At 38.6% G+C, this 1106750-nt stretch overlaps 4 protein-coding genes across 10 annotated transcripts; 2 read left to right on the top strand and 2 right to left on the bottom strand.

The window, feature by feature from the left end:
• Nucleotides 1-7900: 7900 nt before the first annotated feature.
• RSBN1L (round spermatid basic protein 1 like) lies at nucleotides 7901-51201 on the top strand. The gene is made up of 8 exons (XM_084272801.1): nucleotides 7901-8535; nucleotides 21532-21645; nucleotides 29730-30373; nucleotides 42170-42307; nucleotides 42494-42636; nucleotides 45884-46051; nucleotides 50060-50168; nucleotides 50256-51201. The coding sequence occupies exons 1-8, from the start codon at nucleotides 7920-7922 to the stop codon at nucleotides 50910-50912; spliced, it is 2589 nt and encodes an 862-aa protein (XP_084128927.1). The 5' UTR covers nucleotides 7901-7919; the 3' UTR covers nucleotides 50913-51201.
• Nucleotides 51202-59995: 8794 nt separating this feature from the next.
• Nucleotides 59996-64701, bottom strand: TMEM60 (transmembrane protein 60). Its single transcript, XM_084274039.1, has 2 exons — nucleotides 64647-64701; nucleotides 59996-60647 (listed from the first exon to the last, which is right to left on the bottom strand). The coding sequence occupies exon 2, from the start codon at nucleotides 60603-60605 to the stop codon at nucleotides 60201-60203; it is 405 nt and encodes a 134-aa protein (XP_084130165.1). The 5' UTR covers nucleotides 60606-60647; nucleotides 64647-64701; the 3' UTR covers nucleotides 59996-60200.
• A 17953-nt stretch (nucleotides 64702-82654) lies between these two features.
• PHTF2 (putative homeodomain transcription factor 2) lies at nucleotides 82655-135351 on the top strand (the record flags this gene model as incomplete). 6 transcript variants are annotated; one of them, XM_084266043.1, is made up of 17 exons in its annotated part: nucleotides 82655-82699; nucleotides 93941-93997; nucleotides 97640-97709; nucleotides 100348-100506; nucleotides 105591-105756; nucleotides 106433-106597; nucleotides 111525-111726; nucleotides 113832-113990; nucleotides 117046-117264; nucleotides 119459-119587; nucleotides 120980-121252; nucleotides 122295-122426; nucleotides 124770-124856; nucleotides 125760-125915; nucleotides 128425-128520; nucleotides 132127-132252; nucleotides 133004-135351. In XM_084266043.1, the coding sequence occupies 17 exons, from the start codon at nucleotides 82655-82657 to the stop codon at nucleotides 133022-133024; spliced, it is 2262 nt and encodes a 753-aa protein (XP_084122169.1). In that variant the 3' UTR covers nucleotides 133025-135351. The 6 variants fall into 6 exon arrangements, with proteins under 6 accessions (XP_084122169.1, XP_084122168.1, XP_084122173.1 ...); XM_084266042.1 differs by having other exon boundaries at nucleotides 93941-94002; nucleotides 97627-97709; XM_084266047.1 differs by lacking the exon at nucleotides 117046-117264.
• A 26265-nt stretch (nucleotides 135352-161616) lies between these two features.
• Nucleotides 161617-905706, bottom strand: MAGI2 (membrane associated guanylate kinase, WW and PDZ domain containing 2; the record flags this gene model as incomplete). Of its 2 annotated transcripts, XM_084265916.1 has the most annotated exons (24): nucleotides 161617-162419; nucleotides 182270-182408; nucleotides 200425-200568; nucleotides 201760-202000; nucleotides 204210-204384; nucleotides 207057-207242; nucleotides 219125-219373; nucleotides 221412-221498; nucleotides 222486-222678; nucleotides 228517-228608; nucleotides 233509-233550; nucleotides 244148-244337; nucleotides 249485-249516; nucleotides 275166-275801; nucleotides 305951-306133; nucleotides 306835-306963; nucleotides 307585-307706; nucleotides 314614-314671; nucleotides 388564-388643; nucleotides 401084-401297; nucleotides 409536-409751; nucleotides 462030-462149; nucleotides 677075-677191; nucleotides 905406-905706. In XM_084265916.1, 24 exons carry the CDS (start codon nucleotides 905704-905706, stop codon nucleotides 161617-161619), a joined length of 4749 nt encoding a protein of 1582 aa, XP_084122042.1. The 2 variants fall into 2 exon arrangements, with proteins under 2 accessions (XP_084122042.1, XP_084122043.1); XM_084265917.1 differs by lacking the exons at nucleotides 221412-221498; nucleotides 306835-306963.
• Between the last annotated feature and the right edge of the window lie 201044 nt (nucleotides 905707-1106750).

The raw sequence follows: 1106750 nt of genomic DNA, 5'->3' as shown, positions 1-1106750 counted from the left end.
ATACACCTGAGAAAATCCAAGGACGTTATGGCAGACGTGTTTTTACTTGCAGCAGTGTGTCCTGAGCTGTTTCCCAGAGCTGCTGCCTCTGATGTGGAAGAAAAATTGTGAATAGACAGAAAGCTCTTTCTTATGAAGTTTTCTGTGTAGATGTTGTTTATATGAGCAAGAAGCCGAGCTGAGCAGTGAAAGATTAGCTGCTACTTATAAGTAGCCATTTATTTTATCTATATTTATATATATACTGCTACCCTGCAAGTAAGTGCCACTCTGTAAGATGCAAGACCTGAGTCTCCTAGAACTAAGTGTACTCCAAAGAACTGTCTCTGAAACAGCATGGGTTTTAAGCACCTAGGGACAGTGGGACAAAAATCATTAGGAAATCTGTCTGATTTCAGTGCTTAAAAGAAACCACACTAACCTGTTGAGAAATACCTCACTGCTTCCATTGCAAAAAGTGCTGGAAATAGAAGCAAGCAGCATTCAAGCCAGTTGTTTCAGGGGGCTGCCTTTTTTCTTTTCTTGATGAGTGTGAAATTGTCTGGCTACTCCTTCCCTACCTGCACCCCTTCATGAGGGCAGAGTGAGTGACAGTGCACTCCTCTGCGTCCCTGTGACTGAGACAGAAGTCTGCAGCCTGGGATGTCCTTCTCTTTTGCCATTGACTTGAAGTCTGGCAACAATAAGGGCTATGCATAACTTTGGGGAATTGCTTGTTAAAATACTCATTTAAAGCTTAGCCTGAGAAAGTCTATAGCCTCTCTCTCTCTGTAATGGGTATTTCCTTTGTATTGCCATTGCTGATGACTAATTTGAAAGTTATTTTTAATTTTTTTTCCTTCTGCAAGGCAGCATTCCCTCCTGGGGACTGCTGCTTTGGAGGTGTAGGCTGCTTCAAAAGCTCTCTTAACAGCCACAAATCTGCAACTAACACACTTTCCCATCATCCCCCTCAAAAGATATTAAAAAGCAGAGTTTTGGTGGTGGTGGTGCCTGTTTAGACACAATTCTTGTGTGGTTAGTTACTGTCCTTTTCTCTAGGGAAAATACCCTCATGCACTGCAGCCCTGGAGGAGTCTTCTGAGCTGGAGAACACTTGGCTCCAAACCACCATCCTCCCTTGGTCCAGCTCAAGCTCCTTCTACATTTCTGTTCATGTTGGGGATTGGGGAAGAAGGTTAGAGAGTCTCTGAAACTGAAAAGCGACAAAAATCCTGGGCTTATGGGAGTTGCATGCCTACCTGTGCAGGAACACCACATTGCAGGTCTGGAAGACAGAACAGTGATGTTGCACCCAGCTTCTTGCTGCATTAGCCCTGGTAACATCAGTGGCTGCTATGGCTTCTGATCCAGCAGACTGGAAACTCTCTTATTTGGTTTTCCAACAAATGTTATGCACAGCTCTAAATGTTACATCAACAGTACTGATAGCTGGGTCACTTCAAGTTGTCCTTGTAACCTGAGTATGAATCACCTCTTGCCATCCCCTGAAACAGCACTTTGTTGGAGTGACTTTAACGTTTCTTAAATCTGCAGTGGAGGCCAATGGATTTCCTTGAATTTAGCTCAGGGAAGTCCAGAAATCACTGTATAGGTTTGACACTGCTAGCAGATTTTTATGCTTCCAGCCCTATTTCTGTCACTTTCAAAGATATACATGAGCAAGTGTGTGCTACAGTCTCTATTAAACAAAATGCTCAACATGTCTGTTAGTATATTTTAGCACACATCTGGTGCTGGACCTACTGGGTAGTGCTTCAGCATATGGGAAAAATTATCTGAACATCAGGGAAAAAAAAGAAGACAGAAAGTGCCTTGATTTATTTAGATAAAACTGCCTGTAGCTCTTTCCTCAGGAAGAGCAACAGCAGCAAAAGCTGAGATAAAACATTACCATTCTGAACTGGGAAGGCCTGATCAACTTAATTCAGCCCTAGAGAGGAGTTCAAAGCCTTTATGAGAGGGGAAGCTACCAGCAAGACAGACCTTTTCTCCAGAGAGCTCTGGGTGCGGATGATAAAGACAGCATCTCAATGCCAGGATTCTGGGGTTCTCTGTAAAATCTTTGTAACTAAACAAGATAAAATTTCTTATGGTCTGGGCATCTTTAGTATGAAATTCTGCTTCCTTTTACTTGTTGACAGCTGCTGGATTGTGTTTTATTCTCCTTGGGGTATACTGAACATAGGAAAAGATGTTCCCAAGCTTCATGCTAAAGCCTTTCAGATGTCACTTGCTTTTCCTTAACACCACCAGAGGCAAAATAAGATGAAGATGCAGTTTGCCTTGATCACACTGTCATTTAAAGAGGTTTGTTGGGAATTGTTTATAACTGGAGAGCAGTTGGATTCACTCTTACCTCTCTGTTCATGACGCTGTGCATGAAAGTGCTTGAGGGTATGTGTAACCCTATGACCTCAGCTGCTGCAAAGGTTCTAATGTTGAATTTGGCATGAGATATTATCTAAATATTATCCAAATGGACAATGCGATTTGGAAAAACTGAATTCACTACTGCTAATCTTTCAGAGATATCATTATGTCTTTTCCCAGCAAGTTCTACCTATGTATATGTCACAGAATCACAGATGGCTGAGGTTGGCAGAGATCTCTGGAAGTTTCCCATTCCAACCTCCCTGCTCAAGCAGGGTCACCCAGAGCAGATTGCTCAGGGCCATGGCCAGATGGCTTCAAGGATGGAGACTCTGCAGCCTCCCTGGGCAACCTGTGCTCAGTCACCTTCACTGTAAGGTGTTTCCTGATGTTTGAAGGGAACATCCTGTGCTTCCGTTTGTGCCCATTGCCTCTGGTGCTGTCACCAGGTACCACTGCAAGAGCCTGGCTCAAGGACCTGCATCCTCCCTGCAGGTCCTTCAGTACATTGATGAGATCCCCTGAGCCTTCTCTTCAGGCTGAAAAGTCCCAGTTCTCTCAGCCTTCCCCCACAGGAGAGATGCTCCAGCCCTCTAATCATGTCTGTGACCCTTCTCTGCACTCATCCCAACAAGTCCATGACATCCCTGGGCTGTTTTCCTTTTGCACTGAACAAACCTAAGAACCTTTTGAATAGTTTGATTTTTTTTTTTGATGCTATGAAGACAACAGCAAAGCAAATTATTTTTTCATCTGCAAGAAGACATAGCTTGAAACTCTGTATATCAATACTTTCCAAGTTTGCTCCACTGCTGTGGTTGGTAAAAAAAAAAATAAAATGCAGGAGCTAAGGTATTTCCCATGTTAAATGCAACTGAGAAGAAAAAGTTACAAAGATTGATGAGCTGTTACAACAGTCAGATTTAGCTATTTGAAAAAAAAACCCCACCATTAAAGAAGAAACAATTATTGTAGATCCTCTCTGAAGCATAAACCTACTTTTGTGGGTTTTATGGATTCTACAAAGTGTTGGCAGATGAATAGTGTAATAAACCCCATTACTTACTGGCTCTAGTTGTCTGCTCTGCCCCTCTTCCAAATGTCTAATCCGCTAACCTCCGCGGTCCAAAAAGAGACATCAGCTGCTTCTACAGAAAGGAGAAAAAAAGAAGTCTTTTTAGCATGAACCTGGCTGTGTCACCTGTTTAATTGAAGAAGTTCAAATTGCTTGGATGTGGGGATGTCCCTTGTGAGGGCCAATGTGGGGTGGAAATTCTTAACCCCTGCAGAAGGCTTGTCACACTGTCAGTAGCTCCCAGTTACGAACAAGTTAGTCCCGACTGTCTCATTTAGTTCAGTCGCTTGGGTGGTAATTACAGAAGAATTTGGAAAGGCCTCTGATTGTTCTGAAAATTTTGACAATGGAAAATGAGGCTTTTCTAGGCTTTTCTAAAATAAATCACACTTTCACACTATCAAACTGCCTCTGTAAGTACACTCTGTGCACACAGGAAGGCTAGTTTTCACCTCCATTTCCAAAGGTGAATAAATTTACTTTGAATGAATTGTAAGAAAAAAATGAGTAGCAGTAAAAATTACATTTAGTTAATTTTGCAGACAAAAGCCAGCATAAAGATGTCTAAGTGTTGTCAAATGTTTTCAATTTACTCCTGGCACAATTATTTCCATGCTTGAATTAGAAACTGAACAGACGCCAAGCCAAGGAAGTAAGCACATGGAAAGCAAACAGTTGAAACTACAGAGAGATGAAATAATGTTTGTGAAAATTGTATTTCTATTTGGAGACCTGAATAAGGTTCTGGAGCATCACTTTGGTAGCAGCTAAGAGAATAAAGCCAAAACAATGTGTATTGGGCACTTAGGGCTTATTATTTTATAGGGAACATCTGAAATTCAACAACGCTTGGTTGAGGATAGACACTAACTTGTTTGACTTGCTTAGTTACTACAAGATAGCCATTTAAAGAAATGTTCTGATTAGGAACCAATTATATCAGCATTTCATAATTAATCTAATGAAAATGCCAACATGTTTGTAATAAGCAGGCCAATACTCTGTTAAGCTTCCCCTTAATGTGTGTTGGATACTGGACTGATGCGTGCCTGGCATTTTTACCAGTCAGGTTTTGCCTCTTCTGGCTTTTCATGGGCTAGAAAATCTTCACAGATTTCCCTAAGTGCATATGAAATTACAGAGAAAATTACATTGATTTGAGTTTCCATCATCAGTTTAAAGTCTTCTCCTAAGACAGAAGCTGAGCTTCTCTCAGCTCAGTGTTTATGAATGCAGTACCATGGCTCAGTCACTCCCCCAAGGACCAATCCCCACAGAGGGATCCTCTCTGCATTCACTGCAGGGGACTGGAGTTACAACACAAGACACTACTGTATTTTTTTAAAACATTTTGGGTATGGAGGGCGATGTTTCTGATGGCATTTCTGGAAAGTGCATCCTTTTATTATGAGCATATATATTCTGCTGTTTCAAATTAACATCAGAACAAATCTGTGATTATAACCTGTATTTTATGCAGGGTGTGTTGCCTGTATTTACCACACACGCCCCTCTTCCCCCCCCCCCCCCCATTTATTTTAAAGACTCTTTATTCTGAAGCATTTTTGGTGTTTCTAATTTTGTCTGTGCCTCCCTCACAAGTGTCTTTCTGTGGTTTATGAGCCAGCACCCAGAGGTTTAATTAAAGTAAAAAGAAGTAGAAAGGAAGATGCACTGAAATTTGGGTTAAAGGTTTTGGAATGCATGCTCACCATTAAGTACAGCACAGTGCTTTAATGCACCCGTGTCATCGGTGACAAAACAAGTGACAGGGGCACCTATTCCTTCTATGCCGCCACGCGACAGCAGGATCGTGGGAGCTCAAACACAGAGCTGGTTCCTGAATTTCAAACACCCTATAATCTTCCGTGCTGACAAATGGGTATGAAATAGCAGCAGAAAACCTCCAAACATTAGTCACACTGCTTTCCAACAAGCAACAATTACACCTAATAGGTACTCTGTCATCTTGCTCCAGTTGAATTTTCTAAAGAATTCACTAATAAACACTTGGCTTATGCTTACAAGCACAATATCCTACTTCAAAAAGCAAAGGAAACAGTATCTTGATTGAAATTTAGTAGCAGCATATTGTCAGCTGTTGAATGTCTGCACATTTATTAGATTAGATGTCAGTTCTCACATCCAGTTTGGGGCTATGGATTCCCCACCCCGGTTTTATCTTCAAACCCATTCTCACATTAATATGTTGTATTACGAGTCAATTTATTTTTATTTTTTTAGATATCCAGTATTTTCAGTAAGTTCAGAAATACAAAGATACATGTAAGCACACGTGTGAAGACGCTCAGCTATTTACAGAGCGCTCTAGCCTGATGAGCCTAATGAATCTTGCAAAGACTGCTACGTGGAGAAAAGTACTGTTGTACTCCAAGGCCACTTCAGCATTCCACAGAGGTTGTGGTCAACTTTTTTTGACTGAAAACATGCCTTAGCACTCACCCCAGGTAAAGATCAAAGCACTTTGGAAATGTTCTGTTTTTCAAAGCTCCCCAAAATGAGTGTGAAAGTATAGTTGTGGCTCACCTGAAGTTTGTTGAATGAATTTAATATACTGTTGGCTTGGTATCAATGCTGAGATAGTGCCATGAGGTGCCTAAAGATTCTTCTTGAGGTATTAAAATCCAGAGGTTCTTCTCACCTACTGATAATAATACATTTCTGAGGGAGCTGAAAATGCCCTTTGTACTTGCAGGCCTTTTCTAGTTATACCAGCCTAGTACACACAGGTAGATTTGTACCTGGACATCAGTCTAGGTTTGGATGTTGACTACTGGTATGACACATATTTCCTGTGCTTTGGTGGGCTGGTGCCGCTTTCCCCCCTTACACCAGAAATGCAGTTTGAGGAAACACTTTCACAGTAGTGAAACTTGAATCATCTGAGGAAAAATCCTTTAAGCAGAGTTGGTTGGATATAGAAAATGTATTCTTCTCTGCTGTTGAGATGAACATTGCACCGAATTCAGCCTGGTTTACCATCTGTGAAGCCTGAAACAAAGGAGAAGGTAGCTAGGAGTCGATTGTGAGGCTGATTGGTTGCAGCCTAAATGAAAAGTTTGTGCATCAAAAAAATCTAATCTCAAAACCTTGTCTGCTAACACGCCACATACAAAATTTCACAGAGCGATTTGATTTGGCAGCAGTCTTGCCGAAGTTTAATGGGGTAGCTACTCTGTACTTTCCACTGCGATGAGTCTTGCAGGTATGGCTGCCAGCAGCAGGAGACCAGTGATACAAACACTCCAAGAAACACGGGCCCACCTTCTGTTTATTTCTGTGTGCTTCCCACTTACGTTACATCATGGGAGAACTTCAGCCTGCACTTGAACAGTGGCTGTGGTGGCTGCAGATGCCAGGGGCATGGCTGGCTCCTGTTTGTGATAACAAACTCCACCTTATAGGCCGTGCTGCCGTCCGCTTCGGAGCAGAAGGCAGCAGTGCAATCTTCTTAGTGAAGCACAGTGGGCGCATGTCAGTGATCTCGCTGATGAGACCGATGTGCAACTGTTCAGCAGGATGGCATCTCACGGAGCAGCAAACCAGCCACTGCAGCGCTGGCCTTCCTCCCGTGAGGCCACCAGACCCAGCAGGCTTTACACTGACGTCCTCCATGACCCGGGACAGCGAGGGGAACTCGGGTTCCACCAGAAAGGCCACTGCGGCCTCAGCCTCCTAAGCAAAGCTGGACAAACCCTCGTAGCTGCAGGAGAGTCTGCCCCAGTGCTGCAGCGGCCTCTGCTCCAGAGACTGGCCACATCACCTCCCGGCGATGCTACGTACCCCGGGAGAGCCGCTGCTCCGCACTCTCCTTGTTTCTAAGCACAATCTTTCCTCAGGACACAGCCCGCGGGACTGCGGGGATCCCCGCAGCGAGCACTGCCAGGCAGCTGCGGGGAAACCACGGGGAAACCTGGACTTAAAGACCACCAGCTCCCAGCTCACTAGCGCCTCCAGGACCCGCCGCAACGCGGCACAGTCCAACCGCCGCGATCCCGAAGAAACGGCCCCTGGAGACGCGGCCCCTCAGGCCCAGGCCTCGCCGCTCTGGCAGCCGCGGCCCGGCCCCTCCCGCCGTGTCTCGGGGAGGGAGGGAGGAAAGGAGGGAAGAAAGCTTCCCGCCCTGCCTTGCCCGAGGGCCGCGCATCACCACACCCTCGGGGCTGGGGGCGGTGCCGAGCCGACCGCCACGGCCGTTCCCGTCCTCCAGCAGCTGCGCTCGCTCTGACAGCAGCGCCGCACTTCCCCCCTCCCCCGTCCTACTGCGCACTCAGCCGAGTCCACCGCCCCCAATCCTCTGAGAGCCCGCCCCCTTCTCGCCCTACGATTGGTCAATTCATCTGTCTGTCTAGCGTCTCCCCTGCACATTGGGCGAAGCGGGGGCGCCCGCCACCCCTCCCGGTTCTGTCGGTTGAGGCGAGCCGAGAGTAAATAGAAGCAGGAGCTCAAAATGGCGGAGTCGGTGAGTCCTGTTCGTGGCGCGGTGTCGCCGGAGCGGGAGCCGTTCGGCACCAGGCCGGCTGTAGACATGAAGGTTTCCCGTGGGTCTCAGCCAGCCGCCAAGAAAATGAAGGGAACCGATGAGAGGAGCCTGAAGGGCGCGAAGCGCGTCAACGGTGAAGGGGGCGTTGGTGGCGGGAGCGGCAAACAGTCGCTGTCTCTGCCAGCGGTTGTGCCGAGCTACAGCAACCCCGCGGCGTGGGGCTTCCCGGCGCTCTCTTCTGGCCCCTCTGGGAGTGCGGGGGGCTTCGCTTTCCCTTCTCAGCTGCCCCGGAAGCTGCTGTCGCCCGCCGTTTTGCTGCCTTCGTCCGCTTCGTCTTCCCACCAGCACCGCCACCATCGGCACCGCCTGGCTCTGGCCGTCGAGGTGGGAGGCTGCGGTAGCGGCGGAGTGGCCGGCGCTGGCGGCGGGAGCGCCAAGCCGAAGAGGCCCAAGGAAAAGCGGGACAAGGAGAGGAGGAAGCACGGGGCCCTGCCTGTCGTCGCGGCGGTGGGAGATGGCGGCGGGGGCCTGGGTGCGGCAGGCCGGGAGGAGAACGGAGAGGTGAAGCTGCTGTTGCCGAAAGGTGAGGGGCGGACGCAGTGGCAGTGCGCGACCCGCGGGGGATCACACGCTGCCCGCAGGCTGAGGGAGGCAGAGGGCGGGAAGGGTGGGCTGGGAGGTGGTGAAGACTGGAGGAGACTTAGAAGGGACAGCAAGCCCGGGCAGGGTGGCTCCAGTGTTGTACGTGAAGGTGCCCGGAGCTGCTGTATTGGCAGTGAGAGAGCAGGAAATGGTTGTGATGCTCGGGGTCGAGCCGTTAGAATGGCTGCCTGCCCCTGCCGCGCCTCAGCACGCTGGCCCCGGGGCCGCGCCGCTTCACCTGTCTGCTCCCCCTCTCCTCCGCCCCTGCGGAGCCGGGTATAGCTGGGCTGGTGGGCTGCGTGCTGGGTCCTCGTAGGACACTGCTGGCGTTGTGTAAGTTTGTGGAGAAGGCAGTGGCAGCTTAGTCTGCCGTCAATCCTGTCAAAAAAGGGGGTGTGGAATTAGCGATGGCGTCAGCTAGAAGCTGCCAGAGGCCTTAGGTTTTCTTACCTATTAGGGAAGTAAGGGTGCCTAGTAATTCACTAGAGATCTGTGAGTAAAACTAAATTCTGTCATTGCTGTGGGGAGAAAAATAGAGAAGACCACGTTACCCCCCCCCATTTTAAAATGAAATCACAAATTATTTATTAGGCTATTAATTTTTACAAGCTAAGTCATAGAGTACTAGAGGGCATGCAGTTACAATTTAGGTTCTTAGATTTTTAAATCTCATTTAGTTGCTGGTTCAGGTTTGCTTTATTTTGTGAAGATCATTGGGCTGGAATCTTCCAAGAAATGTTCAAGGCCTTCAGGATTAAGGGAGGAGTGCTGGATTAGTATATTAGTGGGGCTGGACAAAAATGGCTATACTAGGTAAGACAAGATATTAGGCTGAGTTGTTGCTTAGGTTCTTGCTGACTGTGATCATTAGTAGATAGGAAATAAAAGATAATACATAAGTATATGAAGGTAACTCAAGAATATATCCTTTCATTTGCAGTGTATGCTTTCACAGTCTCCATTGACCTTAAACTAGATGTTAATGCTTTTGCAGTTACACTGAAACACAGAGGACTTGAAATACTCCATTACCTAGTTTAAGCAAGTTTTCCTTTTTTCCAAAGAAAGATAAGTTATAGTTGTTATGCAGGCTTAAGTTACTTTGATTGTGGTCTATAGCTCTACTTGCATGATGAGCCAAGCTTGTAGAGAATAATTACTAATATCATATGCCTTTTTGTCTATTGATTACACTGTCTGACTGTCTTACTGCATTTTCCACTAAATTCCACTAGTATTTTAGCATCAGGTTCTCTTACCTTTGGCTATTTTTTTAAGTACTTGTTCTTTTAGGTGTAGACAGTTTGCACGTATCATTTTATTAGTAGGGTCTTGACTGCGGGTGTACAAGTTGGCTTTAAGCATTTTACTTCAGGGCTTTCAAGTATTTAATTTTGGAAAAATTGTTTTTGTTTGTGTCCAATGGATGACTTAAGTCTTCATAAATGATACTCAGTAAATGTTTTATATTGGTGGAGCCTTCTTGTTTTCAATGATAACTGCTAAGAAATTCACGTAATACCTTTCTAGCAAAGCTGTGGCAATTAGGACAATCTGAGTGAATGTCGTTATTGTGTCCTACCAATGTTAAACAATCATGTTAGTAAATCTGAGAAAAATGTTACTACAACAGGATGAAGTCCTCTTTTCTGCACATTGGTAAAAGAAGTGATGATACTGATGGTGCCAGCTGAATAATTGTTCATTGAACCCTTGGAAGCACTTATTTATCTTTAAAGAGGAGATTCTGCATGTTGTGTCTGGAAAGGATATTTTCTTAGAATTTATGTACTGGAAGGCACAAGTACTTGAATTTTTAGTTGCTGTTTGCTCAGAACAGATCTTTTTACCTCTCCTTTATTTATTGGAAACCTAAGCACAGGCAACAAAGAAGATTTTTCCAAGGCAAACTATGCTTGCATGGCTTCGGGGTCTCCAGATTTCTGTTTAGAGGAAGTAGTTTCTATAGCTAGATTTTTGTGGTGTATTTTCCTCTATAAATTAAAACCTTTACACTCATTAAGCTGTATATTTTTGTAGAGAAGGCTGTAAGTAGGTGAGGGATGCACTGAGTCTTCTGCTGAGAGCAGCCAGCCTTTATTTAAACGTGGTTCTGCATTGGACTGTAGATTAAAGAACAGGTTTGTGCTGTTAATCCTGTGAATAATTTACTTTTCAGAGTAGAAAGGAGAAATGTGGTTATGATGCAGTGAGAAAAGAATGATGGGGGGCATGTAGAATCCTGAGTATAGAGGGAAACTGATACAGTAGGGTGTGGAGGTGGAATAGGAAGAATTTGTGTGTTGGGATTGCTCGGACTATGGCATAGACTAGAATGTTGTAGCAGTGAAGGAATGTGGAATGAGTGAATTTGGAATATTGATATAGAAGAGGGAGGTGATTCTCATGTTTTAAGATGAAAGACTCATAGGTGCTGTAGAAAAGGCAAGGAAGGCTAGAGGAAGGGTGGGATGGAAGGAGAGTGAAAGATGTAAGCAGCCTATGTCAGGGTGAATTTAGAGTCTTTTGTATAAGAGAAAAAAATGAGAGAGGCTTGCACACACAGAATGTGTAGGGGGAAATTTGAAATAAAATATACATCTCTAGATGTAATGAGATGAGTTTGTAAAAGCTGTCCTATGTGCAGCTGGTAGTATTCCTACCTTTCTACCTAATGCAGACAAGGGCAGTCTCCTTTCCCTGGAGTCTGCAGTTAGACAACCATTTTGCTTTCTTTTGGTGCTATGGAAAACGAGCAGCAGCATGGAATTAACACATTTGATTTCTTTATCTCGTAGCCTTCAGAACTGATACACATACTGGTGGTGTATCTGCCAGAAAGAAAATTGTGCAGCTGAGGAGATCAGGGGTGCAGAAGTGTCTAAAAGGCAAAAATTATTAAAAACTAAGCAGGTGGAATGCGTGAGATATCCTTGATCATTTTGAGGCTCTGAAGATGGAGAAACTCCGTCTTCTTTGCAGCCAAGGTGGGGTTGTGTTGCACGTGGGCACATGGGATGGAGCGGAATTCCGTATTGAACTTTGTGCTGATAAGGGTCTATGAACTGGGAGGAGTTGTGTTTCTAACCAGTGAGCTGTGTGCGTGCTCTGCTACATATAGTAGTTACCACATTCAGAGGAGAGTCTTTGTCATGGTGGGGGAGGGCCTACACACACCTCAGTAGTGGAGAAAATGAGGAACGAAGCTAGGGGGATTAAAGGGAAGAATGACAAAATCTGTCTCATGGGATTGCTGGGCATGGTGTAGACAAGATAATACTGGGAGTCAGGGTGTATAGTGGTGTGCAGTGAATGAATGTGAGATCTTAACTTGGAAAACTGTTATCCTGGGACTTTGAGTAGTACTGATAGCATTTTCCTAATTCTAGTTTAATTATTGTGGTGGTGATGGTAAAGGATTTTGACACTGAGGGAGAAATTGAGAAGATTTTTTTTTCATCTGCCATTCAGAAAAGCTAATTATAGGACCTGACGTTTGCCCTGTGCTTGCAGTAGTGATTACTAGGTAAGAGAGGCTGCTTTTGAGGCACCTTCCTTTCCTAAGTGATGCGAAGTTGTTAAACCTCAGCTATAATCTATTTTATGATGTGATTAAAGCTCTTAAATTTTTTTGGTTTTTCTTCCTTGAACAAGCCTTCATTTATAGATTTCTGTGGTCTTCTAATTCATTGGAAAGACTTTTAAGTTGCAGAATTTCAAGGCCTGGTTGCAGCTTGTGATTCAGTTAAACAAATGAAGAGAAGCGAATCCTTCTGAGGTTATGATCTAGCATGAGGAGAACCTGGAAGAACACTTTGCCATATGCATGATTTATCTTCCAGAGAGTAGACTTAGGCTGTTTGAAATAAGCTTCAATTTCACCCGTCATGTAGATTCTGATAGTGGAATTAGAAGTTGTGCTACTGTTTTTGTTTTGAAACGTGGTGTGAATCTGATGGAAATGACTGCTGTTCCAGGCTATGAGTATACTGATTCGGTTAGTCATTGAACTGATATTCTGCTCTAGGAGTTCATTGCTGAAATTTTCTTAACAGTGCAAAGCTCAGCTTGGCCACTCCCCACTTAAACAGATTGTGCTTGACTAAAGCTTTTTCTGTTTGGGCCATAGACTTGCTGTAAGGTGTGATCTGGATACATGAACTCCCTTTTCTGGTTTTCTTGCTGTTTCTTTCCTCCTTTTTTTCCCCCTTCTTTCAATGAGACATTTGTTGGCAAGATTACGCTAGTGTGCAAGCAATTACAGAATGAGACTGGTATTTTTAATTTGCAGATGGGGGTTCCCCTCTATGAATAAGAAAACTGAAGATGGTACTATAGTTCTTGCTTTTACTTCTAGGGTTTTTTTTCATCTTTTCTTTCTCTTGCTGTCTTTGAAGGATATATTATATTTCAGGTGGGTATTTACCACGGGTTTTTCTGTTGACTCTGTCGCTTCTGAGGTTACATGGCACTTCTGGGTTTCAAGCTTTAAAGAAATTGCACTTCTCAGGCTTGTATAGTTAATTTTTCTTCTGGTGGGTTGTGGATTTCATTGTCTGACTTACCGAAGTAAGTTGGAGAAAGTTTTGAATTTTCTTCTTTAGAGCTGGGACTGTGCATCTTAATAGTTAGGTTATCTATTTCCTCCTAAATATTTCCTTGTTCTGTTTACTTCTATTTCCTTTGGGGTTGTTTTTTACTGTGTGGCTTGACTCACTTTTCTGGCCCCCTCCACCACACTCCTTAAATTCTTCAGTCATTTTGATGCTTGTGAAGCCTTTTGTTCACTCTGAGTTCTGTCATGTATTTCTCTTTAGATTCCCCACTGTAATTAGCCATGTCTAAGAAATGTTTAGTGTGTTAGGTGTGGTATATGGGGCAAAAGAGGGACTTAACAGATCTCTTTGGATGTTTTGTGTTTATATGTGGTTTAGTTTTGAGCCAATAGTGACTCTAATGTTGAGATGAATTTGGAGCAGGTATATTTCTCTGGAGGGACTCTGCCTCCTTTTGTTGCTATGAAAGAACCATGAAGCTTTGTTAGACAGAACAAAATCTTTCACTTTCTAAGCTTGAGAACAAAAAAGCCGACACCCCCCCCCCCCCCCCCCCCCTTGAACCCCAGAATCCAGCTCTGTAATTTTATGCAGCAGAAACCAATTCTATAATAGAGTAATAAATAACTTGTTTTACTCTTAGTTGAAACAGGATCAGTAGGCTGAAACATCAGATCTGAAACATCTTGTAAAGGCCTTGTTTGCAGCTGTCATGTTCTCCACTACTGATTTCTGATGCAACTTCTCAGTGCTTGAGCTTAAACTTGGCTCATTCAGTTCTGCGTGTAGAAGTTCTCCTTTAGAACTACAAAGATTAAATCTTAATTTTTTTCTCTGAATTTCCTCTGAGGGTTTTGATTCTTCATGGGGGTCTGTCTTCCTTCCCATTCACTGGAATGTTTAGGGAAATGTTCTCACCTGGTAAGGGAATTTCTTTAGTCATATATTGGATTTTAAACTTCAATTACTGAAAGGGATGTTGGCCGAATTTCCTGGTTATCAAAATGAGAAAGCTATCATGACTTTTTATTTCTGAATTTGCTGTATGAGTTTCTTCATGTTCATTGAATCAGGAAACCTGCTCTTCAGTGTACCTGGTGTGGTTTAATAAAGTGCAGGTGTCAGAACCGTTAATGTAGTGGTATAAAATGTACTTCATGTCTGCATAACCAGATAAAACCTCAAGAGCCATGTTTATTTTTATGGGTATTTGTGTAACGGGAGGAGAGTGCCAATGGAAGGAATTGTGACTGATGTTCTCGTACTCCCCTCCTCCTCCCCCTTCCCTTCGGTTACAGTACTGTTGGTGTTAACCATATTGATGGTGTCCGTTAGTGGTAGTTTGTAAATATTTTGCCTGATGTGCAGTGACAGCCCTTAAATCAAAGGGAGGCGAGAGAGGCAGAGTACTTTGAACATAATCTATGGCTGACTACTAATGTGGGTTACCATCTGGAAACTGATGCAAAGCAGCTGCAGCTTTTGGCATCTGACAAGGTTGTATAGCTTGCCTCTTTTAGTGCTGAAATGAACTCGCTACAGCCCTTGTATTGGCTTGAAGGTGTGAATGTCACAATGTGACAGTGACCATGTTGCATGTAGTCCCCCACAGAACATTTTCCTCTTGTTCTCTATGCACTCAACTTACCTCTTTGTTAAAAGATTGCAGGAGAGGTAAAGATTTGGTTAAATTTCTGACATCTGAATGGTGTGGTCTGTGATTTGTGATCTGTTATTTACTACTCAGGAAAACACTCCTATTGTTGTGAGAGGATATCTATGGAGTTAAGAAACAGAAAACTATTATAGCCTTTAGTTTTAAATAGCTGTTGACCTTATAAATATGGCACATATTCTGTTTTTTATTTACATAATTAACCCAACATCCAGAAGAAGTAGAAGCTTTTGAGTTTAAAGAGGAAGTATGCATATTGAAGAGTTAATTCAGTTAATCATGTGGGCTCACTGAAACTGAAAATGTTCTTCAGGTGACGTTTAGGAAGGTGAGGTGGAAGACTTCTCCAAAATGGAATTCTTCCTGTCTGTATATATCACTTTAAAAAAAAAATACTGCTGTTGCTGCATTTTACTGACTGGTGTACTGTTGATGTGACATTGAAGCAAAAAAATATGGACTTTGTGGTGACACTTGTTGTTATGGTTTAACCTGCAGATAGCTAGACACCACCCAGCCATTCGTCGTGGCCAACTCCCCACAGACTTTTTTTGGTTTTGTTCCCTGACAGTTGGGTCAGCTGTCCTGGCTGTGTCACCTCCTGACTCTTTGTGCACCCACAGCCTCCTTTCTGGCAAGGTGTTAGGAGAAGCTGAACATTTCTTAACTTAGTGTAAGCACTGCTCAGCAAGAACTAAAACATCAGTGTGTTACCAACATTTTTAGAAATCTCTTACTTCCTTGGGTGTTCGTATTTCTTCCAAACAGGATACTTATTCCTGTGGAACTCTGTATTTTTAAAAAGTATACGTGTGGCCTCAACCTATGTAATAGAGTTGTACTGGGTTTGCATGGCAAGGTTTTGGTAGCAGAGGGGAGGGGGCTACAGGGGTGACTTTGAGAAGCTGCTAGAAGTTTTGCCTGTGTCCAACAGAGCTAAATACCAGCCAGCTCCAAGATGGACCTGCTCCTGACCAAGGCTGAGCCCATCAGTGATGGTGATAGAGCCTCTGGGATAACAGAGTTAGGTGGTTGGGGAACTTCTGTGCAACTGCAGCTGAAAAAAAGAGTGTGAATATGTGAGATGAGCAACTTTGTAGACATCAAGGTGAGGAGGAAGTGCTTCAGGCATTGGAGCAGACATTCCCCTGTAGCCTATGAAGAAGACCATGGTGAGGCAGGCTGTCCTCCTGCGCCCCATGGAGGTTGATGGTGTAACAGATACCCATCTGTAGCCTGTGGAGGACCCCATGGAGCTGAAGGAGGTTGTGATCCCATGGGAAGCTCATGCTGCAGCAGGTTTGCCAACAAAACTTGTGACCCTGTGGGAGACCTACACTGGAGAAGCCTGATCCTGAAGGCCTGTACCCTGTGGAAGGGGCACTAGAGCAGCTAGTGAATGGAATGATGGAGCAGCTTTCGTGTGCACCTGGCCTACAGCCAGGTTTGACCCACAACAACAGTGAAAAATAACTTCAGAAAAATAGAGACTTTTTTCTTCAGGCAGTAGAGTTTGAAAGCTAAGGGCTGTGCCTAACTCTTACTAGAAGTTTTTTTAACATTAGTAGGGAATATTTACAAACTCTTACTTAGTCTGTGACCAATTACACTACTCTAGGTATTTCTCTGTCAAAAGCATATCAGGCATAAGTGCTTTCTGATGGGGGAAAACCCTTCATGAAAAGATGCAGGGTTCTTCCATCTTTACCCTGGGATACAAATTACTTCAAACTTTTTGTGGTTAGTGTGTTTAGAGGTATGTAAAGGAATAGGAAATCTGTGTGCAGGAGGAGCATGTAGTACAAGTAGTGATGATGCAATAAGACTCTTGAGGGCTACCATGCTACAGTAATGTTTGTGTGTATGAAAAGGTAGTGTGCAGTACTTAGTGTTTGTCACAACTGCTCCTAATGTAGCTGTTAAACCTGGGGAAAATTTGGATTAGTATGAAGGGACCTGAATATATAATTTTCTCTTTGGAGCTACTCCCTGAAATTGATCAAATTAACAAGAAGATGTTTTGAGGACCACTGACTTCTTAGGGTGTTGAATGTCCCAAGGAAGCTATTGCAGTAGCAGTAAGTATTGGGCAAAGGAGAAACAGCTGTTGACTGTCGCAATACAATATAGAGAGTAGAAACAGATGTCAGTTACCCGTCTGTGTTCTGACCAAGTTCAGAGCTAGTGCATTGCTTAAGGTTTTGGCTAGTAAGATTAATGACTTAGGTATAAGTAATGTGCTGAAAAAATGAAGTGTTTATTTAAATCTACAGTAGAGTAACTGGTGTTTGCCCAGAGAGACTTGTTTCATTGCTTTTTTTGTTGGTATTTTGTATGGCTGTTAAGTATTTTCTGTCTCTGCAGATGTGATGCATGGTATCACAATTGACTCTCCCAAATGTTAAGATTTGTTATTTTCTCTCTTTTCAAAGTAGAGCAGACGCAAAAGGAATCTTTCATTTCTTTTTTTAATCCAATAATAAACAATCACCCACAATCTTCCCCCCCAACAGAGAGATGAAATGTTAGACAAACCCTCGTGTTTGGTACCTGACTAAACCTTTGATTATTCCTTACCAGAACAACTTTGTTAAAAGGGAGAGAGAGAAAGTAACTCAGCTTAAATACAACTGGAGTTTATAGTGCTGGAATTCCATTTTTTTAAATCTACTAAAATGGAAAAATAGTTAATGAAATGTAAATATGCTTAAATAGAGATAGAAATATGATGTTGATGAATTTTGAAAGGGTTGTTGTAAATGCTTTTGTGACTTCCTGCAGAACATATGCTGTGCCTGTTCCTTTTTTATTAACCTTTTATTTAGACCAGGACTTGTGTTAAAGTCCATCCTACCCACCACCCAACAAACACATCAAAACAAAATACCCACACCCCTGTGGAATGAGGTCTAATAATGGACCGCAACTATTTGGTAAGTTGTTCCTGTGACTAACTTGTGCCTTTGTTTACTGAAAAAGGACAGGAAAAAAAAGGGAACTGTAGTACAATCATTTATGGACTAGGGATGTCAGATGTTAGCTTCTTGTTACTGGTACATCTGTGTTGCTTTTCTAGAGTAAAGACCTTTTTATTAAAATTTGCATTCCTTGTTTGAGTCAAATTGTGTCTAGTTTGAACTCAAATTATCTTATTAGCATATGAAACTTAAATTTGTTAATTGCTTTTCTGAAGCACATTTCTTCATCACTGTAAAAATTGAAACTGTTCCAGTGGCAATTGGAATGCTGTGATATACGGAGGTAATAGCTGTACTTGATGTTCTCTTGTCCTGATCACTGACCGCTTTGGTTACCTTATTTCCCTGGGGACTCCTTTCATCCCATTCCCTCAGCAGCTCATGCCTTATTTTTCTTTGGTGAAAGCTAATTGCAGAATATTCTGTGGACATAGGTTAGTATAAACATCTCTCTACCATGTATTACTGTAAGATGCTGTTGCCACACAAGTGACCTTTAAGGCTTTTGATCAGTAGTAGCTGCTACTGGTAAACATCAAAAAAGATGTACAAGAACATTCCAAGTATTTTAACTTGTGCAACAAAACAAGTTTTGTCTTGTTTTCCCTTGCCAACCTCACTTACTGGTTGTTTAACATTGATTTTAAAGCAAGGTTTTTGTGAAGACTTTTCATATTTCTTGGTTGAGAAAGTGAGGTTTGGACTGAAATTACTTATGGCTGGAGGAGATTGATACTTTATTATAGAGAAGACACTGAGAGGTACTGGACTGTGGTATTTTGGAAAGACCTAAAGAGATCTAGCCTGTGCTGAACTATATAAACTTTATTTTGCAGCATCGCATGGCAGCAGTTAGTATGGAGACTACATGGAGAATTGCACTTGCCCTTCCTTGTTAGCTATCTGTGCTGTAGGCGTATTTTAATTATGTTTAACTATGCTGACTGTTGGATGCTTCTATAAATGTACTGACTTTGCAAAGCAAGCAGAGCTCAGTTGCAGTAGATTTTGTGGTAAACTCAACCTTAAAATAAAGTGCTTGATTTTTATCTCTGCATCCCATTGTAAGCTGTGAAATGGAGTATCTATCACTGAGGAGAATAATCTACAGAGTTTGGTTTGAGAATTGTCTTGATGTTTTACCAGTCAGACGAGAAAATACTTAGTTTTATTCAGACTGAGGACATTTGAATTGAGAATGAGGAACAAATGTTAATCCATGCAGTGACTTGCATTTTGATGTAGATTTTTAAAAACAATTGTGTGTTGTCTTTATTTTAGCGTTTATGCTTTGTTAAGGAGAACTCTACCACCTATTGCTTATGTCCAGTGGGCTTTGAGGGAGGAAACCTGAGAATTGATATATACAAATTGGCAACCTCAGCTATTCTCTGCTTGCTTCAGATTGTACACTGGTTTTGTTAAAGTACTGGGATTTCTAAAAGATAAATAGTTTAATTTCAAACCTTCCTCAGCTGCATTTACGTTGCATTTGCAATTGCTTCAGGTATGAATTGCTTGTGGCTACTGCTGGAGGAGGTCACAGGATACTTCCATTGTTTCTTTTGTCTGGAACGTTCCACTACAGACTCTGCTAATTGCTTACTAGATGTGAAAATAAACTAGAGGCTCTTTAAAAGGTTTCAGCTTGGCTCTGTCCTTAAGTGTTACTTCTGACAAAACTGGAAGTCATCGGCCTGTGATGCTATTCATTAGCTTGCAATAAAGGATTCTTTCAGCCTTGTCCTCTTTCAACAAGGCTCAGCATTTGTATATACTCTTCAATCTTTCTTTTGATTTGTAAGTGATAGCAGAAGTCAAGTGTGCCTCTTAAAAGTATGCTAATGTTGAGATAAAATCTAGATTTTTCCCAAGACAATTCTACTGGCTGAGTTAAAGATTCAGTGCAGGTTACAAATCAAGCTTAGTGTTACTGCCGACTTGCAGAGTGTCTGCTTTGAGTGTTTCTTAAATTCCTGTTGTCGAACTTATTTTGCGCTTGGTACCCTTAAGTTGCAGGGGATTTACAAATTGGGGGTATTTTTGGGGGGATAAGCAGGCTGGACAGGAAGATTTGTTTGCTTAACCTTTCCTAGAAAGTACAAGCTTGTGTTGCTTAAGAAAACTTGTTTGAATTGTGGTCTGCTATACAGATGAGTCTGCTTTGTTATCCCTTCTCATTGAACAGTTAGAAGGTTGCTCTTGAGTGTGATTATTTCAGTTGCTTAGAACTATTGCAGGACAGCTTTAAGAATAGCTACTTTACTCTTTGTTTTTGTGGCCGCATAGTTTCTGTTCTCTCCCCACTGCTAGTGTGTCTGTCTACTGAGATCAGTATCTCAATTGCCATCTCTTTTTGGTTTCTGTTTTCTTTCTCAGGGTTTTCCCAAATTTTCCTTCATCCTAGCAACTGCTGGGGTTCAAGTTTTTTAGCCTTACTAAAAGAGTCTTGAGAGGAAGGATATGAGTGCTCTGGAGTTATTGTTATAGCATTCATTTATGTGGATTGCTGTCGACCCTTTGCACCTCTTGTGCTTCATAAATAGTTTGGTTAAGAGGCATTTTATATTGTCCTCTAGAATTGAAGGCTTTGTTTGGTTCTGAGGAATATTTCTCAGTTTCTTAGTAGTGAAGATACCTGCTGCTTCTGTATTATCTGAATGTTTCAGGAAGAGTGATTGGATTTCTCTTTGCTTCCACGTGGGGTTTATAATGCAAGTCCTTAAATAAAACATCAGGATTGTCTCAGCTGTATTACTGAGAAAGCATTCTGAAGCATAATATTATGTAGAGGCTTGAAATCAGATTTCCTCTTTCCCTGTGGAGGTTAAAAAGCCCAGTAAACTCTTGGAGCAGGTACTTGGCATCAGACCAAGAAACTAGGCATGAAGTGCTGGCTGCAGCGCATCTAAACCTAGTTAAATCTGACTTCTCTAAATGCTTGGCCTCAAAAGGCAAGCTGAACTCGCCTTGAAAACATTCCTCCATGTAATTGTGAATTCCTCTGGGTCTAGTATTTTTCGTGTAGAAAGTATGCCTAAAGGCTTTGCTTTTGTATGACAATGACTTTTATAAGCGGAGTGTCTTGACAACAAAATAAGTGACTAATGAGACTGCTCAGGTAAGCTGTTGCTGTTTGTAGGCAAGCATGGGAAGCACCAGTATGTTGTATCTACTGTACAGATAAATCATGTTTCATGTGTCTTTTAATTGCATCTTAATGCTGTCACTGTAGTAGTAGTGTAGCCTGAGAACTTAATGTGCAAGATTTTGCAGCTAACAAATTACATCTTCGTTTCAGTTTAGATAGACTATGAAGATGGTTATGTGAGATTTCTATTGTATACGTGGACTCAGGAAGATACAAACCATACTTTTTTTTCCAGTCTTACCTAAGACATGTAACTTTGACATTCAAGACATTAAAACTCACTACAGATGTAAAATAAGAGCAGAGGGGGTAGTAGGAGTAAGCAAAAATCAACTGTATACAGCTCACATACCGAGTTATGTACAGTTCTAACAGAACAGAAACAAACCTTTGAGTTAAATAACTTAGGTTTGATTATGCGACAGGTAAATATTATCTTTTCATATTACAAGCACTGGGATTTCCTTGTAACTCTTCCTTTTATCCTCTTAATAGAGCTTATGCAAAAGCATTATGAAATGTGCATGCCCCAACTAGTTTTTTGTTCCTACTCAGTTGTAAAATATTTGCATTTCAGCTCAAATCAAAGAAAAAATTAAAGAAAGGGAAAAGAAGCAGAAAGAGAAGAAGAAGCATAAAATAATGAACGAAATCAAGAAAGAAAATGGAGAGATCAAATTACTGCAGAAAGGTAGGTTCAAACTATGTAGTGGCATTTCATTACAGTGCTTTAAAACCTTTGTAATTAGATTGGATACTGAGTTTTAGTACTGTTTTTCATTTAGTTTAAACACAGCTTTCCCGCAGTTGGTATGAGGGTTGAAATTGAAACTTAAATATAACTGTGAACTTTTGTCAACTGTGTTAGATACTTGTCATTAAAAATGTAACTATCACCACAGTGTTGCTTGTACAATAGTGGGAAAGATTCACTTCAAGACATAATGGTGTTACCTACATCTCTGCAGTGACTGAAGAAGGTTATTTTACATATTGTGGAGAAGATGGGTATGTGTCACACTTCATATCTATCATGATATGCACAAAACAGAATAACTTAAGGATTTACAGTTCAGGAACTTTGTCAAATAAGTAAAAACTAAGACTTTTTAAAAATTTCTTCATTTATGGTAATGGGATGTAATTAATATGTTCTTGCACCTGCTTTGCATATCACTGAATCTTAGAAGTCTGTGGTAGTTGAGACTGCAAGGGACCTAATCCAATACTGCTGCTTGAGTACAGTCAGCTAGAGCAGATTGCTCAGGACTGTCGGACTCTGTATCTGTAAGGGTTGAGGCTTAAATCTCTCTGGACAACCAGTATCAGTATTGGACCACACTTGAAGTAAAAAAAGTGTCTGTTTGAAAAGAATTTGCACCTTTTACTGCACAGGATACTTTTAAGAGTAGCCCTACATCTGGGGAGGAATAACTGTAAGCACTATTACATCCTAAGGGATGACCATCAGTGTGTGTAAATACCTGATGGAAAGGGAATGAAGAAAATGAAGCCAGATTCAGCAGTGATCAATGACAAGATGGGAGGCAGTGGACACAAATTAAAACATGAAATTCTGTATGATTATAAGAAACAAACAACTTTGAGGATGGTCGAGTATGGGCACTGGTTGTGTACAGAGGATGTAAAATTTGACTGGACAGTCCTGGGCAACCTGTTCTAGATGACTGAGCAGGTCTAGGTAACTGAACGATAAAGTTGTCTCAGAAACACTGAGGTTGAGACTGATTGCATCTTTACACCTTGTCATCAGGTATTTGTATACACTGATAAAACAATTCTCCTCCTTACACTATGCTGAACAATTTACTGTTGTCAACCTCTCATGAGTGATGCTCTGCTCCCTTAATCATTTTTGGGGACCTTTGTTGGACTTGCTCCATTATGTGTCCATGCCTGCCTTAGACTGGCAAGCTCAGGACTAGACATGAACCTCCAGATGTGTGTCACCACTGATGAGCAGAGAGGAACAGCAGTCTCCCTCAGCCTCCTGGCAGTGCTCTTCTTCATCCTGTCCAAAGGAGGCTGCTGGCCTACTTTGCCACAAAGACATACCCATTGCTTATGGTCAATGTCATCCATCCACCAGGACTCCCAAGTCCTCCTCTGTCAGGCAGCTGTCTAGCTAGTGGGGCCCCAGCCTGTACTGGCACACTGGGTTATTCCTTTTGGATGCAGGGCTTTGCGCATCCCTGCATTGACTGCATGAGTTCACTGAGCTGGACTATTCCTGCAGCCTCTTAAGGTCCCTCTCATTGGCAGCACAACCCTGTGATGCGTTAACCACTCCTTCCAGTTTTGCATCACCTGCAGACTTGGTGAGGGTGTGCTCTGTCCCGTGATACCAGTCACTAATGAAGATGTTGAACAGCAGTGGCACAAGGTATTACTGCTGGAGTTGCTCCAGTATCCACTGTTCTCCAGCTGATCACAACCCTTTGACCACAGCAGCTCAGCCAGTTCTTGATCTGTCTTTTTCTAGGTCATGCTGCATCACTTGTTCTGTGAGGATGTTGCTTATTTAAATAAACCAAATTTTTTTCGTCTGTTATTTTCAAATTCTACTTTTGAAGTTAGGAACAAATTCCTGATACATTTTTCTGTTACCTTGTTTGTGGTAGCGTTTAATTTGCAAACAAAAAGCTGAAACCCCCAAAACAAAACATTATCTCCATAATGTTCAAGTGAGATCAGAGGCATGGAACCCTGTAATTACTGCATCACATGTTATACTCTACACGCAGCTCCAAGCAACTGTATTAACAACTATGACAACTTAAAACCTGTGTTGGTCACATCGTAAGGTATCAGTTTAGACCATAAGGAATGTGTAAGCTTATGACTTCCTGTGAAAAGAACAGCTGTGACTTGCCTTTGCTGAGCGTTGAAAGGAAGTTGGTGGTTGAGATACTGACTCGCAACACTTAGCTGCCTCAACAGTGAGGTTCTTGAGGTTTTGTTTGCATACCAGCCGTCTCTTACTCTGTTATATTTCTGTTAACCTTCAGCGGATGAGGTGGAAGTTGTAAAAACAGCAAGTTACACATACCTAATAAATGATACTTAATGGGGTTATTTGGTGTCAAATGGTGCTTTATTTTCAAGTTAGCCTAAAGGAAAAGGTGTATGCACTGGGGCTATTTAAAACACCTCTGCTATTCTGAGTTAGTGGAGTAGCAGGGTAGCTTATTCTGAGAGCCATGATACAGATGTCGGTTCTCAGTTGTATTCATGCTGTTACGTTTGTTGCCTGGCTATGTACTCAGGCACCTTGAAGTTGTGTTTGTTTTTAATGCATGGTCTATTAGCTTTTCAACCTGTCGGGGTCTGATTTTGCTTGTTCTCCTTGTTTGTTGAGAGACAAGGTGTGTTTCACATCTGTTCAGAGTTCTGTGTGTGTGTTTTAACTCTATCAGGGAGTCAGGTGTTCTAGTCCTTTTGAACTGTTTTGTAGTAAGTTTTTCATTAACTCATAAAATGATTATGTAAAATTATATTTATTCAAAAAGATAAAAAAATTTAGAGTACTTCATGTATTATGTTAGTCAGAACATTCTGTTGGTTAACTGTCTTCCTGGTACAAACCTGAGGGGTTTTTTGGGTCTGAAAGATTTCTCGTGGTTTTTCTTGTGCTGGGTGGCTGTGGTGTGTGGTTCCCCCTCCCCCCACCATGTCAGTGCCTCCAAGAACACTTGCACTCTCTGGGACTGCATGTTAGTTATTTACTGGCATCTTGGCTGCTCCTTTTCTAAGCTATTGTTTAGTTGCTTGTAGTTAATGAACTTTCAACTTGTTGGAAGATCTAGGAGGGTGCTTCTGTGGTTTGACCTTGGATTTCTGAGTCTTCAAATAATCAGCGCAGTCTGAAGAGCTTTAGCAGAGCTGAGTTGTCATAAATTCTAGTATGTCAGTAGCATTAGTCTGAATTGCAGTGAGAAGGCTAAAAAATGACTGAGTTGTTTCTGGTTGTGTGGCACTATGGGAAGAAAGTGATTATCATTAATTGCAGGTTGCTTCTTGCCTGTCCCCTTTCTGGAGAGTACTACACAGAACATCTTGTAGTACTGCAGTAGGAAGTAGTTGTACAGTATGAAGCCAGAGACTTAATGTTTTGTAGCTGATGACAGGAATAGCCAGGCTGATCTCTGAATAATTCTGGATCTCTGTCCTTGGTAAGAGGTCCTGTGCTGTGCCTGATGGGATATTGTGGCACCACAAGATGCTGAGTTACTTTGAAAGATCTATGCATTGTGTAGATGTGTGTGGTAGCAGAAGTATTTGTTTTGTTCGTAAGTGTTCCAGTAGCTGTGCTTGTCTCAGCATCTCACAACATTTAGAGACAGAAGATGCCATGCCCTTCAAAATGGCTACAGTCTTGTCTGAAGTGAGATGGCAGCAGCTGGATGTTTGTACACTTTGTGATTGCTGGTGAAGGCTCTGAAAGGCCGCCTAAGTTTTGGGTTGTGAGCATGTGCCTCAATCATAACTGAGAGATGAAATAAATTAGCTTGCATCAAGCATTGCACTGCTGCTGCGAAATCTTGCTTTAAACAAAACCAGTTTGGGTATCTTGGTATATGGTGTTTGACTCTTCATTTAGCTTTTCAGTTTGCTTGCAGTATGTCTGCTGTGAGGCAACTTGGTTATGGCCCTAGGGAGACACTGAATGCAGCTGCTCTTTTCTGGTGCCTGCTAGCCACGTGTCGAAGCAGCAGCATCAGTTTTGGAAGCAGCAGCACGTTTTGCTCTACAGTGTTTTGATACTTGCAGCAGAGAAATGACTGAATATGTTTCTTCTCTTTATGTATAAAGCAAAAGAGGAATAAGATAAATACTTTATTGGGCATTGCTGATTCCTTTTGCACTTGAAACCTTCGTAGCTTCTGTGCAGTTTTAAACACCTACTTCGGACTGGATCTTTGAAATTCAGCAGAGGAGAATCCTTAAGCTAGAAATGTGCCATCTCCTTCTGTAAAATTCTGTTCAGGCTTTGCTGAGAAATGGTACTTACAGAAATCAGTTTTCCATTTTGTGTTTGTGTTCCTTGGGAACACTTTTGGTTGTATGCAAAAATAATTGAACACAAATACTCTAAAGTTCAGCACATGTTGATGTTTAAGCAGTATTTGGAACAGGTACTGTACAGTGAGAGTGTGGGTGGTGCTGTAATAAAGGACAGAATAAATTGCAGTCTGATCCATATTACAGTTAAACTTACTAAATGTTACCTTTTTAAAAAGCGACCATTAAGGTAGGTCAATTCACAGTGCAATCAGATGAGCAGGGGTTAGTACCAGGAATGGTGGGGGACCATATGCCGGGCGCAGTGGCAGAGGAGAGCGTGCACACTACCCATCTGTAGCAGTGAGATATTAGATTGTTCAGTTGTATCATATATCTGCATTTGAAGGCCAAATAAATTATGAATTTTACTTTTCTCCATTCTTTCAGAATTCAGTTTAACACTGTAAATGTAATTTTTATCTATGAAGGTGTTTGCAGTATCTAAAAATAACTTTTCCCAAGTTTGTCATTTGCTGCTAGTGTGAAAATGAAGAAGTGTTCTTGACGTAATTTGTCTTGTGTATGCAGTACCATAAGCCTTTGAATTTGAAAAAGGCTCAGAACAACTAATCAGTTTTTGAAGATGTGATCTTTAATTTTTTTCTTGAAGTGCTTTTAGAGAACTAACTCTTGTTGTCTCTTTAATTCTAGTAATACTTTGAATAAACCCCATTTGGAATCTCTTTTCTCTTTTGACTTCTTTTAAGGCTTTTTGCCTCTCCAGCGGCATCAGTAGCTCAGACCCTTGAAGGGATTCATATTTTGTCACCTAGGGACAGAGACACTCCCCACTCTTGCTTTTTCTCTCTTTCTTCCCAATTCTAAGTGGCAGATTAGGGGTCTCTGCTACTTCTCATCCTTCAGTGATTGTTGCTCTTTTGGTTTCTGTGTGTTTCAGGATTAAAAATGGTCTCAGTTCTGTTCATCTTGGTCTATATAGGATCCAGAAAGTTGTTTGGAAGAGAGATGTGTTCAGAGATGAGTGGCTGCTAGCAAGTACTACTTTGGTTCCAAATTGTGCATAACATTTTGCAACTTGTCATGTTCTGGGAAAGTGTGTACTGATGACCTTTAAACCTTGAAATGTGTGTAACTGGCACCACTCCTGTAGTGTGTCATCAAAAGTAAAACCTGTCTATATTCTTAACAGAAAATTTCTTTTCAAGATGGAAAGGAGACTGTGTTAGATACCAGAAAAAGAATTATTTTTAGCCTGTGCTTAAGAGCTGGTTTTTCCTGCTGAAGGCTTGTTTCATGCAGATGATGTGGAAACAAATGCAGAGAAAGATACATGTTCTTCACTTTAAAAATGTCTTAGTGTAATCCCTGTGAAAAAGGTTTTGAGTACTTATGTTGGTGTATACCAAGCTAACTAAAACATGTTCTTAGAACTGGTTTTGAGTGCAAAGCTTTCTGGGTATGTTTATGTGAACTTTGCCTAAGTTGACACAGATGTACATTCTGTCTGATTTAAGTAGTGTTATGTTGTGTTGAGGTGTTTTGTTTCAGTCTCAAAAGCACCACTGCTTTTGAGATCATGGGTTTTTTCTCTTGAGTGCTGCTTAGTGATGATTAGACTATTTCAGTTGGAAGGAACCTATGACCATTGTCTAATCCAACCGCCTGAGCAATTCAGTGCAGGCCAAAATTTAAAGAAGGTTAAGAGCCTCACCCAGATGCTTTTTGAACACTGCCAAGCTTGGGACATTGATCACCTCACCAGGAACCTTTTTTGGTAGTTTAGCGGTTTGGTAACATTTAAGTGGATTTTTTATATGTGTATATATATTTTTTTTTTCCTTGGTGTAGCTGCACCTGTGAAATACATGAAGTAATGGGTTCAGTACCCTCCACCACATATTACAGGAGAGTCAAATGAAATTGATTACATCTGAATAGTTTTACTAACAAAGGTAGGGAGTGGGCTAGATTGGAAGGGGAAAACAAATAATATTCGTTCTAGTACTGTAAAAACTGCAATTTTGTACAGTGCATATTCATATCAGTTTTTCATCTAAGTACATTTAAACTGGTAATAGATGCTGATCTTCAGTTGTCTCATGGTTTTCTTCAGTGATTGTAGACGAGCCAAAGTATGAGTATAGCTCTTGCCATAGCAAACAGTTTCTTGTTTTAAACTTGGAAGTTGTTGTATTATGTTGCCAGTAATATAACTGATGATTGTACCTCAATGAATAGAAATTTCCATGCTGGTTTTCCATTAAATTTAACCTAATGAAAGGACAGGTTTTCATGCAGTTGAACTTGGTTAGCTAAAGGTGAAACTGGCCTTGGAAAGTATGCTATGTTAAATCTGAGAGTAAAGGGAGTCTGTAGCTCTTAAATTTGTGAATTGGGTTAAGAAATCTGTGTTTGGGCTAAGTAAGAAAGGAGTGATCTGAGGCCACTCTTCCCCTACAAGATAAGAAAATAGACGCTGGAGAGAGAGAGAACTAGCTCACCTGCCTCCGCCTCAAAAGTCCCAGATGTTTGTAGTTGTTATCACAAACCTCAGGAGGCTCAGAGGCAAGTGTTTTAATTGCTTGTTCTCCTTTCCAGTATCTCTGCAGCTTCCATATCCAAACCTCTTCATTATCAGCAAGAATTTGTGATACCATGCACCAACAGTTTCAATTTTTTTTTTAGGACTCTTAGGAATTATTTGGGATGACAGCTGCAAACTGAAGTCTACTACAGCATAATAGTAGAGACTGGCTAACTCTTGTGAATTTGAGATTGCTTAGAAATTGTGTATTTCACTGCAAGACTAAACTTTTAGACTTCTGTTTCCGAACCTGCTGATGTTGTGAATACAATTTTGCTCTAACATTTCCACTAACTTGATTTATCACATTGTGAAATGATTTCAGTGGCTAAACTGTAGGGCAGTTTAGTGACAGAAGTGGTTTTGACTAATGTGTTGATTACTTAGAAAAAAAACCCCATCATCAAAACACCCCAGAAGTACTGGAAAAAAAGCACTTGAAAACAAGGGCGTATGTTTACCTTGGGTATCACTTGAACACATTATCCCCAAATGCCTTGTTTTGGCTTTAGGCCATAACAGTTTGGTTTCTGTTCAGCTTGCGTATTCTGTAAACTTGAGCTGTTTTGTGAGGGTTTGCTTTTTGGTGTTTTTTTTTTTTTTCTTGTTTTAATTATCTAGTAATAGTAGTATGAGCGTCTGTGAGGTGTTTCTGTATTTCAACAAAATTTATTTAGTTCTGGAAGAAGGACCATGCAAAGCCACCTGACAAAGGTAGATTCTGGCAGTGGCACAAACAGCTTGTGGCTGATGGCTGATACTGACCACTTGTAATCCCCTTGTTTGGCCATATTTGTTGACAGCTGTCAAAGTCTCTGAACTTTCTGGTATAGTAATTGCTGGTGATCAGTTAAAGGGTCAGAATAAGGACTGTGATTCATCATGAAAGCAGCCATGGGAAACTTGTGGCTTTCTGTGATTTCCTCCCCCATGGTTCCTGTCCCCCCCCCAACTTATCTGTCAGTCAAAATGTGAACATGGCATGTGTGTCTACTCATTTTCAGGAAGATAAACATTGTGACCCTTGTTACTGGTCTCTGACATGTGTGTGCCACAGTGGGGCGTTTGGTAAATTTGAACCCTGATATTTAAATACATGTTTTGTATATGAAGATACTTCAAAGATTATTTTCTCCTCTCAACAGGTGGGAAGGAGAAACCAAAAATGAATGCAGAAGAGCTACAGATTAAAAAAGTTAAGAAGAAAAAGAAAAAGAAACATAAAGAGAATGAGAAGAGGAAGCGTCCAAAAATGTACAGCAAATCCATTCAGACCATCTGCTCAGGATTGGTTTCTAATATTGAGGATCAGGAAGCCAAAGGCATCATAGATGATCATCTTAAGGATTTCAATGGGAAAAATATGGATCCCAAGAAGGACTGTGAGTCCAAGATACCAGAGAACAGTGAGTTTCCATTTGTCTCGTTAAAGGAGCCACGGGTTCAAAATAAACTCAAAAGGTTGGACACATTGGAGTTCAAACAGCTGATTCATATTGAGCACCAGCCTAATGGAGGTGCATCAGTTATCCATGCCTACAGTAATGAACTCTCCCACTTATCTCCTGTGGAGATGGAGAGATTTGCAGAAGAGTTTGTGGGTCTGGTTTTTAGTGAAAATGAAAACTGTGCAGCTTACTATGTAATGGGTATTGTTCATGGGGCAGCTACTTATTTACCTGACTTTTTAGACTACTTTTCGTTTAATTTTCCCAATTCACCAGTGAAAATGGAGATTTTGGGAAAGAAAGATATAGAGACAACGACTATGTCAAATTTTCATGCTCAGGTAAGAGGTTATATATTTTACTTTCTAAAGTCATATAATGGTTTCAAAAAAAACTGTGAATGGGTTTTCTTAGAATACAGTTACTGTTAGCTGTGATATGTGGATGACACAGAAGACTAGGAACAAGCAAATTCTTTAAGTTTTGCAATGTTAAAGTTAATTAGCCTATTAACTGAGACATAAAATTTGATTTTATGGGGAGGGGAACCATTTGTGTGTAGGTTTCTTTTCGATTTGTTTCTGTGGTTGAAGCTTGAGCTTTGGAGGGTTAAAATGCTTTAGCTGTGACTGGATGTGTGAACTGTAGTTTATTTGTATGAACTTTATAGAACTGAAATGCAAATACAGTAGAAAAATGTTATACGTAGAATCTGCATAGGGCAAAGTTAATGAATTTGTAGTTTGTGGCTTCTAAATTTGTTCTTAAAGAAGAATGTAATAGTGGTTAATGGAGCTCCTACTTTGATCCTTAGGCCATCTTGTTTCTCCCAGTTAGTTGTATTCTCTTGAAAGCTGTTATGTGGCAAACCAGCAGGCAGCTTTGGATTGTGTGTTTTCTGAAGAGAAATGACTGTAGTGTCCCTTTAACAACTGCTACTGATTAAACATCACCTCTGATATTTATTTACTTGCTGTAGAAGATACATTACTGTTGCATATAAATTATTTATAGTTTAGGTCTACTAAGGTCATGGAAAAAAATACTCTTACCTTTCTTGAATTGCCACCTCAGTGATGAGGGTATTAGGTAAAGGTGTTATGAAACAATTTATGAAGAAACTCAATGCTTTTTTATTATATCAACTTCAGCTCACAACTGCTTGTTTCACTCTATTTAGATGTTGTATGGAGCACCTTTAAAGAATAATGATGTGTTCTAGTATAAATTAGGTTGTCATCTTTTTGAAGACCAATGTTCTTTTGTTTTAGTTGGCTACATAAACGTTTGCATGGAACTGTTGTGTTTATTGGCAGGGTTCAGCTGTCTGTTATCCATAAGGATATGCAGAACTGAAATGCTGCTGCAGAACATTTTCAGTGCTGGTTAAGAAAATATTCACAACTTCAGCAGTAAAAATCACAGGATATATTAAGGGCAGCTACTTCGAGCTGCCCTGTCTTAAGTCAATTAGTGTAAAAAAAGCTGGATCTGTCCTTCTAGGCATGTTCTTTAAGTCCAGCTTGTCTTGGGCAGCATTAATGCAGCATAGCTGTGTGGTCGTATCTGCCCTAAATAGTTAGGAAAAGCCAAAATGTTATTTTGTAAATTATAATGAAATTATTTAACTGAAAGGGTGGTTTAACTTGGTATTATAATATCATTGTCAGTGCCTGTAGTTTAATCAGTTCCATGGTCATTTTTTTGAGATCATGATTTCTAATTTTTCTGTAATTGAAGGAGGAACAGAAAGACTGTGTAGTAGATGAAAGAAACCAAACTATTTATTACAGCATTCAACTAGTCAACTTCATAGGCTGTCTTCTAATCCATATTTTACTTGGCCAGAGCTTTAGTTCTGGTATCTTTTCCTTTGTTTTTGCTCAGTTTTTCAGTTAGTTTTTGTAGCATTTTATCACTTGTCAGAGTCTGGTTGCTTGACAGAAAGCACTTGGCTCCCTCTATTTTTGCTAATGTGAAGGGTGTAGCGTCTGTAAATAACAGACACAGGCGAACGCCAGACTTGCTTGTCTTCTGTGCAGCATCACTGTTTCCTGCAGTATTTAAGTCAGTATCTTGGTCGCCTAGCCATTGATTGTGTTTTCCTTTAATTATTTTTGGTCTTATTCTGGATGCTTATTTTGTCTAACTCAAGTGATCTGCTACATTTGAAATGTTTTGTTGGCTTAGTGTTCTCCTTTCTGATTGGGGACAGTATCAAAGATGTCTAGGAAGGAGTATGAGTGATAGTGCATCATAGTGCTCATCTTCCAGGGAAATGACAGGACATTTTGAATCAGAGTTAAGAGTTTTGTGGTTTTAAACTTCAACTATATTTCTGTGTAAATTTCTGTTTCATTGGATACCTCTTTTTATAAAAGGTGCTAAAAGTTTTGTGCGGATTGATACTATTCTCCCATCTTGTTGAGTTTTGTGAATCTTATAGGGATTCCAGTGGGCTGTTGCAGTGTATTTCAGTGAGATTATATATTTCAGTGCGAGTATAAATTTAATTTTCTGTTCCTACATTGCAAAAGCTATATGCTGCTGTGGTCCTGTTGTCTTGACCTAAGTCTGGCAGTTTATTTGTAGTCTCAGTTGAGAGGTGAGCTATTTTTTTATATCTATGCAGGGACTTAAGTTTTATGAAGTTTTCTTTGAGTATCTATCTCAACCTTTGTGATTTTGTGATCTTTTCAAATACTAGAGTAGTTTGGGTTGGAAGGGACCTCAGAGATCATGTAGTTCTCACCTGCTATGGGAGGGGACACCCTTCACTAGCCCAGGTTGCTCAAATCCCCATCCAGCCTGGTCTTGAACACTTGGAAGGAGGGTGGCAGCCTGTGCTAGTGCCTCACTACCCTCACAGTGAAGAATTTCTTCATAATATCTGATCTAAATCTACCTTTCAGCTTAAACACATTATCCCTTGTCTTACCACTACATGCCCACGTAAACAGTCCATCTCCTGCTTTCCTTTAGGCACCTTGAGGTACTGGAAGGCTGCTGTAAGGTCTCCCCAGAGCCTTCTCTAGACTGAACAAGCCCAGCTCTCTCAGCCTGTCTTCATAAGGGATGCTCCAGCCCTCCGATCATTTTTTGTGGTCTCTGGTCTCATTCCGATGACATGTAACAAAGTGTGAAAAAATAATAAAAAGTAGGCACAAGCTAATTACAAAATGGAAAGTATTATGAAGTATTTTATCAAAGCTTTTTATTTCTCAAATTGATTTTTTTTCAGTACTACTCCATAACCTGCTACTTCCTGTTTCGTGGCAGATGAGGGGTTTTTTTTGGTTGTCAGTAATGCATACCTTCAAATCACTGAGTTTTGTGGTAAGAGGAGAATTCTACAGTACATTCTGTTGATGAGATCAAAACTGTTGAAGGTCTTCCTAAGTTATTCTGGAAAATCTGTGTATCCTGAGTAATTTACTTTGCTTTCACAGTTGTAGAGTTGAAAATGAGCTTCTCTCAGTTTACCAGTATACCTGTGTCAGAAGTAATATAGTTTCACTTGTTAGGAGACTAGAAGTGAGTATAAGCTTGTGTATGTAGTTAAAGCAGATTCAGGAGGATGGAGTCTGTGTTGGAACTGGTTCTGTTTCATCAGAATTAGCTTTTAAATTAGGGGCAAAGAGGAATTGGATTTTTTCTTCACTTAGCTTGAGCCTGTGTTTCAGTAGTCCTTAATCCTTAATGGTTTTAGATTAGTGAAATGTGTATGTTTCTGTGAACTGTCTGTAAGGAAGTTCCTGTAGTTGGGCAAAATGGAGTTAGTCTGGGTATCCTTGTCTCCAGTAAGTCACTTTTTCAGGTGGTGAAACTCTGCTGTGGGTCCATCCCTGGACTTCATCGTTTGTGTAGATGGCAACTGTTGCATCAGTTACCTGATAGCTGTGAGTCTGACTTGTCAGGCTCTTAGAAGGATTTCAAAGAAGGTAAATAATCAGTTTTTGTCACCTGCTTGCAGCATACATCACTTTAAGTTATTTAGTGCTGTTGAGGCAAGTGCCTCTATTTTGAACCCATTGCTGTGCCTTTGTGCTGGGCAAGTGTAAATTCTTATTGCCTTGCCGAAACTCCAAAGCACACAGTTCGTGTTTAACTGTAACAGTGCTTAGTGGATTGATTTTACTGTGCTTCGGTCTTGTCCCAGAGGCAGCTGCTTAGTACAGGTGAAGTAAAATGCTGATATGCAACAATTCCTGTGCTTCAAGACAAGATCAGCTGTTTTCAAGTTGCATCTGAAAAATGTTTGTCTGCATTTGCTGGAGATCTCTAGGTGATTCCACACTTCCTAAAGAAATCTGTTGAAAAATATTTTTTCCTTATTTGTCCTCTTAGCCTTACCTTTAGTGGACAGGGCAAAAACTTTATGCTTTTCTTTCAGTGTTTTTTTGTATTTGAAGATTGCATAACAGCTCCATTTATTCCCCTCCCTAGTTATATGTCTTATTTTTGTCTACCATTATATGTTATATTCTCACTGGTCTTACTGCTCTCCCCTTATTCTCTTCAGTCCCAAAAATGGACAGTGTCTACCTGGTATGGTGTTGTCGAGGAGTATGAAAGATTGCTTCATGTGTCTTGCAAATTACTACTTTGTTATCTATTCCTGGCTTTTCCAGAACAGTTTGATCATATGTGGCAGCAGCTCCTGCTAAGTGAGTCATTCCTGTATTCATGTTTATGATGATAATTATATATATCTGAGTACAGTTCTTTGCTTTTATTCAAGTGGAATTGTGTTCTGTGTACTCAGATCCTTTCTCTAGTTTATCAAAGCTCTTGTTACCTTTGATCCTTTCTTGCTCTAGGCTTGCAGCTTTGTGTTACCTGCAGGCTTCAGAAGGGTATGTTGTGTTTAAAGGAAGGATCCTCGCTGTGTGCCACAACAGTGGTCCTTCCATACTAATAGTTATAGGAATATAAGTTAACTGTCCACTGTTTGCTAGACTTTCTGCAGCAGTTTTGAAAATTTTAATGCAAATGTTAAGATGTGGGACTGGTCCTCTGATAAAGCCTATCCAGTCATGGAAAGAAGGGTGAGCTTGACTTTGGTTTTTTTACTGTGTCCCTATTTATTTACCATTTTCTAGGCAGTTAAGACAGGAGTACCTAGCTAACTATTTTTTCTCAAAACTGAAACTAGGTTAAATAGTTTCTGTTTCTTGCTTCTCTTTACACCCATAAGATGGTATGCTTATCTTCTTCCAACTTTGAAGAATCTGGTTTGCGGCTTTGAGTTCTCATTGATTTATTAAAGCTTTGTTTCTTTTCAGCTTACTGCCTTCATACTGTAGGGTATGTGAAGATACTCATTGTTGAGTCAGTTCAATTTAAGATAAGTCAGTTGTATTTTACACTACTCATTGTATAGGTAGACAAACTGTCAGAGCTGCTCTAGCACCTCTTGCTGCTAAAAGAGCACGTGCTCTTTACATCTTTCCTCCTAGCTGCATGCTCTTGTGCCAGACTGTGGTGCTTCTTGAACTGGTGGGGCAGTTCTTGTTAATCTGCCAGAAAACCTACTCATGAGTGATTTGTTTTATTACTGAGGTAGCAGATATATTAGTTTACTATGCCAGAGGTAGCTCAAGGATGAATGAAGGGCTAAATCAGCCTTGTTCTGTAATGACAGACGGTTTCCATGTTCAGAGAAACAATTTTTGTTGACTTTTTTCAGTCTGAAGTGACTTATTTCATGTTGTCTGTTAACAACATTGTAATGCTGGATTTTCAGACACTATTGAGAACAGTGTGTTTTAGAGGAGGAAATGCCATAGTAACCAAAGTTCATGTTTGTGTTGTGACTTTTTCAAATGAGCGGTTGTTCTCCGTTCTTGAAGTGCTGCACACACAGCTCCTTATTCCAGTTCTTGTCTTCTCCTTGCTGCCCTCCTTGTTTGGCTCTTAAAAGTGAAATTCTAATTTGTAATTCTAATTCCTGCTTGAAACTACTTGTTCTTGTAGTGGGGAATTGCTGAAAATGTTTTTGTTGAAAGAAAATCTGAAATAACTGGTTGGCAGATCAAATCACTGAAGACTTGTACAGTGTTTATTTTCATATATATTGTGGTGTTTTCCTGTGTTCAGGAAAAAAACTGTATTGGGACTATAGGTCTATTCTTAAAGCTACCGAAACGCAATTGCAGAAATTTGGTTTTTAATAGAATTTACTCCTTCATTTCTAAAACTTCTTAATAATTAAACATTCAAAAAGCTTATTGGCTTCTAGCAACTGCTTGCTGTTGTGCAAGTTCCCAGAAGTGTAGCCTGCTTTCTTGCTTTTTTTAATTCAGGATGATGAAAATGATTTTTAGCTCTTGTTAAAGCATATGCATTGCCTCCTTTGTATTTTATAAAATAATCGATAAAACTGTGTAAGATACTTTTTTGATGGACAGTCGCAGTCTATTGTCTTCCAAGCAAAAAGTCTTCACTTAATGCCATTGAACAAAGAACCAATTCACAGGGAATGACACTTAGAGATCTGCAACACATGCTTCTTGACAGTTTCAGCCAATGAATATGAAATGGCAGTTGTATGGTGCTCTCTTTGGGCACCTACTCTGTGTTAACAAAACCCAAAGCTAAGCAAAACTGAAAGGTTTGTAATGGGAGCTTGAACGGGATCTGAGATGGAACCTTGTCATTGGTGTTAGATCTTCCTGAGTTACAAGAGCATAATGACTACTTTGCTTTCACAAGATCACTTTTCATGAAGGTATTTAATTGATGCGGTTCTTAAATTACATATTTTAGTGCTTTATTGGTGGCTTCGCTTTTTTGTCAGTGAAATTCAGAATAATAGGTCATCTTGGTTTTAAAAATGTCTGTCCTTCCATCGTGTTATTTGAGGATTTCAGCTGCAAGGTGAAACGTGAAGCAATAAAGAAACTACAGTGCTGAAAGGACACTGGTGCAACTACAATATAGTAGAAATCTTGGGATTGCATTTCCAGAAACTTCCAATTGGGAAATGGTGTATTAGTTGAAATTAAAGCTTTAGTGATAATGGATCCTGTTTGAGTAAAGTCAAGGTACCTTTTTCTGTATACTGAACCCCTGACTTATAGAAGAGGAAAAGTACTGTGAAGTACAGGTGGTTTAAAAGTAAAAAGCCGAGTAGATTTGCAAGTATCTTAAACTCAGAGCAATTTTGATTAATTTTTTTTCAGTGAAATTGGATCTTCAGTATCAGTTCTCACTTGGAACTGAAAATATACATAAGCACTTAAGGATTTGAAAAGAGTTGGCAAGGAACAGAAAAAGCTTTTTGGCACTTTCTCAAAATGTACCAAAAAAGAAAGAATGCTACCTTGCCTCTTGGAGACTACAGCCTTTGAGATGAGATGTTTAGAGGAGTAACAGTGAGTGGAGCTGGATGTTTCAGTTCTGAGACAGAAATGTTTAAGTATGTTGCTTTTGTGCTTGTGCAGTGAAATGGAAGCCCACTATTTCCTCTGATCTCCCAGCATATTTTGATGGTGATTTAATGTTTTTGTTGTTCTTGTTAGTCTTTGGTGGGACTTTCTTTGTGGGTTTCTTGAAATGGTTTTGACTTCCATGGGTTTGGAATTTTTTGTTCAGAGGACTGCTTTTCCAGATTTGCTGATTTTTGCAGTTGAAAAAGTGGAAGAAATATAAACCTTTAAAATTCTAACAGGAAAATGTGAACTTCAACTGAAAAAGGCCACTCTACTATATTAAAGTACTAAGTTGTGTTTTGCTCCAGTTCATGTTATTAAGATCTCTTTAAATGCTTTGTTTCTTTGGGCTGTTCCTTCCAGTTTGTCTTTCAACCAAAAAATTGGAAACATCTTTAATGTTTTGTGTCTAAAGTATTTCCTATTTGTAGGATGGTAATGCTCAAATATATTGCTGTTTAAAAGAATGAGTAATAATGACAAGATGTTTATGCCACAATACTTCCTTTTTAGAACTTCTTACTTAAAATTGAGCAAGTTAAGTTACAATAAAAATCAGTTGATTTCATACTAGTTACAGAAGCAAGAATCAACTTTTACTAATTCTGAACTCAGCGGTTGTTTTATTGTCATAATTTCCCACTACCTTGATGCAAGAGAATGGCAGTCTCCTTTTGTGTGTTTTTTGGTGATGTACTTCAGATTTAAGCTACGTGAGAAGAAAGAAGTTAGGCTATGTCATATTGATTCGGTTATATTTCATCTATTTTACCTGTCCATTGCATTACACTTCATTTAATTGGTGGTATTTCTTTATGTATATGTATTGATTCTGATCATGTTGCCTATCTGCTAGAACAACTCCATGTCATTGATCTCTTCCAGTTCTGGCTATTTGAGTAAACTTGTAACGTTCTAAAAAAGATGGTCACAGTGTAACCAGTAATACTACATGCAGGAAGATTGCCGTAGAAGGTGTATGCTGTTTGATTTGTAGTCGGAGCATAATTTGATGAAGTAGTGCTTGTTTTAGTACACAAGCCTTGGTTTTATGAGTTTAGAAATACGTAGAGGAATCTTACTCTCTTCCTGGGAAGACAGTAGCCAAAGGATACTGATAGTAAAAGGAAAAGAAAATGTTTCTCTTACCTAATAAGTCATAGATTATATTTATTTTGTTGTCTTTAAGAGGGCAAACTTCACTCTTGTCACTTGTCAAACATCAGTGGAAGATTTTTTGTGATTTCACATTAGTAGTTAGTAGCGGTAAAATTCTGGAATGAGTAAAAAATGATTTTGTTTGTTAGCTCTTTCTTCATCCAAGAATGCCTTCACCTTTTAATATATGGGTTTTTTTTTTTGAATTCTTTAGCGTGATCTGAGATAGTGTCATTTAAATAGCACCCCCTGACCTGAATGGGGAGTTTAGGATCCTATAACCCAGTCCATGTAAGAGATGAGATAGGAGTCACTTTTCACTGCCAACAGCTGCTGCCTTTTCCAGATTCCCTCTTGTTCTTTCTGGTCAGGCGTTATGGCCTATGTGTTTAATTTTTATTTATATAGTTTTCTAAAAGAAATAACTAAATTCTTCAGGTAAGTTTTGGATTAAGATCAGATGAGTTCCCTAAACTGACATCCTGTGCAATTTCTGAAGCCCTAGTGCTGTCAGGAAAGAAGGGGAAGAAGAGAGAGTGGATCTTCCCCTTTCATCACCAGCACGGATTTATTTTTGTCTATACTGGGTTTGGATGGGTTAGAGAGAGTTTTCTTAGCAGCCTATTATGGGAGCTGCGTTTTGGTTTTCTGACTAAAACTGTTGGTAGCACACTGGTCAGGATGTTGCTGGGTAGCATTTGCACAGTGTCACAACTATCTCCATTTCTTCCCATTCTGGACCTCCTTGTTAGTAGGCTGGGATGGACAAGAAGTTGGGGGGATGTGGCTGGGACAGTTGACCCAAATTGACTGCAGGGATATTCCATGCCATGTAACATAAACATAAAATAGCAATAAAGACCTGAGAATGGCAAAGGGTGTTAGTCTGGGAGGTAGCTATTGCTCAGACTGGCTGGGCAGAAGACTGCTTTTTGGTGGTCATGAGTGGTGAAAGAAGGCCATTTAATGCTTTTTTCCCCCTCTTTCCTTCACTTCATTTATTAAAGTGTCTTTATCTGCACCCATGCATTTCCTTGTTTCTACGGCTTCCTCCCATGTCTCTAACCTTTGTGGGAGGTGGTATGAGTGAGCAAAGGACCTGCTACCTGGGGTTAACCCACCTGAGTACTTAGGGGAAAAAAAAAAATGTTTGAGTGTTTATTTGCAGTGATTTGACTCAGAACAGATTTTTCATGTCCAGCTTGGGAGAAATGAAATACAAAAACATAAAGAGAAGATGTCAAAGTTCCAAACATTTGAGCACTTTCTTCTGGGCTCATGTTCAATCTGGAGACTGAGGGGGATGTAATTGATCAGGAGAGCTAGGAGTGAGTTGGGATGGACAAATAATACTTGAAAAAGTTGAGTTGGTCTTCCAGTTTTAATGTTCAGTGACATGATCTTTTTTGGAATGTATAAGAAACTTGTTAATTGATCCACCTTAAGCAAAGACTGTGTTGTGTGTGAACTGACTTTGTGCTTTGCTGCCAGTGCCTGGGGGTATATAATCCAGATGGGTGAGTTGTGGCTGTGAAGCTTTCAGCTGGATCTCCTAGCCTCACTTCAGTTAGGCTATGGTAAACTAGTTGTGGAACTACTCCAAATGAGAACTCTACAGCTTCCAAAAAAATACTATATGAATCATAGAACCCCCCTTAAGATCATCAAATCCACCTGTTAACCTAGCATGGTCAAGTCCAACCATTAAACCATGTACCTAAGCGCTGCATTTACGTGTCTTTTAAATACCTTCAGGCACAGGGATTCCACAACTTCCCTGGACAGCCTGTTCCAATGACTGGCAGCCCTTACAGTCAAAAATCCTTTCCTAATATCCAATCTAAACCTCCCCTGGTACAACTTGAGGCCACTTCCTCTTGTCCTATTGCCTGTTACTTGGGAGAGTAGAAGTGGTAGCAGAAAGAAGCAGGGGAAGACTGCAGAAAAATTATTCCCTTTATTCAGGAGAATAGATGAAAACAGCAACTTAATATCCCAGCCTGGAATGGTGGAATGCTAAACTACTTAAGCCAGTGGAAGAAACATCCTTTTGCATCTTAGATTTATCGGTTGACTTAGTAACAAATTTATGACTATCTGTAGCCTCAGAAAGTGGTTTTAGAGTACTTAGCTTACTGGTGAGACCAATTCCAAATAGTGACAGGTGAGTGTCCCTTTCTTGTCCTAGTGCTTTAGCTATGCGAGCTCTTTATGCTTTGTGCCGGTGATGAGGGCATCGCTTACATGGATTCAGCAGAAATGAATGTTTTCTGATGCTTTTATCACAAAATCACCATCTGTGCAAAAAAAGCTACGCGAGAGTGTGACTTAAGGATTTGGGTGGGGAATAGGGGAATACTTCTGTCCAGCAGTAGGGTGCTTTTCAGTATGACTGTGATGGCTTACCATTACATTAGCTCACACTTTGTAAAATCCTACTTGTAGTCTATCAGTCTTCCACTTCCTGGGTGTGTATGATCACTGAGGTCATCTGAAGAGTACTGGGTTCTGCACTAATGGAATGTCCCTGGCTGCATCAGTCCAGGTTCTTATAATGGCACATTGTTGTTCCATGCTGTAGTTCTGTTCTCCTCTGCACTGCTATAATTATTAGGAATTTTAATAGCCTGGGTGAGGACCATAGCAATGCTGTACTTCATGAACAGGTTTCCTTGCACCTTTTTTCTTTTCTTGTGTTGGGTGCAGAATGTCTAGACATGCAGTGCAGCAATCCACCTGATCATCCCTCTGTTCTCATCTGGTCATATTTAATCTACTGATACCACTGTGTCTATTAAATAGGAGATTGGAAGCTTAAACGAGGTGATCCTCATCAATTTCATGCCAAAGTATTTTTTGATGTAATATAATAGATCAGATTGACAAAACCTTATGACAATATGTGTTTGTGTTCAAGTTCAAAATAAGAGTTTTCATGAGGTGTGTGTTATCGCCCCATAAGTTTAAGGGACCGCAAGATGTATTAGCACAGTACAGTAAAATGAAAGAGTAGCTGTTACTCTCTTCCTGTATTAAGTTTTTATGAGCCTTGTTGTCACTGTGATAATTAGCTCCAGTTAATGTGCTTGCACAGAGGCCATATTAGAGACCATGGTTAGCTGTGGAAATGTTGAGTTTAATTAGCTGTAACTCAGGGTTCTGCCTGACTGTTACAAGAAAAAGGTGACTTGAGTAATCCAGGTAAGGATCCTTATTTAGTAGTTACTAAGCAACAGAATGTATGTTACTAATTTTTCACAGGTACTACTTTGGAATGTTTTTTTTTTCTTGGAAGGCAAAAAGCAGTTACTCAGTCTTATCCTCAGACTTGAAAATAATTAAATCACAAATTGTTATGTATCTTTAATAGGAAGTTCTGTCCTTGGTGATGATTTCATAGTAATTGACTTAATCTTATGTATACTGAAGCCTGTAGGACTAAGATCAGTCAGAAAACATAAGTAGGGATTGAAGATTGTTTATTGAATGTAGTCTTTGAGCAGTAGTGGACTTGGTATAACTTTTGCTGTCATATTCTACTTGTAGGTAAAAAGAACATACTCTCATGGTACGTATAGAGCTGGCCCAATGAGACAGATCAGCCTGGTTGGAGCAGTTGATGAGGAAGTGGGGGATTACTTCCCTGAATTCCTTGATATGTTGGAAGAATCACCCTTCTTAAAAGTAAGGACAGAAGGGAATGGGCTGGGAGAAAGGGGACAGTATGCTGCCTAGTACTCTTACAGTAAAGTAAGAGTGTGTGATACTTGTTTAGAAAATTGAGGGGTCTAATAAATGACAGACAAAGGCTACTTTGAACAAGTTTTTAAAGTAACTCACTTGAAAACTGTGGCTTGTATTTCCCATTAGTGTACACTGCCATGGGGAACACTTTCTAGTTTAAAATTAGAGAGTCGTAAAGACAGTGATGATGGTCCCATTATGTGGGTACGTCCAGGAGAACAGATGATCCCTGTGGCTGACATGCCAAAGTCACCTTTCAAAAGGAAGAGGTATGTTGAATTATTTTGCTTGATAAATGCCTGGTTAGTATTCTTTCTCTCTGAACTCACTTCATCCCAAACTTTTTACTGGTTGATAATATATTTTAGTATAAATTTATGTAAGTCTTAATCTCAAAATACAATTAAGTTGCTTTGTGTTGTAAAGGTAAGAATTTTTAAAAAAAGAAATTATATGCTACCTGACCAAGTAAGGTGCTAGTAATTTTTGGAGCTTTAGTAGGATTTTGGGGGGAAACCTGCAGGGAAACATGACCAGGAGTGCAACTACTGATGTGTGCCAGGAGACTAGAATTAATACCACCCTTCTTAAATTTGAGTGGATGTTAAAAGAATTCAAGGGACAAGGGCTTCTCTCTCATCTGAAAGTGAACACCTGCATCATTAAATGACATCGTTAAGCTTTGGTGTGGTACTGTGTGTGAGAGTAGAGATGTCCTCTGTCGAACTTGAATATTCAAGTGTCATGAGAAATTACGTCTTTTGACTTCTCTTGCTGAAAAGTCAAACAAAAAGAGTATACAAGAAGTGGAAGCATGGTCAGATTCCTCAGGACTGTGGAGACACTGTCCAACCACGAAAGGCATGCAGTTAATGCCAAAGACCATCCGGAGTTTAATTTGGCAAGGGATGTGAAGGGGAACAAGGAGGACTTCTACAGGCATACAGGCAGCAAAAGAAGACTGGGGAAAACATAAGGTGGCTGCGGAATTGGGCAAAGGGTCTGGAGACAAAGGACACAAAGGGCAAGATAATACTTACTTTCTTTGCGCTCATCTTTACTGGTGAGATTTACCCAGAGGTCACGGAGGGAGTTGAAATGTCTGGAGCAAGATCTTACTTGCCTTCAGTGGAGGAGTATCAGACTAAGGAACATATTAGACAACGTAAGATGGGCACAAGCCCATGGTACCTGAACCTAAAAGTGCTGCGGGAGTTGGCCACTATCATTGTGGCAACTCTTGGTTGCCTTTGAAAGATCTTTGCAATTGGCAAAGGTTCTTGAGGACTGGAGGAAAGCAAATGTCACTCCACTCTTCTAAATAAGTAAGAACCATTACTTTGAGAATTGCAGGCCACTCAGCCTCACCTTCATCCTGGGAAAGATGCTATTTCAAACACAAAAGGCGAGATGATTGTTGAGAGGTAGTTAGTATTGACTTACAAAGGGAAAAATGTGCCTTATCCACCTGATAGCGTTTTAGAAATTGTCTGGTTTACAGGGTGAGAGGAATACTGGAGTGCTGTTAAATCTTAAATTTAGCAAGGCTTTCTACACTGGACACCTGTCTCCTGTAACATCCTAATAGACAAATTAATGAAGGACCAACTAGACTGATGGTCAGTGTTCTAGAACTGGCTGAGCTGCTGTGCTCAAAGGGTTGTGATCAGCTGGAGAACGGTGGATACTGGAGCAACTCCAGCACTAATACCTTGTGCCACTGCTGTTCAACATCTTCATTAGTGGCCGGCATCACGGGACAGAGCACACCCTCACCAAGTCTGCAGGTGATGCAAAACTGGAAGGAGTGGTTAATGCATCACAGGGTTGTGCTGCCAATGAGAGGGACCTTAAGAGGCTGCAGGAATGGTCCAGATCAGTGAACTCATGCAGTCAATGCAGGATGCGCAAAGCCCTGCACCCAGTGTGCCAGTACAGGCTGGGGCCCCACTGGCTGGACAGCAGCCTGACAGAGGAGGAGTTGTGAGTCCTGGTGAGAGGATGACAGGTTGACCATAAGCCATGGCATGCCTACTTTTTGGCAAAGTAGGTCAGCAGCCTCCTTTGGACAGGATGAGGAAGAGCACTGCCAGGAGGCTGAGGGAGACAGTTCTTCCTCTCTGCTCATCAGTGGTGAGACACATCTGGAGGTTCATGTCTAGTTCTGAGCTTGTCAGTCTAACACAGACATGGGCATGTTGGAGTAGGTCTACTGACATGAAAGGTGGGCATCGGAAAGCTGGGATTTACCCTTGAAGAAAGAAGGCATCTGATTGGAGGTTGTAAGAAAGGCTTTTTTCAGCAGTGCCCAGTGATGTCACCAAAGGTAAAGGGGACAAACTGAAGTATAAGAAGTTCCATTTAAATTAAAGAGAGAAAAGAACAACACAACAAAACACAACCAAAAAGAAAAAGCAAAAAGAAGCTTACTGCATGGATGGCTGAACACTGGGACAGGATGCCCAGAGAGCTTGTGGAGTTTCTGTCTTTGCAAGTGCTCACAACTTGGCTGGACATAATTCTTAGAAGCCCACTCAAGTGGTTTAAGTTGTTGGACTACACAGTCACCAGATGTCCCTTCCAATCTTGGTTATATTATGATTATTAACAGTTCCTGGACAAATGTGGCACACAACGCTAACTCTAGGTGGTCAAGAAGATGGTCTTGTGTCTCCATTCCTGCTCTGCAGCACTTCCATCTTTTCATTAAATCCTGAGGATACAACCTTTTGCTGCTTCTCATTCACAGTTCTTCAGCATGGAACATACATGTCCCAGTGGTTTGGCAGAAACATGTATGATGAAGTTATGACTTCAGGCACAATTGAAATGTATGCCAAATAGTCAGGAAGCAGGAAAGGCTGGCAGTTTCTGCCCTGCCAGGATCTGATCACGGTAGGGCCTAGCCTCACAGTGCTAGGGAGAGGCAGGTGGGACAGACCTGGGGTCTGGTGTATGCATTCAGTCCAGACTCCAGTGCATCACGCAAGTGTGTGGTGATGGGGTAGGTCTGAGATCAAACCAGGAAGTCAGTGTGCCAGCAAAGAGCAGTTCCAGTGACTGCCAGGCACGTCTGACTTGCCAAAGCTATCCTGAGATCAAGTTGGAAGCATGTGCGTAGCTGAGCACACCTAGCTGAAGTGAAGACCAGTCCTTCTGCAGCATGGCTCAGGCGAGGGATGAAGACCTGGGCCTGAGCTTAAATTGAGGTTCTGGCCTCTTTGGGTTTGTGGGTGGAGACTGAAGGTGAGGCTGCTCAGAAATCAGGGCATCTTAGTGCTCTCAGGGCCCTAACACTGGCCCTAGGTTTGGGTGTTTTGCTTGCTTTATTTTTTCATTGCATAGGTGTTCTGATTTGCATAGCTCATTACATTTTTAATGTGCCCTAATTTACTGGTTTGGGGTTTTTTTTTCTCTCTTCTTACTGAAGAGAGAAAAACCAACCTATTGGCTATGGGTGGAAACTTAGTGATGAAGAGACATTTCTGTATCACTAATATTGTTTATCTTGTACAGAACTACCAATGAAATAAAAAACTTGCAGTACCTACCTCGAACCAGTGAGCCCCGTGAAATGCTCTTTGAAGACCGGACACGAGCCCATGCAGATCACATAGGACAAGGTTTTGAACGACAGACTACAGCTGCTGTGGGAGTGTTGAAGGCTGTGCATTGTGGAGAGTGGTACGTGTTGCTTGACTTACTCACTTAGGTGTTTGAAAAAATATTTGCCTGAGTTTCCATTTGTAATTGGCAGATGGAGCAAGGAATAAGTTGATCTAATATTAGAGATTTACAGAAAACTTAGTAGGCAGTGGAATTTTTCCCCCCTTATGCACTAGATGTGTTTGCTCTCTGCTAGATTGGGTACAGTTCTGCTGTGTGGTTGAAGCCAGAAAGGTGCCTTGCAATGACAGTTTCATAGCTGTAATTGAGTTGCTGCCATTGAGTCAATGTTAGATGTGAATATGCTTTACACCTTGTTTTCCTGTAACGTGTATGGACAGACCTGAGTTTCTGCCTCAGAAGTTCACATGAAGAGCTTTCGGCAGTTCTTTGTGTTGACTGGGAATAAGCAGAATTTTTATCCTTCTACTTCAAAGTCATGGCTGTTCTAACTCTGATTTATTTATGGTAGATTCCCCTATCAAGAATCCTGTTGGAGGCTGTGTAATTTTTTTTTGGTGTCTGTCTTTTGTTTCCTGAATTTTATAGGGGAATTCCAATGTACCTTGTTTGAAGCTGTTTAAGTTTTAGCGTCTTCCCCCCTCCCCCCCACCCCCAACCCCCCCAAAGTACCTATAATCAGGTGGGCTTTCCTGGCCCAGATCTAAGTATTTTTTGGGATCTTCTGACCTAGGTTTGTGAGAATTACCTTAGTTTTAGAGGTTGCATTTGCATACATTTTCACTGGTTTACCGGGACAGTAAAGGGAGGAGTAACAGTAATAGGACTTGATAGTAAAATATACTAAACTGATGATACCCAATGCAGTTTCTCACTGAACAACACAACTCAGACTGTACAGCTCAGAGCTGTCACAGAACTGCATGTTCTGGAGCCGTATGCTCCTTTCCCACCATCTCCCCTTCATGCCAATCATGGTATGGAATACCCCCTTTATCTGGTTTGGATCACCTGTCCTGGCTGTGTCTCCTCCCAGCTTCCCAGGTGCTCCCCACCTTCTCGTTGGCAGGGCAGCATGATAAGCTGAAAAGTCCTTGACAGCTTGGCAACAGCTAAATCATCAGCGTGTTATCAGCACTGCTCTCATCCTGACTCCCAAACGCAGCACTACACCAGCTACTAGAGAGAAACTCTCTCCTAACTGAACCCAGGACACTTGTCTTACAGTGCATGAGTTCATTGAGATAGAAAATTGAATAATTGTGGGTTGAACAACGGGATTGTTCAGATGTTAATGTGTTTTTATTTTGGGGTCTGAGGTTTTGCTGTTTACTTCCTCTTCAGGTTAACAATAATGTCAGCCTTAAACTTCCTGCTTGCCCTGTGAGAAGCTGGAGTTGAGAGTGGGCAGTGGTAGCAGGGCAAGAACTGAGATACTGTGTAGATGTGGTCATTTTAAGTTATACTTTGTACCTATGAGGGAGGCAGCCTCAAAGCTTTATCAAAGGAAATCTTAAAAAACCCACAACAAAACCAAAAACCCCACAAAACCAACCAACCAACCAAAAAAACCCCAAACCCCTAAACAACCCCCCCCAAACTTACATGCCTGTGGAAATAAGAATTTAAATTGATGATAATTGGAATGCCTGTGGGAACTTCCCATTCTCACTCTATACTTTGATAACAAGATCCTCCTCCTGGGAAATCACTATGCTTTCATTTACACTTGCAAAAACAAATTTTGTCGTTTTTCAGCTCTAGTGTGTCATCTTTTCCCATATGAAGCTTGTGGAAAAGGCTGTTTGTTCAACCTCCATTAAAACCTGGAAAAATGAATGGAATTAATCAGAATAAAAACTGTGCAGATAAAAATGATTTGAAAATAGGCAGAGATAGGCAGCACTCCCAGCCAACTGGAAAGTGCTCTGGAGGAGGTATCAGCATTTTGCTTCAGAGTAAGGACTGAAAATGTATCTTCTAATGCAGAACAAAGAATTCAGGACTGGTTCCTCTATAGGAAGGGAAAAAACCTAACACAATCAACACAAGTGATAGATCTAAAGTTTGATTTTTACCTCAATGCTTATTTCTCCTTTCCTCTTCCACCTTTTTGTGTAATAGTGAAAAGCCACTTCGCTGTGCTGACATAGAGACCTAATGAGGGTTTATGACAATAAAGCGTGATGAATTACTGTAAGACATTAAAATACTTTCAGATACTTGCTTTACCATAATTTGTAAGCTGTGAGAAGATTCATTTTAAAAAACCAACATGCATGGAAACTTTGATTTGGAAACGATACTCCAGGTGGGGCCCAACCAGGGCAGAATAGAGGGTGAGGATCACCTTCTTTCACCTGCTGGCCACACTGCTTTTAATGTACCCCCTCTTGGCCACTGGGGCACACTGTAGGCTCATGGCTAGCCTGTTGTCCACCAAGGCCCCCAGGTCCTTCTCTGTAGATCTCCTCTCCAACAGGTCATCCCCCAGCCTGTACTGATTCAAGCAGTTATTCCTTCCCAGGTGCAAGACTCTACACTTGCTTTTATTAAACCTCCTTCGGTTTCTCCCTGCCGAGCTCTCCAGCCTGTCCAGGTCTCGCTGGATGGCAGCGCAGTGTTCCTGCGTGTCAGCCACTCCTCCCAGCTTTGTATCATCGGCGTACTTGCTGAGGGTGGATGATATTCCCTCCCACATCAAGGTGGTCAATGAGGATATTAAACAGGACTGAACCCAACACCGAGCCCTGGGGAACACTGCTAGACACAGGTGTTCAGCCAGACTCTGCTGCACTGATCACCACCCTCAGAGCTCGGCCTGACAGCCAGTTCTCAACCCACCTGACTGTCCACTCATCTATCCCATGCCCTCTCAGCTTTGCTATCAGGATGTCATGGGAGACATGGTTATATTTTGCTTTTTTGAGATCATGACTTAAATAAACATGTCTTATCAGTTTAAAGAGCCCAATAAATTGTACATCATTCCCAGCTGCTTAGAATAACACTGTGAAAATATATGTATGAGTGATAAGTAGCACAGAGTCTGGTTGGAGGCCCTGGGGGTCAGTACTGGGTCCTGTCTTATTCAAGCCAGGTGCAGGGAAGGTATTGCACTCCTGTCAGCTCTGGGAGAGCTCAGCAGAAGGTGAAGGAAGAAAGTAATCAGCTAGGCTCTCTGGCTGATAAGTTCTTGCAAAATGATTCCAGTGTGAGCTTTATCCTGTATGAAAGAAATCTTCATATCACATTTGGAAAATATTTTTTAAAAACCAAATACCTCTCAGAACCAAAACCATGTTGGTTGTATTTCTGTTGAACTGTGGTTACCTTTTACATCAGAAAGTGACAAGGATTGTAGCAGCTGGTCTTGCTGTTAGTTGGCTAATTCTTGCTGATGACTCCAGAGGAATTATATCAATGTTGTGCATTTCTTTGGGGGAGTTCTCGTGAGAACAAAGTTGAATTCTCCAACAGTTTGAATACAGAGGCAAACCCTAGTTCAGATGCTGCTCTTATGTAGCTTTCTAGTAAGTACAAATAGGAATGAACTTTTATGAGGTGTTTGGTAGAAGATACCAGCATTTGCTGCTTAGTAGTGTTGTGGCAGCTTAATGTAGATTCAGGTTTACTACTGACTGAGCCAGGTGTTTGGAAGCTAAGATATGAAGTAATGTTTTGCCATAATACTAATCAGACTGCTGTGTACTTTGAGGTATCTGATGGGTGTATCATGTCAGAGTTGACAGAGTAAGCCCAGCATATGTGGGGCATCTGTCTTTCAGCAGTAAGGCAGGCAGAGATCGATTAAAAATAAAACTAGGGAGTTGTTGACTTTTCATTGCTGTTTTTACTCCACTTGTAAAGAAATTGTGGTTAACTTGTTTAACCAGTTTAATGAGGTTGTGAGAATTATGCATTTTAGTCAACATTTTTTCTTCAAATATGTTACACTGGAGTTTTTGGGTTGTTCATCATTTGCTTTCTCCCTGCTTGCAGACTTCATTATTTTCTGTGACATGTTAGTTTCAGCCTTTGACTCCAGTTCTTGCTCTTCTCTAGGTCTGAGCAGCCTCGTATAACCAAAGATGTAATTTGTTTTCATGCTGAAGATTTCTTAGAGGTAGTTCAGCGAATGCAGTTAGATTTGCATGAGCCTCCACTCTCACAGGTAAGTCTGCTATGAACTGTTGATCAGGTGTCCTCTGAGTCCCAAACCAGGGTTTTCACGCTTTTTTTTTACCCTTTTTTCCTCCAGTGTGTCCAGTGGGTTGATGATGCAAAACTTAATCAGCTGCGAAGGGAAGGCATTCGATATGCCAGAATTCAGTTATTCGATAATGACATTTATTTTATTCCAAGGAATGTTGTGCACCAGTTCAAAACAGTTTCAGCTGTGTGCAGTTTGGCTTGGCACATCCGACTCAAGCTATATCATTCAGAGGAAGAACTTTCTCAAAATACAAGTACTGTTGAAGTAGGAACCTCTGCAGACCCCAAGTCTTCGGTTGTTGGACTTCAGACTGACAGCAGAGTTTGTACGACGAGCAAAAATACCTCTGAAGGCACCAAATTTTCAGATGCTCTGCAGACGAAGTATCTGCAGCAGGAATTTATGCCGATAAAACATGAACCTATTGCATCTCACCGAATAAAAGAAGAGCCCATGAATGTTGGTCTGGCTGAGAAGATGGTGGCACCTAATGACGTCAGGGGCCAGAATGTTCAGACTAGATTGGATCACGTTGAATTGACAGCGTTTAAGTTGGAAATGGATTCTAAATATGAACCTGGCAACAAGGACTTACAAGGCAAGTTATGCCCTGGAGGTCACGTACATCCAGATGATACAAGACAACATAGTTCATCATACCCAAAACTGCATGGACAAAGAGAGGATGATTTTTTGTGCTAAATTTGTATATATGGTTTTAAATTCCTTTTTAAACTTAATGATGTAATAATGTAAAGATTGGTAAATTGTGAGGCAGGTTTGTGACTTGCCTTCACATCTGTTACAGAAAATAGTTATGTAGCTTTGTAACATTCCTCAGTGCCTGTCCATAACTGTGAAGTATCAAAGCACTTAGGGCCAGATGCACTGTAAACACTGCAGGTTTAACATAAAGAAGTCTTTAAATAATTTTGAGTTGTAGGTTTTAGAGTAGAGCTGACATTTAACATATATATTTTTTGTAAGATGAGCCAGAATTCTTTTTGACAATTCCAGGCTTTTCCATAGAGCTTATTTATACCAATTTTTTCATTTTAAATGTGTCAGCACTGTAGTGTAAATATCTTTTTTAAAAATCTTTTTAGTGTGATTTATACTGAAATGTGAGCCGCTTAATAAAGGTTCATAATAACAGATTGGTTTTATTTTTGGGTCTGCAAAAAATAATTCAGTTGAACTGCCTCTCTAAATGGTTACGTTTCTACCTGCACTAATGCGTAGGGTGCCCTTACGCCGCTGTGGGGTGAGGCGCTGTAGCAAACTGAGGTAGAGCCGAGGCATTCCTTGTAAATTTGAGGTTAGTCAGAATGCAAAATCAGTCCTCCCTTGCTCATTAAAGGCACTCCCCAAACTCCTGCCAGATGCTCACGTGGAACAGTGAGGGCAAAACTTCCCCTGCTGTGGAGGACAGCTAGATACCCCATGGGCTCCAGGAGCACTACCAGTAACTGTGCATCTCCCTAGATGAGCCAGTGCAAGGGAGCAGACTCCCTTCTGCACTTCTTTCTTCCCTCTGCTCAAGCTACTGTGAAGAAGTTCCATTTCACGTTTAACCCAATAACAAACACCACCACCCCTCAATTTAAATATTTTTTTTTTCCTGACTAAAATTAAAACAAAGAATATTCAAATGGTTACTTACCAAGCTGTAAAGGCCTCAGCTTTAGCAGTGACAAGTAATTCACCGAGACACATTTGGCTTTGAATTGCTCCCCAAGCCGATACTGCCAGGCAATAAAGATACTTGCCCATGTACCTAGTAGGAAGATTCCTCAGGAGTTCCAGTTTGGAAGCAAGTGCTGCTTCATTAAGAAAAGAAGTGGTGTCCAAGTTCACTGTTCTCCTCTCTTCCCACCTATGGAATGCTTGAATTCTTAAGCCGTGCTCGGGGGAAAAGGATTTCAAGGTTAGCTAGCATCTGATGTGGTAATGGCAAGACCTCTGTCATTTAACTTATTTAATTATTTGTGTAACATATTACTGTATAGTTCAAACACGTCTGAATGGTGTTTCTTTTTCAGGTAGCTACAAATAGCAGTAAACTGCCCTACAGCCTGTCCTTCAGCTAGGTATTTAAAAGTGAAGATCCTAGGCCTGTTAATTCCAAAGCCCTCTGTAACTCTCTTGAGGTGTTTTTTCTTTTTTTTTGGTGTTTTTTTCCCTGTAACTTTCTAGAAGTTGTACATCTTCACATGCCCAATTTATAACCTTTGATGCATAGTGATCACTTTGGCTTCATTTGTAGCAATAGAACAATGTGATTTCCAGGTGATGTCTGATTCAACTACCCCAGGCCCTGTTGTTGCTTATAGGTTGTTTAGAACACAAAATGTTGCTGCGTTACCTGCGCTTGGCAATAAAATCAGCCATTTAACAGATGAGTGCCCTGATTTGTTTAAGTCTAAAATAGGTCTGTCAGATAATTATTAGTTAAATCAGTATTTGAATTGCTAAACGTTACTCCTACATAGCCATAATTACATAGTATAGAAGCAATAGTAACATGAATCTCTTGGATGTGGCTAATATGTCCTTAAATCTTACTGCTGTTGTCTTTAATGCTGGCTAAGAGATTACTACCAGTTTTGCAGCCTCAGGGATCTTGATTTCCCCTCATGCCATGAGCAAATGATTCGTGTGTGACATGGTAAGTTATTACTCTAGCAGATTCCGATTTGAAAAGCTAATTGGCTCACTAAAATTTGAGACTTCCTGATAGAAATGTTGTCTCAGCTCCCTTTTTGTGTTTTCTGGATTATCTGGAAGCTTCCACCCATAATCTCTCTGGCTTTATGGGCACCTGCACCTGACTTTGTAGCCTTCCATTCCTGTTCTCTGCACAAGCTGTTGGGAGAACAGTGAAAGATAACAGCTGCAGGTTGTGGTTTGCACCAAGCGTTGCAGCTTTGCAAGTGGGTTAGCAGAAGGCTCCAACTTTATCAAAAACAGTCTTGCTAGATATTGCTTAAAAATAAAAAATAGTTATTGAAAAAAATACTTATTTGCATGCTGGTGATCTGTATGCTGATCATTCATTCTGTTTTGTTCTTTTTTAAATCTTCAGATTTTAGTAAAGTATATACATATCCCTTGACAGCTAGCAACTTGCTGTGTCATAGGCTCTGCCCAGAATCTATGTGTGGGAATAATCTTTGAAAATGGTTTAGCAAATGCAACTTTACACTTAAGAGTAGAACTTTTTTCTTTTTGAAGACTGTCTCAGTGGTCTTGGCTGAAACAGCCTCAGACTTCTGCTCAGGTATGTCTTGGTTCTGAAACGTTGCTTCTAAACTGCCTACATCTTCATCCCACTTTTTCTTTTTATCACTTTTGGAATTTTAAGAGATTTTTTTTTAAGTGGCATTTTTTGCTGGTTTTATGCATCTTTTATTTTTTGAGACTGGAGTCTCACTTTTGGACAGAATATGAGCAATAGCGGGATTGCCAGCGGCTGTCAGAACTGCCTTTGTGTTCAGAGCTGGAAACACTGGGCTGACTGGCGATATTCATGCATACTTCCTCCTTTGCTTTTTTTGGAAAAAAAGTGGCTTTTGTCCTCTACCTGTGGCATATTCATGGTTGCTCTTTACGAGGGGAGTAGCTTTTCTGAGAATTTAAGCTCCCAAATTGTTCATTATTCTGACAAAGGTCTCGCTTTTGGTTTCAAGTGCTCCTGTGCTATAACTTTATTCCTGCCGCATACATCTTCATATTCAGACTTTTGCTTCAGCAATAAATCTTTCATGCCTTCTGATGTACTGAAACTAGTCTTTGCTTCTTGCTTTTTCTCCCCCTCCTTGGATTCCACTTTTCTGTGATTTCAGCTGAAATCTCCAGTGTTTTAGTTGTCTCTCTTGGCCCTTGTTCTTGTGCAGATTGGAGAAATCTGCTTAAGGCCTGTTGCCTGTGCTGCAGTGGTCTCAACATCTGTGCGTTTGCAGTGGTGTTAATGACACGATGTGCAGAAATTTAGATACTGGTACCATATTTGTGGGTAGCAAAAGTTGCATTGTTACTGCCAATAGCTTTCAAGATGGTAGCTACTTTTTTTTAATTAAAAAAAATTACTGGATTTTTTGCATTTCACTGGCGACTGACTTCATGTGTTACATATGAGTGTTACTCAGTGTTGTGTCATCCCCCAGCCCTCCGAATGCCTGCAAATTGACTATGAAACAGCATTTTCACTACAGGTACTGCTGGCATGCAGATTTCCCTTCCTTGTTACTCTAGTGAATATTTCAATACTTCTTTAACTGAGATATTAATTCTATCTAGTATTAGAAATAAAGTATTATTTCAGAGGGTGATGATTTAAGTATTTATCTGTGAAAGAATTCCTTGGTGATAAATAAAATTGATTTTTAAGCAGATATACATGTGCACAGTAAATAAGTTGGCATTGCAAACGATGTAGGAAATGGAAACTTAAAATAGTAGAATGCTGTGAAACAGATCTGAACGTTACAGATTGTGAAAATTGAGTAAGTCTTCCAAGAAACACAGGACTGGTATTCAGCGATCAAAAGGACTGTTTTCTAATATTGGCATGTGAATAAGGATGCTGAATTGATTGAAATAAACCCGTGTTTTCTCTGTGCTTGCTGGCAAAATAAAGCGTTGTGAGATAGCAGACTGCCACCTGACCCTGCCGGGATGGAAACTGTACTAATTCTGATCAAGAGGTGGAAGAGTGTTGTGGGCTTCTCAAGTGTAATGTTATGAATTCTTTCTGGTGGCCAGACACACAGAGAACAGTGTCTTTAGGCAGACCAGCTCCTGTAACCTTACTGGGAATGTGTGCAAGCTGGAAATGGAAAGGACAAGCTTTCACTATCCATGTTTCGCTGTGAATGGCACTGCTGAGAATGTTTCCTTTGATTGTGAGCCACTGTGGTCAACTGGTACTTTCTCTGTCTTTCTCCAGCAGAAGAAACGCACTTTAAGAACTGTGTAAGAGGTGACACTGATAACTTTGTGCAGATCCCACTGCTTTTGTGGCATACACAGGAAATGTTGGGAAACCTCGATTCCCATCAGTCACTCATTTTTTTCTTAGGAATGCACATTATTTTGTGTTCTGTTCAGAAGCAGTGATTAACTCCACAGTATCTGGGTTGGTAATTCTGTTGGAATCATCAGGGATGCTGACTTTGCGAATTTGGTGTATTATATTCTAACCACTGTTTCTTCTCTGTGCTATGATGCTAATATATTTCCTCTGCTTTGGAGCCGCGCTGTACTTGAGTGCCAGCTAAACACTGATCTTCTCATGTTCTGGTCGTGCTGATAGATGAGCCTACTGATGAGGGTGTTAGTCATAAATAGTCCTTTAATATTTGGTGTACAGTTATGATAATCGGATACAAACACTGATTAAAGCAGCAGTTTAAACTTCTATTTTTATCAAGTTTGATTTTTCAAGAACTCTTTTGGTTTGTTTTCTTTCACCAACTAATTTGCAGTCCGCCTGAATGACAGTGCGGTGTACAGTAGGTCTGTGTTTTAAGGTCTGAGCTTTTTATGGCTATTCTTTTTTACCTGGTGGTGTTGGGATAAAATAACACAGTTAGCTGAGAACACTGTTCCTGAAGTGTCTCTAGGAGAAGAAAATCTTAAGAATTAGACCTGTGTGTGTAAGACTAATATAACATAAATAGGATTGCTAAGGCTATATCCTAAGTGTGTGATAACACTCTGGTACTTGTGTGTCTCATTGATGCAGTTGACACTTGTTGGTCTGAAAAACGAGATTTTTAGACTAAACCTCATATTTTTTTTATAAACTTCAAAAGGAACACTGAGATAAAAACAAATGCAGGTAAACTAAGCTTGGGTTGTCATTTCTTCCGTTTCTTAGACTGTTTTGTGCTGTATAAAGATGTTCTTCTTACCTTTGCCTGTGTGTGATGTTGGCTTTGTTAGTAAGGGCAGACTGGAGGAATTAGTACTTACTGAGTTAAGAGATTTTTCTATTCTTTATCCAACTTCAGTACAGGGAGAAAATGTTGCATTGCTACCCAGCAGTACTCTAGTTGTCCAGCTACAGCAATTCCTTAAATTGCCAGAGTCCTCAAAGCCTGATGCTGTATAGCAGCAACTAGACACAAACAGGTCTGGGTATCCAACAGGCATGTACAGGAAACTAACTCCACCCGAACCTTAAAACAAGAAGGGTACAATGAAAAGGAGGCAGAAACACTCTCCAACTCAGTGTAGTTATTTTTACCTCAATCTTATTTAAAAAAAAAGCGTGATGTGTTACCCAGTAGTGCTGTGCTCTCCATGCCAATAAATCCTAAGAACTTAATTCTGAGGATGTGGTTTATTCAGGGAGCTTTACTACTGAAAACAGTGGTGTTTGGACCCAAAGTACAGTGCTGTTAAAACAGGGAGCACCTGATGGTGACAGAATTCTGATGTTGCGGGAGCCTTGGAAATGTCATCAATTCCTTTGTGTCGCCCAACTTGGAAACTGGGCAAATGTGACAATTTCCATGAGGTTACTCCAAGCTTTTGTTTCTGTACTATTTTGAGGTGCATGTCAGAAAATACCCCTGCTTTCATCTTGTAAATCATTGTGTCAGTCCTGTGCTGCCTTATTTTCTACCATTGCTGCCCCTGCCTCGCAGTGCCTTCTGTGTGTATGCACGCACGGTCTCACAGCACTCGGATAAAGTTAGTTGAAGGTCAGAATGTGTCACACAATTGAATTTTTCAAGTATAAAAAAAGCCCAGAAAACTGGACACTGGTCTGAAATGGACAAATCGAGAGAAACAGCATGAAGAGGGAATTGAAAAGTTTAGTTTTGTGACCTTTCATGCATGCATTGAGTTGTTGTCCTTAAGACAAAATAGATATGATGTGTGCTAAGGTGTTCAAGCCTCTATAAATAGTTTGAAGAGAAATAGATGTAGGATTAGTTATTTCCATATGGAACAGATAGCATTGAGATATCACCAATACACCATAAATACTGCCAGTTTCATTTCAGAACAGTCTTCTCTATGCCTGCATCAGCTGCTGCAGGTAACAGACAAGGTGTTCTCTAGTGCACTGGGGATGTGATGTCATTTCCTCCTGCCCATTTCTTGCAGATCTGTTAAGCCATCTCAGTGTCACCTTCCCCTTTTGGGCTGCATCAAATCTGCTTTTTGGTCTTTTCCATGAAGGTCAGTTACCAGTGTGTGAATTGAGGAGCGTGTGGAGAACTCACCGTGCTGCAAGGTTGTGGACGGTGCCTTTGGGAACAAGGCAGTTGCTTGTAGAGGTAATTCCTGCAACAGCTTCTGGAAAGGTCACGGTGCGCACAGTGTACTTTGTATCCTAAATCCTTCTGACTGAAGTTCTGATACCACAAAAAAGTAGGACTGTGTGCAGGAAGGTGCCAGCACAGTTCGGGGCAGTTAAACCAGATACTAAAAACTACATCAAAAGGGATAGTGCTCTTGGAACTTCCCGAGTTGAGAACTTCCCCCTAGCTGTGTCCTAAATGCATTTCCTAAAGCAAATCAGTTTGTGTGTGACTTCTGTAGGGCACCAGAAACAAACATCTGCTTTGGCTTTCAAAATCACTGTCATTTATTTCAAGGTTTTTAAACTTTTTCTAAAAATAAAAGCCAACCAAAACACTGAAAACATTGATCCTTCTCTATTGAATTGGAGGCAGCAATTAAAGGGAGATTTGGAACAATTGTGTTGTATTCCAGTTAATTAGAGATGCCAAACTTTCAGATAATTGTTACATCTGTGGACCAGAAGGGGTTTATTAAGGGGGCAGAGTCACCATTTGTGGCCCATTGTGCTAATAATACACCATGGCCTAATGAGGCTAGTTCTTGTTCTTCCCTCACTTGTGTTGAGTTGTATGGATCTGTTACTGTCAGCTTCACTGAGGAAAGCTGCTCTGCTCCATGGTGTGGGGAAGGAGATTGGCACGGTGTGAGCAAGGCTGATGGCTGCTTATTCTGTGAGAGTCATCAGAGTGGGAGACTGTGGGTACTGGGGTTCGTGCTTGGTGCTGTACCAAACCACCCACTGATGAGTGTGTGTGTGTGTCTTGTCTAAAGTGCTTAGATGCAAATCCATAAAAAGCATTTGGGTTTGATCAGTGGTTCCTAAGTGTTTACCTTCTCTGGAAGGGGTCCTTTAGAGGCTTGCTATTTTCCATAAATTTTTAAAATCCAGTAAAAATTCCATGAGGTCAAACTCACCTGCCACAGGTGATGCCTGGAATGTTGGGTCCTGGGAAGCTCAGAGACTCGTTTGTTTGATGGAGCTGCTGAAGGGCCCTAACTTGGCCATACTCTATCCCACACATAGATTTACACGCTGATGGGTCTGCACTTGAATTTCCTGCATGTACTGAAGTGGATACTCTCCCTCCCTCCTGCAACCAATCCTAATCACAAGCTCTGTTTTAACCTGAAGAATCAGGAGGATGGTGAAGGCAAGCAGCTTTTCTGGGGTCCCCCCTGTGCTGGGGAAGCATCTCTCAGGCCCTTCTCTCGGGTGTTGCTCAGCACTAGGGAGGGCACAGCTACACCTCCTGAAGGGAATGGAAGGGAGATTTCTCAGTGGCAGTTTCAGGGCCCTTTAAATTGTGATGGTACATGGATTTGCTTAGTTGATGTATCATTTTATTACAATAAAGGGGTTAAATATTCTGCACTTTTTAATAACAGCTAATGCTGAGATTTTTGTGGTGTTCCTTGCTTTCTCTAGAGGCAGTCATCCATGCTGAAGCAAACACTTAAATTCTTTCTAAAGATCTCTTGTTACCCCATGTCCTGAACAGAGAGCCCTTGCTGCTGAATGGAAGGGCTTGGTTTCTTAGATAAAGCCCTTTCAGCAGTCTCCAATGTCTATTTATGCCCACATCTGTGTGCTTGAACAGCAACAATAAATCTAAACGCGTCAAGATGATGTGGGTGGGTTTTTTTATGGACAAGTACAGTTGAATGTAAGTAATTTTGTTTGAGACACACTGATATAGTCACTTCACTCACTGGATGTTCTTTAGTACCTGGGCACTGTCAGTGGATCAGTAACTTCAGGGTGGGTGTTAAAGATGTCCTACACAAGTTTTACACTTGAATGGGGTGAGATCATAGCTTCTGCACAAGCATATTCAATCTGTAAGATAAGTTTATGGTTAATACTCTTCCCCGCAGTCCTAGTCACTCCATTTGTTAGCTGAAATCAAGGTCAGTTGCTCAGAGCTGAGGTTGCCTGTATTTCATAAAGCCAAGGCTTCACCCCCTGAAAACCAGCCGCCCTTGTTAAAGTACCATGTCCTGCAGGTCCAGAGGCATTACAGAATTTGGCCCATAGCACTGGTGAGTTGGAATCACCAGTGTCTACTACTTCCCTGGATGCTGGGCTGCTGCTGGCTACATTCCTTCCCTCAGCAGACACACCTAGGGCTGCAGACTGTTTCAGCTTAGTTCTAGTCTTCCAGACTGCAAATTGACTCCAACTGTCAAAAATGAAATGCTGAGTTGTCTGTTCCTCTTTTGCTCTTACTTGGTGGCTTTCAGTTGTTACTGATTCTTAAAGCAAACTGAGCACACTGCACAAATCACTCCAACGTGGTTATGTCTTGAGGGACAGCATCGCTCGTAGAAAAGTTAAGTTGTCTTTCCACAGGTCATCCCTTGGACTGAATGCTCAGTTGTGGTTCCTTTAAGAAAGTCTTCTACCTGCATGTGTAGAACCTGTATCTTACACCACATAACAAAAATAATGTTAGAACAGCTTATGTTTAACAAATACTTTTATTTACAACAGAGTATGTGACAGTTTGAAAATAAAAAATAGAACAAATCTCCTTTTTCAGTCTTCAGTCTGGTTTAAAGTCTCCAGCTTGATTGCTTACTTTCTTAGCCTTCTATTTCGGAGATCACATTTGTGGCAAAACTATAATAATCCAGTAATATGGTACCAGTCTCTGCTGAAAATGGTGTCGCTTAGTCTCTTCGTACATAGAAGATATTATATCCGAGTTCAACCATCCCCCCAATAAGCAAAGCCCACAGAGGGATAAACACATAGGCTAGTTTCATCATAGGAAATAGTTGCAGTTTAGCACAGAGGGCAAAGCAGAAGGCTAGTTTCAGTAGCATTGCAACGAGATACCAGGCTTTCTTCTTGATGTTTTGGGCGCCATTGCGAGGGTCAAAGCCAGACTTGCAACGTCCAACCATTTTTACCATTAACATAACTAGAAGAATAGCATCAAAGATCCAGACTGGAATAAAAATGAGGAACCAGTTCCATGGTGCTTTCTCATCCAACTTTAGCACCAGCATGATGAGGAAGAGTAACGTAAAAAGCCATGTCAGTAGTACTCTTTGCGCCAGGGACATTCTCATTTAAACAGCTTTGAGAAGAAGTCTTTCGCTGGCAGCAACAACCTAACGAAACAGAAGGGGGGAGGCATTAAAAGATGTCACCGCACCACCCTTAAGACATATTCCTTAAAGCAGATTCATTCCTTGTTCTTGCCTTCCCACCCCTAGGTACTGCTTCCTAACATTTCCTGCTCTCTAAAGCACTGTTTTGTTCCTCTCTACATTAAATTTAAATGCCTTAAGTCAGCTGTGTTAACTGCCTTAATCTAAATTTCTTCCATGAAACAACTCATGCTTTAATCCTAAACTAGCTATTGAATTCGTTTAGGGATCTTTGTATGCTAAGAATAGGTTTAGATCCATTGTCCTCCAGTGCTGAGGCACTCACAGTTAACAGGTGAAAATAAACCTAACCCTATCCTAACAAAATAAACACAGTAAAAGCTAAACTAATAAGCCCAACTACCCAATCCCATGAAAGATCCTGTAACCTGCAAAGCTGCAGCTGAAACAACCCAAGCTGAAACTGAGCTAGTAAGCGCTACTACTGCTTTCTGTCAAGCAGCAATCTTAAACCTACTAAAAGCTCCATAGAGTGTTTGCTTTCTGGCAGGTATCTGAAGTATGCAAGCACTGGCTGACAGGAGCACTCTTTACGTTTACTAGTGAAATTTCTATGTAGTCATGAGGAAAGAGAAACAAGGACACGTGTCTCTGCTGCTACAGTCACAGAAGTTAGTTTTTATATTCCTGCCTGAAAGACTTTGCTGCCTCCAGCAGAAGCTTTCACTGTGAGTATAAAAAGCAGGGGTGAGAACAGCAGTGATCTTCCTGAAGATACCATGCTACAAAGATGGGTAATTTATATATGCTAGTGAAACAGTGCTGAAATAGGTTTGGTTATTTTATAAATTTAATAGCTTTTTAGAACACTTATTCTTTCACTTGAAGTAAGAAACTGAGCTTTGATTTGTTCCAGATTAAAAAAAAATAAGTTAAGGGAAGTGAGATGATGCATTCTGAGGCATCGAATCCTCACCCCCACTTGCCGTGAGAGAAGGACAAGACCTGCTTTCCCTCAGTCTCCTCAGCACCCCTGGCCACAAAGTGCTGCTCCCACTTCCTCAGAGTCATTATGATCCTTGCTGAACAAGCTGAAATCTATTGGTATCTCTTTTTTTTTCTTTTTAACTGGGTTAGTTCTTCAATGGATTTTTAGCCAGCAAGTTGAGCTAATAACTTTGTGCTCACATAAGCACTGGAACCAGAAGGAGAGAAGCTGCTGGTGTAGCAGGTTAGGATGTGACCTGTGGTATTAGAACTAGGGGATAACAAATTTGTAAACCATTAAAATTAACCCACAATTTAAATCTGTTTTAAGATAAACAGTGCAAGAGATCTACTTTCTTGTTCAATCTGGGTTTGAAATTTAGGTGGATTTGATTTAGTGGATAGCATGGGATTTCTTTTAAGGAGAAGATCCAGTTTAGCTTAAAATAACCTAAAATGGAGTTAGGATCAGTGCATCCCCTCTCTTATGTACGTTGGGTGACCCAGAGCAGGCCTGTTCCTTGAGCAGAACTAGAAAAAAGAAGCTTTAAATAGGATTTTTGTAGTTTGCTTTTTGCTCTCTCAGTTCTGCTCCAATCACCAAAGGGTTTGGTTAAAGCCACTTACTGTCAAGGGTGGAACCCAGACCCCCTCCTTAGGGAAGGGGGGGAGCTTAGCAGTGACAGCCTATGATTTAATTGCTAACTAGATGAAGAACTGGAGGTTCAGGTAGCATTGCTCTTAGCTGGTTATGTATTTTTCTATAACAAGTAGACACATGTAGAGGATCACCCAACAATTACTATGACCAGCCTGAAGTATTCCCAGTGTTTTGAAAATATTCCCAGTATTCTCAAGTGAAAGTCCACAGCCAAAGATAGTAATGATCTGAAAGGAAGCTTCAACATTCCTTTCATGGGAATGGTTTTGAAAACTACTTCTAGAAATCAATGCTACAAATACAAGAAGAAGAATCTCTTATTAGAAACTGGAGAAAGCGGAAACCAAAGAAATGGACTGGAAACTTGGGCCTTGAAGGGAAAAAGGGAATTCAACACTGTTAGAAGTCTCCCGTTATCAGATATACAAAGAAGGTGCTATCAAATGTCTCTGGATGAAATGGAAAGCTACTGGGGATGTATTAGATGGGGCTACTCAATTTGAAGGTTGCTCACTTGATGAAAAGATTTTCAGTTTTCCTAAGTGTTCAGAACCACTTTGCAACAATTTTAAGCAGTACAGGCAGACAACTAGCATGGGACACGATGTGGACTCTTTTTTGACCCAAGTAAGAGACGTAACTGCAAGACTGGGCAGGCTGGATATTGGCAACATGCTTTTACTGAGAGGCTGGTCAGGTACTGAACAGGCTGCACAGTGAAGGGGTTACAGCACTGAGCATGAGTTCACTCGGTCCCATGCTCTGACTTCTCTGGCCCTGTGTGGAGGCAGGAGTTGGACCTGATGGTCCTGAGGGGTCCCTTCCAACTCTGGAGATTCCATGATTCTATGACTGCAAGGCTCCATTCACATTTAGAGAAGTTTTTTTTAAATGAAAACTCAAGAAAATGTAAGCGCACCCTTGAGATCTTAATAGGCCATATAAAGGAAGGTACCAAATTTTAAAGACTGACAGCTAGGGATACAGCTGACATAATGACAATGGTTTTGATGATGTGGACCACCTAACCACCTCTCATTAGGAAAGAAGAGTTTATTGCCAGATCCTGAGCCAGAGGCCAACTATCATAAGATGGTTAACGCTGGAAACACATTGCAGATATGGTACAAGACTGAACTAGCTCTTCAGTGAAAACACTGAAGGAGAGTCAAAGTCAGAGTATAAAAAAAATACAAACCAACAAACCAAAAAAGCTCTTGACTCCTTATAGGACTTGTAATTAGCAGGAAGTGAGAATTTTCAGTAATGAGAAACGCTATCTAAGTAGCATTACTGACCTTGGTGGAATGATCTACATAATTAGAATATTATGATAGCTAATTATATCCTGTTCAGAAGAAAAAAAAATAAAGAGGAAGGAAGCTTACACATGACATTCAGCTGAATATTAATGATAACTGACACCTATAAATTTAAATCCTGAACATCACCCAACAATGGTCAGAAAATATTATTGTATTGAAAGCAAATGAAATAGAACTCTAGCTTGAGTAAGTGACATTTTAAGGCTAGAGTAATTTAACACCTATAAAGTAATATTCTATATCCCCTTTTTAAAACTACACTGGTCCACTATGAATGCAGGTGAGGCATTCACAAGTCCTCTTGGCAATCAGTGCTGCTTTAGCCTCTATATACTGAAAAATGTAAATGTAATTAAACTAAAAGTCAGTATAGAGTGCTTGATTTGCCGTTTTTCAGTGAAACAGTAATTTAAGACTCTGAGACTCCCCTAGTGCTCAGCGTGACTGGAAAAAAAAATAATCAGAAACTATTCGGAGAGAAATGACGAAGAAACTGGCAACCAACGAAGGGTGCCGGGTAAGCAAAGCCTGCGACAGCACAGGGACAGCCCCTGCATCCTCCGAAGACGACTGACCGTTTCCAGCGCAGGCCCGATGCGGTCTCGGCGGGCACGGTCGCTATCCTCGACCCCCGACGCACCCTGAGGGTGCCAGAGATCATCTACCGCCCCGGGCCGAGCCCCGCGGGTCTGCGGCTCAAGCAGCTGCCGGGCGAGCAGGGCGAGGCCAAGACCGGAGCCCCGCAGGCGGGGGAGGCCGCCCTTCTCTCCCTGTTCCTTAACGGGAGGTGTGGACCGGCTGACCACACGCCCTCCGGCCTCCTCGCCAGCTCCGCTCCAGCCTTCCTCGCCAGTCCGCCGCCCCCCTCGATCCCTCCCTCAGCCGAGCCGGCCTTTCCCCGCAGCCACCCCTGACAGACCCGCTTCGCCGGCCGCGGCGGAGGCCCTGTCCGCCTGAACGCTGACGGGCCCGGCGCGGGAACCTGAGGGGGAAGCCCACTCTCCCCCTCCCTTCCTCACCACGTACCGCACGGGCCCGGGCCGCCCTGCGCCGCTGCCTCCCCGCGCAGGGTCTCGGCGCATCCCCCTCCTGCCGGCTACCCGAGGCCAGACGCTGAGCGAGGGGACGGACAGACTTTCTCCGCCTCAGGAAACTGCCCGCCTTCCTCAGCCACTGGGCCTGGCCATTGGGCAGCGGGGACGCGTGTCCCACCGCCCCCCACTGTCACTGGGTCGCGGCAATGTCGATCAAGGTAGTCACCGCCCCCCTCATCAGCTACTCGGTCTTGGCGACGCCCGTCAAGGTTAGCCCGTCCCCTCAGGGCTGGGGGCGGCTCGGCCTCGAGCCCACCCCTCTCTGCTCTCTCTGCCGCCAATTCGTGCTGGCAATTGTCTGTCACAGTGGCCCCGCCTCTGCCCCGGAGAAACGTCCGTCAGGACAGCCCCGCCTCTCTCCCTCTCTCGTTGGCCACTGTTGCCGCCAGTCACGCCTTGGTCCCTCCCTCGTAGGCGGAGGCGGTGCTATTGGCTGCCGACCTCCTCGCGGCCCCGCCTCCGGCTCGGCGGCGCGCGCTCTGTCGGGTGGCGCGCTGTTGCTGCCGCTGCCGTCGCGCGCCGCTTCATCCTCCTCCCCCCTCCCCAGCTGTTGCCTCGCGCGCGCCCGCCGCCTCCTCACCGTCTCGCGCTCCGCTCGCCGCTGTTGTGTGCGGCGCGCGCTGGCCCGTTCCGCCGCCTCCCCGCGGCACCGGGCGACCGGTAAGGTCGGGATCGCCCTCAGGGAGCGGGGCAGCGCGGGGGCGGTGCGGAGGCACCTCCGCCCCGGCGGGAGGGAGGGGGTTGAGAAAGGGGGCGCCAAGTTCCCCGCGCAGTTGGGGAAGGGGCCGACCGGTTCGGCGGGGGCGGGGGGGAGGCGGCCGGAGCGGGTTCGGCTTCGGAGCCGCGGCCGGGAGCGAGGTGAGGGGGTGCCCGCTCGGTGAGGGGCGGCCGGGCGGGGGGGCGCCCGGCACACGCATCGCCGGTAGGGCGCGGCGGAGCCGTCCGCTGCAGCTGCCCTCGCCCCCGGCCGGGCGGAGAGAACGGGGCCAGCGCGCTGGGGCCCTCCCGCTTTACCCCCCCCCCCTCCCGGGGAGTGGGGGAGCCCGGCCGGGGAAAGGGCGGGAGGCCCGCGGCCTCCGTGGCGCCCAGGTCCCCCGCAGGCGGTGGCTAGCGCGGGTGTCCGCGCCACGGCGCTCCTTTTCCCCAGGGCCCTTCCCGCCGGGGCGCGGGGGTCTGAGGGCGGCTGCTGAGCGGGGCCTTCCCGCCACGCCGTGTCGGGTGCGGGCTGCTCCGACCGGCGGAGGGGGCCGCGCCGTCCTGACGAGCCTTTGGTAATAGGGCTCATTGGCCTCCGATCGGCAAGTTTATTGATGGGGGTGGGCGTTCGGTACGCGTTCAGGGCTTGAGCTCCTGGCCGTTTCCGTGCGCGGTACTCCGGCTCGCTAAGTCTGCCTTCTGCCGTAGCACGCACACCTTCACCGAGGCTTGTTGCTTTAACGCGTTTTGCGCGGCTTCCTGCCCGCCTCAGGCGGTAGGACTGTCTTTCTCTTCTCCGAAGGTCTCAATTTCAGCATCTTCGTCTTCATCTCTGACCTGTCTCTTCCTATATTCTTGTAATTTACAAGCCTCCTTCGTCTTTTGGCGCCTTTTCTTATTCCTTACTCCATTTTTCTTCCCCTGTCCGCCCTAACCCGGTGACAACCTGACTACAGCTTCTGTGTCCTTGGGGTTCAATTTGGGAAGCTAAATACTAGGCTACCTACTGTGAGTTAAAATTTTTTCTGTCATGTTTATTTCCCTGGTAGAGTGGTGTATTTGTTGTCTTTTTCCATGAGAAACAAAGGAGGAAGCAGTGGGAGAACATGGTTATGCAGTGGTAGAACTCTCCAGGTGTCAGCTTCTTTTCCTTTTGTTTTTCATGCATACTCCCTGGGTGCGTGGGACTCAAGTGTATCAGATTCAGTGATAGTTTTAGTCTGTAACCTCCAGCTCTCTGCTTGGTAGTTTGTCTTTTGCATGTTATTGGTCACTTGAAAAGTAATGCTGCGGAGTCTTGCGTTGTGTTCCAGGTTTGCCAGCGTCTTTCCCATCCCTCACATAATTAACTGGAAAAAGTAATTAATTTTTGAAAACCTGACTTGTTGAAAGGACTTTAATTAAGTTCTGAAATTCTTTGAGCTGAAACATTCGTACAGAAAATATGTCTGCTTTTACAATTTTGACACACGAGTCCTCTAATAGGAATGAGAATAAATACGGTGTGTCATCAGTAATTTGCCCACTTATATCTTCCTGTTGATGTTGTTAAACAGATGGTGGTATCTGTTTTAGCAGGGGGAAGCGCATCACTTGAAATAACCTGTTAATCCGAGTATCTTTAGCTGCACTCAGAGTGGTCAGTAAGTGGCAGGAGGATCTATTTCTGTTATATACATTAGGGCTTGGCATGAGATGTAGACGTTTTTTGTTAGGGGTTAGAGGCTAAAAGTGTTCTGTGACTAAATCTCTGGGTTATAAATAGCTGTATGTATTTTGTTATTTTTGTAGCTCTGAAGGTTTTGGTGAGCTGCTTTGATTTGCCTTTTTGTTTGTGACTCCCTGGAAAAGATAATCCTTTACTCAGAAGTCTTATTTTTGTTCCAGTATGGTGTTTATGAACCGATGTATGTACTCACATCACACACTTCTGCCAGTTTTTTCTTCCCTCCTCCCGCCCACCCCCCGGAGCTCTATGTTACCCTATTTGCAAACAACTTCAATTTCTGAAGGTGAAGGAACTGGTGTGATACTTGGAACTGGTGTGTTTAGGATCCCGATGCCCGTTTCAAGTGGAATGTTTGTGCAATTGAATTTTCTGTTGCTATGTTTTCCTGCCAATGTATGTTTTTATTCTGGATATAAATATTATAAAGGACAAAACATGAGACTGAGTCATCTGAAAAAGAATTTGAAAACCTAGTGATTTTAACTCAATGCTAGTAGTAGAATATTTTTTTCCCTCTTGTATTGTGTGGAATTCAACATACAAATAAATTGTCAGTAACTGTTGGGAATTCCATGGGGCATTTCAGGTATTCCCGTGGTACTGGATTCCTTCCAAAGCAGAGTGAGCTCAGCTCACCTCACAGAGCCTGTTCCAGCTGTATCCATAGTTGCCCAATGTCTCTGTGGACTCTGGGAGAACTCGAATTCCTATAGGCTTTGAAATGAGACACGGGGTATCCATGTTGTGTTCAATAGGTGTATTCTGAAGACTTCCAGTCAGCTTTGGTTGAGGCAGATCACTAGGCAGGGACGGGTGGAGCGGTGGAGTTGAACAGTGCTGTTCCTGTCACCGCTGGCAGGGGTCACTGGAAAGTGGTGGACGTTATTTTTCCCCCCACTTGTCCAGTTACCTATACTGCCTTCCTAGTCTTTTTCTAAATATTGTATGTTCTACTTACTCAAGTGCTGTTAAAGAAATGAAAACATCATTTATTTGCTTTTTTTCTCAGGACCCCTGTGAGTGAGAGTGGTGGAACTCCTGGGTGTTTGGTGTTTGGTTGGGGTGTTTTTTGTCTGTGAGGAAGTTCCGTTCATAGTGAACGGCATGCTTGACAGGTTGATCACCAAACCGTTTACATGAAGTTTTAGCTAGGCTTGCTAAGGACACAAAGCTTGCATAATTACTTTGTCTGTCTTCTCCTGTTTGAGTAACTTCAGACAGTCAGATGGCAAAACTAAATTTAATGGCAGCTGGAAGACATCAAGTACCTACACACTGACAAATTTTGTATCAAACTTTTGACAAGTAGTGAGCCAAATTAATATTCACAGCTGAAGAAAGGCGGTTGTGAGTCCCTTCTCCTTACAGAAGGAGAGCAAGTGCTGACCAGTATACGTGCTGAGCTCTGAGCCGTCGCCGTGTGCTCTGCTACTGGCCTGGCCAAAAGGCCGGGGCAGCAGGTAGTACAGGTGAGATGGAGAAGGACAGTAGGGAGCCATAGTATGCTGGTAAAAATAGACAGACTTAGTTGCTACTGTCTACAGAACAAGGTCAGCCTGTTTTTTCGCTGTTGTTTTTTACTTTGTTTTATGAAGGAAACAAAACTCTCTTAGGGTAGCTTTGTCAGGGGTACTGCTTCTGTTCAAGGACAGTTTACTGCTGCTTACTGTAAGATATATATTGGCTGAAAAAGAGAAGACTCTGAAAGCTTCAAATACAGTGGTTTTGCCCTTGAGTTTACCATGCTGTTGTTCATAAAGGCCCTTCTTGATGGGGACAGAAGAAACAGTTAACTCCTTGAAGAAATTATATTCAAATTTGCAAGGAGAATACAAAAAAGCTTAATAAATTGCCTATAAGGGAAAAAGGAGTTAATAGTAATTATGGCTATAACTTATTACAGTGTAATGTTTGGCTATGCCGTACATATAATCATAGGATAATTTAGGTTGAAAGGGGTGGCTGGAAGTCATCTATCTGGTCCAGCCCCATCTCAAAGCAGGGCCAGCTTCAGAGGTAGAGCAAACTTGTATACATATCAAGATATACCCATTATGTTGTTGAGAAATTTGGAAATATGTCTGTGTGGGGTTTTTTGCTGTTGTTGAAGGGAGGACATCAGGGAGTTCATAGAGCTATTCTCTTGTTTCTTAATTTAAATGTGTGCAGGGATTTTTTTTCCAAATTCACTTCTGCTGGGAATACTGTTTAAGTGAGACGTGTAGTGTACAGTGTTTAATTCTTTGTTCATTTAAGGTGGTCTTGGTAGGCATACTCTAGAGAGAGACTAGATGGCTTCCTGGAATGAGTCCAAGCATTGGATTGAATTCCTGTTTGCAAATCCATTTGTGGTTCTTGTTCTTAAAAAAAAATAAATTACAATTACAAAGTGGGAGAAGAAATTAAAACAATATAGCATCAAATACGAAGTCATGCGAGCCTTGCATTTTGGAAGCTGGCCAGTGCCAGATGCTTTTGGGGGTTAGGTGGTTGGCAGATACCAGCCTGGCAGCTAAACGCTTGTTGTGTTCAGCTGTCTTCAGAGACAGTTTGTTCTAAGCTTCCCATGTTGCTCCTATGTGTTCCTTGGGGTTTTCTGCTGGCTGTTGTAGGGTCAGGTTAGGCAGAGAGTTTGTATAGCCAAATGCAGCCTGGGGATCTTTGCATCCTGGATCCTGAAGCTTGAGATTCCCTCAGCTGTGTGTTTATTTTTTTCTTATTATTGTGTGCTTAAATAGCCGCTTTCTTTTTAAATTCAAGTACAATCTTGGCTTCAGTGACTTCCTGTGGTACTGAGTTTAATAGTCTGATTATGTGTTGTAGTATAGTATTTCTCTGTTGAAAGCTTGGCTTTGCTATCCTCTAAGCTCAGTTGATGAATGAAGTTCCCTGTATTATTGGAAGCTGTTTTCTTGACTATACTTTGTGTATATTTCTCAAAGTCTCATTTAATTTATAATTCCTTATTTTTTTGTTCATACTTGTCTGTCTCAACAGGAGTCTTTAAAGTTGCTTGCAATTCACAGCTTTTCTCAGAACATGTTCCCCTCCCCCACTATTTTAATATTCTTCAAACAAAATCCATGCATTTCAGGCCAGATTGCACAGCTTATCAACAGAGCTGGACTGCAATGTTTTTCTTGTAATTCTTTTTTCATTCAGGTGTCTCTGTGCACTTATAACTGTAGGATATTGAATGGAAGAGCTTGCCGAGCTGCTAAATTTCTTTTCTGGATTTGAGATATCTGATTTTAAGGCTTTGTGTGTTGTACAGAGTTTGGTTCACCCCCCTACCTTCTTATAGATATCATTTACATTATTGTTGCTAAATTATGCTGCTAAAGCTGATCTAGTTTTAGCTTTGCTAATTCAGGCTTGTCATCTGGAAATGTCCCTGCCTCAGGTTTTCTCTTCTTGTCTCTGAAGTATAAAAAAAATAAATATGCTGAGCAGTGCTGGTGCTACGTACAGAAACTTGAGGTTTAGATTAATAGGAACGAGCCCACTTAAGGACTCTGGGGAGTTCTTTGTAAAAATTCTAGGGAGGGGGAGGGGGGAAACAGTCTTAATTAGTCCAAGTTAACTCTGTTAATGGTACTTCTGAACTCTTGCAGGTGGAGATCCAGAGTGTTGTTCAAGCTGGCTTCGGTCAGAGCTGGCTCACTACCAGCAATGGTGTTAGTGCTCATCCTGTTCTGTGCCAGCTCCATGGATCTGTGAAGCTAATTTGGGCAAAACCTGTTCATTTACTTAGTAATAGTAGTCAGATCCTCAAAGCTGTCCCCTGTGCGATGGGCTCCAATGCTGATGAGAGGGGGGGATGGAAGCTGGTGACTGAAGAGGAGGAGAGTGGACACTGATAATGATGGGTGGAGAGGGGTTAAAACAAAGGATGCTTTGCTAGGCCACTCTAACCTTCTCCAGGGGCTCTGTGTGGACCTGGTGTGTCTTTAGTGATTTCTTCTGCTGATGTTCACTGTTAAGACCTCTGGTAACCAACAGGAATGTCTCTCTTTGTGAGCTAACATTGGCCATCAGCGCCTGACAAAGCAGTGGTGTGATGTGTCTGTGTTTGTCTTTCCTGTAAAAGTCTATTGGTTAGAGAACTTGGAAAGTTGGAAGTCACGATTTCTGGGCACACTCATCCAGAGTGGCTTTACTGTCAGACCTCTGGAAAGAGCTAGTCATCAGGGTGTGTGCATACTGACTGAGATCTGCGGTGTCTACCTCCATCACTACAGGGTATTCATGTGTGGGAAAGCCAGAGAATCATAAAGAAGGCAGACAGGATGATTAAGTCTGACTTCCGTTTTGGAATTAGGATGCTCCTATGTGAAGAAGGGGGCTTCCCAGATGAGCTCCCTAGGATTTGTGTGTGCTTTGCCTTGGGCTGACACAGGATGCCGTGGGCTGACACAGCTAGCAGACCAGCCCTGTGTGATCCAAGGAGCTTCTAGGCACCTGAGCAGGCAAAATAAATGGGCCATTTTATTCAGGTTGGATGTTGCTATTAATCATTATTACACAATTAGCCTATTGCAGTGAAGAATGTTGACCTCAAAATTTTGTTCAGTTTTCTGTCTGCCTTTTGATCTGTGGCAGTGTTTGCTTTTCACAAACAACAGGCTATTTAGAAGTTTTTGACATCCTTCCAAAGGCTCTTTGAAAGTCCACGTATGTTTTGTCACTTGCTCTTGTTTATCAGTTAATTTGACATGTTCAGAAAGACTGATAGACTAAGACATGATCTTCCTTTGCAGAAACTGCTGATTAGACCCTATCAGATAGTCTTTCAGGTATAATGGTATTCTATTTTTAATGATTGTTTTGACAAGCTTGCCAGATACACATGTAAGTCTTGTTACCCTGTGTTTCCTTGCTTGGATTCCACCAGGGACTTTTTAAAAAACACAGGCTCAGCATTTGCCACTCTGTTCCTGCAGAACAGCGGCTGTTACAGGAGGCTGCAGCTTTTTCTGACAGCTCAGCGGCTCCGTGCCTCAGCTGCTTCAAGATCTTGCTGGATAACTATTTGTAGAACATGATGCAAACTTGGTCACTTAGGAGTGGTTTTGAACTTCCTGACTGTACTCATCGAGAAGCCACAACTCTGCTGTGCATTGCTTGGTGACAGATAAACACCTCTTCCTAAACACCAAGTCAATATTTTCAGTGAGCAAGATTTGTTGTTGCAGAAAATTACTGTTGCATTTAGAATCACGAGTAGGGTGAAAGGAACGCGGCATTTTATTTCAAGGTGGCTGCTGTATTTGGGTGTTGTTTTTCTTGGGTTTGGTTTGTTTTTTCTTTTTTTAGTATTGAGGGGAATAATATGTGTAAATGGAAAACACAATGTTTATAAAAAATTGATTCCCTAAAGTTGTTAGGGCTCTCAAAGCAGATGTATGCATGCAATATTTCAGGGCTTTTTCATTAGAAGGTTGTGAATATGTTTAATGGGATATGTATGTGCATAGTATTCAGTACAGAACCCGGGAATTAAAAAGAGCAGAACCATTTAGTGTATTTTTTTCAAAGATGCAATGTTTTCAGAAATGTCTTGCCTCATAGATCTAGCAGAGATTTTGGAAGTAACATCTCTTACAGGAGATAGAGGCAAAATTAACTTGATTATAGTTCCCTTTAAAGGCTTGAATTTTTTCCACTTCATTAAGCAGTAGAATATGCTTACATATTAAGAGCATTTTGCTAATTAATAAACAGGACAGCAGACTCATGAGTTACATTGTGAGTTGTGTAGAATCCTGGACTCCTCAGTAGGGTGGCCTGTTCCCTATTGTTACAAGTAAGGTAACTATGAAATTGTGTCATGTCACTTCAAAGGGAGCCGTGCTGAGGGCATAGATTCCAGAAATGGCTACAGTGGTTGCAATAGCTGCACACAATGTTCTTTTCCAAGGACCTGAAATAAATCTTAGAAATCCTGGTTCTCAATATTTTGCTACTATTTCAGACTGTTGTGTAATTCACAGGCAAAACAAGTTTTCCTTGGGAGACAGTTATTTGCTGTGACATTTCCTTGCTAGTTTGTCCTTCGCATACTGACATTTTTACTGTGGACCCAAAGATGGTTGTGTCGAGCCTACTTCCTACCAGAATCTGAAAACTCATTCTTGCTGCGTGCTCAGTGCTGCAGCTGCAACTGTGTTTCCTGCTTGGGATGGTAAATGATAAAGGGCATGAGCTTATAAGGAAGAATAAATGTTCAGTGGCAGAAATGGGATCAGGTAGCGTGCTGTGTAGGCAAAATACCAGGGCCTGAAAAAGCATCCGTTTTTCAGTAACAGACATCTCACTGGAGGAACAGGCAGGTATGGACATGCTGCCACATGTCTGTGTCATGGTATGTCACGCTTGGTACGTCCGTGTTTGTGAAGAACAGGGTTTGATACACAGCATCCAGCAAAGGGTCTGATTCATATTCTATTGTTGCTGCTGTTGGCCTGAAACTCTACAAACAAATAACAAAACTCCTCTAACAGGAGATCTGTGTAGAGATACCAAGTGTTGGTTTTGCCTGTTGTTTGGCAGTGGGTTTTTTATTGGTTTGGTGGGGGTTTTGGGTTGGGTGGGGGTTTTTTGTGTTTGGGGTTTTTTTGAGATGTATTTTCAAACCTTGTTCTTCACTGTTCTTTCATGAGCAGCTTCTTAGGAATACTGGTATCCAAATTTAGCAGAGTTGGTGTTCTTTGGAGAAAGCAAGTATGTTAATTCCTTTTTTATTTGCAAGCTATCATGCTGGTCCTTAGGGAAAGCAAATATGTTAATTCCTTTTTATTTACAAACTATCATGACCTTGGATTGCAATGCAAGGACTTACCCTGCCTCCCACCTCCCTCCGCCCCCCCCTGCAACTGCCTTTGGCTGGTATGGCAGCAAAAATGTACTTTTCATGCTGGCTGCTGGATGTGGTCCTTAGGCTAGCAGTATCTGATTTTTAAAATTTAATTTATTTTTCCTTTCTTTTGTCTGCTTCATATTTTCTTGCTGAAAGGAACGTGGTAAAACTGCCACTGAAAGGTGTGAACCTGGGAGTAGCAAGTTGCTCATTTGCTTGTATGCAATTTGCAATTCTGAAATGCTGTTCTGAGAACAGCAGTGCATGAAGTCCTCAAACCAAAGGCCAAGTGCATTATACAGTATTTGATGTTCCTTTTAAATCATGTAACCTACAATTAATTTTTTTATTTGTAATGCATATGAAAAGCACGTGGTGTCTATTGAAACATTGCTTCAAGGGTTTAATCCTGTTCCTTGTGGCAGTGGCAGAACTCCCAGGGACTCGAGCATAGGAAGGATGACTCCTGGGAACTTTTAGTGGTGTATCTGCATTACACTGATACCTGTGTTCGTTTGTTTTGCCATGGCAGAGGTAGCTTTTCAGTGAACAGCAGATGCTTGATATGACTAACCAGTTCCTTGGGCTGATGTAAAATTAACTAGAAATATCAAACCCCGTCAACAATTTGATGATAATATTAACTTTTCTTTTGATGTTGAACCTGGAAAGTACGGTATTTTTTTTCTCATTAAAGTTATTTTGAAAAGTGGGCCTGGGTGAACCTAATGAGGTTCAACTACAAAGTGTAAGGTCTTGCACTTGGGACAGGAATCCCAGATATACAGACTGGGAGAAGAGCTCTTTGAGAGCAGCCCTGCTGAGAAGGACCTAGGGGTTCTGGTGGACAAGAAACTTAACGTGAGCCAGCAGTGTGCTTTTGCAGCTTGGAAGTCCAGTGGTATCCTGGGCTCCATCAGAAGAGGGGTGGCCAGTGGGGACAGGGAGGTGATTGTCCCTCTCTACTTTGCCCTCCTGAGGCCCCATCTGGAGTACTGTGTCCAGATCTGGGACCCCCAATACAAGAAGGATGTGGAACTTTTGGAGAGGGTTCAGAGGAGGGCCACAAGGATGATTAGAGGGCCAGAGCACCTGCCCTACAAAGAGAGGCTGGGGGAACTGGGCTTGTTCAGCCTAGAGAAGAGAAGGCTGCGGGGGGACCTCATTGCAGCCTTCTAGTACCTGAAGGGAGCTTATAAGCAGGAGTGGAATCAACTTTTTAAAAGGGTACATAATGTCAGGACAAGAGGGAATGGATTAAAGCTAAAGGAGGGAAGGTTTAGGTTAGATATTAGGGGGAAATTCTTTACAGAGAAAGTGGTAAGGTGCTGGAAGGGGCTGCCCAGAGAGGTGGTGGATGCCCCGTCCCTGGAGGTGTTCAAGGCCAGGTTGGATGGGGCCCTGGGCAACCTTGTCCAGGTCATGCTTGGAGGTTGGTGTCCCTGCCTGTGGTGGAGGGTTGGAACCTTCTGATCGTTGGGGTCCCTTCCAACCCAGACCGTTCTTTGATTCTGTGATTTTTTTAGTTGCTTATCAGCAGGTATAATGTTTTACTTTTGTGTTGTGTGATATAGGTATTGCTATAAAATTAGTAGCTTAGGCCATAAGCTTTATGGTTCTGATTCATTGTCTCTTCTTACTCTTTGTACCAGGAAATCTTAGTGAAATTATGCCTGTGATTGTGTTAGATACTCCATACTACAGTTTCACTATGGTAAAACTGTACTATTATGGAAACCAGTTAGCACCAGTCGACACATTCTCTTGGCTTTAACTTTTTTAAAACTGCATTTAATTTGCTGCAAAGGGAAGTTCTTATTCATGTAATAAAAATTTATGGTGTTTAAAAAAAAAAAACAATTGAGACAAATTCCACAGCTCTGCAATTTTACTCCTAATGATGTCTAGTGATCATACCAGCTTCATCACTCCATGATCATAATGAGTTGAGAAGAACATTCAAGTCTTGACTCAACAACCATTCAGGTTAGGATTCTTACAAAGGAAACAGGTGCCTTGAAATACTTGGTGATTCACTGTGTTTACAAGCAAGGAAAGCAACTACTTGCCCGTGCTTCTTTGCTTGTGTTGTATTTTTAGGTATATCCTTTTGCTAGTTGGCATTTCTTAGACTTGTGTATTCTTCCAAAAATGGTCTTATTTTTTTTTACCTTTGTTACTATGAGGAGCAGGGTTTTGTTCTGTGCTTCTGTCACAGTTCACCATAGATTTTATTTTCTCTAGACTGTAATTTAGAATTGTATGCATATGTTTGACTTGAGTTGCCAAAACCCTGTGGATATGAGTAAAACTTTTAAATAAACTTGCTTTGAATTTATATAAACCTGTTGTGTAGTATCTAATGTCATCTTACACAATAAGCACTGCACTGCTTGAATGAGCATTTAACTACCTGAGGACATCTGAAAATAGATTTCTATGTCTTTCAAAAACCTGCTGATTTGATTGTGAGGTGTAGTGTGTACTTAAAATGGAATTTGGTCATGCTCTAAAATGGAAAAGAAATAGCTAAGGAATCCCACTTCTAAACAGCTAGTCATCTGCTTTTACTTTTAAGGAAGTAATGAAGTTTTGATCATAGAATATTGCTTCTTGTTTGTAGTATGAAGTCTGAGTTTGATGAAAATGTAATTAACGTCTTTATTAAATGTCACAGAGATGTTGTGATCAGTCCTTTGTATTTGGATGTTTAGCAGTAATTTTTGTGTCACTCTTTAGTCTCCATCTATTTAAGATTAAGTTCATCTTGTTACTTTGCGCAGGACACTGCACAGCTGAGTGCAAAAAGCCGGTCCCTGTCCCAGATACAGGTACTCAGTGCAGAACATGAAGCATGTGGCTGGATCCAGAGGGGTTGGGATGAGAGCAGGGCAGAAGAATAGGCAGTAATCTTCTGTGCTTGTGGATGGGTCAACTGTTGTGATTTATTTTCCTTACCCATCTGGAAAGTCTTGGATTCAGAAGTTAGCACAGGTTTCCTGAAAAATCATTCATGCTGGGGAGAGAGAGAGATCACAGTAATGCAGCTGTTGAAGCAAAGGTTTCTGTGCAGGTTCAGCAGTTTATCCTTTACTGCCTGCAATGAATTTCTTCAGCCTTTTTCTCATCCTGTAGTTACAGTGGTGGGAAGCAGTGTGTATTGTACGTGAGGGGGATGTTGGTTTAAGAGCAATGTGAGGAATTAAAGATCCTCCCAGATGAGCTCACAAAGGAGGGGAAGGTGTGGGGTGCAAGTTTGACCAAAATATGTATGGCCTCCTTTCTACATTGTCACCTCTGTGAGCAAGTGAAACTGTTTTCACTGTGACTCTGCAATGTGGGTCATGTTGTGTGTGGAGACTATGTATGGCTAAAGGTTTTATGTCGCTTCGAGTCTGTAGCCCAGGGTAGCAATGATGCTAAATTTAAGTTTACTTAAATAGGTTTTCAAAGAAGGAGCAAATCCTATTTTAAGCTTTGTATGGGTGAGAAAAAAGGGGTAACCAGTCTGTGTAATATGCCAAGTTGTGCCAAAGTCTCTGCTGGGCTTCATGCTTTATGTGGTACAAATATTTTTCTATCTGTTGTGCCAACGAACTCTTCATAATTGACAGTTGCTCTTAGAAAAACAGCTATTATCAGAAACAAGTAGGTCAGAAACTTACAGATGCTGACACAATCCTGGCTGCCAGCTTTCAATGATCTGATGTGATTTAAACGATGGTATTATCAACAGTGGAAAAATGGCACTATTCATTTGCTCAGCTGCACCACAAGACAGTGTCCTGATATTTCTGAAATCTATTAATGACTTTCTTAAGGTGACACATCTTTTTCTATTGTGATGTAATTTAATCTAAAGTTCTGTACGGGATATTTGAGTTATGCTGTTAAAAGTCTTAAATACAGTTCCTTTTGGGTATGTGATTTCTCTTTTTTTGTAAAAAGCTTTGGGAAACATGAAAATGTATGGCATTATGTTTCTGAGCAATCTTTAGGAGCTGGTATAAAATCCATCTATTTTTTGAAGGTTTGTGCTGTAGTGCACATGATACATATCCAAGCTTACTAAATACAGTGTCTATGAAACCAAGCACTGTGTAAAATATGAATGTATCAAACAGGTGTCAGTGCAGAACTGAATTTTTTTGGGGAGGGTCATTTTTTCCTTCCGAGAAATGTCTTGGAAGGCAGCAGTATAGATAGGGCTTTTGTAGAGTATTTGTGATTTTTGTGTGATCAGGTAATCTAATCTCTGGGGGTTTTTTTTAAATAAAAAAGAAATTTTTGGTGATGAGCGACATACGGTGTCGTGAATTATTCTAATGCTTAGGCATTTCATAAAGACACTCTTAATCTCTTGCACTGTTTCAGTTTCCATCCCATCTGTTTGACATTGTATTTTTATTTGCCTTTCTTATCTGTGCAAATGTTGTAAACAAATGTTTTCTCTTTCTCTTTGTTTTAAAGACAAAGATCACCTTTATCTTTCACTAAGAATACCTGCCTGCAGATGAATAACTCTTACTTCCGATAAATGAAGAAATCTAAGGTGCAATGTTGTTGTGGATACTGACCATGTTAAGTGTGTTATTTTTATCAGAAACAGATCCTTGCATTTTTTTTCCAGAGTGTGAGTGATCTTGCAGAACATTCAATGCATTGTTTGGTGTTTGGACCTAAACTACAGCTCCTCCTTTTCACCACTGCTGAGGCCACGCCTGGAGTGATGGGTCTAGTTCCAGACTCTCCAGTATGAGAAAGGGACAGACATAATGGATAGAGACCAACAAAGGACCTCAGATGATGGAGTGGAGCATCTGCCCTGTGAGGGAAGGCTGAGAGAGCTGGAACTCTTCAGCCTGGAGAGGAGAAGGCTCAGGGAATTTTGTCAATGTACTCAAGGACCTGCCGGGAGGGTGTTGGTGAGGATAGAGCCAGGCTGGTGGTACCTAGTGACAGGACCAGAGGCAACAGACACAAACAGAAACACAGGAGGTTCCCTCTGAACATCAGGAAATACCTTATAGTGAAGGTGACTGAGCACAGATTGCCCAGGGAGGATGCAGGGTTTTCATCCTTGGAGATACTCAAAAACCATCTGACCATGGTCCTGGGCAACCTGCTTTGGGTGACCCTGCTTGAGCAGGGAGGTTGGACTGAGCAACCTCCAGAGGTCCCTGCCAACCTCAGTGACTTAGGGACAGGAGCTGGAGGGAAAATGCCATTTGTGACTATCAAACTGTTGATGAAGATCTTCCATTCATTTTTACCAATTATGGAATCATAGAATATGTAAGGTTGGAGGGGACCTTTAAAGGCCATCTAGTTGAACCCCCCTGCAGTAAGCAGGGACATCTTCACTAGATCAGGTTGCTCAGAGCCCCATCAAGCCTGATCTTGAATATCTCCAGGGTTGGGACCTCCACTACATCTCTTGGCAACCTGTTCTAGTGATCTACCACCCTCATATTGAAGAACTTTTTCCTAATATCCAACCAAAATCCTCCCTTTTCTAGTTTAAACTCATCACTCCTCGTCCTGTTGCTACATGCCCTCATGAACAGCTTTCTTATAGACACCTTTCAGGTACTGGAAGGCCCCTGTAAGGTCCCCCTGGAGCCTCCTCTTCTCCAGGCTGAACAAGCCCAACTATCTCAGCCTGTCTTCACAGCAGAGGTGCTCCAGCCCTTTGATCGTTTTTGTGGCCCTCCTCTGGACGTGCTCCAACAGGCCCATGTCCTCCTTGTATTGAGGGCTCCAAAGCTGGACACTTTACTCCAAGTGAGGTGTCACCAGAGCACAGCAGAGGGTCAGAATCACAGCTGTCAATCTGCTGGGTGCATTTCTTTTGATGCAGCCCAGGATGCAATTGGCCTTCCGGGCTGCAGATGCACATTGGTGGCTCTTGTCCAGCTTCTCATCCATGAGTACTCCCAGGTTTTTTTCCTCAGGGCTGTGTTCAAGCACATCTTCTCCTAACCTGTATTGATAATGAGGATTGTCCTGACCCAGGTGCAGGACCCTGCACTTGGCTTTGTTGAACCTCATGAGTTTCACCTGGGCCCACTTCTCCAGCTTGTCCAGGTCCCTCTGGATGGCATTCCATCCCTCTGGCACATTAACCTCACCACTCATCTTGATGTCCTCAGCAGACTTGCTGAAGGTGCACTCAATCCCACTGTCAATATCATTAATAAAGATATTCAACAGCACCGGTCCCAGCACAGACCCTTGAGGAACTCCGTTTGTCACAGTCTTCAATCTGGACATCAAGTCATTGACCACCACCCTTTGGATGCAACCATCCAGCCAATTCCTCACCCACTGAACAGTCCACCCATCAAATCCATACCTCGCCAACTTAGAGAGAAGGATGTTGTGGGGGACTGTCAAAGGTCTTGCAGAAATCCAGGTCAATGACATCCATAGTTCTTCCCTTGTCTATTGACGCAGTCACTTCACTGTAGAAAGTCACTAGATTGGTCAGGCAGGACTTGCCCCTAGTAAAGCCATGGGGGCTGTCTCGAATCACCTCCCTGTCCTCCATGTGCCTCAGCATAGCTTCTAGGAGGCTCTGTTCCATGATCTTCCCAGACACAGAGGTGAGGCTGACAGGTTGGTAGTTCCCAGGGTCCTCCTTCCTACCCTTTTTGAAAATGGCTGTGGTGGTTCCTGACTGCCCTGACTTTTCAAATAGCATGGAGAGTGACTTGGCAACTACATCAGCCAGTTCCCTCAGGGCTCTGGGATGCATCTTATCAGGTCCCATGGGCTTGTGTATGTTCAGGTTCCTCAGATGGTCATGAACCTTATCTTCACTTACAGGAGTAGTCACTCTGTCTCCTCCGTCCCTGTCTTGTGGGCCATTAACTTGTGAGTGGTGAGGGGGGAGATCACCAGTGAAGACTGAGGCAAAAAACGTTGTTGAGGACCTCAGCCTTTTCCTCATCTGTTCTCACCAGGTCACTATCGTTGCTCATCACAGGGGGACACACACTTTCTTTAACCTTCCTTTCCTGGTTTATATACCTATAGAAGTCCTTGTTTTTCTTGACAACCCTTGCCGAGTTCAGCTCCAACTGTGCCTTGGCCTTCCTGACCTCATCCCTACACAACCGGGCAACATCCCTGTACTTTTCCCAGGATACCTGTCCCCACTTCCACTGCCTGGGTAGTTGATGCTTGTAGGTTCTAGTTAATGTAGTTATACTTGATCCTGGAATCATTCACATAGTACATTTGGAAAACTAGTATTTTGAAGTGGCATACTAACTTCTTGAAAGCCTTTTGAGTGATTTTTTAGGAATGTATAGCTCTACAGAATAAATAGAAATTTCCTAGTGTGTTAAATACTTGGTGCAGTTATATAAAAGAACATTCTTAAACTTTTTGTAAAGATAAGAAGGATGCTGAATATTGTTGGAGCTGAAAACTAAGCTTTTACCAACTAAAGTTACAAGGTCACACATAGTATAGTGTGCTCCATTGCCTTTTTTTTTTAAACTGGGCTTGAGTATGACATTTACATACATATATTTTTAATGTCGTCAGTGAGGTGAAAGTTTATTAAACACAAAGGTATTCTCTTTTTTTTCCCAAATATTTTAACAGGTTTTTTTTTAATTCCTTCTTTTTTTCTATTGGCCACTTCTTGCCTAAATTAAGTGTGAAATGTAGGTACTAAACTAATTTAACTGTTACTAATTTGTTAATAACTGAAGTAATCTATTTATGAAATATTTTATTTTGGTTTTAATGATAATACATTCCTATCAGAAAGAACTTATGTATTATAAGATATCTGGAAAGGATTCTGTAATTCACACCTAAACTTTCCTTTAATTTCAAAAAATGTCTGGTGTGAGAGAATATAGATGGTTTTGTAGGAAGAGAATAATTTTATATCTGAAGGCTTTTTATGTTTGTATTTTTTATCCTTTTTTGCTTTCCTGACCTTACTCTGGCTAACTGATTACATGGAAGAAAATGTGAAAATTAATTTTCAGGGTAGGCTGAGGGGTTGGGTTTTTTTTCTTCCTCACGCTGAAACTAATGACAGTGACATCAAAGATTAAGTAGTAGTACAGCTATTTGCTACCAGTACAACAAACATCCCACCATTGTTTTCTCGTTTTGACTACTGTTTTCATAAGCATATTAATTTTCTAACTAGTGGAACTCTTAACACTGAGTTTTTTTTCTTAATTTTCCAAGAATATCTAATAGTCTATATGAAAATTTCTTGTATTTTATAACTCAGTTATTGCTGGGCTTCAGAATACTGTGGTGTGGTGATAACCGTAAGTTGCAAAACTTACCAGAAAAAAAGAAATACTGCTTGGAATATTGTCCTCCTGAGATAGCAGCAGATTGTCTCTGTGCCACCTGTGGTTTACTGGGAAGGATGGACAAAACTGAGGCTTCTGATCTCCTGTAGCAGCAGCTTGTAGTTTTTTGATTACTTAGCATAGAACCCAAACTCTTACTGAAATAGTAATGAGGCAAGGTGAAAAATACATATAGGTGTTGGGCACTTTGCAAGTAATGGGAGTGTTTGTACATTCCCCATGGTGGCCTTGTAGGGAAGGTGGAAGTAAAGTTCTGTCTTTTTCTGTTAACAGCCTAAAATGACTGTGTGAATTCAGTGGAATAAATGGCGTCCAAAGTAACTGATGCTATAGTTTGGTACCAGAAGAAGGTAAGCTTTCTATTTGTTTTTTATGGTGGCTTTAAAAAAAAAAAAAGTTGGTTTTATTGTGCTTTAAGTGTAAAGTAACTGCATTGTTGGTTAGCATTATGTGAATAGCTTGAAACCTCTCTTCCAAAAAATATATTTCCCTAGGTTCAGTCACTAATAATTAAGGTCTGTGTTGAAAACTCCTGACTCTCTTAGCTACTGGTATTATGAAATAAAAAAAGGAAAGAAAATTTTTGTTCTGAGTAGAATGTCCAGAACAGTAGTACAGGAGAATGCTGTTTCTGTAGCACATAAATGAATCCCTGTATTTAAATAGAAATTAAGAATTGAAATTAATTCTGTCAGTTAAAGTCTGTAATCTATACCCAAAAGAGATACCCTAGGCCTTTTTAGAAGGTAATTAGGAGGGGTGGGGTGAAAAGTGGGGTGAGAGGTAAAAGAGCTCACTTTGAGAAAGTTAATAGTTTTGCATGATACTGTATCTTTTGTTCACCTTTGCACACAGCAATGTTGATATCTCTTTCTAATTTGTTATTTTGATCATTTAAAATTACCATATCCTCTTGACCTTAGTATGCCTGTTGGTTTATTGAGCTAAATTGCCTTTAAAAAGCTGAAAAAAATTGCTAAATTTTGAGATGTAACGTTTTTCCAAGATGTAAATAAGGTGTGACGATGATTATTTTTGGCTCTCCAGGGTTTAGTTAGTTTCTATGAGTTCCTCTTTTCATTGGAACTGTGGCTGTATTTTTGTCAGGATGCATCTTGTTCTTAGGAGAATGATGTCAAGGGTCAAAACCAAATTCTGGTTAACTTCTAGGGGAAAAAAAACGATACTGGCATGCTTTGCTGAGCTACAACTGTGCATTAAGGGTACAGCTGGATAAGGAGAAAAATTAATGTTGCTGACTTAAATTTATGCTGATTATTCAGTTATGTATTTAAACTGAAGAGTTCAGAGTTTAATGAGCATTTTTTGGTTCTATACAATGTATTCTCCCCCTTCCTTTATTTAATCTTTGCCAAAAAAGTATTTTTGTAAAAATATCAGTGAAAACACACATTAGTTTTGAACTGTTTCTTGATTGCAGATCCAATTTCAATTTTTAAAGATTTGAAGGATGACTTGTAGGAGATTTGGTGTAACCAAATAAAGTGCAGGGATCTTATGGAAGGGGAAAGTGCTTCCACTTACTCTCTCAAATTTCATTCACTCACATGGTCATACTGATAACAATTACAAGCACAAGGTGTGTGCACAAACTCTGTGAACTGGTGGTTGCTTTCAGTTTAAAATTTTTATTTTGGAGCTGTCAGTTGTCACTCTTACCTTGCTTTTTGGCTCTACTGATCCCTCACAGCAGTAACTGAGAATGAAGGTGGGGGAGAGATCAAAACTTCTCATATTCTGGCAGTAAAGCTGCCAGAAAGTAAAGGACATGCAGAACTTCTGATAGTTATGCATAAAGAAGAAAAATATATTTAGTAGGTGGGGGCCACATAAGAAATATTGGACAGATACCTTGCTGCTTGTGTTTATTTTTAATTTTCTGTTCTTCAAAATAATATTTTTGATGTATTTATTTTGTCTCTTTCTCCTGAATTTCAAGTCTTTTGCTTTCTCAAAAGTAAAATGTTTTTATATTTTTTTGATGGAAAGAGTTAAGCAATTGAGCTCTTCCAACCTTCCTTTAGGCAAGTTTTCCACACACAGAGTTTACTCATATGACTCACACTATTGTCTGAAATTGAGCTCCTCACGTGAGGATGATTTAGTAATGTGCTTAATTGTTTAAAAGGTCAGTCCTTTTATTATGTAAGTTTGTTTTTGTTGTTGGAGTCGGTTTACTCTGCTTTTAGTGCTTTGGAGCTCTTCATTACTGTCTTGTAAGAATACCACAATCAATTACTAGTTATTTTAAGTGGGAATGGTGTACTATGCCAGCTTGTTATTTGAGAAGGAAGATTGCATGGACATGGCTTCACTGCTTCCAGCGATATCCTGCCTTTCCCAGCTGGTACAAATAATTTTGCAAGGCATGAAATCTGGAGAGATAAATCCTGCTAGTTACAAGTTGGCTCTGTAGAAAGCAAAACGATTTAAAGCTGTGCTGTGTTCCTGGATGCACTGGGGAGTCCAGCTCTGAGATACTTGTGTGTCAGACAGGCTTTGTTTAGCTTGTTTTCAACACTTTCTGGTGCGCTGGGTTTTGCAATAGAAGGGTGTGGCGGGGCGTCTGCATTGCTCCCAGGAATGGTTCGTTAATTTGGTCCCAGGCAGCTACCCAGCTAATAGTCATGTATGTGTTGATTACCTTAGGATTACATCTATTTACCAGAATATTGAACTTGTTTCCTGTTTTTAATTATGAATTTTGTGGAGGAAACCATTATAGGGTTTTTTGCTTTGAAAAAACTCTGACACCCCTGCAATTATTTTAAACAGTTTCAGTATCTGACGGAGTACCCTTCTGATACTGATGCTTTACACACATTTGAACTGTATCCTCAGTAGCAGTAATTGAAAAATAATGGAATTGGTAAAAGACTAAAACGTTGGTCATAATGCTTGTACCTGAAGCTTTTTGCTTTGATTTCTTTTAATACTTTCAGGATTTACAGACTAAATTTTGGTCTGGTTTCCAGTTTGGAGACTATATATAAATTTACTTTAACAACTTTCTGATTTTCAGTCTTCATGGAAGCCTTGCTGTTAAAATGGGGAACTTTATTCAAAATAGGTAATCATCTTGCAGGAGAGAATAACGATGTTCCTTCTCTTGGGGGTGGTTGTGGGGAACACAGAGTAGAACTTAATGAATTTGAACCTGAATCCTGCACCTGACTGTGTATCAGTTAACTTTGCCAATGCAGCTTTACACTGTTTGGGGTGTCCCTAGGGTATGGCTGTTTAAAAGGACAATAGACAAATAAGATGTGTTCTCAGCTTTAAACTAGAGTTCTAATTACATTGCTTTAGGATCTGTAAATTTTAATTAATCTAAGATTTTATTTGCCAAGGAGGAGACAAAAATGATATAATTCCCTGAAACCACCCAGTTTCCTTCTTGGAACATACTGGTCACCCAGTTGGTGGCACCAAAGCCGGTTTTTGCCAAATGGTCAGGCTATGTGGCTATATTGCCTAAAACCTGAGATGCTGGAACTTCATCAGTTCATAAAGGTCTGCCTTCAGCTTCCCAGACTTGGCTAGTGTTGTAGCTGGATGTTTTTTTGAAAGCAGTGGGCTGGGGGGAGGAGTTTCCCCTTCCATGTAGCTGGGGTTGGGTACTTGAATTGTTGTGTGATCAAATAGTGGGGATCACCTGCTGCTCTGGTAAGACACAGCTTCAGCTCCTGGATCTTGTGTAAAAGATCACTGAAAACCTGAATGAAAGCTTGTGCTTTGCCTTGCTGCAGTCTCCCATGTCTGCTTTGCCTTCCCGCAGACTTTGGTGTGCTTACCTGGTGAATTTGGTCAAGGGGCTAATCTAAGATAAAACTAAGATTGTGACTTGATAAGGATCTGAAACTGCCTCATCAGTGGGACATGGAGGGGAGAGCCAAGAGCTGAGAGCCGTCTGTCTCCAGTATGATTCTTGAATTGTTTTATTGTGCCTTGTGGAATTACAACCTCACATTTTCTTTTCTCTTCCTGAGTGATCTGTTTGATTTTTTTCAGCCACCCAAATGAATGCACTGGCACAGGGAGTGTGTGCTCTGGGAGGTGAAAATGGTTGGGGGTGTAAGGGCAGTGCTGTTCTAAAATCCTAGTTGCAGTGCTGGTAACATTGCTGGATTTCAGTGGTCTTCAGGGAATTGTACTGAGTAATGAGGCTGTCAAAGTGATTTTCTTTTCCCAGTTACATCTTGCGGCTGCCTTGTTTTCCTCAAGTACATAATTGTGTTTAACAACAAAAAAAAAAAGTGTTGCAGAGGTCTTAAATGGGTAAAACTTGGCATGTGACTCGACTGTATTAGCAATAGTGTAGCCAGTGCATCAGGGGAAAGGGTTATTCCCCTCTGCTCAGCTCCTGTGAGACAACCTCTGGAATATTGTGTCCAGCAGTGAGCTGTCCAGTACAAGAAAGGCATTGCCATTCCTTGGCATGCCACGTACAAAGCATCTGAGATATCTTGGTTTCCTCAGGCTTAAACATAAAGGGCAAAGAGGAGAGCTTGCTGCTATCATGCCTCCTGCTGTGAAGGCCATGGAGGGAATGGAGACAGGCTCTGATTAGAGGTGTGTGGGGATTGCATGAGAGGCAGCAAGAACAAGTTGAAATGTGGGAAATTCTGATTAGATAAAGCATAAAAATGTTTAATGTGAGGTTTGTCAGGCATTCAGATGGGACGTCAGAGAAGCTGTGAATTGTCAGATCTTTGAAGATGTTTGGATCTCTACTGGGTAAGTCCTTAAGCAGCCTGCTTTGCACAGGAGGTTGGGCTGGATGACTTCCAAAGGTTCCAGTCTGTGCGATTCTGCGATGACTTTAGTTTGAAATTTGGACATGAGTAACATTATCATAAGGGATTGTGTTTAACTGTGATTTGTGACAGAAGTGGAACACCATTCAGTTTGTGCTTTTTCTTTTTTTTCAGGCTTTGGTCTGTAGTCCACTTAGGCCAAAGAAACAGTAGCTGAAGTTAGCCCTGGTGCCTGTGTTATGTCACTAGGAAATGGCTAGAGTTGTTGATTATCCCCGTTGATTATCCCTGTACTCTCATTTAGTCTAACCTGCAAACTATTTCTAATTACATTTAATTGTGCAATGAAAAATTATGTTTTGTGGTTATAATAGGTATGGTAAAATCTGTAGACCATTACTCAGAGCAATAAGTAGGGCTGACAGGTGTTACCAATAATTAATCTGTAATGAGTGATACAGAAAAACTATTACTACATAGCTGATAAAAGTTTAATTATGCATTATTGTACTCTGAAAGGGGGCAGTATCTTTGAAGTAAGCTTTGGTAAAATTATTGTTCAGAGAAATGGCTGTAAGTTCAGTGTTGTGGCTATTGCCAGAACTTAAGCAGGTCATTAGTTGGCAATTCCAACTGTTATGAATAACCAAGACATAAAGTTTTGAGTGGCTTCATTTTACTCCATATAATTGGGTTTGGCTCTCCTGGGGCCAAATAAGGACAAGGAAGGGAAATCCCAGAATCTTTTAGTAACCAGAGTTTACAGTTTGGCATCCAGTTTAGGATGTACAGTTTTAATCTCTTCATTCTCCTCCTTTTGACTAGAAGCTGCTAAAGTCTTTGCTATGAGCAGACAGTGTCCTGCTATTATAGAATGATTTCTATCTGCGGTTTATTTGTTACATTTGTCTTCACTTAGCTTGTCCAGTCCACATAACCACCATAAAGAAAATTTAAAAAACCCAGCACACTTGAAAATTAAAAATAACCTGCAAAAAGCCCCCAAAACTGTAACAGTAGCAATGTACTCCAACAGAGTTAATTATCCTGCTGAACTACTAGATTATTGCCTTTGCTGCAATGGGGGTCAGTGCAGGTAAGAAATAAAATGAGGTTTAAAATAACTTTCAATAATCCTGTTCTGAACTTTAAGAAAATAAGAAATGTGTCTAATATCCAAAACTGTATTCTTAAACTAGGTATGAAGCATTTAAAAAATATTTTTACATGAATACTGGCTGAATATAAATTAGTTAAAAATTATATCTTAATATTGAAATTAATACATAAACCATACAGTTTTTGAAGAATGTTGGACTGTAGAAGTTAACAAAGCATATTTGCTAATATTTTAATGCTAAGTACTGTAAGAAGGTGCTAAATTCTTAGTTTCCTTGGTGGACAGTCCAAGGAAGCAACTCTGGTTTTTATTCACTAAGCTCTGTGTCTTGTAATACTATTGTGATGTTGCTTGTAAAAGTGTTTAGAGGTTTTAAAGAGCAAAGTTTAGCATGCAGGTTTCATTATTGATAAACATTAAAGTTTTAAGATCCAGCAGGAAATACTGTGTATTCTCAGGATTATAATCTTTGCTAGTCTGCTCTGTAGTAAATTATACATGTCTCCTGAAATATTGATCAATTCCATTAGAATCAGAAGGCCTTCTGAGTATTGGGCTACAGGTTGATACCATCACTACATTAGCTTAAAGTGAATATCAGTGTCATTCACAAAGCTCAAATTCAATCTTGATGCACATATGGCTTGTTATGAGAAAGACACTGGAAAGAAATATTATGCAGCACAGAAACTCATTGTACTGGGCTTTATTTGAAGTAGTAGCTGCATTTTCAATAGCTCTTTACTTAGGCTGGTTGCTGTTAAATGTTATCTAACCAAACCGTGCCAGCCAAATTTTAGGTATATAAAGATGTATGATCAAATGCTTTGAGGTATTTGCTTGGGAAGGAGGAAGTGCAGTTATTTCTAAGTAATATTAAGAGGTGCACATATCTCTTAAAACCAGACAATGTTATGAGAAGTCTGCACATCAAAGGATCTCAAATTTATTTCATCTTCTAGTAATAAGCTAACTTCATCAGGTTAGTTTAGTTGTCTCAAATGTGTAATTGTATAGCTTAATATTCCATGCCAAGTCACAAATTAAAAGCTTTTTCACATTAACCTTTTTCTTCATTTACCTTTAACTTTTTTTTCCTAGAGTACCTATTTGACAGTTTTATTTTGCTTACCTAAATTGAGGGTTTAGCACCCTAAGTTTCCATCGTGAAAGAGGGTGGGTAGAGTTTTTAGTCTTTGCATGTAATCCCTTATTTTCTCAAAAATTTTCTAGCTGCTTGAAATTGTTAATTCTGCAAATACATAAAGGAAGATAATTACTTTTATCTTCTTTATTTAGTGGCTATTGGGGCACATTGTTCTGAGAACTGAACGTTTCACAGATAACTGGTTTGAGTAATATAACAATTGCTAGTTCTGCTAGGTGTTGGTTATACCACAGCTTTTTATATCTGCAACATATTACTGACAAGTCTTCTACAACAGGGTTGTTTTGCTGTTGATGTGTGGTGATGAAAGTTATGCTTAAAATTATAAGACAGGCTTGTTATCTAATTAGAATTAACAAATGGTGTAGAAAAGATGAAGGGAGATTTAAAAAAAATGTTCTGACAAATCTTAATAAAGGAATGCCATAAAATGCAAATTCAGATGCTCTATTAGATATTTTATAAATTAAATTAGAATAAATTTCTGTAGTAGATGAAAATTGGAATGTTGTCTTGCATAGTTTGCTACAAAAAAGAAAAGCCTATTGCGAGTTGTAGATGGGGCTGATGGATCAAAACTGTCAGTGAGAAGCTACTCTAGACTAAAGAGTCTTGCCCTAAGGATTTTAAAAGTGTTACTTCTTGTTATATACTTAAGAATTGGGCAATTTTTTTGACCCTTGTACACGTACTTTAAATTTTCTGTGAAGGATATTGCAGAAGTTGCAGCTCCAATGGATGGGGTTCCAGGTAGAGTTGGTGGGTTGGGCATGTGATTGGAGCCTTCAGGTTGGCCTAACAGTTCCAGGCTCCAGGAGCCCTGGGGCAGCTGCATACTGAGGGAAAGCTGGCTTTGATCAAGTGCTGTGTATATTTAAATCCTTCAGGCTGAAAGAATGAATGATCTTATCTCTAGAAGGTTATTCCTTTATTTTATTTGCCTTTAAGAGATTAATTTCTTTGGCGTTGCTAAATGCTAGACTTATTTTCAGTGACCTGCAGGTATATGCAGTTCAAAGAATTGCATGAATAGCTACAGCCTACGTGCAAACATTTGACAGCTTAGTATTTAGCTTTAACAGGAAACATTATTTAGATGCAAATACTTGTAAATCAAAACTCTTTGAAGAAGGAATTGACTGGTGCTCTCAATAATTTAAACCCAGGAAAGTTTGCTGCTATTAACTTACATTCTTGAATTAATTAAGGAATTACATTCTTGAATTAAATCCATACAGGTGTCTAGCATCCTTGGTGGTAATTGCATGTCATAATTTAGCTTGTTGTCGATGAGGAACACTTTTTAGTGACTTCTGCAAGGTATGCTTCACAAACTGTTAAATGTGTTTTCCTGACGTGAGGTAGAGAGGAAATAAAATGCCTATGTTGACTTGCCTTGTTTCAGTAACAGTAGTTCTACTTATTTTTGTTTAATGTGGGAAATGAAGCGTGCCAGTGTGCTACTTGATAACGCTGCCTTTGTTTGCATGTGTTTCCTTCTGATACACTTGCAAAAGTGTAGACGAATGCTTATGTAGATAAAGAGAAGTCTAAATGCTGAGTCTAAATTTGATGTGCTGAACATGTGCACCTGCTCCCTAAAGTGCTTCTAAAACTTTCTTAAAACATAAAGATGTGAAATTAGCTAGGTTTAAAAAAAAATTAAAATTATGAGAGATTGTAGTGGTACTTGCTGTCTGTAAAGATCCCTTTAACTCTTTTCGGTTTGCAGTAGTATTCCTTTATTTAATAGCCCCGTGCTCAGATTTTAATTATTAAAGTTGATCTGAGTGGATTGTCCAGATCCACTGGTCTAAAAACAGTTGTAAAAGACCATCTCCCCCTAAAGTTGTCTTGGCTTCCTCGTTTGTCCTGCTGGAAGAATTGCTTTATGGAGCAATGTTAAAAGAGGAACTGACTCACAGAATCCCTACTGCTTGGTGGTGTGTGGGGTGGGGGTTATTTGTTTGTTTGGGGTCTTTTGTATGTGTTTTGCGGAGAAGAAATATTTGTAGGAAAATATAACAAAGCCAAATTTTAAATCGGTCACCTTCCTTTTCTCTGATGCCTTCTGGGATCTGTGTTTCCCAGAATTCATTCCACAAATGGTCTGTTATTTGTCTAAAAGAAGAGGGCTCTTTTAAAGGACTCTTTCTACTCTACACCAGTTCCAGCTATGAATGCAATTAGGAATACAGAGTTTGCTTTACCAGCTTTATTGGCACAAAGGCTTCCTTCCGCATTTGTTTCTTGCATAATCGAGAGTGCGACAGACTTGCATCCCTTTTTCTGTCTTTGTAGAAAGAAGTCTCTTTTGGAAATCAGGAGGGGAGGACAGAAGAATCTTACTCAGGGCTCTTCTAAGGAAATTTCAGGAAAACCAGGAAGGCCTGAAATTTCATGTGAAATGTATTTAGAGAAAAAGCCAGAACAATTAGATCTAAATGTCTGGGTGGAGTGGTTATTCAAGATACTGACTTCTTAATTGCTGGCAGTTGTCCAGGTGGAGTTAGCTCTTAAACTTCCTTTGGTTTAATTACTTTAATTGTAGCAAGTGCTTAATTCTGCCCAGTACAGTGCCTGACTCCTTAATTATTTTCCACAGTCTAATTTTTCTTTCCAAATAATAGGTGCAAAGTCTTTACTATCATTACCAAAAACACGGTAGATTTTTTTTTTTCCTCCAGAGTTTTAAGGTAGCAAACTATAGAAATTGGGTGCTTGGTTCTCATGAATGGGAAATATTATTTAAATCTGAGAATAACTAATTCAGTAATTCAGACGACTGTTCTCACTTTGGATATGCTTTTGACTTTACAACTATAAATAGAATATTTTTTCCTTGATGGGTCAGGTTTAGAGGCGCTTAAGATGCCTCTAGATTTTTTTGTGTGTTTGTGGGTGCGTTTGCCTCTTGGCTTCCCTGGATACCTTTTTGCATTTATGCTAGAATCTTAAAAGATCCTTTTTAATCAAGAAAGACTTTTTTTCATCTCATTTAATGCTGAAGACTGCAGTAGGAAAAGACAAATCAAAGCAATGTTTTCTGGCTTAAAGATCTTCTGCTTGGGCCTTTTATGTCCATTTTAGCTTGCAAGCTGGAATGAGAAATCATACTCTTTTTAAGATTGAATTTAATTAGGTTTGCTCAGATGGCAGGGGTTCCCCTTGCCACTGTCAGGTGTTAGGGCTAAGCTGCTTGGAGCAGCTCTGCACAGTCATTACAGGGACTTTGAAATCTTGCAACGTGTGGCTGTCTCACCTTGGTGGCCTAAGAGTGGTATCATGCTTAACTGCTCAGAGCTTGTGATGTGACTCAAACTCCAGGTATCCAGCAGTGTGGGTGCACATGCACACACACATGTAATTTCTAGGTAGACCTGCTGGGATGGAAAGGTTTTAAAATTGATGTAGTAAGAGATCATCACTGAACACTATCTAGAAATACTGCATGTGCAGAGTTCAAGGCAGTCTGATGATCTACGATTACTTCCTATAAAACTTGGATATATTGGCTCATATATTGACTTGTTCTTGTCACTATCTTACATGTGAATTGCCTGAAGTTTAAGGTTCTTCAAAATATGTCATACAGTGGTTTTCTTGCATAGACAAGTGCACAGTAAATTCTTAAATTAACTATAGCTACCTGTATTGATTATTATTTAAAATTAGAGAACTCATAAAAATTATCTAAGTGCTAGGATTTGAGTAAGTGCTTGCAGAATCAACCTTTACTCTTTCTGTGGTTCTGCTCTTATAAATGCACCAAATTCTCTACAGTGCTGTGGTGAGGTTAGAGCCTGGGACAAAACAGCTGCGTTTTATTTCAGCTCTTTAACTAAAAACTCACATTCAGACAAAGCCATGATCTTTAGAAGAGTAAGAATAAATAAACTAGCACCTTAGTGAGAGGGAGCAAATTTGGGAACAGGTCTATTCAGAACATTATTTCATCAGTGCTTCAGTGGGGTAAGTGCTGTTTCCTGTGTTTTCCCTGGCCTGTAAGCTATTTGATCAATCAGCCTGGCCATATGTTTTGTTGCTGTGCAGTCTTAAGAGATAAAGCTAAAGGCAGTGTAGTTGTAAAAGTGTGTGGAAAGGAATGGGAAGTAAAGAGGGAGATGATTTAAAACAATAATAAATGAATTGAAGTTATGGGTTCAGCTAGATGTGCATGGTATTAACTGAAATCCCCTGCCGGCGTTGCTGCCGTAGGTCTGCTCCCCATCTGTACTGGGACTGGAATCCCAACGTGAGGTGGGAGGGAGCATGGTGTGCTGTTCCCTGTCCTCTGGCTTGGGCTGAGGCTGGCTGTTTGCCTCTCCCCTCGATCACAACTCATTTACAGGTTAGCTAGATTGAGTCCAGCCAAGACAGAATGGAGAAGATAAAGATTGCTTTGTAGATAAGTTCCCCCAAGGAAATAACTTGCTGTCTTCACGTTTGTCTTGTTGAAGATTGATTTTTCTTTGATCAATATACTTCAAAACCTAATGTAGATTTTTGTGTGTCTTCTTTTTAGATTGGGGCATATGATCAACAAATATGGGAAAAATCAGTAGAGCAAAGAGAAATAAAGGTAATGTAGTAATGCAACTTCTTTTGGGTTTTTTTTTCTGCCAGTTGTCAGGGGTGCTGTCTGTGGTTGTGTGCACTGATGTAATTTACAATGTACATGGTGCTATTTAATACTGGTAAAGTAAAACCAGACTTCTGGAGTGTTAACAAAATGTAACTGGCATATTATGCTCAATTTATTTTACATAATTAATAACTGTATCATTTAGAGTGCTGTGTGTCTCTGTATCCTAGTACCTTTTTTTTTTCTTGCTTTTCAGTTATCTTAAGCCAGGGTTTAGTTGCTTAGTACTTGTGTCTTTCACTTTTCTTTGTGATGAATTCTAATGTCAGTTATCTGAGCTCTCTTTACTTCCAGTTAGTTACCTTATACCTGCAGTTTACTTTTCCTCCTTTATGATGCTGTCATTGTTTTGTACAGTTTATTAGACTGGTAAGTACTTCAGGCTTTGTTTCCCTGAACAAGCAGTTTAACAGCATTCTTTGCATTTTGGTTTAACTAACAGTGCCATCCATGTCTGCTAAATTGCTTTGGAGACAACAAATCAATCCTGTGTGTGAGAGTTTTATGGAGTGTGCATTACGTCATACTCCATTGTCTTAATTAAATTTCTTGCAATTAACCTTTTTCCTTCAGATATTGCTCACAAGGAATATGCTGTAACTGCATGAGTTTCAAGGCGTTGCTAATTCCTAACATCAGCCAAGTGTACATTGCCTCAGTCTCCCGGTGTTGTGGATTTTCCCCCCTCCCCAGTACTTCAGTAGCTAACCGAATGGAGCCTGTTGCTCACAAATCTTCCACCGTGTAGCCGGAGCTGATGGTATTTTTAGAAGCGCTCCTGAAGCCGATGCGATGCTGCAAATCCCCGTGTCGCTGCAGCAGCCGCCGGGCCTGGAGGCTACAACAGCCGGGCCTGGAGGCCGCAGCGCGCCGCGGGTCCCCGGTCCCTGCCGGAGCAGGAACCGCCTCCTCCCGCGGCCCGGCCCGGCCCGCGGCTGCTCGCCCGGGGTGGGGTGTGCCAGGCAGCTCGGGTTACTGGGTGATAAATGCCTGCTGGCTCTTAAAGGCAGCTTGCTCTGAGCGCAGCACCAGCCGCAACCGGGACAAGCGCTGTTAGTGCAGCCAGGAGCCGGTTGCGCGGAGTTTTCAGACGTGATCTCGACACAGCAGAACTCATGTCACACCTAGAGCCTGGTGTGCTACTCGTTTTCAGGGTCCTTTCCACTCCTGTGGAAACCAGTCGCCCTTACGGCAGAGGAAGTTATTGCACATGATGCCTGTGTGTATGGAAATGTGTCTCGTTTGGCTCAGGAGTCCAGTAACTAACAAATTAATGAGTTTGTGCTGAGGTTAGTGTAGTAACTGTAACACTGAAAGCAGATTGCTAAACTCAAATGTTGTAGCACTCAAAGCTACTACAGTACTGTTTATAAATGAAATGTACTAAATTTTTTACTAGAAAATCTGTCTCTGATACTGTGTATTTACAGTTTAGTTAGACCTAAAATAAAATCTATTGAGGTTGATTTTAAAATTTGTGCAAAAATGTTTTTTACAATAATAGCAACTATTTAAAGCATTTTTGTTTGAACTTATTTTTGGTAGTAGCTGAGATGGGCTTGGTGCTGACTGCAAATTATATGAATTAAAGGGATGGGCCGGAATGCTGTGAAGCACTGTTATGTTTTGGTTTTTTTCTTTTTAAAACTTAGTTTGAAATTACTTTTTCCTCAGATATTTGTGATACGTTAAAAGAATAGAGAAATTGCATCTTAAGTGGAATTCTTTCACTGTGTGTAGCAAAAAGTAAACCCAGCAATTCAGCATGGTCCATGGACACTGAAGGTGTTTGAGATTTGACCAATGGAATTTTGAAAGACGGTGTCACCACTTCTTTTCCTATGAAAGATGCATTAAGTTATAGCATTGTCTTAGATTTTTCAGAATTCTTTCTTTAAAATGAAAACACAATTTTAGCCACAGTGGTATTTTTTTTTTCTCTGATTGTACATGTGTTTCCAGGGCGTTACTTCTTTGAGGAGGCATATAAATATTTAGTTAGACTTTCAAGAAGAATCTTGTGGCCACACATGTACATTTGAAAATTACCATATAATTAGGCATTTTATTTTTAAGATTTAGATATTTCTATGAAATAGTGTTTCACTTATGCAGGATTTCAGAGGAATCTGTTGCTGGTTCTAGAATTGTAATAATCTCTGATTCTAACTATAGGCTTGTTTTCTCATTGCACATAAAATTACTGCAGTTTTAAGATTGCGGCTCTGTAAAAATCTTGCACATTAAGCTCTTTGCAGTACTTGCATCACAGACAACCAGTTGTGTTGTAATTTGACATCTTCAGAGCACACTTTGTCCTACCCATGTTTCAGTTCTATGTATTAATTCTGTTTTGTTGCAAGCAAACTCAGTTTTCTGATAAATGCATCAGGTGATGAGTGTATGTCTAGTTCACAGTGAACAGTTTGATTTTTAACATTTTATTTTGGCATGAAAAATAAATAAATTAGATCTGAGAAATCTTTTGAGCTGCAGTCTACCTAATTGAACAATTTGCTCAATACTGTTCTTATGAATACAGCCAGATGTCATTGATTTCTCTCTTGTTGGTGATAATTTCATTTTTATAGTTTAATCTGAATTTAATGTTTACATGTAATAAATGTTTTAATATGCAGATGAAATATTACAGTGGTGGAAATCTACAATTCAGCAGTGAATTTAACTGCTTTCTGAATGAAAGGAATTAAACCACTTCTGTCATAATTCCATTTGTACCTAAAATGTTTTTGGAAATACTGTATTTTACTCTGTATCAATTGTACTCCATGGAATCATTATTGTCTAATATGACCAAGAGCCTGATCTAAGGGGATCAGAAGAAACTCACAGCTGTCTCTGAGGCTTGAGAGTACTGCATCATGTTTTAGCATTAAAAACGAATTTGAAATTTTTGCAAGATAATTTGACTTTTCAGTGAAGGAAGATGCTGTTTCTAAAAGATAAAATAAGCTTCCTTTTTCCCCTTCTGCTTTCCTGGTTTCTTTTTCCTCTTCTTTATAATGACCTAATCTGTATTCATTTACTAAGAAAAAATTAATGCCTTTCTCAAATTTGGATTTCTGGCAGTGGAAGTTGCTGATGAGTGGCTCTTGCATTACAACATGATTTGCTATTTATGTTTGAAATTAAGGGGTTGCGATGTGAGCATTGTGTGAAGTTTTATTACGCATCGAAGGAGAAAGATTCAGTAATTTGCTGCAAAAGTTCTGAAACCCTAATATAAATGTATTACTAATTCTTGCAAGCGTGTGCATATGTTGTCTGTGTAATCCCAAGCCGTGGGAGATGAGTGCTTAGTGCTTAATTGTGTTTGAAAAATTACCTAATGGGTCAGTAATTGGTTGGGGGTTTAGACTATAAAGTGTGTGAAAGGCATTTATTGTGCCTTGCTTCTTGCAATGCTTTTTTTACAATACTTATCTATGAAGTTGACACATTTGTCTGAATTTTCATTGGAGTATAGGTTAAATACAATTACTGACCACATCAGTTTTTTTACTTTTGTTATGTCTGTCATCTGCAAGAATGTATTTTGATAGTAGTTGCCTATTGCAGGGTTTGAGAAACAAACCAAAGAAAACAGGACATGTGAAACCAGACCTCATAGATGTTGATCTTGTAAGAGGTAGGTCCTGAACTAAAAAAGGCTAAATTTCTCAGTATAAAAATAACTGCCATCCTGAGTCTTGTAACAAGAGTGTCTTAATAAGCATTAAAAATCCAAAATGAAAACCCACCATCCCTACGTAACACCTCTGTAAAAGACTAATAGAAAATACTAGTAAAAGATGACCACTAGATTAAACTGAAGGCTTAAAAACTTGTTTAAAAATTTGTTCTGTATATACTTTGATTTTGGGAATAAAGAAACACATGGATTGTCATGGATCAAAGTTTTGGAGTTAATAGTTCAGAAACCTCCTTTTGCCATGCATTCAGACTTCTTCCAAATCTGCTGACATCTAGAAGAAAGGTTATGTTGACATTTCTGGAGAGCAAAAGCTGTACAGGCCTTGAGTATTTCTTGCCTGTTTTAGATAACAAGGGCAGATGATACGAGACTTTTCAAGAAGTTTCTGTTTAGTCTTAATTTATCTTAATTTCCCTCGTGCCTCATGAAGGCTAGGGACAATATTTATTAGCATGAAGCCAGCAGCCAGCACAGTCTTCTGAATCTGTTCCAGGTGGTGCTCTTTGAGTTTGGTCTTTGAGGTAATCACAGCATATTGCCATGCTCTCATCCTTAGAGATACACAGACATCCTCACACCCAGAGTGGCCCTTAGAGACTCCCTAGCCCCCTTGCTCCCAGGCCACTTGACCCCTTATGCATGACCAGTCCTTTTTACCCCCTTACCTCTCAATTTCCCCACATTTCTTTCTCCCCAAATCACCACTCCTTTCTCCCACTGATGGCTTCTTCCCTAAATACCCTATAGGAAGCCCTGTGCAATCTGAGCTCCAGTTCCCCTGGATCCTCTCATGAGTCCCACATGCCTGGGCAGCACACCCCTTGCCTCTGAAATGTGTTCTGAAGAGCTGCTGCCAGTGGCCCATGGTGAGGGTTTCACAGTTAGACAAGGGGGCTGATGGCTCTGCTGGACAGCTGTACCAGAGGCCCAAGTAAGGTGTTTCTTCCCAGATCTGGATTCCCTCCGATGGGCCTTCCATAGGCTGATGGCTCCAGTGAGGTGTCTAGAAAAACCCCATCAGGATATTGCTGGGGCTTCCCCTCCTGCCGTTGTCTCTTTGAGCTCCTCTGCAGGTGTGCAGATGACATTTTATTACATGGCCTAGCAGTGTAACTTTTTAAAAATGGGAATGTGAGGGAAAAAAAATCAAGTAACTTCTGAACTTTATGGACAAAACTGAAATTTGTTTGTAGGAATTAAGCAGGTCACTGCAGTGTAGTGAGATACATGAATAGCATTTAAATGACTGCTCTGCATGAATGTCAAAGTTGGTATTAAAGGAATTTCAGTCTTGCCAGTGTTTTACCTGTGCTAGCACAGAGCTCTAATCCCAGGTCTGCTTGTAAATGAGATGGAGATGGAATAGCAGCATGTGGCAGTAGACTTTTCCAAGCAGTGACCTTGGAATAATTTATGTCACACCCCTATTAAGTAAATGTTCCACACATTTCCAGCTGGCAGAGAGGTGGCAATTTGCAGGAAGAAAAGTGGATGGATATGAGAGAGAAAGGAAATTTGAATGAGTGGAATGAAAAAAGGTGTAGAATCATTGGTTGGAGGGGACCTTAAAGCTCATCTAGTTCCAAACCCCTGCCATGGGCAGGGATACCCTCCACTAGACCAAGTTGCCCCACGCCCCATCCAACCTGGCCTTGAATGCTGCCAGGGAGGGGGCAGCTACAGATTCTGTGGGAAACCTGTTCTAGTGCTTCACCACCCTCACAGGGAAGACTTTCTTCATCTGATCTTCATCTGTCTGATCTAAATCACCCCTCTTTCAGCTTAAACCCATTACCTCTTGTCCTATCACTCCATGTCCATATAAACAATTCCTCTCCAGCATTCTTGTAGGTCCCTTTTAGGTACTGGAAGATTACAGTGAGGTTTCTATGGAGCCTTCTTTTCTCCAGACTGAACAAACCCAATTCTCTCAGCTTGTCTTCATAGGCATAGGAGAGGTTCTCCAGCCCTCTCATCTTCAAGTCCATCTGCTGTACTTGCTCCAACAGATCCAGTAGAAAGAGACAAAGTTTTCTTCGGATGGCTTCCCTGCTCCTGGGCTAGTACTCAGTTGGACACATAATCCTCATACTTCTCTACTTCTCAAACTTACTCCATTTTCCCGAAGGACATGGCCAGAGCAGTTTGCAGATCTTGATGTTTTACATCCCTTTGTCAGGAAAGGGCTCTGCTGTGCCTTCATGGGGATGTGCAGGTTTCATATGACTCTGTTGCTTCATACCAGTTTTCTGATACCTCAGTCAAACAAATTAATTTTTAATAATTTATTTTAAAATACTTTTGACATAGTAAGAAATGGCAATATCTTGTTATTCACACATCTACATATTGTAGAAGTTCCCAATAATAGCAGTCAAGAGACCATCAACAATTTATGCAACCTTTGGATTGAGGATGTAATGAAATGGTCAAAGTGCAAACTTTATTAAAATAATTGTATTTAATAATTGCTCCTTTAAATAACTATCATAACTACTCTGCTGTGATTGAGCAACTGAAATTATTAACTGTAACAATGGAACATACTAAAATTTCTTTTCTTTTCTTAAAGGATCTGCTTTTGCTAAAGCAAAACCTGAAAGTCCTTGGACATCTCTGACCCGCAAAGGAATCGTGAGAGTTGTTTTCTTTCCATTCTTCTACAGGTGGTGGCTACAAGTGACATCCAGAGTCATCTTTTTCTGGCTGCTTGTTCTTTACCTTCTTCAAGGTAGAGTTGGATTTACAGGATCAGTTTCAACTGAATGCTTTATTTTAACCATATGGAAGCTGCTGTATGTTGCTTGGTTTGCTTTATGCTGTTAAGGTTCCTGCCAATATTTTCTGAAATATTGGAATGGCATAGTTCCAGGCACGTGTCTTTTGGTTAGCAATTCTTTTACATATATAAGGAAGGCAGACTGAAAATGCAAGGAGCTCCTCACAGGGTATCTTCAGTATTTGTCAGACCTTTTAGTTTGTCATCTTTATATCCGATTTAGGTTTCCAGGACTATGTACTTGAGCTCAAGGCTGAGCAATATCAAAGAAACCTTTGTCCTAAGGAAGTGTGTTTTGTCTTGGGCTTTTGGTCTTTCTGGTACTTCTGCAGATCGAGAGCTGTGATCAAGAAGTAAGGCCAAACCTACCAAGATGCCTGCAGCTTGTGCAGCCTGGGAGAATGATCTGTTTGACCAGTTTCTAGTCACATTTTGTCACATCAGTGGCTGTGAACTTCTGCCTTATATTTCAGTCAGACCTCAGCCATGCTTCTGAATGATTGGCAAATAGGGGGCTTATTGTTCAATGTGCTTCTACTATTTTTTTCCATTGCAGTGGGGAGATTGTATTCTAATTTTCTGTTTCCTAGATTGTAGAAGGACCTTTGGGTAACTGTTAGCAGACAGAAGGTGGTTCACAGATTTCAGGATGCTGTCTCAAGTTCCAGTAATCTGCCTTTGTGGTTCTCTTAATTGTATGTAGTCTAGAAGAGGAAAATTAGAAAGGGAAGAATGTCACATAGTGAGTCAGTATCTCACAGTGTGAAAGTCACCAAAAGATTAAGTGTATCAGAAGCGTGTGCAACAGAAATGGAACAGAAGGTTAATGGAAGTTGGGAACAATTTAAGTACCCTGAGAAACTAAATGACTGATAAGCTTTCTACTGAAATCCAATTAAAATACAATATTACTTTTTCAATTTACCATCTGTCTTTGCAGTTGTGAATCACTTGGAAATTGTATCTAAAACAAGAAATAGAATTTTTTTAGAAGTGCCTCTTGTGTAATGATGTTAGCAGCTATAAAATGAATGTGTCAGTGCCAGGCCCCAAAATGTCAAATTTTGACAAATATTCATATTGTTTCATATCAAAACTTCTCCTTATCCCCATTTCTGAGATAGGTGTTTAAGAAGTATTGTTACCATTTGTGTATACTATGGTAAGTGAGGCCCCAGTGTTAATAATTTACATCTTATTTATAGTAACATAGGTGGTAAAATACATAAGTTACAGTTCATTTGTGACTGTTCATAAGTGGCTTATTCTGAGAAACACATAGTAGTTTTTTATGGCTTTGAATTTATTTTAAAAATATACCCACACTTAATTTGTGGAACCTTTGTAAGACTCTTAAAGCAGTGAAATAGTAAGACTGTAGATGGTGAGTGCAAGCAAGTTTTATAGGACGTTAATTACCGAGCTATCTTATAATTGACTTTTTCCCTGACTTCACATTTCTTGTGATCTATTATTTACTAAAGTTATAGTTGGAATGCATCATTTCCTTACTCCGTATAGGCTGTGACTTGACAAAATATCTCTGATATTTGAGGTGGTGAATTAAGAAGTATTTAGGAGGAATAAATAGCTTTCCATATTGCAATATAATCCAGCTATTTGTAACACTTGTCACTTAAATTAGCTGCAGTTACTGATATTTGTTTAAATAAATGGAAAGACTTGTAAAATCCACACAGAATCATAAGTGAACTTAAATTGACAACTTTATTATTGTAAACTATTCCAAACAACTGCCCTTAGGCCTTTCCCTCTGTGTGCTTGGAAGGTGTGCTCAGTTATTCATTTCATACAAATCACTAAGGCAGTAGCAAAACATCAATAATTTGTTATTAACACTTAACCACAGAACACTTCAAGTTCCAGGGGCTGTATTTCTGCCCTGATTATGAACTTTGTATTGTAGCTCAGACTTTATGGCACTGTGACAGATTCTTACTGATGCAGTTGTAAAGTGGTCTCACTGTGTTTTGGTTTTATATGTTAAATGATTTTATTTAATTATGAAGTATTTTCTGTAGATTTATAGATGAGTTGCAGGAATTCCTGTTTTGAAATGATTTAGCTTTAGTGGGGTACTTGGTAGCACTCTTTGTAGAATTCTTTCCTTGGCTGTAGATTTAAACTCCAGGTTTTATTTACATTGGTTTCCTTTAGTATAAAATATGATAAGCAAAATGTTTGATAAGAGAATTACAGAGAAATGTTTTTCTCCAAGGTCGTAGAACAGAATTAAGAAAGATTTTACCTTCTAATTCCATTTAGTTTATAGCATTACCTCATTTAAAAATAAAAAAAGCTTCTGTATTCAATTAGGAAATTGAAGTGTGAAGCTATAGTATGTATCTGTACTGTGTGCTTCTTAAGTATGAAATAAGAAACTTTGTAGTGAGAAAATGATTGTTCATTGTGGTGAGATACATATATATGTGGTTTTAAACTTTGCAATAGAATTATTGCAAAGTTTTAAATGCTATAAAAATAAATGTTTGTTGGTCTTTGAATATATAGTTGGTTTTTTATACTTTTTGTGATATAACTTAATTTTGTGATATAACTTAATTTGTGTCTGTTTCATGAAATAAACTAATTTAGAAAAGCACAAGCTCAAATACTATAATGAAGTAAAGAAATCATTACATGAGAAATTCTGTTCTGAGACCTAGCTCCTACCAACATAGGAGCAATTCTAGGATAATCTGAACTACAGTATAGTGATGCACTGTGCAGAAATAAGTTCTTGGATTTCCCTCCCATCCTACTAAAAGGATCAGGAGAGTGGTAGTGTTTTTTTAAGTTTGTGTAGAACTTTATGGTGGGAAGCTGCAGTCCTACAGATTTCTTTCTTTTGAAGAAGAATGGTTTCTTTTCTAGATCACTCTGGTTAGCTAAATGGGTTTTCAAATAGCAGAAGAAATCTTGTACTGAAGTTTGAAATTGCTTTGTGGAGGCCTACTCCTGCAGCTTGTTTTGTACGGATCTGGGGAGCTCTGTGTTCTCAGAAGTATATGCTTATCCAAATTGTATGGTAGGAGTCAAAACAGGCTATTTATTTACATTGTATAATTTATGAAGCTAATTGTATGTGTGAGAAAGATAAGCTCATTTAGAAAAAAGTAGTATTAGCTCTACCTTTTTCTGTACATTTTTTGTTTATGTTTTAGTCAGTTTGATTTCTGAGTGATGTACACTGCATTTATGAGAAACCTCATATGGCAAAAACTTAGTCCACATATAGTAATAAATTCTAGAATCATAGAATGTATTGGGTTGGAAAGGACCTTTTAAAGGTCACCTAGTCCAACCCTCCTGCAGTAAGCAGGGACATCTTCACTAGATCAGGTTGCTCAGACCCCCATCAAGCCTTGAATGCCTCCAGGGATGGGGCCTTCACTACATCTCTGGGCAACTTGTTCGTGTGATCTCAAAATGAAGAACTTCCTCCTAACTTTTATTTACCCTATGAGTTCTGTGTAAGACTTCTGTGCTCTGATTTAGGAAAAAGACTGATAGCAAATGAAAAATAGAGCACTGCAATCAAAACTAATTCAATTTTTTTGTATGTTCGTTGTGTTTCTTATACTGGTTATCTTGCTAAAGATTATTTAATGAAAAACACATCTAAAGTCTTTCTAGTGGAAAACATTGCATCTAGGCTTCTGCTGTGTTAGCTGTGGAGTTTGCATGTAACTTCTTTCAGTTAATTTTAGTAAAGAGCTGGTGAAAGCTGTTGAACTTGTACCATGTATGTTGCATGCTAGGAGTAGGTCTAAGTTATGGGACTTTGATTTGGTGACACAAGAACATACAAAGTTCTCATGGGGTGCACAGAAGTTAGGCACAGAGTTGGAGTTTTTGTTTGGTGGAAGTTTTGGTGGTGTGTTTTTTCTTTTTTTTTTCTGGAAAGCTTCTCCCAGCTGAGTTCCAGAACACAGTGCTTTAAGCCACAGAGGCAGTGCAACAAGAAGAGAGAGTAAGCAGAGGATAGAGAGGGATTGCCTCTCCTGTCTGCCTCATGCCTGTTCAAGCTTGGAAAGACATTTCTGAGTTGCAAAAGTGGCTGGAATGTGGGTACAGGAGCAGAGAGCGCTGTGTGGGGTGTGGGTGGTGGCTATGTGTAGAAAGCTGGTTACAGGGTTGCAAAATTAATGGTTAATTATAGAATTGGAAGTTCCTCCTTTTCCAGCCATAGGTCCTAGTTGGTGGTCCTGGACTACCTCGTAGTTTATATGGTTTCTCTTCATTACTAGAAAGTATACACTCAAGTATATCTGAACTGTATATAGCGTTGTACTTAGGCATGTCTGTCTATCCATGTGGGCAACTTTGCAATTTACAATGCTAATTTGCTAGGGAATGTAGTTTCTAGTCTGAAGTCTGTTGGTCCTTACAGTGTCAAAATAGATGCATGGCTCCACAGAATCCCAGGCTGGTTGAGGTTGGCAGGGATCTCTGGAGATCATCTAGTCCAAATTCCTGCTGAAAGCACAGTCAGCTAGCACAGGATGCTCAGGGCTGTGTCATGTCAGGGTTTGAGTATCTCCAAGGATGGAGGGACTTCAGCCTCTCTGGCATCCTGCACCTGGTTTGAGTTCTTTGCTCACTGAACTTGTTGCATTGTGCTGCATCATTACATGTGATACAGGATTTAAATTTAATTGGGCTGCTTTAAGGATGGCATTTGTTTTTTGGTTTTGTCTCCTGAAGTTTCACCTTAAGGTTGTTTCATGACAGATCTACCTTTCCAAATGCTCCCCCATGGCCTTTATTCTCCACCTTTGTTTTGGGCAATAGCTATAAGTGTAAAAGAAGACATGGATTTTAGGACAGTAGGCAACTGTTTAGGTTTATTTCTTTGCAGTTATAATTCCTGCCTCAGAATTACATGAGTTGGTTTAAAATGCAGATAAAAGGCTACATCAGACTGTTTATCTCTTCGACAAAAGCCAATCAGTGAGTTGGCCATTTCAGGCATTTGAGATATTGAACTCAACTTCATTTCCCTTCTTTTCCAGTTGCTGCTGTAGTGTTATTCTGTACAGCCCAAAGCCCACATAATATACCTCTGACTGAAGTAATTGGGCCAATATGGCTCATGTTGCTACTCGGAACTGTGCATTGTCAGATTGTTTCAACACGAACTCCTAAGCCACCTCCCAGCACAGGGGGTAAAAGAAGAAGGTATAGTCTCTGTTAAAGTACTTCTCATTTAGGATTGTTAAACCTTTCTAAAGAATGTACATGAAAAAAATGTTTGTCTACATTGCAAGAGGTGAGATTGGTGGTCTGGTTTTATCTGAAACTTGAAAATCAGTGCTTACCTGGTGCTCTTTTACACATTGACTAGTTTATGCAATGTTTTATTCGAATTTTAATGCATCGGATCTGATTTTTTTGCCTCAAAACAGTTTGTACCTGAATAGTGGTGGAGTGACAGTATTTATATCACTGCATATTTAGTTCTAGAACTGTGCAGTGCAGTGCTGACTAATGTTCTTGCTGGGAAACATAGAGTAAAGGAGATGCTACTGGAAGTGAAGAACTTAAGTCTTCCAACACCTCACTGAGTATGGACTGCTACAGTGAACTCTCCCTTTAAAATGGGAAAACCTGCAGTAGCAAATTTTGTGGGTCTAATCCTCTGATGATGAGGTGAAATGTATTTCAGGTTTAAGTGTTGATAACAAGTAAGAGTTATGCTTAGATTTGTTAAATGGAATTTATGGACGTGATAAAGCTTTAGCAAAATATTGTGTAATCTTGCTTGGTTTTGCATGCTTAAACTGCTGAACACATTATAGAACTAGTAGATTGCACTTACAAAGCAACCTTCCAATTTTAATCTCTTCTGATGAAGGAAATTAAGGAAAGCAGCACATTTGGAAGTACATAGGGAAGGAGATGGCTCTAGTACCACAGATAACACACAGGAGGGAACAGTGCAGAGCTACGGTACAAGCACCTCTTGCAGTATTGGCGCTGTCTTCAGAGATATCTGGCATGCTGCTTTCTTTTTATCAGGGTTTGTATTTATTCAAGGCTACATATGTGTTAGAGATGCACTATCCCTTTTCTAATAAGTAAACATTGATGTAATGATTAAACTTCTGTTGATCTAGTTTTTATTCCTAATAGTAAACTCAAAGTCAGTATTTGAACATGTTCTAATTTATTGTTTCTTGGCTTTGTAAATGCTGATGCAATAACTTTGAAAGCATATTGAATTAACATTTAGTTAAATTATACTTTAATGGAGGAATACTCTCTGTGGGCTATCAGGAACAAACCAACTCAGTTTCTCAAATTTAATCCAATGGTAAAATTTAGCTCTTTAATTTTACTTTTTACAGTAGCTGCTTATTGCTCTGAGGGAATGCTTCTTGAAGTCTGTCACTCTCATGAAATCACACACTTGCTGAAGGAAAAGCCTTCAGGATTCAAAGAGGCACAGCATATAGTTTATAAATAAACATCAAAGATCTTTTTAAAGATGGGAAGAAACATCCAGAGCTCTTTTGCAATTGATCAACCTTCAGCTTCTGTGCTCTGGGCAATTAAAAAGCTTTTTTTTTTTTTAAAAAAAATAAATCTGTGCTCAATAATTCTGTTGTGCTCTACACACACATTGTGAGGGCTACACATCAGCATTTATTACTGAGAGAAAATATGCTCATAAAATGGTATGAACATGAGGAAAGGGATACTGCAAATTACACTGATGTTTTGTTGTGCATGCTGCATCTTACCTATGGCAACACTAACATGTCTGTCAGACTTGTGATACGTGCTCTTAACCACTGGGAAAGCTTACTTTATGTAATGTTACCTTCTGGGAGTATCTGGTTGGAACTCTGGATAAGTTTTAAGAATACTGAGAGATGAGTGTTCATTTGACTTTCCTGTGTAGGTTAAGCTAGATTTAACAAACTGAGTCATAGTAATTGACACCTGTGCTGTGGTTTGGGTCTGTATGCATTACTTTGTGTTATGTTTGGAGTGTAATCTTGTAAACTTTTGAGCGTTTTCCATTAGTTGAAGATACTGATCTGCAATGAGAGGAGGAGTGTTGGAAGATTAATTTTAATTAATTAATTTACTTTCCCTTGCATTGGGCTCAGGGTGTGCTCAGTTGTGGAGGGCTGTGTGGGACTTGCTCTAAGGACTTGTTTAAATGGTTTAATGAGGGGTAGTGTGTGTATATATAGGTGTTATGCTTCAGCAATGACTACTTGCACACACAGTGTCTTCAAAGGATAAAGAGCACAGAGTGACTGAGACTGCTCTAAGTAGCTCTCAGTCATTTCTTACCTTTTCAGTTGCAGACACACAGTTGTTTTGTTGTCTGGAGCTGTACAAACCATATCAGGAACTTACCCAGCTGAAAAATAATCTTTTTTTCCTGAGAGATCATGCAGATCAGTTTCTTTGTGTAATTTTTTTCATGGTAATGCAAACAGCTTTGTTAGCGTAGTGGGGTGACAGAGTGAGGCTCAGAATGAGTAAGCAGGAGTGCAGCATCAAGTACATCTACTGCTTTACTTGGTGATATTGCTGAAGAAAATCTTATGAAACCTCAGTGAGAGGAAGCTGTACAGTGATCTCTCTTTCTTAGGACATATTTTGAAGCTCTTTATCTAAACATCAGTGAGGCACTCATTATTTAAAACATTTTTTCATATATATTAAGCTTTGAGATACCATTTTCTGGAATTTTAAATATAGGTTTTAAACACGTGGTTTCAAAACTAACCTCAGAAGTTGTATTCTTTGCTCTAGGGCAGGACCCTGTGTACCGAGATCATTTGCCTGCACTTGGGTCATTGGCAATCTGGAATTGTGTATTCAGTAAATAGCATTTTGAATGGCAGAACTCAGTCTGATTAATAAAATAGAATTCTAAACTTTAATCCAGTACAGGGGCAATTAAAAAATATCAATTATTAGTTTCATTGGGAAGGAAGACTATATCCAAATAGGTAGTTTATTCAGAATGTAGTACTGGTTTGGGACTTTGCTCTCTGTGGGTGTCTTCACTCCAGTTACAGAAATCTTAGAATTGTAAATTTTAAGTTTTGCAGTGTGAACATAGAAAACAGGTTTTTTACCAGCCCTGATGAAAATACACTGGAATTGAATACTTGACAGTGAAAAACATAGTCTTCCAGAAACCCGAATCTTCCGTAATATTTTCTCTTAACTAATGTGTGAATAGACTGAGTGTTATTCTTGACTTAGCTTTCCATATATTCAAGCTTTTTAACACCTTGGATTTATTCATGATGATGTCCCGTTTAGCTCTTAAAGCCTCCTAATTCCAGCCTGAAATTTTACAAGTTGGCTAATGATAGGTATGTAGTAATTCTAGGAAACTATACATTTCTGTCAGCTAGGGAAGGATTGTTCATGTTTGGTTTTTTCTTTTTTACACAGTACAGTGCATGAAAGCCTAACTTTAAGCCCAAATTTATGCTTTTGTGGTTTGATGCTTACACTTAAATTTAGGGATTCATACAAAAATAATTGTGGTTTCTGGGTTAGAAATGAAGACTTCAGTCAGGTTTTTCAAAATGAGTCTTAACCTGATGCCAGTGTAGCATTTCTCTTGCAGTTCTAGTGCTGGCAGTGCTTGAGTAGTGGAGTCCTATCTGAACAAATTATGCATCCCTCCACACCTTCTTTTTCTCTTATCTATTTCTACTCAACTGTTTGAAGTTACCTCTTCCTAGTAGCTTTTCAGTTTCATATGAAATGCATAATACCTTTTCAAATCAAACTTGGAAGAGTTGTCCAGTTACTGTACTCATACAGCTTAGTAGCACCTGGAGTAAGGTTGACTGGATGTGTATGTGTCCTTGCTAACTGCATTCCCTTTTGCACTCTTAAAAAGACATGTTTAAAAGGTGCCAAGACTGTATTTAATGTGTTAAAAATGGGCCTCTCTGGTTTCCTGCTTACTGCAGACAGTGTAATATTAGTGCTACTTTCTTGGTGCTCACAACTGAGCTCACTGAAATGTCATTTTACAATGAGTTGCCACTGAAAGGCTGATAACTTGTTTTGTTCCAGAAATGGAACAGTAATTTTCCCCATTAAATAGTAAGTTAAGCTTTCTCTTCAGTTGTCTTACCTTCATTAACTTAGTTAAACAGTGATATGGAATGGCACTGAAATAAAGTTCTAATGTGTTTACTGTTCACAGTTTAACCTTTGTGTCCAAAGCCTCAGTAATGTTTTAGATGATCTTTATGAACCTAGAAAACTAAAACTCTGCATGTGAGTTAGCATGTTGGTAATCTACAACCAGGAGGAGGCTTACTAACTGCTTCTCCACCACAAAACACATGCCAAGGCATCTTGCTGTCGCTTTATCTTTGCAAGTTTATAATCAAAATTAATCCATGCAAATATATAAATAACCACAGAAAGTGTTTCTGCTACTTTTTTGCTCATTTAGATAAAACTGACTAAGAATTTCAGGAGTAGGTCAGAGAATAGTAGGTGAGCTCTGTAGCTTCCTATAAGAGAAGTGGAGCAGCAGTTACTTTGGTTTAAAAACGTCCAAACAACTGTTAGCTTTTCTCCAGGAAGGGATGAGGGAAGGTGAAATGAGATTAGAGATGGATGAAACAGCTTAGTAATGTTGTCTTTTCGTTATTTTGTCTGCATTCCAACAGATTCGTTGTTCCTTCTTGGATATTTCCCTTTTATCCAGCTCTCCCTAGCTACTTTTTGTGTTCAGGTCTCTCCTGTCTATGTGGAATACCTTATCTTAGGAGGAATGGGAGGCGACCATCCTGATTCTTTTGATTCCATTTGTTGTACATATTAATGAGGAATTTAATCCTCTGCTGTGTAATCTGAGCTCTCACAGAATGCCTCTCCTTCAAGAGAAAGGCAGCGCATATTCCCTTTTATGAGCACAAGATGAGTTGAACAGTTTCTTGATGGTTTTATGACCTATGTCCAGTGTTCTACTTTTAATAAAAACAAGAGATAACCCCCTAGAAACTTCTTCTATAACACTTTTTTCTCTTTCACTAGTGTTTCTGTGACTCTAACAAACAAAACCTAATAAATATGAGAGCACCATTGCTTTTCTCATTTTTCCCATGTAGTTTACTTTGAGAATGCAGAAGCTTAAGCAAGGACTTAAAGTATTGTTTCTTTTGACAAGGTAGCAAGCTGTTATTCCATTTCATTCCTTCATTCACTCCACTTTCTAATTTGGAAGTATAATCATCCAAATGTTTGCTTTGAGAGCCTTTTTCCTGCATTAGATATTCTTGCTGCAACATCTATTGACTAGATAATTCTAGAGAATTGTGTAAAGACCCGTATCAACATCTGTACCCTTAAGAATAAAAATACTGAAGCATAATTCACAAACTTAATTAGTGCTTTGAAAACAGACTTGGTTAGTGTGTTAGGAAGATATATTGAAATATGTTACTAGGGATAACAGATAATATGGAAATAGGTGAATCACCATCTGTTTAGGAGTTATCAGTAAACAGTGTATTTAAAATAACATCAAAAGCTAGCTTTGTTCAGAGCACTACACAGCATGTTTGCAGCTTCAGGAAATGGCATACTTGCTTTGAGTTAATAACACTTTTAGCATAGCTCCTCTTTATCAAGATAGAGAAGTTCCTCATTTACATTTGAGGCTTGTGATTCTTCTGTTGCCAAAGTTGTTGGGAAGTTTTAGTTTTAAAACAGTTTTCTTTTAGTAGCTAATGATATAATTTTATTTTAGACATAACTTCTTTTGTAACAATTTAGGAAAGGATAATGGGTATTTAGAAGGTGAAATACACGTTACATCTAATATTCATATTGGCTTGTGGTCATTTTAGTAGTAAAACTAAAACATGGGTTAAGTGGGATAAGCATGATTTAAACTAGGAAAAAATGTGAGTGATTGATACATATATTTGTTTCAAATATAGATCTAAGAAAGCAAAAAACTCAATAGATAAATCCACTGAGACTGATAATGGCTACGTGTCCCTTGATGGGAAAAAGACAGGTAAAAGCAGTGAAGAATGTACGCAAGCCCATGAGCGTCGATGTGAAGTGATTAAACCAGAAGAGTCAGGGTGGAGCACTGCAACAGTGAGAGATGCCTTCAGCAATCACAGTCATCACAAAGTAAGTGTGCTTTGGTGGTTTCAAAGCAGGATTATTAATTTGTCAAATGACACACAAGGTGTATTTTTATGTTTATGATGCATACTTATCTACTTTATCCTTTAAAATATTTTTTAAATTAAATTAGGCTAAGGGTTCCAATGCCAAAAATTAAGTCATATTATTTCATCTTTAGATTTGTAGTCTTTTTTTCTTTTAGGAGGGTCCTTGCTGACATCCAATTACCATTCTGTATTTCAGTGTGCAAATTTGTCTGCTGTCTTTTATCCGTGGGTTTTCCAGGCTAGCTAAACACATTGTACCTCTTTTTGCCTCTGATACTCTGGGGCACAGATCTGTCTCCTCTTGTCTGAGGTTATTTTGAGCAGTTTGTGAATCATCTTCCTTTTTCTTTCTTTCGGCGTGTTTTCTTGGTTTGTTTTTTTTTGGGGGGGAGGTATTGATCTCTGTAGAAGATGAAGAAAGCATGATTTCCCTCTCAATGAAGTGAGCAGGGCTCCCTATAACAAGAACTGGGGATGGGATGAAAGCACAGGAAGTGGTCATGAAAGAAAGGAGAGCTTTTCAGTTTGGACTGATTATCTCCTGGATATCCTAATTTCATTTTACTGTTCTACAGAATAACTTTTTCAGAATGTTTTTTCCAGGCTTTCTAATAATTGGCATTTGAACATATATTGACTGCTGTTTTAGCACTTACACTTGACTCTGTCTCACTAGTATTTGGTCACAAGTGGTAGTCATAGCAAGGGGTTTTCTGTGATAATATTAAGGGAAAGGTTATTCTATTGGAATTGTACCAGTGGTACAAAGGAAAGCATTTCTCTGATTTCATAGCCAATTTATTTAACAACTCATTAAAGATGCATATAATTAAGTCAAAATGAAGGTGATGAAGGTTCATCTCAGGGCAAAAACTTGACTTTGTTGCTCTGTGGGAGCTGCTTTCTCAGCAGTGATAATAACTGAGGTTCTGTTGTCTTTATCAGTTTTGAGTGGTCTGTGTTCTTGATGAAAGTCAACAAATCAAGGATTCTTAAGGAAAAGTAATTCTAAAGAGTTTTAAGTTTCTTTGATAGAATGAATGAGATGTTGTCTGTGGTTAACTTGCACCCCTATTAAAGGGAAGTTGGCAGAGGCTAGGATAGGCTCCTCTCGTCTTTCCTTGTTCTCATCTCTTCTTCCAAAGTCAATCAATACATTTTGGTGCCACTGCAAAAGCTTGTAGATCAGACACCCCAGACTCTTCTGCCTGTCCTCCTTTTTCTGTGCAACTCAGCTGTTAAAAGAAGTGAAATGACCTGACCTTGAAGCATCTCAGAAAACAGAGTTCATCATAACAGAGAGAATGATGTCTGAGCCTCAGAGAGGCGAAGGATTTCTTCTATTCTTTATAGAGAATAGCTTCGCTATTTTGTCCTTTTAGCTTTTTGTTGATGACAGGAAGACTCCAAAGGAAGTTTTACAGGGTCCTCTCTGGTGATCTTGTAATAAATGAGAATGTACAAAAAAGGTTTTGACAGCTGAATGATCCTTTGTCACCCTTTTTTCTTTCTGTTACTTTAAGAGCTATTTTTATTTTATTTTAAAATCAGGGAAATGGAAAGTGGGATAAATTAATGATCTGAGTATTTTACATGCAATCTGTAGCACTTGATATCATTGGAAGAAGAGGTAAATGTTTTGTACCGTGTGTGTTGATAATTCAGTATTATAGTGTCTGCTGTCACCCCCTGTGCTCCAGGGGGGGTGGTTGTTCTGTTTCCAAATCTTCCGGTTATACTGCTTCTAAACCTTTTCTTGGTAGGTTTGGTTTAGATAAAATCACATTTAAAATAAGAATGTCAGAAATGTTCTTTAGTATATAATGAACTAGCCCATCATCAGCTGAGAAATGTTTATTTTGGTATTACAATTCCTGTTTTATGATTCCTGTTGTGCCACTTAATTTTGACAGTTGGAAATGCTTTAGTATCAAATTTAACTAAGCCTAGATCACAGAATCAGAACATTAGGGTGATAATATTACAGAAAAACTTTCAGTAGTTGAGAACAAGATGGAGTTTTAAGCGTATTTCTCACTAATACCAAGTTTCCTGCACTAGGACACTCACAGGACTGTGACAAATTTATCAGATGAAGTTTCTAGTGAGGAAGGGCCTGAGACCGGATATTCCTTTCGTCGCAATGTAGAGCGCACTTCTAGTGACTGTACTCTTCGAAACAGGAAATCTCAGCATTACAAGAAACACTATTCTCTGGAGGTATGTTCTTTTTTGTTTCTTCTTTTATGTAAATTGATAAAACCCCTTGGTTTCTATGAAATGATATATTTTCATCAAGCCATTTCTCCTACATAGGAGTTTAGGAGTCTGTTAAATGGAAGTCATGCTAATGGAGGGCAGATTTTTTAAATGAAGAGTTTTTCATGTAGTTGACTTGAGCATCGTCCTATTTTTAATTCTGTTGTAAAGATCCTAAAATACTCTATAGATATTGCATCACATTGTGGCCAATTCTGTTGCTGTCCTACACCAGTTGTTTCTTCTGGAAACCTGATTTATTACAGAAACGGTAGTAATTGTCAGTATTCAAATTTTCATCATGCTGGTGCTGCTGCTTATCTCCATTTAGCTAATATTTTGGATTTACTAGCTGCCTTTTGTGAGAAGTCTAGTCAGCTCTGAGTTTTTATTTCCTTGTGTTTATTGAAACAGTCACTGAAGTTTTATGAGAATTAGTGATTTTGTAGCTTAGAAGAGGGAAATTCACAGATTTCATATGAGCAAAGTACTTAATTGTTAGGATTCAGACATTGAAAGACAAAGGGGGGTTATATTATTTTGTTTTTATTTATAGTTTTAAAGAAATTATACTATTTTTTGCCAATGCTATTATACTCAACAGATATATGGAATATTTTTTTTAAGACTGTGTTGTCATTTTTTTTCCTAGGACTATAAGAAAAGAGGGTAAAGAGTCATTTCAGCTCTGACAAAAGTTCACATACAGATTAATAGGCAGATCCTTATGACTAAGCTTTACACTCAATAAAAGAAATGTCCCCGTGGAAGGGTTTCAGATACTGCTTTCCCTGTTGCAAAGCCTTGAAGTTGATGATTGGTGTAAAAATGGTGTTAGACAAATCTTCCCTTCTATTCTTTCAATTATTTCTTACAGACTTTGGTTAGAAAGATGCAGAAGGCTAATTGATTTGACTGTTTAATGCATTTATGCATGTTTGGTTCAGAGTAACAGGTCAATTCTTGGAACTGTTTCGTATTACAGAAGATTTCTCTTGACTGGGTACTTGTGCAGCTGGTAGTGCTTGACAAGAGAAGGCAGAAAGACATGATTACAATAAATCTCTTTTTCAGCTTAAATATTTTCTCAGGGCCGAGTGCCAGATACCTTTGGAAACTGAAGAGACTGAATTTGCTTGGTGTGCAGCTTGGCAGTAACATTTTATACTTGCACCCCGATTACTTATTTGACTGATGCCATGAAAGAGGAAGCCTTTCTTTGTTCTTAGTTGTTACCAGCTCACCTCCCCCACACAATGACAAAGGAAATGAAACAATAGTTTTTAAATCTGTGAAAGCATTCTTTGTATTTAAAAGATACTGAAATCACTGGATATGCTCTCAACTTCTGTCCTACATTTTTCTTTTATCTTCATGTTTACTTGTCAGCCTAATTATTGTTTGAGCAAGCTTTTTAATGCTCTTGCTTTATTAACTTCAGGACTCAATGGTACACAGTAGAGCCTGCCTTCTAGAAATAATTTTTTTTAAAGGAAAAAAAAAACCACATTTCAGACTCTGCATTGATGTTCTCTCACTTTCTAAAACAAAGGGAAAGATTTCCGACCAATTTTTTTCTAAATAGCTATTTATAAAATTGCTTACATAAATGCATTAAGCATGATTTTCAGAAAGAACAAAGAATATGTCTTCAGATAGTAATGCGTTATAAATAATATTAAAATAGTAGGTCTGCTGAGATAGTGCTTGATTATTTCTTGTGTAAAAAACTATGTATATGCTTGAGAGAAACTAGTAGAAAGAAACAAATTTTGTGTTAAGAGGGAACAGAAATTCCCAGAGGATGGCAGTGAGTGGGATGGTACTGCTTTTAAGACAACCTACCTGTCTTGCAGGAAATAGATTCTGCTTTATCTAGAAAGTACTGTAAAGCTCTGCATTCTTGTTTTGAAGACAAGATCAGATTTTTTTTTTCATATATATGCATGGGGAGATTTGAATATCCCAAACTTAGTATTTTTCTCTTAAGATATAGGTAAAATTTGAACATAATAAGGCATGCTTTTGTCTCAAGTACAGCTTGTTTAATTAAAATTTTATGTGTGACTATGTAGATTACACATACACCTAGCGTTAGCTCTGTATATGCTCTTGCTTATCTTTTCTCTCCACATCTGATGTGTAACTGTCTTTATACAAGCTCCCTCTGTCTTTGAGAAGGTATGTGAGTAGTAACAGTGGGGGGATGTGAATTGTAGAGCATTTGAGAGTCAGCTCTTTTATTACAGGGCCTTGCATTGAGAGATGTACTCCTGGAACACATCAAGCTTTCTTTTAAAACCAGTTAAGTTGTGTCCATGCTGCTGGCTTTGCACCTCAGGTCTTGAATGACTATAAATATCTGTCCCTTCTTCCTCTAGAGCTTTGCTCTTTCTAGAGAAAGAATTCCTTATAGTATGGAGAAGTTAATAAGTAGCTGAAGTACTTCAGCTGAAATAACTAGAGACATAAAATCAGTATGTCAAATTTAAAATACTTTGGTGTTTTTCTTACTTTCAGCCATGTTTGTCTGGTGTGTATGGCTATAAGCTTCGTTTATATCTAATATTTTCACTAAAATAACAAAGTTGCAATGTGTTTGAAAAGAGAATTAAAGCCATATATATATAAAATCAGAAGTTTGAGACATAGTTGGAGTTTGTGGCTTGATAATTTCTATTGAAGTCTAAATTGATGAGTTATAAAATAATCTGTAAAATAGTTACTTCTTTCTAATAGGTAATATGATCTGATACTTCATTATGTGACCACTTCCCCAGCAAAGCAGGGACCATGGACTGTTACATGTTTGTACAGTCTCTAAACACATAAAACCTCTTAAGTGTTCCTTCAGTAAAAATGCATTTTGTTCTAATTAGACAGATAACAGGTTGGGACATAAAAACCAGATGGGCATGGATTCTGGATTCAGTAATTTGAACTTGATAACTATTTTGTCAGGAGACAATGTAGAATACAAAAGCTGCATTAATTCCAGTGCCTATTTTAATTTCAGGATACACCTAAATCAGGTACTAGTTGCAGTTCTCGGTGTTCAAGCTCCAGACAGGATTCTGAGAGTGCAAGGCCAGAATCCGAAACTGAAGATGTGCTGTGGGAGGACCTGTTACACTGTGCAGAGTTCCACTCTTCCTGTACCAGTGAGACAGATGTAGAAAGCCCTCAGGTGAACCCATGTGTGAAGAAAGAATACAGAGATGACCCATTTCATCAGGTTGGTAAACCCTGATTCTGATTTTCATGCTATGCAGAAGTTCAGTCTTACCAGCTTTATCGTGTGTTAGGAGACCTGGGAGAAAGACTTCTGTATGAAATGAAAGTAGCAAAGCTGAAATGATGTAATAAAATAAAAACAAGGAAAAATTTATTTCTGCTACGTGATCGTTAATTTGTCAAATGAAGAGGATCTGACAATATACTGAAATAACCTGCAGAGTATTTGAGTGTTTCGCTCTTGGCTTTAGTTCAGGACAAGTATTGATTGATTTAAGTGTCCTCTGTGGTAAATGATTCTGATTTGTTTGTGTTTGTTCCCCCACCACAGTGGAATTACTTTTTTGTGAGCACATATCAGACATACTTCTGTTTTCTTATATATAAATTTATGATTCGATTGTATACATGTGCTGTTGCGTGTGTATGTATGTCAAAATTCTATTTAGATATAATATTTTTATTTTTACCTTCAAGCTAATGGTTTTATTTCCCTTCTTTAATGTTATTCTGTAGCAACATATATAGGCAGTAATTTTTGAAGTCTGGTGCTTGTTGGTTAACACCTCAGTTGTAGCCTGCCTTGGGTTAATGTTCGACAGAATCCATTGTTAATACTTGATCACTAACGATCAAGTGTTAGTCTTCATTTGATAAAATCCATTCAGATGTCACAGTACCAGTTATATTTGTAATACAAGTCTTATCTTTAAATTCTATGTTAATTGCATTGCTAACTTGACCTATATAAGTAATGACATGGGGAGAATGTGAAGCATTCTTCTGGGTAAACATGCCATGTGTTGGTAGCGCATACATCAGTACTAAAGAATGCTGTGCAGGAGATGGTGTTAGTGCCAGCTAAGGAAAAGAACTTCAAATTACATGCTTTTCACTCGTAACCAGAACTGAAAATTATGTATTTGTTGATTTTAAAAAACAACACCCTTCAGTTACGCCCCCCCCAAAACCCCATACAGCAAGAGAGATCGATTCAGATTTCATGCACTTTTTGCTTTTGTGATTTATTTTTACTACTACTTGTGTACATTCCATATAAACACTGAAATGGAAGAATTATAAGGAGGAGTTGAATTGAGGTATATTGACTTTCTTTTTCTGCAGCTGAATAATGTTGTTCTGCCTGATGGTAGCCTGTGAATCTTTGAGTTTCAGCTCCTGGTGTTGATACTCCCTCTAGAGGGACATCTTGGAAATCTGTGAATATGAAAGTACTGCAACTGATATTTGTGTTGCTTTAATAAAATAAATCAATTTGTTTCATCCAGTGGGGAAAAAACAAAGGGCGAAAATTGAGTACTTAGCAGAGTACAAAGTTCTCAGATAAATACTGGTAAAGCAAGTAATAAAATAAAAATCTTTACTTTTAATCAATGATTAATTAAACTTTTAAATATAGCATCACCTCTCCCTGCATCACCACCGCCTCAATTAGTTTGATGCACATATTGCTAAGTAACCTGGCAGTCGAGAGCAGTTTTAATCAGCTGAATGGGAGAGGAGTGAGACAGGCTGAGGAAAGTCAAGAAATAGCCACAGCAAAATTATTGCCTCAGCATTTTTCCAGATCCTTCAGTTCTCATTTGGTTCTTGGTTTAGTGTAAAGGTGCCTCAGCTGTATGTACATTCAGTAGATTAGGCTGAGATTACTTGGCTCTTGGAGCAGTATATTGATTCAACTCCTACCATTTAGCAGAGGGGGGACCTTTATCTGTAACAGATTGTGAAGTACACAAATGTCATTAAAAGCAAATAAAAATTTTTTTGCCTTAGGCTCAACCTGAAAAGAGAAGTTTTCAGAGTGTTAGGGGAAAAATCCATTAAACATGTGGCAAAATTAAAGATAGCTTATAAATAGACCTTTGTTTTCATACCTGTCTTTTTCATCTGTCTGAGCAGAAAAAGAAGCCAATTAGCCTTCAGCTAAAATAACTCAACACTGTTAGAAAATGAAGCATGGGGAAGGAGAGATCTCTACTCAGAGCTGTCTCTTGAAGTGGATGATTTTGAGGAATGTGGTTAACATGTAGTAACATATAGTAGAAGTAAATGCTATGTAACAATGTTTGTGTCAGTCTAAAGTGTGTTTTTTTGTTAACATGTTGCTGACAAAGGGATGTTGACATGGCAATAGATATTTATATCCAATGGAATATATTCCTTGTCTTCCCCAGAGTCATTTGCCTTGGATCCACAGTTTGAATCCAGGACTAGAAAAAATAAGTGCAATTGTGTGGGAGGGTAATGACTGCAAGAAAGCAGATATGTCTGTGCTTGAAATCAGTGGAATGATAATGAACAGAGTGAGTATTAATTGTGCATTATCCAGTTACTGTATTTAAGAGTTTGAGCACTGCCAAGCATAAGCTTGGCTTTTTTTAATTTAAAGTACCTGTTATTGACATTATTGTTCCAAGGCTTACATCATCTGTACAATATGTCCTAGGGAACCTGCTTTGGCAGGGGGGTTAGACCCGATGATCTCTTGAGGTCCCTTCTGACCCCTACGATTCTGTGATTCTGTGATCACATTGATTTATTTGTTACTAGCAGATAAAAGAGCTACCAGTTCTTAAGTGTGGGGACAATAAAATATTTGCATTATTAGCCATCCTCATATTTTCATTGTACCAAAGTGATATTTGTTGTGAAATTGATTTCGATACAGATCTAAGTATTTGGATGCTAAAGTTAAGATTGGAAAAGGAAGATTTCCTCTTTAGGAAAGAAACATCTAAGAGTGAGATGTCTCACTGGTTCTCCCCTCTTTTTCCTAGTATTCCTCTTCAGGAAACAGCTGGAAGATCATTTAATTGATGTTGTACTCCTACAATATAGGCAATATAGGCATTTTATAGAGTTGAACATAAAATCGTAGCATTGCTTAAGAAAACTTATCACTAGTTCTGACAAGTTGATACTTAACATCTCCAATTCATTAAAAAGCAATATATTCACAAACTTAGTTCAGATCGCTGTATCTGACTCAGAGATTATACAGTTTTGGGGGCAATACACAGTAGAAGTAAACTTAAAGCCATAGCCAACACAGTAGAACTCCAGTCCTGTCAGCCCCGGGGACACTTTGATTCTTTTAAAAAGACATACAACCTAAAAGCAAAACATACAGATGTCAGCAACTTAGTCTGATTGGTGCACTCTGCTAATTCAGCATTAAATGAATTTTTAATACAGCAATGTGCACTGGAGTCTTTTAACTGCAATGTTCTGTTGCTGGGTTTTAAACTGATTTGTCATGCTTGGTTCCTGCCCATTAAGTGCCCTTTGAGGGCTTCCTTTTTCTTAATAGTAACTTGTGAATATGCTTGATTGAAGGTTTCACATAACTTACCATGTTATAAAGTGCTCTTTGTAATAGCACCTTCATAGAATCACAGACTGGTTTGGGTTGGAAGTGATCTTTGAGATCGTCTTGTTCCAAACTGCTGCTGTGGGCAAGGACACCTCCCACTAGATCAGGTTGCCCAAACCCCCATCCAACCTGACTTTGAACACTGCCAGGGAGGGGGCAGCCACAGCTTCTCTGGGAAACCTGTGCCACACTTACATGGAATAATTTCTTCCTAAAGGTCTAATCTAAATCTACTCTCTTCCAGTTTGTAGCAATTAAATTGTTGGTGTAATTACAAATTAATTAAAAAAATAAAATATACCTTGTTTTCTTTTGGTTTTAGGTGAACAGCTATATACCAGGAATTGGTTATCAGATTTTTGGAAACATCATATCTTTAATCTTGGGTTTAATGCCATTTGTCTTTCGACTTTCTCAAGCTAAAGATTTGGAGCAACTAGCTACACATTCTGCCACTGAACTCTGTATGACTGCCTTTGGATCAAACGGAGACGTTCTGGTTCTCTCAATGGTTATTATAAGTTTTGTGGTCCGTGTGTCTCTAGTGTGGATTTTCTTTTTTCTGCTGTGTGTAGCAGAGAGAACGTACAAACAGGTATGAACAGCAAACCAAGAGGCATCATCCAAAGCAAAATGAAGTTTAATGCTTGTGGGTTTTTTGACTTTGTGGGTATTTTAAACTTGCTTTCATCAGTGCAGTATGATTCATAGATAAATGATGACAACTACTTCAGCGAGCTTAGAGTTTAGGAGATGACTCAGTGGCAGTGGTCTGAAGTCTCTGCATGGTATCTGTAGCTAAACCTTTTTTCCTAGAGAGCACTTCTGCAGGAACACTTTTTAATCTTTTATTTCAGATTTTTGGTTCAGTGCATTAACCCAGCTTATAGTCGTGTCCCACTTTGTCACAGTTTTCCCCAAGGAGAAGGAGTTTCAATAAAGGAACGGTATAAATTTCCAGTTTGTTCTACTGGAGTGTTTCATTCAAAACCTCCAGTTTAATTCAAAACAGTTCAGTCCAGACCCTAGTGAAGAGCCCTGCTTGCTTTCTGGTAGAGCTCTCTCATGGCTGGAGGCAGTGGGATGCTGCTGTCTGAAGTACCACACCTGGTAACTTAAGCCTTATTATTGCAATTAAAAAAAGAAAGAGGTTATCAATATCACTGAATAGTTGCAGAGTATAGATACTTGCTGGTCTGCAAAATAGAATTTTTGTACTTTTCTTAAATTATAGCCAAATTTGGGATTTACTACAGGAGAATAGAGTTAACTTGCTTCTAAGAGTAATTTCTGTTGGAAGGAACTTCTGTGATACAGGCACTTTCTAATGCAAATGATTGGCAAGTTTGATTCTCTCCCATATTGTAATTGCATAGCAGATCTATTGTCTGAAATTTCTGGAAAGGAAGTCAAACAACTTTTTTTTTTAATTAGAATAAGAAGACTTACAATAAGATTTAGAGTGTCTCCTCTAGTTAGGAACGTTACTCTTATTTCTGCATGGTTAAGGTATTTTACTTTACCTTGATACATTGTATGTTACTTTGGCATATTAAATGAAAACCTTTTCTCCATTGTCTTTTTAGTGCTCTTGAAAATCATTTACAATTAAAGTATTTATTTTTTCTTCTCTGCAGAGGCTACTGTTTGCCAAACTTTTTGGTCATCTAACATCTGCAAGAAGGGCAAGAAAGTCAGAGGTTCCTCATTTCCGTTTGAAGAAAGTACAGAATATAAAAATGTGGCTTTCTCTCAGGTCCTACCTAAAGGTAAAATGCATTTTTGCTACCACTCTAACCTAGAATATTCCATATGCTATTGATGCAAGGTTTGTAACCTAGTCTGAATTTCCCTCCTGTGCACTTACCCCTCTTGGTGCAGGTGTCCCCTACACACTTCACTTTGATGTCTCTGGGCCAGCAGTATCTGTAGGCAGCCAGGCTGTGTGAAAGTAAAAGTCTAGACTTTACCTTTGAGTAAAGTATGAGTGTGTTCAGAATTAGAGTCTTGTGTTACTAATGGTAGTAGAAAAGTTTCTATTGTGTAAAAATGACCACTTATAGTGTAATACAGATAATATCTTGTTGTAAGAGCCCCACCAGTTAGTGCCATTAACAGAAGGAGTTTGTGAAGCAAGACTGTTTACATACATATTTGTTGTTGGGGGTACGTATGTGCTAGGTGTAGCTAGAAGTTATGCCCAAGAATTATCTGTCAGACATTCCAGTCTCTCTACTGTATGTTCACCGCATATTTGAGTAATCTCCTTATATCTCTCTAATGACCTTTTCAAGCCAGACCATGTTGATGATCCTGTGTGAAAAGGATCTAATGCAGGCTTGGGGTTTTTGTTATGCTTTGTTTGTTTCCCCACCCAAGTTTTTTCCATTTTTCTCTCTGCATGAGGTAATTGAACCCAGATGAAGTTAGGTTCCAGGTTTTTTTTGGTGAACAGTAACTGGCAATCTCTTGTAAGTGGTGGTAATCCCCTTATTTGCATCTAAGCTTCTTTCTAACCGCAATTAAGAAAGGTTAGATGAAATCTGCTATCAAGTTTTTAGAAATAGGTAAAGGATTATGGAAACAAAGAAGTTATTGGGTGGAGACTGGGGAGTATGGAAATCAGTATGGCACAGTCTTAAATTTGAAAGATACATGACTATAATAAGAATTGAGGTAATTCAAATACAATTCCCCTTGTGTTATTGTCCTGGTTTGAGCCAGGCCAGAATTAACTTCCCTAAGCAGCCACCCAGGTGAGCTGAGTTAGCCCTGGCTGTTTCCACACCACCTGACATCACTTGCCCGTAAAAGGGGCTGGTTGGGGAGGGGCAATCCTGGGTGCCCCCAGGGCAGTCTGAGTGCTGGGTGTAGGATGGGTTGGTGCAGCACTCTAATCATCTGGTCGGTAAGGTACTCTGTGTTACCACCAGGTGTGATAGTAATTGGCTGTGGTTGTTCTACTCTCATGGTGCTTTTGTCAGTAAACTGTCTTTATCCCAACCCACCGAGGCTCTGTTTCTCCTCCAAGAGTGAGGGAGTGGCATGTGGTGCTCAGCCACTGTTTGAGGCTAAACCACCATGGTTATGGAACTTACATGTTGGGTAGGTTGTGTAGAAGAGATTCGCTGTGCTAGCACAAGGAAGGAATGGAGACAAGCAGCAAAGGAGCAGTCATAGCTGCTTGCAGAGGTGCTGCTGGCATGTGCTGGCATAGCATTTGCCCCAAATACCAGTCTGTATACATGTCCAGCTGTAAAGTTGGGAGCTAATGTGAGCAGGTCTCACATGGGCAAAAAGCTCAGTACAGAACCGCATCCATACCCTCAGCACCAGTTTGCAGTATTTCCCCAGTAGTTAGCTTCCTATCTCTTTCTCCAAGTTTAGGGCTGGATCTTGCATGTGGACACCTCCCACTGTTAACATTTATACAGTTAGTAAGTAGCATGTTTGGAGAACAAAGTTGAAACATGTCTTAATACTTATACATGTTTCAGTGCAGCACAGGATGTTTAATTAAATACACAAAAGAAAAAGGTCTGTGGTTGATAAATGGTTGATGGTAGTGAGACTGCACCTTTAAAGGCAAGTGTGTTCTCTAGTTTTTCCTTCCTGTTCTGTGGGAATTATTACATGTGAGAGAATTATAATGTTGCCATCACAATGGGACAGTGATTTACAGCTTACTTTTTATCTGTCAAAAGATGCAGGTAATGGAAAATACCAACCATGCAAAAACATCTCTATCCCATTGCGATTTGCTGTCAGAAAATCTCCTTAGCACTAGTTTGATACTGGAGGTTAAAGCCTGGTGCTGTATCAAATATCTCTGGTTAGGGAATGCGGCCAACACAAAAGTTACTTTGCATCATGAAGGAACTGACTAAAAGTGATGAATATTTTCTGTTCTCATAGTTAGTTTTAAGTGCCCATCTCTGAATTAATCGCACGTATCTTTAGAGGCGTTCAAATACAGTGATATCATTCGGTTCCAGTATGTTGTTTGGAACTTAGATTGCCAGGGTGAAATGTAGATACAAGGTGTGAATCGAACTGGAAGTACTAAATCGGGTGGGTTTTCACTCACATATATACATCTCTCTTACTTGCAGCGTCGAGGTCCTCAGCGCTCAGTCGATGTGATCGTTTCATCTGCTTTCCTGCTGACTATCTCTGTTGTGTTTATCTGTTGTGCACAGGTGAGGAAACCTAACTTGTATAGAAACAGCCATGATGTAAATAGTTTCTGAAATAATTGAATGTCTTTTGCACAGTGATTCCTATTAATTAAAAAGTCCACATTAGAAAGTCAGTAGAAGCTGTTACCAGCTTTTCAGAAGGTTAAGCTCCATTTATATTGCTCATTTTTAGAGTGTTACTCTGTAAGAGCTAAGGAAGCTAATTGATAGTGTAATGTAAAAAAATATGCATCCTCTTTCATTTTCCATTGTGGGTTTTGGAACACACTTTTTTTTCCCAACGTTTTGCATCAAAATTTAACTCTTGTAAAGACATTTGAGAGTGACCTCGATTGATGGGCTGAGAGAACCGAGATTGTCGGCTGTGTTCGCTTGCCCTCTAGTGGAGGATCCTGCAGTAAGCACATGATTGACAGGGTGGTTTTTACTACTGAAAACATTCCTGCAGCTTCTGAATGGCTTCTCGTTGTACTTTCCCCCCACATTCTTGCCTTATTAATAATAACGTGTTTTCTTGGTGACTAAATACAAATGTTTTAATAAGAATATGATTTAGCTGTAACTGCTGGTTTCAATTTGTGGGTATATTTTGTCTTTCATCCCATGTAGTGTCTTTGTGAATTTGAACATGAGTTTAAAGCTGTCTTAGCATGTATATTTTTTTAAAATATGGCTTTAAGGTTACAAAAAAAAGTTATTTAAATTCTGATTGAGATTTTCTGAGAGAATCTTACCTCAAACCTTTTCTCTCTGACACAGTGCTGATTTAAAATCGTGTACTTATTATAAGTATACTCTGTATACTCATTACTGGGATTTTTTTTCTTGGAGTTTGGGAGATATGTATTTTCTTATGTTGTAATAATTATAAATTTTGATTATTTTTTCCCCTCTTGTTTTCAGCTGCTTCACATGCATGAGATCTTCCTTGATTGTCACTACAATTGGGAACTTGTAATTTGGTGCATTTCACTGACTCTTTTTCTCTTAAGATTTGTTACTCTTGGATCTGAAACCAGTAAAAAGTACAGCAATACCTCAATACTACTTACTGAGCAGGTGAGAATTTGTATAGACCTGCATTCTTATATCTAAATGAGCTATTAATTTGGTAGGACTCAGGCATGCATTTCAGATGTATTAAAAATCATCTGGGTTATGGAGTTAATTTAAGAATCATAGAATGGTCTCAGTTGGAAAACACCTTCAAGATTGAGTCCAACCATCTATCTAGCCCTACTAGGTCCAACACTAGGCCATGTCACCAAGTACATGTAATGAAAAAAACCACTTTCCAACTTGGAGTTCAGTTTCTGTGAGAAGTATGTGAATTTGTTTGAGTTGTATGAATATTGTGATGGCCATATCCTGGTTTCTCTTTAAGAGAGCGTGCTTAGAGTTACTGGTGTAATTACAGGTATATATCAGGTGTATATCAGGTATAATTAAAGGTCTGACAGAACACAAACATAACAAGTAGCTTTGAGATAGGAAAAAGAAACTTGAATTCTCAAAGTGTTGGATTTGAGAGTTGAAAGATTTGAAAACAAAATTTGAGTGTGTACATACTTTGCTCAAGGAGAATTCATTCTGTCTTTACTAATGATGCTAAGGCTACATAGTGAGAAGACAGACTGCCTGTTTACCTTGTCCTGAATGCCATGTTTTGCACCTCTGGGAAACCTCAGAGTTCCTGAGCCTGGAGATCTTGGCATCTATTCTATTGCTCCTCACAGTATGACTAGCCTAATGTCCCAGTGCTCTGTTTATGGAATGAAAGTGGAGGGAATTATTGAGTATAAGGATTGGGAAAAAATGCAGAGAGGAAGGTCTGAGAGGGAGAGTGTCAAGCTTTTGTTTTGCTTTCATAGGATTTTGTACTATTCTCTTCAGGAGAGTCAGTGTTTGAACATTTTAAGCCAGCTTGGAAATTGAATGATTCTATATGTCCCCAGGACTTAAGTTAAAATTCAAAAAGCACTATGTCATCAGGCACTTAGCTTTGTATTGAATCCAGCTTACCTTGTTGTAAGCTGTTTCCCTTAAAAAGGCAAGGGCTTTATGAAATGAAAACCAAAATAAATTCACAGTTGTTTCGTAGAAAATAGAAAAGTTATGTGTCCCCGTGAGTAGAGCTGATTTTGGACTGATTTCACATATTACCTGGATACTACAGCATATTTACAGTGCTTCTGAGACAGGCTTGTGGAAGTCTGACATTTTGGACTTTCATGAGAGACCAAACCTAAACAGTTGACTGACACTCAGTTAATCTGAAAAAGTGCATCTGAACTGGTGTGCTTGAAAATCACACACCGGTGCTACTAGGTTTACTGAGAAGAGAGTGAAACTTTAAACCAGACAAAAAGCAACAACAACAACAAAAAAACCCCAAAGCATTTTTAATTGGCCTTGTAAATTATGTGCCTCACTGGTTTCTTGTTGACTGTACAATAAGTTTATTCCTGTTTATAAATTCTTGAATTGATGAAATCATTAATTCTGTATCGAGGGACTGGAATCTCTTTGCTACTAAAAGCATGATATACTTTAAATGAGTAGTTTGGGATTAACTTGTATAAGAAACTGTTGGGGTTTAACCTGGCCAGCAGCTGAACAGCCACACAGCTACTCATTTGTTCCCCATCCCCATAGTGAGTTGGGGGAAAGAATCAAAAAGAGAAAGGTAACTGCAGCTTCACTTCTGCAGCTTGGTAAGAGTCTGTTAGCTGAAGGAATGCTTCAGCATATTGCTAAATTGTTTGTTTTTATCTTGTTGAAGGTTGTCATCCTAAAAAGTTTGTATGAAAGAATATAAGTTAATGGCTTATCAAGGTCTTTTTCCTTTTATCTGCTGTTGTTATGCAATAAAAAAGAAAAACTAACTTGCCTGGTCTAAGATATCAAAAGTAGGGCCTTTGAAAATGAAAGCTGATGTTCAGAATTGCTAAGAAGGCCAAAGAAGAGCTAATTTGTACTCTTCACTAAAGTATTTTGTTGTACTGAGGATATACTGTTCTTCTACAAGAGTTTAATATTTTCTCAAATATTTCAAAGTACTGCAAGGATTTCTTTTTTTCACTCAAGGTGCTCATGAAATACTCAATTACACTAAAATCTTTTAAAAGAAATTACACTTTAGCAGAATTGTGTTTTAGTATTTCAGTCTAGTCAGTAACTTTTGGGAACTTTGGAAACTTTTTAAGTCTTTCTACTAGTATAAAACACTTTGGAAATGAATTGACAAACCTCAGGCAGTTATTGAAGGAGGAAAGAAAAATTATGCAAAACATATATGTGGTGTTTCTTCTTGCCTGATTTGTAGATATTACTAAAGTTATTGCTGGTGTCAGATGTATTTTGGCTTATCATAAACTGCTGTGTTTTCCCATGGTTCTAAACCATATTTTGTCTTAAATATTAAAAAGGAAGGAAAAAATAGTGGTTGCTTGCGGAGATGTCATTGCTGTTCTATTGTATGGCCGCTGAGTAATCTTTTATTGTTATTTCCAAATGAATTCCTTTAAATTCTGAATAAGTGATGATACTTATGTTTTATTTAAATCAGATAAACTTGTACTTGAAAATGGAGAAGAAACCTAATAAGAAGGAGGAGCTGACACTAGTGAACAATGTTTTAAAACTTGCTACGAAGTTATTGAAGGTAAGAATTAAAACAGTATTACCCTACTACAGATAAATAAGAAGCAGCATAGATTGCTTAATGCTTTGGTTTAGATCTGGTCTGTGACTCTCTCACAGTGGTGTTACATGTCCATGCACTCCAGTCTGTTACGTGGCTATCAGCGGGGTTTACAGATTATTATGTGCAAGAATCACATGGTTGAAAAAGACCTTTAAGATCATCAGGTCCAACCGTTTCTGTCCTATGCTAAACCATATCTCTAAGTACCTGATCTACCTGTCTTTTAAATGCATCCGGGGATGGTGACTCAACCCCCTCCCTGGACAGCCTGTTCCAGGCCCTGACAACTCTCTTAGTGAAAAAGAAGTTTTATCCTTCAGCAGTGTATGTGCAGCAGGAGAGAAGGTACTTTGGGATTTAAAGGATAATGAACTCTTAGGAAATAGATTATGTAGTTTTGTTGCCTGTTTTGAGTCTTGATATCTGTTTCTAGCAATAAGCTACTGGACAATTTATATTCCTCCACAAAAATAATTCCTCTTTATAATTGTCAGTGGTTAACGTTTCAAATTAAAACTAGAGCATGCTTGATGTCTTTTTTACTTACTATCATAGCAGGATCCTTTTGGAAGACAGAGAGAAATTACTACATAGGTCCATGTATAAGTGAATTTAAGATGCAGATTTCATTTAATGTAAATCAAATAGTTATGTCAGCTGTGTCTTTGAACGATTTGGCAATTTGTTTTTGCATGGAATTTTGCTCATTTAGTAGAAAAGCTTTTTGCTTATGCAATATTCTCTTTGACAACTATATTTGGTGAAGAGAATTTTTTTATTACTTCCCATTTCTAGAATTCTACAGAAGAAAACTTATCTTACTTTCACTCATCTGGAGCTAACGCGTAGGCGTGCTTAGGGCTTTTTTAAGCTCCTTGTTGTTATAAACAAAGCAGTGTTTGAAGTTCTCAGGAAGATGCATTTGATCCTAAATTGCCTCTGCTGAGTTTTTGTTCTTTCAAACTCATAGCTCTGACATAATTTGGGAAGCAAGCTGTTCTGTTCTTTCAGATGTCTGGGAGCTTTTAATTCTTGCTCTAGAAATGTCTCATTCTCCTTCAGACTAAACATTTCTCTAACCCAAAACTTACTCAAGGGTTACCTCAATGCCAAAAGTAATAAATTTAACACTTGAAAAACTTCCTTTATTTTAGGTTTGACTTATAGAACAATTTATTTGTTCATAAATCTTACGTGTTTTTACACTAAAATTAACAGTATATAATTTACAGTTGACTGAAGTGGAGGGATCCAGCCTTGACACTATAAAAAACAGATTCATGACTTGCCTCCCTACCTCTTGGCTTGTGGAGTGTTTGAGTGCTTAGTCACATCTGCAGTCGTGTAAACAACTTTTAAATTAAATTGTCTAGCTTCAGCTATCAGTATTTGGATCTTGTTACACATTTTGCTGTTCTACACCCTTCCTCTGAAGTCAGGAGAATTCAAGCCTATTCAGAGAAACAATTGATTTGCTGTTTGTTGTGGGTTATTGTTTGGTTTGGTTTTTTTAGGTGGATTTTGGGATGTTGTTTGTGGGATTTTTGGTGGGGGGTTTTTTGGTTTGGTTTTTTTTTTTTTGCATATAGTGGTGCTTTTAAGACCTCATTGCCTCATTCTACTGCACCTTGAATTATGGTCACTTACCCCTTGGATTCCTGTGTGCCACGAAGCAGTTCTTAAAATGAAGCTCAAACTCTGTTTAATCCAGTCAGCTAGTAGCTGAGATGGCGTATTTGTACTAGTCTGCTGAGGAATTCTCCCACCAGCACGTATGGTCCCCTCATCTAAAAATAGTGTGCAGCATTTCCCGTGAGAGGGCTGACAGCACGGGCTGAAAGCTGACAAAGCAACAACTGAAGTAGAGAGTTAGGGTTCAGCCATGTGGTGAGCCTGGCTAAGACATTATCTCTTAATTTAAGAATAAGGGACCACAAAGCCTTTAGGAGCTGGTTTTGGAACAGGTGAAAGGAATTATTCTCTGTGCATCAGGTAGCAGACTTGTGCAACTGTGGGTCAGGGGAAATTGCGGATGCAGAAAGGTTACCTGGGTTCAAGGAGAGGCTGGACAAAGTACAACAGATTCTCATGAATTGAAACGTTTGTGTACTGTGAGAACGTAGTAGGGTAAGAAGTAGCTACTGTTGGTAGGAGGATGCTGATCATCTTCTGATTCACTAAGTGTTTGCCATGCTTTCATCCTTTAAAAAAAGGATAGTTCCTGTTTTGCCCTTTCCAGAGATGTATTGACTGATGTGGCATTTCCAACAGGGACTCGGCTCTTGCAGCACAAATCCCAGACCCAGGCTTAGCTACTGTGAGAACATGCCCAAAAGTGAGAAGGGATTTCCAAGCCACCTAGCATGACCTTTAAATGAATTTTTGGTAGTTAGTGATCAACACAATTGTATAATTAATGTCCACTAGCTAAATAGAGTTGTTTGGGTGTTTTATTTGGTTTTAGATACGTTTGATCCTTAAGCTTTTACAGAAGACTCTTTGAATAACCTTACTGTGTTGTTACTCCCAAAATTGCTGCGCTGAATCCAAAATGTAAAAACTTTTTCCTTAAGAAGTTTCATTGCAGTTCTTCTCAGAATCATGTCTTTTAGATCTTTTGTATTTGCAGCAGACTTTTATACCACATTACATCTAAACGAAAAGGTTGCTCATTCTTATTGCACTTCTTTTGAAAGAAGAGTCGGAGCTCTGAAATTCTTCTTTGTTAAAAAGGGCTTTGTAAGGCCTTCTTCAAGGCCCAGGATGTAATGCAGGAGAGGGATGAAGATGGGTTTAAAGCTAGAAAATATAAATGACCAAAGCAGTGAGAGTTGTTATACCTTATATAATCCACTCTTATTTTAAAGTTTTTTTTTCTTCTTCCTTTACTTGACATAATTCTTGGCCTGAAAAGTTTGGGTGACTTTATTCACACACTAAGAATTGAAAATGGGTGAAATAGCCTCTTTGTTCAGGTTTTGCTGCAGAATAATTTTGGCTAGGTTTTGAGCTTTCCAATGCAAAAAAAAAAAAAAAAAAAAAGTAAAATATTGGCAGTGATTTTTTTTTTAAATACCTTTATCTTCCTTTTCTGGCTATGTTCATCAGTAATTGTTGTGAAAATTAATGGAAAAGGAGGGGAATTGCATTAGAAAGAACATTTTTTCTTAATTTTTCATAGCCTTCTGTCACTGTGGAAACTCTTCTTCTTGGTGTTTCATAACGGTTCTGCTGTCTGTTAACTCAGCACTGAAGGTGATTTCTGGAAAATGATAAGGAATTCTAAAATGATGTCATCTTGGTGCCAGGAAAACTAGCTCTCTATTTTCCTGACTCTATGAGCAACTTGGTGGATGCTCTAGATAGGTAGCCTCTGATTTTTTGAGGGGTTATTTAGATACAATCAGTCAACAGGCAGTTAACATGTTTTTATATGCAGATGAATAGGAGAATGTTTTACCTGAAGACCTCCTAAAGTGCCTAATATCAGTCAACACACACATTAACAAAACCCCCTTTGTGTAATTTCTGCTTTTTAATGATGCTATTATTTTGCATTACTAGGAACTGGACAGTCCCTTTAGGTTATATGGGCTTACAATGAATCCACTGCTTTATAATATCACCCAAGTTGTCATCCTGTCAGCAGTTTCTGGTGTCATCAGTGACTTGCTTGGATTTAATTTAAAGGTAACTGCTTGATTATCATCCTTTTTTTCACAATGGCATTACAGAATGTTACAATAGATGGATAATATGTTGTAGCCTAATGAATTCTTAACTGCATTCACTGGAAGATGTAATGTTTGAAAATGGTTATGAAATGTAAGCTGTATCAGAAGAATGGTGATGTATTTGTCAAAGCAGCCCCCTTAATATTTTTTGCATTTTATGGCGCTCTAACTTCATTTAGGACACATAATTACTAAGAATTCATGGACATAAATACAGAGACATGAGTGCAAAATCTTATTTAACTTTTCTTCATGTCCCAGATCTGATTATTCTCTTGAATTCCTTGCATAAAGACATAAAGAGACTTTATGTCTCTTTAATGGACACAGAAAGGTGCAAGCAATCCTTGTCTTGCACTGTAGTAAATCATTACAGTAGATACAGTATTACTGTGACCATTCTTGCACAGTGCTATTTTATCATGTCTAAAGGAGTGTGTTTTTAGGTTCTACTGAAACTATGGAAGCTGTTTCAAGACTGAGGTTATGAAGCACCTTAGTTTCCACAAGCTTGTAGCACGAAGCCGTTAATCAGCCACTGAGTTTGCTTACATCTATCTGTTTTCTTCCTGTTGGAAGTAAAGGAATGTAAACTTTGTATGAATCCTAGAACATGCACCAAATGCAATAATAAGAAAAAAGATGTGGTGGCATTGCTGGTTTGGTGAGCACAAAATAATGCTGATTTACTGTTCTAACTTTTCCAGCTGTGGAAGATCAAATCTTGACGATATAGAAAGAAGATGAGATAACAGTGTTATAGAAAAGCTCATTGATTGACAAAACTGCCTCAAAGCAGCCACTGAATCTGTATTTCAGATGCTACAACCTCTTCAAGGATGTTGTTTGGAAAACCGAAGTGTTTACATCTGACTGTTTTGTGCAATCTTTGTATTTATTTCATCTTCTCACTGTTTTATGTTCGTTTTATTGACATTTGTATTTTATTTTCAAACTTCTTTGTTTTGTTTTGGAAAGGGTCATATTTGAGAAGGGTCAAAAACTGTCTGAGAACTTGAAATCCTGGAAACTTATTACACTAAATCACTGTATCTGTTAAAGCTGAAGCCAATGCTGAGCATTTTAAGTTACAGTAGTGCTATATGGAAGCCATTTGACTTTCCATAGCATGGTAAAATCGCTTAGAATATTTCATTTGCACCAATCATTTATGAGGACAACGTAACATCAGTAGATGTTTGGTTGCAATAGAAAAGCTAGACATAGTGAAAAAAAAGTACTGACAATACGGTATGACAGGTAGCAGAAATATTTTATATTAGTATTAGAGACAAGTGGGAATTTTTAATATTTTGAGTAATTCCAGGATCTAAACTCATGTAGGCTGCAGTTTAAATATCCTGGGCTATTCATAAGGTATTACATAACAAGTCAACAAGTGCTCTTTGATAACACTTTTATTAGAGCAATAATTGTAAATGGTTACCATGCTGTATGATATTTTGATAAAACTAAATAGTGTATTTATTTGAAATACTGGGCTGTTCTGCGCAGCTCTGACTGTGCATGCTCAATATGTGCACTTTTTATTGTTACTTTTAATGAGAAACTTTATATATACATATAAATGTATATCAATTGGAATATATTATGGTGAACTATGGAGCAGTATATATTATATGTTGAAACTGAATATTTAAACAAGCGAAAGATTTACTGGTGAAAGGAGTGATATGAATGACTGAGCATAATCCAGAGAGATGCTCTCCTCTTGTACACTATAGTATATGCCATTCGTACCACATTGAAGTTTAAGAGCAGTTAAACACCGAAAACAAGTTTGTCCGGTGAGCAGCAGGGCTCCTGAAGCCTGCTACTGTGCAGGTTTGTGGCTTCAGAGAAGCTCCTTTCCTCCTGTTCCTCTCCAGCAGAGGTTATTCCCTAGCGCTTCCCGGCTGGGCTTTCCCACCTCTCCCTCTGCTGTCCATCCCCACCTCCCACGTGGACCAGTCACATTGGCTCTTTGTTCTCCAGTGTGATGGAAATAGATGTCCACCCCTGTTGAACTGTTACTTGGCAAAACATTTCCACCTACAAACGATACTGGGAGGATTAATATCACCAGGTGCAAGTATTCCTACATTTTATGTTTCTAAAATAGTGGCTTCATATTGAAAAGTGACAAGTAATTAGGTAACGAGAGTCTGGACATTGCACTATTTGCTAAACTTCAGAATCTGGAGAGATTTGAAGTAATGTATCTTAAACTTATGTGGTATAAAAATATTTTTATATATGAAGCAACACAAACAAGCATTTTGTATTTTATTTGCCTCTGTACTAATGTTTAATAATGACCAAAGTGCATTCTGGTTTTTGAAAGAATGTATTACTGGAGCTTTAAGAACATACTATATTTAGTTTCTCATGTGAAAACTTCAGCTGCATATGATCTGTTTCTTCTTTCTCTGTTGTTTGATGTTGGGATTGTTTTTAAAAATTAAGTACATTTTATACACAGTTTTTTCCAAATTATGGTACAGACCTACACAGAACTTAATTTTGCACAAAATATATTTTAAGAAAAAAAAGTACCGCAGGAGTTCTATGGGTGATAAAAGATAAGGCTACTGCTTTTTACAGCCTGTCACTATTACAAAACCATTCTTTACTCTAGAATGGAATTATTTTTAGAAATGTAAAATGGTGAATATGCAGGGAATAAAAAAAGAGGAAGGGAAAACATTGCGGTTTCGATTGAAGGTGTAATTAGTTGAACCATGAATACCTCAGCTACTAGCACTGTGCTGGGTTGTTGCACTAACAAATGGTGGCTTGGGGAGAGTAAAAGATTTGTGAAATGAAATGAAAAATAATAAAAACCTTTATTTGCTACCATTAGGTATATTCGTTATGTTAAAAAGGGGATGGGTTTATTCTCCATCTCTCAATATGGAAAATCCAGTATGAGAATAGAGGCAAGTAGAAATATGGCAGATCTTGCATGTTAACTGTTATTTTTTGCCACATGTTTTGTAACTGAAAGTGTGATCAGGCTTGGAATAAAGCTTTCTATGGTTGATGGTAAAAAAGAAAAAAAAAACAATGCGGTGAGCTGTATCTTTCAGTTACATCCAGCACATTTCTGAGGCTGCCTGCTTTGATTTAAATCCCTAAATTCTATTTAAATTGAAGTGTATTTGGGAGAGAAATCCAGCACGTGGGATGCAAATGATGGTTGTCAGAACTGCACTTTATCACAAGAACACAAACTTTCAGACACTTAGTTAATGCAAAATAGTTTAATTTTATTTAGTAGTGGTGTCCATGCAGTTCCAACTAACTGTGTCTGCTTGAAAAATACTGAAACAGAATTCAGTCCTATTTCACCAGGTTTTAAGGGATTAGTTTCACTCACCATTTTGACTGTTCCATTGCGTGACAAGATGTACTTCCATGTCAAAATGGACAGGCAAACTAAAGGACTTTGAAATTGAAGTTAAATGTTTCAGTAACATGTTATGGAATATCTGGACAGAATTAATATATGAAGACTTATGCATTTTATCTGTTTGTTTACTGACTAGTGAAACATTTTCTAACAGAAAACTGCTACCAGCTCTCAAACCTGTTTTCATTAGCTTAATTTTTGGTTTCTCCAAAGATCAGTCCTTGGACTTTGAACGTGTTCTGCTGGTGGTGTCCCCATGGCCACCGGTGACTGAGCAGTGGGTTAGGCTCCACACTTGTGTTCATTTGCTCACTTTGTAAACTTACTCCAGATGTAAGCTGCTTGCAATTTGAAATGTCTTTTTGACAGTCCTGAAAGCCACTGCTCATCTGAGAGCCATTCTTATTAACATCCATCTTTAGGTGACATCTTGTGTGCCGGAGTTCTCAGACATTGCCAGAACATGTTATATGTAGTGGAAGTTCCTGAAAGGACCAAGTACCTCCCAAAATAGTTGTGGAGCTGAAGATGATGGGATCTCACCCTGATGCTGTTTACTGGCTTGCTTCAGATCATGTCCCCTTTTTGTCAGTCCTGAGGGTCTTAAAACTGTCCCATCCAATAGAAAATCTGACATGGAATCTAAGCAGTTGTTGGTGTTCAGGCACAAATTTGGTGTATGCTGAATGTCCTCTGTCTTACACCAATGGTTATAATTGGGGAATCTTGGTGCCTCCTAAAGAAAGAGTTGTACTCCTACATCTTGTAGCATGGAGCTAAATTTCCATGTGTGCTCTCCCGAGTCCCACCTTAGGAATCTGTAGGGATGCAAGGAAACCACAGGTGGGAGTTTTAGGAGCTTTTATCTCTGGGCCTTATGCTTAATGTATAATTACAAACCTGTTTGTAAGTGTATGGTCTCTGGTAGGCTCCAGTAAGCCATCCAGTGTGTGGATTGCATGTATTGAAGGAAGAAAAAAATAATATTACAGCCCTTTTCTTGCAGAGTTATGATGTTACCTCAGCCTGGTGTGTGCCAGAGCAGAACAGAGTAAGTTAAAGCCAAGTGCAGTCAAAAGGTATTTTAATAGTTTCATTAGTCCTTCATGTTATCTTCTCCGGATCGGGCCTGTAAAACCCTTTGGTGGATACCAGTTTGGGAACTTCCAAAAGCTTCTCTGGATCCTGAGTGCATTTCATTCCAGGTAATGCTTTATAACAGTATTGCCTCACGCTTCAGAGATCTATTGGTGGCATCCAGCAGCATATGGTAGAGACTGATTTCTCTGGTGTCTACAGACGGTGATAGTGGGTGGCTGCTGCTGTCTTTACTGGACTTTATCTATACTGATAAAGCCTCCTCAGCTAGCCTCATGTTACCAGTTTCTTGGTAGTGAATTTGCTGCAGTGTAAGAACTTTGGGGGAGGAGGAATGCATGATTCTTAGTCTGTAGAGCAATCTTTTTTTTTATTGTGTGTCTGCACAAAGCAGATACCTGTATTGGTACAGGAGATGGGGAAGCCATAAATAGTGACTGACAAACCATATGCTGTGTTCAGCAAGGGGGGAATTTTGGGAGTGTCTAGCCTGGGACTCCAAAGATTGCTGCAGGACATCTGGGAGGTATCTGTACTGCTGATGTTCATGAATTGGCTGGTAGAGGTGTTTGTGGTGATACCTGTCAGCTCTGCTCTTCTCTGCTCATTTTGCCTATTGCTTTGCTAACAGAGCAGATAGACCCCACTGGTGGCCACAGCCAAACAATTCTGGAAGGGAGAAATGCCCAAGCCTGCCATGGGCAGTTTGTGATAAGGATGACTTGGGAAAGGAAGGGATTCCTCTGATATCTGAACCTACTGCACCCTCACCCACTTCTGGCAACAATTCCACTGTTGTAGTTTGATATCTACATCATTAAATATAAACTGTGAACTCAGCATTGCCTGGGGCTTGGTGGGAAGAGATTTCCTCCTTACTGGGTAAAGCAGTCAGTCACTGCTAACCTTGAATCTGGCATGTGGTGCATGGCTTCTAGATAAAGAGGAAGCCTTAAGAAGGCCTGTCTTGTGAAGCCCTCGCATTAGGGACTCCAAGGTCTTGCCCACAGCATGCTTCTAGTTCTCTTGATAAGGACTGACACAGTTTGTAATGCGTAGCAAGGGAAAGTTCAGTAACAACAAAAAACTACAGAAATCTCCAAAGTGGCTGTATCTTGGTCTTGCTGTGGGTGCAAGATGGTCATCATGCAGGCTGAAAACTGTTGTTGATCAGCGGCTGTAGATACTGTGGCTTACAAGTCCTTTTGGCAATGCTAAATCGGGTGGAAATATGGGTTCTAGATGTAGAAGATCCCCATATCCTGCAACTAGTCTCAAAGCTGGTCAGCTACTGCCACCATGTCTTCTCTTTGGTCTTTCTATCCCCACAGATACTGTATCCCATGGAGTTTAATAGGCAACACTACAGGAGTCTTGAAGATGCTGTTGACTGCTGCTTCATGGATGTTGGTATAGGAGATGTTCCATGTGAAAGAAAACTTTTTAGCCATCTTCTGGCTGTATCAGTAATTGGACCTGCTTTGTCGTCCCCTGCAGAAAGCTCCTCTTGGGGCCAGTGGTGGAGCACACTGCTACCACCACAGCAGCCTGGACACTTGTCCAGCTGCTCTGCACTTCAGCTACGTCACATCGGGTGTAAGGCAGATGGGGCTTTCTGGCAACAAGCTGTCAGAAGGTCTTTAGTGCTGCCATACCAAAGATGCACTGGAGTTTTATCTAAGCAGGTATGTAAGGCCGTGGGTTTTAATTGTTGTATATTAGCTCAGGACAGAATTTAAGTCCCATCTCTGTTTCCCTGGGGAAGTTTGCAGTGTGGCGATACGGGCAAGGAAACCGTTTGGCTGATGCTGACTGTGTTAACATTTGGGTTGCCAGTGTGAGCTTGTCCTTTGAGAGCTTTCCATTGTTACCTGTGGTACGTATCCTTGGGGAATGACTTCATTATGAAAGTGTGAAGTGTCTGCACAGAGTTATCTTAGATTAAACGTTGGAAGGTCAGTAGGTAACCTCAGTGTGTTGTAACTGACTCTCTCAGAGCGCTGTTATGAGAGAACATAAAGTGAATGCTGAAACCTGACCTCTTTGGTATTTCATTAAACCATTGGTACAGTGATGCTGACTGGGATGGAAGACAACTAAACCAATCCAGCAACAAGGGTCTGACTGTGGTGGAAGTTCACTCTCCAACGGCTCTGCACACCTGGCTCTGTATACCTGATGCCGTGGCCACAGACTGTGTAGGACTCCCTGACCCAAGCTTCTGGTGTCTGATGCTGAGCTGACCCGGGGCTCCCATTGCAGTTACTTTTCCCTGACTGAAGCCACACATTCAGATCTTAAGGAGAGTTTTGTTCAGTTGATCTCTGACGCTAATTTTAGTGATCCTGTGGGATATTTCTCTCTCGAGTGTAAGAAGAAAATAGTGTGGATAATTTAGAACCGGATGTGAAACTTTTAGCCACCTAAATTAGGGCAGATTAATCCTACTTTGCTGTCTTGTACCACAGTGAAGCCTTTAGCGTTTGCAGCTGTGTAATTAGCTCAGCTGCCACTGGGAAAGAAGATACTTTGTTCTTTATTTTATTGGTTTGTTCTTAAGAAAAAAAGGATTTCCAACTGCAAAGTCCATAACCCTGCACCAGCGCTGCGAGAGCATCCCCGTGAGCTGTGGTGCTCCAGCTGGTGATCTGCCCACCTCGGCACAGGTCAGCAGCCTGGAGACAGCATGGTGCCGGCATGGCAGCAGCACCAAAAATAACCACGGCCAGCACCAGGTCAACACCATAGGTGCACCTGAAGAGATCTCCTTGTAAATGAAATGAGTAACTGGAAGGCTGGGTAAAATCAGCTCTAAACTCAACCCGCTCATGGTGAAATGCTGCTCCTGTTTCCAGGGAGGCTGACTCCATAGCTGACTCCATAGCTGACCATAGGCTGACTCCAAAGCCCTGTCTCCCTAACAGGCACTTGGGCTGTTACTGCCTGGGCAGATGTGTCAGGAAGAGCAAAGCACGGGGTTTAACCTGCATTTCTTACCTCTCCTTTGCTTGTCACCTCCTAAAGTAATAGCTCTTGATAGCAGGTACCCAGCGCTGAACATAGTGCAGTACCCCTGTCCCTGGTCTTATAGGCTGTGAATGTTGCCATGGAACAAGGCCTCTCGTTGGTCTTTTGACTTCTCTGGTGTCGAGCAGTCTGACTGTTGGCAGCTCTTGCTAGTTTGTGCTACAACTTATTTTCATCGCTCGTGACGCTGGCTCAAGCGCTTCCTTCCTCTCCGGAGTGCAGCTGCATTTCTTTCCTGCCATGCTGTTTGCTACATCAACCCAGTCGTGGTTTTCTTTGAGCATGATCTGTCTCGGCGGTGTTTCTGCCATGAGCAGCGGTACTGGGAGAGCCACGCAAGCGTCGCCCTGCGGTAAGGGGGTGGAAACTGAAACTGGAGCTTTGGCTGCAGAACGCGGTTTATGTAGCTACACACAGTAGTGATCACTGGCATCAACCTTGGAATAAACAGGAGCCATTGAAGCCATTGAAATGGGATTAATTCCCATTGTGTACAGAGTGCAATTAGTATAGTGAATGCAAATAACAGACTGGCAACAATTGTGGCCTTGAGGTGACATAACGCCGCCGTTAGAGACCACCATTATTTCCTATTCTTCTTTCCCACGCACGTGGGCACATTGTGCCTTTCAATTGCACCACAAATCCTGGCTTTCTAGATAAAAATAAACCCTCGGAAATTCCAAGTACACAAAAGAATAATTGTGGAATAATTGTCATAACTTGGAGGAAGCAACAGATGTTTCACTTGTTGCTGGAACCCTCTGAAGGGGGACTGATTTTCCAAGCGTATCGAGTACATGCTAATCAGAAGCATTTTTCTTTATGCAGCCTCATAATGGTATTCTCAAAATGTTCTTTGTGTTAGCTTAATGATGCACTACTGGGACTCAAGTAGCAGGTTTTGCCACTACCTTTGTATTTTGTTTCTTTCAAATTCTCTTACCTAGGCCAGTAACCTTTCTTGAAATGAAAAACAAAGTAGAATTTTAATTATTGAAAATAATACTGAATATTGAAAATAGCATTAAAAACCCAAAAGCTGGTTAGGGAAAAATTGTTTTAAAGAATCTTTTGTTGAAGATCAAGTCAATGCCTTGTTGGAGTTACTGCTGTTAATGCACATCTAACACCCGGAGCTTGCAGGTGGGGAATATACTGAGAGCCACAATGCTCCCTTCTCCAGATCTGATCTTTTGAACCAGCTCCTTCTAACAGCAGCTGTGCCTTCTATCCTCAAGATACCTTCCCAGCTCCACAAAACTGAAATGGCTGTCATTGCAGTGCAAGGATATTACGTAGATCATACAACTTGGATAGTGGTACTGAACATTAAAAAATGTCTATTGACCTTGACCTTAGATGCAGACAGACTGTAGAGGATCCAAAGCAGAGCTGCAAAGATGGTCAAACCACTTTCTGAACCTGACCTGTGAGGAAAGACTGAAGGAGTTAAGTCTCTCCTCCCTGGGGAGGAGAAGGCTCAGGACAAAGAGGATGGAGGCTCTGTTTTCACAGGAAGACACATGGAGAAGATACCGGGCAAGGGAATCAATTGCCTGTTTCAGCTGCAGAAGGTTTCCTTGCATGCACAGATCTATGTCCTTAAAATGCAAAGGCTTTCATTGTATCAGAATACAAAAAATAACCAAGAGGTGAAGATATAAACAAGGGAGGCCTCAGGAGTGCTAATTCTCAGATGCAGCAGATACTTGAGAAAGCATTGCCAGAGCCTTTGGGACATTGCTGTGAGCTCAGACAGGTGCCCCTCTGACAAAGGCTGGGGCAGGCTGTTCCCAGGTTGTGCAGACCCTGCAGAATTATCCTCTGGGAGCACAGTTTCTTCTCATCCTTTAGGAGTACCCTAAGTCTGCAGGAGGTTTATCTGGTTAACATTCCTGTGAAGCTACTGGTTTCAGTCCACGTGGCAGAAGGAAGAACCTTAGTAGTGTAGTAAGGCCAGAGTGTTTACAGAGCACTTTCACTTGAGTGTACATGGAAGTCTTGTGGTTTTGCAGTAAGATGTCACTGAGATTTAAGCAGCAGTAAATTACCAAGTGTTTGACCGCAGGGAAAAGCTGTTAGCTCCCCAAAACTTTAGGGACCATGATTCTGCAAATAGTTTTAACCAGCATCAATATAATCAAACTTGGAAGACCAGAGCTAGCCTGTGTGTGAGTGCCCACAGACTGATTTCAGCCAGGATGCCCAGAAGCTGACAACCAATCAGGTGAATGGTGTATCAGACAAATGTAGCAGTGGTACGTACGTGAGGTTGTACAGGCTCTTCAGATGCTCCGCTCAATAATAGGGGATTTCCTCCCAGTATATTTTGAAATTTTGATATTCCACATTCCCCTTTGAATTAGTCATCATCAGCTGGCAGTTTCTTCTACAATTTGCAGGTTGGTTTTATGATGGAGTGTTTTAGTTCATGTGTGAATAAACTTGGGAGAAAAGAGAGAGGAACTGTGATGTGGTTGGGAAGAGCAGATGAATGGGTCATGGACAGGGGGAAGGAGAGCAGCATGTGCTGTGTGCGCAGGGGGAGAAGAAAGGACAAGCCAAGAAAAACCATCTAGGATGTTGAGGAGAACAGGTTTTCCTTACAGAAAGATGACATTGCCTCACTAGTTCGAGGCTGAATAGGTGGAAAGTTGTTGCTTAGAATAATGACAGGAACTGGAACTAGGGTTGCACAAAAGCAGTTTTGCCCATGTTGCATGTAACCTCTGTGTGGTGTAGGGAGGCAGAGGGGTAGGAGAGGTGTCAAGATGAATGGAGCACAGCTGGTTTCCTTTGAGTTCTGGTGTTGAGGATTTCTTCCTGTGTTTCACAGGACTTCTGTCCCTGGGTCTTTTCTCCATGCAAGGCTGAGGTGCACTCAGAATCACAGAATCACAGAATTATCAAGGTTGGAAAAGACCTAAAAGATCATCCAGTCCAACCATTCACCTATTACTACTAGCTCCCACTAAACCATGTCCCTCAATACAATGTCCAGTCTTTCCTTGAACACCCCCAGGGTCGGTGACTCCACCACCTCCCTGGGCAATGCATTCCAGTGCCTGACTACCCTTTCAGAGAAGTAGTGCTTCCTGAACCATGGCAAATCATAGAATACGTCAAGTTGGAAGGGATCCATAAGGATCATTGAGGCCAACTCCCTGCTCTTCGCAGGACAACCTAAAAATGAACCATATGACTAAGAGCATCATCCACATGCTCCTTGAAGGCTGAGAGGGTTGGCGCTGTGACCACTTCCCTGGGGAGCCTGTTCCAGTGACTGACCACCCTCTCAGTGAAGAATCTTTTCCTAATGTCCAATCTGAACTTTCGCTGATGCAGCTTCATTCCATTTCCTTGTGTCCTGTTGCTGCTGTGCTGCTTTGGGCTGGGATAGAGTCAATTTTCTTCATCGCAGCTGGCACAGGGCTGTGGTTTGGGTTTGTGCTGGACACAGATTCAATAACACAGGGATGTTTTAGCTGTTGCTGAGCAGTGCTCACACAGAGCCAAGGCCTCTTCTGCCCCTCACCCCCCCTCACCAGCGAGTGGGCTGGGGGTGCACAAGGAGTTGGGAGGGGACACAGACAGAACAGCTGAGCCCAACTGACCACAGCGATATTCTCCACCATATTATGTCCTGCTCAGCGTGTAAAGCTGGGGGAACAAGAGGGAATGAGGGACATTTGGAGAGGTGGCGTTTGTCTTCCCAGGTCACCATTATGCATGGTGGAGCCCTGTTTTCCTGGAGATGGCTGGACACCTGCCTGCCCATGAGATGCGGGGAATAAATTCCTGGCTTTGCTTTGCTTACGTGCACGGCTTTGGCTTTACTGATTGAATTGTCTTTATCTGAACCCGTGAGTGTTCTCACTTTTACCCTTCCGATTCTCTCTTCTATCCTCTTGTGGGGAGAGCAAACGAGCAGCTGTGTGGGGCTCAGTTGCCAGCTGGGGTTAAACCATGACAGCTGGTCACCACAAGGAAGAGATCAGCATCTTCTCCTCCACTGCTCCCCTTGTGCAAGTTGTATACTGCGATGAGGTCACTGCTCAGCCTTCTCCAAGTTGAACAAACCAAGTGACCTCAGCTGCTCCTTGTAAGTTTGGTTCCTGAGGCTTTCACCATCTTGGTCACTGTCTTCTGGACACACTCTAATAGTGTGATGTCCTTCTGTTGAGGTGCCGGTGCCCAAAAATGTGCACAATGCTTGAGATGAGGTCATACCACTGCAGTATAGAGTGGGATAGGTCACCTCCCTTGACTGACTAGATGCTGTGTTAGATGCATCCAGGACCCAGCTGACCCTCTTGGCTGCCTGTTGACTTGTACTCAACTTGCCATCAACCTAAATCCCCAGGTCTCTTTCTGTGGTCCCAGTGCCCTGAGAGTCAGGGAGAGCAAACATGGCTGTGAGCATGGAGAAGGAGAAGATACCATAGGGAGGGATGAGGTGTGTTTCAAAGACAACCCTGGAACGCTCCACCCTCTTGTTAGTGTATCACAGACACGGGCGGCGTTTCGTGCTTTTGTCTCTTTGCAGCGTTAGCAGCAGCGTTAGCAGCAGCACATCTCCGGGTACTGGTGCCATGTACTGAAACATATGGTAAATTACTTGCCCATATGGGTTGGAAGAGCGATGTGTGTTCGGCAGATTAAGCCCCAGAACAATCAGAAGACGAGCTTTGCATTCCAAGCTGGAGAGCATGGCAATCATCTCGCATTGTCTAGACTTTCCTCTCTCTGTCATTTTTACATATTTTGCAGCGATTACATTCATTTCCTCTGCCTTCCTTTCTGCCAAGATCCATCTGTGACTGAGAATCAGTTAAGAAAGCTTTTCATATTCATGGCGTTAGTCACTGGGAGCATATTTGGAGTGAGCACTTCTGATGCTCCCATCCATTTCTGTTACAGTAAACTAATCCCATTCTGAGAGGTTGATTGAAACTGTTTGGGGTTGGTTGGGGGTTTTTCTAATTTTATTTTTTTATGCCTACATGAAAAAAAAATCACGGAGCCGATGTTTTAAAGGAATGATTAATCTCATTTTTATTAGAAGATATATTATCAGGTATGATAGCAAAAAATCATTACTTTGCCCATAAAAATGTATTAATTAAAGGACTGTGTCACAAAAAAATGAAGACAAAATTATTACAGAGTAATTTTCATTAGAAACTAGTGAAAGTGCAGCTCTTGCCTGGCTGGAATTAGGAGTTGATATTCCCCTTTTTCAGTTTGCCAATGTCGATGGGATTTTAAATTACTTATGACAAGCTTGAGAAATATCATGTATATTAGCAAGGTGAAGGAGAGCGCCTAGATAACGGTGAAGCCTCAGAACCTGAGGAAGGGCTGGAAGTTTCATCAAAACCTCTGGATTCCTCAATGCTTCCTCAGCCAACGGGAATATTCTCGCCTCTGAAATACCGATTGAGTTGTACTTTCCTTTCACCTTGGGCTGAAGCTAAAAGCCTTGCTCTCAAGTGCTGCTTTCCAAAGGAGGGAGCAAGGAGAATTTGCCTTTAAGTACTGCCTTAGGGTTCCGGCACATTTATCAAGCAGACAAAGGTTTTGGTATAGGCAGGAGCTCGGTGCTTTGTTCGAGGGAGCCGTAAGCCACCACACAGAGCCTCTCCCCAATTCGTCATGTGGACAGCCCTCTCCTTGAGTGGGAAATCTGGAAACGGATCTGGTTGTGTAGTTCGGTTTCTTCTTTCGGCTGTCATGAAATTCCAGTCTGGTGTGAGACTTGGGAAGCTGCTGCGGTTTCAGGGGTGCTCTGAGTCACCGGAGCAAGGTGCCAGCCGGGCACTCGGCGCAGCCCCCCCGCTTCCGCAGGGCTCTGCGATGCTCTTCTCTGCGCCCCAGCCCCGAAGTGTCACGTCCTGCCGCCCGTGGCCGGCGCAGGGGGCTGCGTCCGCGCGTAGCTTTTTCTTCCTTAATTTTAAAATGACCACTTTCTGCCGGTTTACCGACAGAGGCGTGTGAGCTTGTGGCAAATCTGTGCTCGCCTCCCCGCCCGGCTCTGGCGGAACTGCGGGGCGACCGCCCGCTCACGGCCCCCGCGGGAGGCCCGGCCCGCAGAGCGGGGCTGGGACGGGACGCACCGGGGACTCCCTGCCACGGTGTGCGCAGCAGGGAGTGCTGTGTCCTCACCGCAGGCCGGGGCTCAGCCCGGCTCCCCGCAGCCTGGCTGGGATGCTGGGCTGCTCTGCTCCGTCCTGCCTGCAGATGGGGACTGGAGGCTGCGTTCTGAGGCACAGCCACGCCAGCCGCAGCTCGCTCCCAGGAGGCGGTTGCTCGTCCGTCCCCGCAAGCCCGGCTCTGGCTCGGGCTCTGCCTGAGACCCGCGTTTCTCGAAGAGGGGAGCGCGGTGTTAAAGAGCAGCAGCCCTTCGGCTTGGGCTGGCTTCCCAGGTCCTCTGCTGAAAGACAGAAGGAAGCTGAGGGAACGGCAAGAGATGTGCTTCTTCAGTGGAGAGCGTGGTAAGAAACTGGCCCAAACGTGTGTAACTGCCTACAAATACCCACAGAGGCGTGTTTAGAATCACCCATGGCACACTCACTGACAACAGGGAGCTGTGCACGCTGGAGGGAAGGGATGCCATCCAGAGGGACCTTGATGGGCTTGAGAGCTGGGCCCGTGCAAGCTGCATGAAGTTCAGCAAAGCCAAATGCACATGGGTCAGCTTAATGCCAAGCACAGCTACAGGCTGGGCGGAGAATGGATTGAGAGCAGCCCCGAGGAGAAGGACTTGGGGGTGCTGATTGATATAAATCTCAACGTGACCCAGCAATGTGCTCTTGAGCTCAGAAAGCCAACTGCATCCTGGGCTGCATCAAAACCAGCATCACCAGCAGGTTGAGGGAGGGGATTCTCCCACTTTACTCCACCCTTGTGAGACCCCCACCTGCAGTACTGCATCCAGCTCTGGGGTCCCCAGTACAAGACAGACATGGAACTGTTGGAATGAGTCCAGAGGAGGCCACAAAGATGATCAGAGGGCTGGAACACCTCTTTTATGAACACAGGCTGAGGAAGTTGGGCTTGTTCAGCCTGGAGAAGAGGAGGCTCCACAGAGAACTTATTGCAACCTTCTAGTATCTAAAGGAGCCTACAGGAAAGCTGGAGAGGGACTGTTAAAAAGGATGTGGAGTGACAGGACAAGGGGTAATGGCTTTAAGGTGAAGTGGGGTAGATTTATCTTAGATATTAAGAAGAAATTCTGCCCTGTGAGGGTGGTGAGGCCCTGGCACAGCTTGCCCAGAGAAGCTGTGGCTGCCCCCTCCCTGACAGTGTTCAAGGCCAGGTTGGATGGGACTTTGGGCACCCTTGTCTAAGTGGAGAGTGTCCCTGCACATGGCATGGGGTTGGAACTAGATGGGATTTAAGGTCCCTTCTGACCCAAACCATTCTGTGATTCTATGACAAACAAAATGATGGACAAATGGTCTTTCATGTTACCTACGCTGGGATGTGAAAGAGCAGGGAAAAGCAGCTTGGCAAGCCTGCTTTTGATTCTCTGTGAATGGGTTATTTGGGCTGCAGATGATCCCGTTGGTATTTGTTACACTGATAATCAGAGAAGGCTGCTGCACATCACGCTTCTTAGCTGAGGGAAAGTGCCTTGTGCCTGTAGCTATGCATATTCCCAGGCCTGCTCAGCCTTGGAGATGAAGTGGCAATGCATGACCAGGCTACCTCAATGGCTTTGCCTGGGGACGTCTGGGTTTCACCATGGCAGGCAGAGTGGTGCTGCAGCACCCACTCCCCCTGCAGTGACTTTTTCTCTTTGGTGGAGCAAACCTAGGTATTTATATTCCAGAATGTGCTGAAACCTTCTGTGATACATAAGAATTACTCGTCATTTTGAAGAGAGATGAAATAGGGGACTCAGCACCAGGTCTCTGGCTTTTATGTTCCTCGTAAAAGGCTTGAAGTGCTCAAGTAGCCCAGTACTCAGCTGGGGGTGCTTCCCCCTGCACTGTAACAAACTGGCAGAGTGGCTGATTTCTCTTCCAGGTGTTCTATGAAATCCTGCCCACCCTGCAATAAGAGGTTTATGTTTGATTTCAGAAGAGCCAAGCTTTCATTTTTATTTCATAGGGAGTTGGTTCTGATTTACGTGATTAAGAGTTTTATAAAACTTATTATTCTTGTAAGGATATGGGGGGAGGGGTTGCCCCTCCTAAGCATGGAGGGACAGGCATACCCATAGATTCTGTTGCTAAAACGAGGGTGTTTTTGTGACTGTAGACTGATAAACAAGGAGAAAAACCATGATAGCATTATGATGCCTTGCACCCCACTAGGAAGAGCCTAGAGACTAAATGCATGACTAAGGACATGGTCAGAAAAGCGTTAACACCTCAAATTTAGCAGCTGAGTCAAGCTTATGGGGATGGAGGTGTGTGAAGCAGGCAATGCCACACTGAATTTTCTTCTTTGTCTTTAATTAGCCCTTATATCTATCTTCTCCTGGATTTTCAGATTGAAGGCTTATAAACTCTGCTTGTTCCCACTTGCAGATCTTTGGTATATAGATGCTTTTAAAAAAATAATCAGATAAATACAAGAGCACAGAACGATCAATGCTGGACCTTTGCCTCAGCTTCTACAGCCTGCTGCTGCAGGATGGTGACGTTAGGGTGCTGGTGCTGCAGCTTCTCCCAGTCTCCAGTGGGACAGAAAGCTCATGTTTATCACCGGTTCTCTAAGGTTTGTAAGTTCCATCTTTGCATTAAACTGTATGTGCTTGTGTTGGAGATGCAGATCTCTGAACTCTGGTGCTGTCAACCATTCTGCTCCTTGTGGGGGGACCAGGGTTAGAGAAGAGCCCAAAGTCTCTTCCTTCCCTTCCTGTCTCCTTGGTGTCTCTGTGTTCCCACCTGCATCACCTGTGCTAGGCTTTACAAGATTTACAATATCTTTTGTTAAATATTGAAACCGTTTCCATCACTTTGTTAGGTTTTACAAGTTCCTGAGAGACAGAATTTCCAAGGCATTTTTTCTTGAACAGCCCAAAATTTAAGTCCCAGCTGTCTCTTTAACTTGTAGTCTCACTCCCCCAGCAGTTACAGCCTTTGATCGTCAAAATTTCTATTATGCTACTTGATTAAAGATATTCAGAACTCAAGGTGAGAGCAGAGAGAGATTTACATTTGAAGTGATTTATTAACCTGCCATAATTTAAGGTCATGCTAGTTTCAGAATATTGTTAGTCCTTAATTTCTGTCTCTCTTTGTGCTATCCAGTAATAGACAACTAACGTTACTTTTTAATTCAAAGGGTTTTACTTCCTTGGAGGAAATATTAGAAGGAAATAAAAATTCTGTAGTTGGTAAAAGGGATTAGGAAAAAAAATCCTTTTGAATTCCCAGGCTGAAAATCCCTAGGCTACAGCCACAACTGATTAAGATATCACCTAGGCAAGAAAAGAAAAAATACCCCTGGTGTGCCCAACTTGTGTGGTCCCCTCTGTGTCACCTGATGGGTAGCCATGGTGTGTCAAACTGAGCTGTGAATGGCGACAATACACCGTAACTATGGACTTTGCTTGGTAGTGCTACAGTCTGCTTTGAGCTATGGTATGAAAAACCCTGGGTGGGTTAATTTCAGGGCAGACAAACACAGTTCAGCTAAGACACTCAGCATATCAAGACTCGAATATCCCACTCTTCTACCAGTGCCGCTCCATGGTGCAGGGGAACAGTAGTTTTACTGACTTTGTGTGTCAACCATCCCCTAACTGTCCTTCAGAAAACTGAGGAAGTTAAAAGAGTGTCTTGGGATTCTGGCATGGTACAGATGGTGCTCGCTAAGCACTCTCACTTCATTGTCTTCATACGGGACACCTTTTATTTCCTTGAGAATAGAACAATACTTTGCTACACATAAATGCAAGTGCATGGTTAACCAAAGAAAAATGATGTCATGCAAAATTACAGTTTCCTGATAGAAAGCCATATGGTCCTGGTAGGAGCGAGCCTCAGGCCTGAACAAACCTACACAGGGGTTACTGTCCAAACTCAGACTGAGCAGGGCTGCTTGTGCGACTGCCAGGATGCGTTCTGCGAGTGTGAATGTGCGTGTGTGCGTGTGTGCGTGCATGTATAGACCCTCCTTGCCGTGCTCTGTGTGGGCAGGGATGTTCTGCTGCCTTTTCTGTTCCTTGCCAAGCACAGCACATGCACAATGAGCTAGAAAAAATTCAGCTTCTGTGTCCCTGCGAGAAGAAAGCATTACCTGGGTATTGATGTTCTCCATATTCTGCAAGGACCTGCTCTGTTTCTTTGAGAGCCCTGGACTTAGGTTTTCAAAATACCTGGTATTCTTTTCAAACAGAAAAAAAAACCCCATGCAGACAGTTTTTGAGGGGAAAGAACCAGACCAAGTGAATCAAATTATTCAGGGGGAAAGGTTAACAAGCCTGAGGTAGTTAGTCAGAACGGTGGGCTATGTGTCAGGGTTGACACGTTGATGGGTTCTAGGCAAAAGCAGCTGAAAGGATGGACCTGTGATGACCCATGCAGGGACTGCGCTCTGGAGGAAAACATGTGCCCCATCTGTTAGAAACATGCATTTTTCTCTAACAGCTGTACACCAAGCCCTGTCTCTAGGCACCTGAATGCACACCACAGTGAGAAGCAGTGTCATCTCATTGGGAAGAGAAGATAGGTTCTGCGATGCAAATGTGAACTTCAGAAAGAGACACTTTACATTCCCAGCACGGCACCCTTGCGAACACATTAGTGATTACCTGCTAGTTAGATGCACCGCAAAATATTCATTCTTATAAACCTGTGACATCCACAGTTACTCACTTTTGTGCCACTTTCTGAGCACTGCCCGTGTGTTCTGCTTCAAAGGATCGAGGGGTGGGAGCAGGCAGAGGCTGTACAGGCAGTGCAGTGAGGGCAGTAACAGGTACTGTGACTTTTGGCTGCAGCAGGACTCCATGTGTAGGAAGGCTGCCCTCATCTCAGAAGAGCCTGGACAGCTTCCTGCCTTGTCAGTGTTGGTGACAATCCTTTGGGTTGCCCCCAGTCATCAGAAATGGAATTCAGCGTATTTGGTTTGCATGGCAAGGTTTTGGTAGTCAGGGGGAGATACAGGGGTGCCTTCTGTGAGAAGCTGCCAGAAGCTTCCCCCCAGGTCTGACAGAGCCAAGACCAGCTGGCTCCAAAATGGATCTGCCACTGGCCAAGGCAGAGCCCATCAGCGGTGGTGGCAGTGCCTATGGGATAACACGGTTAAGCCAGAGGGACAAGTGAGAGTCTGTGAGAGATACAACTCTACAGACACCTGGGTCAGTGCAGAAGGAGGAGGAGGTGCCCCAGGCACCAGAGCAGAGATCCCTTGCAGCCTGTGAAGATCATGGTGAGGCAGGCTGTCCCCTTGCAGCCCATGGAGTTTGATGGGGGAGTGCATATCCACATGCAGCCCATGGAAGACCCCAAACTTGAGCGAGTGGGTGCACCCAAAGGAGGTTATGACCCCATAGGAAGTCCATGTTGGAGCAATCTCCTGGCAGGACACGTGGGCTCATAGAGAGAGGAGCCCATACTGGAGCAGGTTTGCTGTCAGGATGTGACCCTGTGGGGGACCCACACTGGAGCAGTCTGGCCTGAGGGACTGCACCCTGTGGAAGGGACTCAAGCTGGAGCAGTTGTTGAAGAACTGCAGCCCATAGGAAGGACTCATGTTGGAGAAGTTAGTGGAGGACTGTCTACTGTGGGAGGTACCCCATGCTGGATCAGGACAAGAGTGTGAGGAGTCCTCCCTGTGAGGAGGAAGGAGCGGCAGAGACAATGTGATGAACTGACCACAACCCCCATTCACTGTCCACCTGTGCCACTCAGGGAGAGGGGAGAGAGAAATGAGGAGTGAAGTTAAGCCTGGGAAGAAGGGAGGGGTATGTGAGACATTTTAAGATTTGTTTTTTTATTTCTCCTTACCTGACTTTGATTTGATTGGTAACAGATTAAATTAGATTCCCCTGAATCGAGTCTGTTTTGCCCATGACAATTATTGGTGAGTGATCTCTCCCTGTCTTTATCTCAACACACAAGCTGCTTGTTATATTTTCTCTCCTCTGTCTAGCAGAGGAGGGCAGTGATGGAGAAGCTTTGGTGAGCACTTGTCCTCCAGCCAGCGTCAACCCATCATATTCATCTGCCTCCTAAATGCTTGTGGAGCTGAGTGGAGATGTTGCACACAGATAACATAATGAATACCTCCTGCTGAACCCTCAGGGTTTCCCTGCTTATCTCCTTCATGCAGCCCGATCCTATAGATATGCTCGGGATGTGTCCGAAATTGAAGGCATCTGGGAACATTTTAGCAGGGATTTATCTATCCTGACTTCAGAAACTGAAGTTACATACTTACCAGGTAATTTACAATAGTTTCTTAAAATTACACAATATTAGCTAATTACAAGAATTCTATGACTATGTATATTATTTATGACTTAAAAGACAAAATTCTTTCCTCTTAAGTTATTATGTTTTTTATTATGCCGACGAATCACTTTTCTACTGAAAGACCTGAGTAGAAAACAATGATGTTTGCATTTTCTACTAATGCTTACTGCTAAAGCTTAGAAGATCAACACCATGTTGATCTTGCCTATAAATACTTCCGTAGTCAGAGCAGAAGGGCTTCAGCAGGGTCATACCAACACGGCTGGCATACCCTGGGTGCCAGCGGCACAGTCCCAAGCAGCTTGCTGTGGGCTGCAGTGATCATGAAGATCCCATGTCCTAGTTGTCCTTTCCCAGTGGTAAGGCTGTGAGGAAGAGTCAGCACCAGAAACAGATCTGCTGGCCTCTCTCTGCTTTGGTTGTGTGTATAGGTGTCTGTGCCATGTTCCGGGCAAACAAACCAACATCATCAGCAGCCCACTTCATCCAACTTCTCCACTTGCCCATAGAACAACTCCCACCACTCCTGTATCCTACAGAAGCTGGCCATGGCTAGCTTTTTGACATGTAAAGGCTGTATGTAACCGCAAGCAAAGGGAGTAAGAGTTGCCATTGCAATGAGTGGGTCAATTCATACTTCATATTTCACATGCTGCAATTGCCTTTTTGCCTTTTTATCTTACTTCAAAACCATATTTTATTAAAAAATGGGATAGTTCCTTGCTGCCCCTCAGGCTGTGCTGGCTGAGGTTCTTGTGCTTGGTGCCTTGATGTGAGAGTAATTGCTACTGTTGTATAGCAACACCCCATACACCCTACTTTGACTCACGAGACCCATTTGTTCCATCCAAGCCTGCAATGTTTACATGGCCATGCCTGGATCAGAGGTCCCCAAACACTTTTCTGTGTAGGCAATCCAGGTGAAAATCAGCATCTGATCCTCCAGGTTAGTTTGCCCCAGGCAAGCCTGCTCTTGGGCTGATGGTGGCAGAGCTGTGTGCTGCTGTGCATGTTGTTTACAAGGTCCTCCTGGTGTGAAGAAAATGCCTGAAGTGAATGGGGGAACCAGGGGGGATTTGTCACTAGGTCAGTCCATCATTTATTTCCTTTGGATTTCAGGAGCTGCATGAGCAGTGGGGATTGCAGGGCAGAGCAGGAACACCTGAGTGGGAAGGTCTGACTGAGGGCAGAGAACTCTGGTGGCACCCAGGCCCAAAGCACTTGGTGCCTTGTCACCTCCGGCCCCACTGCTGGGGCACTTGCTGGTGTTTTGCTGCAGCTCATGAAGCTCAGGGATGGTGATGCTTATAAGTGGGGCTGAAACATGAATAAATTCTATGTAATTTGCAAAACACTTTAACGATCAGTCTTAAAAAACACTAGCTATCAAACCTTCTGAATTTGTTTCAAAGCCATTTAGTCTGGAAAGGAGCTTCTAATCAAAGAACATAATGGACCTATAAAACTATGAAGTAGAGACCTACTTATTAACCTCAGGGGACCAAAGGTATGGAGAGGGTCAATTCAGGCTGCATTTGCATTTGTGTGCCAGCATGAACAAACGTTCACTGTGGAGAGAACAGGACGTGAGATGAGAGAGGGGAATCGGGCAGAGGCTGCTCGGGGAGTCTGTCTGCAGGGAGTGAAGCTGCGGGTCCTCTGGAGACGCTTTCTGAGCAGAGCCTGGGGCTGGGCTCTTTCAGTTTTGTTAAATGTGAAGCCTGTCTCGAAGCCAGGGCAGAAGCGTTGCTGAAGCTGCCTTCTCTCAGGAAGAGCACCTCCCTATAGATCAATGCAGCAAGTGAATAGCAGTCAGGTTAAGGGGGCTCTATGCCCTACGGCATGAGCTGTTGCAGTTAGGGGAAAAAACTTTTCCTCCTTGGCACAAGGATAGTCTGGGGGCTTGTGCTGCTGGGTGCTAGTTGTTGGGAGATGCCACAACATTGGACTTGGTGCCTTGTGCCCAGACACACGGACCCACAGCACAAGCTTGTGACCCTCTCTCAGCTGGATGCCGTGCAGGACAGCTCTCCATGCCCCTGGGTGCTGCAGTGCTGGTGTGCAAGTTGGATGGGCAGGTGCCTCCAAAAAAGCTCTGTGAGCTCCTGCAGCCACTATGGAACTTGGGGCATGTCTATCAGGTACTAACCCAAAAAGCTGTGCCGTACCAGGAATGTGGGAGACAGGAGTCATTCAGGAGGAGGCACATTCATCTTTCCTGGGGTGTTATAAAAGAGAAATCACTTGCTATTGTTCATGATGTTGGTTTGAGAGGTGCTCTGAAATATTCTGTACTAACACATTACAGTGCTCTGTATTGCCTGCTGAGCTTATTTTAAAAAAAACTTCTGGAGTGAGTGAAGTGCTAATTGGAATAGGTGTTTCATACATGGTGAGTTTTGTGGACTATGCATGAAAAGGACTGATTTTCTTCCTGAATTAAATAGGTACCTAAATGTAGCTCCTTGTATTTGCTGGTTTAGAGGCAGGGTAAACAATTTTCTGTTTTATGGACTGCAATTCTTTAAATACTTTAGTTAAAGCTCTTAGCATAGTTTTTAATCACTTTGGGGGAGTACAAACACGAACATTCATTAATTTAATACATACATATGAATAGAAACTTCTGACCCATAGGCAGCCCTGCTGCCTGGTGATGCCAGGGGCTGTCTGTGTCTGTGTGTGACTCTGTGTGTCTGTGTGTGTTTTCACCTGGTTTTGTTGCCTGTTGTTTTTCAGTACTTTTGAGCAAAGGGCAATCCAGGAAGCAAAACCTATGGGTTTTGAGTGTTAGAGAAGCCCCGTAAACATTGAGATGGCTTCAGGGACAGCAGCAATGCCAATTTCTTGGAAGGGGAGGGCAGAAGGACACCAGTGCCCTGGCCTCGTTCCAGCTGGGTCTCCAGCTGTAGCTGTAGCTCTGGAGTTGCTCAGATTCTTTCAACTTGCAGCTGCACTGGGTGTCTCACTGTAGATCTGGATTTAGCTTTCGTGTTTTAGTTGCTTCTCCCACTGCTTCCACACCTACAGCATCTTTGGGTGGGTAACAAGGCTCTCCCTTGGTGGTACAGAGGGCATCACAAGGGTTGGATTCTTGACCTTCCTACACTGCAAGGGAGTAATTGCTGCTGCCGGGCTGCCACTGCAGTGCCAGCACGCTGCTGACATTGTTCAACCCAAATGCAACCTCTGGGAAAACTGAGGGAAGAGCCTGTGTTGAAGAGCCCATCAGCACCCTAGGGTTGCTCTGGAGGGCAGAGGACATTGTGCTCTCTTCTCCTCTGGCACCATCCCTCTCCTTGTGTTTAACCAGGCCTTTGACTTAATTTTATTTTTTTTGTAGAAGTGCAACCACATCTTTCCTTGCTGTCTCCAAAAGATGCAGTGCTTTGTGGCAACATTTGTCATGCTTGATAGGTCATCTTTTTCCATCTGTAAGCTTGAAGAAGTTAAAAACAGAGCAAGCAAGCAAGTGGCCACACCACAGAAAGCCCTGCCACTGCTCCTCCTCACCATACTCCTTTCTCTTTTTTTTTATTTTGGGAGGGACAGCCACCCATCTCAGACAGAGATATTTAGGAAGCTCCTGAGTGGGAGTGGAAGGTGGAGCTCCAGGCCTCTCTGCGGGCAGTTGTGTACTGGTGTTCCCCCAGCTGTTTAAAAGAGATTTATCTGTACCTTGTAAGCAGAACTCTCCTTATCGATGAATTGAGCTGGCAGAGTGACTTATTGCCATAGAGACACTAAAGGCAGGAAAGCACAGAGCATCATTTCTTGATTGGCTGTCATTCAGAGATGTTGTTTATGTTACTGTGTCTTGAAAATATATATATTTTTTTAAAATGCTGCAAGCCTGGGTTCCAGCTATGGAGATAAATGTGCTGTCATCTCATTGCTATTAGAAATACCAAGAATAATATTTGGGAACTGGGGTGATGGGGCTGTGCATGCCCATGCTGGCTGCAGGAGGGTGATGGTCTATGCAGTGCCAATTGGTACTTCTCTAGGCAGCAGGAAGATGCTGCTACTCTGAGGAAGAGGCCAGCCCTGGATGCTGAGCAGGGAACTGGCAGGTTGGCCACTGGTGGACTCGGGGCATAGGTGATATTTTGAGTCCTGGACACTCCTGAAGCACAGATGTTTCCATCCAGATGGTGCACTGGATTTTCCTTTGGGATTAATGTCTAATTAAAAAGCTCACTGTTTCAATGACAGCTGGGGAGGTAAAGGTGGTACTCGACTCTGACGTGATGGATGGAGAAACAGCCTTGGGAGTCCTTGAGTCTAATAGACATGGGGGTGGGAACCCTGTGTGACACAGCTACAGAAATAATCTCCAAGTCCTCTATTAGTCATGAGAGTAGGCAGCCTGCCTCACCAGTGTGGCCTTTTTAGCAACAATTATGGGCAATATCCTAGGTGTCAAGGGGACGAAAGAGGGAAAGAACTCTTTGGAGACTCACAGAAGTGGACTGTGAAGTAAATCCCTAATGAGATCAGTGATTCCTGGGCAAGTCCAAAGCCTTCTCTAACTTTGAGCTCCATGGCAGTGTACCAAGAAACTTTTCCCCTTCACACCAAAGATTCCCTCCAAGCAAGGAGAAACGTGGAAAGCAACATCCTCATTAGCTGAGCTGTGCTCTTCTACTTACGCCTCTGCAGTTCTGGCCCCGTGTTCCTGCTGCAGCAGTGGTGTACAAAAAACCTGTAGTGGCTAAGACAGAAATGTGCCTGCGGCTTTGCCTGTCCTTGCCTTTGTAAAATGAATTTGGAGACTTCCAGTGGAGATCATAGCATGCAGCCGCCACAAAACCTGGCCTGAACACTTGGATCATTATCAGCACAGACATTTAACTATAATAGCATCGAAGAGAAAACATTATTTGTACTTGTATAAGGACTTACTGGCTGTGTGTAGAGTTAGCATGTCTAATCAATGACTGCTGCTGATTTCTGGAGGCCAAGACAGATGATTTGGGTTGGGTTTCAATACCAGGTGTGGGGTATATCTATGTATTGATAAGACACCCAGGAGTATGTTAACAAGTTGGCTGATGTCAGTAACTAGTCATGACATCTCTCAGCAGAGGTGTCTATTGTGGACCTGCTGAGAGGTTGAGGTAAAGTAAAGGTTGAGAGTGGGAAATGACGTCAGCTAGTGAGAGGACCAGAAGGAAAGAGGTAAAAAGAGGAAGACAAAGTTCTGAGGGATAGAGGGGGGACATAGAGAACAGAAGACTCAATGCACTGAAAGTCAGCAGGATTTTTCTCAGTTAGGATTAAGAACAAAGGCAGTGGGGAACTGTGAGAGAACAGACTCAGTATAGATACGGTGGTGCTGAGGGCACCTGGGATTAGAGGAGGTTAAGCAGGAGATGTTCATATTCAGGAGAGATGGTGCAAATCAGGATGAAGTTGATCTTTGATGGAAATGAGAAATTCTTTGCAGTGGTGGTTGGCTGTGAGATGAAAAGTACCAGGTAAGAAATGTTGCCATGCCTGAACTCCTTCATCAGTTCCTAGCAGACAGCTATCCGCAGTGTTGGCAGTCTTATCACGGAAGCCATAGAGCAGGTAGATCTATGAACAACAAATGTCCCTCCTGCTTAGGGGAGGGTAGTGTAACAAAACCAGTGCAACCTGTGCTCTGTTGTACCCGAATGAAAAGTGCTGTCAGTCCAGCAGTTTTCTGGAAGAAAAGGTGGGATCTTTGACAAGACTTTGTGGGAGATGTTGAATTTTCTGGCTTTTTTATTAAACTTGTTTGAAGATGTGTTCTTCCAGGCCCTGAGTTTGTGTGCACTTCCTAAAACTTCTGAGCAAAGAAATACCTGGAGGGAGAGCAAACCCCAGAGCCAATATTTGCCACGGATTAAGAAGTTGGACTGCACCAACATCTGCCTATGAGATTTTACCAAAACTCCTCCCCAGATGCACATTGCTGATCACGTGCAGGCAAGTTTACGTAAACCAATGCAGTGGAGTTTGGAGCAGAGACTCTGCATCAAAATAAACATCAATTTACTGTGTCATTGCATAGGTATGAAGGGAAAGATTAGAAGGAATTCCATAAGAATGGAAATCCAAATGCTGTACTGCTGTGTTTGAAAGAGAAAGGGCAAGTTATTAACAGAAAAGGTTAGAGTGGGCGGAGTAATGTACTAGTGAAGCTACATGGCTTCAGCACGCCCCCATGACACTCAGGTTTCTGACCATGAAAACAGTGGCTATGTAAAAGAGGAGTAACTCTTTTTGGAGTATTAAAGATGCTTCAAATTTGTTATGTGTTTATTGTAATGAAAAATGATGTTATTAGTTCAGCTAGTTGAAATTTTTTATGCGGAACATTAATCTTCTGAAAAACGAGGCTCTGCCAAAACTGGCTCAGGGTGTATGACAGCAAGTTGTTATTCTTTAAAGAAAATTTTATTTGAAGGAAAAGGGAAATATTTATTTTAAAAAAGTAACATGTGTGAAAAATATTAGTACTTTTCCAACCAGCAAATCTTACAGTGCCTATAGTCTGTAAACTGGTGATTTAATTTGCCTAACTGAAGGTAAGGGGCATTTTTCTGTTCTCTTTGATGAGGGATGAGCCAAAAGAGGCTGTTTGGGGATCATTAATTTTTACTCCCTTATGATGTTTTCCTGAGACATTGTTTCTGCAAAGGAAACTGGAAATCAAATGATGCCACTTCACTCAGCTAGTAAATAAACCTTCCTGGGGCTAGGCAGAGCATCCAGATTCCCTCTGTATATAAGGTGTATGCACAGAAGTTTCCTTTCAGTGCTGGGACTCTGTCCATCCTGGTCCTGTGTCTTTGGGGACTGGAAGGAGCATGAGAGTTCAGTTTTCTCCTTCAAAGGAGAGATTTCTCTGCATCTGTGTAGCCTCACACACCTTAACTTGCCCATAGGGAGTTTGTTTCGTCACCTACATGTATGTTCATAAATTGTACCCCTCTTTGGTGTTAGAGGTCAATCTGGAGCATTTGCTTTTTTAAAATGCAGTAATTAAATAATTCTACTCATATGCATGTAAATGATTGTTTCTCAGTGTAACGCTGAAGCCTGGCACTCAAACTTAACACAGACTATGTACAATTGCACACACACAAAAAAAAAAAGTTTTTTGGATATATATTTTATTTGACAGTGGTTTAGAATATCATACAGTAAACAAGATTTCTGTAAAAGTTAATTTATCCATAGTGGTGCGTTTCATAAAAATAGTTGCTCACTTACAGCCTTTCTGTGACTATTAATACATGGAATTATATTTATAGAGATAGAGCTGTACAGGGTAAATTCACAGCTAACACTACACAGAAATATTATTTGGAATGGGGTTTAGATGATGTGCTGTCTTCACAGGTTATCGATTACAGCCGCATAAAGCAATTACTGCACAAGGAGTAGCTGTGAACTGTGCAAATTAGAGTTTATGCAAGCATAATCTCAACTGGGTTTTTTCAGATTTCATTGTTTGCTTTATTTATACATAAAAATAAGATACTGGGACGTGCATCTACACTACAGAAGCATTGTCCAAAATCAGATTCAATAAATTAATGTCAAATTATATTGGATTCTAGTTCAGGGGATAAAGATTTGTGGGTTTTTTTTTTTCATTAAATAAGAGTTTTATAAACAGCTACATGGACTTGTGCTTTTTTAGAAATTATAAGTGGATTTTCCTTTAAAAAAAAAAAAAGTTGTTTGAAAGCTGCAAAATCCTTGACTTGAGGCTTTTCAAATAATTGGACAGGAAGAAACATGCCTATACATTTCTCAGTCCAGTGCAATGTTTGAGACATACAGTAATGTGCTAATTTATTGGAACAAAGCCAATCTCAATCTAATTTTTCAGCAGAGCATGTGAGGAACTAAGATTGCTAGAGAACAAGAATTTTTAAATACGAATTTTTGACAGTACTTAGCTTTAAGATTTTTTTTTTTAATTACCAATGCATTATTGCCCAGGATTTTGTTTTAAATTTGACAGACAAATAAGCATATGCACACTTAGACAGACATACACGCATCTTTTTGAAACAAGATAATGACTGATTGACTGAACTTGGAGTTATTTCCTGTGAAGGCAGACTGGAATGTTTACCTGGCACTTAAGGCTTGAAATTCAAAACAGACAAGCAAGAAAGATAAAATCAAAAGAGACCAAAAAAAAAACCAACCAAACTCAAAATGGGGGTAAGGAAGAAATGATAAAATGGAAACCATTTAAAAAATGGAAATATGATGAATTTACTGAATGAGGACACTGACAACTGCATTTCAGAAACCAGCCTAATTATTTTTAACATGTGCCTGAAAGGCACCTGCTCTGCCAAACTGAGGGGATGAAAGGTGAGAGTGTCCTAAATAAATGCAGGTGGGTATGAAACATAGCACTGTTGATAAGTGAAGCTCTCGTGTTCTGCAGGAGGGAAAGGCCTTTCCTTAAGGAAACTGCAGCTTTTTCTCTGTAGCACTCTTCCTTTCATTGCAAGGGCCTTGCAGACGTCTGGGTTTTGAGCCTGACCAATTGGTTAGTGTGCTACCTTGCAGGATTTGGGTAACCTGTAGTAAATCGCTTTTGAGACTAATTTGCAAATACAACTCCACCCTAACTCCTTTCCAATGTACAGAAACATGGTTTGTTCACAAAAATGGCAGTAGAAATGGTATCACAGAAACTAATCCACTGGATTCCCCACTCCTCCCGTAGCACCCAGTGAACTATGCTACAGGGTATCACGTGGACTATCCGAAAGCATTAACAGTGGAGATGTGTCATGGGTGTACAGTTCCAAACGATGCTTCAAAGAAACCCTTTAACCCCTGTCTAGATATGTCGAGAACAATTTATTTACAACATTTTAGCTCCATGAAAAGATCCTCTCTCGGTTTCAGCTTGCTCCGTGCAGTTTTATTTAAGGCGATGTTCCAGTTTGTGATTGCTCTAACTTGTTCCAGTTTCTTGATATAAAGTTTGAATGAAATCCAAAAGTCCTTCATGCAGTGGGAAAAAAATGCTAAAGCTACACTGCACTATCCTTCTCTGATGTACTGTCCTTCATATTGTTTTGGTTTCTTCCATAGCTGCCAAAGTCCCTAAAATGGAACTGGGACTTTAGGGTCAATTTTTAATCTCTGTGTTGACTATATGCTTTTGAACTTATTAGATACTGTGCACTTTGTCATGGAATTACACACGTTTTCATTCCTCAATGCTTTGTGTATGCGTGTGATAGTTAAAATAAATTAAAACAAACCAAGGTGAGACAAAAACTAAGAAGAATGTTCTGCGTCAGTTTGAGACAGTTAGAGGGCAACAGTCCCTTGCTTATCTGCTCATGGCAGAAGTACCAGACTTCAGAACGCTAGGTAGCTTATCTGAGCCAGGGATTTTCCACGGCCCTGGGGAGACTGTTGCCTTTCGAACTGTGGTGTTGGTGCTGCGAGTGCTAATGGAGTGGAGATGTCCCTTCCTGGGGAACTCGCTGGGTTTCCCGTCAGGGTCCCTCTGGCTGTGGTCCATATCGCTTCCAGGCGAGCTGCAGCGGTTGCTACTGTATGTCTTGGTAGCACCTGTATCAAGCTTGACAACATGGTCGGATGCTGCAGCCGACTTCTTCTCACTGGTATTTGTGGATTTGTGATCATCTTTTTTGCTAAGAGATCCTCCTCGCTTGCTTTCCGGCTTCCTCAGCCTTCCAAACTGTTCATCACTGGTTCCAGCACACACGTGCTCTCTTGTGCCAGCCTCGATCATAATGCTGTGTCCCACCGCTTTGCTTTCTGAGGTGGGCCTGCCACCATCAGTGATCTTATTTTTGCCTTCTGAATATCCTTTCCAAGAAGCCTCTTCATGCTTTGACCTGTCTACCTTTTTAGGACTTGCTGACCTTTCTCTTTGTTCTCCTAACCTTTTCTTTTTGTGACCGTTCACCGAAAGCTCCTTTGGTTTCCTTACATCGTGTTCCCTCTTGATATCCCATGTTGCCTCTGGGCTTATCTGGTGAGAAGGGTCAGAGGGTGGGGCTATGTGTGATGAAGATAATGGTGAGATTATGTCTTCGAGGGAAAGAGCTACTTCCGGCAGGCCTGGGGAGGTGGCAGAGGGAGCACTCCAGGAGTTTGGTTCGTCTGTTGCAACAACAAAGAGAAGGGAGTTAAGGGCACATTCAGCAGCACAGGCTGTGTATGAGCAACACCAATGTCCAAACCACATACCAGGTTTAAACTCCTCTGTTTTGGGAATAGGAGAATTAAACTCTGTCTTAGATGAGGTGAAACTCCCAGGGGAAACAATGGGGAGGAAAATAAAAATAACGTCCCTCTCCCACCCCCTATAAAAAACCAAAACCAAGGCCAGGAGAAGGAAGAACCATAGAGTTGGTGACAGCAAATGCTGGAAACCTTGGTCTTTTCTCATATAGATTCTGCTTTCCTCTGCCTACATTAAATTATTCTTAAAATAATAAAGGCACGTGTTCATGAAATCAAATTGCCTCTTTTGTAGCCATATAATGGATTTCTTAGCTGCGCAATATCAGCGCTGTCTCTGAGGACAAATGAGAAGGACTTTCTGCCATCTATTAAACATGTCCCTACAAGCATATAATAATTGACAAGAATTTGTAGCTCAGATAAGGTAATAATTTAATTCTGTCTCATATTTTTTTCTAAACAGATATAATATTGCAGTGTTTATGGCCCCACAATTCTTACAGGGTACTTACAAAGCTCTGCCTTTATTTCACAGCGTCAGCCGCTGAGTCTCTTGGCTGTGCATTTTGAATTTCTCCTGGTTACTTAGCCTCAACACAATATGCTTGGATTGCAGAGATCCTGTTTAATTTAGCTAAATAGACATCTCCTTTGCTGAATCATGATGATTTTCCTAATCCATCAGTACAAAACAGAGTATTCTGAGATGCCTTTCTCTTGCATACACGATCCTCATTTCTTTTGATTAACATTGCGGCAGACAACGAACCCATCATGACTAATGACAGCACGACTCCTATTCTTACCCATCTACATGGAGGCCAGAGAAATCACTGAACTTGGCTAATGTCACTCCCTATTTAGCACCATTGCCTGGCTCTGAACAGTGTGAGCAATAATCTGTCAGAGATGAAGGACTATCTCAGGGATCCATGGAAACGAGGTGGAACTCATGGCAAGAGCTGCATATTTCATGGCGGGGGGGGGGGGGGGGGGGGAATGTAACCTTCTGGCTGAAAAACAAGCACTGACTTCTGCAGGTCAGGACTAGCATGTCTCGGTGATAGCCACTGTCCTTTAAAACATACATTTGTTTTTCTCGGTGCTATGGCTGCCTTCAAGTTACTGCGAAGATGTGCATCATCTCCAAAAATAGAAGGGGTCGCGCTGCCTAGCCTGGGATCTGCAGCTTGCTTGACTGAGACGGCGCTTTTAAGTTAATAGCTTGATTGAGTGATAGCTGTCTTGCAGATAAAAATAGGAGAGACAATAGTGAGGTGGGTGACGTAAGGGGAGGAAGCAGCACGGTTAGCTGAGGAGCTATTTATTTTCCCAGATGGTGTTTGTCATATGCTTTTGCATAATGAGCATATGTGTGGAGAGGATTAGCATTTGAGAGGGGAGAAAGTACAAGTTCTGTGTAAGACAAATAAACTTTGAGCTGGGAATCGAAATGGGCTGAGGGTCTCAAGTGAATTTTTTAAAAAAAATCCTACACTTTCTTACCCTCCAGTTAAAGCTGAGTAACGTACCATCTGCTCCCTGCTTGGCTCTTGAGCAAGAGAAAATAAAAGGAAGGTTCAGGCATGCGGAGTGATCAGCTCATAGGAGCTTACCTACAAAAAGCATCTGCTTCCATGGGCTGCTCCTTCTCTTCAGCGCCGCCCCGCTGGTGCAGGACTGCAGGCCATGCCTGACAGGGGAGGTGCAGACCCCACCCTAGTTCTTTCTAGATCTGAAACCCGGGGGATCCCCTTTCGACTAACACTTGAATTGGGGACTATGTGTGGGCTCCAAGTCACATTGCCTGCAACCCCAAAACTGCGCCTGGACTTTGCTGAGCAGCGTGAAGCGGTCTGTGTGCACCAGCAAGGTACCCGAGCGCTAAAGAAGCCACCTTGGGCCTTGGAAAATCAAGTTTGTGCTTTTTATGGTGCTGTCACGCTTCCCCAGGGGAGAGGTGTACCAAGTGTTGGCCTGACCAACATATTTGATTTAACTACAGCCTCCCTTCCCAGTTGTACATGAGATGATGTTTTTCACTGAGTGGCAGTGAAGAGCAGTGGACCGTTACCGCATCTCCTTCAAGGCTCTGAGAGTGTCTGATGTTACAGAAATAGATTGTTACTTTGGGAAGTATCAGTAAAAACATCAAATGGCCGGGAGCAGCAACATGCTTTCAGGTAACAAGATTACCTCTGTGCAAAATGTGCCATTATGCTCAAATCAGCTGTTTCTCATCCAGGAGGACAAGCCAGGTGGCCACCATTGAAAATTAGAGTGGCAAACACCTCTCATTGCTTCTCTGAAGCACGAAGGGCAATATAGTACTTATTTCTGAGACACTCAGGCAAAGAGACTTGGGGGTGAGTGGCATGCTGTGTTACTCCCTCACTGTCCCTGAGGCATTTTTTTTTTAAATTTTTTTTTTGAGGGGAAGAAAAAACCACCAAATGTCGCAGTGAGAAATCATACTGGGTGAGAACGTACTTCAACAAAAGTGAATAAACATGTTTGCTACATATAAGAAACATTGGGTGCCTTCCGTTGGGTTGGTGGGGTTCTTAAAGATCACCTATCTCCAACTCCCTGCCATGGGCAGGGACACCCTCCACTAGCTCAGGTTGCCCAAAGTCCCATCCAACCTGATCCTGAACACCGCCAGGGATGGGGAAGCCACAGCTTCTCTGGGAAACTTGTTCCAGGGCCTCACTGCCCCCACAGGGAAGAATTTCTTCTTTATATCTAATCTAAATCTACCTTCCCTCAACTTGAAGCCATTACCCCTTGCCTTGTCACTCTTGTAAACAGTCCCTCTCCAAAACAATACAATGTTTTATAATAACATAATGATATATAAATATAGATATCTGTAATCTAGACCACACAATGTTATAGGCATTGTTGGACTTCTGTCTCTCTCCCAGAAACTCTAAGAAAAAGAAAACTCAATCAACTAAGCAAGAAGACTTGTAGCCACAGCTTAAAGGGAACTTTGGCTGTGGGAGAACCCCAGATGGGCCACTGGCTGCAGTTTGTTTAAAATACTGAGCCTTCTTGCTGAGGTGGCATTTATATAGGTTGCATTTCCAGGGGCTGGTGGGAAAAGCTGCCATGAAATAAAACAGCCATTCATATTCTGTGGCAATATAGTACTTGCAAGTAGGAACTTGACAAAATGACTTTCTGTACAGTTTAAGTACCATAAATCTGAGGCAGCCAAAACTCAACCTGACCTGTATTTTTTCCTTTCAAATGAAATGAAATGATGTAGAAAGTCATTCTCATCCTTGGTGGATGTTAATGTCAACAAGCCATTCTTGCAATATGTCACTGGCTAGTGAGGAGAATACCAATGTGAGGGTATTGTAACTGACTTTCCTCTAATGTTTGAACGTTATGGGAAAATACCAAAATTACTAGGGTAGAGCAAAGTGCAGTAATGTAAGTAATTTGTTGCTCAAAAGAAAAACCTTTTAAAGAGCTATGTTCAAGCCATAAGGGTTCATTTGGGCTTGTTCAACCAGCACTAAAATGATTGCTTTTCCATAACAAATATCAACAGGAGAAAAATGTAAAATTTCATTCTGTAGAGTGTCTAAACTAATGACTGCTCTTTACGCTTACTCTGAGGTTATAGCTGCATTTTGGAGAGAGTTATTAATATTTCTGAATAAATATTTTTTTCCTGCAATTTTTAAGCTTTGTATAAAGCCGATGTGTTAAGTGTGAACATAACCTACTTTTACTGTCTGTTATTCCAAAATATCTCAAAACATTTTGCAAACATACTGAACTGGAGACAGAGCAATGATTTTTATTTTTCCCTTCCTTCACCTCTGGGAGGAATGAAGACAGTATTTGCTTAATAGAGCATGAACTACTAATGCCCAAACAACTCACAAGCAGAAGTAAAGGATATTGCATTCAGCTGAAACTGCAGGGGAGATTTAGGGATGATGTAGTTTTAAATTTGTTTTTGACTTTGTCACTATGGATATCATCTGTACTGGGGGAGGAATGGTTTTTCAAAGGTATACATCTTCCTGAAGGCTAATAAATGTCTTTCTCCCTTCAGTGAAGGGAGAAAATCTCCCTTGACCTACTAATTTAGACAAGATAAATGAGCTGGGAGCAGCACTATAATCTGTCACTGTGATGGCATTTGATTTGGTATAATTTAGTAGGTGTTTTCTGGGTGGCTTTTAGTTTCCACAAGCTACTGGTATGCAGATTGGTGGCACTTCTCCATGGGATGTGTAAGAATGACTCACCTACGACCTGCTTTGCATAACTCACAGGCAAGGAGTAAATTGCTAACCGAGTAAGAGACACCACAGACACAAGATCTTGAGTGTGTAGGAGGACAAGTAAGAGATGAACAGGGACATTTTTGAGGAAAAGTGACACAGGGAAAACATCAGGAGCAGAAGTTTTTCTGTCTAAAGGCTTTTTTGTTTGAGGTAGAACTGCCACATACATGACTTGTTTGCTTTGCTCCATCAGCTTACACACGTTTAATGGAGTGGAAATGAAAGTACTACTCTCATGTGTCTACTTGCTCCTTTCTCAACTAAAGCCCAGTCCTGTATCCAGTGCTTGCTGATGGCTTACATCTGAACTAGTAGCAAAAGAAACCTCACTCCGCTGCTAATGGAGAGCAGAGGTGAGCCTGTCTTGCTTTCTGAACATTGCCTAGGCACTAAGTCAGACAAAAGACCTCAGCCTACTGATAAGTTTATTTAATTTCCTGCAATTCTTACAGTTTTTTTACAGGCTGCACTTCTGAAATTCTGTCGGCTCTAGTCTTGCTGTGCTTATCTGCTCTGCCAAGATCTCAGGTCAAGAGAGATTAGACCTTGGATTTGCTGATAGTTACTACTACCAGTTACTAAGAATATTTTAAATAATTGCTCAGTAGTTTATCAACAATGTGGGACTTTTCATCAGATAAAATTAACCATAAATTAGTAAGACTATTTAAGAGTAAAAATGACATCACATTTTATTACTTAGGTACAATAAAATCTCAATGCCTTTTTATTTTCCAAATTGTGTGGATAATGAAGAATATATTAAAGCTTTGAATGCTTTCAGCAGTCTGAATGAAACATTTCCTGAAATGTCTAAGCAGCTGTTCTTGCATCTTCCCAGAATTATTTTCCTAGGGAATCAAAGAGTTTTTGATTAAATAAAAAATATGGTGCTTTTTTCCCCCTACTTTTTTGTCTGAAATTATGTATTGCCAGAAGGTGGCAAACAGTTCTTACAGATGCTGCTAATAATGAAAATAGGACAAATTGTCCCCTGGTGAGTATCCACTAATGTTGGCAGTGTTACACCAGGAAGGCGCTTGGCTCTTTCTCATTATAGCTTGACATGTCTGTGATGTTCCTGATTGCATTGGTCTCCTGCAGCTTGTCTTTAATGCTCTCTGAGGAGGGATATTTCAGAATATTTAAAGAATTGCTGATATTTCATCCTGGAGCTTCCACAACCCAGGCATGCAGCACCCTTTGTCTCCTGAAACAAGAGATTCTCTGAGATTTGGATGGTTAGAAAAGCCCTTGGTACCATCTGTCCAGCTGTCAGCCTCATGAAAACATGATATGATGTGCCACCCTTTTCCCCAGTCTCTCCCAGAAAGTGAACAGCAATATGCTCTGCCCCCACCGTACAGGCTCCCCATACTTTTGGCTATAAACTTGCACTTCTTGTTAATTATTCAATAGTTCTATGCAAATGTTTTCTCACGAATTACACTTTGCTAGGCTTAAAATTACACTTAGCTTGGCTCCCCTTCCACTGCTCTCATCCACGTTCAAAGCCCTCACTATGAGTAACTCTGGAAATAAACATCAAAGGATTCAGGTCCCTTTTGCTGTGGCATGTTCTTTTTTTGGTCAGTCGCCATGCGTGCATCCAGGTGGGATAGCCCTTCCATCATTACCATTGCCTTAACACTATGATGGCAGTGTGTTATGGGTGCAAAATGTTGATTTTATGTAGAAAAAAATGACATAAATGCCATATACATTTACAAAAATAAATCTGGGCTGTATTCAGTTGTTTTGCTACATAAAGTCCCATTCATTTCCTACATGTGCAGTTAAGTGACCTGTTAGGTATTGTGAAGTCTTGTTTCTGATGCAATGAAAGCCTAATTTAATTTCTTGCTACCCTAATGGAACCACATTCATTACACTGCTTCCCGCTTTATGCTCAGCAATGTCATGGTGACTCTGAATGTTTATAGTAGCTTGTAAACGTAACTTTGCTTAAGAATGGATTTTGATGCTTTCTAGTAATTTTTTTTTTATTATTTGACTTTGCACATTTGTTTTGGTGAAGTTGGGGATGGTTGGTCAGGGTGACCAGGGTGAGTTAATAAAGTCATGGAAAGATTACAGGAAAACTATCATCACAGAATCACAGAATCACATGGTTGGAAAAGACCTTTAAGGTCATTGAGCCCAACCGCTCCTGTCCTATGCTAAACCATATCCCTAAGTGCCTCATCTACCCATCTTTTAAACACATCCAGGAATGGTGAAATCCTGCATCTGAGTCCCTGCACCTTGTGAATTTTGTGCTCGGTGTTTTCAGAAGTGCGGAATGTTTCAGGATGAAAGATGGGTGTTTGGAGTATGAAACAGCACCAGGCCTACTCTCTCTGTGACCAGGGTCATTAGGCATCTTTATTTTTGTCACTGTCTAATACTGGAAGAGGGCGGCACTACTACTACTGAGAGCTATTGGTGGCATGGCTTCTGCTGATGTCTGAGGAGGTGTGACTGTAAATGTATGCTAAGTGAGGAATACCTTTATCTCTTCTGTAAACTTAAAACATTTAATTTTATATGCAGAAAATTCAGTCATTGACCTATTCCAATGCTAGGAAGTGTAGCTCTAGTTCCTGCTTTATTCAGTTCCCAGTGCCATTGATACTCTGATGCCTACTTCTTTTTATGTTGCTAATCATTACTGATGAGCAACAGTTTAGTTCCTTTAGGTTCATTATATCCATCTTGCTTTATATACCTTACCTAGATATTAAATGGAAGATGCCCCAAATATTTTTACAGCAGGGAAGGTGTTCATAGAGTCCTTTAAGGGCCAACTGATGAGACTTTGAATGATCTCAACTCAGGTAAAATTCACTTTCATCACCATTTCTGTACTCTGCATGGAGGTTTGTTAGAAAAAGTGCTTTCATGTTCAGAGATCTAATTTGAGAATTATTGAAACACACTTCAGAAAGAGCGGATTGTTAGTTATGCTTGGAAGACCAAATCTGCCGAAGCTCAGGAGATTATATTGCTTGTTTTTGGAGCTAAGGGAACCAAGGGAACAGAAAGAGAAAATTGAAATTTGGTGCAAAGAGGGCAAAACTGCATATTGTGAGGATAAAAAAAACCCTTCAGAAAAATGCTGAATTTTTTCTTGAAACAAGAAAGTCACACACATTGATTTGTGTTGGCTTTAATCTGCAGAAAGCACTGGGGATGAAAGGACTTTTCAATTTTTTATGCAACGTATTCTTTAAAGATGTTTAACAAAGAAACATGGGAAATGACTGATCTGACTTGGAGAGTTCCTGTTCTTATTCTGTGCTGTTTCTGATCCTACACTATACCCAGTGCATTCTCAATAAATCCCTTTCCCTTAGTTGTTTATGGCACTGCTTCACCAGCATTTTACTGTCCTAATCACTTGAGATAATAATTTAATTGTCTTACAGAGTCAGAGAGAGAGGTGTCTCAGAAGACCTCAGAAAACAGATATCTTCTATTGAATGTGTACACAACCAACTTTGGGGAACTCCTTCTGGGAAGCAATTAATCGTGGTTTTTGTAATAATGCCTAAGCACTGCATCATCTGACTCTCTCTGACATTAGTTGCACCCTACAGCAGGACAAGATAATTTAAAACTGTTCTTACAATAGCAAGAATAAAAAAAAGGTAATCTTTCTATGTAGAAAAATCCCTACCTAAAGTGCAGAATGGGTGATGGAAAAATAATCAAGAGCCACACTTAGAAACAGGTTATATTTCAGACCTGAAGCAGGTAAATTAATTGAGGAAATCAATTTACTGATTTACTGTATTAGGCTTCTGGCTGTGAATCTTAAAATGAGATGATTATAAGTACAGTTTATCACTCATTTCAAGACCTGTTTCAGCCTCTTCAAAATATAGCATCCAGTAAACAAGCCTGTTATATATTTAAACCAATCATCATGATCACTAATCCAAATGAATTTGGTAAATTTGGTTTTTTTCCTTGAATCAAGTGAATCTGTCTGGATAAATGTTACAAAATTACTCACTTACACTGTGAACAGCTGAAATGAAAATCTACAGAGCTTTTATCCTCCACTGCAAACTCCTTACTTCTGTGTCAGTGTTAAGACTATGGACAGGCTAGGTGCTATTTTTGAGTGATGTTGCGCTAACCACACATTATCATTCCCTGGCTCCTTCAGGCGGTTTGGTACCCTTTTTGAAGTGCTGAGCATCTCACTTATCTATCCAATCGGAGATACTGAGGCAAAAGAACCTCATCCCTTCAGTAAAGGTTTTATTTTTCTGTGTGGTCAGTAGAGATTGAAGATGCAGAAGCCTCATCAGTTCTCTTCCAGAACTGTGCTGGAGCAGGAAAATCTACATTGCAAGTTACTGTATAATTAAAAAAGATAACGAGTTTAAAATTAGTTTTTATTAATAGAATTAAGCCACATTAAGTCATAAAAAGTGTTCATAAATATGTTAATAGAATGTGTGGTATTAATGAAAAACATTCTGCAGAGAATGAATAATTTAAGAGTTGGATATTGCACACTTAATTAAACTTAAGTATTAAAATTATTAATTATCACAGCTAAAAATGGGCGTTAAGAGTAGACATCATATACTGTCTGGTCAATATATAGCTGTCATTATTAAAGGTATGTAGATAATATATAATTTTTTTTTTAATAAGTGAGGAATTCAGAGCATCTTGACTGTACATGAAATGCCCCTGGAAAGTTGTTTCTGGTAGGCGCTGGCTGTTGGCAGTTTTCACTTAAGATCTCAGCAGGATCTCAAGGAAAACACATAACTTGGTTTGAATGCATCCTTATTTACAAAGCTCATGAATAAGTATTCCCCTCCTGCTTAGGGCAGAAGCTGCAGAATTATTTTAGTCTCTCTTTGGGAAACTCCTTTCATTCTGGAGGCTGCTGGGCACTGAGGGTGCAGAGCTGACCCTGGGACTGTGCTTGCTGTTGGGGCTCTTGTGGTACCAGATAATTTCAGATGCTGAGACAATTTTCTCTGAAAACTGTATAATGAGATGGAAGTGCACGATTAAATGAATGTCACAATGTGATATTCAGCTCCTAATGAGTAAACACAAAGTACGTGTTGTTAGAAAACCCAGATGTTTAAAATTCTGGGTTGCATATGTGTTGCTGTAGCTCAACAAACTATAACATGCTCTATGGTCATGCTCATTAAGCATCAGTTGGAGAGCGATAGTTACCTCATATTGTCAAAGTAAAAAAAAAAAAAAAAGCAGTTAATTTTCTGAATTTTTTCCCCAAGCTGTACGAAATCTGACAGAGCCCATGAGCTCTGCTGACCTCTCCCTGCAGCTGAGCCACAAAGCATCAGCTGGGAATTGCACCACGGGATGGCACAGTGAGAAGGGCAGAGGCAGGATGGACCAACTGGATGGGCAAAGCTTGCCTTCTCCTCTCTAATGCCTGGAATAACATTTTTTCATGGTGCTCTTTATGTGACCATTTAGATTCATCAAATTTCAGATGCCAATGGCTAGAGTCATAAAAGGACCCTGTTTATTTGATGTAGTCATGGGTATTACAGCAGCAGGCCACTGGCAAGGCTTTTCTGATACAGCTTGTTTGCCTCTTGTACTCTGTATAACTTTTTGCACTTTCATGTCTGTGGTTTTGTCCCTAAAAGAACTGATGGCTGTTTACAGCGTCTTTTAAGCAAGCTAAAAAGACAGATATTTTATCCCTGGATAACCACAGATCAATTAAAAAAAATTTACATAAATCAGTTCAAACCCACTGTATCCCAAGTTCACCTGATATTCTTACAAGACAGAGTCTTTGTCAGGAGGTTTAAAGACAGATTGTTCTTGTTCCTATCAAACCAGAGGAAGATGCACAATAGATTCTGGGTCCTTCTAAAGAGTATGATGTTTGAAAAATGTTTTGTGCTTTCACACTGTCCCCTTCAATATGGAGCTCTGTGTGGTAAGGATACCATCACAAACACGTAGGGGAAGCTAAGTCAGAAAGAGGTTTGTGGGTGGGACTTTCCCCTTCTTTGGCTGGTGAGTCTGCTTGCCAGTTTCTGTGAACAAAATCAGGGATAATGTTTGTTCATCTGTTTTATTCACTGTAGTTTAGCTGTAATTATCTACACTTTACAACATATTAGTAAATCTGCTCCAGAATATGATAATAATTAAGCCTTAGTAATAAGAGAACTTGCTCAACAGCCTTATTATTAAATCTTTGCTCAGATGTGGGGGGACGCTGCCAATTTTGGATTATAATGTGTGTGGATTAGTGAGGTTCTGCTTTAATATAATACTGAGTAGTCGACTTGGAATTTTAATCTTTAAAGTGCTTTTCAAGCTTTAAATAATTAATCCCCATAGCTCTCTCATGAGATGAGTAAGTAAATATTACTATCCTTGTTATACAGATGGGGAGAAGTATGGGTTAGAGAGTTGAGCTGGACTGTCCAAAGCCACTGGTAGCTTAATTGCCAAAATAGTCTTTAGAACTATGGAAAGGATTCAGTATTTCTGCATTTAGAAAGTAAGGGGAAGGCATTGTATCCCTGGAATCTCAAAAACATTGCCACAAAACTGGAAATGTCTTCCCATGTGTTACTCTTTCTTTCAAAACTGTGTTTTCTATTTCTACATCAAGGGATACCTATGTAAAATGTCTACATATCTGTAAAACGTCTACATATTCTGTAAGGCAGAAATATCTATACACACCCACGTATATATATACACATACACCATTATTTAACAGAAGGATGTTCTACTTTCCTGCCAGATACCACATATTTATTAAATACTAAAGACATATTTGTAAAGCAAATTTTAATATTCAATTTTGTCCTTGAATAGTTTTTACCCATAGCGATAAAACAGCTGGAACCTTTGGGAGCCCATATTCAAATTGCCTGATGATTTTAAACCAATTTTGTTACCCAGAATATAGATTCATTTAGTTAGGGATTGGTTTGCTTTTTTTTTTTTTACACGCCACAGGTTCCTGAAATTAAGTTGGTATTGCTAGAAATAAGGAGGTGGTGTTGGAAATGCAGCAGGAATATGAATGAATGTTTGCAGTTCCACCAAGGTGGTCACAGAAGGAAAGGGCACTTTTCCAAAATGACTATTGATTTTTACACTCACATCAAATTAATGATACATGGGGTAGTTCAAGTTTCGAATAACACCCAATCTCAGCTCTAGAGATTTATAAAATGGGATTAAAAAATGGGATGAATTGGATTATCTGATCAGTACACTGAACAGGTAGGAGTATCTGGCTTGAAAGTATAGGCCAAGATGCTTTAGCAATTTATTAGACAAACATAAAAGCTTCAGACACACTAATGTAATTAAAGAACTCTTATAATCCAGGTGGCAACTGACTGGAGATTTCTGAAGGATTTAACTGGATTAAAAACAACACAGGATAAGCTCCCTTTTTTTCTTCTCTTTTTGCACATACAAATACAGAGGTCACTAGTAAGGCCTACCAAAGCCATCGTGCAAGAAAGCACAGGCATGTGTCGCTTGATCTGCATGTACTTTCTAAACCACCTCCTAGCACCAGCATGTCTCCTATACTATATCTATCTTCAAGTAAACCTGCTGATCATCTTCCATACAAAATAGAAAATTCCTTTGTGGAGACATGCAGACTCATAACAGACTGCACTGTAATGTTATGGCAGTGGCCTCTCCTACAGCATGCTAGAATGGTTAATATATCTGTTCTACATCAGGAAATTTGACTTACATCCTTGGCCTGTCCTCTAATAAATGGTATCATGGCCACAATTTTTGTTGGGAAAAGCCCATTGCAAAACTTGCTCTTTCAGAAAATCCTTACCCTCTATATACTTTCATTAAAAACACCTGAAATGGAAACCTTTTATAACACACATATTTCATTTGACTTGGTATTACTTTCTTATCATTCAAGTATTTCAGTTTTGCTGTTGACCCAAACTAAATTGCTTTTGATTTTCTGGGTATATTTTAGTAGGAAAAAATGTCTGTCCTAATGCTTCCTGCCAAATAAATAATCAGAACCATTCACAGCTGAGTGACTGTGCAAAACTAACTTTAGCTGTATTTATAGAGGATTTACATTTCTACTTATTTCAGGAAAAAAAAAGACTTATTTCCTGTGTCTGTTATGCTATAGGAGGAAAACTAAAGCTAATGCATAGAAAGCTGTAGCTATAAATATCTAAGACTTGTGGTAGAACTGCAGTTCACTGAACTTCCTATCCTTGACAACCAGGACTTGCAGAATGGGCCCAATGTCAGCCTGGACTTTTAACCTCATGATCTCTCTGAACTGCTTTTAGTGAAGAACAAAGCAGAAGTAAGATTGCAAGGAACAGTGCAATTCAGATTTCTACAGGCACTTCTTTGTTGTCGGGAGGTCTCCGATGGTGACACACAAGCTTGAACTACGTGGGTACAAACAATATTCAAATGGCCTCTAGACCTGTCCAGCTCTGCACTAGCAAAGCACAGGGACATGTCTGTGTTCAGAAAATTCTTATTTATAGACACAAAGTGGAAATAAACTGTGACCTGGAACACATCGATTACATTACCCAGGTTTGCATACATAACACTAATGCCTTAAGCTCAGGTTAGTGCCTGGGTGCTGGGGGCAGGAATTCGTTCGGTGTCACATTGGAGGAGCTGCTTGAAGCTCAAAGGGTAGGAGGATGCCTTTGGGTATTGCTGTCCTATCTCCAATCTGTCTACTTCAGGAGAACGAGACTGGCCTTATAATTTTAACAAACATTGTGCAAAGTCAACAGTAGGCAGACTGAATGCATATGAGCACTTCCATGTTTTCTGTGATGGCAGTAATTGATAAAAAAATAGGAAAAAAAATGTTTTTCTTTTCCTTTACTTTCCAGGTATCATTTATGGGCCAAGACTCTGTATTACAAATGTGATGTATCTGAACAATCTGTGCAGCTGGATTTGATTTATGAAGAAATAACCTGAAATCAAGTGCAAAGTGTTATGTGTAAGTTCAGAATAGCCACTGGGTTTAAAAAATGAGTAATTCCTCACAGTATGTTCCAAAGGGTCTTTAATTTTACATTAGTTATTTCTTCAAGAGGTTGCATATAAATATTGTTTGAGATCAGCTCTAACTTCCACCTTCACATTGCTAATATTTTTGCAAGCTGGGTACTATAAGGGAAAGTTATGACTTTGGTTCCCAAACATGTAATATTTTCTACCTGAAAAGTCCTATCCAGAGTCATAAATTTTTGTCATGAGAAAAAGCAGATATATAGCAGACTTATGGCCATGTTTCTTGCACTAGCAGCAGTGTAATGTGAAGAACCAGCTATCTAGGATATTAAAAGACAGTTGTAAAATGTATAACTGCTTTGATATCTAAGATAATCAGGGATGAAAGAGAAGTCGAATACTGTAGAAACGATTAAACAAGCTAGTGTGTAAGTAAAAGTTGGAAAAGATTCTATTAACAGTTGTGAGATACAAAAGCATATTAGAGAAAGATAATATACATGCAGAGTTTACAAACCGTGTCTTTAGGGTGGCCCAATAAGTAGAAATATGGGGACCCATGCTTGTCACTTTTCATGCACATGGAGAGACTGGAAGGTACCATTCCTAAAGGAAGGGGAGGAACAGCCTAGGACCAATCATTAGAATTAACGGAACCAGTGACATACAGATATTTTAATACCGTTAGAGCAGAGAATTCTTAGTAAGTTTAGAACAACCGAGTAAAAAGCTTATATGTAACAGGAAAGCAGCAAGTCTGTAAAGCTAAGACAAATAAGCATGCTGTAAGTCTAAATATTAGTGGATGACTGAAACTACTGAAATATATATTCAGGACATAGATTTACCTGGACTATGTGTGTGGAGTACATCTTGAGGTGCTTTCTGAAGGAGTCATGACTAATCAAAAGCAAAGGGTTCAATACGTTTCAAAAATGTGCTGATTTATTTGTTTGAAAAATCCTTGTATTGGTATCAGCTCTGACATTTTTTTGGTTCTGGTGGTGGGGTAGTACTGAAACATAAGCTAAGAGTTTCTTTAAGGTCCTTCAAAAACTACTAAATAACTTGTAAGTTTTATCTGTTAACCAGCAATGATTTTGTGCATACTGAAACTTCACGTTGTGTGTACAGAACTCTTCCTCCCTTAAACAGCCCAAATTGAATCTGAGCTCCAGTTCTGTAAAATCACCGGAATGTCATGACCCCATTTAACATCATGTGAACCAACAGATATTCCAAAAATGCATAATGCAATCCCAGGACGTGTCTTTTAACAAAGGTTGACACGGAGTGGGGCTGAGGGGGAAACAGAGGGAATGAACCACCATTGTTTAAATTCGTAAAGCGCCAACCAGCCTGGAGGCACAGATTGCTTGTTCACCAGACTGCACTGATGTTGGCTCATGGCTCTGTGTGTATGAGCATCATACCATGACTCAGCATGATCAGGGCCAGATCCAGATTTGAAAGAGAGCAATGGGAAAGTTCTTCAAAACATCAGTGTGAATGGGCTGGAGTCTGTAAACCATACAACTTTCTGCAGGAGCCCTTAAAGAAATTAAAACCAAATGAAAAGCTCCCAAACTTGATAGAAAGTATGATTTTGAAGTCCTCCTGTGAAAGTGGGAAGGGAAACAAGTTAGTTTTCTTCCACATCCCTTACTGGTGACATTCTGTGTTTGTGCTCCCTCTGCAGTGCCAGTCAGAGCACATGTGGTGAAGGAGGTTGTACCTTGCTGGAGGGATGGAGTCCACCTACAAGTGTTAACCGTGCCTCAGCCTCCTCCACCCTTATGCTCTGTTTGCAATTATTTGCTCATAAAACTCATTGCTTCCAGTTACTTCTAGGGTCTTACATATTTTAGCGCAGCTTTAAGTTATGAAAGCTCCAGTCAGGAAATACTACGAGCTATAAGCCAGAAGAAGTAAGCTGCCAGGACTAGCTGGGACTGAGAAAGAAACATCCCAGGCTTTCCTAGGGACCTTCTTCCATAGATATTTATAGAAAACAGTGGTTGTTCTCAGGGAAAACCATAGCTTCTTGGGGCTGATCCATCATTAGAATTGACTAGCCTCTTGTGCATCTCATTGCTGGATGGAGACGCTGTGATTTTTTATTTTCACTTAATCTTTACTGTTGCTATTTTAGGATTTTGTAAACGGTTTTCCTACATTTTGCCTTTGGGGATGCTGCTTCATCCCAATGTTTGGCAGCGCAATGCCCTTCTGATAGTGTTTATAGAGCTATGGCTCAGGCCTGAAAAATGTGAGCATCTGTAATTAGGCTCCTGCAGTGTAAGCAGACAGATCTTTAGAAGTGCTTCACACCCAGTAGCTCCTGCTGAAGTCGATAACCTCTTAGGTAGCTACACATAAAGGGAATTAGGCAGCCATTGCAAGAAAAATCCTGGTCTGCCATTTTATTTAAGTTGTATTTAATGCCAGGATGAGAGGTGCTCAGTGCTGCAGTGATGGCCATGAATTTTCTGTCCTGTGGCATGTATGAAACCTCACACCCCCTCCAGCCAGACTCTCTGGGCATTAAGAATGTTTCGGGATCAGGATTCCCATCAGTACTTCCAGTCTTTCTTGCACAGTAATATGATTTCTTACTACGACTTGGGTCTTTGAAGAACATGGCTGGCAGAATATTTCCCATGAAACATGATGCTGATGTTCTTCGGATTTGGATGAGCTGTGATAATTCACCTTCAGTGGAAGCACAGTTCCTCTGGCTATCCTTATCCTCAGCAAACATGTTCTGAGATGCTGGCTGATAAAACATCTGTTTTCTAAGCTTTCTTTGATGCACCCTACTGTGAAATCAGCTATCATTTTGGAGCATTAATCATATCTGTGCTCTTTCCCACATATTCTGATGCTACCGTGCACACTAGGTGGGGATTTCTCCCCCTGAAGTGCTCTAGGATCTTTGGTATTTGTTTTCAAGCAAAATCAGCAGCTGGAGTTGAGGTAAATGATGCATTTGCAACACGCTTTATTTCTTCCCCTAGGTTTGAATAGTGCTTCAGCTCAGCCAGAATATTCTGAGATGTACTTGTGGGGACAGATTTCCAGGCAGCATAAACTGACATAACTCATTCAGGAGATTTACATCTTCCCAGGCGCTTGTTCTTAGTTTCTTCGCTGAGTGCTTTCTTTTCAGTACATATTCTTTTCTTTAACAGATCACTTTCTTTCCATTGATGACTTCCTTAACTCTGCTTTTACTGATGGCAATCACGCCATCATTCCAACACTGTTATTTCTTGCACTTAAATATGTAACATCATAGTTTGTACTAACAGAAATGTGGCTCTGGAAAGTACAAAGCACTGATTATATTGCATGAGGAAAAATATAAAATTTGAAGATGGAGAGGCAATAGGCTTTCTTCTTTTTAATGCTGAGTCTGAATGCCACTGCTGTGGGAAGTCTTTAAACACAGAGCTACTACAGTCAATTTGGGAAGTCCTTGACTATTTTGCCTGTCAGAGACTGAGAGAATATCCAGGAGAGGACTCTGGTACACTTGCTCTGCTTTTACATTCCTCCCTAGGCTTCTGCTGTATACCACTGTCGTAATTGAGATACCAACTCAGTCCTCCAGCCTTACATTTTTATACTCAAATAAGTCTTATTTCGCACTGAAGGTCTCCAGGGCCAGACCCTGATGAGAATAAGAAATATTTCTGACATGTACTTGCTAAAAAAATATACCCCAAACAAAAACACCTGAGCATTTCAGTATAAAAGCTCCAATTAGTCCTGTTAAATCTTAGCCATGCAATTCTGCTGGGAAGAAGAGGGAACTACTAAATATTGACGAACTTGTCTACTGTCCTCAGGACCATTTTGTTCCTGAGCTTACTGTAACAATCTTTTCTGCTTTCAGTTTTCCATTACTTGGAATGGACAGTCATTTCTGGAGGTCTCTGTCACTAATACTCCGACAGACGTTCTTTGCATGACTTACCCTTGAGATTCTATCCTTCGCAAGACATGCTTTTGATAAATTTTTGTTTGTTAAATTCTGGTTTTATCTTCCTAAGCAGGCTGCCATTGATCTTTATGTGATCTATATGCTTGTTCCTGGAGTATTTCTCATTGCTTTGGGTAATGACTGATGGAGGACCTTAACGTCTCAGTAGATTTCAACAGGCATCTTCTCAGTTTGCTTCCATTCCGCCTGCAGACTGGGTACAGCACTAACATTTCTCTGCCCATGCAGTGCACATGTTCAGCACTGCAGACATGAGAAGGTTTTCCTTTGCTGTGGTGCTTTCTGTAGGCACATTACAAAGTAATTCCTGAACACTGTTAATGGTTTTTCAGTGCAGTAGGACACAGATGTCAGCTACTTAGTTCTCTTCCTGTACAGAGCAGTAAGCTTGGGATGCAGCTAGGAAAATGATCTGATTAAGCAGCACTTCTTTGTAGCAACTTTTATATCACAGTAATCTGCATTTTTACGCAACTGATCCTCAGTGCTCCAAATGCCTTTCCTAGTGGGGAGCATGGTTTTAAACAGCCCCGTGAGGACATGTTAGTTCATTCTGTTAGCACCATAAACTGTGCCTGGATTTGTAGTGGTTTCTCTGTATCTCCTACTCGTGTTCTTCAGGAGAAGGGAAGAAGGCCTGTGCTATTTACAGCTTTTGGAAGACTTATTTTGCCAAAACAATGATTTTTACACTGATTTTTTAAAAAATCTATTTACATTTTCTTATGATTCTGGAACAAGGTACAGATTTAGAATACTGTAAATATAAAGAAATTTATTTTGGATCTCCTCTAAGGCTAGATTTAAGGGCCATCCAGAACTGGGATCTTAAGAAAGTCAGATTTGATACAGGTCTGAACTGCAATTGATTCTTTGCTCACAGCAGTCTCCTGTGACCCTCCTTCAATTAAACTGTTTTCTGAGGGGGCAGAGAACTTCTGGTATGTGGTTCTGCTATTTGAGAAGGATTACTACTGCTATAGAAGTCCTGGACGTTTGTTTGTTCTTTCATTAAAATTGATGCACATCTCCCTGCAAAGGAGGTTTGGAGGTGGTCTGAATGTCTGTTGGAGGTCTCCCTGAAAGGATTATACATTGGTTGAAATTGATATTAAGGAACTTAATACAAATTTATTATAATCCTGAAAGCCATTTTGGCTTTGTTCTTACTGACCACAAGTATCACTCACTAACTCTGTCACCAGGTGGTGGGCTATGGCCCACCCTTGCTGTTGTTCAGAAGCTCTTGAAAGCTGGAAAAAACAAAGCAAGCACTATCCTGAGTATTGACCCAGCAACAGAAATGGCACTGGTTCAGAGACGAAAACAGCACAATTACTATGTATACTTACAGCTGCCAAAGCACTGACTTTCAGTGGAGCTGAATTTAATGTCTCCAACAGAGTTAATGAGTTTATATTGGTAACAAAGACTGACCTGAACCCAAGCTTAAGTATTACTTTGAAATTTTCATATGCTACTGCAATTTCTGATTCTATTGGAAATGATGCTGGAACTTCAAGGTAACATTAGAAAAGCCTAATAGAATTTTGGACCTCCTAGCATAAGGAAGGCAAGGAATTGTCATTATTTTTTTTTTCCCCTGTGAGATTTCAGGCCCATTATAGAACTTAGGTAAATATATGATGTTGATACACCACACTTGAGACCAAGCCCTGATTTCAGTTTTTAAAAGAGCTTTTTGTCTTTTAATTACCTTTGGATAATTTATTTTTATTTCTTGACATTTCTGTACTGAAATGTCTTCTATATTGTCTAAATGACTCACATTTTTTTAAACACTCAAAAAAGTCCTAGAAGTCCCCCTGAAACAAAATATGAGGAGAATGGATCCTGCTTTCTCACCACAATGAGCAAAGTCTTCCCTATTATTCAGAATTTGCTTCTACTTGATCATCTGTGCTGTTGTCAGAGATAATATAGTGGGTGAGGTGCCAAAGAAAGAAGTACATTCTTGTTAGTGCTTTGAGTTTAAACCTGAGCCACTGAGTTGCATGGCAAAAAAATCACCTGCTGTGATTCAAAATGTGCAGAGAAGTACCAATAGAGGAAGAAAAGGACAGTTTATGGGCAAATCAGCAACTCCCAGCACACTCAGAGATGTCCCCCAAAGAGTTCAAAGTGCTTCCTCCAACGCACATCTTACAAGCTGTTGCCTGAGTGGGGAGGGCAGCAGACGATAGTGATGTACACGCATATATAGTTTCAAGCCAAGGAAGCACTTAAACTTGTGAATAAGTAAGTCCACCTCTACTCAGGTAAAGCACTTAAGCTCATAGTTAATGTTCCCCAGGACATTAGAATATAAATATCTGCAATTGTTACTGAACTTGAAAGCAGTATAATTAATTTATATAGGTTCATGCACATAGAAAAACATAAAGATGAAAACCCACCATATTCTGGGACCTGGCCTGTTCCACGTTTCAACAACAGTCGCACTCTCCTGCCACCAGACTTGATTAGCTCTATTGCTCTGGCATGTGTCATGTCCCTTGTGCTTTCTCCATTGATTTCAATTATTTGATCTCCTACCTGTCAAGTAAAGAAGAATATTGAGTCAGACAGAATTGCAGTAAAATGAGCCTTTCAGAAAGAGACATATTCGATGGATCACAGGTTACTTGAATGACAGACAGACACATCAAGGTAAATTTGTTCCTGTCTGTCTGAGGGATATTACTGGCAGATTAAATAACCTCCAAAGTGGATTCTGAATGTGGTGTATCAAATATTGCTCGTCTTCCTCTGAAATCAGTTTAATACATCTGTAACTTACTGCATGTCTTCTACATGTTAAGAGTTTTTCTTAATTGCCTAGCATGCTGGAATCACTGGAAACATTATTTGTGCTGCCCTTCGATTTGCAGGGTTGTATGGGCCCGAGAAGACTGTTGCTGCATTTAACTTGCTGCTTTAATTGAAAAAAGAGATTCGAAGCACAGATACAAAGATCCGTCATCTGAATATCCAAATCTCAGTAGCAAAGTTTCACACGAAATTAGGAGTTGTCATGAAACAAACACACATGAGACAAAGAAAGGTTAGTACTATAGCAGAGATCACACAGATTAGCTGGGGCTCTCACAAGAGAGTGCTCTGAACTATTTACCTTTGGAAGGGTTTTGCTCGGAGTCAGCACAGCCCCTGGCTGAGCTGTCTGGTTAGAGCAGCCGATGGCAGGGCTCTGATTACAGATTACTGACACTCATCTCCTGGCTGGACTTCCAGTCAGAGTTAGCTTTATTATCATTTTTCCACCTCTGTTTCTACAGCTGTAAAATTGGGCACTGATGTCTGTGCCTCCCATCTTGCTCCCAGATTTGCCTCCCACCGGGATGTTTTGGTTCTGCTCTTCTCTCTGTGAGAAGAGCTAGCTTTTGATGCTGGAAACCTCTGTGAATAGGGGAGCAATTGCTTTCCACTTTGCCTGGTCAGTGTGGCAGATGGCACATGCACTAAACAGCAGCTGTACATCTTGTTTGGTGCTGTAGTACCACAGCCACCCGCTTTTTTTGTTGAGACTTAAAAAAGCAACATGGTGAGGTGGGGTATGAACCTTGTAGTAGCAGCCCACCACCTTTGAAGTTCATGTTTTGCATCTGTGAAGCCTCCCATCCCGATTGCAGGAGTGATCCATGTGATCTCCTGGCCCTGGTAGAAATGGTAGAGGTCCTGGCCCAGGGGGTAGGCAGACAAGAGAGGTGTGTGAGGGTCTCAGTTGAGTGAGTTCAGCAAACCCATTTATAAGTGTGAAAGATGTACATGTGCTTGTCAGGATCACACCTACCTTTGTCTGCATCCATAGCTCCCACACCATTGTGTATCCACTACCCTGAAAGAACAAAGCTGTGCACTTCCGAGAGGGTTTTAAGAAGACTATACAGCTTTGAAGATGATGGGCACTTGCTTTCCCTCTTACAAGCCTGCCTTGACAAAACCAGCTCTTTCCTGGCCTTGGACATCGAAATGTTTTCTGTTTTGCATGTTTTCTTTGCTACTATTGTATTTCTGTCAACTAAAAGTGTAATCCTCTAGAGGATTTCCTTCCTTCCTGAGTTTGAAATATAGTATTTACAAAATAAATGTACATAATATGAAATGTCAACAGGAGTCCTAGCATCAAAGAAAACTGGAAGGGTTGTCAAGAAGTTATCCAGTTCCTACTTCTGTTCAGAGAAAGAAAGAATGCCACTAAAAGCACTACGACAGTCTTTCTCAATTGTAATTCATACCTTGTCAATAGGTGTTGCAGCCTATTTTAAGAACTCTCCCAGGTTCCTGTATGCAATCTGTGCCAGTACTTAACTAAAAAGCCATTGATCCAAATAAAACCTCTCAGCTTTGCTATCGCACTTTGTAAATGCTGCAGGCTGAGCAGTGGGGGGAAAAAATTGGGATTATTTTGTGCAAAGAGGCTTTATTTTTGCACTGCGAATTTCTTCCTTTGCAGATTTTCTCTGTTAGGGAGAATGAATTTGGTTTTACTGTACCGTCTGCACTTTTAGACACTTCTGATGGCATCCAGGCCACAGTGACATACAGCACAGGTGCTCTCTGGTTCGTGGAGAGATGTCCCCTGGGTTTGACCATGCAGGGCTGTTTGCATCACCCTGACTTCTGGAGCATTGGTGGGGTGTAGTTGCTGCACACACTCAGAGCAGAAATGGAAAATCTCTCTGACCACGTGCATAGCACAAAGACAGAAGATGGATTTATAGCAATCCCACAAGGATGCTCGTCAGGGCAAATACAAACTATATTCAATCAGTTTGGGAAATAAATGTTTCCAAATGTCATGAAACAATCAAACTCTGGTAGAAGTCCCAGAAAGGTAAACTGAGATTTTCCAAAGGCTTAAAGTGAGCTCTTTTTCATGTCACGTTGCTTAGCTAGACCATGTTTTGCAGGAGGCATTAAAAATGATCTTGTTAGCATGTTTTGAGAGAAGGAGTGCCAGTTTAGATCAAATGAAGGAGGTGTTTTTAGCACTCCTTGATACATAGCCGTTAAAAAGAGTACTGATGAAAGCTGTTCAGAACACACACAGTCCTTCAAATAAAATCCTCTCCACTCTGGAGCAGAAAGAGAGAAAGATTTTAATACAGTTTAATAGTAAAAAGGTTAAGTTAATGTCACATTTTTCCCTTGCTGTTTGCCTGCCTTCTGTTCTCGTCGGTCAATATGCAGAAACTATCTTGTATTAATGTAACCTTTTCTGTATTTCAGTGGATTAAAATATACTTTTTTTTTCTCTCTGTAGGCAGCACATAGCTGATTTGATAGCTCCCTCTTTTATTATCAAGTATTACGTGCAAATAACTCAGGGAAGCTTAAAAAAGGCCAGCATCTCAGTTATGGAACTGAAGGAGGGGAGAAAAACAAGTCTGCAAAAATTAGGTGCTCTGAAATTCATATCAAAAAAAGTGTGAGACCAGAGGTAAAATGAATAGTTGCAGGAGCAGCGGGTTAATGGCGGCAGACTGATGCACACCTGAATTACATTGCCTTTCCAGCACAAGCCCAGCTCTGGTTAGATAAGAAAAACAACACAGAAATGGTGCCAACATTCTTACCCCAAGAGAAGTGTAAATTAGACTTTACACTTGTATCTGGGGTATTCATAAAAAAGAGAAAACCTTGACTGACAAGAGGTTCCCCATGTGTCTAATAAGGTACAAATTCCTGTTCTTATTTTTTCTGCAGTTAAACATTTATAACCTCATCTTCCTTTGCCTTGCAGATGTGGATTCTCTGATGTCTGATATGGGCAGAAACCATGCCATGTGCTTTCTTTCTGTCCAGGCATTCAAATATGCTCGGTCTTTCTCTTCTTTTCTGTTGTGGAATAGATTTTTAGATATTATGGGGCCATTTCTGTCTTTTTTAAATCCAGTGGTTGTTTAGGAGGAGCTTAGATATAACCACATATTAAAGATGCACCAAGGTGAGAGCAGAGGTATAGATAGGCACAGAAACAGGTCTGGAAAGAATCCAGCGCCAGTAATATGGGATCGTCATTACACACTTTTCAGGATCAAAAGCTGATTCTGGAAGTTTTATGTCACACATGATATTTCTCTAAGTTTGTCTTTCTCGATTTCTGTATCCTTTCAAGACTATCTGCAGTCTCCACACTGCAGGTATTACCAAGCTGGAGGTAGGCAGAACAGGCCAAAATGATAACATTCTTCCCACGTGGCAGAGAGACTCTTATTAATAATGTTCCCAGAATGAGACCTTTGCCTTTTTGTAACACATCAGATTTGTGACTCGTGGTTAGCTTGGCTTCTGAGATTATCCCTAAAAGTAGCCGTCTAGACAGTTATCCCCCATTTTGCATTGTGCATCTGATGTCTTTGCCCTGAAACCAGCACTGTGAACCTCAGTGAATTTTATGTGGTTGACTGCTCTAGTATGAAATTTTCATTGTGGACTCTAAATTGGTTCCTCAAAGTCCCTCTAAACTGCTGCGAATAATGACATCTTGTTATCAACAAACGTTATTTTGCTATTTATCAATAGGTCTCCAATGATTAATAAAAATATTGAATAAATCCCAGAGCCCCTCAGAACCACACTTGCTATTTCACACTTGTTACACTGTTTAGATGAAAACCATTCAGATTAGCCTTTGTGAGGGATTATTTTCAGTAAGCACATTGCAGTGATTCCACCTAAAGTCTATTTCCACTTCCTTTTCTGTGAACTTCATACAAGATGTTGAATAGTGGAAAGCAGATGCCTCATACAATCTCCTTCCCTTTTTCTCTCCCCCCAAAAATAAAAATGAAAATCAGAAATAAGAAATAAAATGTGGATTGACATGACAATGTTTGCTTTCCAGAATTTGCATGCTGGTGGATTTTTTTTACCTTTTTGATAGTTTGTCACAGATTATTTCTCAGGATGAAAGTTAAAGGAACTTTATTATTTGGCTTTAAAAAAAGGGAATATGCTTTTCTTTCTTTAATCTGCTACTAACTTTCTTGCCCTCAATGAAATCTTGAGCATAATTGCTAATAGTCTAGAAATTACTTTCTCAGCCATTGAGCACACACGAACATCAGCAGGGTCAGTTGATTTGAATCTAAGCATGCTTTAAGCAGTTTTATCCTTATTCTGATTTCTACTAATTTGTCTTTGTTGAAGTCGATGTAGCAAATCTACGGTCCTTCTGAACAACTCACTGAAGACTGCTACAAAGAAAGCACGGAATATTTCAGTTATATAAAGCACGGAATATTTCAAGGCTACTGAGTTTTGATTCCGGCTTTCCAAGGTATCACTTCTCCATAGCCTTGGTAAGCTATGGGCCTCTTCTGCTCTTTGTATTTCTTTTAATATATGTGTGTTACCTGTTCTTGTTACCTTTTACACGTTCCTTGCAGACTGCTTGGATATCATTCTGACACATTTAATCTTTCCTGTGCATCTAGCAGGACACCAGCCATCTAACAGGTGTTGCAGCATCAAGCTTTGAGTGTCTAAATCTTTTATTTGGTATGACCTTGTGGCATCAGCTCTTTTCATGGAAAGTGACACGTTTGAATATCAGACCATTATTTTTAAGAGTCATTTCAACAAGCTGCCTTCAGTGGAGATATAAAGCTTTTCAGATGAAACACAAGAATATTTTAAAAGATACACTTCAGTGTAGCAACATTATCATTTTGCATGACATTTAGGTCCTCTGTCATTTTACATTTTATGGTTTTCATTTTTGTGAAGAAATTAATAGAAAAAACAATTCCCCACATCTGGAGAGTTAGCCATCCTTAAAATATTGCCTTCAGTTCCCATGCCATTCAGGTATAATTTTTGCCTGACAATCCGAGAGGATACATTCATCCTAATCACCAAGTTTTAAATCCACAAATAGCAGGGAAAAGGTTTGAGAGCACAGCCCTTGAAATCCGATATTTTAGTCTCACAAGGCCACAGACTGCCTTTGGCTCTTTGGAATAAACTCTAATTTGGAGGTGTTGTTACACGAGGTCCGTGCATGGAACCACAATGGATGCATCCCTTTGCAAGGCTGGCAGCTGTTTGGTGGCCAGTCGTGCCATTCCCTCTCCCAACAGGCCAGCCCTGCATCACGGGACACCCCTGCACTGGCATCAGCTCTGATTTGTAACCTTCCTGGCAGTCTTCAGCAAAGACTACAAAGACTACAAAGCCAGAGTGATTGGCCTCTGCACCCTCCAGATATTCATTCCCACCAGCTTAAGGTTGACGCGCATTGGCAAGCCAGCCTGGGAAGCTTGCAGACGTGCTGCCTGAGCTGTATTTACTCCAAGGAAATGCGCTCTTTGCAGCTATGAATCTGGCACTTTTACACACATTCATTTTACACTGTGTTTCTTTCTTCCAACAAAACATGGAGCCGTCTGAATATCCACACTGTTTCGGTTAAACGCCTGCCCAAACCCACTGGAACTCCTCCTAACCTGATGGGGTTTGATAAGGACAATGTTCCTCTATTATACTCTTACAATGTTCATGCACAAAGTAAACACTGAATGCTCCCCCTCACCCCGTAATGGTTTTAAAGTTTAATATTAATGATTTAAATGTAATTATGAAAGTAGTTTGTGTGTATAGGAAATGTCTCTTAAAAAAGCCTGTTTCAGTTCAAGTTAATTCAGATGCTCCATCCATGCGTAAGAACAACTGAGCTATAAAATTAGGCAGCATGTTTTCTGGCAATAATGAGAAGATAATATTCCTAAGGAGTGTTTAAGTGACATCACTATTGATAGGTTAATTAGAAAGAAAATTGTAAAGCTTCTCCGAATCATTAGAATAAAGTGCCTCTGGTATATGTGAGTTTAGCTGTGGAGTCTTTGTTCTGGCCATATTTTATAGTGATTATTACCTGCCTTGTTAAAAAACCCAGCCATACTTACAAACAGAATTTCAGAAGCAGGCTAAATCAGGAGGAAATACATATAGCTTTAATGTTGCAAAGAGCTTTTCCTTGCTCAAATGTACTTTTAAATGGCTGATGATAGCCTGGTGTATATCTGCTGTCATCAGTGCATAAGGAGCGGTCTATAAGCAGGTGTATAGTTCCTGCTTGCACAAAATGAAATTAATTCTCTATGCACATTTTCTTTCTATGTTAAATGAGGAAATGTAATGATAAAAGCAGCCTCAAATGATTTGTGCAGAGGGCATTGCTATCTGTCATTTTATTAATGCATTTTATAATTAAACCTTGGGAAAGAGACTAATTACACTTAATTCCTTTTATATAGGCATTCTATTTTTATAACTGAAAGACATTTTGCATATTATTTGTTGCTGTTGTTATTGCTAATGAGTCCAAAAGGCTGAGAAATTGCCTGTACTTTGAGACCAAATAGCAATTCCAGAATATCTGTGTCGGTGAATATCCAAGTAGTGTCAAGCCGTTATTATCATTGCCCGGGGTTAGGCACAGGTTGGGTATCTTCTGTGCAAATCTCCTCACAGCAGAGAATCTGTACTGCCTGGAAACCCCAGGTGTAGAGTGGGGCCTGAGCAAAACTACGGGGTATTTCTAGACTTGGACTCCCTCCAGTAAGACTGGGTGTCTCGGTAAGAGGCATGGCATTTCTCTTTGGAGGAGTCAATGCTATTGTGTCCCATGGTGGTTTAAAGTAACCACCCATGAAGGTTTATAACCACAAATTCTTTTTTTCCATCTTACCCCAGGAAATGTTGGGCTCTTTGTTCCTGCAGTGTGCCTCTTGCCTCCTGCCCAGAAGGGGAGGACACGATACAGGGAAGAGAAGGGACGCAGGACATGGGCTGAGCATGAAATGCCTTTCACACCTCTCCTCAGCAGGTGCTCTAGCATTTTGTTTTTTTTTTTTTCTTTTAACTTTTTCACCTTTTCCTGAGAGAAGGAGAAACATCAGAAGTGCAATGACAGAAAGAGAGCTTGGAAAGTGTATATGTGCATGGCTGAGTGCTGGCAGAGAGTATAGTGTGCAGGAGAGAGAAATGGAGATTGCAGTGGTGGGTGGCTAACAAGAAAGCAAAGTGGACTGAGACACTAGAGCAGATGTAATGTCTTCTGCAGCACTGCTGCAAAATAATCCATGCATATGTGAATTAAAAGCATCAAAGATAAAAGGAAAATTCATTATCCTACTGGAGTCAATTGATATATCATCACTTTTTTTAAATAGAGTTGGGATGACTCAGTGTAGCATAATGTAATATTAATAGCATGTACTTCACCACTGCAATCATGGATGGGAACCAGTAGAGACTGTTAAAAAGGAAGAAGAAAATTTTCTGGTATCTTCTTGATGGTCTCAGGCAATTCCCATTAGGAAAAAGCAGAGCAAAAGATTTGACAAGCTGATTTTATAGATCCTACATAGAAGTCTGGACATAAATGCTCATAGAAACTGCTTCATCCAAAGTGACATCCAAACAGCAAACCAGAAGAGAATGTAAACTCTGACAAGTTAAACAAAAAGGCACAACAAGGATTGCTAAAATGTAAGAGTTACAAAATATGCTTCCAAGCATACCAGAGGTGAAGAGCCTGCTGAAGAACCAAGATCTCAAAAGATAATTTGGGTGCAAGGTACAAAAGACCGCAGAAAACAGGTTAATTGCTTGCAATGATGTCCACTAAAAAGGAGCAGAGCAAAACTCTTAGAGAGGGTCTGCTGGCCCCAGAGCTGAGTCTGAGGAGCTGACTCCAACGGCAGGGGAAGTGGCAAAGGTTTTAGAACAAACTGATGAAATGGATAGTAACAAAGAGAAGTAGACAGCAGTCACCCTCAACTCAGAAGAAATCTGGATATATGAAGCTGCCGAACTAGTATCTGCAGGATATAACCTACCACCTCAATCAGTAAGTTGCTGAGTAGCAGAGGAATGGGAAGTGGCAAGTGTGACAACAGTCTTTAAGGACGGTCCTGGAAAGTAACCAAGTGAGTCTCATGTTCAATTGAGCAGACGGAAGGAAGCAATAAGGATGGTGAGGGATAGTTGGCACACAGATAATGATGATATAGTGGGGAAGGGTCAGTGTGACTGTTGTAGAGGGGAGCCATCCCTCACAGATCTATTGCAGGTCACTGGAACTGTCAATGGCTATATAGATAAATGTGATCTGGTTAGTATACTGACATTTTCAGAAAGCTTTTAACAGTATAGTCTTCAGTAAAGACTGTTGTGGGATGAGAAAGAATAGGGTCTTCTAGGTAAGAGATTAAATTCTATGAAAAAAAGCTTTAGTTGAGTGGGCAATTTTCACAATCAAAAGACCTTACCATCATGAATATTCTGTTCAGCATATTTGTAAAGGCATTGTGAAGAGGTTGAAGATTGGGTTGATAAGATTTGCAGGCAACACAATACCATGCAGTATTGTCAAGTCTAAATTTAAAGTTAAAAGCTGCAAAAAAAATGTCACAATACTGTGTGTTAAAGCAGCAGGTGAAATTCAGTGGTGCTAAGTGCTAAGTACAGTACATGTGGAAAATTACATAGACAATCACTCTAAATTAACCATTACCCCTGAAGAGGCAGATTTCATAGTCCTTGTGGTTAGCTCGCTGAAAATGTCAGACCAGACAAAGAAGCAAACAATACTAACCATAAGGGAAAGGATATAGAATAAAAGAGAAGTCATCACTATGCTATTTAGGAGCACTAATATCTTGGAAACTACAGATTGTTCTAGTGCTTCCACCTCAAATGAATGTGGTGGACTTAGAAATGATTTGGAGGAGGTCAGTGAGACTAGTTAAGAGTAAAGAACAGCTCCCTTCTGAGGCAAGATGGAGTTGACCGGCAAGCTTCAAAGGGAAAAACGTGGATATGATGTAGGTGAACAGAATAAGGAATGATTCTGAGGATGAGGAAGCAAGCAAAAGATTATTATGCCATAGCTACAAACAAAATAAGGATTTTTTTTTCAACAATCCAAGCATGTAGCTTTGGAATCAATTGATAGAATAGATCAGAAATGTCAAAAGCAGAGTGAATTTAAATAAATAGTTAAAAGATAGTCTTAGATACAAAATACGAAAATTCCAGCATATATTAAAAAAATAAATCCATAAACTGCTGTTAACCAGGGGCTTGGATGTTATACCTAGTGAAGAATCATTTCAAACCTCTCCTATGTTCCTTTCCTAGGCATCTTCTACTTGTTCTTGTTGAGGTGAGGATACTAGGCTGGGTAGGACGTCGGAATAGTTTTAATATCTGTAGCATTTTAGCTTCATAGGTGATCTGTCCCAATTTCTACATGTTATGGCTTGGGAAATAGAGAATAAAGGCTGCTTCTGTCATTCCTGTTGATGGACAAAGCGTTTCAGTCACCAGATTAGTATCATTTGGTGTGTTCATTTTTTTCTAGCATTCTTGATTCTTAACTTTTTAATGGTTAATTAATTTTTTAGATCAGAAAACCTTTATAAATCTTCCATGAAATACAGATTTAAATATGGTGCCTGCCTGCCAAGTACTTTTTTCTTAAAGTGTCATGCTAAACCATTTTTAGCAAGTTAATTAACTTTTTTTTTTCATAGCTAGCTTGCAGGATTTTGCTATTAAGCAGAGTTACAAGGATATTTTGAATGTGTTGAACTGAGTACATTTTGGAAATGATTATGTTAATTACACGTGTGAGAGAAATGTTCTTTCTTCTTACCTTTCTGCAAACAAATTCTAAAAACCATACACAGGTTTTTGGAGAAATGCTGAGTAGTAGTTCACCTACAGTTTATTCACTCTTGGTTTATTAAGCTTTTACACTGTCAAAATATATTCAGGATCCCTGAGGACCTCAGTTTGCATTTCTTTGTTGTGTAGATAAAAGAATGCTGATCAACTTTACGGCTGCATGTCAATATTTTCTTCCTTGAGTTCTGCAATTACACTAGTTTGGGACTGAGCTCCTCTTGCCACAGGCTGGCATACAGCTCATATGCTCAAGATCCCAGTTGAATTCCCGGAGTTCAGATCAATCACACCCAGTCTCACTACAAGTGAGATTGGACAGTGATGTATGTAGTAGGGAATTGGTGTGTGAACGAGATTACCCCAGAGGGACACGCAATTCAGTGGGAAAGCATGGCTAACATCTTCCTGTACTGTTCAGATGGATCACAAGTCACAGAATAAATGGATGGGACTAAGAATATCTTTGTCTTTGTTCTTCATTGTAATGACAGTGTTGACATTCACTGAACACTTGCTATAAAGGTAAGATTTATATTACAGCATAAAGTAAGCCAGGTATGCCAGAGGTCTTAAGAGTAAGTGCTACTTATGTAGAAAAGATTGGCTACTTAACTGACATGAATCACTCTATAGGCATTTGTCTTTCAGAGGTGTACACAAGACCTTAGTCAAACAGAGGCTGGTGGAACACAGTATGCTCCTGGAGCATACTTCTGTCCCTTATGTGTAGGCAGAACATCAACATTTTCTCTCTAAACGTTAGTGACTTTTCAGTGGAGTTTCTGACAGCTTCTCAAGCCCTCCCTCATGCTAAGTGTTCAGTGGCTGAGTCCCTACTGTTCCCATCACAACATCTGGGAAAGACCTTTTTGACTCTTACCACTGCTCTCACCTTTATGCTTGTTGTGACTGTTGTAAACTTGCAAGAGCCTTTCCAACAGGGATACCTACTGTTCTACAATATTCTGATCATAGGACTTCGCTGCCTTTTAAGATTAGGAGATTTGCATGAGTCACTTGGCAGTGTATCTCAAAGTCTTCAACTTTCTTTCTCATCCAAAATAGGAATCCAAAGTTTGCTACAGCAAAAATTAAGGATTACACTGGTCAATCTTTGCTTTATTTTTTGGATACAGCAATTCCCCTAAATGTTTTTAAGAAGGTCACGACTGAACAAGACATTCTTGCCTTCATCCAATTTTCTTGCTACAGCTTTCTTGATCGAGATAAAGAAATGTCTGTATCTGTCATCTATGATTGCTACTATGTTACGTCTTCTTGCTTCCTATTTTTAATACTTTTTGCTCTAATCACTGTCAAGCTGAGCTGAGCCACTTCTTGCTTGTTGTACTTACTGGCCACCACTTCAGGTATATTCCACTGCAGACTGTAGGCAATAATCCTTTAATCTGGGGCTAATCAATGATGGAGCATCCCAAACAGATACTCTGTTCTTCCTTAACAAGAAATCTCAGAGGGGCTTTATACCAGTGAGAAGCCAGTGCAAATTGTGGGGTCTGCATGGCAACATGCTCTTAAAGATTTCCATTTATGGTAGAGTAAGAAACTGTTCATTCTTCCTTTTGAGCTTTTATTGGATGGTCTGTGACAGGAAGCAATCAGGCCAGTTGACAATCAGTGCTTTTTCATATTTATCCCTTTCCTTTGGCAATAGGATTACAAAAAGCTGAGCTAACTCTCCAGACACTCTCTTGTGGAAGGATTGATGTAATATAGCAGTAATGAATGGAAAGTGGAATCACAAAGATTAGGGGAAGGTGTCTGTTTTTGAAGGTACAGGAACTGTATGTGATTTCTGGTACAAAATTTGGCTGTGGAATGGGAATCTCACAAAACACTATACATGGCAGCCCAGACATTTCACAGAATCACAGAATCACAAGGTTGGAAGAGACCTTTGAAGATCAAGTCCAGCCATTCCCATCCTATGCTAAACCATATCCCCAAGTACCTCATCTACCCTTTTTTTGAACACATCCAGGGATGGTGACTCAACCACCTCCCTGGGCAGCCTGTTCCAGGCCCTGACATTTCTGCCAGAGTTTTGTCTTCTCTGAAATGCAAGAAAACAGCTACTGAAAATACATTTTAAAAAGAATAATGATACTTTGTACATGATGATATGGGCCTAAAAGAAGTGTCTGTGGAAGCTGTATTATGTTCAAAACTCAGACAGGGATGATTCCTTAATTGGTGGAAACATGTGACTTTGATCTTTTAAAAACTTAGAAATCAAGGTCTGCTAAAAACAGATACAGTCATAAAGTGACTAGATGAACACCGAGGTAAATGTGTGCAACAACAAGCAATCAAGAAAGCTGAAATGGAAAAAAAACCCCATAATAAACATAAAAGAGAAAGACTTGTGCTTTGCATGGTGTAAAACTCTGTAGGGATATAACTAACTAAAGCTGCTCTAAATGTTGCCTACTTTTCAGCTCTGCCTATCTAGCCACTGAATCTGAATAGCTCAAGTGATTTCCAGGTGCCTGACTTGAGATGCTCAGAAGCATCATGCTCCGGAGAGATTGATTTATACTTCCTTGTGAAACTCCACTGTTACACAGCATTTACAGAGCCCACATCCTGCTTATTCCTTTGAGAAGCCTGAAGATACCTTGATCCTAATTAATTTATCTTAGGAGACATACTTAGCAATAGGCAACCACTACATGACACCCTAACATTCAGAAGCCTGACCTCTAGGCTTTTCAGATTATGTCTCCTACGACCTGAGAGAAGGTTTTAATATTGGGTTGAGTTTCATAGGTGTTCTGTCCTTCTTACTGCAAACATGAACGTGAAAGTCATGTTGTCAGAAGGTTAAAAAAACAACCCAGAAGTTGCCTGACCTTATGGTTAGAACTCTTAAAAAGAGGGAAATGTCAATTTTGAATGCTGCTGAACACTTATACATGGGTTTTGACAGCTGCTTTGAATGTAAAGCTTATGCCCTCCATGATTTCAAACTTTAGTTCTGTTTCCTTCCAACTAAGAGGCAGGATCCCTCTTGTCTGCCAGCCTTTTTGGAGTCTTGAACTGTGAATTCTTTCTTGCTAGGAATAATTCTTGGTGTAGGTGGATGAAGGTTGCTGAATAACCACATATAAGGTCGTTATGAACTCCATTATCATGGGAAAGGATGAAATACACAATTTGTGCTAGTTTGCACAATGCTTTGAACTCACACTCGGCATAGGTGGGTTACTGTTGTGAGTCTCACTGCTGCTCACTTGGCAGCTAGAACAGACCAAGCAAAGCCACACAGGATCCCTTGCAACAGCACAGAAGCTCATAATTGATGCTGTCAGAGCTGCCTGACCCTTGTGCCTATTTTTATCTCCAACAGTATACACCTGAAACAAAGAGAGGTGCACAGACTGCAGGAAAAGCAGCAAACGGAAAAGTATTGAGAGTTGCAGGAGGACTGCAAAGAAAGGAAGTATAAAATCTTGCAGTGCCTGTATTTCAGATGTCTGTTCTGCAAATATATAAGAAAAATCTACAAAAGAATGAGAAAAATAATGTGGTATTAGGAGATATAAGAAGGTAGAGATAGGGCTAACTGGTGTACATGGACTGAGAAAAATGAGTTGACAAGACAATGAAACTAGAAATGTCAGAGATGAGAAGTATGACTTTCATGGAAGATGTGAAAAAAGGATGTAACTCACGAAGTGACAAATTGACACAGTTGCACATTGTGTATAAAAAAAGCACATTTCACTCTCATTCTTCATGAATTTTGCATTTACCAAACCCATTTGTGCAAGATATGTTGTATCTTTGCAGCCCTCAGCCACAGGCTCTTTGTTTGATGCTGGTTTCAATAAGCATGCTGGCTGCAGGAGATATCATTCAAGGCAGTAAGAGATCTGTTGATCATATCTCACACGTCTATAAAACTCTACGTCCATCCTTAACAATCCTCCTGAGAGAAGTCAGTAGTTCCTCTTCTCGAAGGCAGGAAGGGATAGAGATCTGTGAGCATACCTCTGCTGATCATTGTCCTCAATATGAGTTATCATGAGCATCACCTAAATAGACCTGTAAAATTGTTGCCGGCAGCATTTGAATCTTTAAAAGCTTTGGGGACTGTGGTCCATCATCTCTGGTGGCTGATTCAAGTCAACGCTATTATCGCTGATAGTGTGCACAATATTCTTGCCCTACTCTGAGACCAGGCCTCACAGTTTTATATTCCAATACTGCCAATTCCAACTAGATTCAATTTTTTTCCCCACTGACAGGATCACTTGAGAAATGGAGTTTTGCTGTGCTCAGACTTCTGCTAGTTCTGGATATAAGATCTCAAAGCCGCTAATAATTCTCCAAACTTTTTTCCTGACTCTTAGTGCACCCTTGTCTTATGGAGCACAGACACGGTCCTATTCACTCCTTCTTTTTTTGCCATGGTGTGGACAGAGTCTTACATTCCTGGTATTTCCTCATCCTGAAGAAGAGAGTGGAGATAAATCTTTAGAACTCAGAGCTATCATCAAGTCTATCTGCCATGTAATGTTTTGGATGGTCACTTTTTCTTTTATAGTCTATTTCTTAGATCTAATGAAATGTGCTTCATTGCTTCTAATTTGTATGATATCTTGCTCCTTGTGAAATCTCATTTAGTTTACTGGAAGTATTTTGAGTCACGTGCTTCAAGTTCTGTAAACTTTTGCTGCAGTAGGCTTTTCAGAATTAACTTTTGCTTGTATTTAGACCTCAGAAACTTTTGATTCTGTCACATTTCTTGGTATGTGTCCATACATACACGTGGTGGAACATCACTGCTGGGCTCATCTTATTGCTAAGCTTTTGCAGTGCCCACTGACAGAGCTGTCTTCAGTGAGAGATTGCATTCCTTCAATGGTACAGCATTGTAAAGCTGCTAATAGAGATGTAGCTCTGCTACAGCACAGCAACTATAACTCTGTTACAGTTTATTTTATTTGTTTCAGTAAAGGAGGGAGGTTTGTATTAATACAAATGTTTTTTTTATCAGAGCTTTTGCTGGCTATACTTAGGCTGAAAAAATACGTTATTTGCTGAATACATTTCTTTACTACTTTCTATATTCCTTTTTTTCAGCAGCTTAGATGATTTAATTTTTCTTTTCTTGGTTTGGTGAGTGAGAATAGTCAAATTACATGCGTTATTTCATCTTCAAATTTGATCTGCACCTTGTCTTATCTGTTTCATGTTTTTCTGTAAGACTTCAGTTAGGCTGTTCAAGAGGGAGGAAATAGGAAGCAAAATAATAATGGGTAGGTAGATCATGACAGGAACTACTAGGTGGAAAATGCTCCTGATAAGATCCTACCACATAGGCATCATTTACTATCCCCATTGCTGAAAGCCTAGGATCATGAGAATGTCTTTAGAGACAATGACATGTGAAGTGAGAAGCACTACTAAACAGGTGTTTGCATGTTTAGCAAGGGAGTGGAACACCTTCCTTATGAGGAAAGGCTGAGGGAGCTGGGCCTCTTTAGCTTGGAGGAGACTGAGGAGTGACCCTATTAATGTTTATAAATATGTAAAGGGTGAGAGTCAGGAGGATGGAGTGAGGCTTTTCTCAGTGATGGCCAGGGATAGGACAAGGGGCAATGGGTGCAAGCTGGAGCATAAGAAATTCCATGTGAATACAAGGAAGATATATGCTCCATATATATGTGTTCCTGTGTGATTTAGACTAGGTGATCCTGCTCTGGCAGTAGGGTTGGACTAGATGATCTTTCGAGGTCCCTTCCAATTCCTACCATTCTGTGATTCTGTGATATTTTGCCATAGAGGTGCATCTTTTAAATAGAGAGAAACAGAACTGCAGCAAGCAGGCTGGTGGTTCCAGGCAAGAAATATGAATGATCCTGCATTATTGACAGCAGCTATAAGCTGAGGAAAGGGAAAGGTGATACAGGTACAGAACTCTGCTTTCATTGCTCATCTTCCTATATATTTCTTTCAGCATTTTTTTTCTTTCTATTTTTGTTTTGAAAAAGCTGTTTTTTGAGCTTCTACGATCCATCAGTTACAGGTCACTGGCAATAAAAGTCTTGCAAGTTCCAAACCCATTTGTCAGGTTAAAATGGCTGTTAAACAGGAGACTACAGCACAAGACTCAGTCACAAGACTGGAGGGTAAAACTGATTTCAAAGAGTATCACTTTTAAAGGGGATAAAAGCCCCAGTTACAACTATCTGGCCAGAATAACACTTGGCTGTATATTTTGGCCACATGAGCAAAAAAAAGCTTTATAAATAAATTGTTTTAGAAAATATATTAACATTTTTCATCATAAGGTACAGGATTTTCCCCAATGAAATTGAAAACTCTGTGTAGATGTGTTACACATTCAGTATACTTAGGCTGTTAACAGAGCAGATAGTGTAACTTTATTCTGTGGTGCTAGTTTATTCAAATGATGCACACATTTAATAGGTTAGAATTTTGCCTAATACAAGCTATTATTCGAAATGAACCCTCTCTAAAGCCATTGCTCTTCCATTTTCCTATAATCTTAGCCTTATGTTTCCAAATTTATGATTCCAGGGCTTAGCAAAAGCACAATATTTTCCTCATCTTCATTATGGCTGATAATGTGCACCTTGCTTATTGCTTTTCCTTAGGGACAACTGACTATGGTAGTACTACAGTGAAGGAAAGAATTAAAATGCTCACCAGAGAAGATGTTCTTAGGTTAAAGTTCTACCTGCAGCAGTAATTCACTGCATTACACACAGCAGATATTGTGGGAGTAGTTCCCAGTGACCTGCTGCCTGCCTACTTGCTTGCCTGGCCTCTTTGTCACAGGGGCCCTTTATGCCATTGCTCCCTTATGCAAACCCCCAGTGCCAGGGCTTTGCACTCTATGGTACGACTGAGGACTAACTGGGCAAACTGAGAGTGATTCAAAGTGTGCTAAAACTCCTGAGTTACATACAGAAAGTCTCTGTATATTGAGACCGATGACAATGCTCTTCCAGTGTGAAGTCAAACTTGATGAGATTGTTATTATTGTAAAACAGAATCTGTGCAACCACCATGACGTTTGCAGAATCTGCTATTACAACTGTACAGAACACAGTTTCCATTGCCCATCTTTATAATTAAATATTGGTTCAACAAGGCTGCACTAATTAGGTACATAAACAATTTTTTAATGTTGACTGTGCTACAACTGGATGGATTAAAAACTTCTATTTTTGATTAGGTTACTTTTCTTACAGGGAAATTCAGGGTTTGGTTTTTTTTTTTTTTAGTCATGGAATTTCTTAAGTGACTGCTTTTAGATTTAGTATTTAGATGTGGTGGTGTTATGATTTCTAAGACCTATGCAGACAAATAGTGGACACTGATCCCTAAGAACAAGACTGAGTAATATCAATAAATAAAGTTAGCAAATACTGTGTAGACAACCAGAACAAATTAGTAAATAACACAGACCAGATCTAAGGTTTCATAGCCATCCAATGTATCATAGAGCTATTGCTTTGCTTTTGTAATTAGAGATGTAGCTGTTATTTTTGCCAATACTAAACTCTTTATCAGAGATTTTTAAGTTGCTTTGATAGGAGTAAAAGAATGAGAAAAATGTATAAAACAGTAAGCTATTATCAACAAGGACTAATACATGTATTCTGCAAAGAAATTGTACAGACCTGCTATATGTTTCAAGTAACTACTTCAACTCTTCCACATCAAGTTTATAATATTAGAGTTGCTTGGCATTGGTTCTTTAAAATTTCATCAGCAATGAAAAAACTGCTTTTTCTTTGAACCCCATCAGCAAACATACCTTTAAAGACTAAATGTTACAATACAATTCACTTACCCTCATCCTTCCATTTCTTATTGCTGGTCCATCTTCTGCTAACCTCAACACATACAAATCCATTTTGTACTCTCTTCCTCCTCGAATACTAAACCCAAAGCCTTTGGCTCCTTTCTCCAAATCGACAGTGAAATAATCAAAGTCCTGTATAGAAAAATACAAAGTGAAAGATAATGAAAGATATGGATACCATGGTATACATTTTTTTTTTAATACACCTCTTCTGAAGTGCATCTATCTGACTGATACAAGAAAAGAGACCTTCAAAGAATACTTTTTCACAGATTTATGCCATTTCTGAAGGGACTTTAGTGAAATGTAAATGCCTAGGTTTAAACCACCCTGCAAGGTCATCATCCAGCAGTTTCCTGGTACAAAGGCTCTCTACTGGTTTTCATACTTTCATGGTACTCAAGTGCAAATGTTCCCATCTGTGCATGAAATGCTGATTTGGCAAGTGAGGTAGCAGACAGTTCCTGTATAAGCACCGTCACCACTAAAAATCGGTAGGAGAGACACCTTCTATATTTCCAGAAGAACTTCAAATGGCTGGACTGTACAGACCATGAAGTACAGCAATTCTCATCACTTTGGTTAAAATGTGCTTGAGGAGGACATGGGAAGTAGATTTGAGTTTCACTCTTTCCATGTTCTGCAGAGGCTGAGATTCATCTTTCCATTTTTATCTTGGAGGACCCTAACTACCAGCATCACAGAGGGGTCTGGGTAGGAACTTCCTCTGTTACTTCTGATTCAACTTCATCTACACGCCTTTTAAATATCTCTAGGGATGGTGGCTCCACCACCTCCCTGGGCAGCCTATTCCAATGCTTGACAACCAGAAACATAATTTTATCTGTCAGGATAGTTTTTATCTATTAATTTATTTAGTTATTTGTTCGTATTAGATAAAAATATTCATTTTTGACAATGCCGTAAAAATGCAAATCTGACCTAAGTACATCCACTTTGATGACTGTATCATGTTCCTAGGAATACAAAAAAATTCTCTGCTGGTGCAAGGGCAGCTTACATTAGCACTTTTATATTAAAAATCCAGTAACTTAAATGTAACACCTATTTAACTTTAGAGTCACACATTTATTAACATGATGTTATTTGACAAATCACATAGTTCTTCACTAATATTAATGGCTCTGAAGTAATTTTCTCTACAGAGAAATAGTAACTGAGAGTATCAGCAATAAAAGGGCCTGTTTCTAATTTTTTCAATGTTTCCCATGTTTTAACATCAGCTTTTTTGCCATCATACATGATCTCTCCCCGCAAACCCCTCGCTCTGTTCAGGAGTGCTTGCAGTATTTCAGTTTGTACCTGGGGCTGCCTGTACTCTGACAGAGGGTATTGCCTGGTGTCAGGCGAATGCTGCCTGTAATCTATCAAGGGCGGCTGCCTGTAGTCAAGAGGTGGTGGCTGCTGGTAATCCATCACCGGAGGATGCCTGTAGTCCAGTGGAGGCTGTCGGTAGTCTGTTGAGGACTGCCTGTAGTCTGTAAATGGAGGTTGCCGGATGTCAGGTTTCACATCCTGTCTGGCTTTTACTTCTGACCTATAACTGAGAAAAGAAAAATGGCTCAGTTTCAGGAAGTGGCAAAGCATGAAAGCTGTGCATTACATGCAATACTGAGGGGAAAAAGCAAGCTGCCTGAATGCAAAATTGCGTAAAAGATTTTTTTCCCAGAGAAGCGAAACTTTTGAGGGTAAATAGTCAAGGCATCCAAAAACCAGCGAGAGCTTTTGGAACACGGACATAAGGAGTTTTCCCTGGAGTCATACTGTGCAATTTTCCAGCTCATATCTGTGAGATCCGGGTTATGCTCTCAGGGACAGGAGCAGGAAAAACATTCTGATTCCCACTTATCTTGCCTGCCTGGGAGATGAAACTGCATGTGAAAACACCCACAGCACTCACTAGAAAATAATCCACATTTTGAATGAATGAGAGCACTGCTTTTACTCAATTTATCACTGAAGTGATAATCTAAATAATCTGAACATTTCAAAATGGTTCAAGATATGTTTCAAAACTTCATCACTTTATTAGTACAGTTACAGTAACATTATGGCAAATCTTCCTACACGTTAGCTTTAATTAGCTAAATGTCTATCCAGACACAAAAATATCAGAACTATTTCCCTTTGACTTTTCTAAGGAGATGAAAATAGCCTACTGCCGTATGCTCTTTTAAAACCTGTGCTTGGTATCTATAATAAGACCTGCATGTATACATGCAATCTTCTTACTTCCTTTACTCTGTATCGTGATCCTGTAAAAAGAAGATGGAGAATAAACAGGCTTGCTGTGATGCTGACCCTTATTAGTATTGGAAATAAAAATACCAGTGAGAATTCCTAAGGGCTTTAAATGCCTTAGGAGTATTTTGATTTTGGTAGAGAAACAATTTATGCGTCTTATAAAGAACCTGTATGTGGCTATATAAACTAGCTGTAATCTGACTTTAAAAATCTAGTGAAAAAATGACACTATACGAACTGGCAAGAATGGACCTTTTACTGGAATAAGAGTCGTCACTAGGCAGGTTTCCAATATACAGCCACAGCTGTATCCCAGAGGATGATGCTTTTACTGACAGTTGGAGGCACTGAAATTTTTGCTGAATATGTAAATGGTGACGTGACCAGTTATAGCTTATGCTTTTTGGAAAAGCTATTTCAGAATTTCTTTTCAGAACTTATTAATGAATATAGTTTACCGGTGTCCTCTGAAAATTTCCAATTCAACAGACATTTAATACTGACTGAAAACTGTGTGGAGACACTTTTGTGAAAACTCTGCATTGGATTTTTTCAGACACGTATGTTGTAGGAGGTAATCTCTTTTGGAAAAAGTATTTAATGAAATATAAGGCAAAGAAATTTGCTGAGTGTGATTAATTGAGAGAAAATAATTTTGGGCAAGTGAAAATGCTGCATCTGTTAAGCAAGGAGAATTGAGGGTGGAGTGCCTAAATTACAACTGAACTCAAGTACTTTCAGAGGCAAAAAGTTACAATTCCCCCTCTACTATTTGGGGAAGAGGGTCTTGATGAGGTATGCTGGTTACTGAAGATTAGCATAAAGACAGTCAGTGTAATCAGCCTCACTTAACGTGCCAAAAATTAATCCACAGACTAAATAATGTTGATTAGAGATCACAGAAAGTTGTATCATCCTGCAGACTGAGCGTGCTTTTTATAAACACAGCTTTCAATACAGCTGGTCACAAAATTTCAATTCCCCTACCGTTTAATTCACATCACAGATAAATTTGTCAATGTATATACATAAATTACACATGAGATATTGGCTGAAAAAAGATAACACCCTAGATAAAAACTGTTATAAAAATATCTTCTTGACCTCAGAACTGTAATAGGAAAAGAAAAAAAAAGACCCATTATAATGAAAAAAAGGGAAAAAAAAGGCCACCTCAGGATCAGTCACTGATGTACCCATGCTTTGTAAGTTGTGCTGATATAAGCAAGGATGTTAGCAATGAATTATTAGCAAGGAATATTCAGTGTTTAGTTTCTTGGCAAAGATAAGATTCTGATGGATGTTTGAGGATGTGGCTAGAACTTTGTTCATAATAATGTTTGATGCCTGAAGAAGACTTACAGGTCATCCTGGCATGCACAATTCATGCTCTGTGTGGGCAATCTCAGGATCGCGAGGTGCTGGAGCCCCACAAGTGATGGCTCACAGCCGCTAGGAACAGCATGAAGACCCAGCACAAGGGTGTCCTGTGGTCCTCATGCTCTTACCTGTTTTCGTGTCCCTGCAGCTGGAGGGGCTGTGGAGGTGGTGGCTGTGCGACGGGGCTGTGCTGGGCGACGGGGCTCTGCTGCGCCAGGGGACTCTGCTGGGCCATGGGGCTGTGCTGCTGGGCCATGGGGCTCTGCTTCTCCGAGCTGGGGGCCGAGGCTGGGCTGTTCAGCTCTGCGTAATGGGAAGCTGGAGATTAAAGACCTGTCACAGCATGACATTTAATAAAGGGCAAAGGTAGACAATAATAATTTTTGGTCACACGCTACCTCTGAAAATTTATGCTTTGTCGCTTTTACTCTCTAGGGTTATAATTAGACTTTAAGACATCTGAACCTAATGGGCTCCTTTTGATAGTCTGTGTGATCTGAAATCTTGGTCTTTTCTATAACTCTAGTTGACACCTCCATTATTTAAAACCCAATTGAACAAGGCAAATGGCTTCCATGTTTCATGTTTTCTTTTAAAGGCTAGAAATACTGATATTTGAAAACTTTTCATTTTGAGAAAATGAACAATTTTATTGCTTTCAGTACTGTTATGGGATGACAGACTGTCATCACGAAAGCTAAAACACTGGTGTGCTCGTGTTAGCTCCTGCTGTCTTTGAGCTCAACAAGAGTCTCCTTACTTTTTAAAAAAAATTTTTGGGCTGTGAGCAGCAAAACCAATCTCAATAAATTCTGAGTAGCCAGCTACACTTATGACTTATTTCACTGTATTGTGCCAAATAACCAGAGTTTCATATAGGAATGCTGCAGAAAACCAGAATCCTTCTGTCCAAACATAAAACTCGAAAGATAGGCTGGGGTAGGAAATGTGGCCTTGTTACAAATCAGAGATGCCAATCTTCTTCCAGGTTTCCTGCGGTACTTGGGGAAAGACATTTGGCACTGAGTTCATATCAAATATATTCCTCCTGACACACTAGCATGGTTATGTTGCTCAGCAATTTCTTATCAAGAAGTGTAAATTAGTGAGATGCCACCCATAAGAGGACAGAGCACTTCCGAAGTAATTGCTGGTGCATTACCAACGACAAAAGTGCACATCCCATTGTTTTATTTCTGTTTGCAATAGAATGAGTGAGGACTGTGTTGTGTGGTGCAAAGTGCCTAGAATGGCCGAGCATCCCTATCAGATATAACTGTGCATGACCCAGGTCTTGTCTAATTTTATATTTGAATCTAGTGTGATTTTTGAATTGTTTTATTTTTGATGTTTCCCCCATGACTGCACATTTCTAACATCTCTGTACTCATTTAGTTTATGCTCATAATTATTTTAAAATTTTTGTCTACTTTATTAAAAATCTTTTCAATTTAGGCTTAATTATCAAAAAAGCTTGTATATTTGCACTTAAAACACTCCTCATGCAGGCATAAGCAATACTTGTCTGTGTAATTACTATGCTTAAAGCTTTAATTGCCCATTTTGCATCTGTGAGTCTCTTTTGTATTGCGAAGTTTCAGAGATGAAGATTGGGAATATTGTCCCTCATTTCTACATTACTCTCATAACTATGGATGAACTAGTCAAGTCATAAGCTGCTTTTAAAACTGCTTTGCATTTAAATGGTATTTTTCACCTGAAAGTACATTATAGGGGTATTGGATTTTTTTCCTAATTTTATAAGCTGGGAAGCTAATATCAGCAGGCAAATGAGGTGTCCAGTGTCATCACATAGTCACACAGGGAAGCTGTGACTCGGACACACATAATTTCTCACCACCCAAGAGCATCTTGTAGCACTGCATCTCAGATGTACCTCTGCTTTCTTTGTAATTTAAGGACTATCTCTCATACTGAACTGGTAGCAATTTGCCAGTATGAATTTATCTGGGTACCAAGGAGGCCTAAATAAACTGCATGGACTGCATGCAGCATCGCACTTGTTTGCTTGCAAAGCTGACCTCTGGTGATTATACAGCAACTCTTTGGTGTGAATTCTGAACTTGTGTATGCTTGTGTTTTTTCCCTTCACTGAATTCATTTAACAAAGTAGATAACTTCCCCCAGCTGCAGTCCATGTCCCGTTGCTGGATGTAGCAGCAGAAGGTGAAAGTCATCTAACTGGAGCATGGATCATTAAGTAATTACATTACTTGCTGTGTGACATTCCTAGCTCTAATAGTATTTGTTGCTGAGATATAAAGCTGAGGTCTCATTAATACAGTATATTCCATACACCAGTACAGCACATCATGAAACTAAAACACATCACTAAGCTAAAAAATGCCCTGAAAGCAACCCCAAAACTTATGAACCAAACATCAAAAGATCCTCACTGATTAGCTGTGGAGTTATGACCAGAAGGTCTGTCCCTTACCCTCACCTTGCAAATGAGAGAGATAATTTAGGGTTCATTTCTTTCCGGCTTTGTGCATTTATAGTGATGCACATGGAGGAAGCTAGCAAACCCAAACTCCTTCTTCACGTCACTTTGTCACAGGTAGCTGAAGATCCCTGGTGACAGCCACTGCAGTCTCTTGTGAGCCAAACTTTGGTATAGTTTATAGCAGGATAAGGGAACGAACTCAAACCTGGCTCTCATGTTGGCTGCTTTTCCATGTACGAGGCGACACTTCCAAAAGACATTAACACTGACTGGTACTCAGCTCGCTCTTAGGTTTCTGCAGGTTTGCTTTAGATACCCTTTTCATAACTAGAAACCTTTTCAAGAATTCAAATTTTATTCCAGCTAGTTCTAAGGCTGTAATTTTGGCATGCTGTACATTACAGCTGAGAAAGTGAAACAAAAGATGTTCTTTCAAGCAGTGACATAATTCAAGCTAATTGGAGGCTACTTAAAATTTTCTTCCTGTTTTTAAGGGCCATTGACTTACCCTCCTGAGGAATGATGCGAAGAGTTACACTGAGACCTGCATCTTTAATTAGCTTCACAATATCTGCATGAGGCATGTTAATAATAGACTGGCCATTCACAGCTAAGATCCGGTCTCCAACTTTAAGTTTTGCACAGCGATCTGCAGGACTTCCATCAATTATCCGCCCGATTTTATGGGGTACAGCTAGACAAGGAAAAACAGTCACAGTTAAAATATGCTGCAACAAATGGTGATGTTCACAAGCAGAAGAAAAGGAGCTCATTCGGAAGAAAGTTCTACATGAATTAAAAAATGGCTTCTGCATAAACATTTAAGAATATAAATTCTTATACAATGCATTTGCATTAACACAGTGCAGATATCACTCAAAATTCAGAATCCAGATGTGCATATAGACACGGTATACACATATGAAGTCCAAAATCAGCTTATGTTTCAGCTAATTTGCAAACCTGGCACGTAACAAGATAATAAACAGATCAGGAGAACAATAAGGCATTAAAACAGTGAAGGGGATAAATTTGCACAATAAGTAGTAGTCATAAATTGCCTCCCACCTCCTAGTTTGCAGAATTTCTTTATTTGTATGTTGCAACAGAGGCACTACAAACATGATTTATTTTATATACAAATAGATGTTATTACTGAAAATGCCCAGTGCTCACTAAATTGTTCTCCTCCTCCATTCAGATACATTAATTGATCTATAGAAATCATACTAAAGATTTGTTGAGGTGTGCAGCTTTTAGTTAGATGTACACCAGCATGAATTTACAACTAATTATGAGTGCACAGACACATTTACTATATCAAATAGACACAAAGAATCTCAAAACATTACAGATCAACTTTGCTTCTCCTTTTGCTCTCCTCTGTGCTTCTCCATCTTTCTGTGTAGTCCATCCATTCTCTTGTTCTGCCTTTTCCCTCATTTACCAATGAGTTTTCTAAATATTACTCTTGATCTTTCTCCCAGTATTTCTTCTCTATTCCCCTCCACTTTTTACAGGCATAGATTATAACTGACTTTTCCCTCTACCTAGACTCCCCAAAGCACATGCTATTTTTCTTTCTACTACTCATAAATATTCTTATCACAATTAAATTTGACCGTATAATCTATCAATATCAAACCCGTGTCTGCGTATCCCTCACCAATCCCACATTTCAGTCTTTGTAAATTTAGCACAAAGCTGCTTGGCCCCATCATCCGCCTGCAACTAGAGTTTAATAACAGCTGTTATTAAAAACCAAAAATGTGGAGTTTTTTCTTTTTAAAGTATATATCTTTAAAATTCTTGAAAAGGTGAAAGAAAGGATTAGTCAAGATTATTTTTTTTTTAAATATCTAGGCTATCAGTGCTCATATCAAACAAAGCTCTGACAGGAGATGCATTCAGAATACTTCATCACTGCAGAACAAATTTCTCATCCCTCTGATGAACATTTCCTGAAGGTGATGGTGACAAATACATATTGCACATCCCATGCAAAGGCACAATGCACATACCTCAAAGTGACTTTTGTTTCTAGTATAGACACAAGTGTTGTTTACGGTGTTCAAACTTAATTTTCTTAGAACTAAAATTATAAGTGAGTACTCTGAAGTGCAAACCATAATCAACCAGCATGCTTCTTTACCGCTGTAGTTCAGGCAAGAACGTACATTAAATTATGACTTTGATAATACAGGAACAAACTAGTGTACTTCAGAAATGCCTTGGCGCTTAGGAAATAAGCACCCAATTTATGTCGCATTATCTAAACCTTTCTACATTTCAAATATGTTAGGTATGGATAGCCACACTTTGTACAAAACTTGTGTTTATTTTGCCCTCGATGCTGAGGTGTAACTGCCTTGTGTGTGTACCAATAACTAAACAAGCGAAAGAATAACTTGATGCTGAAACATTTTACGTTCACATAGAACCCTTTGCATCAAATCACTTCTCAAAGCGTCATCAGGAATCATTTAAGCTAAGACTAAAATGGGCCTGTTTCTCATATACATAATAAAAGGTCTGTCTGAAATTACCATGTCTGTACTACACAGCAGTGGAGACCTGGAAAAGGACCATCTTGTATGAAATAGCAGGAATTCTGAAGGGGAAAAAAAGGGGAACTACTATGGTTGAGATGCAATAGTTGAAATTCTCATGCTTGTGCTTTCTAAACCTATAGAAGATGTTTTTCCTAGCCTAAATTATTAAGGAAAGATGTCATTTCAGTAGTGAGGAGGATAGGGAGGTGGGTTGGAAGTCCTACTAATTTTCCAGAACAATTTTTTTGTTGGACTTCTTGCACCTGACAAGTGAAGAAAGCAGATGTCTGCATGTGTGAGATGTCTGCTAAAATCAAAGCTGGAGGGAGAAAAAGGAGGAACTTTGTATGCATTTTTTCTTCCCCTTAAGCCAAATGGCCTTTACCTTCCCAGTAAAGGTATCTACTCTGTGTTTGGGTATCACTGCACTCCATTCTGCCATACTATGAGAAGGTCAGCATCAGGTGACCTTCAGAACAAAGCTTGTGTTTGTCAAGGTACCTTTTCAACTGCACTTTATTTTTCGAGGATTTAATGCTCATCCTCAGAGGTTGTATTGGTGCAGGATGTTGTCATATGATCTTGCTGCAACTTAGGGTGTGGAAAGCTTTTGCAAAAGGAACTTAACTCTACCAGATTCTGTGGAGGAGACCAGCAGCATGCTGTATCAGGGTTTATTGGCAAACCCAGTGAATTACTAAAGAAACTCAGACCCGTTCAGCAGAAGCTGGTTTCTGTGCATTTCTAGATACTACGAGAAGTTTATGTCCTGGCTCCTTCTTTCTCAGTAAAATCCCAAGGAGTTTCTGGTCCCTGCTTGCTATCTTCAGTGGAGCTCTGCTTGAGTCTCCTCCAAAGCCACAATCTCCTGGCCACCATTGTCCCTGCTGCTGTCTTCAGAGGGGAGGATTTTTTTCAAGGATTTCTCATGAATGCTTCTAAGGGATGCATGTTACCCGTTGTGAAGGTTGTTCACAAAAAATGAACATGTTAGAATATGTTAGAAAACTCTTAATTTTTAAGAGCCATTGTTGGTGAAATACTGTGAAGGGATAAGAAGGAACTACTGTCGTAGGTGATTAATTAGGTAAAAGCTAGAGGAGCAAAGGTAGAAATGAGCTGTGAATTTCCATAATGGAGGATTTCTGTCATTCAGAACGGTCACATCTAAAACAGGCGTGGAAGAGCTGTAAAACTGTCAGTACCGAGTGGGTTGAGTGAAGTGGCAGACAAGATCTCATCAAAAGAAATGCAAGATGATGCATATGGGGAAAAAATAACCTTGCCTAAACTTAAGCAGAATGAGTCCTAAGTTAATTATTACCACTCAAGAGATCTTGAAATAAGCGTGTCTACTTCTTTGAAAACATAAACTCAGTAGAACAGTAAATATAACTTTAAGAGTTAGAAAAAGAATAGCAAATGTAGCAATCTATGGCTACTGTACACTTAAAGTCTGAGTGTTGCTGATGGTTTCATTGTCCTCATCTCAGAAACCATAGCACAGAACTATCAAAGATTCAGAGAAGCAGCAGAAAACAGCCTCTGCTCAAAGGAGTAGCCCTGGAACTTGGAGAAGGGAAGGTGGGGGAAACCTTTAGGAAGGGCAGGGCAATGAAAGGATTCACAGGCAAATTCACGGGGGTGGATCCACTGATGATTAAATCAGAAAGTTGTGAAAACTGGGAGAAGCCTGGGCCAGGTCCTTGTCTGCGGTAGGTGCTGTCCCCTTTGCTGCTGGTCATGGCCAGGGACAGCATGGAGCTATGTGGCTCTTTGGTTTCTCCCAGAATCACAGGCCTCTTCTTGGGAAGAAACCTCCTATGTTTGATATTTAATTAGGGGTTTGTTAACACATCATAGTTTTTTCTTGAATTGAATCTTCAGCCCTTTTTTTCTATGTAAGCAGAACATTTAATAATGCAGTCTTTTAAAGGAAGTTCCAGGTCACTTGGCTGGTGGTAAATGATTCCACTCGCCCTTAAAAATTTTTACTAATCTATTCACACCTCTTGTAAGAATTTGCCACAAGCTGTTCTCCAAACACATGCATATTTTTAACAGTGGCAGCACGTGCCTGGATTAGACTCTGCAGAGAATCTGATCCACTTATTTCAAAGACACTCGGTTACCTGAGCATCATTCAGTATTAGCAGGCTAAACAGAAACACTTGGATTTGTGCGGTGAGGAGCTATTTTTTGGGGTTATTTTCCCCCATCCCCAAGAATCCTGTTATTCATGCTGAGTGAGCACAGAAAACAAGCAGTTCCTTTGGAGGACAATACATTTCTTAGTTCTCTCAGACTACACAATGGTAAGACTGGAAGGGATAAATATTATGGTAAACTGGGATTTATAGGAATCCTTTTAACTGTTGAAAATACAGGAAATTAGTGAGAAACAGTTTATATGTATAAGAACATACAGTCCTTTAATATGCATACGTAAGAATTTTTTCTCTATTGCTATCAAATCATCCAAAATGTGATACTCAGGAGAGACATTTATGGATATCTACCTTAAGAATTTTTTTTTCCAAAAGCAGAAGTTATAATCCTAGGTCCAAGAAAATCTAGCAGAGAACAGCAATGCTGCAAAAGCATTTCCTAATGATGCCTCTTCTGATAGGATCAAATTTTTTTTTTTTAAATCATGACTTCAGGAATTTTTGACTTCTGAGTGCACCAAAGCTTCTAGGATATTGGATGTCATCAGCTCTCCCCCTAAATTTCCCTCAGATACTTACAGCATTTATGTCAGGAACACAAACTGACCCAGCTATAGAACCTAGCAGCTGATGCTTTCCCAGAAGGTAGTTAATCATGCTAAACTCATTATCAAGACAGAAGTAAAATTAAAAACTAAGAGATTAAATTATTTGAAAGACATCTTTGCACTTAGAAAATGGGTAAGGTATGCTTCCAGCAACTTACTGATGCCTACACATCCCCGTTTTTTCTATATATTATTATTTTTACTTGATAAAATCACCTACATTTACACTCCGTGATCCAAATTAACATCCTTCCCACACCTTCTTGTCATAGATAAGAAATAGTAAATTCTGTGGCTTTCCACTTGAGGGTCCATATGCTTGGGTCAGCTGTACACAAAGCCAGAGCAGTTCTGAATGCAAATACTGCTTCTAACACTGCATATTTATATCAGCCTCTGGCTTCTGGAAATTAAAATGATTTCTCCTCACTTTGGGAGACCCATATGCTAGAAATAGCTTGTTCTAGGAAGATGTTACCAACAAATAATGGTCTTATGTTTAAATTGAGAGTTCTTTTTACACCTATTCAGTTCTTTCAGTCACAACTGTTGAGACCATATTTTGTAGAAAGTAGATCCACTTTTTTTTTCCTATATAGTAGCTAAATGTCAAAAATGATCATTTAAGGTGAAAAACCAAACCTCTACTTTATCTATTAAACCCTCTGGCAGATAAATTCTTGCAATCTCTTTTAATGTTAACGGATATAGATAGTAAACCAAGCAAATGAACCTTTCTGAGCCAGCTGTCCTTTTCAATGTTATACAGCTGATCACATGAATATTTATTATATCCTCAATTCTCAAAAGGTGCAAGACTTCTTATTCAACCAGCAGGCTCCGGCATATCAGATTTTAATTGAGAGAATATATTAAATGTGAACATCTGTAATTTCATTGCTACTGAATAATCTAAAATGTAGGAAGCTTGAGTGTGGTGGACTTTCTACCAGGTCTAATAGATAATCAAGATAAAATATTTTACTGAAATTTATGGGTTAATTTACGTAACAGTCATTTAGAAAATAGAAGTCTGTGGCATGTTGCATCCTTGCAGATGACAATAATCCCTTTTGTTTATAAGGTTAATGAACCTATGAATTGAAACATCCTGTTGTGTGTCGATACGGAGCACATTGAATGGCACAGCATGGCATAAGAAGCTAGGAGGGAAGGAGTGCATATAACTTAGAAATCTGAAGATCTAAGAAAAACCTGGCAGCAAAAAATCAATGGAACTTAAGTACCTTCATTCTGGCTTATCCTGAAAGTAAAATGGGACATGTGGAATCATTGGAAAAACCTTGATTCCCTTCCCATCACTGTGCTAAGAAAACTGGAGGAGTTTGCTCTTTGAAAGCACAAAAGCAGCCCCACCACTTCCAGACCTCTTCAGGAACACGCTGGAGGACAAAGCTGTGTAGCAAGGGGAGTAATGTAGTTAAACCACTCCATGCTTTATTCTCCAAAATTATCAAACAGTGAATTGCTCATGCCTGCAAACAGCAGCTATGTATTTTCAGTTATATTCAAATATCTTCCATCTTTTAGGGTTATTTCATTATTATGAATAGCATGTATTGATTTGAAAAACTAAATTATGTAACAATTTATTTTGGCTCCTAATTGTACTACCAGTTAAACAAGCAGTTAAACCCATGAGAAAGTGTGTTTTTGTCACTGAGGAGGTAGAAGAACAGTTCAAACTTGAATTTCAAAGCTAAGCAGAAATGAGAAACCAGATCCTTTGCCCACAAGTCACAAGTATCTTCCATTCACACTGCATGTGGCTTTTCACTGCTCTGTTCCACAGACCTCCAAGCTTAGGGAGATGGACACCCTAATTTCCAAAGCTCTTTTTTCTCTAGCATTTGCAGATTGGTCACAGAAAATCGTGTCTCCAGGCACATTCTAACGCGGGAAGAAGCACGGGTGAAACTGCAGCACAAATAACAGCCGTAGATCACACAGTTATCATTGATCAATAAGCTGGTTTTTATCTCTAAACTGCAAGGAGTTCAAAGAAACTCTGGGGCTGAATGTGACTTATTTCAGAATGTTGTTTTCTGCAGTCAGCAGAGACTTATCTTGGGTTTATGTTTTTTAGTTAAGACTGCATGTTTTGAGAAATTAGAGAAACTTCTTTCATTAGCCTCTGTTTTATCATGTTTTGAAAATCCATCACTCATTGGCATATGCAGTGTAGGGGCAAATGAGATCTAAAATTCCACTTGCCAAACAGGAGGAAGATCATAACAGCCTTCTGGTTTTAATTTAAAAAAATGTTTATTGATTATTCCTATACTTTCAGTTTGTTTACACTTTATAACTGTGCTAATTGACAGTACCCGCTACAGTAAAATTAATGGAAAAATTGCCAATTTTCCAATTTCACTGGAAGTTGCCGGTTAGTGAGATCTGCTTACAGCACAAGGTTTCTTTCTACAGAAATTAAGGTGTTAAGTAATTTGAAGGGGATCACAAGCTCTACTACAGAAAGGTGCCTTCCAAAGTCACGGTAAAAGGAGTATGGAGTACACTTATCCTGTCCTGAAGTAGGCCATGACAAGTGTACTCCACGAAGCTTTAGGACATATTAATCCAGAAATCTCCTTTTGGCCATTTCCAGCTGGCTGTAACTGCTTTTCCATGGGATTTAGATAGTGAACTCATCTTGATGCCCTAAAATGCTCCATAAGAGTGGAGTTTTACCACAGAGAACACACACACTATTGAGTATTATCCTAAATGTAATGCAATGGGTAGATTCATTAACTCACTTTATCCTAGCAGTAATGTGACACTCAGAACTGTCGTGTGAGGCAATGCCACCCCAAGCACTTCCGCACCTCATCCATAGCCTCACACACTGCTGACAGAAGATGTTCCCAGGAGATGCCCTTCCCTGCAGAACCACATGTGCTGCAAGTATTTTTATTGGGGAAAGCATGAAAGTGATCCTCAGGACAGGACTTCAGAAACAGGCTGTAGTTTGCTCAGCTTAACCACCTTACCACCAAAACAGGCCATCTAAAAGATGTCTGCAGTTTGGGGGGCAAAGGCAGGTGCCTGGGAAGGTCTCTACAGAGCCATGATGTTAAAGCAGTCCAGATCCACCCCAAAATAAAAGTAAAAATATAGTTTGTAGCTCCCAAGCATTCAGCTGGGAATACGACACTGAGCCCTTTAAAGAAATACCTCTGGAGATGACAAGATTTTGATAACCTATGTGTAGCCAAAGAAAGTATAGGTTAAGGTCAAATTTAGGTGGGCTGCCTGAAGAAGCAAAACCACCCTTTAATGTTGAGAAAAGGTCTGAGCGAAAGCCCACTAATACATTTTAGGGGCAGTGGAAACTAATCCTTTCATTAGGAGCAGGTCAGAAACCCACCAGGTGAATTTTCTTTTTTTAATCTCTTCGCACTCTAAGAACCCTCGGGTTCTGCACCAGCCAAAATGACTTGATCCTGGATGTAACACTCAAACACTTTTCTTTATTTATACACTTTATCTTCTTTTCCTGATAGAATTTTGAGGCATGGCTGACCTTGTCTACACCCTTGCTTTGCCCTGTGAAATCTCTTCATTCAGTCCTTGTCACTCGTTTTCCACTCCTGATCTGTCCCACATCACAACTGTAGTTTGGTGCAAGATAATTCCCTGTGCTGGATTTGACAACATCCCAAGCAATGCTTTGACAAAGGGGAGACAAGATTTCTACCATTATAGAACACAGAAGAAGAAATGTGCTAGAGGCACTGGATGCTTAAGCTAGTACCAGTAAGTCAAAATTACATCCACATCTAAAAACTGGCTTCTAACTACCTAATAACAATTTATTTAAATAATAACTACTATAGTGCTGCCTATCACTAAATGTGAAAAAATAATCTATTCCAAGACGATGACTGTAGTTTGCCCTCATTCTGTGCCTGTACCAGGGGTAAAAAAGTACACCTGGCATTTTGAATATTTCTGCAGGGCAAAGGCAGGTCTGTAAATCAACAGCGATGATGAACCCCTTGCAAAGCACATCACATGAAAAGTTAACCAGGACCTCAAGCCTGGGAACAAGAATGACATCCTCAGTTTGGGAACTTCCAAGACTTCTGTGGCAATTCATCAGGTCAGAGGGAGTGTCAGTCACTTCTGATAGGCTACGTGGGAGCAGCGCAATGTACACCCATCAGAGAGGGTGGGAAAAGGATGTGAGGCTTGGATGGAGCACTGCTCTGACTTCATGAGGTGGTCCTACAGCTTCCCAGACAGAGCTGGTTTTAACTCCCCTGACAGACACCCAGAGATGGAGCTTTTATGTAACCCCTCAAGCTTTGGGTCAGCTTCAAAGCAGCAAAACTATGAACTCACAGCTCTGAGGGCAGTAGCAACTCTGTTTGAATGACTGCCTCAATTTTAACAGTAGTTGAAGCACAAACACCTACTGACATGAGGTTCATGCTCCTGTACTGAGCAAGAGCTGTTGTGATTTGCTGGACTGTAAAACATAGTTCATATGTGTGATTTCTAGAACAAGGACAATACTTTCAGTGCACGATTAACTGCATTTTTGAGTAAAGTGATAATGATATTTACACTTCCAAGGCCTTCATGTCTTTTGCTCTTACAGGAAAGTAGAGAGGGGAACAGAGTTATCAAAATAAGCATTCTTAAATCAAAGGAGTTCTTCTTCACTTTGCCCCGAGGATTCTCCCAGTGAGATGACTTTTTAGGTTATGCTATTCCTAGTAGTGTCTGGCACTAAAAGATATTCCCTTTTCTGACCTATTTTGCCCATTTTGATTCAGTATTACCTTGCAATTGCTACAACATTTAACTGCATATGTTTAGGGTACGTCTGTGCAGCATCATTTTATGTCACTTGGGAATGCATGAGCTGGAAACACTGGAACTGTAGCACATTTCACCATATTAATATACTACTGCTAGGAGATGTGGTGAGTGACCACAGAGGTATTTGACATTGTGCCATGCAGATACAGCTATATTTTGGACATTACATCTCCTACCTCCAGTTAGTTGCCACTTTCCTGCTGTTAGTACACCTTCTACCTCCAATTAAATGATTTCAGGTTAATTCAAGATTGAAAAGACCTTAGAATGCCTCAGTGGCCGTTTCTGAATAACTTCTTATCTTTCCTGTACTGAAGGGCCCAAAACTTGGGTGCTGTATTCTAGATGGGTCCTAATGAGTGCTAAGGAAAAAGAGGGTAATAATTTCCCCTCAATCTGCTGGGTATACTCCTGTTAATATAGCCTAAATTACTTCACCCAAATAAATATTAAGTGAAGAAAATTAACTTCTCTTAAACTACAACTAACCAGTGATTTTTAGACTGCTTTTATTACTGATGACAGATTATGTCATTTTTGTCTTATTTTTTCTACTAACATTTTGGAGCAGAATTCCCATAGAAAGGGTCTTCTCTGTTCTGTCACTGTCTACAGTAAATGTAATTTTTTGGTTCATTGCTATTCTTCTAAATTTAGGATTTGGGTGCTCTTTGGGATCACTGAAATTCAATGCAGTTATTATTTGAATAAATTCACTTGTCACTTCCACAGCAGACTGTCATGTTCCTTTACTACTTGAGGTGTTCGACTGAGGTTCAGCACTGCCTACCTGTGTAGTTGCTTGAGGAGAGAGAAAAGTGCTACAAGAACTTGTTGGAGAGTAAGATGCAAAGCAGAATCTTGAGCCTGGGTCTGTTGTCCTCAGCAGAATACTTAGGTCACAGAACTTTTAGTTGCTTTGACATTTTCTCTTTCTCTTCTCTCCTCTTTCCCTCTCCATCACCCCAACCATTATGCCTATGAAATAATTTTCTTGAAAAATCCATGACTGACTTAAATGATTAATATGTATGAATCCAAATGTCCTCTATGGAATTTTTTTTTCCCATCTGATCTTCTGCAAAGAACTTCCAATTGGCTATTATATTCAATAAAGTGAAAATACAAAGTCCCAAGAGGCTAATTATCCATGGTTTTGTTACAATATTAATTCTCACAATCATGGAATTTTAAAATTCAGCTGAGGTAGTAAAACAAGCAACTCTCAATAACTGCATGATCATTAAATACTACAAAGAAGTTTTCTGAGACCATTTGCTATTGTGAGATATGGTTTTCCCAGTACTCTCTTAGTTGCTTTTCTGTTATGGATTTATAAGAGTGAAGGTTGACCCTACAAGTTAAAGGTGTTATTTTATTTCCTCAGGAAGTAGTTTTGGATAAAAGAACAGTTCCTTCAAAACATGTTTTGAAGACAGGGAAGGGACTGCATTTGGCTGCAGCTTGGAAAATGTCAAATGTTCTTACTTGTCTTGGTTTTTCAGCAATGGTTAGCATTCATAGTTTCTGATGGATTTGTTGGGAGATGTGAATGTCTCTCAACCTGAAGCCTTTTATGCCAGGAGCTCAGCTCTCAGCCTGTTAGATACCATTTGAAACACCCAAGGGTGCCCCTGAGCCTGCAGCTACCACTACCAAAGGGTCTGAGTCTCTTGCAGGTCCTATGTCACATCTGCCTGACCTCTCCCTCTAGATGTACCCAGGATACCTCAAATGACATTGGATGCCTATATTAAAGCAAGAAAGCGGAGCCCTGCTAGTTATCTAGATATAAAGTGAGCTTTTTATCATTAAGGACAGATCCTGCCACTATATTCACATCTCCCTATACTCAGTTGCAACTTTTATACTATGTATAGTGCAGACAGTTAAAAAATCAACCTCCCTGTACCTTTGTCTAACCAGTTTTCCTGTTTTCCAGTTGCTTCTGCAGTGCTCTAACTGGAGAGCTGCTGACATGGGGTTTGCTGTGATCTCAGCCTTTATTTCAAGATCCTGAAATTGATCTTGATTTAAAAAAAAAAAAGTGTAATTGAATCAAATGTGAGGGATCATTTATTCACATAATGCCCGTGGTTACTTGCGGAGTATCTCATTGGAATATAGGAATGGAGAAAATCTACTTTGTGGGTGAATCCTGTTGTACTCTGACAGACAGATTGGTGTGGAAGCACAGAGCCTCGGAGGCTGCAATAACCTTTGGTTTTGTCCAAGACACAACACACAAACAAATGGTGCCCCTGGAAGCAACCCTGAGAGTCCCTTCAGTTTTAATCTCTGCAGCGATTAATTAGCAGATGTCAGGTTTCATTTATTCATTTTTTTAATTTGGTGTGCACTTGGAAAAATTTAATCTGAAAAATGTGGTTTACTTACTTATTGTGGACCCAGATTCTGGCCTGTTCAGGGAACTGATGATAACAAAGCCAAAGCCTTCATTCTCCTTGCGGTGGATCACCACATCGCTGGTCTGCAGGCTGTGAGAAGTGAAACCCTCGGGGGGTGTAGCATTGCTACTAGAGACAGCGTGATTACTGTTAGCATAAGTAGCGTAGTCACTTCTTGGAGAACTGTGGTGTGTAGACACCGAGCCTGGGCTTCTGCCATTCTCTGGGCACGGCTCTCCTACAATATAAATCACACCAGTGTTACCGTTACAGTGACTTGCTCAGTGGCTCTGTGACTTACACTACATTTGCTAATGCAACATGAATCCAGTTGACTGTCTATAGCCCTGACTACTGCGAGTATCAAACTAAGGGCTGTAATAGATGCAGAGAGACAGGAATCTACACAATTATGCAAAACGTTCAAGGGCAATCAGATAAAGCAAGCATGAACACTCACTGCTAAGCTATCTACAAGAGAGGAAAGGAAAATAAGAAGCAGTGGCTATCTGGAGTGCAAAAACATTAGCAAACGCTATTCCCTTGTCTGCTGCTTGATCTGTTGTCAAGAGGAAAATGTGACTGTCTAATCCAATATAAAATTATTTATGTTTGGATTAAAAGAATTTAAGCAGGCAGCTAACACAGAGTAATTAGGATTAGCTGCATAATGTTCTTCTTACAAGTTGATTAGTACGTTCGAAAGACGTTCATGGAACAGAGCAGTTATACAATTGAAAAATAATCACAAATAGTTTTTCTGTGGGTGTTGTGACAGAGGCAGTACTCATTTAAAGGCTTTGAAGATGCTCTTGTACCGTGAGTTGGAAAGGGCAGAAGTGAAAATGGAGTCTATCCACACTCCACTATTGCTTTATAGTAACAGGAACAGGGAACAAGTTAAATCTTGTGAGATTACACACTTTTTTTAGTACAAATATTTGGCAATTGAAAACAGTAAAGTTACACTTCCAGATTGGGGGAAAAAAAAAGATTAATGCTAGCAGAGGTAAGTTTTTACACAAATTGGTATTTATTGACAGTTTTAATATAGAACTAACTTTCAGATGAATGTAAGTAATATGCTTTCTGTTTGGAGCAATGAAAGTGGCAGAGTCATTCTACTCAACATGGGAAGAGCTTATGCATTGCACACATACATCCTGGGAAGAGAGCTTGCAAGTTAGACCTTCATTGTGTATATATTAATAAAATAAACATCGTCCAAGGACAAGCTGTTGTTCCTCAGTCAGGTGTGTCCTTTAGCAGTCCTTCTGCAACTATGAAATAAAGTGATTAGAGAAAATAAAGAGGAAGAAAAACAAACAATTATTATACTCCTGCATTAGAATTGAAAATCTCCAAGAGTTATTGAACCAAATCTGCAACTAAATGCCATAGTCAGTGACAAGAGAGATCTCATTTTCTGGCTGTCATGTTTCAGAAAACTGAATACGGTTTATGTCAGTATGGCTGCAACAGAAAGGAAATTATCTTACCCTGCAGAATGACCGAGAGCTGGCTTGGCCATAAATGAATGCAACTGAATGCCATTAAGTATAGGAAAAGAAAGATAAAGGAGGAGAAGTTTAAATGGCTATTCCATTGTCAGCTGTGCAATAGATATTCATCAGAAAAAATTACATTTTGCTTCTGCCTGTGAAAAAAAGGCATTATAATTCGCATTGTTCTGAATATCACATTTTCCTAATCAAATTGCTTTCCAGAACTTGTGAAGGATGATTTTCTGTTCCACATCTAGGTAAGCAGCTGTGCAAAATGGTGATTCCAGGTGAGCGCTGAGACTCGAACATCCGCTATCAGGCAGGTAAGGAAAGCCCCAGATCCCTCTATTGTATACATTCGCACGAGTGAGAGATTCACAGAAAATCAAGTGGCCCAATGTGGTAGAGCTGCATTTTTCAGTCATGCCCAGCATCAATAATTTAATTTTTTTTTCCACAAAGCTTTTGTTAAACCGAGACACACATCAAATTAAAATCCTGTTCAGCTCCTGAAAGGCTTAAACATTAATGAGTTACACACTATACTCCCCAGCGTAGCACTTGCAAGGCCCAAGAATAACTCCAGGTGTTTTACCAGCTTGCTTCATTTTCTGTGCCAGGAGACCGGAGAGTCTAATAAACCCTTTTATTTAATATTTAACAAGCAGCAGCGAAGTCTGTCATCCACTCTGTGCTAACCCTCTTGCTAATTTTGCCTGCACTGCCGGCTGACCCAGGAAAGGTGCTAATCGCAAGCGCTCAGCGGATTACCTTGGTTATTGGCCATTTTCCTAGCGCTGGGGGAGCTGCGAGGGGGCGTCGCGCCGGGCGGTGGGGGACCTTTCTGGCTGGAGGACTCTGGAGTCAGTAACAGAAGAAAGTCAGTCCCGCGAGAGCGTGGCTGGCAGGGAGCTGCGGTGCCGCAGTGGGAGGGGGACTGCGAAGACGAAGGTGAGTGGGAGGGTGGCTTTTTGGCAGGGGAGCGAAGGGGAATGGCGCAGGCAACGACAGCGGATCTAGGGCACGGGGAGGCAGAAGACAGGACAGGCTGGGAACAGGCTCATTTCTGGTGCCTCAGTGAATTGCACTCTCCACGAACGCTTTAAAAGTTTTTAAATACTTCTTTCCTAGCGTAAGCAAAGGTGGTGGTGGAACAGCAGCAGATTCTCCCATTAAAGTTTTAACAGATACTGCCACATGTTTTTCCAGATTCTAGTGTTTTTCAATAATTGAGGTGGAGCTAGTCTAAACGTTTAATTTACTTCAGATTCTTCATGTTGTTTTAGGTTTATTTTCTGATCGTGCCTGTGTGAAGGGAGGATCCGGCCCTGTTCCTAGGAGACGCATGTGCTGTACAGGAGGTTTGCAGCCAGCTTGTGTTGCAGTTAGGGGAAAAACTCCAAGTGACATCAGTGAGACCAGAAATGGGCTTTTTAACACATACAAGAGTGAAATGAATTCTTGCCCTAAACAGTTAACAGTCTTTGAGCCTTTCTCTGATTGCTTATTCACAGGGTCAGCTTCAACAGTTTTAACTGAGGTGAATGTTTTGTCCCAAAAGTGGACAAGAGGAGACAGCACAGACCAAGACAGCACAGAACAAATCCAGAACACTCAAGACCACCACACTGGCGTTGCCAACGTTGTTTCCACTTCTGAAGGAAACAACACTCAGCTGTAGTGTTTTTTGTCACAGAAATGAGGGGAACACATTTACAATTACTTTGTTTTCAAAATGACACAGACATTCACTTAGACATTAATTTTTTCACAACAGCACCTCCCTGTACTGTCAGCATTGAGCTTTTGGTTTTCTTCCTTTCTCCACTCCCAGTCTTCACTCACCTGTGGGTAGCACCTTTCTCCTCACAGTAAGATTCACTTGTCCATTTCGGGCAGCGTTATGCATAAGATCAATCACGTATCGGTGGGTTTTGCCAGCCACTGGAATCCCATCTACATACACCAGCTCATCACCAGGGTGGAGACGACCATCTCGGTCTGCTGACCCCATGGCAATTACTGCTCCGATGAGGATCTATGCAGTAAAGACAAAAAACCCTGTCATGCATACATTGAGCCTCCCACTTAGAATCACAGAACCACAGAATCTCCTGAGTTGAAAGGGACCCATAAATATCATCAATTCCAACTCCTGGCTTCACAAAGGGCCAGACCAATCAGAACATGTCAGTGAGTGCCTCATGCAGATGTTTCTTGAACTCAGTCAAGCTCGGTGCTGTGACCACTTCCCTGGGTAGCCTGTTCCACTTAGTACCATGAATGTTGCAGTGATTTTCCCTTCCTGTTGAAATTTAGTTAGCAATTCAGTGCAGGTGAAGAGGTCTCTGTGTGTCTGAAAGCTGTGCTCCTCCTCTGCAGGTGTGATTGCAGATGCTTCCTTGCCTTTGGTAAGAAGGTGAGAAGATTCCTACTTGAGTAGGAGTGATACACCTGAGAATCCTGATCTGAGGATGATCTGCCTGATATCTTAAAATGAAGATAATCTGTCTATAAGGAGTGTTCAGCTTCTATAGATTACGTTATGCAGAAGATCTAAACAGATTAATTCCATGTAAGGGTCCCTTTGACTTAAAATTATTCTACATATTGCTTACTGAAGTTTCCTCACTGCTGTGTGAGTTAAGCACCTGGAGTAATACACTTGACGTCAGTAGTGGAAGTGACCCCACTACATCGAATTTGCTCTGGGACTCCAGGGGAAAAGAAGTGCTATATCAAATGTTGCTGCTCATAGTGAATAATTGCTCAGGTAGTGGTTGATTAACAAAATGGAAAAAGAGGAAAAATGTCAGCTTACTCTGGGCAGATGTTGTTTTCCCAAACCGACATTTAAATGTAATTTGTATGGGACATATAAACTAGCAAAAAATCTGTTCAAAACCCTTTAATGACTTTCTCCACTTTCTATGCACATAAATTCACATAATTTATTAGAAGGAGACATATATATTTTCCCTGTGGAATAACTGGTAGAACAGTTGAGATTGATTCAAACAAAACCTGCTTTCTTTGAAAGAATATGAAAGCATTCACAGAGCGTGTTCCAAATTTTCCTTTCTCTTGTTAAGTGTGAGAGTGAGCGCAGAATGATGGATATGACATGCCGTGTGACAATCCGCTTTAAATAATAAAAGATGAAAGCTATCAAGTATTGCTTTTCATGATGAACTGCAAAGGCTAGTTGTGGTGTTCATGCAGGTGGTCTTGTGGGTTTTTTTGTGGTCTTAGCTGCAGAGTTGCAAGTCTCCCAGCAGAGTGTTTAAATGAAACCCCATGTGGAGCCTGGAGAATTTTCCCCACTTTCCAGCCTCCCTTTGGCTCACTTTTGCTTTCAAAACTTAGCAAAGAGAGAACATGATGCGGTGTTTTCCTGCTTCCTGGTGTTCCTGGGATCCTGTTAAGCAGTGCCAGGCTGAGTTGCCAGAGAGACTCTTTCAGGTTCTCCATTCTGTTCTTCAAACAGTGAAAGAACATACCTCAAAGCTTTGGAAAATACTTTGTGCAGAATCCAACTATGAAATATGTATTTATGCTCCTATACTGGGCAGGAAAAAAAGCTGTCCAAAGCTACATGTAGCTACATCTCCACAAAGTATTCTCAGAACTTTTACATTTGGGCATTAAGTATTTTTTTCTAGTTATCTTGGGAAGAGATGGGTGATAACCTTCTGCAGCTTGGAAGATTGTAGGCACTTTCTCACTCCTTTGGTTTTATTGAGCATTTGCAGTTTCTTTATAATTGGCTGCCAAAGTATCGAACCATTTGTTCATCTTTAACCTTTCTTTGGAGGAACACAAATGCAGCTCACAGCATGGTAGGTCATCAGTATCTCCAGAGAAGTGCAAAACCTTTTTCTAGTTTGACCAATTAAGTAATTATTGCTGATACTTCACATGTCCACAGTGGAATGTGACTGTGTTACTCATCTCAGTGGTGGAACTCACTTCTACCAGAGTCTTACTTTAAACACTTCAGGTAGGTGTGTTTGCCAAGATGATGGCCACCGTTTCTGTTATTTGGTATATTTAATAGCAAGAATAACTTAATTCTCCTTCTTTTTCATTTTCTGTGTCTGAACTTGTTTCTTATCCAGTATCTGCTCTTATTTCATAGTTGAGTAGTTTCCGTAATAGTTATAAATTCTACAAGCAAAACACAAATTGGAAAAATATTTATCAGGATTATATTACTTCTGTAATGCAGTTTCACATTGGCATGAGATTGCTCTGAATGAGTGAGGAAAAGGGTGATGACATGTAGGCAATAAAGAGTGTGTTGCAGAGAAAAGGGAGAGTTTCATCTATTGCTAGAGATTACACATGATAAATGCTGGGATTAGACAAACTGTGACAGAACATAGTCTGAAATTGAAGCCTGGGCCTATTGACTCATGCATGTTAATCTGTTTTAATACTGGGTTTCTTTGTGATTCTTTCTAATTATCTGACTTTGTGTTTCAGTTTCTCTGAATATAACACAGTAGCTTCACAGAAACAGTAAAATTTAAGCAATAGACATAAAAGGTGATTTTAAGTGTCTGTGATGTCTAAATCCAAGATAATAATCTGAATTCTGTCTGATCACCACTAAAAATAGGAGCTCCTAAGGCATGGTCTACATTATCCTAATGTTTTGCTCTACGGACATCTGTTATATCTTAGAAATGTCTGTTTCTTGGCACTGATCATAAAAGGAATATAGACATACATCTTGCAGGCATTTTGGAGGAGAAACCCTGTCAATCTGTGTTGAAAATGTGACTCAGTGAAATTAAGTATATGTTCCTGTGATTATGAGTTTCAGCTGCACACATGTATCCACAGTACTCCCCTTTGGGACAGCAATGTGCAACTTCAGTAAAGTTCCAATTCACATATATTTGCAAGCTTTCAGTGATATTAGAATTCACTGTAACAAAGTCAGATTACCTTTACCTCCTCAAGTTACTGGGAGTTGTGATAAATACCTGGGGAGGTATGATATCATGAAATTTGAGATGTTTGTAACTGGCACAACCCACACTCATGATATTTGAAATTTCTCAATAAATGTAAGTCTTTCCTTTGAAAAGCATCTTTATGCTTACAGGTATGGAAAGTGGAGTAGTTCAGCAGCACTTCCTCCCTCTAAGGTGCCAGGTAGCTGATAAAACAAGAAGGAAACTAAGCTACAGCCCCTCTGTAGTGTCAGTATTATCCTGCTAAAAAAACCTTTATGTGGATTCTGCTTCTTTGAAAAACTCATTGCCTTATGCTGAAGAATCCATATTCCTTTATAGAAACCAAACCACAAAGACAAAAGGCAACGAAAGCTTCTTTTTGTTCTGTGTTACCTGACTGCACAGCAGGAGAGCCGAAACAAACATTTCAAAGCATATCAGTTCTTGTTACATTGGAAATGCAGGGATTTGGAGGACAGGCAGAAACTGCCTCTCCTTTTCTGGAGGTGAAAAGAATGGGGGGCTGCAGGTGGGCTGTCCATGGGGAAGCAGGGAAGCAGTGGAGGAGAGAAAACAGAGTTAAGAAATCTTATATTTTGAATACAAAATAGATGGAAACTAAAAAAAAAAAATAAGTACATCTCTCATCTTTATTATTGATGATTTTGAAAACAAGTAGGTGGGCAACAAAGAGAGAGTGAGAATTGAGAAGTTCAGCACTGCAACACCTAGCTCTAAGGAGGTGCCTGTTTGCCTTGTAGGATCCTCAGCCTCAAGCTAGGATCTCATTCATTCCTGAGGACTTTGAGACACGGTTTGTGGGGAGACATAAAGCCTGTTAGATTGATACATCTGGGGGAAAAATGCTTTTGTATTTGCAAGCCCTGAAATAGAACCAGCAACCTTGAGGCTAAACGCAGGCTGAGAGCGATTGTTTGGCAGGACAGTGAAGCATCTTAGAAGGTTGTTCACAGACAGCAGCATTTTTGGTCCCACTCTCCAAAAATAGCAATGTGCTTCTCTTTGCACTTGGTATCCAGCTATGACTCTTTGACTTTGGACAGTAAAGCTAGGTCAATCCTTTGCTGAAAAGAACCTAGAAAGTGCTGCTTCCTCTGTAAGGAAGCACATAATGCGTGTAGCTGGGAGGCACAGGGCTCCAAATTCCCGCTCTGCTGGATTGTTGAGCAGAGACATAAATTCAGGTTTTCCAGAAGTCCAGCATGTATTCTTAACCATCAGAATCTTAGATATCCTAAAGCAGTTTTCTTATAGTCCTTTAGTTTGAAATAATTATATTCTATATAAATAATCATCTTTTAGATGAGGCATTTGAGCTGCACTTTTTTTCCCATGAGAATGTCGCAAACCTCCAAACTGCAGAGCCAGTAAGACTTAATTATCCACTTGTAATGGAAAAAAAACACTAGAGGAGAGACCCAGAGAGACTTTCCCATAACACTGTGCAGACTTCTAGTCAGGGACACGTTCCTGGGAGGTGCGAAATGCCACTAGGGACACTACTGTCTGAAGCAGGTTGAGGGAAATTTCCAAATCTTCCACTAGTGTCAGTTCTTTGCAGGATAAACTGGGAAATTTCCACTAGCTCCTAAGACTTTTTCTGTTTCGGCTTCACCTGGTAGGTGAGCTTTGAGAATCATCCAGGCTGGGCCATCCAGAAAAGACAGGAAAAATGTTTAGGTGGAGAATGTGAAGATGGTGGCTTCGTGGCCTTGTATTATGTGCGCTGGGACATGGTCCGTAGAAGAAAGTTAGATGCCAGAGGGGTTAAGCCACACTGCAAGTGTAGATGATGAAACAGTATGATTTGATGTCCTTCTGTACAGCTGTACCTTGTTCAACTTTCAAAAATCATTCCAAACCACTTATTCTAAAATGGGGTCTCTGCATCTCACTCAGCACTTGAAGCACCTTTTTTAGAGTACAGTGCATTTGTTTCTTTTTGCAGGAGGCATCAGTAAACTTAATATTTATCATTACTTTGACAGATGTTGACAATTTTAAAATAGAGACGCTTTGTTTCTCAGACCCATGTGTTGGTCAATGTTAACGCTTGAGTGACAGCGGTATTGTCCTGTGTGAATTTGAATATGGAATATTTAAATCTATTGACTAGTTAAACATTATCTCAGAAATGTGGTAACACAGGACTCAGATTATGCATAAGGTTTTGATAATAAATGTTATCAATTTGGGATTAGTCTTTGCTGACACACCCTAGTTACATCATCAAAATTATACTGAAGGAGTACTAATTCTGCCTGTTCTGTCAAAATTAGGGTATTTTATCAGTAATGTATCAAAAAATCTACAGATCTCTTTTAAAATATGTGCATATTTTAATTTTATATTTTATTTCACCTATGATATGTCTATGTTGGTTTTGTTATCTGTTTTTGGTTACGGGGATGTCTTGCTTCTAATGATCAATGCTACTGTTTTTATACCTGATGCATCACATGATATTGTCATCTAACAGAGTGTTCCAGGTTAGATTGTTGACCACATGGTCAACAGCACCTTTCAACCTTATGCATGTATATTGTCTGTCTACACTAAAACCATCTATGCATAGTTTTACATAATTTGGCTTCTGCTTAAACTCACTTTCAGAAAGTCAGGATTAAAAGATGCCTGGTCACAGTCTGCAGTAAAGGGCTGAGTGATGCACCAATTCTAACTAAACTCCTGATTCTGACTTAATTTACTGTTACATCTTTTAGATGCAGACAAGCTGAGAGGCCTGACTTTTTCCATGGATGCATATAAAAGCCATTTTACTTACAGCCTTAACATGGTGTTCATTTGAGTTTAGCTATGTAGTAATATTTTTCTGACCTTTGCATAGATTTTAGAGTTATAAAAAGGAAATTCAGGAAGAAATAACTCACAGGCTGTCCAGGCTCATCTCCTCCCAGGATCCTGAAGCCAAACCCAGACTCCATTCTCCGAAGGTGAACATCCAGCTCCTTGTAATCGGGACCTGGTTCAAAGGGAAATCCCACTGAGCAAAGGATTTTGGTTTTGTCTTAAGAATTTGTACCATCTTCCCTCCCACCTTGTGTTCATTGCACATGACTAATGGCATCCTGGTTAGAGCTGGTGGAAATAAATGGGACACAATGTTATGTGCACAGACAAGGAGGAGACTTGAAAATGTGGCTATCTTGGAGAATGATTATTTTCAGTAGAATACACTGAACCAAGCTCAGACACATTTACAGGACAACAGTATTGGAAAAGTCAGTCCAAAATAGAGTTATAAAGGTGCCTTCTTCCTACAAGTGACTGCATAATATACTGCTGTTCATCCAACTCTGGCATTTAATTTGTGTTTTCTTTGCAGTTCATTAAAACCTAAAAAGAATAAACTGAAATAGGAGATAAAGATATATAGAAAAAATATCAGTCTAACATACAATTGATGGACAAATAATTATTACAGGCCCTTTTAGTTCCACGTACAGACATAAAGTAGTATGTCTTTTTATGTAATGTAGCTTTTAAGTACTCCACTTTCAGGTAATGCCCTCAATAAAGAGTTTTGATGAAAGCTATCATTATAAGCCTGAATCTTAGGGTTTAAATTGAAAGCTAACATCATTAACTTGAACTCCTTAATGCTACTCAATTAAAGTCTCAACAGCTTTATGAATCATTAAAGTTGTGCTTCCATATGCCTGCGTAACTTGCCTGTAAACATATATTCTGCCCTGGAATATATCACTTCAGGAGCATCCTGTTTTAAAAGTCAGTTTCTTATAAAAATGTCTTTAGCTTCATCTGAAAGAGCCCATTGTTTTGGGTCTTGATGCTCTCAAAATACAAAAGAGAGATTTTTAATACAATTTCAAATAGTATAAAGATTCTCTATTTTGACTATCACCTTACTTGCATGTTCAGAGATGCTTTAGGATCATCACCTGAAGCTGGACCAAGATTAATAAGAGTGGTCTTTTTTTAAATTGCACTCCGGTCTACAAATTGTGACAGCTTTTGGACACTGTCCAGCCCCAAAAGACAAAAAAGGGCTCAGTAGGTGTATTTCAGCAAACTGCTCATAGTGTGTCCAGTTGTGTCTTGTTCTCTCTGGAGGGGAGGGACTAGAGCTGGCTGAAACATGGTACTTCAGAGGCCCTCTCCCCACCCTCCCCCCACACCTCTGGAGCCATCGGTGGAGACCTTGCAAACTGCAGAGTTGGGTCTGGGGTTGAAGCTCATTCTGATTTAGTCATGTCTTGTAAAGACAGAGACACAGAACCACATGCAGTGGCTCTATACAATGACTGTGTAATAAAAATGTGCTCTAAGAGACAGCAGCACAATGCATTGTCTCAGCCATGTATATCAGTGTGAGTGAGACTGAATCGCAGATATTTCAGTTGGTAAAAATAAAAGTATTACCTTTCCCTACCAACTTGCTTCTCATGCATATAGATGACAAACCCAAACATATCGTAACAGATTGTTATCCTGATTTTTTCCAATTCATTTGATAAGTTTCTCGGCGGTGAATAAAAAAGCAAATGAAGTTTCTGCATGAACAGTATGTTAACTTAATGCAAAGTTTGTTTCAAAGATGCGAGAGGCAAAGGAATTTTAAGATGAGCAATAAAGATAAGCGATACCTTATCTTTACCTGATTTGCTGTTCCTAAGTGTAACAAGGATGGGGCTCCACACTAGGGAAAGGGCTTTGTGGATAGACACAGTGGGATCACCATTTATAGCCCAGGTCTAACACTTAACAGCACTGTTTCCAGCAGTCTGTCACAAACCAAGCACCGCCTTTATTTGTGCACAAGTAAATGAATATGCTCAGTGGGGAATGTATTAAGAAACTAAGAATATCAGGATGTGAAAAATACGTCCTCTGGCACACTGAGATGAAATTTCACTCAAACATACATTTACAAAGTTGATCTGAACCAATGTTGGCACCAGATTCCAGAATAAGACGCACTACTTTGTCTAAAAGAGGTTGTTTTAATACTCATTTAGAATGGAATAGGTAAGCCAGATTGAAAAGGTTTAGGCTAAAAATAGTGTATATGGGCATACTTTTCTATGAGCTGTAACAGAGTTTGGAAGCCCTTTGATTAATTGGCTATGCCATTGTATTTGCTAAAGAAAGCCTTCTTCCTCAAAGAGCTGGAAGTCTATAGAGCCCATTCTCTGCCACCTCTTACCAATATTATTATTAAAAAATAATATTCTTTGTCCCACCAAGCAAAAAAACCATGGAACTGGCAAGAAACCCTGGGTCATCCAGTCCACCCTGCTGTTACTGCAAGCCTCTGCAAGCAAACAGCACACAGACCTTACCAGGCTGTTACTGGGGCCTAAGACTGTGGCCTTCTCTACATCACCTGCCTCATTCAGCATTTCACTGACAGATTGCAACCCGTGATTTTACTGAATTTTTCATGGTAACATCATGCTTTCTCCAGTGACTGACTAATCAAAGTGTTTACTCCACTGCTGTCGCTGGTTGGTTCAGCTTTCATGCTTGGTATGATACGAGTCTGCTGGCTGCACTGACTGGCTGCCCATTGTTGTAGAGACAACTGCACCATAGATATCTGAAGTCTCATGTCTGAATGTGGACCTAATTTCCACCCTTATTTTTTGTGCTTAGGTCATTAATGAAAATAACACAGAAGACTTATTACAAAGCTCTCCAGTAATATTGTACCTTCATTCCAGAAGCTGTTCTTTTATAGTAATGTATCCACTTTCTAGCCATTCCTCTCCACATAAACTAAATTTTGTCTTTTCTTGATGGAGCAGATTTTCAGTTGATCATACAAAGATTATCTATATGTACAAAAAAATGATGCTCCTGTGCCTTAAAATATATACTGCAAAATGTTGATTAATGTAACTTCATTATGGAAAATATGCCGTTTTTTCTCTTTGTAAATTAGATTAACACTTTGTCATTCAAGCAAAATAAGAAGAAATGACTGACTAGGTCTTCAGACATGGGAGTTAAACCAAGCCTGAATTAGTATAGACTTTTGTACAGTTTGCTTTTCCTTCTAGTCAACTTAGTATACCTGAATATCCCATGGCCCATGAATTTCATTAAAAGGAGGGTTAGAGCTTGAAGTCAATATTTCTGGTATTATTGATAGAATGACAATATTCCTTGTTCTCTCTTGCCTCTTTGCACATTTGTGTTAGAAAAAGAGCTTTAGATTTGCCTGCTAGTAACTTCATTGTCTTTTTTATAATTATAGCATTTTATTTCTTCTTTCTGTGAAAAGGAAAACTTTCTTAACTGATCATTTAGCCTAGAAGAGAAAAAAACCCAAATGCGCTTTGCTGGGTTATAAAACTAGCTGACTCCTCTATGAATTTGAGAATGGTATTGGACAAGCTTTGATCTGATCAGTGCTGCACAGCGAGGATAGTAAAGAACACTGGGAAATTCTGTTTTTTGGTTCCTTCACAATGGGGAATTGACTTTAAACATAAGGGTACCTGAATAGATTGTTACCGAACAATACTGAGATTTCACAGGTGAAGATGTGATTATGCACTCTCAGCTACATTTCTGTACTGTATTCATTTGAATTCCTTGGTGAATTGCACATTGGTAAGTGTACATGCAATTGTTTCTTATAAGAATATAGAGAAAATATAACCCTGAAGATGACTAATTCATTTTATGTAAGTCATGTTGCACAAGTGCTATGTGATTTTTATAGTGATAAACCTGGTATCTCAGGAGATGCTGTAAAAGTCGAGATGGAATTTTAAAATTTTTTTTGCTAATATTGCAATTAAAACAAGGATAAAGAGCTCTGCTATAACAATTTTTCAGTCTTTCTGAGTGTTCTAAATTTTCCTACAAAAATAAAAATTACTTTAGACTCCTTTGCTGAAGATAGTGAAGATTTTTATCCTATATAAACCATTACTGTGAACTGTGAATTGATTGTCACAAATCTACAACATCCTTTTTTATCTGAGTTTCATATGCTCTTGAAAGCTATGAAAAGCTTAGAACAGTCATAAATAGCTTTTTTAAAAAACATACATATTTCCTCTTGATATTTTTAGAAAGAAAAAGCTGGTAAATAAAGAATTAAGTATAAAAATCAGCAAAGTAGGAAAAAAAATAAGGGGTATGCTAACAGAGTTATTCAATGTATAAACCCTACTGGAGTATGTAAAACCAGGCCAATAAATTTAATTTAGGCACTCTGTCTACCCTGTACAAGATTAGAAAAGACTTTAATGGGATTGCCAAAATACCTTTTTTTGGTATGTGGTGTCTTTTTAACTGTCCACTTAAGATGATCACATTGGGAAATCAAGTTTTGCTGTTTTATAAACAAGTCCATTGCTATTTTACAATGCTGATGTTCATTCAAAGAACTCAAAAAGCTACAATTTTTGCAATTTTTTGCTTTTAGGTTGTTAGAGAATAAGATATATGTCTGGGAGCAAGGAAGGGGTGGGTCTGCATAATACAACAGTTCTGTTCTTTTTTGAAGATAGAATTTCAGTTTTACAAAGAAATATACCTTGATCTTAGGTTTGAGCACAAGCTACAGAGATATATATTGTTATGTTACAGAGTGAACGCTAATGTATGAAAGCACATATAAAACACCATAAAACATATGCAAAGACTGGCTGAGGAAAAATAAATACTGTTCCTTGCTCAATATCAAAATCTATTTTAAAAAGAGTTAGCATTCTATAACCCTACAGAGCTCATACAAAAAAAAAAAAAAGAAAAAGAAAAGAAAAAAGATGACTGGCCAGTAATCATTGGCCATTATCTAGAGAAATGATTAAAGAAAAAAATAACTAAAACATAAAATGAAGGACAATTAATTTACAGAACAACGAAGGCTGAAGAATACTTGCCAGAGGAATCCACTCGAAAACCAGTCCTGGGCAGCACTTGTTCTGAATAGGAAAATGGGGAATTAAAGATGAAATACATTTCTCAATTTACTTAAAGTTGCAGTATCAATTTCTCTGCTGTGTTTTGAATTAGCAAAGTGAAAATTCTAAGTTTTATTCGGTGTTTTTTTCTCCTCCCCTCCTTCCTGTCTTCCTAGGTGGTATCTGTATGTATATATTCCTTCTAGATGTAGACTTCCCTGTCCATTTCTATACAGAGTGAAACAGATGGTAAATTGGTAATGTTCCCTTAGCACAATATGATGAAGATAAAATTGTTAATGTGTTTAAAATTTTGGAAGTTAATGACAATATTTGTGCTTATTCTAGTGCAGCAATAAAAAGGAAAGTTTAATGGCTGTGTTTAGATGACCTGACCACTGCTTTTATTCAACTCAATTGCAAAATGTCTTTTATGATCAAGAATAGCAAGATTTTGCTAGAAGGGTGCATGTTGCCAATAACAACAAATGGTTGTACATGAAGGCAAATGCAGGTAAACCCATTAAACCTACTTTTCATGCAGATGGTTTCAAAGTATTTGCATGTCACTAGACAAAACGCAGGCTAACTGACTTGTTTTCACATACAACTACGTTGCTGGCATTAGAGGAATCCAGAACAAGTCCAGAACTGATTACACTATCACACTTTGTTGATTTAAAAATTTTTTTACTAAGAATTTCTGTTTTATTATCTCTGTAGCATCCAGTGCAAACTGCAAAACATCCCAAAACAGAGGTGATTTCCATTGGCGTATCAACAACAGAAAAGAAAGTAAAACACTAATGCATTCATGTGACTCTCTACTAGAGTATCATAGCATGCATACTTCATGGTATGAGGCACATTATAACCTGTGGGACAGTGATGCAAAGTTTGAGTACACGCTACCTTCCTGAGATAGGAGGAAGGCTGGAGTGTATTTAATACTGTAACTAGGTAGTTCCAGGTGGAAGGAAGACAGAGAATGGACAGGAGACCAGCAGTTTTGGCCAAACCTTCTGGAAATATGTAGATGTGATGAGAGAAATGAGGAGGCAGTGTTTCCTCTGTGGGCATCTCCTTAGCACTTTGGAAGAGTTTGGACTGAAGCTATGGGCATTCTGAGGTACTGCTTCCTAAAGGCAGCGTGGACTGTAATAGTAGCTGCTAGGAAATTCATAGTTCGCTTAGGTCAATGCTGAAGTAATGCTTTAGACCAAAGACATTTTCCCAAAAATGGAGATGAAGGCCACTGAATGGCTTCTGGCTTTTTTGTTAAGTGTATTTATATAAAAGCCATGACCTGCTCAAATTCAGATGCCTGATACCCTGCTTACCTAAAATACAGTCTAGAGATTCCATGGGATGGGAACATTTCTTTGGATTTGATGTTCCTGTTGTATTTGTGTCCACCTGCTGTGTTGGGAGTTGTGCTGTGAGCTATGGTGCTTCAGTTTAAAGGTGACTGCATATTTTACTTTGGTGGTTTAAAAAGGTAATTCCTTCACACACTTCAGAGTTTGCAAACACTGGATTTGGGATCCTCCAAGGTGAGAGGCGCTATCTAAATGTAAATTGTTCCACCAGCACAACTCATGAAAATGAGAACCTTTGAAACTGATGCTGCTCCACTGCGAAGTTGGAGAAATGACTATTTTGCTCACGTCCTTTCAAGATTTTTGTGGAATTCTTAAAAGACACAGAACAATTTTAATGTACAGAAAGCAATTTCATCTTGATAGTCTCAATAAGATTTTAGGTTTGAAAGGGCCCAAGCCTTTTCTGTTGGTCATCCAGCTAGAATCACTCTTTTGAGCTGTGGTAAGATTGGTTCATTCTGTATTTCTATTTTGGCTTGCTGGCACACTAATATACCTCAGAATTGGATTCAAGCAGCAAAGTGAAAGAAGCATACTCATGCTCAAGCTGTGATAACTTATGGAACAACTTGCTATGTTAAGATAGCCACGTATCTTAAGTAAGTTAGCATCTTTTTTTGTAAACTACTGTTTGTGGTCAAGCAGAAGTGCCTGTCCTTCTAAGCTGATCTCATTAAGTCTGACCTGATATTTTTCCTAAATACGTGTCTTTTCTTTGTCTTGCACAATTTCATATAGTGTCTCATGGCATTAATTATAATCTCATACACAACCATTCAACATCTAGTATTTGATTTTGTTGAAGTTTAGAAATTCGCACATATGAAACTTGGAACTTTGCTATGATGAAGGTGTTAAATTGAGCCTTAAAGTTCTTAAACATATGAAAGATAAACCTAAGCGCAGACTTGTTTTTTTGGTAAACACAGCAAAAAAATGTTAATTTTAGGAAGACACTGCTGTCAGCAGTCTGGGTCTATGTATAGAACAGGATATTTGTAATTATGCCACTGGCACTTTGAAAAATAAGATATAACCTTTAAATAGCTGTGCTCATGTGAAAGGCAAACTGTTAGCTACTAGTAGAAAGCTTTGAAAGAGGAAAGATCTGTGAAGAACATTTAAGATATAAGAAGATTTATTAGCAAAATGCTAGGTAGCTCTTTTCAAATCATCCTTATTTTTGGGCTCAAAGATCCTACAGAACAGCAACTTCCTAGTGCAGAGGAAGGACAGTTGGGACTGGTCTTCAGCCAAGCAGAATGCACATCATTTTGCATGTCCTGGTCCCTTGTGTCTGCTATGGATAAACTGCTCCTGTTTTATAAAAAAAACTGTCAATTGTTTTTTATGTGAAACTAAACTTTATGCAAGGCAAATCGAAACTTTAATATTAAATTAATATTGGCATTTTCTAAACTTTTCAGTAAGTTAAAGAGTCCACCTCTGAGGAAAAGAGGCAGCAGAAAACATGCTTAGAGAGATCAGGACAAAGGGACCAGACTACTCAACTCTGTCACCATCCACAGGCATTCAAAGTGCAGAAAGTTTTAAAATGTTCACATAAGATTTGTGTATTCTCCATATAAAGTCTTTTTGTTCTCCATATAGAGCCACTTGTGTGGTTGTACTGTCATGAGTAGTTGTACTGTTTTATGTGAAATAGGAATGAAATAATTAAAAGTAGAGCTTCAATGAGTAGCAAAATACTTGGTCAATTTGTTGCATTGAATTTTTTAGGTCAGCCAGTCTGTCCTAGAAATAGGAACTGGGGAAGTAAAACTAAGAGGCTTCTTCTGAACTGCTACTTGTATATAACTGTAACTGAAACAAACCATCATGGGGACCACTCTGTGTGTTCTGGAGAACAAGTGTCCAGCTCTGCGTTTCAAAGTGTCTTGCTACGCAGCAAGATTTCTTCCATATCAGATGAAAGCAAAGCCAAGGTTAACTTTGCTATTAAAAGACAGAATAGTAAAACATTTGCATATCTAGCTTCATGTTTAATTTAAAATAAATGACATGGCATTGAAACTGAAAGCTGTAATATATTTGTGAACAGAGATAAACAATAAACAAGACCTGGGACACAATCCCAACTTAACTGAAACCAGTGTTGAGAATACCAAATTACAGCTCTAGGAGCACAGTTCACCTACAACGTGACACATGGGTATCCTTATTTGCATCAGTGGAGGCACTGCTGTTCTTTGAAGGAAGAATTATGTTGATGAAAGATAGGGATGATAATATTTGTCTGTACTGCACTATTTTCTGGATCATATTTAGTTGAATGCTAAATACATGGAACAAAAATAGCACTAGGGCACGTTTATAATTCAGCCTCTCAGTCTCAGCTATGCTTTAGATGAATAGGGATTTTAAAAGTGAACAGAATGAATATGGTGATGCTGCAATGTCCTTCCGAAAGCTGGGCCAGCAGCAGTTTGAAAGAGCACATAGGCAATGCAATTCCCATTGGTGTCATGCACCTGTGGCTAATTCCCCAATGCTTACAAGGCAGTTTTCTTATATCATTACTTGGACTTCCTAAGTACACCTTACCACTTTGCAGATGAAAATCTATTTGTATGATTTTTGGTAAAGTGTAAACTGTTGAAGAGAGAGGAGTAGTGAATCTTTAATACTGTCATCAGTTGTAAAACTGACACTTCATATTAGCATAGGTCGTTTGGGACCTACTTTGTAATCCAGCAATCAAAATCACTTTATATCCACAGTATTGTGATGATGATATTCTCGTAATTCCATTTGAAAATGCTTTTGGTTTCACTGTCAGTTCTTATAACCAACAAATCCGTTTTGTCATGGTGAGTAACTCTTTCTGCAGTGATGAACAATACAAAATTATTTGACATTGGTCTGTTAAATTTCCTCTCCTTTTGTTATGTATCATCTCTTCCTTTTTTAAAAAAAGGGGTTACATTCATTTAGTAATGCAAATTCTTAGCCCTTCTCTATGCTGCTGCTTGGGGTAGCAATAGATGCAAGGAAAATAACAACCTTTACTGATTGGAAATAACTTTGAGAAATTACTTTCCTATAACTCAATTGCTCATACTGTATATCAAGGAGTAGTTTGATTGTAATACATAATAATTAGCAATTTCCCAGTACTCATTTGTTTACTAAGTGAAGGCAGGCACGTCTTACTGATACAAAGGACAGTAGCTGTTACACAGAAATACTGAAAGATATAGAAAACTGAGCTCAAGGAAGATTTGAAACTAGAACCTAATTTTCTGACTTTATAGTGCCAAACCCTTTACTGTCACAAAATCCCCTTTATATAATGCTTCAGAATACTATTTAATGCTATCATAGTGTTCCCTATGTATACACATACACATATGTATATATCCTAGTAAAGCAACATAAACAAAATCAGAATTTTTTAGACTAGAGATGAGCAAAAATTGGAAAAATTGTTAGAGGAAAAAATTTTTCAGGAAAATATTGGCTGAAACAGTTGCAGTAGCAATTACATGAAAAATTTCCTTCAATTTTTTAGACTGTAACTGTGGAGGTCTTCAGCCAATGCATGCTGCTTAGCTGTAGACTGTGTCTACAGCCATAGACCACTCACATGATTCAGTTCTATACACTTAATATTATTTTTATGTTTCATGAGTATCAAATTTAGGAAACCCTGATAGCCTTAGTAATTTTCTCCAAGAAAGGTATTTTCAAAGTTACACATGACTCAGTATAATGTTGCCCAACAAAACTTTCCTATTGCTGATATTTTAATGTATAGCTGTGTTGAATACCAGCAGTGATGTTCCAGAGGAAAGGCTCTGGGAATATATATTGAAATGCTTGTCTGCCGCGCTTAGAGAAAGGCATTCATAAGTCTGCATAAGAAACATCCTTATTTTATGAAGGCTAATAAAGCATTATGCTAATAAATTTCCTATTTACATTTTTCACAGCTGCTGGTGGACCTTGCTTTCTGGTTCTCTTCCAATTTGTCTAACTCTCTGACAGAAAAAAAAAATTACAGTGCATCAGACATCTGATGAATTTGAAAGGAACTTGGGAAATTCATGATACTGTGGTTAGAGGAGGAAATAACTTGGGGGATTTTGATGAAAGGAACCTTTGTCCTTCCCGTAAAAGGGGGAACTGTAATTGTTCAGATTTCACTTTAATAAGAGCTTATCACTGTTTTATCTCATTCTTCCTACTGGCATTTCTGTGTCACATCCCCAGTCTTGGATTACCGCAGTAACTGAAGGACAAATGTCACCTAAGAGCTGAAAAAATAAATGTTTTATGTTACTGCTTTCTTTAGGGGAATATAAAACCAAATTTCTATTACATGTTTTATCAATAGAGAAATATTATAGCATTGTGATTCCCAAATGTCTTGTGTCTCCTGTTTGACTAATGTCTGCCTACACAGGCTTCTGAGCAAAGTTTGTTTTAAATTGTGTATTTACAATAAACAGAATTCAATATAAAATGTGAGAGGAGAAGGAGAATTTATAAAGGCAGAAATGTTAGACTGAGAAGAATGAGTTGTCCCAGTGAAAACCGCAGAGCTCCAGTTACAGCTGTAACAACTGGTGTGTATCAAGTCTTATAATTTTTTTCCTTAATAGGAAATTCCTGATTTCATGTTCTATTTTCTAGGTCCTGTACTTACCTTCCATGGTTTTCATCTGACTCATTCTGTCACTTACACTCTAAGTTTTCATAAAGAAAAAGGAGTATTTGCCTAAAATTAAGAGTTGGATGGAAAAAAGGAAAAAAGGAAAAAAGTACCCATTTTTTTTTAACAGAACTTCTCCATTTCCGAGCTTTGCAAAATAATGTAATGGCAGAAAGTTAGGTAGGTTCTCTTCACCTAACTGTGAAGAAGAAATAAATGGGAGAAGAAATAAGTGGGACTGGGGAAGGCAGGAGAGGAGTGGGAAAAAAAATGGAAAAGAAAGCAGAGAGACAGAGATGTAGCTGCAGAAAAGAAAGACAAAGAAAGAAGAAAACAATTTCCCTTCTTTTTTTTTTTTAAGTAGCTATTTTGGGTGATGTGGTAATCTTCACCCGTCTTTGGAAACACTTTATGCTCTTTTTTGGCTACTTGGAGCTGTTGAGCACAGTTGATGGGTGACAGCAGAGGCAAGTGACAGCTAACAGGTAAAGAGCTGACAGGTAACAGCTACCTCAAGACAACCAATTTTCCAAGGAGCTAAGACTTACAAAACAGAGTTGCACTCTTCCTTTGCACTAATACATTGTTTGATCTGTGTCTGAGCTGTATTGGTAGAACTGCATCCACTATGGGAGCAGTAGTCCTTTGTAATTCATAGGCAATCATTAAAAATTGAAATCTCCCCATTGAACAGGGTCATACAGGTTCTTCACTTGTCTAAGTTGGAAAATCATGCCTGTAGAATAAAAATCATCCTTTTTAATGGACATATCCTGCTTGTAGCCCCTTTCCTGCTATCATTAGGTAGGGATGAGTATATTTAGCAGCTAGAGCAAAGACTTGTGAATCAGCTTCCTTAGGTGTTGTTCTTGCTTGGGTTTGAGTGGTGTTGCCTGTGCTTCTCACATAACTATGGAGTGATGCTCAACTCCCTGATAAGGAAGTAGGAAGCTTTGATGAGGTCTTGGTGAGTGCTGACCATGATGAGATCCTCTGATAAAAGGATCTGTAGTAATTCAGAGCTATAGCCATATGAAAAGAACTATTAACAGTCACACTGTGAGAGAAACAAAGCCCAAACCCTCTCTCTTGCTTTTTGAGATTTCTAGGTCATGAATGTTCACTTCTTTGTATTAGTTGTAGAAGATGAACCTCCTTCTTTTCTATTCTTGCCAGGAGATAAGGCAAATTTATGTTGAGATAAGAAGTGTTTAAGAAACACTGAAGTAGCTGATCTTTCCCTGTATACTTTAAGGGTGGGTCTTTACAGAAGATAGCTAACCTGATACTACCATATGGTATGGGACACAGTGTGTATTACCTTGAAACTCTCCCTCCCATATACTCAATTTAGATGACCATTTCTTGACTCAGCAATGGATTTCCTACCTATTTCTTTCACTTAAGGAATTGTTAGCACCACACAGAGAATAACAGCAATCAAAGGCTCAACAAATTGAATTTGCTAGAATGTGTGCACATGGCATTCAAGAAACAAAAATGTCAGGGAGAACAGAGATGTTTGAGGTCAGTTATTTATGACCAAGTGATATGAATGAGTGCAGAAGAGATCTCATTGGGAACTGTGGAATCAAATCTTAGAGAAAAATGTTCAAAAGATACCAGCATCAGAAAACAACAAATTAAAGCTTCCAGGATTAGCTGGAAGATTTAGGACACTGCTGGAAATCTGGGGAGAGTGGTTTCTGCACTCTTGCTGTTCATCCCTCCCTTTCTTGCTTTGGACCTAACAGCTTCGTGATTTTAAATTCCTACTTCTAGATGAAAAAGGGTTGTGTACAGTTTCCAGTTGCCTCTTGGACAGAACTCAAATGTAACTAAATCATTTAAACACAGGCTTCAGCATAACTTCAACCTACACGTTATCAGATTTTCCTCTGCTGTAGCATATCCCTCTGAACATCAGTAAAAGATTAAAGTTTCTGTTGATCAAGGGAGTAAACAGAAAACTCATAGAAGTCACCCATGAACAGTAACGAATTACCTTATCCTTTTAATGAATGGTGTAATATATCTTTTGGTGTAATTTATCATCTTTTGGGGTGTCCTTATAATTGACATCAGATCTATATTCCCCCCAGTTTTATGAAGGGTAAACGTGCTTTGAACCTATTTGCTTTTGTTAATCAGGGCAAATCTGTAAATACAGAACTCTTCATGTTTGGGATCAAGATGAAAGCAGATGCCATATAAATATGTATGCATATGGCATGTATAACTTTTTTCTTAATTGTGTTACAAAGATATATGTTACAATGCAGGTAGTCTATAAGCTGGGCTTTTCCACTCCTGGGTTGATCAACCCCAAAGGATGATTCTGACTCTGCTGAATGGAAAGTGCAGGTATTTGCTAAAATACTTCACCTCTAGAAACTATCCATATGGGAAGGAATTACTTGCAAAGGATTTTCCTCTTCTTAAAGCAGTATATGAAGTCAAGAGTGTTTGCAGGGGAGATGCTGAACTAGATAAAACCCTTGTTGACTATGTAATTGCTTCTTATTTATAGTCCAAATGCTAGCAGATTTGGGAGCAACATTTCAGCACTGACAAATCTTTCAATTTATTTGTCACTTTAGCCCGTAATATACAAGTTAAAGCTAAACTGAAAGTGAAAGTGAGAGAAAGTGGAAGACAAAAGAGAGATGGTTGAAAATTATTTCTACCTCTGCTCAAATATTTTGGCCCGCTCCACACTGGATCATGATCCATATTTCAAAGAGTTTTAAAGGTGTAAAAAATTAGAATCTCTGTTTGTACATGGTCTTGGTACTCTGTCCAAACAAGACTTACATCTAGAGCAGAGAAAGATGCTACATCAGTATGTAATAACAGCCAGCATGGGCTACATGGTGTTTATAAATACACTGGTAAACTCAGTTCCTATAGTTTACCTAACAGTTTAAAATTGAAAATCAAATGCTTTGTATATAGTGTCTACTATATTTCTCAAATCCATATTTAGGGAGAATAAGATATTTGGAGGATAAAGAGTGAGTTTTAAGGGGGCAATCTCTACTGAAAGAAGTTAGATTAAATAGATCAGAGTGGTAGAAGATGGTAGTACTAGCCACAATGGCAAAGAATTGAATCTGAGATACTATCTGGGGCCTAGGTTTGAGTCAACTTAAGAGTGGCTGTGGTCTTCCTCTGGCATATCCACCCTATTGGGGACTGGAAATACTGAAGCCAAAGAGGAAATGCTGATGCTGTAATTGAATGGCCAAGGCAAGCAACAGCAGCATGAATCCAGTGCCTGGAAGAATAACATAAAATCACAGAATCATAAAGCTATTCAGGTTGGAAAGAACCTTTAAGATTATCAAGTCCAACCATAAATCTAACAGTGACAAATCCTGCTAAACCATGTCCCTAAGTGCCATATCTACATGTCTTTTAAATGCCTCTAGGGATGGTGACTGGACTGCCTCCCTGGGCAGCCTGTTCCAGTGCTGCCTTTTGGTGAAGAAACTTTTCCTAATATCCAATCTAACCTGAGACCATTTCCTCTTGTCCTATTATTTGTTACTTGTGAGAAGAGACCAACACACACCTGGCTACAGTCTCAGGTAGTTGGAGAGAGCATTAAGGTCTCCCCTCAGCCTCCAGACTAAACAACCCCAGTTCCTGAGTCACTCCTCACAAGTCTTGTACTCTAGACCCTTCACCAGCCCTGACCATCCCTCTAAAGAAATTTGTACATTCCAGAATGCGGATTGTGACCATTTAGGTTTTAATGGACTAATCCAAACCAGCAGCAGTGCAATATTATATGTGTAATTTATAAAGTAATTTAGTCTATAGGCTAAAGTAATTTATAAAATTAATTGAAAGGTGCTATGTGCAAGCAATAACTGCTATCAAAAAGCTTCCATTAAAATACCAGACTATTTTGAAGCTTTGATCTTAATAAGCGTAAAAGCTCTGGACAATTTAGAGTAACATGTTTAGCAAAAATGTTCTTTATGATAAGGAGTAAATAACTTTAACCCCTTTTATCCTTGTGGAAAATTTGTGGTACACTTCCTAAAAGTGTGAAAAGATAGAATCAAGACGGGTCAGTACTGTTTTGTATATATCTTCAAATGTAGTTATTAGGGCTCTGGGCTTCCAACTACTGAGGATGATGTGAAAACCTGTCAAAGTAATTTCTATAAGAAAAGTAAATTTGAAATGTCTTTAATAAATTTCATTTTAAAGTGAAAGTAAGTGAAGCAATAACGTATTGATAGATTCACATTCTCATATTGGTTAACTCTGAAGGAAAATAGCACAGTAAAATGTGGTAGCATGTATGCTATTCTTCACTAAGGATTTGACAGTTAAAGTGAGGAGAGCAAAAGTATTGGGGTAAAACTTCAGAACTGACGGAAAATTTAGAATTTTTGAATAATTTATAATGTCCTCTATTAACTGGGATTATAGTTCATTCTTCAAATGACAAAAGATAATTATGGAAAATTATGTCAGCAGTGACACATTCATAGGCAAAATCTTAAAATATTAAATGGTCAGCAGGGTGAGCAGGGCTTTCACTTACGCCTACTTTCATAAATAGCTCTTGATTTCTCATACAGCTCATATGGGTCAGGTTTTCGTGGATCAAAGGCCTCTGTTGAATCAGGAAATGAACTCCTGTGAAGAGTAGGTGGATAGGGGATATTTTGTGGCATAGCTGGAGCAGACAGGCTTGTTTGAGGGCTGCCTTGATTTTCCCATCGTTCCATCATCTGAAATAAAAACACACAGAGAACACAGATGAAGTTTTGTGAAAAGTGACTTCCATAATGAGACCAAAGACACTGATTTCAGTTTGGCATGTATTTTGTAAAATCAGCAAATCCCTTTGCTGCCTTTGAGATGAAAGGTGTGTGTTTATAAAATGATTTGGTGAGATTTGTTAATTTGTTGCTCATGGGAAGATGTGCTCTTTCTCAGATACTATAGTCCCGTACGGATTAAGGTTGAGTGCTACCCCCGAGGCATGTCAAGTGCGTCTCCCAGAATACACTATTGAGAGTTAGTCTGCTAAAGGTGGGATCTGTGGGTCTATGAAGACACAATTAACAGATTCATCAAAATACATAACTGACAGTAGTGCTTATCAAAAAAGTGGACAGAGTAGGAAGCAAGTGAATGATCTATCTTTTGAGAATGCATGAAAATAGCTAGCTGCCCAGGGACAAGCAGATTACTGTAACTGAGCAGAATTTACAGCTTCAATTGAAGAACCACAACAAAACAAAAAAAACCCCTCAAAGGCAAAATTATTACAGCAGGTTTTTGAGCAACTAGTGATAGTTGAGTGTCAATGATACAGTACTGAACATGGAGAGACAAAAGTGAGCATGTCTGATGCAGTCTTTTTCATTTCTTACGGGTTCTTATATAAAAAAATGTCACTGGTGTCATCCAACTAAACTCTCATGCACAGGATAAGCTTTTCAGATCTTCCAGACCATTTAGAGCAGAGAAGTACACAGTAGTGTATCGTCTATGCATGTAAGCCAGCTCAGTCTATGGTTTCTCCAAGACACAATTTCTCAGTGGTCTCACACGTACACCAAATGAGAAAGGAGATAATACAATAGACTGTGCAAAAGAAGACCTGGGGAATTTGCATTTTTATTTTTGAAGGATTTGGCTACTAATTAAATTGCATTAGAAAATATATTTGAATAATTTAAATTAAACAAAACACAAATGTTTATCCCAGTAAATGAGTATTTGGCTTTTCCGATGACCTTCCTGAAGCAAAGGTGGTAAAGCCTCCAGAGCAAAGTCTTCTCACACATAACACAACCACCAGTTAATTAGACAGAATGTGACTCCTGGAAACAAACTGAACTGTAATTAAGTACCACCAACTTCTAGTGTTGGATCAGCAGTGCCTTATCAAAGATGATTGCAGGTCTACAGCAAGTTGGCTCTACAAATTCTGTGATTATCCTCTGCCTTTCATTCCCCAGTTTCAGGTGTTTCGCTCAGCAGGTAGGCTTTGCTCTGATGATTTAGAGCATTAGGCTTTTTTCACACCAAGTACACGTGGACTACAAATGTTTCAGAGTCCTCCTGGTCAACATGCTGAGTTACAATCACTCTGCACATCCCAGATGATCTGACATTCTTAGCTTCATACTTCAAAACAAACATTATGGATATTTGTCATTTGAAGTTGTTGAGAAGCTCTTTTTTAATACAGAGAAGTGTTATAATTCAAGCTGTGCTTCTGTCAGAGTTTCAGCAGTAAAGTAGGATTGATTCATTAGAAACAATGAAGAAAATAAGTAATGAGGTATCTCAATCATAGGATGACTCTCATGCCCTAGTATGAAATTGGTATAGTATTTAAGTTGATAAAGGAAAGTATTAGTGCTATAAAATGCTAATGATAAAGATGTGGAATACTGTATTCAATATTTGCCAATGTTGATCAAGAAAAACACATTTATTTTGGGTCAGATACAAAAGATGGCAACTAGGATGTGATACAAGAATGCATTATAAGTATGCAGGTCCTGTGCAATACAAAGGGGCTGGAGGGCAAATCCTATGAGGAATGTCTGAGGGAGAGATGGACGATGGTCTCTTCACCCAAGTAACAGGAGAGAGGACAAGAGGAAATGGCATGAAGCTGTGGACATTAGAAAAAAAAAAAATTACTGAAAGAGTTGTCAGGGCCTGGAACAGGCTGCCCAGGGAGGGGGTTGAGTCACCTTTCCTAGATGTGTTCAAAAAAAGGGTAGATGAGGTACTTAAGGATATGGTTCAGCTTAGGATGGGAATGGTTGGACTTGATGATCTTCAAAGGTCTCTTCCAACCTTGTGATTCTGTGATTCTGTGGTTCTGTGATATGGACATATCTGAGTTGTCATCAAAATAGCTTAGGTACAGAAAAGTACGTAGGGTACCTTCACACCTAGATAAATTTATCCTGTGTATTGGGTAAAATAGCCTACATGGCAAGTCACACAAATGTCATAATAATACTTGTGACTGTAAAGGAAACACCTCAGTTGTATCTATAAACATACATAGATTATATCATTGTATCATTGAAGTGTTAATTCAAAGGTTTTCAGAAACAAATCTCATTATGACTTCTGTGTTTAAAAAGAAAGGGAAAACTGGGCTCAATACAGGTTCCTTATGATCAGGGAATATAATGGCGTATTATGTTTAATGAGGACTCTAAATAAGAATATAAGTCAGTGAGACCAAATTATCTATGTTATTGTTATGAGGCAGAAAGACAAGTGAGGCCCTGTCTAAATAGAAGTGAAAGTTTCCAAATTCCTTGGACAGTGCCAGAGAACAGAACACTTACCTCTTTCCCAATGTGAAACTGAATAAATTTAAGATATTTAAAGAAAGCTTTTAAAAGAGAAAGGAAAATACAATTGTCTTTGATAAGCAAACTTTTCCTGGGAGGAAGGACAAGAAACTGGAGATCAGTTGGTGAAGCTCTACTGAGCCCCATATGTCTAATACTTGCTTGCTGGTTAGCTCTAAATCTTTGTGAAGATAAAAATTGAGCAAAATATTGTTACTTGTGGGTAATAGTGCTATCAGAAATACATGAACAGATAAACAGAAGGGTAATTATATCTCCGAAACACATATCAAGCAGTCACATAATATTTTTCTAAATGAGTTATCATAATGCTAACTCACAGACAAAGGCATCCCTGGAAATGTGTAAACATGATGTTGAGTGCTGTGCATCACATCTAAATGTGGTTATGATTTGGTGACGTTGCTCAAGTTCATTTTGCACTAATTAAATTGTATCACATGATATATATAATATATGCATTATATACATAGAAATCACAGGAAATTTCAGTCAGCCCAGGTTAGTCTGGGATGTTGTTCTCACTGAGATGCAGTGAACACCATCCCTGAGCCTCTGCCTCAGGGACAGGAACTTATCTCTTCTTCTCTTCTAGCCAATGGCCCGTGGTCCCCTTTTTCTTTAAAAAACAGTGGTTGCTTCTCCTCTGTGCTGCCAGAGTGGTAAAGGTGCAGCAGTAGTCACTCAAGCAGGAAAGAGGCCTGGTTTTGGGCCATCTACAGTTTTCCTTTCCTGTTACATGCCTACACGGCTGTGCTGTGGTGTTGCGAAGGGGTTCTGAACTGGGGGTTTCAGACTGTCTGCAGAAACTCAGTGCTTCAAGGGCACTCCGCTTCAATCTCATCTTCATGTCATGAGCACTAGAAATTTATGTCTGATTATTTCTCTAGGTAAAGTGGTGACAGACAGAGGAAGGCATGATGTTAACCTGGTTAATAATTTGTAAAATCTCTTTCTGACACAGCCCCAAAGTAGGCTGTCTGTGAACATGGTATGGTATCTGCAGACAGTGGTGTCATATTATTCTGTAAACCTAGCTTCCTCAGATTATTGCATGAATAACTACATTACTTGGGTTGTTTCTCTAGGTTCTGATTATCGGGAAGTACTGCCAGAATATGAACTAATAGACTGCTAATATAAAACCACTGTACAGACAATCATCAACAATATGCTGATATTTATATATTTAGACATTTATATATATATATAGTTATATTTTCTATTAATGTATTCATATTTTATTTACATATTCATATATTTGCATGTTTGATATGTATGTAAAGAAGGTGAGAACTGTCAGTAGGATGTCTTTGAATGTGGATCGTTAACAAGTTCCCTATTTCATCACTTTTTACCTGAGATTAAAAGTTGAATGTCCCAGTCAGAGACTTTAAACTGGTGAAAACAAACTAGCCCTACTTAGATGAATAGACAAACTTATGTAATGCTTATTCCAATGTATTGCATCCAACCTCTAGCCTTTTATATCATAAACACCACAAGCTGCAGCAGTCTGATGGCATCATCTGATTAACTAATTACTATTTGTACTTGACAGGCAACAAAAATTATTTTGATATGCATTAAACACGCCATGATCATTTATGAGAGGATGTGAAATTTTCTGCTTTCAAAAGCATCCCCTTCACAAATAAGAAAGCTATATATCCTTTAGAAAATATTCCTACTATTATTCCTACTGCTCTTAGAAACTTTCAGGCAGTCAGGGGTCTTTTTTTCCTCTACACACATCAGATGAGAGATAAGCACTATTTTAAGGTCTTTATAATCTAAATAAAAAAGCCAAATTAAATAGCACAAAACAAATTAAACCAGGCAACCAAAATAGTAGCTTATGATTTCTTTTTACACTGTGAATATTGTCACAGCTTCAAAAAATTATATAATATAGTATCAACAGAATAAACACAGTCATTGTCATAGCTTAAGAGTCTTACAGTAGGAAAGGTCTTCATACCTGGGGATTTAATGTGAAAATCATAGAAACATAGAAAAATTGGCTAGAAGGCATCTCTAAGTTATCTATTCCAAGCTCTGACTTGAGGTGTGACTGTTCCCAGCTCTAGATCTCCTAATGCAAGAAAGAATAACAATCACTTTAAGGATGTTAAGCTCAGGCCACTTGTAACCAGAAAAAGTGTGTGGTGTTCATTTCAAGAGATTGCTAACTAGAAAGCCAATTAGACTGGCCTCATGGCTGAGACCTTCTGCTGCCTTCTCCTCCAGACCTTTCATCTTTGAGCCACTGCATTTCTGGTCCTTGATACCCTTCTTAACATTGAGATGTTCCTTTCTCCAGACCGCTGCTGGCAGACTCCCACTCAACAGATCTGCAGAGCTTATTAGTGAGGCCACCCATGGTGCTGTCTCACCTTGAGCACTGCTGGCAGTGTTTCATGAGCTGGGAACAGGAGGGTTAGATGAAAGTAGACTGAAATTTGCTTTGAATGATAGTCATTTTATGAATTTAATGTATATAATTTTGAAAGAGAACTTACAGGCTTTGGAGTTTTCCATGGAGAAAAGAAACCTGAAATAAACAAAAAGTAATGTTAGCAGATTTTTCTGATGCACAAAGAGTGAAGGCTAAGTGGTATCTACACTCCTGTTGTCATTCAGATCTGCAGATAATATTGATATATGTGAAAATAGGCTACACACAAGGGGTGAGAACACAAACCACGAGGGATAATTTCTAAGAAAAAAATATATGCACAGACATACATATATATACGAATATATATATATATGCAAGTGGAGCTATTGAGATCATTGCCATACTTTACAAACAGCATGGGATTAGGTTGAAATTAAAAGAACTAAACAAAAGGACTTCCAAATGTCTTGGTGGACATTGGATAAGACACCAAATGACCTGGTATCGATGTGTCAAATGCAGTCGCACCTTTAAGAAGAAGCAATTCAGAACATCCCATCAACAAAACCTAATAATACAAGAGATTTTTTTAGAAGGAAAACCTGTAGAAACCCCCCCGTTTCACCAGTCTAGAGAAGGTCGTCACACATTGGAAAGATTGTTTATATTCATACTGTCCTTTTTGGGTTTTTTTTGGTCATAGTTAGGAAGTGGTCAGACATGACTATCTCTTCTACACTACCACTTATCTCCTTTTCCTTGGTTATTGACTGACTGAAAACTTTAGTGAATTTAATGAATTTTACCTATTGTAGCTTATATATTTTTAAATGTCCTTTTCATAAAAGGAAATAATTTGAAGCACTCATTGAAAACACTGTTCTTATCTTATGCAGTACAATGTTAAAAACTTATAAAATACAAAGAAGCTTTTCAGAGGATATTGGTTCACATTTTTTATAATACCAGCCTTCACATAGCTTTCATTAAAAAACTAATTCTCAATTTAATAGTAGGTTAAAAAAAAAAAAAGTCTGTGGACCTTCCTAAATAAGATTTAAAGCTAATAACAAAGAGTTCATTTGTTTTGTCAGAAACAGAAATGGGACCAAAACTGAGACATCTAATAGGAAGGCTGCTCTTTCATTCAAAAAATGAATTAACCTATAAAAGCAGTACTGTCTTCATTATTTCTTTTTCTAAGGTGAATCTAGAAAAAAAATTTAAAAAATAATGAGAGCACTAAGGAAAGCATCTTTCTTCAGACAAATCAGAACAAGAATTATAATGGTACATAGTATTTAAGTTTCCTAGAGTTCTGTGATAATGAGGTATTTTTTTCTGCTATGGTATCTAATTCATATAGACTGAAAAAAATATTGGAGTGAAAAAGCACTTGAGCTGTTTGCAGAGGAACGCTGGTTATTTTGTAATGCTGATGTATAAGCTGATACTGCTTTTAAACAAAAGGTATGTTGGGAAAGGTAATCCTGAATCAGTTTCTGTTTACTGACTCTACACTGTCTGGATAAAAATTGCTTTCCATCTGCAAATTCAAGCTGAGATAAGAGGTATCCTGTATAGATCACGGAATCATAGAATCATAGAATGCTTTTGGTTGGAAAGGACATCAATGATCATCTATTTCCAAACCCCGGCCATGGGCAGGGACACCCTTCACTAGTCTGGGTTGCCCAAAGCCCCATTGAACTAGGCCTTGAACACTTCCAGGGATGGGGCTTCCACAGCCGCTCTGGGCAACCTGTACCAGTGCCTCACCACCCTCTGGCATTTATGTTATATTCAGTAGTAAAGATTCTATAGGAGAAGCTTAGAATAACTTCTTTGATGGCAGATGGCTACCTTTTATTACCTGCCATTTTTCTGTACAGCTAATAAGTGGGAAAGTTAAAAAGCATTTTTCCCTTCAGAGTTAAATATACGACTTGAAACTTGCAAGGAGATTGCTGAAAGATATCTCAAATCAACTTACTACCTTGATTTGGTATTTGGAAAATATTGGTGGAAGTGAAATTTGCTCCCCATTGGTACTGGTGAAATTTGCATCTCCCATAACTTATTGTCAGAAAACATTACTCCAGGTCAAACTGAAAGGTGATTTTTTCCTATTTATTTACAGTCTCCACCTAAAACCATGTTTTGCTGGAGTTAACAGAAAAAAATACTATCAATTAAAAATATTAAAAGTATTTATAAATCAAATAAATACTGACATTTAAATCGTGAGGAATTTTTAAAAGTACGTCTCAATTGAAAAAAAATCAATTATTCACTCAAACATGGAGAATATGGACTTATATTTAGCTTGGAGGCTATGGGCACAGACTGCAACATACAAATGACAACATTTACACTCAAAACAAATAAAAGGCAGCTGTTTAATCACATGGCATGAAATTAATGGAGGCCTAGTTCTGTAAAGGAAACCCCATCATATATCATTCATGTATTTCATGGCAGTTTTCTTTCTGCCTTACATAACATCTGTATTCTCAGCTGAACTAAACACCCTTTTTTTTCCCTATTCTAAACAAAACTGACCTTTAGTCAACGTATGGCATTATCAGTTATTCCACATGAGACTCATCATGCATAATTGCTGCGAACCAAACATGTCCAGTATTTAAATACACACAACCATTGCTGCAAATTCAAAATTTCAAGAGTATAATACATATATACTACCTTGCAAGTGTAGTGGAAACTTCACATGGAAAAGCATAAAAGGAAAACGCACTTTCCTGTGTATTCGTCATGCTCTCTTCTTTCACCTTTAAATATTGTTTTGCAAAATTATGGGAGAAAATCCTCTATATGTAGAAAATTGAGTCTCAGAAGCTCACCTGAAGAATATATCTTAAAAATTTATTTAGTATTTAGTACATACTCCACAATGCTGGCCTTCTGCAGCCACATCTATAGCTGGCAATGAGAAACAATGGACTTTGACTTAGGTTGACCTCATTTCACATCATCACATTTTTTCTTGACTTTCTGGCACTGATTCACTACCTGCCATGGGTATTCCTCACTAGAAACACTGAAAGCCCACCTGAAAGGCAACTGCCAGCAGACTAGCATCAATTCAGTAAGGCAAGTTTGAAATTTGTTGTCCAGAGAGTTCAGCTTTCAACTTTGGTTGAGTATTAATACAGTACTGATACTGTTCAACCTTCTGGTCATATATAACCAGGCACACATACTGGAAAAGCTCTTATGACCTCATTATCCCACATCAGATTTCTACTGCTCCTTCCCCAGCTTCCTAATGCCCTACTGTCCAGCTTGTGATGTCTTCTATACAAACCTGAGTAGCTGACATCATATACATATGCATATACATACACATACCCCTTAGCCTCTTATTCACATAAACTTTTAAAATTTGAAATAATAAAAGCCATCTTAGATCCACCTAAAAATACTTCATGCAGACTGTTCTTCTTGCAGGTGGCTTTCTGCTCACCCATGTGCCTGGCAGCCACATAAGTTGTGGCTCGCTTTCTGAAGACACCCATGTCTTTCTACTAGTTTGAAACAAGTCTTTATTAACACTTTTTGTAAAGGCAGATCTGAATTAGTTTCAGAAAGGAGAGCAGGTTTACTAGCTTCTGTGAAAGAGCAACAACCACCACTCAGCCAGATGCTAGCAGGGAAATAGTATGGTCACAACCTAGTGGAATGTAATGCAATGTATGAGCTTGTGAGTATAACCTAAGTGCCCTCATACTTATCCAAGGTTGGTTTTTCAATGTTGGCCATTTAAACTGTAATAAGGTACAGCAGCTGGTGACCAACGCCTTTATTGAAATTTTGATTATGCATTTTTAAATGAATAAGCTGAGGTACAGTAACAACCATATGATTTTTCAAAATCATAATGACATTCTGTCATAAAACAGTGTTCGAAAAAAATTTTTTGACATTACTTTTAAAATTGTATTTACTGCTTTCCAAACTGACCTTCCCTGGAAATCAGAGCTGTGACAGTTTTTATATTGTAACTTTACTAAACAACACAAGTAACTGTAAAAGAATATTTATGAAAAAAAAAATTCTTTTTTTCAGATCAGGGCAAATTCCAGCTTCATTTTACTGTTCTCCTTTTTGATGATGATATGCTATAACAACCTGCAAATCACATCACACTCCTATTTCTTCTTAAACAGAAATTGAATTTTTATTTTTTGTATAAAATTTGCTTACAGATTTCAAATGCCTTAAACTTCAGTTATTGTTTATTGTTGGAAAGTATAGTTTGCTAAATGCAGCTTATCAGATAGGATTTAGAGCATATGCAAGATACAGACCTGAATTGCTCCTGTCCTGCCCCTCTAACCCACTTATTAAAGCCACTTATTTCTTCATATTCCATATTGTCAGTAAAGCAAGACCAGCCTTTGGTTAGTCTGTTGACATGTACGTGGTTTTTGCTAAATTTTCATCTCTATTCTTTTTGTAAAGTCACTAGATAAACCAATTTCCTCCTGTAAAGTGAGGAAATTGAGTCCTGTAAAAGTTCTTAAGAGATTGTTAAAGGAAAAGAAACTAACCAAACCACAGAACATTCAATGATGCTCACCTCTGTGTCAGACATGTCTGTATAATTAAACTGAAGCCTGGGAACAGTTTGATTCCTGCAGTGATGCTGTGTGGTAGTGCTGCTGAGAGGAACTCAACAGCATCACAGATAAAGCCTTTTCATCCAAAGCAATGTTCAGGGCATGTCAGCGTCTCTCCCACCACTTGCTGCACTGATGATACAGCAAATGTTTTGCCCATTAGTTTTCACTGAGCTTCTTGTTTTTTGTTTTTTGGTTGTTATTTTTTGTGTGTGTGTGCTGTAAAAGCCTTGCTGCATATGGCTTCCTGAGCAAAGCTGTCCCAAGCACTGCACAGACCTGTCTCACGTAGATGCTTAGAAGTCAATGAACAGATGGCTGATGAGCACTCCCAGAGCATTAACTGACTCCAACGGGCATCTTATCAACGTCCATGTGACAACACTTCACTTCAGCAAAAGTTTTCCTTTCTAGAAAAGTTACTGTGTATATTTAGTGTAATAGTACTTTGGGTTTTGGATTTCTTTTTTTTTCCTTGTGCTTTTTATTTCTCTTATTGGGATCCCTAAGATGTCTATCAGTTGTCTATACTAGGGCCTTGGTTCCTGAGATGTCAAAAACCCGTTAGTATCAAATTGATGTGACAGTGGAGAACAACTCCGTTAGTTCAGACCCACAGTGTAACCATTAACAGGATTCAGGGACCTGGTTCTTACCATTCATATTACATCTGGCTTCTCCTTCTGTATATTTACCTTTTGTTGAGCTACTCTTGGTGTGGTTGTATTAGGTACACAGGACTCAAGTTAAAATTGGGATCACTCACTAAATGCTAGTCCAGCTGAAACTACAAAAATACTGATGGAAGAGATAATGTTTTGGGGTGTTTTTTGCACACATAGAACAAATATATAGCATTGTACTGGTTACTTAATTCAGTTATTCTTCAAATATTTTCCCCTTTTCAGGAAATGATGAGAACAAGTAAATTCAATTAATCTATATACTGTAATAAAATAATCTAAAACAAAACAACAAATTAAAATAGAAATGACCTGAAAGCAAGCAGGTGATAAAATGTTTGAATTGTTCAGGTCATATTTAAAATATCAGGTGATATATAGGGAATGGCAGTTAGTAGATCTGTTTCAAATAAAATCAATTATTTCCACGTAGTATTTTTCCAAAGGTCCAAAGCGTTGAGCTCTTACTGTAGCAAGAACAAAATGTTGATTTACCTTGAAATAAAGAGTAGGTGTAAAAAGGCTGTGAGGTCTAGCTCTTCAAGCATAGTAAGCTAGTCTGTTGTCAACTGTCCTTCAGAGAGATGGTGCCATGTTGTGGAGGATGCATTTGGTCTTTGGTTGGGATGGCACCTGACGCAATGGGTCAAAAATCAACACTTCCCACATCAGAGTGAGATGAATGACCCATCATGTTTGATCAGGCCCACAACATCACATACAGTTAGATACAGTGTCTTTTCCCTTGCAGTAGGCTACACACACACTGGCAGCATGGCAATTACCCGGTGTAGCACTGTACTGCACTGAGGTGAAAGCTGGTTACAGTCATCAGTTTTTATATCAAATGCCGGATCAGATTAATTAAACTGCGAAATAGGTCTGTCTTTAGGGCTATATACATATGCCCAGATGTTATTCAACAGTTTTGTGTGAGAGAGACTTGCAGTAGTACAAACTGATCCTCAGCAGTTGCTTGTGGTCATTTTGCCTTATGCTCCACTACTCCACTGCTCCTGACCTCAACCCAAGTAAGACTGCTACAGAAGTATTGCTCCAGTCCAAATCAGCACTAGTTTTCACTCTCTTTGGCCTACTACACCTGTGGAAAGTGACTCCAAAGACTGAAAACATCCCTGCCCACAGCTCTATGAAGCAGGCACAGTTCTATGAAGCAGGCACAGTTCACAAAAAGATCAGAGGGATCTTTAGACCCCATTGAGGCAGATGTCTCTTCTCTGGGTGACTTGGGGGCATCATGAGTCCAAGTCTATATTTCTTCACTTCTAACTTTCAGATGATGAGTAGTATAAAGTGCAAGACGGAGAACTTTATCAGAAATGATGTGGAGGTAGAAGAGTAGTACCGTGGGAAATTAAACCTGATCTCATCTCACTGAAGTCTAAAGAAGTGGTACAAAAACTTAATTGACTGTGAGATCAGGTACTAAATCAATATTCAGTTTTTTATACATAGTAGCACTTTCTGTGAAGTTCATGATGTTTCACTGACCCAGCCTGCTTAAGCAACATTTTTTCAATAATATTGAGGTATTCACAAATAATTAGAAAAAGGATAGCTATTCAAAGTCATGACTGATAGAAGCACTTGTTGTTCAAGCAGGAATCCTCACTGGTCACCTGTGTCTCTGAGAATTTATTCTAAAATACACCAGAGAATCCTGAGCTACTGTTGTTTTCACTTTCATGAATAGCAAAGAGTCTTTGTTAGCAAGAATACAGCCATCAGAAAAGGTCAGAAGCTGGCATAGTAATGAGTTAATTTACATTCTAATGGACATACAGATACTTATTTTGCTTGTCTGCTACAGTTTTGTGAATTGCTTATCAGTCAGAGATTTAAAATAATTTATGAAGCCACAAAAACTCAACAAACTAAATACGATCTCCTGATTAATCTGGATGTGAAGCAGAGAATTTCTGGATCATAGCTAGAAGAGTGCAGAGGCAAATGCAACATTATTAGTGAAAGTTTTGATGATTAAATATGCAAGAGTTGGGAAAATTAATAAATATCTACAACGACTTTTCAAATTACATATCTCTGGAATGGGCAGTTTTTATGTGGTCAACAAGAGCTGATTATTTTCCACAGACAAAGTCTGATACTAAGCACTTACAGATGTCTTATTGTGTGACACTTTTATACAAACTTTTCTTTTCTGGCACCTATTACCAGAACAGTCTTACACTGTTATAGATCTATTTCCTTGTTGATAGCAAACCGTTCTCTAGCAAACTAGAGAAAATGCTGTTACAGTAGAATTCAGAACAGATTTTACTGGGACAACTTGATCTGGAGGAGAAAAAGATATCTTATGGAATAGAGGAAGACCATTGTCTCTTGCCTTTTATTACAGAAGTGCCTACTAAAAATTCAAATCCTTAGATTGATAGCCTGGTTTATGATTTGCAACTGCAAGTAGTTCTCTGTGAGTCATTATTTTCCTTACTGTGGTCTATAATGTATGTATTTTACATTAATACTAACCCAACTAACAAAAGACTGCATGTCTGGATAATAACACATGATGAGTGGAGAAAGACTTCTCAGTTTTCTCACAGGTTGTAAACTGTACCAGCACCTTGGAAAGGTCAAAGTTATTTTTCTGTACATACATGAAAACACCCTTTTGTTTGGCATAAGGAGATTTTCCCTGAAGAATCTCCAGTTTTGCTCATGTGTGTTACCCAGTGACTGCTGCTAAAACCAGTGTTGCTAAATTCTCCTGTGCAGGCAAGGGGTTACGCTCTCTACTGTACTGCTCCAATACCGCAAGAGCTAGTAATGCAAGTAATGAACCTTCATGGGCAAACATGTTGCACACAAATCAACCTGAGCAGAGCAGACACAGCAAGGTAAAAAGACTGGTATAAGTCACACACTCTGAATCTGCAACACAATTTAGAATACATATTGAGTCTTTAGAGTCCTGACAGCTCATGACTGTTGCTTCTAGAAGGGCCTGCAAGTGTTGCCGTAAAGACTGTGTATACTTCCTAAGAACATGTCTGACAACTCTACCTGGTTTAACCGAAAACTAATTTAAGCTTCAAAACTAACCTTTCAAGTATACTGTATTGTATTTTCAGAGTGCTCCGACAGTCAGAAACTCTGCTGAACTACACCAGTGACTCAGCTCTTTCATGTGTTTAGAATCTGCTCTCATTTAAGCTTTTACACTTTCTAAGCACATTAGAGAAATCTCAGTTTACATTATGGCATGTCACTTTGATGAATATCAAGACACGTTCCCAGTATTTTCTGTTAAAATGTAGATAGAACCTAAGTTGTTTGTAAACAATGTCCTAAAGTCCTTTTCATGAAAATACATTCGTGAAATGTCTTTAGCAAGTGTAGGGGGAAAAGATATTAAATAAAATAATCCATTCCTTTGCTCACATGTAATCTTTATATTAAGGCAGAGATGAAAAGGAGTCACCAGATATTTTGTGTTGACATCTATGCCGCCAGTTCCTTCTCTTCTAAATTCTTTCACTGCCCCCATGTTTTTTTCAACTTATCCCCTTCTTTGGATGTCTGCTCCCAAACTCTCATAGATTTTCCCTCTCTGTGTCCACATCCTGATCTGAAAACCAGCTACCCCTGAAACTGTGATCACACAAATACCTAATAGAAGGATAAAAATAGATAAATATAGGGAAATGGCCTTGGTGTCCATGAATATTTCTGAACGGGAGACCTTGTGATGCTATGCTTCACTCTAACAGGAGACAGAAATACAGCACATCAGTAGTGAACTATATGACTGAGGTACAACAGCCAAGAACTGAGTCTAGAATGATTTCAGCTAGCCACACAGACAGCAACCTCACAGTGATCTCCAAAACTTTCTAGACTCTGTTGTTTATATGGAATAGATTTTCCAGATACCAGCTCAGTTGCATCAACATCTAGTGTCTTTTAGGTTGGAATATGGCCCTACAGGTGGGAAGCAAAGTACAATATCTGAGGCCATCCTGATTAGCAAAGATTGCCTACATTTATGTGGTCTATTGAAGACCCCATTAATTACAGTGGACACATAGATGCCTGCACCACATTTAGACACTGATGCACAGACAACTAAATTTTGATGTCATAGTCTGTGAATTAGGACTTTAATGCAGACACATAACCATAAGTCTAATATCAAGGGTGCCATGATTTATGTTACGTAGATGTCTGGATTGGCAGATATGACAGAGGATTAGGGGATTAGGGTAGAACAGAAAGATTGACAAACAGTTGCAGACTGTGAAAGAAAACACCAAGGGTAGAATGAAAACTTATTACAAGATTCAAGTTTTTTCATGGTTGACTCTTAGTTGTGAGTGCATATTGTTTAGTGTAGAAAAGCGGAATGTTTGCCAAGTGATGTTAGTGAAAGACTGATGTCCAAGGAGTAAAAACCTATCAAGAGTTCAGGGAATTTCTAAACTCCCAGTTCCCTGGTTGAACCTTCAGGTAATTCACTTTCCTTCGAGCTGCTGAAGATACTGTCCACACTGACACTAGAGACTATATCAAGAGAACAAAGTTGAATTAGTAAAAGCTTAGCAGCAATCTAAATTATAATGGTGAAATGACATGACGTTCAGAAGATTTAGCGCAAGACCATAGAAGTCTGAAAGACAAAAATAAAAGAGAAATGATTGATGGGCATGATACTGTTGCAGTACAGACCACTAAAGAGTATAAAGCATGATAAATTGATCAAGATGACCTGGTTTGCCAAACAACAGTTAAGAAATGTCACATTTTTCTGAATTCTTGAAGGTTCAGAGATGAGAAATTAACACAAAGAAGGGCTGTGTCCTGAAATCTAATCAGAGAGGAACAGTATTGATGTGAATTTTATGATGTTTAGATTATGTGCTGGTCACATGTCCTGCACAGCACTTCAAAAGTTAATGAACAGAACACTAAAAAATGATGCTGATAAAGGCTCCTGACAAGATAGTTGGGATGTGATAAGTATTACATGAATGTATTACAAGGAAAAGCAAGAAAAACTGTGAATAGGTATTTTTTTTCTCTGTGACAATGCTCTGTCTCTCGAGGAACATAAATTGATTTCAGAATGTTGAGATTTAGACGACATGTCTAACATAATGGAAATAACTCCTCAATACTGAGAAAATTTGAACAGTACATAAACACGACAAGTTAAACAGAGAAGATTATGGTGCTGACAACCGTGAAGCACCTTGTGGACCTTGCAGCTGTCCTAAGTATAAGAATTAGCATTTTTAGAAAGACTTGCATGGATACCTAGCAAGTGTGTCTATTTTTTTTTTTCTAAATCAGAATTTACTGTAGCCTTTGGATTTGTAGAACACCTTTTTCTTCCTTAGTATACCTATATACCTCAGTATGTCCCTATGATCACAGAACAAAAACTCAAATGCTCAAAGAATTTAGCTGGCTGAAGGAATCTGGATGAACAGTACAATTAATCAGTGATGGTCATCACATCAGATGTGATATATACTTTCATTGGGGTTTCCTAAGGAATGGGTAAAGAACAGACACTGAAAGTAGATCTGTATGCCCTTCACCCAGTCACCATATAGTTTTTTTAGTGTATAAACCCAGTCATCTGCTGGAGGAAATAGATTGTGGGGAAATATGTTCCTGGCTTATTTTTGTTTGTTTGTTTGTTTTTAACTGTTATGAGCTCATTTAAAAAGTATAATTCATGTCACAGCAACAAACAACAACAGGTCTTTTTCTCGGGAAGAGGAAGGAAAATGTTGAGTTAAATTCAAGCTTTTTAGTGCAAAGGGAGTTTTCAGAGGTGAACAGTGATTCACTAAAGCCATTTTTGTGAAAAGCAGTTGCATTTCTAGAATGTATCAAACATTTAATTGGTAAAAAAAAAAAGAATCAGATCTCAGATGAAACTTCTAGTTAAGTTCTAAACAAAATATTTAGCAGGAACATCTAATAATTAGTGAGGACTTAATATTATATCCTCCTGATAACATGGATCCTGAAGTAATTTACCCTATTATAAGGAAGGTTTCATTTCTCATACCATAAGAAAGTTTTGACATATCACACAACTGACAACTCTAGACTATTTCTCAGTAGATGTTCTCTTTGACAAATATTTTTAAAAGGTTTAGGACTCAATACTAGTAGGAAGTGTTTTAAACTTAACAATGTTTCATAGGATAGAGGAAACCAATTATAATCCCATTCTAATTTCAACAAAATTTTATGTCCAGATAATCAGAGTTTAATAATTCAGAAATTATTGCTGCAATTTTGAAAGATTAACAAATAAAAACTGGAAAGCACACAAAAATATCTTCAGATCCTTCACTGTTCTGAAAGTTGTGTGTTCTACCATACAAATAAAGATTTTAAATAGGAGACATGACGAACATTTATAATTAACCGTAATCTGGCAGAGATTATTTAGTCTTAATGAGAACTGATAAAAACAGTGTGCAAGTAGCTATCACATATTAATGAATAACAGTGGGTAGGTACCTCCATGCACAAATACGAGTCAAGAGATTTTATTCATCCCTTTCCTACTTTGAATGACTTAGAAATGCAACTAAATTGCGACTTCTATACAGGCACTCTGCAATATGTACATTTTGATCTAATGATAAAAATATACATCTTGATGCACTGCAGTTCTTAATCTTGAAGGCAACATCTGGCATAAAAAAAAAGCTTTTTAATAATTCAGAATTAAGATTCTCTAGAGACTAGATTTGATCCTCCACGTCCATAATTTCAGAGGCATTAATTCTTTCCTACCTAAGTTTTTTGGGTTTAATGTGCAACTTTTTTTACAATACAGAAAAGGAGCATTTTCTTACTTATTATATTGCATTCTAAACCCACTACTATTTAATTTTTATTTCTATTATTCTTTGTGATCTATATATATTTCCAAATACAACCTTCATAGTTTTAAATAACAAAAGGGAATGTGGTAGCCATTCGGGTCTCCTTTTCTGAGTTCGTAATTACAATGATGAAGATTGTCTTTGTATTTTATCACCCCAAACTGTGAAATTGCACTTTCTCTTTTAAAAAAATCTCTGAAATCCCTAGAATTTCTTTGTAACTGTGTTTCTTCATTACTAACTCACATTCAAACAGCCACAGAAATTATGTCAGAGTTACAGTTCAGTACGATAAGCACCATCAGTCCTTAGTTTCAGCATTCAAACCTTTGACCTGCAATATGCAGAATATGCCAACCTGGGATGTTAGTGAAGAAATTAATTTTTATTTTGTATCAGTGTAGCTGGGCTTGAACTGGTGTTTTCTTCCCACCTGAAATAGAATCCCATGTTAGCTGAAGATGTAAGCTAGATCTGCCTAGATTCTTGTTATAGACAGCTCCAAAGGCTATTATATATATAATATATATGTATGTATATATGTATACCCAAACAAAAATTTATTATAACATAGCTTTTCAAACAAAGAAAATGTAAAATAAAGAATATAGAAGCAAAAGCAATATCTGAACAGCTTGCCCTGCTCACTATGTCCCTACGTTGCAGGTCCTTGTTTCCAGTGAAATCAATAACTTGAGTTACAAGCAGCTCTGTATACCCCCTGCCAGTGCCTAGAAGATTTTCATTCCACTCCCTTTGGGGCCTTTGTGTCTGGTTCTTGCTCCTCTCAGCAGGTTCCTGGATTAAACTGCAGAGGTCCATCTCTATGCCCTGAGTCCTCTTCCATTTGATCAGATACCACAGCCATTGAAAATGTCTCTCCATGAGGAGGACCTCAGGGAGGAGCTATCTGTCTTCAATGCAGGAGGACCCACCTGACCCAGGTACCTCTCAGAGGAACAAAGCTAGCATACACAACTTGGAAAAGAACAAATAGATCTCTCCACCACAGACTGCTGTTACTTACTTGACACAGAGGATAGTTGTAGCTGTTTTAAGTAAATTTAGTATTAACCCTAAATGTCTTTCAAGCAGTTTTATAGCTAAGAAGTCTGGTACCCAAAGGGTTGTAGGCCAGGGACCATGCTTCCTCTGTGGTGAAAAAAAAGGATCGGCTTACAACATGACTCCTTAGACACCTGTATACATGACCCAAACCATTTTTTCTTAATTCCTAATTCTTCATTATCTGGTTTCTACCCTTTCAGGTCTGTTTTAGAACCCTTTTTCTAAGCCAGGTCCTCTTCCTCCATTTCTAGAAGTTTTCAATCAACAAATGCTTGCAAGATTGCTCACAGAAAATAAATTCTGAAACGATATGCTTAATTGTACAAGAAATGAGACAAATGGTAGGAGCTGGGTATTAAGGAAACATCTTCCCATATACCTTTCACATGGACAATGGAATCAGCTATTACTTGTGCTAGTAAAGAATTATATGGAAAATCACCCCAAATTTCAGGTTATTTTTAACAGCAACAGAAACTTTACTTGAGACTTTTGCAAGAGGCTTGACTATTTCATAACAGAGGAAAGGGTCATGTAATAATTCTGAAATAAACATGGAAAATGGAATAGAAGATGGAAAAATGAATATGAACTTAAGTAGAGGAAATGATCTGGAAAAGCATCTAATTGATTTTGTTAATATGCATAAAAAATGTAAGAAAATAGTTTGCCAATAGCATCTTATTGAGGAAAATATATAAACAATTTTTATTTACAAAAAAAAGTGCCAATTTTCCCTTTTTTGTTCTGACATGATGCTCAGCTCATTATCAAAAATGATTCAAAAGCATTTTGGCAAGTTTGGTCTTAATTCTTTGTATTTCAGGAATTAATTTACATCAGCTGCACAAAAATGTTTCCTGTTTGCTGATGCTTAATTAATTATGTATTCCATATTAATGTGTCATCTGTCCAATGACATGGGCCAATCTCTCTGACATCTTCAAACTACAACAGTATTGATTTTATGTTTTCTACAGGATCTTCATGAAAAGTGTAATATAGACAAAAGCAAAGAATTTATCCTAGAGGAAGTTCATTAACTATACATTCCCCTACTGATTTCCAGTTTTCAGTTATATTGAAAGATCAATCAGTTAACCAATTTTTCAATTCAATGTGAGCTGTACTAATTTTATTTCTTTCCATTTTTAAATAAGGAGTGGGGATGTTGTAAAGTCTTACAAAATTCAATCATATTAGATCTTATAATCAAGCTCACAATATTAATAAATATATTAGTATGTATTTAAACTGAAATAATCTATTTTCTGCAAGCCCATGCTAATAACTTCCCTTTTATAAAGCAACAAATGATTTTCTGCGGTAGCATAAATAGGACTTAGCTGCAGTTTATGAGACAGGTTCCAACTTTTGTGCCAGTATGGGGGTTTTTTATGCTTGCCTCTGGTGAGTGGGCTGGCTAGTCAGCTAAGCTACACTGCTCAGCCAGACCCCTTTAATGAGTGAGGCATGAAGGGCCAACTCAGGGCAGCTTAATTAGTGGCTGATTAAAGTGATGTAAGTCATCCTCCTCAGGTGCCTATTTTCCACCACTGACTGCAGGGGCAACTGTTTTGACCAGTGTAGGCTAAAAGTGCAACTGTTTTACAGTTAGATTTGGATTCATGTGACCAAATAGGAGTAGTAATGTAAATATGAAACTTTGTTGTGTGAGTTTTTAAAACTTCAATAATCAGGAAGAATAGGTTTTCCTAGAACACTATTAATTTCAGCTACTTCAGATGCTTACAGTAGCTGAAGGCAGCAGAGAGGTGCCCGTTTTCTTCATCATACAGGGATCCCTGCTTGCTGCCCAGCTTAGATGAGGAAGGATGCCCAGTAGCTGTCTATACAGGATTCCTGGTAACAACAGCAGATGTGAATGTGGCTGTTATGTGTTGCAAGGCAAGCCTGGGAAGATGGAGTGAAGTATGCAGCATGTAAACCAGTTTCAGCTTCTTTACCTTTAAAGACCTGTAAGAAATGTACACTCGCAATTAGCTGAATTAGCTGTCACAAGATGACTGTTTTAAAAGGGCCATTTTGACAGAAAATGTATATAGCTGGTTCTTTTAGTACAGTGCATCCTAATGTACACTGTACTAAAACCTTCTATTAGGATAAAAAGCTTGATAAAGTTGAAAGTCTGGTATACAATGAACAAGTTAGAAGATAAAACTGCTTAATTAATGTTAAACTTAGTAGAAGTAATTGATGCTGTTCATGTAGTGAACGTTAGCTGGATTAGACTATCTGGCTGTTCCTGTTTTAGAGCCAACCTCACAAGTCATTAAAATCACTCAGGTATGCTATACAGTAACGAAATAAAAGCTGCATTATTTTTCAATTATAGTGTGAGAATAATTTGCTGTGTATGTAATCTTAATGAACATGTATGGCAGGCTGAAATAAAAAAGCATGTCCTCATTCTTTCTGTTTGCACTGATTTCTAAAGAAATATATAATGGTTTTATATAAATATATATATTTAGTAAGGTGCAATAAGGAGGTAAGATTAAATAATATATCTTTAATAAGGAGATAAGATTAAATAAACTTTCTTTCTCTCTGAGAAGTACTGTGGAGAAAGTTTAAAATTATCCTGATACTGATTTATTGCATTCAGTCAGACACCCTCTCTTTTAGCATCTTTGGTTCCTAAACATGAGAAAGATGGAGAAACACAGAATAAGTGTTTATACTGGAAGGGACAATTGGAGTTCACTGAATCCAACCTCCAGCTCAAAGCAAGGCTAAGTTCAAAGATTGGGCTGACATGCAAGAATGACAACTTCTCTGAACTGCCCCAGTGAAGGAAAACGGAGCCAGAATGACAACCAATAAACACACAGAGTGAGGAAGGTCCTGTGTAAAACTTGGAAAAATCTTGTGAAGAAGGGCAGAAATTGGATGGAAATGGTTAGCTTTGGCTCTATCACATTTGTTGGTTCTCAGTGGCCACAGATTAAAGCCCCGTGGACTTCTTGTTTCCCCAAACTTCCCCCAGTCTGCTGTAAGACCTCCAGTTGTTGCAATCATCCTTCATTTTGGTAAGACAGTTGAATTAGTCTGCCACAAACTAAATGCCTTTTACTCGTTCCTGAGAACATTGTGTTAAATAGCACAAGGCTTAAGAGCTATGCAAAATAGCAGCTGTGTCTCCTGATACATTATCCTACTAGGCTCATATTTACAGAATAAAAGGGAACAAGTTTCTTCACTGGTCCTTCTTTTTTTTCCTTATGGAACAGATTCAGGTGTCTTCTGTGCTACTTCAGCTACATGATAATGTTTATACTGCGGTAGAGCAGCACTGCTTGGCCCCAGTTGCCTCAAATAGTCACATCTATTGAGAACAAATAGTTTAAAATACAGAAATTAATTAACATGTGAAACAAGAAAAAGATATTGACTTTATATTGACAAATGTATTTCATTAAGCTATTAAAACATACACAGATAATACTGTGGCATTCCTCATAATAAGCAAACCTTTCCTATGATGCTAACTAATCCCTGGGGTATTAATGATTTTTTTTATTCTATAAAAAATTTGTATTATTATTATTCTTATTGTCATCATCATTTATCCTTTAAAATATTAGCAAACCTTTTGCTAGGGAAAAACTTGTTGAGGAAATGGAAATTAGTTGATAAAATTAATTTAAAGATCATTAAATATTTTCTTATTCAAAGATTCATGCATATAGAGTTTTTCTAATTATTGCTGTATCTTTAGAAGATGTCTGTCTAGAACAGATATAATGCAATAAAAATGCTTAAATTAGAGAAAAAATTCTAAAAAATCCATTAAATGTAATTTTCACCTGAGTGAAGTATACACTAAAAATAAGGTGATCCTAGAAATATGTGCACAGAAAGCTTGCCTTCTTTTAGCTCATGGTAGTAAAAGGTACAAAATAAATAACAGTCAAGATTTTTTCCTGTTTACCAAGCAGAAAAATTGCAGAGTATGTTTCTTACACACTGAAATACTGTTCCAAGTTATGACAACACTGGCTTTGGAAAGAAATTTATTTCTTCTAGAAATCTGCTTTGACATGCTTGGGAGTCAACTTTCAGGGTTTGTGCCTGACAGCTTTGGCTTGCATGTCCTTTTTTACACTGTAATCTGAAGGTGACACAGAAAAAGCTCTTTGTTTCCTGGTGTTGTTTTTGATTGTGCTTGAATTATGACTCACCCAAAGGCTTCCTGAGAACGGCAGTGTTGTATTTAAGAAATGTATGCTCTTGGTTTATAAAAAATCATAATGGAAAAAGAGCATTACTCATAGAGAGCAAGTGTAGCCATTGTTAAAGCCTTCCTTCCCTTTCTAAGAATGTAAAAAAACCCAATAAACATCTCACCTAGAAGACTAACTTAGTTTCTGTGTATTTACTGATAGGCAAACTGTAGGAACCAAGAGAGTTTTGTGGCTCTTGTAAGTGCTTTAGGAAGTGCCTGAAAATCACACCTTCCCATCTCCCCAGTGCTGTGTCTCGTGTCTGTAGCACAATAGATAATGTACTCACTTGTTTCATCATGTTATTAGCTTACTTTATTACTATATAATATTGCACTATGTTACAAATCACCATGTGACAATGTCTACACAATGTACTTTGACAACAGATTTGGAAACCCAACAGATGTTATTTAATAGGACATTACATTATACTGAACCAACAGAAACATTGTTCAACACATTTAGACTAAACTTCAGACATGCCTCAGTACACAAGCACAGGTTGTATGGTACTTTTTAGAGTCCAGCTCTGTAAGTCTCACTCCCTAAGCTGAGATCTCTTAGATCTCCTCTGAGGAAGGCTAGGTTTACTCAGAGCCCATACTATGGGAATTTAGGAAAAAGAAAAAATGCTTCTTCATGGCCCAGTAATGCAGTAGATTCTCCCATGTACCATGCTTGGGAGGTATTTGGCTTGAAAAGATGCCATTTGTCTCTGAAATACACATTTGAAGATAAGCTGGTTTGTTTTGTGATAATTCTGCTTGCAAGAACAGAGGAGAAACTTCTCTGGCCTGGCCAGATTCCAGCATAATTCTGTTTTTTCAAACAAAATGTTCTTCAATTAGTATTAATTAATTTACTAATATCAGTAAGACTGGAATCAGTTTGCAGTACTGTCAATAGAGCTCTTGGTTTCTAGCAGTGACATGGGCTGCAGCTATCAGACACAAATGTGCCCTGCACTCCTCAACAGAGACAAGAATTTGCCTGTCCTGAAGGCAGAGTTTCCACAGCTCTGTACAAAGCCTAGGTGCACGGCAAGTCTCTGTGTAGCTCTAAAAATGATGATTTCTGACTGCTTATTGTGCGTAGCCTTATCTTGGGCATGAGAATTTAATGGCAAAATAGCCATTGGAGCAATGGTAGTTACCTCTTTATGACACGCAACGATGAGAATCTATGTCAACACATTTGTATGTCTTTTTGCTAAAAGGTCTTCTAAAGGGACATATTTCTCCAGTGTGCAGACTAGCTTCTCTTAATGTCAACAAGAGTTAGGCACACACGTCCCTAGGAGAAGTGTCCCTATAGTTTTAAATAGAAGCACTGTTCAAATTTAATACAGACCATATAAGCCTACATTAGAAAACAGTTTCACCAATAATAAAAGTACTTTTGAAACAAAATGCTTGCTAACAGTCATTAAAAACCTTCTATGCAATATATGTAAAAAGGATTTATCTAATGCTTTGCAAAATTATCCACAAATGTACAACACAGTGCACAAACATTAATAAGAAAGAAGCAGCAAAACCATAACACTACCACTTTGAAACGCAATGCAAGTAATACTACTTCCATTAATACAGTGTAATAGCTACTAACTATTATTGATGTCTATTTTTTTCAGGAATCCATATTCATTAAGGAGGTCTATGGTTTCTGTTTCTTTTATTCAGAAATACGGAAGCAATTGCACACTGTTTCACTGCTAATCAGAGCTATACAAGAAAAGATATGAAAGTCTCATTAGTGTGAATTTTAAGATAACTGGTCTCCTGCCATGATTCCCTCTGTTCAAATTTGTCATTTCCTGTGCTACTGAAGAGGTTACTATTTCTTACTAACAAGATTTAGATTGAATCTCACCATAAACTAGGCTATATATGTAACTTATTTTTTAGTTTACCTGCTATAGCATTTAAAATATTTATTAAAATAGATTTTATATCGGGTGATTACAACAAGATGCTTAAAAAATATTTCAGGATAATCCAAAATATAAATCAGTCTCAATATGTAGGACAAAAAAGGATGTAAATAATTTCAAGGTTACTAGGAAAGTACATATCTCACAGCTAAAAATATACTCTGTAAGGTGAGACATGCCTTGTAAAAATGAATCTGGAAAGCAGTGCTTCCAGGAGTTATGTTAATATAACAGCAGTATTTCTTGCACGGTAACAGTGTTTTCTAAAAATCTTACAGAAATTTTATTTCCAAAATTAACACAGGAAAGACAGCTGCTCCTCTCACAAGGCTGTTATGAAACTAACTAGCACAAAATATTGGTTTGTATGTAGGGAAAATAAGAAAGGACAAGTGGCCAAGACTGGGGGTGGGAAAAGGGGCAATATGACATCTAACAGCAAAGTCAACAAAGTGGACAATGTAGCATGACTCACAATATTTTTGATCATTAAATATTTCTGGCATTACCAGCTAAGAAAAGAAAAATAAAAGAGCAAAAAAATTGTAACAACACAAAATACGGCATGAGAAGTAAATATTTACAGAGAACTCATGCTGAGGAAAATGTTGAATTTATGATGTCATATAAAAGCTCAGAATTTTGAGATGGAAAAGGAAAAGGTTAGCTATGAGCCTTTGTTTTCCATCTGTTTTAAAGCAGACAGACCCAGAAACAACAGAGCACTTCATAGAGCCAAATGGTGTGATAAATCAGAAAAAGAAAATGTAAGGAGTGTGTTTTAGCAGCATGTTGGACAGAGGAAGTTTATGATGTCATTGATTTCTATGTATCAATGGTTCATATTGGTCACTTCAAATGGGTCAGTGGTTCAATACTAGGTTCACGTGCACATTCCCTTTGTGGCATCTAATGTCCCCTGAACTCAGAAATGGAAGATATATGCACCATTTAAGAATGCAGCTGGGCTAAAAATGCAGATGTTGTCAGATGGATCTAAGTTCCTCTCAACATCATAATATACTCGAAAAATGGGAGAAAAGGGATCAGGAGCAAAATGTACAGTTTTAGTAGCTGTCTGCAGAGTAGAAAGTGTGGCACAAAGTAGAAGTGTCAGACCTTGTATCTCCCAATATCTCTTCTCAGGGACAACAGAAAGAATCATACATTCATGAACACAGCAAGTATAGACAGACTGCTATTAATTCAGAGTACACATAAGAAGCAATTAGACAAAGACTGGGTTCCTTTAAGAAGTAACTGACTCAGGGTTATAGGAGTAAAGACAGGAGGGTGATACAACCTCCTTAAGTCCCAAATCAAAACCCTACACCGTCATCCTAACAAGTTCATTTCTTCAAACCCTCAGTACTGTTTACTAGAAAGTTATGAATTGGGGATGAGAAAGCCTAAGATACAGGGTCTCCAGTTTGTACCAGGTACTTGATTAATATTGAGAATGAAGAAATGAAGCAGAGTCAAAACTCTAGAGACCTCAGTGGTGGTAGAGGTTGTGGAACCAGGAGATCAGAAGTGCCTGGGCCAGACTAGCGTAAGATTAGTGATGGTGGTGCCTGCACTTTACCTTGTGCTGCTTTCTCAAGAGAGAGGACAACATGGAGAAAAAGTATGCGCTTTCCTGACCAGAGGAATTGAAATACATCCTATGGCAATATTGGACAAAAAAAAGTCTGTAGTAGAGAGATAAATCTGAGATTAGTCCATGGAAAGGGCAAAAAGGATGTAACATTCCTTCCATTGAAGTCTGCTCATTTTGGAGGGCTTAAACACTAGAATATGCAGAGCGTTTTTTTGGTGAAATTTCTGGTTGTTTTGGAAATTGCTGATGCTTTGTGTGCTGCATTGGTTATCTGTTAACAGTTTTAAGGAGTGATAACCTTCTGTTCGCTAGGGGTTTACACAAAATCTGAGAAAGATACTTGGCCATCCTTTTATTATTACACTTTACATATACATAGTTAAATGCTTCCTCTTCATCTTGACTGTGCATTGCATGTGGTCCACGCTATGTTCCATATCATGTTAGGGTGAAAGTGGCTGCTGGCTTATTCCAATCCCATGCCAGGTGTGGGCTAAAAATTAACCAATATGGACAGCCCATTAGTTCTCTGTCTCATATGAGCAGTCTATTTCTCAGAGCCTGTTTAGATTCCACCATTATAAAATAGCCATCAGATGCAAGAACTTTGTCAGGCTCCTATTTTTTGCATTTAGTTTTAATGCTGCACTCACAGCACGTGTTTAGTTGCCATAGTTTTATGAATCAGTACTGGGTTATCTTCAGATCTTCTTAACAACAGTATTTCAGACATAGTCTTAATGGATCTACATTTGAACATGTCAGTTCTTTTTTAGTCAGGAACACTTCTGGGGTTAGGCTGCTGTCTATAGGTTCATATATATTTCAACGGTACTTTCCAAAAGAGATGGCACATGTCAGGTTCTTGGATAGCTCTTTTAGGAGAATGTGACAAAAACAATTTTTGATGTCCTAATTAGTGAATAATACGTTCTACATAAATTTATGTACTGCTTCAACCACTTAGTGCTGTTTTTCAGTAGTTCTGGACTAATGCAGAATTTCTGCTCTATCCGCATCCAACCAGACTGACTTTTGAGGGCTTTCTCATACTACTTTGGCAGACAGCTGCAGAACCCGAGGATAAAGTGTGAAGGCTGAAGCAAAGCTGGAAACAGGCAAATCTGGGTAACAAACAAACACTTTCATATTTTTTCTCCCCATTTTTTTCTATTAGTTTTAAAAAATTTTTGCAGGCAAAACATTGCCATAATTTTTCATTAAAAAAAATTTAAATTTCATTTTATTTTTTCTCCCCCCCCAGTATGAACACTTCTGCTAACTGACAGTAATCAATGGAAACTATAAGGCTGGTCAGCAAAGGCAGATGTGAAGAAACTGAACTAGGCAGCACATCTGTATTTTGCAAAGAACCTGACTGATAAAGAGAAATGAGACTTTAAGATCTCTAGCCATAGAGTATCATAGTTGTTATCTAAACAAGTGGACCAGTGCTGCTGAGTACTTAGATATACAATCACATTATTTTCATAACTTGTTTTAACAAGCAGGTAAATTACTACTTCTGGTCTAGAAATTGTAAAATAAATCCACCATAGATTCAGCAGGACTTCCTCCAGCTAGACTCTACCCCATGACAAGTCTCTTTGCTATTGGCTTAGACAGTTTCCTTTAGTGGCCTCTTTAAATGTGAGTACTGAAGTTCACTCCACCCTTTTGATACTTGCAGACCTTTCCTTTTCCAGTACACTCTGGCTTGTTGACCTTCTAAGCTTGTGGGACAATGGCTTTTTAAATGCATTTTTTCCTGTATAAGATGCTTTTTTCCCATAGTGAGAATATATATCAGCCAATGTCAGCCCGTTTCTTGTTTGAAATGTAGATAAGATTGCTGGATGAGAGTCACTTACAAAAATGTGTTTGCCACAGTGAACTATGCAGTCAGGCCATATTCATAGCAGAGACAGAATACATTACAAGGCAACACACAACCTTATGCAAAACACAGCCTTGATCTTCCACGGGCAGGAATAGTACTTTTTTAATCTTAAAAACAAGACGCTAATGACAGGATGCATAGGCTAATGATGGAAAAGGATTGTATTATTCCAGTGTCATTACACATGAGAGATAATAAAACAAAAATTGGAAGTATGTGTAACCAGCAAGTATGCCTTGCTTCACCAGTGTCACTGACTAAAATCAGCAGATTTCTCTAAGTACAAGGATTGTGGTTTTTATTCAGATTATGTCACATGACCAAATTTTATCATCTGCTTATTTTTATTAACATGTGGGATAGACACATAAATCTGAACCAGTCATCCCCATTTCTGTTTATAGTCAGTCAAGCAGAATACATACTTTTAGGGTACACATAACTTATTTGAAACATCTACACTGCAATGGCATGAATTGTACCCTAGGAAGGCCTATTTCTGCCACGGGACTATAAAAAAGGACTTGACAACTAGCATTGATATAATTACCTGCATTATAGGTGTATATTTGGTCACATGAATTCCCTTTTGCTTTGAATTTATGAAGGAAACCCCAACAACCCAGACTGTCACCTTAAAAAAGTTCTCATATGTCTTTTAAGCTATGATTTATCTGTCTCTCAGGTAGAGCAAGTCGGTCTCATGCAGTGTATTTTTTCACTTTCTTTGAATCACTAAAACAAATGAGCTTTTTCTTTAATTTCTGAGTCCAGCAACCTTGCATTAAGGTATATTCCTTATTTCTGATTTAGAGAAATATCTGATAGCAAACTTGCATTTGTTCTGTATCAACCCATTAAGTTTATCGCTCTGTAGTATGTTCAAATGGTGGCTTTGGTCTTAATCATTGTTTTACCATGAACAGGACACTTTCTCCTTCCCTACTTTGTATTCTTTAAAGCAACCAACCACCCCTGCCCCAGTAACAGAAGGATAAGGCTCAGGAACACATTACTGCATTTGGACCTAGTATTTTGTGTCAGCTGAGTTAGGGTAACTATCTGTACCCCCATGCTTGGCCTGACAAAAGACAAGATGACGTAATTTTATATTGCTTTTATCAAGGAGTGAGCTCAGCGCAGTATCTCTTATCTGCCACAGCAATGCCTGGAAAATAACCACTCAGTTAATGTACCAGAGCTTGTTAGACTATCATGTTGATCAACTTGTTTTGATCATGAATTGATGCTCTAAGAAGAAATTCTCATCGGAGAGAGGAATTATCTTCCTGGGCTCGAGTATGTTGCTGCTTCAGGGATTTTTTGCCACTGTCCTGCACTGATTGCTGAAATATCTATTTTGCTGTCTATTATTACTCAGGCTTGTTCAGCATACTGGATTTCACACTCTACTTCTCGCTGAAGATTGGTGTTGTGAATTGTTTTCCTCTAGAGACGGATTAGATCGCATTTTTCAAAATAAAATCCTATTTTTTTTGGGTTACATTAACCCTTCTAATCCCTTTTATATACTTTTTGCTATGCAATTCTTAAATTTGTCAGCATCTTCAGAAAAACAATGCTGTTTTATCCACAGCTCCATATTCTTAATGGATGTCAAATAAAACCAGATGTAATACCACCAAGTATAGCACCTTTGCAACAATTCACTTTCTCCAAGTTTATATGCTACAGTGACACCAATTGGACTTTACTTATCACTCCTAATTAGGTTTTATTATGAAGAAATGTCTCTTATAAAACCATTCTTTTAAAAGTAGATATGAAAAAATCCTTTATTGACTATGTGAATCTACAGATACTTAAATCACTTTATGTTTATTATTTCTGCAATTTGATAAAATGTTACTATATTCTCTATCCTAAGTATCTGTAAGTTTTCTAGTGATGAACATTTGGCATACACAAACACTAAAACTTCCTAATCTTCACTCTTCAGAAGGAAAGTAATTAGTATTTTTGTATAGAATTTTGATTTCTTTTCTTTGAAGCACAGAGTAATATACATTCAGTGACATATGAATGACTTTAGAGGAAAGAAGATCTTTAATTAAAGAAATTCAGTCATTGTTCTCTTCAGGTAATAATAAATTGTGATGGATGCTCATCTCAAACCATCGAAGAAAATCTGTTGGGCTAAAATATTAAAAGCTATGAAATGACTTATCATTGTCAAGGCATTCAGTTGTCATTGCTTCCTTACAGATAAGTCTTGACTCTCCCCTTCCAGTGGTGTGTATTCAAGCTTACTGTGTCAGGCTGGTCAGGAAAATTAAGTTGCTAGAAGCTATTTTTTTAAAAGAGAGATAAATTAGTATGGATCTTTGTTGTCAAGAACAAACAGAACAACTGTTGTAGAATATTTTTTACAATGAAGGAAAAGGAGGCAAAATGGCTTATCAAAACCACTAACCTTGTAAAGGGCTAAAAGATTGCTCAGATTTTGATATACCCTAATGAGTCAATATATACAATTATACCTAGAGCTTGCAGCACTGCTTACAGAATTTGCTCCAGACACCATACAAACTACTATGAGGAAAAAAGTCTGGAACAGATGTAGTTTTACCCTTATGTGGAGGTGGAACCATTGACACTAAAAACACAAAAAAGAATGCACAAAAAACCTGTTAGATTTTGCCTAGGATACTTAACTGCAGACACATTTTCCCAGAATGAATGGTGTTACCTCCTGCAACATGGAAATTAATCTCCCATCTAGCACACAAGAATGTAGTGAGTATATGTATGTTTTATGGTTTAGAACCTTTTACACACATTTTTGTAATTGTACAGACTTTCCAAACTTACCTCCTCTATGGATAATCAAAGAAGTTTCACTTCCAACAGGACATTCTTTAAGTATATCCACTACTTCTGCATGGCTCAGGTTCTGTACATTCTGCTGGTTGATCTCAACAATGAGGTCACCTTCACACAAACCAGGACATCCCTGAATGTCTAGAATTTGCTTCACCCTCTGTCCTGTAGGACTGTCTGCTATAGTGAAGCCAAAGCCCTGGGCCCCTTTCACAATGGTTAAGGTCATGAGTTCAGCTTGGGTGGCCCCAGAAGAAGCCATTGATACATTATCATCATGGGCAGGTGGTGGGAATGTGCTATCAAGCTGACTATCTGCTGGAATGGAGTGCAAGGAGTGTGGTGGTCGATCTGTTACGTCTGGAACAGACTGAGAAGTCCTAGAAATGTATTCCAAATAAGTTTCATAGTTATGTCTTCCATTTACCACTACCGGAGGCCTCTCCATTACTGCAAGGGGTGGCACCATGCTGTTGGCAGGATCTTCAGGATCAAAGGGCAAAGGGTATCCACGACATAGCACCAAGTTGACACTCTGACCAATAGGAACAGACTGGAAGAGTTTGACTACATCTGCGTGAGTATGTCCAAGTACACAAACTTCATTAATATAGACAATGACATCACCTAGAAAGAGAAGACAAAAGTGACAACATGAGAATTTCAGTTACTACATATGCAGTGCAATTTAAAAAAAATGTGATAGAACTCTACTAAAAAAATGAAATAAATTAGATCAACATGCTGACTCAAATAGTGGAGACAAAAATTTAAAGCTTGTCTGCCAATAAATATAATACAAATAGACATTGACAGTACTCCTGTAGAAACTCACAGCTAGAGAACTAAGCTGGATACATCTTTCCTTAGCAACCTTTCAGTGCAGTCCACTGATTGCTTTTTTTAATAAGATACAACAGAAGTTTAATTGGAAGGTTAGTATCAAGAAATACCACTGTTTGGTGAAGAGTAAAAGGAAGAAAACCAAGGAAATAGTCAGTACTCGTGGACTTAAGAATCAATAAATAGGAATGCAAGACTGTGCATGCATGTGCATAAGGAAATACTTTTTGCATTGATCAAGATATCGACAGTTTCCTATTAAATGTCATTACTTGCCACTGGACATCCAGGACTACTACAGTAATTGCCTATTCTAGGCATGAACTAAACTATGTCTTGCATATCATAGAAATATTTAGTAGCATTTTTTTGTAGCCATGATGGATCAAGGACAATGACAGAACAAATTTTGTAGGGAGGATTAATAGCTATTTATTAGAAAAATGTAGGCAAATGCCTGAAAATCAGTTTAATATTTCCAGCTAAATTAGTCTGCCAAATAAAAATAAAGATAATACCTTTACCTCCAAATCTTGTCTCATAGATTGTACACAGCATAAGTGAAAGCAGAATACTCTAAGTCAACAGGCTATTTATGGATCTCCATATTGCTCATGCACCAAACAGCTTCTATTACTGAAAAGTTCAGAAATAACTCCAAGTTCCTTCTTTTGTTAGAATGAATTTATATATTTATAGCCATAAATATTTTTATGATACTGTCAAGGTCTATGCTAAAATAAAATTGAGTAATCAGTACAAATGATATTCAGAACAATTTGATGATACACAGTCAGTTTCCACTTTAATTAAACAGTTTCCATCTTTATAACAAAGGAGAAGGATGTTTGGTTACAGAAGTCCAGAAGTTAAAAGTATTTTTCTAAGTGAAAATCATCTTATCACCCTGCATTAATTAAGATGAAGAAATAATTTATACAGGCAACACTACTAGATGTCTACAAGGTACACAGTTTAATAATTGACCTATCATAACAATGCTTTTTAATGATATTTCAAAATTCAACAATAACATGAGAATAATTTACAGAGGATGAGGTGGTGTGTGAGGAATTGCTTCAAGTGTATTTATGAAATTATGTCTTTCAAGTACTTCAATCAAAAGATCTAATCAAGTAAACCGAGGAAAAAAGAGCATCATCAAGATGTCAATGCAAGGGCTGTTTCCATGTGAAAATGAAATGGTCAATTCCCCCATGATGAGGCTGTCTAACAGCCTGTCAGTAATTAATTGCATATGCACAAACTGTGATTCAGGGAAAGATTTCTTCAGAGGGCATCTAGGGAAAAAACGCTAAGGGAGTTTGTTTAGATGTTGGAATATTATTCACAGAATCCTTAGAAGCTGCAAATAGTGTTGTAAATATGCATCATAAATAGATTTCAAACTATAAGTAAAAGCAGTAAGGTCACTTCATAGGCAGCACTGAAAAAACTCCAGTGTCTCAAGCAGCTAAGAGTACAACAGATTTCAGAAGTCAAGATTTAAAAGAAAGAAAGAATATACTGCACTAAATTATCATGGAAATGGCTGCAGTTCATTGTGATTTGCTCCTGCCCTGATATAGAAAGATCTTACCTGCATTCTCATTCCTGGCTTCCCCATTAGCAGTGAGGCTGGCATTGCTCATAATAGGACTGACACTGTTGGACTGAGACCTCGTCAATGCATGCTCCTGTTTCAGTAGCTTACGCCTTAACAGTACCCTTGGAACTTTTAATCACTGCAGTCTTTATTTCCCTGAGTGCTGGCTATGCAGATATGTGGTGGGAGGAGACCAATCTGTTTGTTCATCCTCTCTTGCAATACTTAAGCAGGGTGCAAAAAGAATAATGCATTTGTTGTGTTGGGCAAGTAAATCATTGCTGTTTTACCCCTTCATTTTATACATTTGTACAGCACTAGTATGATCTAAAAATGAAAACATTATGGTTTTCAAAAATTAGAAAATCAGATAAACTAGTTATTATATCGGTCTCCAGTGAAAACAAATTATCTTGTGCACAAGGAGCACAGTCCGGAAATATATAGGCCTAGTAGCCCCATGTTGCAGTCACCTAACAGTCAAAGCTAAACTTGTTTAGGCAGACCCTGAAGTTGTAACTCACTCCCAGCTGAACCGTTTGGGACCCATAATGCTGTACTGTCACAAGGAGAACATACAGCTGAAGGTTAAGAGGGATGGGGAAAAGGTATGACTTACTAAGTTCAACTCAAAGAAATAGCTACTGGAAGAAACAGAGTTCCAGTTCATAAGACATGACAGAGGAATAAAAGGGGTTAACTTCAGAAATCCTTCAAATAAATCTCTCGACTGTAGGAGTTTCTCAATTCTAACTCATTTTTCAGGCTGAGAGTTCCTCATTGCTGACACAGAGAGAAGTACTCAGCATTTGGTAGGAAGAGTGAGATAAGTTAAGAGCATTACAGAGCTGGTGCCATGCTAATGCAAAGTTCAAAACCTCTCTACTTTAGGAAAACTCCCTGAAAGGTTCCTGTAGCATCTTTTCTGCCTGTTCTCTCCTGCTGCTTTTAATAATAACGGGTACATATGGACAAGCTTAATAGCGATCCCCTTTATAATTACTGCCTGATTTTCCAAGCAAGCCATAGCCTGCCTCCAGAAATCACAGTTTAACAGTGAGTGGGTATTTTTGAAGTTATGCAGAACATTTATATAAAGCAGCAAACTTTGCTTGGCTTTTAGAATTAAACCTACTGAAATGACTGCAGTTTGCTTACAGAATTCACAGAATGATTGAAGTTGGCAGGGACCTCTGGAGGTCTCTTGTTCAACCTCCCCCCCCTGCTCAAGCAGTGTCACTTAGATAGAATCAGTTGCCCAGGCCTGTCTTCAGATGACTTTTGAGTAACTCCAGTGAAGGAGGCTTCACAACTTCTCTGTGCAAACTGTACCACTGTTTGGTCACTCTCACAGTAGAAAAGTGTTTCCCAATATTCAGACAGCACCTCTGTGTTTCAGTTTGTGCCCATAGACTCTAGTCCTATCACTGGGTACCACTGAAAGAGCCTGGATTGGCCTTCTTTCCACCCTCCCTTCAGGTATTTACATGCATTGGTAAGATCTCCCTGAGCCTTTTCTTCTCCAGGCTGAATATCTCTGTGCTTCAACATTCTCAATATTGGATGAACTCTCGAATTTCGTCTTCCTCACTAGCCTCTACAAATTCTACACATGCCTTACCTACCCTATCATAAACTTGAGACTGTTCAGGATAGAGGGAGACCAGGATGGCTTGTATATGGAGAAGGCATGTGGATGAGATTCTCTAGATGAAGTGGCATGTTTGAGAGATACTCAGTACACAATAAATATCCTGCCCTACATATCAAACATCTACACCATCACAAGAACAGATTATGCTGTCCAGCAGCAATTGTCCAAATTCAGCTTTGAGTCAAATATTGTTAGAGAACACTTACAGCAACCAAATTTGTCAAACTGTCCTACAATTACCTCTGATTTACTTAAGGCTTTCTCATTCAACTGACAAATTTAGGAACATAGGTCTGGAGGGGACTTCCCAGACGGCTGAAACTAGTCCCCTGTTGTCATATATAACATAGTTTATTGCACATGAAGAAATGTGATGTCTTCTTCACAGAAATAGCCATGAAGTCCCAAAATATTTCACTTAACTAGCATGTTTTGCTGATTAAAAGTTTGCTCATCATTGCTTATTTTGTAATGCAATGTGAATGGACACAGTGCCTGAATAGTTGGTTAAAGGTTAAGTTTTTATGACCTACATATTTCAAAGCAAAACCAGATCTAAACTATCGTTATCTTTCATTGGTTTAGTGACTGGTAAGGAAATTTGTGAGCTTCAATATCCTCTAATACAGATCCTTACTAACATTCAGTAATGTTGCAGAGTCAAATCTGAAATGCTGGGGATTTCATAAGTGTTAACTCTGCAAAAATAGTTTTTTCTTGCTTGAAGTGCTTGATCCAAACAGAATCTGTTATATTGACATAACTTCCTTCATTACAAATTATCCTAATACTTTGTGTAATGTACCACCCTATTTCTCTCTTTTCTGAAGAATCTATATTATTCAGCGATTCCAGTTACAGTTTTAGCTATGTTTTGATTACCCCTAGCATTTTGCACTAGTAGGTAAAGTTCCTTCATTTTCTTACCAATGTTTCCACCGTTTGTATACAAACACTTGGCTTATTTCTTCTTATTATTGTTTCTTGTGCACTCAGTTTCCAGGACAGAATTTTTTATAGTACCTTACTGAATTGAGTTTCTTACTGGACTGTCTTCCTTCTTCTAATTATTTAGAAACCTTTAAACTTCAAAGTCTGAGTGTAGATTATATCTCTGTTGCTAATTTATGATTACATTCAAAGTTTAGTGGAAACATCTCCATTGTTTTTAATGGGTTTTGGATCAAGCTCTTAGTATCCGTGTTCGTGTGCTTGAAATAAGAAAGAACGCTGTGATTTTCTAGGGGGCAAAGAGAGTTCTGCTAGCCCCCTGCAGCCAGCACAAGCCAAGAGCAATTGAACTAAAACCAGCCCATGGTTTGGCAAGTCAGCACAGGAAACGCCAGCTCTGGGAGACTAAGGCTGCAGGGGCGGAGGTTGTTGCATTTATAGCCCAGCCAAACTCTACTAACTTTTCCAGTGTTACGTATTCCCACTCGCATTTCTCAACCATATATTCTAAATTCTGCATACACATACTTTGCGTGAGCTTCAGAACTAGCAATAGATGATTACTTACTGTTGAAGCTTTCCCTCCACCTGCCCACCCACACTACCCACTGTCATTACTAGCTATTTCTGTCAATTCTCAGCAGTGACTTTGTCTTCTCCTTCGGCAAAGTACTGCAATGTTGCTGGCACTGTAGCCTATTACTAATAAATTCAGACGTGTTAGCATGTTTCCAGTACTGAGATATAAAACACAGAGGGTAATTTTAATAACCACATCATGTGATTGATGGTCATAGAATACAGATTCACAGATTCACAGAATTGTAGGTGTTGGAAGGGACCTCCAGAGATCACTGTCTCCAACCCCACTGCAGCTTCCTCAGGACAGGTTGCACCGGAAATTGTCCAGACAGGTTTTGAATGTCTCCAGAGAAAGAGACTCCACAACCCCCCATGGGCAGCTTGTCCCAGTGCTCTGTCACCCTTACTGTGAAAAAGTTCTTCCATATATTGGTACGGAACTTCCTTTGCTCCAACTTGAAGCGATTGTCCTGTCTCCACAGAAAACTGCCTCTCACACTTCAGATATTTATAAACATTAATAAGATCCCCTCTCAGTCTTCTTTTCTCAAGGCTGAACAGCCTCAGTTCATTTAGCCTTTCCTTGTAGGGGAGATCCTCCAGGTGCTTAATCATCAATCAGTTCACAGGTGAAGATTCTTTAGTAATGAGATATTTTTGTATGTGCACATGCAGGTACTAGTAGCAGCACAGAGAGCAACTGTGTGAGGGAGTATTTAGTTAAAGAGTAGCAGCCAAATTATGTTCTGAAAAATTGAATTTGATCTTCCTTCCACCTGCTGCAGGTGTTAATCCAATGCGTGAATATATATTATTTTTGTTATAGGTAGAATAATTCCATTAGATGTAAAAGATTTCAAAAGTTTCTGCATGAATAAAATTTCTCCATTTTCTTGTACTCTGGCCTGCCACAGAACCTTGAAAAACCAATTTGGCTCTAGCTGCTAACATCTGCATGGCATAAAATTTATAGACAAAAGATAAAATGTAGGATCCAGCAGTTCATGGTAGCCTGATTTTTTATATATATAAAAATTTGGCCCTACTTTTTGTAGGGCCATTACATAACTATCCTTATTTTTAAAATAAAATTTTCTGAGTTATAATAACTTCTTAAAGGAGTTTGTGGTATAAGAAGACCATCACATATTAGTACTGAAATACTTAAAACACCTGCCAAGAAGATTCTACCTTATTTCTTTTAAAATGGAACACTAAATTAACCGCTAGAACATACCAAGAATGTAACCTGGGGAGACGTACATGCATATAATAATCACAGGTAGTGACTGTAAGAGCTGAAATTTAAAATTGACCATTTTATTATTAGCTCTGTAACAACTTCATCTGATAGATAATACTGTGGCAGCCACAGTGAAATTAAAAGAGCTTCTGGGAGACACAAGGCTCAGCAGCCTCTGTGCTCAGAAATAATTTCAGGACCACTTGCTGGCATGTGAGAATACTGAAGAGCCCATTAAAATATCTCTCTTCAGAGTAGCATGGAAGAACAATTTCTCAGTCTTCACTTTGTACAGAATTTTTTACCCATGTGCTGACAAACTCCACAAAGTGGACAGGTAACCACTATCCATAGACCATCCTTTCACTCACTGGACTCTGGGAAATGAGGTTCAGGGGAAAAAACCAACAGTGTAACAAGAATGAGAACTTATTAAATCTGATAAAAAGTGAAATTAAAATGTATTTCTAGGCATTCTGGTACTCAAACTTACATTAGATACCTCTAAGTTTTCTTACTGAAACCTGAGGAACAGATGTAAATCAGCTGTATGTCACATCATGCAAGTGGTTAGCTGGGGTTAAAGCCTGTGTCCACCTTTGGAAGGGCTGAGCACCCTTGGCTCCATACTTGGCTTCATCTACTAGGGCCAACAGAAGGATGTGATGTAGACACGTATCTGCAACTTTACCCAAATCAGATATGAGTAAGCAGGTGCCATTTTTATACCATCAATTTTTTAGAAGCCATTTTAATTCTGTTGTGACCCAATGCACATGCTAATTAAAAAGCTGTCTATTCAAAATGTTTGTGCTTAACCAGCATGCATCATGTAATTACACTCAGGCAGATGTGGATTAGTAGAAGAAACTATTTACATTTCATTTGTATTTTGCATATAGTGGTAAAAGCTATTCAAATAGAGGCATTTATCCTTTTTGGGGGGGAGAAGAATAAAATAAATTTAAAAAAAAATCTAAAGATCTTGATTATTTGCTGATCCAGTAAGCATGAAACATTCCAAAATAAAAATGTAAGTAAAGCAACAGCAAAAGTCTATTTAAATGAATGCTGTTCATAAAGTGCTTCAGAGCAGGCAATTTTTCTTCCTAGATAGACAGTTTTTCATTTCTTCGAACACTGAAAACATCACGGATGTCAAAACTCTCACTTTACAAAAAATAATTTTTAAAGGATGCTAAGTGATTTGAGGGCAAAATCACATGAAAAAAAAAAAAGAGGGTCCGATTTTCAAGGCAGCCTTTTATTTAAAGATTATGTAAGCTTTCTCTATCCAGGTTTTGCTTGCAGAAACTACTTTTGCATCCTGAAATGCCTGGTGTGACAAAACATCAGCGGATCTGAAGAGCAAGATAAAAATGTATGCCATGTTTGCATAGCTATTTGGGATCACTTTGAAAGGTGTAACTGTGCACAGAGGGTCATGTAGAAATAAATCCTGATTTGGTTTTTAATTTTTTTTTCTATAGAAAAAGGAGGTCAAAATTTACAACACGCTTGCTTTTGTACGCACAACGTTTTATTTCTGTACACAGAACGTCACATTTATCTAGGTAATGGCTCCCAGGAGGAGGAAAGTAGTCCAGCCAGCCTCCTGGCAGCCTAAAGGCATAAGGGTATGGCAAAGCATGATGTAAATACCAAGCAGCTGCTGTCCCCGCCTGGGAAACCTGGCAACGTGCCACCTGTCCCCAGTGGAAGACATTTTCGGCAGCCTTGTCGACCGCACATTATTGCAACTACTAATTCTTGACATAAACTGCTGAAGAGAAAAGAGGGAGATGAACGAGGTGAGGAGCTGGATGGAGCATTTACAAAGAAGCTGCAGCACAAAGACAAATTTCTTTATATGTTGAAATATATAGGTAATTGGGGAATTTTTAGTAATTGGCAGTCATGTGTTACTGGTGAGCTGAAATGGTTAATAGAGCTTTTTTTCTTTCTGAGCAACGCTAGCGCCATGAGGACAAGCGAAAACTAGTCACACACTGAATTAGTTCTTTGTGAGAGTGACTTAGTGAGAGTTAGTTGGACACTTAAAAAACATGTGGAAAGGCATAAGTAGGATTGGTCTCCCTTTTAAACGCACAGACGTAGGTTACGTGAAAGTTCATTGTGATTTTCAAGATTTTACAGTTTCTGAGAACATATCCTGTAACTGAAGGGGTATTACCGCCAGAACTGGGGAATCTTTATAATTCTGTTATCTATTTACCAACACTATGAATTTTGACATTGTTTGATCAATACCTTGTTTTTCTGGCTGCACTCAGGAGTACTCATCCAGCTGCCTAACTTCAACTCTATGAAGTCGGTACAAATCTGGTTTCATTATCAGTCAGGCCATTAACTTAATTTAAAGCTAAGTCTGAAAGCTTTGATTTCTAGATTTTTGTGTATTCATTGCTCAGGTCCATGTTCTGAAGACTGAGCTCAATGAGAGTTGCCAGCACTCAGCACCTCTGAAAATCAGTGTGCTTATTCCAGGGCCAAACCATGGATGTGGAGCCAAACACCAGAGGCCAAATCTGAAGGTGTTGTTATGACGTATTGTTCAGCAATTCAATCTATGATAATAATAATAATACGCATCCATATGCTGCCACAAGAAATTTTTACAATTACTGTCATCCCACATGATGCTATGGACACTATAAATTCACTCCCAAACTTATTGCTGAAGGATCTGATTCTGGCTAATCAACTTGTATCCTCAATGCTGACAGTTGTAATTAACTGTGTGCTCATTCACTGCCCTGTCCTAGTTATTAGAGCCTCTACTGTCTTGCCAAACTAGAACTCTGGAATCTTTCTATGTGTGTTCATATTTGTACATATATACATTTATATATATATATTATAAAAATCTGAATCTTGCTGTATCTTGAAAACAGTCAGTAGGACTTAAAAGGTCAATGCCTTTCAGAAACAGAGATACTTTGAAAGAAGTCTGGATTACTACAGTTGAGTGCATTTATGCACAGTTAAAGACAGGAAGCTTTATACTTGTATAAAGCAGAATTTAAATGTATCAAAACAGTGAAGTAATTTCCAGTTAAATAAGTGTATTTTTACTAATAGTCTGCTGTATATAAATAACTCAGTGCATTTAAAGTGGAGTCATCTTTGGTCATCATCCATTAAAAAATATCTCATACAAATGTATGGCTAATATATGAGTCATTTTCTACTTAAAGATTTTATAGACGCTGTTGAACCTTTAGGTTGATACATGCTTATCCTGCATGTATTACCTCTATGATATCCTTTTGATAGTTAAAATATCAGCATAAAATTAACTTTACTTCAGATAGCTTCTGACAAAATTTCTACACCACTACTCAGTAGTTTTTCTGGCATGTATAAACATGTTACTTGCTTTGAAATTGTATGGCAAAGATTAACAGTGGAGTTGCTCTTGGTTCTCTCAGTTTTTACTGTATTTTTCCAGGTTAATAGAGGGTAATGCATTATCAAACTGACCTTCCTTCCAAGCAAATGTTATCTTAATATCTCTAGAGCCTCTTTCATTGCCAAGCACTCATTTTCAAGGACAATATATTTTTATTCTTTGAAAACAAATTAACACCTTCACCACTGAATAATTTAAGCTTTCTTTTCCAGCCCACTCATTCATACTACACTTAGTCTAAACTACAAAATTTATCTTACATAATAATTTTTTTGTTGAGATGGAGGCAAAATCATTAATAAAAGTCCCATCAAGGCCTTTCTTTAAGACTGGTGTAGAGCACACAGGAAACTCCAGTCTTATGATGGTTATCCTTTTATGATGATTATCTAATCTCCCACTATTCTGCCTCCTTGTGTGTCTCATTTACTTTCTCTATTTTCTGTTTTCATTTGTAAGCTTTCTGAGAGAGGAGAATTTGCAGTACTCTTGTAAGGTTTATAGCACAGGGGAGTCACAGTTTGGTTGTGACTTTATCTGCACTGCAGTAAATATTTGAACAATAACAGCACCACTGCAGGGTAAATACTCTATCAATTTCCAGTGCAATTTAGGTGTTCAGGTCAGTACTTGGATTCCAACACTTGCAACAAAACAAACTGGGTTATGGATGCATCAATTACTGCTCAATGGTGAAATCTCAGATTTTATATATAAAAGGGCATTAATCGTCCTTTGTGTATGAGAACACACTGTATCTTCCTCTTTAGAAAAGAATTAATTTTATGGATGCTTGAATTTATTAGTTTGTTAATTAACTAATGAATTAAAGTAAAATAAAACAGGTTACTATGAATGACTGTGATTCTGTATCAGACTATTCAGACTGAAGAAGCAGTCTCACAGTATGCCTGCCATCTCCTAATGTTCTCACTGTGCATCATCCCACGGGTGGCCTATAATTAAAAAGCCCATCCCAAAATGATCATTATATCTAATTTTTCCTCAAAAGGCTACCACTTATTGACAATCGCTTCCATACAGTATTTTCTATCCTGCTCCTGACAAAGTAGATGGCATCATCTCTCCTGAAAGTTTCTACGTCCATCAAAAATCAAGAGCAAGTTGTAGACTCCCACCAGCTGAAGACAGCAACCATAGTGGCAGAAGACAATTCTAAATTTCTCTCTAGCATGTTCTATACACACTTTGCCTTTATGTGGTAAGCCTAGGAAAATGATGGGAATTGGGAAAGCCATTTCACAAACTTCCTTCTAGAACTACCTGCCACACAAGAAGTACATAAAGTAGGGTAACAGTAAAATGCATGCAGGGATGCAACCCATTGGAGAGAGGAGCTAACTAAGGATGAACAATGGGTGAGTGTGAGTGCTGTGGGATACAGGAAAGGAAGGAACAGGAGGAATTTGGGATGTGAATGCCAGCAGCACAGTGCTCGAGAAAGCGACAAGGAAATGTATGTGCACTGGGTGCTTTGCTCTTCCCTGTCTTTAGAAATATCCTAACTGACTGCATCTCTAAAAGGCCTGTCCTGCTTCAGCAAGGTACAAAAACCCTGGAGTCTATTGGTGAATTCTGATCAAAAAATTAAAGTTTTAAAATTGATGGCAATTTGTATTGAAACTGCTTTTGTTCTTTTTGCTTCTTATGACAGTTCAAGTATGAAATTATTGAGTTTTTCAGGCTTGCGTGCACATAATGCTTACATACATGCCCTGCCAGAAAGCAATTCCCTGAAAAAAAAGCACAGTCAGGTGTCAACTGTATATATAATGCTTTTTAGAAATAGAGTGAAGTGACATTAATTCCAATGGGGGTTACAATCAGAAGAAACTCACTTAAGGTTAAACTGAACACCCAGACTACAGTAGGTACAAAAATGAAAGAAGGGCTCCTTTTCTATTTTAATTCTTTCTGCACTTAGCATTATCAAGAAGATACAGGTTCATGAAAAGAAACCTGAAACTGTTTCTATGAATCACTCAAAACAAATCTTGGGCTGTCACTAACAAGGAAGACATCACTATAAATAATATTGTCCTACCAGCAAAGATAAACATGTCCAGACTAATGAATTCAATGTTTGTTTGAGTTAGTGTATTTCACTTTTACAATAATTGAAAGCTATGTACTAAATGTTATAATTAGAAAGCATATTTATATTTTTTTATTATTTTATACTAGTGTAGGTTCATATATTATGTTCCTAGTCAATATTTAGAAGAATGAATCACAGCATTTCTGAACTGGCAGTCCTTTAGATTTTCTCAGAAAGAAATCCTAAAATTTTTTAGCCTTGAAAGATTTTATATGCATAAAGATGAATTAATCAACATATTCAATGTTTAGTGAACCTGGAATACTGTAAACTGCTACTGAAACATTGTCAAGACTGGATCTTCAGGGTTAATAAATACCTGGACTTATAGATAAGCACTGTGAAGAAACAAATTCTGAAGAGTTCTATCAATTTCTTTGTATTGTGAATGAGACTATCCAACCTTTTCACTATAATTCCAAAGATATGTATATTATTATCCCACATGAAAGAACTATAGTAAAAGCACTGCTACCATTCTCATGGCAAGGCATTTTCTGATTAATTTGGGACAGTGGAGGAGGTTTGGGCAATGAAGTCTGATACAGTGCTGTTAATGTCACTATAGTACAATTACTAACACTTCTTCTATGAATTCTGTCATATGCTAGGGTTAACTAATGCGGAATGCTTCTCAATGTGCTTATATATTGCCATATGATAAAGACCATAAAAAGAGAGTACACTAACTTTAGAATCTGCAGTGACTATATCCATTTTCTTTCTCAGACTTCACTGTTCTCCAGGATTTATCGCAATGACCCATGGATTAAATGCTGAATACCACAAAATGTCTCAAGTAGAGCTCATCTAAAAGGTACTTTTGGAAAATGGAGGTATGCATATTTTCACTTACTCTTACAGCATCAGCTAACTTCAAAACCAGTAGTAACATAAAAGGAGAATCAATGGTCTATCTAGTGTAAAAACATGAGAGTGCGTTTTGGATTCTGAGGCAATCACCAACTCATATCAAGCAAACACCGATGTTTCTTTGGTGAAGTGCTGCTGATAACCATGGGTGCCACTTTTTCCTCCACTGGTGTTCACGTGGGCTTGAAGGTACAGGACAGCCTTTACTCTAATAGAGCTGAAATCATCTACGTCTATGTCCAGCTTCAGGCTGTTGCTATCAGAAAGACCTCCATAACACCAGAGACCCTTCAAAGCCAGCCTAGCACAAGAGGGTTGGGAATAGTGGAACTGATAATGTTACATGAGGCGGAACTAGAGAAAAAAAAAATACTGGCAGCAGTGGAGGGAGAAACATAATGGTGTAGAGAAACTGCAGGATAAATCCGTCAGGTATCAGTGACTACTGTCCCACCTGATGGCCAGGGAAGCTGAAAGGTATTTGTATTTGCACAATCCTTGCCTGCCAGTAAATACTATTGCAAAAAACATGTTCCCCAAACCTATCAATGACTCTATCCTGGCATTCAAAAATGACACCATCATTAAAATGAGTAATGTCAAAGATGAGGTTCAGGTCCGATTGCAAGACTCCTTCATGCACAGAGCAGAGCCACTGGTACATAACAGACATCCTTCTCCTCCACTGCAGTCTAGTCAGGTTCTACTTGGATTATAATTAAATATTTTCCCATGTTTGGTTCTTACCCACATTTCTTTTACTGAAGGATTCTCCACTTCCCCCCTCCACTTCCCCCCCATAAAAGAAGTAGAACGAGTACTTGTCTGTATGGTTATTTTGGTGTTGTTAAAGGGAATGTGCAAAAGCAGGACTGTTTAAGATGACTGAAAATATATTCTTCTTTTTCACTTGCACAAACAGAATCCATTTGGGAAGAATGCTCTCGAGGCATAACAAAGATTTTGAATACCTAAGTAAGACCCAGATGTGCTCAGATACCAACGAGATGTGAAAGAGATTAAAAGCTGCTGCCATTAAAAGAGAAATTAGTTACGTGAGCTTCTGCAATTTCCTCAAATCCTTCACTCTCCCAAATTAAAAAGCAGACGCACTGCTTAATTCAAACACAAAAATACGAGGTGTGTCTTCATCTAATGGCAAATTAATACTATTGCATCAAATTGACTGAAATGCAAAGAGGTGAAAGAAAAATGAATAAAAATTATACGAGCTTAATGTGATCTATCTCTTTTCCAGCCAAATCAGGATTTAAAAGAACATCTAATTTCATCATTGATAGCAATATAATAGTAAGGCTACAGTGCGTGAGAAATTTAAATTACTCTGAAGGAGTAGGTTCAATATGTCTCCAAAAACTGCTATTGCAACATGCAAATGGAGGTTACCAATAAGTCACGGTAGCCCCTATCATTTCTAAGATTTGGGAGACGAACTTGCTGCCTCTGCAAGAAAGAGTAAAAATCTTGCTGTTGAAGCAGATGCAATTACACTGCACAAGGTATTGTGCATCTCTCTGCTTGTCCATTGCATTGGGCTGCTTTCATCACCACAGCAAGGCTCTCAGGCACTGGCCAAACACCCTGACTTTCTCCTTTCAGTCCTGACTTAGAGGGGGATTGTTACAGGTCTCTTTGACAAAGTCCCCAGTCCAGCTGAAAAGGGGAGTGATAGAGCGACTTTGATGGGCATCTGGCCTCCAGCCAGGGTCATACCATTACAATACCCAAAAATCAATCTTTAAATTTGGAAAAGGGTAGACTGAAGATTGTTTATATGCATTTGATGGGTTTGCATTGTGCAACCATATTTTTGATACAGTCTTTGCTGAGATTACACTCTATATTTTATCCTTTGTGTTAGGCTTTGTGTTCCATCACTTCCCTTTTCCTGTACTTGGTCGGGGTCTCTACCTCAGCTGCATTCCAGCTGTGTGTGTGAGAGAGAAAAATAGAGAGAACTGACCTGGTGTTACTTTCTATGGCTAGTGCCACTCCTGCATTTACTTGGGAAGAGACCCAAGTGAGAGAAAGCCTGTCTTTTTCAGTCAACCCGATATAAAGCATGTTCAACACTGTATTCATGGAAGGAAATTAGCTCCTAATTGCAACACACATATGCAAAATGATGCTAACATCTACGTGTGAACATATTTATATGTGGGAAAACCAAAATCCATATCCCTGGGACCAGGCTGATCACTAGTAAAGTAACTACTCCCCTAAGCGATATATTTGATATGATGAAATAATATTGTACTTCATCTACCTTCCCTAGTTACTGGTCATTTCTCTGAAATGGACTAAATTTTATGTTTATTTTATATATATATATATATATATATATATTCACACACAGGCGTCTCTTTTTATACACCTTCAGCATACCTACCCACAGCCATACACAAAGCACTTCATCATACATATTCAACACCTCTACTAGTATTATAAACAATGTTATATTACTATCTATTTAACACTTCTAGATACATCCAGATACCTGCACTACATATAACATGCCAACCATTGTTTTACAGAATCACAGAATTACAAGGTTGGAAAAGACCTTTAAGATCATCAAGTCCAACCATTCCTGTCCTATGCTAAACCAGATCCCTAAGCACCTCATCTACCCATCTTTTAACCACATTTTTTTACAACGGATTCTCTCTAACAGACTGTGATTAGACAAATTATTTTATATTTGGAAGTGTGACACAGAATTGGATGACTCATGTGAATCTCTGGCCTTTGTAAATGGTTGCACAGGACATTGCTGTAAAAAAGACCTGGAGTGCTATATGGCCCTGGGAGGCAGTGACATGGATGGAGTATCAGCACTGCTGCATCACTGTATCTATGCGTAATTGTACACTACAAACATTCATGTTGCTTCATAAACTTTAAGAAAATTCTCATCTTTAGGAGCTACAGAAAACAGAAAATTAAGACATAGCTGATAAATTCAGGTTATACACAGAATGTTTTCTGAGATTTTTTTCCTAGGTTGGGGTTAACTAGAAGAAATTGCCAGTTTGTGGCAATTTTGCTGGAATAGTTAATTTAAAAAAACTCAAAAAATTTGAAACATTATGGGTTTGTTTCCTTACTGATTTTTCTTAAGGTAGTATTATTTTCAGTTTGAAGTTTAAAAAAAACTTTTCCAAAATGTTTGGAAAACTATTACTGCCAGTTGATTTGAAATGACACATGCTGTGCTTCAGCAAAGCAGAATTCATTATTCTTTTAAAAAAATAAATGTTTAAAATAACATGGTCCTGAATTCAAAACTGAACAGACTATTGAAAGATAGTTTTTACAACATTATACACTTTAAAACAAAAATCCATCAGCTTGGCACCTGGGTTGGATTAATGTTTATGACATAAACAGTTGTTCAAGTGCAATTCTTATTACCATCCTTATTTCCCAAAACAATTTAGAACTATTTCTTTAAATGGAACTGCACTAGAAACACTTGAATCTCTTATATAATAGTCAGCTGCATTTCCTTTTGATGAAATCCAGTTTGGCCTAAAAACATACTGATATACAGAAAATAATTGGAATAAGACAGACTAAACAGATTGCCAAAAAACAATCTACCAAGAAAACAGAAAGATTTTTTGAAGTCTGAGTAATGATGCTGCCATTCTAACCTGTCTGGAAAATGACCAGAGGTAAAATTACAGTGTTTTTAACTTCTCTTGTCTATGTTAGAACAAGTCCCACTTAAAGAAACATTCTAAACAGTATGAACACTGTAAGAACAAGTCCCACACTGCAGCATTGCATGAATTTCATGTGGTATTTTACAGAGGAATCTACCCCCAAACCCACCTATTAATTAAACAAGGTTAAATAGAAGAGTGATTTCTGCTGCTGGTGATGAATGTGACAGAGTTTCTCAAAAATAACCCAAACCAAAACCCCAACCCAAAACCCAACCCAAAAAACCCTGTAGATTTATTTCTAGAACCGATTTTTAAAACCATTTAAATGTATATATTTATTATGATTCTTGCCAGAAAGCAAGACTCTCCTAATTGGTGCCCAGTGAGAGGACAAGGGGCAACGGGCACAAACTGGAGCACAGGAAGTTCCATCTGAACATGAGGGAAAACTTCACTGTGACAGTGACAGAGCACTGGGACAGGCTGCCCAGAGACATTGTGGAGACACCTTCTCTGGAGAGATTCAAAATCCACCTGGGCATGGTGCTATGCAACCTGCTCTAAGTGATCCTTCTTTAGCAGGGGAGATTGGACTAGATGATCACCAGAGGTCCCTGCCAACCCCTACTGGTCTGGGATTCTGTAATGAGATCTAAGGGGAGGCAGTGTCTATGCTGTGGCTGGATGCCTACCTCTCCAGTTGCCTGAGGACAACCTGACTGAGTTCACCAGGCATCTCGTGGCCCAGGAAATTTTTTAGAGGTTTTAGTGGAAGAAAGTCAACCAGACTCTCAAAGAAAATGGTACTGAGAGCCCTAGTTGAGGCTCTGGCCAACACCAGGGGAATGATCCTAGTAACATGCCAGTGACAGGGATATGATTCAGGCAGGCCTGCACAACTAGCATGTCTTTCATTCCCATACAACCTCTATGACCTGCACCTCCCCCTTATAAGGCATGAAAGAACTGTCAGGTTCTCATTACTACCTTAATTTCCTCTTTTTCCTGTTTCCCACCTCTTTCTGCTTCCTACCCTCTCTGAAGGACCCCACTGTAAACCCACCGATTTTTCCTGTGCTCTTTCAGCCCTTCACTGTGTTACAGGCACCCCAGTTCAGCCCTGTCTGATTCTGCAGAGCTGCTGGTTTTGCAGGATTTAAAGGCATGATTTCAGGTCCATAATCACTGAGTGCTAATAGCCTTCACTTATTGTGACCTGTTATTTTGTGTATGTATAGGTGAAATAGAAAAGATCAAGAATAACAGAGTAGCAGCATAAAGCAGCATGTTCCATGACTTGCTATTTGCCTATGAATAATTTCTCAAGGAACAGACCTATCAAGAAAAGATGTGTCCAAATATTAGCTGACTTTTCTTCAGGAGTACCAGAGGTTACGCTCAGTATGGCAAAGAAAGTCTTAGTAAATACTGCAGAAAATGATGCTGATTTTAATGCAGAAGGAATTAGTAGAATACGAAGAATTTTAATTTAACATTCATTAGGAGCTGAACAAGAAAGCAATACATCAAAAGGAGTGAAAATGCCAGCTTTTAGATCTATTCTCACATCACTGCTCTCAGACCTTTCTCACAGAGCTCCTTCTCTTCCGTAGTACCTTGCCTCCCCACTCCTGCCTCCTGCACACACACATATGCATATAAACACCCACACTCCAGCCATCTCTGAGCATAAAATTACTGCCTTTTCTCCCTGCAGAAGAAAAACAAAGTCTCACATCTTCAGCTGCAGTAAATTCTAGCCCAGTCAGTTTTCTCTTTGCCCTGCACCCACCCTCTGGAGATGGGACCCTCTTCTCCCCTGTACATAGTTGCACCATAAGACTGATAGCTGAGACCTGACACAACTCCTGAGCTCCAGTCACCAAGGATTTGTTTAGCTCTTCAGCAGTCCTCGCTTTTTTGAGCATGATGGAGGAGCGAGCGGTCCTTAGAGAAGCCTGGCTCTGCCACCATGGCACAGCTCTGCTACGGTATCTCCTGAAAGAGGAGATGAGCAGAAGAAAGTGATGCCCAAGCAGCTCCCTGCTGCTGCACTCACAGAGCACACAAAAGCAGCACTGCATCTCCACTCATTGACTCAGAATCAATATCGCACCTATGTGACTGCTGGAGGGGAGAAGATGTTTGTGGGGCAGAGAGAGGACAGGCTGGATGAAATTTTCCAGAGGCTTCTCACTTTTCATCTGGACTAACTTCATCCCTCCCTACTGGGTTGAAAAGTGCTCTTTATGTTATTGAGACATTTTCATTACAGGTTTTTAAACAAACAAGCCATTTTAAAAAATGTCAGAATCATCAATTACAACGCGGCAGTTGCATAAGTGCTGTAGAATAAACTTTGCTCATCTTACAAAGGCTATGTGAACAGCTAAAGAGGGTCAGATGAGAGGTGCATCTGTGCTAATATCCTGATTCCGGCAATAGGCAGTGAAGGATGCTTCAGAAGTGAACTCATAACAAAATTGCCTGAAATGTCTTTGTAGCCCCCATTAGTTAAAGGTTCACAATGCTTCTGGAATATGATTTATATGCCTGGAAATGCTTCTTCATCTCTAATACAACTCTGGATATTTTTACCACACATTTTTGCCACACATCAAACGAAAAACTCAGAGCACTGACAAATTGATCTATATGCAACTGAGCAAAGATTTTTGCTGCAATGTATACCACACAATTGGACATATACAGTATTCGGATGAAATATTTCAAGCTGAACTCCATTAGACTTCACTAACATTACCGGTAGTTATGATGGGATGGGTTAACTGCAATAATTACTGGACTTCACAAAGTTCTGAAATGATTATTTCTCTATTTGGATGGGGAAATTCAGGTACAAGGATGTTAACTAATTTGTTCAAGTAAAGTATTTGCTAGCTGTCAAGAAAGAAATTTCCCATTCTTAACATACAGCAGAAATTTTGTCTTTTATTACTTAAATTTTCAAAAGTTCTAAAATTTGCTCTAATTTTTAGCTTTAAAATTTCTTCTCAAAGAATAGTTGAGGGCAAATGAAGAGCTGAATTTCTGAACTCTCAGATTTTAATATAGATACAGATTGTATTTGCATAAATGTGGAGGCAGTTGTGATTATGCATTCTTAATCTATTTACATTTTAATACAAAGGAAGAAGACCCTGAAATTCAGCTAAATGTTTACTTTTTGTTGTAATAATTGAATTGTATAGAATGATAGAATCATAGAATCATTCAGGTTGGAAAAGACCTCCAAGATCATCTACTCCAACCTTCTCCCTACCATCTATATTACTAACTAAACAATGTCCCTAAGTACCTTATCCAATCTTTTCTTGAACACCCTGAGGCACAGTAACTCCACTACCTCCCTGGGCAGAGCAACCCATTCCAATGGCTAACTACTCTTTCTGAAACTTAATTTCTCCTAATTTCTGACCAGAACCTCCCTTGGTGGGACTTACAGCCATTCCCATTCCTGTTGCTACTTATCTGTGAGAAGAGGCTGTCCCACAACTCACCGCAACTTCCTTTCAAGTAGTTGTAGAGAGCAGAATACTGCCCTACATGCCTAAGCCAACAAAATTAAAAGAAAGGTGGCATGACTGATGATAGTGAAAAGAACAATTCTAGATTATTAATTTCATTAGTGCAACATGAAGTTCTCACTTCCCCTGTCACCTCTTTATATAGAAAGAAGTTCTTTCCCTCCTCCCAGATCATTCTTCATGTTAAGAAGATATCATTATTTATTGAATGAAAAAGTACATGAGAAGATGATGACTATTATTTTCAACGTATATTTTTGTCTGTTCATACAAATAGCCAAATGATGTGAGATAGATGTTAATTACATTTGATAGGAGAAAAGTTATTTCTGCAACTGCAGCATTTTTGGCAGCCACTGAGTTCATTGCACACTGCTTACTCATCCAGCAACTTGCAAAACTTACAAAACAAGTCCTAATAAATGTGAGGATTATGAAAATCTATTTATCATCTTCTGGCCTCTGCTAAATATCCTAATAGCAGAATCTGCAATTTTTTTATGATGGAAATCAGATTGAAGAATGAATTCACAGGCTTCTGAGACTTGTCATACACAGTAAAAATGGATAGAAGTATATCAGTATGTGATAATAGACAGAAAAAAATTAACATTTTTCTGCCTTTGCATTTGGCATACTGCAATATATAGTTTTAATATCTGTATCTATGCTTTTGGCCTTTTTTGTCATGTTTTCTATGACCTTGAATTAATAGAAAGTAAGGCTGCACACACTTCAACAGTTTGTGTTCCAAATACTCCCTCTGCTTTTTCACCTTTACTCTAATGTTTAACCTCACTATGTTTCTTGATTTATGTATGATCTCATTGTCTATTAAAGTTACAGCACCTTTGAGCACCAGAAGATCTCTGTTTACTCTTGTTACAGAGGCCCAGACTGGCAGCTTAGGTTAAACAGAAACTATATGTCTCGTACATAGAGTTCTGTTGCATTCATCTATAAGAGACAGGATTGTTTATATTATCATAGAATCATAAAATCTTTAAGTTTAGAAAAGATCTCTAAGCATGTCCAACCATCTGTCCAATACTACCATGTGAACTAAAATCTGACTGTATCTATTGTATGTCTTCCCACCAAGTTGCTTCACCTTTGCTTTCTGTGTTAAACAAAAACATAACTTTTGTGAAAATTTGGTCAAAGGTGAAACAGTTGGATGAAAAGACAGTAAGTTCCATATGTGTGGAATCTGAATTATCTTACTACGTACAAGCAGATCTGCTTATATACTTTTTCCTGCAGAAGACTGTGCGGCAGACTTAGATAACCCAGAACTTCACCTGTTTACATGGCCAACATTTTATTTCTTCAAGTAGCATGCACATATTATCCTTCTTAGGAATGATAAACATATATCAAAATATAGTGTCAACAAATGTGAATTACTTTCAAAATGAAGTAAGTGCCATAAGCCACGCATACTATGAGTTCTCCTGTGTATCAGTATGGATTTTATCTAAGGAAAATGAAAGATTGCTGCTCCTTTCAGATTCCTGCTGCATTGCTGAGTATTATAAAGACTTGAAAAAAATCGGTCTTTTGAAGAAGAGTCACTGTAGGAAACAAAACAAGTTACATACATTATTCAATCCTAATATCAGTATGTACTTTATAGGCACCAATAATACCTGTACCAAAATATTATAAGTGCTTGAGATGAAAATAAATTTATCACCAGTATATGGCTGAACCATCAGACTTCATATAATGTTATTATTTGGATGGTTAAACAAGAGAAATTTAATCCTATGAAGTTTCAAATGGCTTTTACCATTTTTTTTAAGTATTCATAGAACCACAAGTGTGAGCTCTGAATTTGGCTAGGGGAAAAAACATATCCTTAAACTTTTCAGACTATTATTAGAGTAATGAATTGATCACTGCTTGCTGTAATAGATGATAAGGAAAAACAAAGGAATCTATTAACACGCTTCTCTTAAGGCATTGAAGGAGGAATGTGGTTGTTTAAGCAGGTGTCTAATGTCTTTTATGGCCCTGGGCATTTCAGATATTCATAAGGGACTTGCAGTTATGACACAGGACTGTCTGGAAGGGCAGGAGGAAGCCTGATGGGATCTGTGGCACTTCTAATGGCAGTGGGCACCTGAATTGTGGCAGTGGGCAGTTATGCAACTGAATTGTACCCTAGATGTTGGCAGTCTCAGTTATCTGCTGGATGCAAGCTTTTCCTCCCTATCAACACCACACCTGGCAATCTATGCGATGCTTTCAACCACCTCAAATTAAGGGGCTAAGCTTAAAGCTTGAGACAGAAGTTTCCCCAAATTACTAAATTATGGAAAACTTTAGGGCTAAAAAGCCAAGATACAGAGTTAGAGACAGCATGTGAGGTGTAGAGAAGTTCCTAAGATTTTTTTTTTCTAATTATTCCAGTCACTTAAAGAACACGCTGTCCATTTTCAGAAGTATTTTGAAGTCCAAGTTAGATGCTCTGCTGTAATTGCTCTTCCACTTTGTATAAATAATTTTAATTGAAGACTTCAAGGGAATTGCCGAATGACAGGGAGGAATATGCAAAGTGGGATATTTTAATCGGAAAGATTTGTATGCAGTGCTTAATGAATACTCAGAAGCTTGATAGATAGACAACATGGACTGAAGCACCAGCTCCATGACAGACAAAACAAATAGAGACGTATGGATTTTCTGCACCTTGGGGAAAACACAAGGCTACTGATTGCCACAGCAGCCAACCAAAGAAATCTGACAAGATGCACACAAAGACCTCAGATGTAGGCAGTAACAGCATGTGGCATTAAAAATCCAGATACATTTTTTTTAGTCTATGCTCATCTCTGCCCTGGTTAACATTCATTGAGTACCTAACAATCTAGTGAGTACCAAAAGAATGAAAATATGAAGAAAACACTAAAACAGGAACCTCATGGAGATTAGAATTCAGTAACTTTGTGATAGAAGGGGACACTTTTCCCAGGTCTATAGTTAACGTAAGAAGAAACTTACAGGCATTACTGTGACCACTATAGCAAGTTCATTTTACACAAAAGAAATAGAAACACAAATAATAAAATGGAAAATTAATATTAGATAAAATAGCACAAGTACTAAAATATTGTATCAACCTAAGTGCTATCTTCTGCCTACTTCAAAATAGAAACAAAAGTGGGATTAAAAGTAGTATCTTTCTGCTACCAAGTTCTTATTGCTATTACTACACCTAAAATGCAAGTATTTTTACTGTCACCATCAAGCATTCAAAACTACAAGTCATATCCATCTCCCCAGCTAAAGTGACAGTCTCGATACATGTTATCAAATAAATACTAAAATTGGCAATTTTTTCTTTGCATTTTCTTTGAAATCTCTCAATGTGGTCATACTTCAGAGCTTTCCTCTGCAACTAGGAGAATATAAACTTTTATCTTGTAAAATTTAGCTAAGATTCACATTTATTAATTTAAAAAAATTAATTAGCTTTAAAGAATTCTGGTTACATAGAGATTCGGGATAAAACTGTACAGACTAGCAGCTCTGCATCAGTCTACCTTGGGAAGATTCTCAATAGCCTGGGTTGATTTTACCTATAGACCTCTTAAACAGTTTTGTCATTAGTTATATGACATACACAAGCTTTTATGGTGAGAAGTATAAAGTGGACTGAATGTTGGATGCTGTTTACTCCAAAAAGGGAAAAAAGTGAAGTGCAGCCCCTAGATGTTCATTCACCCCTGCTGTGAACTAGCAGGGCATCTATTAGCTCCATCCATTAGCTCACGTGGAGTGTAAAGACCACAGAATTCACACTGCAGTTCCAGTCTCAATGCCCTCTCAATTTTCTGTACTTGATAAGCGAAATTAAGTTGTTTCCTCAGCTGCCTGTGCTGGAGGATGCAGGAATGCAGCAGCAAACACAACAAAAATCCACACTGACTGGCCTAACATGGATGGGAGAAATTATCATTCTCCATGATGCCTGAAATATATTTTGTTATTGCCATTAGTTCCTTTACAAAAAGTTAATTTCCCTTCTCCTAACTTCACAGGATTAACTGTAACTTCTGAAGAGAGAGAGATCTTTGGTTTTTGCCAGACTGAAGTGGGGAGGCAAAAGACCACTGCCCCTTTTAGATGAAACATTCTAACTTCCAAATAGAGCAAGGATGTTAAAGCAAGCTGATAACACAAGCTGTTTTTACGTATGCTGCTCCACTATCACAGAGTTGCCAAGTGGCATAAGCTTGCAGCTACAAGACTGATGCTTGATGAGGCCTTGGCATATATTAAAAGAGTGTTTTAGCCTGGAGTTGCATAAGGATAGTGAAGAGATACTCCCTCCTCAGCAGTCCAACAAGTAGTACAACTTCTCACATTTCTAATGCCATGTCTTAGTTTTGGGAGGCCAGTCTTCCTGGTGCCCCTGGATAAGGTGGTGGTGAGTAGATGAGCTAACTACATTTCATCCAACTTCTGGTACTGTGGAAATGGGATCCTACATGTGTGTGCGATCAGCCCTTCACTGTGCTCCTGATCAGTGAACCTCAATGAACCACAGGTGACAACTGTGGTAAATGGCTGGCTACTGGGGGAGGTAAGATTTTAAAAGAATACTGTCAGATGGATCTAGACTGATAACACATGAAGGAGACTTGACCTGTTCGAAAAAGAAGATATGTACAGTGGTGTGTGGTCATGATACATTTAGTGATATTCTGACAGTATTCACACTCTCAGATGACTAGAAAAAACTTTTTTTTTTTTTTAAACTTAACATATTTCCTTTTTGGAATGAAGACATTCCAGGTGTATATGTAGAATCATGGAATTATTTTGGTTGGAAAAGATCTTTAACATCATCAAGTCCAACCATTAACATAGCACTGTCAAGTCCATCACTACACCATGTTGCTAAGCACCGGTCTACATATCTTTTAAATACCTCCAGGGATGGTGACTCAACCACTTCCTTGAGCAGCCTGTTCCAGTTGTTGAAAACAAAATTTTTCTCAGTGAAGACATGTTCCCTAACATCCAATCTAAACCTTTTCTGGAGCAAGGTAAAGTTGTTTCCTTTTATCCTACCACTTGTTACTTGAGAAAGAGACCAACACCCATCTTGCTACAGTGTATATAGTTCACCTTTTCTGGAGTTGCTGAAAATGCTTATATCTCATCTGATCTGATATTAAGTGGGATAATACTTTGTTCATCGGCACTGACAATGAACAATCAGGGAACAGAACTAAGGATATATCTGAACTTGTAAAAATGCATCCATTTGCAGATGTCCTTAATTCCTTTTGTCCTGAGTACGTTTTACAGAGGTTGTGAAATATTAGCCTTACTGTGCAAAAACATGCATGAATGATGACTAGATTATTATTCCCTAACCTTAGTGACATAGTAGGGTCAGCCACCTCATAATGGCTTTAGTTTTGCTCTTATTCAAGTAAATATAAATATTTACGACTTTTTAGTTCAAGTGTGCAGTTTCTCCAATTTGCTTACACTTAGAGTAATCTCGGATTCTCGAAAAATTCATCATCTCTAGGTAGAAGTTTGTTACAGATCTTGAGGTTAGGCCCACAGATAACAGCCAGGCCACAGGTCACTCCCTCCAGTATTTCTAGCAGATGGCTCTTTCCCTTTGGCGATCTCTCAGGTGCAGTAGAAATTCTTAGTGGTAGATGTGGGACTGATCTCTAGACTCTAGATCTCTAGTGTCTAGCTGTCATCTTAATAGAGCATTCCAGAAGTGGCAGATGTCTATTCATATGGTGGGTGAAGATATCCATCTTGTAGACATACATATCCATTTGCTGAACCTTGTCTTACATTTATGATTGATTATCTCTAGAATAGAGTCATACTATCAATCCTGAGAGAATCACATATAAGAAAGCCCAAATCTCCATTGTTTATAGATGATTTAGCATCTTGGAACTGATCAAATGTATATTTGGCTGACGAAATGAAAGAGCTGTTCCCATTTCTTGAATTTTCATAGCTCAACAGCATGAATCATCACAGATGTATATACATTTCTGGAAAGTTGAACCTGCCATGACCATAGCTATTTATCAGTCAGAAGACTCAAGTAACCACTTGTGTACCATGTCTTTGAGCTGTTTCCTGGAATCTGTCACTGAAGGAACTGGAACTTTCTGAAACGTGTGGAGTGAGAATCTTCTTCGAGCTTGATTATGTGGGAGTGTTTCAGTTAATCCAGTCCACTGAACAACCTTGAGAATTGTAGGAAAGTTTTTCCCTTTGCAGTTTGGGCTTTTATCTGACTCAGCCGCAGGCCTAAATCTTTGTTTGCTTTAGAACAGCAGTCATTCAAAATCACTCACTGTATAAAAATCTTTTCATGTAGATGCAGTCTTTTAGCAGTGACGTTCACTCAGCATTTTAATGGGATACAGGGGCCTCTTAAATGTAGACAAGTTTTCTATCGGCAGCGTGAGGCTTTAGACAAGACAAAGCATTGTAACCTCTCAGGAAAGAATGTGGTATCAGCTTCTAGGCTTTCCTGAAGTAGACGGAGATGCTGTGGAGTTTAATGTTCACATCCAGTAGCTTGATTGAGCTCCAAATGCTAAAACATGTCCTAGAAAGGCATTTGCAGTATTATTAACAGCCATTAGCTCACAGATGCTAGATTTACATGAGGGCATAATAACCCTTAGGAATTCTGAAACATCTGGCAAACGGGATTAGGAATGTAAATTTGGCTGGTTTTGACTGATCCACTGAGATGTGGTTCCTCTGAGTCTGCTTGTGAGGTTTGTTGTGAGTCTGGGTTAGTTATAGCTACCTCTTAGTGCCCAGCACTGGGCACTGATTGGTGATGGGTGATCATCAGGACCTCAGATATCTGTTGTTGCATCCCAGTGCACTCAGTTTGTCTCACTGCTTTAATTGTTTAAAAGCATCACAGCAATACCAAGTCACTCTCAGGCAGCTGCTTCCATGTTCCAAGGGTTGAAATCCAAAACTGTTGCATTTTGAAAGTTGCAAGTGAAATCACTGTGTTGCAATCATGTTAAAGGGTCACAATGACATCTTACATAGATTCACCCATCTCTTTGAATAGCATTTGTATATGACCTCTAAATTTTGAATGGGAAAGTAAACTGAATTTAGAATATTAATTTTCTCTGAGCTTGTTTCATTAACAATTAGGATAAAGTATAGCATTGCTGTCTTCAGCCTGTGGCCAAGACCAGCTAAGATGAAAGAAATGGTTCCTTTGCTTCTTTTTTTCCCCCTATATCTAATGCAGGTCTGCAACACTAGGATTTTTTTCACCACATGGCCAAAAAAAAAAAAAAATCAGCCTTTCAAGGGTTGTATTACAGAATTGAATTACAGCTGGGAGCACCAGCAGTCGTGGTTATCCCTTACACCCAGTTTTTTTCACAGATCACGGTGCCAGTGTCCTCAAGCTTTCTACTATGATGTCCCACTGCCACAGTATAATATTTTGATCATTTATCAAACTGTTTTATGACTGTGTTCATAGCTGGAGTGCACATAAATTGCACAGCAACACTCAGTTTGTGTGTAAAGAATAAATAAAATCTATATTAAAAGCTGTATTCATCATCCAGTGATGCATACCTAACAAACAAAAGGTGCACATGTAACTTCAAATAGTTTTAAACAGTAGGATTTTAACAGCTTTAATGGATTTTAACATGCTATTAATGGAGATGGGAGGTTTTTGTATCTCCAGTTGATGAGATTGTAAAATAACTGAATAGGGAGAGAAATCCTGCTTCAGGAAGTGTGAAAAGGATTGGATACGTGGAAATAAAAGCACTTTGCTGAACAGTGCTTTTATAAATATTCTGACCTGAAATATCTTTTTTCAGTTTACCATTATCATATTTAGAAATCACTTCAAATATTGTTAGATGTTGTAATCATTAGTCTGAGATTCTCCAGTTACTTTACATCAGAACTCTGTCACTGTTCTCAAAAATTAAGACATTTGAGGCCAGAACTTATTCCGAGATGCAATTTTGTACATATCTGCCTTATGTAATTATGGAATGATTATATATTTGACTGTACATTTCTATCTTGCATTCTTAAAATAGTTGAATTAATTACCTCACAAAAAAAATCAATGTTATTTCTATGCATTTTAAACCCTTTTCCCCCTATATATTCTCATCACAATCCATCACTACAATAATCACCATCAATAGTTTTACGAAACCCATATTCAATTTCAAAATAAAAGTTTAAGTAAGTTGAAAGGATGATCTCTTTTCCAAGGATAAGAGCTTCATGTGAAGAGATTCACCAAGAACCAGCCCCCAATCTCGATGGATTAACTATTAACTGTATTTGAGTGCTGGATCTAAAAATACTAAACTGTGATAAACAAGGAAGATCTCTTATGGAGTGTATTAGGTAATATGAAAATATTAGGAAAAATGAAGTTCATGTTACTAAAATCTCCTGAACTTCAGGAAATCTGTTGCACTCTGTTCACTTAATCAGTTAATTTAATTTTGCCTTTGGGAACCAAATTGCATTAAACTGAAAAGGCAACAAGAATTAAAAAGCAGTTAGACTCATTTTGCTATAAAACTAATGCGACCAACCTATATTCAACTTTTTTCTCACACTTTATATAAATCATCTGTTTATCTATTTGACATCAGAAACATTATGATGGTTGTTGTATGACAAGGCAAATGGTGTGGGGAGGTGGTTAGGTTTTTGTGGTTGGGGGAGGTTTGTGGGTTTTTCTTTTTTAAATAATGTTTTTCACAACCTTCACACTTCCTACTTGCAAAGTCCTGGATAGTCCTACAGAATAAGCAAGAGTTCAGGGTGATTTATTCTGACATACAATAGTTCAGATCAATCCTTTGTGACAGTGAAAGAACTTCCAAGAAGAATCACTTGTGACTATTCCACCCACATTATTTCTGCCTCTGTGTGTTTATGTATCTGCCCCTTGTACTGTCACACACTAAAAGGATCCTGTTCAGCTGCCATGATCCTTCCATGGTGATCATATGTCACAGGCTAGAAAATTATCTTCACAGTGACTCTGGCCACCATGAACTTGGTTTTCTGCAGAGACATTGTAAATTTCAAAATAGCATTTCCTGTATACAATCTTGGTGAGAAACAGAAGGAAAAATTATGCACGTGTCCAAATAGCAATATGCAGCCTGACTATTATCTGAGGAGCAAAGGCTGCTGGGGAGAGACAATACACTGTGACAGGGCTGCATGAACACAGGACTGCAGTCACTGGTAACCATTTGCAACAATGGAAATCCCAGCTGGAACTAAAGAACAAAAATCTTCGCCATGCGAGTGGTTAAGTATTGGGACAGAAGCTCACAGAGGCTGTGGGATCTCTGTCCTGTAAAATTTTCTGAAGTACCATGGATGAAGCCCTGAGCAACCTGATCCACCCACAAAGTTAGACCTGCTTTGAGCATGAGGTTGGGGACTGAAGGTCCCTGACAGCTGAAATTATTCTGAAATCATTCTCTGATAGTCTTCTCCTTCAGGAGTTGATAGCTGGCTTGGCAACTGAGTTCATCTTCCTGTAAAAATGTCTTATCCATATATAGACCTGATATGACCCTGGTAACCACTAAGAGAGTGGTTTGCAATCTTTATCAATCTGTGGGCATGGAAATATTTCCAGAAGTAGTCCAGATCTTAAAAGCAGCTTTAAATCTCTTAAGAGGAAATTTCTTTCATTTAGTTAGTTTTCTCAGATTCTTTATTAGTAGGCCACAGATGCCTACGTGTCCATATGCCACACTGAAAACTCTTGTTTTGACGGTTCTAATGAGAACAATGTTGGATCAGACTTTGATTATTTTGCAAAACCATCCTTCCTAAAGAAGTAAATTTGCACTTAGTAGTCTGTGCTCTCTCTGCCTGTCTCTTTTTCTTTCTGCGCACAGACTCCTTTTGAGTAAACAACCTATAAACCAAGGAACATCATATCTCGTTTTTATGTAGTGGAATACAGAGATACTGTGAAACGGGAAAATTAAGTTACTTGGCGTTAGAAAGAAAAATTACAAGAAAGTTTCATCTGAGAAGGTTGTCTTCTCTTATAGAACAGCTGGTTTACACACAGAAAGTCATATGGAAAAATGTATGCATTCGTGGAGAGTGACACTCAGAAATCCATGTCTCATTCTACTTCTCATATTAAAGAACAGAGGAAACATCTTAATTACCTGTTTCCATTTTCCCATCTTGTGCTGCAGGCCCATCAGGAATTACACTCTTCACCTGAAGAAACTCATCTGGCTCATCCCCACCAATGATGGTAAATCCAAAGCCCATGTTGCTTTTCTTAAGAGTTGTGCTGAGGAAAGTCCCCTTCAGCTGTGATGCATCACGGGTGAAGAGTGGTTTTTCTACATTAGTCAACACAAACAAGAAAGAAAAGTTCTGATCTGGTCACAACACAGTGGGAACAGCAGATAACAATACTGGCTGACAGCAGATGACAGTGTATGAAAACCAAGGAAATAGAGTGCAGGCATTCCAGGAAAAAAATATTTGTGAGTTCTTGTATTAATGCAAAGCTTAAAACGTATTTCTTATCTATGGCAGATCAGTGCTAAGTGGGGAGTTATAAATACTCTTTAGTATTAGGAATACATTTAGAAGTGGATATTGTGTAACTAAATAATTACAGCAATAAAAATGATCTGTGAGGTAATTTTAAAACCTCTTTTCCTAACCTGTAAATTCAGCTTTGTCTACAAAGTAATACATTCTCCATAATTTCCCTCCCAACCACAATAAGGAAAATATCCATCCCCTGAATATCTTATTAATTTGTTAACAAGCAGTGCTAAGTATTAGGTGAACTTTTCTCTCCAAACGTGGGGTTTTGGCATCCAACAAGTAACAGACATAACTGCTGTGCAACCTTCGCGTCCCCTCTCTGCGTGCCTCGGTGTGCAGTGTGGGTGGTGGGCATTCCCCATGCCTCTCTCCCGTGCTGCGCTTGGTGAGGAAGGGTGGGAGGAAGGTGCAAAGGTTGTGACTTCTACTGCTCTCGCTATGCCCGCAGCAGTGGGGCTGGGCTGACCGGCAGTGGAGGACATACCGTGCAGCCTACGCATCCCGGCGGGGTCGTGCCGGTACAGGGACAAGTCATTCACGCTGCGGGACCTCCTGGGAACGGGGCGCAGCTGGGCAAATTTGGGTCTAGGTAAGGTTGATGAGGAGCTTTCTACTGTTACAAAGAAGAACAAGCCTCATTCTCTGGCTATAACCTTATGTTAAAGTTTACTTGTCTCTAGCAATACTGTTTGCTGCTTATACAGCTCATTTTAAGCATATTAATTTTTACGTTACCAAGAGGCTATATTCTTGTAAACTCCTATAACACAGTGCTTGAGGCTTTTAATTTAATTGATGCTTGCTAGATGAGCTAGCTTAGAAACATACCAAACATCAATTAATGGTAATTTAGAGAAAGTACAATTAATTATTTCAGTGTTGCCAACCTCGGGTGCTCAAGAGACAGTTGTACATTCCCATGAATAGAGTCTATTATTTTATTTAGAAAAATTACTTCGGGGCTCTTATTGTGCTTTCTGTTCTCAGACTTTAGGAAAATCTAGGGTCAACTTTTATGTCTTTTCTCTGCATTTCTGAAGGTTATTTTAGGTGGCTCAGTCCCGCAACTCTGGAAGCTTGGACATCTAGGGGAGAAAAATGCTGGGAGATAGATGATAACATTGTGAGAATTGGCAACACTAGTCTTTTAATCAGACTATGACAAAATCATTGTCACATAAACAGGAGAGCAGGATCTTTCATCTTAACTATGATAGCTGACACGGTACTGTACCTCGGAAACCTTGGGCCTGCATAGGCTTTGTTCCAAGTTCTGCGTTGGGCATGTTATGCTGCTGTAGCTTCCTTTTTGCTTCTAGGACAGGGTTTTCAAATTGTGTTCTTCTATTTATGTGGCTGGAAAAAATTTGGTTTTGATTAAAAATTGGGTTCATTTGGGGAAAATTATCATTTTCACAGTAGGATTCTGTATGTGACTTAGGTGTGTGTGGGTAGAGAGCAAAACCATTATGAATCCCCGATGGGCCTCAGCATGTCCCTTATACTCCACGCAATTTTGTTGGGGATGAGAAATGCACAACCTAGTGCATCACATAAGGACAGCACTGAGAACTGTCCTATCATTTCAACATGCTGGACTCTGCTACAGACAAATGGTTTTGATCTCTGGGACTACATGTTAGATAGCTCTACTCATGAAGCATGCTAGAATGACAGTTTTTCATGTCTTTAGCACAAGCATTGTCCTGTGCGTGATTCAAAGGGTCCTAACCAGTTTTGTGCATTGTTATTGATTAGCTGTAAGTGAATTTACTTAATCACTTACAGAAAAGGTGAAGCCCAGAATACACAGTGCTTTTATGATTGCAGCTTAGAAGCAAATCTGCGCAGCTGTACATAAAAATTGGATGTTACAGAAACTAAGTCAGTTGGTAGATTAGAAGTGTACAGATAAATACATGAAATATAAGAAAAGTTAATATACACAATTTTTTCTTGATGTTTTATATTTCCTACAACAAATCTGTAAGTACATCTGTCATTACACCACTGATATTCTGTATTGTGTTGAGAACTATTAACTACATTCATCACGTCCTTGATTTTAATTCTTTAACGTAAAGCATACATTTTATCAATAAATGACCATTCCTACAATCCTGTCCTGTGATAGTTTTTACATGTTTTCTCAAGAAGACAAGACAATTTAGTAGGCTGTATCGAACAACTCTCCAAGATAGAATCATGTTAGGATCACAACTGAGAAAAGGGGCTTGTGCTGCAAATGTTGTTCTGGGCAAATAAATACACATGTACAGAAGGGCAGGTTTCCAAATATGTCACTCCTTATTTGTTTTCACTGAGCTACTATTTACCAAGGTCTTCTGAAAATCCAATCCCAATCATGGGTTTTAAGCACTTGTAGAGGTGACTTTGGGACTTCTGAAACTGAGATCCTGAAAAGGATTGAATACCTTCAATTTATGTCGAAATGACCTTTTATGCCACATTAAGTACTTTCCAGGTCCCTTGGGATACAGATCCTACTACTGCTTCAAAGAAAGTAAGTGGAATTGTTGTTAAGAAGTGAAATAGAAGAAAGGCAGGAAATCCTATGGGATTGCAATACACTTGGAAAATCAAGATTTAGCGAACAGAGATAATGCAATGAAGATTTGCAGTCATATAAAAGAATGTTTGATCTAACGAGAGAAAGTAAATGTGATAAATCCTGGAGCTGCTACTTTGTTAAGATGGCTATATCTCATTTGTGTGGCTGCTAACTTACTCTCATACTCAAAAATTGTGATTAATTGTTTTCTTGTAAATTTTAATCTATGCTACAGACAAAGTCCTTTTTGTTTCTCTCCTTCTTCAGAGAGGCTGTTTAAGATTGTGAGCTTTCCTTTCCTAGACTTCTGCTTTCTACCATGCTGTAATTGTTCATGATCTGCAGCACCTTAGTAAATTGCAAACCGAGAAATGTATGATGGGAGACAAACGTTAACAGTTAAGAATGAAGAAAGACAAGACTTACATGCATTAGATAGGTAATTATGGTCTTCTAACATATGCATGAAAAAGGTAGTTTTCATGCTACCACCTGTTATATTGTAAAGGAAATACTACTTCTTCCATTACATGAGACGGTGATGAAACATCACTCGAAATACTATATAAAGTTCTGATCATGCCTTACCAAATAAAATTAATTCATAGAAAAGGTTTTATGGGAAGACCAGTGAAAGAGAGAGCCTTCTATGATAGAAGACCAAAGGAGTTTTACATTTTTATTTAAGCTGAATTAATTCTGATATATAATTGCATTCTGTGACTATATTTGGAAATAAATATTAGAATCTATTAAAGATATCAGGATTCAGACCTGAAATCTGTAGGTTTCTTACAAGTGGAAGTGTGAAATTCCAAACCAGCTTCCAATATTAGATATAGGGCAAAATGTTTCATATTCGTATATGATAAGGTTAAAACCAGGGTTGCTACACAGTTGGTTAATTGCTTCAAAATAGGGATCACATCTTATTTTAGAAGCTCTAAGATGTCTTGGCCTCGTCTTAATCTGCCCTTCCAGAAGAGCATGGGTTTCCTATCGCTTTTGTGATGTATTATGCAGATGTAATGGATAGCCAAGACCACAACAAAGACATGAATTTAAGACCTTGAACTATGCTGTGTCATGCTATAATTGTAGGCCACTTGCAAACCTAAGTTATGACTTACATGTGCTTATGTCATACAAAAAACAATGGGATTTTAACTAATATTGGATGTGTCCATAGCTCAAGGAAAATCAGTTCCTAGGGCATTGGCATCACAGCTAGACTCTGTTATCCACTGCCTCTCTACCATTTCCAGGTGGAATTTAAGTTGTGGGTTAGACCATTAACACATAAATGTCTTCAACTTGAAAATTATCTTTGTCCTAGAAGATCAGACAGGAAGATTACTTGAAACACCTCAAGTTGTTGTTGCAACCTTAATAATTCACTAGCTCCAATTTTTTTCCCATACTTAGGATAGTTTATGTTAATATGCATTCTCAAAAGCACAACATGAGAATTCCAACAAATTAAAACAACTGCATTAAACCTTGTGTCCAAAACAAGTCAAATAAAAGAAACATACACTTATAATCAGTCGTTTTTATCAGTAACACTGGATTTATACTCCTAGACTGATGACATATGAAACACCTCCCTTTCATGCAATTTTAAATGCTGTACAGCTTCATGGCTAAATCAGGAAAATTGTTACTGATGAGTTTACCTGAGAAAGAAGTTATTAAGCTAAGTAGTTCCCTTGAAAGGACATTCTAGCCTTTCATCTAGCTGCTTCAAGTGCATACAAAATAGATATTACTGACCTAGGCCTTAATAAGACAAGTCAAATGTGAGTTTTAGAGATAGTTACAAATAAGTGCTTTTCTGGTTCAAATAGATCTTGGATGTCATCCAAAAATGTATTGCTTATTGCTCATAGTATCAAATTCAGTGAGGGTTTCTATCTCCACTTTTCTTCCCTTTTCTTTCTTTTAATACAATGCATATTAAATTTAAAAGCCTAATCTAAAGACAGGAATACAAATAATTTCTTCATGTGGGATTGTGGGTGTGCAGAAGAATCACACTGCCTTTTGTTTGCTTTCTAGTCCCAGGGACACTGAATTTCTCTCTGTGGAGAAGAAGGGGTAGTCAATGCTGCTGTCCTATGTTAGCTTGCTGTATGCTAACTGGGGACAACCCCTTAGAGGTTGGGCTTGGTTTTGGGCTCCATTTACCTGTGGAGTTGAAATCTTGTTTATTGTGTTATGAGTAGGTACCATCATGACCAGCCAGCCTGTAAGACAGGGACACCATCTTGCCATCTCATCAGTGAATGTGGCCAGGCTAAGTTGCTTTTGTGATGAAGTTTCACAGTGGATGTGTTTAAGATAACTGAAGCTCATTCTCAGAAGATTTACGGGCAGTAATGTCTTGCATGCAGATTATAGTTGATGGCCAAAATCCTGAGCCCTGCTAAAACGGTAGCTAAGTAAGTACATCAGCAAAAGGAGTTTAACCTATCTCCCATACAGGGCTTTTTTTTTGTAGTTTGTACTCCAACTTGTGAAATTTTTGCCTGTAACCCACCAAAGTAAATCTGAGCATTAGGATGCCTAAAAGATGGACATTTTGATGCATAACTTCTTATTGCCTAATTCCTCCTTACTTTCACATTTTTCAGTTACTAATATAGTGACAAAAAGACCTGAAATAAGCTTTTCTGTTTGAGTAATAACAGAGTGTTGTTAGAAATTGTAAGTTAAGGAGGTGTATTTTTCCAGAATAAATACCTGTATGGCTAATTTAGCTGTTCTATTAAGGAGGCCATGTCCGGAAATTGAGCTCTGTGTTGTAGTTAATCATCCTTACAGGGGGAAATAATCTTCTGGCAATTAGAATGCTGAAAGACTCGGTGCACTCTAATAACCACATTCTCTCCATTGCCCTGCACAGTGAAGTGCTGCTAGTTCTTAGTTTATAAATTAAGAGAAAATTGCATGAAAGTTAACCCACGTATAGCAAACACTTCTCATTCATGTCAAATGTCTACGCCTTACAGATGAAACCTGGGCCTGCATAACAAGGCAAATGAAAATTTTAATAATGTCTCATGCCTGCATTTGTGCATGATTAAGAGAGGAAGTTATGCTAGAAACCTTATTTTTTAACAGAACTTGCAAATATGCTGTGATTAGTTTTTAATAACTTTGTTAGAAAGACCTTTGAGGGGTTTTTGGTTGTTTTTTTGTTTGTTTGTTTTTTCCTTCTTTTTTTCTTTTTTCCTTTTTAGCTTTTCTCTGGTCTCAGTATATTAGATCTGAGCATGGCATGGCTTGTCCTTGTAAGGTGAACCAGAGTCTGTCTGCCTCATTGCTTACTGTTAGGAATGTCCCCTGGGATACAAGCCTTTCTTTCTCTGGCAGTTTTTAAGACCTTTGTGTAAAGTTGGACGGGAATTGAATGTGTGAAAGTTCATAAACTAACTTTTCATGATTTACCCACTTTAATGACATAATTAAGAGAGGTTATTCTAATCTGCTTTTATCTAGTTAAAACTGAAGTAATCTGTTGCATACTGGTAATAAAAGAGGTGTGACTGTCACTTTTTACCATGAAAAATGGAAACAAATCTCTATTTCAGACTTAGTGAGCTCAGACGGCAAATTAAAGTGCAGCTACATTTCACTGACTGTAAAACTCCTTATGGACTTGGCGTGGCTGTGGTTTTAATGCCATCCTCTGAACATCCATTCCACTTCTAAAAAGCCTCTGAGCCTTCAGTAGGTTTGATCGATCTTTCTACAAATCTTATCTGTGGAAGGATTAATAAATTTGGCATTAACAGCCTTAAAGTATGTAATTGCATAATAACATCTGGGCCTGGTGCCTTGCGTCTGTTTACCTGTGGATGGACATGAAATGGAGATAAATACTTGTTCCTTTTCTGACTCTGCAGTGAAGTGTGAGCCTCACTGGTGCCAGAACGCCTTGGGCTGTGCTGACAACAAACCCAGGTCTCAGTTAATATATTAACACACAGAAATTGCACACCTGTTACTCACCAAAATGCACTAAAACTCACTGGGGCACAAGACTGACTTACACCCAGCAGCTGCATAATTGCACATGCAGAAATCTTTGGGGGGGTGGGGCGGGGGGAGTTAAATACAAACTGATAGGAGAACTCCAGCCCCTAGGTACTGGGGGACATCATAAAAGAAGTCAGGCATAAAGACAGCGGGTAATTTAATGCCATTACATACGGACTTCAAAAACTTACTTATCTTCTTGCTTGAATCTGGACTGACTAAGCCAAGTTGGGCTGAGCAGCAAAGCAGATGGGGCTGCTGGCTCCCTCACCTGAGGGCAGGGAACAAGCCAGGGACAAAGAAACAGAGCAGGTGCTGCCACATTTGGAGAATGGGACAGAAGGAGTCAGCAGGGCAGTGGCCAAATACTGTTTTCATTTGTGCTTTGTAGGAGGGCTAGGGAAGGTGTGTGGGCATCCACAAGCTGCTGCTGCTACAGCACCAAAGAAAAGGGAATCTTAAAACCCTCCAGAAAACAAATGTTTGGGTGAGCTCTCAGTCCAGCTGTACCCTGTGTGTGTTAATAGTAGGATATCCTGAGGTCTGGAAAAGCTGCAGCCCAGTATCTGTCCAAAGCAATCCTGCAGTCAAAGCGGTAATGGATGTGAGAGAGGAATGTGACACACAAACTAAACTTTTCTGGTTTTTATGAAAGTACTTGTTGTGGTTTTACCACTAGAATAAATTTACTACTCGAGTGCCAGGATTTGAAATTGAAATTTTAGGTTGGGGCCATCTTCTCTAGGGACCTCTCTAATAAATGAAACTAATGGATAGATCTTTCTCAGTCTTTCAAAGTGCTGTCTGCACTGACAGGGGGTGGCTTTCTCCTTCCTCTGCCACAGAGTTTCTGCAGAGAGCAGAGTGAGAATTGACCGCTCTGAACAGGGATCACAATTTTGGAACTAGATTCTCTTTGCATAAGTCTCATTTATGGCATTAAACCAAAAATCAGAGAAAATAATCTCTCTGATTTACTTATGTAGGACCTGGTTCTACCTAGTACTTCAAACAAAAGCCTTCTGTTGCCCTTTGTACAGAGCAGTAAGAATTTAATTTTCTCTTTTCATAACTAAAAATAATCTGGAAAAAGCAAGGATTGAGCTGCAAAAACAGAAATTTATATTGGCTTATTTTCAGTTGCACATTTAAGTGCAAAATAAAACACAACATCCCTAAAATTTTATGCACAGGATATAAATAACCTGCCTTCCTGTACAAGCAGTGTACACATCTCATTTGCAGCAAAGAAAGACTACCCAGAAAAGGATCTTAACTGAGCTGAAATGATTATGATTTGCTCCCTTCACTGGTTAACAAAATCTTTACCTCACTGGATATCCAAACCTTACCCAGAAAGCACAATACTCCTTTAATGACTATGATCTTTGTACCAGCATCACCTGAAATGATACCGTGAAATCTGACCCAGGAGAAAGAGAATGACTGAATGCCTGAGTCATTGATTTGAGACACACTGAATATATTTGGACACATTAGCTGTATTGATGACTGAGAATTCCTGGTATACCTTCAGTTTAACATGTCAAGTAATTGTACCCACGCCTTGCCAGGCTAAGCACTGCAGAGGATTCTAGTATTGGGTTATGACATATTAACAGCAACTTAATATTGAACTTGGGAACTTACTCAACATAATAAGTGCCATAAATGGGATCATCAATTTTCTCCCAGCCATATGGAAGCTCTGAAAAACAAAGAGTTATCTCTCTCAGTAAATGCAGTACAGAATGCTAAGATTTCTAGTAACAAAATTGTGGATCTTTGCTGGGCGCTGAGGGAAATAACTTCACAGAGATACACTGACCAAAGCAAATGCCAAATTTGTAACATATACCATAACAGCCACAGGTAGCAGTAACTTGAAAATTGGTATGTAAACACAGATCTGTCTTTGAAAAACACATTTTACTTGAAATACTTCCTTGAAGGAATAAAAAGAGTTTGCCTTCTGTCATGTAAGTATAGTAAATATACCTAAATGATCCTGAGAAGTTTGTACTATTTGTCTTTCTGTGATGACAATTCCACAGCCTCCAAAGACATCCTGTTCCAAAGCTTAGTTGTATATCAGGGACATCACAGTACATAGTAGTACACAGAAGCAGAAACCAAAATAAGATATTATAGCATCTTCTGACCTTAAAACTTATTATATTTCGCAGAAATAAAGAAGACATTTAATTGTAAATACCTAAGCCATTCAGGTATTAACAATGAAAATGTTAAATACATTTTTAATTATCTTGAAAATCAATGTGTTCACGTACAAGCAAAATCTCTCTTTTTAATACATATATCCCCAATTTATTCATAAATACCTATTTTATTATCACTCCTACTTAATATACTGCCAACAGAAATTCATCTTCTGTTTAAAAGGCACCAGACAGATGTGACAAGCCTCTCAGTTGACACAGAGTAAAAACCTCAGTGCCAGATGTGGTGACTTTGATGGAGGAGACTCACAAAAGGATGGACATTCCTATCATACACAGGTATTGATTTCTGTGCAAGTAATGTCTGCATCACAATATACAGGGACTGATACTGAGCTTCTATAAGGAAATTTGATTCTGGAATTGCTTGTCTCAGATTTTGTTTCCTTTTCAAACTCAGTTGCACTTTTAAAGTAACTTTTTGGAGACAGTAAGTACTGAACTAGACAGAACAGAACTGATGTAGCTCATACTGAACATGATCACTAAACTGGCCATAAGGAAGTACTCCTGAGTGGCTTGAGCTTTTTTCCTTTTTTTTTTTTCTGTGATAATGTGAAGAGACAATTATTGCTGTAGTGTTGAAGGCAAATAGGAAAGTAAAGCCTGACTGGCAACAGGGAGATTAAAGAGTTAAAAACCAATGGTAAGAAATTTCTTCACCTTTGCTTCCTACTTCTCATTTAAACACATCTCTTATATCTTCTTGAGTGAACCTACGTAGACTGCTGTAGTTTTCATGTCACAACACCCTCAGAGGATGTTCCCACTCATCCCTTTCCAACACTGCAGTGAAGGATACAACCTTCTGCAAAGACTGCTGGATGAGAAACAAAAATCTCAATGACTTCCTTAATGTAGATACTGTTTTTTTCCTGTCAGTCTTAGAATATTGTTAGCTTTTAAATCTTGACAAACCTGCACTTTTAACTGCTTTTGTCAGGACTATTTTGTTATTGTCCCTTCCTAGGAATAAATGCAGCATTAGGTATTTAGCAGGTCAAAGAATCACAGAGTGGTTGAGGTTGGAAGGGACCTCTGGAGATTGTCTAGCCTAACCCCTCTGTTCAAGGCAGGGTCACCTAGACCAGGCTGTTAAGGACCATCTCCAATTGGCTTTTGAATTGTCTCCGGGAATGGAGAATACACAATCCCTCTGGACAACTTCTTCAAGTGTTTGATAACTCACAGAGTGAAGAATTTTTTTCTTTTGTTCAAGCAGATTTTCCTCTATTTCAGTTTGTACCCTTTACCTACTGTTCTGTCACTGGGCACCACTGAAAAGACCTTGGTTCTGTTGTCCTTGTACCTTCCTTTGTATTTATTTGACAATAACCCCCTAAGTCTTCTCTTCTTCAAGCTAAACAGTCCCAACTCTATCACCCTTTTCTTATCGGAAAGGTGGTCCAGTCCCTTAATGATCTTAGTGGCCTTTCACTGGACTGTCTCTTGCATGTTCATGTATCTCTTGCACTGGGGAACTCAGTACTGGACCCAGAATTACAACTGTGTCTCACGACTGCTGAGCAGAGGGAAAGGATCATCTGCCTTGATCTGCTGGAAATACTCTGCCAAAGGGGTTGTCTCCTCTGTCTAGGAGGTTGTCAGTCTGCTTTGTTGCAAGGGCATGTCACTGGCTCATTGTCAGGTCACTAAGCATTAGAAAGCCCTGGTGTTGCTCTTTCCAGACCTACCCACAACTTCAGCAAAATCTGCAGGATATTGACCCTACAATGGTTCCCATAGAGCCCTGTGTATCCTGTGACCACGGAAGGTAATCCATAAATATTCAAAAAGAAAGAAGCTGATGCCCAAATCCTGTACATCCCCTATGGCAAGTTTCATTCCCTGTGCATGCATGACAAATAAGACTATAATTTGCTATAAAGAAAATGATGCTTTAACGTAAACCTATGATGCAGAAGGAATATAAATAATTAGTTTAAGTACTATATATACATTTTCTTTTCAGTTCTTGTTTTCTAATTAACTTTTTGTTGCTTTCATACCTGGTCTTTTAAAACTTACATTCCCTTAAAATTAAACTCCGTTAGAGAAAAATTCGAGACAGGTATCAGTGAAATCTGCACCTACTTAAAAATACAGAGCAATGCACACAGACACACACACACGGACACACAGAAGTGTGCATAGGTCCCTTTCCCAAAGTGTAATTAACTATATTTATGAACAGACACAGGTATTGAGAAGGCAAATGGTAAATTCTGAATTGGACATGTTATGGTGAACCACTTTTAAATGCATGAAGAAGTGATTATTTGACATCATAAAATAGTTGCAGGTTCACAAGAAGAGAAACAAAAAATTACCTTTGTGTGCCATAATAGCTATAAACTACATGTAAGACTATGCTCTAATTTGATTTTTCAATTTGAGATGCAGCCTGTAAGCTATGTTTAATTAAAATTCTGTGTTGACCAGTAAAATGAAATTGCTAAAGCACAAACCTTAAGCCCCTGGCACCCCTGCAACGTATGGCAGATAAGGTTAGTGGAGTGTACTACAGCGCGTCTGTTAGAAGAATCTTCAGCTATGTTTGGTTTCCAGAGCACAGCACTGCGATTATTTTTCATTACATTAAATAGTGGCATCTATTCCATTTTTCACCATTGAAATGAAAGATTACAGGACAGAAATAACTTTAGTGCTTCATAAAACAGGAAGCAAAGCGTTTGCCAAATTAGTGGTGAGGGCATTACAGTTTCTCTTCTTCAGTTCACTGTGCCCAGTGATGATCATTAGGGATCTGAGCAAACAGCAAACATTTATAAAAGAGAGTTATTATAAAATACTTGCAAAGGAGGTTACTGTTGGCCACTATCGTTGGAATTGGGAAAGGAGTATAAATTACAGCAATCTCTGATCCTCATTTGGTAGCACTGGCCTGCTAGTTCATTTATAATTTCTGCAACCAATGGTTTCATGGTTACTGTACTGTAGATGAAGGCTTAATTTTCAGGAGATCAAAACTTCTGCCCTTCATGTCTCTCAATTCTATTAACTTGAGGAGGATTTCTCTGTAAAGAAGGAAGAATCCCAAAACGATTCTATCCTTTATTTTCAGTCTTCAATATCTAACAGCTATCTAGTCTCACAGATCTCTTCCTATCATATAATGGAGGGACTGTTCAGGAACATTTGTAAAATCACCACTTAAAAATCAGTAATTGTGGACATTTGACAATGCTGATACCACTAGTAAATGGAAAGGTGCTGGATAATTTGTGTATTATGTATACATACTCCTGTTTTCACATTTCATGCTTTATTCCTTACCAGAGAAGCAGCATCCAGTTAACACTGCAACAGTCATCCAAAATAATAACAAAAAAAGAGATCAAAAAGGTAAAACTGATACTAAGACCCTTTGCTCAGTAAGCAGCTGGATAAGTTTTAAAGGCAGTAGTTACATTTCTGAAGTTAAATGCCCAGTGGTGACTAAAGCCCTTGTATTTTGAAAGAAGGGAAGGGAAGGGAAGGGAAGGGAAGGGAAGGGAAGGGAGGGAGGGAGGGAGGGAGGGAGGGAGGAAGGAAGGAAGGAAGGAAGGAAGGAAGGAAGGAAGGAAGGAAGGAAGGAAGGAAGGAAGGAAGGAAGGAAGGAAGGAAGGAAGGAAGGAAGGAAGGAAGGAAGGAAGGAAGGAAGGAAGGAAGGAAGGAAGGAAGGAAGGAAGGAAGGAAGGAAGGAAGGAAGGAAGGAAGGAAGGAAGGAAGGAAGGAAGGAAGGAAGGAAGATGAATTCAAGCAGGTCACTTTAATGATCAGTATTAGAGTCTTCTCATCACAGCTTGCTTATGCTAATGGTCCAAATGCTCTTATACTGCATTCTGCAAGCTGTAGTGTTTCAGAATGATTTTTGATGGTGCCACTTAACCTTTTCTGTGGATGGAGGAAGGAGAACACTTTGGATCTCAATGTGCCAAGATGGAAAAACATATTACCAAAACCAAGGGTTAATTTTTCTGAAGTTCATGGAGAACTAACTGTGTTAAAGAGTCATAAAAACCTCTCAGTTTCAGAACAACAGACAGCACTGTGTCACTACCATACCAACAGGCTGGAAAGAAAGATGAGAACATATTTCTTGAGTAAGCTGCAATCAAAATATTTGTATAGTACAAAAGAATATAGTATAAGGGAAAAAAATAAAATATAACACCTGCTGTTATTGAAATTGCTGTCAATAAGGATATGGAAGCTGTGGATCTCAGAATGAGTCATCAAGAAGTCCAGGGGTAATCAAGAGAGACTTCAGGGCCTTGGGAAGGCTGGTTAAGGGATCAGGAACACAAGTATTTTTCTCCTCTATCCTTCCAGTTGAAGCAAATGATGAGGGGAGAAAGAGGAAGGTAATACCTGGATCTAAGCCTGGTATCACTGGCAAAATTTTTGGGTTTTTGATCATGAGTCAGTGTATGTAACACCAGACCTGCTGGTGACAGACAGGGTAAACCCGTCTCAAAGAAGGAACAAGATCTTCACACAGGAGTTGCAGGGCTCATCAACAGAGCTTTAACCTAGATTCATCTCACTAGAGATAAGCATGGGGGCAGCACACCAATGTTTGAGTGATGGTGTTCTAGGGATGAAAGTACTTTGGTGTGCCATCTCAGTGGAGGCAGGAGATGGAGATGGAGATGGTGCTTATCTGTTATGGTCATGTAGGAATTAGGGCTTCCCTCCCACCCCTCAAAAAAAGGTGGCAGAATCATATCCCAATCAAAATGCATTTACAGCAATGCATGCAGTATGGGCAAAAGCCAAGAAGAGCTGGAAGCCATTGTGTTGCAGGTAAGCTATGATTTAGGTGCCATCACAGAAACAGAGCATTCCATCCGCTGCTACAAAAGAAGTTAACTCCATCCTGACCGAAACCAGGACACTCTCACAACTGGAGTGCTGCAATGGATGATTATAAACTCGTCAGGAGGGGTTGGCAAGGAATGAGAAGCAGTGGGGTAGCCCTGTATGTTTTTGATTGTTGAGAGCTTGATGAAGGTGACAACAGAGTTGAGTGTTTATGGACGAGAATCAGGGGGAAGGACAACAAGAGAGATATATATCATGGTGGGATGCTGTTATAGAGAACCCAACCGGGATGAAGAGCAGTCAAAATATTATATATGCAGCTGTGAAAAGTCTCATGATTGCTAGTTCTTGTGGGGGACTTTAATTTACCAGACATTTGCTGCAAATACAGCAGAGAATAAAGAGTCTAGGGGTCCTGGAGTGCATGGAACATAACTTCATGACAGCTGGTGAGTGAGACAACTAGGGAAGATGCCCCACTAGACCTTTTTTGGTGAACAAGAAGGACTTCGGGATGAATGTGATGGTTGGAGGCTGTCTTGGGCATAGCAATCATGAAATGATAGAGTTTTTAATTCTCAGAGAAGTAAGAAGGTGAGTCAGCAGAACTGCTACCTTAGACCCATGGAGGGCAGACGTTGGGAGGTTTAGGAGACTGGTTGACAAAGTCCCTTGGGAGGCAGTGCTGAAGGGCAAAGGAGTCCAGGACATTCTTCAAGAAGGAAATCTTAAATACAAAGGGGCAGTCCATCCCTATGTGCTGAGAGACAAACTAGAGGGGAAGAAGACTGGGCTGGTCAAACTGAGAGCTATGGCTGGAACTCAGGTGGAAAAAAAGGATAGTTTATGACCTTTGGAAGAAGGGGCAGGCATCCCAGGAGGACTACATGGATGTTATGATGTTATACAGGGAGAGAATTAGAAAGGACAAAACCCAACTAGAACTTAATTTGGCTACTGCCGTAAAAGACAATAAAAAATGTTTCTATATATACATTAACAACAAAAGGAGGACTAATGAGAATCTCCATTCTTTATTGGATGCAGAGGGAAACGTAGTGACAAAGGATGAGGAAAAAGCTGAGGTACTTAATGCTTTCTTTGCCTCAGTTTTTAATGATAAAACCAATTGTTCACCAAGTATCCAGCCCTTTCAGCTGGAAGACGGGGAAAGGTAGCAGAATAAGACGTCCATAATCCAGGAGGAAGCAGTTAGAGCACTGTTATGCTACCTGGACACTCACAGGTTTATGGGCCCGGATGGGATTCACCCGAGAGTGACTCAGGTGGAGGGGCTGGTGGAGAAGCTCTGTATGATATTCAACAAAACCAAGTGGTGGGCCCTGCGCTTGGGTTACAACAACCTCAGGCAATGCTACAGGCTTGGGGAAGAGTAGCTGGAAAACTGCTCAGCAGAAAAAGACCTGGGGATGTTGGTTGACAGCGGCTGAATGTGAGCCAGCAGTGTGTCCTGGAAGCCAAGAATCCAGCCTGGAACAGCATCCTGGCTTGTGTTAGAGCTAGTGTGGCCAGCAGCACTAGGGAAGTGTTGTCCTTCCATATGTGCCACTCAAGATGGCATCTTGAGTACTGTGCTCAGCTTTGGGACCCTCACTACATGGAAGACGTCGAGGTGCTATGTTAACGGTTGGACAATTTTCCGACCACAAAGATTCTATGACTATGATTCTATGAGTTTGGTTCACCTGCCATGTTAATCCCGAGGCACAGGTCAGGAATCCTTTTCTAACCTATATATAAGACTTTTCAGAAAAATATTGCATCTTTGCACTCAGAAGCCTGTGTTTGTTTTATCTCTTGCTTTTGTTTTTTTCTTTCTCCCTGCTCTGAATTCACTTTCAAGTCAGTTGCCTACTACAGAGAGTATCAAGAGCAGGGTTAAAAGACAGAGAGTACCGTGCAGCTCCACAGTACAATGCAGTTGCACACTCCTACAGTTTCTTTAGGAGATACAGTCTTTGCAAGTATTTATTTATAAATCTGAACCAGTGTTCCTTATTGCATAATTTGCACAAAAGTATTATTTCCTGCAATACTCCAAGGTACAGCACACAGATGACCAGGGAGTGGCTACTGCTCATGGCATGCTGTGCTGCAGGAGCAGAAGGCTGGAGATGTCCAGTTTGAATATTTTCTTTAGTGCATGTCCACATGGCCCAGCTATTACATGAAATAGATCTAGCAGTTGTGTTGCTGCTCCTGAAATCTTCTGTAACAGGTTGCCATAAGGAAAAAGGATAAAATTGCTGCTTACTGAAAACTAGTATTTAACCTACTATCCACATACCTGTGTGAATTCTGCTAGTTCACCTATCTGCACACCAACTAGGTGTTCCAAAAATCAGCAAAAAGTCAACAGGTATATGCTGTGGTAAAATTTTTTACACTATCTCAACAGGTTCCTCCACTTAGCTGGAAAAATCATTTAGTAAGATGTGCAGACCATAGATTACTAAATATTACCATCAATTCAATTATATGTCCCCCCAACATTGCTACCAAGTGGAGTATTGCAAATAGTAGGGAAATTTTAAACTTTAAGAGTACTTGATCTGACATACAGAAAGATGTAACGTCTCATCAAGATTTGAATTAAAACAGTGAAAAAGTACTGACTGAATTACTGAGATTTAACTATGAATAAAGAGTTCATAAAGGACTTGTTAGCTATTAATTCAAATAAAAATGAAAAAAAAAACCCACCACCTTATATGTTGAGAATTCAGTGAGGTTACTGTAGGCAGTGCCTGATACGATTTCCTTAATAAGGCTTTAATAAAAACTCAGTTCTCAGCAGTTTAGTGGGTAATAGCTGAAGCTGGTCAGAGTATTCTCCATGGATCTTTTCAAGAGAAAACTAAAGAATTTCTATTAAAGGCCTCAAAACAAACCTCAAAATTCTGGTTTCCATGTATTTAGAAATAACAGATTTAAGGAAAGCAAAAATACTTAGTGAAAAATATTTATTACTAAAACTTTTCCCCAGAAAATCATGTTATCCTTTGTCTTGTTCTCAGTCCTTACTCCTGTCTTATTTATGCTGGGTACTCAGTTTGTATTACAGAATGTTTAGGGAGAGAGAAGCTTACACAGTTCCTTGCTGATCTCACAATTCGCACTATGGTGACTAGTTTTGCTGGGGAAATACAGAGTGCTAGGAAATGCTGAAAAATCTAATTTTTTAGCTTCAAGTTCTTGCCCAGAAGACTGTATATGTATGCATCCAGGTTTCCATGGAATAATTAAACAGCTATGTGCCTTAGCTTCCAAGAATAGTCCAGGATGCTTTCTGAATTCTGTGTTAATTACATGTTAGCTCATTTTTAATACAACAAAGGGTACATTTAAACCACGACACTGAAACTCTTATCCTCACAGCTCCTAGCTTTAAACTAGCTAATGTGGGCACTGATAAGAGTAAAGTCACTTCAGGATGAAACTTGGTGCAGAATGTGAACCAGCCAGAGAAGCTCAGCATGTCCCCCAGCAGTTGCTCACATGCATGCTGAGGAGCTGTGACAGCATTGCTGGCTGCTTCAAAGTTTGGACATGCACAGAGAAGGGACTGTCACCAGAACATTCCTTTTACCAGCAGAAAAGGAGCCCCAAGTACATCAACTGCACGCTGCACTATCAATTTGTATTCCTGAAGTTCAGCAGATTTGCTGCATGCCACATACAGCTCCAATGAGGAAGATTCTGCCTTTGAAACTGATTTTATTAACACAGGTTTTTATGCTATATTCTTTAGACTTTGAAGCAAACAGACTGAAAAGAAACATTCTGTTTGATCTTTTCGATGTTCAAACCTTTCAGTGCTTGTACCTCATTACTGACTGTATCATTTCAGGCTTGTTGCAAACCACTGTTTTCTACCTAATAACTGCCTGATCTCATGAAGCTAGGCTTTTCTTCCATTTGCTTTTCAGCCTCTTTTATTTTTATTATTTCTTTTGTTGTCGAATGTTTAATATCATAACCTATGAATTTATGGAGATTTTTTAATTTACTGCTATTATGTAACCTAAAACCAGCAGATGGTTACTGACCTAAAAAGATCCATGAAAGTATGTAGCTACTAGCAGTGCAGGCTACACCTCACGGGAGGCAGCTAGGTGTGTTCTGAGTATCTCAAATTCACATACACGCTTCAACCTGCTTTAGCTAGCTGTTAACCTCAACCTCTAGTACAACAAAGAAAAAAAAGTTATTCATTTTTAACATGACCATAATACATTTTAATGGTCTTTTCAGGGCCAAACCTTTACTAAAGAGGAAACAGGATTACTCTCACACTCTCCTCACAGGGCAAGTGCTCCTGCCCGTGACCATCTTGGTGGCCCTCTGCTGAACTTTGTCCCCAGTATCAATCCAGTTTAATTTGTATGGGGGTCTCAAAGCTGGATGCAGCATTACAGATGGGGTCAGTTCCCAACCTGCACTGTTTTCTTCATGCCCAGAAGAAATTGTATTTATCCTTGGTGAATTCCATAAGGGTTCTACCGGCTCAATTTAGCCAGCCTGGCTCAGTTCCTCAAGAGCAGCCCTGTCCTTGCCCATATTGACTGGTCCCCGTGGGGTGTCCTGCAAAGTTGACTGTAGCTGCCTTCAGACTGTACATAAGATGCTTAAAACAGGACAGACTCCGCTATAAATCCTTGCAGTATTCCTCTTGCATAGACACTCTGGTATCATATGTCACATTAACCACTACACTCTCAGCCCCAGCACGCAACCAGTTATTTACTTGCTCTCCATCCATCCATCCAGATTTTTAAAACTCTAAGTGTGATACACAAATATTGTGGGAGACAAAATCTTGCAAAAGTCAAGGTAAATGACATCCACTGCTTTTGCTTCATCCACAAATCTGTTCATTTTAGTAGATTGGTCAGGCATGATTTGCAGTGTGTAAATCCATACTGGCTGCTCTCAGTCACCACCCGTTCCTTCAAGTGCCTAGAAATGTGTTCTCAGATGACTTGCTCAATGATTTTTTCAGGGAGATTTTCAGAGCTTGTAACCTGCCAGTGTCCTCAGCGCCTTTGCCACCTTGAACTTCACTGCTTTATGGTCACTACAACCAAAGCTACCATCAATTATCACATCTCCCACTAATTCTTCCTGTTAGTTCATAGAAGGTCCAGCAGTGCTTCAGCCTTCATGGTAGGCCCATCTGGTACTTAGGTCACAAAGTTATGCCCAAAAAGCATCAGAAATCTTGTTCCCTGCTTGTCTCCTGCCTTGCTGCCCATGTAGAAGATGTCAGTGAGGTTATAATTGCCCATGAATACTAGAATCTGTGATTAGAGACTTCCTTCAAGCATTTAAAGAAGGCTTCATCCACATGCTCACCATGATCAGGGGGTCTATAACAACACACAAGCAAGTCCCCCCTACCAGCCTCTCCTCTGATCCTAATCCACAGATTCTCAACCAGCCAGGTGTCCATCACACAGGGTAGCTCCACACATCCACGCTGATCCTCTGCACAGAGGACACCACCTTTTCTTCATCTGACCTGCTGTCTTTCCTAGTCAAACAGTTTATTTTACCTTTTTTCTGGCTTATTTTAAAAATAACAATACTGAACTTTAATTAAAATTTCAATTAACATAAACCCCCCCCATTTGTTACATGACTTCATTTTTCTCACTGGGCCTTCAGAGTCTCAAGTTAATGTTTCCAAGTAAAGTATAACCCTTTTTGTTCTGTTTTTTCTTTTTTTTTTTTAATTTCCTTGTGGTACCAAATGGCAATTACTTGATTTTAAGTGACAGGCTAGTGAGGTAAATCATAGAATCACAGAACAGTTTGAGTTGGAAGGGACCTCAAAGCCCATCTAGATCCAACTTCCTGCGATGGGCAGGGGCACCCTCCGCTGGACCAGGTTGCCCAAAGCCCCATCCAACCTGGCCTTGAGCTCTGCCAGGGAGAGGGCAGCCACAGCTTCTCTAGGAAACCTGTGCCACTGCCACACCACCTTCACTGTAAAGAAATTCTTCCTAATATTTAATCTAAATCTACCCTCTTTCAGTTTATGGAGAAACATATTATGGATAGACATATTATAAAAAGAAGTGGAAAAATGCAGCATCTATACTGATAATGAAAAAACCCCAACAGTCAAGAACTACTTTGCATGCTTACAATGAACTGATTATCTGCGGGTGGTCCACAAATAAAAAGCTACCCCGCCCAGATTCTAAAATTGCATAAGTACATTAGTTATTTGTGATGTGCTACAACAGTCTTAGAAGCATCAGGTACTGGCCTTGCATGGAAATCTCAGAGCAGATTAAATAAACTAGTGCTCTGATCAAGAGATTTTACTTCTCTGTATTTTATTTTCAAGTGGCCAATGCAGTTGCATGCAATCAGCAGAATCCTTCTCATGGTACTTCCTACATGATCTGTTTCCATGACTACCATGCTTTTTAATAATGTGTTTTCACAGTTCTGAACAGTAGCTGGATATATGTAATGCAGATACTTCAGTTGTTTAAGTAGTATTTGATGAAATAGATAAATCGATACAATTGATAAGGGAGATTACATTGCACTGTGGAAAATTCAGGTTAACACTGCAGTTGCTGAGGCAGCAGTTCTTGATTTATACTAGTAAAATAAGATTAGAATCTGGTTTTGTCTCCTCAGTGGCTTAAATGCCTTGTCTAGGATGAAAACTTAAAGAGTCCCATCTTTTATTACTTTTTGCTTTGTTGCATAATAGATAAAAAAATCTGCTTTAGTTGCATGTAACTGCTTTCTGAAACTTCTTGTCATAACTTATTCATCATTATGCATTAGTTATATTTATGAGGACACTCAAATTGAGTCACTCCATACTTTAAACATTATGTTAAAAAATCCCCTGGCATTTGAATGACAAGGAAATATGTATGAATTCAGTAGCTTATTTTTCTTTATTTGAATTGTAATGCCATCTGCCAAAACTCTCTCTCAGTATGGTTCTGTGACAGCATCAGAAAGGAACTTTGCATGAGAAGCAGGTGTGAGGTCCTTTGTTCAGCTACCAGACACATTTTGTTTGCATTCATAAGGGCACTTTGCAAATGTAGTGTCCAATTAGTACATTGATTTGTGACAATGACAAAATAATCAGATTTCTAAGTCATTTTTCCTTCAGGAGCTTTAAATGTATGGGATAATAATAAAACAGTTAAGCATTACCCATGTTTTCTTCATGTTTTAATGTTCAGTAATGTTGACATGTAACTAACATGTTGTAGGAAGAAAGGAATAAAGGGAAGGCAAGGAAGTGCTTTCACATTCATAGCCATTTTTTATTTTTATGCTTTCATGAAAGGTGGCAACACACATATTTCCCACTCCCTTTTTCCTCCTCTCTTTTTCTCTTAGTGTAAAATGTTCCTAAGCGTGAATAGAGTAGTAACCCAAAAACTAGGGGGACTAAGAGGGTCCAGTGTCAGAGGGATAGGACAGAGATGGGACAAAGGGATTGAGAAAAAGAAGAATCAGTCTGTGGTTTATCATGTGTCTTGGTTATCACTAAGCATCTCCAAAACCCTTCACGTTCTTTTCCCAAAGAAAAGAGGGTCTTACTTTTCCCAAGAAAATCCAAATCTCCTCTAGAGACAAGCTGCAATCTATTCCTAATTCTCCCCAAGCCCAGATTTTTTCCTTCTTGAGACTCCTCCCTTCCAGCACTCACTGGCGATGACCCTCCCCTGAACACTGCTGGGCTGGAGAACCTCCATTGCCACATCTAATCCAGAGTCATTCCCATTCTCAGAATTTCTGAGGTGAATAAGGTAATAAATACAACAGAAAGATTGCTGTGAGTACATCAGAAAAAGCATATATATAACAGTTAATGGAAGAACTTAATGTCTGTTCATTTGTCTTCATTCATAGGCAGTAATAGTCTGTTTGCGTAAGCAGCTCGTAAAATATCAAGGTCACTATAAGTTCTTAGAAAAAAGAGAACCCTCCAAACTGCTTGCCCTCTAACTTATCCCGAAAGATGTATGGTCAGCCACTAGGTTAGTATAGAATACACTCTGCAGGGACCCTGTGGGAACACCAAACACAAAGATTGAATGGAGTATCTCATTTCATCCCATCTTTGCAGGACTCTTATATCTAACTCCTTTATAAGGCAGCTTAGATGTAATCAGATATAGGCATACCAAAGCATACCCTTTACAGACTGACCTAGTGATATTTGACTGAAATTTTGTGAGGCTTTCTCCTTCTGACCCATGAGCACAATTCAGACTGCGTGTTTAGGCTGGGTTACCTCAACATCAGCACACCCTGTTCAGGTGGCTCAGTAAGAATGGTGGCAACAGGATTTTACAGACTAGACTTTGGTTACTTCAAAAAGTACAAGGGTCTAAAAGAAAAAAACCAAAAACTTAATGTTCAACCAAAGCTGTCCCTAGATCAATAGATACAAGTCTGAGGATATCAGACAAATAAACTGCAGAAGTTGCAAGCAGCAGAAATGGAGAAATTGGGCTGTTGCAGCATGTTTTTTAAGATTGATTTTGTTGTCATTGTTTGTAACTGCGCATAGTTGTAATATAACCAGGGAAGAGCAAATAAGAACAGAGGAGAGCAACTTTTAGTGGCTGGATATATTTCTTTTCATTCAGTTGTAGTTACATAGAACTTAATAAACTCTACTGGCATTCTTCAGGAAGAATTTGATTGGGACTTCTTTACTGGACTGGTGTAGAGACTAGAATTATTATCTTAAACAGACCTAGAGGTGACCTGATTATATCTCAGTCTCCTGATGCTGTAACTGTAAAGTTTGGTATGCACTGCTGTAAAGTGTAATATTGCTATTACCACCCATAACTTTCAGATACAGAAGAGTGGATTAAATTAAGTTTGCTTGCACTTTATGATTTATTAATTGCATGCACTACTCAATAGCTAATTATGTTTTTCCTTGGTAAGCTTTAATACTTTTGAGTAAAATATTATATGCCTACAGAATATATGTGCTCAGTTCCTAGGTCTGCCTTTTGTGCTGAACTGCACTCAGGATTTGTGGATTTAAAACAGTGTCTATTTTCTCTTTGATATGTAATTAGGTGCTTGCATTTCACAGGTTTGGTTCACATCTGGTTCACTGGTCTGTTCCCACAGAGAAAGATTATTTCTGTATCATGGGACAAAATAAGCCTCCAATCTTTTATAAAAAGTCTTACAAATGCAGAGAATTGAATGCTACGTGCATTTTAGGTGCATATTTCTCCCTGCTCCGCTGACAAAGTCAGTTGTGCAAGTGTCATGTTTGTAAAATGGTTGGCTCTGAGCACTTAAAACACCTGTGGCACAGGAAGCCTCTGCCAGCCTCTTAGTACACAGTGAAATGAAAAGACTGTATTAGTTTTCCACTTTGCAGATGCAGTTCTAATCACACAATGCAGCTGGCGCTGGAGGAAAATCTCTACTGTTTAACGGTAAAGGAATTCACGTGCATTTGTCTCCGTAATCTCTTTTTTGTTTTCTACCATTTTGAAATGAGTAGGTGATCTGAAAGGGCAAAGGCACAGGAAGAGAGGTGGAAACAAGTGAGAGAAAGCATGAGTGTGACAGTGAGGGAAGATACTTTGCTGTGAGTGGCACAATGGCTGGGCCAGTCTTGCTTGGACTGGCCCTGCAATTGCTCATTTCCCTCTGTATCTTACTTCTCTCATCATTAGTCATTCTGTTCTCTTTTGCCAGTTCTATTTCCTCCATTTTTTCTTCTTTTAGCTACCTTCCCCTTTTCTTTTTCTTTTCTTTTTTTTTTTTTTTAATTTAGTCAGTAGCAAACAAGATACCTTTTGGTGTCCTAAAAATGATGGAAGACGATTGTATCCCCTGAAAGTTAAAACTGGAAAAAATGCTTAGTTAATTTGGACTTTACAGCCTAAAGTAGGGAGAATGTTTGTTTTTATAACTTTGTGTTTTCAGAAGCTGAGTCTGGATACTCAGGGAATGGTCGTTAAACTGATTAAAACTGATTTAGATGCCAAGGACTGTCCTGAGAATATTTTCTTTTCCTTGTCTTCCTTAAATAAAGGTAATCAATGAAATTCAGTTGTTCCAGGACCACGACTGTAAATAGGACAAGTATGGGCTGTATCAGGTCTATCAATTTTACATTGCTGTAAATAGTCTGAAGTTCACAACACTCAGTAATTATTTGCTCAGCTTTTTGAGTAACCTGCTCTCTTATGGTAAATGTGATGACATCTGCTTACCTCAAAAGAATGGGGACCTCATGAGCAACTGCAGTCCTACAATCAAGGTCATTCTCATGTTCCTTCAGAGCAAGGCTGTTAAAGCAATTGGTGTCTGATAGTATGTCTGAGCTAAACTCTGCCCACTGTTCGATTTGCAGGTCAGACTTCTGCTGTTCAGTTGTTACCATGGTTCCAAAATAATTTAATAAAGTGAACGAAGACACCAGCTATGCATAGCAATCAATCCCAGCCATCCTCATTCACACTTGGATACAAAAGCAAGCAGAAAAGCATACTGAAATAGACAATGAAAGTAATTAAGAGTACTGTATCAGTCTCAAAGTCTCAGTAGTCACCCTTTCTCAATCCTGTCTGTTCACACCACAAAATCTGGAGGCTGGAGGCTGTTTTGACCTAAAAATGGCAGGTAACAGCACTTTCTCTGCTGCAGCAAAAGTAGTTCCCTGCAACCAGACAACAATTAACACCATTTCACAGCTCCAACTATCCTTGAATGATGGGAGCTTTTATTCAGACCTGCTCATGTTTCTGCTTTGTTCTCTTTAACTATTGTACTTATGGAAGTTTTCCCATCTTCTTTCAAGGTCTTCGTTTTAGCCGTTAATAGAAAAAGTGTTACTAATTTTTGTTCTACCAGAAAATATTAAAAAAATATAATCTCTAAAAGACTGTAAGTTTGTTGTATTGATAGCTGTGCTATTCCATGTAATCACGCTTGCCCCTCAGGAGGAAAAGCTCTCAGTAAAGGGCACAAATTGTGACGACAGGCATACAAATATGGTACAGTTATTGTTTGGTTGTCTGCAAGTAAAGGTTACACTAATAAGCCAAAGCCTTTTGTTCATGATACTATGCAAAGTGAGATAATGTGCACAATTCTACAAGAGTGAAAGAGAAGGAATATTGAGCAGGGCAGAAGGATGGAGGAAATACAGACACACACCATGTGGAAGTCACTGCAGTAGAAAAGCCACCTTACATCTCCCACTTGCAATAGCTTTCTGTCCCTGAATGGTCTTTGCACCTGTGTGTTGCTCAGTCCTGGTGGGATTCAATTCTGCATGTGCAACAAGGCAGCCTCTGTCCAGCACCTCACTATGAGTCTTTCCCAAAGAACCCGCACTGGTTTAGCCACTTTACCAGAAGCAGCAGAGTTTAACCCATGATAATCACCCATTACACTTAGAAAACGAGTACCTTTGAAGGAGGTTTTTTTCTGTCTTATTTTAGCATATCTAATGGTCAGAAGAAGATAAATCCTTAAGAGAAACTTGTGCTATTGCTTCATAAGTAGGCTTGCCCACTTACCTTCTTAAGTTTTGATAAATTGATAAACATTTCAGTTCTTAAGGAAAATTAAAGACTGTGACAATAAAAGGAAAAAAACATAATAAAAAACAAAATCAAGGACATCAGCACTTGATCTTGTGAGAATAAAATATTGGATTAAAGAAATGGAAAATTCATTCAATTACTGCAATATGAATGGTCTTGAGATGCCAAACATGAATATGAAATTCAATTTTTAATCCATCTAAAAGTGTATGTCTGCATTCTTTGATTCAGACTCATGTCTAATGCAAATCTTATTAAGTAGAAGAAAAGGTTTGGAAGAAAGAATAGAAAGCAGAATAAAATGTATAACCTTCTCCCTTCTCCAAAATAAGACCTTGATCTATTAAGGATAGCACACGGAGGTCCTTGATATTTTCCTTAGATCAATTTTAACCCCTATATCACTTTTTTTTTTTTTTAAATCTTAATGATAACCTTTGAGCTATCTAGAGGCCAGAAAATGGAAATCTCTGCTGAAGGTTCTACTAGCATTTCACGTTTCTTTTCAGAGAAATATAACCTAATAAAATGAATGTAGAAATAAAAAAAAATGTGACAGACAGGTGCAATTTTCAATTAGGCTACTCTCCTTTCTGTTGTCCATTCCAAACCATACAGTAGACCAACAACTTCTACAGATTATTTTTCACATTTGCCAAAGAAAACACCTTTTAACTCCATTTGTATGCAGCTGATGCAAGATGAAAATGATCAAAATAACAAAACCAGACAGTATTGCCATATGTTCCAGTACAGAAGCAAATTATAGTATATTAACACCCCATCAACTATCAAGTAAAGATGCTGCAAAGATAAATGTTTCCTTAAAAAATCTACTAAAGAATTAAAACATGGGTAATAGTTTTAAATTAAAACTAAAAATATTATTGTCCCCTTTTTTCCTTCAAGGTTCCTATGGTTCCTTTTCTTTTTTGACTCTTTCCATCATTATTACTGTTATAGGTTCTCTTATTAATTCTTTTTACTATTATTAGAGATCTTGATGTTATCTTTGACAGGGACCTCCAAGTTTATTTTTCTTGCAATTAAATCTGCCAGGAGTAGTTTAAATAGGTCAAGAAGATGTAAGCTTTTTATGTCTGACATATCAAAAAATCCCAGCCCACACATTAGTGGTCCACAGAGCCTCAAACTGTAGTGTTATGCATGCTGGCCTGTCAAATATCCCTTTTTTTGTCAATATGAATCATGCAACTTGTGTAATTTACTGTTTTAATAAAAGTCTAGATTTTCTCATTTTAACCCCATTTCTTCTTACCATCAGAACTTATTTTGACTTTAAAGAAATCTGGGATTAAGGCTGTGCTTTGCTTTTCTACATCTCTTGCTATACGTGGATTTTATTCTGAAATAAGAGTATCTTTTACTAAGTTAGCCTTCAGCTGAATGCTGAACACTTCATGTATACACAGGGTTGGAATGTTAAAAATGAGCTAGAAATATGAAAAGGATTAAAAGTTCTTATATTCAGTGTTCTGCTTCTGAAGTATATAGATCTACTGGATTCTTGAGTTTACCTTTCATCTTTAGAAAAAGAAGGAATAATTACCAGTTTGCTAATAATTGCATTATAAACTCCAATGGATTTACAATCTTCAGCAGAAATGAAGGAAGGCTTTGAGCAACCTGTTCTAGTGAAAGATGTCCCTGTGTATTGCAGGGAGGTTGGACTAGATGAACTTTAAAGGTCCCTTCCAACCCAAACCATTCTATGATTCAAAGGAGAATTTGTAACATGAATGGTTATGGAATGTAGGAATGTGAATATCGTGTCCATGAACTCCAGTTTCTCGACAGGCGAATTACTTTTCGTTATTCATTGTATTCCACTCTGCAGTTTCCATCCAGTCACTGTTAACAGATATTTCTTCCAGATCCCCAGATCCATTCTCATAGATCTTCCCACATATGTGTTCCCTCTTTTTTTTTTTAAATAGTAATTCTTTTCATGCTATCTCTAATAATTTGGGTGGATTTACGATAAATTAGCATTGGAAATTCATCACAAACCTTAAGAAGTGTTGTGATTTGCACAATATTTGTCAAAAAGAGGCTTTTGCAGGACTACTAGTTCTTGATGACAGTGTAGGTGGACTTCTCAGCCCAGCAAGGTGTCATTGTCACTACTTTTTTGAAGAATACGTAAGACAAATAATATGTTAGTCATTTATATGGCATTCTTCCACCAAAGTAATAATGTTAGAGCATCCCAAAGGTCTGTGAGTTGATATAGTGCACAGTGTGAAAAATTTGACTGGACTGACAACCATGAATTTTCTAGTCAGGGAAGGAGAGTTCTTTCCAGGTTCCTTAGGAAGGACAGGCTGGGAAGACAAGGTGGTAGAGTTGCCCTTTACATGACAGGACAGTTGGAATGCATCGTGATCTACCTGGGGGTGGAAGAGTGGCCAATTTGAGAGCTCATGGCTGAAGATTAAAAAGACACATAAGGGTGACAAAGTAGCGTCTGCTACAGGCTGTCTGACCAGAATCACAGAATCACAGAATGTTAGGAGTTGGAATAGACCTTGAAAGATCATCTAGTACTACCCCCAGAATAGGATCACTTAGACTATATCACACAGGAACATGTCCAGGTGGGGTTTTGAATGTCTCCAGAGAAGGATACTCCACACCTCTCTGGGCAGTCTGTTCCAGTGCTCCATCACCCTCACAGTGAAAAAGTTTCTCCTTACATTCACATGGAACTTCCTATGCTCCAGCTTGCACCCATTGCCCCTTGTCCTATCGTTGGCCATCACTGAGAAGAGCCTGGCTCTGTCCTTCTGACTCTTTCCCTTTACATATTTATAAACATTAATATGGTGACCCCTTAGTTTCCTCTTTTCCAAGCTAAAGAGGCCCAGCTCCCTCATCCTCTCCTCATAAGGAAGGTGTTCCACTCCCTTAATCATCTTGGTGGCCCTGTGCTGGACAGGGAGGACCTTGTTGGGGATATGAAGGTAAAAGGCAGCCTTGGCTGCAGTGATCATGAGATAGTGGAGTTCAGAGGTTGCTTCCAACTTCAACCATTCTGTGATTCTGTTAGGGCAGAAGATACTGGCAGCATCTAAAAGGTCTGAAATACTCTAAATATTTGGATCATGATTTGCTAAAAGTATTGAAGAATGAAAAATTCCTTAAAGAACTGCACAGAAACAGACACAAGTGCAAGTGTACAAAAAAAAGGTGAAAAGAACAAAAAATATAATGGGTGAAATAAATTTAGCCTCCATATTTATTCCTCCTTATGTCCATTTCAATTAGAGCCTTTGATTCTGGTTCCAAGATGTGTTTCAATGAACAGTCTACTAAGGAGGCAGACACCTTCATAAAACACTTACATATTGTCAAGTCTCTGTTGTTACCGCCTAGATCTTTTTAATCTAAAAGCTTTTCATTGAAATTTGTAGCGTATTAAAAAGAAATTTGCTTTTCTGTTTCAGAAAAATATTCCCTTAATCCTTAATTGTACATGCCATTTCATTCAAACCTAAGCTATATGACTCAATCATATTCATATACCCAGTAGGTTCTCTCTAATCGCCCAGGTAACATTTTATTGACCTATTTCAGTTTCAGCTCATTAAACACAGCTGTTCTGATGCTTAAGAAAAGAGCAGAACGTAAAAAACCCTCCAAAACACAAATTAAGTATCAAATGTAAAAACAAGTGTAAAAATGTAAAATTAAGGCAAGCAAAATGACCTGTTTCAGTGCTCTTCTCATATCCACCCAAACCTCCTATTTTTTTCTCACTGTGAACTGAAGTCTACGTGCAGAACTTCCATTGAACAAGAGGGGCTAAATATTGCCTCCAGTCTGTAGTGTGTAAGCCCTAAGAATTGCAGACACATTTACACTATTGGTGTGAAGGAGGTAGCTTAGGTCCCAGAAACAGTCTAGCTGCAGACTTGGCAGCACAAAGCTGCTGCAAACTAAATTTATCCTGCTAGTTCTGATGCAGAATAAGACCTTTAAGAGCTAGCCAGGCATTCCTTCAACATATTTTAAAAGCTGATTTTATTCTGTTCACTGGATTGGAGTTGTCAAAAGAGTTTTTAGATGGTAAGTTCTTCTGGGCAGAGATCAGCTAAAACTTATTTGTTTGATAACTACAAAAAAGGCTGTCTTTTATGCTCTGTGATAAATTAATAATCAAATTAATAATCAGAGCTGTACTAGAAACAGGTCAAGTAGCAGGAAAGTATGCTGTTTGCTAAAATCCCACAGTAATAAAAAATATTTATTCTAGAAAACTTCTAAGCAAACACAATAAAGAAACTCAGGAAGGATGTTGTAAAAGTTTTTATCTGAGTTATATAATGAAAAGAGCTTTAGCTACTATAATCAGCAAACCAGAAAACAATTATATATTCTTATCAGCAGGTTGGGATGTAACCAGATGGAGAAAATGATAAAAAATGAGATGGATGGCATTTTAGCTTCTGAGCCATACCATTGAACATTTTTGCTTTTCTGAGATTTTCAGGACATGTATATATGTTTCTATTCAATTAAGGCTGAATTTGCCTCTAGTTACAACTCAGCATTTACTGAATTGCAAGGATCCTTATACTGAAGAGTTTATGTGCTGACTTCAGGTAAATCATAGTTCTCTACTGCAGCATCATCCTCACTACTGAGGTATTTTATGTTTGTCCTTTAAATTACTTGCTTAAAGCAAAAATTGTTTTTCAAATGTGTAGTTGAATAACTAATTTCTCCAACAGCTTTGCAGAATATTTTCCATATGAAGTGCTAAATCTGGTTACTGTGCTCAACTTCCCATTTCCACATGACTACTGGTACAGGTTTGCATATTACTCAAAAATATCTACATAATACAAAAATGTTATGTTTAGGAGTATTTATAGAGGGTAACCTAAACTGTGCTTTTGATTTTTGATATTAAAGCCAACAGATTAGCTGATTAAATCTGAAAAAATAGCTGCACCTGGTTTTGAATGTGAAGCTGTTATTACTGGTGGCATCATTAAAGTTGCTTTGAGACTGGTAGCTACAGCCTGTACTGAATCCCTTGGACTTGGGCCAACTCACATTAAAGTCAATGGAAAGGAGATTTGCTGGCACTGAAATTCATCAAAATGAACTCATGACATTTAGAGCTGGCAAAATTGTATGTATTGGCTACTTAGTTTTCTACAGAAGCAATGATTATCGTAAGAACTGCTGGAATGCAAAAATGGGGACACTTTCAAAGGCACAAATGGCAGTCATGTCCTTTGCTCTTTGCTCCTATTAAAATTCACTTTAAATGTTCCTGTTAATAACATGTTTTGCTCATATCGGCAGCAGCCATACTCAACTGAAAAAATGGAAAAAATTTCCCATTTTATTTAATAGGAAAAGTAGCAACATTTTCTTCATAATACACCAATGTTTTTAAATCTTAAATAAAAGTACACACATACTACTGTGTTCAATTTGGCAGAAGGGGCTATTGAAGCACAAAAAATGGAATTTCTCATAGTCACACATTAAATCAATGGTGATGCCTGGGACAGAGTCCAGGACTCCTGACTCTTTGAACCACTAGACTACACCATCTCTCAGTATGATTTAAAAAGCCACCTTCAATCTGAGAAGGCAGCTTTGTAAAATATAATTTTGCACAAGATTCTCAGCAGGGTTTCAGACACAGTAGTTGTAATTCAAATTTTTTCCACTCATCCTGTTCCCCAGGTTTTGATTTAGCAATATGCTTTGGGATTAGCTCTTGAGAAGCTTGAGCTTCAGCCAAACATGGATTATGGATCAGATAATGCTAATTACAATTAATAATGTGGACATTACTATTCTAAATTGAGGACTGCCAGGAAATTAATTTAGTGACTGAAAGTTGGAATGATGCTATAAGAACACAAAATCCATAAACAAGGAACAAAATACGAAAAAGACAGTATTTGAGCTTAACAAAATTTGTTCTCATCGGAGCTGGATGAAAAGTAAATTTGTCTAATGAACATAAATTGGTCACTCCATGAGTATTCAGAAATTGACAATGAGATTTGGGATAGATTAGTCTGCTGATATTTTTTCTGGATGAAATTTGTAAGGAATAATTGATTATTTTAAATAGAGAGTGTAAGTACTTCCCATCAGAATGTGGCATTCATGTTCAGCAGAGAACTGAAACAAATTTCCCACTTTCCAGAAGAGCCTTACCAGTGTTCTCCATCAAAAAGCAAAATTTTAATTTGCTTTTGCTCTTTCTCTTCTTATGAATATTTGTACAATGGGGTAGAACTTGCAGTTTACATATTTTCCTATAAGGGCAGAGTCCTTGCTCAGCTAAAAATTTACACATATGCTGAATTTTACTGGTTCATCTAAAATTATTACACTGGAATCTGCTTTTCCAAATGATAAAGAAAATGATGAAGCCAGAAGTGACCACATTGATGTTGTCCGTAACACACCTTCCAAACAGTAAGACATAAATGGTGCTGGTTCTGCCACTAAAATTGCTGAAAACTTTCAGTGCTTATGAATAGACACTTCAAAAAGACAGATTCTGGTCTGCACTCTTAACTGGAAGCAGAAAATGGTCGATAAAATAATTACTGTGGAAATGTTTCAACGAGGCTTTAAACTTGTTCACATTTCTTTGGCTTTCTCTCTTTATCCTTTTCCTACCCTATTATGGCAATTACGTTACATTATAAAATCCTTGTAAAATATAATATAATTCACTTTTTATCATTTACAGTGAAATACAGACTTGCATATAAATCTTTTATTGATACTATTACATATTTACTGCAGTTATAGTGGAATGTTTGGTGGAAATATAAAAACTTGTGTGTGTGCTGCATATAAAGATTTTAAATTTGAACAAGAGTAGCCAGGATGTTTAATAAACTCCTGCACATCACAATTTAAAACACTGAATGATGCAACGCAATGCCTTTGTGATAAATTTCTGAGCTCATCCAGAATCCTTAGCTACTGAAATGTTTTATTTGTAGAGCACAGGCATCAGCACACAGCATCACAGAATGCTTAAAAGTAGCAGTCCCTGGGGGATGCTTTAAAAATATAGTATAAACATTGTATTTCCCTTCTTTTTAATATCAGACTGAAATAATGAGGCAACAGTCAAAAGACTGTTTGGAGAAAACAAAAGTGCAGTTTGGAGGACAGGTGACCAATGAAAGTCTAACAGCAGTATTGTAATAAATTTCTCTCTTGTATGGCTTCTGAAACTTGTACAGGCCCTTGAACTGTTAGTGTAGCATGTAAAATAGAAAATTATAAACATTTTCAAACCAAAATTCTGGTATATTAAGTTGGACTCGTGCCCCAGTAATGCAGTTACACAGCTCCTGGAGCAGAGCTGACTGAAGAGCTGCCCGATGAGTCTGAGCAGAACAGGCACCCAAATACAAATATATCCAATTTTGTGGATTTAAAAGCACGGGATGCTTTGCAGGTCTCACTCTTTTAGACATATGAGGCCTGGTTTCATAAATCACTGGAATATTTTACAATATTATCTTTTTAACACTGACAAATTTTTCCCTATTTCTTGCAGAAATACCAAGGTAGCAGAGTGCTGCTCTAAAACAAATGAAAAAACAAACCCAAATGAAAACAGTAAGTGATTTAGTAAGGCAGTGACTGAGCCTGAATTATCTTACTGTAGAATATAGTAAAGTTACAACACAGCATAACTATATTTAAAATCCTAAATAACCTTAGATAGAAAAAGCACTTCAGAATTTGCTGTCATTTTTTCCTGCAAAGCCATGCTCATTTAAATATTTTTTAATTCAGTTTTAAACTTCTTTCATGAAAGGCCAGAAAGCACCCCCACCCCGTATTATGACCACCTCCATGAAGAAGAAAATGTGGGATAATTCTTAGGGCAGTCTGTGGCCTCCCTAGGGCCCACTGAAAAGACATTAGGGACCTCCCCAGCTTGGTGTGGTCCTCTGACCACTTCCTACCACTGATTTTCCACGCATGGAACTAGATGATCTCTGGGGTCCCTTGCAATCCAAACCAGTCTGTGAGTCTGTGATTCTATGAAGTAATATAGAATGAGAATGGTACCTGCTGCTAACATCTCCATAATACAATTTCTTAGAAGGCAGAAATCTACCTGGCTTGTCTCTTTTAAGTAAATTCATAAACATTTCCAAAAATATACTTAAGGCCTAAAGTGTGACTCATTACAATTTCGGATCTAGAAAGAAAGAAGAAATATTTGCTCTTGCAAAGAAAATTACCAGCATTGAAAAAAGAAGCTGCAATGCAGAAAGTTATCAGTAATAAAATGGGAGTTTCAGACAATGATATTCTGAGGTAGAGGAAAAAAAAGTCCTGCATGAATGAAAGCAGCGATGGCTCCTCCTACTTACAGCTAGGCCAGGTATGTCTGAACAGATCTAGCCAATTCCTGCAGCATCACACTATGATCAAGTAATGGAAAATGAGAAACTCTGTCCTGGAAACTTGTCATACAAATAGATATGTCCATCCTACTGGGGCCACATTCACCCTCAAACTGATAGCAACTGTATTTTAAAGGAATCAGCCATAGTTCTGTGGCAATTGTAATGATTAAAATGTAGAATCAGACCCAGGCATTTCTTCTGGCAGTGTTGCAGGTGTACAGAACGTCCTGAGTGGGACATCAGTTTGGATACAGAGTTTTCTGAGGAGCTGATTTTTAGTGGTTTGGGAGGAGTACCCTGAAATTGTAGGCAGTGCTGGTCACAACTACTGCCTGCCACCAGGCTGCCAGAAAACTCCTGTGATAACTATCCTACTTGCCCAGAACTTCTTATAGAAAATGTTAAGTCAAAATGGTCCAGCTACTTCCTAGAGTAAGGTCAGAGTTTGGGCAAATGTTTGGGCAAATGATAAAAAAATAGATATATCTTGACTTTGGAATGCTTGAAGAAAATATCTGCTGTGAAACAGAACTTAAACCTACAAATATAATTCCTTTAAGTCAAATAGGGCCTTTTGTAACCTCAAAAAATACCACTGAAATTTCAAACTCTGTGCTTTGCACATAGCTGATGTCCTGGCCCAGTAAAATCTCTGAAGATTCTGTCCTTGGTGAGCATGCATAAGGCTGACATCTGATGACATAGGCAAGTGCATCTTCTTACAACAATATAGTATAACTGTACTGCACACACACTGTGCCTTGGGCATGGGATAACAGACAGACAAGTGACAAAATCAGATTTTGTAAATACTTGTTTCCAAGATACTTGAATTTCACCATTCCTTGGCTGCTGGAAGCACATGTATGCTATAGACTACCCAGACCCTTACTAACATAAAACTCTATAAAATAGCCCACAATATACAGTCACAACCAACCCATTGTGCTATTTGTTCACATGAAGAGAGTTTGCTATTGAAGCTATTTGTTCGCAAAGCTGCAGATGAACCTTGTGGATAGAAGTATTTCAGTTTATTTTGGGGTTGGTTTTCAATTAAAATACAGAAATTTATATTAAAATTTTATTATTAAAACTGAAAATTTAAGATAGAATTCAGAATCTTCAAGTTACCACCCAAACAATAAGCACCACCAAAAATGTTGGGATGGAAGAAGCACAGGCAGAGGAGGTGACGTGGGGGTGTTGCCCTCTGTGTTAATGACCATCTCTAGTGCATGGAGTTCTGCCTAGGGAATGGGTGAGGAGCTGACCAAGAGCTTATGGATCAGGATTAATGGGAGGGCAGGACAGGAGTGGTCCTGCCTGCAGCACTATAGTGGGAGTCTGTTACAGGCCAGCTGTCCAGGGACATTGAGCAGATGAATCCCTCTACAGATATATAGGAGCAGTCTCATGCTCATAAGCCCTGGTCCTCATGGGGAACTTCAACCACCCCAATATCTGCTAGAGGGACAGCACTGCAGAAAATTTCCTGGAATGCTCTGATGACAAGTTCTTCCTCTAAGTGACAAAGGAGCCAATGAGGAGATGTGCCACGCTGCACATTGTTCTCACCAACAAGGAGGGGTCTGTAGGGAATGTAAAGCTCAAGAACAGCCTTGGCTGCAGTGACCATGAACTGATGGAGTTCAAGATCCTCAGGCACACAGCAAGCCCACTACCCTGGACTTTAGGAGAACAGACTTTGACGTCTTCAGGGACCTTCTTCGTAGACTACTGTGAGACAAAGCCCTGTAGGGAAGAGGGGCCCAATATAGCTGGATATATTCAAGAATCACCTTCCAAGGCAAAAAAAGCCCAGAGGCCTACATGGATGAACAAGGGTATCCTGGGCAAACTCACACACAGAAAGGAAACCTACAGAAGGTGGAAACAAGGGCAGGTAGGCTGGGAGAAACACAGAGAAACTGTCCGACCAGCCAGGAATCAGTTTAGGAAAGCTAGGTGACAGAACACACTTCTCTGAAGGGACCAGAGTAAGAAGTTGTGAAAGCTGGAAGAGGAAAGAAAGAGCTGTATATTTATATACACAGTGACAGAAAAAAGAAACTGGACAACTAGATCACTTGTATATGTATGCTAATTTTAGAAGCTGGGTTTTAAACAGGTTTAAACTCATTTAAAACACCACAGTAGTTCAGAGTAGTTGACAGTAAGAAGTAAAAGGGTAGAAAAAAGCAGATAGTGGATTATAACTCTAGAGATTCCATCTGATAATTAAATCCACAGCTGAATAACATGGTTTTAATGATTCTATTACCTGAGATCCACATAAGGTGATCTGACCACTGAATGGAAACACTGTTAATTAATTTCATTCAGCATCATGCTTAGCAGGTAAGTAACATCGAGCAAACAACAACAATATAAATATAGTTAGCATATTTATTACATAAGTAGCCCCAGACATTAATTATTTTAATGCTTACTACCATTCAATTTCCTTTTCTGATACTGAAGAAATATGTATAAGCTGGAAGAGTGATTTCACAGTACAGTTAGCAAATAAAATTATCTTGATACTGGATATTTACTTCACAGATGAGTAAGCTTAAAGGTACACAGTTGTTAGACTAGCTCTAAGAAGACAGCTTCCCTTGAGCTGCTGCAATAGTATTAGTGGTTAATTTGGTTTTAGAACTTTATAGCAATAGTTTTAGTTTGTGTCTTTGTAAAGTTTGGGGAAAATCACTACAAAGAAAATACTACACCAAATACTTACTTTCACACTATCTTACCCAGGCATACAGAAGTGAGCTACCCCGCCCCCCCCCCCCCCCCCCCCAGTGCAACAGAACTTGTGGTGATTAGCATATTTCATTGCTTTAGAAGTTGGTCAGAATTTCAATGAAAGCATCATATGATTTTTTTCTGTAACAAAAATTACTACAATCTGGTTTATGAAAAATATAATATTCCCAAACCCACACCAGCTGTACTTAGAATGTGGTGTAAGAGCACATGTGAAGCAATGTTTGAGATCAATTTCAACAGCATGACTGCTCCAAGTGGGAGCTTTGTATGCTTCTTGTGCTTCAGTATTGTTGATGTTTTCACACTTATTAACAAGCCTAAAGTACAGGTCCAGAATGTCTGTAACTCTTTCAGTAGCCTTCAAACCAAGCCTGAATCCACTGGCCTGTGAAACAATACTTGCCAATTTTGGTAGGCCCAACTGCATGCCATCTAGCCTAGGAAGACCCTGGCATCACCTGTCACAAGGATGTGTGTATTAAAGTCTTCCTCCTTTCACTCCATTACTCCTGCTTTTCTTCTGTACATATGTGAAGTTGGGAGCCCAGCATCATGTCATCCACTATTACATTTCATCTGGGAATAAACTCTCCTGGGAACTAGTAACTGGCAGCTGTGGTGAGGCACATCAAGCTATTGATCATCATCTATCACAAATGCAGTTACCATGGAGGAAGCATCACTGCTGAGATGTTTACTTCTAACTTTTCTCCCATTGGCACCATTGCGTCCTATCTTGTCCTGACCAGAGGAGGTCATGAAGAGGATCTGAGAGCTGGAGCAGCTCTTCTATGAAGACAGGCTGAAGGAGTTTAGCCTAGGGAAAAGAAGGATCCAAGGACACCCTACGGCAGCAACCTTCCAGTACCTAAAAGGGGTCAACAGGAAAGCTGGAGAGGGACTCTTTATAATGGAGTATAGAGATAGGACAAGGGGTAATGGTTTTAAAATAAAAGAGGGTAGATTTTCATTAGGTATTAGAAAAAATATTCTTTACTCCGAGGGTGGTAAGGCACTGGGACAGGTTGTTGAGAGAAGTTGGGCATGTCCCATTCTTGGCAGTTTTCAAGATAAGGCTGGATGCAGTTTTGGGCAACCTGGTCTAGTGGAGTGTGTCCCTGCCCACGGCAATTGGAATTAAAGCATCTTTAAGGTCTCTTCCAGCCCAAATCATTGTTTTCTATTGTAAATAGCTTGGAAAACTGCCTGTGGCCAGGGCTATCTTTAATGCAGGCCAGATGTAGACAAGGCCATTGATCCTCAGCATCACACCGGGGAATTTAATTAGTATTAAATAAAAAGGTAGAGGCAAATTAATTCTTTACAAAGGGAGGTTGAAAAGATTGGAACCATTTTAAATGGGAGTTCTTTTATAAAGGGATATACAGAAAATAAATTGAACATGGTTATCTTCCTTCTGCCCATTTAAATAGGAAATTTAAAGGCAGTAAATTTAGAAGTGACAGAAATAAATTCTTTTTATAAGACCTGGGGAACTCACCACCACTGAATAACATTGAGACTTAACAGGATTTAAAACAGGTTTAGCAATTTATAAGTATAATGAATATTTGGGATATTAACTGAAGGAAAAACGTCCTTCAGATTGAGGTCATATCACGAGCTAATGAAGGTTAAGAGGAAACTTCCCCTAATTCAAATTAATCTTTAATTGCCACTCCTGGGTTTCCTGTGCTTTTCTCTGAAGCATCTGATATTGCTAGTGTTGATCAGCAACAGGAGTGCCTACGCTCACAGCATAGCATTCTGCAAAGCAAGACCACCAACTTGCCCACCCCCATCCAGATTTCTATAAAAATCACTGCAATTTCTATTGTAAGAAATAGCCACTGAGAAAACATTTACATGACTGTGTGTTCATTAGCTCTGCGATTTGGCAGATTGTCTATGTCAGCCTTTCAGTGATGGACTCTCCCTTACCCAGGCTACAAAAAAGTATTCACCAAAAATACTCTACTAGTCACAGCAGAATGCGAAACATGGGAAAAGCAACATGCAGGGATGCAGGGTGCAGAGAAAATAAAGACAAACAGAATAGTGGGCTTGAGTTTCTTTGATAGTTTTTGTCAGGCTGCCCTAAATTATTGTCTTTAACAGTAGGAGGTCAATGGAAAACATCCTTTCATTTTTAGAATAAATTACATACAAATCAGGACATGCAGTTTAATGGGCTCCATATCTGAGTATTTGTTGCATATTCAATTTTTAAATATTCATGTTGAAGTTGCTCCCTCATGTCTGTCCTTTGTGAGTTACAGAAATTATATTCCAGAATCTTTTTTCTTCCAACAAACTTTTTCTATATTTCAACCAGTAGAGTTTGGCTGCTTGCATTCTTCTGACAATGTGAATGATTATTACTCAGTGAAATTGCTACCTTGGTAAAGGGACAACGAGCTGTCACCCCATGTTTCTCCTGCCATTTCAGTAGATTAGTAATATTATTTTCACTTCCTTTTCTCAAATGTTTCATTATTAACATTATATTTTACCAAAATATTCTAATGTATCACTGGGGCAACTTTCCCTTTCAATATTATCCCAGACCGAAAAGATATTATATTTTGTTAAACACTGGAAGAATACATAAAACAGAATCCTGGACAAATGGTAGAATAAAACTGCAAATACAATATCATTAGCACCAATCAAATGTTTCCAAAGCTGCTTTATAGATATGACAACTAACAAATTCACAAACATCTTACATTAAGAAAACATTTGTCGCGTATCTATTTTTTTCTCCTTTACAATGTTTTTACAAACCCAGAATTTTAAAGAAGGGACAAACTAAGAACTTAAGAAATTTCACTGTAAGTTCGTATTTATGTTTGGTATTCAAATTTTATTACTTAAATAAGCATCTTTTCGTCCACTGCAAAACATAAAACACATATTGACCTTAATCTGAAATGTAAAAAAGAATATTATATTCCTGGGAAAGCAGCTTCCATGCATCTTAGGATACTTTTAGCCAAACATTTTACAAGCAAGCCCTCTGAGTCTGATTCATTATATACTGCACTGCTTTACAGGATTTGACTGGAAATTCCAGAGACAGCCACTAACCTGTTAGAGTACACACACATCTTCTCCCTCAAACTTTTGCACAATTAGGCCAGGCTATAAATTTAAATGTAAGTGCTCATTATCTTAGCTACACAAATCTTTAGTTAATTTTCATGCACTATTATGAAATATGGGTCAACCTCATTATTTCCTGTCTACCGAGGACAATTCCTCCTTCCTGTTCATAAAAGCTGAATGTCATAACCTATGAATTAAAATACTTGCCTTGTACTCTAGCTATTATTGTTATTATTACTATGCAAGTTCCTCTAGAAACAGGAAATTTTGTTCTGTGCCTACAAGTTCAAAGCCCAAGGTGAAACTTCAGACTAAAAATTATATGTGATTAAACTCGAATCTGGCAGAGACACAAACCCAACACGAAGAGTTCAACTCATTAAAAAAACATCAGGCAAGCAGGTGCTCAGCAGTTTTGGTATGACTGAGTCACACAGCAGATGGGGGTGAATACTAAGGGGCAGATCTTAGCTGGTGTATATTGTCCGAGCTCTGCTGGCTTCAACAAAGCTGGCACAGTTTACAGCAGCAGATATATGTCCTTGAATACTGAATAAAAAAATAGATAGCTATGTATGTGATTTAGAATCAATGGTATGAGGTACAATACTGTAACACAAGGCACAAAATCCCACCTCAGTATCTGAATACTTCATGAGGAAAATTGATAACTCAACTTCCAGATTTCTTTTTATTTTCTGCATTTCTCTTTTTTTGACTGTACATTTTATTTAATAAATCTACTTGCTTGTATGGAAAAAGTCTTTAGCATTTGAAACTGTTAAAAACAGTATAAATCCTCCACTATTAACAAAGTGATAACACTAACAAAGATAATAATCTTAATAATGGTAGAGATGATGGTGATGATGATGATAATACAACTGTGGTGTTTTCTAGACAAGGATGAGCAAGAATGCTTCAAACTCTGGTATTTTTCAGTGGCGTGTACAGTTGCATGCAGGCATTTACAAAATGAGACTTTTAAACCCCTCACAAAAGTAAGATCCAAATTGAAAAGATTATTTTCTGCAGTTTTAGGGGAAAATCCTTATTTCAGAGCATTTTCCTCCATAACACTCCTATATACCTTTTGAGAAGACTATTCATTTTAAGCTTTTGTCATCCTGATAGCAGAATGCATGCTTCGTCTTCCCAAAGTCCAAAGATTTGGAGTGCCAAGACTCAAATCCTGTGAACTGACCAATGTTAGATAATGGGGAATATAGGTAGACCAGGTATTGGTCATAGAAGAGATAGGTCATACAAAGGGAAGAGGATGCATTTGTAACTGGTCAACAAGATGTTACCCAGGAGGACCCACTGCAGCACAGGGCTATGTAAGACTATGAACCCCTGGCTGCAGTGCAACTCCTCAGTCCTTCCCTGTGCTGGGATATTGTGTATCCCAGGTCCAGCAGTCAGACGGGTTGCCCATGTGAACTTGGTAGGGCTGTCCTGAAAAAATCTGGGAGAGAAACTGTGGGCAATGGGAGGTGAGAGCTGGTAAATGAGCAGGAACATGCGAGACTCAGCATGTCTAAACTGGTTCACAGAGAAGGAATTCATGCCTCAGCCTGGGCTGTGGTGTACTAATTGGAGTTGGAGGGGGTCTGACAGCTATAGCCTCCTGTGGCTAACAGGGCTTGTGTCTGAAATGTGATGATTCAACTGTAAAATTACATCACTGTGTATAATCTTGCACCATACCAGTCCAAATGCCAAACTCTGGAAAGTGAGTAAAAGTCTTGGAATATGACAACTTTTCAACTGGGTAAATTGGCACTGTGTCTGATCACTGTGAGCCAGAGAGCTCTGGTCAGTATTATCGCAAAGCAGATACAGTTCACGATCACATAATGAGCCTGTGGGTGCTGTCAGGTTGAACTGACCTGCAGTAAGTTTTATCTGTGCAATGATTGTCCTACAAATTCTTAATATCACAAGAATGAACAGAACTCCTGAATAACTGTGAGCACAATGTTATGTAGGATTGAGCCCACTGTTTGTGCTAATAGAACCTCTTCACACTGACTTACTGTACTTCTTAATTAACATGACCTTGTAGGTCACCGTTTTCATTTAAGGGAAAAGCTTAATGAGCACTCCACTTAGTTGTTCAAAAATAATTGGAACCACTTAAAAGCACAAGAGGCCTTACAGAAGTACCTGCCCCACCGTGTCCCCACAGGCCTGAGACACTAATACCATTTCTGCAGGAGCAAGGACTTTTTTTTTTTTCCTCTGACAAGAAAAAGGAAGACAATTTGCAGCTTCAGATACTGAGGGGGCTAATTTCTCTCACACCTCCCTCTAATGTTAAGGAAGCATTACTTGATCAGGGGCTGAAAGATCTAAAGCATCTATGCTCATTTCCCCCACCTTTCCAGTTACTTTTCTAGTCACTTTGGGTTATTTTGTTGATAAATACCAGACTCATGATGTCACTAAATCCAACACAAGTAAGCTTTTGTTGTCCACACAGAGTGAGTTTTTTTCACCTACCAAAACTCAGGAAAGCCACCCCAGCCACCTGGTTGTGGTGTCTGCTGGGGGGGGTTGGCCTGACATTGCTGCTGGCAACCCACAGTTTCTGAAACTTCAATAGTAGCATCACTCCTTATGCTCAGCTTGATTTTCCCATCCTGACTTATAGACTACCTCAGTAATTCTCAATATATGTATTTTGAGCTCCATACAGCCTCCAGCTTTCAACTGGATATTGTCCATCTTGGGAACTGTTGGTGGCCCCAGTGAAAAAGAGCCTGGCAATTATTAGGAGGTGCATTGCTATACTTCTCCAATTCACTTAGTCCTTGGCATGAGGAATCCCAAGAAAAGAGGATGGTCCACCCAAAGTGACTTATTCCTTTGTGACAAGCACAGACATCCTGCATCCTTTCATCACAGCTGAGAACTGCAAGAGGAGTCAGAAGAGCCCTGCTCTGACCAGGGTGGTAGTGGTGTGACAAATGATTAACAATTTCCCTTTTTCCTGCTCAAGCAGTTTCTTTAGGTCCTCCACAAAATCCATCCCATGGTGGTTCCCATCCCTGACCCCTATTTTTCTTCTCCTGCTACTTCTAAAATTCTTGTTGAACAGGACAGAAAATGCAACAAGTTCACCACCTGGGATTCCTCTGAGAACATAGGCCATACCTTAAACTGTGCCTCCTAGGTGAGCAAAGGGGAGGAAAGGACTATTTTCATCAGTTCCTGAGGTATTTCACCCTTCCCAAAAATGTTCCTTTTAAGACAGGAATGGCAAGACATTTAAATGTCCCAGCATGCAACAAGGAAACTTGAGGCATCCATTCCTCCATGCACCCATGTTGATCACGCCTCATCATTCCAACTACAAGATTCAGACAGTGTGTTTTGATTCCTTCCCATTCCAACATCCTAGAATAGATGAGGGATCAAAATGTTACTTGCCATATATAATGCTTTAATTCTTCATACCCCCATGAATCAGAGATGGTGCCATGCTAATAGCCTCTGTTGCAACTGTGAGATTGAAATCAGACTGCCTGTGGGAGGAAAGGTTGCAGGATCAAGTATATTACTCTCAGATGATTCCAAAATGTCTCCACCAGGTCAATTATTGTAAGGTATCTGTCTCCTGTGTTCTTATAGACTGAGTGCAAAGCCTCACTTAAATTATATATTTGAACAGAACAGTAGTTACTCTACATAGAATTAATGACAGACCAAAATGCTTAAGTACATGAGTTACTTTATACTCATTTATAAAGAGAAAAGAAATAAGTGATCATGTAAGAATGAAGCTACTTGGTACTGTTAGTAAGCAGATACTTCTGTAGTTCTTGTTCCTATGTAATTTTGCCATTTGAAAAGCAGAGAGCATATAAAATTCAACTATTAAAATTTATTTGAATCCTTAATGAAAGTAGACTGCAGCCAACCTGACTAAAGTGAAACAAAACCAATAATTGCTTCCTGATAGTCTATTAAACGAGAAACAGAAGATTGTAAAGAAACAGTCTGGTACAGCACAAACAGCTCTGACCAATTAAAAATGTGTGTCACCGAGACAGACTTTCATGTTATGGAATAACTTTAGCAGGTTTCTATCAAAGGCTGTCTCAATTCAGATCTTATGAGAGACAGATCTGATGAAGCTAGACAGAGAAATATCATGAGCATCCAGTGCCAAGATAGATATTATGAACATCAAGAACAACAAACATTAATTAGACATTGTCCTGGTTTCGGCTAGGATGGAGTTAATTTCTTTTATGATAGTGGATGGAATGCCCCGTGTTTGGGAGTCAGGATGAGAGCAGTGCTGATAGCACCCTGATGCTTCTAGTAGCTGCCAAGCAATCAAGGACTTTTCAGTTGATCATATTTCCCTACTGATGAGAAGGGAGGTGACCAGAACTGGCCAAAGGCGGTATTCCATGACAATCACATCATGCTCAGCATAAAGGGGGGCTGGTTGGAGGAGGAGCAGGTGGCTCCAGGACGCGTGGTTTTGGGGATGGTCTGGTTTTTCGGGACGGCTCTGGGCTGCATGGCCTGAGTTGTGTGGTTCAGTGAGAAACTGCATTGTGTATCAACAGTTTCATATATTTTGCTATAAAGTCCATCTTTCTGCTATTCTAGTAAACTATCCTTATTCCAACCCGCGGAGTTTTGGTTCCTTGGTTTGGTATTTTTCCCTTTCCTTTCCAACCACCCCCCCCAACTTCCCCTCCAGTTCCCTTTTAAAGAACAGGTGACTGTGTGGTGCTCGGCTCTCAGCTGGGGCAAATCCACGACAGACATCCATGATGAAGTTTAAGCCTTACATAGGTTGAATTTCAGTATTGTACATGTCAAATCACATTTCTCACATCATCTTCTTTTTCACTAATACTCTTTTGATGACACCACCTCTACTTCGGTGATTTTCCCAAATGTCCTATCCAGTCAGTGAGGATGACATCAGAGCAGAGACAGAGAATTTGGGTGATATATTTTAATGTATATATTGTAAGGTACCAGCTGACATGCTCTGTGGCTCAGCATTTCACATCTGATGACATCTTTCTCCTAAAAAAATATTGTGAACTGAAAGAATTTTAAAAAAACACGGCAAAAAACTTGATTGTGGTTTTGCCTTCAGCTTGACCTTGAATTCAGGGCAAGGTACCCAACCTCTCCTGCTGCTCCATGCCCTCCAGCTTCAGTCCATCGAGTGCCCTGCTCTCACTGGCAATATCGTTTTCCTCTGCATTCTTGGCAAACAGTCAGACATGATTCTCCTTTCCATTCTCACTCAGACACACTCTCAGAAGTGACATGAGCCTCCTGCAGTGTACTGGGTTTCTAGATGGCAGATAATTATTGATGTTCCAGTGAGATATGGGTGGGGAAGGTTCCTAATGCAGTAGAGGAGTGATGCGAGTGATGCGAGGCTGACTGAAGGGCAAAGATATGAGATCAACCTTTACTGTCATAAAGGATCGCGGACTTTGGAAGGCTTTTCCCCTTACAGGTATAACCAGAACCATACATTCATAGCATTACTTTCAAAGAAAACCAGTCCCTTGCTTTTGTTATAAACTATGGCAAATCTACAATTTTTAGAGCAATAAGGTAACTTTCCCTTAAAATCTAACAGCTTAATGGGAAGGACTGTGGACCAGAGCTAATAAATACGTTTGTAAATCTTGAACACAAAATATGAGAAACAGCTTCTGATTACGCTGATGAGCTTAGAAGGCATCATATCGTGGTTACCCAGTGCATCAGGATAGTACAGGATAGGGATGCTCAGGGGAATCTGATGCTCAGAAGTATTTTTTAACCTTTTCTGGATATGTATGGAACAAAAAATAAATAAAAAAGATGAAGTAAATTTCTCTGTCATTCTGGAAGTTGCATACAATTTATTGGGCTATCTAACCTCAACTGATAAAGGGTTTCATAACTTGTTCCCTTCCTCCAACTCAGTATCTGGTATGTTACATTGGTGTTTCTGATATGGCTTCCTTAAAGCTGTAAGTATGGAGACAGAGGCATTCTTTCTCAAGCTATATTTATGAAATCTCAACTGACACTTTCTCAAAGGATCAAATGCAGCTCTACAGCTGAGGAGACTCAACCTTGCCAGAGCTGGAAGTCAGCATAGAGAGACTCGCTGAGGGGCTGGGGCAAGTCCCTGATGTACCCAATTAAAATTCATCCACCTCTCCAAAGGGAAAGCTCACATGAACTCCCTCCGAAGGGAATTACCCAATCTTGGGATCCTGCATCCTCAATTCTAGGGCTTGTAGGCTGAAGAAATACATGTTGCCTTCCCAATATACCAGAGATTTGCTAAGTAGTTTGCAAATGTTATTAATTTTTCCTTATTAAAATTAGTACTTCAGAGTATCATGCAAATTGTCGAGCTTGCATCAGTCAGACTATCAATGAATATTGACAGCATGGAGGAATAAAACCTAACACTGCCTGATGGTTTTCTTTCCTTCTCTTACACTTTTGAAACTGACATTGATTCTAAAAGAAAAAAAAAAACACAAACCCCCCCACCAAAAACCAAATCAAAGAAACCAACCATACCTGATTTTATTTTGTTATTACATATTTGGATATTATGGTTTTGTTTTACTCACTTGCAAAATACTTTCTCACCTGGGATATTTCATTTGCTTCCTTGTACTGCCATGTCTTCTGAGGCAGGATTGCAAAGGGAAGCAATTGGCATCTGAAGAGAAAACACTAATAAAGCTGCCTCAGTTCTATGACAAACTGGAATAAGACTTTTTGAAAAATATCATGCCTCTGAATGACACCAGAAAGAAATGGGACACAGAGTACCTGAGAAACTGCACCTCGATTGCCAGAACACCATTTCGGTTAGTGCTTTGAATCTCTGACAGGCTGACTGGAAGTTTAAAGAATTTAATATTATCTTTCAACACAATTGCAGATGTGAAAGTTTTGTTAAATTCTAATGAAAAAATAGTTTCTTTGACCATAACTCAGCAATTAACTCAAAGTCTATGATCTTCCTATCAAAATACTTTGCAATATTTAGCCACTGCTTTTCACGATGAGCAGTTTGCCATGTCATTAAAATGAATGAAACTTTCTAGCTCTTAAGAGAAAATGCTACAGCTGTTTGTAAATTCTTTTTCTTTCAAAGACCTTGGTCATCTGAAAAATATATATATAAGGATATAAAATATTCTTTGTATTTTGATGTCATTTAACATGGTAAATCTCAGTTCAGTGACCAGGTTGTGCCAGCAGGAATTGAATTTGAAGAAGACTATGGAGAAAGAAGTGGGGTGAATGGCTGACAGCACAAAGCACAGCTACTGATAGCTTAAGATGACTGATACATCTCATTTTAAAATGTCTTTAATGGCTTAAAGATTTTCTATATCTTTAAATACTTATCTTAAATGTCCCCAGTACAAGAAAGATATTGAGGTCTTGGAGTGGACACTGGCACAGGTTGCCCAGAGAAGCTGTGGTTGCTCCCTCCCTGGCAGTGTTCAAGGCCAGGTTGGATGAGACTTTGGGCAACCTGGTATAGTGGAGGGTGTCCCTTCCCATGGCAGGGGGTTGGAACTAGGCGATCTTTGATATTCCTTCCCACTCAAATCATTCTGTGACTCTGTGGGTGCAGCCAGAAGAACAAAACGAGGCTTAATGACATTTTTTGATTTTGTAAATTAGTACAGTTCATTGAATTTAAAGAAAACAGGCTTATGGAAACTGGCTTCCCACCACAGCAGAGCTTCCCAAGGATTGTTTGGTGTGACAGCGCTCACCCAACTGCCCTGCTGCCTGGGTATCTGCGGACTCAGGACTGGGCTGGGAACTCCTGGTTCTTCAGCTCCAATTCTGTGACTCCTGTGACTTCTCCCAACTCCTTAGGAATAAACAATGTGCTCCCTCGATGTGAAAAGGAAACTGAAACATTTTTATTGAATGCCAGTTTTTGAAAAGCAATTCTTAGTTTTTTGGAAGACTTTTAATTTTCTTTAAACTCACCATAAATAATGGAAAAAAATATGTTTTAGTTTATAGGAAAATACACCACTGCAAAAAGCTGCCAATCAACTGACAGTTATGAGGCATTAAAAAGGTGGACAATGCTGAAATGAAGGTGGAAGGTAAAATATTGACTGTCCAAAAGTTTCAGCACTTAACTTATCTCCCTTTCTGTGCCTTGGGCACATGTACAAGACAGTTCTACTGGCTTCAAGGGGCATATGAGAAGGCTCTAAACACATTAATTTATGGAAATCTGGACTCCTTTGTAAAAGTACAATTTTTATATTACTCTCTAACATCTACAGACTGTTTTACTTGTGCTTTTGACTTACAAAAGTTATTTTTCATTGTTCATACAAATACGATTGTATAAAAAGAAAGATGCAGTTCATACAACAGGTGACCTGATGCTAAAATTGTCTCAGCTGCTTCCAAGAAAAAACCCAAAAAAGCTCTTTTTCAAGAACACAGTGCTACAGAGTGTCTCGGAACTTGTGCTGACCTCCTTCACCTGCAATTCTGTCTTTTGGAAGATGGAAATGGATTTTCTTTTTTTAAACATATGAAGTACTAGGATGCTGTTTGTTCCATAGCTTGTAAATTTACTAGAGCAAGAGAAATGAGAGCTGTAGTCAAATGTGAAGGCAGCCCTCCCTCATGAGATTACAAAATCAATCAGCTCTTGTTTACTGTACACTGACAGAGTCTCCTGCTGTGGCTAAGTTGCAGAGACTGTTAAAACACCAAGCAACATTACCAAAAACCTTATCAAGTTGGCTGAGAAAATTCAGTTGTCCCCTGACATACAAGTAGCTTTCTCATAGGCATGTAGTTGAGCCAACAGTATTTCAATCTAGAGTGAGAAAGGTATACAGGAGAGGATGGGAAGAGGTCCAGGGAGGCAAATATGGATCCTCTTATGGCAGAGCGCTGCTTTTTCAGGTATTTCAAATTCAGTCCTTGGAGTTTGGAGGAGTGAGAATCAAACATAGACTAGAAGCTAGTGGCATTCCTTGGTCAGTTAACACCCTCTCTTTGGAGCCAGTCCTGAAGAAATCCTGGTTTGCAGTGGGCAACTGGAATACTGAAAATATTACAAGAGATGGAGATCTTTCACAGATTACTTTAGCCCAGACACCGGTGTGGTTGGAATCGGAGTACCCTGATGTGCCTTTACCTTTGTGATAAATGCTGTGGGCCAGTCTCACGTCTCTGGCAATTTCAGCAGAGAAATACCCAACTGGTCAGTTTAATATGTTTAATATCCCCATTATTAAACTGACCAGTTGGGTCAGGATTGCCTGAAAAACATATGTCCTCTAACATATCATGAGGAGCACTCTCTGCACTGAGATTAGAAATCCCCCACTGACCTTATGTATACAGCAAGAGCAGAGACCTCAGCCTGGCATGTTAGAGTCCTATGGTTGCACTGCCAAACAGCTTTACACCACCTTGATTCAAAGTACATCTATTTCATAATAGACTTCATGTTCTTTGCCCTGTTTTTAACTCAAATTTAACAAAAAATGCAACAGACCATTTTAGTTCATTTGATTTTCACTGTTTGGAATAGTAAATCAGGAATATTTCCTCAAAGGTGAGAGGTAGATGAGGCTTCTATGGGCATAGGCATCCACCTAGATTTAAGATTTTTTTAATAAAAGATGGCTTGTTTTGCTGCAGTTAACTAGTAATGCAGAATATATGGCTCAGTGTGAATTGTAAATTTTTATTTACTTTCTCATTTGTGCTTTTAATCTAAGTGACAAGTTCAGACAACACATCCCCATTATCCTTTGTGGAATGTATTAATAAAGACGGCAGGACACTATAGAAGTTCACCAAAGCAGAAAAGCAAGTTGCTTCTAATGCACTAAAATGTTTTTGTTCTCTATTATTGACAGCATGGCACACCACTTATCACTGACAGTCACAATGAAGAACTACATAGGATTTGTTTTCCATTTCCAATTATTTATTTTTCAAGGAAGATTATACCTCTAATGTTTTTTACAGAAACACACTGTTCTTGAATGAACTGAATTCTCTAAGAAGTCCATTGTGTGTGCTCTAAAATCACAGAATCACAGAATCACTAGGGTGGAAGAGACTGTTAAGATCATCAAGTCCAAAGACCACTAATTCAGGCCCATCCAAAAGAAAAGTTTAGATGGAAAACTTTCGGGTTTTGATGTTCAGAGCTGTTATTAATGCTGGACACAACTGCCAAGTTAATTATGTTTTGTGCTTATAGTAGTTAGCCTTGAAGCATTGGTTATCTAATGTCCCATATGCCTATATATGGAGAGCTAGTTCCACAAAGAAGACTTTAAGAAAACACGTAGTTCAGGGCTGCAGTAACTAATATTGTGTGTGCAGTGCTTAGAGCAGTATGCAGAATGTGATTTAAACACCTGGGATTATCAGTATCTCATTCATCAATGTTCATTGAAATTTCCCAGGTGCTCGGCTCCAGAGAGAAAATCCAAACAGCAACATCTACAGGCTCTCTGCTTTTTCTGTACAGCTCAGGACAGCATCAGACAAACCAAATTTCCATACAGAACTAAATCAGCCAACAAAAACAAACAAACAAACAAAAAGTTTATCCTGCCACTTCCAGTTAAATTTTACAATGTTAGAAACGCCCCTTTTCAATCCCCCAGCAGAAGGTACATGATAATACATTTTGGATAAGATCAGCATTTTTAATGTTAAAATCAGGAATAAAAATTAAGCTGTTCAGTGTATTGTCTTGGTTTTACAAGACTAAAATAATTATTTTTTTAAACATTTACAATATCCTGAAAAAAAACCAGAAAATCTTTTTTCTGCTTTTTTGTCAAACCCCAAATCTTTCTTGCACTAATGGACAATCAGGTTTATCTTTTCTTTGGTATAGATAAACTGGATCAAAGTTCTGTATCTATTTCTTTATAATTTTTGAGTACTTTTTCCTTTTACTGTGTTAAATTTCTTTGCATTGCTTAAAAATCAACAACAAACAAACAACAAGGGATTAAAAAAAACCTTATCAAATTAGGTTTGGAATTATTTTTAATAGTTTCTTTTCATTAAATAGATTTTAAAATTTTTTTTCATAAATCAATTCTGTGGGAGAAAATTTAAGGTGAATATGTCAAACTGCTAAAAAAATCCTGAGCATTTATTGTTTAGCTATCAGTGCTCATAGTCCTTTAACTGTGTGAATCACTAGTCTTGAATTATCTACAGAAAGGTTTTAAAGGTAAAGTGATTTCTCTTAGCAGAATTTTCAGATTGCAAATTTCACAATCAAAAATGAGCATTAGAAGAATCAGAGTGGAAAATCTAATTTTTTTTTGAACTGGAGTAATTTCTTTGATGTTTTTGCTCTAAATTTTAGTTTTGAAAGTATGAACATTTAATATAAAGAAGACAATGGGACTTTTTAACTAATAAACTCTCCTTTTAGAGCTCCTGTCTGTCACTTTCTGCAGCAGTATTGTATCCCAGCCTTTCCCCTAGGACTGTATTGACTTGATTAGATTTGGGGTTCTGAGACTGCAGAGGAGAAGGACATATATCACCTCCCGACAGCCTAGGTAAGGTGGTAACAGAGCTGAATATGGAATTGGTATCTACACTTTATGTTTAACAGCAGCTTCACAGAGAAGTGGATTTATATTTTAGCTAGAAGAAACACAAAGGGCAGTAAGCCAGAGAAAACTAATTTTAAGAATAATGCTCCTTTCCTTGTTTTAAGAGCATTGGCATTATTAGCATTGAGAAATACTATTTGTAATTCTGCACTATTGTCTTGTATTATGCGCTGCATTTTTTCCCCCAGCAGAAAGAATATAGGGGAAAATAAGAAGGGATCCCTTACATTCATCAAGACTTCCTGGATGAAGATTCAATCTACAGGAAGAATATAAGAAATTACGATTCTATATATTAGAAAATTACTAAGAAGTCTAGGGATTACTAAACGTTCTGGGAAATCAACTGGAAAGAATATAAATATATTACACATAAGCATAACTCTGTTGTAAATCTAGCAATGAGAACCTGTATTTACCATACGCAATTATAATGGTGATTGTCTCAATTGTTAGTAGTTATAATTTTTGTATGAATTACTGGACATATATCGGGGGTAAAAGATAAATATGACATGCTTCTGAGGCCCATGCTCGTACCTGTAAGGAGCTTGTTTCAATTAAGTTTGTGTTTCATGGAGTGGCAATAGTTAATGGAAGCAACTTACAGCCATTCTAAGTGTTGGGTGACTCTGCAGTATGTACTGGTCAAGAGGTCATTTTAAACAAGTTGTCATATGTTGACATGATCTTGAAACATCAAACGTCTTTGACTAATGTTCACGGGTCAGAAGAAAAACATACACTTCACTTGAAAAGTCAGCTTTGAATCATTCATATTGTTCAGTAGCAGAAGATGGAGGCTAGCTCCCAGTAGTACTGGGGTTAAAACAGGTCTGGTAAATTTAACTTCAGTGATTTTTTATTTATTTTTTTGTGGAGCAGACTGTATATACATGTAGGACAGCTTCACTGCATACTGACAAATTTAATGCACAAAGTGAGCATTTGGGTGTACTGGGGCATTGCTCTTTAGGGAAGTAGTTAAAATACACGACCGTGATTCCTTTTTCTAGTTTGGAGATTTGGGATGAGGATTTTTGGCTGTTAACTTTGTTTTTTTGTCATTGAATTTAGTAGCATTTTGGAAGAGAAGGATAAACGTTAATGGTAATAGGTGCTAATTCTTTAAGCAACACTGATGGGATGGCATCAACAATAATCTATTAGTGTAAATTTTTTATCCCTTGTTCATTGCTCCTTCACAGAGAGGATCATGGCCATGGTTTGAATAGCTCAGGGTCTGTGCTCAAAGTCTGTAGTCTAGCAACAGAAACTATCAACAGGACTATGTGGCAACACTCTCATGGCTTTCACTGTGATAGCAGTAGTAAGCAGTAAAGGGATTAGTTGAGGTTATTTGGAGTAAGGATTTACATGACCTGTATCGAAACCCCTACTTTCTTAACTTAGTGACTTCGTTAACTCTAAGCATGTAGAGGAGGCCTGATATGTCTTGACTCTTTTCCAGGCCCAGACTCATTATTTTTTACAATGAACCACTTTCAACACACTTTGCCTTCCATGTTATCTTTCAATCTGTCATTAAACATCTAGCATTTTAGAAGTCAGCATAGCAACAACAGTAACAAAACGGTTCCCTGCAACCAGCTCTTTATGGGACTTTTTCCTGCCTCCTTGTCTTTTGTTGTGACTATTTCCCAAACCAAGGCCTCAGCTCCAGCTGTAGTGCTCTGCTTATTTACATTCCTTTCTTTCCTTTGGACAGACTTTTCCATCTTTCTTTATCTATCCCTCCATCCCATTTTCCTCCATCCCATTTTCCTTAACAATTGGGTGAAATGATGTGTCATGTGTACAAGGAACTGTATCTTAATTTAGATTTATTAATTTCTTTTTTTTCAGCTGTATCACCATCATGATTCACAGATTTTTAAGGGCCAGAGAGAGAAACCCACCATATTTTTGGTCTTAAGACTTTGCAATTCACATATAGAAAGCAGACAGTACCCATTTAGATCACCAAAAATTCAATGGATGTTCTTTCCTGTGCAAAAGCAGCGTGTCAGTCTATGAAAAATTAAAGATCATGGAACAGAGCAAAGAAATGGGCTCATGCACATCCAGTTGAGGTAGGGTGAAGGGTGAGATTCATATTTACTATCTCTGTTGAGAGACTTAAAATTGCTTTGCCAAAGACTCTGCGAGTGCCTGATAATAGCCGAAGTCAATGTTGAGGTGTGGAGATTTGGGGACTAAGAAAAGAGAGCATTTAAAGAGAAATGGGTTCTAAATGTAACCGTAGTGAAGCTCATTTTTATGTCTCATGGGGAAAAAAAAGGATACCAGGTATAGGAATATTCGGTATTTGTGGTAAGCAAAAATCTATGTCTGAATGCACTGCAGCTGAATTACATGGGATTTCTGTTGATGATTTCAGCAGGAGCAGAGCAGATCTTTCTCTGGAATACTGTCAGGCCCCTGAAAATATTTGGTGTCTGATAAAAAACCTAAAGGTGAAGTGCAATGGTTTTGGGAGCACGGTTACAGAATCAGAAGAAAATGGGAACAGTCCCCATCTAGGTCCGTGAAAGGAACAATCACATTTCAACAGAAACTTCCTTGCTAGGCTTTGTTCAAAGAATAAAAGCTGTCAGCATTATGGCATAGTGATAACCAAAAGAAAAAACTGACAGGAAGACCACAAAGCTGACAGAAACGGTATGTTTCTATGTTCCTTGCCTTGCCTCTTGGCTCTATTTTCAATGAGGAAATTGAAAAGTTTCCATTTCATCTAAAAAAAAGGTCAAAACCATATCAACTGATGATGAGAAAGTTCTGTTAATCAATGAAACAGGTCTCCCTGCCCAGCATAAGCTTCAGTCTATCTACTCTTGAATGAACTTGTAATAGAAACCTACTGAATTAGGCTTTTACGTATCTTCCTGGGAATTTCCCCTGAGACCCAGACATCTCTTGTGTAGGTGCCTATAATTAAACTCCTTTATGCACCCCTCTGTTGGCTGCAGCTTGTGTGGTATCTCCAGCCCCATCGTCTGGCCTTTAGGTTAATAACATGTCCCCAAATTGCTCATGTCTGACCTTTATCAGGGATTTGGGTATGGAGAGCTGTGATACAAAATTATGAATGCACTCGTATGTTGCATTCTGATTTCAATTTCTGGTTCTAAATTAAGTAAAATAGGGCTTCATCTTGCATGTCACTCACTTTTTCCTAACTTAAAAGACCTCTAGGCTGTTATTTGCTATTTTTCTAAATTGCAGTAGATAGAACAAGGGAGCACAGCTTCTACTTCCCTGTGTGTGAAATGCAGTAATCCTGCCTGGCTTAGATTAAATCAAGTGAAAGGCCACAGCACACACTGATTTTGGATTGCCCGCGATTGGCACAGTGTAAATGTGTATCAAAGCAATACTAGTTACTACTGAGACGTAAAATCTCTGTTGCTTTCCTTCATTCTATTCCCAAAGGCAAATTGTTCGTAAATAATATTTGAGGTTAATACAAGTATGTGAATATCTATACAAATATTTAATCAACCAACAATTCAACTACCAGATAGTGGTAGTTTAACTATCACTGCTCAGGCACTATTGGAGACTTTCCCTTGGAAGTAATATTTTCATTAGACTTTAATACAGAGATATAATTAACGGATAGCTGTCACAGCTGCTCTATCTGGTGATTCACTAAAAATGTCTGAAAAATAAAATGTATTGCAAAAGTGCCAGCTGCAAGTGGCAAACTGGAAAAATGACATGTTAAATTATTAAATGAAAAATGATTGACTATGCATTGTAATATGCATTCAGATGAACGCTAAGTTACTGAATTAGCGCTCACTGTAATAAAGAAGCTGGTACAAAAGATCTGGTCTTCAAAACTCCCCATGTTTCCCTGTCATAAGTTTTAAGGAGAGATCTATACAGTAAGTCTAGGTCAGAGCAGACATAACATCCACTGTGTGTCCACTTAATAAAATCCTGTGCTTATGCAAGGATGCCTTTTACAATTATCTGAAGAAGTCCTTTCTCTTGGGAAGATGAAAAACTGTCCAACGCAGAGCAAGGCTGAGCTGTATTTTTAGATACTCTGTATACAGACGATAAAGCACTGGTGAAAAAGCAGAAACTCCAGGTTCGGTCAGCTATTTGCTTATGAATCAGCTTCAGACATGATTCTGCTGGGTGATAGTTTCCCCCCCACAGGTGCAAAGTTTACCTAGTTAGCTATCATCATGTCTATCAGGGAATAGGACTGATTGCACCATCAGGAACAGATAACTAATAACTTAGAAAGCTACTTGTCTCTGCCATTCATCCAATATAATTTGGTAGAAACATGCAAAATGACTGTGCAAGCACCTAGACTCCAATTTCAATGGTAAAATACAAAACTGATCTGGTTTTTATTTGCAATTGGTGTTCTCCTTTCAGCTGAGAGGAGGTTACTAAAAGCCAATCATGTAATGAATGACCCAAACCTAAGTGACAATTACAAAACTGAAATTGCTGAATGGTGGTATTTGTTGTACCACAGAGATTTTGGAGCTGCTTTCTACTGCTCACCCCAAAGTCTGTCTGACAAAAGCCATAAGATGTATTTGGCAATTGCAACCATAGAAGAAGGTGTGGACTCAGGCTGCTCCTTCAACTGCAAGGATGTTCAAGTAAGAGACTTTAAAGTGCTGATATAAATGAGCTCAAGATAGTAGATGGGTCGGACTAGCTAGAGGTTAGGACTAGGCAGCAAAGTAGACTTGCACAGTAAAAGATGACAGTGCTCACAGAATTAAATTGATGCAAAATGCAAATTTAAAACCAAAGTCCCCTTAGATCACATAGCAAACTCTCTCAAAGATTACTGTATTCATTATCAACATCCTAAGAGAAAATGTCTGAATGAACAGCTTAATAGCTTTGGACATGTCATCACATTACAGCCAAACTGGCAACTCTCCTGTCAACTACAAAGGTCGAAATTTAAATTTCTATTAAATACCAAGCTATATTTTAAAATTGATATTATTATTTTATATCATAATACCTGTTCTGCAGTCAATTACTTTTATTTGGCCATCAGTGTCTGAACAGTAGGTTCTAAAATGGTGGTGGATTCCTGAACAGATATTTAAAACTTCTATGTGCCTTTTACATAATGATGATTTTAAATAGGCATTTTAAACAAATATAAGGAGTTGGCAAGGATTATCTTCACGTACCAGTGTATTAATTTATCTCTTGATACAACAAGAGCAAAAATAGACTGAACATTTTCTTTTCTGGGAGGGTGATAATACTGACATTAAAGCAGCTAGCTTGATAAACAATGGTAATGTTTTTCTTTGGTTTAGACAACCTAAAACCAAACAATTTTCTTGTTACGATGGAATTGGGACCCAGCAGAGCTAAGAGCATCCCTCAGGTTTCTCATCAGTGCCTTGAGTGGAAGTCAACTCTATATGCCTGATACCTTGAGTGTGCAGCTTTCTCCCCTACAGAAAGGCTTTATAGCTGGCTGTCTGATGAACAGCGTCTGTGGAACCTGACAGGAAAACCAGCAGCATCTAGAGAATAAATAACCTCTTAGAGATGAGAACAATTTACATACAGACAAAAGTACAAAGGGCAGACTAATGACATCCCCAATACTTTGTACATCACCGTGTCTGTGCCTCTGTACAGGCACCTACCTGTGGAGACCTGAGGGCAGGCTACAGAATTAGGGGCTTAGAGTTCAGATAAACTCCAAAGAAAGAGCGGGAAAGACAGAAAGTGGGCAGATACCTAACTAAAAGATTTATGGGTGGGAAAGGGTAGTTTAATAAATTAAAGGGAAAAACAAAGAAAGCAAATAGGCACAAGTTACTAAAAAGGAAAGCTGCAGGAGAAAATAGGCAGGGTTTACAATACACAGCAAAAGAAAAAAATATATAAAGGTTAAGCTGCTATAAAAAGAGGGAATTAGGGCAGAATTTAATAAATTATGCAAAAAAAAAGTGTACTGTTTCCTTCCTGCCTCATTCTGTATAGCATTTCTCTAATTAGCTCAGCATTTGAGGCCTTCAGTTCTGCATTTTTAGTGATGCATTTATAGTGGGTTTATTTGGGATATTATGTGGCAGAAATATTAAATAAGTATGATTGTAAGTGGTTAATAGCCCAAATACAGCAAACAGGAAGCCTCTGACACAATGACATTAGGCAGTTTAGCATATACCTGTTACCTTACCTACTAATTCATCACCAGTAGTCGATCTGCAAATACTTCAGCAGCCAGCACTGAGGAAGATAAAGAACATGTTGTATAGATTTTCCTTCTCTACACAGGGGCCTGGGTAAATTCCATGACAGATAATCTGTGATCTAGGACTGACATTGCTTACTCCTGAATTAACGATGTCTTTAAAGGCTAATAGAGAGCCTGTATCTGCAGAGCGATCAGTCTGATGTCTTTAGCATGTGCTAAGATCACTTAAAAGAGTAGTGAGGGGAAGAGAGATGGAAAAGGAAAAAGGATGAATAAAAATAAGGCACAGGAAGGTTATGTGACTGATAAACAGTTTAGCAGTTGAAATAGCCCTCTAGTCAGGAGGAAGGAAAGTCGGGCTTTTCGTACAAGTTAAATTATCTCAAAAAGACAGGTTTAAACCCCATTTCTGTAGATATATCTAATAGGACTTAAAGAGAAAAAATATCCTAATAAATCCATGACTAAGAGTATCTGTAAGCACATAAAACTGTTAAAGCTGCAAAATCCTCTTAGAACAGCCCAAACCCAGACGTATTAACAGCATGATGTAGTGCCCTCGTTGTTCCTGTAACCTTGTGATGTCAGTGACATTGCCAGAGCATAAGCAAGGACAGCCGTAAACTTCTCCATGTTGAGTAAGTTTTATGTTCTCAGTTACTAAGGGAATTTCCTGGTCTGAAATCTGAAGGGTCCAAGTGACTCTTAGCCTGCTGAGCTGTGCATGGCCTTGCTGGCAGCCTGCAAACCTGGATGTTTAGAGCTGGGCACCGCATCTCCCTTCTGCACTGCAGTGAGTGCCTGAAGTGATGGATTGCTCCAGGGAAACCTGGGTCCCTCTTGAGCCAGACAGCCCACATCTATGATCCCAGCAGGAGCTCTGCTCCTCCATCTCCTTGATACTGGTGCAGTGAAGGTTACTGAAGCTGGAGTCTAGAGTAGGTCCTTGTGAAAAGACTCATTGAAGGACGATTGAGAGGTGAGAGAAAAAGGATGACTGGAATTAATCAGGAGGTACTTCTCAGAAGACAGCCAGGATTGAATGGGAGTTGTTCCCCATACAGCCGAAGTGGGAACGGGGACTGACTTTTAAGTACTAAAACAGCTGAGCTGTGTCCTTTAGGCTTGGAGAACACCAGCCAGTCTGAAAAATGGAAAATCTATTGCTTTTTCCTATTTTAACTACACCTCCTCTTCAGCAGTAAGTACTTCTACCTTGGAAGAGCACCAGCACCTCTATGCCAACTTTCAATCTGGTGTATATTAAACCAATGGAGATAGGCATCTCCAGGAAATTGATTTTATAATGAAAGTAGCGCAGAGCTAACTGTAGTGGAACTCCACAATGCCATTCCAATTGATAATAAATAACTCAATTTTCAGCCCAGTGGTGATAAAGTATTTAACACTAATAATTCCAGTACTCAGCAAAGACTAAATTCTAGCTTTGTTTTGCTTTGCCTTGCCAGATGAGGGAGTAGAAACCAGAGAATATTTCTCATCCCCAGAATCTAGTTTAAGGGCAGAAAGAATGGGACCAGACAATACTTGTGAGATCCAGTAGGAAAACAAAACAGGCAAAGGCTCCTTAAACAGCAACAACTGCAATGGTCTGTGTAGAATAAATACTGTTCTTTAATAGAGGTCCTGCAGAACAAATTACTAATCTCACCTGCTGCAAAAGGGAATTAAGAAGAGATCTATGACTTTCTTAGGATAATATGTTTGCAGCTCCGGTTGAAGTCATTTCTTGTAAGGCCTTACTGAGCCTTATCCTGACATGGCCAAGAAGGCCAATGGCATCCTGGCCTGTATCAGAAATAGCATGGCCAGTAGGTCTAGAGAGGTGATTGTGCCCCTGTACTCGGCATTGATGAGACCGCATCTCAAGTGCTGTGTCCAGTTCTGGGCTCCTCACTACAAGAAGGAGGTCAAGGTCCATGAGCATGTTCAGAGAAGGACAAGCAGGCTGGTGAAGGGGCTGGAGGACAAATCTTATGGAGATCAGCTGAGGGAGCTGGGGTTCTTTAGTCTGGAGAAGTGGAGGCTGAGGGGAGACCTTAACACTGCCTGTAATTATCTGAAAGGAGGTTGTAGCCAGTGGGGCGATGGTCTCTTCAGCCACGTGGCAGGTGATAGGACAAGGGGAAATGGCATTAAGCTGCACCAGGGCAGGTTCAGATTAGATGTTAGGAAAAGGTTTTTCTTTGAAAAAGATGTCAGGATGTGGAACAGGCTGTTTCCAACCTAGTAGTTCTGTGATGCTACCTAATAACTTGAGAAATGAACATGAGGGCTTCAGTGAAGGTTTTGGTGCCACTCTGTGCTGCTCATGGCTAGCATGTAAGCTCTCTTAAAGGGATAAACAGATGAGATTCACAACACTAAATGAAAGCTTTGTTTTCTCATCACAGCTTTGGCAATTTAACTGTAATCTTTAAAAATCTGACATTCTAGGAAATCACTTATTTGTGGTCTTCACTACAAATATCTGTGTTCCTGAAATGGTCCAAAATCTGTAGGTCAGATTAAATTTTGTTAAAGAGATCAGTTTTGTTCTTTTCATTTTGTATTGGTTAATCTTGATGACATACAAAGCTAGAAGAGAAAATAATACAATGATTCATACAGCCCGTAAATTTTGTTAATTGTTTTTACAAGTTGGAAGTTTTTCATTTTACCACTCCACTGACTCTTAAATATGCTGACATACTTATGCTGCACACCTCTGTATATACATTTTTCATGGGACCCTTTCACATATAAGATCAGGGAATTTAATAATATTTATTGCTTTAGTAAGATATCACAGATACTGTAGATAATGATAAGAACATTCCAATACACATTTCATGTATACATTGCATTCTTAGTAGAGTGGCTTTATATATCATAACAGTAATCTTTGAATTTGGATAACTAAAGATTCCCCTTTGTCACTCTTAATGTCTTTCACAGGGCACTATTGGTTTGAAAAGCATATTTTTATAAAATATCATTGCATGTAAAAGAAATAAAAGCATTGGCAGAATACACATCATACTTTTCTGGTTATTTTTAAAATTTAAGAATGTCATTCCTTTATGTTCACGTATAATATCAGAGAATTGTAATGCAGTCCTCCACTTTCAAATTTCCATGTAATAGAATAATGCTGCAGCATTCACATTTCATGCACTTTAGTAGAATACTTTTCTTGCTTTCATATGCTACAGAAATGTACCTAAATATGTCAAAGAAATAAGTCTGCTGCTCTAAACTGCTACAGATTCTTTTTTTTTTTTTGCTTTTGGACTGTATTCAAATAATCACACTTCAAGTATCTTACTGAAAATAAAAGGCTTCTGGTTTATTTCCTTCAAATAACAATTCTTGATTTAAGGTCAACATCAAGATATAATGCATCCATTGGGGAGGTCCCCACTGCAATGCAGAGTGTTGTTAATATCAGACAGGCTGTGCCCTGGGCCATTTGGGAATCCCCAACTGGTAATTTAGTTTACAAGCCATTCTATTCATGTCTCTAATCAATGGCCTCTTTTTTTTCTCAGGGTAATGACAACCCTATGAAGCAGTATTTCTTTTGTGTCTATACCAAGAAAACAATTAGCTGTAGCTACAAAAGCCATTGACACAAATTTATCAACAGATTGGCTTTGTGGGCTTAAACTGCTGATCAAAAAAGTGTCATAAATGAGTTCATCGTTAAACCATTCAGATACTAGTTATACTAGGAGACAGGCTAGTAAAAATAGTCACAGTGTTTAGAGCAGGACTTGATCCTGAAAGTTGCAGACCAGCTGCAGCATCCGTTGACTCCACTGAAAATGCTGCAGGTCTCTCCTTCTCTCATTTCTGCATGTCATGGTTCTGTATTCCTAGTCAGCATCGTGCAGAGTGGGCACAAACAGTACGTTAAATATACATGCCTCATAAAAGCATCAATCTAATACTTAACAGAGCTGTGCATTTTCCCTTAGCAAATGTGTTTTGTCAGCCTCTCCTGGATCTTGTTTTTGAAGCATCTTTTATTGAGACTATATAAAGTGTCTTGGGAAACTCCAACCAAAAGCTTCTGCTGGGCATTAAATGAATTCCTCTTAGATTCTGAGCAAATAAATATTCTCTTAGTGTTTTATAAAGCTGATACAGAAAAATAAGTACACCTAGTACTCATCTTACACTTTATATATTTGTATGTCCATGTTTTATAAACGGATGTGTGTATGTAGACACACGTTTTTCTTACAATGCTAGCAAATTTTGTAAATAATGAACTTTCACAGATTTCACACTAATCAAATTACTTCTTGCTAATAGGTATCCATGGAGGCCACTCCCTAGGTTTTCTAATTTTGCTCATTATGTTCTCTAATTTTTCCAGAGAGACAACTCAAGCAGCTATTTGATATACAACTGTTGTACCCAGCTGGCTTTCACTCGAGCAGTTGCTTTGATACAGAGTCACGTGATGAGACTCATTACTTCAGATAAATTATTCAGAAACTCCCAGATGTAGTGTCCTGCAGTTTACTGAGCTATAGGAGAGTTTTGCTAAAGTGTGATGCTTTTTTATCAGAAACGAATCTGAATTTTTGAATATTTTATGGTCCTAATAAGCCAAAAGAACATGTGTGCTGAATTACTGGGTTGCAATTAAACATTAGCATTATTTCTTGACAAGTTACTTTAGTACAAAGTTTTCTACTTTTTCTGGTTTTGGTACTACTTAAGTTCACTCATGATATATAACACAGTAGCAAAAATTTCTAAAAGGACAAGCTATATTTCTTTAATTTTTAATTTCTTTAATCTCGGAGAGGAGGTGAACAGCACTGCCATCCAGGGAGACCTGGACAGGCTGGAGAGCTGGGCAGGGAGAAACCAGATGAGGTTCAATAAAAGCAAGTGTAAAGTCTTGCATCTGGGAAGGAACAACCGTTCGTTTCAGTACAGGCTGGGGGATGACTTACTGGAGAAGAGCTCAGTGGAGAAGTTCTGGGCTCCCTGGTATAAAAAGGACAGGGATCTCCTTGAGGGAGTCCAAAGAAGAGCTACAAAGATGATTAAGGGCCTGGAGCATCTCCCCTGTGAGGAGAGGCTAAATAAGCTGGGGCTGTTCAGTCTTGAGAAGAAAAGACTAAGGGGGGATCTAATTAATGTCTATAAGTATCTTAAGCAGGTGGAATTAGCCAGCCCCTTTTCAGTGGTCTGTGGAGATAAGACAAGGGGCAATGGCTGCAAGTTGGAGCGCAGGAAGTTCTGCACCAACATGTGGAAGAACTTATTCACAGTGAGGGTGACAGAGCACTGGGACAGGCTGCCCAGGGAGGTGGTGGAATCTCCTCTGGAGATATTCAAGACCCGTCTGGACACCTATCTGTGCAATATGAGCTAGGGAGCCTGCTCTGGCAGGGGAGTTGGACCTGATGATCTCTTGAGGTCCCTTCCAACCCCTTCAATTCTGTGATTCTGTGATTTTCAGTTTTACTGCAGCATTTCATGTTTCAAAACATATCAGAGGATGAACTTAGCTTACATTTAGCCCCAAAGCTTTTCATTAAAAGTTCTCCAAAGTTCTTAGATGAATAGGCAAGATCCGGAAAAATTATTTTTAGAATTAAAATTTATATTTTTTATATATATGTAATATACACACATATATTAGAAAATTTCCCCGTGCAGTGCTTAAAACCATCAAATGTGGTACCAAGAAGTTCTAGAAGAAATTCTCAAGCAACAAGTGAAGCCAGAAGCCTATTCCCTAATGGGAAGAAAGGTGAGGACTGCCGTTGCTGCTGCATCAGTTCCAATACCTCAACAGTGGCTATAAGAAAGCTGGAGAAGAACTGTTCACGAATGTATTTAGCAATCGGACAAGGTAGTATGGTATTGAGCTAGAAAAGGGGAGATTTAGGTTTTATATTAGGAAAAGTTCTTCAATATGAGGATGGTAGATCACTGGAACAGGTTGCCCAGAGACGTAGTGGAGGCCCCATCGCTGGAGATATTCAAGTCAGCTTTGATGGGGCTTTGAGTGACCTGATCTAGTGAAGATGTCCCTGCTTACTGCCTGGACTAGATGACCTTTAAACATCCCTTCCAACCTAATGCATTCTATTATTCTACGATTCTAAGATTCTTGACACCCACCCTTCAGGTATTTATACACACTGATCCCGCATCTCACCTAGTTCAAAGGCACCCGTGTCATTCTCACTCAGGGTCAATCCCTACTGACCTCTATAGCTGACTGGGAGGACAGGGGTGTCAGAAGGAAGATCCATCTGTTTTAGCATAAAAGCTAAGGGTGACATAAAACACACTGTGGAGCTGTCTACAGCTACAAAGAGCCCACGCTGTCCATCGCTGGATTTCAACATTCCACTTTTCAATCGCTAGGTTGGGCCAACTAGTTTCATTTCTGTGGCGCAATTAAAGTGAGCTGCTGTTACCAGGCATTTCTAAAGCCTCTGTTTCAGAAACAAGATTAACTCTTTCTTGCTCTTTTTACCATTGTTTTAGCCCATTTCACTGGTGGATAAAAGTATACAAGTAGTCATCCTAAAGGAACAAGCAAAATAACGGTAAATAAAAATTGCATTCTCATGATCTTGTGATTCTAAAGTCACCTTCCCAATTCTGAGATAGTGATTAAAGACTCCAAAACCTTATTCCAGATAATCAAATTAAGCCCGCCTGTGAGAAGCTGAAGAACAATTTCATAATACTGAGTGATAAAATGGCAGATGAATTTTAATCTCCGTAAATGCAAAGAAATGCACATAGGGAAAAATAACCCTAAATATGCATACACATACATACATAATGATGGGCTCTAAAGTAGTTATTACCACTCAGGGAAAAGATCTAGACACCAGCTTAAGCCCAGTGGTATTCAAAAAACAAACAGAACATTTGCAGTCTTAGGAAACGAATTGAGGCTAAACCAGAAAAAACCATCATGCCATCATGCATTGCATGTAGTTCTGATCATTCAACCCAAAATGCATGTACAGAGGTGCAGAGGGGCACAGCCGCTGTCTTGAGAAGCTTAGAAGAGCATGTTAGCAAATGGGAGATAGAGTGGAGTAGGATTTTCCTGCTGGACAGATATCACAGAGAGATAGAGTGGTACAATAATGGTGTATGAAAATAGGGATGATGTGGATGAAGAACAAAGATAATGATCATTTAAGAGTCTTCATAATAAAAAAAAACCCAACAAACTAAACATGATTACGTAGTGAAAATATCAGCACGCCAGTACCCAACAAAGAAAAGAGGGACTTGGTTTGTTTTGGTTTGGTTTTGCTTTGTTTTCTTTATTTCTGGGAATATATTATTGAACTGTGGATCTCACTGACCCAGGGGGCTGGGAAAGAGGAAAGATTGAACAGCCTTAAAAAGGAGCCAGTTGCATTTATAAAGGACAGTTTAGCACAATGATCCTTAGGCAGCCTCCAGCTCAGAGATTCTTTAAGATACTGAGAGGAAGTAGGAAGGTGTGAGAGGGAGAAAATTATGTCTGCTTTGTTTCTTGTAGTCTTTTCCCAACCATCTGCTCCCAGCGGTACTCAAAGGCAGTATACAGGTTAGGCAGAGAGCTATTCTGAGCCAGTAAAACAGACCTTATGTTCTTACTATGTTTTCCTCACTATGTGTAAAGTAGGGATGTATCTTTCTTCAGCACAAGATCCAACTTTCTTTCAGCTACAGAATCACAGTAAAAAACTTCAGGATTTTAATTCTAATTTTGACATTCTACTATAAACAAGTAACTCTAATTTACTTAATAAGATGTTATTTTCTAGAATAACTTGGATAGTTGTAAAACCAGAAAGAAACACGTTTCATTTGTCCAGGAATAAAAGCTACTTTCACACGATGGATATCTCTAGTTTTTTCTGGTCAATATCACACAGAAGTTTAGACTAAAAAGACTCATCATCCAGATGTGTAATAGAACTTTTTATAGGACTAGACTTTCCCAGTTCTGACTGAAGGCCATGAAAACTGCTGATATGGAATATGCCTGAAAGAACTGTGATGTATGGACTTGGTTTTATAGAACCCTACTACATTATTCTGGTGCTGAAAGTTCAAACAAGTTGTCTTTGCATACCATCCAAGAAAAAAATATTTACGCCAAAGCATTTTACAAAGAAAAATACAACAAGTATGTTAACGTCCATCACATTGGCAACATTCTGTAACATCCAAGCTGGGGTAGACATTCCATACTCATTTCAATTGAGTTTTAGCCATACATAATTTTAACAGCAGCAAGGAATTTTACGTCTCTCACCAGGGACTGTCATCACAGCATGACAAAAATCCACATTGTATGAGTTATGCAGTCTAGGAACACCTGATCCCACTTATCCTCTTAGTTCAACTCTTCTGATGAGCAATTCCCAAAGGCAATGTTTTCAGTTTGTGGAGAAAATATTTCTTTGGCATTAAACTCAGAGATTTACAGTGATGGGGATAAATTGAGTTTTAGCCATACACAATTTTAATTTTAACAGTATTACATAGAAGGAGAAACTCCAGGAAAAAAAATCCAGAATTCTTTCAAGAAGTTTAAAGCTTATCTTGCTTTGCTTGGTGCTGCAAAATTCTGTGTGTATGAATATATGCAAAGCATACAAAGCTGAAGTGGCATTTGGCCTCATATAATATTTAAAAAATAAGAGTTGGTACTCAGTTGATGGAGTCACTATTTCAACCTCAAATTCAGTGCAGGTCTATACAAAATCTCAGCTGATGGGCACTGAGTCATATGAAAGGCAACGTACAACAGCAAAAGCTGAAGGGCAATATTCCCAATTCAAACATCTCCTCTCAGTTGCACATGATAGTAATGAATTTCGATATTCTGCTTTTCTTATATAGCTCCCTACAGCAACATCAGTGGGAGATCTGCATACATAAGTAGAGCTGAATAGCAGAACAGAGAACCAGTGGCTCAGAAGTTATAGTGATTAGAGTGGTAGAAACAGCTAGATTAGGTCAATAGGACACGAGATTAGCATGCCCTCACTGTTGCCTGAAGTATAAGCATTAAATTGACCACGCTAATAACTGTGAACGCTCTCTGAATTACGTGCAAATTCATTATCTCTGTATAACATTGCACATGCAATGGGAATGTAAAGCACAATTAACTTTTTAATGAAAGCCTTCTTTTTGGGAACACAACACTTTCTTTTGCAAAGCAGGACATGATGTAACTATCAGCTCCTCCTTTCCCCCAGACAAACATTTAAAAAGTTTTCTTATTGATTTTTCAAAACTTTCTGTATTTGTAATAACAATGCTTGACTTGATTGCTATGGCAATAGGGGGGCACATGTGCTGTCCCAGGAAAAGACTAAGAATCTGTCATTATGTTTCTCTCCCAGATTAAGAGATATGCAACAAAAAATATCCTGAATGCGCTAAATATTCTGGCTGGGCTTTCTATCAATCTGGTCACTACCAGCAAATATTCCAAGAGGAGAAAAAGTTAATTGTTGCAAATCTCAAGAACAAATGAAGGAAACAGAAGCAGAACAGTAACTCAGAGATGATTGTTGGCAGAGAAATGTATGGTGGGGGGTGTGATTTTGTTTTTTTTTAATCGTCCCAGTAATCGCGGGAAGAGAGCCAGCGCACATGCAATTTGCCCATCAGCCATTAATTGTCAGTGGCCGCTGCCATAGTCATTCAAAAACCATTAGAAGTGAGAGAAGAAAAACTTCTCACAAAGGCACACACAATCCAGAATAAACACTGTTTGCACACAATTTTTAAATGCGGCTTGCAATGCCACCATAATGCACATTGTTCTCTCTGGAAAGAATATTCATGAAGACATAATTACGATATTTGGTGTCGCATAAACAAAAACTCTAAATGCGCACTCCTCATCTAAACAAGGAACCCTTAAAGCAAATCAATAATGGGAGCCTACACCAAGAAAAAGGCAAAACCTCCTTCTTACAGATAACATATCTTTCCATGTAATCCAGTGCTCTTCAGTGGATTTCAACAGAAACCATTCATTGGGTTTTGAAGCAGCCCCTTGTCCCCTTCCACTAATCGAGACCTTATTTGTACTTCTTTAAAGAAATAGTAAATCTGTAGAGTTCTTTCAACATTAACCTACAAATAATTAGCAACAACAGAATTTGCCAGCTGTCTTCTCTTGTACTGCTGTCACTTATTATCTTACTGATGCTTAAGTAAGAGATTAAAGCATGTTTATTACCTTCTTTTATCCATCACAATTAATTCTAATTCTGCTTTTGCCTACCTAGTGATAATGCAGATAAAATAATAATAATCTTCAGTTCTTTACTAATGCAAATATTCCTTAAAATGACAACTTAATTTCTTGCAGGATTAAGATTAGAGGGAAAATGTTGTTTGTACTCCTTGCTAGACTGAATTCTACCCTTTTTAACCATGTTTTAGATTTCATTTCAGTCAGCAGAAAACCAGAGAATTCAAGCTGGGCATAAAGAAAATTTACTGCAATACTATTTACTGAAATAGATAACTAGGGCTGGATTCTTCTACCCAGGATTAACTGTTTAGTTTATTTATAGAATTTTACATGTTAATAGATATATTCTAGCTACAATCAGGGATTTTCTAAATAAAAAAAAATGATGTGCAGATTCCAGCAATCAGTGTAGCAAGTAGACAATATTGTTCTACTTACCAGGATCATTTCACTAGACCAACAAAAGTCCAAAATCACAATTTAGCTTTTTCAGAATTTAACACTCACATTTAATGGATAATCTAAAATGCTTGGTAGATGCCATATCAGACCAGATGTCATAGAGAAGCATTACGACAGGACAATGGAGAGAAGAAAGTAAAGGTGATAAAATCCTTGAAGAATTTGAAAAATAAAGACATGAAAGGGATAAAACACAGAAACTTCAAACAATTTTGAAAGTCTGCTATGTTGTGAACAAGTGTTATATGCCATGCCTTTGATAGTCAGGAAGTCATTCAATTTAACGTCTTTCCACACCATTTTTGAGTACTTATCAGAGCAATCATCTGCAGTCTTGTATATTAATGCATAACTTGCAAATTCAAGCATACTTTTGAGTTGTGAAGAGGCAAAATAAGTCAAATATTGATGGGAACAGAATGCCCAGACAGAAATATCAGAAAGTGAGCACAGAGAACTTAGATGTAGAAAAGTACATGGAAATATCCTTCTAAAGAAAGTAGACCATCAGGAAAAAAGGGCAGTTTTAATGAATATTAATGAAGGCTATAAACTGCAATAGCTTAATGACCCTCCCATTGAACCTAATGAAAAAGCAAAATCCCCTGCTCCCCTCAACCCAAATGATGCCCCCCCCAAACAATGATGACTGACCTTTCCCACTTCCACAGATGAAACAGAAAGAAAGTGAATTATTCTAGTCAAACTAGTGGATCAATTCCAGACAGAAACCCTTACAAGATAAATGTCTCAGTACACAAAATACATCAGTCCAAAAATATCTAAAGCTGACTTCATTCACTCTCTTTGTAACGGTGAAAATATCTAAAAAAATGCTAGAAGGTGAAGATAAATTGATGGTCAAGCAAAAGGCATAGTATAAAAGCTCTCTTTTGAGAGCAGTAGCAGACACTTTCAGATTTGGTAGGTGCACATGACCATGATGGATCTATCATGGGTTGCTGTAGTATATCAAAAAGTGTTTAATTATGAAAGTGATATACAATTTTTGGACAGAAAAAACCAGAACTGTCAGATATGGATAGAACATTTCTGTAATAAGAAAACTGGGATCATTGATGTTTGCTTAAAGGAGTAAAAAAATGCAGCACTGTGTTCTTCTGTAAGGGAAAACCTTGCTCCCACACAAAAGTCCTCTAGTATAGAGAAGGTAAACTATAATTATAAATTCTATAAGCATAATTTTTTATTGTAAAAAGAAAAAAAATCACGGACTATAGAAAATAGTTAAGAGAAATCCAGCTAGGACTGAAAGAGGAAAAATTAATCCAACTCGCCTTTGCCCATTTTCTCCCTTCCCCCAAAATAACAAAACTTTTAGACTAAGAAACTCTTTCATGGTGGTGTCAGAGCTGAAAGATGACATCAAAATTTGTAAAACTAAACCAATTCTCACATATTACAAACTCCATTTTAGCAAAAGCACATGGAAACAAAGTCCAGTATTCAGCACATTTAACTATGCAGAGAAAAATAGCTGTAGCTTCTGAGTTACCTCCGGAGTCAAGCAGAGTAAACAATGTTATCACTGCAGTGCCAGTACAGGAAAGGTGTAGGTTATCAACAGTGAGGTGGTATCTAGACTAAAATATTTTTCAGGAAAAATCGCTAGTTTGCACTACCGCTAATAGTTTTGACCATAAGAGGTGGCCTTTTCCCCCTCCTCGATGCGCCAGAAGGAAGGGGATCCAATGGAAAAACTGGGTGTTTCTCCTCCGTACAGAAAAGCTCCCTGGGCAGCTTCCCAGTCTCCAGCGTTACCAGAGTCTGGCCTGCATGGCTATAGAAATATGCAAATACGTAGATAGTAAATCTATAGTAGGGCTTGTTTGGTTTTGTTTATAGCAAGTGACTACATTTATCCAGAATTTCTCTGCATTTCCCTGGCCTTTTCATTTTACAGTTACATAGACATGAAGATACAACATTTCACCCAAATATGTAAACAGAAATTATTATTTTGATGAAACATTACACTGTATTTTGTGGAATTTCATTGCATACAAAGATTTGATATTTAAAAGAAACAAATTCTAACATTTTCCATCTGGATTCCAGAATCCTACCCCTTTCCCTCACTGGTCCCTTGTTCCAATCTTTACCAGGTGCAAGGTTTTCTCAAATCCAGAGAGATTTTCCCCATCTGTCATTCTGTAATGAAATAATTCTAATGTTTTAAGGCCTCACAAATCCAAATCTCTTTTTATCTAGCCTGCAACACATTCTCCAAATCTCTGCTTTTTATGCTTTCACCTTTTATAGCCACTTATTCTGTTTCAAAACTTTCCACTATGAATTCTGTAAATGCAGTTCTTTCCTTCCCAACTGTTCTGCAGCAGTCACCATCCCCATACTAAATACTGATGTGATCCTCCCACTTGGGCAGACAGACCTCTCAAAAAGCTTGAAATGTTACCACAATTTTTATTTTTTTCTCTTCCCACAAGTAGAGCTTATCTGCCACTGGGTCTGTGAGGGTATTAGTCATGAAAGACAGTGGCTTTTTAAAGTGCTGAGTATCTGTCAAATCTTAAATACCGGGCATCTGTGCTCAGACAGGATTTTCCAGCTCTATTTAACAGGGACCCCAACACTCTGAGGAGTTTAGGCTAGAATCAAAGCCCAGGTCTCAAAAAAGGAAAATTACTGAGATCTTTTTAAAGCATATTAGGAAAATAAAAAGAAAATGGAAGCCAGGAGGTTGTAAGTATAAGGAATTCAGTCAAATCTAAAAGGAAACCCTGAGGTAACTGTATTTGGTAAGCTCAACTGCCAAAGGTACAGAAAAGTTTGGATTCATCTTCAGTTGTCTATAAATATAGTACATTATAGCAAAGAACAACCAAAGAATGTTGAAAAAAATTGCAAACTACCTTCAAGAAAAACAGCGTTAGTAGAGATTTTAGCAAGTCAATATGTTTCTGGTAGCAATGTGCTCAGAAGTGACTGCCAGAAAATAACCCAAGTCTGCACAACAAGGCAAACTTTCCATCAAAGAACACCAAATTGTTTTTAACTTCTAAATAGGATGAAATTGCTGACCTTCTGGATGAAATTTAAAATGAGTCGATAATGAAGATTAATTTTTAAAAAGGAGAAGACTGCCATTCTTTTTCCATTAATGATGTCTCTAAAAAACAAGAACTTTCATAAAAAAGCCAGGGGGAGGAGAAATAATAAAATGAAGATAGCTGGTCATACTGTAATGAATATTATCCCATAAGCCCCTCTTTGTCAAATCTATCATGCTTCATTGTCATTTAGAAGTCAAAGACCAAAGGAGTAAAGCTATAGAGAGAATAGTATTAAAAATCTCATAGTCTGATTTCTACTTATGATTAAATAATATTTCGGAAGGAATTTCAACCTTTTGTTCTTTATTGGCATCAAGGCCTTGAGTACGACTTCTGTGCAAAAACATTTTCTTTCCTACTTGGGAGCATACCTTTCAGTGGTCCTTGCAGGAATCTTTCATACCACCTCTATTCTCATACCACACAATGCTTGTATTTTAGAGGCAAAAATCAACCTTGTGCAGTCAGTGAGAATTTTGCTACTTGCTTCAGTGGTGAGTGGAATCTAATTTATAGCTTGTTAAAGATGCGAATTGTTAAAACTCTGGCCCTGTTTCTCCTGATGAGTTTAAAAAAATCTCTCTCCCTCCCTTTCTAAATTTCATTACACATTCCAGCTGAAAACTACTTAAGCTTAGCCAGTTAACTTGGCAGCAAAATGAAAAACGCTATCAGAACCGGGACGTGAGGAGCTCCTGCAACGCCAGGAGAAACTTAAGCTACCATAGCCATTTTGTGGTGGTCATGTTGCCTTGAAAAGTCTTTCAGTCATAGTGTAGTTTAAACTGTATTCTCATGTTAGTTCCAATTTTCTGGCTCAGTTTTAGTGACCATCCCTGGTGAATATGTTTATTTTATTCCAAAATTCAATTATAATTTGAAAAAACTTTTAGAAAATAACGGGCAACCTTTTTGCCATTTTAAAAACTTATTATTCATTATATCTCAGATTACTGATCAACACGCTGCATTCCTTAAAACGGTCATTTATTATACATGTTATAATAAAGACCTAGGGCCATATACCAAACATCGTGTTTCATTTCTCTATGATTTTTTTCAGCTAGGAATCTCAGAGCATTTTACAGCAAATCAGTTTCACAGCCACATGAAAGGCTGTGTTTACATGACCCCCTTTCATAAAACAATGAAACTAGAAGTGATTTGTTTTTGTAACATCGTGAACTAATTAGAATGAAAGCCTGAGATTTTCTTCATCAAGGATTATGGGACAAGTTAGTAGCTTCCTCAGCCAGCATTAAAGAATCTTTAAAATCCTCAGGTCACTGGAAGAGTTATTATCGGGCTGACAATACCTGTACAGTCAGGGATCCTTGCAGCCCGTGTGCTGTGTCAGCAGGCAGCCGCAGGATGTCTCCAGGTCCTGGGCATCTCCCCATTTAAACACACAATCTGGGTGAGCAGTGAGAGCAGCAAGTGCAAGACAGCCAAGTGCTGTCTGACAATCAAGGAAAACAGAAGTTTTTTCTATACTTCTATTCATTCTTGTCCTTGCAATTACTAACTCTACTTAAGATTAAGGTTAGTACTCTACAGTGATTTGTATGTCTGAGACCGTGAAGAACTGTAATGGTTCTGAAAGCAAAGTAATACTTAATAGTCCATTACAGCTTAAAGGATTTATCTGTCACACCCTTAGGTGTGCTCCAATGAAGCACTCCCTGTGCTCAAGAGTTCCCCTGGGGAAGATGCCAGCAGGTTGCCCAGAGCTGGCCCCAAGGCATAGACAGTCAAGCTATGGACATGTGGCAGATATTTTGTCCCATGTCTTACCCAAAAATGAAGAGAAATTACTCTTGTAACCTGTGTTACTGCAACCAGGTTATCCAGAAGAGTGTCATCTGACCTCCTAGGAAGAAACACTAATGAGGTGCCCGCCTTTCTTATTTTTATTATCATTATTGTGACTGTGGTTTTTTTTTTTTTTCAATTAATGCCCAGCAGGTGTTGACAGCACAAAATGCCCTTGCAAAGGTCATGCCAGTTCAAGAGATTTTGCTATTGTTTAATTAACCAAAAATTGAAAACGCAAGTGGAAAAAACCTTGTTCAATATGTACTTAAATGAGAGAAAAAAAAGAATTGTGATCAATATTACAAGTAATGCCAGCTCCGTTACAAAACTGATGGCATTAAATCCTACTTAAAAATTGGGTTAATAATCTGCAAAAGAGTTCTAAGTAAAAACTCTGTGGTTTATAGGTGCAGTGCTCTTATCATCTGGAAACACCTGGATTTAAGTCAAAACTGGAAATGAATTTGGTAGTCTGTCAATCCATTTCCTAATTCCTAGTCATTTGTTCGTATCACAAAGCCACCAGGCAGGAGTGCATGATGGGCAGTCCCTACTCAGAAGTGACTCAGGCCTGGAACAGGAAGGGTTTTGATGTCTGAATTGAAAAGCATTTGCAGAGCAGTATCAAAAGTTTGCGGCAAAATTACTCATGTGTGCCTGGCACTCTCAGCTGAACTCTGTGAGCATTGCTTAGTTGCCCTTGGGAAAAAACCCAAAACATCAGTCCTTGGCACAGCAACTAAAACCATCCCAGAGGAGATGCTTTAAAATGTCTAGGGACAATGCCATGCTCTACATTGCTCCCGTATTTTCTGCCTGTATTGATTATTCTGACATTATGTTCTGCACCCCACCCAGAAGAAGAGCTTAGTCAAATGATTTTCTCTTGCAAGACAGTATCTTTTCCAGGCTGCAATTGAGAAAGTTGTTGTGCTTTAAAATAAATAAATAAAAAAATAAATTGAGAAACACATATAAGACCCTCAAGAGAAGATGCTGAGAAGACCACAGTCAAGCCTTGAAGTTTTTGTTAACTCTGCAGAGGAACAAGATTTGAGAAACAAACTTGTGATTAACCTTCCCCCTTTTCTGTCTTTGTCTACCTCCCTCTCTACTGTGCAGCCTCCCTGGCTTGTCATTTTGTACTCAATTCCTTACCCACAAATAAATTCCCAATATGAGGATCTGGATTTACTTTCAGACATCGGGTCACCACGTATCAGATGTTGCAGCAAGCACCTGGTCGGTGCCCATATCAGCTACAATGGGAAATTCTTTGATTTTCCCTTCACAGAGAGAGCATCTCCTTGGGCATCTCCTATGCATCACAATTGTGCACAAAGCTCCCTCACCGATTTGAAATCATTTAACTTGTCTGTATTCAGACATCACAGTTCTGTATCCTTCATGGAAACTATTAACTAGGATTTAGACTTCAGCCACCAAATGGTTTCCGTGAAGAAGTGTTAAACCCTCTCTAAATATTTCTGAAATTTCATGTGAGATGGACAGGTAAATAGACAGAAAGTTTTTGCAATGTGGTTGGCAGCTGTGTTTTATTAACTGGGGCCAATAGAAATAATAAAACATGGACTAACTAAATTTTTATGAATTGCATGGCTGCCATAGACTGAAACCTGTATTACAGACAGACCATTCTGAGGCCTTTATTTATCTGTGGCATAGTCATATGTTATAAATTAACATTAAGCTAAAATTCTCCAAGACAGCTTGCCTGAAAAAAAGCACGTGTGAACTACTAATAAAATAAGCAAAGGTCTCTTTGTATGTAGCCATGTCTCATTCTGTATAAAAAAATTATTTGTATGTGGTGACCTACTTAATAACCAACAACACTGCAAGAAAATAAAGCTGGCCTGTACACAGACTGAAAAAGAGAGTCTCTGCAACATATCGGCAATATCCAATAGCAAATATAATACCTTGGGAACAAGGTTTAAAACAGTAATGCTGGCAAACCCTTGACCATAGTGGAACAAACGGTACCATTTAACCCACAATGTAACTAGCACTTAGCATTAGGTATCAATCATGACTTGTATAATTTTAGGAGTTCTTGTTCTGATCGAGAAAAAAGCCTACTTTTTTGAAGAAGATGTCTCTTTCCACTTTGATTTCCTGAGGAAATGAACTATATGGGTTCATACTGTCTGTCTGTTACCATTTCCCTCTGTAAGAATCTATTGTTAGTTTTCAACTAAATTTATTTGAGACATACGTTGTCCCTGCATCAGATAATGTTATACTCTGAGCCCAGCAGGTACTTGTCTGGCCTGAACAAGGTGATCTGGTTTGCAAAGACAACTTAAAAAGAAAAAAAAAAAGGAAAAAAGCCTTTTACCAGTGAAAGAAAAAATTGTAGGAAGCAGTGAGCAGAATACTATATAGAGAGACGTGGAGCTCAGGGTCACATAGCACCAGACAAACCCCAAAAGCAAGTGTTCTCTCCCAGTTCACATTTGGATCCATTCATCTGACAGAAACAGGGGCTTGATCTGGAGTTGCAAGATGTCCTGCTACCGCTTTGTCCACTTGACAGTGTAGAGAACTTTTTCCTCACCACACACTCCTTTCTATCCATGTACAGCTACAGTACTGCTCCATCTAAGCTTCATATGTAAATCTTTGATATGAATTCACCCTAATCAGCCAAAAAGTCCCACACCCCTTTGTACCCTACAGTGCTGAAATATTTGGTTTCAAGTTCAAGGCTACTACCACTTCAGTCAAATGAAAACCTCTTTGTAGGTAAGAGGTCTGCTACAAGTTGCCACTCGTGGGCATTGCCACACATCAATGGTACACAACTTGGTTTCAAGTGAAAATATGCATGAAGGAATTAAGAAGTAATGCTTTTACCCATCAATCCACCATGCCTATGCCCATGCCCATGTCCAAATGCATCTACGAAACAAAAATATGAAGGGTTGATACATCTTACTACAGCATAGTGAAGAATGAGGTAAACAATGACAAATTATTTCTTATTATGTTTGTGATTCACTGTAAGTTGCAATGTTGGAGAGAGTTATGCATATGTTTAACTCTAGAGCAGCTTGCACTTACTAAAAGGATGGAGGTGTATGCAGACAGACATTCTGCAGTTTGATCGTGACAGAAATGCTCAAAAATTTTGTATAAATAAGAAAAAAAAGAGTTGCTAAAAGTACTGAAAAAACTGCTTGTGTCAAAGCAGTCTGAGTCACATCTATTTTTTGGGTGAAAAAGATATCAATAGGTAATCAGTATGAAGACGAGAAACCAAGTGCTCCAGTTTTGAGACCATTTTTTACTCATTTCGTGTATTCTGTCGCAAAATCTTTACAAGTTAAAAGAAAAATTATTTATTTATAAAAAACCCTGTATCAAACATAGACTTTTAAGATGCTCATCCTGAAACAGGAGTTTTGGAGATGAATTACAATGCAAATTATTCTTCCTTTTCATTATTTATCATTATTTATTTTTATTCCTTATAAATAAGCTTCTTAAAGGAAGAAGGAAAATATCAGATAGAAAATATAAAATAGAACAATTAATTTAAAATCTTGTTTTTTAAAGCAGTAGAGTGGGTTGAATTTTATGCATAATAATCATAACCATAATACCTTATAAATCTACACAATCTCTTTGTATACATTTTATTTGCTGGCAGCTGAAGTGAAAATGGATACATGCAACGGTTCATTATGTGGTTTGAACACTTAACAAGTATTTCAAAATGTATGAAATGTAACCAAGATGAGAATGACAATTCTAGATTTTATTTCTTTCATGCCAACAACCAAGCAAACTAAGATATTATGAAAAGTTATTAATTTCAATAAGGTCTGGTGAAATTTGAGATAATATTTGATTTGGATTCCTGTTTATATGTGTAGAAATATAACAATACAGGTGTCCATATAAACTTTCCTCTGTTGCTAGAAGTCTGAGTGTAATTTCTGCCAGTTAGATGGTGTAGGGAGGAGGAACATGTGCTGGAAACAATCAAAACAGTCAAGACTGCAGACTAATTGCTGGGCTTTGGTCATTTCTAGGGTAGCAGAGCACTGGAACAGACTGCTCAGAGAGGTTGTGGAGTCTCCTTCTCTGGTGACATTCAAAACCCACCTGGACATGTTTCTGTTTGACCTAATCTAGGTGATCCTGCTCTGGCAGGGGGGTTGGACCAGATGATCTCCAGAGGTCCCTTCCAGCCCCTGGCATTCTGTGATTCTCTGTGATTCTGTGATTCTATAGGGATGTGTAAAAACAGTGAGGCAGCAGTATAGTCTGAACATGAAGGACTGTATGTTAAATAGTGGGATTTTGGAAAAAAAAGAAAAGCATTTTTTCAGAATTAAAGCACTCAAAATGTGCTTTAAAAAAAACCACATTTTGTGTTAAATGGTTTGAAAAAACTGTTTTTCTTATATCTCAGCATCACTTAGTGAAGTTTCCAAACTGAAAATGCAATGAACAAAGGTACTCCTGTGTGTCACAAGAGATGTGTTCCACTAAAAATGCACTCCATAAAGTTTCAGGAAAAATGGGCCTATTTATTCATATGAAAGATTATCAGTTTTCTGGGATATTTATGCACTAGACATTACAGATAGCCTAATCAGTAATTGCCCATATGATTCTGAATGTAATATTTGCCTTCTGTTTTGTTTGTATGTTTGTTTTCTGACAAATATCATATTAAATATATAAATATAAATATTAAAAAAATTTAGTTCTAGCAAAACAATTTTTTTGGACAAATTCTGAAAAGTTTAGAGATGATTGATCAAGATGATGACAGCGTTCTCCAAGAAGGAACGGGAGCTGAATCCTGAATTTGTGACTGTGTGTTCACACTGCATGTGCCTGAGAAGAAACTCTACTGTCTGGGTGAAAAGGAAAAGATTGAAGCCTGATATGCCATGAGGTGGCAGGGCAAGGATATATGGAGGCAGGAAGTCCAACAGGAGACATTATATATAGCATGAAACAAGTGGCTCCACTTGGAGAAGAAGATGACGAGGACAAATATATATGTCTGTGCCATTGGCACAAAGAAGAGCGCTGAAGCTGTGTTTGGTAGTGAGCTCATCAAAAGGCATCACCTGTGACTACAGGAAGAGGGAAAAGGATAACCCAACAAAAGGTGACAGGAAGGTAGGGTTCAGTTCAAGTCTAAGACACCAAAATATAGTAGTCTGCCTACATAAAGGTGTTTACATGTGAACCAGGTATCTGTGCCCTCTAATTGTCAAAATAGAGCTGACATTCGCAGTCAATGAGGTTTAAAGGCAATTCATCTCACTCTAAATAAACATCTATATTTTGCAGTCAAGTTGGTGGGTGTAGAGGAGATGGAAAGACAGATGACAGATGAATGCTAGGTGAAATCAGAGCTATATTTATCGACTTAAGCCTGCTTGTATTTGAAAACTAAGACATAGGAGAAAGGAGGTTGACATAAAAAGAAAGGGAGAGTTAAGAGCAATGGAGACTGCTGATTGGGATGGATTAGTAATGAAATAAGTGAAATAAGTAGTAATGAAATAAGTGAAGTTTGACATATCTGATCCCAGGAAATATCAACAGCTGTTTAATCCCCAAACTGGATAAAGAAGTAAATGTCCACTTTTCTCCAGAATGGAAGGCTTCCTAAAATTTGAAAAAATTAATTACTACATTTCTTAAACAAAAATGAACTCTTTAAAATCTGAGATATTTCATGTCATTAAGGTTGAACTCCCTTTCAATATTAAACTACGTTTTTTACTGCCTTACGGGATTTAACATCCTTTTCCATGTTGTGTCCCAAAGAACATACTCTGTTAGTAGTCCATTCACATAATATACCTGCAATCACACAAATCCTGTGAGTCTGCTATGTAATATGACTTTACAGAAAAAGTAGCAAGCAGGAAATCTAGCTCACAGAAACCAAGGGGGCAGACCTATAACTTTATCTACAGATAAAGGTTGAGGGGAAAAAAGCCCAAATGAATAATTTAAAAGAAACATTCAAATTCAGAAAACCCAATTATTTAAATAATATTTTCAGGAGAGAACATACAAATTTTTTTCTTTTAATAAAGTCAAGATTTTCTGGAGGATATCAGAAATGTGTAAAATATTCTAGTTCTTACTGAAGAATTGTTAGCTATTTCTGCCTTTTCCTATTATGAAACTCAGATGGGCACCATACAAATACAGAGTAAGAGGCATTTCTTGCTTCAAAGATCTGCCATCTAAGTAGATCTGACAGAGCAAAAGTTGAAGTAATTTGCTGAAGCTCTCACAGAGGTTCCATGACAGAGACAGAAACAAAGATCAGTCCTTAAAACCTCCTGACCTACAAAGAGGTTTAGAGAGTGGGTGTCATTACAGGAAAACAGAAAGAGTCCACAGCACAGAGGTAAAGAAATCTTGATCTGGTAGAGCTTGTCAGTCTCTTGGCAAAGGCATGTGAAAATTTTTCCAAGAGGAGGGATGTGCTGGAAGGTTGGTTCAGATTTTGCAAAGAGAAATGAGTAAGCACTGGGATTTGCAGATACAGAAGCCACAGAAAATGAAGAAATCATATTTGGCGAAGGAATATTGAAGAGCTGAAAGTGGAAGAGAGGACATGCCTGGAGCTGAGGGGGCCCTCGATATCACTAGCCCAGGACATCAGGACTCAAATACTGTACACTGCTTGGACCTCGACTGGTGTGGAAACAGCATGCTGGTGGCAGAATGAAGAAAGAGGATTTGGCAGGATTTGCACTGCAAGAACATAAAAGTTGGGTTGTTCAGAAAGAAAACCTGATAGCAGAATCAGATAGGTGATAAGGATATCATAATGTATCTCAGAGAATCAATACTAGTTTCAGATGTGACAAAATGAATGTCAATGAAAAACACAAGTTATGCAGATAGCGATAAAGAAGCAAGGTAAGTATCATTTCCTATCTAAACACTGATGTCGTTCTAAAATTTTGCATCTCTGAGTAAAATGTGCCAGAATAAATCATAAAGTGTAACAGCAAAAATATTTGGCATAAAAATCGTCTTCCAAAGCATAGCTAAAATGTGTGAAATTAATCCTTGATCTGATATTAAATCTAAACAACATTCCAAATCCCCATGCATTTTAATAAAGTCCCTGGTGCTGGACCTCAAGGTACAGTGTTTTAAGGCATATTAGTAATTTTTAAGAGTCTTCTCTTCTGCAGGTATTGGATTAAAAAACCCCACCAACAGTCACATTTTTGAACAAACTAAGAACCTTATGAAAAAAGAGGATGCTGCAAGACCAGTCTCTGTAAGAATAGATCTCTCCCTAAAGTCTTTTATGCCTCACTTCAAGTACTTTGCATTAATGAGCAAACTCTTAAAAGAACAACATGACCCAGCATACTATAGTAATTCAGTAATCCAGTAGTCAAATAACTGCAAAATAATGCTGTTTCTTTAATGCACTGATCTTCCTTTTAAATTGTTTCAGACACTTAGGCATTTTTTAGTACTTTGGTGTTTGCTGTGATGTTGGTATACAACAGTTAATAGAAAAAGAAAAAAAAATAAAAAAGCAACAAACATTTACTCCAAGTAAGTCTGTGATATGCTACTCTATAGATACTGGTGGATTTTTCTTCTGCTTTTTCCACTAGTATTCCTTAAGGAGCAGGCAAAAGATACAGCTTCATGTAAGTAATGTGACAGATTTATACTGCAAACTCCTTTGCCCTTTTTTGTTTCAGTAACACTTCTGTTACATTCACTGTAGGATTTATTCCAGGAGCTAGTGTTGTCAGTGCTAGAATAAGCATCACAAAATCATTCAGACATGTAATTTCTGATGTCAGAAGAGAACGTCAGAATTACTGCTGAAATAAGGAAGGGATTTTTGGAATACAGCAATCTTTCAAAATGAAGTCATTTAAAAAAAAAACAGTCCAGAAATGTTCGTTACCAAACCACTGACCCTGCATTTCATACAGCCAGCAACTCCTCAGTGACCTCTTTATCAGCCCAAAACGGCTCTGAGTTTTCTTTCTGTTAATAGCATTTAAATTAACCAAAGTAACGTATTTTGGAAAATTTAAAATAAATCAGATGCAGTACATCAAAATCTATTAATATATTAAAACCATTTAAAAATCCTTTGAATTAATACAGATAGCATGCATGCATTTAATCCTCTGTCTCTCACAGCAATAAAATAAGTAGCAGTCTTTAGAAATCTTTACTCCTTAAATGGCTAATTGAACTGACACTGAACTATAAGACAACGAAAAAACCCCTCCACAGAAAAAGATCTATGACAATACATTTTTACTTTGGCTTTATTAGATGATTTTGATTGCTGAAACTTTGCTAGAGAAAAAATAGAATTTATACTGAATGCATGTAAGGTAGCTCGATACAATCTGCATTATTTCATATCTCAGAATCTGTCGATACAGTCATCTCTCCTGCACAACAGTTACAGCTCCTTTAAGCATCCTCAACAGTATTTAGGCTTTAAATTTTACACCATTAACAATGCAGTACCCCCCAAATCCAGTATTGAACTCTGACAGACACTGATCTCTTTTCTCCCTCCCACATCCTGTTTTATCAGACACTATTTTGTTTAAATTGGCTACTAAATAGCATAGCACTGTACCTTTAAATACAAATCAAACAATATTCATATTCCCACGGTGCTGCTAGTTTCCCTTATGCATTGAATCGCCTGTAGATTAAAAGCTCAGAATCTGAAAAGGGATTCTGTTCTGCAGACCAAAGTTCTCTGTAGGAGATGAGGGAGAGGGTCAGTCCCGGAGTCACACACACAACAGGCAGAAAACACACTTGTGATCCTCAGCTTTGGATAGCATCAGAAAGGGGAATAAAAAGCAGAAACACATGGCACGCTGAGAACTGGTATCACTTATGGCTTCTAACCAAAGCAGCAATTAAACACCTTTCATCATTCCCCCAAATGCCTGATTTCTGTAAGAACTGAGAGAGAGACACACACACAAAGGCAAATCCCCTCTGAGCAGCAACGAAAACTTAATAACCTACCATTTTCTTTGCACTCTTCTGGAGGTTTAGCCTTTTTCGCAAGTCGTGGATCCAGCCATGATGTTGTCTTTGTGTTATGGCTGAAAAGAAAAGAGATCACTCTGAGCAGACACATACTGAAAGGAATCAAGTTTATTCCTTAAGAAAAAAGGGTTAGTCCAACAAAATTGCAATCGATACACTTAATTTGCTTACTGGTTCTAAGTAGCCCTGAAGGAGGTGTAAGAGTAATTGTGCAAGGCAGCTGTAAATTTGGCAACCTCAGCTCCCTGTCCTCAAAGCAGCTATTTTTATTAAAATCAACTAGAATGTTGCCAAGTTAACCTCATTGAAAATGCAGAACTCATCCAGAGCAAAAGGAATTTATTACAAATACAGTGTTCTCCCGTTGAACGAGTGCAGGCGACAGGATTCTGTACCATTCTCACAGTTTTTGGATAGAATTATTTTCATCTTAAACCTGTCCTTTTCATAAATACAGGTTTGTTATTTCTCACCAGCAGCACTAGCAAGGCATAGCAAAAGTGATGCAAATTACAGCAAGCTCCTGCAAAGTCTACATTTCCGGACAGAGTGATTAATGATACTTTGTTTAACAAACCTTTATCTCTCTCTATATATATAATCCTTCTATCGAGATAAAATAGATATGCACAAGCTGAATGAATCATGTGCCTCCTTTCTATACTCAGAATAGATCTTTGAGGAATCAGCCATCAAATAGCGTGTAACTGGCACAAACTGTTTTCTGGGAGAATATTTTGCCAAATGAACTGATACTTAGCAGAGCTAACGAGACTTAAACCCAGATATTTTCAATGTATACCCTCCCCATAAGCATTAGAATTTGGAGCCAAATATTTTGAGCATGTAAAGAAAGGAAGACTATAAAACAGCAAAGGATGTGATCATTACTCCTTTATTTTTTGAGATGCCTTTCCCACAATACCATCATTCAGAGTCACTTCTAACCCATGTTTTATTTATCTGATACATCCTAGGAGGATGCTTGTTCCATACAATTTGTATAGTACTGAATTACTTAGTTTATTATTAATCTGCTGTGTCATTTTAAAGTGTGCTTAAGGCTTCTCTTATAAACATTAGTACAAGGTGTACAAAAGCAGCAGACCTGGCAAAAAATGGATTAGTGTGCAATTGGTAGTTGGAGAGTCACTGATTAACCAATACAGTCCATGTGGTCCAAACACTGCTGGTTTCCCCAGGGGAAAACAAAGGTCTAGAGACTGTTCTTTCTCCCACCTTAACTCCCTGTTTAGTCTGTGGAAGATCACTTTGCCTCTGCCTTGATTTCTCTCTCTCTCTCTCTCTAAAAACAGAGCAATAACTACCTACTTCTCAGTATTACTGTCATGATGTTATAGTTTCCTCCACCTTTTGCATGGGGAAAAAAAGGTATATGAGAGTTATGTACTTATAAAGTGGTGAATAAAATGAAAATCGAGGCATTTAAATTCCTATTTTAAGCATGCCCTAGTCTAGAGCACCATTCCCGACAGGTGAAAGAGGATAAACAAAACCTTCCCCTGCTTGGAGAGCAAGGCTATATTTGCAGAGTATGAAGAATGATAAGCCAAAGGTAAGGTAAATTTTAAATGATGCCAGCAGCCCATGCTTGATTGCAAATGTAACTAAGATGCTTTCTCTCAAGCTCCGTCTGCCTGTGGTGTCCTGTAGGGTGTATTTTTATACCGCAGTCACAGCCGAAGCGCAGCTTGTGCAGACATCCTTGAGCTAGCTTTAAATTAACTAGGGGAGATACTGGCAACAACGTCACTGCAGCAGTGTGGAGCTCAGCGTGGGCTCATCACCCCAGCATCTCCTGAGCTGCTTGGGTGCAGCCCGCAGCAGGCGCTGAGCCCCACACTACCATGGGTACCCTGTTAGCAGTACTGGAGCTCAGAGTGACCTTGGACATACCCATGGAAGTTGCATCTCTGGAGTGTGGGCATGTCTGCACAACAGCCACTCTCTCCCATCTACTAATTCTGAGTGGTTTTAGGGACCCCCACTGGTTGCTGGGGCTGTGTCAGATTCACAGACAATTTCCATTGGCTTTAACAGGGTAATATACGTACATGACTACTGTTAGTAATATTTGCTGTGACAAAAAGCGGATCCCAAAGGAAACAAAAATCATTGCCTCTGTTTTAGAGGTGGGAAAATGGAGTCACAGAGTCAAGTGAACAAACCAGTGGCACAACCGATACCAGAAGCAAAAGCTGTTGCAAGTTAGCTGGTCAGTCTTTTCTTCACAATACCACACAACATCAGAACAAGACCAATCCACCAGCTCTGAAAACACCCCTTTGAAGTTTCTAGAATACACCTGAGAAATGAGGTTTTAAGCATCTGTAAAGACAAGTGCCAAACTGAAAATAATTCCAATTAAGTATTACTGTTTAAAAATGTGAATTGGTTCAGTTACAGCCTCCAAAGCTTTTCTTGAAACTGATAACAACAAGAAGCAAACTGTTAAGCTTCCATTCAGCACAAGTGTGGCTTCCATAAACCCAGATGTCCTCCAGTTTTGTGCAATGTGGCCATTCTAAACAAAAACATAAACAAATTAAAAAGTCAACAGCTTTTCCAACAGAAGAGCGACCCTTCAGTCTGCAGCAAAATTTCAGGACATGAAGATGGTATGTCAGCTAGAACAGCTCTTACAGCACTCAATCTCCTCTTCTAGTTACTTTCTCAATCCCATTTAGCCACTTAATAAAAGCAAAACTTGGATGCAAGAACTTTTATTGACAAACAATAATTGATAGAGCAAAGTGCCTTTTGAAAATCATCCCTCTCTGCCTTACCCATCTCCATGCCCTCCTCTCCTCTTTATTATCTGTACTAAACACACATGTGATGTCTCGCAATAGGACTTTAAATGCTTCTAGAGAGGTGCTTCAGTGGGTAAAAAATCTTTCCTGCTCTGAAGACAGACCCTATTTGAAAGAAGGTAGAATCAACCCCACCTGTCTTCTAACACCTCTGCAGTACCATTGATGTCCTCTTCAGTGCTACAGAGTGCTGATTGCTTTGACCATCTTATCAACCAAGTAGACAACACACAAGCACTCGTACAACAGACAGACATGACTACTGTTGCATTGCTCTCAGTAAAAGAGGGAAATGAGTAGCCCTGGATTACAGAATACTGGATTTTTACATGTCTATTTCTGTCCTACAGGAGATATGTTTGAAAGGGTACTTTTTCATCCTCTGTGTCAGCTTTCAAGTTGTGGGTATTGGAGTGTTGTTGCTCTTGCCATAGCTGGTGGCACTATGCAGTACTGTTACTTCCTGTTACCCATCTTCCAGCAAGGACTAGTTTGGATTAGCCAACCATAGAAGCTGAAGAGAGGTGACTTCTCCTGCACAGCTAGGACAGGTTGAGAAGAACAAAAGCATGGTGTTGCTACTCCCTGAATGTCCCAGGGCAGGTTGTAGGGACATCTCAGGAAAGATACCTCCTCCTGTGTCCCAGGGCTCTGCATATTCTCTCGTCAGCTCTGCAATGGACTAGAACCCTTAAAAGCTAAAGAGAAACAACATTTATCACCTAAAGAGCTTTTAACATCATTTAAAAGAAGCCTTGATAGGAAAGTTCTAGCTATGGGAAAGAAAACAGAAGGAACAGTAAAATGGCCAAATTAACACCAATGGCAAAAGTAAGACTAACAGATATCTGCTGCATGAGCTGTGCATGTTAATGCTTTTTAAGCACTAAAACCCTTGCAAAATGTACAGTGCATAACCTTACTGCTCAACACTAGGTCTAATCATGTGTGTCCATTTGGAAAGACTTATAGACAGACCAGAAGGAAAAGGGGTTGGGGATTTACAGGTAAGTTATGAATGAACTGCAGACAAAGAGCAGTGGCAGTTGTGGAATAAATACACAAACAGACTGTCAGAGCAGTTGTCACAGACTGAATGGGGGTGAAGTGATGTAACAAAATCATCCTGTGAGAAATACAGCTGTGGCTTCACCAGCATTTTCCAATGGCCACTGCTTCATTACTCAGCAATAACCATACCTCTTCATTAAAGGACAGGTTTAGAAAGTACATCTGTACATAAGTTCACTGATCTTGATTACTAGCTAGGATGATTGAGCTAAGAGATAAGAGCTGGCAACCCCCCCGCCCCCCCCATGCATATCTTAGGACCTTTCTTAAAATCAAGAGCCAAATACTAATTTTGGAAACCATGAAAGCAGTCAGTGAAAGATCCCTTTGGTTTTGCTTCAAGTGGGTGAGCATGGGAAATAGAACAACATTTTAAAATTCATCCGAATCTGTTACCTGCTATTAAAAATAGAAACAGCTTATAAGCTTGAAGTGCATTGCAAATTTGAAAAATAATTTTAAAAAAGGTACTCAGTAAAGCAGTGGAGCTTAATATTGTAGCTAAAAGTCAATTAAATAATTATTGCTGAGCTAACTTAAATCCTCCCTCTTTGCCAAGTATTTGCACCAAACTGAAATAGTTTATCATAATCAGAGTCCTCTGGTATCATTTACAGACAATTTTAAACATATGTGGAAAAATATTCTTCAGATGGTTTAATCAGAGGGAAAGAAAGCTCAAAATACTTCCTAGAAACCTGACTCAACCTCTTCTCTAGATTTTCTTTGTAGTGCTGAGTTTAAAACTTCTCAGAGACTGTTTATGTCCCAGTTCCCCCTTATCACCACTTGAGCTAGATACCAAATTTGGAGCATCTCCAGAAATCTCACTGGATACCCCTCCATGTCTTCAGGAATTAAAAACCATTATGAATGTGGCTTTCCTTATTTAACAATGCATTATCCTTTCATTGTAATTATTTGTTAGTATATTATTTTATTTATGATTTTAATATAATGGATTTGTGTTAGCAGTCTGTCAGTTTAAAGCTGTTTTGGGTTTGCATGGTGAGGTTTTGTTAGCAGGGGAGCTACAGGGGTGAGTCTGTGAGAAGCTGACCCTAGGTCCAACAGACCTAGGTTCCCAGAAAGATCTGTTGCTGACCAAGGCTGAGCCAATAAACAACAGTGGTAGTGATTCTGGGATAACAGAGTTAAGAATTATAAAAACCCAAACACCTTAGGGAGAGCTTTTTGCAGCCAAGGAGGAGTGAGAAGATGTGAGAAACTTTGGACGCACCACAATTGGTGAAGAATGGGGAAGAGGAGCTGCTCCAGGCACCAGTGCAGAGATTCCACCTGCAGCCCATGGAGGACCCCATGGCAGAGCAGATGAAGACACCTGAAGGAGCCTGTGACCATACAGGAAGCCCATACTGGAGCAGGTTTGCTGGCATGACTTGTGACTTCAAGGGGGACCCAGGGTGGAACAGTCTGGTCCTGAATGTCTGCACCTCATGGAAGGGACAATGTGTGTTGAACTGACCACAACCCCCATTCCCTGTCCTCCTGTACCACTTGGGGGAGGAAAGAGGGAAATTGGGAGTGAAGTTGAGCTGGAGTAGAAAGGAGGCATGGGGGGAGTTGCTTTAAAATTTGGTTCGATTTCTCATTGCTCTATTCTGTTTTACTAGGCAATAAATTAGATGTTTGAAGTTGAGTCTGTTTTGCCTGTGATGTTAATTGGTGAGTGATCTCTCCCTGTCCTTATCTTGACCCATGAGTCTTTTGTTATATCTTCTCCTCCCTGTCCAGCTGAGGAGGGCAGTGATGGAGCAGTTTTGGTGGGCACCTGGCCTCCCGTCAGGGTCAATCCACCAAAAAGCACTTCGAGAAATAAAGTTTCTTGTACTAACAAAGCCCTCAGACAACCTCTTGAAATGCTTTTGATGGGAATACAGAAAGTAGTTACTGACAGTAATAGCCTTAATGTCTTTTGAAAACCCTGCAAACCTATTGTAAATTGTGACTCTTGCAAGGTATGTAGTTTGCACCTTATTGTGAAAAACATTTCAAAATGGGTATTTACCAGTGTGCTGCTTCAGTGCATTTGGGGACAGCACATATGGGTTTATTTGGGTTTTTATTGTGAATACATTACATTCAAGATGGTCTTCAATAAAACAGCTTGAGCAAAGGGGAGTATATGAGACAAAACCAAAGTGCACTGTAGGTCACCTGACTTCCTCCTTTTTGTATGCCTAAGATTTGTAGATCTGCAGAGCTTTTTAGATAGCACAATAATGATCTTCAAGTAATTTGTATGTAGGGTGACAGAAAAAGAGAGTATTAAAATGGCGGTTTTGCAATTCATTCTTTGTGGGGTGCTACCCAAACTTCTTGTACACATGTAGGGACAGATACAAAAGGGACTTGTCCTCTGGCTATGGTTTGAATGGCAGCAGCTATGACTGCTGGTTTGTGTTGCATTTCGTGCTGTCAGTCTGTCAGATGTGCTCGGTGTATGCAGTCCTTAGCAGACACTGGTTTGGGGGTGTCTATCTTGTGAAACCTAGGTGGCCTTGGGCAGTAGATAAGCACTTATGTACTCAGCACAAATACAGTGGTGATGCCTCTAGGCATTTTCAGGAGCACAGGGTGTTTATTTAAGAGTTTTTTTGGGAATATATAAATGCCTAAAGTCTCCTATGGTAATTCTGCTGTTTAAATCACTCTCTTTGACTCAGGCAGCTAATTTCTGAGCTTTGTCTCATGTGACTTCAACCATCTAGAAATTACACAGCTAACTGTAATAGGATTCTTTTCTATTGAAGCGATATATGCATCTATACAGAATAATGTATCTTACCCCACTTCCAGTGGGACCTAACCATATGCTCTTAGTGATATTCTAGGTGCTATGGCATCTCCCAAATGGCATCTAGCTGCTAGTCAAAAATAGCACTGGTTTTGACAGGTTCTGTGTCATATCTGCCGTGCTTATGGAGATCTATTGGGCTACTAGTAGTAGTACAGTACTGCTTTCACTCAGATCAGGAGATCACTTTTCAAGTGAATCTCTGAGTTATCTTTGTTTACATGCTGAGCATTCTTCCATCTTGTAAGCTTCTTTCACTTGAATTTAAAGCAGATGACACACAGCAAGAGCTCATCTAATGCACTACAAGCCATACACGGGCATGCAGCCTATGGCACCTGGAAAGAGCTTGTAGCTGTGGATGCGGGGTCATCAGCACCAAGTCTATTGATACTGCTAATTTAAATATGGACATGGTTAAGACCAGAAAGAATTCAGGCTGATTTTAACTCAATCTGATTTCATGAAATGAGTTCAGGGGTTCAGGCATTGGAGGCAACTAATTGCGCTCTTAGATACCAACTTTCTTTTCAGTTTCATCTGAAATAAATCCAGTTCATGTACTCTGAAATCTGAACCAAATCACAGCGTGTGGAGACAGCACACTTTTTGATTTACTGCAAAAGTATATTCCTGATACAAGTTACATACTACTGCTAATGTACCCTTGGATATCCAAGGGCATCTTTACTTGTAGAAGCACCCACATTTAGGAAAGTTAATTCTGACTTTATCTTTGGACAGGATGAATCAGCCTCTGGAGGTAATTATCTCTCTCCATTGACCACAGAAGGAGTCTTGGCAACTGGCTTATACTAGATACCTAATGCTACATAGCAAACCAGATTACCTGAATCTTCTAGTTCAATAAATACAAAGGAGAAAAATATCACTAAAAACATGAGAAGGAAAGTTGTTGGAATAGGGATTCTGCAGAGCAGAGCGGCAGGGACCTTTGGAGGAAAGATGAGAAATAAGAAACTGAGGGAAGACAACAGGAGTTGAGCTGGCAGTTTTACCTGGACGTCAGCATAGATAAAAATAGCAAGTTAGAGCAAGAGGTGATACACCACTAGTACAGACTGAGACTGTCTTTATAACGTTAAAAGACAAGAGAGAAAAAGTTCAGCATTCCCTGAATTCTTTCCCATTCTTCCACCTCTCAATCCTAATTAATTTGTCATGAGGTAAGGAAGTGGTCTAAGGAGAAAGAAACCAAGAGGGACCTTTTCGGTTGCCTGTCTTACTGTATGTCATGATGAAGTCCAAAGAGTCTTAATGATATGATCATTGCTATGATAACCAAACCTGACAAATTCGGTACAAAATATGAACAAGGAAAAAGAATTATGGACATCTAAGATCATATTCACAAGAGTCCTGATGGTTCAGAATTATCCACACAATAAAGTCACGCTGTTTCCCAAAGGAGAATAATCCCATCAGAACTGGATATTAAAACAGCATGCAAAAAAAAAAAAAAATCTTAATTTGTCTTAATTGCTACTTAATTAAAATAGCAGAGATAACCATACAACCAAAACATGGTGAATTTCAATATCATGCACTGATACACTGATGGTGTAACATATTCACAGAAGTGCAAAACTAGCTTATGAGGGTAATTGGGTAATTACTGCAGGATGTGGAAGTAATCTTGAGCAGGTAGGTAGAAGGGTGCACTTCCACCTCAGTACTTTTAGTCTCTTCTAGTACAAAAGATAAAATTATCAAATGTAATGCTCTAGCCAGGCTTAACTAATATATCCTGCTTTCCGATCGTGACCTGATGGACCAGCCGGGAACAGCTAAATCGATCATGTTTCTTCAGGTAAGCAAGAAGATAGGATAAACATCTTATTCCTGCAGTCAAAAGGCTTTTTTTACCTTAAAAACTGTGAAGAAGTAATACTGATCCCACTGAAGTCACTAGCAATATTCTTGGAAACAAACTAGGTCATGATATTACTTTTCCAATTTGTAGCTGTACTTCCTTCCAGGTACTACCTGAAATAGCACCAGCTGTATTCAAAAACTTAATGGCTGTTTTTTACTGTGAAGAGGAGAGTCCTTGGCAGAGGCCTGCTTTATAGCTGTTTTGTAGTCTTTTATGGTGCTCTCATAAAAAAAGCAGCTTTAACAACTAGAAAAGATACTGCAACAGGTTCAAAAAGCAATGCTGACTGTGATGCTTGGAGAAGTAGGTGTTGAAGTAGGAAGAGACTGAATGTTTGTGAGATGCACTGGAAAATGCTTTGTTATACCTCATGTGGCAAATTCTCCTAAAAATCACCACCACAAGTCAAAGAAGATGATCCTTGAAAGATGTATTACAGAGGTTTGAGTTTATTCTAGACTTTCCTCCACTAACAAAACAATTATTAATGTAGTATAAGCAAAGGAAGCCATATGTGCTTTTGAATATTATAGAGGTAAATAGCTTTTGTTATGGGCTATGTAATAGCCTTGAGATGATTCATCAAGCCTTAGTTATAGCTCAGCTTAACGAACGGCAGCTTTTTCTGGTTTAATGTCTTACTCTGCCTGCACCCATTCCTGAGAGCTCTGCTGTGTATAGATGGATAGAGGGCTGGACAGAAAAGAAAAAATCAATTCTGCCTTTTATAAATAAGTATCATAATGTGTAACCAGCTCTGTAGTGCAGTCTATAATGTAATGGTGTATGTGATGGACTTGTAGAGCTGTGTGAGGGTTGCATTTAATGCTGACTGCACATGTCAGCAGATGCACCAAGAATCTTGGTTCCTTTGTATTCCCTTCAACACTGCATTGGACCAGCACAGCAAAGGTTTATTGCCTGCGATCTAATATAGCCAATGTCTGCTGACTTTGTGAGGACAACACAATGCTCATGTCAATTATGTGGTTTGAGAGTAGCTGGCAAGGTGAGGTCTGATGGCTATGGAGAACTTTGGCCTTTCCTTAGCCCTGGGAGAGGGAAAAACTAAAAATCAGTAATGGCTACAATTTATTAAAACATGCTGAAAAAGGTCACACTCATCAGCTCTATTTAAAGTAAGAAAGAAGGAGCAGAACTGGATTTTTTTTTTTGGGTGGTACTCTAATTTATATACAGTAATTTAATTATTGCCATGTTCTTGTTGGCATATGCTCTCAGTGAAAGCAAATGTAGGAGATGGACTCCTGTTTGTGTGGTGTGGGCCTGTATTTGAAAATTTGGATTCATATGTAAGGGAGGCTGGAAACAGCCAGAGGAATGAACTTAAGTAGCTCTTCCCGAAAAACAGTGTATTATGTATTAAGAAAGTATTACGTAGCAAGAAGGGATGGTCTTCCAGTTCCACCTGTGCATGCTAGTATAGGTAAATATAAGGGCATGGACCTATATCAAAAAAAGGAAAGAAATGAAGGAAGAAACAGCCCAAGCCATGCACTAAAATACAACCATCTTCTGATTCATCCAGTGAATTAAGTATACGATTATTGTTTTTTCTTTGTAGTCCTTGAGGCAGAGGAAATCCCTTCCAGCATGCTTTACAAAATGCTAACTGGGCCATTAATGATTAACAAATAAATAGTGCTGTCTACAGACAGATATCTTTCTTCTTATGAAGTCACTCCCTCTCTTACTGTAAATCTGCCACGTTACGTCTGAAGGCAGTTTTTATAAATGAGCTCAGATACAAATTTTACAGGTTAGTTTGAGGGGAATGAATGAAAATGCTGTCATGAAATCTAAGGCCTTTGGGTATACCTGTGACAACCTGGAACTTGAGATCACTTACTGCTTGAAGTCCTTAGGGTTTAAAGGCACAATTCACATGAGCCTCAAATAAGCAATAAAAGATGCTGCCTAGTATGACTTTTTCCCAACCATTGTGAAGTACACTTTAAAAATGTTTGTTTTTCATCTATTATTTAATAATCTAGTACAATCTTTACTACTGTTCGGGGAGATGTTGTTAGACAAATAGGTTTTTGTTGTCTTTTTATCTTTCCGTTTTTTGCGAAAGCAAATGGAGTCTCTTCATGCCATTAACCAAAGTGACTTGTAAACAAAGAGGCAATTTAACAGCATCCCCACAGCATTACATTCCTACTTAACCCTGTGAAGACTGTGCAATGTGAAAACTCCAATGATCAAAGAGTTGTTCCTTTGCTAGGTTTCTAGTAAATAATCTGTTATTTTTACACATGTGTAATTGGACTTTTTTTTTTTTTTTTTTGCAAGTAAATTATTCAAGAATATAATCCCAAAGGCAAGGAGCCCTTACAACAGCCTTTCTATCCAGTCTGTACCTCTGATTGATTTCTCTGCTTTACATAACATTCATTTAGTGGAAGTGAATGATGAGCATTGTCAGGACCGCAGTGTAAACCAGAGCTTTTCCAGGAAAGGAAGTAAACTGTAACATCAAAGGAATTTGTGGAGTGGAATGGCTGCTCTGTAGAGCAACAGGGTTATTTGCATTCACTGTATTTGTTACAAAATATACGTTTAATTTTTGTTAAACTGCCTGCTGCACTCTTTACCACTGTCACAGTTCGGTGTGTTAGTGAACTACCTATCATCCCATCCCTCACTCCCCAAACGTATCTCTGGTTTTTGTTACAGGTAAAATAAAAGTGCCACATAATTGAGTCTTGTCTCTGTCAAAGCATTCAATATGTGCAGAAAAATTGAATTTGGGATGGAGGTAAGTAGGAAACAAGGGTTTGAGCCAGCCCTGAGGTCATCCTAGTTCTTCTCTGCTTGCTTGGGCAAAGTTACTATAATTACTCTTTTTCTAGAATAAGCATATTTTTGCCCTTTTCAGCAAAGACACTTATATTTTAATAGCTATTGCTCTTTTCAGTGTTGTATGTGCCAGAAGGTATAGTTGGTCATGCCAGTGTTCATGAAAAATCACGTGCACAAAATTTATTCTTATAATTTGTTTACACTTCATGTGTTAGTCATAAAATTTTTCATGAAATAAGGAACTTAAAGCAGAAATGTCATAACTGAATGTTATTTTTACCTACTAATAATCAAAATAATGGCTAACACTCCAAACATTATGAGGCAGTTCCTTAAAGCAAACATAAATACTACTGCTACCACTGCAGCAGTGTTCTGCTGATAAAGATGTTGGGTTTTCCTTTCTCTTTTCTTGTGGAACACGATATATGAATTCACTCATTTGCTGTGTTCTAATTCTGATAATGTGTATTAATGACAGCACTTGGAGAGGAAAGTACTTTCATATCCATTTGTTCAATGAGTTGTCTAATTAGCAAGTCATAACAGGTATGTAGAGTCTACCAACACAAAAAAGTTTATACAGAAAATTAATTCTCCATACTGTCCACCTTCTTGTTTTTACTATTTCTGAATATAACATAGCCTCCCTCTACTGTTCACTAGCTAGTTTTTAGCCCACCTGTCTTTCTTCACTGCAATTGGTAAAAAGCTCAACCCTCTCCACTCTGTCCACATAAGGTAGAAAGAACCCAGTGTTTATGGTACTTTCCTATGTGCACCAGAAGAACACAAAGCCCTGCTTTCAACACAAGGAACATCTTTCATTGCTGCTGCTGAAGTGCTAAGCAGGTACCTATCTTAAGATAATCAGCATTCTTCTATGTAACCCAGTAATGCAGGGATTGTCACCAGTTCTCAGGAGCCTTGTCAGCCAGAACATTTCCACCGTTTTAATGAGGAGTGCAATGCTCCACTCCACCACACAAACCCTTTCCCCACCCACTTAAATACAGTACAGCTATTAGAAAGAGAAGAAATAATACTCACTCAATAAAGTAGACTTCCCCTTTTTCTGTATAAGCCATTTCCCAGTTATCAGGCAGTGGGCCCAAGTCATCATTCTCTTCAGGTTTAGTCTGCTTTGTTACATCCATATCCTCCTTTGCTTCTTCAGGCTGAGTATATCCCGGTGCAGGACAAGGCTGGGTAGAAGATACCTCACCTGAGACACCTGTACTCTTCTCTTCATGTTCACTTGATTCTACAATAAAAAAAAAAAAAAAGACAGGTTTTGGTGATCAAAGTTAATGGTGAAGAATTTACCAGGTGCAGTTTTCCAAGGAATACTCTGTGAACTGCAAGTCTTGAAATAAAGAGAAAAAAATCTGTTGGGTTTAAACAAGGGTCCCTCTGGTGATGCATTTCATCTGGAACACAATAAAGAAAATAAAGCAATAAAACCAACTGAACCAAGAAACTAATAAAGACCTAAGAAACAAGCCAAAAAGCTTGGCTCATTCTGTCCCACGAGTCCTTCCATAGCAGCAGTGAGCACTGAGCAGAAGGCAGCCTCTTATCCAGCAGCGCTACTATCTTGTGTCTTATCGTTTCAAACTATAGAAATATAAAGTTTTACTACAGTTAGCATCCTTTTCAATTAAAAAAGTATATTCACAGTTGCTTTACCTATATCCATTCATCAAAGAATTTAATATAATCTCCATTAATTCATACCAATATATTAATCATTGGTTGTGATTTCTTTAACAATAGAATCTGTAGAAGACTTAGTTTTCACAGCCAATGCCTAATGCTTCCTATGCCTAATGTGGCTGTGTCTCACTGTGACCTATAACATACTCAGGAACTATGAGTACTTCATCCTTTCCTATGAATTTTTCAGTGCTTGATGGCTGAAATGACTCCACATGTAAAGCAAACAAAATTCCATCCTGCTTAGTCTAATTGATCAGTTTTGGGATAGGTAAAATGAGGTGAGATGAATCTGAGACCGAGTGAGTATGGCTTTACATTAGGTTATATGAAGGTTAATCACATAAGCTCACTAACAGATATGGGGACAGACTAGTCTGAGACTACCATAACTTGTCCATCAAAAACGTGTATACACTTGCTCCAAGTGATAATATATGGACTATACTGAAGGCTGTGGATAATTACAAAAAAAAAAATGAAAGGCAAAAATATTTTTAAAAAGAAGTCAACAAGATTATCTACAATAAAGTTCAAGAAGACAACGATTTCTTAAATGAACTAACAATGCACCAAGAGCACAGAACTAGGCAGATACTTGTGTGAAACGTAGGAGGTGGAAGGCTACTTTGGTGAAATGATCTAATTTGTGATGCTTAGGATAGCAATAAGGAAGAGAAAAAAATCCCCCAAAAACCCAATGGTCTCGAAATACTTGGATTTTAATCAACTCACAGAATTAATACATTTTATGTTACGGCAAGCGATACTAAAAGGAGATCAGGCAAATTAGTAACGATTAAATGAAAAATACCAAGAATGGAAGCACAAATTGTTCCAAAGAAAAAGAAAAATGGCACGTATAATCAGAGATGATTTTGATTAAGCCATGACTTTTCAATGGTCAGCCACTTGAGATAGAATTGTACGAAAGGTGAAAACTATATTGAATTACTAAGGACAAACACAGAAAAACATGGTCATGCAAGGGCAAAGCAGAACAGTCAGTCTAGAAAATGGGATACAGTCAGAGACATTAAAAGAGAGCAGAAAACTTTCTGTGAGTGCGTTAATAATAAGAAGCAGACTCATTCTGCTAGGTGGGAAGGAAAGAAAGCGAATAGTATATAATGTATAAAAAAACCCAAGGCAGTTAATGCTTTTTTTGCTTCAGTCACTACTTCAAAAAGATTTGCTGTGATTAAGTGACTAACATAATTAACGTCAGCAATAGGGCTAAAGAATGTGGAGTAGAGTGGGCAGACAACAGTTCAGGTAAAACTTAGATGACGTAGCCGTTCTTAGTTGGCAACGCCTGATGAAATGAAACCTAGGCTACTGAGAGAACCAATGAAGCATTCATGACTTGTAATGACTACACCTTTGAGACTTAATGTAGGAAAGAATCATAGAAGGGATGGACACAGTAGTGGTTTCAGCAAAGTATCTATGATTTATGTTTATAGATAGTTTTATATTCTTAAATTCCAAGTACCTAAGTTCCCTGTGAGATAATTGTCCCAATTAGGCTATTACATCTATTTCTAAAAAGCAGGAGAAAGACCCACAAAACTATAACTTCACATATTTCTATTTTTAGTTCCTAGAAGGATGTTGGGACCAGCAATCCATCTACCTACATGTAAGCTCTTCAAAGATGATAAATAATTGTCAAGATTTTTCAGGAAGAAGTTGTATCAAACTCATTTCATTTCTTTTCATCACAGAGTAACAGGTGCTGCCTCTTGGGGCGAAATGGCAGATATAGCTTTCCTGATCTTAAAAAAAGACTTTTGACACTGACACATGCAGCTTTGAACAGGGCGATGGTCTATAGCTCTACAGCCATATGCAGCTAAATCATAACTCATACTTGACCTACATGGTATTACTGTAATTTTGTGATCTTTGGAAATGTGAATCTGTCTGTGGGAAGAAATGAATTGGCAAGAGGCACACAATCAAGTTTTGTTTAGTTGCATCCCACAGCAGAGCAGTAGGATCACAGGGGACCTGAACTCCTCACCTCCTTATTTCCCAAATCCCTCACCCATGTTGCCTTGGCTTTCTAAAATATGTGGCATCTGTCTGGTCCTGTAAACTATCAGCTGTCTATATACAAGATGGGCAGAATTCCTAGTGAGAGTACAATGGAGGTATAGGAATGTGTGGGGAATGTCTAACTATTATCCTCAGTCAATAATGATAGCATTGCAAAAGTAAAAAAAAAGCATCATGATAGGCAGGAAGAGTAAGCTACTGTATGATTTAATCAGGAATACTGTGCCGAGTTTCAAGAATTTTATGTCAAGGAAGACAGGAAAAAAAAAAAAAGATTTGAAGTGCGTAAAGATTTAAAAATAGGTGGTTTTAGTCTTGAGGAGAAAAGACTGATGATAGGAGAAGCATTTTCAAATATGTAGAAGTTTCCTGCAAAGCAAAGAGGATATATGGTCTCTACTTCCTGTGAGAATAGGACAATGTAATTGCTGATAAATTCTTTGAGCTTTTTGTTCTTATCTCTGCTAAGCAAAAGTAAGCTCTCATCTGTCTCAAGCATCATTGCCAGATCTGTGAGTTATATTCCTGAGCCTACCTGCAGTTTTGACTACATTTCTATTACAGGAAGGATGCTGTACAGATTAAACTGGACAAGACTTAAGGCCACATTGAGCATACGACCACCGAAGAAGAAATAAATTCAAATCGTAGGTGCATCACACACAATGCCTAATGGTCATCCAATTGATCTGACAGAGCACAGATGTGGTGACATTGATGTGTCTTGGGATTTTGCCATGATATCTGTAATGTGTGCTTTTACACAAGTTCATATTTTCAACAGGTCTAAAAAGGTCAGATTTTTGATTTTCAGTAACTGTATCAACAAATCCCTGTCATGATGATGGCAGAAAAAAATGTGAAAATTAAGCCTTGAGGATTAGAGGAAATATTCAGAGTTTATCTAAACCACCGATTGCTATCAAAATATAGTGGGGGAAAAAGGAATCTAATACTTATTTAAAAACTTAAAAATATAATTATTTTAAATCCCATCTCATGAATTATTAATTACCGGATCATTATCTTTTAATAGCTTACTTTGATAACGGAGAAGGCATCATGATGACTAAAATCCAAGTAATTAAGGTAGGATTGCCTAATGCCATTTAATAACATTGAGTATTACACAATGGACATCGTAGTCACCCTTATCTGGAACACAGCCCTGTGGTATTTTCTTATCTTCGATTGTATGGATCTATCATTCACATATTCCAGGTAAGGAATATTCACCTCATGCTTTTCTTTTAGACAATATATATTCATATATAATGTTTGATGTGACAAAAAGTTCTGTTTAACAAAAAGCACTATCTTAAATGTACAAATAAAGTTTGAAATACTACTGTAAAACACTGCGAGCAAAAAATTTATCTTCAGACAATATATGATATAAAAAGAGATCCTAAAATTGTACCATAATATAAGTCCAGAAGTACTTTTATCACTAAAAAAACAATTGACTTTATGTCAAGTGAAATAGCCTACTAGAGCTACTGTCTTGCTACAAAACAGATTACATGGTCTAGTTTTCGAAAGCAGTTTAGCACAGTATCTCAAGAGTGTTTCCTGGGAAGTGACAGAATAGGCACCAGTAAAGCATCAGCAAGTTACTGCTTATGTGGAATACAAAGATCTTTGAAAACAAGATAACGAGTGTGTTGAAAATAAAAACTTATGACTGAATACTGGAAATTCATCTCTGTAGGACTCCAAGTGCAAAGACCATAATTTAAAATGTCACTGTTTGATATGACATATTCTCTACACAGGTCTTAGTCAATATGTTGAACATTAAAAATGAAAAAAAAAACAACTGCTAGTTATGTTGTGATAGTCTCAGAATTTGAGCCTTCATCAACCTCTAAATTGTTTTTATTACTTACTCTTGAAATTTGCCATGTAAACATGTAAGAGGACTTTGTACCTTTATTCCTTTATTTTAATGCTCTAAATTATTCTTCCAGAAGAATGAACTCAGATGACCTAAGCAATAGCAGCAGAGAGCAAATTAAAGGAAATATTATTAAATAGTAATTTATGGAGTGGTTTTAGCAGCTCTTAAAGAAAATATTGCAGTGCTTTATAACCTTATTGTATCTAAATGACTAATTTGTTAAATTCTGCACAGGAAACAGTACATCCATTTTAAATAACTGTTGGATACAAGAGTAGATTAACTCACATTTGCCAAGCTATATGCATCTATTTTCTTGTGAAAATATCACTCTGCAGCCTGGGAGCTGCTCCCTTTCCCACAGAGCTGTAGCCATATTTGGTTTTTGGTGCTTTGCATGGAAGCACTGTTTTCACTGACTGCTAGCACAGTAAGGGCTAGGAGTTAATGTAAGGGAAAGTAAACAGGAGACATGGAGACTGGGCGACCATGGGCTATTTCATATGTGCTAGGTTGAGACTTCACTGTGATAAACTGAGTTTAGAGAGAACACCAAGAACAGAAATATCAATGGATACTGGCTTTTTTAATTTTTAAAATCTCATGGCATTGGATGTCACATGTTTTTTTCATGCCTCTGGCACTCTTTGCTGTGTGATAATCAAAGAATAAACTCAACCTGTTGCCTGGGACTGCTGCACCTTGCATGGTGATTGATGCCATTGGGACTCCAGACTTTTTCTTTCCTAAGAACCTAAGGCATGAAACGATCATTTTGAAACTTTATGTCATATCTTATCCTTCAATTAATTTGAGCCTGCCAGAACTTTCATTCTCTGGGTGCTACTTATCATTGCTCAACTAATGTCAGAATAACACACATACATAAGCATTCCTTCAGTGTTAGAGTGGTTCTTCTGCAGCCTGGATGATAAACACTTAATCAGTAAAAAGTTTGAAGCAAATGTGACATGACCAACACAGTGTCAAATCATGATGCTGGTTGTGAAGGAGGCTGACTTAATTCTCTGCAGACATGAACAGCAACAGCAGTGAAAACTGAATGTGTGATAAGCAGGTTGCAAATTGACCAAGACTCTTTTTACCTTTTTTGTCAAAGGATCAGTTTTGTAGATGTTCATTTCACTGCAGTGTTCATCAGGAAAGGCCAGTGAATGGCCAGAGGTGTAAGAAATCCAGTGCTAATTCTAGATGTGATCATCTTAACATCTGATCTATAGATTGTGTTTCTCATATGCTGCTTGGCAAATAGTAGGATTTTTCATTTAAATTTAGCCCTCTAGGGTCCTGTGTATCTGTAAACTGAATTAAGCATTCTAGATTGTAGACAATCCCCTAAAAGAAGTATCTGTAAAGCGATGCTTTCTTACTGTTTGGAATTCCCTCTTTCTCCTTACTTTATATAAAGAAAGCAGAGACAAGTAGATCAAACAAAAAGTAAGACATTTAGGCTTAAATTGGACGAGATAAATCCCATCTCCCAATTAATGCTATTTTGTCCAGAAAAAACGTGATCCAGAATGAAGGACTGGGTGTGCTTCATTCTAAAACACCCCAAAGCCCCATCCTGATGAGTACTCGGACAAGGACAGGTGACAAAAACCAGAAAGAATAAACTCATTGGGAAGGACAAATTAACAAGAAGACAATTAGGGATCATGGTTGAAGATCTCCATTCTGTCCATATGCAACTGCTTGAGGAAAATCTGACAGCCTATGAAGCAAGGTATGTGCAAGTGAATGAAAAATTCATTCCTACTAATAAAACTCTACAGTTGTGCAGATTATCTCAACAGGCACTGAAAAGCACAAAGATCTCTTTAACTACAAATGTCATTTACTGGTCTGATACAGATTGGCTTATTTCTTCAGATTCATTTTAGATCTGTTTGCATTTTAACCTAGGTGTTACAGCTGTCCTTTGAGTCGACAGGTTGATACTTTTGGCAGTTAATAAGCATTAAGTTGCAGAGCATCTATAAAAAACGTATCAATGTTTGGATGTCCCAAGAGCCCTACGTTTAATAAGACTCCCATTAGAAGTGAAGCATTTAAAATAGAAAACATATTCTTAAAGAACTGGAAATAACAACCTACTTCCATTGCTTCTTTATAAAAACAATATTGCTCTCTCCACCCAGAGTTAAAAAACAAAAAAACACCAAACCCCCCAAAACCCAAAAAACAATTATGTTTTTTTCTGACTGTTCAAAGGCACAAACTGCAAATACACACACGTTTCAGAGGCAGCTAAGACTCTGTCATCTCACAGAGAAAATGACTGCTGCAACAGGGTCTGTGGGAGCTACACTGCTCAACAAAGGCAACACAGCATGTATGTGCAGAGCTGCTTCGCTACAATCCCCAAAGTCCTCAATCAGTGTAAGTGAACAACAAAACCCTGCTTATGAAACCATGAGAGCCAACACAGGCACTGCTTGTTCTGCTGGCCACACCTACAGGAATCACTTTGTGGAGGGTGAGGAGGGGGGAGGAGGAGGGCTGCCTTTACACAGATGCTCATGTATTTCATTTTGTAACACAGCACATGCCAGTGCCTGTGTCTTGGGTGCTGCTCGGTCATCATTCACACTGAATTTGCCTGGGAGAAGCCAAGTATAGGCACACCATGCAAAGAGAAAAGCAGGCAAACGTTGCCTCCGGATCCAGTTTGAGCTGAAGCATATTGCCCTGGAAATTGCTCCTCAGCAATGGTCTGTTATGTGGCACATTTTGAGTAACTGCAAAGAATGAGCTTTCCAATGATTTCTACAATACACAACAGAGACCAAACCCTGCCTTTGCCTCTTCTGCTGTGGAAGTATCCTGGCAACAGAGCCAGTGCTGATGTTTTATGTAAGGATTTCTGGGCTTCATCCTTTCCTACTTAGTGGTGTAGGAAAGGCACCGAGCATCAGGGCACTGCTGACAGACACGATGTTACGTGGAAGGGATGATCAAGACTGGCAATGGCCAGTGAGAAACACTTCAGCCCTTTGACAAGCCCTTGCCACCCTCCTTGTAACATGGGGATCGATTTTGCCCAGGGATTTGCCCTTACACATAGTGTTAGGCAACAATTACAGAAAAGTGTGTGGCAAATCTATTCTTGAATGGGAAGATACTCAATTCAGTATGTTTTCTAACACAATATGAGGAAAAAAACAAGAATCTGCAGTATGAAAATCCTTTTGGTAGTGCTTAGAAGATTAGCTAATGTTTTTTTTTTTTGTTTCACATTAACCTATACATTTCATTGCCACTGCTACAACTTAGCTAATATGATGACAACTCTTCCACAGTATTGCTAAGATTCCATAACAATTTACAAAAGTTCACTTCATAATGTGGTCAACTCTCTTGCGAATATCAGGATTTCAGAGCAAGGAGACCTGAAACAGAGATTAGATTCGTCTGACCAAATTACAGTTCTCTAGTCTCCCTCTATAGTCAGTGGAGAGAAATCAGCACTTGTGATTGATTTCCTAGCCTAGTACTATGAAACAGGTCACAGGAACTGTAGGCAGAAAGTAGTTATTTTTCTCTTTGGCATATAGAGGGTTCAAAGGGACTAGTTCAGAGACAGGTACCTTTACTGTAGCTGAAGGAAGTAAGATGACTCCCCAAAATGGAGGTTAAGTAATTTGTTTTAGACTTCAGAGAAATCCTATTATTTAGGATTCCTGGCTTTCAGCCTTGCAAGAACATCCTTACACAACCATGCATATTCTCACTGCAGAAGGAGGTAACTGAGGACTCTGTGAATAACAGAAATGCATTGCAAAGTAAGAAGGAAGAACAGACCTGGTGTTACTGTCACGTCATTTCCATTCACCACAGGCCTTTCTTCCTCTTCTTCCTCTGGTGGCTCAATACCTGTCTTCTCCATATTGCTCACAGACTTACTCCTTTTACGTTTGCCTTCAGCCCCGGGAGTGGCACCTGGGAGGATCTGATCTGTTACATTTAATAGCAATGGAGCTGGTTCTGCTGGAGGCTTCGGAGTGCCGTAATAGTTGTCTGGAAAGGAAAGGAAAGGGATGATACATACATTTGCAGAAACATTCATGTTGCTGCTGCTTCTTTTGTCTTAGATTAATGGGATTATGTGAGGTGGGATCTCCTCATTGACAAATATCACAGAATCACAGAATGTTAGGAGTTGGAAGGCACCTCATAAGATCATCTAGTCCACCCCCCCCTGCCAGAGCAGGATCACCCAGACTAAATCACACAGGAACACATCCAGGCAGGTTTTGAATGTCTCCAGAGAAGGAGACTCCACACCTCTCTGGGCACTCTGTTCCAGTGCTCCATCACCCTCACGGTGAAAAGGTTTCTTCTTACATTCACATGAAACTTCCTATGCTCCAGCTTGCACCTGTTGCCCCTTATCCTATGCCTGGCCATCACTGAGAAGAGCCTGGCTCCATCCTCCTGACTCTTGCCCTTTACATATTTATAAACATTAATAAGGTCACCCCTCAGTCTCCTCCAAGCTAAAAAGGCCCAGCTCCCTCAGCCTTTCCTCATAAGGAAGGTGTTCCACTCCCTTAATCATCTCAGTGGCCCTGCACTGGACTTTTTCAAGGAGTTCTATGTCTTTGAACTGAGGGTCCCAGAAGTGGACACAATATTCCAGGTATGGTCTCACCAGGGCAGAGTCAAGGGGGAGAAGGACCTCTATTGAATTACTACCACACCCCTTCTAATGCACCCCAGGATGCCTTTTTATTCATGCTGGCTCATGGTCATCTTGCTGCCCACCAGGACCCCCAGGTCCCTATCACCTATGATGCTCTCCAACAGGCCAGTCCCCAACCTATAATGGTACCTGGGGTACCAGTATATAAAGATGAGTTCAAAATGTTTTCTGTGAAGTTAAATATTAAATTTTCATGATACATTAATTAATTTTCTTGGTGTTAATACTAGTGATCAAATCATGCCAACAAGTAGATACCACATTAACACTTCCTAAAACCTTAACAAGTTAAGTTAACGTTCCTTTCATCCAAATACCTGACAAATAGGCAGCATTAGGACAAATTAGTTATGTAACATTTATGCCCTAATGCAAGAGTTTCTGAAGGATCAAAAGGACCACAAAAGTATTACCTATTCACTATGCTATGTCACTTTCAGGCCTTCAAATTCTCTCACCTGCTTAGAAAGTATAAAATCATAGAATCACTAGGTTGGAAAAGGCATTTGAGATCACTGAGTCCAACCATATCCGTCCTGTACTAAACTGTATGCCTGAGCACCTCATACTAAACCATATGCCTGAGCACCTCATCTACCCATCTTTTAAATACATCCAAGGTCAGTGATGCAACCACCTCCCTGGGCAGCCTGTTCCAATGCCTGACAACCCCTCCGGTGAAGACCGTTTTCCTAATGTCTAAAGTAAATAATCATTCAGTGATTCAGAGACGCTCAGTTTTCAGTAGTGCCTGTACATTACTCTTTTTTCATTTTTGTCAAATTTTTGCTATTCATGAGCCCCTGATTTGTAATAGTTGATACTAATATATTTTCAAAGAAAGTTGAAACCTTATGCTTTAGGGCTTAAAATTATCTGAAAGTACTAAGGAATTCTGAGAAGACTTAAGGTGGCTGACAGATTACTCTCTCTTTGTCTCTCGTGAAATTTCTGGCAACTTCTTCCGAATCCCCTACTTTCTGTCAGAAGGATTATTAGATTAGATGGACCATGGTATGATCTTATCTATCACTATCTGTATTGCATTTCTAGCACATTTGGTCTCAAAAGTGGTTTCTTACTGATACCTCAAACTTGTCTTTGAAATATTGCTAAAATATAGTAGTAAAATAATTAAAAGAAGTATAAATATAAAAATAACAAGTCCTCTCTAGAAGCAAATATAAAAGAGTAATATAAGACAAAAAATAAAACCATGCTATTTATGCAGATTTATCTTTTTCCATCTGCAAGTGGCATTGAAGGACAGTGAACAAGATGCCTTATAAGTAGATTTTAAGCAGTTAGTATGGAAAACTAAAAATTCTATGCAGCTCTGAGAAACTTTCCCAAAGAAAAAAGCACCTCTGTAAGGATACTAAAGGATATATTTGTAAATCGTATGACCATTTTATAATTCTTGTCCCATGAGTTAGGCCTTCTGTAAGATCAAACTGGCAAAAATTATTTTTACCACATGAGTGTGACACAGATAAGAAATATATCTGCACAGTAAACCATCCTGAGATGCATTTTGCAGGCAGAGTAAAAATAATTCCTGGTACTAGCATTCCTGCGTGTTTTCTATGAATTACAGTGTTCGCCTCAGTACAGGTAAGTAATTGAGCAGTCTGGCAACTAAATACTCTATGAATTTTTTGCTTTGGTTTAGCAAAACGATACTCATACCAGATGTTTCTGTAATTGTAATACCCTAGAAAAATTTACAGTGTTAAATGGCCCTCGAACTCACTCCAGGCTTAGGGATGGCACAATGAAAAACTGACTCGCTGAAGATTTTCCTTGGATTGGATGATGTGGAAGCAGGTTTAACGCACAGCCCTGATGCCAGTAGGGAAATGAGTTGTGCCTTTGTGCTCTATGACCTGCCCTCCTGCAGTCTACAGGACGCCTCTGACTCCCAGGGTTAAAGCAGGGAGGCATGACTTGGGGTCTAAGGAGGAAAGGGAAATTTACATTAATCCACTAGCAAAACTCTACCTCTAAAATATGGCAAAATCAGATCTGGTCACAGTCAAACTTCTAAGCTCTGACAGTGCATAGTATTTTGAGAGTACCTAAAAACCAACAGTCTTGAAGGCAGTGTCAGTCGACAATCTACTTTTCTATTTTCTTAAAAACACTTTACTTTTATTGATGAGATTGCATGTCTGAAGTATTACATTTTCTGAAAAAGGGGTTCCTCAATTAAAAAAAATCCTTCCAGAACTAAGCCATTTTACTAGTCTGAAAGTTAAGAAGTGCCACAGAGGCCTTAATATTCATAAACCATGTGAAGTATGCACTGATTTCCCCTAATTTAATAAATATCAGCACACAAATCCCAGGGTTATACAAACCATGGCATATAAACCATGAAAATAGAAGTGCAGTACCTTGCCTTTTTTTTTCCTTTGTTCTTAGTTTTACCATTATCATACAAAATTGAGTGCAGTAATAATTAGCAGTAGTAGTAATATCCTGAATAGTAGATGTTTTAAATGAAGGATACGTTCATTCTGGTTTTGGATATTAAACACTTTTTCACTTTGACTGACTGTATGCCTTAGTGGTAGAGAGAGACAAAACTTGTAACAGAGGCATTTCTACGAATATCACATATATAAAAATATAAGAAACAAAACCAGACATTTAACATTAGAAGCAAAAGAGGATTTCACTCTTTCAATTTCAAACTAAAAATGCAGTATGATTTACAAACTTCTGTCCTCTGACATAAAATGCTCTGTTCTTTATGATCCAGTAACTATTGATTTTAAAGTGAGTTTTGCTTCCTACGTAACTACATACCCTTAATTCAAATATATACATAAGCAGTGCAAATATAAATAAGAAAATGGTCCACAGATACTAACATAACCAGTGCATCATAAAAATGATGAAAAGAATCCACAAATTCCAAAGGAAAAATTATACAGGATGAGAGACCCAGCCATCTCAATGAAGGAGCAATGCTTCTTTACAGAAAAGTTAGAACTACTGTTAAGTCTATCTTCTATCAAAAGGAGATTGTCAGTGTTTTGAAATTCCTTGCCTAAGCCTTAGAGTATTAGAACTAACGGAGACACAGAGTCACAGACCGGTGGGGGCTGGAAAGGGCCTCTGCAGATCATATAGTCCAACCCCCCCGCTAAAGCAGGATCACCTAGAGCAGGTTGCACAGCATCGCGTCCAGGTGGGTTTTGAATATTTCCAGAGGAGACTTCACAACCTCTCCAGGCAGCCTGTCCCAGTGCTCTGCCACCCCCACAGTGAGGACATTTTTCCTTGTGTTGAGATGGAACTTGTGTTCCAGTTTGTGCCCATTGCCCCTTGTCCTGTCATTGGGAACCCCTGAAAAGTCTGGCCCCATCCTCCTGACATCCACCCTTTAGATGTTTATAAGCACTGATCAGATCCCCTCTGTGTCTTCTCTAGGCTAAGAGTATCATAAAGCCTCAGCAGTTGTCATATCTAGACATAATGCAGAAACCCAGTATTTAAATACTGCAACTTCTATTGCAATGATATTTGGAAAGCCTCTAATAAAACCAGCTCTTTTTTCATCTTGCCTGAGCAAAGGACAGGGCTGGCTCGAGGTGTTACTGCTGAATTGCAAAGCACTCAAATTCACGTTCTTGTAGGCACAAACAAGCACACATGTAAAATAAATAATTTCAATTGTGGTTAATTAAAAAAAAGAATTTTAAAAAAAATCTTTCTAAAAGAAAACATAAATCCCATACATAAAAATATGCATCCCATTTGCAGTCAAAAAACCCAGCAGTTAGGAGCTTTAAAAAAAAAGGAATGGAGCACAAAACAGAAAACACCTTTACAGCACTATACAAAATCACATAGTACATTCCCTTTTGTATAGTGCCTGCTGTTCTAGTACTTGCCTCTCAAAAATTACATGGGGGAACTAAAGAAGGGTAATTAAAGCTTGGAACTGCTTAAATTGATTTGGAGTTTTCTGCTTGGAAATGGGACAAATGAAGGAGGATATGGCAGATATATATAAAATCAGGAGAACCCTGGGAAAGTGCCTAGAAAATAAATGAATGGATGCTTGGCTTCTGACTGCATGAGAACAAGAGGATGCCCAATAAAATTAGCAGGTTTAAAACACAAAAAAGTGTTTTGGTTTTTGGTGATTTTTTTTTCCACACAGCATTAGAGAATAGTGACATTCACTGTCAGATGCTGCCAGTATCATAAATACAGTCAAAAAGCAATTATACAAAGTCATAGAAGGAAAAAAAAAAACCCAAAACATGAAAGCAAATTAAATTTGAAGGTACAAATTCCGAACCAAGAGTTCCATACAATACAGGTCGGTGGAGCGCTGACTGTATCTCTGCATGTCTTCCCTGTTCTATTTTTTGCCTTAACATCTACCAATGGGCAGTAGTAGAGACAGAGTAAAGGGCTACAGTTTCCCTTGCTTTAACTCAGTGTAGCCACTCAGATGCCTTCTTTTTGTGCTTAAAAACTGTGTGCATACTCCTCTGCCACCTCAGCACAAAGTCAAGAGGTCAGTTTAAGCCAGCTGAGTTTAAGCTCAGGTTTTTTTTTGCTCTGGACCTGACTAAAAGCCTTGATGCAGACAGGTGGTGCAGACCAAGTATTTAATTGCAGAAAAAACACCACTGCTTAATCCATCTCACTGCTGTGCCTGATTGCCTCAGTGCTCCCAGCCTGTTTCCGAGTGCAGCTGAATGCTGAAGATGGTCTAACCTAACCAGTTTGACTTTGCCACCAAAATGGCTTGGAAGCCACATCACAGTTACCAAGTATTCCTTGCTGCTGATAAGCTGTATGATAAAGTCGTCTGCAAAAAGGGAGTCAGAGAAATTACTGGGGAGGTTAACCCTGATGGCAGAGACCAGATCAGGAAGTCAGAAAGTCAGAAGCAGCAGAAAAAGCATAAAATGAGGAGGACAAAGCAGCTATTTTTTTCCTAACCTGAGCTCACTTACGTCAGGAAGTAGCAAGGCTTTTATTTTACCGATGAAGTGTTTGATGATGAAGCAATAAATAGATCCTAACTTGCTTCCTGAGGAAAGAAAAGCCTTTATGGGAATAAAAAAGACAAAGCATTTTGGTGTTAGTAAAGAAGCAGAAGAATCATGATGACATGTTAACAAAACTCGGACCTGGTGATGGTCACTTTACCAATGTGCTTGACACACAGTGATCCCAATCACTTCAAGTAGTTAAAAATATTTCTCCCACAATGTTGTGCTCCACTTTACACAGGGGCTGGCCCCACGGTCCATCTTCACTGCCAGCACCTGCAGCCCCTCTCCCCTTCTCCAAGGAAAGAGCCTAAAATTCAGCACAGAGCGGACATCCCCATTTTCCATCCTTGGCGATTTTATGCATCCCTGGTTTTGGAGGAGGATGTAATCCTTAGCTCCTGACACCAGCCAGTATGGACCATCACATTGTGGAGGAAGGGGGTTATTGCTGGAAGAGTGTTTGCCTCCTGAAGCTCCCCTGATCTCATCTACAGAATGAAGAAGTCAACTTCAAAAGTACTAATACTTATGAAAGTATTATGAAAAGATAGAAGAGGTGCTGAGGAGTTAGGGAATTATAGTAAAAATTAACAATCAGACAGAAAACAAGAGGTGTGCCAGAGCCAAAAGCTTTTAGTATGAATACTTCTAACTATAGTGTGACTCAGATTTTGAGCCCAGAATGAGATGCACGTTCCTTTTCACACTTATTTTTAGAGCAGGATGAAACAATACCCAGCTACAAATACACCCTGCTTCTGCTTATTCAGCATCCTCATTTAGATTGATCTGTCTGTACTGTTTATACAACTTTGAATTGCTGAAGTATCAGTCAAAATTGTGTGAGTCAGCCACAACTCTTGGAAACTAAAGGCAAACCTTTTTCAGTCATTAGAACAATAACTGCAAATGTTATGATGAATGTTAAGCCTCTCTATATTGCTGTTGTGGTCACTCACTAGTGATAATAAATTAAGGGGAAAGTATTCTGAAATCTAACTTTTGTCTGGATATAGGAGTTAACATTTGATATTTTACCAGCTCACAAACAAATACATATGGAAAAATAATGGATTGGAATGGTATACAGAATTTTAGGTAGGTAGAAATTCGCCTCTGTTGATACCAGCAGCCCTGGGGAGAAGGATTTAAAGCAGTGTGTGCCTGCAGCCCAGAAGACCAACTGTATCCTGAGGGTCATCAAAAGAAGTGTGACCAGCAGCTTGAGGAAGATGATTCTCTCCCTCTACTCTGTTCTGGTGAGACTCTACCTGGAGTACTGTGTCCAGCTCTGGGTTCCTCAGCACAGGAAAGACATGAGCCTGATAGAGTGGGCCATCTAGAGGATGGGCACAAAACCTCCCCTATGAAGTAAAGGCTGAGAGAGTTGGGGTTGTTCAACCTGGAGAAGAGTAGGCTCCAGAGAGACTTTATTGCAGTCTTCAAGTACCTAAAGTGGACCTATAGGAAAGATGGGGACAAGCTTTTTAGCAGAGCCTGTTGCCACAGGACAAGGGCTAATGGCTTTAAACTAAAAGAGGGTAGATGCAGACCTGATATAAGGAAGAGTTTTTACAATGAGGGTGGTGGAACACTGGAAGTGGTTTCCCAGACAGGTAGTAGATAGCCATCCCTGGAAACATGCAAGGTCATGTTGGACAGGGCACTGAGCAACCTGATGCAGTTAAAGATGTCCCTATTAATCGCAGGAGGGTTGGACTAGATGACCTTTAAATGTCCTTTCAAACACAAATTATTCTATGATTCTATTCTACAACAAAGTTGTCCAAACATCATCTGCATAATAGTAAAAAAACTAACAAAACCCCCAGATTTTGGAAGCAATAATGAAAGGTGATCTAAACCAAATATTTACAACTGTACTGGACTGCTGCCTGCAAGTCCTTGGATATCAGGCTGAAGTCAGCTGCAGTCTGGAGTCCATGCATTGAGCATTCTTTGGGTGCAAATTTAAGTGTAGGTTTCTGGCAACCCACAGAAGACACTAGGAAAGAAAGCCTTAGGGGAGGCCCAACATACCAACAGTATAACCAGCAGGGTAAGATCATACACACTTTGTTTTGTTTTGGCAAACATAGCCTAGGTGAATGGGTTGCAGATGTTTTCTTTGAAGGTTGTGGTGTGTTGGATATTAAAGACAGGAAGTATTCCTAAATGCAGGACCTCCTAAACTCTCTGTAGACCTCCAGAAGCCAAGCACGTGGTATCACCATGCTCTCATTTCACTGTGCTGTCACATCCACACATCACTTTGCCATGGAAGTAAGTCCAATAAATCGGTGTCTTCTTATGAAATGATCTTATTCTAATATTCTCAGTCATGTGTACATATAACTTAAAGCAACCTTTTGTATGTCATGAAGCATGTTCTGCAGTAGAAATACACAAGTACAGAATATTTTAAAACTGAAAAAGCCCTCTTAAAATTCTTACATCTTATAAAATTCCTCAAGAGGAAAACAGTTCATAGACATTGTTAAAATATAATTAGTGATGTATTTTAATAAAATTCCAGACAATTACCACCTCCTTAAAGAAGCCTAGCAAACTTCTTTTCACCCACTCACCCTGAGTAATTTATTTTGACGGGTGACTATATTATAATTAGGGCTTTTTTAATCATTGCTGTAAGGTTGGGTGAGTAGATTTTTTTTCTTGGGCTCATACATTTTCATGATGGTTTTGCAATGCTGCTTGATGGATAAAAGTTCCAGAACTCTTAGTGTGGTGCCAAAGTAAAGGGAATTATAAAATGAGGTCTTTTGATGCCTTTAGATTTTAGATTTACATTGGTATTATTTTTGCCTGTGACCTTGTGTCATTAAGATGGCAAAGAGGCCAGGAAAGGTCATAGATCTCTCAGGATTTAGGGGAAAAAAAGAAGTTATTGAATACAAATTTATGATTATGTTTTTCAACAACAGCTCAACTTCTCTGAAATATTTGTAAGTATATAATATTTTTCCTAAGATCTTTGCTACTACTTCTAATTTCTCTACTTTCTGCTAGAGACTGAAGATCCCAGAGATGTCTTTGCCCTTCTTTTTCTAACTAAGCCTTTGAATCCAGATTGCTTAGTTCTCTGAGCCCTGCTGTTACATTAATGCCTGAATTAAAAATACAAATTAAAATTTATTTACTTTGGGAGTACTGTCAGAATGAGTTAGACATAATATACAGAACTAATTCTATACTTGTTGGATATAGAGATCCCCAAGGCTACTTGTTATAAAGTCTGTTTTTCATCATTGCTATTTTCTAGCTGTACTGGGCTTTAGCTATGGCTAACACTACTCAAAAGCAAAGGTTTCCAGAGATCTCAGGGTTCTGCTAGAACAGAGGGGTCAGAGTTATTGCCCATGAATTCCCAACAAACACTTGAGTCTTTTCTGGCAGGGGCTGTCCAGCTGTTTCTCAGATGCAGGGAGATTTTTGATGCCCTGTGCTGCCACAACTCTTCCCCAGGCAGAATTCTCGTTTGGGTTGGTCTCTGAAGCTTCTGCTAACAGGCATTAGGCAGATATGCTAACTCCTGTGTCAACTAATGATATTTTAATAACTGGCTTCAGGATTGTCTATTCATCTACATTAAAATTAAATCACTAATTATAGCAGTGGATTTTTGCCCAAGAGTGTTCTGGCCCCCAGTGAACGGAATAGCAGAGGAAGTTTCTGAAATTGCAAATACAGGAATGGATACAGACAGGCTGTCAAACCTTCCAACATGACAGACCTGCTTTTCTTTTACTATTGGACCTTGGCTGTCTCTCCCCCACATCTATTCCAGACAGACTGGGAAAGAATGTCAACATAAGGATAAATGAGATTTCTTAATTGATATTTTTCAAGATAAATACTGGTAGCAAGTAAATTTTTATAACCTTAAGATACTGACAGAGTATATGAGATTTGTATAGGGGATGACCTAAACCAAAGTATTTGATATACTTGTCTCCAAACTGGAGAAACATGGATTTGATATATGGACCACTCAGTGGATAAGGAATTGGCTGGATAGTTGCACTCAAGAGAGTTGTGGTAAACAGTTCAATGTCCAAATCGAGACCAGTGATGACTGGCATTCCTCAGGGGGTCAGTATTGGGACTGACAGTGTTTAATATCTTCATCAGTGACATGGACAGTGTGATTGAGTGCGCCCTCGGCAAGTTTGACTCCAGGCTGTGGGGTCCCATTGGCATACAGGAGAAGAGAGATGCTGTCCAGAGGGTCCTTGACAGGCTTGGAAGATGGGCCTGCACAAACTGCATGAAGTTCAACAAGGCCAAGTGTAAGGTCCTGCACATGGGTTGGCACAATCCCAAGTGCAACTACAGGTTGGGCAGAGAGTGGATTGAGAGCAGCCCTGAGGAGAAGGACTTGAGTGTGTTGCTCGATCAAAATCTCAGCATGAGCTGGCTGTGTGCACTTGCAGCCCAGAAAGCAGAAACTGTATGCTGGGCCACATCAAAGAGAGTGAACAGTATGTCAAGGGAGGTGATTCTGTCTCTCTACTGTCAGTCAAAACTGGCATGTTTACAAATAGTTACAGGTAGGAATGGTGTCGTACCCATGGAGAGGTTCAGCTACCTAGACCATGGGATTTGCTTTGAGAAATCTGATCTACTGGGGTTTGATGTGAGACCCCACCTGGAGTACTGCATCCAGCTCTGGGGTCTCCAGTACAAGAAAGATATTGACCTGTTGGAGCAAGTCCACAGGAGACCACAAAGATGATCAGAGGACTGGAGCACCTCTCTTATGAAGATAGGATGAGTGAGTTGGGCTTGGTCAGTCTGGAGAAGAGAAGGTTCCACATAGACTTTACTGCAGCCTTCCAGTACCTAAAGGGGCCTACAGGAAAGCTGTAGAGGGACTGTTTATAAGATCAGGTAATTCCAGGACAAGGGGTAATGGGTTTGAACTAAAAGAGCAGAGATTTAGATTAGATATTAGGAAGAAATTCCTCCCTGTGAGGGTAGTGAGGCACTGGCACATGTTGCTCAGTGAAGATGTGGTTGCTCCTAAAAATTTTGTGTAAGAGTACAAGAAAAAAGTAGAAAGAACAATTTCACCTTTACTGTCTGAACTGTTTTCATCATCCCTTTAATTCCTACAGAGACCAAACCATGTGAATAGATACAGCCCTCTTGAGCACTAAATCTCTCACAGCTGGGAAATAACAGTTCTCCCATCAGACCTGGGAATTTCATGGGTTGAAGGTGTAAATACATTTCAGATAAAGTAACTATAAACCATCCTGTGTTAAGTCCAGGTGGAGGTGGCTAAGGAGAGGGAACTGTCTTACTTTAAGATTCATGAAAGATTAAGGTCCTGACCTTATTTCTCCCAAATATTCTTCAAGTTTGTATTTCTCTCTGAGAAGCAGAAGAAATCAATTTTAGATAATGGCCTAGAAGAGAGATGGCTGCTTATCAGATGCAGCAGCGTGCTACATGCACTGCACATCATCACACATCTCCCAGCCACCAGCAAATATGAACTGACCTTTAACTTCCATGTTTTGATCTTATACTGAGCTCAGCTTGCCAGAAATGAAAAATCTAGATAAAGCTCTTTAAAAAACAACTATTACTTATTTAAGGAAAATCATGGACAAAGGTATAGGAATTAATAATTAATACAAAAGGGCATCTGGACTTCACAAGCAAGAATCACAGAGGTCTTGAATACAGGGTACTGGAACAAGATTGTGTAACAACACAGCTTTATAAATACATTAGTAACTCTTCTATAGTATTAAGCACATTTTAAAGCAATTGTATCATCTGTCCTCATCATCTAGAATGCAACAGGACAATCTGAAACCTCTACATTTCCGTAAGAGACGTGGTTCTATTCCTAAACAGTATACTCTTTGCTGCAGCTAAGCAGAGATACCAAGATACTTCTTTCCTCAGCACATATATATTTATATCTTTTTTGTTGTGAGCTGGCTGTTGTCTGGATTCAGCCCTTGAGTAGTCACTTGCTATGGTGTCTGATCCCTAGAAGGTAAGGGAGAGTAGGTTTTTAACCCCTTTCACTTTTGCTGCTTTTGAGTTAGTTGTCTAAAGTAACCAGCTCTCAGCACACCTGCCCTGAGCAGTGATCTGAGGTAGGATGAATTGACCCCTGGAAGCGTACATGTTTTTGGTTGCTGACCTTTGAAGAAGGTGTAGACACCTTTTAACAACAGGTGACGTGATTCAGACCTTTAATAATCAAGGTCCCAACACATTGAATCATGATCTTGCTTTCTGCTGTCTTTTAAAGATTTAGGCTTGACAAACTATGAGATCGCCTACTTCCCTCTACCTATGACTGTGTATAATTTACACATTCTTGCTAGTGTACTTGTAGAAGTAAAAGTCCTTTGCCATGTTAGTGAGCAGCTTGGAGTGGAGTCTGTCCCTTTTGACAATAGGGCCCACGTGGTTTTACACCCTAATAAATAATCTGAAAAGGAAATATGAGAAAAGATGAAGAACATTTCTTGACAAGATTTTATATAGTCATGGAAGTGGATGTTTCTGAAGCTTCAGAAGGACCAAATAAAAACAGGAAAAAAAAAAAGCATGGGAAAGTATCACATTAGATAAAATTTATCTTTTCTAGAGGGATACTGGCATTACTGCAGACAGCTCGCTGTGCAGTAGCAGTTTCCTTCTGTTAAATAAGCAAAGCTAGAACTGTACACCAGAAGGCAGCTTACGGAAGGAATAGAATCATGTCCAGTCAAAGGGTTTATAGTGTGTTTAAGAACTTTATCGCATACAGTCTTGGCCTAGTCTTATTTAGGGGAAAAATTCCAGAAATTGAAGATGTTCTGAGGAAAGGAAAGAAAATTCGAAACTTCCTATAACAAAGATAAAATGTATTTAGTTGTACAAAGCATTTATGTAATAAAGTGGTAAAAAGAAAGGGATATGATAAAGCAAATTAAAAAAAAAATATATATACTACTAAAGATGAGAAATTGAAGTTCAGTGAGAGGAAGCACCTGAATTCAAAATTAATTAAAATGTCTGAAGTTTTCAAATCAAGTTTTGAGTTGAAAATTGTAATGAGTTTCAATAATATACACTTTAACAGCATGTTAAATTAATCTATAGTTGCTACAAATCTATCTGAAAATGCTGTGTTTGGGCGAACTGGGACCAGGTGAAGTTTACTCAAAATCAAGTGTTGTAGAAGTCTTATAGTCTTGAGAATTGCATGAGACAAAATACTGAATTAATATTCCCACCATGGTTTGATGAGTGCTGTGTTTCCTTTTTTTCATAGGAATTTAGGCTTATTCTAAAAGCTGCATTTATTGACACCTTATACAATTTCACAGTGGCATTTTCTCTGGGTTATAGTTGGAAACCTGTTGTCTCCAACTTCCTTGACAACCTTGTGAAGGCACTCTAGACTCTTAATTTTGTCTGACATTTTCTTCAAACTTGTTTTTTAAGAATAAGAGAGATCCCTGTAGTCAATCAGGTTTTGTATTCATTTATTCAAGCTGCTACCAGAGAAAGTTATCTTGCCAATTGGAGAGGTACGTAGGGAATCCTTGACTTATGTGCTTAAAAGAGCATTTGCAGATTGTCCTGGATAGTCATCTTGCACAAAGTGAATAAATCAGATGTCCCCTATTGGCTCTTCCCTTAAGGAGTTGTCAGAATAAATAAAAAATACTTCTCAGAGAGTCCTGGTAATTCCAGGTAAAGAAAATAAACCAAGAAACTTACAAAAAAATCCCAGAGAAAAAAATACATGAATTCTGTTTTCATCAATAGGAGTTTATTATTTTTCCACATTAAATTAAATCATCAGGGTTTTTTTAAAGCAATTTGGTGTTATAAATACTAAGTAAACATGTAATGCAGACTCTGTTCCCACTTTCTTTTAAAGCCAGTATGATTTCTCTTTCTAACATACTCAATTTGCTGTCTACCACCTTGGCCCCAATATGACAGAGATATAGAGCTTTACTTTTGTCATGGGAGTTTTAATCCATAATGTTACTTTCAATAAGTGCTTATGGTATAACAAAGAAATTATCTCCTCCAGTTACTACACAAAGATGCATGATGAGGCAAGCACTAGTCCTAAAAACCTGTCCTAAAAACCCATAACCTGTCTGGCTTGTAACACAACTTTTAGTCAGGAAGGGAAAAAAAAAATTACAAAATAATTATTTTTGAAGCATTCAGAAAAATTCAGATTAGAAAAAAACCTGATATATATTGGGGAATGATATAATTGATATTTCCTGGGGTGAGTTTAATCACATGGTTGTAGAAGAACAGAGTAGGGAAAGAGATAGTCCTGGAGTGCCTAATGAATGAACTTGGCAACACTTGGTGAGTCTTGCTCCTAAACTATATAATCAGGCCACTTCTAGACTGCTCTTCTTTGGGCCCCACAAATTATAACCTTCGCAGTAACATTCTTCCAAAAGAAGGAATGGAGGGTCACCTACATCCAGTAACTAGGGCACCCTCTGGGAATACACTGCATAAACCCTGAACTTCTGCTACCTCTTTTCTTCAGTCACAAGGCTACCTGGGAAGTGGCTATGAGGCTATCAAGAAAAGAAAGTTTATGAATATCTCAAGTGTGGGACACAAGGGGAAATAGCCAGTCTTTTTTCAGTGGTCTGTGGTGACAGGACAAGGGGCAATGGCTTCAAGTTGGAGCATAGGAAGTTCCACACCAACATATGGAAGAACTTTTTCACGGTAAGGGTGACAGAGCACTGGAATAGGCTGCCTGGAGGGTTATGGAGTCTCCTTCTCTGGAGATATTCAAGACCCATCTGGATGCTTACTTGTGCGACCTGTCCTAGGGAACCTGTTGATTTTGATGATCTCTCGAGGTCCCTACCAACCTGTACGATTCTGTGATTCTGTGGAAGTGCCATCACCACTTTGACACCCTGGGTATTTTGCCATGCACCCAACTAGTACTACATGTTCTCTGAGCATAGATAGGACTGCTGCAGGTGCTTCCCACTCATTTCTCAACTATGACATACATTAGGCACAAATAGACACTTTGGGCCCAAGGCCATGGAGGTCTCTGCATGCACAGAACTGAAGAAATGCAGCAGCTGTCAGTGCTAACTGATTTAAGTGTTATGAGAGCTGATGGTCCAAATTTTGCCCTTAATTCAGACTCAACAAATATAAAATAAATGGAATTTACACCAGTGAAACCTATAGATCCCACTGACCAACAGCGGAAAGAATGGTTGTTAAGATGACGGGAGCTTTCAGTTTGTCTCTCTAAGATGACATCTAATAATTGCCTGAAGGCAGTCAGACAAATAATTAAAGACAGAGGTAAAGTAAATGTTATTTACTGTTTAAATAATTTCAACTGAAAAAATGGTGGTAACAGCTAAAAATCTGGGCTTTTTTTTGTTCTCTGTCAAGGACAGCCAATGTTTTTGATGTGTGGTCCTCACAGTCATTGCAGATTGAAGCCAACATGCACAACTGTCCAAGTGTTTCTTATCTCTCTTTCTCATTGACACACTGTGTTGCCCTGGGCTACATTCTGTTGGCTGTCCTTGTGTTGTCTGCTTGCTTCATTTATGATCCTAAAATCCTGTTCAGGGGTAAAAGACTTTTGTACTTTGTTATGGATACCTCTTGACTCTGCCCTCTGAGCTAGTGGAAGCAACAAAGGGAATTAAATGCATAAACAGCTGTCTCTGTGTGACTTTATTTTTTGAACACTGCACCTGATAAAAATTCTCTGGTCATGCCAAGTGCTGGCCAAGTCCTAAGGAAATCTAGAGGATTAGTCTCTAGTCAACGCTGCTCTATGAGAAGAAAAAAAGCAGTAAACTCTTCACATAAAATATGCATCTGTGAACAAAGGAATCTTCCAATCTGTAATAATACTGTGCTTTTAAAGACTGGTATAATTATACATGTTCCTCCTGTGAAATAAAGAAATCATAATCTCAAAGTCTTGGTATATCAAATGGCCCATTGTTTAATTATAGCAAAACCCTTACAGAGGATCTGTATTTCCCAGGATCTTTATTCCATCATGAAACTACCCTCTCACAACCAACGATATCAGAGATCAGATTTTCTACTTGCATGAAGATAAATCAAATACTTCTAGTGAAATGAATAAATTTACTGTATTTCATGTGCTATGAAGATGATGCAAAGTTCAAGCATTTAAAAGGTGCAATTCTGTGAAACAACAGGATTTATTTGGTGATCCTTCAGCAATTACTTAGGACAGGATTCACCATATTCGTTTTTGTAAATGGGAAAAAAAAACCACAAAACCCTCTTTCATTTTCATCCTGTTAAGAAAATGGTTGGGAAGAGTCACAAAGTAATAACAACCTTGAACACTTATGCAACACTTCACATTTCAAACTGCTTCAGAAATATAAACCAATTAAGCTGTCGTTATGATTTATGCTAAGGGAGACAGGAAATATATAAACAAAGTCAAACAGAGATGCAGTGCTCCAAACTACAGTTCTGTGAGTTACAAATCACAGAAACAGTTAAGGGATGTAGAGCACAGGGGACCCAGCTAATCCCAGGAAGCAAAGATAAAAACATTATTACCTAGTTACTGGTGAATGGTCACTTCTTTCCATACAGAACACAGAACACTTAAGTACACCACTTGGCTAAATAAGCATTATTAACTGTGCCTTTCATCACTTCAAACATCTATCCTTCATTAGCTCATTAATGACTTTCTGGAGATATCTGATTTACAACGCAATGGCCCCTACTAGATCTGTCTAAACTGATAACCAAAGGGCAATTAAAATCATTATTCACACCAGACCATTAGATGATTTAAGGAGGAATATCTATGCTATTGGTTCCTTTTAAAAGTACATTGTTAACATTAGGAGCATAAATGTTAATTAGAGTAATGACTTCATTCAGCAATTTCTTTTCTACAAGGCCATTTGGATCCGAATCCAGCTCCTCTGTTTGAAAGGGCAAGTTCTTTTTAATTAGGACAGCTACTCCATTGGCACTAGTAATAAATGAGGGAAGAGATGAAGGTCTCACCCACCAGCATTTTTCCATTTTTTGTTTCTGTGTGGCATTCTGTATTTCAGAAAAAAAAAACAAGTTTCATTAAAAAAAGAAAGAAGTCCTTATTCTTTTACTGTTAATGTGCATGTTTTTCAAACATTCATTTGCAGCCCAGATATTCTCATATGGTCATTTTTGAGATAAATTCTCCTCCTTGCATGCTTGAGTGGGCAGAGCAGTTGCTTTAGGTCATTGCTATTCCACTGGATCATCCCCCTAAGGCAGAGGTCTGTGCCAGCATGAGACTAGTTAAGAAAAAGCTTCAAAGACTATTTAATTTCAAGCCTTCTTTGCTTTTGTGCATCTCTCACCCTTCAATCATGCTCTGACCCTGTCTACGCACAAGCATACAACTGGGAGAGGACGGCCTGCTCTTAGCAACGGTAATGACCAGTGCCTTGCTTAGTGCTGACCTGAGCTTCAAAGCAAAGGGGTTCTGATTTGAACCTGGAGAAATCAGAACAAGAACAAACAGAAGTAGCAAAACCAAAAGTGTGGGGTGGGGAGAAAAAGCAGGGAACACACGACTGCACTGGAAAGGCAGGAAACCTTTTCCCTCATCATTCTTGCCTTGACTGGAGAAACCTTATGAACTTTCAAAAGGCCATTGCCACTTTTTCCTCATAAAAGTCAGGTTACATTATTACAGAGGAGTTTGGATTCTCAGCAATTCAGTTCCTAACAATATTTCTTAACTTTGTTCTTTTAACTGCTGAGCATGTCTATGCACTGGGCATGTGCAGTTACAGCTATTAGTGCCAGAGGATGGTCTTAAGTCATCACTAAGATAAAGGTGTCAGAAAAACACTGATGGAACAAGTAAAGGTGTACCCACCAAAGCATAATAGGAGTTGCCTAGTAAAGTACTGCTCTTAACTTGTACTCGTTCTTCTGGGATAAAAGGTGAAGATGAGCCTACATTTCATGACAGAGGGCAGTGGTGAGGCTGCAGTTGCACTGTTACTGCACATACCAAGAGCATTAGAGTGCAAAGGCTGATCTTGATGCTGTCAGAGGCTCTGAAGTAGCATATTCCTGCAGGTTCTAAGACCCACAGGACACACTCATATCCCTGAAAGAGTTAAGGATGTGGAGGACTAGACATGACTGAGACCAGACATGGGAGTGAGTCTTCAGCTGGCTGACAGGTACAAATTCCCGTTGGATTCTAGTGCTGATCTGTGAGCTTGTGTGCAATTATGCGTGAAAAAGCATGATGTATAGTCCCCTACAGAAAATAATAATTCTCAGACAAAATAGAAATAATTTGTGGAGCAACCTATGTCATCTCCACATCAGAAAGAATGGCAACTTACACAGCCAGATGTATGCATATATATATATATATACACGTTATACACACACACATGATAGCAGTACCATGCTTAAGTAAGATTTCTTATGCACCCACAAGAGAGAGAGTTCTGAAAGTGCTCCTTAGCTTGTTTCTAGCTTGGTCACCTAGCTTGGAAATATGCAGAAGCCCTTGAAGAATAATTTATTTCAGCAGTGCCAAGATTCTCTTCCGAAGACAAAACACAGCAAGGAACTCTAACCTTGACATAGATCTGAGACAATAATGATGAAATCAATTTCTTTAATGCTATAAATGACAAAGAACCTGAGTTCCTTATTTCTAAAACTAGTATATTCCTTGTTCATACTTATGGCCAACTAAGACTTGGTCCAAGTGATTTGTGTAAACACAATTATGGCAGTCCAAAATTGCAAAGATATTTATTTATTGTAAAATGTGCCAAATTCTGCTCATCTCTGCAGATCTTTGATGGTATTGTGTCCAGTTGCTAGAGCTGAGCTTGAACTAGTATGTCTTAAAGGGAAAATTTACAGATATACAGATTTGCCAAATTGAAGTAACCATAAGCATCAGTGTAGTAACAATGTGATGCAGACATTGACCCTGCTAAGGCATTACATATATTCTACATAATTTTATAGTAAATCAAAGGAATGTGTAGTTACTGCTATAAAATCAGGCAATGGTGAAAGTCCTGCTATTAATAGTCCCAAGTGTCAGAAGATCAAAGGTGACATAGACATGGGGAATGCTCAAGAATGAGATCCTCAGACAGAAAGCAAGACTGGTGATTACTGAGCAGGCTGCAAGGAAAACCTTTACAGAGCTACTGTCAGTTCTGATTTTTAAGCTGAATATCCCACATTAAAAGTGTCATTCAGAATGATCCTAAAACTTGCTGCTGTGTTAGCACTAGTTAAAGTGCTGTGTTAGCATATACTTCGTCAGTGTCTCCTTACTACAGTTTTTGTGTTTTCTTTGGAAATGCTGAATTTCTATGCACGTTTTCTGTCCAGAAGAAGTAAATTTACTGCTTTTACAGATGTCATTGCTGCTATATTCACTAACCTTGCTGAGCAAGACCTATTTTTGTGTAAAGTTCCCAAAATAGCTTTTGGACCACAGCAGCATTATAAGTTTGGAACAAAATCCAAGGCTAGTGGAAGTCATACCTGACCCCCATCCCTCAGTCACTCTGCTACCGGACCATTATCCTTACGCATGGTTTACGTAAGTGCTCATAGTTGATTTTTCTGAAGAACACCAGAAGGCTGTCAGATGCTGGCAGATAAAGGGAACTATGGAAAACAGAGGGGTGGGAAAAAGCAACGGTGAGCAGCCGAGGTGGCCAGTTGTCCACCAGGGCATCTGGTGCTGAGGACAGTGTCTGTCAATGCCCCAACAAAGGAGTGAAATCCAGCTGTCATACTGATGTCATTAATTCAACTCAAACACTGCACAATCAAGGATGCAAATGTATTTTAACCCATTAGTTCTTTTTTAGCTCTAGCATTACGTTATCATCCAACTCTTTCATGTTCTAAACCTCCTGTAGTTTTTCCTTGCACTTACATTTTTGCATAAGAACCTTCATGAAAACTTTTGAGCTAAATCTAACTTATCTATCACCAAAATAGATGTCGATCACCAACTGAAGAGCAGGGTAAACACAGTAGTAGCCACACATTTTTTCCCTTTTTCCTACTTCTTCAGACATAACATTTCATTAGCTGAAACTGAAAAGTTGACATTCAGTACTATTTTCTATGAGGAAAAGCATAAGATATTTGTCATTCAGCTAATTACATTTTAATTTACATAAAAATTGTTGAACTGAGAACATTTTTTAAAAGAACAGAAACAGTCAAATGTAAATCATTTTGTAAATCTATTCCTAACATTTTGCATACTTGCATCCTGATATTTTGTTTTTCTTACTTTTATTACAGTTTCTGAGCAAATTTATTATTAAAAAAGATACCTGAGATTACGAATCATATTTTTAAAGAAGTCTTTTGCTCATGCACACTTTGCAACTTATAGGTATTTTATATCCTAACTGTGAATCTCTATTTTTAAAATAAGTAGTATTTATTTAAGTTGACTGAAAATGAAACAATATCCTGGTTGAATATGTTCTCTACAATGTTGAACGAGGTGGGAGGGACGGGAAGAAAATCAGAGGGAGATTTTTCACTGGAGAGGTCAATGCACTGCACAGCTACAGTCTATCAGAAACCTCTGGCACTGCTACTGCATTGGGAAGGTGCTGCACTGACAGTGCCAAATACCTCTGGCATTATAAAAGCAGAGAGTACTCCAATGTTCTTTGGGATGTACTCTGTAGATTTTAAAGGGACATTTTACATTTATAGACTAAACAGACGGTGTGTCCTTCTGGGACAGCCTGATTATGAAGTTGCTAAGCAGCCAAAATGTCACATATCCATGGCCCATGTGCTGTGAGATACCCAAGCAGAGTGCCTGCATAAGACCTGGGTGTAAACACACCTGCGCAGGCTCCTGGCACACAGTAGTGCCCCAGAAAGCTGGCTCAGGCAGCATGGGACATGCCTGCACCTCACACTGTGCCTTCTGGCAACACCCAGTAACTATTCTAGCCCTTAACCATACTCAGGGCAGCTCTTCATGAGCATAACTGTCTGCCCTATAGTGTCACACCCATGGCAGTATGCAGGGAATGCCAAAACTATTAGGTGTCCCCATCTGCGATGAATGTGGAGGATGCCAGAAATAGATTCACTCGTGATGCTATGCAACAGCACTGCACCAGGCAAGCCATAACTTCTGACCTGCACTTGGAGAAAAAAGGACTCCTGCCACAGGGATGACTCCAGCTCTGACTTGGTCCAGGCTGCTGGCATTTGTAACTGCTGGGGATATACCAACATAATGAGCATTCTTTGTAGCAGGGTTCTGCAGGAGCTGCTGCAACCTGAAACAAACTGTCTCTTTTCTTCCCTATAGGAATATTAATTGGTAAGAGGGGATCATATCCAGATTCTCAGACTGTAAAACAGCATGGTACCTTTGTGGACACATCTATTATTTGTGAACTTCCCTGATCTAACTGCTGTTGGAGTCATTGTCTAGCTTCTAGGGAAAAAAATCCAGTCTTTTAATAATTTAATACACAATAATCCTGGCTATCTCATTTATTGTCTCCACTGCTAAAACCATGTGCTTTATTTCTAATCTGAACTGGTTTAAGTTACAATCAGGGGTCATGTTGTACTTTGGCTGTGAGGCTGAAGAGCTATCTATTACCTGAAATTTGTTTCTACAAACACCAGGCAAGTACTTGCAAAACGTGACAAAGTCACCCCTTGAGCTTCATTTTGCTAAGCCAGACAGATTCACATCTGAGGATACATCACGTTTTCTGGTCCTTTAGTATTTCTCATGAACTCTTCTCAGATGATCTTCTTCAGATGATGTCACCTCAGGGGACCTATTCTTCCACCCTGTGATCATATTAGCTCTTTGTCCTACCAGAAGAGCAGGAGCTTGCATTCAGTTAATATGGCTTGCTATGGTCATATGACTTCTAACTGCCACCAACTAAAAAAATAGTCATTTTCTGAATAAATGTGCCATAGACTAATTGCTCTTTCATAAAAAAAATAATGTTTACAACCTATTATATCATCTAATGCAAGTGTCTCTGAAACAGTAATCTGTCATTTAACATCTACCCTTCCACTCAATAAAACATCTGCTTACAGATGTTTGGATTTTGTTTCCTAAGATTGTGTAGTGTATGATTCAGTTAAACACATGTTAAAGTCACATGGAAAATTATGGCCTTACCCTACCACTTTCTACAGAAAAAAACATAATTTTATATACTATCTTATACCTATTGATGCATAAGAAAGATGTCTGTGCGGCTGCGCTGCACAGAAGGAGCTGTGAGAATAAAAGGAAGAATGTTACCAGTGACAAGCTAACACAGAAAAATACTTTTAAAAACCATTTTTCTTCCTAATAATTAATTATCAGTGAGAAACTTTCAGAGGATTGGATGTACAGAAGTTTACATAAAAGAAGATCTAAGTCAAAACCTTAGAAAACAATTACATGTACATAAGTCTTAGAGCATGGATTCCATCTTGTCATTGAGAGCAACAGCATGACTACTTACTGCAGCAAAAATGACATGAGATGATATTAGCTCCCTCTTGTGCTGGGTTTGACTGGGATAGAATTAATTTTTTTCATAGCAGCTAATACAGGGCTGTGGTTTGGGTTTGTGCTGGAAACAGTCAATAACGCAGGGATGTTTTAGCAGTGCTCACACAGAGCCAAGACCTTTTCTGCTCCTCACCCCACCCTACCAGTGAGTAGGCTTGGGGTGAGCAAGGAGTTGGGAGGGGACACAGCCGGAAAGGCTGACCCCAGCTGACCACAGGGACATTCCATATCATGTGACATCATGCTCAGCATATAAATCTGGGGGAAAAAGAAGAAGGAGATGTTTGGAGTGATGGTGTTTGTCTTCTCAAGTCATCATTACATGTGATGGAGCCCTGCTCTCATCGAGATGGCTGACCACCTGCTCACCCATGGGAGGTGATGAAGAAATTCCTTGTTTTGTTGTGCTTGTGAGCGTAGATTTTGCTTTACTGATTAAACAGTCTTCAACTGAACTCATGAGTTTTCCAATTGTATCCCCAATTTCCACAGGGGACAGTAAACGAGTGGCTGCAAGGTGCTTGGTTGGTGGCTGAGGTTAAACTACAACAATCTACAGTTTTGTAATGGAAGAATAAATTATATACAATATATGAATGCATCACAGACCTCTGAAACACTGTGACCTTGATCAAGCAACCACAAAGTCAAATTCCAACAAAACTGACTTTTACCTGATGTGAATATGTCTTTACGCTCGCTTTTATAATGTCTTTTCAAGTGCTTAAGCTAAAGGTAAATTCTTATCAAGGCTTTAATTAACATTCCACATTACTGAAACTCCCTAGATATTTTGGCTCCTAGTTAGGCTACCAAAATAATTAGCTTTTAATATTCTAGGACTTATTTAAATAATATTTTAATGAAATATATGAATATTTAGAGAAAATTTGATATTTTTTTAAATGATACAATAAATTATATCCAACCAATTTTCACTCTTCTAGTTTTACACCCAGCCAGGTCATAACATACTTGCACATTTTACTACTGCTTCAGTATGTGGCATAGAGGAAGAAAGACTGGAATCTGACTTTAAATCTTCTTGACATGCTGCAAGCCACGCTGATGTAAATTTGTTTCTGTTCAATGTGACGTGTTAAAGTGTTGTAATTTGAAAAGAGCACTTTACCCATTCTTTATCCAGCCACTGGAGCTCACCTCATAGTGAGAGGTGTGGAGATATTGCAACTTGGAAGTACTGCATTGAAAGTGATAAAATCATTCAGGTTGCCCTGCTGCAGTGGTTCTTTACTGTTAACATCTCCTCCTCTTAAAGAATAAAGAAAAATGGCTGCTTTTAGATTGACTTTACTTAAATCACTTCAACTTTCTAATATGTAAAGTTTAATTGTCAAGAAGATGTGATCAAAATCAGAATAGCAAATGAGCTTTAAATGACATAATTCAATCCAGTGGTGAAATGTCTTGTGTTTTATATAGACTTCACTGCTTAAGCTCGTTTTGAATTTGTTCTGGTTTTCATTTCTAAATTCATTATTGTTGTTCTTCACAAAATGCATATAAAGGTTTTAAAAGAAATTTGGTTTATAAAGAGTTTTAAAGGGCAGAATGGTTGAAGACTGATTATATTAAGTCAGGAAACCCTTCCAGGAATGTAAGAATACAGGTAAGGTTGCACAGATAGTTGTGAGCAGAGGAGGACCCTGGAGGACAGTTCTGGAGAGAGTGAAATATTCCCCATTCCAGACAGATATTCTCCAATCTGCTTAAATGGTGATGTACCACAATGATGCATGTACAGAAAAAGGCATGGGAGGTTATCTAAGGCATGCCTGGACACACCAACAATTGTGTCATATCTGCTGCTTTCAACATTCCATATATCTGCTGGGAAAACCACATGGCGAGCTGCAAGAGTTCCAGGAGACTCCTCAAGTCTATAGATGACAACTTTCTGGTCCAGGTATTGGACAGACCAACGAGAGGCGAAGCATTGCTGGACCTAGTGCTCACCAGTGTGGGAGAGATCATTAAAGGTGTTAAGTAATTTTGGGGGTTGGACCTGATGACCTCTTGAGGTCCCTTCCAAACCCTATGATTCAGTGATTCCTTTCAAAAGTCTTGGCAGATTAAAAAAAAAATAAAATTAAAATCACAGGTCACTCAGGCTGTTTTTGAAGCATCGTCCTTAAGTCTTTTTCTATTTATAATGGCAGTTTAGGATTTCATTCATTCTGGTTTTCATCCCTGATATCTTTCTCTGAAGATGTCTTTCTGCAACTCAGACTCAAAGTGATCCCATGCACTGAAATAAAAAGAAAGTGGTTTCCCTAGCAACAATATTGACACAAAACCTCACATGATTTTCTCTCTCACTCCTGTGTCTTCTTAATGGCTTGAATAATCCAAACAGCAGAGAAAAGCAACATGCATCTGATCTTAATGAACTGTAATGGCTAGAGGCAGCATGAAAGCAAGCAAAGGTATCTGTGCTATTTATAAGCTAGTGGATCAGATGACTCAGATCCACCAGCATTTGGAATTATTCATATTATTTTCAGTGAGTCATTTAAGGAGAGACTTTATTGTGTCAGGCTGTGCGCAAAATATTCTTAAACTTCATTTTTACCAGAAGTTTGATCTGATAACTATTATATATATAGGGGACTATGAGAAGCACGGGTTATAGCTTCAATACCACCAAGAGATGGGGAAAAAGCAGCAGTGAATTAACGGATTGTGGAATGGAGTTACCATTTGGATCCAATGCTCTGAAGAGGGCTTAGACAATTGTAATTCTTTGGATCAGGGGTTATCAGTCTGTTTTTGCCATTTAGCATCCATGCTATCTTTTTCAGCATTTATGGTTAGAGGTTAGTGCCACCTTTTATAAGGTGGTTCATTCTGTACAGCTATATGCATGATTGATAGAAGTATAGGTGCTGCGGACTGCTTCTTCCTCGTATTACTGTGGGAACACATACCATACTGCGGGATGCTAACAATGGATAGGGTCTTCACTGCTACTTTTACATCAACCTGTTTATTTTCAGCATTGTTTCTAAGAAGACCTGTCTAAATAATAAAATAATGCTGTAATTTGTGTAAAGGAAAACCTCTCAAACTCCAGCCATGACTAAGTAAGTTCATTCCAGAGTCTGGATACTAGGTGCTGGATAAAACAGAGACTGCAACATTACCAGTTATAGAAACTGGAAACATTGGTTTACAATAAAGCAGAAAACAGAAAACTCCCAAATCTTCCATAGTTCAATTCTACAATTGCGAGCTAGAGGCATTTGACACACAGCCAAATAATTGTCTGAGATTTTATGTGATAAGCAATGTGTAATTAACAAAAGTCTTTGCTGGTTCTTCTGGGACTGAGAGAACATCTAACTATCATTAGCATTCACTGGATGCCAAGACCAAATGTATAAATATTACATTACTCAAACATGAATATAAATGAAACATAAAGCATGTGAAACTAGAACAGTCAGAAATGGGGGAAAAAAAAGATTCCATTTATGCAATAGAAAGTTCATTGTTAACAATAACAAAGGCTGATATTAAGTCTGTTAACTGCAATCCCTTTCATTGTGTGAGACTGGGCAATCAATAACAACGTGTTAATTTTGGTGTCTACCTTTAATGTACAAACTCCCAGAATATACAGTGGAGATGAGGATTACAGTCTAGTTGACCAAACACAAGTGCCCTCAGCAATTTTGGACTCGATAAGATACTTTGGACATTCACACAGGGCTGGAAGAGAGGAAACCTGAACTACAGGAGAGATGTGCCCTTCAGGAACAGCAGCTGGAAGTCCAGTCAGAGACACAACATGTGCATATAGATTAGCATTTTGATTTGGATCAGAAGTGCATGTTTGATACAGTCTCTCATTGCTCCCTCTACATCATTGTGCATGTGAAGCCATCTCAGAGCACAGAAACTTTACTCCTTTCTCATGAAATTAATACAGAATATGTCTTTTGACCACCAAAGTGTGTTAAATCTGCAGGACCAAAATAGAATATAACCTGCAAAATGTATTTGGTGTAGGCACTGGGACCAGAGCAGACACATTTCTCTTTACAGACCTTCTCCTATATTACCATGCTACCTGCTAGTGCAAAGGCAGTCTATGTTTTTCCAAATTATAGTAAACACCTTTGTTTAAGCAGCTGACTGACCCTGATCTGACACTGTCTGCAGTGATGATGGAATGATTCGGTTCAGCCCGAAGTTGACATCTAGCAGCTGATTAGATGAATCCCTTTCCTTGCTCCCCTTGGCTAATTAACTGGATCTCATTATCCATCAGCAGTGGGTCATCAGACTCTAGTCTAGACAAGCATCTTAGCACTGAACTGACTCCCACCCTTTTGTCCTTTCGGGACAGTAATTTTTATTACCACCCCAGAAAAGATAACTAGAAACTGTATTCTTCCTAGTCATATGCTCAGTTGACAATGATTGGAAAGGTAAGGGAGATCACAGAATCACAGAATCATAGGGGATGGAAGGGATCTCAAGAGATCACCGAGTCTCTCAACCTGCCAAAGCAGGTTGTTTAGGGCAGATTGCACAGATACACATCCAGATGGGTCTTGAATATCTGGTAGGTACACAGACCCCTTAGAATTTCTTGTCTATACATCCAATATCTTTTGTAAGCTCTACACTAAATATTGAAAGAAAAGTTCAACAAAACATCAAGTACTACTGAAATGTTTAAGTTAAGGAGAATAAATTGTACCTAATATACCAATGAGACATAGAGGCAGGTTAATGCCTATGAAAAATAGATTTGTGTTATTTGTAGCCAGATGTTACAATATTTCTGTTAGGATTTTTTATTTTTGCTTAAAATAAGGATTTTAATTCATAACAAATCAAAAGCTACTCATATCTTGTATAAAATGTAAGTAAACATTATTTATTCATCATGTAATATTGAGAGGTGTTGGAAAATAAGAAAAACAACTTAGCATTTTTAATCAAAATTAAAGATGGAAGAGTTTTATTTTGTTCTTAAATCTGGGTTCCAGAGACACTTGAGATAATAATTCCCACAAATTATTTTCTCAGTCTGTGCTTTATTTACTTTCGATTTCCTAACTGAGAAACTCTTTGTTGCTTCTTTTCAAAAACATTTTATACTCTGAAGAGTTTTGCTGTCAGAAATTAACCTTGAGAGCTAGATGAAATCCTTCCTTTTTATATTTAATCTGGCTATTCTGCTAATACTACTCACAGCATCCTAAATAACCTCTCTTCCTTGCTGACATTTACACATTTCAAATATTTGAGAGCTTGTTTTGCAATCACATTTTCATCATAGGTATATAGATCATTTAAACTTTTCATTATGCTGGTGTCTCTGGACTCGATTAAAAATTAAATTAAATAAATACATAAATATTCTGAGTAATCCATGCTGCTTGCCATTTACTCCTTTCCCTGGATTTGCTTCCAAAATAATATTGTAAACCGTAATTTGAATGAAAACTTTCAACAGCATTCAACAGAAGATGTAATTCACCTTGACACTAAGATTTTTGCCACAAATGCGTTGAATCATCTTAAGTGTTGCTCATTTTTAAACCTAAATGATCTGGATACAAATGTTAGGCTAAAGCTTCAGAAATGATATCATTATTTTAGTTAGTGCTGATATAATTGATAAACAAATTTTCTTCACACCAGAGATGGGACACCTAACACTAGATCCTGAGTTTTGTCAGGTTCTTGCAATACTAAAAAACTCTGAGGATATGGAAGTATGTGAGAAAATTTACACTGGAATTTATGAGTCCCATTATGCATTTGCTATAGGACAGTAAAGACCTTGTCCTAAGCAATTAGGGAAAGTTTATTTTTTCCCCACTATACTAATAGCCCATACTCATATGAAGTAAGAAAAAAACCCAAGCAACATAAAGGCATGTCTTTTCATTCTTAACACTTGAGCTCTTTGTGTGGATAACTAGTTTGTGGATGAGTTCATTTCAAGAATTGTTAAAATTCTGAGCTATGATTAGTGATATAATTTGAATAGAGAGGTCATGTGTTCTGGGTTATAATAGGAATAATAATATACAAAATCCTAAGTACATGGCAATCACGAAACAGCTTGTTTGTGGAAATACTGAAGCAAATATTCACACATTGATATATCTGCTGACATTCAAATATCCAAAACACAGAGTAAGCCATAAGAAAATCAGTAAAATGAGAGTACAGACAAGCAGTGTACTAGAATGAAGGATCATTTCAATTCAAAAAAGTAGTAACCACTGAAATAGATGTTATTATTTACTGTATTTTCATTTCTTAATATAAATTATTTCAAACCCGCAGACTAAATAGCGTGCATTAAGACAGTTTTTGATAACTATCAGGGAAATTATAATTTCAACTGATAACAGAGCACAAATCTTCTGATTTAGGCTTTTCCAGGTTCATTAACTGACCTGGATGAGCACATCATAACTTCAAATTTTGATAATATGGTGATTCTATAAGCGACTTTAAGATGGGAAAATAAAAGTTATTATATCCACCCCCAGGACATCTAAATCCATCTCTTTGGCAATTTTCACATTCAACTACTTTCTTAGCCTTATGATAACCATTTCCTATCAGCAACAAGATGGTTCTAGTCATGTATTTCATACATTACTTCATACAGGCTGCATTCAGGTCTATTTCTCAAAACTATAAATTATCTAAAATTTTTGCATTTTAACATTTCTAGTTTGCCAAATATGTACTCCATGTTCCAATTTCTAAACACTCAATCCATTCCTTGTTGTAATGTGCGTCTTAAGCGTAGGGCACTGTGAAAATGTATTGATTTTAGAATGAATACTTTAAACACACATAGAATAAATTTGAATATTTTATGATTATTTTAAAGTGTGACAACTTGCCCCAGTAATAAGATGACTAGAGAAAGACACTTTCCATTAGTGACTGTAGCTGCTTCAGTATGAGATACACTAGGGAAGCCTTGTTACACTGGTGATGCAATTGCACCTTATGTCTCAAATGTTAAACTGTGAGTATGAATCTCCACAATGAGGCACCTGTGAATCTCCTGAGAACCAAATCCCAATTTCCCACTCAGTTGTCCAGCTGTGTTCGCTAACACAAATTAATTTTCTCTGCAGACTCATAAAATGCACTGTTTTAACAATAGGCCTTGGGTTCTTTATGGTATATATGATTAATTAATTAGCCAGAATTTGAACAGGATTATTGGATTAAGAAATAGTGGCTATGAAATTATGAAAGGCAATACACATTTTTTTCTAGGTTTAGATGTCGTAGTCTAGATGATAAAATATTCAAGTGCTATTCTTAATTATCCAAAACACAGCAGATGCTCCTATACACTCTCCTGAAAAGTCAGAGAAATATCACATACATTTTTAGTTTTTCCCTTAATTGTGAAACGACAGAGGACTAATCAGAATTTTTGTTGCAGTAACTTCATTGGGAGTGTGAAAAAGTATCCCTCAATCCCCCTCAATTAACACAACTGCATTAGCAAAAGCCCCAGGCGAGACATATTTATACTAGCATAGAATACCTTTTCTTGGGATAGTTTATCTTGTTCAAGAATCCAGTGGGAGTTCCGTCCTTATAAAACCCCTCTTGCTAACATGAGCTACATTTTCTCAAGAATGTTTTGCTGGTTTGAATATATCAACAAATATGTTTTAGTGTAAGAACTCTTAATTCAATAAAAAAATAACATGGCTCAAGCCTTAATGCTTTTACTATACAAATTAATTTCAATTAACTTAAATAGTAATTATGATTAATGATAGCAAAATATTACCTCATATTTAACCAAAGTTTTAATCAAACTCTTGAAATCTTCAAAAATACTGTATGTATCTCAGAATTCACTGTTGGTATTTTTTTTATCTTTCCTCCTTTATAAGAAGGCTTTTCTGGTATTGAAAGTCTTCTCTAGACCTTTTTGGAACCTTCCAGGTTCTCCCTCCTGTATCTTTCCTTTCTTTTCTACTTGGTTTGCTTTTCATTCTGCTGTTGTAATTTTAGCTGTTTAAAAATTATGATACTTGGGGGGAAAAAAGAAGCATGTTTTCCTTCTAGGGCCTGGAACCGAAATGAATTGTCTTAGGTAGCAGGAGGCAGTGCTCAGATATAGTTCCCTTTCCACATATATGTTTGAAATCTCTTTTTATTGCTGTGCTTCAGAAGCAATACTATCTCAGCCTCACTGATGTCTATTTTACTGAACTTATTGCTATCTCAGTTCACTGCAGTTGCAATCCACACTCTCCAATTATATGTGAAAGATACTCATTTCCAGTTATTTACTCATGGTTCATGTGGGACTGTTCAGAAATGTACCTGTTGCGTAAAAATACATGTTCAACATAGATCTTTAAAAAAGCTCATAAGTTACCTAGAGGAAAAGATATCATTGCATAAGTAACAGAACAGATTGAAAATTGCTGGGTCTAGAAAGCACAAATAATAATGAACGTATGAAATAGTCAATGAACTAGTGAAAATTGGAATATTTGGTGAAGATGATGATGAGTTATTGATTGCAGTTATTAAGAAATGGTATCCATGAAAGCAAAACCAGTATTTTTTGAGAAATAAATTCTTTGGGGATTTAAAATATTTATTCCTTATGGTTCTTCATGAAGCACTCTTTAGTTAGAACTCTTTAGTTGAAAGAAGGCTAGGGAAGCTTAAACGTCACACAGGAGTACTTTGTACCAGCAAGCATCACCCCTGAGGAACTAATAAAATAAACAGGTAAGAAAGCTCGTCCAGGAATGACATATTTGCTGCAATGAAAACAAGAACAAGGATGTGTCAAAGAAGGAGCCACAAGTCAGTGAGTGAAGTGCAGGGAAAAGACAGAGTCAGCAAAGGACAAAATGAAGTAATTCTAGCCAAGAGAGGAAAAGGACATATGCTGTACTTGATTTGACTTGCAAATACAGTATATCAAGGGAAAAATACTGGCATAAAGCAAAGACATTAATAAATAATGATAACTGGTATCCAAGCCCTGATGGAGGTATAAGGGGGGGCCTGGTGAGGAGTATGAAGCTCCCAGCCTGACTCTGTGGGCAGGGAGTCCCTCCCTGTGCTTTTTTGGAGGGAAAGATGGGAGGTTTTGCTGCAAGACCTGATTCCTCTGAGGATCAGGCCTTGGTGAAGAGGCTGGGATTACCTGGGCACCATTTACACCATCTTTTTGCTACAGAACACGAGGCTTTTCTAAATAAATTCTTATCTGGAATAAAGATGAGATAGCTTTTTGTGCATTTTTTTTCCTGAAATAAAAATAATAATAAACTAAACTTGCTGCTGTAATAAGAATAGTCCAGATTCACTTTTTTCTCACCTTAAATTATCTTCTTCATTTCCAGTCATCCTATATAGATTTGCAGTACTGTGAAGTTTTGGTTTCTTCCAGATTAAACACCCTGTAATTTCTCATCACTCCCAAAAAGTATTTAGTTTTATTATCACCTTTCTCCCTCTAACTTAATCTGTACATACTCATTTTTCAGTCCTTCCATTTACTTTTCAAGCTTGGTTCTTCATCTCCCTTCCTGTAATGCTTTATGATGAGGTCATAGGGTATATACAGCAAACCCATTTGCATGCTAGTGAGCAGAGTTTAAAGCATTAAAGCTGATGGCAAAAAAGCAGTGAGCATTGACTGGAAGACCTGCAATGAAGTGACATGTTAATAATTTACGTCTAGGCTCCATAATTTGGATCATCTCAGTGCCAAAAAAGGCATATCAGGAAAGAAAAATGTCAGAATATATGCACTGTTAGATTCTAGGAATACTTAGAAAGTATTTAGGATTAGTTTAGTAATGGTTAGACTGAACAAATTGCATCTCAGAATGCAGGGTGGGAGAAATCAGAACATTCTCTCTTTTAGGAGGGTCAAATTCAGATTAAGAAGAAAAATTATTTAAAATAGAATCGGTGGATTGATGCTGGGCAAAATTAAATCTCTAGTCAAGTATCGGAAAGCATTTTCTCACTGTTAGGAAAGGATGAGTGAGCTGGGGCTGTTCAGCCTGGAGAAAAGAAAACTAAGGAGGGACCTTATTAATGTTTATAAATATTTTAAGTATGGGATGCAGGGGGAAATGGCCAGCCCCTTTTCAGTGGTCTGTGGAGAAAGGACAAGGGGCAATGGCTGCAAGATGGAGCACAAGAAGTTCCACATCAACATGCGGAAGAACTTTTTCACAGTGAGGGTGACAGAGCCCTGGGACAGGCTGCCCAGGGAGGTGGTGGAGTCTCCTTCACTGGAGATATTCAAGACCCATCTGGACGCCTATCTGTGCAATATGAGCCTGCTCTGGCAGGGGGGTTGGACCTGATGATCTCTCGAGGTCCCTTCCAACCCCTATGATTCTACAATTCTATGATGTTACATTACATACCTGTCTCCCAAGTGAGGTGGTGCAAGGAGCTTTGCTATATCAGTCACTTAAAATTAGACTGAAACAAAATACCTGCATAGACCGTAGGCAACATAGCCTCGTTGGCAGGCAGACAACCTCAATGACCTAACAAGTCTTAACCGGCTCTCCTTTCTATCACTTCATTTAATTTTAGTCTGTTCATATTAAGGAAAATGAGAAAAAATAGCATTCTGCAAAGCACTTGTATTCATTTCCTCAAGTGACTGATTAAAATGAAAAATATGTAAATTGACATAAATATTCAGACATCTGATAGATAAAACTAATGATTAACTGAACTATTCTCTGGTTTGTGCTATTATTTAGGAAGCTGTTTCAAAGCATTCTCCCTCTCCTTACTGAAATGACAATTTTTTTCTTGCCAGAAGGTGAACCAGACAGGGGTAATCAAATGAATAAACAAGATTTAGTTATACCTGGAATGATAAAGCTTAGACCATTTATTTTTTGACTACTACTTCTTGAAATATCTAACTTTGCAGACACTCCTTCAGCAATACCAAAGCAAAAATTGTAGCAGCATAAAGGAAGATAGTGCCGGTAGAAACCAATCATGTCTGTCCTAAATTTGCTGTCCTGAGTTCTTCCACATATATTTCAGAGGACTGAATTCCTCATTTGCATACTTCAATTCCAGCAATTATGGGCTCAACAGAGAAAGAAGATTTATCATGAGGTTTTTAGAGAGTTTACAAGAAAAAATACAGGAAAAAAATTGAGAATTGATTCCTAATCCAGTTCTGCTGTTGACATTCATTCTCTTTATTAGTTATTTTCCATGACTAACAAAAGGAATTAACATATCTGTAATTCTACTTTGCAGAATGTGGGGCCAAAAAAGCTGAATTGCAAAGAAGAGTTAAGTGATCTCAAATCAGGGCTATCCTGCGTAGCCTCCAGAGACTGTTCCAGAAAACTGAAAATCTTACAGGTCGTGTGCAATATCTTCCAGTCCCACATGGGAACTGTGTTGCATATCATTCATACAATTAATTTTAGGCCCTTGGTTTGCTACCAAAGCAAAGACTTAGGTAAAGAAAATCCAGTACTGAAATAAAAGTGAATGGCATGGGCTCATAAATAAAAAAGGCCAGAAATCAGAGATAATTTTCTGTGTAGAAGAGGAGTGATGTTCTAGAGTAGTATTTCCATATAACATGAGCTCGAGATATTCTATGATTGTGAGATTTATCTTGGTAAGGTTACAACATCACAAGGCTGCAATCTATTTCTTAGCAAGAACCTAATGATGCAGAATGAGGGAGGAGGCACTTGGGGCCAAAGCATGTAATGAGAAGCATAAAATGTGTGCCAACATGAGCTGTAAACTAGGAATTACAGGAGAGGTAAACATTACTCTACATGCAAGTGAGCAAATTATGGATGTGGTAGGCAAGCCAAAAGCCAGGGGAGGCGGGGACAGAAGGGACATAGCAATCAACAAAACAATGAAGTGGAATCACTTTGAGCATAAGTGTATAAAGAAGGAAGTATCTAAAGTATCTCTTGCAGGAGAAATTCTTGAGATTGTTCTGGTGAATGATCATGCTTGGGTGCCTCTGAAATACTTTGATGTTAATGGACACAGCATGGAAAACCAATAGGAAGAATTAGAAATCTTTGTGTAGATGCAATCATTAAGCTAATGGAGACATGATGGGATAACTCACATGACTAGTTTTCTGCAATGTTGGATACAGGCTCTTTTGGAAAGCCAGTCTGGGAAGGTGAGTGGCCATGTTAACCTTTTTGTAACACTGCAGCTGAAATGCTTGGAGCTCTGCCTGGGGACAATGCACTGGTGCATTGTGTTACTCTTCCCCATGTGTAAGACTTTGCATTTAATTTTGCTGAACTTCATGACTTTCCTCAAAGCCTATTTCTCCAGTCTGTCCAGGTCCATCTGAGTGGCAGCACTACCATCAGCCACTTCCAGTTTTGTATTATCTGCAAACTTAGGGTGCACTGTCCCATTGTCTAGATCATTAATGATTATGCTTGAGGAACAATATTGGCCCCAGTATGAACCCCTGGAATATACCTCTAGTGGCTCAGCTACAACTCAACGTCATGCTACTGATCACAACCATCTGGCTTTGGCTGTTCAGTCAGTTTTCAATCCACCTCACTGTTCACTTATCTAATTAATACTTGGTCAGCTTGTCTATGAGGGTGTTGTTGCAAACAGTGTAAAGGTCTGACTAAAGCCTGGGTAGGAAACACCCAGTGCCTTCCCCTCATTCACAGAGCTGGTCACTAGATCTGAAGAGGCCCTTTCCAACCTAAATGATTCTGTGAGTCTGTGATCTTGATGACCGTTTCCTTGTCTGTGCCAGACAAGAGGAGTAGACAGATTGTGGCAATCTGTCAGATAACAGATAGCTCCTATAATGTCAAAGTGATTGCCACTGAGTAATATCAGGTTACCTGATATGAGCAAACCTGGAACCTGAGCCCTACCTGTCAGACTTCTTCTGCAGTCATAGGGAATTTTAGAGCTGACAACCTCTAAATTTATGCTCATCAAAGCTACTGATGATAATGGTATCTTGTCTCTGTATCTGTACCCAGTAGACTAAAACACTGGTGCATTTCACTGTCCTCTGAAGAGGCATCAGCCCTGAAGTACAGTCTCTGTTCTACTAAGAACCTCTTCTGGGATCTTAAAGGGCTTTAACTGTATGAGTGTTCACCTCATGTACTTGCCTCTTTAAGTATGTGCCTCTAATTTAGTGCACCCAAAGTTAAGAACTGAAATTCTCTATATAAGAAATAGAGGGTACTGAATGCCTCCAGGGGGTGATTAAGAGCAGTAAGTTGAATACTTAATGTTACATGCAGTGAATAACTTTTCAATCACATGCTGTTTTTCCTGGTGAATTCCTGACTCATTCACACATTGAAAATGTACAGAATGAAAAAGTTCAGTGAGAAAGATGGGTATTCAATATTTATTTTTATCTGAATGCTTTGTGTCTTCATAACACATATCATGCAAACTTTTGCAGTCAATGAAGTACAGGTGATGTTGAGAACTTTTTCATTCCCTAACAAAAAACCCACAAATGAAGCACTGAAAGTAGCTGGTTTGTTTTACGTTCTTTTGCCTTGATGACTTATGTGGAATAGCACTTCTGAAAGAAATGCTGTCTCAGAATGAGAAGTGGAAAGTATGACATAAAGTAGCAAAGGAAAGCAATTATTCTGTAAATTGCAGTTCAGCTGCATGAAAACCACTATAAAAATATAACACTACAGTTTGCTTAACACTTTTTTGTTTTTTTTTTACAGATAAAGACTATATTGACAAGCTGAAAAGTTATGGAAGTGCTGAAATCAGTGGAAACTGCAATCTGTAATTAGGACAAAAATTTACCCTCCCTTACCCCTTCCCAGTTTTTATATACATTAATAGCATTCAGTAAGAACAATGCATTTCTAAGGGGAAAAGCCTGTCTTGAAAAATTTACTGTCTATAAAATGTGAGTTTCTTCCTGAATGTCGCTAATCAGATAGGATCGCCACATTTCAATAAAAGGGTCTCTTGAGTTCATAATAGTTGTCACCGTTGGAAGACACTACATAAAAATGAGGCTCTGTACAAGGCATGTGCCATTAAAGTAAACACTCCAAACCTACACTATACACATAAGATGAAGAGCTGATGAAACATTCAAAACCCAGGATGATTTTCCTAAAACATCATACTTTAATCTTATACTGGAGTGACTTTCTATTTTCCCTCATCTGTCTTTCACGGACAAAATCACTAGTACCAAGAGTCAAAAATAGTTTAGGGTGCAGTAAATTACTTGTAACTTGTAACCAAAAAAGCATACAGAATTTAGGTGGACTGCTTAAAGCCCAAAATGTCACAGATGCAGGCTCTGCTCAAGCTGATTCAACCTAAGCCTCAATTTAGAAATTAACAACATTTCACCTCACAGCCTCTAAAATAAAATCTTTCTCTTTACTTCTCTAAGCTTTTACAAAAAGAGTGAGACAAGGAGGTTATAATGCCATAGTCAGTATAGGTTCCTAAAGCACCTCCTGTTGACTGTGTTACTGCTAGAGGTTTCTACCTTACCTTCAAGTATAATCCCAGCAAGGAAAAGGCAGCAGACCCATCCCTCCCAGGGATGGCAAAACAATATCTTTGCTTTACCCTAATCAACCAAATGTACTCTGTTTATCTCTAGGCTCTTCCATTAGCTAGAAGAATACACCTTGACACTGCTGGTAACACCTCAACTTGGAGGTTGCAATGAATTAGCAAAGGCTGGGGACAGAAACTGCAAAGGCACTGCCAAGTGAGGTTATGAAGGAATTTGTTAAATAGTGTTATAGGGGGAATTAATTTGATTTGCTTCCTTTCTCTTTCCAGCTAAATTTCACCACTGAGCACATAATCATGCACATCTCCATACCATCTGTCCCCTTTAGTATTTTTCAATATCTGAATCAGTCAGAGTTTTAATTTGAATTTTCATCGATCAAGAGATTTTTATCCTGTCTCAGACAGAGAAGCAGAGGTTTTCCAAAGATAATAATAATTTCAGCAGCCTTCAGGAGATTTTATTTCTATTTCTTTTAACGATAGAGTTTTTATGCTCAGCAGACTAGTGTCCAAATACAGCTGGGAAAATATGACAATGAAACGTGTGCTAGGGATTACCAACACAACTACTTGCAAGCAAAATCTCCACAGGGAGGTTAGACAGAATTTTTCTCAAAGGACCCTCAATTACAAAGTTACAACAGCCAGAGGCTTTTGGTTAGATCCAACTCATAAATCAAACTTCTGTCTGACATATCCCAATTGTCAGCTTGGTGAGAATGATACTGCTTCCCTTGGCACAGTCTTTGTCCATCTGTAGCAAGTGAATAGCTCCTTGAAACAGTAGTGGTGCAGGATCTGCTCCACAGTCCTCTGCCATGGCATCTCTGACATACCTTGCATATACTGGGCAGAGGAGGAAATACTTACACCTTCCCCCCTTGCCTCTCTATAAAAGTATTTCACAACTTTATCATAGAAAACTGATAATGTGATATTTTGTGATAGTAAGCAGCTTGTACAGCTTGCTGCAATATATAAAAGGTAAAGGAGCTTGCTTTAGAATAACACTTTGGGGTTTATTATGAAACTGACTACAATTCTCTTGAACAGAATGTGTTAAAAATGCTGACAATAATATCATTCCATACTAGAAGTTGTACTTTCAAGTTTTTCGAGTAGGAATTAACTCTCTTAGTGAATGATTCAGCTTCTCCATTTGTACATGGTTAAGCTAACATAATATATTTCTGTTTATACTGGGCAAGAAGGCAGCTGTGAGCTACACTGTTCCCAGATCTTCCCAGTGATGGGACCTTCCACCTCCTTAGAGTGAGAGGACACTGCACTTCCAGTCCTAAGATCCATTCAATCATCACTGTATTTTACCAATCTTTTCAATGCTCTTCTCTGTTTACCATTGGTTAATTTACCAGAACCCTTCTACTCATCACAGCACCCACATCTTCTCCCTTCCTCCCTTATTTTCTATACTGTCTCCACCTTCCCACCCGCATAACTAAGTCCTCAATTCACTCAGCATTTGTTTTCACCTTTCTTGTTCTTGCTAGTACCAATTCTTACAAGATCTTTTGTGTCTCTCTGTTGCTCCTAATACACCCTCAGAAAAACTATTTATATCCACATTATGACATCACTGATTTTATGATTTCACAGAATCATAGAACATTTGAGGCTGGGAGGGACCTCCAGAGACCATCTCATCCACAGCCCCCATTCAAGCAGGGTCATAGGTTGCGCAGGCGTATGTCCAGACAACTGTTGAATATCTCCAAGTATGGAGACTTTAGAAACTCCAGGCAACCTGTGTCAATACATGGTCACCATCACAGTAAAAAAGTGCTTTCTGATATTGAGATAGAAGATGTATTTCAATTTGTGCAGAGTAACTCTTCAATACCTCTTTTTACCTCTTCCACACCTCTTTCACACCACTTTATATATGTTCTTACATACAGTGTGACAGCAATCAAATCACTGGTCCATGGACACCCACGGATTGACATTCTGCTACAGCTGTCTCTTTTCGTCTTCTTGTTCTTCTCTTACTGACTACTTTCATCTATTGTACTTCATCTCATGCTAGAAGTATAAATTCCCGAGGGAAAGTGCTCTCATCTTATTTATTTATTTATTTATTTCCTGCAGAATCTAGGCAGTATTTTGGTTCCCATTCTATGCCTGGGGCTCTTTGACACCATGTAGATACAAATAACAAGAAATAAGGTCAGCTTGGTTCTTTCCTTGAAGGCTACTGTTACCTCTATGCTTATTAGAGGAGAGCATTAACATGTACAGAACACAAAGGAAGAACTGCATCACTCCCCTAAAATCAAGATCAGTGTCTGTGGAAGACCCTGCAAATGTGTCTGTCCATTTACAGAAAGGGTTTCTGATTCTCTATCACCAAATTGAAATTTCATTATTCTTACTGGGTACACCACTATGAAACTCAGGAGGACTTAAACTTTTATTGGTTTTATTGTAGATTTTTCTCCTGGAGTCCACCTTTCAGTGATGTATTGTGCAACATAATTTGGAGGTGAACTAAGATCAAAGCAAGATTTTTGCCTTTGCATTCCTCTGATCTTCAGCAGCCTTGAGGAATCTTTAAAGTAGGTCAGATATCAACATGCTGTGGTCATGGCTAAGTCTCATCCTATCTCTTCCTAGTGATGACTGAGCGAGCTTTGACTTACAGTTAAATGAGTCTGGAAAGATAAATCTAAATCCACTCAGCTTTCAGATGCTGTGGCACATCTCCTGCACCACTTTTAGTTGCTGGTGAATTGAAAATATTGCATTTTCCTTATGCTGGCATAGGAGTCTTCTGCATCAGACTTATTCTATAGTCCTGGCTTTTTTCTCTCCTGTATGCATTACATAAAATAACTGTGATGTAGGTCATCAACTGGGCTATTATATTTCATTCTCTACCAGCATATTTGACCTTGATTTTTGATTGTATCATCATTACCAGAAAGAAATACAAGGGAAGCATTCTGTTACCGCCTCCCACCCTGTGGATCTATTTATTCTTTCATATACGCAAGGTGAAACATAGATGAATTATATTTGAAAACAGCACAAGCCCAACACACAGATTTCCCTACACTGGAAAGGTTTTGTTTGTTTTTAGTATCTTTAGGGTTGTTTTGTTTTGGATCAGAAACTGTCTTGCTTTGAAACAGAAACACTTATTTTAGTGCTTGGGTTTTGTTGGTCTTTTATCTTGTTTTAATTAGCTCACTTGGGAAGTAATGTTACACTATTGCAGAACAAACTGCATCAGTAGCTGAATCCTTCTTTTCGATTAACCACACAAATCCAGGCCCTCTTCCTACACTTATACGGCATTTTTCCACACTTGGCACAATCTACTTCTCTCAATATCCTTCAATATTTTAAGGTCAGCTTGATAGGAAACACCCATTCCCTTGTTTTGTGTAAGCAGGCAGCAAGATGCATGCTTTGGTTCACTTGTCTGGAGTCCACCATAGCAGACATGACCAGGGCTGCATGTAGTACTGAAAAGTTCTAGAATACCTTGTTATTGAAACAGAATAATCAAAGTGATTTTTCAAAGAGTCACAACTCTTCTGAAGGTCATAAAAAGGAATTTTTTTCTGTCTTGCTGCAAAGCAATTTCTGCTGCAAGAATAGAAATACAGAAACTACAATTTAATCTTTGCTGCTGCAGAGAAGCCTTATCCTGGTTTCATGGAACATTGTACAAAGTTTTGCTCTCAGGAACTCTCCACTACGGGTGTGTTAGGGAGGCAGAAGCATGGACAGACAACCAAGGAGACTTGTGTACACAGGGTAGAATTAAGGAGGTCAAAGAACAGCTAGACCTGAAATTGCTGAAGGACATTGAGGGAAACAGGAAAGATTTTTACAGACACAGAAGCAACAAAAGGAAGACTGGAGAGAATGTGGGCCGTCTGACCAATGTGCTGGTGATTGCAAGCATGGCAAAGGCTACCTCAGCAAAGGACTGAAATGTCTTCACTCTCTCAGCCTTCACTGGCAAGGTCTGTTGCTCACTCTCAGGCCTTTCAGATTTTTGCTTAGTAGCAATGACTGGCAGACCCATAGAATCATAGAATATGTAAGGTTAGAAGGGACCTTTAAAGGTCCAACGCCCCTGCAGTAAGCAGGGACACTTTAAATTAGATCAGGTTGCTCAGAGCTTCATCAAGCCTGACCTTGAATGTCTCCAGTGATGGGGCCTCCACCATCTCTCTGGGAAACCAGTTCCAGTGTCTCACCACCCTAACAATGAAGAACTTCCTAATGTCTAACCTAAACCTCCCCTGCTCTAGTTTAAAACCATTGCCCCTTGTGCTACCACTACACACCCTTATAAACAGTCCTTGTTCAGCTTTCCTTTAGGTCCCCTTTAGGAACTGGAAGGCCACTATAAGGTGTGTCCTGAACCTTCTCTTCTCCAGGCTGATACCCATAGTACAGAAGGATCAAATTAGGTACTAATTATGTCAGCTGAATACATACAAGTCCATAGGACTGGATAGGTTGCTGGGAAGCTGGCTTGATGTTATTTTAGTCTGACCATTATCGTGTTTGCAAAGCTGTGGTGGTTAAGGGAGGAAACGCGAGAGAAGGCAATTGTTAAAACTGTCTACTGTCTTCAAAATAGGCAAGAGGATTTAGGGAAAATACTCAGAAAAAAAATCCTTTGATTCATAATAAGATATTAATAGGAAAGCATTATGGAAAATTCAATGTATCTTGTATTTTTGAAAATAAAAATGCTTCAATATTTTTTGAGAATTCTGAGGTTGACAAAATGGAAAGACTTGTAGCAATGGGGATTTTCTCCATGTCTTTCAGGAAAAACCTCCCAAACACTTTTTGGACCGTACTTTATGCAATTTAGTAGAATGCTAGTTGCTACAAGAAGGTGATGATTTCTTGTCTGAAGTCAAACAATGAGAAATATCACAAATACACAAAAGGTTTAGTATCCAAGAGGATATAAAATCCAGAGGAACTTCATACAGACAGAATAATATGATAATTGCATGTAAACTGGATATGATATAAGAAACATTGTGTCTTTCCAGTAATGTATTAAAAATGGAGATCTCTGTAACTGAGTAATGTAGCTAAACATTTCTCCAGAGCAATGACACGTTGTTATGATTATTAATTTGAGACACTGAATTCTCTAACATCTTTTGTAATAACTACAGAAAAATGAGCCTTATCAGTGTGATAGCCTGATAGCTCAGGCTGTATGGAGTTGGTACTGTTTTTCTAATACAGCCTGCATTTAAACTTCAGTTAGAAATGTATCTGAAATGCACACGTTAACTGGTTGTGATCTGTTTTATAAAAAAAAAACAAAACAAAACCCACAGTCAAAATCTAATGTGTCACATAGACAGCATTAATAAATACTATACTGAAGCAGACCGTACTATACTACAGCCCTTAATTAATCCCTCTACTGGTACAGGAATATTTCTACTAATTACTACCTTTAAACTTCCTAAGAGATGAAACTTGTATCTCCACCTCTGGAAGCTATTCTAATATTTAAATCACATCAGCATGAGAAAATCTGTTCCCAGTATTAAATCCAAATACTCATATTTTTGAGGTACATCACATTAGCCATCGCTACTTATTTGACCAACTTTGAATTATCTTTGTTCATCCATTGGGTTCACACATTTTAAATTCCCTGAACTTCTCAATCATTACTCAACAAAGCTCCTTCTGATGAGTTCTCTAAATTTATTCCCTACAGCTCCCATGGTAATTTGCATTACTTTTGTCTGGACACTTCAGTTTCTTAATACCTTTCTGTGGAGCCTGCACAGAATTGTAAAGAATAGGGCAGGTCCTGGGCTGAGCTGACACAAGGTCATCCCAGCTCAGAAGAAAGAATAACAGCAAAGGGTGCTTCTTGATTTCTCTGCAGTCAAGATCCTCTTGGTGCTGATCAAGTTTTGATCTAAAATAAAGTATATTCACAATCGTTTCAGTGAGCCTGTCTGAGAAGAAAGTGTTTCTGGAGACTGGCACTGGGTCCTGCTCTACATCCTGGGAAGACACATGAGCAAAGGAAGGTGTTATGTGCCCAGGGAACACACATCTGATTTCCTTTGGAAAAATCCAGAAGATATAATTTACAGAAACCCTGAGCTGACAATAAATTGCTGCTTGTGCTAGCCACAGAACCTCAACAGAACATCAATTAGATTATCTGAATGCCCATGCGCACTTCTGCTGATCTACGCAGCACTAGCTAGTAGAATTATGGGTTATACCAAGCCCTATGCGACGGTGGCTAGTCTCTGACCTCGTGCCTGACACAACTGGCTGAAAGAAGGACTGCATGTTGGCTCAAGGGGGAGCCCTAGCCAGCAGAAACACAGCTCTAGTGGCCACCTAGTACCTTCTCCTTAGGTAGCACAGTTGTCTGGCAGGCCAGGCAGGGAGTTCAGTCTAGCAGCTGACTGCCTCACACCTCAGTCAACTGCATCTCAATCAGAGGCTACTCAGCTCATGCATAGATCAAGTCTATACATGGCTATACTTGGTATAACCATATACTGGGCAGGGGATATGAGCAGAAAGAGCCTCCTGGAGACAAACACAATAAAATCCCTGAATCATTTGGGTTGGATAAGACGTTTAAGAGCATTCAGTCCAACCATTAGCCTAACATTGTCCAGTCCATCACTAAACCATGTCCCTAAGCAGGACATTTACATGTCTTTTAAATATCTCCAGGGATGGTGACTCAACCACTTCCCCTGGGAAGCCTGGTCCAATGATTGATCACAGAATCACAGAATCATAGAGGTTGGAAGGGACCTCGAGAGATCATCAGGTCCAACTCCCCTGCCAAAGCAGGTTCCCTAGGAGCTATCACACAGATAGGTATCCAGTCAGGTCTTGAATATCTCCAGAGATGGAGAGTCCACAACCCCCCTGGGCAGCCTATGCCAGTGCTCTGTCACCCTTATTGTGAAAAAGTTCTTCCACATATTGCTGCAGAACTTCCTATGCTCCAATAGGAAGCTATTGCCCCTTGTCCACAGACCACTGAAAAGAGGCAGGCTATTTTCCTTTGTGTTCCACATACAACCATTTCAGTGAAGAAATGTATTTCTAATATTCAGTCTAAACTTTCTCTGGCAGTCTTGGCTACACATACAGACTGGGGAATCAGATGCTGGAGGCCAGCCATGCTGAGAGGGTCTGGTTTGACAGCAAGTTAAACATGAACCAGCAGTGTGCCCAGGCAGCCATGAGGACAAACCATATCCTGGGGTGCATCAAGCACAGCATGAGCATCCGGTCCAGGGAGGTGATTGTCCCACTGCACTGGTGCGGCCTCACCTCAAATACTGGGTGCAGTTTTGGGTACCATAGTGCAAGAGGGACACAAAACTATTGGAGAGTGTCCAAAGGAGGGCAATAAGGATGTGGAAGGGTCTGGAAGAGGAGAGGCTAAAGTCTCTTGGTTTGTTTGTCCTGGAGAAAAGGAGACTGAGGGGAGACCTCATCATGGTCTATGGCTTCCTGATGAGGGAGAGTGAAATGGCTGGTGCCAATCTCCTCTTTTTGGTGACCTGGTTTAGAACCCGAGGCAATGGCATGAAACTGCAACAGTGGAGGTTTAGTTTGGATATTAGGAAGAGGTTCTTTATTGAGGGGGTGGTCAGGCACTGGAACAGGCTCCCCAGTGAAGTGTTCACAGCACCAAACTTGACTAAGTTCAAGAACCATCTGGATGATGCACTTGGTGACAGGCTCTGACTTGGCTGGACCTGTGTGGAACCAGGAGTTGGACTCAGTGATCCTTATGGGTCCCTTCTAACTCAGCATATTCTATGATTTTATGATTTCCTCTCACCCTATAACTTGCTATATGGGAAAAGAGACCAACACCCACCTCACCATAACCTTCATTCAGGTAGTTGTAGAGAGTGATCATGCTACATTATGATGGATATCTGTATGCTTCTTATTGCTTCTTACTGCTTGCATTCTTCCAGTAGCCCAAAACTGACCATATCTTCAATATTTCTGAAAGAGTAGTATTTGCCTATTGATATGGCCTGCACACTTGAGTATCTATCTGAAGGCTTCCACCAGCCAGCAGCTTGGTCACAATGTCACAAGTCTACCATGAAGCGTGGTAACCTGGTGCAGGACACAGGTTTGGGATGGAACCCTCTAACCATAAGCCTTGTTACAGAAAAGGGAGAAGTGCCCAAGCTGTGGGAGTGAGAGGACCATGGCAGGACTATAGACTACTACCCTCAGCTGACAGCCATGGCAGCAGGAAGCAAGCAGCATCACTGACAAATCAGTGTTCTGATGTCACCAGAGTTCCTGTCTCTGGATTTTAGCTATTTCCTAAGATAGAAGCAACCACACACCAGGAATACCAATGATTAAAATAATGAGCATTTATACAGCTTCCAACTCAGAACATAGAGGAAGGATACATTCTGTCAAACTAATCCTACATTTCAGAAAGTTTAAACAGGCACAGAAGAAGTTTTGAAAGTCACCCTTTATATTGCAACAGTATAATTTTAAAAAGCAGCTGGTTTTCATACAAAAAGGAAATATTTATTCAGTTTTAATTCCTTCTTTATTACTTCCCTGAGAAAATGACAAAATAAACTTTAAAAAAAGAAGTAAAATGATGTTTTGTGTCTTAAAATGCATGAAAAATGTAGATAGTATTCCTTATACATGTTGATATATCCACTGGCAGTACACTTTTGAGTTTCTGAGCATTTACATTTTTGAGGGCTATGTTTCCCATGTTAATTTTTAAGAAAAAAAAATCACTAATTCTTTGCATTTCATATTTAATGATTAAATTCAACTTCCTTCTCTGCCCTAATGGTAAAGGACGAAACAGAATAAAGCCCTTTAAATCTTACTAGTGTAGAACAGGTACAGGATCAGATCATGAAGTCACTGACTGTATTTATGATTTCTTCTCTGTTTTTTTTGACCTAGATATTGATATAGCCCCATTTGCATGTTCACTAAATACAGTGGTGAGAAGTGGCCATCACACTGTTATGGGATCTACCACTTTGAGAGGCACTTTCAACAGTAATGTGATCTTTACTATCAAGTATCTCATGTCATTGTCTATGTCCTTGAAAACACTTTCTGCTGTTAAGGCTTTTGAAGGACTACTTCTATTTTTATCTACATACATTTACCCTCATGGTGCCTTTGTTTTCCATTTTAAATCAGACTATTTCATTAACTACTGCCTTTAGGTCTTAGGAATGTGGTAGTATTTTATTACCTTTATTTTGATTAATTTTCTTTGTATCCTCTGCTGCAGAGTGCTCAGGATGTCATGCTCATACGGGAATGCTGCATACAGTAAGTGGGGAGAATTTTGAATTCCTTACAATTTTTTACATGGAGGAATGGAATCAAAACTACTGCAGTCAAACACCACCTTTTTATAAAACCACTGTCACCACAATGCAGTAATTAAAAACTCGATTGCCTATGCGGAACAGTCCTTAACTCACATTTTAAATTTACAGATAGTAAAATGAAATGTTAATTGAAAATGCATTAGCTGAACAGAAGGGTTTAGATCATTTAGAAGGTTTTAGGCTAAATTTGGTTCAAGAGATGGAATGAAAGCCTATGCAAAATTTAATGTCTTCTTGGGTATGAGTACTCTGCAAGTGAATGGAATCAGAGCACCTCCAAGTGTTGCATACATGCCAGTGAGTGGGAAGAGTCAGAGGCAAGACCTGAGCTTCAACCCAATTTCACCTTCCCATGGGAGCTCATCATAAAGGTGACTCAACTGAAAGCATGTAAGCTGACCCCTTAAACTATTCCTAAAACAACTGTAAGAAACAAGTAATACAGAACAGTAAAATTTTATTGATGAGATGTATTCAACCTTTTAAAAAAATAACTACAGAGTCTTGGAATATTCGGGAAATTACCACTAATATTCAGTCTTCTGTCAAAAAATTCTCCATCATTTAAAAAAAAAAAAAGGACGAAAATTTGTCTCCATTCAAGCAAGGTGTAATTTTATCATGGACTTCAGTGGGGCCAAGGGAAGTCCATTATCATGTAAGTAGTTAAATAGGTTCAGTGAGCTTTGAATTTTAACCACTGAGTTAATCAAGACAATTCCAAACAATCAAAAAATTACTAAAAATGGATTTGTGACAAAATTAATAGCACAATAATGACACCGATTGATTTTCATGAGATATATTGAGTACTATTCTCATATAAGTAGTAAATAAGATGTCTTTTATAAAGCGATTTTTATTAAGCTCCTCCAAGGCAAACAAATTCACACAGAAAAAAAAAAAAGAGTTTTACTTCTTATATTTTTCACAGATGTATTGGTTGAATTCATTTATTTTCATAATTTTGCCACATCTTTCAATTGTGAACAAGCTTTTCTGTGTCTGCATTTCTTGCCGAGTTCCAGGCTGCTAAAATCCCTCTTACTTTTGCATATTTGAAATGCATTTATGTCCTTATGGATTATCAACAAACACCTTTCTTTTTCTCATAGTATTTATACACTGAACAATTCTTGTTATTTATGGTACTTCTAAAGCATATGTTATGTTTAAAAGGCAATTCTACCCGTAGCATGCATTACCCTTACACTCTTGCATTATTAATAGTTCATAATGATGTCTTACCATAACCTTCGATCACATACCTTAACATATATAGATTTTGGAAATAAGATTGAAGATGTTGCATTTCTGTTTATAAGCATTGGCATTCTTAACCAATACACATCTCAAGTACATTTTCAGTCTGCTGATACGCTGCACTGGCTAAGACATTTTGCTAATCTAATAAGGACATGGAAACAACCATGAAGTCTCCACACAAGTTTTGACATATCATAGAGATGACAGTATACTGACCCAATCCTCTTATTAGAGAGGTTATACAGACAGCATACACATAAACACAGTTTGTCTGTTCATCACAGCCTTGTTATTCTGCGTTTCATAGATTTGTACATATTCAAAGGCTATCATTCCAGAAAATGGAAAAAACATGAAGGAGTCCACTTAACAAAGGCAGGTGGCTTTCACTCTGCACAGGAACCCTTCCTGCTCTGGCAAATAATTGTGGTTATTTTACCTTACCCCACTAACTGTGTTGGAAACAAGTTTTATCTCCAATGAAGTTATCATTCTGGACCAAATCAGAGCTCATTTAATCAGTAAAGTAAATTGGAATTCTGCTAAAAAGAAACAAAGTGAAACCTTCAGGATTTAGCTGTACTGCTGTACAAAGATCTTCAAATAAATGACTTGGCGTGCTTCAGGCAAACACTCCCTGCCCCAAACAGCAATGCATTGGTGGAATTCACTGAAATTCTATTACAAATTCAGAACTCAATGACAACCTCACTGGAGTTAATGTGACTTGGACTGTTAATCCGAGTCAGGGGGAAAGTGAGCTTTGTATCCTTCTTTCTCTCATTCTGCACTGAATAGTGTCACCTTGATTGCTGTGGAACTTTACTCCCTGTAAGCTGCAAAATGTGCAGCAACTGTTTCTGTACCTGCCCTTAATTTTTCTTTCTAGTAACCACTCCTATGTTTTGGATTTAGTATGAGAACAGTGTTGACAACTGTGGGAATTGCACCTAGGAATTTGAAAACACAGCTATCAGCTTGTGTCTTATGCAAATATTGTGCACAGAGATCCACAATGTTGGTCGGAGAAGCAGACAAAGGAAGGAGTCTAACGGAAGCAGGATGGTCATTTTGGCTTTCTATTAGTTTCAAGTTTGCAAAACTGTTGCAATGACAGTCCTTCAGGGGGTCTGAAAGGCACATGTTGACTCTACTACTCTCTATTAGCAGACTCCTACCCTTTTTAGCAGTTGCTAGAAAGTTTTAGTGTCTACACTATGTCAAGGATTTTTGAGCTTCTTGCACCTTGCCGGGTGCACAAGAAGCTGGGAGAGCGCAGCCAGGACAGCTGACCCAGGCATGCCAAAAGGATGTTACATAGCATATAACCTCATGCTCCGGCTATAATTGGAGAAGCTAGCCAGGAAGCTGGATTGCTGCTCAGAAACAGACTGGGCATCAGATTACTATTTTCCTTTCATGTGGCAAACAATTGCACTTCGGCATCACTTGTGGTATTACTGTCACTGTCACTATCACTATTACTATCACTATTACTATTATTATCTTCCTTTATGGTATTATTAAACTATCATTATCTCGTTCCATGAAGAGATTTTTTTTATACTCGTCCCCATTGCCTTTGTGGAGGAAGGCCTGAGTGAACAGCTGTGTGATGCTCAGTTACCAGTTAGGGTTAAACCATGACAGTACCATTAGATATGTTTAAAATAATTCATAGCCATAAAGATATCTTGGTCTTTCCAGCAGTTGCTCAAAAAAACATAAATAGAAAAGGTCAAAACAGAAATGGATTTGGACCTACTGAAATTAAATATTTTTATATTTGCAAAACCTGATTGTAGAGTTTTTAACGTGAACATACTGTTGCTTTTCTACAGCACTTTGAAATACTACACTCATTCACAGTTGTCACAAAACTGAGAGACAAAGAAAGGCGTATTCAAAACCTAAATAGTAAGGAGGTCACAGAGCATCCTATTTTTAATTCTGAAGCTTTTATAACAAAAATCTCTTCTAAAACTCAAAGGAATAATTTGTGCTTAAAAAACCCCCAACACCATAGAAAAATTTTTTTCTAAGAATATATACTGGTTTCACTTATAGATTATATCCTGGCCAGGTTGGAATCATAACTATTGTTTGTTTGTACTAGAATAAAGAGCTTTTGATTATATTCACTGGTTTTTACTATGAGAAAATATCCCTCCTCTCAACAATACTGAATACTGTAATAAATGATTGAAAGACTCCTCTCGTTTACCTGGATGTTTCTGATTCTCTTTGGAAAAGGCAGAAGGCAAATTGGATCAACCCTTCTAGTCAAGAAGTGGTGAAAATCAACACGCATACACAGAGTCTGTCTTTTTATCATGACTAGATGATAAATTCCTTTTTTAAAACATAATCAACATAGATTGACTCAGCTAAGCTATAGAACTTTAACTAAATAACAAATATTTTTTTCAAGACAAAAAAAAAGAAGAAATAATAAAGAAATTTGCAATCCAATGTATTGATACTGAGACTCTTTAAAACAAAGGCTGATTTGTTTCAGAGGTCTGATAGGCACTGTTGATGAGACAAAATTCATGTCCTGGAGCATGCATGGTCACATGAATTGCTTATCTATGGAAGGATTCAAAAATCATCATCTCTCAGTGGGAAGAACCGAAATATTTCTTTGGTTGGCATAGGTATCACCAATATATTTAATCATTGCAGACCCATTGTGTTCAGGAAAAGTTGTGATGGAATACTTAGCAAAATCTTTCCTTGAGGAAGGTACTAGAGTCATGAGGTGTTAATCAAGAAATGGGGCTTTCATGTTGAAAAGACATATCCAAAACTCTTTTTATGGGAATATAAGGAACAGCACCTGTAAACTGGTTATGTTTTCTAATGTGTTGTCTATTATTTGCCATTATACATAGACAGATAATATATATTATCTATTTGTCAGATTTGGAAACCTGGGACTCAGAGATGGGATTTATCCAGAAAGTGATTTCTTGAATTTATTTTGTTTTGTGTTTTGTTTCTGACTTCTTGGCTTCAGTGAACTTGTCATCTGTGATCAGTGAATGATGTGACAGGCATTTCGTAGTCACAACTTTAGACCTCTCTTCAGCTAGGTTCTCAGACAGCTTAAGGAGCTGTGCGTACTTCCCCAACCAATATTTCACCTTGCTGTCCACTCAGCTCTGGTAGCTGGAATTAAATGACACCTCTCACTATCCCTCAAGGGACAGAAGAACACTGAGAATTAATTTAACCTAGCAGTTTAACTGCTACAAACTTGCTACAAACTAATGAAATTACATGGTTAAGCAATGACAAACTTGTGCTACACTTAAGGTCCTTTAATGCTAGTTTAAAACACCTAAGGTAACAAAAGATGCTTCAAGAAAGACTTGTTATTTAATGACTGTCAGATAAATGTAAAATTTAATGTTTAGGTAACTTCTACCATTAGGTGTCTGACAGTGAGGAAAAAAATAGAGAAGGAAAAGGCTATATATTTTCCTTTATTTGACCTTCTTTAATGGAAATCTTTGCTACAAGTTCTGTATTGATATAACTCTTTATGAAAATTTATTTACTTTCCAATGGGTACTTTGTGCTGATTAGGTGAGAAAGGATTACCTTCTCTCCTGCTATTTATAACACAGCTAATGATTTTCTTTGGGGTGAATAGCTTCTAATTTATCTTCAGATGTTTTCCTTGACAGGGACAAAGTCAGGACAAAAAGGTCTTCATTGCTTTTTTTTTTTTTTTTCTTCAAGGTAAAATATGGGGCTGCTTCCTGTAAAAAGTTCTACTCATGCTATTCTCATATGAATGAGTCATATTTTTCTTATAAAGGCTGTTCCCTGTAATTTTGAAAATTACAGTAAAAAGACCAATGTATTAGTTATCTTAAATACTAGTGTATTTCTAACAAGCATCTGACTTAAAGTAGTATAGTGTTATCCTGGCTTTATTAAAATGCCCTGCTATGTAGCTGCCCTTCCATTTATAGTAGCTTCATGATAGCTGTGCTTTGGAAAAGGTTTAAAATCAGATGAATCATCAGTTCTCCTGGGAAGCACTGTTCTGCAATAAGCTGCTGGCCCTTTGCCCTATATACAGACATTTTCTAATGCAGTCATTACCACAGTTCCTATCCCTCTGTCATATTAAAAAATTAATGAGTTCTTTTCAATAACTTGACAAAGCCCATAAGGCATGACATAGCAAATCCTTCCTGTTTTACTTAAACAGTGAGGTTTCAACCTCTGATATAGATTGGTGTTTGCAGGATCACACGTGGAAAAGAAAAGTGTCAGCTTTACAATTGATTTCAGTTGTACAGTTTGTTCGTCCTATGTTAGAAATGTATCTGTCTTCTGAAATTTCATGGAAATCTCCTCAGGTACTTGGCATAAAGAACTAGTTCTTCTTTCCTGTAAGAGCAATGTATTATCCTGTTTCTCTCAACAAGTATAATATACTAAAATTACAATGAGCCCAGCTGCATTTATATGTGAAAATATTTTCGTAATTGCCATATGGCTCTTCACAAATTTCTGATAACAGTAGCAATTACACATTTGTAATAGGATGTCCCAGTGCAATTCCATCAAATTAAAATAAAGCGTAATGGAAACATGAGACAGATTTAGCAGTAAAAGCACGCTTACCTTCATACGTTCCACTTTCTAAGAGAGCGCCACTTTTCTCCAATTCCATAAAATCTTCAACAGTGATGAAAATATAGTCCACACCAGGGACTTCCCCCTCCTTATGTGGCCTTGTGGTGCCTATTAATAAGACAAAAGACATGTTGTTAAGCACATGCCCTAAATGCGGAATGATTTTTTTTTAAGTTTTGGGAAATATACGAAGTAAACTGTTTATACAACACTTTATATAGCACATCCCATCCTCTTTGTGAAGATGTCTTTCATCTGTTGAAGCTGACAGAGGTAGATGACTTACATGTCTACGATCTTGCCAGATGTTTTTTGCATCCATGTTATTTATTCTTGTTAATGAAAATGTATCGTTCAGCTATTATTTTTATGTTACTACAAAGACCCCCAGTGACACCAGGCATTCAGAGGCAACACAAATCTTTGATGTGTATTTTCTAGGTCTTCAAACAAAGCCTTGTCTACAATTAATCTGCTTCAAGAGCTCTTAAACATTTATTTAGTACACAAAATAATAAATATGTCAGTAAATCCAGTAGGGTTATATTCACATTGCTTGTTTAAATGCCATAAGTGGACTTGATAAATGGTTAGGCTTAAGGGACTGAGGAATTCAAATCACCTGCTAACCATGCTGTCAAACTGCAAAAGTGCTTATATTTAGTTATCTCTAAATGACAGAACTCCAAAAATGCTAACAGACAATATTTCATACATGCTGAGAAGTGCCTTGGCTTAGCTAGCAGAAGTCGAGATGTTTGCAGGGAAGCATCTGAATTTGACCTAATTTCCTACTCGTCCATTTTTTCATGGTCAGGCTATCCCTACTTTGACTGAAACCACTACACAAGTCTCAAAACTCCATTTAGAAGTGGAGACATTGAGGTCCTCCTCAGTCTCAGTGTGTTGGATACTTCTTAATCAAACAGTTCTTTATCAATATTGTAGTAATTGCATCACGCTTGCAGAATTTGCTTTCAACACTGTTGACACTGTTACATGGCTAGAAACCAGATCTTCCACTCCTAGACAAAAGTTTAACATTTTGATATGATGCAAAAGATGCCGTCTCTTCCTCAATTGTTATTTTATTATTATTATTATTATTATTACTACTATTAATATTACATTCCACCACCTTAAAAACTGTATGGTAACTCTCATATTATGCAGTAATGATTCAGCTAACATAAAATCTATTTCATCTACTTTTTGATGTCTACTATACAGACAACTAAATTTAAACACCTTGAATTCTTTTCTGTAAGACTATTTTGAGATTAAGAAAATTGTAATTGTCTACATTTCTGCCATGTGGATACACTGTTGCAGTTCATGTTGAGATCTCATCAATGATGGAAGCAAGAAAGCTATTCTGCTGTGTACCTTCTAAGAGCTCAATTCAGTTGGCCATACACAGGTCCTTGCAGGATGCTGCAAATATCCGTGTGAAGCTAGCAGATATAGAAAAGGACAAAATATCCCTTGCATTTCCCCAAAATAATTAGGATTATTGCTATAATGTTTATGGGATGTTATGGTTAAAACACTCAGACATTTGGATTGTCCATAAATAAGCTGAATTTACTCCATAAGGAATATTTGACCCCTGGGGATGCCACAGCATCCTCAAAAATCTCCATTCCTTTGTGAGAACTGTGCAGAAGTACAGGGATTCTGGAAAGCCATCGAGCTCCTGATAGCATTGCTAACAGCACAGGCATCAGATGTTTGATCTGCATGCTCTCTCCTGAGGAATTATTCACTCCAAAATCTATTGACAGGAGCTGTATCTACCTCATAAAACACATCGGCAAATCAAGGCTATGTTATTCCTAGACATGGCACAGGGAAGAAGCTGACGTATTAAGTGATTACCTGTAGTTTACTGTTTCTTCAGTATTTTTTAATGTAGCCAAACTAGGATTACCAGAAGTTTATCATCAGACAAAATTACAACTTAACATAATATGTGGAAGTAAGTCCTGCTTGGAGTGGAAAGTTGGACCAGATGACTTACTGGGCTCCCTCTCAATCTAAATTTTCAATGATTCTGTGATATGAAGTGTTACTACACTGCAATTCATTTTAAGTGCATGGGTATTGAGCAGTCATATTCAGCAGGAATGAGTGCAAAGTCTCACAGGAGTCCAACAACAGACTCTGTTATCCCTGCATTTCTCTCCTTTGTTCACATCCTTTGGTCAGCTTGTCTAGAAAAGAGCAACAAACTAAATTTCAGATTCTCAATCTCTCTCTTAAATCGGAAGCTGAAGACCTTATCTTTCTGCCCTTATGTGACTTAGTCACGTTCTTTCGGATATGGTGCATTATATATGTTTGCATATGCCCTGTGCTACAAATTGAATATTCTGTCTAATCTGTTTACCCTATTTCAAATTAAATGCATGGTCCAGTTATAGGTTAATTCTGTATCCTTAACACACAGCTTAACTCTATCCTGCCTCTTCTCCAGTTGAATTACTAATCACTTATCCCCATGAGTAAGGTAGCCATGAGATGCCCTGTATTTATATCTGCAGAGCATTTTGTTATCCTGTTCCACAGCACATCAAGATTTCAAATAGTTCCTATTTTCTTTCAGGATGAAACTAATTAATTTTTGTGGCAAAACCAAAAGACCCAGTACTGCACTTCAGAATTGCCAGTGTGCTACTGTACACAGCATTACTCAGATGGAAGGTTCCACCCTCTTTCCTTATAATCCTTAGGGATTCTGCTCCAAGAGCTCTGCATGGTATCCATATAATTAAGAGTTGTACTTCTGTAAGATGACAACTACTCACTTCCTTCAATACGTGGAGAAAAGAGCAAACCATGACCACCAGTAGCATGTGTTCAGGTTATTTCTTACCCCAGCAGCAGTTTCCATCCTCACCAGAACTTAATTGCTTTTGATAAAATCTTACTAAGTCCCGTTTCCCTCCTGTATCTGTTCTCACACCCTCAGCTTAGAGGACCTGAGATCTTGCAAATGGTAAAGGCAATTCCCTGGCTAATGGAATAATCAATAGTTATTGCCTCTTTTACTCTTTAACTCTGGAAGAACTGAGTTGCTGCTATTAATACTTCTGCCATCTTTTATACTTGTCTGTAAGCACCATAGGATTGCAATGTGCAGGTTTGCAGACTTGGAGTGAGTTAGTAGAGAGTCTTAAACATTCATCAAGGAATGAACATTTTGATCTATATATAGGAATCTTATACACCATAGACAATTTTTCTTCTTCCTTGTTTTTAACCTAATGTAGAGTTACTGTTCTTAATAGATTTCTGTCTTTAACTACATTCATATAGACAGATAAACAGGCCTAAAGGCCTAAAAGGTGATTCAAGACCAAAGAATTAATCCCAAACCTCATATTTTTACAGAAACATAGCACCTCTTGTAATATAGCATCAAGGCTTTATAAGACACACTTGTTACTACTTACAATATTTAGCCTTTTATTGATGTAAAATGAAGACAGGAACCCAGTTACCATTTTGTTACCATGGTAATGTATGAAAAAATAATCTTTGCATTCTATAATGAAAGAACATGATACTTTTAGATTTTACAGGATCAAGACCAGCGAGGAATATTTGCAGTATGCATATTTATGACGAACACCATCTATTGTTGCTGTTGAATAAAATGTACAAAAGGAATAGCTTGCAAGTAATCACAACCAATCTATACAAGATGGTGCTGTCACACAACATGTAGGTACCTTAGAGATTACACAAGCTTCATCTACAAAGCTGGACTGATACTGACTTTCTTCGATTTTATGGGCACTGTATGCATCATTCATCAGTTTGCTCTTAAAACCAATATTAAGGTCATTGACTGAAATACTTTGTGTGGATTTATAACTTCAAGATGGAGAGTTGGTAGAGTTTAGAGATATTTTAGCTGTGGCAGATTTTTTTTTTTCAATTAAAAAAGACCCTTTGCCTTTGCAGCTTGTTCCTTCTGTTCTACAAGTGAAATATGGTGATTCACCTTCACTGCAGGTTCTCCATGCTCAATGTTATATTATATAATGGTGCTATGTTTTTGGAGAAGAATTAGGTGCTGTTTACATAAATTGCCTTTAAAAGAGTATTTTTCTTTTAACTGAGTATAAGGCACCTGAGGGTATAAATTTAGACATCTAAGAAATCTTTACAATGAGTAAGAAAAGGAGCGTGTTAATTTAGTAGCTATAAACTGTTTTTGAAATACTGCTTATATGAGCTTGGGGAACAATACATAATGTTTAAATTGGAAGTTTTATGTTGACTGCTAGTGCAGATTGGAAAAATGGTCAGTTCATGTAGTGCACAGCCCAAATTCCCATTATTAGTAAAAAACTACAGAATTATTAACTCTAGAAGAACTCCAGGGTTGGAAAGCTCCACACCAGTTTGTACAGGTGGGAGAACAACTAGGAGTTCACATGTCTTTTTTTTTTTTTAAACTCAACATCCAAGTACACAATTATAACATATTAATGCTTATTTGGGAACAAGATTTTCAGCTTGACTTTGAAAATATTTCTACTTTTAGAAACTCTGTTCACAGTCTCTGTCCGGCTCTGCTGCTTTCAGAAGCAGGACAGCTGCTGTCTCAATATTTCTTTTATTTCTAACTCCATGTAGATGAATGATAGGAAAATAGGCAATTTATTTATGTCAACCCTTGGATATGGACACCCTCCTCTAAACCAGTTTTCCCAAAGCCCCATCCAAGCTTATCTTGAACACTGACAGGGAGGGGGTAGCCACAGCTTCTCTGGGAAACCTCTGCCAGTGCCTCACCACCCTCACAGGGAATTTCTTCCTTATCTCTAACCTAAATCTTCCCTCCTTCAGTTTAAACCCATTTCCCCTTGTTCTATCACTACAGTCCCTGATAAAGAGTCTGTCTCCAGCTTTCCTGTAGGCCCCTTTAGGTTCTGGAAGGCTGCAATAAGGTCTCAGTGGAGCCTTCTATTCTCCAGGCTGAACAAATACAACTCTCTCAGCCTGTCTTCATAAGAGAGGTGCTCCAGTCCTCTGATCATCTTTGTGGTGTCCTCTGGAGTCTCTCCAACAGCTCCATGTCTGTCTTGTACTGGGGACCCCAGAGATGGACACAGTACTTCAGGTGGGGTCTCAGGAGAGCAGAATAGAGGGGCAGAATCACCTCCCTCAACCTGCTGGTCACACTTCTATTATTGCAGCCCAGGATACAATTGGCTTTCTGGGCTGCAAATGCACACTGTGGCTCATGTTGAGCCTTAAATCAATCAACACCCCAGTCCCTTCTCCTCAGGACTGCTCTCAATCCATTCTCTGCCCAGCCTGCAGTTGTGTTTAGGATTGCCCCGACCCATGTGCAGGACCTTGCACTTGATGAGGTTCTCACCCACCCCTCAAGTGTGTGAAGGTCCCTCTGAATGGCAGTGAACAAAGAAAAGTGTTCTGCCTTTTTCAGGAATACCTCATCCTTGCACAGTAAATAATCTGTACTTTCACCATTACAGGGTGAATATTACGGGTGGTGTTTCTGTATGGTTTTTATGATTGTTGGGAGATTAGAAGTTAAGGGCCTTAGTCACTGCATGGTCTAATACCGACTCACAGACTTGATGCACAGGTTTCAATGCTCAGAGCTTATAGGCATGTTATAAATGATTAAACTTTCTAATTGCACATTAAATGCAAATATGGCACACCTATTTGCTATCTAAGCACCTTCACAGTTATTTAGCTGATTTGCTTTGGATTCACAGATTGGGTCCCATTGCCAGAGGTAAATACAAAATCAAAGGTGCATCTTTGACACAGCGTAAATGAGAGGCATGGTAATAACACAGCCCTTTTTGCGTAATGATCTACTCCTAGAGTAATTTTTAAAATACATGGAAGCAAACAGGGCTTTGTTGTGGTTATTTGTTCAAAATATAACAAAACATCAAGAGAAAAAAATGTTTAATATATAAAGCTCTTTTATTTGACATTCTACTGAAAATTTGTTCTGTAATTCTCCTTACAACAGCTTGTTGTGGGAAGCGGTATGCCATGCTGTCATACATTACAGTAGCTGGAGGGATCCCTCCTGCAGAAACAGACTGCTAATCTTTAATAAACTTCAGCTGAGCCCTTGGTACGACCTTGTATACACTTTGCCTTAGAAAAATTCAACAATGTTTAATTAGCTCTTTTGTTTGTTTGCCAAATTACTCTGGGACACTATTGCTGTGAGGAACTGGAACGTATGGGAAATTATACCTATCTTGTCAAATTACTAACTGCATTAAGCAGAGAAACACCACATTCGTCTTGATCTCCTGAATTCCCAGCTGAGGAGAATAATAAACATAATTTTCAAGTAAAGTGATTTTAGATGTACTACAATGCAGGAAGCTTCAAGTGTTTAAGATACTTCTCATAACAACAGCATAAACCATGATGGCATAACCCCCGTCTTGCCAAGGGTCATGAAGAGGAAAAGGTTTTTTTCTTTTATCCATGTGTACAATACCAGGAATTTGTTTGATGCATCCCTATAAAAATAACTGCAGAAGCAAAGCAATGAATTCCAGGGTGCTGAAAATATTTTTCAGGGGTAATAGTTTCAAATTGCATTAATAAGCAGATTGTTGGCAAATGCAATCCTGAAGAAGATCTCCAGGTTAATCAATTCAAACACTGCTCCTAAAGGTGCTAAATGCTCTACAGTGAAGCAAAGCCAGGCGTTTAGTAGTTGGTTAGCTGTGAGACTGCAGCACTGTTTGCAATGTTGCCTCTACGCACAGAGAAAAAAAGCAGACACTATTTGGAAGAAACCATACATTTCTACTGTCTCCAGGATTTCCTGACCAAGTTTTCATAGAAAGGGAAAAGCACTTAGCTATACTTCATCACAGAACTAATAGTTTCATTTCTGGGTGTTTAATTTATATGAATTAAAAGGAAGTTTTCCAGTCCCTGTGCATCATCAGTATGCACAGATATTAGCAGGAATAATGGATTAACTACATGGTTTAATCCAGATTCCATTGAAATTAGGTGGAGAATTTGGAACATACCAAAAGAAACTCTTAAAAAAAAAATATATATATATATATACATGTATCTCCTGACACACATTTTTAACAGCTTCTACTATACTATGGGAGAAATTAGATTTTTTTGTTACATTTCAATTTTTTCTGAAAAGGTAAAATGTAAGATTGTGAAAAGCAGTCTTTAAGGACTGTGTGCCAGATTGTAGTGCCCACATGCTATAATGCCACGTAATTCTGGTAATTGCTACAGAATTACTGTGCTATGCTTTGGTCCCCACTACAGAAAAAAAGAAGTGGATGGGCTGGAGAGGGTCTAGAGGAGGGCCACCAGGATGATCCACGGACTGGGAAGCCTGCCATATGAGGAAAGGATGAAACAACTGGGTTTGTTCAGCCATGAGAAAGAGGGCATAGGGGAGACTACATCACCATGTTCTAGTACTTAAAAGGTGGCTACAAAGACGATGGAGATACCCTTTTACTAAGAGTCATGTGGAAGAGACGAGGGGTCACAAAGATAATTAAGGGCCTGGAGCATCTTCCCTACGAGGAAAGGCTGAACAAACTGTGGCTGTTCAGCCTTAGGAAAAGAAGACTGAGTGGTGATCTGATCAATGTTTATAAATATCTGCAGTGTGGGAGACAAACGAAATGGACAATGTCTATTCAGTGGTCTTTGGGGACAGGACAATGGGCAATGGCCTCAAGTTGCAGCACAGGAAGTTCCTCACGAATATGTGAAAGAACTTTTTCATGGCAAGGTTGACAGAACAATGGAACAGGCTGTGCAGGGGGATTGTGGAGTCTCCTTCTCTGGAGAACCTGCTTTGGCTTGATGATCTCTGGACGTCCCTTCCAACCCCTACAATTCCGTGATTCTGTGGGGTAATGGGTACAAGTTATGTCTGGGGAGATTCCAATTGGATTCAAGAGGAAAAATTTTTCACACTCAGAAAAATCAGCTGTTGGAATAATCTCCTCAGGGAAGGCGTGGATTCTCCATTATTTTAAGATTTGGCTGGATGAGGTGGCTGGGCCATCTTGCCTCGATGGTGTTTTTAGATGGAGCTTTTCTCAACGAAGGTTGGAACAGATGATCCTCAAAATCCCTTTCAAATGGCTATTCTATGATTGTATGATAATTATTAGGACAATATATTATATATTTTATATTTTAGTGTAAAGCAGCAGCAATAATGTCTGGGATTTGAGATCTACAGTGCATATAGTAACAGATGAGCATGTCCTTTATAGAAAGAATATGCATTCAGCCCTTGGTTCTTTAGATTTTAACTTTTACTAAATTTAAGATATATGCATATGCATTAGGTAAGCTAGATAAGGGCCTGCCTGGTGGTTAGCAGGATTATTACACTTCAGGTGCAGATATCCATTCAAATAGGTTTGGGTTTGGGGTTTTTTAGTTTTGGTTTGTTTGTTTTGGGTTTTTTTTTTGGGGGGGGGGTGGGGTGGGGTTGTTTGGTTTGTTGGTTTGGGTTTTTTGGTTGGGTTTTGTGTGGGGTTTTTTTAATTCAATATATATTCAATAACTTCCGATTAAACCCAGCCTGGGTTTTTTTATTTGCTCTTCTGGTTTCACGCACTGTGAGAGACACTGTACAATGTGCACAGAAACAGCCCAAAAGTAATTTATGCAGTTTAAAAATTAAATTGTATTGGAGCTGAACAGCAAAGTAAAAACATGAGATAGGAATAATAGTAGTTCTAGCTGAAGACTGCTGATAGGAAAATTATTTATTCGTTTATTTATTTGTTCAATAATGAGAGGACCACTAGTACCTGCAAAAGATGCAGATGCGAAATTCAGCACAAGAGCTGTAGGCTGAGACAGATACTTGAAGAATTTTCTTTAAAATAAACCATGACATATCCAGAGCTACCTATTACACCATGTGAGGGTTTGATCATTGCACTTTCATGATGTTATCCTGTGACAGGTACTGATACACTGGGTGTTCCCTCTACAAAGGTATGTGACTCATTGCCTGGTAATCCTGGTATGAATTGGGTCACTTTTCTGCTGTTGGTGGATTCCTCATTAAGTCTGCAGAGTACTTTCTTTTGAGAACTATGACCCAACATTAAACCCAGATATAGAAGTACCATTGCTGGCACAGCATTTCAGCAAATAAAGCATCTTTTTTTCATTATCTTTGCCAAGAGCATCTTTTAAGATGTTAACAGAGATAAAAGCTAATAACAGAGAAGTGTGAATACTTTGTGCCCAGTTAGGCATGCAATATTGCAAAAGATACTTGTAAAACCAGTAAGAAAAACTTTTGCTAATGCAGATATCACAAAAACTTAAAAATATATTTTTACGTATTACCTGGAAAATTACAAATTGGGAAATCATGGGTATTCTGGCATTTGGGATTACAGACAATACAGAGGTTAGGCAAGTGTCTGAAGGAATCTAATTTTCAGTGCTCAAAAAGTGAGAAGATGGAAAAAAGGAAAACCATTTTCCATTATTCTGGATGCTATATTATTGCATAAAAATATTTTTAAAAGGCAAGAATTAGTACCCACCATGAAGCCCTAGAAGACACTGATAATACATGGAAATGTATTAGCAAACATTCCTGTAATATATCCTAATATTTTTCATGCTTATTATAACACTAAAACATGGTGCAGACTTTTGAAACAGATAGCAAAGGAAGAACTCTAAAGAAGGAATTCAAATGCTCTACAGAAACATTTGAGAACAGAAATTTGGGAATCTGATGGTAAATGGACATTAGGTCTTCCTGGTAGGAAGTCAGGGTTTGTATTTGATTAATTAAGAACTTGCAGCACTAATAAATAATTAAAAAGTACAAGATTATTTTTTGCACATGCTTTAGACATTCAATGTTTTTCTTTCATGGAGTTCCACTCTTTTAGGTAAGGATATAAATGGAAAAATGATGACAAATCTTTACCCCTTTTGGAAGTTTAGGATTTGATTCTCACTGCACAGAGATGTTTACACCCCCCCAAACCTTTATTCCAGGTATTAAGGGCAGGTTTTTACATGAAAGTGAATATATGTGCATGAGACCTATGTGAAGAATCAAGCCATGCATTTTGATGATAGAATCATGTATGCCCAAGCATTTATGTTTCCATATATAAATTTTTCCATACAAAAGTTTTCTGCTAATGAGATATAGACAGAGACTTTTGAAGTTACTAATAAAATAAAGGTACACCTAATTACATGTAGAATGCTTTCTACTAGTAGAAAAGTTTAATTAAAGCATGGTTTCTTTGGAAGAACAAAGCCTTTTCTGGGAAATGTCTGATTTTTTGCAGCTCTTCAAGAGGACAGATGATTTAGTTAGAGAACTACTTGCATAGCAGTCTGTTGGCATATGTAGGTCTGCTAAACAATCAGGTATTACAGCTGAATTTTTTTGCCTAGTGTTAGCAATTCTATTATTCCTACTGACAACCCAATTGACTGGAGCGTCAATGGAAATACTTTTAAGTGAGATTTGGGTAGTTTGTTCAGCTATGATGTCAAAGCATCTATTCATACTGCATGTTAATATATTTTCAGATATTCTGGAAACATACCACATCTAGAGTAAGGAATAACATTTCTGCTATCAACAAGAGAACCTGCTTTTCACAGAATCACACAGAATCACAGAATGTTAGGAGTTGGAAGGGACATTTAAAGATCATCTAGTCCAACCCCCTTGCCAGAGCAGGATCACCCAGACTAAATCACACAGGAATGCATTCCAGGTGGGTTTTAAGCATCTCCAGAGAAGGAGAGCCCACAAACTCTCTGGGCAGTCTGTTCCAGTGCTCTGTCACCCTCACAATGAAAAGGTTTCTCCTTACATTCACATGGAATTTTCTACGCTCCAGCTTGCACCTGTTGCCCCTTGTCCTATCACTGGCCATCACTGAGAAGAGCCTGGCTCTGTCCTCCTGACTCTTGCTCTTTACATATTTATAGACTTTAATAGGGTCACCCCTCAGTCTCCTCCAAGCTAAAGAGGCCCAGCTCCCTCAGCCTTTCCTTATAAGGAAGGTGTTCCATTCCCTTAATCATCTTGGGGACCTGCACTGGACTCTTTCAAGGAGTTCTATGTCCTTGAACTGAGGGGCCCAGAACTGGACACAATATTCCAGGTGTGGTCTCACCAGGGCAGAGTAGAGAGAAGGACCTCTCTTGACCTACTAACCACAGCCCTTCTAATACAGCTCAGGATGCCATTGGTCTTCTTAGCCATGAGGGCACATTGCTGGCTCATGGTCATCCTGCTGTCCACCAGGACCCCAGGTCCCTTTCACTTATGCTGGTCTCCAACGGTACCAGTTGATTTCGTTAATATTATGAATAAACTGTTGTGGATGACCTTTGTTAGGCAGCTTGTACATTTCACTACAGAGAACTGAAGAAACAGCTTAAATCATATACAGATCATAGTGTACCTTGAAGGATTCTACAATTTTGGCAATAATAAATTTTAAACTGAAAAATACAAGTATTCTTATTCACTCTACATATTTTACTCAAACTTCAGGAGCCAGCTACCCTCAATAATGTGTATCTAATAGTATTTTTAGGAGGATTTGTGAAGTTGTTAGCAGCTGCTGCTAAATCCCTGAAAATATTTATAAATGGATTTTCTAAGTCTACAACCTTACTTTGAGAGGCATTGTAAGAGGGACTAAGGAATAGGCTGCCATAGAAACCAACCACAGATATATTTCTAAGCCAAACTCACTTCAGCTGTTTTGGAAGTTTGTCACTACGTAAAAAAGAACAATTAATGAATCAATATTATGAAACGGTAACAGGATTTTAAGGGTTTTTTTTACTGACATACAGAAAAATTAGGAGAGTTTATGCTTAAAATAGGGAACCTATCTAATATATGCAAATGAAAAAAAAATCTGTAATTCAAACAGGGTGGTCTTTGAAACCAAATCTAGAAGTCTCTCTCTCTGTTGTCTTCATATTTGTGTTCTCCTGTACTTCTGAACAATAACTTTCTAACAAGGCATGGAAGCAAGAACCAATCCACAACTTATATCATCTTCTGAATCAAAGAGTGGTTTGGAAAACTATAATGGATGATGTCTGAATGGTAGAAGAGAGTTCCAAGTTACTTGTTTTCCTCTATATTCCAGTCCATCATTTGTTTTGATTGTTTTGTTCTTGGCTTTCACCCCAAAAGTTGATATATGCAGTCAAATCTCTGCACATTCACCAGAAAGCTGGGCCAGAACTTGGCTCAGTGACAGAAGATGTTCATATAGCAGTTACAATACCAGATACTACTGCACTTATTTTTAATGAACAGCACTACTTATATGAATGAGTGGATGTATGACACTCTGTGCAACACCACCAGCAGATTCACAGCTGAAATCACTGGTGGCCAACTGCCATCCAGACAGCAGAGCAAAAGCTGAACTCGGATACAGTGGATCCTATTCCCTCAATAGGGATCCCACAAGCACTATACAGGATTTCTTATTGTGGTATGCCACTACATGATGCAGGAAGGCTTTGAGCTGAAGGAGCAGTCATGCTGAGAGACTCCTTCCCATGGAGCTCTGTCCATGTAGGAGCATATTTCTCATGTGAAGGTTACAGGCTGTTGAATGTTGCACCTCTGAGGCACATTGGTATAGCCAGGACACATTTTCTTGTCAGCTTTTAAAGTAAGAGAAAGCATCTTGTTCTTCTTTCCTCTTCTTACTTTCCACTACAAAAAGCAAAAGTGTCATATATACAACAATGATGTGATACCCTTGGCAAAAACTGTTGCTCTTTTACATCCATTGTTTCTCATAGGGAATAAAATTTTGATTTAACTATGATGTGTGCAGTAAATTCCAAGGAAACATGTTTGATTTTTCTGTTCTAAAAAGTCCATTTTAAAACAGTGGGAGAGGAAATATATTCTCCTTCTTTCAGATAAACGAACACATTGTGGAACACTTCTACTATGTTATTCAGAAAAGAAATGTATTATTTTGAAACCATCTTAGCTTTTATATTAAACTATTTTCCCTAAAAACATAACTACCCATTAAAAAACTATTTGAAACAGATTTCTTCCCATCTGTATTTAGGAAAAAACCTATTTTCAGCTTAACTCATAATAATAAAAAATAAATAAATAAATCATTCCTCAGTAACAAGTTGAATAAATTATTTATACAGGAGTCATTTTATAGCACACTCACAAACTAAAAAGTGCCTGCTGTAGATTTAGATATTGTGACTCTCTTTGAGTTTTGAAAAGAAACTTTAAAAAACCTTGTTCATTCTTCTGAAGATAGAAAATAAAAAGCGGCTTAGATTCCACTTCAAAGCAGTCAAATGCAGTGAAAGTGAGGAAATAAATGTCATGTAATTCTGAATGCAGGGAAGCCCATCTCTATTCTTATCTCCTACAGGAGTTATTTCTGAGTTGCAACTACCACACTGGTAAAAGTAATTTCATGAAGACTACATGCTCCAAGTGATGGGCAATTTCCTTATTCCAGAAGAACATAAGTGTCATGTGAAAGGCTATGTCTGAATAAAGAAGGGCTTGGAACAACTGAAAAGATTTCAGTCCCAGGTGTGACCTTGATATTCTGCTTGTCTTAGTGCTGAAAGAAAAGTTGTTGGTGAATGGCATGTGTTACTCTGGTTGGCTAATTAAAATTGCTGCTTTTATGTACAATGAGGCTTCATTTTCTGATATGACAGTTGTAATAATCAACCTTGCAACATTCAATTCAGTAGCCACCAGAGATGAGTTAATTCCACTTATTTTAGCTCCAAAAGGATAGCAAGAACTGGCATCTGTTGCTAACGATGATAACAGAGCAAATTAAAAGTACCTATATAAAATTGAAACCTAATTGTACTACTTTTATTTTTATGGATGTAATTAATTACTATCTAAGAAATTGTGGCTCTAATACTTAGTATCAGAAAACTGAATTCCCTGAAGAGGGTGGTCAATGATTCTATCTCCCCAGATATTAGAAATGTAACCATTGCTTATTTAACAACTATGCCCTTTCTTTCCTATTAAGCATTATAGTATTTCTGCTTCTTCAGAGTTCTGTTCATGAGCTCTGGATAGCTACATACAGTATTGCTATTGTGTTTTCACACTAAGCATCTCTCTGATCCAAATCCTAATGTGATGGGCTTTTTCCTGGCACCATATGTCATTAATACAGTGATCCCTTCACTCCAATATGTACAAGTGCCATTGCACTAAATAGTGGTAAAATCTGTTATGAATTTATAACTTGTTCATTCTCTGGAAGTGGTGTATGTGACATACATACGTTTCCTGATAAACAGCTCACAGCATTAACACAAAGATGCGTTTATCCTGAAGTATGGCCCATGTTCAGACACTACAGTTCTAGAAATCTTCACAGCAGACTAGCTTTTCCTTATTTGATCAGTGATCACTCTCTCTAGCTCAACAGTTCCTCTGGAAAAGAAAATAACTTCAGGAAAATAATACAGTTTAATCTTTGCTTTTTACTGTGTGTTCTTTTTCCCATTATATCTAGGAGGCCATTTACATAACCACTTCTCATTTCTTCTTCAGTAATCTGAAGTAGAAACCTCATTTCAGTTTTATTAATGAAAGAAAAATAATATACCTTAAAAATGCATCTCCATCAAAACCCAAGGAATGGTGGTGACTTATTTAGAAATAATTTACAAGATTAAATCTTGGTTAAATTTTTACTAATATCCATGTAAATCCAAATTAATGTTAGAAAGTAAATGTGGCTGAGATGACTTTTAAACCCAAAGATTAATAATGTAATAATGTCTGGACATACAGCATGAATGTATGTCCAGGCATAATTCTGCACTCAAAACAATATTTAGTAAAATTTATCAAATAAAAAAAAATAAAAATCTTTAGGAATGTGTAGAGGAGGGTTTTCCCCTTTGGGACAACTTTTTTAGCACAATGATCCTTTCCAGGAGAAGGTGATGTCCCAGCACTTGCACTCCAGGGTTGACTTGCTACCACTGGTATTGCCGTGATGGAGAACAAGACAAGCAGTTCCTTTTGGCTCAGGCTCCTTCCTTGTGTTTTTGCAGCAAACAACATTTGTCACTAAGCTGTTTGAACACGTATACTGCTGTGCTCACTCAATACTAGTCAGGATATACCGCTGTATACAGACTTGCCAAACCTCAGCTAATACTGCTGTTACAATTATTTCTCCAGGGGAGAACAACAATGAGTTCTGAAAAGATGAAGCACTGCTGCAGTCTACTGGAACAGCAACACACCAACACTACAAGCACCACTTTTTGGTCCAACATGATCAGCAGAAGATAGGAGTCAAGTGTACCTTGGGAAGTGGCTTTTGTCCTCAGTTACCAACAAGCCTCAGGTTTGCCACAAAGGAGAACTTCTTGTATAGAGCTGTTGAACCAGCTCACATAGAATAACATTCAAATCATGGACCTTCTCTGAGAGGCTACCAGATTAAATTTCAACTTTAATTCTCACTTCGTAGTACTAGTTTAAGACAGACAAGATAGAACTCAAGAAACCATCCAGACAAATCTATCAACCTATTGCCAACATGTGTATCATTGGTGGAGTGCCTTTGTCAATCATTTGGAAAAATACTATATCTTCTGTGACTAAGTAACTAGATCTCACATCAAGCTGTGGCTTTTACTTCTGATCTGCATAGTTTAACATGCGTTTCTTGTTCTTAAGAAGTTATTTGGGTTTTTTGATTTTTTTTTTGATTGTTTGTTTAGAAGAATGTACTTTAAAGAATTTAATTTGAATTCCACTATAAAAACCTCTGAACAAAGAAACAATAAATCCATTAACACTATTTTAAGTTTTGAAAACCTAGTCAAGAACACTAGTTTCTGAATCAGCTGACCTTGAGGGAGAGAAATGAATAGACACAAGGATTTTTGTTTTAGCTAGAGTAAAACGGTTTCCTGAAAGTAGAACAAAACAGTGGAAGCAACAACAATGCTTTGTGTTGACTGAACTCCACAAAAAGAAATCATGAAGCAGAGTTTTTAATGCATAGGGTTTGTTTAAGGCATGAAGCTATCATGATGAGAAACCGTATTTTTATTAAACTAGTACATGCACATGTGTATCTAAATTATATTGGTTGGCTGAATTACATCTAATAAAGATAATAATTATAAATGAAGTAATGCTATAATTACTGCATAAACCCACCTCTTACATATCCATTGACTAATTTTTGTAATATGTATTGCTTGTGCATCATTCTGTGTAAGGAACATTGAATTTTAATGACACTTTAGGAAGATTTAAGGATGTAAGAATTAGAGTGCAAATTGGCCTATTTATTATTTAACTCTCAGTTGTTCTTTTTGTAAATTTATTTTTATCTGAATAGAGGAAATTAATTCACCACTAGTACGTTCTGTGATTCACAGACTCTTTAGAGAAAATGGAAGCAATGTTGGTGATATATGTCCAGAAATCTTGCATTGAAGAGCATCTAATTAAACTTTTCAACTTCTTGTTCAGATATTATTCAAAATATGTTTTCAAGAAAGCATATTGCATATTGCATATTGCCTCACTGGAATGTAAAAGTTCAGTTTCAAATTTTACTAGTCAATAACATCTTGAATAAGTAATTTTACAATATTATGAAGATTTTGGAAATGACCTGTTCATCACTAGAGGGAGTATGTTATATTCCTATGTGAAATGATTTATTAAGAATCCAAATTCTGTATCATTTTGACATTTTATCTGCAATGTATCTGATTTTTTTTTTTAAAGATACACCCATGTTTTTCTTGGCAGAGTCCAAGATACAGTGCAAGGCCTGATGGATTTTTGATCAGCTACAAGTAAAAAATGACCAAGTTGAATGTGCTCATTTGATGCAAATCTCCCATGGGAATCAGTTCTACAGTTCCTGATGTTGTGAAATGTGGCTGTGGGGCTTTTCTTCACAAAAATGTAATTATTAATGCAACTTGCACAAATTAAAGCAATTTTTTTCATTTATACCAGCCAAGAAGTTGACCTATAGCTTAAAAAATGTTCAATTGAAATCAAGCTCATAAATCACATAGTACAATTTCCTTATACTTTAAAATTATTTTCAGCCTGAAAATATACAATAAATAGTTATCTATCTTACTGCTACTTTATCTATCTTATAATCCAATAAAGTGAAGGAATTCACTGCATGTGAATTAGTTCACTAATATCACAAAGCACCACTGTATCACCTGTTAAACCTTCGTGGATTCTGTGCAGAGTTTCTTATGGGGCTTGTCCCTTTTTTTAATAATCTGTGAATAGTATGAGATCCATTAATATGACCTCTATCTAAGATGTAGACAACTCCAAATATCTGGTAGAAGCAGCAGATTTCACAGAGCAAATGTTAAGAAGATACATGAATTATTATTGCAAAATGAATTGATTTTGTATGAGAGCCATCTCAACAAGAAATTTTGCTGAATGAAATGAAACACATTTCTCTGAAGAGAAAGGAAGCTACAAGAAAATATCCTAAGGTAAAACATAACACATACTAAAATGTTTCAAAATTATTCCTGTCCAAAAGTAGGAAGAAAAAAGTATAGAGAACAAATGTGTAAGACAACAGCAAATATCTCTCCAACAGCTGCCATCACTCCAATCAGCACTACCCCAGAAGGCCTTGCTTTATAGCACTGTAGATGTATCTGTTCTTTGGTTCTCTGACCTTGTATGTTACTGGCTATGTAGATGTGTTAATTTTTGATGACAGTCTCACCCAGTTTATAATGCTTGACATTTTAATAGCAATTGTAACTGCCCTTCTAACAAAGAGAAACTAAACAGTACCATAAATGTCATACTGTTGCTTTTTCTTAAAAAAGTTGGAAGTCAAACCATTAAAAAGGCTGAAACATCAATCTTGCTTATATTCACTAACTCTCCTATCACAGAATCATTAAGGTTGGAAAAGACCCCTAAGATCATCAAGTCCAACCATCAACCCAACACCACCATGACAACTAAACCATGTCCTGAAGAGCCATGTCTACACAGGTTTCTGAACACCTCCAAGGATGGCTACTCTGCCACTTCCCTGGGCAGCCTGTTCAAACGCCTGACCACTCTTTCATTAAAAAAATTTTTCCAAATATACAACATAAAACTCTACTGGCACAACATGTGCCATTTCTTCTTGTCCTATTGCTGGTTGCTTGGGAGAAAAGACCAACACTGACCTCACTGCAACCTCCTTCCAGGTAGTTTAAGAGAGCAATAATGGGTCCCCTCAGCCTCCTCTTCTCCAGGTGAAAGAACCTGAGTTTCCTCAGCTGTTCCTCACAAGATTTGTTCTCCAGATCCTTCACCACCTTCATTGCCCTTCCTTGGATATGATCCACAATCCAATGTCTTGTAGTGAGGGACTTAAGGCTGAACACAATACTCGGTGCAGCCTCACCAGTACTGAGTGCAATGGGACAATCACTTCCCTACTCTGATGGCCACACTATTTCTGATACAGCCCAGGATGCTGTTGGCCACCTGGGCACACTGCTGGCTCATATTCAGTCACTGTCAACCAACACCCCTGGGTTATTTTCTACCAGAAAACTTTTCAGCTACCCTTCCCCAAGCCTGTAGCATTGCGCAAGGTTGTTGTGACTCAAATACAGAACCCAGCCCTTGACCTTGTTAAACCTCATACAGTTGACCTCAGCCCATCAAGTCAGCCTATCCAGGATAGGCTTCATAATGTCAATGACAATACTGTTACTCTTCATAATGGTAATGAAAACAGTATATGGTAATGAAAAAGTATAGGAAAAGCTGGTGATATAGAGTTATACACTAGAAATAAATTTTAGAAATGAGATGGAAAAATACAACAATCATACAAACATTCTTTATCCAAATGTTCCCAGAGTCCCAAAAGATTTTGTGTTATTATAAGAACACATTTAAACACACATAAAGCAAATAAACTCGTAATAAGTGAATATGTTGACTCTGCTACAGCTAGTAGTGTATAAATAGCAGGAAGATGGGAGACAGGAGAGTAAAGATGATGTCCTGGTTTTAGCTAGGATAGAGTTAATTTCGTTCTAGCAGCGGATGGAATGCCATGTTTGGGAGTCAGGATGAGAGCCGTGCTGATAACACACTGATGTTTCTAATTGTTGGCAAGCAAACAAGGACTTTTAGTTGTTCATATTTCCCTGCTAATGAGAAGGGGAGGGGACACAGCCAAGACAGGTGATCCAAACTAGCCAAAGGGGGTATTCCATGCCAATTACATCATGCTCAGCATTAAAGGGCAGCTGATGGGTGGAAGAGCAGGAAGGCCCAGGATGCACAGTTTTGGGGATGGTCTAGTTTTGGGACCGCTCTGAGCTGTATGCCCTGTGTTGTGCAGTTCGGTGAGAAACTGCATTGTGTATCACCAGTTTCATATATTTTGCTGTAAAGTCCAGTTTTTATTATATCTATCCTTCTGCTATCCCAGTAAACTATACTTATCCCAACCTAGGAGGTTTTGGTTTCTTGGGTTTCCTTCTCCCCACCTTTCCCCCTCCCTCAATTCTGCCCCCACCCCACACCCCTCTTAAAGAAGAAGCGGCTGTGTGGTGCCTGGCTCCCAGCTGGGGAAAAACCACAACAGATGAATATGAGTGAAAGTTGCTGGTCCAGGGTATGTATGTTCTCACAATGGAGGAATTTAATTAATGTTTCAAATTTTACACTATGGAAAAGTGACTGATGTCTCTCATTATAAAATATTTTAAAAATAAACATTGAGTTTAACGGACAATTATATGCTTCATAAAATGTCAAGTACCATGATCTCTCTAGTAACTAGAAGCTGAGCAGTCATGCACTGAGACTAGATAAAGGTGCATGTTTTTAATATAGAAGCTAATTAACAATTTGAATTAGTTGTAGTAGTAGATTCTCTGTATCTTAATGTTTGGTTGTTGGGCTTTTTTTAATAGGGAATGGGTCTTGTTAAAAATGGTTGAAGAAATCTATCCTTTATGTAACACAGGAGGTCAGACAAGGTGAACATAATGATCCCCTCTGGCTGCAGAAGTTCCAACTCTGTGAATTTAGCTTGTAGTTAGTGATGTATTTAGCTACAGAGGTACTAACATGCTTATTTTTTGGTAGTGTAACACTACTCTTCCTCAAGCTGTCTCTCAGCAATGGTAGTTAAATGGATGAGACTGGCACAGAAACAGCAGCAGAGTCATATGAATAACTTGCCTCCATCCATCCATCCAGGAATAAATTATAGCCTATAGAAGATGTATGGCACTTATCTTGCATGCTTATGGTTCAGGGATTTCAAGACCCTTGGTTCAGTGAAGGATCATATAGAATAAAAAGCAACATTTAAAAAGCAACATTCCTAGCCTGCCAGGACCCAGAGATTGACACCTTCTCAATGCTGCTCAAGAATTGGTGACCAATCTCAATTATTTTATGCAAGCAGACTGCTAACTATCTGAAACTTCACCTAATACACACACACCCCCCCCCCCCCCCCCGTCTTCACCTAAAAAAAAGTAATGCGATTACATTAGGAGCAAACAAACATTGGAACAGGTTGCCCAGAGACACTATAACCTTTTATGCTCAAATTCAGCTTGAGAAAATCTTGAGTAAAACCACCTACCATTTAAGACGGACATAACTTTGAAGTTGGTCCTGATGTGAACAGAGTGTTAGACCAAAGGAACTCCAGAGGTCCTTCCTAGGCTAACTATTTGATGATTCTATGATAATTACGTTTATCAATACAAGAAGTGTCTGTTGCTAGTCAGTTAAAAAAAAAAGCTGGCAGGGTGCTACCTTTCTGTAAGGGAAGTTGAAATGTATCAGCAGCACCAAGCTTAGCTTAAGATTTATTTTATGCTTTTGAATCTACAATAAGGACTTGCATTCAGGAGTGACCACTCCTATTACATTCCAGTTGTCCAACACAACTCCCAAAACACATTATCAGACTTTTCACTAACTACGCCATGTGCACTCAAGTCCATCCTGAACGCTCATTTACACCTATGCTTTCTTCTCCCCAGCTGGCTAGCAAACAGGAAGAAATTAAAGAAAATGTTATCTGATTTTAGGAATAGAGCCAAGAAATACACTGTATTTTGTCTACAGTAAGCCAATCTCTAGGAGTGAAAAACAGGAGATGAAATGCATTTTAAAGAATGATCTGTTACTTTATGAAAAACAGTATCTATTTGCATTGTGCTGACAGATATAGTGCTCTAATAAAAAATGAAATATGTTACATAAAAGTAACCATAGTAATGTTTATTGAACAAAGAAGCCTAAGATCTTTAGCTCTTCATTTTTCTAAAGCCCCACAGGGGTCCTGCAGGAACTCATCCTTGTTAATTGCTGTTAATAGAAGAGATATTACCAAAAGAATGGATTGTACAGAAACCTACAGATATATGTTTTCTGAGGCAGGGACATGTTACATGATAATCAGGAACAGGAGACAGATGTACCTAAAATCTCATCCCATAAGCCATCTCCCTTGTGCTGGAACATAAAGATTCAGTTTTGTTGATCAGGGAATACAGAAATAACACAAAGAGATTTACAGGAATACTATTATTTAGCTTTTTGCATAAAATACTTTTATGCTGTCAAAGGAAATTAATGACTGGATTCACATTTACCTCATATGGCTCTACAACACATTAGCATGAAAAGTCCCTAGAGGGGACATATAATTTCTCCATTTTCTTTAAGCTGCATGTTGTAAAACCATGATGGTAGAGATGTGAAGGAGACATACATTTTCCCACCATCAACACACTTTTTTACTTTTCTTTAATTAACAGGTTTGAAATTAACTTTTCATTCTCCATGGATTTCTTGATTCTGCTGCTTATTTAACAAGATACTTTGATGATGAGCTTTAGAGGGTTTGTAAAAGATTATTACTGAGAATTCTGTGTTACTGCTAAGAATGTTTTGAACAAGCTACTCATTGTAATGTTGGTTGTAAAATTTCCTAAAAAGCAGCAGTTTTAGTGTAAAAAAGATATCCAATTACTTTGTTTTTTTAATGAATTGTTTATACATGGCTATTTTACTTTTGGAAGAGGGAATGTTTTTGCTGAAATCTTGTATTTAGGTAAAATAAATAAAATATGGCTGATTCTGAAAAACTTGCTATCATGTCCTATTTACTTATGGAATAATTTCTACAGGTTGGCTACTACAAAAAGTAAAATTTTACTCCCTGGAAATTAGTTCCTACTTGGAAAAAAGATAATCTCCTTATTTCCCTTTCACTTACTACAGTTTTCAGATGCATTCCCCAAGGTGCTTTAGAATTATTTTTCTTCACATTACTTCGTCACACAGAATATGAACAGCAATTAAAAACGTAATAAATCATCACAAGACAGGTTTCACCAAAGCTTAGATTAAAATTTTCAAGTATTACCTATTTTGTAACTTTTGCATTTAAATAAAAACAGTAAACAGGTAAAAGAAAAAATGGAAACTACAAAGCATAAAACCAGAAGCAAAACAGCAAAAAATGAAAAATAGTAGAAAATTGCATAAAGTTGACAACAGAAGTTCTTGTGCAGACAGTAGTTCATATAAAATATGAACAATACAACTAATCTGGGTTCTCAGCAATACAGTATTTAATGTGTGAATTATTATTTTAAATGTTACCTACAACATTTAAACTCTAGCTCTTAGAGGAAGGTAGCTTAAGTGTAAAAAGTTTTTTTACCCTTGAAAGGTGAACAGGAAAATATCACTTTATCTTGAAGTACAAACCCTTACTGTAAGTTGTTTAGAGGTACAACTGATTACCCAGCATCTTTCCTTGATATACTGAGCTTTTCCCTACCAAGAATATTTTTTCCCCTAACACCCATTCCTTTGGAAACATAACCACTATTTATTGTATAAATTTTCTACATCGCTTGCAATACAACGTTCTATATTTGGTTCACAGCATGAAGGGAAATCATTTCACCTTCATGCAAGAAAATGTACTATTACACCATTTTATGTTTCGTCATCAGGAATATTCCAGACTTCATACTGGTTAGCAATGTACCAAAAGAGGTAAAAAGGAAAACCAGCTTGTTAATCAAGTTTATTTTAAGATAACTAAAGGGAGAATGAAAACTGAAATGTCACTTCAGATAATTTAGCAATTTTAATTTTTTTTTACGATGCTTTGCTAGAATGCAAAAATAATGAAGTTATTGTCTATTTTCACTCTATTTTCTTCTCAAACTCCCTTCCTGTGTAATATCTGTGGGTAGGTCTGTTCTGAAAGCTTTGAACATAATGCTTTTTTACATGTAAGAAAACAATAAAGCAATGGTTGGAGAAGGAAAATCTTGTGCTTTCTGCTGATACATGCTTTCTTCTCATTAACTTCTTGGTCTGCCCCTCCAAACATGATGTTATGTGTCCATCCAAGAAATACTGGGATGACTCATAGCCAATGTATGTTCACTATGAGTCTTTCACTCGTTAACTTGAACAGATAACCTGTAGGTTACACTCTCTTAAGCCAGTTAGAATGGCAAGTGACCCTGAAGCTGTTTTCTGTTTATTCACACCACTTGCACATTATGGCAAATAACAGCAGACACCTTTTTACTCCATTGCCAAACCTGGTTTGGAGCCCCTTTGGTGAGTAAAAGTATAATTCAGTCCCTATTTCCATTCAGACTTGGGATGCTTCAGTGAATGTGTCACCTAGAGCCACCACTGCAGATTTCAACTATTTGAGGAACAGGATAAAAAGTCTGAAACAAAATTATCTGAAATTCTGATTTTTGTATTTTAAAATTTTATTTTCAAAGCAAATTATTCTGTGACACTAGGCCATAAGTCACCAATTCAGGGACCTAACAAATAAATATCGTATAGCAAACCTTCAAATTCTCTTGGGATCTAGCCACACATTCTGAACACACCAAACTCAGAGTTGTGCTTTCAGTTAAGTTTTAGGATATAACCAGCCTCACACCTGGAAAATCCACATAAAGGCTATTTATTCTATTCTATTCTATTCTATTCTATTCTATTCTATTCTATTCTATTCTATTCTATTCTATTCTATTCTATTCTATTCTATTCTATTCCATCCCATTCCATCCCATTCCATTCCACTCTACTCTGTTCTACTCTATTCTAGTTTTGTTCATCATTATATTCTGTTGGTAACAGTAGCAAAATTATTAACTCAGTACTTATTTCCACAAAATGAAAATGCTAGTATGGACAGAAAAAATATTCAGGATAAATTTTAATAACAGAAAGGTGCAGTCCATTCCTGATATATTCATGTTCTCCTGCACTGTTAGGGAAATAATGGGTAAGCAGCAATGACTATAGAGGCTGGTGTTTCATTATGATGAAGATCACTTAAAACACCATTTCAACCCCAGAAGCATTTTTCATGTGATTATATACACTGTGATGTCCAGCCTGCAACCCAACGTTTAAGAAATGCAGCATTTTAAATTGCCTGTAGCGACTGTTCATGTTACATGTGACAGATCAAGCAAGTACCACCTACTGTCTAACTGTGTAAATAAATTGGGGCTGACAGTGCTCTGCACATTTTTCCAGATTATTTTCACCAAGAGTATCTATTGGGAGAGAAAATGAGCTCAGAGTCTACTTAACTATGAGGTTTGAGAGCAGGGAAAAAGATGTATATTGAAGGCGAACACCATGTCCACAAGACAGGACAACAATTTCCTAAATAAAGTATCAGAAGGTGGAAAGTGTAACTTCCTGCTGGGCCAACTTTTGCAAAGCAACCAGAAGAAAGCTCCAGGTCATTTTTAGTAAACCTCAACATTTAGACTATACATCTTATGCCAAAGATATCTCAGCACTGTCTGCATACATTGCAGTAGCATATTAATTCATTATGGATAATTTAAAGTGAAAGTCTTGAAGAACATTGCCACTTTTATCACTCTTTGGGAAGATCTATACAGATTTTTTCATTCATTATCATCTGGCTGAACACAAAGTCTGTGGAAATAGCTATTGCTGAGTTTTACATGACAGATTTGGCTGCAATATAGATGTGTTAGCATGTGCACACTCGAATATATAAGTACGTATGTTACAAAATTATGCCTGTAACACATAATAATCTCTCCTAATTATTGATTTGTTTGAAAGCATACATCCTGCTGTCCTTTTCTGAACTTTTCCCACTATGTATATGATTGTCTGCTTTCATCAGGTTGGATTTTAAATATGGAAACAACTGGAACATACGTGTATCCCCCTGAAGGCAATACCATTTAAGGACTCTGCATTGGCCATGTAGAAATATTTCTACTGAGACTTTAAAAGACTTTGACTGCTCTGAAAATAATTTTTGAAAATAATTCCACCTACTCAGGAAGAGAAGGAGGACTAATTTCAGATTCCATGTCTATGGCCAGCTAGAGGAGCTATAAATATGCCTTTTGGGGTGGTCCAATTTATATGCACAGATAGCTCACACATTTAAGGATGGAGGTCTTGAGCACAGTGTAAGGAGGAAAAAGTTCTCTCTCCTGCAGAGCAATTCTCCAGGCTTTTACTGTCATTGCTGTAATTTTTAAGGCAGCGCTGCTCCACCTCCTGTCTGTGACCCTTTCTTCTGAAGGGATCGTGTATTGATGTGCTTGCACATTTTTTAGCCCACAGAAATAAGCAATTTGAAACATTGTCATTTTCTACTTGTGCTCAAAATGTGTTGAGCCCCAAATCAGAAATATTTTTCGCTACAAATGGTAGATAAGCATGGGATAATAAAAGTAAAAATAACAATAGCAAGACTGGATGCATGTATTTCCAGGCTTCTCACTCAAATCATTGACTGACTTCTTCCTAGGAAACTGCTCCAACGGTGCAACATTGGCAAAAGCTTGACTGATACTACTGTCATTCTGCTTGTTTGCATAAAATAATATTTAAGAGTTTGAGAAGTCTGCAGGTATCCATAGACTATTACAATCACCTTGCTTCTAAATATAGGTGATACATGTCCAATATACTTATGTAAACTTCACTAATGAAATGACAAAATACAAAATTCCTCTCTAAATACCGATGGACAATTAAATCTGCAGATTATGTCATCTGGATTAGAATCGAGTTATGTCTTTGCTTCAGAAAATCTGTCTTGTTTAAAATCGCAATTGAAAATAGTCTTTGCCATTACTCACCTCATTTTTACCCAATTCCCTCTTTTATTTCTTCTTAATCATGATTAATAGCTTAATTATTTTAATATACAAAGCATCTTGGGAAATAGTGTGCAAGAAAGATTATAAAAAAAATTGTGATTTTGTTTTACACCTGTATGAGTGCAGTTCTTTTTACAAACATTGCACACTCATTTTGAAACACCCATTCTGTAATTACAGCTGCACCATAAACATTCCATATGCAGTCATCAGGGGATGAACAGTTACAAAACATTGACAGATTACTGTAGAATAACCAGACAGGAAAGGCTAAGGGAAATAGAATATTTACAACATCAAAGTGAGCAGGCACATATTCAGATGCATTGTTTCCATCATTGTCTCTTTTCCTTTGACAGAGCATCTAAGAGGTACAAATATTATTCACACTGGTTCGGTTTTCTTGGTAAGAACCAGTTACATTGGCAGTTGTAGTGTCACTTGCAGAAGCCTAGATGTTTATGGTTTTCCTGCCTTCTGATGCTATTTAATTCATTTACTATTGACTCTAATGAATTCACAAATCTACTTAATCTATTTGTTAAAGGAGGAAAATAATGATAATGCCACTCCTGCACCAGAAACCAAGTCAGACATTTTTCTAGACATACTGAAGTGCTGCCTCATGCTTTTGTATATTGGTCTTATCCTATATACCAGACATTTAGATTTTTTTTTAATTTCCTGGAGAGGCAGGAAATCAAATCCACAGTCTGACATGGAAGAGATTATATGGTTTATAGGAACCTATTGCTTTGTAAGAAGAATCCAAGACCTGTGACAGCTTCTCAATGATAACATAAAGGGCCAAATCCACTCCTAATATAAATCCACTGGGTTCAAACCAATGAACACAATTTAGTTCATAAATCCTGCTTTCCTTTAATATAAATTACATTTCAGTTTTCAAACAATTTCTGCAAGTTCTTCTGTGAGTTCTGCTCACTGTTTTCAATAGTATTTGCCTGTTACTGAGATTCAGTGCACATGGATGGAAATGTATGATTGCAAACACCTGACAAGATAAGGTTACATTAATTACAGACTGCGTTTATAAACCACACAGGGAGACAAGGCAACAGGGACTTTCCAAACCAGTTCTTCTCAAACAGGTACATGTGCATCTTTAGGTTTTATCTTCAAGGAAGCCTATGGTTGTTCTCTTTGGAAAACACACATAAACCATTGGAGAGCAGGGACACAGCAGTACCACAGCTCTGGCCGTCTACAGGCTGAAAGCTGGGTGTTAAAGAAAGGCAGAAAGCCTCCAGGGAAGGCTTGACTTCTCCATCTCCCATGAACAACTCCATTCCTAGCCACTGTTGTGACTGAATCTGGACTCTGGTTGTATGGTCTCAAAGGTTCAGAGAACTAATTTCCACAAGCAGTTGTCTATGATGTGTAGGTTTGTGAAAACCTTTGAAAAGCTTTCTGAAAGAGAAAGTACTTCAGTTTGAGCTGCGGGTTGACAGTCAAGGTTGGTATCACTGTGGTTTTCTCAGTTCAGTACTTTCTCCTTCTCCACTGCTTTCATGAGAAATGTATTTTGGTTTTCTTAACTGTGGATCAGCCCCTGAAGTGCAGAGCAGTGAGCATACAAACCAGAAAGCCGGCAGGGGTCCCTCTGTGCCCTCAGCAGAGTTCTGCCCCAAATTCTGAGACTTGCTTACATGTTTGCTTCCATGCAGGAAAACTTAGGAGCACAGCAGGTAAGGAAATGTGCAAACACCCCAATTACAGATACACCTGTCTCCCTCTTCTTCTATACTTCTCTTTCTCCTACATGCTTAAGACACCTTGCAGTGTCTAGGAATGTAGGCAGAAAGAAAATACAGTCATCAGTCTTATGCAAAAGGAGAAGATGAAGCAGCAGCTCAGTAGCACTGTTTGCACCGTGAATGAGGGCTCTTGGCCTTGCAGCTCCTCAGACTCTTTACAGCCATTATCTCTACCCAGACTTGTGTTCCTGTGTTTGTAATTTTCAAAGCTGGCTATATCTGGTCATGACAAAGCTTCTTTATGTATGTATTACAAGTCTCATCACTAAACACCTTCTGTACCAGTAATGCTGCAATTTCCATTGGCAGGATGTTTTATAGCATAATGGTATTCTATAAAGTTTATTTCTAGTGTTTAAACATCAGCTTCTGTAAGGAAGACTAAGACCATTACTCCTGTGTGTCTATTAACTAAGAAAAATAATTGGTCAGTTTTTTCCTTCATGCTTCTCTGTATTTTTCTCCAGTGAACATGGCTAAATCTATAACCATCCTTGATAGTTCCTACTTTTCAAATATTTTTATTTTATTTAATTGTTTTCTAATTTATTATCTACTTCCTCACTCTTCTTTCTCCTTTATCACACATAGAGTGAAGTCAATGATAAATTTGCTATGATTTCATCTGTTCAGGATCAAGACATTGTTCCCAATACTCTACTGAGTAATTTAAGGTAAAATTTGCTATTTCTGGTGGCATCATAGGTAGCTTGTTTTTAGTACACAATTTCTAACACAACCTTGACATCAGAGGGCTCAGCAACATAAACGTGCATAGTTTGTGCATACATTTCTCTTTTATTTAGGACATAGTTTACCTTTTTGGCCAAAACCACATAACAGCAATTTGACTTTTGTACATGATCAACTCCCTTTCTAAAGCAAACAGTAGGAAGTTTCCATAACTAAATTTTATATTTTTGGAGGCAAACAGTATCATATTATACCACCTGCAAAGCAAGTAAAGGAAAATTACCTTCAAAGACTTATTTTAGGTTGATTAAAAAAAATTCCAAATACAATTTGTTGGACAAAATAGTAGTGAAAACAGTTCCATACAAAGTATTATAGTGTTCATTTCAGTACTCATTTTATGGGCATTTTAAATGCAGCCAATAGAATAAATAGCTCTGCATGTGATATCATGGGGTTATTTAAATCTTCTACTAGGATAGCATTTTCAAAGCTATCTACTCCAAATGTATCTATAAATTTTATGAAACGTCTAGAGTTCAACACCAAAACTGAACTGTCTTCCTAAATTAAGCAGAAAGAAACAAAGAAATATGTTGTGCAATGATAAAATAACCTGTCAATCAAAGACTTAATTGTTGATTGGCTTTTAAAGTCTGAAACATAATGGTTGTCTTAAGGGAGCAGACAGGACTTTAGTATCCATGCAAGTCTACTGATTTCAAACAAATGGCAAATTCGAATTTAGGATGCACAAAGACAACTCAAATTATCTCATCTGACCAGACAGGATGTCAGATCATGGCAGAGTCTAGATTACTCACAGACTCAGACAAATTATCTATCTACCTACCTATCTACCTATTTACTATTTTTACATGATTGAAATACAAAGTCACTCCCCACTTCTAAGGTAACAAGACAATAAAATCCATATACGGTGTTAATTGAGGCTGCAACTGGACATTTATGATGGATTCTCTTTCCAAAGAGCAAGAGTGTGTTTGCCAAGACTTTTTTTCCCACTAAAAATTTAAAGAGATTAAATATATAAATGTACACTTGTACCTCTACAATTTACTCTTCATTATCCACTTGTGGGGAAAATTGCACTAATCATGTAATATAAATGAGAAGTTTGTAAAAAGTCTTTACAAACATCCAGAGAACACCTGGTATTAGTAATAACATCCCTTAAAGACAGTCATACAATTTACCAACTAGATTCAATCTCCATAAATTCACTTGGCATGGACATTTTCTTAGGCTCAGATTTAAATTATTTTCTCCCTATTTTTGCCTGTTTATGTTTTAATCCCATTTGGAATTTATCAGTATTCACAGTAATGTTAAAATAGCCCTCACAATTGTTTTTATAAGTAGATGGACATGGGAAACACATTCAGACAATTCAGTTGTAGATTCAAACTCTCTAACTATAATCCACCATGATATGACTGGTCTAATGTACGTGCAGGAATGCTCTAATATGTGCAAATATATTATTGCATTACTATATATGATTATTTCTGAGTATCCATAACATTAATGACAAATTATGCTCATACTGCATGCCTCATTCAGAAATGTCCGAGACAGGTTAAGAACTATTTATTCCTTCTATTCACAGAGCTGCTATATAAAGACACAGACAGATGAAATGAGCTGCCCAGTGTTATTCATTATCCGAGTAGCTAGAAATAGTCTGAAGCCTGTGGCAGAAATAAAAAGAAAATTTGTGCTTCTTGATGAGCAGGTTTTGCACCAGACCTGAATAAACAGACTTCAAGAGGTTTTGCAAATGTCATGAGAACGAGGGGAAAGGCAGGAGATAATAGTTACTTTGTTGATGGGTTAAGTCTCCAATCTAATTTAGAAAACGTTGGCATTTGTTGTGACAGGATATTACTGAAAGATTGCTGTAGAGTGGCTGATTTTTATTTTTTTTTTACAGGAAAACTTTCCTAGAGCAGAAGGACAAGGCAAGTTCTAATGCATTAGTGAACTCAGCATGACACGTAAGCCAATTAAAATCACATCACATATTCCACTTACTCAAACCATGAGCACACAGCTGTAATAAATATAATTACAATGTGATGATGTAATAGGCAAAGCCATTGTTTATATAGAAACCCAGTGTCTCTCTTTTATTTTCCCTTTTCCCCTTCCCTTCTCTCCCCTTCCCCTTTCTTCTTCTTCACTTCCCTTCCCTTTCCCCTTCATTTTCCCTTTCCTCTTCTTTCCCTTTCGCCTTTTCTTCCTCTCCTCTCCTCCCATGTCATTTTTTTTAGAATACCAGAAAATGAAAAGAAATATTAGTATTCTCTCTTGAAGTTTCATTTGGGAAAAAAAAAAAAAAATAGAGTAGAAATTCATAGAATCATAGAATGGTCTGGGTTGGAAGGGACCCCAAGGATCATAGAGCTCCAACCCCCCTGCCACAGGCAGGGACACCAACCTCCAGACCAGGATCTACACAAGGCTGCCCAGGGCCCCATCCAACCTGGCCTTGAACACCTCCAGGGACGGGGAATCTACTACTTCTCTGGGTAGCTTGTTCCAGCACCTCACCACTCTTTCTGTAAAAAACTTCCCCCTAATATCTAATCTAAACCTTCCCTCCCTTAGCTTTAGTCCATTCCCCCTTGTCCTGCCATTATCTGCTCTTTTAAAAAGTCGAATCCCCTCCTACCTACAAGCTCCCTTCAGGTACTGGAAGGCTGCAATGAGGTCCCCCCGCAACCTTCTCTTCTCCAGGCTGAACAAGCCCAGTTCCCTCAGCCTCTCTTTGTAGGACAGGTGCTCCAGCCCTCTAATCACCCTTGTGGCCCTCCTCTGAACCCTCTCCAACAGTTCCACATCCTTCTTGTAATGGGGCCCCAGATCTGGACACAGTACTCCAGATGGGGCCTCACGAGGGCAGAGTAGAGAGGGAACTACTTAACTGAGTTAAAACAGTGCTGTAATAAGACTTAGTTTCTTTGGGTTAAAAGGTATTACTGAGTTTTATCTTCTTTCAATATTTCTAGTTCTCTGCTGTCTAGAGAAATGTTATTAGACAAAGAACATGGATAAATTGTAAGTCACCATTCACAATTTTAACAGATACAGCAACCAGCATGTGAATAGCACCTTGTTTTAGGGCCAGCTGATTGAATAAAGTATGAAAATTCTTTAAGCTGAAATTTAAAGTTTTCTTTAAAAAAACAACCACAAACTGTCACCAGTCTCACCTTCCTCACAGGCTCCCATAATGCTTATAATATTTATGGGAGGATGTTGATAAGGTACGAGTAGTTTGTTGTGTGGTGTGTGTTTTGTTTGGGTTGTTTTGACTAAGAGAGGTTAACGTGGCCCTGATTTCGTAAGAGATTTGATTTTTCCAAGTTAGATTTAACTTGGAACAATTTCTTTAAAAAGAAATTAAGAAAATCTTAATTACTATAGTGGAAGATTCTTCAACTGGAAAGACAGCTTCATTAAAATCAAAGTGCATTGTCAGAACATGTCCATTTAAAAAGTTGCAACAAATGTATGGCATTAGGATTTCACTGGTTCATCCTTCTTATTCAGTGGGACTTTTGCATTATACTACTATTTTATGCCTTCAACACTGTATATTTACTATTGAAATATTTCCAAATAAACCCCATACAAACATCAACTTCGAATTTTTGGACCAACAGGTATGAATAAAAATGTAAAAATACTTAGGTTTACATAGGAAAACTCTGAGATGCTGTGATAGGTAACACAAAAATTATCTTTCAATTTTAATGAATAAGTTTTAATTTCCAATTTATACCTGGTTATGTAAAATCATGATCCATTGATTGGTTTAATTAATTTAAATGAACCCCAAATCACCTGCAGATTGCTGCCACCAGATAGGATGATACCTTCAATGTGTTTGATGTTTATAGAAATTTTGTTTCAGGCCACTGCTTCAAGTCCAGTTCGACGCTTGAGGCCTGCTCAGCCTTCCTAAAACATTTTCAGTGCATTGTTGAAGAAACTCTGAGAAGGAGACATGTAATGTATTGCAACAAAGTGAAAACACCATGTCCAGAAGGAAGATTTCTGTTGCCTGAATATATTAACTAACACCTTTTCCTTTAAAATTTGATAAGGTTCTGAGCATTGTTCTTGGACAACTTCTGCCACACCACAGTCAGAATTTCTGAACTAAATCTATTATGTACAACACTTTCCTTGGTAAAATATCTTCCTTACTTCTTCAAAACATTGTTCTTCAAGCACAACATTGCATTGTGCCCTGGCATCACAATTGCTTTATTATAATAAAGTCGGTCTAAGCTTTCTGTGCCTTCCTCTCCAGGGCTATTTTGCTATGTCGTCATCCATCATCGAATACTTGCTTAGATATGTCTAAGATTAATGAGGCATTTATATTCAGTTTAGATAGTATGGAAGTTAACATTGTTTCTTCAGTTCTTTTGATATGGAACAAAAGTGAGCTAATTAGTGACCTTCAGATTATGGATTTTATTTTTTTCTAAAATTGGAAACATCACAGAGCACACAGAGCCAGCAAGAAAAATGTTTAAAGATAAACTGATGTATACCAAACGTGTAGCTCATTCTTCTGAGAGGAAGGATAGGAAGGATGGGAAGCAGAGAAAGGAAGCACACAGAGTCAGAACTGTGACTACAGCTGAGCAAAGAATTGACATTTTATGGATGAGCAAGAAAAATATATGTAAAAAGAAATTTAATTTTTACATTGCCTGCATGAAGTATTTATTGTTGATCAAAGTAAAATATTTCATTTTGCTTTCCAGGATTATAACATGTTTAAAAAATCCCATCTTGATTACAATCTGGCTAGTTTTTTTTTTTTTTTTCCCCCAAACATAAGAGTAATTTTCAAATAGAATCCTTCCAATATTTCTGTTAATATCTTTGATTTTTTTCTTACTTTTAGGTTAAAAGCATACCATGTAATTTTATAAATATTTGTAGTTTCAAGTAAAATGAACGTTTCCATCCATAAATTAAATAAACAAAAAATCACATAGAGAAAGAGAAAGAAAGTCAGATGGAAAGAAAAAGAGGGGATTAAAGAAAAATAAGAAAAAAGGGGAGAGGAAAGAAGGGAATGCACAAAGAAAGGAAGGAAGAAAAAGAAAAGTAGGAAAAAAACGTTCCAACCTCTTTTCTGAAATTCACTGCAAGTTTCACAAAGTTCTCTGTGCTTGCTAGATAACTGCAAAAGACAGACCTGCAAACTCCAAGGCATCTTAGAAGTGATACTAAAGAATATGTTTTCTTTCATATGCAGAATTGCCTACAAGTAAATTCAGTGAAGGCCTATTGATTCCATTTCCATTTCTCTATAATTATGCTAACATCATTTTAAAGGACAGCATTCTTTTCCTTTTAAAGTATATATAATTTTCTTAGCGCATTTAAAAAAACGTGCTGCTTCTAATAATTCAGAATTTAATTCAAAGCTTGATCACATTTACAATGATTTCAGTACACCTGAATCAAAATTTAAATAGTCTGGTATTACAAGAAGAGTCAGATGGCCTCACCTAACTAATTAATGTCTTTTCAGTGGGCTCTTAACAAACATTTTCCTTCATGAAACAAGTCTTTCAGTATTTCTTCACTAATGGCATTTTGGTGACAAATTTGCTTCGTGTATTTGTTGTTATTTAAATGGGCAAAAATCAGTAAATGCACAGCATACTTTAAGAGTACTTCAAGGGTGAAGATTAAAGAATCCAGGGAAGAGAGTTATGTGTTGGAGGTTTTCCCCCACATGAAGCCTTTAAAATGAAAGCAGAGTAATATAGAAGCTGTAAGGTTCAATCAAGAACCATTTGTGAAAGTCTGGGGTTTGTGTAGAATAGTCAGTCATAACCTATGATGAAAATGACCACTTCTAGTTTGCAAATCAGTGAAGTGAAACATTTCTAGCAAATGGACTTGATCACATGAAAAGATCCAGCAGAGGATCCAACAAATATGCATGACAAGCCATGCCTGTCTGAAATGTCTTACTATCAGATATGCCTAAAGTTGTTGACAATTTACCAAACCAAACCAAACCAAACCAAACCAAACCCATCCTCGCCATTTTCCTATGCTTTCTAATTCTTTCTTTTCCTGTTCCATAGCAATGTTATGCACTCATTTCTGTTCATGTTGAGGGAAAAGCAGGAGGCAGATCCATTACAAGATTCATCACCTAATTGAACTACTTAGTTTTAAAATTAGTTGATGTTACATGCTGACTTCTGTTACATATTTCTGCAATACAATCATTTCTCCTTGAGTAACAGGATTACAAATACACACCTGTGTGCAATTTATCAGACAGGTTATGCTTTCATGACTTCAAGCAAAGAGTTAGCTCATATTTAGAAATTAACAGCTTTCCGCTGAAAACTCCTAGGGCTTGAATGATATACAGTAGCTGAACACATACATGTTCCCAGCCAGTTGCAATGCTAAGAAAATGGATTAGCTGAAGCTGTCGTTGTTCTCAGTACTGATGAGTGACATCTATTTCTTCCTAGATGATGAGACTAGAATTCTCAATCATGCTTTTGATTAAATTCTAATATTAATGCATTTCACTTCCATGAATATGCTTTAAACTAACTTTAATATCCCAGTTCCCTTAATTATCACAGCATAGTACAATCTCCTCTCTAGTGAGGACTGAGAATCATTTTATGCTTAAAGGTCAAACATTCTAAGGAGTCTGAAATCTTCATAATTACTAGACTTCACTGTGGTTTGGAGAAGGGTGAAAGACGTAGAATTGCTGATCCAGATGTCATATCATTTAAAAAAGGGAAACTGAATGAACGCCCTCTAAGAACCATCACTTTTATGCCCACCTTCAGTCTTACCACATACAGTAGAAACAGATCTTATATAGGGAAGCAATATCAAAAGTTTCACTAAAAGAAGAGATAGGTTCTCCGAACTGCTATGGGAAATCTCCACCACGTCCCCCAAAAATGTGTACATGTATTTCCAGAAAAGCTCATTTCATGTAACCTTTGGCAACTGGGACCTTAAACCTCTGCTACAGCCAGTCACACACTAAGTTTGAATGTCCATCTTGACATGTGTCAGAAAAAACTCTGTGTATGTTGTTACTGTTCACTTCAGTCAGGGAAGATAGAAGACAGTCATGCTGGGAGATGTGGAGAGAAAAAAGAGACCTACTCTATAGGCTTTAACTGAGTTGGTCATTTTGGATGTCAGAATAGCCACATAAAATCGGGAAACTGGGTACAGAACAGTTAAATTACATATCTATTTCAATATCTTGACTTTGTTTAGAAGAATATTTCCATATAAGCAGTGATTAAAGAGCATGTGTCTAAGCAAGCAAATAAAGTAGAAAGTATGAATCCTAATACATTGTGATAAATCTCTCTCAAGAGCAATAAAAGCAACCTAAACAATTATTTCAATTACCCCAGCTCTCTTTTTTTTTAAAAAAAATAAAAGGTTTTGTCTACCTGTACTGTAAATTGAATCTGAAGGTAAACAGAGAAAGAAATAAAGAATGAAGAAATTAATTAAGACAGAAGTTAAAACTCCATTTTAAAGCTAATCTGTTCTGAACTGCTCACCAGCGGCTCTCAGAGAAGTTTAATTCTGCAAATTCATGACATGTGGTCTGAACTATTCATTTACATCTTTGATAGCAAATATGAATTAATACTCCCATGTATTCCATGTTGAAAGACTCACAATGGTATAAAGGCAAAACTTCATACTCTATAAGCACTTAAAATGCAGTTATGAGTTCGGCAGACTGACTAACTCTCATGACTTATTCTCAAGTGTGGTTCTCTCTCTCCCAGGAGAATCAATGCTCAAATGAGTCTCTAGGTGAAGTGTTTGCCCAGAGAAGCAAGGAACTTTGCTTACCTGGCCGACTCATGCCACATGACACTACTCTGCCTCTCCTCTGGCTGCACCAATCCTAATTAACACAACAGTAAGAGCTCATAATTTCTGAAAAATATTTTTAAAAATTAGATTTTAAAACAAATCCACAGTCCTACTTGCATTTTGGACTTGAAATTTCGAAATCTTCATTTTTGTTATGTGAGGAGAATTAGCAAACTTTACTCACAATCTATTAGCTATGAAGAGCAATGAACAATTGCATTCATGTTTCCCTGACTCATGGGACCTAGGATTTTGAGGAGAAAGAAGTGTTTAGCATATTCTTTGACTTTTAATTCAGAGGAAATAAATATTTGAGCTTGGGTTTAGTGTGGAAAGATTCATGTGAAATAACAGAGTAAACTGCATTATTCCCTATGGTTAAGGAAATTAACGCTGCAGTATTTTTAGAATTATCAACTTGTACATTATTTTGTCAAGCTCACCCTTTCAGAAGAGCCACTCTTTTTGTTGCTGATTATATGTAATTCTCCATTTTGAAATTAGCTGTTTCTATGTTTAGAACCTGGAACAGGATCCAAAATCACTTGGGGATTAACAGAAGAATCCAGGATATGAAACTTGAAGATGGCCAAGGTGTTATTACTACTTAATGTTCCACTTTTAAGGGATAACAACCTTCTGTTTGATTAAAGATAGGGCAGTCTTCTAGCCCACGTAACCAGAAGAATATCAACTTCAGAGAGCAGCTAGAAAAGAACCACTGCTTCAGGAGATGCTACCCAGGCATGGGCCAGCTTCCAAATTAATATCTTCTGGTATAAATTCCAAGTAGCCCCATTGACTTCTGCTAACTCCACTGTTGCTCCTGCTGGAGTGAAACCAGGGTGAGGTCAGAGTCTGGCAGCTCGTTATTGAATGCTGTCCACATCACATGCTGACTGGTTTCTAAAAGTAATCCTACTGTAAGAAGGTTAGCTGTGTTGAGTCCAAAATACACACTGTCTGTCTACTGTAAGCTTTGTGATGGAGGCAGTTTGTAACTTCACGCTTAAAATTTGAAGTGAGGCTTAAAGCTGCTTTTGAATGTTTGCCACCCAGAACAGTAACCCCAAATACGCACTGAAAGCTTTGTTTTGCTTTCCAGTCCCAAAACCATTAAGAAATTTATTGCCAAGCCTGGTTTTTTTTGGTTGATTTGTTTTTTTAACACTCTATGTGACATCTCATTATCTTTTAGTGTGAACCAGCTCTTTGCCTTCACCTGCCTATTACTAGAACAAGATCAGATTACAGAAATAGGGCAAGCTGGTTCCAAACATCCATTTGGTATCATGATTTACAGAGTGAATGAAAACCAATTTGACCTTAGTGTAAAGTAATGCAGCTTAAAGAATGTCTTAAGATCAATTAATTTGAAAGGACTACTGAGATTGTTCTGCTGGTTAGGGACAGACAGCTGTTCCATTTTGCTTTGTGCCAAAACCCCACAGGAGCCTTCTTTAAAACTGCAAGTAAGGGAGAGAAGTAGCAGAAGGGAAGGAAGTATAAAAAGATTTACACCTGACATTTCTATCTGACGTGATTGATTCTTTTTCTGACACAAAAGTGCTATTGAGGGTGATTTCCAGGCCAGGGCTAGCCAGCGGGCTTAGGAAACAAAGTCAGAACAACTGCTACCACACCATAAGAACTTGGACCACTGCTAAATGCTCAATTTTTCAGTAATACTAATAACTAAAAATGAGTGCTTAACACTGTGTGTGCACTGTTCGAAGTCCATATCTTTTCTTCAAGAAAAATACCATAGAAACAATGTCTGCTTTCTCTCCTGGAGTACTCCACAGGATGATGCCATGCATGCTACCCAGTGTGTGAATAACACTTCATAGTGTTTATTTCCCATTTCATCATAGTGCTTTTAAGAGTGGAGATGCATATACCCTTCTACTGTTGCTTTTGATACAAAGTGTAAAATTCAAACTCCTGGTTGTCCCTTACTACATATGGTCTATATAAGATAGAAACTGATTAAGAGGCAATAGTCGTTCCTACAGCAGATATCCTAATCCACTTACCCTGTTCTCCAGTAGACTTATCAGTCTGCACTGTTTCCAGACCAAGTATGTTTTCCACAGAAAAGACAAATAAAGACCCACCAAACCCGAACGAACCATTGGAGAGGAACTGTGAACAAGGCTATAGGGTACAACTCATAAATATCACATAAAAGACACAACCAGTCTTTCAGAAGAGAGTTTCATGACATTTTCCAACAATGAAAATTCTGATAGCTATCCTAAGATATTAACTAAGCAAGATCTGTGATAGTGATAAAGCCATCTCAAAGTAGCCAGATTTTGCAAAACTGCAGTATTAGCTGTATGAGGTCAACAGATGGATCTCTAAAGCTAGTATGATGGCTCTTTCTGCACTACGCTGCCCAGATTCTGCCCAGATCAAATTCAGATCCTTCTGGCATGGTTCCTACTACCAAAGCTCGATAGAAAGTTACAGGGGGAGAATAATGGATACTAATTAAGAAGTCTCTTATTGATCAGTAATTACCCATAAGTTCATTTCATATGTTATAGATGTACTATTTGGTGGATACACTTTCATGTGCATATATGTACACAGATACAAAGCCTCTGAAAACTAGCAGACATGTTAAATGTGAAATTTTGATTCCACACATCATTCAAGGTTTGACATTTTCCACTGAATCTTTGCACAAAAGGTAACAATTCCATACATATTCATTAATTTGGAAGCATCCAAAGTACATCTATTTAGAAATTGTGATTTCAATACAAATACTTTAACAGATTGTATTTTATGTATATATCTTTTTACGACATAAGGAACTACATTCAAATGTGGAAAAACTCTGCTCTGGGTAATTTGCATCCTTATGTCCTATTATAGATTTTCCTATTTGGATTTCCATCTGGTCTTCAATATCCTTCTGAGTTTATTACTTTAATGAGCTCATCGTGGGTTTACATACCTATAATTTTATTACTATTTGGAATTAGCATTACCTGCTTACCTATCCATAAACTCTTTAGTCTTACCTTCTCAGCATAACAATGAACAATGATGCTACTGAATGAACAAAAGGACCAGAGGTGAAATAATCTTGTTCTGAAGAACCCCTAATTAGGAAAACAGACCTCATGCCAATGTTTTTCTTGGCCATTCATAGCCTATTTCTGAAAAAAAATAATTGTAGTTTAGGGTTTACAAGAGAAGATGTCACATATTTGTGAGTTTGCAAAATTAAGAACAGTATAGGCCCAGCTGTAGGAATGTCAGAATGTCAGATGTGTTAACAGAATACTTCGACCACTTAAGCATAATATAGCTGATATGCATAAACATTGGTGGATTAATTTAATGCTGCTGCTTTGTGAAGTTCATAGGAATTTGGGAGAAAAACACTGAGAAGACATACAATGAAGACACACACTGACTATCAGAATTTATGGCTGCATATGCAATGCAAGAGAGATGAATGAAAGAGACAGCAAACCCAGTCCACTCATCCTGTAGAGTCAGGCCCTGTTTTCACCTTTCATAATGCTACCAGCTTCATCTACAATTAAAATTTTACACTTTTCTCTGAAAAATGCTACACTTTTCCTTGAAAAACTGGTCTAGCACCTTTGAGTAATAAGGCATATCTTCCAATTTCCAGCCAACATCTGTTCATGGCCAATTTATTCCCACTTACTTTTGTGCCAAGATTGCTCTTCCAGTAAAGTATCTCTTTTACCACCTTTGTGTTTGCACCTTTAAACAAATATCAATATCAATATAAGGTTTTCTTTGTATCAAACTCTCTTTTCTGTCACAAAATAGTCTTATAGTACAACTGGTAGAATGATAGCCTTTTCTGTTCCTAACACAATTCCAATTTATCTTCTTAAATATTCATTACTACACTAGTGCACAGAATTCAAGACATGGTTACCCCGGTTTAATTAGTCAATGCTATTTTATCTCTATCAACGCTTCATGTTGATGAGTCTCCAAATTATAGCAGGAATTTTTAGCGCAAAACTATGGGTTTTCTATCAGATAATCTTAGATGTCATCTTATTTGTACTTTTATGATATTCCATTCATCCTTTGTACTGAAAATTCATCTATCTTCTGCATTTTATGCTAACACCATTAAATAAATTATTAAATACAATTTATCCTAATAATAATCCTTGTAAGTTCTGTTAATAAAATCCCTTTCAGACCAATACTGCCCTTTTAGCAAAGCCTGCTATTGTTAGCTAGATTCTTTTATGGTCCACTACCCTATAATTCTTTTATTAATCCTCATTTTCTAAGGTTTACCTTATAATTTCCTATGTGACACTATATTAAATGCTTTTCTGAAATCCTGACAGATTAAATTTAGCTTTGTTTGTAGAAAGTTATTTGCTTTTCTTTTTTTCTTCCAGAAAATCAGTTATCTTATAAAGAGACAACCTTAGCATGATCAACCTTAGTAAATTTCTCATTTAACCAATATATCCCTAATTATTCTTCCTTTCAGAATTTTTTCATAGGTTTTGCATGCACTCCAGGTCAGCCTCCTCTACATTCCAAGTCTTGTCTATATTAAAATCCTCTAGCTCTTCATTCCAGTTGACTTCACTAATTAGTTTTCTTAATCTCTCCGTCATCCCTTTTCAAAATTAAAGTCTTTTAACTACAGACCTATTTTTGTTTATTCTTCCATTTAATTCAAACCGAATAAACTCATGAACATTCAGTCTGTTTTCTATAGCAACTTCTATAATATTTTTCTCAAAAGAAGTTCAAGAGACAATCACCTCTTCTTGGTCTGTTGACTATCTGGTGACAAAAGAAGTTTAGCTGGAATTTGCTGCTATTAGAAAGGGCAGGCTATAGCTGAATGTTAACAATATCCCATTGAGACCAAACTTACTGCAGTTTTCATACCCCATGTTACACAGCAGGGCTTCTGCTTTATGTTCCAGTGTGACCAGCAAAGCCTGCGGAATAGTCATAATATAATCCAAACAGGACCTCTTATCATTATTTCCAGCAATAGTTGTTAACAGAATCATACTCTCTGTCTTTGTTTCTATAATTTCTCTGATGTGTCATGCTATTGCACAACCCTTGTCCTTTTATATATACTTATCTCATGCAGTGTAATTTCTTTCCATGCCCATTCCATCATCTTCTGGTATTTCTTGGTCCATTAATGCCATTTATTATATAATACATTAAAATCAGCCCTGAAAACTACATTACTTTCTTTCGTAAAACTTAATTCCTGGTATGAAGCAACAAATTCTGGGCCCTCTATTTATTTTCATGTGTTTATAATGCTTTCAACCTTCTTCCTCAGGAAGCAGAGGGATTTAACAGACTTCCATTGCAGTTTTTCTTACCCGAGCATGGTAAGGTGTTATTTTCTAGTAGCACAATGGCATTGTTACATCATTTATATAGAGGTAAATGAGGTACCAAAGAAAATAGCACAGTAAAACTAAAAGGTAAATGAGGTACCAAAGAAAATAGCAGGGTAAAACTAAAGTGTATGTTTGTTACAGTCAGAAATCAATTTCTTATTTAACAGTCATGGTTTTATCATCAATTTGTACCCTTTTGTATCACAAATATTTATTCCTTTCACAACTACAGATGAGGTGTTCCTTAAAATAAGGCATGATTAGTAGCAGGCACTGAAAAATATTTAATTGAAAACGTCTTCCCTAGGCACAAAGAAGAATCTTAGTAAATGAGAATTATAGTTAATGTCCACAACAGATCTTTTCCATCATTAGTACAGATGAATACTTGGCACAATATGTGGTGTTTACATCATATATTAAGTCTATTATCCTCTACATAAGATGAAGATTTCTTTGTTTCTTCTTGATTTAGATTTTTTCTTAATCTGACTGTGCTCATTTTTTCCCCTAAAACAAGGCAGGAATTTTCTCTTCAAAAATATGTACATTTCAGGCCAATTACTATCAATATAATAATATTCTGATATGCATGGTCACCTCTAAACAATACTGACATAGGAAGAAACAATGTTTGAAATAACTATTTTTCAAACAACGCTATAAAAATAAAGATGAAATTAATGGTACAGACTTAGACTACAAGGTACCATGTGTTTCATGTGAAACCTGACTTTCTTCTTTCTTTTCTCAAAAAACCTGATTTCTTATTAAACTATTATTGAAGTCAGTGAATGTTGCTGTTTGGTAAGGGTAACTTATCCTTGCTCATAAGTCCATTTTGAATGAAGGACTAAGAATGTGACACTTAGACTTTGATCTTATTTTTATTGATAGCTACTGTCATTTCATTAGGTTCTTCTCATACAAAATACGTTCAAATTTGGACTGTTATAACTGGGAATACTAAATTACTGGTTTGAATCATTGTCTTACTCAACCACTTCACCACTGCAAATAAGCTATTTATGATGCAGTATATCAGCCTGGAAGAGAGTTGTCCAGTCGATATAACTCCAAGACATCCTTGGTTTCAGCAAAAAGCTAGCCTCACTCTCTGCGGATGGCCTTCAAAGACATTTTGTAAGCTGTTTGGTAACAAAAGAAGACTTTCCTGAATTGGATAGGAATTGCTATAGAGTATAGTGAAAAACAAACTTGAGATTGTTCTTGCAGTGGTGCTGAACCTTACAGCTATACAGAATCTGAAAACTGTATTGAATCTTTGTCAGGTAAATGAGTTGAGAAATGGCTTTGTGGACGAGGGAAAGGTGCTTGTGTCTGTATTTCCCTCCCAACTGGGCTGTTTGCAAAGTCTATCAGCAACAGCTAGTCTCCCCTAGAACAGTAATGAAATGTTATAGTGCACCTCTGCTCTCTTGAAGGGCTTTTAATGCTATCCCTGTGAGGATGGCACTGTAAGGGTAGTGGGGTGTGATGTTTGCCCCACAGTGCACTGCAAGGAGCAGCTCAAGGAAGGTACACTGACAGCTGTATCCTCCACCTCGGTCTATGTAGGATAAAGAATCACTTCCTGAAGAAAGGCAGTGGTGAACTGTGGCACCTTGATGCTAGGAATCAGGATGTCTCTTTGAAAAACGATTCATAAAAGCCCACCCAGGAGGTGGTTCAGTTTCAGGCTTTCTCCTGGGGCAATCTGACAGGGGGGCTCATGCCCTTGGTGCTGTAATCCCTCTTCTCCTGCCCACCAATACTCTGCTCCAAAACCTACCCTTGGAAATCCTGTGGGTTTACTGAACCACAACACAGACAAATAAAGGGAAGCCTTCAAGGAAGGGAAGGATCCTGGAAAATAATATACCTGACAATGTTTATTTTATCCCTTCCAAATTTTCTATGAAGAAGCAAAAGTCCCATACTGGCTTTTCACTCCAGTCCTCAACAACATTAGTAAGATCATCATAGACAAAGCTTCCTGTTCCCATTTTTCCCACTTTCAATAAAAAGCCCGGTGCAGACTACACCAGTACCTATTATTTCATTTAGTGCATCAGCATTTCCAGAAATGCCTGGGCACAGTTTCCCAGTTCACCATGCAGTGATTTAATTATAAATACGTGAAATACAGAATCTAAGTTTTGAAGATGAAAAGGAATTCACAGCTATGGCAGGATTTCTGGAGCATTTCTTGGGACAGCCATTTAGTTTGGGATATTGTCATAGAGCAAACACATTCATAATGTGTTGCATTGTTTCAAACAGTGCAAACGCAGGGTGATAAAAATGAATCTATGGGTTCATGTCATTAAACTTTGCAATGTGAATTGCAAATAGCATGTTATCTGTTACCAGGCACAGGACTGATTAACTGTGTGGAATTGGCAAGGATCCAAGTTTATAAAATAGGGATGATATATACGTTAAACAGACTTCAGAAAGCCTTACTGTGTAACATTTAAGAAACAAATCCAAAAATAGGTGAAAAATACTGCATTAAGATCGTCAGTTTAAGTGTGTTATACAACTGATAACAAATTCTTAACACTATCTATTAAAGTGTCTTTGAAAGGTATATTGCTATTATTAAAACCACAAAATAATAATGCAATATTCATTACCAATAAGAAATATATTAATTTTCATCTGGATATATACAATAGAAGTGCCCAAACATTTTTCAGAAGATGCTCACTTTTGATTGCAGCTTGTCTAGGAGCAATCATTTGTAATATTACTAATAAGCAAATCTTGATAAAGAGTTAAATGCTAAAATAACAACAATATGCAAAATAGCAATACAAGTAACAGATTAGTGGATAGCAGAAGTGTGTAGATTACAGCATGGAATGTTGTATGAATGAGATAAACTTTCATGTATCTACCATAATGTTGCATTAAATAAATTTAGACATTATTGAAAGTGCAAGGTAGTGCTGATAAAGTATTCAGATACAGAAAAAACACCTTGTAAAAAATCTCTGAAACATGAAGTATCAAGGTCTGAGATCTTACTTACACTAAGTAAAAGCTCGGTATTAGTTAACACACAATAATCTTCAAATTTGTACTAAAAATCTCTTCAGTGTACTCCCTTGTAAATGTCACCAAGGACACAAGGTTCATCAGTCCTCCCAATCAAAGGGAAGGAGTTTGAAAGGGCCAGTCAAAACTGGCCTGTCAACAAACGGTTACAGGCAGGTGTGATGCCACATCCAGGGCAGGGTTCAGGTACTTAGACCATGGGATTTGCTTTGAGAAATCTGATCTAACGGGGACTGATGTAAGACCCCACCTGGAGAATTGCATTCAGCTCTGGGATCCCCAAAACAAGACAGACATGGAGCTATTATAGTGCGTCCAGAGCAGTCCACGAAGAGATCAGAAGGCTGGAGAACCTATCCTATGTAGACAGGCTGAGAGAGACTTGTTCAGCCTGGAGAAGGCTCCAGAGATACCTTACAGCAGCCTTACAGCAGCCTTCCAGTACCTAAAGGGGCCTACAAGAAAGATGGTGAAGGACTGTTTACAAGGGTACGGAGTGATAGGAAAAGCTGTAATTGGTTTAAACTGAAGGTTGGTAGATTCACGGATTCACAGAATTTTAGGGGTTGGAAGAGATCCCCAGAGATCATCTAGTCCAAATCCCCCTGCCAAAGCAGGTTCCCTAGGACAGGTCGCACAGGTAGGCGTCCAGATGGGTATTGAGTATCTCCAGAGAAGGAGACTCCACAACCTCCCTGGACAGCCTTTCGATCCAGATAACAAAATAGGAAGAAATTTCCTATTCTTCTCATTGTGAGTGTGGTAAGACACTGGCACAGGTTTCTCAGAGAAGCTGTGGTTACCCCTTTTTTGGCAGTGCTGGAAGCCAGGTTGGATGGGGCTTTGGGCAATCTGGTCTGGTGAAGGGTGTCCCTACTCATGGCAGGGGGTTTGGGACTACATGATGTTTAAGGTCCCTTCCAACACAAACCATTTTGTGGCTGTATGATTGCATGATTCTATGATTATTTTTATGAATAGACAAATTCATGCAGACAGACCTCAAGAGATTTTACTTCTTAGCCCAAGTAACTATAGAAATGCTATAAAGGGAAAGACTTTTTCCATCACTGTGAAAGTAAAGAGGCCTCTACCTCAACAATCCCCATCAAGTTTCTCTGGAGTTACTATCTAGTTGACTCACCAGTCAAAACACATCTTTTGCACTTCCAAAGGTAAACCCCCAACGGACAAATACTCTGTTTCTGTGTCCGTCTGCTGTGGGGCTGCCACCTGTAAATGCAAGGGAGTGAGGCTTGTGCCATCTGCCTACTTTCCTGCCCCCTGCTCCCCTCCAACCAACAAATGGCTTTCAATGTCACTTCTAATTTTACCAATGTTAAATCAAGATAGATGTTTGAACACTGGCAGCTGGGCAGCCAAACCAAACAAGTAGGGCTAGAGATATCAGTGTTAGCCATCCCTTTATCCTGCTTGCTGGTCTGTCAGCTCCGTTTATTGACTTGTGCACAGCTATCCCAAACAACCCCAGCAGCTGGCATTTTTTATCCATGAATCTGAGAGTACTGGGAGTCACATCCAGAATGTGGAAGAACTAATGGCATCAAAAAAGTAAATATGGAATGAGGGAAACAGGGGTGTCTACATCTGGAGTAGACAAAGTGGGAATGCAAGACGCATCCAGAGGAAATCAGACTAATACTATGTTTTCCTGAGGAACACCTGTCTACTTATTTCCAAGGCTGCACAGCTATGTACTGATCCATGCTTATAACCTGTAAAAAGCTAATGCTTTCTGAATGCTGAGCCTTAAAATGAAGGATAGCTCTTAATGACAGTCCCTGTTAGTCAACAATAGACTGCTGCATTAACCAACTGAATATAAAAGAGAGGCTTTACAGATCATTAATTACCTTAACACTTGCTTCCCCTTGCTTACATTCTGCCGTTTAGCCCAGAAGCAATTCGCTGCAGATCAGGTAAATTTAAGCACTATGGTGAGTCGAGATATTCAGGCAGATGAGAAAAGGTTGAGAAAATCCAGTTCCATTTTAATGTGTTAGTCATATATGACCTTGGTCATTATTGTCCTTATTAGCATGAGGTATTATGGGATCATTACACAGGATGCACTGTCCAGTTTTGGAGGGAGAAAGGCAGGAGCTAGGGATCTAAACCATAGGATTTTAGGTGGTTATGGCATGTTCATAGGCGGATAAAGCAGGATAATGCTGATAAATATAAATATAAATCCCAGAGAAAGACACATGGTAGATAAGGATTTTAAAAGGCTAAGTCTCCCATATTGAAAGGATGGAAACAGGAGTAATATCTAAATATTAATGTTCCCAAGAAATATCTCACCATGCCCCACCTCCCTTCCCATGGTCCAATTCAAATAGCTGTGTAGAACAGAAAAGATAAAGAAAGAAGGGAGAGAATTAATCAAACTCAGATAAATGAGAACATTCTCATCAGCTTCTGCTTTTATCCTTGGAGACACCCTTTTACCCATTCACCAATCCAACTGTTAAAAGAATTTGCTCAAATACTTTGTTATTACAATCAGGTTTTCCATCATAACTTGTTTTTTTTCTTGTTTGTTTTCTCAGTGTGAAACCATAGCAAGGTTTATGCTTAGTTTACAGTTGACCTACACTCTCTGAACATGCCCAGACAACAGGAAACAGGTTTCTCTGGAAACAGGAGCTATGTGAAATCTTTTAGTACTTGTATTCACTTAAAGCTGTTCACACATATGCAACAATAAGGCACTAGACCTTCTGCATGTGATTCAACTTTACCAGCCAAGGTAATGAAGGAGAACACTGCCAGTGACACACTAGGCTGGTAAAATTAATTGGTAGGATTCGAATACGAACAAAAGAAAAATCCCAGCAGTTAAACCGCTTAGTCTATGCATAAAATCTCTCAGTGGTCATAATAATAAAGAAAGCCACAGGAACAATCTTGGAGACATTTATACTGTGCATCATGGAGATGTATTGTGATCTTTTTGATAATATGGAGGCAGCATGGCCACATATACCAAAAGCTCTTTTAAGGAGAACAACACTTTAGTCCCTGCTGGGACTAATAAAAATACTTAAAAATACTCAAGCCAAGCTGAAGGCTTCCTAATTTCCCATTAACTCTGTTTTTTGCTTCTAAAGTGTTCAGTCAGACTGAGAATCAATCTCAGATATGGCAGGCACGGGATACTTGCAGTCCAATTTGTGTTCTCAAGGCAAAGTAGACACATCAGAAGAAAAACATGTACCAGTTTCTCAGGCGCTGACATTCACAGGGTGGTATTAACATAAACCTCAGCTTAAGGCACTTCAGGACAAAGCATAGAACTGAGTAACAGTGGCTAAGGAATCAGCACAGGAATATTGCTCTTGCTTCCATTGCTATTGGGAGAATAACCTTTAACAACATTGTGGGCAGAAAACAAAGATGGTAGCATCTTAATTTATGCCTGCTAAATTTAAAAAAAAAAAACTGTCAGAGCTCAGTTTCCTCACTTCCTCAGTATTTTTCAGCAGATATCAAGTTTCTTGACTTTGCTGACATTTCCCATAAAATTCCAACACTTTTGGGTGTGCTTAAATCTCATTGTTCCTCAACTGCCTATATGTTCAAGAATGTTTACAGATCTTTATGGTGCCTTCACACTTAAATTAGAACAGCAGGACAACGCAAGGCAGGGAAGAAGAGGCAATGAAGCCATTCTTCCCCACACTTTCCCATGGAAATATTCCAGGAGGGAAAGAAAGTTACAGATTTTCAATGGACTGGACAGAAATAATTGTATTTCAATCAGGGAAGAAAAAACCGAAGCATTTAGTGATATTTTAATTGTGATGAGAAAAATGAATTTAATGTTTCTAAGAGGAAGCAAACATTAGTTAGGAATTGGGATGTGAGGGCAAAGAAGGATGCCAACTAAAGAGAAAAGAAGAAAATAATCAGAAGTTATGACCATTATCTGACACAGAAAAACAGAGGAAACCCCCGTTATTCAGACAGATATACTTCAGACACACAAACATATACAACACACTGTTATGCAGATATTTATATTTAATATGGCAAACAAACATGGTTTCAAAATCTCAATGAACACTGCTATAGTGTTCATATATCTCTAGTAGTAATGGCTCATTTTAGGGTACAAACGGGAAAACTATAATTAACAATACCATGAAAAACTTCAAACAAATAGGACTGAGTGGAATGATGGTACAATTAAACTGTTTGGTGAAAGGAAACAACCATTCATCATGACTTTTGCAGAATCCATTCAATAAGAGAATCAATTCAGCTGTGTTCACCGGATCCTTCAAGCATATTAACAACATCTTTTGATGGATTAGGTTGAATTCTGCTGATAGACCTCGAAGTGTGACTATTTGTCCTTGGTTGTTATAAGAATAAGTATTTGTCTAACTAAAATACGTTCAGAAGGTTCTTGGGGTTTTGGGGTAAGGCAATTACCTTACTTAAGTAGAAAAGATTACAAATAGGATAGCTGTTGGCAAGACTACTAGTTCAAAGTGATATTTTCTTGAGTCAGGGCCAGATTATAGACCGTTTTAGCATTGCTAGTAGATTGCCAACATCGAGGGAGGTGTTGACAGTCACAGCTGATTTGAGTCTCAGTTACTTTTCACCGTTTTTTTCACTAACCAAGGCAGGCATGTAATTACTGGCAGTTTCTCTACCGCTTTCAGGGCATATGTTTGCAAAGTGGCCTCAACATAGTCAAAGCACAGGTACAAATCTGAAAGGAGGCAGTGACTTGAGGATTTGTGTTCCCCACTGTGGCAATAAATCAGGTGCACTTCCCAGGTATCTCCACCAAAATATGCATTGCTCCACAAAGCTACTTGAAGTGAACTGCTGTGGTGATAGCTACCACAGAGTAGAGAGCTCTGCCACTCTGTCTGTTCTTGGAGAAAGAGTTTATTGGTTCATGTGAAAATCCTTTGTTTCCAAAGAAAGGACACTGCAATAAATTCTACCAAAAAAACTCTTTCCCTCACTTCCTCTACTGTAAAACACCAACATTTGTGCTACTAGAAAGGAGCATTGCAAAACCCAGGAAAGATTTTGAGGTTTCCAAAATCAATTGTGATACACGCTTGAGAGAGAAATAAACCACAGTCATTAAGAGACTTTTCTCGATTTGGTGACAGAAATATAACTACAGGAGGTATGCAGGATTTTTATACTTAAATGTGTCTGTAGCCGGAGGCTTTATGTTGCCAGTTTAACTGTCTCAAGGGAGGCTTTCTTAGTCAACCACAGGCAAAAGGATCCTGACAGCATTGTTTTGTTCAAAAGAAAAAGGCTTTCAAGCAGACCAACTCCCACCAGAAGAGAAAGAAAACTAGGAGGAATGTCTTTGTTTCTTTGGTTCTCAAATCCAATTGCCTCCTGCTGGAATTGAGCATGCTAAATAACTCTGACCATCAACTGATCGAGCCTTCAGATGGGAGCTAGCAAGATCTTAACTGTTATATTTGAAGTTCATGTTAGATCCTCATTCTCTGAACAATTATAAAACATTCTTCTGATCCTTCTAATCCTCTGACTAAATTTTATTCTTCATAAATATCTGAAGCAACTCCTGCTCAGTCCTTTGATAAGCCAAGAGGCATGATGCCTTCCAACATAATTACCTGCAAAAGAAATCTCGACGAGAGCAAAGATAAAGCATTTCCTCTGTTTTAAGGACAGACTCATTAGTTTGGGATAATCTATGCCACAATTGTTTATAGAGTAATATTTTATATTATGCATCCAACTCCCTGGTCTGCTGCTTATAAGACGTCTTCCCAACTCACTCAATCTTCTTCTTTACAGTCTGTAAATCCTAAACACGATTTTGTTAATATAGTCCTATTGATAAACTTGAAAGTTGACCTGTCTTTAAACAATGGTTGCTCGACAGTAATAGCAATATGTATTCTTTTTTTCCTGGGTTGATTTTAGATGGCATCATAGTTTATCTTCATGATCCAGGCAATTCTGAAGATTATGCCCCACACACCTATTATTAACAAACTCTCACTTTTTCAAGAATTTAGGAGTTAAATCCAAGAAGGCATTAAATTAAGACAAAGCCAAAGAGGTGCAGAAGAAATAAAGCTCAGAATTGCCTGGCTGCTTTCATGGGAGGAACATATGGCAAAGGTGATCAGACTCTTGAATTATGGTGGACTGCAATGGATAGCAGATTGTTCTTATTGTTTTAGACAAACAATGATAAAATACCAAAGGGAACTGAAAAGCTCTTGATTGAATTACATTTACAAAGAAATTTAATCTTTAAATTTTCAACTTCTGTGTGACTTTATCCACATTAAATCAATTAAAAAAATCCTCAAAAGAAATATTAGTTTTAATAACAGATTCAGCAGTTAAATGGGGTTTGATGGCAATACCTCTTGTGTAAAAATCTACATCACAGCACACTGAGAGTCTTCTCATCCAAGATATTTTATGAATAGAACTTTAAAAAATCATAGTTAAAATCATAAAGCACTGAAGAAAGCAAAATATTAAATTTGCTTTATTGTTTATCATTTATATTTTCTGACAGCAAAATATTCATGTATGTTCCAAAGAGGTATGGAATTGGATTATTTAATTTCTCTTAAAGTGTATTCCTCGGAGACGGAGAAACAAACAAGCTTCTGCTACATAATAAATTTGCAGAGTACATAAAATATTTGAAATTCTTCAATGGAACGGGCATCATTAAAAAATGTGTCCTTAAAGTGTGATCAGGAGGTAGAAATAGAATATTTTAAAAAGTAATCAAAGATTCCATACCTTTGTATCAAACTGCTTCTCATCAAAATTAAGACTGAATTACTCTGTTGTACAAACCATGCCTGATATTTTCAGTTGTATTTGTTCTGAGCTTTGAACAAGATTTTAATTAACAAGAATAATTATTTTAGTAGACACCCCAAGAACCCCACATCGAAAACAAAAGAACTCAAAATTAAAATGTTTTAAAAATTGAAAACAAGAGTGAGCATTGCCATATGATGGTTTTAATGATACAATTTTGACGAGAATTTTGTATTTGTTGCTTCGGAACAGAAGTTTTCCACTGATGCCTGGACTGACAATGACAGATAAGAAACATTGACTGTGACTACCTTAGAAGTAAGAAGGAATGTTTTAATGGCCATGGATAATATTTATGGCTAAATGCATTCAGATGTGCCATGGAAGGTGAGAAGTGAACAGTGAAGAAAACCATTATTCCTGTACTCATATTCCACTCCTGTCAAAATACAGGTGGTATTTATAACACATCTTATCATTTGGCATCATCCTAGGCTGGCCAGGCAGTTGTACGGCTCCTCTCCTGTTATGAGATGCCATCAGCCTGCAGATGAGTTGTGCACGAAAGTGAGGCCGTGGAGGCAGACAAGGCTAGAGGATGGCACTGCTGGTGGTGGCTGCCCTACGTCATGACCTGCTCTCCAAAACAAGCTCCACTGAAAAGCATGTCACCACCAAACACAGCATGTACTGCATTTTTTCCATCATGCAACTCAATTTATACTGGTTTCTTGAGCATTCAGGCCAAGAAAATGCTAGACTGGCTAAATGTCAAAGAATCTCATGTATTTATTGCATTCTCTCATGCCTGATCCTGGCACAAATTCTTAATTCTACAGCCCTCGCATAGCCTCAATGCTTTAATGGTTTATGCAGAGTCAAGCTCATGGATGGGTCCTTGTGGGACTGCAGATTTTTGCGCTATTGATATTTCATCTGAAACATGGGAGATGCTAATTGCCAGCTTTGCAGTTTCCCCCTGGTGGCCATACTAAAACATGTTGCGTATTGAAACTCGCAATGTAGCTACGGCACAAAATCTTCCAGCAAACAGTTCCAGCAAGGAATAAAAAATTCTCTTCCTGTGCAGCAAACATTTTCCAACAGCTCTATAATTGTGAGTCTCTGCAACAGAAAAATCTTCTATTTATTAGCTCTCTACAAAATAGTAAAACATACTTGTTTTGATTTTCCTCTTCCCCTTATTTGCCAGTATATATCAGAACTCCTTGGAAAGCTTAAAAGCAAACAATATAGCTTTCTTAATCAAGAGAAATTCTATAAAACAGCCATTCACAGACAGAAATGTAGGTAGACATTAGCTAGATTTAAAAAAAAAAAAAGCTTTAAAATCCATTCACAACAATAAAACCAGACATTTAAGATTTGGGAACAATTAAAATATAGTGTAAATATGGCATTATAGAGAACCAATTCAAATTCTTTCCTTTATTAATAATTTCCTCTTTTATTTATCCACCTTGGCTGACTTTTGCTCAGAAGGCTGTGTTAACACCTTCTTGGCAATTCTGGCAGAAGATTCATGAACCCTTTAGTTGAGGTCTGAGCAGGTCACTTCATCTTTAAAGTCTGAGGCATGTGCAGCAAAAACACACAAAGCTCAGAGGATAACTGGAAGCCAGAAAGCTAAATACTCACGCTGCTAGGCTGATTTCCAGTGGAGAATAGAGCCAGTACCACTTTTTTTCCTAACCTCAGAACGTTGATGCCACTGCACAGCACTACATCCCTGAAGTGAATGAGCACCATTCCTGGTAATTATGCAGCCCTTCAATCCACTTACTCTTAACTTTCCTTTCCTCTGTGCTATATTTGACACAAAATGTTTAATCAGGTTCATTTATCATGACTGGAACAACCTGACTCATTCCCCATTTATAATTAGAAAGTATTTCATTTAATAAATGCTGAATGCTCCCAGCTACCTAAGTCAGTGAATGGAGTTTGCTCAGCACCATGCAAGGCCGAGGGTACATAAATCTATTTTACATGGAATTAGAAGAATACCAGATTTCTACAGAAATTTTTCAAAGTTTAAGGCACTTAAATGTACCTCAGGTCCCGTGGATGAGGCCCCAGGCTGGAAATATGGAAGCAGCAGAAAATCATTCACCTTTCTGCCGTAGTCACCCCTTACATAAAATGGTTGCAATGAGGATTTCCTTCCTTTGTTAAATACTTCCAGGGAAGCCTAATTACTCATTTTCTATCTGTAGAATATTAAATAACAAGATATTTCCTAAACAGATAAGATTTTGAACTGAATAAGGAGATAATCACAATCGTAGATTTAATGAAATCTTAACCTATAAAGAACAAGTTAATCCCAAACTGTAGTCCAAAGTTCAAAATAAACCAATGAGAGATTGTAATGATTGAAGATATTGGAGTAGAGACATAAAAAGATGGCCTTCTTTATGTCTGTAGTCTAAAGCCACCCTGCATTTTTTGTATTTTCTCTTGCATTTACGATGCTGTGTTTGCCCTATATAATAACCCTGAGATGTGCAGAATGCTTTAACCCAACTGAGGAAAGGTAGATCATTAACAATTGCCAAATAATTTAAACACTGCGTGGTCATCCCTGGAAGAACTATGCCATGATTCCCTATTATGGAGAGCCCTCATCAGTTCCTATTGTAAAATGAGAGAAAGAGGAGGAGAGCAAAAAAGAAAAGCATAAAATAAGGCAAGGAACAATGGGTGAATAATAATGAATGAAATGTCACCACTGCTGTATTCTCTCTGCCTGAAGGTTTTTACTGGGGAAGGAAAGAACCTGAATTGCATGTGCTAAATTTTGAAGTTATGTAAATTGGAATTTGGCAGCTGATGATGGCTAAATTGGCTGGCTGAATGTCTTCCGTGAGGTAGACTTTTAACATAGTTGGAAGCCATAGCTTTAGTAATAAATTTTATAAAATAGTAAAGACTGTGTTAAAAACACAATTTTATACAATATTGACATATATGAAGACAATAAAACAAAGCACATATGCTGGGAGGGCAATTCTTCCTGCTAAAACTTTTATTTCTTTGATACTTTTAAGACATTTACGCCCTTCCTGGAAAATGACTGCTTTATTAAACACAAATTAATTACCTAAATTTGGTATTTGTTCTAACAATGCATCAATTAAATGCTTAAAGCTAGGTAGCGTGAATATAGGCCATACTATTTTACTTGTAGATGCCAAAGCAGGCTAAGTTAAAAAATAGGTGTCTCGTTATGAAGAAACAATTGATTTTAAGGTATTCCTTATTAAACCTGCTATTCAACCTGTTTATCTTGTAAATTAAAAGCAGCTTCTATAGCAATTTTCACTGACTGATATTCTGACAAGGCAATCATACCCTGCTCTTGTTACAGTTATGTCCCCTTCTTTAACTGACTCTCTCTCTGACCATGGCTTCTTACAAATTCCTGATCTTTACTTCAAAAGATCAGTGTTTCATTATTTCCTCCACCCAGGACAATTATCCATCCATTCCTGTCTTCATTTTTCCTACTTTATCTTCCCTTTGCTTTTTTCTAACTATTATGCATTGAACACGTTTTCTGCCCTCCCTCACTGCTGGCCCCTCACCTCACCAAAGTCAGACAGATCTCTCTTTCCTAATTCTCAGTACAAATCTTTCATGTATATTGCACTGACTTTGTGAGGTAAAGAACAGAATTAAAACCCAGCAGCTAGTCAGGTTGAGGTGTCTGTCAACCATTGTTCTACTTCCCAGCTCAGTGCTGCCCTGTGTCTGATCAGCGATTTCCACAAGTGACACAACCCTGAAGGGCCAGCTTAATCCAACTCATTACACCCTGGGGAATGCAGTGCTTTTCACAAGACCTACCCTGCTACCCAGTCTGAAGATCACTTCCAAACAGTGTCAGTAAAATTGGGGACCACTAAGGTTTTTTTCTGCAATCCCAAATCTTCCATGCAGAATAAGACACAATGAAAACCTGCCTCTATACACTGCATAAACTTTCTGTAAAGCAAATTATTCAAAAAGAGTATAGAAGGATTATCTAAATTTTTCATTTTAGTCGACTAAAAAACCCCATGTAATTCATAATTGATGTAGCAAATATGAATTATATACTGTAGGTCATTTGAGTTGACAAAGAAGGTTTTAAATAATTTAAGACAACAAATGTATGTATAGCCATCAGAACACACAAATTAATCTTTCATTTGAATGCATTGCTCAGCCTTATAAAGCTGTACAAAACATTTGTAAAGAAATGGAAATATAAAACCTTGCAGATTTTCCCTTGCAATGAGCACCAAACAAGTACAGACTTGAATTATAAGTGAAAGTGGTGACATATGCTAATGGATTTGTCATCAGGAGATAATGCAATGCCATTAACTCGTCTCATTTCAGATTCTAGCAACTGCATGTCATGGTAGGTAACACAAGCTGCCTCAAGATCTCAGAAAAAAGAATATAGAAGGAGAACAAGAATTTGCAAGGCTATGGCTCATGGGTATATCTCACCTATGGTCAGCAATGTCTATTTTAACTTTGTTGAATTTCATGTTTAATGAGTATCATATTCAAGAATGAATAACGACTCAGTAAGTCCTCTTAACTCTATTGAGAATGAATACAATTATTTGAATACCGTTATTTTTACATAATAAATATGCATGGAGAAGAAAGAATGCTGATTTCTGAGTGTAGATACTCAAAATTGTCAGAATTACAACAAATTTTGAGATTAAAAAAATGCTTTTCACAGAATCATTAAGGTTGGAAAAGACCTACAAGATCATCTGGTCCAACCATCCCCCTACCACCTATATTGCTAACTAAACTATGTCCCTAAGTACCTCATTCGAACTTTCCTTGAACACCCTGAGAGATGATGATCCCACCACCTCTCTGGGCAACCCATTCCAATGGCTAACCACTCTTTCTGAGAAGAAATTTCTCCTAATTTCTAACCTGAACCTCCCCTGGCACAACTTGCACTTGCAGCCCCAACTTTGGGTTGCATCTAAAACCCAGTTCTGACAAAAATTTAAGGAAAATAACGATTGAATTAATATATATTCTCACTAAAGTAATTATAATTAAGCAGAGGTAAATAGCTGTTCTTCACACAATAAAAGATAATTACCTCTTTAGTATTTGCCTTAACAGCATTAGTATTCATTTAATGTAAATAGTCTAGACCATAAATACATGCGCAATATTGATTAAAACTTAAACTACTATAAATGTACTCCAAAGGAATCTGTAGCAATTTACAGCAGCTAAAGATCTTCCTCACTGATACCTCTACTCTATGTTTATCTCTATCTCTTAAATATGTAATTATGTACTTATCCAATGGACTGGAATGACATGCAACAGTTCTAATCTATTGGATAAATAGGAGTTCGGTTTGATATAAGATAAATACAGCTTCTATAAATTTCATTACTGTGTAAATGTGTTTACATCAGCTATTAGAAAATAAAAGTTAGTGGCATTATGAGAAGTTAAAAAAACAGGTAGTGTCTTTGTCTGGGCTTTTGAAGGGAAAAGGCCCACGTATACAGTTCTGCAGAGTCCCAGATGAGCTTCAGTGATAAAGTAAATCCAGCTTTAGGGTTCCTAGTACCATGCCATATCTATAAAACACAAAGCACTGATCCTGTATTAACACACACTGTAGTTTCAAATGTGTCAAGAAGTTTTTGATGTCTGAAATTCTAATGGAAGACTTTTTCCTAGATGAGACATTGGCTGCCAAGGTATCTTTCTCCAAGTCTAGTCTGTCTTAAACCTAGCATAAACTAAGTATTGGTTGGCCTTGCTAGATAAGCAGAAATGCAGTTGTGTACCTGCTCTGGATCAACCATTAACTGCTGGATGACCTAGGGATGCACAAGACTAACATGAGAGAGCCAACAACCCTTCCTTGAAACCCCTCTAGGACAACTTTAAACTGTGCACATAAGTCATTTCACTCATCTCCTACGAGCTATTGATGTGAAGTACCAGCAGGCTCAGCTCTTACTGCATAAAGAAAAAGTATTTTCCAAGAATTATTTTAAGCCAGCATTTTCAGAAATTGTTATTAATTCTGCATCATTGGCAAAACAGGGGCGTGGCAAGCTGTATTGATTTCTAACAGGTTTGGTCATATTTAGACATAAGCCTACGTTTTCAGACACCTCAGACCATATACAGACCGTAAACTGGGGCCCTGAATTCAAGTGTGTTTATCACTGCTCAAACTTAGTTTTTCCAGTGTCTCACAACATTGGTTCTAGTGGTTACAAAGTAATAAAATTAAGTTCATTATAATAAAGAATTCTTAAAGTTTCCATTCCCATTTCAGATTTTACTCATTTTGTACTGATACATTAAGGAGAATATTGCCAAAAGTCAATATGAATAATCACATTCATTTTTAATTAATTAATACTTGATTAAACACGGATATCTGAAGGGACAAATACAGATCTGTATGCTTGGTACTAATTATTGAACTCAGTCACTATTGAAATCAGTGTGCAGAAACCTTTTCAGCATATTTTTTTACTGTAATTTTCCTACTTTTATTTGCAAATGCCTTTTGCAAATAAATTTAGTCTAGGTGATGCTGCTCTGGTGGGGGGGTTGGACTAGATGATCTTTCAAGGTCCCTTCCAACTCCTTATGTTCTGTGATTCTGTGATTTGAGATTCAATAAGAAGAGTAGCAACTTTATAGCAATGTCCAACTCCAATAATAGCATGACAACGAATCAGAACCTTCCTCACTGATTTTCACATTTAATGCCAATTTTCCAGTAACTTAATTTGGTCTGTTCACCTTTGGAAGTGGTCTATCAGGGCTGACAGAGAGCAATCTACTAAAGCCCAGAACCACCTAAAACCAGTGTGTATGTATAATCTGGATAAGGATGTAATTTTTCTTAACTGTGCACATCAACACAGATTCAGAAAGCTTTGTAGGAATTTAGATGGCTGTAATCTGCATAATAGAAGCTTCACAGCAACCAAGACATGACAGCCTACTACTTGACCAGAGCCACTCCAAGTTTCAGATCTTGGTCTTTCCTAAACAACCACGTGGTTGTTTCCAGATAATGACTGTAATGGATTTAGAGGCAGGGTGGGCTACCTTGGCTCCTCCAGTATACTATTACTCTTCCAGCAATATCAGACTCATGCTCTTTTCATTTATGCACCCTGCAAGGGGGTGGAGGCTGGGAAATCATTGTGCCCAGTTCAAGAAGAAAGAGAGGAGGAGGCACTCCTACAGGTGATGATTAGAGCTGCTGAATGGAAAGCTGCTGTGGGCTAAAAGGAACTAAAGAAGTTCAACTTCCTTTCCAGTCCAACACAGGCAGCTAACACAAAAAAGAAAACACCAAAGTCTTACTTTACAGGCCCTTTACCTGAAAAAGGGGACAGTGGAGTTTGAAGCATTCAATGGGGATGCAGGACAGGGTTTCTATTGGAAAGTTGAAAGGCAATTGTTAAATGGACACAGATAAACTTTATGCCACTGTTTAGTTTGAAGTGCTTTGTCTTTTGCCCAAGCTTAAATTAACCTTCCTTTAATTCTCAGCCATGCAACTGACACAAAAAGTGTAAGTGTTCTCCAAACCCTATCTATTTGCCATTTAATCAGACATTTTTACCTGGAAATATTATTTGTGGTAAGTGGAACCTCTTTCATACCCTTTGCCTGAGGCTTTACACAGTCACTTAATGTGTCATAACATGCTGTTTCAACTGAAGAAGGAAAAGGAAAAAGCTGTGTTTTTTAAATAGTTGAGGTTATATTGCTTTCTCCAATATATGTGTCATAATATTATAAATATTAAATTACAGTAGAGGATTTAAGGCCCTGGAGTAATCCAGCCTATGTTTCTTATAATACCACATGGAATTCTCTGTGTAGTCATAGGATTTGGTTGCTTACATTTTAGTTGTTTTCTATAATAAAAGCCCAAGTTGCCTAAATAACCCATGAGGAGTGATAAGTAGTTCCATATGTAGCAGTGATAAGAAGACTTAAGTAGCAGGTCTCCAGTAGATTTTGTCTGGCAAACTTGGGCAGACAATAACCAACAAAACTCTGACTCCTTTAATACTGACATTACTAAGGTACTTACATAGGTCATTAGAATTTCCATATCTCACAGGTTGTGGAAGAAATGCTTCTAATGCCACAAGGACTCACCAACTGCTACAGTATAATTTTCCAATTCACGTTGAATTTGTATTTTAACAGCTATAAATACAACATGTAAGTCAAAACCTACTGGAAAAAATGAAAAGTTGATTATCTTTTAAAGGTCAGGCCAACAATAGGTAATATTCTAGAAAAAACACAAAATGTACTAGAACTAGGGAATGTGAATAATATACCAAAACAATTATAAATAAGAAATGTGTGCAGCAAGCCAAAGATGATCTCCTCTTTCGTGTCTTCACTCTTCTCTGAGTGCCACAACTATATGCGGTTTTAAAATTCTCAGTTACTTAAAGTGAATACAATATCTCATAAAAGAAGTCATAGGTGGAATGACTTTGGTCATTAAAGTCCTTGGTTTGTAAAAAGCCCCTGGCTCTACAGCTGCCAAAAAATGGACAAGCTTCTGGACCTGTCTTTAAATAGTCTTTAACTAGGGGTATGATATCCATCACTTGGATCACTTGGATCCTGAACAGGATCAAAATAAGATCATTGAAAATATTGTGTATGTCAAAATGTTGTAGCATTAGTACCCCAGAACTCGCATGGCTGTTATACAAAAACACACTTTAAAAACCAACGTGGTATTTTATCACACTCCTCCAGATGATTTGATGCTACAGGCACCTGAGCACTAACAGACTGACTGAACTCATACTAAATAAGCAGTAGATATGATACATAAAAATAAGCCTACATTGAGATTTTTCATTCATCTTATATAAGATAGCGAACATCCCTGTGGCACTATTAAATGTGTGATTCCATATTATAAGTGTACTTTTCATCAATAGCTTCTGCTGGCCTACCTATGAAATAGTGACTTAAATGACAAATTATTTCTCAGTTTGTCTTCATAAAATTTATCAGGTTCCTTCATTAAGTAGCATTTTAATTTAAATAATACTGTGTTGTAATAAATATATTTTGCTTTAAGAAGAGAAGTTATTGAAAAATTAACTGGAAATTATGAGAATGGGTCAAGACATCTGTGGGTATGTTCACTGCTTTATAATTTATTTTATTAATTACAGACTTTCTTCAAGGAACTTAATAATAATTATACTAAATAAAACATAGGACACCGTAGGAATATAATAAGCAAAAATTACATAAATGTATCAAACAATTCAGACTTGCTAATGACAGCACTGTAGAAGACCCTAATGGGTCGCACTTAATTATGAATGAGTTCAATAATGAAAGCAGACAATTTAAATAATTCCATAGAAAATGAAAGAAGATCTATTTTTAAAGTACACATCACGTACACTGGAGTGAAACTGAAACACTTCACTGAAGAAGAAGTTGAATGAAGGCAAAGTTTTTTAGTGCAGCTTTTCCTTTCATAGCTGAATTGAATGTCTCAGCAAATCTTTCAAAAATCCACTCAAATGTTTTTGTCACAAAAAGAAATGGTACATCATGAATTTGTTAAACATCCTTCAGAAAGAGAAGGAATGAAAGTTTTATTTATGACAGCTATGGTGAACATTTTTCTTGAGACACTAGGAAGCTGTTAGTGTTTCCACGCTTTCAAAACCATTCTATTTAGAGACAACAATGTCTCTGAGTCATTTTCTTTTTGTTTCTTGTCTCACTTAGTACATTATTTGGGACATTTTTATATCTTGGGATATTGAGTGAAAACATGTTTAATCCTGAAGGAGTTTCCTTCCATTCTGTCACTTGCCTGTAGTTCATTTGCCATTTGATAATATTCTCTTTAGTAATACTAAAGCCTGTTCTATGTAACATGATGGTTGAAACATCACTGTGAAATTAGGTGAGGAGATTTATTTTCAGAAACATTATTATCAGACAGAAAAAGAGGGGCTGAGAAAGGAAGATAATACAGGTGTATTTTCCCACTCCCCCAAAAATAAGGACTGTATTTTATCTGTATTGATAGAGCTCAGGCCCTCCACCTGAGGACCTGGCCCACAATGAGACACATTAGCTATGATGATCAGACAAATATTACATGCAGATACACTCAATGCCTCTCCGCCCACCTTTTTCCTCAAAGCACTATCTATTCTGCAGTTAACAGCCTCACATGCCTCTCAGGTCCACACACATGACTTCATTGACATGAGTTCTTTCAGTCCAACACAGTCATCCCTATTGCATGTTTTCTTTTTTGGTAGATGACTTTAAGCACAAGGAACAGCATTTCCATCTTTACAAGACTGCTGTCTCAAGGAGTACAATTCCCTTTTTACCCTCTCCTATTAAGAGTGGAAGAAAGAGATATAACAAGCTATTTAGTTGGAAACTATTTTTTAACAAGGCACTTTCCAAGTTTTCCACATGGTGTCAGTGGATCCTCTCACTTTTTTCAAAACAAGAAGTTAGATTAAAACATTTGCAAACTCATCTATGTTGTCACATTTCAATTGTACACTGAGTCTGTAAACATTACTCAGATTTTATTGCTGATGCCTTGCACCTTAAAAAATTGTTGTTTGCATTTTAAACGAAGAATTATTTATCAGTCATCTTCTTTAAAAAGCATATTTGAGTAAACACTTCTCTTTAGTGCCTAGCTTCTCCCTCTTAACCAGATCTCTTTATCTCTTAAGATATGCAAACATGCAAAATAAAGAATATCCTTTAATACAGCTGGACTAGCACTGAACAAACCTCTACAATACAATCCATTGACAAAAGTGGTACCCTTTTCACACACTCAAGAAGTCTAAAATAGATGTTTTACTTTAATTGCACCAAATCAATAGGCTGTCCTGCAGAACATTCTTATTGATTTATGACTCATGACATACATTACAGCCATGGCTATTTTTAGTGGCTCACTAAAAAGGAAGTACGACTGTGTTCAGAACACAGGCCATACAGTAATCTGTGCATCTCAAAGATTAAGCATGAATTTTAGATTTACTTTTTTTTATTATAAACACATCACAGTAGTATTACCTTGTACTAAAAAAAGTGCAAGCTGCCTTTTTAAAATAGCATTTAAAATGGCATTCAGCAAATATATATTGAGACTTTAATATTTGGTCTTTTGAGAACAAGATGATTGTAATGTCATTTACTGCTCTGCCTGCATATGGCACTGTGCTCTGGCAGCATGTGAAGCCAACTAAACAGTGTCCTGATGCTGCACTTTCCTGCTGCCGATGCTCAAGTATGTTTTCTTCTCAGGATAAGCTAAACCTGCATCAAGGGCCTACCTGGCTATCTGGATAGACAACTCAACCAATCCTAACCACAGTCTTAGGAGACCCTTCATAAAGCAGGTTAGACACACTGTTACCCACATGCTACTAGCCTATATTTCCCTCCACAATCGTTATATAGTCCGTACTACATAAAAAGTAGTAGTATTACTACACTACTCCATTCTTGCCTTTAGCCACAGGGAGTAGTGACCAAAAAGCAACGGTCACCAGACAGCAGAGGAGGGAGAACCACCTTTATCACAGATAAAATCTTTCCTTCAACAGGCTAGAGAATCCTGTGGAGAAAGGTTAGAGATATCCTTGCTAATGGTTTTATTTCTTGCCTCACTTTTTTCTTTTCTTTTCACTGGAAGCTAGCTTCCAGTAAATTTCTCTGAAATCAAAGTATGGAGATACTTGCTTAGATTTACAAGAAAGACCTTTTTCTTAGCCATAGAGCCTTTCAGTTTGGAAGGCACTTCCCATTCAGTCATCACCACCAAGGAGGGTAACAAGCATCTTGAGATTTCTATTTCTGAAGAAAGCAGAGCACAGAAAGGCGGCCAATACATGGCAAGATGCTGGAGTCAAGCTGGCACCTCGCCAGTTGCTTCCCCAAAGTCTTGAGGCTGTGCTTCCAGGAACAGTCCCATTAGCCATGAGGGACAAGCATTCTTATGTGCAATCCCTATGTCATAGTACTTCTGGTCCCTTCAGACAACCAAATACTTCCCAAACTGACTGTCACACATGTATCAAAATCAAGTATACAAACTAACAAACTATGGACTGATGCTATACCATTGAAGAAGCTGCCAGGAGAATAAAACATTTCAGAATACTGTAGTACCACTAATTTTCCTTTTTAAAAAGCCAATGTGTTCTGATTAGTCTTCCTGTGTGCATTACATGTTTACAATAAAACACATAACTGTAATTTCTGTAGCTGGAAATTATATCAGGGGAATTATTAGTACTACTTTTAGTGTATTGAAAGTGCTATTATGAAGCATAAATATAATCTACACTTTTGATTCTGTATGCAGTACATCACTTATATTTATACTTTTTTAAAATAGACTTTCAGCCACTTTGCAAGAACTGGAAGACAGAGATTTATGAATTGATAACAGATCACAGACTTTTTTCTTCTAGGTTAGTGTTGGAAAATCATTTTTATTCATAGCTTGCATGAAAGGAATTAGTGACCTCAATAAGTTAGTGAAAAATCCACCCAGTGCTGAAGATCCACTATTGCATTTATTATTATAATTAGTCTTACCATTACAACTCACTGTCAGGCTGCACAAGAAAAGAAATGTAAAGCCTGTTCTAAAGCCAGTAAAGGAAACACTGGTAGCAGTACATTTTCTGTACAGTATTTGTGACCAATATTTACGCTTGATGGCCACATCTTTCCTAAATAAAGATTTAAAGGAAGGCACCTTAGTCTGTTTGTACATTTTTAAAAATGTCTTTATATTCTGGAGCATTTTCTAGCTCCAGAATATAAAGAAATTCAGTACATGTAAAAATCAGGGATTCATTCAGGAAGGACTACTGGTATTTAATTTGAAATATCTACCATTGAACAGTCAGAATGTTTTGCTATATTTTAGTTTGTTTTGTTTTGTTTTTAAATAAGGGAGATTTCTGAAAGGAAAAAGTACAGTATAAATTAAGATCTGCAATCATCTGGAACCATGGAAGGCGAGCTGTACCCCACTGCTGTATCCCATAGCAGTGTTCTCTCTAGATCAATCTGAGGCTTAATTTTGGTCAATATCTCTGAAATACAGCTTGACTTACATTTTCTAATAGAAAAGAAATACAAAGCAAAATTCAGAGGTTCCTGGTGAAAGGAATAAGTTCGTGACAACAGAGTTGACATTGTAGTGTTGCATTTGTTAAATCTGTAAGACAGACTGACTGGTCAAAGGTAGATACCACTACTCTTGTAGAGCTTTTCATTGAAATCACTACTTCCAAGGGCATGAAATTACCTTCAGACACTGAAATGAAAAATCATGTATAAGGATAAATTAAATGTAAAAAGTCTAAAGTTAGGGTCTTGTGAAATTTCTATACAGGTCTATATATAGCATCATAAGTATGATGGTAACCTAGAAGGTATCAAAGCATGGATGAGACCAGCCAAGAAATTACCACCTTGGAGCACTCTCAGTTATGATCGCTGAGTGCATAAAAAGTGAGGAAAAAGAGTATTTGTAGAGTAAGAATTTGGGAGGCTACTACTGCTTACAGGAAACCACACACGTTCAACATGGAAGGTCAAAACTCCTGGCACTGGTGTCAGCAGCAAGGGGATGCAGGACCATGTCAGTGGCAAGGAGGAAAAGTTGCATACATGCATTACACAGCTCAGGGCTCCAGGACACAGAAGGCAAAAATAAGGTGTCAATACTGTTTCCAGTTTGCTCTGTGTAAGAATGGCGCAACCTGAGAAATTCCTGATCCTGGGAATTACAATATGCAATATACAATATGCAGATCATCCCCTATAACCAAAAATTTCCAAGCGAAGAAAAAAGAAAATCTAATGCATTTTCTAGGAAACTCAGGTGATGCTGGACAATTTCTATATTTTTCTGCCTTTTCTGAGGATGAACATAAGAAACATTTGAATTAAAATTAAAAAAAATGCATAATACCTTTGTCAGCTCATTGCTTGATCACTGCCCAAAGGATGACAGTGAAAGAAAGAAGAAACCTAAGTGATTACGATTTTGTTGTTGTGCAGCTTTGTACACTCCCTGTGTACATCAGGGAAAGCATTACTCTTAAGTAGAATCCTAAACCAGCATCAATTTAGAATGGCACATACACAAGGTATAGAATTTTATGTTCCTTCCATATTTGCAAATAGAAGCAAAAGAAAGACACTGAGGGAGAAAATGTGATTCTCTAAATCCAGGTTCCCATCTTAAAGAGCTCACAATTTGTGTAGTAGGCAGCAAAGGCTGTAACCTACCTCAGGATCTTGTGAAGGGAATAAAAGCAAGGTCTCTGGAAACACAGTCTTTTACATCTTTGGATTGCTTTTTTCCATTTTTAACAGGGACACCTCAGATTCACTGCTTAAAATATACTAGAACAGCATAAGTTTTCATACAGTAAAAATACAAGCCAAACAGAAATCAGCTGGTATCCTAGTTTATTGATATAGCTTGGTGTGCTTTAAAAACTAGTTTCTCTAAAGCTGGGGGAAAAAAATAAAAAAGAAGGTATGTTTCAGTTCATTTGAGCTCAGGAGCTAATAATACAACATGCCATTGCAGATCTTACAGTCAGATTATGACTTCCCCTTACGCACGGCTGAGCTGTTTCTCTCACAAGTAGCTCTTCGCAAACAAAGATGGATGACTTGGAAAGATACTGGGCTTTGTGTTTATCTCAGATGAAGGTAAATCAGGAAAAACTACAGCAAAGTCAATGGGATTACTGTAGGATAAACCGGATGGGAGAGCAGGACACAACTTCTTGCATGCAGGGTACAAAGCGACATTTCAAAGCCACACTTTTATTTCACCAATTTCTTTTGCTAATCTGGAATAATTTAATGTTTTGGGTTTTTTTTTTTAACTCCCCTCCTGCAAGCATGACCGTTTGTCATCTTACTGCCTTTCTTTAAATGCCCCAAGTCTAATTTACAATCACTGAAGCTTAGCTAGGTCGTCATCTGCCAGGGAGCAAACCTTTGCATGCGAGATGCCCCCAGCCTAGCCCCAGGGACTATACGCTCCCCTGGCACTCCAGATGTGGCCTAACACAGCATCAGCAGTGCAGAAAAATGTTTCTGTGTGTCCAGTCCCCTGCACAGGAGGAAGGCCAGAGCGTGGCAGAGGATCCTGTCATTACCTGAATACACTTCCCCTGTTGCTCTGGGTTTGCCGGGAGTGTGGGAAGCTGTGCTGGAGGAATGATGAAGGACTTCCAGTCAACTGCATGGAGTGGCAAGAGGGCTATGATACAATGGGTGCTTCAAGTGCAGGAAACAAAGAAAAATTGCATTTTCATGTGAATGGCATTTTAGAGAAAGGTAACGGGCAAGAGAGACAATGAAAAGAAGGCATATTTCTGTCTCATTTTGAGCTTCTAGAAGTGGCTCCTCCATTTAAAGATGTGGTGCATAAGAGAAAGCACTATTGCATTTTCTGCTAATTATCCTACCGTGTGCACTGTGCTGCTGCCTGCTCGCCTGAAGCAGCGTGATGGGCTGGCACCAGGGAAGCAAGCCTCATCTTTAAATCGTCTTTAAATTGAGATGCAAAGTCTTTCACAGAGATAGGCACAAATTCTACCAGAGGTTCTTAGGCCTAATACTGTTTGCTAATATAGTAAGGAAAAAAAATTCCCTCTGCTTTAGGGATTATCAGGTGAAATGCTGTACTTAGAGATATGCTTGATCATAATGGTCCTTCCTAGCTTTAAATATCTATGCAGCTGTCTCTCATCATCTACCCAGGGTATACACACTAAATAACGCATTTTTCTTAAGATAAATTGATAAAACTGTTCAAACAGAAATTATTTTGAAAAGTAATACTTATATTGGAAAGCATGTTGTTATCAGATCGGTAGGACAATGTATATTGAACAGTTTGTCCAAAGTTCTCGAAGAAGAGAAGAAATTAAAAAGTACACTGTAGATACATAGAACAATATTTAGAATAAATAATTTAGCTAGAAGTTATTTCCATATTAAAATGCATCAGTGTGTGTTCTTATATTTTCTATGAGACTTCATGTGTTTTGCAGGGACTTGGGGGAACTTTGGCAGGGTGATATGCCTACCATCACAGCCCACCCTCAGCTCCTCCCTCCTTGCCACTGGAAGGGGACTTACACAGAGTGTGCACAGGTAGCTTGAACTCACACCCTAGGCTCTGTGCTGGGACAGCTGAATGACTCCTTCACGGCAAATCCCATTTTGCCCGCCATCACAGGCTTCCCAAGGGATTTATACCCTAAGTTTAAAAGCAATTGCACTTCTGCAGCATTAAAGACCATGTAATGCTTACGCATAGTGAACTGTGCATTGACATACTCAGTTGTCTGAAAAGGCAGGCCAGCCTTGTAGTAAGGATGGGAGAGGAGACCGGGTAGTTTATGATACAATAAGATATGATATGATGGGGTAGGAATGGAACCAGTAAGAGATGCTCCTAAATTGTGCCCATTCCTGTAACATGGTTGCAGAGCACTTGCAGGAAATTTAGTAATATCATTAGCTGAATTTGAGAATTAAAAAGCTTAAGATTGGAATTTATTCCTGGTCAGGCAGAAAATCTAGGCAATGCTGAAGACTGATCCTAGCTCTACACATTCTGAACGTGTGCCTTTACCATCAACTGCTTGATTTCTAGAAGTACATTGTAGTGGAACAATTTTATATGCTAAATATAATTCTGAATTTTGCAGGAGACTTCAGAAATCTTAATGATTCTGCTGAGGTCTTGTGGTAGCATACTATCATAGGCTTTTTTGAAAGGTGTATGAATTGAGGGACTTTGTAGACTCTTTCTGGCCTCCTGGGAAAGTACACGTGTCTCTTTGCAAATGAATGAACAATAAAATCTCAGCTGTACAAAGCAGTGGAGAGGAACAATACTGCTTTTCTCCCTAGGGAAGGACTACACGCATTTTCTTTCTTTCTTTCTCTAATTTCTATAGGTTTGCAAATGCCTGTAAGCCCCATGTGTTCCTACTACTGCCTTTCTCAACAACTGGCTTACTACTGAAGGAAGTTGTGGCAGGAAGTGTTAGCTGAATTGTAATGAATTCCCAAAGGTACAAATGACATATGCCACCATTTTCAGCATGTTATTTTACACCAGGGAAAAAACCAGTTGTCAAAAGTACTTCTGAAAAGTAATTCTGCATCTGAGATTCCTGGGTTACAGGTAGCTGGTCAAAATAGTTTTCAAATAAAAAAAATTTCTTTGCATGAAACACAAACTCTTTGCCTGTTTTCTGAGACTTGTCCATAGTTTACTGAAGTCCCTGCACACAAGTATTAATAAACCTATCATGACACTTCTCTTAGTAGCACACTCTAGCAATATATGGTCCCTAAAGCTCAGTTCACGGCAGATTCAAAGTAATTTTCACCTGTTGTGTTATTACAGATAATAAGCCAGTTTGTCTTCCCCCTTAACTATCACCACGATATTTTAATATTTCACATGTGAACTACATGCTGGGACCTCAGACTGCATGGACACATGCAGTGGTCACTGCCTTTGACAGTCACACCTTCCTGTGTCCCCTTTCCCTGTGCTACAGGCAATGGCTCACATGGCATCTTGCCCAGGGAGCTGGATGCGTGCGGACAGAGGCTGCTGTGCCTGCCAAGCCTCAAAACATGTTTAAAAAGAGAGCGGGAGAGCCAGCCAGCATGCTAGGGTCTGCGTGCAGAGGTGGGCGCAGCCAAAGGAGAAACAACCACCCGTGTGAGACTGGGCTGGGTTCCTGGGAAGGAGCACGTGATAGCGCAGAAGCTGTGTTATAAATAAAGGTTTCTGTTTGTGTTAAGATGAGGACAACATATGGCTTGGTAATTGCCTTCAAATCAACTCTTGATTTGGCAGGGTTTAGCTAAACCAAATCAGTCTTTCAGGGGTTAGGCCAAGAGCTGCTTAGATTTCACAGGCCGTGTTGCATTTCATATGTACCTATTTATAAAATCCTAGCTACGTTTGTAAAGTTAGCACAGAAAGAAAACTTCAGAGATAGCCATCTGTGTCCCTTCCCCCCTTTAAACTCAGACCACAATTTCAGCAAGTTTCTTAGTTCAGTACAAACCAAAAAAAAACCCCAAACCCCTCCAAAGTTGAAGTTGAAGGCCTCCAAGCTTTTGTTGGTGCCACGTCATATCCAGGTTTACATTTGCAGCATCTTGACTAATGAGAGAAGCCAAATTCTGAAACTTTTACCAACAATATGCAGGATGGCCTATGTAATGCTATTCCTTGTTAGTCTACTGAGCTGCAGAGTTTGCTCTGTAATATTTGATTCAAACTTGTTCTTGTGTACCCGGTAGAAAAGAGAGAAACACTTTATTTATTCATCGAACCCATTCGCAACTACAGGCTAGAAGTTGTGTGCAGAGATGAACGCTGTTACCAGAGATACTGAGATGAAGTCATTGCTCTCAAAAGATCTGACCGAGCAGTTATGTTTTGGACTGGGGTTTATGTACACCTCATGCTTTTCCCAGACATATATGTCTGTTCTGTTTTCTTATTACAGCGGTGAGATGAAATGTATAAACGTTCTGCCTTTGTGAGCACCTCACAGACCAAGACGGTAGGATTTTTGCATATTTCTCTTAGCTGTCTGCCTGCAATAACAAAAGCACAGGGCAGCGAGGGAGGAAAACTGCTTATGTGCATGAACTTGCTGTCATTAAGAAAAGTCAAGCAATGGTTTCCTGCAGCAACTAGAACTTTAAAAAAACAAATAAACCATAAATCTGTTTAAAAATCGGCCCTGCAAGCTCATGCTCTTTCTGCAAACTGCTTGTTAGATCCCTGATGAACCCACAGAACGGCTTTTGGATTTTATGTACTGCGGCCGCTCTTCTAGGAAAAGGCAATTGAGGAGACTCTTTATAGCTTGTCAGATGGCTGCATGCCTTTCTGTTAAATAGGCACAATGCCCACCTCAGCTTCAGGATGTCACCTCTACGATGCCACCAGCATCTGCATCTGATCTTTTTGAAGTCTATATGAGTTTTATCACTCAAATTCCCTGCCAAAAGGATCAGCTCTCTCATTCTTGAGAGACTAAAGGGGGAATAGATTGCCTTCCCAATTTGCCTGACAGCTCTGAACAGTTCAATAACTAGACTGATTTGTTATTACTGCTGCTACTCCTCCAAAAAAGAGCATTTGTCCTCTTGCATCTTGTCCCTTTTCTTTCTGTAGTTACATAAGTAAGCAAATGAGGAAAATAAGCCATAAGTATGAATGCTTGATCTTCAGTGTCAATAGTACTGGTAGTACATATTTATCTACAGCATCATGTTGGCATTTATCCATTAGAGAGCATTAAGGAAGAGAGCCACAGGAGGGCAGGGAGTACTGATTCTGCAGGCAGCCAGACCCGCTCAGCCACAAGCCTGGTGATGGCAATTACAGAGCTGCCTCAGGTGAGGAGTGCTCATTGAACAGAGTTCCCCGTGCCTGGTGTGCTGCTTTGCATGGCCCTCCAGACGGTTAGTGTCTATTTATCATGCCCGTGTAGCTGGCAGCTGTTAAACTGGCAATGTAATGGCCTTTCTTCCTGTGACCTTCTGGCGATCTTGTTCCCCTTCCCCTTGATTATGTCTGAAACCCCAAACTAAGCTGTCTGTGGTATCTCCAAAGCACCTCTTATGTTGTCATCTGGCTTTTGGTGTGGGGACTGTGTCAGTATCTCCAGCAGAGAGGGGAATAGATATGTGCATGAGGTAAAGAATTGCAACCAATTTCTGAGGTTTTGCAGCCTCAGGAATGTGTTCCTCACTAAATAAAGTCATATTCTCAGTTGCAGAGCTGACACGAACCCTCAACTACACTGGCTAATGCAAATTTCTGCTAGCCTGGGAGATCTCAGTGCCTATGAATAGTAACGTATTCCACAGAAGCAGCCACAGGAAAAAAAAAAATTAAACACTACCAAGGACTCCGAAGAAACACAGTCAACAAGGCAGTAATTCAGACCTTATTCTTCTGTTCTCCAGCACTGCATGTTCACCTCTGAGTTAACCCCACCATCCCAGATGCACATCTTAAGGCCAGAAGGGGTGGGACTACTTTCAGCTCTCCTTTTATTCCAACTTAGTATGAATAGGTTTTCTTTTTTCTTTTTCTTTCCTTGCTGGAACATTGTTCTAGCATAATTCTGCTACATACAAATCCATATAAAGTTTTAATTTAGGGAAGACTGTATGGTAATATCCACTATTGCTCCACAATAACAATTTTTAAGTATTTTATTACAGGTTAGGAGAACAGGGTGCCTTTAAAAATAATTTTGCATTTCCCAAACTTGCTGACTTGCTGAGTTTTCCAGAGTGAGATCTGATGAATCAATATTACATTACTATTACCAGCACCTACAAAAACATAATTAGAGTGCTAAATATTATTTCAATGCTTTGAAAATCTCATATCAGTTTCAATCATCTGCCAGCTCATAAGAAGGAGGTGGTGACTTATGCAGAGAGCAGAAAAAGCAGCAAATTTCTGAGTAGCTTGGAACGATTCATGGGAGAGCAATAGTGGGAATTGCAGGGCTCACAATTGATCAATAGACAATCTTGAGAGCAAAATCTTTAGTGCAGTCACGAGGTATCTAGATCAGTGATGGGAGACCTCTGTGTGTGAGGCCATGAAGCAGAGTATGAAGATTGGATCATGGGCTGAAAAAGGTGTAAAGCCCTTTGGATGTGGACAGACTGTACCAGTAAGCAGCAAGGACGGGCAGTGTAGACCTAGCTGTGTTCAGCCCTTGCTGAAGGCTTTTGCAAGGGCTGCAGACCTATTTCCTCAGTCATCTGTCCTATTTGAATGCTTGCATGCTGCAAAAATTCCATCATTCGCTGCTGATTTGAGACTCACTGAGTCACACATTTGGAGCCACTGTGGCCAAAGTGCTGGAGCTAGTGTTGGCTTTGGCTATATTGTCATCTCTGACTTGCACACATGAAACAGCGTGAGCCTTTGCAAGTCTCGTTTCCCCCACTGTTTCCACATGCCTGCAGATGAGTGGGATGGTGGCCTCCTTTGCACAGTGCTGGAAAGGAGATGGCAATCCTTCTTCCTTCGTCTGAATGTAAACTGACACTGCATGAAAAGCTTCCCCTCCAGCATGAAGCATCCCTCAGTGCATTAAATTAAGAGACTGGCCCTAAACAGGCAGTGCTGACCTTTCTGTGCTCTCATACTGTCCTGCTTTTAAGAAACATGCCTCTTTCCTTTCCTCTACTTCCCCCCCTCCCCACCCCCTTCCCGTCCAATCTTTGTAGTTTCATCCTAAACAGCTTTTTAGAGGTGGGTTGAAGTGGTGAATGCTACTATCTACTCCAGATCTGGCTTCTCTGAGTCAGGCACAGGATCTTCAGGCAAAGGTTCAGCTTCCTATAAAAAAAAGTATATTCTAGAAGGAGTGCTGTATAACTATTTGTGGGTTTTTTCTTTTCCAGAGTTGATAGTTAATATAGAAATTTTGTTGGGAAAAAAAGTGCCCAGAAAATTTTGGGCTTGGGTCTGAAGGCTAAATCTTCCTAATTCCATACCACAAGTCCTCAAATATGTTATCAGGCTTAAATGTTAATTTCAGATTGCAACAAACTTTGGCAGAGCTTTACGCGGATCCCTGAGCATGGGTCTCTCTGACAGACTTTCCGGAGAGGAAAGAAGTACCCTAATCACCGAGACCAGACTAGCATGGTGGATTGGAGCTGCCTTGCAGACAGCTGGCTGCAGGATGGAAATGTTTTTTAGTAGTATATAAATATTACAGGAACAGAGCTAGCCCCAAAATTATTGACTATTTATGAAATTTGAAGGAAATTTCCATAAGTAGCCAGGAATAAGCAACTAGAGGCCCCAAAGCCAGGCTGGGAAGTGTTGGGAACATCAAGGAGGGAAGGCTGGACACCTGCTTGTCCCACTGCAGCCCTATGCAGTGCAGCACTGCCATCAGCAAGAGTTGATCTCACCACAGCAGCATTGCTCTGCTGATGAGCAGCAAGGGCAGGCTTCACCTGTCAGTACACTCAAACTAGGAATTTTTGTGCACATTTTGCAACACTGAAGTGATACACAGAGTTATCTCTAAAGTACAGACGTATTCTTAATTACTACCCAACTTGAAGCAGTGTCCGTAGAAATAAAGGCACACTCTGGTTTATGAACAATGCTTTGAGCCATCCCCTGCTTGCTGCATTTTTTAAATGCCTAGCCTTTGAAATGCTGGCTAGCACTGTAGCATTTTTATAAGGAAAAAAAATTGTAAGGTTGGCTCATTTGTTTTTAGGAAAGTTCAAATTTCTGGTCTGTCAGCTTTGCAAGAGTCCCCTTAATAAACCCAAGACATCATTATCTACACAAGTTTTTTGCACAGAATGGGTAGAAGACAAACAAAACATTTCCAGGGTTCCTCCAGAACTGCTGTTTCTATCGGCTGTAATTGTTATTTTAATAGGCGTCCTACCAAGACATTCTCTTTTAAAACAGACCTTTTCCTTCCCTTAACAAATAGGCTCCTGTCAAACACTAATCCAGACACTTTTGAGAACTGAGATGGTGGCTGATATTAATGACTAGACACTTCTGACTGCACCCTAGTGCTTTGTTCCTCATAGCATCTTTTCCCAAGCTGTAAAATGCAATGACAGATTTAGTTTCTAAAGCAAGAAGAATAACACTAATAGACAGTAAATGGGTGCGAGTTGTCACATACACCAGCATTACAGAGTTAGTGTTATGTCTCAATTAGCAGCTGGCTTGAAAATCAGTGGGCACAGACAGCATTTTTCCTGGTTTCTGTTGCAGTACTTGTGCCATGCAGAAACTGAAACAAGAGTTTATGTTTAAAGGTGAGGATGGAAACCTGGGACTGCAGTGCAGCTGTGTCCCTGACCTGTCTGCTTGAATACTTCTATGCCTCAGTGTATCCCCTTGCATGTAGCTGAACACTAACACTTAGGTACCTTTCAAAGGCTAAGCCATGCCTGGCTCCTGATGGGAAAAGCCAGTATGATTCTCTGGACCACAGATATTAGGTATGTGCAAAGCACATCTGTCCTTCTGTGGGTTCTGTTTTGCATGTGTAGGACTATGTAAGTCCTGACACTGCAGAAATCAGCTGGAGTTTTACCACTGATTCCCAGAGGGACAGAATTACATTTTCTGAGTTATGATCTGTTTTCCAATGTACACAGCGATCTCATTCGCCTGCCATCTAAGATGGTGCAATGGCTACCAGAGGTTACAGGGAAAGTGAAATTAAGTCAACAGTTCATCAGTTCACTCACAAACAGACCTTCAAAAAGGGGGATGCACTAAGTCATGTGGTGCTGTTCCTTTAAAGTACCTGAAACACATTTTCATACAGTTTACACAGACAAACTACTACTCGTAAAGGTGACATAACCTGCTCTGTAACTGAACCACCCAGTGCCATTTCAATACTGGTACAAGGCATGCAGTCAGTAAAGTCATCAGGCACTAATTAAATATGTACCTCATCTGAGAAAAATAGTTAAACAAGCTTCCACTGAATCAGGGTTCATAGATATTTTAAAAAAAACCAAAAGAAAACATGTCAATATTGTTACTTTTAATCACGGACATACTTCAGAAACTTTAATCAGCCATGTAGCATTTCTATTGACTAAATTCCAGTTATATCAGTTAGTGAACTAACAGCCTCTCTGTATAACGCATTTCACAATTTCTACACTTCCATCTTATTCCCTGAAGTGTTGAATAAGCCACAGACTGAAGTGCCTTTCCTCTGAGAAGCATGTCACTGGCCAAGCTGGTGAAAGGGTCTCTAGCATCTGAAAGTTCACTTACATCATCTGAGAATAAAAGCTGAATGGCTGAAGTTAATAGTGATGCACATAAAGCTAATCCCTCCAAATATATTTAATTATGTGATACTTAGACCTGCTTATGCTTGTTTATTTGAGATACTGAGGAAGCATTTCTCAAAACATAAAGCAGTAAGATATAAAGGGCTTTGCTATGCATTGCCTATACACGTGTCCTCTTTTATGCACTTTTAAATGCACTGAACAACCCAAAGGTAAGCGGAATAAGCACTAGTATACATCTTTCATATCTGCCATCCTAGCAATATGACCCCAGGATCAAGAGAAGCAGTTATATTAATAAAAATAAGGATCACGCACTAGTGATCTGTGGTTAAGTGAGGCAGTCAGTCTGAAGTCTAACAGTCTGTATTTGTCCTCATTTCACCCAATTCTAATTAAGCACTCTAGAAATAACTGTTCAAATTATTCTTAAGCTTATCCACTTTACAGCTTTGTGTAAAAACTGATATCAACACCAAGTCAAAAAATAGCATATTTCCAGTTTTTCAGTGCTAAACTGAGAGCTGAGCAGACCTCACATATAAAAATTCTTTTAGCAGAGAAAGCTTCATCCTCAACTCAAAACGTCAAAAGCACGGCACCCAGAGCCTTTGCTGTATTCTTTGTACACTGCCTTTGAACTGCCTGTATTTACAAGACCACTGTAAGTACATAGCACACTGGTTGCATCAGTTGAGGCTGAGGAGTAACATGACATTTGTGTCTGGTGGATATATGTTGTACTTGAGGCTGTGAGAGAGATGCAAAGCCATCCATGCTGGCTTTGCACGACTGCTTTAATTTACCAGCTTTGGGACACCAATACAGCAAGCATTTCCCAGAGCAGCACTGAGCCTGACCTTGCTGGAACCAGGCGGCAGCAGCAGACATCCGCGTCTGTGTGTATCCTGAACAAGCCCTACAGCATCCTGCTCCAATGCTGCACCCAGTCATGGGGCTATCACTGCACAGAAATCACCAAACTCTTGGTCATGCCGGGGTGATGCAGAGGGACCATGCTGGTGGAGGGTGGAACCTGTGTAGTTAATCGCCCAGTTGTTAGACAGTGCTGTTCCAGAAGTCCAGCTCTGGACTGGCCCTGGGAAGAGGTTCGCTGGATTCATGCTGCACTACAGCAAAGATAAATCTTGCTAGGAAAGATTTGGCTCTATAAAAAAAACTACCCCTGTGTCTCCTTTGCTGTTGGATAGTTAATCCACAGGGCAGATAATCCAGCCCTGACTGAAATGTGACCATATGTACAAATTAAAAAGACTGGCAGGAAGTATCATTTTACAACTATTTTAGCAGCAAAATACAATGGTTGTTTGCTAAAATTTTTCTATAGATGTCAATATCATTATGATGTCTCTCCAGTTGGTAAATATACAGTCCAGTTAAATGTCCACCTGGGACATACACATACCTCCACTTACCATCCTAAAGATCCATGCTTTATTGCTGTTTGGAAAAACTAAATTACATTTTAGAGGGAAATAAAATGGTTACATTTCCCCCAATTTACTTTGTAACTATCTCTCATTGTATTATCACCACTTTTTACAACCTATTCGTGTCAGCTTGCACAGCATGAAGAAAGCAAATGACTACTGCCAATAAAATACACTAGCTTATCTGGTGTAGTCCTAAATCTTCCTCAGCCTTGAGAACAGTTCATCTTCCAGCTCATAAAGGAAAGGAAAAATAACTTTTCTCATATGAGTGGCCCAAAGTCTGTCTTTCTTTTACAGTGAAAAATTGAAATCTCATTGCTGTCTCACTGGTTTATACTGTTGGTGTCTGTACTCTTAGCTCACTGAAACATAAAATGATAGTTTTGCCCTTGATAAGGGGCAGCTACTACAACATCCCAATAATCACAGAGAAAACAGAGCATTCATATGCAATGTAAAAAGTAACATTAAGCTGGAGATTTTGGGTTTAAAGAGATTGGAAAGTTAGTGAGAATACTACTTCACATTTCTATTTATAGGCACAAATGCCCAAAATGAGCATCATTATCACCAGTGTTACCAATACATAGATAAAAATATGCAATGATGTTCCTCAAGGTCACAAAACAAGTTAATTGGAGTCAACGAAAGAATGCTAAAGGCTTCTCATCTACTAATCCAGCACATGGTTTGAACTCTTTAGACACTTTGAAAAGCAATCAGTACATTTGAGATACTGAATTTGGTTATTTTGATTTAAATTTTTGACGGCAAAATCTTGAAAGAAGAAAGATGCTGCAAGGAAATGAACACCTTGGTACAATGCTTTACAAACATATGTTAGGTAATTCCTCACTTTGAATATGAATTCAGATACATCAATTAGATTTAAGTTCTCTTCTGGGTATTTTCACCACACTGAGTTTAGCCATAATTATATTTTTACCCCTGAAACACTTAATCAAGGCTAAATCAAAGAAAAAAATTCCCTTTCAGAAAACTCCTGCAAAATACAAAGAGACTACTTCTCTTTTGAAAAAGATCTGCCAGCTTTATTAAGTTGCCTTCATTTAGAGACATAGTTGTTTTTTCTTTTATCCAATTAATGCATTAAATCACTTTGATGTGTTGCTTTTTAAATACATGGTATCTGCAGTTTATATAAAGTACTAGGCACATCAGCACCATTCATTCTTCCAAACTGAGATAACACTGTACTCAGCTCAACAAGAGAGATGATTTTAAGGCGAGTTGATTATTCTCCCAGTGTTTAAACAAACCTTTCATCAGTTTTAGAGTTACAATGTCAAAGTTTTTTTCTTTCCTATAAAGCAATGATTTCAGTCATCAAGTTAGCATGAGTCAGGGACCCTCAGTAAAAATGAATGGAGAGCAAGTCTTGTGAGATGAGCATATTTGAGAAGTGTAATCCTTGTCTTCCATCTTACACATCCTGAACAATAATGCAGAAAAAGTGAACATATGCAAAATCTGACTGCCATTGTGTTGCAAGTAAGCTCTCTTCTCCCTATCCTTGCACCCCCAAAAGTGAATATCTATGGAACTTGCTCCGCACCTGATAGAAGGGGCAGAGTTTTCATGGAAACTGTAGACAAAACTAAGATGTGACTGGAATATTCAACAGCAAGACCTTAAAAATGAGCTAACTGGTATTTATGTAGGATAGCAAACAACTTAACTATGAGGAGCTATAATTTATTGCTTATAAAAATCTGGTCACTTTGCAAAAATGCATATTCATATATTTAATCTCTAATTTTTAAGCATGTTGCCAATAGAAGGGCTGGCATCATTATTGATGATGTATTTTGTGGGCAAAAGATCAAAGGAATTAAACACTTAGGTGTGATTATAGGTACATATTCACATAATTTTACAGAATTTTAGGGGTTGGAAGGGACCTCCAGAGATCATTGAATCCATCTCCCCCTGCCAAAGCAGGTTCCCTAGGACAGGTCGCACAGGTAGGAGTCCAGGTGGGTCTTGAATATCTTCCGAGACCATGATCAAAAAGAAACCCATCCAAACCCAGAACTCCTCTCAATCCTAGCCTGATCTCCAGTGCTGTCTCTGCTTCTAAAAAGCGAAGTCCTGCTCTGCTTAGCCCAACACCGCACAGTGAAGTCACATCTCAGGGGGAAACAATACAAAGGACTTCTCTCTCAAAAAATCCAAAAAGACCAAACCCAAAAAACAACTAACAACTTTGCCACAAACATTAAACTCTGTATAGGTGTATTTTGGATCAGTATAATTCCCAGGTTTAGGTGGATGCACTTTGGACAGTGCAACTAATTTGTGTAGAAAGCGAGTGAGTTTTATTGCTACTGAGACCCTATGTAAATACATGCCAGATCAGATTTTTACTGATAAAACTACACAGCGGACACAGACACAGAGACTGCAAACCAACCCTTGCAAACATGGTTATAAAAACTCAGAAATCAGATGCGCTGCTCAACCTGTGAGTATCACCTACTGGGAGCTGGTGTTCCATCGAGGTGGTACAGCTTGGAAAAACTGTTGTATGTCATTGTCATGGCAACGTGGGATGTGGCTTCCAGGAATGATGCAGTCTGATAGCCCAACTACTCAGTGAACTCCTGTTCTGCCTGGAACTAAAAGCCATGCTGAGAAGGATTAGTACTTTCATTTCTTCAACTGCACGGTTGAAGAAATGAAATGGGAAAAGCTGGGACAGCCTTAATACTTCATGAGAGGCTTTAGCCTTAAGTAAAACCTCTAGCTAAGGTTATATGAAAGGTTTGAGAAGGAATATTGGACGTTTCCTAACGAATATGAAAAAGATGTATCTCTAGTGTTATACAATTTCTGTCATGGGCTATGGGTAATTCTTTATTAAAAAAAAAAGATTTATATGGAAATCAGCATTTTTTTAGGCTAATAAAATGTATTTTGAAATCTTTTTCTGTTTGTCTGAGATATGCTTTGCTCTTTTGTAAGCTCTTTTGTGCATGCTGTACTTGATGTATTTGAAAAATAAACTTGCTTTATGAGTGGTGCTCGGCTTGTGTCAGCACTTTCAGTATAAACACAGAAAGCTTTACATTAATGTAGATTACAGTTAAAATAAAAGTGTCGTTCTCAAACTCCCAAGTATGCCTTTTTTCATTAACTATATGAATCTTAATGAGAGCGGAAACACTATGTAAAACAATAAGAAAGAGCTGAGCTATCCCAGTGGCTCCCATGGCTTCCCATCCACTTTTAGAATTGAGCCTTGCTTCAGCTGACACGGTCTTATAGTTGAACAACCCAAATATACTGCCTCAATAGGGGCTTGGCAATTACACAAAGTTAGCATAATGTAGAGCAGTAGCCACAGTATCTGTCCCTTGCAATTTCTAAATTATTCATTTAATCTTTAGGGATTTCTATGATTTCAGCTTGTTCAGAAATCTCTGTCAACAGCAGGAGCAGTTTCTACTTGTTCCTCCAGTTGCTTATTGACCTTTACAGATTTTATTTTTACAATACCATTTTCTTTTCAGATTTGGTTTCTGTATTAACACCATCATCAGGTTAATGGGAAAAATAATAATATCCTTCCTTCAGCAATTACACAGCTTCCTCCTATGTCGATACCTTTGTTATTTTCTAAACAAATGTAAAACACTTTTCTTCATTATTCCTCCATTTACCACAAGCTGTGTCACAGGTCCTAACACTTTTCTTGGAATGATGTGTTATCTCTTTCTGTTAATTTTGAATTAGCATTCATAAATGTAGGTGTGCAATACTTGGATGCTTATCCTTTGTTTCCTTGTCATTTCATCACATTTTTTTACTGTGACTTGTTCCAAAGCAAAATTAATAACTATTTTATTCCTGTGACACCAATTTTGCAAACATTAACACACACAGTCCCCTTAACACCCACCTTTGCCAGTATAACATTGTTCAGCTGAACCTGAGGAATGCAACGTGCTGTTGGGGAACAACAACTATGCAGGGCTGGGCACAGTCTGTTTTACATCATCGGGGCAGAGGTATCTCTGAGATGTCAAAATGCTGGTCTGCTGGACAGTAAACTACATGGGATGAAAAGCATGGTGCACACTCCTCCTACATCATGTTACACGTGTGAAGAGTATTTAAACTTCTTTTTTAATTTACATCTCTAATGTTAGATATAGACGTTTCCCAGGAATATCTTGTGGGCGTTTACCAAAATGGCAGATTTTGCACAGCTTATTCAGATAGACTCTGCTTTGAAAGTCTTGTGTGAAAATGTATTTCTCATTAAGAATTCACCGTTCACCGTGGTATTTCTTATATCTCTCCATGATCTCTTCACAGGTCATACAAACAAAAAGGAAAATAAAAACGCAACAACCCAACAAAACCCCCCAAAAAAACAAAACCAAAGAGTGTTTCAGGAAGTTAAATATCTGCTGCAACCAAACGTGGAATAAACAGATTTTCACTTTGATTGTCTTCAGTGCTGTGGCCATAAAAGCTTGGCAGCAGCTTTTATATATAAATTCTAAATCACTCACCTCTTTCATCAAAGGCTAGAGCACTCAGACATCCATACACGGCCATTTCTTTCTTCCCTTGTAACTGATTTTAGCCCTCTCTCCGTTCTGTCACTCTCCCCTTGTCACTTCAAAAGCAGCATCTCAAAGCATTTGGGAATGTGGCTTTTTCTGAAGTGACATCTCAGAGTTGAGAGACACTTGTGAATATAGCTAAAAGTTACCACTTCACTACTGAGTTCAGTCTCTAATTTCTCTGTAGGCAATGCTGTCTGTAAACCGACAAGTAGTTTGAATTCTCCTTGACAGAAGGGTCTAGAGATGTAACAGCCCAGAGTCACAGAAGCTCTTAACGGACAAAGTAACACTCTTTTAAAGTACCGGATAAAGTAAATATTCAAGAAACCAAAGCTCACGCACCTACGTGACATAGTTTATGTTTTACAATTTATGACAGAAACTGCAGTTATAAGAATAGGATTATTTTTTTTCCCATAGGATTATGTTCACACAGTACCTAAATTGTTGTTAGAAATCCAGTTCTTGCCTTCTGACTGTCAGGGTCTTTACATCCTGCACTGATGTAAACCATGCTTTTGCAATTTATGTCCTTTTTTTTTCTTTTTTTTTAAGGGAAAAATCTTCAACCAAACCTGAAAATTACCAATTTGCTTCCTATGTTGTCAGCTCCATGAGATCAAAGGATGATTCTTAATATGAAGAGCTGGGTGCTCTATAAACAAAATATCTTTTCTCATAGCTGTTTTTTCCAGTACTCCAAAGACGATTCTAGTAGTCTCAGGAAACGTTAATTTTAGTTGCTGACCATGGACTCTTTGAGATCCCAACATCAAAATGGTGTAGAAAGAGTGGTCTGTAATCATTTGATAAGAAAATCCTTTAATGAAAGTCTCAATCAACCTAGGTCACAGGAAGATTAATTTAAGATAACGTTGAAATGCGGAAGCACACAAATGAAAAAAATGTTCTGTGATCAAAGGGTTGTGACATAACTCCTGTTAAGTTAAAACCATGTGAGACTTAATGAAGAACACAGCAAACATTACAGTTAAAGGGGGTACACCTAATGAAATGTCACACATCCAAAACTGAGAACGCAGCATGTACTGCAATCATGTGGAGACACGAGGGGTTTTTACTGATCCATCTGCACCACACATAGATCCAAGTTTCAGAAGAGTAATTGGCATGATAATCACAGATTGAGTTGTGTTTGTTCAGCCTAGAGAAAAGAAGCCTCCTGGGAGACCTTACTGCAGCCTTCTAGTACCTAAAGGGGCAACAGGAAAGCTGGAGAGGGTTTGTTTACATGGGCATGGAGTGATAGGAAAAGGGGCTTAAACTAAAAGAGGGTAGACTGCAATTAGATCTAAGGAAGAAAGTCTTCCCTGGAGGGTGGTGAGGCCCTGTCACAGGTTGCCCAGAGAAGCTGTGGCTGACCCCTCCCTGGCAGTGTTCAAGGCTTTGGGCAACCTGGTCTAGTGGAGGGTGTCCCTGCCCATGGCAGGGTAATTGGAACAAGAAGATCTTTGCGGTCCCTTGCAACTCAAACCACTCTATGACTTTATGACTCTGTGATAATGGCAGGATCACCATGAAGCATTTTTATGAATTTAATAGTCTATTCTGTGGTACATGCCTTGATTCAAGCACCAGGGACAATGCTTGTTTGAATTACAAAATTAGATTTGTTTGATACAAACTGGGTGTGTACTTCAGCAAACCAATCTCTATTGTGAACATAATTGCTAAATCAAATTTACTTTTTAACCATAAATTTGAAATAATTTCCCCTCTATTGACTGACCCATCTAAAAATGCCTATTACTTAATATATAATGACTTCAAAACATCAAATAAAAAGGGAAGCATTTCAGGAGACAGAAAATATGATCACAATGCAGCTAGACAGGTGGAAGAGTGTATGTAAGGCAGTAAATCTGGCTGCTGGATGAGAGACAATTCTGGAAAGTATCTGTATTTAGGTCAGTGAAGGTGATACACCTAGCTAATTGGTGAATACAGCACAGCACTGAGATCAATGAAACCCATTGATAACAGATGAGAACATAGTTGATGCTCCATGCATTCAGTGTAGCAAAACTGATATGCTGATACAGGAGATTATCTGATACAGTTGCCTATGATTGTAGGGGGATTGAATTAAATGGCCCAGAGGTTTCTTCTAGTTCTACACTCCTGAAAAATGGCACAGATATTTTAATTAAAAAGAATAGATGTAATCTGTGATACAGTGTTAGGACTCTATATAGTCAAATAGTTTTGGGTTGGGGTTTTTTTTGTCCCTAGTATGCAGCAAGTCTTCAGGTATGGTCCTTGATACGCAAAAATAAGCAGAAAAATATAATTTTGTATATAAACCTCTTTGATACTCTCTTTTCATTACAGATGTATATTCTTTTAAATACTTTAATACTGCATGGTTTATGCTTCTAAAAATAATGTTTGAACAATCTGCTTTCTCCTTAAGAATCCTGAATTCCTGGAACAGCAGCACTCATTTGTATAGCTACAAAATGTGGCAAATGCAGAACTTCACATTCATATCCATTTTAAGGTGGACATTGAGTTTCTCTTTATAAAGGTGTGCCAATGATACTGATCAAGATTTGCAGGAACTATTGCATTATAGATTATAAATAACAGGTTGATAGTCATCTTATTGAGGGGAAAAAGGAATTATCTGGGAAAGACTAGCAAGAAGAGAGCACCTTTCATTATAAATAGTGCAAGACATTTTGTAAAAAAAAAAAAAGGATGATGAGAGGATTAGGTCTAATGGTCACAAGAACTCTTGTGATTATTTATTGGAATGCCCTCTGTTTGACACCACCACCTGGGATGCAGAAGGGTAGTGTTTAAGCAAATAAAATGATTCACCTCTCTTGTGTGTATTCATTCTTAGCCTCTTGCAAGGCTGCCTGCATCTGTGAGACATGCTCAGGTCAGCACCTCTGCCACGTGCTGGCTGAAACAGTTTCTGAGAGCGGCACTATCAGTCTTCTGACACACAGGCTCCTTCTCACCCTTCTCGCCCTGAAGTCTTACCTGTTGCTATCCTACACATTCACTTTAATATCAACTCTAACACCAACTCTTCATTAACCACCATCTATACCTCTCCTTTGATACAACTTGCACCATGCTGAATGTTACTGTATCTTTAACCATGAAAATCAAGCAAAATTGGTAGCACCATTACAGAGACTACTGGATCTGCATCTCTCCAATATGCACTTTGGTATCTTGGGAGCCATTCCTGAGTGTAGAATTTTAAAGTAAAATAAAAGGGTACATTTTACATGAAGTAAGTTTTCTATAGTGTAACAGAAGGTTGAAAACATACTGATTTAACTTAATTAAGTATAATTATAAAAGGAGGGTGATGCTTAATTCTAATTGTCCAAATGAAAGTAAGTGCCAGCATTATGTCAGGAAAAGTTTACAGTGCCAACAATGTGGAACAAATTCATCCTTCTGCTTGGGATGGAGGAATGAACTTGCTCCCCTCCACTGCTAGGGTAACAACACTGATTTTGAGTGAGTAATAGCAGATTTACACTGCCGTGACTGAGATCAGAATCTGGCTTGGCATAAAGCTTCAATGTGTTTCAGGAGTGAAGATACTACTTCTTCAGGGACTTTAAGATAAAACACATGTTTTAGGGCTTTTTTTTCAGGCAGGTTTCGTTCAGGCTGAGTTTCACAGAACCTGAATGACAGAGTGCTAGAAGGTGACTTTCTATTGAAGATCACACTGTTATCTCTCACTCTCATATAATAATATGCCATGAAGCAACAGGGATTATGGACCATTTCTCTCACAGTTTCCTCCTCTCTGCCTTTTCTCACAAGTAGGGGTGCCGGGTGGAGGCCATGAAGACTGTGTGTTCCTGTCTTCACCCTCCATCCCCTGACAGCCCATGGTTCACTAGGGGATGCTGAAAACCTGAAGATGACCTCTTGTGACAGCATGTTCCTTGACATTAACCCCTCCCAAACAACACTGATATTGAGGAGCACAGTACAATGCACCACCCACAGGGTCCCTTCTAGAGAAGGGTAGTCATGGACAATGGACACGGATGTTTGAGAGCAAGAGGGGAATGGCATGAGCACCACGAGCAAGTAGTAGTGCCTAGGGTGGAAAGGAAGGGTCCAACTCCCCTGAAAGCATCTCCTACCCACTGAAGGAAACTTTAACACTGGTTCAACTCTTCACGTGCAAACCAGAGGACACAATCCAGACCACAACTATTTTTCTTTTCCTTTTGAAGACATTTTTCTCCCTGCCCCTCAGTTCTGATAAGGCAAAACTATCCATTTCTCTAAGGTAGCATGGTGGCATCTGGGTGTCAGTTTTCTGGCATTTCAGTTAAACAGTAACCATAAAGAAGGGCTTATGAGAGACACTAACTGTTCTGGATGTCAAGTCTTCCCACATCGGAGAACTGCTTTTAAATCATTCCTCTAAAGAATACAATAGAATAGTTTGATGATAATTGTTTTATTTCCATGGAGAAGTGAAGGAAAAGCTGTAGGGCTTATATTCTTTACCATGACAACTTGAGGATGCATATGAGGATTCCTGTTTCTGCTTTCACTTATTTTAATTTTTCTTTCTCAGTTCTCTGAAATTTGTGTTTCGGTTGCCCTCTTTTTTTTTTCTCTATAAATGCTTGGATTTCTTTTCCTTCTTGGAGCTTTACTCTAAGCTGTCTGCTTTCAGCTTCTCTTTGTGCTCCTTCTTCCTCTGTGCTGTTCACTCATGGCTTGTTAAATGCACTCTCTTTCATTGACCTCTCTGGTGCAATAGTTGGTCACAACCCTTTGTAGACAATGGCCAGTTTTCTCTGGCAATATGCAGGGTTCAAGCCAAGACTCAAGGATAGCCATTTTAAGAGAGGGTCAGCAGTTCTAAGGAAAAACAGAAGCTATCTCTTAGAGACATCTGTTCTGCACCCAAGGACATAAAGTCATTTGTTCATCATCATCTATTTATTTCAATTCAATCTCCCCTTGTACCTTTGGGAAAGGTGGGAGAAACATAAAAAGGATGAGCAAATAGGCAAACTAAAATCATATACACACTGTCAGGATGCACTAATATTTGAAAGGTGTGCCTACAAAAAATGCGGAATAAATGTTCTTGTAAGATAAAAGATGATTGGTAGAAGTACTACTATGATACCAGCAGAGGAGGCACATTCTGTGTCAAAAAACTTAATAAATTTTTTGATCATAGCTTCCCCAATGTTTTCTTCTGATTTTTTAATATTATTACAGTACTTTGCCAGGCATAACTTAGATGTACAAAAAATATGTTTTTCACAATGAAACACATTTTCAGATTTATATGCTTAGATAGCCAAAACATAACAGTTTTGTCTTTTAAAGTATTTCTAATGGTGACAGAAAGGTCTGGTGTGTTTGAAAATGAGAGGCTCATCACCATGGCAGCAGTAAGCTCAGGTGAAGGCGTAACAAACTAATTTTCCTCCATGACTGGGTCACCCTGTACTGAGGTGGAGAGGTCTGGTTAAATACAGGCCAGTGATCACGTCTCCATAGGACCAACACTAGAAATGACAATTCTGTGTTGTGTGGCCACATAAGCATTGATTCATACTTTAAAAGAAGAATGTCATATCACTTGGAAAACATGATATCTTGGCAACTTATACTGGAAACTGGAAGCTATAAAAGGAAAATATTACTCTATACTTTCCTGGAGCATCTACTTTTTTTTCAGAGTATCCAGTGTGAAAAGCAGGATGTTGGGCCAAACACCCTGCTGTTACTCCAGCTGGAGAAGCATGCTTCCCATCAAACTTTTAAGATATTTTCACAATAATTCTTGTATTTCTTGTTTGGGTGATATCTGGGCTATCTGATTATATATTCTAGACACAGTGAAGAATTCAAATACACGAAGCTTTATACACAGAAATGATTATCAAACAAACACTACAATGAAAAATAATGTCTACTAGGAGAGAAAGAAAGTGTCTTCCAATTTCACTAACTGTCATGCCTGAGCTGGTGTGTTTGGCGCATGAACATTTCTAGTAATACTCCCTCACAGCCTCACTCATTTGATGTGAGCAGAGACAAACTTTCAGAACCCTGGCACAAAAGAACGACACTCAGTCCTATCAGAGTGTAGGGACACCTGGGACTTTCCTATTATAAATGAAAATGGGAAGAAGAAAGGAACAGAAGAAAAGGGCTTGTCACCGTGCACTGTGCCCCTGCCAAGGATGGTCTGCACAGCATCTCCTGGAAGTACACAGCAACAAAATCTTTGATTTTAAGGCAGCTACTGCCAACACAATGTCTTGTGCTGCAGACTGCTGTGGCTATTGCCAAGAGCCTGGGTAAAAGAAGCACACTACTATCAAGTACTGTAACACTGAACTAGCAGATTACACCAAAGCAGCTAAATTTTCTTTTACTGTCTCTCCTTTTATTTATTTATTTCCTGGTTGTTATCATGACTACACCACGGAGAGTTTTCTTCGGAGCATTTTTCTAAACACAATAAGACAGTGAACATTCTTTATCTGAATGGAAAAGCGCATGAGGTACCTGCCATATCTCACTTCTGAACAACTCACGGAGAGAACAGAGTGGGATAAAACCAGGATATATTTTTCTGGTCAGAAAGTGGTGAAACCTCATAGTAGTCAATACTCATGTGGATAAGACCACAAAAATATAAGCTTCAGGAGCTAGAAAACCCAACTTTTGTTTTCTCCCATGTTACTGAGTCATTGTGGGAACTGGGTCCTGGTACTTAAAGATCAATCTGTAGACAAATTGACGAGAAATGAGCAGTTAAGGCAACTTGTTTAGGAAGGGCTGTGAGATCCTTACTGTGTCTACAGAGACGACTTAAAGTTACTTTGGTATAAAAATGGTCATGCAAATTCTATGTCTCAGCCTCCCAGTTTATTATTACACTTAGGAATATGAGTGTAAACCCCTATGACTTTTTAGTTAAAGGAACTACACAAATGTAAAATATTATTTGGTGGAAGTGAGCTTTCACCACTTAGAAACTAATGTTTCTACATATCAACAATGAGGCATTTTTGTACAGGTTCCACCACATAAGAGCAGAGAGCATTTACTACTGTAAATTAACACTGCCATTATTTTTGTTGGTATGAAAGCAGTAGCACATGTGCTGCTTCAGTTTAGTTTTGAATCTGGAGGAGGGCACATATTTCATACAGTAATAGGCAGTAACTTCCATGGATGGGGAACATAATTACAATGACAGTAGCTCCCAATGGCTGAAGGTTGTAAAGTATAATATATAGCACCTGCTGAATCTGCAGAAGGAAAAAAAACCAACCCATGACAAACAGCTCCCTATCAGCACACTCCTTTTTCAGGATATTCCAATAGGTGTACAGGCAGGTGTTTTAGGACTGTTATGTTACTGCAGCTGATTTCACACTTCTATTTGATGGCTGCAATGACAGAATGGGAGATGATGGAAACAGACTCTCCCTTCAGTTATGCAAGCTTTAAAATCCAGCAGAGCAAAAGCTAGGAAAGTTTTGAGTTACCCCTTCCTGTTTGTGTTGTGTATTAGAGTGTAGAGCTTGTAGTGGGGCTTTTTTGCTGCTTGCTGTACTGCTCATCATCTTACTCTGCTGGGCCTGCGAACATTAGGGTAACAGCAATGGTGACGTGTCTGGACTGGAAGATGGCCAGGGCATCACTACTGTTTCTGTGCTCCTGGACTTGACAGGCTGAAACTCCAGTGTGCATTTGTGTAGAAGGGACTGTGACCTGTGGATGAGCAGGACACCTCAAAGTGTCTGTGCCCGTGAATAAGTCCACATCGGAACAGGTACATCTGGAAGCATCTGTGGCTGTGGCTAAGTCCGTGCTGCTGCAGATGTACCTTAAAGCATCAGTGTCTGTGCATGAGGGCATGCTGGATCACATCAAAGTGTGTGGCCATGGATAAGCCCACAGCAGAGGAGATATACCCGTGGAGAGACTGCAGCCATGGGTATGGCCATGTTTGAGCAGATACAACTTTGAAGGCATTGTGGCCCATGGAGAAGGCCATGCTGGTAGAGGTGGATTTCAAAGCGACTATGCCTGTGGATAAATTTATGCCATAGAAGGTATACCCCTGGAGAGACTGTGGCTCATACATAAGGCTTTACTTGGACAGGTACACCCCTAACAGACTGCAGTCTTTGGATAAGTACAAATCAGAGCAGGTGCAAGGGGAGGAATTCACTGGTCAGGTCCAGGGGTGGAAATTGGAATGGAAGCACCTTTAAATTTTTGTAACCCATGATTTGTGTTGCATGTTACAGGATTTACTGTAGCAGGCACCACCTGGAACAATGGAGAACAAGCCTTACAAGAAGTGCAGTAGTGACACAATCTGAGCTGGCTTTGCTACCCAGTAATTCCACACAACACACCACTTCTCTTGTCCCAAGTGACCACCATAACAGATAAACCCCAAAGTCAGAAGGTAAATGAACATAGAGTTAATTTTCTCACAGTAGCTGGCACAGGGCTATGATTTGGGTTTGTGCTGGAAACAGAGTCAATAACACAGGGATGTTTCAGCTGTTGCTGAGCAGTGCTCACACAGAGCCAAGGCCTTTTCTGCCCCTCACCCCACCTCACCAGCAAGTGACCTGGGGGTGCACAAGGAGTTGGGAGTGGACATAGAGAGAACAGCTGACCCCAACTGATCACAGCGATATTCCATACCACTCAGCATATTAAACTGAGGAAAGAAGGAGGAGGGGATTTTTGGAGTGATGGAGTTTGTCTTCCCACGTCACCATTACGCGTGATGGAATTCTGCTTTTCTGGGGATGGATGAACTCCTGCCTGCCCATGGGGAGTGGGAAATAAATTCCTGGTTTTGCTCTGCTTGTTTGCGTTGCTTTTGCTTTACTAATTAAACTGGTTTTATCTTAACCCAGGAGTTTTCTCACTTTCACTCTTCTGATTCTTTCCCCCATCCCACTGTGGGGGAAGTGAGTGACTAGCTTTCTGGAGTTTAGTTGCCAGCTGAGGCAAAGTCCTCACTTCTGTTTCCTAGAACTTCATTCTATCACATCTTCTGAGCAAGCTACACCAGGACAAGAGTTTCTTCTTCTGACATTCAGGATCTGTAGAATTCTGTAGACAGAGGCACATGAACTTCCAGTTGCCCCAGTCAAAGACAGTGAAAAATTATGAAATGACCAAACTCATTTATTATGCAAACCTCCGTGGATGTTCTAGATTTGCAGAGTACTCCAGAAAGCTTGTGTTATCTTTAAGCTTTGCTTTTAGATGCACTTGATTCCACCAATGTGATGGGAAAACTTAATTAGCAAGAAAGGCACTGCTCCTCAGTCCTTTTTAGCTTACGTGTTAGATGACAGCATTGTTGAAATATAAAATGCTGGATTGTTTCTGACTTCACAGTGTTACAGGGCAATGCAAGTCTCCTTTTGGTGAAAAATTCTTGGATGAAATAAAACTGCCCTGAAGGTCCTGTCTCTGCAAAAGCTGTCCTCACCAGCGTTACACTATGATCACTGTCGTCTTCTGGACTCATGTTTTCTGCTGTTATGGTTCACAGCAATGGGTACATTCACTCCAACAGCTTTGGCCAACCTCATGAACATTCCTGAAGATTTAAACTAGGACCTAGTTAAACTAGAGAGCAGAGTTAGACAGAGCACATGCAGCACAGCAGTGCCATGGCTCTGTGCTCCTATTAGCAGATGACCAAGTCAGGAGTGAGGCAATCCATATCCAATTAGTATGCCTGAATCAATCCAGACCCCAAGAGTTCCTAAATCTTTACTAACTTCCAGCGATCTTTACTTTCTATTATCTAGGACAGGCTTTTATAACTTATGTCATCTCTGTCATCAGAAAAGCACTCTAGCTGCAATAATTTTTCACACTGTACATCACTGCAATTTATTTATTTGACTGGAAAGGAAAGGATAACTGAGAAAGAGAGCTTTTATTGTGATGTGCTCTTTATTGCAATGCTTCCCACATCCATGCCCGTTTGCATTCCGTCACCTCTCGGTTATGAGCATTTTTGTCAATGGGGATTGTGATGGCTGCAAAGATTCAACTCCTAATACTTTCAGATTAAAGAATTTTTCCCAGGCACTTAGGTTTTGGTTCATATTTTGTAAGGTATAACAGTTAGGGGGTTTTAGAGTTTCAGTGATCACCCACTGTCAATCATTTTTGCTTATTTTCTTATTTATTCAACCTGTGTCCCTCTGCAAGATCATCTTTCTTTTCTCTACTAAACGTTCCCTTGTCTAATCTCTAGAGTGAAAACTGGCACCAATTTCATCAGAGGAAGAGTGGAGCCCTAAACCCCTCTCCTTTCAGACCATTCATATGATGATTTAGGTATTTAGGATACAGATTCAGATGAACAAATTATCCTGAGAAAGCCACCACCTCTCACTGCTTCCTTCAGCAGTTTTAACCACGGGAATACTAAGCCCTTTACAGTAGATTTGACTAATGTTGGGATGAAAAATATTTTCCTTTTGTAAAAAGGACACTGTTGAGAGTCTCATTCCATAGGCATCTGGCCATTCATCTCTGTACAACCTACTTCCCCCAGTATCAAGTTCTGACTTTGCCTGGACCAAAGGAAAGCCAGGCGGCAGAAAGTGCATCTCACTGTACCAGAACATGGAGATGTGGCAGAAAGGGGAAAGACACAGATGATCTGCAAGGTCAAATCGCATAAGATTTACATAAATAAAGAGTTTTGTGATGGATTGGGAAAAAGGCATGAGAGGAAAAAAACCCCAAAGGAAATAGAAGGTTGGCAAGGAAGAGATGGTAAGGTCAGCTTAGAAATATCTTGCATCTTTCCAGATGCCAGTACTTTACCTAGCTCTACGACCCACGCTTAATTTTCTATGGAATAATGGACAATCACTAATACTTGGGTATGTGTTTTATATAAACACCAAAGGCCACCATAAGAATCAGCTTCCTCTTTATGCTACAGTATAATATAGTCAGGAGAAGACTGTTGCAACAGTGACAAGAGATGGATCTGTCTCTGAAATTTTTATCTGGTGCTAGAAACGAAGACACGTGGGTCTGGAATGTGTTATATAAATGTGGAAGCAATGACAGAGGAACAGCTGGGATGTTCTTATAAAAAAAGAAGGAAAAAAAAAGTAAATTCTGCTGACCATACTCTTTTCTGACTCTGTGGGCCACAATAATGATATAGTGATATCACTAACAACAAACTTGATTTAAACCGGTTGCATCACGGCAAACAGGGATACTATATGGCCTTTAATGTTCTTAAGCTTATTTTGCAGTGAGAGCATGATGATTTCTGTACAGGCATTTGCTGCTGAAATGGGAAATAGGTGGGCTGTTTGCTGAGTCTGTCAGCTGGAACACTGACAATCGCTACTTGGACTGCTTCAATGTAAATACAATTTTCTCAGACTTCAATACTCTGTGTCTGATTCTGCTTTAATGTTAGTATATATTTATCTGTTTAATTCTTGTTAGTTTTTATTTACATCACAACAAGAAGACAATCCTGTCCTTTATGTTTAACCATAGGATGTATTTACACAGCTTGTAGAAAGTGATGGTGGGAAATTTTCAAAGCACCATAATTTTATTTTGCCTTGTTTTTCCTTCTCCTTTTACAGAGGTCCAATGTGTCAGTGCTGTGCCCTAAGGAAATGTGTATTTGCAAGCAAAGTCCCTGGGCAGTTTTCATTTTGTAATGAAAATAAATGTCAAAAGTCTTGCCTCATTTCCTAAATCATATTTTCATCATTAAAGACCACTTTAAACAATGTTGTACTTAATAATCACATAATTGATAGACAATGCTACCAGATGTACCTGTGTGTTTCATTTGGCTTAAGTCTGCTCATTTCATTTCTTCTAGGAACTTTTCTGCCTGTGAATCCTCAAAACAGTTTCTCTAAAAGTGTCCAGTTAAGTTCTGAAAGGCAATTTCTCCCTGTTCAGTATTAGACCCCCACACTTTCTGATTATTCGCATACATATCTGGAAATCATCCTGATTTGGTTTAGCTTCTAAAACTGTAGCTGCATTTCCTTGTTTAATAGCTATGGTCAATGGGAATTAGGCACCTGGAATCTTTCTGTCCTTCAAACTACATTACCCCTATATCTAAAATCTCTCGTTGATGTTTCTGCTTGTCTGATGGTTTGCAAGATGTTTGTTTTCTTTTTCACATTCTCACAGTGCAGTTGTGTCACTTTCCATGAAGTGAGCTGTTTACTACTGTCAAATGATCTACCTGTACAGGAGCAGTAATGGGATCTGCATGTGGTGTTAAAGTTCCATTTTCGCTCCTTTCCAGCAGAACTGGAATGTTATACCATAACTCCAAGTATTTAGGTCTATGAAAATTAATCTAAGAAGACTGTAACAAGTCTGGCAAGTAACATTTGGGTTTTTTTAAAGTACTCCACACAACATGCTTTCCAAGACCGACTAAAATATAATGCCTCTTGCATGGGTAAATGGCATAATATTTATACAGGTTTTTTTCTATGAGGGAAGCTTTTACAGTTATTATTTTTTTTGCTGAAAATGGCATTTGTAATACAAGGAAACTATTACCTTAAATTGGAGAGAAAGTACAGGAGATCAGAAAGTACAGTGATTTTTCAAAAGCATCTGTAGGCATTATTAAGCAGCCCCAAAAATAACACCGGACACATTTTCTGGAAAGGATCCATACTACTCACAACTTCTCACAGCCATCCTTCTGCCTCCTCCTTGCCCTACTTTTCTGCCACAGATCCACCTTATCTCCGCGAACCGTTAAAGAAGCGGTTTCCACCAGAGAGAACTTCCTTGCCGGACACAGGTCATGACAGAGAAACACGGACCCCTTCCCTGCTCCCCTGCCTTCACCCCACACAGGCACAGACAGAGGCTTCTCCCACGCCTGAGCTGCGAGTCCTGCTGAGGAGCATTAAAACAGATCTGTGGTGTCAGACTGAATGGCCATTCCGCACAAGCCTCTTCCCAACAAGCACACTCGTAGTACAATTAAAGGAGTGCCTTCCTCCCTTCTCCTCCTCCCCCACTCGGTCTTGTAGTATCTGAACGTGAACTTCTCCCTTGGATAAACAAACATGCGGACCGATAGCTATGCTTTTGGCCTTTAAGGACTTTTTTCTTGTGCTTTTTTTTAGGATTTTCAGTTTTACCTGTCAATTGTACTCACTACTGGCTGGAATTGCTTTTTTACCTGTTTCGTGGGTGGCACATTATCTCAGACACATGTTTTTCAACATACTTAACCTAATTCCAGCAGTACAGGCAGACGCTGCTTTATTAGCAGTATTTATGCAACTCATTTGCAACAAACATTTTTTTTTTCTTTTTTGGTGAGCAGTAGTGTTGGCACAAGGTTCTGATTTCAGGTAAAACAAACCACTGCCAGCTACAGCCCCTCAGCTAGTCACACAGTCAAAGCAAGCAAAGCAAAACAAGCCAGTCAGACATTATCAGAGAGAATGGTGATTAGAACAAACAACAATACAGGGGAAAAAATGCATGGCTATTCAGAAACCGTCTTTTGGGAACTGAAGAAGAGATATGGAGCCATTTTTCACTAGGTTCACGAGAAAATGTCAGCACACAGATGCTACTGTACTGTCAGATTGCATCTTAATTTGGCCAAAGGGGACCCAGGCAGTCACCCCTCACAGACAAATTTTAAAGGCCCATTACAATTCTGATTTATAGGTTGCTAAGAATCACCCTTCTATGGTCTGCAGATTTTGCATGACATGGAGCTGAAATCCAGCTACAGATAAATGTATGCTTCTCTATATGATTTAAATCCATTTGAATTCAGTATTTCTTGGACATCGGTCAAGCCTTCCCCCATTTGCCCACCCTCTTTCCTCCTAATACCTTAAGGCAGTTTACTTCAGAATGAAGCAGAGCATTAACCTGTACAAATTGCAAATCTGTATGTAACTCTCTTGCAAAAAAAAAAAAAAAAAAAAGGAAAAAAAAAGAAACAAAAAAGGAAGCAAATGCCTTTTGTTCTCAAAAGGCAGGGAAAAAAATTCAGGAACAAAAGAATGCATCTGCCTAGCAAGAGAAATGAGAAATTGCTGAGATTTGCTTTAGATGTTTAGGCATGCTGGTGTAACAAAACCCATTCAAACAGAAATGCTGATTTGCTTCTGTCTTTCAGCCTTTTTAAAAATTCTGTTGGGTTTTTCCTCCAAGAAAAAAAAAAAGAAAAAAATCCCATTCCTTGCCTTCAGTGAAAAGCCAAAGATCATAAGTGACATGCATTTGGAAATGCTGAAGGAACACCATTCAAACTTGCTCCACTTGTACTGCCCATTGTTATGATTCAGACAATGTACAACAATCACAGCTCAACTTCTAACCGTGTCCGCATCACAAGAGATTCAAAGTCAACAGCCCTTTTTATTTCCATAAGCATCATAATCAAAGGCTTCATTCTCAGCTTCCCTGGCAAAATCCTAACAGCATCAGATCCGTCATCTGACAATTTGTGAGAGAAGCATGCAGCTCGCCTTTAAGCGTGGTGTTTCAGCCAGGAACTATACTAAACAAAGACAACAGCAAAAGCAACACAAGAATCGTGCAAAGCAAGTCCGACTCAGCCCAAGTTTGGATTCAACATCTGGCTGAAGATGTTAGCGCCTCTAATTTTGATGTGGTTTTGTGGGATTGAATCCCATCTAATCTCTCTAAGCGACCCTGTCTCAGGTCCCAGCTACACTGCTTTACAGATCAAGAGAGAGGCAGAGAAAAAAAAAAAAAGACCCAAACACAAACAAACCCAGACCGAAAAGCAAACAAACGAGGGAGAGGCAGAGTCTTATCCCACCTTTCCATGGCTCTCAGCCCGTCTGTCTTCGCATGATCTGCAAACCACCTGTACTGATCCAGCCCATTCTGGGGCAGAAAATATCTTCCCGGTAGATGTAGTCTCAGCTGTGCTTTGATTTTTTCGGCACGAATGTCTAGAATCTTCTGCTTAAACCAGACACAGCAACACAAAACTGCAGCTGAGCTCTTTTGTTTTCCCTCCTCTCCGGAGCTGAAGCCGCGGCACTCCCGGCGCTCCCGCTCCTGTCCCCACCCCCGGCAGCCGCCGGAGCGCTCGGCTCCGCCGCGGTCCCCCCCAGCCCCCGGCAGCCACCACCTACCCCAGCCCTACCCAGCACCTGCCGAGATTTTTCAGTGAAAAGGGCAGCTTTAGGTGGTGGTCAGGTGATCTTTCGGTTAGAAACAGAAAGGATGCTCGGGGATGAAGCGCATGAATCCGTGGTGGTTTCCAAACTAGCCATTTACATTACAAAGCAGGGAGAAAAATATAGCTCTGAGGACATCATTAGGCATTCTTCTGCTTTCCAGACCTCCTCGAGAAAGCCACAAAAGCAGGCACAGCGGAAAGATATGTAATTAAACTTTTCAGTGGTAATAATCACACATAGTTTGTATGCCATGACACTTCTATACGTTTCAAAGTAGAGGCTTATTCCTACATCAACATAATTATTTTTCACATTTCCATAGATGATATGCTGCTTCTCTCAAGTCCCTTTAGTGCTTCTTCCCATCTGTATTTTTTTACAATACTTTAAATATATATGCTGAAGGCACATTTAATATCTCAACAGCAAATGGACCATACCCAACTGAAAGCAATTATTCATTCTTTATTCACATTATTACACTGTAATTCAAAATATCTTTGACGTAAGGGCCATTACGTCTAAACCTGACTTTCTGAATTGTAGCTCATCCAATGGCCCTTTCCCTGAGATTACCCTGCTTAAAGCTACCATACTGTGCAGGGCTTTGGTAAAAGACAAAAAGAATGAAACTGTAGCCACAGATTCTGTGACAGCCCTAGTTATTGCCAAGTTTTCAGAAATGCCCAAATATTTTTTTCAAAAGTTAGATTTACTCACAAACAATACGTTGCAAACAACACTTACAAGAACCAAAGACTGTAAGTCTTGAAAAAATAATTAATTTTTAACCCCAGTTGTCCTTAAAATTTTTCTATCAGCATTATTGAGACCAGAATTTCACCCAATGTACCTCCTTTGCATTCATTATAAAATACTAGCAAAGAGGAAACATTTGTAAAACTAGGCACTAAGGGTAAAGTAGGTATTCATATTTTATCAATCTTTCTAAGGAAGTTTATGTGTGTAAATGTTATATATATATCCGCTGTTCTGGAGCAAATTTAAGCCCACTCCCATGACCATATTCTTAAAGACTCAAGTTGAAGCCAGAAACCCTACTTATCGATCCATCATCCAGCACAGGCACTTCTAATGCTTTCCAGTGGTTTCAACAGTATCGTAAATAATCATTTACTCATCTCATATTAACTGCAGATCTGTCCACAGACCACACTTCAGTCCCTCTGGCACTACACACAAACCACAATTTTTCAGTTTTTGCTCTCCATATCACTCTAATGAAGTAGGCAATTCTTTTGATAAGCACATAAAGGAGCATCCTCAATTATTTTTTAGGACACTGAGGAAAAAGAGCTACATGAGATATCATGGATTATCTGCACCATATTACTAAGTGATCTCTACAAGATCCATACTATCAACTTCTTATCATGCTCTGACTTTCAGAGACTTAAGCTTTTAAACTCTGACACATCCTTGTTAGTGATGCTGTAGTAGGAGTGCTTCACTTCATTCCTACCATAGCTAAAGTCTGTGAACTTTTGTCAGAAGTCAATACTGACTCCAAGGGGCTGGTGAAATCCCTATAATACATTAAGTTCTCTCAAACCAATTTTCCTTGAAAGGGGAGGGGAGGAGGAATCACTGAAGTTTTGCTTGTGCTAGATTTCATCTAATTATATGTTGAAAAAAGTTCAGAAATGGGACTTTTGTCATGACAAGGTAAGCATATCCTTGTAGAAGAATAATCAAAGCCATGCATACTTAATATTTGAACACCTTCATGATGATCCTGACATTGAAGGCCATAGGAGTCAACAGAAACCAGAAGAACCTGACAGCTCAATCTCAGTCATCTAAGTTTTGGGTGAAATGGAATTCTGCAGTATTTTGGGACCCTCTATGTATTTGCATGTATGCACATGCAGTTAATCTATTAATAGTTGTTTCTTCCCTTCATCCTCCTGAAGTAACAAGTATATGAAGGGTAATGACATTGGCTAGAATGGGTCAAATAGAAGAGAATCAGTTGAGAAAACTTGAAGAGGCTATTAGAGATAGCCAAAACATATTTCTTACACTTGTTACTTCAGAATTCAGAACTACATATGCATTGGTGTTTGCTAAGTCCACATAAAACTTGTGTTTAGTAAAGAAATAGATTTAAACTATAATTGCTGAAAAGGAAAATAGACACAAGTATCCTGCCAGTCAGGATAGAAGTAGTCACAAAACTGTGTAAATCATGGGGCTGCTCAAACAAATTTCCCATCTAAAATCAACTACTAGTATGCACTCGTGTCACTAGGTGCACAGGACTCCCATTGAATGAGTTTCTTGATGAACAAGAGCATCACATCTTGTGGACACATTACAGCCATCAAAAGTGTTTGGTTTCACAAAGCACTACAGATTCTCAACAGTGAAATGCTGTGATCACCCATCTAGTGCTTAATATGGTTTATGACTCTAAAAAGGCAGTTATTTAATTTCTAAGAAATAAAAATTATTTTAGACTTCCCCTAAAGCCTCCTAAAATGCCTGGGCAGCCATACAAATACACAGGAACAAGACATGCTGAATTTACCCTTTGTAAGTACAGGCCTAATCCTCTGGAAGAAGCTGCATGATTATCTTCTATCTAAAGGGTATATGCATATGTACACAAAGATATATACATATACATATACAGATATGTATACATAATTAACCAACCCTTATAATAAATATGGATCAAAACCTGTCTCAACCATGCAGATAACAATTATGTTTTGGAAATTTTGTGCAGTAATACTTATAAAAATAAAAATCTGCACAAATCAATACTTTACTCAAGAAGAAAATACTGTATTTTATAATCATTAATTGTATCACCTGCAATCATTTGAGAATAATTTGAAAGTTGCCTGACAGAATCCCTATTTTTAAATTATACTCTTTTAAAAATCAGAGCTTTAATTTGAACAACAGCACATACATAATCAAATTATCGAGGCATGACGAAAATAAATTAATGGTCTACTTTGTTATAGAAACAGTCTCAATATTTGCAATGTTAATTTCAAAACACTAAAAACATGCATACATCAACATATAGCAACAATAACCCCCCATATTTTATGTGTACTACATATCAGCCTTAAGGCTGAATTTATTCCTAAAAGAAGCCTGAGAACTAGGTTGCATTTTTTTACAGTTCATTTATATGCAAGTCAAAAAGGTACCTGCTTAAAAATGAAACTGTGTCCAATCAGTAGGGAAAAGGTGTATCATGCAGGTGTATTTATTAAGTCTTGAAGTCTTTTTGAATTTGTGTGGCAAACAGGCATGTGTGCTTTCCTTTTCCAATAATCTGCAGATGGAGAATTGGCAAGCCTGTGTTTCAAAAGTAATGCTAAAAAAGATAAAACACTATTACCTTCAGATCCTTTACATCAATATTATTGATGAGTGAAAATATCCAAGTGCATACAAGTTACACATGTAAATTATACAATGGAGAAAACCACTATAAAATTAGTACTGGTGGTATTTTAAGTATCTTGTACCTTCAGAAATACTCTAAGTTATAACCACTAAGGTTTGGTGTTTGCATCACCTACAGTCCCTCGTGCTCATATGAGAAAATTGCCTGGAAGAAAGAGAAAGAAGGAAGGCTGAGGTAGAGATGTGGTCCTATTCCAGTGACATTATAAATAAGCCATTTGACATGTGTGGGCTGTGACCTGTGCTAGAGATAGCATTTAATTCAGGCCTCTCTGTGGAATGAATTAGTCATTATCGTTGACTTTAAAACAGTCATAAAGAACTGAGAGATGATGAGCAAGGTTAATACAAATATCCTTTGGAGCCCCTGATATTTTCTTGTCAAATTATGGGAAGCCACAGGAAGAGATTATGGAAACTTTCCCTTCTTCAAAAAACAGATATAAAATAAAAATAGAAGAAATCAAATTACATTAAGATTAAGGAGGAAATTCACCATCCAGCTTTCTAGAATGTCCATACTGTTTTTTCCTTATGGGAGTGATAAAGGAGTGACATCAGTTCTTGGACATTACTAAATAAACTGCTTGAGGAATATAGAAATTGAATGGATAGATACCATTCAACTCTGATATCAACATCAGACCCTTACTTGCTACTCCAGAAGACTGCTGCAGGAAACCTCTTAACAGTGTGAAAATGAGGCGTTGCACTGTGTGTAGCCACTGAAATATCTCATAGCTCTTTTTGCAAAGCAGGAATTCAATACCAATATCCTGGCTAGCATCTAGAGTCAGGATAAATGTTTTGCTGACGCAGTCTGAAGAGAGGAAGATTTTATTTTTTCACTTTGGCTTATATATACACGTGCACCTATGTGTGCATAGGCCTATCGGTCTCAATAGAAGAAAATAGGACATGTCTCAGAGTAACACAATGCAGTATTTAAAAGATACATAAATAACTAACTTTTGAATTAAAGCCGTCTTCAGTGCTGCTGTTAATCTCCACATACACTTTAATCCATAAAATGGCAGTCATTCCCTCGCATGGAATTTGTAGAGGGTTCAGTTCAATTTGATACAATTCAATTCGTAGAGAGTTTGAGGGATAGAGTGTGTAACTTTCAGCCAAACTTTACAAAAACTCTTATGAGCTCATTTGCCAACCAATTCTGAGGTGTGTGTTTCAGAGAAGACCCAATATCATCATCTAACTGCTAAGCACAGTAGTCTTAATAAAACAAAACCAAAAGCCACATTAAAATGCCTCATTTATGTTTTGGAGAATATTAACTTAACTTTCTTGAGAAAGTTTTCTCCCTGAGATTGCACTAATGCCTGTATAGGCCCACGATGAGAATGAGAAGATAATTATAGTCCTCTCCAGACAGTGTGTTCATTAAGCGTGCTATTTTGGATAAGTAAATTTTTAATTGGTTTCCAGTGCTTCTAAGGAGGATGGCCTATGGTAGTTGTCAGTGAGGATCTGCAACCCTGCCCCATTCCCCTGTTGGAATTCAATAAAGTTTAATTGAATTACAATGGGGGTAGCCACAAGATGTCAATTACTGGTATATGTACAGTGTGGACCTCTTTTGCAATGGCACTTGATTGACTCTGCACACTTCTATTATTACAGGACCTCTTCCCCTTCTTCCCAGAGAATTAGTATGGTACAAAGTTGCTATACTCTTTATTAAACAGAAGCATAATCGCACAACTCTTGTGGCATTGCTACAAAATTAAAGCTCTTCCTGCTCTGAGTTTATAGCGTGAATCCTACTTTATTTAAAGCTAGTTCTGGAATGTCCTTCAGCATCTGTGACTTTGCCTACTATAGAATCACAGAATGGTTTAGGTTGGAATGGACATCCAAGAACATCTAGTTCCAATCCCCTGGCATGGGCAGGGACACTCTTCACTAGACAAGGTTGCCCAAAGCCCCATCCAACCTGGTCTTTAACACTCCCAGGTATGTATTGACAGCCTCCTTCCACAAAACTAGGAAAACTAGGTTTCTGGATTATGCAAAACTACTCTTTGCCCAAGGGGAAAATAGTTCTACTTTTGTTTGTTTAGAGGAGAAAATGGATACAATTGTTTGGAAGGAATTTCCCTGATTTTCAACTAAGGTATGTTAAACAATTAAATGTAAACCACCTCTTAACCTGATTCTTTTCTTGTCCTTTTTTATCTGAAAACATAAAGACACCAAATGCTTTTGTTAAAAACACTTAGCATGTTACACTGACAAAAAAAAAACCCAACACAAAAACCCCAAAACAACCACCCAACTAAATCCATTAAAAATGGCCAAAGAATTAACCAACTCTTTAAAATAAATAATTTTTGACAAAACATAGTTTTCAATAGAAATTACTATTTTCATGTTTGTTCTTTCCTCTGTTATACAGGAAAAAAAGTAGTTTTGATTTTTAAAACTTTTTAATGAAGATAAATAATTTATTGATTTGTCCTGCAAAGGGCAACAAAGGTGTAAATCTGAAACATCACAATTGCTGTACTAGCATTAACAATGACACAACTGTGTTTTAGCTCCAAAATTACTTTGTTCTGATTCAAAAAGAGCTAAATTATATGTTAGGAAATATTTTTAATCCTGTGAGCAAAACTGATTCTACCACTAGTAGGAATTAAACAGAAAGAATAGGAAAATTTAAATTTGGAGGGATAGATGTAATGCTATAAAATAACAAGGTCTTTACTGAGTCTTCCTACACCAGTACTACTTCACTGTGCTTCCAAATAATTTAATCGTTGCTCATCTGCATGTTTGTTCTGTGCTCACTAGTGTCTCTACATGAAGCAAAACTCTTTTCAAACCCTCCTCAAAATTTTATTTGCAAAGTATGGATCAATATAATATTAATAACAAATTTTAAAATCAATTTTCTAATCACGCAGTGAACTTTTTATAGTTTGTATTCATCATTATTAGGAAAAAAAAGTCTTTAAAAATAATATTTGCTGTCATAGTAAGACACTGGAGAAAGAATGCAAAATCCATTTCAGTATTCTATTAGTATATGCTTTTTAAATGCACCTTGTTTAAATGAATTCTGCTTTTATGGGGATTGTACAGCAGATTTGCAAAAGAAATGGAAATTTTATAGTATTTGCACAAACAAAAACTCCACACTTTACTAGTTACAGAATGGTAGCACATTCACTATTATAACTCTCAAAATTACTTACCGAAGAATATAATTGTCCATTGAAGCCGACAAGAATTTTACTGAGAAGTGGGTGATTCTAAATTTCAAATGTGATATTTCTGAAGCAACATAACAATTGGAAATTATTACACATTCTTTCTTTCTTTCCTTCCCCTTGTCCATGTCATATGTGAGGATGAGGCAAGTGTTTTGCTCTTGCACTGTAAAGCTCCCAATGTGAGGAACTCATTGGAACCTCTACAGGAGAGGAGTACAAACTGAAATTCTATATTTTTTTACTGTATATTGCACAAAATACATATAAAATATAAGTATGGGGTATCATAAGCACTTGGTGGTTTGGGTACTTTACTTTTTTCTTTAAATACAACATTCTTGTTTTATTTTCAGCACTAGCTATGTGTAATAACATTTTACAGTTAATAAAAATATGCCAGTGTTATTAATAATAATTTTAATACATTTTTGTATTAATATGCTCTTTTATAATATATTTGTTTCATTTTATATAACTTTTAAAACAATCTGAAGGATTAGATATTGTATTTCCTACATTGAATACATAGACCAGATATTTTACATTCCGTGTTTAAATAAATTATTGGATAGTTGTGTAAGACACTTCCAGGCTGTTCTAGCACCATTTTGATTTTTTTTTCTGTCTAGAAGTGTTCTTTTAGAGCCCCTTATACTTATAGTGTACATAGTAATATTCCATCTAGTCTTTAATAGTCAAACACACACACAATGGTACATCTGACATAGGAAGCTGAGTTGGGAATTGAAACCCTAATAATTAACAATAGATTTCCTGATCTCACCATGACAAGTAAATGAAACACTCTGTGGTGTGCTTGCCCACTGGAAGAGGGAATTAACTCAGTATGAAAAGCAGAATGGAAACGTATCACTGATTAGATCTAATGTACGAGGGATGCAGTAATGGGAAGCTTTTTTTCAGCAGAACACATCAAACTCTTTTCTAAATATTGTGTGTGAGCTGGCAAAACAACACACACATACATGTTCCCTATAAGAACCACAGCACAAGATGCACAAAACTCAATCACAACTCTGATAAACAAACATAAAAACAAACAAAGAAAAATATCGCGTTTTCTGACGTTCTATTTAAATTTCTTCAGTAATGTTGGTCTCGTTCGCTTCAGGTGTCCTACTGAAACGGCCCTTTATTTCCCTGGGCTCTTGACGCTGAGGTCCCGGGGAGTTCAGGACCCTGGAGAGCTACAGAGCCCGTCCCGTCCCGCCCCGCAGCAGGGCCCTGAACTGCCTAAATAAACGTCGCCTTTTGCTTTAATTCTAAACAAATTACCATCCTCTCTCCTTCTATAGGCCTCTTCCGACTGCTTCATCTTTCCTGTTCTCATTCTCAAGTCGTCTTTTCCGCTTATAGCGACATTTACTGCAGCAGCAACTTGCCCATTTGCCACACAAAATGTTTTTTCCTTTTGTTCTTCAAACTCATTGCACTGGGTTTTGGGTTGGTTTTAGTTTGCTTGGGCTTTTGGGGATTACTTTTGTAAGGCTTCTTTATATTTAATGCTGACAATATCATTATAGAACGTGATATAAGTATCAAGCTTTACAGTTTTGTTTTTTTATATATGTATGTGAGTCAAATATACTGCTGTCTTTTACACTGTGTACTGTTACAAAACTTACTTTGTAACAACTGAATCAGAAATTGTTGTGATTGTAGTCATATAAATTAATTCACTACAGCCATAACAATACCGTTGTAGTTCCTAATCTTCTTCATGTATTAAACATATTTGACTGATTCAGATTATATTCAGAGCTTGAACCAGTTTCAAGGTTTGAAATTATAACTGAAAACCTGATTCTGCAAAAACTTACAAGGGTGAATAAACTCAATCAGTTCACTGGAACTGTTTACCTGTACAAAGCCATGTGTGAAGTCCTTGCAGGGTAGGTACCTAAATTATTTCATTAAGGCTTAGAGTTTAATTAACTCTCAGACAGATATAAACCAAGAGTGGTTCCTAAAAGTCAGTACAGTTTCACTGGTGTAACTCGGTGATGAAGCAGGTGATCCCCCTACGGCCCATGGAAGATGATGGGTAGCAGAGATCCCACCTGCAGCCCACTGAGAGGCCCCACACTAGAGCAGGTGAAAACATATGGAGCTGTGTTGGACCAAGCTCCTTGCAGGACCTGCAGCCCATGGAGAGGCACACAGTGGAGCAGGTTTGCTGGGGGAGAGAGGGGGATGAGCTTGTGATTCTGTGGGGGAGCAGGCTGGAGCAGTCTGGGCTTTAAAGACTGAGAGACATTCTATGATTTATGACTGCACCCCATAGAAATGACCCACACTGGAGCAGCTTGTGAGGAGTTGAAGCCCTGTGAGAAAGGACTCACGTTGGAGAAGTTCATGGAGGACTGTCTCCTGTGGATGGGACTCCACACTGGAGCAGGGGAAGTGTGTGAGGAATAGTCCCCCTCTCCCCCATTAAGAAGGAAAACAACTTGTGAGGATCTGACCAAAACCTCCATCCATATCTCTCCCCCATGCCACCTTGTGGGGGAGAACAGAGAGGAATCATGAATCTGCGAAGAAGGGAGGGGTGGGGGGAGGTGTTTTAAGATTTTGTTGTACTTCTCATTATCCAACTCTGGTTTCTGTGTGTGTAGTGTAGTGTAGTGTAATGTAATAAATTAGATGGTTTTCTTTTTTTTTTTAATTCTGTGTTTGGTCTGTTTTGTGGAAAGGTCTCTCCCTGTCCTTATCTCAACTCCTAAGCTTCTCAATATGTACTTTTTCCCCTGTCCAGCTGAGAGGGGGAGTGATAGAGTAGCTTTGGTGGGAGTCTGGCCTCCAGTTAGGGTAAAACCACCACAGATGTATATGCATAAATACATTTGTCTGTGTCCCCTTCACTCTCCCCTAACAAGCTTGAGCAAAAGGGCCAATTTCAAATGACTTTTATGGTGCAATTGACATCTTTGAGCTACCAATCTTTTACAAGTTTTGTGAAGATACAAAGGGGAAGGGAAGCAAGGAATGGCTGAATGAAGAGCTGGAGCTCAACCATTAAATTTGTAAGAGACCATTTATGTGGCTTTCTCATAATGGAAGAATTCTTTTCTTTTAAAAAACTCGGAGAGCTCTGAAAATATATCTCTCTTTTTTAATACAGTGGCTTTTGTAGGTTCACTTTGCTACACGGGATTCAGAGTGCATCCTCACCAATGGCCTCCCTATAAGAATAAGAAGTAACCTCTCTTTCTTCACAGCAAACAAAACACCAATGCAATGTGCTTCAGGAGATTCAGACCAAAAGAAAAAATTGATAAAAATTCAGAAGTGAAACAGTCAAAATGTTAAAATGCTGTGAAGAACTGCTTATATTGGCTCCAAGGAACTTTCTACCAGAAAACTACTTCCAGTCATAGCACTTATCAATACACAGTAGGAAAATTAGGAATTATAAGGTGGGAGGTCTGAACATTAAAGCCCACATATTTTCAAATAAATAGGACATGTATCCTGTAGACAAGGTCAGTAGATCTTCATTGTCCCAGTGTTATTACTGGGACATGCCTTCAAAAACTGAAAGCAGTCTGCATAATGCCAGCCGCTCCATAAGCATTGAAACTGAATGCCACATGGAAATCAAGTCTGATACAGTATGCTAATAAATAATATTTCGTCTCTAATGGATCTTGGTTTTTTTTTCCTAGCACAAAAAATAATGTTTCCTCCATAAGCATTTCTGATTATCATGGAGGTCACAACTCACCCTTAACCCACCATTAGTGTTATTATTCTGCAAGGAATCTAGAATTAAGCAGTCCCACATTTGGTGGAAGAAACTTGATGAATATAGATTTTAAAGGAAATCTGTGAATTTAAATGTTTAGCTGCAATACAAGATACAAAGATTTTCTGTAAATAACACCCTCTACCTTTTTTTAATTATTATTATTACACAAAATAATAATAGTTATTTATCTGTTTTTCTGCTAAACTGAACTAAAGGTCATGACCCATAATGGCTAGTGAATGGTATCAGTAAGAAGACATAGTGCAGAACTAGAGAGTCAAGATTTTCTAGGTCTTATATCCTGTGCAATGGGAACACTAGCAACAGTTAAAATACAGATGAACAGGTGCAGTTGCTATATGTAAAACTCAGAAATAATACTAAAAACTCAATCTTTAATGACATAACAGGTGGAAATTTTATCTGATTTACAATTATCAGTTGGCATCCAAAGGGGACAGTTTGCTGTCTCCTCAGAACGCAGGTAGCTACAACTGCTGATTTATTTATCTTTATTCTGCGGAACACCTTCGTACATGAAGATAAACCCATTTTTGACATACATGTCGAGATTTCTAATATCACAGTTTACCTCACTGAACCTATTCTCCACTGAAAAGAAAAATTCTTGTGAACAAAGGTTACATCTACCAAAATTCAGTGCATATTCATTCAACCCATCCAGTATTGAATGCTAGCTTACTTTCTGATATGAAATTTGATAAAATAATTTTTGATCACTAACTTTTCAGTATTGTTGCTGAAAACTCTTTATAGCATATCAAGCACAAAATATCGCACAATATCATATTGCCAACCTTTCTGACTTGCTACTCCATTAAAATATGATACAGGAGGACTTTTCATTGTAGCAAAAGAGTATGATGAGTAATTTATCTATGGCTACCCCAAAATAAGAGCTAAAACCTTGACGAGATTATACATCTTGACTGCAGGTTTCATGTTCACTAAAGGATTCATAAAGGGAGTGGTAGATTTTTGTCTTGCAAATAAGTCCCACCAGATTTGAGTGATGGTACAGGCAGCAGTTTTTGTATATAAGGATATTTTTAACTGTGAATAAAGAACAATAGTTATTCATCAGTACTGGGATGTACTGCAGATGTTACATTGAGCTTTTGGCATTCTTTTTCTGCTAGTTAACTTCTTCATGTCATAGCAAAATATTCTATTTTACAGATACTCTTAGACAAAGAAAACTTGGTTAATCAATACAATGATCTTACTGCCGGTAGAATAGCATATCGAATACTATTGGCATTTCATCACAACAGGAAAAACGATTGAAATGTGGAGAACTCATTTCTTTCAAACCAGGCTGCAGTCAGATAAAGTGTATTCTGAATTGAAAAATAGATGATGAATGGCTGGATTGCTTCTGTCCTCCCTTTTCGAAGGTCATCCAGAATACATTGGGAGGAACTTCTTTCCTATTTAGGACATGGTTAAAACTGTCATCTATGCTGCTCATTTCATGAGATAAGTATCCTAGAGGGAAGGAAGAGAATTGTCAGAAATAAGTGATGAGATGGACCGTGACTTCAAGGAGTAGTAACTGAAAGTAGTGCAATGACTCCTCTTTAAACACTGTGTTGTATATAGAAGATATGTGCCTGTCTCATGATTCTGTGGCTACAGTTTTCCAGGAATATCTATATCCCACTGAATGGCAAGGGAAAAACCATGAGACAAATCACAAGAGAAAAGTTCCCCAAATATCTACTAAGTGTATAAAATAATTGTTTAGTTCTTTTCACTTCCTTTCTTCAGAACCCTATATTCATTCAAATCTGATCACTATGTACACTTATATTTTAAAATGTACTGATATTTATAATTTAACCTTAACTAAGCTTCCCAAAGTCATTTAAGTTTTGGGCTGGGGGTGGGGGGTGGGGCGTGGCAGGGTGATGCAGGGGTATGAGTTTGTGTGTGCAGGGGTTATTTTACTAGATTTAAAAATGAAAGAATAAAAGATGCATGACATGACTCAGTGGAAAGGCCTTGTGACTTTAGGACCTATATATTCTAATCAATAACATAGTGGAATCATTCTTCCCTGAGGAAATAAAAAAGAAAACATTAAATGGGCACGATCATTCCTTAGGTTCTGTCACAATTTCCAGACACAGTTCTCTTGGCATAATTGCTTTTTCTTGTTTTCATTCCCTGACCCTAAAGTCCAACTTCCTCTCTTTCCAGAGTCTTAACAATGGATTAACAATTTTGAAAGCCAGCCAAGCCAACACTGGTGGTGGTGACAGTAGATTTTGTTTTTCTCCTGGAACACTGAATTGTGCAGTTAGTTAAACTACTTTGAGAGGCGATGAGATAATCTAATCATCTGCAGTCTAGCATAGTTGCTGTTATTAATACCCCCCTCTGGAAAGCTAAGAGAAATGAAAACATAGTCCTGTCAGAAATACAGGAAATTCCCCAGGAAACAGTTAAAAGTATGTGCATACAAAAAAATCCATGCATACAAATAAATATAAATCTATCAAGTAAGAGGACTGTATTTTTAGATGCCCACATCTTGAAGTGGAACACCTATATTAGAAATGGTTTATATAAAAAAAGAAGAACATTTTTCTACAAAAAATAAATTAATATTCTAGGATTACAATTACTATCCCATAATAATAACAACAACAACAATAAAAAATTATATTTGGACATTGTTTAAGAATTGTACAGAAGAACAGACATCAGAATTAAGCATGCTTGGAAGTACCACAGCTGACATAATTACAGGAGAAAAATTAAATGAAAGAAATAAAAAACATTCATGTACCAATGAAACTTGTGCTTCAGCAAATATGAGATCGATGGATTATATGGCTTTCAAAGGCTTTCATTTACAGTTAAATCCAAACTGAAACACCAGAGCGTTAAAGTCACAAAAATCTGAAGGTTAGCATTTTTTTTCAATGAACAAAGTATTAAAAGTACTCCCTAAGTGAGCACTTCTTTTGTTATATAAATCCCTGTTCACTGAACCGATTTCCTGTTAGTAGACTGAACCATGGATTAGGTACATTTGATTTGAAGAATGTCACTAATGAAACAAATCATCAGGAAAGGAAAGAGAATTTTAAAGAGTGCTTAGTGCACTGCAGGGTCATAGTGATGAGGTTTTGCAAAGCAGGGTAGAAACTCAATGGAAAAAATAAGGGGAAAATGTGAGTGTATAAAAAGGGATTTATGATGTGGCTTTGGAAAGCTGAACCCTCTGAAAGAGGCACTTGGAACTGAGGCAGCTGATGAAATAAAAATGTCAACAACCATTATACCTTAATGCAAGCAAAACATTGGCAATACAAAGTTATAAAGAAGCGTGGCTGTGGTTGAAGTGAGTCTGAGTTAATGGAGGCTGTATGATTCGGATCAAACAATTGGTACTCACATCCCCTGGCTTTCACTGCTAATGTTGACATTGAATTGGTTTAATTTGAAGCAAGTCGTGACTGCCATGCCTCAATTTACCTGCTTATGAAAACTGAATGCCAGTTAGCTGTGCTGCAGGACTTAATTATGTTCATAAATTATATGGGATCTTTGTAGGAAACATTATATGCATGTGAATTTTTATGAGCATAACATCTGTATGAACAGTTCTTTGAATAATAAGAAAAGACATGAAATCTGCAGGACTGCAGGTATAAAGAAGGCATTTTTTTCCATCACTGTATAGTAAATTACACATAATTAGAAAAAGTAAAACTGAGATAAAATGGGGCAACTTTGTAATTGTGCTGAGAATCCAACACTCATCATCCCAAATGTAATAATCCGGAGCCTCGGGACATTTTTCTGATATTTGTCTGGAAGATAGTCAAGGTTATGAACCAAAATTTACAAGTCCATTGTTCATACTGTTACAAATTGCATTGCTTATCACTGTGGGGCACAGACACAAACCATGATTGGCTCCTTGTTTCTATGCCAAACGATAGCTTTAATTGTAACATTTGCATTCTCATCAGGATGAAGTAGTTCAGCAAATTATGTTACCATTTAACATGAAACCTTTTATATATTTCAAAACACTGTTATATATATTGTTCTCAGTGAAGAGGCAGGTGCAGCCTCAGTACCTTTCTAAAGTGTCCTTGCCTTCTTCACATAGTGACATATTTCTAAGCATGTTGCCTTTAACTGTCCCAACAGTCCAATTCAGTTTTAAAGTTCTCCCTTTCCTCTTTTTTTTTTTTTTAATTTGTTTTGGTTTACATTACTTTGGGTTATTTTGTGGGGGTTTTGGTTGGGTTTCTTTCTGGTGGTGGCTGTTGTTGCCAATTGATTTAATGTTTTAATTAGGTTTTCAGACATTATCCCTGCATGGCAGAAATCAGATATAAATCTATATCCTCCTACATAAAGAAATCACATTCTCTGACAAAAAAAAAAAAATGTTGATGCACATTTAAGGCTCTCACTAGTGTCTCTTACAGAGCATCAATTCAGAAAAATTAAACCTTCTGAAAAGCATAAAATAAAGAATTACTCTACATGACAGCTAAGTCTAACTCACTCTAGTTCTTCCTCTGAAGCTTGAAAAAGCCACTGGGAATATCTGTGACAGCCCATCACCAAAAGCAGCACATGACAGGACAGAGTGGTAAAAAGATACAGTGAGTAAAGGGGAAAAAATAAAAGGGTTTCTCTGGAGTAACTGAAGTTCTTTTTCAATGATTCTGTTATATTTCTATAAAAACAGAATGCAAAATACATGGCAAGCAAAGGCAGAGCTAAGGTTAATTTTATATCTCCTCATTTTGCACAGTTTGAATTTGACAGGTGGTCAGCTTGTGAAACAGGCTGCAGACTACAGAGGGAAATTTATAGATCGGTAGGTAACTTTTATATATTTCAATTAGTTTGTCGGACTACATTCCACAAGCTGTAATTTCACATTTTGAAGGTTTATTGGTGATAAAATATAAGTGCAAACACTTTTTAAACAAGATTTGAAGGTGCTTTAAGAGTCTGTATCTACTGAAAAAAGTTGAAAGCTGAGATGATGTTGCAATAAGGCGAAGGGTAGTATTTTTTTTCCACTCCTGACCACATTACTACACTGAAAAGGTAATAATTCCCATCATTACCATTGTTGGATGCTGAAGTTACTATGATACTAAGAGTTGAATGATTAGTTTTTCTGAAATCTAAATAGTGTTACTCCCTGTAGGTTGCGCTATGTCTAAGTACTAAAGGAAGGCAGACGCTTTACAGATCTCTGATTTTGGAAGAACTTGCACAGGGCTAAGGTTTCCCAACTGCAGGCTCTTTGCAGTGGTTTCTTAATTACCAACAGAGACTCTGGATGGGGAAGGAGCGTGTTGAGTTGCTGGTCCTTTGTTAAAGGACATGCTCAGTCCTTGAACGTGATGAGAGTTCAGTAAGGCTGAAACATCTATTAAATTGTAATTGACCTGGGTGTAATATAGAAATGCTACTTCATCCCCCCCTTCATATTTATGACTGAAATATTCAGTTTCTTTTTACATGATTTTACATGCCTGTACCTAGCCATGCCTAAATCATCACAGTTAACTTCTTAATTGTAGCCAAAAAAACAATAACAAAAAATTAATAATCAGACATAATATAGACAATGGTTGAGTGAGAAAGTTCTGGTCCAAATTTAAAATAAACTGTATAGTATTCAAGTAGCAGACAATTCCTATTTTTATGAAAGATATCTAAAAATGCTTCATCCCATAATTTTTTTTGTAAAGATATATGGTACAGAAGTACTGTAGTCTTGAAAGGAGAGAGAAAAGCTAAAGAAAAATGTTTAGGGGGGAGCAGAGCAAAAGATGTGTTCTCAGTATTGTTGCTTTCTGCTGTCAGATGAAAGGACATGTGGCAGACTCGGAAGGAGATAGTTTTTCTAAGAAAAAAGGCAGACAATTTTGAAAATAGGCTTTGTCATAATAACAACTTGTCAAGTGTTAGTCTTTTAGGAAGTCAGCTCCAAGTTCATTTTTTCCAATTTCTGCTGGATTTTGGGGAAGGGTTACTTGGAACAAATAACATCCTGCAAATTGAAACACACTATCTGGGCTTTAAATGACACTCAACTTAAGATGGAGAACTGTAAATCATTGTGGTCTTCCTGAATTATAGACAAATATAAATAAGTCTATACATACTCAGGAGTTAGTCAACAGGAATTTTAGAAGCAGGAATTAAAGTATTTGAGTTTATCTGAAGAGGTCATCGAGCACAGTATTTGGGTTACTATATTCAGCAAACTACAAGTTGATTTGAAATATTAAAATATAGCTTTAAATTAAAGGGAATGTGCAGATGGTCTTGGATGATGGAGAAAGAAAACGAGGACTAGCACAAAATGAGCACAAACTGTTCATTTTATGAGTTGTCATGGAGAGAATTATGAATGGAAATTATTCTTACACACTAACAAAGGCAGGAAATCCCTGAAAGCTGCATTAATTATAGTGTAACTGCATTACTTCACTATGGAAAATTTGTTGTACAGTATTTCTTATTTCAAGTGCTGACAAACTACCTTGTAAAATTTGATGCAAACACATCAGTTTCCTGAAGAGCAAAACAAAACATTTAGATTGGAAAGAAGAAACTAGCTATTTGATAAAAGTTTGCTCATTCGCAGAAAATTACTTCAGCAAAAGCGAACATGAGAAACTTGAGAAAAGGTCAGATAGGACAGGAGTACTACATTTCATTTTCATTGCAAGGCAGTGGACTGAAGCAGAAATCACTGTATTTCTTTCTGGAAACCCAGAGCTAGTTAGGTGATGCAGAAGATGTTAACACATACAGGTAAGAATGACCAACTAGTCATAGTTTGAAAGGTCAGGTGAACCAGCAGTTCAGGTATGATATCAGGTATAATATTACTGACTGCTGAGAATTCAATGACAGAATAAGTTACCATAAAGTAAATTAATTTATTTACTTGTTTATCTGATAAAAAGGAAGATTGTGAAAGCAGTATCATGTACCACATTTTCAAATATATCCCTAGAGCACCTGCAGCATCAAAGAGCAAAAAGCCAATGCCATCAACTTTGGGACCAGGATTTTCAAAAGTACCTACATAGGAAGGAAAATGCCACAAGAAGCCTACCTTTGAGGTGCTCTGTTACCCACCTACTTGAACAAAAAGTGAACAATCAATTATGTAATTAACTGCTTAAGTACAGAAGTGATGTGAAAATAGATGTGTATATCAGGCATATGCACTTTTTCTTTAAAAGAACCAACTCAATTAAAGGTTGGGTGCTCAGGACTAGTGTAATATGCAGTATAGTGTTATTTCTGAATGAGGACAAATGCTAGATTTTCTTAGTCTTAGAGCATGTCCAGAGGCAGTTTATTTCTCTAACTAAACTATACCAAGGTCATATATAAAATAAAATTAACATTCATGCCCAGTGCTTGTGTCTTTTTCTGGGTTTTTTTCAGTCTCAAAATCACTGTTTCCTTTTGTCCTCACTCTATGTATAATAGATTTGTTATTTTCAGTGTCTGCATCAAAAGAGAGGTGAGAGATTATTAGACACATACATGTGCTAAACAGCATGAATTTAATCTTGATATTTGTAAAACATTTCTTCTTCACAAAAGTAAACTCTTCATTTGGCAGTCTTTAGTTTTCATGGCAAGTAGCCAGCCAGCTACAACTAGTAGGTGTTACTGGATAAATCCATCAGGAACAGCTGCCCTGGTTACATTTATATTTGCAATAAGTCTCTGTTCTTTAACATGAAAAAAATGAAAAATTATTTTCTTCTGGTTCTATATAATGTAAGAAATCCAAAATAGTGATAATGAATCTAGTTCCATGTTCCTTTCCATCCACGTAATGTTCCCATCATCTCTAAGGTCCCCTTCAAAACATTTATTTTTCTCTAGTGCATTAACCACTTAAAATTGTACTTTTATACATCTTACTTTGGAATAAAAAAAGCTGCAAAATTTAGTTTCAAAGAGTTGAAAGGAAACATTTCCCTTCCCTTCATCCAAGAGGTTAAAGCTAAGTTCTCTTGGAGTTTGACACCTATACCACATTTTTCAGGGAACATACTACTCCTCACAAAGAAGTCATCAATAAGTAAGGGTATTGCTGCCACTGTCTCAACACTGCTTTGTGCTAGGTAGGTCCACATTTAAGTGGAAAAGAAAAAACCCACACATGTTTCACACAGATACATGGTGTTAAAAAGTACGTGTTTAAAAACCTGAAACTTAAAATATTTGAAGAACTGTAAGCAAAAGTTATACCTAACTGCTCTGACCTGCTCTCCTCCATCAAGGACTTCTTTCATTTTGTTCACAAAATCCATTGTTTCTGAGAAGTGTTCTAATTAACAATTTAGCTACAGTTATAAAATATTTTCCATGTGACTTGCTTTTCTCTGGCACAAGACAGATAAGGAAATAAATAGATTTGCTCTTCCAGAATTGCAGTTAACCCTTTTAGGCAGCCTATTCATTCTGAAGTGATTTTCCTTAATATACTTAGTACTTCACCCAAAAAAAGAAAAACAGAACAACTTGAACATTAATAAATGTTTTTCTTCTGGCCACCATTCTAATTAATCACATTAGTAATGAAATATTTCATTTGTAACACAATACAGATCAAGTTGCTCTGCTTCAAAGAGACTATTTCTCATCTCAGTAAAATTTTCAACAGATATGCATAAAGCCAATCTAATGGGAACATTTCAAAGCAGTCCTGTTTCCATGTGAGAAGTATGTCTTTGCCTGAACTGCTATTCCTTTCAACATTATCATATGGTGTCAAGTGGTTTATATAGTCAAAGGTGTTTACTCTGTAAATAAATGAAATGCAGTTCAGGATATATTTGCAGCAGGAAAAAAATATTATGATTTCCAGTTGTATAGTTGTGCCCGTATACCAGGCTTGTTCCTGAAAACTTACTGATTTTAGTCTCATGCTGAGAGACATACAGCAGTTTATGTCATTGCAGAGCAAATTTGCTGTGGCTTCATCTTCTGTCTCTTCCTTCATTAAGTGCACTAGATCAAAATGTTATTCTGGCCCAAAGCTGACCAAGATACTTTTACAGGAATAATTCTGGGTCTGATCTGATTCCCAAACTTGCTCACAAGTCAAACAATCCCCATGCCAGGACAAAGGTGCATGCATTCCTTAAAATATTACTACTTTAAACTTAAATGTAGTTGCTTAACCCCAAAAATCAGTCTGTTCTGTATTCTACCAGTATATCTATACATAGTGGCATAAATTTCACAACATCCTGCTAACCAAGGTGTTTGTTACTTCATTACTGCCCTACACATTACAGCTTTAACTCAAAGATTGGACTTTGAGCAGCTTATCACAACCCTATGAGCCAGCAGTTCAACTAATTTTCAATCCACCTCACAGTCCAATTGTCTAGCCCAATACTTCATCAGTTAGTCCAAGATAAATGTAATCTCCTGCTTTCCTCTGGTCCACCTAGTTATTTCATGCCTAATCAAAGGCATGATTAGGTATGATTTCAGTTTCATAAATCCATGCTCACTATTCCAAATCACCTTCTTGTCCTTAATATGTTTAGTAATGTCTTCCAAAATTATTCGCTCCATCACCTTCTGGAGATGCTGAGGTGAGCCTGACCACTCTGAAGTTCCCTGGATCCTCCTCCTTGCCCTTTTTAGAGATAGGAATAACATTTGCTTTCTTCCAGTCCTCAGAAACCTTTCCTGACAGCCGTGACCTTTCCAACATAACCAGGAGTGGCCTCGCAGTGACTGGTCAGCTCCCTCAGCACTTGTGGGTGTATCCCATCAGGTGTCCTGGACTTGTGTATGTCCTATTTAAATGTTCCTTTACACAATATTCCTTCACTGAGGGTAAATCTCCCTTTCTCCATACTTTTCTATTGGTTTCAGGAAGCTGGAATCGCTGAAGGCTAAAGACAAAGGCAAAGAAGGCATTGAGTACCACATCCTTTTCCATATCATTCACCACCAGGTACTCTGCACCATTCAGCAGCAGGAACATATTGTCCTAGGTTGTGTGTGTGTGTGGGGGGGGGTTGCTACTGATATATCTGTAGAACCTTTCTTGTTGCCCTTCATGTCCCTCACTAGATTCCACTCAAGGTGGGCTTTGACACTCCTAACTCTGTGCATGTCTGGACAGTGTCTCGACATCCTCCCCCCAGGTAGCATGCCCCTCCTTTCACTCATAACTACAATACTTCCTATATATATTAAGCTTACTTGCAGAGTTACAGTTATGCTTTGTGTGTTTCTGTACTTTAATTTACTATTTAGTAATTTTGAGTTTAATACAATTTTTTTTCTGATGTTAAAGACATGTTTGTTTTGAAATCCACTCTCTTGGACAGTTATATATTTTTATAAAAATAATAATTGCAAAATTAATAACTCATTATAATTACCAAGCTAGTATGAACTACAAAGCAAAATGCCTTGTTACCAAATCATGGTTTTCCTTCATCCAATATAATCATTTGATTAGACATTCTGTTCCATATTTCCCTAATGATTTTAATTTTTTCCTCTGGAGATTGAATTTTTAGTCCTGTTTTTCAGATGAATGTCATAGCTCATAAAGAATCAGCTTACTTCTAGCTTGTTCACAGAGACTGATGATAAAATGGGGGAAACATCAAGGATGATTTATTATACCACATCAAGTAGTGAAGAAAAAAAAAAAAAACACAACCAAAAACCTTGTCAGTTATGCTCACTTCTTTTTATTTAAATGAATGTGATTATGTCCTCCTTCTCCATCTTTTCAAATGTAACAGTTACTTGCAGCTGATTTCTCGGCAATATTACAAGGAAGTGACATTTCCGAATGCAGAGCTGGTATGTTGAACATGCATTGGTGTTTGCAACTTGTTTAACTGATCTTCAAACACCTGCATGCTGTATTTCCAGACACCATTGATAGTTTTTTTAAGCTCCTTTTAATATGTGATATGCACTACTATGAGAAGGTAAATTGTGGGGACCGACAAGCAGTAGCGGTGTATGTCACCAGGAGAGATGCAACTCTGGGGTGCAGTGCACAACAGCACATCTCTGTCTGATGTGCTGCTTTGGGCACCAGCCTCTACTGTGATTCTCTGTGGTTTTCAGAACAAATAGATGCAGTCAGTGCCCACTGCAGTCCTTTGCTGGACTGATCAAGGCTTCACTGGGTCATGGTCTAGTTGTTACGCAAAAAGGCAGTAGGATCCAGCTCCCTTTCTCACATCTTCAATGTCTCTGTAGGTCTTGGAATATTTTTTTCAGAAAAGCCAAAACAACCCTGCAGAAATTAATATTGTTTTCCTTACTAAATTCAGCCAATATGAACTAGCAGTAGCTATAAAAATACTTTGATAATAGATTTACACTACAAGAACAGAATGTATTTATTTCTGTTCTTACACATTACTGTAAAAATAATGAAAATATTGTGTAAATTACTTTTAATCTATCTTTCATAAAAGTAGGTTTCCAGTGATATGTGGGATCCATTTCTATGTTGATGATTTGCAAGATACTGCAGCAACCTCTAAGATGAAAGAGAAACTATCGCCTGTTTAACAGAAAACTCATCTTTTAGAATCTGAGCATGGGCCTTCCTGTCCTGTCATCCAGAAATATCAGTCTTGGAAGGAAATGGGTGGTATTAGCCCTTGAAAATTCCCTAATAATGTGGAAAAGATTAATGGTACTCAGGAGAAAAGGCTCCCTTTAAGGGACAGAAAATAACTTTGTCCCTTGAAGTGTGGCCAGTGTGGCATTGCCAGATCTGCTGCCCCATGGCATGGTGGTGACTATGAAATCTGATCACATTTCTAAATGAGCTGCATCCCTCCTTTCTCATGCTTCTAATAGACTTCTGGAGAATGAATAGGAAGAAGGAGAGGAGACTGTAGCCTTTGCCAAGCCTGGAAGCTCGCTTTGCCTGAATTGGCATTGGTGTAATAGGACATCAAGAGCCTACAATGAAGATGACAGACTATTGTCTGTTTTTAGAGACAAAGTGTCAGAAACTGCCAAGAGAAAGTCCCTTGTGTGCCTGTGTGTGTAAGGTGAGAAAAAAGAGAGCCTGCAAGTAAAGCTTTATTTAGAAGCAGCACGTATGCTGCTTGCAGGTTTATTACTATTGGGATCTTTTGTACTGAGACATTTTAAAAGGAAAGTTAATACCTTTTGTTTTTTTAAAATTATTTTCTTCCCCATTCTCAAGGCTGACAGATCTTCATGAATGGAGGCAACGAACCACACACTTCCCAGCAGAGGGCACTTTGCTTGGCTCTGCATGAGGGGAACAACATGAACTCCTCACAAACAACATAACTGATTAATGAGATAAGGAGATTAATTCATCCTAGCAGAATTTTAGTATATATTTACAGAGGACATAGATAAATTTCAATCTTTAGCATTCCATAAGTAGTAAAATGCAAAGATTTTTCAGCTCAACTTTCACAAAGAACTGAAACTGTTTATTGACAAAGATAAATACTTCAGAAACTGTGATCTAATGAATATTATATTAGACTGGTCAAGGCAAATAGTTCTCAATCAATGAAACTTCCACTGCAAACAATGGGAAATCAGTTGGGAAAATACTTGCAAGATCAAGATCAATCTCTGGGCTCCAAATCAGATTTAGGAAGATTTGAAGTTGCTTTAGGCTCTGAAAAGATAAGCATTCAGATCCTGTGCTTAAGTACTCATTTTTGAATACTGGCCCTCATTTTTTTGACTTTTAAATATGAGGACAAAACTATATTGATGAATTTCATATGAAAAAGAACAGGCAATTTAAAGGAATGTTAAGGGGTAGATCTTGCCTGGTTTACATCGAGGAACACTTGACTTCACATGGAATCCAACAGAAATTGATATGTCAATTAGCAGAATAGATGAGGGATTCATTTTGTCTAATTTTAGTGACAGAAATGCTAGACATCAAATCTAAGCTTATCACCTAGACTGCCTTGCAAAAAGAGACAGGAACATCCACAGGGCAATGCATTCCACTTACCTTTAATACTTATCTTAGGGTAGATGAATTAGCCTCTGGCAGCACCTATCTCTTTCTGCCAACCATTAGGAAATTCTTGGAAACTATCTCAGATTTATAGGCTTAGTCGATTATCACACCTTATTTGTGGAGTATTTTTCATTCACCTCAGGAAAGAAGGATGTCTTCAGATAGTTAACTGAGAAAGCTTTAGGTTTGGTTTTTTTTTATTATTTTTATTTTTAATTTATTTGTCCGTATCTTGCAGTGAGTCAGAGAGGAATTTGGTATTCAACGATTCAGTGTGTCCACACCACTGAGACCAAAAGGACATCTTTGATGCTCATACTTACAAAGCACAGCAATGTTCTCTTATGCTACTTCCAAATTATACAAGTGCTTGCAAAGATACACAGAGACACACAGATTGTTGAAAATACTTAATACCCAAGGTTTTCAGACATGAAATCCTGCTAGGTATTGATATTTTACTGGGTGCTCACATACCATCACAATTGCTTCTAAAGTTGTTTGAAAATATGATCTGTTCAAAAGCCATGGATTGCACAGCCATCTGAATCTATTGTGTGTGTGTACATATCCTGTAGCACCCAAATGATTCAGTGATTCATGAAAGTCAACAGCAAGTTCTGACATCACTGGAACTAATAAAACATGATTTCTTATCAAAGTGTCTTGTGACTGCTTGACCTTGATGTCCAACTGAAACATCTATAAATCTGTAGAAATCTAATTATTTAATTAATTTGAGTCCTCTGCTTCTGTCACATTTAGTTAAAATACACCATGTTCAAAAGTTTTTTAGATAGAACACAAAGACACAGACAGACATGTACAGGCAGTGGGGATCTGTGATCCTTGCCCTGCCACTGCACAAATGATCCTACAAAGAAAAAGCTCTGCTATGCTTGCAGAAACGTTGAGTCATTCAACCTAAATGTCTAATTGATCATCACAACTAAAAGAATGAGCACACAGTAAACACATATGAAACAGGTCTTTCCACCTTCCTTTGCACTCTACAGGTAAAAGTTACAATGTAAAAGCTCCAGGCAAGTGTTAGAGAATACAAATGAAAATGCAAATAAGACCACAGCTGCAGAAGTAGCCTGCTCTGGGAGTCCTGCAAATGCTGCCATTATTTACCCCGTCTCTAGCAGTTATGTCAACATAAACAATAGTGAATTAAATTCTCCAGAAGGCAAAGAAATGTAAACACCTGGGTCATATATATATACACATATAGATAGATGGATAGATAGGTATCTATATATATAGATAGATATAAAGATATTCTATAGGGGAAAAATATTTTTTACTCTTTTCTCACTCAAAGTAAAAATAAAACCTATTGCAAGTATACAGTTTAAAAGACAAAGCTCTTATTTGCCCTCCTACACCGACAGAATTACTGTGCTTGCCCATATAAACTGAAGAAAGGTGATGTCAAGGTGAAATGAATTTAGAATTGGCTTATACAAGAGTTTCCTAAATCCTCTGTCAAAACCACTCTTGTGGGAGTACCTCATATGGGTAACTGAGTACATGAGAAGTGTCCTCACACAGCTTCCCTGAACAGGGCATTTTCAGGTACTAAAGCTACCTGTGAGGTATACAGCATCTTAACCATGCAGGCTACTCCTCTGCTCATTTTACGGCAATGGCATATCTTCCATCAGTATGCCTTAAATGAATAAAGTTTTTTTCAACACTTCTCAGTTTGAGCACTAAAACCACTCACCAAGGATCCGTGGGGTATCCTTCTGTGTCTTTTTCAAATAGACATAGCAGGTAATATCTGGCCAGAAAAATCCCCAAAGTAGAATTTCATGAGAGTAACTGATGTGAAAGCGATGGACAGTCGCCACGGTACACAGGAAAGCTTCTCAGTATCCATTGTGTCTGTATCTTATTGTCATAACTGGGGCCTACACAATTATCCCAATTGCAATCTCAGCTGTAGCAAGCTCATAAAGTGTTATGCTAATAGGTAAGACGGAATTCTGATAGAAAGGGCATGAGAAGGCAACAAACCCTCGGAAGAATACAGGCAATAAAGGACAGGCCATGAAACCCAAGGGCTGTTTAAACAGAATAGACAACAACAGAAAACTGTGCACTAAAAAAAAGGGTATCAGAAATTAAGCTTAAGGATGAATAAAATAAATTCCAATCTTTCTCTTGTTTTCCATTTTTGGTTTGGTTTGGTTTTTTCTTTGCTTTTTTTTCTAATTTCGAAAGAAAAACTCAAGGATACCTGGGGTAATCCTTTGGCAAAAGCCAGTAATTCTGCTGTGGTCTAGAAATCCTGCCCTTAGCTAGTGAGCCCTGATCATCTAGACAAGCACAGCCATAAAGATTTCTGATTCATACCAGGGAACCAACAAATTCCTATCTGACATGCCTGAGATTTTGCTTCATTCGCCCTTCTGTCCTCCTGACTACCTTCTTATTTTTCCTCTCTTTACCCATCTTTCTCAATTTCACAGTGACCCTGAGCCTCACTACACTTCACAACACCAGCAAAACAGACTGCAGCAGCTCCTGCAGAGAAGGAAAGCAACTTGCCGCATGGTGTCTCAAGCCGTGATATAATCAAAAATAAAGAGCGGTGGTTGTGGAGGACAGATTGCGGTAGCTGTTGACTACAACTGTGGGTACCACATTAAAGTGCCTCCTTGTGACTGTCAGAGCCATTTATACTGAAAATACGTTCTGCTCTTTCTACTACGGATTTCTTTGACAAATTTGGGAAAATAGCTGTGATTCACACTTGTCCACCCAAAATTCAGTAACAGGACTATTCTATTCTGACTTATATTTGTGTGGGGTAAAAAAAAAACAATTCTAACAATGCCTGAAAGAGATACTTTAATATTTTTTTGCATTAATTTCTTTTACCTAGGCATTCTGATTTCTTTTTTTTTTTTTCATTTTATATAGTTTTGACATGGGACTAAAATTACTCAAACTCAGATGCTATTTAAATGTTAAATTCCATATGTAGTAGGGTCAAACACTTCGTTGGCTTATTTCCATTACCTTGGATGGAGTTATGTTGCAAATATGGTCAATTCTGTCTAAATGAAATATATTATTATCATATTGCCTTGCTTCTACGTTCAATTAAATTCAAATAAATCCAATCATCAGCTAGATAACTGGTCAGCATTATACATTTAAAAAATATGTCCCCTCAACTTTCAGGAGGTATTCAGTGCAATGCTTTTAAAAATAAATGGTAGTACGTAGTCATATTCCTCAATCATCAAACAAGTTTTATTTTTTACTAACACTCACTGATGACTTTCAGTGTGAGGTGGCTTGTGAGGTGTAAATGATAGTGAAGCAGGATAAGAAGAATTTTTATAAGGGCAGAAAGTAAAGGATCAAATTATCTGTTAGCAAATCCCTACTTGGCTCCGTAGACTTTGCTGCCAGACAGCTTCGCTGCACACACTGTTTGAAATACGACTCTGTAGGAAATGGGATCAGCATAAAATCAAATTACAGATAGATGCTGATGGATACCTCTCCTATAATCAGGTAAGGTCTAAATGGGCTGTTATGTCAAAAATATACAAAATCACAAATACATGCCTGTGAACACATTTCAGAACATTTTGTTTCTCTTCCTTTTATGACTCCAGATGGACAACGCTGAATAAATAGAAAGTGGATGGAAAAAGATGGCCTCAATGTTTAAATATGAGAGTTAATTAATTGAAAGTGACTACTGATCATTCAAACTTCCAGCTGAAACGTCTGCACAACTATTTGCAGAAAAGGCAATCTAAATGCAGGATTACTGCCATATCTTCTCTTATCTCAAAGCTTTAGGTAGGTTTTTACATTTTATTTTTTTTAATCATATGACAGCAAGCACGCTTTTGAATAAAAATTACTGTAGTTCAAGATAAAACCTATTCAACAACACGTCTGTTCGCTGCCACTGAAAGAAATCCAGGTTTAAAAGAGAGATTGAAACCAGCTGTTTTTCTCAATTTATAAAAAGCACAAGTGGAGATTAGCTTGGGTAAGGGCTCGCAGCAAGATTTGTTTTGGCTGTTTAAGTAAATTAGATTTAAAATATCATTCAGTTTTTCATTTAAAACTCGGGAATGCTAACTAAACTAACAACCACTTTTTAGGGATATTTAATTGTACTCCACATGGTCAAATAATTAAGGGCTTAATGTTGTAATACAGTTTATTCTCAACTTAAACCATGAACCTATTATCTGTTCACTCAGAAAGAAAATAGAACAGACAAAAGCACTCCACCAGCTCTGCTATACATTAGAAACTGCAGTGCTTACACTAGTTTTGTATCTTAATTACCAAAGACATCATTAGCTTTGTAGACTGGGACACTTCTCTTTTATTGCTGCTGTAATTTTATTTGTCAGGCACTGCCTTTCATTGCAGGGTAAACTGCTGTGTATTTCAAAATTTTGCCTTTAGTAACTTGCTTCATTAAATCTTTTTTTCCTACTTATAAAATTAAAAGCAGTTAGAGCTCACACAAATGTGTGACAAGGCTTTGTGGAGGTCAGTCACAGCTGTGGTGCAGAAGTGTGAGGGACAGGAGCAGTCTCGGGGTGGTGAGTTTTAGCAAGACTGAGACATTTCCTTCAGGAGTATTTTTAGGATACTATGGAACTCATAAAGCAATGTTAAGTATAGTGCTCCTTTCTGTCTCTGCCTGGGAGGAAATCATAGGACCAATTATACTGGTAGGCTAATTGCCCACTGGAAATAAAATTGTTCAAATTATATCCTCCCTCTATAATCTAGGAATGTAGAAAAAGAGAAAAGATGGAAAAACATTAGAGGAGAGCAGTAAGGACTATGGAAACCCTGCAAAAGATGTCAATTCACTTTTACAGCGATCTTTAACGATAGTCGCTCAAGTAGACTCCCAGGAGAAAGGCTGTTTTGAGTCAGTTTGTCTTTTCTTGTATCCAGATGACACATGGACAAACCTTGCCAACATGCTTTCCTCCATGTTTCAGACAGGGACATTTTCTTTAAAATCAGAAGGCAAATCAACCTTGCCTCTATATTTATCATATAGGAAGAATGTTGTCTACAATGAATAAATCCCATCCATCCACATAAAAAAGGTACTTTCTTCCAGCATAAGATTTATTAATCTAATTTCTTTAAGCCCTTGAAAAGATTAACTCCTGAGTTTACAGCTCCAGAATTGTGCTTCAACCTTGATTGTGTGATAATGATGGCTTTAGCATTCAGTATATTCATGTTTAATATAACCAAAGAAAACTGCAGGCAGTTTACCAACTTATCCTACTGGATTCAATCTCCTCAAATATATATCTAGATATATAAATCTAAAATCATATATGTGAAGCCTCAAAGAAATGGAAAGAGTTATGAACCAACCCATGGACATAGCCAAAGTTTTGGGCACCACAGTACAAAAGGGACAGGAAGCTACTGGAGAGTGTCCAGAAGGAGGTAATGAGGATGGTAAAGGGTCTGGAGAGGGGAAGTTTTATGAAAAGAGGCTGATATCCCTTGGTTTGTTCAGCCTGGAGAAGAGGAGAATGAAGAGAGACCTCATTGTAGTCTGTGGTCTCCTGGTGAGAGGGAGAGTAGGGGTGGGCACTGATCTCCTGTCTTAGTGACCAGTGATAGAACCTGATGGAACGGTATGAAGTCCAAGTATGACGGGGATGTTTAGGTTAGATGTTAGGAAGAGGTTCTTTATTGTGTTATTACTGTTGTGTATATTGTGTTATAAGTCCTGTTGGTATTTCCCTTTCCCTCTGCTGTCCCAGTTAACTGTCCTTGTCCCAACACAAGAGGTTTGTCTTTGCCCATTCTACTACTCACTAGGAGAAGGTGAGTGAGCGTGGTGCTTAGCTGCTGGCTGGGGCTGAACCATGACAACACCCTAAAATATGGAGTATTTCAAAGCTTTCACAGACTTAGGAAAATAAAAATTATCCCAACTGAGCTCTTCTTCTACTTAAGCCTCTTTTTCATGCTGGGTAACTGTTGGAGCTGCAATGACAACCCCTTCTACTCCTTAGCACCTCTTCCTAGGCTGAGTTTCAGTCATGGATCAATTCATCCATTTACCACTTGCTCAACCTTGTCATCAGTCTGCTTTGTTTCTTTTTCTGTATCTCACTTGATACATTTTGTCTCCTCAAGAATCATTCATCTTTTCCGTGTCTTTCTGCTCATAACCTTGTAAGCCCATGATCTATCAGTGTCCATTACTTCTTTACCACTTCTAACTTTATTTTTGCCCATTTTCTCCTTTAGTAGCACAGGTTTCTTTGTCCACCTATGACAAAACAACCTTTATTCCACTACCCTCTGCCATGATCCCTCTTCCACATTCAAATTGTCTCTCTTGATCTTTCTAAAGTAAGAATGTTCATAAAAGTCTCATAAGCTTGTGTAATAAGACAACAAACGAAAAAAATTAGGCTGTATTTTTTTTAGGTGATTGAAGAGTGTTTGAGCTCTATGGATACACATATTGTAGGTAAACCTAAAACTTGTATTATGGAGAGATATATTGGAAGTAGGTATACTCTCCAGTCTCTGTGCAGTTGTTCTTCAAGTGAGGCATTTAATCGAGAAGGATATTTCCTTTCAGAGAATGTCTAATAAAGCAAGAACACAAAACTGCATAGCCTGAAGGTTGCATTACTGGTAAGCATGGATTTGTTCAGGTTTACTCATTTCTGCCTGCCACATGAAACTGTTTACTTCATATTTTGGTCCATAGTATAAAATATCATATTTGTGCAATATGAATCAGTTGACCTTAATACCAGTATATCTAACCAAGGGTAATGAAAAATACAGAATTAGGCATTCAACACACCTTTTCCTAATAAAAGCAAGAAATATGTGTTAAGTTGAAAAAAATGGGCCTTTAACCACATGGACACAAATGCATTATTTTTTCCTTTCCCAATCATATTAATCATATTCACTTTTGCAAGATTAAATACAGATTGTTTGCTTAGGATAAATCTAAATCTTGTCACAGGTCAAACAATTCTTGTTTGTAAATACCACATTTTTAACATTTACATATCGACATCAACTTATATGACTCAGACAGAAAAATGTATACATAAAATAGGTATGTAATTCAGTCTATACATGAAATGCATTCTTCAGTTCCCCAATGTCTCTTCTCTGATGTTTGCACCATCTCTGTAGTAGGCATGCAGATAAGCCTGTGGAGCTGGGTGTGCCCGAAGAGTCAGTGCTTATTCCAGTCTTATTCAACCTATTCATCTGTGACATGGATGAGGGGACAGAGTGTATCCTCAGAAAATTTGCTGATGATACAAAACTGGGAGGAGTGGCTGACAGGCCAGAAGGCTGCGCTGCAGCCTGCTCTAGGTGATCCTGCAGGAGGGTTGGAATGCATGATTTCCAGAGGTCACTTCCAGCCCCTACTGGTCTGTGAATCTGTGTGAATCTGTGAACTACTACATTTGATACAGTCATTCATATTAAAAGTAGATGCTCATCTGGTTTCTGGATGTGGCAGGCTGTGATACTAACCCGTGAACAATGAAGAAAGGTACCTTTGCATTGCAATTTTCTTTTTCATGAATACATGTCTGACACAGCTGGTCACTCATGCAAGATCAGCCAACCAGCTGTTTCTCACACCTGGGACCACAGAAAGGCTACCGTGCTGAACTGTAAAAGCATGAGATAGGACTTAACTATGGAACTCTGGAAATCAGTTGTTCACTCACTGCTTGACATTTGAATATGTCACTTTCAACTTCATAAATTGAGTAGCCTCCCATAGCATTGCACTTCCTTGTCAGAGCTTCCCAGGAAAATCCAGGCATTATGTGTAAGAATATGAGCAAGACAGCAGAAGGATTTGTTTCTGTCACCAGGCCTCTGATGTCAGATAGTACTAAAAATAAAGGCATGGGTAAATGAATGCATTAAGCAATCCCGTGACAAGTCTACAAAAATCATCTTGATTACTAGATAAAACAGTGTCCTCTCCAAAATACCTGTGTAGGGAGCTACTGGCATATTCCATAGATATCCATACTTATATTTCTCCTTGGAATTAGCTCTATTTTCACTATAGAAAAATAATTCCAGAGAATTGAGCCAGGTGAAGAAGAACACTACCATCTTCTTGCTTGAAAGACTCATTACCATTTTATGCTTTGTAGGTGCACTATCTAGCTAAAGCTTTAACACAACAAACAACTAGCCAAAATGCCAGAATAACAAAATGAGCAGATATTACATAAAAAAGATGGAAAGCCCAATGCATGAAATTCACTCCATCACTCATGCATACCATGTATTGTTCTCAGACTTAGGCTATTCATCCATTACCACAGAATTCATCTATTGTGTTTCTGATTTCATTGACTTGCCACTGGTTACCATGTCTGGTTACCATGTCTGACAGCCTAGAAGACATGTATGGCTTAGATGAAGTTTAAAGATGCCCCAGGTGCCCCCATGGCCCCAAGAAGCATAGGGTTATAAGGGCTGTCCTACAGCTATCTATAGAAATTCACACAAGAAATTTATTGCTTGCTCAAGACCTCACTATGTGTCTGGCATTAGCGATTAGGAGCTAAGTGCTGCTCTAAATGCAATCATTGTAAATCCAGGGTGGTCAAGACCATTTGACCTCATCTTTCTACACTCTCATTCCTCTCCTTTTGCTGCTTGACAAGCAGTCTATCAAGAAAATGTTGTTTTTCTGGGGGTTTTGTTTGGTTTTTATTTTTCTCCCATAGCAGGCATTTACTAACTGAATTATACTGGCATTTTTAGAAGTGGTCTAAAGTAGGTAATCAACTCCTATCAAAAGCTAACAGTAATGGACTGCAGAACTCACTGTTGCTGGATCCATGCAGTATTAGTCATTACAGAAAATATGAGAGATACATTGTTCTGAGCATAATGAATCTTGGCATTTTCCTTTTTTATCCATATATTCTTTTTCCTCCCAGAAACATTGTCTCTTTTTCTGTCTCTAAGCTTCCCTTCATCTTGTGATCAGCATTTTGTCCTTCCAGTGATCACAGCTGTCCAAAACAGTGCAAAAACAGACACAAAAAAGCAACAGAACATGGATGAAAAACAGAATGTTCTCTGTGTCCTGATGTACTTGTTAAGCAGTAGAGATTGCAAAGAAGAAAAGTTTATTGTTGCATTCGTTAAATATAACCCAGGGCTGTTTGTGCATATTCTCCTTGAAAGCCAAAAGCAAACCAAGGAAGGAACGGACTATTCTTTTTTTCAAGCACGAGTCAGAATAAAAAGAACCACTCCTGCTATTTCTCTAATGAACTGATGACTTCATTATATGCATCTGGCAATCGTAGATGTTGAAAGGCCAGAACATCTGTTTTTATCTTCTTTATCAATCTAATGGACCAAAAGAGCCTAAAATGTCTATAACCAGTCTGGGTGGATGACACAGTCACTATTGGATGTTTGTTCCACAAGGATAAGTACATACAGCAGAAGATGGTATCACACACATGTATTTAACTGGTCAAATATAAACTGTCTCAGATATCAGAATGAACATCACCACATCTACTGGTGCATTTTACCCGGTTGAACAAGGCTTGTACCATAGCAGAGTGTATTAGTACAGGAAAAAGGCCGTGCTCCTACAGCTTTAGACCTTTTGCAGCACGTAATTCATTACAATGAATTGCATTTTGGTAAGATCATAAGAAATCCTCACTTATTTAGGTGTAGCAGAAATGCTACACTGGACAGTTGCTTTCATATTCAGTACAATGTATGAGCTTGATTTTCTTCCCCTTTACTTTGATTTTATACAGAATTATTTCAGCTGTCGTAAGGAATCAAACCAATTGTCCATCTAATCCACTACCACATCTTTGACAGAGGCCACCACCCCACACTTCAAACGAAGGTGAAAGGAACTCTTCAGTTGACAATTATGAAACAATCAACCCATAGGCAAAAAAATTCCATTAGTTAATGGTTTGCCCAACACTCAGAAATCTATGGGTGTGTATCCCTTCTAAAAAGAACATGCTTTATCTGATGTGACTATGGCTATTCTTCTTAGTCATATATATCTCTTGTTTGGTTTCTTTAATACTTCCAAACCCTGAGTCTCGATTTATTCACAGACAAATTCAACATCACACAAAGAAATGACAATAAAAAAAAATTAAGCTTGTTATTATTCGATATTAGTGATTATTTTCAATTTTAGTGACCATTCTCTTTGTATGATATGAAGATAAAAGATACAGTAGGGGCCATCATTCCATTACCACTATTTCTAATGTATTGCATTCTAATTGTCTTGAACGCAAATTAGTTTCAGAATTCTCAAGCTTTCTTCATGCATTTCAAGGTCCACTCCTATTTATTTGGTTTCCAAATTGTTAGCAGTTTTTTTCTTAAATGAGGTCAGTAAAATATAACACATGAAATTTGAAGTAAGTTGACACTGAATACTCTTCATACTATTTTGTTCTTGGTCTCTGAAGTCTTTAACATCATCTGTTTGAAAACTTCTGTGCACTGAACAGTTATTAAAAAAAAGAAACCTCCCTGAAATGTTACCCTGTTCCTCAGTAGGAACAATTCCAATATCTTTATGTCCAGTGATGGATAATTCATATATATAGATTCTAATTTTCTTTATTTTGCATTTGCTATCTTCAAATTTCTTCTGCTATCATGCTAACTACGTAAGGAAGGTTCATTAAGTCTCTCAGTAGCCAAGTATGCCTAACCCTTAACTATTGTGATTTGCAAAGCCCTATGCTGCTGTTCTACACTTTTCCTGTAGAGTTTTTGAAAAATTCTGCTCAAAGAGCATGACAGACATTGTCAAATCAAACAAATGAATTGTCAAATTAAACAAATGAATTGTCAAATCAAACAAAATCACGTTTTTTATAACCTCCTGATCAAGAAGCTGCATGCTTTTGAAATATGGATATACCCTCAGGCTCTTCACTCTAACAAAGCTCTTTGCCATGTGGACCATAGCTGACCGGTATCCAGGATCACGAGCAGAGTGAACAGATGATTGATTTTGTCTACTCATGCAAATATACCAAAATCTGTCTGATTTTACTGGAATTATTCCTGATTTACAATACACCAACGTAAGGGTAAATGTGGCAGAATTTAAGCATCTGATTGAAGAGCTTGTATTAAAAAAAATTACATATATGTTTTTGCCAATCAAATTTCTGTCACAAAATGTCAATGAAGTTCTTTCAGCTTGAAAGTCCTCATAAAAAGGAGAAACTCAAGGCTCATAAAAACTGCAAGATAAATGAAAGCGGTAACACACTTTTAGATATGTACTGTGATTTCAGGAGCAAGGGGTTGATACAAAATTCACTGATGTTGTGAACAGTCTCTTTTTGGCTCCTGTGAGTTTTTACCCCAACTTCCAGGCATGTATCTTTCCAGGCATGTTATATTCTGTCATATATTTGCAAAATTGAATATATATTACTCTCTATAGTTATTTAAAGACAAGTATGCTTAGATTTGCTCGGCAGAATATAAGAATTCATACACATTCTAGCACCCTTTAAGATTCCTGTGTTAACTTCAAGAATAACCTTTCAATACTAGAAATACACATTAAGACTACCTAAAGTTACAATCATAACAAATGGAAAAACAAACCAGGGAAAACTACCACCTCTCAGTTGTCAGCTCCAGTGTGACTTAAGGATTGCAAAACAGTCTCTGTTGTTATTTCTAGCTAATAAGGTCTATTGAAACCTAAAGGCAGAGAACTTCTTGGAGAAAGGTAAAGCTTTCTTTTGCTTAAATAGACAGCTGGCGCAGTGATTCAGAGAATAGTGAGGAAATACTGAACAAACATTACTTTCTTATAATGGCCAAAATGCATTTTCATTTCCACTTCATTTTGTATGTTTAATACACTATGATTTTTAATCTACTGTTCATGCGTTCTAATCATGTCAGATGTGTGGGCGTCCTGTAATTCTTTATGAATAATAAGGAATGCAAATAGTGCTATCTTCACTCTCACAGTTGACTGCACTCTGTTGGCTCCCCATCAGCACCTAATTTATCAGCTACTAATTTTCAGAGAGATAATGTTTAATGCTAGTGGAATATCTTTGTGCACATAACATTACATTGCTGAGGGAGGATGTTAGAAGCATCTGACCAATTACAAGAGCTCCGAGACAGTCTTATTTGGTGGAGTTAATTTTCTAAATTTGACTCAATTTATTTATTAAGACTGTTTATTAAATGTCAACTGGAACTAATAATGATTTTTGCAATCTCACAAAATATCCAGTTATCTCTCAGTTAATACAGAAATTCGTTCATTAAAGGAAATTACGTATTGAAATATGAATGGCAACAGGCCACTGCAAATTAAGATTACAAAAATAAATGCTTAATACGAACTGAAATTATTACTAACCTGTTGTCCTTGTTTTTCCTAGGATAGAGTTAATTTTCTTCCTAGGAGCAGGTATAGTGCTATGTTTTGGATTTAGAATGAGAACAATGTTGATAATACACGGATGTTTTAGTTCTTGACAAGCAGTCAAGGACTTCTCAGCTTCTCATATTGGCCTGTGAACGAGAAGGTGGGAGGTGCCCAAGAAGCTGGGAGAGAACACAGCCAGGACAGCTGACCTCAACTGGCCATAGGGATATTCCATACCATACAATGTCATGCTCAGCATGTATCTGGGTGTTAGTCAGGAGGTGGTGCAGCTCAGAGAAATTGTGGTGAGAAATTGTGCTGTTCCTCACTTGTGCTGTATATTCTATTTACTTTTGTTATTATTATTATCATCAGCACCCATGCAGAAATCTCTTACAAAAAAAAAATAATGGAGATACTAGTAGCATCATCAAGCAACGTTAGATGACTGAGATGCATTGCATGTGCCACTATTTTCCATTTCCTTCTTTCTCTGTATCATGTAGACATTTCCACAGAGTTAAATTTGAATTTTCTTTGTGAAAGTTGATTTAAAACTTTTGGCACAATAAACAGATGTTTATGTTGCAGTTGTTGAGATTTTAGAATGGAGGAAGAGTAACTTAACTAAATATAAGTTTCATATTGTTAATAAGCTTCCACCTCTGTTCATCAAGATTTTTCCATCCAACTTGTTTCATGCATAAATAGCACTTCCTCAAAGAAAATAAATTTTGAAATAACTTATGGAGTTACACAACTTAATCATTCAGGTTGCATTAGCAAATTTCCATGTACAGATGTGGGCCCTGGAGGAAATTCAATATGCAATTCAGCTCTACATTTATTTGTTTAGATGTCATATTCTAAGTCACTACTCTTATTTTATTATGTGTCTTAACAGAAATTAGCTTTTACGCTTTCTATGCTTGAATAGCAAACAGAAAAACAGATCTTTAATTCATACTAGGACTTTGAAATAACTATTACTCTTCTAATATCCAGTTATTAATACTTCTACTGACACAGCACTACCAAAAATGAAAAGCAAAATTTGTCAGTCCATGAACTGTAGAAAGCCTTTTCTAATATTTAGGGTTTTCTAAACTGCTGGTAGAGGTATATGGAAACTATTTTAACCTTGACCTTATAAGATATAAGCTCTTCAATGATGTGGCAAAAATGTTCATTTCTCATTAAAAAAGCATGAAAGTTCTGGAAAGTCTTAAATTGCACTGACAGAGATTTTCTATTTGCATAGAAAATATTTTCTGTCAAAAGTATTGCAGAAAAATCCTCCTTGTAATGAAATTAAAGTACTTTTGGGGGGGGCTAGGGGTTTTAAATGAAAAGCAAAATGCCTCGTCTATTCCTAAATCTTGTACTAATTGTCTGTGTGACCACAATTTCATTACCAGGTTCATATCGCCACAAAGACATCCTGATTTACAACTTTTTACAGTATTTTGAACTCTGCAGAGAAAATACTCAATAAATATTAAAAAAATAAGAAACTTAGGAAAAAGTAAAAAGCTTTCTGATACTAAGAATTTCTACTGACTTGCCATTTTTTCTGTTTTTGTTGTCAGTGAAGTGTTGTGGGTTTGTTTCCTTTTTCCAATACAACAGTAGTTTTTAGGGAAATAAAACATACTGCAAGAAAACAGGACCACAGAAAAAATATTATCAATATGTGCAATATATCACAACATGTATTCTAGCCTTCTTATGAGTAGATAGCGAAAGAAAAATGAATTAAACAGTATTCAGGGAAAACATACAATAGCATTCTATGATGTGATGCATCTTTCCCCTTATTGAAAAACATCCAACTGATGCTTTGCACTCCAGTGAAAATTGTTGGCTACTAGGTTTCTTTTGACATAATAATCTTTAGTTTGTTCATCATGCCATCTTTTCTATTATGGTCAAAGAGAGTATTTCCCATACCCTTTATGATGTCAGTACTCAATTATGAACTTGTCTAAATTCTGCCTGAATGCTTCCAATCTTGGTAAAATCTTAGTCTTGAATTTTTTTGCAGGGATTCCATGCTATATGAAGCTCATCCTTCTTGTAACTTATCTGTAGAAAAATTATGCAATTCCAATAGTACCTTCTTTCCTAAGCTTTTCCAGAGTAAAGCATGCCATTTCTCTCCAGTCCATAATAGTTTAGTCACATAAACCAAGTCATTGATAAAATTTGAGGTCAAATTCTATTCACTGGGGATTGTTTATTGCCAAAAGATCAGAATGACTTTCCATCAGTTTTGGCAGGACTGAGTGTCTGGCATCCCTTATAGAGTTATACTAGGTTTACTACCACTTTTTCATGTTATTAACATTTTAAAGATTTGTTGTTGAACTTTCTTCCAAAAAGTATGAATAGCATTGGCATTTTAATTTCATTCTTTGTACTACAAACATAAACAGATACTTTAATATAGGATCACTAAAAATGAATTTTTGCTGTTCCATATTTCAGTTGATTTCAAATGATGCACTTGCAAGTATTTTTAATTTTCTATTTAGTCATGATAGAAAGCTAGAACTTTTTTTTTCCCTAACTAAATTCTAACTTATTGTACTGTTGTTGCATCAATTTACATCATTACTTATTAATTCTTAACAGCCTTTTATGCCAAGGAATACATTACAGAATAATTAAACTATAAGAGAAACTAAAGAGAGTTTTTGGGGGTATTTTCTGTCTGTATACCTTGTCCGTGGAACACACTAATTAAATGGATCAAACTACTGGGCAGAATGTCATTAATCTTTGAAAAAAACCTATTGTTTACTCCCCATTGAGAAATATGGGCATAATAAAATGCAAACAGTAAAAACTCTGTTGTTACAATTTAACGATGTGTAGAGATATTTTTAAAACATCATTGTCTTGGCTTTTCAGTTCCCCTTCTTTGTTTACCTGGTTTTGCTTCAGTGGAAGACACTGAATGGATTATTCAAGTATTAGAGACACAAATTTGTCACTTCAGGGATGAATAGAGATTGCAAATTGTAATGGATAAACTTGAACTTTTTCTTTAAGTGCAAAATTTCAGGCATTTTAAACTGTCTACTCAGGCTTCAGTAACTAAAAAGTACTTTTCCTTATAAGTCTGGGAAAAAAAGTTTGCCATTGTACAACACATCTTTTTTAAGGGCTATTAGTTTCTTCTCACAGGTACATGAGAGCTGTGAGAAAGCTACTTTAAAATGTAGTTACTCCTATACCAAGTGATGGAACCCCTATACCATGCATACTGGGGATTTTACTTGATTAGTGACTGAAATATACATTTAGTCATTGTGTTTCTATTAAACATGAAGAGCTGACTTAGTTAAATAAGATACAGATGAATGTTGCTCGAAGTATTTTCACCTATGTAAAACTAGTTGGATGAGGTTGTAAACATACAGAGTAGATAATTATGACCACCTTAAACAAAACTATAAATTTAGCTCTGATCTTCTAGTTATATATGAGATCCAAAATTACAATCTTTGTAATTACCTTAAAATGGTTATTCTAGTCTCATTTCTTAGATTGCTAGAAGGGAAGAAATTTTGGTTATACAGAAGGATAAATTAATGACAATGTACACAGAGGTGGAATAGTTAGCAGATGTACTTGAGAAGAGCTTTTGAGTAAGAAGGAATCAGCCACTTTAATTTTGCTATCATTTCACATGGACATGGCTCCACAGAGCGAATTCTAGCAGGCAGATTCCCTTGGACGCTAACACAGGTACAGATGCTGTTTACTCACTGATAATGCTCTCCTCCAGTTTGTTTTGCTACTTCATATGCCATACCTAAGGGTCAGAATTTACACTGATTTCAGAGACATCACCAAAATCCACAGCTAACACTTCTGATGTTACAATAAGGAAGGGAGAGTAATTTCATCCAGCTGGTGTTCTAGGGATCACACACACAAATCTGCCTGTAGAGATATAAATATATGTATGTATCTGCACAGACAGCGCGATGGAGTCTAGTCCTTCATAGGAAACTGTGAAGTTTGAATAGTTATTCGTACATATAATACAGGTTTGCAAGATTTAAAGGAATAGAAGTTATATTTCACATGGACTTTTCTGTTCTTTATTGCAAGAAAAACTGAGTTGTTATGAATATGCAAGTCTAATGGAATGTACTCATCCATTTTAAAGTGTTTTAAAAATTTTATTTTAAAATGTTGGAATGCCTAATGAAAAACTTATGGGAAATAGATGGCTCCTTCCTGTTAGGTTCCATATTAGAGTCCACACTTCTTCACAACCTAATTAATTAGTAATGATAATGAAAAATTACAATTCTTATTGACTCCAAATTGAGTTACTAGATCTGCTTTCCTGCTTTTTGTGTACCTTGAGTAGTGAAAGACCTTGAATTTCAGCAAAGAACAGAGTTCATATCCTTTATTAGTACTGAGAAATGTGTAAATATCTAACCTTATAGAATATGTGGGAAATCTATTTTCATTTCTTTATTCATATTGCAATTAATTTCATTCTGGGAAATAAAAAAAAAATATCTATGTTTTAATACTCTTCTACACTTAGAAATGTATAAATCAGAAAACGAAAAACACTTTCAGGCAATATATTTGTGTATCCTAACAATGGAGAGTAATTCCTTTAGCACAACTATCTATAGCAAACTCAAAACCTGCTGAATTTCAAGAGATAGGCTTCTGCTAACTTCAAAAGGTTTCAAAGGTTTTTGAACAGGCCCCCCAGTGTCTCATCCACTCTAATTTTTAACACTCCAAGCAATAAAACTCCCTCTAGTCTTCTTTAATTAGCTCATAGAGTAATTTTGTGAATTATTTTAAATACAGAATCTACTTTAAATCCTTGCTGATTTCACAGTTACTTGTCTAGAGCTCTTCTATTAGTGCAATCTCAGAATTTTGTCTTTTTTTTTTAATCAGTTCAGAATGCCTTTTCTTCCAGATGTAATCTCAATTTCCACAATCACAAGGATAGTTCTTTTGTAACTTAGAGAAACCCTTTGATGCATGTTCCTGTAACTGTGCTACACCAATAGACATCTAGACCATTAAGATTTCATTCAACTTGGATATATTGTACTTTAAAGCATCTTGGAAATAGTTTTTTTTTTCATTTTTTTTCCAGCAAAGCTATTGGTTTGCAGTAGATGTTTCTAGTGCTTCTATTCAAGGCAAAGCTGAGCAAAGCAAAGCAAAGCAAACCAAATAACCCAACCCAACCCACCTCATTTGTCAAAACAGTTTGCTGGAGTTGTGTTTACTATTTTATATAGTGTTGATATATCATTGGTACTTCTTTGTGTGTAATATTTTAATATTGACAATATGTAGCCATTGACATTCCAGCAATAAGAGTTAAAAAAAGTCTTATAGTTGGCCATATGGTCTCCTTAGAGTACAATTTGCATTGTCTTTGAATTCATGCTCAGAGATACTGATTAAAGCTGTATATTGCAAACATCTTAAACTTTGCATCACTTCGCACTTTTGGTAATGACCTCCTAGGATTTATATTGAGTCTTGTAAATAAGTCAAATTGTCCAAAAATAATTTTTCAATACAAAATCAGATATGAGAAATGTATTTAATGTTTTTCCTAGGTGTAATACTAAGTATGTTAATCAAAACACTGCAATTACATTTTTTTCATCTTAGACTGATAGGAAGGATAACCCTTTTAATGTCCATTTAATAACAATGTCGTTACTACAGTCAATCACCAAATCAACACCATCTAAACTGAACTGACAGTCTGCACTGTAAAGATGAGTAGATTCTTCCTGACTGTGAATGACAAATTTTCTCACACAAGTAAGCAGTAGTTCTTTAACATCCATTCAAAGCTATTGTTAGAGGTGATGGAGAAAAAAATGCTAGAAAGAGTTCTGCCTCCCATAGTCTCACACCCTTAGTGGTCCATTAAAAAGGGTGGTTGACAGAGGCACATCTTTTTATGTTTGGTGCATTTAATCCTTCACTTATTTCCTGAAATGTGTCAAGATTTTAGACAGATGACACCCATCACACATAATACCATGCCAAGATTTAGTAAAACTTATTTGGTGCAGCTGTTGGTGTTCAGGAGTCGTAGTTTTCTTATCCAACTTTCAGAGCCACATTTGATTTTCTTAAAAAACACAGGTGTGACTTAAAATCTTCAGTGGTTTCAGTTCAAGACCAAAATTGCAATTTCTATAAAAATAAATCATAATTTGAAAATATGAGAGAAAATATTCTTTTTGTATCTTATTGTTAAAACAATGTTCTTAAGAACAGTTAAAAAAAAAGAACAAATATACTGTCTCAATTTGTTATTTGATATGAACTGAATCTTCTCTGAAAGACAGATATATTTCTGAAAAAGAATCCTCAACCCTCTTTTACTTCCTATATGAATGAAATATGACTGACTTAGCTTCTCCATCATCAGATAGTTCTGGTAATATTTACACATCTATACCATGCAACATACGTAAGAATACTCTGGAGATTTTTCTTTTGACACTCCTCACTTGCTTAAAAATGTCTCTAAGATTATTCAAACTCCCATCAAGTCTGGAGGAAGCTGCTGCTGATCCAAACAAGATTCTTTTACTTCATGACCAAATGTATAAAAGTGTCACCTTTTCAATTCTCTTCATTAAAATACAATCAAAATACCTGATATAAACTCACTGCTTAGAAAGAAAGAAATCACAGTTGCTTTCACCATTGAATACAGAAGCTAGAAGATACATTACATATAACTGATGGCAGTTTACAGAAAATGATTCACTTTTTAGCCAACAAAACTTCTCAAGAGACTTCCTGAATGTTATCTTTTTGACACTATTGACTTTTCCCCAGGTGACTGACACATAGAGTCCAATGAGAGGCTGAGACACATTCTTAATCAGTACTCTTAATAACTGCAGAAAATGAAGTTGTTCATGTGTTCTTTATTAACAGATCTCTTATGCAAGGTGCTCCATTTACATATCTATTTTAAATACAAGTCAGGTTCAACTTCAGAAGAAAATGTTTTAAAGAAAGTTTAAAACATGAGTTCAAAGCAGCTGTAATATCAGGTGTTCTAGACAAACTGTGAATGCCTTCAAAGTAAAATGGTCAATATACTGTTGCACTGTTCTCTGATCAGTAACTGCAAATTCTTATTAATAGGGTTTTTTGGTGTATGGGCTTTTATGCATGTGTGTGTTTTTTGACTTTTTTTTTTTTAATTGTTAGGACAAAGTCATTCCTCATCACCTATCCACATTTAAAATAGAAATGGGGAAACTGAAGATGAAGAAGCTAATTCACAGGCATATACCACCCTTTGAAAACAGCCTCTCTCTTTCATTGATATTCATTGCTTTTCTGCATCAACTTGTCATTTAGGTTGTGCCAATACATACACTGGAATGACCTGCCTCCACACCAGCCATGCATGATTCCTCAGTTACCTTCAGAGATTCCAGTGTGTATGGCACAGTATTTTGCCCATCTGTGAGGTACTTGACACATCTTTAAAATCTTCTTATACTGGATGTGGTACAGGAGGCCAGCAAGTCCCGGGATACACTGTAAACACTTCTCCATGAAGATGGTTCATCTCATGGCCTAGCCTACTTTCAGAAACTTTAACCTACTTTGGAAAAGGTAAGAGTCTCACTTTGGTGATGGTGTTTTAATAAGGAAGAGATTGGAGTCTGGGGACCCAAAATAAATAAGGTTGCTTACCTAGAAGATAAGCTGAGAAGCAAAAAACAACACTTGTGAGGCTAAACTTTACGTGACTGCCAATCCACTATATGGTCTTTTACTGGAAGTCATGGAGCTAATGAGTTACCTCTACTGACACTTGGCTTGCAAATCACAACCTCAAATCTACAGCACAGTCACTTGTACTCAGTCAAAATGTTATGATGCGATTTCGTGTCCTTGACAGCTTTAACACCACAAGGATAAACTACAGTAGCTCTGCTAAGAGTGGCTCCTATTTTAAAAGCCTGAAATACTGAAGAAAAGAATAAAAATGTAATCTAGTTAACAGGAATACATAATTTCAAAATAGTCCAAAATGGGGTTGATATCATAAAACAAAGCAATGACTTGCAAATGACAAAAATCCTGCGTGTTTTAGTCCAGGTGATCCTGTTCTGGCAGGGGGGTTGGACTAGATGATCTTTCCAGTTCCTTCCAACTCCTGTTCCGTGATTCTGTGAAAAGCAGGTCTTCCAAGTTCTGCAGGTAACTATATGCATGTGCATGTATTCAAACCCCAACTGTGTATGCCCCACACAATGGCAATCTGTAAAAAGCCATTTGCCACACAGGAAGAAATCTGTTCAGATGGAACCCCAAATATTTACAACTGGGCTGATGACAATAAGCATTTCACATCAGCAAGCTCAAAACACCCAAAGGAAACTAAATCATTGTGTATAATTTATGTAAATACTATATTTTGATCCATGAACAAGTACTCTCCTACATAAGTCTGGGAAAGCATCCAGAAGATGAGCACAACATCATCTATAGTGTGGTACTGTGAGAAGTACACTACTCGGATACAGATACAAAAGCTCAGGACAGCTCTTGGGCAACTGCTAGCTGAGGATGCACCCTAACATACTCAAAACTAATCAGGTGAAAGCAAAGAATAAGCAATCTGTAGTTATCTATCAAAATAAGTAATTTCTATGTGGTGCTCTAGATTTTTTTTTGTTCTATTTTTAGATAATTTTCAGTAACATTTAAAGACATTTTTTTATTTAAAAATTCATACCAGAAGATATTTTTAACTTTGCTGCTCAGTGAGGCATATAAAATATGGAAATATAAAGCCTCCACAAAATATTCCTGTACATTTAAAATAATATATCATATTAAGGCTTTTCATAAACTTCTGCTAATTAGCCTTTGATACATCAATCAGCAAGAGCTGTATATAACAATGAGAAAACAAAGGCAGAACAAACAGATCATATATGAATTACTCCATGTCTGAATTACTAACAGGCAACAATTGATGCTTTCTGAAAAAAAACAAACACTTCACTTGTTGGTAGAACGGGATTTTACACTTTGACCCTCCTTCATGTAACAAAGGACGTAACTGATCTGCCATAATTTAAGGGTCTAAAAGTTAAATCTCACACTCTGAGCCAGTCACTGTAGGTTCTCTCCATTGTTGTTTAAGAGAAACAAGCACCTCCAAAAGATAATACATTTCATCCTAAAATAGATTCTAAAGTAGGCCAGATTATTTATCTTTCTGCTATGCCTTTTTATTCCATTTACTGGAAAGGAAGCCTGTGTGACTAGCATGAAATTAGACAACTCAATTTAAGAGGACTGAAGTTACATAAAATGTAACCTATTCAAACGGTCTGTCTTTTCTTTTAGGATTGGCATGGGAATATGTGCATTTAATACTGCATTTGTTTTTATATCTGCAACGATTGTTAGACAGTAGTTTAACATGATACCTCACTGCACTCTTACACAGTAAAGCACTGATTCCTTACATGGATTAAATACATTCATCAAGTAAATGTTGAGCCTGCACACAAGGTGAATTAAAAAAACTTTACATTGGATCAAAGTCCATTACTTTCAGTTAAACATTCATTTGCCATCATGTCAGTTATTCACCTAGTTTAAATGTTTCCTCATCTCTCAGCAAGGAAAATTTTAAAGTCTCTCCACTAAAAGCTTCAAGAGTGCTCTACAGCCTTTATTTCTCAAGGGCTCATGGCAAGAGAGAACAAACCCCTTCTGAAGAAAAACCTACGACATACTAATTGAGTCTGGGCTACCTGGTGAATATTGTCTTCATAGCATGTCTCTGCAAAAGGGGTCATAAAATCCAAATACATTGACAGATGTTAGGTACCATAGTTTTCTGTGCTATGTCGAATAATTTATTTTTTAAGCTAACATTTCCACATTGTTTTTCTGCAAAACCCAAACTCTCTTCATGATTTTTCTCTGTCTATATTTTCATTGCCTCTGTAATTTCTCTACAATTTTTTTTTCTTCTTCTTTCTCTTGAATATAATCATATTTTTCTGGAATTGTCTTCAGACTTCCTGCTTGTTCTCTCTGCCTGGTCTTTTCTAAGAGTGGGTCATTCCCATAATTCTTAACACACTACATATCCTATTCACCACTCGGGCTAACAGCACCAGGCAGAAAACAGCCAGATATTAGGAGCCCCAGGTTTTCAGGTCCTGGAGATCGCCTACATCGCCCTGCTCTCCTTTTACAATTAAGTCCGTATCTTACATTAGTATGCTGACTACTCTGTATCTGGAAGTTTTCCACAATGTAACTGTTTTTAGTGATTAGTTAAGCTGTATTTCAAAAGTCTATTCAGGCACCCATCATCTTAAGCACAACCCAAAGGCAGGGTGTAATTTCTGAAGATCTATTCTCGTGGTATTTTCTGCAGCAGCTAGCAGTGTGGTAGGAGCAGAGAAATAGTCCTGGGAAGCATTTATAAGGCCTGGCAGTTTCCAAAGGACAACTGAATACATATCTAAAGCAGCTCCCAACCCTCTAAGCTTGGCCAGTCATACAGGATTTTAATCTCTCTTCATTTCCACCCACAATTAAGTTTTCTATGGGCAGAATAATTTCTACAATGAATTGATGTATTTAAACGATTTTCATCTGATGTTCCTGTCGTCCTGGCTGATAGGTCTCTTGCCTCTCATGTTAAAAATGTAAGCCCCCTTGGACTGGAAGAAAATGGCACAGGCAGTTGGATTTCAGTTGTTCCAACTGTACAATTCAGACTGGGTATTTGTGGAGGCAAAACACTTTCTGATGCTGAAAATTATTTTCATTTATGGTCAAATAAAGAAAACTGCCTTAAGCAAGAAGTGATTTCATTCAACCTGGCTTTGAAAAGGGCAAAACCCCCTTAGTTTTCTAAGTTTTTCTGCAGGAGAAAACAAGCTGCTTTTTTAAGATTCTGTTGTGCAACATCTCAAGGGGAGATGTTGTTTACTGTATTGATATTAATCATTTAATACTAATTATACCTTTAAAAAGTGCAGCACAAGGCTAGATTGACATCTAAATGAAAACATAGATCACTGGTCTTGCAGCAAGATGATTCCTCTGGTGAATGGGTTAAACTGTTGCTGTCAGTTTGAATACAATTAGTACAACTGATATGCAAAGAATTGCTCTGTCAGGAAATGTCACTGTCATTGAGCACTGTTCCCAGGCTGCATTCAATTTTTTCGTCTGGCTCAGAAAATTTTAATAACAGGTCAGAATTCAAATGCAAAAACTTAACCAAAGTGCACAGCTCCTCCCCACCATCTATTTAAATTTTCATTTTCTGCTTTGTGCTTCACATAATTTTTTAGTTACCAAGAGACTATTCTTAACTGCCCATTTTCTGGGCACCTTAACTCTTCCTCTCTTTTTCTCATTAACTGAAACTAACAGTTTTTGTTGACATTTCTTATACAACTTGGCCTTTTGATTATTTTTTAAAAATAACCCACTAAAAAACCCCAAAGAAAACAGAAGACAAATACAGAGGCAGAAATAATTAGTATTTGTCGAACACCACTGAATATCTATTCACTGTAATGCCCACCCACACCCTGCAATCGTGTCTTTTCCTACCCTTTTTTACTGCAGTTCCCCAAAGGTTTCTTTTGGTGCTAATCTTTTTTTTCCCCTCTATATTTTCCTGCTCAGTTCATGATGCATTTTACGATTTTGTACTTCTATGCTAACTCCTCCAGATACTGCTTTCTATTTCAAAAGAAACTTTCACCTTATCAGTACCCTTCTGATACTTTCCCAACAGATTCTTACTGGCCCCGTGTATGATGTTCTGTGCAAATCCTGTGAGTTTGCACACTTGGAAAGAATATGCAACTAAGCAAATGCTTCAGATTAGCTCTGCAAGGCTGGTGGTTGAGGAATAATACTGTGGGAAACAAAAATGCTCTCAGGCAACTGGAGTGAGGATGGGTCAAGGGGAAGGTGGGAAGTGCCTGTTCCTAGAGTCAGGCTCTCTTATGACCCAATGAAGAAGGCAAGCAGAATTGCTGGAATGGTGGTATGCAGATAACTACCGGGATAAGAAAGTCCTACAGCTTGACCTATCTGGGAAACACTTGATGGCTGGAGTGTGGTTGAGTGACTCATGGATGGCTGTGACAGAGGATAAGTCACGAGCTTTTCTGAGTCTCTCTGATATCCTACCCTTGCTACAACCCCTATTTTTCTACCCATGGTACTGTCCTTCATCACCCAGATTCCCCAGGGGGCTCAAAAAAGGGATGTGTTGAAGCTTCTTCAGCATTTGCCACACAGCTGCCCTTGCAGAAGAGAAGAGCTATTACCACCATTCCTGTCAGCCTCATGAGGAGTTAGCTAATCTACCTGGGCTGAGGGTGCAGCTGAGCTGCCTGTCAACCAGGGTGCTGACCCCAGGCAGCCTTATCTCTCCTTGATGCTACCTTATATAACCACTGAAAAACCTGAAATTGTCACTTCCCATCTCCTCCCTCTTCCTACCACTACGAGCAAAGACATTTTCTCCTATGTGACTCAAGCACACATTTTTACGTGTCTTAAAATCTGTGCTATCGTCAGTTTGATGCTAAATTACAGGGCCTGACTCCTCAGTGAGAATCCTGTTTCAGGTATGGACTAAATTTCCTCTTTAGGGAATAAGACAACAGTGCAATGATTAACCCTGCTTTAACTTGCCTCCAGGTACACTGAGGCAGGTCTGCGTGCGAGCACTTTTAGCTGAAGATAAATTACCTTTCTTAAATTCAACTTGACCTATTCTTGTAAGAATCAATGGAATTTTTCTGAAACTGACTTTTACCAAAAACTGTGATGAAAACTAACTTAATTTCAGCACATGCTCCTGCATACAGCAGTTCTGAGAACTGTGCAGTTCTGCCTCCACTTGGCAAAACTCTTCCCTTGTCATTTTCATCTGCTCAAATCTCTTTGATTTGTCTTTACTCAGGAAGTTTGAAGTTCACTTAATGTTCACTGTGACTATTAGCTGCTTTTCGCTTGAAAGCCACAGTAAACCACACAGTGAACTGAGGGAATGCTCACTGTATTGTAAATGCTATCTAATTAAAAATCTGCTGCATAAGCAGAGTCTAAAATTTCAACTTTAATTTACTACAATATGTATCTTCACATCTTTTGGCTCTGAAGGTAACACTAAATAGGTAAGTATAATGTCTTTCTAGAAGTACTGACTTCTTGAAACAAGATAACTTAGGTCAAGCAAACTGTACTAATCTTTTCAGGGAAAACCCAATTCAAAACTAATACTTTTACTTCCACTCTGGCCAACTATAGTGCTTACATCACTTTAGTGGAACAATACAACTGATCCCTTGTAAGTGCACGCAATGGCAGATAATGGGGCATGACCTAGGAAAAGTAGCAGCTGTCCAAATCCCCAGAAGCTGGGGAATGAAATAATCCTTCTTCCAGAATAAAATAAATGTTTCCCTTTTCTCGAGATGGGATAGAAAAGTCATCTTTTCCTCAAATTTAAATGCTGCAGTAACCTCCAGATGTGTGAAATACACATCCTCCATGCCAAAACTCCCAGCTGTCCACTAATCACTTGCCAGTATCTCCTTTTTAAATACGCTGCCATTCTCATATGGAAAGTGCTAAAAAGTACGGTATTATATGACATATATATAACGGATCTATTTACATGAAAAAGGAAAAATAGGAAAAAGGAAAAAATAGGAAAAATAGGAAAAAGGAAAAAAAGGAAAAGAAAAAAGGAAATTAAACAAGTGCTCACCTTTTTTTAAATTTTTCTTTCTTACTATTTCCTACATTTCACCAGACCACTGAAATTTAAAATCATAGAATATACTGAGTTGAAAAGGACCCATGAGGATCATGAAGTAATTTGAGTTAAATGAGGTAAATAACAATGTGAAATGCTAAATGAATAAAAAATATGACAGTCATTCTATGTAATATTTAATCCAAATGCTTTTAACCTAAAATATTGTTAAATTTGACTGCAAGAAAGGAGTGAAATTTTCAGATTCAGTTTTCTTGTTCAAATCACAGAATCACAGGATTGGAAAAGACCTTTAAGATCATCAAGGCCAGCTGTTCCCGTCCTATGCTAAACCATATCCCTAAGTACCTTATTTATCTTTTTTTAACACACATCCAGGGAAGGTGACTCAACCCCCTCCCTGGGCCTCCCGCCAGGCCCTGACAACTCTTTCAGTAAAAAATTTTTTTCTAATATCTAACCTGAACCTGCCCTGGCACAGCTTCATGCCATTTCCCCTTGTTCTATCTCCCACCTCTCTATAACCTCCTTTCAGGTAGTTGTAGGTGGTGATAAGGTCTCCCCTCAGCGGTCTCTTCTCCAGTCTAAATAGCCCCACCTCCACCAGCTGCTCCTCATAGGATTTTGCCTCCAGCCCCTTCACCAGCCTGGTTGCCCTTCTCTGGACTCACTCGAGGACCTCAATGTCCTTCTTATGGTGAGGAGCCCAGAACTGCACACAGTACTCAAGGTGTGGCCTCAACAATGCCGAGTACAGGGGCACAATCACTTCCCTAGACCCACTGGCCACACTGTTTTTGATACAAGCCAGGATGCCATTGGCTTTCCTGGCCACATGGGCACACTGCTGACTCGTATTCAGCCTGCAGTCAACCAACACCTCCAGGTCTTCTCTGCCTGACAGCTCTCCAGCCAGTCTCCCCCAAGCCTGTAGCACTGCATGGGGTTGTTATGCCCCATGTGCAGCACTCTACACTTGGCCTTGTTAAACGTCATCCCGTTGGACTCAGCCCATCAGTCCAGCCTGTTCAGATCCCTCTGAAGAGCCTCCCTACCCTAAGGCAGATCAACACTTCCTCCCAGTTTAGTGTCATCTGCAAACTTACTGAGGACTCCAAGTTAGTTGTCAACTAAACAATAAAGGATTCCAAGTTAGTTGTCAACAGAGAAAAAAGCAGCACAACTACTTTTTAAGAAATTTGCATTTTTTCACAGCTTTGAGTGTAGTGTTCAATAAGAAAACCTTCTACTGTATTCATCATTCAGTTAGTGACAGAAAAGTAAATTAAGAGCAAAGTCATATCTGTAAACTGATTTTCTCAATAAAATTATAGGCCTTCTCAGCAAGTGTATTTGGAGTAAGTAAAAGTGTTGATGTTATTGCATGAATTAGTTTTGAAACAATAATTCTTACAAATATTAAAGATTAGATACTAAAAAGTAATTGAGTTTACAGGAGTAATATCTACAGTTTTCAAAATACTTTACTAATTAGCATAATTAATTCTGCATCTTCTGAATGTTGTTTTAGTTTTGTATAATCCATTTTTATGTAGCAAGGTGCCCAGGAGGCTTTTGCTAGTGGATTGTTATGAATCAAACTATCTTATTAACAAAGTTCTTCTTTTCAGGACAATCATTTAAGATCATAAACCATTTTTTTCTTTCTTTTTAAAGAAGAATATAATTATTCTGAATATGAATTCTCAATCTTTTTGATAGACTTAGATTTTTCTATGCTAGTTTTCTTGTAGATAATTCAAAACCTGCAGATCGATTTGTTTAAATGCAACAGCCACTCCAGCCTAGGACAAAGAAAATATGATTGCTTTAAATCTTATATATGCAGTTTCCCATGGGAGTGGAATACAGATGAGCTGCAAATGAAACACTCTCATCACCACACTGCCCAAAGCAATCTTCCAGTGTGCCCCCTCCCCTCAGGACATATTTTACTCCACCTTTACCATGTTTATAACATGATTTACATGTTAATGAGAAGTGACAGGGACTAAGTAATTAGGAAGCAAGACTGTAGCCTGTCATGCATTTTAAATACCGTATACCACAATTCTGGAATAAATATTCACTCTCTTTCCTCATTTTCTTCTTAATTAGAAAACACAATCAATTAAGTCTTTGTAACTCCAGTACACCTTCCATAGGTAACTGATAGAAAAGAAATGCATTGCTGCAATAAGCAGCCTAGTTCTCTTTCATTTGGTAACTCTTCTTATTGTGTTCTGTTTATTAAGCTTGGGCAACACAAGGAGAGCAACATAGCGCAAAGACAAGACACTGTCCTATCACTGAGGCTGTGATGATGACCATGCAAAGCAGCAATGACTTGCACAGGATGGAGTTGCTGCATGCATGTGTAGCTCTGTGTCACACATGGATAATTCTGTGTGTAAGAACTTTGTGTTTTGGCTGTGGATAATGTCTCTACTATGGGGCTATCAAGGCCCTACAATAAAGTCTGAAGACATCTGCATGTGGATAGAATGTTCTGATGATGTTTAGGGAGAAAAGTGAAGAAACTCAGGACATCCAGCAAGCAACCATGACCTCTTTCACATCCTTCATCTCCTTCCACACCCCTCCTCTGCATGCAGTGATTGTGTTCTTTCTGAGTTATTCTCACGTGGTTCTCCTTGTCAGATCAGAAACTCAGTAAATAATGCTTATGATTTTGATATTAATTGTCTATGGTGTTGAGTGAATTAATTTTCAGAATACACTTCTGAAGTATGAACACGTTACCATTCTAATCATTCAGGTCAGGGAAAAACTTGGAGAAAAAAGTAACTTGCTTCAAATTATTTTGATTTTTTTTAAAAAAGTAATATTGCTTGCAGAACTTCACAGTTCTTTGTGCCAAATATATAACACAATTTAAAGACGTTTGAAGCTATATCTGTTGGGTTCACAATACTATTCTATCCATTTTGCTTTTAAGATAGTGTTCAGGTTATGCCATAGTTACTCAGTGTTTTTTTAGTAAAATATGCTGAAGTAAATAGGATGCATAATTACTAAGGCTTATTTCACTTCAGAAAACAATTCTAATGGGCACAGAGACAGTCACAAATTCACAGAATGGTTTGGGCTGGGAGGGAACTCAAAGATTGTTTAGTTCCAATCCCTACTAGACATCCTTCACCAGACCAGGTTGCCCAAAGCACCAAGAAGTGTCCAAAATGGAGCCTGTGACTATTAGTTATGTGGTGATAGGTATAGTACACCATCTTGAAGAAGAAATACTTTCTATCAGTCCCTTATACAATCCATGACTGCCTGGTAAACTCTTTGTCCCCAAGGAATTTTAGATTTTCAGATACTTACATAGTACTAAGAAATCTAAGCATTCTCTAGGGGCACATTATACTATAATTGCTATACATGCGAGGTCTTTACAACCATTATCATGAAAAGGATGGTGTTGATACAGGAGTTGAGAACTAATCATGCATATACTATAAAGATTGAAGCATAAGTAGATTTTACCCAAGGTGAAGTGCTAAGAGACTACAATGATTCATGTAAAATAAAAAACCTAGCATAAAAAGTTTGCTTACATCTATCTTTCCAAAGAAGTATGTTCACATCTTTTCTTGCAGTAAGAAAACCTGCACTGTGGTTATCATTGCACACTTGAATATCTGATCATGAAAATATTTAAAGATGAACATTAATGTCAATCTCAGAGTTACCCAAAGGTACACATAACATGGCAGTGATTAATTGGATTTTTTGTTAGGAATTTTCATGGGAATACAATCTAAATATCTCAGCTTGAGATACTTGTCTCCCTTGTTTATAAAATATGAAAAATAATTAATTAAAAAGGGACAGACAAGCTATTTCCAGTTCAATATTACATATACCAAATATATATGGAAATAAGGAGCCAGAACCTAAAAGTGATAGGTAGCTGGCTAGTAAACGAATTTTCTTGTCATTCTCTCTAAACTCAGCTAGCCAGATAAGCATAAATTGCATTCTGTCTAGCCATTGAATAAGAAAAGATAAAAGATGAATTATTCCTTTGAACTCATGTCTGACAGGTGAAGTGCTGGCAGTGTTGTGAGACAGGCTTTCTCATCTTATTAAAAAAATAATTAATAAGACAACTTGAGCATCTTTTTATGTATTGTATTGCTACTACTGTATCTGAAGGAATGTAAACATGCAATAGGAAAATGTCCCTCATAATAATGTTTTTGGTAAATTAGTTTTTCTGCAAATGAATAAAGAAGAGCTGCAAATACAGATCTTGTAATGGGGCAAAATATGACAGTTCTGGAAGCTGAAGCAAGTGTACTCCACAAAGAAAGGTGGATTTACTCAGCATCAGTGAAGGAGCATTTCTGTAAATTAACCCAAGGCCTATGTCTCATAATTCACTTGACAGTTTATCAGCCCTGAAAATGAATTCAGGCAATTTAGATGAAGGATGGAAGCAGTGGCTTCAAAGCACTACAAGGCAGCTCAGAAATATTCCTTCAGCTTAAGCTTTTTGTGTTCTAAAGGTTGATGGTCCCCAATCACACCTTCTACTGGATTTTATTAGTGTAAAAACCAGTTTGCAAAGATATTCTGGGTTTGCCATGAAAAAGGTAAATAGCATGAAAGATTGTTATTTTCAAATCAAGATATCCAGTTATGTTTGCCTAAGTGACGATGGAGTTGTTAGACTTCAAAGCCACCCTGGGGAGCAGCCAGGCCAATGCAAAAAAAAACAACTTACATTGTAGATGAGCTTTTACTGCTGCTTGCTGAGTTCTGCAGTATCTAAACAGGATTATATGTGGAACAAGACTTTTAAAATATGCACTAGATGTGAATGTGTCTTCTAACCACTCCTTAATACTAATGAAATCTGGCATATGGTCATTTAAATTTTGTTAAAAGTATTTTCAAATATTATGCCTGATCTTCTCTGCAGACATTTGTGGTTTTGGAGTCAGAGATCACAAACGTATCCTTTTCAAACCGAGCAACTACATGCACAAAGAATTCTTTTGTTGGCAGTGTAGTTTTTCATGCACACAGAAACTCAAAAAAAAAAAAAAAAGGTTCCCTGAATTCATGTTATCTAGAGTTAAAGGGACAGATCTCACTTTTGTGAGATAAAATTCCAACAGTAGAAGCTGGGTTTACTAACTGGAAGTAAAGGTGACAGAATGTTTCTGCTTTTTTTCTTTAGTTCTCATCAGGTTATGAGAGAGTCAGTCTCAAACAGGAAAGAGAGACTGAATAGCTCAATAAACATGAGAATGATAGTAGGCAGCATGACTTTGGTGATATATAAAATTCTTTAATATTTATTATAACGACCTGGATTTTCTTTTTTTTTTTTCTTCCCCATGAAGTGGTGGTCTTTTTGCATAAGATTCTACAGCAAAATTCTGCTTAGAATTTCACATGGTTAAGGTAGTCTTTATTCCTGCTCCAAGTGGCTTTATAGTACTGCTATGCCCTATTAAACTGCCTTATGCCATGCTGTGAGAGTGCATGAAAAGATTCCTGGATGTGCTGTGGGTTAAAAGATGTAATACTGTAATCACATTGCATTGTGAGTGTCACTGCATGGTACTGTCACACGAGTCATAAAAGTTACTACATTTAATATGATTAGTTATTCTTCCTGGCCCAGTAGTTCAGTCCGACTTAAGGGAAAATTTCCCCGTTTTCAGTATTGTGCAGAAAGCTGTACTGGAGGGACCTGTTGATCACTTGTTGCCTTCCAGCTCCAGTGAGTTCATCTGGAAGAAATTCACTCTGATGATCAGGTTGGACTAAGACCTCTGAAAAGACAGAATGTGCTGGACTTGCAAGAACTTGGGTTGAAGGAGCATTGGGGCAAGAGCAAACCAAAAGAAATCTCAACAAACTAGAACTATGCCTAGACTCACCAGTATTTCTTCCCTGAAGTAAAATGAGTTACAGGGTCCTAAATATCTTTTACCTTTCTTCAGAAGTGCAGCAGTAGCATTGCCAATGTCATTACAAGCTTTCAGCATTCAATTCAGCTTCATATGTTATCTGTTCTATGATTCTATGACTCTGCTGTATAAGACACAAAGAATGCCAAGAAAACAGCAGGTTTCCTATGTATTTTAGATAGCTGAAAAAGTTTATGTACCTTAATCTTTTTAAAAATGATCCTATACTTAGTATTGCTGTAATGAAGTGTTGAATTCTTTGATTTTAATCAGGGTATCTATTTTAAACCAAGTCTCCTAGAAGCTTCCAGATAACAAAACCAAGAAAGAAAGCAAACAGTGCAAAATAGGTTTTAAAACATACATACTCATCTTCCTTCTGGCCTAGGTCCTTCCTTGAGCATCCACATCTAATCAGAGAGGGTTGAACACCTTTTCAGCTAAGTAACAGGCCTGCCATTTCTAAATTTCTAATCCAGTTAAATTTTCATCGTCCTCTGATAATCTCCATAGTATCTTGTGATAAGAATTTTGTCTATATTTTTCAGACTTTGTACCCTAAATAAATACTACTAATTTCACAGTAGACAACAGAGGTTATTGCTTGAGGATGTTTTTCTTCCTGCTGCAAAAACATGTTATGTAAATGATTAGAGAGCATTACAATGGTTCTATTTTCTTTACAAATGAGAAGGAACATATTGAAGTAACAAAAAACTGATGAAATGATTCACTTACTCTCCTAAGACAGGATAAACAAAATTCAAAGAGATTAATACATACAATATGTCACAAGTGAAAAGAAAGCTACAATTTCTCTAACTTTATTAGAAATAAAAACCCCATGCAATACTTTTCCAGTACTAAAATAGCCTGTGTCTTTTCACTTCTTCACAGAAACTGCTACTAGTTATTTAGTCATAGATTTTTGTATGGCCCAAGGGAACCATTGTGATCAGCTAGTCTGACCTCCTCTATAATCTTTTCAACAAATTTTCCATCCTAGGAAATGTGTGCATGGAATTGCACAGAACAGAATATAATTCTTTTTTTTTTTTTTTTTTTTTTAAGCTCCTTTCATACCCAAGTTATTTCAAAGCACTTTGCATCGTAATAAATCAAAAGCTGATCAAGCAGGCAGTTTGCAGCAAAAATCTACCACTGCTCCAACTGACTACCAACCTTTAGTGATCCATTAGAAGTGATTATCTAATTATGTCTGTCTCAGAGATAGACATGATTCAGAACTTTAAAAAGAGAGGTGAACTTCTTAACAAACTGTAAAATTCAGCATTCATTTACCCTCTGACATATTTTAAAGCCTTGCAGAAAACACATTTAATCCATAGCTTTCCTTAAGAGGACTTTTTAGAATAATTCATACTTTTTACAGAACATTCTGAGCTTTATTACAGCCACTGAAGGGGAAGACTTTTTTAATACAACAAGGAATGTAAGTGCACACTGGGGTGACCAAAAAAAAGAGAAAAAGTTTTGAAATTTACTTGCTAGAATAATATTGTGGCATAGCACTGAATTAACATTAAAACTATGTAGCATGTTTCTAAAGTTCTATTAAATGCTTAGATATGTAATTCTGTGATTACTTGGCATATTAAAATTAACAAATGCATTACATTTTTCACACAGAAACATGGAACATAGTGCAAAATATATAAATGCAATGGTTGGTTTATTGTTTTTTATTCTATTACTTATATGAGTTATAAAAGTAGGCATGAATTATTAGATACATATTTTATGCCAAAGTCTCTTCCAACTCTTAATTATTCTTAATTTAAAAGTAGTCTAGATCCTAGCCTCTAATAGGGATATTGCTTGATGCATCATCACTCAGGAGCTCCAGCTAGTCCTGAAAGTTACTATGTGCGTTCTCAATTACAGTTTGCTTTGAGATTAAGAAACCTGAACACAGGTGTCTACGCTGAAGCCTGATGTTTTAACTAATTATAGTCAACAGAGATCGATTCCACACAGTAAAAGATTCTAGAGGAGTGCGAACAATCAACTGAACAATCCACTGCCCTTCAGAGGGCACTGGAGAGATATCTGCTCCCCTTAGTTTTCCTTTGGATTTGTTTATGTCCAGTCCCCAGCTACAGCATTTGTTACGTTTTGGTCTTTGAACACAAAAAAGTTTCTGCTCTCAGAAGCTACTCTTTCCATAAGTGCCCCTAACCTAGGTACCCACTTGTGTGCTCATGTCAGCCCTTCATTTCTCTGAAGTTATAATAAAAACTATCAGATTATTTGGATTTTGTAGCTGGCTTTCTAGAATTTAAAACAGTTTTCCTGTTATTTTCTGCATGCTTTCCAAATACGCAGGTTTTACTGACCAGAATGTATCTCTAACTTTTGTCATGAAAATTCCTTTTTCTTGAGACCAGTGAAAATGCAAAATGGTGCTTTCCAAGTAACTCCAGCTGACAGCTATCACAGGATTTTAAAAAACATGCAGTGGCACAAAAAAAGCACAGTTAAGTGTTCTATCTTGTTTCAGTAGTTTAAACAAACCTCATTAAACTGCTTTTCCTTTTCATGTTAAAGGCATAGACAGACAGCAAACCTACACATACATGTTTATGCCTGTAGTTCATTTCAATGGTTTCAAAAGGGCCATCACACCCTAACCTCAGCAGGTACACAAACCTGGGGTACACAACAGCAAAATCAAATGAAAACTCAATTGCATTCACAGCAGTATGTATTTCATTGCGCTTATATATATGCATTTAGGAGTGTTATGTCTCTATGAAAGACTTCTGGCACTAGAAATTTAGAATAAATTTTTTCAATTAGTCCCTTCCATAAAAGACAGGAGCTTTAAATTCCCCAAATGACTACCAGTCAGCTACGAACAGGACGGACTATTGCGCAGATTGAGTGAACTAGGTCATATGGGCGATTGCTCTGCTGGCAGGTTTCTCACTGCTACTGAATTTTCATGAATAAACAAGGCAAGAGGGGAGAGAGAGAGAGAGGGAAAGAGAGATAGAAAGGGTAAGAGGAGAGGGGAGAGGGAAAGAGGGATTTTCATTGATAGAGCTTAAGCTGTAAATGTTAGAAAGTTTCATTACTTTGAGCGCAAGAATGGCAAAAAGCTCTCAAATATCTAATGGAATAGTACATAAAAGAAAAAATTCATGCAATCTGTTCATTTGGCTTGAACACAACAACATTAAAGGTAATAAATTATAACAGTTGAAGAGGTTACCAAGAGGAACCCATGAAACAATATTAAATCAAGTTAGGTCAAAACAGCAAAAATCTTGTAAATCATGCTTTTTGTAAATGCAGCTAATGTTTTAAGGAAAGATCTTTAAAGTTCTTGTGTTGGTTGATTAAAATTTTGTTAGAAGAAAAAATGCAAAATTCAAGATTGGAAATGATGTTCATGCTCAAATAATATGCTACAGTGTATTTTGGTTGCGTATCTGTTTTCTTGCAATTTTTAGTCTAACACTGCAATTGAAAGCTGAAAGGCACAAAGTTATAAACAACTTGCAAGTACCTATTTCTTTTAGAGCAAAGTATAAATTAATTAAATAAATTTAGGTGAAGTGTTCTGCCATGAATATTACCACTTTCTAAGTGAAATAATAGAAAGTGATAGTGCAGCAGCAGTTCAGAAGAATTATGTGCTACATATATTCTCACTGGCCTAGTTATAACACATCTGTTTAATAACCACGTGTTTTTCATCACCTACACATAGATTTCAGCTGTTGACACTCTTGTGATACAAACAGCCAAAACAAAGATAACCAAAAATTTCCTCAATAGAGTACCAATAAGGACACACCAAGTAGAAGCTGGAAAAAAAATCCCCTCTAAAAGTGAAGTAGAAAACTAGAAGACTGAGAAAAACTGAACATTCACATGAATGTCTGCTGGCTCTCAAGAAATGAAGAACGTTGCCTTGGGCATTTTCATCCTCCTCATCCATCAAATTCACCAAGTATGTCTAATCAGATCTCTCTGCTTTCTGATGGTAGGGTGGCTATATAATGTTTGACTAAATATATGTCATTGAGATGTCCTGACTAGTCTTTTCGTCTAAATTCAACTGAGCCATTTTGCTCATGGGACTTCTATCATCTGGCCACAGAAAGTATTGCTATCATATTATCCTACCAGATCAGTGGGTACAGTTAATTTGACAGATCTAATGGGCTGCATACACGCAGTCCTGAAAATTCAGTAGAATTTCTATTCTGATTCATTTGAAGAAAAGGTCAGTTTACATATTCTGTCACATTGCTGTATAAGAAGTGTATAGTATGTAATGACTAAAGGCCAGTTCCGTCAGTCATTAAACATACGGCACTTCTGGTGTTGGAAATTTCACAGTTAAAATATACATGTTTGTGGATATTTTTCTACGGTATTTATTTCCTAAGAACTACCTCATTGATGGAAACATCAAACAATTTCTTGTAATTTTCCAGTGAACCCTTATTATTTAAGGTTATTTGGCCTCAATTTGATAGAAACAGATTTTGTGTTCACTACGGCACCAGCATAATTCCTGGAGAGCTGAGGGCGCAGAATTCTCAGGGACAGAGAACATACTGATATTCAGACAAATATATATTTACCAATATATTCCTTCACTCTATGAATCCATATTTTTTAAAAATGTGCAGTATTTCTTCTTTAACATTTAACTTTTGAAAACCCCATAATATTTGTCATAAAATGTCAGAGAGTAAGTACTGGAATTTTCTTATTTTGAAAACACACAAAAAAGTTTGGTTAATTGTTCCCATTCATGAAAGGACCTTTATCCCCCAAACTACTCTATGTGGTCATTGACAGAAGCTCTGCATGTGCTAGAAAGTATTGTTGCCTGTTACTGGACAATTTTTAATTAATTTGGTGTATTTCAAACCATTGTAGAACAGACTGACAGATGGAAATGACCCTGTGGTGGGATGTAAAAAAAATGTGTTTGCACATATTGCCAAAACATGGCTGATGAGGGGCAGATACTGCACAACGACACAGGTACACAGGGAGGCTTTCATAGGAGCTGTTTCAGTGTGTTTGGATCTAAGTCAGAAATATCAATACCCTTAGTTAGTTCTACGTTTCTAAATATTATATTCTTGTATCAAAAAACAACCCCAAAGCTATGAAATGTTTTTGTAGTGAACGCTGAGCAAAGAATACATTCAGAACTGATTTATGTGAGAAGAACTTTCTAGCAAATGGTTAGAGCAGCAGTTTGAAAACAAAACAAGATTGAGCAAAACAGGTGTTTTAAAACACAGTAAGAAAGGCCCTGTTTTTAAACCCACAATGGCTTATCATGTTAACCTGCATTCAGTGTCCTCTCCACAGGTTTTTGAAAAGGGAAAATGTCACTATAAACTGACCTTTTCCTGAAGCATTTGCTAAAACTTTACAAATGTCAAATCAGTGGTTCAAAATGAAGACAGCATCATCAGGAAGGAAAACTCCAAGGGTAGTTGTGCATGTTATTTAACAAAGTAACTGAAGGCATAAACTCTGGTTTTACTTCCACTTGTAAGACTCCCTTCAAACTAATAGTCTTACAGCTATCTATATGTCAGAGTAAAATGTAGCAAATATATTTTTTCAACTTGTAATGTTCAACAGCTTTTCGAACATTAAATGATAGTTCAAAAAATAATGAGAAAAGCAAACCAATAAAATTTAATTGCCACTGAATAACACGCAGCACCAAATAACATTGTGAGATTTCAGGGCAATTAGACAATAGTACACATTGTCCAGGGTTTTTTTCTCCTTTTTCACCTTTTATTATAAAACCTTTTGCCTTTTGTATCACAGTCAGTATTAATACATTTCTCTGTCACCACAGTAAATGAATCCTCATTTTGTTTTTGAATGGGCATTCACCATGCATCAGGAAGACCTGTCACTTGAAGTGGAAGGCTGAGAGAAAACAAAAAATATGTAGCAGTACTACCTAATTTTTATCCAATCTTGTTTTCTCAAAATTGCATGACCTTAGGATGATGACTAAGATTACAGGTTTCTTCTATTTAACTACCAAAATGTCAGAGAGTTAGAAAGGAGAGCAATACAACTGTATTTGAGCCTAACAAAAATGCCTTTGGGATTACTGGATAACTTTGAAAAAGAGCTGTCATGAGAGATTCTTACAAATGTCTTTGATTGAATGAATCGAACAAAAAAACCTCAGTGTTAATCCTAACCTTATTCTTTTGGATACTTGTCCATCTCCTGCCTTTCGTATTCACTGTCACATGCATGAGCCTCACCAGACATTGCAACCACACGTTCTTCCAAGTTATTGCAGAAAATAAACCCGTCCAACCACATTCAAGACAGCCTCTAAAATCACTGAAGTTTATCAGTTCACTCATGATGCAGGAATAGACAATATGAATGAAAGCCAAGCAACCAGAAAGTTAGTAACTAAAGCTTGCAGGGCATCAGATAGCAGAGTAGTCTAAGAATTATTAACTCTAATATTAGTAAGTAGAAGTACATATGAGTTTTTTGTGCAATGAGTTTGAGGAAGATACTGTTTAGGAATATTTATCCCAGTATATTTATCCCAAAATATCCATTTACTAGAGTTGTAAATTGTAAAGTATAATACCAAATACTAGAATTACTTTGTCGCTATGGATTTTGGAGGACCATTGGAGATAAAATTAGGTGTACACAGGAAATCAGTGAAGATTGTGTGAGTCTGGTGGATGCACAGGTTCGCTGAGTTTTTTCTAAAAATTCTAAGAAATATAATATGGTCTAAAAAACTTGGGCCTTTTACTTGGGCCTAACATTTTAGACTAAGTTACTGATCTGCAGCAAAACTTCCAGAAGTTGATGGGCTGAAAAAGTGTCAGAGAAAGCCAAATATGACCTCCACTTTACTGGAGATCATGAAATAAAATCATTTCTTGTTATGGAAATTTAGAGGTTAAGTTGATAAAACACAGAGTGATAGAGACTGATAAATCCTCAGAGTATAACATAAAGATATCCACGCTGGTAAATGAATGCATTCTATTAGAAATATTTCTTATACAAAAGTGTGAGGCACTGGAAATATATAGAGAATCAGTTTGAGTTGGATAATCAAGAAACACACTAGACGTTATATCCTGTTTGAAGAATTATGCTGCTGCACAGCTTTACGGCTGTCTAGAAGCCATTAAAGTGCATTTAGCTGGAAGTGAAACAATATTTTTCAGTGTTCAAATGTGGCAGTTTTGAGTGTGAGACAGAAGACAATTTAGGAACCCCTGAAACACTCGTTGGCATAATAGCAGCGATCCATCCTCCCTAAAGCAGCAGCTGATGTTTTCTTTTTCTCCTCCATTTAACTAGCAAAGTGCTCAGATGAGCTTTTGATAAGCCCTGGTTTTGCAGTGGCTGGGTTTGCAGGTCTTGGCTTCTAGGATTTTTTTCAAGCTCACCTGTTCTGCACAGTGCTTCGTCCCCTTAATTCATGCATTATAAGGCATTTCCTCTCTCTAGTAAACAAAGTGGGAGTTTGTTTCCATAGAAACAACAAAAAACCTGGAACTGTTCCTGTTTCCACTAGTGCAAGGCTCCAGTTTGCTTCCTTAGGAAAAGCATAAGGATCCAACATTGTGCCCTCCATGGAAGGGAGGCAAGACCAGTACCTGCCCAGATCAAGTTTAATTCTCTTAACTTTTATTTGAATCATAAACTGATCTTGCTAATCCTGTATTTATCAGGATGTAAGACCCAAATTTTATATTTCCTAATTACACTGTTATTACCCCATCACCATAATACAGCTTTTGGCTCTAAGTAACGTTTTAATATCACTGCACTTTATTCAGAACTAGACCCTTTTGCATTATTTCTTTGGCCAAGTAATAAAATTCAAGAATGCCAAAATTCAGCACAAAAAAGCATCTAAAAAATCAGGTTGTCATATTCTATAGAAGTTGACCTAAAAGGAAGGAAAATCACAGTTTAATTTTCATTTTCTTTTCCCTTTCTCTGCCCATAGTAGACATATGAAATATTAATTTCTGTTTGCTGCAGCTTCATGTGTATTGCAGTATAGCAAAATGAATATTTTAACTCCTTTGAATCCTCAACACTCAGCACTTGCTTCTTATAGTGATTTCCTAAGACCACAGGACCAAATCAAGTTCAAGTCCCTGATAGACACAACATGTAGCAACAAGTAAACTTTTTTTAAAATGATCATATATTTGCACTACAGACACATTATTTTGAAGCTTCTACCTGTGCCTGAATCTCTGGATTGTGCCATGACCTTAACCATATGCATTCAACATGTGTGTGTCTTGCTTCAGAACACACACATAAAATGATTTATAATTATTTACAGTTTACAATAATCTGACTGTTGTATTCATTAGGAATACAGGTACTCTGTGTCTCATCAGCAAGTGATGTGAAAAAGTACAAAGAAAAGAAATAAGGGACATCCTCAAGGCTTTGAATATGGAATACCATATTAGAGTTTGCAAATTGCATATTTTTTTAAATAATATAGCTATTTTGAAAATAAGCATTAAGCTTATCCTCAAAATGTGCCAATAAATCATCATTCCACATCACATACCTTCCCATGTTAACTCTTCTGTTGTTTTCAATATCATTCTCCCTTTAGTTTTTATGTCTTTTCCATGCAATCAATACTCATTCATTTCTACTCACTGGTACTATAACTTACCAGAATTCATGATGATGTCTGTCCTGTTGAGATCTGTTTTTCTGAAAGTTTACACTATTACTCAGTTGAATGGTTTCATTGACTTCAGAGGGCAAAGAGAGTACTGGTGATTAATAAGTACTCAACACAAACCCCAGGTGCAGAAAATCACTCCACTTATCACTATTTTCTGCCTTGTCCCCTTTCAGACTTTTAAAAAATTCCCTGAACTTTTATGAGCTGTCTCTGTTAACACTCTTTACAGAGGAGAAAAAAAGAGGAGGATAGTCTGAAATAAAAAATCAGGTCACATCTCAACAATTTCTAAGCCTCAGAACTTGAACTGAGACTCAATGATATAAATGGGATACAGAGAAAGAAGCCTGCTCTTTTTAGGGCTCAAATGAATGAAAAGGATATTCAAATCAAAATCTCTTAGCTGATTCTTTGAGCCACTGTACAAGACTAGTCATGACTAGGTTGTAAATCTCGGCAAACCAGAGGCTTAGAGATATTCCTGGTCACACGATTCATCACCTTGGTTGACTTAAGGGCCCTCATGAAATACAACCAAATCTTCTGTCTCAAGATTTCACATATCATCTAAAGAACTAGAAAAAAAGGTGGCATCACCTTCAGCAGACTCACTAACCAGACAGGATCATGAGAAATACAATGAAAAAAATCTATCTGCCTATCAGTCGCAAAACTTTTACTTTCAAACAACACACTATGAAATAAAGAAAAAAAAACTTATACTTGAAAACACTCTGGGTGCTACAGATTCTACTGTTACTGGATAAATTAGGATAATCTTGTAAGAATATGTAAAGCTATACTTCTTTCAAAATTACATCAGGAATATAGGTCCTGTTGTCACTTACTTCAATTGCAGATAAAGGATTGAGCTTGTGAGATCTAAAAAATTTATAAGAAAGGGAATGTAGTTTGAAAGTATATCATGATGAGCATAACATCCATACACAACTGCTACCTCATAGTAACTATTGTTGTCAGGAATAAAGATTGTGATCTAATCACAAAAAGCAGCATCAACAATAAAGTACTGAAAAAAATCATGGCAAGATATATCTGTTCAATTTTTGTCTTGGAAATGTCGAATAATGGGGTTTCTTTTCAAATATTTGTTTTCTTAGTTGCCTTCATCTGATCTGTCCTAAGTGAACTCCTTATGGTTACAAAAGCTCATGCTGTCAATGAGATTGTGTGAACTTTCACTTTTGAGATAACCCTCTAGTCTCAACTAGACTAGACATAGTCAATGGAATATGTATCCCTACAATACATTTTCAATAAGAGAAGTCTAAAGTGACTAGTGCTTGTGTTGGTAGCCACATCCTAAGTGTTGGAAGGTCAGTGGGATAAGCTTCACTCTGCAGTTTATGGCTGTACTGTGACAAGTATTAAGATCAGGAGATAAAAATGTAACCGAGGTCATGAACAGACAGGATGTTTTAAAGTTTAGGCCACAGAACTAGGTAATGGAGAGATATTATTTCAGCTTAACATTTTGTTCTTTTGTGGTCTTGGCCACGTTATCTAATTGCTTTGAGTGAGATTCCGCTTAATCATCTTCTCTATGGATATCTCAGCTTGTTATCCAGAGTCCCTATATGGTAAATAATATGAGATGACTCATGCCCTCCCTCAACACCCATTTCTCTCTTAGGGCTACAATAGAAGTCAACCCTTATATCAAGGTAGGTGAGAGGACTCTTATTCTGTGTTACTGATCTGACTTGGACACCTTGGATATAAAAGAGTTTCTCTTTTACCTGTTGTCATCATTCTTCCCCAGCCAGCAGCTAAGCACCACCCATCTGTTTGCTCACTCCTCACCCAGGCAGCGTCAGAGAGAGAACCGGAAGAGTGAAAGTGAGAAAACTTGTAGGTGGAGATAAAGACAGTTTAACTGGCAAAGCAGAAGCTGCACATGCAAGCAAAGCAAAACCAGGAATTCATTCACCACTCCCTATGGGCAGGCAGAGTTCAGCCATCTCCAGGAAAGCAGGGCTACATCATGCATAGACATGACTAACATCACCACTCTGAATGTGCTCCTTCCCCTTCCTTCCCTATATACTGAACATAGCGCCATACAGTATGGAATACCCCAGTCGTCAGTTGGGGTCAGCTGTCCTGACCCCTGTGTCTCCCCAGCCTACTCACTGTGGGGTGGGGTAAGAGGCAGAAATGGCTGTGGCTCTGTGTGAGCACTGCTCAGCGATAATGAAAACATCCCTGTGTTATCAACATTTTCTTCAACACTAATCTGAAGCATAGCCCAATAGTAGCTACTATGAAGAAAATTAACTCTACCCCAGCCAAAAAGATAGCATCTGAATTTGAAAGCAAAACTTAAAAGTCACTTCAGAATACACCAGGAAATGGAACAAAACAAAACAAAACAAAGCAAAACAAAGCAAAACAAACAAACAAGAAACTCCCACCAAAACCAAAACCAAAACAACGCCAACCCCCCCGACTGCTAAAAAGCCCCTCAAAAACTTTAAAACATGCCAGACCCACTAACCATTATTTCTTTACCTCTTTTCTAAGGGTGTGCCTAAGTTCCTAATTGAATAATAAGGCCAACAACATTTTATTGTTTGCAAAGGTGCTGTAAATTTAAAGGATAAAAATTATGAAATACAGAGGTAACATGATAATGGGATCATGTGAGAGATGCTGTATACAGCACTACCAGTAAAAGTCCTGAATAGAATCAAAATTGAATTAAATAAACCCACTGTGCCGAGTCTGAACATAATAAAAACTTAAGGTCAGAAATGAAAAAAAAATTTTTTTAGATTAGTATTTTTGCTTTCTGCCAAGGCATGAGTGTTGCCTACATAGTTTGCATATACATGTCGAGATAATTCATTGTGCATTTGTCATCTTCTTTCATCAAGTAAACTCTTGGGAACGAGCAGATTGACAAGCAGATAAAATGAATGGATAATAGCTTTTTTTATAAATGCCCTTTTGACCTTCATGATTTGTTGATAAAATGCTGATTTTCTTCTTCCTATTTTATATATATATATATATATATACACACATACATAGATGTAATTTGTACATCTCTTTATGCTGCTTGGTTGGAGCCGTTAGCAGAGGTTAAGGATTACTGAGTTCTTTCTCATCTGTTATTTAAAAGTGTAATCCCATTTCACATGGAAAAGAAAAAAAAAAGATTATACAAATGGTTAAAGACATAGACTTAACATCAGCTGGAGCTTCTGGAACATCCTGTTAATGCATTCCTCATCAGTGGCACTTGCAAGAGTCCTAGACCCACTAATCCATGGGACTATGGTAGCTCTATCAATTTTATTTATTTAAGGGTTTGTAGGGAGGAGATATGCAGTCCAGATTTTCTACTTGAGCAGGTACATTGCTCAAGGCATCATAAGCATTACAAAATTATCTTGCAGTTTTAGTGCATCATGCTGGCTCAAATTGTGTAGGGGAGCATTCACAGAAGGAAGTGAAGATTAAGCATGGCTGGGAATGGATGCCAAATGCCAAGAGCTGCTTCTGAGCTACTGGTTGGAACATCTAGTCTAAACTCTCTAAGTGAGGTCAGCAGATCACAGGCCAAACTGTTACTTAATCAGGAAATGAGCTCAGTCATATTTGTATACCACAATCACAAAGGTTTATATGCCATGCCAGATAAACACTTCATTTCTGTCTCATTTGGGACCTCACAATGGAAAGAATTTGGACCTCCTTTTTGTTTAGCCTGTCAATTTTCTTTAGATGCAGAACATCCAATGGATTTTATGTTACAAACATAAATGTAGAAAACAAACCCATATATTTACATACGTAATATAAAACTATAACATTGATGAACACATTGGATTTAGTCTGCTTCAGTAACAAATAAAATCACCTGCTAAGAGTACCAGCTTTATAAAAACCTATTGCATATTTTCCAATAAATCAGATTCAGCCATCCCCTTGTCTGTAATAACATGAACTGCATATTAGGTCTAGTATAATCTATTAACAAGTAGCATTCCAAAAACCTCAAGATAGTGATAATTTTAAAAACACCTCAATGTTTTCTTCAGATATAGTGTACTGAAACACTGACAGAATTCATTAAGGAAAACTGTAATTCCTGAGATCCAGTCAAAAAACTGCGTATCTCAGAAGTAATAACAAAAAAAAAAACCCAACCTATTATTTCAGTGTCTGTCCTTTTACATCTGTTCTGTAACACATGTTTGCACTGGAAACATAAACACCATCTCTCATTTCAGCATGCAGAATATAAAATGTTCAATGTACAGGAGACACCCTGCAAGCTTGATGAACTGTAAGGAACCATGTGAAATCTTTAATACAAATCCATAAATCAGTGTACAAAGCTTCACCTGGTTGCTTATCATTAGTTCCTACTTAAATGGAAATGTGCTCTAAATAATTTAACGGAGATCAAATTACCTTCCTGTCTTGTACATGTGGCCCACTACACATTTCCTTTAATATTGTATGATGTGCCCTGCATTTACTTTAGGAAATTATGATCCATTCCATCACTTAGAGTAACACACTAACACTCCAAATCAATTTCTAACACACTAAATGAGAAATATTTTAGATACCAGCAGTATCAGGAAATCCAGAACATAAAACAGCAATCTATTTGCACAGACTCACCCTGCCTTGTATATACAGAAAAGTGTTTACTACAACAAAATGGTAAAGCTTCCTATGCAATTGGTGGAAATGCCAACAAAAGGGAAATCTTTAGAAAATGCAAGGGCCACACAAGCAATCTTGCATCATTACAACACTCCTTCTTCAAAGAACAAATCATTTATAACAATTCATGAAAATAAGCCATTACACATTTTCTGGTCTGTTTTTTTCCCTGTTGTCCTGCTCGCTAGATACCGCTTTCTTATCTCTGTCAATACCAATTAGAATTGATAGTGCATAGCACGTTGGAGGAAGCACTGAATTCAATACTAGATGAAGTCTTTTTCTTGCAGAACAAACCTGTGTATTTGATGAAAAAGATGCAATGGAAATGTTTGGTGCTTGCTAATTGTTTCCAGACATAGATCACAAAACAAATAGGGAAAAAAACAGCAAACTGTATCCTGAAAGAAACAAAACTAAATACATACAAGAGGGTGTGTGAAAGCTACACAACTGTTACAATTCATCATTTGTACTTCAGCAGCTAGAGGTATCGCTCAATACTGGTGCTTTCAAATCATTTAGGTAGGTAAATCAGCATTTGCAGTTTTCTATTTTTGAAACTATTTTTCTAAACAAAGCAAGCTATTAGGATGACTTCTTTGCCATCCTGAATGACGGGAGAAAGAAAACCTAACCTGAGGCTAACATGTCATGGCACAAGTTTTCTGAAGAAGGGTCATGTTTTGACTGTTCACCTTATTTCCCCTCCCCATTGGTGGGGGGGGGCTAAGTGATGTTCTTGAGTCTGATGCCATTGCAGAACTCATGGTCTTGAACCTCTCTGAGGCACCTATACATATTATGTAAGTATGTAACCAAAAAACCCAAAACCCCAGTTCCCTTAAACTTCCTTTATTAACAAACTCTTCTAGATGACCCACAATGATTTCCTTTCAGAAAAACCGCTACTACTTAACAGTAATGGAAAGCTAAATCGAATTTCATCCGAAAAGACAGTACTGTCATTCACTTAATGAAAAAGAAGGATTAGCTAGGTAATACACCAATCCTTCTCCAACTTTAATTCTAGAAATGCATACAAGTAGAGCAGAGGCAACTGTAGTGTGCTCCAGTAGTCATGGCTGAGGCTCTTACCAAGCCCACAGCGGATGTTGGGTTAGACTTTTGCTCTATTTCACAGCTGTGCACAGAGTCCAAAATGTTGCCACTGAAAATACCAACACATCATATACGTTCTCCTTTCTGAGAGAAAAAATACCCTTGAAACCATAACATTCAATCTGTGAAATGTTTATAAATGCCCCAACCTATGTATAAATATTTATAAAAGGTTTTTAAAAAATATGTGAGTAAATTTGGCATTTTTAATATATATTTTATGTATTTCTTTGAGAAAAGCCTACAGAGTACCTCAATGTATCAAAACAACAAAAGGTCTTATCATAGTGTAGGAGCAGAACTAAGGCTATTTGATGAAGACAGACCCAGGAAGGATCTTAAGTTCAAGTTGCAAGAGAGCTATGTTACATCTATTTCATAAACTTGCTGACTTTTAACAGTTCAGAAGACGCAAGAAATGATTTATCTAAGAAATGTATTTAGTGATCAACCTATATGGTGACATTTTATTCCTAAGGAGAACATAAAAAAGGAAAGTAGTAAATAGCAGAATGACTGTGTGAATGCATCAGGCCTAAAAAACAGAGAGACTGCTACACCAACTAAAAGTATATTCAGGTGACTATAAAGGTCAAAAAAAAAAAAAAAAAAGCAAATTCCTTCCATTTGGGGGACTTCCATAGAAAGGCAACATCATAAATTTTAATTTTTTAATTTTTGGTGTGTTTGGGTGACTGCCATGTCTTAGGGTTTTAAACTGTTTCACTCTTCTCCAAAAGACATGTACCAGTCATTCTAAGAGATGCTACTATCTGCCATTAAGTCAAATATTTGTGACAACTTACGAGATTCACAAAATACAAAAATCTATTTCTTTATTCTGGCCACATTTCAAATAATTTTTCAATGGTACACAAAACTTAATATTATGAACTGTTACTAGTGTGACATTATTATTAGCAATCCATCCCTTAAATGTGGCAGAATTTGTATGTGAACTGTTACCACAGGACACAAGGAAAAACGAAATAAAAGGAAATAAGACCACAGGTGTAAATGGAATAAATAAAAAATGGGACATATGAGGTAGGTTCTTTGCTGTACACATGACGTGTCATAAATACATTGTATACTTTGTCTTGTATTTGTGATGCTACTCTTTCTGCAATCCCAGGTCATCTGCCATGTACAGTATTAGAGTTCCCTCTACTGGCTGAGTTACTGAAGCTGATCCTTAAGAGTTTGAGAAGTAAAAGTTAAACCTTTAGTTCACTTTTACTCACTTTGTTCACTCACTTGAAGTTCTTATACTGAAAAATGAAAGCCTTCTCTTGGTGACATATTCAATAAGAAGACCAACCCACTTATACACAGCAGCAGATCTCCCATGTCAATTGTCTTAGAAGGACCATACTGTTCAGTTTGCTAATGCTGCAGTGTTTGATACAAGAGGTATTGAACAGGGAACATATTTATTCCAGAAGAGAAGCTTAGGAAAGCCTCAGGGAAATATGAGGGATTGAAATGAAAATGGTACTTTAATATATAGGTTACAAATGCACACATAATTGCTTAGTCAACAATTTAGAAAGTTATATTAAGTTATATTAAGTTTTAGTCATTGCACAAGAATTCATGGAGGTTTCTAAATCTGATTTCCTTAAAGAACTCTGAAAATTTAATTAGGACTAGCCAAGACCTCTACTGCATTCTAATAAAAAGAGTAATTTCTTGTCCATGGTAGATGTTGTTTAAAGTTTCAGTTCCTCTGCTATTACTCGTCTCTTTCATCTTTGGTAGCAATACACTTTCAGAACATATTGTGACGATGTTTTTTCTGGAATATAAAATAAAGAGTGAGCCAGATAGCACTGACAAGCTTTGCAGGATTCATCACTTCTTCAATCACAGCTGATTATGCCTGAAGATGGTGGTTGAGTTACTGTAATTCTTGGAATTTAACCCAGTGCCTTGTCATTTTGAGAGGCCTATGTGGACCACTGCCACACCAGCAGGAAAAATCCACTTACAGAGGTGACAAAGGTAATATCTCACTTTGACTATTAACTATTTGAAAACTAAAAAATGTCAAGCAGTGATAAGGTCCTTTGCAATTTCATTCTGTTTCTAACTTACCACAGAGCACTGAGATCCACAATGAAGTCTAAACTGGGCTCAACTTCTAGTTCATACACTAGTTGAGATCTACTGTCTTGTCTTTGGAAGCTTGAATATTACTGCTTAATTTTAAGGTTTTATGTACTTTCATGTCCAAATCCTCCATGGGAGGACATTCACTCAGTTTGAATGTCAAGTATCTATGCAGAGGAGTGGAGGTGAGAAGGAACAGCATACAAATTACAGATTAGCTAGGAAACAGTTGCACAGCATCAATGAGGATGTGTATTTACTACAGTCTTAATGAAGAAAGGATAGAATACTGAGTTGCACATATTCAGATTGTGACCCCAACTGAATTTGCTTTTAAAAGGAACAGCTCATCTTTAAAGTTTAAACAGAGATAAACTATTATCTGGATTTTATAGGGTTAAATTGCATGCTGCAACAGGTTCCCAAATCCATTTCAGTCCTATGTTCAAAAAATGCCATTGTAATAGACCACGCTGGTACCTGCAACTGAATCATTCTGTCCTGAATAGTTAGGTGACAGGTGAAAGTCCCTATCTTAAGGATATTTAATTAAAATACTATGCAGTGCTTTGCATTTTTAATATCTTAAATTCAGTCCTTACCGATAGCACGGTGGCTGTATACATCACATACTGCCAGGCATTTTCTACAAAATAAACCTCTTAAGACTATGCTTGAAAACTGTTTAAGAATATTCTCAATGTACCTGTATGTGGTTTTACTAACGTCAGTAGGACAACTCACAGATTTAAGCTAAATTTCCATTCAGCTACTACTGCTTCAGTAGAGCCTTAACTGTTGGGTGGGTTTTTTTTTTAAGGATTGATGTATTTTAGTGGTGTCAATTCAGTAAATTGCATAGACTAAATTATATTTAAAAATAACCAGGAAGTTTCACTTATTACTATTTTTTAAAAAGTCCAAAGACAGACTATTCGGTGTCATCACATACACTAAAATAAGACTGACTGGCCTTGTGCAATGAGTATGCAGTCCTTGAGCTGAGGTGACAAAACACAGTGATAACCAGAGTGTTTGAAACATATTACGGACCAGAGCTAAGAAAGGATAAAACAAAAAGAAAATATGAGGTCAGAAGGATAGGAGCTGGCCCAGGGGTCAATTTAGCATATGCATCTATAAAGCACTCATTCTGCGTACAAGACACCTACTATTGAGATGATGGCACCAAATGATCCTGTTGATCTGTAAAGAAAATGAATGGCCCAGCAGAATAGAATGACCTATGTGTTAATTAAACATTTTGTTTCTGTCTGGAAAATAGAAGTCATTGAGATTTTCTATAAATTAAGGGAAAAAAAAAGCTTGGAATAATTTTGTGTACCCCTTTTATACAGAGTTGTTTCAGAAAGTCCTTGAAACAGGTTTAAACATAAGAGAACATTTTTGTCAATTAGGAGTACCTTATCACACAATAGAAGTCTGGACCCTTGGATTCCTGCTCCTTATCAACTGTAAATGTAAAAAAATGCAAGGTTTAGCTAAAACAAGCAGAAAAAGTGAAAAGACAGGCAGCTAGATGACTACCTTTGCTGTGAAACTACTGACTTGGGTGGGCATCCAATAACATGACAGTGGTAAAAAAAACTCAAAACACAAAAAGGTGTCATAAGCTTTGTTGTATTAAATAGAATGGTAGGAAGTTCATGATTTGGAATGAAGGGCAGAAAAGGTTTCACAGTAGTACGGACGAAATATAAGAAGTCTGGTTTTGGTTGACCTTAGCATTAGTATAGCATGATATGAATTGAACAACCCGATGTTAGTCTTGTCTGCTGAATTAATTTTGTTCAGATATGCCTATCCTTTCAGGTGGATTTAAATTCATACAGTCCTCTATGGAAACACTCATTTTAACATTAAAACAAAAATGTATTATGCCTACTTCAGTTGATTCTTAGGTTCTCCAAATGAAAAGCTAATGTTTGCTGTACGTGTAATGGCAAAAAAGGGATCGGAGAAAAAGCAGAGAGGCACATGTAAGCTGAGTTTTAATATATATGTGTTCAGATAAGTTAGTCTAAACATTTAAGTAGCAGAACATTTGAAAAAAAATGAAATCAATGGCTGCACCAAGCACCCAATTTCATTGCAGCCACTCCTGACCTGCAGGGTCCCAAAACACTTGACATATTGTACGTGATGCCAAAAGCTGTGGGAGAAGAGATTACAGCTTCTTTGAAATCCCACTCTGTCCTGGCACATCTATGTTGAATATAGCCACAAAGAGTAAAAGTAATTTAAGGGAAATTTTAGTGCTATATAAAACATGAGAATTTTTGAGATCCATTCAAAACAGGTGGAGATATATGGCTTTCTGTAGTAGGAACATGACTTTCCATCTCCTAAATTAAAAATACTTCACAGTTCTCAAAAGCTATTCTTTTTTCAGTATGCATTTCTAGAGAACCATTATGATGCATGATATACTGGGTTTCAATTAGATAGAGATGTGCTAATAAAGTACTATATTATCATTTCATAGAACAACCAGGTTTTGCTAATTTGTTTCACACCAAACTTCCCAGCTTTAATTAGCAAGAGGAAAATATCCATTCAGTCTGATTAAAGATCCCCAGGTACACTCATGTCCGTCTGAGGAGGTTCTTGTGAAGATTATGATAATGAGTAATTACCTTATGCTAAAAGCTGGTTTTATTCCATTGTCTTGAATGAAGAACTTGAACTCATTCCTCTCAGGAAATAAAAAAAGATGAAATATTAAATTATATTCAAATTCTGCCTGGATAGTAAAATTTACCTCTGCATTTTCTCCCTACTGCTTTTTTTTTTTTTAAAAAAAAAGAACCTCTTTTCCATGATGTATGCTACTATCCCATTCATGGTGGATGGCAGAACTTCTCTCCTGCTTAAGAATGACAGTGATGGTCTCTGAGGAAGTATTCATACATCTGTAGTGAGTTTTTTCCTTTCTTTCTTTTTTTTTTCTTTTTCTTTTACAGACTGCACCTCTTTGATAGGGACTGACATTTTTGACCCAGATCTAAAAGGAAAGAAATTACAACTGCACCCTTAACTGCTTAGGAAACATGAATACATTTCTCAGGTGTTAATTTTTTGGCACTGAGCTCTCATGTCAAGTCAGATGCTTAATTTGTTTCATACAACTGAGAAGTACAGTTATAAAAAGTCACTTTCAGCTGACCTTATTTTTTTTCTCAAACACTTTAATCCCTCATTACTAAGAATGACAAGATGAAAGAAGCCCTCATAGAAGCGAGGGTACACCAGAAGCTGGTTTGTCATCTAACACGTCCCACAGAAAAATGGATGAGAAAGGACAGCCTGGGCAGCACACAGGAGTCCTACACACAGGCCAAAAGACAGATACACACCATGGTCACCCCAGTATCTTGCTTATCCAGATTGGAGATCAACAATACCCTTCTAGGTTATGCTCTTGGGCCTCCTTCCTACAAACCCAAAAAAATACCCCAACAAACAAAAAAAACAAACCAAGAAATAAAAAAAAGTTGGAGATGGACATGTGTTTGCCTGGGCCTTATTCTATTGTGCTGTTTTGACAATGTGTTTCTGTTTAGCCAGAGAGAAAGAGGTATTATATGAAGTGCCCTTCTTACAGACATCCAGTCTGGTGGGACAAAGAGTTTACTCCCTAGCTCTTGCACCCCTTGTTTGGATTACCCTTGTAACCGGTTCTATGATTACTTACTACTATAGAAAAATGGATTGGGATTCATCCTTAAGGACTAACAAGTGCTCTAAGTGAAAATAAGAACTGTGGACAACATTGACCTATTCATTTTTAATGTTTTTTGCATATCATGACAGTTGAAATTACACTTGGATGCACAGCATTTGCTAGGTAGGATAGCAGTAAGTAAAGAGTTGGATGAGAGGAAGTGGGGAGACGGTTCTTTAAACTACTTGCTTCAAGACAGTTCAACTCTCTGAAACTGTACAATTTATCTAATGTGGTTAAGAAGTCACTAAAGACATTTACCCTCCATTGGAGCATGCAAGCACTATATACACTGCATATTTTTAAAGCAATCTGTTATTCATGGGACAGATGAAAACAAATTTCCTATGGACAGATCCATCTTCTCTTTGTGTCAGTTCTTCATTTACTTCTGCTATGAAGGGCAAGCTTGTATTTCAATGTTATCAGGTCACTGTCAGTGTCACTTAGCTTTTCATCGGGATAAAAAATGTTTGTTTCTGAAATTGTTGTCTCTCCAAATGAAAATACTATACCCCATAGAGGTATCCTACCATGTCTAGCTTTACCCAGCAGAGAGGCTGCTGGAAAGACTGCTCTATCCACAAAGGCACTTTCTGAGCATCAACAGCCAAACTCTTATTCATGGTGCTGAGTTGTTTGATCATCAGTAAGTGCCGATGACAACCTTGCTGCAGGGTTCAGGACAACTATGAGACTCAATACCACAATTCTTCCACAGAAGGGCATTTTTAATGAGTTGTTATTACTAGAGGATTTTAATTTTCCTGAGGTGGAATGCTGGAGTATCAGCTTCGATGAAGCTGACATCTGTGGTTATTCTGATTCATTTGGAGTGGACTCATGTCTGTATTTGCCAAAATCCACAGCTGTTTTACCCAAAGTAAAACCTCCTGTGGAAGACTGGTATTTGCAGGTCCAGTTGCTCAATAAAGTGGAGATAGGCCTTTTCAGAACTCTTTCAAGCAGATCCCATAAACACACAAACCTATAAAGCTATATTGTCACTTACACAGAGAAAGTTAACCCACTGCACAATGAACATATTCATGGAATCATCCTTTCTACCCCCAAAAATCCTGTGTTGATTTGTTTTCTTATGATGTAAAGCCCTCCCATTGTGTGGTACTATTACTTTATCTATCAAACATTCTTTCCAAATAAAAACAGTCTATTGAACGTTCTGGACACCAAGATAAAACCATTTATTTGAAAGAAACAAAGTTTTCCCACCTAAGATGGTGACAAAGAGAAAAAGATCAGAGTAAAGACAATATATCAAAGTCATTATATCCAAAGAATTACACAAGAAACCTCACTTTGTTCTCTGAAGTGATCTTCATTGCCTGCTGGTATCTAATTATAAAAACCCAGCATCTTACTTGGGAAAAAAAAGTCTTGGTGATTGCAATGAAGCTGTGAGGAACTACAAGATATTGAGCAACTGCCTGGCTTCCAGGAAGGACACCTCTCCAGCAGGAGTCATCTGTTGCTGCTGAGTTTTAAGGCTCTTTTAAGGAAATTTATCTCTAAATGCTTTTAGTTTTTTGTTTGTTTTTTTTTGTTGTTGTTGTTGTTGAAGTGCTTGCCCAGACAGGGAATGGTGGAAGTTTCAGTTCAGTCAGTTCTCCTCAGCTCAATGGAGGTAAATAGAAATCTGTTCAGATAAACTGGGTACCTGCCATGTAAGATGAAATGGAAAGTCATTAACAAGCTTCTTGTAAAATAAGCAGTGTAATTATAACCACTGAATAAAGATAATAGGAAAAGAACCCCAAAACAATGCCTCAGGTAATTACCTGTAGACTTCTCTTAATCTCCTTGTCCCCCAGTGTTTTTGTAGCTCTTTGGATTAGGGATTTCATTTCTACAGAGTATGTACATGTACAGAAAAAACCCAAAACCAAACCCAAATCCAACAGCCCTGTTTGGACTGTTGTTTGATTGCATTATCACCTTGACTGAAATACAGCTTTAGCAAAGGGCGTTTGGCTTTTGTTTGGGTTATTTTTTGTAGATTTTTTTGATTGTGGTTTGTTATTTCTTAGTTGTTTGGTTTGCTTTTTGGTTTTTTACAATTAGGACTTTTAAAAAGATTTTTTACAGGAATAGTGAGTTCTTCCTTAAGTCTTAGCAACTTTCTAAAAAGAGCAAGTATGCAAAATTGTTCTGGATACAAGAGAAGAGATGGAGAAGAGCAGAAAGCCTTAGCTACCCCAAATAGACCTTTGGTGGTCATTAGATGGCATGTTAAGCAAGTTCATGTCCTCCATAAACTTCATGGATCAGGTAGCAAATTGGCTTTGAGTGCAGCTTGGGCTGTAGAAGTCACTTTGAACTAAAATTTCTATGATTCAGTAGTCTCAGCTGGCCTCTCAAATGGCCAATGTATAATCTTGTAAAGGAAAAGGAAAACATGCAGACATCACTGAGGAATGTTTAGAAATTATTTAATTCAATATACACAAAGTGAAAAGCAAAAGGAGGGAAATGATGAATGCAATAAGTACTCTGAAGACACAGTATCACACATAATTATAGTTTCACCAAATACTTTCTCTCACCATACTAAAAATAACATTGTTCTTTATGCTTCTGCATTAATAAAGATCAAATGGCAAACAATCTTTGTGAATGAATTACCAGAAGGTACTGCAATAGTCATGAAGCAATGTGTTCTACAGGAAACTAGTAGTTCTAAAGATGTCCAGATATAGCAGACCAATTGTATATGCAAAAAATCCTTAATTAAAATTAGAAATAATTCCTTAGGCCATTTCCTCTTAAGTAAATATTCTGCATCTTTCAAATTCCTACATGATCTACTCTGACAGTTTTGGAAGGGTTGCTCTTTTTAACAGATTGCAGTCTAACCCCAAAATAAACATTTAATAAAAGAACATTTTTATTGGAACTGTTCAGATCATCTTCTAGTAGAGCCTCTTAAAAACACATGCAGTTAAAAAACAAATAAAAGCAACATTATTGAAGGCTTCTCTTTAGGAATTAAGAATTTCCATTAATTTTTCTTACAGAAAAGTTCTGCAGCTATTCCATTGGCTTTAATGAAGGCATTGTTGGCATAAATCTGAGTTCAAATTGCTGACAAGTTTTATTCTACTCTCTACCACTTTTTTTTTTCCCCTGCATTACTTTATGCACACTATCTGGTATTTTCTTAAAGATGGTAGGCACCAGCCTCCATAACTTAGCTCACTATCTTGATAGAAAAAGCGTGAAATGTGCAAACTGGCATCAGTATCCTGATATGTTTCATCTAGAAAAAGGCAAGGCACTGCTATTCACTTTATGGAGGAACAATTCGTCTGACATCTCTCTACGTCTGACCAGGATAATCAAGGGAGAACTTTTGCAACTCAAACACTTCAACTTAAGAGACATTTGAAAGGAAAAATAGAAAAAAGTGTTACAATTCACAAGTCTGTACTTCAGAAATTTCTAGAAAACAGTGGCTTTGAACACAGTATTTTGTAAAAATAATGTTGGAACAAATGTGGTCTGTGTGCATTGATTTTACGTTTTGTTATGGGAGCTATTTAAGAATTACTGAGAAAAGGAAGAGACAGTTGCCACACATAATTGCATCTCTAAATAGGGCTTTCTCAGAGATAGCTGAAAGTGGAATTCAAGCTGTTAAAAGCTCTCTAGAAATGTCATAGGCACACAAAAAAAGAAAAAAAAATCATTCTCTGAGGGGTACCATGTCTTTCTACAAGGAAAAAGTCTCTAAAATTGCATGAGTACATCTGGAGACGATACAGACGCTGTTAACTCCCTTCATGGTAGCACTGAGCACAGACCAAAGAATAGGTTCATGCATTTTTGGAAAGAATCCCTACCCAGCACATCAGAGTGCCCATATCCACTGCTCCTGATTATCTTCTCCCCTGATAATAACACTGCTTCTGTGACCCCATCTTCCTTAAATGTAGCTTCACACTATTTTTGGTGAAAGGGAAGATTCACTTTACTAATTAGTAGACATCTTGGTCATACTTGGGAATTGAGGTGGGCAAAAAGGATCAAGAAGTCTTGAAAACACAATTAAATTCCATGCCCTGTTACTAGAAATGTGGGAAATGACAAATAAAAGACTCCACCATAGATTTTTTTCAAGTAGGAAATAACTTGGCAGAAATGCAGGAACAAAAAATGTCAGCATGTCAACAAGACATTTTAACCTCTCAAAATTCTCAAACATTTTGTTAAACATATTTCTAAGGGCAGCAACTTAAAATGATGACTCAGTACAGCTAGTTTTAGAGTTTATTTAAATTCTCTCAGATTAAGAGAAAGTAGGTAATGTCTGCACCCAAAACAGTGTCTTCCTTTCCACCAAGGTGCTTTTCTGGTTTTGTCTTTCTGACCGTTTGTTTAGGAGCTTGCTCACTTGTGCCTTTTTTATCACCATGATAAACTAAATTCTGTGTTGAATTCTCATTTCTAGCATAATTTTTAAATCTTCTCCCAGTTACATGACATCCATATTTTTAAAAATGAACTGACAGAAAGGAAGTTTTCCTTGTGATTCATAAAAGAGAAGTTCATTATTTTATGGATAGTATTCCTCACACTCAATTACTGTTATTTAATGGGCCAAGGCCTGCATTTTTATCTGGATTGAGTCATTAGTAATTTTTCTTTGTTTGCACTGTAGAAATAATGTCTTCTAAGTCACTTAAGGCGTAACAGGATTGCTTTTTTTACCTTGGGACTACTCTGACACAGAGAATTGAAACTGCTCATGACTCAACTCAATCACCTCTGCTATCCTGCAACACAGCACTCTTGATATCCTTCCTCTGATTAGTGTGAAACTGGGGTACTGGGGGTACAAATCCCTCTGAAATGGGATTCTGATACACATATATGGCACCGCTTTATAGGCATCTCTATGCACTAAGAAATTTTGTATCTTTACAACAAAAAGCCTCTTAGCTTAGTCTGCTTTTTACAAGTCAATCTGCTCCTGCTGTTTACATTCTAGTAAAAGGTTAATCATACATGTAGGTTGCTCTCTACACCAACTGCAGTAACATTAATTTTGTAATGACCTTCCAATGCATTGGTTTTCACTAACATGCTTTGTTTGAAGTCTAGGTGATACACTAGTAGAAAGCCAAGAAAAGATGTACCATTGTATCACACAGACTGGGAGAACTTTTACATGCTGTTATCTCAGATAATGCTCTAATCACACTTAGTTGCATTTTTCCTTATGCACATCAACTTAATTTTGCATGTTTGTCTTTTTTTCTTCAGCATTTACATCAGTTTAATTGAACAAGCATTCAACTTAAAACTGTCCTGCTGCTCATTCAGTTCATATTTATTTTTCACTTTCTTGGTGACAGGATTCTCTTTCTTGCACATCTCATAGACATCCTTCTCTGACCTGGAAGAGTCACAGTGGCTGTCAAAATCCAGATCCTCATTCAAATGTATTAATTTATAGAATGATAGAATCACAGAATGATTTGGGTTGGAAAGGATCTCAAAGATCATCTAGTTCCAACCGCTGTCTACTAGACACTTCAAGGGAGAAGGCATGCACAGCCTAAGGGCTCTTCCCTGTGAGGGTGGTGAGGCCCTAACACAGGTTGCTTGGAGGAGCTGTGGCTGCTCCCTCCCTGACAGTGTTCAAGGCCAGGTGGGATGGGGCATTGAGTAATATGTTGTTACATATTAAAAATCAGAAGACTGATACACTACTTCTAAGCTAGGTGGAAAGCATCATCTTTTACTTTTAGAATGAGAGCTGCTGCTTACTTCCTTCATACTTCCAGTGTCCTGAAAAGAAAATGACAGGGTAGCATATCTTTAGTTTCTGTGTGATGGATAAATTTTAATTAACATTGAAATTAAAAACAGAAAGAAAAAAAAGATCTGACAATAATAGGAGAATTTATTCATTTAGTGAGAAATAGTTGAAAATAATAATAATAATAAAAAGCAACCTACTCTAAATATTTGAATTTTTTTTTTTTTGCTATTCACAAAAGGTTTATAGCAATAAAGCAATTACTACTTAACCACCACTGAATCCATGGCAATACATAACCATCTGGCCACTACTGTTCTGTTCTGAACATCACAATATGAAATGCTAATCTAAATTTACAGATTTAGTTAGCTGGGAATATTTACTCCATGTATTTTTTAAACATGAATGGAAAATGAGAAAAAGAGTACTAAAATTTAGTTATATTTCTGACTCAAGCCACTCTTGACGATTCACATTAGGCATCTCACATTATTGGCACTTTTTTATGTTAGGTCAGAACAATTAATCACATAGTATTGTTCTGGGTTTACATGGCAAGACTTTCATTGCAAGAGGACTACAGGGACAGCTTTTGTGAGAAGCCACTAGAAGCTTCCCCCATGTCTGACAGAGATAATGCCAATGGGCTCCAAGATGGATCCACCACTGCCCAAGGCAAAGTCCGTCAGTGATGGTGGCAATACCTCTGGGATAACAGGGTTAAGAAGGAAAAAAAAAAAAAACGTTTGCAAAACATCTGCAGATTTTGCAGGCAGACAGAGGAGTGAGAATATGTGAGATGAACAACTCTGCCCATAGGAAAGACTCACATTGGGGAAGTTAATGGAGAACTGTCTCCCATGTGAGGGACCCCACGCTGGAGCAGGGGAAGAGTGTGAGGGTCCTTCTCTGAGGAGGAAGGAGCAGCAGAGATAATGTGTGGTGAATTGACCTGTTCATCCCCCTGTGCCGCTTGGGGGGAGGAGGTAGAGAAATCTTACCACATATTGACAAACCTCTACAATGCATTCCTAGAATTTTCCAATTAAAAACCTAAAAATCATCTGTAACTAAAGAAATTAAAAATCTTTCCAGTCTCCATGGATGGATAGTTCAAGAGTCTCCTTCTCTGGAGATATTCAAGATATTCTGGACACCTATCTGTGCAATATGAGTTAGGAAGCTGCTTTGGCAGGGGGGTTGGACCCGATGATCTCTCAAGGTCCCTTCCAACCCCTACAATTCTGTGATTCTGTGATTCTGTGAATGCACCAATATATGATGGAGGACATGTAGCCAGAAAGCAGATTGGCAGAATAGGACCTGGACATGGGCCTGGCTATCTGCTCTGGGTGACCCTTCTTGAGCAGGGGGATTGGGTCAAATGATTTCCAGAGGTCCCTACCAACCTCAGCCGTTCTGTGATTCTGTAACTATTGATATCAAATAAAGATCAATTTCTCATCTATTCTGATCAGTTGTTTTATGAGCAAATTTTCAGTGGCGAACTGCTCTTACTGTTAGGAGGTAGCAATTTATTTTCAATCTGAATATTTTAAATTTCTATTTCCAGCAGTTGGATCTTGAACTATTTTTTTCTGCAGACACAAAGATGGGTTACCTAGGTTTCTCTCCAGGAAAAGAGAAAACTAATTAGTGTTATTACTGATTCTGAAATGCTCATATAATAAATCTGTTCTGTAAGTGTGTTCACTGGCACACAGATGCCAGCCACCACACTGAACAGATGAATGACCAATCATCTCTTTATTTTCTTCTTTGGAAACGGTGAAAATTACCGAGAAAAGTGAATGTAGTTAAGTTTTTTCCAAAGATATTATTTTGAAATTACTCCTAAATTGAAATCATAAGCAGAAATAATTTGAGATTGCTTCAGTTGTGCTGTAAAAGATTCCAAACAGGGGTAATTTTACATCTTTCAGGTTCAGAGATCTAAAGAATGGGCCTCCCAGTGTGATGACATTTTCCACACACTATGTGAGGACTGGGGGTAACAATGGAGTGATTCCTTCCTCACTGCTATTACACTGTAACTTGTCAGCCAATTATCTCTGACAGATGCACAAAGCAGAAAGATCACACCCTTCCATACTCCTAGCACTGAGGTTGTGATGAAAAACAAAATATAAAATACACAGAAAAAAAGACAGGGGCAATATGACACCAGGTTGTAATTCACTCATGGATACTTTTTTAGCTGGCTCTAGCTCACATTTTTTAAGGCTCACTGAAACATTGTTGAATTAAAAGCGTTCTCAATAGATTCCTTTGCCATGACAACAGCTTGGAGGAGGTTTCAGAACAATTTTATGACACAAATTTTGTGCTGTGCCATATTATTTTCATGCAATTGTAGAGCGTGCTGCAAGAAAAATATTAAACTGTATCTTTATCGTATTGTGTGGCAATAACAATGACCTGGTTTTGTATTGGTCTCTACTGCATGCTAGAAATGACCTTGAGTCTGCTCTACAGTCTTTGATTTCAGATGTGTAATGCACATCATGGCCAGTTAGTCAACAGTAAAGAGTTCATAGCAGACCAAATTGCTTAAATATCCCCAAAACCAAACATGTTCTTTTATAGAAATCAATGCCACATTTAAATGCAAATTGACAAACAGTCCCCAGAATATGTAACTTCTTACCAGTGAAAAGTATGAACAATTTTCATATGTGGTAACATAGAAGCAATTTAATCGTTGCATTGGTAGAAAACCATTTGAGAGGACAAATGTTACCTGTTATTTGTCCTATGCCTCTACAACAATAGGTCTTTAGATTTCTTGAAGAAATTGCATAAACTTACTTGCAGCAAACTCAAAGAGTGTCCTCACACTCACTGTGGTGGTCCGATCCTGACTAGAGGCCAGATGCCCACCAAAGTCACTCTATCACTCCCCTTTTCAAATGGACAAGGGAGAAAATATATATTGAGAGGTTTAAGAGTCGAGATAAGGACAGGGAGAGATCATTCCACAATCAGCGTAATGGGCAAAACAGACTCAATACAGAACAAAGGAAAGAAAACTCTCTAATTTATTACACTGCACTGCACACCCAGTGACACCAGAGTCAGGTAATGAGAAGTGTGACCAGATCTTTCTTAAAGCACACCCCCCCACCATTACCTTCTTAGAAGACTGAGTTTTAGTCATGATTTCTCTCCCTCCCTGTCCTCAACTTGAGAGCAGCGAAGAGAGAGGTTGCCAGTGAAGACTGAGGCAAAATGTTGTTGAGAATCTCAGCCTTTTCCTCATCTGTTGTCACTAGTTCACCGTTGTCCCTCATTGGGAGCGGGGGGTGGGCTGGGTGGGTTGGGGTGTGTACACTTTCTTTATTCTTCCTTTTCTGGTTTATGTACCTGTAGAAGCCATTCCTTACACTCTTCCCCTGCTCCAGCATGGGGTCTCACCCACGAGGGACCAGTCCTCCACAAACTTCTCCAGCATGAGTCCTTTCCCACTGAGCTTCAGCTACAACACTCATGCAAGAGGAAGGGGTGTTCCACCCACACTAGGAAGCAAGCTATAACTTAATGCCCTAGTCTTTGGGTGTTCTGTGTGTTTAGTAATTGCAGGATCCAGTTCAGACCAGGATGCTATTTTTAATAACTGAAAATATTAGGAAGAGTAAACAGAGCTGTTTGTTTAAACAAACACCTCGAGATAAAGCTGTGTTTTCTTTTTCTGTGCTCTGAAGTTGTCTTCTGCATCTGCACATTTCATAAATGGATGAGATGTCAGATAATTTATTCCCTAGTCCAAGAGAAGTTTTGCATACTACCCAAACTTTTTTACTACCGACTCTACCCAGTGATATAGATTAACGGGACATCACCATGTCTGACAGTCAAGGAAAAATTATGTTCTAAGATTTTTTATTATGACCAGATTTCATCAATATTTTATTTGTGGCTCACAGCAAACTAATTCTGAGTTACAGTATATGCTCTTTTAAAATTATCAGTAATACTATGAAGCTGTCAAGCTTCAGCTGCTTGATTTGAGGGAAGTGTTAAGTCATTATTTTAGCTGTACTGGCAGTCTAGAGCTCTTCTTGTTGTTTGGGACAAAAAAAAAAGAAGAAAAGAAAAACTTAGTCAAGACTTCATAAAACTAAGACATAAAAACTTTAGAACTGCATATTTAGAAATAGCAGCATCTACTGTGATATATACAATTTTTAAGACTTCCCATAAAAAATGTGTAAATGATATGTACACTTCAGGCTTGCATTCAAAATCAGAGATGAACCACATATATCAAATCTAAAGGGTTGGAAAACCATGTAGAAATCAACTTTTGAAAATTAATGTCTAAATATTGAAATGCTAAAGGTTCTCTTCTCCACCGAGGCTCCAATTTGTTCAGATCACCTAGGATCTGCTTCATAGCATCTGATATAGGAGAAAAAAGGGGCATCTGTGAAGTGTTTGCATGGCCAACCCTTGGCAAACTGGCCAAGGTAATGAGAGACTTTAAAAACACCTAAGCAGGGTTTTTCAAAAAGTTATGTTAAAGAGGATGATGATCATTATCTGGATGAAACAGTAATGGGGAGGTATAAGGAAACTTTCAAAATAAAGAAGGCATCACCTTTAAACAGGTATGAAACATGGAAATTCATAACACCGGGGAGAGACTTGGGAGTGGGGACAGCAGATGCCAGAACCAAGTTTGTCACTGCCAGCTGCTGTCCCACAGCATCACGAACTGTTTCTTCATGTGGCACAGCAATGAGGCCACACCCCACTAGAGAAGTGAGAATGGGGGGCACAGCACCTGGGCACCCACACCAGGATGTGCCTGGGACCTCATGCGGACAGTCACAGTTCATCCTATATAGTTCACCGATCACCAGAAAATTGCATGCTGCTAATAAATTAAGCAGAGTACTTTGATCATGACTTGGTTTGAAGTACATGAACTGACCAAGTTTTCCCTGTGACAGGAATATGCAGGATCCTATCTGCCCATTTTGGTCATTTCAGCTTTCCCTAAATTTTAAACACTTAGTGAAACAGTTTTCCTGAGTAGTCTTTAAAGGTCTCCCTGACTAATTTAGGGGCAGGTACTCAAGTGGATGTGATCTTTCTCTAAAGGTGTTCAAAGACATCTAAAACTTATCTTTTTCTATATGAGGTACTTCTACCTTACATCCTGACTAGGTGCCCCTTATGACTGACATTCAAGTTGTATACATGTGAAATTGGACCAGGTTTTCACCTAAGGGTAGGTGAGATGAATGAAGGTCTTAACGTAGAAACTTATAACATCTAAAATAACTCTAATCCTATGATTGTATCCAGCTGGAAGTTACCCAGTGTTTTCACCAGTTACTGAATAGATGGCTTGAATTTCAAATGAAGGCTCTATTTTTTAGGCATTTTCCTCCTGTGTGCAACAGAGAAGACATCAAAAAAGGCATTGACAGATATCAAAACTGTACATTGCTGACAAACACTTTTGGAGACAAAGACGTCTGTGTTACAGTTGATGCAGTATCTGCTCTCTCACCTCTTACATTTCAGTCTGTACATCAGAATTTTACAACGATGTGAAGTCCCAAGACACTGGAGATCTTTTTCAGAAAACCTGACAGGCCTTTAATTATACATGTCCTGGAGGACACTGGTACAATACCAATTTTGTTTCCTTGGTTACTAACTCATGTAATCATAATGTATATATTCTACCACAGCATTATTATGACATACCAAAGAAAGCTTGTCATTATACAGGCTGAGAAACACTTAATAAAAACCAGCTGTACATGACTTTATTAAAATAATATCAAGCATTCTCCTTTCATTTGACTTAAAGAAAACGACAGCACTAAATCAGAGAATGCACATAAACTAAATTAGGATTATAGTAATTATATTTTTCAGCAGTGTTATCTCCACAATCAGCTGTACACAGTGGTATTTCGGAAGTACTGATAAGTGTCAATGTCTTGTTATGAGTACTGTACCAACACAAAAAAGATGGCCAGAAGTAGGTTGATAGATCCTTGACCTCAGAAAAGCTAGGGGTTTATAGCTTTGTAAATGGCTACATTCACTAGTGCTGAATGCAGCTCAGTACATTCACTTTTTTAAAAAAGGTTAGAACCAATTGAAGATCACTTACATAAATATATAAAATTATCTATAAAATGTTGGATGCAAAAATCACTACAAGTGCGGCACTGCTGGTATCCCATAGCTGCAGGGTTTCTTTTGCTGGTCCATGCTTACCGTAGAGAAAAGCTTCCTGAAGAAGAATCAATTGTAATGCAGCTTCCTTCATACAGACTTCGAAGTGAATTAAGTTTTCTTGATAATTTGGTAGATAAAAATTTGAACTGCTAAAGAAATATCTTTGTCAAAGGGCTTTTTGACAATTAAAATTTAATAAACCTGCTGAAGAAAAAGTTGAAAAATGTATCAAGCAAAAGTGAAATTAACATCATGAATGTAAGAAGTAAATTAACAGAATTGTGACAATGGAGATGGGAGGACTTCATCCACTCCAACTTCGTGTACCTAGACATCTGTTACTAAAATGCTTATTTAACCTGTGCGTATAGTTGATGAAAAGAAATGAGCATTTTTTTCCCAAGCATGTGTCAAAATAGATCAAATGCATTGCTTGGAAAACAATCAGAAATAAACTGAAACAAACTCTGTATTGTTCAGTGGTGAAGCCTTGCACCCTTGCTGCCTCAAAGGCAATGTTAGTGTTATCATCATTACTTAAGGGAATATAATGAAAGAAATACTTTGGTACTGAAGGAAGTGGTGTCTACTGTTTTTTTGGGAAAATATTATGGTAGTAGTAAGTAAAATGCAAAGAAAAAAGGCCCAGTAGTTTTTGATATTTAAAGCTAATGGCACTAGGAAGACAGGCTGTGAACATGGTATCCATGCCAAGTTCAAAGCTAGTTATAAATAAATTCCATATATGTTAGCAGGTAGGTAAAAGAGAGATTCTTGTAAGGAAATCTGCTCATTAGACATTTGCAATATCTTAGTTATGTGATCTGGAACAAAATTTTCATTAACTGAATTTGGACCAGGTGAAGAATACATTTAGCTCTGCATCAAGATTATTATGCTGCAGCCTGAGACTGGATGCTCATTGAAGTGATGAAGGTATGATTGTGCTCCTGCAGGAATGAGGGAAAGTCTGTGAAGGAGAAGAGCATAAGGGAAATAAGAAAATAATAGTATGTAAATTCCAGCCTGAAAAGTGTGAAGGGAAACTACACTTCTCGTTCTGTGCATAAATGTGGATGTGCAATGATAGCAGCTGGCACTGCCATTGACGGGTGGTAACAGAGCCAACTGGTCTGGAAATTCCTGCCTAACTCCTTGAGTAGCTTTCTGAATCTACATGGAAGACACAAACAGTTTAAAGCACATTAAAAGGCTCCCTGGATAGCCTTTCAAGTATTTTTTTGAATGTTTTCCTTTGAATGACTTTCATAAATCAAGACATTATTTTTATTATTGAGAATGTTCTGTAATCATTGAGCAATTCTCAAGTCTCAAGGCAGACAAGCACATAAAAAGTCAGTCAATACGAAAGTTAAAATGAGGCTAAAAGCATAAATAGTTGTGGCATTGATGTTTTTCTAGACTTATTTTCTTAGTAAAAATCCATGATGTAACATTACTTAAAAGAACTTACTATTCAAAGATACAGAAATTTACTATAATGGTTTAATGTCCACAATTGAAATTCACAAGCAACACTGCTACTCTCTCATAAGAGACAATGTAAAATTTCCTGTGAATAGATGCTGCAATCAAGACCCTTTCTTGATGGTTCTGCTTTTTTGCAGTTAGAGAGGAGGTTAGCAACTACTTTGCGCCAATATGTCTTCCCAAAAGTACTAATGACAAATGAGCAGTTTTTATGTCAGAAGCATATATAAATATGGTCAAAATCATAAACCAATATATAAATGATTGTTTTATAAATATAATAAATAAGGCTTTTAATTTTCAGTAACCTGAAATAGAATTATAGTGAACAAATGAGCAATTAGAAATTTTATTTGTGACCATTCTCTATAGTCAAGTAATTATGTTGGACTATACACACGCCATGGATGATTGCTGTTTAATGACACAGATGGACTTAAAATACTATTTCACCCTATCAGCTAAAGGAAATCGCTACTTTACATTCTGTGTTGAGACTTTTGCATCTGAAAATCTAGGAGTAACTACTTAATATCACCAACAAAATATTCTTCATGTTTCTTGGGTTCTGGGTGAAAAGGTTTATACTGAAAACAACAAAAAGCTTAATGGTATTAACTATTAAGGCCCCTACCTCTTTCTGTATCATTACACTGATACGGTTTTGGCAATAACAATCTTTGTGCAAATGACCTTTTGGAGGTCTGAGCATGTTTATGTGACTTATTTCGTAACTGCAGCCACATTCCCTTTACTAAACACAATTTGCTTTAACAGAATCTGTGTTTGAAGCTACTTCTATTTTGCAAAATGCCTATTTCCTATGGAAGATGTGCATTGGGTGGGTGACCATCTGCACTTCTGTATGTATGCAATAACATTAAATAGTAGAAGCATTGTGTTTTATCTGCTTTATAAAGCACATTTCTCATAAAACCAGTTATTTAATTAACAACTAATTAGTACAGTTATGTTCTAAATTAATTTACACAGACACTGTAGAGGGAGAAGGAGTGGAACAGGATAAACAAAATTTCTCCTCTGGTATCAGGGAAGCCTTAATTTACCCCTCACTTTTTCTTGGTACCAAACTATGCTATACAAAATACCCTTCAATTTTGTGTACATTTCTACCTTAATCTCTAAAGGCCCTTCTTCACTAGAAACAGTTGGCATGAGGAAGAAAAAGTGTTCGGGGTTACGAGTTCCCACAACATGCCCTCTGCTCCAGTCACTAGAGTTGTTATATTTTTAATGTCTTCAAGTAACTGCTTGCATGGCACTTTGTAAAAACTTTAAAAAAAACTAAAATAAAAATCTAATATATATAAAAAGAAAAATATTATCATGCTCTGAAATGAATTAAATGGAATAAAGTGCCTTTAAATATTTTTTTAACTTTAGTAAATTGCCTCACCTGCAAGATATTAATTATCATAACTTTTCCTATAATTTTCCTCTAGGTTCTGTGAAAACAAAGTTACATGTATCCTTTTACTTCCTTGCTAGTGAGTATTCTGCTGATTATAGAATTCATAGAATAGAATTGTAGGGGTTGGAAGGGACCTCAAGAGATCATCGGGTCCAACCCCCCTGCCAAAGCAGCTCCCTAGGACATATCACTCAGATAGGCGTCCAGACGGGTCTTGAATATCTCCAGAGATGGAGACTCCACCACCTCCCTGGGCAGCCTGTCCCAGGGCTCTGTCACCCTCACTGTGAGAAAGTTCTTCCGCATGTTGGTGCGGAACTTCCTATGCTCCAACTTGCAACCATTGCCCCTTGTCCTATCCCCACAGACCACTGAAAAGGGGCTGGCTGATTCCCCCTGCATCCCCTGCTTCATATAATTTAATTAGGTCCCCCCTTAGTCTTCTCTTCTCAAGGCTGAAGAGTCCCAGCTTACTCAGCCTATCCTCATAGGGGAGATGTTCCAGGCCCCTAATCATCTTCATGGCCCTTCTTTGGACTCTCTACAGGAGATCCCTGTCCTTTTTAAACCAAGGAGCCCAGAACTGGACACAATACTCCAGCTGGGGCCTGACCAGGGCAGAGTAGAGGGGGAGGATCACCTCCTTTGACCTGCTGGCTATACTCCTCCGGATACACCCCAGGATCCCAGCTGGAGAGGCACCTGCTTTTAAGAGAAGCTGCCAAAGCATAAAAGTACATACGCCTGCCTTTTGCCTCCTGTATTTCTCATTTATATCACACACACAAAATTACAGCAGTGAGTACATTTCAGATAATCAACCAGAATTCTGTATATGTATCACCTTAGCACATAAACAGCCAACTTATACTTCTGATATAATAATGGTTTTCTAACACGGATTAACATCAGAACTGCTTTGTTGACTGGCACAAACTGATGAGAAAACTGTGAATTGGGTTCAAAGAGACACCTTTTTTTTTAAGAAGGCTGATATATCTTCCACTGTCCCTCAGAGTTTGTATAAAGTTCTATCTCTACAGGGTTAAAACTCAATGGAGTGATCTATATCCAGGTTTAAACAAAATAATGACATAGTTCCTTTCTTTACATATTTCTTACACAATTATGTATGTTTTAGTAATTAAATACAATAGTTCATGGTTTCACTAGGATTTAAGCATATACTGAAATGTTTTGATAATCAGGATTAAACCTTAAACTCACAGCAAGAAGAATGCCATCCCTGTCAAAGGGGCTGTGGAATACAAACACATAATTGAAGATGAATAGCTGTAATACATATGGTATAGGAATGAATAGGTAGAAAGAAATTCTTTCTATCATTGAGTTCAATCTACAGTCACAGGGAAAACATGAAGTAGCATCTTCCATAAATTTAAAATGTGTTTCTTTTCACTCCCAATAAACCAAAACCCACCAGATTTTCAAAAGTGCTGTTAATTTCCAGCCTTAATGGATTCATATTCAGTTTTTATCCTTTTTTTTTTAACCTCTCTTATTTTAATTTTTTTTTTCCAATCTGGTATTCATTCCTGAATCTATCTATAGACTGAATAAAATCCCTCTCATGTATCTACCTTTATTTTGCTAAAGTAATTAAGCTAAGTTATTTCAGCAAGACAGGCATTTTGTTCTGCTGAGCAGCTTCATATGTCTTCTGAGTGCTTCTTCCAATTTAAATCTTTTTTTAATATGAGCATGCAACGTAGTACAGAGAATTTCAGATGAGCTCTCACCAATCTCTATAGCAGCTTTACTCCTTCCCATCTCTCCATACCAAACATGAGAATGAATTACAGACAGATTTATTCTACAGTGTACTTCCTCAGCTGATAAAATCAACAATTGCATCAAAAAATTGCATCAGAGGGTATTTTTCAGCCCTTAACAAGTCTTGTATTTTATCTCATTTTCCATTCATGTCTATTACTTTGCTTTGTAAACACTTCAAAATTATTTTAAGTTTTGCTTTCCATAGAGTTGAACAAATAAAACCATAATTTCCTGAAAGGTGCTCTTCTCCTGAAATGAGTTTTACTTGCTATTTGTAGTATTACTTGTAATGTTATAAATACACCAAACACCCTTAATGTCAAACTTGCAATTTGATATTTAAAGTCTTTAGATATTCTGATATGGAAGTAATCTGCTCCTTATATCTCAAACCATATTCTTGGTCTCAGATGTATTAAATTAATTTAAAAAAACCAATAATAACCAAACAATAAAAGCCAAATGAACGAAAACCCCCCCATAAGCTTGACATGAGCCAACAATGTGCACTCGCAGCGCAGAAGGCCAATCATATCCTGGGCTGCATCAAAAGGAGTGTGGCCAGCAGACTGAGGGAGGTGATTCTGCCCATCTACACCATTCTCATGAGAGTACTGTATCCAGTTCTGGAGACTCCAACATAAGAAGGACATGGAGCAGTTGGAACAGGTCCAGAGAATGGCAACAAAGATGACTGGAGTGTTGGACCACCTCTTCTATGAGGACAGGCTGAGACAGTTGGGGTTGTTCAGCCTGGAGAAGAGAAGGCTCCAGGGAGATCTTATCGCAGCCTCCCAGTACCTGAAGGGGCCTACAAGGAATCTGGGAAGGGACTTTTTAGTGGGGCATGTTGTGATAGGATGAGGGGGGAATGGTTTTAAATTGGAAGGGGTTAGATTTAGATTGGATACTAGGAAGAAAATCTTCACTACAAGGGTGGAGAGGCACTGGAACAGGTTGCCCAGGGAGGTAGTGGCTGCCCCCTCCTTGGAAGTGTTTAACGACAGGTTGGATGGGGACTTGAGCAGCCTGGTCTGGTGAGAGGTGTCTCTGTCCATGGCACGGGGTTGGAACTTCGTGATCTTTAAGGCCCCTTCCACCCCTAACCATTCTATGATTCTAAGATGCTATGGAATTTTCACTTTTACTCATTAGTTACTCTTCTGTACATTGCTTCTGAATAATCCTTACTGGATATTTTTTTAGTTGGGAGTATAGGTAATTCTTACCTCCTTCTGCCTATTGAAACCCTTGTCTTCTTTTCTTATTTCATTTCTATTTATGTGGTCAAAAAATTACTATTTTGGTTAGTTCTGTAGAAGGATTAATTTATCTTTATTTTTCTCAACCTTACTTTCCAACCTCTAGAACAGAGATTACTTTCTTGCCTGATAAATGTCTTCTCTCTTCTTTGTAGACTTCACTTACTGTTAATACGATTTTTCTTTTAAGGATAGTTAAAGATTAAATCTTTCTCTTATGTTCTTTTGCTTTTGCCTGGAAGAAAATTCTGGATGGTTTTACATTTTCATCATACGGAAGCTCCAACCCCCTGGCTATGAAATTACCTAAATTAACTGACTTAATATAGCTCCTTACTTTCCCAGGAAAAAAATAATCTTTTAATAAATTTTGGAAATAATAGAAATATACACTTTAATACGTGAACATGCATGTACTTGGTTTTGTGCTTACTTGCTAAAGCATCCTTCAGCTTGGTTTTGCTTTCTTCCTGATCAACTGAATCATACACTACTTATCATCGGAGAAAATAAACTAGAAATAAAATGAAAGGAAAACTTTATTTGTGGAAGTGGATGACATTTTTCTTACCCCACTGTTTATTTAGCGTTTACTGACTGGAAATCTATGAGACCCTACCTGACAATGGATGTTTGGAGCTTAATTCTCATATATTTAGTGGACCACTGAAATGATGCTTTCACTTTTTTTTTAGCTGTTGCTTTCTCCTATAAAAACATCTATGGTATAAATATGTAATTGAGGACCTTGATATCTGAGTCACTAACTGTGTTAGCTTCAATGCTTTTTATGCCACAGCCCAACTGGAAATATTTTTATCTACAGACTAAGCATGACTGCATGACTCTATCTGGATTACCAAGAAGAAAGAGGAATATTTCTTGTTTACAGAAGTTGTGCTTGAATGTGCAAGTGACAATAACAAAACAGTTCTCAGAGTGATATATTCTTATAAGAAATTGAATTAATAATAATCACTGATACTCTCAGCTGCAGTAGAAATATGGTGTGGCCTATAATAAATTTACCATCAGCAAATTTAATTGCAAGTCGAACTCAGAAGTGAGTAGCAGACAAGAACTGGACTTCTACCTCGGTCAAAGGTACTGTGGAATTTCCATTTAACTGAACTTTTATTAGTTGAAACTAATATTTAGGTCTTGATCATTCAGGAACTCAAATCTTCATTTAAAGTTCCATATTTGGAGATCAAAACTAAAAATTTTATTTTCCTTTCTTTTCATTTTTTTTTCACCACCCTTACAAGAAATCAATTAAATAGTACAAGCCTAAAATACACTATCCTCAAAGAGTAAGTCTTCAAGGCACAAGGGTACCATGAAGTTAAAGAAATTACTCCTAAGAGGAATGTTTTAGCAGTTTTCTTAATAAATGTTCTTCCTCTTGGAAGGTATGAAATAATTTGTTTATTAACCATAACCATAAAAATAAGAACTATGTTCATGGACCAAAATAAATTAAAATCCCAGTCCTCCCATAATATTATGAAGTCTTACAAATCTGGGGTTTAACTAAAACACCTTGCTCAGAACTCTGGTGCATATGTATTGTGACTTATACTAAAACACATAGAGAGGAATTATTATAGAGAAAGGGTGGAAAAAAAAAACTAAAAGGGCTGCATGTAGTAATATGTCATTATTTGAAACCTACCTGGGGATTTTTTTTTCTGGTCTGAGTCATTTTTTAGAATTTGATTTTCACAATGCTAACTAAATATATTTAACTTGATGGTATGTTCCGTTTCACATTACATTTCGTGATATGAAACCATGTTATGAATCTCCATTAAACTGCCTTCACAAAGAACCTGCAAAGACTATTTCTCTTGTTTTGTATAGGAATACAACGAATTTGCAGTAAGTTTAGTGATGATCACTTATTCAAAATTGTTTAAATGAAATTAAACTAAATAAAACATCTTAAATAATTTCACTGTCCATTAATTTGCATACCCTCAGCACGGCAGGGGTATTATGAGACTAAAATGCACATAAAAATTCCTTTTCAAAAATTTTCCTTTGTTGCACCTTCAGACATGTCACTAACAGGAAACTGTTGTGGCTCCTGGTTATCAATTGTGAAGGTGAGATTAAAAATCACTCATTGAAAAAATTCTCAGTAATTAACTAAGAAACTACTTACATGCACAGTCTTTTATTCTAGTTAGATCCAAATATATTGAGGCAAGAAAAATAGACACACACAGTAAGACCAAAGGTGAATGTTGAGTGATAAATAAAATTTGATACTGATTTTATTGTAAATATTCAGCTAATCTAGAAAGCTTTGACTCTCTGAAGATAAAATATACTAAATATAGACTTCTTCCCTGTAGCAGCAGTATTAAATTCCCTCTTTACTGCAACTGTTTGATCAAAACCATCTCATCTCTTATAAAGAACATCTCCTTATTTCCCACTCTATTCCCTCCTGTAGACTTCAGAGTCATTCCTGATTCCTCACAGAGGTGTATGGAACTGGGACATGTCTGAGCACCTCTGACAGTAAGATAGTCCATGGACATTTCCTGGTAAAGAACACTGCAAAGTACTGATATGTGGACGAAACTCATTGAAAGCTCAGCTCATACTACCATTTAGACAAAAACATTAACAGTATATCATTGCAATGTATTTCTGAGCTCCCCCAGCACCCACAACACATTTCAAGTACTTCTGATTTTACCAGAAGCCCTAGATAAATGTTTGAGATTAAAAGAGCATAATCTACATTGACTGACAGCAGAAAATATTATTTTTCTTTTCCTTTGCCATAGCTTTGCTGCATTTTTATAAAGAATGCTACTGGCTTCCCCAGCTGGTGTATGAATGCCTGCTTGGCACAAAGATCATGAACTAGTTTGCTCTCATTTTATTAATTATTTCATGGCTCACATAAGCTTTATGCAGCTACTGTAAATAAACAACGTAATCTCAGTTTTATGAATGCTGGGAACACATGCTCTTAGCAAGCTTCCAGTTTTTCAGTCTTTATATTTTTTCCTGTATCACTCTACAATGTTAGAAGGAAATGCCAACAGTATTTTTATTATTTTTCTTTTTTCTTTCCTCCAACAATGCCAGAATTATTGTATAACACTACTAAGAGATTTGAAAAAAAAAAAGTAAAACTATGTGCAGAAAGTCTCCCTGGGAGGGCCAACTAAAATTTTTATTTTAATATTTTAAGCGATGCTGTCTTTCTATTATGAAAATGTTTCAATGTTCATACTTACTGAGACCTGTAGTGACTTTACATTAGAACAGGCTTGAAATATTTTATTTTCAGAGTGCTGTTAACTGTTACGAGCATTATAAGCAGGGACAAAGCAAGGTAAAAAATAAGAAAATCTAAATTTCTTCTTTCTTTCATTTTTTTTCTTTTCATCTTCTTGTTTCCTCAAAGGAAAAGAGTAAGTTTTTTAACTATCTCTATGACAGGAGAAAATTATTACGCTTGTAAACCATAGCACTTTGAAATTAGGAAATGTCATAGTTTAGCAGTTTTAATTCAGTTTTCTATTATAATGCAATCTTTAATGATCCTGTCACAGTATTTTCCCCACAATGTTCTGTACTTCAATCAGTCTTGTGAAAATCACACCGTCTTTTTTATTTGTCCTGCAGAACCCCATGCCCACCTCCTCCATCCACCTTCCTGTCACCACTGAACCCCTGATCACAAGCCCTCACAGCCTTGTCTCACCCTCCTCTGACTCTTAGTCCTAATGCAGAAAATCAACAAGTGTACACAAACTTGACCTGTCTGCAGATCAGGTAGCAAACAAGAGCAATGTCAGTATGTCACCATACCTCATCCACCAGCTGAGGAGGGTTGTGCTACCTCTGACTTAGTCTGATGCTACTGCTGCAACCTCCCAGACCACCCCATGAGATGAGTTCCAGCCAGCCCTTTCAGAGGAAGCTGATGTTTAGCAACACCCCTGCATGTGTCAGGCACTCTTTGGGCAGCTTCCTTCCCTCAACAAGGCTTCTAATTCTCCCACAATATCTGCCCTGAATTGTTCCAAGCTGGGGATATCTGCCAGCTTCTTTGCTCTTTCTGGTTTGAGGTTTTTCTCCTGTATATCCCCTAGTCCTTCTGATTGTTCAGTGCCCTCTTCCCTCCTCACCCTGCTTGCTCATTGCTGTCATCTACAGCCAAGCTGTACACTAAATCCATTAGCCATCCTCCTGGATTTCTCCTCCTGCTTTTCTCTTCTCTACTTCTCAACCCGTCACATTAATCCTTCTGACTGCAATATCCACACTGCAGCATATTTTCTCTCTCTTATGTCCTTTTTCATCTAAAAGGTATAATTCAACCCTTCTGCTGACCAAAACACTGTTTACACACCTTGAATGTCCTCTCCAATATCTCATCATCCATCCTCGCTAAATCTTCCTTTTTTTCATTCTCTTCTTCCCTGCCTCTGTTCCTAGGTAGATCTTCTTTACCAAACTGTTGTCCTGGCTCCCTTGCACCAGTTACTTTTGACCTTGCTTGTACTCTGTTGAAAATATCTGGAACAGACTGAATTCCTTCTTTACAAAAGTCACTCCCAGTCCAAAAAATTGTTAGTGAAGAATCTGAATCCATTTGCTCCCCATAATTTCTTGATTTATATCTGATTTCTTCAGAGGAATAAGATAAAACAGTCTTCTGTCTCTTGTCATATAAATATACTGTCTCCCTCCAACACTTACTGTTCTTTCTTTCAAGTTAATGGATACCTTTTGCCTATGTGAACATTCCTCAGCCACGGAGAAAGAGATGCTGATGTCTTCTCCTGTAAGGCAGTGACAGAATGTGTGAGAATGGCTCAAAGCTGCACCATAGGAGGTTTATACTGGTCATTTAGAATCATTTCATAATGTTGGTCAGACTGAAACAGGCTTCCTAGAGAGGTGGGCAATGTCCTAAGCTGGTCAGCGTTTCAAAGGCAACTGGATAATGCCCTCACTAACATGCTTTAACTTTGGTCAACCCTGAATCAGTCAGGTGGTTGGATTAGATGATCACCATAGGTCGTTTCCAACTGAAATAGCCTATTCTGCATCGAGTATGCTTTGAAACCAAGAACTGTAAGGTCACTCTGTAAGTCTCACTGGTCTCATGGTCTTCCTGCTCTGCCTCTGTTCAGAGGCACATGTGGGCAAAAACAGACCAAATCAAAATCCCATTTATGAAAATGAGACCACACATAATTTCAGTTTTCCACTTTGTCTTTAATTGTGCTTGGTGCACCTGGGTTTACTGGTGAACCCTGCACCGATTTCATAAAAGGAAGAGTAGGTAGATCCTCAATTACAGCTGCATTCAGGAATGCTATTGCTTGTAACACTGTTTAAGCTACAACATGACATTATTTTAAGAGGTAAGATTAAAGGAAAAAAAAAAAAAAAAAGAGGACAAGTGACATAAATGACCTTGGGAAAGGTATTCCTTCCCAGGCAGCAATTATGACAATTGGCACTTTACTGTGCTGCAAAATTAGCCTGCCAAAGTGAATTCTATCCAAAATATAATAATAAATTAATACAGTTTTTTTTTTTTAATCTGAACTTCAGGGTGAGATTTTTGTGGCATTTTTTTTGTTTGTTTGTTTTAAGTATGGAATCGGCAATAATATTATTTAAATAAAACAATAAAGCCCTGCTTCTCACATTTGCAGCCTTTTACAGCTCTATGATTAAACTTTTAACTATTTTCTTTTGTAATTCTGGAGAAAAAAACAATTTCTGTGTCTTCTGAGAAAAATGCTGAAAAACTACCTATTCAACTATTTTGATATTCCACGATCACATTTAGCTCGCCGATGTTTGGAGCTATGTGTGCCAATCTGTACCAGTAAAATGAAGAGACCTGTTAACACTCAGTAACCATTTGGAAATGGAACTTCATGTTTCCTGGCTATCATAACAAGGTTAAGGCCTTAGATAGTGTTAATCTCCAAAATGGCCCAAAAGAAATGAAGTTACACTGATTGACGTCACTGAGAATTGGTTGCTGGTATATATTCAGAATAAAGAAAAATGTTAAGAGCATTAACTTAAAATTAATTGTATAGAAAAAGTTCTGAAAAATTATGCGAAGAGGTCTAACTGAAGACCTAATTCAGCTATTAAATCAGCAAGGTACACCTTTTGACACTCTCCAACTTCCCCCTTCCACCAAAGCCCTTGTGAGTATTGCACTTTAGACTTTGATCTACAATCCATGTAGGCATTGCGTTCTCTCTACATGTATGAATACAATAATTGCAGAAAGTATGAATAGGCAACAACATATATCATAATTAATATTGCAATTATGTAGATTCCAGAAGCATTATATACATGGAAAATTCAGCCTTTCTATGAAGAAATAGAATTGTTATACATTATGCTTTTAGTTGCCATGCACTGAATTTCATCTGAATAATACTGTAAAGGAGAAAAAATAAAACATGAAAGTGAAAAGAAAATGAAGAAGTTAAGAAGTAATTTATTTAGTTGCCAACTTTTCTTTGCATTTATGTAAAATAGGCTGCTTCCTCAAATCACTAAACAGCTCTAATATTTTTTTTTAACGTTTATATCCTACTCTTGTGAAAAACACTAACCTATCATTCAAATGACAGGTTACAATTGCATGAACAATACACAATAGCAGCATTATGTCCAATCAACAGCATTATTACAGAATTACTGTATTCATGGGTAGAGCAAAATGAAGAGAACCAAATTCTTGCATCTGTGGATAGCAAACAAGCACAAAGTCTTAGTAGAGTGATGCTGTGCTCATGCTGCCTGCAGAGAATAAACACACGTTATGCTCATGTAATTCTGGCCTAAATGAGTGAACCCATGTCATTAGAGCAGACCGATTATCTATACTCACCTCTTCTGTACACTAGTGTAGAACTAATTTGTGGAACTGGAGAGTGATGGGAGGTGAAGTCAAACTCTCTACTGCTACTCCCTCACATGGTATAGGACTGTGGCTGTTTTCCTCTGCTCACGCCTTTTTGTGACTCAGAAAAATGTGTAGTGTATGGTCCAGACTTAACACAGCAGCTGGCCAGAATCATGAATCTCACCAAGGACAATAAGAATATCACCTAAACTCTGTCTCCCAATCTTTTAAATAACCCTGTACAGAACAATAATAACAATAACACCCCCCCCCCCCCAATAAAATAAAAAAATAAACCCACAAAAAGTCCCCTCAAAAACCCCAAACAAAAACCTACATATATGCTAAGGGACATATTTTAAAAGTATTATGGTTGCTTTGATATAATCACTGGAAAGTAATATGTGCCAAGATGATGCAATATCCTTTAGCTCCCAGAAGTGAAAATTGGGCTATATCATTCAGAATCAGTTTTCTCATCTCAAACTTGGCAGCATGTGTCATTGGAAAATAAACTTGGAACCACGCTTCTGTGAGAGATTCATGGAGCAGTAGAGACAAAGCTAATGGAACATTTAACTAGGTCATATGTTTTTATGAGTGGAGATGAAGGAAAAGAAATCCCTTCCTGCCAGTCTACAGAGTCACTGTTTTCTAGTTATTTCTGTATGCTTTTTCTAGCATAGACATCACCTTGAAAAGGGTGGGACTGTGTGTTCTTCCTGCTGGTCACCCCACAGTGGCCAAGGAGATTGCTCTTTAAATGCTCCCATATTTTCTGTGGTCCCTCTTTGGGGTAGGAGAGGAGAACTGGGGTATGGAGAGAAACTACAGCACTGTATGGAGTACTGTATGTAAACATGTTTCTTTCTACCACCCATGGATGTTCTGCACAATACTCTCTGAACACCTCACAGAGAACAGACACAGTGATGTACATACACAGTATGAGTCTTCAGAAGTTATCTACATGTGCCTTCTGCCACCCAAATGGCTTCACAGACAACTGCTACATGACCTAATCCTGTGTTGTGTACCATGGACATGGGAGGTCACTTACATCAATGGATGGGTGGATAAGAGGTGTATTTTTTGCTCATACTTTACAGTCACTTGAAAACCATAATTATTCTCTTAAATTTCTGTTTTTATCTAGTATTTGGCAACTGTTTATGTGCATAGACATTTTCAAAGCAGAATAAAAGACCAGTTACTGTACTTTAAATTGCAGTCCATGCCATAACATGTCCATGATGATGACAGCAGTGCCGTGAGCCTCAGAGAGCTCTCACCCAACTCAGGAAGACTTCTGCCTTTCTACAAAAGAACTGTCTGGCCTTTGGTCATAATATGTTTAAAACACACGCCCTCAGCAACCCCTTCACGTTTCCAAACTTAGTGAAAAATACCATTAGAAGGTTGCAATGACTAATGAGGTGTAAAGAATTTATAAGGGGAGTTTTTCTTTTAAAAATGAAATTGATACATATGGCACATAAATGTTTCATGTCTTTTTCCTGAACTTTCTGATGACCTTGAAGGGCACCTCTACAGGAGTTGTTCCTTCAGTACAAAACCACCATTGTAAACTTATTTCTAGAATTTTAGTCAGAGTCTTTAATTTTTGAAGTAATTGTTAGGTTCACTTGACCTAAACATACCAAAAAAAGACATATCATTGCCACAGGGTTATGGAAATTTTGGTATATATGCATACTGCTCACTGCATGAAACCCTTATTGAAAAATGACAACATCACTTCCAAGGTCTGTACTGTGCTAAAGGACAAAGCTGCACTTCAGCTTCCCCCATGATCTGTCTGTATTTCAGGCCACTCTACTGTCTGATGGACAAAAAATATCAGGCACAAGAAGCAAAGACATTTCTTTTGATAACAAAACCATCTAGTTTATCTTTTCCATTTTTCTTTATACTCATCTTGTTTTAAGGTTCCTTCTTTTGTAGAAGAGAGAACTTAAATCTGTAACCTTTAAAAAAAAATAAAAACCTTTCATCTTTATTCAGAATTCCCTTTTATGATGCTAATGGAGGATTATGCAAGAACTAACATTTTCTTATGTTTATTATTTTTACTCATGTCTTCTGCATTTAATAAAAAGAGGGACAAAGAGAGACAGTATAATTGCATCTTGCAGAAGCCTTCCCTTTTCTTTTAGACTTTACTGCTTTTTCAATAATTTTATAGAAGAATTTCAACAAAATAGGAACTACATAACAGAAATAAATTCTTTAAAGCATAGAGCTTGAATATTTTCTTCAATTTAGTATGCAAGAAAAACTCTCAGAAACACAGTGCCTCGCAGATTAGTGAAAGCATGGTGACCACTGAACCCCTTGGATATTCTGGCCTTTCTTCCACTTCTTTTTTCCAGTTCAGAATGAACAGTTCTGATCCAGAGCAGAAATAATCTTGCCTCTTACTCAGAAGAGTCAAGAAAGTAAAAATCTCTACAGAAGTCCTCCAGACGTATCAGAGTAGGGAGATGCAAAGTGAGGATAATGACAGGAAAGAACAGGAGTAATTAAATGCTCCCTTTTTGTTGAGATGATGAAAGGACAGATTTCCTCCCAAATCCATTACTCTCTTCCAGGACATAGCATTATAAAGTACAAAACCAGAACGGCAACTATTCTCTGACAGCTTTAAAATCCAGATTACTAAATTGTTTCTGGGCTCTAAATGCCATGTTTCCGAGTCAGTACAATTTTAACTGTGTATTTAAATAGTGGTGAGTTGCTGCCCAAATCTTTATAGGAGTACAGATGCATTTGCATTGTAGATAAAAGTGACTGATGATCTCAGGCGGATTTTGAAGCACTATAGGAAATTTTTATTATTTTTGAAGTATGCAAAAATAACCTAAAAATTAGATAATATATACTATAGCTAACCTCAATCTACATGATGCATAGGAGGAAAAAAAAACCTGCCCCATATCCATTGGCAGTTGATCTGGAGCTCTGCATTGTTTCACCTATTTCTTCAATGAAATCCAGAATAGTAGAATGACTCATTACTCAGCTGTGCATTTCACCATGTCCTCACATTACTCAGAAAGAAAGAAGAGTAAAATATGAACCAGCCTGATTTTTATCTTATCCTTGAGAAGGTGGCTGCACTAGATTATTTAGAGGACATAAACTTTGAGGTATATTTGAGAAAGAGCATTGCTTATTGTATGGACTAGACTAATAAAGATCCATCATCTAAGCATTGTCTTTGGTGTTACGCCACCTCCTCCAACCTCTGTAAAACCTACAGCCCCAAGTCATAAGCTTCCTTTCCCTGTCCAGTTGCTGGAAGCTTGGAGTCATACAGCAAACCACCAGTTTGCTGAGCAGAGAGTCAACCAGAATTCGGTAATATGGTGTCGACAACATGGAGTGTTTCTCTCATCTATCTATCTGAAAAGTTTTCAAACAAAAGCAATGATTTCTAACGTTTACATGAACATCTAGAAAACATACTTGGAGGATCCAAATGTTTGCCTTAATAGACTCAATCCTGATGTTAGCTAGGACACTTACATGACTGCCCAGACCAATGTTAGAGGTGCTTAAGTACTTCTACTGATGAAAGTTTAGGCAGCTAGGAATTTATTCTGTAAGGTTAGGTGGCAAAAGAACATCAATTTTAATGACCATAGATCTAGACAAGGACCAAACGTTTACCTAAGCCTACCTATATCCCTCTGTGGTTCTAAGCCTGAGGTCCTTTCCATTGCTATAGAAATATCTGGAGTACAAATAAGAAGGATGGCATTAGGCACATTTTGACATACAAGGAACTACTTCCTATTTCATTCTGTTCAGATACATGAAAACTTGGCACTGTAAGTAACTGGTGGATGTTCCCTCCCTGGAAGTGTTCAAGGCCAGGTTGGATGGGGCCTTGAGCAGTCTGGCCTAGAGAGAGGTGTCCCTGCCCATGGCAGGGTGGGCAGAATTTCATGATCTCAAGGTCCCTCTCAGCCCTAATCATTCTATGATTCTAAGTTTTATATACTAACAAGGCAATGTTTTAGCTGCAAGAATAATACTTTCTTCTCAGCAGTATTCTGGTAGTGTTGGCCACTAAGCATACTTGATGTGCAAACTCAGACACTATTGAAGAATTTGAATGCTTTTAACATATTTTTAATTTACTCTAGCACCTCTCAAATTTTAGCTATTTGTTAATATTATCTTCTTTTATTAAAGGAATGCTTTTTTCATCTAGTTTTTTTTTTATTTTCATCTGAAGTATATTTGCAAGCCATATTATTCTCAGATATTGTGATTAGATAACACTACAAAAATGACATTAACATACAAAATAACATCTTCTGCTTTACACTTTTTAGATCATACAACGTCGTTCATAACAAGAAAATAAGAATGATTAGGTACTGCTCTTGACAATATAGAAGTACCCAGCTTTAGTGTGGAATGATAAAATGTGCACTCCATAGACCTAGTATAACTAAACACATTCCAATTAGTGCAAGAATATGTCTTTGCCAAAAGCTGTTAAATAAAAATCTGCCCATAATACTTTAGATTACCTGTACTTGTACACATGAAATTATTTTGCCATCTTTTGCAAATAAATTGGTTTGATTCAGACATGAAAAATAGAAACAAAGTATGCAGCCAGATGGGCCTCATCAGCTGCACTGCAGCGAAGTATGAGGCAACCAGAAGAAGCTGCACAATGATGGCAGGTTGGGGGACTTTGCACCATTTTGTACTAACTTCTGTATATTTCAACTAGGAACTGACAATATCAACAATTGTATAATAGCACTGCACAGGGATGCGTTCCCAATACCCTCTTTTTCCCTCTGGCAGGGCAGAAGAAGGAAAGCCTTCTTTTGTATGAGACCGCACAGACCAGAACAGCTACACAGGGATTTACAGAGTGTTTGCATAGGTAGATAGAATAGGCAGTGGCCCTGTTCTGCACGGCATGTGGTATTCAAGACAGTGAAGAGAGCTGCTACACCATCAGTGCAAACCCAGCCAGAAAACATAAGTAGCTCTCACAACTTTCTACTGGAATATAAAACTTTCACAGTCTTAGAATCACTCAACATTTTATTTTAATGAAAGAATGGAAGATGATGTAGAACATCTCAAATGAAACAAGAGATTTATATATTTATTTGACTTTAAAAAACCCAAAACTTCAAACCATACCCCCAAAAACTCAACTAAACAAACAAACAAAACCCAGGAAAAAACAAACCAAACAAAAAATAATACAAAAACCAAAACCAAATCAAAACTACTCACAGGAAATCTTTCATAAAAATTTTCCAAAAGGAAGTATTGCCAAATGACCATTTGAATGCCACTGTAGTATAATTTTTTTCAGTGGATTAGCGGTCATTATATGACAGTCTATTCTATGAATTAAAAGAATTCTCCAGGAAGGAGTATAGTGCATTTTGCAGTTGCCAGTTAAATACAGCCTCCTGTGAAATTGGTGATTCATAGCAGAACAGAGCTCTACTGCATCATTCCTGACACACCTGTGCTCAAACTTTCCAGGAAGTGTTCCACAATTTCTGCAGAGGAAAAAAAAAAATAAAATATATATTTTTGAAAGGTCTTTTTGATTTAAAGTTTGGGGAAGGAAAAGAAAAAAAAAAGACATTTATGTATTCCTCTACATTAACAAATGCCAAATGACAGGTCAAGCATCTATTCACATCAGTACCAGTATCAGTGGGAGTCATACCAGTATCAATGAGTTGAAAAGAAAGCTTATCAGTCAACCAACACCAAAAATGCAAATCAAAACATACAAATGAAAGTTGGTTTTGTCTTTAAATTAATGGTGGTGTGTATTTTGCCTTTAGAAAAGGCCTCTACAAGTAGAGACTGCACCATCAGCTGTCTAGATTGAATTTTATTCTTTCCTACATATAAAATGATCCACTAATTTTGTGAACAATATGAAAATATTTTGACATATCATGTATTACTGATTATTTTCCACAAAAATACAGAGAAAATACATTCATTAAAAAATGGCACATGTAATTTATTATTATAAAATTTAATACTTAAAAATAATCTAATCTCTAACTGGAAAGCAAATTGTTTTCTGGAGCTTTTTACATGAGTCCATGCTAGCCTTTAAAATTTGAAGACAAGAAGTTTAAAGCTGAAATTATAGCACTGTTCTGTATTTAAATCCAGATTGCTGCTTTCATTTGAAATACAATCTGGAACCTCTGCATTATAATAATTTTTTTTAAAACCAAAATATATTTCTGCCATCTCCACAGTAAGAACATTTCCCTATTCAGAGCAATTGAAATACATTTGACAGAATGATTTGAATAATCTATATTAGATTGATAGCTAGTCAAGAGGTTGATGTGTTAATAACAGTAATAGATTGGAAAAAGAAAAGTACATTGGGTGGAATCAAAACCTGGAGATACAGGAGAAATATAAAGTTGTGACAAACTGTCATGGGACAAAACCAGGACAGTGGTGCCCCTCTGGCTAAAAGGAGTTAAAAAGGAAAGGACTTGTATAAAATCTTTTCCTCATAACAATTTTCCACCAGTAATTTACAAATTAATCTCACTCCTTCTGGTGAAGCCAAAGATTTATTCACTCTTCAGATGTTTAAAAAACACCTCTTTAATCTTCATTCTCTATTATTTTTTCTCATTAATCAAATTGTATTCTACCCAGGCTACTTTTTAATCTAAACCATGGTGCCAGAAGAGGCACTAGTCCATTGACCTTGGCTCAGAAAAAATTTCAAATACTTAATTTTCCATAAGATGTAGAAAATATGTTCTCTAAAGGTGGTGGCATGACAGAAAAAAAAATCTCAAAGCTTGCAAAAAGGTTCAAAGTAGTCTTAATTGTATAAGTTCATTAATGCAATGTAGACACAACCTGTTTAAAGGAATGGTGTGGTGGTACAAAGCATGGTGTCCAAATAAATGAGTAGGAACCTGGACTCCAGTTGGTGTGAGGAGGCTGCTGAAATGCAGGTGGATTTCAGAGACAAAGCAACCTAGTTATTTATTTAATGAATCTCAACATGTCCAACTGTTTAACAATTCACACAAATTGCTCAGTGTGCACCAGATAATCTATTCACATGGAAGTCCATTCTCACAGCTACTGATTTTCTTTCGCTGTGATTGTAGATAAAAGACACAGAAAAGAAGAACAAAAGAAGAACATCCTGCCAAAATTTATATTGGACTTTTTTATTCAGTGATGCAAATATAGATTTATTAGCTTAATTTGGGCATCCCATTCTGAATATTAGTTCCTTTACAAAACTCTTGCTCCTTTTCTTTTGTTGCTATTGAATTTCTAAGAGCAGCTGTTGGTGCTCAATGTTAACAGTTCAGTTGTTCTTCAAACCAAAGTCACCAAGTAAAGATTATCCACCATCTCTTCTACAGACTGAGAGAATACAGAGAGGATTTAAAACCAAAACAAAACAACAAAAAAATGGCTTTAAATGACACTAAGACAGACAACAAATCCAAAGCTCATCCAAAGACATGAAAAGTTCCAAAATGAAGAACATTTCCTGAGGTAACTTCAGTCTAAGCAGTTTTAATGTTCCCAGATTAATCGCACTACCCATGCTTTAATACAAAACTTTGTACAATGTGGCATGTACTCCTGCCTTTTTGTAAAGTACCTATCCTTCCCTTAGGAAAAAGTAACTTTTTTTTTTTTTTAATCTATTTGGCTTTAGATGGAAGCTAAAGTTATCTATAATTTAATAATCATTTAAAAGCAAGAAGGCAATTTGGCATCAGGTGGTAAATAAAAATAATTTAGGAACCATTGGAATCCTTATGTTCAGTAACACCACAACTTCTGTCAATTGTATTTGCAATTCTCATAATTTCAAAGATAGTTTTGCTATTTCATGTAAAAGGTCAATAGTGTATCTAATCACAGCCTTTGAAAAGCCTCCTGTCTTAGAGAAATACAGTCTCTACCCAAACTTGATGTTTCAGGTCTGATGTTTTCAGAGTCAAAGCTATGACTTGTACTTGTAAAATAAGTTAATCTTGCCCTCTTCTACATTTGCTGTTCTTGCTTTGTAAAGACGAGAGGTACTTTATCAGATTTATGCTATTGCTGCTCTAGTTTCCTGCTAGTTCTCCAGCAATCAATAAGATTAGTGCTATCATCAAAATTCCTTTAAAACTGCCACTATCCTTTATCTTTTTGGTATCATGTGAATTGGAATACTCATATTGCAACACTAGAAAGCCTCGTCAAAGTTAAAAGAAAAATGTATTGATTCATGGGGTAATCAGCACAAATACTGTAACTAAGCATCTCATCCAGCATTACACGTGTTTTATCACACATATATAATTACAGGTAGAAGTGATTAGCAACCCAAGCTGCCCAGAGACAGTAGTTTTAAAATGACATGCCAGCTAACATCACTTAAGGAAGATAGCAGTTTAGTAGGGAAACTGCTTAAAAAAGGTCTCGTTTGCAATTTCAGTACTTTTGCCAGCTTTTAGTTCCCTGCAAAAATTTCTAGTGAATTTAGTGGTATTATATCAGCTCTTCAGTTGGCAGTACATCAGATTAACTGATCACAAATAAATTATATTGGCATTGTTGTATAAAATAATAAAATAAATTAGTGACTTTGTATTATTTGCCTTTTTAAAATGGGAAAGAAAAGCACGGTGTTTAAGGGAGCAGAAAAGAGGGAATGAAGGAGCAGAACTAGCAGCCCCACTTTATGATGTAAGTGAAAGGACCTTAGAGAGCCACAAGCTGTTGTAACTCTACAGCCAATGGAATCATCCTAATGGCTTCATGTTATCTTTTATGGGGCATTCAAGCTGTAATATCCTGTAATACACAACTGCTCATCTTTATCTTGCTACATATGTTCTCATTTCATACTGTATCAGACACATTCCATGCTCCCTTCTTCTTGACAGTATGCGTTTTCTTTGGATACCTGATATTTTGAGTACTCAAAACCAATATATTAGCCAAGGTATCGCTGAGAACTGATGTGCTCAATATGTAGAACTGAGAAAATTTTGAGAGCAGGTGACATGTTTCTGTGTGTTTTCTCTCTCATGACTAACAAACAGTACAGTATTATCTGGCATCGGCCTTCCTGTTTGTAAACAAATTTCAGTCTCTGCTTAGCCTAGGTCCTAAGATAAAAATTGTCATTCACTTTGATAAATAATAATTTAAAATAAAAAAGAAAAAAATTGGGGTTTACGTGGTTTTCCATTCACCCACTGCTTCCCAATGATGGTAATGTGGTCCCCACAGCCTGAACACAGTCTGAGCCCGAGCAACGCTCTGTGCCCACTGACCAAGAGGCAATGCAATGCCTTTGCCAGTCTACTCTGAAATTGATAACCAATCCCTTAAAATCATATGGAAAAGTCAATACAAATATACCTAACCCAATCTCTTTGAGCCAGACATTTCCCCTCTTCCAAGTAACAGGTCACTGGACCTCCAGGAAGTGCACATACTAATTAGCAACACTACATTTAGTATGGCAAACAAACTAAGGTTTGTGGCACCAGTTTAACCACCACTCCTCATGCAAATCAGCTCAGGCACTGTCCGTGCTGGGGTTTATTTGTCAACCATTCCTTCCTCTTCTATTCATGCTATGTTATTTGAAGTAGTGACCTCCTCATCCTCTGGTACATGTGGCTGTGCTGCATATAGCACAGTGGAGCCCTCGTCTCACATAATTACCTGATGTGTTCTAATTTTGCCTGAGTTAGAAAAACAAACAAACAAACAAAAGGTTGAATAAGTTTCCCAATGATTCTGCTTCAAATGCAGCTGGGAGGTGTGCTCTATTAGGTACACAGCAGCAGGAACATTTCCCCTGAGCTCTGCATTGCTCTGTTCTGAGCCATCAAAGGCAAGTCTGAGCAATAACACTTGTCTGAAAGAATAAAGTAGTCATTAAAGTTAGGTACTGTTATTTCCAGTGATGTGGACATTTCTTGGCGGTACAGTGTGCTAAGCACAGGTTATTTTATCCTATGAATAGTTTCATATGACGTCAAACTGGCAGGTCTTTTTACTGACAATATCTGGGCTAATTTGTTTATTTTAAGAACACAGTTGTTCACTGAATTTCCACTCTTGACAGATACTTTTGACACTGAACAAACTTATAAGAAAAATACATTGAATTTCTGGCAAGTCTGTTTCACACACTCCCCTTTGAATGCTCTTGACTATATACTTTTTAGAAGAGGAACAAAGTATTTTACAAATAGAATTTGAAAGGCCTCATATTTGTCCAAATAGATTAGTCAGGTATATCTCACATCTTTATTCAGAGCAGCAGAACTACAGACACAAAGGAATGTACCCTCACCCAATATATATTTATTGCCCACTTGATTTTGCAACTTTTTCCTTTGCTTTAAATTCAGAAACTTTGGATGAAAACCTGGGTAGGTAATTGGTATGCGCTCCAGTATTCACTCAATATTGTCACTCCCTTGTTACAGTGACTAACATGAAAGGTATTTGAATAAATACAAACTACTGTTCAATGATAACTCCTTGTACCTCCAACCCCAGGGAGGAAGGGCAGAAGGGGAAAGAGTCATCATAACCTGGAGGTGTCTTGATTGGTATCCATGATGCAGAACTTGAATGGCTAAGGTGTATCACATTATGAGACCACTCTGTTAGAGCGAAAGATCAGGACTGCTTTGGAGATGGAGACTTCTTCAGTGAAAGTGAGGAGTGAATTCCCTTGAGGCTGAGCATACTCACCACCCTGGAGCAATTTCAGCTTCAAGCAGAAGCATATTTTGTTTACTTCAGTATCTCAAAAAAACCCAAACCCAACCAAAAACCTACTAGCACTTACCTTTGACATATGACAAACAAAAGCAAGTCCAGGAAAAAAAAAAAAGAAAAAAAAAGAAAATCACTGCATACACTTTCTCTTCTGGGAAGAGGACTAGACAATAAATGGAAGCACTTTGTAACTTACAAAACTTCGGCAGTACATAGACAACGCTGCAGCATGTGGCTTAAATATATTTATACATAGATGAGATTATACTAGAATAGAACTACATTTTAAGATGAAGATCTTATTTAAATGACTGGAGATTCTAATTATTCACAGAAGATGGATACAAATAAGAAATCACAGCAGAAAGGAAGGATATTATTATGTGTTCATAGGTTTCATATTTGCACTTCAGTGTGTTTCCTATATTGACCTAACACAAGGCAATCTTAAGGCCAATAGGCAAACAAAGCCAAAGAAGAAATTATTATCACTATTTTATATGTGGGTAATGATAGCACATAATAATGGCATTTCTTGCCTGTGGTCACCCACTGGACCTTCTTTCCAATGCTGCTGAGAAATGCCTTAAATAAACCATCCTTCCTCCATGACTTCTGTGTTAATAGTAACACTGCATTATCCAGAACAATAAACCTGTGCCAGACACCCAGCCCTTTCCATTCTTTCAAGATTTTTTTTCTTCAAATGTAAACACTAGGGAGGAAATTGCCTCACCCCCATCACTTATGGATTGTTTTGGGGATTTAACTTTTTTTCTTTTTTTTTTTTAATTTTAAAGGATTTCACACAGTGGAAGATGCATTTCTGAGCAGCATCTTCCACTGGTGTGAATCAGTGCAGGGTGATAGAATAATCCACCTGAGCTATTGTTGATCTGAGGTTATATACTGGAGGATATTAATGGAATCTCTTTAAATTAAGAGATGATTTTTTAACTTCTATGAATCAGCTTGTCATTGTTTGATATTTTAAAGTTCTGTTTAATCAGAATGCCTTCCATTATCATTTCATGTTCCCTGTCTGGGAAGGAAGCATACAGACTCTGTTTCCAACCACAGCTCTGCTATTTTGCCAGCTCTTAAAAGACGTGGAATTTGCAATTCCTTGGAAGGACATACCAAAGGAGACAGGTTTGACCATGACTGTCACTACCAAAACTGCTTTCCTGTCACATACTCTCCCCAAAGCTTAGTCTTTGCGATGGCATCAAGTTAGAGCTATCTCTTCTCTCATTAGGGAAGCCTGGAAAGCTGCTTGCCCACATGACAACTGCAGTTTGTCTGGAGCAGTACCAAGCACGAAGTTCAGCATGCCTATGTTGTTGTCTGCCTATAGTTTTCAACAGCATTTCTCCAGATTCCTGGACTTGTACAATGTCATGTACTGCTTACCATTGCTATTACCACTTCCTACGTTGTTATTTTTCTGTATTGCAGAACAACCTCGATGTTCAGTGCTCCTAAACAACTTCAGGAATAACTTTAGGGTATAAAAACTGTGATAAAACCCATGCAACAGAAAAAGGAGAATCAAAATAATGAGACAAATTTCACTCAGGTCTTCTGAACTTGAAGACTTGTGAACCTTTGTCGTGGTTTTACCCCAGCTGAGAGCTGAGATCCACGCAGCTGCCTGCTCCTTAAAGGAAAAGAGCAGGGAAAGAGGGAAGGGTGGGGACGTGAGAGGTAAGGGAAGGGAAAAGGAAGGGGCAAATAACCCCAAAACCAAGAGGCCCGTGGGTTGGGATAAGGATAGTTTACTAAGGTAACAGAAAGATAAAATATAATATAACAATGCTAACAGGATTTTAGAGCAAAAATATATGAAGCTGTTGATACACAATGCAGTTTCTCACTGAACCCACAACTCAGGCCGTGCCACCCAGAGCCGTCCCGGTACCCGACTGTCCCCCAAGAACCGCGTGTCCCGGAGCCGCCCTCGGCCTTCTCCCCTCAGCCCCCTGATATCCTGGGCAGGACGTAACTGGCGTGGAATACTCTCTTTGGTCAGCTCAGTCACCTGTCCTGGCTTTGCCCCTCCTTTCTCGTGAATAGAGAAGTAGAGGAGCTGAGAAAGTCCTTGACTGTCTGACAGCAACTAACAACATCAGGGTGTTATCAGCACTACTCCCATTTTAACTCTCAAACACAGCATTCCATCCACTGCTACAAATGAAGTTAACTCCATCCTGACCAAAACCAGGACAACCTTTCTTTCCCCTAGAATAGTGTTGGGGTTTTTTTTAAATTTATTTTCTATTTTCATCTGAGATGCTCAGCGTATTTCTCACCTGTATTGTCTTTGGTTTCCCAACACCTGAAGTCCAGTCATCCTGCTTGCATTAAAACGGGAGCTGTTCCCTCACAGAACAGCAGTGCCCGGTCCTCCTTCTAAAGGATATTTTCTATTATCTGCAATGCTGTATCTTTAAAAAAGTTGCAGTTTCTTGACCTTGTCTGTTGAAAGCTTTATTGCTTTTCTAACTCAGCTTCAAATTAAAAGAACTTTTTCTTCATTTTCTTGTTTATGTATCAGTTTCATTACTGCTGTCACACAGCTCTGGGGACAGAGCTAGTTAACAACTGCATCTTGCCTGCTGCAAATACAATCATACGTTCTGCCCTGGGATATATGCGTGTAATTCCTGTTGACAATGCAGTGAAAATCAATTTCATATGGCACTGAGAACTGCAACCACTTATGGAAGGCAGCATTTTGACTCTTAGGGTTACATGGTCATTTCTAATTTGGTAAGAAAAGGCATTGTATTATGAAAAACAGAGAAATGCAAGGATACCAAACCAAACCAAACCAATTCTTCCCATCCACAGGGGTCACAGTTTCCACAGGCAGAATTTATCTGTTATCCTCATGTCATGCTTTTCTAGACCACCCTTTGGTCCAGAGAGAAATGTCCATTTGTATAAGATACAATTCAAATTCTTATCCAATAAATACTGGCTTACCTGTTACAGCTACATTTGGCTTATCCCAATTTAAAACAGACATGGATTTAGTCCTCTGCTTCCTAGTTTCAAAGAGAATAGTAACTAAGTCCACATAAGTGAAAAAATGTTTTAGTCTGACCTGGAAAGCTGAGAAACCAGTGGTCATGCCCACTGCACTGCCAGGGCCAGTGCTGTCAGTCTGGACAAAAAGGAGAGTGAAACCTCAAGGTCAAGATTCTTGTATAAAGGTTCTCCTAGTTTCACTGCCAATTATACCCCTATAACTGAGGAAAGATGGTAGGTACATTCTTAAAAGGAAAAGATTGCCACCTATTTTTCAGGGTTTTTTTCCTCTTTATGTTACAACCTTGTCATTGGAAATAAATGTTACATTGCATGCGGTTGGCTTTGTCTCTCTACTTTAATTCACAAGAATTTGACCAATTGAGGCATCCATCACAATATCTGCAGCAAGTACATGGTTAGTCTGTAGTCATTATACCATTGCCCACAGGTTCACTTAGTCAGTTAAATATTACTGCTGTGTACAAAAGCTGTAAAGTACACTGCATGGCTAACCATTACTCTTAGCCTACGTACAGAACCTTGAAAACAAAACAAACCCACAACTACACAAAGCAGAAAATTTTGATCAGCACCCTCGAAACGTAAGTTCAGGATTCAAAAATGAGTTAAGTTATATGAAAAAAACAAACAGTTGAGAACTTTTTCCCTCCAAAATATAAATGCTGGAGATAGAATAAAATTACATTAAAAAAGATTCACCTCAGTTATGAATGAGGGTAAATCTGGGTTGCAATCTATGCGATGATGTCCTATTCATTTATCTGATTATGGAAACTTCTTTAGCTAACAACATATCACCCTGTCTGCATCTGTTATTTTCTTTAATTTAAAAATAGCCCCATTCCAGGATAGACATTGTCATAGGATTTTCAACAAAATTTCAAAGGAAACATGGCACTCAAGCACTTTTTTTTTTTTTACCATCACTATTGAAGTCTTCCACTCAATCCAGGAACATCACTGCTCACCTAGCGATTCAGCAGCTGCCATCTGCAGTACTATGCTATTTTTGAAAGTCTGGTTCTTAGTTGAAACTGTTCAGTATGGAACAGAATAATGACCTGAGAATCTAACCACCTAAAATGACACAGGAGATGGATAAGTCACAGCAGAAAGGAAATGTAGTATTAAGTGTTTATAGGTTCTAAATTGTTGTCTTTGTGGTTGTAGTGATACATTTGGGATGATAAATTTCTTTCTCCAAGTACTGTATTCCACTTGACAAATGAGAAACTTTATTACTGCCTTGACTAAAAACAAAATCAGAAACTACTCATCATGCCGACAGATGCTGTCTGTCAGCATGTGCAGTAGTTGCAATATTGTTGGGGTTTTCTTTCTTTTTATTCTGGATATCTGTCATTAACAGGCATGTGATGGGGCTATAACAATATACTGCTATGCTAACGACCCTTCACACATCCTAAAAAGTGGGATTTAATCTCAAAGCATGTCTTGTATTTTGTGAATGCAAACACTTCAGCTGTGGTGTATCTCAGCACCTTCAGACAAATATAATTCATTATAAATTTCAAATAAATGTAATGTTTCTGATTTTCTCCTTACAGGTAATAATTTTTTAATGTTTTTCTCCACCTTCCTTTCTAATCACAGACAAATTAAACTCCTGAAATTAAGACTTAACTTAGCTTCACCTTCCAAAAGAAAAGGAAACTTGAGCTTCTTTTTTGATGGATCTTTTCAAAGATCCACTATTTAATGTAAAGAAAGAAAAAAATATGTACAGTAGTATTCACAACAACACAGCTTTTCAGAGCATCATTACCATACAAATAGCACAATCACTTACTCAGTACACCTTCTTCTGCCTATCATTCCAGTCTCAAGACTGAAAAAGTGCAAAGGTGCAAACCTTTTTCTGCCCCAACCAGAAGATTCATCTTTTGTCTACCAAGCAATTATTTTATAAGGTAAGATTAATGGAAATTCAGTTTGTTTTAGATGATAGACTCTCTGTCAGCCAAGTAGGTTTGATCTGAAAGCATGGCCCTCACAGTTGGACACGGCTTTTGTTACTCTGCTTAATCTTATATGTACTGCAGAAATTGGTGAATAGTGTCAACAGCTACAAAAATTATTTTAAAGGTTTCAAACTATTCCAGATACAGATATTGTTGACTTAGGTGACAACAGAAGAAGATGTATGCAAAACAACACGAACTTTCATTGCCATGCCTGCTGCACCTAAACCCCCAGATTTCCTGCTTTATATGTTTCTTCCGTTGCCCTATTGCATTCTGAACCCCATGGTATTATTATGTAAAGCATAATACTGTGAAATATGAGGCAGATCAAACTCTCTCTGTTGGACATCAATTTAACCAGCCCGGAGAACTGTTTTTTTCTTTAAATTTATGCTTTTTTAAACTGCAGAAGAAAAGGATTATTATGCTAGAGCCACAGTTTATGAGAACCACAGCTTTGAAAACATCATGCAGTTTCAGAATTTAATTCAGCATTAGGCAGTTCAGTTTCTCAGCAATAATGTGGAAGAGACAAACTAAGCCACAGATGTATTTACAGGAAGACTGCTTCATCTACAGTCCACCACACCTTGCAAATGGGCTTAGCAGCCTTAATTCAGATACTCTGTTGCCACTAAGAAAACAGATTTGTTCATCTCAACCCTACTCACATGGCACTGTGCGGAGGTAGAGATTGTCTCTTATGATCTGCTGGAGCTCATGGTCTACCGAACCTTTCTGGAACCGTAAATTGAGGTAGTGACGAAGGTCCTTATCAACAATGCCTCCTGTCAAGGAAAAGACAAATGAAAGCACGATTTAAAAAAATATTGCTTTGACAGAAGCAATGAATCACTAGTAAAGTCTCAGTGGCTCATTTTCCATGTTTCTGTTACAATGGGTGACAGAAGCACAAAAAGCTTTCTGGTTAATGCATGTGGTTGGTATAATATTACTTAGCATCAATAATTGTAAAGGTTAAAACAGTTAATGACAAATAACTGGCTAAATATGTATAGTTCAGAAAATATAGACAGAATTATAGGCAAAGGTGCCTATTTTTTGGCACATACTGGAACATATTGTTATTACATGGCTACTAACATTATATCTAAATAATACATCATTAGATATTATATTCCCCATGAATTTCTATCAGTTTCCCACCTGCTCATTAAACCAAAATATCTTGGTTCAAAATGTCTCTGTAATAATACATGTTTTCAGTTCAAGGGTAACATATGTGTGTTCGATGATCATAAAAATATGATATCATCTTTTCTGTTATTTATTTCTAATAGCACTCCTAACTGAAAAAGATACTATAGCAAATGAGGGTATTTTATTTCCACCAGAGAAAGGAGAAAATAGAAATAGAGCATCTTAGCATAACACCACAAGCATGGAAATGAAATTGAGTTTGAACCCCTGTATTTTCCACTTTTACTATAACTTTAGGACAAACCAACATAAAGTATTGCTTAGACACAAACTGGTGTATCATGTTGCACTATTGAAGGCATATCTATAAATCTAATCCAATATGATTTATAAACATTTCCCAAAATAGTTTATCTCCATTTCTTTTAATCTGGAGTATGGAACACATTTATAATTATGGAAAAGTGTTCATAAATAACTACATTTCTCCTTTCTCTGAAATTCTGACATAAGAAGAATACAGAGAATCATTCTGCACTGAATTACAACATGTATTCCCTAGATGAAAAATCACAAGCTGATAGATACCTAACTTGTTGCTTCATACATTCAACCTTAAAATTTTTTCCATATGGCATTTGCTATTGAACCCCCTGCCAAAAGTCTTATTGACTTGGACTGTATAATGATTTTCCTGTTAAAAGGAATAAATAACATTCCTACCTAATTATTTGAAAGCCACTGCAGAGCAAAAATGACTATAAATTAAAATAATGTTTTTCCTTGTAGCTATTCCTATTTACCTGCCAATTACAGGTTCGTAATCTTATTATTGCTGTTTTTTCTTCCAATAACTTCAAAACCTTTTGTTTCAGGTTTATAAAATGCTAATAAAGAATTTCTCCCATCTTTAGCTGAAGGCAAAAAACCCAGCAGGTTTTCATTATAATAATTAAAAATAAATAATATATTAAAAAAAACCAAACCAAAAAAAAACCAAACAAAAAACCCCCAGTGCCCCAGCTCATAACAGTCACAAAGAATACCTGTGTGCCTGGTTCCCAGGAGCTGGGAACTTCCATACAGATCTCTGTTCTTCCAGAATCTCAGCTGAGCCACTTAGTCTATCACTTTGATCCCACTAACCCTATTTCTAGCAATGGGTCTGCAGACCAGCCCATCCTTACTCATGCTAATTTCTTGGGAGATTTCAGAGGAGTCAAGGACTAGAGAAGGCTGCAGAGAGATGCTCTGCTCCTGACTGGAGTCAGCTGTCCTTTCTGATCGGCTGCAGAGAGTAAAGGTCCTGCAGCTCTTGCTCTTCTCGCTCTATTATACAGAACATGCCCAGTGATGCAGATGCTTTCTGGCAGTCTGAGAAAATGCCAGCTCGAGAACAACAGCTGTAGCCTGCCCACTGACATAAACCTGAATCATTCAACTTATGACATAAGGAAGTTTAGGAACCTACACAGATTTCTGACCCTCAAAATGCATTCTTTATCTACAGCCTATTGCTTCATACACAGCTGTTTCCTTCACCACATATTAATGAGTGCACTAAACCCTCCTGTTTCACAAAGACAGTCACCGGACATTTTTGGCAAATGGCATATTCCAAACTGGAGTACAAAATCATATATTTACAAGCAGAGATGCCTATAGCCTTGTATTTGTTATGTACAGATTCAAAAACAAGAGTTTGTAACAGAAATAAGACCTGTACATGGTGCAAAGGAAAAAAAAAGTAGCAACTTCCAAGCAACAGGGTAACATATGACATTTTTCTTAATATCTGAGTATATACCATAACATCAGGAAAGTCAATTTTAAAGAGGAGTGAGATGAAATACAGACAGAATACATATGACTGACAAAGTTCCCTCTTCAAGAGTCATTCTGTTTTCTGACCTGACAGTTTTCAATTCTTTGGACATAAGCTACCTTTTTTTTGAGTCTGATATAACAATGAATTTTACGTCCTGGAAAGTGTGAAAAAATAAAATAGTTCCAGAGTCATGAAGAGCAGATGCATTATTTTTAACTTATCCTTCCAATTGTCATTTTCCTGCACTTCTCCCTAAAAAGCTTTGTTGTTTTACCTGACGCTTGTCACAAGCATCTTTGACTCCAGATGTGCTTTTATAATACCTGGTCCTTCTAAAGTACAAGCAGAATAAAACTGTGAGTGTGCTAGTATGGGGCCAGAAGACTTTTTGCAAGAAACTATGGTGACTGGCAAGAATGTAAAACAGCCTTGATTTAGTATCAGTGCATTAGATCTATTAGATCTTGTGTTATGGACTATATAAATCAGGAATAACATGAGTTATAATAGTAGGACAATGTCCTCCAAAAGGCTTAAATAACAGACAGAAAATATTATAACTTGTTTTACTTTGGAGGAATAAAAGAAACATAGTGGCACTGTCAGTATGTTCATAGAAAGAGAAGCAATCAGAAATACTTTTTACAGACAGTAGTTACCTTACTATTCAGTGGTCCCAGCCAACCTAGTTAGACATCTTGGGTAACCAAGCCTGAGTTTGTTTCTATGAAATTCAACTTTCTATTATTTTCTCTTGCTGCAGTAGGGTGAAAAACATTGAGAAGTTGAAAAAGTCCTGACACAAACCTAAGCCCATAGTTTCCTTCATTCCCAGCCAGCCCAGAGTGGAAGACCTGGGAATGATGCTCAGGGACCACTGGTGCCTGTTGCACCATACTGACAGCCCTGCTGCAGCTGCTCGAGGAGGAGCTCAGAGACAAGATGCTCATGAAAGCCACATCTTTCTCACCATGAATAGCAGCAAAAGGATGAGTTCTTTTATGTCAGAGGTATTATACACCGATAGCTTTAGGAACCCAACCTGGAGACTGTAATTAAAAATGCTTTGGCCATGGCCACAGGAGGAGGCTGACAACTGCGTGATGGAGCATGCACTGGCTTGCAGCCATACACAGCATTTTTTTTTTTCCTGGCTTGAGGCCTGTGCTCTGTTTCAGTTTCATTTCACTCCAATGAATCCCTTCGTTTTCTAGCTGGGAAATACAGGATGTGAATTAAATACTTCCAGTAATGATCTCTTACATAACGTGTGCCTGGTTTAGGTACAGCTACCAATCATGATGGCAAACTCCAAACCAAGACTGAATTTGATTCCAGACATTATAAAATTAGATACACTTGGATAATCTAAAAAATACTTTGTTTGCCTGCTTTATTTATGAATTTAATGAGCAAAGTGTATCTTTTTATAGTGTTTTAATATATTTCTGTCAAGTTTCCTTCCCTTCTCAAAATCTAGTAGCACAGCCCAACCAGAAAAGAAATGCAATAAAAACACACATACAAAAGGATATTAAATAGTTTCTAGCTCATTAAAAGATGCAAAACTGAAGTAGACAATTGTCATTTCTGAGAAAATGGCAGGGGTAAAGGTTGATAATTTTCTAAGCCCTAAACATTGTAAGTAGTGTTTTGCAACTTCCTATTGGGTAACCCACCAATGCTGTAGCTAGAGTCTGCACTTGTATTTTATCTTTCAGTGAAGGACTACTTGCAAAATGCAAACATCCCTCTTTTTTTTTCCCCACAATGTTAGCTCTAAATAATTTATTTCTTACCCTTAACACATTTTATATGGTTATAACTTCTACACAAACATTTACCTATTGGTATTTCCTCATCTTGTATCATAACCTTTCTGTGAATTGACTTCCTGAAACTTGGTGTGGTACGTTATTTGTTTTTTAACAGTACAATCAATTTCAGCTCAGCCAAGAATAATTTGCCTTAGATGTTTTATTTGCTGAGATTAGAATTTGAAAGATTTCATTTTCTCTGGGCTCTATAAATACTTCTGGTTAGAAAAATCTAAGCAAGACTTACATGTAGATTTACATCTGTACATGACCTATGTCTGACAAAAATAAAGGAAATATCTTAGGATCTGGACCTGTGAAAACAGTGGAGGTCATGAACTTTTAGTATAAAAGACCTCACCTGTTCTACTGCTCTACTTCAATTGTGTCTCCCCTTGTTTTCAAAAGCTCCTACTTCTGACTGTAAACGTAAGACAGATACTTATTTGGCATAGTCAGATGCCTTGGCTGAACAGGCTATGAATGGCTTTGGTGCAGTTGTAGCAGCTTCCATTGGGGCAGCCTGAGCAAGGACTGGATCATCACGACACACCGCAGCAGCCACGAGATGACATCAGCAACACCAGAGAGAGACTGATCTTTCAAATTACATGAAAGCGTATCATGCCCTGGATTTTCTGAGTTTTGTGGCTAACCTTAAGCCTCTGTTTGAAATATGAGCCCCAACAGTGCACTGTGCTGGCAGCAAAAATGTGGTTTGTAATGATATAAGGAGACTGTGTCAGCAGGAGAGTCAGCTGAGCCAAACGCATCTGCGTTTTGTACCTTGATTACTGAACTACAGCTGTTATTAAAATAGTAGATTTCCAGTCCCCGTGGCTACAGAAACTGCCCTCCATTGTGAAAGCCAGTTGCAGCATCTTCTAGAGCCTGCTGGCAACGTGCAACACTGACTTTGAGATAGGCACTCCCAAGTTAAGCTCAGAGAGCTGCCGTTTAACTAATAAAACTGACTTGTGGCTTTGCTGTTTAGAAGTGCTTTGCTTTGTTGTCTTCAGCTAACAGATTGCCCAGCATAGTTTTTGACTGGAGTTCCTAGGAAGTACCATGATTTCACTGATTGGTAAAAAAGTCAAGTTGTACTTTATGTAACCGAGAGGACAGTTTGGAACACTTTGCTTTCAGAATACATATGGTTTCTTTGGTGTTCTAGTTAGTAGGTGCAGTGTAAAGTAAAAATGACGTTTGAGTACTGCTGCTACTTCTCTGCAAAGGCTGTCTGAAAATGAACTGCATTTTTCTCTACTTTTGAAATTCACTAAAACTAATTATGAAACAGAGTTGGTTGTAGGGGCCTCCAGTATATCATTGATTTGACTGATGACTTGCACATAAATATTAATGATTGCTACCGAGATATTTAAAAACGTTAATTGTTCCTTCTAGACTTCTACAAGGGAAGTAATTACTTTTACAGATGTTTTTGACAAACAGCAAATTGTAAGGGATTATACATTTACTTACGAAGTGAGAATGTCAAAAATGATATGCAGCCTGTGCAGTCATAGAGAGCCCAGCGGTATCTGCAAGGATAGACTTCTCCTCTTGAAATTGGGATGTATTTACAGAAATCTCACTTCAAATACTACCTGGCACTCAGCTGCTCCCACTCATAGAAATCTCTTTTTATTTGGACAAAGGGTGCCACAACTGAGCTTGAATCTTGTTTAAGGCCACTGTTTCTTGTGTGACCTAACTCCTGGGTACAGCTCCCAAACAAAACAATAGAAAGGTCCCAACCGACTTCAACAAGAACAGTTGCAAAAGGGAAATAAAACAACTTATTGGTAATCTTCTAAAGACAAAAACCCTTTGGAAATTGATGGCACACAAATCTGAAAACTCACAGAATAAGCTTAAACAGAGACTGACTGTAGCATACTAAAATTATTTGAACAGCAGGGCTGAATTTAGCTTCCACAAAATATTTATATTGTTAGTTGAGCTGGAAAGAAGCTGTTCTGGATTCTAGAAAAATCCACATTAGCCACAATGTCCAATGGACTATATAACTAAGGGGGAAAAAAGTCACAAAGATGCAGAATAAATATTTTTTAACCACACTATAGCAGAATATTTTTTCATATATAAACTTGGGGGAAAAAAAGAAAAAAAGCTTCTCCTTGTGTACTGCTTAGGAACAAACGCTCATGAGAAAAAAACTACACAAATTTATTGCTCTTGAAAAGCTTGAATGTACATTAAATTCTCATAAATAGCAATGGTGATAACATGGAGTTCATTCATTCTCACTGGGTACAAATGATGCCTCACTGCATCAGTTTAATTCCCTGTGCTGTAAGCATGAGTCACCTAGCACAGAAACTCTGCAACCTCTCTTGGGGTCATCTGTTGCAGCAGCAACTTCAATGCCCTGAACACCTGCAAGTAGGGCATGTTCAGACAGCACACCTCTGGAACCAACCAACTACATCTTACTTCTACCCAAAGTTACCTCTGCTATCCACATAAGGAGCCTCTACAGCCCCCTTTGTGGACAAATATTCTCCTGTCCCTCCTTCCCAATGGTAAAACTATCTCCTCTTAAAAGTCTCCAGCAATCACTCCTCACCTTTAATGGAAAAGTTACTGTTCTGTTTAATAATACTCTTTTTCTATGAATGCAGCAATAGGACTGTTCATCTCCTAGGGTCACAAACGCTCTTTTTCTCTAATATTATTTTAGTTTTATCTCTTTATAGAAGACAACTGTGATGGAACTTTGAGGTTTGACATGTATTTGAATAAAATATGACAGATTTTGGATTGGAATAGTGGCATAGTTTTACCAGACTTGAATTATTTGAAAGGCATTCTACTTAAATCATAGCTGCACAATTTTAATTGCTTGAGATAGAGACTTATTTTCCTTAGTTCTGGAAATAATATTGCCATATTAATAGACTGCGAATTGTGTGCTGACACTTTGTAAAAAGAGAAAGATTAATCTGGGTAAAAAATTCCCAGTAACACAAAATTTATGCAGGAAGCAAGCTCACAGAGGCTACTATTGTACGAGTTCTAATAATAGTTACAAATTGTGATTTAGATTGGTATCTGAATTATGGGAACACAGTTTTTTAGTCTTTGGAACATCTCAGATTGAAGCCATAAAGTACCATGAAAAAATCACTAACATCATACATTACTTCCTGGCTTTCTAATAGCTTGTTGCATAAATTGCAGAACAACATTTTGTAGAATTTTTACTCTTGAAACTTATCAAGTGCAAACTCAACCTGTGATAGATAAACTGAACTTTGAAAGCACACTTCACAAAATTAGTGCTAATCTCTGAGACTGAATTGCGTGTATGTTATCAAATGCACATCCTTCACAAACAGAACTATTCTCTGGAATCAAGTGTCATGGTGTTGATAGCAAGTCAAAGCAAGAGAAAAACACAAAGAAAAAATAAAAGAGGAGGTGCTTTACAGCTGTATTTCAGTAATGGTAAACTCAGACAACACAAACCATTCAAAAAAGTCTGAGGTCAAGAAGGTGTCCTGCAGCCTTGGACACACTACAGTAGTCGGAACACTTCACTGGCATGGTTACCTTGGTTTCATTTCTGTGGGATGCGCCTTTCAGCTTGATGCCTGTAGTGATACCATCTTTCCAAGTTAAACAGGGTTGTGCCCAGCCAGTAACTGAACAGCACAATTCTTAGCACATGAAACCAAAATTAGAGTCATGCTGGAAATTGAGCAAGTGATGCTCTTCTTTCTAAGCCAAGAGCGGGCGAGTGCCTCAGCACGCTGAGGCCACGGGACCAGTGGATGAACTATTTTCCTCGTAGGATGGTGTTCAAGTGGTGATACATGCTACACACTAAGAAACCTGCATTTCAGTCAAGACAGGAGCGGATGAAGTGTTTGTGATTCTCTAGAACAGAAGTTTTGGTACTAATTGAACACATCATTATTAGGCTTAAAAAAATTGAATCAAGAAATAACTAGAGTAGCAGTGGACATAATCTTTAGAGATTTACAAAAGGCTGCACTGTTAATCCCTTAAGAAGTGCAGCAGACACATTTTTAAGGCTATTTATTATACAGATTTTTGTTTTGCACTGGCTTGGGAATTAGAGCAGCTCCCCTCCCCCCAAAATGGTTTTCTTTCCTTTTCTGGAGGGTACATTCTCTCTGAGGCATCCAAGATGGTTAAATATTACATAGGCAATTAATGATAAAAACTGTATAAAGAATTTCACTGTAAAACTAATTTTTAAAAAACCTTGATATAGCAAGAAAAACCTAAAATGAAGTGTTTACTGTTTAAAATGTCTGCATAACAAAGCATAAGTAATCCTATTTTCTTTCTTGAAGACATCTAAAACCTCATCAATTTTTGTTTGTGCAGTCTCATAAAGCAATTAATAGTCTTACAAGAATAATTAATAATTAATAATAATAATTAAAAGACTGGCATAGAGAATAGATTTTCATTTGGGAAAGAAAAGTAAGGGTACAAATAAATCAAGGCATTTGTCTGGTTTTGATGTAAGATTCAAAAACTGCTAATTTGTCACTGAAGCATCTTTTATCATGACAAACTTATTAGTTATTGTAGCACAACAGCATGATAGATATCATCTATTACCTTAATATAAAACACATTCAAAATATATATATCCATCACTCTAAGCAAGCTTCAAAGATGTCCAGTAAAACTACAATCAAAGCAGTGTAAATTTTGGTAAAAGACTGAGTCATACTTCAATGTGAAGTTGCTGATGCCTTGATAGCCCTGTGCAGCAGCATGCATCAGGTCTGCTACAGAGTGTCTCTAAAACAACTTTGACATTTTCCCTTACTTATACATTACTTAAATACAGCAATATTTGACATAAAATCACTCAGTTACCAGTACCAGGACATTTCAGATCAGAGGTACAATTGCTCTGGGTCAAGCTTGGGGACATTTTGCTTCACAGTTCATCTCTGGTAAGTGTTTTGCCAAGGCAAAGGAAAAAGCAAAGTGCGCATCAAAGCCTGGGTGCTCTGGCTGCTGCAATGTGGCAGGCAGACATCCTGTCTAATTCTGCCTCTGAATCACTCTCGTTTACTATACAGTTCCTACACTCCTGATGCTCTCCACATACAGAAAGAAAAATCTCCCTACTTGTTTCAGAGAGAAGCTGGCAAGATAAAATACAAACAAACAAATAACTGAAACCCAAATATAATAACAGAGACATTTATATATGACCAAGCAAGTTATTTCCATGTACTTACTGCTCACAGTGCTTTCTATGCAGTGACAATACTGTTCTTCACTTGTAGGCAGGGACACAGACTGTATGAACTCATGTCTCTCTATCAGTCAACAATAGCAGATCCCCAGCACACAAAGACAAGGTAATTTCAAATTAGCTTGTGCTCAGAAAGCTACAAAAATAGGTATGATTTTTTAAATAAAAAAAAAAGAAAAAGAAAGTCTTTGTAATATCACCCAATAAACACCTTCAAATTATTCTAAGCCCAGGCAATAAAGTAATGTCTTTAGGCAATCAAAGGTACCTTTTGTGTAGTATGGTACTTCAGTATGAAAGACAGCACTTGGTTTTGGAGCACTGAACCAGCTGCTCTGTGCGTGAAGAAGCTGTTATATTCTGGGACAGTCTCAGTTGGTTAGCTGAGTCCCCTTGGGTTGATTTAATTAGCACTGCTGGAAAATGTAAATGACCGAAAGAGGCACTGTGCATTGTGCAAAATTACATTGTGCAAAATATGTGTGCTTACATAACGTGTTCCAACAAAGAAATAAAGCACTCCTGCTCCCAGGAGCTCTAGGCAGGCAGATGGTGGGTACTCCAGCAAGATCATGTACTTTGCCTGCAGAGAAGCGATGCCCTCAACCTCTGGGGAAGAGATTGCTGCTGCACTTCTGTAATACCCGTTTGCTGATCCACAGAGCAAAACACAGGATTACAGCTGGACTAAAATTGCTCACTCTGCATCCCCAGAAGCAGGAAGGTGTCACAACAGGGGACAAAAATGAGATGACAGAGTTCTAGGTTCACTTTTTTACCCTTCAGGCACACTGTCCCCCTGGCTATGATCTACCGGACTGAAATCAATACAGTCTGCAGTTCAGAAAAATGCTTACAGGTTTCATACAGAATTAATTACATTTTCGCAGTTGTTACTTAATTAAAGGAGAAAACTAGTGGGCTAAAATCACGGGATGAAAAAGAATTTACCAAGGCATTGAGGTGCAGATTAATAGCTACACATTTCCACCTTTATCTGTGTATGTTAAGGTCAGTATCAGTGTGTATACGGTAAAAAGCCATAAAAGTGCCTCAGATATGAATAGTGTCAAGGAGGATATGCCTGTAATTTCACCTGCCTTTCTCTGTTGAGATTTTGACACGCACCTCATAAAATATTAGATCTGTACTTTCCCAATGACATTTCCATTTCCTAATGCTACAAACCCAATATACTATAAGTAAGCTTTACATCATACAAGAAATGCTGGCAGCCAATTTGCCTTTTCTCTTTCTTTCCTTTTTTTCTTTTTTTTTTTACAGCTTGACAGTATTAAACTAGGATACAGAGATAATGGAGAGATTTATGTTTTTAAATCAAGAAGCTAGTAAGATTTCTCTCTTTCTATAAGACCGCAATAAAAAAGGAAATTAAAACAATAAAGGTCCAGATTCTTGGATCCTTATGCAGCTACAGTAAAGAAAAAGTTCGGTTTATCTCATGCATTCTCTTCTACATGCACAAAGACTTCATGAAAGGACAAAGAAGAACTTTAGCAGTGAGTTTTATTTTACATATACATATTGAAACACTATTGGGAGGCCATCTGGGACACACAGTGATGGACTCGGGCCTCACATGCAGAAGAATTCTAGTGTTCAAGTCAGATTGTTTACTCAATTTACACTAATAAGCTCAAATAATGCTTATGCCAGAGTGGGTCTGAAATCAGATTTTGGGATACAAGTTGTCAGAGCAAACAGATGCACACAGAGGTTTATATTTAGGGAATCTGCAAGTCTGTTGCTTTAGGAGGATAGACAAAGAAGAATGGTAACACAGGAAGGAAGAATGATTTTTCTATGCATATTTCATGCAATAAATAAACCATGTCATTCACTGCACTTCAGGAAGGAACATTTTTGTTTCTGGACTCCTGCCAGACTAAATTGTGTTAAACCTTCAATTTGAATGTTGAGGTTGCTTTCTGAAGGTTCTTTGAGCTGCCAAGTAATTCCCCAAAACTTAAGTCAGTTTACATGACAGAAGAATTGAGAGACAGCATCTGACTTACTCTACTTGAAGTTCTCAGAAACTGCATGGATATTTGAAAAGATTATGTGGTTTGGGGATCAATATTAATTAATAGACAGCATGCCCTACCTATTGACCTTCCATATATTATCAGTTCTGGTAGAGAGTTAGTTATGGTCTGGCCTGAAATATGTTGGGTGTATTAATACATGGAAAATCCCGCACAAAAAATTTACACTGACACTAGTATTGATTAGGTCAGTGAGCTAACCTCAGTAATTTAAATCTTTGAGACTTCAGTTCACAAAGAAACAATTCACTACTAATGCCATGAAATGTATAAATAAAAACTGCCCAGAACTGCTTGCTTTGCTTTTTTTTAAATTCTTGCTCTTTTACCTTTCTCTAATTCTCAGTTTCTTCCCTTTTAGCCAGGAAGCTTGAATTTCAGTTTCCTTCTAGCCTTTCCTTCTACCCATTTTTTCCCCCTGTTCCCACCTCCCCTCTCTGTTTTTGATGCTCCCAGTACCCGTTTACTTTCTAAGAAGTCTGCTATAAGGTGGTGAGTGCTCTAGTGAGTATCAGGCATGCCTGTCATATTGGGCCTGCTGCAGAGGAAGCCATCTCTGAAGGGCCAATATTCTCGATGTACCAAACAAGGGAGCATGCACAAGTCTTAGAAAGGTCTTTATATATATATGCATGAATCTGAGGCACCTCTGTCCTCATACTTGTTTCATGCAAAAGATATAGGAGCTACTTCATAAAAAAGGGGTGATCTATATGTGTCTGTATCGGTACGGTACAGACCAACCAGCCTAAAGACTTTCAGATTCTACGATATTGAGGGAAAACAAAACTTTGCTTACACAGAAATAACATGACAAAAAACCAAAAAGCACCAGTTAGATTCCCTGCCAATGATGAAATATTTCTGTAGAAATATCTAAGGCAGGTCTGCAATAATGTTGACATTCCAGTTTAAGTCGGAACACAGGTTCATTACTACCTTTCTACATCACAATAGTGAACTCCTGAGAGGGATTATTTAGAGTCAAGGTACAATCTTGTTTTACCTGAGAAGGTGAGGAAAGTGCAAATCACATTCATCCTGCCAAAAAAACCACCAAAACATTTCAAGAAGTTACTAAATGTGTAATACTGGTTCAAGCTTGGATCAAATAATCAGAAAGACTGGCTGTCTGTTTCCAGATAGACTTCAGTTGAAGCTATGGTTTTATTCGTGAGATGAATTCAGAGGTATTCCACAAAGGGCTCTGATTTTTGCTGTTTTAATTAAACAAATGGAGGAGAGACATTTCAAAGAAAATTGAGTAGTCTCTCCTGTACTGCAGTCTGCAGGCATCTTTTTAACCAGCAAAAGACCAAAGACACCAGGGAAAAAAGGATCTTAAGGAACACATAAAAGACATACTAATTCACAGCTGTCAAGGAAGAGCTGGCAGGTGCCCTAATTCAAAAAGGACAATGGATGGAGTTAACGGCTTTTTTGGTTGGAGGTAGTTCAAAAATAAAGGAATGTCGTACATCAAGGAAAACCAAGAGGAAAACTAACATCTGAGGATATGACCAGCATAGTACTATCTCCTAAAATATATCAATGAATACTGAATGCTTTTGTGAATGGTTAAAGAGAGGATATATCTGTATTAACAAATAGTGCAGTCCCATGGCAGCAGATCAGTAGGTAGAGAGACTGGGTGAGGACCTAACGTACAGACTGTATTTGCATTGTTAGTGTTACTTAGTACTTAATCAAGTATAATTCCATGGACTCAGTGACCATTCAGAGCTGGTCACTTCCACTCAAAATTGATCTAGTTTGCATTCTGTGAGCCTGATGTGGACGATAAACTAAAATGTGACAAAGACCATCAGGATATTCACTTGAGAAGATCATTCCTACTCTGAATATGTATATGCACCCACATTTTCTTTAGGGCCACAAAGATGATCCAAGGGCTGGAGAACCTCTCCTGTGAAGACAGGCTGAGACTGGTGGGCTTGTTCAGCCTGGAGAAGAGAAGACTCCAGGGAGAACTTATTGCAAATGTCCAGTACCTAAAGAGGCCAACACAAAAGCAAGAGAGGGACTGTTTACAAGGGCATGGAAAAATAGGACAATGGCATTAAGCTGGAAGAGGGTAATTTAGATTAGATATTAGAAAAAAATTCTTCTCTATAAAGGCAGTGAGACCCTGGCACAGTTTTCCCAGAGAAGCTGTGGCTGTCCCCTCCCTGGCAGCATTCAAGACCACTTTGGATGGTTGCTTTGGGCAACCTGGGCTAGTGGAGAGTGTCCCTGCCCATGGCAGGGTGATGGAACTAGATGATCTTTAAGGTCTTTTCCAACCCAAACCACTCTATGATTCTGTGATTGTCTCTTGCTTATTGACATCAGTACATCAAGTCCTGAAGAAAAAACTTTGCAATGACCATAGATTTCATCTCCTCATCCAACAGCTATGGAGGTGAAATGTATAATGTATGTATATATATTTCACTGAGTTCTTTGATGAAACCAATGACTAAAGCAGCTTCTGATTATGGCATATATATATATGATAACAGTTCAGAGGAATTTAGATTATGATCACTATACAAATTTGATTAATTTGTGCTGAGAATAAATCACTGTCCATTAATAAATTAGAAAAGTTCTGGATATAATGTAAAATTAATTTCCTGTTGCAAGTAGGTTTCTCTTATTATAAATTATTTGTTTTTGTAATATACTAACATATGCTATGCCTCTTGATTTGCTTCAGTTCTACAGGCAACACATAAAGGTTATCTGTTGCCCTAAAAAGTACCTTAAGAGATACTTGATGTTATTGCTACTTTCAGGTTGCTGATGTTGTTGTTGTTATTATTATTAATCTATCTATTAATTTGTGCTCAAAATATATCACAAGTTAAAAAAAATATTTTAGGATAGTAGCCAACTACTACACCACAAATAAGAAAAAGATTGCTGAAAAATACTGGAGATTGTGAATTATTCAGAGTTTTAGATTCAAAGTAGCCAGGCTGCCACGGGCTACTGAAACAATGATTGGGTTAGAAAAATGTCACTGAACAATTTATATGTCTGTAAACATGGAACCAAGCATGAGACAGACTTAGTATTACTTTAATTTTGTATTTTAAGACAAATTATATTTTCTGAGTTTCTGCATCACAAATTTGGAGAATTTAAAAGTTCCTTATAGAGAAGTGAGATCTTTTATTTGATGGTTGCACAAGTGAGATTTTATTTGATGGTTGTAGCTGTGGAAAGAAGCAAAAGCATGCAGTTGTATTTTAACATTACATACATTAATGCTTGATGATGAAGGTCAAAAAGAAACAGATCATTCAGTCAGACCTTTCACATGCTGCAGGACATGCTATTTCATCCAGTGAACCCTGTATTAAGCTTATTAATTTATGTTTGCTATAACACCCTTTGGAGAGATCTACTGCCTTGAAGATGAGAAAAGATGGAGACCCCTCTCTTCCTTTGGTAGTTGAGTTAGCCTTACCCTTAAAAAAATTATGCATTGCTGTTAATTTGAATGTCTTTGACTTCAGTTTCCAGTCTTTGGCTAGAGTATCTCTCCCTGCAACAGTGAAATACCTGGAATACTTCCATGGCAAAAACCTGCATATTATAAATTAAGCAACTTTCCTTTTTATTTTTTTTTCTCTCCTGTACATTACACCTCTTTGATAGTTTTCCCTGCATTGGATTTTTGATTAGTCTACATCATGTCTAAAGAAGAGGGTGGAGCCACACACAGACTCCCCGCTGCCTCAGAAGAGCCACACCACACTGCATGACCACAGAACTGTGGAGAATCCTAACGCTGCTTTACAGGAACTAACTGAAATCAGATCTTCTGATTCTGAAAAGCCCCCTACAAAGATATTGCCTGGAGAATGCTGTATATTTAAGCATATTTCAATATCAGAAAGCTTTCAATGGTAACGATCTTCTAACTGGCAGTACAGGACTCTGGAAAAAAGGAGGTGCAAGAAAACTACTTAGGGAAGGGAAAATGTTGAATAATCACAAAATAAGATAGGAAATGTTGTATTAACACCACGAAGGAGCTACTTGAAAAGTCAAAGGTATTTATTGTGATTTGAAAGTCAAACACTAAAATAGGAGGTGATTGTTTATATACTTTTGCTGATCTGAGTGCAGAAAACTTCCACACCATAAGGTAAAAATGAAGAAAATCTGAAATAAAATAAACAGAAAAATGTTTGCAAGAGGTAAGAAAAAATTATTAAACGTTTTTTCCTCTATGAAAACAGGACTTGCAGTTTTCTGCACAAATATGCAGAAAAAATATCTAATTTCCATTTACTGATATGCTTCCATAATTCTCACCTATTTGCCTAAATATATAGGTACTGATCTGTCTAAACAGTGAAGTTGTTGATGATGCAAACCAAATTGTATTCTACACCACAAAGGTACAATGGTTTCTTGTTATTGCTCAAAGTGTATATTCTTTTGTATCATTCAAATCCACGAAAATAAAACATTGCAGTTTGATGGGAAAATAGGTGCTTGGGGATCATTGAAATTCCTCACCCTTCTTTTCTAGTAGACATTTACAGAAATTTAAAATCAGTATAAAACTATGGCTCTCATAAACAAAAAAAACCAAACCGACAAACATTTAAAATCTTACTTTAACTTCTACATGTAGTATTAAGGACAGTAGAAAATTAGCTCCTCATTTTTAAGAGTTCAATTATTAGCCATACATAAGAACACAGAGAGATCTAAAGCTGCTGAAGACAAATATGTGACATTGTACAACATTAAGTGATAAACTGTAAGCAATCTTATTAAGGAATATCAGAACATATATGTGCACAAGGGACAGAGTTAACACTATTCATTCAACCTTAACTGGCATTTCATTGCTTCTGAAGATTTAATTGTCTAACATTAACAGTCTTCTTACACTCTAGGGACATACTTTATACCACTTTTTTTGGTAAGGCAAATCTTTTTGTAGCTACGTGGGATTTTTTCTTGTAGTAAAGCACTCTGTAGGTAGTTCAACAGCAGCTACATCTATAAAGGAAAATATGTGTTGATGATGAGTAGAACAAAATAACAACTAAATTATTCTAATGAACACAACATACTTCTTGAGACTTCTTGAAACTGTTTTTGGTGCACCACAGAAGGTATAAGACTACATTGCACAGTATGATTATATTAGATATTCTACTTAACATGATTCTTCTAAATAATTAATGCTCATATCTGGTTTTCTCCAGATCTAAGTCCCTCAAAAAAGGAAGCAGTTAATGACACAGAAGCAGATCGCAGATTATCCAGTATGATAATTCTTATGTGTTAATCAATTTTTCTCAGTCTAAAGTAACAATAAGCTTTCTCTGATTTTCCTTAACCATGCTCTAAATTATGGCATATGCCTATAATGATCGGTTTGGTACATGACTCAAACCTTTTATATAACCAAGACATCTGTTTAGGAATAATGGTAACTCTGATTTCTTCCTGCATCTGAAAGACTGCTAAAATAGCCAGCTAAAGTGTCAGTTTTCAGAATTGCTCCAATGACATAACAGGACATGTAAAATTAACGACACTAGCCTGGACATGTTTTTCCTACAGCATTTTTTGTTGTTTGTAAACACTACAGTTGGAAGTTTTAATCACTCAAGGTCTTAAAATACCTTCCTTCTACATCCAGAAGTCCCACTGCTTTAAAAAGTAATTGATTTTGTGTTGGTCTGCATAAACAGGTACAATCCAGTTTATACATTGTCTTACAGTTCAGAGCAGATACTTTGCAAAATGCTCTTTACCATCAAGGATTTTCTGCATTTTAAAGAAAGGCATTTGGGCTTTTCTTTTCTCCAAGGAATATGAACTATCATTCCCCTAGAAGAAGCTTAAAAGAAGGAGGGGCTTTTTGACTTGTTGAGTTCATTTCTCAACCAGAAATTCTTGGTTGGTTGTTTCCAGTGCTGGTCTGATTAAGAAAGTAAGTGACCAATTTCATTTCTAGCTTTTTTGTTTAAAAATCTCAAGAAGGAGGACATTAAATATGGCTTCCTTGCTTTAATTATTGGAAAAATTTAGAGGCTTTAGTTTAAAAGCAACCTCAGTTTGGATTGTAAATGATATTATTATTTAGTAAGTCTTCCATTTATTATGATGTTATATATTCCTTCAAAAATGACTTTGAAAAATGCATTTCTTGAAACAAAACATTCGTTTATAAAATATTTTCATTGAAAGACACAGAACATGACTGGAATATGCAACAGGCTTCTTAAAAATAGGATTTCACGTATTGTGGTCCTGTAGCTGGTGCTGGATTTTTAAAACCATTGTTTAAACAGAGAGTCTTGGAATGGAGCCAGATTTGTTACAGGCACCATGTCCGCAGCTGGCGAGTGCATTAGAGGTAGGAGAGATGTACAGAAAATCAATGGAACTTCCTTTACCTCACAGTAGTACGAATGACTTTTCTCTACAAGAATGAGCAGCTAACAAGTGATAAAAGCCTATAAAAAGACCAATATAGCTCTTTATTTGATATTAAGGCTACCTTAAAAATGTTAGGTTCACCAGAGAGCTGAAGTATCCAGTAAAGTATATACACTTTTAAAACAAAACCTTGTTCTCTTTCCCATGTATATTAGGCGGTCAAAAAACCACTTGAATTTTATCTGCTGAAGGTCAATTAGAATAACGCTGTCCTCCCGTCCATAGGATGAAATCAGTTTAAGTATGCACCTCCCAGGCTCTCTAATAAGTTCCTGCTGAGGTGCTATCTGAGAAGATCATTCACCAGCCTCAGCATCTGAAACCACCATTTAAAAGCAATTTGTAAAACCAGCATGTTTATGAAGTTGTATTCCAGACAATGCAACTCCTAAATATACTGCGTTTGGAAATTGTAATTCTACAGAGACCTACACAAATTGGGTAAGATCAAATTTCACAGATAATATGCTGCTCTGCTTCATAACCTGTGATCTGCACATGAACATCTCTGTAACAAAATCTCTCAGTGTTTTTTTCACATCAGTAGGTTTCAGCTGCACCATGCTACACTCAACAAAAAGAAACTTGTTGCATTGTTACTGAAAGACTTTTTATAATGTTTTGATAAGTCTCAGAAAAGTCTTGGGGATTCCTTCTGATAATTTCTAGCAGACCTACAGAAGACCTACAGAAATACAACCTTTTGCTTTCTTTAAGGCAATCACTTCAGAATCTCATAGATTCAACTATATAAAAGTAGGCTGCTTGCACTTACTCTCATCTATTGGCTTACTTCTCCCCATACACTTTTCTCCCAATGTAAGACACCGTTACAGCTTTTACACTGCATAATGCTGAATAAAAATACCACAGTTATAAACAGGGGAATGACAGTTACAGACAAAAGGCATTATGTTACTAAATCAAAATCTTTATATTCTGCTTGTTATCCATGTGTTTTTGTCCCTACTTGATATACCTCTCATCTCTCATTTCTGTATCAGTAGTAAAAAAACCCCAGAACTCTATGGGGCCCTATTATCTGTGAAGGTATAAATTTCAGGTTCCTCTCAAAATCCCTTTAGGATAGTTATAAAACTGCAGGCACATATCTTTTAATGCAACAGAAGATACCTGTCTCTAATCTTCTGAAGTTACAAACTCCAAACAGGTCACAGAAGCAGAGATGGCTGATGCCGGCAGGTCTCGGCAGCCACAGTGCACCACCCTGGCTATTAGCAATTCTTTAAGAGGTTCTTATTCCTCATCCTTTTTTCACTGTCATACTACTGCTTTCATTCTCTTTCAGCTTCTAATTTCTCAGCTTCCTCCCTGATGTTGTTTTGAATTGCCAGGGAATTAAAACCACAGATACTAGAATTGAAAACAACTGAAACCACTGAAGCTGAGGGATTCATGGTTCTTGCAGCCCCCCTCATCTTCCTTCTTCACTTAACGGGGATGAATTAAATGGTAACATAGAACAAATACAATTCATCATTAGCTAGATAACGGTCATATATCCAGTCTGAACTAGTCATTTGCTTCCCCTCTGCAGTTACTACAGTAAGGTGGGTACCATCACCCAGTACTGAAACAGATGTCTGAGATGTGAGAATTACTGTCTTGGATGGCCTGTTTCTTTCCAATGCCAACAGAGGTGCTTTTAACATGTTTTTTAAATGCTTAAACCCCGAGGAGAAATCCTGCCCAGCACCTCAGCAGCAGACAGTGAAGCACAATAAGATTGACTTGGCTGACCCTGTGTGGAGCCAGGAGTTGGACTCAATGATCCTTATGGGTCCCTTCCAGCTCAGGATATTCTATGGTTTGATGATTCTGTGGAGCTCAGTGAAGCTCCAGCAGCACAAAGCTGAGGCTGATTTCCTCAAACCCAGCAGAGTGCTGTGACAGTGCTGGGTTACTGCCTGGGAAAGGCTAACTGCAGCTACGTAGGGTGACCTATGAGGTCTGTCTTTAGTCAGGGCAAAAGAGAAGTGGGAACAGTAAGAAGAAAAAGAATGTAAGATTTTTTTTCCTAGGCTAACACAGGAAAAGGCAATGCTAGCAATAGGAACAGGAGTGTCTCATAAGGCGGTCCACAGTGAAACTTCTGTTCTCCTCACTTCCAAACTTTCTACTAAAAGCTTCACCACTCCATTCAACACACTTCCCTTACCTCTCCTCTAACATTTTGGCATAATTCATAATTAGATTTTCTAGACAAACTATCAACCACCAAAAATTCACTAAAGTACCCATGAAGCTTCATTATAAAATTCTTTTTTAGAATGCCATATGGGAAATGAATAAACTGTTAAAGTTTTTCTGGTGGTGTACTGAGAATATTGCTTTGATGCCCAACCTGACTTAAGACACAATAGTGATGAAGTGACAGAGAAACTGGGATATTTTAATTAATTCTTTTCAGGCATCTATTGAAATGCTAAATCTGCTTATACCATGTTGTATAGCAGTGTGAACAAAGTCAGAATTTGATCCTAAATCTGTATGGATTAGACTTCAAAAATGTTTAACTGAAGAATCTGAAAGCAAAAGAAGAATTGCTGTCAGAAGTGCTGGTTTCCAGCGAGCATTAGGAACATGCAATAAAGCAGACATATGGATGCACTCTATCCTATGAAAAAATAATGGTAAAAATTATCTCTAGAGTAAAGAGTCGATGGTGACTTGAGAATCCATTAGGAGCTGTTTTGGAGGGGTAAAAAGTGAGGTATTAAAAGAAATAAAATATGTATGAGTTCTAGTAAGTCATCTTTTCCAGTTCCTTACCTTCTAACCTCTTCTGAAGACCTTAAACCCTGTTATTTTTCTGCAGAAGTTTCTGGTAGTAAGAATGACTTTCAAATTGAGGTGTTCTGGAATGCAACCATTAGCTGGCAGCATTTTTTTAAATGTTTCTGTAGTGACCCATGTATGACTCAACCACCGTTCTTTGTCTTTTACTGCAAAGCTATTTTTGCAGTGTGTTTCTGGCAGGAGTATGGTGATTTAGATGACATAGTACAAGTTAATATTATAAACTTTAGTTCATGGTCTGTTGCACTAGGAAGACCTATTAAGATTACTGTACATATCAGCACAGAGAAAATAACTTGTTGAAGGCTTACTAAAATCCTTCCCTCATTCGTTACTTTCTATTTTCTGAATAGTGAAATAGCCATTTTGGATTTGAACCATTTATGGCCACCTGTCCAGTGCTTTAACCACATTATAATCCTTTCTTTAAGCAAGTGCTTACCATGTGAAACATCTTCCACTGATTGAAGTAGTTTTTCCCTCTAAAACATTCTTAATTTCTGAAGCACAAGAACTAAACACTGATAAATGGAAGACCTTTCTTAAATTGCCAAAAAGGGAGTGACTACTTGCAAAGAACATCCAAAGCAGACAGAAATATGGGAGATGTGCATTAATGCATAAAACACAGGCTCCTGGGAAAAAAGCTAGAACATAACTATTCCACATCTGACTGATCCACACTAACATCACTTAACCTTTCTCCTGGTGTCTCTTTTTCTAACTGCTGGTACCAGAAGGAGACCATATATATCTCACACCATATCTCATGTTAACGAAGAACTATGGTCTACTGTGTACAACTCCTCATTGTCTTTGTAACTGTGTTTTCAGCCCAACCAAAACCAAAACCAACCAAACAAAAAAGATGCAATATATTTCAGTGTGGTGTACTTCAGGTACAAAGGAAGCCCACTGAGATTTCCAAAGCAGCACCCTCAGCCTGGAAGCATTTGCTTCACAGTGTGAAAACTTCTCAGGTTTGCAGCCATACATTTGGTTCACGTCCAGTGTGCCTTTAGCTGAGCAGACGGCACCTGAGATCCTAACAAACTGCACCTGGATCTCGAATCTATTGAGAATAAACCCCCCTTGATCCTTCTTTAGAGATTAAAATAATGGCTACTTGAAGTAGTTCTCCCTCTTTATACCTCACAGTGGCATTTAGGTTGCTCAACTCTGTCTTCAGATTCCCTTCTTGGGATCAGGTACCTAAAATGTGAAGACTACTGTTGTTAACCTTCAAGTAGTTAAATACTTTAATGAACCTGATTCTAAACAAGTCAAATCAAGCCTGCTCTTGTTAAAGGAAGACAGACCTACTGAGATTTTTCAGTAAATTCTGATGTTGCATTAATAAGTCCTTCAACTTAAACCACCTGTTCCTCCTTCTGTCCCCAAAAGGTACCAACAGGCTATTTTTGCTCCAGTGTTCCACCTCCACAAATAATTGTCTCCCAGCACAAAGCAACAGACTTCCTCACCATCATCCAGTCATCAATAATAATAAGCAAGCTCTCTAGTTCTGTTGCTTCTTCAAATTTCTACCAGTCATTTTTCCTGGAAGAAAGATCCACTTGATAGGATTCCTCACTCCTCGTCAGCTTATATTCTGCTGACAATATTTTATTTCAAAAGTTTATGAAGAGATGGGGTGGTTCTTATTTGAATTCTAGCACAAACAGACATGAACTCACATAATAGGTTGTTTGCCCCTAGGACAGCCACTTTGTCCACTCTGTACCAAAATAGTTGCACTGGAGTCAACTGAACTGCACAGATGCTGCACACATAGCTAATAACCAGCAAGTGTGGCTATTGCCTACTGGTCTGTACCTTTCAAAATTAAAAACTCGAATAAGTACTGTGGGCAGCTCCCAAATTGGTAACATATTTGGGTAATACAGCACAAAACCCTCAAAAGAAGGGCTTTTCCCAAGACATTTTCATAAGAAATCAGGTCAGGACCGTCTCTAGAAATTTTTAAGATTTAAGAAACTTTCTGTGGATTTTCTTGGTAGAACTAAGTTGTGCAGAAGCAGATAAGTTTCAAGCTGGGATTTTTAAACATAATTTTTAATCACTAGCTGAGCTGCCATCTAAAAGCAGGAATTTGTAATTTTTTACCCCTGAATTGGACGTATTCAATGATAATGATGAAACACATATGAAATATTGATCTAGGCACTTGTTATCATCTAAAGTAAAATTTGTAAATACAACACAAACAAAATGACTTATTTGTAAAAGCGTTAGAATAAAATTATTCATTCCTCTTGAGTATGAATAAAAGTGTACCCAGAGGGAGCATTGAAAATTAAAAACCAGGTGTTATTAAAATGCAATTAAGAAACCTTAATTATACATTAAACAGAGGCAAAAAGACAAGGGATAACTTAGTATCTCAGCTGTGGAATGGCCATTGAGCGTAAATGAACTGAATTTAAGCTTCCCTTTACAAGATGTTGCAGCCACAGTCTTTTGTAGAGGTATGTAATTACTGAAGATCTAAGCAGCTGCTCAGAAAAGCTACAAAGCTGATACTGGCTAAGCAGTTTATTCACGGTTTTGGATGGCAGTCCTTTAGCTTTTCTCCAGAGGTGATTTCAATTTTATCTGTATAACTGAGTCAAAAGACTTCTGAGGGAGGTGTAAGAGCAATTCTAAAGACTAATGAACTTGAATCAGTTTTGATGTTGTAAAGACAAACTGACTTTCCCTTTCTTCACTAGCCACCGCCAAGGCCCCCACCACTCACTGCAGGATGCTGACAACACTATTTGCTCTGCCTGGGCACACAACAGGGAAGGAAAAATTGTACGAGGGGAGGTTTGACCCAGAGAAACAGATCTTCACTGTCTTCCTATAAATAAAATGGATTTGCATCTGGATCAATACTGGAAACAATCCTGTTGAAATGGTGAAGTAACAGTTATTCCACATGCCATTGGTTGCTGTTGCAGTGCAAAATGATGGATTCAGTTTATTTTAATATTTCTCTATTTGGTTGTTGGGGATTTTTTGGTTGGTTGGTTGTTTTCTTTGTATTTATTGGCTTGGTTTCAGGAACCATAAGAACAGCAAAATCTTGAATGAACATATCTGAGCTATTTTGAAGTTCCCAGAAACATTTGAGAGATGCATAGCTCTCCCAGGAGAAAAAAAAAAGTCATTTATGAAATTCTCAAGCACCAGAACAGATATATTTCTGCTAGCAATGAGTCCACCCAAACTGAGAGATGTTCATGTATTTATGTAAATGAATAAACTGAAATTATTCTTGATAAAAAATATTTATACTTCCACATTATACACACTCTTAAGCTGCTTGCTTGCCTGAGAATCTGATATTTTTTTCTTTACTCACAGATTCATTTAGAAAACATTGGTGACACCAAGACAGAAGCTCAGGTAAGACAAAAATACTATTATTGGAAATAATGTTATAATAAAACAGAATGGCAGATTATTTTTCTCTGTTTGGTAAATAAAGTTTTGACCTAATTGTCTAAAGTCCAATGTGAAATAATTATTTCTACTTTAACAAGTCTGCTAGCAGAAATGATAAATTTGATTTGACAACTGGATATTCTTGTGGCATGTTGTTGACTCATGTGTCCTCTAATCTGAGTCACTGGCCAACATTTTGTCATTGTTCTTTAGAGAAAAAAAGTAAATAGTTGCACACAGCAAATGTTCAGGTCTTAACTACAAATAGATTATTTAGAGTTAAGTCTAATCAGCTTCACATTTTCTAAATTTCCATTGGAATAAAATATGTTTAGTGTGAAAAGGACTCATTTTCCTTCAGTGCAGAAGAGGGAGTCTTACAAAGTAATTTTCTAGAAGGCAATAAAGCTTAACATAGTTAAAATCCACTGGACAGCCAGTAGTGTCTTTCAGTATGGCTGAGTAAGTTATATGGTCTGTGTTATGAATACTAAAATGCTTGCCCTAATAGGTCCCAAAGCAGCAAGAAAAATGGCCATTTTTCTATACAGTTTTATAACACTCGCTAGAAAAATATGATGATTCAGTGATGGCTCATTGTAAACCACAATTGCAAAGATCTGTGCAGTCTGAAATTAGTACCAACTAATGAAGACCTATTTTACTGTGCTCCATCACACAGAGGGAGATGCTGATGCTTCAAGAGACTAAAGCCCTGCCTGTGCTGTGGGCTGAAGTTGTGTGTCAAGGTCAGGGAGCCTTTTGCTGAGAGCAGAAAAAACCTTGCCCCAGTGCACACAGAGATGGGATGTAGCTTTCCCACATGAGCAGCTTGAAACGTTGAGACACACTATTGAGCTCATCTGCTGGGAGCTACCTATGGGTCTGGCTTGGACCTTGGCCATTTAACAGGGCACTGGCAGACTTGCCCTAAAAAAAGAGAATATCTCGTGATTGATTTAAGAAGAATACATTTAGATCTTACAAGTGATCCATAATGAGCACCCAAGAAAGAGATGCAATCATCTACCCCACACCTGCACATCCTCCCCTCTATTTTTAAATTAACATAATTATAATATTTTCTGTCAGAATCAGAAAATGATAAAAAATTAAAAAATTATTCTAGAAAGAAAAATGTTTCTAGAACGGATCCATTTATTTTATTTTATTTTTTGTATAGAGGCTATAGAGAAACTGTACAGAATCCCCATCATGGCACACTAAAGAATGATTTTCTTCTCTTACTGTTTATGTATTATTGAAGTTCATGTTCAACCAAAAATTTTTTAAAAAAAGAGAAGAATTCCTTTCAGAAATCATTCAGTGATGTTGCTTTGTGGATCCATTTAGTCCAATGAACTCATGACTTTAGGTAATCCAGATGCTACAAAGGAAAGTGTAATGAAGATAGTACAGATATTATGAGATTACATTACTTAATTTCTGCCTAAAATGCATAGTTGCATACTAATTGGCAATTGCATGCTTCACACACTGAAGTATGATAGGTTGCAATTCCTTTTGGAAATAAAAAAATCACTAGGACAATTCTGCTATTCTAATCAAATAGAAACCTTTTTTTTTAAAAAAAAACCCTTAAAATTTACATTATTAATTTACTGATTAATCTGAACATTATAGTTTTGTCCCTGGTGTTACCCTTGATCATACTTGGGTTTCTTTACTGCTGTTTGTTTCATTCAACCTACAAATGAAAGCATCTAACTTAACATTTCTGTGACAATAGTATGCACATTTTTATAATGATAAATATCATGATAAAAAAATTCAATGTTAGAGTCTGTTTATGAAAGGGCACTCATTCACACGGCAAACTGGCTAATAAAAAAAGGAGCAGAATGACGACATTTAAAAGTGATGCGCTATTTCATTAGTTCATTAATTCAGATTAATTAAAGGTCAGAAACCAGCAAGAAGTAATAAGTAAGGAATTACTTCCAGTATCTAGCCAAATTCTATATTTGATTAGGTGATTCGTAGTCACTCTGTTCTCCAGTGTAGCATTCATCGGCTGCTGGTTCTTGAGTGGCAGGCAAGCTCATTATTTCTTTATAGAGTACATATGGATTGCTCAAAATTAAAAGTTTGACATAATTTTAAGGTCTTACTATCAGACATATGCTACATGGAACCCAGTAAAATTACACTACTGTTTGGTCAAGGTATCTTGGAAGGGCCTGAGTTTATTTTTGGGTATTTTACAATAGACCATCGGCACTATCCTAGGGAATACTTTTCATTTACTTTGAGGGCAGATTATATCCCTGAGAGATGAATCAGATTTTACACAGGCAGCATACTAAGTAATGAAAAGAATATAAGGAAGGAACAGACGTTGAGCTATCTTTTGCGCCTTGAAAAAAAGTAATTTGCACACATGTATATTTTATTTCCATTTCTTTTAATAATTTTCAGACTTTAAGTTGAAGTTGAAATGCTTCCCTGATCTGACAGGATGTATGTCCTCTGCGGTTCACGAGGTCTGGTCATAGAGGAATAAGGCTGAAAGCATTCAGTGTGACTCAGGAATAAAGGAAAAAAAAAAAGTTTTTGCAATTTTCCCACTTATAAAAACCAGTGCTGAGTCAGGCTGATGGTATGGATGATCATGAGAAGAGTTGGATGCTACCAAAAAAAAAAAATGGATCTGCAACAAATAGGCTGCATGTGAACTTATGCAAGGTACAGGAACATTTTCCAGGCACGGAGGCACCTGGTCCAACCTTTGCAGTGACGTGCATGAGCCCTGTCTTCCACAAACCATGCAGGAATTAATCGTCTCCATCAAAACATGGCTGAAGGAGACAGATGGTGACTATTGTTCCAGTGGCACTTCTCCACCTTTCAAGCTTTTAAGAAATATGCTCAGAAATGTGTTAGGAGACCTGTGTTCAAATCCTTTTTCTACAGAAGATGATTCAAACACATCCAGGTTCAGCCCAACTGACATGGTATGCCAAGCACAAGTCTATAGCATATTCTAGGAGGGACTGCAGGCAACTTTCAGTCGCTCCTGCTTTCCATTTTGCATAAATATTTACTGGGTAAAAGACAGATTCAGCACAAGGCTTAGTTTTAAGGCATTTATCTGTGATGGTAATTCTGCCTTCCAGTCCTTGTTGTACCTTTTCGTTCAGCACTTCCTGAAACCAGAACTCATGTGTTCCTCAGTGGCATGGCTAATTAACTACGACAACCACATTCTTCTTCTTTTTTATGTTAACATTCATTAATGTTCTTTCTTTTTAGCTAGCAGATCTTAATTGTTTAGGCCAAGTGGAGCAGCCCTTACAAAAGGAATTTAGAATAAATCCCCCATCACAGAATTGCTGATGGCCTAATTATTCTCCTACACAGAAAACAGAGACATTTACTTATGAGGTAGTTATATAGACTTCCCTTACAGTAAATGGGGAGAAATGAGCATTTTTAGATATGATTCATCTCATCCTAAAGCAACTGTTTAGTATATGCCACACAAACTGCACTTTACAAATGCCTGCAGATATTTAAAATTAGGTGAACCTAATCACACTGTAATTACCATAAACTGCTTCTACAGTCAACAAAAGAAATAGGGAATTTCAGCAGAGAAATCTGAATTTATGTCTGGAATTGCCCCCTTCTGTTTCCACTGACGGGAAGCTAATGCACTTCAGTAACAACTGCTGGTAGGTGGGATCAAATCAGCTCCAAGGCTCTAAAGGTAGGAAGTCTCAAAAGTCACTTTTCTATCCAGACCTGCAAAATAAGCAATAGGTGGACCTCAACTGTTTCCCTCTTTTGCCAAGGTAGTCCCCAGCACTGAAACAGTGGTGAAATAGCAACTTCAAAATTAAAAAACTTAGAGGAGTTTACTTTTTCCTTTTCATGTTTTCTAGAGAACAATACACAAATATTGTTTCCTACTATAACAGAAAGCATAAGAGGCATTTTACAGTGCAAGTTAAAACAAAATACCCACTAATCCCACTGCTGAAGAATGTAGCATCAACAGCAATCAAGACTTCAAAATACTCATGACCAGTGCTACATTTCAGGTGGATTGTAGTGAGTCACTAAACACACACACGAAAAAACCCAAACCAAAGCAGCTCATTTCTAAGAGGATCCTTTGGAATTGGCAGGCTTAGGGACAGCAAGCTGAATTCCTTGAAGAGGAACAACGAAGACTAAAATTATCCAACTGAACAGATTTATTTTTATGAACAGGGGATGCAAAACCTTAGATACTGAAAACTGCTCACAGATTCATAGCTTTGGTTTGGACACAGTAGTGAGCCACTGATTGATCCGAGCTTATTGAAACCAGAAGGAAATTCAAGGCTGTTTCTACACACATTTCTAGTTGGCTGTGTATATTTTTCCTAACAGTAACAGATGCTTCAGAAAAAGGTGCAAGAATGCTGTATCATACATATGTGAAGTAATCTACTTTCTACATTTGATCAGTATCTATTTCAAACAGCTGAGATTAGTACACGCCTTGAGGTGTACATCTTCAAAGTCTTTTAAAATGTTGAAATTAATTATGTTTAAATATTCTGAAGATCAATACATTTTTTTTGCACATTTGTTCTTCAATTCCAACATACATTTATTATTAATTCCCTTTTACAAAAATTCACTCTTAGGCTTTCGCACACTTCTTTTATATAAGAATTTCTTCCTAAAAGTCCTTGATCATTTACACTGCTTTCTGTGAAACCACTCTTCTTTAATTAAATTCTTTTGGATAGGAGGTGATCGGTACTGAGTCAATTATCTTCAGTTATTAAATATTCCCTTCCTTATTCGATCCAATTTTGTTTGGTTTCCTGTCAGTTGCAGGTGGTGCAAAGGTCTTCACTTGCCTATGAACACCACCACTTTGGGGTAGCTGATCTAAAATTATGTCAAGGATATTAACTGAGTAACTTTTTCAGAAGTGAACCTAGTAAAAGGTACCATAATTCATTCTTTGTTTAAAGAAGTGGTATTTTTTTAGCCTTTCTTTTTCCATTGCTTTTCTAAGTACACTTTTTTACATATATATTATGTCTTTACCTTTGCAAATAGGCATGATAATGGTTTTATTATAAAATTACATATTCCATATATATTTCTCATGCTGTGATTGTGGCAACTTATCTATCAGTTTGTTTAAAAAATCGTTATACTTTGAAAGAAGCAGTTTGGTTTGAGGTTTTTTTAATAACAAAGTATTTTTGAGAGGTAAAGAAAGTGGACTGTTTTGCTCCTTTTTACTTAAGTATTTTTTCTACTAAGAAATAATTATCTTATGCTCACTACTACAGAAAAAAAAGTGAAATATTTCTTGCCATGTTTCTTAATTAGCAGGGACACGAAATATTGCTTATCACAGTTACAGTGTTCTGTCTTGCTCAGTAACTTTTTTAATCAGTCATATTCCATATAAATGGTCTGAGCACAGCCATACAAACTTTTGAAGTGCCTTATTATTTCAACTGCTGTGACCAAAGAACTAAAGACAAATTCACAATTTGGCTTTTTAACAGAGGACTTCAGCTGTTCCTGTAGCTCAGGTCAGCTCCATTATTGTGATAATTTTTACTGTCTACTTGTCTTTACACTGAGGTGTGTATATGTACTTAGAAAATCAGCTATGAAAAGGCAAAGCTGGCACATCTGATATTAAATAACGTTGCACAATCTATAAAGAAGTTGCTGTACAACAAACCACCTGGATGCTGTAAGATGGAATTTCTGTCCATAGGAGTAACTAGCACTACCCTGAGGAATGCTGGACTGGATCTGTTTTGTCAGATAATTGTAAGTGTATTTTGCCATTTCTCAGTGCTTTGGTGACTAACAACCTGCATGTCCTCTTGAGCTGGTGCTGATAACAAGGGTTATCAGGTAACATCTGTAAACAAAGGGGATCTATAACCTGCGGATATCCTCGCTGACCTTTGCTGAAGCCTCCCACCTATTCAAGCTGAAAAGCTCTCCAGTTGCGTAGCAGTCTAGCCAGACCTTACTGCCTTTCTCCAAAGGCTCTTACGTCACTGTCCAAGCAGCATCACAATGATGAGTGACACAATTACACATCTGTTTCCAAATTCAAAGATGTCAAGATTCAAACAGCAAAACTGTTGCATTTATTGTTCAGCGCCAACAATAGCAAGAATATCAGGTCTTTTAAGATTCTTTTTTACAAAGAATTAATGAGGTAGAGCCACACCTCAGCAGTTTGCCTTCTTATTTATATCTCTACACTGAGATTAAGATTTAAAAGGTTTTTCTTTCAAAATATTCTTAAATCTTTCTATTTCATTATGCTGCAGCACCTCTGGTTTTACAAATCTTTCTTTTGGTATTACTTCTTCCCCAGCCTTACTATTTTACAGTCATCTGTGCTGCACAGCTTTCCATGGGTACTAACACAGGTCTTTGAAAGAACTAAAGATATATTTTCTTTTTGAATGCATTGTTTAGGTTTGGGTTTTTTTTTTTTCAAAAGTAACTGCCTAATTTTGCTGTGGAACAAGAAAAAATCTGTCTTTTGGACAGAGGATGAGAAAAGCCGTACAACAGTTGTAAGGACTGCAAGTGTCATAGTGAGTAACATAACCAACAAGAAATTTAAATATGATTTTGAAAAAATAAGAGCTTTAAGTGGCAATATTCTGCTCATGGATTTTTATTTCTTCAGTGTGCACACAAAAATCTTAGAAGTCTATTTAATAAGACAGAAAAAGAAAAGATTAATTCCTTTTTCTGTTTGAAGGGGGTTTCTTGGTTTTGTCCTGATTGACCTTTTGATATGTGACTGGGGACTTCCAACCAAGTTACAATAGAGCAAAATATTCACTGTTTTTCCCTCCAATAAAATATAGTTGGATATTCCAAATTTCATTAAAGCATTCTTACATCCTTCCTGCTGCTGGCATATGTACTGTATTAGTATCAACCTATTTGTGAAACATTCATCACTTTTTACTCCTTCAAAGCCCTTTGTATAGCAGGGTAAGTTAGACTCCGAGAAGCACTAACAACATGTAGCAGGAATGTTCTGGAGGACAAACAATATTACACAGGGGAAAGATTTTGAAAGATCTATTATTTGAAGAGTTTTTCTTTCATAGTATATGTACAGCATATTACACAGAACACTGGCGGCACTTGTCTAGGTGCGAAGGCAGAAGGCATCACATCCTGCAAGCACCCTGCCAGTGCCTGTTAGTGGCATTCCAGGAGCACTCAAAGTGACACCAGGCTAACTGCATCCTCAGATGACATTGCCAGAAAGAAACATATTTCTGAGACTCAGCAAGGCAGGCTGTGAAATCCTGGCATGCTGAACTCAACAGGGATTTTAACACCAGTGGAACGGATCTGAGATTTTTACCTTACCAGTTTTGGTGATTCTTGTTTATATTTAAAGAAAAATATGATGTTATGTAATGTATGATGACTATCTGTGAATATATGATTTTAGTCTTAAAATACATTGTGGCTTAAACATAGTAGTGCTGTATTATACATATTGAAAAATTATAAGTAAAACACAGTATGCCTAAGAAACTGCCTTTATTTTTATCCATTTAAACACTACATTCATTCATCTCCAGCAAAAGCTACAGCCTGCTTAATAAAAATTGTTTGCACAATTCTAAAACTAGTATATATAGTTTCTAAACAGGAAGACATCTACTAATTGTTGCAATACTACTACACATATCATTTAGATAAAAGAAATTCCTAAGACAATCCTCAAGGAACAGGAAACCTGACATCTACTTTTTCATAAAGCTTCTGTAAAGCATGCTTTGGAATCAGGAAAGCAATTTTATTACAAATCTAGTAGCCGAAGTCTGCGCATATATTTCGTACTGGATGTCACTTCCTAAACTCTTGAGAACTGAATTATATGTCATATGCAATCTGAAAGTAATTTCTTACAAATATATAATGAAATCTAGAATTTGACCTAAAACAGTGAAATGCTCATTTAGGTATTCACAGAATACCTGGTTACCCAGACTGATACCTTGGCCAATACCTACCTAAGAAAATAAATGCAATGGAAATACTAAAAAAAAAAAATAATTTCTAAGCATTCTAAGCCATCTGCAAAAAGTGCATAAAATTTAAATGATATAGGAATACAACTGATGCACTATAGATGAATGCAGATAAACACAAAACAAGCAATATTTTATTCAGACATCAGTATTCTATTGACTAAGGAAAAACATCTCACTGTGGTTCAAAGGTGAATCCACAACTCACTCAACACGTTTTTTTCCTACTGGAATATTTTAGCCATCTCTGTGGGTAGCCGAAGAGCACAGAAGCTTTGAACATGTTTGCATATAGGGCACTGTCAAACAGAAGCTGCAACTGATCTATTCAGCTTGCTGTCCAAAATACACTGATGGGTAAAGAAGTATGAAACTTAAGAAACACCCTATATCCCACAGTAGGCAGCAGTTACCAGAGGGTAATTTTGCAGTATTGCAGGAATGCATATTCTGTTTGGGAATCTTGATGGATGAGCTGAACACCAAGTGCACTTAACAGTCAGACATAATTGTTTTCTGAAATAATAATAATAATAATAATAATAATAATAATAATAATAATTATTCAGAGATGTAGAGGTTTGGTTGTGACCACTGTCTTAGAAGAGCTCAAAGTTCACTTGTGTATAAACCAGAATCCCCTTGTCATTTTTTATAGATTTTACTGACAACAGGAAAGTTCAAATGGCTAAGAGCAAGGCTAGAAACAGATTCCATAAGACAGCTTTAAATGTTAGTCAAGTATAAGAGATTGCTTATGTACTTTAAGGACTGATTGCTGGCCCTTCCATGAAAACAGTTCTCCACCAAACCACAGCATAATGAGGGAAATAAGAATATCAGTTGCACTGTTATTCTTCTAAGGTGACTAGAGCCTTATTTATATAAATGTTCAGGTTTTTAAATCAGTTGTTCTGGATGATTGGAAATAGAACAGAACCTGTTAGATTAGTTTCACATTTTACACAGCTGTTTGGCAGGCTGCAAAGTACCAGACTTCATTTCATTATGCCGTACTCGGCACATCGAATACTGGAATATTGCCTTGCTGTTTTGTTCCACAAAGAGAGATGTGTTACAGTAATGACAAACAGGGTCTTAATCACTCTTTTGGTTAGAATACTTACATGTTTCAGTAAATGAACTTTCACATTTTCCCATTTATTATCACTTCTAAGGTCTACTTAATTGCCATGGTATTTATCATTGCCAAGCAATTTAATTTGTCTTATAGATTACTTCTTTCCGTGTTTTTCCTATACAAGTACTGTGTGGAGCTGGATAGCACAGTCCTTCTCGCCGCACCAGACTGTGGTCTTGTCTCTGCCAGCAAGTATTTAATCTTGACAATAATAAAAGTAATGCAAGAAAAGAGTCAGACATTTTTATTTCTATGGCAACTAATATATCAGACATGATGAACACCGACGGCAGGAACAAGACTAAAACTGCTCCAGAGAGAGACTGGTCCATAACAGTTAACAGCGAAAAATCCTACTCTGGGATCTCTACATTGAAAATTGTCAGGATTCCTCTCTGCACTACAGGATCCTTAGGGCAAAAGACTGTTGAATTAATACAGCTCTAGCCCTAAAGTGTTTGAGACCTCTTCAGTGGTTTTAAAGAGAGAAATAATGTGCAAAGTGCTGTAATAGATTAAATGGAGGAGGGAGTAGCTATTTCTGTACTACATGTGACTTCCCTGTGAGAAGTGATTCCCACCCCAGTTTGGCACTGGTGAGGCTACAGCTGGAGACAGACATCCACATACTGGAACAAGTTCAGGAAAGGACACCAAGGTGATCTGAGACCTGGGGCACAAGATGGGTGCACTAAGAAATGTAACAAAGCACAGAATATTTTACATTTTTCCTCTCTTATCCCTCGCAACAGCATTTAAGAGATGTTCATTATTAGCCATTCCAAAGGTGCATTTCCTTAATGCTATTTTAATACTATATTTAATAGCATTTGAATTTAAAATATGACTAAAATGTATCTTTCTTGTGCCATACTGCCTTCTCTTTGTGGATTATCCAGCAAAACCTTTGTTTTCCAGCACTCTGTTTGACACCAAAGCATTCATTATTATCCACAATTCTCAGAGAAGGAAGTTAAAGTGACTTGCTCAAGGGCAGTGAAGAAGCTATTAGAGATGAGAGGCAGAATACAGATCTTGTTATTTTAACCTATAGCCAATCTTCTATTATAAAAAATAATCCTGTTACACTGAACCAAGACCTCATGTTAGCAGGCCACTTGTTTTTCAAAAAAATAATCGTAATGTACTGTTGTGCTCGTAGCATGAACCATCCAATTCATAACAAAGAATAGAGAGACTATTAAACCCATGCAGCAAAAAGAACATAACCACAGAGAAAAATATGTTTGTTTTTAATGACTTTCCATGAAGATTATGTAGGTCACTGAAGCTGACCTCCCTTGGTGGCGGATAATAACAAGGAAAGATTTGGAAATGAAATGGGTCTGGTCTATTTTATCTGCTTGCAGCATTTACTCTGAAATTTCAGAGCACACCCAAATAGCTTATCCATTACACGGAACAGAAAGAATTAGAATATAAAGATTAATTGAAATAAAGAGTTCAATGTCTGTTTACATCAGGCTTCAAACTCAAGAGACATGGTTGGACTGACTTACAGTCCAATAATCACAGAAATATCAAACTTTGCCCAGTGGTTGAAAGAGATGACCTTTCTGCATAGATGTAAAAATAAGACAAAAAAATAAAACTGTCTTCAAAAAAGAAATTTGAGCATTCCAGTCCAAAGGATAAGGCCATTACCTGTAGCAGACATAAAGAACTGATACTCAGGAAGTGGGCTACCTAGACCATATTCCATCACTTACAAAAGTTGACACTTTCATGTTTTTCTGCTGTTGCTGTCATATCAGACAATTATTATATTTATCAAATTGTACTTTTTTGTACATCACTGTATCAGCATCATCATGAGATACAAATATGGGGGTTCTGCTCTTCTAGAATAAGAAAAAATAATAGTTCTGTAAATTATTAAAACTTGATATTGATGATCTACCTAACTCATCTGAATAGAGAAGATACTAAAAAGCTGATGCAGATGCTTCAGTGTAATGCTCTTCCTCTTATTTGAAATAATTTTCATATTTGTTTCTTTTCTGTGATGACCAGTTAAGAGCAGTAAGCAATGAAGATACTTTGCCCAAGGGATCCATTAAGAATTGCTGTAACTAGCCAAGTGACTGAAGATACTGCATTGTAATCCCTTATTTTCAAGATACCTTTCTTTTTTTATTCCAAGAGTTACTGACTGCTGCTTTCACACTGTTGTGCTACAGAAGGATGAGAGTGAAAGAAAACACCTTTGAAAACGAGCACATTAGATGTAACATTCTCTGATTTCTTTTAATTCCATCCTGACTCTTTATCTTCTCAAAAGCCTCATTAAATACAGTAAAAGTCAGGGGACTTCTATGGAAGATAAGACAGTTCAAGATACCAGAAAGAGGACTAGAAACAGCAAGAGTCAAATATCAAAGACTGCACAAACTGCTACAATCTCTACAATTGTGGATGGAGGCAAAGTATTGAACAAGATAAAGTCACAGTAGTGAATAAAGTCACCTCAGAGCAGCCAAGTTGCAAGGAGTCTCCTGTCCTTCCAGTGAAGGATGATGAAGCAAATTAATGTAACCTCATGACTGAATAGTCTAAAAATACGCATATTGTTCTGCAGCTGCTCTGCATTCATTTGTTATACAACTGTAACTCAGCTTTCCAACATCAGTTCTCATCTTTTAGTTGCCATCAACTTTTTCCTGTTTTATCTATTCAGACGGCAAGTTCTTCTGGAAAGAACTGTCTCCTATCATGTGCCTTTGCAATGCATGTGAAAACATGGTGTCTGATTACTTTGTGGAATTCTAACTGCTGGTGAAATAAAAAATATATAAATAAAAAGCAGTAGTGCTTCATATTTACTAATATTTTTCCTACCTGCATTGTTTTGCACACAGACTGTTGTGTTTTCATGTGGTGGCACAAAACCTGTATCTCAAAGACAGCTTTCCTGCTCGCAAATATTACTCTTGGCTTCATATTTTCTGGTTAGTCCATAAAAGCAAACATTTACTTTGCACAGGAGCCATCCCCATCCACCATTTGTATAGGTGCAAGTGGCAGCATTCAGACACAAGAAATAACTCTAATGCATTTGTATCTGTAGCTCTGGTGAGTTCTGCATTCATGGCACACACTGCTATAATTCATTGCTTAGTAAAACACTTTGAGCTATAGTACGTGAAAAGCACTAAATAATCCGTAGGAGAATACAAACTGAACAATCTTATATTTAAAGATTAATGTTTCTTCCAGCTGAATGACTGTGCTGGGTAACTATCTGTGTTCGCGAGCAGTGTCTGTGTTTAGACTGTGTGAATTAAAGCTGAGGAGAAAAGGTTAATGTAGCAACGTTTTGCTCTGTGACTACTTACCTGCACTCTACACATGCTCAATGGGGAAATAATGCAGGAATTTTAAACCCCCTTATTTACACCGATCCTCTGATAGAACTAGTTTTAATTTTGATAGGTTAGTTTTTTTCCTCCCATGGCTTAACATTTCTTTAGCTCGTTTAATTACAATATTTTGTACTAGATTTCTTCCACCTTATTATCTCAAGGGAGTTCTTACAGGCTTGCTTAAACTGTGAAATCAACTGCCATGTTAAAAGGAAGTCTGGTATTGGATAGCCTCTGAGGGACAGAGGTGAGCAGCACATTCACTTCTGCCATCCCTATGTGAAGCCCAGGCAGTTTTGTGAATTTTCATACCTATGTGAATGACAATTGCTGAAAGAAACACTGACCCAAACCTCCCACTGAAGTCACACAAAATATCAGTTACAGGAAGGAAATAATTCTACTGCTTTTGCCCCCAAACCCTCAATAGAAATGAGACCACCTCCTTTGCTGTTCTACTCTTCAATAGCAAAGAAACATTAAATGCAAACTAACACTGACTTGTCAATGTTACACCCCACAACATGCAGCCCTTTGTGCTGATATGCAAGGAAGGTTAATGGCTGGGAGGGTTCACAGGGTTTTAAAGTGGGGTATTTGAGGATGTTTTTCATCCAGGACAAATGCGGAGTAGTCAATACTCTCATGAAATCCCCAACTTTGTCTTTTAGAAGAAAAAACTTATGTGGAACAGCTGAGGGAGTTGGGATTGTTTAGTCTGGAGAAAGGAGACTGAGGGGAGACCTTATCACTCTCTATAACTACCTGAAAGGTGGCTGTAGTGAGGTGGGGGTCAGTTTTTTCTCTCTGGTAGCTAGTGACAGGACAAGAGGAAATGGTCTGAAGTTGTGTCAGAGGAAGTTTAGGTTGGATATTAGGAAAAAATTCTTTACTGAAAGGGTTGTTAGATATTAGCACAGGCTGCCCAGGGAGGTGGTTGGGTCACCATCCCTGGAGGTTGTACTTTGTGACATGGTCTAGTGTTGGACCTAGTACGGCTGGATAGACAGTTGGACTTGATGATCCTGAAAGTCTTTTCCAACTAAAACCATTCTATGATTTTATGACTCTGCCCAAGTTCATTAGCATTGGCAGGAAGAACACCTCCTGGGGTTAAAGCAAGGAAATGCACAATGAGACACATTCTAGGACACCTCTATGCCTTTATATTATACAAATGTCCACACATGCAAAAGGTTTACTATTCTAATCGCAAACACACTAGTTGGCACCTAGGAATATTAAGAACAATTTAATAAACATTGCTCAGCAGCCTGAAACTATTGATGGAATCACAGAGGCAAAATGCAAGCAAACATATACCACACAGTTCCTAATATCAGCAGTTACTTCAGGCTTTGCAATTAAATTAAATTAAGAATGAATATTGTCTTTCCAAATAATAAAATACTTTGATTTTTCTATTAAGTTCCAATGCACTGAATAGGCAGATGCAACCTGCGTTATTATTCTCTGCTACTGCAGTACCAGCAAGTGTGGCAAGCATGAGGAGTACAGCATATGCCGTACAGTGTAGGATGCCTGCGTCACAAAAAGGCTCAGCCTGGAAAAGCTTAAAACTACCTCTGCGAGAGGGACAGCAAGGAAGGTGAAATGAACACAGAGGCTTGGGATTAAAAGAATCATTTGTCCAAAGATGTGACCACAGGACAGTACTACTTCTAACATTGCAGGCAGTGTGCTGACTAATCAGCTGGGTCTTATATTATTCAGTAACACAGTTTCCCATTGAATGTCTGCTGGTAACTGCTTTAAATCTTAGTCATAAGGAATTTCCACTGACAATGACTTATAGGGATGCAGACAATCCATCCCCATTCAGACCTTTTACTCAGATGCTGCTGCTCTAAGTACCTATGAATGATTTTAATGTATTTGTGCTAGAGGGATTTGAAGCAAGGCATTTGCCAAGATCTGCATTTGCCCTATACACATTGCACCACAAGTGGAAATGATCTATGGTAGCGTTTAGACTCAGAACCCCGTGGCTTAACTGTTTTATGTTACTGAGAACTTTGCCTTTGGCTGTCCAAGCTTAAAAATCAATTCACTACTTTAAACTTTATGCTGCCAATGTCAGTTTTTATTGTTGAACTCAACAAACTGAAAACTTCAGAGAACAAGATCATGAATAATTGCTTCCCGTTTACCACAATTTAAACCAAAAGGTGACCAGAGATTTCAATTCTTCAGTTTATCTTTGCACTTGTAACGATTTCTTGTAACGATCTTGTCACTGTGGGATCTCAACTTTGTGATGAGTAAAACCACATCTGAATATCCAAATAAAGGGTTTGGCTCACACAGCCTGCTCATATTCTTTTCCACGCCAACAAACTCCTAGTAACTCTCTATTTTCAGTTTTATGACTGACTTTTATAGATCAATTTCTGCTCTCAGCTATGCTTACTACTGAAGGTAGTGGTTCATAGCAATATAATCAAGATCAGAGTATACTTCAATGCCTATGAAGCTATTTGCCTAAACAACAACAACAAAAAGTACTTCCGCACCTATGGTTCCTAGATAATTGTTAGCAACAACTTCATACTGGATTTGACTTTCTTAATGTCTCATTTGCCTCTGCATCTTAGAACCAAGATACTGATTGAATATACCTGCCTGAAATGTTAAGTATGTAAAGAAAAATCATTCATCTCTACCTGGGATCCACTGCCTCCTTGTCCTCATTCTTTAAACAGAGAGGTTGTGGAGTCTTAATCTCTGGAGAGATTCAAAACCCATGTGGATGCCATCCTGTGTAACCTGCTCTAGCAGGGGGGTTGGCCTAGGTGATCTCCAGAGGGTCCTTCCAACCCCTGTCATTCTGAGGTACTGCGACTTCGCTGCATCACCCAGCGAGACAATGTGCAGGAAAATGAAATTTCCCCATCCTTTTCCAGACCCCAGGCTCATGCTGTTCCACTCAGCCTATCAGACACGATCAGCACTTCTCTGTACACACTCAGCCAAGCTATGGCTGAGCTCTGCTCATAAGCTCCATCAAGACATGCATGGGGTTTTCTATTTGCCTAGGCCATTTTGAATCAGTAGGACTGCCTTCTCTCATGCTAACGCTGCCAGGCAATCCAAGGGAACATTATCTCTGTTTTGGTCCAAAAGGACAGAAAACACTTTTGCTAATTGACAGCGTTCTCACCATTTCCTGACAATCACCAGACTAGATCTGGCCTGAAGCCCTCGATGCTGAAAAAGCCTGGCTCATGCTTTTCAGTCTTCATGTTAATAAAATGAAATGGCTATAGATTATAAACAGATATTTGGTGAAATCCTTTCCATTACTCCATTTTTGTTGAAGATTTCTTCTATAGGCAGGATTTTAATTTAAGTTTCCTTTCATTAGCAAACTTATCTCTCCCTCTGACACCTGTATTTATGCAGTAGATGATTTTGTGTTTATCTAAATGTTCTCTTTCATTCCAAACTGATTGCCTGGATGACTGTGGCATTTGTTGTCTGAAATTAAAGCTCTGAAAATGTCAGTGTGTAAGCTACAATGTCTTAGCTCTACTTATATCAGCCCATAGAGTCTTTCCTCAGATTCTTGTTTTCTTAAATGTGTTTGAATGGAACTATAAAACAAGCCTCCTGCAAGAACTGGTAGGTCAGTGAATGGTTATTGCTTCAGCGGGAGCAATCACACAGTATCACAGAATCTGTCAGATGGACAGTGTTAATTCTTTGGTGTTTGGCTGGTAATTACAGAGCACGGGAAAATGCTTCTTAACCTAGAGGCAGAAATGGAAAGGGCAGTAACTACAATCGTTGACACACTATAATAGGAACTTACTGGTACTCGGAACAAGTTGGCGGTGAGATTAGTGCTCCCAAAGTCAATACTTGCCAGCAGTTATTGAATCATGTGCTGTGTGATCCTGTGGAAAGTTAGAATAAGGAGTAGCTGCATGCATTCAGATACTGCAGCTCTGTTTATTGAACTGCAACTACCTTCTCCTGCTCTGGGAGGCACAAAACCCCTCTATGCAGGCTTTGGAGCAGGAGTGGTTCTGCAACATTCATAGAACCATAGAATATCCTGAGTTGGAAGGGACCCATAACGATCATCAAGTCCAATTCTTGAACTCCTGGCTCCATACAGGACAAGTCAGAACATGTGAATGAGTGCATCCCAGATGCTTCTCAGTAAAGAACCTCTTCCTAATATCCAACCTAAACCTCCCCTGACTTAGGGTCATATCATTCCCTTGGGTTCTAACCCTGGTCATCAAAGAGAGATAAGCGTCTGCCCCTTCACTCCCCCTTGTCAGGAAGCCATAGACCATGATAAGGTCTCCCCTTAGATCATTGATCTTCAAGAACATTGATCTTGAAGAACCCATTTAAGAATTAATTGTGGGTTTGCATTCAAGAACAGGACTTTTTGATCGACAAATTCTTGTGTTGCTACCACAGCTCCTAAGCAGAAACAACCAGCCTTCTGCAGGTGGGGAACCTCTTCACCCATTTGATGATAAGTTATTTTCAGGAGATATTCTCAGATCCTCTCAACCGATTTCTCTTCCCTCTTCATGCTTAAGGCTTGGAAAGACAGATATCATTTCTGTTTATTCAATGGTTTCAACTTAAAAGATCAGAAGACATGCCTGTGGGAGTGAGATCATCAATACCAGGGCTGGGGCTGATGGGACAGCTTTGGACAGGGTCAGCTCTGGTTGGGACCACAGTGTGCACACAGAGATGACTCAATGGCCAGTTCTATTCTAAGTCTGAAGTCATTATGTGTGTTGGAAAAACACAAGCTTTTTTCCTTATTTTTCTAAATAACAACCCTTTTCCTCCCCATTCCCAGTAACTACATCACCAGGAAGTCTGATCATGTCCTGAGGAGTTTTAAGGACAATGTTATATGATAAGGTGCATTTAAAGCACATCTAATTAGAATCGGCAGCAAAGTCAGAAGCTACTAGAAATCTGTCATGTAACTGCAGTGTCATATACACTTAATTGTTTCAGTGGTAATGTTACTGCTTTAGTGATAGTGCTGGAGAGTTTATTTTAAACTAGCATCACTGCCAGCTGCTATGAAAACTTTTAAAGTGTGTTTAAAAAAACGCTGGAAATGAAATATTCTTGTTTTGCCTTCTGACATATTGCTGAAATTGGTGAAACAGTAAAAGAAATGGATGGTTGATACTCCGATTAAAAATAGAATCAGCAAGAAGGGCAGGAAAGAAGGAATGTCACCTTCTGACTAGCCTTGGATAGTTTATTTAGATAAGAATTCTTGGCACGTATTACAGACAGATTTTTAAAAATCCTCCCTTTTTGAGATTTACATAGCAAGATTTTTTAGATAAATTCAGCAGTACGGATGCTTGATCTTCAGCTTCCCAATAGAAACAGCTGGCCTAACAAAGGCATAAGAAGCTTTACATCTTTAAGCCCCTGACCGAGTTAGGCAATGATCACAGAGTTACCATATGGCTGATGTTCAAAAGAAATACTGAGTAGTTACTGGTTCAGTGATCACCACTTATCCTGTGCTCTGACTCAGACAGGAATTTTGTGGAGAAAACCCAGGTTTGGCAGGGGGCATTGAGGAAGAAAGGAGGTAGCAATTTGTAAGCAATTTTCTGTAGTTAAAAAAAAAAAAAAGAAAAGAAAGGAAGAAAATTTTATGGATTTTATGGTCCTATTCTGGGATATGGCCCAGACTAAGATAGTTTGATCATGCGGAAAATGTAGTGGCTGGCAGTAAGAGGACATTCTTTCCAAGTCGGCCTATCAGCCGGAGAGGTGCATGGGGCCAATTTCAGTCAGATGCGAAATAAACAGATGTCCATGGTGGCAAACTGTCCTAGTAAGAGGTGTCCGTGCTGCCAGGTCTCCTTAATGGAGAGATCCTGAGGCAATGGCCTTGCTGTTGTTCCTGCCACCAGCAGCGGGGTGAGGACTCAGGAGAGGAGAGTGGAAAGAGACAGAGGTGCTCCTGCTCCCACTCCACACTGCAGCAGTCAGAGAATACTATTTTTTTCTTCTTCTTAGGGCAAAAATACTCAGTACTGCCTAAATCACCAAGCATCATCGAGCTGGTTCTGGTGATAAACATTTCTCATAACAAAGCAGTGCCGAAGAATATCAGATCCAGGCTCTGGGGCTGGCAGTAAGCCTGTTCTAGCAGCAGTGCACAGTTTTACCACATCATCCCTGGCTTTCCTTGCCCCTTGCATCCCTTTACCTCAGGTTTATGAGTCTTCAAGGCTTACTAAAATTTCACTTCAGCACTTACTCTGTCTTGGCTCCTACTTTCCTTTTCCTCCTCTGCTGAACCTTTCCTTTCTTTCTACCTTGCAGAAATTCCTCCAGTTTCCCTTGTGTCCTCTGTCACATCTTCCCCTGCCTTCATTGCAGTCCTAACCATCATTTTCCCCAGACTCTGAGCTTACAAATGGCGGAAATCTGAAAACATTAAAGTTTCAGTAACTGAAACCAGTTCTGTAATAGGCAGTACTAGGCCAAACCTGACTCATGTGCACCTGCACCCAAAGCACAGACTATATTTCACTGCTTCTTACTTATTTCTAATGCAATTTAAAAAAATACATGTTGTCTAAACCTTAGTGGCCTATAGCTCCTTCTTCCTTTATCTCAAATAATCCCTTTATTTTCCCCAGAGCCTGCTGAATAAGTATCTATCAAGCTTGTTGGAACCTCTAGACATTAATCTGGACTTTCACCAATAATTGCAGGATCTTGTAACACGTGACTTATCAATGACTTGCAATTTTTGAGAATACTTTAAAACAAACTGTGGAGAATATCACTGTGTTTCCATTCTGGTGAAACAGGCATACTTGTGGCTGCTGCTTTGAATTTTCCTGATTTTAATTGATTATTGTTTAATTTACAATTTACAAAGCTGCAGATTAAATCATGAATGTGACTGACACCATGTTCTTTTCCATGTGCCAAAGCTGTCAGGCTTTCAGAGATATCCTGTGAAAAAACTTAGCATGTAGGGGTGTTTTGGTTTCTTTTGTGGTGGGCAAAGGTCAGATTTCATTACGGAGGAAAAAAAAAGTAAGGAAAAGAAAAAGAAAGAATTGTTCAAACTAATAGCTACCTTTTCTCCTTACTGCGAACTGATAAATTCTATTCATTCTAATGAGCTGCATGCATTTATTAAAGAGGGAATATATCTATCTCTATAAATAGATTTACATAATGGGACTATGCTTTGGCTTTAAGTACTTTGCTGGCACGGAGCCAAAGCCAAAAGCTCCATCACCTTCTGTAGCACAATATGAAATTCCAGCTTGTCATTCTCACCTTGAAGACCTCACTGACTGCTACAGCTCCTTACATATTTGCTTCCAGTGTTGCTTTCTTATGCCACTGACTTGTAAGTACAAAACCCGAGCATTTCCAACAATAGTTCCCACACCAACCTCATTTGGTTTAACTATTTGTGGGCCTCCTACAGTAGAAAGCACTCACAGATGACCAGGACATTCATAAAAAAATATATATATATTAGATGCAGCTCATGGTGACATTTAGAAAAACATGCACAGCTCTGATCTTTAAATAGCAGGCTAACATCTTGGGAACAAAGTGGATTACAAAGTAAGCCAGAATGGAAATTTAACTGAAAAATCTCACAGGGAATTGTATAAATTGCTCTTAAAGCTGCCTGCAAACATAATACTTCAGAAGGTGTAGATGAGTGACTTGAAAATCTTCTGAAGCCCCCAAATAAGGCTTTAATTTATGAAAAACATATCTAAAGTGAAGAGATTTTTCAGCGGATAAAGAGTAAGGGACAGGATAATCAAGCTTCCAGAAGCACGGCTGCTGCCACTGTCTCTGACTGGAAAAGCGCCTGGCAATACGGATGTGAACCAGGCCATGCCACCTGCTGCAGGGGCCAGACAATGCACTTAACTTCAAGGTATTATCTAGAATAGAAATAGTCTTTGAGCTTCACTCCCTGAATGTCATGTAGGACTTCTTCAACCTGTAATCAATCAATTAGAATTATTTCTGTTCTATTGAGAAGAACATGGTTGATGGCTGTTAGGAAAGTGTCTGTACCAAAGAATGTGATTAACTGCAAAAAGGTTTTTACAGCTTTAGTCCTAAATTCCTTATTGTAGATACCACAAACTTGATAATTTACTCTGAATTTAGGGAATATGTAGATGTCCCATATATTATATTTAATACTACGTTTTTCCTCTTATCTTCACAGCTCGTATCACATATTTTTTTATCAAACTGTACAAGTATTGAAAAGCTGTGAACTCAGCACAATCAAGTCACCTGATGCTTCTAATTCTTTTACTTCAGCCTCAAGTTGGCACCAAGATATTCTGACACCATTCTGAGCTTCTTTTTCAACAAGATTTTGCACAGCACAATGTGCACAAACATACAAAGACATGTCAAAGAAACATCAAAATGCATTGTTTAGACCCAGTGATGCTATCTGATCTGACAGAAAATATGGCTTGTTAGTGCTAAATTCCTGATTTCGTTAACTAAAGAGATACCTTCTGGCAACAGGAAAGACGACGGATCCCATGGATCTCTGCAGAGTGCGCATATCACCAGAATCACATACATTTTAAAATGGATTAGAGAGGATTAGAGAACTCACAGAAGAAAATACTCTGGTGTCTTACTCACTTCTATAAGTTACTCAGTACTGGAACGGCTTGTAAGCCTTAACGGGTGAGATGAAAGTATGGTGTGTATTTCTGCTGTGCTGAATAACTGCAATGCAATACAATCTCCGATTATGAATGATTAATCTTCCTGATACTGACCAAAAGGCAATAAGGCCATTGACTCAAGAATAGTCTTTCTCACTGCCAGTGGCAGCCCAAGCTCATTAAAATCTAATGGACTCTCACCACTCACTTCCATAGCAGTGGATCACATCCTTAGAATGAAAATAGGTTTTTCAGGAGTAACAGACAATGAACAGGCAATAACATGAAATTACAGGTTTTAAAGATGCACATCTTGTATTTCTCTCAAAACACTTAGATTGTGTCTTCAAAAAATAAAACCCCCCTGCTTTTTAAATATAGCGTTAGTTTGCCACACATGTAACAAATAGGACTGTCATGTCATTGTGTGACTGAATTCAGCATGCCCATAGAAAAGACCTGTAACAGAAGGCAAAGGTTAGCTCCTAAAAAGGGAAAGAACATGTTGTACATTTGTATTCACATGAAATGCAAGCATTTTTTCAAAGGCAGCAATTTCAGTCATTTGAAAGCATTACAAAAATATGTCACATACTATTCCAAACAGTGGCACCTTTATCCTGAAAATTAATCCATCAGGAACAATCTTGATGTGCATAAATCTTTGCCTAGCACATCAACAATGCATCGATTTTCTCATTCAAAGATAATTTATTCATCCAATAAAAAACATTAAGGGGTTTTAGTCTAGTCTAATGCTGCTATATTTTTCTACTTAAAAAGAAATTTCTAAAATGGATCTGGGGTTTTGGGGTGTTTTTCTTGTTTTGTTTTGTGGTTTGGTTTTTTTTTTAAAGTTTACTACTTAGTACTTTAATTGACTTTTCCCAAAATTTTCCTCTGAACACATTCGTTCTCTGTCTGTGCCTCCACATTCCCCATGTTGCAGCTGAAAAAGGGAAGGTGAAATGACCTATCAATCTTGACCAGTACATCTCGATTCTATTCCTTTAGTCATTCATCTTGCAGATATTTTTGACTTGCATTCAAATCTCTAAATTTGTACTCACAATGTCTAAAACTCCTAATATTTTTAACTCTTAATTGCTATTGTTATTCAAATTGAAAGATAAAATATATATTACATATAATAGTTGTTTTATCCAAGCTGCTTTCCCAGAGACATGGAGCAACAGGAAGGGATGAATTATTTTTATGAGAAAGGATTATCTTGTGCTGTCCCTGTTTACAAAGAATCTCCAAGGAAACAGGGGGAAAAGAAAATTGTAAATAAGCAGAGTGCTAGAAACAGTAAAACCAATTGCTCAATTGAGCAATCCCATTTTTTATGTTTCACAAAGTTAACTAAAATGAAAACAAGAGTGTGCAGTTATAATCTCAGTTGAGGAATTTCAACTCTTAGGTCTACCAGAAGTGTACAGAAGCTGGTTTACAGAACAAGATGTCAGGCATAGTTTTGCAATTATAAACTAGCTTTACTTAGAATGCTCAGAGACATTTCACAGCCACCAACTCTCCCCGACTTTTCTCCCCCAGCACTTACTCTTGCAGATCACATTCTTTTTGTCCTTCAGGCTTACAGGTAGCAATAACAAACCTTGCCAAAGCACTGGCAGTTTCCCTCCTTTTGTTGATTGGGAAGGTTTCCCACAGTAGAAGGGCTGAACCCTCAGGTAGTCAGAATGACATTAATTTGTATTTGGAAGATTATATTTATAGCAATAAACATGTGGCCAGTTATTTCTGAAGCTTCAAATCACTCAAGGTAATCTTTATACCTGAAGTGCAAACATCTCCTAAGACCCAGCAGTTTGAGTAGGGCATAAAAAACCTGAATAAGGATATTTTGCAATTTTCAATAAGCTAATTGATCTTGAGACCTTTTAAATTCAAGGATTTAATTTAATGGATTTCAGCATGGTTGTATTTTTTTTAAATCTATTTCTGACAGAAACAAAATGGCAAGAAAATTAGGCATATCATCTGAATACTAATAATGTTTTATTATGGAAAGTTCTTTGCTCTCCAACGGCAGAAGACCATTCCCATTGGCATTAATAATTCTTGGAAACACCACCATGTGTGAGCATGAAGACAGTGGTAATGTTTAATGCAATTGGTGTGGGGCTGGGGCTCGGCATCTCAGGCATTTGCCACTGCTACACAGCTCCTTCACACTGGTGTCAAAGCTCTCCCCATTCCCACAGAAAGATTTTATAGACAGAACCATTAATTAACTACTGGAAGAAGAAGGTTTTTAACTGACTATATTAATTCAGTCATACCAGAGCCATTTTCTAACTTCAATCACCCCACTTAACTGTTTGAAGTGAACTGAAAAGAAGGATCCTACATTGCCGGGGGCTCTGAAAGAACCGCTATGTACTTATATGTGGTCCAGACAGAATCTCCAAAGAAGAGCAAGATGGAAGAGCAGGTGATACCATGTAGGACATTTAGGTATCAAACCAACACCCCAAGGTTTTTATGCAAGTGTGATAGACCCGCTGAGAACTGAAATATTAAAATAATAATTCAGTAAACCTTAAAATGGGATGATAATCTCAAAAGACATGCTGTTGCAAAGCACTAATAAGTTTGTTTTCTATTTCACCTACAAGTTGGTAGGTGGCTGCAACAAATACCTGCAGGTATGCAGATCTGCATTTCCATTTGCAGAACTGACTGGGATGTGTTACAGTGAAGGGTACTACAAGATATCTTTATTATTAAAAACAGATACTGAAACTCTTTCTACTCTCCAGACATTCACAAAATACTGTCTTTGCCTTACAGACCTGTTAAACAAACTACTGTAATTTGCACTCTTCAGAAATGATGTTGAATGCCAAGAGGATGCATGCACTCATAAACACCCACTGTCTTTCTCTAATTGAAATGAAAAATATTAATATAGCACCTCTACCACTAAAAACCTGCACTAAAAACGCATACACTTGTTTCTAGAGCAACTTTCAATCTGCCCTGAGCTGCTGTTTGAAAAAATCTCTATCGCTGTGATTTTACATCAGCACATAAATGGAATCAGTTACACTTCACCGAGTTCCTTTTTCTCCCTTTTTTTTTAGATAATGGAACTGTCTCAAATTAATAGGCTGCTTTCAATAGCTTATGAATTCTGTCTGCCCTTTAAATACAGAAGCACATTCTTTGCAGTTTAAATTTGTTTACTCCTAGTATTTACATGCTTCCAAAAACTCATATACCAATAGAAATAGCACACTTCTATTCCAAATAGCTCTTAAAGTTAATGGTCTTTTGCTACTGCATCCATTTACAATGTCAAATATAATACTCCCAATCTGATTAACAAGATGTGCTTCCAGCACTCCACTTGGATGTTCAATATAACTTCTATACTTATTAAACCTAGCAGCATTTGGTCTCTATTCCAGTTCATTCATAGTCAATGCAAAGGAAAGGAAATGTTAAATTTTAATTAAGACAAAGTGATTTATATGTTCTTAAGAATGACAAGAGATGATCACAGTCCATTTGTTTTGTACATCCTTGATGGCTACAGACTTAAATGTGCATGATTCAATATTATATGTAAAAGCATCCTCATTTGATTTAACAACATGATGATGAAACTTTATCACAAATTATGTAGAAAAAATGTTCATGAGATTGTTCCAAGCACAAAAAATACAAAATAAATGAAATAAACATTGCATTTAACATAAATATTATAAATAAAAAGTATAAATTTAAATAAAACATATTTATCTGGGTGGGAAAGCCAAGTGCAATGGAATTACATCATACAGAGCCCTACATTCTGAATGGTGCTGTAGGCAAGAAGAATTCTGCATTTTTACCACCAGGGTTGTACACAAAGACGCCCTACATGCAAGTGCTAACCCAGGCCATGTCTAAAGCATGATGCAACAGACCCTTTCAGGCTGCAAACTCTTGTGGTAAACTGACAATAGTTCCAAATGTAAATGGGCATGTAGAGATGTGGCTGTAAAAGAACCAGAGCTAACTCTGAGCAAAAAGTAGGCAACTTCGTTCTCCCTTAAAACAACTCTCTCCCTTGGGTTACAACTCAAGCAAGCAAGCCAGGGCTCAGAAGAACATCTGTGGATATTAGCTGGAATCTCTAGGTACACCCATAGGTTTCATACATACAAGTGTGACTAAGAATAAGTAGAATACAAAATTACATGGTAATTAATGCAAACCTTCTATCACACTTGGATATAAAGCACCATGACAATACAAACCAGAACCACGCTTTACTCTCTTGGCAGAAAAGAACAAGAGAGCAGAAAAGAAAGCAGCAAAGAACAAGAGAGCAGAAAAAAAGAGCAGGGCCCTCTCACACAGGGGTGGCACAAGGAGCTGTTTTTTAGGTGATTGCTTTACAGTATATCTTGTAAAATTATCTGTGTAAAGGTAAATACACGTGTAAAAAAAAATGCCTGGTTATTGGAGCATTGCAAGAAGCATTAAATTGCTTTAACAGTTCCTCCAAGTGCCCAGCATACTTTTGGGAGCTGTAAAAATAATAAATATTGGCGAGAGCAGGTGAGATACTGCCTGTTTCTCACTGCCACTATCCTCCCCACTAAACAGCTCTGTTGAGAAGACAGAGATACACCATATAATGACAAAATGACCTACCATGTGACCATTGGATAAAATAAAGGAGAAAAAAAGATTCATGCATGCCTCAAATCAGAAAATTATTTGCTGTGTAAACTGCATTGCCAATGGTCATGAGGTGTAACAAGCCTACACTTCACAGGCACTTTTCCTTCCTTACAGAAATGCAAATTATATTTAATCAGAAACATATAACCTGCACGTTAGAACTGTACTGGGTCTGTATCATTTTAATCACGTCCCAAGTGTGTTATGGTGTCTATATATATTTCATGCAACTAGGAATATCTGGTTCATATCAATCTCCTTCAGTTCCCACGAATCAGGAACCCAAAAGACCCTGTCCCTTCAAATGCAGTGGTATATGAAACACCTTTTACCTTGCACAGCTCCTCATTCATCTGTAGCAGCCTCACTTACCTAACGGTTCTGTATGTGAAACACAAACAACAACAAGATATCTTATTTTACCCAGAATCAAATTTCAACCTTTGGGGAAAATAAGCATGATCATTTGTTTTGTTTGGGGATTTAAAAATATATTTATTTATATGTTTGTTTGTTTTTATTTAGGATTTTTTTTTAAATTTGCTGAAATGTCAGCAGCGGATGCCTATGTCAGTTGCAGAAAAGTGAAAATATTACCTTGTTTCAATTACCAGTTATTAAAGTAGGAAAGAGGTAAACAGCTGTCTTTACACTTCTTTTAACTGGACATGAAAATATTGTGGATAAGTACCATAGTCATGCACCAGCTATGACTGCCTATCCACGTGTTGGCAACTGGGAAAAAGCTATATAATTGAGTCTCAAATATTGGTCCCATAGCATGAGTTTGACTGTTTCATCAGCCCCAAACAGCTTATAGAGATGATACAGGAGCAATCTCTGAGCTGTCTTACTTGTGTGCGTTGGAGCACTGACTTGAAACCACACTCCATCTACACTAAACACTAAAATCTCCTGGACTTTCTCTTGAGAATTCTGTTACCAATATGTTAATGAAAGATCTTTTGCACCTCAAGTGAAGTAGGGGAAATAGGTAATTATCTAGTAATAAAAGTGTGATGTCTTCTTTGGGCTACCTTTGCACACGATCTGCTGCCTCTGAAGCTGACCATAGGATAGGCACAACAGTCAACTGAAGCAAGAGAAGATCCCTGGTGTGTGTATCAGAAGGTAGATGTTCATCTCTTGTCTTGCTCCATAAAGCATGCATTTGCATGCGCCCTACATCAACAATGTCTATGTGAAAGCAGCCTGAAGCAATGTAACAGTTCCCTAGACAGAGATATGATTTGACGTTAAGGGATTAAAGCACGTGAAGGGTAAAGGTATGCATCACCATTTTTTCAGGTAAACACATAATCATCATGGACTCTATTGACTGAAAATGTAATCAGGGGTTCAAATCATTTCAGATAGACATTGTCTATGACTAATCTTTAATAGCTATAAGCCATTTGCTTAGTTACCACTTTGAAAAGATATTCTAATTTGTAATGAATAATACTACAAATGATCTGTCCTCAGGAAAAACACTGTGGAATATGCAATTAGTTATGTGCTCTGCAGCTCAAGACAGCTGTAAGTATCAGAATGTATATAATTCCATAAGCATGTACCTATGAAGAGACAGGCTTGATAGATGGGGGTTTTTTTAGCCCCAAGAAGAGAAGGCTTTGGGGGTAACATACCGCAGCCTGCCACTACCTAATGAAAGGGTCACCAAGTAGATAGACTCTCTACTGAAGTGCAGAAGAAAGAGAGATGATGGGCATAACTTGAAGAAGTGTTCCTACTGTGTACAAGAAAAAAAAATAAAATCACTGTGAGGATAATTAAACACTGGAACAGGTTTCCCAGAGGCTGTGGGATCTCCATCCTTGGAGATTTCCAAGACCCACTGGGACAAAGCCATGAGCAACCTGTTCTGAATCTGCTTTGAGCAAATGGCCTCCTGAGATCCTTCCCACATGGGTGAATATATGCTGCTATAATTACCTGATGAAGTTGCTGTTTAAGAATTTTAACCTGTTCTGGGGCTGACCAAAAGAATACATGGAAACAAGAAAAGTGCAGGCACATTTTTTCTCTTGTGCCTTTAACAAAAGCGAAATAAATTAACATATAAAAAAGTAATGCAGTATAAAGACTTTGCCTCCCCCCTCCCCCCCCCAAGACATTCAAAATCCTTTAAAGAAACAAAGCAAGAATTTAAGCAAATCACAGAATCACAGAACATTTGGAGTTGCAAGAGACCTTGAAAGATCATCTAGTCCAACCCCCCTTGCCAGAGCAGGATCACCTAGACTAAATCACTGCAGAATGCATCCAGGCAGGTTTTGAATGTCTCCAGAGGAGGAGACTCCACAACCTCTCTGGGCAGTCTGTTCCAGTGCTCTGTCACCCTCACAGTGAAAAAGTTTCCCCTTACACTCACATGGAACTTCCTGTGCTCCAGCTTGCATCCATTGCCCCTTGTCCTGGCTATCAAATGGCTGGGGGGAAAAAAAAGAGACATGGAGCAATCTGTGGTTCAGAATAGAGATTGGCATTCAGTCCTTAGGAGTTTCTGTTCATCAGGATTGCTTTATGGAAAGAGCTGTCATGAACGACAGTGCTCCATCATCACATAATGCAACACCAATCTATACACAAGATCTGGTTAAAATAGCTGTTTTCCAATGTTATTTACAGTAAGTTTATTCCAAGTCCATTGAATAGTTAAGGTTAAAGCTATGATACTAACAAGAAAATATTCCTTGTAGATACCTCAATCTAAACAATACAATAACCAAAGCAGGCCTGGTTAAATGGAACTTTTTCAGTTTTCTTTTCTTGTGACAGGATGTGTTTTTATCAGCCTTAGGTCTGCTCCCATTTAAGTCACTGACAAGTTTTGTTGACTTCTTGGGAAAGTTGGCCACTCACGACGGAACCATTTTTCATGAATCTTAAAGTGGAAAACAGATGCATCTGTTAATATAAATGTATGATTCAGGAGCTGTAGCTCCGTCCATCTCCAAGCATCTCAGGCAGTGCAGAAGCCATGAAGAAGCAGCCTTCCTCCTTAGATTACTTGTTTCCTCAAGCTTAGGTTCTGAATTCAAAGACACATATGCTAGAGAGGGGTGCTGAAGGTTTGGCTCTGATTATAAGGTCTGAGATCAGAACATAGTTGATTACATGCGACACAAAGTCAGTCTTCTGGGTGCCACCTACAGTGTATGCCCATGGTTTTAAATTCCTAGTACTCCAGTGTTTACTCAAACCCTTTTCTGGACAAATTAATGCCAATGATTGAAATGGATTGGGACAAAGAATGTATTTAGTTGATGCACTTAAGTGCTGATGCATTTGCTCATCCAGCCCCAAAGAACTGGTTCAAAAGTGAGGATATAATTTTCAGGTTAATTTCAGATTTATTTCCTATGCCTTGAGCACTTTTGATAATTTTGAACACAATTATGGATTGTTTTATGTCATACAACTATTCTTATATTTTTCATTGGGACATAGAAGGTGAGAAGATGAATCACTTCAGGTATTTAGGGCAAAGCACACTTCTTTATGTCATGCAACTTTTTTCATAATCCATCATGCTTTTTTTCCTGGAAGCCCAAGATTACACAGCATGAATGAGCACTTGGTCACCTGGGTCCCAGTTATACCACCAACACAAGAAGCCTCTATATACTTCAGTGTTTGTTACTCATTCCCTGGGAAAGGGAGCTGAGACCTCACTTCTGAAGTGGGTTTGAACCAGGAGTGGATAAATCCAGTTGGTGCAGGACTTTCCTTTGCCAAGGAGGAGGGGAATATCTTAGGAGACCAGGGTTTATAAAGACAAATTATCAGGCTAGCTTCCAAGCCCAGTGTAATTTGGAATCAGCACTGATTTAGGAAAATTGTGTAAAACTGCTTTTACTGCAAAACCCACCGGTCTTCGTTCTCAATGCTTATTTTGAGAAATGAGCAGCCCAATTCAGATCCAAACCAGCTCAGAATTTCAGTGTCATCACATCCATTACTTTAAAGTTTTACAGATTATGTTAACAATCTTCAGTTCCATAGTATGGAACTGGATGGGTTCAAAAATTCAGAGGTTACAGGCTAACAGTATTGGTTCACATCTTCTCTGAAAATACTTTTAATGAAAATATTATCCTTTCTGTTCTTCCCCCTGCCTCAAAATTTTAAAGATTGCTATTTCCATGATGTTCTCCTTTTATCTTTCCATAATGGTAATAACATACTTACTGCTTGAGATGGCTTTTGTAGCTCCAGCTGCACTTCAGCATTTAATCAACTATAAAAGCCATTTATTGCTTCATAGACTCAATCTCCAGGAACATTATCACTTAACTATATGGTTGCCCAAAGTAACAAAAGGAAAGCTGTCTATATAGTACATATATGCCCCATTCATCTTTTTGTGCAGTTCCAGTATCCAAGAGTAAATTATGGCTATTTGGTATCACTAGTAATGTACCTTTACAAAATCAGTGAAAGGAAATGCATGTACTATACTCACACTAAAACTATTTTTAGGGAAAACCACCAGCTGGTAACTTCAGCTCCCAAATTATTAAAAAAAAAGAAAGCATCTCGGATATTTTATAAGGCATAGAAAGCAGGCTGATGCTATCCCAGTGCTCACTGCTGAGCCAAAAGTAGGGAATGTTTCTCTCTCATCTGCATCATTTTGCATTTTCCAATACTGAACATCCTGTTCTCTGCCATTAGATGCCTCAGTCATTCAGAGTACCTCTTCAAGTTGGCCTTTGTCTTTGCTATGCAGAATAATTTACTATCATCAGCAACTTTTACCATCATTTTCCAGATGACTCATGACCAAGATGAAAACTACAATTTTTTTTAAAACAGTACCAATAAATACCATCTAATATGAAAATCATTATTCTTATCCTGTTTCCTGACTCCTTTTAAACCAACGCAAGCATGTTCTCTCTTATCTTACTCCTCTCTTATCTTATTCTTCTATAACCTTGCCTACTGCTACCTCAAATTGAGGAAAAGCATCTGCTGCTGTAAAGAACAGTTCCAGCATAACAACCTCCTTAGCATCCTTCCAAGTGAAAGTGGCTAAAAGAAAATAAATAGTATCAATTAATTACAGCATTAGTCTTACTATTCTTGAGTATCCTTTAACTCCTATTGAACAAGGCCTCTAGAATATAAAGGCTGTATTCTGTATGCCTTCCCCACTCGTGTCTTCTCTAAGGAACTCAGACATTCAGCTTTGCAGCATATTCCAAATACCATTCGCCCTTGCACAAGACAAGCATAGTTTTTGCTTCTCTTCTTTAAGCACTTTTCTTCCTTGTGCATGGTCTGAGTCATAGCCCTTTTTATACTAATGAAATAACAGGACTTCTTCTAAATAATTAACTAATTGATCACTTTGGGACCTCTGAGCCTTAATGTAAAATTTGAGTTCTCTTGAATGTTAATAAAATGAAAGTCTCTCTCTCTAAAGAAATCAGCAAGAACTCCTTTAGCACTCTTAACTCAGTTTTTGAGTATTCAAATCTGACCATATTCTTGCTGGTAACTTTTCAGAAGATGTTGGGTAAAGCTTTCACTGAATGCCTCAGATCAAAACAGCAAAAAGAAGAAACAGAAACTTAATATAGCTCACTGTTGATTACAGAAACCTATAGTGTGGTTTGGTTGGTTGATTGTTTTGGTGGGTGGTGTTTGTGGTCTGGTGGTTTTTTGGTTGGTTTTGTGTGGTTTTTTTCCCAATATTTATAAAGCATTTTAGTCCTGCTCCTTCCATAACTGCACTAAAAATCATATATAAACTAAAACGGATCACTCTCCCTATTGCTGAAATTCACTGCGATAAAAAGCCACAGATGTTCAATAACACAAATCAGCAGCTGAGGACGGGACAAAAGGGAAAAAAAGCAAGGAAACTTATTTTACAAAGGCATCCCAGGACACAGGTTATTTTTATGTCTGTGTCAGTAAAGACTAAGAATTCAATGGACATGTTACACTGCAGCCAAACAATACTATATTAACCATCAGTGCAAAGACTGTGTACATGCATTACTTTGTTCATCTCCAAGAGAATAGCAATTCCTATTAAGAAGCAAAAAACCCCATTTTTGCAAGCGTTGGAAGGAATCAGATTCCCCTTGTTGCTTTACTCACCCAGTTGGTTTCACTTCTTTGTTGAGAATGCTGATTGAGGAGGAGCAAGGCAGGAAAGGCAACACTGCAACACATTTCAGCTACCTGCTCCCCTTCAGTCCACTCCTGACTGCCAGAACATGGGACAGTATCCAGTCCCTCCTGAAAGCTCTGTTGCTTTCCTACATTAATTTATTTCAAAATAAGTTCATATTTGATAAAATCCTTGTCTAAGGCTAAATACTCTCTGGATCAAGTGACCACCTCAGTCCAACAAAGTAAGGTATTGTAAAGTGGACAGATATGATAGATTAGATAGATAGATAGATAGATAGATAGATAGATAGATAGATAGATAGATAGATAGATAGATAAACAATGTATAAAGTTTTAGCACCATCTTGCCCCAAAATTTCTTCTTCACAACTAGACAAGACTAGACTTGACATATTTAGTACAGTAAAGCATGAAAAGAGCAAAAATTCTAGGCACACATCAATGTCTTCATGGTGTCCACGAACTAATGGAGTGTAAGAGGCAGTGACTACTTCAGCACCAGATAAAGTCACATTTCCAAGCTGTGGAAGCATACTGGGAGATCCTTGGTTGGAGCTCTTGCTGAGGCCACTCCACATAAACCTGTAGCTACGGTCTGTTGTACCTAACAGAGAATATTACTCCTAGTACTGACAGATTTTCAGTCTATTTAAGGGGTTAGGCTCAGAGGATCTATGCTCCTTTAGCGTCCTCGTGAAATTTCAGAGTCTACAGCTAATTAATGAAAGCAACAACAATAAAGAACCTAATCCAACTATAAAGTTAATGGGAAATTTTCAGAGATTTTATGGACCCAGGTTTGAATTAGGACCAAGGCACATTCCATCCAGCAAATATTACAGTCTTTCTTCAGCTTTATGCAATGATTTACATCACATTAGTTGGATCACTGAGTAGGAAATGGCAAAAAGGGATTTACACACTCATGCTAAGAGATATTCCCTAGTCATCCAAGTCTACCCTGCCCCAAAGCGAGGCAGAAGGAGTTGTATCAGAGGAAAAGCAATCAGAAAGGAAAACATCGACACACACGTAGGGCTGGGCAACTGAAAGACATATGCATCATCAAAGCAAAGAGAAAAAGATTGGAGCATGGGTATATTCTGGGGTAGGCTATAGGATTGTGGATCTAGGATAAGGAGATTTGAGAGGGAATAGATAAGGGCATATGGAGAGATAAAAACATGTTCATGAAAGCAGAAAAGATAATGAAGAACACAAAGCTGACTGGGTGCAGGAAATAATGTAGAGCTGGAATGTGAAAACCAGGACTGTGAAATGTTTCAGGGGATTACAGAGCCAAAGGAGGTGCAATACAGTGATAAAATAACACTGGGAAAAGAGAAAGGAACAAACAAACCAAGACTTTGTGGACTTAATTTGTGCATGTAATTAATTTGGAATTAATTTCAAGGTATGCAGGCAAGAATTTTGCTCGTTTTTTTACAGCCCTTGTCCACAGCCAGAAGCACTGATATCTGGCTATTTTATGAGGAACAGCAAAGATTTGTTTGAAATTTTCAAAATATAACAGCTGAATTACTTGATATTTAAAGATACCAGATTAACCTTGTCAACAATTGATCAGCTCCACTAACACGTTCACAAAATCTTAAAGAACATCGTTGCTTCAATAAGCAGCAAAATATTCGGTAGGAGCTAAAGGAGACAATGTTCTTACTATCTATCTTGTTGCAGCTGCACAAATTATGTCAAATACAGATTTTATCCATGATTTCCATGTCCCTTAAAATTTAAATGCAAACAAGAGTAAGAGTCAGAAAAAGGTCCTGGTTTAAGTTACATGTTGGGCACACGCTTCTAACTTGATGAATCATGGGCTACTACTGGCATGTAACTCAGTGCAGGTTAACTAGTGAGGTTTACATCTGCATTAGATTAGGGAATGGATTGAGTAATGGGAGTCCAGTCTAGGTCAGTTTCTTTGAGAATTAATAATTTTAAAGACCAGAACTTGAATGTAGGCACATCTCAATGTTTAACTTTTGCACTAGAACATTTTTATAGCGTTATTACAGTAGAGGCATGGCTGAGGTCAAATTAGCACACTCTACTTTCATTTGAGAAAATTTCTGTGAATATTTAATTTGCATTTTTCTCAGCACTTTTATCTATAGAGGGAAATGTATAGATAGGTGTAGATAACTTGTGGATAGATGCCAACTTTCTACTATTGAAAGTAGTCAATATTTTTTGACTGCAGTCAATATTTTTTTATTACTGCAGTCAGTAATAAAAAAAACCTATCTTTTGGAAATGCTTACTACTACTTTCTGATCAAACAGGAATCATGAAATGGCAGACTTTTAAAAATACTGAATGAAGTAAGTCTAAGTAGGAAAAAAAAAAGATAACATTTTTGGCATTAAAGCACACACGTTTTCTCATGGAACTGTCTTTCCATTTCTAACCTCTTCTGCAAAATTGTCCCTGAAAAAAAGTGAAGGTTGAAAAGCTGTTACAATCCTCTAAAGCCGCTGGGAGGAAAGACATCTCTCTTCACATAAAGTACAATTGCATCACAGGAACAAGCTTCAGTATGGACTAATTTAATCTCACTCAGAGATATGAAAATATTTACTCGAGCAGAATCAGGTAGCTCATGCAAATAGATTTAATCATCTTATATGTGAGACTAAAAGGGAAGGAAAATTCAGGGATAATAAAAGAGACTTTTGGACTACATTACTAGTTTTATTAGAGAATGTGTTTTGATTTTCATTACGTTTCTCTGAGCTTACTGGAAGCTCTTTCAGTTCTGGACTTCCTCAAAAACACATCTTGGCATTTCCATTGCTGATTTAGAAGACTTTACTGAAGCTTTTTAGTGTTTTTTTTCAGATTGTGAAGACTACAGGGGATCTTTGGTCAATAGAGACTTCATCTGGTAACCAACAGACAGGGGCTGCACTTCAGGCTCTCCCACAGGCTTCTTCAGCTCTGCATACAGAAAAGGAAGATGTCAGCCCTATTTTTGTCTCTGAGCTGAGAGTCCACCATTTAGTTATGGAGAATAAACAAACTATTGTCCATCAGCTCAAGTCACCATGTGTGTCTTTATAGACCACCATGAATGAGAGGGTCCACTAAAATTTAAACTAACATACAGTATCTTCCTTGGGCTATAGAACCAGATTAGCTGATCTGTCTTGCTCCTTACTTCCACATGCAGAATGTCTTTCTCAGATGATGGGTTCTCAGAAGCTACCTTGATAATTTGTCATTTTGTGAATGTACCCTTATTATATGTATACAGTTCTTCAAACAACAGGTTCTTTTCAGCCATTCCTCTGAACAAGAATATTTCAGCCTGCCATTCTGTTCCTTTCTAAAATGAAAACTGCCTTCTCTCAAGGGAATTAGAGCTGACATTCACTAAGATGGCTTCAATGATGAGTTGGCTAGTTCTGCCTAGGAATAATGAAAAATAACTTGTACATGACATTTTCAACCTTCTTTGAACTTCCTGCAATTAAACACATTAACATTTTAAATTCTACTATTTTAACAGCTACATAGGGATCCTTTGCAAGTGTGAATATCCTGGCGCTCTGCAAGGAGTGACTGCCAATATTTGCTATGTTCTCATCCAGAATCCCCAGGACCTTCCAAATTGGTTCAAAAGGTACTGTTAAAATAATTCTGCCTATCTGTTTTCTCTGGGTTTGAGACCTTTCACCATCCACTCAAAATGGTTCTGCTACACAGATATTACATACTATTTGTGGGTACCAGACTAGTCACAAGCATTACCATGACTGCTTTCAAGTGCTAAAGGCAGAAAATTGACATGGAGTGTGGTTTCGTGACCTTCATTCCTCATTTAGACCCTGAGAATAAGTTCTGAGACTTGTTGACCAAAACATTTGAAATAACTGAACTTAATTCTGGTCGAGAAGAAGATTTCGTCTGAGAGATTTGAATGAAATACAGCATAGCTTCTTTAGACAATAAATACAGCTTATGCTGCAGTAATCCTCCAAATTCAATGAGCTCAAGATGAGTTTTGGTCTCCCAATATCCCAGCACCCACAGCTGCTGCAGTGCACTATGTTCTCTGTGCTGAACTTGCCTGCATCAAAAGGCACACCACCTCTGCAGGGAGGCTGTGCACACGAGATTCAAGTTGTGGGTTTAAGAGATCATATGTAGGCTCCTAAATGTTATTATAATATATGTATATAAATATATATGTATATAAAACTAGCCTAAATTTCACATATTCTAGAGGTATTTCCTTCCAAATGGCTTCCAGTGGGTCAGTACTTCTGTGTGGGAAAAAAAAAAAACCAAACAAAAAACAAACCAAGAAAAAAAAATCTCAACAAACAGGCAAAAAAACCCAACCCCAAAAAAGGGCAGAATGATGCAGGGAGAATAAGAATCAAATAAAGACACCAAAGCATCTGAGATCCACCTCTCACTGCAAGACCATTGTGCTAATATACAGGGCAAGGGCATTTTTTTATTGCCCACCAAAAAGAAGGTTCCTGGCCACCAAGCTGTCCATCCAGAACAAGAACAGCTGAGGTCTCCATTAGCTCCAGTACCATATCAACGTGCGCTCTGCAGATGCCTCAGATACCCAAGGACATCTGAAATGACATTAGGTGTCCATGCAATAGAGTCCTGCTCCAGATGTCACATCCTGGCTGTTCACCGATCTCTTAGGTTGCAGAATTATTCAGGTTGTTTTAACTCCTTTCCCCAAATATCAATCTGTCTCAACATAAGCTACTCCTGCATGTCATCATTTCCTTCAAACAAACAGAATAAACTCCTTTTATAATTGAAGCAATCTGTTTCAACTATGCAACAGAAAAAATAACCATCTACTTCTGAAAAGCAGCAACACTGAGCCAGTGTGAAACAGAACTATTGTAGTAGAGGGTAGGAAAAGACAACATATTGTATGCAAGACAATACAAGATATGCTTTGTGCAAATTATTTATTCCCACTTAGTTTATTACAATTCTGTTTTAAAAGTATTTTCATATGTGTAACCCCCCTGAAAACCTAAAAACTAAAATGTGAACAAAACCGTAAAGGTAAATATCCTAAGGTTTAGTTTGGTCCAGTGCTGATTTGAGTATAATGAGAAACTTCTCAGAAGAAAACAAAGTCTGATTTAAGACAAAATATTAAATAAAGGAGGGAATAGACTGATGAGAACAACATCTCTGATAGACCAATATTACAATTTCCTAACTGGTCAAAACTATCTCAAAACAATAAAATGGAAGAATGTAGTTAATTTGTGAAATGCATAGTTGAGTTACTACTCCACAGGGACCTGCCCCAGCATTAAATCCCGCTGCAGCTCTAGATAACATTTCTGCTGCTTGAGAACAAGAAAGACAGAAGAATAAACCCAGATGATACTTTATCTGCACTGCAACTCGCTCCAAGTCAAGCCCTTTGTTATGCTCAAACGAGCAATGGACAGGGTATCACTGCTCTCTGACAGCACTTCCCCAGGCTGTTCTAATAATTAAAAATAAATCCTACTCTACCACGACAGTATTTACACAACATTAGTCACTGGAAAAGCTTTGGTGACCGGCTTCTTTCTTTTAAATATTATATTTTTTAATGCATGCTTTTGACTTCTGTGGATTCCTATCAAGAAGGAAAAAAAAACCCCATAATTAAGACATGGGAGGAACATCTACCTGCAGAACCATCCAGAGTACAGTGCTGGCAAACCAGTGATACTAGAGATATATTTAAATACCAAGAAAACATAGGTGGCTCCAAATCTGCACATATTAAACTAGACAGGGACTAGATTTTTTTTTTTTTGTTTCATACTGAGGGCATATTGTCTCCCGTGATTTCTCCTACAACATTTATTTTCACCAGTCCTTGACTACCTACCAATGCCTGAGATCCATCACCTACAGAGTAGGACTCCTAAAGCATAGAGGGAGAATTAATGGTACTTTATGCAGCATTAAACAAGGTGGATTAAAAAAAAAAAAAAAGATTTTATCAGAGATTGAAGCAATGCTTATTTCATTAAAGTCTGTTCCCCTGCAGATCCTTAGATCTGTCTTGGTCATGCTCTTTTCCTCCTGCTCATCACAAGGGTCAAAGCAATTTTTTGAGGGAGTCTAGAGGTCACATGAAAAATAGCATTCACTCGAAACAGAAAGCATACAAAGTTGTCTTTCTTTAAGACCTTTGAGTTTCTTTCTTTTTGAACTCTTTATCTTCATATTTATTCTGTGTGGTAAGAATAAGCACACAGGAAGTTTTGGGATGGTTTTCTTAACATAGTGTTTTACTCTGTAAAGATTTCCTTTAGCATATTTCAGGTGCTCAAATTCATTAAATTGGAGCTATTTCCAAACAAACTAAAATAAACACAGGGAACTGTGACTAGCTAAAATTTAAACATCACTTTCAACACAAACAAAACCACTGATATTCACAAACCTTACCCACTCATTTCCTGGCTTGAGTTCTGTTTTCAAATGAACAACATAACAATGCATCACTTGAATTTGGCTCCCAGGTTGGTGTTTAAAGAAGGTTTCCTTTGAAGGTATATTATCCTTCACCTACTTCTCTCTCTAGTATCTAATTTCTTTACTCTTCTCTCTTAGGGATGGAGCCAGTGAGATCAGGCTAACCTGGCTGCCCAGGAAGTCACCAGATTTTCCCCCTCTCTTAAATGCTTGTAGGGTGCAGACATATGACACCACTGCAGGCACCCCAGAGAGTCACTCACTCACAATTCTTTCCTGCCTTCTCCTAGCAAGCAACAACAATATAGGCACTTCTGTGGCTCTTCAGATCAAGAAGACATGTAAAAAAATGCACCATCATTCAAATTTACACTTCCAGTGGAATAAAAGGATTAGAGCTATACAATTCAGGTATTTAAGACAGAAATACAGATGAAGGAGAAAGGACAACTAGACAGACAGCAGATGTTTTCCAAAACTATATGCTTTCCATACATAGAAAATTATGGATGGGTGTACATTCTTTATTAAATGTTACTCCTCTTCCTTACCTAAAAATAACAATTTTCAGAAGCAGCAAGGACCTGGGTAATAGAACAGAGAGTAAATTTTCAGTAGGGGACCAAGCTGGGAGGAACTGCCAGTACCATGAAGAACATCATTAAATCTTGACAAATTGGAAATACAATTTTTAAAAAAAATGCTGCCACTCAAGATGATCACAGGGGATGGGGATGTATATTTTCTTAAGGATGAGAAACAACTGGACTGACAGTAGAAAAGGAGGATCCCAGGATTTCAAAGATTCGACTACCTGCCAGCCTAGCATGTCAACCATTTTAAGGCCTCTTCTGCCAGGAGGAGAGCATCAGACATCTGTCAGTCCATTCAGGCCAGGTAAACTGTTGCAACTGGACTGTTGGGATCATCATTAGTCAGTCTGCGTTGCAGTACATTAACTCCTTAGGGAATGAAAAGAGTAGCTTGGATAAGGAACAGCCCCAGGGAGAGCCCTGTTTTGAAAAATGGACATCTATTTCTCAGTACCCAAAGGGCACCTACAGGAAAGCCGGGGAGGGACTTTTTACAAGGGTATGTAACAACAGGCCAAGAGGTAACAGCTACAATCTGAAAGAGGGTAGATTTAGACTAGTATATAAGGAAGAAATCCTTCCCTGTAAGAGTGGTGAGGCCTTGGCACAGGTTTCCCAGAAAAGTTGTGGCTGTTCAAGGTCAGGTTGGATGGGGCTTTGGGCAACCTGGTCTAGCAGGAGGTGACCTTGCCCATAGCAGGAGAGTTGGAACAAGATGATCTCTAAGGTCTTTTCCAGCCTAAACCTGTCTGTGATTCTATGATTTAAAACTTGCAACTGTAAATTATTGTGGCAGTGTCTGCTGTCTGGCAGAAAGTATGACTAGTGTATGTCCATACATCAGGAGAGATGATAGCCACTGGACAGAGTCCACACAGCAGCAGGAAGAGTAAACAGAAGGATGGGAGGGGGGAACCCAAACCCAACAATCAGTCAGGATATTTTAGTCTAAAAATGACTGATGAAGAGACAGAACATGAAAACAATCTTCAATTACTCAAAAGACTGCTGCGAAGAGTAACAAAGTAATGTTCGGTAGACATTTTTAGCAAATGATAACCCCAACATCTAAGAATGATTAATATGAGATGAGATGAGATGAGATGAGATTACTAAAGTGCTCCCTTGAAAATTTTCTGATGCAAACCAAACGTCATGGTGTAGCTGGTTCTGAATTGATTTTGTTCCTCTCTGCCAGTGCATGTTCAACATAGCTTCAGGGCTATCGTGGTGTGGTTTGGGTTTTTTGGCGGTTTTGGGGGTTTTGTTTTGGGTTTTGGTTTTGGGGGGGTTTTTGTTGGTTTGGATTTTTTTGGGGTTGTTTTGTTGGATGATGATAATGATGATGATTATCAGTATTGTTTCATGACCAGGAACATTCTCATACAACAGCACAGAAGGCGTAAGAGCAATGTAAGAACACCATGCTCTGACTTTCAGGAATGGCCAGTTAAGACTACCAAACCTTCAGCCATTACTTTTCCACAGTTCAGCAAAAGCTGCATTTTATTCTTTAGTTGAAATGCCACAACATTTAAAAAACAAAGAGCGTAAGAAAAAGCACATCCTTTTTGGGTTTTTTTAACATCTTTAGCAGATTTCTACCAAGATTCATGGGGGGGTTTTGTGCTTAGGACTTTCAAATGACATTTCAAGTCCAAAAACTTTATGATAGAAGGAAGATTATCAAATGGAATATTTAAAGTGAATTTATATGGTATTGCAGGCATTAGAAAAAAAAAAAAATCTTCTTTATGTAAATTAGACAGCAGGATAAGGAGATCATATTTTATAAAGATACTGTACTACATTTTTATCAAATACTGTAGTAATTTGTTGAAGCTATTAGGGAAATGAATGAAATTAAAACTAATATTAATTTTTATATTTAAATACATATTTCATGGAGCTTTTACTGGATTTATATAATTGTTGACTGTTTTCAGGCAGGTTACACTAAGAACAACTGTGTAGGGAATCACAGAATAGTTGTGGTTGGCAGGGACCTCCAGAAATCATCCAGTCACCCTGCTCAGATCAGAGTCACCTAGAGCAGGTTGTTGTGGGTCATGCCCAGCTTTTGGGTGTCTCCAAGAATGGTGATTCAACAACCTCTCTGAGGCACCCGTGTCAAGGTTCATCCTTACCAAGTTTAAAAAAAAACCCAACCAAAACCCCATCTATATTTTACGTATAAATGCACTTTCCTGTATGTTAATTTGTGCCTGTTGTCTCTTGTTCTGCTATTGAGCAGAGTCTGACTTTCCTGTCAGATATTCATACACACAGGTAAGATCCCACTGATGAGTCTTTCAGTGATTTTCCACTGAGAGGAGTACATAAATTCCTACTTTCAAGGAGGATGCTATAAAAATCAATCTTAGTCAATGCATGAGGTCGGGGCCAGCACTTAGCCTGTTCCTCCTTTACCAAAGAATCAAAGTACATGAGTGGCACACTACACTAAAAATAAAGCCCTTTTTAGGATGCAGAATGTGAGAAAAATACAACTGGTATAAACCTGTGGTTCATTCAGGCTAGCAGACTTCCACACCACAAAATGTCCAAGCTGGTAATTAGAGGTGGCTGTGAACATGGTACACTGCAACAGCGCTGCAGACGAGCACACTGGAACACAGACAATTCATAAAGGACACTTCTGCTAGTCTCAAACAGTAGCCTTGGTGAATCTAGCAGCAAAATCCCCACTAACATCACTGGGACCAAAATTTGGACTTAAGCCAGGCAGCTGAGAAGGGTATGAGGGTAAGTTCAGATGCAAGAGGCTGGACTTTACAGTAATGTCTTACTGTTCTTACATCTCTGCTCCAAAGGAGTCAGCTCTGCTGAATTCACATGGACGTGGAGTGGTAGCCATCATCTTTCCCCTCTTTCTTTAATGACAGGGTGTTTACGGATTTCCCCTCCAAATATCCCATAGCCTACCTTCCTTCCTTCATTTTGCAGAATACCCCTCACATCTGGCAGCAGTAAATCAACCTCCTGCAATATCTGTGCATCAGGGAGTGAGATTTCCTTTTGAAGTGTAATGAAAGCAGTGAATTTCAGCTTAATGTCTGCTAAGTCTGTCTGGGGTACACATCCAGCCTGCTCTTTCAGGGCAATGGATCTGACAATGAATAGGTTTCCAGAGGTTTAATAAAAATCCTGTTTCTAATATCCTAAGTTACCTGGAGGCACTGAGACTGATAAACTGAGCTTAGGTTGTGATTATGAGACTTTGTCTTGCTTTGCTGACATCTTTTGCCTGTGGTCAAGTTGTTAATTCTGACCATCCTGTCTCATGACTTCAAGCTAGCTCTCAAAAAACCTGTCATTATAGTCAGAAAACTGAGGAATGCTCTGAAAATACTTTCATGGTGCTATTTTATAGCTGGTATCAAACACAAACCAGATATTGCAGGCTACCTGCTGCAGAGGTTTTTAAATAAAGCTCTTTGCTGCCCTCTGTAGATGCAAGCCAAAACTGAAAATTCATGAGGCTGACAATTAAATTGCATTTCCTTTCTAACTTTTACACCCTGACTTAAAAGGGCACACAATATTACATTGGTTTCAGTCCATTAAATAATCTCACCCACTAGATTTCACCCTTGCCTCCCAGAGAGACACATTTACCTAGGTCTGGTTGCCTTTGTGAAACTAATACTGAAGTCAGAAGGAAGAGAATCACATCTCTGTGTGCAATGAGCTGTAGAAGGTGAGAAGTTATGAACAAATCCAAACAATATCTTCTCTTGTAGTTTTATTCTGATGGTCTCAGAATTTCAGCATGGAAAAGTGCATTACAGAAAAGACAAAGGAGTTTGTAAGAAATAAAGGATGGTTGTAAAGTTTTCCTAAAAATTAAAGTTGTTGTGGGACAGAAACATCAATCAATCCTACCCTACTAGTTTGATGCCAGTGAGCAATAGATACCCAGAGCCTGGAGAAGGACAGGTCAGCAGGAGAGAACCTGCCGTGCAGTACAAAGGCATTCCAACCACTCCAGCCAGTCAGTCACTTCCATCCAGGGCCCAACCAAAATGCCTATCTGCAAATGCACATGGCATGGGGAACAAAGAAGAGCAAAGACATATGCACACCAACAGGATTATGATCTTGCTGGCAACTTGTGGTGGGATGGAACAACTATGACTGGGGTCTTGGGATGGAAGGATCCAGGCCTACTTCTCTTTCCCAGTGACAGAGAAACCAACAAGAAGTAACATGCTGCATCTTGTTCTCATCAACAAGGAGGGAATCTGAAGCTCAAGGGCAGCTCTGACTGCAGTGACCATGAACTGATGGAGCTCAAGATCCTCAGGGCAGCAAGGAGGGTACATAGCAATCTCACTATCCTGGACTTCAGGAGAGCACTCTTTTTGCTCATCAGGGTCCTTCTTGGTAGAGTACCATGGGATAAATCCATGGAGAGAAGCAGGCCTAAGATAGCTGGCTGGTATTCAAGGATCACCTCCTCCAAACTCACGAGCAATGCATCCCAACTAAAGAAAGTCAGGCAAAAATGTCCAGAGGCCTGTATGGACAAACAAGGAACTCCTGGGCAAACTCAAAAAGGAAGCATACAGAGGCTGGAAGCAAGGGTAGATAGGCTAGGAAGAATACAGAAGAACTGTCAGAATAACCATGGATAACATTAGTAAAGCTAAAGCCCTGATGTAATTAAATCAGGGACATCATAGGCAGCAAGAAAAACTTCTGTAAGTACATCAGTACAAAAGGAAAACTAGAAAACATGTAGGCCATCTCCAGAAGGAAGCAGAAGACCTGGCTGCCTGGGATATAGATAAGACTGAGGTAGCCAATGATTTTTTTGCCTCAGTCTTCACCAACAAGTCACACCAATCAAGTGGCAGAAGGCAAAGGCAAGGACTAAGAAAATGTTGAACTGCTCCACTGTAGGAGAAAATCAGGTTTGAGACCATCTAAGGAACCTGAAGGTGCACAAGACAACAGGTTCATCTATCTACAGGTCCCAAGGGAACTGGCTAAGCCACTCTCTATTATATTTGAGAAGCTGTCACAGACTAGACCAGACTTTACACTGACTAGAAACCCCCATTTTTAAAAAGGGAATAAAGGAAAACCTGGTGAACTACATACTACTCAGTCTCACCTCTGTGCCCTGCAAAATCCTGGAGCAGATCCTCCCAGAAATTACGCTAAGGCACATGGAAAATAAGGCAATGATTGATGACAGCCAGCATGGCTTCACTAAGGGCAAATCATGCCTGACAAATTTGGTGGCATTCTACGATGGAGTTACAGTACTGGTGGACAAGGGAAGAGTGACTGACATCATCTACCTGGAATTCTGCAAAGCATTTGACACTGTCTCACATGACATTATTGTCTCTAAACTGGAGAGATGTGAGGGTCATGTCCCTCAAATCTGAGGGTGATGAGGCACTGAAACACTTTGCACAGAGAAGTTCCAGATGCCCCCTCCTTGGAAGTACTCAAGGCCAGGTTGAATGGGACTTTGAGCAACCTGGTCTAGTGGAGAGTGTCCCTGCCCACGACAGGGGGTTTCGACGGTCCCTTTGAACCATTCTATGATTCTATGAAAAAAATCCTCCTCCTACATACCCTACTGCTTAATACTTTAATCCTAGTGCTGACAGTGACTCCCTTCATTGCCTCGGGCAAATACAATACTCACTGTATCATTGGGGTGTTGTGGTATTATCATTTGTAAGGCACTTTGAAGCTGGGAAGTGCTAAGTATTATTAATATTACCGATGAAAGGCCTGTTGAAGAAAAAATACAAAACTACTCTTATCTTAAAACTTAACATAAAAGTCTAAAATCCTGTATGAATAAGCACTTCATAGACAGCCTTTCATTGCAACTGTTCTAGTCTTTGTTAAATCTGCCAAGGAAACAGCCACTTTTCTACAACTCAGAATGGATGCAAATAACAATTGAAGGGATCAAATAGTGACTTAAAAGACATTTTCCTTCCTTTTTCCTAAATCACACACAGTTCATGGACCAAAGAAAAAACAACTCCCGTAACTCAAAATAGATCTGCCATAGCAAATACTGTCCTACTAAGTACTAGTGAGTATTTACCTGCATTACTGAGAATTTAACTGATGTGCAGAAATTCCAAGCAAGTGGACACAGAAGGACTATGAAAACATTCTGTTGGACTTCTTGCTAGACCAAATCCTCTGCATGGTGAAATCTGGCATTATATGGGGAAGAGGACGCGATCTGATTTCTGTTTCCAGCTGACGTGCAGTTACCCTTGGCAATCATGATCATGTTTCCACAGGATCTATAATTCTGCTCCCAGTGCTAATGTGAGACAGCGATAGTAGAATATTTCTAGAGATACTACACAGCATAGAGAAGAACAGCTGGGCACACCTCCTTACATCAGCTGATAGAGCTGGGGGTGAGGACACCCCCCCCCCATGAGGCAAAAAAGTACTACTTTGTTGCGCTAAAAGTAAATACTCTTGTTATTCGTAGATTCTGTGATTTAATTAATAGTTTATTTTCTTCTCTACCTGAACGATTACTCCAGTCTTGGATAATTTCCAAACAACTTTAGCTACTTGCATTGTAAATGAGGATAACATTTTTCTCAGTGCTCAGTTGTGACTTAAAGCATGGCAGCTCTTCCCCAACACAAACACAAATATCCCATAGCACTACTGAAAGTGAGAAATCCCAGAAATACCGGTTGTCTGCTATCTGCACCAAAGTCATCAAAGAAATAATTTTCTTGATGCTTTTAAGGCAAAACGAGGAGTTTTAACATTTCTAGGAATAGTTTCTTTGGTGCTCCTTTCTGTTTACCTTTCTCTTAAGCAGGGTAACAGCTAAAATTCAAATGCTGCAACTTGGTATTATAGCAGAGAACTTCACGTTGAAAAGCGATCAAGAACTCACTATACTGTTGTTCAATATAACTTCTCCAGTTTTATTTCTTTGTGATTCTACTGCACTTGTTTAAAAAACCCCCAAAACGCATAAAGAGATGTAAAACTCTTTTTTTCCCTTTAAGGGGTGAATTAAGAATAAACGTCTATACAGAAAAAGCTCTACTTAAGCTGCCTACTGTGCTGCAACAGAGTGAAATTCCTATTTATGTAAGATGTATTAATAGTTAATAGGCATCAACTATTGCAATAAAATGCTGAAGATTCCACAAAAATGTCATCCTTTTTGGAAAAAGTAGGGCATACACTTGGCCAATCACTGACTCAGTAGAGGGCTTAAAATCCCTGAAAATATAAGGGAATTTTCCATTATACAACATTCCAACATTGTCATTGGAGTGAATATTTTACAAAAAAGGTCTTTCTGAAGCTGTATTTTTCAATCAGTCTCAAAAGACTATTTATGTTCTATAATTCAGATGAATTGGTAATATAAAATAGCCTAATGCAACACAACTGAGATCACTCACAACAGAGTAAAAGCTGCTGCTAACGGAGTTGCCCAATGTTATTACCATAATACAGCTATTTCAGCAGTAGCTAATACCTTCATTTGTGTTAAAGCAAGCAAAGCCTTGTGGATGACACCAAGCCAAGTGGTGCAGGTGACACAATAGAAGGAAAGGAAGCCATCCAGACATATTTGACAGGCTTGAAAGGTGGGCCAGGTCCACCTAATGAGGTTCAACACTGCAAAGTCTATGGTCTACTTGGGCCGGAGGAATCCTATATACATATACAGACTAGGAGAAATGCACTTTGAGAGCAGCCCTGCTGAGAAGGACCTTTGAGTTCTGGTGGATGAGAAACTTAACATGAGCCAACAGTGTGCTCTTGCAGCATGGAAGGTCAATGGTATCCTGGGCTCCATCAGAAGAGAGGTGACCAACAGGGACAGGGAGGTGATCATCCCTCTTTACTCTGCCCTCGTGAGGCCCCATCTGGAGTTCTGTGTCCTGATCTGGGGGCCACAATACAAGAAAGATGTGGAACTATTGAAGAGGGTTCAGAAGAGGGCTGGAGCACCTCCCATATGAAGAGAGGCTGAGGGAGCTGTGCTTGTTCAACCTAGAGAAGAGAAGGCTGTGGGGGGGGACACACATCATTGCAGCCTTCCAGTACCCGAAGGGAGCATGTAAACAGGAGGGGAATCGGCTTTTTAAAAGGGTAGATAATGGCAGGACAAGGGGGAATGGACTAAAGCTAAAGGAGGGAAGGTTTAGATTAGATATTAGGGGGAAGTTCTTTATGGAGTGAGTGGTAAGGTGCTGGAAGCGGCTGCCCAGAGAGGTGGTGGATGCCCCATCCCTGGAGGTGTTCAAGGCCAGGTTGGATGGGGCCCTGAGCAGCCTTGTGTAGATCCAGGCCTGGAGGTTGTTGGCCCTGACTGTGGCAGGGGGTTGGAGCTCTATGATCCTTGGGGTCCTTTCCAACCCATGCCATTCTATGATTCTTTCATGAGTCAGCAGTATGGGTTATCTTTATCTGCTTTTGATAAAACACGACCTCCTGTAGTCACATTCTTTCTTTTTCTTTTTTTTCCTTTTTCTTTTTTTTTTTTACCAGGTTTGTAGAAGTTAGGTTCTTTAAGCAGAAAGATTGTTTTCACATAATGGAACAAGGAAGGCATAAGCATGACTAGAAGAAATGCTTAAGTAGAAAATTCAGTATCATATCCAGGATTGCCCTCACCAGTGAATATGGTACCTAAATATGCTATTTCCCTGGGGCTTTTTGTTTAGTTGCAGATCTTGCATTCAATTTCACACAGTAAAATATTCTGGATTTCCAGTTTTTACAAGTCATTGACAAGTTTTATCACCAACAGTCAAAATTGTTACTCTCTTGGATTATGTTATGTATGGTGTGAACCACACAATCTTAAAAATTACAGTTAAATTGATTCAGCTACCTAAAAACATTGGAATAGTTTGGGAATGTGAATTCCTTCCTCACTAGAGGGTAGGAATTCACAAGCAAACAAGGCAAAAAATAAGAAAATAGCTGTTTGTTTTGAATATCAGCACTCATTTATGCGACAGAGTAGGGCATGGAAATAATGTCAGCCTTGCTCCCATGTCTGCTGCTATTCAATAGGGATACAAGGATAATAATTTCTTTACCCTTGGCTACATAGCTGGCTACATTTGCTGTCTGGCAAGCCAAATAAGATCCCCAAGCAAGGGATTGTTTTGCCAATGATTGGTAAAGTTTTATCCTTTTTTTTTTTCATTCTTGATATTAAAACGATGTTTACTGGTTAATTCCACTTACATTATGTAGGTAACAAATCCTATGGTGACAGACATAAGCAAGCACTCTCAGGGGATCTACTTTATGTGAAATTGAGGCCACCTGCAGCTTCGATGTCTCTTCTTAAAGGCTCCAGAAATTGCTAAAATAGTAAAGTTTCAGTCTCAGGAAACTTGAAGCACAGGGCTAAATGTTATCAATCAACTTTTTCACTTACACTAATTCAGTCTGTTGGCACTGACAATTACAACAAATTGAATTTGGACATGCTCTTACCCAGTCAGCTGGATGTTCTTCTGACAACAGCGCTTTTAACTATAATTAACTGCTTTTTGTACATGTCACCAACCGTTCTCTAGTCATCACTAAATAACCCATGACCAGAAAAAGAAGAAAGAAAGAGAAACTATCTGAATGTAGGTCATGTGCGCTCTGAAGGTGGTGACAACTAATGGCTATTAAATCTATTGTTGGAACAACCGAGCTTTTTCAAGAAAATATGAGATTCTTGCAGCCTTCTACATAGTACCAGGAAAACAGCTGCTACAGCCACAAAGTCCAAACATGGAGCACTGAAACTTTTTACAGGGCACATGCACCTTCAGTGCAGTGGGCAATGCTGGCAGGAAACTTCTTCAATTACACAAAAAAGTGGAGCTATGTATCTCTTGCCACACAGGTGTTAGGGTTGTTTAGTGCAACACTGAATGATGGGGATGATCTTAGGAAAGAGCAACATTATTTGACACTTGGATTTTACTTAGATTTTTGAGGGACAATATTTCTGAATTCTTAGTACCATGCAGGCCTATCATTTTGTGTGCACTTAAAACTTAATCCAATGCACAAGACTGAATCCTGCAGAATTCAGCAGGCTTTTCCTTAAACTGCCTTTGCTTTGAACCACGTTGGTTCTGGCAGTTGTACAGGACAATATAAAGAGCTTTCTGCCCTCTCTCACCAGTGTGCTAATTACTCACTGCACATACCACAGGGTTCGGTCCTCTTCACAAACCTGTCTCAAACAGAGTAGCTACACAATCCCTCTATTATAAATATTTTAAGAGGATAAATTTATGCATTCAATGTGTAAAGGATACTTTTGAAAAGAGATTTTTCTTAAGAAACATCCTTGCTACTGCTGAGGCAGGGCAGCCATAGTGCTAATTAACACAATTCACTCATTGCTGTCTACAAGATTAAAATATCAATTACTCCTGCAAATACTTAACAGCGACTCAATGCGTAATAGTCTTTCTAAACTTCTGGAATACCACTGAACAAGAATGTAAACTTGAAGGAAAACTACAATTAGAACTTTCTAAAACCATGCCTTAACGACATCATACTTTTTCTCTGCACTGCCTGATACTCATTGTCTTTCCATAGAAAAACACTGTAAGAAATGGGTAAAGCCTTATAAAAAAGCCTTCTTCCCCCTGCAATGGGAGCTGTACCAGCCTATCATATGCTTTTCAGTTCCAGGTTTGATCTTATTTTGAAACCAACACAGGAGTACTTATACCATCATTATGAAACAGTATACTCAGAGAGACACATAGAGAAATCTAATTTGTAAAATTCTTATGGGAATCAGATAAACCAGTCTGACTTGAAAATACAATCTTTCAGACTTTCATTTTCTATTAATTTCAAGCTTTTCAAGGCTGATTACTCAAATGAGAAAAGGAAATGGAAGATTTTTTTTCGCTTGCTTTAATTTTATAATGTTTCCAGGGGAAAATACTCCTACATTTTTTAAGAAAACAATAATATTTATAATAATATAAAGGTCCCTCTAAAAGAAAAAAAATATCAGAAAAGACTTCAAGCTTTATCATACACCTAGCACAGCCCTGGAATAAATTATGAAGACTAAACAGGACACTGAAAATCCTTATCACAAAGATAAAATATGGTTATCTGCATCCGTAGTGACTTGAGAAATAGAAATTACTAGCCATTAATGCAAAGTTTAATGGGCCACTTGAAATACCTACAAATTTCACAATCAGATACCATGAGCCAAGGAAGCAGCCCATTAAAAAAGAGGGCCAGACTTACCTCCACTCTAATGGAGCCACCCCAGGCTCTGCTTGTGAAGTCTGTTATACTACAAGATCCCTTGATCTGGCATCATTGCCATTCCAAATTTATTTTCTGAAAGCTCCAGAAAGGCATACACTACTCAGTGTCTGCAGTGATTGCTGGAGGTCCGGGTTTGCTGTGGGAGTAGGTTTTCTAGTGCAGAGGCAGCCAGCCCAGCACAGAGCCAGTACTGCTCAATTTTTACTCCTGATGCTTGTGTCAGTTTTGATCTACATTCTGGGTCCTTTTCTGTTCTCTGCCTTGTTCAAAGCTGTCCGACTCTTCCTGCCTGACTTGCATGCTTTGTTTGCCTGACCCTTGGTTCCACCTCACCTCATCTTCAGCAAAGCTTGCTGATCACCACTACCTCATTATCCTGGGTACATGCCCAAAGCCTAAACTTCAGGTTTGACTCGAAATAGCCCAATTTTTTGAGTTTCCCTGGCTAAGAGTGCTTGGCTGGAAACATCTTCAATATATAGCAAGAGCACTAATAATTGTGATCTCTCAATAATTTTGATACGGTTAAATCCACCTTGATGCAATGGGATATTTCTGACTTAGTAAGCACTAGCAAAGTTATGATTGCTAGGAGGGACGAGAACTCTGAAATATTTCTCTAGAAATAGACTTTGTCTAAGAAGTGCTGGCTTTAAAGGAACTGACCTTTGAAATATTCCTTCCCAACAGAACTGCCAGAACAGCACTTTCCTCTCTATTTTTCAAAAAGATGATCCTGCTTGTTTAAGGACTACAGGACAATGGGGCAGTTTTAGATCTGAAGGAATCCCAACGGTTTAGAAACTTTCTGGTATTTCTCTGGCAGCATAAGACAGAATAAGAAAAATGATCTCCTTTTCATGCATATATCATCTAATTCACCCAGGGGGATATAGCATTCCCTAAGCGTTTCCTAAGCCTTATTATTTGTCCCTTCAGTGTTACTTGCTGTGTTTCCCTGGGGAGAATTAAAGAAAGCCCTACATAATTTTGGACCTGATTCTCTAAAATTCTGAGCCTAGTGTAGCCATTAAAGCCTGCTTCTTACATCTGCTCCCACTAGTGTGAGTGATTATAGAAGGTTCACATGGAGAATCATGATCTTACAGGCTGCCCCTATAACTCATACGCGCACTGCTGTGATGGAAAACCTATTTCTTAGGAATTTATTTCCTTGAACTATCTTCTCAAGCCAGTGAGGTTAACATCTGAAATTTCAGTGCAGTATTCTAATCAGCAAAATCCTACAGATGCTTTTAGAAATTAATTTTTAAAGCAACTATTCATTCTTTAAATAACTCCAAATGAAGACTTCACCTAAAAAGTGCACTCAGCGCATCACTCACCTATTGCCTGCACCCCATAGGGTAAATTGTTATAAAGTTATAATTGTTATAGGACCTCACTCTGATAAAGCAAATTTGGGAAAAAAAAACATCTACATTACAGTCTCCACTTTGCATAATCAAAAGGCATCAGCAGAGCACCCTAACAAAGACTGTAGATTTTGGGGCTCAGTCTGGGCTAGAACCCCTTCATATTTGCATTTGCCAGTGCAGGTGACTTTAAGCTAAGAATTGTTCTAAGACTTTAGTGAAATTACAATTGCAAATAAAATTATGCGCCTATGTACAAATATCAGAAAGACAGTGTAAGGTATTAGGAATGGACTTAAAAATTGATTGGAGCAAATGCTCAGAAAATAACGTTATGGCACTGACTTATATGAGGAAATCAATACAATATTTTGCACAGTTAAATATCTTCTCCAATTTAAATTTTATGTTGCAGCTTCAAAACCAATTAGGCTACGTTACAGTCTGATGATTTGCCAAATTATCCTTCCTAAAATAAAAGTAGTTGTTGACTAACAGAGGCAAAGGAAAACTGCAACTACAGCATTTATTTTCATTTTTATAGTGTAGTATATCGAGGACCTCACCTCAGTAAAAAAACATTTAACCACTTTAGAAATTCATAGACATGAGGAGCCCCTATCAAATCGCTATTTCAATATAACGGCTTTTTCATTGACTTACCAGACACTGGAAAGTAACTTAATAGGTGTGCTCCTGGGTAACAAGTAACTTATATGTTACAAGTTTCTGTCACCCTGCTACCAACCTCCCAAGGTAAAAACAAACATATGCTCGTAATACTCAGGGGAAGAACACAGCAGAGCCAGAACATCAGCATATGGTGGAAATAAGCCAATAGAGGTCAGCAGTACATAACAGAAAGATGTTTTGAACAGCAGCAATGTCAACTACCCTTTCCTACAGTCATAAAAAATGCTTAACTCATGTTTGGTCAATTTTTTTTCCACCAAAAAACGAACCATATTTTGTAGTGAAAAGTATTTTCCTATTTTGAAAACCATCACCATTTCATCCCTCACAATATATATAGCACAGCTTCAAAGCTTTGTTAACTCTACTTTGCTAAGTTCTTAAGCTCTTGTACTGTTTAATTCCTGCGATACTGGCCATGTAAGGGTTAAACTTCTAGTTAAATAACTGATCATTTCAGTGCAAGAGGGCTTAGACTGAAACAAATAGGTAGTAATTTAGACACCACAGACTTTCATCTCCCTTACCTTAGCAAGCAATGGTTTTTGACCAGAGAAGTTTATTTTTCACTTTTTTTGTAAAGGTGTATATTTATCTATATTTCTAATTATACAAATGCCACAAATTATATTGATTTTAATTAAAATTCAACACACCTGTATTCTTCATGGCAATTTCCATCAGGTGCGGCTACTACCTGCAGATAAGATTTTGGGTACACCCCTGAACTGTGACTTACACAGGTTTAGGGATTTTTTTTTAAATTCATTAAAATATCTATGAGAAAAAATATAATTTTAAAATAACTGGGTATTGTTATGAACAAGAAGTGTTCTTTAATTAAACTGTAACATCTATTTATGTCCTATAAAGAACAAAGTTTGGATAGACAAATATCTTTTAATGATACCTACTTGAGAATTATTACATTCTAGTTGTCCAGACAAGTTGGCTGCCTGTAGTCTGGTAATCAGGGATTACTGTTAACTGAAAGGGTATTAAATTTGGAAAGTAACAAAGGCAGCATGAAAAGCAACAGCTTAAAACAAAACCTTTATAAAAAGGCACAGAGCTAATTACATTTTTCAGCAGTCAAAACTGATTTGCCACCTGCTGTCACAAAACAAGTCTTTGTCATCCCATAATGAAGTAGTCAGATATTTGACTGTAGAAGTTAGACCATATTTTAACTTGATGAGGGATAAGGCTACACAATGAAGCAACTGCAGGACAGCTTCCTGCTTCCTAATATATTAAATACGCATTCCTTGAACCTATTAGTGTCCTGGAAATAAAGTAGGGCATGTTTATTTAAAAAGCAGGATTCAAGAGGTACTGTAACACTTAATTTCCTTTTAAAACAATTAATTTTGTTAGTCTTTCTTCTTTACATCAGTTTATATATAACTTTAGAATAATGAAACACTACAGGTTTCAGCAGATGCCCTTATTCACATTACACTCACTGGTCTCCTGAATGAACACCAGCTCCCACAGAAACAACATCTGCTGTTTCTAAAGAGGCCCAGGGAATTAATCGAATTTCCTCCATTAATTTTTGGGCCACATGCTCTAGGAGGTATGAAATTCAAACATTTCTCGCTTTAACTTTCAGAGTGTAAAGATGTAGTTGAAAATATTATTGTCATGCTTGCTGTATGTGCATTCCTCTCATCTCCAAGGGTTTAATTCACCAATAAAACAGCTCTGCAGCTTGTGGCCTAAGGTAAACTACAGACCTGCCAGTGGACTACGAATCCAGATCAAAGTGATATTAGGCCTTGATCATTAATGCTTTCCTTCCATTGCACATAAAACGTGCAGCCAGAGCTGCATCAGGAGAAGGGTTGATTCTACCCAGCTCAGAGATGGTAGAACAGGCTTTACTCCTGTATTTTATGTACCTGTAAGTTCACTGACCTCATGCCCAATTTACCATATCTTCAGGTTAGAATCAGAGCCACAGAGTACAGTATTTCCATAACGGAGCTATAATGACTGTCATTTTGGAATACATTAATAATTATGAACTGAAACCTGCAGCCCTTATCCAGATGAAAATCCGTGACTGATTTCAATAGTAGTTTTAGCTAAGCAAAGGTTACAAGTTTGGGTGTTATAGTGCAAAACTTTTCATTTTAAAATTATATGAGGCAAAAAATTTCAGCTGTACATAAAAACATCCAAAGTCCACATCCTTTGCTTATTAGTAGGGCTCCTGGTTCTCTGTGCTTACAGTGGTAAGTAGCATAGCTATTTCATCTAGGCTATATAAATTCAAATAGGTGCTTAAAATAATTACATTTAGTTTTAACATTGAATTTGATTAAGACAGCTATTTTCTAACTCTAGCATTTCAAGCAATGACTCCTCATTTCTTTCAAATTTGGAGAAAAGTTCTGTCAGAGCTTGTTTAAATATTTTTATGACTTACTTTAAACAAGCAGTCCTAATCTTTAGACACCAGACCTTCTTGTCATGAAAACTTGATAAAGGTAGTAAAGTGTGGGTATAATGAAATGCAAAGACTCCTGGGAACATTCAAGGTCAGGTTAGATGAGGCTCCAACCAACCTATCTAGTTGAAGATGTTCCTCCTTGTTGCAGGGTAGTTGGACTAAATGACCTTTAAATGTCCCTTCCAACCTAAACTATTCTTCGATTCTATAAACACTATTCACAAAACACACATATTTGCTAATTCAGGCCTTCTCCCCACTGTTCTGTGTTGCTAACATTTAGCCTAAACTAGAAACTAAACATCTAACTGCTTAGTTAATGCAGCAGTTCGGAAGACATAGCTTCTATTAACATCCCTTAATACCAGCTAAAATCCCAGATGTATTAAACCCAGGCTGCTTCTTATAATGCAGTCCACAGCACACAGGACTTTTTTTGACTTAACAACTTGGCTTTTGTTTCCTACAATACCTCTGTGGAAGCACAAACACTTAAAGACATCACCTGTCACAAACTCTGGAAGAAATGTGTGGTAGTGGAGAGATGAGAATCGGCTGGGAGAGAGTTTAGGAACACCTGGGCTGTCATACCATCAGCCACTGGCAAGAGCCTTTAGGACAAAGCTACGGAACCAGAGAGACTCTAAGCCCATTTATGTACCTGCACCTTTTGCAAGTTGGCACTTCTGAACGCTGAATCTGCTGAAGAGCATTATACCCCACTTCTAGCCTCAGTGAAGCCCTGCAATGTGAGCCCAGGTAACGAGCTGGGCTGGGGAGCGTTACTGGCCCTGAGAACTCACTATCACCTTACAGAGCCGAGTGTGGGATTTGTGTTTCTAGGAGCAGTTGCATTTACACAGCTTGGATCTCTGCAAAATAGACACCTACAGAACACGGTAAATAGAAGGCCTGAGAAACAGCATTTATCTCGTCTTCTTCCTCTAGAAATAAATTACAAAGAATAAATTTGTTATATTTTTTTTGCATAGATTTCTTTTGATCCCCCTACATTGCCACCACATTGTTTCTCAGATACCAAGAGTAGGATATTTCCAAATTTGTATTTAAGGAAATCCCAAAATCTCAAAGGTGAATTAATCCTAATGGAGTAGAAAGGTCCACTTAATCCTTGGTTGCAGAACAGAGTCATTTACAGCACAGGAAAGTTCTACTGGGATTTGATATGTTACAGTCTACCTTCAAATGTCCTGAATTCACTGAGAGGTTTGGTTGGTTTTTTTTTTACCCTAACTACTATTTTAACTTTGGCTATTTATTTTTTTCCCTTAACATTTACTCCAGTGTATCCTGTGCTGAGAAGGGTAATCTGTTCTTTGCTTTAGGGGACAAGCAAAACACACAATAACTTACACTTTTTTTTTTTTAAAGAAAAAAAATTAGCCTATATATCCTATAATATTAAAATCATGAAGCCTTTGCCCTGCTGAATATGCTGTTAATTGTTTTGGATTTATTGCATTATTATACCATATTTAATAGTGTTTCTTACCAACCAAGGGAGAAAGCTTAGCTACACTAAGTAAATAATATTAACTACTGCAAGGAAAGAAAATGCTGTTCTGGTTAAGGCTGTGGACTAAGATTAATAAGGTCTTAAATTCGAGATTCTGTTACAGTCTTTCTATGTGACATTGGAAAAGATATATCTTCATGCCCTGCCTTTAACTCCCTTCTATAAAACAGAAAAGTAAGAACTATAAAACTATTTGGCAGAACAACATTCTGGTTTTGTGCTGAATCACTGCCTAGTATAATGGGGCCATAATTTTGGTTAGAGCTTATCTGCCATACTATAATAATTAATAAATAATAGCAATCTTTGCCTTCATGAATAAAAATATCTGTGTGAAGAACAAAGGGCTCCACTGCATTATTTAAGGAACTGAGTTAAAAGAATGTCACGCTAACATCAAGAAATGCAAGAAGCAAGAGTACTGGCCCAAGGACGAGGGAAGGCAGTGCCAAGAACTACCTGCTACTAACACTGAGAATTTCAGTCAGGTCACTATACCCCTTCCCACCAGTGTCACCACCTGAGTGGCAGGGTTTTGCCACATGATGAAGGATGACTGCACTGCCGAGGAGCGTGTGCTCACACGTACACTCTTAGTTACCATCACCCTGACTCCATTGAGCCCTGCAGCCGCACCAACACTTCTGGGGCAGCAGCAGCAGCAGCTCAGCTTGGAACTTCTGCACAGGCTGGCAGCCAGCCTTGAGCTACAATCCACAGCATCGCTTAGTGTTTCCTCCATTTCCTGCACCACTTCTGAGTGGTTTCCACTAAAACCGACGCCCTCATTTCTCAGGGGTGTACTTAAGAGTATAAAACATTATTTTCAAAAGCACTGATCACTTGTAGGTAGTCTACAGGCACTGTGTAGCATCAGTGCGTGGTGCAGTTTTAATGTAAAGAGGGGAAATAGTAGTTCAATAAAATCAGTCTTGTACAAAATCCTGGCTATCTCTTGCACCTGTTTTGCTCTCCTTAAAGTGGTAGATAAATCACTGCACATGTTTCCGATATTAATGTTTGCTTATGGATTTACATCACCAAGTGAAATTGTACCCAACCACTGTCACATATAAGATATCACATCCGCTGTGGAGGAAAAAGACTGATAGCCATTTTATTTTCTCTCCTATGTGATTTATTAGTCTCACACAATCTGGGGGGAGAGAACGCTGGAATGGATTTGTGTGCCACAGACTATATTTGTTAAATAAATTTTCAAAAGTGCTTAAATACTCACATGAGTTCATAAAAGCTTCAGAAAAGATAATAACAGTATTAAAAGCAGCAAAGAGACCTAGCAGTGGAATGTATACAGAGCAAGCAATTAATTGCTCTGCACCCTTTTTCTGCTGCTCCTTCTCGCAGAATCTCAAACAGTAGCCAGGATGAGCACAATAATTAATCTTTTTTATCATCTGAGATCAGTGTGATTACTGAGCACACCTTGTAAGTGGAAATCTAGCCTGACATCCTGCCCTTAATTATTCACAGTCATGATTATAGTTTATGATAAAAACAGAAAAAAAAAAAAAAAGAATACCTGTGCAATACAGACTTTCAAAATTCCTCTCAGTAAAAGGGCAAAACCTTAGTCACAACTTGCTCTGTATAAAGTCAGCCAAAAGCGGGAAGTAACTAGAAGTTAGATCTGGAAGTATTCAAGGCAGTAGTGAAGAAACAAGACTGATGGGGTTCCTTCTAGCCACATGGAAGGCAGCAAACATCTCTTTTACACTGCAGAAACTGGGAGACTAAAATGGAAACATTTGGGACCGCAGTTCACTGACATGCATTTGACATAGCTCTACGTTTCAATGAGTCATTTTTGAAGTCAGGTGGCTTGACCAGCCATCACGTAACCGCATGAGTGAACCATAAGTAAATTACTTTTTCTAATCACTCACTGAAAAACATAGTCAAACTCCAATTTACTAATTGCATCATTTATTTGGATGATTGCATCATTTATTTTGACAATTGTAAATTCATTTTCAATGTGAATGTAAAGACAGCTATTGCACAGAATACTTGATGGCTTATTTTCTGAGACGAGTGTGGCTGTGTCATGGCAGCCTTGGCTATCACATTTTCACTAGTACTTAAAGACTGGGGGTCCTTGAAAATTCAAACTATTTCAATTAAAACCAGTAACTCATGAAAAGTCATTCACAATTCAACGACTGTTAAATACCTCCTACAATCCCAAGTTTTCTTCTAGGAATACAAACATTATTTTATGCAGAGTATGAAGTAAGCAAAAAACCCCTGAAATACAAGCAGCTTCAGATGAGTCTAGGAGGTCTTGTCTTAGATTTACTTGTCACAGTATACAGCTTAAAATTTAAAGCAGTAGAAGTAACAACAATAAACGAACAGCCTGATTCTGAAACTTATTAATGCAATTTAAATGGAATGACTTGCAAAAAAACCCAGCATCTGGGAAAGATTTTCAAGCCTGGGTAAGCCCTCTTGGTAACCACTCAACTTTATGATGATACATAGAGACTGGTCAATGACAAAACTGTACATGCATTTAATGAATTTATTTTTTACCAGAAGCTGTTAGTCAGGTGACTATTTCATTAACTGCACTTTTACATTACAACTGTCTTAGTAACATGAGTCTGAATTTGAAGGCAGCACTGACTGCCTATGCTGCAATGACAGTTCTGCACCCCTAGGTTACTGTCCTCACTTCTGTCATTTAAATAAAAATTAAAAAAAAAAAAGAAAAAGCATCATTTCCCAGCTATTAGAGAGTTCTCCGCAATGCATAATACCCAAGGGAAACTGAAAAACAAAAAGCAGGGTAAATCTAGACACAAACCACTACCTCACCTCCCTAAAAATGTGGTATAACAAGAATTAATGAAAAACACAGTTGATGCATACCAGGCCAAAGTTAGAGCTTACTATTCTGACCAAGAAGTAACACAAAATTAGTTTTCCAGACAAGCTCAGATGTTTTGTACAATACTAGAAAGAGAAAGTAAGATCAGAAAAATAGGCTGGTTTTGTTAAAAGCCATGAATACAAAATTATCCATTTGCCTTCTCATAATGTCATCTTTTGAATAGGCATTAATAATAATATCAGTCACTATACCGTACAAATCCTAGGAAACAGAATTTGAATGCAGGTGAAGCTAAGGGTAAGGAACATATCTTTATAGCTATTAGGAAACATTTTCAGGAAACCATTCTTGACAGTGCTATTAAGGGGTGTTCTGGTACAGTGATACACTTCTCTGCTCATCTAAAATATGTATGGAAGCATTTGCACTTCAGCAAGGCAAAGATGCCCTACCTGGAATTCATAACCTATCACAGTGGGTTTTAAGTGTACCAAGTGAAAGACATTAGGCTGATAAAATGTGATTTTTGTTACAAATTAGCTCTTTAACCCTGTGTTAAAAGACAAGAAGGAAAACCAGAGAAAAACAACAAATGATGCTATAGTTCCGCAGTTAGCCCTTCTGCACTGCGCTGTAGTTATTCCAGCTACATGCTGGTTTGAAGCAAACCAGGGCACCAGGACCTGTACGTTAATTTAGAAGGCATGAACAGGTCAGGAAAGGAACAGACAGTTGACAGAGCAAAGGAACAGCTGTACCAAGCCCACACGAAGAATGAGAATGTGAGTACGAAAACGATTCATGCTGACTGTCTGTTAGTTCTGTGATAGAATAAGTACAAGGACAACTCTACCTGCCTCTTTCTGAAATTATCAGCCATTCTCCCTTGCTCTCCGATGGCCACTTGCCCTCTAGTTCACAGCCCTTGGTTTAACTCAAACAGCTGGCTGCAGCATCAATAGAATAAATGAGAGCACACATTCATCTGTCTACGAAGACAGTTCACTCTGTTTTCTCTGCTTGGAACTATGTTTAGTTGACTGTATAAAGAAACTAAGTGAATTGCTTATGATGGCATTGGGAGCATGCAGCCAATGTTGGTTTGTAATGGGGTTAGATTTAATAAGCCCAAGCTATGACAGACATGTCTCCACAGCATACTTAAGAGAGTCACTGTTTCTAGTTGCTCGGGTAGGTACTGTGAGCACACCACTCATTAGGGAGGTGTCTTTCACATTTTCTGCTGAAATAACAGAAAAAAGGAAAGTCACAAATGAATTACTGTATTTAAGCTGCAGTTAGATTAAACCCTTTTAAATTTAATCACCGGTTCAAAAAATTCTCATATCTATTCACATAGGTATGTGAATTTCCTCACATGGCCACAGAATGGCAGGGACCTCTGGAGATCATCTAGTCCATTCCCTCTTCTAAAGCAGGATCACATACAGCAGGTTGCACAGGATCACGTCCATGGGGGTTTTGAATCTCTCCAGAGAAGGAGACTCCACAGTCTCTCTGGGCAGCCTGTCCCAGTGCTCTGCCCAGTGCTCATGCTCAGTGAGGAAATTCCTCCTCATGTTTAGGTGGAACTTTCTGCATTAAAGTTGCCTGATTTTAAAAGCTGTCACTTTTCAAAAAATTTTATCTATCTTAATTATTTGTTTTGCTCAAGTTAAGTTCACAGATAATTTCTGCTTCCACAAAAATCAATTTTGGGAAAAATTCCCATTTTCCAAACAAGACTTTAAAAAAAAAAAAAAAAAAAAAAATTCAGGCATTTTCAAATGGCATTTCCTCACCTCTCAAAACTATGGTAGTAGTCATTGTTGGCAGCTTATCCATTATGCTTTATGAAAGTCTTAAAAAAACTAAGATACCAGATTGCTTTACATGTGTCATTCTTAAATTTATCTTTCTTTTGACTGATATCTGATTTCTAAGCTTCACTCATAATGAGATCCTTAAGGCAAGGTTTTCTGTTTTCCTTACAGAGGTATCAAACACTCAACATGAAATTTCAAAGCCTAAATCTGCTAATACAGATTTCAGTGAAAACTCTAAATGAGTATTCAGACCAGAATTTGTCCTATAAATTCTTTTATCCATCTGTTAGAAAAATTGAGACTCCAGGATTTTCTTTCTGACTTCATCAGTCATTTGTAGACTTCAGTGAGTCAACCACCATACCTGCATTTCTGCAGATTTGGTGACACTTCGACATAAATTTCCTTCCTGAAATAAAATAATAAAAAAGAGAACTTGTTATTTTAATGAATTTTATGTGAAATCAATTATTTATTTTTCTACTTCAGGCAGTTTATGTTTTGAGCATGGGGAAGCAGGTCACTCTCAGGGTGTTTCCTCCTGCCTGGCCAGAGAAGAAGCTGCAGATACCAGCCAGCCACCAATGCCCCTCTTGGGGGAGGGAGGGCTTCAGACACCCAAGAACTTCAATTTTCCCAAGACTTTCTCTACAGTAAACTACTGCTCTATCCTTCCCTTTCTCTTTTCCCTCGGTGGCTTCATCTGCTTCTCCTCACCAGGACTGTGCTAGTGCCAGGACATGATGTGAGGAAGGGGCAGTTGCTGAACACTGCTGTTTCCAGCCAGAGCAAACCCTGTCTCTCCCAAATGCACATTCCGTATCTCCACTTGGGTTTGAGCCTGCTAACAGAGCCAAGTAGTTCCATCTGTACAGCCAAAAGATTTCACCAAAATGGAAGAGTGGGAAAAGGAGGTGAGGATTTGGACAAGTGGGTTCTGGGAGGAAAAAAGTGAAAACAACGTAGAGAGACAAGCAAGGATTGTTAAATTAGTGCTTTAGCTTTGCAAGAGTACTGTTTCCACACAATAATCAGGGAAATGAGAGGATATTTTATCTGTGTAGCCAAACACGATCATACAAGGTTATAAACATGTCTGGGATAAAAAATTCTCCTGATTAGTCAACACAATAAATAGGAGAAAGAATAATCTATGCAAATTAAACGACTTGGCAAAGCTTTTGTAATACCTTTGTAATATTGGGCTTCAGAGACATTTTATGCCTAACCCACGAAGCAGCACAGTTGGGTGCTGGTGCCTGAGAGCTGAATGTTACCTGTAGGATCTGGTACCATCACTGTGTGTCACCTGGTATAAAGTCTTAATTGCAAAGTCTGGCAACACACTTGAAAAGACAAGTTACGAGTCTGTGTATTTGTTTTCTTTTGGTTTTAGAAGACATTGCTGCAACCAAGGCAGGAATTTAGCCCATAAAAAACGAAGATATAATTAGTACAGTTGAACCCCCTGACTCTAAAGGCATTGTTGAATAAGACCAAAACAATCCATTTTGGAGAACAACTAAATACAAGAAAATCTGCAATGACATCAAGCAAATGATATCAAATACTCCACTGTGGATTCTAAACTACTGCACTGGTTAAGGAGCTCAAATACTCTTACAACTATTCAGGCACATAGGATTAATTATTGGGTTTAATTTTAAAAGCCTTGCTGGAGTTTTCTCAGTTTAACTGGTGCAATCACTGTTACTCTGTTTTATCATATTCCTGGGATTACTGCTAATGGTAAAAAAAAAAAAAAAAAAGAGTAACTGGCAGACTTTGGGAATTAGGAATGCCTGAGTTATAAGAGAAGAGGGGAACAGCATTGAGCAGTGCCACCTGGCTTGGACAAAAAGGGATTTTCAGAACAGTTTGAGCAACAGCGGATCCTGCCCTGCAAGACCCTAAGGCTTTGTGACATGCAAGCATGGCATGTCTTCACCAAAACGAAATGCAGGTAATTTATTTTACTTAAGTTTACTAAGAATTCTTTTTCAGATTAAATTGGCTTTGAGAAGCTCAGGGAAATACAAAATAAAGAAACAAAAAATCCAACCCCCAAAAAACCCATTTAGGCTTACAGAAAAAAATAGACCTTGTGTGGAGACGCATTCTGTGTGGTTTGCCCATGATAACAATACTTTATATGTAAAGTGCAGCTGCTGTGCTTGATGACAGACCCTTCTTAAATTGTCAGCAAAGCCAATTCAGTACACTTTGCATGTTCCACTTTAGCAGAGTTTTGCTTCCTTCAGGATAGAGTAATAGGAGTCTTTATTGATTTATAAATATGTTTTTATTTGGCCAAATACAACCTATGTTATTCAAAACAGTACAGATAAGCACAGGCCACATATTTAGAAAGAGTTACTAAAGCAGATTACATATTAATGACTACTTTTGGAAGTAACAGGATTTCATCAGGCCCTGAAAGTGAACACTTAAATGTTCAATGATTAACCAGTAAGTTGACTGTTAAACCAAGCATTGCTTTAAATGATTATATACTTCAGTGGAAATAATCTTCTTATTGGTCCTTTAGAAAAGTAAACCACACAACTATCTGGGCTAGAAATATTACATTGCTCCCATATACCTGGGAAACAGGTATATGAAAATGTATGATTCAAGGGAAAAGGACCACTTCTTTTTTGGAAGTGTTCCTTCCAATGCTCAATGTCTACTTGGTGAGCAAGCTGTAACCAGCAGAGCTCCATGCAATATTTCTTTGAAAAGCATATTTGTGGCTATTTCATTAATAGAGAAAACAAACCCTGTAGGGCATGAGCTCTGATTTAATGCCAGAGGATGCATTTTCAGTGACAAAGTATTTAGGAGTTGCATTGCCAGAGGTGCGTTTCATGAGCTGTGCATAGAGTCTGGAAGCATGACACAAAAGTTAGAAGCAAACATGACATAAAATGTAAAGTGAATTTGTCAGTCATATCTTCCACAGGTTTTTAAAAGATCAAATTCAAGATGTTTAATACACCCATAATAATTTCCTCTAAAAATATCAGTGATTGAACAACAATTTTAGAGACAGTAATCTACAAACAGCCATTTAATCTGAAGTAACTTGTTAAAAACACTTGCTATTCCTCGTATCATAACTATTGCTATCATAAATTAGAAGAAAAAAACCATGGCATCTACAGCCTCTGAGTCTGAGCTCCTAAAACAAATCCTTGCAAAGACGTGGCAAAAAGTGGTGTCTCCATTGGCTCAGCAAAGCAAAAGGTAGAGGAAAATCCCCAGCTGCCTGCACTGCTGTTATCCTGGCTGCCAGTTCCCATTCCTCTCCCTCTCTGCTGGTAAATTTGCAGTACCTGCCTCTCCTGTACTTTCTGATATTAATACCTCTCCTGTTAATTGCCTTTGCAGTAACTCCTCTTGTCTCTGCTGTGCCTCTTTTAGGCAAATAATTCCTCCTTGGCAGGCAGGTGGAACAGCCTGTCAGTGATGGGAGAAGGTAAAACTGATACCTCTATATCTGTCAAGGTCTAGCCACAGGCTTGAGTAAAACTTGCATGAGGCTGTAGGAAGCCTGTTTAAAATTGAAGGGAGATCTCAATTTTACTTCCTCTTGCAGATTTACAGCTGGACCAGCAAAGAAGAAGAAAAAGGAGGGAAAAAAATGAAAATAAATCAGGAAGGGGGCAAGTTGTGTCTGGATGAGGGAGGGGACAGTGAAGTAACAATGGTGGTGGGGAATATAAACTGTTCCAGGCAGTAAATTCAAAGTGTTGCAGAACTTCAAGAGAGGACATGGTAAGAAAAACAAAATCAAATATAAATGAAAGCGAAGTGATACATGTAAGGAAAAAAACCCAACAAACGATACTGTGGTTGTCTCTGAAATAGTCATCACCACTGAGGAACGAGATCTTGAGGTTGGGATTTCAGAGAAAGAAACCCAGCACATACATCAACTGTTAGAAGTACTGGGGGAATGAATACAGAGCCAGCTGAATACAGATACAGTAACTCAAACTGAAGTAAGAGAGGAAATATTGCAGAAAAGGACAAAAACTGTGTACACTCGGACTCTTGAACCTGGAAAAGACAAAACTGGAGTGGGATAGGAAAGAAATACAGAATGATACGGAACAGGTGAACAGATAATGCTCGTTCAAGGCCACCTCATACAAGGAATAAGGGGCATCAAATTGTGGTATCACACAGCAGATTTGAACAAAATATATTTCTCGACACATCTTGCTGTTATACTATGTTATTCCTTCCCACAGGACATGCAGTGCTCCCTTTGGTTCACAAAACGACTGGTCGAATTTATGGAAGAAAAATCCATTGACAACTATTGAATATCAAGACTTCTCCTGTAATTTTATAAATCTGTCATGTGCTGGAAGCTGGCAAAATATTCTGGAGCAGTATCACAACCTGACAACAGTTCATGAAGGGAATCACAAAATCACAGAATGGAAGTGGTTGGAAGGGACCTCAAAAGATCATCTACTCCACCTCCCCTGACAGAGCAGAATCACCTAGATTAGGTCACACAGAAACATCCCGGGGGGGGGGGGGGGGTGCAATGTCTCTAGAGAAGGAGACTCCACAGCATCTCTGGGCACTCTGTTCCAGTGCTTTTGTTAGGGACAAAAGCTAATACTGAAAAAATTTCTTTGCAGTAGCCCATGGATGTGCAATTAACAGAGCAAAAGACAAAGGCTGAAGCTGAGCTCAGAAGCTGTCTTCACAGCTTGCTTAAATTGTGAAATAATTGCCTGAGGGAAGCAGTGGGAACTCTACCAGTCTGGGATATTTAAAAAAACCTGCAGGGGATATAATCCTAGAAACAGCATTTTTAAAAGGAATTTTTTACCACCAAACACTTAACAGAGTATCCCCATTAATAGGAAGCTTTTAGCCTTTTATTTGTTAAAACTCAGAATTCCTGGGGTTGTCCAGAAAGTTATTTTTTGTGGCACTTTCCTTGAAAGTAACAAGTTTTGCAAGGTTAAGTGATATTAGTGCTACCAGACTAACCCTGTATTTGAGAAAACTTACATACAAGACCAGTATTTCTAAAGCATCAACTGCCAAAGGCATCAGTTTTTCCCAGCTCTGGATTTTATTTTCTTATTGCTTTAATTCCCCATTCAGCCTCCTGAAGCTCAATCTAACACTTTTTTCCATGTTACACTGTTTTTTTCTCTTCACCATTCTGTTTCTTTTTTATTACAGTTTTTCTGGAATAATTTTTCACAGAATTACAGAACGTTAGGAGTTGGAAAGGACCTCGAAAGATCATCTAGTCCAACCCCCTGCCAGAGCAGGATCACCTAAACTAAATCACACAGGAACACGTCCAGGTGGGGTCTGAATGTCTCCAGAGAAGCAGACTGCCCACAACCTCTCTGGGCAGTCTGTTCCAGTGCTCTGTCACCTTCACAGTGAAGAAGTTTCTCCTTACATTCACATGGAAGTTCCTATGGTCCAGCTTGCACCCATTGCCCCTTGTCCTATCACTGGCCATCATTGAGAAGAGCCTCACTCCATCCTCCTGACTCTCGCCCTTTACATACTTATAAACATTAATAAGGTCACCTCTCAGTCTCCCCTTCTCCAAGCTAAACAGGCCCAGCTCCCTCAGCTTGTCCTCATAAGGAAGGTGTTCCACTCCCTTAATCATCTTAGTGGCCTTGTGCTGGACTCCTTCAAGGAGTTCTATGTCGTTCTTGAGCTGAGGGGTCCAGAACTGAACACAATATTCCGGGTGTGGTCTCACCAGGGCAGAATAGAGGGGGAGAAGGACCTGTCTTGGCCTACTAACCACACTCCTTCTAATACACCCCAGGATGCCATTGGCCTTCTTAGCCACGAGGGCACATTGCTGGCTCATGGTCATGCTGATTTCCCTTAATCTCTTTTCTTCTCCTCTCCTGTACATACAGCTTCATTTTTGTATTTTTTCATCACTGTCACACCGGTCTCTCAGATTCTCTGCTGCTAATTCCCCCCCACCACCTATTCTTTCTTTCCTTAGTTATTCTCGTCTTCGTGGCTCCCTTTAGCATTTTTCTTTAAATGTGGTTGGTATTCACATTTGGTTAAACAATGCAAAGCAATATCATAGCTCAAACAACTTTACACAAATTTCTTCCTATGGCTGTCTTTTCTCGTACCTTCTGCTCAGATAGTTACACAAGTTTTGTTCAATTTTGTTTAAATGCCACAAGGACAGGAGTAGGAATAGCTTTGTCATTTTGAGACTCCAGAAAGCAAATTGAAAGGGAATAAAACGTTCCAGTAGGAAATAAGATGGCTTTTTAACTGTCACCTGTCAGAAAATAAGAATGAATAAAAATAGAGTCTAAAAATAGGCTTAGAGGTCAGCTACCAATGATTTTTTTTTTTGAAGGAGCAGTTATCTTTTTACTTGTACCAGATAACTTATGAACAGAAGACATTTCCCCATACCCATTCTATCTTTCCACCACATACATTTTTTATTTCTATCTTCACTGGAGATGTATTGATAGAGAAATCCATGCTTCTTCAAAAAGCAGTTTCTTTCTTTAAACGTATTGGTTATTAATCCTTCATAAACAGAGAATTCAGAGTTATCACACATTTTTCTGCCCTACTCAGTTGTTAAACACTGTATCTTAGCCCACCAGGTCTTTTGGTGTCTTGCAGTAATGCAGGTGCCTGAGAATTTAATACAGATGACAAGCAAAAAACAGGCCACTGAGTTTTTTGCATTTGTTTTGGGGATTCCCCCCCCAGAATCAACAATTTCTGTCTCTTTTTGAGCACCAAAATGATATTAAAAATGCTCACAACAGAGAGAAGTTAGAAGATCAAAAGAATACAAAATTATTTCATCTCTCCCTAGTACAGGAAGCAACTCTTCCTATTCCAATTCACTGTATCTGCAGAGGGAGATGCCAAGAGAAGGTTGGGTGGCCCTGGCTGGATGCAAGAGGCAGCCAGGAGTTGGACTGAGTGCCATGATGATGTCCTTTAGCTGCTGCACCTTTCACTTGTGTCACATTTACACACTCGAGTACTACTTTATCCTTTTCATTTCATGTCCTTGCTCAGGATAATGATGGTGTGAGGAGGGTTCCTCTTTCTTTTAAATGCTCAACCAGGATTACTTAAAGCCCATCTCTATTCAGCCAGAATACCATGAACAGCACAATTTATAAAATCATAGTGCATTACAAATACTTGAAATTTCTAATGCATACAGGGGCAGCTAATCCTTAAAGGAAAAGAGATATAATAAAAGGAAAGGGAGGAAAGAACAAAGACTATTTAGTTTCTCTTAAAAGAAAACAAAGGAAAACAAGATTCCATATTAACACTGATTTTTCACACAATGCTTTTCAGTCTCATTTCTATCCCATCCTCAGATCAGTAAGAGACAGATAGAATATTTCAAACACATGTGGGCATATTAGATGCTGTGCTTTAGAGGGCTCTTCATTTAAATAAGAAATTAGCTTCAGGGAAGTGCCTCAAGAAGTACTTTCTAATAGATGCTCAGTCCTATATCTTAGCTCATGAAATTAAGTAGCTGTCGAAACAGATTAACCAACTGTCATAAAGAAAAGAAATACAAACACAGTGGCACGGTGAAGACAAATTACTAAACAAATTTGATGCCTAGATAACTCTCCATTCTTAATTCAATTACTTATTCAGTTCAGTGCCTTTATCTAAATGGCAAATACCAGATTGTACTCTCTTAACACGAGCTGCAACGAAAAACCTCTTGAATAAACCCCATCTTCTCCAGCAAGGCCAAACATAGAAGATACAGATGGGGTGTGTTGCAAAGAAAAACACTGTAAGTGTTTACAGTGTATGGAATAAAAACAGTCAACTATTATTGCAGATTACCTAAAAGCGTCTTTGTACAAGATCCAAGCACTTATAACAGACCTGAATTTTACTGTTGTCCTTGCCCATTGCATCTAATGAGCAGCACCAATTATACCACAGCAGAGAGATCAAAACATTTTCCTGCTGTAACCCCAGGAACTAAATGGTCCTGAGCTGTGACAGAGGTACACCTATGTATCTAAGACTTTTTAATTTGCTACTTTCTGTAAGCTACAATATTGTGTCATAATCACATCTGCATCATTCTTGGAGTTACAGCCACTGCTGAACCAGACCTGTTTCTCTGGTTTAATCAGTACTGTGGAAGAAAAGATGTCACTCATGTTCGGTGAAGCTAAGGACTTAGTGTATTGTATTTTTGCAGACATAATTACATCAAAGTTGGGTAAAATTAATAACAGAAGCCTTTAAATAGAGTTTCTAAGGCTCTAAAGTCCTCTTATTGATTTGCTTAGTTTTTTAGAACTAGCTCTTTAAAAGACACGTACAAAGTATTCAGCAAAATCTGAAGACAAAATGTGCTTTACAAAAGAAAAAAAATATTTCATATTATTATTTAGTTTGAAAACCTGACTAAGGTGGCCTATGTCATATGGCAACATACTTCTGGGATCATAAGACAGACACCACTACCACCCTTTGCCCTTCCCTCCCCAAATGTTATGAATTTTTTATTCTCTCCTCCAAATCTGTGCCCCAAATAAAGACCTTCTGTCTTCTATGCAAGGAAGTCACTAATTCATTTTATATCCTGAAGGTTTTCTTCTACATTTCTAAATTTCTTGCAAATTTTAAGTGGCCAGCTGGAGCTGGAAATATCACTGATTCTATCCTGAGAAATGCACTCAAAGCGAAAGAGAAGCTTCTAGAGACTTTACTGCTTACCAGCCTTGTATGTTATGAAGGAAATATATGCTGCAAAAGTTCCCTTGCTGAATACCTTTAATATGATTAATAAGAGCATTGTGATGGATTCTGAGAATATGTTCCAGGTTGAGGTCAATGGCAGTCCCAGAAGAACATGATTTTTTTTTTTGTTGCCCACTGTAAGTCTCAGTCTAATGAAACAGAAATCAATATTGAAATCCAATAAAATTACTCTAGGTAGCAACATATGACTGGCTGGCTTGGTGCTTATTTGCCTATATATCTGAGCTGTTTCTACTTCTAAAGAATAGAGACAGAACTGGTAAAGGCTTTTTTTCTTTTGTGTTCTGCTGAACTAGTGAAATCACTCAAGGTTAATACAATTAGATGATGGATAAAGTTCTTGATGGATGGGACTGCAGTGACACTGAAAAATGTGGTGCTCATTCTATTAAGAGATATTTCTGCATCCAAAGCAATTAAGGGAGGTGCAGATGTGAATATGGAAGCAGAAGAAGAGGAAATGTGAGAAAAAATGGCTCCATACATCTGTAAGTCACTACAAAAGATATTTGAAAACGAGTTAAACACTGGTAGAGATACAATTTTTCTTCTTGTAATGAAGGACAAGTCAAGGGACAGCATTTATAGACTATATCAGAGTTGGGGAATCCAGGAATATTCCTGGAGTGCCTGTGAACTTGTCCCCATTTGAAAGGAACCAAGAGGCACAACGGATGGGGTGGGGTGGTTAGCAGGGATACACCAGGGCATACTGGAGAACCTAGTTCCTCCTGCAGGCAGTAACAGGACTCCCAAGATGCTGTGGACACACCTTTTTAAGAACTTTTAAAGACCATATAAAGGTAAAATGTGCTTTTTGGCTTTATTACCTGAGCTGCAAGTCAAATAAGCATTTCTAAAAATAAGCTTTTATAATTCTTCCTAGAAAAATCTACGGACAATGGGAGTAATGTTTACAAACATTGGGAACAATGATAGAAACAAAGATAAAGAGACTCAAAAGAGTCAACACAGAAGACCCTTCACGGGGCTCCTTGCAGTGAATTTTCCTAGAACCAAATCAGACACAGAAAGAAAACAGCAGTTGTCGATAGCGTTGTTTTGTTTTCCTCTATATTTGCAGCCCCTATATTTACAAAAGCCAGAACAAGAAAAGTACCAGGAAACGTACTACACTAGCTCTTTCTCACCTGACTTCAGCAATGTTTAATATTACTATGCCTCATATTTGACTCCCACTTTTCCCAAAGCCAGCAGTAGCACAAGCACTGGAAACTCATCTCTCTGTCAAGCCTGGCCTAAGTTGGACAACTGATTTTGAAATTATCACCAGCATCCCACTACCCACGTTCAGAGATGGCATGACTGCCAAAGAACTAATGCTCATTAATGTCTTCACAGAAAGAATATTCAGAAAACCTCTGAAGACCTGAGAGGAAAACACGGTTCTTCTCATGCTGATAACATTGGCAAATCCACAGTACTACACACTTTCTGCTTGGAAGTTTTTGTCAGCAAAATAACAGACTGTAAGACTCTGACCCTACCACAACTGTAAACTACATGTATTTTTACTATATATTTTTTTTTATTTCTATGCTCTGTGTGCAGATCCATTAAAATGGATGGTAGCTTTCCATCAGGACAATAACTGTCACATTCTTCTACCCTGGAAATTAATCCACTGACACAAATTTTAAACCCATAACTCCAGTCATTTTCCTAAGTTACAGAGGAGTTAGGCCTACTTTTTCCTTAGTGTCTCTTTCAACAGATCACAACAGGTGTCAAATTTAAAACAGCAACTTCCAATAGAAAAATTACATTTATAAAACTGGAAATATTCTCCGTGTTGACCAAGCAAACCTATCTTGCTAGATCAAAGACCAAAAGAAAAAAAGAAAAAAAATAATTTAAAAGTAAATAGTTTGCCTATCCTTTACTATAATGATACAAGAAGAGTTATCTATCAAAAGAGAATTTTTGTGGCATCATCACCTCCAGTATGCAAAACATAATTCCTCCTTAAATATGAACAGCTCAGAATTAAGAAATACATATTCTTATTTACCTCTGGGCATTGAAAAAAGACACCTGCTGAAATCTGTCACCAAGTGACCATTACAAATAATTTGAGAAATGTACTTATTAATGTTTTTAGTACACCATGGCATTTTAACAAGCAGATCTCATTACAGAACATATGTTTTCCACACTTTCATTTTGTACTGATGTTCTTAATGTTTATGCTTGAAAGGAAAAATAAATATTTATCACATTTACTGAGGAAATTTGTGGTTATGGCTATTAGGAGGACTTTTCCAAAGTACAAGTATCATTCTGGGTCTCATCCAAGAAGGCTTCCAACTCAATAAATGATCATAATAATCAATGCTTTATTTTAGGACTAACCAGAAAGCATGCATCAGCTATAAATCCACATAGGTACCACTGCTAGAAGGGCTTCCAATGGAGGTAGTATCCTTTTAAACAGATTCTTTACCCTTAATAGGCTAAACACAGGCCTATTTAAAGTGACCATTGTATCCAATCTAAGAAAAAATGAACTTAATGCAAAAATAGGATCAAGATATCCAAGTACAAAGGTACTAGATACAATATATTCACATTATTGCTTTCACTTCAACAGAAGAATAAGCCAGGTTTGTTAGCTCTGCTATAAAGTTCATGAAAGCAATCACTGCTTCATGCAGGTATCTATTTTGAGTTGCTAAGAACTGAAAGCTGAATTTGGTAACTTAAAACTCCCTAATAAAGAATGAAGTATGATGAAAATCCCACTCTCCTCTAATCAGCACTGCAAGCCAGAGCCTTCTCAGCAAAAAGCCATGAATATTACTGCTGCTGCTTCCTTCCCGTATTTTATCTGGCTCAGGGGAGCCATGTGAAGATGTATAGCAGCAACCTTTCCAGTCTGCAAGCTGCCATTTATCACCCATTCGGATGAGTTCCGACACTTGAAGAGACCACAAGGTGCTTTATAACTGGTACCAGGTATGAAAAAAAAAAAAAAGACACCAAGTTGACTTACAATGCATAATGATATCCTGGGGCAGGTTGTTCTCAACACTATTGGCTCTGTAAACCTTGGTGTGAGTTTTTTTTGCTACCTAGTCCAAACAAGATGCTGATTCTTTTCAGCAGCAAAGGGCTATTATATATCTTCCAATTTCTTTATGCAAAGCCTGCCAGGCACACTGGTCATCACAGAGGAACAAAGCAGTTATTCATGAGATATGACAATGATCTTTTGAGATTCAGGGCATATTACACCTTCTCTGTTAGATACCAAGTTCCCAAATTATTCCATTTCACTATTCCTGATAACGTATGGATAAGGATCATTTGTCAGCTAAATAAGCAAATCCTTTAAAAACTGAAGAAATTTAGGATCTTGACTTCTGTCAGTAGGGCAATACAATGCAGGGTGGAAGAATTACTGGAGAGGATTAACGTGAACACCAATTCATTGAAAAGTACTTGTCACTGAAATCAAAATCCCCAGATGGTTTCCCCAAGAGCTATAGTTTTGTTTCTACATAGACATGTCTTTAATTACTATCCTCAGTTAATATCCTTCCACAATTTCTAGTGAAACAAGCTGCATATACCATTCAGGCTTCCTAGAATAGCACTTAATACACCAGGTCTGGGTTTTTACCATAAATCATGATATTGTATCAAAGACCATATACTAATTTTTCTGTCTCTAGGCGGAGGGAAGATGATCAGTAGAACATATTTCCAACTATTTTTTTTAAAACACTGATTTTAATATTTCAATAATCCGAAGAGACTTTCGCCTTTTCTCTTTTTTTTTTTTTAGACCAAATAACAATTGTTTATATTGGGCAAGGAAAAGCGAATCCCCTAAATTAAGAAAATAACCAGCATAGTACAGAAAATGTAGACAGTGAGTGGGGATTTAAGAGTAGCACCTCCTTCAGAAGTATTTATAGATGGAGTTCTGGTTTGCTTTGTTTTTATTTATTAAAAAAACAGTCAAAAATTGTAAATTGTTATGATCCAACATTCATATTGCATGACTTCTGCTCTACGGCATCTTTGCTAGCAAGATCCTTGTACTGCTATAAAAGTTTCCCCTTCTGGATGACAGTCACTGCCCTCCTTTTGTCTGAAGCTATAGACATCTGTCTGTTCTCAGACTGAAAGCTCCTGAGGAATTGCAAGGACCAGCTCAAAGAAGGGTGGGTCAGGAGCCATAGAATTTGCTCTAAGGTCTGGAGTTATTCCAGAAACCGCTTGCAAAGTGATACTCCCTCTTGGTTTGCTTTGGGGACTGCTTCAGACTTACCACTCAACACATATTCCCTTCTGTGGATTCTGACAGTGAGAAGGAAAAAAAAAAAAGGCAAAATAAAGCTCACAAACAACTGTACTTCTGGTTAATCTGAAGCCTTCTGCAAGATTTTCTGTGCTGGCAATAAGAGCTGGGATTTACCAGAGAATTTCATTTCAGTGCCTACATATCACTTTCAAGGATAAATCTATGCACTGGAAGGGGAGACATGGTAGACTATGCATGACAAGCAAACACAGCTATGTCTCACTCCTGCAGAAGTGTTTTGGTTTGGCTTGGCTTTTTTAAAAAGTAGAAACTATAAACTGAGCCTCAGTGTTGCATCACTTGTGAAAACAAGGGCAAAATGTTACATGACATTTCAGACATTTATCTTCAAATGTATTAGGCTGATGCCAAAAGTTTGGTTTTGAGGGTTTTGTTTTAATGTACAGACATTAAAGCCGAAGTTACTACTTTGTCTGAAAAGGGTTTCTTCCTTTTTTTTGTTTCCCCTTGGAGGTGTTCTTTTTGGTTTATTTAACCCCCAAAGGGTGATGTTAACCCTTCCCAGTCAGCAAGTCAGTCACATATATCCTGAGTATAGATAGTAGGACTGATAAATTTTGTAGCCTCACAAAATACAGCAAAGACTGTGAGCCTGGGAGACAGAGCAGACAGGAGGGTAGGCTGGTAAGCGCGTGGTAAGCAAGAGGTCACTTATTTTCTGTATCTGGGTTTCTTCCTTTGGTCATGGGAAGAGAGGAGCAGGAATACAAAAAATTGTAGTTTGCATCAGTTATGCTGCTAGTAAGAGACATAAGGGCACAGAAACTCACAGCAGTGCTGGCACCTTGTGGAAACAGCCAGACACTATTTTAGTTTTTCATAAGTGGCAAGAAAGCTCTTTCCCTTTTGCTCCAGCTTCCCAAGCAACACAAAAAACAGAAGTGGCAATACTTTTCTGGGGCAGATAAACTTGTAGTCCTCTTAAGTATTCACAGTATTTGAAATTCTGCCTGGAGGAATAGCTACTCATACATAAATGTTGTCATTTAATCTCCCAATTCAGATAGGTGGCTTTTCTCCCTCAAGGAGGCAAGGAAAAAAAAGAAAGAAACACGCAAAAAAAACCAACCAAACAACATCTTTAAGTACATATCTTTTGGGAAAACAGCTTAGATATGTGCCTTGTTCTTTCTTCTTTAGTCTTCGCCATTCACTGGAAGGGCAGCAGGGGAACTGAAGGCCAAAATATTATCCCTTCCTACTGAATTGCAAAGTAAGAAAAAACAGTGCCAAGATATTATCTTTCAGATCTCATGCCCATTTACGTTGGGGAACTTATTCCTCTGACTCTTATGGAAAGATGAACAAAAATTGAACTCAGGCATTTCCAGGTGTCAATGACTGCGCTTTACAACAAAGAGAACTTCATCATCCTCTGAACTCCCTCTGATGCATCTGAAGATCAGGAAATCGTTCAAAATCAGGACTCAAATCGTCTGATTTCCTTCAGTGTTGCCCTTGAAGATCTGAGATACCAGGACAGATCTCCTGAGAAGCCTGGTATGAAGAAGGCAGGCAGCCCTAAACTCTGTTTGCATGCTCAAGCTAGAGTATGGAAAACTGATGTTTTCAACCAGATGAGTGGCTGCCAAGAGAGCTGTAAGGATACAGGTGTCTCTTCACTTCACACAGGCAGTGTGTTTAGGGAAAGGAAGAAGGGAACCTTTCACACCCAGGCCAGCAGCTACAATTTCACATGCTGCTTCTCCTGGGCAAAGCTACTCTGTGTGGCTTGAAAAGCTACTCTACAACACAAGTAAGAATAACTGACTTTCTCCTCCATTCGAAGCCCATGCTGCCAATATCAAGTGAGAAAGACTTGGCAAAAAGCAAGTGCTAGGCTTGGATGACTAATGTAAATTATTAGTCAAAGGTGTTAAATGAGAAACTTTTGCAGCTGATGCATTGGGTGTTTATAAAACACATAAAGACATTCATCAACACTTTCCTCATGGCAGTGATTGATGGGTCTGATCCATCCTTCTCTTTGCTGTCACTGCTCACAACACATTATTCCAACCAAGAAGTATGTCAGATTCTTTCTTTTAAACAGACATCGTGCACCAGAGAACAGCATGTGTTACTTAAGACTACAGGTTTCATATAAATATTAAGCAAAATATACACAATGCGCACTGAGCTATCTGAAAGGAAACAGTGGGATTCAATTACAGTAAATACCTCTCCGATGGCTCTGTGGCCAAAAGGTCCCCTACTTTTACACTACTTGAACGCTCTCTAAGCTTCCACAAAAGCTACACTATTCATCTTTAATGAATTCAAATATCACAGGAAAGAATGCCCACTTCATTGTGATATGATTTTATAGAAAACTATGTTAACTTATTCAGAAGTGGGAATATCATTTTGCCTATTGTACACCTCTACCCTGAATATCATAATAATGTGACATAAAAAGTGCTCTGGTTCAGCACAGATATTCTTACTCAGACTTGTCTAGCCCAAGATACTGTCTCCAACTGGTGCTAAAACTGGATATAGAAATAATGGTGTGAAAACAGTGCAACCCTGTACTTGTCTACCATTTGCAGCTGAAGGAATTCTTGATCCATAGCTCATATCCTTTTTAACCCACAATATCCTGTAATAAGAGTGCTATCTCTTAGCAAATATGCACCGTGAACTCCAACTTTAAAAAGAAACAAACCGAAAACTAATTCTGCCACTAGCTAATATGTGGAACACTTATATCTGGCTTTCCCAGGCACTGTAAACACTTTTTCATTGTGTTCCTCAGTGCTCTCCCTCAGTCAGGTGAAAAGATAGAAAGAGCACATTGTTACCTAGCACAACTATTTCAATATATTAAATTTTTGAAGACATCTTGTACATATCACATTTCCAGCGCAAAAGCAAAAATAGGTAAGAGAAGCAATGCAATTTCATCTACCAATTCATAAAAAGAAAATTAAAATAACCAATTATATTACCCAAGCTTGAAGCAAATAACTTCTCTCTTTCCCAAGAACTGCCGTATGTTACAACAATGAAGGCTGCAAACTACAGTGATGAAAAACCAGAAGAGTTGTACACAGACATTACGATCCATCCACTGCCATGCTGGAAATGCTCATCCTAATACCAGCACATCCTGCCCGTGGTACACACTCCTCTGGAACAAGCACCGCCCACAGCTCCCATACTGGCCATGCTACACAGCTTTGGCATAGGTTTCCTCTAGGCAATCAGGCAGGCCGCGGCCTTAGTGCAACAAAAAAAACCTGTCCTGAGGGCTGAGGAGGACTCTGCAAGGGACAAGAAGCCCTTGTCAACTTCTCCCCAGCCCACCATCTAATCTCTGCATGGGATTTCATAACCTGACATGGTTTCTTTTCAGGACAGGGAAATTTAACTGAAGGATCTCTGAGCAATCATGAGACCAGAGGGATTACAGCCAGGACAGCTAACCCTGACAGAGCTACCAGCGCAGGACAGCACACAGCCACGTCTCTGAACGATGACCATTCTATAACCAGTCTATTTTAATCAAATGATTCCATTCTTAAATTCTATTCTCAGTGGGATTCAAAAGGAAATCCTGACACCCATTCAGTGAGCCATCAAGAAGGCAGCAAGGAATAAACCACCGGCCAATTTTTACTATCACACCGTTTAGGGCCACAGTACAGTGGAGTGAGATGGAATTTAAGAATAAATAGATGAGAAAGGACACATGATAGAGTGACACCCAGAATAACCTGAGAACACGGCATGAAGGTGCAGATCTCTACAGTGATCATCAGGATTTCGATAAGAGAACAACAAAGTTATTCTCTTTGCAATTCAAATGAGTGACAAAGTGTATTTGGAATACATTTAGAACTGGAAAAGGTCACTTTTGACATCTTTTTAAGCCAACTGTTGACATAATTATATTACAACTATTAGACTACTTAATTTATTATATTTTAATCTAGCAGATTTATTTGCACTACTTCTATGTTTTACACAATCATGTAATTGATGATTGCTTTGTTGTTTTTGGTTTTTTTTAATACAACCTTAGACTTCCAAAGCAGACCTCCACGAAGTGCACTGGGATGATCCCTGCTTTCTAAAGCACAAGTTTTCATTTCTCAAATCAAATTAATCCAGCTAGTTTCTGCCTTGTAGTCCAGTGAGGCCAGTTGACTCTTTCCTAAACCAGGATTTCAAGGCACTGTTGGTTTGTTTCCCTGTTGCACGGGAAGCAGCATATTGTGTCTGTTCTGTACAATAAATGCCAGACAAGATACCATTCTAACTTAAGCACAGCAATATTAAGGAAGAGACTAACCAGGCCTTTGTCATAATACAAGCTCTTTGAGGCTAAGCAATGAATCAGAGTTCAATAAAGCAAGACAGAATGCTTCCAATAATTCCGTACCTTAGACTTTAGGAGACACTGTGGAGCTCCTAGGAGAAACAGGTACTAATTTAAAATGGTAGATTCAGGGGGGTGCTCCTCCATTGTTTTAGTCAGCGTTTGGATGTTTAGAAATCAGTGATGTATACAGACTAGTACAATGCTAATAAATAAACAGGTTAAGGAGACAGCAGAAATTATCTAAAGGTTGTGATTAAACCCTTTGCACATAAACACTTATACCTGGAAAGGCACCGTAACACATGCTTCAACTTGCAATGTAAGTTGAAGTGAATAGGCTTAGCACTCAGCTCTTCTGAGACAGCAAGAGCAAATAAATCATTGCTATTGAAACTCAGAACATCTGGAATCCAGCTGTGTGCTCTGTTACTCAAGCAGCAAAAAGAATCTCAAGCCCACCTACAGCCCAGTCATTTCCAGAGCTACTGAAAGGACTACAGCCATATATCTACAGGAGATGGCTCATACAGAGACCTTCTAAAGCCCACTCTTCTCTGAAACCTTACCACACAATGTTAGGAGAATCTACAGTTGCTTCAGGGAAAAGAGACTGTTATCAGACAGCGCTTATCTGTAAGCCAGTGGGCACATTTACTGTCAGTAATTTCCATAACAGGTAAAATAATGTTGTACAGAGTTGGCCTCAGTTCCTAAAACACATCTTGAGCTTTTGTGGTGTATGGTTTGCAGGTGATGGGACAGCTAATGGCTCCGGGTTTTTTTCCAGCATTAATGTTGCCCATTATGTCAAGCTTCTGTTAGCACTAGCTCTGAGTAACCTGATCTAGTACAGATGTCCCTGTACACTGCAGGAGGGTTGGACTAGATGACCCATATAGGTCACTGACAGCCCAATCCATCCTATGATTCTATGAGTCTAAATTAACGATTCAGTTTGCAAATGCTTCCATGAGTGCACTTAGGGACCCTAATGTCCCTCCCTGCCTGCCATGCCCAGAACCCCATTCTAGCACTGGGGCCATCAGTCCCTGCCCTAGTGAGGCTGTAGGATGCCATCTCCTGTCCTGCTAAACCACACACCCTACCAAGCCAGGCACCCCTTTTCTGGCCCATCCCCATTCCTACAACCTTGCCCATCTACCCTGGGAGGGGTCTGACCCCAGATCTCTTTGCTGGGCCTAATCCTGACCCCTCCAGCTCCTGGACCCTGACCCTGTGGAACCTGCTGACAGTACCTGCTGCAGTTTTTCTATATACTGTATTTCAGAAGTGAGTGAATAATCTACCCTGCTAACAAGACGACAGGGGTGCCCAAGAAGGTGGGAAGGGACACAGCCAGGACAACTGACACAGACTGGCCGAAGGCATATTCTGTACCACATGACATCATGCTCAGTACATAACTGAGGGGTGAGCTGGGAGGTGTGGCAGCTCAGCAACTACCTGAGGATCAGCTTCAGTGGTGAGCAACTGTGCTGTGAATCACTTGTATATTATTTTATCACTATTACTATTATTATTATTATCATCATACTTTTCTGTCCCATGAAACTGTCTTTACCTCAACCCACGAGTTTTACTTTTGTGTTTTAGATTCTCTCACCCATCCCACAGTGAGGGGCAGGGGCAGGAATGATCAAATGGATGTGTGGTTGGTTTAGCTACTGGGCAGGTTAAACCATGGAACCTTCCACACTATATGTTGTTTGCCAGCAAGCAAGAATGTTCCAAACCAATTGTTAAATTTAAGAGTTCTATCTCATAGGATGCTGTGATTCATTACTTGACCTTTCCTCTGGTCACCTCACCATTAAACAACCCTCAAGCTGTATATTATTTCACTGTTGCAGTATAGAATTCTATTATGTGAAAAATATAATAAATTCAGTACCTTATATTTTTTTATCAGTTCTTTTAAAAAAATAAGTTTTGAAACACGTACTAAAAAAAGTGCATGAAAGCTCTCCAGCAAGGCAGAAACTGCCCAGAAATCAACTGTGGGAACAGCTACTCACAAAGTAAAGTTTTTAAGTAAGGAGGGTAGTTAATGTCTTAGACTAGCACGTCTTACTCAGTTCTTTAATCCTAAAACTATTTTAATTAAATTTGAATAAAACATTCTCCAGAACAAAACAATTACTTGCAATGTCACCTCCTGCCTTTACACACCACACAGACAGTTAGTGGTGGGAACAGCTCCACTATTATTCTGGCAGAGAAGAGTGAGGAAATCCTGTATATAAGAAAAGATTTACATGCTTAATTCAGCCTTTGCACTTCAAGCAATATTTTTAAAATGAGATGTCCAAAGGATCTCTCTTTTATCTACTTTCTTCATTTACATTTTCATTTTTTAAAACGCAGCATTAAGCTTCCAAAGGAAGAAAAAAAAAAAGAAAAGAAAAATCAAAAAAACCTGAACCCACTAATCTGAGCATGATCCCAGAGAGGAGAGGATCTGAACAGGAGTCCTCAAATACTGCTCAAGAAATTTTCCTGCACTGGCAAGGTCATAGCTGTTTCATGGCTGGGACACTGATGACTGGACACTGCTAAAACTACCCGTTAGCAGGCTGGTCCTCTAAGGAAAATAAATGCTTAAAAAATACCAGTTCTACTTGAGAACTTTTTCTCTTAGATGTTTAGGATTTTTAGCTCAAGTTCTTGTAAATGAAGTGTAATGTGTCTTTTCCGATTTATCTCTCCGCCCAGAATTTTTCCAGTGAAAATCAATGCTCATGAAAGCTACAGGATGGGAACTTCAGAGACTAAAGGCCTCTAATAATCTAGAGAAGCACAAAAATCAATCCTCCCCCATTCATGAATGTCTCAACCCCTCTTTGTAGGGATCATTGCTCTAGGAAAGAAAAAAAGAAATCAGTTCAAGGAAGCAGTTTGACCTTGAGCTTCCTACTAAGCCTTTCCCAGTGATGCTAATTATCACCAAACATGACAAATCTTCTCATGGCAGTGTCACCTTGCTGTTAGAAAATACACTAAGAGCCAAGTCACAGGTAAGTGGTCACTGCAATGAACACCTCATTCACCAGGGGTCTGGGTACAATCTAGTTCAAAGTCACTGTGCTCTGAATTAAAAACCACACAAAAAATATTTTAAAGCTTAGATTAATCTTTTCCTCTCCCTTTCCCACTAGCACAAATGATCTCTATTGACTGAGAAAGAAAAATTGCTTAACAAAAGTCAAGGAAGCATTCTACAACAAGACTCCCCAAGCCAGAAATCCAGAAATGCAATCAAGTTTTATCCCCTGGTGGGATCTCAAACTCAAATGCAGAGCCTTAAAAATTCATATTGAATATAGTAAAATGAAGCACCAAAACTAAGCATTTTGATTGTAAATTATGTCACTCAAGTTAGACCAGAATAGGAATAATTTGAGAAAGCTACATTGAAAAAGGACATTCATAGAATCATAGAATGGTCTGGTTTGGAAGGAACCCCAAGGATCATAAAGTTCTAGCCCCCCTGCCACAGGCAGGGCCAACAGCCTCCAGGCCTGGATCTACACAAGGTTGCCCAGGGCCCCATCCAACCTGGCCTTGGACACCTCCAGGGATGGGGCAGCCCCTTCCAACACCTTTACCACTCTCTCTTTAAAGAACTTCCCCCTAATATCTAATCTAAACGTTCCCTCCTTTAGCTTTAGTCCATCCCCCTTTGTCCTGCCATTATCTACCCTTTTAAAAAGCCAATTCCCCTCCTGTTTACATGCTCCCTTCAGGTATTGGAAGGCTGCAATGAGGTCCCTCCATAGCCTTCTCTTCTTTAGGCTGAACAAACCCATCTCCTTCGACCTGTCTTTGTAGGGGAGGTGATCCAGCCCTCTAATCATCTTTGTGGCCCTCCTCTGAACCCTTTCCAACAGTTCCGCATCTTTCTTGTATTGTGTTCCACAGATCTGGCCACAGTACTCCAGTTGGGGTCTCACAAGGACAGAGTAGAGAGGGACAATCACCTCCCTGTCCCTGCTGGCCACCCCTCTTCTGATGAAGCCCAGGATAGCATAGGTTTTCCGATCTGCAAGAGCACACTGCTGGCTCATGTTAAGTTTCTCATCCACCAGAACCCCCAGGTCCTTCTCAGTAGGGCTGCTCTCAAGGAGCTCTTCTCCCAGTCTGTATATATATCTGGGATTCCTCTGGCCCAAGTGCAAGACCTTACACTGTGTTGAACCTCATTAGATTCAACAGTATATTCTACCAGTGCTAGAATATGAGTGTTATAATATAGTGCTAGAATATAAGAGTATATTCTACTAGTGCTAGAATGTAATACAAGTTCTAATTTAGCTGTGTAACCTGATACAAACTCATTCACTGCTGCAACACACTTACTGGGTGTACATGTTGGCAAAGTTCCTTCAAGATATTTAGGGTTAAAATTACTAAAGTTTCCAATTCTACCCATCTGGCTTATAGATCATTAAGATAACAAAGTGCATAAGCTTGTGTGGAAACACCAAAAAGAAAATCTAATAATATGGCATGAATAAGGCTTTTCATTCCCAACAAGGAGTGGTTAAATCCTAAAGCACTAAACAGTCAAAGTGTTAAAAAGTAAAATAAATAGTAAACAACAAAGCAGTGCTGTTTAGACTGACAGCTCATGAGTTGCACCTTCAAATGTACCCCTGGTTTAACAATACTTCACCAAAGCCGTAATGTGGATCTGTGCCAAAGTTTTAACCTTCGGAGAGACTTCTCCTCCCCCCGACCCATCCAGGCTTAGAGATGCTATCAAATCATCAAGTCATATGACAGAAATCACTTCTCACTTCAATCAAGGCTGGGAGCCATCTACTTTGAAGGGAAGATACTGGCACAAATCACTAGTATTCAATCTGTATAATACCCTTCCTAAAATTCCTCTCATCTCCCCAGGGACAAATACTTCTGCAGCAGACAATAGATTGACTAATCCTAAAGCATTAACACACGTACACACACACACACAAAGAAATAATAATAAAAAACTCAAAAGAACAAAGAAAGTAATAGCTAAAAAAAAAAAAAAAAAACAACCCAAAGCAAACACCAAAAAAGCAAAGTCCTTCCTTACATATACATGCAGAACCATGCTGTGCCTTTACCCCACCACAGCTTTACAACAGTGCTGCCTCATTACCAACAGAAACTGAACAATAGCTAATGCTAATATTATTCACATGAAAGCCATACATGTACAGCACAGAAAAGCTTTTTGTTGCAACCTATACTAAAAATAAAGCATACACGACAAAAAGGGAAAGACACTATTGTTTTCACTCAACCCAAGACCTAAACAGGAGTTAATCAGTCTGTGAAAAACCTTGAAAAGTAACAGGAAGACTCACAACCCTGCTATTCAGATTTTGTACACAGATGAAAATACATTTAACACTCAGTATTTTAAGCAGGGTAGACCTTGGATGGGTTGACCAATTTCACAGTTGAGAGCCATCTACACAGTGATTTGTAGTCCTGGCACAAGCTCAAACCATTTCTGATCATCAGTTACCTGGGTAGGGAATTATTGGGTTTTTCCCTAGGTCTGCCTTGACTCATTTTAAGGCACAATTTCACAGTCTATGTACATTGATATGTACTGATTCGCTCTTGAATCATCAGTTTACCATAGAAGAGTGTTTGGGAGGGAGCCCATACACAAAGCAAATGGATATGGGGCTGTAAAAGCAAGAGGGTATACTTTGAAAAACACGGTAGTTTAAAGCTACTTAAGCTATATTGGAATACACATTTTTAAAAACCTATGGAATGCCATAATTGATAGTCTTGCACGTGTATACACCATGACATCGTTCCTGACTGTACAGCCATATGCAGACTCTTCTGCAATACCTTTGCCCATTTTAACACAATAGATGGATGGCAATGCTCATCCATTTAGCAGATATGTTAAATCTGACTTTCTCCTCAGTGTTCAGTGTGTGGCCATATGCTTTAGTTCAGCAAGCTCCATTCAAACGTGCCATACAAACAGAATGCTTCATTTGCTTGTGGGATTTTTCTAGAGTTACTTAATATAGTATCTAACAACATGATAAATAATTGTTTTCACAAGACTTCTTCTAGGAAGGGAATCATATTATCTGCACTTTTCAGATGAAGAAATGTAAGACAGAAAGACCTTAAAATAGCACATATTTAGTGATTTGGTGCCCAGTTAGCATGGAAAACAATTGGGTATTTTCTAGAATTCTTCACATTGCTTGGGCTTTGTATATCCAAAGTATCCAATTCCTCTGTCACTTTTGAGTGCTCAGGATGTTTGTAACTGAGATCCTAGCTTTTCCTTTCTGTGAAAAAATCAGATTTAAACAACTTGATTAACACAATTTATGAGTTTGTGGTACAGGCATTGCTATTATCTAGTCCTTCAGAGCAGTGCTGAACTGTTTTGAACACAAGACAGTCCCTTCTCTTCCTACTTTCCTTCTGATTCACTCAATACTTCCAGTTTCTGCATTAAATTAAGCAGGGTTATAAAAATCATCCATGGTGAATCACAGGAACACTTATTTCATTGTTTTCTATGGAGAAAAAAAATTGTCCAGTGATTTTGGGCTTCCCTGTCTTTAAACATTCTTGGTCTCCCAATTTCTTCCTCTCCCAATATGCAGGATCCCTTCTGCCCTAAATCCCCTCCATCCTGTTCACTGATGGATCTAGTAGCAAAATATTAAATAACCAAGTGGTCAAGCCCATCTGCTTGGCATTTCAGGCAGGAGAGGATTAACTCTGCACTGCCTGCATTGCAAGCAAGGATATATATCAAGTGTACCAACACCTACATGTGCCCAGGCATCTGGCAGCCAGCAAGCACAGCTCACCATGCCACTGCCTCCTTGACTCTGGTCCAGAAACTATTCACTTCCTTCATGAGACAAAATGAGAGCACTTGGACACGGCCTGATGGTCAGCAGTACTTGCAGGATTTACTCCCTGCTCTGAAGCAGTGGTGGTGGTGGGGTGGTAGTCAGCTGGCTGTACTTTGTTAAATGCATAAGCAATCTGGGGAGTTCAGGACAGCTGTCCCCTTCCTTACCCAAATGCCCTGACATCACGTAACAGCCAGCTTCAACAGCCAGCCAGAGGAATGGGTAAATGATGCCCTTCACCCAGACAAAGTAACCCACTTTCCACTTGGAAACACAGGTTTAATCCCTTCACATGGGACCTTCTGATCACTTGGCTGCTATAAACACCAAAGGATGCCAGCACCTTGTCCTCATCTGTACCATTTCTAACCACTTTCACCATGTCTGCATTGAGGAGCCTGGAGCTCTACAGCCACAGTGATCTAAGGCTGTCTGTTTTGGAGATGGGCAGGGATTTCAAACACTCCCTCAGGCCTGGGAGACAAGGAACAGAAAACACCAAGTGGTTCCTTAGCTCTAGATGCAGCTTTCCAGATCAGCAGCTGGCACTGCTTCATTCTCCCCAGTATCACCAAAGGAGCCAAGGGAACTGCCCATGGTTGGGATTCTGCTGTGTTGGAGATTTGTCCTGAATCCAAGCAATGTTTGAATCATGGGAACCCAAGATTTGCTTGTTTTGTTTTGTTTTTTTTTAACTTCCCTTGAAATCAAGTGAAGTCTTTAAAGTCCTCCTAAAATAAACCTGATGTATCACCCGTGTGTTTCTGTATGGTACATTAATTTCACCAGTGATGTTTAAATTCCTGCTGAGTTTTATAGGTGAGCTCCCAGGGGCATGAAGAAACAAAAGCAGACCTTTGAATTTATATTTCAATCTGACTGCTGACAGAGCAGTCACCTCCTCGACCCTGAACTTTAAATTAAATCCTAGTCACATTAACAAAGTCATCTAAAATGTCACAAAAGTATACTAGATGGGAACAACAGCTTATGCTCCGGAGCAGAGTTCTGCCCAGGAGATGGACCTAGAAGAAAGTTTCATATTTCAGGGTAACCTGTGGGTGAAACCCTACCTTAGCTAAAGTAATCAAGACCTTTGCCATTGAGTTCAATGAAACCAGGGTGTAACCTTAAAAGGAAAAAAACCCCACCCTGCCCAGACCATAATGAGATACATTAAATCTCCAGTGGGAGAGCCCTTAAAGTTCTCTGCAAGCACACAGAAACATTTTGTGCTTTCCTCTGTCTGCTTCAAGCTCACTTGAGCAATGCAAGCAATTGATGTTCTTAGATTCCTAACGTGCTTTCTTATGTTGAGAGATTCTGTTCTTTATTGTTGTTTTTTCCTTAAAAACTTGAATTATTCCTATTGCTGTCATCCTTTTGATCTCATGTTATTGTTGCTGATGCTGTTCAAACCACTCCAAAATTTATCTGCTTTCTTAGAAGCCAAAGAAAGAAATGTATTCCTGCCAAGTATATTTTTTTTTTTAAAAAAAAGCATTCCTCGCAGTCTGTTTTAGTATGGGATTTCAACACTAACATTAGTTGAACAACACCTGTTTGTACAAGCTGAAGAACTGATCCCATTAGACTTAAAAGCTAAAGAAAAACAGGATAAAGTTATCAAGACAAACTCCAATCCCAAAATAGCCAAATTACACATATCCGGTCCTGGCTTTCCTCTCTGAGCAATCACAGAATTTGAGGGATTAAGAAAAGGCTAAACAGTTTCCAAATACTGTCATGTTGTCTCAATTTTAATTTTTTAATTGGTAAGAACTCAGACACATAATAATCTGATCCTTGCATCACATTTTTCTCCAGTTTGACACTGTGGATAAGAATTATTTCACCTCTTTTCTACCCCTTGGCCTGTCTCCTTCTGTTATCTCTATTTTCCCAACAGTAGATGGCACCAGTAATTTCCATATTCCTTATAATACCAAGGGGGTTTGTTTTTTTTCATACCTATGGCTATATTTTCCCAATTATATTCTATGGTTTTGTTTAATAAGTCACCATTAACAAAATATGCTTGTAGAAGTCACTGAATTTACAGTCATGTGCTTCATTTAACTACTGGCTAATTATTCAAGTGTTTTGGAATAATACCTTCTAAAACTATAGCTTGATACAATGCCAAAAATGTAATTTTCTGCTTTAACTTTAATTGTTTCACAATTAATTCAGTAACTACATCTTGGATTTTTAATTACTTTTGTGAAATTGCATTTATTTAACAACTCCAAATTGGATTTCTGTTAACACTGTTGTTGTTTCAAAGAAAAAATTGTTTGCTATGTAACTCAATTTAAAGTGTTTCACAACCCTATTAGCTCAGGTTATACATCTAAAATGCAAACCCTGGTTGTCTACTGCACCAGGTCTGCTTGGTGCTGAGGCCAATGTTTTATTTTACCCTTAAACTTATCTACAGATTCATACTTTTTTTGGTGCTATTCAGGTCTAAGCTTAATTATACAAACACAGTTGAATCAGACTCTTTATATATATATATATATATATATATATATATATATATATATATATATATATAAAATGTGTATACATATACACACACACACTTCTACACAAGAAAACAATTACCCCAGGAATTCAGCTCTGACTGTCAGATGTAGGATACATATCCAACTCACCACCACCACTTGTACCCCTTGAAAAATACCCCAAAACAAATGGCCCCTAAAATGTCCATTGTAGATATGTATATTTAGCTGATCACTACAAGTTCCTTTCATATTCTGCAGGTATATGCAAACATTTTTATGATGTATTTTAGTTGACTGCATTTGGTCAGAATAATTCTATCTTTAATTCCATACTGTTAAAAATAAATTTATAACTGATTAATTTTGCAAATACTATCATTTTACTGGAAACAAAATTGTAATTTGAATTACTACATACATATATATTCCAACATAAATTGCAAGTGACCCCGAAATAACGACCTCAGCCAGAAGAGGTTGACGGACTTGATTCTTTGGAATCATCATTTCAAAATTCACCATGATAAAAGACTCCAGTGTATGGGGTAAAAGCATCACTAATCTAAAAGGAAAGACTGTCGCTCATGACCTACACTCCACATGGATTGCTGACCTATTGAGTTCAGAGATCAATTGGCTTCCTGCATCTTAAGAACATGTAGAGCAGGCACTTACAGTGCTCAGATCAATGGGTTTCCTTTCTCTATGAGCCACAGCATCTGACAATGTGTGCAAAGTTAATGCTCATCCCTGCTCCCACACTAAACCAATGATCCCCAAGTTCCTGTTGGTGCGAGAATGACCCAAGTCCAGATAGTCATGTGAAGAATCTCCCACTCCCACACACAGGAGAAAAATGGGTCTGTGAATGGTCATGACCACTGTGATACCACAAAAATAAGTATAACAGGGGAATAAGCAAAAAGAAGTGGAATGCTAACTGCTGAACTGCCATGAATGGACCAGAAGGTACAGTGCATGTTCTCTGTTTCTCTGCTTTCTGGGGAAGGGAAGTAGTGGAAAAAAAAAAAAAAAGAAAAAAAAAAAAAAGATGTTTGATTATAAAACTTTCAAAATAAGGAGAGCACAGGGTCAGTGTGCAAGAAGTTATTGGACCTTACTAATGAGCAGCTCTGAACTTGTATTTCTGCCCACTCCTACACACTGACCTTAAAGTCAGGAGAATGCATTGAAGTTCCAAGTGGCTGTACAGGTCTTGGAACTAAATTAGCAGGAATCCATCTGACATCCAGACAAAGGCAGCTTTAAACACTGAATCATTTCCAGCGAATCTAAAAACTAATCAGAAGTATTAAGATACAGGCTACAGCCAATTGGTGTTTCAGATGTTGACTGGGCAGGAGGGATGGCTTTGGTCACCAGTGACCTGCTGCTACTGGGCTGTAGGAACAGGGTGAACACCTACATCACAGCACGGTGGAGGGTGACATGGGCAGCACCCTTCCACCTCACACCCTCTTAGTTCAGATCACGGCTACCCCTACCCCTGCATTTGGCATTTGTGTATTTCCCATTTGCAACATCCTGTGCTTTTTTGTGGGTTTGATTTTGGTTTTAATATAATTGGACTTTCAAACTGATCAGCTCTCCATTGTTACCACCCCTTATGGGATATTCCACAAAACTCTCACTGCAGATCGTTCTGCTTCCACCTTATACTCTATTCGTAGCATCTCATTTCAATAATATAAATTTTTAGGATCATTCTGCTTTTATTCGCAGATCAAAACAAAAAGAAAACAAAACCAATCAAGGAGCCAAGCACAAATGCAAATTTGATGCATTCAATATTATACAGTACATATAACTTAAACCTGCAATTTCCTCTGAATTTAAAGAAGGGAACATGAAATTCTCTGGCTTTTGGAATTGCAACATTATAAAAAGAAATCAAATCAAGGTCTGTATTAGCTGGAAAGTTCTCCCTAATACTTGCAATTCACTGCAAATGAATTGTAATGTTCACTGCAATCTTACAACCAAATCATCTTCGACCTCTCAATAAACAGGTTTCTTATTATTCTATGTGTAAATAACAAAAAAACCCAATCCCATATCTGACACTATTTCTACAACAAAATTGCCCAAATTAATACAAATTTAAACATTCCAATCTCATCTTTGTTTCACTACTACCGTACACAAAGCTTACAGCAAGAACACAAAATGCACTTGGGAGCAGTAGAGAAATGCCACATTACTAAAACTGTACACTCACTACTTTCACATCTTTAAAAGCTCTTAATATTCTAAAACACTTCCTATTCTTCTCACTCTGGCATGACAATCATTAGTGACATCAGAAATATCTGCTAGAATATGCCGCTATAATTAAGGGCTATAATTAAAGTACTCCAAATCAATCTCACTGCAAGTGTAAATATATCCTCTATGCCACAGTTTCTAGATTTCAGTATAATCCTGGGTTAAAAGTTAAGTGAAGAACAAAAAGCATTTCACCAACAGAAGGCTTGGGTGGACCATACTGACTCTAAATAAATACATGGAAGTTGCTGCTACAAATAAGGGAATCTCTTCTCTTCTGCAGAACGACCTTGATCTGCCATAACACAAAACCCACTTCTGCTATGAGAGAGGCATCAGGCGGACTGCCTGGCTACAAGGACTATGGAATTTCCATTACTGAAAATCTTTAAGAAAGAGCCAGATAAGCATCTGTCAGGAAGTACGTAGGTATAGTCTACAGTCGATCCTGTCTCCAGATAAGAAAGGAGCTAGATGAACTCTCAAGTGCCCACGCTGGTACTCCATTACTCTCCATATTTTATTTCTAAGTAACAGAGATACAATTTATATTTTTTATTAAATACTGTAATGATAATATAACTCTATTTCTTGTTTCTAAATTATTTTGGCAGAAGCTGCTGGTATGCTCTCACTGAAGAATTCAAGTCACCAAATTTGCTTTTGCTCCCCCACCCAAAAAAAAAATCAACCCCCCAATAAACTCTTATATTAATTTTTCTACAATATTTTTTCCAGTTAACATTAACTCATAAATACTATATTTAGAAGATAATGACTATACTACAAGCTAAAATTAAATAGATAAAACATCATTGATTTGATCTTTGATGTTAACATAACAGTCGACGTTAATGGGAAAGGAGAGATCTCATTTTACAGCCACTTCTACCAAGCAGACCAGAGCTCTGGAGCTTGAATAATCTAATATTCATCAAATTAAAGAACTATTTGTACTGTTTCGTTGCCAAACATATACATATACAACTACATGATTTAGACTATGTCTCCTAACTGAACTGCTGCTATTTAGTAAACGTTAGTCCTTGCAGTGATTTTTGCGGACACACACACACAGCTACCTGGTACTCTTTAGTTTGTCACCACTCTGAGTGGGAATTGATTCAATGAAATTGTGTCAATCAAAGCAAAATCAAATCAAATCAAAGCAGCATCTGCTTTATAACATGGCACCCAGTTAGTAAGTTTAAGCATGTGAAAGTCCCATTAAGTAAACACTAGTTGTGTTTACATAAGTTAGGCACACACACAAGAGTCCTGGTGGATCCCAACCTCTATGCAGTAGGTTTGAGAGCATATAAATTGTCTTCTGCCTGTAGGAAAAATATGTTTCCTTCAATTATTTACACTTTTAAACTATTTCTCTGGTCATCTGGCACTATCTTAGACCTTTATCACCCCCTCTCTGCAGGAATGAACACTATCACTTTATTTGCACACTTGCATTTTATCACACAGCTGCCATCTGCACTTACAGGGGAAACCCACCATTTATACTCTCAGTACATAATTTAGAGCATCATCAAAAGTGTCACCCAATACCAAAAAACACTTGCTAATGTGAAATGTCTGTGAGGTTTGTGGATTTGGATTCTTCTCAAAGTTTGATTTTTTCCTTTCCTCCTCTTATGTCATGGATTTCAAGCAGGATTTTTGGTTTTGGGCTTTTTTTTAAGCAAACATTTATGCCCTTCATTTCCAATTCTTGATAACATTGAAATCTTTATTCCCCATCCCCTCCTCCAAAACTGGAAAGGCAAGCCACAACTGTGCCAAATTTTTGAGGAAATCAGAGACACAGTATCACAGAAATTTGCTCAGATTTCAAAGTTTCAAGTCAGGTGTAGATTGGAGCACATCACCAGAATCTCCCAGATGGGGTCTGACTTCTATTCCACAGTCAAAATCTTTTATTTAATGAGGAGAGGTAGGGGAAGACATGGAATGAGAAGGGGGAAGAAGTCTAATCTCCAGTTAATCCCTTAATTTCCCTTTTACCTCTAAGGACCTAGTTACTTGTTTCAGTTTAACATGACACAGGGTGGTAAAACTGCAAAATGTGTTCTTCTCTCATACGACTTCAGTTTTTAAGGTTTGTAGCAGCAAGTTATCCTAGATACAGCAAAGGCATCTTTGCTTCCATCTTCTTCCTCTCAAAGACCTGAGACCTTCTAAGGACTGTCTTTCCAGACCTAGCCCTTTCAGCAGAGGTTTTACTGTGACTACCTGGTACCTGTCAGCCCCAACTTAATTCATACAGCCAGGCTGAAGCAAATAGGCAAATAACATCTGAAACTACGAGGCCAACAGCAGCATCAGCAATTCTTCTCCTCCTCTGGTAACACACAGTAAATGCAGCATTATTCCTGATACAGAAATAACACTTCAGGGAAATTACTAAATCTTAACCCACACAGAAATCAGAACAACATCATCCACTATGCATCCTATTGATTACCACAGCTCCAAAACAGAGATTCTCAAATTACTTCATGCCCTGCAACACCTTTGCTCACAAGGTAAGAGTGGGCCTTAGTCATAGCTACTCTGATTCAGGAATACATTTCAGGCTCTTGCTATTTACTTATTAAATTAAAAAAAAAATTTGAATGATGATCCAAATGACAAGCTTGTGCTCTTCTTTAAGCAATTATGAATATTTAAAAAGTTAACATAACTTTACAACTTTAACTAGGCTCTAGCGGTTTTGTTACCACAAGTTTTGTTCATGTAAACTTGAAATATCCTAAATATATTGTCATATTTTTGCCAAATTTTTGGGAAAACCTACCCAGTGAGAAGCTATATTTGTGTTTGTCATCAGTGAAGACAGGAATTTGATTGCTCTCAGCAATTTCCAATAAATTCAACAGCCTTTCATTCACTTCCTGCATTTCTGCCCTCTTGAATAAAGGAGTAAGCCAGGATATAAACTTTCTGCTGGTGTATATGCCACTTCCTAATTTCCAGATGAGAGATCTCAGTTGTGCCTTTGCATTCAAGACTATTACACATTCTAACCAACCTGCACCTGCTACCTGGGTCAGACGAACCTCCCACAGAGTAACAGGTTCAGAGCACCTTACAACTTGTGCAGTGAGGACAGGTGCTCACAACAGGCTACTACTGTGGCTTCCTGTCACCCATGTAAAATGACTTCAATGCCAGATATACTTCCAGTCTGTTTTCTTTGGGATGAGGCACCCCAAAGGGAAATAATAACAGAAAGGAAGAGATGTCTATATCAAGGATTTGGGAAATAGAGAGAAAAAACTCAATTTTGATAGAGCTTTACTCCACCCGACCCACAGGAATTTTTATGCAAAAGGAAGTAAAACTGGAGCCAAAACTTTAAGTGCTGGTGCTACTTAGAGAGATTGATAATGTTAATGATTTCCTAAGTAGTTCTGATATGAAAGCAGTTGGTGTTGCTTCCCTGAAGCACAGCAGATGCAATTGGTTTGGTCCCTCAACTCTTACTCAGGACTAATTTCCCATACAGTCAGTGTGAGCAATGTCTGATTTGGACTCCAAGATTTTAACCTCGCAATACATTTGTATTCAGTGTGCAAAGGGAATCTGGAGTCAATTAACTCTATAAAACAAAAACGGACCAACACTGAGGAGGATCCAACAGCTCAGTCATGCCTGGCAGTCTTCCCCTTCAGAAGCATGTGACCTAATTATGATTCTAATAAAATAAAGCATGAATATTTCATTATGAAGCACTGAAAATAATTTTTAAAACCCAAAAGCACACATTCTTGCTGAAAGCAGCCTGCCTTGTTTTATATTTCATGCCTCCCAACCCAACTTCCTTGAGCAAGCTCAGAATTGTAGACACCACAGTAACAGTGTCAGACTGACACCTTCATTTCATTACAAAGCTCAGATTTGATCTTGGAAAGCAGTTTGGGCCTTTTAAAAATTATAAACAAATATACATTATTCACACTCAAAATTTCAAAGAAATCAAACACTCTGAACGGAAAATCATTTTCTGAAGTACTGGGCAGTCAAATAACAAACTGTTTTGCTAACTTGAAGTGTCAGCATGTGAAAAACCCTATAAATTTTCTTAATTATGCTTTTCTTGGTGAGTACAAGACCAACTATTAACTAACATCATGACTTTACAGCCATGTCCACAGAATTGCTTCATTCTTCATCATTTCTTGTTCGACATGGCACATAAAGCAACCCTTCATTCAGAATACAGCGTCTTCAGATTTTCCCTGAATAAGTATTTTGAAAAGCAATTAATTCTACATTTATGTGCTGGCTTCTTCACAACAACTTAAGAGTTATATACTGGTAGACCTTAAGTCATTGGAAGATAAGAGCTCAACAGCACCGCTGCTGCCTTCGGTTAATCAGAAACACTGCCGAGAAGAGGAACGAGCCTGCTGAATGTTAACGCCTCTGCCCCAGAGAAACATGCAGCCCTTCTCCAGAAAGATTTGCTGCCTCGGTGGAGTCCAGGGGCTGTGGAGAATTAAGGACTGGAACAACAATATGAAAGATATTCAGCGCTTCACGTGTGCCCCTAACATCTTGTACGTGTGTTTCACTGGAAACAGCTGAGCACACATCCACCGGATTAGGGGCAGTGCTGGCAATCAGCAAGCAGACAAGCGTGGGAAGCAGAAGAAACAGCAGCTCTCTGGCTGACTAGGGCACCTGGAAATGTCAGATGGAGACCTCTGTCAACACATTGTTCTCCTGTGCTCCCGCCAGCCAAGATAGAGGATGAGACAAGGGCAAAGCAGTACAGTTCCGATAGACCTGACAAAACAGACCAGCAGGTATCCTGACACACACGGCCCGATGTGCTCGGTCAGCGCAGATCAGGGGAAACCACCCTGCAAAGCCAGCACAAATACCAGAGAAGGATCAACAGCTCCTCTTGTAAGCGCAAAGTACATTTTGGAAAAGCCAAACATACAGGCTTGATCCAGCATGGCACAGAAGAGACTGTGGTACCGAGTCACAGCCTGTAGAAGCTTGCTGCTATTTGTTATTCATTTCATAAGATATTACCCAAAATAGAGGTAGGAAAATAAATGGCTGAAGAGCAACAGTTTGGTGTAGAGCTGTGCAAGTGTGTGTGGGGGGTTCTTCTCATATTACAGAATTCAGAATTACAACAGAAGGCCCATAAATGTATTTCCCTAACTAGATTTTATTAAAAGCAAAGAAATAAAATTTTGATGAAGTATTAAAAAGCTTTTGCCACTCTCCTTTCTGCTTGCCTGACAGGCACGTCTATTAAAACTGCAATGCCAACTCCTCCAACGCAGTTATAGAATGGTACAGAAATAGGCCCAGCCATAAATCCAGCCTTTACAGATAAGGATGTGCTGAAAGGACAATTTTTTACAAAGCTGACATTTTCCAGTCGTTACTGGGGTAGTCAACTCACACCCACCATCAACAGATAGAAGTTATGGTGATTCTGATGTCCTCTACTATGATCTATCAGCAAGTTAAAAAAAATTTAAAATTGCTTTTCCATTTAGAAAAAAAAAGTAAAAGCAAGCCAGATATTAACCCACAAAGTTGCACTTTGAAGAATTACAGAATTTAAAAGTCAAACCCAGTACCTTTCAGACTACTCCAGAAAGTTTAATTACTATACAGTTAGGTTTGGCTTTTTGGTTTGGTTTTGGGGTTTTGTTTTGTTTTTTCAAATCTCTTCTCTCCTCTGGCATATTTAATGCCTTCATGTTCCCTGTATTTGTACTGTCAGATGGGACTTTTTTTTTTAAAGAAGCATACTAGAATGTAGCCATGTGGCATGTATGTGCAAATATGTGTGTGGACACGTGTGCCAAAATAAGGCATTTCTGTATGTCATCACACACCCTAGGAAAGGCCCTATTGCAGACACTGCAGCAGCACAACGTATCTTGGCAGCTACAGCCTGAGTTCCACAGCAGCCTTCTGCTGGGAGGATGGGAGAAGGCGGCATGCAGACCCAAATGCTCTGCACATCTGCAAGAGTTTGCCTCAGACACGTAATTCAGTGACTTCTGATTTTTCTTTCTGTGTCCTGAAACCTGTCTGTGTGAATATAGTGCCATCTGTTCACAAGAATGGAAGCAAGATGGCTTTTTATAAAAAAAAAAAAAAAACACACACAGTGTTCTCAGGCAATGATTTATTTGCTGGTGGGTTGAAAATTGATTCTATGGACGAGTCTTAATCTCTTCGTCCTGGCAAAACCCATCTTTGGAAGACTAAAAGTAGCAAGAGAGGGCATGCTAAGCACACAATCCCTTTCTTCATTGCTAAAATAATTTTTCTTCTAGATTAAAAGTCTGAAATATTTTACAGCCTGCTGTAGGGTACATACAAACTTCAGTCACTAAGGAGTGCTATCCAGTTATAAATTTTGCACAGCAGGCTCAGTAGATGCACATTAAAATAGCCTTGATTATTACCTTGGTACCTAACTGCCATACTCGCTAAATAACACCATTTTCAGCATCTCTGTTGTGCATCATGCAGCCATGTGAAATTGCAGATGACTTATTTCTGCTTCTGAGGTAGTTCACTAAAATCCTAGTCCTGCTCGAGGGGTGTCTTTAAACTAATTTTGCTCATCATCTGCTATTATGAGAGTCTTCCATATCCACAGAGTTTCATCACACTCCAGTGTGTTTTAGGAAGGCAAAGACACTATTTGGTCTTTTGGTCTAATGTTACCCCTAGCTTAAAAATCTCTTCAAACAACTAATTAGAAATAGCCATGGGCAACTGGCACACAGCAAAGCCCAGAAAAGCCCTGAATGATCAGAGCTCTGCCTGATGCACTTCTTTTTTAATCCACTCTTGGATAACAGGGGATGGTAAAACACCTCCAGGTCTACAATTACCTACAACATGAAGAAAACGGCAGTGAAGACAGTATTTTGCATCTCCTCACGGACCTTACAGTATCTCCTAGTCAAGTTATTGCAGATATAGGATTTCTTCCCCATTGTCCTTTTTTATCTCTTGCATTTTTTTCTCTTCAACTTGAATAGTCCACTAGTGGTAGCAGCATTACTACTCTCTCTATTGTAATTTTTCTGAAATAGCCTTAAAATTACAGCCTCTTGTGTCAGAAAAGGTGGAGATCTGGAGATCTGTAGCAAATACTCAAGGAGTACTCACGAAATACTCACCACAGAGTAACATATCCATAAAGTAGCCTCTACACACTGCTACGTGTATATAAACAAAACTGACTGTCATAGTCCTAAATTTAAGTCTCTGGAAAGGGGCCCTTGGAAGTAAAGATTAATAAACACTGTTAAAAAAAAAAAAAAAAAGGGGAGCCAAAGGTGTGTTACCAAAACACTAAAATTGGATATTTAGCCAAAATATTGTAATTCAAGCTGCCTAATATTTGCTGAGAAGAAACTGAAAATCTCATTGATCCAGACAGCCCACATTTGTTCACATTTCTGCACATCCTTTTTATATTGTAATCTTGATATTTTAAAGAAAAAAAAAAAAAAAAAAGGTGTGGGGAACCACCACCAAACAATAAAGAGGAAAAAGCAGGAAGGTCTTAATCCATTCTTTGAAGTACACTACGTGTAGAGTTCAAATCATGTCTTAACCATAAAATCAAAGAATGGTTTGGGTTGGAAGGGACCTCAAAGCTCATCTAGTTCTAACCCCCCTACCAAGGGCAGGGACACCCTCCACTAGACCAGGGTGCCCAAAGCCCCATCCAAACTGGCCTTGAACACTGACCGTGAGCTGGCAGCCACAGCTTCTCCAGTCAACCTGTGCCAGGGCCTCACCACCCTTATAGTAAAGAATTTCTCCCTAATATATGCTAAATACCCATTTATAATACCACTTGCCTTAAATTAGCACATTATCATTATTCCCTGGAGAAGAAGTGCAGGTCAGGTGCTCAGCTACTTACTGTCTTATGGATGATTTATACATTTTTGAAGTGAGAGTAAAATGATATCACAATGACCCAGTCTCATTTCGTGCCTGCAAATGACTGCACAAGGTTCAAGGTAGCAAAATGCCAGTTACTTAGAGATAAAAGAGTTGCAAGTCCAAATGTTTTAAGATCAATCCTCTCCTAGATTATTTTACTTGAATGACAGCAGACTCAATCAGGATAAATCCCTCCAAAATAAAGCTGATCTGAAAGACCTAAATCCACAGGTAATTCACAAATGCCAAATCTCTTCCTTCTCTTCACTATTATGAGGCTTCAAAATTGGATAATAAAGAAGTTATTTTACATATCTTCTTATTTTCTTTCACCTTTGCCATTTTTGTTAACTCGATTGTGACGTAAGACTTCACAGGACTCAAATAGGAAAACTAATGAAAGTACTCGTTTTTCTATTTGTCTCTGTGTGTTTATTGCCCAGGAAAACAGTGATGTTTTTTACATTGAATTTAGCATTGAGAAATTAGGTAAAGTGTAAGCTGAAAAGGAGTGGTAGTAGAAGGGTCTTGCATGGAATGTGTTAATCATGGAAAAATAGAGTACATTAGTTCCTAATTGGACTGAACACTGGATATGACACCCTTCATAGTCCTTCCCAGACACCTCTACCAGAGGAACAGAAGCCACAGTTTGTAACACTGAGTTACAAATTCCTTACATTTGAGTACCTTCTCACCTAGTTGGCTGGCCTCACCAGACACTGAGCAGAGTTTTAAAGAGCAAAACTACTACTGACAGCAGCACACATCCTCAAGAATGATTCTTATACCTTGGAACCTGCTCAGAGAAATCACCTAAAGCAGTACAAGTGGTGTCCGTGTCTTAGGAGAGGGGTTGCCATGCAACCCTCACTGTCTCCCAAAACTTCCAACCAGTCCAGGCACATATGGAACCTCCAGGGAGTTGTGAGGGTATGGCCTTCCTGGGCCTGTAACACATCCATCCATTCTACTGTCAGATGAAAAATGTTCTCTTCACTGGGCTCAATTCTGGGATGTATACCGGACCCAATGAAGACATATAAACTGAACCATCCTTCTGATTAGAATATTGGTGACTTTCTAAAGGTTTCCCACATAAAGGGGTTCAGCAACATGGAAAAGATAGTTCATTTGTAAAGACACATTAGCTGCCCTCATCCTGTTTTGACCATCTTGTCATATCTGTAACCACACAAGCCACCATCAGTCACATCCAGTACCTTTCCTCTAATCATGTCCTTTGTTTTACCAAGGATTTCAAGTAAAATTCCACATTAATTGTTTATTTTGCACAATTTTCTCTAAACTACTATTTCTGCCTAAGCCTTTCGCATCTTTCTATAGCTGGAATCATCCTTTTTCTCATGTAGTCTGCTTTCTCCTGCCTTTCTCTCTTCCCTCCATGTCACAGTAAAATCCCTTCTGAAATTAAGGTCTTTCACAAAGTTGAAAATAGGAACTCTTGTTACAATTGCTTCACTTCTTCCTCTTACGCTTATCTCTACATCATCTCAAATTTGCATCATGTCTAAACAAAGGAGTTCTCCATGATAAATTCTACACTGTGCTTGCTTAAGAGGCTATCCTGCATCCCACCGCTTGCTGCCATCTCCATAACCATTTGAATTTGGCACAGAATCTTACAAAGTGCAACAGTAGTATTTTATAAAAAAGTGCAACCTATGTGTTGACAATTGGAATATGACCAACAAAATCTCTCCAGTCCTCCTAAACAAGCAGTAACCAACCAGCACCACAGAACATAAGGGTCTGAATCAGTATTAAAAATAAAATTTAAAAAAGCAAACAAAAATATTTCAAACTAGTTTTCATAACTGTTTATTTTGGCTGAGGTCTCAACAGAATAAAAAATAGCCCACTCATATTGTAATAATCAGGTGACAGCCTGAACAGCCACATCATTATCATTTTGTGGAATGGAACAGAACTGATAAATAGTTTGGGGGAAGGGGGAGAGGGGGCGGAATCTTATCAGCATCTAGTTGGACTTATTTTCCCAGACAGATTTACATAGGAATCACCCACAGTGGTAAAATAAAAATCCACATCCCAGAGGAGTTTCATAAAAACATCAGCAGTGAACGACTGAAATCAAACTTTCATGGCAGGTTTCAGGATTACACTGACTGTAGAATATGAGTGAATAAATGTTTTGCTCTTAACAGGTCATGTAAACACAGTGAAGAGCTGTTAAACTGTACTACCTGTAAATACCGGGTTTAAACAGCAAATTCCTGGACATATGATCTTTCTTTCATAAAAGAGGAAAAGATCTCACCATGCAGTGCTCTGAATCTTTGCTTTAAAGCAAATTTTAACATTTGCCATTCTGGAGGAACAAAACAAAATTTGTTCTTTAGCCAGGGATTATTTTAGCCACTATGTCTCAAGACTAAGAAATCTGTAAGTAAAAAAAAATAAAAATAAAACCCACAAAACAAAAGAAAAAAATCCACAACCACAAAAAATCTGCAGAACCATCTGAATTCATGTGGAGCCTGGCCCATCGTCCTTAAAACACAAGATATTTGCTGGAATTTGGCAGACGAACAAAACAAACACAAGTCTGGCAGAAGTAGCCCACTTGGGAGACTAAGAAATCAAATACGATTGCTCATTCTGGTAGAGACGGGGAGAGGAAGGGTTACAGCATGTGAATTTTGGAACTGACCCACAGAGCTGGGTAAAAGTGAAAACATTTAGGAGACATGAAATGAAACACATTAAAATAAATAAGAGAAAGAGATGCTCAAGTCACATTGGATTTTGTTAAGGGAGAGAGCTAATTCCACCTGGTCCAATGATGAAAGGTTGCCTATGTATCTCTTTAAGATTCATAGTTCAAAACAATGAAAGAGTCAAGTGATTGAGCTATGCATCAGTAAAGTCTTTTTCCTCGACTTAATCTCTTTGTAAGGGAATGTAAAGAAAGCATCTACTCAATAGTGTATAGAACATATCTGAGAAAGGTCAAAATTAAACTTAAATTTTTAAAACACCTGAAATTGCTAAAGATCAATATTATTAGGTTCTGCAAAAGATCCATGCTGGATATTTTCTAAATACTGCTTCCATCATATTGTTTCAAGAAGAAATAGGCAGAGAAGAAAAAAATTCCAGTTCAATGAGGTGCTTGAGCACATCACAATTTCTCTTTTGACGGAAGGATCAGCAGAAAACACAATTAATATAACCTAGATATATCCAAACTCCTCAGATTTCTCCCTGCAGTTTCCTCTTTGCCTAGTGTTTCTTTATCCCCACAATCAGCACCTGAGTAGGTGACTGAGTAGTACAAACAACAAATCTGTCATTCATGAACTTGCTATACTACTGACCTATTTGTAAACAATATTTTTAATTGTAAATTAAATCATTCAAATTTAAAATGAGCTGTAAAAGAATGGTTATGAGTTTTGAGCAACTAGGGAATGAAAATTATTCTGGTAAGTACAAAACCATTCAAATGGCATTTTTCCTTAAGAGCAGAGCACTCTGATCATATTCGTAATGGAAAGACAATTTAAGTAAATTTCTTTCCAAATAAGAATTCTAATTGCTTGGTTTAAAGAAGCTTTTGGATACCATTTCCCAAGAGATTTATACTTTTTACTAGAGCATATATTCCAGCTTTAAATATGATGGCTAATTTATTCTGTTTATGCCTTTTTTTTTTTTTTTAATTCAGGCTACTGTAAATGAAACAGGATGAAAGAAAGAAAAACTTTTCATTTGCTGCTTTGATATCCAGTCCCAAAGGAAAAAAACATTAAAAAGTAAAAAATATTTAATGCTTCATGGAACAGAATAGCAAGTAAAATATTTTAGCAGTGGAAAAGGGTTATTTTTAATTGAAAGGCAGTCAAAGGAGGTGCATTAAAGGTGATTGACCAAAGCATTACAATACCATGAGGTGTTGCTGTGTGTCCAAAAAGATAATCCTGAATATTTGGCAGACATTACCACAAAAAGTGCCAACCTGGACAGATGAAGCTAAGGCCACAGTGAAACGAAAGGTTGATTATCTCTTCCTGGTCTCCTGTGTGCCCTGTTTTGTCACAGCAGTGGAAGAGGTCTTAGAATTAATATTGGTTACTATATTTAAAAACAAAAAAAAAAAAACAATCATTAACAAAACTAAAGATCCCAGTGTTCCTTCTACACCACCAGGGCCTGAAGAAAACAGGTCTCATTTCTTATTAGGAAGAAATTTTTACTATGACAGTGTTGAGGCCCTGGCACAGGTTGCCCAGAGAAGCTGTGGCTGCCCCCTCCCTGGAAGTATTCAAGGCCAGGTTGGATGGGGCTTTGGGCAACCTGGTTTAGTGAAGGGTGCAGGTCTGGCAGGGTGTTGGAACTAGATGATCTTTGAGGTCCCTTCCAACCCAAACCATTCTATGATTCTATATGTGAAAGAAAAACAAAGTCCTAAGAAAAATACCTTTCTTCTCTTACTGACACCCCAAGCACTAGCTTATTTCAGGAAGCAGGCATGTATGCATCCTCACTTTTTTTTAATTTTATTTTTAATTACTTCATGCCCATAGCAGTAAGTAGAAACACCACAACTAACAACATTGTTTTGCTGTGATTACAGCAATACGTAACTGTGCTAATGTAACGTTGCTTTCTACAAAGAGTTTTCATATTTTTTCTTTAATGGAAACATCAACATTAAACTACTTTAGACCTTCTATTCAATATACTGCTTCAAAGTCACTTCTTGTGAACATCAGTCCTCTTCCCTGGAAACATAGATACAAACCCTTGCAGGGGAAACAAAGGTAGAAGTCCAGTATCATCTCTGGTCTATGATTATCGGGAAACTACAGGAACGTGCAGGTTGGCATATAATAATAATCTCATCAGAAACAAAGCATCAGAATAGCTGATGAAGAGGAGATTCATTGGTATTGCCCTGTAAAGAACCTTATGTTCTGCATAAGCTTTAAGAGTGGCTTTAGTTAATGCATATCATTAGACTGAGCAAATAAAATCAGAAATTACATATCTCTGAAGTAAAATTTGGAATTAAACAACCCTCGAGTGACTAATTCATAAATATACATACATATACACATAAGTATTTAAGCTTATGCAAACGGCTGAGAAAATTAGGGACACAAAACATTCGGTGACAGCACCAAGAAATGCTCTTTCAATCTGCCAATGAATGCACCGGTAAATGCTCATCACAAAAAAAGGCAGCAGCTGCCTGTCCTCTTGTGACCACTGCCAGGGCAGATCCAGTGTCGGTTTGGACTGATGTGAAACCAGCTGTTTTGCAATCTGCATTTCTTACCTTCCATGCCCCACCTCCAAGTCCTTACTGAGGTACCCAACAAGACTTTTGTGTGGCACCAACTGAGTTCTGGACAGAGTTGATTAAGCTCCAAAAGACTACGCCCTTGATACATGGAGAAAAGTACCAATAGAGCTGTGAACAGTCACAATAAAAACCAGTTATAAGCATTCCAGAAAAATTGCTAAAGGAAAACAGTTACCACGCTATAACACAGCCCTCTTCCATCTCCTTACTTATAAACTATATTCCTTTTAGAAACAGGGATTTGCTTTGTGTAAATGAAAACAGGTCAACTCCTTTGAAGAGAAGTCAGTACATACGAGTTACATTCTTGAAGAAACCTGGCTGCAATGTCATATGGTGATACTATTGCAGGTTCCCAATAGAGAAAACATTTCCTTTGCCCTAAGTATATGATCATTGGGTAAAATGAGTAATTTATGCAAAATTTTACATATTTAAGTAAAATATTTCAATCACCAGCTCATTAATTTATTGGTTGACATTAAAGTACATAAATTCAGCATTTAAAACCCTTATGCTAAAGGTTTTCTTTTCTTATGATTTCATACATATATTTATATTTGACTACATAAAAGAACGTTCGAGTAAGCAAGCTGCTGTGTGACCCAGCAATGGCTGCAGAGAGGGAAGGATGGTTTCCTGTTAAGAGATTCCATCCCAATACTTTTGAATTTATGACAAATTCATTTAAATGCTAATGTTTAAACAAAAAATAAACAAATGAAAAACCACCAAGAAAGCCTCACCCAAACAAGAAAGCCCCTGTGCTTCCCACTAATCCATCCCAGATCACAGTACTGCAATGACCTACAAGTCACATAATTAGGACCAAAGTTAATCACCACTTCAAAAATCAAAGCAGAAACAATTTCATAAATTCTAAAATAAGCTCAACCAGGGATCACCAGATGTCTGTGGAAGATCATTTTTGAGCCACAAGTAAAACTGTTGTAAATTACTTTAAAACTAAGGGCTCATTTTCCTCATGTGCAGAAGATGCCCAGTCACTAGTAGCAGCCGTGACAGACCATCTACCAGCACTGTGCAAACAAGAAGATACAAGGTCATTACTAGACTTTCATTCTCTTTTGTACACTTCACCCAGCACCTCTCAGAGAACAGGCCAGTAACTGCTCAGTCTTGATGTTCCAGCTGCATGCTGCAAAACACCAAGACTTTTCACACAGAACGAAGGGTAACTATGCGGTTACTCCAGGCAGCCCACAGAGAAGAATCCACAATTGTTTCCTGAAAACACATGTGAGCAGGCACCAAAGACATAAAGTCCTTACATCACTCACTTCGAGGTACACAAAGTAGCCAACATGGAGCCAGTTTCCCAGGGCATCTATCCACAGCTGGTTTCCCCAACAGATAAAACATTTTTCTGATCCCAAGCAACAAAAAAAAACAGATTCAAACCTACTAGTCATTATTCTGAAGCATTTTAGAGTCAATATTGCAATATTCTCCTTTGAACATGTAGGAGAAGATTTAAACCTCAGTAGCAAAACAAAAGTTTTATTAGTACCCTTTGGTTTTAGAAGAAAAATTAAAAAAAAAAAAAAATAGATCTACCAACAACAGTTTGCAGGTAGCATGTCAGCATTAGATCCCCTGCAAAGTAAACCAAGTTCAGAGCTTAGATGTGGCCACCAGTGTAAATTAGTCCTGCTACAGCCCAGTATTGAGACCATTGCCTTGTCTAGTTTTGCATCTTTTGTCTGAGTGCTGCACTGTTCTTCAGCATATAGATGCATCACTTATGGGAAAAGCAGACAAGTCCTACTTTCTCCAGGCAACACTTGATATCAAGGTTTCCAAACTACCTCCTTGTGATCTTTTGTAGAACTTCAGCTGCAACTGCAAGTAAAACACTTTTGTCACAACAAGTTTTCTATAACCACACATTTTCACCTCCCCCCCCCCCTTTTTCCTGTAACACGGCAGTGTACATTAAAACTAAGGACTGCATCTCCTCTTTGAACTTGGGCCTTTTTAGCTCTTCATCCACAAAAAAATTCAAGTGGATAATAAACTTTTCTCCCTCCGTGCCATCACTTGCCACAGTAATCTGCTCAAAAAATAGCCTGCTGCTGCTACTGCAATAACCAGATCATTTCCAGCAAGGCAGTCATATTCAAACATAAAATGCAACCTCTGGAGACAGTGCTACATTCAAGCTACTAATAAAGGGCCCAATTCTTTTTCCATTAAAAGTGCAGTCACTCTTTCCACACAATTCAGTGCAATTTCGATCAGGCCTAAGTTACTACTAAACACAAGGTCAAACTTCCATCATGTGCTCTGGGAAAAGCATTAATAGTTCCACCCTGGGTCTCTTTTGTGTTGGGCATTAACTGATTTTACATTCTATTAATCTCAAAAGAATTCCTCTGTATGGTTATAAAAAACATTTTTCTTCAGAAAAATAAAGAACACATAGGGGAAAAAAAAGCAGCTATAGGAAGCTGTATAGTTCTGAATCTTTAGTCAATTTACTGGTCTTGGCCAGTATAAAGTAAATAAAAACCTGTACACAAGTTCAGCGATTTATGGCTCTTTCTTTCCCTTTTGCTTTGAAGCAAACAAAAGCATGCTATTAGAAAAGGAAAAATAAAAAAACCCAACCCACAGAATTCAGTATCAAAATTTTAACTAAAGGCCAGCAATGTCATCCTGGTTTTCTTTAGAAATTTTTGTCAAAACCTAAAAAATCATTGCTTAGTGCAGAAATTGGGCATTGCTATGTGTTGGCTAGTCTGCCTTCCTGAATGGTATTGTTCTGCTGGTATTCAGCAGGAAGATAATGAGTCAAAACACAGACTTTCTTGCTTCAGACCTTGAACTCCTGTGCAATGTGCAGATGAACCTGCACAGGACAGCAAGGAGAGGGAGGTAACTTCTGCCTTGAGTTAGAGAAGTTATGTATGACTGGTGACCTACACAACTGTGAACAGGTGAAAAGTACAATGATGTTGATGCATAAAGGAAAAAGCATACTTCCTTAAGCCACATAAAATCTTTCTTTCCTAAGGTAACAGGCCTTTCTGAAAGGATTTGTTAAATGCTCACTCTGCCTCCCTAGGTTTTCCCTTTAAACAATCGTGCTGAGCTATGACAATCAGCTTCAATCCAGCAGGTTTTGCTAACACACCAGTGGATTTTGACATTTGACAGACAACTGTTTTTTCTTTATTAAAAAATTATTTGCAAGAAGGGAAAAAAAAAAAAAGGACAAATTATCTCCTCTCTGGGTTATAGAGTAAAAGAGAAAAAAATGTCATAAACTTATCAAGGTCTATAATGGTGCTTCTACATTACAGAAAACCATAATGTTTATGTTTGTCTAATCAATGCAAGGATTTTCCACAATCCAAAACAAAAGGGAAGGTGACGTATCCAAGAAATGTGGGGGACAAAGTTATCAAAGAACCTTGGCTTTAAGAGGTAGCCTGCATAACCGAGATTGTGAAGCTGTGCATAGGCATGGGCAAATCCTGCTGGGGCACGCTAGATGCATCTATGTTTGCAATGTAATGCATTAAAGGCATTCCTTTTACAGCAGAACGTTTGCTTTGCATCTGTATGCAATGCATGTGGTTTGTACTCAAGCACACCTCTAGCACACTTGAAGTACTTCATCTTCTGTGTACTGAAGTATGCAGAAAGTGCATCTAGAGCTCACCGGTTGTCTTTCTCCTTTACCACACCAAGATCATCCTATCCAGTCTCTACCCTCCCATGTTTTTCTCCAGCTGCGTTGTGCTATCTATGCAATCCAGACACTCACTGGACCTCTTTTTTTTGTCCTGCCCTTCCTTCAAGGCCACCAATTCAGCCCCTGCCCTTTGCCATTACTGCCTTCTGTGATCCTCATCTCAGATCTGCTCCTACTCTTGGTTTGCCTTGCAGAAAAAAACACCTTACCACTTAACTAGCAAACCTTCTCACCTGCCTGCCCAATTATCTTTTCTGATGTTCAGTCCTCAATATTTAATTTATATTTAAGTGCCAATTGATTGTAAAAGGATGCTCACTAGAAAACATGACAGGCAAATTCCCGGATCTCTGTCCCTCTGGTTGTACTGGTTTGACCTGTCCAACTTGGAACAGCAATTTCAAGGAAAGCTGTGTCTTGCTTGAGGGAGGCAAACATCCAATACATAGTAATCTTTTGGAAGTGTAGCTGCTAAAAAATCTAATAAGACTTGACCAAGAATGTGTGAAATGCAATTTTTCAAATGTTTACAACTTTGCCAAATGTGGGTGGATTTTTACAGGCATAGTAAAAAAGCATATCCATGCAATAAACTTCAAATCCCTCCACTACACAGAGAACAGCTAGCTGTTCAGAAAGAAAATGTACCCAGACTTTTAACGTCAGCAAATCAAACTAATATTGCAAAGATGTTCACGGAAAATTTGCCAGTTCCATCCAAACAGTAAACTGACAACCAAGAGTTTCAAGCATTAATACAAAAAAGCCCCAACATCAGAGTAAGAAACTTTTGCAATCCTTAGCCATAAAGTCGAAAAAAGGAAAAACCTTCAAATAACCTTGGTATTAAGCATGACCTGAAGCCTTTAAAATGTTTAAAAAAAAAAAAAAATCAAAATTTATTTGAACAGGGTATTTTTCAACATTGCCACAAAGCACTTTTCTTGACTTTAGATACTAATCAAATTGTATAGATTTCTAAATACTCCAAAGGAGAGTTATTTGCTTGCAAAAAGTTTTTAGAATTACAGAATGACAAGATCAAGTCCAACTGTTCCCGTCCTATGCTAAACCGTATCCCTAAGTACGTCATCTACACTTTTTTTAAACACATCTGGGGATGGTGACTCAACCACATCCCTGGGCAGCCTGTTCCAGGCCCTGACAACTCTTTCAGTATTTTTTTTTTTTTCCTAGCATCTAACCTGAACCTGCCCTGGTGAAGCTTCTTGCCATTTCCCCTTGTCCTATCTCCTGTCACTTGGCTACTCCTGTCACTTGGCTGAAGAGACCATGCCCACCTCTCTACAACCTCCTTTCAGGTAGTTGTAGGTGGTGATAAGGTCTCCCCTCAGCCTCCTCTTCTCCAGGCTAATCATCCCCAGCTCCATCAGCCACTCCTCATAGGATTTGCCATCCAGCCCCTTCACCAGCCTGGTTGCCCTTCTCTGCACTTGCTCAAGGACCTCAATGACCTTCTGATGTTGAGGAGCCCAGAACTGGACACAGTACTTGACGTGAGGTCTCATCAATGCCGAGTACAGGGGCACAATCACCTCCCTAGATGTACTGGCCACACTATTTTTGATACAATCCAGGATGCCACTGGCTTTCCTTGCCACCTGGGCACACTGCTGGCTCATATTCAGTTGGCCTGTAGCGTTGCATGGGGTTGTTATGTCCCATGTGCAGGACTCTACACTTGGCATTGTTAAAACGCTCAACCCATTGGTCTCAGCCCATCGGTCCAGTCTGTTAAAAACAAGACCAATGTTAAAAACAAAAAAAAACCCCAACCCAATGAGAGTCAAATGAAATTATATGGGTTGTTGCATCATAACTATTTTTCTTTATAAAAAAATAATTTTGCATCAGCTCTTACAGCAGCATTATTTGTAGGTACATGGAGTATTATTTGAAAAGTATCATTATTTATACAAATGAGACCTAGATTTTAGATTATATGCTCCTAAAAACTGCTCTCAGAATTTTTATCAAGCTCTTTAATCACATTATATGCTTAGTAAACGCTGGTTCTCCATCAGCTAAAATATTTTCCCTAAGAGTGGCGTAGCACTAATCCAGTCAAAAGCAACTGATTTCTACTGTACAACTGCGATGAAAACTGAGGGAGTAGGCTGCTTACCAAGGTATGTTTCCAGGACAATTATACGTTTCATGTGTAACAAGGGTAACTAGTTTCATACCACATTGTGTTCTCTATTCAAGCTGCTGCAAAAGGCTTTGCAATTTTTTGTACTTGAAGAAGCAAAATACATTTTAATGCCAAACACAAACCTCACAAGCTCCACCACACCATCTGGTACCCTGAAAATTACATCTCTGGCTTTAAGAAAGGCTTGGGATTTAATCTTCCCTTTTTTTCATCAATTGGTGCACATTATTGTTACACTATCAACTTTTTTCCTTGTCATCATGGGGACTAGCATTTTAGCACTTTTATATTACACCTGAAATTTTCTCAGTATATATTAGCTGGGGCTTTAATTAAGCAACATATATGCATAACAACTGAAACAGAACATAAAGGTCGTTGGTTTCCTACTATTTCATGAGGATGCTTTGATGGACCAAAAAGTAGATAACTTGAAGGCATTTATTTACCTCCATATAGTGAATGCTAACACTGGACGAAAGACAGCAAATAAAGTTCAGGAAGGAAAATGATCACATCATAATAAGCCCTTCAGGACAGACTACATAGTATGATGGTTTAGAATGCCTTCCTAGACATTGAAGAAAGGTGTTTAAAGTTATCTGTGTCATGGATCATGCAGAGAACGTTAGGTCAGAGGAACAAAGGAAATTTAAGATACAGCGTGGCCACAGCGTGGTATGGATACTGCGGCATCAAATAACTTCACAAAAATATACAGCACAATAAAAAACTAAAGAAGAATTGAAATAAGAGTCACAGACATTTGATGAGACAGGCAATACAGCCACAATAAGGTGCAATTTCAGCATGTCATACTTAAATGCAGCCACAAATCCTACAGTGAGAGCACAAACATTTTTTTTATAAGACCCCTGAAATCCCCTTTGGCCAACACTAGCTGCAAAGGCTATGTGGCCATATACAACTACCATGCTACTATTCCTGTAAGCTGTCCTTGTTGGAAAAGCTATTGCTACTATTGCTATTTCCCCAGAAGAGGAGTGGAATTCCTAAAGTATCAAGACTTCTTGATGTACCAGAAACAGATCAAAGTCTCTGCTGTGTAGAGTTCCCATTAATAAAAGAAAGGTCTACAATAAAGGACTCTCCCTTATACGAAGTCTGTCTGTAGCACAAAAAGCAGTGTTTACCACAGTTCTTGCAGCAAAGAACAACCCCAAGCATACTAACAGAACGAGCTGCAATTTGAACAGTATTACAGACACACCAAGTCAATGGCAGCCACTGTGTCAATAAGAAGGATTGATTACCTTCTTGGTCTTATGTTTTCCAATTAGATAATCTCAGTGATTTATACTTTCCTATTATCTTAAATATATTTCAACTGAAGAAGCTGCTTGCACAGATGCAAAGCAAGCTTATAACATTTCATGTAACAGGCATTACTGAATTTGCCACTTCCTTTAAAAATCAACATCCAAAATCCAGACCGCTCCATTTCTCATACATGCAGCTCCTACGACTGCTAGCCAAGCCCACAGGCCATTTCCTGCAATTCTTTTCTACGTATTGAGAGCATAAGTTCTATACCGGTCATTATTGCACTTCCAAGGGCCCCTCTGGGTTGAACACTTTTTTTCTTAAAAAAAAGTGGTTTTTTTTCAAGCTTATGGGATATATTTATCTGATCTTCAGCACCGCTCAGATAGAAGCAACAGATCTTAAAAATGCTTCTGGAAAAAAGACATTCAAGATCTATGGAAATAATCTGGAAAAGCTCAGGTCTCTGCAGACTGACATTAAACTTATGAGAGAGACCAATGAGAATAATTATTAGTAAACCACTGAAAAGGTTCAGTTGAGCTTTGATTTATTATTATCAATTATAGTGAAAACTGGAGGCATTTATGCCAAGGTTTATAACCATAACACCAGCAGCTAGCTAAGGAACAGTTCGTACAGAAGAGGTAAACTTAGGGCAAATGTTCTCTCTAGTGCTGTCCTCTGTACAGCATTGTACAATAACAATTGTACAATAACAATTTCCATGCACAAATCCAACTACTCTGTTTATGAATTAGAGTCCTGTCTTTGCCGTCTTTCACTGCATGTGCTGCTGATCTTATATTCACCGCTACTGAGCACAGCCTGCATCAGAGGATATCTGGCTTCATTCCTAGGACATTGTACAAGTAAATATTAACTCCTCTAACTCCCACAGAATAATTCAACATGAATTGTTTATATGTTAATATGTTTATTATTAGCATTTATGACAAATTAGGCTTTGGTCTATAAAGTCCTGGTATCAGACTAGAAAAAACAGAATCACAGAATTATGACGAAGCAGCACTCTGACCATTAGAGAAACCTGTTAAGTTCATTTAAGTTGAATTTTCAGTGTTTCCAGGATTTTTTTGTCAAGAGCTACAACATTACTATGACGAACTGATATATTTTCTGGCATTAACTGTTTGGCCATATATTTTATTATCTCTAGCTACAGAACTTTGCTGTTAGATAACAAAACAGGCAAACTTAGAATCATAGCGTATACCAAGTTGGAAGGGTCATCAAGTCCAACTTCTGCCCTCATGTGTCTACAATAAGACCTTTACTCCTTTTAATAGGCTTTGGATTTTTTTTTGGTGTGCTAGATTTCTTTCAGACCACTTCTACACAAGTTGTGATTTTTAATAAAATCTTTGCCTGACATGAAATAAGGGGGGGGGGGGGGGGAGTGCGGCAGGGGGGTCGGGGGGGGGAAGGGAATGGGGAGGAGGTAAAGAATCACCAGTTAGTATTGATGTTGAAATGAGAGTATCTTCTTAGGGAGGAAGTGCCATTGCTCAGCTGACCAGCACGAACAAGTGACTAGGTCGTTGTGGCGAAGGAATGTGTCTCATTAGTCTCTTGGCACTTGCTTGTCTGTCAAAGAGACAAAGCTTGTAACTTCAAAAGAAACCTTCACAGTCTCTGAGAGTTTATGAGGGACTGTAAGGCCCCCACTGAGAACTGTTTTCTCTTGGAGCTTGCCTTGAGCGCACATCTACCCTGCCTTGGTCAACAGAGATGACTATGGGGCCATTCAAAGCAGCTGCTCCAGGCAAACTCCTTCTATAGAAGGGCCTCATTGCTGTTCGTCTGCCTCTTATCAGAGTTCCTATTTTCATCCTCTGTAACATAACTTTGGGAAATTTTGGAGGAGCTATGTTTATTGCCAAAGAGATTGGAAATACTACACTAGACTTCTACTTCCTGATGCATTTTGCCTCGTGCAACAGAACCTGCTCATTTCTGCAACTTGGTTTCAAAGAATCCTTGGAAATTGTTTTGTGTCCTAAAAGTCTCAGAGCATTCCAATGACTGTCTCCACAGGGAAAAGCAGAAAGTTTCACCTGATAAATGCCAGTCAAACCTGCAAGAACAGCAAGTGTTGCTTTTTAAGGAGACAAAGACAATGGGTTCATAAATCTGGGGGAATTTTATTGATCAAACCCTTCCAAGGAAACCACTTGTCACTATTAGCTATATAATAAAGGGTCACACATCTGAAGGAGACTGTCTAGCCAATTCCTTGTCCTTATTCCATAGTTCAGTTACTTAGAGTAAAATGTTCAATAGCTATTCATATCAGGTAATAATAAACAGCGAGCTAAAAAAAAAAAACAACCAAAAAACAAACCTAAAAAGGCATCAACAAAAACATTATGTGGCCTAAAGTGTATTCAGAATTATGGTATTTAACAGTACCATTAGACAGCAGTTGGTAATTCTGGCCAACTGTGCACTGGAAAAGCAAAAATTAATAGTACTATTTATTTTCTTTAAACTAGCATAATGTAAGGTTCACACAAGCCCTTGAAAAGGGTAAAAATACTATAAATTGTATTAGTAAGTGAAAAAGAAAAGGCCATTCACTTACTGTGAGACATTTAAGCAGCTTTGCTTCCTTTAGCAGGAAAAGATGAGATAGATTTTCTCAACTCCAGAAGGCTAAATTCAGGTATCTATATAAAAGCTGGTCACTCAGAGTTCACCTACTCATTGGATGAGAGAATCAGGCACTTCTATAGGGTTACATACTAGATATGCCTTAACTTCTTAGATTAGCATGTTCAGGTGCTGAGGTGGAAAAAAAAGCAGACAAGTGGTATAAACAGGAAGGAATCCAATTCAGTTAGCACAAACAGGGAGAGCACACAGGTGTACCTTTAGTGCTATTTCTCAGAAAGTCTTAAGCATTCTCTTTAAAACTCAGGTTCCATACATCAGCACCCCCTGTAAAACCAGACCTTTCAAAGAAGTCTGAGTCATCATTTTGCTTTAAATGATAGCTAATTGTCCCAGTTTTATCAAACAGTTTCTCAGGACATTACTTGGGTAAGTACTACAGCTACCTTCTAATGTAATTATTTGGGACCCAATGGACCCAAATCTCTCTTTTAGAGATATCCCCTAAATGTCATGATATAGAGAAGTCTGGTCCTTGAACTTCCCTTATATAGCAAGTGTTCCTCCAGTGCAGACATACGCTGTGAACTGCTGGGCTAAAAAGAAAGCAGTGAGCTTCAGCTCAAGTCTGTGGCCATCTGCATGGCACACGGGTAAAAATGGGAAGGCTGGGTTGGCAGTGTCCTCAAGACCTGTTTGATGCACCAGTAACTAAATATCAGAAGTAGGAAACAGAAATGGACTCAAAGACTTCCCAGTCACAGGCAAACAACCTACCTGCTGTCTTAATGGCTCTTTTCCTGATTCATTTTTCCACAAGTCTATGACAAATGAATCTCACTGAACAAGATACAGAAAGAGTGTCCCTTCACCTTTGCCCCTTGTTAACCTACTATCTACTTGCAAAGTCAAGTAGGTATTTGAATTTCCTCCACCTGAAACATGAGTGCTAAAGAATTCCAATCCCTGAAATACTATGTGAAAAGGAGAGGTAAGAGACACCTCTCCCGCGATGCCTGGAGAACGAGACCATTTCTGTAACTCTCACATTTCTATAAGTAATTTCAAATTATGTTTTTCCATCTTTTTCTGTTTACTTCCATTATAACAATTAAATGCTTTTTGAAGGCTTACTGGCAGCCCCAGCTTTACTACCATGCCAGTTTGGGACTTGGAAAGCATTCTCCTCAAAGCTGCCTTTCAACAAAGTGCTTTCGAAGTATAGGTCTCAGTGAAGCAGATTTTCTTTCCCACTGTCTCCCACAGAATCACGTTTATATCATTAAAATTCTCTTCATAACAGAAGCACCATGACACTTTCCAGACAAAAAAAAAAAAAATCTCAGACCTGCATGAAATGCAGGCTGACTACAAATCCTCCCAGACTTTCAGAACTACAAGATAAAATTAATCCTGACTCAAGATTCCAGGTTTGTACATGACTATTGGGTTGCAATGTAAAATATAAAAGCCAGAAGTGGAAGCAACAGCAGAAACCAAGAGGAATACAACTCAAAAATAAGAAAAAAACCAAACCCCACCAACAAAACAAACCACCCAAAAACAGAGGCTCAAAAAAATCTGTTCAATCAGCATGAGCAGAGACAACCTTGGAGAGCTGACAGGTTGCAGAGCAGATTGCTGGCACTGTGTTTTGATTTGACAGAGGATAGGAACAACAATTATGACACAACAGTCTCTTTACAAATATTGCAAACAAGTATAAGTGACTTTAAAAGAGACTTTAGCAAGTTTCAAGGTGTAGTCAAGACAGGCAGCAAGGTAGTGACACATTCTGTATATTTTGAAGTCTCAATCCTCTAAAAAGTATTTATTTTACTTTTAAAAGTTATAAGGAATGCTTCCAACAGATACTTACAGGAAGGTGGGCTTCTCTGAGAAGGTGGCTGTCTACACATCAGTCTCTCAGGGTATTAATTTATTGAAAGATTTAGTCATAAAGAACCTCACCCTTTCTATTCCATTTCCTGAGTACTGCTTTCTCTTTCCTTCCAAATACCAAAAGACCATGTTTAAAATTAGAAAAATCACTTGACATTTTAGCCAATCATGACAACAAAATAAAATGGCTGGAATTAAGCTGTTGCAGCATGCACACATCATTTTAATGACATGCTCTTAACGTGTTAGGGCCTCACTTAAATGCCACGTTGATCAACAAATATAAAAAAATCATTGTGTCCACTTAATCACCCCAAATATGTAATGCAGCTGTGACAGAGTATGCAGGCTGTCACATTACTGTGGTTTGAATCAGGCAAGTGTGATGGTTTCAAAGCACGTCCATTTGTTAAAGTACACATATAGAATGAGACAGTGGGGCACCCCATCCACCCAAATGAAGCTCTATGACTCTAGGATGCCATCAAGATCTTTAGGCTGTCTTATCACAGTGACTCTAAAGCCACAGGCTGTGCTCCTAAGTCTGCTCCCAGGTTGTTCTTCAAGCATCAAGTGCTGGTGTCCACCCTGCTTGAACAACTACTTCAATGGCAGCAGAACTGCCCAGTCACACAGCACAAGTAATATTATCTTCTTTAACCCTGAAGGTTTCCTTCCATCCCATTTCAATCTAAAATATTCATATATTGATAGAAATTAACCTTTTAAATCATATTTTATTCCACTTATGCCAAAAACTTTAAGTAAAAACTAGTGTAAGCCACCTCATAGTGTTTCATTATTTCTACTGCCAACCAGGATGAAATGAAAGACTATTTCTTTTATTATCCCAGAATGTTTGGATTATCTACACGGAGAGTAGAGCCAAATTTAAAGAGGGAGGAAACAAATCCAGTGGAATGGAAGTGACAAATACATAAACAAACTGACATTAATAAAATTCCCACAAGTCCTTTAAACTCACACACAAAGTGTGTGGCAAGAATATATTTTATTAATGTATTAGTTCATGCATATAAATGTATGCATTCCTTATTACCTCAGTCCGTAAAATATCTATACTGAAGTTAAAGTTGCAGGACTACAGTGTTTTCACAGAAGAATCAAATACCATTTTACAGTATTTCCCCCTCCCCCAGTAAATGAAATAATTGAAGCTCAATGAACACATTCTTGAGACCTCTCAAATAAAAGAGTATCTCCTATCAAATACATGAAAGTATCATGGAAAGCAAATGAAGACATGGTACCGCTAAAGAGAGAGATACATAATAAAAGCAACAATAGATCATTCTCTCCACCAATTGCCGAAGACGATAAAGCAGAAGTTAGGTGGGAATCTCTGTGAGAAACAAATTTTAAGAGCCTTAAAAGTAACAGTAATACATCAGGAGAAAAATTTTTATACATGCGTATTTCAGGAAAGAAAAGAAAAAATAGAAGAAAAAAGTAAGTAAAAGGACCTTGGAAAACAAAAAAAATCATAGCCAGCAACAATCAAACTGCCCCTCAACTAACAGAGTGTACTAACACTTAGAGCAATATCACAGCTGACATCATGAACATGCTGGCAACAGAACACAGTCCCAAACTTTTGCTATAGAAAACATGTGCGTGAACACACAAAACTCTTGTGACTCTCATGACCTTACCAGGAAGTCTGTGGCTAGCCTAAAGAGAAGAAAAAATCACAACTGTTTTTCTTTTCTCACCCTCTCTGGCAAGGTAAATGCTTTCAATAACCGTGAGGACTGCATTAAAATTGGAAGAACACGTGAAAGGACAGCTTTGCAAAAGAGATGTTAAGGAGCGAGACTGACATGGGGCACAGCGCTGAATTAACACCCCGAGAGCGGCGCTGGCAGCGCCAAGGAAGGCAACGCTCAGCCACACTACACACAGAGCATTTCTTCAGCTAAAAAAGTTAGATGTAACAGAACCAAATGGTTTCACACTTCGACCCACTGCAGAAAGACACTTTTCAATAATCCACTCAAAAAGTGCAAGTTTTAGACAATAATGGATTAAAAGTATAATGATGTAAATGATACTTATCTCTCTATAAACGTATATATAAACAGAACCATTTTACATAGGACAGGGCAGCTCAATGTTCAAAGGTGAGTCCCACCAAATAAAGTCCCAATTTAAAACTAGAGTTGATGTGTGGCAAGTATAAATCTGAATGTTGAGATTATTTTGAGTAAAGATATACTACTGAGATTTATTTGATAATACCACCTGCGCGTGCTTTCTATGCTACCTATTAGGGTCTATTACCGACCAGTTTTAGAGATTTTCTTTGTGCATTACTGGTCTGATGAGTCTATCTGGCTTCTTCAGAGGGTTAATCTGTCACTTACATAGGTAATGAAGGGATTTTAAATGGGATTTTTATTGACCTAATTACTAATAAAAGTCCCTTAATGCTGCAAATGCACATGATATTTTATAAACAAAATGTGATGTGTTCCAGTCTAATGGTACTGAAGGAGATAAATGTGTTTAGAAGACATTTTTTTAAAGTTTAATTATGTTAGATATGTAGTAATGTTTGTAGAGAGCTTTCAGTCAATCTTTCCTAGTTATTAGACCATTGCTTCAGTAAAAAAAGTCCAAAGCAAGCAGCTATTTTTGGTGGCATACCTGCAGCCTATTTTCTTAACATTTCCACAACCTTTCTGTTGAGGGGAAAAAATAGTTTAAAGAATTCATTTGAACTGAGTTGTGAGCAGAATAACCTAATTACTTCCATAGCATAAACTCCATTCTTATTTCAAGAATTGTTTGCATTTCTCTTTTCCAGTTCTTTATTTAAAGGATCAAGAACAAGTTTGCTATTCCTAATCAACTGCAGTAAATTCAGTTCGGCATATTCCACAGAAGCCTTTTATTTATCCTCAAACTTTTATCTTCTGTAGTGTTATGAGCAGTGCTGTTTTTCATCTGGCACAACTTAAACAAGAATAAGATGTTGTATTGCTACTAAGGAATGCCATTATTTACCATAATAAAAGAAAATATGATACATATTCAGTGAATTAAAAAACCCCAACCAACAAAATTAATTACAGTGAGATAAGAGAAATTTAATTAAAATTTGTAACTCTTTACCAGAATGTTCTATATGAGAGCTAAAAAAATAATAATAATAACTAGTTTGACCTTGTTACCAAAGTTCTCAGATTCATGGGGAAGTTCTGCAATTCTCCTTGATACACACAATACAAGAAAGTTCATGAGATTGTTCCAGTTCATAGAATGAACATGACTCTTGTCTCTGAAGGAGAATAGCTTAATTTGAAATCAGTAACTCAGAGTCAACTAGGCTATGTTACGCACTCACACATAAACACCGAGTTGTAAGGAAGTTTTACACTTCCTTGAAAATTTTAAATTGATACTCTCTGGTTTATAAACTATTCACAACAGCAATAATCCAGTTGAATGCTCATTGATCAAGCATCCAATTCCTGTATGTCAGCTGTACTAGTTCATGTTATATACAGCGGCAATTCCCAGGAGTGATTTAATTCCAAGGAGACAGTTTTGGCTTTGAAAGAGGACTTATAGTTTTATTTGATTCAAGGACCTCATAGACAGCACAGGAAGCAGATGGATTCAAGAAAGGAAACTGGGAACTAGTTAACTTTGCCTCCTCCTTTCATTATTGGGGGGCAGTGGATGCAATGATCTCTTGAGGTCCCTTCCAAGCCCTACGATTCTGTGATTCTATGATTATTCTGCTTCAAAAAAGTCTCCTCAGATCCTGAATTACGGGATGCACAGAATGCAACAACTCAACCCCAAAACGTTCCAACGACCTTCCAAAGATAACTCCCCATAAGTGCTTTGCATATGACAAATAGATGCTGTTTATCAGAAGGTGATTGAATAACTAGTTAACTAAAGTAACTTCTTGCAGTGGGAACACTGATTCCAGGATACTGGTAGCAGTGCCAGGACTCATATGCAGAAGTCTGACTGTTGATTCTTAGTCCAATACTACTGGATAAACACTGTGTAAGTACAACATACAGATTTACATCACTGCAATTGAAAGTTAAAATAGCTATTTGCAGATATCTGTAAAAATGTGTGCTTTACATAGATGCCACCCATTACTTAAAGTCTCAAAGCGAGTCCTACCATATGCTGCCTCCACAGCAGCAGCCTGGTATTGGTGAAAAAACAAGTAAGATCACTGTGGAATCCTGCCACTCAATTTAATTGCAGCCCCAACCACATTCTTCACTTTAACTAGTGATGAAACAAATTCTTCTCTTAAAATTTTAAAGATTATACTACTGGACAGATGTTCCAGGGGCTCTATCAATGACTTCAAAACAAACAGAACCACCTGCACTGGGCAATCATCTTAAATGGATGCAAGTAAAACCAATTCATTTCTGAAAGATAATGAAAGCTGCTGTCAACACAAGCAGTCGAAACTATCGCTAAAAGTTCACCTTTAAGCTGTGAAAATCCTCTATTTAGCACACATTTAAAGGGCATTTGTGTATGGCATAGACAGAAATGCTCATGTTTTATTAATATTTAACAAGTTGTATCTTTTCATACATATTTTTTCAACAAAAACTTAATTAATGTAACAATTTAAATTTTTTAGTAGGCTCTCCAAACTCAGTTAAATTTTACCTTGTTTATATTCTTGTCCTGGTTTTGGTCCACGACAATTCTCAAGTTACTGAAGGTGTGTATTGCTTTATGTTTAAAAATCATTGTCAATAAAGAGTCAAAGTTAAAAATAAATTGCAAGTGGAGTTGAGAATTGATGATACAAACTACGTAATTAAATTATTTCAAGTGGTGAAAATTACCAAATCATTTTATAAGCTGATGAAAGACCTTATTGAGGATTGCATACCAAAAAAATGGACACTATAGAAGCAGCAAAGTAGCAACAAGAGATGCAGCTGTGGCTTGAGAAACACCAAAAGTTTCAAATATTAGTTTTTGTTGTTTTGATTTTTTTCAATCAAGCTGTGTTCTATGTGTTGTACTGAAGTAAGCAAATGCAGTCAATTAAACTGCCATGATATTTAGGGATGTTGAAATTTATACTGCTCTTCAAGTGCTGATGTATTATGAGAACAGTATTTCATACCGTAAGTTTCTCAGCCAGGGAGTATTATACATTCAACAAGGAAAGCAATAATATAGAAGATGTACCCAAGAACACACTCCATTCTTTATGAGATGCCATACAACAGATTTAAGAGTCAACAGGTACTTTACTGAACAGGTTTTGCAGGAAGACCATTGCAATTAAGAATCTATTAATTTTTTTTATTACTATTTTATTTATTTATTTGCTGCACAGTAATGTCCTTGAGCCTCTGGAGGATCAGGACAAGACTTTTTTGTTTTGTTGTTGTTACAAGATAAGAACCATTTCTTGCTCCAAAAAAATTTTAGTCCACCTGAACAAAGATGCATAAGAACATTTAAGGATGGGAATAAAGGCAACATTTCTTTGTTCCTTAAGCACAACAAATTTCCTACCACACAAAAGCTCCATGAAAAGGAGATTAATTTCTCAAAGTCCATTACCTACTGCAGCAAAAGAAGGCTCTTTTCCATCTGTGAGCAAAAGTTGCATATAATTAAAAATATAATGCCTCAAAGAAAGAGAAAGGGAGGGATGGGGAGATATGGGGAATCAGAGACACTGACACTATGTCTCTGCAAAGGGGGAATTGCTATAGCCAAGATCCATGCCAGGAGCCCAACTCCCCTGGCACTGACTTCAGCAAGACAAATCCCTTTCCATTCAGATCTCTAGTATGGAGAGATGGGTATACACATGTGAAGGAGTCTGTGTAGAATAAATCAATCTGTCAGACAGTATCAAAGTACATATTCACAGGCTTTTCATGATTTGGGTTATATAACACAGACTACATTTCAACTCCTCAAGTGTCTCAGATGTGACCTGAGTTATAACTAGTTGTAGAGTTTTCAAGTCCATACTTCAACACACAAAATTAATAACTTCAAGGCTTTTCACCAACAAGTTCTTTACAGTACATTAAAAATGCCATTAAAAAAATGAGAAACAACCTCAAAACAAACAAAAAAATCATAAGAAAGCATCATGCTTTGTTCTTCGAAATGCTTTTAATTATATTCCAGTTCTTGAAGTACAGGCTTAAAACAGGAAAAAATAATCTTAAACTAATGACAGCTATCTAATCCTTTCCTTGGAAAGCCAGTTATGCACAGGGTTTGAATATTACAGATTCATAATCACATTTGTCTCCAAGTTGAAGATAGAGAGGTACCAAAAAACTATTTATACCTTCTGTGGCTTCCCCACCACAAACCAGATCAGACACCAAAGACCTCTTGGAATTTTCTTTTGATACCAAGAACACCCCCAGGATGGACAGACCGTATGATTACAAATTCAGGTTACTTACTGGAATACTGGCAGAGACTTGCCTGCTTCTTTTTCATGTCCCAGCTATTGCAACTCAGAGAGAGGCATTTCCCTGGCTGTGATTCATCAAGGGAATAACAAGGGGGATCATAACCATTCTTGCACCATTATCTGGTGAAGAAGAGTCCAAACAGCTACAAGAGGATAGGATGTGCATTATGTATCAGGTAAATAATAATAATTAAAAAGCAGCTTGCAGCAGGTAGGGATAAGAGAAATAGCAGCAGAAAACCCTCAGAACAGAATTTTGAATGTGTACCATTCCTGAATCCATATAACCTATAATTTAAAGTAATGATGCTTCAACTACAATCAGACCTTTACTTATATAACTAGCCTGTATAAACATAGTTTCCAGAATGAGGTACTGAGTGGAGAATTTGATGTCCAGCCTCTCTACAGAGGGCTCAACTTCAGCTGAGACTGGATTAATACACACATCTAGAGATTGAAAATGTCCCATTACTTTTACTATAAGGGGAGAAATTTTCTGCCTCCGTTTAACAAAAAAAAAAAAAAAAAAAAACAGAGAAAGAAAAGTAATGATTGAAGCACTTATGCCTTAGTATTGATTTTGTACACTTTGTTAAATACAGAAGTTGAAGCATGTCCTTAAAATAATCAAATTTGGGTGCATTCGTAATCCAGCCAGGAATTACTGACTTACAACTATTCAAGAATTAGTTTCTTCTTGATGTAGATTGCACACATCTCCAAAACAGCAAGTTTCCCAACTACCATGGAAAAAAAAAACAGTTTCTCTTAATGAAAAAAGAAGTAACAGTGAGGAAGATACTCCCTTTTTGGCTAAGCTTGAAGATATTTCTGATTTGCTTGTTTCAATATTGATACTATTTTTAACTCAGGAGCAAAGACAACATTTATCACCTTACCCATGCCAATTAATACTTCCCGGAACAGTGCAATGCTCAGACCCTCTTGGCAAACTTTGATATGCATTTTATCAAATATATATGGTTAACTACTTGAGCATTTGATTCTACCTCAGGAGCAACACAAACATAACTGCACTGTAGTAAGAGCCAGCAATCTCATCTGCCAGCAGACTACCACGACAACAACAAAAAAGAGATTTTCCAATTTGCATCAAATTACACACCTTTCCAAAACACTGTGTCTCCTGGGGTAAGTTTTGCATCTCTTCTCTCACCCCATCCCCAGTCAACTCCACATTTTGCAGCTCTAAGTTCTTCCTACAGCTCTGATGCTCTGAAATTAACTCCACCACTCCCAACCCCACTAGAGCCTCTGCTCTGTCAGACACCCACACAAATCTCCTCCCCTACCTCTTCACCCAGTGAGCTTCAAGCCTGCTTTACCTCACTCAAGCTCAGCACAGGGCAGGAGAAATAGAAGAGAACCAGACAATGATAAAGCCAGCAAAGAAATGAGCTGCTTAGCGAACTCCACTAACACAGGGTTGAGTAATTAATTAGCTACCTACACCTTTGTGTATACTGACTGAGAGAGGAAACCACCTCTGAACATCAGCTATCAGCCTCTCATCCAGGAAGTATGATAATAGAAAGGCCAATCATTGGCCAGGGTGTTTGCTTTACAACCCAATTAAGGTGTTAATGAAGGCAGATAGACTGCAAATGCTATCAATATATTATCTCAAGTTTGCTTTTGACTGTCTTCTGACCTTCCTATATGTCAAGTTCAGAATGCCAACTTAAAACTCACACAGCCATTTGCAAAAATCTATTTCAATCAAAGAGAAAACCCAGGGGAGGTTTTTATCTAAGCAGGGAGGTGAACCTATGAAGCCCACCTGAATTTCTAGACAGCAATCCACTGTCTTTCCAGAAAAATCTGAATTTGTTAGGTACTTTCACAGTTAGTTTGAAAATTCCTTGTGTGCTTCAACTTATTCACTCAAGTATGTGATGATCTGATGATATCAGCATTCCCATATTTGCATTTTATGCTGCCAGATATTCCCTGAGAGGGCACTCCTGGCTCTCCTGAGCACACCACGGGACAACTATCCCGAGCAGCAGGAGGTGAGTGATGCAGCTGTAAGGGAAAGCACACAGGAGGAGGTATGGCTATAGCTTTGCACTTTGGGCACATAGCATCAGTGAAAAGGGGGAGATCTAGGCACTGCTTGGGCCAGCTTGAAGCTTTTATAGAATAATAATGTAACGCAAACCAGACAATAGTTCCAGGGAGTAACAGCTATAACCTTAATTCATACAGAAGTGCAGGGCTCTGCACAGTCACTTTAAGATAACTGACAATTAGCTGCCTTTTCTTTGTTCCTTCTCATGACTGCCTTAGAAGTCCATAGATCCCTTCGGTTTGAAAAGCATCCTTATTAAAGTGCATTAGGTGGTTGCTGGCTTACTGCTACACACCGCCGAGAAGGGCTAGGCAGGTTGGACACCAAATGCATTTCTCTAATGTTTGCTGTTTCTCTTTATTTTCAGTGAAGGTGTTTGGCACCTCATGTGGTTCAGTAAATCTCTCAAGGTGCTGAAAAACCCCACACAGTCAAAAGAGAGCAATGAGTATTTCAGGAGGCAGGCTGGATCCTGTAGATCCTCAGGATTGCCGCAGTTGAACGCATAGCAGTGAGGAAACAGAATTATGGCAAGCAGACTGAGCTGCTCACTGTGGAACTGGGCATTCACACTCCTTGTGAAGCAGCAATAGCAGACCGGATCCTGATATGTATTAGGGGAATTAACAGGTTCATCAATAACTTATTTCAAAGACTGAAACTTCAAAATGAAAATAAAGTGTAACCACTTTGAATTATCTCTTAAGGTAGGCAAGTATCAGAATGTTAAAAGTCTGAATACAAAGTGATTTACTGTAACAAATAGTATTCACATCAGATCTGTCAGGCTCTTTTGGCAAGTGAGATATCTAAGATGAAATCATTATACAGGAAAATCAAATCATTATAACTGCTAACTGCTGAAAATAATTCAAACATTGCATAAATTAATCATTGCTTTAGTGCTGAAGGCAGCTTTCTTTTTTATGCATCACAGGAACTGGGTTTTACCAATTGTCAGAGAAGAAACAAAACATTTCCTGCCTGAGACAATCTAGAAAAAAAAAAGTCATTTTATCACGACCTTTATTTTAATAAAACAGGAAAAGACATGCATGTGACAAACAAAACCGTCCTTCTGGTCCAGGGGAATAAAAAAAAGTCTAAAGGACAAGTTAGATGTTATGATGCCTGCGGTTAAAGACAATTTTCTCCTCTAGTTGTATAGCTTCTACGCCAAGAGACAGCAACGCTTTTTCATGAAGCATTTGGAAACCGTTGTTGCAAGATCTTGAACAAGATGAATGGTTGAGCTGATGCACTGTGGCAGTGGCTGTCAATCCTGGAGTTAGGAACGAGTGTTAGACTGACTGTCCCACCTCCAAAATGCTGAAAAAATTCTTCATAAAAAGGGTTATCGGGTATTGGCACAGGCTGCCCAGGGAAGTGGTTGAGTTACCGACCCTGGATGTATTTAAAAGACAGGTAGATGAGGTGCTCAGGGATATGGTTTAGCAGAGGACAGGTATGGTTGGACTTGATGATCTCAAAAGTCTTTTCCAATCTTGTGATTCTGTGAAAAGGAGAGAGGTCTGGCTACTGAAAGGTCACATGATCATATGCGTGAAGAGAGAGAGATGGATGAAGAGGAGGTACTCGGATAGGTAATCAGTGGCAAACCACTGATAAAGAAAACAGGCCAATTTTATCAGTTTACCCACATTCTGCCCAGTTGCCTGGATAGTATGCCACTAATGATGGCCTCTTTAACTTCAGGCATCTGAGGTCCGACACAGCTTGGCAGGGATCTGAATGAGGAAGGATGGTGCTATGTTCCTGCAGGTCTGCAGAGGAGGGTGTGCCATGTGCTGATATGAAAATGGTAATACGTACAAGGTAGAGAAAGCAAAACACCTGTCAAGTCTGACCTCACTGGCAGTGTGGACCAGGGGGTGGATGGAAGCTTTGTGTAAGCTGAATGTAGCAGATTTGAAATTCTGGTAGTGCTTTTACAATCCCAGATTTGCTAGGCACCTTGTGGAAGATGATGGACTCAAAACTCTGTGTACTAAAAAATGAATTGTATAAGCACACACAAAAAAGGTATCAGTTTATGAGTATTTCTGTTCCTCTTAATTTAAGCTTTTGTGCATATTTTGGTCCTTTGGGCACAGTTGCTCGGTTTCCCAGCATAGTCAGGTCCTTCAGTTGTTCACCAGCTCTCTGAGGGCACAAACACATCAAACCAGCCTGCCCTGAGTTTTGGTCTGCCATGGAAAGACTGAGGTAGCAGATTTAAAGGTAATGCCAAAATCTATTCCAAGAGCAGTCTCTGCAGTGCTGATACGTGAATGCCTATATATGGGGGGTGGCCCCATCACAGCTCCAGGCAGTCCATCATGCAACAGGGTTACACCTCTGCAACTCCCCACACCATACCGAGCATCAAAGCCACTGTTAGAGGAGCCACCTAGCAAAGCTGGTGGCAATGCTGTCTTTCACAGCAAGGAGTGAATGATCAAACCCTGCCAGAGAGAGACAGGAGAGGGGAAAAAAACTTCAGAAGAAATAGGAAATCTGGCAGGGGGGTTATTAGCAGGTGTGGTAATTTTTTCTTCTTCTAACTGTGTTTTTAAAATGGATTAGATTTCCTACTGACGACGTTCCTTTAAACCAAATTGGCAAAATAGACCACCAGCTGTGGGAAAAGAACTTACAAGTAGAAAACATCTAAAATATTTATGATATTTTTATATTTAAGGACCAACAAAATAATATGAATAAAATGTAAACAGTACTTGAATCCATTAACGTAAAACATTCAGCTTTGCCATATGCTACACTAAAATAAAGGGTACTGTGTGTTTTTCTGCCTAAAACATTTCCCTATTAATCGGTAGCATGAGTTTGCTCACACATGGCATTTTATTTGAGTACGGGGCAGACCCAGACAGGAGTGAAGACAAGAGCTGCAATCCAGGCTGGTTTCCTCAATTCCAAGCAGCTGCTCCTTCTACAAGTCGTTTCCAGTCTGGACCCTGCCCGTGCCCAGAGCTGCCTGGTTCTCCAGGCTGATGCACTGCACTGGGTGTTGAGCTGAACAGGCCTGCTGAAGTCCCCTATAAAACTTGTGCAAAAATGTTCTTTGGTGTTGGATTCTGGCAATAGGAGAAATTTCCCAATTCACAGAGCATGATAATCTCTGTTAGGGGTCACAAGTCTGGGAAGGTGCATGGAAATTATTTCACCAGCTGAGAAAGGCACCAGTTAGATTCTGATCTACACAAGAGAAGCCTCTCCTGGGATAAGATGACTTTCAACTGAACTCCTCCTTAGCCTGAGCTGAACAAAAGCCATGTTTGCCAAGAGAGTGTGTGAACTGGCAGGCTGAAGGCCAGACTAGGTGGATAAATATCCTCCTTGAAACAGCAGTATTGAATGAGCAGGAAAACCAAGAGTTGTGGGGACACAGGAAGCTAAAGGCATGGCGGAACACACTCTACTTGAGTAAGGCACCCACCTGCAGCAGCTCTGCTGCTTCCTGGAAGTTGTTCACTTACTCATGGTAACCTACAAAAGGCAGGTACTGGCATGCTACTGCAGGTTCCTCACAATGACAGCAGTAGGTCATGCTCAATTGTTCCCCAAAACCCCCCAAAAAAAATCTGGAAGTGGCTAGACTCCAAACTCCCCTCTCCACAGATGGAGGTGTCCCATGGCTGGATCAAATGACAGAGATCAGCTCTTGCCATGGGGTAGGAGTTCAAATACACTCTTTGGATGCTCTCTAATAGCTAATTTGTGGTGACTTCTTGGTCAGCCTCAGGTTTTCAAGCGGCCTCTTCGAGCTCCCAGTTTTCCCGATTCAGATTCCTGGAGCTTAGGCACCCAGTTCTCTCTGCAGCACTTTTAGTGTGTCGTGTCTGTAACAGCCACTGACCTATCAGCTTGTAGATGTGTCTTTTATAAGCCCTAGTCCTAACTATATTCAGGAAAGACTTTCTAAAATATATAATGTTTTCATCAAACTGTTTTAATGTGGTTCTGCCCTTGATATAAATAAAATACTTTCCTGTTCCTTTCCTCTATGGAACAAATTAGATTTTTTATCATCTCATTACAACATCTGTTCAACAGAGTCAAGTCCAATACAGCTCTGAGGTCAGTTCCTGCAGCCTGAGAAAACAGAAAATGTTATTATCCTAATTTAGCAGTGATAAAGCGCTGAGACCAGCAGTTCACATTCAGAATTCTCTGGCGTGCTCACAGTTCTTTGATTTTGGATAGTTACAGAGCCAAGGAACAATGTCATTCTGTAGAGGGGAATTCAAACAGGGTGGAAATAATTTGGTTTTGGAGGACTCATGCTAATGTGAAGGCAACTGGGGCTTAGTGAAGGATCAGTTTTATCTACAACTTTAAGACACCACTGGCTCTTACCTTGCAAATAATTGTGTGCATGCAACTGTTAAAAAAGCCAAATAAACTGCATGCTGGAAGACTGGTGACACTCAATACCAAAAATTGTTAATGATGCGAGAAGAAAGCTATACATTCATGAGCACCATCTACCGGCACAGTCCCTATTAGCTCATAATTTGCTTATAAGCAAACCACATAGAATCAAAGAAGAGTTGAGGTTGGAAGGGACCTCTGGAGGTCATCCTGTCCAACTCTTCTACTCAAGCAGGGTCACTTAAAGCAGACTGTCCAGGACTATGATTGTACAGCTTTTTAATATACCCAAGGATGAGAGATAAGGGTGACAGAGCACTGGGACAGCCTGCCCAGGGAGGTTGTGGAGTCTCCTTCTCTGGAGGTATTCAAGACCCATCTGGACACCTATCTGTGCAATATGTCCTAGGAAACCTCCTTTGGTGGTGGGGTTGGAACTCGATGATCTCTTGAGGTCCCTTCCAACCACTACAATTCTGTGATTCTGTAATATCTCAAAAGATATTTTGAGCGGATATCTCAGAAGATCATGTGTCTATCAAGACCAATGCACCAAGTGGGATAATTAATTTATTTACAGTTAAAGATATTTATACATCTATATGCACATATTTCAAGTGGGGTATATGGTTAGAAGACAATATTGCTTCCTTTTGCTGCTTTGTGCTAAATGAATAAAGGTATAAGACAGAGATTCAGATCCAGAGTAAGAATCTAGATTTAGGTATCTATATAAAACCTGAACCCAGAGTCTAATTGCCTAAAAGTTTTTCAGCAACACTTGGGATGTTTTTAGATATCCTTCCAGTGCTCTTGGAAGCTCCACTGCCCTGTGTTCCTCTCTCTGTGGTCCACCCTCCTCTCTGGATGTGCCATGCTACAGAGTACACTACATCTCGCATATGTGTAGGCAAATTTTTGAGTACTCAAGATAGAATTTCAATATGTGAAGAAATTAATAAGACCAGGAACTGCAGAAGCCATACTTTTAAGTATCAAAAACATCTCCACAGGGTGGAATGTTCCTGCATCAGAAAAGAATTAGTAATAACACTAAAATGAAGTTTTGAAAGTACAACAAAAAAGGGGATCAATTAAAACCAAGGGCAAAATTTTCTTTGAGATAAACAATGCTTGAGATTCTAAACATGTCAATGTGTTTAAAGTCCCACTTTAGAAGCACACACTGAGATTTTGGTTTCATGCACCATTTTGAAGTGCATGTCCTACGAAACTAGCCTAACTGTACCCAGAAGACATCATTTTGAAGCCCTAACATTATGAAACTATTATGGTTCCTTGTTTTTAAATGTTGAAAGGCATTAATGCATACAGTTATAACTGACTGACCATTCAGCAGTATCCTCAGGCAGGCAGCTGTGCTTTAGACCAGTGTTACCTTTGCTTACTACAGGCAGACTAACTCCACTGACCCCACAGAAGTCATGCTGAAGCAACCATAGGCACTTTTTTGGCATAAGTGGTTACATTTTCTTTCTCGCGTGTGTAAGAGCTAATACATCAACAAAATTTCACAGAGCTATGCACTCTTTAAAATACTGGACTAGCACATGTTAAAGATTTCTTGCCTTGCTATATACAATTTTAGGATGCTACATTTCCTACACCTTGAAAGATTACACCAAGCTACAGCATGGGTGTATATGTAAGAGATATATATTCACTGTGTACCCAAATACCTACCTATTTCAACTAGAATACAAGTATGTTTTATGTAAGTTTCATACTGTTTTACATGGAAACTTATTACTGCATTAAAACAGAACGTGTATTAATCCATGGTTTTATACATTAAAACTATGCCATTGCCATTACAATCTAATTTCTGGTCAAAATTGTCTAAAATATACAAATCAAATATGGACAAAGAGATTAGAAAATATAAGAAACTTGAGGAAAGACACCTCCATCTCTCAAGTCCTCAGCTTTGTACAATTTTTTTATGAGTTGTATTTTCAGTGCCTTGTGTTCTACTGTAACAAACAACAAAGGAAGTTGAGGACAATCTAAAAATGAACACAGACTTCTGTGTTTGAAAACTCTTTACGGAATGGCAAATTATCCTTTCCTGGAAATCTGCTATTTATTTTCCCAAAAGCAAAGTGTTTATTTATAATAATAACCTGACAAGACAAAAACACATCTCAGAAAAAATAGATTTGCAAGTTTAATTAATGCATGATTAAACTGGCTTCTTAAAAATCAAGATTAGGAATATATCTGAGGGGTTTTGTGCATCATATTACGTTTGGTTGGTTTTTTTACACATGCAAACTTCCTTCTGAGAAGGTTTTGCTTTATTGTTCTGCTGTGGAAAACAATGAGGCGTTCATCTGTTTGTTTGTTTTAAATAATTCTATTATTCTATGATTCTAAATCTGCAGTAGCAGCTATATTATTTCCAGGTGTCTCAACTCATAACCAGACTAGTCACTGATCTTCCTTTAAGACCATAAGCACCATAACGGATGTGATACTGCATGAGAAAGTGTGGAAAAGCCTGATGGCTCTTCTTATCTGAAAGTCAAGAAACTGAACAAAGATTAAGTTTCCAAAGAGAAGAGACATTCATCATTTTCAGCCAACTTTAAGCTTTGATTCCTATATTTATACAGCTCATTACTTTTTCACAAGAAGCAAAATGTTCTTGTACCACAGCTGAATCAAGCTTTTGAGAATTTAGCAGCATATGTATTAATCATTGCATTCTCTTCATTTTTTAAAAGAGAATATGTAATACAAAGGAAGACAACAAATTTTATACTCCAAGAAAAAAACAACAGCTCAGCTTCACAACATTAACTTTGACAAATATTCATGAAACCTTAACTTACCAGGTCCAAACAAGGAAATAGCTCATATTTAAATGAATTCATTTTCACAACTATTCTCATTAATCTCTTTGCATGTAGGCTCATATTTTAAACATAAAAGAATTCCTTGCTTCCATTTCCTATCCTATTTTAGTGTTCATATTTACGCAAGTATTTTCTTTACACACTATTTTCCAGCTACTGCTCTGTTAGTTTACAGAAACTGTGTAGTTAGATGTAGAAGGTGCACTTTCTAAAAGCACTACTGAGAGTCAGGATCTTGGTTTTTATTTAATTTCAATTGCACATGTGATGCCACCTTCACAGACTGGTTTGAATTAGAAGGGACCTCAAAGATCATCTAGTTCCAAACCCCCTGCCATGGGCAGGGACACCCTCCACCAGACCAGGTTGCCCCAAGATCCATCCAACCTGGCCTTGAACACTGCCAGGGGGGAGGGCAGCCACAACTTCTGTGGGCAACCTGTTTCAGTGTGCCCCACCACCCTCCCAGGGAAACATTTCTTCCTAATATCTAACCTAAATCTACCCTCCTTCAGCTTCAACCCACCACTCCTTGTCCTATCACTGTATGCTTGTAAACAGTCCCTCTCCAGCTTTTTTGTAGACCCCTTTAGGAGGCAAGGCTGTAATAAGGTCTTCTCAAGGCTGAACAACTCCAACTCTAAGCCTGATATCTTAGGTCCCTTCAAAAACAGTTGTTCTACAGAACAAGAGCAAACCTGCTGCTCTTTACAATCTCAATTGGCAGGTTATTAATTTTACCTTCTGACGGACTTAATATAATAATCATAATTTTCTTATTGGAAAACATTGCATAACACAATGTAATTTTCAATTAATACAATGGAATCTTATGTCACAGTGTAGAAATTAGACCTCCTAAATAGGATTCTATTTCTGTGTATGCCACTGCTTTGCTGAAGCTTCCATATATTCCCTGAGGCTCAATTTACTCAGTTATAAAATAAATATTAAAAGAAAATTAATTCTTTCTTCAAAGTTTTAGATACGTTCGCAGAAAATTCTGAGCCACACAGAATAATGCAAGCTAGCATTCTGCAGATGTTTAACCTGAACTAACATTACACAGGCTTTCAAGAACACCTCTGTCTTTCAAAATGAATTCTTGGCATTTTCCTCCCTGTGAAAAGTATTTTCTCCTTTGCAAATATTTTATGGTCCTTCAGAACCACTTAGCCTAGGGAAAAACAAGATCGTTTTTCTTTGTACAAAATCTATGGATCTGACCATGAAAAGGGTATTTCTCCTAGCAGTATATGCAAATCTCAAAAATCTCTACAATTAATTTTGCCTTGCAGGAGTTGGAGAAAATATGAGCTTCTAGAAAATATTATGACAATAAGAAAACTGCATAATGTGACACAGAATTGCACAATCAGAGTATGGATGAAGTTGGCACGTACCTCTGGAGACCATCTCATCAAGCCCCCTCCTCAGAGAACAGTGAATACAGCTTGCTCAGAGCTGTGAGTAGGTGGGTTTTGCCTGTGTCCAGGGACAGACACTCAACAAACTCCCTAGGCAACCTGCCCTGGCATTTGTCCACCTTAACAGTTAAAGTGTTTCTTCCAATGTTTAAATGGAATTTCCTGTCTTTCAGTTTGTGCCCATTGCCTCTTGTCCTATCACGGCACCACTGGGAAGTCTGGCTCTGTCTTCTCTGCATCCTCCCTTCACACATTGCTAAGATCTAGTTGACCCCTCTGTTCTCCAGGCTGAATCGTCCCAGCTCCCTCAGCTTCTCCTCATATAAGAGATTCATCAAGCCCTTTTGTGTTTCCATGGTCTTTCCATGGACTTCTGTAGTCAGCCCTGGTCTTTCCTGTACTAGGCAGTCCAGCATATGCCCATTAACTACTTGTTCCCAAAAAGCAGATCTTCTTAAGCAGTTAGAAATAGCATTGTTATACTTTACCACCCTTTTACAGATGAAACACCCTGTAAAAATCAATGAGTGCTTAAGATGTGGATCAATGGTATAATATGGCATTTAGTCTTTAAATGAGAACAAACTGCTCTAATTGGCTACTCATTTAGTCTTAGGATCTGTTCCTGCTAGGCTTGGTTAATGCAGACTCTGTGTCCTTCAGATTTTTACATTATATATTTTGACTTTTTGAACAGTTTTTTGGTGGGGTTTTCTCTGCTGCCTCCTCAGCTTTGTTCACTGCAGCTAAGTCAACAACACTTCAAGTTACTAAGGAACAATATTACTGTGCATCAAATATTTAACACCTTTTCTCAAAATTTTCTACATGGAAAATTTGATGGAATCAATGAGTGTTGTGGGATCAGGCTTACAGCAGGCTATTTAACCTTATGGTAAGAAAAATATTGCTAGGAAAAAAGATTTAGCTAAGAAAGAAATGTCAAGCTAAAAATATTTAACTCAAAACTTAAAAAAGAATGTTGAATAACAACAGAAGACACCCTAAAACTTCCTAAACACGTTCTCAATGATGAGCATTAACCCAGCAGGGAATGGAACAGAAGTTTCAATCAGTTCCGACTAAACTTTTCTTACATTAACTTCCATTGTGCTCTGTGCACATTTCATACTGTGCTGCTGCCACAATTAGCTGTAAATACTTTTCTGCATGCAAAATTCCTTCTTTATAAATAAAGCTCCATTTCTCTACCAATTTAGTGGTGAAAACACTAAATAGTATATGTAGTTTACCTTTCTTTGAAGAATCATACACATTTTAAAAAGATACCTCTGAACAATTCCTAGCTGAAAATCATCTAGCTGAAAATCAAAGGGCAGACTGGTACATTTCTGACTGGTACAAAAAGAATAACAAGGCCATAAAGCTAGCAGAAGGTCCTAAATAAAACTAGAGATACAGCAAATCCCAGTTCCACAAGTCCATGGGAACTCTTCAGGCAGATGATGATCCATGTCTCACGTCAAGGTAGAGAAAATCCTGAGTTTGCTTGCACAGAGGTTGCTCTCTTATCTAAAGTCTATCTCCTGCATAGCCCAAGGGGGTGGACAGGTAAATATTTCCTTGAATGAAATCAGCAGTTCTTCGATAGAATTGATTAAATCCTCTTGCAGCAAGCTGGAAATTTATTAAAAGTTATCTCCCTCAATTACGGATGCACTTCTATGTATTACGAACTGTGGACTCATATAGGAAAAAAGATTAAAACCAATGATTTTATAGTCATATTAACTGTATGATGGGAAATAATTAATGGAAACCACAACTACTTGTGAAGAGTACAGCAGGAGAAAGTTATGATTAGCTTCATAAGCAGCTAATAGATGCTAGCAGTGGCTTAACTCCATGAACATGCAGTAGCTTGCTGGGAAATCCTGAGGAAGGATTTGAATGAGGACAGCATAGCAGCTAGGCAGACATTTGTCAATTAAATGGTGCTTTCAGTAAAAGGGATTCAGTTTATTTCTTTTCTCGCCTCAGGCAGTGGAGTTTTGGGTGTGAAGCAAAGGGATCCCTAATAGGTCTCTGATTGAATTGGGAACATTTTCCTTAACTAAGAACAGGTGCTGCATGTTGCATTCTGTGAAGCGTGCCAGAGTATTGGACAAACACTGGGCATATGTTTCATAAATAAGCAACAGGCATATTGCAAATACATTTGCAATATACTGCAGTCACCAGGTACTGAGGATATAATGAGATTTCATGATAGACGTGTTTTGACAGAGCAGGAAAATAAAAGCATTAAAATTTTAAACTTAAAAATAAAAAGAAATCTGGTATAACAATAGAATTTTTATATGGTTTGGGAATTGATGCAGCACACAGTAAGAATTTCTGAAAAAAAAGACACCTCCAAATCTCAGGATACCAAATGATGCAGGCATAAACAACAGCCACTTTGTTTGAATTTGGGTTTCAAAAGCTACCAGACAGCCAGCACCACTAACAAGGCAGAAAAGTCAAAAAAATTATGAACACCCTAGAGCTGGGCTGCCTAAATTTGTTTACTTTAAAATTCTTCCTGTTATTATCAATGCTTATTTACAGAATGACAGCTACAGCAGGCTATAAAACAATTGAATAGATTCTTCTTCATCTACTCAAACCCAAGCATCTTTTCTGAAAGCATGTGTAGGCAACACTGAAAAGATTTACATCAGTTCTTCAGAAAACACCTAAGTGTACAGAAACAAACTATGAAAAATACTTTTTTATACCCTTTCCAGTTTCTGTTACTGGAAAACAGTCTAGCTGGAGATTACAGTAAAGAGATATTATACAAAAAGATGAACATACAATATTTACACTATTTACACATATTTACACTATTTAAATTAGGATTAACACAAGGAAATCTATTAAAAATACAGTAGGCAGTTCATACAACATAATCACATGGTCCAAATTAGCTCTGAACTTCTTATCACTGTTACTGTAAATATCATTCCTGACTTGCCTCAAGCTTTATTCATAAGATGTGAAGCATCCATTTGGGTCTTCTCTTAAATCTCCTAGTGAAATTGTCTATATCTTTTTAAGCAAAATCTGACCCTGTCCACACTTCTGCAACCAGAAAGGTGGATGAATGAAGACTGCCTCTTATGATGGACACTGCTGTAGATGAGATGATTGAATGACAAGCAAAGCAAGAAACTGTTTACAACACAAAGTATGCATCCATATTCAACCACCAAATAAGTAGAGAGTAACCAGCAAAGTCAACAGTCTGAACTTCGATGGGACATGGTCATAAGTCTTCCAGGTGTTGAACAGTCCTGGAGCAGGAATGGAAAATAATCAAACAGAAGTGGCAGGCAATCAGTCTGCACAGTCAGCTAAGGTCAAAGGATTGGGAATAATTTAGATAAACTGAATCAATCAGCAGGTATGACCCAGAAGACTCAGGAAACCTTATGAGGAGCTTCTGAGGGAACTGGGGTTGTTTAGCCTGGAGAAGAGGAGGCTGAGGTGGTTGTGTCACCAACCCTGGATGTATTTACAAGATGGATAGATGAGGTGCTTAGGGATATGGTTTAGTAGAGGACAGGTATGGTTGGACTCAATGATCTCAAATGTCTTTTCCAACCTAGTGATTGTGTGATTCTGTGAGTATGTATAAGAACAGTATAGACAGATCAGTGGGTGTCCACTCAACCCAATAAAACACATGTTGGGCAGAAGCAAAAAGCAGCATGCACTTAAAGCAGGAGTAACCACAAAGGACTATAAACTGCCAATCTGGAACGGGAGGTAAAGGCCACATTCCTACAGCAGGCTGCTTACTGTGGTCACACAGAGTCAGCTGGTTTTCACAAATAGCACATAGGGAATGATTGCTAACAAGGAAGAAGTAGTAACCTGTGTGAAAGCTGACAGAGGAAACTCAGGCTAAGAAATTAGAAGAGCTATGAACTGCCACTATGAAGTCCTCATCTTTCACCAAACGAAAACTATGTTAGTGGAAACCGCAGCCTCTCTGTATGAAGCATCACTTAACTAAACACAGTCTGTCCTTGCAGACATAGAAAGCGCTCATGTTGCCACCCAGCACACTCACAGGGAACATCCTACCTAGCCTAACTACAGGTTCCTGGGGTTTCAAAACAACATACAAAACTCCAATAGCATTTTTTTTCCACATGATAAGTGGTGTATAGGAAATCAAACTCAATAGTAACACTGGCATCAAAGAAAACACTGTATTTCCACATTATATCCTAATTTGTGAGTTTAGATTGCAATAATACCTTTAATTAAAAATGTTTACAACCTCAAATAAGGGCGGTGGTGTTGCATAAACAAAGATCACCATTACAGTTAGTGGGAAATGGTCAATATTTAGAAGTATCAGAAGTCTGATTTTCTCTTTTTTTCTCTGAGAGAGAATTAGTCTACTACACTGAACACAGCTAAAATCCAAAGCACTCAGAGAGTAGCATATCCTTAAAAACTGTTACAACAGACCTCAATATTTAAATTTTCACTTGCAGTGTTGAGCAATTAAAACTGCCACGTATTTCTATTTCAGCTGCCTGTGAGTCAAAGAGCACCGTCACATGGCATGCTGCGTCTGCCAAAATGAATGCAAATCTTCATTCATGCTGTGTACATCTCCACTAGACATCAAAGGAGGAGGATTTCCTCACCTATACCTTTCTGTGTTTCTTAAGTATTTTGAGTATTTTTCAGGTATTTTCTTATTCCTTTCTGTTACCCCACACAGTTGTCAACACCACCGCAGTCTCGCTGCAGTTCTCATCAATATTTTGGTACAGAGGCATTAGCTTTGCATCTGGCTCACAGGGGAATTGATGAGATCCTGGCATGGACGCTCTTTAGAGAACTCCAACTGACTCAGCAGAAGGCAGGATTTTAACTAAGGTGTCTAAATGGCTTCCAGCGTGTAAAGTTCTTATAGTCAAGAAAATCACCTAGATAAAGTGTAGCATTCAGCCTTAAATACCTCACTGAGAACAATCCTGTTTACTATTTACAAAGGAATTATTAAGAACTGCAATAGCTGCTTCAGAGCTGCACAAACTAATTAATACTCCCAATGTATCTGTGAGAGAGATCAATACCCCCATTCACTTCAGCACAGGAAAACAGAAACATAATCTAAGTGACAGCTAGTGATGGTGAAGAATAATTCTACGAAGACTTTGTGGACAGGCAGGTGTGGAAGACAACATTTACAAACCATTCCTTATTTTGTCTCTGTTAGAGACAATACCAAGTTCTGGAAAAAAGTTCCTTTTGGATATAAGTTTCCAATTGTAGCTCAGATGTAAAAACTGCACATGAAGAGAGTTTACACACATCAGACAGGGATTTCTTTTTCTTATCTGTATCTACAGCTTCATGCAAACACTTGGTGCAACATCAAAACTTTCTCAGTGGAAATGGTTAAGGTTCACAGTAGTGTTGTGATCTCAAATACTATTCAAACCAGAGAAACTCAAAAGGTCAAGTGAAAACCTTGGTATTAATTACCAAAGTATAATTGAGAGTCTGAACACTTCTGGGGCATATGCTATGCTGTGCAGGTGGGGCATTCAGCTTCTCAGTCTGTTGCTGTTTGCCATCAAGGCAGTTTATGCTGATGTTCTCACCTGTGAGAGAGACGCCCTTTCATTCACTAAACAGAAGACACTTGTCCTGGATGAATAAGAGCAGGCATAAATATTCTTAGCCATAGTTACTGTTAGAGAAATATTTCTAGCAGCACATCTAACATTAGTCACAGTTATTCAATTACCTTTTAAAAAAAACGCAACATAAAATAGATGGTATTTTAAAAATAGTTCTCTGTTTCAGAGAAATGCACAGTAGGGATTAAATTCAACTCACAGATTAACGCATCTAAATATAGACATATACATATGAACTAAGACACATGCAGGTGTCCAGTGTCACTTACATGTGCTACAGTAAATCCATCTGGCCTTTAGCTATCACTCTGGAAAGGCATGGGTCAAATCTGTGAGCCCACACAGGTATCTCTGATGTCTCAGATATTCCAAAGCAACTCAAAGGTTCTTGCTACCTATGTATAGTCAACTGAATCAAGTTCTGTGTGTTTACAGTCTTATTACAGTTGGTGATCTAATCAAAATAGTGGAGATTTAGAAGGACTCGTCCTAGTGAGCTGAATAGTCCATAGGCTTCACTGGATAGGACTTGGTTGCTTAAGCATTATCTCTGAAATCTCTTAAAGACATCCTCTCTTCAGGTGTGTCATGTCATCTCTGTTGATAGCTTTCCTACCTCCATCTTCCAACCTCAAAAAGACTCATGAATGTCTTGGGTGATATCTGCCATACAAGAGAAAATGTTGTGGATACTCCAGAGTGTTTCTAATAACATCAGGCCCTTATGGGTAGGCATATGGATCTATGGATCATTCACAGTGTTTCTAATACTCTAGAAATTAGGATGTAAATTTTATTTAATTACTCCAATTTTCAAGTTCCACTTCTAAGATTTAAGTAGGGAAAAAAATATCCTTAATGATGCTATCAGACAAGTTAGTATCAGAAGCATACTTTTCCAATGTTGATAATGCATTAATTTGCTATTAAATAATTTATTTGTCTACAGAAAATCATATGTTGCACTGGAGGGCTGGCAAATACACTCTATGCTATGATTAAAGTCTTGTTCAATGAGTTGTTTTCCATAAACTGAAGGCAGGATTTCTGGATCTAAACTACTGCCTGAGGTAAAGAATGCTTTGATTAGCACAATGATAGCAGCAGGCTCCTAAGAGTGTATATTCTGCCCTCTGGTTTTCTAAACTGTGTTCTCCCAACCCCCAACAGTCCCCAATTCTGTGATAACCAGATTTCAGCTGAGCTGTGCAACTGCACAGAGAAATTAAAAGGGTTAGCAACTGTTGGATGTACACTGTGCTGGTGCAGCCTCATCTCTAGTACTGGGTGCAGTTTTAGGCACCACAGCACAAGACGGGCATAAGAATATTGGAGAGTGTCCAGAGGAGGGCAACAAGGATGGGGAAGGTTCTGGAGGGGAAGTCATATGAGAAGAGGCTGAAGTCCCTTAGTTTGCACAGCCTGGAGAAGAGGAGAATAAGGGGAGATGTCATTGAGATCTATGGCTTCCTGATGAGGGGGAGCGAAGTAGCAAGGGCCAATCTCATCTCTTTGGTGACCAGGGATAGAACTTGAGAAAGGGAAGGTTTAGGTTGGGTATTGGGAAGAGGTTCTTTACTGAGAGGGTGTGTCAGGCTCCCCAGGGAAGTGGTCAAAGCACCAAGCTTAACTGAGCTCAAGAAGCATCTGGATGATGCACTCATTCACATGCTCTGGCTTGTCTGGCCCTGTGTGGAGCCAGGAGTTGGATTCCATGATACTTATGGGTACCTTCAAACTCAGGAGATTCTGTGATTCTGTAATTCAATCTGTAGTCTGCAAACCCCAAAATCTGGAGAGTCAGGCCAGTACATTCCACAGAACTTATAAGGTTGCCACAGGTTTAAGTTAGATGGCTTTATTTCACTTTGTGGCCATCTCTGCAATTTCCAAAGCAGTATGAGTGGTAACATAGTAAATTTTCTGCTTGTGGTGTAATTCCATTAAAAAAAAAAAAGGCAAGAGAAAGCAGCCCTAAATATTATTTTAGGATTTATCATAACCATTTCTAAAACGTGGTGAAATAAATTTATTACTTCATGTTAGATTCAAGAATATGTAATAAAAGGTAGAAAATTCTGAAACTAGTTAATAAAAATATTTTATTTTAATATACAAGCCACCTCTGTGTACTTACAGAAGATCTTCCATAGTGGAAAAGAAGTGGAGCTCTCAAAAAATGCATGTAAGCTACCAAAGCACCATCACACAAATAAAATTAACTTGATAGACTTGAGAAGAGGACCCGTGTGAACTGCATGAATTCAGCAAGACCAGGCATGTGCATTGGCACCATCCCAAGCGCAACTACAGGCTGGGTGGAGAATGGTTTGAGAGCAGCCCTGAAGAGAAGGACTTGGGGGATGTAACTTGATGCAAAGCTGAACATGAACCAGCAATACACACCTGCAGCCCAGAAAGCCAACTGCATCAAAAACACCATGACCAGAAGATTGAGGGAGGGAATTCTCCCCCTCTAGTCTTCTTTCGTGGGACCCTACCTGGAGAAATGCATCCAGTTCTAGAGTCCCCAGGACAAGAAAGAGATGGAGCTACTGGAGCGAGTCCAGAGGAGGGTCACAAAGATGATCAGAGGGCTGGAGCACCTCTCCTATAAAGACAGGCTGACAGAATTGGTGTTTGCTCAGCCTGGAGGAGAGAAGGTGCTGGGAGGACCATATTGCAGCCTTACAGTACTGAAAGGGGCCTAGAGGAAAGCTGGAGAGGGGCTATTTACAGGGGCATAGTGATAGGACAAGGGGCAATGGGTTTAAGCTAAAAGAGGGTAGATCTAGACCAGATAGTATGAAAATGTTTGTATCTATGATGGTGATGAGACACTGGGATAGGTTTCCCAAAGCAGCTGTGGCTGCCCCCTCGCTGTCAGTGTTCAAGGCCAGGTTGGGTGAGGCTTTGGGCAACCTGGGCTGGTGGAGGGTGTCCCTTCTCATGGCAGGGGGGTTGGAACTGGATGAGGTCTCTTCCAACCCAATCCATTCTTTGAGTCTATGAAAAGTAAACCATGGACACGTATTCCTCAGAGATTACTTCTTTTTTGCCTCTGTAGCTTAAGCTCCATGCTACATGAAATATTGTTGCTATAAAAGAAAGTTAGCTGGGGGTGGTTTGTGTGTCTGTGTGTGTTTTAGTATGATTTTTAAAAATTACTCCCAACACCTTAATCAGGGGATTGATCTTTTCTGTCGAGTCTCTGGTTCAACTCTGACAAGACAAACATGCAAGCTTTAAAAGTTATCAATTTTATTTTTCACTGCTGTGAAGAAAGAAAAAGTGGAGAATGGAAGAAGAGAAAGAGTAACAGCACAGTGTATGATGCAACATAATAACTAAACGGTGTTAAACGTCATTAGCATTCCAGAAATATTTGTGGCCTTTCATGCTCTTAAAAAAATGAACCTACATAAGCAATATTTCCTCTCGAGAACAATACCAACAGCCTTTGATTTATCAGGGAAATGGTCACATATGTGACATGAAAGTAGGATTAACTTTGTTTTCATGTCCAAAACTCATATTTCAATACCACAAACATATTCCTCCCTTACATAACAAGTAATACAATTTTCTGATGATTCCAGTGAAATTGTTGATCAACCAGAATGTTTATTCCACTATTTCAAAGCATGTCTAAGGTCATACAGCCGTTCCCTCATGTAGATTTAAACAAATCAGCTGAAATATCATTAACAGAAAGCCAGGCACAGAGCGAGAGCAACAGATGCACTATAAATTACTGCAGAACCAATAGAAAAGGAATTTACAATGCAAAGGGAAGGCAAAGAGCAGAATAACCCGGGGGATGATAAGAATCTAATAAATGAAGAAATAAATAGTGTTTATTACCAAAGGTATAAGCCTGAAGATCTTAATGGAAAAGTGATTATTAAGAAACAAGTGAGAATGTAGGAGATAGTGTAAATCTTTCACGAATATAGGAGTTTATTTTGTGGCAGGAAATAACATATAAAAACAGAGTGAGGTAAGAAATATTTGGTACAGTCAGAGGAGCTAAGAAATAAACTGAAAGAAATAATATGATAAAGGGACGGTGAGGGTCACAAGCGACATAGTTGGCACGCAGAGAGATGGGAAAGGCAAGAGTGAAAATAGAAGCAAGAGAAGCAAATAAATATTTTAATAAAACTCAGAAATTTATTAGAATCTTTTTTGCCCTGCAAATCTTTTCCCAGAATATACAGTTTCATTTTCATTAGATTTTTCAATTAAAAATATTGGCTTTTTGTCAGAGAAAAAAGAGCTTTTCTTAAACAGCATTTCCGCATAATTTTCTGCTGGTCCTTATGGAAAACTGTTGCCAGCCTCATGTTACATCTGTTTTACTACCTCACCCATGAAGATGGACTGTGCGATTCAGTGCAGACTATCAAGCCCATCTGAAATACTGTGTGTTATGATGGCTCCATGGATAAAAGTCCACGTTGCCAGAAATATCCGTGCTGGTTTAAGATTTACTTGTGTAGGACAAGTCAGGCTCTACATTGTGATTACATTTTGGTTTGCAGTTTGACTTGAGGGATTTGCTCCAGACTTCTAAGAGCTTAAAAAGCTGCACCATTTCTTTGTATCCTGCTGGCTGATCTAAACTCCTAGCAGACTTTGCCAGGAGAACATGAGCTGTTAGGGCCAGCAGGACAGCTGAGTAAGAGGTGCTAGTGAAAAATAAGTTTGGGCTATGAGATTCTGCAGATATGAAGAAAAAGGACAAACCAGTGGATAAGAGTCCACTGGACCAAAGTCAAAGACCAGGAGGATCTAAGGCTAGAACAGTGGCTATAGGGAAACAATCCCTCAGAGCAGGGCTGGAGGGAATGGAAGGCTCTTTCCTGGTTTTTAAAATACTGCCTTTAAAGATGTTCCTAAGAAATCTTTTAGAAAAGGACCAAAAAAACTAGACCAACAGGGGATTTATCAAAAGTATTAAACTCATTTTACTCAAAACATAAAATAACCAGTACATTGGAACAGTTTTCTGCCAAGCTCCTCTACTGGAACAGCTAATGAATAACCTACTGTGTTGCAAATCTCTCATCCTCCACAATGTTTTACATCATGAATGACTGCTAATAAAGTGAGAAGAAATAACATCTATTTTCAGAGAAGCTATTATCGGGGTAGAATTATTCAATACAATTTAAATGTTAAAACAAAACACACACACAGTAAAACAAAACCCAACAACAACAACAAAAAAAATCCCACCAAAACAGCAAAGGATGTTAAAATAAAGGAATCTAAGCCAAATGTCTCCAACTTGAGACAACAGTTAACCTCAAGACAATGTGTTCTGTCAGTCTCTTGAATTCTTCCCCACTCTGCTTTTACACTGCACTGAGTAGCGTAAAAAGAAGGATGCCTTTCTTCTAGGATGTACAGATCCAGACAAAATACATTTCCTACTAAAGCATTAAGTAACTTCAACATTCAATAAGCACATTAGTGAAATGCTACAAATGAAAGGACCTCACGAATTACTCAGTAGGAAGAGAACTAAGCCTTCATGCTTGGTTCTGGCAGCTTTTAGTTGACACAGTGATACAAAATAAATACAAGTCTTCCCTAAAAATCCCATGATGTTTCTCCATGCCCCATAAATCATACAGTAATTACTATTATTTGCTTAGAATTTTGGGATAGCAACTGAAACCAAGGCTTCTTTTTCCTAGGCATCGAATAAGTAACAAAAAAGTCAACTACATTCTTGTTCTCTGTAAGAGGGATTTTTCAGCCCAGCATACCTGTAGGTTGGGTTTTAGAGTTTCCATGTGGGAAGAAGACTTCAAAGGTCTCCATGTAGAGGCTATGCAACAATGCTCCAACAACAAGAAATCCAGCAACTGTACCTGATTTGAAACAGTCATTAATTTCAGAACCTTGCTAGCATAGGTTCAAGAGCATGGAGAACTGAATATTAAACCCCAAATTTAGGATCAAGCCCAGAACTGAGGACTGAGCTCCAAAAAGTCAAGTACCGCTATTGTGAATTTTCTGCATCCAAAGAAATTGCCATAATAAGCCTGTGTAATATTGACTGCACCTCCACTGCCTAAATCCAGAAAACGTTTTCAGGTATCAGCAATACTGCCTGAGGTCATTGATATGATCTAGAGGACTCCTTTGGAATTAGAAACTTAGCAGTCAGGCCTGTTTAGCAATTCAAACAGTGTGAAATAGCCAGAAGGTGTGATTTCTTTAGATTAATAAAGAATAACCCAAAGGACTCCGAAGTCAAAGCACAACTAAAGAACCAGTCAAAGCTTCACCACTTCATCTCATCAGACTTTTGACAGTATGTCCTGAGAGAGACTATTTTATCTTCAAAGTGACACAGAGTCTTAAGTTTTGTTCACTGAACCAGGAATGTGGTGCGGAACCAACTGCACTCACATTACCAATACCAAAATCCATTTTAAATACTGACAGGATTATACTGACCCTCAAAGGGCACAATATCTTTCAAGTATTTTTTTTTGTGCTTTGCATTAGAGACATTTCTGAATAACTAAAACTCTACATGCCAATGCTCTGTTGTAATTCCTCTGACTTAAATAAGCTCCGACTAGTTATAGACCTGACCCTAGAGAGTTACTTGTCTCCTGTACATGGTTTATTTACAAGTAAAACTATGTAAAAGGGGCTTTTAGCTTACAAAAAACCTCAAGAAAATCTTGTCACGTCCCACTTATACAATTGTCTTTTCCTCCCCATCAGTCTGTGAATGCCTTAACCCTCATTTTATAGCCTCTACCTCCCTTCCTCGATGTTGTGGTTGAAGGATAGCCCTGTGTCCTAGTAATGCTAGAGGATGTTGCCACAGAAAAATGTCCCAAATCTTAATTTCCTTATTGGCCGGTATGTAGCAGAATCATTGCAAAGCAAAGAGTGTTCCAATTCTGGTACAGAGGCTTTTATCCTGTGCTTTCTCAGTAAATTAAGTACAAATTAACAACGAGTACTGACTGATGCCATAATAAGTGATTTACAAATTTTAATTGAACATTATAGCATCCCTGATAACTCAATTCAAGGCTTTTTTTTTTTTTTAACAACTTTGGCCTTAATTCAGTAATGTAATTTAACAAATTAAAGCTTTAAAGCTTAAAAGTTTAAGCTAAAATCAATAAGAGTCTCCACACACATAAAGCTATGCACATGTGTAAGTGAACTACAGTCTTTGCATGGAAGAAATAAGGGCCTTTGCTAAAAGTCACAGATGCCCTGCACTTCAGAAAAGGAGATTTGTATTACTCAAAATCCAACGTTCAGCAGCGTCACTCACTACTTGTAGAGCACAAGCCTTAAATATTTGCAGGAAAATGATGAATTTATCACTCTCAACTAGAATGTATGATTAATCAGAAATAAATTGAGTGTCTTGCTTTCTTAAATTTCGGACAGTAAATAAAGTGCTGACTCCCATCACTCATTACATTTGTTTGTCTGAGAGATGCTTAGTATGCGAGAAGTGTCCTCTTTGAGCTATTTTCTAAAATAGCTATTGTAGAGATATTCAAGTTCAAAACAGACATGAGAATAACATCAATAACTGCAAACATATATCTTAATCTCTTTATCATTTCAGCTGCCATTAATTTTTTCTTAATATTTTTGCTGTATTCACTACTCATTCTTTTCACATCACAATAATCCAGCTTCTTTATCAGGATATTTTTCCAAAAGGCATATCCTATGTCCTTGCCAATTCAGAGTCACCTGGTTGTCTTCCCCTGGGGAAGCCAGCAAGACCTTCTGGGGATCTACCCATCATCCAAGGGCAATGAAAATGCCATTCCAGGGCTACCTCTGGCTATTGCCTTGGTGCTGAGGTGGAATGAGTAGCAGTAAGTAGGCATCTACCTGCTGGGGACATGACTCTTGGCTTGTGTCATGTCACTTAAGCTCATTCTACATAAGACTAACTTCTCATTCTGAAACCTGGTCTTTCTCTTTTTAAGTCATATTCTTTCATTTAGTTTTAGACAAGCTGCCCTTCTATCCCTGAAAACTCAGTCTGTGTTTAATCAGCAGAAAAGAGAACAAGGGATGAGGAGTAAAGCAGCACATCATACTAGACTACCCTAAAAAAGCTGTATAGATTGTCTCCTTTAATGAATAATGAATCACAAGTACAAGTCTATTTGGAAATTCTCCAGCAGGTCATTCCCCTACCCTCAATGACAATACTACCGGGATAAGAATTTACAGCCAACAATGTCATGGAGATCAAAACAGCCTTAAATAATGTTGACTTCTGTGTTTTCAGCTCAGACATCAGCTTCTGGATACAATGAATTGTCACTGAGCATGAAACAGACCTGTTTCAGGATACTGGATCTTTTGTGGGCAAACAACTCCTTCAATAAAAAATCTGAAGTAACACTACTTCAGACAAATTCTGCATGAAATAACTCAAAAGTATAAAGTCATAAAAAAAATCATAACCCTATAAATAAACAGCCCTTGTTCACTGCAATGTAGTAATGAATATACCTCAAAGAATATGTTCCATACAGGAAAAGCAAAGATGAGAAGTTAGCAACAATTTTAGGGGAGCATTAAAATTTACACAATCATGCAAAGTCTGAGAAAATGACATGACCATCTGCTTGCTTGTAGAATTCTACCATGGGAATCCTTGAAAAAACTACACCTTTTCTAGGCTTCAGAAAACAAAATCCCCCTACCATCCTCCTTTTCCTTACCTGGAATCCAAAGAGTTTCTTGCCCTATGTCAAGTGGCTTGAACCATCAGCATATATTTTTTATGAGACAATGTAAGCAGTTCCATTCTACCTAATGTGGATAAGACAGGATTCCCTGTCTGTCAAAACCAAGGTGCTTTGTACAACATCCTTTCACACCCTCTCCACCATGTTGCCCAAGTCTGTGCTAGAAGGTTTAAGCTCCCAAGGTCTGGGAGATGACTAACCGGGTCGCAGCCCTAGGAATGGATAGATGGAATCACTGATCTTTTAGTCTTAATGTGACATCAAGCAGTTACTTGGACTCCTTGTTGTAAAATGTGGGTTTGTTTAGGATACATAACATCACCATTTTCTAGGTAGAGATCTGTCTTTCACTTGCTGGTATTTCTGGCACATGTATTAGTTTACTGTGAACCAAGGAAGATAGAAATTTATATGAAGCAGGCTGAAACTGTTGCTGGCAAATGAATAACATTTGGTAGGAATTTAAATTATAAATTTTTCCCTTTATATATCATCGCAACATCCCAGAATAATGGAAGTTTATTCAGCTTTTAAAAAATGGTTTCAAATACCTTCCTTTAACACAAAAACTTTTGAAGTATGTTGAAATTCTGTCCCTCCACTTTCAGAGGTTAGATAATAAATAAAGGGGAAAATGCAATAGGGGGCCAAAAAAGCTGCTTAATATTCAAGGGTCACCTCCTCCAATCTCAGCAGCAATACATTCTAACAAAAGGAAGTCAGGCAAAAAAACCTGGAGACCTTTGTGGATGAACAAGGAGCTCCTGAGCAGATTCAAACACAATAAGGAAGCCTACAGAGGGTGGAAGCAAGAGAAGGTAACCTAGAACTGTCTAATGTAAGTAGAGAAACTGGCATTCCACAATGGAGTTTGAGCACTAATGGATAAGGGAAGTGACCAACATCATCTACCTGGAATTCTACAACATAGTTTATATTGCCCCCTGCATGACATCTTTGTCTCTAAATTTGAAAGGCATGGATTTGATGGATGTACCATCTGCCAACTGCATCAAAAACACCATGACCAGAAGATTGAGGGAGGGAATTCTCCCCCTCTAGTCTTCTTTCGTGGGACCCTACCTGGAGAAATGCATCCAGTTCTAGAGTCCCCAGGACAAGAAAGAGATGGAGCTACTGGAGCGAGTCCAGAGGAGGGTCACAAAGATGATCAGAGGGCTGGAGCACCTCTCCTATAAAGACAGGCTGACAGAGTTGGTGTTTGCTCAGCCTGGAGGAGAGAAGGTGCTGGGAGGACCATATTGCAGCCTTACAGTACTGAAAGGGGCCTAGAGGAAAGCTGGAGAGGGGCTATTTACAGGGGCATAGTGATAGGACAAGGGGTAATGGGTTTAAGCTAAAAGAGGGTAGATCTAGATTAGATAGCATGAAAAAATTACTCTCTATAATGGTGATGAGACACTGGGATAGGCATCCCAGAGCAGCTGTGGCTGCTCCCTCCCTGTCAGTGTTCAAGGCCAGGTTGGGTGGGGCTTTGGGCAACCTGGGCTGGTGGAGGGTGTCCCTTCTCATGGCAGGGGGGTTGGAACTGGATGATCATTGATTTCCCTTCCAAGTCAAATCCTTCTTTGATTCTAGAGATCTAAATTAGGCCACCTCTTCCTTTTAGCTAGATAATGCCTTTTAGTGATTATGTGCATAAAGAACACTGGCAATGAAGCTCCATTGCATTAAATCATCTCCTGAACACATACAAAACACATTTGAAGATAATGAATCCTATCTTACCATCCTACAGAGTAGCCATGCTTTCACATCCTTCTCTATGTACAATATTGTTCCATGCCATCAAAATAAATAAATTTACTCACATACATGAATTATGCATTAAACTTCTTAGACTGATTTGCACATAAAGAAAGAAAATTATGTTTGAAGCCAACAGTATAAATTGCCTTTTCTGAGGTTTTATGCTAAGCTCTAGAGATTTATCACTTTAAAAGTGGCTCTTTTGGTCATATTTATTGACCCTAGACTAGAAAAAATAACTTTCTTTTAAAGAGTTTTTCCTCCTAGTAATTTGAGCAGCCACATAAAATGGCAAAGTTCCATCTCATTTTGTGTAATGCTAGCTATCTGTCTCTCGTGCTGCAGTGACGTAAGGAAATATTTATCTATTTTGATTATCCATTTTTGAATAAAAGTTCAAATTCGGTGCTGTAAATTCACTAGGGTACTTATCAATGATCTGCATATTTCACATTCTATACAGCTGATGTAACCATGCTCAGAAGAGAGAAGAAACAATTTCAATATGTATTTAAAGAATTCTCCGTGTACAGTGTCACTGCACAGAGAAACGACAATGTGGTTCTGTAGTTCTGTGCTCCTTTGCCACACAACCTAGAGAGACCACACCGAGGTCACAGAAAAATTGAAAGAAGATGGAAATATCGCCTTGAAGATTTATTTTTTTTAATCTAAAACATAGCTTACAGAAATTTACAAATAGTTATATGTGCAGTCTTGAGTTACAGCTCCTAAATTGTAAATGCCATGAGTACAAACATGAAAAACAATGCTGACAATGTAACACAAGCAGGTGTCCTGCATGATAATGTGGTGTAACATCTCTGGATATTTAAGTTTTCATATCTGCCAAGGAAAGAGCAATCCAGTCTCTTTAGGATCACTTTGAAGAAAACCTACTGATGAGAACCTCTCCTTGCTCTCCCTTGCTCCACCACCATTTCCACTCCCTCACCTTTCTTGTCTCTTCACTGATATTTAATCACATAAAGCCAGCTGAAGCTACATTGTACTAAGACTTCACTATTTTATTTAAATTCTGAATAGTACACTTTGAGGTGCTACCAGGTGACACTGCATTGTCCAAACTAATTATTCATGTTTTATACATTGCTATTTGTCAGTTTGTTGCCTGTACATTATACTGCTCAGTCACCCAAGGTGGTGGTCACTCTGGGAGGACCAAACCAAAGCTGAAGTCCATATTCAGATTTAGCAATCCAGTCAGTCTTAACAAGTCTTGGGATGGATTTGTGTAAAATTTAGAGTCTCATAATTTCTCCCTGTCATTGGGAAAACTCCTGGGTTACAATTTTTTAAGTTTTGATAAAAAAAGGATGATTTTTTCACAATGTACTCCTAAATCAAAGTTCTGCTTTCCACCAAGTTATCCTTATTAATATGCAGTTCTTGGGAACAATTTATTGACTTCTTTTTGAATACCAGCCTAGGTCTCTGGCAGTTTCTGCATCCCCTTACGCAGACTCTGTTGCAAAGATGTAAAACACTTGAACATTTAATTCTTCACATCTATGCATTACATTATTTTACCAATACTGGACAGTCGCAATTTCTGAACACTGGAAGTTTTCTGAAGTCCCTATGGATTCACAAAGGTAACTAAGACAGACTGAAAAGTTCTAGATATTTAAATCCAATACAAAGAATAGGAAAGCTTATTCCAAAAAGCTTCCATCCTATGAGGCTGAATAATACATTATCTTTTCAAAACACAGACATGCTAATAAATTACACATGTTTATCAGCATTCATACTTCTGCGTTTTTTGTTCTTTAATACTAAAGCAAGAAGAGCGTGCAAATTCCTTACACTGAGTAGAGGTCACTGAGCTGAAAAGGTTGAGTCATAGAGCACATGATGAGACAGACACAATCTATTTGGCCAGAGTCCATTGCTATATGCTGATGTCGCTGTATTTCTTTGCATTAACAATGTGCAAAATTCTAATGGCAAACATTTCTAAGGTGTCCAGTTCAAAATTCTTTCACACCAATGAAGGCATTGTAGATCACAAATCAAAATATTATTAAATTAGAAAGTAATGAACTTATTGAAGCAGGCTTAAAAATCCTTATTCATACTGCAAATTTTTCTCCTTCTTTAGTTTCATGAAATAAAATATGAAAGCAGACAAAATTCAAAGGTTTTGATCATAAACAACTCTTTTTTTTTTTTTTTTTCAAAACCAGGCCATGCTACTTGGCTTTCAAATTTCATTTTCCAAATAAACTATTATAAGTTCTTCAAAACGCAAAAAGGAAATGGTTTTAATTTTATATGACATATTATGTGTGTAACAAGATACTACAGCAGGTCAGGTTAAATCTAATAATGTAAGATAAGCATCAAAACCACAAAAAAAAAGAATGATGTCACCTATGGCTCTTTGCAAATATATTCTATACCAGGTGCCCTATTTTCTGAGGGCTCAAAAATAGTCTTTTTTGAGCAAAGTTTAAGAATAAATTTGTATTTCTCTGCACAAATTGCCTACAATCAAGGCAGGAGTTTACCACTTCATTTCTTAAGTACATCAAGGATGACTAGCAAAGTATGAACAGTGAAAAGTCCTCAAGTTCAGAACACACTTTTGGGTTTTCGGTGTTACAGTATGAAAGTGTCAGAACTGCATAGGGCTTTGAATCTGAGAGATCAAAGTGTCAAAAATAACTATTACAAGGGTTTTATATACCTTAAGTACACAGGACCAGATTTCCCTTAAGGTAAACTCATACCAACAGTTTAGCACTTGAGAACCTCATATAATTAAAGAAAAAAAAAAAGAGAATAGTACATTCTAGATTGGCAAATAAAACCACCGTTAAATCTCAATCGAACAAGAAATCAATGAGGGGATACATTTTGCCATAAATGAGGAAGAGACAGTTTTGGAATTTGACTTTTTTACAGGAGCACAAATTGAAAGCAGGATATTAAATGGCAAAAAGACCACGAAGAACACCTCCCATCTGTATGGAGTTTTGGACTGTAAGAAATTTCTGTGCATTGTGTAGTCTTCCCACTGCTGTGCCTTGTTTTTTAATATGAACATTAAATTTTCTTTATCCTAGCGAGGCCTACATTTCTCTGCTTGTAAATCTCTGTGGCTTGTGAAGCGCTTTGAGCTGAAATGTATTATATTAATGCACTCATCATTCTTACAGTGATGGATGTTCTCAGAGTACTTCCTTTTATCTAGATGAATACAGTATGACAGCCAAATTGAGTTCAGTAATGACAGAAATATTATTTTTTTTTGCATTTGTTAGACATCACCTGATGCCAATGTGCAATTTTGAACTAAAGAGGGCATGGACAAAGCTTTCACCCTTCCTCTTGCACTAGAGTCCCCATACATCTTGGAGGCCTCCTTCAACACTTCCTTTGGGAACCCTGTGCAAGCCTGCTTTGAGTTTGCTTGGCAAGATTTTGGTAGTGAGGGGGATGCAGGGTGGCTTCTGAAATAAGTTGCTACAAGCTTCCCCTAGGTCTGACAGAGTCAATGCTAGCTGGCTCCAAGATGGACCCATCGCTGCCCAAGATCTAGTTCATCAGCAGTCATGGTAGCGCCGCTGCGATAAGGGGAAAGAAAACAAACTAGTGGCAGCTTTTGCAGCCAGAAAGGAGCGAGAAGAGGTGAGAAACTCTGCAGACACCAAAGTCAGTGAAGAAGGAGAGGGAGGAGGTGGTCCAGACACCAGAGTAGAGATTTCCTTGCAGGATGTGAAGGAACCCATGCTGGAGCAGGTGGATGCAGTTTAAGGAGGCTGTGACCTGGTGGGAAGTTTGTGTTAGAACAGGCTCCTGGAAAGACCTATGGCCCCATGGAGAGAGGAGCCCACACCAGAGCAGGATTGCTAGTGGGACTTGTGACTCAGGGGAAGGAGGGAGAAGAATCTTAAGTAAATATAAGCCTGGAAAGAAGGGAGGAATGGGGCTAGGTGTTTTATGGTTTGGCTGCATTTCTCATTATCCTACTTTAGTTTGCTTTATAATAAATTAGATTTATTTATTTTCCTAAGTTGAGTCTCTTTTGCCCATGATGGTGAGATGATCTCTCTCTGTCCTTATTTTGACTCACAAGCCTTTGCCTGTATTTTCTCTCCCTGTTGAGTTGATGAGGATGGAGTGATAGAGCAGCTTTGGTGGGTACCTGGCCTCCAGCCAGAGTGAACCCAGAACAAAACCCCTGGATTTGGGAGATGCAGAATGTAGCAAGTTACAGGCTTTCAACATAGTGACTGCATTAATAAGATAATTTCTTCTTGGTCTTTCCTGCTTTGGTTTTTTTTGACAAAACAGTAAAGATTAAGAAAACAAAAGGGAGCTTCCATTTAAGTCTCAAAAGTAGGAGAAGCACAAGCCCATGGACCTGACTCTTTCACTATTGTCAAGTTCCAGGGAGTAGAGGGATGAAGTAGTGGAACTGGTTTTATCCCCATCCATTGTAAAACTGGCTCCATAAGACCAAGAAACTTCATACTGCAGAAAATTTTCACTAAAAATATAAAATACATCTTTTCCTATATATAGAGTGGATTCTACTGCACAATTTTCTCTGCCATTTACCTGACTAATGAAATGAAGCTTAAGCAACCATGTTGCTTGTCCAACTATCCATCAAGCCTTTTCAAATACCTTTCAGTGTACCAGCTAATTTTAATGAAATTCAAAGGAAGGGGAAGGTGTTGGAGATACTGTATTTCAGGAAGGCTTGGTTGCACAGGATAGAAAACATAAGCTATATTAACACCAAGTTTGAAAGGTTAATTAAATACTGTCTCTGTAAATTAAAAAAAAAAAAAACCAAGCCAAAAACAGAACACAGGAGAAAGCCATTATGAACTCCTGAACTACAAAGAGGATAAATAAATTAATAAATAGACAAATAAATAAAGCTTCCACTTTATTAAACACACAATAATTGAAATACAAGAAAAAAAACCCACATGGTAGTCCTCTAAAGACTGTTCTTGTGTCTTTTACCACCCTCATTCACATAAAACTGAATTTTCCTATCAAAGGTGCATTTAGAAGAACAAGGAAGAAGTTGAAAAGAGAAGAAATATTTCCATGTATTGAGTGGGTTCAAGCTCTGCAAATGTTTACCAACGGCCACTGACTGAGGGAGGGAGCAATATGTCACTCAGTAACTGTCAGATAAAGTTAAACAGGAAGGACAAGCATCTTAGGATCTGGGAGTCTACAGAGACTACAAGAAATGATGGTATTTCTGACACCAGTCTGAGCCTAGATCTGGCTCACAACCCACCTGCTGAACTATTCTGTTCTTACAGATAGTGGATGAGATTCAATCAATATACAACAAGAAAAGTATAAGATAGGAGAGGAACTATACTACAGATGGGGAAGACAGAAATACATATATAAGCTTACATGAAAAGAATGCTATTAATTCAAAATTAGTATGCTTTAGACTAATTATATAAAACTGAGGTACTTTATGTACAAGCAAAAAACATCCATAGGGGTGTGTGACAATTAATACCTAGATACACCTCATACTCAAAACTCAAGGTTGAAACACAATTAGATATCACGGGTAGCTTTTAGTCAAAAATTTTAAAAAATAATAAAAAGACTCCCATGGTTAAAAAACAGAAATAAAGTTAAAAAGAGAACCCAAGAAAAAATCCTTGAAGCAAAACGTGGTGGGTGAAGGCTGTAAAGCCAGTACTGTACAGTCAGTTCCTAATCCCAAAACAGGAGGAGCTCTGTATGCCCTGACAAACTAACTCAAGCACTTTTATTGTTGAATTGTTTGATGGTACAACACAGAGAACAATTCCTGAAGGCTATTCATGAAGAACTGACTGCTCTGATACCTGAAGGGCTTTTGTCAGAGCTTAATAAATTGTAAATGTAGGAAAAAACCTAAAAACGTTAATTCCTTCCTTTTTGTCCTAAATCCTATCATTTTCACTGTTAAACTCATAATCTCATTTTCTTGAGAAATCTAACCGTGTTTTTTAACCTAGCTGTTTTCTTTACATCTCCACGTTCTCCTAGCATTTAGGGTCTGCTGAGGCCCAGGTCCCAAGAACATCCCCCTATGTGCCTTCTTATCCTGATCCAGGCTGGCTGTCTTCACCTATTATTCCCTTGGGAATGTACTATGCCAGGAAAAAAAAAAAAAAAAGAAAAAGTGAAAATAGAGAACAGTGAACTGAACTGAGAAGCTTCCTTTATTTGTATCCAAAAACTAATATTGAGTTTTATATCTTCTATCTTATCTCATCTCAGAGATGTGATCTTTTTTCAGATCTCACAAATGGGGTAGATGTTCACTAGCAACAGCTGAACTTCTTAAAGACAGCGAGGATGTGGAGTGTACATTGCATATGTGTTCACTGTGGGTTCTGCTTTCTCCTTTTGAATTTTCCAGGCGAATTTCCCAAGAGGAAAGAAAAATGCAACTAAACCCTGCCTATTTTGGTACTATTTTCCACTACCTCTGTGTCTCTCTGTTGAGCCTAGGAAGAAGGGCTGATGAATAAGTAATCGGAGCTGAGACTAGACACGTAACACCACAGCTGAGTTCTGCAAATGATGGTGGGAATGGGATAAGACACTGTTCAGGCACTGCACGTGCTGCCTTGGAGATAAGCCATCAATGACAGATGACTGCACTGGGAAGATCCACAGCATCTTTGTGTCTGTGTGGTACCTTTGTTCGGCAGTGCCGCTGCAGTTACATCACGCACTGCTGTGGCAACAGTGGATGACAGAATGGCTACTCCTGGTCCGAAGAAAAGTCATGGAACTATTTCTGGAATTGTTGTAGCTACTGGGTTTGTAATAATGAGTTTGTATAGTAAGGCACATTGTGAACTGACAATGGCATAGTGGTGACAGAAAATTTCTGTCTTGTAGAGAAGGCTTCAGAAGCAAGAAGCCAGATTCATACAGACCTGACACTAGGAGCAAAGAGCTCCTGCCAGTTTGAGGACTTCTGGGGAAAGGTGTAAAAGGTAAGAAGCCCCAACCTGCAGAGTGTGAGGACATGACAGACTTCTGGAGTTTCATGCTCCTTGAGAGAATTTTGATGAAGATAAACAGCAATCTCCAGAGAAGGAGCAGCCTGAAACTGCGAGTGGCTGTTGGCAGGACCTTGCTTCCAGTTCTGGTGGTAAAGCTACCTGAAAAGCTTCCCATACTCTCAGAGGAAGAGAAACTGATTGCTTAGTCAAGACTTGTTGCTTTTTTTTTTTTGTAATTTTTCTCTGAATTTTTTTCTTTTTCCTTTGCTAGTGCAGAACTCCCAAAGGCATACAAGCTCCCAGGAGACTTGGCTGAAAGATTAGGTTAATTTTTAATACCTGGTGAAGGCATGTCTGGTGCAGATGACAAGAAATATCAAAACTTTCTGTTGCTTGTGATGTGAGGAGCTATGTCCAAGTCACCAATTTTTTAGTTATCATGACTTCAGCCAGAGGGTCTCTTAACAACAGATCCAGAAAGTATGTGAGGAAACAATAACAAGAGTGTCTGCTCTCTTTCTCTTGTGTGAAAAGGGAACTGGGGCTTTTTATTCTTAAGAAAAGGAGGCTGAGGGGAGACCTTTACACTCTCTACAACTACTTGCAAGGAAGGTGTAGAGAGGTGGGGGTCAGCCTCATCTTTCAGGTAACAAGCTAGGATGAGAGAAAATGGTTTCAAAATGCACCAGGGGAGATTTAGGTGAGGTATCAGGAAGAATTTCTTTACCGAAAAGGTAGTCAAGTATTGGAACAGGCTGCCCGGGGAGGTGGTGGAGTCACCATCCCTGGAGGTATTTAAAAGGCATGTAGATGTGCTTGGGGACATGGTCTAGAGGTGGACTAAGCAGGGTTAGGCTGCAGTTGGACTCAGGTGATCTTAAAGATTTCTTCCAACCCAAGTTATTCTATGATTAGATTCAGTATTAAGTCTCAGAAGTGGCATTCCTCAGTATGTGAAATGCAGTCTCTTTTCTAGTTCTGCCAACGTTAGATGCAATGGGTGCAATGCATCTCCTTTTGACATATTTTATGATGAGTAAAATCAAATGAATTACGGAAGTGACCATAATCAGGTAATTTTCCTGTTCACTCACAGAAATACTTGTCTCATAGGAGAATGCATGGACTAAATACATAAACAACCCAGTATCCTCTTGTTTTTCCTTAAAACTACATTCCTTTTTTTTAATTGTTTTACACTCCAGTTTGTATGTGCTTTCATTAATTTATAGGACTTACTAGTCGAAGGCATCTTCTTAAAATATTCACTGAGCTTCTGATATGTTAAATGGTATAATTTATCACTGTCAAGCATGCGAAATTTTGGACATACTATCTACAATGTAATCTCCGTTTTTACATGATTATTCTTTTAATAAGACTTTATAATCTCTTTGCCTATAAAACCATAGCTCAACAAAAATATGTCAGAGATTATTCCGCTACATGGCTCAGCAAAGCTTCTGAAGAGAAAAATTGCTTTGTCTGTTGCAGGTACAGTTCTAACTCCTTAGGAACTGATGCAAAATTCAGGGAACCAATCCAAACCCCAAGTGTTTCCTCTTAAGAGTCCCTGACTATGCTTATACGGCTGTGATTGAGCAGTGATGAACAGTGGCTCCAGCCTGTTAACTCCTGGATGTCCTAGGACCATTAGTGATTTTATATTCCAAGCATGTCTGGCTACATGCTCCGTATCTATCTGTCAGTTGGGTCAGCTGGAAGGAAGTCCTGTGTAGGGCCCTGAGCCACAGATGCTGCTTCAAGAGCTGCTGCCTAAACCCAACAACATGAGAGTTGCAGGAATATGGGGGGGGCAGGTGAGAGTCTGAGATACTCTGACACAGGAAGCCCGCACAAATTTCTGCATATGTCTCTGATACAGTTAAGTGAAAAGCTTGTGTGCTAACCTGCATTTTCAGTGATGAAGCAGGTAGATAAATAACAGGATTACAAAGCAGTATGACTTCCACAAGAGAAACAAAACCCAAACACATTTTCCTGTTCCCTCAGGCTGTACATTAGCATGCATATGTACTGTCAGACACATACAGTAGTACAATTCTGTTACAAATGGGTATCCTGTTCCTAAGTTCAGATGGTCTTTGTGACCTCTTATGGGATAAAGTTCCAAAGCCCAAGATCTATTGCAGAAATTGTTCTAGCCCTCCTCCTACCCCATCTGGACTCATTGAACCCCACTATAACAGTTTCTCCCCAAGTGCCCACAGCACATTGACAAAAGTGGCTTTGAGCCACAAGGCCAGTATTTTACCGGTGTGATTGAAGGTGTGGGCATAGGTTATTTCTCTGACATATCTATTATATGGCTGATTGTACCTTAAAAGTGTAGCAGCCACTTGCTACGTAATCATGAGTCAGCTCTCAGTGACTCGTTGAGTACAGTTCATCGTTTTCCCAGAAAGAAATCGTCTTCTTTCAACAGCTGCAGAAATCTCACAGCAGCTTCTGACCTAAAAGGATGTATTTGTGCCCATCATCCTATGCTAGAGTGCACATGGCAATGATAAACAGGATATATATTTCTTTCCAACACAATTTTCAAACTACCATAATTAGTACCCATAAAAAGGACTAAAGTAGCAATTAACTAAATAATGCATGTTGCTCATCAAAAAAATATACGTTTTCTAAAAGCGACTCAAATGAAAGCCTTTTTCACCACTTATTTCATCATGCTGCAGGTTACTCATTCATCAAGCAAGAAACCATCATGTACTATCCCAGATACATAACTTTCCTTTGGAGAGTTAGAGCACTATCTTATACAGCGATACCTGACCACTCAAATACTGCTCAGTTTTACTCTGCTAAATGGCTTATGGGTTGTCTTCATTAATTCATGCCAGGTCAATCTAGTTAATTCAGTGCTTTCAGTATCAATAAAAATTCCTGGAAGCTAAGGATGCTTAGCACCTTGACTGCTCAGCTGGATCAAAACTTTCTAATTTTCTACTATAGTAACAATAACCATCTGGATCTCTGCTCTCTGCTTATTTTAACACTGTATACGTGGGCCACCACACTCAGAGCTGGAGTCAGTGAGTTGTTTTAGTTAGAACATTTGGAAGCAGACTGATGAATGCAAGCTCTTCTTCTCCATCTCTTGTAGGAGAGATGTATCTGACAACATTTCTTCTGTTAAACACAAATTAAAAGGTTTTACATTGCTAACTTGTGATATTTTGAATTAATCTGGGTGCTACAGATGAAGCACAACTCCTGGTTTCAAATTGCTGAGGCACTGTAGCCTATTTCCATCACTTTGGGAACTGGTTCAATGCTTACAGTCATGCCAACAATTGAACACTCACACTGCAGGAGATGAAGCACAAGGAAAGCACAAAATGCAGCTGAATTACAGGCGAATGTCATATCTCGTACAGAGTGATTAATTGTCAATAACAAAATTAACAACAACAACAAGGAAAATACAGCTGACATACAGGTCTTTCTGAAACTTTACCACACAATGACTCCAGTGTGTAAAGGGTGTGATTGAGAGCTACAGGGCATACAGTATTGAGTCCACTGGTTTGCTCATGCTCTGATTTTGCCCAGATTCTAAAGGATACTACTGAATAACATGAAAAAGGCAAAAATGGCTCTGGTTCACATTGTCCCCTCTCCTATCAGGACAATTGAAACCCATAGGACCAACACCCACACCTGAATATTCATCCTGACTCTGTCAACACTGTCTGTCCTGAATTCACTTCTGGTGAAACCTCCTCCATGAACAGCATGGAGAATGAGGGATTCCTGTCATGACTACCATCTCTCCATCAAAAGCTGTTTAAGGATGTACTAGAAGAAATGCTGATCATGCATCAGCCTTGACACAGCCCTCACCCTTATGTGTCACAGGCGCTGAGTGTTTTGGGTGCTGCGTAGAAAGCATGGAAAGATGGGCAGGCAGTCAGCCTGAAACAGTCATTTAAATTCTTGACTCTCTGGTGCTTCTCAAGGGACCCAGCTGATGTATAAATGATTCCCTTGTTGAATCCAATTGCAAATATAGTGTAGGCAGGAGTTAAGTGCTTATCTCCTCATAACAGGAATCCAGGAAGCTTTCAGGCTAGGAAAAGAGATGCTTAGTAGGTTGTGCAGTCCTGGAAAGCAAACTTGCTGGATTGCTGCCTGGGTTGGGTTTTAGCCTCTTAGGCGTTGTAGTGCACTGGATTTTACTTTCTATCCAAACATCTGAACACCCAAACAGTTCTGTAAGATTGAGGAAATCGAATCCCCTGATAGAGGGAATGAGTGATTTCAAACAAATTAAGATTCAGTAAACACAAGATGAGTTTTTCAGTTTATCCTTGAAGTGGAGACAACTCCATTTAGGTTTATTAATTCTAATTTAATTTCTAGATCAGAAAAGGTCTATGGTGCACACAAAAGTATTTCTGGTAGTATGATTCTGTTTCATGTTCTATGATCTGTAGTTCTATATTAATATTCTAAAGCCAGAAACAGGCCTTCCAGAAAATCTTTCAATTTCATATAGCAATCTGCTCTGTTACAAAATAATTGTATTTACAACTTATCCTGCTGAACAAGAAAAGATACAGCACTGTAAATACATCAAGTTCCATCACTCAGATTGAAAAAATAAAATCTCTACAGGGAAGTCTACACAACTATGAGTTAGAGAACTGTGCCCTTTATATAATAAATTTAAATCCTCTTCTTTATAAAAAAGAAAAAGGATAAAGGAACATATACCAGAAAGTAAGAAATTTCATAACTAAAAAGAAATCAAACACAATATGCACAACAAGGCACTGCCTCCATACTGAAAGTCATTAAGGATTCCTGAAAGGCTGTTTCCTCCACTTAATTCTGAAAGGCCATGAAATACATGCTCTAACGCAAGTAACATTGCTGTTTGAGTTCAAGGCACGTGAAAACATTGCATATAGATGTCCACACTTAAATAAAACTACAACCATGCTAGTTATAGTCCAGATACACATCTTGTTTCCTGTAACAGAATTTGCAATGAGTTAAAAAACCCACAAAACCTCAAAATTTTTAAAAAATACATTTAGTCTTGGCTCTATGATCATACTTATACACAGATGTACTCAGCAAAGAAATAGCAAAAGGAAAAAAAATATGCCATTTATCTTTTTCAGTGTTCAGGAATGTTCTCCCTTGAGAAAAGTCTCAGTAGTTGCCTGGTATTTATTTAAAGTCACTGAATTAGTAATAGGAACTGCCATACTTACTAACCAGCCTTTCGAAGAGGAAAACACATTAGAAATCTCAATTAGGCTAGTGCTGAGCACTTTCACTCAACACACCAACTAGTCCCTTTTCTGGGCATTGGTACCCAAGGCAAGAAGGAGAGCTGGGGCCTTCTGGGGTCTGCTGGCTAGGGTGGGCATCGTGGACAGGATGAGACACCCAGAATCTGCACAGCAGCATGCAAGACTCTGAGGGAACAGGGACACCAAAGAGAACTTGGGGTGACTGAAGGTTATGAATTATCTTCTTTGAGAGAAGAAGAGGTACGGAAGGAGTCTCCATTCTCCAGGAGATAACTACCACCAGTGACTCAGCTGCAAGCTAGAAAATGCTATGCACACAAAGAAATAGAAAGCCATAATTATTAGTGTGGTATGTCTAAAGGAAATGCCAGAGAAACTCTAAAGCTTTTCCTACCCCGTAAGCAAAGCAAAAGCTCCTTCAGCCTCTATCACGAGTATTTCCAGAACATTAACAGCAACACAAGCATCCATCCCATTGCATGTGCGCAGTGACAGCATGAGTGTGCAAATATCAATGACTTGATCTTGAGAGGTGTTAAGTCTTCTCTCACTGTCAGAAAAAGAACTTGAAGACACTCAGCACTTGAGAGCATCAGGGTCACTGAGCAGGGAGATGGAAGTTTTATCTCTCAGTATACCCTGGGTAAGATCTCCCACAGAGCCTTAACTTTGGACAGCTTTTCCTTTTTAGCACAAATGAAGGATCTTCTGTAGTGATCTTTATGGATGTGTTTTAAGAGTAAATATAACTTAGTACCTGAGGCAGCCCCCATTTCATGCTGTGCCTTGAGGCTGCCCAAGGTGGGATTAGATGGGACATCTAAAAGGGGAAAATCTCTCTCGATTGTAAGCATTCTGATTTACGGTCTGAATAAGATTCTATTATAGTTCATAAGAGAAGTTCTATTATAGTTTGACTCACAAACTAGAGATATAAACTCCATGCTCCCTTATTTCTCACAGTTGCAGCTTAACTATTCCCAGAATATTTACCCAGCAAATTATCAGAACTGTTGCAGTAAATTATCTGAACAATATTTAGGTACTTTCCAAAGGACACTCACAAACCCAGGAAAAAACAGTAGACTGGGACCAAGTACAATGAGATTATAGGAATTCTAATTTACAAGTTAGCTTTTTCTGAATCTGGATTTTGATTTAGAAAAAATAGCTATAAAGAACAGTTATCTCTATCAAATATCAGTATCCCTATACTTAAGCCCAAGATTTTTTGCTATTTTCACAGTAATTACCTTGTACAAATTTGGCCAGAATGTTTTGCTTCTCTTCTGAAAAAAAAACTATCACTCTGATACTACAGCCACACCACACAAAGGTCTCAGAGTTAGCCCCTACCAATGTTTTCTGTAAGTACATTTGTACAATCATCTATAAAGCACAAATATTTGGGCACTCTTACATTTAAGACAACATAAATAAGGGAGGCTCTACATAAACACACACTAGTTATTAATAGTCTGTCCTCAAAACCCCCTTTGTCAAGTACAGGAGTCTTACTACCCACTGTCTACAGACAGAACAGGCAATTTAATAAATCCAAGTGAACAAGCCATGGAAACCCTATTTAACCACACAGCCTCCCAAGATCTCACAGGCATTTTCCTTTACACCATGAAAGCAAACGAGCATCTAGAGCTCTCTAGACTGCACAGATCTAAAGCTGCCACCGTGCTGCCTCAGCAGAATTAGTTAGTGGCTATGCTGGCAATAATTCAGACTCATATGCTTACATCCCTATAGGTGTCTAATTTGTTAACTTGCTGTAAGGTTACCTGCTATGCCCCAAAGGTACCATATTCAGTCCAGTTGAAAAGACACAGCTACTTTCTTTCAAAGGAAGAAAAGACTTGGCTACTACCCATCTGTAATATATAGGCAAGTATTAATTATTTAACATAAAGTAATGTTTAAGGCATTCATCCAGAAACTGAAAGAGTTGGGTCTAACTGAACCCCTTGAGAACATTAAGTCAACATTCCACCCCCGTCCCAGCTGAAGCTCTTCAGGCTGCATTTTGGCCTTACACATCTCATGATTATTCTCAAACTTAAAGACTCACGACTGTAAACTGCATTCCAAATTCCCCGAGAGAATCCACAACTCCCTTTTCCCTCCCACAGCAGCACAGGGGTTCATTTATTCCCTCCAGACATACAAGCTATACACAACTGCAACAGGAGTGGCAAATGCTTTGCTCAGCATTCAAAGCAGAGGTGAGGTCATGATTTGTGTCATCTTGCCTACGTGACTTTGCCTTAAGACGTCTGCCACATAAAAACTAATTAAACCTATCTCTGTAATTCTTTACAATTTCTATCACCCTTACTAAAGCTGAATTATTAAAGAGTTGAGTAAAACACTGGGGTGAACTGCCTGGACCTGCATTGTACCAGTAGCTACAACCTCCCAAGGACCTTAGGGGAGAGCTGCAGGTTACAGTTGCCCACTTGTGTCCATATTTATGACCTTGTTTTCTGTGTCTTGGTGCTACACCAAAGAGGGGAAACTTTCAGGACTCCCAGATACTCCATAACAGAGTGTGCTCCACCCATTTCTCTTAGCATCTGCCCATTTTCTAGGTAATCATATTATCCACCAAGAAGGGTTCAGCTTGTTGGTGCCCTCCTGCCTTCACACTGATGTTGCAGCATTACTATGCCACGACAGGTGCAGACTTGCGAGGTTCAGTAAGGAAACAGGAAGGAGCTAAAGGCTCCTAAGAGGGCGAAGCAAATGGACAAGTGCAATCATCAGCATTGCAGTGACAGTCACTGGGTCTATTTTAAGGGCTTCTAAACTCTTACACTGTCAGCAGATCTGTCAGGCTTGCAAGGCCATTGCTGTACTGATTGTAATTCCCCACTGAAGATGTGCAAAGCCAAGAGATACTGTAATAAGCAAGGGTCCAAACGTGATATATTTTCCCCTTCAATGCTACTGGAAGAAATATATGACCATTATGATGATAAGGGATATAATCCCACCACGTGCTCAGGCTTCAGAAATCTCCATGGTGATATATGAGCTTCACAGGTAAATCCATGTACTTCTCACACACATTCATGTACCTGTACTTCATGGGATACGATGGTTCCTGCCACAGAACAGAAACTCCTACTACGTGAGCCATTTGCAAAGCTATCTATTCTCTGATGTCTCATGCAACTTGTATGGTGCTCTCCAGTGACCACAGTGCCCAGGAGTTTCCAAATCATCAGCATCTGTTGAATGACAGTGCCAGTGAGATGAGCTTGATGCAAATATATGCAAAAACAATGGAGAGACCATAAAAATCATGATGTGCTCCAGCCCTTGCTCATCAGCAACCCTGGACACAGCCTGAGTGTCCCTGAAAACAAGGTTGATTTGCAAAGCTTCCTGTCCATCATCAAGATCCCCCCATGGCAGGACAGTGCATCAGCTTTGCTCAGCAGCTTCAGAGTCACCTCTCTTCCAATCCATTCAAACTCCTGGTTTGGTTAAACAGTTCTCCCCCCATTTTTTTCCACATTTGTCTTTCTGATGCAGCCAGATACAGACTGTCTGTAGAGGATGTGGAGACAAACTGTTATCCCTCTAACTGCCATGAAAATGCACAGCAGCTTTGTTAGGAGTTAACCAATATCAAAGTTCCCCATGTCTGCCAACCAAAGCATTTTTTTTAAATGTAGCAAAATCACTTGCTCTTGTTTGAACTCTGTAGCTGCAACTTAGGGAAGCTTGATGCATCCCAAGGGTTGTGGGGAACTACAGAATTGCTCAGCACTCAAGGAGCAGCAGCAAATGTCCCAGATGCCTGCCAAGTCCACAGGTTTGCCCAGAAAATACCAGTCATGCATTCACCAACAATTGCCTCTCTTCTCAGTGCAGCAGCTTAGCTGCAGAGTCAGGTCCTCACAGTCCATGCCAAATTCCCCATTTGTCTCTATAAGAAACTAACAGTTCATCCCCAAACTGTCCTCTAACCCTGAGACAAGTGGCAGTGAAAGTCCATAGGATGGCTGAGGCACTCACAAAGCTAAGCCTTCCCAAAGGACACAGAGTACAGAGAACAGTCACAGGCTGTGCAGTGCAAAAGAACTTTTGTTATCACATTTGTTTTCCGGTTTGACAAGTGCAAGGCAACTGTATTAACCTTATAAAGGAAAGTCACTGGCAAGCAGACGACCTGAAAGCCAACCAATATTTAACTCTCTGGATTACCTACCACAATGGGACACTGAGAAGCAAAAAGAGAAGTCATTTCAAAATGGGACAGCTGTTCTTGGTGCAGCCAGCACACTCCGAGTCCACAAGCAGAACTGCACATAAAGAAATATATTTTCATACAGACTGCCCTTGTTTACGAGGACCAGCTGAGATCTGGCACTATCCTGGCACACAAGACTGGAATACTGGCCATCCTTAGTGAGCTTGACCTTAAGTTCAGACAAATTACATGCATCAAGAGGCAGAAAGAGAACAAAAGTATTCCATGTTCTTGAGGGTAACCTACAGAAAGTATACCTACAGAATCATCACGTCTGTTGAAATGCACAAAGAAAATATGGAGCTTTCTAGTCTTCTCCATCTTACAGTAATGGTCCATCAATCTGCCCACTTCATTACGCTAGTGTGTCCAACCTTTGTTAGAATTAACAGTCTGTGACAGAGCATCTCCTCCAAATGCCACAGTGAAAGGCAACAGCAACAAAAATCACAAAACCAAACAAACAACCCTCCTACTACCCCCCCAAATAAAAGGGAAAAAAAAAAAGAATATTGTGACCTTCAGCTTCATCAAAAGTTATTAACATCCCACTATTGGTATCAAAGAATTTGTAGGTGCCCCCTCCAAACCTGCAATTCCCAGCAATGCAACCATTTGAGTGGACTTCCTAATTTTAAGATACAAAAGGTCACAAAGTCAGCCCTCAGACAAGGCACCATAAACACTTTTTTGGAAGTGGTGTATGATTCCTGGCTGTCACACGTGGGGGTGTGAGTCTGTAACAGGGGTTATAGAGTTCCCCAGAAACTGGCAGTCAGGCTCTCATGGTTGGAGTGGGAAACACCAGGAAGTTCCCATGCCCCACCAGGTTGTTCTACCTCTGGTTCTCCCAGCTGCACCAATCCTCTATGCAACAAGGTCCTGCTACAGCCACGCTTCCTGTTCATCCTCATTCTTGGTGAGCTTTGTTATGGCCTGGTGGGAACCATGCAGGCCTACTGGAGCTAAGGGATGGGGGATGTTATGCAGTTGGTGTGCTCTCTGCAGCCAGGTCTGCTGGACAGGCAGTGAAATGTCCATCACACTAAACCACTTTGCCCGATGACTCTGAAGAAAGCAAGGGACAAGGCTGTTACTCCTAACTGGCTGTTCTGGCCAAGGATGGGTCAGCTTTGCACATAGGCAGTAACTGAGCAGATACAATTTTTTATAGACAGTGTGAACAGCCTCCTCTTCCTCTAAGCAAAAAAACTTGTAAGGTAGTAGATTCAAATCATGCAAGAGACACAGTTCTTTTGCAGTTCTTGAGGCTGAGCTTGACTTTGTCCCTGCCTTGTTTTATGTGACTAAACCCTCAGGGCTGTTCCCTTTAAAATTGCAGAGAGGTACCTCAACTTACCCTTCCTCTCCCAGATATGAGATCCCAAAACACTCATCTATGTCTGAATCCTGCTTGGTCTCCAGTAGGAAGAAGGAAGAACCTCCTTCTGCAGGACCTGGGCTGGGTGCCTGGGACAAGGCCTCCTCCACATCAGCTGGCAGATGTGTATGATTCAGTCAGAGTGCTCATGGCCAGCCGTCAAGTGGTGATGGCCTGAAGACGAATAGTTGAGTCCTGCCTGTGAGCTGGGACCTACTGGCAGAAGGAGGAAGAGGAGAACTGGCTGTCCCAGGGCAAAGACTACAGGCTGGAGTGTCTCAGGCAGTGGTATCCAGTGTATCTGGATGTGGATCAAGCCAAGAGCGAGCTAACAGCATTTCTGGAGAGGGGTTGGTCTCCCACACTGTTGACATGATCTTGACTAGCACAGTCTCAGTGCACTACAAGCTTACTAGAGGTGAGAGAAGGTCTGAACCTATGTAGATATACCAGATATTTCACTTCTCTCCAGAGAGATCCTCCAGCGAGCTGCGTGGTGGTGTTTTCCACCTCACAGACAGCTGGAGATAAAAGCATGAACTGAATGGCAAAACCAGTGAGTGCTATAAAATCTTACACTGCAAGTAGAAGCAGTTATCATCCATGAGCAGCTGTAACCACCTCCAGCTGTTGTGCTTCTGCCTAACACTGGTGACCAATCTCCTGGAATATTCCCAGGCAATGAGCTCACTACACAAGTGAATCTCTGGCAATGCTGAGGTGCCAGGTGTACTCTTCCCATGTGAAGAAGAGACACAGGTGTCCTCTGGGACCAGTTGACCCTGGATTGCCTGTGCCAAAAGCCCAGCAAGAGAATGTGGGAGTGATGGCACCAGTCTTTCTGCAGAGTCTCAGAGAAACCAGGCTCTTCCAGACAATTTTGGTTATTCAAACCACCTACTTGGTCCTCTGAGATCATTCATACCTGTCCAGCTGCAACTTCTAAGAGCTCAGAGAATTTGGATAATCAATGAGTGGGTGTCCTATTTTCAGCTAGAACAGAGTTAATTTTCTTTCTAGCAGATGGTGTAATGGTGTTTGGGAGTCAGGATGAGAGCAGTGTTGATAACACCCTGATGTTTTTATATGTTTCCAAGCTGTTAAGGTTTTTTCAGTTGTTCATACTGCCCTACAGAAGATAGGGAGTACCCAGAAAGCTGTGAGGGGACACAGACAGAACAAGTGACCCAAACTGGCCAAAAAGGGTATTCCATACCAATTACATCATGCTCACCATAAAGGGAGGCTGGTGATGGGAGGAATGAGTGGCTCCAAGACACGGAGTTTTTGGGGATGGTCCAGCTTCAGGACGGCTCTGAACTGTACAGTCTGAGTCATGCAGTTCAGTGAGAAACTGCATTGCGTATCACCAGTTTCATATATTTCCTATAAAAGTCCTATTATTGTTATTCCTCTGGTTTTGCTGTCCCAGCAAACTGTTCTTATCCCAACCCATGAGGTTTTCCTTCGGTTTTCTTCTTTTCCCCTTCCCTTTCCCACCCCCAGGGCGAGCGGCTGCGTGCTGCTCAGCTCCCGGCTGGGGACAGAACCACGACAGTGGGTTTGGGACCTAAAGGCAACGCCACAGAGCCACTGCTGTGTGGACCATACAGACATGTCCACACCAGAGGCACGTCCCATCCCAGCAGTACTTCTCTACCTCTTGAATCCCTGTATACAAATGGCAGAATCCCAGACTGTTTTCATGAACTTCTGCTTGTATTTCTACATTTTTTAATTGGCTAATCGCAGCTGTCTTTGTCGCTGAACCGCCTCGTTGTAGCCTTTAGAAATAGATTTATCATGCAAATGCTGGTAGAATGTTAAGTATAACTGAAATAATGGGTAGTACTGTAACAGCCTTCCCTAAGAGGTATTGTGCCATGGTTGGTCACAACAGTCCAAAAATAGAATGATTGTTCTCAAAATCAGTAGCACACCCCATGTGTGTTGCTCATCTCTCATCACAAGGGACACTTCTGTTTTGTACAGCTGGACTCTTTCTTGTCTAGACTTGACCGGTCACACACTATGTTGTTAGTGTACTTTTGGGGATTTTTTTTTTTTTATTATTATTTGTATAATTCATTTTGTCATATTTTTCCACGGCTGATATGTACATAAAACACTGGTCATACCAAATTATATCAAATACTTGTATCACTTGGAATCCTGCTTTCAGTAGTGACCAAAGGGGAGTTTTAAAGGAAAGCAATTTGAAAAAAAAAAAAAAAAAAGTCTAGGTACTACTGCAATGCAGGTGCAGAGAGAGCAGTGGGAATTCTCTCCAGACATCATCCACGTAGTCAGCTTACACAGCAACTAATTGGCTGCCTTTTTATTACCTTGATTTGCAAAATATTTTCTTGTTATTTTACAGCATATAAACCCCTGCCTCTAGAAGTGCAAACACAACGCCTCTCCGAATGACTTCATACGGCAGTGAGTTTTACTATATGGGACTAAAAGCTGCCAAGCCTATACAGCACTAAGGAACAGAATTCTCAGGACCCTCTGGGATGTGAATCTTAGAGGTGGGCCTTTTTCTACACACACACCTTGGGTTGCTCTCTTTTTACTGAGTATGAGGTTGTTCTAATTTCACAAGCAGAAAAAAGAAGAAACTGAAAAGTTCAGTATACACAGGAAGACTTCTGCCAAAAAAAAGTTAAAAAAAATAAAAAATAAAAAAAGAAGCCAGACCTGAGGAAGAATCTGTGTGCCCAAAGTAGTTATAATAATTCTCTGACCATCTCTTCCTAAAAATCCTGCCTCTTCTATAACTCCAGCTAATCAAAACCTACAGCAATTCTACTATTATACAATGCCTTTTTATTTTTCATGGGGAAGTGTATGCCAATTCTTTCACCACCAATGCCTCTTTCCCCTCAGAGGCACCAGTACAACAGGCACAGATGCTGCCCATTAATTTTTCTGTAATCTGAATTCTTTGATGTATCAAATTTATCCATTAGGTCTAACAGTGTATTTCAATTTTTTAACCCGACAGATGGGAATACCTTACCAGTTCAAAAATGGGAGGCGGGGGTGGAGGGAGGGTGGTGGGGAGTGTGATTACCGCCTCCAAAGTTTGTTTACTACTCTTCGGGGAAAAAAAGAAAAGACAAGGCAAAATGCTTGGAACAGCCACACTCTGCCTGAGGTGAAGTGAGCAGCTCCACTTTTTTGTGACAGGAGCAGGAGAGGTCCTTACATATAATAAAACCGAGAACAAGGTTTTAACTCTACTAAATTTCCCACATGTTGCCCCAAAACTAGATACGACAAGGCAGCAACCCAGAGGTGAATTACCTACTGGAAAGCAGCACATTAACAGAACTTTTTACTCTGTATAGGTGCTGAACTGTGCAGCTGTGATTGCTTAAACATGGATTTCACAATGGAAGACTTACCCATTGAAGGAGAAACCACAGAGGGTGCCTACGTAGAAATAAATTAATTTCACCTGCCTCATTTTCATATGTAAACCAACATCAACACATTTAAAACAAACTATACAGAACTTCCTGCTTTTAAATTATTTTAAATATGTTAGGCTAAGATAAAGATTGTACATGAATAAATTGCCATGTGTTAAAAACCAAACCACATCAGCTAACTTTCACAGAAATACAGTCCATCCAAGAAGGAAACTTTGGGTATAAAACCTTCTAATTAAGAACCAGTTTTCAAATACTGTACACACTTTTAGCCCCATTACTCTCCTAAAATGCTGGGTGTTTAGATTAGGAGTATATTCTTTTGATTCACTGACATATCTAATTTACATTTGATAGGCATTTTGGGCTGGAGGCAGCTTTCATGAGCAGATTTATTTTTTCTTTCAAAAAGAATGCTTTGAAGTGCTGCTAATAAATCAGCCATTTAGAAAACTGCATTTTAGAAATAACATAGATAATTAACCACCCCTTTTAGCATCCTACCACTGTTGTCATCTATGTAACTTCTGATATATAGTCAAGAATAAACTACCAAATTATAAACTGTAGTTATATTAAACTTCCAGAATGAATTTATGTTGCAAAATAAAGATTCAGTCACAGGAAAAAAAAAAGCCTAAATCAACCAGGTCTAATCCAACCAGGTGCATTCCAGTTGAAAAGAAAATAAATGGGGACACTCCACACCCACACAGGGCAGTTTCTGAGCTCATTTTTACACACTTCACAGTTCTATATATAGAAGACTTCCAGCAAAAAAGTATTTTATGGTGCCATGGAAAGAAGGAGTTATTATTAAGTAGTCCTGCTATTCAGATATCGTACGGACTGCACCACACTGCTCGCACAGACACCCCACCCCCTGAGATCAAGGCCCCGTAATGGTAGCTACTGCGTGAAGAAAAACCCTGTATCTTAAGGAGCTTATCATCTAAGTAGACAGACTATAATCCCTACGGTGTGAACTCAGTCTGCACAGTATTTAAGCTACTTTTTTTCTTTTTTTTTTTTTTAAGTTACATTACCCACAAAAAAGATGTGGGCGTGAAACCTGACCTGAATCTCAGCGTCCAGTCAATTATTCACGTGCTGTCTTTCATTTTGCTGTATGCAGTATAAAACACTACTTTGTCCTGTAAGCCTCAATTTTCCTGAAATTGTAAGTTACTTCTATGCTGCTTATTTCCCACAGCGAAAGACACTATATTCCAAAAAGCTGACCTAATAATATCAGCCTGGGCATTAGGCAGCACAGTGCAGACTTACAAAAGAACTCACAGTTGCTGAAAATGAAGGAAATTCAGAACTCCTCATATCCATAATTCTTTGTGCCACACGGGAATAATTTGGTGCTTAAACAGTAATTACAACTTGGAGTAAGAACTTAATTACTTGCTGTAACCTTATTATTTACATAAGCTTGGCATGCCTGGTAAACTGGGCAACTGTGTTGAATTATGGCAATGATTTCTCCAGACCAAAAGCTCACCAAGCAGGCATGCCAGTTGCTGTACACCTCTGGAGAGTGTCCTTGGTGCCGTTTCTAGAGCTTTGTTTCATTAAAAAAATCATGTTCCACAGTTACTGTAAGCCTTAATCCAGGTATGGAATGCTAATAGGAGTCATGTGCTGGCCCCAGGCTGATTATTTACCAAATTCAGAAGGTATCAGCTGTAGATCAAGACAAATTCACCCATCCATGGACTTCCCCAGCGTTCCTGCCAGATCACATCAAATGTCAACAGACTACGAGTCATCAGAACTTCATTCAGTAATGACTCTCCATGTAAGACCAGAGGAATGTGAAAGGTTACTAATACGTTTGGCCACCGATGGCCAACGTTCTGCACAACTCTTCCTCTGACCCCAGAATCAGAGAGCAAGTCACCACAGTGAATGGTGGCGTGACCTCAGTGCACATGGAAGTCACAGAAGGAGAGGAATGGAGACGACTGCAATTATGACATTTCTCAAAGGAAAAAAGATTGCTGAATGTTTTAACTTCAGCAAAAAAACATTCACTAATCAGAATGGAATTTTGCAATCCTTGCTAACACTAAAAAAGGCTTCATCATAAATACAACCAGATACTTTAATCCATGACAAATTAGTTTCAGCAAATTCTGACCTATCTCCAAATCTCAAAAGAGCAACCACCTACCATGCACAATTTAGTAAAACACTTTTCTTATGTTGATTTATATATAGACCAGTGGGTTGGATGATCTTAAACATTTAAGTTTAGGCTTTTGATAAGTTCACATACGAAACAAATTACTAACTGCCTGGAAAAAAGGATTCAGAATTAAAAGGTCTCAACTGGGATGACGCTCCCATTTTATGTGATAAACAACTATAGAAGACAATTTTAACAGCAAAGTCTTCAACCTTTAAAGGCAAAATTTAAGGAAAGCACACAATGTAAAAGCAGACCAGCCTGTATTCAGTTCTTCTTTCAAAATTATTTCAAAAGTACTGTGCAGGAGTCTTATCTCACCATATAAGCAAGCCTGGCATCTGGGGTGAGAGTGTCTACCTACAAGGTAGAAAATGAGGTTTCCGATTTCATCAGGGAGAAGAGAATTTGTACCTTGGGCTTTCTACTTCCTGGCCATGGGATACAGTCACTAGGCTTTCACATATAAATAACATAGGCATGTGTATGTGAGTGTATATATGTGTGTGTGTGTTTGTGTGTGTGTGTATATATATATATAATGATAAGATGCCACCCTTCCTTAGGTATCTTTTAAAAGGCAGAGCACACCACCTGTATTCCAAACAGCTGTGTAAACGAGGAGGGCTCCTGCCTCACAACTGGGTAAAATCTGGAGCACAGGAAGTTTGGTGTGAACATAAAGAAAACTTTTTTCACACCCACGGTGACAGAGAGATGCCCAGAGAGGTTGTGGAGTCTCCTTTGCTGGAGACATTCAAACCCGTCTGGATGCGTTACTGTGTGACCTAATATCTAGGTGATCCTGCTCTGGCGGGGAGAGTTGGACTAGACAATCTTTTGAGGTCCCTTCCAACCCCTGACATTCTGTGATTCTCTGTGATTCTGTGACTGGCTACTTGCATAGACAATCATACATTTCAGAAAGGGGCAGTTTCAGTAGCAGGAGGATATGCTGAGGATAGCAAAGGCATCTCCAAACCTGCACCACACAGGGTGTTACGGTTTCTTCTGAGGTCCCTAACTCTCCCTTCACAATGAAAATGGCAATTTTAGGGCTGCAAACTTCATTCTCAAGGACCAGTAGACCCAAGAAAATAAAACTGAGTACTGCCAAACTCCTTTCAGTAAGAGAAAGCAGGGAAATAAGAACAATTAGCCACTTTCTAGCAGGACTCTGTTGAGGCAATTTTCCATCGTATCTGAAAAGCCAGTGAGAAAAAACCCACACTATCCAAAGCTCTAGTTATTTATAGTTTATATTTACTCTTTGCTCGGTAGAATAAATGTGCAGAGTAGTACTGTGATAACACATGAAAATGTTACTTGTTATACTTTCTATATGTAAGCCATGCAAAAGAAGCCAAAGGGAAGTAGTGTGTAAATCAGATGAAGGAGCAGGTTATTAGAGGCTCCAGTTTCACCAACACCAAACTTCACACTCCCATCTCCAGCCACTACACACCACATCTGAGCAATCCCCTCCCATCTTCTCCCCAGGATATCTCTCTTCCCACTTACCTGCTTTGCCCTCTGTGATTTGCCCAGTGAGGTGTAGTAGGAGAGGAAGATAAAATGATATCAGGAGTTTAAACCATCAACGAGTCGTTAGGCTTAGGTAGGGCTCCTAATCAGAGTTTCCCTGTGACAATTAGAGAAGGTAGTGAAACAGTTTTTCCATATTCCACCCAAATTCCACAGGGTTAGTCTGGCTGTAACCACAAAACCAAGTGAAGAGAATAGAGTGTGGGACCACCCAGGAAATCCGCACTGTAGTTCCTGCAGGAGGTTGCTAGGGTCTGAGATTTCACCCTCAGCAGGTTAAGTTTGGTCTTAGCTGGGTAATGCAGGATGCTTTGAGCTGCTCTCTTTCCTAGAAATCAGTAGCTTCTGTCTGATCATCTAGAGCAGCTTTACACAACATACAAGCATATGGCAGGTTTTTCAGCCACCAGCACCTGGGACAATGTGTGATTTGATGTGATATCCTGCACAGATACACCTCCTGGCTGGCCAGCTGCATGGTCAACCATGCAGAGAGTAGGTCTGGATTACCTGCCTGTGGCCGAGCACATCGAGATCAGATAATACAGAAGGAGACATGAGAGAGGATAGTAGTTCAGGGAACAAGTAGGTGGGTCTACCACACACTGGGATTAAGAACGGATGTTTAAGAAGCACTGAAGTGGGACTGAAGGGATGAAGAAGGGAAAATGGTGTCAAATTACAAGAATAATGGGAAGAATATATGGGGAAAACATGGTAGTGGGGAGACAAAACTCTGGAAATGCCACCAAGGACACTCTCCAGAGGGACAGTTGACCCCAACTGACCACAGGGATATTCCATACATATGACATCATGCTCAGCAAAGAAAGCTGGGGGAAGAGGAAGGAGGAAGGCAGACATTCATAGCAATGGTGTTTGTCTTCCCAAGTCACCATTACATGTGATGGAGCCCAACTTTCCTGGAGATGGCTGAACACCTGCCTGCTGCCTGCCCATGGGAAGTAAGGAATTAATTCCTTTTTTTGCTTTGTTTGCATGTGCAGATTTTGCTTTACCTACTAAACTGTCTTTATCTCAACCCAGGAGTTTTCTCATGTTTACCCTTCTGATTCTCTGCCCCATCCCACTGGGGAGTGTGGGGAAGTGAGAGAGTGGCTGTGTGGTGCTTAGCTTCCAGCTGGGGCTAAACCACAACAGGTGCTAAATACAAACACACACTCCCCCTCCAAAAAAAACCCAAACCAACCCCAAAACCAAAAGCCAGTACTTAACAGTCTTCATGATAGAAACCCATCTATTAAAATGATATGTTGAGTATCCTGCCCAGTCTAAAAAGTTATGAATCCTAAAACGAGACAGTCCACGAGATGTAATCCCCGAAAGGCCTCAGCCTTTCCCGGACTCAGCTGAACCTTCCCTGACATATCCACAAGTCTAGAATCAGTGCCTCCACAATTCTGGGCATGATACTGCCCAATCACCCAATGCATTATTAAGTAAAAGTAACCTTCACACAAAAATTAATATCATCAGAGTTAAAAAATGCAAAGAAGGTGAGAAAGTAATTTAAATGTAGGTTTAAAGTCATGCAATTGTTTAGAAAAATTTAAGCTGCTTCTGTTAAAGGTGGACCATATATTTCCTGTACATTTTTCAGAGGGGAAGGAGGGAGGGAATGAGATAATTGCTCACTCCAGTAGTTTCTTCATCCTAGATTCAGGAATCATTTTCATCTTTTCCAAGACAATCAGGAGCAGTTGGCTGGAGCTGAACAAGCAGGTTTTGCTGCCAGCTTCCTTAAAAGCACAGGAAGTCACTTGCAATGATCTCTCTCTGCCAGCTCATGTCACTTTGCAGCCTTCAGCTCCCACCACATAGGTCAACCTAGCAAGAGGTCCAAGCAACTCTGATTGTGAGAACATTTGTCTCAATCTACTGCCTGACATAATGCCATACTCCATTCTGTACAGTACACAGAAGATCATGATCATCTCCCTTTCCTTGACTAGATGTTCCTGTAAAACATACCACCACCACAGTGAAAGCTTGCACTTCCATACTGTCCTTGGGATGTCTGACCATACCTGCAAATCCTCCCCTCCCTACCACAGGTGTGGAGAAACTGCTTTGAAGAGATGAAGTAGTGCATTAACTGGGAGTGGCTCACAAACACACATCAGGATGTCCAGTGACTTTATTACTTTCTGAGCCAAAGGCAAAACCAAGTCCTTAGTGTTAACTTTCCCATAATAACCTACTAGCATGCCTGTGAAAACCTTACACAATTATCAGCAGGTCTGAGTATTTGCTCTCCTTTCCCAGATGCATGGGGGAGACGTTCAAATGAGTCAAAACCTTCACCTCCAAGTACAAAGAAGTCTCTTTTGAGACGTCCTGCTCTAACATAAACTCATGGCAACATGTATACCACTTAAAAACAAAACAAAGCAAAACCAAGAACAAAAGTCTTGCAAAAATACAGCACTGCAGGCATGATTCTTCCCTGGGGAGAGGATGAAAGAACAACATGTGACAGATGCTTGTCATGTCATTTTCTATAGTATTCAAAAGCACTCAGAAACAATAGTGATGAGAATTGTATAAAAACCTAAACAGACCAGACTGAAACAAAGTGTTACAAAAATAACACTTGAATCAGAACAAAAAGAATTAAATATAGAAAGACCAAGAAAGGGTTTTAGGAAGCTCTGTTGATTTTTCATGTCATTTAAAAATAATAATAATAATGAAAAACCCCATAAAGTATCTTAAGGACTTTCTCAAATCCCCAATTTGTCTCCATTATCTGCTGACTCAGAGACTTCACAAGACTCTGGCTGGGAAACTGCAGGGGTTGTTTCCGACATAGTACAGCACTGATCTACTACTGAAGGATGTAATGACACCACAAAACTGAGCATCCTCTTTGCCTGCAGCATTTCTAGCTGTTCTCTTATGCTCTGTATTTCCTCCCTGCAGCCAAAGCCCATTTTCCCTTATGTAAAACTTCTTTCTATACTAATTTTATAAACAAGCAGATAAAAAAAAAAAACAAATAAACTGCCCTCTGGCAAAGTGGGTGCACAGTGAAATCTCAGGGTATAATGGATACTTGATCATAAAGGCATAAACTTCAACTATAGAGTGTAAAGAGAAGTAAGAGACTCTAATACTCATACAAATATGTGTGAAGGTAACTTAAAAGTTTGTTCACCCAGTTTGGGCACTGTGCATGCAAACCAGTGCACGGTCGTTGCACATGCTCCTGTAGGGATGACAGCATGGATGCTTTGGTTTCCGAGGCTGCTGCTGTTCAGTAGAAGATAGTGAAAGCAGCATCCTTCAAACTGAACTGGTTATTGGTATTCCATTATAGGCCTGAGATGCTGAAATCATCCTTCAAACATAACCTGGTAAGCAGTCTAAGCAAAGAAAAAACTCGTGGAGCTTTTTTTTTTTTTTTTAATTTGTGTTCAGGTATTTGGATTCTGCAGTAATTAGATTAGGAGGCACCTCCTAACAGTTCCTGAAACTCATATAAGAAAACAAAATTAAAACACAGTTTGCCTGCAGTTCCTGGGGAAAAAAAAAACAAACATCATAAACTTTTCCTCCTCCCAGAGGCTTAACATCCATGAAACTCCTCTCTCTTAAGTAGCCTCTCCTTTTGATCTCAGCATAAAAAACTATTTTCCACAACTTGTTCCTAAGTTTAAGAATTCATTTCCCCCAGTTTCCTTCCCCCTTTCTGCAAATGAGGCAAAAGTTTTACAATGCAACTGAAAGTCTTCTATACAGCATTAAAGAGGTGTCCCTTCCTAAGGTGGTGGCACATAGCACAGGGAAGAAAAGGACAAGAAAAGGCGTCACTTGCTAAAGAACTGAGGTGGATTCACAGTCTGACCAACACATGCAAAGGCAGAGAAACCAGCCAACCCAAACACATCCCCTGTGTACCCATCCTGTTCCTCAAAGAGCTTTGGAGAGAGAAAGGCAGTGTGGAGGGCACTGCCATTCTGGGGTTGGTGAGCTCCTGAACGTCACAGCTTCTACAAACCACACTAAGACAACTTGGCAGAACAAAACAGAGTCATGCTTCCTTCAGCAAGGGATTCCCAAATAGAGAAATAAAATAAAACACCGAAACAAAAAACCTCATTAATCCTCACTAGGTGGTGGTGCTGTTCCAACCAACCCATCGAAAAGCAGGAAGCCTGACAGATGACAACTTTTTCCTCTCTCCTGCATCAATGCATCCTCAGAGAACAAGTAGAAGAGAGGATACCCAGTCAAACCACTGAATAAGAGATCCCCTCTGCTTTGCAGAGGAGCTCCACTCCACCTTCCTTTAATCCATTTAAGAATTAAAACTGGTCAATCCACATTCTTACATTTAATCATGAACATATTTAGATTAGAATGAAATAAAGGCTTCATGTTCATAATCCCATATTAACATAACACACACCGGGAAGTATCTAGAAAAAGTCTGGGAGTATATAAAGGAGCAGCTGGCAAGTAAAGTTTTCTGGAGTGCCTAAAGCACGTGAAAAATCTCACTGGCTGCCTCTATACCTTTCAGCATCAATTTTTAAAAATAGGTCTGATGGTCCTTGGTCAAGTAATCAAGGACTGCAAGATCATACCCTGATTTTGGAACACTTCCTTAAGCTCCAAAGGGATTATCTGTTCCAGTTACTACCCAAATGATTAAGTCACATGATTCTGAGTTCATCACAAATGAGAGACCAAATCTGCTTTCCTTCTGTACAAAACATCCCTACATGTGAATCAACACAACACACAAATGAGGTAACTCTTATCCTCAGTGGTCACAAAGGACTATAGAGAAAGGGAAAATAATTTATTCTTTTACTGTACAGTGCAAAAACATCAAGCAAGACATAAATTCAGTCTCTAGTTCTGTGTTCTCATTATTAAAAACTGACTTGAAATATAGTCTCTAAAAAGTGCCCTTTAAAACCAATTTAGATTTTTTTTTTTAAACTCAAGTAATTTTAAGATTGTCAAAGTTAAAGAGCACTCTTCTGGGCAACAATTCTGCAGATGAAGTTTGAACTTTTGCAAAATTCCACCATGGAGTTTAAAATGTAGATAATAATTTAGACTCCGACAGGCCCTTGGCAATACTTCCCTATTTTATTCTTATGCATTAAAATCCAGCTATTTATTTATTGCAGTTAACAAGGCAATTTTACACTTCTCCTCAGTTGTTTTTACATTGTTTGAATGAATATTAATGCATATAGAGCTTATGAGGAGTCATCTATGAATAAACAAAAGAAATATCTTAAAGCCTGGATCAGACCAATAAAATAAATATTTAATGACAGAGCGACTGAAATTCATCGGATCATCTTACTGTGCTACTGAAGGATCTAAATTTTTGTCTTTTCACCTCAAATATCTCCTGCTAGAAACATATAGCTAATTTAAATTCAGTCTTGTTCCCTCCCCCCCTGAAAAGAATGCAGACACTGAAACGCAAACCTACTCCTTGAGTTGTGATGGCAACTTTTACATATTTCACTTTCACAGACCATTCCTGGTTGTTCCAGAAATACAATATATATCTTTTTGTTTCTTTTAAAAATATTGATCCTTGTATATAGAATCAGAGAATAATTTTCATTGGAAAAGACCCTTAAGATCATTGAGTCCAACTGTTACCTTAGTATTGCCAAGTCCACCACTTAACCATATCCCTAAGCACCACATTTACATTGCTTTTAAATACCTCCAGGGACTCTGACTCCACCACTTCCCTGGGCAGCCTGTTCCAACAACCCTTTCAGTGAAGAAATTTTTCCTAATGTCTAATCTGAACCTGCCCTGGAGCAGCTTAAGGCCCTTTCCTCCTGTCAAATCTCATTACTTTGGAGAAGGGTCCAACACCAACCTCTCTACAACCTCCTTTCAGGTAGTTGTAGTGAGTGATAAGGTGTCTCCTCAGCCTCTTTTTTCTCCAGGCTTAGCAACCCCACTTCCCTCAGCTGCTCCTCATAAGACTTGTGCTCTGGCCCCTTCACCTGTTTCTCTGCCTTCTTTGGACATCCTCCAGCACCATTATGTCTGTCTTGCAGTGAGGTGCCCAAGACTGGACACAGGCTTCAAGGTGAGGCCTCACCAGAGCAGAATGCAGGTGATCAAATGCAGCCTGGGGTGGTAGTGAGTAAAAGTTACTGGAGGCTGTAAGAATTTTGCATAACCACCGCCATCAATGCCTCCCAAGGGATCCACAAAATTTTTTAATTCTTAGGGTACCCGAGACATGCAGAAGTTTTTCATGAATGGCTGCAGGGCACAGACCAAACTACACTACTCTACATGCATTACACAGCCTATGAAGAGTGCCTGTCAGGTACACCAGATACACCTCTGAACGTCATTCTCCACAGCATTCTCCACACATGCAGCCCAGGGCTCCCCAGACCTGCCAGCCTGCGTCCTGTCCATACCTGACATTCCTACCTCCAGATAGTGACCTAGATGAAAAATGTCTTTCATTCCAAATGCCCACAGAAAAGCATCCACACCACAAAAGCCACCAGTGGGTCTTCTCATCCAGAGCTGAGCTGCTCTGTTTGTGGTATGAAGAAATCACACTGATGCTCTCTAAGTCTAGCCCTACAGGTTCTTTCCAACTTACCGCTTCTCCAGTTCATTTACCTTGGGAAAATCAATGCATTTTATAGAGAATAAAAAAGTCTTGAACAGCCACTCAGTTATTTATGGGGGATGTATGACAGTCGTACTAAAAAAAAACCCCAAAGCCTTCAAATCCTCATCCTCTTCATTTTATGCAGTTATTTGCCTCTTTCACAAAGATAAAAAATAATCCATTAGCATCAGAGCTGTATGGCTACTTCCTTTTCCCTTTCTGTAAACACCAAGTCTTATTTTATATGTGCACGCAGCAGTGAAATCGGATGCAGTGTTTCCTCTCCTTGAATAAGGTGCTCTGACAAAACGAAGAACCGTGTGTTACTGAGTGGAGTTAGGCAGCACCAAATGCAATGAGCTGGTAAGGCAGTCACATGGCTCTTTTAAATAAATAACTTACTGAAACAAATCATGCACTACAGGACAAGAGAAAACAGAACTAATAACCCTACCAGTTTTAGTTCCTATACTGGAATCCCAGAGAACAAAAGACAGTTGTGATACTGACTAAGGTCAAGTTGCATTTATTGTCAACACATGACAAGCTCTGGCCTCAATCCCAAGTGAGCGTTGGCACTTGACAGCCTCACAGCTCTCTCGGGGTCCTCCAGATCATAAAATCACTTGAGGAAACCAATGCCGTGGTAACCAAGTATTAAAACCTCATTCTCTCAGAGGGAGTTTCAAAAGGGGTGTTGTATTTCAGTGAGTTCCTTCTCCCTTATGTCCTTCTGAAATCCCAGTCTTGACATGTAGGTCTACACACTATAGTATCCCAGTAATGAGTATTCTACCTTGTATTTTTTCAGTGTTCTACTGTCTCGTCTGCCCAACATTGTGCTGTGATTTTTTCAAAAAGCATTAGATGTCCATATTTCCCAGAGAGATTGATGATGATCCAGAGAAGCTATGAAAACCATCGACATTTCAACTTCAGCACTCCCATTTACAAACAGATTTAGATATTTGAGGCTTACTATCCAAAACCATCAAGAATCCATAATTCTAAGATAAAAAACCCCAAACAACTAGAAATGCTCACTATGTGATAAAACCAAATCATTAAAACAATTTTTAAAAAAAGCCCAAATACCCCCTATTTGCCAGCTGAACCTCAGGTAGGATTATGAAAATATATTTTCATTTTCAAATGTCCTTTGATAAATATGATTAGGCAAAAGTCTTAACTAACACATACTCTATTCTTTCATTTATTACATGTAGAAAAATGAGTTGTCTTTCATCCTAGGTAAACCTGATACTAATTTTAACTATCCTATGAATTAACCTGTAGTAGATCTTCTTATTACAGATAAACTTGAGGGTTTATGTAAGAATATATTAGAAAGCTCTCATCTGAGAAATTTATAATTACAAAAATGTTCTCAAGGCTCATACAGCTGCTTGGCAAAATCATTTACCTGCATCACAGCTGACGGGATTTTTAAACTCCAAGTCTGACAAAAGAGTTTGAATTTTCCTCAGAATGAAAAAATAAATGCTCATTACAGCTTTGTTCACAGATAATGTGGTGGTGATATCAACCTTAAGCAAGTGTCACCTACAAACTGCTTTTTTAGCCACTGTGATGCAGCCACGTAACTGTGTTTCTTTTACAATTTTGAAATCAGCTGTGGAGTTTGTAGTGCAAATACAGGTTTGCTGCAGTAATTTTTACCATATAGTGTTTGAAAAAATAAAAATGCATTTTATAATTTATGTATTGCCTAAGACCTTGAGCTGAGCAAGGGCAACTGGACCACATAGTATCTTCCATCTCAATTGCTTTACGGGCAGCAGATTGCACTAAAGTAAAGGTGACAAAGACTTATAATACTGTTTCTTGGTTTATGTGTGAATGACATGAATATTTGATGAGTTAAGATATTTGTGGTTATGTAGAAAAATGGAATCAAAGATCAACTTGATTCAGAGTTCAGCACTGATTCTCCGGAAGACTGAAGAACAAATCCTTCCCCCACAACTCCTCATATAGGACATTACAATAAATAATTAAATAGAAATGTGGAATGCCTGAAAGTTAATTTTTCTGGTGGATAATATTTCACTTTTCAAAGAGCGAAACATTTTGATCCTTTTTACTCAATATAGGGAGTCCAACTTAACTTATGGTGATAAATAAATAAAGAAAACTCATAAGATGCCTATCTTCAGTAAATTCAGCTATTTCCCCTCTAAATGGTGTCATGAGAGCCCTGGTACCTCAAAATACAAAGAGCAAAGTGGAGCATATTATGGTTTTGTTTTTTTCCATGAATCCAGAGCAATTCCACAGCAGGTTTAATCGGGGGTCACAATGCCCTGACAGCAGATTTTGTCCCCAAGATGTAGGTTAAAATCTCCAAACAGAAACAATCTGTTTCAATCTGTTTACTTTTTATATTTGTTCTCTTTCAAGACTATCCAAATAAACTAACCTTAGTTTTCTAAAATCAGCTTTAGGCAAAAGAAAAGAAAAAAGAAAAAAAGACAACACCCTACCTTACCTGACATCTGAGAACAAGAAACAACTCCAGTCCTGGAATCTAGAATACCTAACAATTCCCAAACAATTTGAAAGTCCATAAAAGAATCAGTATCTTGTGAAAAAAATGCTGGAATTCAATATTTTTAATATAAACCATAAAGATCAAAAGAGTAACTTACACTTCTTCTGAAAAGCACCTTCCTTTGGAATCAAGTTTAGAACTTGCTTGTGAAGCAGCATTCTTTATTTTTCTTGCCATATACCGTACGAATTTGGTGCTCCCAAATTTTACTGAGCTATTGTGACCATCCTGTAGGATTTTGGCAATTGAAGTCCGGCAAACACAGATCAAGAGTTAAATCTAGTTACCTTTAGTATTAACTCTGAGACCACTCTGCTCACTTTCAATGTCGCTGCCCCTACAACCAACAGAAGAATGCCCACAAGTGTGAACTTGGATGAAAATGCAGTGCAAAAACTCAGCAGGGAAAATGAATATATATAGAATATACTGTCTGGTTTTTAAAGAAAGAAGGCAGACAAATCACAAAATGAGAGAAGTGTAGCAGAATAACACACGGATGGTTTTTTTGGCCAAATATATTCTAAAGTGCTCACATACCCTCAGGAGAAAAATCTAGTGCTAAGATAATAATCACAAACAACACTAACTTCTGCTACTTCAGTTCTGTTGGAAAGTAAGGAATTAAATTTTCTGGAACTACCCCAGAGTCCAAACATTTGGCCACAGGTATTAAATAAAGGCTTAAATAAAACCTTCAGCACACATTCTACCCTGATGAAAGGAGCAAGGTAATGCACTTGGTGAGCACCTAACTTACATCTCCCAGCTAGCAAAGAGAAACTTTCCCTCTGAAAAAGAAATAATAGCAGAGGAGACACTTCTTGTCTAAGGGAAAGGCCCATCCTTGCCATGCAGTGAGAAAAAAATATATAAAATGGTCACTGACTTGATTATTGCCTCCAAACTGCTATGGGAAACATCTTGAGCCAGTCCATTACATAGAGAGAAAACAAAGAAAAAGAGAAATACACCCTCAAACTAAAAAACCCATCACAGAACACATTATAACTTATCTCTTATTTACAGAAGACTTGATTCAGCTTTCATAGTAGAGTTTTAAAGGATCACACCAATATTGAATCATTAGCAATTACATGTCTCTCAGTCATAGCAGTATGTGACCCTTACGGCTACTGTAGACAAATGCATAACAATTATTAATTGAGTTACCCTCAGAACATCTTTCTGAGGAACAGACCTATTATTAGTGTAATACTCTATATGATTCTATTATCATTGGGGAACTAAGACAGAAAGACTAAGAAGTTTATTTGATGTTTCTAGAGAACCAGACAGAGCCCTGATCTCCTGACTGCTTGCCCATCGCCTCATCCACTTAAAAATCTTAAAACCTACATCATCACACATTTCAAACACCTCATTGAAAATACTGAAACTACCTGTAGATATGTCACTTTAAAACAGGGAGCAAAACCAATACTGACATTATCATCTCAACACTCTATCAAATGAGATTTATCATAACACACTGTTCTTTTGTCACAGCTATAAAATACAGACCCCTCCCTTACACATACAGCTGCATAGAAATACACATCAGCTTTCAAAGACTGAGGTACTGATGCTCTGGCTTTGTGCAGCAAGGCGTGCTTATGCCGCCCACCTCCAACCAGCCTTCCTTCCACCCACCAGGTATCACCCCCACAGTGCTGCTCTCCCCTCCCAGCTGCAGCCAACCCCAAACCCACACTGACCCCCAGAGCAGAAGCACCCCAGCTCCCTTCACCTGCCTAATAAGCCACTACAGCAGAAACATCTCCAGTCCCCACTGGCAACAAGCTAAAGACTGCTGTCAGGTTTTTAAAGCATCACACCACCTGCAATGGATTAGTACTGTGTTTGTATTATGGCATCGCCTCACCTCACAGAGTCACAGAAGCACTATGTTGAAAAAGACATTTGAGATCATTGAGTCAAACCATACCTGTCCTCTACTAAACCATATCCCTGAGCACCTCATCTACCCATCTTTTAAATACATTCAGGGTCAGTAACTCAACCACCTCCCTGGACAGGATGTTCTAGTGCCTGATAACCCTTTTGGTGATGATTTTTTCCCTAATGTCTAACCTGAACCTGCCTTGGCGCAGCTTGAGCTCATCACCCCTCATCCTATCACCTGTCACTTGGGTGACGAGATCAACACCTATCTCTCTACAACCTCCTTTCAGGTAATTGTAGGCAGTGATAAGGTCCCCTCTCAGCCTCCTCTTTTCCAGGCTAAACAACCCCAGTTCCCTCAGCCACTCCTCATTAATATTTGTTCTCCAGCCCATTCACCAGCTTAGTGACACTTCTCCAGACACACTCCAGGACCTCGATGTCTTTCTCATAGTGAGGGGCCCAAAACTGAACACAGTACTCAAGGTGCAGCCTCACCAGTGCCAAGTACAGGGGCACAATCACTTCCCTGGACCTACTGGCCACACTATTTCTGATACAAGTCAGGATGCCATTGGCCTTCTTGACCACCTCAGCACGCTGCTGGCTCATGTTCAGGCAGCAGTCCACCAACACCAGGCAGCTTTCTAGCCACTCTTCCCCAAGCCTGTAATTCCTTCTGAATGCTTTAACTTTTTTTTTTTTCTAATTCCCTTCTAAACTTTTTTCTCTTATGTCTGTTTTTTGAGGGGTTTTACCTTTACTCCTTGAGATAGTACCTTTACCAATACTGAGCTCCTCAGGACTGAAGGATTTTTCATTCTTTTTGCATTAAACACCACAGATAGCAACAACATAATACTTCATATATTGACTGTCTTGGCCTTTGAGCTATTGAATAAAACAGGTTTAAAACACAGGATAAAAGTGTGAAAATAGAAAGAGTTCCAGCACTATTGTGCACATAACTCCTTTCAAATCACAGGACTGAAGACTGGGATACCAGAGGGTGTTTGATGCCTACCACACTCCAACATACAGCAAGGACCTAATGCATGATACCTGTTTTGTTGTAGTACAGAAAAACTTAACATCTTCAACTAGTAAACTTAAGAAAGCATTGATTTCCTCTGCTGAGGTGAACTATATGGTATGATGAAGGACAACAAAAAAACAGCTTTAATGAGTGGTTGAGACTTTTAAACGAATAACCGCATGTAAATTCTGGCTTGCAAGGAACCAGGAAGGACCTGCAAAAAGCACTGGCCTCTGCCCTGCTCACAAAGTCCGTGGGATGTGCAGCCTCACAGCAGGGATGGAGGTACAGCAAATAGCTCACTGGCAGGTGAGCCCTTGGGGTCAGCAAGGCATTGGGCTCGACGCTAAGCCAAAACCTCCAGCAGTGAGTGTGCATCTGCACCAGAGCCAGGTCAGGGCAGCACTTTGCAACATGCAGCGTGAAGCCCTTGGTGGATTCTCCTTCTTTAGATGTCGACCTGATAGGAAGGGATGTTGGAGGAAAGGAGAGAGGGTCGGAGAGCAAAGTTCCTCTCTCAAGACAGGCAGCAAGATAGGTGGGCTGGCAGTGGTCCCAGGGCGAAGTACACAACTTCCCTCTGTGTCCCATGGCTTCCACAAGCACAAGGGGCTGGAATTGTCTCCTTAGGAGAGCAACCTCGCTCCCTTCTGCCCTCCTGTAGTCAGGGTTAGAGCACCAGATCCAGGCCTCTTCCATTTCCTAGGGTGAGCTGTAGCAGAGCCCTTCCCGTGCACTGCAGCCAGGGCTCTGAAGGCCAGACAATTCTAGCTCCCAGTGAGACTTCCGAGCTCTTACGTGTGATGCTGTCCTTCTTAAAAAACAACTGAAGAGCCCTACACAAGGATCTGTAATCTGAAAAGATGAAAATTCTCATGCAGTAGCACCAGCCCTGCACACTGACAAATCTTTGCAGCCTGTTAAGCAACTGCATGGGAATTACTCAGCACTGTCTTCTGCTCCTACCTCCTTTTCTCCTCTTTCCTCACTTTTCCTTGCTGGCCCGATTATTCTTTGCATTTACAATAAGCAGTCACAGAAATACTTTGAAAACCTTTCTGTAAAACAAGTCAATCCAAAATTTCCTTGTTTCATAAGCAATCTTAAAACAGAAACAAATTACAGGCATTGTTTGCAGACAGCTTTAATAAGCAAAACTCAATTACAAACCTTTAAAACACAGACTTTACACATGGAAATGCAAGATCTACAGTCAACTGGCAATTCTCCTACAAGAGAAACACAAAGTATTCCACACTGTGCTGTGAACTTGATAATACTGATATGAAATTGCCCTGAGTAGTTGATATTGGCACACGAAAATAAAGCAAAGCTCAGCAAGACACATGAAATTCATGCATTTCCAATGTAATTCCAACCAGTACAGCATAAATCAGCATGGGCATGTAATTCTTGGCTGTCTTGTTTGACACAAGCGAAGCAGAAATTACGTGTTGTTGCAGGTGCTTTGCAAGCAAACATGACACCCAGCTGATTGCTAACAGACAAACTTTTTTTTCCAAAGGAAAATGAGCTGGAGGAAGATCTCCAAGCTGAGTAATAACCTTCCCAGGTGGAACCAGTTATGACTGTCCCTGGGCTGTAGCAGTCAGAGGCTGGTGGTGAGGTTAGGATGGCACTGGCAGGCTGCTCCCAGGGAAACCAGGCACTTCCAGCTCGGCTGCGTAGCATGGGCAGCTCCACTTTGCTCGGAAATGGTAAGAAATGAGTATCTCACCCTGAAAGCTACAGAACACCTGTGATTTACTGTCTCTGAGAAATCTGCGGTTTTGAGCCCCCCCAAGCCAAATTCTAAAGTTACATGACCTACAATACTGTTGATCAAATTGACAATTTAATTTGCCAATCACTTCTTATGCAAAGCCCCAAACTGTAAAATACCTTTAGGACTTAAAAATGGAGCCTCTCTGCTACAAGTCCCTTTAACTTGTGAGGATATGTTTTACATAAAATTCAAAGCATTCAGAGCAGTCAAGCAGCCCTCGCAGCATGGAGGTTAGAGCAGCAAGGGGGAAAGAAGGGTCAGAAAAAATCTGGATTTTTTCAAACCATTTATACAAATAAAATTTCACCATTTGAAAATAATTACTGCAAATCCAACAGATATGCTCTTCACAACAGAAAAATATTAAAAAGTCAACCTAATATAAAGAGACATCCTTGACTTGCAGACCTGGGTGAATCATCTTGGTTGGGTGTTTTTTCCCCTCTCTTTTCTGCTGCCCCTCTGAAAAACTCCTGTGTAAATCACGCATTGCAGGTCCATCCTCCCTGACTGCAGGCTGTTTACAGGAGACAGCAGTATCTGTAGCTGCCAGCCCAAGGGAAAAAAAAAATTAAGAAGGCTGTAGAGACACAGCAGCTAGGCTGCTCCTGGGTTTGATCAGAAAATGCCTCTCAGCAGCGACACACAACACTGTTTTCAGGCAAAACATGAATAAACATGTGCATAAACTTTTGACTCAGAGCAATGCCACACTAGTTCTGTGATCCATCAGATCTTAGAAGATAAACATGATGAGATGTGGTTGGCTCTTGCTACAAAGACTTCTGAACAGGAACTTAAAAATCACAACTAGCTGGTGGTTGAAAAGTCAGCACACTTCTTGCTGTGCATGACCCATGTCCAAGCAATGTGGCAGCGAACACTTGCTCTAGAGATAGGACTGAGATGAGAAAATCTCATCAAAAACAAGGATTCTGGTTTGGTTTGTTGTTTTTTTTTTTTTTAAAAGGAAAAAAAAAGGAAAAAGGTGGAAGGGTTGGTGTTTGGTTTCATGTTTGTGCTTTTAAAAAATAAAGTGGAGGAGAAAGGAGGAAATATTTCAATTGTTAGTTGAGGAATTCCTACCCAAGTATAGTCCTGCACCAAAGGTGATGAGATTACTGTATAGACCTGCTGTGCAGGACAGTCTCCAAGTCAGATTAGAAGCCCTTTGAGGTTACCTGCCTCCAAGTGTGTCTTTGTGGACAGGTTTATGGTGCCCTATCCAATATTTCCTGAAGGAAAGCTCAGGTCCACCACCACCTAGATAGCTATCCACTATTCACTCATCTGTTTTGGGATGTGGTTGGGCTTACGTTATCCCATTCTTCTGATGACAGTAAAACACACAGGCACACAGGAAAAATCTCCACATTCTCCAGCACAGAATAACCTCAACACCCTTCAAACACTTGTATTTATATCCCCTGACACAAGGATACCCAGCATGCCCTAACAGCCCAAAGGCTGTCTGAATTCAGGACAGCAACGAGCTGATGATGGTCCTGGAAATGATCCCATTGCTATTCCATCACATACAGCACAGACATTTTCTTTACAGGACTACAGACTGTTAAGTGGTGCCAAAGTCCATTTCATCTCACTGATTCCCCAGTTATATTGGCTGCACAGGACATCGCACATTTTCTGCACCAAACTGCTGCGTAGTATTGCCATGCACTGTGAACGAGCTGCCCCTTCTCAGGCCAGAGACACCAGCTTTCCAGTCTTGTCCCTAGCCCTACAGATGACTGCAGCTGTAAAAAGCCTTGAAGAATTAATGATGCAAATGTTCATGATCAACCTCAGGACAAAAGTCCTATTAGACAAACTACATAATGAAGTGTGCTGTACAGGCAACAGGATGTGACTGTCAGAAGGGGATGCTGAGTTTCTTTATCAGTTCAGCTGTCCGTAACATGCCACATGGGTTTTTGACAGTTTTATTTACAGAATCATAGAATCATAGAATGGTTAGGGCTTGAAGGGTCCTTAACAGATCATCAAGTTCCAAACCCCCTGCCATGGGCAGGGACACCTCTCACTATACCAGGCTGCTCAAGACCACATCCAACCCAACCTCGAGCACCTCCAGGGAGGGGGCATCCACCACCTCCCTAGGAAACCTGTTCCAGTGCCTCACCACACTCATAGTGAAGACTTTTTTTCCTAATATCCAATCTAAATGTCCCCCATTCCATTCCCCCTTGTCCTATCACTACATGCCCTTCTAAAAAGTCCCTCCCCAGCTTCCTTGTAGGCCCCATCAGGTACCGGAAGGCTGCTATAAGCTCTCCCCGGAGCCTTCTCTTTTCCAGACTGAACAACCCCAACTCTCTCATCCTGTCTTCACAGGAGAGGTTCTCCAGCCCTCTAATCATCTTCATAGCCCTTCTCTGGACCTGTTCCAACAGTTCCATGTTGTTCTTATGTTGGGGACTTCAGAACTGGACACAGGATTCCAGGTGGGGTCTCACAAGAGTGGAACAAAAGGGCAGAATCACCTCCCTAGACCTGTTGGCTACGCTCCTTTTGATGCAGCCCAGGATACGGTTGGCCTTCTGGGTTGCAAGCATGCACTGTCGGCTCATATTGAGCTTCTCATCCACCAGCACCCCTAAGTCCTTTGCTGCAGAGCTGCTCTCTATCACATCATCTTCCAGCCTGTATTGATGATGAGGATTGTCCCAACACAGGTGCAGGATCTTGCACTTGTTGAACCTCATGAGGTTCACATGGGCCCACTTCTCCAGCTTCTCTGGGTCTAGATGGCACCCCATCCCTCTGGTGTGTCAGTTGCATCACTCAGCTTGGTGTCATCCTCAAACTTGGTGACGGTGCATTCAACCTCATCGTCAATGTCATTGATGAAGATGTTAAATAATACCAGTCCCAGTACAGACCCCCAAGGGACACCACTTGTCACATATCAAGCCACTGACAACTAGTCTCTTGATGCAACCACCCAACCAATTCCTTATCCACCGAACAGTCCACTCATCAAATCCATATCCTTCCAGTTTAGTGAGAAGGATGTTGTGAAAGCTGTGTAAAAGGTTTAATGAAGTCCAGACAGATGACATCCATTGCCCTTCCTCTATCCACTGATGCAGTCACCCCATCATAGAAAGACATCAGGTTGATCCAACAGGACCTGCCCCTAGTGAAGCCATGCTGATTGTCTCTAATCACCTCCCGGTCTTCCATGTGCCTTAGCATAGCTTCTAGGAGGATCTATTCCATAATCTTTCTAGGCACAGAGGTAAAATAGACAGTCAGTAGTTCCCCAGGTCGTCCTTTTTACCCTTTTTAAAAATGGGTGCAACGTTGCCCTTCTTCCAGTCCAGACCTAGAAGTATTGTGGTACATAAAATGGGCTTAGAAAAAAGATTGCAGAACCTCAGCTGGATTTCATCCTTAATGTTATGCAAGTCATTTCTCCTGAAAAAGGAGGGAGGATTCCGCATACCTAAGTCTCATTGTTTGTACAAGGCAAAATCCTTCTCGGATCTCTCAGTAATCATCTCTTTAAGTTTCCACAGGCCCCAGGCACTGAAAGATGAGGACATGGAGACCTTCTAGAGGATCCTCACAGTGAAAAGCACTTCAGCAGCTCTGACAGACATTCCTCATGCCACATACGTGCTAGGGAGTCCCCCCACCCTTTCCTGTGTCAGCCTCTCTAAGGGGTGCAGGAGGGAAGAGCTTCCAGTGAGAAATGCCGAAGAGAAGTAGGCACAAGCACAAAGAGGACCAACAGTTCTGCATAGAGGGACAAAAGCAAAGAGCCACAACATATAACCTTTCATGTAACTGCAACTGAAATGCCTTCAAGGAACCCTCCCTTGTAACACCACAACAGGCACCAGGACAGGCTCCCTTCTCCATGATTCCTCATTAATTTGGAGGGATGTCATCTGACAGCTCTAAACCCTAGCTGTAACTTTTTGCAGGTTTGCCTAAATCTAAGATTCTGTCAATAACCCCACACAGTTTGGGTCTAAACATTGCAACATGAGGGCTCTGAAAGCAGCCATCATCCAGCAAACCGATCTGAAGTCCCTCAGCATTGCGAAAAGGGAGACAATCCCAGTGGGTCTTTAATTAGCATTTTGTACGTGTCACATGGCAAAATAAACTTTGCCTGTGGTAGCATTTTTTAAGGACTTCTCTTATTTCCAAAACGAACAAAGAGTTTTAAAAAACAAAGTGCGGGAAAAAATAAACACCCCAAGCCCTACCTCCCCCACCCAAATTACTCATAATTTGCCACTTGTTAGGCAGCAGCTTTAACAGGCCAGAAGAATTTTAATAAATGTCTCATACAGTGTGGTTGATGTACCTACATGTCCAATTAGCACTGCAAAAAAACATAAATATCTCATTAAAATATATAGAAGTATATTGTTTTGGTTTCCTACACTTTACCACTTCCAATATATTTCTGAACCGCATTATGTCTTAGGAGGCAACACTCCATCACACTCTCTCCTCCATACAGACCTTTGCACGCTTGCGTTGCTTTGTTATTGACAAAGCTTCTGCTTTTCACGGGATTTGTCATGGAATTTAAAATAAATACCCACAAAAATATTTTACTCAAGCAATCGATAGAAAACCTCACTGAACAGGAGAGGGCTTTTCTGCAGTTTGTGTGCCTTTACTTGGATGCAGTACTGCTTGCACAGACTTTTAAATTACATTGCAGGGTTCTTCACTATGTTATTGATTGATCTGGGATTTTTTGGCAAGTCATTTCACCACTGTGTGGTTCTGTCTCTTCCTACCTATCCGCTGTGTCTAATTAGCCTTTATCAACCCTTTGGGGTAGTGACTGTTTCTCAGTCAGCTTACAGTACCTGTCTCCACGGGATGTGATTTCAGTTGTCTTGATAATAAACTAATAATAAAATTCATGTTTTAAGATATTAACTTCTTTAAATAATAAAAAGGAAAATCTAAGTAGTTGCACTGGAGAAATACAGTGCCAGTTCTATTGATAAACTGTATTTACAGAGATACGGGTTTTAAATAACATTTTATAAAAAACCCATAAAAAGGCAGCACACATGATTAAAATATAATCACTATGATTGTGAAACTCTGCAATTTCCCGAGAGTTTTTAAAGAACAGTATCACAGAGTTTAAATGAGGAGACCAAAGATGTGAGGAAGTTTTATGCCCATCCCAGCTTTCCTCCCCACACTGAAATTCACTGAGGTTGGTGAGGACATTAAGGGTAACTGAGCAAGCTCTTTTTGTACAGTATTTTGGGAATCTGGAAGCTATTCAGATAGTTTAATAACAGGAGTAATATTAATGTCTAGAGGGACACATGTGAAGATTTCTATTTTAATGTCTCAGCTGCAAACCTCCTTCCCAGCAGCATCCTCCTCACTAGCTGGCCACCAGCATACAGATACAGAGGGAGGAATTCTGCAGCTCACTGCAACCAGTTCCTGCTGCAATTGGTGAAAAAGTTGCTTACTGCTTACTAGAAATCTCCTTAATACTGACCCAAAAGAATACTGTTGGATCCCAATGAGATCTGCTAAATTTCCTAAGAGAAACCATTACCACTCTGTTCATAAGCAGGAGGTGATTCTTCAGGTATGAAAAAAAAAAAAATCTCTTCAGTTTCTCCAACTTTCACATGCAGAAACATTAATTTTATTGCCCTTAAAACATACACACAGACATGAGTCCCTATCAAGGCAAAACAGCTGTTACTCTTCTGCAAGTCAGATTAACCGTACACAAGCCCCTACAATATTTCACACGTATTTAAAGGAGACATTTTTAAATTTTATGAGTTCATCTGTTCTGAAAAGTACTTAAGTATAAGTACCACAGGCATATCATAAAAACTCAACATAAATATGAATCCAGAAGACTTATAAAGTAATATTTCAATTACTTTTAATTTTAATTAAGAAAACCCGACATCTTGATTTTGCTTCATTTTCCAACAAAACCTCCAGTGCTGTGATGCATTCTTTCCTGAAATCTTTTATGCTATTTTTACTGGAAAATGACCAAATAGGAGGAGTGTTGAAAAAGCACTTTTTACTGGCTTATCAGAAATTCCAGTAATTCTTCTAGAAGTTTACAGGGGAAAAATGTTCTTTCACGAGTAAATGGAGCAGATAAAAGGAAAAGCTGAATTATTTGGGAAATTTATTCTCTATATGCAGTACAGCTAAGGCTTTTTTGAACAGGCTTCAGTAGAAGGATCTATAATGGAAAGACCATGGGACAACAGACCAGTGGTACCAGTAACAGAAGCTCCACATTAGTCATAATTAGTATTTTCTCTCAAATCATATTGCTCAACTTTTATCCACTTTGCAGCTTCTATCACCAAGACTGAAATACTGTCAATCTGAGTTACAAATCCTACATTAAAATGATACAGAATATTTCCAGTAACTATTACCAAGAAAGTCATTCTGGATAACTCTGTGTTTAATGTGAATACTTCCTCACATTGCCATAGAAACCAGAGACTCTCAACTTGAAATTGTCATGCCAGTTGCTATAACAAAAAGGCAGTTCCTCTCACCAAAAGGTTTCAGACTTTATGCATGAGACAACAAGCAGATATAACAAACCCACACGGAAAGAGACATCAGAAATACCAGCAAAAACAATCACTGTCAATATAATGAGCAGGAGTCACAGCATACCACCTAATATTGTCAAGAGCAGAGTAGGCATCTTAGCAGAACCCAACTTCCAGGAGAGTTTTGCTAAAGAATAGTGTAGTGGCTGTGCAGGAAATTCGGAGGGTAATTACTCTCTGCCCCATCAAAGCCCGCGATAATGTGAACTGGAAAGGTGTCACCTCCTGCCTCCATCTGCTACAGCAGCTGAGCAGCTGCTGCCCCTCCTGCTCCTCTTCAACTACGGGAGCACCTAAGTGCTCTAGGAGCTTATTAAGTTTGCAACTTAAAGTTTGAAATATAAAATGCTGCTCTTATAAAGATACAAGGACAGAGAATTAATATATAACATGATTAAGCCTTGTTTATACCAATGTACCATTTTGGAAGCATGAGCGAGGCTTATGTGACATTTATTAATGCAGATTTAGCACAAAGAAGGACTTGGTAAGGAAAGAATAGAAACTAACATAGCCATTTCATTTCATGTTAGTTAAAGAACCAGCCTTGTGAATGCAACACTCTAGGAAATATTCAGTGTAACTTAATGCGGGGTACAAATAGGACCATTCCTCAGTTTTCAATCTGACTTTAAAATCAAGCATAGAAAGAAAGATGTGTTTTCTAAGAACTTATGTGTTAAACAGATGTCCTGGAATGAAACCGATGCCCTAATTTTGTTTCCTTCAAGCTCCTGAAGCATGATTTAGGTGTGGCTTTATGAAACAGATATATTTTATCAGCACTGTGTCGGTTAACTGGTGATTGTCATGAAGGAAACAAAGCTGGAAGAATTAATGGAATTTTAATTAAAAAAATAAACAAACCACCCCACAAAATGTGCAATTTAACAAATCATATTCCATATTTCATTTTGACAAATGGAAGGACAATGTGAGGTATGAAGATACAAAAATCAAATAGGTAGGTAATGAAAGATGACTTGTACCTGTTTCCAGAAAAGCTTTCCACTCTGGAATACTAATGTTACATTAACACAGCTACACAATTTACTTGATAGTGTACAGCGTAGAAAATTTTGCTCATTATATTCCTACTATTATTTTCCAGTTCTGCTATTCATATCAAATCTAACAGCACTACTCATAACTATAAAATCTAATTTTTTTCTGCATACTAAGGAAACAGTGTTTCTTCTGTTCTGAGGTTTTAAAAACAAACTCACTATGACTGCAGATAGCGAGTGATCTCAATTTTCTGCTCAGTGTCTGATCTAACAGACTTCCAAAAGAAAACCCTGTCCCCCAATGTGATAATCTGCAGACCCTGTGAACAATTCAATAATTCTAGCTAATTCAGTGAAATGACTGCCATCACTGGCTATAGAGAATACCACGTTGTCAAAGCTGTGTCATGTATCTCCCAGATCAGGGACAATGGGAGATTGTTATATCAGGCTTGGTCCCATCAGAACATGAATTATCCAGAATCATGGCATGCCAAAATTTTGCATCACAACAAGTTTCTGCATGCTTTCTGAAGTAAATTTGAGTGTAGCGAGTAGAAATATTGGTCCGAATAAACTAGTTGGTGCTGATGCTAGACCTGAAAGACACATTGCTTCTAAGTGTTGATGACTTCCAGGGTCACAAGAAGACCTGAATAAGGATGCTTCACCAACAGAGAAGCTGTAGGGTAGCTGAGAAAGGACAGCGGTAGCAGGTAGGGCTCCATGGTTTGTAAGAAAGTATTGGGGGAAGCTTCTTGAAATATGCTGATCTGAGCCAAGGATGACTCAAGAGTCAGAAAAATGCAGTGTAGATATGTGAGCAGGCATTATTTCATCTACAGGTTGATTTTTTTTTCTGCTAGTGGACATTGTGACTGATTCGTCTGCAAACCATGAAACACAAGCACACTTGGTTTTTTCTTCTATTTTCACCTGAACTGTAACTTTTGCTTTGCAAGACCAGAGCACTGAAAAGAAAAGCACAGAAGTTACTTAGTATTTGTGGGACAGCACTACTTCTGAAGGTCAGTGACACCACAGCCACAGAATGCAGAAAGTGAGCTGGGGAGGTCAAGGTGCCGACTCAGCAGCAAGAGACCCAAGCATGGGGTTCTGGCATGATGGCAACTGAGCACTACCTGGTCAGTTTCCATTTTTGGTACGACTGTGACGCACGTGAAAGACATTCTACACAAATATGTGTTTCTCCCCCATTTCTCAGGGGGCACCATTATTTCATCCTACTTTGGTGAAAACTTGGGACAGAAACATAGATGTATACAACTCATGATTACAGCTAAAGAATAAGGAATACATTGTTTTCACTGGAATGAGTCAATCATGTGTATGTTAGAGGCCAACTTTGGGCCAGCATGAGACTTGCTGAGGAACTAAGATCAGACCTAGGAAATGCACATTCCCTGTGCTGATTTTCCCCACTCTAGAAAATCTCACCAGGGCTGTATAGTCTCTCTTCACTATGAAAGGACATGTGATTTCTACTAGCAATATTTTAGTTTAATATTCTCTGAAATTGTTTTCTTGGGACTTTCTCTGCCACATTTTACTTTCTCCACTTTGTTCCTTGTCTTACTCTCCTTCGTCTTGAGTTCCTGCATTGTGGAAATAATCAAAGACACCCCAGAGAAGCATCTGCAGCTGATAAGCATTGTGAAACAGCATTATTCATACATTACTAATCATAACCTATATGAATGAGAAGACACCTGGAAGAGCTGTGTTGACAGCAACATACCTTTTGATTAAGCTGTCTGGATCCTAGCAATCTGCATGTGCTGGCTGAGAGTTGAGAAATAATGCATCTGTGGTTCATTTACACCCTGTAAAAGGGTAAATACATGGCAGACAGACACAAACAACAGCCTTCTGTCAACTAGGTTTCTAGCGAAAAGTAAAAATTATGGATAGAAGGTTTAAATAAAGGATACTTTTTAGACTAATGTTAAAAGAATATTTGAACCATAAGAAAAGTACTGGTTTAGAGATTATCAGTTACCAGTGAGGTTTCTTTGTCTATTTTGGGAATGCTAGACAAAGTTCCTTTCTGTTGAAGCCCTATGCTCTCTTGCTTGTCTGCTATTCCACTTTACTCTGTGGTAGCTTCAGCCTAGCTATACAAATGTCCATAAAGACTATGACACCTGCATATTAGGTAGATTTCCATGCGGGTGAGAGAAAGCTAATGTATAATAAATTAGGTGTCCTGAAGAGATACGGTTGGGATCACAGCCCCTGTCATTTTAGAAAATTCAGCGAAGGCCAATATTTAAATGACATTCAGCAACAAAACCCAAAGATAGACATTTTGCTACTGAAATCAGTATCTTCAAATTCCCCACTATAGACCACGCCTTCTTGGGTAGGCACCTAGTCAATCTTAATCTAAAGTTTATGATAATTTTACTTCCTGCTGCAGGATACTGTGCCTTGCTGCACACTACTTGGCCACCGGAGTGAATGGGTTCATTGTATGTGCATCAAAAATCATATGAAAAGCATTCTAGACAAGTTCGGTTGCCCATAAACATCACTATATATTATATTATCTTATTGTGTTGCAATACTACACAGTCTTACACATTCTTAACCTACAAAGTCCTAGCCACAGTTCTGAAGAAATCCAAGACAAATTTATATGTATACTCATATATTTATAAACACAAATGCACGAAAGGAAAAAAAATCCAGAATGTTAACACAGTCAAGCAACAGCATCATATTCTTTGACCCTTGCCTTGATGCTCTCCAGCAAAAAAGTTATCCTTTTTTTTTTATTTGTTTGTACCACTAAGAGGAAGAGAACAAGAAACATCTGCTTCTACAACTACTGCAGCACTTCCCTCTCCATCACCCTTTCTAAACCACAGTTATGACCACCTCCTCACATAAATCCTTTTTGAAGGAGCACTTATTCTATGAATACACCACTCCTTGTATACAAAAAATGTAGATGAATAATTTATCAACTCTTTCATGTCATGAAAGGAGCTCCTCATCTGTAAGAAGCAAGGAGAAGATCACAAACACTGAAAGCAAAAGCTCAGAATCTGTATCTTTCATGAAATGCTGAATTAATGCAGGTAAGGTTATAGGATGCATAAAACAAGTCGGAGGCGATTTTACCCCCTCATGCCAGTACTCTCTTTTGTTGTCAAAAGTATCAGCAGATGGACAGGTGTTAGTGTGAGATGAACTGTACCATAAGCAACTCAACAGAACTAAGCAGAACACTCTCAATTATTTCATTTTTTAAAGGAAATGATGTGCTAACCAAGTCGTGGCCCCATCCTTTAACGGCACATTTTGTAATTCTCAGAGAAGGAAAAAGACTGATGAATATAATTCTACTGCCAGTGAACACAGAGAGTTCCTGACATGAAACATCACAATCTCTCTGGAGGAGCTGCAGAATAAATCACGGGCTACATGAGTCAGAAGTCAGCTTCAATGGTCTTTAAATTAAGATGGACATGCATAAGAATGACATAAAGTCATGGTAAAAAGAGAACTCCGAATTTAATTGCTAGAGTCAGTAAAATCCTAAGGAACACAAGTTAGGAAAAAGGACTAGGTCTGAAATACAGTTTATTTTCAAAGACTATCCTTGCACTATATACCAGAAGTGCAATCATGCAGGTTTGGGTGTTTGCAAGACCCTTGTGATTTTTATTTATTTATTTATTTTTAATTTGGAAAAGTCATGCATGTTTCTATGGTAAAATACTGTTCTTTGTATTAGTGAATAAAACATTATCCAACATTCACATCTTGAATATTTATACCCAGGAAGAAAAAACACAAAAAAGACAATCTGTACACACAGAGTATTTTAATTAATGAATATAATTATTGATTAACTTAAATAACCAAAGAAATTTCTTAAAAACAATTATACATAGGAATACATGTATGAAAAAGTCCATAGGAAAATAGTAGTATCTGTCGTAAAGAAGGTCCAAATCTTCTCCTTTACTTGCAACTATGCCCGAGTCCATCTATAGTCAGCACAACAGTTTAGCATACACTTGCTCCTAAGTGTTTAAACTGAGAAAGTAAAATTGAGTTTAAATCCCTGCTTACATTATGCGTACTAAATGCCTTTGTGCATAAGGACCTAAGGCATTATGGGTTGAAGCTTAAAGTCTGACTACCTAGAGACACATCAGAAAGTGTCACTAGACAGTATCAGTGCTCCCCAGTCCAACTGCTAGTCTCGTACGGTCATACAACTAAATATTCCTAAAACTAAATTAAATTGCTCAGTTAGTCAGATCACCTGGTTACACAGAATGTACAAACTGCCTTCCTTGAAGAATAGATGTGTCAGGCAACAGCTCCTGGACATAGACTGCTGCCCCGCTCCCAAGTTCTGAAATCCATGTTTTCAGACCTAACACGGATTCTGCTGAGTGCATCTGAGAAAGTTTGTAACTCCAAGCAAAGAATAAAGATTGTGGTTTATGCTGTACAAGTGGGCTGTTCCTACAGCTCTTCAAAGTAAAACCAAAGCTGTATTGGATCTGTGCACATCATGGACCTGTGTCACCCGCTGAAGGGAATTATTGGAGAAAGATATTGTGGATCTGAAGCTGGGGTGATGAACAGAGTGCAACTGGAGACAACACTGCTCCTCACATGACTCTTCCCCGTGTGATTCCTTTCCCAAATAAGGACGCCTTTTCTTAACACATTGCTACTTTTACAACTACGCATCTGTGCATCTGTGGGAAGAAGATAGTACGCAATCTAAACTGCTCTGCATGTAGAAACAATCACATTTGAAACTCAGAAGTATTTGTTTTGGAAAGAGTAAAGCTCTTTTCTTCACCAGAGAGTGTAGAAGGTCAGGATGCATAACATTTGCAAATACGACTGACTTATTTGACTGCTGTACAAAATTCTCCCATCGAAAGGGTATATATTCCAAAAAGTATAGGGCTTTACAGAGGAAACCCAGACTTCTTTATGTCGTGTCAAGAACAGCTTTGCTATTGACTTCATCTGCACCAAGATTTCACTCCATGTGTTTTAAGAAAATATCTGTGATTCTGCCAACAGTAGCACAATAAGTGGCTCGCAAAAAAAAACCTAACAAAAAAACCCAAACAGGAAATAGTCCCCAAGGAATACTTCTCTGTGAACTCTTACAATTAGGATTAAAAAATAATAACAACAATGGTTCTTAAAATCTTTTCTCCCCATGCAGAACCAGGCAATAATTTCCTGCATTAAAACCTTATTTATTTGTTGGTGTACTTAGGAGAGTTCTATGTCAGATCATATCATGGAAGTGCTAATTAGTTTCTCGTGATGTTTACTCCTCCTGATGATATACAGCAACTCCTACATTATATGATTGTTATTTCTAAGTTCATATATTTAGCTCAAGATGTTCAGCTCACATAAAAAACAATATTCCATCGGCTTTGTTTTAAAGAAGTATTTTGCCCCATAAAATGATAAAAGATGAAGAATTTCACTATTTTGAAGGGGGGGGTACTGTTTAATCAAACACAATGTAATGAAAAATCATGAAAGCACCTTTATTTTCTCTACTTCAAAACAGTTAATTCCTCTAAACCGAATTAGCCATTCCCTGATTTCATCTACAAGTGAATTTTCACTGCTGAATTATCAAAACTTTCAAACAAGAGAGATACTCACAGTCTCTTAAACAGCACATTATAAATAGTCGTGTCCTACCTCCACATTTCTCTCTCTGACTTCATTCCTAGGCAGCCCTGAGGAAGCAGCTACAGTCACATGGTGCATTCAAGGTCACGCTATTCTAATTTACAGAGATATCATTGATAAATTATGCGGAAACAATGATAATGGAATCATTAACCTTGTTCCAGCACACTAAAGGTGTTTTATAATTAAAAGGAGAACAAAAGTTACAAAAACATAGATTTTATTGCCCAGCTTTTTCTCTCCTATACACTGCTGCAAAGTACTGTTAGGGAATAGTAATTTGTTACTGTAACGTAGATCCCTGCTGCCTGCACTCTGTAACCAAGGGGTGCAGAGGTTAGGTTGAATTACACGGAAGGAGGAGTCAGGTGGTAAAATACACAAACCATTGACCCTTTTTTTTTCTTTTTTTTAAAAAAAAAAGAAAAAGGAAGTTGGATCCAGAAGGCCTCTCCCTTTGGCGAAGTAAAGGATGCTGGAGCGCAAGAAAGATCATCCCAGCCAGGAAATCTCTCTCAGTCCAAGAATCTATGCAGAACTGCTACTTCCAAACACACAGTCATCTGGCCAGTGCTTTGAGGACTCGCTTCAGAAGCTTAGTGCGTTAACTCCTCTGAGAGAGATGTGTGTGTGTGTATATATATATATACATAAATATATATACATAGATATATAGATATAGACACTATATATATATAAACTAAGTGGAATTCAGAATTCATCCGCTGCATCTCATTCAAGAAACTTGCGGTAATCCTCAGACTAAAAGCCTGAGTAATGTCCCTAATTCATGTATGACAGATATCTTTATTAAGGTTGCACACATTAATGAATCACTGGTGATTGCTCTGACTTGAAGAGAAATATTAGAAAAACAGTATAGAGGTGGGACAGAGACTGTTTCATGTAGTAAATGAACGTAACCTTAACTGGCTTTACTGTAAAGCATCTATAGAATTTCTGGAAAAAAAGAAAAACAAAGAAAAGAAAAAAGTAAGAATTTAAGTAACTTAACAATGTACCCTTTTCTCTTTATATTTCTACTGCTGCTTCTTTTGAATCCTGTAACAGTTAAGACAACTCACACTAAAAATATTAATAAAAAGAGGAAGCCACAGAGCAGGTTTCCTAGAGTTTAGGTGGCCAGAGATGACAGTACACTGTGAGATAGAACCTATTATACTCCTTTCTAATCTTCACTTATCACATACACTATTGTGTCTCCCTGCATTACCGGACTATCAAGATATGATCTACAACGTATTGCACAACTTACTCAAAAGGACAAATAGAAAAATCCCAGATTGTATCTATATTTAGAGGTTTGACCTTATGTAGATAATTGAATATATCAGAAAGTGCATTCTGAAGGCCTGAGTGAAAGTCAAATTCTTTGTACTGATTATGTCGTGCTTACATAAACTATCAATTGGCATATCCTTCAAGCATTCCGAAGTATCACAAATGACACTTTAAACACTAAGCTGCCAATCACAATGAGGATATTACAAAATTATACCAAATTGTCAGAGGAACTCTCCTGTATGTCCTCTGAAGAAAGGCTGCTGGCTGTCATTACAGATCACAAGCGTAGCTGATGCACAGAATCTTCCCACAGCAGAAATCCCAAGTTTTCAATGGCTGAGCGTACTGCCCAGCTGAAATGCGTACTGTAGGGATGCGTGCACTGCCGCTGCACCATCCGCGTCCAAGGAGCGCCTACAGACTTGGTTCCCAGAGCCACTCACAGCTCCTGTGCTTCAGAAATGCTGCTGGGGTAGCAGAAACCTCCTTACGAGCGCTCAGCTGCAGATAGCTCAATTCAGCGTAGTTTAAAGGGGGCAGAAACAAACAAGTAAACAGCATCTGTGGCGCTTCTTCTCTACTGACTTTCCTGGAAACGTATTAAGCTATTACAGCACTTCAAAAATAAATAGGAGAAACAGGAGAGGCGAGGTAGACCGTTCTCTCCCAAAAGTTTCTTCATGCCTCTCCCTCCCACTTTTTCTGAGCTCCCCGTTTCCGAGGATCAGGCGATCGCATTCGCCAGGGATCAAATGAATGACTTTTCCGCTAATGACACTTCAGAGATGCTAAAGCCGCCCTTCATGCCACCGGGACCCGGCGCGCAGCGGCAAGCCCCTGCCCCCAAGTCACGGCGCCCGGTGCGAAGCTAAGCCAAGGGCAAAGCCCCGCTTCCGCAGCCGTGCCCAGCCGCTCCCCCGGCCCCGCCGGCAGCTCCAGCAGCAGCTGCAGCCGGAGGGGCGGCCGGTGCCGGTGGGGCGCGGCGGGCGGCGGATGGGGGATGCGGGGGACTGCTGCCCGGCGGCTCTGCCTTCCCCCCCGCCCCCCCTCCCCGTCCCCTCCCGCGGCATGGCGAAGCGCTGTCACTGACGCACATTTAATTCGCCCGGCTGCAGGCACCGCGCAGCGCCGCTCGCATCCTCCCCCCGCCGGCGGGGAGGGGGCGGCTCCGGCGGGGAGGGGGAAAGTCAAACTGCAGCAACAAAGTTGCTCCCCCCGAGTCCCCCCCCGACCTGCCCCGGCCTCCCCTAGGGGGGCGGCGGAGGGGGGGGCCCGGCCCCTCTTACCTTGCTTGACGCACTTGAGCCGGATGGGGTCCTTGCAGTGCTTGATCACGGCCAGCACATCCCTGATGGTGAGCCCGGCCACGGGGGTCTCGTTCACCTCCAGTAGGAGCTCCTCCGGCACTAACTTGCTGCCGCCCTCATAGGCCACCTTGCCGGGCTTCACCTCCCCCAGGTAGGGGAACTGCCCGTTCTCGGCGCCCCCCTTCAGCTCGAAGCCCAGCTGCCCCTCCGGGTTCCTCACGATCACAATCTCGTGGACTCGACTCGTCCAGTGGCTTTTCTTCTTCAAGCCCTTGGACATTGCCGTGGGGATGCTCTGCCCGACTCCCTCCCTGTATTCCGTGCTTCTTCCCTCCCTCTATTCCCCCCCTCCCTTCCCCGGGGCAGCCGGGCTCCTCCGGGGCAGGCTCGGGGCGGGCGGGGAGCGGCCGCCGCTGCTGCCGGCCGGCAGGAGGGAGGGCGCGGCGGCCCCGCAGGGTTGGGGAGCTGGGTCGAGGAGCGCCTCTCTGCCCTCTCCGTCCGGCTTTAGCTGATATCCATGGCAGCCGCGGCGGCCGGGACCCTGCCTGTGCGTGGATGTACTAGTTGTAGAGAAACTGGCAGCGGGGAGGGAGGGAGGGAGGGAGGAGGGAGGGGACGGCCGCGGCGCGGGGAGGAGGAGGAGGAGGGGTGTCGGTGTCGGTGCCGGAGCGAGGCGGGCGCTGCCTCGCCGCTCCCGCCTCGCCTGACCCGGTAGTGAAGGCCGAGAGAGAGGCTGCCTGGCACGGCCGGCAGAAGGCGGAGAGCGGCCCGGGCGGGGGAAGGGGAGGCACCCGGCGGGGAGAGCAACGACCACCGACCCGTGCCCCACTCCCGCCTCCCGGCCCCGGCCCCGAGGGGGCGCCCGCGGGCAAGATGGCGCGGGTGGCCTCGGCCGCGCCTCGCTGCGTGCCCGGCTGCCTCCCCCGGGCGGGATGAGCCCTCTGCAGCAGCGGGGTGACCGGGCAGCGTCCTGATCGTGTGCCGGGTGGCACCGCATCAGTGGGCTGCTGGAGTTCGGGAGGTCCGCCCGGGGCGGAGAGGAAGAGCATGCTGCGGTCCGGTAGTTCTGCTCATGGCAGGAAAGATCCGGCCACAGGCAGGCTTCGAGTCGCGGCCAGAAAGGCAGGAGCCAGCCGGTTACTTCGAAGATCTCGGCGTTACAAATGCACGCAGCGCCGTTTCCCTCCGCTTGCAGGTCTCGCCCTTCAGCCCATTGATTTGCACGTGGGTGTACTGTCTAACGCCGGCTACTGTGGCAGAAGCCAGTGCCTCAGGTGGACAGTGGATCCTGGAGAGGCTGTAGCAGAGAGAGAAGTAGTAGGTTTTTTCTCTAAAATCTACTTGTCACCTGCCGGATGTTGACCATGCTCACTCAGGCTGCCGTCTGCTCCTTGCCCTTAAAACCTTGGCGGCCAAAGACAGACACCGTTTCCAACCCTGAGAGCTTTGCTCAGCCCAAGCACTGGGATGCCTTTTGTTCGGCAGGTGATACTGTAACCTGCTGTCCTGGTTTCAGCTCTCCTTTAATTAGTTCTGTCATATGCCTGACACGTGTGCAAGCAGTGGAGTATAGCAGTTGGCATGTCTTTCTGAGAAGCTTGCCTCACCTAAAAAATAGTTTCCATCTGAAGGGGAGATTGACAAAATACAGTCAGAGCAACCTCCTGACTTTAAGCAGCATAGATTTTGTGGCTGTAGGGTATTGGAGAGCAGGAGATGTGAAGGCAGGGCTCTGCAGATGGGTAGGGCAGGCGGGAAGGAGGAAGGAAAGGAGCGTGTGTTACTGCACGTGATTTAAAGCTGGTCAGATATTTTTAAAATTTCAATTAAAGTGACTCTGCAATGAAATTTTTTCACAAATTGTATTGCTGTTTTCCCTCTAGGTTCCTATGGAAACGGGCCTTTATGCGATCATGCTTGGCTGTGTCTCCTCTACTTCTCCAATAACTTTTGAAGCTGTTGGGCAGTTTCACCCAAATCTATCTCAAAAATAATTAAGTTATTTTGTGAAAAACAGGCAGCTGGGTAGGGCTGAGAGATCCTGTAAATGTCCCAAAGGCTGTAACATGAACTTGCCTCTCATTAAACACTGATTCACATGGTTGAGAGACCATATAAATGTCTTGGTAATGAGAAAAGTTTCAATTACAGCTCATTATCGGCCTCGGTATAAGTCTGTGGGAAACCAGGGTTCTTCAGTTCATGGTCTCCCAGAATTACTTGTTCAACATCCTCGTGCACTCAGAGGTGGAACAGGCACGTGCAGGGGAAAGAAAGCAATGAGAAATTAATGAGCTCGATACCCTGCGAGTCATTTCACCTGCTTTGTTGTGCAGACCTAGACAGTGGTGCAAAGCTGTGTGTGTGAGGGGCTTCATGAAAGTGGGATTAAAGAATTAAAAAAACAAAACCCAAGACCCCACAAAACTGGAAATAGGAGACATCCATAAGCATGAACAGCTGAAGTTGGAAGGGAACTGGAAGGTGCTTTGACTGGAAGAAGTGAAGAGATTTTCGCTGGTGGGACAGGGATTACAGCAATGGTTTTCTTTTCCAAAGACCATTAAGAGTGGCCTTCTGCCAGGAGGAGTCTGGGCAGAAATGGACTAAGATGATTCAGTAGGTTTGTTTCTCTCTGTAGTCCTGCCCTTGCACTTTGTCTTGCTTTCTCTGAGATGGGGTGGGAGGCAAATGGCTAGAAGAGGAATTGCAAGACCTAACATCTTTTTATCCTTCAGTTTCCCAAGTGGTTCCACAGCCACTTCTGTGCTGAGTCCCCTGCTGTACCGAAACCTACTCCACTAAAGAGGTCGCCCTGTCTTTAATTTAGAGTTTATAGTCTTGCTGCTGGTATAGTATTGCAGTTGTTGATTTGTCTGATAATTAAAAGTATGTTTCTAAATAACTTCATGTTCACCACAATGCAAGTACAATACTAGGGCATCTGCCAAAAATGCAGCTTTTAAGAAATATGTCAGGAAACAGATGTCAGTATTTGAAATATTCCTAGGAGATGGGGGAAGGGAATCCAGTGTGGGTGTTACTTTTCTGTTTCTTAGGGGGTCTCACATAATTTATCAATCAGAATTTTTGAAGTGCCTGTTACCTTTTAAGATCAGATGACATTAACACTAGGTAGTAGGTGGATGCCTTGCTAAATAGTAGGTGGCACAAACTCTCATTTTAAAGGGCCTACAAGTCTGAGCATTTCTGATTTAACACATGTTGTGAACAAACCAAGCTGAATGAACTCTTCAATAGATTGTAGTACTCATCTAAAATAATACCACTTAGAGCTGATGGAGGTAATGGTCCAGAGGGACATCAATTACAATTGTATTTAGTTTGTCTTCTGCAATGTGAACCAGACCCCAGTGCAGGCATCCACAGTTTGGGGGAAAGGTGGGGGTTATATGGAAGGAGCCTTAGCAGCTCCCCCAAAACAGCATAAATCTTCGTGCTGGGAAAGGATGGCAATTTTCAGGTTTAGAGATGAACAAGTGCTGCTGAGTGGAAAGGCAGGTACTGTTGAGATGAGGATGAAGAATATTGCAGCTGAAGGATGTCGGGGGGATGCAGTATTGCTCTGCAGCATTCTCTTGCAGTGGGGATAAGTTTTTAGAGTTTGGGGTTGGCTGTGTATGGATAAAGTCTTGCTATCATAGTGTCATTGTACATGCTCTTCAGGTTTAGGGCAGTAAGGCCACCCATGGAAATGGAAAGTTTTCTTTGTTCTTCTATCTGCATATATATTGTGAGGAAATTAAGCCTCATATAAGGTGCTTTTGAAGCAGCTACACTCTTTCAGATAACTTTGTTTAATTTTTTGTGGTGATTGGTTGCTGTAAAACAAGATTATCTTTGTCACTGACAGAGCAAGTGTGCCAGCATCTGGCTGTTTGCACATTTTTCTCCCTGGCCCCTAAAGAGCCTGAAAGGGACTTTGTGACTTCCTAAGATTTTTCTGTTAGTCCCTTCTGTTGGATTTCATCCCAGGAGGGCATGAACAGGTGTGAATGTAAGGTTATATAACACAAGGAGTTTCCTATGGGTAAAAGTAGCAACAGCACATAATAAAGCATGTTCACCAAACGCAACACGAATGCCTTCTATTATTCCTTTACATCTAGTACGCAGGAACCGGTAAGTCACTGTACTTTTGGGAGTAAAGTTAAACACATGAGTAAGCTGACGTGTGAGACATCAGTAAATAAGTCTTTTGTAGCAGGAAAATAATCCTTGCTACTGTAACACTACAGATTTAGTTAGAAGAGTAACTGAATTCTGTGTATGCAACATTTCTGGGTAAGTGAATTCTTCAAGTAGAAAATTGTATCTCACATGTGCCAAGGGTGGGAAGGCACCTGGGGGGCGGGGAGGGGAGGAAAATACATCCATTATCCACTATTATTTATTCAGGAATGGAGTTCTCTACCTTGCAGATGTGTTTAAAACACTGGACTTGAGCTCAGAAGACGTTGAATTGCTATCTTTGTCACGTGCTTCCTTTGTGACTGGATGCCAACTACATAACATTGCCATCTCTAATGTTTTCCATTTTAGTTTGGGCATAATCCTCACAGGTTTCTCTTTAGCATGTCAGCCACCCAACAGCCTTATTTTTACATGAGGCTTCTCAACACTACAAGCTAGCTCCACCACAGGACATACATTCATCGTTAACTTGGGCAGGACTCAGGTGTTTAAATCCAGATTCACAAAAGTGATGCCTATGCTCTTAGCTGCTTGAGAAGATTGTAATAGCTAATCTTCCCACCTGTGGAGCTCCAGAGTCTTAGCTGCTTTCACTGTCTTCTGATGGGAGTTTTAAAGGTTCTCCTTGGGATTCTGAGAATATTCTAAGCACTGTCTTTCTTTGGATAAAAATTGCAAATTCCTAGCCTTTGTAGTTGCATATATCACAAAAAAGTCACTAAAAGTTTGTTATGATATTTACTACTTCCACTCACATCTTCTATGAGCCTAGTTTTACTAGCATGAGCTTTGTATTATTGCTAATATAATCCTCCTCAAATTTCTGGTTTCAGAAAGACTAAAACCTCAGGCTATTTAGCTACAACATCTTTTCCCAAGTCCTCCACATTCTGAAAGGTTTGATTATTTTTGTAAAATATTTTTTTTTACTACAAAACAAAAAAAAGGGGGTTTATTCTTTAAGTCTTAGATGAAAACTTTTTGTAGTTTTGGCCATCATTGCTTCAAAATAAACTTTTACTTAATTGTAGACTTCAAGACTTTGTAAAACATATATCTGGTTAGAATGGAAAGTAAGGGGAAATACTCAGCTTTCTCATCCCATTAGGGAATTTCTGTTGTGGCAGTAGCTCTTGCAGAAGGCAAATCTGATCACTTCTGGATGTAAAGAAAATAGTCACCATGTCTGGATTGAAAAAATAAATGCAGTTTTTGGGAATGAAAGACAAATTAAAGACAAGAGTTCATCTAAATAGCACAGCTTAGAATGAGTTTATAAAATTGCAGGAGACATTTTGTTCTCTCCTAACATCTCTGCATTGGTGTTTGTTTTAAACATGGTCTTTTCCAGTTTCCTTTCTCTTTTCTTGTCAAACCTCAGTATGATATACTTCCTGTGCTGCTCTTGCTAGCTGCTCACGAGGTGATTAAGGTGAGATACAGAAAACTTGTTAGAGGTCAAAAACTTCCCCAGGGACAAAGTTCTGGGAGACAGGCTGTCAAAATAAATTTGGTAAGAGCTGTTAAAATAAACAAATGATGGCCTCTTTCCACAGAAAGGCAAGTTTAAATTGCATCCCAGTAAATAACCACAATAGGAGACAGAGGAAGACAAAACCAAAACTGCACAGGATACCCTATCAGAAAATAATCCTTTAAATTTGGCCTGACACTAGAAAGATAGCAAACCTACAAATATCTGTTACTGGGAATGGAAACAGAAGTGTGAGGCTCACGCAGTGAATTACCGCACAAGGGCTGTGGCGACTGGGATTCTGAAAAATACCAAATGAAGTGGCTGGGTTGCTGCTTGTGTATGGAACGATGACTTCTGCACCACTGTGGCACTGGTTTGTGCTCTCGTTAGCTTAAATCACCCACAGTAAGCTGCGCTGGGTAGCACTGCAGTGAATGGCACGGATTAGGCTGCATCTTTCACCAAATTTGAATTTCTAGTATCTTCATTTCATATTATAATATTTAGTATTCAGTGATTTATTTCACAATTAAAATGCCTGCAAAAGTTTAGTCATGGGTTATATGATTGTATTTTAGATTACCAAACTACAAAAGTCCTATTCTCTGATTTTTTTTTTCCTTGCTGCATATTCACTTCCCTCGGATTAGACTGAAATGAGGCTTTCCTCTTTCATGTCTATAATCAGTTTCATTTTACGTTTCATATGAGCTAACAGTGCTGCTGAGATTGATCTCACAGCATAGCTGGGAAAGAAGATGAATATTTTATGAACTTATAAAAGATAAAACGAAAGCATATTATTCTAGGGATGTACTGTTCGTGTTCCATGTGAAGTTGTGACAGCATGTCCATTCAGACTCTTATTTGCACAACTCCCTCATCTCTTTGAGAGGAATCACCTTTCCATGCCAAAATTCTTGCACCTAATGTGATTGCAAAGGCTTTTTGTCATGGAAATTAACAAATACTTCTGAAGTTAGAAGTAGTGTGTTTTCATACAGATATCACCATGGAAATTTATAAAAGGTTATATGTATTGTAGATACATTTCTATAAATATTAAGGCATGGAGAAGTGAAGACTTCAGAGAGAATGGCTCTAAAAAGATACCTGCACAATCTCACCATTGCTCAGAGGTCACTGCTCAGAGGCCAAACATGAGCAAAGCTGCGTAGGGAAGGTCTACACCTCAGTGAATTCAGTGCTTCAGTGCAAGTGGTGCCTAAGCACTTGAACTGGCCAAACTCTTGACTTTTTTACCTCAGTAAGCCTCAAGCTTTAGAGAACTTAGTTGGGTGAGGATGATATCTTATTTCCTTTGTTTTACCAAGCTTTTAAATTCAACAGAGGTGCTGACTCGTGCTGCCCAGTAGCAGCTGGAGGGACGGGTCATCCCCTGATCGGTCAAAGGCTGGTGAGGACCAGGATCTAGCTAGTCTCGACTCGCTGCCGTGGATGCTTTCAACAACTGCAAAAACATTCAGATTGCTTCTAAAAGCTGGGTAAATTGAAAGATTAACTAGTTATGGATGCATGCTTAAGGAAAAGTATCAGCACACTGAGGTTAGTGGTCAAAGTTTATGAATTACTGGGGCTCCGAAGTGCAATATAAATACTCCAGAAAACTGAATATTAAGGTTAATTTAGAGGCCAGGAACCCTTTTTCTCTGCCCTACACCAAAGAATGTGTTCCAAATGATGTGACTTAAAGGCGTTTGTGCCACCATGCATATGCATAGCATCCTCATAAAAAGTCATTGCTGAGGTTTTACTCAGTTTTGTTTATATAGTTCTGGTATTGGTGCACACGTGCTTAAAAGCACATGATGGGCTTTGGAATTGAGTGGATAAAGGTGTGTTCAAGGGGCTGAATGACGTTCTTGTGTGGTTTTGGTGTTGTTCTCAGTATATGGCTTCATGGTCAGTTGTGGTACTGGTTGTGCATTAGACTCAGTAAGAACATTTCTGCACAAGGGCTTCCATTAATAGAAGTTCACAAAATAGATCTGCAGTGCATTGCCAGGTCACTAGTTCTGAAGGTCAGTTCCCAGGTGACCTTTCAGAAAAAAGATGACTAATTCTTTAGCTGATTTAGTGACCTAGATCTGATGATTTGAAGACACAAGACTCAATCAACATTCCAATTTAAGATTTTTGTTCCTGTAAATTATAGATAAAGTCAACAGTCTCCAGGAGTATTTGGGGCTTGACCACAGAATTGCATCTTATTCCAGGGAAAACTGAGGCATTTGCACTGAATTTGAGGAAGAAGTGTGTCTGTCCCACGCTCATGAAGCAAGACCGGCACAAATCAGTTCTTACTGAGCTCAGTTAAGAGATTTGTGTTGAACACATAGAATATAAAAATAGATTTTAAAAGTTTCAAAAGTCAAATTGTTCTGATTTTGTCTTTGGAAATGTATTTGCTTGTGCTGGGAGGAAAAGATGCTGTACTTTATCTTTGCCTTGTTACACGATAGCTGGAAATGAAAGAAATACTGTGCTTGCCACACCGGCATAGATGTTGAATTTTTTGTCATTATTCAAAGGGAAAAAAGTTTCTTACTAACTAACTGTATAGCTAGAAACATCCCTGAAAAAGAAGCACTGCATGAGCAATAAGATTCTTTTGTAAAGTTCCTGCAGATTATTTAATTAACCCGAGATATTTCATTCAAGGATAAGCATTTTAGTTTTCTTCTACCTAGATGATGTTGGAGCTCTCAAAACTTGCATGCCATGATGGTATTTTGCTCTCATAAAGTTCCTTTATTTGCAAGTCTTGTTCTTTCTTGTCATAGCCAGGGTCTGGGTTGGTGTAACTGAAGACAGCGTCACGTATTCTTTCATCCCTTTCAGCTAATGGTGTATGAATTGTCTCAAATCCATAGTTCTGCTGCCACAACATTATACTTTTGGTTTTCATCCTAAAGGTAAAAAATGAGGTAGTGGAATAATCATGAATGTACAATCAGGGACATCAAGAGACTAACAACATATGTTGAAATTTTAAAATGAGTGGGTTTTAATACAGTGAAAAACAGGAGGGACAGGACTACTGCCATGAGAAAGAATTTTTAAAAGAGCTGAAGGACTTCCCCAAGCCACTGTGATGTGTATTGATTTGGGATGTGTCTTGTTTTCACCCTAGCCTTCAAATCAAATGATCTTCCAGGCAGATCGTGTTACTTGCATTTCTCGTAGGACTCCCGTATATCACCATGAGCTTTGTGCTATGCAATTACATCAAGAGATGGTTCATGCTCTGAACAATTTATAATCTGTATGTCATAGGTAGCATGGAGAAAAGCATGCAGGATCACGTAGCTCTAAGATCACTTTCTGAGCACATAGCAGAAGTTGAGGGTGTTTAAACACTAGAACAAGTCACAGAGACTGTGGAGTCTTCAGTTTTGTAGGCACTTAAACCCCAGTGGCACTCAGCCATGAGCAGCCCTGACAACAGGGTTGTAGTAGGTAATCTCCAGAGGTTCTGTGCAACCTCAACAATGCAGTGATTCTGTGCAACTCTTTTAGGAGCACAGTCAACCAGACTTAAGTCTCAGGAATTTTATGACATAACTGTTGAACCACATCATCTTTGCCACAATGTTGTACAAAACCAATATTGTTATGGATGGAGACCAGTTCTGCAATTATTAGATTGAGTAGTACTTCTTCATACCAAGTGTCCCATTGACTTATACATTAAATTGACTCCTGAGCTCTTCTTGCCCTGAAGGTTAAGTTGTTAATATGCAATTCAATTTAAAAATTAATTGGCACTATTAAGACACTCCTTCTAAACCCAGATTAATATCCCTCTTAATTTCCAGACCTAGGAGCCTTGAATGAATTAATAATATATTAACTGGCTTAACATATCAGCATTCCTAGAATAGTAAATGGGTGCAACTGGTATTAGTTCAGCTGGTCTCAGATTGGAACTGCTCTCTTCCAGTGATGAGAAAAAATGGCAAAGTACCAATTTGACAGGATTTCATCTCTTATGGGATACACTTCAGAAAGAGGTGCTGGAAATACACCTACCAAGGGTGCAGGTGAATAGACCTACCTATGCAGGTAAACTAAGAATGAATTATGGTCTGACTTCTTTACAGGAGGTCTCAGTAGGTGAAACAAGGTTTTCAGCGGACCCCACATACTGCTGCCTTTACTGTCAGACCTAAATGCCGTGTATGCATATTTATATGCCAGTGGAAAAGAATCTACCCTTACTGCTTGCACTTAAAAAATGAGTGCTGTGCTGGCAGCTGTTCCCCTGCACTACTGGCATGAGAAAATGTGTGACCCACTCAATTAACTATATTATTTTCTCAATAACTTCACTGTTTTCCTGATATTGCACCTTCAGTTTCGGTATTTAGTAACCTCAGGATGCTCTTCTCTCTAAATATACACGGGTTTCCACTTGCAGATGTTATGTATGTACTGATCTTTCTGAAGCAGATCTGAACACTAGTTTACCTTGTCTCCTACTGAAGTCTCTAAGTCTTAGTGCTGTCTTCAAAGGAAATAAAGTTAGCTTGTTTTCTGTAAAATCCTTTTTTGTATATGAAAAATACTGAAAGTTATTGCTTTTGGATTGTACTGCTGCGAAATCTTAGAGATGTTAATTTTTAAACAAGTATCTTCTGAAATTAGGCAGGTTATTTTTTAAACAATTAAGTCCACAGCAAACGAAAAATTAGATTAGATTTTCCATGGTGTTGTTATTACAGAAGGACTTACTGAAGGACATGTTTTCAGTCATTGCAAGAGTAAGAAGTCACCTTGTTTCTTAGACAGCAGTAACCAAACGGATAAGAAATTGGTCAGAGATGAACCTAGTTGGTTTGGGGTTTATACATTTAAGGAAAGTGAGTAAATATTGTGGTTTAGAAATAGCAAGTTTATATCAACCAAAAAGAGCAAGTAAAATAGTTTACACTCCTTCTTGGTGTAAATATGATAGTATTTAAGTCCATTGAATTGATTTGAGTTGCATTTATGTTATAATTAATTATCAAAACAAAGTCTGTGTTAATATTAACAGACTTGCTTTAATCCTCATGGGGAAAAGAGTTACAAAATAAACTTGTTTTTCTGTTTTAATGATTTATTTTAAACCCAGATGGCCAAGGAGGCTGATGGCATCTTGGCATGTATCTGAAATAGCATGGCCAGCAGGTCCAGGGAAGTGATTGTGCTCCTGTACTCGGCATTGGTGAGGCTGCACCCCAAATATTGTCTTCAGTTTTGGGTCCCTCACTGAGTAAGACATTGAGGTCCTGGAGCATGTCCAGAGAAGGGCAACTAGACTGGTGAAGGGGCTGAAGAGCAAACCTTACAAGGAGAGGCTGAGGGAAGTGGGGTTGTTTAGCCTGGAGAAGAGGAGGCTGAGGGGGGACCTTATCATTCACTACAGCTACCGGAAAGGAAGTTGTAGAGACATGGGTGCTGATCTCTTCACCCAAGTGACACATGATAGGACAAGGGGCAATGGATTCAAGCTGTGCCAGTGCTGGTTCAGGTTAGACATTAGGAAAAAAATAATCACTGAAAGGGTTGTCGGGCACTGGTGCAGGCTGCCTAGGGAGGTGGTTGAGTCACCAACCCTGGATGCATTCAAAAGATGGGTAGATGAGGTGCTCAGGGATATGGTTAGAGTAGAGAATGGGTATGGTTGGACTCTATGACCTCAAATGTCTTTTCCAACATAGTGATTGTGTCCTTCAGCGAACTGAAATTTGCTACTATATCTGCATACAACCCTCAGTTTACCTTTAGTTTGATATTTATGTGTTACATTTGAGTATTTATAAAAATAATTTGTCATTTGAAAAGTGGGTGATTGTCTAGCATAATTGCTGGATATATAGATGGCAGTAATATTTTTTTTACTTTCATCTGACAAAGAATGTAACTGCTTACATTTTTTTATTCTGAATGACAGATTTTTTTTTAAGATTCTAGAAATTATGATTCAAGCAGTGATTTTAACTGTGATGAGTGCTTACTTTTTATGAGCTCACTTCTTTCTGCAAAACGGTGGCACTTGACAGTATTTGTTACTACTAACACTTGGTTTTCTGCAGTGATCAGAGGACAGTAGTAGGCAGGTGTTACGCTGTGACTACTACTTACCAGGAAAAACTTGCTCCTTATCCTAGCCCTTGTTCTTCCATCTGCTTACTTCACTCAGTGTTGTGTCTGGCTATAATCCAGTTTTCTGAACTCTTTTGGGTTCTTGTGGGGGTTTTTAAAATATATATATATATGTATATATATATTCCCTGTTTCTATATGATTTAAGACAAAAAGCGCAATAATGACCTGTTCTCATAAGACTGAAGGGCAAATATTATACTCTGTGGTCTTGCCTCCTGACCACCAAAATGTAATGAACTCTGGGACCACACTGTGGCTCTATCCTTGAGGATATGCTTCATTTTTCTTGTAATAGGAATAAAACTCCTTAAAGTGTCCTTATTTGACTTAATATATATGAAAATTCTTAAAAAAGGATTAGTGTATCTAATACACTGGACTAAATTAAGAAATAAATCTAGCCATTTATTATCACAGTATCTTGGTGGTGGTGAACTGAATTTAATTGACGCTTTTTAGTTAAAATAAGAGTTTTGCAACTATTAACTGTTACTTAAATTTTGCTTCTAAATTAATCAATGAGCTAATCTTTGGATAAAAGCAAAGTAAACTCAATACTTTCTAAAATAACCTGTGTTTTTTCCTGTTTATTTCTTTGTTTCACATTTGGGTTTTGGATTATTTTTCCCAGAAAACCAATTACTGTAACCTATTGTAAAACTGTGACTTATGGCAATGTAAAACAATACAAATTCATTTAGATTCTGAATGCACACTTTTTTAATATGCACTGAACTTTAAACAGACAAATGGCTTCTTTACTTTAGGGGGATAGCTCATTAAAGAAATACAAAATTCCTGCAGGTGTTTCTCAGATCAATGACCTCAATACTTACGTTGACATAGAAAATAGCATTGATGTGGCCTTTAAGAAGCAAAAGGGGAAATACTTTGAAATTATGTTTCAGGTATACAGAATGAATTAGATGATATTTTATCTGCACAGTCCACAAACTGTTCTCAGGCTTTCTCTCATTTTCTTCATATGAGCTCTAAAATAATTCTGTATTTACATTTCCTAATGTTTTTCTTAGGTTCACCTTACTTTGCAAATTTTATAAGTACAGATGAAACTCCAACAAGTACAATGAATTTAGAATCTACTATTTGATTTTATTAGCACAGTAATGAAAGGATGATGCTCAAATGTTTAAACTTAAATATTTCTGAAGCTATGTGGCACACACTTGGGAAAGAATCAGCTGGACAGAATATTATCCCCAAGCAATGCCCTTTGCAGAATACTATTTTATATTATGCTGCTGTTTATCTTATATTTATAGATATTGTTTATTTTTATATAAATATACACACATCTACATGTTGTTATATCCTGCAATAATACATTATTGCACAAGATGCACTTCTATAACAGGATAGAAAAATAATTTGCTGAGTAGTAGATGGAAGTTAAACAATTCTGCTTTCTATGTTAGACCATATTTAGTTAAAATCTAAGAGAAAAATAATGGAAAATGGAATTTTCCTATATTTTTTTTCCTTGTCTAAATCTTTTCTGTTTCTTCTCCCTACATGGCTTATTTAATCAGATCCATCAGCCTGAAGATGTCCCTTAATGGAAGAAATTAATGTAAATCTAGATGGGCCCCGATCTGAGCAGGGAATTATCTTAAAAACTGGCTTTGAATGACAGTTACGCTTTACTTTTTCAATGTTAATATATTAATATACCTGTCATACTAAAAAGCTTTTGATAGTTAATTAGAAATCATCCTGTCTCTTAAGGGGGCACTTTAATTACCTGCATGCACACAAGAAAGAAAACAAAAACCTAATTATTTTATAAGAAATAAAATAATTATTATGTCCAAATGCAAATTAGTGTCATACTTAAATAATTTATTATTATTTCAGAGATCTGTTAACAAATATGTATGTGCAAACATGATCAAATCTGTGCTATGACATATGATGCAATGTTTTTAATGGAACACTGGAATTAGATGTCTGAGAGAGATGCAGATCGATACTTGATAATAATTTTAGTTGGTGGATTTGCTGTGTGCTTTCTTCCTTCTCTCTTGCTGGATTCAGGACCATTTCTGTAAGGTGCTGCTGTTCACTCTTCCTGCTCAAACGAATATGTGTTAAATTTAGTTTTGGTGTCTGAAGATTTCTTTGTTAACCAACTGAAATCCAGCAAAGGCCACCTTATCCAGACTCAAGCAGTTTTTGGTAAGTGTCAGAGAAATAACTGAGCTGCTAACAGATATGAGGTGGTGGAATCACCTGGCTATGGGGTTGTAAGTCGCTTCTCAACATCTGATGTTACTTCACGGAGATGAGATTTTCTTCTGCTCAGTAATCTCAAACAAAGAGGTCCTACCAGCACCCTCAATCACACAGCTTAGCCAAAGCTGTCTCAGGAGCACCAGGGAAGAAGAAGAAACTCTCTGTTCTCCAGCAGCTGGATGGAGACCTTCAGTGGGAAAAGGGTGTCCACTTAGGTAACAACTACAGCACTGTGAGAGATCCCAGGAGCAGCAATAGACAAAGAGCATGGATGAGATGCTGATGGGATCAGTCAGAGTACGTACAGAGGACTCACAGGTACGTTAGGTCTCCAACATCTCTCATCAAACAGACATAAAAACGTGTTGGGGTTTTGCAGGTTAAGCATTTCCTTTCACATCTTTTTTTAAAGTGTTTCCAAGTCCCAGTTCCCACTTGGGGGTGACTGGTGGGAAAATGGATCTCCAAAATCATGCACAACCTCTGCCTTTGCAAAAGCATATGTGGAAACCTGCCTACCAGTCAAATAGCCAGTTTTCATTAAAAGTTGTAAAATGCTTTGAAAATTAAACTTACTAGTTATAATTCTTTTATTATTTTTCTATATTCCTGCAGAAATAGATGAATGTGGATGAAACATACATATATTTGTCTCCTTGTTTGTGTGGGAGCTCTAAATCTTAAAACAAATGTGTGTAACAGGTTATCTTCAGAGAAATTGACATTAGTGGCTTCAAGAAGCATGCTTTTCTTAATACGCATAAAACTCTGGGCAAGACTCCAAATACTATATTTTTGTTGAGCAGCTACCTAAATCAGCTATTGTTCAGTTAAACTATTATTTGGAAAGCAGGTTTGCACGGAAATCTGAAAACTTAATTGGGAAAAAACATACTGAAATCCATATACTTTGTTAAATATTGCAACAAATCCAGATCCTGCAGATAGTGGTGGTGAAGCTTTTCAAACAGGACTAAACAGGTGGGGTCCAAAATCACCTTGATTTCATAAAACTCATACACAGCATAATTCACTAATTGGTCCTATCCTAGATGTGGGTGTCTTTCAGAGATACTTTAGACTTATTTCAGATGCAGGACTCCAGAAGGACTTGGGTCTTGCAGCACTGTAGTGTTGCAAAAGTCAACTTTGAGCAGTCAGGGGTGTTCAGAGTTGTAAGCCTGGATATGGATAAATTACACATGGATAATTAGATGTCTGTGTGGTGTACAGGAAGAATTATACACCTGAGAAAGAGAACCACTAATGTCTTCAATACAAGCATGAAAATTGTTAAGACATTCTTAGTCCCCATGTTCTGTTAAAATTGCAAAAAACTACATTTATCTGCACAAGCTGTGTTTTATATATATTTTTTCCAACACCTAAAGGTTACTCTATGTTCAATAAGTGAAAAAAAATCACTTTGCAGCCTAATGACACCACACATGCATTTCTCAACAACTCATGACGTGGTGTTTTTATTTTACAGACTAAATAACAATTTGTATTGAAGGGAGAGAAGGCATGACATTTTGCACCAGTTTGCAGTAGTAAGCACATGTTCAGTGCTGTACTGCCTGTATTAAATAGTACTTGGAGTAAGGGCTAAAATTTATGTAACTTCCCAGCAGGAATTGATCACCTTTATGTATGTAATGTATAAATCATGTCACACATAACCTTCTCCCTTTGGTTTCATCAAGTGGCTATTTCTGTATGTCATGCTCAGTGGAACAGGTTGAAGGACTGAACTTTCAATAGCCTTGTGTTTAAAAGCATTAACATGAATAACAAGTGGCAGGTTCAAAGTTCTGTGGACAGATAAAAGACTTTTGTTTGTCACACAAGCATTGCTCTATCTGCTAGAAAAGAGTTAGGGTTTATTCCCAGCTTCTTTATTCTGCAGCCCATACGGTAGGTTTGTTTTGCTGTTAGAGCCAATTGTGGGAGAAAAGGTGATGGAAAACGTATTGTAGGACTTTCAACAGGGGCTGGACATGAAGCTTGAAAAAGGACAAGAAGAATGAATGTGTATATTCTGCCTAAACTTGTTCATAGTTAGACTACCAGTTGAGATCTAATAAAGTTTAGAAGTAGCTGCAGCAGCTAGTTTCATATGTCATGGATATAGGCAGACAGAGCAGGGCACTGTCTGTAGGACCTGGAGGAGGGCTAAAGGCATGGGAGTGAAAAATCCTTACTAAACAAAAACTGGGTGGGTGGTTTGGGGAGGGGAAATTATGGTTATTTTTCAACCTTGTTTTCAATGAGACAGAAAAGTCCTTTTTTATGTTTAATTTGGTTTAGAACAGTCAGTCTAATTTTCACTCATGGTAGGAAGACATGCATGAAATCATTTTAATGAGCAGTTGCTTAAAGGAAACATAATCGGGCAGATTAGAGTTTTCTGTACGTTTTCAGCTTTTTATGTCTGTATCTACATGTGCGAGAATTTTCAAGAATTAATCATTTCATTTCAAAAGTGCTTTGGGCTTTTCAGGTTATTTTTTAATGCATTGATGTAGCCACATATTTTTCCATTCATGGTTCAGAAATAGGATTTGCTTCCCTGTTTTTTATCTGTCAAAGTCAGTAGAAATCATAAGGTATTTATGACATAGTAACCAACTTACTGCACTGCGAAACACAGTGTTGAAAATGTGGGTGTAAAATGTTCAGCTGTTTCATGACTTCCTAGAGCTTTCTGCATGGAACTCATCCGAGTAGTGTTTTGAGAGCTTTAGCTCTCTATGTTTATTTGCCTGGATAGAGAAATATTCAAGCAGAAGTTATTAAAATAACTGACGTCTCCAAGTGACACGATGGTTTAGGCCATTGTTATAGTGACTGACTGAGCTGAAAGAAAAATACACAACTATTTTGAGAGGTCTGAACACCAACCTAGAATTTGTACAAAACCCCTAATCTGAAAAGAAATACCATGAAAGAGCAGATTTTAGTTCTTAAAGTAGTGAAATTAATCCTTGGAATGCCTCAGATTTTTTTCTCTATCTATTGGTTATTGCCATCAATACCTTCAATCTAGCAAAATCAGTCACTGCTGATAGAGAGGAAAGGTACTTAGTGAGTTCCTGACCAAAAAGCACAAATGTCTGCTGCTCCATTGCAAGTACAGCAGGCTGATGTAGAGCACAAAATGCTGGAAATAAGGAATTAGGGTCTGGAACCCGCCATTAGGAACAAATATGAGTAAAAAAATGTAGGAAACCATGGCAGACAAAAAGATACACTGGAAATTAAGAATAAAGCCTAATGCAAAATGCTTAATAAAATTATTTTTTTCTTTTCAGTCTTTCCCAGGATATGCCAAATGGTTGTTTTAGCTGTGGTTTGGTCTTTCTGCTTTTATCCTCATTCCTCTTTTCCTTTTGTCACAAAAAAAAATCTTTGAAAATTACTGATAGAAGCAGAGAAGTCAAAGTTCATGCTTAGAAATAAGGGCATGTGGAGGAGAGGCTGCTTCTCACTGCTGCAGAGGCTTTGCAGAAAATGTCGCCCGTGCGTGTGCTTGTTTACGCTGTGCAAATGGTAAGGCATTTCTCAGAGGAATGCAGCAACCAGCGCTTCTGAAAGCAAACGGGAAATTCTTGCTGATGTGGGAGTTGCCAACACTCTCCCAAGCTAATGAAAAACCTGAGATCAGGATTTGATGCAAAAGAGAAGTGTCCGCCAATTGACTTTTATGGTGTATGGCACAGGGACAGTTAGAGGCAGAGCTGTGGATCCCCCTTGATGGGCCGGACACCGCTGGTGCTCAAGCTGCTGGTACATGATTATCATTGCCCAGCTACATGAACCGTCTGTGTTCTTCCTTGCAGTAACTGCTGGTCCCGAGTCTCTTGCGCTCACACTTTGCTGCTTATTCTCCTCACTCAGCCCTTCAGTTTCTTTCCAGTTTCTGCTTGGGTGGCTTGCACACCAGCCGTGCTTACTTTGGTGTGTAAAACCCAGCGGAGGGAGGCATGGCTGCACTCACCAGTGCTGCTGCTGGCACACTGAGTGCTGCAGTGCACCTGGTGAGGACTTTGTAGACTGCAGGCGTAACTGGGATCACTTCATGCTCGCAAAGGGTATGTCACTGTTCACATCCTACACACATTTTTGCTTGGGAGTATTTCTAGTAAGTTAGTTTTGTGCCATGACCTCTGGTTCCCTGGGAGGGTGGTACCTTCACTGCCAGTGGGGGTGATGCTGAGTATTCTGGAGTGCTGTCTGCTGGCACTGTGTCCTCCTGCTGTCCCCAGGGGAGAGACCCCAGTGACAGGAGACAGGCAGGGGGTACATACCAATACATGTGAACTGCCAGGATGCTGTGAACTGCTCTGCCTAAAGGCAGGGGCTGAGCTATCGCAATAATCCGTGATACATGACTGCCTCCCAGTCCTCCTCCTTCCTGCTGCAGCAAGAGTGGGCAAGGCAGACTGGGGACGCCAGGGCCTGCATTTTGCCTGGCTTTGTATTATAAGCATTAGCTACAACAGCACTATAAGCATTGCAGGTCTGTACTCTTACCAGACGTTTCTGTTTGACATGACACGTTTACAAACAGTTTGGTTTCTCCTGCTTTGAAGGGATTGAATCTATATTTCCTTTCCATTTCTATGGAAACAGCTAACCCTCTTCTAATATAGCTGTTTTATAACTTCTGGGCCTGATTCCCTTCTCATGTGGGCTGTTTTTAAGTCAGTATTGTGCTGTCCATCCCACCTGAGTTACTTGAAGCTGACAATTACAATTGAGAGCATTCAGATCTGCTGCACTCCCAGCACGTTGCAATGAAAAGGACTTAGATGCAGAATGTAAGCAGCTTTGGAGCAGATATTGTGAAACATCTTTTACCATCCATCATTTTATTTTGATAGTCTTAGTTCTATCTCCAGAGCTAAAACAGCCACAAATTTCCATTATATGGCTCACACAGACCTGCCAACTGTAAAGAATCAGCTTTTTTATATTCATTAGGAATATGGAATTAGATTTAGTTTTCATCCAAAAACTTCAGAATACAGGATCAAAATTGCATTTGGGTTTGGGTTTTTTTTCCCATTTGCTTTAAACCCCACAATGTTATGTTTTTCAGCATTATAACATGTTTGTGATTGTTCATTCTCCTATGCACTGGCCTGGAACAGAAGGAGGGGTTGTTGGGATGAACACCTGACTGTGGGAGTTTGTTCTTTAGTTTAATACTATGTGTGTTCCTCAGAAAAATGCAGTAGTTTCTCTTGGGGCTTACTGTCTTTATTACATCTAATGCTAAAATGAAGCTGATGTCAAATGGACTTGATCCTCATAGCAGGCAGTTGCAGCCCCCAGAGAAATCATGAATGATGCACAGAGAGCTAGCTGGTCATTATGATAACACCTTCCATATTTCTAACAAGTGAAACCACATGAAAAGTTAGAGAAAATGTGAGTACTGCCCTAAAATGGGTTTTCTGCATTATTTGGGTATTCAGACACTGATTAGAGAGGTATACCACACAGCTGTGTAATAGTCAGAATGGGAGTGACCACTACTTTCATAGTCTTCTTGCAAGCTCTTACTCATCATCTGCTCTCCTTAGTTCTTCACATCTCCTGAGCTGCTGACAACAGCTAACAAGGCTGCACACATTTAGCTCTTGGGAACACTCATCTTGCTATGGATGTGAAGAGATAAAACCTGTGCACATGAGGCAGGCTTTGTATTTCACTGTGACTGGCACCATGGGACAAATTATTTTTGAGTCATATGTGCAGAGCTCCCTAATGAGTTAAGTTGACAATTTAGTTCGTGTTGGTTCTTGTTGGTTCACACTCTCCTGAGTTAAATCAACCCGTGGGCCAGTTCTTTACACTACTTCAACTTTATGGCAGTAAATATATTTGTTAATTTGCCAGTCTCAGTAGCTTAAAAACAGAGGAGTATTATGGAAAATCTGTTCTTGACCCATGGCTTATAATATTTTGTCTGGAGAGCTAAAATATACATAACAATAAAAAGACTGTTTATATGCTCACTAAACTAAAGGGAAAAACAACAATGAAATACTTAAACTTCTACTGAAGCATATGGAACACATATTTGTTCACATTTTCAGCTAATTTATACCACCAAGGTACTGGCAAATCCATTGCTAGTGGGTAAAAGTTGGGCTTGTGGTAATATGACCAAAGAAGAAACTATGGAGGGTGACAATCTGCGCCTTATCCAGCTTGGGGAAGGGGTGAGAGTGTTTGGTTTTGTTGGTGTTTGGTGGGTTGATGGCTTATTTATTTATTTAAGGTGAAGGAGATTTAGATTAGATAAGAGACATTTTTTTAAGATGATGGTGGTAGGTAAGGCCCTGGCACAGGTCTTCCAGAGAAGCTGTGGCTGCAGTTTACATGTTGCAATGTACACGGCTCCTCTGTGCTCCTCTGTGGATGAGAGAGCGAGCTGTTGTGCATGCACCCTAGTGCAAAATCACATTCAGCAGGACTTCTTTGAGTGCAGTCAGAGTGTCTCAGTCCCATTCACTGCTCAGAGCTGCAAACAGCCACCCCTGTACCTTCTCTGTGCTTATTGATACAGCACGAATGTCAGATGCTGACCTGGCAGGTGTCTTGTGGTGTCAGTATCAGGCTTGCATCATGGTGGTGTACTGTGAGGGACAGTATGGGAATTTTTTGGTGTAAATTAGGTCATTCTTTAAGTTAATCTTATCACTGTTTCAACATCATAGGGACCTGCCTTAATGCCACGGCAGTTTTGGGCTCTGGGAAATGGGCAACTTTTTTGTTGTTGCTGGGGAAAAAGAAAATCCAGGCACTTGTGTGACGCCGAGTTTCTCCTGCAAAGGCTGGGTCAAACACATGTGTCAGGCTTGAATCCACAGACACACTATGATAAAATATAAAAGCGGCACAAGACAGCTTCCAATAAAAGGTTATCACTGCAATTCAGAAAAGTTGTGTTTAGAGATTTCGAAATCCATTTCTAAGGTCTGTAAGTGTTTCTGCCTTGAGCCTATTGTTTCCCTTTGGTCTCAGTTTCTTAATTGTAGTTCAAGTTTAGTGCTAAGATGCTAACAACATGTGGAGGGACCAGTAAAATCTCATAATTCTGACAGTTTGTTGTTTTAAAGCTGTATAAGACTGTCTGTATTGTTTAAATGTGTGTCCATCATTTTTACTTCACAGAAATGAGGAAGAACTCTTTCTCTTTAGGGTAGGATAAATATAGGTCCTAAGAGTGTATTGCCAGCAGTTACCTGGCCATTGCAAGGGCCCACCTCATAGGCGAGTGTCTCAATTTCTCCTGCTGTTGCACATGATCATTTTTTTAGGCTTTTCGTTTCTTATAGTGAAAGGTCTTAGATCAAACACAGTGGGATATTTAGTGTGTAGTGGTACATAGGATAGAGAAGACATCCTTGTGCACCCTGATGGCCTTCTCCACAGAGCTCTTCTCCAGCAGGTCATCCCCCAGCCTGTACTGATTCAAGCAGTTATTCCTTCCCAGGTGCAAGACTCTACACTTGTTGAACCTCATCTGGTTGCTCCCTGCCCAGCTCTCCAGCCTGTCCAGGTCTCGCTGAATGGCAGCGCAGTGTTCCTGAGTGTCAGCCACCCCTCCTAGCTTTGTGTCATCGGCGTACGTGCTGAGGGTGGATGCTATTCCCTCATCAAGGTCGTCAATGCAGATATTAAACAGGACTGGACTCAACACTGAGACCTGGGGAACACCGTTAGTCACAGGTCTCCAGTCATATTCTGCTCCACTGATCACTACCCAATATAGTAACAGTAACAACAACAATAACAGTAATAGAATACACAAGTGATCCACAGCACAATTGCTGACCACTTGCTAACTGATGCTCATCTAGTTTCTGAGCTGTGGTGGCCTCCGGCCAACTCCCCCCAGTTATATACTGAGCATCATGTCATATGGTCTGTAATAGCCCTTTGGCCAGTTTGGGGTAGCTGTTCTGGCTGTTCTCTCTCCTAGATTCTTGGGCAGCCTCTCACTGGCAAAGCATGGGGACCTGAAAAGTCCTTGATATATAATAATATAATATAAGCATTATTTAGTAACAGCTAAAATCATCAATGGGTTATCAACGTTATTCTCATACTAAATCCAAACCACACCACAACACCAGATACTAGTAAGAAAATTAACTATATCCCAGATGAAACCAGGACATGCGGTGACTGCCACACTGTGATGTGTGAACTGCATCTACAAGGCAAAGAAAATGCTCCATGAGATGGAGAATTACGGTTGTAAACGTGGTTCCTTGCTTCACTTTGGATAGTCTGGGCTTCCAATGGCCAGGGAACCTATGATAAATATGAAAGCTGCATGTGATTCTTTAGGTCAGATCCTTCAATGTCACAAATTACCAACATCCTTCGGGATGTGACCCTTTGTCATCTGTATAAATAATGTGTAAATATTTGGAAGATATATCCATAGTTGGTCTAAATCTGCCTACATCTTAAATAACCTCATAATTTCCTAGTGATCATGCATCACACAGCTTCAGAAATCAAATAATCAGCAGTCAGGAGACAGAGCTAAGCTTGAAATCATGATGGTGCATGTTCTTGCAATGGAAGAAATGTCTCTGTGTAGCATCATAAATAATTGCTTACTATCAGTGCAATATCTAGTTTAATACAAAATGGAACTGCTTATGCACACTGGCACAGAACAATGCTCGCCGTGCCTCCATGGTTTCACTGGTTTGTAGGAATAAAGGCATGACTTCAGCTTGTTTAGATAACAAAAGGTGATGTAGCTGCGTTACAATGGTAAAACACTATAGCTCAGGGAAGGCTACACCCTCTAAGCACCAGAGCCGGGATCTGCAGTATGCAATTGGTTTGATGCATGGCATTTAAGGGAGATCTAGAGCCCATCTGAAAACATCTGACTTGGAGAGAAATCTCTCCAAGGGACTTCCTCCTTTTCTTCCAAATATGTCCAGATTTCGGTGAATTCCCAGACTAGGGTCTTCATAGTGTCACTGCAGATCCATGTTAGGAATGTGTTTCTTATGTCTGCTTTCTTCCTTTCATACACTGCCAATTCTTTTTTTCTCTTCATAATTTGAACAAGAAAGACAGACCATTATGCAAAAGATTACTTGGAAAAATAAAATGCCTTGAACTAGTACAGCTGCTGTGCTATAAATAGAGTTAAATATACTGGGGTTTTAACCTAGATGTTTCATCAGGTTAGATCTGGAATAGCCTCACTAGTTATGTTCAGTGCATAATATCACTGAAGAGCTTATGTTTTGTGTGTATTTCAATTCTTGAGAGCAGAAGAATGCAGGAACAGTTGGTTATGAACTGTTATTTATAAATTACAACTTCAGGCACAGAGAAGATAGGCACTCTGCTGTATATAAGCAGTGCAAACACAGAGAAAAGGAGAAGTGGACCTGCAGCAATGTCTTACATCTGAATATCCCAGAGATCTGAGAGACTGCGATCTGCTTAGATCTAAAATCTCGAAGGACTGAGTGATATGAAGCAATAACTACTTTTCACTCTTTAGTCACCTTTCAATATGGAATGTTTTTGATATGTATCTTTTTCTTCTTTCTCCAGAACATGTGAAAGAATTTTGCATAAGCAATAATCAGGGATAACCGAGACGTCTGGCATTTTGAAGTGGATCTTCATTCCTGCCAAAACAGGAAATGATGAGTAAAACAATTAATAAACACCATTCCTCACTTTCTAGCACAATAAAAGGAAAACAAATTAAGACAAACTGTTTAAGTTTTAAAATGTGCATATTTGTGTGGCAAAACGTAGTATGAAGATCATATCTGTTCTGTGTGCAGTGTTTTAGCTAAATGAGGAACATCAACTTTTCTTTAGAAAAATAACCACAGATTGCACAAAAATAAGATGAGAAGAGATGGATTCATCTGTGGTTTCTTGCTTCCTGATTTAAAGAGTGATCATAAGAGGTAATGAGAGCTCGCTGGAGATTTTCATTTAAGCTGGGACACTGAGGCTGAGTCACAGTTTGTAGCTTGTCCAGCACTTGTAGCTGACCCACTCCGGTCTGATGCACCAGGTGTAGTTAAAGATTCCAACATTTTAGGACTGAGGGACTTGGAGGCATGTGGGAAGATGGAGATCTAGAGCAGAGTTGTCAAGCTTTATTGCCTATGCAGTCAGAACTATTCCTTCAAATTCAAGAGAGGAGATGTTGCCCATGGGATTATGACCTTTACCCTGATGTTCAGGTTTTCTCTGTTTACACCAGGGATAAGCTAAAATAAATATATTTACTTCAGATTGCCTGGGGCCCAAATGGTCTAAAAATATTGAAGCTCAGTGCAGCATCTCAGCAGTGAGTTTATTTGCACAGAATCAGCATTATTTTTATAGAACACAAATATTTTACATACTTATGAGTAAAGGACTTTGTTTTTAACAAGTCATCCTCAGCTCTTCTCCAAACTGTGTAGCCTCGCATGGAGAAAAAATTAAAATCAACTAAAACCTTAAACCACTTTCTTTCCAGCTTTTAAAACAAGAAAAGAGCTTTGAAAAGCTCTGAGGAAAAAAATAATAGTCCGGTTACTTCTTGTAGTTTTGTGCGTGTCTGGGTTCTGGTGGAGAAGAGGGATGGGGGGGCTGTAAGGGTGGCTTCTGCAAGAAGCAGCCAGAAGCTCTCTGCAGGCCCCACAGAACAACCAGCCAGCTGAAGGCCAGAGTCACTGCTGCCCAAGGCCAAGCCCATCACTGATGGTCACAGCACCTCTAGGAATCACATTTAAGAAACAGAAAACTGCAAGCAGCTGCTTTTTGCCAGCAGAGAAGGGAGTGAGAAGATGTAAGAAACTTCAGACACCAAGGCCAGTGAAGAAGCAGGAGAAGGAGGTGCCCCAGGTGCTGGAGAGAAAGATGCCCCTGCAGCCCATGGAAAAACCCATGGTGGAGTGGGTGTCCCCCTGCAGCCCATGGAAAAGGACAAGACCCCACCTGCAGCCCATGGAGAGGCCTCACATGGGAGCAGGTGTAGACATACAGAACACACTGTGACCTATGTTGGAACAAGCCTCTGCCAGCACTTGCAGCCCTTGAGAGAGAGAGAGGCCCAAGCCAGAGCAGGTTTTCTGGGGGGGGCGTGGGGGGGGTCTTGTGACTCTGTGGAGTACCAGGCTGGAGCAGTCTGGGCCTGAGAGACTGAGACACATTCTGTGATTTGTGACTGCACCCCATAGAAATGACCCACACTGGGGCAGCTGGTGAAGAGCTGAAGCCCCATGGGAAAGGACTCATGTTGGAGATGTTCATGGAGAGCTGTCTCCCACGGTTGGGACCCTACACTGGAGCAGGTGAAGGGTGTGAGGAATTAGAGAGTTGTTTTCCTTGGTTCTCTGTTGAGTCCATTCTGCCTGTAACGCTAATTGCGGAAGGATCCCTCCCTGTCCTTATCTCAACTCCTAAGTCTCTCAATATATATTTTCTCCCCTGTCCAGCTGGAAAGGGGAGTGATAGAGCAGCTTTGGTGGGCATCTGGCCGCCCAGCCAGGATAAAACCACCACATTACCAGCCAAGCACGGAGTAAAAATTTTAGTTTTAATAGCAGTGACATAGGATTTCAGTAGTCCCTGAGCTCTCGCAATCATGTATCTGGTATAGCAGAGAAATTACCACTTAATACTACATAATATTTCAAGTATTTTCCTTCGAGACTTGACCAAGCCCTTAAGAAACTACAAAGTCTTGAAAAGTCTTCAGTATCTTTGCCTCTTGGACTCTTGGCATAGAGCATCAATTTCCAGGAAAAGTCAGCCTTTTGTTAGCAAGGGGCTGACAGGGTGCTGCTTGCTTGTCCAACTTTATTATTCATTCTCCAGAATACGTCCAATCTCCTTGTTATTTTTCTTTCATTGCTTGTTCCTCCTGGAGCCTAAAGGCATGACATTCAGAAAGCACTTTTTTTTATACCCCTGCTTACAGTCTTGGTGGCCGCATTCCCTGCCAGCTGGTGAGGGCCCGATATGGCTTTTCAGAACACAGCATGTTTCACCAGCATGTTTTTCTTTGTTTTTCTTCCTTACTTCAGTCTGGTACAGATGGATGAAGAAAAAGTCCTGCAATAAAGGCAAAAAGGTACTGTGGTGAAGCATAGGAAATCGGGTTATTAGGATGGTCAGCATAGGAAGGTCCTTAGGCAAATTATGCTGTGCATGATTTTCAAGCTCACATACTCATTTTTGGGGGCTCTGACTTGAGAAATCTTGGATGTGGTGTCCAAGGAGGCCAAATGCTGTTTTCTTTAGCTGAAAGCGATGGAAGGTTGAGACACATAGCATTTTTTCAATGAAGTAACACATAAATGAAATTGATTGCCCAGGTTTTATTATGTTCAGATTAGAGGACTGATTTTGACTTGACCTCTCTATACCTGAGTTTTCCAATCAAAAAGACAGAGATAATCATCTTTCTCTATCCTGCACAAGTGGGCTAAGGCTGAATGTGCTCATTTGTGTGAAATGAGGCTCAGCTGCACTCAGTTTGAAGCACCACGGAAAGACCTGTGCGTACAGAGTAAATGCATTTCTAAGCAGCTGCTAGTCAAGGTCTGCAGTTTTTCTTCCCTGTGCCAACCCTTCAATAGCTTTGTAAATGTGAAAAGAAGGTTGGGGTCTACTTGTGTGGCATTGTTATGAATTTTGTTCATGTCATATTTTCGAGCAGCATTGAACATAAACATTTTTTACATATTTTTGTCAGTATTTTTTCATTGTGGTAAATTCTTAGACTCTGACATATTTTGAGCTTGCCTTCAGCAATCTGTACACATGTTTCTTATTAGGATCTCCCTTGTTACATCATTTATTATAACACTATTTTGCCAAATGTTTGAATTAGGAAAGGCATGTCATTTTGACGTTACTCAGGAATTCTTACAGGGAAGTAAGGTAGATACAGATGATACTCTGTTTTGAGCCCATAAGCACAGACATTTCTGATTAGGGTTTTCAGCAGCTTATAAAACCAAATGGGATTTGATAGAAGCTAGTTATAAAGGAAGTTTTCCAAAACTTCTTAGAAAGATTTGAATCCTTAATTTGTATGTATTCCCAGCTGAAGTTTCATTGTGCAGGGAAATGAATATAAGGAGCTATTGCATAACCAGCAAACTCCAATTCTGATTTCAGAGAAACATAATAAAGTGAAAATAAATTACATGGTAATAATTGGTTTGGACTGCAGGGCTAGTGCAACTTCCAGGGAGAAAAACAAAAGCTCTGATTCACTTCAGTATTACTCCATTTCTGTACTGATTTATCTGTATTGCATTCAAGGAAAAGCACACTGGCAAAAAATTAGAATAAGGGTAACAATGATACAGGTCTCCACAGTGGTGGTTTATTTCTCATTATATCAAAGGACATACAAAGAACCTATAAAAAATGAGCACATCTCATTCACTTGACATATTCCAGTCATAAAGTCACCATCAATCTGAACATATTTTATTTTTAATATATGGTAGATTGCTCAATTGCACCCATCAGCACAATATCCAGATAACAGTGCCCCACAGTGAGTCAGGAAAACATTACTCCATTTTGGACTGAAGCAGAGAGACTTAGAGACTTGTTTAAATTCAGGCTGGAATAAGGCAGATATGGGAATAGCAACCACATCAACTATTTCCCAATCTAGTGTCTTAACCTAGGGTTTGTCTGGTTTCTTAAATATGGTCTTGTTCCGTACTTGTGGGGCCAGTGCACCTCTGCTTCTCCCTCTTCAGCCAAGCACATCAGAGATATTTAGTAATTTTAATGTATGTGCCTTCCATCAGCCGTGTGCTAGTTCTTTGCAGTGCCCACCATGAAAATCTATCAATGCTAAGAAGTCAAACCTTGCTTTTTGCATTGGGCAGGGTTTTCTCTGCCATTACACCTCCTGTCCTGCTAGTCAGACTCAATGACTGCTCAAGGAGTAGGAGAAGAGTGGGATCCCTCACTCTGGAAGCTATAGTGCCTGAAGCTGCATTTTGTAAGTGTCTAAAACTATTATTTTGTTAATCATGTAACTATTCATTGACCATTCAGCACAGACAATTTTCTATGTTCCAGTTTCCACATGCTTTATTTCCTGTTCCAAATAGGAGGTGTTCAGCCCCATCTAGCTCTGTATGGCCACTAGCTCCTTTCCAATGCAATTTACTAATTGCCAGTCACATACAGGTTTAACCCACCCAATGAAACAAGACCAGCTCTACTAGCCTGAGACAGACCTCTCAGCTGGTCCTATCTCAATCCTTCTCTCTGCAGGTTTCCAGAGAAGTCTGCTGAGGGCAGTTTCCCAGTAGAGCATCAGGGACGCCCAGCAACATACTTAATCAGCTCTGGGAAACTGTACCCAGAACAACTCCTGAGGAGATCCTCAAAAGGAAAATATTTTAGAGGAAAGGTGGTGTGAAATGACAGTTGAGGAAAGAAATACATGAGATGATTACTGGGAGAGTAGATCTCTCTCTCATGGCTCATCTTTCCAAGATGTTGCCCTGTTGTGTCTTATCTTTTTGTCTGATATTGGCACTGGAGATTAAACCAGTGCTCTTTTTGGAAAAGCAAAGATTTTCAGTCTGCTCACCCAACTCTAATAATTATTTCCTTTGCTGAGAGAGGTTATTGAGATGAGATACCTCCTATTTTCCGACCTGCGTGCAGATGATGTCCCCAAAACTTTGCTGTATTATCCTATTGCAGAACATACTTTGCTTTGACATTTCTGCCCAGAAGATCGCTTTGTGGTTATAGGCTATCACCATACTGGAAGTACACTGACTTTATCATTATTCCCATGAAGATAAATACAACAATATCATTAACAAGTAAAAAAAAAAAAAAAGTCATTATTCTTGCAGCTTCCCAGAGCTTTGTGTCTAACCCAGTCAAGCCACTGTCAAAATGTGTATGTTGTTTGATACTGAGTCCTTTGTCCAATTATAGAAACAAAAAATCAGGCAGACAGCTCAGGGACCATGGGGGCTGTCCCCAGAGGAGTCCAGTGGAAGGTCTGCCCTTGTGCCTGGGAGGCAGGGAGCCCCCAGCAACTTCTCAGCAGCAAAATTGTTGTTCTTTCTCGTCACAGCAAAGTTAACGAGGGTATCGGTTTCACTGACCAGCTGCTGTGTCTAGGGAGCTGCTGGTTTGGCATAGAGTTTGTACTCATTTGCTGCTTCATTTCGTTCAAACCAAAATCACGTCTCTGGAAAAACGAGCCTGCAAACTGGAAACTTGTTTTCTATCCAGATTTACGCTGTATATTTTTTTTAAATTTAGGCTTTTTGGGGTCCTTAAGTAGGATTAAAATTATGCAAAAATATAGGTAGCCAAATATCAACGCATAACAAGTGAATAATAAATTGCTATAGTTTACAGATAAAGGCAGTACAACAAATCTACAAATAGGATACACATCAAAAAATGGGTATTAAAAATAATGAAGTTTTGCAGATTTCCAAGCCTCTTTTCTGGGCTCGTATGTTTCCAAACTTTACAGCAACAATGTAAGGAGTAGTGAGTTTCCATTTAAAAAAAAAGAGAAAAAAATCTGCCTAAGGATCTAGGAAAAATGCCAAATGGTGTTAGGTGGTGATAAAGGCATGGCCATTAGCAACATCGAGAGCAAGAACAACTTTCTGCAAGCATTGCAGACACTGTGGTTCTGACAAAAGCAATGTGATATATCTTGAGGAGTAGCCCCTTTCACTGTACTCACATGTTGCACTGACATTTCTAAAATTTCCTAATTTGCATTGTGCCCACTGTTTTTAAACACTGCTTGCTTTGTACCTCATTGTTTTCAATTGTGGAAAGTAAAATCATCCACTTCCAAAGTAAAATTTAACTATATGGTATAAACAAATAGTTATACATGCAAGTAGAAATTGCATTAACTCATTATAAACTGTTAGGAATAAGAAAATATAATAAGCAAATAATCATAGAATCATAGAATGCTTAGGCTTAGAAGGGACCTTAAAGATCATCAAGTTCCAACACCCTTGCCATGGGCAGGGACACCTCTCACCATCCAGGCTTGAACACCTCCAGGGAGGGGGCAGCCACCACCTCCCTGGACAACCTGTTCCAGTACCTCACTGCCCTCATAGTGAAATTTTTTTTCCTGATATCCAATCCAAATCTACCCCCTTCTAATTTAAAGCCATTCCCCCTCATAGCGCTACATTCTAAAAAGGCTGGTGTATTGTGTGTTTCTCAGGTACCAGTGATCAGACAGAGAAATTGAACCACTGCTGAAGATTTCTTACATATAAGCGAGACTTTGCCATCTATATTTTACAATAATAATGCTTAAAATGGGTATTTCTGATATTTGATGCATGAGGAAATATGGCACAAAATCCAAGAGCATATGCCCGTTTTCAGCCCTGACGGAACTTTAATCAGTACAAAGCTGGTGCTTGTGTGTGGATGAGCTATCTTTTTCTTGTGTGTGGATGACCTGTCTGTTTCAGTGTGGTGTCTGCATCTAGGTAGGTCCTTGCCCTAGAGCAACATGTATTAACCAGAAACAAAATACCCTTCGGAAAAAGGTCCTGTACAGGACATGGTGCAGTTCTTCAAGGCTTTTCCATTGTCTTCCCCAGCCTTGTCACTAAAGAGTAAACTGACAAGTATAATTATTCTGGAAGATCAACTATGGTTTAATTTGTTTTGAAGCAATTTAGCATTGCAAACTTTATTCTCTAAGAGTAAGATCTGGCAATGGATGTTCACATAGCAAAGCTACTCTGGAGTGGTTTTCACAGAGCAGCTTATTTCATGGTAGTAGGTATGGCAGTTAGCAGACAGGAAAGACTTGCCCTGTGAGCACCTATCACCTGAGATATCTTAGTGAGTCATATATCAGCCAGACAGTCTTTCACTGGGTACCTCACTCTAACCATCCCTTATAAAATTGCTTATTGGAATAGTCCACTAGTTGTGGCTTCTTACTTTTTGTGGAAGCTTTGGGGGATGGGAACCTAAGTCTCACTTGGATGCCCTTATTTGGCTTTCTGTAAAAGTTTCCAAGCAATGCTGTATTGTATTTATTTATGTACAATTGGAACCTGCACTTTCTCCTCAATGCAGCTCAAGAAGCTGTATATTGTGTAATAAGTAGTAAGCAATTTCCTAGGCAAAATTGTAAGTCAGACTGTTATGTGGATCCCAGAATTCTATAGCTTTTTATTTACCTAGAAAAATAAACGTGAAACATATTGTATGTTGCAGAACTTTCTACAAACCTATTAGTGCAACAGCCTACTTATATTTCCTGTATTCCAATAATAAACTCCTCCAGGGCTGAACTTGTCTCATACAGTTAAATAGGAATCTTCATGAAAGCAGCCTAATCCTTTTACAATCCAGCCTCATGGGAAAAGCTCAGCTGAAGCCAAAGGGAAAGACTCAGCCTTTTGCCATCAGTTGGAGGTATGTGGATCCATCTCAAGGAAGTCCAAGTCCAGATGGAAGATGGTGACAAGCAGAGTTCTTCAAAGGTCTGTGCTGGGACCGGTGCTGTTTAATATCCTTTTTAAAGATATTGACAGTGGGATTGAGTGCACCCTTGGCAAAGTTGCTGATGACACTAAGCTGAGTGGTGAGGTTAATGTGCCGGAGGGACAGGATGTCATCCAGAGGGACCTGGACAGGCTGGAGAAGCGGGCTCAGGTGAATCTCATGAGGTTCAAAAAAAGCCAAGTGCAGGGTCCTGCACCTGAATCAGGACAACCCCTGTTTTCCGTACAGGTTAGGAGACGATGTGCTTGAAAACAGCGCTGAGGAAAAGGGCTTGGGAGTACTTGTGGATGAGAAGTCTGGACAGGAGCCACCAATGTGCATCTGCAGCCCAGAAGGCCAACAGCACCCTGGGCTGCATCAAAAGAAGTGTGGCCAGCAGATCGAGAAAGGTGATTCTGCTCCTCTACTCTGCACTGGTGAGTCTTCACCTGGAGTACTGTGTCCAGCTTTGGAGTCCTCAACACAAGGACATGGACCTGTTGGTGCACGTCCAGAGGAGGGCCACAAAAATGATCAGAGGGCTGGAGCACCTCTCCTATGAAGACAGGCTGAGACAGTTGGGCTTGTTCAGCCTGGAGAAGAGAAAGCTCCAGGGGGACCTTATAACAGCCTTCCAGTATCTGAAAGGTGCCTATAAGAAACCTGGGAAAGAACTGTTCATGAGGGCATGTAGCAATAGGACGAGGGGGAGGGGTTTTAAACTAGAAAATGGTAGATTTAGGGTGGATATTAGGAAAATGTTCTTCAATATGAAGGTCACAGTTAACCGGAACAGGTTGCCTAGAGAAGTAGTGGAGGCCCCATCCTTGCAGATATTCAAGGTCAGGTTTGATGGGGCTCTGAGCAACCTGATCTAGTAAAGATGTCCCTGCTTACTGCAGGGCGGTTGAATTAAATAGCCTTTAAATGTCCCTTCCAACTTTACATATTCTATGATTCTATAAGAGATTAATTCTAATTCCAAACAGGTGCATAAGTTTATCAAACTAAGCTGTTGATTAAAGGAATTGTCAGTGTTTTCAGTTGTAGTACTAAAAGGTGAAATTTAGTTTAATAAGTGCAATTTGTATTTTATATCTGAAGGTTTACTTCATTACTTGGCCATTTTAGTGTTGGACTTGATGCTAGATACCATAATAATGTGGCCAATGAAGAGAATGAAACCTTAACACTTATTTTGAAAATATATCATACTTGGTTTTGATATCCTTTCCATAAAAAAATTACTTGAAAGTCAAGCATTTCTTTGCTGAAATATTAATATTCTTTAGCAACTAGGCAACTGGCATATCTTGAATGTCTCCAAGTAGGAATTTGTTTACCTTTTAGCAAGTAATGTAGTCATTAACAACAATCTTGCATATGCAATCAGCAGGAACATGTGTCTTCTGCTACCTTATTAAAACACATTATTATTCACAGACTCCTGCAGATCTGAAATACTACTGGCTTCTGAAAACTTAAAACCTATGAGGGAAAATGTTAATGTAAGAAATTAACATGGAGGCCTGAGGACCTAAGATTCTTCATTGTCCTGTATTATGTATCAGTGTTATCTTATACAGTGGATGCGTAACATTAATGTTGAGATTCAGCAAGAATAGTTTAAAATCTGCTGATAAAAATCTGTATCTGCACAGATGACTGGCAAAACATATGTAATGCCATTGAAGACTTCTCTCAACTAGACAGAGAAAATTAACTTTCATTTGCTGCTTTCATAGGCGATTGTTTTTTTCTATTTCACCAATAGATAATTAAGGATGTAGAAAAAGGTAAAGTGGTATTGGCAACTTTGCTGCTTTTCTTTTTTCCTTTGGAAGAGGACCACCTGCTGTTGTGTGTTGGTGTGGTTTAAGAAGATTGTTGTATTCAAGTTTCCCATGGAGTAAAACAAGGAAGATTCTATCTCTCGATCACAGGTGCTGAGGTGCTTGGCAGACTGGTGGTAGTCTAAAATATGCCCAAAGTAAACAATTTCTGGAGAAATGTAAGGTAGAATAATGAGGCAAGCCTGAAGTGTAAATGTCTTGAGATGATGCAGATGACTTGAGACTGCATTCAAGTCTCCCATTGCTTTCAAATTTATATTGTTTTGCTTTGAATAAGTATGTTTTGCCCTTGCCATGATGAGGTGGCCCAGCCCTTTACTGGCTCTGCACCTTCGCTTCTTTTCCCTCGTAATAGCACATGGTGACCCCTCAATAACAAAAGTGCTTGTAATTCACCCAGTTTCTATGTGTCTCATTCTAGTTGGCTGCAGATATTTTGTTATGTACAGTTACTCACTCAACCTAGTTAGAAGTCATCTAGTCAACTCCAGAAACTTAAAAATTAGCTGTTTGTTCTAAACTATCTGTGGAAAGTGGTAGTTGCCTTCAAGGGATAATTCCTTCCTCTCAGATGAACAATGAAGGATGATACGAATGCTGGCCTCTCTCCACCTACAAAGTGAATCTAGGTGACTAGTTTAGACTGGATAGCTAGCTTTAGATGGCAAAACATAACATAAATATAACTTTTTAAAATTTATTTTATCCCTTAAAGATAATATTTTTCAAGTCACTTCTCTTCCAAGTCAATAGAAAAGATACTTCTTCAGGATTATTCATTTTTCTTAGATGCTTTTACTTACTTTTAAAGGTAGCTCTAGCTTAGGGCTTTAGCTACATGCTGACATAAAGATTAAAGTCCGAAAATTGTAATATTATTTGGATTCTTTAAAGCTTTAGCCAAAGTAGTGGATTTAAATGACTTGTTATTCTGATTTCCAGTGCTCCTCTGAAAGATTCTTACCAGATTATGGCTGATTCTTTTATCATCCAGGTATGAGCAAACTATAATGACCCTAAATCTTACTTTATAATTGGAAGTATCAGCAAATGAAAAACTATTAATTATCTTACGCATTTTTAGCATTTGATATTTAGAAAATATATCTGGCCATAGAAAGTGTAATAATTTGTCATTTTTTTGAAACTAGAATCTTTAGGTAACATTGTGAGCTATTTTCAATTTATGAAGAGACCGAAGTTATGTTCTCCACATACAACTGGTAACAATGGCAACACTGATAGTGGATTTTTTGCTTCTTTCTTCTCCTACCTGTCTGTCTCCCTCTACTTCCATAATGAACCAGCATGTCATTAAAATTTGCAGCCAAGTATAGAAGGAGTAAATTACTGCCCTCTGCTAAGGGAAAGGCAAATATATCCTCAAGTTGGTTGATGAGCACGCATGGCTGTAACTCTCTGTGTACCAAACTCGGAAGCAGACAATGCATGTGCTACCACCTACCCCAAAGAGTGACTAGGGGTGCTGAGTGAGAACTTGGAATACAGTGCACTTGTTCAGACAAAAAGGGGCATATGTGTTACTTATCTACAAGTAATAGATCTCTACTCTCCACATTGTGTCTTGCTAGTGAAAATAAGGGATGAGAAATGGAGCAGCCAGAAATAACACAACTGTTGGTTCTTACGTACTTGAAGCATGCAATGTCATACACCCAGAACGAGGAATCAGAGGTGAAAATATGTATTACATACTAAAAGGCAATGTATCATATTAAATAGAGAAGTGAGGTGAGAATTTTTATTTAAGAAATCTCTATTCTATTTATCTTTACCACTTTGAAGGGAATCAGAATGTAGAACTATATTGCTATGGCAGCAGAGTATAAATAAAAGCAGATAACATGACACTAAAGGCGCGATCAAGAGTTCAGCTGCAGAAAGCAGACATTTAGTTTTATAGCAAGACAGGCATGGAGATTCAAATCTCTTGTTTGACTTTTGTATCAAAATAACCTCATCACTGAGAGCCATTACATTTTATTTGCCCTAGCTTCAGATAGGGACCAGATTTTGTATCCCTGAAGAGGTTAAGAGTATAATAGTTATTCAACCATTATGACAAAAATGGTATGCACTATCATATGTGCTGTTCCTGTTGTAGCCAGTAGTCCAGTTAGCTAAAATATTTCCATCTGGTTCTGCGCTGGAGCCATGGGCATTGATGGGAAACTCCTATGAGTTACTAGGTCTTGAGGGCATGGCAAGGTCTCTGACATGCATGGCATCCTGAATGTACCTGTACACTATGCTCTGTTGTGATCTGCCATCTTCTTTCTAGAAAAAAAACTTTCAAAGTTTCTCAAGGTCACTCAGTCTTTTAAGTCTGCTGAAATGGCTGCAGACTTAAAGGTGGAGGAATCTTCAGAGGGAAACCTCTGAAGAATTTGTCTTATAACTAGAATACAGATTTGGGAAAGAAAGTAGAAGAGACTGAACTAAAATCCTTCCATCTGTGACCTTAACATTTCCAGAGATTAAATTTATGGCTGCTGGCCTCACTCTGGCTAGCCACTACATTTTTCATTGTCCTGGAGTTGAATGTCCTCTTCTGACGATGGAAAATACTGCTGCATTCCTTCACCTCAAAGGCCTCAACTTAGAGGAAGACTGCAATTTCAATATTTTCCCAAGTCATAATATCACAAAAAGCATTTTTCTATCAACTCTGTTCATTAGTGTTTAGAAGGGTGAAAGTATCCATGATAATAAGGTAAAAGTGCAAGGGAAATGGGACTTCATTGAAAACATAATTTCCATATTGATCATATCTTGTCAAGATCTATAGAAATAAATATCAGAGAATCCATTGTTTTGTTTATTTTGTTTTTTGTTAAATGAAGTCCAGAGGGAATGAAAGGAAAAAATAGAGGCTTGAAAACTTAAAAAGAATCAAATATTATCAAGGTATATTCTGAATAATAAATGCTTTCATGGAGTGACTGATAGGTCTGCAAAACTGTCTTCCAAATGTCCATCTGTCAAAGTGATTATGTCACTGCAAGTCCCTGCTTGTGTGGTGTGTTTTCTTTTTGTCTTTGTCCACCATGAATCACAGGTATTAAAGATGAACAAAACCAATTACAATAATCTGCTTCATCTCAAGTCACATCAGGATTGTTTCTTGTGATATTTTATTTCCTTTTTTTCTAGTGTGTTTGTACCTATCCCTGTAGATGGAGTTTCTGTTATTTCCCTTTAAAGACTGTTCCAGAGTCCAATAGATCTTATCATTATTAAGACTATTTTTTTCTCATATCCAGACTAAGCTATTATTTTGTGTCTTCTCCTTATTACCTTGTAACATGTTTCCCTCCTTGGTATTTATGCACCTGAACTGTTTAAAGATAGCTATCATGTGTCCTCTTGTTTTTTGTTTAACACACATATGAATGTGATATATATTAAGTGCCAAAAGGGTACCATAAAAGAGCATATTTTGAAATGAGGAGGAATCATCTTAGCTCAGCTAGAGCTGAGACCTTTGGTACTTGTAGTGGGAGATAATTTAGCTCTTTAAAGTAATTAATGCAATGTTACTAGTGCTTTTAGCTAGTGCAGCTACATTATTATGGTGTGGTATATACATAAACAATATTTACTCTTATTATTTTTCTTGCATAGCACTTTCTTGTGAAAAGAAAAGCTATGCTTGAAGGATTTCCTCTGAAGATTTATACACTTATAAAAATTTTAGACTCAGTGCTCAAAATGTGTTTGCTGTAATTGTTCTTTCTGATAAATCTTTCAGCATTTCTGCAGTGTTCTGTTTCAAATATCTGTGTACAATTTATTTATCTTAATATAGTATTCTGAAAATATTTTCCTGTGTGTGCATTTTAAAATTATTTGATTGGAGGTTTTCACCAACAGAAAAGGGAAGCTGAGGCACAGGGGAGAAAACTATTTCCTCACAGGACAAAGTTGGGATTGGAATATAAAGTGAATAGATTATTATTCTCATATACATTCATGTATATGAGAGAGAAGTTAACAATGGAGGCTCTGTTTCTAATTTTAAAAACTACTCTATTGTATTCATCTGAGATCTTGGCATAGTGAAAAATACTCTTCCCAGCACACTTCCAGAGCGCCAAACTTCTCAATTGTAATCCTACTTTTACCTATGATGCCCATTTGTGTAATTTCTTTGTGCCAGAGTAAATCACAGGATGTCAGGTGCCTCAGGTGACAATCGTGATGTCTGACTAGGACATTGCTAAGTGATCATTCAAGCCTGAATCTGCCTATCATACAGCTTTCTCCGAGTGAGACCACTTTGCCCTTGCAAACAGTATGAGGACAACTAGTTTCACTCACATTGCAAAGAAATGTTTGGAATATAGTTGGAGTTGGCTGCCCAAGATAAACTCTACTGTGCTTAGATGCTTCTGTAAATCCCAATGAGTAGATACTTCTCAGCATTGTAAGGTGCTCAGATACTTCTGTAAATCTGTTCCTTTGTGCAGCTCTTCCCTTAGGGTACCATAAAAAATAGGTTATTGTCAGTGGGTGCTATCTGAAGATGGCCTATGAAAATGCTAAACATCATCAGGGCACAAGACTGCCTTACAGCACCAAAATTCTACTGATTCAAAACCGAGCAAGCAGTTCCCACTGTAAGAAACCTTCACAGATAGGTTACAATTTCTAAATCATATTCTGACCACAACTACTGTGTACAGTGGAAAGCTAATTAAGTTGCCATTATTAACAATAATTATTATTATGGAAGTGTAGTGTTAAGCAAGAATCTGTTTTCTCTGCTGTCAGAAAGGTTATACCCCTCACATTTTTAATGCAGAGCCTTTTCATCTTGTTGATTGCCTTTCATTTCCTGCTCACAGTATGACATGCTAAACTCGGTGTTTCAGCACTCTGAGAATATTCAAAGTCCTTTTACCTCTTGTTTTGCCCCTCAGTCCTAACCACAGAGGTATATATTGCCCCATATGGTATTGCCAGGAGTGTATTAGTGCTCAATTGTAGTATAAAGCACAGTATTAAATCATGTTCTAAATAATTCAGAAGAATAGCTGTTATCGACATCAAGTTAAGTAGTTTGAGTGTTGCGTTCATGCCAGATGGGATACAAAAACCTGTTGGGTGACAACACTTTATTAGTAGAGAGAAAAGATGCAGCGTATGTAAATGTTGGTGTCTGAAGGCATTGCAAGGCTTCACAGAATGTATGTAGGTGGAATTGTTGATTGGGGATACAATGATGTCAAGTGAAAGATAATCAAAAAGAATCTTTCCTAATGATAACAGCAGAAAGAACAGATAAATTTAGCTGAGTACACTCAGAGACTACAGGAAGAAGGGAAGAAGGAGAGAGAGACTCTCCAGAAAATTAAAAACTTGTAGGCTGAAGAGGAATTGAGTTTCACCTGGGGTCAGTGTTGTGACTCTTACGATGGACTTCCAGGGTTTGAACGTGTGGATTTGACATCAGTTTGAGGAGTTTCATTTCTATTTGATCAGATTGCAGCATCTATTTCTGGAATGAATTCATGCCCTACAATGACCACCTCAGCTCAGCTTGGGCATGGGAGAGCTGGTGATTCTGGGGGATGTGGAGCAAGTTACTCTTTTCTTTCAGGCTCCAAACTGCACAAGTATGGCTCTACAGTGCAGGCTTTTCCTCCTATGCTCTCTCATCTTTGTTTCCCAGACTTGGTTAGCTACTACCACAATTCTCTATGTGTCGTTTGGTTGGCTACCACCAACATACTGTCAGTCCTTGTCAATTCTAATGCATCTGTAATGGATGAGAGAAAAAGATTTTTGCTGGCACAGCGTAGTGCGTGGCTCCTTTACTTCAAGCTGTTCTTCACCTCACAGAGAGTTCAAGTTAGACATTTTAGTATGCAAGTTTTTGTTGCTTTGTAGGTTGAATGGGAAAGAATTAGAGTGTAATTCTTGTTCTGCTACGAAACCATTAGAAAACAGATCTCAGAACTTTGTGACAATAGTTTTATGAAAATTAAAGTAAAAAGCTTATGAGGGAAAAGAAAATAAAGAATCCCATCGGCTTTCCTGGGACTAGTCACTGATTTGATTATATAACATTACACAGTGGCCATACTTGTCTTTTAATCCACAAGCTAGAGGTAATAGAAAAATGGCATGCAGAAAAGTCTGCCAAAAGAAGCAAGCACAAATAGTGTTATAATTGTACCAAAACCCTCTCAAGGACCAGGATCCTATTTTATTGTCCCCATGCAAACAGAAGTTGGGTAAGGATGCGAGACTGCATGTCTGGAGCAGTTGTAGCTAGGTTTACACACTTTGCTCAGGAACCTCCATGAGAAGTACAGTTGTAGCATCTTTCTTCAGCCAGGGGAGAAGGATGGGCACATTTGGGGCATGTCAACCCACCCAAACGAATGGCTCTTTGGAGTTGCTTGTCTTTCTCCATCAATCTTACAGGAACTGAGGACAAGTACTCTCAAATATATTAGGTGTCTAAAAATAGGAGAGATTAATCTGAGCTGTAGAGTCAAATGGGCAACTCAGACAAATAATATGGAAGGATGAGGTAGCAAAATGATCAGAACTAGCAGAAATAAGTTGCAGTGTCTCTTTGTAGCCTGAGATGATCTGTAGGCTTTTTGGAAGGTTTGATGATGAGTGCTGGTCAGTATCTTGGAGGGTGGATGTGCTCAGAGTGTCTGTTGAGTCCAATGAATAGGAGGCAAGGCATCATGAGTTCAAGGATAGAATGAATATTCTATATTTAGGAAGTGATTTTCCTGTGGCAGATTTGAACCAAACAAGCACAAAAGTATAGCAATAGCGTGAAATAATGAGTTCTTCTCTGTATTAGCATTTATCCCATTTTCTTTTTGAGTCACTATGTTAATGGTCTCACAAGTGTTGAACTAGAAAGATTTTTTGGTTTGTTCTAACTCCTCTGTGTAAGACTTGGGAAGCAGTCTTTTGACTTCTGGTCAAAATAGTGACAGTTCAGGGAGAGCTGTGGCATGACAGAAGTTCACAAAAAAGTAAACTCCATTTGCAGCTGTCTTCAGAAACACAGTACTGAGTTCTTGAGTTGCTAATACAACTGAAGTGAATGGACCCAAATTAATTCTAATGCATTTTGGTATGAGATCAAACACAGGTCTCATGGGTCTGACAGAATTCAAATGTTTCCAGTTAGCTCAGTATCATTTTTGAATCATTAACTCTGAGATGTAATAAAGACTTAATGATACTACTCTTAACTGTTTAATTTTGGATTGTCAAGTGAAAAAGACCAACTATTCTTGGGTGGACTGGCAAGCAATGGGTGAGTACCAGACGTGGTTAGAATACAGATGATTGGCTGCTAAAGTAATAATGCTTGAAGTTGCATTTAAAAGTATTTCAAGACATAGCTGCCCAAAGGGGTGAAGAGATTCCCTTCACAGTTATGAATTTCTCATTCTTACTTCCCTGGAGTATCATAGGAGTGATGGAGAACATAATATAGCGATTAGGTTTTGCAGCTAAATTCTTCAACAGAGATATGTGTTGTATCAGAAAAAAAAGAAAAGAAAAAAAGTGGTTTTCTACAGTTGTAAAAAAATATAGAAATCTACTGACAAGACCTGGTATGGAATGTGAGGGATCCATGTGATGTTTTATTCAAGAACTGGGGGAAGAAATGCATACAAAGCCAACCAGAATTACCTGCCAATTTCTGATTAGCTGGAACATCCTTCAGTATTTTACCTCAGCTCGGTGGATCTTGACCTGTGTTAGTCTGGAGAGCCAGGGAAATATATTTTAAAGCTTTTTAAAAATTGTCAGTTGTTTGCCATGTTATGCAAATGCCAAGAAGAATTACATTTAATTATGTAAATCAAATTTTGCAATTTGGTTGATAAGGGAAATATCTGATACAGCAACTGCTTTGAGAGTCTTGCCTAATTGTGTCAATCTGACTTGTTTGTTGAGGCAGTCGGCATCATCCCACTAAGACATTCTCTATCTGTTTTCAATCGATGATTTCTTAGCTGTATCTCACGGGGGAAAAAAAGCCCTTTTTAAAACACAAACCACATTCTGTATATGAGTTGATTAATTCCAATGAATAGCATTATGGAAAGTTAAGAAAAAAATGAGCTCTGACTGACAAAACTTAATAAGATTACTACTTCAACAATCTAGAATTTTTCATTTCTTTCTGATTTATATTTTCTTTTGGAATAAGACCAGAAGAAAACTTGAAAAAAATCAAAGGCAAGTAAACCCAGATTTGTCACAATGGATTATTTAGCTTTTATTGTGGATTTTAAAAAATAAAGTTTTAATAATATAAAATTCTGGCTTTCCTTTCACCTGATCATTTTATTTCAAGGTTACAGTGTAACATTTTCTAAATATCATGAAATAATAGCCAGGATTCTGTAAAGCAGTTTTCCTGAAGTAAAGTGAGAGAAGCACTGAAACAATGAAACCTTCAGTTTGAAATAACTGGTTTGTGAATATACTTGACAAGAATTAGTTAAAATATAGCAAAAAATGTCTCTGGGTGTCTGGGCTCCTATTTAATGTTGAAAGCATAACAAGGTAGGAATTTGATCACTCTTTCTTGTGTTCATTAAATTCTGTATTTGCTGTGTAGGCATTGTTTTCCCAACAGAATTTGCTCTTAGAAATTAGCTGCTCTTATGCCCTCTATTCTTAAACTTTTGACAGGTTCCTCTAAAATACAGTGGACACAAAAATATACGCTGTGCTGCTGTGGGAATACAGCATCATTTCTGACATAATGGTAAGAGTAGTGATAACTTTCCTGAGTATTGATCCTAGTAAAGAGTTCTGAAACTCACCCGCACTATTTCTTTAGACTATTGCTACACTTCTTCTTTTCATTCACAGAAAGAATAGAGTTTGCAAAATATTAAGTCACCCTCCTCTCCAGAGATCAAAAAAAGTATAGTTTCCATAAAAAAGGACATGATAGGTTAATGCCTTTATGCTTGTCTTGTATTAATATGCTGTTAAAACATTTAGCTTTACAGCAGTATACTATTTTTTTTCTGTCTAAATGAAGTTATGCTCTAAGCCAATTTTTAGCAGGGAGACACTAATCTTCCTTGCTTTTTGAACACATTGACTCAAAAATTTGTGTTCTTAGAAATGGCTCTTTTATAATAGTCAGTGAACCCTAACATTCTTGAGACTACCAGCTAAAGTGATGGGGTGTGACCAAGAAAGAGTGCTACAGAGAAAAAAATGAAAAGAAGAGGACATCTAAAAGCTGCATATTTCAGTTCAATAGTTCACTTTTATTAGCTTTGTATTTTAATATGTACTTGACTAGCCAGGCATTTATTTTCTTGTGGAAAGCTCACATAGGGACAGAAATGGATGAAAGATTAGAGCTGATCTTCAAAGAAACTGGCACAATATTAACATATGAATAGAAATCTAATCCATATTTTAGATCACTGAAGAAAACAAGTGAATGTGAAGTGCTTGAATGATGATGAGCTCCAAAAAATACATTAATGGGGCCCAAGAAGAAACTGGAAATGGGCAGCAAATGTTTAGAATTTAGAGATGGTTGAAAAACAAAGAGCTATATTTTAATTCTGAGAAGCATGCAATGTATATCTTCAAATTTTTGTCTATTCCTGGGAAGTCACACTTAGGGCAAGTACAAACTAAAATCCTGATTCTCCTAGTTCTGCTTTAGACATAGGAAGAAGATGGCGAGAGAGAAGTTTTACTGATTCATGATGGCAGAGATCTTACAAGGTAATCCTGCAGAATTTGCCATCATCAAACTCAAACTCATATAACTTAGGCCTAAACTTTGAAGCTTCATCTGAAGCTTAATCTGATCTGAACACAATCACTACCCATCTATCTATAATAAATATAATGAAAACAGACGGGAAACCTTTCTCCTACACAAACTGTCCGTACGGTTCAGCAGTGACCTATTACCACTGCAGCACAACAGAAATATCTAATAGGATTAAAGTCGACATCTTTGGCACTGGGAAAAGGTCATCTAGAACCTGAACATGGTTGATAAGCACTCTAACCCGTCCATTTACGTGTTTTGTACTGTTGCCAGTTGCCACAACATCTGAACAAATTCCTGGGAAAATAGCTTGGCACTAAAACAAAACCTATGGTGGAGGTGTTAAGTTTCTGGCTCTTTGCCTGCTCCATATTATTAAAGTTTCTTCATACAGTTAGATTTTGTGCAATTTAGGAAAGGAAAGGTTAACAACTTCCTTTTAAGTATTTCTCTGGGGAAAGAAATTATTGTAGAAATTTTATAAAGCATTGTCTCTTGATTGACAGATTCTGGTTTTCTCCAAGCCCAACTGAGGACTTCTTTCCTACCTAAAGAATCATAGAATGTGTTAGGTTGAAAGGGACCTTTAGAGGTCATCTAGTCCAACCCCCCTGCAGTAAGCAGGGACATCTTCACTAGATCAGATTGCTCAGGGTCTCATCAAGCCTGAATTTGAATACCTCCAGGGATGGGGCCTCCATCCTTGGGGCCTCTCTGGGCAACCTGTTCCAGCGATCTACCACCCTCATATTGAAGAACTTTTTCCTAATACCCACCCTAAATCTACCCTTTTCTAGTTTAAACCCATCACCCCTCGTCATACTGCTACGTGCCCTTGTGAACAGTTCTTCCCCAGCTTTCTTATAGGCCCCTTTCAGGTACTGGAAGGCCACTATAGGTTGTGCCCCAGCATGCTTCATAAGCCATTTTTCCTCAGAGGAATAGTGAAATAGTCATATGTCTGCTATCCAGTTCTTCATTATGTAAAGTGTAAATTAGGAATTAGTCAAGGATTGGAAATTATTAGATTTTGGGTTGGTTAGTATTTATTTTTTCAAAGTATACTTGTTTAACTGAGAGCAAATCTACAGTCTGAACTTTATTCCTTGAAAAGGGGATTAACCAGATATTCTTCCAATGTGACTGAATGTAAGGACTATTTTTTCTGAGTCATCTCATTTCTAAATCAGATATAATGTAACAAGAGTCAGTGATGATACTCTAATTTTAAACCAGCAAAAAAAAGGAGAAAAACCTGGTCCAAGAGAATCAAGTTTATATCAACATTTCCAGACTATAAAGAAATTTCTAGGTCTTACTACTGACATAAGAGAGAGAATTAAGGAGTAAGAACCACGGTCTCCTGGACTGTTTTTCCCAGGATGAACCATGTCAAGCTGTGAGTAGAAGGAGCATCGTGGTATCACAAGGAAATGCTCAGCAAGGATGGGCTGATCCTGTTGGGGAGAAGGTGACATCTCCCTTAGCTCTCTAATTAATCCCAGTACTGAGATATTACTCCCTGCACAAATATGAAGTGGCAATACCCTCTCAGATTTCCCTTTTCACATTTAAATAAAGTGTCATATTTGTTAGAAGAACCAGGCCTGAACATATAGCAGAAATAAGAATTTTAAATAGCATTTGAAGGTTTCTGCTGGCCATAAGCAGAAATATTGGCCTTACAAATACTAACCTTACACAAACTGCTGATACAAATAAAACCAGTTCAATCACTGCTCCACATAGCTGCAAACTAAGTGGCTTAATGTGTAAATCTGGAGTAGCAGTGGAGAATGAAGATCTCTGGAGGGGACTTGCAGCATCACAGTGGAAAAGATACCTGCTTAGAAAAGTATTGCAGTTTAAGCAGTGATAATTATAAAAAGAAAGGAAATGGGCTAAAAATAAAATTGGAACAAGTGAGGGGTGCTTGCATTTGACTACCCCTAGATGGCCAGTGCCTGTGCAGACTTGCAGCAGCTTCTGCTGGGGCCAGGAGCCAAAGTGAAGGAAACTCAGGGAAACTTCTGAAGCCTGGGACAAAACACAAATGCACATGGATCATTTTAAGCATGTAAATAGTCCTATTAAAGAAGTAAGTAAACCCCCTGTAGGCTTGATTCTGTGGCAGTGCTTATATATTGAAGGTATTAATGTGCTTAAATGGTCTCCCTGGACTGAGGTCTGAACCTGACAGGTCATGAGGGAGTGACATCTGTTACTTGAAATTTGTCTCTTGAAAGTTTTGTGATCCATAAGAAGAAAGCCTAACAGGCTCAAAGAAGTTTAGAGTGGACAGGTAGCCTTCTCAGAAAGTTGCCAACACATTTAGCCATCTAGAGAGAATCAGAAAGGACCTCTGGAGACCACCTGGTCCAACTGTCCTGCTCAAGTAGAGCTACTTTTTGGGAAACCACATCACATTATCAAACACCTGAGCAGGAAGGTCTGTTAGTGAAGTTCCCTTAGGTCATGGCAGAAGGGGATTTATGGGGCTGTACTCAAAACGCTGCTTTACAGATACTTTCATTTTCCTGGGTGTAGAAACATTTTTCTGATTTAGCATTTTCCCCAAACACTAAATTCACTTAAAAGAATAAAACCAACAAGAAATAATTACAGGTCAGTATTTATTTACTAAATATGTGCTGTCTGCAAGAACAAGAATCATCTTTTTAGTTTTCTCTGGTTTTCTCTAGTTTTCTTAAACTTTTTTATAAAGCAATCTGGGCAAACTCATAAGAATCTATCATCAGGCTCATTCCCTTGTGAATGTTATAGCTGGTTTATTTTCCATCTTGCAAATGTTCAGAATGTCAGTTTTCAATAAAATTTTCTTAGCTGGAAATTGGAATTCAGTTATGGCAATTCAGTCCTAAGTCAAGAAGTGAACCAAACAATTTTAACTGCACTATCTGCTCAGTCACAGTCTTACAATTTTAGATTTTAGCACCAAAAAAAAAAAAAAGAGCTGTGAATGAGACCTTTGCCTGCTGTTCATCTTCTAAATTATCTGAAATATTTAACTACAGAATTGCTTTTGTACCCTTCCCCTAGAACAATATTGTTTGAGATTCAGTCACCTGAGTACCTGATATGCTGATATTTTCTGTTTGACACTTTCCTCTATGAATACTGGGTATGATTCTCTTATTATAATGGTTTGAACTTTAGAGGAACAGGGATATATAAACAAATCTGATTATTTTTCAGAATTTCCAGCAGCATGAGAATTGAAATGTAAATGAGTGGCTCTCCCAGCTGAAAGAAGAGAACATTTACCACTGTGCCTCTTAGAACAGACCTGTGGGAACTTCCCTGTAGGAATTAAAAAAGACAGTTCACATATATTAAAGCAGAACAAATGAGAAAGACAGGAAAGACAAGGTTCAGGGAGATAAGAATAACAATCCTGCTAAACTTAGGTGATTTGCATTTAAATATCAGAAGTTACAGTGAGCAAATAAGAAGAAAATTCCTCACTTTTTTTCCACATGGTTAGTGTCAAATGGTGTAAAAATAAATGATGAGATGGATTCCTAACATTGCACGTTCATGGGAGAAAACGCAGCAGTACAAAGAAGTGTTTGAAAATTCCATTAACTGATATTGGATCATACCCTTTGACATATAGGTCATAAACTCCCTTCTGGTCAAAAACTGGTTTTATTTGAATTTATCCCTTAGCTCTTATGTCAAAGAAATTGTATGGAGAAATAATGGATTAATGAACACACATACAGATACGAAAGGTCAAAACCAAAACCACAAACAAAACCAACTGACCAAAAAACTCCCAATCCTACCCTATATTCTACAAGCTATACATGTGTGAAAAACATTAGAATTTGCATTGTGTCCTATTGGGCCTATATATAAGCTCATAGAATCCTTGGTAAGGTATGTACATAGAGCTTTTTGAATGTAAATTTCCAGTTCTTACAATGGGATTTCCTACCTTGACATTCTAAGTCACACTATTTATCCTTCCATTATTCATCCTTGTATCTATAAAAACCCCAGAGCTTTCAGTCTATGAGCTAAAGTTAGTTGGGTCAGGATTTTCCACAGGTCACTTGCTCCTAAGCAAAAGTTATGTTGCCACTCTCTTTAGAGCCTGGTGCTTAATGTGGTACAATCAGTTTATCTGTGGAAGTATCTATTTACCGCATGTAATCAATCAAATACAGATATGTTAATGACTCTGCTTCTCACAGTGGAATTGTGTTGATCACTTTGATCTCGTAGCAGTAAATGAGCAAGCAGCTGCTTTAGTGCTGCTTTGACTTAAAATGAAATTCTGTTTTGCCTCCTAATTCTGACCCCAGGTGAGAGTTAAACTCACTGTATAGGAACGTCTTTCACTGTACACTTTATAATTTCAGAGATTATTTTTTAACATTTACCTTAAACACTTTGGTGGGTACATATTCCATTTGTGAGACTGCTGATTTGGTTCCTGCCCTGCCTTATGATGTGCTGAGTGACTATATGAGGCACTCAGGTCCTAAATTACATCTCTTGTTGCTGATTTGAACGTTGTTTTGCCACACAGTCAATCCGATTGAGTCCAAAGGAGCTGTAGCCAGGGAATAATAAAGCCCTATTGAGACTACACATGCAGATAATTCAGATGATTGAAATATAAATTCTAGTATCTAATTTAGCTCAACATTTTTGGACTATGTGCAGAGCAAATACAATAACAGATCAGGTAGAAAGAATGAATTTTTATTGGTTAGTGAATTCCTTGAAACGGATTCTTGGGAATTGGTTTGTTTTGGTTTTGGGGGGTTTTTTTCAATTGAAAAGAAAGGGGAGATCTTTGCGTCAGAAATTCCTTTCTTATCTAATTAATTTTTCACTCATATTCTCATATATTTTTATAAACATTCATAATAGGATATTTCCAGTATTACAGATGATCCCCAAATGAGGCTGAGATGGGTTACACAGCTCATTGGTGTGAGACAGAAATCTAATTGTCTCCATGGTTCCACCTAAATTGGGATGAAGAGCCACAGTCAGAGCATATGAACCTCTGCAGCTGGGACAAATGCTGAGCTGTTCTCTCCATGTTGTGTTGGTTACAGATTGAAACTTTCCTCGCATATTTTAGAACAACTGACAGTTTATTTTAAAGAACATCATGGAAAATGGGCTTGGGGCTGTCTGACTGTATTTTTACTCTTTTCTCACCTATAACTAAGATTTCTCTCTATCATGAACATTTATTTGTCTAGCAGAGAGAACGCTGATCTGGGCATTGGATTTCAGTATACATAATATTAGATACACCTTTTCTTTTTTGAAAAACATCAGGATTTATTGCTCCTCCAGGAGAATATTGACCTTGGCATCTCCTCAGATAATTTTTAACTCTTGGGTCAATAGAACTGGATATTCACTTATTCACAAGTCACTATCAATGTACTTGTTATTGGCAGGTCATACCGTAAAAACCTTTAGAGACTGATAATTGAGTATTTGTTACTAAATACTATGAAGAATATCATAGTAAAGACCTGATGCAGTGATGACAAAAATTATCTCTTGGTCAGAAAATTTTTGTATGAGTCAATAGGTGTGCCCAAGCAGAAAAAAATATAAAGAAATGTATGGTGACCAGCAGTACCTGTATGCAGTTTGGCTCTATTTTTTTATTTATTTAACTCAGCTCTAGAAAAAATATTTCAGCAAATCAGGAACAACCCCAAATTTTTAATTCCCATTGAAAGGAATTGCATGGTAATCAAATGAGCACATAGCCAGCATTTCAATGGAGGACAAGTGCTTCTTTTGTCTACCTGCCTGGAAAGCTGTCAAGCATATACACATTCTGAAAGTGTTTTGTTTTGTTTTTTAAACTTTGTGTATTATTCACATACAAAGCACAGATAACACAGATAACACAGTAAGGCATCTGCTAAAACCAGTATTTTCTCCTTCTGGTGTGTCAAGAGGCCATTGAACTAGCCACAGGGAAAGAAGTGGGATTTGTGCTCCCAGCTCATGCTATTCCCATGCTTGTAACCAGGAACTATGATCCCTGGCTGTTGAAACATACTTCAGCTCTTCTGAATTTACAGGAGATAGCTACAGCACCACTGCCTTCAGAAATGGAGGAAGAATGGACTGTGATGCAGAGAATTCTTCTCAGACAGTATTTAATTTTCCCTTTCAGACCGTATATTATGTTTTCTTCCTTCTTGACACTGAGGCACTCCATTAGAATCACATAGACATTTGGATGACTAGTGATTTGAATAAAAGGGATGCATTATATACTTTCCAATTTCTGTTCATCAACTGAAATTAAAGGTCTCTTAGAAATGTCTTTCAGTGAAGATGCTTTTAACATATTGTAAACACAGCCTTTCCACTGTGAGACTGGTGGACATTTGAGTACATCAATGTGACCAGCAAGTGTAAGTGTGCTTGGTTCTTCTGGAGGGACGCTCTGTTTCAGCAGTGAGACTCATCTGTAATGAACAACCAAACCCAGCACTCCCATTGCCCTGTATGGAAACAGAAGGATGGCAACTATTGCCACTGCTTTCATTTGGGCACTCATATGTGTCCTGCTGTTTGACATCCTTAAATTATTGTGTAGTCCTATAATGGCTAGGAAATTAAAATGGAGAAGGAAGGGTCTTTCTGGGGCTGGATTCGCTGCCTGTGTGATGGTCAGATACCTGATACATTACCATATATAACTCCTACACAGTAGTAAAACATCTGCACTTGTATGGCTTTTGCACCAGCTTCATGAGTTAGCAGCACTCGGGATGAAGATGCAAACAGTTAAACAGGTGGCAACAGGCTGATTGAAGAAGAAACAAAAATTTTGTTATATATAGATAAGCTAATACATATATATGAAGACATAAATATTGCTATTATAAATAGAAATCAATTAGTCTGCTGAGATGCTTCGCTTTATTAATTAGTCTGATGGACATATGGGTATGCATGCATGTAAATGATTTACTTTTCAGATTATATGACATTTCTGAATTCAGACGCTGTTGACTGCAAACACATAATAATGCTGACCAAGTCAAGTTCTGACAGCACAGTGACCCTCATGATGTGGTTAATACTGAAGAGATGTTAATGTAAGGGCTAAGAAGTAAAATACGGTATTTCAAGTATCATGCCAAAATACACGTGTAGTTGGAGTTCACAAGTGAAATGTACACAACCTGGCTGTGGAGATAAAGGAGAATGACTGAGACACAGGTTTTCCTGCAGTTCTTTTTTTTCCAAGATAAATTCTCTGATTTCTGTTGTTCCTATCCAAATAATAGGGCTTTGAGTATAAAGGAAATTATCTTTATAATGGGTTTTTCTCCTTTAAGCCTTATTTTAATGGAATTCACTCTACTTAAATCTTGCCTAAATTTAGATAAGGACACATAAAATCCTTCAAAGAATCAACAGTAACCTAGTCTGTCTGTTCTTCAAGAATATTGCACCCACAGGTGCTTGCAATCATAACAAGCTCTTCTATTTAGTCTAAGTATTCTCTGGATGCCTAAGAGTAGTTGTTCGTTTCTTGGACTAGTAGGAGTGAGATGAGCTCCCATATCCTGCCTGAGGGTGCTTTGTAGCCAGATGAGCACCAATCTCTGGAAAAACTCCCAGAGAAATTGCCAGTGTTCAAATGGGCAGCACGGCAACGAGTAATGATGTTCCCCCTAGCCTTTTAATTTTTTGACAAAACAGCTTTATAATTAAGAGTTGTCCACCAAGAACAGGGTTTCTGTGCTCATGAGGCCTTGAATTTACATTACAGGATATTCCTAGTTTTGTTTCTGTTGTGCAAAAATATGGTTTTCTTATAATAACTCTGGCAGCTTTCTGTGGCTGCTGGGATGAACTTAATTAAAGAATGGGTATTCACCTGGCTTATCATTAATAGTCAACAGAAGTAAAAGGCTTATATGGCATAAAAAAGGTGGCTGCTTTAAAAAACAGGAAGTACAAATTTCTTTCATCAGTCTCTAAATTGGTCAAAAAATGTAATATGTAAGGACCCAGCAGACATTTTAAGAAGACGTGGAACAAAAAGCAATGGCTAAAATGTCATCAGTCAGCTGATGGCATTAAAACAAAAGAATAGCACTGAAGGTGTTATAGTTACCAGATGTGGTGGCATGTAATGAAATTGCCCTTCCACATCTGAGAATGTGTTTCCAGTGCCTCATGCATCAACCTGGGAACACAATGCCCCTGCTCTTCTCCCTCCCATTACACTCACCTGCTCAGCAATGGTGATCAGAAACCTTTCTGTACCTGCCTAGCACAGTATTCTCATCGGTGGATGTAAATACATCTGCTCATTTTGGACAGCATTCCTGACCACACCACGACTCTGTTTTAATTTTATGAAAGTGTTCTTGCACTGCAACTGGCAGCACAGCATGTGCAGGGCATTTCTTGAGCTGTTTGATGTGGATGGTCTGCATCTCTGGGGAGGCTGGCAGTGACTTGGGACCTGCATGACACTGTGCTTGGTCTGCCAGACAGTTGTCATCTATGGTACAAAAGACTTTCATTGTATTCAGGGGGCTGAATTCAGATTTTGTTATATAAGCAAAATTCCTGTTTTCAGCAAATCAATTCAAAAAGGTAGAACAGGTACCCAGTTGCCTGGTCGCCTTCTAGACTTTGAGGTTCTGCTTTCTTGACTGGAAGGAGTTTGGTTTTAATAGGAGGGGGTTAGAAAAAGTTGATGCAAGAGACTTCATGTGCTCCTGGAGTAATACCCAGTGCTGTGGATTCAGGATTTTCACTTCTTGGGTCACTGCTTTAATTACTGGACTAAAATACAAAAGACACAGCAGTCCTGGACTAGTTCTTGTCCTTAGAAGAGGGATCAGTAGTCTGGATGGCATGTGGATGAGCAAACTTGGTATTTCTTTACTGATTCCTTGTGCTCTGCATGGGTACTCCACATTAGACCAAGTGACTTTCCCTCTGCTGTTTTCAACAGTTCTAGTGAGAGGACAGAAATCTGAGACAGATATTTTAGGCATCATGGGCTGCCCCCAGAGTGAAGTGTTTACCATTTCAGTGAGATAATACTTATGTTAGGAACTTCTGTGGGTGAGCAGGATTATGTTTGGAAGGGATGTGACCAGCAAGCTTATATGTATGTGTAGATCCCATGAACTAAAGCCTTAACCATATTTCAAGGAGGACGCCCCCCTTACAGGACCCTGGTGATGAGTCATGCAGGCACTGACTTGGATCTCTGCTTTTCTCTCCTGACAGCACAGAAAGCATATAGGACCTGGGAAATTGTATGTCCCTGTCCTCAGAATTATATACTCTGCTGAAGCCTGCGGGGAGCACTCATGAAGGAGTGCTTGGGTACTGCTGAGATGTTTCTGTTTAAAACAAATATCTCAATATCTGTTTTAAAAAATGGCATCAAGATTCTGCTCTGGTTTGCATGTAGCTCTCCCACTGTACTACGAAAACCTTTTGAAAGTGCTGTAAGCCACAAGATTATCCACCATCATGTGCAGGTTTTTTCTTTCCCCAAGGAGAAACTTTGGAATTGTCTTTGAAGATGATTGTTTAATAAATAATATGCATACTGCATGGTCTGTGCTTGGAAAGAGCATTGAAGGTGTGTTTAGAAGGAAAATAAGAGTGGGGTTTGTGATAGTGCCATTGAATGGTTGTGCTGTGGTCTGAGCTTGCAGGTGCTGCCTTCCCCAGTGGTGAGTCTGCACTGGGCAGCTCCAGCCGGTGTCCCCAGCAGCATGAGTATATGGTCGGTCCAGTTCCTCCCAAAGCTTAGGACATGATGAGACTAGGGATTTTGCTGTATGCAAGGCTAATATTGCTGTATTGAGTAGATTAGTGCTTAAGAGGAGCAAAACCTTTGAAGCTATTCCTAACAAGATTCCCTCTATATTTCTATGTAGGGAAGATTCCCATATTCAGGAAATAGCCTTTCACAGGATGGTCTATCAGGAATAATAATGCCTGGTGAAATTTGAACTTCCCAAGGAGCAAAATGTTGAAATGGCAGGTTTAACAACAGAGAAAGTGTTGAAATAGCACAGTGTTTCAACACCTTTTCAGTCATCATCCTGAGTACCTGGCATGTGAAGATAACAGCTGTTTCTGAGACATTTGTGAAGGTCTTTGGTTGTAGTCTCCACTTATGGAGGAGTGAAGAGAGTGTGATAGTGGCAGTTTTGAAGTTTGTAGTGAAATCTGTTCTTGTGAAAAGCACCTGATCAGCAGAACAGGAGATGCACATCTCTTGTATGAAGACAGTAGAGTTTTGTTGCTGAGGCAACAGTGGTACATGGGAAACTGTCATTCAACAGAGATTCAACTTTTGACCAGCACAGATTTTCTGTGTATCCTTAGGATCAGCTAGGTATTGACTTAGAAAAGCAACTTGTTTTTCTGACGGTGTGCTCGATAGCACGTATTTAAAGAAGTGGTCAGATGAGGACCTTTTTTCCATCCACCTACTTTGTCTATTTTACTTGTAAGCAGTGTGTGCTCCTCAGGACCAGAACTGCCTCTAACAGTGTGTTTGTGCAAATACCTAAAACAAAATAAGTCCTTGGCCAGGTCCTGGGTTGCTACTGTAACACACAAATTAACAGTAGTGGTAAAAACATATAAAGCTCATTCAACTTAATAGGAAAACTTCTTTGTTCTTTTAGGTATTTGGTTTCTTCCTTTGAAAAAAGCTGAATTCTATTATGAAAACTCCACTTAATATACGTTTGAACAAAATTTAATGTCTAGCTTATCAGGATCAGGCCCTCCTGCTGCCAGGACTTCGCCTGTCATGGCTTGGAGCAGTCATGTGCTTGAGGGGGTTGGAAGTTGTGTTTCCATGGTTATGTAGCTCCCGTCTTTCTTTTAATAACCCAGACAAGAGATTTGTTAATGTTCACAACTGATAATGGAAAGTTATAGAAAAAGATAACTCCCGTGGGCTTTGGATTTTGTTCTGCACTGTGCAAAGAAGAAACATCAGGTGAAAAAATAGCAACAATTCATCCATACAAGCTAGGAGTTACTCAAAAACAGGAAAATGTGACTCTTATGCCATTGTTCGCAAACAGCTCAAAAATCAAAGCACAGTGCATCTGCTACTATTGTAAATGAACTTATCCCAGGCTAGAGTATTTACCTTTGGTGGCAAATTTGTGAAGAGCATCATAATATAGAAGGTTTTACTAGTGCAGTCAATGGTCCATTCTTTGTGACTGTATCCCATTCCAGGAATGTTAATACAAATAGACACTATACCAAGGAATAATAGGTTGAGAGGCTTTTATTCATCTTCTGTGTGAGGGTGTGTCAAGATCTTTATTTTCTGTGGTTGACTGAGCAGTAATTGATGTTAATGATCAGAACATGAAGTTATCAATATGGCTTTCAGGGCTTTTAAAATTAGCGCTACAGGGTGAGTGATTCAATGTTAATATCTAATATCTTTTCTATGCAGAAAGTGCAGTAACAAAGGAAATAAATTGCCTTTGTGGATACACTGAGGTTTGCAATTTGTCGAGGAATGATGTATTTTCAAGATATGAAAATCTATTTTAAAATACACGATGAAACCAAATTCATAAAAACCCGTTAGCAACTTTTATGATTCCAGATCAGAAATATTCTTGGATGAGAAGCCTTAAAGATCATGAATATTCATTCTGAAAAAGTAATGTTGAAAAAATGAATGCAGTACTGGTTAAAGTTCATGACAGTTGGCGGCAAACGTAGTTGGAAAGTTTTGGTTTGTGCTGTCAAAGCCATTACATTCCATGGTGGTCTTCAGGGTGTCACTTAGGTTAAAATGTTCACGCTTTTCACCTTGATTTTTCAGAGGAGCTGAAAAGACCGTAACTTAAGCTAGAGTTGTTCAGCAACCTCAAGAATCAAACCTCACCTTTACTTTGATTTAGAAATCATATTTGAAAATTATACTTGATATACCTGATATTATACAGATACATTTGATCTTATTTCGGGTATGACTAAGTTTCCCTGATAATGATGACCAATGATAGGCAGTAATGGGTCATTGTCAAGTGTTTTTTCTGCAGTGTTCTGAAGTATTTGTACACAAGGAGTTAGAGAAATGCAAAATAGCATTGGATATCATAATCATTTCAAATTACTTGATCACAACTTTGAAAAAATTCAGGAAATGCAGATCCAGAAACTCTTTTAGGATTCTATTTGATTAGACACTTGAGGAAGAGCCTAATTTATATCCTATAAACAGTATAATTAAAATGAGTCGTTTTATTGATAGCCTTAAGTATTTGTGACCCTCCGTGGCAGTTACTGGAGTGATGCAAATACCCAAATGCACGCTTTGGTTTGAGAAGAATGTACCTTATTAAGCCCATATTTTACTAGCAATATAAAATGGCCATTGTCAGAGTCTGGTTAAAAAGTTGCTGAGACCGTTTCCAATAGAAATGGGAATGTTTTCATTATGATGAGAAGATTACAGGGGGTATTTCTTCAATTGCTAATTCACAGATAGGTACTGGGGGCTCATATTCTTGTCTTAAAAATTCAAAAAGTAAGATTATACTTTCACTGAAAGACAAACTACAGTTAACATTGTTCACATGTGATCATTGAAAATGTTTAGGAACTTATACTGATTACAGTTTATTGGTCTTTAGTGCAAAAAGGAAGTCAGTGTTCTTATTCATGTGGTACTGAGACATTACACATCACGTATAAATATCTCATTTATCATTTTAATACATGCTACTTCCAGACCTATATGCCATTTGACTCTGGCAAATTCAAATACAATGTCTTAGGGTAGGACCTGCACTAATTTTCTATGATTCAGGGATGAGAAATCAATAATTATATACTTAAATCTGTCACTTTTAAGGTTGTGAAACCTTAAATATACCACTATATTATTTTCCCAAATAATAAAATTCTGTTTGAAAGGAATTCTGAATTTGTAAAGTTTCTGTTTCTGATTTTCTTTGCTTTAAGAGTGCTAAAATGACCATCTAAAATGAAGAAGTATTTGTATGCTACATTACGTGACAAGGATGCTACCAATGTCACAACATCTTCTGAAGATAAGATGGGTCAAGAGTTAAAGAAAGGAATAAGGACAACTCTAGACTGCAGTTTCAGATAGATACATGCAGGAAGGTGATTACTTTTGAGTCCAACCACTAACATCAATTCCTTCCATTCCTTCTAGAAGAAAAGACAGAAATTATGACTGGGGTAGGTTCACAGCTACATGTGGACATTTAAGATTTATTTCTGTCTAAAACAGTGAAAGGAAGATTACCCTAAAAAGTGAAGGTGGGGTTGAAGACAATCAGGCATGTGGGAGCTGCAGAAAAGGGTACTGAACAGTAGAGTCTTGACTTGGTATGTGGGCCCCCCACAAAGACTTACTAATGTGCTCCTCCTGAATGTAATTCATTGATGTGACATAGGCATGAATTACTTCTGCAAATGACAGGTTTTGAAGTCATGGTACTGAGATGTAGTTCTGAATCAAAAAGTAACATGTCTTTGAAGGAGACCAGAAGTAGATTAAGAGAAGTATTGTTCGAGCTGGTCTCAGGGAAGAAACATTCTCTAAGGCCAAATTCTTCCAAGTTTTTTAGTACTGATCAACAGTGAAAAATTGAGACATTTCACAAACTAAGTTTTTTTTAATTACCTCGTTGAGCTGGAGTCAAGAATACTTTGGAATCAATGATATAATGAAGAGTTTAAGAGAAGTGTAACAAATATTTTCTGATAATCAAGGAGGATCATGAAGAACAGATGAAGAAACCAATGTCATGTCCTAAAATCCAAAGAGAAAATGGTGCAAATTGCAGTCTGGAAGGAATGATATGAACTTGAAAAAGAATTTTTTTTTGAGACATTTTTGTTGATATTTCAGAACCAATAAATATTGATAATAGACTTGAGATGTTTAGTGAGGTCATGCAGTTCATGAAGTTCTGTTCTTTCTTGAAAAAACTAATACGGTGATGTTAGAGGTGTTAAAAATGTCAATAATATTTCATGTAGAAATATAATAAAACATATGATACATATTTTCACAATTTTCTATCTCAAAAAATTATAAAACCAATGTCTCTGAAAAATTATGATTCAACAAAAAAAAGGAAAAAAATATCTGGTTTTGTTGGTCTTTATTCTGTAAAAAAGATGGAAATCTGAAGTTCATTAAAACCCTTACGTTTTTTCTGGGCTCCCTCCCCATCCTGACAATTGGAAGTGTTTCTTCTAGAACAGATTATTCAATATCAAGGTAATTTAAGCATCTTTTCCCTCCCAGATATGTAAAAACATCAATGATCACATAATGGTCTCTATATTATGTCCCCATCTCAGCTATGCAACATCATATTTCAAAAGGCACAGTGATCTGCCCTCATTCTGAGACACTGCAGCTATCCACCGCCCCTTTGGTGTTTCATAGGTAATGCTGTCAGAGAAATGTCTTTGATACCAAACAGATCTGGATAGAAAATTTAAATTAGTCATTGTTAGCTGTTTAATTGCTAATGTTGATTTGAAAGATGATTACGTACTTTTATAGTTGTCCCAAATATATATGCCTTGAGTGGTGATTTATGTCACTTGTGGTTGTTGTACATATGCAACATCTAACAGCATTATTTTGATTTACATAATGATTAGTCTCTCATTGAAAAAGAAAAGAGATACAAAAGTATTATTTCACAAATAACATCATATACAGGTTATCTTCAACCTTTTGCTGGACCACATGGGACATTTAAGTCTTCTCAGCTCATTTACGAAGCCATAGCAGCACCTTTGGCTGTGGTTCCATTGGTAATGAGTGTCATGGATGGAGAGTTAAGAGAGAGGCAACAGTTATGTTTATTGATATAAAACAAAAGATGTAACAGTGTTTGATAATAAATGCAACAGTGATTAAGGTTCGATGGTAAAGTAATCTTGATTATTTAGTGCATAGAGAACAGGATTAGATGAAGCTGTCAGGGAGACCTTCCCATTGAGTCACAAGGTTCAGAAAGGACCCCCTTGCTTTCTAAGTTCCTTCTCAGAGAGGAGCCTAGGTGTGGCTAGATCCAGTCTTAGTCCCAGACTTGGTCAACAGTTTATGTCTAAAGGATTACATATGCACAATGAATCCTTTATGCTTCTTAGCGAAGGTAGCAAAGTTTAGGGCACTTATTCCCAATTCACATACCGAGGATCTGTTGTGGCAAGGATTCTCTCAACATCAAGGAGTAAACTTGAGAGGTGTCCCTTTCAAGGGCAGATGCTGACATGCAGCACACTGTAATTTCAGGAGATCTCAAAGGGCTTATAGTCATATTTACATATCACCTGCAGGTGCCAGTGGACACTGACCAGCACTCTGTCCAGGTGGGCACATTAGCATAGATAACCCTTGGCTATTGTGTTGCTATCTGTCTTCCAGAAATCACCGTGAGGCAGATGCAGACATCACAATCATCACCAATGGTTATCGATTAATCCAGACGTTTTTCCCCTGCTTTGGCAGGGGGATTGGACCCGATGATCTCTCGAGGTCCCTTCCAACCCCTACGATTCTGTGATTCTGTGATCTCTGCTTGCTCTGCTCCTGTACCACCCTTCCTTATGGTAGCATAACTATTGTAGATCATGTGGTGGACCAGGTCAGGAGCCGATAACCAAGAACAAATACGTGGGTTTTGTTGAATGATTGCTAAAATTCTTTCAGAGCTATTTTGACTGTGGCTCCACACCATCAGCAGAGTTGCTGTCCTGTTCACAGAGCAGTTGCTGTTCACAAACTAATAAATAAGTGCACCTGAGGAGAAGGTGGTGTTAACACCCAAAATTTAGTTTATGGGTAAAGAGGAAGCATACTACATATACATAAATTCAAGAATTCATGAGTATAATGGAAATCTTAACAGTCTAATTCAAGTCTCATTATTACTCTGGATCTATTTGTTACTTTTGAAACAGAGTAACACTGTAATTAAAGTACTTCTATACAGAAAAAGTCTCAATAATAGTAATAATACAGCTACAATGTTAGCGCACTGTACTTAATGTTCTATGCTTTCCTTGGGGATAGCTCACCTTTGCATTTCTCCTTTGAATTTACATCAAGTAAGTTTCTTCTGCTGGAGAGGTTAAGACCACTAACCATCAGCCTCTGGACTCCTTTGCTGGGAAGAATCCAGCAGTGTTGATGTTGCTGGTTTCTTCTTCCTCACTGTACCCATTTTTATACACATATATGCTAACACAGATTCGCACCTTTCCCTCCATGTTACATCCAACCTTCCTATCCATGGTGATCTTTATAGTATTTGCTACTGTTTTCTTCTCTGTGTTACTGCTAAACCCTGGTTCATCCAGGTCTGCATTGCTTTAGCTGCCTGCTGGTGACTGGTTTCTAGCCATGGGCACCCAGCAGCATCCTGCGCTCCATCTCTTATCATCCCAGACTTGCATTCTTCTATGCTGCATCCTGCCTCTCTGCTTCTCAAGGTTTCTGCTATTGTAGCAGGCTTTTATTTCTCTACATGACATCATTGTGTTAGAATTGTAAATATCTGATTCTACATAGAATAGCTGGTTTATACGGCTATCTGTCTAAAATTGTATTTGCACCAAAGATGCACAAAAATAGAACAAAATAGCTATAGACACCTTGGAGAGTCAATTGAAGAAATCACTGTCACAGCCAAACCAAGTAAAACAGAGCTGAAGGCACGTCAGGATGAGTTCAGGCAGAGCAGACCTGGCAAGGCTTGGTCCTTATCGCTGCTAACTTAGCACTGGTGATAAGCAGAGATATGGGGTCATGCTGCTGAAGAGGGAGTGAATGGAGAAGCTTCTGGTTTAGGGGCTTGAAGCCAGCACTAGGCAAAAGAAAATTTCCATGGCAGCTTGTTTTTAAATCTAAGGTTATGTTACAAACCAGCTTGGGTTTGAATCTATCTGCTATAAAACCTTGTAGATGCTCTGTAATAATGTAGGTGCTAGTGATTCTGCATCAACTCATTCAGAGTAAGTATGCCCTAATTTCTTAGCAGAAAAAACATTTAATACACGTGTAAAGTGTGTGAATTCACTGGCCAGGCAGCTCGAACAACTTCTTTCAAAGCTGTCTCTAGGATGCACATTCCCACTCTATTTTGTGACAGCACCAGCAGTCACCCAGACAACAAAAACAGTGATATAATCCAGCTGATCCCACTAAGGTGAGGAACTCAACTGAATTGATTCTCTGACCTTGCTCCAGCTTGGTTACAAGAGCTTGGTTCACCACAGATGAGGTAGTTGGAGTAATTCACCAAGGAAAGTGGCAATGATAGGACTGCTTGTTCTGGTAGGCTCTTGAACTGCTGTGACACTTCACCTAAACCTTAACAAGAAGCTATTGGGGATGGCTTTTTAGCTATCACACTATCTACTTGGAAGGTAATAGGCATTTTTAGCTGCATTTCTTTACCCTGTGTGTGTTGTGCAGACATAAAGAATACACAGCTGTGTCTCCTTTCCACTGTTTCTCTGTTTTTTTTCAGGACATGACACACTAAAGCTGGTTTAAGCACTGTTAGCAGCGGATCAAAATATAGTAGCTAGATGAGGGAATAACTAATCTGGTCTAAAAATAGCATTTCACTTTAAAAATGCTCAAAAAAAAAAGAAAAAGTTGGATGAACTAGTGTGTCTTCATAGCATGAATCAAAGACAAATGTAATATAAAATGTGGGCATTAAAAATGCTTTGGGATGTATGCTAAAAATAAATTATCTTAAGATATGAACTGTATATGGATACTATTTTGGACCACAGCGTAAGTGCTACGGGAATATTGCTCAAAACTTGTGCTGCCGTATAGAAAATCAAATATTCTTTAAATGCTCTAGTGGTCTAATCAAAGGACTAATGTGTGAGGAAGGCACATCTCCAAGCAAGGTGATTCTGAGTCAGCAGCCACTAAGTTTTAAACACTAAGAAGAACACAGTCCTGCTCTCCCTCCGTGATGACTGCTGGGTGTAATGTACAGTGTGTGGGAGTGACTGAACTTTAAACAGAAGAATTCCATTAAGGTTGTCTATTATTTCCTTTAGAGACTGGAAACGTGAACTATAGCTATTAACAAATGTAATGCAGGGTTGCGGTTTGCATCAAAACTGTTCTGTGGTGAAAGCACTTCAGCTCTCACTCTTTCATTAACAAACACAAAGAACACATTTCAAATAAACTGCATTAAAGAAATCTACTGTCTTAACAATCCCAGGAATGAAGGGCCAGTGTACAAGTATTGTTGTCTTCTGTCCAGTATCCTGCTTCATTAGGATGGTTACATGAGGTGCAGTTTTTGATGGTGAAGCTGGTTTTGGAAGCTCCCATTTCCCTCTGTCAAAGTCAGATTTGAGTATTTATCATGCTGTATTTTCAGTTGTGCCAGTTTAACTATTTGTGGTGATGTACTGTAGACAGGTGTATGGAAATTGAGCTTAAAAAAATGCTAAAAGCCTCTTTTATTCTTGGATTGCTGTATTTGACTGGATCCCTTCAATGATCTTGACCCATGGGCCCCAGCACTGTTGTGCTACACTGCTCTGACAATGGAGTAACCAGTGGCAGGATTTAAATCATTTCAGAAGACGCTTCTTCCATGCCTTTTAAGTATTTCAGAAATAACATATTTCACTTCAGCTAGGGTTTGTCTAAGCTTATTTTACAAGTAAATTTGGTATGGTGAAAGAATTTTTAACATAATCAAAAGCAACAACGAAATCAAGCCAGTGGCAAAATACTCATGGATTAAATAAGATTGGGCTTCCACTCATAATAAATGTTAGCTCTATATTATTATTATCATTATCATCATCACCATCATCTATTCTAAACTCTTGAATAATACATGCTGTAAGGCTTTCCTGAGTAAATTTTCTTGAATTAAATATTCCTTTTATAAAAGAAAGGGGGAAAAAGCAAACAAAACCCAACAACCTAACCATATACCTACAATAATCTTGTTAGGTTATCCCAGTGGTTAATTATCCCTCTTCTTAAAATTCTCACCCTCTTTTATTTCTGATTCTGAACTTTCCTTGCTTCAATTTGCAGGCTCTGGATCTTCTTTTATCTTTATCTAAAAGGTTGATGAGCCAGCGACAATCAGATTGTTACTCAAATTAGAATTTACTACCCATAATCAAATCACTTTTTTTTTTTTTTAAATAAATGGATTCAGACCTTTGAAGATTTCATTTCAGGCAATGTTTTCCAATCCTTCAATCAACCTGAACCCTCTTCATTCTTTAATTCTTCAATCCTATACAGCGGGAGTAGACATAATATTTTAGCAACAGCAGTGCTGCCGCTAAGCCATTGGTACAATCTCTCTACACAAATCCGGTATTTTCTCCTTATACATCATGAAATCACATTAGTCCTTTCACCCAATGCGTCCTTGAAAGTGATCAGATAGTTGTTTAACAGTGATTGTTCCTGTCTAATTTTCAGTTACTTGTAGGAACAGGAAGATGCAACATATTCTGCCCCTGAAAATTGCTCTCTGCCTTTTCTGAGAACAAAACAGCAACCCATGAACCAGATCCAAATTAGAGAATTCCTGGACCCACAAGGATCATCGAGTTCAACTCCTGGCTTCACACAAAGTTATATATGTGCCACTTCATAAACTCACACAGAAGTATTCTATACCTTCTCTAGACCTTCCTCCTGATTCCTTTTTACATTGCAGACTGCCTAATATATTCCAGGCATCAGTAAGCATGACTAGCTCTGGAGGGCATTTCTACACTTCTTTTGATTCTTTGAAAAAATAGAGATGAAAATAAATTTTTATCTTCTCAAACTCTGCTCAAATGTCACACATAGTGTAGCATCAGGAGTTATTGCTTATGTGCCCTTCCACTCTTCCTGTCCGATGTGGAATAAATAGACCTCAACACCCAAACACAGAGTAGGAGTAACATATTTTGTAATTATGTGAAATCCATTAACATTTCCATTTTCTAGGCCTAAAGCTGCTGTGTTGAAACCCTGGCAGACTGTTTTGGTATGCTGTTATGGTTTTACCCCAGCTGGCAACTGAACATCACACACCTGCTTTCTCACTCCCAGTCCTGGTAGGATGGGGGAGTGAATTGGAAGGGTAAAAGTCAGAAAAATCATGGGTTGAGATAAGAACAGTTTAGTAATTGAAATATAATATTATAACAACAACAACAACAATAAACTTAAAAGGAAAAAAAAAAAAGAAATAAAACCCAAGAAAAACAAATTATGTAAATGAAAAACAATTGCTTGCCACTTGCTGACCATTGACCAGGCAGTCCTTGAACTTCAGTCAGACTGCTATCATTGGATGTGACTAATAGTCCCTCGTATTATTACTACATGCCCTTACAAACAGCCTTCCCCTGCTTTCCTGTAGGTCCCCTTGGGGTACTGGAAAATCTCCTATGAGTTTTCTCCAGGCTGATCAAGCCCAACTCTCTCAGCCTGTCCTCGTCAAAGAGTATTCCAGCCCTCTGATTATCCTGGTGGCCCTCCTCTGGATCTGTCCTTCTTGTTCTGAGGACTCCAAAGCTGGACATAGTTCTACAGGTGAGGTTTCACTAGAGCAGAGGGGCAGAATCACCTTTCTTGATCTTCTGGCCACAATTATTTTGATGCAACCAAGGATGCAATTGGCCTTCTGGGTGGGAGTGCACATTGTTGGCTGATGTGTGGTCAAGAATTTAATGCAGAAATTGCTAGAAATATGCTATATTATAATCAAGCATTAGAATTAGTACAATCCATGATCTAATATGCATGGAGAGGGAAGTAACAATAAACTAGCCACACCAGTAACTGGGAAAATATCAACTTACTTTATTCAGTAGAATACAATTTGCGCTTCATTAATGAAAAAGCTGGGAATTACAGAAAAAGTTTATTTGAGGATTGTAGGACTTACACAGCAGGGGACAGTAAGTATTACACAATTAGCATGATTTTTCTTCAAGAGTACTTCTTCCAAGATGTTAACAGAGGTTTTAGAAATGAGAATACTCTCAATATTATACATGTACCGTGTTTTGGCAGGAAACCTTCCATAAGTTATATTTTAAGTGAGTTAAGTCAAAATATTTTGTAAGTGTTAAAAGAGATGAGTGCAGTAATGTATATTATAAATGAAGATAATGCATAGACAAGAAAGAACAAAGATGAGCAAATGAAAAATACGACAGGTTGTGTTATTCATGAGTACTGATCAGATGAGCACCACCTAGAACAATTGCTAATTGGGGACATGTTGGGGTGAAGACTAACACAAGAAGGAGAATGGGTATAAATGAAGCCCAGAATCATGGAACAGATGAAGAAAGAAAGGGCAGGGGGGAAATAAAAAAAGAAAAAAATAAGAATTCTCATGAATGAGGGAACTGGATGGAGCTGAAGAAGGGGCAAAAAGGAGTAGTAGTAGAAAAGGAAAGTAGGACAAGAGAAAGCAAAAACGAAAGTTCTTGAGTGCTGAGGAGTATAAACAGTGAAAGATTGTTTATCTAGCTACCAGACTGGACATATACAGAGAAAAGACACTGACACATACTAATACAATGCAACAAAACATTACTGGTGAATGAAGTAAAACAGGATATTACAGGGGTGTCAGAAATATGGCAGAGAAGCTTGGCTATGACACAGGATAAGAACTACTTGGAAAAGGCAGGACAAAAGACAAGCATGATAGGTAATTTTGCATATTAAACATGCAACGAACCGGAGGGATAAGTGGTAGGGTAGGTAAGACAGAATTTCTGCAGTTCAGATTCCTTTGGGGACGGCAATACTGGGTCTGCAATAGGCCTCTAGGATAGGATCCATTAAAATGGAATTTCTATAGAAGATAAATAGCATGTGTAGGTTTGGCTCTAACTAACTGAGACTGTCAGTGCAGGCAACCCATAAGACAAGGATCGATTGTTTCTGATAAAGAAAGGGGAAACTGGAGTGAAATGGATGGTAATGAGGGTTAAAAATCTGAGCATCCTCACAGATGCCTAGTTGCAAGAGGAGCTGGAGGCTGAACTTCCACTTTCTGGAGAGCTGCATGTCAGTGGTTGTTTATCTTGCAAGAAGCCATTGTCATGGTTCTTGACAAACTCCTTGAATAAAAAGAAACCTGGTTACTGCTCAGTAGGGGCTGAGTTCCTGTCTGGAGAAGTTATAGAACAGGCTGGTAGGAGAAGCAGGACCTTGAAGGGAAGGTTGGCACCAGCATCCGTCATCTCCTCTGTAGTTTTTAAAAAATGAGTGATGAATGTGCCTGTCCATTTTAGGTGGAAGCAAAGTTCCTATGCTCAGTCTGGAGGGAAAGAATGATGTGTATTGCATTAATACTGGAAAGAACTAGTACATAATGTTTCAAAGTTGGCAGGAAGAAATTTTATTGAGTCTGTCGAACTTGGGATGGTACAGCAGTGAGAACAGCATTACAGTAATGATATCTGAAAGAAGGAAAAATGTAGTCTTAAAAACTAAAGATCTGCCAGTTTGACCCAAGTATAATGAAAAACTTTGGAACAAATTTGGAAGAGAAAAATAATTAAGACATGGAGATAAATGGAAAATGGGATTAAATACAATATTGTTCTATGGAATCAGATCTGTCCAAGCTAATTTGCCATATTTCATTTAAGAGGTGCATAATTTTGCTAGAAAGATAAAATATAGTGAATTCTTGTGGTGGGATTTCAGTAGAATGTTTGAAACTTCTGGGCCAGCTTGTTTAGGACTGTACATACTATTTTAAGAGTTGACATAGGCAAAAGCCAATTTGAAATCCAATTTTTAACCGATTATTCACTCATCTTGGAGTTGCTATTTTTTACTATGATTTCATTACATTAAGGAACATCATGCTACATAATGTCTGAAACCTTATTAAAATCAATCTGTATCACATATTTTTCTTTTGTTCTTATCTAATAAACCATTTAATGAAACTAGAGTGGTTTCATATTAATTTTCTTGATAAAATCATGTTGGTTATTGTTTATCATCTAATTATCTTTTGGACACTTACAAATTGAACCTTTAATAAGTTTTCCAGTATATTTCAAGATTTGAACCAAGGCTGATTAGATATGTATTTCACTGAATCCTCTTAGCTCCCCATCAGTTTTGAGATACACAATTTAGTACTCCTTTTCTGGTCCTCAAGATATTATCTGTGTGTCACAACTTCTTAAAGATAGGAATCTGAGGTTTTTTTGTCTATTTCATTAATCATCGAAGGATGAATTATATCTAGCCATGCCTACTTACATACATCTATGTCAGCTAAATATCATGCAAGCTGTTTTTCTCAGTCTGACTTGTATTCTGATTTCCTTGAAAAAAAAAATTGTGTCTGTTAATTAAGGTTCTGAAATTTTTTTAGGGGCCAGAGCAGAGAAAAAATTGAACTTTTACTCTTCTTGAATAATCTGCATTCTTCCAATTTAATGTACAATCCCAATGTAATGTTCAATTTTCCATATAATTAGCCATATATATCATATATATCCTTCATGATCTAGCTTTAAAAGTAACTCCTATGCTTTCCTGTGGCTCTCAAAAGGTTTCAATAGTTTAAACAAATCATGTCCTCTGAACATCTAACCTTGTATATGTCTATTATTTTTATAACCTTAAATTAGTCACTTTGTTCTGTGTTTTTGCTACCTGCCAAGTATTACGTGGGTGTTTGCATTTGAATTTAAGAAATATTCCAGAAAAAAGTATTTTCACTGTGACAAATAGGAACAGGCAGAGGGAAATTATTTGGCTTGTGTTTGTTGCTTTGTCAGTGGCATATCTTATTTGGATTTGCTTGGCAGGTAGTGCAGTGTTTTTGATTGCTACATTAGTCTCCCTCACTCTAGCATCCTCTGATGCAGCTTGAACTGGCTGCTACTCCCTACAAATTTGCATTTCACTATTGTAGCCAGCATTACAAGTACTGATTACTGAACCTGAGGTAAATTAGATCAAAAGAGGTATTCTAAATACAATTCTTTCAATAAATCAATGACAGTTCTATTTTTTTTTTGGAGGTGGATTCGTATCGTGAGCTTTCCTGCTTTGTTTTGTGAATTTTCAAGTGCATTATTTCTTTACATAATGCCTTTTAGAAATTAACCTTGGCTTTCTCCCATGTGTTGAAATTCAGTATCATAGATCTTGATTTATTCTAGGTGACAATCCTGAAGAGTTTAGAGGCACAGCACAATCATGTAGAGTGTTAAGTTTCTGCATTTGAGTGTTGTAGTTCAGCAGTTCATCATTTTCCACCATTTTACATCCTGCAGCTGTACTGTGAAACTATTTTCACATTATTTGCAAATCGTGCTGTCACTTGCAAATGTTCAAAAATGCAGATGTACTCACTCCTGCGTGTCTCTCCAGTCTAGATGCCTATGACAACTGTGGAAATACTATTCATACTAAGATCTCTTAACAAAGATTTTTCACCAGCAGATTAAGCAGCCAATGTTTGCAATTTACGTTAATTTAGAAAAGACATCTCCAAAACACAGATGACAATAATATCAGACTTGCAAATGTAGATCTTCAACAGCTAACAATGGAACAGGAGTAGATGTCAACCTTTTCCAGATGAGAAGTCATTTCCTGCATATGAAACCAGATTTCATATGCAAAACATACACCAAAATGGGTGACATATTGTAGTGATTTTAAATCTAAAAGCATTAATTTAAATAATGTTTATCATTTTTCCTAAGATATTCTGCAAAGTATGTACTAATTAGATGATATAATTTGATAAAATTAATGAAGCTGTTTGCTCAGTGAAAGATGCATGTCTGCTACATATTTGTCTGAGCATTTATTGTGCTTCTTAGTGCTTACAGTTTTATTACACTGGAAATCAATGAATAACGAATTCATTATTTAGTGGATAATTTATCTTTTTAATTATTATTTGTGTGAAGTTACATTTAAATGGAAATTCAGTTTAAGTGACACTCACTTAAAAACGAACCAAAGCAGTATTTTGGTATTGTTTATTGAGGAAAAAAACCTATAGAAATTTCAAAGAAACATTCTCCAAAACAAACTTTAATGAAAAATTAATTAATTAATGTATTAAATTAAGGTATTAACTATCACCATCAAATTGATTCTTTTTGCTTACCATGTTCTTTGAGGTTTTTTAATGGATAAGCCTCATCATTTCACACCTCATCATTACTTACAAACTGAAACTGGAAAATGAGCTTTCCTTTTTCAACATGCTCTGGATCTCACAGCTCTGCATCAGCTCAACATTAAACTAAATTAGTCAAATAAACTGAGATGAAAAATACTCTTGTGCATTTTCATGAAACACAATTGTTGTCAAAAATTAGTTTAGCAACTTCAATAGACTGTGGCTTTAGTTTTTTAACCAATAAATGCTAGCTCTTCAGGCTCTGATTTTGTTTAATCTGTGATGGAAAAGTTGGACTGCTTAATTGAATGTAAATAATGTTAAGGGGCCATTAAAGATTCAGAATATAAATTATATTTACTTTTAAAGGAAAAAATATTTCATATACGTTTGAGAATATGCATCTTATAAAACGGCTCTCTGTAGTGGTCACAAGTAAGTATTGTGTGTATATGTACTTGTTTAAATTATCACTGGTTATTTATACTTTTATGGCACAATTTAAAAATTATTCTATTCATCTACATGCCTTGAAAAGCAGCCTCTATGCTGGATTTGCATAATCAACTGACAATATTTTAGGAATTTTGCCAGAATGTCAGTCAGAAAACTGTGATATCAAAGGAATAGCTGAAATGGGGTGGGACAACTCACATGACTAGAGGATTGTGATGGATGGCTGTATGCTATTTTCTAAAGACAGGAAGAAAAGAAAAAGTGGAGTCATCACATTCTTTGTTAGAGAGAACCTTGCATGTACAGAAGTAAACTATGACGACTGTGTAAGGCCTGTTGAATGCCTCTGGGTCAAGATCAGAGGGGTTGTCTCCAAGGGGGATTTTACAGTAGGCATCTGCTATTGGTCTCTAAATGGAGACAATAAGGCCAACAAAACAATATTTGGGCTAGTTAAGGAATCTTTGGGTTAACAGAACCTGCTTCTTGTGGGTGACTTTATTACGTGTTGGAAGAACAATACAGCAGCTCACATGTCATCTATGAAGTTCCTGGAATGTGTAGAGGACTGCTTCATCATACAAATGTTAGATGTGCCAGCCAGGAATGAGGCACTGCTGGCCTTGATACTCACAAGCCAAGAAAACCTGCTTTATAATATCTTTCTTAGTGATAGACTTGGCTGCTGTGATGGCAATAACGTGGTTTGGTATTAAGACATAGGGTTTAGATTTTATAAGAGCAAAATTCAGCTTGCTCAGAGCTCATTTAGGAGGGAATCACATGTGAAGTTTCCATGGTAGAAAAAGGAGGTATTGACTCCTAAGAGTTTTTCAAGAACCCTCTCCTGAAAGAACAAAAACAGTTTGTCCCCTTTAAAGGTAATGGAATTAGACAGAGCAAGATGCCCCTTTGTCTTAACTGTGAGCATCTGAGTCTGCTCAAAACCTAAAGGGAAGGATACCAGAGATAGAAAAGCCAATGAATACTCATTGAGAAATATAAGGACACAGCCAGGGCATGCAGAGATACAGTCAGAAAAACAAAAGCTCATCTCTAAGTTGAAATTGGCCAGAGATGTCAAGAATTACAAGAAAGGCTTCTTCAGCTATGTAAACAACAAGCAGTAGCAGAAGGGTAATATTGGGTCTTTGTAAAACAGGAGAGGTGAATTAGTCACCACGAATGCTCAAAATACAGACTTCTCAATGCTTTCTTCACCTGTCCTTACCAACACTGTTGGGCCCAAAGACTTGGGAACAAAAATTCAAGTCTATGCAAACAGACCCATTGCCAATAAAAGAAGAGTTGGTATGAAACTGACAGGAGATTAACCCTTACAAATTGATGAGCCCTGACAATATCTACTCAAGGGTGTAGAGTGCTGACTGACATCATTGTGAAGCCACTCTCCATAATCTTTGAATGGTGACCTCTCAAAAGACTGGAAGAATCTTAATCCCACCCTAAAAAGGGCTTAAAGGAGGATCCAGGAAATTACAGGCCCATCAGTTTTACTTCAATCCCTGAGAAAGTAGTGGAATTTATCCTTCTGGGGGCTATCACAAGTCAAAGGAAGCATGTGATTTGAAACAGCCAGCATGGAGTCACCAAGGGCAAATTGTGCTTGGCAAACCTAATTGCCTTCTATGACAAAGTAACATGCTCAGTTGATGTAAGCCTCTATAAGACTTTTGATACAGTTCCCCAAAGCCTCCTCCTAGAGATATTGCTGCGTTACAGTCTATACAACTAAGCCATGCAGTGGTGGGCGAACTGGCTGACAGGCTTCACCCAGAAGGTGGTTCTAAATAGCTCTTTTTTGAACTGTCAACTTGTGACAAGCAGGGTGCCCCACGATTATGTTGGACCCAAAGTTGTTTAATAATTCATAAGTGATCTGAATTATAGGATGGAGTGCACCCTGAAGAAGGATGCAAATTATACCAAACTGAGGTGAGAATTATATACTTTGGAAGGGAGAATATCCTGCAGGAAGGCCTGGATAGGCAGGAAGAATGGGCTAAGAAGTTCAGCAAGGACAAATGTAAGATCTTTCAGCTGAGAAAACATAATTCAGGGGTACAGCACAGAGTTTGATCCATCTGGCTGGAGAACATCTCTGTGGAAAGGGACCTAGGGATCCTGCTGGACAAGCAGTTCAGTGTGATGGAACATTGTGCTACAGTGACAAAGAAACCCAATAGGATGTTGGGTTGCATCACCAACGGTACCACCAGCAGTGAAAAAGTCATTATCACACTCAATGATTGTCAGGCCATTCCTGGAATTCTGTGTTCAGTTTTCACAGAATCACAGAATCAGAATCACTGAATCCCTAGGTTGGAAAACACCTTTAAGATTATCAAGTCCAACCGTTCCTGTATTATACTAAACCATATCCCTAAGTACCTCATCTACCTGTCTTTTAAACATATCCAGGGGTGGTGACTCAACCACCTCCCTGGGCAACCTGTTCCATATCCCCGGGCAGCCTATTTCACATAACGGTTTTGGTCCCCACTACACAAAAAAGATGTGGATGGGCTGGAGAGGGTCCAGAGGAGGGCCATCAGGACATCCAAGGACTAGCAAGCCTGCCATATGAGGAAAGGTTGACAGAATTGGGTTTGTTCAGCCTTGAAAAAAGAAGTATTCCAATTAAACTCAAGAGGAAAATTTTTCACAATGAGTACAATCACCCATTGGAATCATCTTCCCAGGAAAGTATTGAATTCTCCAACATGCATTTAAGATTTGTCTGGATGGGGTGTTGGGCCAATTTGTCTAGACAGTGTTTTTGTCTAGATGGAGCTTTTGCCATGAAAGAATGGACCAGATAATCCTTGAGGTCCCTTCCAACCTGCTATTCTATGACTTCATAATGCTACAATCAAAGTAAACCTGCAATGTTCATTTTATGTTATTCAACCTACCTTATCTCACAGAAGCCATTGGAAAGGGAATGTGGGACCTTTCTGTAGAGAAGATCTTGGGACATTGAAGGTACAGGAGTAGACATGGAAAGCAAGGGAGGAGATCAGTTGTGGTGAAGGGAAGACCAAGACAATCACTTATTTGTGGAAAGGTGGACAGTTGCAAGGGATAGAACTGCAGTTAGGAAAAGTAATTTAAATGCACAACCAAAGGGACAACAGGAACAGCAATGGGAAGGGCTAGAAAGGGATGTTGGGGGTTAGAGGAATGACAGGACATCCTGCAGTAGGCAGTTGGCTTCATCTGTCGAATCAGTCAAGTATGTGACAGTCTATACAAACTTACAGGTATATTCAGGTAACATGAGCATCTGAGGTTGAAGACATTTCACCTAAATTTAGAGACAGTTACAGTGCAGCTTTCAATATCTAATTATCTAGACTCCTTTTATGTTCACCAGAAGCAACCAGGCATTTTGGTTACAACCCATCTCATACATGGCTAAACTGATCATCCATGTAGCATGACAAAGTATTTTTCTGTTGGCTGCAAAAGAGGTCCAGAGAACTAACTCAGGTATAGATATACTGTGGACATCTACAGGTAAGCAAAATGTATCCTGTTGATATGACTTCCACCTGAGCAGGGGTTAATTCCAAAATCTATTTGGCCAAAATGTCCAACCCCTTGCATCATCATTTACACCCATGTGGCACATGTGAAGTACTATTGTACTGAATGGTACCTTCAATTTCTACTGAATTCTCAGGTGCTGAATTTCAGGTACACAAGCTTGAAAACACTGTCTCACTGGTTGCCCCCTTGCTACAACATAGGTCCCATATGTGTTGCTTTCCAATTCTAGAATCACATTACAGACTTTGCACAGAACCATCTGTACACCTTAGCTCGACTTCTTTGTTTTAGTTGAAATAATAATTAGTTTACGAACTGAAAAATGAAACCTTGTCTCCAGACATTACAGATAACTGTGTAACATCTTTCAATCTAGGAATGCAAACTCAGTCAACATACAAATGGACTTTTGTCAAAATGTAGATATGTCTTTTAGAGTTTATGTGATACCCTAGATAAATACTTGTACTTGGAACAAACAGCTTTATTCTGTCATGAATAGTGTTGGGATGTCATTGAAGACAAAGTAGGCCCTGTCTTTTGCAAATCACAAGCACATAAGATCATAGGTCCCATAATTTCTGTGCAGTCAAACGCTCCTTATACACCATTGATTCCAACAGTGGCCAGAAACATACTCCTAGGGAAGAGTAAAGAAAGAATCAGAGATATGAAGACAAGATTCTTCTGAATCCTTTCCTCTCAGTGGACTTCCTGGGCCTGTAAAGTTGTTCTATTTACTAAGCCTGTATATGGGATGCTGCTTCTAGAATTTCGTCTAATCTCCCCTTGGATATCTAAACAATCCACATGCAGAACAGCCTTTGGCTAATAGCAATACAGCTCGTCTGCCCTTTGTGTAAAGAACCATCTCATCTTGTTTTCAAAATGCTCCCACTAGCTTCATTTCATGGCCGTTATCACACCTTTCATATTGTATATTTTTCAAACTGATAGGCGCAGCATGGGTGAGTTATGAATTTATACAGCAGTAAAGACATGTTTTCTTCTTTGCTCTGTATTGCTTGTCCAACATGTTCCTAAAATATGTTTAAATTTTTATATATATGTTTTTTAAATCCCTGCTGAGCCCAGTGCTGTATTTTTGTAGAACTAGGTATCACATCAACTTCTCACTCCTAAGAAGTAAAAACTGGCTCAGAATAAAACACTTTGAAGCTACAACTGGTGTCCCACATGAGTATCACTTTACATTTGTATACACTAAATTTCATCTGACTTTTCATGGCCCAATCAGTTTTGTCAGTTCCTCTGCAACACTTCACAGTTGGCTCTCACCTTACTACCTTTAATAAATTTGTACCATCAGCAAACCTTATCATTAATTACTCTCTTCTCTAGGTCCCTTATGAATATATTAATCAGCTATGTCCCAGAACAGATCCTTACAAAATACATTGCTGACATCCCTGATCTATCAGATTTGTGATAGCAAAAAGGAAGTCATTGTGTAATCATCTTTGAGATGGCAAATGCATCCGTCTTTTTTCCTCATTATTTTATCTTCTTCCATCCTTTCTCCTCCTTGCATTTTGGGTTTCTGATTTCAGAGGAGAAACCTTAGTACTGGAAGAAAAATTGTCCCTAAGATTTTTTTTTTACCTTTTCCAGCTTCTATGGTATTTCTGAGTGTCTTCTTAATGAACACCTCCAATACATATTGTGCTTTTTAAGTAGAACTTACGCCTGTTTGAGGATTAGATGGCTCCATCATGTCTCTGAAAGTGCTGTTGATTAATTTTCCTGTCTCTCTTAGTTTCACTAATTCAACTTTTCCAGGTCTCAGGAGCTCAGATTCTCTCTATGAAGCTTTCACTCTGTGCCACCTTCCCACAGGGAATATTCTCATAATTTGAAATGTTGTAAACTGGGGGACTTTTTCTTTTGACTGAGCTTCCCTTTCATTTCTTCTCCACATGAATGCAAAGATGACTTCTAAATTTGTTGTGTATGTCCATGTGATCTAATTCACCTCACTTGCTATCGTATTTCATAGAATCATAGAATCAATCATAGAATCATAGAATGGTTTGGGTTCGAAGGGACCATCTAGTTCCAACCACCTGCCATGGGCAGGGAAACGGTACACTAGATCAGGTTGCCCAAAGCCCCATCCAACTTGGCCTTGAACACTTCCAGGGAGGGGGAAGCCACACCTTCCCTAGGCAACCTGTTCCAGTGTCTCACTACCCTCATAGAGAAGACATTTTTCCTAAATTCTAATCTGAATCTACCCTTTATCATCTTAAAACCATTAGCCCTTGTCCTACCATTGCATGTGAAAGGTCCCCCCTCCAGCTTTCCTGTAGGCCTCTTTAAATACTGGAAGGCTGCAATAAGGTGTCCCCAGAGCCTTCTCCAGGCTCAAGAAGCCCAAGTCTTTCAGCCTGTCTTTATAGGAGAGGTACTCCAGTTGTCTGATCATCTTTGTGGCCTTTCAATGGACTTGGTCCAACAGCTCCATGTCGTTATGTTGGATGCAGTACTGCAGGTGGAGTCTCAGGAGAGTGCAGTAGAGGGGGATGTTCACTTACCTTGACCTGCTGGTCACACCTTAATATGAAAGCTACAAAGATAAGACTATCTTGAAAACTCTGTGTCTTCAGACTGTCCATCTTAAGACAGCACATAGTTAGATTAAAAAAATACTACCAAGGCTACATGACAGTGTTGTTCAGTACTGAAACTACAGGTCATTTAGAAGGTACAAAACATAATTACTGTAAGGTTGTATAAATGATCCAACTGTGGGGTTCTAAAACTGTAAGATGAGGACTAAACCCCAGAACTATTGTATTCTCTTTCATAACTCAGTGTTTCATTTGAGCTGGTGAATCATGTGTGAGACTCATTGCTTCTATTGGCAAAATAATTGAAGTTTTAAAAACAGAATTTTTCATCAAGATGCCTTGTTTGGCATTTAGTTCTTGGTTTTCATTTGGCAGATCTTTATTTTGAAGTCTAATCTGAAATATGGACAAATATCCAAAACATGGTGAAGCATGTATTTCATGAATAATTCATGTGAATAGAGTGAATTTAGGTTTTGTGCATAGTATAAGAAAAAATAAGGTACTCTGTTTTTTGTGCAGTTTCAGAACCTTGAAAATACTGTCCTGCTGTGTGTTGGCATCTTATGAATTTTGTTACTGCACATGATTTTTCTCTAGACTGATTAATTTGCAAACAGCTATGTGATTTCCCACAACTGTTTATGAGCAGACTGAAGTAAGAGTAACTCCAACATCTGCTCTGTAAGAATCATCTTAAAATCAATAAAAATGAATGCTGACATTATGTGGTAACACAGATAGATATGTTTGAAACTGTACAATAGAAATTGGTGCCTTGCTGTAAAGTAGGTACTGAAGGGAGCCAGGAATAGAGAAGGACATATGACATTTGAGTTACTTCACGTGTCAGAGATTAAATCTACAACCCTGGTTTTACATGGATACCTGAATTAGAATCTCAACTAGCAGCAGCAGTGATACTGTTCCTCACCACATATTTAAAGGTGATTCAACAAGTTGCTTGTGCAGGCACAGGTACAAATGTGTCAACTTTGTTCATTGTTGACCAACCTTCCTAACAGCTGGTTTGTGCGAGTTTTTACAGAATCATAGAATGACTGAGGTTGAAAGGGGCCTCTGGGAGTCATCTTCTCCAAAGCCCTGCTCAGCAGGGCCACCCAGAGCCAGCTGCCCAACACCTTGTCCAGACAGATTTTAAATAGCTCCAAGAAGGGGAACTCCACAACTCACCAAGGAGGGGAACTCCACAACTGTCCTATTCTACATGGAGTTTCTAACCAGAGTTTTCTATCTAGAGTTGTTTCTTGATCATCTGGAATATAAATTTATATTCTTTTTATTTTTAAGCCAAGCATACTCCTTGATATGTTGCTGTTATGATGGGAATGAAAATGAAAGAGAGAAGGGGTCCTAGTCAGTGCCATTTACATCCTACAATGACTAGAAGGCTTGCAGACCAGAATTACCTTATAACAGATTGACTTGAAGCAGTTACGCAACTGTGAGCATCTGCACTGCAATGCCTTTAGCTCATCATCTGTGGTTTGGTACCTGCAGTAGCAACTGAAAGAAAAGAGCAGCAGGTGAATAAGGACACCACTTAGCTGCATGAGCGTTAGGCAATATGTGACAACAAGTACCACGGAGCATGTGGGCTTTCTGGTATAACCTGTCACCTGTAGCAAGAAGCATCTGATTTCCAAACAGTATTCATGGAGAGGTTTTTACCTTCCATCTCTTCATTAAAGTCCTTTACTGTAGGCCAGGCTACAGAGGACTAATATGCCATTAGGAGGCAGCTATACAATTTTGGACTTCTGTCCTTTGGTAAGTGGCAAAGTGCTTGTCTGAGTGAGAGATAGTCCGACACAATGGCACAGACTTCTCTGCATGTGTGTTGGCAGGGAAGGGTTATACAGAAAGACCTATTTTCTAGAGTGCATGTTAGTTGCCAAAAGCACTGTTAAAAGAATGCTTCACTGAACAAATTGGGTTTAAAATGTATGTGTGATTTGTCAAAATTATAAACTGCGGGGGTGATGCTCAGCTGACTCTGTGTAGCTGTCTATTGTAGAAGTCTATATTTGATCTAGTCACTCCTGGCTCCCTTTGCAGCCAATAAAGAGAAATAGGCACTTTTAAATCATGAGTCATGTACACTTAAAGTAGATGCCATTTATGCTCTAATACAGAAATGCCTGTAATTGGCTATAAGGAGAGTTGAGTTTGACTGCCTTAGATGTAGACATGTAAAGTGAGGTGAGAAGATTCACACCCTTAGGCACTGTTGTTCCAGCATGACTGTTCCCACAATACAGTCACAAGTAGGAGAAGGGAAACTCGCCAGATAAAATGTGTGATTGATGGTTCCTCTATCGGTGCTGCAAAGTATAGATGTTAGGAAGCATGTGTCATTTCTTAAAGGAGGTCAGTTAATGACTAACCAACAAGAAACCAAGGAAAGATCTGTAAGAGTACAGTGAATATATAGTTTGACGGAAACCATGCTGGGTAATGTGCATTATTTTTACACAACAGTCTGCTGCAAGATAGCAATACTAATATAGCTGAATTTCCCTTACTTTGAGCTTTATTCTGCTCTGATGGCACTCTCATACACATGTAACTGCATGGTTTTCAATGAAATTACTACTGGTTTAGGCAGTGTACATAACTGGCATTCGTCTTCTAATACATTTTTGTTCTGTTCAATCTATTTCTTCTTAGAGAAAAAGATCTGTCAGTCCCTGCAATGCAGTTTTGTCCTGTGTTTTGCAAAGGCATTTCTGCATTATTATTTTCAATGAAACTTTGTCATAAATAGTTTTTTTATTTTATCACTGAAATTGGAAATTCCCTTTTATCTCCTAAATATCTTCTAGAATTTAAAAATTCTAGACTTTTGCTCTCGAAACTTTATCTTCATCTGCCTTCCTTCTCTGCTGTTCTCCTGGCTCTCTGCAAATTGACATGACTGACTCAGATGTCTTGATACTATGGAGACTCAGATATTATGGTAATGGGCATGATAGGTATACTAGACTCCAAGAAGGGCTTCAGGGGCATCACAGATAATTACCTTAACATGAGCTGTCTGCAGTGCTGTGACTAAAACAGATAATGTAAAGTTGAGAATTGAATTAAGGTGAAGATGTATCAAGCAGAGGTAGGAAAATAATCTGAGGCTTGTGTGTGTGCATCGCCTGAAGCATTGCTTATGGGGCACAACTGGAGGCAGATCATCATCATAGCTCTGTGAGTGCTCTAGATAGTTGCAGGGAATCCATGTTGTTAGATGTGCTGTGTGTGTAAAGCAATCACACATTCATGATCAAGGTGATTATTAGTTTGGAAGAACACTTTCCCTTGAATTGGATGGATTAGTTTGGACTGTAGCTTCAAAGTGTGTTTATGATTTAAATTTGGCTTTTGCAGTGTAAAGTAGGGGATATTCTGATGTATTTTGTCTACTTAGTGTCCTTACTCTAAGCAGCTTTTGGACGCTGATGATACACCGAACTTTTCCTCTCCTCTTGTTCCTACTCACAGGACTGAAGGGATGGGATCTTGCAATTGTAAGAGCTGTCTGGATAAAGCTGAGTTTTAAGTGATTATAGGCTGTCAGCCTATATGGCTTCAGTGTTAGAATCACAGAGCCATAGAATATCCTTAGCTGGAAGGGACCCATAAGGTCATTGAGTCCAACTCCTGGCTCCACACAGGGCCAGACAAGACAAAGCACGTCAGTGAGTGCCTTGTCCAGACACTTCTTGAACTCAGTCAATTTCGGTGCTCTGACCACTTCTCTGGGCAGCCTGTTCCAGTGCCCAGCCACCCTCTCAGTAAAGATCCTCTTCCTAATATCCAACCTAAATCTCCCCTGTCTCAGGTTCATACCATTCCCTCAGGTTCTATCCCTGGTCACTAAAGAGAGGAAATCAGCAGCTGCCCCTTTGGTCCCCCTCATCAGTAAGTCATAGATCATAATGAGGTCTCCCCTCAGCCTCCTCTTCTCCAAGCTGAACAGATCAAGGGACTTCAGCCTCTCCTCATAAGACTTCCCTTCATCATCCTCATTGCCCTGCTCTGGATGCTCTTGAATAGTTTTGTGTCCCTCTTGTACTGTGGCACCCAAAACTGCTCACAGTGCTCAAGGTGAGGCCATACCAGTGCAGTGTGGAACAGGACAATCACCTCCCTGGATTGGCTGGCAATGCCGTTCTTGATGCACCCCAGGATACTGTTGGCCCTCCTGGCTTTCTGGGCACACAGTTGGCTCATGCTTAACTTGCTGTCAACCAAGACTCCCAAATGCCTCTCAGCACAGCTGGCTTCCAGTCTGTATGTGTAGCCAGGGCTGCCCCTTCCTAAGTTCAGAATCTGGCATTTGAGCTTATTAAACTTTATGCTGTTGGTGATTGTCCAGCTCTCTAACCTGTCCAGGTCTCTCTGTAAGGCTTCTCCATCCTCATTGGAGTCAACTGCTCCTCCCAATTTCATGTAATCTGCAAATTTACTTAAGTCACCATCTGGTCCTGTGTCCAGGTCGTTGATGAAAATGTTAAAAGAACTGGACCTAAAATGGAGTCCTGTAGGTTCCATTTTATATGTCTACAAGAGAAACCTGAGAAGAAGGGCTGTGCAGCAAGGACTCAGCTAGTTTCTAGGGAAAATTTAAATTTCATCTGCTACTTATAGTTGGTAAACTACTTGAGTAACTCTGAGGAGAACCTGACCTTCTGTCATGATTTAATGCCAGCTGGCAACTAAGCACACAGCTGCTTGCTCACTCCCTTCATGGTGGGATGAGGGAAAGAATCAGAAGGGTGAAAGTGAGAAAACTCATGGGTTGAGATAAAGGCAGCTTAAGAAGCAAAGCAAAAGCCTCACAAAGCAAAATCCTTTCATCACTTCCCATGGGCAGGTAGGTGTTCAGCCATCTCCAGGACAGCAGGGCTCAGTCATGTATAACAGTGGCTTGGGAAGACAAACACCATCACTCTAAACATCCTCTCCTTCCTTCTTCTTCCCTTAGCTATATATGCTGAGCATGACGTCATATGATATGGAATACCCCTGTGGTCAGTTGAGGTCAGCTGTCCCGGCTTTATCCCATCCCAACTCCTTGTGACCCCCCAGCCCACTCACTGGTGGGGTGGAGTGAGCAGTAGAAAAAGCCTCAGCTCTGTGTGAGCACTGCTCAGCAGTAACAACAAAAAGTTCTTTACTTTCCGTCATTAACAATGTGCTGACCAAAAGACCTAATATCATCCCTGTAATTCTGAATATGGGCAGCACCAGAAGAAGCCTGGGTGTTTGGGAAACTGTGTCTGAATTTATGCTACCATGCTGGATGATTCATATTCACCCCACTATAGTCTAACTAAACTCTTAAATGGGAAACAGCTATGCACTCTTGTTGTCTCTATTTAAATACTCAGTATTTGCCTCTGTAGTTCAGAGAGGAGGAGTATGGTATTCGTTTTGCAGAACAATTTAATGATACCCATTAAAACAATCAAAAACGTTCCCTAAGTTTCCCAAGATTGCAAATCAGGGGCAGAGATAAGCAGGAGCATCCGCAGACCCGATGTAAAAGGTTTTGGAAAGTGTATGGTATTTCTTTGAACTTATGCCTGAACTTCCTTGAAAGTAATTTAATGACAGAGGAAAGTATTTATATTAAGCTTACAAATATGGGCTAGAGAGGCAATCTGCCTAGTATGTGACCTCAGAGATAATAGCATTATCATGAAATTGCAGGGTAAGAAAAAAAAAAATCAAATAAATGTTTTAAATGCCAAGTCATGCCAGACTAACACCAAGGACTTTAGCAAATGATACTTTCTTGTTAACAAACTGACATTATTGTATCTAAAGGTCAGCTGACAAAAGGGTATGACTCCCAGGCAATCTCTCACAGGCTGTGAGAGAACCTCCCTGGGGAGATGCTGACCTTTTCCAGGGGAGGAGCTATCAAGGCTGATAAAAGTCAGTCATTTCTGAAAGAAATATAACAATAATTATGCTCTGAACTAGGAGTGGACTTCTAATAGATGCACTGATATTCTAGGGCAGAAGAGACACCACAGAGTCCATCAGTTGCCTTCTTCTCCATGTTTTCCGTGGTGGTTGCATGCTTATAGGTGCCATAGAAGCTGGGCAGTAAGCTGTTTCCAGATAGTCATGCAATTTCAGGAGTTCATAGACCCATGGAATGTGTAAGGTTGGAAGGGACCTTTAAAGGCCATCTAGTCCAACCCCCCTGCAGTAAGCAGGGACATATACACTTGATCAGGTTTCTCAGAGTCCCAACAATCCTGACCTTGAATATCTCCAGGGATTGGGCCTCCACTACCTCTCTGGGCAACCTGTTCCAATGATCTACCACCCTCATATTGAATAACTTTTTCCTAATGTCCAACCTAAATATACATTTTTCTAGTCTAAAAACCTTTACCCCTTGTCCTATTAAAGATACTGAAGAATTGTTGAAGATTACTTTATTTCCATCTGATTACAGTAGATTTTCTTACAGCTTCCTTGACTTCAGCAAATTAAACCAATTCTGCATCAGCTGAAAACTGAGCCATGGTCTTGAAATAACATTAGGGTGAAATTCTCTTTTGCAGCCTCCATTTGGCCAGGTGTGTTAATAAAAGTGTTAACTTAATGACTGCAAGCTCCCTGCACCAAAGAAATAGTTTCTTGGATGCCATAGTAACGTGACACAGCTAAGGACACATATACTGAACACCCACAGAAAACTGCCTGATATCCACCTCACACCTTCAAACATTCCACTACTTAGATGCACAGCAATCACAAGTACCAAGTAACTATGGCTGACAAAAGGGTAATACAGAGCAGAAGCCAAAGAAGAGATGAGGTTACATATTATACACCCACTTCAGAAATGCATTTGTGCCGTGCCAGCTATGTGTTAGGTCTCTTATTTGTCAGAGGTGATACTTGCACAGATTGTCAATGAATGTCTCATGTAGTGGAGCTCAGTGTAGTGGAGCTCACTGTAACAAGGTATTTGCTTTTGAAAGCCAGGTTCAGTCTATCCATATTTGAAAAAAGGTATGGAAGAATGTAGAAAAAATGTTTTAAACCAAAGTTTTTAAAAGCATGAGGTTATTTGTATTTTCTCAGTACTTTTCCAACAAGGGAGCTGCTGCATTTCAGAGCACACTCGGCTATATCATCGTTATGGAAAAATTCCCATCATTCTCAGGGTACATATGCTAGTTCGGCTGTAAATTATTGGACTTGACACTGGAATCACTTGTGGGAAATTCTGTAACCTGAACTATGCAGGAAGGCATAAATGATCATTATATTATTTTTTTTTCCTTCAAATTTATGAATCTATGTTCATTCTGCACTGCTTTTCCCCTGCCAGGGATACTTCTTTTACTCTGCGTCTCTAATTCTGCAGGGGAAAGCAGCACTGCAGTGAGATTTTATCCTGCTTTCTACCTACCGAAGTCCAATTCTTCCTGCAATTAAACGAAAACAGAGTTGAAATCCACTGAGCTACCTATGAGACAAAATAATCTCATTGATAATAAAGAGAGGTCCTCTGTGTCTAAAAGACCCTGTAATTTGACGATTTAAATTATCAAATTAGGATGTACACTGAGACACAAAAGCTCAAGAGGAGATCTCCATGTACAGCTACCAGAAACTTGTCACCTCTATTTGTTATGCTGCAGAGGCTAAAGAGAGACCCTCAATTTCCTGCATGAGCAACTGGTGAGGTTCTGTTCTGTCTGATAAATGATACTGCCTGTGTTTAGGGACTCTGGCTGAGGCTGTTTTGGCATTTAGACTCGTGGAACAACTTTGGTGACAAATGCGTGGCTGGAGGGCCTTGTATTAGTCTGGAGTCACCGAGCAACTGAGCAGCATTAACAGTCACTGAGAAAGCAGCTGCACTCTGACGTCCTTACCTGAGCCAGACATATCTCTCTGATGGGGGAGGATTGCTGGAAATCTTATTCTAGTGTTGTCAGCTCTATGCTGAAGCCAATTGCATCTGCGATTCTGCTGATCATTCTATTACGAACGTGATTCTGTGATCCATGAGTCCTGTTTCCTGATACCTCCTCTGTTGGAGCCTTCATTGTAGCTCATCCATCACAGCACCCATCTAGCTGAGATTCACTGTGCTGACCCAAGCATATTTAAACCAATTCTTGCCACTCTCATGCTATACTAGGAATACAGGCTATATCATCCCCTTCATTAGTCATTACCAGTGTCTTCACATGCAGTTCAGGAATCTGCTGCAAATTACTCAAAGACCTTCTAACTATTATCTTCTAGCTATCAGTAAAGGAAACCATCTGAAACACTTACCAAATTCAAATGGAGTGAAAGTGTCCAGCAGTTACTGGAAATTAAAGGTCCTGATTTTAAGGGCAGACTCACTTCCTAGATCTATTTCTTCATCATCTTCACCCTTTTTCCTATCATTAGCCATCTTTTCTGGCCAAGTCCATCTCCCTAATTCTTGAGCAGGACCCTTCCTCTATGGCACGCCTACCACATGAGAGAGAACTTCTTTAATTTCACAGTTCGGTTGCAAATTTGTTGAGTTCATAACTGCATTTTGCACACTCTAGAACATTTTGGAGATCCTGTTTGTGTCGATGACAATATTACTCTAAAATTATGTTAAATGAAGGGCCCATTATGCAAGAAAAAAGGTCTACTTATAAAAACAATCACATGATATTTACATGCTGTAAGGCCACAGACTTACATTGGTGCCCTTGCACAGCTCATTCCTACTCTATGTCATGTTAAGTGGTCTGCCACCCCTTCTGCTGCTAAAGAATAGAGTGCTTGCTGCCTGTGAGGCTGCATTTATTCTCCTCATTGTTAAACATAGAGGGTTTTCTATAAATGTAACTGCAACATCATTATTCAGTGCTGCTTGCTGCATAACACTGGTTGCATGACTGTTCTCAATATCTGACTGGAGCTCTCACATTCCCAATTCCAACCTTTCAGATGAGCAATGGAAGATCGATTTCCTGTCACTCACCTTCCTCTTGTACTTGCCTAGTTAGAAACAAACACCCGTAGAGGTGTTACTGCAGAAGGTGTAAGACTTCTTTCTTTTTGCAGAATATTGGTGAATCCCTATTCTCTTCCAAACCTGCACAACTTCAGGTGAGGCACATTGAGGAGGGAACTGCAGCAAGAATAAGCACGTAGGCCTGTGCCACTAAAGTGAATACAGGTTTCACCGTTAACTTCTCTAGGTACAGAAATTCACTCAGAGATTCTTCTTGCATCTTTTAACAGAACTGACTCATCTCTCTCATTTTATGCATTGCAGCTGCATCAATGGTGCTTCAAATGGCACAGTTAGTTTTAAACAAATAGCATCTAAATGTTGCTCCAAAAATCTGTATGCTTTATATACAGTCACTACTGATGCTGATGCCTTCACAGCAAATGGTAAACCCCTAATGTGTATATATGCCCTTTTAGATAAACAAGGACAAAATAAGTCCATCATCTATACTTTCTTTTCAGTAATCTAGGAAGCCTGTATGAAATTGCATGTTTAAAAATTCATAACTTTTCAAATTGTTGTTATCCTTTTTTCATATATCTCAGTAAAAGCTACAGAAAAGCCAAGACTTAAACTTTATGTTTAAGGTTTTTGGGTTTTTTTCTTACTGTGGAGCCCGTTCTACTAAATTACATCAGGAAGCTGTGCCTACATATTCAAAATGTTTATAGTAAGCTCAACCAATTTTGCTTAAGGACCTAGAAACACTTCTCTTTAGGTTGAGAGCAAATTAGGGCACAATTTCAGAAAATGGGATTTTTCAACATATAATTGTGAGCACTTAAAAATACGGATGATTCACAAAACAAGAGACCTTTCATACTTAGCTACAATCATTGCTATTACTTTCTTTGGAAATGTATATTCATTTTCTCTATCTGTTGAAAACATAAAGCTTTATGTGTAGAAAGAATTCCCCTTGCCTGGGAAAGGAGATCTTTTCAGTTGAGTTCCTAATTGGCTTCATTTGTGCAACCTGAATATTTTGACAAGGGCATGTGTTCTTTCCGTTCTGTTCTACTCCATTCTACTCTACTCTACCCTGCCCTACTCTACTATACTCATCCCCACCATCATCATTCATGAATGCCTTAATCTGGAAATGATTAAATGCTAAAATAAGAAACAAAAGATTTTTTTCCCCTCTGTTCCTTCTGCCAGACTGTTGAACATAGTTTTGTCTTGAACAGATGGCTTCAGAATAAATGGAAATTTTTCAGAGGCCACAATTTATCCATTTAAAATCTGTATGTTATTGCAGATCACTTGGGAATTTTGGGTTCCCCTACGCTGGAAACCATGCATTAATCAATTTTATTGCTATAAGCATATCAGAATTCAATTTAATTTCTTAATTTAGTGTCCATTTGGATGGTTTGAATTGATTGAATCGGTTTGGTGAGGAAAGGATCCATTTGGATTAGGATCCTGCCCTAATACAAGTTATTTACTTTTTCCTCTTTTTGATTAGTCACTGTAAATCACCATTATTGCAGAGAGAGGTAGCTCATCATTCTCAGCAAAAATGTGTTAGCTGTTCCTAAGTGTGAGAGACAAGTTGCCTGCAGTAGGTATAAAGGTGGGGCTCATCCAGGTCATACTCTTCTCCCAAATTTGATTAAGTTGGCACACAGCTCTTTTTTGAATACATAAGTCTTTAATTACTTCAGTTACTGGGTTGCAGTTGAATGATCTTGTTTATTACAGGATGCAGTGGTTTCTTGCAAGGTTGTATTCGTTTTACAATTTAAGCAAGGGTAGATGCAGGATTATTTTAGATTACTTGAGGTTAGGAAGACACCAATGTGCATAGTTTCAGGGCTGTTGGAGCCCTTTGGGAAGTGAAAGCGATTTTCTTTTATTTGCTCTCAGTTCTACAGTTTCATCTGCCACTTATTCTCACTGGGCCAGCCTTTCCCTTTTCTAATGTTTATGTCAGGTTGTTGCACCAGAACTTCACAGCTAGATTTCACTGGGGATGTTGAAAAGACGGTATCAAAGTTTTGAAAATTCAAAATTTTGCCTCTGCTTCTATTAGAAAGCAGTCAACAAGGCTTCTGCTTCTTCAAATGAAGAAAAATGTTGGATTTTTTTTTATTTTCCAACAGCATTTTCTATATATTCTTGCCCTTGTCCCTTCTTTGGCTCACTATTCTTCCTATTTACCACCCTTATCCCACCCAATATAAACAACTGACCCCTGGTTGCTTTTTCCTCATTGCTCCCACTTTTGCTGCATCTGTAGTCATATTTAGTATTTCTGATAGTTACATAGGTAATTAGGTCACAACATTACCTAGTATTACTATGTTTCTCAGGCGCTAGTAGTTTTGAGAGTCACTGTTTCCTAAAGGTCTCCCTTATTTCCGCCAGATTATTTGTGGAGTCTGTCTGTTTTTCACATACCTTCTTATCCTTTTCTAAAAAGTAGCTGTTCCTCACAGTGCTGCTAACTTTTTTCAGCTTCTCACACTGTTCTTTGGTAAAACCAATGTTTTTCTCATGTCTTGTCCAGCAGTTTCTCACATCCTGTTCAGCTGGCTTAACATCAGTTCAACACCTAGTCAGCATCCCAGTCATCTACCTGTGACCCTAATGCTCTCCTGCTCACAGGTCATGCCCTGAAGAGATGCCATGTTCAACTTCTGTGCCACCGAGCCTAAGCAGTCCTCCCATGGCACTCTCAACATGGGCTGCACACATTGAAGCATGTGCCTGACTGCAAGGGGTTTAAGGGGTTAACCTGTGCAGGGTGTGCTGGGCTGTAGTGTGACTCTTGCCACTTCCAGCACCAATGATGACCCGTCAAAGACAAAATAGCACGTGTGCGGCACGTGCTCCATAACACTCCTGTTATAGTACCAGTGCATGTCAGACCTCTCTGCTCCTCTGGCTTCACTTCACACAACCTCTCCCCCACTCTCATGGACAGAACACTCACTAGTTGGGTATTGCTCACTTTCGTTTGAAAATATTCTTGTTTGTGTGCTCTGAGAGCCTCTGGGAAGCAAACCCAAGCACAGTAAATGAGGGTGATGAGATTAGCTACAGAAGAGCACTCCTGATCCAAACTAAATGCTAATGCACGCAGAAACATCATAATTATAAATAAGCTTAATGACCTGTCTCTGCACCTGGTCTTTCTTCAATACAAGCAATGAAAACTACACATAGAATTTCACTTGGAATCTTTCTTGATTTACAGCACCATCAGGGATGTATTATTTTTCCAAAGAGACTGCATGAATGTCCCAGGACTGGGACCACTCTTGTGGTCACATAGCACAGTGTTCCCCAGATGGTCTGGACTGGCCAGACTCTTCTCTTTACTGTAGGGAAGGACCTAATTAGGCAGAACTGTGTACCCATGTCAAATGTTAAGATTTAAAGAGGGAGAGGTGAGGCTGTGCAGATGATTATGTTGATCTACAAAAAGAAACATAACAGACAGTGACAAAGTTAACATACATGAGTAAGTGCCAAGGGACATTAGGAGCCACAGGTTACCATTAATTAGACTGGTGTGCTTTGGCTTGTGGTTTTCTAAACTGTGTGCAGTAATCAGAACGGACATATGTCAGAAACGTTAGGACACAGCAAAGTCATGGAATACCTACATATCCAAGCTGCTGGTGTGTAATACTGTGCCATATTTGGCATCGTGCATTCAATGGAAGCCAGTACTCCGTCTTCTAGGGCTTTCCACAGCTTCTGAGTTGAGTTCCTCCAGATGCTTCGCCAGTGGTATGCCAGTATGAGAGTTTTTGCTAGACTCCAGACACCAGAGAGATTTCCCTGCAGCCCTTGGAGAAGACCATGGTGGAGCGGGTGTCCCCCTGCAGCCTGTGTGAGATGATAGGGAGCAGAGATCCCACATGCAGCCCGTGGAGACGCTCCACAATGGAGTGGGTGGAGACATACGGAAGACATTGTGACTTGCGTTGGAGAAAGCTCCTGGTGGAACCTGCAGCCCAGGGAGCAAGAGGCCCACGCCAGAGCAGGTTTGCTGGAGGGAGGGAGCTTGAGACTCCATGGTGGACCAGGCTGGAGCACTCTGGGCCTGAGAGACATTCTGTGATTTATGACTGCCCACCATAGAAGTGACCCACACTGGGGCAGCTGGTGAAGAGATGAAGCCCTGTGGGAAAGAACTCATGTTGGAGAAGTTTGTGGAGATCTGTCTCCCATGGGTAGGATGCCACGGTGCAGCAGGGGAAGAGTGTGAGGAATATCCACCCCTCACTCCCCGCCCCCATCCCCCTCCCCCGGCTAAGAAAGAAAACAACTCGTGAGAAACTGACCAACCCCCCCCCCATTCCCCCAGTCCCTGCCCCTCCCCATGTCACAATGGTGGGGAAGATGGGAGAGAAATAATGACTAAAGTGAAGTCTACTAAGAAGGCAGGGATGAGGGGAGGTGCTTTAAGATCTGGTCCCACTTCTCATTACCCAACTCTGGTGTCACTGGGTGTGCAGTGCAGTGTAATAAATTACAGAGTTTTCTTTCCTTGATTCTGTGTTGAGTCTGTTTTGCCCATGCCACTACTTGCAGAATGATCTCTCCCTGTCCTTGACTCCTGAGCCTCTTAATTTATATTTTCTCCCCCGTCCAGCAGAAAACGGGAGTGATTAGGTGGATGTCTGGCCTCCAGCCAGGGCCAAACAACCACAATTTCCTAAAAAAAACCAACACCAAATGGCAGTTCTGAGCATAACTTAGGAACTAAGAGGACAGAAACCTGTTCTGATGGGAAGACAAGAGGGAAGATGAGTGGGAGAACCAGCTTTTATAATCTACAAGGTTGTTCCTAAATGCATTTTGCTGTATTTTGCACTCTTAAATTTCATCTGTTTGTACTACACGTGACCCATGTCTGTCTTGCTCTCTCCCAGTGGTTTCCAAATCCTACTCTGTGCTGATCATGTCCCGTTTCAGCAGCAAATCACTACCTATGTTACTTACGTTTTTGAAGAACATTTTACAGTCAATGGTAGAGAGTGGTAACCTCTAGCCAGATTGGTATTTCCCCCTCAAGCATGATCAAGTGTCATTTTCTATAACTCATTTCCTTTTCCCATCAGAACTGATTTATTAATTCCCACGCAGTCAGGTTTTACCAACTGTTTTTCATAAAGCACTGTATTTGAAGACCAGATAGAAAAAAAACCCCTACTATATTTAAATTTTCCTATAAAAATAGTTTCTTACTGACTTATCAGGAACGCATTGGACAATCTGTTGTTTGGTTAATGCAGATTATTTTTTATCCCATTTTTTAATTATCTGCATGTTTTCAATTATTTTTTTCTTCCAAAAATTTGTTCTAAAGTCTTGCATATTATTAAGGTCAGAAAAAGTGATTTTGTAGCTATTGATATCTCTTTTTCCTGTGGCATATGGTTTCTATTTTCATTATTCATAAAGATGCACTTCTGGCATTTACATTTTCTCAAAAATATTTTATACTTTATCATAAATTTTGTCCAGATATTTTTAATTATTTATTGTGCAGTGGAGATTGCTCAGTCCTCCCAAAAATCTAAATCTTTTTACTTCCACCTCAGATGAAAAACCATCCTGCTCTTTCTTAGATTTTCAATGACTTTTTCAGCATTTATTTGACATATCTGTTCTAGTTCAATATTATTTTAAAAAGCTATTTCCTTTTCTTATATTACACCCTATTTCTTTTTTCTCTGTGTCTTTATACCGATAAAAGCCATTTTAGTTTTTATTAGTTCTTATTTCCCATAATCCTTTTCAAGATTTCTCTGAGCATTCCTTTTGACAAGTCTGACTTTATTGCAGTATCACTTTATTTCTAACACCTTAAATATAGAATCACAGTGCTGAAAGGGACCTCAAGAGGTCATTTAGTTCATCTTCCTATCCTAAACCAAAACCAATTCTTGTTTAAATTTGATTGCTGCATAATTTTTCACCAATAAAATAAATAGTAGATTGTTTCCATCCACTTTGCAGCAATTATTGAGGTGCCACTCAGTTGTCCTGTTCCTCTGGCCAGTCAGTCCCATTATTTTTCCCAGGGTGAACCTGTGTACATGACTACAGATCCATCTTATTACCCTTCTCTGGACTCTGCCCAGCTGATTCTTACTATGTTTGAACACAAGAATATCCATCAGCTGAGTCTGCTGGGGTATTGCTTCAAGTACTTTGGAAAATGTATTCCTGCTTGTAGGTCCTAGATGGTATCTATCTTTAGCAACAGAAATGCTTGACTGGTTTAGGTTCAGTTTGTAATCCTTTAGATGTAAGCCATGTACCCCTGTAGAACTACTTAATCAGTCGTCCCCTTCCTATATATTTTTGTAGCTGATTACTCCTACCCTATATTCAGTATCTTGCTCTTGTTCCTGTTTTGTAGGACAGACTTGTGCTGTCCTTATACTATCTTCTTCAGCTGTTGCCTGGAATTTTCAAGATTGTTTGAAATCTAGGTAAATGTACTTGCAGTTTTTGCTTACAGCCATCCAACCTAACACAATAAGCTTTATAGCTATGATTCAGTAAACAACTGCACTCCATAGAAGATTATTTTGATTTTGAGTCCAATGCACTTCTTTCCAGTTTCTCCCTTTATTTCTACAGTTTTCAATTTCAACATATTTTAATTTATTCAGATAATGGAAAGTTTTGGGTTGACTAACTCTCCTTCTGCTTCACTCCAGCCAGATATGTATAGTTCAGTCAAGGCTGGCCATATGACTAGCTTTTAATTCATTAATAATTAATATGTAATAACTGTGCTTTATTTTTACATGTCACCCACTAGGAAATATCTTTGCAGTCAAATTTAGACTAGATTCTACAACATTTCTCATATGACTAAAAATTTTGACCTTTATATTTAATGGTTTCTCTTTGCTCCATCAAGAATTCAGTCTTTTCCAGCTCATATGTATTGACCAGCAGATATGTGAAAACTTTATGGTTTCAAAATTACCAGATTTGTCCACTGGATTCTACTATTCAATACTTTTCCAGTTTACTTTGTAAATTTTTGAATAATTTTGTGGTTAGTTTTCAAGCTAAAATGAAAATCTACATCAACTTTTTTTGTCTCACTTACTTTTAAAAGACAGTAATGTCATTATTTATATATATATATATAAATACAGACTTCACAAGGACAAATAATTTCAAGGGACCATTTTACTTTTACTCCATTATATATTTTCAATTTTTCCACTTTCTTTCCAGCAAATGCTGATGTTTAACCAGTAAAGGATAGGGCAGTTATTTACTTTAAGCAAATCACAAATAATTGTTTTTGAAGAAAGAAGTAGTATTACCTGGAAAATAAACCAAACGTAAACCATATTCACTTTATAAAATTTTGCCTTGGTTTACTCTACATATTTATTTTGCCTGAAACATGCTTTGGGGGGACACCCACAGAGCCATAATTTTTATGTAAAGATTACACCATAATGATTATGTAGTCTGACTTTTTCCATAACACACAAGGCATAAAATTTCTCACAGAAATTCTTACCTGAAGCATAGTAACTTGTGCTCGAAAGGCATTATACATATATATGTTAACCAATTGATTTGGTGAGTACAATAAATTTTCTTTGGGACTCTGGAGGAAGTGTTTAAAGGCAATTTGACCCCGATACACATCTGAGCCTTTGAAAAGTTTATCCTTCCAGCACCTAGAGGTGACAGATAAAACTTCTTCAGACAAAGTCATAGTAAAGAAGTTGGAATATAAAACACATATTAAAGGCATATAAAGTATACATGTTTTCCATGGAGGTTGTATATTTGGTTCTTAAATTTTGTTGGGATTTTGAATGCCATTATATAAATTAAAAAGAGTTGTATTATCTGATTGAAGTGATAGAAAAGGCTAGCTCTAAATAGTGAATATACAGCAAATGGTGGCGTAAACCCTGAAGGAAAATTATTTTTTTCTTTATAATATGATGAAAGCAAGTTCTATGATATCAATTAAATACAAAAATCCATCAGGTGTTCACAAATCTGATTTAAAATGGCAAAATGAAAACATTTGTAAATATCTTTTTCACATGATCATAACATTTCTTCTACTGTGGATTGATGTGTATGAGTTAATATGAATCACTTTTTTTCCTCCATTTTAAATTTAGAATACCATAAAAAAATCATTGAATAGAATCATGTTCGTGCATGTGCAATTTTATTCTTAATTATTCTATATTGACAGGATGAAGATAACCTCTCTGGACCATGGAATTGGCTCAACTTGTCTGGGCTGAGTGGGTTCATAGGTTTCATCATTTGCATACTTGAACGCAGGTCCCACCATTGCTTAATATGTTAGCCACAATATCTTTTCTCTTCCCCAAACTCTGGCTGCCTTGTGAAAGTTGCTTTTGTGGAAGAAAATATCTCTGGAGAATGCTTTGTGTTCAACTCAAGTCCATCTCTAAGAATCTCTTTAATGCTGAACTGACTACAACAATTTGTTCCATTGGTGATATGACGGTATTTCTGCTGCACATTGAACTTGAATCTTTCATATTTCATTTAGGAAGATGAGAATCCCATCAATGGAAGCAATAAATAATTACACATGATTTCTCCCTGCACCATTGGAAAGTGAGGGAAAGCCTTCCTTCAACACAAGGGATGAATGAATGAATAAGCTGTGCTTTCCCATATCCAGAAATCTTTCTCACTGGAGATTATTCTGGACAGAACTAATTCCATATAAGAATGCCAATATTCTTATCCTCTTACCCTTAATTTTCCAATTAGCAAATCATATTCCTTTTAGGATCAGGAACTGTAAATTCAAGTCCAAAGAACCATTATCCTCAGAGTGATTTGAGACCTCATGCTCTTTCCCCCATCAAATTTCTGTCTCCTGCTCAGGAGACATGAGAAATTTAAAAAGCTGACCAAGAGACAAATTTTTCTAACTCACTCTGAATTTTCATCCACCTTTTTGCTTTTAAAGCAATAAATAGTTGTGCACAAGTGCAAACTCATGCTGGCAGGATGTAGGGTGCCATATCTGTAAGCAAGACGTAACAAGGTGCTCTGGTCCTCTATGGTCTAGTCTGGTCCTCACTATAGAGAGTAAGTTGACATGCTTGTTAAGACAAAGTAAGCAGCTATGGGCAAAGAAATTGCTTTGGTGTTTTTGTTTCTTTGTTTTTTTTATTACCTTGCAGGATGTACTGTACAAGATGCTTTTCTAGTTTCGTTTTGAACAATGCCTGTGTTAATGAAGGACAAGGTCGTGGAAGCTGTGTGTCTCCTGGACAAGCTTGACCTTGGCAGTAGAATGATGTTTAAAATATCTCATTTTAAGGACCTTTATTAAATATTTAGTTTGATCATCATTACAAAAGCAATGAGAAATCTGCATTATTTGTGAAGAGGATACTGCTAGACAGATGCTTTGCTTTCCACAACATAATGGAAACAAAATATTTTTCTAAGCATGACATTCCAACATGTCATCTGTGTTGCAGGTCATCTGTAACCCAAAACATTTTCAGATGGTAAGACCAGTGATAGAGATGCCAAGAGACTTCTTACAAATCCATCACAATGGATTTTTTTGGTAATTGAACAGTTTTATCCTTGCCATCTGGAAACAGTCTATTTCTTTCAGTATTTAGGCATAAAAAAATTTATCTTCTAAGCATTATTAAAGGGTACGTGAGACAAAAATAATAGTCTCACCATTGCTAATGAAAGCATTTGACAAGGAGGCTCATTGTTACACAGAACAGTAATTAAAATAATATTAGAACTATCAAAACCAGACTCTTTCAAGAGATTAGGTTTGTTTGGTCTAAGAAAGAGAGAAGTAAAGGGGAAATCATAATAATGGTATTGTGATTTGTCAAAGGTTATAATTGAGAAGAATAAGCTATTTTTCTAAATATATAAAATAAGTAAGAAAGTGAATTAACTTTTGGCATGGCATAACTTTCTAATCATTGTGAAAGTGATATTAAGGTCACAGAAGAAGGTTTCAGAATCTCCTTACAGGCTCTCAAGAACAAGTCAACAAGGTCTCAATCATGAGCACCACGATGTACTGGATTTGATCAATTCTAGTGGGTCCTTTTATATTTGCTGTCTAAAACTTCATTTCAAAATTATTCCTCGGGAGTCTTTCTTTCATCATGGATGTGGTAGCTATGATCAGTGGATATACTTTACACAAGTGAATTCTTTAAGGAAATTCACCAGTGTTCTGTGTTGGCTGTTACAAGTTGTACACACCCAGTATGCTCCGAACTGTCAAAAATGAGGGGGCTGGCTCTATCATGTTCGCTGTATTTTCCATTTCAACAACTTGAAGGGAAAAAGCCTTCAGGCTGTTGCTGATAGCAGATTTCTAATGAGGACCAAGTATTACAGTGTCTTGCAAAGAACACTATTTCAGGGGATGGAAAGGAGTGGTTCCCTGTTCACAAGCGATCAGTAAATTTTCCTACTTTCCAGTCCTTTTTCACCTTTCCTGTTCTTTTTTGATGCACATAAGAATGACTGACACTTTTTACACATATACATTTTTTTTCTTCTATCCTTCCTCTCCCTTCTCTACTTTTAAAAATAAGGAATTTCAAACATTAATTTTTCTTCTGAAAGTTTGAGTCTAGAAACCCAAGAGAGTTTTGATATTTTTTTTTCTCTTCATGAAAACATATGTATATAGTTCCAAGTTTGTGAGCAAGTTTCTCAGCAAAGGCAAAATAAAACTGACTTTTGTCTCAGTCATTCTAGCATACTCAAGGAGTCACTTAATATTGATAGAAAAAAAATGTCCAAAAATAGATGTATTTTTTGAATTACTGTATGTTAATAAGCCATGATGAGAGCATGAGAAACTCAAGTATTCTTCAAAAATCAATATGATAGGAAGCATTTGCCAGGAGAGGTTTTACAAAAAGATCCAAATGATCTGTAGTGTAACCTCATAAAAGTGGTTCATATTTTAGTGCAGCAATGTACTGCAACATTAATCCCAGAAAATGTCCCCTTCTAAATACCAAAACATTAGACCATTGAATCAAGAACTAGTTTATGACTCATATGCTGTTTGCTGTGTATGCAAACTGCAATGAGAATAGCAGGAGGCTTTGTTGCAATTTCTTTTTTAAAGAATTTTTTGATAGAGTATTACATGATATGGAAAACAGCAACACACAAGTTTCTTCTGCTTTTATTTTCTTCTTCTTTCTCTCTCTCTTGTTTTTGGTTTGGTTTGGGTTTTTTCCCTGGTTGTAATCCTGGTTGCATTTTTAAGATCTTATGCTCTGGAAATGCATACAGTAGAAATATAGGTAACGCCAATCTATTGGAGAGATATACACCTGTTTATCACCTTCAAATAAGTTTTCATTCTTAGGCTATATTAATTTATTATTATTTTGTGTTTACAGCAACTAGCATCTCAATTCTCTTGAGATGTCCATGTTACTCTAACCAAATCTCTTGCATTGTGAAGCTTTTCCATACACAAAAGTTGTAGATACGGAGGACTGTTTACACTGTCAAAATGAAGACACCCATTTAAGCAAATACACAAACCTATTAAGCAATAAGCCCTTGGGGCTACTATACAGTGAATGCAGAGCCCTTGCACAGTAAGTGCCAGACCCGTTGTATATTGTGACTTGTAGCAGAGGATTAGTGACCCAGATGTTTTAAAAAACCCAACATTTTTCTGCTAGTAACACTACACGTGAGCTCTGGACATGTATGGGTTTCCAGATACGTGGTGATCCTTGGTGAAATATCTGGCTCCTGAGCACACCAGCCCCCGGTGACATTCTTCAGTAGCATTAGGCTGTTTATCAAGAATAAGGGAGGCTTGTGTCTGGAAAAGTGAGATCATCTAAATCCACTTGGACCTAGGGAAAGCCTGATCAGTAGCTACATCAGATCTGCAATTTCTGTTATCCCATGGGACTGTACTAATTGCTGTGCTACAGGTTCCACATGCGTCCACTATCAATTGAATTCAGTTATGAATTTGAATTTTCTGCTGAACAGCATCATCAGGAAGAGTGGGGAGCACTCCTACCCCTAATTGCAGGCCCTGGTGCTCTACTTCCAAAGCAAGGATCTAATGGCAAATGCATCCTCCAGGTCTAATCTAAAGGGAAGCAGCTGGAGAAACAATTTTAGAGAAACAAAATCATGGCAGCAGAGTCCTCTGGGGAACTTGGTAACTCAGGTATGCTCCATGGAACCTCCAGTCCTGCTCCCAGCTGGGCTGGAGGTTGACACACAGATTCTGGCACTGATATGACCTCTGGCACTGATGTGACCTTGAACATGCATAAAAACCAGAAATTTGGGTACATGGGAAGCTGTGGAATAGGATGGACATGTACAGATTGACTTAAGTGGTCCTATAGTGTATGCTCAACAGGAAAGATTTCCTTCAATCAGAGTTTTTGATGTAGCCATTTCCATCCTGCCCAGCTTTGATCAATTGTTTTTGGCCCAAGAACTCAAGATCTTACATGTTTTTTTACATTTGATCACATTTCTGATTGTCCCTGAGTGAAAATGAACATACTGTATTTTCAGAATGGCATGCATGAGCAGATGTTATAGCCTCATTTGCTGAGGAGTGCCCCTCACTGAGAGAGTGAGTTTCTTACTTTCGCACTTTTTACTGCTCATTTTATGAGTTTAGTAATTACTGAATCCCAGGGCAACCCAATGTCAGATAGAAAGTTGAGAATTATCTCAAAAAGTTCTGTGCATATAATCTACCTATGTACGGTACTGTTTATAACCCTCTCCCTACATCCACCTCAATAAAGGGTTGCTATCATCACTCCCATTTAACTTTATGTGTGCTCTTGGCTTTTCATTCATTTCATGTTCTGAATGATTCAGTGAATATTGTGCTTGTCTTCTCTTCCTTTGTTTTCATCTCTCTGATAAGCATTTTCAGCTGTTGCTTACTTAAGTTATTAGAAATGTCCTGTTAGAGATTCAAACACATCAGCTGTCAGATCAATAGTTGTGCTGTGTGCTCTGATAGAAGTTATTTTTCCCTCTTCAGATCATTTGCCTTCTCATAAGTTGTTCTATGCATCTTATGTCTATGTCAATGGGGAAAGGGTGTCTGAAAGCCGAGTTTCTGAATACTGAACTAATTAGCAGAACTTCTGCTGTTAAAATTAGATATTAGCCAAGCTGGTTTGCAAATATGTTCAACAAATTTCAGCTGAACATAGAATTCTAGCACTTAGCTTTAGTAGTATAGTTTTAGATATATATTCTCAGATGATTATCTCTGTGCTTGGTGGTATGTACATCAAGGTCATCTAAACCCACTTTCACAGTTGCTCCAGACAGAGGTCTGCCTGGAGCTAGTGAATTTCTAGAGCAAAAGATTAACCTATGCCATTTGTACATGTCCAGTTGCTTGTTATGGAATGCATTACTGTAACCTCTTTGGGTGCAAAGGAACATAGCATGTACCAGATGGTATCTAAATGGTTTGGCTTTTTTCTCCCATTTGGAAAGTAACAGACTTGTGCAATATTCACTAGTGGGCACTTTCTGAAAGTCTAGTTAAATTAAGTCTACTGACCTGTCAAATTTGGAGTTTGATTAATTTTGCCAATTCCTGTTGCAGCTCCACCTGGTATATTTCATTTCCTCTAATAAAATATTGTTCAGAATTGATTCATGCTGTGAAAAAAAGTCATATTTCACTCCAAAGTCATTTCATTAAGGGGAAAGTGAATCTTTTAGTGTTTTTGGCTGATGAAGTACCTTGAAGTCATTTTAAAACTTAAGCATTAGGAGCTCAGGACCAGATCCAAAAGTTGAGCAAGGCAGTGTTAAAGCTGGTAGGAGGTTTCTGTCCCCAGGTCTCAGACACAGTAAATGTGTACACTCCCAGTTGAAAGCAGCATAAGTCTCCAGTAATGTCTTGTTCAACCTGAGTAACAGTTGGACTTTATTGCTTATTTACATGGATATATTTTTCTGTAGAAACAAACTGTTCTAATAGAACTGATGAAACCAGTTTTTGTAACCTAAATACTGTATCTACCAGAGTTCTCTAGATCCTTCCTCCCTCAAGTCCTCCACTTCATACAGGCCTTCCCAATAGCCTCAATTTCCTCCTTAGTTGATTAACCATGGCCTTCCTGAGAAGCAGTTGAGATAAGGCTATGACATCAACATTTGTATCTGCACTACTAGGACAGGAAAATAGCTTTTTGTGTGTTTTAAAACTTAGGAGGCAGAACTGGCTTCCAGGCTAAGAATTGTAAAATACAAACAATTAAATTTAAAATTAAAATTAGCATGACTAAAGGATTTTATTTGCAGAACAGGATTTTAGCTGTAAACTGGCATTTGACTCACAGTAAAGATGACAGGTTACAGACTTGAGAATAATAAAAACTGCCTCTGGAATTAATTTTCTTTTACATCTTGTTGCAACACATTAGACACATATATTATTTATCATTGCCTGGATCTCATCTTAACAAACTCAAAAACCTTGACCCAGCCACATTGTCTTCTCTGATTAGACTGCAGCAGGAGATAATTATTCCAGGAGCATCTCTGTAGTGGGGTTTCACAGCTGTTGCATCTGCTAAAACCAAGTTAACATAAACATTGACAATAAATAAAACCAAGGGATCTCCATGTTTTACCATTTCTTGCCAGCAGATACTCCAGACAATTGAGAACATGAAAGCACTGAGACCATAGCCTACCTCTTTCTCCAAGACCACTTTGGGATCTGCACACAAATGCAACAAAACTGATTCTAGTGTGGAAAAAAAGGTAAGAAGATTTCTAAGATCCCCTTGAGAAGAAATGCATCCTGCTTCTAAAACTTATCTGTGCTAGGAACAAAATTTTGTTCTGCTTAAATTGAGTTTACACCCCCACTGCCTAGTGGGAGCAGAACTTACAGGTGCTGGCATAAAGTGGTCTAAATGGCTAAAAAAGGATACTGCTGCCACAGTTTGCAAAAATGGCTCTGGACTGTCTCCACTAATGCTGGGAGAGGATCGTGATTCTGGGACCATTTCCCAGCCTAGCATCAAAGATGAAAAGTAGAGCTGACTTCTACGATGGAAACATAGCAGTTCAGTATTCAAATTCAGCTTTATTTTGGTTAGGAAAAAAACAAGCAGCAAAAGAATAACAATGCAGTCATATTATAAATCCCAAGTCTCATCCCCAGCAAATATAAATTTCTTACAGGAATATAGAAGAAATGTATACTTTTTTATTAAAATAGACTCGATGTGGATCATGATAAAGAGGGGTTTTGTTGGGGTTTTTTTCATTCTGTTACATCAGTTCTGCTCTGTAGCAACTCCATGGACTCAGTGGCATGAAGCTGACAGAGTCAAGAATCAGGCTTTGCATTAATGAGCTCTCATGGGCTTGCTGTGTGAGAAGGTAATTTTTGGAATAAGAACATGGGATGTCTGAATACATGCATTCTTCCCATTCTGTTATTCCACTTGAAGTTGGGTCTAATGTACACAAGGTGGGAGCTGGCAAAACTTTGTAAAAAGCCTTCAGAACATGACTGTCAGGAAGGTGAAGTGACTGCTAAAAACTAATTATAGAGTCAGGGGACAGTTTGTTTTCATCTGCTAAACTAACGTTACCTCTGTTTCTGACAGAGCTTAAAAAATAAGTGATCTTCTGAAACATTTAGTATAAGAATGAAGTTTTAATTTTATATTAAAAAGTGAATGTTCTCAATTCCTGACTGAATTCAAGATGACACTTTTTTCCCTCTTTCACAGATGTTAAGGGTGGGGCTTTTGCTTGATTTTAGCAATATAATCTCTTTCACTAAAATCTAAGGAATCACAGTATAAATAGGAATCTATTACGCACCAAGGAATCAATGGAATTTGGTATTTTGGTGATAGTTAATCAGTTTGGTGAAGAAGAATATCATCCCTTGATTTCTCCTTAGCTTCCTTCTGGATCACTCCCCATGCTGTGAGGAAGGGAAAAAAATTAGAAGATCTATGAATAGAGCAGAGTAGAGTAGGATAGGACTACTTCAGTCGGAAGGGACCTACATCAATCATCTACTCCAACTGCCTGACCCATTCAGGGCTGACCGAAAGTTAAAAGTATGTTATTAAGGGCATTGTTCAAATGTCTCTCAAACACTGACCAGCTTGGAGCATCAACCACTTCTCTTTGCAGTCTGCTCTAGTGTTTGAAAAACCTCTCAATAAAGAAATGCTTCTTAATGTCCAGTCTAAACCTCCCCTGGAGCAGCTTTGAGTGTTTCCCACACCTCCTGTCACTGGATCCCATATTTTAAAGATAAGCAATTTCCCAAGGGGGGGGTGGGGGAAAGATTGCACCAGTAATTTCCATCTAACAAGAATTTCACTGAGGTTTAACACACCATGTTTCTAAGAGAGGTTTTCTTTCACAGTCTATGTATAAAAATCTTCTTTAATAGTGTGTCATAAAACTGTCCCAAATGGGAGATTACAAGACACTGACTTGCAAAAAAACCCCATTAATTGCCTTTAAAAATTTTCCTTTTAATAGCTTAAATCTGGCTATTGTACACCCCTTTGAGGCTTAGCTCTGTAAAAGAGCCTAAAGGAACTGCTCTTTTTACTATTTCAAATAAGAGAAAATCTTAATGTTAGAAAGTGTTAGTCACCACAAAATTTGCTATCAGTTCTGAAGTCTTGCTCTGCTATGACCCAAAATTTTAATTTCAGTAAGTGTTTTCCCACTGATTTCACCACCTTCTGGATCTGAACATTTGTAGACTCTGGGTATGATTTTTTGTGTTGCTCATCAAGAAAAGAGATTTCTAGTTCCTGATTTTTGTTTGTTGGTTAATATTTTTTTAACAAATACTTCTGTTCAGTGCTGAATTTTTAAGGCAAAATAAGTGATGAAGTAAATGCCAGCCCAGAAGACATTGTCTTAAAAATTGGATGTTCTGTGGAATGGCAACATATACAATCCAAGACCCAAAATCACACTAACTTAAACTAACCTCTGGATTTAAATGAGGAACACTGAAATCTGTGTATAACAGTCTGTTTATATTTCTTTTTGGTATAAATTGATTCAGGATATTTAAACTAAGTTGAATTAATCCTAAGCAATAATGATAACATAAAAAGATCACACCTATGTAATTAAACTGGTTAAAGAGATTAGTTTAACATAACTGTTTACTTAAAAGTAATGGGAAGGAGGAAGAAAATCTCCTTAATTCCTGATCAGGCATCCACTGTTGTGGATGCAAGACAGTTTGGAATCAGACCACTGTGGGGATCTGCAGTGTCTCCACCTCAGGAAATCTCAAATCATCAATGCAATTTTTTGCATTCCAAAGACTGAAAAATACTTTGAAAGTAACATGCATGCCCCTTCTAGTCCAAGTGAAGAGAAGATTTCAAACCAAAGTAACTTGCCCCTGACACACTGTGTTCTGTAGGAAAAGGGCTGTGAACCTTTGCTCCCCCAAACATCTTCATGCATCCCCTCTCTAAACACATGAAAGTTGATGCAAAAGCATGCATGGGGTGTATTAATGACACAAAGATGTCATTAATTCCTCAACCTTAAATCCACTTTTTTCCTGCCTACTCTTAGACTCAACAGGGCCACATAGGGAAGATTTGTGCTTGCAATATCACATAAATTGACAGGAAGGAAAAATAACAACAATTTCCCCTCCTCATTGCTAGCACTTCCAGTGGGTTGTTTTTTTCTTTTTTTTTTTCTTCTTAGTGAAGAATGGGGTATTGCTGGCAGAGGTGATGACCTATCTATCTCAGTCCTCTTAAATATAAAATGGTCATATTTATTCCAAGATCTCTCTGAATTGCAAATAATGGGAAGGTGAAAAAATATTTGGGGGAAATCATTATGGACTTACCCCTTTAACATATGCCCGGGGCACTTGTTTTGGTGATTGTCAGACACAAGATACCAGGCTGGGTGTACTTTTGGTCTTATACCACATATGTATGTCCTTTCATATACCTGTTTTTTGCTGAGCCACTTGTATAAACTTTCTAGTAGTGGACATTTTTCTTACCCAAAGCATATAGAAAACCTAACAATAGGACTTTTGAAGGTTTTTTGCTGTAAAAATATAATTAATGCAAATAGTTCATGGGTTGGAGCATCTGGTTTTCTGTGTGCATTTGTTTACTCATTCTCAAACTTGACTGTGGTCTTCAGAGTGAAGTCAGAGTAAAGCTTCCAGTCAGTGAGGTCAAGTGCACTTATCAATATTTCAGTTTTCCAGTGTATAAGGACTGTACTCATTAAAAACCACACATACATACATAACAGAAAAAAAGTATAACTTATAGTGCAGTTTTCTGAACTGTTTAACCAAATAGCAATTGAATGATTCAGAAATTTAATTCCCTACACAACTTTCAAGCAAGTACCATGACCAAGACTTTTCAATGATTTTCATGTAACAAAGTAACATGTAAAAGCAAATTATGCTCATTGTAATTTATTTTCCTCTTTGTCATTTTACTGCAGATATTCAAGCTCCAGATGACTTAAATTTTTATTTTCTATGAAAGTTTTCTGATAGATTCTTTGGGCCATATATCCTCCCTCTCTTCACAATCTCAAGTTCATAAATTCTGAGTTTTAAGAGATAATGATCAAATGAATAGCCTTGTTGTGTAAGGGTAACTGTATGTAGGACTTAAACAATCAAGTGTCACCCCTGAATTCACATTAATGAGGTAACATCAGAATATTTTCATTCAGTCTTTTATTCCAAGAATATGGTGTTGATACAAAGTAAGAGATAAAAGGAGAAGAGGGGTTGTCACAGAGAGATAAGAGGGATGCATTTCACTCTTAAGAGAGAGGTAGCAATATGTTTATTGATATAAAACAAAGGATGCAATGGTGTTTGATAATAAACACAACAGTGATTAAGGTTCAACAGTAAGGTAATCTTGATTATTTAGTGCATAGAGCACAGTCAGATGAAGCTGCCAGGGAGACCCTCCCAATTGAATCACAAGGTTCAGAAAGGACCCCCTTGCTTTCTAAGTTCCTTCTCAGAGAGGAGTCTAGATGTGGCTACATCCAGTCTTAGTCTCAGACTTGGTCAATGATTTATGTCTAAAGGATTATATATTCACAATGAATCCTTTATACTTCTTAGCTAAAGTCACAAAGTTTAGTGCACTTATTCCCAATTCACTTACTGAGGATCTGTTGTGGCAAGGATTCTCTGAACATCAAGGAGTAAACTTGAGAGGTGTCCCTTTCAAGGGCAGATCCTGACATGCAGCACACTGAGCTCAAAGGGCTCTTGAGCTGCTCACTATTTATGGAGTAAGAAGATTGGCTCATAGTCATATTTATATACCACCCACAGGTGCCAGTGAACTCTGACCAGTGCTCTGTCCAGGTGGGCCCAGTAGCATAGATAGCCCTTGGCTATTGTGTTGTTATCTGTCTTCCTGAAATCACCGTGAGGCAGATGCAGACATCACAATCATCACCAATGGTTATCGATTAATCCAGATTTATGGGAAAGTCAGGCAAAGGCAGGAGCTGTGGGGGAAGCATACTGCCACACGGGTTATTTCTTTGTTTCGGTCTTGGTTTTTGTTCTTCCAAATAACAACAGCAATATCAGGCATCAACCCTGACTTAGCAGAGTTGAATAAAATAAAACAAATACACCTGGAACAAGAAAGAAAAATACATTATCGACAAATGTGTACAAGCTGACAACAAACTGGACCTGTCCATCCTGTCTGAGCGAATACAATGTCCTTCTTCTTTATACACAGTTAAATACAAGTAACCAAAAAATGCCAAACAAAAAATCCATTTCTTTGCTTGTGTCAATATGATGGTTCTATAGTAAACTAATTTACTAATCTGAATCTCAGCTGGAGACTTCCACTTAGTGCCTGGAGGAGTACATGGTTTATTGAAATGACTGATATATACCAGTGACAGCAAAAGACTCCTAGGACTTTATTACTCCCGCATCTCATGAAAGTTACAAATTAAGCTCAGTTCCATCATCATTTTCCAACAGAGAATTTAAAAAAAAAGAAAAATAGGTGATTGTCTGAGCCCTCAGCTACCTTGAAAATTAACTATTTTATTGATTGCTGCCAGGGCTCTCCAGGTGGGAATTTCAGGCAGCCCTAGAGATTCCATTGGGCAGCTCCTACTGTGTCAAGTCCTATTTATTTGATTAAATCTATTGATTAATGTCATGGGCCAAGTGTCTCAGAGATACTTGCTGCAAGATTGATCCAATTGTACATGGATAAAACGTGTAAATAGTCAATATAAAATAGTCAATATAAAATGTCCTACAGATGAAAAAATGGTCGCATAGGACAGCTCTTTGATAAGATATTTTGGAGATGATTTGCATATAGTTGAGACCATCAATAACAACATGCTGTGCCACAGTACAACTAAATTAATTTCTACACAATGAATTCTGTGCATCACCAGCACCCAGGTGATGGAGCCTGATGACAAGAAAGAATGTAGAATTTTCATAGTGAGTAGTAAAGAAAAGTAGCACTGTCCAAATATTCTTCTGGATGTTGACAGCGAGATTCACATAAACAGTCCAGCACTGAATCAGCCTGCCCAAAGGTTACACAGTCTTCCATGAAAATTTTTAAGATGCATTCAGATAAAGCCCTGAACAACCTCTTCTGACTTTAGAGCTGATCCTGCTTTGTGTAGAAGGTTGGACTAGAGATGTCCTGATGTCTTCCCATGTGAATTTTCATATGATTTTCATAAGGATACGAAAAAAATACAAGATGAGGTTTACTTATGTATCAGAGGTGGAAGTTCCACTCAGAAGTGAAATGGAGATTCTTCATAATAAAGATGTTCTGAATGCTGTTGCTCAGTGAGAGAATGCAGAAAGGAAAGTGAAGCAGACAATGACAAAACCCTCTGGGACACCTATAGACACGTGGTTGACCAACAGAAAGCCAAATCCTAGAAGCTGAAAGAAGCCAGCAGTTCAAAAATGTGAGAAGACAAGACATTCCTCAGCAAGATATGGTGGAGATGGAATACTTGTGTTTTAGAAAGCAGTTATCAGACAATTTATTATGAGCTTGTTTTATTAGAAAGCCATGGGAAGATGATTTTGAAAACTGGTTTTGACTGTAGAAGGAAATATGGTGGCTGTAAACAATGACTATGAAGTATTTAGAAAATAAAAGGAGAAAGAGGAGTAAGTTTTCAGTAAGGCAAGCATGTGTGAGAAGCTGAGGTCACTTGGAAAGGAAGACTGTGTGGATGGAAAGGGGTAAGAGAGACAAAGGGATGAAATGGGGGAAGAAGAAGAAACATTTTTCTGTGCCACTCACAATAGTGTCTAGGCATCTAGTCAAGGTTATTTCACAGGAGTAAGAGTCTAATATCTTTGTAGAACATCATAAAAGTCCTTTGACTTCGTACAGACTTTTCATTCACATTAAGACAGCTGATTATATTTAGGTATTGACTTAAAATACAAAAGAGTTCCCAACAGTGCCTGGGATAAATTTCAAGTCTGTTTTATAGCTTTAGCTGTACTAAAGCCAAAAAAGGATATTAGAAAAGAGGTAATTATAATTATTACTCTGAGAGACAATGATAATATCAAAGGCATTTCAATGTTCATCCATTTCAGAGGACCTCATAAAGTTCAGGAAAAAGTCTGACTCAGTTCATAATGGGAAACCTTTTCAAAAGTACCAAAGTGGTTTTAGAGCCTGACTTACAGGTCCTCTGTAGAGCCAGAGGAAGAACTGGCTGAAAAGACATGAGTCATCCTTACAGAACATGCATGGGTGCCTTAGGAACTTAATAATAAACATTTGTTATTATTTTACACAGTATTAATATTTCTTCTATCCACCACTTGCTTCTGTGAACAGTAGTTTAGATAGACACAGTACTGATTCATGCTGGACTACACTAATTTGTTCTTGTAAGGAATACCATGCAGCCCTCAACAAAACTGAAGCTATGATACAATTCAGGGATCTGCAAGTAGGAAATTCAGGAGGTCTAGGGTACCAGGTTTAGTCCCTGAGCAGTGTGGCCCAAGATACACTGATATTCAAAGTCTTTTCCTGTGCTCTCCTTTCCTCTTCCATGCTTTTCCACAGGCAAAAGTCTACACATCCTTCAGTGAGAGGGAAGGAGAAGAGCAAGAGGGATAATGGTAGCAGATTTGCTAGGAGTATGCAAAAAAAAAAAAAAAACCCTTGCTGCTTCTGCCAAACCCTCTGCTCTATTCCCAGCCAAATCTTTCCCTCATATTTTTCATCTTCCCTTGATTAAAGAGAAGGAGGAAGGAAAGGGGACTCTGCACTTTTGAGAACCTGGTGAACTTGAGAGTTTTTATCTCTGAGCACACATCCATGAGTCACAAAGACATGTGCATTCCACTTTGGTATATCGAGACTGACATTGGAAATAGAGTATTTTTTGCTCAGGACCACCTGTGCAATAAATTTCCAGAGATCAATGTGTGCTCCCGACAAGTGTAAAAGCTTTCAGTAAGGTCTTTTTTTTCAGAGGAGGTGCTCTTAACAGCAGCATTGCCTAGAATTGCACCAGTCTGTCCTGGGCAGATGGAGGAAGGAGCAAGATGAATATAAGAACCAATACAATGATTTGTCCTATTGCTCACTAATGTGAAATGCTTGAACGCAATGGAAATAGCAACACTAAATCATCAGAATCTGAAGTCAGAAAAAACAGGTCATAGGGAGGACTGAGTCCAAATATTTACACCATTTTTTAGTAGTGAACTATTTTCAGCTTCAGTGGATTTTGTTCTGGTTTACAGAATAAAAATTTGAAAAAAAAAATCACAAATGGCATTAACCATTTATTCTTCAGTCTTAATTCTGAATTCTTTTTAGCATTTCAGTCAAATACACCTGTGGTTTTCATGGAGCAAAAGTCACAAACACTCTAAGTGTTCGTTTCTTTGGATAAAGAATTTTAAACTGTTCTCCACAAGTTATTTTCCACCTTGAAGAGATAGTGACAAAAGTAATGGAGTTGACACCAAAGCACACATTACTGTGGCTTGTTCCCTTACATGGTTTCCATAGGTTACCTGTGTAGAAATTATTGGTTTTCTTTTAAAAAATAACACTGGCAGTTGAAAAATAGACCTTTGTGAGTAGCATTTTTTTGTGTACTAAAGTTCTTCTCTGGTGCTTCCTAATGCAAAGAAAAACATTTTTCTGTAACAGCCACACAGTAACCAGAACAATAGTGTGTGGGGTATAGGATAGCTTCAGAATACATTACGGTGAGTCTGACAGAAGACAGACTTAGGCTCATGGTTCTGTCAGTCTAATTTTGGACATCTTTTAATTAAGATGATGATTATGACTACCTTTCCAGAGACATTACCAGACAAGTAAAGATACCGGAACTGTATATTAAGTTCTCATGAGAGATCTTGAAGTTTTACTGGCAGTGCTTGTTTCAGTAATCCAAGCCTGCTAGAGTACCAAATCAAACATTCATCTTTCTGCTTTTCATTTTAATTTTACAAGTGGGTTACATCCAAAGTAGACATGTGGGATTTTCGAAAGTTCACATGCAAGATGTTATTCAAAAGCACTGTAATGGATTGACTGTCATGCGTGTGGATGCACACATGCCTTTATATGTGGCTGTGTGTACATACCATTGCTGTCTGCAGGGTGGCATTAAAATTTCCCCCATTTATATAAAAGATCAAGCAAATAATCACTTTTCCTTAGCATAAAAAGGTTGAATTTCCAAATTCTCCTGTGTGAAGCATCTATTCAACATGTATAAGTGACTTTGGTGCCAGCAGATTTAAAGTCTCTGGAAGATATTTGAGCCAGAAAAGTTCTCCCACAATTTGTTGAGGAAATTTGGTCAGATCTATCAAGCAAGATCTTATTTACAAGTTTTAAGTAGGTGAACCAAATCCAGTTTCTGTGTGCAAATTTTGTTACAAACCAAACTCTGCAAGGCTAGTGCAATCTTGCATAAAATAGTTTCCTCTTCCAGTCCTAAAACAAACCGTTCCCTTCCACAAATACAATAGCATTACTTGCTTGACGGACAAGATACTCAGATTCTCTGATCTGCACGTCTCTCTGGAGTTTAACAAGATGCAGCCATGTATAAAAGCTGAGAATCTGTTCTGTGAACTGCAGTCTGGTGGAAAGCTGTATGTATCTCCTTATCTTCTTAGCACAGCCTGAATGAGGGAAAACTAAAAAATTCATGAAACAAATCTTACACCTTGTGGTGACCAGATTGGTTGGGAACACTTCTTGAGTTTTATAGGTTTTTATAGTTTTATAGATCATTTAAAACATATCAGTTCAGCTGGATGGAGCTTTCACTCAGCCCCCAGCATAAAGTACAAGTTACTTCCCAAACTCCTGTCTTCCTTTCAATTACTTCTATTTTTAATTAAACCAAAAAGGCCCTAAGAAGGAACTTGCTGTTTTGAGAGGGGATGCCATTATCTCTGCAATGTCAAGAGTCTATCAAAAGGGTTTCTCTGTTTCCCTCTGTTGGGCTGATCCTGGTTAAAAGCATACTTTTGATTTACCATTTGAGGTGAAGAACATAGCTCTTTTTCTGTATATTTGTTCAGTTCTGTGATAAACGGCACTTAAGATTTTATTGTTTATCAGTTAGTGACCTGATGTGTGTTTATTTTTAAGTTGTTTAAGCTTTATAACCATTAATTTTATTTAAAGACATATTCCCTTGTTCCTTTGTTTCACCTGCCTTTAATAGAGTGCTATCATTATCTTTAAATGGATGTCAGATGTGCCCCTCTCTACAGGAAAAGTGCTTTTAATCTTCATTGCACATTGCAACCTCTAGCTCTTTCTTATCCAGCCTTCAAAGACAACAATACTGAGTGACTGAAAGGCTCATGTCTCCTATAAGGGCTCTGATGGTCTCCGTACCCTCAGCTAGGATGGTTTTTCATGCTTGTATTATCCCTTTCAGCTGTAAAATTGACAAATTGACAAGATAAGAATTTACAAGAACTGTGGTATTTTAACAGGCTCTTTATCTCTTACATTCTAAAATCCCTGTGGAGTTTCAGAAATGGTTGGGCTGTGATGAAGCACGCCTAGGCAGAAACGGAATAACCAAATGTTCAGAGTTCTGTTCTAACATCAACTAAGTAAAACTCTGCACTGTTTCATTCATATAAAATGAAAAAATAAATCACTGAAAGCTGTTTGATATTCTTGATCTAGAGAGCTCCACAAATACCATGGAATTTGAAGGGCTCTGACCTTTGAGTCCAATTCGTAGGCACTTACAGGAGGTGCAAAATGTGCCCAGAAATCCAGTGTTAAAGGATGTGACCTGTAAGAAACATCATGTTCCCTTTCAGTGTTGTAACACTTTACACATTCAGGCCAAGCAATGGGATTAAATATAGGATTATTATAGGATTAAATCCTTTGTTGTGGTTTAACCCCAGCAGGCAGTTTAGCCACACACAGGCACTCGCCCACTTCCCCCACAGTGAGATGGGGGATTGGATCAAAAGGCAAAAGGGAGAAAACTTGTAGATTGAAATAAGGACAGTTTAATTGGTAAAGTAAAAGCCACACATGCAAGCAAAGCAAAATGAGGAATTCATCCTCCACTTCCCATGGGCAGGTAGGTGTTCAGCCATCTCCAGGAAAGCAGGGCTCCATCACACATAAAGATGACTTGGGAAGAGAATCACTGTAACTCTGAATGTGCCCCTGGCTTTTCCTTTCCCCAGCTCTTGTTGCTGAGAACATCATATTGTATGGAATATTCCTTCGGTCAGTTGCGGTCAGCTCTCCTGGCTGTGTCCCCTCCCAACTCCTTGTGCACTCCCAGCAGAAAAAAGAAGCAGAAAAGGCATTGAGATTGTATAAGCACTGCTCAGCAAAGACTAGAACATTGATGTGTTAACAGCACTGCTTTCATTAGAGATCCAAAACATATGACCTTACAAGCTACTATGAAGAAAATTAACTGTATTCCAGCCAAAACCAGTGTATCCCAAATTCCCTCAGGGATCCTCTGATACTGAGCACATTCAGACTGACAAGGAATTCCAGATGCACTGCTCAGGTGCCTGCCAGGTCTGTGCTGGCTGGCCATGCAGGTATGTGTGTGCATGTAGTGATGGCAAGGTGTGGTGTCTTGCTGCAGGAAAGCAAAGAGAAAAGGTATGGATTCACAGGGGCTGCCGTATGCCAGCCTACTTCTCTAACTCCCCCTTCATCACTGAGGAGGTGAAGTGGACTTTATCTTTGGAATAGCCTTTGTCTGTAGTCTTTCCTAAACTATGTGCAGACTAGTAAATGGGAAGGCTGAACACTCTCCTGGTTCTGTGGAGACTTTTAAGATACTGTTGCACCATCACCCTTCCTCCATGCTTCAATTATCTTGTCACATCTTGTCACACAGGAAGGCCAGACCAGAAAACATATGCAGTCATTGCTCCTTAAAACAGTAATTTCCTTATCCAAATGATGTCGTGCAAGACAACCCTTCACAGGTGACTGATGAGTTGCAAGGGCAGAATGATGTGAATGGCAAATCTAACAACAGTGCTCTTTCTCTGCTGGAGGCAATAGATGAATCACTGCAGGGCAGCACTTGGTCAGGTGCAGCCCCTTTAACCAAGCAAGACAGTGCTGGAGCACGTCCTCTGTCTCTCCTCTTACCTTGCTCTCATTCTGCCAGGAAGCATAGCTGGTCTATACCATCTCATTATCACCTTTGTTTCTTCATGGCTTGTGGGATATATTTCCTGGTGGAAATAAGTGCTTTGTTCTCGTTGCTACACCCCAAAACTAACTCCATCCTAACCCCCAGAAATATTTCCTTAGGGACCAGAGGCCAGTCAGCTCTCATATATGCTTATATCCTGGATGTTTCTGATATCACCCAGTGCCCAAGTTCTCAAGGATCTATATGGGTCCTTGCCCTGATGGGCTATAGCAGCACTGAGCCTGGCATGAGTACATGCACAATAGTGGACCTCAGGTCTTCACATAAGTGTAGGACCTCATGCAAGGTCATTCAGAATATCTAATGTGGCAACCTAGATGTCAGCCCTCAGATTTTCCCTGCAGCACTGGTGCTATGGCAAATTCTGGTGACTACCAAGATTTCTTTAAAACCGTGGCACAACTAGATCACCAAAGAATCTGGCCTGAAAAATGCAACACAAATTGTTACTTAGCACAGTATTAGGAAGCCAGGTAGCCCATAACTGCAGTAGTATAGGAACTAACAACAGGAGAGCAGCAAACAGTGTAATGGAAGCTTGATGCAACCTCAGGCAGCTGGGCTTCACACATAGCCCAGAGTTCAGCGTCAAGACTACATCGAAGTTAAACTACAGAAAGAAGCAATTCTCATGCATTCTTTCCTCTGATTTCATGTTTCCAGACATATTGCTCATTCCCTGTGATTTCTACATTTCCCCAGTGCTTCAAAACTCTGACCTTTCCTTTGCAGAAATGAATCTTTAAAATTCTATACCTGGTCTTAAAATCATACTAAATGAACTTTTCAGCTTGTTTTTGCTTTAAAAGTACAATCCGCATCGGCAAGAGATGACTTAGTAGTTTCGACCTAAGCTCTCAAAGGCATAAATTAATGTGGAAAAAACATAAATTCTTTAATTCTTTCAGTCTGGAAATTTGCTCAGACTGCATTTTTCTCACTGGTTTTCCCTGGGCATTAAATTGATGATTATGTTATGATTTTATAAATAATGTGTGTTGAGAAAGGGATGTAATTCATGTGGAAAATGGAAGCTTAGGGATTCACTGGGAGGCAGGAACTTCTTCAAGAACAGTTGCATTGTAAACCTGGGAGGAGAAACCTGTCTTCTGAAAGAGGTTTGGCTGTTTATAAAGCAGTAGATTAGATTTGGTATTCTTGGAGATTTGAAAGAGCACAGGGGTGCTGAGATCTGCACTTCTATTTTCATCTCATTCTGTGGCTTAGTTTACAAGACTACATCATGCTAATAAACGATTCTTGGTTCTCTCTCCACAAATTTTTTGAGTTTCTTTTTTTTCAGATATTATTTGCTTCCATACCCCTAATAACAAATGTGAGGTTTCTTTTGAGCCTGAGAGTGAGTTCAGTATCAGGTGTTTTCTGTGCTGCCTAGTAAGCAAGCAGTGAGACAGTACAGGAGTCTTAATGGTCTGCTGGGTGTCCGCAAAAATGAGACTATGGTTACTTTTTATAATTTTCTAGTAGATGCCAGAGAACATATAATTATCCTCCTATAGTGGTGCCTTGCTGCATCTGTTCTTGCATTTCCCATTGTTCCTATATCAAGCTATATTTTAACTTAGTGAAGTAAAGGAAACAAAGAAAGCAGAAAATATGGAAGGAGCTAAAAGAAGTTCGGCAAGTTATGATGTCATCATCTCTCAATTGTGAAGACTTTCTGAGACCATTTTATCTTGACTGGAAAAGTCATGATTTCACTTCAGAATTGAAATTCTGCCTCTAAAGTACATGAGAACTTTTCCACAAGATCAGTCTTCATGCCAGTTCTTTGTGAAAGTGACAAACTACATTGAGCCTCTGAACAGCAGTCTGGGTCCTGGGATGTACAAGTACCTCAGTACTTCTCATGATACAAAGATACCACCTCCATGCATTCTGGCTGATTTCAGGAGCTGAGGAATCTGCTTCATTATTCTTGTGGGCTGGAAGTTTTTCTTAATATCACACCTGGGGGACCATTTGTTGGTCAAGTGGTCCAACAGACCATTTGTTGCCAATTAAGCTGATATGTTCTTGGCATGTTCCCAGTGGCCAAAGAGAACAGATGATAGATCACCTTCCAATTTCTAACACACTGCTGTGTACTGTAAAGCTGTTGTCATGTCTCCTTTCAGACTTTTCCAGGAGATTTTATGTCTTTTTCAGTTTGTAGCTCCTAAAGCTTTTTTAGTGGATGTAGAACCCCTTGCATGGGTTACTACCCCTGTTTTTTGCAAACTCTTTTTCTTTTTTTATCTATCTTTTGATCTCTGAGAATGTGTCCACAAACCCTTGCACATCTGAGGACCACAACCTCTGAAGCAAAGTTTCTTGGACCCTAAATCATCAACGCCTTTATGCAGAGCATTTTCCTTACCATACTATCTGCATACAATATTTTTACATTCAATAAACATTTTATTTAGTCTCCAAGTTATTAGTACTTTTCTTAAAAAGTAGGTGACAAGGTAGATGCAGAATCCAAGCTACACTCATCAGTGCAAAAAACAACTTGATAATTATTCCTGATAAATTATTAGAAGTGTGAGATGTGCTTTTGCAAGCAGATTTAACGGTTAACTTTTATTTTATTGTGTTACCTGTAAACCCCTCATGTCCTTTTATGGCATATCATTGCTTAGGCAGGGACTTATAATTTCTTATATTCATGTTTTCTTTCAGTTAGGATACTCTTAGAGAAAATTGATAAAGCCTATGTTTCGCTTTGTTTTTTCATGAATGAGAACATTAAACTTTCCTGGAGTTTCTCGTATAATGCCACCAGCGATACCAGCATGCAGCTCTTGAAAGAGGCTCATTCAAACTGAGGGTATTAATTGAGAGAAAAAGCTCAGGCACATGGTAATGTAAAACATTTCTGTCTTGAAATTCTAGCCAGTAACAACGTTATTTGAGACTTAATTTTGTGGTCTAAAACCCCCACAAATTCTCTCTTGTGAGTACAGACAGGTATTACACAGTTGTTAGTTTTATTTACCTTTACTTAACCAAAGAATGACCTTATTGGTTTACAGGAAAACCAGATTTGAGCACAAGAAAACACTGGGGATATGTGGCTGCATAATTTAAAAGATACCTTTTGACTTTTTATGTCTGGCTTTGGGAGACTTCGATCAATAAGTGTCCCAGGACCTTAAAAAGGCAATCAGTAGTGAGAAATATTTAATTAACAGGTTCTTCCTCACATCTGATTTATCTTTCTTACCAGGCCTTAAGACCTGAAGGGAACAAATGTAACTTCAGGAGTTATTTGATTATCAAAGAAATTTTTTCTGCTTAACAGTAATGATTAAGGACAGATTGAGAACTACACTTCATTGCCTCTCATCCCTCCCCAAAACCAGAGAGTAAATGAGTGAAATATGTGTCAAAAACTAAGCTCGACAAATTGTGTGTAAGATTACAAATTTTGTCCTAAGGCAGCAAAATGAAATCCAATATTACACATTTAGCATTTCTGTAAAGCTATATGTTACCAGCTTTACACTGCAATGCAAGAGTTCTAAAAGAAGATTATTCATCCAATTTTGAAAGCCAGAAATAAAAATTGAAATGAAATTAACCTAAAAATGAACATTGAGTATAGTATGGTTTCTTCCCCACTTAATTTCCTCTAATAAACCTAGAGTTCTTAAGCCCAGATTGTTATTTCATGAACCAAAGGTACCTTTTCTGTGCTGTTGAAAGCCCTGATTCTGAAGGGCAAAGCTAGGGGTTCTTCAGTGTTGAGACCAGAGCAGGGTAAACTGGACCCCAATGACCTTTTTGTACATGTTGAAGTCCTGGATGCACTGGTACAGGGAATGTGTAATAACTTGGGTCCCACTGTAATCTCTTCTCATGGTGGTCTCCTGTTCTAATAGTACTTTTGCTCTGCAGTTCAAAGGTATCACAGCAGGTCATGTAGACCTACAGGAATTATCTTTAATCGGCTTTGGTGTTAATGGTAGTACATCTCCAGCAGCACAGAGCTAAGTCTGTGCTAAGCTGGCTGGTAATGACCCAGAGCCTAGGACCTGGCACATACCCTGAATCTTATTCCATAACGACGTTATTCACCTGAGCTTACTAAGCAAAACACAGTTTGGGTCTGCAAATCAAGGGTATCTCATTTAGATTAATGTTTTTGGTTTTTTTTTAAGAAAAAAAATTAAAAGGCATGGTAAGGTACCAATGTTCAGGCAGCTGAGCTGAACCTTTTGGCATGGTAAGAAATAAATTTTTGCTATTAATATTTATTTAGAATATTTTTGCCTAATATTCTAAAGTGAATTCAGGGATAGTGGCTAATCTGAAGCAATTGTACTTCTCGGGGGGCAACAAAGCCAGAAGATCATTGCCATGTTTATGCCCAAAACCTGAGAGTTGGGGATCCTTCTGTATCATTTCCTATCACAATGGAAGAGACAGCAGTTAAATGAAGAGAGAGGGCAAAAATCTTTTTTTAATACTCATGATTCTGTATGCAGACGTTCAGGAGTTGGAAGACAATGACAGATTCCTGTAACATAAGATGATAACGTGAACTGTCACCATGACACATTCACAAGAGCAGCAGTCACATCTTTGGTGGCAGTTCATGCGTCCCTTTTGAGATGCAGAATATAGTCTCATGATAAAATTACAAACGTGTATCAGCCTGTTGCCTTGAGCTTTTGTTTTATCAGTTGCTTAAGTGGCAATCACTGCTATTTTGATCTATGATTATCTTGCATCCACTTTATATGTCTTGAAAATTACAAAAATTTGGGGTAATGCAGCATCAGATCCAGGGATTTTACTTTATTTTTTCACTGCATCACTTTTCTGATAATTATTTGGATGAATTAAAACAGGGCTTTCTCAAAGACAATGAAATAGTCAATGTGGCTGCCTGACAAGGTCATGAACAGAGTAATAATTTGGATGAAGCTGGAAGAAGTACATGACTTTCCAGGGCATAAACAAGCTTTGAGAATGCCAGAAATTACAGAAGCAAAATAATTACAACTTGAATCAAACCAGCTTGCTTCTTTTAACCTTCCCACGGATTCAGCTAATTTATTAAACTCTGGGCATTGCAGTCAGAGCTCCAAAGAGATTTTTTGTTCCGTTTTGCCGCACTCTACTGCATGAACGATCAGGGAATGTAGCAGTGCCCTTGATTCAGACTTTTACACATCACAGGCCTGTAGTATTTTACTATCTTATCAGTACACATGATGTGGATAGGAAACTGTACACAGCCATGGTAGCACAGAGAGATAGGGAATTATATTACTTGAAGAATTGTAGAGCTGTCTTTCAAATGCCATGAGGTATTTCTTTTCTTAAATAAAAAAGTATATTGAACTTATCAAAGCTGTTAACATGAAGTTAATAATACTTCTCAGCATAAGGGTACATTATTACTCTTAACATGAAAAAGTAAACATAAAGTTGTAACAGCTAAAGGCACTGAAAATAGTTCATCTGACCCTGGAATGATATTGCACAAAGTATTATCATGGGAGGCAGAAAAATTAGTTCTATTTTTCAGTAGAATATGATAATGATGTGGATGCTAGAGTGGTATTTTTATAACAATGGACCTGTGGTTAACTCTGCTTTATAACATACTCAATGAGGTTTTCTGGTCGGTTGTTTTTTTATTTTCTCATGCAGCCCTGATTTTAAAAAAATCAGATTATATGATATGTTCGTAAAATCCATGGCATAATTACAGCTAGCAATATTATAGGTATACCTTTCACAGATGGTCATGCCCAATTTAATTTATACATCAATCTGTTGAAAAGTTGGCCAAATCTGTAATGAAGGTGGCGTCTATAAACTGGCATGGTGGATAAGACTTACTGCCACCTGCTTCTGTGCTAGTGAAATCATGAGTGTCTTAGATAATTTTCTTCATATACAACCTGTTTGGGCTGGGGTTGTAGTGAACAACTGTATGACCTGACTTTACCATGACAGCTGGGAGTCCATGTCTGGGAGAAGAATTAACTTTAGGTTCCTATGAGGTTCTGAATGCCTGATGCATTTACAATTATTGAAAATTCTGATGATTTAGATCAGAGAGTTTTCCAAATAGTGCCTTGAATCCTCTGTCATGTTGATAAATCTTGGAGAACCTCTAACAAGGTCTTGTACCAAATAAACATACCTTAGATGAGGCCTGGCAGATGGGCAACGTATTGGACATGTGTCCTGACATGACAGAAAATATGTGATGGTGCTGGATAAAATGCAAAATTCCAGACCAGAACATCAACTTTATAGAGCTTTGTGTTTATCACTAATAAATGTATTTTCTAAAAAAATGTAAAGTTATTCTACTTAAACTTACAGAGAAAATGCTCTGTGTACCCATGTAGGCAGGGGAAGAAGAGGAACCATGATTACCTCTACTACCCAGCAGAGACAAAGGCTGAAGCATTCACCCATTAAAATAGTTCTGTGGTATAAAGCAGATTAGCTTGAAATCTCTTGTCAATAGACATATACATCCAGGAAAGCAATTTAATGTGTCCTCATTTACTAGCCGATTGAATTAGGCAGGGAATTTTGGCATTCACTGAGAGCAAGTAAATACTTTTCATGTCCTGATGAGACTAGATTATTGATCAGTTAGACATATTTGTCTATAAAACAACGGTCCCAATCCTTTTGCTGAGACAAATGAATTTAACGTGAACATGCAGAAACAAGTTTAAAATGTGGCAATCTCAACTTGTTGGTGAGTTCTTTTTACTTCAGGTTTTGATTGGTAAAACAAAATATTTATAGTGGCTGGAGAAAGAAAATTATACAGATTCTTTGCATGTGGAAGGTCATGAAGGGTGTATTTGCAGTGTGTTCTGCCAGGGAGAACAGAGATATCTGTGAAACACAATGGCAGTGCTTTGCTCCAGAGCTGGCTGGAGAAAAGTGATTAAAATCCCTGATATAAATCATAGCATTTGATTTTAGACTTAGAAATATTACATTCATTGACTGCAAATAAACACACAAGGCCAGTGTTTTCTCCTAGAAGCATTTAGGCATCTGAAAACATCAAGAATTTTACGTTAAAAAATTAATTAAAAATTTGAATGTGAAAAACATTATTGATCATTTGATTTTATATTTAATCTCGTTGTTTTCAGCATTCTTTTTTTCAGAAAGAGATAGGAGTTAAGTAAAAATGAATTTTCTCTTTAGGCTTTTTTGCTTAAAGATTGATTGAATTGATTGATGATCTTTCTGACTGATTATTTTAAATCTTCATAAAAATATATTTCTCTTTCTGCCTTACATACTGTGCACACATTGATCTGAATTTTCTGGATAGCCATTTTTGCTAAAACTCCTACCACATTCCAGACAGTATTTGTGTGAGCAAATACCAAGCTTGAACCGTATGCTTAGGAGACAATATGATTTCATATGCAAATATTTCACAAAGGTTTTTGTGTACTTATGTATACTTTCAAGAATCCATTTTTATGCATGTGTGTATATATTTTTCTGAAAATCAGCATAAGTATGTAGGCTTGTGGGCATGTATCACTTTGATAAACTTAATATACTGTATGGAGAACATAACTCTCCTGGTACAGGCAAAATAATTGCAATAGAGGGTATGGTAGGTCAGTATAAGATTTCACATTTTGTGTGAAAGCTTCAGCTGCTCTTCTTGCAATAAAGGAGAGCATGTAACTGCTCTGTCCTATTAGCAGTCCAAGAGAATCCCTGACATCCTTCTGCTCAGTAAGTTACTGAATCTCCTGAACAAGTGTGATTTACTCTGTTGTTCATTACTCCTGTCTGCCTGGAGCCTACCCGTTCTCTCTGTACACCCTTGTACAGGGGCTGAGGGGCAGCAGCTCCCAGACAGGAGCAGAATAGGCTGGGAAGCATCAGGGCAGCCTCATCCCTGGATGTTGGGCACCTCCTTGGAGATGGAACATTGACCATGGGTGGGCCTGACCCAGCATGGCCCTTGGCTGGACTAGACAGGGCTTTGGTCGTGATGGACATGTATCCTACAGCCTCAATGAACCAGGGACTGATGCCCCTGGGGGGCTGAAATGGGCCCCTGGGCAGGGTCGGGGGAGCCCTTGTGTAGACAGGGATATTAGGGCACATGTCTGGCAGTGACAGAAAGCATGACAGCCATTTTGAGGCAGTATCAGCTGCCCATTTTCTGTGGAAATCTTAGGGCCGTATGGTAACACAAAAGAAATTCCTCAGTTTCTTATATGACCTGAAATAAGAAGCTGCTTCTGAGCAAGCACATCTCTGGAGTAGAACCAAAACCACTGGGAAATAAATGCATTGGTATTTCTCTTCTATAGCTTATTGAAAAAGAATACTCCCAAAATCTATTGGTGCCTTGTTACCTGAACAAAGTCTCCCTGAGTTTTTCCTATTGCTTACCTGAAGGTGACTCACCTAAAATAAGTGTTAAAATTTATTGACTTGATCTTATGGTTGTTTGGTAGACAAAACTCCTGCTAAATTCAGCTGCAGTTACTTTATTATTAAGTACTAAAATGAGTTTTATCTCTTGCTCTAGCTGCATGCATATGAAACACTCAAGGTTTTAGAAACAGTTCCGTCCACTTACAACTGCTTCCCACTCTGCAAAAACCTGAATTTTTAGTGAGCAAAACAGACTCAAGATTTCTTTGTGTGAAAATTCTCAGGGCCATTATTACAAAATAAAAAAACAAATGTAAAGGAATTATTGTTCTTGTCTCCTTCATTCATTTCTTATTCAGAATTCAAATGGTCACAGTTTGCTTATTTCATTTTGAAAGTGAATTAAACTACTCACACAGGTTTAATGGTATTTTATTAACAAATGTTCAACACAAGTTCACATTAACTTTTACAGTGTCTGTGTGTCAACAAACTGTGACTTAAGGATATTTCATATATACAAGATGACTTAACTATATGCAGTGAAAAAAGTTCTTCATTTTGGTGCTTTTGTCATAGAAGAAATGTAGTTAGCTATTCTTGGAAACTCAATATATGTCCAGTCAGATTGATTTACTCTATAGGATTTTCCAAGTAGAAGAAAGGAAATTCCATATCATCTACATATATATATATACACACACACACATTTAGAAACTCTTGTTCCAAACCCTACCCTTCAATTCTTTGTCTTTTACCCTGATTTTGAATAACTTAAGCTTTTCATTTCGTTTCACTCACCATTGTGTCACACAAGCAGACAGGAAAAATCCCTGCTATTTAAAATGAGCTAGCATCTGAGAAGGTCTCTGCAATTCTTGACTCTTTTCAAGGGCTATTCCTATTTGAGGGATACAATAACTCAGGCATTATACATATATAAATTTCCCTCTTTTTCCTCAGCATGATGCATTTCTCTGTATGGCAAACTATATAATGTTGCCCTTAGAAACTTTATGAAATTCAGCATAGATAATTTCATATAATTTTAGTGGACCAAAACTGTATGTGGTGAGGTTGTTTTCTTCTGAAGCAGACAAGAAAGCTGAAATGAACTTTAAAGCGATATCGGCTCTTGGCTTCATGAAAGAAAATGAAACAAGATGTTTAGATTGTTCCCTCTTGAATTCCTGGGTGTCATGCTTGGGTCAGTAAAGCTCACAGCCTGAGGTTTTTACAACAGTCATGAATTTATGATTAGGTCAGCAATGAGAGTGATAAAGATTTTGTGGGTCTAAGCAAAAGGGTATTCAGTTTCAGACCACTTTGACCATCCACCCCTTTAGGCCCCAGGGACAGACAGACAGACCATCACTTGAATTGCACTCTGTGACCTGATATTTTATAGAGAGGGGCACTTCCCATCATTTTCTTTTGGTCATTTCTCGGTTTGATATGGATTTCACATATTTCAGTTACACTTGAGAGACCACTAAGAGCAAAGAGTATCACAGCAATGGCTCTTGCAAAGCGGTGCCTTTCTCTTCTTTCTCAAATAAAATGTTTTATGATCTCCATGGCTTACGGACAAAAGATATATAATGTGCCTATTGAAAACCAGTTTCAGATGGGGCTGCCTGTGCCTTACCTATCCACAGAACATCATTGGGAACACAGGACTCAGAGTTCTTTGCCTCAGCCAACCTTGGAGTGCATAGTCACAATGATGCCTTGAGTGGACTCAGATTCATGGTTAGCTGGACATGTAAACACATTGTGGACTGAGCTCAGGACTCTAACTTGCATGCCAATGGCTGAGCTCCATTTCTCTGCACAGAGGCTGACATGGTGGGAGTTCACTGGGGAAAGCACACAGAGGAAAAGATGGGTTTTGGCACGACCTTCAGCACAAACTTTTGTAGGCTCATAACTCATTGACTACAATATTGTCATGTGGACTATCTCTTACATGACAGAAAAGTGTAATGGTTTAACAGCCATGATCAGGGTGAGATTTTTCACAGATCTCACCTGCACATAGGCATTAGATCCTATCTGAACATCAAAGGTATCCACATGCTTAACCTCTTCAGTCATGTCAACCAAGCATCTAAAAAAAGGTAGGATGAGGCTAAGTGCACTTTAATTTGTTTTTAAAAAATAGTGAAAGATATTTCTCCTGTACCTCAGTGATGGCACATTATAGGGTAAGAATTATTACAACATGGGACTTTAATAACTTAAAGACAGAGTGAAATGAAGTGGTAAAGTGACTGTCTACCATAATGAACTGATAACAGCAACAGGCAGGAATTAACCAGGCTGCTTAACTCCATCAGTGGCCTGTATCTCCTACTCCACAGCTGTAAAGATGCTATCTCACACCTCAAAGGTTTATCATCCTAGCTTCATTTTTATTCCTTTGTGCAAATTGTGAGGACTAGAGCAAAGCTGCTATACACGGCTGAAACACAGATACTTCTTCTGGACCTGTGCTACAGGTTTGCTTCTGTGACACAAATGAATGGGGCAAAAGAGCTTCAGCATTTCCCTTCTTCTCTTTGTAGTGGGGCCGTGTCATTAGCTTGGAGAGATATCCAAGATACCAGAACCCATTTTCTCTCTCTTTTTACAATCACTGTACTGTTTCCCTTCCAATAATCTTTGTGGGGATCTCCAAATGAATTTTTCATTTGCATTGTGTGGAGATTTTATCCCTGCCTATTGAAGTTAGTGTTGCTTATAATAGGGAAAACATAAAAATATAAGTGAAGGATATGCCGCTTGATCAGGATTCAAAGCACAAATAATTATATCTTTCACAAGATCAGGTTGCTCAAAGACCAACCTGGCCTTGAACACTTCCAGGGTTTGGGCATCCACAGCTTCTCTGGGCAGCAGTGTCCCACCACCCTCATTATAAAAAATGTCTTATATGTTACCTGAATCTACTCTTTTTCAGTTTAAAACCATTGCCCCTTGCTCTGTCACTGCAGGCCTTGGTGATATTTTGTCCCTGTCTTTCTTATAAGACCCCTTCATATTTTAAAAGACCACAATATAGTTACCCCAGGGCTTTCCTTTCTCCAGGATGAACAACCCCATTTCTCTCCGAGATTTACTGCAGCTCTCTGATCATTTTTGTGGCTCCATGTTTTCTTGTACTGTGGACTCCAGAACAGGATGCAATACTCCAGGTGGGATATCACAAGAACAGAGGGGCGGAATCACCTTGCTTGACCTTCTGTCCACACTTGTATTTATGCAGCCCAGGGTATATTTGGTTTTACAGACCAAAAGTGCACATTGCCAGCTTGTAGCCAATTTTTCATCCTCCAGTACTCCCAAGTTCTTCTCTGCATGGCTGCTATCAATTGATTCACACTCCAGCTTGTGCTGATATTGGGGATTGACCTAACCCAGGTGCAGGACCTTGTACTTGGCCTTATGAGGTTCACAAGGGCCTACTCCTCAAGCCTGCCAAGTCCCTCTGGGTGGCAACCCTTTCCTGAAGTGTATCAACTGTACCAACTGCTTGGTGTTATTTGCAGACTTGCTGAGGGTACACTTGATCCTGCTGTCTATGTCATTAAGAGAGATCTTAAGCAGTGCTGGTGTCAATACAGACTCCTAGGGACACTAGCTGTTACTGGTTCCTACTTGGACATGGAGCCATTTACTGTAACTCTTTGGACATGACCATCCAACCAATTCCTTATCCATCTAACAGTCTGTGCATGAAACTCATGCTTCTCCAATTTAGTGGCAGAAATGTTGTGGGAGACCATATCAAAGGCCTCAGAGAAGTCCAGGCAGAAGATATCCGTAGCTCTTCCTTTGTTCACAGATGCAGTCACTCAATTATAGAAGCCCAGTAGAAAAGCTGATATAAATTTACCTCTTCAGTCATCCTATCCCTAACTAGCAATAAAGAAAAGTGGAAGAAAGTATCTCCTTCAGGAAATCCTCTTTTACAACACAGAAATAAGAGAGGTGTTGACATGGCAGAGTGTCTTAGAATGTCTTTGAAGAAAGCAGTATTAGAGAAAAGCTACCGGTGAAAGTTTCTTCTGTATGATGGAAGTTCACTAGACTGCAGAAAAACAGTTCCAAAGGTTGTGTCTTTTGCCCATCATAACGCTTCTTTGGGAAGTCAGTGTGAAAGGGAGTAGTCTGTGTACCTGTGTGTAAAGCATTACTGTTACGACTGCAGAGTAGAAGTTATGATTTTTAAGACATCAGCATTTGAGTGTAGACACTCTTACACCACCATGAGGTGTCTTTTAGCAGTACCATTTCATCAAATGATAAAAGGCTATTTTATTTTAGTATTGGTCTATCTATCCTAGAAGCCAGTTTATACATTTTAAACATATCAGAGGAGTTCAAAACACCTAAATATTATTAATCAGAGTTATAATGGAAGTGGAGGCAAAAATACCTCTGCACATGTCTTCTTGGGTGGGTGACTTTCTGCCCCTTAGATTTGGACAGTTATAATTTTCATTGCTTGTGCTCTGATTAGTCCGGACAAGTGTGCCCTCCGTCCTTGAAGCTGAAGAGTTACATTACTGTGTCAGTATGCCAAGATACTGTCCCCTTTTACCATGGCTAAATGTCTTCTGTATCAGAGCTGATTTGCATCTATCCCTGTATAAACCCCATGCAAACATCCCACTGTCATTCATTAAAGTGTATCCACACCCAGTGCTGAAGTATCATCACCAATTCATCGCCGCTTGACAGACTGGTTTTGATCCTGGTCACACGGGGAGTATACAGCAGAAGTATGCCCCGAGCCCATCCTTCCTCCCACAGGTTCTCACACCACAATAAAACACAGCAGTGCTGCTTTGCAAGGCCGTGTGGGAAAATCTATCAGTCTTGTGTCTGTCCTGTGTGTTAGTAGGCTATCCCATAGTGCCAGGCTTCCATCCTGCATAAGTTCAAGCAATATTACAGAAATTTCACTTTAAAACATTACAAGAAAGCCATGTAGTTTGCATAACCATTAATGACAGTCTTTCAGGTTTGGGTGACAGAGCTCTTTATATGTGACAAGGAAAAATTGGCTAAAGATGTGTGACAGCTGCTTGTGAACTCATTCATTCTGACAAGGCTCTTGAAGTAACTGCCTGTGTACGCAGTGGTGAAGAGATTCACTGCAAAAGGAATCACTTTTAATTGTAAGAATTTTAGTGGTTCCTGTTCTCATTTTGCACTGAGTCAAATTTTCTTAAATCAAGGGCATGTTACAGTTTAGGCTGCAAAAAAATTTCAGGTCCTTCCCAGGTTGTTTTGCCAAAATATTTTCTTGTAAAATTATTTCTCCATAGGCAATATTATTCTAAAATGAAAGCATAAAGATACATACAAATCATGAATTATTTTATCTTTCTGACCTATCCTTTATACTCAATCCCTCAGCCTAAGCTTTGATATTGAGATTTTTACTTGTATCTGGGTGGCCAGATGCACGTCATGGAATTTTAGTGGCAGTTTGATACTTGAGAGTATTTCTACATAATTTACACCAAAAAAAAAATTCATTCTCTCTCCCCAAGACAGAGAGGAATGTTGTTGCGTCATTATGTCATTCAGTGGTGTCTGTCTGCTCTACCCAAGATATTGGGTGGATTTTGCAGTTTAAACTCTGTGTTACCACAGCATGTGACCTACCTGAGTTTGCTAGAGTTCATCTACAGGGTCAGTAGTCATATCTTTAACTGCAGTACTGATAATGATAAGGTATTTAAGACTTGATTATAAAACTTGGATGTGGGTTTAATTATTTCTAATAGACTGTGAAGTCTTCTCAGTGAAGTTCAGGTACTTTGAACTTTGAATCTCTGGAAGAAAAACATGAAATAATATTGCTTTGGGCTCTTATTCAGATTAGCATAAAGTTGAATTATCTATAAATCAGGTGCAGATATACTCTGAAGAGTAACAGTTACTCTGCATTTATTTCTATGCTTAATCACAAAATTAAGAAACACACAGATGTACAAACTAATAGGTGGAGAAAGTCTTGAGAACAGTAGAGACTGGCATGTGCCATTCAATATATAAAACCTCATAACTAGCAATATAAAAAAAAAGTCAAATGCAATGGTAAGATGTAACAGATGGATCATAGAAGTAGTAGTGATTATTCAAAATGCTGGAGAAAACCCATATGAAATATTACAGATTTTTCTGGTTATTTTAAAAAAAGTTGAATCAAAATCTGGATCAAAAATGTAACAGCCACTGGGATGATCAATAGAACAGAGAGCCTTTTTATAAAAAGCTACTAAAAAAGCTTTGCTTGTTTAGTCTGTCAGATGAAGTCTCAGAGAGGATATGACTGCTCTATAAAGATCCTTGATGGGTAAGCATCAGGAAGGGAAAAACTATTTATGGTAAAGGACAGTGCTGACACAAGAATAAATGCATATAAACTAGCTATGAATGCAATTAGGCTGGATATGAGGAGATTTTTAACCATGAAAGAAACAAAATTCTGGAACAGACTTCCAATTAGAAAAGTAAGGGGATAAAACCTAATTGACTTTAAGATAGAACCATTTTGGTTTATGAAAAGAATAATACAATATGTGTTATTAACGACTAGACTTCAGGAGCCAGTCTTGTGTTCCCTCATTGTTATGCATAAGCATATGTGTGGTTTATAAACTGTGTAGAGCACCAACATTACTTTCTGCATTTTAAAATTTTTGAAGTTATTATCCACATGTAATCTTTATCCATTACTACTATGCCTGTACCTTTCAAACAGAGTAGGATTCTTTTTGACATAGTAAAAGTGATTAGTCATCAAAATAGTTTTATGAAATAACTAACCAAATAGGATGATGTGACTAGCACATTATCACCTTCCATTTGAAAGTCAAAACTCACCTGTCACAACAGGAGAAACTGTGAAACACAGAGACAGGAAAAATTGAGCTATATAAACCATCCTCTATCCTCTGATCAATGTTATGGTGAAGGACTGGATGGTCATATTTAATTAACATGTAACAACCTTTCCCCTCCTCTAAAAAATCTGGATGCTAAAACATCCCTTGTAGAATTGATGATAACTTTCTGAATATACATCAGGACAAGCAAATCAATATTTTTTCCTGAAATCTGTGATAATTAAGTGGATAGTTGAGGAGACATGAAGGTTGAGACTACGTTTCATAAACAACCAGATGTGCTTTTCAAGGTCATCAACTATGGTGTGCAACTTTGACCTTGAAGAAACAGATTTTCATCTTCCTTTTTATTATGTATGTATTAAAATCTAACATTAATCAAGAATTTAATATTTAAGGCTTTTGATTAATCTCTATTTTTTTCTGAATTAAAAAAAACACACCTTAAGCATTGTTGTGTTGTTCTTTCTCTGACTCTCATGTCAGTAATGACAATTCATTACAGAAAAAAAAAAGTCCTTATTGGAACTTACCTGGATTTCCACCTAACTATGTAGTTGAGAAAATTACATAGATCTGCATTTTAAAAATTTACACCACAATAAAAGTATCAGTACCAAATCTCTATGGACGTTAATGTAATAGACCTGTAATTATAATTGTTGATTACACAAAAAAAATCCGAAATCAAAACATATCTAAGTGCTTTTGTCATCCACTCAGTAAGGCAAAGCAACAGAAGAAACTCTGCTTTCCTTCCTATTGTTACTTAAAATGCAAGCTTTTCCCCAGAACTGTTAGATCAATAACTTCTGCATGTATAAGAAGATCTCATAGCATATCTGTGAGATTGTTTCCATGCTTCATGGGAAATACTTTCTGATGATGCCCTTTCCCTTAAAATAAAAGGCAATGAGTTTTAGTGATTCAGCGCATTTCACCCCTGTAAGTATAACCCAAAGGAAATAAAGTGCTCTTCAAACAGGTGTCTTCTGTGCTATCAAGAAATTCATGGCTCAGCACTCTACACCTTGAGAAGTTAGAAGATCATGAGGCAAGGGCTTTGTAGGCAAAGGCATGCTGGACACTGAAAAGTCCTATGCAGTTTTTCCAGAACCATGATATTGTGGTGGAGTTTCATGTTCTGCTAGTCTAATTTAAAGGTGTCTGTGGCTGAGGTATAGCTAGCAAGGCCACATCTAAAAGAAATGAGTACTCGCCTGCTACCCATCTCAAAATAGTAAAATGGACTCTGTACCCAGATCAATGAACAGCATGTGCCAAGGGGCAGCATCAACCCACCACACCATCCTTGGTATACCCTCCTGCATTTAAGATGGGCCAAAAGCTTTAAGTCAAAGAGGTTGGGATTGCATAACCACTTTCTCTGCTTCTCCAAGGTGAGTTTCAGCCAGTTCTTTAATTCATGCCCAGACATTGTCTGAGGCCAAAACCACATCCATGAAATGGGGTGGAACATGCAATTGTACTGAACATAGATTTTATGGCAGATGCTGCGTGGTAGGCCAGCTGCATAGTGCCCGCAACCATGATAAGTAAAGGAGCAGCTGAGTTCCTCTGCCTCCACTTCTCCCTGGCTGGTGAGACTATCATTTGAAACTATTTGCAAGCCTGTTGAGAACAAGAGTGATGCTGTAATTAAGACTTTTTACAGAAAATGTGATTTCAAAAAGCTTTAGTGTTCTGCATTCATTATCTCAGCTCCCATATTATTAATTATTTCTCAATTTCCTTTTTTTCCCCCCTGTAAATTATCTGATAAAACATCCATTGTGCGAAAGCCTAAAATAACATTTTATACTTTAGTTGTCGTCGCTTCCATTAACAGACTCTGTACCTGGCATCACTTCCCATAGTCTTGGAGTCTGAATGTGGTTTTGTTTAAAATCAAAATAGACTTGTGATCAGTGCTAATTTATTGATGAAATAAAGACTCAAAAAAGCATTGCAGAGATAGATACAATAAATTAAAACTGATTTTAAAGATGATTTATTCAAGATGGGTCCAATTTTAAGACCATGTTAGTTTTACACAGTTGAAAGCTTCACTGATTGCATTAAAATGGCTTTAGACATGTGGTGTCAGATCAGACAGAGTCACAAATAAAACAGTTTTCTCCATCAGAAAACACATTCCATGAAATTTTCAGGACATCATTTATTATACATTTCCTTTTGGTACCTCCTTGAAATGCTCCACTTCAGACACAGAAAACACAATCAAGATCACATAATCTCAAAAGTGTTTTTCTCCTGAATGTACAGTCCCTGATTGTTCCCCAAATAATGAACATATTACTTTTATTTATCGATGTGGTCCTAAGCTGTAAAGTAAAGTTATAAATGATGTTGAAAATTGCTGACATGAGAGAAGGTAGAGATCCATTGCTATTCTACAAACCCTAAATTCTAAACATTAAAGTTGTCTTGCTGTGCCCCAGATTGAATATTTTTTATAATTTCAGACTTGAGGAATTTAGTGGGCTGAAGCAGAGTAGCTGCTTTTGTAAAACATTAGAGGCAGTGCTTTATATCAATTTAAGAGTCTTTTTCTGTTGTGTATAAAAGCTGCATATTTCTACTTCCTTGAACAAGACATTGCTCATGCATCAATATGGGGAACATTTTATATTACGGACTTTCTTCTAACACTTTGCACAGGTAAATCAAAAGCAGATTAAATTATAAGCACTTCTAGCTGCCTTTGATTAAACATTATTTAATATTTCTCAAAAATTTGTAGTATCAAGAACATAGAATATCAAAGCTGATTCTGGCATGAAGTCAAAAATAACCATAACAATACCATGGAAGGTTTTTCTGCCTCAAGATCTTCTGGACTCTGCAGTCATTTGAATGTCTTACAGCAGTGTGAGATTGAATTGGTTTTGTTGCATGTCAAGGACTTTTCGTCCAGTTGTTATTATCTGTAGTAGCTGATCTCCTGTATTTAACAGACAAAATCTCCCCCTCTCCTCTTGAAAAATACATTGGTTATAGCATTGATTTTCATCTAGCACTTTAGTATTGATAAAACACAATGTTTCCAATCAAGTTCTGCTATGCTCTAATTGGTGTATGGTACAAAAATCCTTGAATTAGAGTTCATTAAAGCCATTCAGTTGTTTCTGAATGGCAATAATGACAGTTTATTTTTAAAGGACTACACTCCTGTCTCAACTAAGTAGACCAATAATCCCATACATGTTGCAACCTCCGCACATTGAGCTCAAGATTAATTGTAATGACTTGATTCTAGCACAAGATCATCTCTGCTAATACTCTGAAGTCTTATGAATGACAGTTTCTGGAGTGCCACAAGAGAGAGGCTTCATCGCTGTTCTGGATAAGGATCATCTTCATAGATATCATCATGGCAGACTGAAGATAGTAGCTGATTGCCACACCTTCCCTGGTATGAATGATTTTGGTTATGTATCTATACATTGACTATAGACATTCCTTTAGGAGTGGTTGTCAAGTAGCAGGTTGTTGGGGATTTGTTGCTTTGAGTTAGTTTTGGTTTTGTTTTTCTTTTAATCTTCTTAAAAATCTATCTTTCTTTGGCATCAAAACTGTCACCAAATAATAAAACTTCTTAGGGAATTTCTTATGTGACAATGATCACAGTGCAGCTTGTGCCAATCAAAATCATATTAATGAAATTCAGCTCTAAACCAAGAGATTTAAATCTAAGTGTGTACATGTAGGTGTCTGCATGACAGCAATGGCATCTAAGCTGCATTATTTCATGGTTATAACCACTAAGGGCCTCCTCCATTCTGGAAGCAGAGCTCATACAGCCGTTCACCATACATGCACAGACAGTGGTATCTAAGGCTTGATTCTGTTGTCCATATACAGGCAGAAGGGTGATGGGGTCCTCGAGCACATCTGCCATCACTGTGTAGATGTCTCAGACACCCCATGGTATCTCATCATTGGACACTTGTATTTAGGAAGATGAATGCCACTGACAGTGGTTGGTCTCCTTTTATAACCTTTCTGGTCACTAGTGCTATCATGAGCATAGCAAGTGTCCAGGTTAAACTGTTTAGAGCTGGAGTGTTTAGAAATATTGGAAATAACATGACAAACCATTATTGAACTATATCAGAATATGACATATTATTCAGCAGAAATGTGCTTTGAAAGCATGAGATAGCCTTGTATCTTCTTAAAGGCAGAAAGATATTTATATTCTTATGTAAGGATTAAGATCAGAGAAATGGGAGGAGGGGAAGAGAAGGAGAGGATGGAGGAGGTGGAGTGAGAAAGAAGGAAAAAAAGGAACACAGAATGGAAGCAAAAGTGGCTAAAAATGACTCAGATGACTCTACAGGAAAATGAAGCTGCTTTTCCTCTCATTTTGCTTGTAATTGTGATTGTTGTTCACTAAATATATTAGGTAGATCGATTCCAATGGAGTTTGTTCCTCTTCTTCCAGCTTTAACCTGGAGTTAAAAAAAAATACTAGGAGCCATGAGAAAGCTTGCAAATGATCACCTATACAATGCTTGTTGTGAACTGATTATTTTGTTGCATACACAAAAGCTAAACTCTGAGAAGAGAACCTGGCATTAAATGCAATATCCTGATCCCACTGTAATCAGCGGTGAATCTCCTCTGGATTTCATTTGGAACAGGATTTGACCTTGAGAAAATATCTTCATGTTAAAAAAAGGGTCCATCACTTAATTCAGTGTTCTGGGACATTGTATTTGAAAAATATGTGCTGCATTCATACCCCCAAAAGAAAAGCAAACATTTTTTGCTTGCCATAATGTTTCATGCATCTCCACATGGGAAAAAACACTTAGGACCCGTGAATTGCATTTTGAATCAAAGCCTTTAAGAGGTAGGGGAAGGCTGAGCCTTCCTGGACCTGCTGCTAGCAGTTCTCATATTTCTGTAAAGTGTAATCAGTTGTGGCACCAGCAGCACGGGAGCCGGATGTCAGTGCTGGCAAAGGAGTTCCTGTTGTGCTTCACGACTGGCTGAGCATCTGAAGGGCAAAAGGAATCCTTTTGCTTTAAATATCAAACATTTATTTTAAACTTTAAACACGGAAGCTGTTCTTCTGAGAAAGGTATTAAAACTGGTAGAAGCATGGTTTATGGTCTGTCACTGGGGAACCATGTTACTTTCCTGTAGTACGGTATGTTCAAGATAAATAAGAATGCTTTGCTATTTCAGTTCTTTGTGAAGCAATTTTTTTAAGGCCATCAATTACCCCAGTGATATTTTATTTGCACTGTCTGTAGGAAAAAGGATACCTTTGCAGGAGATGCCGGATCACCAAAGGTGAAACACAAAAAGGGGCAAGGGGGATTTGAAGAAGAATTTTGAAAGGGAAATCTGTGTATTTAACTTAAGAGGTGATGAAACATTAATCCAGTTTATAAATCTTTGATGAGTAGACTTTGGAGGTAGAGAAGTGTTCAGGACAGCACTCATCAGAACATCTGAGAACAGATAGATTCGTGCAGGGAAGGAAAGTGGTGTGATAAAACATGAAAACGGAAAACTTCCTTTGAGTGAGAATGATTGGTCTATAGAATAGTCTCCTATAACAGCAGTAGAGATGCTACTATTTTGAAGCCTTTATTGGCATTACTTTATATTGCAGTAGTGACCAGACCCTAAAGGAGATCAGTCTCTTTTATACTGAGCCATTGTTGAGAGCAAAATACATCGTGAGATAATCCCTGCTTCGGAAACCTAATGAGATTGACAAAGTACATGTAAAAACAAAACAAAATTTAAAAAAAAATAAAGCCAATAGAAAAAAGAGGAAGAAGCAGCAGCAATAAAGGCAACAGAAAATTTCCTAAGGTTACAAACGAAGTGAGTGATGGATTTCTTTATTTATTATTAATTTGTCTAATGAGATAAAACCACAACACATGGACTTCAAAATTATAGCCATGCATTAAGATGAGATGAGATGAACAATCCTTTCACCTGAAAAACTCTTCCATTTGCTACAATTATCTCACATGAACAAGCAGAATAATGCACTGGCACTGTGAATGCATTGTAAATTATTAGCATTTACTTCATAATCAGAACTCTGTTAGACAGTTACTCTGAGTATTGCAAGCTCCTCTTACAACTTACAGCTGGTAAATACATTTTCTTCATTGTTTCCTCTTGCTGAAAAATGCATGAAATTGGAGTGAAGAGAAAAATCCCTCTAGTGAGGATTGCATCAGCATCACTCTAGTCAAGGCACTGCAATAACCTCCACTTTTATGTAGATTAACATGCCTTTAATAAGACTACAGTTATTCAAAGAGCTCTTATGATGCTTTAACATTTTTAGGAAGCCTGGGAAGCCTTAATAGTCCTGCAGATCTCTGCGGTTGCAGAGAGAAAGGCTCTGTCTGGCAGGGATACCATGTTTGAAAATAAGAATTACCAAAACCTAGCAGATTTACATGCTGACTCTGGACTCTTAGAAACATTGTATTTATGTGGAAAAATGTATTTTACCACATATCAGCAAATGCTACCAACATTCCTAGTTTTCTTTTAATGAGAAAATGCTGCATCATAGCCTTAACAGTACCAAATAAATTGTAAGAAGGTGTTTTAAGTAATACACTTCACATGTTGCTGATTTTTTTGTACTCATTAATTAGATGAGATAAAATAATATTTAAGACAAGCTTTGCACAGAGAATAGATAGTGTTAGCAGACTTACATAGCCCTCTGGCAGAATAATTCAGCAACAGGATATATTTTTATGCACAAAAAATATTGTGCAATTTACTTTAAAATATGACTTACACAGCGAAAAGAAGATTATATGTATGCTTACCATTACACTGGTAAGCAGTTCTTTATGGGCTTGGTTTTGTATTCTTTTTTGTTATAATTTACTTCCTTTTTCTATCTTCCTCTTTCCGTGTCTAATTTTCTGTTTGTCTTTTCCGCCTTTTATAAGGGAATTTGTTCCCTGAACCTTCCTTCTGCCTTTTGTGGCTTGTATCTATCAGATTTCTCCCAGTAACCAGGAAAGGAAATCTACACAGCAGAGAATGAATGAGTTTTAAATGAGGCAGGGTGCTGGTGTGGCATCCATCACCCATTTAAATGCTTATAATACACTTATATCAAAAACAAACCTTAAAATTTGTGCTCCGTGAAGTCACCTTTCAGGTTTTAAGACAGTTGAAGGTAGCCAGTGAACATATTGGAAGAAGGAAAACCTTAAATCTAGATAAGTTTTCAATCAGTAGGGTTGTCTTTGGTTTCTTGGGTACACAAAAAAATACGCTTCCTCTTTCCCTTGTTTTATTTGACTGCAGCTCCTGAAATATGCCTGTCATTTTACAGACAGAGGAACAGATTCTGGAGCAATATATGTGCAGTCTAAACTGATGAAAGAGAGAAGCAACACTCCAGGTAAACTGTTGTCAGTATCTCCTTCCTTCTCCCAAAGGACTTCTCTGGACTGTCCCTTCTCTGCAAGTGCAAAATGTTCCTTGACAGACACTTAAGGGTATTTTGCTTTCCTTCCCCTCAGATCATCACCTGGCAGATTCCTGTTCAGCAACACTCTATGGGAGACGACAAACAGTCAGATGGGAACCAGCACGCTAATGGTTCTGCGTGAAGGTAGGGGCTCACCTACCCTTGTCTTCCTCACTCCTCCCTCACTGTTTCCTGTCCTTGTGAACATACTCATTCATTGCTTCCATTCTTCAATTTCTTGGAGCACATGCTGATTTGCTGGTTTTCCCTTTCCTCCTTTTCTTTAGCTTTCACACCTTATATGAAGCTCTTTATTTCCTCTTGATTACTCTGTTTCCTCCTTTCTCTAGCTGCAGGCTCCTGTGATGCTGGTGCATCCTGCAGCATTTTTTCTCAGAGGAGACGAAGATTCAGTGTGAGAAGACATGGGCATCCCCATAGTTTGGCACTTGACAGCAACCACAGCATGTGCTGTCTGCCTAAGCTGTCTCCTGTTCTGATTTGGGGCTACATTCAGCAGTGGTAATTGTTGCTAATTGTAATTCAGGCTTTTAAAACTCATGTGGCATTTTGTAATCATGAATACTAGTCTTTTCTTTCCCTCCCAGTGCTTGTGGCTTTAGCTTTAACAATTTCCAGCTCTTCATGTGGCAAAGAAATATTCACATTATGAAAAATTCGAAGTCATGGGAGAACTAGGACTTTCAGGAAAATCCCCAAAGGCCAAAAACCTGTGTGATAAGACCCAAAGGATTGGCAAAATAGAGCAGCATGTAGAAGGACAACTCACTGATACTGCAGGTCCAGTGTACACTTGAGGGTTGGAGTTCAGAGATATTAATCCCTCATGCCCTTTATACCTCTCCTGAGTTGCTGGGCCTCCTAAGAGATACTGACATCTCTGAAAAGACAGCGGGAGTACAGAAAGCAAGCTAAAGAGCACTCATCTGCCTGCACATAAGGGTTGCAGCTGATCTGCCTGCAGTACCTTAAATCCAGCTGACTTAGATATCAATAGCAGGATACTCACAGTAACGCAATCTTTGGCAAACGGTTATATAACTCCACTGACACCTCAGGTATCATTGGTCATGGCACTTAAGACAGGTAACTTAAAGCTAATTACCTCTCTCTCTGCTATGGGTGCACTCTGGCTGAAAGAAGGCATCCATCAGATGCTCAGTATGTCAAATCAATCAGTGGACCATCCAAAATGCCACCCGCTGTTCTACTAGGCACCTGGTCCTCCTCACTGATCTGAACTAGGATCCAGGGGCATCAGGGAGGCTGAGGTAGGACACCCTAAACACATTTAGGATGGAAATTCTACTTTGCTTTTGTATGTTTCACAGGGTACTGATGTGTGACCAGTAAGAGGGAGTAAGGAGGGAGGACAGGCAGCAGGTCTGGTATAGCATCCTTTGCACTGTAGCTGTGCAGAGCCTGTCCTTTTTGTGTGGTTCACAAAAATGCAGAAAACTTGTGAAATATGCTGCTGTCTCAAGATTATTTATGTGCAAACTCAGAAGGAATGTGACTAGCTCCATTGGGAAAGAGCAAAACTAGGTAAACAGGCAACACCACTGGAGATGAAATTGAAATTTGACAAGTGCAATATAATGCACATCGAAAGGAATGATTTAAGTTATAAGTACACACAGATGGTCCCTGAATTAGTTGCAGTCTCATGTAATAAAGAATTTGATTTTGTGGCAAACAGCTCCCAGTTTGCTCAGAGAACAGGAAAGCAAAAGTATTTAGGTACATTAAGGAAGAAAGAAAATGATGTGTTCAAAATCAGTGTTTGTACATACATGTAGACATGTGGTAGTGATTTCCAAAGTGTTTAAATAACTTAGATCCATAATTAGACTATTTTTATCGCATCACCTAAAATGAGATTAGAAAGTCTGTAGGTAATTAATTTCATGGGAATAAGGGAGGACTGTTACTTGCCAACATTTGTAAACACCAGCATTTTGTCTCCCCAGGCCTCATCATCTGAAAATACATTGAAGATTATATTGTCTTTTATGGGTAAGCGTGGCTACCGTTGTCTTTCATGTTTGGATAAAACTCATTTAAATTAATCAGTTGGTGTTGTAAGTCTGAGCTTAGGGTTGCCCTGTGAAGGGCTATGTTTGGGTATGGTTCAGACATTCCTGGTCTCCTTTTTGCACCAGTTCTAGTCAGCTCCTTGCTGTGTGTGGGGGAAGTTTAATGGCCCTGTTAGGAAATACACACTTTGTATAGGTTGGAGACACAGATGCCATCTTAAAAGATTTCCTCCTGAGAGGTATCTCCCTGTATTTGGATAGGGAACCTGAGTATTTAAGGCAGATGCAATGAATCAGTCTTTTGGATCAAGTACTTGTTTATATATCTGTCAACAGTAACTGGAACACAACAGAGTTCACGTGCTATTGAATCAGCAGGGGGTATGTGGATCAGTATCCCTGAAGATCTGAACCTGGTCACGAGTTTAGCTAAGATTTTTTTACAGACAGGAATGCTCCTCATGGAAACACATTTCAAACCATCAGCGCTACCATGAAAGCAGAAACGTTAAGGCCAGTGAATGGCTTCAGATACTTAAGTCCTAGATATATCTGGAATATTAACAGAAGAACATCATGGCTTGAGAACAAATTACAACTGAGACAACAGCTTTAAGCAAAAACTCATTCAAATCAAGAATCAGAAATAAAACCAGTGCAGCACATGCATAACGAAAGGTGTGTGCTGCCTTTTGAAATCACAGATTTATTTTTATAAGTGCCTCAAATCTGTAAGGTTAATCTGTAGCACAGTATGACTAATAGCATTCAAACAGGAATAATTAGACAAAATAATAGTAAGTTGCACCATAGGTCATTATTTGAAAAAAAATTAAAACCCCACCACATCTAAATTTTCTCACTAATGCATTTACTACCCAGTAATTCTCAAGTAAGTTGAGTTAATGTTCCAATAAAACACTTAGGCACAGTGAGGCTGAAAAACATATACAGCACAAAGCATTTTTAAAATAGTAAAAAATAGTATTGCATGCAATTAAAAATTGGAGATGTAATTTAAGAGCACACACTGAGGCACTGGCACAGTTTGCCCAGAGAGTTTGTGGAAGCCCCATCCCAGGCAAGGTTCAAGGCCAGGTTGGATGGGGCTTTGGGCAAACTGGTCTAGTGGAGGGTGTCCCTGTCCATGGCAGGGGGTTGAAACTGGATGGTGTCCGAGGTCCCTTCCAACCCAAACCAGTCTGTGATTCTATGAAAACTAAGATATTGCTAAAAGCATAGAAAAATGAATACCCAAACTTCAAAAGTTTGTCTCAGTTTGCTCTCCTACTGGTAAGATCAGTAATTCAGGAGCTCAAATGCAGTACTGCTTCCAACTTTTCCCACCCCTCTAATTTCCTACACTTCCCTCCCCTATCTAAAAATGTCTTGGGACAGAAAATGAGATTTGCAGCTATGCAGGTCACTGAGTCATGAGTCAATGATTTCTGATGGGCTTTGTAAGACAAGTAAGTGAATAGAAACTTTTTTTGCAATCCCTCTTCCTGGGAGGGTTTTGCCTCTATAGCAGGAAAGCACATAGTCACCTTTTTTGGGGGTTCTACAGGATGACTATATCCCAGTACAATATTGTCAATATGAAACTGTAACTTATAAAGCAGCAGGGAAACACAGCTCATGCATTTGGTTGTTCCCACGTTCCCAGTATGTCATGACCAAGTGCAAACAGGCAGCTGTTTAAGCTCCCAGTGCTCAGGGCCAGGAGACTGCAGGGCTGCTCTGATCTGGTATCCAGGGACTGTGTCTAAATGATTTCTGGACCAGATCTGGTCTGTGCTACTGTTGGCAGTGAATGCAAACGCTATGATGGTACCATCAGTGTTTGCCTCAGTTTCTCACTTCTCTTTTACCAATACAGTGTAAAGGCCATCACATGCTGCATTCTAAAAGCTGATCACCAAAATACTCTGTCATCTGAAATTAATTTTTCCTGGTTCACAGCCTTACCTTACTTATTTTTTGTTACCTTAATTTGTCCCAGAAAGAAGGGGAGAAGTAAGCAACTTTGAAACCACAGTACTACATCAGTGAGACATCCTCTGAGTGCTCCAGCACTTCTGAGCTCTGGCTGTCCAGTTAATTCTGTTTGTTAAATTAAATGTTACAAAGGAGCAAAATAGATTATCTGATATGGCAAAAAATAAAGTGGGCCTTTCTAAACTTCAAGAAAACTGGGGACTGTATGCATTACAAAGATGCATCTAAGGAACTGCAAGACAAAGTTTTGACAGTCTGTATAAATGATTTCATCTGGAAATGAGAATCTGTGTTTGAATATAGCTGGCTGAGCATAAAACCTCAGCAGCCACAGCACTTGCAGTGGCACTTACAGGCAAAACATCATGAATGAGAAAACTGCCTAAAATAAAGTTACCTATATAAGCTAGGACATGATATTCTGGGCGGAAAAAATGAAATGCAATGCCAATATAATTACAACATAGCCCATGTTTTAGATGAATAAATGCAACAATTTATAAATTGATCATTTGATACAAAACTGAGTTTAGGAAAAAAATGACAATTTAAAATAATGCTACAGTTAAACAGACCTCTAATCTTTAAAATTACATAACAATGAATAAACACGCTTAATAAAATGGAATAAAGCAAACTTATCCTTTAGCAAGTTTAAGGAAGCTACATCAAGGTTGATGTGAGAAAGGGTGATTTGAGTTCATGATTGGTTTACAAGTTTCATTTTCCTGGATTATCTTTGCAGATGGAAAGGTTTGCCTGAATCCCGTGGCATGAATACTTCGTGTGACATTCAGAACATCTCACTGATACATAGCTGGGATAAGTTTAAATGCAGCCATAGAAATATCCACTGCCAAGATTGTTGTGTTTACTGCCTTTCAACAGGGCTTTGCAAGTCTTTAACATTTTTTTCAATAATAATAATGAAGCTATATTCAGCTATGTGGTGTGGAGAAAAATATCTTATCCTCTTCTATGTTGGTAACCCTGTATTTTGTTCTCTGGATTATTGCTTTCAGTACTGATGTCAATTTATTACTCAGGCTACCAGCAGATCTTGGTTCTTTACATGCCAAGTCAAATAAATCCATCTGCTATGCCCAAAAGATAAAACTACTTGTACATTTGTCATCAAATAGCACTTCTGGGATCCATTAATACGGAATATGATTGTCTTCTGCAATAATGCTGTAGGGCTTATTAGAAATTGAACTCATACAGTAGCAGATGCTGGACTTCTCCATTGAAAGTTTATTATTAAGACCTTCACATAAGAAGTTTAAAGTATTTATAATATACTTTGAGCTCACTCAAAGTTTTCCTGAAATGCTGACACAGAACATCTTATCCAGAAATGCAACTTGACTAATCAAGAAAAAATTCACTCTCTTTTTTATAGAAGATGAATTTTAATTGCTGAGCACTTTTGGATTTCCTTTTCCATGTGTTATTATTTGTTACTTTTATAAAGCTGTTAGGTGGGTTGTTTTTTTTTGCTTTAGATCCACTAATTGTGAGCTGGAAGACAGTACTGAAAAACGTTTACTTTGGTTTTGAAAATTTCTCTAGGAGAACAAATGTTATATAGATGTTAGCAGAGAAAGGATTATTAAAAAAATGTAAGAAAAGATTATATTATATAAAATATGAGTATTGCGCTAAAGAGATAAATGTCAAATAATTTCAGTATTTGCTTCTGATGCTAAAAATTGAACATAAATACAAAGCAGTAGCTTCAGAATAGATTTTAACATTTACGTTATTATGAAATGTAATCAAGAAGTTTCTGCATACAAAAAATAGGAAGAAAACTTCAGAATTTTACAGGCAGTTCATCAAAAACCTGAGACAAAAAATCCCAACACTAGTGTATGTGACATACTATAAAGATAGTGAAGCAGAACAGTTGATGTGCGCTCATAAAAATGAGAGGACTTTTAACAAAGGTTATAGAAGTCTCAAAAGGAATAGAGAGTGAACTTGAATAATGGTAATGATGACACATTCACACAAAAACTAGGCAAATAATCAAATAGAGCAGTGGCTTTTAAAGGTAATACTATTTATGAGTTAGCTGAATGGCCTGAAGTTCAGTATATGTCATTGCTGGTATTAGCTGAATTCAGCTTCTTGCAGGATTATCCCAGGTCTTACTGGTAGATATAGGAAGCCAAATATTTTTCATGTGAAATAAAATTAATGAGGTGATTGACTAGAACAGCTGAGTTTCACTGTAAGGTTCAAGTAAATGGCATATATAGACATGTAATGGCTCTGGGACGCCAGTTGCCTAGATGCTGCAGTTCCTTCCAAGGTGCTGGTCTAGAAGGGGCCAGTAGACTTTGTGAGTAGCTTTAGTAGCTCTGAAGTTCTAGTAGCTCACCAAAACCAATGAGAAGCTCCTTCTGCAGTACCTTCTACACACATGAACAATATTTTTGATATCGAAGTCTGAGAGTTAGAGTCCCTATGTGTAATGCTGCACAGTATCATTTCCATTGTTCTTTCCTGAATTCTTCTTATTTTTACAATACAGTACTTCAGAGGAGGCAGCTAGAATTTTAAACATTTCATGTATACATCCACAATCTTGATTTTCTACACAATCCTTATATTATTCACATTATTTACTCTCTTATGTCTTGCAAAAGGATTATTTACATGATCAGAATATTAGTATTAAAATATGCATCTTTTACAGGAAAAAAAAAATAAAAGTGTTGTCATGAATACCAAAGATTTATATGTAAGCTCTGAGATCCTTAACACATAGATAGATGTACTTACAGGAATTCTTTATACAGTAATAAAGGCAATTGCCATAGCAGGGATCCTCTATAGGCAACTTCGCTGTGAAGATGAGGTAGATGCAGTTTTCTGTGAGAAAGCAGTGATATCGGACACACAAAAAAAGTTAAAAATGCATTGAGGTCCTTGAACAAAATGGAAGTCTCTTGAGGAAAGAAATCTTTGAGACTGAGGCTGCCTGTCTGGCCTCATCATTAAACTCAGAGAATTACTATTCTAAGAAAATCTCTATAAAAAAGGAATATGAGGTAGCTCTTTCAAGAAAATTATAATATAGGCACAACCACAAACTGTGGAAGTGTAGCAGGTGAAGAGCAGTAAGAGATCACTGTGTCTGGATCAAGAGCTGGCAAAACAGGAAGTCTAGAGATGGGCAAATTAGGCCAAGTTTCTAGTGGCAGGTCAGTAGAGATGAGCATACATGCACTGTAGCAGAAAGCACACACACACAAAAGTTACAAAATGAGGTATGGCTTGTAAGGGGTGTTAAGATGGACAAAAAACCATTCTAGAAATGCCTTAAAAGAGAAAGGAAGAACCTAGGGAAGAGCTGGTCAGCTACTGAGTGTGGAAGATAAACACAATAATACATTAAGGTGGCACAAGTGTTGTTTTTTTTAACCGTAGTCTTTACCAAAAAAAAGTGGTATGAAAGAATAAAGAGTACTTACATTTAGTAGACTCTTGAAATTGTTGAGTGCTGGAACTGTGAGGTGTTAAATGGGAGACATCACAATCAGTAAGGTTTCACACAGTAAGTCTTAGTTCTCTTTCAAGCACAGCAAAAGAAAAAACCAAAGTATTATCTAACCATTATTTTAACTTCAGCTCTTGGAAAAATACAGGATTACATTGAAAAGCTGTATGTTTTCTGTAGAAAGTAATAGCCAAGTGTAACTTTATAGAGAAAAATCATGTCTGGTCATGAATGCTTTGTGGACTGCAGGTCTCCTCAACTCAAAGAGGATTAAGTAGAACAAAGCTGATCAAAGGTTCAACCAACCTCTATAAAATAAGGTGATTAATAGAGCAGGACAATTAGATTGGAAAAGAGATGATTTAGGCAGTTTGGAGAAAAGTCTACTCATTCCCAAAGAAAGTGAATAGGAATTGATTATTCACTGTTTCTCACGATCCAACAACACCAGGGCAGCCAAGAAAATAATGTATAATGGGTTTAAAATGATAAAAGCAAAGCTTTTATTGAAAGTACATCACTGAACTGTGGAAATTATTGACATAATACACTGTGGAAACCAAATGGGATCAGTAAAATTCATGGAGGGTTTACCTATCAATGACTGCTAAACATAATGAATAGTAAGAAAAGTTGTAGAGACTCTAGAGGGGAAAAATAAGCATAACCAGGGATCTTGAAAAACTGACCTAAGAAAAATTGGAGAAATTAGTGTTGTTCACACTGCTATTTTTCTTGTTATGTACTGCAGAAGAAATGTGTTGTAGAAGATCCAATCATCTCCAATAAGACTCTTTAGTATTCAAATAGTTTTTGTATCCTTCCTCAAGTTCACTGGTAAGTACAATACTAGACTCAATACAGAGTTAAAACAGACTTTACTATGACTTCTTGTAATTTCTACAATTTATTTTCTGTTTCCTATCCAGTTCTTCATCCATGAATTTTTTTTGCTCTTTATTCCAAATACAATTTTCTGATTATTTAAATACTTTATATTGATGACTCCTCTTTATCCATTGCTTTAGTTAGAAGTAAATTAATAATATATTATTAAAGCTGATAAAATATATGAATACTAAAAAAGTAAGAAGAACTCATAACTGTCCAGCGTACACCATGTACACTTAACTCTTCACTGCTGCAACAGGAAGCAGCAGAGATGTAAGAGAAATATATAGAAATGTAAGCGATTATAGATCCAGGATGCAAAACCTGCAAGGAGATGATGAATAAAGTAGAACTGTTTAGCATAATGGAGAAGTAGAGAAAAATGGAGAGATTCTGGTAACACTCTTTATATGCAAAGTTGCTGCAAAAAGACAGCTGTTCTCCATGTCCCTGAAGAATAAGTATAATAAGTAGGTTAAGTGTTAGCGCAAGGGTTTTCATGGTAATATAGCAAATAAATGGCTTGCAAAGGTTCAGGCTTTTCTGTCATTAGAGGTTGCTTGGGAGCAGGTTGGACTCATTGCTGGTGAAGGGACCACAGAGCTGCTCAGCAGAATCTCTCTGGGATTCCATATGCAAAAGTCATTAACGCTTCCTAGCAGCCTCCCTTCATTGAACCCTGAGGGGGAAAGGACTGTGATTTCTTTTACTCTTCCTTTGGAGGAGGGGGGAAACCAAACCAAAAACTTGACTTATTTTTGCTAACCTTCTGGCTATTCTCTTTTTTAGAGGAAAGAGGAAAAACTGCTAAATGATCACATGGGTCATGACCCTCTTTCTATAGAAGTTAATGGGATTTTTGTTTCCTCAGAGAGGGAGTTGGACCAGAAGCTGAGGTAGCAAGTTTTGAACTCACAGCTACAATGAACAGTGAACACTGTCTAAATGAAAAGCTGGAATGAATGTGAAGGTCAAGTGGACAGATTCAAATCAAATGCATTCCCCTTGATCTATTTGTTTCTGTTCCTACATGTTCTAATGTCCCTTTTGTTGCACTGCCTCAGCTTTCTTGAAATATAAAGAAGATCAGAGTTCAGCAGAACCTTTGGCAGCAGGACAGGTGCTTGCCAGCCAGACCAACTTGGGACCCTGGGTAGCAGCCCCTGGATTAAAAGAGCAGGAGATGCTGTTGGCCAGCATGCTGTGCTTTGCATTAGACATAGGAAGTTTAAAGCTTTATCTATTGATTTTGGAAGTGGTTCAAAGGAAGAACTCATTAATCATAACCATTCCTTTTTTTCTGACTCTAATTCACAAAATGCTTTTAATAATATGTGTCATGAATTAATCAGTGTCCAACCCTATTTATTATTAATAACCAGGAGGATTATTTTTGTAACACCAGGCTCATTATCATGTTACTTGATACGAATTTCCAATGTAGTCCTGTCAGAGGCAGCAAGCAGTCCTGAAGATCTTTTCCCAAGTCATCACTGTGAAGACATATTTTGGTTAAAATTTTATTGTTTTAACAAGTGCCATTCTTCTAATGATTAAAGTAGACAGTGACTGCAGCTGGTGTTCTGACAAGATTTTGAATAAGAGCAACGAAATCAGCAGGAAGAATATACTTTTCACTCTCACTTCCAGATTAAAATTCAAAATGCACAGCCTGAAAAGTCCAGAAAAGCAAGGGTACTTTTTAGAGTTCTTAAATTGTGCATGGGTTTGAGTTTTTTTCCCATGCTTCTAGCATGTTTGCATATACCTGTACATGTAGTGACCTTAATTCTGCAAGGTTTTGCACAGAATACCAAAAAAACCCCAAGGTTCTTCAGGACTAATTTGGAGGCAGATTGCACAAATTGGGATAAACGCTTAATACACCACTCTGCAACCTGAAAACTGTCTACTCCTTGCATATGTGGCTCACCTTGAGAAAAAGGACTAGGCAGAGATGACCAAAGAAGTTTATAAATACATGGACTTGTGCTACAGACCTCACATACAGACAGTATGGTGATGAGGCACTTAGTGATGTGTAACTGTCCCACTCATGCTGCTTGGTTCTTACTAATGCAAGATCAGTGCCTCTCTGTTCCATGTCTCTGTGCTCCTCAACTTTTATCTTGTATATGCATGCAGTGTTTTGATGTCTGCTGTCTTCAGATAAAAACAAATACTTTTATGGCTATAATGAGTCACAATCACATGAGCAGCCTTATGGGTACATACTATTAAAAAGTCCCAGCATCATTATGGAAGTATGAGGTTGTTAACACGAAATGCTAATTATCTGCAGTGTATTTACTAAGTGTTGACCAGAAATTCTGGCAAATAAATTGCTCAAGCCATAAGAGGTGGTGTTTTTCACCAGTTGTCATTATTTCTATTATATTTGTGTCTCAAACAGTAAAATTCATGAATAAGCAGCCAAAATATTATTCTCCTTTAAAAGTGTGTAGAATGACAATCAGGAAAGATATACCTAATGGCTCTCTTACTTGCTCAGTAAGTTCAAACTCAAGCCCTTTGACAGCACTGTAAGGCTTTCTCTTAACTTTGCTAGATACCAGAAAAGATGGATACAAATAATGCTGCTGCATCCCTTGAGTCAACATCAAGCTAGATGCACTGATATTGGAGAGCTGCCTACCAAAATAACAGTTGCAACAACAGCAAAGGCAGTTCATCAACTCTGAAATCTTGTCCTGAAACATAAACTGCTAAAAAAAAAAAAAGTCAGAAAAGCATCTACTAGCAACAGCTCCTGTGTGTCTCTGTCTGTTTGTTTTCTAATAGAGTGCATTGCATCATTTGGTGAAATCCAGAAAGTGAGAAAGGAAGTGATAGCTCTCAGAAGTGAAGGGAGCTCGGCAACTGATCCAAGAAAGCCATAAAGAAATAACAAATAGATTAAATCAAAAGTTGCCTGAAGTATCGGTCTTACTTTTCCAAGCTCTGCATGTTTTCCAGTCTATTAAATATATGTGAGGTTCAGATCATGCACTTCTGTCAGAACCTCTGCTGTCTCTCTCCTTCCTGAGGATGAGAGGGAGCAAAGCCTTTCCAAACACTGCATAGTGCCCAGAGTACCACTGAGGCAATCTAGCAGCAGTGCCATTAACCAGCTCTGGAGTCCTTGTTTGATGCCACTTCCCTGTTCTGTGTCAACTAACCTACTGAAGGGCTAAGAGGAACTAAGTAGGTGTTTCAAATACCACACAAACATCTTCAGTGGTGGTAAATACAGATCACTGCTTCCCAAAAGCATATCTACATATGCTTACATCTGAATAGACTTATATAACACAGAATACCTTTTAGCCACTATGAAAATAAATATGTGGTGGAATATTTATGGTCTGTAGTGAAGCCACAAAACATCATCTTATATTCTTGCAGTGGTGTTAACTGGATTCCCAAGAGCAATGTGGAGTGTAAAGTGGTCACAGTCTGAACCTGAGGCCAGGCAACTATGGGCCAGTTCTGCAGCTGCTATTCACTGGTGTGATATCAGTGGAGTTAATCTGGTTTGACATCAGTGGAGTTAATCTGGTTTGTATCAGCTAATGATTTAGCTAAGAGGTGGTTTTCTGCATCTCTATTTCAGCAACTGGTATCAACTGCGGTTTCGTTTCTCCTCTGTGTCTGAACTCTTTCGTTACACATGAGAGCAACATGGTGACTTTGTTCTCACCTCTAGGTATGGTTGAGACATGACTGGTGACTGGTGGCACCTTTTACCATTGTTCCAATTGTCTAAACTAGAGGCAGTAGCTGACTATAACCCACTGTGGAACATTCTAACTCATGAGCTCTGGAGGAGAGTTTAGATTGGCAAGCAGCCATCACCTAAGTTTGGGAATATGGTCAAGACTCTGAAGATAGGATTTTATGTTTTCTTCAGGGAATACATTTTATTCTTCACTTCTTACAGCTATTTGATGGGAATAAGAAAAGATGTCAAGTCAGTAATAAAAGAAAAATAAAGCATTACTGAACACATGCTTATTCCTGGTAATATTGTGCCATTTATTTCAAAAACCAGGGGACTCATTTATAGTTACTTTAAATTAGTGGAACCACAGGACCGAGTCAGCCTCATTAAAATGAATGTGAGTCTTTCTATGAACTTCACTGGAGGCTGGAACAGGCTATTAGGTGGTATATGGTCCTTTTGAAAGAATCAGAAAGAAAGTGATCCAAATTCCTTCCACTGCATGTTCTAAAACAATTTACCTATTACTTTAATGCAATAGGTCAATACCTCAAGGGAAAGTATTTTTGTGAAAGCATGAACAATTTGAATTTAAAGAATGCAGTCTAGATGAATTCAGTGGAAAATTACTGTAGTAATTGTAGAGGGCAAAAATCAAACCTGGTAAGACTCATGTTATTTCTCATTTCTACCATCAGCTTGTTATTCAGTGTTGGTAAAGCTGTGCCTCATCTCCATTACATTAACTGGGAAACACTGACAGTGAAGCTAATAATTTACTGCAGAGATATGAAGTTTAGTTTGCAGAAAGTTATAAAGATTTGTGAGGGAATATTTCATCCCGTGACAAAGACACTCTACTTAACTGATTTATTCCATCAGTCCTTAGCACATTGGTTTCTGGACCAAGGTCAGAAAAGTCAATTGTCCACAAAGCTGTCTTTCCATATGTGCCACTGGCACCACTCACTTGTTTCCATGCTTATGGTGGTGCTCAGAATTGCTCTAAATGATTGTCTTTTGATATTTGTTCATGGATTATTCCTTCTAGGGATTGAAACTAGCAGTCATATGCCAAACCTTTATGCCAGTAGGAGTAAAAATCTCATATAAAAGACCCTTATTTCAAGAGATTTACAGTTAGGAAGGCTCAAGAAAAAGAAATGTTTCTAGGGCATGATTAATCTCTTCCTAAAATAGTTGTCCAAGGTAGACATTCAAAGTGCCTATTTCTCTTCATCGACTGGATAGGTGGGGCTGACTAGCTATGATTTAAGCTTTGCAGAGGTCTAAAGTTTAATAAGATGAAGCTATACTTTTCTCTTTTCAAGACATGCTTGCTGCATCCATAAGCTAGATGAAAGTTAACTCTGACAAAAACATTTGTCCTCAGAATAGTGTTTATGCCTCAACAGTTGTCAATGTCTCAGCTAGAGTTACTTAGGACTGCATTGTGCTCATTGTGTACCTACCATGTGTGCTTTTAATAGCTGAGACCTTTCTGATGACCCTCAGAGCGTGGTGCAACTGCTAAATACCTTTCCTATTTTTATTAATAATTTTAAGTTAGAAAATTTGGCTTATGTCCAAAGAATATTAGAAAACTCATCCTATGGGTAAATTAAAACAAAAGACTTGAAAGGAGATAATATTGACATTTGGGTTTGGAACTGTATCAGAGTCTGTCACAGCTAAGTTCAGATCACAGAATCACAGAATGATGAGGTTGGAAAAGACCTTTAGGATCATCAAGTCCAACCCTTCTTGTCCTTTACTAAACCATATCTCTAAGTATTTCATCTACCCGTCTTTTAAACACATCCAGGGGTGGTGACTCAACCACCTCCCTGGGTAGACTGTTCCACATTCCAACAATTCTTTCAGTTAAGAATTTTTTCCTAACATCTAATCTGAACCTGCCCTGGTGCAGCTTAATGCCATTTCCCCTTGTCCTATCACCTGTCACGTGGCTGAAGAGACCAATAATTCAATTTTCTTTGTTCATTGCACTAGCAGGTGTAGAAAAAGGCACTTTAATATTTCTCAAGTTCATCTTCCTGCATGGAATTTTGCCAGCCCTTCTGAACGTATTTTCCTACATGCACACATAAAGGTGCTCACGCTCATACATTGTGTGTGTGGAACTTCCAGAACCAGCATCAGCTGCTCCTGTGCTGCAATCACAGAATCATCACCTCAGAGATGTGGCTCTCCTTCCCACTCTGCTTTATTGCTGTTCTCAATTAGAACACTTTCTAAACTCACATCTTTCTGCCTCATAGGCTCCTGCTGCAGGAAGTTGTGATTTCTTGATGGTCAGGACTCTTACGTTGTTCTATTGCTTAGTTTCCTGAGCTCTATGTTGCATCTGCAAACAGTTCAGACAAAACCCCCTAAAAAAATTTTTAAAGAAAAAAATCAGTAAGAAATAATAAGTGTAATTCTGAGAATTGACTAGTTTGGTTTATGTATCAGAGATATGATATAGTTTGATCTAATCTGGCTTTTGGGGCCAGTAAAGGTTAAGAAAAAATGAGCAGAGCTGTGTCAGAAAAAGCAAGTACATGTCCACACACATCATTAAAGAAAAGTTGTATCAAATTATTATATTACTCTATGAATCTTTGTCCCTCACATTGTCCTCTATTAAGCCAGTCTTTTTATGTTGCTATAAAGGACTAAGGTCCAATAAAGCCAAATTAGCTAATCTATATATATTTCATTTCAACAGGATTTTTATTATTACTTTTCTTTGTTCTTCACCAGCAAGATATGATGGAACAACAAACAAGAATTTCTTGTTATTCATCAAAATTATTTTCGATTTCTCCCTCTCAATTCCATTAGGAAGAGACAGAAAACGTATTCGTTTTCCATGAAAAAGCTGCATTTGATTGTAGCCAGGCTACAACAGGAAATATTTTTCATGAACAAGTATCTCCTTTATGATCATTTTTATAATTTTGTTAAAGGTGCATGCAACACACATCCTTTAATACATCTGACATCCTTTGGGTGGGATTTAGGATACTTAAATTTCTAATTCCAGTTCTGTCACTAACTTTGACAAAGCCATTTGGCTGCTTTGTACCTGTATTTGCCCATTCACTGTCTTTCTGACTTACATTGTAAACTCTACAAGATAAAGACAGCTTTTAACCATCTATTTTAATAAGTTGCCTTCCAAGGACTGCATATGTTCCTTTTCCATAAGCAATATGCCTTCTGCAATGACTGTACCCCTATTTCTTCTCACCCTAGTTTGACATTGGCTCAAGCTATATAAATTAAAAGAGATTTCAGCACTTTATTTGGGTACTGCTGATGCTGCTGTTGTGGCTTGACACAGGTATTCTTTGTCAGAGCTCATCAAAAACCATACCTTTTACAAGTGGTTTCTCAGGACTTTTGCATGTTATAAAGCCAGGCGAAGTGATACTATGAAAATTTGCTTGAATATTATTGTAGTTTTCCATGGCTGGGTTCTGGTGGAGAAGGGGGGACTGCGGGGCAGGGGGGGTGTGGGGGGTGGGGGCAGCGCATCTGCAAGAAGCAGCCAGAAGCTCTCTGCAGGCCTGACAGACCAAACACCAGCCAGCTCAAGGTCGGAGTTGTTGTTGACCAGGGCCGAGCCGATCAGCAACGGTCACAGCACCTCTGGAAATCACATTTAGGAGAAAAAAATGCAAGCAGATGCTCTTTGCCATCAGCGAAGGGAATGAGAAGATGTAAGGAGCTGTGCAGACACAGTGAAGCAGTGGGAGAAGGTGCCCCAGGTGCCGGAGAGAAAGATGCCCCTGCAGCCCATGGAGAAACCCATGGTGGAGTGGGTGTCCCCCTGCAGCCCATAGAAAAGGCCAAGACCCCACCTGCAGCCCGTGTAGAAGCCCCACGCTGGACCAGGTGGAGATATACAGAAGACACTGTGACCCGTGTTGAGGCAAGACTCTGCCAGCACTTGCAGCCCATGGAAAGAGACAGAGACACAGAGATGAGAGAGAGGGAGAGAGACTGGAGCAGGTTTGCTGAGGGGGAGGCTTGTGACTCCGTGGAGGACCAGGCTGGAGCAGTCTGGGCTTGAGAAGCTGAGAGACATTCTATGGTTTATGACTGCAGCCCATAGAAATGACCCACACTGGGGCAGCTGGTGAAGAGCTGAAGCCCCGTGGGAAAGGACTGATGTTGGAGAAGTTCATGGAGGACTGTGTCCCATGGGCGGGACCCCAGGGTGCAGCAGGGAAGGGTGTCAGGAATGCCCCCACCCCCCTCGCTAAGAAGGAAAACAGCTCTTGAGGAACTGACCTAAAGCTCCACTCCCCCAGTCCCTGCCCCTCCCTGTACCACAACGGGGGGAGGAAGAAGGGAGAGAAATGATGACTAAAGTGAAGTCTGCTAAGAAGGGAGGGGTGGGGGGAGGTGCTTTAAGATCTGGTCGCACTTCTCATTACCTGACTGGGTAATTGTTGGGTCACTGGGTGTGCAGTGCAGCGTAATAAATGAGAGGTTTTTTTTCCTTGATTCTGTGTCTTGCCCATGATGCTGATTGCATAATGATCTCTCCCTGTCCTTATCTTGACTCCTGAGCCTTTCAATATATATTTTCTCCCCTGTCCAGCTGAAAAGGGGAGTGATGTAGCGGTTTGGGTGGGCCTCTGGCCTCCAGCCGGGGTCAAACCACCACAAATATACAAATGGATGAGCAAAGGCTCAATTTAGATTTTATGAGAGTTATCAAAAATCTTTTCAGTGTGTTTAGTGTGTTTTAGGAAAGGGGCATTGTGTGAAAAATCAGTAATATGTTAAGTTTTTTACAAAAGTTAATCATCTGAGTTCTGTGGAAATGGTGGGAGTATGACTAATAATGAAGCTTGATTTTGCTTCTTTGCCACAGCTTTTCACTTTCAGTATTAATTTCAAGAAAATTGTTAGTTTCACATTGCAATCATCCACATTGATATGAAACTTAATGACCTATTTCTCTATAGTAAAAACTCCATGACGATTGTTTTAAGCATTCATTTACTGAGCATATCACAGAGAAACAGAACAAGAAATGAAAATTCTCAGGAATAAATAGTTAGATGATCAATTACATTTTGTTGATGAGGAATTGCAGAGAATCAGAGCATTGTGTCAAAGTCTTCTTTTCAGTGCATCAGAGGGAAAGATATTTATTTTCATCTGCCTTTCCCATGAGTACAGAATATATTTTCCAAAGGTGACAAAATTAGAAAAAGAAAAGAGATAGACTGTGAGAAGGGAAGAATTTTAAATGGCAGATGCGAATATTTTTTACAGATGCTTGAGTCCACCTAATTTTTTATTTGATCTCTCAGTCCTATGCCCTTTGGAACAAAACATTTAAACTGATTGACTTACCTAATTTTCTCCTCAATGGGATTTTGATTCCTAAATAATAAGTATGTTTTTGTAAGTTTACACTGTATTATCCACTTTCTAATTTATTAATTTATTGTTAATTTTGCAAAGAAAGTGAAAATCATTTCACTTGCATGGTTCATTTAACTGCAGAACTATTGTTGCTTTTTGCATAGCTAGCAGATAGAGTGACATAGAAAAGGAAAAGGGAAAATTTCCATACTCAGCTTACTGTCGAGAGACAATAAGCAAGACTTGTACTGCGTATTTCAACTTTCTGTTCTCATGAACTCCATGTCATTTAATGGGCCATGCAGACATCTAATTTGGTATAGTGGCTTTTCTTCCTGTCGTTAAAGCCTGTTTTCAGGGTCATAGTCCCCAGAATATTTATGAAGATCTTGAAATTATAAGTGGTTTAATTGTGGTTACATTCGAAATCCACTATAACAACTTAGAAGAGGAAAATTAGGGAAAATGAGACAGGATGAAATGATAAGTCTGTGGGAGGATGTGAACTAGGATCTTAAAAAGAAAGTATCCAAAGAATCCAGAATCCACTGAGCCTCAGAGCTGCATGATGTTATCTTCTTTGTCTGCTATTTCTAGCAGTATGTAACACCTTTGTCGTCTGAAGTTTTAGTGAATTTGTAACTCAAATGACAAAATGGGTAGGACAGGGAGTAATTACTTTCAGCTGAAGGAAGTCACTGACACAGGTTGCCCAGAGAAGCTGTGGCTGCCCCCTCCCTGGCAGTGTTCAAGGCCAGGTTGGATGGGGCTTTGGGCAACCTGGGCTATTGGAGGGCATCCCTGTCCATGGCATAGGGGTTGGAACTAGATCTTTGAGATCGCTCCCAACCGAAACCAGTCTGTGATTTTATGATTCTGTAAGTCTATGATTGACAGTGAGGTCTCAATTCCTCAGGGAACTGATCTTTGCCATTCTAAAACATTCAGTAATGATGTACCAAATTTAAACATTTCCTCCCAGTTTAAGAAATACCTCATCCGTTACTTCACAACTGTGTGACTGCACAAATGTTCTGTAAGTTTGACTTGTAAGGATATTTTCTTCTTGTCATTTTATGTGAAAAAATGCAACAGCATTTTTTGACAGAGGATCCACCTTTGAATGTGTTTGTGTAGCTGAAAGAAATACTTGAGAGAAGCTTTCAGCAGGTCAATAGTGTTACAACATTTAATAGCCATAACAGCATAAGACGTTTTGAAAATTATGTTCATGGGTTACAGTTCTTCTTAGAAGAAATTACCCAGTACTACTTATGAGTTATTTAATAATACCAGCCCAAGCTATAATTTTACCCTCGAAAATTATTAATTTTGAGTAGGATGGAGAGTGAGGGAAGAGGTTGAAAAAACATTTCCCTTAATTTCTGGGGGTGAAATCAATGTCTTTGAAGATGCTTCACAGGCAAATAAAATAAAACAGCCTAAAATCCCAGAAAGAGTGTCTGACACCAAACCTCTTTGGAGCAGCAGGAAGGAGGATTCCTACTCAGAGCTGACTCAAACATCTCAGGTTTCAGATTCCAGTTTTCCCCATCCCTGCTGTGGAGACAAGGGTTTGAACCATAAAACTGTTGTTGGATAAGACACTTTTTTCCTATGCCTTATAAAGAGTTCCAGGGTGAAATCCAACAGCTCTTCCCTGTGAAATCTGCATACAAGTTGTAATGTGGCTTTGCAAAGCTTTTTGGAAAATCACGACCTGCTCATTATTACAGGCACATTCCACAATTGATGTTCATGGACTGGCAATTCTGTTAAAAGGCATACTGAATCTAAATTTCACCATCCCTCCGTATTCTGCTCATGAAATAAAGAGCACAATGAAGTCCAGCACTTATCAATTTCCATATTTAATAGATTACTTCACAATAGATTAGGTAGGTGAAGGGCCTACCTAAGAATTATATTAAAGCTGTAGCCACACCAAATAATAGATGGAACATATCATCAGTCACACAGTGCATGAGAAACATTCCAATCAGAAACTAAACTAGAAGAGTGATACAATCTTTTATTAAACACTGCAGCAGAACATAAATAGTCCTCCAGATGAAAAAGATGAATGAACATGTCTTAAATAATTGGTATCTTAATAATCTTCAGGGAGCAACAAATAGTTATTTATCATATACATACATTCCACATAACTCTAACAAATGTAGCATTCTCTTTAGAACTGACCTCTAAGCTGAGAGGGTATGTGACTGTTGACTACATTGGCTGCTCGTAATATGTCCAATTTCTTGAAATACTTACAGTTTCAGAGATGGAGTTGAACAACTTTCAAATACTTTATAGACACAAGAGGGCATATTTTTTCTCCTAGAACTTTATTTAATTTGCCCTACTTTAATACATAATTATTACTGTTGATTAACTGTGATATTACCAATACTGGATACAAAGTGAAATCCACAATTTCATTGCCTTCAATAGCTGTGCAGATCAATTTATCAACATGGTGGGCTGTGAATGGACTTTTTATGAAGGGCTTAGATGAAAGGTAGAGTTGTTATGTACAAAAGTTATGCACAAAGAGCAAATATACACCATAACTGAAGTTAGAAATGTATTTTCAAGTTATTCTGAAAAGAATCTTATAATATAACATAGAATATTAGTTACACAGATAAAATTCTATATGCTTAATTATCTAAGGGCATCATTATTATTTCCATCTATCTCATCCATTAGGATGTACTAGGATTCAAAACAAAGTTCATTACTGGTTTTTTTTTTTTATAAGAGATTTCAGAGTGTTTCATTCTGCTCTCTCATACTATTCTAGCTTGCTCTAATTTAGAAAAAAGATCCAAATGGCGAAATAGAAACATTTGTGAGAAATGAATTCTCTTTTCTGATTAACAATACTTTTTGAACTATTGGTAAGTTTTCTCATTATTTTAGGAGGTTCTGTTAAAATTAGGATCATCATATCCTCTCCATCATTAAACTGTAAATTTGTCATCACTTGTATGTGACTATATGTGACTGTAGAATATATGTATGTGACTAATGAATGTCTAAATTTCAGAAATTATCAAGTTCTTGCTTTACAACTTGTCTACTTGGTAGTTGTTATAGGTAGTTGCCGAGGAATCCCCTAACTTGAGTATTTTATCTCTTTCTCTCAAAGCTGATGTTCAAAGTGTTACTGGGAAAAAACAGAAGAAAAAAAAATATAGTAATGATTTTCCCATATATATTTCCCCACTAGTTTTGGAATTTTCTATCACAGCAAATGTTATTCCATTCAACTATTTCTAATGAGGCTTCAATTCCAGCATATGTACATCTTGTTATATAGACTTGTGTAAATTCAAGTTCCTATCACAGTTCCTTCTGTAGTCAGCATGTTAACAAAATGTACTTTCTGGGGTATCTCAAGTAAGGGTGAGCTCACACTGTATTTCATATACTTCATGTACTTTACATAATGCCTGCCAATCCTATTTTCATAAAGCTTTTAAGGACTTGATGTCTTTGAGGGTTGTTTAGGATTTTTTTATCATTAGTTGAATTTGCCAAGAGTTACCAAAAATTGAATTGGTCCAGAGAGCAGGTGACAACCATGTATTCAGAGCATTATAGACCTGTTCTGTAGGCAGCCAGGGTTCTGCATTCCTTCCCTTTTCTTCAGGAGGTTTTACATGTAAATTTTTCTACAAACCCTAAACCAAGTGCAGCATCCTGCCTGACAGCCCTGGAAACAGGACAGAAGTGGGATCTGTGTCAGCAGGTCACAGACTCACACCCTGTACTCTTCCTTCTCCAATCCTGTACTCATAATGGGTTAATTTTTTGTGATTTCAACTCAGTTGCTCTGAGAGACAGTTTGTCATTCACATGCATGGGAGAAAGTTAGTGCCATTTAATCTGTTACTGGCTTCAGAAAGTCGCCACTGCTTGCGCCAGAAAAAACCTAGCCCTGGTTTTATAACTGCCTTCCTTTGGCAGCACTCTAGTATGGGCTGTAGAAGTTAGCACTTGTCACTTGACTATCAGAATAGAAATTATAAAGTAGTTCCTCTGAATCTAGAGCGCAGGCATTCCTTTGATCCCTAGTACTGTGAATGTGGTAAGGCAGCAATCATCCCTTTAACTGTATATCTCAGTAAAACGTGCTTTATGACAACCTGTGATGGATAAGGTAGTAACAAACTTCTCAGTCTGGAACAAGTAGGATGTCCTTTGCTGTAAATATCAAAGTTTTTTTCCTTCTTTTGTACTTACAACTCTATTTCATATATTTTCTTATTACGGACTACATCAATGCTGCACATAAATAATTAATATGTCATTTTAATAATTCAATATAGAAAATTAAATATAAACATTTAGAATTAATGTCCCTATTTTTCAATGCAACACACACTTGTGCATTGCAGAATATTAGGAAAACTTAATATTCTGGTGTTTACTTGGGGAAAGACTTTTGGTATTTTATAATCCGTTAAAGCTGAAAAAAATAAGATAGAAAAACTGAAGATGGTGTAATTGTTGTAGCAAAATAATCCTAATGTTATCATATTCCATCATAGGAATTTCAGAAGCACTTCATTAATTGTAATTAGCAAATGGAAGATGCACTTAAATCAGAAGAGTGGAGAAAAAAAAATGGGGTTTGGTTAGACTCAGCTTAAGAAATGAGAATGAAAATGTCCCCTAGGTGAGTCACTGGGAGCCACTGTGCAGCTTTGGGGTAGGATTTTATTCTGCTACTACTGTGATATGGATGCCAGGAAGGGTCTATATTTAGTTTATATTAGCCCTGGAGCTTGGCCATTCATAGTAGCCAGGAAAGCCGACGTGCTCCCCTTTGACATCTTTCACCATAAATAATAAAGTACATGAAGCCGGTATGTGCTCATCAGCAGCCACTGGGTCAGGAAAGACTTCTGATGAGTCCAGTCTGATGGTGGCAGAACAATTTTTCTTCCTTTGCCATTAAAATCTGAACCTTGAAGGCTATGCTGCATGACTTGGTATGCCAATGAGTGCTGGAGACACAGTGTGGTTATCTACAGCAAGTGCTCATGAAGACAACACAGAGGTGCAGGCTGGTGGGCAAGGGCCTGGCTTTCTGCAGTGCCTCTGTGTACACAGGTTGCTAGAACAACCTCTTAGGAAAGGACAAGGGACTCTGATTGTACTTAGACCAGATTTTCCCCCCTTTTTGCACTGAAGAATCCAAAACTGGACAATGCAAACTAGCATTGCTTGCATGTAATATACAGTGTGTTCCCACAGCCATGCCTTAGGAACAGGAATTAGACCTCAAGAGTGTGTGATGAGTCAGGTATGTGATTATGAGGAGAATAGTCTGAAGATCTGTTGGACTTCAGTGTCCATGTCAGCCTTTGCCAGCATGCCCAAAGTAAAAACTTTCAATCTGTCCATATTATTTTATATGCCATTGGAAAATATAAGGAATATGGTCATTTGCAGTAATGATAATAAAGCCTCACTTCATCCATTACAAAAATTTGGATTAATGAAACCTGAATGTTAATAGTTTCAGTGGTACTCCAAATCTATAATGACTACAGCAATTGAATGAGACTTAATTGTCCACTGTAATTGTATTACCTCTCAGGCAGCAAGCCTGCAGCTACTAGGAAACACAAACGGAACTATGAAAATCAAAACCATTTTACTTGGAATCTTTTTCCACATCTAGCTTGCTTCAGCATCCTCAGTCTAAAACTTCATGTACCTATACAAAACACAGCATTATTTGTTACACTTTAGAATGCAGCACAATTTATTTAGCTTTGATCTTTCAGTACTTCTTAGTTATTGTGTGCTTGTGCTGTCCCCAGACAGGGCATGACACTTCAATATACCATTTTGGTAATTAGGAGAATAGCGTTTTCCCCTTTCAGTTGACACCAATAATAAACCAATACATAGTGTATGGTGGTAGTAGAAGTATTACCTTTTAGATTTGTCACAAGCTGTGAATTTTTGCTTTATGATTACTAAGGAGACAAAATCTTTCACAGGTTGTAAAACTCTGTTCAAGCTCAACTTCTGGCTTTGTGACAGCCTAGATCCACGTTCTGTGTTTTTTTGTCTTCATTTATTTGAACAAGTATTATGGGATCTTTCCTTGCTTCTTGGACCTTTTCTATCTCAATAAATTTTCAATTGTCCTGAGTTATTTCCTACCTCCTGTCTGAACCCTACTTGCCTTTCAATATCAACCATGATCAGAACTTTGCATTTTAACAAAGATGATAAGCAAAATCCTGGAAAATTTTAGGGGTGACCTAAGGCAGGAATTGGGTTCTTCACAACTCTGAGCTTTGCCAATTATATGATTTTTGGCTAGATTACTGCTTGAGGAATATGGTTAATAAGCTATATATCACAATAAAAAGGCACATCAGAAGAAAAGCTCATCAGTTAGTCTTTCTGAGATAACAGCAGACAAAATAAGTGACAGAAAACCCTGATGATTGTAGGGTAATAGGAAAAATCAACTATGAGACAAAAAATATTTTGCATGTAAGATTAGGCTTAATGAATCAAGGTATTTCTTATGAGCGGGTTGTTTGAAGGAGATTAGACACACCATATATACCAGAAGGATCTGGAAAAGTGGAAAGCTCAACTTGCCATCAGAACTCTAGAGGAAATTGTTTAAACATAACTATATTTTGCAGTAAAAGCTTCACTCTGAATATTATACTAAAGGCTAAAAATACTTAAATTCTCATTAAATTACATGGACAGGAAAAAGAAATCTATTGACTAGAGATATCTGATGTACTAGTAATGAAGCAATTAAAAGAAGCCAGCATGTTTTGTACATTTTAGTCAGATCTAAAGGAAACCAAAGAAGTCAATTATTTAAGCATATTTGGGAAAATAGAAGACACTCCTTAGTGGAACATGGGGAAAAGTCACAGAACAGTGAATGAAATTGGAGATTTAGGATAAAGTTTTGAAGGTTGATAATGAGCAGCTGTGGAGAATAATCCACTCGAGTCAAGAGTACATAATCTGTGGAGTAATTGCTAAATACAATTTTATAAGTGTTGTAATTTCGTATAATTTCTTATTTAACCTGCTGTTGCTTTTTCTTTGGCTGTCCAAAAAATGCCAGAATACAGATTAAAAATAAAGCAAGCACCATAATATATGCATTTGGTTTATGTCTCCTATAATGACAAAACACTCCAGTATAGTGCCTTCAGCTTTGACAAATATTTTTATAGCAACAAAGCTTACATGAAAATCCGTCTATATGTTATGGGAGCTTCATCTTTAGTTTCATCCCACCATATCAAATATCTTTGGAAAGTCAATGAAGGAGAAAATGATTTCTCTACAGAAAGATTTTAAAAATCTTCATGGATGGAAGAAGTTATGCACTTCTGTGATATATTAAAACACTTCTTTAAATGACTAGCTTTTAATCTTTTTGTCCTTCAATTTTCTTTTCAGACACAAAGATATGTGAATCTGGACTAGAGTTATTTGATAGTCATGACCTCACCATGTGTTCAGAGTAAATCATGGGAATGCTGCTTGGAATGTAAATGTTGTCCAGCTGGCCAGGCAGCTCACCCAGCCTTCCTTTATGGTTAAATTTTTTGCTAAACTTTGCTTTCATGTTCATTTCTCTCACTACATTTTCTGCTAACTGACATCTTCCTGATGCTGCTTCTTTCCTGGACGGGAAACCAAAATTCTCACTTGTTCATATTCTTACTGCTGCTGTTATTAATATTGTAATTGCTGTTTAATGACACCAGCAATTAATTCACCCATAATCAAGGTGTGTAGGACACTGTGCAAATATTTCTGCACAATAACATTTTATATGTCAGAAAATCTTGTAAAATTCCCAGCTTCCTGGAACCTCAGAGTTTTGGATGCTCTCTTTAGACAGGGAAAAAACTCAAACTGTTGCTGTAACAATATTTTTTGCCTCCTTCTAGACCTGCAAAGAATGATTGCCTGGCTGCTTATACCATACAGATGGGTTCAGCAAATGCTCATTGTTTCCCCATACAGTGTATGTAGAGGCTTATTTATTCTTTCCATAGGCTATATGCAATTTTACAGTGGGATTGTGAGCAATATTACTCACCCTGTAACTGTTATGATGCCAATTGCCATTACCTACTAGAAAAGAGAAAAATTTTTGCTCTGCTACCAGACTTGGGAGAGAGGGGTTCTCTTCTGTTCCTTCTCAGCCACCCAAGGTTCCCACTGAGTAGTTAGGTGTATGTAATGCATAGGTGCTATCATACTTTCATCTTACAGATTTTCAGTTGGTAAGGAATTTCTTTAGCTCACAGAACCAGTACCAGTATTAGGAGATGGTATTACTTAAAGGAAGTAGGGAACAAAGTATATGCCCTGTATAGCTAATGCAACCACTGTGTGGATCTTTTTCCTCATGTTCTCAGTGTCATGTGGAGCACATAAGAGGTTTGAATAGGAATACTGCAAGGACACCAAAAGTTTAGATCGGTTAAACTTGGTCTCTGAGTACAGCCCTACTTACAAAAACACCCCAACAGAGGGTGATTTCAAGATCTGGACCCCTGATCAACCAGTTTGTTAGCTTAATCCCCAGGTTTTTTATAATATTTATTCTAACTACATGAGATAATCTTTGAAGAAGAACGAGATATTTTGACTGTTTCCTGTTTGAAAGATGTTTTCTCCATTTCCATTCCATTAGTTCATCTCCATAAAAAACATTCAGGGCAGTTGACTAATTGCACAGAATTTTCAGTAACAACCTCCTGTGAGGCTGCATTGACACACCACAAACAAAACTGAATTGTCTTTCCTTCCACCCAGACCACTCTACTACCTAAGCTAAAGCAGATGTAGAACTCTGCATTGCTGATCTCCTATTCTTTAGATTGAGAAAAAGTTAAGGCATGAGGGAATATAAGTTCTTCATTGATTGAATTTAACAAGAAATTTTATGCCCATAACACTGGCACATTTAGAAAAGAATGCTTTACAGCATTTTTTTGAGAAGGTTCAAGCAGAGAAGACTCCATATAATCAGCATGACAAAGCCCTAGCAATTCATTGGACATAGAATTTTTGGAATTAATATTTAAGATAAGTTTTTCACCGCTCGTATGCAAGACCAGACTGTACAACATGTAAACCAACGTTGTCCCTCTGCAGAAAATCCCAATAGTATTACAACTTTGAAAAAACAGCGTTGTTAAAGGAACTTTTGAAATCCATCATTAGGAAATGCCAGCAGCCATGCGCTGAGCAAGTGACCTATCAGTGACAGAATGTGTAGATAAAGTGTCACCTGCCCAGTGTGGCTGGGGTAGGAATTTCTGCAAAATTCATGTCAAGGATTGATAATAGTAGAAATTAATTTTTGTCCAGCTCCCAGTTCATATAAGGTTTGTAGTTAATTTTTGCTGTGCTTGCTAAATTCCTTTATTCAGCCTCACTCAACCCTTTCTTGGAGTTCTGTGGAATGAGTGCAGTGAATAGCCCAGCATTTCTGCCATCGTATTCAGAGGGCTTCCACAGAAGTCACTTTCTAGTGGTTGTGCCAACCTTTTCCTCTATTTCACATTTCTTTCCCCTCACCAGTCACCTTTTGTTATATGAGTTAAATTTTCAGTCTAGATAGATTGCATATCTCCATTCATTTTAGGTCAGTGACAGTAACTTACACCCTCCACAGAGCTGCACCCAAGCTTGAATTTACCAAGATGGTGCAAAACCTCTTGCTTGTGTTATGAGACTGTTACCTAAAGGGGTTTTTTGCTTCTGGAGTTCTCCAGTTCAGTATTGAATGCTGCTGATCCATTATAGCTTATACTTGTCCAAGCATGTCTGTTATGGTAAATATGATGCATGATTACTCTGCGTTGTTTTTTCCAGGCACTGATCTCATTACGAAGACAAGAAGCTACTGCTTCATGACGACATTATTAAATGAGAACATAATGGTGAGAGTAGTTAGTCATGTCACACAGTAAAGAGAGAACTAGAGGAAAAGTTGTGCTTAGCAGTGACTATGAATGATTAAATATTTACCATATCATGAGCAAGAACACAATATTTCTCATGCTGGGACTTACAGCTTAAAGTAAAAAAAAATAAAAATAAAAAAAAAATTGGTACAGCAAAAATATTGTCCTGCCAAAGCACTTGTATTGCTCTACTCGTTAAATAAATGTAACATTTTAAATTATCTCGTAATGGAGCATAAAAATAAAATAATCTTGCTTCAACCACAAGAATAATTACAATACCAGGAAAAAAAAAATCTCTTTTCAAGCACTATATTTATTCCATGATACATTAAAGTGTCAGTGGAGCCAGAACTTCCTCAATTCTAATCTAGTCAGAAATATGTTTTTGAGAAGGACCATCCCTATTACTGAGAAGAAAAATGCTAAGAATTCAAAAAATAGTGAATTGATGTAAATTGAACCAAAAAGTCAGAGCAATGGTGATTTCAGACTACATTCGAAATCCTGGAAGTAGATTTAATTAAATGGACAAATAAGAAAATGCTGAAGTGTAAAATCTGTGAAAAATCAAATACTCATGCATTGTGCCTTTTTCACTATATGTTAACTTTCCAGAAACAAAGAAGTTGAATTGGATTAAAGTATATTTATATGAATGAAAACATATTTAAACTGGTCATCCACGAAAGGCCATCCACAAAAATCAAGGCACACTTCTTAACTATATCTTTTGAGCCTGCTTATATCTATACCAAGAACAAAAGCCACTGCATTGATACAAAGAACTTTGAAAACATAAAACATGAACTGTTCCTGATGAACAGCTTTTAGCCCTCCCAAATAAAGACAACTTCTCTTGATATATCCAATCCAAATGACCTTTCCACCTGCAAGATTTGTAGTTTTGAACCAGGATCTGCAGCACAGAAAGAAAATGTGCTAATCAGAGTAGCTTCACTGTGCCCCAGGCAGAGGTTAACACATGCTGCAGACATGCATGATCTATGCCAATAAATATTCAGGGTAGTTTCAGCACCCTACAGCATCCTTTTGTTAGGATGGTATGTTAGTGGCCACCCTCAGAAGACTGACTGTCAGCAGGAGCTTGTGAAAAAAAAAAAAAAAAACAAACCAGAAAAGTTTCCCAGCTCTATGCCACCTGACCCTTGTGTCGCAACAAGGCACTTCACAACATAAACAGAGGCAATAGCTACAGAGCAGCTCTGTTGCAACACAGTAAACAGAAAGGATTTGTCTCTGACCCCCATTCCTGCAGTCAGAGCTCTGTAGACACCACGAAACCTTTGCTGGATGATACACTGGAATCATCAGCTGGAAGGAACTTCAGCAGCCCAGCCAGGCTCTTCTCCACACACAAGGCAAGGCCAGTGAACCTACACTTTCCTTCTATCCCTTAGACGGATGGTTGGAATATTTTTCAAAACCTTCCAACTTTAAATAAAAACTATTCACAGATTTGTAGGGGGTGGAAGGGGTCTCTGGGGATCATCTAATACAAGCCCCCTGCTAGAGCAGGTTCACCTAGGGCACATTACACAGGATTGCATCCAAACAGGTCTTGAATATCTCCAGAGAAGGAGAGTCTGCAACCTCTCTGGACAGCCTCTTCCAACAAATCTCACAAGAACCCTGCTGTGCTAAACTATGCTGGCAGCAGATATTTTGGATGGTTTGTTTCCTTCCCTTTTAAGGTCATTTTTATGTATCTGAAGACTCTTACTGCATAGATATACAATACGACTATTTTATCTAGATTAAATAATTCTAGCCACTATTTAGGAAGTGTTTTATAAGGAGTGGCTGAGGGAACTGGGGTTGTTTAGCTTGGAGAAAATGAGGATGAGGAAAGACCTTATCATTCTCTACAACTACTTGGAAGGCGTTTGTTGCCAGGTGGGTGTTGGTCTCTTCTCCCAATCAAGAAGCGATAAGACAAGATGAAATGACCTTGAATTGTGCAAGAGGAAGTTTAGATTGAGTATGAGGACAAGATTCTTCACTGAAAGGGTTATGAAGCATTGGAACAGGTTAAACCGTTCTATGATGTGAGTTATAGCAAATATGAAAACCAAGCTGTTTTACTACTGATTCCTATTATTGTGGATTAGTACCGTTGTTTTTTGTTGTTGGGGGTGGTGTGAGGGGGTTGCCAACTATTACAGATGTAAAGACATTACCTTGGCAAAATAACAGTCTGCACTTTAAATGTATGCCTAAAATTAAGTACATGACTCCAGCTAAACAAAATGTGAAAATCGCTTCCTGTGACAGTGCTATTTCAGATGCAGGAATAAAGTTTGACTTCTTTTCCAACAGCAAAGCTATTAAATTCTTACAATTTTGAGACTCGCTATTATACCCTAACCTGGTACTACAAAGTTGATACTTTGATTAATAATTTCATATTCTGTATATCTGTGGTTGCTATTCCATCTTGAAGCATAGAACTTTGGTTTGAATTACATCTTATTTTTTCCAAACTATTTTTTCAATTTTTCAGTCATTAGAACTGCATTACAACATACTTGCAGTCCCTCCAAACTGGATAATGTTTAAAAATCTAATAAACTCACTCTCCGTTCCATCATCCAAGTCATTAATGAAAATATCGAATAATATCAGACCCGTAACAGAACCGTGAGGAATGACATTTGATATGTTTTCCATTTTGTCAGCACACTGATTATTATTCCTCCAGTAGTGTTATCTGACCCATTTGCACTGACCTTGTGCTATTTTCCTCCAGTCAACACCTTCCTATCTTGCTTAAGTGATGATATGCGACAAGATCTCTGACATCTTCTGCTTCTGCTTTAAGAAGACTGAAAAATTAATTTACAACAGTAACAGGCAATCTTCTTCAGACAGGTATGTTCTTGCTTTATGGAGGGAAATAGAGAAGCCTCATGAGCTATGACTTGAAAACTAAACTAGAAGATTTCTATATATCTTGAGCTGTGGCACAGGCTTAAGATACCTGTGCTAATGAAGGGTTAAAAAGATGAGACACATGTCACATAGGTTTTCAACATCACCATTACAGTCATCTGTAGCATGTAGAAGGAGATGTCAAACAAAAGTGTTGTGCACCTTGGAGCGTTCAACAGACATGAACCACTTGAATTTTATAAATATGCTGCACACTGGACAAATCTGTCCCTCTGCACAGAGACCTAAAAATGGCTATTGTCATTAGGTCAGGTAGATGCCCTTCACTGACTTAGTTAAGACCTAGTTATTCCTCTCACCCAGAATGTATCTATTATTGTCAGCAAAATAAAGAAAAATCACTGCAGTGAGGAAAATAAAAAGGCTCTATACTCATATGCAGATCAATTCATATGTTATTGCTGTAGACAACATTGTTATCTAGCATTTAAATTTTTGCACTGGTGTGTTTGCATTACAGAGGTGCCATTAAGAAATTTTTTTTCTGCTCTGATGTTAAATGTTTTTAAAAACAGAAATAAGTTTTAAAAATTAAAGGGGAGAAAAAAAAAGGATAACAGTAAAGAAAGACTAAGGAAAATTAAATAATGGATACTTTAACAGCATGTCGTATCTCTGTGTAGAGAAACCTTGAAAAGAGCCTTCCTTTTTGTGCTGCTGTTTGTGCCATATTTATATCAGATGGACTATTTTACAAATGAATTCTGTTAGAGTTCCAAGTTACAAAACCAACACCAGAAATTCAGGTCATCCATCATGCCGTGTACATGTATGACCACCCAAATAAAAGCATAAGTGACAGTTGTTGTAGGATGTCAAAACAATGATCTGAACCTTTCCTGCAGTAAAAATACCACTAGACAGACACGCATACTTCTGATTCTAAAGTTGAAAGACAGTAGTAGTGGATACTTCAGTTTTGCTCAATAGAGTTTTGGAAATGTGATTGCCCAACAGTGCACAGATTTCCCTTGTCGTAAACCAACCAACAGAAAATAAGAAGGTTTATCTTGAAAGCTGCAAAACATTTTTTTTCAAGGCTCTGAAGTTCTCCCAGTTAAGGTGGGAATGGAGCTGGACACAGGTTTAGCACATTGCCTGCCAGAATATTTTAATCAGCGAACAGGATGGAGAAAAGAGGGAAAATGTGAATAGATTAACAAAGGAGGGATTAGCATAGAATTTTCTTCTAGGTATAATTTTGCACTTATTACTGCAGTGATGAGTCTGACACAGTGATTGTGACTTGTCATAAGAAAACATGCTCAATAAATAGTTCAGTTTTGAAACAGTAGAACACATTCTGAGTACATGACAACCTATTCAACCGATGCTCAGGAGGATGCTAAGTATCAGATACACAATTGTATCTTTTCAGGTACTGTCTTTAGATAACTTCCATCCAATAACTTTAAGGGAGATGGCCAAGGAGCTCTCTGGCTGCTTCACATTGATTTTCACCAAGTCTTAGAACACCAAGGCTTTGGAGCACTGAAAAGAGGCAAGAGCTGCAGCACTGCAAACAGGGGCTTAGAGGCATGATCTCAACCATCAGTCCTAAACATGATAATGTCATAATTGTTAAAATATAATTAATAAACTATCTATAATGGGAGTGATAAAATTTTTTTTGTTTATTTCTAAGTTAGAGTTATCAAAAGGAGCAGTCTGAACAAGTAGACTTCTATGAAGTATTTGAAATGAAACTGACAACCATTTGAGAATCTACCCAGAAGGTACCTAGAATAGTTAAAAAGCAAGGCAACATGCCACACTGTAAGTTGAGTCTTTATCAGGGGCTTTTAGAGACTAGTACTTTACTTCATGTATTCTCACTGCGTTGCTGACCTGGAAGAAGATCTACAATTGCTGCTGAAAAGATTTACAGAAGAGACAAATAACGAGAACAGTAAGTAATGGTGAGGATATGTTACAAAAAGAAACCAGTCACAAGCATTACTTGATAAATTAGGCTGAGAGGAATTAATTTGGGCTTCAATAAAATCAACTGCAAAATTACCCATTTAAAAAGGAAGAATATAGAACCTGATTACAGTATGGGGAGATCTATCCATGTTAAAAATGGCTTTGAAAAAGGAGTACAGAGACTGTAGTGATAATCAGCTGAACATTGGCTCCAGTATAATTATTTGGTCAAAAGGCTAATGAAATCTTGGTTGTATATCCATGAGTTTATCAAAAAGGAAGTTACAAGCAGTGATCCAATCACCTTTTTAAATACCTGCATGTGGAACAGATATCTGATAACAAAGGAGGCACCTCTATTCCACAGAGACATGTGTAAGAAGATGCAAATTCTTAAAATTAAGCCTAAAGAAGCCTAGTCAATAAGTAGAGCAGAGACTATTAACAGCAAAGGCCATTAATCAGTAGTACAGTTTAACAAGAGCTATGGTAAATAGCGTCTCCATCACTGGAAATTTAAAAATCACTGGCTGCTCCCCTAGTTTCTGCTGCAAGCAGAAGTTAATCAGGAAAATTAGATTATTTTGTTATGGGGGCATTCAGATTATAGTGGTCTTGTCTGTCACGTACAAATATATAACGGAACTTTGTAACTGCGGCACAGTCTATCGTTATGCTCTATACCTTAATTTTGATACCAGACTTTGAGACCTCTATACTCTGCTGTACAAAAAATGTCTTTCGCATTCCATTTAGCCAACTGAACAGCACAGAAAAGAATTTACTTCGATTTTGTCTTATAATGTAAACATGACTGTGACCAGACTATTCTTAATGGGAAAAAGACATCTTGCTATCATAATACTGTGGAGTTCAGTTGTGGCCTTTGCTTTAAAACTTAAATGTACCGGCATGACACAAAATATTCATAATGAACCTTTGGAAAAATACATACTGATATTTTAGTCAGGACTGTAAATGAGAGCATAGTTCTTCTTTACATTGAAAAGGAGCAGTTGGTAAAAATTTCAATGTATTGTCTTTCCTTTGCAAACATCTGGAATTTTTCTTCTTAATACTATTAATGCTGTACCAAACTGGTGTATCTATATAGAATATGGTCCTGTTGTCAGCTGGATAGTTATCTATCAGTGTAATCTATAGTATGTGATACTAGAGCTGTGTTTCATCTGAGACAATAATTAGGGCTGGTATAATTGAATTAGAAGAGTTGCACTGTGAGTAGCATCACTCTTCCATTAGCATAATTTCTGGAAACTTTGAAAAAAAATATCCTGTTCTTTCAGAAATTTTTGTTGTATGGTAGGCTGGTTCCTAATTTGTGCTGTTGATCATTGCTATTATGACTGGGAGATATTTTCATTACACCTATGTGATTTATATGTCTATCCTAAGTAAGACAAGTTACTAACGTAGCACCATGAGAAGAAAAGAACCCATATGATTAATCTTTCAGAAAAGAAATGAGTGAACCATTCCTTCAGAGCTTGCTTTCATGGTACATAACGCCAGCAACCTCAGTGGAAAAAATCCTTTCAAAAAACAAACAGCTTGCATCATTCAGTAATTGCCTTACACTGGTTCCAACGCAAGCCTCAAAGAATGAAGAAGAGGTAGTAAAACTCGAATGCATTACAGATACAGACTGCTATCATCCAGAATAGATGTCACCCAGAGTGTACCACCTCGTTTCATCAAGTTACCTACGTTATCATTTGAAACATGCAGCTTGTTCTAAGTAGTAGAGTATATCAGCAAATTAATGCCAGGAGAGGTTTTTTAATAAATTGAAAATTTATAAGACCTTTTAATCACAAAAGAAAAAGACAGATACCATACTAACAGATAAATACTTGTACGGTCTGCCACAAGCTGCCTGAATATATGTAAATATATGATAATCAGCCAGTGTTCATGATACAACATTTTCAAGAGGTAGTAAGGCATTTTTTCATCTGATTAAGTAGTGAATATGCAGTAGTAAAAGGTCAATTCAATGTGAGTCTGTCACGTGATGTTCTAATAGCATCATGCTGATTTAAGTGGGTAGGCATCATTTAAAGTAGAAACTCATTTTCTCAGTCATCATTTTCTGTAATGTCTCACAACATAAGAGACACATTCAGGGAGAAGAAAGGAATGTAAGACATGACTTCAAGGCAGTTTTCATTGCAGACATAGTGAAATACTGAGAAAGGTCTGATCAGACACTTTCAATCTCTGTGCTGACAGCCTGAGTCACCTTGGAATAGCACAGGGTGAAGTGGACGTACAGGTGAAATGCACCTGCCTTTGAGTTTGTAATTCAGAATTAAATATTATTACTTCCATTTTGTATGTGAAGAAGCTTAAGCAAGTTAACAACATGGATGCATTCACCCAATGCCTTAACAAGTCTAAAAACCAATGAAAAATCTTGACTTCCAAATAGCCATCTAAAGACTGCACTCCCTTTCTGCACTATTTTGATGTCCCGGTATCTCCTCTTCTTCATCTGCAACTTGCACAAAAAAGACCTTAACTTGTCCCTTCCTGAAAGGGGTATCTTCTGTAGTGTAGCTGTTACTATAAAGCTGTAGTTTGAAGCCGAGTGTCAGATGAACAAGAGTCACACTTACATTAACCTCTTTACTGTCCTTTACAAGGCTAGTGTCAACTCCAATGACCAGAGTTTTCATCTTCCTCTCTTATTTTTAATTAGTATTGGACCAAGTTCCACTTCTTGCTCTACTTTTTGCTCCCTTCTCCATCCCAGTTTGCCATTACCATTATCCACCCTCTTTCTATTCTTATTTGCCAGGGAAAATATTGAAAACTGTTCTGGGACAGCATGTGAGAGCACCAAGTCCTTTTGGCTTTCGACATCAGTGAATACATTTCCCAGAGTTGCATTCCTTGAACTGCCAGGTCTACCTGTTACAATGTACCTGTATCTAATGTAACTATGTGCTCAGCTGCTGTGGAGTCTGTTCATGCCATTAAAATTCTAGCCAGATTTAGTTGCCTGATAGTGGTAAGTCATTGTTCTCACAGGGATGGGCTTAAACATGTAACGTCTGTCCTCTGGAATCAGGGTGTTAATAAAAAAGCACATTTTACACATGACAGTCAAAGTGGGTATAAGGGAGTTACAGTTGGCTACACCATTAAGCTGAGCTCTATATATATGTGCAATGCAGTATTGCAGTTTTAATGAGAAACTCCCTGAAAGTTATTACTGAGAAGCAAAGTATTGCTATGCAGTTTTATTGCCAGATCATAGAATTCATCTTCTCTCCCTTGGCCTGAGCTAAGCACACAGCAGAAGCAGCTGAAAAAACCCCACCCTTCTCATTCCGGCAGTGTCTTTGAAATGCCTTTCTTATCTTGAAGGTTTGCTGCATGTATTCCTTTGATCTATTTCTACACCTGTCTGAATTAGGGGGTCCACATGCACGGAACTGTCCCACCTGTATAGGATTTTATCCTATCCATACCTCCCCCAGCATGACACACACTGGCCGGTCGCCAGCTGTTAGCAGACTTGGTCACTGATGTATGTGCTTTTCATTGGCAAATCTGCAGCATGAGGAGAATTTAAGAGCAGAGCAGCAGCAGTCATAACTGCTAGGGCAGTAATGGCTGTTGCACCAGCAATTTAGAGTTAACCACTCAGGCTTTGTTTCTTAAGATGCTGTCACACACTGGAAATTAACATCATTGCAGTGGCAACTGATGGGGAATGAGGGGGAGGTTGGCAGGAGATGCAGCTGATGAAGAGCACAGAATGAAGAAAAAAATGCAAAATTGATAGGGAAGAAAGGGTGCAGATGCTGCCGTTTTGACTACTGAAGTAAAAGCTGTTAGAGATGCTCTAGTTAAAGATTGCTGAACAATCTCCAACAAACAACACACTCAGCAACCTGGTAGGTCTAGTATAAGTGTGACAGGCACAGCTTCTCTTATGTTGGCCTGTGGAAAAGGAATTAAAGGGTAAAAGGGCAGTAAATGGCCAACGTTGCACTTTTCAGGTAACAAATCTCTGACATCACTCCCTTCCTCATTTCTTCACTTTGGGAAAGGGCTTGGGGGACTCTTAATTTCTATGTCTTTGGAAACGCTGATTCTGTGTCCTCCATAGGACTATGCACAGATATTCTGCATGCCCATACTCCTGACTTGTGCTCAACTGAGCATGATGTCCCCCACATCACTGTCCTTACCATGGTTTATTGGAATGTATCCATCATTCACAGAGGTACTCTGGCAAGTCATTATTAACATTTGAATGGAAATCTGGTAATATCCAATGTTATCTAAATATTAAACATTTATTTGACCTTCCAGCAGAAATAAGATAGGCAAACAACATAAGAAATTCTCTGTGGCAAGAATGTCCTTCATGAGCTAAGTCTCCCTTTTCATAAGCACTGCAGCTGTGGTCAGATAATCAGCTATCATAATTAAGTACATGATGATTTATACCAGGAAAAAAATCTGGCCCAGATCCTTTTCTTTTGAAGATCATTTCCTAAAAAACATGTCCCCTAAAGTACCTTCAGCTACTGCCCATGTTCTGTTTAACAGCTGTCAGATTTCAAGCTACAGATGTGTTGACTGATGAGCTGACATAGATGTCTTAAACACTACCTAACAATCCAGGTTTTCTACTGGAGGGGAACTGATTTTTCTCCTCTGTAGCACTTCCAGTGAAACTTAGGGGAATGTAGTGCTTTGGGGCCATAGGTCTCAGAGTCAGATTTGGTTGAAACTGGCAGATGGTTCAAAAAAATTCTTGGGAATTGAAAGATGCATTGGCAAGACATATAAAGACTGTCCTTTTCATGAACATCAGTCCTTTGCTATATTTCCTGGTATATCATGGAAAAGGAATGACAAATCTCATTTTTCTGAAAGCTAATTCTTATCAAGAGTACCGCTAAAGTTTCATTTATGTGATTTTCAATGAAACAAGGAGTCTGACTAAGCTCCATTGCCACCTTAGACAGAACAATTTGAATTAGAGGGGTTTTTTTATACATCCAGTAGTTCTCTGATTAATCCCAGAGCATTCCTACAAAACAGGAAAGTGCACTTAACACACAATGGGGAAAACAGTTTTTAACAGAAACTTTCTGGTCTTTCTTTATTCATCACATAAAAGCAAAGAAGAATTTAACATGTTTCTTCTCTTTTTAGGTCACCTTTACATTTGCATCTGTAAATTAGAGAAAATCTGTGATACAGCTAGTAATCCTCAGGGAATTCATGAACAGTGGAGAAAATTTTCCCTCACAAAATCAGTCTTTGGAATGATTAATATTTTTGTTAATGAGATATAAGAAAAAAGTAAATTATTTTTTTCTGGCTTATTAGGTTGGCTGAGCTGCCTGTATCAGATCCATGTGGAAGTTAGCACAAGGAGCAAAAGACAACAAAAATGGGCAAAATGTCCATAAACATAAACTAGAGCATCTTAAATGTCTTCCAAATCAAAGATGGTCAGCTCAGAGTGATGGTAGACAAATAAAGGGGTTGATCCTTTGATGTACTGAATATTTCAAAGTGCTAGCATGCCAAGGACTCTGGAGGAAATACAGATGACCTCTACTGTTGGCTACGAAAAATGACATTACTGTGGATTTTCTGCCTGTAAATAAATTACTCTGTCAGTCTAATGAGACTGGTCGGAAAAGCCTCTTCCAGTACAGGAATATGGGCTTATTCAGCTACTGTTTGATGGAGGGAAGGATACTCACAACTTCTACTGAACTTACAGAAACTGAATAAAAGAGATTTTGAAACAAACTCTGGTTCAGTAACTAATAAAAGATCATCTTTCATTTCTGTGATATGGGCCTGTGTGTGCATGCTTTCACTGCCACAACTTAGCAACCTTGCTAAAATTCAATACAACACAGTTTGAATTGCACTTCCTACTCTTTTCATCCATTAATACCACTGATTTTTAACTCCTGCCTTGTGCAGTTATCTGCTGTTATTCCAGCAGGACTTGTCCACTGAATCACCTGTATCATGTTAGTGTCCTCACTGCACAAAACATAGTCCCAGTTTATACTACAGAGCCATTACCTTGGCACTTAGTGACTTTTGCAGCACTAACACTGTGTAGAGACCTTTAAACCCCCAAAATGTTAGGGCCTTACTGCTACTAAGTCTTGCCCATTTGGAGCTCCAGCAAAGCAGGGTGACACAGCCAGTGGGAAGCTCTGAGTTACTCAACCGAATAAATCTTTTAAAATTCCTTTAACAACAGATAAAGCACAACTTTCATCATAGAATCATAGAACCAAAGAATGTGTTAGGTTGGAATGGACCTTTAAAGGACACCTAATCCAATTCCCCTGCTAGAGAAGGATCACATTATCTGGAGTACAACTTCACTGCCTTTAGAGAAAAGCATGATCATGGGTTTAAGAACCAGTTGCTGGATCATCAGGGTGGGAAGAGTTACATGTAGTTTGAAGCCAATTATCACAACCATGTCATTGCAGCTAAATGTAATTTCAGAGGAGGACTCTATTAGCTTAGTCGAGTTTCCATAAAGTTTGTGTGAGGCCAAGAAGGAGTTCCTCAGCCTATTCCTTAGCATCCTGTTGCAACCCAGTCCCAAGGGCAGTCATGTAGTCATGAAGAGGAAGGAAGCTTTGCTGCATGTGGCAGGGTGCAGGAGCCTGTTTTGAATACATGAAGTACCCTGATGCTCTTCCTCCTCTGCCCTGTCACACTAAAATTCACTCAGGCAGAGAGCTTCAACTTGTAACCATGATATTCTTCCAGCTTTGAAATTTTCTCCCTGCTTGTCTGCAACTTGTGCTGTAGCCAAAGGAACTTTTAGCACATGGAAAAGCTGCAGAATATGGGCCTAAGGCTACATGAGCATATTTATTATCCATCCAAGATTTATAATTGAAGTGGACATTCTGGCAACGTGATAATGATCTGATTACAATTTTTATCACTGTTTCTCAGAGTATCCAGAAGGCCTAGAAATGTAAAATTTATGTCCTCCCTCCACATTCCACTGCAAAGCCTGCCAAGACATGTAAGGCCCGGCTTGCCATTTCTGAGGGCTTGTTGTGGGAAGCATCTTTGTTATCTCTGTCTTGTGCCTGGGCCAAGAGATCTCCTGGCTATTAGCCTAAAAGAGACTCAGTGAATGGCAGGTTTCTCTAAGCATGCCAGGTACCCATTTAATACCTTGTGCGGTCTTGTAACCTATCAAGACTTGCCTAAAGCATCTGCTGTGGATGTGGGGGCCTTTTCTCTGTGAAAAATGAAAAGACAATATTTTAACCCTATGCAGGAGCTTATCAATGATGTTCTAAGTCACAAGACCAAGAGCAAAAGGGAATTAAACAAGAAAAACATGTTAAAATATTTTTCAGTATTGGAAGAGAACTATGAATGGAAGTGTTCTATATTGACTGTATTACAATTAAGGACCATTAGTGTGTCCTTTCACCAGACAGCAAATGCCCATTTTTGATGGAAATGATAAATTGAATTCCTCAAATAATTTTATTATTTTTACTTTCAATATTTTTTTAAGTATCTGCAAATAGCAGGATTTCATTGCACTTCTAGGATTCTCATTGTATTTGTTTTTCCTATCTTCCAAAAGGGGAAATAGGAGTAAAAAAAAAAAAAAAAAAAAACTTAGAAAAAAATCTGAAAAGATCTTGGGGCACATTCAGGAATCTTATGATTTTGGACTCATTCCGTTTATTCACAAGCTCAGCATTTTATAAATGCAAAATTATATTTTTCTTGCTTATCTGAGAAAGCAAACTCAACTATACGGGGAAAAAAAAAAAACAACAGTTATTTGAGATAGAACTGGAATTCTATGCTTTTTTTATCAGCACATTGCCAGAGGGAACACAAAATAACTGATAATCCATTTCCTCTTACAGTGAATTTTTGATCACAGTGACATTTTCATCTTTCTGTATACAGGTGATTAGATTTCCCTGTTATCTGTCTCATATTTTAATGGGAGGTTATAGCACTCCATGGGACAGGGATGCAGAGATTTCAGCTTGGGCTTCCTCACTAGCTCTGCTCCTGGCTCGCTGTGAACAGGGACAAGGACATCAGCAGCGCAGAGAAGGCTTAAATGTGCAAGCTTTGCTTGTTACTGCTCCTCAGCTTTCCCTTAGCCAAACCCTGCCAATGGCTACACATAAATGAAATTATTAATTCCTGATCCAAGTTGGCGTGTTTGAAAGGCTTTACACACTCTGCTGGTTACTAGCTCAGACCCATGCTACCTTAAATCTCTTTATGGTGCTCCCCTGCATGAAATAGAGGTGGCCTTAGTGATTGTCACTGATAAACTTCATTTGACATGTCTCAAGTCATCTGCCTCTGGACCAGGGATTAGACAGATTTGCTTTGCAGGTGTGAGTCAAAGCGCAAATGTCTGTAAAATCAGGAGTTTCAACAGGAGGCTGCAGCAAAGCTGTCCTCACTCCATTAATAACCTCCATTCACATGCCTGCAAGTTCTTTATCTACTCATGTGCTGAAATTTTCCATCTCTGGGATCATGTTTTCACAATCAGCATATGTAAAGCCTTGAAAAAACAAAATTTAGGTTCCAAAAATTAATTTCTGGAAATGAGATAGCCCTTTGGAAAACATTAGTAGCACTATGCCTCAGCAATGTGTAGGCTGGAACATCTAGTACATACTCCCATGTCTTTTTCGTTGTCATAAATGAGTCTCTAGATCTAGACACCAAATTTACGTGTTACACAGTTGTTTCCTATGTGTCTGATAGGTTTAGACAATTACAGACCACAGAAATCTCATAAGCATAGCAAATACAGAGAGCTTTTCAGCTTCCTGAGGTAGGTGTCTGTTCTCAGAGAAGAAAAATATCTCTGTAGTGGCAATATTCAGTTGCCAAAACATCAGTGTCTAGAGTCAGTTAGATGTCATGGGCTAGCTTGCAAGTCCTCCTGCTTGCTGCTTCTGCAGAAAAGCACTGGTCTCCTTCTGGGATAGAGATATATAGCCCAGCCTTGTGTAGATGCATGGCATTCTCTGGGGCATCTCAAATGGCATTAGATATCCATATTTCAGCAATTAAGTCCTGTCTCATTGACTGCATCAACTAGATCTTCATTACCTGTACTGAGGGGTGATAAATCTGACTGATCTGTAAACACGTATACTGTAGGCACTTAAAAAGTTAAGCTGGAGCTGGTTGCCACTCTGTTTTCACGTGTGCTTCTCATGAGTGTATCAGCTGTAGTCAAAACAGCACAGCAGCCTTACTGTGTCTGACAGCTGCCTGGCAGTAGTGAGTGATGCTGCCTGGGACATAGAGCTGGTACACCATGACGGAATCATTCATCTTAATCTTCACTGAGTTGAATGAAGACAACAGAACGTGTATGATATTTCATCAGATTTCTCTAATGCTGTGTACAAGTGCAGTAAGGGTTTGATTTTATTTTTTTCTTCATGACTTGTTTTCCTCTGGGTTTAAAACAGTAGAGCTGAAGGCTGCATCACTTCTCAGCAAGAGTGATTAGTCTGCATGGAGCACTGCCCTGAGACAGGCATACTGTTCCCCACTCTGAGCGATAACTTGGGCACGCCTTACTGGGTAGACAGCCTTACATGTCTATGCATCCAAAGACTGTATTAGCCACTACATCACACTGTGAACACGTGCCTTATTGGTAATCAAAATGTTTTTCTGATTCACTGACTTCCAAAACTCAATCCTTCCTCCTGCAGGTCTGATGGAAATGTGAATTTGCAGGTGAACTTGTCTTATGAATGAACTTCTTTTGCTCTACAGAACTGCCTTGACATTATTTATCAGGTTCCCACACAGTGCCATTATGGGCACGGCTGGACTGAGGTCTAAAATGCTAACATCCCTTCCAGAAGCAGAGGGGCTTTCGTCGGAGATCTGACGTCCTCTTCTTTAGCAGACATGACTCCGCTTAACATACAAAAGCTGACAGCAGCTCTGAGTTGGGAAGATTGATTCTTGCTTCTTTATTCTTTAATTAACCTGACCTCTGCTGCACTGTCTAGTTAATATTAATGTGTTCTCCTTGAGCTCTGCTACTTACCCATCTCACTATGTGATCTTCCTTTGCCAAACAATTAAAATATCCCTTACTCTTTTTTTTTCTTTTAATTAACTTACTGACTACATTTTATGAGATTGAGGTATTTTATTTTACAAAACCAAAGTATTTGAGTTTAGTAATGTGGTGATAGTGAGCAAATATTTGGAAAACAAAATGGGTCTCTATGGCTGTTCACACAAAAACCCAAATATTTGCTTAGCTCTAAAATGAATTAATAGATATCTGATAGTTTGCCTTCTGCTACTTGTGCTAAGTGTTTCTGACAGGCGAGTGAAAATTGCAGAGAAACCATGTTTTATTCTAAAATGATAGTGTATGAAAAAGTAGACAACTTTGTCAAAATTCTAAGCTGAGTCAATTTTTTTCAAATTTTTAGAAAATAAAAAAACCCAAAAAGTTTTCCTCAAAATTTTCCATTTGCCTTGTTTTACCAAAAATTTTTACATATTTTTTAAAATTACAGAAAATTCGCAAAGAATCCATGTTAGTACTCATAGAATTCAAAACACTTTCAAATTTAATGTTTCCTATGTCCACAGAAGCTGTGTTTCCAGGTATGCGTAAATATTCTTTAGCAGTTGTACCTTGCCTTTCTAGTGCTCTACACTTAAGAGAAAGTATTAAGTCTTTGTAAATAAATTTCAAGTCCAAATATTTCTGGTATGCAGATATTTGACAATCTACCTACATGATGAAAAATCATTAAAACTTTATGGGAAATAAAATTAATTTTGAATGTGCAGATGCAGAAAAATGCAACACGAATAAAATATATGATCAAAATCTTCTTTGTATATGACGCATTAGTAAAAGAATTCTTATTCGTATCCTCATGCACCTATTGCACTAAAAATATATATAATCTGATCATGAAAGTGTGGATCCATTAGAGTTTTGGTGGAATAATGTTTTTCTTTAATGCCTATTGAGCTCACGACAATTTTATGCCTCACAAATAAATAAATCAATGTCAATTTTTTTGTTCTGTGAGACTAGATATTAAAGAAAAAGATGGATTACGTGAAAATCAAAGTACATTGCCAACTTCAGACAGCAGAGCATGGGCGCAGCATAAAGCAGAATCTAGTCAGTGCAACAAGTTCATTAACTGGCTTGGAGCTGCAGTTGCGTGTCTGTCACCTGAAGCAATAGCTGCCAGTCTGCCCAGCACAGGCGCTGAAACGCTGGCAGTCTGCAAGGACATGGGTATAACAGCACATTCAATATCTGCTATCATCGTAATGTCAGGCAACGCTCTGTCTTTAGGCACTTGCCACTTGCAAAAGCACTCTACCTGGGCACCAAGCCTTCAGGAAATGACGTGAATAAATGAGTAACTTGTTCATACTCTGTTGTGTTAGACACATTGGTGACAACCATTTGCAGGAGTTAAATGAAGTCCAACCAATGAAGGCTCTCAGTGTCTAACAAATCCAGTTGCTTTATAACAGAGGCCCCATAAAATGGTGATTTCAGAACTTTACATTTTATTAATTAGCAAGCCCAAGCTGTGGGTAGAAGGTGAGACCTTTCCACACAGGGTTGACCAACAGCAGGTCACTGAACAAATGACAGGGAAAACTTGCACTCCATCTGCATGCAATCTCATTGATGAGGAAATAGACCTCTCCCAGAGTACTTAATTTTCAGTTTTGCCTTCGAAGCATTTTGATCTGTATTAATGCTACATACACCTTCACAAAGCTAGGGGAGTTACTCTAGGGATTAATCAAACCATCTCTGTCCCTCAGATTAAGTAGAATAAATTAAATCTGAAATATGAAATGTGAAACATTATTTTTCCCAGTAATTTTTCAATTAATAAAGCAAGCTTCTGTTTTATTATATGCTTCAATAATAACCAGGTGAGTTGATTTCTACCTTTGATACTCAGTAATCATTGGTAATCCTGTCATGAATAGTGTTTATTATGGTGTCTTTTGCCTGCAATCTGCTGGGTACCTGCATTCAGCTTGGCTATCCTTTTCCCCTTCCTCATAATTAATTGTCAGTGCATTGTAGTCCATTAAAGATGTGAGAGACTTTGATACACAGCTCGGATCTCATATTACATTAGCTCTGTACAGGTTGTACCTTACAGGGGAAAAAGAGTAAGTGCTTGGTTTACAGATAATTGAACTGCTTATCATAGTCATGGCTGATTCATCTAAGTTGCTGCAGAAAGCAATTAAACAGTGCAGAAATATGAAGGGTGTGATTTTGGATGAACTTTAATTCTACTTGGAAATGCCTTAAATCTGAATGAAGGGTTAGCAGTGGTTTTTCCATTGTCAAACCGCTCTTTCTGGGTGACAGACTCACCCCTAGATTTCTGTCGTGGTGGAAGTCTGCCATCTGTCTCACATTCAAACACCCAAATTGAGGGACATCCACTGTTCAAGATTTCACAACGGGAACCAGCTGACTTTGCTCCTTGGCAGTCATGTAAAAATCAGGATCAAGGGCATCCCTTTGTATCAAGGTATAACTCATATTTGTATCACAGAAGGGGAAAAAATGGAGAAGAAAATGTCTACAAAGCCAAGTTTTACCCTTTCCTTGGAAATCTAGCTAATCTCCCCTTTGACTCACTTGTTCCTCTGGGACTTGGGACAAAGCATAGAAGACACAATTCTAACTCTCAGCCTACTTCTCTTATGCTGACCATGCACTGCTGGGTGTGATCTGGCTTGCATATCTTTTCTCAGGCTAGACAAATTGCATTGAGGCTATTTTAAAGGTCCTGGCTTCTCAAAAGCTGAGTCTGGAATAAGTAATAATATGAAATAGTATAGTAAAATCTTAATGTTAACTACCTGAGACTGCTTTAAGAGGGGACTGACTTATGCAAAGGTGATTAATATATTTACATATACAGTGAAAGGCTTCAGTACTTACAGACCTGGCTAACTACAACGCAAAAGCCATCCGAAGACATGCAAAAGAGAGAGGCATGCAGAACTGAGAGTAAACTTATTCACAGTCTTAAGACAAACAGTGGGCTCATATACCAGATGTTACCATCAATCCAATCAAGCAGGCTGATTGGATTGCTCAGTTTTACTAGGTGAAGTACTGTTGTAGATGCATTTGCCCGAAACATATATACTCTGAAGACCATTATTGTACTTTACCAGTTTACTGTGAAAATTACCAAATGGCTGCTTTAAATTTAATTTACTCTAATGAGTAACATTGTTTTGAAGATTGCCATGTGAGACTTGTTTTCTCGTTGCTGATAAGAAACAAGACAGCAAATGGATTGCAAACTCAGATACACGTAAAAATATATTTCTACAAGATTTCTTCCACTCCTTCCAACTATTTCTGCCCATTTTAATGATACATAGGATTTATTCCTGTCCAGCCTGGAGACTTTAGAACCCTGCAAGTCATAACAAATGACACTTCAAACAAATCACCATCATCAAAAGATTTGTTTGTTTGGAAGGAGGCCAGCACAAAAACAACAAAGGAGAAGAAATATTTTTTCAGTGAATCCTGTATCTCCACAGTATTTGACAATTATCATTAAAGATATTTGTTGTCTCTATGAATTCTGTTCACATACATTTTTGGTGTTGCCTTGAACCCAGTGAAATATGTTAATCATCTTTCTTGTGATTTGTTTTTAAAACTTCTGAAAATATTTACAATGGCTGTACAATTGTATTGCTCCAATCTGTTGAAAACTGGCTTAAAAATATCATATGAATGTGGAAAAAACATTGCCAAATCACACAGTCTGGATCTTAACATACTGTCTGCAATTTAGGACCACACTTCCCTTTAGACATGAACTATTACCTCAGACCACTGTAAATTTTCTGAATGCAAACTGAAGGTATAATCATTGATAGTCATGAGGTGTACAACAGGATAAAGTTATATTTTTTCTTGTTATCTCTCAAGACAGCTGTTAAATATTCACCTGTACTCATTTACATCCACAAATCAGTATTTGTCTGGAATTGGGTAGATGGCAGACAGAGCTATCTACTAGCTATCTACCAACCTTTTGTGTATCATACTTTGGATATAGCAACACAGGTATCATTTGCACTAAACACTTTTCTTTGCTACTTAAGTACCCATCCAAAAATTGTATTGCAATAATATCTGTGCACAGTTTTGCAGTTCATACTTGATTCCTTCTCCACTGTTGCTTGGAGGCATCTACAAGTATTTGTGTTTCTTCTTGTAGCAGATGAGTAAGTCCAGTAGTTTTTCATTTTCAAGACTGAAATGTTGTACCAGAGCCCTGTTGATTTGCTTATTTTAGATATGATCTGGTAAAGCTTGGAAACATAATCTTCTTTAGCACTATTCAAAGAGACATTTTGTGAGCAGACTTAGGAGAAAAAAATGTAAAAGGGAGTTGCAGTGGGTGGTTGAAGTTCAGTGTCTGAAGGCATTGGAAACCAATCTGACAAAATTGCACAACTTGCTTATGAAAAATATCCACACTGCAAACCTCTTACATGTTCTCTATAGAGGCTTAGTTAGGATAAAAGGCAAATAAAAACCAAAAAGAGTTGCTCTTGCCTTGCAGCCTAGGAATAATAAAAGTGAAAGTTATGAAAACAAATGTGAATACTGGGATGGAAGATTTGCACTGAGACGCTGTTCTGAATCAGAGAATTCTAATTTATAACTACAAAACTCAGTTGCTTATCCTCCAAGAATTTCAAGAAAATTCTGAAGAGGAGTCATAGATGTATCTGTGATCTGTGATCATGTGATAAATAAATTTATGAATGACAATAGATTTTGAGACTTGCTAGTGGTGGAAATAAATGGGGCCACACTGCAAGCTAACCTAAACTGCACTCACAACAGTGGTCCATCACAATGCGTGTGGTGGTTTGACCCTGGCTGGAGGCCAGATTCCCACCTTTTCAGCTGGACGGGGGAGAAAATATGTATTGAGAGGCTTAGGAGTTGAGAAAAGGACAGGGAGAAATCATTCCTCAATTAGTGTCATGGGCAAAACACACTCAACACAGAATCAACAAAAGAAAACTCTCTGATTTATTACAGTGCACTGCACACCCAGTGACACCAGAGTTGGAAAATGAGAAGTGGGACCAGATCTTAAAGCACTTCCCCCCAGTACTCCCTTCTTAGCAGACTTCCCTTTAGTCATGATTTTGCAGGAGAATCTTTCTCTCCAGCACCTGGTGCCCCTCTTCTCCCCACTCTCTTCTCTGGTCTTGGTGCCTGCACAGTTTCTTACATCTTCTCACTCCCTTCTCTGGTGGCAAAAAGCAGCTGCTTGTGTTTTTTCCTCCTAAATGTGATTCCCAGAGGTGCTGTGACCGTCGCTTATGGGCTCGGCCTTGGTCAACAATGACTCCAGCCTTGAGCTGGCTGGCATTTGCTCTGTGAGGCCTGGAAAGAGCTTTTGGCTGCTTCTTGCAGAAGGCACCCCTGCAGCCCCCTCCCATTATCCACCAGAACCCAGCCATACAAAACTGCACCAGTGTGACAGTGAGATATTTCAGAGCAAAACACAAATCTCCCCATATCTAATTTCAAAATAACATATATAACTCGAAAACATCCTCCTAAATCACTAATTTTAGTCTGTGACTTTCTCCATCATGTTTTTAAACTGATGGAAGAAAGCAGAAACTGATCCTCACATTTCTGCTTTGGATTTCCTGGCCTGAAAGACACACACATGTTGCACAGATGCCTTCTTTGTGAGAATGAGCCAGATGTGCTCTAGACCTGTTGAACTCACAGTGGAAAAGCTGTTCAATTGTAAATTTTGTACAAATGGCCCAAATCTTGTTCTCCTATTTAAAGAACATTTCCAGGGGAGAGAGGCTGTTGTGCCTGCTGGTCCCATCCAGGAGTCAGAACTTCACTCAACCATCACTTCCCTCCAGATATGCCATGTCAAGATAATTGTTCTGCATCTGTTCCGAGGCAGACTGGCAGCTAGCTCTCTAACTGTGATCAAGCAGAGTGTGGAGTAAAGATTTCCTTACTTCTTTCTTTCTTAGACATGCTGGCAACATGGCAGGTCTTTGAGGATTACTCCTACATGATGAATGAGGCAGAACTATCTGCCCACAGTTCAGTAGTTTACACATTTGGATTCCTCTGTAAAAGTACTTAATCTGAACTTCAATAATTAGAATTTATTTTAATGCCAGAATACTCACGTTTCTCCCATTTTAGTTTCTGAAGCAAGTATTACCAGGGATGATATTCTTATTTTTCATTTCAGTGGCTAAATCACTTAAAAATCCTTTCACAGACTTTGTCAAAGCAGAAGAGTCCACAAAATAATTTGAAGAGAGGTGAATAAGAAATTAAATTAAAACTATGTGATATAATTGTGCTGTTCAGAAAAAATAGTATTGTGTATCCATTTGACACAAAGCAACCAGGAAATGCTTAGCTAGATTCTGACACCTTTACTATATTAGTGACATTTAATCTGGTAAGTAGGTACTTCAAAAGAAATGAAAATAAGTTTAGAGATCTCAGTGTAAAAAGAACTGACAATGCCTGAACTCAACCCGTCTTTACTATAAAAGCCAATTTTAAGAATATGACTCAATAAATGATATGGTAATTTTCTTATAAATCATTGTCTAATCAGTATTTTGGCTCTTTGAAGAAAAGTAGATCGATCCCAAGATCAACATGTGAAAGAAAAAAAAATAGAGTTTAGGCAAGTAGGGGAATATATTGGTCATTTAAAACCTATACTGATGAAGTTAATGATTTATAATGAACCATAAAACTTCCTGTTTGGAATATTAATTAAAGGAATAGAGCTTTACTTTTTCTATTATCCCAGAAACCACTTTAATGAAAAATCTGCCAGCGATCTGTCAGATCTCATAACCATGTCTTTAGCATTACTAGGGAGGTCTTATACAGAAGCCAGTTTAGACTTTGGATGTAATTATCCTTTCTTGATTTGGGATATTTTTGGGGGCTGAAGCTAAGAAATATCATCTATATCCAAGACTGAGACCTCCAAATACTTCTCATGAACCTCCTTGATAGCTGAAAGACTACAGCATATCTATTGACACAGCTTGAATTTAAGAATCAGATTTGGGTAGACTTTATTGTCTTTCAGGGAAAATCTATTTTTCAATATTGACTCTACATAAAAATTTGGCCTCAAACTTTATCTTCTGTGGATGTCACCTGAGGCAGGTGCCTGAACTGACTGATGTCATTTTGCTACCTAAATGATAAAACTCTACATAAGAAGTTTATGGCATAATTTTATCTCTAGATGCCATATTCTTTCTTAGCTATTCTACCTGAATTTTACATGTCAAAATTTCATTATATTCTGGATACATTGGCTAGGTTATGACACCTGGTCATAACAAATATCTTTGTTGGCAGCCTATCATGTAACAACCAGGCACCTTCATGTTACTTGCAGAACATACGACAGGAGATGTTCAAATAGGGTCCCAAGAATCTGAGATAACAAGATTTTTGTACATAATTTTCAGGCTTGATTGTTCAAATTTAAATTCTTTGATCCCTGTATAGGAACTACCTTATAAAGGGCTTTGTTTTCAAAGGAATCAATACAACTACCTTGGAACATCCTTTGAGAAGGAGTTTACCCATTCTTATATGTGAGATTTAGGTTTGTATCTTTGAAAACTCTGATGAAAGCTTATTTTGGCAGATTACTTTGAACATAGAGATGCCTAAAGTCAGAAAACTGGTATCGGATCTAATAACCTTCATGTCAAAACAGCAAAATCCATCAGTTTGTCTTTCTCTTTCCACAATGACACTAACAATACATAGCACATCCTCACTCCTCCCACATGTCCATACAAACTGTGAATGTGTGACTCTGCTTCCCACTGAACAAGAAAGGAAGAAAATTTGTGAACTGGCACTTCCCAACCACATAGCATGCACCTGGAAATGAAGATGACTGGTGTAGCGTATCCATGGTATACCTAGTGATTATATATCAACTAGGATGGCTCTATTTCTCTGTAGAACCCAAAGGAATTTCTCTGACATAAATTGCTATGTACAACACTGAGGAACTTCTCCATACCGATCAATCGAAGTGCAATTTATGTGCAAGAAGCATGAAATGAAGCTAAGTTATTCTGGCACTTAATAAGTGAATAAGATGACATTTTTCTCTGATTGAAAGCCCACAACTCTTTAATTATAGAGCATTGGTCCAAACCCATCTTCATTTCATGCATTTTTAGGTTGACCATAATGGGTTTTCTTGTTCTTACTTGGATTAAATTTTCAGCTTGCTCCTTTATTCTGAGCCACTTACAAAGACTTTAACAACCGATTTACACCACTCTCAGCTAACTCTCCAAAAGCATGGTGGAAAACAGCCTTCACATCCTTCTGATCAAAGGGGATGGCTGATGTTGCTAGCCAAAAAGGAGAGTAAATGAATTAAGTTATTTCTTATATCTATTCTAGCAATCTTGTCTGCTAACCGCAGGTGATTTTCTAATGTGCATTGATATCATTATTTGCAATTGCTGTTTTTCTTCTGAAAAAAAGTTTTCAGATGCAAAGAGTAGTCTGGATTTTCAAAGATATTTCCTAAATCTTAAATTCATTTGTTTTTCTGCCAATTTCCTTGGTATTACCAGAAGTCTGTGCATAAATCAGTAAAGAAAAAGTCACCAAACCCCAGTTTTTCCACTACACACACCACCATTAATAAGCATTCCCTTGCTTATTTTGTCAGCAGGTTTCTAACTGACAAGCTGTCAGTATCACAGCAGCCATTTCACCATGTTGACAGCCCACTTCTGCCATACAACAAGGGACACTGAATGAATCAAAAAAATTGGAAAGTGGGACAGTGACACCACACTGTCAAGGAGATATAGTTTGGAGGGCATAACTGAGATGATGTGTTCTAATCATCAAGGTAAGAGACAAGAACTTTATTAGCCAGAAAAACACGTTCTTTACTGCAAGTCAGGTTATACTGAAGTGTGAAATGTGTGTAAAAGTGTATGCAAATTAAAGACAGACCACTCATCTCTAATAATTAAATTATAATCTAAAAGCAAAAGTTTGCTATAGTTCTAACAGACTTTTCCCTTTCTTTCTTCTTCTTTTTCCTTTTTGCTCTGAAGGGTGCTTTTATAGTTCTTATTATTGGAAAGTCCTGGCTTCTCATGAGCAATATTGACTCATTTTTTTATTCCCTTAGGAAGGTGCTAACATTTAATCCAGAAACAGTTTAGAAAGGGAAATAAATCTTCCATTCAATTTTTGTATAGGTTCCCTTACACAATTAAAAATAAATGAAAGCATTCAGAGTCCAATTTGAAGTCTGCTCCCAATAAAGTGCACAGAGATCCATGCTGGCATCTTCTGTTAATACTAATGGAAGCTGTTAGGTATGTCTTCCCCAGGCTTTGATGGGAGAATTTCCTGCTCATTTACAAAGTAAGTGGAAGTAAATGATCCTCCTATGATATAGCTTCTGGAAATGTGCATTAGGTATGGCTGTGAACAGTATGAAGGAAAATGAAAAAGGCTGTTTCCAGAGGATGCTGTGGAAAGGTGGTAGAAGTTAGAAAATCAACTGATGTAGCAGCATACTTGTACTGGTTTTGGTTGGGATAGAGTTAATTTCCTTCCTAGTAGCTGTTTGGGTTTTTTTTATTTAGTATGAAAATATTGTTGATAATACAGTGCTGTTTTAGTTATTGCTAAGCAGTGTTTACAATTAAGCCAAGGCCTTTTCAACTTTCCAGGTCCTGCCAGGGAGGAGGCATGAGTGTTCCACAGGGGTGCACGAGAAGCTGGGAGGGGGCACAGCCAGGATATCTGACCCCAACCGGACAAAGGGATATTCCATACCATGTGAAGTCATGCTCAGTATATAACTGGGGGACTTGGATGATGAGGGCTGCAGCTCAGGAACTAGCTGGGTATCATGGTTGGTGAGTAACTGTGCTTTTCAGCTCTTGTTTTTGTATAACTATTGTTGTTGTTGTTCCTTTTGTTGTTGTTGTTACACAGAATCATAGAATCATAAAGGTTTGAAAAGACCTCCAAGATCATCTAGTTCAAGCATCCCCCTATCACCTATATTACTTACTAAAGCATGTCTCGTTCAATCTTTCCTTGAACACCCAAGTGTTCAAGTGTTCACCAAGTGGCTCCGCCACCTCCCTGGGCAACCCGTTCCAATGCCAAACCACTTTTTCAGAGAAGAAATGTTTCCTAATTTCTAACCTGAACCTCCCCTGGCACAACTTACAGCCATTCTCTCTTGCCCTGTCATTAGTTTTTTGCAAAAAAAGGCTGACACCCACCACTTCCTTTCAGGTTGTTGTAGAAAGCAATAATGTCGCCCCCAATTTTCCTCTTCTCAGGGCCAAACAATCCCATTTATTATTATTTCTGTCCTATTAAACTCTTTTCATCTCAACATGCAAGTTTTACCTCTTCTTGGTTTTTCTCATTTCTCTCCCCCATCCCCCTGAAGAGAGGGAGTGAGCAAATGGCTCTGTGGCTGTTTAGCTGTCTGCCAGGTTAAACCACAACAGTGCTAGATCAAAAAGTGACCTTGGTTGATATTTGTTTTGCAGCAGGTGTTGTCTTTGATAAATGGCTTTTGTAAATCAGGTGGAATGTTGTACTATCCCATCTGAGATAAAAAGTTTAAGTGCTCCTGATGAACTTTATAAATGCCAGCTAGCAGGTGCGACTGGGGCTATTAACATTCATACGCTACAAATGAAATATAGAAATCAAACTAGTAAAACTTCTGGTGCCCATAGAGGAGCACCAGCCTTCACTACCTGTTGAAGGAAGACATATATTTGACATATCATTAATAAGAACAAGGTTAAATAATCTGCACATATATAGGTGGAGGAATTCTGAAGATGATTTTCTGTATTATCTGTAGAGTTTTGTGAATTTTTGGGGGGCAGCTATTCAACACATCTCGCTCCCCATTTTTCAGGCACTTGATTTGCTTTTTAGTAATTTATTCATGCACAGGTTTATTAATTTCACCAAAACAGAAGTACATATGTGCCACATTGTATTGCTACTACAACCCAGTTCACAGCTGATCCAGTTATATTATGTCTCTGTCCTGGATAGCTCAATATTGCTGTGGGAAAGAATAGCAGGTAATCCAGGCATTTGCTTCTTTATAGATCAATTTATGGTTTTAGAATCTGATAAATCAGAATGACATTTAAAATATTTTTTTTATTTATACCTTTGGCCAAAGTAGCACTGATAGAAATATATATATGATTATATTAATTTTGTGTAAAATGGGGGAACAATATATATTTGCATTTGCCCTGTATTCACATTATAGTTGAACTCTCTAAGATTGATTGTTTACAGTGTACTCTGAAAGATAAAACATGAAGATTACACTCATCCGTAAAGTCCTACATGTTTATTGACAAATTCAGAGCTGATATTAGTTATTCTCATCCAGAAAGACCCGGCCTGCAGGGAAAGTTGAAGACTATGTGGTAAGTTTTTAATTGACATAACAGGAAACTTATGTCTGGAGGAACTAGAATAATGTGAATGGAAATAACTTCAGAAATAGGGATTTCAAAGCTTCTGAGATACTGTGGAACAAACATGGCTAAGGTAATTGTCTAGGCATGCTGACAATACAAACTGTTCTGCAACTTAAAGGTATGGAATCAACAAAAGACATAAAATTATTGCAAAACCACTTTTTTACTAATCATCCCAGCAGGAGACTGTACATGTATGACCTTCATCCTCCTCACAGACATACCACAGAAGCAATTTACCTTGATACTTTCTATAACAGCTTCTCCCCATCTTATTGGAAATATTCCATCTTTTGCATATTTAATATTTTTACAATTGGTATTTATATTACTTAATAAATATGGAAACCAGAGTCTATTTTCAGAAGATTCCACTCTTTCTGCTCATGCCTTCAAGAAGTCCCTACTTTCTTGCAAATTGGATCAGTATTGAAGATGCCTGTTCATATTACAGCCCTTATATACAGACTTTCTCTGTGCAAAAGCTCTTAACTCGAAGTTCAGATTTGGAAAGCTTTCATAGTTTTCCATTTCAGAGTCATGAAGAGCCTTCACTTCCCACCTGGGCAGCAATGAAGCAGTAAAAGATTTAGAAGAATAGGGAAATATTAGAGCACATTGAGATCTTAAAGCTCTGTTTATCAAGAGATGCTTCTGCTTTTCATATAGCTTTACTGAACCTTACATTTATTTGACTCTCATTTCAAGCTTGTGCCCATAAATGGAGACATGTAACACCCACACATGACCGTATCAAAATATGTTGATGTCATGGTTAAGGATTTATGTTAGGAAAAATGGATTAAATAGAATCATAGAGCTGGTAGAGAGACAAAGAAATACAAATTGCTTAAGAAACATTTTATTTTTATTAAAGAACATAAGCTGTACAGTGAGTCTGAAGTGTATTGCATGCATAGGTTATGCACAAATCAATGCAAGACTATAAACCCATTCAAAATTTCCTGGGTACTGAAAGAAATGGCTGTGCAGTCAAACTAGGTGTTATTTGAGATTCTTATATGTAATGCATGATGCAAAGGAATATCTTTAGTTAAGGATGGACACAAAGCCCAATGTTGAAAAATCCCATGCTTTAGCACAGAGAAGTTCATGCAGTTATTTCTCACATTTTCTGCTTATATGTTCATCTTGTTAAATTTTCCTTTGTATTTCAAGCTCTGACAAACACTCCACCTCAATACCTGAAATTCAGTTGAATCTGGTTAGTTTCACATGGGTTTTATACAATCATAAAATCACAGAATGTGATGAACTTTGAAGGTCATCTAGTCCAACCCCCCTGCAGTAAGCAGGACATCTTCACTAGATCAGGTTGCTCAGAACCCCATCAAGCCTGACCTTGAATATCTCCAGGAATGGAGCCTCCACTACCTCTCTGGGCAACCTGTTCCTGTTATATATGTCAACATAAATCTGTCCCACATTTGTTGCAAGGACTGATAGTACAAGGCTATGTTTCAAGTAGACAGTGAGACCCCAAGATGCTGGTTATGTGGTGCCTTACACGTCCTTTGTGTCATCTCTTCACTTCAAAAAGATTTTCCTTGTGGTCTTGTAGAGACAAAGTATGGCTCAGCACAATAAATCAAATCAAATCAGGAGCTAGAGCTCAACTTCATGGGATTGCAATCAATGTCAATGTAAATTAAAACACTGCAGTGAAAGTACTACTGTGTGTGAATGCAGTACTGCAAAGAAAATAAATACTATCTGTTGGGCTTTTTTCTCTGATGAATACCTAGTCTTTTAGTCTGGGACCCTTTCTCTGACACTGGACAGCAGCAATCAAAAAATGCATAAGGAATGTGCCAATAACTTCTAGCCTCTAGAAAATTTTACCTCAGGGATTTTCAGGTGCCCTGGTATTTAATATTCTCAGTATGATTCTTCTTTAATTTTGCCTAATGGTTTTCTAAATACATGAAAATATTTAGTAGCCTACAATGTCCTAGGTAAAAAAAAAAAATTAACATGTTCATTACAGAAAGAGAAAGGTGGCACTGTGATACCGTGGCAGTAGAACTGCTGCACTCATGAATGACACTGGTGGCTACATCTGGGCTAGGTGAAAAAGGGTACCTCCTTTGGGAATTTGCAGCTGTGTCCACTTTCTATGTCTTAAGCAGCAAATTCAGGCTGAATTCTTTCTTTACTGTGAGGAAGAAAAAGAAAAAAAAAAACCAACAAAAACCAGAGAAGGCAGAGCCCAGTTTATATCTGGTACTCTGCATCACTGCTGTGTCCATACACATCTACATTTCAAGCGAACACCTTAATAGAACCATGGAATCATATAATCCTTCAGGTTGGAAAAGACCCTTAAAATTATCAAGTCAGCTGAACCTAACACTGCCAAATCCACCATTAAACCATGTCCCTCAGCACCACATCTAAAGGTGTTTTAAATAACTCCAGGGATGGTGACTCCACCACTTCCCTGAGCAGCCTGGTCCAGTGCTTCACAACTCTTTCAGCGAAAAACTTTTTCCTAACATGCAATCCAAACCTCCCCTGGAACAACCTGAGGCAATTTAATCTATCTGAGCTCTTGTTACTTGGAAGAAGAGACCAGCATCCACCTGGCTACAACCTGCTTTCAGGGAGTTGAGAGCAATAAGGTCTCGTCTCAGCTTCCTTTTCTCCAGACTAAAAAATGCCAGTTCCCTCAGTGCTCCTCTTAATATAATCTTTCATTTGATCTGCATACACTTCCTTCATGTAAGTGGAAAATTTCATTACTCTTAGACTAAAAAACCAATGTTTCCCCTTGGCAGTGTTGTAGTCTGTACAAAAACATCCAGCTAAAGCAGGCTTTGCAGTTCAGGTATGTCCAGTGAGTGGTGTAAACTGCAGATTAGAATATGTTTCTTAATTTTCCTGTCTTGGCCAAGAGTTGGAAAGCAAATGATACACAGTAAGCACAGAGCATTCATAAAATGCTTCCATTAACTGAAGCTGGGAGTCCTGGGTTACCCACAGACATGGTAGCTAAAGAAGAAAACAACACGATCAATTTCAGCAATCAGTCTGTTTCTGGAACAATTAATGGAGACAGATAGGTATGATTTTCAAAGCAAAATCAAGTCAATTAAATCACAAAATCACAGAATCGTAGGTGTTGGAAGGGACCTCAAGAGATCATTAAGCCCAATCCCCCTGCCAAAGCAGGTTCCTTAGGACAGAAAAGCTTTAGGAACTGTTGTTAAGATGGCTGAATAATGGGAGTATTTATTTTGCTCTCCAAAGCTGACAAGGACTCCTACTAGAGCTTGGATTGGCCCCTGGGAAAAGTGACCAGGCAGAGCCAGACATGGCGTAACTCAGGGTGGAGCTGGCAGGGGCACTGCCCAGCATATTGCTGGCAATGCTGGGGATATACGGCACTGCAAGACCTCCATCCCCTGCACATACAGCAGCCTCATAACCAGAATGCTCGCTTATTGCTTGGTGACTGTTCAGGTGCCATTTTTTAAAACCAACTGATTGGCTCACTGCTTCTTTTTGGCCAGAGGGGCAGAATCATCTCCCTTGACCTGCTGGTCGTACTTCTTGTGATGCAGCCCAGGATCTGGTTGGCCATTTGGGCTGCAAGCACACATCTCTGGATAATATTGAGCTTTTCATTGTTCAACGTTCAGGGCTGTTCACTCTCTGTCCATTCTATAGTTGTACCTGGGATTGCCCTGACCCATGTACAGGACCTTGCATTTGGTCTTGTTCAACTTCATGTGGTTTGCACAGGCACATCTCTCAAGCCAATGAAGGTCTCTCAGGATCTTGTCTCTTCCCTTCAGCTTGTTCACTATGCTGCAGAGCTTGGTGTCATTGGCAAACCTGCTGAATGTGCACTTCATTCCACTGTTCAAATCTTTGACAAAGATATAACAATGCCAGTCCCAATATTCATCCTTGAGGAATGCCACTCATCACTGACCTTGAGTCTGTAACTGCAACTCTTTGACTATGACTATCCAGCCGGATCCTTATAACCTGAGGGACACCAGCCATAGAACCATGTATTAATGGACTGTGTCTTTCTGTTCCTCCCAATGTCACTGCCTGCAACTACAAGAAGGAAGAAAAAAGTAACCTATGCTCCAGATTCCCTCAGTAATAATCTCAAGATCCCAAAGCCTCTTTTGATCACTTTTGAACTACACTTTGTGGCTTCTTCACCACCTGAATGATGGAGCAGTAGTCAGAGGGCTGCACTAAGCTAGGGAGTTCCCTAGTAAGCCACAGACTGCCCTAGGAGGAGGCTTTGCCTACCGCACAAAACCCTCTGTACCCCTCAGAAGGGAGTCACCTACAGCTATAATACACATTTTCTTCTTCATGGAGGTGGTCACAATACAGGGGGGGAGGAAGGGGGAGGGCATTCTTGTGTGCTAGGTTCGTGATGACCTCTATCAGAGACCTCAGGAACACATCTAATATTTATAGCACTTCTGCTGGTATTTGCATCCATTGTTTCCATATTCTCTCAGCTTATATCAATATAAACATTTTTACTACAGTTTTCCACAGCCCTGGAAGCCCAGGCTTTTGTTTTCTAGTACACTGTTGGCACTTTGGTATTTGCTGGTGAAAAATGACAGTTTCTTCTAACGGTTAGTAAGTTTCCTTTTCAAAAGTCACCAGAGCTGTGATGTTGCCCCTCAAAATACAGCAGCATACTATGGTAAACTTTCCATTTTTCTACTGCAGAGTTTTAATTTCCCTTCTCTGCCATCGTTTTGTCTGTAAATTCTCTCTGATCCTGTCTTCATAAATATCTATTTTATTGGATCCTCATGATCTTCATGGTGTGCCTCCCCACTTTCTCATTGTATATCACTCACCTTACATTGTCCCTTCTTAGCCAAGAAAACCTGGAAAAAATATTTCACTTTTAAATCATATTCTAAATAATCTTTCCCCAAGTTATAATAGTAATTCATCAACTCTCCTGCTACATATTATCAAGAGTTACCTCACTGTCTAATCAGAAATTTATTGGTTATTATAGAGATGTCATTTGTCATTGGATGTAGAAGCTGATCCAGGTTCAGATGTCACATTTACAGTTGGAGCAGCAATGGACCCTCTCCTGAGATTAAAAGCATAGTAATCAATGCCAGATAGAGTATACGAAATTCAATGAGAGAAATGTTTTTACGAGAAATTCAAGGAAAACTGAGCTGAGCAAGAACCAGACAGACATTTTTAACAAGTTCGTATTAGTAAGAAGAAACTTATTTTCTGCACTCGATTCCATCCCATCTTATTCAACATTAAACACTGAAACACATCTTTAAAAACTGCACAAGTTTTGCACCTTCAGTCTTGCATTCTGTTAGTAAGCGCTGGAGAAATATATTTCATTATATGTAAAAAGAATTTCTTCTAACACTTTATCTTCAGGCTAAATAATTTTGAAAGCTGCTTCAGAGTCATTAGAAGGATCGTGAAAATTTAGTAAAAAAAGTTTGTTCAAAGACAGATTCATTCACTGAAGAGCAACCTCTGCAGACCATTACATTGGTTAGGGTTCTTGTCCTCCACAACAGCTCTGACATGGCATCTGGCTCTAGATAATAGAGGTGGTGCAAAGGTAAAATAAATAGTTAAAATGTTTTCCATATGACTCTTCCTGTCCCTACTACATCTCATAAAAGTGGAAGGAGTGACTGACAGACCAGAAGGCTGTGCTGCCATCCAGTGAGATTTAGACAGGATGGAGAGTTGAATGGGGAGAAATTTAATGAAATATAACAAGGGTAAGTGTAGAGTCTCACATCTGTGGAAGAACAACCCATGTACCAGTGCAGGCTGGGGATGGAACTGTTGGAGAGCAGCACAAGGGAAAGGGACTTGGGGGCCCTGATGGACAGCAGAATGACCATGAGCCAGCATGGCCCTTGTGGCCAAGAAGGCCAATGGCATCCTGGGGTGTGTTAGAAGGGGTGTGTTCAGCAGGTCAAGAGATGTTCTCCTTCCCCTCTGAGAAAGTTGGGCTTGTTCAGCTTGGAGAAGAGAAAGCTCCAAGGGGACCTTATATTGGCCTTCAAGTACCTGAACTATTCATGAGGGCATGTAGCAGTAGGACAAGGGATAATGCTTTTAAAATAGAAAAGGGTAGATTTAGGTTGGATATTAAGAAAAAGTTCTTCATCCTGGAACAGGATGCCCAGAGAGGTAGTAGAGGCTCCATCCCTGGATATATTCAAGGTCTGGTTTGATGGGGCTCTGAGCAATCTGATTTAGTGAAGATGTCCCTGCTTCCTGCAGGGGGGTTGGATTAGATGACCTCCAAAGGTGCATGCCAACCTAACACATTCTATGATTCTATGATTCTACCCTGCTCTGGTGAGACCACAACTGGAATATTGTGTCCAGTTCTAGGCCCCTCAGTTCAAGAAGGACAGGGAACTACTTGAAAGAGTCCAGGGAAGGGGCACTGATTAAGGAAGTGGAATATCTTCCTTATGAGGACAGGCTGAGGGAGCTGTGTCTCTAGCCTGGAGGAGACCGAGGGGTGACCTCATAAACATCTATAAATATGTATAGGGTGAGCCAGGCTCTCTCAGTGATGTCCACTGATAAGACAAGGGACAATGGGTGCAAGCTGGAGCAGAGGAGGTCCCGTATGAACACTAGAAAAAACCTTTTCACTGTGAGGGTGACAAGAGCACTGGTACAGACTGCCCAGAGAGGCTGTGGAGTCTCTTTCTCGAGAGACATTCAAAACCCATTTGAACATGTTCTTGTGTAACCTAATCTAGCTAATCTAGGTGATCCTGCTCTGATGGGGGGTTGGATGAAATGATCTTTCAAGATCTCTTCCAACCACTGACATTCTGTGATTCTGATAGTCCTGCTGTGCCCACCATATGGAAGAAGACATTGGAGCACACGGAGTGATAAGACCTTGGGAGAGAGAAAGGGCTGGCAGGAGCTGCTGCTCTGCGGCAACACATCTGGATTGAGGCAGCCTTTGCCTAATCACCCAAGGCTCTTGTGCAGTCAGGCTTTCTCCTAAGCAGCCGAGAAGAGGAGGCCATCCTCCAGACAGCATGCACTGCCAACTGCTCTGTTGAGTCACCATGCATAAATAAAACTACTTTTTCAAGTCCATCTTACTTGAGATGGAAAGTATTGGAGATCAAACTATTTCCAAGAAGATTTTCTATAACTGAATGTTCTTCTTTACCAATTTCTGTTTAAAATAATTTCTTATTATGAGCTTAAGCTCAGACCTTTTCTGTTCTTTTCACAGTTCTCACAATTTTTTTTAAAAAAAAGACATGAAAAAAACCAAACCAACCTAAATTTGAACAAGACAATTTTTTCATTGCCAAGTGCAATGTCCATCCTGCTGCCTTCATGATTCCAACTCTGTCCTTACACTAAGAGGAAAGTATGCCTGTCCCATAGCTGATGAACACAGGTTCCTCTTCCTCCTCTGGAGCACAGCGTATGCCTATAGCTGGTACTGGGTCACCCAGACATGTTCAGTTCTGAAGACTATGCCTGGTGCCATGTTCTGTGGGCCTCTCCCTGTTGCCATCCATCCTTTTCCTTACCATATCACAGTTCTTGGAATTTTTTCAAGACTTTTCAACTTCTAGTTTTGTATGTACTGCGCACATGGTTTTATGGCAAGTAAAACCAAGAGAAGCTACATCTTGCATCCCCAAAGGCATGAACCGCGCTTTTGCCATTGAAAGGAAATGAACCCTATTTCTCACACTCAGAACCATCAGCTGGAAATTCTCTAAATCCAGACTCCTCGAGTTACAGACCACTCAAGATAACTTTTCTTAAAAAATCAAAGGTGTTTCTTGATTAGGAATCCATGCCTACCATGGTCCTTGAGGGTATAAGAAAGTTATTTAGGTGCTCTGTAACTTAGTTCTTCTTTTATAAAATTGGGATACAATGTTCCCTTGGCCATTAAGATTTTCAGCTTCAGAGGCCTCAGATATCTTACTAGGGGACTATAAAGAATCCTGTAGAACAAAAGTTTGTAATAAATCGGGATTCCTAGGTACTGCAATAGATATAAAGAAGAATAGCAGTACATTGTACTTTGGGATCAAATTGTGTAAAAGAGAAGAATTATAGCTCAATCCCTTTGCTGTAGCAGTTCACATCTGTCTATGCTCTGAAAGCAGAGAAAACTATGAATCATCGAGGTGAGCAAAGTCACCTATGTTTGCTTTGTTCAAAAAGAAAAATAAACCCCACACAGATGAGGACATTCAGATAATTAGTTAGCAGAACTCCATTTCTGTACTAAACAGAAAGGTGTTAATATTTGTCTTGCCACAACACTTGGAAGAAGTGTCAATGGGTTGTGTAGTAATGTGCTTCAGAATACCTGAAGATGATGATGGGCTATACGGGAGAATCACTATAGTGAGAAAACAACAGTAACTGGGAAACAGGAAGGGAGAATGAGCCCTATTCTTACCAGGACAATACGTGTTAGCTAACAGAATTTCACATCCTAGGTAGAAGCAACAATTTGCTATATCTGCATATAGCCACCCACAAGCTTACTATTGGAGCAGAGTTTACCCTACCCTCGTGTCAGTTGACTGGCAGCATAATCGGCAAGAACTAAAATGACAGTATACAACCTCTTCAAGTTAGATGTGGCTCCAAAATGCAATTATGTGAGGTGTTCGGCATCCCTGGCTTGGACTGGAATATAGAAATTCTGTGACTTGGGAGACTGGGCTCTGTTCACCTTTTAAATCCTCTGTAACTGGGACTAGTGTTAGCTAATGAAGCTATCCATGCTGAGGAACTCCTCAGCACTTTTTTTTTCTTTTTTAAGAACAGGAAGAATGAGAGCTGCTGGGGATCAGCAGTGAATGTGCTATTGATTTCTCTCCTACTGTTAAACCATGAATGAGAAATACCTTGTAAAGCATTCTCATTTAGCTGGAAGTCAGAGCTTTTCTAGCAAAGTGCAACAGCACCACCAGAATGCTTCCAGCAGGAGGAAGGGTATGTTCTGCCAGGGCTTGGTTTTGGTCAGCCACACCAGTGAACTGGTACAGAACGTTGTACTTTTCAGCTTTACCTAGACTTAATCACTAAATTTATAGTGAGTAATATTAATCATGCTATAGCAATGCCACCGTAGATGAGGATCCAAGCCACAGATGGGTCACATTTGCCTGCAGTGGCATGTGGCAGTCATCTTCAACAGACTTTTTACTTGGCAACATCAGGCAGCATCAGACTACATTTGCTTGGGGATTCCCACAAGACAGCAAAAGAGATGAGGAATAGTTAAGCCATGCAGCACTTCAGTTTGAGCTGCACCTCTTATCAAGCATCTTGGAATATTTCCAATTTGAAACACTCTTTCAGAAGATTTGGGGGAAGATGGGGCTGTGTTTTCTCTAAATAGTCAAAGACATCATGAGGAATGAACAGCCCATTTTATGACCTATGTTATGTTTTCAGCCTCTTTGCAAATCAAGGTGTAGGTCACCTGAGTTTTGGACACTGCTCCAAGTGATTTTACCATTTCAAGGGAATGTGATGAAATAGGAAATAAAATTAGTCTTGTACTATTCCAGTATGTTTCAAAATCAGAAACAGAGTATGTTTTTAGTTTTAAGGACAGCTCTACATCAAAGTTGTACGACTGCTGAAATATATTTGTTGAGCTTTAGCATAATTTTTACTTAGTACTTTCCTTAATACTACAGCTGATGCATTTTGCAGTCTAATTGTAATAGGCTGCTTAAAAAAAAATCATTCACCTTGCTCTATTACCTGTACCAGATCAAAGAAAGGCAATAACTAACCAGATGTTGCTGCATAATTAATGTCTGTTCGTGAATCAGCTTCACATTATTTTAAATAATCACTAAGTAAAATAGTGTCATTGCAAAAATAGGGAAATGGGAACAATACAGCATTGTTATTTTTATGGTTAAGAGATTTAAATAAATAACTGTGAGAAAATCTACCTTAAAAATATGAAGTCTGTGCCAAAACAACAAATTGTTTCTTACTCTCATCTTCAAAAAAGCACATCAAAATTTGTTGCTACTTGTATACTCAGCTGTAATATTAGGCTAGTGTTTAATAGCATGCAGAGCTTTGAAAGTGTTTCCAATTCCCATTTGAATGTGTTAGAGAAATCTAAAGGTTGCAGTATAGTGTCCTGGGCCTCACTGTGCTTTAAAAAGTAACAGTAATAGGGTTTTAAATTTTACAGAGGAAAGGATTCAGTAATCCCATTTTTGTTGTATTTCTTAAATTACAGATTAAAATACTGCTAAAATGTAGCACTTTCAATAAAATGTAAAGTATATGAAAGTCTGTGTAATTACACACACATGAATCGAAGACACTTCACCTCCTTTGACTTTGCAATTCTAACACAATTCAGGGTCTCGGGGATTATTTCCATGGGGATGGAAAAAATTATGACCAGAACTTGCTGCTTTTGAATGAAACCTGTTCTATTTGCAGACAAAAACCTATTTCTGCCAACACAGCAGGAAGAAAAACAAGAAACCTCTCCTCTCCATGTGGTTCTTGAGTTCTTTTCAGGCCATGCCAGGGATCCTCTCTCTATTCTCTCCATGTCAGGTATGCCTATATGATTGTATCACAGCTTTTCAGATATGTTGTGGTTTGGGTGTATCGTTTTCCCACTGGCTTTGTGCCTCTGCCTCTAACAGAAACACATATCCATAGTCTAATCAGTCCCCTCTCTTCATTAGCACAAACCATGAGACACTTAATTATGCCGCTCCTTCTGCCAGTGAACCTCAACAATGAATCTTGTCATAGGAAGCAGGTTTTGTTCTACCCAGATTTAACTAGCACCAGGTAAAATCTGTGCTCCTCAAAGTACACCTAAAACCTGAACAACCCTCTGGAAGTGTCTTTCACTCTTACAAAGAAAATGGAAAGTTGGACAATTTCTTTCTGTGTGTGGGTCTCAGTCCATTGTTCAAAATAAAGAGGAATGACTTCAAGTTGGTGTCATGTGAATCCAAGATAGTATCTATGATTGGGAGTTTTATATTTCTTAATTCTTATTTCAGGGATTCTAGGGTCCATCAGTTGTTGGGGGTTTTTTTGACCAGGTAATTTTAAATTTCAGGGTAATAAATAGAAATTGTTCTTTTTCAGCAAATCCAGTTTGTACATTTAAATTTTATTTCCTTCTGATGCAGCCCTTCAGAACTGAGCAGGGGATGGATTTGGGGAATGCTGGAGATTCAGGTTAATCTTCAATGTTTACCTTTCTGTTACAGACTCACCTAGAGCCATTTGCTAGGAACTAAGTGTCCCTGTTTGAAACACATGGGATCTGTAATTAAAAATTGATAGTATGAAATGCCTGTGGAGAAGGTATCTCATGTCCTGTAAATAAAATGGTATTTAACTCTTACAGGATGAGCCTTGCAATGTTTGTGACTGTAGTGTAGCAAGCAGGAACTCTTCAGTTCTACCCTCAGAAGTCTGTCAGTATAGCAATATTTTTCCTATGAGAATGATTTGGCAGCCTGAACAACTGGAAAAATATATTTAAGGAACTTCCAAAGACAATTTCTTTTCCCCGTTACATCAAAGAATGACTTTACTTAGAAAGATTCTGCAGTGGGAGGAGAGTATGAAAAGAATTCTCCACCAGAAAAGAGTGGATTAATATAATTGATGGAAAGTGTTTCAAGGGTTGTGTTTCATCAGTTGGTTTGGTTTTTTTCAGTAGTACCTATTTGTTGAAACTGAAACTTTACAAATTCATGGAAAGTTTAAGCCATGATGCATTTTGCTCTCAAAATTTTACAGAATTATTTCTTTCAGCAATAGTTCGAAGACAACAAAATTTCCCATTTTAAAATTTGAACTGTAGATTTATTTTCTATGTGGTGGAATGAAAAAATAATTAAAGTTATCACAACTTAAATACTTAGCAACCAATCTAATGTTTTTAACTGCTCTGCAGTAATATCTCCTTGAGGGTTTGGTTAATATAAATGTTTGCAATTTTTATTTTTCATTCCTTTTGCAATACTTATTTTCTAACATTTTGCAAATTTTCATCAGTGGGAAAGCTATTTCACACTCACAACTCCTAAACGACTCGGTTACTCTTACGCTTTAGAAATTAGTTTCTTGTATATCTCAACTGTGTTATGTATGCCAGAGAAAGTCAACTAATCCCATGAACCTAAAAAGAGGAAAAAACATTAGAATATATTAAAACTAATTTATCATCAATTTTTTGTTATTAAGAAGCTGTGCTTTATTTTTATGCAGTCAGCTTCTTTATTGCATATCTAGTAACTGTTGGTGCCAGATAACATGTTCTGCTGAAATAAAGCTAAATTCCCTGTTTCCAAGTTGGGCTTTCTGGAGTTAATTTCTATTTGCTAAAACACAAACATACTGCGAAACCCAAAATATCTCTAGGTACAAAGAATATTTAAACCTCTTTTTTATTATTATATTACTGCTAATCTGTGTTCCAGTGCTAATCTATATTCCAGTCTAAATCGGAATTTGCATGTGTTCAATCCTATTGCAAAAGGCAAGCTCTGGTAATGAGTGCAGAAATGTTTCCCTATTTGAAATATCATGTGTCTTAAAAATCACAATGCCAAAATCGTGCTAAGTGCACATGTTCTACCACTTCTTAACTGTTGTGAGTCACTTTTGAGTGGTTCATTGCAGAAATATATGTGTAATTTTCAGTGGATGGAAATACCACTGCCATGTTACATAAATTAAAAATATTTCAGAATTCAGATCTGAATAGGACATGCTGGCTTCCCATACATTTACTGATAGAATTTATGCTTTCCTGTAAAGCATATTGGAGTAATCAAGGAAGACCTCTAAAAGTATTAGGTATTCTTCATCCAAAACTATGTAAAGGAAGTACTAGTGCAGCACAATAAAAAAAGCCTTAAATCACAGGGCGGCAACAGAAAGGTTGTTTGCATTAACATTTTATCCTTAAGTATATGTGTTCCAGATAGTTTCCAATTATGTCATGGAACTAATAAGATATAGTATTTCTATGTTTAATTTATTGTAATGGAAATTATTTTCTGAGGTTTTATTCTGCTTAAATTTAGCTATTTTCCAAAGTATTTTTCCTGGGAAGTTTTACTGTTTTTGTCAACAACATATAGTATTTGAAAAGAACATATCAAGTAAAACTTTCAGTGC

The sequence above is a fragment of the Gallinula chloropus genome (genome assembly GCF_964237585.1).
Source record: "Gallinula chloropus genome assembly, chromosome: 1".
Classification (NCBI taxonomy): Eukaryota; Metazoa; Chordata; class Aves; order Gruiformes; family Rallidae; genus Gallinula; species Gallinula chloropus.
This window is presented reverse-complemented; position numbering and strand designations above follow the sequence as displayed.

Excerpts from the sequence above, each read along its gene's own strand:
- RSBN1L (XM_084272801.1), top strand. The coding sequence starts at position 7,920 with ATGGCGGAGTCGGTGAGTCCTGTTCGTGGCGCGGTGTCGCCGGAGCGG. Across the intron at positions 8,536-21,531 it reads GAAGCTGCTGTTGCCGAAAG|CTCAAATCAAAGAAAAAATT; the intron begins GTGAGGGGCGGA and ends TTTGCATTTCAG. Across the intron at positions 50,169-50,255 it reads ATGAGCCTCCACTCTCACAG|TGTGTCCAGTGGGTTGATGA; the intron begins GTAAGTCTGCTA and ends TTTTTCCTCCAG.
- TMEM60 (XM_084274039.1), bottom strand. The coding sequence starts at position 60,605 with ATGAGAATGTCCCTGGCGCAAAGAGTACTACTGACATGGCTTTTTACG.